Here is a 1,101,312-nt window from a genome sequence, read left to right as displayed (position 1 = left end):
GTACGAGCTCTAGAAGATCCCTCCAGGATGCTCATGTGAATTTCCCCACTCCCACTGACTTACTGTGTCAAAACTTGTGAAGATTTCTCCATGAACAAGAAATCACCTTTAAGCTCTTCCTTTCTCACTCCTCTCCCCTCGGTGCTGCAGGCAGTGCCCTCAGCCCTGCTGCGCTTTGCAGAGGAGCTGCTCCTGGGCAGAGCTGTTCCTTTACAGTGCTACCTGGTTGCCATGAGCTCCCTCCATCCCAGAACCCAGCCCAGCTCAGCAGCAGAGGAGCGGCCCAAGATGGCACTTTTTCTTGGCCCTCTGGGCTCCCTCCAGGTGTCCCTGGGGCTCCAGGAGAACCTGCTGTGAAACAGGCTGAAGTCACCACTGATGCTCCCTCCCTCAGCTGGGGAGAAACTCTTATTCCCAGCACTGTCAGTTCTTCTCTCAGAGATAGAGTTACTTCTAAAAATTCCTTTATTTGTGTTATTATCAGACCGGACACCCAGACAATGACAGGCAGGGATCTACTTTACCACTTCTGAGAGGAGTCAGCTCAGTCAGTTAAAGTATCTCATCCTGTGTTTCTACTGTTAGTGCTGGAAGTGGACTCAGCTCTCTACCACAGCTGCCACAAAGCCCTGAGAGCTGGGATTCCTCTTGCTGCTGTTCAGGTGTGCATTAAATAGGCACCTGTATGTGAGCTCCTTGTCTCAGCTTCCATGGTAAGTAATGAAGATGTAGGTCAGGAGTGAGCTGTTCAGATGAAATTCCTGGTGACTTCGGAGGTTCCAGAGGTTGTCCAAGCTTGTTCATCCCACTGGCACTGTCCTTATTTATGATTTGTTTGTCAGCCAGTGCTGCCATCTGACCAAAAGGTGTCCTGTATCATAAGGACAGCCAAGTTTCTCTCCATCTTTTCCATCAGCTGTGTTGACTAGATCGCCATTGACTATAATGATGGTTTTCATCTACACATTGCCTAATCAAATTCCAGGCAGTTACGCTATTTAATGCCCAACTAGAGGCCTGTAGTGCTAGGTGAGATGCCAAGGCTCTCACACGTATCTACATGGAGCTGACAGGCACAGCACAGTAAAGCCGTTCCCACTCAGAGTGAGTGTGTGACAGACACCCGGACAGCGTTGCACAGAGATTCGTTGCCTTTGTGTGAGCCACTGATTGCCACCACTGCAGTGTGGCACATCTGTCCCTTCTCTAGGCAGTAGATGTAGCGCAGTACAGGAACACAAGGGCCATCACACTGGGGGCTCCACTTGTTCACCTAAATTCTCAAAATGCTGTTTTTTCTCTCCACCACCTCATACTCACCCCCTTGAAAATACAGTCAAGCAACAGATAAACCATTTTCACAGTGGGCCATTCAGCAGCATCTCATCATTCCTGCAGATCAGTGACACCTCTGCCAAAGCACCTCAGAGGCAGCAGAGCCACCACTGAAGTAAACCAGGTTCTTTCCAGGGTTGCACTTGCCAGCCCTGTTTGTCTGTGGTCATGGGTACAGCAGGGGTTGCTCACTCTCTTGGCATCCACTTTCAGCTTTAGATTTCCATCTGCCGACCACTCCAGCATGTCTCGGGTCAGAAGCAAAGCCTTTGAACAAACGGGGTCTTAGACACTTGGTACGAGTTTTCTTTATAAGTGCGAGCTTTTCCTGGAGGCACACCTGATGTGCTACAGCCAAAGTGTGCACCAATTCCCCCAGCCCAGGGCACAGACAAGCTCAGCGGGCCCTTGTAGGTGAGTATCAGAGAGAGTCCAGCAAATGTGAAAGTGCGGTAGGAGACAAGGAAACCTCATCAGCGTGGGAAAACAGCCATAGACCTCTCTAAGGCATCTGGGAAATCTCTGAATGTAGAAGCCTGGGCCTTGCTGGGGACTTCAATAACCCTGGCATTTGTTGGATGGAGAACACAGCAGGACAGTGATGAAGCTGGTGAGGCACCTGGAGCACAAGTCTTATGAGGAGCAGCTGAGGAAGCTGGGGCTGTTTAGCCTGCAGAAAAAGAGGCTGAGGGGAGACCCTATTGCTCTCTACAGCTGCATGAAATGAGGTTGCAGCATGGAGGGTGTTGGTCTCTTCTCCCAAGTAGCAACTGATAGGACAAGAGGAAATGGCCTCAAGTTGAGCCAGGGATGGTCCAGATTGGATATTAGGAAACATTTATTCATGGAAAGGATTGTCAGGCATTGGAACAGGCTGCCCAGGGCAGTGCTGGAGTCACCACCTCTGGAGGGGTTTAACAGACATGGAGATGAGGTTCTTAGGGACATGTTTTGGGTTAATGGTTGGACTTGATGATCTGAAGTGTCTCTTCCATCTGAAACAATTCTATGATTCAATGATTCTGTAACACAGAGAAGTTGACAAAAACACTGCTAGGTATTGCAGAATCCCAGTATGGTTGAAGTTGGAAGGCACCTCTGGAGATGATCCAGTTCACCTCCTCTGGTCAAGTGGGGTCAGCTACAGCAGGTTGTCCAGAGCCACACTGGGCCTGGAATACGGGAACTCCACAACTTCTCTGGGCAGCTTGTCCAGTGATCAACATCCACACCTTAATTAAGTGCTTTCTGCAGTTTAGGTACAATTTTCTCTGTTTTAGATTGTGCCCTTGCTTCTTGTCCTGTCACTGGGCACCACTGTCTATGGTCTCATACCTCCCTCAGCCTTTTCCATGTCCTACGTAACCAGGACTCTGGGCCTGTTTGTCACTGGCCTCATGTTTTCCCTTGTCTTACTCTTGCTGTTGATATTCTTCTAGAATCCTCTTTTGCTGCTGATCACATCCCTTCCCAGGTTCTGGCTTCAGTGGGTTCTGGCTTTCCTCGCTTTATATCTCAATGCTTGGGAAGTTGCCATTGCTACTGTCCAGAAGCCTTCTAGATAGCTTGTGCCCAGCTGTGTTTCACGATGTCACCCCTGTTGCTCTGTCCACTAACTCATTTGTTCTCACCTCTTCCCAGGCAGAGATCCATGCATTTTTGTGGCTATCTCTCATGAAGAGCAACTCCTTCTCATCTTCACCACTTGTCCTTCTGAAGAGCCTCTATCTATCCATCACAGCACTCCAGCTATGTGAGTGGTGTACCACAGCTCTGTTACCCAAATGAGATTGTGTCACTGTAATTACACGCAGACTTCTAATGCCTCTTGTTCATTCTCCACACTGCACGCATTACTGTGCAAGCACTCAAGAGACATGACCATTCATGTTGATTTCTCAGAAAGGGCAGGAGAGCATTTTTATCCTGCTGTCCTCTGGGCACCTCATTTATGTTCATACGTTTGATGTGATTCCTCCTCAGCTCTGTTCTGTTGATTGCTATGTCCCTTCTGTTTTCATCATGCAAAACCCTTTACTTGTCAACAGCATCCTTCACATTATCACACAATTATTGGTCATTGTGTCCTTCCCCCAGTCATTCCCTGTTTAATGACAGCCTGTTGACAAAGACACTTCAGCTTCATTTTTCAGGTGAATCCCATCTCTTCCAAGCAGTTGTTGATCCTCAGAGAGGGTCTCATGGTCATAGAAACCCCGTTGCTGACACAGGTCACACAACCAATTACCTACGTGCAGGATCTGTCTGCTGCTCAGAACTTTTCCCCTAACCAGCAGGACTGAGACAACCACCTGTGTCACCAAGGCTTTGAACATTATGCCTAGAATCATGTAGTCATGCTTGATAATTTCCAGGTCTCCTGAGGCAGTGTCAGTGGTGCTCATGTGAATGAGCAGCAGGGGGGAATAATCAAAGGACTGTAAAATCTTCAGCAGCCTCTCAGCAATGCACCCTCTGTTCAGGGACAGCTAACAGAGCTCCTTGGAACATGATAGAGGTTCCTCTCTCAGGAAGTCTCCTCTGATAACACTTAAAGAAGATGGAGCCAAACTCTTCCCTGTCATGTCACGTGGGAGAACGATGTCCAATGGACAAAAGCTGAAATAAGTGAGGAAAAACTGTTTACTCATGAAGGCAGTCGAACCTTGGAGCAGGTAGGCCAGAAAGTTTCTGCAATGTCAACATTTGGAAGTTTTCAAACCCAGAATGAATAAATTCCTGAGCAAGTTTGAGTGATGTGATGTGATGTGATGTGATGTGATGTGATGTGATGTGATGTGATTGATGTGATAGATAGATGCTGTGGGTAGGAGGTTGGCCTACAGACCTCCTGAGGTCCCACCCACCATGAGTGAATGCACATTTTCTTCCATCACAGGTCATCCCTTCCCCACAGCAGGTAAAAAACTCAGCTTTTCCACAAGTGTGAAAGTAGGTCAGCTTTAAGTTACCTTGGCTCATCTGTTTCTTTCCTGTCCCACACCAGCCACTGCTGCTCCAATGAAGAGCTGCTTGGTAGGTACTGGCAAACAGCCTTGATCACCCCTGTTGCTTATGTTCCATTTTCTTTTCCTCTCTTTTCACCCATCCAAGTTCTTCGCTGTCCTGGTTTTGTTAAAAACAAGTTTCTCTTTTAGTGAATTTTCCTTTCAGCTGAAGTCTTCTTACTAACTGCACTTCTCTGAAAGCTAGACACATGTTTTAGTAGACATAGCAATGGAATGCAAGGTCACGGAATCACGCTGATAAGGATGCGCGTCCTGCGAGAGGGGCAAGGAGGAGAGAAGTGAACAGGTGACTAAAACTGGCCAACTAAGTATGCCATCCCATTCACGTGATACATCGTATAAAAGTGGGAATCCCAAGGGTCCTGGCCCTCTTGGACTCCGGCCGGCATCTGGGAAGGACCCTGCCAGTTGTCCCTGCAAACTGACGCCTAGTGACCGACTGAATCCAGTTGCAGGATCCAGCCCAGGACTTCCAGGTGTCTTCTGCTGCTGCCGGAGCAGTTCTTTGCTGGGATTTTCAAGATTGGTTTTGTATATTTTGTATTATTTTCTCTATTTTATTAGTAACATTAGAAAAACATTTCTAATTTCTTTCCAACTCTTCTCTCTGTCTTTCTTTGCCTTCCAATCACCTGTACTTTGTGGGAAGGGGGTCTAAGGGGGCTAGTGGGAGAGAGGGGGTTAAAGCATCTGCCACAGTTTATTGTCGCCCTGCAATCAAACCTTGACATTCTCTTTGATGGTTTTTGTTCCAGTCCATACAAACAGTCCACTTCTGTTTGCTTTTTCTTCACTGGCCCTGCCTTTACTTGCTCTGCAGCTGTTTCTGAGATAGTCAGCATGATTAATCCTGTGATGGAAGGAAATTCCTTTGAAGTAGAACAACCCTTCAGCATTTGTAGTGCCTTGCAACTCCTCCCGCTGTTGTCTTGTGAGAGACACCACCATCAGAGTAAGACATCTGCACATAGGCATTAACTACTGACTAAATGGATCTTCAGTTCCGGGAGACCCTGAGAAGCAGAAATCTTTTAAAGTTTACAAGGAGAAGTGGCTGGTGCTCCTGGTGGGAAGAATAAGCCAGTACATCAGGGCCAGCTGGGCCCTGATTCACTGAGCAGTGAAGATGAGGAGAAGGGCCTGGGCACTGTGAGGGATGCCATATGGCCAGTGCTGCATGTGCACCATGAACAAGGCCAGCTGCATACGGGGCTGAATGAGGAAGAACATGGTGAGACAGACATGGCAAGTTATCATCCCACTAACTGAGCACTGGTGTTAGAGCCTCTGGACTAGTGTGTCCCTCTCTGGGGCTTCTTCTTCTTGAGCATGAACAGGAGAGTGTCCAGAAGACGTCTGCAAAGATGGGGCCCATGGCCACTATGGGCAAGATGAGAGATCTGGGAATGTTTTACATAGCAAACTGGAATTATGGAATCATAACATCATAGAATCATTTACATTTGAAAAGACCTTACAGATCATAGAGTCCAACCTTTAAGCTAACACAGCCAAGTCCACCACTAAATCATGTCCACATCTCCACATCTTTTAAAAAACCTCTCCAGGGATGGTGACTCCACCACTTTTCTGAGCAGCCTGTTCCAATGCCTGGCAACACTTTTCAGAAAAATTTTTTTCCTAATATCCAGTCTAAACCTCCCCTGGCAAACTTGAAGCCATTTCCTTTCATCCTATTGCTTGTTATTTGGGAGAAGAGACCATCACCCTCCATACTACAACCTCCTTTTGATACAGGAAATTGACAATTAACTAATTAACACTTAAATAAATAACAATTAACACTCACACTTAAAGAACTGACCCTTTAACCCACATCACTATTGCCTAGCCTTGCTTCACTCTGTGTAACTTATTGTACGAGAAACAGGTCTTCACTGATGCCTTGCAAAGATAATAATCCTTGGGTGCATCCTTGGGTGAACTAGATAATACAAACTTGGGCACAGGACAGGAGACACGCCAGTTCAAACCAACTCAGCAGGCTGAGACTTGACCAACTCATCACACTGGACCAAAATGACCGTGTACACAGAAAGAGGACCCGGGTTTACGATCACTGCGCAGCTTCAACCAGGAGGAGCCGGAGGTGGAGACTAAGGAAATGGTCTTCCAGAACTCATTGTAATAAGAACCGTCTTCTTGGGGACAGGTTATGAATATGTATAGGTGTTCCTAAAACTTTCATGAATATGTAACACTTTACTGCATTTAACCAAGCTCACAGCTACTGCAATTTTACACACGTAGTAGGTGAAATGATTCCCCGTGTGTCCAGCATTGTAAATAAATACATACCTTCCTTATAACCTCATGGGTTGTAAGGTCATTTCCACACCTCACTTTCAGATAGTCACGGATAGCAGAAAGGTCTCCCCTCTCCAGTCTGAAGCCCCCAGGTCCCTCAGCCGCTCCCATCACACTTGTGCTTTAGTCCCTCTCCCAGCTCTGTTCCCTTCTCTGAACTCGCTCCAGCACCTCAAGGGCTTTCTTGGTGTGAGGGGCCCAAAACTGAACCCAGGATTCAAGGTTTGGACTCCCCAGTGCCCAGTACAGGGGGGCAGTCACTGCCCTCATCCTGATGGCTACACTGGTGCTCATACAAGCCAGGATGCTGTTGGCCTTTTTGGCCACCTGGGCACATGCTGGCTCACATTCAGCTGGCTGTCAATCAACACCCTGTCACCGTTTAATTGCAGGGCGACAATAAACCATGGCAGATGCCTTGTTATCCCCCTCCCTTCCTTAACTCCCCATCCCTCTCCACCAAGGAAAGGCAATAGGAGGGCAAAGAGAAGCAAAGAGAGCGAGGACTGGCAAGTTGAAAAAAGTTGAAAATGTTTTACTAATGCTGCGAATAAAATAGAGAAAATAATACAAATTATACAAAACCAATCCACTGTTCCAGCAGCTGCAGGGCAGTCACCTGGAAGTCCTGGGTCAGACTCTGCAGCAAATCAGAACTGGATTCAGGGATGCAAGGTCTGTCACTAGGCCTCAGATCGCAGGAACAGCAGGCGGAGTCCTCTCCCTATGCCAGCCATAGTCAAAGAGGAGCGAGACCCTTGTGATGTCCCACTCTTATATGATATATGACGTGGATGGAATGGAATACTTAGTTGGTCAATTTTAGTCACCTGTTCAGTTCACTCTTCCTTGCAAATATGCCCTTCTCACTTACGGGATGTGCATTCTTATCAGTGACCTTGCATTCCATTGCTACATCTGTTTACAAAAACATGTAGCCAACTTCAGAAAAATGTGGTTACTTAGAAGAACTTAGCTGAAAGGAAAATTCACTGAAAGAGAAACTGGTCTTGGTTTTAACAAAACCAGGCCAGGCTCCTAGAGAGCTTTTTTGAGTCTCTTCTCAGTAGCTTTGCTGAACTCTTCTCAGGTTCATGGACTTGGCCTCAAATACACCTTGGGGTCACTAAAATGCCAAAAACCCTAAGAAGGCATTTCACTTCCATCATTTTCTTCAGCTATTGAAGACTCGTATAACTAATTAGAGAGGTTTCAGGAGGGTAGGTAAAGAGGACATTCTCCGTGAGCTCTTGGAAGAAGTGTCAGAAGAATTCTCCCATGGATGCTGATGCACAGTGTCTCTTAAGGAGTTGTGACCAGATGGGAAAAGCAGCATGGACACCCTTGCTCCTCACCACTCCATTTTGCTATTTTGCTCCTTGGTCCCCTGGGAATTACATCACTTTACATCAGGCTTTTCCACTGAACTTTGCACCTCATTTTTAAAGCTCCTTTTCAGGAATTCCTACCTGCTTTCCTGAGAGAACTGGATGTCAAAAGGCACAGAGGGTTTTTTGAATTGGAGGAAAAAAGTAAACAGACACCAAAAGCAAGCAAAAAGAAAACACAATAGAACTTAATGAACATTATAATACACCTCTCAGTTGCAGAGGTATTAAAAGCAACTTGGAGTGATATCCACCAACACAGCTGAAGAGTTGCTTACAGGGACTATGAGAGATACTGCTGAAAGACAATTCAGCTTTACCTCCCTGAAGCTCAAAGCAGGGTGGGAGGTGAGAGGGATCTGAGTGATCGAAGAGTAAGAGAAGGAAGAACCTCTGGAGAGTAATGGAAAGTGCAAATGTCCAGACAGGCTTCTGAAGAGATTACTTCAGACATGGTGAGCTGAATAAGGACAGGTAGAAACACCTGGAAGGTCAGGGAGATAAATAGAAAGTGTAATAGACAGAATTCTGGCAATGCAAGCACAGGTTAACAACAATACCTCTTCTCCCACAATCAATTCACATTCTGAAATTGAGAATATTTTGGTAGTATAGAAATTCCACGAACACTTTATTGAAGGTATTGAATCCATTCATCTCTTAAAATTTTGTTTTGGTTTGGTTTGAAGTATTGAGAGCATTCCCCAGATTTTCAGGCAGAGTTCCATGGTGTGACCATAAGTACCAGTCCATACCACTAGAGGCCCCAGAGTACCTGAGATATTTGCCTGGAACTGGCAGTTATCAGAGAACACAGACAGAGCTGTGTCACTTCCATCATTTACATCCAATCTTCAAGACTTGTCTACTTCTTTATGTAAGTTTCAATAGTGCAGTTAAAGAGGAAGGCACTTGGAAGAAATCAAAAGTACAAGCCCTGACCCCCAGACCCTGGAAAGAGGGATCCTGTTCCTAACCCTTTGCTCAGGTCTCTTCTTGGGACAGTGTGATGTGGGACTGTGCAATGCCAAGGGCAGGACTGTGGTCTGAAACCTCCCAGGTTCCTGGGTGGGAACAAGGAAGCTGTAAGGACAAGGTACCTCCTTACAGACAACAGTGGTGGAGACAACAGCCATAGCTAATGGGAGAAGAAGCCCATGTCTGTTGGGGGCTTTCAGCCTCTATACATCCCTTGATTATCTCGATAATAGCCTGTCCTATGATGAGGCATCACCTGCTCCTCTTTCCCTGCAAGCTGGAGACAGCTGGAGAGCTGAGAAGTCAGCATGAGAAGGCAGAACAAGAAGGGCAATGCTGTGGTGATGGACAACTTGTATGGACTCCTGATGAGGAAGAGGAAGCAGATGAGGCCTTCTTCAGAGAATGAAAGAAGCCTCATGTTTGCAGATCCTTGTCCTCATAGCAGACCTAAACAATCCCAATATTTGCTGAAGGGCAACATAGCAAGGGGCAAGCCATCCAGGAGGGTTTTGGAGCTCATTGGCAATGTTTCCTGACACTGGTGATTGAGGAGTATGTGAGGTGAAGTGCCCTGTGGGACTTCACACTTATGAACAAGGGCTCGTCAGGGATGTAACAGTCAGGGTTGACAAAGTTGAGTTGAGGCTCCTGAAAGAAGGGAACAAGACAAAGAGCAGGATTTCAGGAGAGCAGGCTGTGGCCTGCTGAGTGACCTACTTTGAAGAGTCCTATGGGAGATGACCCTGTGGAGAAGAGGGGTGCAGGGAACTGTTGGATGGTCAGAGATCTCCTCTTCAGGCTTCAGAATGGCTCATCCTGACATGCAGGAAGTAAAGCAAAGTTGGCAGGAGGCTTGCATGGATGAGAAAGGAGCTCCTGACTAAAATCAAGCATGAAGAGGAAGCACAGAGAAGGTGGAGGCTGGCTGCCTTCCAGTCTCAATGGATCTGTGCTGCTTTGCTGGAGGGAGATATCTGCACGTGTGTATGTTTGTCTGTGTGGGGAGGAACTGGGGATATGAGGGGATCCTGGGGACAGTTCCTGGATAGACTGAGAACCTAAGACCAGCTCCTGGAGGGAACCATGATATCTATGTGTCTATATAGCATTATGGAAATTCACCTCCCTAACTATTATGCCAATCAGTCTTTACAGTAAGAAAGCATATTAAATTTCTTAACACATATGTAGGTTTTCCTGGTTTTGTTAAAAACAAAATTCTCTTTTAGTGAATTTGCCTGTCAGCTATAGCTTTCATATTAGCTGCATTTTCCTGGAAAACCAGATACATGTTTCGGTAAACATAGCAATGGAATGTGAAGTTATTGATAAGCATGTATGCACCTGTCGTGAGAGGGGCAATGAGAAACAGGTGACCAAGAAACTGACCAATGGAGTATAACCTCCCATTCACATGAATACTTCATATAAAAGTGGGATCTCACGAGGATCTCGTCCCTTTTCATTATGGCCAATATTAAGAGAGGACCTTGCTAGTCGTCCCTGTGAACTGAGGCCTAGAGAGAGACTGAATCCAGCTCCTGTTGGCTATTGAGTCCAGTCCAGGACTTCGAGGGCCAGCTTTGCAGTTGCTGGGACTTTCAAGATTGGTTTTGTATTATTTTCTTTATTCTTATTAGTAGCATTAGTAAAACATTTTTAATTTTTCCAACTCTCTTCTCTCTGTCCTTCTTTCCCTCCCGATCGCCTGTCCTTAGTGGGAAGGGGAGAGAGGAAGGAGCTGAAGGGGGAAGCCGGGGGGCAAGAGGGGTGTTAACAATATATCTGCCGCAGTTTTATTGTCACCCCGCAATAAAACCCTCGACAATGTTACATTGCATACTGGTTAGTCACGCTACAGTGAGCAATCTAAAGGATACCAGATAATCACAAGGTCCATAAGGACAGCCTAGTTCTCATCATAAGACTTTGCTTCTCAGTATCTTAGGGCTGTCCATGAAGATGAAAGGTACCCCTGGACAACCAAGGTAATGCCAGCATCCCACCCCCTCTAACACAGGGACAGGCTGCCCAGGGTTGACTCGCCAGCCCTGGGGGTATTTAAAAGATGCACAGATGAGGTTCTTAGGTGCATGGGTTAGTGATGGACTTGGCAGTGTTTGGTTAACTGTTGGACCGGATGATCTTAAAGGTCATTTTCAATCAAAATTATTCTATGGTGTTTGAAACGCTATAAACTTACCTGCATTGACAGATAAGTAACATAGCAACACAATCTTCAGGGACATCAGGATTAATAGGCAAGCTGCAAGATGGCTAATGGATGACCATGGTGCAGATATATAGTTGCTTTTTGAAGTTTTACCATGAGTAGGATTGGTAACAGAGGGACAGAGAGAAGATGAGAAGAGAGGAGAGGAGAGGAGAGGAGAGGAGAGGAGAGGAGAGGAGAGGAGAGGAGAGGAGAGCAGAGCAGAGCAGAGCAGAGCAGAGCAGAGCAGAGCAGAGCAGAGCAGAGCAGAGCAGAGAAGAGAAGAGAAGAGAAGAGAAGAGAAGAGAAGAGAAGAGAAGAGAAGAGAAGAGAAGAGAAGAGAAGAGAAGAGAAGAGAAGAGAAGAGAAGAGAAGAGAAGAGAAGAGAAGAGAAGAGAAGAGAAGAGAAGAGAAGAGAAGAGAAGAGAAAAAAGACTGGAAGAAGGACACAGGACAGAGGTAGGAAGAGAAGAAAGGGAGCAGGATGAGGATTGTCAGAGAAACACAAAGATGGGTAAAGACAGGGTGACAGAGAGAGAGAAAAGGGGCAGGGAAGCAGGACAAACAGAAAGACAGGCAAAAATAAGAGACAGCGAGCAGGACACAGATGGAGATTAAAAAAGCCTGGGCTGGGCAGCGGGACAGAGATGAAGACCAAAATCATCTTTGGGCTGCAGAACAAAGATGGAGTGAGAAATAAAAGAACCAGGGGATAGGACAGAGTGACAGAGAGAGGGGAAAAACTGAAGAGGGAGCAGGACAGGAAGACAGGCTGGGGGACAGACAGGAAGAAGGACAGAGAAACAGAAAGGAAATGAAAGGGGCAGGGAGCAGGACAGAGAGCTGGAGCAAGAAGGGAAAAAGAGATGGGCAGCAGAACAAATGGAAGGAGAGACAAAGACGGGCAGGGAGCAGGAAAAAGGAGGGAAGAACAAAAAAATAGTGACAGGGTACAAGACTGAGTGGAAGGAATTTAAAAAATAAACAGGGAGCAAGACAGAGTGACAGAAAAGATGGGATGGAGGGCATTACAGGGGGATGGAGAAAGAGAAAGAGGTGTCAGTAGCCCTGATAGAGATAGGTGGCCCATGGCTGCTGTGTGGTGGCGCAGCCCAGGGACACTGACTCTGTGAAGCGGTGGCTTCCACAGAGACGGGGGGTCCAGAACATGGGCAAGGGGGTAAGAGCTGGGGGAGGGCTAAAGAGAGGAGGCAGGGCCAGGGCCGGGGGCTGCTCAGCCCTGGGGCAGCCCAACGGGCGCCACGTCCGAGCTCAGCCCGGCCACCGGCAGAGCCGCCGCCTTCTCACTTCCACCTTTGCCAGCACAGGGCGGCAGGGCGGCCAGTCTCCTCCCTGAGGTGACGCTGCCCCGCATTGGTCCCCTGGGCTGTCACCCTGCCCTGCTTTGGGCCGCCCTTCCCTGAGGTGATCCCGGCTCTGATTGGCCCCAGCACTGCAGTGCAGTGCCCTCCCTCCATCTGAGGTGTGGACCTCTGATTGGCTGCTTGGGCTGTCACTCTGCCCGACACCTTGCCCCTCATGTCACGGCCTCAGCAGAGGAGGATGCAATGGCAGGAAGCACCAAATTCATCTTCAGTATCCAAGGGTTTTCTCCTGGTCTTCTGCTGACCATTCACATTGGGACGTGCATAAAATCAGCCTGTGTTATGTCACTTTCAGCAGCTGCTTCTTTGGCAGAAATGGCTTGCTTTTTTTTGTCTTGATTCTGCAAGTCTCACATTAAAAAGCTGCGCCCAGCACATCTGTCTGGTGTGCTGCTCTGAATCACATCAATAGTCAAAACCGCTGTATTTGCTCCCCTCCCAACTAGAGCAAAGTAAACCCCTGGATTTCACTCTCTTTTCTAAAGAGACGATCGTAGGAAGTTACATTCACATTCTAGGATGGAAAAAAAGGGAAAGAGGAATAGGAAAAGCATTCCAGACAATGGAAAAAAAATGGAAAGACATTCTATAAAGGAACAAAAATTTTCCAAGAGACATCCACCTGTATTTCATATCAGAAATACGCTCAGTGCCGATGTTTGCAACATGAGGTGTACAATGTGGCATTCTCTGTACTGTTTTAAATCTGTTAAATAGTATTACTAGACAAGTAAAACCATGATAAACTTTTATGTAACCTTGTTTCCATCAGAGTGCACTCACTTCATCTTATTTCCTCTGACAAGCTGTTCAACTGGCCATATGTGAGAGATTCTAAGATAATGTCTTGAGGACCCGTGTTGGAAAGTAAAACGTGGGAAAGCAAGATGTGCGGTTCCAGCCACCTGGATGATAAAGGAAGATCAATACTAACACGACCATCCGGACGGCCAAAGACATAATACTAACATAATAATATATAAAGGACCTTGGACAGATTACTTTGAAGTACATTTCTCCTAATTGTAAAAAGTTATAGTCCAGATTCGTCAGAATGGTATCTCGGGCTGGATAACCGACCCCTAGTGCATGGGATGTGTGAATGTCCTTGGGCCTGGTCTGTGAATGAGTGGAAAAACAAGTGAGAGAAACATCACATGAGTTTAGTGTGTTTTTAATAACAATTAGTGGAAAAACACCTTTTGCAAACATCTTAGTCCAGGCCCGTACCTGTAAATCCTATACGTTGTCAATGGTGAATAAAGAAGGCAGCCTAGGCCTAGGTCAGGTCTCTGCTTGGCCAGGCTCTGCGCTCCTTCCTGAACAAGATCTCTGCCTCTGCGCGAATTTCTGTCTGTGTCCTGGTATGCGTCATTTCTAATCGCCGCAAAAAATCCTGCGGGTGATCTGGAACTGTGAGCAGCACTGACCACACGGCGCCCTCTCAACAGCAGAAGCAACTTTCCTGCCCAATAGGGTTTGCTCCTTCCCCCCACAGCTTCTCCCCTCAGTGTTGCTGGGATCTCCCCGGGCAGGCTGAGCGCTGACCCTGGCAGGCGGCAGAGTCCCTGCCCCGGCACAGCCCTGGGGTGCAGGGACCCTGCTCTGCAGGACAGCCCTGGGCACCCCTGCCTGCGCATTTACATTTACACCCCACAGCCATCCTGGGGAGAACGCAGCATTCACGTCTTGTCACTCTGACAGCGCAGAAGGCAACCCCTGCTCTGCAGCACATCCTCTCCTCTGCATCAGGGAATCTCTAAGAGTTGTACTTACGTCTCTTGTAGGCTCTGCAGTGTGACAGCTATCAGAGATTCTGCCATGATTTGCAGATGCAATGCCCTGCAGCCACAGGCTTAATATTTGTGAAGATTTCTCTCCCAGTGATCTCTCAGCATCCTCCACCCCATGTTGTCTTTAACCTCTCTCTGCCTGTCTCCTCTGCCCTCGGTGCTGCAGGCAGAGCCCTCAGCCCTGCTGCGTGTGCAGAGGAGCTGCTCCTGGGCAGAGCTGGCTCTCTGCAGCGCTGCCGCTTCCGTGAGCTCCCTGTGTCCCAGGAGCCCAGCCCAGCCCAGCAGCACAGGAGCAGCCCGTGATGTCCCTTTCTCTGTCCCCTCTGGGCTCCTCCAGGTGTCCCTGGCGGTCCAGGGGCACATCCTTTGAAACAACCTGAAGTAATCAGTGACGTTGATTCTCTCTCCTCTGCACAGACACTTCTTGCCAGCATTATATTCTTCCTCTTAGAAAATAAACTGGTATGAAAATCATCTCTTCTTGTCCCATCATTAGACAGGACACTTGGAAGGTTGCAGCAAAGGATCTAATTTCTCCAAGCTGAAGAAGGAATATCTTCAGTTGAATGGATTTAGTAATTTTATTCTGGTTTTATACTCATAGGTCTACAGAGACATTCACCAATATTTGGCCATGTCATGTGTGTGCTCTGCAGCAAAGCCTTTGCACACATGGGCTCTTGGACACTTGGTCCCAGGTTTCCTTGTGGCAGGTCAGAGCTGGGCTGGTGCCACAGCTGGAGTGGTTCAGCCCAGATGTGAGGCAATGTCCTCAGCCAGGGACCTGACTGGGGGAGCTGGAGCTGTCAGTGCTGCAGACAGAGCTGTGACACGGATGGAATGAACTGCCAGGCAGGATGGCAGAACTTAGTTCATCTGGTCTGCAAGGACAGCAGCCGCCAAGCACAGCAACAGTCCAGATCAGAACTCAGTCCAGACCTGTGAGGCAATTCAGGGGTCCCATAATGAGCTGTTAATACTGCAGGAAAAGTTAAACGAGAAACAAAGACACTGTGTGGCCACTGATGAATTTAATAAGGGAAGGTAGCGATATTCTCTGTGTCTCTTGTCCTCCTGCAGGTAAATAATGGAAAGTGGCTCAGTGATCCCCTCGCCAGTTCCCTCAGAACCCTTGGGTGTATCCCATCTGGCCCCACAGACTTGTGGGTTTCCAAGTGGTGTAGCAGGTTGCCAACCATTTCCCCTTGGATCATTGGGGCTTCACTCTGCTCCCCATGTCTGTCTTCTGCTTCAAGGGCTGGGTACCTGGAGCACAACTGTTCTGACTGTTAAAGACTGAGGTGAAGAAGGCATTTAGTACCTCAGGCTTTCCACCTTTTTCACCCCCCACCACCTGGATTCCTCCTTTTGTGCTCTGCCTGCTCCAACAGTTTGTCACTTGGTTATACGGTCAGTTTATCCTCAAGCCACTGAGAGCTTCTGTAAGCGGTGAGACAGCACACAAAGCCCATGCCCTCTGCTGCCCACCCTTGGAGTTCCCTAGAAACTTCTACAAACCCACTACAGGAGCAGCTTCACTGCTGTTCAGATCAGCCAGCCAGGTGAACACGGGTCTCTGGAACATACCACAGGGCAACAGGGCAGTCCCAAGGGGACATGAGGGCAAAGGGGGACTTGGAGACACCTGAGAGCACCCAGGTGCCCAGGGCTGAACTGGCCTGTTCCTCCCAGCGGGACATGGTGCCCCTCGCTCCCCAGGCGCAGGGTCACAGTGGGGCCCTTTGTGACCTCGCATTGTGACACCCACTGCCCTGCATGTGCTCAGCGCAGCGGCAGCCCCAGCCCACACTGTCCGGCAGGACGGTGACGAGACAGGGTGCGAGCACGGAGCTGGCGAGAGCCCCCGAGCGTAGCCCACGTCTTTCATTGAGTTTGAGATTCAGAGAATCTTTTTGGTTGGAAGCGAACCTTTAAGATCATCGAGTCCAACCATACCCTCACTTTAGCTGCCCCTGGCAGACTCCCCTCTGCCCCCAGCAGCCTTGTGCTGAGGACTCCCCAAGTGCAGCCCACGTCTTTCCCGGCTGCCCTTGGCAGACTCGTGGTGTTTCACCAAGTCTTCCCAGTTCCTCACCTATACCTCATTCCCCAAACCCACGAGATGGCAGACAAACACCTCACCTGCCCCGTGGTGGCCCTGGAGGAGGACAGGGCTCCCCAGGAGAGCAGCTCTCCAGCAGAGCCCCAGGAGCTGTGCATGGCCCAGGACCTGGAGATGGGTGAGTGAGGGGCCCTGGTTGTCTGGGCAGGGCGGGGGCCAGCGAGCACTCCCTGCTCAACACCGGGATCACGTTTCTCTGCACGCTGGCAGGGGGGTTCCACAGGTGTTGGCCATGATGCTGCCTGAAGTCCAGGGCTGCTCCGAGCTGGGAGCCGGCCCCAGCACAGCCTCTGCGTGCAGAGGGGACCCAGCTCCTGCTCCAGGGCACGGGCAGCGAGAGGCAGCTGGGCGGGCAGGAGGCAACCGTGCTGTGGGACGGGGACCTTTCCTGCCCGTCTGAAGCGAGTTCCTCACCCGCTGCACCCGGCTTTCCCCGTCCTGCCTGGCTCCAGCATCGCAGCCCGTCTGCCGGGCACCCTCCAGCCCTGACACGCACGGGGAGACTGTGCCGGGGGCTGATCCAGGTCAAGACTCCAGAGGGAAAGGAAGGTTGCTCAGGGCACAAAAGTCAGAGTGCGGATTTGTTGCACTTTTGGCAAAGTGAGCAGGGGAACATGCTATTTTCCAAAACTGCTCCTTGACCAGGAACTTTCAAGAGCAGTGTTAGGCTTCCCCCAGTTTTTCTGTGTGGGAGGATAGAGCTTGTTTTCCTGGGTGCTCCTGTACAGATACAGAACTCAACTTTTAAATCTGCTTCTGTGCAAGAACATGGACTCATCTCTCTTCCAATGTGGTTTCTTGGCAGTCGTTGCTGAGGGAATGGCTCCGCCGCAGAGAATCCTCTTTCCCCCAGAGAAGATTTGCATGGCCTGGCAGCACAGCCAGAGAGCTGGAGCGGGACTGCACAACCTGGGCAACACGTGCTTCCTCAACTCCGTCCTGCAGTGCCTGACCTACACCCCGCCTCTGGCCAACCACCTGCTCTCTGGGGAGCACAGCCGGGCCTGTGAGTACTTTAGGGAACATTCCTTGTCCATCTGTTGAGCAGGGCCCAAGGGCTCCCAGAATCTGGAAGCTGATCTAGGAGAAAAGTGGCCCTTCTTTGTCAGCTCCCTGAGTTGGTGTTCTCTGAACACTCAAGCCTAGAAGCAGCTTGTTGTATCTGGATGTGTTCAACTTCAGAAAGGCACCTCTTTCTATCCCAGGCTCTTGGTCCCTGTTCCTGCAAGTTAAACTCCTTTGCTTATTGCACAGAAAGCTTCCATCAGTTCAGCATCCCTCTGAAGAAAGTTTTCCGTGCATTAAAATGTCCCGGGCTTGTTGGGACTTGGGCAACTTGGGTGGAATGGAGAATTCTTAAACTGCAAGACCTCCATTAGGTTTCCCATCGCTGTAGATATTTTGCAAACCTGAGGACCTTTCCTCTCCCATTCCTCCCTCCCTCTCCAGGTGGCCAGAAAGGCTTCTGCGTCATGTGCAGGATGGAAGTGCACGTTCAACAGGTCCTGCATTCCTCAGCCAGTGCCATCGAGCCTTGGGCTGTCGTCGATTTTCTCACAGGTGAGTCAGTGCAGGTGCTGTGACATGATTGATCTAGTAACTTCTTCTTTCTTAGAAATAGGAGAAAATTTCCAGCATGGCAGGCAGGAGGACGCCCACGAGTTCTTACGCTGCACCATGGATGCCATGCAGAGAGCTTGTCTGAGAGGAAACAGCGAGTAAGCGCAAGCAAATTGTGTTTCCAGCGTTCCCAAGCCCTTTGGAGTCCTTGATGTCCTCCCCTCAAGGAAAACTATGCCCAGGGCTTTCAGACAAAGCCAGACTCTGGGAGGAGATAACTCTGCCTTCCCATTGGTTTGCAGCTTGGACATGTCCTCTCAAGCAACCACCATCGTCCATCAGATCTTTGGGGGCTTTCTGAGATCCAGAGGTACTTTTCCACTGCTATTGCTCTCCTTGGAATCGTCTGTGCCCTCCTGTCTGCCTGCGATAACAGCCGATGGTGTGATTGGCGCAGTGGGTGTGAGAGGGTAACCCGGCACAGTCTGTCGACTTCCCCTGTCACTGAGCATTTCCATTTGCCTTCCAGTCACATGCTGGAGCTGCCAAGCGGTTTCCGATTCCTACGAGGCCTTCCTGGATGTTCCTCTGGATATCAAAGTAAGAGAGTTTGTAATTGTGCTTCAAGACGTCCCAAGGCCCCTGTAGCTTTCCAGATTCCACACAGTTGGCTTAAAAACGTATCTGACAAGAGAGGTTGGCGGTAGGCGGGAGGTGGAATGGACTGTGTTCTGCAGAGGCCATGGCAGTGGTCTCCCTGTCAGAGCTGGTTTCAGCTGGACAGGCACACGTGCCCCTCTCTGCACCATGGCGTACCCTCCTCCTTCTTCCCTTGCCCTCCCGCAACAGCCGTCTGGCTCCCAGGCTCATGGGGGTGTTGTTTCCATCACTGGTGACACCCATACCATCGCAGCTGAACTGTGCAGTGCCACAAAGAGGTGGCTCTGGAGAACCCTGGGAATCCCTGAGAAATGAGGGAGATGTTCAGCATCACACCCTCTTTCTGCCTCCTGGGCACTGCTTGCGGGTTCACAGTGGGTCTCCTCAGCCTCATCGAGCTGGTTTTTTTGCGTAAACTCCTCGTAAGTGTTTGGCTGTGGGAATTTCCCAGAGCTCAGGGCTCTCCCTTCTCACTCCTCCAGGCAGCCGCATCTGTCACCGCAGCTCTGGAAGACTTTGTGAAACCGGAGCACCTGGATGGTGAAAACTGCTTTAAATGTAGCAAGTAAGGCCATTATTGATGATGTATTCATACTAGATCCTGTGCGAAGGTGTCATTGAGCAGAAGTCAGCTTTTCACATTGAATTAAGGCAGAGTAATGAGACGCAGGTTTTTTAACATGGCATTATGGTACTGAATAGCCTTAAAAGAGCGCAGGGATGTGTGAGACAGGAAAGTCTGTCTGGCCTTTGGGGGAAAAAATGGTGCGTTTCAGCCCTTGGCTCTGTCCTGGCTTTCAAGGTGTGACAAGGTGACTGCCGCCTCCAAGAGGTTCACGGTCCATCGCGCGCCCAAGGTTCTCACGGTCTGTCTGAAGAGGTTTGAAGCTTTCACCGGCGACAAGATCAGCAAGGTGTGTGCACAACTGGAGTGCAACGTTCTCTTCCTGGAGAAGATTTCCCAAAGCTGGACGCTCTTTCACAAGCTGCTCATGTTGAGATTTTCACGTTCCCTTCTGGGGACACTTCCTGTGGGAAGACAAGTGTGTCCTCTGCTCCCACAGAGCTGCTTTGGTCCAGATGAGTTTCCTGCCACCCAACTCGGGACATATTGCTGTGTCCTGAAGTGTTCCAGGGTCATTGCTGAGCCCTCCTGGTCTCTCCGTAGGTCGTGGAGTATCCCCAGTACCTGGATCTTCGCCCGTACATGTCTCAGGCAGCCGGAGAACCGCTCCTCTACTCCTTATACGCCGTCCTGGTGCACGGAGGTGGCAGCTGCCGTGCAGGACACTACTTCTGCTACATAAAGGTGAAAAGCTACTTCCTTCTGAACAACGGAAAAACGTATCCTGGGGAAAACTGACTTTCCTGGCCATGTTACTGGCAGCCACGGATTTGAGGAGAGAAGGTTTCCTCAGGGGCTGGAATGCATATGTTTTGAACACTGCTGGTTGGGCAGTTTTTGGCCTGTGTTTTGTGGAGAAGCCGTGCCATTCATCTCCAGATATCGACGCTTTTCTTTGCAGGCCAGTGATGGACTGTGGTACCGCATGGACGACAAGTCTGTGGATCTTTGCGACAGTGACACAGTCCTCAGGCAGCAAGCCTATTTACTGTTTTACATCAGGTAATCACAAGTTTTAAACTGTGTTCAGAACACATTTCCTGTTCCTGGCTTTGCTATTTTTCTTCTCATCCTGTTGAGTGTTTCTGTCATAGCAGACAATTACCACCTGCATCCTTCAGCCCAACCACATTTCCCATTTGTGGTCTTAGTTGCATCTTCTCCCTGTCATATAAACTGTTCCAAGAAAATGCCGGAACCCAGGGAAGGCTGCAAGAACAGCCCCCAACAGAGATCCCTCTTTTTTAACCCAGGTGCTCTGATTTGGAAGTTGGACAAAGGGCTTCTTCCTCACCAGCACCATCAGAAGCCCGTTCCCTCCTCAGTCAGTGGGCGGCCGGCAGCAAGCAGGTGCGTTCTGTGGGACAGCAGCATCTGCCCCATAGGACTAAGGCGGCTGTGGGGAGGTGGTCAGGGCACCAGATGGACAGCGGGTTTCTTTTGGGGATCTTGGCAGCGCTCTCTTTTCCCTCCCACACGGCAGCTTTCTGCACAGTTGCAGCACGGCTCCCACTCCCAACATCCACCTGGATCCATCACATTTGTCCTCCTTGGCCCCTCTGCAGCCTCCAGGAGCCTTTGGGAGGCCATTAGATGTTCGCTCACAGCTTCTAGGGGTTCCCCACTGGTGGGTCCTGTCAGGAGGAAAGGGCAGGACCTTTTCACAGCTCTCTTTGCAGGACATGGCGGGGGGCATGGAGGACTCTGCAGAGGACAGCAGCTCATCTGCACCAGCCATCACCAGCCAGCAAAGCCGGGCAGGAGCCCAGGAGGCAGCTGTGGGCTGGCCGTGCCCCATCTGGCCAGGCAGGATCAACAGCAGCTTCTCCATGGGCTCCTGCTTGCGTCGCTTCTTCCACGGCTGTCTCAGGCTGGTGTCCAGAAGGAAAGCTGCGTGCCCGCTGCGCTGTCACCCCCGTGACCGTGTGCTCCACTCTGCACAAGAGGACAGCAGCAAAGAGGAGCGGGGATTCAGCTCTTCTGCCCCCTGCCAGGAGAACGGTGCCAGGGAGAGGCCCAGGAGCAGATCCCCGCACTGGGGCAACGATCTCCGCAGCTGGATTGTGGAGACCGCGGACTACGAACACTCAGATGGGAGGAGGGGGAGAACCAGTCCCCTGAGCTGTGACCCCACTCACAGGGACGAGGCAGCTCCAATACCCTCCAGTGGCAGCTCCCAGTCTGCACCAGCAGCTCCACTGTCCTCCAGCAGCAGCTCCCAGTCTGTTCCTGCCCCCAGAGCTGCTCAGGGGCAAACCCGGCCAAGGATGAGACATCGGAGCAGATCCCCACGGCGGGACTATGATCTCCGCAGCCAGTTTCTGGAGATCACAAACCAGCATCACTCAGAAAGGAGGACGAGGAGCTGGAGAACCAGTCCTCCACGGTCTGACCGAGCCCTAAGGGATGATGCAGCTCCAGGGCCCTCCAGCCACAGCTCCCGGTGTCGTTCTGCACCCAAAGCTGCTCGGGAGCAGACCCAGCTGAGGCAGAGGGAGCGGAGCAGATCCCCGCGGCGCCGCTATGATCTCCACACGCAGTTGTGGAGATCACGGACTGTGACCCCTCAGCACAGAGGAGGAGGAGGAGCAGGAAGGCTTCAGTGCCCTGGAGATGCAGATGAGGAAAACAGTGGGTGGTGACGGGGACAGATTGCAGCCTGGATGAGGGAGGACACAGCATCTGACGCCTGTGATGCTGGAGAGGAGGAAGAGGAGGAGGAAGAGTCCAGGAGGCAGCAAAGCTGCCCCAGCAGGGACCAAGCTGCCCCAGGGCACCAGCAGCCAGTGCTGCCTCTGGCAGGAAGAGCTCAGAGAGCCCTTCCAGAGCCACGGGCAGCTCTGCCGGCCGGCCCGCCTGCCCACAGGCCCCGGGAGGAAGAGCTGCAACCTGCGGCCACGGCTGGGATCGCTGCTCAGAAACACTCACTGGGCACCAGCGGGCAGAACAGCCAAAGCCACGATTAAAAACAAACTCTTGTTGGCCTCGTGAAATTTGAAATGGCCTCGTCCATTTGAAATAATCCCGGAATCCAGTGCTTTTATGAATATTTTATGGTCTTGCCACTTCAAAGCCCTTCATTTTCCTAGAAATTTTAAGATGATATTTCTTATTCGGAGGTTCAGACTCTGGTTGGACTTGATGTTGAATGGTCCATATAATGGGCTCCATAAAATAAGAATCTCGCTTCCTTGTTGTTTTCTTACACTGTCTGAATTTGGTAAGCGAGAGCAAGAGTGGTTGACAGTGTCTGTTTTTTGAGAGTAACGTATTCCTGACTCTCCCTCTCTGTATGGTGAAGGTTTCTGCCTGCACTATGATTTTGCTGGGCTGTGAGGCTGTGTTGGAGCAGCAGAGGTAAGAAGTGGTGGCTTTAAAGGCATTGAAGCTGTGGTAAAACTAGCAGGAAAAGCTGGTTTCTTCCTAGAGAGCTGCCTGAGAAAAATAGTTACAAGACCCTTGAAGTTGGTGCTTTTGGGATTGATTGATTGATTGATTGATTGATTTCTGGGAAGCAAGAAGTGAGAGCCTGTGCACTCCCATAGGCAGCGCTGCCTCCCAAATAGGTGCACCCTTCTCCACTTGTGTTCCTTCCATGCTGGTGTAGAACAAGGCCATGCAGTAGTGTGCAGATGTGGTGACTGCAATGTGACCATGAGGTCACAGCCCCACGGTGACGTGCTGTGCTGTGTCTTGGCAGCAGCAGCATCATGGTGCGAGCGTGGGGGCCATGGTCCTCACCCTCCTCCTCCTCCTGGTGCCCCTGCCAGCCCGGGACGCCCAGGCTGCTCCAGCCGAGCGCAGGGAGCAGGTGGGCGGGCAGGGGCAGCACCCAGCCCCGAGCAGCTCAGCAGGGCAGCAGTGGGGCCAGGGCTGGGGCTGGGGCCGGGAGAGCAGCCGGGCTGGGCCGGGCAGGGCGAGCCAGGCAGCACCAGGGTGTGGGCAGGGGGCAGACGCCCCGCAGGGAGGGGAGAGGGGCTGCGGCTGCTTCGGGGACAAGTTCTGGGCAAGCAGGGGCTGGGAGTGGTGGCCCAGGGGCAGAAACCAGCACTGAGTCCCTGTGGGCCCTCGCTGCCCCCAGCCTCGTGCCACACTGCCCCATCCCAGGGCACGCTTTGAGCCTTTGGGCCTGTTTCAAATCAAAGCTGGGATTGCTTTGGCCCTTTGGGCCAGTTTTGAGCTAAATCTGGGCACATTTGTGCCCTTTGGGGTCGTTTCTGCCTAGATCTAGGAGTTCTTTGACTTTGCAGTCCAGTTTCTACCCAAATCTGGGGGTGTTTGGGCCACTTTTGGCTGTTTTTTACCCAAATCTGGGCATACTTTGACTTTCTGGTCCAATTTCACCCCAAATCTGGGGATGTTATACCCCTTTTTGGCCAGTTTTGATCCAAATCTAGTGGTGCTTTGGTTTTTCTGGCTCTTTTTACCCGATATACTCAGGTGCTTTTGCCCATTTTTTCCCCTAATGGAGGCGCCGTGTTCCCAACTATGGGATGTTTTCACCTTTGCCAACAGTTTTGCTCCCAAACGTGCACGTTTTTGCCTCTTTTGGCCACTTTTTGCCCAAATACTCAGAATCTTTTGCCTGTATTGGCCAATTTAGCCCCATATATTTGGAATATTTAGTCATTTCTCCAGTTTTCTCCCTAAGTAGGGCTATTTCTCTGCAATAGATGGGCATTGTTTCTCTCTTCTTTATGTCCTCTTTTACCCGAAATGCAGGAGTATTGCTCTGTGAGCCTGGAAACCTCTCTGGTCTGTGCTTGACTCCAGGCCATGGCACTGGCAGAGTTGATGGAGCTTCTCAGCTGGATCCTGGTTATGAGCCTTGGGCTGTCCCAGAGGTACGTTGTCACTGTCTGTCTGCTTGAAGGAATAAACACTCATGTTTTAATAGGTTATTCACGTGTGATTGTACCCAAGATCATCTCAGAGGCTTTTCAAAAGCTTTTTGTGCCTTGGTGGTGTTACACAGACAAGTCATAAATACTATTTGCCTGCAAACCTGCTAGGTCTCAGCAAAAAGGTCACGTATGTTCCATTTCTAGCTGTGGGAACGTACACCTTTGTGTGTGTCCTGTGTCCTTACCTCACCCCCTCCCGTCACTGCAGGTGACTGAGGAAGAAGGAGATCACAACATGCCATGGAAGCTCCTCCCCTGTGTTTGACTCCCTGTTTGGTTCCTGCAGTCCATGGTGATCAAGCCTCTTGGTGTAATCCTGTTCCTGAGCCTGGGGGCAATCCCAGGGGTAGGTGTTCAGTCTTCATTGGTCACTGGCCTTTTGCATTTGTTAATATTTGGTTTATTATTTGTTAACATTTTCCTGCAATAGTTGAGCCTTGCAGTAGCCAGCAGGCTCTTTGCTAGAAGAAACATGGATGGTCACGTTTTTGCCCTGGTGCTCCATGCTGCCACCTTAGTGTGGGTTTTCTTTTGTGTGAGAGGTGTCCTGGTCAGAAGGCCCTGAGAGCCCCCACGTTTGTCCATCTGGTCCTTGAGGGGTGTTGCATGTGGCCTGGTCACAGTAGTTTTCCTGGTCAGAAACCCTGCATCTGGCCAGGAAGGCTGAACACGGCCTCCTGCCTGGGCTCCTGCTTGCACCGCTTCTTCCGTGGCAGCATAAGGCTGGTGTCCAGAAGGAAAGCCGCGTGCCCGCTGCGCTGTCACCCCCGTGACCGTGTGCTCCACTCTGCACGAGAGGACAGCAGCAAAGAGGAGCGGGGATTCAGCCCTTCTGCCCCCTGCCAGGAGAACGGTGCCAGGGAGAGGCCCAGGAGCAGATCCCCGCACTGGGGCAACGATCTCGGCAGCTGGGTAGTGGCCACCACAGACTACGAACACTCAGATGGGAGGAGGGGGAGAAGCAGTCCCCTGAGCTGTGACCCCACTCACAGGGATGACAGAGCTGCAGTGCCCTCCAACCGCAGCTCTCAGTGTGCTCCCGCCCCAGTGCTGCTCAGGAGCAAACCCAGCCAAGGCACAGGAAGCGGAGCAGGTCCCCACAGCAGGGCCATGATCTGCGCAGCCAGCTTATGGAGATCATGGACCAGCATCGCCTGGCAAGGAGCACGAGGAGGTGGAGAATAAGTTCTCCATGTTGGGACCGAGCCCCAAGGGAGGTTGCAGCTCCAGTTCCCCGCAATGCCAGCTCCCAGTGTGCTTCGGTACCCCCAGCTGCTCAGAAGAAACCTCAGCTGAGGCACAGAGAAAACAGTCATGGCACTGCAGTAGTGATGGGGGCAGATTGTGACCTGAGAGAGGAAGGAACACAGCATCTGACCCCAGCAATGTCAGAGAGGAGGAGGAGGAGGAGGAAGAATCCAGGAAGCACTAAAACTTCCTCTAGCAGGGACCAAGCTGCACCAAGGGCACCAGCAGCTCCCCCATCCCTCCTGCCAGTGCTGCCTCTGACCAGGAAGAGCTCAGAGAGCCCCTCCAGACACACGGACAGCTCTGCCTGCCTGCCCACAGGCCCCTTGAGGAAGAACTTGAATCTGGGTCCAATGTTTGGGATCGCTTCCCCAAAACAACACTCATTTCGTACCAGCAGGCAGAAAAGCCAAACCCATAATTAAAAATGTGTCCTTTACAGGGTGTTTTCTTCTCTGTGGATTTTGGGGCAATTGGTGAGTGCACCCAGTCTGAGCAGTTTACGTGATGGGATTTTGAGAGCTGTGTGATGGCATGTGCCCATGTTGCAGTCTCTTTTGTTTTAAACATGGAGGTTGAGTCCCTGGAACTGAAATGGGCTGGATGAGCCAGCGGCAAGTGAGACTGACACTGGCTGACGGCCCGGTCCAGAGCGTGTTGCTCAGTGGCACCAAGTCTGGTTGCAGGCCAGTTACAGGCAGTGTCTCCCAGGGGTCAATACTGGGTCCAATCCTGTTTAACATCTTCCTTAAGTGGTCGGGATGGTGGGGCAGAGTGCACCCTCAGCAAGCTGGCGGAGGACACCACACTGGGAGGAGTGGCACTTAGGCCAGGGGGTCGTGCTGCCATCCGCAGGGACCTGGGCACACTGGAGAGATGGGCTGACAGAGATCTCACGCAGCTCAGCAGAGGGTGCTGTGTGAGTGACGCGCACTGGCAGAGAGTGCCCAGGGAGCTTGTGGAGTCTCCTTCCTTGGAGATGTTCCACAGCCCTGTGAACACCATCGTGGACAACCGGCTGCAGGTGGCCCTGCTTGAGCAGGGGGTGGGACCAGGTGACCTCACCCTCCAAGTGACCTCACCCTTCAGGTGACCTCCTGGCCAGTCTCAAGTAGCCTGTGATCTGTGAAATGGATGCCTAGAAGAGGATCCAGCCACTAACACTGTCACCCTCAGGCAGCCATCGACAACTCCACCAGCAAGCTGCAGTCCCTGGAGGGAGAAATCCACCCCTGAGGAGCACAGGCACCTGCACCCCGAATCCCAGAGCTGCCCCAGCCCGCTCCCCCTGCAGCTGTCCCAGCCCAAAACCTCCCTGACCTGTCCCACAGCTCCGGGCCACCCCACGGCCTCTCCTGGCAGCAGCAGCTGGGCCTGGGGCTGCTCCATCCTCCGTTAACGCAGGTGCCAGCAGCACGGGTGCGGGGAAGGAGCGGGGTGTGCAGGAGCTCCTGCAGCAGGCGGTCTCCAGCCAAGCAGCTGCGGGAATCGTGGCTGCTGGTTTGTTCTCTGCCAGAGGCTGCACTGGGGCCCTGGGGCTGTTGTTGCTGCATCTGGCTCAGGTGTGCGTGGGCTGCTTTGGCCTTGTTCTCCTGGTGGGGTGTGTAAAGGGGCAGGTGGGCACTTGCTGGCTTTGGAGAGGAGCTGCTGGGGCTGGAGCTGGAGAGAGCAGGAAAGGGTAAAGCAGCTGGAGGATGAAGTAGAGGGGATCCCCACAGCTGCTGCTCCAGCTGCACAAGAGACAGCTGCCCCTCTGGGCGAGGAAGAGTCCCTGTGAGCCGCCTCAGCAGAGCAGATCACAAACGTGCACCGCAGGGTCTGTGTCAGGGAGGAAAATTACTGTACGGCCGTAGAGTGTGTGTTTGCGTGGTGTGTGTCTGGGAAGCCTCGTGGTGTAAGAGCTGTCAAACACCAGTGTCTTCTCCTAGGTGGAGGATGGGCAAGCGGCTGGGGCTACAGAAGAGAAAGGGAGGACAGAAACACAGAGACAGAGTTGCCTGAACTCCACAACTTGCCTGGCAGTGCAGAGAGCGGGAACTGTGGTGAGCCCTGGGCCCTGGGGGTCGTGTCACCCTCTTTTGTGTCCCAGTCCTTCCCCGCCCTCTCCTGTTTCCTTCTGTGTCGGGTTTTTTTGGCTTCCACGTGGCTCTCTTCCCCTCTGTTATTATGCTCTGCTCCCTGTCACCCCTTTCTCTTTTCTCCAAGTCTTTGTCATCCAACTGTTCCTCTCCTCATTGCTGCTCTTTCCTGCTCCCTGTGCATTTTTTTTTCTGTCCCTCTCTACCCTTCAGGCCATTGTCTCTTTCTTCTTCTCCATCTCTTTGTCTTGATCTGCGTCCCTGTCTTTTTCCCTCATAATCTTCCTGACCTGTTCTCTGTCTTTTGTCTCTTTCTGCCTCTATGTCCTGCTCTCTGCCCTTGTCTTCCCCTCTCCTTCATTCCTTCTGCTCTTCTTTCCTTCTTTCTCTCTTGCCGTGTTCTGTTCGCTGTCGTGGGTCCAAAGCGGGGCAGAGTGACAGCCCAGGGACCAATGCGGGGCAGCGTCACCTCGGGGAGGAGACTGGCCGCCCTGCCGCCCTGTGCTGGCAAAGGTGGAAGTGAGAAGGCGGCGGCTCTGCCGGTGGCCGGGCTGAGCTGGGACGTGGCGCCCGTGGGGCTGCCCCAGGGCTGAGCAGCCCCCGGCCCTGGCCCCGCCTCCTCTCTTCAGCCCTCCCCCCCTTGCCCGTGTTCTGGACCCCCCGTCTCTGTGGGAGCCACCGCCTCACAGAGTCAGTGTCCCTGGGCTGTGCCACCACACAGCAGCCATGGGCCACTGGGCTTCTCGCCGCCATCGCCGCCAGCACGTGACCGACAGCGATGAGGACGTGACGCTGAGGTGGAGGACGGGGTGGGTGGTGATGATGGCGGGGGCCGTGTTTGCCGTGGGGGTGCTCGCTCTCATCTCACCCACGTCCCCTCCCGCAGCACAAGCGACCCCACAGCGCCTGGAGGACGGTGAGGAGGGGAGGACGTGGCCGCCATCCCACGTCTGGCCTGAGATGGTGAGTGGAGCAGGGGGGTGGCGGGGCTGGGGTCTCCCCTCAGAGCAGGGGGTCCCAGGGCTGACGCTCTCCCCGCCTCCCCACAGCTCCTGCTCATCATCTCCTGACGCTGCCCGACCTGCTGAGCCGGGGCCAGACCTGCTGCTGCCGCCACGAGCTGTGAACAGCGAGGCCGCCTGGGGCCACTTCTGCCCCCTCTGCCCCCACCAGCACCCGGCCCTGCAAGATGCCGCAGTCTCAGCTGTGAGCCCCCGGCACCGCCAAGGGAGGGGAGGGTGGTGGCACTTTGTCCCCAGCCCATGACAACGTCTCTGCTTCCCCCTCCAGACACCAACGGGCTGAGCCTCCAGGGCCTGGGCCCCTGTCAGCAGCCAGCGCTGGTGGCCTCCATCCCATCCCCCTTTGCTCACGGCCACCACAAGCTGCCGCCTGCCCAGCAGCACCTCTTCCTCCTGGGTTATGGCAGGACCCTCTTCTTCCTCCATGACTCTGGCTGCCACACCTGCCACTGCCAGGCCCTCTCCCGTGGCATCGATGACGTACGCCGACCCCTCACCCCACCCCTTTCGCCCATGCCACCGCCACGCTGGGTGACCGTCCCCTCCTCCCCACGGGTGACAGCAGGCCCCTGTGAGGAGCCCACCCATATCTACGTGCTGATGGGGCAGGAGCAGCAACAGCTCAGCAGCAGGTCCTCGTCACAGAAGGTAACGTGCATTGGAGACTTTCAAAAGGCCTTTGAAACTGCTGTGAACTGGGGCCCCGTGAGAGTCATGGGAAGGTCATCAGCCTTGCAGCTCTGCAGCAGTTAAAACTGCCACTGGAACACTCTCGGTGGCAGATGCTGTTCTGTGGGTTTCAATTTGGGTATTTTTTAATCATTTTGTTGAGATGCAATTCTTTATTTGGAATCAGGTGACGGGATTGACGCTCATCTTCTCTTTCTGGAGCACATCCTGACATCCTTTGTCATCCAGAGCCCTGTGTTCCTGAGAGGAGCGATGGCCACAATGGAGAATGACCTCTGTGAGTAGCAGCTGCAGCAGCAGCCTCGGACTTTGTGAATCCCCAAGGTCAACGGACGTGGCTGGTGCTCAATTCCTGAATACTGATGTGCTGACAACCCAGAGTGGATTCTGGGGCACTTCCTGAGAGCAGCCAGACTTACCAAGGTGTTCTCAATTAGACAGTTGTGTTTCCTCACTCCCTGCCGCTCTGTACAGGAGTTTTAAAGATGTCGTTGCTCGCAGAAAGGTCCGACATCAGTAGGGTTACCTTCTGTGCCAGGTACTTGGTTGTTTTCATCAACTTACAATCAAGAAAAGGGAAGACTTGACCTGCTAATGCCATTCAAGACTCTAGAGGGAAAGGAAGGTTGTCTGGGGCACAGAAACGAGTGTGGGTTTGTTGGACTTGAGGCAAAGTAAGCAGGGGAACACACTTTTTCAAAACTGTTTCTTGACCAGCAAATTGCAATGGCGGTGTTAGGCTTGCCCCAACGTATCTCTGTTGGAGGTTAGGGCGGGTTGTCCTGGGTACTCCTGTAGAAAACTTGACTGTTAAAATGCGCTTTCATGCAACAACATTATTTCTTTTCAAATGTGGTTTCTTGGCAGTCGTTGCTGAGGGAATGGCTCCACCACAGAGGATCTTCTTTCCCCTAGAGAAGATTTGCATGGCCTCACAGCACAACCAGAGAGCTGGAGCGGGACTGCACAACGTGGGCAACCCATGCTTCCTCAGTTCCATCCTGCAGTGCCTGACGTACACCACGCTCTGGCCAACCACCTGCTCTCTGGGGAGCACAGCCAGGCCTGTCAGTACTTCTGTGAACATTTCCTTCTAAATCTGTTGGGCAGTTCCCAAGGGCTGCCAGTATCTGGAACTGATTTAGGAGAAAAGCAGCCCTTCTTTGTCAGTCCCCGCAGGGCTGTTCTTTGAACATGCAAGCCTAGAGGCTGCTTGTTGTATCTCTTTCTATCCCCAGGTCTCAGTCCCTCTTCTTGTAAGTTAAATTCTCTCTGCTTATTGTACAGAAACCTTTGGTCAGTTCAGCATCCCTATCCCAGCATCCAGCTGGATCCCTTCCATTTGTGCTCGTTGGCCCCCCTGCAGCCTCCAGGAGAGCGTCTGGGGGGCTCTTACAGCTTCTGGAGTTTCCCCACTGGTGGGTCCTGTCAGGAGGAGAGGGCAGGACCTTTTCACAGCCCTCTTTGCAGGACATGGCGGGGGGCATGGAGGACTCTGCAGAGGACAGCAGCTCCTCCGCACCAGCCATCACCAGCCAGCAAAGCCGGGCAGGAGCCCAGGAGGCAGCTGTGGGCTGGCCGTGCCCCATCTGGCCAGGCAGGATCAACAGCAGCTCCTCCCTGGGCTCCTGCTTGCGTCGCTTCTTCCACGGCTGTCTCAGGCTGGTGTCCAGAAGGAAAGCTGCGTGCCCGCTGCGCTGTCACCCCCGTGACCGTGTGCTCCACTCTGCACGAGAGGACAGCAGCAAAGAGGAGCGGGGATTCAGCTCTTCTGCCCCCTGCCAGGAGAACGGTGCCAGGGAGAGGCCCAGGAGCAGATCCCCGCACTGGGGCAACGATCTCCACAGCTGGGTTGTGGAGACCGCGGACTACGAACACTCAGACAGGAGGAGGGGGAGAACCAGTCCCCTGAGCTGTGACCCCACTCACAGGGACGAGGCAGCTCCAATACCCTCCAGTGGCAGCTCCCAGTCTGCACCAGCACCTCCACTGTCCTCCAGAAGCAACTCCCAGTCTGTTCCTGCCCCCAGAGCTGCTCAGGGGCAAACCCGGCCAAGGATGAGACATCGGAGCAGATCCCCACGGCGGGACTATGATCTCCGCAGCCAGTTTCTGGAGATCACAGACCAGCATCGCTCAGCAAGGAGGACGAGGAGCTGGAGAACCAGTCCTCCACGGTCTGACCGAGCCCTAAGGGATGATGCAGCTCCAGACCTCTCCGTGGGTCCCTTCCCAGTGAACACAAGGCCCAATGAGGATTCTCGGGGAATATCTGGCAACCTCTCTGTGGGTCCCTTCCCCATGAGATCAGAAGGCTTGCCCTTCTTCTGTCCCATCTTCCGGAGTGTCTTCTTTTCACACACACACACGCACCCCTCGTTCGTGGCTCACGCCCTCGCGGGCTATGAGAACCGCACTACTAGAGAGTCCCGCCCTGCCTTACAGGGTCCACACTCACTTCGCTTCCTCCCCAAGCGGGGGGGGCGTCTCGTTCATGCACACTCCAGGATACCCACCCCAACCGAACGGAATCGCTTTCTATACTTACCCTCCCTGGGGTCTTCGTCCGGTTCTTCGTGCACAAAGGTTTAAGGGGTTCAATTCTTTTGCCTAATTACCTAAATTTAGGGTTCGGAGGTTAAGGTTTCAGGGCGATCCTCCGTCCACTCCAGGGCCGTCTGAAAACGGGACGGGGCGCCTCCCTGAAGTTTAAGAGTCCCTCCCAGAGATCCTTAATCCGAGTCACGGCACCAAAATTTGTTATAAATAAGAGCCAATAAATCGATTCTGCGTCAATCAATCGATTTTATTTAGCAAGCGGTAATTAGGCAAAACAGCGCTGGGTGACCGGGGGAAGCTCAGTTCCACCAACAGGCACACCAAATCAACCTTTCGTATGTGCTTATATACGTTATGCGTTCGTTTACGTGCTGGGAATTTCCGCCTCTGGAACTTTTGTTATCTGTTGCAACATCCGAGCGCTTTGTTATCTGTAACACCATCTGGGAGTCCTGTTATCTCTGGCACCATCCGGGAGTCCTGTTATTTATGGCACCACCTGGTAGTCCTGTTATTTATGGCATTGTCTTTAACTACTACTACAAGGTTCTACAAAACATAATCAAACTCGCACAAGCACAGTTACTGCTTACAATAATATGCATAATACAATTGAATCCTACTCGATTTGTTCAACATTAAAAATTTTGACCATCACTTATTACAGTAGAATTCTCCAATGGATACCGATGCAGAGTGTCTCCTGAAGAGCTGTGGACAGACAGGAAAAGCAGATCCAGCTCCAGCAGATCCCCACCACAGATGAGCTGTGTCCATCAGTGCCAGCCCCTCTCCTCAGACCAGAACAAGAGTCCTGCTCCAGCAACAGAGCAGCCTGACCCAAAGGAGTGTCTGCAGAAGGAGGTTTCTCTTCCTCCTGGATTCCTCCCTGCAGGCACAGAAATGCTCCCTTGCTCTTCTCCAGGGACATCCCTTTCCCCAGGGGAGGGTGTCCAGCCTGGCCTGGCCGGCTGGTCCTGGTTCCCTCCCTGTGCTCCCCACAGGGCCCTGAGCTGGCGATGCTGCTCTGCAGAGCGAGGGGCTGCGGTGCCCTGGGGCCATGGGCTGACTCTGCTCTGGCCACGCTGGTTGGGCTGGGAAGCAGACCCAGCTGGATGAGGATCACTGCTGCTGAGCCCTTTCCATCCTCCCAGCTGGCTCAGGAGCCCAGGACAAGGCTGGGCAGGACCATGGGATGTCTCTCATGGCACCAAGGGCAGGGGAGGGCTGAACCAGATCCAGCCTCTGGGCTTCCAGGATGGTGTCCTGAAACATTCTCCAGTCTGACATCTTTTGGCATCCTGGCTCCTCACAGCCTGTCCTGGCATTGAAGGGCCCTTGTTACCCTGTGCCCTCCTCAGGTTCACCTCTTCCTCTGGGACACCTTGCATGATCACTCCTTTTACCAGGACTGTTTTGTTGAACCCAGCAGGCAGCTGAACATCACACACAGCCCTTCTCTTACTCCCTCCAGCCCAGTGGGATGGGAGAGGGAATCAGGAAAGAAATAAACATCTTGGGTTAGAATGAAGACAGTTTAATGAGACAGAAAGGGAAAACAATAATAATAGCTACAATAGCTACAATAAATATAACATAATAATGGTAATAAATAAAATAATTATAGCAATAGTAATTATAATAATAATGATGGCAGTAGTAATAGTAGTAATTGCAAAAATGGTAATAATAATAGCAGGAGATATAAACCAGGTCACGCACAATGCAATTGCTCACAACCCATTGAGTGACACCCAGCCAGATCCCAAACAGCGGTCCCCCAGATAACTTTTCTCTAGTTTACATGCGAAGCATGACATCATATGGTGTGGAATATCCCTTTGGCCACTTGGGCCAGCTGTCCTGCCTGTGCCCCTCCCAGCTTCTTGTGCATCTCCAGCCTCCTTGATGAAAACTCCTTGGTTTGGGATAAACATGGCTTAGCAACAACCAAAACATCCCTGTGCTATCAACATTCTTCTCAGATTAAATCCAACACACCGCACTCTACCAGCTGCTAGGAAGAAAATTAACTCTCTCCCAACTGAAACCAGGACAGTGCCCCCGCCTTATTCTGTACCATCTGTGTTGTGCCCGGGTCCCACACTCTCCAATACATTCCAGTTAATCAAGAGCACTTTCCTGTCTCTGGATATACACACAGATCTCATTCCTCAGTCTATAGGCCACGCCTCTAAAATGTCCAGTGAGTTCATGTGGTCCATGGCTTTGGGCTCCAGGGGTCATAAGAGTCTTTCAGGACAGGAGAGATGGTCTTTGCTGTTGGACTGTTGTGTCCTGTGTCCAGAGCTTGTAGCTGGTGTATCTGTCACAGCCAGGGACAGGGTGTGAGTCTGGGTGGGCAGCGAGTGGCACCTCAGGGAGATCCTCTGACAGTGCCTGGCAGCTCCACTCCTCTCCAGGATGCATCTGCCACTGCTGGTGGGACAGCGCCAGGCAGATCAGTCACAGACGTGTCCCTGTCTTTTTGGATGTGTGCGACCAAGAAGGGAGCTCTTCATCCAGGCCTTGGTACCTCACAAATCCCCCTGGGACCCTGAGCCAGACCCCAACCCTAACCACTTCCACTGACACCACTCCCTAAACCCTAACCCTAACACTTATCCATCCCTTACCCTAACCCTCGTCCTAACCCCTGGATTAAAACTTACCCTACACCTATCATTCACCTAAAACTAACCATAACATTAACCCAATCACCACCCTAACCCTATCTCTTAGCCCGAAATCTAACCTAAACCAAACCCTCCCTAACCCTAAAACTAACCCTAACCCTAGCCTTCCCCTAACTCTTACTTGAAATATCACCCTAATGTTACCTCTAACCCTAACCCATAACCCTATCCTAACCCTAAAACTAATCCTAACACATCATACTAACACCAGCCTTAAACCAAACACTACACTAAACCAAGCCCTAACCCTAACTCCTAACCTATAACTCTTACGACTGACTCTACCCCTAAACTACCCCTAATTCAAACCCTAACCCATTATCCTAACCCTAAAGCTATGCCGACCCCTAACCCCAAAACCTAACTCCATAAGCTGTAACCCTAACACTTATCCATCCCTTACACTAACCATGATCCTAACCCCTAAACCTAAAACTTACCCTACACCTATCATTCACCTAACCATAACATTCACTCAAACACCATCCTAACCCTACGTCTTGCACAAAATCTAACCTAAACCAAACCCCCCTAACCCTAAAACTAACCCTAGTATAACCCAAAACCTAAACCTAACCCTAAACCTAAGCCTATCTAACCCCAACTTTAACCGCTTACACTAAAACTAACCCTAACTCTACCCTTACCCTAACTCGAACCACTGAAATCTTACCCTATGCGACCTCTAACCCTAACCCATAACCCTAGCCTAACCCTAAAACTAACCCTAACCCATCATACTAACACCAGCCTTAAACCAAACACTACACTAAACCAAGCCCTAACCCTAACTCCTAAACTCTGACTCTTACAACTGACTCTAACACTAAACTAACCCTAATTCAAACCCTAACCCATTATCCTAACCCTAAAACTATCCCGACCCCTAAGCTCTAAACCTAACCCCTTACACTAATCCTAACGACTTACACTAACACTACCCCCTAACCACTAACCAGAATTGCAACCCTTAATGCCAACCCCAACCTCCATCTCCAATTTAAATCTAAAACCTAATTCTGACCATTCCACTGACACTACTGCCTAACCCTAATGCTAACCCCATCCCTAACTCTAACCTAAATCTAAAGCTAAAACATACTCCTAACTCTAACCCAAAACATAAAACTAACCCCTAACGCTAACTCCAACCCTACATTCTAACCCTCTTCTAATCTAACTCTAATACTTACCCATAATCCTAACTCTAACCCTAGTCCTACCCTTCACCCCTAATATTAAAACCTAACCCTAACTGCTTACACTAACACTATTCCCTAACTCTGAAACGTAATGCTTAGCCCTAACACTAACTATATCCTAATATTAATCTAATCCTAACTGTAAACCTCATCCAAAGCCCTAACCATAAGTCTAACTGTAAACACCATTCCCTAACTCTAATCTAACCCTAACCCTAAATCTAATCTGAAACTTCACCCTAACTCAAACCCTAAATCCTAAAACTAACCCCTAACCTTAACCACTTCCACTGACACAACTACCTGGCCCCTAAATTTAACCCTAACTGTAAATCTAAAACTAACCACTAACCCTAAGACTAACCTGAACACTAACCAAACCCAAAACGTAAATCCAAACCCTAACTCTAACCCAAAATCTAACCCTAGTACCTAAACCTACTCCTAACCACTTTCACTACTCCGTAACCCCAACCCATAACACTAACCCAACACTTAGCAAAAGCCTAATCCTTATCCTAAATCCTAACCCTGACTCTAAACTGAACCCCAAACCCCTGTCCCGAAACCTAATTCTACCTCCTAATCCCAAACCCTAAATGCAATCCTAACCCATCATTCTAACCTTAACCCTATCCACACCCCTAACCTTGCCCCCTTACAGTAATCCTAACCACTTTTAATAACACTACTCCCTAACCCCTAACCCTAAATAAACCCCTACCACCAAGCCTAACACTAACCTAAAACTAATCTAACTATAACCCCAAGCCCTTACCCCAATTCCAACCCTAACCCTAACTCCTAACCCTAAGCCTAACCCTACCCTGAAAACTAAACCCTAACCCTACCTCAAATGCCTAACCCCAAGCACTAACCATAGGCCCTTACCCCTAAACCTAACCTGTACTCTAATCCTGACCCTGACTCTAACTCTATTCCCTAACCCTAATCTAAACCTAACCCTAAACCTTATCCAACACTAACCCTTATCTAAATGATAACCCTAGTGCTAACCCTAACTCTAAATGCAATCCTAACTCATAAACCTAACTCAACCCTTAAACTAAGCCCTAACTTTTACCCTAACACTAACCTTAACTGTAATTCCTAACCCCAACTCCAAATCTAACCCTAAACATCTAACGCTAACTCTACCCCAACCAAAACCGTAACACCAGACCCTAACTCTAACCCTTCCCCCAACTGGTAATGCCAACTCTAACCCTAACCATCATCTAACCCTAGCTGAAACCCTAACCCTAAGTCATAACTGCTAACCCTAACTCTATCCTTAACTATAATACTAACTCATCTGCTTAATCACTAACCCTTCCCCTACGCCATAAAACTAACCCCTAACCATAACCACATATATGAACATTCATTGCTAAACTTCAAACCTGATCCTAACCTCTAAACCATAACTCTAACCCTAACCTCATCTCTAACCCCATCCCCAAACACTAACCCTATTCACAACCTAATCCTAACTGTAAGCCTACCCCCTAACACCTATCCCTAAAAAGATCTAACCATAATGCTTAACCCATACCCTCACTCTAATCCTAAATCAAAGCCTGAGTCTAAGCCTAAACTCAAACCCTAACCCTCCCTCTAACTTTAATCATAAACCTAAATCTAAACTTAACCATAACCCTATCTCTGTCCCTAACCCATAAACCTAAACTCTACACCTAACCACTTCAACTGACTGTAGCACGACACCCTAACCGCGAAACCTAACACTATTCCAAACCTTACCCTACACTTAATGCTAACCCCTACCGCTAATTCTAACCATAAATCTAAAACTGAGCTCTAACCCTAGCACTAACTCTAACAGTAACCCTAAACTCTAACCCCAATACTAAACTCTAACCCTAACCTAACACTAACTCTATCACCAGCCTAACCTTAATGGTAAGCCGTAACTAACCTAACCTAACGCTAATTCTAACCTGAAATCTCCACCTAACCCCGAAATTCACCTCTAAACCAAACCTTAAACCTAAACATAACCCTAGTCTAATCCTAGCCCCATTCATATCCCTAGCCCATGAACCCAGCCACCAACCGTAAGCACTTATACTAAAATTAACACTAACCCAACCCCATTATCTAACCCTAACCATTAACTTAACCTCTAAGCCTAACCCTAAACCCTAACCAAAACCGATCTCTAATCTAATGCTAAATCCTAACCCATCATTCTAACTATAACCCTAAACCGCTACCCCAAAAATAACATTAACACTACCTCTAACCCTAACCCAGTGTCCTAGCCCTAACCCTTCAATATAAATCTAAAACCTAAACCTGACCATCCAAATAACAAAACTCCTAACCCCAACATCTAACTCTAATCCAACCCTTACCCCAACCCTAATCCTAATCCCTATCTTTAACTCAAATCTTAACTCTAAGTCTAAAATCTAACCCTAATTCTAACCCTAAATCTAACCCGAATTATAATGGTAACCCCTAAGCTGACCTCTAACCCTTACCCCTAACCCTAACCCTAATTCTAACTCTAACCCCTAACACTCACCCCTAACCTAAACCTAACTATAACTGTAATACTTACAAATAGTGCTAACCTTAACCATATTCCTACCCTTTCCCGCAAAACATGAAGTCTAACTGCTTATACTAACACTATTCCCTAACCCCTAACCTTAATCCTTACCTCTAACACTAAGCCTAATACTAACCTTTACCACTAACCGCATCCCTACCCATAAACCCTAAACCTAATCCTAATCAAACCCTAATAATAACCCTAACACTACCCCTAACACCTATCCCTAAATCTAAAACTCTGATGTTAGTCCAATCACTTACTGTAATCCTAAAGCAAAGGCTAAATCAACCTCTAACCCTAACTCTAAAACTAATTCAATGCCCTAACCCTGATTCTAACCCTAAACCTTAATCTAACCCTACCTCTAAATCTAACCCCAAAACTTAACTCTGCCCCTAAGACAACTCCGGAACCCCTAATACTAACCCTAATCCAACCATTACCCTAAACCAAATCCTAAAACTTAAGCCTAAATGTAAACCTAAATACTAATCCTAAAATTTAAGACAAACTCTAACTCTAACCCTAAGACTAACATCACATAAATAGAAATCCAATCCCCAACCTAACAACACCCCCAACCCAAAGTGTAACGCTAACATCAAACCCTGACTCCAACCTTTCTCCCTAACTGGTAACGCTACCCAATAACTGACTCTAATCTAACCCTAAAAGGAACTATAACCCTAAACCGAAGTCCTAACCACTTATCCTAGCCATAATCTTATCCTTCAGTCTAACCCTAATTCTTCTCCCTAATACCTAAGCCTAACACCAACCCCCTAAAGCTGACTCTAAAGCTCAGCCCTAAACCTTAACCCTAACCCTAGCCAGTAACCATCATTCTAAACCTCACCCTTACTCTAGCAATAACCCCTAAACCCTGAAACTAACCCTACCTAACCCTAAACAGTTTCCCTAACCGTAACACTACTCCCTAACACAAACATGATAACCCTAATGCTGACCCCTAACACTAACTATAACCTTAATGGTAAGCCTAAACCCTAATACTAACTCTAACCCTAACTTGAAACCTAGTCCTAACACTAAACCTAAACCCTAACCTTAACCTAACCATAACCCTATCACTAACCTAACTTCAACCACAACCCTTCAACCAACTTAACCCAACACTAACCCTAACATGAAATCTAACCCTAACCTGACCTCTAAACAGAATCCTAACCCTAACTCTAGCCTCACCCCTAAACCTAATCTCCTATGCTAATCTTAACCTTTTACAATAACATTACTCCATAACCATGAACCCGAACCCCTATCTCCAACAGAATTCTAAAACCTAACCCTAACCACCTTTTCTAACACTACTGCCTAACCCCTAAACTTTAATCTAACCCTTACCCTAATCCTAATTGTATTTCCTATCCCTAACTCTAATCCCAACCCCTAAATCTCACCCCAATTCCAACTCCTACACCTAAGCTACTCCTAACTGTGTCCACTAATGCTACTCCCTCAACCCTAAGCCTAACCCTAAATTCTACCCAATTCTCTTCACCCTAATGGAACTCTAATGCAAACCCCTAACTCTAACTCCAACTCTAAACCTAATGCTTAGCCCTCTTACTGTAATCACAAATCTAAGCCTAAACCTAAAACCAAACTCTACCCCTAACCCAAACCCAAAAGCCCTAACCTTAATTCTAACCCTAATCCTAATCAAACCCTGACCCTACCCCTAACTCTAACCCTAAACCTGACTCTAAATATAACCCTAACTTTAGCCCTACCACTTCCACTGACACTACTCTCGAACTCCAACACTAATCAAATCCTACCCCTAATACTTAAACACCTAACCCAAACCCCAATGCAAACACATACCCGAACCTCAAACCCTACCTCTCAGACTAATCCCTAGCTCCTAGCTCTAGCACTAACCATAACTCCTAACCCTAAAGCCTAACTCTAACACATAACCCTAATCCTATACCTCATCTAACTCAAACACAGGAATTCTAACCCTAACTCTGACCCCTTGCCCTACGTTTAACCCTATTTCTAACCCTAAATGTAACCCTTCCCCTAACCCTAGCTCAAACCCCTAACCCCAAAATCTATCCCAACCCCCTAATTCCTAAGCCTAACCCTAACTGGAACTCCTAACACTTACCTTTACCCTAAATCTAACCCTAGACCTTAACCCTACCACGGAACCCTAACCTAAACCTCATATAACCCAACCACAAACTCCTAACCCTAAACGCTATACTCTAACCTCTTGCCCAAACTTCAACTCCAGCTCTAAGACTAACTCTAACCCAAAACCTGACCCATAACCCTCACTCAAAATCCTAATCCCAAACACTAACCCTAACCATGCTCCATAAGCCTATCCCAAACTCTAACCCTAACTCTATCCCCTAACCCAAAACCTTATCTAACACTAACCCTCAACCTTATCTAAAACCTAACCCTCATCTAAATGCTAAACCTAAACCAAATTCTAACCCTAAATCTCAATCTAACCCTAATTTAACCCTTAAATTAAGCCCTAATTTTTACCCTAACTCTAACCTTTACTGTAAACCCTAACCCTAAGTCTAAACCTGAAACCTAATGCTAATTCTAGCCCTAACCAAACCCCTAACACCAAACCCTAACAATAACCGTAATCTAACCCTAAGCCTAACTATAACCATAACCCTAAGTCCTAACTGCTTACTATAACCCTGTCCTTAACTCTACATCTAACTCTAACCACAAAAACAAACCCCTAACACTTATTCTAAACCTAACTCCTAAAACTTAACCCTATACCCTAGCCTGCAAGCCTCATTCTAAACCTCAGACTTACTTTAAAAATAACCCCTACACCTTAACACTAACGCAAATCCTATCCCTAAAACTAAAATTAATTCTTTTCCCTAAGGCTAAGTCTAGCCCTACCTCTAATTAGAACTCGAAAACTAACCACTAACCCTACCCGCAAACCCTAATCCTAACTATAACCCTAACCCCTAAACCTACCTGTAATCTAAACCTAACCTGAAACCTTACCTAATGCTAACTCTAACTCTACACCCAAACCCCTAACCCATATCTAAGCCTCACCATACACCTTATCTCAACCTAACACTACTCCTAATCCCTAACTGGTAACTCTAATCCTGACCCTGTGCTTTACCCAAAGCCCTATCCCTACATCTGACGAAACACTAGCCCCCTCTGATGCTAATACAAACCTAATCCTAACTCTAACCTGTAGCACTAATCTCAAACTAACATATCCTCTAACCCTAGCCCCTAACCCTAACACTGAAACCTAACCCTAAACACTAATCCTAACTCTAAACCTAACTAATACACACTAGCCAAGAAACCGTAACCAGCAAATGATAACCCTAAGCAAAACTCTGATCCTGGTCCTAACCGCTAACCCCAGCTCTACCCCAAATTCCAACCCTTAATCTAACTCTTAACTCTAACCACTATTCCAAGCACTACCAGACCCCTAATCCTAACCCCAAACGCAAAATCTAACCATTTCCCTTATCCACAAACCATACCACTAAGTACAATGCCAGTTCTTCATCCCTAACCCTACCCTAATCCTAACCACTAACTCTAAACCTAAACCATAAACCTACCTCTAACCAAAACCCAACCTTAACTCTGTCCCTAGCCCTAACCCTAACTACTTACCATAATACTCTTCAATAACCCCAAGTCTAACCCTAGCACCTAACAGCAAACTGTAACTCTAATCCTAACCCCTAAACCTAACTTTAACCCTATCACTAACTCAAACCCTGAACAGTAAACCTAAACCCAAGCCTTCATTCTAACCCTTACCCACAATCTGTAACCCTAATGCTAAACATAATTCTAACCCTGAGCAGCCCTCTTCTGTCTCCTCCATTCTCCTCTTTTTCTTCCTCTTGAGGGGGCAGATGGGCTCTGTGGCCAGACAGGTCCTGGGGACTGACACTTGCACCACGGGGCTGATCTTTCGGAGCTGACAGCTGGGTGCCTCCCTGACACCGCTGGGACCCTTGCCTGCCACCTCCTACCCCGCAGGGGACACTGAGCCCTCCTGTGAGATCCTTCCTCTTCTTCCTCGGGGGCTGGAGACTTGATCCTTGTCCTTCACAGCCAGAGCACAGGGCTGCTGTCTGCTCCACGGTGCTGCTTACACTGACACTTTCTGGAGGAACCAGGGGTGACCTGGCTGGGCTCCTTCTCGCTGCTGCAGGAGGAAGGTGGTGCGAAGGGTGGGCAGTGGAACAGGTGGTCACGGGGAGGCTGGGAGCCAAAGGGCTGAGCTGAGGATGAAGCTGAAGGTCGGCTTTTCATGATTTGGCCAACGGAGAGCAGATGAGGACAGCCTGCAGAACAGGAAAAGAGGCTGACGTGATCTGAAGGCCAGGTCAGGAGGAGGAGCCCCCTCTTCCTCCACACTCCACAGTGCACAAGCACAACACCCAACTGCTGCCATCTTAGCCAATCCAAGAGAACAGGAGAGGTGGCTGCTGAAACCACTCCCCCGGGCCACCTGCCATGTCAGACAGTTGCCTCGTGGACTACTGGCCTTGCTGCCATGCAGGAGCCTGGGAGCCACTGGCACCACTTACCTCGACTTGCCAACAGGCCAAGGAGTTGGGGTGGGTGGTGTCCATGGGGTAGGTGTGGTTGGCAAATTGTGGATGAGGTGGTGTGCAATGGTCACTTCTGCTCGCCTTCCACAGGATGCTGCGCTGCAGTTATTGACGTGAAAAAAAATAAACAACAAACTTGGTGATCTAAAGAAAAGAGGTTTCCATGAGCCAAGAGAAGAAAATAAGATGAGCCCAGAGAAAAAGGAAGAGTAAAGACACAGAAGGGGAGAGGAAAGTGGGGGATGGTCACCCAATTAGAAGAGTTTTCTGTTAGAAGCAGAAACAAAAAAAGGAAGGAAGGAAGTTTAAACAACAGAAACCCCACCGCGCTGTCCTGAGCCCTGGTTGCACAGCGGCGCCCAGAGGGCCGGTCCCAGCCCCTGCCTGGGGAGGAGGAGACTCTGCAGCCTCCAGCTGGGGAGTCACCTGCTCCCATTGCCCCAGGGGACAGGACACTCAGAGAAGACTGGTGAGGCCACCCCGTTCCAGGGACTGGCACAGCCGCCCCTCTGTCCTGAGCAAGAAGACAGGAGGCGTTTCTCCAGCCTTAATCAGGGATGGGAACAACAGCGGGGACCTGGGCCTGTACCCCAAACCAGAGCAACCGCTGCAGCCCTGGGGCTGAGGGGCTCTCCCTGTCTGCCTCCAGCTTAGCAAGACACCCAGCATCCGGTCTACACTCTCCCCAACACAATCTCCAGCTCAGAAGACACAAGGCACCTGTCGAAGACTGCAGGCAGAAGCTCAGGCTCACTTTTTGGCAGAAAGCACCAGCTTCATGGCTGGTGCTGGTGACGACATGGTGATGTTCAGCTCCAGAGCAGCACTGGCCAACAGGGACGATTTCAATTTTGCTAATTTGGAGTCTTTCGGTGCACCCATCTTGGTGCTGGAGGTAGTAGGGAGGTCCATGCCACAGCCTGATTCCTGAGATGTGCAGAAGCTGCTGGTTCCACCCTGGGCCTTCTGGGATGCTTTGGACAGATCCCCGCTGTGCCGTGCACTGGGCTGGCAGCACCGCTGCTGCAGGAGTCCCTCTCCAGGGTCTGAGCATTCTCCCCACAACCCCTGGGCTCCTGGCTGGGGATGGGCTCCAGCAGCAGCTTGGGTGAGGTGGGTGGCTGCTTGCTCTCCCAGGAGCTCTGCCAGGACAGCTCTGCTTTGGCCCCACTTGTGTTGCTGGTGTTGCAGGAGCTCTGAACTGTTATGGGCACAGGAGGCAGCTGCAGGAGGGCGAGCAGCTTTTTGGGCCTCCAGGCTGAATCACTGTGCCAAGGACACAGGGTGATACTGCAATCCCATCCCCTCCAAGCTTAAACAGCAACTCTTAACTGAGCAGGATCCTTCCTGCAAGCCATCCTCCCTCACACCTGTCCATTGGGTGCAGTGCCTGCCTCCCTGCCAAGCTGCAGCCCACCTGCCCTCGCAGAGCTGGCAGAGGGGCAGCAGCTCCCTGCAGCTCTGGCCCAGAACAGCCTTCAGGACTCACCTGGCCTGTCACTGGTGAAGACCTGGGTCTGTTGGTCACAGCTTTTTTCACCTGATCAGAGACGCTGGCCCCAAGAGATAAAACAGAGCATGAGCACAGGGCCACAGACTGCACCAAATTACTGAGCCTGACCCCAGCCAGGCACTGGCCAGCATGCCATGAGGGACGGCTGTACTGTCCCCAATCCCATGGAGCCTCAATGGAGGAGTCGTGGCTCACGCTCAGGCAACAGGCTCTGCTGTGCCAGACAGAGGCAGCACAACAACAGAAGCTGCTTCTCTCTTGCCTGCACCCTGCCTGACACTGGCAGTTAAGCAGCCTCGAGAGCAGTAACGGTGCAGCTGCAGGAACATCCCCTGTGAGAGCAGAGCTCCCCCACCCACACCCTGCCCCACTACCTGATCTCCAGCACCAGGCCCAGGAAAGGGTCAGAGGTCTCCCAGATGCTCTGGCACACTGAGAACTTCACTGCAAAAGCAAGAGCAGTAAGCACACCCTGGCACAACACCTGCACCCAACACCACCCCAGCACAGCACAGGCAGCTGCCGTGTTCTCCCTCTCCAGCTTTGGGCTCTGGGATGTCAGCACCAGGATTCACAGCGTGCAATTCCACTGTGTGCTGGGATAGCAAGTGCTGGTACATTACTGCCAACATGGGTTCCTCAGCTGGTGGCAAAGAGCTGGGGGCGCCCAGCCCACAGCTTTTTCCATCACTACAACACACGCCACAACCCACAGGAACCACAAGACTGACCAGCTGCACCTCTGGGTAAGTTACACACACTCAGCAGGTTTCCCAAAAGATTTTTACTGCAAGGCTCTCACGGAAACCGCTGCCCTGAGAGTCACAGGCCCAGGACCTGGCAGCCAGCGCTCAACACGGGACCACAGGGATCTGCCAAGGACTTGGCGAACCAGCATGGTGGCCTGGGTCTGGTGATCCAACCTGGAGACAGCAGCACCAGAGCTCACACTGCCCCTCCGCAATGGCCACCCCTGTCACCCACCGCTGTGTCCTCAGGATCCAAACCCATCCCAGCGGCAGCTCCTCTCTCCCTTCCCGTCAGGAGCAGCTTGCCAACATTTATCCAGCACTTGCAGTGGCCACTAACCAGGCCTGGAGCTGTCAGGAGAAAGGACTCCCTGGAGCTCACCCAGCTCTAAACTCAGCCCCAACCTGCTGCTGGCTCGGCAGCCGGCACTGCGAGCAGCGCAGAGATGGAGCAGCTGGCAAAGAGCTTTGCAAGGCAGAGCCCTCTGGGGCACAGCACTGAGGCGGACCCACTTCCCCTCTGCGTGACCAAGCGTCAGCCAAGAAAGCAGCAAGCTAAATTTCACAGGAACAGAAAATTAACATGTAAACACTCATTTGAACCAAGGTCGTACCTGTGGGATCGCCCCGAGGCTCACGGACAGACTCAAGTCAAGAAGTCAAGTAGCCGCTGCCTACAGGGACGGCTGGAATCAAGGAGAAAGGAAAAGAGTTTTCATTTCACGTTGTGATCTACCTTGTCCTCAGTGACCCGCAGTGCCTGGACGGGGGTCAGGCAACAACATGGGACCCAGACGCATGCTGAAATTGCCAAAGCTGCAGAGGGGCTGCAGACCCCTTGGCTGGGACCTGGCAGCTTCCAAACTACTGTGACCAGGCCACATGCAACACCCCTCAAGGACCAGACGGACAAACGTGGGGGCTCTCAGGGCCTTCTGACCAGGACACCTCTCACACACACAAAAGAAAACCCACACTAAGGTGGCAGCATGGAGCACCAGGGCAAAAACGTGACCATCCATGTTTCTTCTAGCAAAGAGCCTGCTGGCTACTGCAAGGCTCAACTATTGCAGGAAAATGTTAACAAATAATAAACCAAATATTAACACATGCAAAAGGCCAGTGACCAATGATGACTGAACACCTACCCCTGGGATTGCCCCCAGGCTCAGGAACAGGATTACACCAAGAGGCTTGATCACCATGGACTGCAGGAACCAAACAGGGAGTCAAACACAGGGGAGGAGCTTCCATGGCATGTTGTGATCTCCTTCTTCCTCAGTCACCTGCAGTGACGGGAGGGGGTGAGGTAAGGACACAGGACACACACAAAGGTGTACGTTCCCACAGCTAGAAATGGAACATACGTGACCTTTTTGCTGAGACCTAGCAGGTTTGCAGGCAAATAGTATTTATGACTTGTCTGTGTAACACCACCAAGGACCAAAAAGCTTTTGAAAAGCCTCTGAGATGATCCTGGAGACAATCACATGTGAATAACCTATTAAAACATGAGTGTTTATTCCTTCAAGCAGACAGGCAGTGACAACGTACCTCTGGGACAGCCCAAGGCTCATAACCAGGATCCAGCTGAGAAGCTCCATCAGCTCTGCCAGTGCCATGGCCTGGAGTCAAGCACAGACCAGAGAGGTTTCCAGGCTCACAGAGCAATACTCCTGCATTTCGGGTAAAAGAGGACATAAAGAAGAGAGAAACAATGCCCATCTATTGCAGAGAAATAGCCCTATTTAGGGAGAAAACTGGAGAAATGACTAAATATTCCAAATATTTGGGGGCTAAATTTGCCAATACAGGCAAAAGATTCTGAGTATTTGGGCAAAAAGTGGCCAAAAGAGGCAAAAACGTCCACATTTGGGAGCAAAACTGTTGGCAAAGGTGAAAACATCCCATAGTTGGGAACACGGCGCCTCCATTAGGGGAAAAAATGGGCAAAAGCACCTGAGTATATCGGGTAAAAAGAGCCAGAAAAACCAAAGCACCACTAGATTTGGATCAAAACTGGCCAAAAAGGGGTATAACATCCCCAGATTTGGGGTGAAATTGGACCACAAAGTCAAAGTACGCCCAGATTTGGGTAAAAAACGGCCAAAAGTGGCCCAAACACGCCCAGATTTGGGTAGAAACTGGACTGCAAAGCCAAAGAACTCCCAGATCTAGGCAGAAACGACCCCAAAGCGCACAAATGTGCCCAGATTTAGCTCAAAACTGGCCCAAAGGGCCAAAGCAATCCCAGCTTTGATTTGAAACAGGCCCAAAGGCTCAAAGCGTGCCCTGGGATGGGGCCGTGTGGCACGAGGCTGGGGGCAGCGAGGGCCCACAGGGACTCAGTGCTGGTTTCTGCCCCTGGGCCACCACTCCCAGCCCCTGCTTGCCCAGAACTTGCCCCTGAAGCAGCCGCAGCCCCTCTCCCCTCCCTGCGGGGTGTCTGCCCCCTGCCCACACCCTGGTGCTGCCTGGCTCGCCCTGCCCGGCCCAGCCCGGCTGCTCTCCCGGCCCCAGCCCCAGCCCTGGCCCCACTGCTGCCCTGCTGAGCTGCTCGGGGCTGGGTGCTGCCCCTGCCCGCCCACCTGCTCCCTGCGCTCGGCTGGAGCAGCCTGGGCGTCCCGGGCTGGCAGGGGCACCAGGAGGAGGAGGAGGGTGAGGACCATGGCCCCCACGCTCGCACCATGATGCTGCTGCTGCCAAGACACAGCACAGCACGTCACCGTGGGGCTGTGACCTCATGGTCACATTGCAGTCACCACATCTGCACACTACTGCATGGCCTTGTTCTACACCAGCATGGAAGGAACACAAGTGGAGAAGGGTGCACCTATTTGGGAGGCAGCGCTGCCTATGGGAGTGCACAGGCTCTCACTTCTTGCTTCCCAGAAATCAATCAATCAATCAATCAATCAATCCCAAAAGCACCAACTTCAAGGGTCTTGTAACTATTTTTGTCAGGCAGCTCTCTAGGAAGAAACCAGCTTTACCTGCGGGTTTTACCACAGCTTCAATGCCTTTAAAGCCACCACTTCTTACCTCTGCTTCTCCAACACAGCCTCACAGCCCAGCAAAATCATGGACGAGGCCATTTCAAATTTCACGAGGCCAACAAGAGCTTGTTTTTAATCGTGGCTTTGGCTGTTCTGCCCGCTGGTGCCCAGTGAGTGTTTCTGAGCAGCGATCCCAGCCGTGGCCGCAGGTTGCAGCTCTTCCTCCCGGGGCCTGTGGGCAGGCGGGCCGGCCGGCAGAGCTGCCCGTGGCTCTGGAAGGGCTCTCTGAGCTCTTCCTGCCAGAGGCAGCACTGGCTGCTGGTGCCCTGGGGCAGCTTGGTCCCTGCTGGGGCAGCTTTGCTGCTTCCTGGACTCTTCCTCCTCCTCTTCCTCCTCTCCAGCACCACAGGCGTCAGATGCTGTGTCCTCCCTCATCCAGGCTGCAATCTGTCCCCGTCACCACTGACCGTTTTCCTCATCTGCATCTCCAGGGCACTGAAGCCTTCCTGCTCCTCCTCCTCCTCTGTGCTGAGGGGTCACAGTCCGTGATCTCCACAACTGCGTGTGGAGATCATAGCGGCGCCGCGGGGATCTGCTCCGCTCCCTCTGCCTCAGCTGGGTCTGCTCCCGAGCAGCTTTGGGTGCAGAACGACACCGGGAGCTGTGGCTGGAGGGCCCTGGAGCTGCATCATCCCTTAGGGCTCGGTCAGACCGTGGAGGACTGGTTCTCCAGCTCCTCGTCCTCCCTGCTGAGTGATGCTGGTCTGTGATCTCCAGAAACCGGCTGCGGAGATCACAGTCCCGGCCGTGGGGATCTGCTCCGATGTCTCATCCTTGGCCGGGTTTGCCCCTGAGCAGCTCTGGGGGCAGGAACAGACTGGGAACTGCTGCTGGAGGACAGTGGAGGTGCTGGTGCAGACTGGGAGCTGCCACTGGAGGGTCTTGGAGCTGCCTCGTCCCTGTGAGTGGGGTCATAGCTCAGGGGACTGGTTCTCCCCCTCCTCCCATCTGAGTGTTCGTAGTCCGCGGTCTCCACAACCCAGCTGCGGAGATCGTTGCCCCAGTGCGGGGATCTGCTCCTGGGCCTCTCCCTGGCACCGTTCTCCTGGCAGGGGGCAGAAGGGCTGAATCCCCGCTCCTCTTTGCTGCTGTCCTCTCGTGCAGAGTGGAGCACACGGTCACGGGGGTGACAGCGCAGCGGGCACGCAGCTTTCCTTCTGGACACCAGCCTGAGACAGCCATGGAAGAAGCGACGCAAGCAGGAGCCCAGGGAGGAGCTGCTGTTGATCCTGCCTGGCCAGATGGGGCACGGCCAGCCCGCAGCTGCCTCCTGGGCTCCTGCCCGGCTTTGCTGGCTGGTGATGGCTGGTGCAGATGAGCTGCTGTCCTCTGGAGACTCCACCGTGCCCCCTGCCATGTCCTGCAAAGAGAGCTGTGAGAAGCTCCTGCCCTCTCCTCCTGACAGGACCATAACAGTGGGGAAACCCCTGAAGCTGTGAGGGGACAGCCAAGGGCCCCCAAAGGCTCCTGGAGGCTGCAGAGGGGCCAAGGAGGACAAATGGGATGGATCCAGGTGGATGTTGGGAGTGGGAGCCGTGCTGCAACTGTGCAGAAAGCTGCCGTGTGGGAGGGAAAAGAGAGCGCTGCCAAGATCCCCAAAAGAAACCCGCTGTCCATCTGGTGCCCTGACCACCTCCCCACAGCCGCCTTAGTCCTATGGGGCAGATGCTGCTGTCCCACAGAACGCACCTGCTTGCTGCCGGCCGCCCACTGACTGAGGAGGGAACGGGCTTCTGATGGTGCTGGTGAGGAAGAAGCCCTTTGTCCAACTTCCAAATCAGAGCACCTGGGGAAAAAAAGAGGGATCTCTGTTGGGGGCTGTTCTTGCAGCCTTCCCTGGGTTCCGGCATTTTCTTGGAACAGTTTATATGACAGGGAGAAGATGCAACTAAGACCACAAATGGGAAATGTGGTTGGGCTGAAGGATGCAGGAGGTAATTGTCTGCTATGACAGAAACACTCAACAGGATGAGAAGAAAAATAGCAAAGCCAGGAAAAGGAAATGTGTTCTGAACACAGTTTAAAACTTGTGATTACCTGATGTAAAACAGTAAATAGGCTTGCTGCCTGAGGACTGTGTCACTGTCGCAAAGATCCACAGACTTGTCGTCCATGTGGTACCACAGTCCATCACTGGCCTGCAAAGAAAAGCGTCGATATCTGGAGATGAATGGCACGGCTTCACAAAACACAGGCCAAAAACTGCCCAACCAGCAGTGTTCAAAACATATGCATTCCAGCCCCTGAGGAAACCTTCTCCCATCAAATCCGTGGCTGTCAGTAACACGGCCAGGAAAGTCAGTTTTCCCCAGGATACATTTTTCCGTTGTTCAGAAGGAAGTAGCTTTTCACCTTTATGTAGCAGAAGTAGTGTCCTGCACGGCAGCTGCCACCTCCGTGCACCAGGACGGCGTATAAGGAGTAGAGGAGCGGTTCTCCGGCTGCCTGAGACATGTACGGGCGAAGATCCAGGTACTGGGGATACTCCACGACCTACGGAGAGACCAGGAGGGCTCAGCAATGACCCTGGAACACTTCAGGACACAGCAATATGTCCCGAGTTGGGTGGCAGGAAACTCATCTGGACCAAAGCAGCTCTGTGGGAGCAGAGGACACACTTGTCTTCTCACAGGAAGTGTCCCCAGAAGGGAACGTGAAAATCTCAACATGAGAAGCTTGTGACAGAGCGTCCGGCTTTGGGAAACCCGCTCCAGGAAGAGAACGTTGCACTCCAGTTGTGCACACACCTTGCTGATCTTGTCGCCGGTGAAAGCTTCAAACCTCTTCAGACAGACCGTGAGAACCTTGGGCGCGCGATGGACCGTGAACCTCTTGGAGGCGGCAGTCACCTTGTCACACCTTGAAAGCCAGGACAGAGCCAAGGGCTAAACGCACCATTTTTTCCCCCAAAGGCCAGACAGACTTTCCTGTCTCACACATCCCTGTGCTCTTTTAAGGCTATTCAGTACCATAATGCCATGTTAAAAAACCTGCGTCTCATTACTGTGCCTTAATTCAATGTGAAAAGCTGACTTCTGCTCAATGACACCTTCGCACAGGATCCAGTATGAATACATCATCAATAATGGCCTTACTTGCTACATTTAAAGCAGTTTTCACCATCCAGGTGCTCCGGTTTCACAAAGTCTTCCAGAGCTGCGGTGACAGATGCGGCTGCCTGGAGGAGTGAGAAGGGAGAGCCCTGAGCTCTGGGAAATTCCCACAGCCAAACACTTACGAGGAGTTTACGCAAAAAAACCAGCTCGATGAGGCTGAGGAGACCCACTGTGAACCCGCAAGCAGTGCCCAGGAGGCAGAAAGAGGGTGTGATGCTGAACATCTCCCTCATTTCTCAGGGATTCCCAGGGTTCTCCAGAGCCACCTCTTTGTGGCACCGCACAGTTCAGCTGCGATGGTATGGGTGTCACCAGTGACGGAAACAACACCCCCATGAGCCTGGGAGCCAGACGGGTGTTGCGGGAGGGCAAGGGAAGAAGGAGGAGGGTACGCCATGGTGCAGAGAGGGGCACGTGTGCCTGTCCAGCTGAAACCAGCTCTGACAGGGAGACCACTGCCATGGCCTCTGCAGAACACAGTCCATTCCACCTCCCGCCCACCGCCAACCTCTCTTGTCAGAAACGTTTTTAAGCCAACTGTGTGGAATCTGGAAAGCTACAGGGGCCTTGGGACGTCTTGAAGCACAATTACAAACTCTCTTACTTTGATATCCAGAGGAACATCCAGGAAGGCCTCGTAGGAATCGGAAACCGCTTGGCAGCTCCAGCATGTGACTGGAAGGCAAATGGAAATGCTCAGTGACAGGGGAAGTCGACAGACTGTGCCGGGTTACCCTCTCACACCCACTGCGCCAATCACACCATCGGCTGTTATCGCAGGCAGACAGGAGGGCACAGACGATTCCAAGGAGAGCAATAGCAGTGGAAAAGTACCTCTGGATCTCAGAAAGCCCCCAAAGATCTGATGGACGATGGTGGTTGCTTGAGAGGACATGTCCAAGCTGCAAACCAATGGGAAGGCAGAGTTATCTCCTCCCAGAGTCTGGCTTTGTCTGAAAGCCCTGGGCATAGTTTTCCTTGAGGGGAGGACATCAAGGACTCCAAAGGGCTTGGGAACGCTGGAAACACAATTTGCTTGCACTTACTCGCTGTTTCCTCTCAGACAAGCTCTCTGCATGGCATCCATGGTGCAGCGTAAGAACTCGTGGGCGTCCTCCTGCCTGCCATGCTGGAAATTTTCTCCTATTTCTAAGAAAGAAGAAGTTACTAGTTCTCTCCGACAAGAACAGCATCAATCATGTCACAGCACCTGCACTGACTCACCTGTGAGAAAATCGACGACAGCCCAAGGCTCGATGGCACTGCCTGAGGAATGCAGGACCTGTTGAACGTGCACTTCCATCCTGCACATGACGCAGAAGCCTTTCTGGCCACCTGGAGAGGGAGGGAGGAATGGGAGAGGAAAGCTCCTCAGGTTTGCAAAATATCCACAGCGATGGGAAACCTAATGGAGGTCTTGCAGTTTAAGAATTCTCCATTCCTCCCAAGTTGCCCAAGTCCCAACAAGCCCGGGACATTTTAATGCACAGAAAACTTTCTTCAGAGGGATGCTGAACTGATGGAAGCTTTCTGTGCAATCAGCAAAGGAGTTTAACTTGCAGGAACAGGGACCAAGAGCCTGGGATAGAAAGAGGTGCCTTTCTGAAGATGAACACATCCAGATACAACAAGCTGCTTCTAGGCTTGAGTGTTCAGAGAACACCAACTCAGGGAGCTGACAAAGAAGGGCCACTTTTCTCCTAGATCAGCTTCCAGATTCTGGGAGCCCTTGGGCCCTGCTCAACAGATGGACAAGGAATGTTCCCTAAAGTACTCACAGGCCCGGCTGTGCTCCCCAGAGAGCAGGTGGTTGGCCAGAGGCGGGGTGTAGGTCAGGCACTGCAGGACGGAGTTGAGGAAGCACGTGTTGCCCAGGTTGTGCAGTCCCGCTCCAGCTCTCTGGCTGTGCTGCCAGGCCATGCAAATCTTCTCTGGGGGAAAGAGGATCCTCTGCGGCGGAGCCATTCCCTCAGCAACGACTGCCAAGAAACCACATTGGAAGAGAGATGAGTCCATGTTCTTGCACAGAAGCAGATTTAAAAGTTGAGTTCTGTATCTGTACAGGAGCACCCAGGAAAACAAGCTCTATCCTCCCACACAGAAAAACTGGGGGAAGCCTAACACTGCTCTTGAAAGTTCCTGGTCAAGGAGCACTTTTGGAAAATAGCGTGTTCCCCTGCTCACTTTGCCAAAAGTGCAACAAATCCGCACTCTGACTTCTGTGCCCTGAGCAACCTTCCTTTCCTTCTGGAGTCTTGACCTGGATCAACCCCCGGCACAGTCTCCCCGTGCGTGTCAGGGCTGGAGGGTGCCCGGCAGACGGGCTGCGATGCTGGAGCCAGGCAGGACGGGGAAAGCCGGGTGCAGCGGGTGAGGAACTCGCTTCAGACGGGCAGGAAAGGTCCCCGTCCCACAGCACGGTTGCCTCCTGCCCGCCCAGCTGCCTCTCGCTGCCCGTGCCCTGGAGCAGGAGCTGGGTCCCCTCTGCACGCAGAGGCTGTGCTGGGGCCGGCTCCCAGCTCGGAGCAGCCCTGGACTTCAGGCAGCATCATGGCCAACACCTGTGGAACCCCCCTGCCAGCGTGCAGGGAAACGTGATCCCGGTGTTGAGCAGGGAGTGCTCGCTGGCCCCCGCCCTGCCCAGACAACCAGGGCCCCTCACTCACCCATCTCCAGGTCCTGGGCCATGCACAGCTCCTGGGGCTCTGCTGGAGAGCTGCTCTCCTGGGGAGCCCTGTCCTCCTCCTGGGCCACCATGGGGCAGGTGAGGTGTTTGTCTGCCATCTCGTGGGTTTGGGGAAAGAGGTATAGGTGAGGAATTGGGAAGACTTGGTGAAACACCACGAGTCTGCCAAGGGCAGCCGGGAAAGACGTGGGCTGCACTTGGGGAGTCCTCAGCACAAGGCTGCCGGGGGCAGAGGGGAGTCTGCCAGGGGCAGCTAAAGTGAGGGTGTGGTTGGACTCGACGATCTTAAAGGTGCCGGACAGTGTGGGCCGGGGCTGCAGCTGCGCTGAGCACATGCAGCACCGCGATTGAGAGACGGGGCGCGGTTTGATGCAAACAAAATGTCCGCTTTATTAGTGTACTTCACATACATTTATACTTTTCCTCAGCAATGTGCTTCGAGCTGATTGGTGTTTCTGTTACCGTGTTACAGACTGATTGGTCTACACTGTACACATTCACAGACTGGCTGGTGCTAAGACATTTTCTTAAACAGTTACTACCCCAACCCAAGCAATCTTCCCTGTGCAAAAACAAGAGTCTCCTTTTTACAGGACAACATTATTAACTTGTGAACCTTGTCTAAACATAGAATCAGCGCTCTCCACTCCTTCTAATTAAGGTTCTCGCCTCTATCCTTCCCATGGCCTGTGACCAACAAGTTCCAGCACATCTCCTTTTACCAATTGATAAGTGCTGGGAGTTTTGCTGAGGCCAGCCAAATCCTGTCCCACAATGCAGGGTAGTGGGTGTCACAATGCGAGGTCACAAAGGGCCCCACTGTGACCCTGCGCCTGGGGAGCAAGGGGCACCATGTCCCGTTGGGAGGAACAGGCCAGTTCAGCCCTGGGCACCTGGGTGCTCTCAGGTGTCTCCAGGTCCCCCTTTGCCCTCATGTCCCCTTGGGACTGCCCTGTTGCCCTGTGGTATGTTCCAGAGACCCGTGTTCACCTGGCTGGCTGATCTGAACAGCAGTGAAGCTGCTCCTGTAGTGGGTTTGTAGAAGTTTCTAGGGAACTCCAAGGGTGGGCAGCAGAGGGCATGGGCTTTGTGTGCTGTCTCACCGCTTACAGAAGCTCTCAGTGGCTTGAGGATAAACTGACCATATAACCAGGTGACAAACGGTTGGAGCGGGCAGAGCACAAAAGGAGGAATCCAGGTGGTGGGGGGTGAAAAAGGTGAAGGGACTCTGCCGCCTGCCAGGGTCAGCGCTCAGCCTGCCCGGGGAGATCCCAGCAACACTGAGGGGAGAAGCTGTGGGGGGAAGGAGCAAACCCTATCGGGCAGGAAAGTTGCTTCTGCTGTTGAGAGGGCGCCGTGTGGTCAGTGCTGCTCACAGTTCCAGATCACCCGCAGGATTTTTTGCGGCGATTAGAAATGACGCATACCAGGACACAGACAGAAATTCACGCAGAGGCAGAGATCTTGTTCAGGAAGGAGCGCAGAGCCTGGCCAAGCAGAGACCTGACCTAGGCCTAGGCTGCCTTCTTTATTCACCATTGACAACGTATAGGATTTACAGGTACGGGCCTGGACTAAGATGTTTGCAAAAGGTGTTTTTCCAATAATTGTTATTAAAAACACACTGAACGCATGTGATGTTTCTCTCACTTGTTTTTCCACTCATTCACAGACCAGGCCCAAGGACATTCACACATCCCATGCACTAGGGGTCGGTTATCCAGCCTGAGATACCATTCTCACGAGTCTGGGCTATAACTTTTTACAATTATGAGAAATGTACTTCAAAGTAATCTGTCCAAGGCCCTTTACATATTATTGTGTTAGTATTATGTCTTTGACCGTCCGGATGGTCAGGTTAGTATTGATCTTCCTTTATCATCCAGGTGGCTGGAACCGCACATCTTGCTTTCCCACGTTTTACTCTCCAACACGGGTCCTCAAGACATTATCTTAGAATCTCTCACATATGGCCAGTTGAACAGCTTGTCAGAGGAAATAAGGTGAAGTGAGTGCACTCTGATGAAAACAAGATTTTATACAAGTTGCTCATTGTTTTACTTGTCTATTAATACTATTTAACAGATTTAAAGCAGTACAGACAATGCCACATTGTACACCTCGTGTTGCAAACATCGGCACTGAGCGTATTTCTGATATGAAATACAGGTGGATGCCTCTTGGAAAATTTTTGTTCCTTTATAGAATGTCTTTCCATTTTTTATCCATTGTCTGGAATGCTTTTCCTATTCATATTCTTTCCCTTTTTTTCCATCACAGGATGTGAATGTAACTTCCTACGATCGTCTCTTTAGGAAAGAGAGTGAAATCCAGGGGTTTACTTTGCTCTAGTTGGGAGGGGAGCAAATACAGCGGTTTTGACTATTGATGTGATTCAGAGCAGCACACCAGACAGATGTGCTGGGTGCAGCTTTTTAATGCGAGACTTGCAGAATCAACAAGAATAAACAAGCCATTTCTGCCAAAGCAGCAGCTGCTGAAAGTGACATAACACAGGCTGATTGTGCACGTCCCAATGTGAATGGTCAGCAAAGACCAGGAGAAAACCCTTGGACACTGAAGATGAATTTGGCGCTTCCCGCCATCACATCCTGCTCTGCTGAGGCCGTGACATGAGGGGCAAGGTGTCAGGCAGAGTGACAGCCCAAGCAGCCAATCAGAGGTCAGCCCCTCAGATGAAGGGCGGGCACTGCACTGCACACCCAGTCTGAGCAGTTTACGTGATGGGATTTTGAGAGCTGTGTGATGGCATGTGCCCATGTTGCAGTCTCTTTTGTTTTAAACATGGAGGTTGAGTCCCTGGAACTGAAATGGGCTGGATGAGCCAGCGGCAAGTGAGACTGACACTGGCTGACGGCCCGGTCCAGAGCGTGTTGCTCAGTGGCACCAAGTCTGGTTGCAGGCCAGTTACAGGCAGTGTCTCCCAGGGGTCAATACTGGGTCCAATCCTGTTTAACATCTTCCTTAAGTGGTCGGGATGGTGGGGCAGAGTGCACCCTCAGCAAGCTGGCGGAGGACACCACACTGGGAGGAGTGGCACTTAGGCCAGGGGGTCGTGCTGCCATCCGCAGGGACCTGGGCACACTGGAGAGATGGGCTGACAGAGATCTCACGCAGCTCAGCAGAGGGTGCTGTGTGAGTGACGCGCACTGGCAGAGAGTGCCCAGGGAGCTTGTGGAGTCTCCTTCCTTGGAGATGTTCCACAGCCCTGTGAACACCATCGTGGACAACCGGCTGCAGGTGGCCCTGCTTGAGCAGGGGGTGGGACCAGGTGACCTCACCCTCCAAGTGACCTCACCCTTCAGGTGACCTCCTGGCCAGTCTCAAGTAGCCTGTGATCTGTGAAATGGATGCCTAGAAGAGGATCCAGCCACTAACACTGTCACCCTCAGGCAGCCATCGACAACTCCACCAGCAAGCTGCAGTCCCTGGAGGGAGAAATCCACCCCTGAGGAGCACAGGCACCTGCACCCCGAATCCCAGAGCTGCCCCAGCCCGCTCCCCCTGCAGCTGTCCCAGCCCAAAACCTCCCTGACCTGTCCCACAGCTCCGGGCCACCCCACGGCCTCTCCTGGCAGCAGCAGCTGGGCCTGGGGCTGCTCCATCCTCCGTTAACGCAGGTGCCAGCAGCACGGGTGCGGGGAAGGAGCGGGGTGTGCAGGAGCTCCTGCAGCAGGCGGTCTCCAGCCAAGCAGCTGCGGGAATCGTGGCTGCTGGTTTGTTCTCTGCCAGAGGCTGCACTGGGGCCCTGGGGCTGTTGTTGCTGCATCTGGCTCAGGTGTGCGTGGGCTGCTTTGGCCTTGTTCTCCTGGTGGGGTGTGTAAAGGGGCAGGTGGGCACTTGCTGGCTTTGGAGAGGAGCTGCTGGGGCTGGAGCTGGAGAGAGCAGGAAAAGGTAAAGCAGCTGGAGGATGAAGTAGAGGGGATCCCCACAGCTGCTGCTCCAGCTGCACAAGAGACAGCTGCCCCTCTGGGCGAGGAAGAGTCCCTGTGAGCCGCCTCAGCAGAGCAGATCACAAACGTGCACCGCAGGGTCTGTGTCAGGGAGGAAAATTACTGTACGGCCGTAGAGTGTGTGTTTGCGTGGTGTGTGTCTGGGAAGCCTCGTGGTGTAAGAGCTGTCAAACACCAGTGTCTTCTCCTAGGTGGAGGATGGGCAAGCGGCTGGGGCTACAGAAGAGAAAGGGAGGACAGAAACACAGAGACAGAGTTGCCTGAACTCCACAACTTGCCTGGCAGTGCAGAGAGCGGGAACTGTGGTGAGCCCTGGGCCCTGGGGGTCGTGTCACCCTCTTTTGTGTCCCAGTCCTTCCCCGCCCTCTCCTGTTTCCTTCTGTGTCGGGTTTTTTTGGCTTCCACGTAGCTCTCTTCCCCTCTGTTATTATGCTCTGCTCCCTGTCACCCCTTTCTCTTTTCTCCAAGTCTTTGTCATCCAACTGTTCCTCTCCTCATTGCTGCTCTTTCCTGCTCCCTGTGCATTTTTTTTTCTGTCCCTCTCTACCCTTCAGGCCATTGTCTCTTTCTTCTTCTCCATCTCTTTGTCTTGATCTGCGTCCCTGTCTTTTTCCCTCATAATCTTCCTGACCTGTTCTCTGTCTTTTGTCTCTTTCTGCCTCTATGTCCTGCTCTCTGCCCTTGTCTTCCCCTCTCCTTCATTCCTTCTGCTCTTCTTTCCTTCTTTCTCTCTTGCCGTGTTCTGTTCGCTGTCGTGGGTCCAAAGCGGGGCAGAGTGACAGCCCAGGGACCAATGCGGGGCAGCGTCACCTCGGGGAGGAGACTGGCCGCCCTGCCGCCCTGTGCTGGCAAAGGTGGAAGTGAGAAGGCGGCGGCTCTGCCGGTGGCCGGGCTGAGCTGGGACGTGGCGCCCGTGGGGCTGCCCCAGGGCTGAGCAGCCCCTGGCCCTGGCCCCGCCTCCTCTCTTCAGCCCTCCCCCCCTTGCCCGTGTTCTGGACCCCCCGTCTCTGTGGGAGCCACCGCCTCACAGAGTCAGTGTCCCTGGGCTGTGCCACCACACAGCAGCCATGGGCCACTGGGCTTCTCGCCGCCATCGCCGCCAGCACGTGACCGACAGCGATGAGGACGTGACGCTGAGGTGGAGGACGGGGTGGGTGGTGATGATGGCGGGGGCCGTGTTTGCCGTGGGGGTGCTCGCTCTCATCTCACCCACGTCCCCTCCCGCAGCACAAGCGACCCCACAGCGCCTGGAGGACGGTGAGGAGGGGAGGACGTGGCCGCCATCCCACGTCTGGCCTGAGATGGTGAGTGGAGCAGGGGGGTGGCGGGGCTGGGGTCTCCCCTCAGAGCAGGGGGTCCCAGGGCTGACGCTCTCCCCGCCTCCCCACAGCTCCTGCTCATCATCTCCTGACGCTGCCCGACCTGCTGAGCCGGGGCCAGACCTGCTGCTGCCGCCACGAGCTGTGAACAGCGAGGCCGCCTGGGGCCACTTCTGCCCCCTCTGCCCCCACCAGCACCCGGCCCTGCAAGATGCCGCAGTCTCAGCTGTGAGCCCCCGGCACCGCCAAGGGAGGGGAGGGTGGTGGCACTTTGTCCCCAGCCCATGACAACGTCTCTGCTTCCCCCTCCAGACACCAACGGGCTGAGCCTCCAGGGCCTGGGCCCCTGTCAGCAGCCAGCGCTGGTGGCCTCCATCCCATCCCCCTTTGCTCACGGCCACCACAAGCTGCCGCCTGCCCAGCAGCACCTCTTCCTCCTGGGTTATGGCAGGACCCTCTTCTTCCTCCATGACTCTGGCTGCCACACCTGCCACTGCCAGGCCCTCTCCCGTGGCATCGATGACGTACGCCGACCCCTCACCCCACCCCTTTCGCCCATGCCACCGCCACGCTGGGTGACCATCCCCTCCTCCCCACGGGTGACAGCAGGCCCCTGTGAGGAGCCCACCCATATCTACGTGCTGATGGGGCAGGAGCAGCAACAGCTCAGCAGCAGGTCCTCGTCACAGAAGGTAACGTGCATTGGAGACTTTCAAAAGGCCTTTGAAACTGCTGTGAACTGGGGCCCCGTGAGAGTCATGGGAAGGTCATCAGCCTTGCAGCTCTGCAGCAGTTAAAACTGCCACTGGAACACTCTCGGTGGCAGATGCTGTTCTGTGGGTTTCAATTTGGGTATTTTTTAATCATTTTGTTGAGGTGCAATTCTTTATTTGGAATCAGGTGACAGGATTGACGCTCATCTTCTCTTTCTGGAGCACATCCTGACATCCTTTGTCATCCAGAGCCCTGTGTTCCTGAGAGGAGCGATGGCCACAATGGAGAATGACCTCTGTGAGCAGCAGCTGCAGCAGCAGCCTCGGACTTTGTGAATCCCCAAGGTCAACGGACGTGGCTGGTGCTCAATTCCTGAATACTGATGTGCTGACAACCCAGAGTGGATTCTGGGGCACTTCCTGAGAGCAGCCAGACTTACCAAGGTGTTCTCAATTAGACAGGGGAAGTTGTGTTTCCTCACTCCCTGCCGCTCTGTACAGGAGTTTTAAAGATGTCGTTGCTCGCAGAAAGGTCCGACATCAGTAGGGTTACCTTCTGTGCCAGGTACTTGGTTGTTTTCATCAACTTACAATCAAGAAAAGGGAAGACTTGACCTGCTAATGCCATTCAAGACTCTAGAGGGAAAGGAAGGTTGTCTGGGGCACAGAAACGAGTGTGGGTTTGTTGGACTTGAGGCAAAGTAAGCAGGGGAACACACTTTTTCAAAACTGTTTCTTGACCAGCAAATTGCAATGGCGGTGTTAGGCTTGCCCCAACGTATCTCTGTTGGAGGTTAGGGCTGGTTGTCCTGGGTACTCCTGTAGAAAACTTGACTGTTAAAATGCGCTTTCATGCAACAACATTATTTCTTTTCAAATGTGGTTTCTTGGCAGTCGTTGCTGAGGGAATGGCTCCACCACAGAGGATCTTCTTTCCCCTAGAGAAGATTTGCATGGCCTCGCAGCACAACCAGAGAGCTGGAGCGGAACTGCACAACGTGGGCAACCCATGCTTCCTCAATTCCATCCTGCAGTGCCTGACGTACACCACGCTCTGGCCAACCACCTGCTCTCTGGGGAGCACAGCCAGGCCTGTCAGTACTTCTGTGAACATTTCCTTCTAAATCTGCTGGACAGTTCCCAAGGGCTGCCAGTATCTGGAACTGATTTAGGAGAAAAGCAGCCCTTCTTTGTCAGTCCTCGCAGGGCTGTTCTTTGAACATGCAAGCCCAGAAGCTCCTTCTTCTATCTCTTTCTTTCCCCAGGTCTCAGTCCCTCTTCTTGTAAGTTAAATTCTCTCTGCTTATTGTACAGAAACCTTTGGTGAGTTCAGCATCCCTATCCCAGCATCCAGCTGGATCCCTTCCATTTGTGCTCCTTGCCCCCCCTGCAGCCTCCAGGAGAGCGTCTGGGGGGCTCTTACAGCTTCTGGAGTTTCCCCACTGTTATGGTCCTGTCAGGAGGGGAGGGCAGGAGCTTCTCACAGCTCTCTTTGCAGGACATGGCGGGGGGCACGGTGGAGTCTCCAGAGGACAGCAGCTCATCCGCACCAGCCATCACCAGCCAGCAAAGCCGGGCAGGAGCCCAGGAGGCAGCTGCGGGCTGGCCGTGCCCCATCTGGCCAGGCAGGATCAACAGCAGCTCCTCCCTGGGCTCCTGCTTGCGTCGCTTCTTCCATGGCTGTCTCAGGCTGGTGTCCAGAAGGAAAGCTGCGTGCCCGCTGCGCTGTCACCCCCGTGACCGTGTGCTCCACTCTGCACGAGAGGACAGCAGCAAAGAGGAGCGGGGATTCAGCCCTTCTGCCCCCTGCCAGGAGAACGGTGCCAGGGAGAGGCCCAGGAGCAGATCCCCGCACTGGGGCAACGATCTCCGCAGCTGGGTTGTGGAGACCGCGGACTATGAACACTCAGATGGGAGGAGGGGGAGAAGCAGTCCCCTGAGCTGTGACCCCACTCACAGGGACGAGGCAGCTCCAAGACCCTCCAGTGGCAGCTCCCAGTCTGCACCAGCACCTCCACTGTCCTCCAGCAGCAGCTCCCAGTCTGTTCCTGCCCCCAGAGCTGCTCAGGGGCAAACCCGGCCAAGGATGAGACATCGGAGCAGATCCCCACGGCGGGACTATGATCTCCGCAGCCGGTTTCTGGAGATCACAGACCAGCATCACTCAGCAGGGAGGACGAGGAGCTGGAGAACCAGTCCTCCACGGTCTGACCGAGCCCTAAGGGATGATGCAGCTCCAGGGCCCTCCAGCCACAGCTCCCGGTGTCGTTCTGCACCCAAAGCTGCTCGGGAGCAGACCCAGCTGAGGCAGAGGGAGCGGAGCAGATCCCCGCGGCGCCGCTATGATCTCCACAGGCAGTTTGTGGAGATCACGGACTGTGACCCCTCAGCACAGAGGAGGAGGAGGAGCAGGAAGGCTTCAGTGCCCTGGAGATGCAGATGAGGAAAACAGTGGGTGGTGATGGGGACAGATTGCAGCCTGGATGAGGGAGGACACAGCATCTGACGCCTGTGGTGCTGGAGAGGAGGAAGAGGAGGAGGAAGAGTCCAGGAGGCAGCAAAGCTGCCCCAGCAGGGACCAAGCTGCCCCAGGGCACCAGCAGCCAGTGCTGCCTCTGGCAGGAAGAGCTCAGAGAGCCCTTCCAGAGCCACGGGCAGCTCTGCCGGCCGGCCCGCCTGCCCACAGGCCCCGGGAGGAAGAGCTGCAACCTGCGGCCACGGCTGGGATCGCTGCTCAGAAACACTCACTGGGCACCAGCGGGCAGAACAGCCAAAGCCACGATTAAAAACAAACTCTTGTTGGCCTCGTGTGTCTCATTCGTGGGGTGTTTGCTTCTCGGTGGGTTTTGAGGCAATTGGAGAAATGCCCATTCTGAGAAGTCTCTGTGGTGGGTTTTGGGAGCTGTGTGCTGTGTGTGCCCATCTTGCCGTCTCTTCTGTTTCAATGTGGAGTCGTAAGGAGCCATTGAAAGGGGGAATGTTGTTTTTGGAACGGATCTGGCACCTGGCCCCAGCAGGGGAAGGACTCAGAGACATCAGCCCACGAATCCTTAACGTAAAACAAAGCCCATTTGAAATAATCCCGGAATCCAAACGGATTGCTGTATTTAAAAGTTAATCTAGGGGGAAGGGTACCCAAAGAGCCAGGAATCCATATTTTGAATAAATCAATAGGTTAGAGGTTGTTAGAATTAGATGAATGAGACAGGCAAACCGAGGCAAGCAGTGGGCAGTCTGTAAACCCTGCAGTACCAGCCGATGGGGAGCAGAGAGGGGATGTGCAGCTGGGATCGGTGGATATGTAAGCGGGGGCTTTTTGTCCTACTCCCCGTGCCTGTCTTTGGGTAGAACACCTGGTCTTGCAAAATGGTTTATAAAATACGCTTTGCTGAGAGATGCTGCCCGGGCCTGTTCTATCGGCAAGGTGATTGTTTCCTGCAGCAGGATTTGCAGCAGAAGTTGGGCAGGACAAGAGCGCCCATGCGGTCAGAAAGCACAGCAGACAGCTGGACCGTGGGGTCACGGGCACCAAACCCAGCTCGGGTGGGAACCAAGAGGGTCCCCTCGTGTTCAGGGCCCAAAGCGCCATCTGTAGCATCTGCCCGTCCTTCTGAGTGCCCAGAGCCTCCTTCCTGGGGCCAAATCCTCGTGTTCAGGGTCCCCACGTGTCTTTCATCACCCACGGCCTTTGCTCAGGGCCCACAGTTCATTCTCAGGTGGAGCTCGCTGCCTGGCAACAACCGCCCGGAAGTCCGGGGCCAGTCAGTGGATGAAACGCAGCCAATCACATTGGAGGAGGCGGGGCAACTCATGTGATTGAAATGTAAGCAGCCAATCAAGCTTTGAGATCTGCAGGACAGTTGGCGACAGTGGAATAAACTGGGCAGCGTTCAGGGCGGGCTGTGCTGGCTGCACCAATCGCTCCTGGTGGGAGTGCAGCACATGTATGATTGACAAGGGTCTGGCCAATCACTTGGTGGGGGGGGCAGTGGGAAAACCCAGCCAGCCAAGCAGAGGAAACCTTGCCTCAGGGAAGACGGACACTGTGGAGGGAAAGACCCCTCAGGCAGCCAATCAGAGAGAGCATCACCTCAGGGCAGGGTGGGCCCCAAACCAGGGCAGAGTCACAGCCCAGACAGCCAATCAGCTGCAGGATCAGCTCAGGGGAGGAGACTGACAGCCCTCCCGACCAATGGTGGCGCAGCCCAGGCTGAGCAGGCGGTTGCTCTGCAGGCGGCCAGGGTGAGTTTTGCCATGGCGCCCGTGGAGCTGCCCCGAGGCTGAGCAGCGCCCGGCCCAGCCCTGGGGCCCGTTTTCCTCCCTCTGGGGCCCTGGGGATGTTGTTGCTGCCTCTGGCTCAGGTGTGCGTGGGCTGCTCTGGCCTTGTTCTCCTGGGCGGGGGAGGGGGCAGGGGGCACTTGCTGGAGAGGAGCTGCTGGGGCTGGAGCTGGAGAGAGCAGGAGAAGGAGAAGCAGCTGGAGGGTGAAGTGCAGGAGATCCCCACAGCTGCTGCTGCAGCTGCACAGGAGACAGCTGCCCCTCTGGGTGAGGAAGAGTCCCTGTGAGCAGCCTCAGCAGAGCAGATCACGAACCTGCACCGCAGGGTCTGTGTCAGTGAGGAAAATTACAGCACGGCCGTAGAGTGTGTGTTTGCGTGGTGTGTGTCTGGGAAGCCTCGTGGTGTAAGAGCTCTAGAACACCGATGTGTTCTCTTAGGTGCAGGATGGGCGAGCGACTGGAGCTACAGACTAGGAGGGGAGGAAAAGACAGACAGACAGAAGTGCCTGAACTCCACAGCTTGCCTGGCAGTGCAGAGAGCAGGAACTGTGGTGAGTCCTGGGCCCTCGGGGTCATTTCATCCTGTTTTGTGCTCCAGTCCCTCCCTGCTCCCTCCTCTTTCCTGCTGTGTCCTTCTTCCTCTTCATCTCTTCTCTCTCTGTCCCTCTGCTGCTTCCTCACCGTTTCCCCCACCCTTCTCCATCTCTGTGCAGGGTTTCTCGTATCTCCCTCTCTGTCTCCACCCCTCTGTGGTTTTCATCATCCCTGGTTTCTCTTTGTCGTCATTCTGCTCTGTTGCTCTGTCCTGCTCCCTGCCCCATCATTTCTCTCTGTATCCCTCTGTCCTGCTCCCTGCACCTATTCCTGCCCCTCTTCTTTTTTACTCCGTCTCCGTCTTGCTGCCCACCCCAGGATTTTTTCCCCAATCTCTGCTCTGCCCCCAACCCTTATTGTTCTTTCTCTCTCCTGCTCCCTTTCTGTCTTTCTGCCTGTCTTCCCTTTCCCTGTTCTTCTTTCTCCATCTCTGTCCAGATTACTGCCCCTTTTCCTTCTTGATGTCTTTCTGTCCTGCTTTTCTTTCTGTCTTCCTTGCCTGTTCCCAGTCCCATCCTTTCTCACTATATCACCCCTGTCCAGCTGGCTCTGCCTTTTCTTTTTCTTCTCTTCCTCTTTCCTGCTCCTCAGCCCTCTTTTCCTCTTCCTCCAGCTCATTGCTGCATGTTTCCCCTTTCCAGTGTCTTCATTTGGATCCGAACTTTGCTTTATTTCTCAGACTTTCTTTTTGTCTCGCCATCTGTACATCCCCCTCCCTGTCTTTCTCTAGCCCCTTCCTGCTTCTCCTCCTCCCCCCTCCCCCTCCCTCTGTCCTGCTCATCAGCCCTGCTGTTTCTTCCTCCCTGTTTCTTCACAGCTCCTTGTCCCTTTCTGCCTTGATCTCTCCATCTCTCCATCCTTTCCCCTGTGTGTTTCTTTCTGTCTCAGCTCCTCTGTCTTCTCTCTTGTCTCATTTGTCTCTCTCTAGTCCTCTGTCCTTCTCCCCAGCAGCTTGAACTGAATGACCAGGTGTCCCTGCACTCTGGTGTTTGCTCATCCCTGCCCTGGGGAAGATCTGTGTCTGTAGGGCTGGGGATCATTCAGGAGCTGGTCTCCTGCAGACAGCAGAGCCAGGTGCAGCTACAGCAGAGGTTGTTCTCAGCTGCTGCTTGTGCAGCTTGTTGGAAGGGCAGCTGTGGGCCTTCTTTGGAAGGGAGGTTTCTTGTTCTGTGCTTACTGCTCCTCAGGACCCTGCACAGGAGCGCTGTTGGGGTCTGCAGCGACGGGTGGGAGCTGCTGTGACTCCTGGTGAATGTGAACTCAACTTGTCCTGATGTCCTCGAATGAAACCAGACTGGCTGTAGGTGGATTTCTTGCCTGTTTCAGTTCCAAACTACATGTTTGGCACTGAAGGACATGAGAGTTTGTGCTGTTTTCCAGATGTCAGTGGCTGCGAATCAGCTGAGAACATCACTGCCTTAGGTACCAGGGCAGGTGGTCTGTGATCAGGGATGTGGACTTGCATGGCAGTGCTTTTATGAACATTTGATGGTCTTGCCACTTCAAAGCCTGTCATTTTCCTGGAAATTTTAAGATGATATTTCTTATTCGGAGGTTCAGACTCGGGTTGGACTTGATATTGAATGGTCCATATAATGGGCTCCATAAAATAAGAAGCTCGCTTCCTTGTTGTTTTCTTACACTGTCTGAATTTGGTAAGCGAGAGCAAGAGTGGTTGACAGTGTCTGTTTTTTGAGAGTAACGTATTCCTGACTCTCCCTCTCTGTATGGTGAAGGTTTCTGCCTGCACTATGATTTTGCTGGGCTGTGAGGCTGTGTTGGAGCAGCAGAGGTAAGAAGTGGTGGCTTTAAAGGCATTGAAGCTGTGGTAAAGCCAGCAGGTAAAGCTGGTTTCTTCCTAGAGAGCTGCCTGACAAAAATAGTTACAAGACCCCTGAAGTTGGTGCTTTTGGTATTGATTGATTGATTGATTGATTTCTGGGAAGCAAGAAGTGAGAGCCTGTGCACTCCCATAGGCAGCGCTGCCTCCCAAATAGGTGCACCCTTCTCCACTTGTGTTCCTTCCATGCTGGTGTAGAACAAGGCCATGCAGTAGTGTGCAGATGTGGTGACTGCAATGTGACCATGAGGTCACAGCCCCACGGTGACGTGCTGTGCTGTGTCTTGGCAGCAGCAGCATCATGGTGCGAGCGTGGGGGCCATGGTCCTCACCCTCCTCCTCCTCCTGGTGCCCCTGCCAGCCCGGGACGCCCAGGCTGCTCCAGCCGAGCGCAGGGAGCAGGTGGGCGGGCAGGGGCAGCACCCAGCCCCGAGCAGCTCAGCAGGGCAGCAGTGGGGCCAGGGCTGGGGCTGGGGCCGGTTGAGCAGCCGGGCTGGGCCGGGCAGGGCGAGCCAGGCAGCACCAGGGTGTGGGCAGGGGGCAGACGCCCCGCAGGGAGGGGAGAGGGGCTGCGGCTGCTTCGGGGGCAAGTTGTGGGCAAGCAGGGGCTGGGAGTGGTGGCCCAGGGGCAGAAACCAGCACTGAGTCCCTGTGGGCCCTCGCTGCCCCCAGCCTCGTGCCACACTGCCCCATCCCAGGGCACGCTTTGAGCCTTTGGGCCTGTTTCAAATCAAAGCTGGGATTGCTTTGGCCCTTTGGGCCAGTTTTGAGCTAAATCTGGGCACATTTGTGCCCTTTGGGGTCGTTTCTGCCTAGATCTGGGAGTTCTTTGGCTTTGCAGTCCAGTTTCTACCCAAATCTGGGCGTGTTTGGGCCACTTTTGGCCGTTTTTTACCCAAATCTGGGCGTACTTTGACTTTGTGGTCCAATTTCACCCCAAATCTGGGGATGTTATACCCCTTTTTGGCCAGTTTTGATCCAAATCTAGTGGTGCTTTGGTTTTTCTGGCTCTTTTTACCCGATATACTCAGGTGCTTTTGCCCATTTTTTCCCCTAATGGAGGCGCCGTGTTCCCAATATGGGATGTTTTCACCTTTGCCGACAGTTTTGCTCCCAAATGTGGACGTTTTTGCCTCTTTTGGCCACTTTTTGCCCAAATACTCAGAATCTTTTGCCTGTATTGGCCAATTTAGCCCCCAAGTATTTGGAATATTTAGTCATTTCTCCAGTTTTCTCCCTAAGTAGGGCTATTTCTCTGCAATAGATGGGCATTGTTTCTCTCTTCTTTATGTCCTCTTTTACCCGAAATGCAGGAGTATTGCTCTGTGAGCCTGGAAACCTCTCTGGTCTGTGCTTGACTCCAGGCCATGGCACTGGCAGAGTTGATGGAGCTTCTCAGCTGGATCCTGGTTATGAGCCTTGGGCTGTCCCAGAGGTACGTTGTCACTGCCTGTCTGCTTGAAGGAATAAACACTCACGTTTTAATAGGTTATTCACATGTGATTGTCTCCAGGATCATCTCAGAGGCTTTTCAAAAGCTTTTTGGTCCTTGGTGGTGTTACACAGACAAGTCATAAATACTATTTGCCTGCAAACCTGCTAGGTCTCAGCAAAAAGGTCACGTATGTTCCATTTCTAGCTGTGGGAACGTACACCTTTGTGTGTGTCCTGTGTCCTTACCTCACCCCTTTCCCGTCACTGCAGGTGACTGAGGAAGAAGGAGATCACAACATGCCATGGAAGCTCCTCACCTGCGTTTGACTCCCTGTTTGGTTCCTGCAGTCCATGGTGATCAAGCCTCTTGGTGTAATCCTGTTCCTGAGCCTGGGGGCAATCCCAGGGGTAAGTGTTCAGTCTTCATTGGTCACTGGCCTTTTGCATTTGTTAATATTTGGTTTATTATTTGTTAACATTTTCCTGCAATAGTTGAGCCTTGCAGTAGCCAGCAGGCTCTTTGCTAGTAGAAACATGGATGGTCATGTGTTTGCCCTGGTGCTCCATGCTGCCACCTTAGTGTGGGTTTTCTTTTGTGTGTGCGAGAGGTGTCCTGGTCAGAAGGCCCTGAGAGCCCCCACGTTTGTCCATCTGGTCCTTGAGGGGTGTTGCATGTGGCCTGGTCACAGTAGTTTTCCTGGTCACAAACCCTGCATCTGGCCAGGAAGGCTGAACACGGCCTCCTGCCTGGGCTCCTGCTTGCACCGCTTCTTCCGTGGCAGCATAAGGCTGGTGTCCAGAAGGAAAGCCGCGTGCCCGCTGCGCTGTCACCCCCGTGACCGTGTGCTCCACTCTGCACGAGAGGACAGCAGCAAAGAGGAGCGGGGATTCAGCCCTTCTGCCCCCTGCCAGGAGAACGGTGCCAGGGAGAGGCCCAGGAGCAGATCCCCGCACTGGGACAACGATCTCGGCAGCTGGGTTGTGGAGACCGCGGACTACGAACACTCAGATGGGAGGAGGGGGAGAACCAGTCCCCTGAGCTGTGACCCCACTCACAGGGGTGACAGAGCTGCAGTGCCCTCCAACCGCAGCTCTCAGTGTGCTCCCGCCCCAGTGCTGCTCAGGAGCAAACCCAGCCAAGGCACAGGAAGCGGAGCAGGTCCCCACAGCAGGGCCATGATCTGCGCAGCCAGCTTATGGAGATCATGGACCAGCATCGCCTGGCAAGGAGCACGAGGAGGTGGAGAATAAGTTCTCCATGTTGGGACCGAGCCCCAAGGGAGGTTGCAGCTCCAGTTCCCCGCAATGCCAGCTCCCAGTGTGCTTCGGTACCCCCAGCTGCTCAGAAGAAACCTCAGCTGAGGCACAGAGACCGGAGCAGATCCCCACAGCGGGGTCATGATCTCCACAGCTGGTTTGTGGACACCACAGACTATGATCCCTCAGCAAGGAGGAGGAGGAGGAAGGCTTCGGTGCCCAAGAGATACACATCAGGAAAACAGTCATGGCACTGCAGTAGTGATGGGGGCAGATTGTGACCTGAGAGAGGAAGGAACACAGCATCTGACCCCAGCAATGTCAGAGAGGAGGAGGAGGAGGAGGAAGAATCCAGGAAGCACTAAAACTTCCTCTAGCAGGGACCAAGCTGCACCAAGGGCACCAGCAGCTCCCCCATCCCTCCTCCCAGTGCTGCCTCTGACCAGGAAGAGCTCAGAGAGCCCCTCCAGACACACGGACAGCTCTGCCTGCCTGCCCACAGGCCCCTTGAGGAAGAACCTGAATCTGGGTCCAATGTTTGGGATCGCTTCCCCAAAACAACACTCATTTCGTACCAGCAGGCAGAAAAGCCAAACCCATAATTAAAAATGTGTCCTTTACAGGGTGTTTTCTTCTCTGTGGATTTTGGGGCAATTGGTGAGTACACCCAGTCTGAGCAGTTTACGTGATGGGATTTTGAGAGCTGTGTGATGGCATGTGCCCATGTTGCAGTCTCTTTTGTTTTAAACATGGAGGTTGAGTCCCTGGAACTGAAATGGGCTGGATGAGCCAGCGGCAAGTGAGACTGACACTGGCTGACGGCCCGGTCCAGAGCGTGTTGCTCAGTGGCACCAAGTCTGGTTGCAGGCCAGTTACAGGCAGTGTCTCCCAGGGGTCAATACTGGGTCCAATCCTGTTTAACATCTTCCTTAAGTGGTCGGGATGGTGGGGCAGAGTGCACCCTCAGCAAGCTGGCGGAGGACACCACGCTGGGAGGAGTGGCACTTAGGCCAGGGGGTCGTGCTGCCATCCGCAGGGACCTGGGCACACTGGAGAGATGGGCTGACAGAGATCTCACGCAGCTCAGCAGAGGGTGCTGTGTGAGTGACGCGCACTGGCAGAGAGTGCCCAGGGAGCTTGTGGAGTCTCCTTCCTTGGAGATGTTCCACAGCCCTGTGAACACCATCGTGGACAACCGGCTGCAGGTGGCCCTGCTTGAGCAGGGGGTGGGACCAGGTGACCTCACCCTCCAAGTGACCTCACCCTTCAGGTGACCTCCTGGCCAGTCTCAAGTAGCCTGTGATCTGTGAAATGGATGCCTAGAAGAGGATCCAGCCACTAACACTGTCACCCTCAGGCAGCCATCGACAACTCCACCAGCAAGCTGCAGTCCCTGGAGGGAGAAATCCACCCCTGAGGAGCACAGGCACCTGCACCCCGAATCCCAGAGCTGCCCCAGCCCGCTCCCCCTGCAGCTGTCCCAGCCCAAAACCTCCCTGACCTGTCCCACAGCTCCGGGCCACCCCACGGCCTCTCCTGGCAGCAGCAGCTGGGCCTGGGGCTGCTCCATCCTCCGTTAACGCAGGTGCCAGCAGCACGGGTGCGGGGAAGGAGCGGGGTGTGCAGGAGCTCCTGCAGCAGGCGGTCTCCAGCCAAGCAGCTGCGGGAATCGTGGCTGCTGGTTTGTTCTCTGCCAGAGGCTGCACTGGGGCCCTGGGGCTGTTGTTGCTGCATCTGGCTCAGGTGTGCGTGGGCTGCTTTGGCCTTGTTCTCCTGGTGGGGTGTGTAAAGGGGCAGGTGGGCACTTGCTGGCTTTGGAGAGGAGCTGCTGGGGCTGGAGCTGGAGAGAGCAGGAAAAGGTAAAGCAGCTGGAGGATGAAGTAGAGGGGATCCCCACAGCTGCTGCTCCAGCTGCACAAGAGACAGCTGCCCCTCTGGGCGAGGAAGAGTCCCTGTGAGCCGCCTCAGCAGAGCAGATCACAAACGTGCACCGCAGGGTCTGTGTCAGGGAGGAAAATTACTGTACGGCCGTAGAGTGTGTGTTTGCGTGGTGTGTGTCTGGGAAGCCTCGTGGTGTAAGAGCTGTCAAACACCAGTGTCTTCTCCTAGGTGGAGGATGGGCAAGCGGCTGGGGCTACAGAAGAGAAAGGGAGGACAGAAACACAGAGACAGAGTTGCCTGAACTCCACAACTTGCCTGGCAGTGCAGAGAGCGGGAACTGTGGTGAGCCCTGGGCCCTGGGGGTCGTGTCACCCTCTTTTGTGTCCCAGTCCTTCCCCGCCCTCTCCTGTTTCCTTCTGTGTCGGGTTTTTTTGGCTTCCACGTAGCTCTCTTCCCCTCTGTTATTATGCTCTGCTCCCTGTCACCCCTTTCTCTTTTCTCCAAGTCTTTGTCATCCAACTGTTCCTCTCCTCATTGCTGCTCTTTCCTGCTCCCTGTGCATTTTTTTTTCTGTCCCTCTCTACCCTTCAGGCCATTGTCTCTTTCTTCTTCTCCATCTCTTTGTCTTGATCTGCGTCCCTGTCTTTTTCCCTCATAATCTTCCTGACCTGTTCTCTGTCTTTTGTCTCTTTCTGCCTCTATGTCCTGCTCTCTGCCCTTGTCTTCCCCTCTCCTTCATTCCTTCTGCTCTTCTTTCCTTCTTTCTCTCTTGCCGTGTTCTGTTCGCTGTCGTGGGTCCAAAGCGGGGCAGAGTGACAGCCCAGGGACCAATGCGGGGCAGCGTCACCTCAGGGAGGAGACTGGCCGCCCTGCCGCCCTGTGCTGGCAAAGGTGGAAGTGAGAAGGCGGCGGCTCTGCCGGTGGCCGGGCTGAGCTGGGACGTGGCGCCCGTGGGGCTGCCCCAGGGCTGAGCAGCCCCCGGCCCTGGCCCCGCCTCCTCTCTTCAGCCCTCCCCCCCTTGCCCGTGTTCTGGACCCCCCGTCTCTGTGGGAGCCACCGCCTCACAGAGTCAGTGTCCCTGGGCTGTGCCACCACACAGCAGCCATGGGCCACTGGGCTTCTCGCCGCCATCGCCGCCAGCACGTGACCGACAGCGATGAGGACGTGACGCTGAGGTGGAGGACGGGGTGGGTGGTGATGATGGCGGGGGCCGTGTTTGCCGTGGGGGTGCTCGCTCTCATCTCACCCACGTCCCCTCCCGCAGCACAAGCGACCCCACAGCGCCTGGAGGACGGTGAGGAGGGGAGGACGTGGCCGCCATCCCACGTCTGGCCTGAGATGGTGAGTGGAGCAGGGGGGTGGCGGGGCTGGGGTCTCCCCTCAGAGCAGGGGGTCCCAGGGCTGACGCTCTCCCCGCCTCCCCACAGCTCCTGCTCATCATCTCCTGACGCTGCCCGACCTGCTGAGCCGGGGCCAGACCTGCTGCTGCCGCCACGAGCTGTGAACAGCGAGGCCGCCTGGGGCCACTTCTGCCCCCTCTGCCCCCACCAGCACCCGGCCCTGCAAGATGCCGCAGTCTCAGCTGTGAGCCCCCGGCACCGCCAAGGGAGGGGAGGGTGGTGGCACTTTGTCCCCAGCCCATGACAACGTCTCTGCTTCCCCCTCCAGACACCAACGGGCTGAGCCTCCAGGGCCTGGGCCCCTGTCAGCAGCCAGCGCTGGTGGCCTCCATCCCATCCCCCTTTGCTCACGGCCACCACAAGCTGCCGCCTGCCCAGCAGCACCTCTTCCTCCTGGGTTATGGCAGGACCCTCTTCTTCCTCCATGACTCTGGCTGCCACACCTGCCACTGCCAGGCCCTCTCCCGTGGCATCGATGACGTACGCCGACCCCTCACCCCACCCCTTTCGCCCATGCCACCGCCACGCTGGGTGACCGTCCCCTCCTCCCCACGGGTGACAGCAGGCCCCTGTGAGGAGCCCACCCATATCTACGTGCTGATGGGGCAGGAGCAGCAACAGCTCAGCAGCAGGTCCTCGTCACAGAAGGTAACGTGCATTGGAGACTTTCAAAAGGCCTTTGAAACTGCTGTGAACTGGGGCCCCGTGAGAGTCATGGGAAGGTCATCAGCCTTGCAGCTCTGCAGCAGTTAAAACTGCCACTGAAACACTCTCGGTGGCAGATGCTGTTCTGTGGGTTTCAGTTTGGGTATTTTTTAATCATTTTGTTGAGGTGCAATTCTTTATTTGGAATCAGGTGACAGGATTGACGCTCATCTTCTCTTTCTGGAGCACATCCTGACATCCTTTGTCATCCAGAGCCCTGTGTTCCTGAGAGGAGCGATGGCCACAATGGAGAATGACCTCTGTGAGTAGCAGCTGCAGCAGCAGCCTCGGACTTTGTGAATCCCCAAGGTCAACGGACGTGGCTGGTGCTCAATTCCTGAATACTGATGTGCTGACAACCCAGAGTGGATTCTGGGGCACTTCCTGAGAGCAGCCAGACTTACCAAGGTGTTCTCAATTAGACACGGGAAGTTGTGTTTCCTCACTCCCTGCCGCTCTGTACAGGAGTTTTAAAGATGTCGTTGCTCGCAGAAAGGTCCGACATCAGTAGGGTTACCTTCTGTGCCAGGTACTTGGTTGTTTTCATCAACTTACAATCAAGAAAAGGGAAGACTTGACCTGCTAATGCCATTCAAGACTCTAGAGGGAAAGGAAGGTTGTCTGGGGCACAGAAACGAGTGTGGGTTTGTTGGACTTGAGGCAAAGTAAGCAGGGGAACACATTTTTCAAAACTGTTTCTTGACCAGCAAATTGCAATGGCGGTGTTAGGCTTGCCCCAACGTATCTCTGTTGGAGGTTAGGGCGGGTTGTCCTGGGTACTCCTGTAGAAAACTTGACTGTTAAAATGCGCTTTCATGCAACAACATTATTTCTTTTCAAATGTGGTTTCTTGGCAGTCGTTGCTGAGGGAATGGCTCCACCACAGAGGATCTTCTTTCCCCTAGAGAAGATTTGCATGGCCTCGCAGCACAACCAGAGAGCTGGAGCGGGACTGCACAACGTGGGCAACCCATGCTTCCTCAATTGCATCCTGCAGTGCCTGACGTACACCACGCTCTGGCCAACCACCTGCTCTCTGGGGAGCACAGCCAGGCCTGTCAGTACTTCTGTGAACATTTCCTTCTAAATCTGTTGGGCAGTTCCCAAGGGCTGCCAGTATCTGGAACTGATTTAGGAGAAAAGCAGCCCTTCTTTGTCAGTCCCCGCAGGGCTGTTCTTTGAACATGCAAGCCCAGAAGCTCCTTCTTCTATCTCTTTCTTTCCCCAGGTCTCAGTCCCTCTTCTTGTAAGTTAAATTCTCTCTGCTTATTGTACAGAAACCTTTGGTCAGTTCAGCATCCCTATCCCAGCATCCAGCTGGATCCCTTCCATTTGTGCTCCTTGCCCCCCCTGCAGCCTCCAGGAGAGCGTCTGGGGGGCTCTTACAGCTTCTGGAGTTTCCCCACTGGTGGGTCCTGTCAGGAGGAGAGGGCAGGAGCTTCTCACAGCTCTCTTTGCAGGACATGGCGGGGGGCACGGTGGAGTCTCCAGAGGACAGCAGCTCATCCGCACCAGCCATCACCAGCCAGCAAAGCCGGGCAGGAGCCCAGGAGGCAGCTGCGGGCTGGCTGTGCCCCATCTGGCCAGGCAGGATCAACAGCAGCTCCTCCCTGGGCTCCTGCTTGCGTCGCTTCTTCCATGGCTCTCTCAGGCTGGTGTCCAGAAGGAAAGCTGCGTGCCCGCTGCGCTGTCACCCCCGTGACCGTGTGCTCCACTCTGCACGAGAGGACAGCAGCAAAGAGGAGCGGGGATTCAGCCCTTCTGCCCCCTGCCAGGAGAACGGTGCCAGGGAGAGGCCCAGGAGCAGATCCCCGCACTGGGGCAACGATCTCCGCAGCTGGGTTGTGGAGACCACGTACTACGAACACTCAGACAGGAGGAGGGGGAGAACCAGTCCCCTGAGCTGTGACCCCACTCACAGGGACGAGGCAGCTCCAAGACCCTCCAGTGGCAGCTCCCAGTCTGCACCAGCACCTCCACTGTCCTCCAGCAGCAGCTCCCAGTCTGTTCCTGCCCCCAGAGCTGCTCAGGGGCAAACCCGGCCAAGGATGAGACATCGGAGCAGATCCCCACGGCTGGGACTGTGATCTCCGCAGCCGGTTTCTGGAGATCACAGACCAGCATCACTCAGCAGGGAGGACGAGGAGCTGGAGAACCAGTCCTCCACGGTCTGACCGAGCCCTAAGGGATGATGCAGCTCCAGGGCCCTCCAGCCACAGCTCCCGGTGTCGTTCTGCACCCAAAGCTGCTCGGGAGCAGACCCAGCTGAGGCAGAGGGAGCGGAGCAGATCCCCGCGGCGCCGCTATGATCTCCACAGGCAGTTTGTGGAGATCACGGACTGTGACCCCTCAGCACAGAGGAGGAGGAGGAGCAGGAAGGCTTCAGTGCCCTGGAGATGCAGATGAGGAAAACAGTGGGTGGTGATGGGGACAGATTGCAGCCTGGATGAGGGAGGACACAGCATCTGACGCCTGTGGTGCTGGAGAGGAGGAAGAGGAGGAGGAAGAGTCCAGGAGGCAGCAAAGCTGCCCCAGCAGGGACCAAGCTGCCCCAGGGCACCAGCAGCCAGTGCTGCCTCTGGCAGGAAGAGCTCAGAGAGCCCTTCCAGAGCCACGGGCAGCTCTGCCGGCCGGCCCGCCTGCCCACAGGCCCCGGGAGGAAGAGCTGCAACCTGCGGCCACGGCTGGGATCGCTGCTCAGAAACACTCACTGGGCACCAGCGGGCAGAACAGCCAAAGCCACGATTAAAAACAAACTCTTGTTGGCCTCGTGTGTCTCATTCGTGGGGTGTTTGCTTCTCGGTGGGTTTTGAGGCAATTGGAGAAATGCCCATTCTGAGAAGTCTCTGTGGTGGGTTTTGGGAGCTGTGTGCTGTGTGTGCCCATCTTGCCGTCTCTTCTGTTTCAATGTGGAGTTGTAAGGAGCCATTGAAAGGGGGAATGTTGTTTTTGGAACGGATCTGGCACCTGGCCCCAGCAGGGGAAGGACTCAGAGACATCAGCCCACGAATCCTTAACGTAAAACAAAGCCCATTTGAAATAATCCCGGAATCCAAACGGATTGCTGTATTTAAAAGTTAATCTAGGGGGAAGGGTACCCAAAGAGCCAGGAATCCATATTTTGAATAAATCAATAGGTTAGAGGTTGTTAGAATTAGATGAATGAGACAGGCAAACCGAGGCAAGCAGTGGGCAGTCTGTAAACCCTGCAGTACCAGCCGATGGGGAGCAGGGAGGGGATGTGCAGCTGGGATCGGTGGATATGTAAGCGGGGGCTTTTTGTCCTACTCCCCGTGCCTGTCTTTGGGTAGAACACCTGGTCTTGCAAACTGGTTTATAAAATACGCTTTGCTGAGAGATGCTGCCCGGGCCTGTTCTATCGGCAAGGTGATTGTTTCCTGCAGCAGGATTTGCAGCAGAAGTTGGGCAGGACAAGAGCGCCCATGCGGTCAGAAAGCACAGCAGACAGCTGGACCGTGGGGTCACGGGCACCAAACCCAGCTCGGGTGGGAACCAAGAGGGTCCCCTCGTGTTCAGGGCCCAAAGCGCCATCTGTAGCATCTGCCCGTCCTTCTGAGTGCCCAGAGCCTCCTTCCTGGGGCCAAATCCTCGTGTTCAGGGTCCCCACGTGTCTTTCATCACCCACGGCCTTTGCTCAGGGCCCACAGTTCATTCTCAGGTGGAGCTCGCTGCCTGGCAACAACCGCCCGGAAGTCCGGCGCCAGTCAGTGGATGAAACGCAGCCAATCACATTGGAGGAGGCGGGGTAACTCATGTGATTGAAATGGAAGCAGCCAATCAAGCTTTGCGAGCTGCAGGACAGTTGGCGATGGTGGAACAAACTGGGCAGCGTTCAGGGAGGGCTGTGCTGGCTGCACCAATCGCTCCTGGTGGGAGTGCAGCACATGTATGATTGACAAGGGTCTGGCCAATCACTTGGTGGGGGGGGCAGTGGGAAAACCCAGCCAGCCAAGCAGAGGAAACCTTGCCTCAGGGAAGACGGACACTGTGGAGGGAAAGACCCCTCAGGCAGCCAATCAGAGAGAGCATCACCTCAGGGCAGGGTGGGCCCCAAACCAGGGCAGAGTCACAGCCCAGACAGCCAATCAGCTGCAGGATCAGCTCAGGGGAGGAGACTGACAGCTCTCCCGACCAATGGTGGCGCAGCCCAGGCTGAGCAGGCGGTTGCTCTGCAGGCGGCCAGGGTGAGTTTTGCCATGGCGCCCGTGGAGCTGCCCCGAGGCTGAGCAGCGCCCGGCCCAGCCCTGGGGCCCGTTTTCCTCCCTCTGGGGCCCTGGGGATGTTGTTGCTGCCTCTGGCTCAGGTGTGCGTGGGCTGCTCTGGCTTTGTTCTCCTGGGCGGGGGAGGGGGCAGGGGGCACTTGCTGGAGAGGAGCTGCTGGGGCTGGAGCTGGAGAGAGCAGGAGAAGGAGAAGCAGCTGGAGGGTGAAGTGCAGGAGATCCCCACAGCTGCTGCTGCAGCTGCACAGGAGACAGCTGCCCCTCTGGGTGAGGAAGAGTCCCTGTGAGCAGCCTCAGCAGAGCAGATCACGAACCTGCACCGCAGGGTCTGTGTCAGTGAGGAAAATTACAGCACGGCCGTAGAGTGTGTGTTTGCGTGGTGTGTGTCTGGGAAGCCTCGTGGTGTAAGAGCTCTAGAACACCGATGTGTTCTCTTAGGTGCAGGATGGGCGAGCGACTGGAGCTACAGACTAGGAGGGGAGGAAAAGACAGACAGACAGAAGTGCCTGAACTCCACAGCTTGCCTGGCAGTGCAGAGAGCAGGAACTGTGGTGAGTCCTGGGCCCTCGGGGTCATTTCATCCTGTTTTGTGCTCCAGTCCCTCCCTGCTCCCTCCTCTTTCCTGCTGTGTCCTTCTTCCTCTTCATCTCTTCTCTCTCTGTCCCTCTGCTGCTTCCTCACCGTTTCCCCCACCCTTCTCCATCTCTGTGCAGGGTTTCTCGTATCTCCCTCTCTGTCTCCTCCCCTCTGTGGTTCTCACCATCCCTGGTTTCTCTTTGTCGTCATTCTGCTCTGTTGCTCTGTCCTGCTCCCTGCCCCATCATTTCTCTCTGTATCCCTCTGTCCTGCTCCCTGCACCTATTCCTGCCCCTCTTCTTTTTTACTCCCTCTCCGTCTTGCTGCCCACCCCAGGATTTTTTCCCCAATCTCTGCTCTGCTCCCAACCCTTATTGTTCTTTCTCTCTCCTGCTCCCTTTCTGTCTTTCTGCCTGTCTTCCCTTTCCCTGTTCTTCTTTCTCCATCTCTGTCCAGATTACTGCCCCTTTTCCTTCTTGATGTCTTTCTGTCCTGGTTTTCTTTCTGTCTTCCTTGCCTGTTCCCAGTCCCATCCTTTCTCACTATATCACCCCTGTCCAGCTGGCTCTGCCTTTTCTTTTTCTTCTCTTCCTCTTTCCTGCTCCTCATCCCTCTTTTCCTCTCCCTCCAGCTCACTGCTGCATGTTTCCCCTTTCCAGTGTCTTCATTTGGATCTGAACTTTGCTTTATTTCTCAGACTTTCTTTTTGTCTCTCCATCTGTACATCCCCCTCCCTGTCTTTCTCTAGCCCCTTCCTGCTTCTCCTCCTCCCCCCTCCCCATCCCTCTGTCCTGCTCATCAGCCCTGCTGTTTCTTCCTCCCTGTTTCTTCACAGCTCCTTGTCCCTTTCTGCCTTGATCTCTCCATCTCTCCATCCTTTCCCCTGTGTGTTTCTTTCTCTCTCAGCTCCTCTGTCTTCTCTCTTGTCTGATTTGTCTCTCTCTAGTCCTCTGTCCTTCTCCCCAGCAGCTTGAACTGAATGACCAGGTGTCCCTGCACTCTGGTGTTTGCTCATCCCTGCCCTGGGGAAGATCTGTGTCTGTAGGGCTGGGGATCATTCAGGAGCTGGTCTCCTGCAGACAGCAGAGCCAGGTGCAGCTACAGCAGAGGTTGTTCTCAGCTGCTGCTTGTGCAGCTTGTTGGAAGGGCAGCTGTGGGCCTTCTTTGGAAGGGAGGTTTCTTGTTCTGTGCTTACTGCTCCTCAGGACCCTGCACAGGAGCGCTGTTGGGGTCTGCAGCGACGGGTGGGAGCTGCTGTGACTCCTGGTGAATGTGAACTCAACTTGTCCTGATGTCCTCGAATGAAACCAGACTGGCTGTAGGTGGATTTCTTGCCTGTTTCAGTTCCAAACTACATGTTTGGCACTGAAGGACATGAGAGTTTGTGCTGTTTTCCAGATGTCAGTGGCTGCGAATCAGCTGAGAACATCACTGCCTTAGGTACCAGGGCAGGTGGTCTGTGATCAGGGATGTGGACTTGCATGGCAGTGCTTTTATGAACATTTGATGGTCTTGCCACTTCAAAGCCTGTCATTTTCCTGGAAATTTTAAGATGATATTTCTTATTCGGAGGTTCAGACTCGGGTTGGACTTGATATTGAATGGTCCATATAATGGGCTCCATAAAATAAGAAGCTCGCTTCCTTGTTGTTTTCTTACACTGTCTGAATTTGGTAAGCGAGAGCAAGAGTGGTTGACAGTGTCTGTTTTTTGAGAGTAACGTATTCCTGACTCTCCCTCTCTGTATGGTGAAGGTTTCTGCCTGCACTATGATTTTGCTGGGCTGTGAGGCTGTGTTGGAGCAGCAGAGGTAAGAAGTGGTGGCTTTAAAGGCATTGAAGCTGTGGTAAAGCCAGCAGGTAAAGCTGGTTTCTTCCTAGAGAGCTGCCTGACAAAAATAGTTACAAGACCCCTGAAGTTGGTGCTTTTGGTATTGATTGATTGATTGATTGATTTCTGGGAAGCAAGAAGTGAGAGCCTGTGCACTCCCATAGGCAGCGCTGCCTCCCAAATAGGTGCACCCTTCTCCACTTGTGTTCCTTCCATGCTGGTGTAGAACAAGGCCATGCAGTAGTGTGCAGATGTGGTGACTGCAATGTGACCATGAGGTCACAGCCCCACGGTGATGTGCTGTGCTGTGTCTTGGCAGCAGCAGCATCATGGTGCGAGCGTGGGGGCCATGGTCCTCACCCTCCTCCTCCTCCTGGTGCCCCTGCCAGCCCGGGACGCCCAGGCTGCTCCAGCCGAGCGCAGGGAGCAGGTGGGCGGGCAGGGGCAGCACCCAGCCCCGAGCAGCTCAGCAGGGCAGCAGTGGGGCCAGGGCTGGGGCTGGGGCCGGGAGAGCAGCCGGGCTGGGCCGGGCAGGGCGAGCCAGGCAGCACCAGGGTGTGGGCAGGGGGCAGACGCCCCGCAGGGAGGGGAGAGGGGCTGCGGCTGCTTCGGGGGCAAGTTGTGGGCAAGCAGGGGCTGGGAGTGGTGGCCCAGGGGCAGAAACCAGCACTGAGTCCCTGTGGGCCCTCGCTGCCCCCAGCCTCGTGCCACACTGCCCCATCCCAGGGCACGCTTTGAGCCTTTGGGCCTGTTTCAAATCAAAGCTGGGATTGCTTTGGCCCTTTGGGCCAGTTTTGAGCTAAATCTGGGCACATTTGTGCCCTTTGGGGTCGTTTCTGCCTAGATCTGGGAGTTCTTTGGCTTTGCAGTCCAGTTTCTACCCAAATCTGGGGGTGTTTGGGCCACTTTTGGCTGTTTTTTACCCAAATCTGGGCGTACTTTGACTTTCTGGTCCAATTTCACCCCAAATCTGGGGATGTTATACCCCTTTTTGGACAGTTTTGATCCAAATCTAGTGGTGCTTTGTTTTTTCCGGCTCTTTTTACCCGATATACTCAGGTGCTTTTGCCCATTTTTTCCCCTAATGGAGGCGCCGTGTTCCCAACTATGGGATGTTTTCACCTTTGCCAACAGTTTTGCTCCCAAACGTGCACGTTTTTGCCTCTTTTGGCCACTTTTTGCCCAAATACTCAGAATCTTTTGCCTGTATTGGCCAATTTAGCCCCCAAATATTTGGAATATTTAGTCATTTCTCCAGTTTTCTCCCTAAGTAGGGCTATTTCTCTGCAATAGATGGGCATTGTTTCTCTCTTCTTTATGTCCTCTTTTACCCGAAATGCAGGAGTATTGCTCTGTGAGCCTGGAAACCTCTCTGGTCTGTGCTTGACTCCAGGCCATGGCACTGGCAGAGTTGATGGAGCTTCTCAGCTGGATCCTGGTTATGAGCCTTGGGCTGTCCCAGAGGTACGTTGTCACTGTCTGTCTGCTTGAAGGAATAAACACTCACGTTTTAATAGGTTATTCACGTGTGATTGTACCCAAGATCATCTCAGAGGCTTTTCAAAAGCTTTTTGTGCCTTGGTGGTGTTACACAGACAAGTCATAAATACTATTTGCCTGCAAACCTGCTAGGTCTCAGCAAAAAGGTCACCCATGTTCCATTTCTGGCTGTGGGAACGTACACCTTTGTGTGTGTCCTGTGTCCTTACCTCACCCCCTCCCGTCACTGCAGGTGACTGAGGAAGAAGGAGATCCCAACATGCCATGGAAGCTCCTCCCCTGTGTTTGACTCCCTGTTTGGTTCCTGCAGTCCATGGTGATCAAGCCTCTTGGTGTAATCCTGTTCCTGAGCCTGGGGGCAATCCCAGGGGTAAGTGTTCAGTCTTCATTGGTCACTGGCCTTTTGCATTTGTTAATATTTGGTTTATTATTTGTTAACATTTTCCTGCAATAGTTGAGCCTTGCAGTAGCCAGCAGGCTCTTTGCTAGTAGAAACATGGATGGTCATGTTTTTGCCCTGGTGCTCCATGCTGCCACCTTAGTGTGGGTTTTCTTTTGTGTGTGTGAGAGGTGTCCTGGTCAGAAGGCCCTGAGAGCCCCCACGTTTGTCCATCTGGTCCTTGAGGGGTGTTGCATGTGGCCTGGTCACAGTAGTTTTCCTGGTCAGAAACCCTGCATCTGGCCAGGAAGGCTGAACACGGCCTCCTGCCTGGGCTCCTGCTTGCACCGCTTCTTCCGTGGCAGCATAAGGCTGGTGTCCAGAAGGAAAGCCGCGTGCCCGCTGCGCTGTCACCCCCGTGACCGTGTGCTCCACTCTGCACGAGAGGACAGCAGCAAAGAGGAGCGGGGATTCAGCCCTTCTGCCCCCTGCCAGGAGAACGGTGCCAGGGAGAGGCCCAGGAGCAGATCCCCGCACTGGGGCAACGATCTCCGCAGCTGGGTAGTGGCCACCACAGACTACGAACACTCAGATGGGAGGAGGGGGAGAACCAGTCCCCTGAGCTGTGACCCCACTCACAGGGATGACAGAGCTGCAGTGCCCTCCAACCGCAGCTCTCAGTGTGCTCCCGCCCCAGTGCTGCTCAGGAGCAAACCCAGCCAAGGCACAGGAAGCGGAGCAGGTCCCCACAGCAGGGCCATGATCTGCGCAGCCAGCTTATGGAGATCATGGACCAGCATCGCCTGGCAAGGAGCACGAGGAGGTGGAGAATAAGTTCTCCATGTTGGGACCGAGCCCCAAGGGAGGTTGCAGCTCCAGTTCCCCGCAATGCCAGCTCCCAGTGTGCTTCGGTACCCCCAGCTGCTCAGAAGAAACCTCAGCTGAGGCACAGAGACCGGAGCAGATCCCCACAGCGGGGTCATGATCTCCACAGCTGGTTTGTGGACACCACAGACTATGATCCCTCAGCAAGGAGGAGGAGGAGGAAGGCTTCGGTGCCCAAGAGATACACATCAGGAAAACAGTCATGGCACTGCAGTAGTGATGGGGGCAGATTGTGACCTGAGAGAGGAAGGAACACAGCATCTGACCCCAGCAATGTCAGAGAGGAGGAGGAGGAGGAGGAAGAATCCAGGAAGCACTAAAACTTCCTCTAGCAGGGACCAAGCTGCACCAAGGGCACCAGCAGCTCCCCCATCCCTCCTGCCAGTGCTGCCTCTGACCAGGAAGAGCTCAGAGAGCCCCTCCAGACACACGGACAGCTCTGCCTGCCTGCCCACAGGCCCCTTGAGGAAGAACCTGAATCTGGGTCCAATGTTTGGGATCGCTTCCCCAAAACAACACTCATTTCGTACCAGCAGGCAGAAAAGCCAAACCCATAATTAAAAATGTGTCCTTTACAGGGTGTTTTCTTCTCTGTGGATTTTGGGGCAATTGGTGAGTACACCCAGTCTGAGCAGTTTACGTGATGGGATTTTGAGAGCTGTGTGATGGCATGTGCCCATGTTGCAGTCTCTTTTGTTTTAAATATGGAGGTTGAGTCCCTGGAACTGAAATGGGCTGGATGAGCCAGCGGCAAGTGAGACTGACACTGGCTGACGGCCCGGTCCAGAGCGTGTTGCTCAGTGGCACCAAGTCTGGTTGCAGGCCAGTTACAGGCAGTGTCTCCCAGGGGTCAATACTGGGTCCAATCCTGTTTAACATCTTCCTTAAGTGGTCGGGATGGTGGGGCAGAGTGCACCCTCAGCAAGCTGGCGGAGGACACCACACTGGGAGGAGTGGCACTTAGGCCAGGGGGTCGTGCTGCCATCCGCAGGGACCTGGGCACACTGGAGAGATGGGCTGACAGAGATCTCACGCAGCTCAGCAGAGGGTGCTGTGTGAGTGACGCGCACTGGCAGAGAGTGCCCAGGGAGCTTGTGGAGTCTCCTTCCTTGGAGATGTTCCACAGCCCTGTGAACACCATCGTGGACAATCGGCTGCAGGTGGCCCTGCTTGAGCAGGGGGTGGGACCAGGTGACCTCACCCTCCAAGTGACCTCACCCTTCAGGTGACCTCCTGGCCAGTCTCAAGTAGCCTGTGATCTGTGAAATGGATGCCTAGAAGAGGATCCAGCCACTAACACTGTCACCCTCAGGCAGCCATCGACAACTCCACCAGCAAGCTGCAGTCCCTGGAGGGAGAAATCCACCCCTGAGGAGCACAGGCACCTGCACCCCGAATCCCAGAGCTGCCCCAGCCCGCTCCCCCTGCAGCTGTCCCAGCCCAAAACCTCCCTGACCTGTCCCACAGCTCCGGGCCACCCCACGGCCTCTCCTGGCAGCAGCAGCTGGGCCTGGGGCTGCTCCATCCTCCGTTAACGCAGGTGCCAGCAGCACGGGTGCGGGGAAGGAGCGGGGTGTGCAGGAGCTCCTGCAGCAGGCGGTCTCCAGCCAAGCAGCTGCGGGAATCGTGGCTGCTGGTTTGTTCTCTGCCAGAGGCTGCACTGGGGCCCTGGCGCTGTTGTTGCTGCATCTGGCTCAGGTGTGCGTGGGCTGCTTTGGCCTTGTTCTCCTGGTGGGGTGTGTAAAGGGGCAGGTGGGCACTTGCTGGCTTTGGAGAGGAGCTGCTGGGGCTGGAGCTGTAGAGAGCAGGAAAAGGTAAAGCAGCTGGAGGATGAAGTAGAGGGGATCCCCACAGCTGCTGCTCCAGCTGCACAAGAGACAGCTGCCCCTCTGGGCGAGGAAGAGTCCCTGTGAGCCGCCTCAGCAGAGCAGATCACAAACGTGCACCGCAGGGTCTGTGTCAGGGAGGAAAATTACTGTACGGCCGTAGAGTGTGTGTTTGCGTGGTGTGTGTCTGGGAAGCCTCGTGGTGTAAGAGCTGTCAAACACCAGTGTCTTCTCCTAGGTGGAGGATGGGCAAGCGGCTGGGGCTACAGAAGAGAAAGGGAGGACAGAAACACAGAGACAGAGTTGCCTGAACTCCACAACTTGCCTGGCAGTGCAGAGAGCGGGAACTGTGGTGAGCCCTGGGCCCTGGGGGTCGTGTCACCCTCTTTTGTGTCCCAGTCCTTCCCCGCCCTCTCCTGTTTCCTTCTTTGTCGGGTTCTTTTGGCTTCCACGTACCTCTCTTCCCCTCTGTTATTATGCTCTGCTCCCTGTCACCCCTTTCTCTTTTCTCCAAGTCTTTGTCATCCAACTGTTCCTCTCCTCATTGCTGCTCTTTCCTGCTCCCTGTGCATTTTTTTTTCTGTCCCTCTCTACCCTTCAGGCCATTGTCTCTTTCTTCTTCTCCATCTCTTTGTCTTGATCTGCGTCCCTGTCTTTTTCCCTCATAATCTTCCTGACCTGTTCTCTGTCTTTTGTCTCTTTCTGCCTCTATGTCCTGCTCTCTGCCCTTGTCTTCCCCTCTCCTTCATTCCTTCTGCTCTTCTTTCCTTCTTTCTCTCTTGCCGTGTTCTGTTCGCTGTCGTGGGTCCAAAGCGGGGCAGAGTGACAGCCCAGGGACCAATGCGGGGCAGCGTCACCTCAGGGAGGAGACTGGCCGCCCTGCCGCCCTGTGCTGGCAAAGGTGGAAGTGAGAAGGCGGCGGCTCTGCCGGTGGCCGGGCTGAGCTCGGACGTGGCGCCCGTGGGGCTGCCCCAGGGCTGAGCAGCCCCCGGCCCTGGCCCCGCCACCTCTCTTCAGCCCTCCCCCCCTTGCCCGTGTTCTGGACCCCCCGTCTCTGTGGGAGCCACCGCCTCACAGAGTCAGTGTCCCTGGGCTGTGCCACCACACAGCAGCCATGGGCCACTGGGCTTCTCGCCGCCATCGCCGCCAGCACGTGACCGACAGCGATGAGGACGTGACGCTGAGGTGGAGGACGGGGTGGGTGGTGATGATGGCGGGGGCCGTGTTTGCCGTGGGGGTGCTCGCTCTCATCTCACCCACGTCCCCTCCCGCAGCACAAGCGACCCCACAGCGCCTGGAGGACGGTGAGGAGGGGAGGACGTGGCCGCCATCCCACGTCTGGCCTGAGATGGTGAGTGGAGCAGGGGGGTGGCGGGGCTGGGGTCTCCCCTCAGAGCAGGGGGTCCCAGGGCTGACGCTCTCCCCGCCTCCCCACAGCTCCTGCTCATCATCTCCTGACGCTGCCCGACCTGCTGAGCCGGGGCCAGACCTGCTGCTGCCGCCACGAGCTGTGAACAGCGAGGCCGCCTGGGGCCACTTCTGCCCCCTCTGCCCCCACCAGCACCCGGCCCTGCAAGATGCCGCAGTCTCAGCTGTGAGCCCCCGGCACCGCCAAGGGAGGGGAGGGTGGTGGCACTTTGTCCCCAGCCCATGACAACGTCTCTGCTTCCCCCTCCAGACACCAACGGGCTGAGCCTCCAGGGCCTGGGCCCCTGTCAGCAGCCAGCGCTGGTGGCCTCCATCCCATCCCCCTTTGCTCACGGCCACCACAAGCTGCCGCCTGCCCAGCAGCACCTCTTCCTCCTGGGTTATGGCAGGACCCTCTTCTTCCTCCATGACTCTGGCTGCCACACCTGCCACTGCCAGGCCCTCTCCCGTGGCATCGATGACGTACGCCGACCCCTCACCCCACCCCTTTCGCCCATGCCACCGCCACGCTGGGTGACCGTCCCCTCCTCCCCACGGGTGACAGCAGGCCCCTGTGAGGAGCCCACCCATATCTACGTGCTGATGGGGCAGGAGCAGCAACAGCTCAGCAGCAGGTCCTCGTCACAGAAGGTAACGTGCATTGGAGACTTTCAAAAGGCCTTTGAAACTGCTGTGAACTGGGGCCCCGTGAGAGTCATGGGAAGGTCATCAGCCTTGCAGCTCTGCAGCAGTTAAAACTGCCACTGAAACACTCTCGGTGGCAGATGCTGTTCTGTGGGTTTCAATTTGGGTATTTTTTAATCATTTTGTTGAGGTGCAATTCTTTATTTGGAATCAGGTGACGGGATTGACGCTCATCTTCTCTTTCTGGAGCACATCCTGACATCCTTTGTCATCCAGAGCCCTGTGTTCCTGAGAGGAGCGATGGCCACAACGGAGAATGACCTCTGTGAGTAGCAGCTGCAGCAGCAGCCTCGGACTTTGTGAATCCCCAAGGTCAACGGACGTGGCTGGTGCTCAATTCCTGAATACTGATGTGCTGACAACCCAGAGTGGATTCTGGGGCACTTCCTGAGAGCAGCCAGACTTACCAAGGTGTTCTCAATTAGACACGGGAAGTTGTGTTTCCTCACTCCCTGCCGCTCTGTACAGGAGTTTTAAAGATGTCGTTGCTCACAGAAAGGTCCGACATCAGTAGGGTTACCTTCTGTGCCAGGTACTTGGTTGTTTTCATCAACTTACAATCAAGAAAAGGGAAGACTTGACCTGCTAATGCCATTCAAGACTCTAGAGGGAAAGGAAGGTTGTCTGGGGCACAGAAACGAGTGTGGGTTTGTTGGACTTGAGGCAAAGTAAGCAGGGGAACACACTTTTTCAAAACTGTTTCTTGACCAGCAAATTGCAATGGCAGTGTTAGGCTTGCCCCAGCGTATCTCTGTTGGAGGTTAGGGCTGGTTGTCCTGGGTACTCCTGTAGAAAACTTGACTGTTAAAATGCGCTTTCATGCAACAACATTATTTCTTTTCAAATGTGGTTTCTTGGCAGTCGTTGCTGAGGGAATGGCTCCACCACAGAGGATCTTCTTTCCCCTAGAGAAGATTTGCATGGCCTCGCAGCACAACCAGAGAGCTGGAGCGGGACTGCACAACGTGGGCAACCCATGCTTCCTCAATTGCATCCTGCAGTGCCTGACGTACACCACCCTCTGGCCAACCACCTGCTCTCTGGGGAGCACAGCCAGGCCTGTCAGTACTTCTGTGAACATTTCCTTCTAAATCTGCTGGGCAGTTCCCAAGGGCTGCCAGTATCTGGAACTGATTTAGGAGAAAAGCAGCCCTTGTTTGTCAGTCCCTGCAGGGCTGTTCTTTGAACATGCAAGCCTAGAAGCTGCTTCTTCTATCTCTTTCTTTCCCCAGGTCTCAGTCCCTCTTCTTGTAAGTTAAATTCTCTCTGCTTATTGTACAGAAACCTTTGGTCACTTCAGCATCCCTATCCCAGCATCCAGCTGGATCCCTTCCATTTGTGCTCCTGGACCCCCCTGCAGCCTCCAGGAGAGCGTCTGGGGGGCTCTTACAGCTTCTGGAGTTTCCCCACTGGTGGGTCCTGTCAGGAGGGGAGGGCAAGACCTTCTCACAGCTCTCTTTGCAGGACATGGCAGGGGGCACGGTGGAGTCTCCAGAGGACAGCAGCTCCTCCGCACCAGCCATCACCAGCCAGCAAAGCCGGGCAGGAGCCCAGGAGGCAGCTGCGGGCTGGCCGTGCCCCATCTGGCCAGGCAGGATCAACAGCAGCTCCTCCCTGGGCTCCTGCTTGCGTCGCTTCTTCCACGGCTGTCTCAGGCTGGTGTCCAGAAGGAAAGCTGCGTGCCCGCTGCGCTGTCACCCCCGTGACCGTGTGCTCCACGCTGCACGAGAGGACAGCAGCAAAGAGGAGCGGGGATTCAGCCCTTCTGCCCCCTGCCAGGAGAACGGTGCCAGGGAGAGGCCCAGGAGCAGATCCCCGCACTGGGGCAACGATCTCCACAGCTGGGTTGTGGAGACCGCGGACTACGAACACTCAGATGGGAGAAGGGGGAGAACCAGTCCCCTGAGCTGTGACCCTGCTCACAGGGACGAGGCACCTCCAATACCCTCCAGTGGCAGCTCCCAGTCTGCACCAGCAGCTCCACTGTCCTCCAGCAGCAGTTCCCAGTCTGTTCCTGCCCCCAGTGCTGCTCAGGGGCAAACCCGGCCAAGGATGAGACATCGGAGCAGATCCCCACGGCGGGACTATGATCTCCGCAGCCGGTTTCTGGAGATCACAGACCAGCATCACTCAGCAGGGAGGACGAGGAGCTGGAGAACCAGTCCTCCACGGTCTGACCGAGCCCTAAGGGATGATGCAGCTCCAGGGCCCTCCAGCCACAGCTCCCGGTGTCGTTCTGCACCCAAAGCTGCTCGGGAGCAGACCCAGCTGAGGCAGAGGGAGCGGAGCAGATCCCCGCGGCGCCGCTATGATCTCCACAGGCAGTTGTGGAGATCACGGACTGTGACCCCTCAGCACAGAGGAGGAGGAGGAGCAGGAAGGCTTCAGTGCCCTGGAGATGCAGGTGAGGAAAACGGTCAGTGGTGACGGGGACAGATTGCAGCCTGGACGAGGGAGGACACAGCATCTGACGCCTGTGGTGCTGGAGAGGAGGAAGAGGAGGAGGAAGAGTCCAGGAGGCAGCAAAGCTGCCCCAGCAGGGACCAAGCTGCCCCAGGGCACCAGCAGCCAGTGCTGCCTCTGGCAGGAAGAGCTCAGAGAGCCCTTCCAGAGCCACGGGCAGCTCTGCCGGCCGGCCCGCCTGCCCACAGGCCCCGGGAGGAAGAGCTGCAACCTGCGGCCACGGCTGGGATCGCTGCTCAGAAACACTCACTGGGCACCAGCGGGCAGAACAGCCAAAGCCACGATTAAAAACAAACTCTTGTTGGCCTCGTGAAATTTGAAACTGCCTTGTCCATTTGAAATAATCCCGGAATCCAGTGCTTTTATGAACATTTGATGGTCTTGCCACTTCAAAGCCCTTCATTTTCCTAGAAATTTTAAGATGATATTTCTTATTCGGAGGTTCAGACTCTGGTTGGACTTGATGTTGAATGGTCCATATAATGGGCTCCATAAAATAAGAATCTCGCTTCCTTGTTGTTTTCTTACACTGTCTGAATTTGGTAAGCGAGAGCAAGAGTGGTTGACAGTGCCTGTTTTTTGAGAGTAACGTATTCCTGACTCTCCCTCTCTGTATGGTGAAGGTTTCTGCCTGCACTATGATTTTGCTGGGCTGTGAGGCTGTGTTGGAGCAGCAGAGGTAAGAAGTGGTGGCTTTAAAGGCATTGAAGCTGTGGTAAAACTAGCAGGAAAAGCTGGTTTCTTCCTAGAGAGCTGCCTGAGAAAAATAGTTACAAGACCCTTGAAGTTGGTGCTTTTGGGATTGATTGATTGATTGATTGATTGATTTCTGGGAAGCAAGAAGTGAGAGCCTGTGCACTCCCATAGGCAGCGCTGCCTCCCAAATAGGTGCACCCTTCTCCACTTGTGTTCCTTCCATGCTGGTGTAGAACAAGGCCATGCAGTAGTGTGCAGATGTGGTGATTGCAATGTGACCATGAGGTCACAGCCCCACGGTGACGTGCTGTGCTGTGTCTTGGCAGCAGCAGCATCATGGTGCGAGCGTGGGGGCCATGGTCCTCACCCTCCTCCTCCTCCTGGTGCCCCTGCCAGCCCGGGACGCCCAGGCTGCTCCAGCCGAGCGCAGGGAGCAGGTGGGCGGGCAGGGGCAGCACCCAGCCCCGAGCAGCTCAGCAGGGCAGCAGTGGGGCCAGGTCTGGGGCTGGGGCCGGGAGAGCAGCCGGGCTGGGCCGGGCAGGGCGAGCCAGGCAGCACCAGGGTGTGGGCAGGGGGCAGACGCCCCGCAGGGAGGGGAGAGGGGCTGCGGCTGCTTCGGGGGCAAGTTCTGGGCAAGCAGGGGCTGGGAGTGGTTGGCCAGGGGCAGAAACCAGCACTGAGTCCCTGTGGGGCCCTCGCTGCCCCCAGCCTCGTGCCACACTGCCCCATCCCAGGGCACGCTTTGAGCCTTTGGGCCTGTTTCAAATCAAAGCTGGGATTGCTTTGGCCCTTTGGGCCAGTTTTGAGCTAAATCTGGGCACATTTGTGCGCTTTGGGGTCGTTTCTGCCTAGATCTGGGAGTTCTTTGGCTTTGCAGTCCAGTTTCTACCCAAATCTGGGCGTGTTTGGGCCACTTTTGGCCGTTTTTTACCCAAATCTGGGCGTACTTTGACTTTCTGGTCCAATTTCACCCCAAATCTGGGGATGTTATACCCCTTTTTGGCCAGTTTTGATCCAAATCTAGTGGTGCTTTGTTTTTTCTGGCTCTTTTTACCCGATATACTCAGGTGCTTTTGCCCATTTTTTCCCCTAATGGAGGTGCTGTGTTCCCAACTATGGGATGTTTTCACCTTTGCCAACAGTTTTGCTCCCAAATGTGGACGTTTTTGCCTCTTTTGGCCACTTTTTGCCCAAATACTCAGAATCTTTTGCCTGTATTGGCCAATTTAGCCCCCAAATATTTGGAATATTTAGTCATTTCTCCAGTTTTCTCCCTAAGTAGGGCTATTTCTCTGCAATAGATGGGCATTGTTTCTCTCTTCTTTATGTCCTCTTTTACCCGAAATGCAGGAGTATTGCTCTGTGAGCCTGGAAACCTCTCTGGTCTGTGCTTGACTCCAGGCCATGGCACTGGCAGAGTTGATGGAGCTTCTCAGCTGGATCCTGGTTATGAGCCTTGGGCTGTCCCAGAGGTACGTTGTCACTGCCTGTCTGCTTGAAGGAATAAACACTCACGTTTTAATAGGTTATTCACGTGTGATTGTACCCAAGATAATCTCAGAGGCTTTTCAAAAGCTTTTTGGTCCTTGGTGGTGTTACACAGACGAGTCATAAATACTATTTGCCTGCAAACCTGCTAGGTCTCAGCAAAAAGGTCACCCATGTTCCATTTCTAGGTGTGGGAACGTACACCTTTGTGTGTGTCCTGTGTCCTTACCTCACCCCCTCCCGTCACCGCAGGTGACTGAGGAAGAAGGAGATCACAACATGCCATGGAAGCTCCTCCCCTGTGTTTGACTCCCTGTTTGGTTCCTGCAGTCCATGGTGATCAAGCCTCTTGGTGTAATCCTGTTCCTGAGCCTGGGGGCAATCCCAGGGGTAAGTGTTCAGTCTTCATTGGTCACTGGCCTTTTGCATTTGTTAATATTTGGTTTATTATTTGTTAACATTTTCCTGCAATAGTTGAGCCTTGCAGTAGCCAGCAGGCTCTTTGCTAGTAGAAACATGGATGGTCACGTTTTTGCCCTGGTGCTCCATGCTGCCACCTTAGTGTGGGTTTTCTTTTGTGTGTGTGAGAGGTGTCCTGGTCAGAAGGCCCTGAGAGCCCCCATGTTTGTCCATCTGGTCCTTGAGGGGTGTTGCATGTGGGCTGGTCACAGTAGTTTGGAAGCTGCCAGGTCCCAGCCAAGGGGCCTGCAGCCCCTCTGCAGCTTTGGCAATTTCAGCATGCGTCTGGGTCCCGTGTTGTTGCCTGACCCCCGTCCAGGCACTGCGGGTCACTGAGGACAAGGTAGATCACAACGTGAAATGAAAACTCTTTTCCTTTCTCCTTGATTCCAGCCGTCCCTGTAGGCAGCGGCTACTTGACTTCTTGACTTGAGTCTGTCCGTGAGCCTCGGGGCGATCCCACAGGTACGACCCTGGAACAAATGAGCGTTTACATGTTAATTTTCTGTTCCTGTGAAATTTAGCTTGCTGCTTTCTTGTCTGACGCTTGGTCACGCAGAGGGGAAGTGGGTCCGCCTCAGTGCTGTGCCCCAGAGGGCTCTGCCTTGCAAAGCTCTTTGCCAACTGCTCCATCTCTGCGCTGCTCGCAGTGCCGGCTGCCGAGCCAGCAGCAGGTTGGGGCTGAGTTTAGAGCTGGGTGAGCTCCAGGGAGTCCTTTCTCCTGACAGCTCCAGGCCTGGTTAGTGGCCACTGCAAGTGCTGGATAAATGTTGGCAAGCTGCTCCTGACGGGAAGGGAGAGAGGAGCTGCCGCTGGGATGGGTTTGGATCCTGAGGACACAGCGGTGGGTGACAGGGGTGGCCATTGCGGAGGGGCAGTGTGAGCTCTGGTGCTGCTGTCTCCAGGTTGGATCACCAGACCCAGGCCACCATGCTGGTTCACCAAGTCCTTGGCAGATCCCTGTGGTCCCTGTTGAGCGCTGGCTGCCAGGTCCTGGGCCTGTGACTCTCAGGGCAGCGGTTTCCCTGAGAGCCTTGCAGTAAAAATCTTTTGGGAAAACTGCTGAGTGTGTGTAACTTATCCAGAGATGTGGCTGGTCAGTCTTGTGGTTCCTGTGGGTTGTGGCGTGTGTTGTAGTGATGAAAAAAGCTGTGGGCTGGGGGCCCCCAGCTCTTTGCCACCAGCTGAGGAACCCATGTTGGCAGTTATGTACCAGCACTTGCTGTCCCAGCACACAGTGGAATTGCACGCTGTGAATCCTGGTGCTGACATCCCAGAGCCCAAAGCTGGAGAGGGAGAACACGGCAGCTGCCTGTGCTGTCCTGGGGTGGTGTTGGGTGCAGGTGTTGTGCCAGGGTGTGCTTACTGCTCTTGCTTTTGCAGTGAAGTTCTCAGTGTGCCAGAGCATCTGGGAGACCTCTGACCCTTTCCTGGACCTGGTGCTGGAGATCAGGTAGTGGGGCAGGGTGTGGGTGGGGGGAGCTCTGCTCTCACAGGGGATGTTCCTGCAGCTGCACCGTTACTGCTCTCGAGGCTGCTTAACTGCCAGTGTCAGGCAGGGTGCAGGCAAGAGAGAAGCAGCTTCTGTTGTTGTGCTGCCTCTGTCTGGCACAGCAGAGCCTGTTGCCTGAGCGTGAGCCACGACTCCTCCATTGAGGCTCCATGGGATTGGGGACAGTACAGCCGTCCCTCATGGCATGCTGGCCAGTGCCTGGCTGGGGTCAGGATCAGTAATTTGGTGCAGTCTGTGGCCCTGTGCTCATGCTCTGTTTTATCTCTTGGGGCCAGCGTCTCTGATCAGGTGAAAAAAGCTGTGACCAACAGACCCAGGTCTTCACCAGTGACAGGCCAGGTGAGTCCTGAAGGCTGTTCTGGGCCAGAGCTGCAGGGAGCTGCTGCCCCTCTGCCTGCTCTGCGAGGGCAGGTGGGCTGCAGCTTGGCAGGGAGGCAGGCACTGCACCCAGTGGACAGGTGTGAGGGAGGATGGCTTGCAGGAAGGATCCTGCTCAGTTAAGAGTTGCTGTTTGAGCTTGGAGGGGATGGGATTGCAGTATCACCCTGTGTCCTTGGCACAGTGATTCAGCCTGGAGGCCCAAAAAGCTGCTCGCCCTCCTGCAGATGCCTCCTGTGCCCATAACAGTTCAGAGCTCCTGCAACACCAGCAATACAAGTGGGGCTAAAGCAGAGCTGTCCTGGCAGAGCTCCTGGGAGAGCAAGCAGCCACCCACCTCACCCAAGCTGCTGCTGGAGCCCATCCCCAGCCAGGAGCCCAGGGGTTGTGGGGAGAATGCTGAGACCCTGGAGAGGGACTCCTGCAGCAGTGGTGCTGCCAGCCCAGTGCACGGCACAGCGGGGATCTGTCCAAAGCGTCCCAGAAGGCCCAGGGTGGAACCAGCAGCTTCTGCACATCTCAGGAATCAGGCTGTGGCATGGACCTCCCTGCTACATCCAGCACCAAGATGGGTGCACCCAAAGACTCCAAATTAGCAAAATTGAAATCGTCCCTGTTGGCCAGTGCTGCTCTGGAGCTGAACATCACCATGTCGTCACCATCACCAGCCATGAAGCTGGTGCTTTCTGCCAAAAAGTGAGCCTGAGCTTCTGCCTGCAGTCTTCGACAGGTGCCTTGTGTCTTCTGAGCTGGAGATTGTGTTGGGGAGAGTGTAGACCGGATGCTGGGTGTCTTGCTAAGCTGGAGGCAGACAGGGAGAGCCCCTCAGCCCCAGGGCTGCAGCGGTTGCTCTGGTTTGGGGTACAGGCCCAGGTCCCCGCTGTTGTTCCCATCCCTGATTAAGGCTGGAGAAACGCCTCCTGTCTTCTTGCTCAGGACAGAGGGGCGGCTGTGCCAGTCCCTGGAACGGGGTGGCCTCACCAGTCTTCTCTGAGTGTCCTGTCCCCTGGGGCAATGGGAGCAGGTGACTCCCCAGCTGGAGGCTGCAGAGTCTCCTCCTCCCCAGGCAGGGGCTGGGACCGGCCCTCTGGGCGCCGCTGTGCAACCAGGGCTCAGGACAGCGCGGTGGGGTTTCTGTTGTTTAAACTTCCTTCCTTCCTTTTTTTGTTTCTGCTTCTAACAGAAAACTCTTCTAATTGGGTGACCATCCCCCACTTTCCTCTCCCCTTCTGTGTCTTTACTCTTCCTTTTTCTCTGGGCTCATCTTATTTTCTTCTCTTGGCTCATGGAAACCTCTTTTCTTTAGATCACCAAGTTTGTTGTTTATTTTTTTTCACGTCAATAACTGCAGCGCAGCATCCTGTGGAAGGCGAGCAGAAGTGACCATTGCACACCACCTCATCCACAATTTGCCAACCACACCTACCCCATGGACACCACCCACCCCAACTCCTTGGCCTGTTGGCAAGTCGAGGTAAGTGGTGCCAGTGGCTCCCAGGCTCCTGCATGGCAGCAAGGCCAGTAGTCCACGAGGCAACTGTCTGACATGGCAGGTGGCCCGGGGGAGTGGTTTCAGCAGCCACCTCTCCTGTTCTCTTGGATTGGCTAAGATGGCAGCAGTTGGGTGTTGTGCTTGTGCACTGTGGAGTGTGGAGGAAGAGGGGGGCTCCTCCTCCTGACCTGGCCTTCAGATCACGTCAGCCTCTTTTCCTGTTCTGCAGGCTGTCCTCATCTGCTCTCCGTTGGCCAAATCATGAAAAGCCGACCTTCAGCTTCATCCTCAGCTCAGCCCTTTGGCTCCCAGCCTCCCCGTGACCACCTGTTCCACTGCCCACCCTTCGCACCACCTTCCTCACTGCAGCAGCGAGAAGGAGCCCAGCCAGGTCACCCCTGGTTCCTCCAGAAAGTGTCAGTGTAAGCAGCACCGTGGAGCAGACAGCAGCCCCTGTGCTCTGGCTGTGAAGGACAAGGATCAAGTCTCCAGCCCCCAAGGAAGAAGAGGAAGGATCTCACAGGAGGGCTCAGTGTCCCCTGCGGGGTAGGAGGTGGCAGGCAAGGGTCCCAGCGGTGTCAGGGAGGCACCCAGCTGTCAGCTCCGAAAGATCAGCCCCGTGGTGCAAGTGTCAGTCCCCAGGACCTGTCTGGCCACAGAGCCCATCTGCCCCCTCAAGAGGAAGAAAAAGAGGAGAATGGAGGAGACAGAAGAGGGCTGCTCAGGGTTAGAATTATGTTTAGCATTAGGGTTACAGATTGTGGGTAAGGGTTAGAATGAAGGCTTGGGTTTAGGTTTAGTGTTTAGGGTTTGAATTAGCGATAGGGTTAAAGTTAGGTTTAGGGGTTAGGATTAGAGTTACAGTTTGCTGTTAGGTGCTAGGGTTAGACTTGGGGTTATTGAAGAGTATTATGGTAAGTAGTTAGGGTTAGGGCTAGGGACAGAGTTAAGGTTGGGTTTTAGTTAGAGGTAGGTTTATTGTTTAGGTTTAGAGTTAGTGGTTAGGATTAGGGTAGGGTTAGGGATGAAGAACTGGCATTGTAGTTAGTGGTATGGTTTGTGGATAAGGGAAATGGTTAGATTTTGGGTTTGGGGTTAGGATTAGGGGTCTGGTAGTGCTTGGAATAGTGGTTAGGGTTAAGAGTTAGATTAAGGGTTGGAATTTGGGGTAGAGCTGGGGTTAGCGGTTAGGACCAGGATCAGAGTTTTGCTTAGGGTTATCATTTGCTGGTTACGGTTTCTTGGCTAGTGTGTATTAGTTAGGTTTAGAGTTAGGATTAGTGTTTAGGGTTAAGTTTCAGTGTTAGGGTTAGGGGCTAGGGTTAGAGGATATGTTAGGTTGAGATTAGTGCTACAGGTTAGAGTTAGGATTAGGTTTGTATTAGCATCAGAGGGGGCTAGTGTTTCGTCAGATGTAGGGATAGGGCTTTGGGTAAAGCACAGGGTCAGGATTAGAGTTACCAGTTAGGGATTAGGAGTAGTGTTAGGTTGAGATAAGGTGTATGGTGACGCTTAGATATGGGTTAGGGGTTTGGGTGTAGAGTTAGAGTTAGCATTAGGTAAGGTTTCGGGTTAGGTTTAGATTACAGGTAGGTTTAGGGGTTAGGGTTATAGTTAGGATTAGGGTTTGCGGTTAGGGTTAGTGGTTAGTTTTCGAGTTCTAATTAGAGGCAGGGTTAGATTTAGCCTTAGGGAAAAGAATTAATTTTAGTTTTAGGGATAGGATTTGGGTTAGTGTTAAGGTGTAGGTGTTATTTTTAAAGTAAGTCTGAGGTTTAGAATGAGGCTTGCAGGCTAGGGTTGGGGTTAAGGTTTAGGAGTAAGGTTTAGAATAAGTGTTAGGGGTTTGTTTTTGTGGTTAGAGTTAGAAGTAGAGTTAAGGACAGGGTTATAGTAAGTAGTTAGGATTTAGGGTTATGGTTATAGTTAGATTAGGGTTATTGTTAGGGTTTGTTGTTAGGGCTTTGGTTAGGGCTAGAGTTAGCATTAGGTTTCAGGTTTAGACTTAGGGTTAGGATTTACAGGAAAGGTTAGAGTTAGGGTAAAAATTAGGGCTTAATTTAAGGGTTACGTTAGGGTTAGATTGAGAGTTAGGGTTAGAATTTGGTTTAGGTTTAGCATTTAGATGAGGGTTAGGTTTTAGATAAGGTTGAGGGTTAGTGTTAGATAAGGTTTTGGGTTAGGGGATAGAGTTAGGGTTAGAGTTTGGGATAGGCTTATGGAGCATGGTTAGGGTTAGTGTTTGGGATTAGGATTTTGAGTGAGGGTTATGGGTCAGGTTTTGGGTTAGAGTTAGTCTTAGAGCTGGAGTTGAAGTTTGGGCAAGAGGTTAGAGTATAGCGTTTAGGGTTAGGAGTTTGTGTTTGGGCTATATGAGGTTTAGGTTAGGGTTCCGTGGTAGGGTTAAGGTCTAGGGTTAGATTTAGGGTAAAGGTAAGTGTTAGGAGTTCCAGTTAGGGTTAGGCTTAGGAATTAGGGGGTTGGGATAGATTTTGGGGTTAGGGGTTTGAGCTAGGGTTAGGGGAAGGGTTACATTTAGGGTTAGAAATAGGGTTAAACGTAGGGCAAGGGGTCAGAGTTAGGGTTAGAATTCCTGTGTTTGAGTTAGATGAGGTATAGGATTAGGGTTATGTGTTAGAGTTAGGCTTTAGGGTTGGGAGTTATGGTTAGTGCTAGAGCTAGGAGCTAGGGATTAGTCTGAGAGGTAGGGTTTGAGGTTCGGGTATGTGTTTGCATTGGGGTTTGGGTTAGGTGTTTAAGTATTAGGGGTAGGATTTGATTAGTGTTGGAGTCCGAGAGTAGTATCAGTGGAAGTGGTTAGGGTTAGTGGTTAGTTTTAGGAGGTAGGGCTTGGGTTAGGGTTATGTTTAGAGTCAGGTTTAGGGTTAGAGTTAGGGGTAGGGTCAGGGTTTGATTAGGATTAGGGTTAGAATTAAGGTTAGGGCTTTTGGGTTTGGGTTAGGGGTAGAGTTTGGTTTTAGGTTTAGGCTTAGATTTGTGATTACAGTAAGAGGGCTAAGCATTAGGTTTAGAGTTGGAGTTAGAGTTAGGGGCTTGCATTAGAGTTCCATTAGGGTGAAGAGAATTGGGTAGAATTTAGGGTTAGGCTTAGGGTTGAGGGAGTAGCATTAGTGGACATAGTTAGGAGTAGCTTAGGTGTAGGAGTTGGGGCTTGGGGTAAGATTTAGGGGTTGGGATTAGAGTTAGGGATAGGAAATATAATTAGGATTAGGGTAAGGGTTAGATCAAAGTTGAGGGGTTAGGCAGTAGTGTTAGAAAAGGTGGTTAGGGTTAGGTTTTAGAATTCTGTTGGAGATAGGGGTTCGGGTTCATGGTTAGGGAGTAATGTTATTGTAAAAGGTTAAGATTAGCATAGGAGATTAGGTTTAGGGGTGAGGCTAGAGTTAGGGTTAGAGTTAGGGTTAGGATTCTGTTTAGATTTCATGTTAGGGTTAGATTTCATGTTAGGGTTAGATTTCATGTTAGGGTTAGTGTTGGGTTAAGTTGGTTGAAGGGTTGTGGTTGAAGTTAGGTTAGTGATAGGGTTATGGTTAGGTTAAGGTTAGGGTTTAGGTTTAGTGTTAGGACTAGGTTTCAAGTTAGGGTTAGAGTTAGTATTAGGGTTTAGGCTTACCATTAAGGTTATAGTTAGTGTTAAGGGTCAGCATTAGGGTTATCATGTTTGTGTTAGGGAGTAGTGTTACGGTTAGGGAAACTGGTTAGGTAGGGTTAGTTTCAGGGTTTAGGGGTTATTGCTAGAGTAAGGGTGAGGTTTAGAATGATGGTTACTGGCTAGGGTTAGGGTTAAGGTTTAGGGCTGAGCTTTAGAGTCAGCTTTAGGGGGTTGGTGTTAGGCTTAGGTATTAGGGAGAAGAATTAGGGTTAGACTGAAGGATAAGATTATGGCTAGGATAAGTGGTTAGGACTTCGGTTTAGGGTTATAGTTCCTTTTAGGGTTAGATTAGAGTCAGTTATTGGGTAGTGTTACCAGTTAGGGAGAAAGGTTGGAGTCAGGGTTTGATGTTAGCGTTACACTTTGGGTTGGGGGTGTTGTTAGGTTGGGGATTGGATTTCTATTTGTGTGATGTTAGTCTTAGGGTTAGAGTTAGAGTTTGTCTTAAATTTTAGGATTAGTATTTAGGTTTACATTTAGGCTTAAGTTTTAGGATTTGGTTTAGGGTAATGGTTGGATTAGGGTTAGTATTAGGGGTTCCAGAGTTGTCTTAGGGGCAGAGTTAAGTTTTGGGGTTAGATTTAGAGGTAGGGTTAGATTAAGGTTTAGGGTTAGAATCAGGGTTAGGGCACTGAATTAGTTTTAGAGTTAGGGTTAGAGGTTGATTTAGCCTTTGCTTTAGGATTACAGTAAGTGATTGGACTAACATCAGAGTTTTAGATTTAGGGATAGGTGTTAGGGGTAGTGTTAGGGTTATTATTAGGGTTTGATTAGGATTAGGTTTAGGGTTTATGGGTAGGGATGCGGTTAGTGGTAAAGGTTAGTATTAGGCTTAGTGTTAGAGGTAAGGATTAAGGTTAGGGGTTAGGGAATAGTGTTAGTATAAGCAGTTAGACTTCATGTTTTGCGGGAAAGGGTAGGAATATGGTTAAGGTTAGCACTATTTGTAAGTATTACAGTTATAGTTAGGTTTAGGTTAGGGGTGAGTGTTAGGGGTTAGAGTTAGAATTAGGGTTAGGGGTAAGGGTTAGAGGTCAGCTTAGGGGTTACCATTATAATTCGGGTTAGATTTAGGGTTAGAATTAGGGTTAGATTTTAGACTTAGAGTTAAGATTTGAGTTAAAGATAGGGATTAGGATTAGGGTTGGGGTAAGGGTTGGATTAGAGTTAGATGTTGGGGTTAGGAGTTTTGTTATTTGGATGGTCAGGTTTAGGTTTTAGATTTATATTGAAGGGTTAGGGCTAGGACACTGGGTTAGGGTTAGAGGTAGTGTTAATGTTATTTTTGGGATAGCGGTTTAGGGTTATAGTTAGAATGATGGGTTAGGATTTAGCATTAGATTAGAGATTGGTTTTGGTTAGGGTTTAGGGTTAGGCTTAGAGGTTAAGTTAATGGTTAGGGTTAGATAATGGGGTTGGGTTAGTGTTAATTTTAGTATAAGTGCTTACGGTTGGTGGCTGGGTTCATGGGCTAGGGATATGAATGGGGCTAGGATTAGACTAGGGTTATGTTTAGGTTTAAGGTTTGGTTTAGAGGTGAATTTCGGGGTTAGGTGGAGATTTCAGGTTAGAATTAGCGTTAGGTTAGGTTAGTTACGGCTTACCATTAAGGTTAGGCTGGTGATAGAGTTAGTGTTAGGTTAGGGTTAGAGTTTAGTATTGGGGTTAGAGTTTAGGGTTACTGTTAGAGTTAGTGCTAGGGTTAGAGCTCAGTTTTAGATTTATGGTTAGAATTAGCGGTAGGGGTTAGCATTAAGTGTAGGGTAAGGGTTGGAATAGTGTTAGGTTTCGCGGTTAGGGTGTCGTGTTAGGGTCAGTTGAAGTGGTTAGGTGTAGAGTTTAGGTTTATGGGTTAGGGACAGAGATAGGGTTATGGTTAAGTTTAGATTTAGATTTAGGTTTATGATTAAAGTTAGAGGTAGGGTTAGGGTTTGAGTTTAGGCTTAGACTCAGGCTTTGATTTAGGATTAGAGTGAGGGTATGGGTTAAGCATTATGGTTAGATTTTTTTAGGGGTAGGTGTTAGGGGGTAGGCTTACAGGTAGGATTAGGTTGTGAATAGGGTTAAGGTTAGGGGATGGGGGTAGAGATTAGGTTAGAGTTATGGTTTAGCAATGAATGTTCATATATGTGGTTATGGTTAGGGGTTAGTTTTATTGGTTAGGGGAAGGGTTAGTGATTAGGGAGATGAGTTAGTATTATAGTTAAGGATAGGGTTAGGGTTAGCAGTTATGACTTAGGGTTAGGGTTTCAGCTAGGGTTAGATAATGGTTAGGGTTAGAGTTGGCATTACCAGTTGGGGGAAGGGTTAGAGTTAAGGTCTGGTGTTATGGTTTTGGTTGGGGTAGAGTTAGCATTAGATGTTTAGGGTTAGACTTGGAGTTGGGGTTAGGAATTACAGTTAAGGTTAGCATTAGGGTAAAAGTTAGGGCTTAGTGTAAGGGTTAAGTTAGGTTTATGAGTTAGGATTGCATTTAGAGTTAGGGTTAGCACTAGGGTTGTCATTTAGATAAGGGTTAGTGTAGGATAAGATTTAGGGTTAGGTTTAGATTAGGGTTAGGGAATAGAGTTAGAGTCGGGGTCAGGATTAGAGTACAGGTTAGGTTTAGGGGTAAGGGCCTATGGTTAGTGCTTGGGGTTAGGCATTTGAGTTAGGGGTTAGTTTTCAGGTTAGGGTTAGGCTTACTGTTAGGGTTAGGAGTTAGGGTTAGGTTTAGAATTGGGGTAAGGGCTTGGGGTTACAGTTAGATTAGTTTTAGGTTAGGGTTGGTGGTAGGGGTTTATTTAGGGTTAGGGAGTAGCATTATTATAAGTGGTTAGGATTACTGTAAGGGGGCAAGGTTAGGGGTGTGGATAGGGTTAAGGTTAGAATGATGGGTTAGGGTTGCAGTTAGGGTTTGGGATTAGGGGGTAGAGTTAGGTTTCGGGACAGGGGTTTGGGGTTCAGATTAGATTCAGGGTTAGGGTTTAGGATAAAGATTAGGCTTTTGGTAAGTGTTGGGTTAGTGTTATGGGTTGGGGTTACGGAGTAGTGGAAGTGGTTAGGAGTAGGTTTAGGTACTAGGGTTAGATTTTGGGTTAGAGTTAGGGTTTGGATTTACATTTTGGGTTTGGTTAGTGTTCAGGTTAGAGTTAGGGTTAGTGGTTAGTTTTAGATTTACAGTTAGGATTAGATTTAGGAGCCAGGGAGTTGTGTCAGTGGAAGTGGTTAAGGTTAGGGGTTTAAGGATTTAGGGTTTGAGTTAGGGTGAAGTTTCAGATTAGATTTAGGGTTAGGGTTAGATTAGAGTTAGGGGATGGTGTTTACAGTTAGACTTATGGTTAGGGCTTTGGATGAGGTTTACAGTTAGGATTAGATTAGTGTTAGGATATAGTTAGGGCTAAGCATTAGGTTTTAGAGTTAGGGAATAGTGTTAGTGTAAGCAGTTAGGGTTAGGTTTTAATATTAGGGTTGAAGGGTAGGACTAGGGTTAGGGTTAGAGTTAGAATTAGGATTATGGGTAAGTATTAGAGTTAGATTAGGTTTAGAAGAGGGTTAGAATGTAGGGTTGGAGGTAGCGTTAGGGGTTAGTTTTATGTTTTGGGTTAGAGTTAGGATTATGTTTTAGCTTTAGATTTAGTTTAGAGTTAGGGATGGGGTTAGCATTAGGGTTAGGGTTAGGCAGTAGTGTTAGTGGCATGGTCAGAATTAGGTTTTAGATTTATATTGGAGATGGAGGTTGGGGTTGGCATTAAGGATTGCAATTCTGGTTAGTGGTTAGGGGGTAGTGTTAGTGTAAGTCGTTAGGATTAGTGTAAGGGGTTAGGTTTAGGGGTTAGGGGTTGGGATAGCTTTAGGGTTAGGATAATGGGTTAGGGTTTGAATTACGGTTAGTTTAGTGTTAGAGTCAGTCGTAAGAGTTACAGGTTAGGAGTTAGGGTTAGGGCTTGGTTTAGTGTAGTGTTTCGTTTAAGGCTGGTGTTAGTATGATGTGTTAGGATTAGTTTTAGGGTTAGGATAGGGTTATGGGTTAGGGTTAGAGGTAACATTAGGGTGATATTTCAGGTAAGAGTTAGGGGAAGGCTAGGGTTAGGGTTAGTTTTAGGGTTAGGGAGGGTTTGGTTTAGGTTAGATTTTGGGCTAAGCGATAGGGTTAGGGTGGTGATTGGGTTAATGTTATGGTTAGTTTTAGGTGAATGATAGGTGTAGGGTAAGTTTTAATCCAGGGGTTAGGACAAGGGTTAGGGTAAGGGATGGATAAGTGTTAGGGTTAGGGCTTAGGGAGTGGTGTCAGTGGAAGTGGTTAGGGTTGGGGTCTGGCTCAGGGTCCCAGGGGGATTTGTGAGGTACCAAGGCCTGGATGAAGAGCTCCCTTCTTGGTCGCACACATCCAAAAAGACAGGGACACGTCTGTGACTTATCTGCCTGGCGCTGTCCCACCAGCAGTGGCAGATGCATCCTGGAGAGGAGTGGAGCTGCCAGGCACTGTCAGAGGATCTCCCTGAGGTGCCACTCGCTGCCCACCCAGACTCACACCCTGTCCCTGGCTGTGACAGATACACCAGCTACGAGCTCTGGACACAGGACACAACAGTCCAACAGCAAAGACCATCTCTCCTGTCCTGAAAGACTCTTATGACCCCTGGAGCCCAAAGCCATGGACCACATGAACTCATTGGACATTATAGAGGCGTGGCCTATAGACTGAGGAATGAGATCTGTGTGTATATCCAGAGACAGGAAAGTGCTCTTGATTAACTGGAATGTATTGGAGAGTGTGGGACCCGGGCACAACACAGATGGTACAGAATAAGGGGGGGGCACTGTCCTGGTTTCAGCTGGGAGAGAGTGAATTTTCTTCCTAGCAGCTGGTAGAGTGCGGTGTGTTGGATTTAATCTGAGAAGAATGTTGATAGCACAGGGATGTTTTGGTTGTTGCTAAGCCATGTTTATCCCAAACCAAGGAGTTTTCATCAAGGAGGCTGGAGATGCACAAGAAGCTGGGAGGGGCACAGGCAGGACAGCTGGCCCAAGTGGCCAAAGGGATATTCCACACCATATGATGTCATGCTTGGTATGTAAACTAGAGAAAAGTTATCTGGGGGACCGCTGTTTGGGATCTGGCTGGGTGTCACTCAATGGGTTGTGAGCAATTGCATTGTGCGTGACCTGGTTTATATCTCCTGTTATTATTATTACCATTTTTGCAATTACTACTATTACTACTGCCATCATTATTATTATAATTACTATTGCTATAATTATTTTATTTATTACCATTATTATGTTATATTTATTGTAGCTATTGTAGCTATTGTAGCTATTGTAGCTATTGTTGCTATTGTTATTGTTTTCCCTTTCTGTCTCATTAAACTGTCTTCATTTTAACCCAAGATGTTTATTTCTTTCCTGATTCCCTCTCCCATCCCACTGGGCTGGAGGGAGTAAGAGAAGGGCTGTGTGTGATGTTCAGCTGCCTGCTGGGTTCAACAAAACAGTCCTGGTAAAAGGAGTGATCATGCAAGGTGTCCCAGAGGAAGAGGTGAACCTGAGGAGGGCACAGGGTAACAAGGGCCCTTCAATGCCAGGACAGGCTGTGAGGAGCCAGGATGCCAAAAGATGTCAGACTGGAGAATGTTTCAGGACACCATCCTGGAAGCCCAGAGGCTGGATCTGGTTCAGCCCTCCCCTGCCCTTGGTGCCATGAGAGACACCCCATGGTCCTGCCCAGCCTTGTCCTGGGCTCCTGAGCCAGCTGGGAGGATGGAAAGGGCTCAGCAGCAGTGATCCTCATCCAGCTGGGTCTGTTTCCCAGCCCAACCAGCGTGGCCAGAGCAGAGTCAGCCCATGGCCCCAGGGCACCGCAGCCCCTCGCTCTGCAGAGCAGCATCGCCAGCTCAGGGCCCTGTGGGGAGCACAGGGAGGGAACCAGGACCAGCCGGCCAGGCCAGGCTGGACACCCTCCCCTGGGGAAAGGGATGTCCCTGGAGAAGAGCAAGGGAGCATTTCTGTGCCTGCAGGGAGGAATCCAGGAGGAAGAGAAACCTCCTTCTGCAGACACTCATTTGGGTCAGGCTGCTCTGTTGCTGGAGCAGGACTCTTGTTCTGGTCTGAGGAGAGGGGCTGGCACTGATGGACACAGCTCATCTGTGGTGGGGATCTGCTGGAGCTGGATCTGCTTTTCCTGTCTGTCCACAGCTCTTCAGGAGACACTCTGCATCAGTATCCATTGGAGAATGGAGAATTCTTCTATCACATCTTCAAAGTGCTCATTCAAAATGTCCTCTTTATCTACTCTCCTGAAACCTCTCTAATTAACTCTACAAGCCTTGTAGAGCTTGAAGAAAATTATGCAGGAGACATGGCTTGTGAGAGCTTGGGGCATTTGAGTGAGCTCATGCTGCGTTTGAGGCCGAGTCCATGAACCTCAGGTACTGAGAACAAACAAAGCTCTCAAGGAGGCAAAGTCAGAAACAAAACTTCAAAGCTCCTTGAAGCATTAATGGGCCCCACTGAGGCCTGTTACTGACAAAGGCTCCCCGGGCATTCGTTGGAGGCTGTGATGACAGGTGGGCCAAGGCCCTGTGCAGGTGGCTCTGATGCTGAGAAACCCCTTGGTTTGCTTTCTGAAACAGAAAGGAGACCCATGAGCTCCAGGCGATGGGAAGGGGGATCCTGTCCCTCACACACGGCTCAGGGCTCTTCCTGGGACCGTGGGATGTGTGTGTGCAAGGCCAAGGGAAGGACAACACTGGTACAACAACTTCCAGCTTCCCCATGGGGCTGCAAGGAGGCACCGCGGCCCCAGTGCCATGAGGACGACATGTTTTCTCATTGGCCTCAGTGGCAGAGACAACTGCCAAGGCCAAGGGGACAAAGACCCGGGTTCTATTGATGCCTCCCAGCCTTGACATCACCCTTTCCCATCTCCATCACAGGCTGCTCCACACAGCCCCACACCTTCTCCTCTTTCCCTGCAGGCTATAGACGCCCATCTCGCTTCCCCACCTGCTCTCACCCCAACATTTCTGCACCTTCACTGATGTGTCTGCACCCTCACTGGCTGCTCTTTGGAACACAAAGCCATGGGCTGATCCAGACTACCTCTGGGCGACCTCTTGCACCACAGCAATGCCCTTCCAGTGACATTTCTTCCTCCTGATATTCAGTCTCTATCTTCCAAGTTGCTCTTCTTGCCGTTTTTCTCCCTCTCCTTCATTTTCCCACTTCCATGGAAAGCTCGACTATCTCAGAAACTGCCCTTCAAGCAGGGAACCCAACCTGTCAGGCTTCTTGTGGTCTTTCACCTCACCACACAGAAGCAACCTCACCATGACCTTGTAAAACCCATGCGTGCCTTTCAGCTTCTCTGGTAGACATGACCACATACCCGCTGCTGTCCCGTCATGTACTCAGGCAGAATGGACATGACAACCCATCTCCAAGTCCTCTTCGTGGACAGGGCCTATCCTCGTGCAGAGGTTCTTTCCCAGCCATGTCCCTGCTGCTGGTCTGTCACCTCCAGAGTCAGAACTGACCCCATGGTCCCCTTCACAGCCACAGGCTTTTTCCTGGATTATGAGTTTCTGAGACACAAATTACTGCATAACACCATCCCCATCCATCGCCCTCCTTACAGCCCAGGGCGTGACCTGACACAAGCGCACTTGTTTTATCAAACTGATCAAATATATTTCATCCTCCTGATCTGAGTGGAGAAACATTCTTCACAGGAACTGCTTTATTTATGTTGACACCTTTCCTATGTCCTTCTCTGTCTTATTTTTGTTCTCTTCCTCCATCTATTCTCTCTTCAAAAACCTCTCCAAGGGAAAAACTCTTTGAATCACAGAGTAACTCAGGTTTGCAGAGAGCCCTGAACATCATCTTGTCTCACTCTCCTGCTCAAGGCAGAGTGAACCAGGTGAGGCTGTTCAAGGCCTTCGCCCAGCACCGCGTCATCCACAAAGGAGCTGAAAGTGCACTGCGTCACATCATACAGGGGGAGGATAAAGATGTTCAGCAGTGCTGGCCCAAGTGCTGGTCCCTGGGGGATGTCACTAGTAACTGGCTGCACAGAGGACACTGATGACATCGGAGCTTGATCGTTCCACCAAATTCCCACCTAGTGTCCGCTTCTTCAGCGCAGAGAGTGCCAGTCTGGCTAGAAGGACACCAGAGGACATCATGTGTGAAGGACTTGCAAAATTCCACGTGCACAACTTGCCTGATTTCCCCTGCCCATTCTGGTTCAGCAATCCCTTTCTTGTCTTTCAAGTGCCTGCACATGGATGCAGGTGACCCATCCCCTTCGACCACCAGCTCCACACCCCCATGTACTTCTTCCTCCTCAACATCTCCCTCCTCGACCTGGGCTGCATCTCCACTACTGTCCCAAAAGTCACGGTCAATTCCCTGTGGGGCACCAGGGCCATCTCATATGAAGGATGTGCTGCACAGCTCTTTCTGTTTCTCTTCTTCATCACAGCAGAGTATTCTATCCTCACCATCATGGCCTATGACCGCTACGTTGCCATCTGCAAACCCCCGCACTACGGGACCCTCCTGGGCAGCAGAGCTTGTGTCCACATGGCAGCAGCTGCCTGGGGCACTGGGTTCCTCAATGCGCTGCTGCACACAGCCAATACATTTTCAATACCACTCTGCAAGGGCAAGGCTGTGGACCAGTTCTTCCATGAAATCCCCCACATCCTCAAGATCTCTTGCTCACGCTCCTACCTCGGAAAATTTTGATTTATTGTGCTCAGTGCATTTTTACTCTTTGTTTGTTTTGTTTTCCTTGTGCTGTCCTATGTGCAGATCTTCAGGGCCGTGCTGAGGATCCCCTCTGAGCAGGGTCGGCACAACGCCTTTTCCACCTGCCTCCCTCACATGGTCGTGCTCTCCCTGTTTGTCAGCACTGGTGCATTTGCCTACCTGAAGCCCCCCTCCATCTCCTCCCAGTCCCTCGATCTGGTGGTGTCAGTTCTTTATTCAGTGGTTCCTCCAGCAGTGAACCCCCTCATCCACAGCATGAGGAACCAGGAGCTATAGGATTCTCTGAAGAAGGTGATTCAGTCACATGTCTCTCAGTACAAATAAGCTGCCCAGATCTTCTCACAAGTGATTTCCAGTTCATGTTAGGAACCTTCTGTGCTTTGGAAATCTTGTGCATGACAATCGTGTTTGTCCGTGAGTGTCTACATACACTCTTCTTCTCCAGAGACGTGAACCCAGCCTGTCTGTCTCAGGGGTTTTTGTATGTGTATCTGGCAGGACAGTACAGTGGCATCCTGTATTGTATCTCTGTAATAAACAGGGAATTTCCTCAATGACAGTGTCTGGAGTTCAGGCTCTTCTTCCAAATCTGAGGTCAGGAAGAGGCTGAATAAATTGTCTCCATGAGGCCATGCTTGTGTTCTCCCTGGGCTGAGGGAAGGAGGACATGGGACAACGCATTAGGAATGGTCCTGGTTTGAGCCTTCGCCTGTGGCTTCACAGTGTCCCTGCAGATGGTGAATGACCTACAGGGACCTGCCTGGGACTGTCTCCCCACGGCTTTTGTGCACCACAGCCCGCTTGGTCTCCACTAGCCCGCTGGCTACACTGCCAGCCCAGGGCCCTGTGGGGACAAGGGGAGGGGGCAGTAGCAGCTGGCACCAGGGCAGCATGGACAGTGTCCCCTGTGACAAGGATCTCTGGGGTTAGGGGCATCCCTGGAGAAGAGCAAAGTAGCGACTCTGTACTTCCAGAGAAATAAATGCCAAAGAGAAACCTAATTCTGCATGAACCAGCTCAGGGCAGCCTGCTTTCTAACAGGGGCAGCAGGAGCAGCTGAGGAGCCCAAAGGTCAGGAACCTTGTGCTGGGGAGAGAGACCTGCACCGTGGGGCTCCTGGCGCTGGGCAATAAAGAGCTCTTGAAGACAAAAGCAAGGACGAAGGGAGACAGAGGCCTCTGTCTCCTCCTCCATGGCTGGCTTCCGCATGCCCTTATGGTTTCCTTGTGCCTTGGGGTGATGTGGGGCTGAACACTCTGCCCCCAGCAGCTGCTGTGCCGTTCAGAGGGGCTGGGGCTGTGGGTGAGTGCCCAGAAGAGTTGTGATTGCTGTGCTAGTGATAACGGCTGAACAAGGAAAATGGAGGAGGGTATTTAATAAGAGCAGACACAGGTGAGGCTGAGGGACTCAATGCTGCTTTGCCTGAGTCTTTAGTAAAAAGGTCTCCAGGTCTTTTCCTTCCTCAAGAAGCAGGAGAGCACGTCTTGGCATGAACCTCAGGAAACGCAGCAACGACGAACACCACTGTTTGCCCTGCGGGGGAAAGGTCTGGGTGGGCCGGGAGCTGGGCAGGAGGCCGTGTGTTCCCTGGCAGCAACGGAGGCCTGGTCATACCGAAAAGTTGGCAAAAAGGCTCTTTAACACTGTTTCGAAAGTGTTAACAAGCAGCACTTTCATTACAGCGTGCTGGATGCTCGGAGGATTGCTCCTCTAACTGAGTGTGTGCGTGATTTGCACTCCTTGGTATTTATTACATATACCTATTGCATATTCCTTTATCTCTACTGCTTTCTTAATTCATTAAACATAAATTATTTACATAACCCTGCCCTCCGCCAGAAGTCCATCTTTGGTATTCGAGAGTCTTCATCAGGGGTCTCTGGTGGTCTTCGCAGCTGGTGTCCCCCCAGTATCAGCTTCTTGACCTAATTTCTTGAGCATGCATATTGTCATTTTGTGCTGCTACTCAGCAGAAGTCATGTAGCTTTTCCAGCTTGCAAGCCAAGGACATCCAGCTTTGCCTCATGTCCAGTCTCTATAGAGCTATTGTTTCCCTGTTGGGTTTCTCTTTCATTAGGCCTAGTCTTGCTACATTAGGCCTAGTCTTGCCACATTAGGCCTAGTCTTGCCACATTAGGCGTAGGGGTTTCTCAAAGATTCTTGTTCCTGCTACCACAGGACCACGCTGGGCTGTGCGACCAGGAGAGCGAGGGAGGGGATTATGCAGGTTACTGTGTTCAGATTTCAGGTCCCAATAGAGGAAAGATGTCAGCAAGCTGGAGCGGGTTGAGCAAAGGGCCCCCAAGATGTTCAGGGCCTGGAGCACTCTGCCTGTGAGGAGGGGCTGAGGGAGCTGGGCCTGTCCAGCCTGGGGAAGGGAAGATCCTGGGGGAAACATGGAGCAGCGTGGCACTGTTCCCAGGAAGACGGAGTCAGGCTTATGTCCTTGGTACAAGACACACGGACAACAGGAACTTTGCTGAATCAAGAGAGGATCAGGCTACACAGAAGGAGAAACTTCTCCAGCATAGGGCTAGTCAAGCACTGGAAGCTGTTTCCCAGGGAGTGTGACCAGCTCTGTCCCAGAGAGTGACCGAGACAAGTTTGGATAAAGCCCTGAGTAATCTGACCTGACCCTGCTTGGAGCAGGAGGTTGGTTGAGACACCTCCTGAGGTCTCTTCCAGCCTGAATGACGCTGTCCTCCCTTCTCCTTCATGTTTTCAAATTAGGGAGAGCTCTCATGTTCTCCCTGACCCCAGAAGTGATTCGCATCGGTTTCCGGGCTGCTTTACAGGTGCCCCAAACAGCTCTGACCACATCCTGGGCTTCCCTTTTCATGTGCCCAAAGCAAATTTCTGCTCTTTTACTCTCTATACCCTCCCAAACTAACAGCCTACCATGTCAATTCCTTCAGAGCAGGTTGATCCGTAAATGTCAGCATCCACGTACAGAACCCACAAATGAGCCGGGCATTGAAGCCACAATTGAAGGAAAAGAGACAAGACATGCGATGAGCTTCTTAAACCCAGGAATCACTGTACCACGCCTCCTGAGGTTCCTGGGAACACCTAAGCTTTTTTACCAGAGAAGTGCGATTCCTGTTTAGGTGTCCAGGAGAGAGGGAGAAGAGAGGACACTTCAGTTTCCCAAATCCCATGACAGTGCCCAAAACAACCTGCTCTTGGCCTCTGGCATCCCGTTTCCTCAGATGAAAAGCTGGTGGGTGATAATGCATCAATAATCCCTCAGGTGTTTCTGTGATCTGTCTAAAAGTGGCAGGCGCTGGTCAGTTCACCCTGCTGGAAGGTCACTGGGCCTGCTGAGCTCGCCTGTATTTCACGGCTTCAGGCAGGCGCAGCCTCCCGCTCTTTCTCACAACAAAGCAGGAATCTCAGACACAGTGATGAGGTGCCCAGAGTTTCTCACAGCCCTGTGTTATCTAACACAGAGGTTCTGCTCATCAAGCACACAGGGTCAGTAGAACAGTTAGTGTGATGTATGTGCTTTTTCTACAGACAGGTGCAAGCCACTTGACCATATTTACATTTAACTAACCTCCTCGCCAATCGTGCGCTGCATTCCCAAACAGTGTAGCTGTGGTGGGATGGCCAATGGCCTTAACAGGGTTTGATGCCTCAGCAGAACTGAGACCCTTGTCCTCTTGACTGTGGCCTCTGTCCCTTGCACCGAGTTCCACGAGAGCACAGCAAGTCCTTACAACTCCAAGGGCTTGTTGCTTCCTCATCTACCCCCCACAGAGCCCAGCAGGGGTCCTACTGATGACTTGGACATGGAATCACACACTCCCACATCACATTGCCCCCAGGAAGGGCCCAGAGCATCCCAAAAGGGAAAGGATACCCGCCCCCAGGGGCTGGGGGTCTGCGCTTTGTCACCCTGCTTGGTGAAGCACGTCAAGGGCTTTCACAGTGACCTCCACATTGGAATTTCCCCTTGGAACAAGTGTCTCTGACTTCCTGCTTCACCAGTGCCCCGGGACAGGAACCTTGTCCGCTCATTCCCTGCGTGGTCTCCTCAGTGACGGACTTGAGCAGGGCCTGTAACACCCTCAGAAACCTGGAGGTTTGCTGCTGACTTTTACTTCTCTAGAGGCGTGTTCCATCTTTAAGGATCAGCAGTTCAGGAGCTGGCACCACAGGGCTCATTGAAATGCAAAACACCCTAAGGAGCCAAGTCTGGGCAGAATTTTCCTTTTGTCTTCAGATCTTCTGTGAGATTCCAGGAGGGCAGTCAACGTGAAAACATGTCAAAGTAAAGAGGCAAATTGAATAAAGAGCTTGATTTTGAAAGGCAAGTTCTGCACTGATCCTGATGTGTTTGGGCTACAGGAATGTCTTCAAGCAGGGTCTGCACCACCTTGACCCCTGTGGGTGGCCGGGCACAGCCACCCCAGCAGGGAGCATTCCCCACCTCCGAGGCTGAGACAGTCGGGACGCAAACCTCTGCAGTGCCCACTGGTTACAGGCCTCCAGGCAGAGTGTGACTCATTCTGCATGACCCTCCAGCCCCTATCAGCTCATTTTGCTCCCTCTACCCACCCCTGCAGTTACCAAGCCTATGGGAGCTTTGGCCGTTCCCTTAAATACCTCAGATGTAAGGAATTTCAAAAAGGAAATGGGGACCATGTTAGATGATCCTTTCGGAGTAGCCGAAAAGCTGGATCAATTCTTAGGTCCCAACACTTAGACCTGGGAAGAAATACAGTCTATTTTAGGAATCCTGTTCACCGCTGAGGAAAAGGGAATGATTAGGCAGTCTGGAATGAGAATTTGGGAAAGGTAAAATCAGGCCGGACCCCCGGCGGATCAAAAGTAGCCAAATACAGACCCCCACCGGGATCATCAGCAACCACAAGGAAGGCAGAACACGAGGGATCTGAGGACGTTAATTACACAAGAAACAAGGGAAGCAGTTCCCAGGGGACAAAATATTAATTAAGCATTTAACGAGCAGCAGGGGAGGGATGAATCTCCAACAGAATGGTTGGAGAGATTAAGAAAAAGCTTGCAGATGTACTCGGGAATTGATCCGAACACCCCAGCGGGGACTGCGCTTCTCAGGATGCAATTTGTAGCAAAATCATGGGGAGATATAAGGAGGAAGTTGGAGAAGTTGGAAGACTGTCAAGACAGGGGACTGGAAGAGTTGCTTAGGGAAGCACAAAAAGTGTATGTTAGGAGGGATGAGGAAAGACAGAAGGTAAAAGCTGAGATCCTAGTGGCAGCAGTAAGGGAAAGTCAAAAGAACAAGACCCTGTCCCGAGAGGGGAAGGGAAACGGACCAGGGAGGGCACCGAGGGGACCACCTCCCCAAGAAAGAATTACCGGTCCTATTTGTTACTACTGCAATAAGAGGAGACACATCCAAAGGAACTGTCGTAAGCGAAACCAGGATGAAAAAAATGTTTAAAGAAGAATAGGGGTGTCAGGGGCTGTACCTTCTGGGGACTCAACCATCAGCAGAGGCCTTGACAAAACTATTAATAGGTTCCCATAAAGAAGAAGTTCTATTTTTAGTAGACACGGGGGCTGAAAAGTCCACTGTTCAAAAACTCCCCAAAGGAGTAGAAAAAGAGAGAAACTATATATCAGTAATACGGGCAAAAGGGGAGCCTTTTAGGGTACCCGTTTTGAAAGATGTGGAGACTGAAGCGGAAGAAAGAATCTGCCTTGACGATTTCTGCTCCCCGCGGCAGAATATAATTTATTGGGAAGGGATTTGATTTTGAAATTAAATTTGGGAATTCAGAGCCAGCGGAATACCTTGCAAGTCAGATTATATACTCTGGCGCAAGAGGACGAAGAAGCTATTGATCCTATAGTATGGTATAGAGATAAGGAGAAACAAAGAGTAAAGGTAAAAATCTTAGTAGCTGCAGTGAAGGAGTAATGGTTTGAACTTCAGCAAGCAGAGAGAGAATTAGCTGATAACAAGTGAATCACAGAAAACTTGCAGAACAGCCTGCAAGATGCTTTTTAGTACTAACTTTTTTTCTTTGTAGGTATCTGTTTAAATGGTACAGTAAGATCACAGATCGACCCAAAATGTACATTTTGTGATGATGAGCAATTTAGCTCTTAACTGTGTGAATGTGGTGATAAGGTTTTGTGTGTGACAGCCGTTACTTTTCTTTCTAGCATGCCAGCTTTATTCCAGCATCCAGACTTGCGCAACTCTGTGATAGGCTGTGTCTCATCTCGGTGTACTAAATTTGGCTTTTCTTTCGTATGCACACCGAGTAAAGAATCCTGGTTTTTGGGATAACAGCTGTGTCACCCCAGATGGGACGCTAACAGAAGCCGTGCCCAGTCCAGCTTGCTGGAGCAGCGGGGGGGCGGGTGCCGATGGGGCTCCAGCCGCACTGACCTGTTTTGTCAGGAGACCCAGCGGTGCCTCCACCTGCTGAGCAGTGAGCGGCTCAAGGGCGCAATGCTAAAATCGAGATATTGTCTTGAATGCACGGAATTGTGATCTCTTTGTATATTTGAACTTGGTGTGTGGTTTGCGTGTCTGAGCTCAGTATTTTAATTTGCATATTTATAGTTGGTACCAAAAGAATTTTGTTTGGGGAGATAATTACAAAATGAGAACCGGTTCCATTATTAAAGTACCACCGCGCTCCCCCTTAAGATGCATCTGTACACAGGAGAGTAAATTAGTGGAGGAAGTGCTTTGAATGTGAAATTCTGGGTTAGCTGTATTGCGGTTAGTGTTGTTCTGCGGATAGACTGATTTGGGTCAAAAATTAATGTAAGAAATTATAAAAGGGAGGAGCTGAGGCATGTAACTATTGCTCAGCTAATTGAAATTGCATATAAAGTTTATAGTCACAGGAATTAAAGGAAGAGAGAAAGAGATTTTAAATCAGACTTTGCCTTTAGGGTTTCCAATTCATAACATAAAACCCGGGGATAAAGTACTAATTAAAACCTGGAAAGAAGAAACTCTAACCCCACGATGGGAAGGACCTTTTCTTGTCTTATTAGCTACAGAAGCAGCTGTTTGGACTGCAGAGAAAGGATGGACACACGTCTCTCGAGTTAAAGGACCACTGATGGAAGAAAGAACCTGGAAAGTAACTCAAGGAGTGGGGGAATTGAAATTGAAATGGCACAGGATTGGTGATGTAACCACTATCAGTATTATTAATATGAATGTCCAGTATAAATGGAAATGAGAATGGTTTAATAGTTAAATGTGTCGAACCAAGCTGTATATGTAATTCCTTTTTGTATTCAAGGTTTAGGTTGTAATGGACTGTGGTATAAGCATATCCACACAGGGAGCTTACCAACAGGATTGTGTAATAAATGTCTAAAATAGAAGATAAGGAAACCAGAGCTCGGTTGAGGATTCCAGTCGCCACTGGAAGAACAGAAAAAGAATAGTGAAGAATGGTGGGAGGTGTTTACTAAAGGGGTGAATGGGAATTTAGGGAGTCCACCAGTGTTAGGAGGAATAGAGTGTAGAAAGAGAAATCAAATTCCGTGTTGTCCTGTTGCTCCTGGGAAGTGAAGGCCAAGAGCTGGGAAACGATAACAAGTCGCCACGGTAACGGCAGAAATAGGAAAGGCGGGGACACCACCCTTGCTGCCGAGAAGATGATGAACTCGGCTGCCGCTGCAACCTGGTCGGCCGGAGAGGCAGAGGGTGTAGAAACCTGGACCTGATCCTCTTGCTAGGAGCGGGGACTTATTGTTCCCAACTTAGCCTGGCTAATCCCTGTACCAAGTGCGACGAGCGCGTGAGAATAGGAGGACTAACCCAATATGTTCTAAATTATCACGCTCATATTAGTTCTGGATGTTATGATAGAACAAAATTGGAGAAGTGTGAAATCCAAGGGCAGAAGTTATGGGTAGTAACTAACCCAGGGAAAGGTGGACTCGGTGTGGGCTCTGTCTCCTGCCCCAGGGGAGAACAGAATATCTGTTTTACACAAGCTGGTGTGTGGGGCTATTCAGATGGAGCGGGAGTGCAAGATCAGTATAAGGAGGAGTTAGTTAAGAGTGCCACTCAGGAATTAAAAAGAGAGCAAGAGAAACAGAAATTGGTACCGAGAAGCAGTGATTGGTATGAAGAAATAAGGCAAAAAGAGAAGGGATTACAATTACCAACAGCAGGGAAAAACCTGTTTATAGATCTTATGGAAAAGATAGCCCGGGAATTAAATGTCACCTCATGCTGGATATGTGGGGGGTCTCAAATGACTGAATACGTTGGACGAACCCCTTGTAAGTTAGTGTTGCGGGCAAATTCATCAAATACCTCTATTCCTCCCACTTGGTGGCCAGGTCCACGTAACAGATATTGGTCTCAAAATTGTAGCCTGGTGGAAGAAAATGGGGTTCATGATAGTATGTGCATTTCTGGGTTTACTGTCTGTGCCATGTATGATCCCGTTAATACATTCAGTAGTCCAAGGCATGCAAATCTGTGGGGGGTCTCAAATGGCAGAACAGTGGCCTTGGAGAGGAGAGAGTGTAAGCCCAGAAGGATTACTAGTATGGATCCAGCCACCTGGGCCCAAGATGGAAGCTGGGGATACCGTACCCCAATATATATGCTAAGCTGAATTGTTCGGTTGCAAGCAGTGATTGAAATAACAAGCAACCGGACAGCTGAGGCACTGAATCTCATAGCGAGACAATTGTCTCAAACCAGAGCCACAGAGTACCAAAACTGGGTAGCCTTAGATTATCTTTTAGCTGAAGAGGGGGGCTCTGTGGGAAATGGAATACTTCTGAGTGTTGTTTGGAAATAGATGATAATGGGGAAGCCATAATGAAAATAGCAGAAGAGATAAAACGAGTTGCACACGTACCAGTACAGAAATGGAATTCTATACTTACTAGCCACTGGTGGGATAACTTGTTTGGGGGAGCCTGGTGGAAGAAAATAGGGTTCATGATATTATGTGCATTTCTAGGTTTACTGTTCATGCCATGTATGATCCCGTGCTTTGTTTGCTTAATACATTCAGTAGTCCAAGGCATGCAAATCTCAGCCATGCCTATAGATCCTGAAATGGCAACAAAAGGAACAGGGTATAAATTAACGATTTTAAAAGTTAACACAAAATTGGACCTAGCCGCCACCAGGGAGGTGCTAGCTAACTTTGAGGCCAAAGCACGAATCAGGGGGATAAAAAAGAAGAAGGGGGAATTGTGAGAAACGCAGCTGTGATTCGTGCTGTTGTTTACAGATATAACCAAATAAGGCATGGGCTCTTAAGAAAATGAAAAGATAGTTAAGTTTTATGTAAAAAGTTGTGGGACTTGTTTTGTCCCACATGCACATGTGTATGGGAAAGGTGGGGGGGAGTGACGTGAAGGAGAAGGTGGCCTTCCCCGAGATGCTGCCACGGGGGAAGTGGGGGGAGCCCGGTAGAAAAGACCCCTCGGTAACAACCTGGAGTCTGCACGCGAGGGGGCGGGCACTGAGGAAGAAGGAACTCCTCAACCACCAATCAGAGCGAGAGAAGACCCCTAGTGGCAACCAACCACGGACTCAGAGTGCGAGAAGGGCTAGCCAAGGAAATAAAAGAGGTCGGTCAGAAACTTAAGGTGTGTGTGTTTAATTCACCTATTAAATAAACCAGACTCTTGTTTGGCAAATTATCGGAGTCTTGGTCATTTATCACACTCAGTATCTGTTCTGATCGGTTTTATCTCGTCATTACTAATGCCAGAAAGAGGTGGAAATATAAAGATGATGGGTTGTGCTGGACAGAATTACGTCATTTTTGCCAAATAAAGAACGGTAGCGTAGTATATGCTGAGAGAGAAGCTATTGGTAACAACACTGCAGAAATGGTCTGGGGATTGTGGGTGACTGTGGGCTAAACATGAGTAAATATCAACTTGTTTTGTTCTTTGTGAAATTTAAAAACCAGGCTGTGCCACAACGGTGTGTTCTACAGATTTCGGATCAGGCTTTCACAGCTGGATGTTGAATCAGACCTTTCAGTTTTTAATTCTAAAACCCACTTAGTCACAGGGATTACGTATTGAATTGTGAAGCTCTGCTTTACTTTTCATGAGACCTGTATTTAGCTTTCTGTTTATTCAAATTTCTTTAACCACAGCAAGCAATGTGATTGGCAATGTGTTCCATGAGTGCTGATACTGTGAGGCTTGTTTCACGAACCTCAGGGAGGTTTTTTCCTTCCCAGAAAATCCCTGTTCATTAGAACTGAAGAATTTAAGTGTGTCCAGACAGCACACGAGTTTAAGGGTTTGGGGCAGAGTTTTCTTTGTGATTTTACTGTGATCATCAGCAAGCTATTAAAGAATCCCAGGAGTTGCTGCACAACCCAAGCAGTGGCAGAAATATAATAAATCACAGGTCCTAAATACTAAGGAATGGCCTTGGGAATTCACCCATAGTCCATCTGGTATGAAAACACAGCTTTTTGATATATTTATCTTTGTATCCAGCAGGATGGGGGAGCGAATCAGAAGACTTAAAGTGATAAAACTCACTGGCTGACAGTTTAATCAGGAAAGGAAAAGCCATGCACACAAGCAAACTGGCACTGGCACCACTGGCACTGCCACTGGCACTGCAACCGGCACCTCTGTCCCTGTGGTGCCTCCTCCTGCCGCGCCCCTGGGGCTGCGGCCAGCCCAGGGGCTCCTCCTGCATCTCCTGCACCGCGGCAGTGACCAGGGACCTGCCAGCACATGGTGGTGGTGACCTGGGGCTGGTGCTGCAGTGGGATGGCCAGTAGCCATGGAGCCCGGGTAGCACTGTGGGTGTCACGGAGGCACCACAAAAGGCAGTTTTAGGCAGACAACAAGTTCCAAAGCAGACTTTATTCTAGATGGGAAAGCATAGCAAATAAACTAGAAACAGGGTTTATACAATTATTTAGCACTCCAACAACATAAAATTCAGGTTCAGATATCACTTGAGGAGGTTATTTGGGTATGACAACGTAAGAATAACAAGGATCAACAATGTGCCCGCATTCACTCACAAGAAACAGAACTAGAGGCCTCTCACTCATGGGTGCCCCGAAGAAACAATCACTCACCTGGGCTGGGCGAGGGCTCTCACTTGCCTGGGGTAGGCAAGGACTCATCCCAGGATATATCCAGTAGAGAAAAATAACCCCCCAGCACAGGAGGAGGTGAGGCGCTCTCGGTGCCAGGCAGTCTCCTTAGACAGCGTCCCAGTCTAAGGAGAGGGCTCCAGTTCACAGACCTGCTGCTCTGAGAAGACCACTCCAAGGGGCTCTTCGGTGGGGGCCCCGCTCCATAGTCTAGGCAGATGTGGCTGTGGGCATTTCAACATGGTCCAGAAGCTTCTCAGCTTCTCTGGGCACATTCTTTGCTGAGGACCCTGTCACCGACTGAGGGTCCCACCCCTCCTGTCCCCCCAGCTGCTGGAGGTGAAGTCACCCTGCCCGGGGTAGGGGAGGATGTGACTGGGAGCGCCTTGGTACCACCCTCGATGTGTACGTGGGGACAGGCACAGTGGGGCACAAAAGGTTCTAAGGAGCCATCAACTGCCCTGTTGAACGCTCCGGATCATGGGGGGTTGTGCAACTGCCACAGTGGGGCATTGTGACGTCACTGGTGATGTCACAAAGGGCCCTGCCCAGGCACCCCTATAAAAGCAGGGCCGGGGGTGCAGAGCTGCATCCTCTGGCAGGACAGGGCGGCGGCCACCCCACCATGGCCCGGTACCGGCAAAGCAGGAGCCGCAGCCGCAGCCGCCGCCGCGGCCGGCGCCACTACCGGAGCCGCTCTCGCCGCCGCTATGGGCGAAGCCGACGCCGGCGGTACAGGAGCAGCCGCCGCCGGCGGGGGACACGGCGCCGCCGCCGCTGAGCCGACCCCAGCACTGGCGTCTGGGGAACCGGCAGAGCCTTGGCCACCACCACCGCCACACCAGTGCACCACCACGGCTCCACCAATAAAACTGGAACGATGGCACAAGGCGTGCGTGTGTCTCTGGTGTCCCTGTGGGCCAGTTGTGTGTCCCATGGGTACGTGTCTGTGCTGGGGGCGTGTATCCTATGGCTGGCATGTCCAGGACAAGCACATGTCTCCAGGGATGGAGCTGCTCCAACCTCCCTGCTCCTGTGCTGGGTCTGACTCGTTCCCATGGCCCAGCCCACCTCCATGTCCCAGCCAGTCTCTGTGACCCAGGCCATCTATGTCCCAGCCTATCTCTGTGTCCTAGCCCACCTCTGTGTCCCAGTCCATCTCCATGTCTCAGCCCGTCTCTGCGTCCCCAGCCTATCTCCATTTCCCTGCCCACCTGCCAGAGATGCCCTGACCGCTCAGGACGAGGATCCTGGACCTTCCCGTGGTCCCAGGGGGGGCGCCCACCGCAGTGCCCCAGGAGGGAGGGGCTGCAGCTTTCGTTGACTTTTGTTCACTTTTAAGAGAGACCTTTGGAGGAGTCAGGTGGGAATCAGGAGCTCCCTGCTGCAGGTTCCCCGTACACTGCCTTTTAGGTAGTTTCATTTGCAGACAAACTATTAAACTCCACTGCTTCATCAGATGAAGTGGAAAGATCAAATGCAGAACTTCAGAATATCACTTTGTGGAGCAACAGTGTCTAAATTCATGGCATCTATTCAAGACAAACATATACTCAGAGGTGCCCCAACAATATCACTTCTGTTACACAGTTTTAGGAACAAATACCCAAGTATTTAATGACAAGAAAAGGAATAATTTAGCTGCACAGAAGTGCCCTCCAAACATATGGGATGTATTGGTTTGGGTATTTCTTTGAATCCCCAAGTCAGAAGTAAGAAACAGCACCAAGTTTAACAATGATGGTTTCTCAGTCGTTTTTGATAACTTTTTCAAAAACCATTAGGCAAAAAAAAAGCATTGAAAAACAAGAGCTGAGTGATACAATGTGAAAATGGCAAAAACTACACTCCAAACAATTTTTTTTGCAAGAAACAGAAACCACACAGCAAGCTATACAAACATACATGTTACCGGCTCTGGACAGACAGATGCAGCCCATGGCAGCACGTTCAGCTGTGCAAACCTTGAACCCGCATGATCTAGAAACAACCTGACATTATCTGTACAACACAAAGTCATACCGGAAATATTCTGGCACATTCAATACGAAATACAACGTCCTGCTGGGTACAAACACCAATATTCACATCAGAACTGTGCAAACCATGGCATTACTCACTTTGGATTTACAACACAGCCTATGTCTTAGTGGAAAATACATCACGTTAATGTTTGTAAAATCAATACAAGGCTACATTGTCTAGAATTCAGTGCAGTGTGTAGAGAGAAAGTGAGAATGTGTTTTTACGTGCTGCTTTTGATGTTCCACTCACTGGCTCCTTTCGACTTCTAGAAGGAAAAATAAAGGTGATCAGAACTTCAGGTAAAACCCAACATGAAACAATGAAAACAGATTGAAAAACCTCAGTATCAAAAGCCTATGTTCTGATAGGCTAGTGAATGTGGCAATTTATTTGTATGAACTGTTCTCTCTCGGTACATTCAGGGCAACTAAAAAAACCCCAAGCCAAAATCACATTCCTACTCTGTCACAAATTAAGAGTTGCAGATCTAGAACACAACCGTGCCAGAGGAACTCCTCAGATGTTTTGTCTCTGCTACATAAGCATCAGAAACACGAAATCTGTACTCCAGGTTTGTGTTCTTAAACAGTCAGCCACCAAAACAGGAAGGTAACTTCAGCCAATCCGTATGTCCCAAGTATTACAAACAGGTACCAGCCACAGCACTTGAGTTCCTAGGAAACCACAGTGACAGTCTAGACACTTCAACGTGCACATTAGTGCTCTGACAAGGAAATAACAAAAAAACCTTTGGAACAGTGTTTAGTTGTGGAAGCTCAAGTGCCGTGTTCAGATATCTACCACGTTTAGCCATGAAAATGCTGAGATACAAAATACCTTACAAATACTGTCGTGACTAAAAATTGGGGTAGAAATGTCACTTGAAAGGAGTTCCAAGGGTCTGCGGCCAGCAGAACTTGTGATACCTGGATGGTATTGGCCTAGAGGAGCTTTGAAGGTCATGTCTGTGATTTGATGATTCTGTGACAGGAAAGCCCGAATGTAATGATGACTGACTGCTGGAAAAGGTCTTCACCAGCTGCTGACAGCTTCACCAGCAGCTCTCCCGACTCAGAGAGGAGTAATAAACCGATTCCCCCGCTCTCACGCTGCCCCACAGTGTCCAGAGGCACTGTGGTGAGGCACCGATCTTGGTGAACGGGCTTCTTGTGCCATGGGCCCTGGGCAAACTGAGCTTATCAGAGCCGCTGTGGCAGCAAACATCCCTCCTCGTGCCAGGGGAGCTCCGTCCCGCAATTGGCTCCGAGCGGCTGCCTGGGAACAAGCGCGCGCTTCATCACGTCCCTCTGGACGGCCACGTCCTGCTCAGGGACAGCGCTGGCCTGGGCCGGGGATGGGGGCATTGAAGGGACACTGGGTGGGGACAAGGGCCTTTGGTGAGCTGTGGCCACGTCCCAGGAAGGGCCGGGGCTGGAGCCAGAGCCTTGTTGGGGACGGGGACACTGGGACCCACCATGCGGGATCAGCTCTGCAGAGTGGGACCCAGGTTGTCTGGGAGGGCACAGTGACCCCAGGCAGGGGCAGGTGAGAGCCAGGGCAGGGGACGTTCCCTCCGCTCTGTTCTCAGCTGTGGCTGGAGACTGGACCAGTTGGGGGCTGGCGGTGCAAGGGAAATGGGGTGGGCAGGAGCTCTCACTGACACCACCCCAGCACTTCCCCCAAGCCCAGCCCTGCTCTCCCAGAGCCCAGGATTCACCAGTGCTCCCCACTGTCAGTGCCACCAGTGACTGAGGATCCCAGTCACCAGCTGTCCACACTGCCCAGTGCCCCAGTTCTCCCCCCACCTCCCAGAGTTCCCTAATCCTGGGGCCCCTGGTGCCCCAAGAAGAGGAGTGACTCCCAGCCCCTCATTTATTTAAGGGTCTGGAAAGGGCTCAGAGATAATTGTGCTTAGAGACCCCAGATTTGAGGCTGGTGTCATCTCTGAGGGGGTTCCACAGGGAAAGACTGGCCTGGGCGTTGAGGGGCGCTGGGAGATGGTGGTGCTGGGAGGTGAGGGGCACTGGGAGGTGGGGGGATCTGGCTTTTGGGGCTGTTGCAGGATGGTTTCGAGTTGGAGCAGTGGGTCATCACCACAGGGTGTCTGGCTGTCAGGGACACACTCCTGACCCCCCTCGCCCCCGTGGATGCCTGGGCCCTTCCCCGTGCAGCTGCCCCATGCAGGAAGCTGCACTGATGCCGGGGAAGGCAGCTGGATCAGTGCTCAAGGCGGGGGTGACTCTGTGCCGAGGCTGGGCTGCCAGGGCGGTGTCTGTGCCAAGCCTGGCTTTGCCCTGGGGGCTGGAGGGGTGGGGAGCGGCAAGGAGTCGTCCTGGGAGGGATAAAGGTGCCCTCGCCTTCTCCAGCATCACCCAGGACTCCCTGCACCGCAGAGGAAGAGGAAGGCCGCAGTGCTCAGCGTGGCCCTGCTCTTCACCATCCTGCTGTGCACCCCGGAGGATGCGCAGGTGAGGCTCCAGTGAGGGCCCCCACCGGTTTCTTGTCTTGGTGCCCCCACACCCCTCTTCTTTGGGCCTCTCCATTCTATCCTTTTGGGCCCCTCAGGTATCTATCTCCTCCTCAGGATCTCCTCTGTGTCCTTTATAGGGACCCCAAATGCCCTCCCTTTGATGGATGCCAATGCCTTTCTTTCCATCTTTCTCCTCTGTCCTCTGCCTTTCATCCTGTCCACTGCAGTAGTGTCCCCAGATCCCCTTCCTTGAACACCCCCTCCCAAACACTTTCCCGATCCCCGCGTTCTGTTCCTCTGCTGTCCTCTTCCTCCTGCCCCCACCACCAACCTCACTTGAATTCCCCGTGTCCCCTCCCCTTGAATTCCTTTACCCCTCACTTGCATCCCATGCAGTCCTGTCCCTCCAACACCCCCAGCCCGGTCCCTTGGGTTCTGCTAGTTCACCCCAGTGCCCTGTCTCTGGGTGCCCCCCAACCCCCGTCCTCCTTGGAGGCCCCAAATTCCCATGTTATCCTTTTCTCCGACCCGAGCCCTGGTCCCTGCATGAACAGGTATCCCAGGTGAAACTTGAGGAATGAGGCTGGGGGAGCAGAAGGGATTTTCAGGCTCATATGAGGGAGAATCCCCGGGCCTGGGTGGGGCTGGTGTCACCTGTGTCCCTCCCACAGCCCCATTTCTCTCCAAGCCAGACCAACCCCTTTCTCTTCTTTCATAGGCATTTCCAGGAGCACGGCTGGAAGCAAGTGGAGGTTCTCTCCTGGATGTAAGTAGTGGGGCGGACTTGGAGGACATCCAGTCTGGGGAACTGGAGGGCACTTTGGTCCTCCCCTCCCTTGCTGGGACTGGGACATCCCAGTGACCACTGAGGTCTCATGGTCTCTCTACAGGGGGAACTCAACCTCGGGCGAGTGAAGAGGGCTGCGGTCGGTGTCACAAGTTCTGCTGGCCCACACCCTCCCTCCCACGGCCACGAAACTCCAGGGCATCCCAGCGTGCCCCAGAACATGCCAGTGTGCCTCCGTACACTCCCATGCACCCCCCGCTGCCCCCCAGAACATCCCTGCTCCCCAGTGTTCTCCCAGGGATGCCCCATTGCCCAGGGCTCCCATTGCATTCCCATCCATCCCATCACAACCCACTACACCCCACTGCACCCCAGGATACCCCAGGACACAGCCCCTTCCCCAGGACCTCCAATGCTTTCTGTGCCCCACCACACAAGCTCACGTACCCCATTTTTCCCTGGAGTCACCTTCCCCAATGACCCCATCGCTTTCTCCTGCCTCGCAGTGCACCCAAGTGTGTCCCTCACCCAACCTTCCTCCCCAGCTCCCTCTGTCTGTCAGGGTGGATGATGTTTTGCAGCAGAAACGCCAGGTTCCAGATCTTCCAGATGTTGACTTGGAACTGCAGGATACGCTGTTGCGACCTCTTGAACTCGAGGTGAGCAGCATCAGGGCATCTCCTGCCCCACCAAGGGTCCTGGACCCCGGGGCATCCCTGAGCTGTCTGGGTGGGCAGAACGTGGATCTAGGAAAAGAAAACAGAGGAGACTGTCCATGACCTGTGTCCCAGGCCACACTGGACAGAGCTGCCCCCATGACTTCTGTTGCACCCAGTGGGGCTCTACGGACCCAGAGGGTCACCGTGCAGGCCAGGCAGCGGCTCTGGGGCCATACAGACCCCGAGGATCACCCTGAGGGCTGGGCAGGGTTCTGGGAGATGTAGGGGCATCCGGGGCTAATGACACACTGGCCAAAGAGCTCTGGGTGCCACATGGATCTCAGGAGAACCAAGTCTTGTCCTGGGTTGACTGAGGGCTCCAACTCTTCTCTCCTTCCCTGGGTCTCTGCAGAGAGAGACGGTGGGGACAAGCCTCCCCTCATGTCCCAGCTGACACTGGAGGTCTCATTTTTGGCTCCGATTTCAGACCTGAAACTGATGCTGACAGCCGTGTCCTGTCCCCCCTCCAGCGGCATGAGGAGATGATCATCCCTGGATGACCCCATCTGATCCCCTGGGAGCCCTGGGCCATTTCTCTTTCATAATCAGTAAATCCCTTCAGCAAAGCTACGCTCTGCGTGTGGATGTGTGTGTCCGTGTCCATGTTCCCACTGCTGTGCCAGCACTCGGACGCCTGGGTCCTCTCTGGCCACACCATGGCCATGAGCGGCGTGGCTGAGGGAGCCCGGACACCCAGGGTGTCACTGTAAAGGACACCTCCTTCCCACCTGCCATGTGCCCCCAGATACGGGCAGATTAGGGGAAAGTGGAGTGTTCCCCCATGAGGCTGGAGGAGGCTGGTTCATGAGGACTGGGTTATGGACCAGTTAAACAATCTGGACATCCATAAATCCATGGGTCTGGATGGGATCCACCTGCGGGTGCTGAGGGAGCTGGCTGAGGTCACTGTTAGGTCACTGTCCATCATCTTTGATAAGTCGTGGGAGACAGGAGAGGTGTCTGAGGACTGGAGGAAAGCAAATGTCAATCCAGTCTTCAAAAAGGGCAAGAAGGAGGATCCAGGTAACTGTAGACTGGTCAGCCTCACCTCCAACCCTGGGAAGACGATGGAACGACTTCTCTTTGGTGCCATCTCAAGGCATATCAGGGATAAGAGGGTCATTATGGGCAGTCAACAGGGCTTCACCAAGGGGAAGTCGTGCTTGACCAAGCTCATTGACTTTTATGAGGACATAACAAGGTGGATGGATGATGGCAAAGCAGTGGATGTGGTCTATCTTGATTTCAATAAAGCATTTGACACAGTCTCCCACAGCATCCTCACAGCTGAACTGAGGGAGTGCGGTCTGGACGATCGGGTAGTGAGGTGACTGTGAACTGGCTGAAGGGAAGAAGCCAGAGAGTCGTGGTCAATGGGCAGAGTCCAGTTGAGGCCTGTACCCAGTGCAGTGCCTCAGGGGCAGTGCTGGGGCCGGGATTATTCAATATATTCATCAATGATTTGGACGAGGGAATAGAGTGACTGTCAGCAAGATTGCTGGTGACACCAAGCTGGGAGGAGTGGTGACACTGGAAGCTGTGCTGCCATCAGAGACCTGGACAGGCTGGAGAGCTGGGCAGGGAAAAATGTAATGAAATATAACAAGGACAAATGTAGAGTCTTGAATGTGGGCAGGAACAACCCCAGGTTCCAGTATAAGCTGGGGAATGACCTATTAGAGAGCAGAGTAGGGGAAAGGGACCTGGGGGTCCTGGGGACAGCAGGGTGACCATGAGCCAGCACTGGGCCCTTGTGGCCAGGAAGCCAATGGTACCTGGGGTGGGTTAGAAGGGGGTGGTCAGTAGGTCAGAGAGGTTCTCCTGCCCCTCTGCTCTGCCCTGGGGAGACCACACCTGGAATCTTGTGTCCAGCTGTGGCCCCTCAGTTCCAGCAGGACAGGGAACTGCTGGAGAGAGTCCAGCGCAGCCACCAAGATGCTGCAGGGAGTGGAGCATCTCCCGTGTGAGGAAAGGCTGAGGGAGCTGGGGCTCTGGAGCTGGACAAGAGGAGACTGAGGGGGGACTCATTCCTGGGGATCAATATGGAAAGGGGGAGTGTCAGGAGGATGGAGCCAGGCTCTTCTGGGTGACAACCAGGGACAGGACAAGGGGCAATGGGTGCAAACTGGAACACAGGAGGTTCCACTTAAATCTGAGAAGAAACTTGTTCCCGGTGAGGGTGGCAGAGCCTGGCCCAGGCTGCCCAGGGGGTTGTGGAGTCTCCTTCTGTGCAGACATTCCAACCCGCCTGGACACCTTCCTGTGTAACCTCATCTGGGTGTTCCTGCGCCATGGGGGGATTGCACTGGATGAGCTTTCCAGGTCCCTTCCAACCCCTCACATTCTGGGATTCTGTGAGGTGAAGGGCGGACAGTGCCAGCCCTTGGGGCACCCTGTGTTTTGAAGGCACCATGGGAAACAGATTCTTCGCAGGGCTCTGGTGAGAACCATCCCCCAAAGAACATATTTTGGTGTTGGGGCAGGAGAGGAGCGTGGACAGGCAGCCCGGACCCCTGGGTCCTCTGCCCTGCTCGGGGAGGGGAGGTTGTTCCCTGGACAATGGGCTCAGCACTCCTGGGCTCACAGGAGATGTCACCACCTCCAGGAGCCATCTGCTGTTCCCAAGTCCAACAGTGCTGCAAGTCAACATTTATTTGATGCAACCAGTCTGTTACAGCCAGTACTCCTGTGTAAAATCGATGTAATTAAGCGCAGTGGTAATTTTGCAATGTGCCATATAACAACCAGGCATTGACAAATTTCTCTGTTTTCCCTGCGAAATCACATTTCTGGCACTTTTACCCCTAAATCCCGGCAGCAGCGTTTGTTAACACGGGGCAGCTTTGCTCTCCCAACAGGCACTTCCAGTCATTCACGCCCAAGCCAACACGTCACTGGAACCTGGCCACGCATTTTCAAACAATGCCCTTCTGGGGTCCAACTGATGCTGGGGTCGATGTCCTCCATCAGAAAGGCAGAAAATCCAAGCAATACAAGACGTGCTCCTCTCTGCTCCAACAGCTCTCAACCTCCTGCACTTCAGCTTTCATGGCATTGTGAAATAACAGAACAAACCCCAACACAAAAGACTCAAGCAGAGCACGCTCCTTAAAAACCAAATCCCAACACGAGTGCTCATTGCAATCAAAGGAAGCTGGGACACCGCCCTGCAAACGCTCCGGCTGCGCAGCCTGGACGAGACGGTGTCTGCGGTTCAGCAACATCCACGCTCGTCACAACCGGCTGGTGCCGTCACCCCCAAATCTCGGCAGCAGCGTTTGTTAACACCGGTTAACAGCTTTGGGTACCCAGAGCTGCCTTCAGCTCACGTGAAAGCGTCTCCTCGTAACGCCCAGTGTGAGCTCAAGAACGACGCCTCCCTAACGCCCAAACTGAGGAACCTCAAACAGTGCCCCCTTCTCCACTGGCTGCGTTACAACCTGTGACAGAAAGGGGATTCCACAGCCTGGAAAAGCTCCACGAGGAACTGGAGATTCCTGGGTCTCAGAGTAATTCTAGAGCTCAAGTGGTGACAGACATCAGCTCCAGCTCAGATAATACATGCCAACACCCATCACTGACCCAAGAAGCAGCTCCTCCCGTCCTGACCAACAGCTTCAGATCCAACACACTTTGTCCCTCCAACAGGTCGCAGCTTATTTGTCTGTCTTCCTCGAGATGAACTAGAGATACCTGAAAAAGCCTCTGGCCCGGCTCTGAAAAAAACCCCAGCCCCAAGATCCCGACTCTCCTTAAAGACACAGCACGACGCTAATGGAATATTCTCATTGACCAGCCTGGGTGTCAGTCAAGCTCTGCCCCATCCATCCCCCCTTCCCAGCTCCTCACACCCGCGGGCAGAGCTCAGACCTTGGCCCACAGCAGGTTGTTAAACCCAGAGTGACACCAGCTGACGGAGCTGGAGCAGCAGCCTATGTATTACTGGAAGGTGACAAGATCTCACACCTTTGGAACTAATGCAGCAAGTGAAACCATCTACTGATAATGTCTGGCTGAATAACTCGTGTAACTCCTTGACAAGATGAATGGGACACCTGATTATTGCAGAAATATGTTTCTCCCTTTTTCTGTAAGTGTTTATTGTGTGCCCCTGTAAATTGCTCTGTGCTTCACCTCACAAGCACAAATGAACAACTCTGGATTCGTTGGACCCAGCAGAAGCAAGTCACCTGAGCGAGAGGGTGTAAGGCATGGGGATATAGTGGAAGATTTGGTGAAGTGATTAGTTAAATGTAAATACACTCCAGTGACTTGCACCTGCCTGTAGAAAGGGATCACACAGACACTTTTACAGGCAGCGTGTGACACTGGCTGATTTAAAACACCTCCATCTACAGACACACTCACCCGTCCTGCGCGGCACTCAGAACCTCCTCATCCACCACAGCTCAGGCGGGAACAAAACGAATCCTCCTGCTTTCCCCACACCGAGAGCAGCCAGTTTTCCCTGCAAGCACAACAGCAGCTCCTGCGCTGCATCTCCCAACCACGCTCGTTACCGCAGAAGCTTCGGCAGCGCTAACCAGGACAGCCTGTACTTGTGCAAGTGATGAGCTCGGTCTCAGCACAAGGCCCGGGACGGCTGCAGCACACAGGGAGAGCGTTGTAGCTGTTTCTCCTGGAAGGCGGGGCTGCAGGAAAGGAAATATATTAGTTTTTCAGGAACAGGAAGAACACATTCAAATCACCAGGGAAAATCTGGAACAAAACACTAAAACCCCAGGTTTTGCAGGGAGCTGGAAAAAACACCTAAAACCTGTCCCCTGGACCCTTCCCTTTTCCGAATCACAGACAATTTCCTCACTCATCGACAAGGGCACCTGAACACTCCAGGGGTCTGTCTGTCTGTCTACTGCGGGTAAACGCAAACACCACCATTTCAGGTGGTCCATATATCCCCAGATAGAAGCAAATGAACTCAAACGCTGTCGCCTGCCAAGAGCTTTGTCACCTCAAACATTATCTGCAGGGCCCGCTGGACAACTGCAGAGCGGGCGACTCACACAGCCTGGGCCACAACCTCGGCTGCTTGGAACCTTAACGGCTCTCCAGAAATCTGGGCAGGACTCAAAGCCATTCTGGTTCGAGAGCAAGACCGGCTCGAGCTCAAGTTTCCTTTTGCATTCTCACACCTGGAAGCTCAATCACAAAGGCTCCACGAGTCCACACCAACGGAGCTCTCCCAACAGGCACTTCCAGTCATTCACGCCCAAGCCAACACGTCACTGGAACCTGGCCACGCATTTTCAAACAATGCCCTTCTGGGGTCCAACTGATGCTGGGGTCAATGCTCTCCATCAGAAAGGCAGAAAATCCAAGCAATACAAGACGTGCTCCTCTCTGCTCCAACAGCTCTCAACCTCCTGCACTTCAGCTTTCATGGCATTGTGAAATAACAGAACAAACCCCAACACAAAAGACTCAAGCAGAGCACGCTCCTTAAAAACCAAATCCCAACACGAGTGCTCATTGCAATCAAAGGAAGCTGGGACACCGCCCTGCAAACGCTCCGGCTGCGCAGCCTGGACGAGACGGTGTCTGCGGTTCAGCAACATCCACGCTCGTCACAACCGGCTGGTGCCGTCACCCCCAAATCTCGGCAGCAGCGTTTGTTAACACCGGTTAACAGCTTTGGGTACCCAGAGCTGCCTTCAGCTCACGTGAAAGCGTCTCCTCGTAACGCCCAGTGTGAGCTCAAGAACGACGCCTCCCTAACGCCCAAACTGAGGAACCTCAAACAGTGCCCCCTTCTCCACGGGCTGCGTTACAACCTGTGACAGAAAGGGGATTCCACAGCCTGGAAAAGCTCCACAAGGAACTGGAGATTCCTGGGTCTCAGAGTAATTCTAGAGCTCAAGTGGTGACAGACATCAGCTCCAGCTCAGATAATACATGCCAACACCCATCACTGACCCAAGAAGGCAGCTCCTCCCGTCCTGACCAACGGCTTCAGATCCAACACACTTTGTCCCTCCTACAGGTCGCACCTTATTGATTTCTAACACCATTCATCTCTGTCTTCCTCGAGATGAACTAGACATGCATTAGACAAGCAACCAAGTCCCTGCCTGGAAGCAGCGGAGCCTTTTACCTTCTCTTTTCCACCCCACTTTGCAGGAGAAGGAAAACAAACGGCAGCAGAGATGCTGAGAAATTCAACCACCAAATGGAGAGAGAACCTCTGAGAGCGGGAAAACTTACCCGTCCAACGGAGAGAGCTACACTGAATGAATAACACTGAAAATGAATCCTTCTTGCAGGGTAAAAGTGCACAGCAATTAACGACCTGCTGAACAGACCCGTCATTCTCAGAAATAAACAACCCCCAAGGCTCAACAAGCCAGCCAGGGTTACTGCTCTGAATCCACGCGCAGCTGCACCGACCTGAGTCAACACGGACACAGTCGCCTCCCTTGTCCCACACGAAGCTGCACGGGCCACGCGCTGCTCCACCAGGAACGTGCTGGGACACCCGGGTCTCCATGCGGCCTCTGCGCTGCCACCTGCACAAAGCACCGCCAGGCCGTCAGCTGTGGGCTCAGCTCCGGCGGTTCCGGGACCGGGGTCTCCCAGGGCCTGTTCGCACACGGGCCTTGGTGCGCGCGCCCCGCCCGCGGGCGCTTCTCCCGCCCCGATCCGACCCGCCGCTCGGCCGGACCCGCTCAGGAGCCGCCGCTCGGCCCGGCGCTGCAGACGGAAATTGCGTCACCGGGACGGCCGAGGCGAGCCGCGCTGCCTCAGGACCCCGCCAGAGCTGTCCGATTATTCGCCTGACCCGCCAAGTTTTTATACGAAATCTGATTGCGCTGAACCACGTCTCTGCCACTGAGGCCAATGAGAAAACATGTCGTCCTCATGGCACTGGGGCCGCGGTGCCTCCTTGCAGCCCCGTGGGGAAGCTGGAAGTCGTTGTACCAGTGTTGTCCTTCCCTTGGCCTTGCACACACACATCCACGGTCCCAGGAAGAGCCCTGAGCCGTGTGTGAGGGACAGGATCCCCCTTCCCATCGCCTGGAGCTCATGGGTCTCCTTTCTGCTTCAGAAAGCAAACCAAGGGGTTTCTCAGCATCAGAGCCACCTGCACAGGGCCTTGGCCCACCTGTCATCACAGCCTCCAACGAATGCCCGGGGAGCCTTTGTCAGTAACAGGCCTCAGTGGGGCCCATTAATGCTTCAAGGAGCTTTGAAGCTTTGTTTCTGACTTTGCCTCCTTGAGAGCTTTGTTTGATCTCAGTACCTGAGGTTCATGGACTCGGCCTCAAACGCAGCATGAGCTCACTCAAATGCCCCAAGCTCTCACAAGCCATGTCTCCTGCATGATTTTCTTCAAGCTCTACAAGGCTTGTAAAGTTAATTAGAGAGGTTTCAGGAGAGCAGATAAAGAGGACATTTTGAATGAGCACTTTGAAGATGTGATAGAAGAATTCTCCAATGGATACTGATGCAGAGTGTCTCCTGAAGAGCTGTGGACAGACAGGAAAAGCAGATCCAGCTCCAGCAGATCCCCACCACAGATGAGCTGTGTCCATCAGTGCCAGCCCCTCTCCTCAGACCAGAACAAGAGTCCTGCTCCAGCAACAGAGCAGCCTGACCCAAATGAGTGTCTGCAGAAGGAGGTTTCTCTTCCTCCTGGATTCCTCCCTGCAGGCACAGAAATGCTCCCTTGCTCTGCTCCAGGGACATCCCTTTCCCCAGGGGAGGGTGTCCAGCCTGGCCTGGCCGGCTGGTCCTGGTTCCCTCCCTGTGCTCCCCACAGGGCCCTGAGCTGGCGATGCTGCTCTGCAGAGCGAGGGGCTGCGGTGCCCTGGGGCCATGGGCTGACTCTGCTCTGGCCACGCTGGTTGGGCTGGGAAACAGACCCAGCTGGATGAGGATCACTGCTGCTGAGCCCTTTCCATCCTCCCAGCTGGCTCAGGAGCCCAGGACAAGGCTGGGCAGGACCATGGGGTGTCTCTCATGGCACCAAGGGCAGGGGAGGGCTGAACCAGATCCAGCCTCTGGGCTTCCAGGATGGTGTCCTGAAACATTCTCCAGTCTGACATCTTTTGGCATCCTGGCTCCTCACAGCCTGTCCTGGCATTGAAGGGCCCTTGTTACCCTGTGCCCTCCTCAGGTTCACCTCTTCCTCTGGGACACCTTGCATGATCACTCCTTTTACCAGGACTGTTTTGTTGAACCCAGCAGGCAGCTGAACATCACACACAGCCCTTCTCTTACTCCCTCCAGCCCAGTGGGATGGGAGAGGGAATCAGGAAAGAAATAAACATCTTGGGTTAGAATGAAGACAGTTTAATGAGACAGAAAGGGAAAACAATAATAATAGCTACAATAGCTACAATAAATATAACATAATAATGGTAATAAATAAAATAATTATAGCAATAGTAATTATAATAATAATGATGGCAGTAGTAATAGTAGTAATTGCAAAAATGGTAATAATAGCAGGAGATATAAACCAGGTCACGCACAATGCAATTGCTCACAACCCATTGAGTGACACCCAGCCAGATCCCAAACAGCGGTCCCCCAGATAACTTTTCTCTAGTTTACATGCCAAGCATGACATCATATGGTGTGGAATATCCCTTTGACCACTTGGGCCAGCTGTCCTGCCTGTGCCCCTCCCAGCTTCTTGTGCATCTCCAGCCTCCTTGATGAAAACTCCTTGGTTTGGGATAAACATGGCTTAACAAGAACCAAAACATCCCTGTGCTATCAACATTCTTCTCAGATTAAATCCAACACACCGCACTCTACCAGCTGCTAGGAAGAAAATTAACTCTCTCCCAGCTGAAACCAGGACAGTGCCCCCCCCCTTATTCTGCACCATCTGTGTTGTGCCCGGGTCCCACACTCTCCAATACATTCCAGTTACTCAAGAGCACTTTCCTGTCTCTGGATATACACACAGATCTCATTCCTCAGTCTATAGGCCACGCCTCTAAAATGTCCAGTGAGTTCATGTGGTCCATGGCTTTGGGCTCCAGGGGTCATAAGAGTCTTTCAGGAGAGGAGAGATGGTCTTTGCTGTTGGACTGTTGTGTCCTGTGTCCAGAGCTCGTAGCTGGTGTATCTGTCACAGCCAGGGACAGGGTGTGAGTCTGGGTGGGCAGCGAGTGGCACCTCAGGGAGATCCTCTGACAGTGCCTGGCAGCTCCACTCCTCTCCAGGATGCATCTGCCACTGCTGGTGGGACAGCGCCAGGCAGATCAGTCACAGACGTGTCCCCGTCTTTTTGGATGTGTGTGACCAAGAAGGGAGCTCTTCATCCAGGCCTTGGTACCTCACAAATCCCCCTGGGACCCTGAGCCAGACCCCAACCCTAACCACTTCCACTGACACCACTCCCTAAGCCCTAACCCTAACACTTATCCATCCCTTACCCTAACCCTCGTCCTAACCCCTGGATTAAAACTTACCCTACACCTATCATTCACCTGAAACTAACCATAACATTAACCCAATCACCACCCTAACCCTATCTCTTAGCCCAAAATCTAACCTAAACCAAACCCTCCCTAACCCTAAAACTAACCCTAACCCTAGCCTTCCCCTAACTCTTACTTGAAATATCACCCTAATGTTACCTCTAACCCTAACCCATAACCCTATCCTAACCCTAAAACTAATCCTAACACATCATACTAACACCAGCCTTAAACGAAACACTACACTAAACCAAGCCCTAACCCTAACTCCTAACCTGTAACTCTTACGACTGACTCTAACACTAAACTAACCGTAATTCAAACCCTAACCCATTATCCTAACCCTAAAGCTATCCCAACCCCTAACCCCTAAACCTAACCCCTTACACTAATCCTAACGACTTACACTAACACTACCCCCTAACCACTAACCAGAATTGCAATCCTTAATGCCAACCCCAACCTCCATCTCCAATATAAATCTAAAACCTAATTCTGACCATTCCACTAACACTACTGCCTAACCCTAACCCTAATGCTAACCCCATCCCTAACTCTAAACTAAATCTAAAGCTAAAACATAATCCTAACTCTAACCCAAAACATAAAACTAACCCCTAACGCTACCTCCAACCCTACATTCTAACCCTCTTCTAAACCTAATCTAACTGTAATACTTACCCATAATCCTAATTCTAACTCTAACCCTAACCCTAGTCCTACCCTTCAACCCTAATATTAAAACCTAACCCTAACTGCTTACACTAACACTATTCCCTAACTCTAAAACCTAATGCTTAGCCCTAACTATATCCTAACACTAATCTAATCCTAACTGTAAACCTCATCCAAAGCCCTAACCATAAGTCTAACTGTTAAACAGCATCCCCTAACTCTAATCTAACCCTAACCCTAAATCTAATCTGAAACTTCACCCTAACTCAAACCCTAAATCCTTAAACCCCTAACATTAACCACTTCCACTGACACAACTCCCTGGCCCCTAAATCTAACCCTAACTGTAAATCTAAAACTAACCACTAACCCTAACTCTAACCTGAACACTAACCAAACCCAAAATGTAAATCCAAACCCTAACTCTAACCCAAAATCTAACCCTAGTACCTAAACCTACTCCTAACCACTTCCACTACTCCGTAACCCCAACCCATAACACTAACCCAACACTTACCAAAAGCCTAATCTTTATCCTAAACCCTAACCCTGAATCTAATCTGAACCCCAAACCCCTGTCCCGAAACCTAACTCTACCCCCTAATCCCAAACCCTAACTGCAACCCTAACCCATCATTCTAACCTTAACCCTATCCACACCCCTAACCTTGCCCCCTTACAGTAATCCTAACCACTTATAATAATGCTACTCCCTAACCCTAAATAAACCCCTACCACCAACCCTAACCTAAAACTAATCTAACTGTAACCCCAAGCCCTTACCCCAATTCTAAACCTAACCCTAACTCCTAACCCTAACAGTAAGCCTAACCCTAACCTGAAAACTAACCCCTAACTCAAATGCCTAACCCCAAGCACTAACCATAGGCCCTTACCCCTAAACCTAACCTGTACTCTAATCCTGACCCCGACTCTAACTCTATTCCCTAACCCTAATCTAAACCTAACCCTAAACCTTATCCTACACTAACCCTTATCTAAATGACAACCCTAGTGCTAACCCTAACTCTAAATGCAATCCTAACTCATAAACCTAACTTAACCCTTACACTAAGCCCTAACTTTTACCCTAATGCTAACCTTAACTGTAATTCCTAACCCCAACTCCAAGTCTAACCCTAAACATCTAATGCTAACTCTACCCCAACCAAAACCATAACACCAGACCTTAACTCTAACCCTTCCCCCAACTGGTAATGCCAACTCTAACCCTAACCATTATCTAACCCTAGCTGAAACCCTAACCCTAAGTCATAACTGCTAACCCTAACCCTATCCTTAACTATAATACTAACTCATCTCCCTAATCACTAACCCTTCCCCTAACCAATAAAACTAACCCCTAACCATAACCACATATATGAACATTCATTGCTAAACCATAACTCTAACCTAATCTCTACCCCCATCCCCTAACCTTAACCCTATTCACAACCTAATCCTACCTGCAAGCCTACCCCCTAACACCTACCCCTAAAAAAATCTAACCATAATGCTTAACCCATACCCTCACTCTAATCCTAAATCAAAGCCTGAGTCTAAGCCTAAACTCAAACCCTAACCCTACCTCTAACTTTAATCATAAACCTAAATCTAAATCTAAACTTAACCATAACCCTATCTCTGTCCCTAACCCATAAACCTAAACTCTACACCTAACCACTTCAACTGACCCTAACACGACACCCTAACCGCGAAACCTAACACTATTCCAAACCTTACCCTACACTTAATGCTAACCCCTACCGCTAATTCTAACCATAAATCTAAAACTGAGCTCTAACCCTAGCACTAACTCTAACAGTGACCCTAAACTCTAACCCCAATACTAAACTCTAACCCTAACCTAACACTATCACCAGCCTAACCTTAATGGTAAGCCGTAACTAACCTAACCTAACGCTAATTCTAACCTGAAATCTCCACCTAACCCCGAAATTCACCTCTAAACCAAACCTTAAACCTAAACATAACCCTAGTCTAATCCTAGCCCCATTCATATCCCTAGCCCATGAACCCAGCCACCAACCGTAAGCACTTATACTAAAATTAACACTAACCCAACCCCATTATCTAACCCTAACCATTAACTTAACCTCTAAGCCTTACCCTAAACCCTAACCAAAACCGATCTCTAATCTAATGCTAAATCCTAACCCATCATTCTAACTATAACCCTAAACCGCTATCCCAAAAATAACATTAACACTACCTCTAACCCTAACCCAGTGTCCTAGCCCTAACCCTTCAATATAAATCTAAAACCTAAACCTGACCATCCAAATAACAAAACTCCTAACCCCAACATCTAACTCTAATCCAACCCTTACCCCAACCCTAATCCTAATCCCTATCTTTAACTCAAATCTTAACTCTAAGTCTAAAATCTAACCCTAATTCTAACCCTAAATCTAACCCGAATTATAATGGTAACCCCTAAGCTGACCTCTAACCCTTACCCCTAACCCTAACCCTAATTCTAACTCTAACCCCTAACACTCACCCCTAACCTAAACCTAACTATAACTGTAATACTTACAAATAGTGCTAACCTTAACCATATTCCTACCCTTTCCCGCAAAACATGAAGTCTAACTGCTTATACTAACACTATTCCCTAACCCCTAACCTTAATCCTTACCTCTAACACTAAGCCTAATACTAACCTTTACCACTAACCGCATCCCTACCCATAAACCCTAAACCTAATCCTAATCAAACCCTAATAATAACCCTAACACTACCCCTAACACCTATCCCTAAATCTAAAACTCTGATGTTAGTCCAATCACTTACTGTAATCCTAAAGCAAAGGCTAAATCAACCTCTAACCCTAACTCTAAAACTAATTCAATGCCCTAACCCTGATTCTAACCCTAAACCTTAATCTAACCCTACCTCTAAATCTAACCCCAAAACTTAACTCTGCCCCTAAGACAACTCCGGAACCCCTAATACTAACCCTAATCCAACCATTACCCTAAACCAAATCCTAAAACTTAAGCCTAAATGTAAACCTAAATACTAATCCTAAAATTTAAGACAAACTCTAACTCTAACCCTAAGACTAACATCACACAAATAGAAATCCAATCCCCAACCTAACAACACCCCCAACCCAAAGTGTAACGCTAACATCAAACCCTGACTCCAACCTTTCTCCCTAACTGGTAACGCTACCCAATAACTGACTCTAATCTAACCCTAAAAGGAACTATAACCCTAAACCGAAGTCCTAACCACTTATCCTAGCCATAATCTTATCCTTCAGTCTAACCCTAATTCTTCTCCCTAATACCTAAGCCTAACACCAACCCCCTAAAGCTGACTCTAAAGCTCAGCCCTAAACCTTAACCCTAACCCTAGCCAGTAACCATCATTCTAAACCTCACCCTTACTCTAGCAATAACCCCTAAACCCTGAAACTAACCCTACCTAACCCTAACCAGTTTCCCTAACCGTAACACTACTCCCTAACACAAACATGATAACCCTAATGCTGACCCCTAACACTAACTATAACCTTAATGGTAAGCCTAAACCCTAATACTAACTCTAACCCTAACTTGAAACCTAGTCCTAACACTAAACCTAAACCCTAACCTTAACCTAACCATAACCCTATCACTAACCTAACTTCAACCACAACCCTTCAACCAACTTAACCCAACACTAACCCTAACATGAAATCTAACCCTAACATGAAATCTAACCCTTACCTGACCTCTAAACAGAATCCTAACCCTAACTCTAACCCTAACTCTAGCCTCAACCCTAAACCTAATCTCCTATGCTAATCTTAACCTTTTACAATAACATTACTCCCTAACCATGAACCCGAACCCCTATCTCCAACAGAATTCTAAAACCTAACCCTAACCACCTTTTCTAACACTACTGCCTAACCCCTCAACTTTGATCTAACCCTTACCCTAATCCTAATTATATTTCCTATCCCTAACTCTAACCCCAACCCCTAAATCTTACCCCAAGCCCCAACTCCTACACCTAAGCTACTCCTAACTATGTCTACTAATGCTACTCCCTCAACCCTAAGCCTAACCCTAAATTCTACCCAATTCTCTTCACCCTAATGGAACTCTAATGCAAGCCCCTAACTCTAACTCCAACTCTAAACCTAATGCTTAGCCCTCTTACTGTAATCACAAATCTAAGCCTAAACCTAAAACCAAACTCTACCCCTAACCCAAACCCAAAAGCCCTAACCTTAATTCTAACCGTAATCAAACCCTGACCCTACCCCTAACTCTAACCCTAAACCTGACTCTAAACATAACCCTAACCCAAGCCCTACCTCCTAAAACTAACCACTAACCCTAACCACTTCCACTGATACTACTCTCGGACTCCAACACTAATCAAATCCTACCCCTAATACTTAAACACCTAACCCAAACCCCAATGCAAACACATACCCGAACCTCAAACCCTACCTCTCAGACTAATCCCTAGCTCCTAGCTCTAGCACTAACCATAACTCCTAACCCTAAAGCCTAACTCTAACACATAACCCTAATCCTATACCTCATCTAACTCAAACACAGGAATTCTAACCCTAACTCTGACCCCTTGCCCTACGTTTAACCCTATTTCTAACCCTAAATGTAACCCTTCCCCTAACCCTAGCTCAAACCCCTAACCCCAAAATCTATCCCAACCCCCTAATTCCTAAGCCTAACCCTAACTGGAACTCCTAACACTTACCTTTACCCTAAATCTAACCCTAGACCTTAACCCTACCACGGAACCCTAACCTAAACCTCATATAGCCCAAACACAAACTCCTAACCCTAAACGCTATACTCTAACCTCTTGCCCAAACTTCAACTCCAGCTCTAAGACTAACTCTAACCCAAAACCTGACCCATAACCCTCACTCAAAATCCTAATCCCAAACACTAACCCTAACCATGCTCCATAAACCTATCCCAAACTCTAACCCTAACTCTATCCCCTAACCCAAAACCTTATCTAACACTAACCCTCAACCTTATCTAAAACCTAACCCTCATCTAAATGCTAAACCTAAACCAAATTCTAACCCTAACTCTCAATCTAACCCTAACGTAACCCTTAAATTAAGCCCTAATTTTTACCCTAACTCTAACCTTTACTGTAAATCCTAACCCTAAGTCTAAACCTGAAACCTAATGCTAACTCTAGCCCTAACCAAAGCCCTAACACCAAACCCTAACAATAAACCTAATCTAACTATAACCATAACCCTAAATCCTAACTACTTACTATAACCCTGTCCTTAACTCTACTTCTAACTCTAACCACAAAAACAAACCCCTAACACTTATTCTAAACCTTACTCCTAAACCTTAACCCCAACCCTAGCCTGCAAGCCTCATTCTAAACCTCAGACTTACTTTAAAAATAACACCTACACCTTAACACTAACCCAAATCCTATCCCTAAAACTAAAATTAATTCTTTTCCCTAAGGCTAAATCTAACCCTGCCTCTAATTAGAACTCGAAAACTAACCACTAACCCTAACCGCAAACCCTAATCCTAACTATAACCCTAACCCCTAAACCTACCTGTAATCTAAACCTAACCCGAAACCTTACCTAATGCTAACTCTAACTCTACACCCAAACCCCTAACCCATATCTAAGCGTCACCATACACCTTATCTCAACCTAACACTACTCCTAATCCCTAACTGGTAACTCTAATCCTGACCCTGTGCTTTACCCAAAGCCCTATCCCTACATCTGACGAAACACTAGCCCCCTCTGATGCTAATACAAACCTAATCCTAACTCTAACCTGTAGCACTAATGTCAACCTAACATATCCTTTAACCCTAGCCCCTAACCCTAACACTGAAACTTAACCCTAAACACTAATCCTAACTCTAAACCTAACTAATACACACTAGCCAAGAAACCATAGCCAACAAATGATAACCCTAAGCAAAACTCTGATCCTGGTCCTAACCGCTAACCCCAGCTCTACCCCAAATTCCAACCCTTAATCTAACTCTTAACCCTAACCACTATTCCAAGCACTACCAGACCCCTAATCCTAACCCCAAACCCAAAATCTAACCATTTCCCTTATCCACAAACCATACCACTAACTACAATGCCAGTTCTTCATCCCTAACCCTACCCTAATCCTAACCACTAACTCTAAACCTAAACCATAAACCTACCTCTAACCAAAACCCAACCTTAACTCTGTTCCTAGCCCTAACCCTAACTACTTACCATAATACTCTTCAATAACCCCAAGTCTAACCCTAGCACCTAACAGCAAACTGTAACTCTAATCCTAACCCCTAAACCTAACTTTAACCCTATCACTAATTCAAACCCTAAACACTAAACCTAAACCCAAGCCTTCATTCTAACCCTTACCCACAATCTGTAACCCTAATGCTAAACATAATTCTAACCCTGAGCAGCCCTCTTCTGTCTCCTCCATTCTCCTCTTTTTCTTCCTCTTGAGGGGGCAGATGGGCTCTGTGGCCAGACAGGTCCTGGGGACTGACACTTGCACCACGGGGCTGATCTTTCGGAGCTGACAGCTGGGTGCCTCCCTGACACCGCTGGGACCCTTGCCTGCCACCTCCTACCCCGCAGGGGACACTGAGCCCTCCTGTGAGATCCTTCCTCTTCTTCCTCGGGGGCTGGAGACTTGATCCTTGTCCTTCACAGCCAGAGCACAGGGCTGCTGTCTGCTCCACGGTGCTGCTTACACTGACACTTTCTGGAGGAACCAGGGGTGACCTGGCTGGGCTCCTTCTCGCTGCTGCAGGAGGAAGGTGGTGCGAAGGGTGGGCAGTGGAACAGGTGGTCACGGGGAGGCTGGGAGCCAAAGGGCTGAGCTGAGGATGAAGCTGAAGGTCGGCTTTTCATGATTTGGCCAACGGAGAGCAGATGAGGACAGCCTGCAGAACAGGAAAAGAGGCTGACGTGATCTGAAGGCCAGGTCAGGAGCAGGAGCCCCCCTCTTCCTCCACACTCCACAGTGCACAAGCACAACACCCAACTGCTACCATCTTAGCCAGTCCAAGAGAACAGGAGAGGTGGCTGCTGAAACCACTCCCCCGGGCCACCTGCCATGTCAGACAGTTGCCTCGTGGACTACTGGCCTTGCTGCCATGCAGGAGCCTGGGAGCCACTGGCACCACTTACCTCGACTTGCCAACAGGCCAAGGAGTTGGGGTGGGTGGTGTCCATGGGGTAGGTGTGGTTGGCAAATTGTGAATGAGGTGGTGTGCAATGGTCACTTCTGCTCGCCTTCCACAGGATGCTGCGCTGCAGTTATTGACGTGGAAAAAAATAAACAACAAACTTGGTGATCTAAAGAAAAGAGGTTTCCATGAGCCAAGAGAAGAAAATAAGATGAGCCCAGAGAAAAAGGAAGGGTAAAGACACAGAAGGGGAGAGGAAAGTGGGGGATGGTCAACCAATTAGAAGAGTTTTCTGTTAGAAGCAGAAACAAAAAAAGGAAGGAAGGAAGTTTAAACAACAGAAACCCCACCGCGCTGTCCTGAGCCCTGGTTGCACAGCGGCGCCCAGAGGGCCGGTCCCAGCCCCTGCCTGGGGAGGAGGAGACTCTGCAGCCTCCAGCTGGGGAGTCACCTGCTCCCATTGCCCCAGGGAACAGGACACTCAGAGAAGATTGGTGAGGCCACCCTGCTCCAGGGACTGGCACAGCCGCCCCTCTGTCCTGAGCAAGAAGACAGGAGGCGTTTCTCCAGCCTTAATCAGGGATGGGAACAACAGCGGGGACCTGGCCCTGTACCCCAAACCAGAGCAACCGCTGCAGCCCTGGGGCTGAGGGGCTCTCCCTGTCTGCCTCCATCTTAGCAAGACACCCAGCATCCGGTCTACACTCTCCCCAACACAATCTCCAGCTCAGAAGACACAAGGCACCTGTCGAAGACTGCAGGCAGAAGCTCAGGCTCACTTTTTGGCAGAAAGCACCAGCTTCATGGCTGGTGCTGGTGACGACATGGTGATGTTCAGCTCCAGAGCAGCACTGGCCAACAGGGACGATTTCAATTTTGCTAATTTGGAGTCTTTGGGTGCAGCCATCTTGGTGCTGGATGTAGCAGGGAGGTCCATGCCACAGCCTGATTCCTGAGATGTGCAGAAGCTGCTGGTTCCACCCTGGGCCTTCTGGGATGCTTTGGACAGATCCCCGCTGTGCCGTGCACTGGGCTGGCAGCACTGCTGCTGCAGGAGTCCCTCTCCAGGGTCTCAGCATTCTCCCCACAACCCCTGGGCTCCTGGCTGGGGATGGGCTCCAGCAGCGGCTTGGGTGAGGTGGGTGGCTGCTTGCTCTCCCAGGAGCTCTGCCAGGACAGCTCTGCTTTGGCCCCACTTGTATTGCTGGTGTTGCAGGAGCTCTGAACTGTTCTGGGCACAGGAGGCATCTGCAGGAGGGCGAGCAGCTTTTTGGGCCTCCAGGCTGAATCACTGTGCCAAGGACACAGGGTGATACTGCAATCCCATCCCCTCCAAGCTTAAACAGCAACTCTTAACTGAGCAGGATCCTTCCTGCAAGCCATCCTCCCTCACACCTGTCCACTGGGTGCAGTGCCTGCCTCCCTGCCAAGCTGCAGCCCACCTGCCCTCGCAGAGCAGGCAGAGGGGCAGCAGCTCCCTGCAGCTCTGGCCCAGAACAGCCTTCAGGACTCACCTGGCCTGTCACTGGTGAAGACCTGGGTCTGTTGGTCACAGCTTTTTTCACCTGATCAGAGACACTGGCCCCGAGAGATAAAACAGAACATGAGCACAGGGCCACAGACTGCACCAAATTACTGAGCCTGACCCCAGCCAGGCACTGGCCAGCATGCCATGAGGGACGGCTGTACTGTGCCCAATCCCATGGAGCCTCAATGGAGGAGTCGTGGCTCACGCTCAGGCAACAGGCTCTGCTCTGCCAGACAGAGGCAGCACAACAACAGAAGCTGCTTCTCTCTTGCCTGCACCCTGCCTGACACTGGCAGTTAAGCAGCCTCGAGAGCAGTAACGGTGCAGCTGCAGGAACATCCCCTGTGAGAGCAGAGCTCCCCCCACCCACACCCTGCCCCACTACCTGATCTCCTGCACCAGGCCCAGGAAAGGGTCAGAGGTCTCCCAGATGCTCTGGCACACTGAGAACTTCACTGCAAAAGCAAGAGCAGTAAGCACACCCTGGCACAACACCTGCACCCAGCACCACCCCAGCACAGCACAGGCAGCTGCCCTGTTCTCCCTCTCCAGCTTTGGGCTCTGGGATGTCAGCACCAGGATTCACAGCGTGCAATTCCACTGTGTGCTGGGACAGCAAGTGCTGGTACATTACTGCCAACATGGGTTCCTCAGCTGGTGGCAAAGAGCTGGGGGCGCCCAGCCCACAGCTTTTTTCATCACTACAACACACGCCACAACCCACAGGAACCACAAGACTGACCAGCTGCACCTCTGGATAAGTTACACAAACTCAGCAGTTTTCCCAAAAGATTTTTACTGCAAGGCTCTCAGGGAAACCGCTGCCCTGAGAGTCACAGGCCCAGGACCTGGCAGCCAGCGCTCAACACGGGACCACAGGGATCTGCCAAGGACTTGGTGAACCAGCATGGTGGCCTGGGTGTGGTGATCCAACCTGGAGACAGCAGCACCAGAGCTCACACTGCCCCTCCGCAATGGCCACCCCTGTCACCCACCGCTGTGTCCTCAGGATCCAAACCCATCCCAGCGGCAGCTCCTCTCTCCCTTCCCGTCAGGAGCAGCTTGCCAACATTTATCCAGCACTTGCAGTGGCCACTAACCAGGCCTGGAGCTGTCAGGAGAAAGGACTCCCTGGAGCTCACCCAGCTCTAAACTCAGCCCCAACCTGCTGCTGGGTCGGCAGCCGGCACTGCGAGCAGCGCAGAGATGGAGCAGCTGGCAAAGAGCTTTGCAGGGCAGAGCCCTCTGGGGCACAGCACTGAGGCGGACCCACTTCCCCTCTGCGTGACCAAGCGTCAGCCAAGAAAGCAGCAAGCTAAATTTCACAGGAAGAGAAAATTAACATGTAAACACTCATTTGATCCAAGGTCGTACCTGTGCGATCGCCCCGAGGCTCACGGACAGACTCAAGTCAAGAAGTCAAGTAGCCGCTGCCTACAGGGACGGCTGGAATCAAGGAGAAAGGAAAAGAGTTTTCATTTCACGTTGTGATCTACCTTGTCCTCAGTGACCCGCAGTGCCTGGACGGGGGTCAGGCAGCAACATGGGACCCAGACGCATGCTGAAATTGACAAAGCTGCAGAGGGGCTGCAGACCCCTTGGCTGGGACCTGGCAGCTTCCAAACTACTGTGACCAGGCCACATGCAACACCCCTCAAGGACCAGATGGACAAACGTGGGGTCTCTCAGGGCCTTCTGACCAGGACACCTCTCACACACACAAAAGAAAACCCACACTAAGGTGGCAGCATGGAGCACCAGGGCAAAAACATGACCATCCATGTTTCTACTAGAAAAGAGCCTGCTGGCTACTGCAAGGCTCAACTATTGCAGGAAAATGTTAACAAATAATAAACCAAATATTAACAAATGCAAAAGGCCAGTGACCAATGAAGACTGAACACCTACCCCTGGGATTGCCCCCAGGCTCAGGAACAGGATTACACCAAGAGGCTTGATCACCATGGACTGCAGGAACCAAACAGGGAGTCAAACACAGGGGAGGAGCTTACATGGCATGTTGGGATCTCCTTCTTCCTCAGTCACCTGCAGTGACGGGAGGGGGTGAGGTAAGGACACAGGACACACACAAAGGTGTACGTTCCCACAGCTAGAAATGGAACATACGTGACCTTTTTGCTGAGACCTAGCAGGTTTGCAGGCAAATAGTATTTATGACTTGTCTGTGTAACACCACCAAGGACCAAAAAGCTTTTGAAAAGCCTCTGAGATGATCCTGGAGACAATCACATGTGAATAACCTATTAAAACGTGAGTGTTTATTCCTTCAAGCAGACAGGCAGTGACAACGTACCTCTGGGACAGCCCAAGGCTCATAACCAGGATCCAGCTGAGAAGCTCCATCAACTCTGCCAGTGCCATGGCCTGGAGTCAAGCACAGACCAGAGAGGTTTCCAGGCTCACAGAGCAATACTCCTGCATTTCGGGTAAAAGAGGACATAAAGAAGAGAGAAACAATGCCCATCTATTGCAGAGAAATAGCCCTACTTAGGGAGAAAACTGGAAAAATGACTAAATATTCCAAATATTTGGGGGCTAAATTGGCCAATACAGGCAAAAGATTCTGAGTATTTGGGCAAAAAGTGGCCAAAAGAGGCAAAAACGTCCACATTTGGGAGCAAAACTGTCGGCAAAGGTGAAAACATCCCATAGTTGGGAACACAGCACCTCCATTAGGGGAAAAAATGGGCAAAAGCACCTGAATATATCGGGTAAAAAGAGCCAGAAAAACCAAAGCACCACTAGATTTGGATCAAAACTGGCCAAAAAGGGGTATAACATCCCCAGATTTGGGGTGAAATTGGACCACAAAGTCAAAGTACGCCCAGATTTGGGTAAAAAACGGCCAAAAGTGGCCCAAACACGCCCAGATTTGGGTAGAAACTGGACTGCAAAGCCAAAGAACTCCCAGATCTAGGCAGAAACGACCCCAAAGCGCACAAATGTGCCCAGATTTAGCTCAAAACTGGCCCAAAGGGCCAAAGCAATCCCAGCTTTGATTTGAAACAGGCCCAAAGGCTCAAAGCGTGCCCTGGGATGGGGCCGTGTGGCACGAGGCTGGGGGGCAGCGAGGGCCCACAGGGACTCAGTGCTGGTTTCTGCCCCTGGGCCACCACTCCCAGCCCCTGCTTGCCCAGAACTTGCCCCCGAAGCAGCCGCAGCCCCTCTCCCCTCCCTGCGGGGCGTCTGCCCCCTGCCCACACCCTGGTGCTGCCTGGCTCGCCCTGCCCGGCCCAGCCCGGCTGCTCTCCCGGCCCCAGCCCCAGCCCTGGCCCCACTGCTGCCCTGCTGAGCTGCTCGGGGCTGGGTGCTGCCCCTGCCCGCCCACCTGCTCCCTGCGCTCGGCTGGAGCAGCCTGGGCGTCCCGGGCTGGCAGGGGCACCAGGAGGAGGAGGAGGGTGAGGACCATGGCCCCCACGCTCGCACCATGATGCTGCTGCTGCTGCTGCCAAGACACAGCACAGCACGTCACCGTGGGGCTGTGACCTCATGGTCACATTGGAATCACCACATCTGCACACTACTGCATGGCCTTGTTCTACACCAGCATGGAAGGAACACGAGTGGAGAAGGGTGCACCTATTTGGGAGGCAGCGCTGCCTATGGGAGTGCACAGGCTCTCACTTCTTGCTTCCCAGAAATCAATCAATCAATCAATCAATACCAAAAGCACCAACTTCAGGGGTCTTGTAACTATTTTTCTCAGGCAGCTCTCTAGGAAGAAACCAGCTTTACCTGCTGGTTTTACCACAGCTTCAATGCCTTTAAAGCCACCACTTCTTACCTCTGCTGCTCCAACACAGCCTCACAGCCCAGCAAAATCATAGTGCAGGCAGAAACCTTCACCATACAGAGAGGGAGAATCAGGAATACGTTACTCTCAAAAAACAGGCACTGTCAACCACTCTTGCTCTCGCTTACCAAATTCAGACAGTGTAAGAAAACAACAAGGAAGCGAGATTCTTATTTTATGGAGCCCATTATATGGACCATTCAACATCAAGTCCAACCAGAGTCTGAACCTCCGAATAAGAAATATCATCTTAAAATTTCAAGGAAAATGAAGGGCTTTGAAGTGGCAAGACCATCAAATGTTCATAAAAGCACTGGATTCCGGGATTATTTCAAATGGACGAGGCAGTTTCAAATTTCACGAGGCCAACAAGAGTTTGTTTTTAATCGTGGCTTTGGCTGTTCTGCCCGCTGGTGCCCAGTGAGTGTTTCTGAGCAGCGATCCCAGCCGTGGCCGCAGGTTGCAGCTCTTCCTCCCGGGGCCTGTGGGCAGGCGGGCCGGCCGGCAGAGCTGCCCGTGGCTCTGGAAGGGCTCTCTGAGCTCTTCCTGCCAGAGGCAGCACTGGCTGCTGGTGCCCTGGGGCAGCTTGGTCCCTGCTGGGGCAGCTTTGCTGCCTCCTGGACTCTTCCTCCTCCTCTTCCTCCTCTCCAGCACCACAGGCGTGGGATGCTGTGTCCTCCCTCAGCCAGGCTGCAATCTGTCCCCGTCACCACCCACTGTTTTCCTCATCTGCATCTCCAGGGCACTGAAGCCTTCCTGCTCCTCCTCCTCCTCTGTGCTGAGGGGTCACAGTCCGTGATCTCCACAACTGCGTGTGGAGATCATAGCGGTGCTGCGGGGATCTGCTCCGCTCCCTCTGCCTCAGCTGGGTCTGCTCCCGAGCAGCTTTGGGTGCAGAACGACACCGGGAGCTGTGGCTGGAGGGCCCTGGAGCTGCATCATCCCTTAGGGCTCGGTCAGACCGTGGAGGACTGGTTCTCCAGCTCCTCGTCCTCCCTGCTGAGCGATGCTGGTCTGTGATCTCCAGAAACCGGCTGCAGAGATCATAGTCCCGCCGTGGGGATCTGCTCCGATGTCTCATCCTTGGCCGGGTTTGCCCCTGAGCAGCTCTGGGGGCAGGAACAGACTGGGAGCTGCTGCTGGAGGACAGTGGAGGTGCTGGTGCAGACTGGGAGCTGCCATTGGAGGGTCTTGGAGCTGCCTCGTCCCTGTGAGTGGGGTCACAGCTCAGGGGACTGGTTCTCCCCCTCCTCCTGTCTGAGTGTTCGTAGTCCGCAGTCTCCACAACCCAGCTGCCGAGATCGTTGCCCCAGTGCGGGGATCTGCTCCTGGGCCTCTCCCTGGCACCGTCCTCCTGGCAGGGGGCAGAAGGGCTGAATCCCCGCTCCTCTTTGCTGCTGTCCTCTCGTGCAGCGTGGAGCACACGGTCACGGGGGTGACAGCGCAGCGGGCACGCAGCTTTCCTTCTGGACACCAGCCTGAGACAGCCGTGGAAGAAGCGACGCAAGCAGGAGCCCAGGGAGGAGCTGCTGTTGATCCTGCCTGGCCAGATGGGGCACGGCCAGCCCGCAGCTGCCTCCTGGGCTCCTGCCCGGCTTTGCTGGCTGGTGATGGCTGGTGCAGATGAGCTGCTGTCCTCTGGAGACTCCACCGTGCCTCCTGCCATGTCCTGCAAAGAGGGCTGTGAAAAGGTCCTGCCCTCCCCTCCTGACAGGACCCACCAGTGGGGAAACTCCAGAAGCTGTAAGAGCCCCCCAGACGCTCTCCTGGAGGCTGCAGGGGGGCCAAGGAGCACAAATGGAAGGGATCCAGCTGGATGCTGGGATAGGGATGCTGAACTCACCAAAGGTTTCTGTACAATAAGCAGAGAGAATTTAACTTACAAGAAGAGGGACTGAGACCTGGGGAAAGAAAGAGATAGAAGAAGCAGCTTCTAGGCTTGCATGTTCAAAGAACAGCCCTGCAGGGACTGACAAACAAGGGCTGCTTTTCTCCTAAATCAGTTCCAGATACTGGCAGCCCTTGGGAACTGCCCAGCAGATTTAGAAGGAAATGTTCACAGAAGTACTGACAGGCCTGGCTGTGCTCCCCAGAGAGCAGGTGGTTGGCCAGAGCGTGGTGTACGTCAGGCACTGCAGGATGCAATTGAGGAAGCATGGGTTGCCCACGTTGTGCAGTCCCGCTCCAGCTCTCTGGTTGTGCTGTGAGGCCATGCAAATCTTCTCTAGGGGAAAGAAGATCCTCTGTGGTGGAGCCATTCCCTCAGCAACGACTGCCAAGAAACCACATTTGAAAAGAAATAATGTTGTTGCATGAAAGCGCATTTTAACAGTCAAGTTTTCTACAGGAGTACCCAGGACAACCAGCCCTAACCTCCAACAGAGATACGTTGGGGCAAGCCTAACACTGCCATTGCAATTTGCTGGTCAAGAAACAGTTTTGAAAAAGTGTGTTCCCCTGCTTACTTTGCCTCAAGTCCAACAAACCCACACTCGTTTCTGTGCCCCAGACAACCTTCCTTTCCCTCTAGAGTCTTGAATGGCATTAGCAGGTCAAGTCTTCCCTTTTCTTGATTGTAAGTTGATGAAAACAACCAAGTACCTGGCACAGAAGGTAACCCTACTGATGTCGGACCTTTCTGCGAGCAACGACATCTTTAAAACTCCTGTACAGAGCGGCAGGGAGTGAGGAAACACAACTTCCCGTGTCTAATTGAGAACACCTTGGTAAGTCTGGCTGCTCTCAGGAAGTGCCCCAGAATCCACTCTGGGTTGTCAGCACATCAGTATTCAGGAATTGAGCACCAGCCACGTCCGTTGACCTTGGGGATTCACAAAGTCCGAGGCTGCTGCTGCAGCTGCTACTCACAGAGGTCATTCTCCATTGTGGCCATCGCTCCTCTCAGGAACACAGGGCTCTGGATGACAAAGGATGTCAGGATGTGCTCCAGAAAGAGAAGATGAGCGTCAATCCCGTCACCTGATTCCAAATAAAGAATTGCACCTCAACAAAATGATTAAAAAATACCCAAATTGAAACCCACAGAACAGCATCTGCCACCGAGAGTGTTTCAGTGGCAGTTTTAACTGCTGCAGAGCTGCAAGGCTGATGACCTTCCCATGACTCTCACGGGGCCCCGGTTCACAGCAGTTTCAAAGGCCTTTTGAAAGTCTCCAATGCACGTTACCTTCTGTGACGAGGACCTGCTGCTGAGCTGTTGCTGCTCCTGCCCCATCAGCACGTAGATATGGGTGGGCTCCTCACAGGGGCCTGCTGTCACCCGTGGGGAGGAGGGGACGGTCACCCAGCGTGGCGGTGGCATGGGCGAAAGGGGTGGGGTGAGGGGTCGGCGTACGTCATCGATGCCACGGGAGAGGGCCTGGCAGTGGCAGGTGTGGCAGCCAGAGTCATGGAGGAAGAAGAGGGTCCTGCCATAACCCAGGAGGAAGAGGTGCTGCTGGGCAGGCGGCAGCTTGTGGTGGCCGTGAGCAAAGGGGGATGGGATGGAGGCCACCAGCGCTGGCTGCTGACAGGGGCCCAGGCCCTGGAGGCTCAGCCCGTTGGTGTCTGGAGGGGGAAGCAGGGACGTTGTCATGGGCTGGGGACAAAGTGCCACCACCCTCCCCTCCCTTGGCGGTGCCGGGGGCTCACAGCTGAGACTGCGGCATCTTGCAGGGCCGGGTGCTGGTGGGGGCAGAGGGGGCAGAAGTGGCCCCAGGCGGCCTCGCTGTTCACAGCTCGTGGCGGCAGCAGCAGGTCTGGCCCCGGCTCAGCAGGTCGGGCAGCGTCAGGAGATGATGAGCAGGAGCTGTGGGGAGGCGGGGAGAGCGTCAGCCCTGGGACCCCCTGCTCTGAGGGGAGACCCCAGCCCCGCCACCCCCCTGCTCCACTCACCATCTCAGGCCAGACGTGGGATGGCGGCCACGTCCTCCCCTCCTCACCGTCCTCCAGGCGCTGTGGGGTCGCTTGTGCTGCGGGAGGGGACGTGGGTGAGATGAGAGCGAGCACCCCCACGGCAAACACGGCCCCCGCCATCATCACCACCCACCCCGTCCTCCACCTCAGCGTCACGTCCTCATCGCTGTCGGTCACGTGCTGGCGGCGATGGCGGCGAGAAGCCCAGTGGCCCATGGCTGCTGTGTGGTGGCACAGCCCAGGGACACTGACTCTGTGAGGCGGTGGCTCCCACAGAGACGGGGGGTCCAGAACACGGGCAAGGGGGGGAGGGCTGAAGAGAGGAGGCGGGGCCAGGGCCGGGGGCTGCTCAGCCCTGGGGCAGCCCCACGGGCGCCACGTCCGAGCTCAGCCCGGCCACCGGCAGAGCCGCCGCCTTCTCACTTCCACCTTTGCCAGCACAGGGCGGCAGGGCGGCCAGTCTCCTCCCCGAGGTGACGCTGCCCCGCATTGGTCCCTGGGCTGTCACTCTGCCCCGCTTTGGACCCACGACAGCGAACAGAACACGGCAAGAGAGAAAGAAGGAAAGAAGAGCAGAAGGAATGAAGGAGAGGGGAAGACAAGGGCAGAGAGCAGGACATAGAGGCAGAAAGAGACAAAAGACAGAGAACAGGTCAGGAAGATTATGAGGGAAAAAGACAGGGACGCAGATCAAGACAAAGAGATGGAGAAGAAGAAAGAGACAATGGCCTGAAGGGTAGAGAGGGACAGAAAAAAAATGCACAGGGAGCAGGAAAGAGCAGCAATGAGGAGAGGAACAGTTGGATGACAAAGACTTGGAGAAAAGAGAAAGGGGTGACAGGGAGCAGAGCATAATAACAGAGGGGAAGAGAGCCACGTGGAAGCCAAAAAAACCCGACACAGAAGGAAACAGGAGAGGGCAGGGAAGGACTGGGACACAAAAGAGGGTGACACGACCCCCAGGGCCCAGGGCTCACCACAGTTCCCGCTCTCTGCACTGCCAGGCAAGTTGTGGAGTTCAGGCAACTCTGTCTCTGTGTTTCTGTCCTCCCTTTCTCTTCTGTAGCCCCAGCCGCTTGCCCATCCTCCACCTAGGAGAAGACACTGGTGTTTGACAGCTCTTACACCACGAGGCTTCCCAGACACACACCACGCAAACACACACTCTACGGCCGTACAGTAATTTTCCTCACTGACACAGACCCTGCGGTGCACGTTTGTGATCTGCTCTGCTGAGGCGGCTCACAGGGACTCTTCCTCGCCCAGAGGGGCAGCTGTCTCTTGTGCAGCTGGAGCAGCAGCTGTGGGGATCCCCTCTACTTCATCCTCCAGCTGCTTCTCCTTCTAATGCTCTCTCCAGCTCCAGCCCCAGCAGCTCCTCTCCAAAGCCAGCAAGTGCCCACCTGCCCCTTTACACACCCCACCGGGAGAACAAGGCCAAAGCAGCCCACGCACACCTGAGCCAGATGCAGCAACAACAGCCCCAGGGCCCCAGTGCAGCCTCTGGCAGAGAACAAACCAGCAGCCACGATTCCCGCAGCTGCTTGGCTGGAGACCGCCTGCTGCAGGAGCTCCTGCACACCCCGCTCCTTCCCCGCACCCGTGCTGCTGGCACCTGCGTTAACGGAGGATGGAGCAGCCCCAGGCCCAGCTGCTGCTGCCAGGAGAGGCCGTGGGGTGGCCCGGAGCTGTGGGACAGGTCAGGGAGGTTTTGGGCTGGGACAGCTGCAGGGGGAGCGGGCTGGGGCAGCTCTGGGATTCGGGGTGCAGGTGCCTGTGCTCCTCAGGGGTGGATTTCTCCCTCCAGGGCCTGCAGCTTGCTGGTGGAGTTGTCGATGGCTGCCTGAGGGTGACAGTGTTAGTGGCTGGATCCTCTTCTAGGCATCCATTTCACAGATCACAGGCTACTTGAGACTGGCCAGGAGGTCACCTGAAGGGTGAGGTCACTTGGAGGGTGAGGTCACCTGGTCCCACCCCCTGCTCAAGCAGGGCCACCTGCAGCCGGTTGTCCACGATGGTGTTCACAGGGCTGTGGAACATCTCCAAGGAAGGAGACTCCACAAGCTCCCTGGGCACTCTCTGCCAGTGCGCGTCACTCACACAGCACCCTCTGCTGAGCTGCGTGAGATCTCTGTCAGCCCATCTCTCCAGTGTGCCCAGGTCCCTGCGGATGGCAGCACGACCCCCTGGCCTAAGTGCCACTCCTCCCAGCGTGGTGTCCTCCGCCAGCTTGCTGAGGGTGCACTCTGCCCCACCATCCCGACCACTTAAGGAAGATGTTAAACAGGATTGGACCCAGTATTGACCCCTGGGAGACACTGCCTGTAACTGGCCTGCAACCAGACTTGGTGCCACTGAGCAACACGCTCTGGACCGGGCCGTCAGCCAGTGTCAGTCTCACTTGCCGCTGGCTCATCCAGCCCATTTCAGTTCCAGGGACTCAACCTCCATATTTAAAACAAAAGAGACTGCAACATGGGCACATGCCATCACACAGCTCTCAAAATCCCATCACGTAAACTGCTCAGACTGGGTGCACTCACCAATTGCCCCAAAATCCACAGAGAAGAAAACACCCTGTAAAGGACACATTTTTAATTATGGGTTTGGCTTTTCTGCCTGCTGGTACGAAATGAGTGTTGTTTTGGGGAAGCGATCCCAAACATTGGACCCAGATTCAGGTTCTTCCTCAAGGGGCCTGTGGGCAGGCAGGCAGAGCTGTCCGTGTGTCTGGAGGGGCTCTCTGAGCCTGGTCAGAGGCAGCACTGGCAGGAGGGATGGGGGAGCTGCTGGTGCCCTTGGTGCAGCTTGGTCCCTGCTAGAGGAAGTTTTAGTGCTTCCTGGATTCTTCCTCCTCCTCCTCCTCCTCTCTGACATTGCTGGGGTCAAATGCTGTGTTCCTTCCTCTCTCAGGTCACAATCTGCCCCCATCACTACTGCAGTGCCATGACTGTTTTCCTGATGTGTATCTCTTGGGCACCGAAGCCTTCCTCCTCCTCCTCCTTGCTGAGGGATCATAGTCTGTGGTGTCCACAAACCAGCTGTGGAGATCATGACCCCGCTGTGGGGATCTTCTCCGGTCTCTGTGCCTCAGATGAGGTTTCTTCTGAGCAGCTGGGGGTACCGAAGCACACTGGGAGCTGGCATTGCGGGGAACTGGAGCTGCAACCTCCCTTGGGGCTCGGTCCCAACATGGAGAACTTATTCTCCACCTCCTCGTGCTCCTTGCCAGGCGATGCTGGTCCATGATCTCCATAAGCTGGCTGCGCAGATCATGGCCCTGCTGTGGGGACCTGCTCCGCTTCCTGTGCCTTGGCTGGGTTTGCTCCTGAGCAGCACTGGGGCGGGAGCACACTGAGAGCTGCGGTTGGAGGGCACTGCAGCTCTGTCATCCCTGTGAGTGGGGTCACAGCTCAGGGGACTGGTTCTCCCGCTCCTCCCATCTGAGTGTTCGTAGTCCGCGGTCTCCACAACCCAGCTGCGGAGATCGTTGCCCCAGTGCGGGGATCTGCTCCTGGGCCTCTCCCTGGCACCGTTCTCCTGGCAGGGGGCAGAAGGGCTGAATCCCCGCTCCTCTTTGCTGCTGTCCTCTCGTGCAGAGTGGAGCACACGGTCACAGGGGTGACAGCGCAGCGGGCACGCGGCTTTCCTTCTGGACACCAGCCTTATGCTGCCACGGAAGAAGCGACGCAAGCAGGAGCCCAGGCAGGAGGCCGTGTTCAGCCTTCCTGGCCAGATGCAGGGTTTGTGACCAGGAAAACTACTGTGACCAGGCCACATGCAACACCCCTCAAGGACCAGATGGACAAACGTGGGGGCTCTCAGGGCCTTCTGACCAGGACACCTCTCACACACACAAAAGAAAACCCACACTAAGGTGGCAGCATGGAGCACCAGGGCAAAAACATGACCATCCATGTTTCTACTAGAAAAGAGCCTGCTGGCTACTGCAAGGCTCAACTATTGCAGGAAAATGTTAACAAATAATAAACCAAATATTAACAAATGCAAAAGGCCAGTGACCAATGAAGACTGAACACCTACCCCTGGGATTGCCCCCAGGCTCAGGAACAGGATTACACCAAGAGGCTTGATCACCATGGACTGCAGGAACCAAACAGGGAGTCAAACACAGGGGAGGAGCTTCCATGGCATGTTGTGATCTCCTTCTTCCTCAGTCACCTGCAGTGACGGGAGGGGGTGAGGTAAGGACACAGGACACACACAAAGGTGTACGTTCCCACAGCTAGAAATGGAACATACGTGACCTTTTTGCTGAGACCTAGCAGGTTTGCAGGGAAATAGTATTTATGACTTGTCTGTGTAACACCACCAAGGACCAAAAAGCTTTTGAAAAGCCTCTGAGATGATCTTGGGTACAATCACACGTGAATAACCTATTAAAACGTGAGTGTTTATTCCTTCAAGCAGACAGACAGTGACAACGTACCTCTGGGACAGCCCAAGGCTCATAACCAGGATCCAGCTGAGAAGCTCCATCAACTCTGCCAGTGCCATGGCCTGGAGTCAAGCACAGACCAGAGAGGTTTCCAGGCTCACAGAGCAATACTCCTGCATTTCGGGTAAAAGAGGACATAAAGAAGAGAGAAACAATGCCCATCTATTGCAGAGAAATAGCCCTACTTAGGGAGAAAACTGGAAAAATGACTAAATATTCCAAATATTTGGGGGCTAAATTGGCCAATACAGGCAAAAGATTCTGAGTATTTGGGCAAAAAGTGGCCAAAAGAGGCAAAAACGTCCACATTTGGGAGCAAAACTGTCGGCAAAGGTGAAAACATCCCATATTTGGGAACACAGCACCTCCATTAGGGGAAAAAATGGGCAAAAGCACCTGAATATATCGGGTAAAAAGAGCCAGAAAAACCAAAGCACCACTAGATTTGGATCAAAACTGGCCAAAAAGGGGTATAACATCCCCAGATTTGGGGTGAAATTGGACCACAAAGTCAAAGTACGCCCAGATTTGGGTAAAAAACGGCCAAAAGTGGCCCAAACACGCCCAGATTTGGGTAGAAACTGGACTGCAAAGCCAAAGAACTCCCAGATCTAGGCAGAAACGACCCCAAAGCGCACAAATGTGCCCAGATTTAGCTCAAAACTGGCCCAAAGGGCCAAAGCAATCCCAGCTTTGATTTGAAACAGGCCCAAAGTCTCAAAGCGTGCCCTGGGATGGGGCCGTGTGGCACGAGGCTGGGGGGCAGCGAGGGCCCACAGGGACTCAGTGCTGGTTTCTGCCCCTGGGCCACCACTCCCAGCCCCTGCTTGCCCAGAACTTGCCCCTGAAGCAGCCGCAGCCCCTCTCCCCTCCCTGCGGGGCGTCTGCCCCCTGCCCACACCCTGGTGCTGCCTGGCTCGCCCTGCCCGGCCCAGCCCGGCTGCTCTCCCGGCCCCAGCCCCAGCCCTGGCCCCACTGCTGCCCTGCTGAGCTGCTCGGGGCTGGGTGCTGCCCCTGCCCGCCCACCTGCTCCCTGCGCTCGGCTGGAGCAGCCTGGGCGTCCCGGGCTGGCAGGGGCACCAGGAGGAGGAGGAGGGTGAGGACCATGGCCCCCACGCTCGCACCATGATGCTGCTGCTGCCAAGACACAGCACAGCACGTCACCGTGGGGCTGTGACCTCATGGTCACATTGCAGTCACCACATCTGCACACTACTGCATGGCCTTGTTCTACACCAGCATGGAAGGAACACAAGTGGAGAAGGGTGCACCTATTTGGGAGGCAGCGCTGCCTATGGGAGTGCACAGGCTCTCACTTCTTGCTTCCCAGAAATCAATCAATCAATCAATCAATCCCAAAAGCACCAACTTCAAGGGTCTTGTAACTATTTTTGTCAGGCAGCTCTCTAGGAAGAAACCAGCTTTACCTGCTGGTTTTACCACAGCTTCAATGCCTTTAAAGCCACCACTTCTTACCTCTGCTGCTCCAACACAGCCTCACAGCCCAGCAAAATCACAGTGCAGGCAGAAACCTTCACCATACAGAGAGGGAGAGTCAGGAATACGTTACTCTCAAAAAACAGACACTGTCAACCACTCTTGCTCTCGCTTACCAAATTCAGACAGTGTAAGAAAACAACAAGGAAGCGAGATTCTTATTTTATGGAGCCCATTATATGGACCATTCAACATCAAGTCCAACCAGAGTGTGAACCTCCGAATAAGAAATATCATCTTAAAATTTCCAGGAAAATGAAGGGCTTTGAAGTGGCAAGACCATCAAATGTTCATAAAAGCACTGCCATGCAAGTCCACATCCCTGATCACAGACCACCTGCCCTGGTACCTAAGGCAGTGATGTTCTCAGCTGATTCGCAGCCACTGACATCTGGAAAACAGCACAAACTCTCATGTCCTTCAGTGCCAAACATGTAGTTTGGAACTGAAACAGGCAAGAAATCCACCTACAGCCAGTCTGGTTTCATTCGAGGACATGAGGACAAGTTGAGTTCACATTCACCAGGAGTCACAGCAGCTCCCACCCGTCCCTGCAGACCCCAACAGCGCTCCTGTGCAGGGTCCTGAGGAGCAGTAAGCACAGAACAAGAAACCTCCCTTCCAAAGAAGGCCCACAGCTGCCCTTCCAACAAGCTGCACAAGCAGCAGCTGAGAACAACCTCTGCTGTAGCTGCACCTGGCTCTGCTGTCTGCAGGAGACCAGCTCCTGAATGATCCCCAGCCCTACAGACACAGATCTTCCCCAGGGCAGGGATGAGCAAACACCAGAGTGCAGGGACACCTGGTCATTCAGTTCAAGCTGCTGGGGAGAAGGACAGAGGACTAGAGAGAGACAAATGAGACAAGAGAGAAGACAGAGGAGCTGAGACAGAAAGAAACACACAGGGGAAAGGATGGAGAGATGGAGAGATCAAGGCAGAAAGGGACAAGGAGCTGTGAAGAAACAGGGAGGAAGAAACAGCAGGGCTGATGAGCAGGACAGAGGGATGGGGAGGGGGGAGGAGGAGAAGCAGGAAGGGGCTAGAGAAAGACAGGGAGGGGGATGTACAGATGGAGAGACAAAAAGAAAGTCTGAGAAATAAAGCAAAGTTCGGATCCAAATGAAGACACTGGAAAGGGGAAACATGCAGCAATGAGCTGGAGGGAGAGGAAAAGAGGGCTGAGGAGCAGGAAAGAGGAAGAGAAGAAAAAGAAAAGGCAGAGCCAGCTGGACAGGGGTGATATAGTGAGAAAGGATGGGACTGGGAACAGGCAAGGAAGACAGAAAGAAAACCAGGACAGAAAGACATCAAGAAGGAAAAGGGGCAGTAATCTGGACAGAGATGGAGAAAGAAGAACAGGGAAAGGGAAGACAGGCAGAAAGACAGAAAGGGAGCAGGAGAGAGAAAGAACAATAAGGGTTGGGGGCAGGACAGAGATTGGGGAAAAAATCCTGGGGTGGGCACACAAGACGGAGAGGGAGTAAAAAAGAAGAGGGGCAGGAATAGGTGCAGGGAGCAGGACAGAGGGATACAGTGAGAAATGATGGGGCAGGGAGCAGGACAGAGCAACAGACCAGAATGACGACAAAGAGAAACCAGGGATGATGAGAACCACAGAGGGGAGGAGACAGAGAGGGAGATACGAGAAACCCTGCACAGAGATGGAGAAGGGTGGGGGAAACGGTGAGGAAGCAGCAGAGGGACAGAGAGAGAAGAGATGAAGAGGAAGAAGGACACAGCAGGAAAGAGGAGGGAGCAGGGAGGGACTGGAACACAAAACAGGATGAAATGACCCCGAGGGCCCAGGACTCACCACAGTTCCTGCTCTCTGCACTGCCAGGCAAGCTGTGGAGTTCAGGCAACTCTGTCTATCTGTCTTTTCCTCCCCTCCTAGTGTGCAGCTCCAGTCGCTCGCCCATCCTGCACCTAAGAGAACACATCGGTGTTCTACAGCTCTTACACCACGAGGCTTCCCAGACACACACCACACACACACACTCTACGGCCGTGCTGTAATTTTCCTCACTGACACAGACCCTGCGGTGCAGGTTCGTGATCTGCTCTGCTGAGGCTGCTCACAGGGACTCTTCCTCACCCAGAGGGGCAGCTGTCTCCTGTGCAGCTGCAGCAGCAGCTGTGGGGATCTCCTGCACTTCACCCTCCAGCTGCTTCTCCTTCTCCTGCTCTCTCCAGCTCCAGCCCCAGCAGCTCCTCTCCAGCAAGTGCCCCCTGCCCCCTCCCCCGCCCAGGAGAACAAGGCCAGAGCAGCCCACGCACACCTGAGCCAGAGGCAGCAACAACATCCCCAGGGCCCCAGAGGGAGGAAAAAGGGCCCCAGGGCTGGGCCGGGCGCTGCTCAGCCTCGGGGCAGCTCCACGGGCGCCATGGCAAAACTCACCCTGGCCGCCTGCAGAGCAACCGCCTGCTCAGCCTGGGCTGCGCCACCATTGGTCGGGAGGGCTGTCAGTCTCCTCCCCTGAGCTGATCCTGCAGCTGATTGGCTGTCTGGGCTGTGACTCTGCCCTGGTTTGGGGCCCACCCTGCCCTGAGGTGATGCTCTCTCTGATTGGCTGCCTGAGGGGTCTTTCCCTCCACAGTGTCCGTCTTCCCTGAGGCAAGGTTTCCTCTGCTTGGCTGGCTGGGTTTTCCCACTGCCCCCCCCACCAAGTGATTGGCCAGACCCTTGTCAATCATCCATGTGCTGCACTCCCACCAGGAGTGATTGGTGCAGCCAGCACAGCCCGCCCCGAACGCTGCCCAGTTTGTTCCACTGTCGCCAACTGTCCTGCAGCTCGCAAAGCTTGATTGGCTGCTTACATTTCAATCACATGAGTTACCCCGCCTCCTCCAATGTGATTGGCTGCGTTTCATCCACTGACTGGCCCCGGACTTCCGGGCGGTTGTTGCCAGGCAGCGAGCTCCACCTGAGAATGAACTGTGGGCCCTGAGCAAAGGCCGTGGGTGATGAAAGACACGTGGGGACCCTGAACACGAGGATTTGGCCCCAGGAAGGAGGCTCTGGGCACTCAGAAGGACGGGCAGATGCTACAGATGGCGCTTTGGGCCCTGAACACGAGGGGACCCTCTTGGTTCCCACCCGAGCTGGGTTTGGTGCCCGTGACCCCACGGTCCAGCTGTCTGCTGTGCTTTCTGACCGCATGGGCGCTCTTGTCCTGCCCAACTTCTGCTGCAAATCCTGCTGCAGGAAACAATCACCTTGCCAATAGAACAGGCCCGGGCAGCATCTCTCAGCAAAGCGTATTTTATAAACCATTTTGCAAGACCAGGTGTTCTACCCAAAGACAGGCACGGGGAGTAGGACAAAAAGCCCCCGCTTACATATCCACCGATCCCAGCTGCACATCCCCTCCCTGCTCCCCATCGGCTGGTACTGCAGGGTTTACAGACTGCCCACTGCTTGCCTCGGTTTGCCTGTCTCATTCATCTAATTCTAACAACCTCTAACCTATTGATTTATTCAAAATATGGATTCCTGGCTCTTTGGGTACCCTTCCCCCTAGATTAACTTTTAAATACAGCAATCCGTTTGGATTCCGGGATTATTTCAAATGGACTTTGTTTTACGTTAAGGATTCGTGGGCTGATGTCTCTGAGTCCTTCCCCTGCTGGGGCCAGGTGCCAGATCCGTTCCAAAAACAACATTCCCCCTTTCAATGGCTCCTTACAACTCCACATTGAAACAGAAGAGACGGCAAGATGGGCACACACAGCACACAGCTCCCAAAACCCACTACAGAGACTTCTCAGAATGGGCATTTCTCCAATTGCCTCAAAACCCACCGAGAAGCAAACACCCCACAAATGAGACACACGAGGCCAACAAGAGTTTGTTTTTAATCGTGGCTTTGGCTGTTCTGCCCGCTGGTGCCCAGTGAGTGTTTCTGAGCAGCGATCCCAGCCGTGGCCGCAGGTTGCAGCTCTTCCTCCCGGGGCCTGTGGGCAGGCGGGCCGGCCGGCAGAGCTGCCCGTGGCTCTGGAAGGGCTCTCTGAGCTCTTCCTGCCAGAGGCAGCACTGGCTGCTGGTGCCCTGGGGCAGCTTGGTCCCTGCTGGGGCAGCTTTGCTGCCTCCTGGACTCTTCCTCCTCCTCTTCCTCCTCTCCAGCACCACAGGCGTGGGATGCTGTGTCCTCCCTCAGCCAGGCTGCAATCTGTCCCCGTCACCACCCACTGTTTTCCTCATCTGCATCTCCAGGGCACTGAAGCCTTCCTGCTCCTCCTCCTCCTCTGTGCTGAGGGGTCACAGTCCGTGATCTCCACAACTGCGTGTGGAGATCATAGCGGCGCCGCGGGGATCTGCTCCGCTCCCTCTGCCTCAGCTGGGTCTGCTCCCGAGCAGCTTTGGGTGCAGAACGACACCGGGAGCTGTGGCTGGAGGGCCCTGGAGCTGCATCATCCCTTAGGGCTCGGTCAGACCGTGGAGGACTGGTTCTCCAGCTCCTCGTCCTCCCTGCTGAGCGATGCTGGTCTGTGATCTCCAGAAACTGGCTGCGGAGATCATAGTCCCGCCGTGGGGATCTGCTCCGATGTCTCATCCTTGGCCGGGTTTGCCCCTGAGCAGCTCTGGGGGCAGGAACAGACTGGGAGCTGCTGCTGGAGGACAGTGGAGGTGCTGGTGCAGACTGGGAGCTGCCACTGGAGGGTATTGGAGCTGCCTCGTCCCTGTGAGTGGGGTCACAGCTCAGGGGACTGGTTCTCCCCCTCCTCCCATCTGAGTGTTCGTAGTCTGCGGTCTCCACAACCCAGCTGTGGAGATCGTTGCCCCAGTGCGGGGATCTGCTCCTGGGCCTCTCCCTGGCACTGTTCTCCTGGCAGGGGGCAGAAGAGCTGAATCCCCGCTCCTCTTTGCTGCTGTCCTCTCGTGCAGCGTGGAGCACACGGTCACGGGGGTGACAGCGCAGCGGGCACGCAGCTTTCCTTCTGGACACCAGCCTGAGACAGCCATGGAAGAAGCGACGCAAGCAGGAGCCCAGGGAGGAGCTGCTGTTGATCCTGCCTGGCCAGATGGGGCACGGCCAGCCCGCAGCTGCCTCCTGGGCTCCTGCCCGGCTTTGCTGGCTGGTGATGGCTGGTGCAGATGAGCTGCTGTCCTCTGGAGACTCCACCGTGCCCCCCGCCATGTCCTGCAAAGAGGGCTGTGAAAAGGTCCTGCCCTCCCCTCCTGACAGGACCCACCAGTGGGGAAACTCCAGAAGCTGTAAGAGCCCCCCAGACGCTCTCCTGGAGGCTGCAGGGGGGCCAAGGAGCACAAATGGAAGGGATCCAGCTGGATGCTGGGATAGGGATGCTGAACTCACCAAAGGTTTCTGTACAATAAGCAGAGAGAATTTAACTTACAAGAAGAGGGACTGAGACCTGGGGAAAGAAAGAGATAGAAGAAGCAGCTTGTAGGCTTGCATGTTCAAAGAACAGCCCTGCAGGGACTGACAAACAAGGGCTGCTTTTCTCCTAAATCAGTTCCAGATACTGGCAGCCCTTGGGAACTGCCCAGCAGATTTAGAAGGAAATGTTCACAGAAGTACTGACAGGCCTGGCTGTGCTCCCCAGAGAGCAGGTGGTTGGCCAGAGCGTGGTGTACGTCAGGCACTGCAGGATGGAATTGAGGAAGCATGGGTTGCCCACGTTGTGCAGTCCCGCTCCAGCTCTCTGGTTGTGCTGCGAGGCCATGCAAATCTTCTCTAGGGGAAAGAAGATCCTCTGTGGTGGAGCCATTCCCTCAGCAATGACTGCCAAGAAACCACATTTGAAAAGAAATAATGTTGTTGCATGAAAGCGCATTTTAACAGTCAAGTTTTCTACAGGAGTACCCAGGACAACCAGCCCTAACCTCCAACAGAGATACGTTGGGGCAAGCCTAACACTGCCATTGCAATTTGCTGGTCAAGAAACAGTTTTGAAAAAGTGTGTTCCCCTGCTTACTTTGCCTCAAGTCCAACAAACCCACACTCGTTTCTGTGCCGCAGACAACCTTCCTTTCCCTCTAGAGTCTTGAATGGCATTAGCAGGTCAAGTCTTCCCTTTTCTTGATTGTAAGTTGATGAAAACAACCAAGTACCTGGCACAGAAGGTAACCCTACTGATGTCGGACCTTTCTGCGAGCAACGACATCTTTAAAACTCCTGTACAGAGCGGCTGGGAGTGAGGAAACACAACTTCCCCTGTCTAATTGAGAACACCTTGGTAAGTCTGGCTGCTCTCAGGAAGTGCCCCAGAATCCACTCTGGGTTGTCAGCACATCAGTATTCAGGAATTGAGCACCAGCCACGTCCGTTGACCTTGGGGATTCACAAAGTCCGAGGCTGCTGCTGCAGCTGCTACTCACAGAGGTCATTCTCCGTTGTGGCCATCGCTCCTCTCAGGAACACAGGGCTCTGGATGACAAAGGATGTCAGGATGTGCTCCAGAAAGAGAAGATGAGCGTCAATCCCGTCACCTGATTCCAAATAAAGAATTGCACCTCAACAAAATGATTAAAAAATACCCAAATTGAAACCCACAGAACAGCATCTGCCACCGAGAGTGTTTCAGTGGCAGTTTTAACTGCTGCAGAGCTGCAAGGCTGATGACCTTCCCATGACTCTCACGGGGCCCCAGTTCACAGCAGTTTCAAAGGCCTTTTGAAAGTCTCCAATGCACGTTACCTTCTGTGACGAGGACCTGCTGCTGAGCTGTTGCTGCTCCTGCCCCATCAGCACGTAGATATGGGTGGGCTCCTCACAGGGGCCTGCTGTCACCCGTGGGGAGGAGGGGACGGTCACCCAGCGTGGCGGTGGCATGGGCGAAAGGGGTGGGGTGAGGGGTCGGCGTACGTCATCGATGCCACGGGAGAGGGCCTGGCAGTGGCAGGTGTGGCAGCCAGAGTCATGGAGGAAGAAGAGGGTCCTGCCATAACCCAGGAGGAAGAGGTGCTGCTGGGCAGGCGGCAGCTTGTGGTGGCCGTGAGCAAAGGGGGATGGGATGGAGGCCACCAGCGCTGGCTGCTGACAGGGGCCCAGGCCCTGGAGGCTCAGCCCGTTGGTGTCTGGAGGGGGAAGCAGAGACGTTGTCATGGGCTGGGGACAAAGTGCCACCACCCTCCCCTCCCTTGGCGGTGCCGGGGGCTCACAGCTGAGACTGCGGCATCTTGCAGGGCCGGGTGCTGGTGGGGGCAGAGGGGGCAGAAGTGGCCCCAGGCGGCCTCGCTGTTCACAGCTCGTGGCGGCAGCAGCAGGTCTGGCCCCGGCTCAGCAGGTCGGGCAGCGTCAGGAGATGATGAGCAGGAGCTGTGGGGAGGCGGGGAGAGCGTCAGCCCTGGGACCCCCTGCTCTGAGGGGAGACCCCAGCCCCGCCACCCCCCTGCTCCACTCACCATCTCAGGCCAGACGTGGGATGGCGGCCACGTCCTCCCCTCCTCACCGTCCTCCAGGCGCTGTGGGGTCGCTTGTGCTGCGGGAGGGGACGTGGGTGAGATGAGAGCGAGCACCCCCACGGCAAACACGGCCCCCGCCATCATCACCACCCACCCCGTCCTCCACCTCAGCGTCACGTCCTCATCGCTGTCGGTCACGTGCTGGCGGCGATGGCGGCGAGAAGCCCAGTGGCCCATGGCTGCTGTGTGGTGGCACAGCCCAGGGACACTGACTCTGTGAGGCGGTGGCTCCCACAGAGACTGGGGGTCCAGAACACGGGCAAGGGGGGGAGGGCTGAAGAGAGGAGGCGGGGCCAGGGCCGGGGGCTGCTCAGCCCTGGGGCAGCCCCACGGGCGCCACGTCCCAGCTCAGCCCGGCCACCGGCAGAGCCGCCGCCTTCTCACTTCCACCTTTGCCAGCACAGGGCGGCAGGGCGGCCAGTCTCCTCCCTGAGGTGACGCTGCCCCGCATTGGTCCCTGGGCTGTCACTCTGCCCCGCTTTGGACCCACGACAGCGAACAGAACACGGCAAGAGAGAAAGAAGGAAAGAAGAGCAGAAGGAATGAAGGAGAGGGGAAGACAAGGGCAGAGAGCAGGACATAGAGGCAGAAAGAGACAAAAGACAGAGAACAGGTCAGGAAGATTATGAGGGAAAAAGACAGGGACGCAGATCAAGACAAAGAGATGGAGAAGAAGAAAGAGACAATGGCCTGAAGGGTAGAGAGGGACAGAAAAAAAAATGCACAGGGAGCAGGAAAGAGCAGCAATGAGGAGAGGAACAGTTGGATGACAAAGACTTGGAGAAAAGAGAAAGGGGTGACAGGGAGCAGAGCATAATAACAGAGGGGAAGAGAGCTACGTGGAAGCCAAAAGAACCCGACAAAGAAGGAAACAGGAGAGGGCAGGGAAGGACTGGGACACAAAAGAGGGTGACACGACCCCCAGGGCCCAGGGCTCACCACAGTTCCCGCTCTCTGCACTGCCAGGCAAGTTGTGGAGTTCAGGCAACTCTGTCTCTGTGTTTCTGTCCTCCCTTTCTCTTCTGTAGCCCCAGCCGCTTGCCCATCCTCCACCTAGGAGAAGACACTGGTGTTTGACAGCTCTTACACCACGAGGCTTCCCAGACACACACCACGCAAACACACACTCTACGGCCGTACAGTAATTTTCCTCCCTGACACAGACCCTGCGGTGCACGTTTGTGATCTGCTCTGCTGAGGCGGCTCACAGGGACTCTTCCTCGCCCAGAGGGGCAGCTGTCTCTTGTGCAGCTGGAGCAGCAGCTGTGGGGATCCCCTCTACTTCATCCTCCAGCTGCTTCTCCTTCTAATGCTCTCTCCAGCTCCAGCCCCAGCAGCTCCTCTCCAAAGCCAGCAAGTGCCCACCTGCCCCTTTACACACCCCACCAGGAGAACAAGGCCAAAGCAGCCCACGCACACCTGAGCCAGATGCAGCAACAACAGCCCCAGGGCCCCAGTGCAGCCTCTGGCAGAGAACAAACCAGCAGCCACGATTCCCGCAGCTGCTTGGCTGGAGACCGCCTGCTGCAGGAGCTCCTGCACACCCCGCTCCTTCCCCGCACCCGTGCTGCTGGCACCTGCGTTAACGGAGGATGGAGCAGCCCCAGGCCCAGCTGCTGCTGCCAGGAGAGGCCGTGGGGTGGCCCGGAGCTGTGGGACAGGTCAGGGAGGTTTTGGGCTGGGACAGCTGCAGGGGGAGCGGGCTGGGGCAGCTCTGGGATTCGGGGTGCAGGTGCCTGTGCTCCTCAGGGGTGGATTTCTCCCTCCAGGGACTGCAGCTTGCTGGTGGAGTTGTCGATGGCTGCCTGAGGGTGACAGTGTTAGTGGCTGGATCCTCTTCTAGGCATCCATTTCACAGATCACAGGCTACTTGAGACTGGCCAGGAGGTCACCTGAAGGGTGAGGTCACTTGGAGGGTGAGGTCACCTGGTCCCACCCCCTGCTCAAGCAGGGCCACCTGCAGCCGGTTGTCCACGATGGTGTTCACAGGGCTGTGGAACATCTCCAAGGAAGGAGACTCCACAAGCTCCCTGGGCACTCTCTGCCAGTGCGCGTCACTCACACAGCACCCTCTGCTGAGCTGCGTGAGATCTCTGTCAGCCCATCTCTCCAGTGTGCCCAGGTCCCTGCGGATGGCAGCACGACCCCCTGGCCTAAGTGCCACTCCTCCCAGTGTGGTGTCCTCCGCCAGCTTGCTGAGGGTGCACTCTGCCCCACCATCCCGACCACTTAAGGAAGATGTTAAACAGGATTGGACCCAGTTTGACCCCTGGGAGACACTGCCTGTAACTGGCCTGCAACCAGACTTGGTGCCACTGAGCAACACGCTCTGGACCGGGCCGTCAGCCAGTGTCAGTCTCACTTGCCGCTGGCTCATCCAGCCCATTTCAGTTCCAGGGACTCAACCTCCATGTTTAAAACAAAAGAGACTGCAACATGGGCACATGCCATCACACAGCTCTCAAAATCCCATCACGTAAACTGCTCAGACTGGGTGTGCAGTGCAGTGCCCGCCCTTCATCTGAGGGGCTGACCTCTGATTGGCTGCTTGGGCTGTCACTCTGCCTGACACCTTGCCCCTCATGCCATGGCCTCAGCAGAGCAGGATGTGATGGCGGGAAGCGTCAAATTCATCTTCAGTGTCCAAGGGTTTTCTCCTGGTCTTTGCTGACCATTCACATTGGGACGTGCACAATCAGCCTGTGTTATGTCACTTTCAGCAGCTGCTGCTTTGGCAGAAATGGCTTGTTTATTCTTGTTGATTCTGCAAGTCTCGCATTAAAAAGCTGCACCCAGCACATCTGTCTGGTGTGCTGCTCTGAATCACATCAATAGTCAAAACCGCTGTATTTGCTCCCCTCCCAACTAGAGCAAAGTAAACCCCTGGATTTCACTCTCTTTCCTAAAGAGACGATCGTAGGAAGTTACATTCACATCCTGGGATGGAAAAAAAGGGAAAGAATATGAATAGGAAAAGCATTCCAGACAATTGAAAAAAAATGGAAAGACATTCTATAAAGGAACAAAAATTTTCCAAGAGGCATCCACCTGTATTTCATATCAGAAATACACTCAGTGCCGATGTTTGCAACACGAGGTGTACAATGTGGCATTGTCTGTACTGCTTTAAATCTGTTAAATAGTATTAATAGACAAGTAAAACAATGAGCAACTTGTATGAAATCTTGTTTTCATCAGAGTGCACTCACTTCACCTTATTTCCTCTGACAAGCTGTTCAACTGGCCATATGTGAGAGATTCTAAGATAATGTCTTGAGGACCCGTGTTGGAAAGTAAAACGTGGGAAAGCAAGATGTGCGGTTCCAGCCACCTGGATGATAAAGGAAGATCAATACTAACACGACCATCCGGACGGCCAAAGACATAATACTAACACAATAATATGTAAAGGGCCTTGGACAGATTACTTTGAAGTACATTTCTCCTAATTGTAAAAAGTTATAGCCCAGACTCGTCAGAATGGTATCTCGGGCTGGACAACCGACCCCTAGTGCATGGGATGTGTGAATGTCCTTGGGCCTGGTCTGTGAATGAGTGGAAAAACAAGTGAGAGAAACATCACATGAGTTTAGTGTGTTTTTAATAACAATTAGTGGAAAAACACCTTTTGCAAACATCTTAGTCCAGGCCCGTACCTGTAAATCCTATACGTTGTCAATGGTGAATAAAGAAGGCAGCCTAGGCCTAGGTCAGGTCTCTGCTTGGCCAGGCTCTGCGCTCCTTCCTGAACAAGATCTCTGCCTCTGCGCGAATTTCTGTCTGTGTCCTGGTATGTGTCATTTCTAATAGCCGCAAAAAATCCTGCGGGTGATCTGGAACTGTGAGCAGCACTGACCACACGGCGCCCTCTCAACAGCAGAAGCAACTTTCCTGCCCAATAGGGCTTGCTCCTTCCCCACACAGCTTCTCCCCTCAGTGTTGCTGGGCTCTCCCGGGGCAGGCTGAGCGCTGACCCTGGCAGGCGGCAGAGTCCCTTCACCTTTTTCACCCCCCACCACCTGGATTCCTCCTTTTGTGCTCTGCCCGCTCCAACAGTTTGTCACTTGGTTATATGGTCAGTTTATCCTCAAGCCACTGAGAGCTTCTGTAAGCGGTGAGACAGCACACAAAGCCCATGCCCTCTGCTGCCCACCCTTGGAGTTCCCTAGAAACTTCTACAAACCCACTACAGGAGCAGCTTCACTGCTGTTCAGATCAGCCAGCCAGGTGAACACGGGTCTCTGGAACACACCACAGGGCAACAGGGCAGTCCCAAGGGGACATGAGGGCAAAGGGGGACCTGGAGACACCTGAGAGCACCCAGGTGCCCAGGGCTGAACTGGCCTGTTCCTCCCAACAGGACATGGTGCCCCTTGCTCCCCAGGCACAGGGTCACAGTGGGGCCCTTTGTGACCTCGCATTGTGACACCCACTACCCTGCATTGTGGGACAGGATTTGGCTGGCCTCAGCAAAACTCCCAGCACTTATCAATTGGTAAAAGGAGATGTGCTGGAACTTGTTGGTCACAGGCCATGGGAAGGATAGAGGCGAGAACCTTAATTAGAAGGAGTGGAGAGCGCTGATTCTATGTTTAGACAAGGTTCACAAGTTAATAATGTTGTCCTGTAAAAAGGAGACTCTTGTTTTTGCACAGGGAAGATTGCTTGGGTTGGGGTAGTAACTGTTTAAGAAAATGTCTTAGCACCAGCCAGTCTGTGAATGTGTACAGTGTAGACCAATCAGTCTGTAACACGGTAACAGAAACACCAATCAGCTCGAAGCACATTGCTGAGGAAAAGTATAAATGTATGTGAAGTACACTAATAAAGCGGACATTTTGTTTGCATCAAACCGCGCCCCGTCTCTCAATCGCGGTGCTGCATGTGCTCAGCGCAGCTGCAGCCCCGGCCCACACTGTCCGGCACCTTTAAGATCGTCGAGTCCAACCATACCCTCACTTTAGCTGCCCCTGGCAGACTCCCCTCTGCCCCCGGCAGCCTTGTGCTGAGGACTCCCCAAGTGCAGCCCACGTCTTTCCCGGCTGCCCTTGGCAGACTCGTGGTGTTTCACCAAGTCTTCCCAATTCCTCACCTATACCTCTTTCCCCAAACCCACGAGATGGCAGACAAACACCTCACCTGCCCCGTGGTGGCCCTGGAGGAGGACAGGGCTCCCCAGGAGAGCAGCTCTCCAGCAGAGCCCCAGGAGCTGTGCATGGCCCAGGACCTGGAGATGGGTGAGTGAGGGGCCCTGGTTGTCTGGGCAGGGCGGGGGCCAGCGAGCACTCCCTGCTCAACACCGGGATCACGTTTCTCTGCACGCTGGCAGGGGGGTTCCACAGGTGTTGGCCATGATGCTGCCTGAAGTCCAGGGCTGCTCCGAGCTGGGAGCCGGCCCCAGCACAGCCTCTGCGTGCAGAGGGGACCCAGCTCCTGCTCCAGGGCACGGGCAGCGAGAGGCAGCTGGGCGGGCAGGAGGCAACCGTGCTGTGGGACGGGGACCTTTCCTGCCCGTCTGAAGCGAGTTCCTCACCCGCTGCACCCGGCTTTCCCCGTCCTGCCTGGCTCCAGCATTGCAGCCCGTCTGCCGGGCACCCTCCAGCCCTGACACGCACGGGGAGACTGTGCCGGGGGCTGATCCAGGTCAAGACTCCAGAAGGAAAGGAAGGTTGCTCAGGGCACAAAAGTCAGAGTGGGGATTTGTTGCACTTTTGGCAAAGTGAGCAGGGGAACACGCTATTTTCCAAAAGTGCTCCTTGACCAGGAACTTTCAAGAGCAGTGTTAGGCTTCCCCCAGTTTTTCTGTGTGGGAGGATAGAGCTTGTTTTCCTGGGTGCTCCTGTACAGATACAGAACTCAACTTTTAAATCTGCTTCTCTGCAAGAACATGGACTCATCTCTCTTCCAATGTGGTTTCTTGGCAGTCGTTGCTGAGGGAATGGCTCCGCCGCAGAGGATCCTCTTTCCCCCAGAGAAGATTTGCATGGCCTGGCAGCACAGCCAGAGAGCTGGAGCGGGACTGCACAACCTGGGCAACACGTGCTTCCTCAACTCCGTCCTGCAGTGCCTGACCTACACCCCGCCTCTGGCCAACCACCTGCTCTCTGGGGAGCACAGCCGGGCCTGTGAGTACTTTAGGGAACATTCCTTGTCCATCTGTTGAGCAGGGCCCAAGGGCTCCCAGAATCTGGAAGCTGATCTAGGAGAAAAGTGGCCCTTCTTTGTCAGCTCCCTGAGTTGGTGTTCTCTGAACACTCAAGCCTAGAAGCAGCTTGTTGTATCTGGATGTGTTCATCTTCAGAAAGGCACCTCTTTCTATCCCAGGCTCTTGGTCCCTGTTCCTGCAAGTTAAACTCCTTTGCTTATTGCACAGAAAGCTTCTGTCAGTTCAGCATCCCTCTGAAGAAAGTTTTCCGTGCGTTAAAATGTCCCGGGCTTGTTGGGACTTGGGCAACTTGGGTGGAATGGAGAATTCTTAAACTGCAAGACCTCCATTAGGTTTCCCATCGCTGTGGATATTTTGCAAACCTGAGGAGCTTTCCTCTCCCATTCCTCCCTCCCTCTCCAGGTGGCCAGAAAGGCTTCTGCGTCATGTGCAGGATGGAAGTGCACGTTCAACAGGTCCTGCATTCCTCAGCCAGTGCCATCGAGCCTTGGGCTGTCGTCGATTTTCTCACAGGTGAGTCAGTGCAGGTGCTGTGACATGATTGATGCCGTTCTCGTAGGAGAGAACTAGTAACTTCTTCTTTCTTAGAAATAGGAGAAAATTTCCAGCATGGCAGGCAGGAGGACGCCCACGAGTTCTTACGCTGCACCATGGATGCCATGCAGAGAGCTTGTCTGAGAGGAAACAGCGAGTAAGTGCAAGCAAATTGTGTTTCCAGCGTTCCCAAGCCCTTTGGAGTCCTTGATGTCCTCCCCTCAAGGAAAACTATGCCCAGGGTTTTCAGACAAAGCCAGACTCTGGGAGGAGATAACTCTGCCTTCCCATTGGTTTGCAGCTTGGACATGTCCTCTCAAGCAACCACCATCGTCCATCAGATCTTTGGGGGCTTTCTGAGATCCAGAGGTACTTTTCCACTGCTATTGCTCTCCTTGGAATCGTCTGTGCCCTCCTGTCTGCCTGCGATAACAGCCGATGGTGTGATTGGCACAGTGGGTGTGAGAGGGTAACCCGGCACAGTCTGTCGACTTCCCCTGTCACTGAGCATTTCCATTTGCCTTCCAGTCACATGCTGGAGCTGCCAAGCGGTTTCCGATTCCTACGAGGCCTTCCTGGATGTTCCTCTGGATATCAAAGTAAGAGAGTTTGTAATTGTGCTTCAAGACGTCCCAAGGCCCCTGTAGCTTTCCAGATTCCACACAGTTGGCTTAAAAATGTATCTGACAAGAGAGGTTGGCGGTGGGCGGGAGGTGGAATGGACTGTGTTCTGCAGAGGCCATGGCAGTGGTCTCCCTGTCAGAGCTGGTTTCAGCTGGACAGGCACACGTGCCCCTCTCTGCACCATGGCGTACCCTCCTCCTTCTTCCCTTGCCCTCCCGCAACACCCGTCTGGCTCCCAGGCTCATGGGGGTGTTGTTTCCATCACTGGTGACACCCATACCATCGCAGCTGAACTGTGCAGTGCCACAAAGAGGTGGCTCTGGAGAACCCTGGGAATCCCTGAGAAATGAGGGAGATGTTCAGCATCACACCCTCTTTCTGCCTCCTGGGCACTGCTTGCGGGTTCACAGTGGGTCTCCTCAGCCTCATCGAGCTGGTTTTTTTGCGTAAACTCCTCGTAAGTGTTTGGGTGTGGGAATTTCCCAGAGCTCAGGGCTCTCCCTTCTCACTCCTCCAGGCAGCCGCATCTGTCACCGCAGCTCTGGAAGACTTTGTGAAACCGGAGCACCTGGATGGTGAAAACTGCTTTAAATGTAGCAAGTAAGGCCATTATTGATGATGTATTCATACTGGATCCTGCGCGAAGGTGTCATTGAGCAGAAGTCAGCTTTTCACATTGAATTAAGGCACAGTAATGAGACGCAGGTTTTTTAACATGGCATTATGGTACTGAATAGCCTTAAAAGAGCACAGGGATGTGTGAGACAGGAAAGTCTGTCTGGCCTTTGGGGGAAAAAATGGTGCGTTTCAGCCCTTGGCTCTGTCCTGGCTTTCAAGGTGTGACAAGGTGACTGCCGCCTCCAAGAGGTTCACGGTCCATCGCGCGCCCAAGGTTCTCACGGTCTGTCTGAAGAGGTTTGAAGCTTTCACCGGCGACAAGATCAGCAAGGTGTGTGCACAACTGGAGTGCAACGTTCTCTTCCTGGAGCGGGTTTCCCAAAGCCGGACGCTCTGTCACAAGCTTCTCATGTTGAGATTTTCACGTTCCCTTCTGGGGACACTTCCTGTGAGAAGACAAGTGTGTCCTCTGCTCCCACAGAGCTGCTTTGGTCCAGATGAGTTTCCTGACGCCCAACTCGGGACATATTGCTGTGTCCTGAAGTGTTCCAGGGTCATTGCTGAGCCCTCCTGGTCTCTCCGTAGGTCGTGGAGTATCCCCAGTACCTGGATCTTCGCCCGTACATGTCTCAGGCAGCCGGAGAACCGCTCCTCTACTCCTTATACGCCGTCCTGGTGCACGGAGGTGGCAGCTGCCGTGCAGGACACTACTTCTGCTACATAAAGGTGAAAAGCTACTTCCTTCTGAACAACGGAAAAATGTATCCTGGGGAAAACTGACTTTCCCGGCCGTGTTACTGACAGCCATGGATTTGATGGGAGAAGGTTTCCTCAGGGGCTGGAATGCATATGTTTTGGACACTGCTGGTTCAGCAGTTTTTGGCCTGTGTTTTGTGGAGAAGCCGTGCCATTCATCTCCAGATATCGACGCTTTTCTTTGCAGGCCAGTGATGGACTGTGGTACCACATGGACGACAAGTCTGTGGATCTTTGCGACAGTGACACAGTCCTCAGGCAGCAAGCCTATTTACTGTTTTACATCAGGTAATCACAAGTTTTAAACTGTGTTCAGAACACATTTCCTTTTCCTGGCTTTCCTATTTTTCTTCTCATCCTGTTGAGTGTTTCTGTCATAGCAGACAATTACCACCTGCATCCTTCAGCCCAACCACATTTCCCATTTGTGGTCTTAGTTGCATCTTCTCCCTGTCATATAAACTGTTCCAAGAAAATGCCAGAACCCAGAGGAGGCTGCAAGAACAGCCCCCAACAGAGATCCCTCTTTTTTAACCCAGGTGCTCTGATTTGGAAGTTGGACAAAGGGCTTCTTCCTCGCCAGCACCACCAGAAGCCCGTTCCCTCCTCAGTCAGTGGGCGGCCGGCAGCAAGCAGGTGCGTTCTGTGGGACAGCAGCATCTGCCCCATAGGACTAAGGCGGCTGTGGGGAGGTGGTCAGGGCACCAGATGGACAGCGGGTTTCTTTTGGGGATCTTGGCAGCGCTCTCTTTTCCCTCCCACACGGCAGCTTTCTGCACAGTTGCAGCACGGCTCCCACTCCCAACATCCACCTGGATCCATCCCATTTGTCCTCCTTGGCCCCTCTGCAGCCTCCAGGAGCCTTTGGGAGGCCCTTGGCTGTCCCCTCACAGCTTCAGGGGTTTCCCCACTGTTATGGTCCTGTCAGGAGGAGAGGGCAGGAGCTTCTCACAGCTCTCTTTGCAGGACATGGCAGGAGGCACGGTGGAGTCTCCAGAGGACAGCAGCTCATCTGCACCAGCCATCACCAGCCAGCAAAGCCGGGCAGGAGCCCAGGAGGCAGCTGCGGGCTGGCCGTGCCCCATCTGGCCAGGCAGGATCAACAGCAGCTCCTCCCTGGGCTCCTGCTTGCGTCGCTTCTTCCATGGCTGTCTCAGGCTGGTGTCCAGAAGGAAAGCTGCGTGCCCGCTGCGCTGTCACCCCCGTGACCGTGTGCTCCACTCTGCGCGAGAGGACAGCAGCAAAGAGGAGCGGGGATTCAGCCCTTCTGCCCCCTGCCAGGAGAACGGTGCCAGGGAGAGGCCCAGGAGCAGATCCCCGCACTGGGGCAACGATCTCCGCAGCTGGGTTGTGGAGACCGCGGACTATGAACACTCAGATGGGAGGAGGGGGAGAACCAGTCCCCTGAGCTGTGACCCCACTCACAGGGACGAGGCAGCTCCAAGACCCTCCAGCAGCAGCTCCCAGTCTGCACCAGCACCTCCACTGTCCTCCAGCAGCAGCTCCCAGTCTGTTCCTGCCCCCAGAGCTGCTCAGGGGCAAACCCGGCCAAGGATGAGACATCGGAGCAGATCCCCACGGCTGGGACTGTGATCTCCGCAGCCGGTTTCTGGAGATCACAGACCAGCATCACTCAGCAGGGAGGACGAGGAGCTGGAGAACCAGTCCTCCACGGTCTGACCGAGCCCTAAGGGATGATGCAGCTCCAGGGCCCTCCAGCCACAGCTCCCGGTGTCGTTCTGCACCCAAAGCTGCTCGGGAGCAGACCCAGCTGAGGCAGAGGGAGCGGAGCAGATCCCCGCGGCGCCGCTATGATCTCCACACGCAGTTGTGGAGATCACGGACTGTGACCCCTCAGCACAGAGGAGGAGGAGGAGCAGGAAGGCTTCAGTGCCCTGGAGATGCAGATGAGGAAAACAGTGGGTGGTGACGGGGACAGATTGCAGCCTGGCTGAGGGAGGACACAGCATCCCACGCCTGTGGTGCTGGAGAGGAGGAAGAGGAGGAGGAAGAGTCCAGGAGGCAGCAAAGCTGCCCCAGCAGGGACCAAGCTGCCCCAGGGCACCAGCAGCCAGTGCTGCCTCTGGCAGGAAGAGCTCAGAGAGCCCTTCCAGAGCCACGGGCAGCTCTGCCGGCCGGCCCGCCTGCCCACAGGCCCCGGGAGGAAGAGCTGCAACCTGCGGCCACGGCTGGGATCGCTGCTCAGAAACACTCACTGGGCACCAGCGGGCAGAACAGCCAAAGCCACGATTAAAAACAAACTCTTGTTGGCCTCGTGAAATTTGAAATGGCCTCGTCCATGATTTTGCTGGGCTGTGAGGCTGTGTTGGAGAAGCAGAGGTAAGAAGTGGTGGCTTTAAAGGCATTGAAGCTGTGGTAAAACCAGCAGGTAAAGCTGGTTTCTTCCTAGAGAGCTGCCTGACAAAAATAGTTACAAGACCCTTGAAGTTGGTGCTTTTGGGATTGATTGATTGATTGATTGATTGATTTCTGGGAAGCAAGAAGTGAGAGCCTGTGCACTCCCATAGGCAGCGCTGCCTCCCAAATAGGTGCACCCTTCTCCACTTGTGTTCCTTCCATGCTGGTGTAGAACAAGGCCATGCAGTAGTGTGCAGATGTGGTGATTGCAATGTGACTATGAGTTCACAGCCCCACGGTGACGTGCTGTGCTGTGTCTTGGCAGCAGCAGCAGCAGCATCATGGTGCGAGCGTGGGGGCCATGGTCCTCACCCTCCTCCTCCTCCTGGTGCCCCTGCCAGCCCGGGACGCCCAGGCTGCTCCAGCCGAGCGCAGGGAGCAGGTGGGCGGGCAGGGGCAGCACCCAGCCCCGAGCAGCTCAGCAGGGCAGCAGTGGGGCCAGGGCTGGGGCTGGGGCCGGGAGAGCAGCCGGGCTGGGCCGGGCAGGGCGAGCCAGGCAGCACCAGGGTGTGGGCAGGGGGCAGACGCCCCGCAGGGAGGGGAGAGGGGCTGCGGCTGCTTCAGGGGCAAGTTCTGGGCAAGCAGGGGCTGGGAGTGGTGGCCCAGGGGCAGAAACCAGCACTGAGTCCCTGTGGGCCCTCGCTGCCCCCCAGCCTCGTGCCACACGGCCCCATCCCAGGGCACGCTTTGAGACTTTGGGCCTGTTTCAAATCAAAGCTGGGATTGCTTTGGCCCTTTGGGCCAGTTTTGAGCTAAATCTGGGCACATTTGTGCGCTTTGGGGTCGTTTCTGCCTAGATCTGGGAGTTCTTTGGCTTTGCAGTCCAGTTTCTACCCAAATCTGGGCGTGTTTGGGCCACTTTTGGCCGTTTTTTACCCAAATCTGGGCGTACTTTGACTTTGTGGTCCAATTTCACCCCAAATCTGGGGATGTTATACCCCTTTTTGGCCAGTTTTGATCCAAATCTAGTGGTGCTTTGGTTTTTCTGGCTCTTTTTACCCGATATATTCAGGTGCTTTTGCCCATTTTTTCCCCTAATGGAGGTGCTGTGTTCCCAACTATGGGATGTTTTCACCTTTGCCAACAGTTTTGCTCCCAAATGTGGACGTTTTTGCCTCTTTTGGCCACTTTTTGACCAAATACTCAGAATCTTTTGCCTGTATTGGCCAATTTAGCCCCCAAATATTTGTAATATTTAGTCATTTCTCCAGTTTTCTCCCTAAATAGGGCTATTTCTCTGCAATAGATGGGCATTGTTTCTCTCTTCTTTATGTCCTCTTTTACCCGAAATGCAGGAGTATTGCTCTGTGAGCCTGGAAACCTCTCTGGTCTGTGCTTGACTCCAGGCCATGGCACTGGCAGAGCTGATGGAGCTTCTCAGCTGGATCCTGGTTATGAGCCTTGGGCTGTCCCAGAGGTACGTTGTCACTGCCTGTCTGCTTGAAGGAATAAACACTCACGTTTTAATAGGTTATTCACATGTGATTGTCTCCAGGATCATCTCAGAGGCTTTTCAAAAGCTTTTTGGTCCTTGGTGGTGTTACACAGACAAGTCATAAATACTATTTCCCTGCAAACCTGCTAGGTCTCAGCAAAAAGGTCACGTATGTTCCATTTCTAGCTGTGGGAACGTACACCTTTGTGTGTGTCCTGTGTCCTTACCTCACCCCCTCCCGTCACTGCAGGTGACTGAGGAAGAAGGAGATCCCAACATGCCATGGAAGCTCCTCCCCTGTGTTTGACTCCCTGTTTGGTTCCTGCAGTCCATGGTGATCAAGCCTCTTGGTGTAATCCTGTTCCTGAGCCTGGGGGCAATCCCAGGGGTAGGTGTTCAGTCTTCATTGGTCACTGGCCTTTTGCATTTGTTAATATTTGGTTTATTATTTGTTAACATTTTCCTGCAATAGTTGAGCCTTGCAGTAGCCAGCAGGCTCTTTGCTAGTAGAAACATGGATGGTCACGTTTTTGCCCTGGTGCTCCATGCTGCCACCTTAGTGTGGGTTTTCTTTTGTGTGTGTGAGAGGTGTCCTGGTCAGAAGGCCCTGAGAGCCCCCACGTTCGTCCGTCTGGTCCTTGAGGGGTGTTGCATGTGGCCTGGTCACAGTAGTTTGGAAGCTGCCAGGTCCCAGCCAAGGGGTCTGCAGCCCCTCTGCAGCTTTGGCAATTTCAGCATGCGTCTGGGTCCCATTTTGTTGCCTGACCCCCGTCCAGGCACTGCGGGTCACTGAGGACAAGGTAGATCACAACGTGAAATGAAAACTCTTTTCCTTTCTCCTTGATTCCAGCCGTCCCTGTAGGCAGTGGCTACTTGACTTCTTGACTTGAGTCTGTCCGTGAGCCTCGGGGCGATCGCACAGGTACGACCTTGGATCAAATGAGTGTTTACATGTTAATTTTCTCTTCCTGTGAAATTTAGCTTGCTGCTTTCTTGGCTGACGCTTGGTCACGCAGAGGGGAAGTGGGTCCGCCTCAGTGCTGTGCCCCAGAGGGCTCTGCCCTGCAAAGCTCTTTGCCAGCTGCTCCATCTCTGCGCTGCTCGCAGTGCCGGCTGCCGACCCAGCAGCAGGTTGGGGCTGAGTTTAGAGCTGGGTGAGCTCCAGGGAGTCCTTTCTCCTGACAGCTCCAGGCCTGGTTAGTGGCCACTGCAAGTGCTGGATAAATGTTGGCAAGCTGCTCCTGACGGGAAGGGAGAGAGGAGCTGCCACTGGGATGGGTTTGGATCCTGAGGACACAGCGGTGGGTGACAGGGGTGGCCATTGCGGAGGGGCAGTGTGAGCTCTGGTGCTGCTGTCTCCAGGTTGGATCACCACACCCAGGCCACCATGCTGGTTCACCAAGTCCTTGGCAGATCCCTGTGGTCCCGTGTTGAGCGCTGGCTGCCAGGTCCTGGGCCTGTGACTCTCAGGGCAGCGGTTTCCCTGAGAGCCTTGCAGTAAAAATCTTTTGGGAAACCTGCTGAGTGTGTGTAACTTATCCAGAGGTGCAGCTGGTCAGTCTTGTGGTTCCTGTGGGTTGTGGCGTGTGTTGTAGTGATGAAAAAAGCTGTGGGCTGGGTGCCCCCAGCTCTTTGCCACCAGCTGAGGAACCCATGTTGGCAGTAATGTACCAGCACTTGCTGTCCCAGCACACAGTGGAATTGCACACTGTGAATCCTGGTGCCGACATCCCAGAGCCCAAAGCTGGAGAGGGAGAACACGGCAGCTGCCTGTGCTGTGCTGGGGTGGTGCTGGGTGCAGGTGTTGTGCCAGGGTGTGCTTACTGCTCTTGCTTTTGCAGTGAAGTTCTCAGTGTGCCAGAGCACCTGGGAGACCTCTGACCCTTTCCTGGGCCTGGTGCTGGAGATCAGGTAGTGGGGCAGGGTGTGGGTGGGGGAGCTCTGCTCTTACAGGGGATGTTCCTGCAGCTGCACCGTTACTGCTCTCCAGGCTGCTTAACTGCCGGTGTCAGGCAGGGTGCAGGCAAGAGAGAAGCAGCTTCTGTTGTTGTGCTGCCTCTGTCTGGCACAGCAGAGCCTGTTGCCTGAGCGTGAGCCACGACTCCTCCATTGAGGCTACATAGGATTAGGGACAGTACAGCCGTCCCTCATGGCATGCTGGCCAGTGCCTGGCTGGGGTCAGGCTCAGTAATTTGGTGCAGTCTGTGGCCCTGTGCTCATGCTCTGTTTTATCTCTTGGGGCCAGCGTCTCTGATCAGGTGAAAAAAGCTGTGACCAACAGACCCAGGTCTTCACCAGTGACAGGCCAGGTGAGTCCTGAAGGCTGTTCTGGGCCAGAGCTGCAGGGAGCTGCTGCCCCTCTGCCTGCTCTGCGAGGGCAGGTGGGCTGCAGCTTGGCAGGGAGGCAGGCACTGCACCCAGTGGACAGGTGTGAGGGAGGATGGCTTGCAGGAAGGATCCTGCTCAGTTAAGAGTTGCTGTTTAAGCTTGGAGGGGATGGGATTGCAGTATCACCCTGTGTCCTTGCCACAGTGATTCAGCCTGGAGGCCCAAAAAGCTGCTCGCCCTCCTGCAGATGCCTCCTGTGCCCAGAACAGTTCAGAGCTCCTGCAACACCAGCAACACAAGTGGGGCCAAAGCAGAGCTGTCCTGGCAGAGCTCCTGGGAGAGCATCAGCCACCTACCTCACCCAAGCTGCTGCTGGAGCCCATCCCCAGCCAGGAGCCCAGGGGCAGTGGGGAGAATGCTGAGACCCTGGAGAGGGACTCCTGCAGCAGCAGTGCTGCCAGCCCAGTGCACGGCACAGCGGGGATCTGTCCAAAGCGTCCCAGAAGGCCCAGGGTGGAACCAGCAGCTTCTGCACATCTCAGGAATCAGGCTGTGGCATGGACCTCCCTGCTACATCCAGCACCAAGATGGGTGCACCGAAAGACTACAAACTGGCAAAATTGAAATCGTCCCTGTTGGCCAGTGCTGCTCTGGAGCTGAACATCACCATGTCGTCACCAGCACCAGCCATGAAGCTGGTGCTTTCTGCCAAAAAGTGAGCCTGAGCTTCTGCCTGCAGTCTTCGACAGGTGCCTTGTGTCTTCTGAGCTGGAGATTGTGTTGGGGAGAGTGTAGACCGGATGCTGGGTGTCTTGCTAAGATGGAGGCAGACAGGGAGAGCCCCTCAGCTCCAGGGCTGCAGTGGTTGCTCTGGTTTGGGGTACAGGGCCAGGTCCCCACTGTTGTTCCCATCCCTGATTAAGGCTGGAGAAACGCCTCCTGTCTTCTTGCTCAGGACAGAGGGGCGGCTGTGCCAGTCCCTGGAGCGGGGTGGCCTCACCAATCTTCTCTGAGTGTCTTGTCCCCTGGGGCAATGGGAGCAGGTGACTCCCCAGCTGGAGGCTGCAGAGTCTCCTCCTCCCCAGGCAGGGGCTGGGACCGGCCCTCTGGGCGCCGCTGTGCAACCAGGGCTCAGGACAGCGTGGTGGGGTTTCTGTTATTTAAACTTCCTTCCTTCCTTTTTTCCTTTCTGCTTCTAACAGAAAACACTTCTAATTGGTTGACCACCCCCCACTTTCCTCTCCCCTTCTGTGTCTTTACCCTTCCTTTTTCTCTGGGCTCATCTTATTTTCTTCTCTTGGCTCATGGAAACCTCTTTTCTTTAGATCACCAAGTTTGTTGTTTATTTTTTTTCATGTCAATAACTGCAGCGCAGCATCCTGTGGAAGGCGAGCAGAAGTAACCATTGCACACCACCTCATCCACAATTTGCCAACCACACCTACCCCATGGACACCACCCACCCCAACTCCTTGGCCTGTTGGCAAGTCGAGGTAAGTGGTGCCAGTGGCTCCCAGGCTCCTGCATGGCAGCAAGGCCAGTAGTCCACGAGGCAACTGTCTGACATGGCAGGTGGCCCGGGGGAGTGGTTTCAGCAGCCACCTCTCCTGTTCTCTTGGATTGGCTAAGATGGCAGCAGTTGGGTGTTGTGCTTGTGCACTGTGGAGTGTGGAGGAAGAGGGGGGCTCCTGCTCCTGACCTGGCCTTCAGATCACGTCAGCCTCTTTTCCTGTTCTGCAGGCTGTCCTCATCTGCTCTCCGTTGGCCAAATCATGAAAAGCCGACCTTCAGCTTCATCCTCAGCTCAGCCCTTTGGCTCCCAGCCTCCCCGTGACCACCTGTTCACTGCCCATCCTTCGCACCACCTTCCTCCTGCAGCAGCGAGAAGGAGCCCAGCCAGGTCACCCCTGGTTCCTCCAGAAAGTGTCAGTGTAAGCAGCACCGTGGAGCAGACGGCAGCCCCTGTGCTCTGGCTGTGAAGGACAAGGATCAAGTCTCCAGCCCCCGAGGAAGAAGAAGAAGAATCTCAGAGGAGAGCTCAGTGTCCCCTGCGGGGAGGAGGTGGCAGGCAAGGGTCCCAGCGGTATCAGAGAGGCACCCAGCTGTCAGCTCCGAAAGATCAGCCCCGTGGTGCAAGTGTCAGTCCCCAGGACCTGTCTGGCCACAGAGCCCATCTGCCCCCTCAAGAGGAAGAAAAAGAGGAGAATGGAGGAGACAGAAGAGGGCTGCTCAGGGTTAGAATTATGTTTAGCATTAGGGTTACAGATTGTGGGTAAGGTTAGAATGAAGGCTTGGGTTTAGGTTTACTGTTCAGGGTTTGAGTTAGTGATAGGGTTAAAGTTAGGTTTAGGGGTTAGGATTAGAGTTACAGTTTGCTGTTAGGTGCTAGGGTTAGACTTGGGGTTATTGAAGAGTATTATGGTAAGTAGTTAGGGTTAGGGCTAGGGACAGAGTTAAGGTTGGGTTTTAGTTAGAGGTAGGTTTATTGTTTAGGTTTAGAGTTAGTGGTTAGGATTAGGGTAGGGTTAGGGATGAAGAACTGGCATTGTAGTTAGTGGTATGGTTTGTGGATAAGGGAAATGGTTAGATTTTGGGTTTGGGGTTAGGATTAGGGGTCTGGTAGTGCTTGGAATAGTGGTTAGAGTTAAGAGTTAGATTAAGGGTTGGAATTTGGGGTAGAGCTGGGGTTAGCGGTTAGGACCAGGATCAGAGTTTTGCTTAGGGTTATCATTTGCTGGTTACGGTTTCTTGGCTAGTGTGTATTAGTTAGGTTTAGAGTTAGGATTAGTGTTTAGGGTTAGGTTTCAGTGTTAGGGTTAGGGGCTAGGGTTAGAGGATATGTTAGGTTGAGATTAGTGCTACAGGTTAGAGTTAGGATTAGGTTTGTATTAGCATCAGAGGGGGCTAGTGTTTCGTCAGATGTAGGGATAGGGCTTTGGGTAAAGCACAGGGTCAGGATTAGAGTTACCAGTTAGGGATTAGGAGTAGTGTTAGGTTGAGATAAGGTGTATGGTGAGGCTTAGATATGGGTTAGGGGTTTGGGTGTAGAGTTAGAGTTAGCATTAGGTAAGGTTTCAGGTTAGGTTTAGATTACAGGTAGGTTTAGGGGTTAGGGTTATAGTTAGGATTAGGGTTTGCGGGTAGGGTTAGTGGTTAGTTTTCGAGTTCTAATTAGAGGTAGGGCTAGACTTAGCCTTAGGGAAAAGAATTAATTTTAGTTTTAGGGATAGGATTTGCGTTAGTGTTAAGGTGTAGGGGTTATTTTTAAAGTAAGTCTGAGGTTTAGAATGAGGCTTGCAGGCTAGGGTTGGGGTTAAGTTTTAGGAGTTAGGTTTAGAATAAGTGTTAGGGGTTTGTTTTTGTGGTTAGAGTTAGATGTAGAGTTAAGGACAGGGTTATAGTAAGCAGTTAGGACTTAGGGTTATGGTTATAGTTAGGCTTAGGGTTAGATTACGGTTATTGTTAGGGTTTGGTGTTAGGGGTTTGGTTAGGGCTAGAATTAGCATTAGGTTTCAGGTTTAGACTTAGGGTTAGGATTTACAGTAAAGGTTAGAGTTAGGGTAAAAATTAGGGCTTAATTTAAGGGTTAAATTAGGGTTAGATTGAGATTTAGGGTTAGAATTTGGTTTAGGTTTAGCATTTAGATGAGGGTTAGGTTTTAGATAAGGTTGAGGGTTAGTGTTAGATAAGGTTTTGGGTTAGGGGATAGAGTTAGGGTTAGAGTTTGGGATAGGCTTATGGAGCATGGTTAGGGTTAGTGTTTGGGATTAGGATTTTGAGTGAGGGTTATGGGTCAGGTTTTGGGTTAGAGTTAGTCTTAGAGCTGGAGTTAAAGTTTGGGCAAGAGGTTAGAGTATAGCGTTTAGGGTTAGGAGTTTGTGGTTGGGTTATATGAGGTTTAGGTTAGGGTTACGTGGTAGGGTTAAGGTCTAGGGTTAGATTTAGGGTAAAGGTAAGTGTTAGGAGTTCCAGTTAGGGTTAGGTTTAGGAATTAGGGGGTTGGGTTAGATTTTGGGGTTAGGGGTTTGAGCTAGGGTTAGGGGAAGGGTTACATTTAGGGTTAGAAATAGGGTTAAACGTAGGGCAAGGGGTCAGAGTTAGGGTTAGAATTCCTGTGTTTGAGTTAGATGAGGTTTAGGATTAGGGTTATGTGTTAGAGTTAGGCTTTAGGGTTAGGAGTTATGGTTAGTGCTAGAGTTAGGAGCTAGGGATTAGTCTGAGAGGTAGGGTTTGAGGTTCGGGTATGTGTTTGCATTGGGGTTTGGGTTAGGTGTTTAAGTATTAGGGGTAGGATTTGATTAGTGTTGGAGTTCGAGAGTAGTGTCAGTGGAAGTGGTAGGGCTAAAGTTAGGGTTATATTTAGAGTCAGGTTTAGGGTTAGAGTTAGGGGTAGGGTCAGGGTTTGATTAGGATTAGGGTTAGAATTAAGGTTAGGGCTTTTGGGTTTGGGTTAGGGGTAGAGTTTGGTTTTAGGTTTAGGCTTAGATTTGTGATTACAGTAAGAGGGCTAAGCATTAGGTTTAGAGTTGGAGTTAGAGTTAGGGGTTTGCATTAGAGTTCCATTAGGGTGAAGAGAATTGGGTAGAATTTAGGGTTAGGCTTAGGGTTGAGGGAGTAGCATTAGTGGACACAGTTAGGAGTAGCTTAGGTGTAGGAGTTGGAATTGGGGTGAGATTTAGGGGTTGGGATTAGAGTTAGGGATAGGAAATACAATTAGGATTAGGGTAAGGGTTAGATTAAAGTTTAGGGGTTAGGCAGTAGTGTTAGAAAAGATGGTTAGGGTTAGGTTTTAGAATTCTGTTGGAGATAGGGGTTCGGGTTCATGGTTATGGAGTAATGTTATTGTAAATGGTTAAGATTAGCATAGGAGATTAGGTTTAGGGGTGAGGCTAGAGTTAGGGTTAGGATTCTGTTTAGAGGTCAGGTTAGGGTTAGATTTCATGTTAGGGTTAGTGTTGGGTTAAGTTGGTTGAAGGGTTGTGGTTGAAGTTAGGTTAGTGATAGGGTTATGGTTAGGTTAAGGTTAGGGTTTAGGTTTAGTGTTAGGACTAGGTTTCAAGTTAGGGTTAGAGTTAGTATTAGGGTTTAGGCTTACCATTAAGGTTATAGTTAGTGTTAGGGGTCAGCATTAGGGTTATCATGTTTGTGTTAGGGAGTAGTGTTACGGTTAGTGAAACTGGTTAGGGTTAGGTAGGGTTAGTTTCAGGGTTTAGGGGTTATTGCTAGAGTAAGGGTGAGGTTTAGAATGATGGTTACTGGCTAGGGTTAGGGTTAAGGTTTAGGGCTGAGCTTTAGAGTCAGCTTTAGGGGGTTGGTGTTAGGCTTAGGTATTAGGGAGAAGAATTAGGGTTAGATTGAAGGATAAGATTATGGCTAGGATAAGTGGTTAGGACTTAGGTTTAGGGTTATAGTTCCTTTTAGGGTTAGATTAGAGTCAGTTATTGGGTAGCGTTACCAGTTAGGGAGAAAGGTTAGAGTTAGGGTTTGATGTGAGCGTTAGATTTTGGGTTGGGGGTATTCTTAGGTTAGGGTTTGGATTTCTATTTATGTGATGTTAGTCTTAGGGTTAGAGTTAGGGGTTTGTCTTAAATTTTAGGATTAGATTTAGAATTAGTATTTAGGTTTACATTTAGGCTTAAGTTTTAGGATTTGGTTTAAGGTAATGGTTGGATTAGGGTTAGTGTTAGGGGTTCTGGAGTTGTCTTAGGGGTAGAGTTAAGTTTTGGGGTTAGTTTTAGAGGTAGGGTTAGATTAAGGTTTAGGGTTAGAATCAGGGTTAGGGCATTGAATTAGTTTTAGAGTTAGGGTTAGAGGTTGATTTAGACTTTGCTTTAGGATTACAGTAAGTGATTGGACTAACATTAGAGGTTTAGATTTAGGGATAGGTGTTAGGGGTAGTGCTAGGGTTATTATTAGGGTTTGATTAGGATTAGGTTTAGGGTTTATGGGTAGGGATGCGGTTAGTGGTAAAGGTTAGTATTAGGCTTAGTGTTAGAGGTAAGGATTAAGGTTAGGGGTTAGGGAATAGTGTTAGTATAAGCAGTTAGACTTCATGTTTTGGGGGAAAGGGTAGGAATATGGTTAAGGTTAGCACTATTTGTAAGTATTACAGTTATAGTTAGGTTTAGGTTAGGGGTGAGTGTTAGGGGTTAGAGTTAGAATTAGGGTTAGGCTTAGAGTAAAGGTTAGAGGTCAGTTTAGGGGTTACCATTATAATTTTGATTAGATTTAGGGTTAGAATTAGTCTTAGATTTTAGACTTAAAGATTTGAGTTAAAGATAGGGATTAGGATTAGGGTTGGGGTAAGGGTTGGATTAGAGTTAGAAGTTGGGGTTAGGAGTTTTGTTATTTGGATGGTCAGGTTTAGGTTTTAGATTTATATTGAAGGGTTAGGGCTAGGACACTGGGTTAGGGTTAGAGGTAGTGTTAATGTTATTTTGGGGATAGCGGTTTAGGGTTATAGTTAGAATGATGGGTTAGGATTTAGTATTAGATTAGAGATGGGTTTTGGTTAGGGTTTAGGGTTAGGCTTAGAGGTTGAGTTAATGGTTAGGGTTAGATAATGGGGCTGGGTTAGTGTTAATTTTAGTATAAGTGCTTACGGTTGGTGGCTGGGTTCATGGGCTAGGGATATGAATGGGGCTAGGATTAGACTAGGGTTATGTTTAGGTTTAAGGTTTGGTTTAGAGGTGAATTTTGGGGTTAGGTGTAGATTTCAGGTTAGAATTAGCCTTAGGTTAGGATAGTTACGGCTTAACATTAAGGTTAGTGATAGAGTTAGGGTTAGGTTAGGGTTAGAGTTTAGTATTGGGGTTAGAGTTTAGGGTTACTGTTAGCGTTAGTGGTAGGGCTAGGGCTCAGTTTTAGATTTATGGTTAGAATTAGTGGTAGGGGTTAAGATTAAGGTTAGGGTAAGGGTTGGAATAGTGTTAGGTTTCGCGGTTAGGGTGTCGTGTTAGGGTCAGTTGAAGTGATTAGGTGTAGAGTTTAGGTTTATGGGTTAGGGACAGAGATAGGGTTATGGTTAAGTTTAGATTTAGGTTTATGATTAAAGTTAGAGGGAGGGTTAGGGTTTGAGTTTAGGCTTAGACTCAGGCTTTGATTTAGGATTAGAGTGAGGGTATGGGTTAAGCATTATGGTTAGATCTTTTTAGGGATAGGTGTTAGGGGGTAGGCTTACAGTTAGGATTAGGTTGTGAATAGGGTTAGTGTTTGGGGATGGGGTTAGAGATGAGGTTAGGGTTAGAGTTATGGTTTAGAGGTTAGGATCAGGTTTGAAGTTTAGCAATGAATGTTCATATATGTGGTTATGGTTAGGGGTTAGTTTTATGGCGTAGGGGAAGGGTTAGTGATTAAGCAGATGAGTTAGTATTATAGTTAAGGATAGAGTTAGGGTTAGCAGTTATGACTTAGGGTTAGGGTTTCAGCTAGGGTTAGATGATGGTTAGGGTTAGAGTTGGCATTACCAGTTGGGGGAAGGGTTAGAGTTAGGGTCTGGTGTTACGGTTTTCGTTGGGGTAGAGTTAGCGTTAGATGTTTAGGGTTAGATTTGGAGTTGGGGTTAGGAATTACAGTTAAGGTTAGTGTTAGGGTAAAAGTTAGGGCTTAGTCTAAGGGTTGAGTTAGGTTTATGAGTTAGGATTGCATTTAGAGTTAGGGTTAGCACTAGGGTTATCATTTAGATAAGGGTTAGTGTTGGATAAGGTTTAGGGTTAGGTTTAGATTAGGGTTAGGGAATAGAGTTAGAGTCAGGGTCAGGATTAGAGTACAGGTTAGGTTTAGGGGTAAGGGCCTATGGTTAGTGCTTGGGGTTAGGCATTTGAGGTAGGGTTAGGGTTTAGTTTTCAGGGTAGGGTTAGGCTTAGGGTTAGGAGTTAGGGTTAGGGTTGGAATTGGGGTAAGGGCTTGGGGTTATAGTTAGATTAGTTTTAGGTTAGTGTTAGGCTTGGTGGTAGGGGTTTATTTAGGGTTAGGGGTTAGGGAGTAGTGTTATTAAAAGTGGTTAGGATTACTGTAAGGGGGCAAGGTTAGGGGTGTGGATAGGGTTAAGGTTAGAATGATGGGTTAGGGTTGCAGTTAGGGTTTGGGATTAGGAGGTAGAATTAGGTTTCGGGACAGGGGTTTGGGGTTCAGTTTAGAGTCAGGGTTAGGATTTAGGATAAGGATTAGGCTTTTGCTAAGTGTTGGGTTAGTGTTATGGGTTGGGGTTACGGAGTAGTGAAAGTGGTTAGGAGTAGGTTTAGGTACTAGGGTTAGATTTTGGGTTAGAGTTAGGGTTTGGATTTACGTTTTGGGTTTGGTTAGTGTTCAGGTTAGTCTTAGGGTTAGTGGTTAGTTTTAGATTTACAGTTAGGGTTAAATTTAGGGGCCAGGTAGTTGTGTCAGTGGAAGTGGTTAAGGTTAGGGGTTAGTTTTAGGATTTAGGGTTTGAGTTAGGGTGAAGTTTCAGATTAGATTTAGGGTTAGGGTTAGATTAGAGTTAGGGAATGGTGTTTACAGTTAGACTTATGGTTAGGGCTTTGGATGAGGTTTACAGTTAGGATTAGATTAATATTAGGATATAGTTAGTGTTAGGGCTAAGCATTACGTTTCAGAGTTAGGGAATAGTGTTAGTGTAAGCAGTTAGGGTTAGGTTTTAATATTAGGGGTGAAGGGTAGGACTAGGGTTAGAGTTAGGATTATGGGTAAGTATTAGAGTTAGATTAGAAGAGGGTTAGAATGTAGGGTTGGAGTTAGCGTTAGGGGTTAGTTTTATGTTTTGGGTTAGAGTTAGGAGTATGTTTTAGCTTTAGATTTAGGTTAGAGTTAGGGATGGGGTTAGCATTAGGGTTAGGCAGTAGTGTCAGTGGAATGGTCAGAATTAGGTTTTAGATTTAAATTGGAGATGGAGGTTGGGGTTGGCATTAAGGGTTGCAATTCTGGTTAGTGGTTAGGGGGTAGTGTTAGTGTATGTCGTTAGGATTAGTGTAAGGGGTTAGGTTTAGAGCTTAGGGGTCGGGATAGTTTTAGGGTTAGGATAATGGGTTAGGGTTTGAATTAGGGTTAGTTTAGTGTTAGAGTCAGTTGTAAGAGTCACAGTTTAGGAGTTAGGGTTAGGGCTTGGTTTAGTGTAGTGTTTGGTTTAAGGCTGGTGTTAGTATGATGGGTTAGGGTTAGTTTTAGGGTTAGGCTAGGGTTATGGGTTAGGGTTAGAGGTCGCATAGGGTAAGATTTCAGTGGTTCGAGTTAGGGTAAGGGTAGAGTTAGGGTTAGTTTTAGTGTAAGCGGTTAAAGTTGGGGTTAGATAGGCTTAGGTTTAGGGTTAGGTTTAGGTTTTGGGTTATACTAGGGTTAGTTTTAGGGTTAGGGTGGTTTGGTTTAGGTTAGATTTTGTGCAAGACGTAGGGTTAGGATGGTGTTTGAGTGAATGTTATGGTTAGGTGAATGATAGGTGTAGGGTAAGTTTTAGGTTTAGGGGTTAGGATCATGGTTAGTGTAAGGGATGGATAAGTGTTAGGGTTACAGCTTATGGAGTTAGGTTTTGGGGTTAGGGGTCGGCATAGCTTTAGGGTTAGGATAATGGATTAGGGTTTGAATTAGGGGTAGTTTAGGGTTGGAGTCAGTCGTAAGAGTTATAGGTTAGGAGTTAGGGTTAGGGCTTGGTTTAGTGTAGTGTTTGGTTTAAGTCTGGTGTTAGTATGGTGCGTTGGGGTTAGTTTTAGGATTAGGTTAGTGTTATGGGTTAGGGTTAGAGGTAACATTAGGGTGATATTTCAGGTAAGAGTTAGGGGAAGGCTAGGGTTAGGGTTAGGGTTAATTTTAGGGTTAGGGAGGGTTTGGTTTAGGTTAGATTTTGGGCTAAGAGGTAGGGTTAGGGTGGTGATTGGGTTAATGTTATGGTTAGTTTTAGGTGAATGATAGGTGTAGGGTAAGTTTTAATCCAGGGGTTAGGACGAGGGTTAGGGTAAGGGATGGATAAGTGTTAGGGTTAGGGCTTAGGGAGTGGTGTCAGCGGAAGTGGTTAGGGTTGGGGTCTGGCTCAGGGTCCCAGGGGGATTTGTGAGGTACCAAGGCCTGGATGAAGAGCTCCCTTCTTGGTCGCACACATCCAAAAAGACAGGGACACGTCTGTGACTGATCTGCCTGGCGCTGTCCCACCAGCAGTGGCAGATGCATCCTGGAGAGCAGTGGAGCTGCCAGGCACTGTCAGAGGATCTCCCTGAGGTGCCACTCGCTGCCCACCCAGACTCACACCCTGTCCCTGGCTGTGACAGATACACCAGCTACGAGCTCTGGACACAGGACACAACAGTCCAACAGCAAAGACCGTCTCTCCTGTCCTGAAAGACTCTTATGACCCCTGGAGCCCAAAGCCATGGACCACATGAACTCACTGGACATTTTAGAGGCGTGGCCTATAGACTGAGGAATGAGATCTGTGTGTATATCCAGAGACAGGAAAGTGCTCTTGATTAACTGGAATGTATTGGAGAGTGTGGGACCCGGGCACAACACAGATGGTACAGAATAAGGGGGGGGCACTGTCCTGGTTTCAGCTGGGAGAGAGTGAATTTTCTTCCTAGCAGCTGGTAGAGTGCGGTGTGTTGGATTTAATCTGAGAAGAATGTTGATAGCACAGGGATGTTTTGGTTCTTGTTAAGCCATGTTTATCCCAAACCAAGGAGTTTTCATCACGGAGGCTGGAGATGCACAAGAAGCTGGGAGGGGCACAGGCAGGACAGCTGGCCCAAGTGGCCAAAGGGATATTCCACACCATATGATGTCATGCTTGGCATGTAAACTAGAGAAAAGTTATATGGGGGACCGCTGTTTGGGATCTGGCTGGGTGTCACTCAATGGGTTGTGAGCAATTGCATTGTGCGTGACCTGGTTTATATCTCCTGTTATTATTATTACCATTTTTGCAATTACTACTATTACTACTGCCATCATTATTATTATAATTGCTATTACTATAATTATTTTATTTACTATCATTATTATGTTATATTTATTGTAGCTACTGTAGCTATTGTTGCTATTGTAGCTATTGTAGCTATTGTAGCTATTGTTGCTATTGCTATTGTTTTCCCTTTCTGTCTCATTAAACTGTCTTCATTTTAACCCAAGATGTTTATTTCTTTCCTGATTCCCTCTCCCATCCCACTGGGCTGGAGGGAGTAAGAGAAGGGCTGTGTGTGATGTTCAGCTGCCTGCTGGGTTCAACAAAACAGTCCTGGTAAAAGGAGTGATCATGCAAGGTGTCCCAGAGGAAGAGGTGAACCTGAGGAGGGCACAGGGTAACAAGGGCCCTTCAATGCCAGGACAGGCTGTGAGGAGCCAGGATGCCAAAAGATGTCAGACTGGAGAATGTTTCAGGACACCATCCTGGAAGCCCAGAGGCTGGATCTGGTTCAGCCCTCCCCTGCCCTTGGTGCCATGAGAGACACCCCATGGTCCTGCCCAGCCTTGTCCTGGGCTCCTGAGCCAGCTGGGAGGGTGGAAAGGGCTCAGCAGCAGTGATCCTCATCCAGCTGGGTCTGTTTCCCAGCCCAACCAGCGTGGCCAGAGCAGAGTCAGCCCATGGCCCCAGGGCACCGCAGCCCCTCGCTCTGCAGAGCAGCATCGCCAGCTCAGGGCCCTGTGGGGAGCACAGGGAGGGAACCAGGACCAGCCGGCCAGGCCAGGCTGGACACCCTCCCCTGGGGAAAGGGATGTCCCTGGAGCAGAGCAAGGGAGCATTTCTGTGCCTGCAGGGAGGAATCCAGGAGGAAGAGAAACCTCCTTCTGCAGACACTCCTTTGGGTCAGGCTGCTCTGTTGCTGGAGCAGGACTCTTGTTCTGGTCTGAGGAGAGGGGCTGGCACTGATGGACACAGCTCATCTGTGGTGGGGATCTGCTGGAGCTGGATCTGCTTTTCCTGTCTGTCCATAGCTCTTCAGGAGACACTCTGCATCGGTATCCATTGGAGAATTCTACTGTAATAAGTGATGGTCAAAATTTTTAATGTTGAACAAATCGAGTAGGATTCAATTGTATTATGCATATTATTGTAAGCAGTAACTGTGCTTGTGCGAGTTTGATTATGTTATGTAGAACCTTGTAGTAGTAGTTAAAGACAATGCCATAAATAACAGGACTACCAGGTGGTGCCATAAATAACAGGACTCCCGGATGGTGCCACAGATAATAGGACTCCCAGATGGTGTTACAGATAACAAAGCGCGCGGATGTTGCAGCAGATAACAAAAGTTCCAGAGGCGGAAATTCCCAGCACGTAAACGAACGCATAACGTATATAAGCACATACGAAAGGTTGATTTGGTGTGCCTGTTGGTGGAACTGAGCTTCCCCCGGTCACCCAGCGCTGTTTTGCCTAATTACCGCTTGCTAAATAAAATCGATTGATTGACGCAGAATCGATTTATTGGCTCTTATTTATAACAAATTTTGGTGCCGTGACTCGGATTAAGGATCTCTGGGAGGGACTCCTAAACTTCAGGGAGGCGCCCCGTCCCGTTTTCAGACGGCCCTGGAGTGGACAGAGGATCGCCCTGAAACCTTAACCTCCGAACCCTAAATTTAGGTAATTAGGCAAAAGAATTGAACCCCTTAAACCTTTGTGCACGAAGAACCGGACGAAGACCCCGGGGAGGGTAAGTATAGAAAGCGATTCCGTTCGGTTGGGGTGGGTATCCTGGAGTGTGCATGAACGAGACGCCCCCCCCGGCTTGGGGAGGAAGCGAAGTGAGTGTGGACCCTGTAAGGCAGGGCGGGACTCTCTAGTAGTGCGGTTCTCATAGCCCGCGAGGGCGTGAGCCACGAACGAGGGGTGCGTGTGTGTGTGTGAAAAGAAGACACTCCGGAAGATGGGACAGAAGAAGGGCAAGCCTTCTGATCCCATGGGGAAGGGACCCACAGAGAGGTTGCCAGATATTCCCCGAGAATCCTCATTGGGCCTTGTGTTCACTGGGAAGGGACCCACGGAGAGGTCTAGCACGCGAAACAAAAATAGGGAAAAGATGGTTTGCTATTGCATGCATGGCTGGGGAAACCAGCAGATTAGACCAGATCATTTATTTTGGCCAATTTTTGGGTCATATGAGAATTGGATTTGTCAGGCCCTAAATCTTTACCAACGGCACCAACAAGGGCCGGGTGCTGACATTAAGTGGCCCCAGCAGCGCCCTAACTGGGATAATCAAAACCCGGAACACAGGGGCCATATGGGAGATCTCCGCACTATAATCGTCCAAGGGATTAAGGAATCTGTCCCTCAAGGGCAGAACATAAATAAAGCCTTTAAAGAACAACAAAAGAAAGATGAGACTCCCACAGAATGGCTAGAAAGACTAAGAAAGAGCTTGCAGCTTTATTACGGTATAGACCCTATGACACCGGTTGGGCAAGCTCTTTTAAAAACACAGTTTGTGGCGAAGTCATGGCCGGATATTAAAAAAAAAAAAAAAGTTAGAAAAATTGGACAATTGGCAAGAGAAAGGGTTGGATGAGTTGCTAAGGGAAGCACAGAAGGTTTATGTGAGAAGGGAGGAAGAGACTCAGAAGAGGCAAGCTAAAATGTTGGTAGCGGCAGTTGGAGAGGGACAGAGGACGGCTCCACAGAAGGGAGGGCCACCACGCATAGGTGGGAACGGGCCACCTCAGGGAAGTCAAGTCGGACTGAAGGATTTGAAGGAAATCGAATGTTTTTACTGTCAGAGGAAGGGACATATGCGAAGGAGCTGTAGGAAACGTATACAGGATGAGAAAATGTATTATTTTGAGTAGGGGTGTCAGGGGCTCTATCTGCTGGGGACTCCTAAAACAACAGAGCCCTTGATAAAATTAAAGTTAGGTCCCCAGTGCCAGGAAATGGAATTCCTGGTGGATTCTGGGGCAGAAAGACCTATTGTCCAAACTGTGCCCCGGGGATGTGCTCCATCTTCGGAGAAAATAGAAGTAATAGGAGCAAAAGGAGACCCCTTTTCTGTACTAGTAATTAAAGGGGTAGAAATAGAATCCCCATCCCGAATAGGGACAGGGTCCCTTTTATTAGTGCCTGAAGCTGAATATAACCTATTAGGAAGGGATTTAATGGTCGAATTGGGAATTAGTTTAGAAATAAAAGATCGGGAATTGAAAGTAAAACTATACCAAGGTAAGAGAGGATTTAGAAGAAGAAGAGGAGTTTTTATGTGGATCATCACGGGTAGTGGATGGGAAAAGGAAGTCAGGATACGCTATAATAGATGGAAACAGCTGGACAACTAAGGAGTCAGGTCCCCTTAACTCAGGATGGTCAGCGCAGGCTTGTGAGCTGTTCGCAGTATTGAGGGTATTACAGTTGTTAAAAGATAAGAGAGGGGACTGATGAATTCTCAGGGTAAAGGATTAATACATGAGACCTTAATAACGCAAACTTTGGAGGCATTAAGAGGGCCCAAACAAATTGCGGTAGTTTATGTAAAGGGCCATCGGAAGGGAACCTCCGCGCAAATAAGAGGGAATAATTTAGCAGATGAGGAAGCTAAGAAAGCTGCGTTGCTGGTAATAAAAGAAATGGGCAGCTGGAATCAGCAGTTTCCAAAAAGTGTTAGAATGGAAGAATCCTTTTTGCACTCTTTTCTTAATATTAAGGACATTCTTAAAACTAGTTAACACGTCAGTGTATTAGTTTTTAAACTTCAAGGTATTTTCGGGAGCTTTTACTTAATAAGAATAAAACTTTGTTATTGTGCAATATTTGTTCATTAGTTTAAAAATTGTCACCTTTGAGAGTTGGTCCCATATAAATGTATCTTCTGTCAGGGAGTTTTAAATACCAGATTTCTTTTTTGTTACTTTGTATTTTGAAATCTGTTTTCCTATGTGCTTGTACTCTGTGCCTTCAGCTTGTGCACTTTGCAACTTTATAGACCATATTTTGTTACTGCAAAATGTGTTCTTGAGGCAAAACTTGACGTGAACAAACATGCTGCAAAGTTGCACTTTTCTCTTGCTTTAATGGGAGGTGAATCTGAAAAAAAGTCGAACCTATCACCGTCCCTAATCGTGACTTGGAAGTTTGCCCCCTTTTATTTTACATGTGTTTTAGTGTTCAGTGTGGGGACCAACTCTCGTAGAACCCCTTTCATTGACTTTTCAGTAGCTTCCATAATCGCAATAGATTGAGGTGTGAATTCCAGACTGAATAAGATACTAAGATGTGTTTGATGCTGTGCTATGCAGAAATATTTGGGGCAAATTCTTGGGTTTTGTAGGTCTGCAAAGTGCATCTCTGGCAGCACGAACCAGACTTGCAGCTGGTTGATCAGTGAACAGTGGCACCTGTCCAAGGTCACTTTGTGGCTCCTGTGCCGTTTCTCCTGTCCAGGGGACCGAGCAGAGTGGGGGGGGAGGTGTTGTCCCTGCCGCATATGTTCTTTGTTTTTTTTTCCTGCGTTGTGTGGTGAAGTCCCGCGGGCCCTTTTGTGCTTGTGTGGCTTCGTAAGAACTGTTAAAGCGAGGTCTGGTGGTCTAGAGACCACCTTTAGATATAGCAATACATCGTATCAAACCAGGAAATCAAGTACTCATAAAAACATGGAGGGAATCACCGCTAACCCGTCCTGGGAGGGACCTTTCCTTGTTTTACTCACCACAGATATCGCAGTCCGCACCGCGGAAAGAGGATGGACACACGCTAGTCGAGTAAAAGGTCCTATCCTGCACACAGACTGGGAAGTCACCGGGAAACTGGATGAGTTGAAGCTGACCTTCAAGAGGAAACAGACACGTGACGCACAGCCCTGGATACTAGGCTTTTATGGACAATTGTAAGGAATTACATAAGTCGCACATCGCATGTCCTGTATGTAAGCAATGCAATCCGTGGGTATGTCGTGTGTGTCACGGGTGCGGGATACAGCAGTGAAAAAGTTTCCTTATGTTGAACGATGGTGTAATGAGTGTTGGGGAAAAACCTTAGATACCATTAGGATATTAATAATCACTGATAAGTCCAGACATTTGGGAAATAACCAAGAGGAAGTGTAAGAAGCGTTTTGGTAAGAAAAGATACAGGAAGTGTTCCAAACCCTGTGAGGATTCGGGACAGTGGCAAAACCCTTGTATTTGAAGATAGCCCTATTGGGTTCAGTATTGGAAAGTGGGTTGTGACAGAACAAGGAGAGGATTCAGGAGGCAGTCCCCTGAAGACTACAACTGCTGCCGAGAAGAAAACTTACCCGGCTACTCTGAAGCAACAGAGTAGGCCCAGGGCAAGGCAGAGGGGTATCCTTGTGGGGATTGGCAAGTGCCTCCGAAGACTTCTAAAATAAAGCATCTCCTTAAGCAGAACAACCCTCAACAAAATGAACCTCCACTGGCTGATTTTCAGCCAACCAGGGGCTGGGTCGCTCTCCCTAATCCTCCTTACCTTACCGGTAATGATAGCAATAAACAAGGGGAGTTCCCACCAACCTTTTAAATGGACTCTCTATCGATGGGAGGACCAAACGATAATACAACAACAGACCACATCAGGGTCACCTTCTTTTACTACAACCTTATGCCAATTAGTTCAAATTGAGCCATGCTTTAACAAAATGGGATTTTATATGTGCCCCAGCACAGGGCCCTCGTATTGTAATACCCCAGGACACTATTACTGCGCTTACTGGGGGTGTGAAATGATTGCTTCAAACTGGCCAATTCCTCGGGCAAATACTGATAAGTTCTTAAGGGTTGGATGGGGACCTGCAGGGTGCACTCCTCCCTCGGGAGAAAGGAGTTCCCTACAATTAGCTCCCCGCGGGTACACCCCACCCGATGGCAACTGTGAATATATTCCTTAACGTAACAGATCCTGAACATAGTGGATGGTTTGTTGGAAAAACCTGGGGAATGCGATATTATCAACCGGGTGCTGATCGAGGAGGCATGTTTCTCATAAAGAAAGAAGAAGTTAAACCGACCCCTAGAGCAATAGGTCCCAATCCAGTAGTAAGATCCCCTCCCCCTCTAGGTAGGGAGACAAAGACAGTAGAGAGGGAGAATATAATAGTAATAGAGGAAACTGTCACTGAAGCCTTGAAATCTCTGAATATTGAAGCCCCGGAATCTTTGAATCCTCTATGGGGAATTATCCTGGCTGCTTATCAAACTCTAAACTATACGCAACCCAACTTAACCATGGGTTGCTGGTTGTGTTATAATGTTAATCCACCCTTTTATGAAGCTATAGGGGATAATCGTCGGTATACCATAAACAAGGAGTCTGTGCCTATTCAATGTCCTTGGGAAAAGCAGAAAAGAGGGATAACTATGCAACATGTAACTGGGATAGGGACTTGTATAGGTAAAGTACCAAATTCCAAGAGATCACTTTGTGGGAATATCGTACCAAGCCTTAATGAAACCACAGGATATATTATTCCCCCGAATGGAACAAAATGGATATGTTCTAGGACGGGACTTACTCCATGTGTGTCTTTAAAGGTGTTCAACAGTTCCCGAGAGTATTGCATGTTAGTTACCATCATCCCAAGGATATTGTATCAAGAAAATGTAATGTATGATATTTGGGATACAGGGCTCCATCGTACCAAACAGGAACCCATTACAGCCATTACTATAGCCACGTTGCTAGGGTTAGGGGCAGCCGGAGCAGGAACAGGGATAGCTTCACTTGTTCAACAAAATCAAGGATTCAGTTCCTTGAAGACTGAGATAGATGAGGACCTAGAGAGAATTGAAAACTCCATAACCTCCTTAGAGAGATCTCTAACCTCACTATCTGAAGTGGTGTTACAAAACAGGAGAGGGATGGATCTCCTTTTCTTACAGCAAGGGGGACTATGTGCAGCCTTGAAGGAAGAGTGTTGTTTTTATGCAGATCACACAGGGGTAGTCCGAGACTCGATGGCAAAATTAAGGGAGAGACTGGAACAGAGAAAAAGGGAAAGAGAAGCTGCAAAAGGGTGGTACGAGTCTTGGTTTACTCAGTCCCCGTGGCTAACTACATTGCTATCCACAATAGCTGGACCCTTGATGATATTATTACTCACCCTAACCTTTGGACCCTGTATCCTAAATCGACTTATTAGACTAGTTAAAAACCGTATAGAGCGGGTACACCTTATGTTGCTACAGAAACATGGAACTGATGAAGAAGCTGAAATAACCTTACTAGCCCGAGAAGCGGTAACTCGATTTGATCAACAAATAAATGAGTAAAAAAAAAAAAAAAAAGGGGGGGAATTGTAATAAGTGACGGTCAAAATTGTTAATGTTGAACAAATCGAGTAGGATTCAATTGTATTATGCATATTATTGTAAGCAGTAACTGTGCTTGTGCGAGTTTGATTATGTTTTGTAGAACCTTGTAGTAGTAGTTAAAGACAATGCCATAAATAACAGGACTACCAGGTGGTGACATAAATGACAGGACTCCCGGATGGTGCCACAGATAATAGGACTCCCAGATGGTGTTACAGATAACAAAGCGCTGGGATGTTGCAACAGATAACAAAAGTTCCAGAGACGGAAATTCCCAGCACGTAAACGAACGCATAACGTATATAAGCACATACGAAAGGTTGATTTGGTGTGCCTGTTGGTGGAACTGAGCTTCCCCCGGTCACCCAGCGCTGTTTTGCCTAATTACCGCTTGCTAAATAAAATCGATTGATTGACGCAGAATCGATTTATTGGCTCTTATTTATAACAGTAGAGTTAATTAGAGAGGTTTCAGGAGAGCAGATAAAGAGGACATTTTGAATGAGCACTTTGAAGATGTGATAGAAGAATTCTCCAATGGATACTGATGCAGAGTGTCTCCTGAAGAGCTGTGGACAGACAGGAAAAGCAGATCCAGCTCCAGCAGATCCCCACCACAGATGAGCTGTGTCCATCAGTGCCAGCCCCTCTCCTCAGACCAGAACAAGAGTCCTGCTCCAGCAACAGAGCAGCCTGACCCAAAGGAGTGTCTGCAGAAGGAGGTTTCTCTTCCTCCTGGATTCCTCCCTGCAGGCACAGAAATGCTCCCTTGCTCTTCTCCAGGGACATCCCTTTCCCCAGGGGAGGGTGTCCAGCCTGGCCTGGCCGGCTGGTCCTGGTTCCCTCCCTGTGCTCCCCACAGGGCCCTGAGCTGGCGATGCTGCTCTGCAGAGCGAGGGGCTGCGGTGCCCTGGGGCCATGGGCTGACTCTGCTCTGGCCACGCTGGTTGGGCTGGGAAACAGACCCAGCTGGATGAGGATCACTGCTGCTGAGCCCTTTCCATCCTCCCAGCTGGCTCAGGAGCCCAGGACAAGGCTGGGCAGGACCATGGGGTGTCTCTCATGGCACCAAGGGCAGGGGAGGGCTGAACCAGATCCAGCCTCTGGGCTTCCAGGATGGTGTCCTGAAACATTCTCCAGTCTGACATCTTTTGGCATCCTGGCTCCTCACAGCCTGTCCTGGCATTGAAGGGCCCTTGTTACCCTGTGCCCTCCTCAGGTTCACCTCTTCCTCTGGGACACCTTGCATGATCACTCCTTTTACCAGGACTGTTTTGTTGAACCCAGCAGGCAGCTGAACATCACACACAGCCCTTCTCTTACTCCCTCCAGCCCAGTGGGATGGGAGAGGGAATCAGGAAAGAAATAAACATCTTGGGTTAGAATGAAGACAGTTTAATGAGACAGAAAGGGAAAACAATAACAATAGCAACAATAGCTACAATAGCTACAATAGCTACAATAAATATACCATAATAATGATAATAAATAAAATAATTATAGTAATAGCAATTATCATAATAATGATGGCAGTAGTAATAGTAGTAATTGCAAAAATGGTAATAATAATAACAGGAGATATAAACCAGGTCACGCACAATGCAATTGCTCACAGCCCATTGAGTGACACCCAGCCAGACCCCAACAGCGGTCCCCCAGATAACTTTTCTCTAGTTTACATGCCAAGCATGACATCATATGGTGTGGAATATCCCTTTGGCCACTTGGGCCAGCTGTCCTGCCTGTGCCCCTCCCAGCTTCTTGTGCATCTCCAGCCTCCTTGATGAAAACTCCTTGGTTTGGGATAAACATGGCTTAACAAGAACCAAAACATCCCTGTGCTATCAACATTCTTCTCAGATTAAATCCAACACACTGCACTCTACCAGCTGCTAGGAAGAAAATTAACTCTCTCCCAGCTGAAACCAGGACAGTGCCCCCCCTTATTCTGTACCATCTGTGTTGTGCCCGGGTCCCACACTCTCCAATACATTCCAGTTACTCAAGAGCACTTTCCTGTCTCTGGATATACACACAGATCTCATTCCTCAGTCTATAGGCCACGCCTCTAAAATGTCCAGTGAGTTCATGTGGTCCATGGCTTTGGGCTCCAGGGGTCATAAGAGTCTTTCAGGAGAGGAGAGATGGTCTTTGCTGTTGGACTGTTGTGTCCTGTGTCCAGAGCTCGTAGCTGGTGTATCTGTCACAGCCAGGGACAGGGTGTGAGTCTGGGTGGGCAGCGAGTGGCACCTCAGGGAGATCCTCTGACAGTGCCTGGCAGCTCCACTCCTCTCCAGGATGCATCTGCCACTGCTGGTGGGACAGCGCCAGGCAGATCAGTCACAGACGTGTCCCTGTCTTTTTGGATGTGTGCGACCAAGAAGGGAGCTCTTCATCCAGGCCTTGGTACCTCACAAATCCCCCTGGGACCCTGAGCCAGACCCCAACCCTAACCACTTCCACTGACACCACTCCCTAAACCCTAACCCTAACACTTATCCATCCCTTACCCTAACCCTCGTCCTAACCCCTGGATTAAAACTTACCCTACACCTATCATTCACCTAAAACTAACCATAACATTAACCCAATCACCACCCTAACCCTATCTCTTAGCCCAAAATCTAACCTAAACCAAACCCCCCTAACCCTAAAACTAACCCTAGTATAACCCAAAACCTAAACCTAACCCTAAACCTAAGCCTATCTAACCCCAACCTTAACCACTCACACTAAAACTAACCCTAACTCTACCCTTACCCTAACTCGAACCACTGAAATCTTACCCTATGCGACCTCTAACCCTAACCCATAACCCTAGCCTAACCCTAAAACTAACCCTAACCCATCATACTAACACCAGCCTTAAACCAAACACTACACTAAACCAAGCCCTAACCCTAACTCCTAACCTGTGACTATTACAACTGACTCTAACACTAAACTAACCCTAATTCAAACCCTAACCCATTATCCTAACCCTAAAGCTATCCCGACCCCTAACCTCTAAACCTAACCCCTTACACTAATCCTAACGACTTACACTAACACTACCCCCTAACCACTAACCAGAATTGCAACCCTTAATGCCAACCCCAACCTCCATCTCCAATTTAAATCTAAAACCTAATTCTGACCATTCCACTGACCCTACTGCCTAACCCTAATGCTAACCCCGTCCCTAACTCTAACCTAAATCTAAAGCTAAAACGTAATCCTAACTCTAACCCAAAACATATAACTAACCCCTAACACTAACTCCAACCCTACATTCTAACCCTCTTCTAAACCTAATCTAACTCTAATACTTACCCATAATCCTAACTCTAACCCTAGTCCTACCCTTCAACCCTAATATTAAAACCTAACCCTAACCGCTTACACTAACACTATTCCCTAACTCTGAAACATAATGCTTGGCCCTAACACTAACTATATCCTAATATTAATCTAATCCTAACTGTAAACCTCATCCAAAGCCCTAACCATAAGTCTAACTGTAAACACCATTCCCTAACTCTAATCTAACCCTAACCCTAAATCTAATCTGAAACTTCACCCTAACTCAAACCCTAAATCCTAAAACTAACCCCTAGCCTTAACCACTTCCACTGACACAACTACCTGGCCCCTAAATTTAACCCTAACTGTAAATCTAAAACTAACCACTAACCCTAACACTAACCTGAACACTAACCAAACCCAAAACGTAAATCCAAACCCTAACTCTAACCCAAAATCTAACCCTAGTACCTAAACCTACTCCTAACCACTTTCACTACTCCGTAACCCCAACCCATAACACTAACCCAACACTTAGCAAAAGCCTAATCCTTATCCTAAATCCTAACCCTGACTCTAAACTGAACCCCAAACCCCTGTCCCGAAACCTAATTCTACCTCCTAATCCCAAACCCTAACTGCAACCCTAACCCATCATTCTAACCTTAACCCTATTCACACCCCTAACCTTGCCCCCTTACAGTAATCCTAACCACTTTTAATAACACTACTCCCTAACCCCTGACCCTAAATAAACACCTACCACCAACCCTAACACTAACCTAAAACTAATCTAACTATAACCCCAAGCCCTTACCCCAATTCCAACCCTAACCCTAACTCCTAACCCTAAGCCTAACCCTACCCTGAAAACTAACCCCTAACCCTACCTCAAATGCCTAACCCCAAGCACTAAACATAGGCCCTTACCCCTAAACCTAACCTGTACTCTAATCCTGACCCTGACTCTAACTCTATTCCCTAACCCTAATCTAAACCTAACCCTAAACCTTATCCAACACTAACCCTTATCTAAATGATAACCCTAGTGCTAACCCTAACTCTAAATGCAATCCTAACTCATAAACCTAACTCAACCCTTAAACTAAGCCCTAACTTTTACCCTAACGCTAACCTTAACTGTAATTCCTAACCCCAACTCCAAGTCTAACCCTAAACATCTAACGCTAACTCTACCCCAACCAAAACCGTAACACCAGACCCTAACTCTAACCCTTCCTCCAACTGGTAATGCCAACTCTAACCCTAACCATCATCTAACCCTAGCTGAAACCCTAACCCTAAGTCATAACTGCTAACCCTAACTCTATCCTTAACTATAATACTAACTCATCTGCTTAATCACTAACCCTTCCCCTAAGCCATAAAACTAACCCCTAACCATAACCACATATATGAACATTCATTGCTAAACTTCAAACCTGATCCTAACCTCTAAACCATAACTCTAACCCTAACCTCATCTCTACCCCCATCCCCAAACCCTAACCCTATTCACAACCTAATCCTAACTGTAAGCCTACCCCCTAACACCTATCCCTAAAAAGATCTAACCATAATGCTTAACCCATACCCTCACTCTAATCCTAAATCAAAGCCTGAGTCTAAGCCTAAACTCAAACCCTAACCCTACCTCTAACTTTAATCATAAATCTAAATCTAAACTTAACCATAACCCTATCTCTGTCCCTAACCCATAAACCTAAACTCTACACCTAACCACTTCAACTGATCCTAACACGACACCCTAACCACGAAACCTAACACTATTCCAACCCTTACCCTACACTTAATCTTAACCCCTACCACTAATTCTAACCATAAATCTAAAACTGAGCCCTAACCCTACCACTAACTCTAACAGTAACCCTAAACTCTAACCCCAATACTAAACTCTAACCCTAACCTAACCCTAACTCTATCACTAACCTTAATGTTAAGCCATAACTATACTAACCTAAGGCTAATTCTAACCTGAAATCTACACCTAACCCCAAAATTCACCTCTAAACCAAACCTTAAACCTAAACATAACCCTAGTCTAATCCTAGCCCCATTCATATCCCTAGCCCACGAACCCAGCCACCAACCGTAAGCACTTATACTAAAATTAACACTAACCCAACCCCATTATCTAACCCTAACCATTAACTCAACCTCTAAGCCTAACCCTAAACCCTAACCAAAACCCATCTCTAATCTAATACTAAATCCTAACCCATCATTCTAACTATAACCCTAAACCGCTATCCCAAAAATAACATTAACACTACCTCTAACCCTAACCCAGTGTCCTAGCCCTAACCCTTCAATATAAATCTAAAACCTAAACCTGACCATCCAAATAACAAAACTCCTAACCCCAACATCTAATTCTAATCCAACCCTTACCCCAACCCTAATCCTAATCCCTATCTTTAACTCAAATCTTAACTCTAAGTCTAAAATCTAACCCTAATTCTAACCCTAAATCTAATCAAAATTATAATGGTAACCCCTAAACTGACCTCTAACCCTTACCCCTAACCCTAACCCTAATTCTAACTCTAACCCCTAACACTCACCGCTAACCTAAACCTAACTATAACTGTAATACTTACAAATAGTGCTAACCTTAACCATATTCCTACCCTTTCCCCCTAAACCTGAAGTCTAACTGCTTATACTAACACTATTCCCTAACCCCTAACCTTAATCCTTACCTCTAACACTAAGCCTAATAATAACCTTTGCCACTAACCGCATCCCTACCCATAAACCCTAAACCTAATCCTAATCAAACCCTAATAATAACCCTAACACTACCCCTAACACCTATCCCCAAATCTAAAGCTCTAATGTTAGTCCAATCACTTACTGTAATCCTAAAACAAAGGCTAAATCAACCTCTAACCCTAACTCTAAAACTAATTCAATGCCCTAACCCTGATTCTAACCCTAAACCTTAATCTAACCCTACCTCTAAATCTAACCCCAAAACTTAACTCTACCCCTAAGACAACTCCAGAACCCCTAACACTAACCCTAATCCAACCATTACCTTAAACCAAATCCTAAAACTTAAGCCTAAATGTAAACCTAAATACTAATCCTAAATCTAATCCTAAAATTTAAGACAAACCCCTAACTCTAACCCTAAGACTAACATCACATAAATAGAAATCCAAACCCTAACCTAAGAATACCCCCAACCCAAAATCTAACGCTCACATCAAACCCTAACTATAACCTTTCTCCCTAACTGGTAACGCTACCCAATCACTGACTCTAATCTAACCCTAAAAGGAACTATAACCCTAAACCGAAGTCCTAACCACTTACCCTAGCCATAATCTTATCCTTCAATCTAACCCTAATTCTTCTCCCTAATACCTAAGCCTAACACCAACCCCCTAAAGCTGTCTCTAAAGCTCAGCCCTAAACCTTAACCCTAACCCTAGCCAGTAACCATCATTCTAAACCTCACCCTTACTCTAGCAATAACCCCTAAACCCTGAAACTAATCCTACCTAACCCTAAACAGTTTCACTAACCGTAACACTACTCCCTAACACAAACATGATAACCCTAATGCTGACCCCTAACACTAACTATAACCTTAATGGTAAGCCTAAACCCTAATACTAACTCTAACCCTAACTTGAAACCTAGTCCTAACACTAAACCTAAACCCTAACCTTAACCTAACCATAACCCTATCTCTAACCTAACTTCAACCACAACCCTTCAACCAACTTAACCCAACACTAACCCTAACATGAAATCTAACCCTAACATGAAATCTAACCCTTACCTGACCTCTAAACAGAATCCTAACCCTAACTCTAACCCTAACTCTAGCCTCACCCCTAAACCTAATCTCCTATGCTAATCTTAACCTTTTACAATAACATTACTCCCTAACCATGAACCCGAACCCCTATCTCCAACAGAATTCTAAAACCTAACCCTAACCATCTTTTCTAACACTACTGCCTAACCCCTAAACTTTAATCTAACCCTTACCCTAATCCTAATTATATTTCCTATCCCTAACTCTAATCCCAACCCCTAAATCTCACCCCAATTCCAACTCCTACACCTAAGCTACTCCTAACTGTGTCCACTAATGCTACTCCCTCAACCCCAATCCTAACCCTAAATTCTACCCAATTCTCTTCACCCTAATGGAACTCTAATGCAAACCCCTAACTCTAACTCCAACCTCCTAATTCCTAAGCCTAACCCTAACTGGAACTCCTAACACTTACCTTTACCCTAAATCTAACCCTAGACCTTAACCCTACCACGGAACCCTAACCTAAACCTCATATAGCCCAAACACAAACTCCTAACCCTAAACGCTATACTCTAACCTCTTGCCCAAACTTCGACTCCAGCTCTAAGACTAACTCTAACCCAAAACCTGACCCATAACCCTCACTCAAAATCCTAATTCCAAACACTAACCCTAACCATGCTCCATAAGCCTACCCCAAACTCTAACCCTAACTCTATCCCCTAACCCAAAACCTTATCTAACACTAACCCTCAACCTTATCTAAAACCTAACCCTCATCTAAATGCTAAACCTAAACCAAATTCTAACCCTAAATCTCAATCTAACCCTAATTTAACCCTTAAATTAAGCCCTAATTTTTACCCTAACTCTAACCTTTCCTGTAAATCCTAACCCTAAGTCTAAACCTGAAACCTAATGCTAATTCTTGCCCTAACCAAACCCCTAACACCAAACCCTAACAATAACTGTAATCTAACCCTAAGCCTAACTATAACCATAACCCTAAGTCCTAACTGCTTACTATAACCCTGTCCTTAACTCTACTTCTAACTCTAACCACAAAAACAAACCCCTAACACTTATTCTAAACCTAACTCCTAAAACTTAACCCTAACCCTAGCCTGCAAGCCTCATTCTAAACCTCAGACTTACTTTAAAAATAACCCCTACACCTTAACACTAACCCAAATCCTATCCCTAAAACTAAAATTAATTCTTTTCCCTAAGGCTAAGTCTAACCCTGCCTCTAATTAGAACTCGAAAACTAACCACTAACCCTAACCGCAAACCCTAATCCTAACTATAACCCTAACCCCTAAAACTACCTGTAATCTAAACCTAACCTGAAACCTTACCTAATGCTAACTCTAACTCTACACCCAAACCCCTAACCCATATCTAAGCCTCACCATACACCTTATCTCAACCTAACACTACTCCTAATCCCTAACTGGTAACTCTAATCCTGACCCTGTGCTTTACCCAAAGCCCTATCCCTACATCTGACGAAACACTAGCCCCCTCTGATGCTAATACAAACCTAATCCTAACTCTAACCTGTAGCACTAATCTCAACCTAACATATCCTCTAACCCTAGCCCCTAACCCTAACACTGAAACCTAACCCTAAACACTAATCCTAACTCTAAACCCAACTAATACACACTAGCCAAGAAACCATAACCAGCAAATGATAACCCTAAGCAAAACTCTGATCCTGGACCTAACCGCTAACCCCAGCTCTACCCCAAATTCCAACCCTTAATCTAACTCTTAACCCTAACCACTATTCCAAGCACTACCAGACCCCTAATCCTAACACCAAACCCAAAATCTAACCGTTTCCCTTATCCACAAACCATACCACTAACTACAATGCCAGTTCTTCATCCCTAACCCTACCATAATCCTAACCACTAACTCTAAACCTAAACCATAAACCTACCTCTAACCAAAACCCATCCTTAACTCTGTCCCTAGCCCTAACCCTAACTACTTACCATAATACTCTTCAATAACCCCAAGTCTAACCCTAGCACCTAACAGCAAACTGTAACTCTAATCCTAACCGCTAAACCTAACTTTAACCCTATCACTAACTCAAACCCTAAACACTAAACCTAAACCCAAGCCTTCATTCTAACCCTTACCCACAATCTGTAACCCTAATGCTAAACATAATTCTAACCCTGAGCAGCCCTCTTCTGTCTCCTCCATTCTCCTCTTTTTCTTCCTCTTGAGGGGGCAGATGGGCTCTGTGGCCAGACAGGTCCTGGGGACTGACACTTGCACCACGGGGCTGATCTTTCGGAGCTGACAGCTGGGTGCCTCCCTGACACCGCTGGGACCCTTGCCTGCCACCTCCTCCCTGCAGGGGACACTGAGCCCTCCTGTGAGATTCTTCTTCTTCTTCCTTGGGGGCTGGAGACTTGATCCTTGTCCTTCACAGCCAGAGCACGGGGGCTGCTGTCTGCTCCACGGTGCTGCTTACACTGACACTTTCTGGAGGAACCAGGGGTGACCTGGCTGGGCTCCTTCTCGCTGCTGCAGGAGGAAGGTGGTGCGAAGGGTGGGCAGTGGAACAGGTGGTCACGGGGAGGCTGGGAGCCAAAGGGCTGAGCTGAGGATGAAGCTGAAGGTCGGCTTTTCATGATTTGGCCAACGGAGAGCAGATGAGGACAGCCTGCAGAACAGGAAAAGAGGCTGACGTGATCTGAAGGCCAGGTCAGGAGCAGGAGCCCCCCTCTTCCTCCACACTCCACAGTGCACAAGCACAACACCCAACTGCTGCCATCTTAGCCAATCCAAGAGAACAGGAGAGGTGGCTGCTGAAACCACTCCCCCGGGCCACCTGCCATGTCAGACAGTTGCCTCGTGGACTACTGGCCTTGCTGCCATGCAGGAGCCTGGGAGCCACTGGCACCACTTACCTCGACTTGCCAACAGGCCAAGGAGTTGGGGTGGGTGGTGTCCATGGGGTAGGTGTGGTTGGCAAATTGTGGATGAGGTGGTGTGCAATGGTCACTTCTGCTCGCCTTCCACAGGATGCTGCGCTGCAGTTATTGACGTGGAAAAAAATAAACAACAAACTTGGTGATCTAAAGAAAAGAGGTTTCCATGAGCCAAGAGAAGAAAATAAGATGAGCCCAGAGAAAAAGGAAGGGTAAAGACACAGAAGGGGAGAGGAAAGTGGGGGATGGCCAACCAATGAGAAGAGTTTTCTGTTAGAAGCAGAAACAAAAAAAGGAAGGAAGGAAGTTTAAACAACAGAAACCCCACCGCGCTGTCCTGAGCCCTGATTGCACCGCGGCGCCCAGAGGGCCGGTCCCAGCCCCTGCCTGGGGAGGAGGAGACTCTGCAGCCTCCAGCTGGGGAGTCACCTGCTCCCATTGCCCCAGGGGACAGGACACTCAGAGAAGACTGGTGAGGCCACCCCGCTCCAGGGACTGGCACAGCCGCCCCTCTGTCCTGAGCAAGAAGACAGGAGGTGTTTCTCCAGCCTTAATCAGGGATGGGAACAACAGCGGGGACCTGGGCCTGTACCCCAAACCAGAGCAACTGCTGCAGCCCTGGGGCTGAGGGGCTCTCCCTGTCTGCCTCCAGCTTAGCAAGACACCCAGCATCCGGTCTACACTCTCCCCAACACAATCTCCAGCTCAGAAGACACAAGGCACCTGTCGAAGACTGCAGGCAGAAGCTCAGGCTCACTTTTTGGCAGAAAGCACCAGCTTCATGGCTGGTGCTGGTGACGACATGGTGATGTTCAGCTCCAGAGCAGCACTGGCCAACAGGGACGATTTCAATTTTGCTAATTTGGAGTCTTTGGGTGCAGCCATCTTGGTGCTGGAGGTAGTAGGGAGGTCCATGCCACAGCCTGATTCCTGAGATGTGCAGAAGCTGCTGGTTCCACCCTGGGCCTTCTGGGACGCTTTGGACAGATCCCCGCTGTGCCGTGCACTGGGCTGGCAGCACCGCTGCTGCAGGAGTCCCTCTCCAGGGTCTCAGCATTCTCCCCACAACCCCTGGGCTCCTGGCTGGGGAGGGGCTCCAGCAGCAGCTTGGGTGAGGTGGGTGGCTGCTTGCTCTCCCAGGAGCTCTGCCAGGACAGCTCTGCTTTGGCCCCACTTGTATTGCTGGTGTTGCAGGAGCTCTGAACTGTTCTGGGCACAGGAGGCAGCTGCAGGAGGGCCAGCAGCTTTTTGGGCCTCCAGGCTGAATCACTGTGCCAAGGACACAGGGTGATACTGCAATCCCATCCCCTCCAAGCTCAAACAGCAACTCTTAACTGAGCAGGATCCTTCCTGCAAGCCATCCTCCCTCACACCTGTCCATTGGGTGCAGTGCCTGCCTCCCTGCCAAGCTGCAGCCCACCTGCCCTCGCAGAGCAGGCAGAGGGGCAGCAGCTCCCTGCAGCTCTGGCCCAGAACAGCCTTCAGGACTCACCTGGCCTGTCACTGGTGAAGACCTGGGTCTGTTGGTCACAGCTTTTTTCACCTGATCAGAGACGCTGGCCCCAAGAGATAAAACAGAGCATGAGCACAGGGCCACAGACTGCACCAAATTACTGATCCTGACCCCAGCCAGGCACTGGCCAGCATGCCATGAGGGACGGCTGTACTGTCCCCAATCCCATGGAGCCTCAATGGAGGAGTCGTGGCTCACGCTCAGGCAACAGGCTCTGCTCTGCCAGACAGAGGCAGCACAACAACAGAAGCTGCTTCTCTCTTGCCTGCACCCTGCCTGACACTGGCAGTTAAGCAGCCTCGAGAGCAGTAACGGTGCAGCTGCAGGAACATCCCCTGTGAGAGCAGAGCTCCCCCCACCCACACCCTGCCCCACTACCTGATCTCCAGCACCAGGTCCAGGAAAGGGTCAGAGGTCTCCCAGATGCTCTGGCACACTGAGAACTTCACTGCAAAAGCAAGAGCAGTAAGCACACCCTGGCACAACACCTGCACCCAGCACCACCCCAGCACAGCACAGGCAGCTGCCGTGATCCCCCTCTCCAGCCTTGGGTTCTGGGATGTCAGCACCAGGATTCACAGCGTGCAATTCCACTGTGTGCTGGGACAGCAAGTGCTGGTACATAACTGCCAACATGGGTTCCTCAGCTGGTGGCAAAGAGCTGGGGGCCCCCAGCCCGCAGCTTTTTCCATCACTACAACACATGCCACAACCCACAGGAACCACAAGACTGACCAGCTGCACCTCTGGGTAAGTTACACACACTCAGCAGTTTTCCCAAAAGATTTTTACTGCAAGGCTCTCAGGGAAACCGCTGCCCTGAGAGTCACAGGCCCAGGACCTGGCAGCCAGCGCTCAACACGGGACCACAGGGATCTGCCAAGGACTTGGTGAACCAGCATGGTGGCCTGGGTCTGGTGATCCAACCTGGAGACAGCAGCACCAGAGCTCACACTGCCCCTCCGCAATGGCCACCCCTGTCACCCACCGCTGTGTCCTCAGGATCCAAACCCATCCCAGCGGCAGCTCCTCTCTCCCTTCCCGTCAGGAGCAGCTTGCCAACATTTATCCAGCACTTGCAGTGGCCACTAACCAGGCCTGGAGCTGTCAGGAGAAAGGACTCCCTGGAGCTCACCCAGCTCTAAACTCAGCCCCAACCTGCTGCTGGCTCGGCAGCCGGCACTGCGAGCAGCGCAGAGATGGAGCAGTTGGTAAAGAGCTTTGCAAGGCAGAGCCCTCTGGGGCACAGCACTGAGGCGGACCCACTTCCCCTCTGCGTGACCCAGCGTCAGCCAAGAAAGTAGCAAGCTAAATTTCACAGGAACAGAAAATTAACATGTAAACACTCATTTGTTCCAAGGTCGTACCTGTGGGATCGCCCCGAGGCTCACGGACAGACTCAAGTCAAGAAGTCAAGTAGCCGCTGCCTACAGGGACGGCTGGAATCAAGGAGAAAGGAAAAGAGTTTCCCTTTCACGTTGTGATCTACCTTGTCCTCAGTGACCCGCAGTGCCTGGACGGGGGTCAGGCAGCAACATGGGACCCAGACGCATGCTGAAATTGCCAAAGCTGCAGAGGGGCTGCAGACCCCTTGGCTGGGACCTGGCAGCTTCCAAACTACTGTGACCAGGCCACATGCAACACCCCTCAAGGACCAGATGGACAAACATGGGGGCTCTCAGGGCCTTCTGACCAGGACACCTCTCACACACACAAAAGAAAACCCACACTAAGGTGGCAGCATGGAGCACCAGGGCAAAAACATGACCATCCATGTTTCTTCTAGCAAAGAGCCTGCTGGCTACTGCAAGGCTCAACTATTGCAGGAAAATGTTAACAAATAATAAACCAAATATTAACAAATGCAAAAGGCCAGTGACCAATGAAGACTGAACACTTACCCCTGGGATTGCCCCCAGGCTCAGGAACAGGATTACACCAAGAGGCTTGATCACCATGGACTGCAGGAACCAAACAGGGAGTCAAACACAGGGGAGGAGCTTCCATGGCATGTTGTGATCTCCTTCTTCCTCAGTCACCTGCAGTGACGGGAGGGGGTGAGGTAAGGACACAGGACACACACAAAGGTGTACGTTCCCACAGCTAGAAATGGAACATACGTGACCTTTTTGCTGAGACCTAGCAGGTTTGCAGGGAAATAGTATTTATGACTTGTCTGTGTAACACCACCAAGGACCAAAAAGCTTTTGAAAAGCCTCTGAGATGATCTTGGGTACAATCACACGTGAATAACCTATTAAAATGTGAGTGTTTATTCCTTCAAGCAGACAGACAGTGACAACGTACCTCTGGGACAGCCCAAGGCTCATAACCAGGATCCAGCTGAGAAGCTCCATCAACTCTGCCAGTGCCATGGCCTGGAGTCAAGCACAGACCAGAGAGGTTTCCAGGCTCACAGAGCAATACTCCTGCATTTCGGGTAAAAGAGGACATAAAGAAGAGAGAAACAATGGCCATCTATTGCAGAGAAATAGCCCTATTTACGGAGAAAATTGGAGAAATGACTAAATATTCAAAATATTTGGGGGCTAAATTGGCCAATACAGGCAAAAGATTCTGAGTATTTGGGCAAAAAGTGGCCAAAAGAGGCAAAAACATTCACATTTGGGAGCAAAACTGTCGGCAAAGGTGAAAATATCCCATATTGGGAACACGGCACCTCCATTAGGGGAAAAAATGGGCAAAAGCACCTGAGTATATCGGGTAAAAAGAGCCAGAAAAAACAAAGCACCACTAGATTTGGATCAAAACTGGCCAAAAAGGGGTATAACATCCCCAGATTTGGGGTGAAATTGGACCACAAAGTCAAAGTATGCCCAGATTTGGGTAAAAAACGGCCAAAAGTGGCCCAAACACGCCCAGATTTGGGTAGAAACTGGACTGCAAAGCCAAAGAACTCCCAGATCTAGGCAGAAACGACCCCAAAGCGCACAAATGTGCCCAGATTTAGCTCAAAACTTGCCCAAAGGGCCAAAGCAATCCCAGCTTTGATTTGAAACAGGCCCAAAGGCTCAAAGCGTGCCCTCGGATGGGGCAGTGTGGCACGAGGCTGGGGGCAGCGAGGGCCCACAGGGACTCAGTGCTGGTTTCTGCCCCTGTGCCACCACTCCCAGCCCCTGCTTGCCCAGAACTTGCCCCTGAAGCAGCCGCAGCCCCTCTCCCCTCCCTGCGGGGCGTCTGCCCCCTGCCCACACCCTGGTGCTGCCTGGCTCGCCCTGCCCGGCCCAGCCCGGCTGCTCTCCCGGCCCCAGCCCCAGCCCTGGCCCCACTGCTGCCCTGCTGAGCTGCTCGGGGCTGGGTGCTGCCCCTGCCCGCCCACCTGCTCCCTGCGCTCGGCTGGAGCAGCCTGGGCGTCCCGGGCTGGCAGGGGCACCAGGAGGAGGAGGAGGGTGAGGACCATGGCCCCCACGCTCGCACCATGATGCTGCTGCTGCCAAGACACAGCACAGCACATCACCGTGGGGCTGTGACCTCATGGTCACATTGCAGTCACCACATCTGCACACTACTGCATGGCCTTGTTCTACACCAGCATGGAAGGAACACAAGTGGAGAAGGGTGCACCTATTTGGGAGGCAGCGCTGCCTATGGGAGTGCACAGGCTCTCACTTCTTGCTTCCCAGAAATCAATCAATCAATCAATCAATCAATCCCAAAAGCACCAACTTCAAGGGTCTTGTAACTATTTTTGTCAGGCAGCTCTCTAGGAAGAAACCAGCTTTACCTGCTGGTTTTACCACAGCTTCAATGCCTTTAAAGCCACCACTTCTTACCTCTGCTGCTCCAACACAGCCTCACAGCCCAGCAAAATCATAGTGCAGGCAGAAACCTTCACCATACAGAGAGGGAGAGTCAGGAATACGTTACTCTCAAAAAACAGACACTGTCAACCACTCTTGCTCTCGCTTACCAAATTCAGACAGTGTAAGAAAACAACAAGGAAGCGAGATTCTTATTTTATGGAGCCCATTATATGGACCATTCAACATCAAGTCCAACCAGAGTCTGAACCTCCGAATAAGAAATATCATCTTAAAATTTCTAGGAAAATGACGGGCTTTGAAGTGGCAAGACCATAAAATGTTCATAAAAGCACTGCCATGCAAGTCCACATCCCTGATCACAGACCACCTGCCCTGGTACCTAAGGCAGTGATGTTCTCAGCTGATTCGCAGCCACTGACATCTGGAAAACAGCACAAACTCTCATGTCCTTCAGTGCCAAACATGTAGTTTAGAACTGAAACAGGCAAGAAATCCACCTACAGCCAGTCTGGTTTCATTCGAGGACATGAGGACAAGTTGAGTTCACATTCACCAGGAGTCACAGCAGCTCCCACCCGTCGCTGCAGACCCCAACAGCGCTCCTGTGCAGGGTCCTGAGGAGCAGTAAGCACAGAACAAGAAACCTCCCTTCCAAAGAAGGCCCACAGCGGTCCTTCCAACAAGCTGCACAAGCAGCAGCTGAGAACAACCTCTGCTGTAGCTGCACCTGGCTCTGCTGTCTGCAGGAGACCAGCTCCTAAATGATCCCCAGCCCTACAGACACAGATCTTCCCCAGGGCAGGGATGAGCAAACACCAGAGTGCAGGGACACCTGGTCATTCAGTTCAAGCTGCTGGGGAGAAGGACAGAGGACTAGAGAGAGACAAATCAGACAAGAGAGAAGACAGAGGAGCTGAGAGAGAAAGAAACACACAAGGGAAAGGATGGAGAGATGGAGAGATCAAGGCAAAAAGGGACAAGGAGCTGTGAAGAAACAGGGAGGAAGAAACAGCAGGGCTGATGAGCAGGACAGAGGGAGGGGGAGGGGGGAGGAGGAGAAGCAGGAAGGGGCTAGAGAAAGACAGGGAGGGGGATGTACAGATGGAGAGACAAAAAGAAAGTCTGAGAAATAAAGCAAATTTCGGATCCAAATGAAGACACTGGAAAGGGGAAACATGCAGCAATGAGCTGGAGGGAGAGGAAAAGAGGGCTGAGGAGCAGGAAAGAGGAAGAGAAGAAAAAGAAAAGGCAGAGCCAGCTGGACAGGGGTGATATAGTGAGAAAGGATGGGACTGGGAACAGGCAAGGAAGACAGAAAGACAAACAGGACAGAAAGACATCAAGAAGGAAAAGGGGCAGTAATCTGGACAGAGATGGAGAAAGAAGAACAGGGAAAGGGAAGACAGGCAGAAAGACAGAAAGGGAGCAGGAGAGAGAAAGAACAATAAGGGTTGGGGGCAGAGCAGAGATTGGGGAAAAAATCCTGGGGTGGGCAGCAAGACGGAGAGGGAGTAAAAAAGAAGAGGGGCAGGAATAGGTGCAGGGAGCAGGACAGAGGGATACAGAGAGAAATGATGGGGCAGGGAGCAGGACAGAGCAACACAGCAGAATGATGACAAAGAGAAACCAGGGATGATGAGAACCACAGAGGGGAGGAGACAGAGAGGGAGATACGAGAAACCCTGCACAGAGATGGAGAAGGGTGGGGGAAACGGTGAGGAAGCAGCAGAGGGACAGAGAGAGAAGAGATGAAGAGGAAGAAGGACACAGCAGGAAAGAGGAGGGAGCAGGGAGGGACTGGAGCACAAAACAGGATGAAATGACCCCGAGGGCCCAGGACTCACCACAGTTCCTGCTCTCTGCACTGCCAGGCAAGCTGTGGAGTTCAGGCACTTCTGTCTGTCTGTCTTTTCCTCCCCTCCTAGTCTGCAGCTCCAGTCGCTCGCCCATCCTGCACCTAAGAGAACACATCGGTGTTCTACAGCTCTTACACCACGAGGCTTCCCAGACACACACCACACACACACACTCTACGGCCGTGCTGTAATTTTCCTCACTGACACAGACCCTGCGGTGCAGGTTCGTGATCTGCTCTGCTGAGGCTGCTCACAGGGACTCTTCCTCACCCAGAGGGGCAGCTGTCTCCTGTGCAGCTGCAGCAGCAGCTGTGGGGATCTCCTGCACTTCACCCTCCAGCTGCTTCTCCTTCTCCTGCTCTCTCCAGCTCCAGCCCCAGCAGCTCCTCTCCAGCAAGTGCCCCCTGCCCCCTCCCCCGCCCAGGAGAACAAGGCCAGAGCAGCCCACGCACACCTGAGCCAGAGGCAGCAACAACATCCCCAGGGCCCCAGAGGGAGGAAAAAGGGCCCCAGGGCTGGGCCGGGCGCTGCTCAGCCTCGGGGCAGCTCCACGGGCGCCATGGCAAAACTCACCCTGGCCGCCTGCAGAGCAACGGCCTGCTAGGCCTGGGCTGCGCCACCATTGGTCGGGAGGGCTGTCAGTCTCCTCCCCTGAGCTGATCCTGCAGCTGATTGGCTATCTGGGCTGTGACTCTGCCCTGGTTTGGGGCTCACCCTGCCCTGAGGTGATGCTCTCTCTGATTGGCTGCCTGAGGGGTCATTCCCTCCACAGTGTCCGCCTTCCCTGAGGCAAGGTTTCCTCTGCTTGGCTGGCTGGGTGTTCCCACTGCCCCCCCCACCAAGTGATTGGCCAGACCCTTGTCAATCATCCATGTGCTGCACTCCCGCCAGGAGTGATTGGTGCAGCCAGCACAGCCCGCCCCGAACGCTGCCCAGTTTGTTCCACTGTCGCCAACTGTCCTGCAGATCTCAAAGCTTGATTGGCTGCTTACATTTCAATCACATGAGTTGCCCCGCCTCCTCCAATGTGATTGGCTGCGTTTCATCCACTGACTGGCCCCGGACTTCCGGGCGGTTGTTGCCAGGCAGCGAGCTCCACCTGAGAATGAACTGTGGGCCCTGAGCAAAGGCCGTGGGTGATGAAAGACACGTGGGGACCCTGAACACGAGGATTTGGCCCCAGGAAGGAGGCTCTGGGCACTCAGAAGGACGGGCAGATGCTACAGGTGGCGCTTTGGGCCCTGAACACGAGGGGACCCTCTTGGTTCCCACCCGAGCTGGGTTTGGTGCCCGTGACCCCACGGTCCAGCTGTCTGCTGTGCTTTCTGACCGCATGGGCGCTCTTGTCCTGCCCAACTTCTGCTGCAAATCCTGCTGCAGGAAACAATCACCTTGCCGATAGAACAGGCCCGGGCAGCATCTCTCAGCAAAGCGTATTTTATAAACCATTTTGCAAGACCAGGTGTTCTACCCAAAGACAGGCACGGGGAGTAGGACAAAAAGCCCCCGCTTACATATCCACCGATCCCAGCTGCACATCCCCTCCCTGCTCCCCATCGGCTGGTACTGCAGGGTTTACAGACTGCCCACTGCTTGCCTCGGTTTGCCTGTCTCATTCATCTAATTCTAACAACCTCTAACCTATTGATTTATCCAAAATATGGATTCCTGGCTCTTTGGGTACCCTTCCCCCTAGATTAACTTTTAAATACAGCAATCCGTTTGGATTCCGGGATTATTTCAAATGGGCTTTGTTTTACGTTAAGGATTCGTGGGCTGATGTCTCTGAGTCCTTCCCCTGCTGGGGCCAGGTGCCAGATCCGTTCCAAAAACAACATTCCCCCTTTCAATGGCTCCTTACAACTCCACATTGAAACAGAAGAGACGGCAAGATGGGCACACACAGCACACAGCTCCCAAAACCCACCACAGAGACTTCTCAGAATGGGCATTTCTCCAATTGCCTCAAAACCCACCGAGAAGCAAACACCCCACAAATGAGACACACGAGGCCAACAAGAGTTTGTTTTTAATCGTGGCTTTGGCTGTTCTGCCCGCTGGTGCCCAGTGAGTGTTTCTGAGCAGCGATCCCAGCCGTGGCCGCAGGTTGCAGCTCTTCCTCCCGGGGCCTGTGGGCAGGCGGGCCGGCCGGCAGAGCTGCCCGTGGCTCTGGAAGGGCTCTCTGAGCTCTTCCTGCCAGAGGCAGCACTGGCTGCTGGTGCCCTGGGGCAGCTTGGTCCCTGCTGGGGCAGCTTTGCTGCCTCCTGGACTCTTCCTCCTCCTCTTCCTCCTCTCCAGCACCACAGGCGTCAGATGCTGTGTCCTCCCTCGTCCAGGCTGCAATCTGTCCCCGTCACCACCGACCGTTTTCCTCATCTGCATCTCCAGGGCACTGAAGCCTTCCTGCTCCTCCTCCTCCTCTGTGCTGAGGGGTCACAGTCCGTGATCTCCACAAACTGCGTGTGGAGATCATAGCGGCGCCGCGGGGATCTGCTCCGCTCCCTCTGCCTCAGCTGGGTCTGCTCCCGAGCAGCTTTGGGTGCAGAACGACACCGGGAGCTGTGGCTGGAGGGCCCTGGAGCTGCATCATCCCTTAGGGCTCGGTCAGACCGTGGAGGACTGGTTCTCCAGCTCCTCGTCCTCCCTGCTGAGCGATGCTGGTCTGTGATCTCCAGAAACCGGCTGCGGAGATCATAGTCCCGCCGTGGGGATCTGCTCCGATGTCTCATCCTTGGCCGGGTTTGCCCCTGAGCAGCTCTGGGGGCAGGAACAGACTGGGAGCTGCTGCTGGAGGACAGTGGAGGTGCTGGTGCAGACTGGGAGCTGCCACTGGAGGGTATTGGAGCTGCCTCGTCCCTGTGAGTGGGGTCACAGCTCAGGGGACTGGTTCTCCCCCTCCTCCCATCTGAGTGTTCGTAGTCCGCGGTCTCCACAAACCAGCTGCGGAGATCGTTGCCCCAGTGCGGGGATCTGCTCCTGGGCCTCTCCCTGGCACCGTTCTCCTGGCAGGGGGCAGAAGAGCTGAATCCCCGCTCCTCTTTGCTGCTGTCCTCTCGTGCAGAGTGGAGCACACGGTCACGGGGGTGACAGCGCAGCGGGCACGCAGCTTTCCTTCTGGACACCAGCCTGAGACAGCCGTGGAAGAAGCGACGCAAGCAGGAGCCCAGGGAGGAGCTGCTGTTGATCCTGCCTGGCCAGATGGGGCACGGCCAGCCCGCAGCTGCCTCCTGGGCTCCTGCCCGGCTTTGCTGGCTGGTGATGGCTGGTGCGGATGAGCTGCTGTCCTCTGGAGACTCCACCGTGCCCCCCGCCATGTCCTGCAAAGAGAGCTGTGAGAAGCTCCTGCCCTCTCCTCCTGACAGGACCCACCAGTGGGGAAACTCCAGAAGCTGTAAGAGCCCCCCAGACGCTCTCCTGGGGGCTGCAGGGGGGCCAAGGAGCACAAATGGAAGGGATCCAGCTGGATGCTGGGATAGGGATGCTGAACTCACCAAAGGTTTCTGTACAATAAGCAGAGAGAATTTAACTTACAAGAAGAGGGACTGAGACCTGGGGATAGAAAGAGATACAACAAGCAGCCTCTAGGCTTGCATGTTCAAAGAACAGCCCTGTGGGGACTGACAAAGAAGGGCTGCTTTTCTCCTAAATCAGTTCCAGATACTGGCAGCCCTTGGGAACTGCCCAACAGATTTAGAAGGAAATGTTCACAGAAGTACTGACAGGCCTGGCTGTGCTCCCCAGAGAGCAGGTGGTTGGCCAGAGCGTGGTGTACGTCAGGCACTGCAGGATGGAACTGAGGAAGCATGGGTTGCCCACGTTGTGCAGTCCCGCTCCAGCTCTCTGGTTGTGCTGCGAGGCCATGCAAATCTTCTCTAGGGGAAAGAAGATCCTCTGTGGTGGAGCCATTTCCTCAGCAACGACTGCCAAGAAACCACATTTGAAAAGAAATAATGTTGTTGCATGAAAGCGCATTTTAACAGTCAAGTTTTCTACAGGAGTACCCAGGACAACCAGCCCTAACCTCCAACAGAGATACGTTGGGGCAAGCCTAACACTGCCATTGCAATTTGCTGGTCAAGAAACAGTTTTGAAAAAGTGTGTTCCCCTGCTTACTTTGCCTCAAGTCCAACAAACCCACACACATTTCTGTGCCCCAGACAACCTTCCTTTCCCTCTAGAGTCTTGAATGGCATTAGCAGGTCAAGTCTTCCCTTTTCTTGATTGTAAGTTGATGAAAACAACCAAGTACCTGGCACAGAAGGTAACCCTACTGATGTCGGACCTTTCTGCGAGCAACGACATCTTTAAAACTCCTGTACAGAGCGGCAGGGAGTGAGGAAACACAACTTCCCGTGTCTAATTGAGAACACCTTGGTAAGTCTGGCTGCTCTCAGGAAGTGCCCCAGAATCCACTCTGGGTTGTCAGCACATCAGTATTCAGGAATTGAGCACCAGCCACGTCCGTTGACCTTGGGGATTCACAAAGTCCGAGGCTGCTGCTGCAGCTGCTACTCACAGAGGTCATTCTCCGTTGTGGCCATCGCTCCTCTCAGGAACACAGGGCTCTGGATGACAAAGGATGTCAGGATGTGCTCCAGAAAGAGAAGATGAGCGTCAATCCCGTCACCTGATTCCAAATAAAGAATTGCACCTCAACAAAATGATTAAAAAACACCCAAACTGAAACCCACAGAACAGCATCTGCCACCGAGAGTGTTTCAGTGGCAGTTTTAACTGCTGCAGAGCTGCAAGGCTGATGACCTTCCCATGACTCTCACGGGGCCCCAGTTCACAGCAGTTTCAAAGGCCTTTTGAAAGTCTCCAATGCACGTTACCTTCTGTGACGAGGACCTGCTGCTGAGCTGTTGCTGCTCCTGCCCCATCAGCACGTAGATATGGGTGGGCTCCTCACAGGGGCCTGCTGTCACCCGTGGGGAGGAGGGGACGGTCACCCAGCGTGGCGGTGGCATGGGCGAAAGGGGTGGGGTGAGGGGTCGGCGTACGTCATCGATGCCACGGGAGAGGGCCTGGCAGTGGCAGGTGTGGCAGCCAGAGTCATGGAGGAAGAAGAGGGTCCTGCCATAACCCAGGAGGAAGAGGTGCTGCTGGGCAGGCGGCAGCTTGTGGTGGCCGTGAGCAAAGGGGGATGGGATGGAGGCCACCAGCGCTGGCTGCTGACAGGGGCCCAGGCCCTGGAGGCTCAGCCCGTTGGTGTCTGGAGGGGGAAGCAGAGACGTTGTCATGGGCTGGGGACAAAGTGCCACCACCCTCCCCTCCCTTGGCGGTGCCGGGGGCTCACAGCTGAGACTGCGGCATCTTGCAGGGCCGGGTGCTGGTGGGGGCAGAGGGGGCAGAAGTGGCCCCAGGCGGCCTCGCTGTTCACAGCTCGTGGCGGCAGCAGCAGGTCTGGCCCCGGCTCAGCAGGTCGGGCAGCGTCAGGAGATGATGAGCAGGAGCTGTGGGGAGGCGGGGAGAGCGTCAGCCCTGGGACCCCCTGCTCTGAGGGGAGACCCCAGCCCCGCCACCCCCCTGCTCCACTCACCATCTCAGGCCAGACGTGGGATGGCGGCCACGTCCTCCCCTCCTCACCGTCCTCCAGGCGCTGTGGGGTCGCTTGTGCTGCGGGAGGGGACGTGGGTGAGATGAGAGCGAGCACCCCCACGGCAAACACGGCCCCCGCCATCATCACCACCCACCCCGTCCTCCACCTCAGCGTCACGTCCTCATCGCTGTCGGTCACGTGCTGGCGGCGATGGCGGCGAGAAGCCCAGTGGCCCATGGCTGCTGTGTGGTGGCACAGCCCAGGGACACTGACTCTGTGAGGCGGTGGCTCCCACAGAGACGGGGGTCCAGAACACGGGCAAGGGGGGGAGGGCTGAAGAGAGGAGGCGGGGCCAGGGCCGGGGGCTGCTCAGCCCTGGGGCAGCCCCACGGGCGCCACGTCCGAGCTCAGCCCGGCCACCGGCAGAGCCGCCGCCTTCTCACTTCCACCTTTGCCAGCACAGGGCGGCAGGGCGGCCAGTCTCCTCCCTGAGGTGACGCTGCCCCGCATTGGTCCCTGGGCTGTCACTCTGCCCCGCTTTGGACCCACGACAGCGAACAGAACACGGCAAGAGAGAAAGAAGGAAAGAAGAGCAGAAGGAATGAAGGAGAGGGGAAGACAAGGGCAGAGAGCAGGACATAGAGGCAGAAAGAGACAAAAGACAGAGAACAGGTCAGGAAGATTATGAGGGAAAAAGACAGGGACGCAGATCAAGACAAAGAGATGGAGAAGAAGAAAGAGACAATGGCCTGAAGGGTAGAGAGGGACAGAAAAAAAAATGCACAGGGAGCAGGAAAGAGCAGCAATGAGGAGAGGAACAGTTGGATGACAAAGACTTGGAGAAAAGAGAAAGGGGTGACAGGGAGCAGAGCATAATAACAGAGGGGAAGAGAGCTACGTGGAAGCCAAAAAAACCCGACACAGAAGGAAAATGGAGAGGGCGGGGAAGGACTGGGACACAAAAGAGGGTGACACGACCCCCAGGGCCCAGGGCTCACCACAGTTCCCGCTCTCTGCACTGCCAGGCAAGTTGTGGAGTTCAGGCAACTCTGTCTCTGTGTTTCTGTCCTCCCTTTCTCTTCTGTAGCCCCAGCCGCTTGCCCATCCTCCACCTAGGAGAAGACACTGGTGTTTGACAGCTCTTACACCACGAGGCTTCCCAGACACACACCACGCAAACACACACTCTACGGCCGTACAGTAATTTTCCTCCCTGACACAGACCCTGCGGTGCACGTTTGTGATCTGCTCTGCTGAGGCGGCTCACAGGGACTCTTCCTCGCCCAGAGGGGCAGCTGTCTCTTGTGCAGCTGGAGCAGCAGCTGTGGGGATCCCCTCTACTTCATCCTCCAGCTGCTTCTCCTTCTAATGCTCTCTCCAGCTCCAGCCCCAGCAGCTCCTCTCCAAAGCCAGCAAGTGCCCACCTGCCCCTTTACACACCCCACCAGGAGAACAAGGCCAAAGCAGCCCACGCACACCTGAGCCAGATGCAGCAACAACAGCCCCAGGGCCCCAGTGCAGCCTCTGGCAGAGAACAAACCAGCAGCCACGATTCCCGCAGCTGCTTGGCTGGAGACCGCCTGCTGCAGGAGCTCCTGCACACCCCGCTCCTTCCCCGCACCCGTGCTGCTGGCACCTGCGTTAACGGAGGATGGAGCAGCCCCAGGCCCAGCTGCTGCTGCCAGGAGAGGCCGTGGGGTGGCCCGGAGCTGTGGGACAGGCCAGGGAGGTTTTGGGCTGGGACAGCTGCAGGGGGAGCGGGCTGGGGCAGCTCTGGGATTCGGGGTGCAGGTGCCTGTGCTCCTCAGGGGTGGATTTCTCCCTCCAGGGACTGCAGCTTGCTGGTGGAGTTGTCGATGGCTGCCTGAGGGTGACAGTGTTAGTGGCTGGATCCTCTTCTAGGCATCCATTTCACAGATCACAGGCTACTTGAGACTGGCCAGGAGGTCACCTGAAGGGTGAGGTCACTTGGAGGGTGAGGTCACCTGGTCCCACCCCCTGCTCAAGCAGGGCCACCTGCAGCCGGTTGTCCACGATGGTGTTCACAGGGCTGTGGAACATCTCCAAGGAAGGAGACTCCACAAGCTCCCTGGGCACTCTCTGCCAGTGCGCGTCACTCACACAGCACCCTCTGCTGAGCTGCGTGAGATCTCTGTCAGCCCATCTCTCCAGTGTGCCCAGGTCCCTGCGGATGGCAGCACGACCCCCTGGCCTAAGTGCCACTCCTCCCAGTGTGGTGTCCTCCGCCAGCTTGCTGAGGGTGCACTCTGCCCCACCATCCCGACCACTTAAGGAAGATGTTAAACAGGATTGGACCCAGTATTGACCCCTGGGAGACACTGCCTGTAACTGGCCTGCAACCAGACTTGGTGCCACTGAGCAACACGCTCTGGACCGGGCCGTCAGCCAGTGTCAGTCTCACTTGCCGCTGGCTCATCCAGCCCATTTCAGTTCCAGGGACTCAACCTCCATATTTAAAACAAAAGAGACTGCAACATGGGCACATGCCATCACACAGCTCTCAAAATCCCATCACGTAAACTGCTCAGACTGGGTGCACTCACCAATTGCCCCAAAATCCACAGAGAAGAAAACACCCTGTAAAGGACACATTTTTAATTATGGGTTTGGCTTTTCTGCCTGCTGGTACGAAATGAGTGTTGTTTTGGGGAAGCGATCCCAAACATTGGACCCAGATTCAAGTTCTTCCTCAAGGGGCCTGTGGGCAGGCAGGCAGAGCTGTCCGTGTGTCTGGAGGGGCTCTCTGAGCTCTTCCTGGTCAGAGGCAGCACTGGCAGGAGGGATGGGGGAGCTGCTGGTGCCCTTGGTGCAGCTTGGTCCCTGCTAGAGGAAGTTTTAGTGCTTCCTGGATTCTTCCTCCTCCTCCTCCTCCTCTCTGACATTGCTGGGGTCAGATGCTGTGTTCCTTCCTCTCTCAGGTCACAATCTGCCCCCATCACTACTGCAGTGCCATGACTGTTTTCCTGATGTGTATCTCTTGGGCACCGAAGCCTTCCTCCTCCTCCTCCTTGCTGAGGGATCATAGTCTGTGGTGTCCACAAACCAGCTGTGGAGATCATGACCCCGCTGTGGGGATCTGCTCCGGTCTCTGTGCCTCAGCTGAGGTTTCTTCTGAGCAGCTGGGGGTACCGAAGCACACTGGGAGCTGGCATTGCGGGGAACTGGAGCTGCAACCTCCCTTGGGGCTCGGTCCCAACATGGAGAACTTATTCTCCACCTCCTCGTGCTCCTTGCCAGGCGATGCTGGTCCATGATCTCCATAAGCTGGCTGCGCAGATCATGGCCCTGCTGTGGGGACCTGCTCCGCTTCCTGTGCCTTGGCTGGGTTTGCTCCTGAGCAGCACTGGGGCGGGAGCACACTGAGAGCTGCGGTTGGAGGGCACTGCAGCTCTGTCATCCCTGTGAGTGGGGTCACAGCTCAGGGGACTGGTTCTCCCCCTCCTCCCATCTGAGTGTTCGTAGTCTGTGGTGGCCACTACCCAGCTGCCGAGATCGTTGTCCCAGTGCGGGGATCTGCTCCTGGGCCTCTCCCTGGCACCGTTCTCCTGGCAGGGGGCAGAAGGGCTGAATCCCCGCTCCTCTTTGCTGCTGTCCTCTCGTGCAGAGTGGAGCACACGGTCACGGGGGTGACAGCGCAGCGGGCACGCGGCTTTCCTTCTGGACACCAGCCTTATGCTGCCACGGAAGAAGCGGTGCAAGCAGGAGCCCAGGGAGGAGGCCGTGTTCAGCCTTCCTGGCCAGATGCAGGGTTTGTGACCAGGAAAACTACTGTGACCAGGCCACATGCAACACCCCTCAAGGACCAGACGGACAAACGTGGGGGCTCTCAGGGCCTTCTGACCAGGACACCTCTCACACACACAAAAGAAAACCCACACTAAGGTGGCAGCATGGAGCTCCAGGGCAAAAACATGACCATCCATGTTTCTACTAGCAAAGAGCCTGCTGGCTACTGCAAGGCTCAACTATTGCAGGAAAATGTTAACAAATAATAAACCAAATATTAACAAATGCAAAAGGCCAGTGACCAATGAAGACTGAACACTTACCCCTGGGATTGCCCCCAGGCTCAGGAACAGGATTACACCAAGAGGCTTGATCACCATGGACTGCAGGAACCAAACAGGGAGTCAAACACAGGGGAGGAGCTTCCATGGCATGTTGTGATCTCCTTCTTCCTCAGTCACCTGCAGTGACGGGAGGGGGTGAGGTAAGGACACAGGACACACACAAAGGTGTACGTTCCCACAGCTAGAAATGGAACATACGTGACCTTTTTGCTGAGACCTAGCAGGTTTGCAGGGAAATAGTATTTATGACTTGTCTGTGTAACACCACCAAGGACCAAAAAGCTTTTGAAAAGCCTCTGAGATGATCTTGGGTACAATCACACGTGAATAACCTATTAAAACGTGAGTGTTTATTCCTTCAAGCAGACAGACAGTGACAATGTACCTCTGGGACAGCCCAAGGCTCATAACCAGGATCCATCTGAGAAGCTCCATCAGCTCTGCCAGTGCCATGGCCTGGAGTCAAGCACAGACCAGAGAGGTTCCCAGGCTCACAGAGCAATACTCCTGCATTTCGGGTAAAAGAGGACATAAAGAAGAGAGAAACAATGCCCATATATTGCAGAGAAATAGCCCTATTTAGGGAGAAAATTGGAAACATGACTAAATATTCCAAATATTTGGGGGCTAAATTGGCCAATACAGGCAAAAGATTCTGAGTATTTGGGCAAAAAGTGGCCAAAAGGGGCAAAAACATTCACATTTGGGAGCAAAACTGTCGGCAAAGGTGAAAATATCCCATATTGGGAACACGGCGCCTCCATTAGGGGAAAAAATGGGCAAAAGCACCTGAGTATATCGGGTAAAAAGAGCCAGAAAAAACAAAGCACCACTAGATTTGGATCAAAACTGGCCAAAAAGGGGTATAACATCCCCAGATTTGGGGTGAAATTGGACCACAAAGTCAAAGTATGCCCAGATTTGGGTAAAAAACGGCCAAAAGTGGCCCAAACACGCCCAGATTTGGGTAGAAACTGGACTGCAAAGCCAAAGAACTCCCAGATCTAGGCAGAAACGACCCCAAAGCGCACAAATGTGCCCAGATTTAGCTCAAAACTTGCCCAAAGGGCCAAAGCAATCCCAGCTTTGATTTGAAACAGGCCCGAAGGCTCAAAGCATGCCCTGGGATGGGGCAGTGTGGCACGAGGCTGGGGGCAGCGAGGGCCCACAGGGACTCAGTGCTGGTTTCTGCCCCTGGGCCACCACTCCCAGCCCCTGCTTGCCCACAACTTGCCCCCGAAGCAGCCGCAGCCCCTCTCCCCTCCCTGCGGGGCGTCTGCCCCCTGCCCACACCCTGGTGCTGCCTGGCTCGCCCTGCCCGGCCCAGCCCGGCTGCTCTCCCGGCCCCAGCCCCAGCCCTGGCCCCACTGCTGCCCTGCTGAGCTGCTCGGGGCTGGGTGCTGCCCCTGCCCGCCCACCTGCTCCCTGCGCTCGGCTGGAGCAGCCTGGGCGTCCCGGGCTGGCAGGGGCACCAGGAGGAGGAGGAGGGTGAGGACCATGGCCCCCACGCTCGCACCATGATGCTGCCGCTGCTGCTGCCAAGACACAGCACAGCACGTCACCGTGGGGCTGTGACCTCATGGTCACATTGGAATCACCACATCTGCACACTACTGCATGGCCTTGTTCTACACCAGCATGGAAGGAACACAAGTGGAGAAGGGTGCACCTATTTGGGAGGCAGCGCTGCCTATGGGAGTGCACAGGCTCTCACTTCTTGCTTCCCAGAAATCAATCAATCAATCAATCAATCAATCCCAAAAGCACCAACTTCAAGGGTCTTGTAACTATTTTTGTCAGGCAGCTCTCTAGGAAGAAACCAGCTTTACCTGCTGGTTTTACCACAGCTTCAATGCCTTTAAAGCCACCACTTCTTACCTCTGCTTCTCCAACACAGCCTCACAGCCCAGCAAAATCATGGACGAGGCCATTTCAAATTTCACGAGGCCTACAAGAGTTTGTTTTTAATCGTGGCTTTGGCTGTTGTGCCCGCTGGTGCCCAGTGAGTGTTTCTGAGCAGCGATCCCAGCCGTGGCCGCAGGTTGCAGCTCTTCCTCCCGGGGCCTGTGGGCAGGCGGGCCGGCCGGCAGAGCTGCCCGTGGCTCTGGAAGGGCTCTCTGAGCTCTTCCTGCCAGAGGCAGCACTGGCTGCTGGTGCCCTGGGGCAGCTTGGTCCCTGCTGGGGCAGCTTTGCTGCCTCCTGGACTCTTCCTCCTCCTCTTCCTCCTCTCCAGCACCACAGGCGTGGGATGCTGTGTCCTCCCTCAGCCAGGCTGCAATCTGTCCCCGTCACCACTGACCGTTTTCCTCACCTGCATCTCCAGGGCACTGAAGCCTTCCTGCTCCTCCTCCTCCTCTGTGCTGAGGGGTCACAGTCCGTGATCTCCACAACTGCGTGTGGAGATCATAGCGGCGCCGCGGGGATCTGCTCCGCTCCCTCTGCCTCAGCTGGGTCTGCTCCCGAGCAGCTTTGGGTGCAGAACGACACCGGGAGCTGTGGCTGGAGGGCCCTGGAGCTGCATCATCCCTTAGGGCTCGGTCAGACCGTGGAGGACTGGTTCTCCAGCTCCTCGTCCTCCCTGCTGAGTGATGCTGGTCTGTGATCTCCAGAAACCGGCTGCGGAGATCATAGTCCCGCCGTGGGGATCTGCTCCGATGTCTCATCCTTGGCCGGGTTTGCCCCTGAGCAGCTCTGGGGGCAGGAACAGACTGGGAGCTGCTGCTGGAGGACAGTGGAGGTGCTGGTGCAGACTGGGAGCTGCCACTGGAGGGTATTGGAGCTGCCTCGTCCCTGTGAGTGGGGTCACAGCTCAGGGGACTGGTTCTCCCCCTCCTCCCATCTGAGTGTTCGTAGTCCGCGGTCTCCACAAACCAGCTGCGGAGATCGTTGCCCCAGTGCGGGGATCTGCTCCTGGGCCTCTCCCTGGCACCGTTCTCCTGGCAGGGGGCAGAAGGGCTGAATCCCCGCTCCTCTTTGCTGCTGTCCTCTCGCGCAGAGTGGAGCACACGGTCACGGGGGTGACAGCGCAGCGGGCACGCAGCTTTCCTTCTGGACACCAGCCTGAGACAGCCGTGGAAGAAGCGACGCAAGCAGGAGGCCATGAAGAAGCTGCTGTTGATCCTGCCTGGCCAGACGGGGCACAGCCAGCCCGCAGCGGCCTCCTGGGCTCCTGCCCGGCTTTGCTGGCTGGTGATGGCTGGTGCGGATGAGCTGCTGTCCTCTGCAGAGTCCTCCATGCCCCCCGCCATGTCCTGCAAAGAGAGCTGTGAAAAGGTCCTGCCCTCTCCTCCTGACAGGACCATAACAGTGGGGAAACCCCTGAAGCTGTGAGGGGACAGCCAAGGGCCCCCAAAGGCTCCTGGAGGCTGCAGAGGGGCCAAGGAGGACAAATGGGATGGATCCAGGTGGATGCTGGGAGTGGGAGCCGTGCTGCAACTGTGCAGAAAGCTGCCGTGTGGGAGGGAAAAGAGAGCGCTGCCAAGATCCCCAAAAGAAACCCACTGTCCATCTGGTGCCCTGACCACCTCCCCACAGCCGCCTTAGTCCTATGGGGCAGATGCTGCTGTCCCACAGAACGCACCTGCTTGCTGCCGGCCGCCCACTGACTGAGGAGGGAACGGGCTTCTGATGGTGCTGGTGAGGAAGAAGCCCTTTGTCCAACTTCCAAATCAGAGCACCTGGGGAAAAAAAGAGGGATCTCTGTTGGGGGCTGTTCTTGCAGCCTTCCCTGGGTTCTGGCATTTTCTTGGAACAGTTTATATGACAGGGAGAAGATGCAACTAAGACCACAAATGGGAAATGTGGTTGGGCTGAAGGATGCAGGTGGTAATTGTCTGCTATGACAGAAACACTCAACAGGATGAGAAGAAAAATAGCAAAGCCAGGAAAAGGAAATGTGTTCTGAACACAGTTTAAAACTTGTGATTACCTGATGTAAAACAGTAAATAGGCTTGCTGCCTGAGGACTGTGTCACTGTCGCAAAGATCCACAGACTTGTCGTCCATGTGGTACCACAGTCCATCACTGGCCTGCAAAGAAAAGCGTCGATATCTGGAGATGAATGGCACGGCTTCTCCACAAAACACAGGCCAAAAACTGCCCAACCAGCAGTGTTCAAAACATATGCATTCCAGCCCCTGAGGAAACCTTCTCCCATCAAATCCGTGGCTGTCAGTAACACGGCCAGGAAAGTCAGTTTTCCCCGGGATACATTTTTCCGTTGTTCAGAAGGAAGTAGCTTTTCACCTTTATGTAGCAGAAGTAGTGTCCTGCACGGCAGCTGCCACCTCCATGCACCAGGACGGCGTATAAGGAGTAGAGGAGCGGTTCTCCGGCTGCCTGAGACATGTACGGGCGAAGATCAAGGTACTGGGGATACTCCACGACCTACGGAGAGACCAGGAGGGCTCAGCAATGACCCTGGAACACTTCAGGACACAGCAATATGTCCCGAGTTGGGTGGCAGGAAACTCATCTGGACCAAAGCAGCTCTGTGGGAGCAGAGGACACACTTGTCTTCCCACAGGAAGTGTCCCCAGAAGGGAACGTGAAAATCTCAACATGAGCAGCTTGTGACAGAGCGTCCGGCATTGGGAAACCCGCTCCAGGAAGAGAACGTTGCACTCCAGTTGTGCACACACCTTGCTGATCTTGTCGCCGGTGAAAGCTTCAAACCTCTTCAGACAGACCGTGAGAACCTTGGGCGCGCGATGGACCGAGAACCTCTTGGAGGCGGCAGTCACCTTGTCACACCTTGAAAGCCAGGACAGAGCCAAGGGCTGAAACGCACCATTTTTTCCCCCAAAGGCCAGACAGACTTTCCTGTCTCACACATCCCTGCGCTCTTTTAAGGCTATTCAGTACCATAATGCCATGTTAAAAAACCTGCGTCTCATTACTGTGCCTTAATTCAATGTGAAAAGCTGACTTCTGCTCAATGACACCTTCGCACAGGATCCAGTATGAATACATCATCAATAATGGCCTTACTTGCTACATTTAAAGCAGTTTTCACCATCCAGGTGCTCCGGTTTCACAAAGTCTTCCAGAGCTGCGGTGACAGATGCGGCTGCCTGGAGGAGTGAGAAGGGAGAGCCCTGAGCTCTGGGAAATTCCCACACCCAAACACTTACGAGGAGTTTACGCAAAAAAACCAGCTCGATGAGGCTGAGGAGACCCACTGTGAACCCGCAAGCAGTGCCCAGGAGGCAGAAAGAGGGTGTGATGCTGAACATCTCCCTCATTTCTCAGGGATTCCCAGGGTTCTCCAGAGCCACCTCTTTGTGGCACTGCACAGTTCAGCTGCGATGGTATGGGTGTCACCAGTGATGGAAACAACACCCCCATGAGCCTGGGAGCCAGACGGGTGTTGCGGGAGGGCAAGGGAAGAAGGAGGAGGGTACGCCATGGTGCAGAGAGGGGCACGTGTGCCTGTCCAGCTGAAACCAGCTCTGACAGGGAGACCACTGCCATGGCCTCTGCAGAACACAGTCCATTCCACCTCCCGCCCACCGCCAACCTCTCTTGTCAGATACGTTTTTAAGCCAACTGTGTGGAATCTGGAAAGCTACAGGGGCCTTGGGACGTCTTGAAGCACAATTACAAACTCTCTTACTTTGATATCCAGAGGAACATCCAGGAAGGCCTCGTAGGAATCGGAAACCGCTTGGCAGCTCCAGCATGTGACTGGAAGGCAAATGGAAATGCTCAGTGACAGGGGAAGTCGACAGACTGTGCCGGGTTACCCTCTCACACCCACTGTGCCAATCACACCATCGGCTGTTATCGCAGGCAGACAGGAGGGCACAGACGATTCCAAGGAGAGCAATAGCAGTGGAAAAGTACCTCTGGATCTCAGAAAGCCCCCAAAGATCTGATGGACGATGGTGGTTGCTTGAGAGGACATGTCCAAGCTGCAAACCAATGGGAAGGCAGAGTTATCTCCTCCCAGAGTCTGGCTTTGTCTGAAAGCCCTGGGCATAGTTTTCCTTGAGGGGAGGACATCAAGGACTCCAAAGGGCTTGGGAACGCTGGAAACACAATTTGCTTGCGCTTACTCGCTGTTTCCTCTCAGACAAGCTCTCTGCATGGCATCCATGGTGCAGCGTAAGAACTCGTGGGCGTCCTCCTGCCTGCCATGCTGGAAATTTTCTCCTATTTCTAAGAAAGAAGAAGTTACTAGTTCTCTCCTACGAGAACGGCATCAATCATGTCACAGCACCTGCACTGACTCACCTGTGAGAAAATCGACGACAGCCCAAGGCTCGATGGCACTGGCTGAGGAATGCAGGACCTGTTGAACGTGCACTTCCATCCTGCACATGACGCAGAAGCCTTTCTGGCCACCTGGAGAGGGAGGGAGGAATGGGAGAGGGAAGCTCCTCAGGTTTGCAAAATATCCACAGCGATGGGAAACCTAATGGAGGTCTTGCAGTTTAAGAATTCTCCATTCCTCCCAAGTTGACCAAGTCCCAACAAGCCCGGGACATTTTAATGCACGGAAAACTTTCTTCAGAGGGATGCTGAACTGACGGAAGCTTTCTGTGCAATAAGCAAAGGAGTTTAACTTTCAGGAACAGGGACCAAGAGCCTGGGATAGAAAGAGGTGCCTTTCTGAAGATGAACACATCCAGATACAACAAGCTGCTTCTAGGCTTGAGTGTTCAGAGAACACCAACTCAGGGAGCTGACAAAGAAGGGCCACTTTTCTCCTAGATCAGCTTCCAGATTCTGGGAGCCCTTGGGCCCTGCTCAACAGATGGACAAGGAATGTTCCCTAAAGTACTCACAGGCCCGGCTGTGCTCCCCAGAGAGCAGGTGGTTGGCCAGAGGCGGGGTGTACGTCAGGCACTGCAGGACGGAGTTGAGGAAGCACGTGTTGCCCAGGTTGTGCAGTCCCGCTCCAGCTCTCTGGCTGTGCTGCCAGGCCATGCAAATCTTCTCTGGGGGAAAGAGGATCCTCTGCGGCGGAGCCATTCCCTCAGCAACGACTGCCAAGAAACCACATTGGAAGAGAGATGAGTCCATGTTCTTGCAGAGAAGCAGATTTAAAAGTTGAGTTCTGTATCTGTACAGGAGCACCCAGGAAAACAAGCTCTATCCTCCCACACAGAAAAACTGGGGGAAGCCTAACACTGCTCTTGAAAGTTCCTGGTCAAGGAGCACTTTTGGAAAATAGCGTGTTCCCCTGCTCACTTTGCCAAAAGTGCAACAAATCCCCACTCTGACTTTTGTGCCCTGAGCAACCTTCCTTTCCTTCTGGAGTCTTGACCTGGATCAGCCTCCGGCACAGTCTCCCCGTGCGTGTCAGGGCTGGAGGGTGCCCGGCAGATGGGCTGCGATGCTGGAGCCAGGCAGGACGGGGAAAGCCGGGTGCAGCGGGTGAGGAACTCGCTTCAGACGGGCAGGAAAGGTCCCCGTCCCACAGCACGGTTGCCTCCTGCCCGCCCAGCTGCCTCTCGCTGCCCGTGCCCTGGAGCAGGAGCTGGGTCCCCTCTGCACGCAGAGGCTGTGCTGGGGCCGGCTCCCAGCTCGGAGCAGCCCTGGACTTCAGGCAGCATCATGGCCAACACCTGTGGAACCCCCCTGCCAGCGTGCAGGGAAACGTGATCCCGGTGTTGAGCAGGGAGTGCTCGCTGGCCCCCGCCCTGCCCAGACAACCAGGGCCCCTCACTCACCCATCTCCAGGTCCTGGGCCATGCACAGCTCCTGGGGCTCTGCTGGAGAGCTGCTCTCCTGGGGAGCCCTGTCCTCCTCCAGGGCCACCACGGGGCAGGTGAGGTGTTTGTCTGCCATCTCGTGGGTTTGGGGAAAGAGGTATAGGTGAGGAATTGGGAAGACTTGGTGAAACACCACGAGTCTGCCAAGGGCAGCCGGGAAAGACGTGGGCTGCACTTGGGGAGTCCTCAGCACAAGGCTGCCGGGGGCAGAGGGGAGTCTGCCAGGGGCAGCTAAAGTGAGGGTATGGTTGGACTCGACGATCTTAAAGGTGCCGGACAGTGTGGGCCGGGGCTGCAGCTGCGCTGAGCACATGCAGCACCGCGATTGAGAGACGGGGCGCGGTTTGATGCAAACAAAATGTCCGCTTTATTAGTGTACTTCACATACATTTATACTTTTCCTCAGCAATGTGCTTCGAGCTGATTGGTGTTTCTGTTACCGTGTTACAGACTGATTGGTCTACACTGTACACATTCACAGACTGGCTGGTGCTAAGACATTTTCTTAAACAGTTACTACCCCAACCCAAGCAATCTTCCCTGTGCAAAAACAAGAGTCTCCTTTTTACAGGACAACATTATTAACTTGTGAACCTTGTCTAAACATAGAATCAGCGCTCTCCACTCCTTCTAATTAAGGTTCTCGCCTCTATCCTTCCCATGGCCTGTGACCAACAAGTTCCAGCACATCTCCTTTTACCAATTGATAAGTGCTGGGAGTTTTGCTGAGGCCAGCCAAATCCTGTCCCACAATGCAGGGCAGTGGGTGTCACAATGCGAGGTCACAAAGGGCCCCACTGTGACCCTGTGCCTGGGGAGCAAGGGGCACCATGTCCTGTTGGGAGGAACAGGCCAGTTCAGCCCTGGGCACCTGGGTGCTCTCAGGTGTCTCCAGGTCCCCCTTTGCCCTCATGTCCCCTTGGGACTGCCCTGTTGCCCTGTGGTGTGTTCCAGAGACCCGTGTTCACCTGGCTGGCTGATCTGAACAGCAGTGAAGCTGCTCCTGTAGTGGGTTTGTAGAAGTTTCTAGGGAACTCCAAGGGTGGGCAGCAGAGGACATGGGCTTTGTGTGCTGTCTCACCGCTTACAGAAGCTCTCAGTGGCTTGAGGATAAACTGACCGTATAACCAAGTGACAAACTGTTGGAGCGGGCAGAGCACAAAAGGAGGAATCCAGGTGGTGGGGGGTGAAAAAGGTGAAGGGACTCTGCCGCCTGCCAGGGTCAGCGCTCAGCCTGCCCGGGAGATCCCAGCAACACTGAGGGGAGAAGCTGTGTGGGGAAGGAGCAAACCCTATCGGGCAGGAAAGTTGCTTCTGCTGTTGAGAGGGCGCCGTGTGGTCAGTGCTGCTCACAGTTCCAGATCACCCGCAGGATTTTTTGCGGCGATTAGAAATGACGCATACCAGGACACAGACAGAAATTCGCGCAGAGGCAGAGATCTTGTTCAGGAAGGAGCGCAGAGCCTGGCCAAGCAGAGACCTGACCTAGGCCTAGGCTGCCTTCTTTATTCACCGTTGACAACGTATAGGATTTACAGGTACGGGCCTGGACTAAGATGTTTACAAAAGGTGTTTTTCCACTAATTGTTATTAAAAACACACTAAACTCATGTGATGTTTATCTCACTTGTTTTTCCACTCATTCACAGACCAGGCCCAAGGACATTCACACATCCCATGCACTAGGGGTCGGTTATCCAGCCCGAGATACCATTCTGACGAGTCTGGGCTATAACTTTTTACAATTATGAGTAATGTACTTCAAAGTAATCTGTCCAAGGCCCTTTACATATTATTGTGTTAGTATTATGTCTTTGGCCGTCCGGATGGTCGTGTTAGTATTGATCTTCCTTTATCATCCAGGTGGCTGGAACCGCACATCTTGCTTTCCCACGTTTTACTTTCCAACACGGGTCCTCAAGACATTATCTTAGAATCTCTCACATATGGCCAGTTGAACAGATTGTCAGAGGAAATAAGGTGAAGTGAGTGCACTCTGATGAAAACAAGATTTCATACAAGTTGCTCATTGTTTTACTTGTCTATTAATACTATTGAACAGATTTAAAGCAGTACAGACAATGCCACATTGTACACCTCGTGTTGCAAACATCGGCACTGAGCGTATTTCTGATATGAAATACAGGTGGATGCCTCTTGGAAAATTTTTGTTCCTTTATAGAATGTCTTTCCATTTTTTTTCAATTGTCTGGAATGCTTTTCCTATTCATATTCTTTCCCTTTTTTTCCATCCTAGGATGTGAATGTAACTTCCTACGATCCTCTCTTTAGGAAAGAGAGTGAAATCCAGGGGTTTACTTTGCTCTAGTTGGGAGGGGAGCAAATACAGCGGTTTTGACTATTGATGTGATTCAGAGCAGCACACCAGACAGATGTGCTGGGTGCAGCTTTTTAATGCGAGACTTGCAGAATCAACAAGAATAAACAAGCCATTTCTGCCAAAGCAGCAGCTGCTGAAAGTGACATAACACAGGCTGATTGTGCACGTCCCAATGTGAATGGTCAGCAAAGACCAGGAGAAAACCCTTGGACACTGAAGATGAATTTGGCGCTTCCCGCCATCACATCCTGCTCTGCTGAGGCCATGGCATGAGGGGCAAGGTGTCAGGCAGAGTGACAGGCCAAGCAGCCAATCAGAGGTCAGCCCCTCAGATGAAGGGCGGGCACTGCACTGCACACCCAGTCTGAGCAGTTTACGTGATGGGATTTTGAGAGCTGTGTGATGGCATGTGCCCATGTTGCAGTCTCTTTTGTTTTAAATATGGAGGTTGAGTCCCTGGAACTGAAATGGGCTGGATGAGCCAGCGGCAAGTGAGACTGACACTGGCTGACGGCCCGGTCCAGAGCGTGTTGCTCAGTGGCACCAAGTCTGGTTGCAGGCCAGTTACAGGCAGTGTCTCCCAGGGGTCAATACTGGGTCCAATCCTGTTTAACATCTTCCTTAAGTGGTCGGGATGGTGGGGCAGAGTGCACCCTCAGCAAGCTGGCGGAGGACACCACGCTGGGAGGAGTGGCACTTAGGCCAGGGGGTCGTGCTGCCATCCGCAGGGACCTGGGCACACTGGAGAGATGGGCTGACAGAGATCTCACGCAGCTCAGCAGAGGGTGCTGTGTGAGTGACGCGCACTGGCAGAGAGTGCCCAGGGAGCTTGTGGAGTCTCCTTCCTTGGAGATGTTCCACAGCCCTGTGAACACCATCGTGGACAACCGGCTGCAGGTGGCCCTGCTTGAGCAGGGGGTGGGACCAGGTGACCTCACCCTCCAAGTGACCTCACCCTTCAGGTGACCTCCTGGCCAGTCTCAAGTAGCCTGTGATCTGTGAAATGGATGCCTAGAAGAGGATCCAGCCACTAACACTGTCACCCTCAGGCAGCCATCGACAACTCCACCAGCAAGCTGCAGTCCCTGGAGGGAGAAATCCACCCCTGAGGAGCACAGGCACCTGCACCCCGAATCCCAGAGCTGCCCCAGCCCGCTCCCCCTGCAGCTGTCCCAGCCCAAAACCTCCCTGACCTGTCCCACAGCTCCGGGCCACCCCACGGCCTCTCCCGGCAGCAGCAGCTGGGCCTGGGGCTGCTCCATCCTCCGTTAACGCAGGTGCCAGCAGCACGGGTGCGGGGAAGGAGCGGGGTGTGCAGGAGCTCCTGCAGCAGGCGGTCTCCAGCCAAGCAGCTGCGGGAATCGTGGCTGCTGGTTTGTTCTCTGCCAGAGGCTGCACTGGGGCCCTGGGGCTGTTGTTGCTGCATCTGGCTCAGGTGTGCGTGGGCTGCTTTGGCCTTGTTCTCCTGGTGGGGTGTGTAAATGGGCAGGTGGGCACTTGCTGGCTTTGGAGAGGAGCTGCTGGGGCTGGAGCTGGAGAGAGCAGGAAAAGGTAAAGCAGCTGGAGGATGAAGTAGAGGGGATCCCCACAGCTGCTGCTCCAGCTGCACAAGAGACAGCTGCCCCTCTGGGCGAGGAAGAGTCCCTGTGAGCCGCCTCAGCAGAGCAGATCACAAACGTGCACCGCAGGGTCTGTGTCAGGGAGGAAAATTACTGTACGGCCGTAGAGTGTGTGTTTGCGTGGTGTGTGTCTGGGAAGCCTCGTGGTGTAAGAGCTGTCAAACACCAGTGTCTTCTCCTAGGTGGAGGATGGGCAAGCGGCTGGGGCTACAGAAGAGAAAGGGAGGACAGAAACACAGAGACAGAGTTGCCTGAACTCCACAACTTGCCTGGCAGTGCAGAGAGCGGGAACTGTGGTGAGCCCTGGGCCCTGGGGGTCATGTCACCCTCTTTTGTGTCCCAGTCCTTCCCCGCCCTCTCCTGTTTCCTTCTTTGTCGGGTTTTTTTGGCTTCCACGTAGCTCTCTTCCCCTCTGTTATTATGCTCTGCTCCCTGTCACCCCTTTCTCTTTTCTCCAAGTCTTTGTCATCCAACTGTTCCTCTCCTCATTGCTGCTCTTTCCTGCTCCCTGTGCATTTTTTTTTCTGTCCCTCTCTACCCTTCAGGCCATTGTCTCTTTCTTCTTCTCCATCTCTTTGTCTTGATCTGCGTCCCTGTCTTTTTCCCTCATAATCTTCCTGACCTGTTCTCTGTCTTTTGTCTCTTTCTGCCTCTATGTCCTGCTCTCTGCCCTTGTCTTCCCCTCTCCTTCATTCCTTCTGCTCTTCTTTCCTTCTTTCTCTCTTGCCGTGTTCTGTTCGCTGTCGTGGGTCCAAAGCGGGGCAGAGTGACAGCCCAGGGACCAATGCGGGGCAGCGTCACCTCAGGGAGGAGACTGGCCGCCCTGCCGCCCTGTGCTGGCAAAGGTGGAAGTGAGAAGGCGGCGGCTCTGCCGGTGGCCGGGCTGAGCTCGGACATGGTGCCCGTGGGGCTGCCCCAGGGCTGAGCAGCCCCCGGCCCTGGCCCCGCCTCCTCTCTTCAGCCCTCCCCCCCTTGCCCGTGTTCTGGACCCCCCGTCTCTGTGGGAGCCACCGCCTCACAGAGTCAGTGTCCCTGGGCTGTGCCACCACACAGCAGCCATGGGCCACTGGGCTTCTCGCCGCCATCGCCGCCAGCACGTGACCGACAGCGATGAGGACGTGACGCTGAGGTAGAGGACGGGGTGGGTGGTGATGATGGCGGGGGCCGTGTTTGCCGTGGGGGTGCTCGCTCTCATCTCACCCACGTCCCCTCCCGCAGCACAAGCGACCCCACAGCGCCTGGAGGACGGTGAGGAGGGGAGGACGTGGCCGCCATCCCACGTCTGGCCTGAGATGGTGAGTGGAGCAGGGGGGTGGCGGGGCTGGGGTCTCCCCTCAGAGCAGGGGGTCCCAGGGCTGACGCTCTCCCCGCCTCCCCACAGCTCCTGCTCATCATCTCCTGACGCTGCCCGACCTGCTGAGCCGGGGCCAGACCTGCTGCTGCCGCCACGAGCTGTGAACAGCGAGGCCGCCTGGGGCCACTTCTGCCCCCTCTGCCCCCACCAGCACCCGGCCCTGCAAGATGCCGCAGTCTCAGCTGTGAGCCCCCGGCACCGCCAAGGGAGGGGAGGGTGGTGGCACTTTGTCCCCAGCCCATGACAACGTCTCTGCTTCCCCCTCCAGACACCAACGGGCTGAGCCTCCAGGGCCTGGGCCCCTGTCAGCAGCCAGCGCTGGTGGCCTCCATCCCATCCCCCTTTGCTCACGGCCACCACAAGCTGCCGCCTGCCCAGCAGCACCTCTTCCTCCTGGGTTATGGCGGGACCCTCTTCTTCCTCCATGACTCTGGCTGCCACACCTGCCACTGCCAGGCCCTCTCCCGTGGCATCGATGACGTACGCCGACCCCTCACCCCACCCCTTTCGCCCATGCCACCGCCACGCTGGGTGACCGTCCCCTCCTCCCCACGGGTGACAGCAGGCCCCTGTGAGGAGCCCACCCATATCTACGTGCTGATGGGGCAGGAGCAGCAACAGCTCAGCAGCAGGTCCTCGTCACAGAAGGTAACGTGCATTGGAGACTTTCAAAAGGCCTTTGAAACTGCTGTGAACTGGGGCCCCGTGAGAGTCATGGGAAGGTCATCAGCCTTGCAGCTCTGCAGCAGTTAAAACTGCCACTGAAACACTCTCGGTGGCAGATGCTGTTCTGTGGGTTTCAATTTGGGTATTTTTTAATCATTTTGTTGAGGTGCAATTCTTTATTTGGAATCAGGTGACGGGATTGACGCTCATCTTCTCTTTCTGGAGCACATCCTGACATCCTTTGTCATCCAGAGCCCTGTGTTCCTGAGAGGAGCGATGGCCACAATGGAGAATGACCTCTGTGAGTAGCAGCTGCAGCAGCAGCCTCGGCCTTTGTGAATCCCCAAAGTCAACGGCCGTGGCTGGTGCTCAATTCCTGAATACTGATGTGCTGACAACCCAGAGTGGATTCTGGGGCACTTCCTGAGAGCAGCCAGACTTACCAAGGTGTTCTCAATTAGACAGGGGAAGTTGTGTTTCCTCACTCCCAGCTGCTCTGTACAGGAGTTTTAAAGATGTCGTTGCTCGCAGAAAGGTCCGACATCAGTAGGGTTACCTTCTGTGCCAGGTACTTGGTTGTTTTCATCAACTTACAATCAAGAAAAGGGAAGACTTGACCTGCTAATGCCATTCAAGACTCTAGAGGGAAAGGAAGGTTGTCTGGGGCACAGAAACGAGTGTGGGTTTGTTGGACTTGAGGCAAAGTAAGCAGGGGAACACACTTTTTCAAAACTGTTTCTTGACCAGCAAATTGCAATGGCAGTGTTAGGCTTGCCCCAACGTATCTCTGTTGGAGGTTAGGGCTGGTTGTCCTGGGTACTCCTGTAGAAAACTTGACTGTTAAAATGCGCTTTCATGCAACAACATTATTTCTTTTCAAATGTGGTTTCTTGGCAGTCGTTGCTGAGGGAATGGCTCCACCACAGAGGATCTTCTTTCCCCTAGAGAAGATTTGCATGGCCTCGCAGCACAACCAGAGAGCTGGAGCGGGACTGCACAACGTGGGCAACCCATGCTTCCTCAGTTCCATCCTGCAGTGCCTGATGTACACCACGCTCTGGCCAACCACCTGCTCTCTGGGGAGCACAGCCAGGCCTGTCAGTACTTCTGTGAACATTTCCTTCTAAATCTGCTGGACAGTTCCCAAGGGCTGCCAGTATCTGGAACTGATTTAGGAGAAAAGCAGCCCTTGTTTGTCAGTCCCTGCAGGGCTGTTCTTTGAACATGCAAGCCTAGAAGCTGCTTCTTCTATCTCTTTCTTTCCCCAGGTCTCAGTCCCTCTTCTTGTAAGTTAAATTCTCTCTGCTTATTGTACAGAAACCTTTGGTGAGTTCAGCATCCCTATCCCAGCATCCAGCTGGATCCCTTCCATTTGTGCTCCTTGGCCCCCCTGCAGCCTCCAGGAGAGCGTCTGGGGGGCTCTTACAGCTTCTGGAGTTTCCCCACTGGTGGGTCCTGTCAGGAGGGGAGGGCAGGACCTTTTCACAGCTCTCTTTGCAGGACATGGCAGGGGGCACGGTGGAGTCTCCAGAGGACAGCAGCTCATCCGCACCAGCCATCACCAGCCAGCAAAGCCGGGCAGGAGCCCAGGAGGCAGCTGCGGGCTGGCCGTGCCCCATCTGGCCAGGCAGGATCAACAGCAGCTCCTCCCTGGGCTCCTGCTTGCGTCGCTTCTTCCACGGCTGTCTCAGGCTGGTGTCCAGAAGGAAAGCTGCGTGCCCGCTGCGCTGTCACCCCCGTGACCGTGTGCTCCACGCTGCACGAGAGGACAGCAGCAAAGAGGAGCGGGGATTCAGCCCTTCTGCCCCCTGCCAGGAGAACGGTGCCAGGGAGAGGCCCAGGAGCAGATCCCCGCACTGGGGCAACGATCTCCGCAGCTGGTTTGTGGAGACCGCGGACTATGAACAGTCAGACAGGAGGAGGGGGAGAACCAGTCCCCTGAGCTGTGACCCCACTCACAGGGACGAGGCAGCTCCAATACCCTCCAGTGGCAGCTCCCAGTCTGCACCAGCAGCTCCACTGTCCTCCAGCAGCAGCTCCCAGTCTGTTCCTGCCCCCAGAGCTGCTCAGGGGCAAACCCGGCCAAGGATGAGACATCGGAGCAGATCCCCACGGCGGGACTATGATCTCCGCAGCCGGTTTCTGGAGATCACAGACCAGCATCGCTCAGCAAGGAGGACGAGGAGCTGGAGAACAAGTCCTCCACGGTCTGACCGAGCCCTAAGGGATGATGCAGCTCCAGGGCCCTCCAGCCACAGCTCCCGGTGTCGTTCTGCACCCAAAGCTGCTCGGGAGCAGACCCAGCTGAGGCAGAGGGAGCGGAGCAGATCCCCGCGGCGCCGCTATGATCTCCACACGCAGTTGTGGAGATCACGGACTGTGACCCCTCAGCACAGAGGAGGAGGAGGAGCAGGAAGGCTTCAGTGCCCTGGAGATGCAGATGAGGAAAACAGTGGGTGGTGACGGGGACAGATTGCAGCCTGGACAAGGGAGGACACAGCATCTGACGCCTGTGGTGCTGGAGAGGAGGAAGAGGAGGAGGAAGAGTCCAGGAGGCAGCAAAGCTGCCCCAGCAGGGACCAAGCTGCCCCAGGGCACCAGCAGCCAGTGCTGCCTCTGGCAGGAAGAGCTCAGAGAGCCCTTCCAGAGCCACGGGCAGCTCTGCCGGCCGGCCCGCCTGCCCACAGGCCCCAGGAGGAAGAGCTGCAACCTGCGGCCACGGCTGGGATCGCTGCTCAGAAACACTCACTGGGCACCAGCGGGCAGAACAGCCAAAGCCACGATTAAAAACAAACTCTTGTTGGCCTCGTGAAATTTGAAATGGCCTCGTCCATTTGAAATAATCCCGGAATCCAGTGCTTTTATGAATATTTTATGGTCTTGCCACTTCAAAGCCCTTCATTTTCCTAGAAATTTTAAGATGATATTTCTTATTCGGAGGTTCAGACTCTGGTTGGACTTGATGTTGAATGGTCCATATAATGGGCTCCATAAAATAAGAATCTCGCTTCCTTGTTGTTTTCTTACACTGTCTGAATTTGGTAAGCGAGAGCAAGAGTGGTTGACAGTGCCTGTTTTTTGAGAGTAACGTATTCCTGACTCTCCCTCTCTGTATGGTGAAGGTTTCTGCCTGCACTATGATTTTGCTGGGCTGTGAGGCTGTGTTGGAGCAGCAGAGGTAAGAAGTGGTGGCTTTAAAGGCATTGAAGCTGTGGTAAAACCAGCAGGTAAAGCTGGTTTCTTCCTAGAGAGCTGCCTGACAAAAATAGTTACAAGACCCCTGAAGTTGGTGCTTTTGGTATTGATTGATTGATTGATTGATTTCTGGGAAGCAAGAAGTGAGAGCCTGTGCACTCCCATAGGCAGCGCTGCCTCCCAAATAGGTGCACCCTTCTCCACTTGTGTTCCTTCCATGCTGGTGTAGAACAAGGCCATGCAGTAGTGTGCAGATGTGGTGATTGCAATGTGACCATGAGGTCACAGCCCCACGGTGACGTGCTGTGCTGTGTCTTGGCAGCAGCAGCATCATGGTGCGAGCGTGGGGGCCATGGTCCTCACCCTCCTCCTCCTCCTGGTGCCCCTGCCAGCCCGGGACGCCCAGGCTGCTCCAGCCGAGCGCAGGGAGCAGGTGGGCGGGCAGGGGCAGCACCCAGCCCCGAGCAGCTCAGCAGGGCAGCAGTGGGGCCAGGGCTGGGGCTGGGGCCGGGAGAGCAGCCGGGCTGGGCCGGGCAGAGCGAGCCAGGCAGCACCAGGGTGTGGGCAGGGGGCAGACGCCCCGCAGGGAGGGGAGAGGGGCTGCGGCTGCTTCAGGGGCAAGTGCTGGGCAAGCAGGGGCTGGGAGTGGTGGCCCAGGGGCAGAAACCAGCACTGAGTCCCTGTGGGCCCTCGCTGCCCCCCAGCCTCGTGCCACACTGCCCCATCCCAGGGCTCGCTTTGAGCCTTTGGGCCTGTTTCAAATCAAAGCTGGGATTGCTTTGGCCCTTTGGGCCAGCTTTGAGCTAAATCTGGGCACATTTGTGCGCTTTGGGGTCGTTTCTGCCTAGATCTGGGAGTTCTTTGGCTTTGCAGTCCAGTTTCTACCCAAATCTGGGCGTGTTTGGGCCACTTTTGGCCGTTTTTTACCCAAATCTGGGCATACTTTGACTTTCTGGTCCAATTTCACCACAAATCTGGGGATGTTATACCCCTTTTTGGCCAGTTTTGATCCAAATCTAGTGGTGCTTTGGTTTTTCTGGCTCTTTTTACCCGATATACTCAGGTGCTTTTGCCCATTTTTTCCCCTAATGGAGGCGCCGTGTTCCCAATATGGGATGTTTTCACCTTTGCCAACAGTTTTGCTCCCAAATGTGAATGTTTTTGCCTATTTTGGCCACTTTTTGCCCAAATACTCAGAATCTTTTGCCTGTATTGGCCAATTTAGCCCCCAAATATTTGGAATATTTAGTCATTTCTCCAGTTTTCTCCCTAAATAGGGCTATTTCTCTGCAATAGATGGCCATTGTTTCTCTCTTCTTTATGTCCTCTTTTACCCGAAATGCAGGAGTATTGCTCTGTGAGCCTGGAAACCTCTCTGGTCTGTGCTTGACTCCAGGCCATGGCACTGGCAGAGTTGATGGAGCTTCTCAGCTGGATCCTGGTTATGAGCCTTGGGCTGTCCCAGAGGTACGTTGTCACTGCCTGTCTGCTTGAAGGAATAAACACTCACGTTTTAATAGGTTATTCACATGTGATTGTCTCCAGGATCATCTCAGAGGCTTTTCAAAAGCTTTTTGGTCCTTGGTGGTGTTACACAGACAAGTCATAAATACTATTTGCCTGCAAACCTGCTAGGTCTCAGCAAAAAGGTCACGTATGTTCCATTTCTAGCTGTGGGAACGTACACCTTTGTGTGTGTCCTGTGTCCTTACCTCACCCCCTCCCGTCACTGCAGGTGACTGAGGAAGAAGGAGATCCCAACATGCCATGGAAGCTCCTCCCCTGTGTTTGACTCCCTGTTTGGTTCCTGCAGTCCATGGTGATCAAGCCTCTTGGTGTAATCCTGTTCCTGAGCCTGGGGGCAATCCCAGGGGTAAGTGTTCAGTCTTCATTGGTCACTGGCCTTTTGCATTTGTTAATATTTGGTTTATTATTTGTTAACATTTTCCTGCAATAGTTGAGCCTTGCAGTAGCCAGCAGGCTCTTTGCTAGAAGAAACATGGATGGTCATGTTTTTGCCCTGGTGCTCCATGCTGCCACCTTAGTGTGGGTTTTCTTTTGTGTGTGTGAGAGGTGTCCTGGTCAGAAGGCCCTGAGAGCCCCCATGTTTGTCCATCTGGTCCTTGAGGGGTGTTGCATGTGGCCTGGTCACAGTAGTTTGGAAGCTGCCAGGTCCCAGCCAAGGGGTCTGCAGCCCCTCTGCAGCTTTGGCAATTTCAGCATGCGTCTGGGTCCCATGTTGTTGCCTGACCCCCGTCCAGGCACTGCGGGTCACTGAGGACAAGGTAGATCACAACGTGAAATGAAAACTCTTTTCCTTTCTCCTTGATTCCAGCCGTCCCTGTAGGCAGCGGCTACTTGACTTCTTGACTTGAGTCTGTCCGTGAGCCTCGGGGCGATCCCACAGGTACGACCTTGGATCAAATGAGTGTTTACATGTTAATTTTCTGTTCCTGTGAAATTTGCTTGCTGCTTTCTTGGCTGACGCTGGGTCACGCAGAGGGGAAGTGGGTCCGCCTCAGTGCTGTTCCCCAGAGGGCTCTGCCTTGCAAAGCTCTTTGCCAGCTGCTCCATCTCTGCGCTGCTCGCAGTGCCGGCTGCCGAGCCAGCAGCAGGTTGGGGCTGAGTTTAGAGCTGGGTGAGCTCCAGGGAGTCCTTTCTCCTGACAGCTCCAGGCCTGGTTAGTGGCCACTGCAAGTGCTGGATAAATGTTGGCAAGCTGCTCCTGACGGGAAGGGAGAGAGGAGCTGCCGCTGGGATGGGTTTGGATCCTGAGGACACAGCGGTGGGTGACAGGGGTGGCCATTGCGGAGGGGCAGTGTGAGCTCTGGTGCTGCTGTCTCCAGGTTGGATCACCAGACCCAGGCCACCATGCTGGTTCGCCAAGTCCTTGGCAGATCCCTGTGGTCCCGTGTTGAGCGCTGGCTGCCAGGTCCTGGGCCTGTGACTCTCAGGGCAGCGGTTTCCGTGAGAGCCTTGCAGTAAAAATCTTTTGGGAAACCTGCTGAGTGTGTGTAACTTATCCAGAGGTGCAGCTGGTCAGTCTTGTGGTTCCTGTGGGTTGTGGCGTGTGTTGTAGTGATGAAAAAAGCTGTGGGCTGGGCGCCCCCAGCTCTTTGCCACCAGCTGAGGAACCCATGTTGGCAGTAATGTACCAGCACTTGCTGTCCCAGCACACAGTGGAATTGCACGCTGTGAATCCTGGTGCTGACATCCCAGAGCCCAAAGCTGGAGAGGGAGAACAGGGCAGCTGCCTGTGCTGTGCTGGGGTGGTGCTGGGTGCAGGTGTTGTGCCAGGGTGTGCTTACTGCTCTTGCTTTTGCAGTGAAGTTCTCAGTGTGCCAGAGCATCTGGGAGACCTCTGACCCTTTCCTGGACCTGGTGCTGGAGATCAGGTAGTGGGGCAGGGTGTGGGTGGGGGGAGCTCTGCTCTCACAGGGGATGTTCCTGCAGCTGCACCGTTACTGCTCTCGAGGCTGCTTAACTGCCAGTGTCAGGCAGGGTGCAGGCAAGAGAGAAGCAGCTTCTGTTGTTGTGCTGCCTCTGTCTGGCAGAGCAGAGCCTGTTGCCTGAGCGTGAGCCACGACTCCTCCATTGAGGCTCCATGGGATTGGGGACAGTACAGCCGTCCCTCATGGCATGCTGGCCAGTGCCTGGCTGGGGTCAGGCTCAGTAATTTGGTGCAGTCTGTGGCCCTGTGCTCATGTTCTGTTTTATCTCTTGGGGCCAGCGTCTCTGATCAGGTGAAAAAAGCTGTGACCAACAGACCCAGGTCTTCACCAGTGACAGGCCAGGTGAATCCTGAAGGCTGTTCTGGGCCAGAGCTGCAGGGAGCTGCTGCCCCTCTGCCTGCTCTGCGAGGGCAGGTGGGCTGCGGCTTGGCAGGGAGGCAGGCACTGCACCCAATGGACAGGTGTGAGGGAGGATGGCTTGCAGGAAGGATCCTGCTCAGTTAAGAGTTGCTGTTTAAGCTTGGAGGGGATGGGATTGCAGTATCACCCTGTGTCCTTGGCACAGTGATTCAGCCTGGAGGCCCAAAAAGCTGCTCGCCCTCCTGCAGCTGCCTCCTGTGCCCAGAACAGTTCAGAGCTCCTGCAACACCAGCAATACAAGTGGGGCTAAAGCAGAGCTGTCCTGGCAGAGCTCCTGGGAGAGCAAGCAGCCACCCACCTCACCCAAGCTGCTGCTGGAGCCCATCCCCAGCCAGGAGCCCAGGGGTTGTGGAGAGAATGCTGAGACCCTGGAGAGGGACTCCTGCAGCAGCAGTGCTGCCAGCCCAGTGCACGGCACAGCGGGGATCTGTCCAAAGCGTCCCAGAAGGCCCAGGGTGGAACCAGCAGCTTCTGCACATCTCAGGAATCAGGCTGTGGCATGGACCTCCCTGCTACATCCAGCACCAAGATGGGTGCACCCAAAGACTCCAAATTAGCAAAATTGAAATCGTCCCTGTTGGCCAGTGCTGCTCTGGAGCTGAACATCACCATGTCGTCACCAGCACCAGCCATGAAGCTGGTGCTTTCTGCCAAAAAGTGAGCCTGAGCTTCTGCCTGCAGTCTTCGACAGGTGCCTTGTGTCTTCTGAGCTGGAGATTGTGTTGGGGAGAGTGTAGACGGGATGCTGGGTGTCTTGCTAAGCTGGAGGCAGACAGGGAGAGCCCCTCAGCCCCAGGGCTGCAGCGGTTGCTCTGGTTTGGGGTACAGGGCCAGGTCCCCGCTGTTGTTCCCATCCCTGATTAAGGCTGGAGAAACGCCTCCTGTCTTCTTGCTCAGGACAGAGGGGCGGCTGTGCCAGTCCCTGGAGTGGGGTGGCCTCACCAGTCTTCTCTGAGTGTCCTGTTCCCTGGGGCAATGGGAGCAGGTGACTCCCCAGCTGGAGGCTGCAGAGTCTCCTCCTCCCCAGGCAGGGGCTGGGACCGGCCCTCTGGGCGCCGCTGTGCAACCAGGGCTCAGGACAGCGCGGTGGGGTTTCTGTTGTTTAAACTTCCTTCCTTCCTTTTTTTGTTTCTGCTTCTAACAGAAAACTCTTCTAATTGGTTGACCATCCCCCACTTTCCTCTCCCCTTCTGTGTCTTTACCCTTCCTTTTTCTCTGGGCTCATCTTATTTTCTTCTCTTGGCTCATGGAAACCTCTTTTCTTTAGATCACCAAGTTTGTTGTTTATTTTTTTCCACGTCAATAACTGCAGCGCAGCATCCTGTGGAAGGCGAGCAGAAGTGACCATTGCACACCACCTCATTCACAATTTGCCAACCACACCTACCCCATGGACACCACCCACCCCAACTCCTTGGCCTGTTGGCAAGTCGAGGTAAGTGGTGCCAGTGGCTCCCAGGCTCCTGCATGGCAGCAAGGCCAGTAGTCCACGAGGCAACTGTCTGACATGGCAGGTGGCCCGGGGGAGTGGTTTCAGCAGCCACCTCTCCTGTTCTCTTGGATTGGCTAAGATGGCAGCAGTTGGGTGCTGTGCTTGTGGAGTGTGGAGGAAGAGGGGGTCTCTTGCTCCTGACCTGGCCTTCAGATCATGTCAGCCTCTTTTCCTGTTCTGCAGGCTGTCCTCATCTGCTCTCCGTTGGCCAAATCATGAAAAGCTGACCTTCAGCTTCATCCTCAGCTCAGCCCTTTGGCTCCCAGCCTCCCCGTGACCACCTGTTCCACTGCCCACCCTTCGCACCACCTTCCTCCTGCAGCAGCGAGAAGGAGCCCAGCCAGGTCACCCCTGGTTCCTCCAGAAAGTGTCAGTGTAAGCAGCACCGTGGAGCAGACAGCAGCCCCTGTGCTCTGGCTGTGAAGGACAAGGATCAAGTCTCCAGCCCCCGAGGAAGAAGAGGAAGAGTCTCACAGGAGGGCTCAGTGTCCCCTGCGGGGTAGGAGGTGGCAGGCAAGGGTCCCAGCGGTGTCAGGGAGGCACCCAGCTGTCAGCTCCGAAAGATCAGCCCCGTGGTGCAAGTGTCATCCCCAGGACCTGTCTGGACACAGAGCCCATCTGCCCCCTCAAGAGGAAGAAAAAGAGGAGAATGGAGGAGACAGAAGAGGGCTGCTCAGGGTTAGAATTATGTTTAGCATTAGGGTTACAGATTGTGGGTAAGGGTTAGAATGAAGGCTTGGGTTTAGGTTTAGTGTTTAGGGTTTGAATTAGTGATAGGGTTAAAGTTAGGTTTAGGGGTTAGGATTAGAGTTACAGTTTGCTGTTAGGTGCTAGGGTTAGACTTGGGGTTATTGAAGAGTATTATGGTAAGTAGTTAGGGTTAGGGCTAGGGACAGAGTTAAGGTTGGGTTTTGGTTAGAGGTAGGTTTATTGTTTAGGTTTAGAGTTAGTGGTTAGGATTAGGGTAGGGTTAGGGATGAAGAACTGGCATTGTAGTTAGTGGTATGGTTTGTGGATAAGGGAAATGGTTAGATTTTGGGTTTGGGGTTAGGATTAGGGGTCTGGTAGTGCTTGGAATAGTGGTTAGGGTTAAGAGTTAGATTAAGGGTTGGAATTTGGGGTAGAGCTGGGGTTAGCGGTTAGGACCAGGATCAGAGTTTTGCTTAGGGTTATCATTTGTTGGCTATGGTTTCTTGGCTAGTGTGTATTAGTTAGGTTTAGAGTTAGGATTAGTGTTTAGGGTTAAGTTTCAGTGTTAGGGTTAGGGGCTAGGGTTAGAGGATATGTTAGGTTGACATTAGTGCTACAGGTTAGAGTTAGGATTAGGTTTGTATTAGCATCAGAGGGGGCTAGTGTTTCGTCAGATGTAGGGATAGGGCTTTGGGTAAAGCGCAGGGTCAGGATTAGAGTTACCAGTTAGGGATTAGGAGTAGTGTTAGGTTGAGATAAGGTGTATGGTGACGCTTAGATATGGGTTAGGGGTTTGGGTGTAGAGTTAGAGTTAGCATTAGGTAAGGTTTCGGGTTAGGTTTAGATTACAGGTAGGTTTAGGGGTTAGGGTTATAGTTAGGATTAGGGTTTGCAGTTAGGGTTAGTGGTTAGTTTTCGAGTTCTAATTAGAGGCAGGGTTAGATTTAGCCTTAGGGAAAAGAATTAATTTTAGTTTTAGGGATAGGATTTGGGTTAGTGTTAAGGTGTAGGTGTTATTTTTAAAGTAAGTCTGAGGTTTAGAATGAGGCTTGCAGGCTAGGGTTGGGGTTAAGGTTTAGGAGTAAGGTTTAGAATAAGTGTTAGGGGTTTGTTTTTGTGGTTAGAGTTAGAAGTAGAGTTAAGGACAGGGTTATAGTAAGTAGTTAGGATTTAGGGTTATGGTTATAGTTAGATTAGGTTTATTGTTAGGGTTTGGTGTTAGGGCTTTGGTTAGGGCCAGAGTTAGCATTAGGTTTCAGGTTTAGACTTAGGGTTAGGATTTACAGTAAAGGTTAGAGTTAGGGTAAAAATTAGGGCTTAATTTAAGGGTTACGTTAGGGTTAGATTGAGAGTTAGGGTTAGAATTTGGTTTAGGTTTAGCATTTAGATGAGGGTTAGGTTTTAGATAAGGTTGAGGGTTAGTGTTAGATAAGGTTTTGGGTTAGGGGATAGAGTTAGGGTTAGAGTTTGGGATAGGTTTATGGAGCATGGTTAGGGTTAGTGTTTGGGATTAGGATTTTGAGTGAGGGTTATGGGTCAGGTTTTGGGTTAGAGTTAGTCTTAGAGCTGGAGTTGAAGTTTGGGCAAGAGGTTAGAGTATAGCGTTTAGGGTTAGGAGTTTGTGTTTGGGCTATATGAGGTTTAGGTTAGGGTTCCGTGGTAGGGTTAAGGTCTAGGGTTAGATTTAGGGTAAAGGTAAGTGTTAGGAGTTCCAGTTAGGGTTAGGCTTAGGAATTAGGGGGTTGGGATAGATTTTGGGGTTAGGGGTTTGAGCTAGGGTTAGGGGAAGGGTTACATTTAGGGTTAGAAATAGGGTTAAACGTAGGGCAAGGGGTCAGAGTTAGGGTTAGAATTCCTGTGTTTGAGTTAGATGAGGTATAGGATTAGGGTTATGTGTTAGAGTTAGGCTTTAGGGTTAGGAGTTATGGTTAGTGCTAGAGCTAGGAGCTAGGGATTAGTCTGAGAGGTAGGGTTTGAGGTTCGGTTATGTGTTTGCATTGGGGTTTGGGTTAGGTGTTTAAGTATTAGGGGTAGGATTTGATTAGTGTTGGAGTCCGAGAGTAGTATCAGTGGAAGTGGTTAGGGTTAGTGGTTAGTTTTAGGAGGTAGGGCTTGGGTTAGGGTTATGTTTAGAGTCAGGTTTAGGGTTAGAGTTAGGGGTAGGGTCAGGGTTTGATTAGGGTTAGAATTAAGGTTAGGGCTTTTGGGTTTGGGTTAGGGGTAGAGTTTGGTTTTAGGTTTAGGCTTAGATTTGTGATTACAGTAAGAGGGCTAAGCATTAGGTTTAGAGTTGGAGTTAGAGTTAGGGGCTTGCATTAGAGTTCCATTAGGGTGAAGAGAATTGGGTAGAATTTAGGGTTAGGCTTAGGGTTGAGGGAGTAGCATTAGTAGACATAGTTGGGAGTAGCTTAGGTGTAGGAGTTGGGGCTTGGGGTAAGATTTAGGGGTTGGGGTTAGAGTTAGGGATAGGAAATATAATTAGGATTAGGGTAAGGGTTAGATCAAAGTTGAGGGGTTAGGCAGTAGTGTTAGAAAAGATGGTTAGGGTTAGGTTTTAGAATTCTGTTGGAGATAGGGGTTCGGGTTCATGGTTAGGGAGTAATGTTATTGTAAAAGGTTAAGATTAGCATAGGAGATTAGGTTTAGGGTTGAGGCTAGAGTTAGGGTTAGAGTTAGGGTTAGGATTCTGTTTAGAGGTCAGGTAAGGGTTAGATTTCATGTTAGGGTTAGTGTTGGGTTAAGTTGGTTGAAGGGTTGTGGTTGAAGTTAGGTTAGTGATAGGGTTATGGTTAGGTTAAGGTTAGGGTTTAGGTTTAGTGTTAGGACTAGGTTTCAAGTTAGGGTTAGAGTTAGTATTAGGGTTTAGGCTTACCATTAAGGTTATAGTTAGTGTTAGGGGTCAGCATTAGGGTTATCATGTTTGTGTTAGGGAGTAGTGTTACGGTTAGTGAAACTGTTTAGGGTTAGGTAGGGTTAGTTTCAGGGTTTAGGGGTTATTGCTAGAGTAAGGGTGAGGTTTAGAATGATGGTTACTGGCTAGGGTTAGGGTTAAGGTTTAGGGCTGAGCTTTAGAGTCAGCTTTAGGGGGTTGGTGTTAGGCTTAGGTATTAGGGAGAAGAATTAGGGTTAGATTGAAGGATAAGATTATGGCTAGGATAAGTGGTTAGGACTTCGGTTTAGGGTTATAGTTCCTTTTAGGGTTAGATTAGAGTCAGTTATTGGGTAGCGTTACCAGTTAGGGAGAAAGGTTGGAGTCAGGGTTTGATGTTAGCGTTACACTTTGGGTTGGGGGTGTTGTTAGGTTGGGGATTGGATTTCTATTTGTGTGATGTTAGTCTTAGGGTTAGAGTTAGAGTTTGTCTTAAATTTTAGGATTAGTATTTAGGTTTACATTTAGGCTTAAGTTTTAGGATTTGGTTTAGGGTAATGGTTGGATTAGGGTTAGTATTAGGGGTTCCGGAGTTGTCTTAGGGGCAGAGTTAAGTTTTGGGGTTAGATTTAGAGGTAGGGTTAGATTAAGGTTTAGGGTTAGAATCAGGGTTAGGGCATTGAATTAGTTTTAGAGTTAGGGTTAGAGGTTGATTTAGCCTTTGCTTTAGGATTACAGTAAGTGATTGGACTAACATCAGAGTTTTAGATTTAGGGATAGGTGTTAGGGGTAGTGTTAGGGTTATTATTAGGGTTTGATTAGGATTAGGTTTAGGGTTTATGGATAGGGATGCGGTTAGTGGTAAAGGTTAGTATTAGGCTTAGTGTTAGAGGTAAGGATTAAGGTTAGGGGTTAGGGAATAGTGTTAGTATAAGCAGTTAGACTTCATGTTTTGCGGGAAAGGGTAGGAATATGGTTAAGGTTAGCACTATTTGTAAGTATTACAGTTATAGTTAGGTTTAGGTTAGGGGTGAGTGTTAGGGGTTAGAGTTAGAATTAGGGTTAGGGTTAGGGGTAAGGGTTAGAGGTCAGCTTAGGGGTTACCATTATAATTCGGGTTAGATTTAGGGTTAGAATTAGGGTTAGATTTTAGACTTAGAGTTAAGATTTGAGTTAAAGATAGGGATTAGGATTAGGGTTGGGGTAAGGGTTGGATTAGAGTTAGATGTTGGGGTTAGGAGTTTTGTTATTTGGATGGTCAGGTTTAGGTTTTAGATTTATATTGAAGGGTTAGGGCTAGGACACTGGGTTAGGGTTAGAGGTAGTGTTAATGTTATTTTTGGGGTAGCGGTTTAGGGTTATAGTTAGAATGATGGGTTAGGATTTAGCATTAGATTAGAGATCGGTTTTGGTTAGGGTTTAGGGTTAGGCTTAGAGGTTAAGTTAATGGTTAGGGTTAGATAATGGGGTTGGGTTAGTGTTAATTTTAGTATAAGTGCTTACGGTTGGTGGCTGGGTTCATGGGCTAGGGATATGAATGGGGCTAGGATTAGACTAGGGTTATGTTTAGGTTTAAGGTTTGGTTTAGAGGTGAATTTCGGGGTTAGGTGGAGATTTCAGGTTAGAATTAGCGTTAGGTTAGGTTAGTTACGGCTTACCATTAAGGTTAGGCTGGTGATAGAGTTAGTGTTAGGTTAGGGTTAGAGTTTAGTATTGGGGTTAGAGTTTAGGGTTACTGTTAGAGTTAGTGCTAGGGTTAGAGCTCAGTTTTAGATTTATGGTTAGAATTAGCGGTAGGGGTTAGCATTAAGTGTAGGGTAAGGTTTGGAATAGTGTTAGGTTTCGCGGTTAGGGTGTCGTGCTACAGTCAGTTGAAGTGGTTAGGTGTAGAGTTTAGGTTTATGGGTTAGGGACAGAGATAGGGTTATGGTTAAGTTTAGATTTAGATTTAGGTTTATGATTAAAGTTAGAGGGAGGGTTAGGGTTTGAGTTTAGGCTTAGACTCAGGCTTTGATTTAGGATTAGAGTGAGGGTATGGGTTAAGCATTATGGTTAGATTTTTTTAGGGGTAGGTGTTAGGGGGTAGGCTTACAGGTAGGATTAGGTTGTGAATAGGGTTAAGGTTAGGGGATGGGGGTAGAGATTAGGTTAGAGTTATGGTTTAGCAATGAATGTTCATATATGTGGTTATGGTTAGGGGTTAGTTTTATTGGTTAGGGGAAGGGTTAGTGATTAGGGAGATGAGTTAGTATTATAGTTAAGGATAGGGTTAGGGTTAGCAGTTATGACTTACAGTTAGGATTAGATTAGTGTTAGGATATAGTTAGGGCTAAGCATTAGGTTTTAGAGTTAGGGAATAGTGTTAGTGTAAGCAGTTAGGGTTAGGTTTTAATATTAGGGTTGAAGGGTAGGACTAGGGTTAGGGTTAGAGTTAGAATTAGGATTATGGGTAAGTATTAGAGTTAGATTAGGTTTAGAAGAGGGTTAGAATGTAGGGTTGGAGGTAGCGTTAGGGGTTAGTTTTATGTTTTGGGTTAGAGTTAGGATTATGTTTTAGCTTTAGATTTAGTTTAGAGTTAGGGATGGGGTTAGCATTAGGGTTAGGGTTAGGCAGTAGTGTTAGTGGAATGGTCAGAATTAGGTTTTAGATTTATATTGGAGATGGAGGTTGGGGTTGGCATTAAGGATTGCAATTCTGGTTAGTGGTTAGGGGGTAGTGTTAGTGTAAGTCGTTAGGATTAGTGTAAGGGGTTAGGTTTAGGGGTTAGGGGTTGGGATAGCTTTAGGGTTAGGATAATGGGTTAGGGTTTGAATTACGGTTAGTTTAGTGTTAGAGTCAGTCGTAAGAGTCACAGGTTAGGAGTTAGGGTTAGGGCTTGGTTTAGTGTAGTGTTTCGTTTAAGGCTGGTGTTAGTATGATGTGTTAGGATTAGTTTTAGGGTTAGGATAGGGTTATGGGTTAGGGTTAGAGGTAACATTAGGGTGATATTTCAAGTAAGAGTTAGGGGAAGGCTAGGGTTAGGGTTAGTTTTAGGGTTAGGGAGGGTTTGGTTTAGGTTAGATTTTGGGCTAAGAGATAGGGTTAGGGTGGTGATTGGGTTAATGTTATGGTTAGTTTCAGGTGAATGATAGGTGTAGGGTAAGTTTTAATCCAGGGCTTAGGACGAGGGTTAGGGTAAGGGATGGATAAGTGTTAGGGTTAGGGCTTAGGGAGTGGTGTCAGTGGAAGTGGTTAGGGTTGGGGTCTGGCTCAGGGTCCCAGGGGGATTTGTGAGGTACCAAGGCCTGGATGAAGAGCTCCCTTCTTGGTCACACACATCCAAAAAGACAGGGACACGTCTGTGACTGATCTGCCTGGCGCTGTCCCACCAGCAGTGGCAGATGCATCCTGGAGAGGAGTGGAGCTGCCAGGCACTGTCAGAGGATCTCCCTGAGGTGCCACTCGCTGCCCACCCAGACTCACACCCTGTCCCTGGCTGTGACAGATACACCAGCTACGAGCTCTGGACACAGGACACAACAGTCCTACAGCAAAGACCGTCTCTCCTGTCCTGAAAGACTCTTATGACCCCTGGAGCCCAAAGCCATGGACCACATGAACTCACTGGACATTTTAGAGGCGTGGCCTATAGACTGAGGAATGAGATCTGTGTGTATATCCAGAGACAGGAAAGTGCTCTTGATTAACTGGAATGTGTTGGAGAGTGTGGGACCCGGGCACAACACAGATGGTGCAGAATAAGGGGGGGGGCACTGTCCTGGTTTCAGTTGGGAGAGAGTTAATTTTCTTCCTAGCAGCTGGTAGAGTGCGGTGTGTTGGATTTAATCTGAGAAGAATGTTGATAGCACAGGGATGTTTTGGTTCTTGTTAAGCCATGTTTATCCCAAACCAAGGAGTTTTCATCAAGGAGGCTGGAGATGCACAAGAAGCTGGGAGGGGCACAGGCAGGACAGCTGGCCCAAGTGGCCAAAGGGATATTCCACACCATATGATGTCATGCTTGGCATATAAACTAGAGAAAAGTTATCTGGGGGACCGCTGTTTGGGATCTGGCTGGGTGTCACTCAATGGGTTGTGAGCAATTGCATTGTGCGTGACCTGGTTTATATCTCCAGTTATTATTATTACCATTTTTGCAATTACTACTATTACTACTGCCATCATTATTATTATAATTACTATTGCTATAATTATTTTATTTATTACCATTATTATGTTATATTTATTGTAGCTATTGTAGCTATTATTATTGTTTTCCCTTTCTGTCTCATTAAACTGTCTTCATTCTAACCCAAGATGTTTATTTCTTTCCTGATTCCCTCTCCCATCCCACTGGGCTGGAGGGAGTAAGAGGAGGGCTGTGTGTGATGTTCAGCTGCCTGCTGGGTTCAACAAAACAGTCCTGGTAAAAGGAGTGATCATGCAAGGTGTCCCAGAGGAAGAGGTGAACCTGAGGAGGGCACAGGGTAACAAGGGCCCTTCAATGCCAGGACAGGCTGTGAGGAGCCAGGATGCCAAAAGATGTCAGACTGGAGAATGTTTCAGGACACCATCCTGGAAGCCCAGAGGCTGGATCTGGTTCAGCCCTCCCCTGCCCTTGGTGCCATGAGAGACACCCCATGGTCCTGCCCAGCCTTGTCCTGGGCTCCTGAGCCAGCTGGGAGGATGGAAAGGGCTCAGCAGCAGTGATCCTCATCCAGCTGGGTCTGTTTCCCAGCCCAACCAGCGTGGCCAGAGCAGAGTCAGCCCATGGCCCCAGGGCACCGCAGCCCCTCGCTCTGCAGAGCAGCATCGCCAGCTCAGGGCCCTGTGGGGAGCACAGGGAGGGAACCAGGACCAGCCGGCCAGGCCAGGCTGGACACCCTCCCCTGGGGAAAGGGATGTCCCTGGAGAAGAGCAAGGGAGCATTTCTGTGCCTGCAGGGAGGAATCCAGGAGGAAGAGAAACCTCCTTCTGCAGACACTCATTTGGGTCAGGCTGCTCTGTTGCTGGAGCAGGACTCTTGTTCTGGTCTGAGGAGAGGGGCTGGCACTGATGGGCACAGCTCATCTGTGGTGGGGATCTGCTGGAGCTGGATCTGCTTTTCCTGTCTGTCCACAGCTCTTCAGGAGACACTCTGCATCAGTATCCATTGGAGAATTCTACTGTAATAAGTGATGGTCAAAATTTTTAATGTTGAACAAATCGAGTAGGATTCAATTGTATTATGCATATTATTGTAAGCAGTAACTGTGCTTGTGCGAGTTTGATTATGTTTTGTAGAACCTTGTAGTAGTAGTCAAAGACAATGCCATAAATAACAGGACTACCAGGTGGTGCCATAAATAACAGGACTCCCGGATGGTGCCAGAGATAATAGGACTCCCAGATGGTGTTACAGATAACAAAGCGCTCGGATGTTGCAACAGATAACAAAAGTTCCAGAGGCGGAAATTCCCAGCACGTAAACGAACGCATAACGTATATAAGCACATACGAAAGGTTGATTTGGTGTGCCTGTTGGTGGAACTGAGCTTCCCCCGGTCACCCAGCGCTGTTTTGCCTAATTACCGCTTGCTAAATAAAATCGATTGATTGACGCAGAATCGATTTATTGGCTCTTATTTATAACAAATTTTGGTGCCGTGACTCGGATTAAGGATCTCTGGGAGGGACTCTTAAACTTCAGAGAGGCGCCCCGTCCCGTTTTCAGACGGCCCTGGAGTGGACGGAGGATTGCCCTGAAACCTTAACCTCCGAACCCTAAATTTAGGTAATTAGGCAAAAGAATTGAACCCCTTAAACCTTTGTGCACGAAGAACCGGACGAAGACCCCGGGGAGGGTAAGTATAGAAAGCGATTCCGTTCGGTTGGGGTGGGTATCCTGGAGTGTGCATGAACGAGACGCCCCCCCGGCTTGGGGAGGAAGCGAAGCGAGTGTGGACCCTGTAAGGCAGGGCGGGACTCTCTAGTAGTGCGGTTCTCATAGCCCGTGAGGGCGTGAGCCACGAACGAGGGGTGCGTGTGTGTGTGTGAAAAGAAGACACTCCGGAAGATGGGACAGAAGAAGGGCAAGCCTTCTGATCTCATGGGGAAGGGACCCACAGAGAGGTTGCCAGATATTCCCCGAGAATCCTCATTGGGCCTTGTGTTCACTGGGAAGGGACCCACGGAGAGGTCTAGCACGCGAAACAAAAATAGGGAAAAGATGGTTTACTATTGCATGCATGGCTGGGGAAACCAGCAGATTAGACCAGATCATTTATTTTGGCCAATTTTTGGGTCATATGAGAATTGGATTTGTCAGGCCCTAAATCTTTACCAACGGCACCAACAAGGGCCGGGTGCTGACATTAAGTGGCCCCAGCAGCACCCTAACTGGGATAATCAAAACCCGGAACACAGGGGCCATATGGGAGATCTTCGCACTATAATCGTCCAAGGGATTAAGGAATCTGTCCCTCAAGGGCAGAACATAAATAAAGCCTTTAAAGAACAACAAAAGAAAGATGAGACTCCCACAGAATGGCTAGAAAGACTAAGAAAGAGCTTGCAGCTTTATTACGGTATAGACCCTATGACACCGGTCGGGCAAGCTCTTTTAAAAACACAGTTTGTGGCGAAGTCATGGCCAGATATTAGAAAGAAGTTAAAATAGTTGGAAGATTGGCAAGAGAAAGGGTTGGATGAGTTGCTAAGGGAAGCACAGAAGGTTTATGTGAGAAGGGAGGAAGAGACTCAGAAGAGGCAAGCTAAAATGTTGGTAGCGGCAGTTGGAGAGGGACAGAGGACGGCTCCACAGAAGGGAGGGCCACCACGCATAGGTGGGAACGGGCCACCTCAGGGAAGTCAAGTCGGACTGAAGGATTTGAAGGAAATCGAATGTTTTTACTGTCAGAGGAAGGGACATATGCGAAGGAGCTGTAGGAAACGTATACAGGATGAGAAAATGTATTATGCTGAGTAGGGGTGTCAGGGGGTCTATCTGCTGGGGACTCCTAAAACAACAGAGCCCTTGATAAAATTAAAGTTAGGTCTCCAGTGCCAGGAAATGGAATTCCTGGTGGATTCTGGGGCAGAAAGACCTATTGTCCAAACTGTGCCCCGGGGATGTGCTCCATCTTCGGAGAAAATAGAAGTAATAGGAGCAAAAGGAGACCCCTTTTCTGTACTAGTAATTAAAGGGGTAGAAATAGAATCCCCATCCCGAATAGGGATAGGGTCCCTTTTATTAGTGCCTGAAGCTGAACATAACCTATTAGGAAGGGATTTAATGGTCGAATTGGGAATTAGTTTAGAAATAAAAGATCGGGAATTGAAAGTAAAACTATACCAAGGTAAGAGAGGATTTAGAAGAAGAAGAGGAGTTTTTATGTGGATCATCACGGGTAGTGGATGGGAAAAGGAAGTCAGGATACGCTATAATAGATGGAAACAGCTGGACAACTAAGGAGTCAGGTCCCCTTAACTCAGGATGGTCAGCGCAGGCTTGTGAGCTGTTCGCAGTATTGAGGGTATTACAGTTGTTAAAAGATAAGAGAGGGGACTGATGAATTCTCAGGGTAAAGGATTAATACATGAGACCTTAATAACGCAAACTTTGGAGGCATTAAGAGGGCCCAAACAAATTGCGGTAGTTTATGTAAAGGGCCATCGGAAGGGAACCTCCGCGCAAATAAGAGGGAATAATTTAGCAGATGAGGAAGCTAAGAAAGCTGCGTTGCTGGTAATAAAAGAAATGGGCAGCTGGAATCAGCAGTTTCCAAAAAGTGTTAGAATGGAAGAATCCTTTTTGCACTCTTTTCTTAATATTAAGGACATTCTTAAAACTAGTTAACACGTCAGTGTATTAGTTTTTAAACTTCAAGGTATTTTCGGGAGCTTTTACTTAATAAGAATAAAACTTTGTTATTGTGCAATATTTGTTCATTAGTTTAAAAATTGTCACCTTTAAGAGTTGGTCCCATATAAATGTATCTTCTGTCAGGGAGTTTTAAATTCCAGATTTCTTTTTTGTTACTTTGTATTTTGAAATCTGTTTTCCTATGTGCTTGTACTCTGTGCCTTCAGCTTGTGCACTTTGCAACTTTATAGACCATATTTTGTTACTGCAAAATGTGTTCTTGAGGCAAAACTTGACGTGAACAAACATGCTGCAAAGTTGCACTTTTCTCTTGCTTTAATGGGAGGTGAATCAAAAAAAAAAAAAAGTCGAACCTATCACCGTCCCTAATCGTGACTTGGAAGTTTGCCCCCTTTTATTTTACATGTGTTTTAGTGTTCAGTGTGGGGACCAACTCTCATAGAACCCCTTTCATTGACTTTTCAGTAGCTTCCATAATCGCAATAGATTGAGGTGTGAATTCCAGACTGAATAAGATACTAAGATGTGTTTGATGCTGTGCTATGTAGAAATATTTGGGGCAAATTCTTGGGTTTTGTAGGTCTGCAAAGTGCATCTCTGGCAGCACGAACCAGACTTGCAGTTGGTTGATCAGTGAACAGTGGCACCTGTCCAAGGTCACTTTGTGGCTCCTGTGCCGTTTCTCCTGTCCAGGGGACCGAGCAGAGTGGGGGGGGAGGTGTTGTCCCTGCCGCATATGTTCTTTGTTTTTTTTTTTTCTTCCTGGAGCTGGATCTGCTTTTCCTGTCTGTCCACAGCTCTTCAGGAGACACTCTGCATCAGTATCCATTGGAGAATTCTTCTATCACATGTTCAAAGTGCTCATTCAAAATGTCCTCTTTATCTGCTCTCCTGAAACCTCTCTAATTAACTCTACAAGCCTTGTAGAGCTTGAAGAAAATTATGCAGGAGACATGGCTTGTGAGAGCTTGGGGCATTTGAGTGAGCTCATGCTGCGTTTGAGGCCGAGTCCATGAACCTCAGGTACTGAGATCAAACAAAGCTCTCAAAGAGGCAAAGTCAGAAACAAAGCTTCAAAGCTCCTTGAAGCATTAATGGGCCCCACTGAGGCCTGTTACTGACAAAGGCTCCCCGGGCATTCGTTGGAGGCTGTGATGACAGGTGGGCCAAGGCCCTGTGCAGGTGGCTCTGATGCTGAGAAACCCCTTGGTTTGCTTTCTGAAGCAGAAAGGAGACCCATGAGCTCCAGGCGATGGGAAGGGGGATCCTGTCCCTCACACACGGCTCAGGGCTCTTCCTGGGACCGTGGATGTGTGTGTGCAAGGCCAAGGGAAGGACAACACTGGTACAACGACTTCCAGCTTCCCCACGGGGCTGCAAGGAGGCACCGCGGCCCCAGTGCCATGAGGACGACATGTTTTCTCATTGGCCTCAGTGGCAGAGACAACTGCCAAGGCCAAGGGGACAAAGACCCGGGTTCTATTGATGCCTCCCAGCCTTGACATCACCCTTTCCCATCTCCACCACAGGCTGCTCCACACAGTCCCACACCTTCCCCTCTTTCCCTGCAGGCTATAGACGCCCATCTCGCTTCCCCACCTGCTCTCACCCCAACATTTCTGCACGTTCACTGATGTGTCTGCACCCTCACTGGCTGCTCTTTGGAACACAAAGCCATGGGCTGATCCAGACTACCTCTGGGCGACCTCTTGCACCACAGCTCTGCCCTTCCAGTGACATTTCTTCCTCCTGATATTCAGTCTCTATCTTCCAAGTTGCTCTTCTTGCCGTTTTTCTCCCTCTCCTTCATTTTCCCACTTCCATGGAAAGCTCGACTATCTCAGAAACTGCCCTTCAAGCAGGGAACCCAACCTGTCAGGCTTCTTGTGGTCTTTCACCTCACCACACAGAAGTAACCTCACCATGACCTTGTAAAACCCATGCGTGCCTTTCAGCTTCTCTGGTAGACATGACCACATACCCGCTGCTGTCCCGTCATGTACTCAGGCAGAATGGACATGACAACCCATCTCCAAGTCCTCTTCGTGGGCAGGGCCTATCCTAGTGCAGAGGTTCTTTCCCAGCCATGTCCCTGCTGCTGGTCTGTCACCTCCAGAGTCAGAACTGACCCCATGGTCCCCTTCACAGCCACAGGCTTTTTCCTGGATTATGAGTTTCTGAGACACAAATTACCGCATAACACCATCCCCATCCATCGCCCTCCTTACAGCCCAGGGCGTGACCTGACACAAGCGTACTTGTTTTATCAAACTGATCAAATATATTTCATCCTCCTGATCCGAGTGGAGAAACATTCTTCACAGGAACAGCGTTATTTATGTTGACACCTTTCCTATGTCCTTCTCTGTCTTATTTTTGTTCTCTTCCTCCATCTATTCTCTCTTCAAAAACCTCTCCAAGGGAAAAACTCTTTGAATCACAGAGTAACTCAGGTTTGCAGAGAGCCCTGAACATCATCTTGTCTCACTCTCCTGCTCAAGGCAGAGTGAACCAGGTGAGGCTGTTCAAGGCCTTCGCCCAGCACCGCGTCATCCACAAAGGAGCTGAAAGTGCACTGCGTCACATCATACAGGGGGAGGATAAAGATGTTCAGCAGTGCTGGCCCAAGTGCTGGTCCCTGGGGGATGTCACTAGTAACTGGCTGCACAGAGGACACTGATGACATCTGAGCTTGATCGTTCCACCAAATTCCCACCTAGTGTCCGCTTCTTCAGCGCAGAGAGTGCCAGTCTGGCTAGAAGGACACCAGAGGACATCATGTGTGAAGGACTTGCAAAATTCCACGTGCACAACTTGCCTGACTTCCCCTGCCCATTCTGGTTCAGCAATCCCTTTCTTGTCTTTCAAGTGCCTGCACATGGATGCAGGTGACCCATCCCCTTCGACCACCAGCTCCACACCCCCATGTACTTCTTCCTCCTCAACATCTCCCTCCTCGACCTGGGCTGCATCTCCACTACTGTCCCAAAAGTCACGGTCAGTTTCCTGTGGGACACCAGGGCCATCTCATATGAAGGATGTGCTGCACAGCTCTTTCTGTTTCTCTTCTTCATCACAGCAGAGTATTCTATCCTCACCATCATGGCCTATGATCGCTACGTTGCCATCTGCAAACCCCCGCACTACGGGACCCTCCTGGGCAGCAGAGCTTGTGTCCACATGGCAGCAGCTGCCTGGGGCACTGGGTTCCTCAATGCGCTGCTGCACACGGCCAATACATTTTCAATACCACTCTGCAAGGGCAAGGCTGTGGACCAGTTCTTCCATGAAATCCCCCACATCCTCAAGATCTCTTGCTCACGCTTCTGCCTCGGAAAATTTTGATTTATTGTGCTCAGTGCATTTTTACTCTTTGTTTGTTTTGTTTTCCTTGTGCTGTCCTATGTGCAGATCTTCAGGGCCGTGCTGAGGATCCCCTCTGAGCAGGGTCGGCACAACGCCTTTTCCACCTGCCTCCCTCACATGGTCGTGCTCTCCCTGCTTGTCAGCACTGGTGCATTTGCCTACCTGAAGCCCCCCTCCATCTCCTCCCAGTCCCTCGATCTGGTGGTGTCAGTTCTTTATTCAGTGGTTCCTCCAGCAGTGAACCCCCTCATCCACAGCATGAGGAACCAGGAGCTATAGGATTCTCTGAAGAAGCTGATTCAATCACATGTCTCTCAGTACAAATAAGTTGCCCGGATCTTCTCACAAGTGATTTCCAGTTCATGTTAGGAACCTTCTGTGCTTTGGAAATCTTGTGCATGACAATCGTGTTTGTCCGTGAGCGTCTACATACACTCTTCTTCTCCAGAGACGTGAACCCAGCCTGTCTGTCTCAGGGGCTTTTGTATGTGTGTCTGGCAGGACAGTACAGTGGCATCCTGTATTGTATCTCTGTAATAAACAGGGAATTTCCTCAATGACAGTGTCTGGAGTTCAGGCTCTTCTTCCAAATCTGAGGTCAGGAAGAGGCTGAATAAATTGTCTCCATGAGGCCATGCTTGTGTTCTCCCTGGGCTGAGGGAAGGAGGACATGGGACAATGCGTTAGGAATGGTCCTGGTTTGAGCCTTCGCCTGTGGCTTCACAGTGTCCCTGCAGATGGTGAATGACCTACAGGGACCTGCCTGGGACTGTCTCCCCACGGCTTTTGGGCACCACAGCCCGCTTGGTCTCCACTAGCCCGCTGGCTACACTGCCAGCCCAGGGCCCTGTGGGGACAAGGGGAGGGGGCAGTAGCAGCTGGCACCAGGGCAGCATGGACAGTGTCCCCTGTGACAAGGATCTCTGGGATTAGGGGCATCCCTGGAGAAGAGCAAAGTAGCGACTCTGTACTTCCAGAGAAATAAATGCCAAAGAGAAACCTAATTCTGCATGAACCAGCTCAGGGCAGCCTGCTTTCTAACAGGGGCAGCAGGAGCAGCTGAGGAGCCCAAAGGTCAGGAACCTTGTGCTGGGGAGAGAGACCTGCACCGTGGGGCTCCTGGCACTGGGCAATAAAGAGCTCTTGAAGACAAAAGCAAGGACGAAGGAAGACAGAGGCCTCTGTCTCCTCCTCCATGGCTGGCTTCCGCATGCCCTTATGGTTTCCTTGTGCCTTGGGGTGATGTGGGGCTGAACACTCTGCCCCCAGCAGCTGCTGTGCCGTTCAGAGGGGCTGGGGCTGTGGGTGAGTGCCCAGAAGAGTTGTGATTGCTGTGCTAGTGATAACGGCTGAACAAGGAAAATGGAGGAGGGTATTTAATAAGAGCAGACACAGGTGAGGCTGAGGGACTCAATGCTGCTTTGCCTGAGTCTTTAGTAAAAAGGTCTCCAGGTCTTTTCCTTCCTCAAGAAGCAGGAGAGCACGTCTTGGCATGAACCTCAGGTAACGCAGCAACGACGAACACCACTGTTTGCCCTGTGGGGGAAAGGTCTGGGTGGGCCGGGAGCTGGGCAGGAGGCCGTGTGTTCCCTGGCAGCAACGGAGGCCTGGTCATACCGAAAAGCTGGCAAAAAGGCTCTTTAACACTGTTTCGAAAGTGTTAACAAGCAGCACTTTCATTACAGTGTGCTGGATGCTCGGAGGATTGCTCCTCTAACTGAGTGTGTGCGTGATTTGCACTCCTTGGTATTTATTACATATACCTATTGCATATTCCTTTGTCTCTACTGCTTTCTTAATTCATTAAACATAAATTATTTACATAACCCTGCCCTCCGCCAGAAGTCCATCTTTGGTATTCGAGAGTCTTCATCAGGGGTCTCTGGTGGTCTTCGCAGCTGGTGTCCCCCCAGTATCAGCTTCTTGACCTAATTTCTTGAGCATGCATATTGTCATTTTGTGCTGCTACTCAGCAGAAGTCATGTAGCTTTTCCAGCTTGCAAGCCAAGGACATCCAGCTTTGCCTCATGTCCAGTCTCTATAGAGCTATTGTTTCCCTGTTGGGTTTCTCTTTCATTAGGCCTAGTCTTGCTACATTAGGCCTAGTCTTGCCACATTAGGCCTAGTCTTGCCACATTAGGCGTAGGGGTTTCTCAAAGATTCTTGTTCCTGCTACCACAGGACCACGCTGGGCTGTGCCATCAGGAGAGCGAGGGAGGGGATTATGCAGGTTACTGTGTTCAGATTTCAGGTCCCAATAGAGGAAAGATGTCAGCAAGCTGGAGCGGATTGAGCAAAGGGCCCCCAAGACGTTCAGGGGCTGGAGCACTCTGCCTGTGAGGAGGGGCTGAGGGAGCTGGGCCTGTCCAGCCTGGGGAAGGGAAGATCCTGGGGGAAACATGGAGCAGCGTGGCACTGTTCCCAGGAAGACGGAGTCAGGCTTATGTCCTTGGTACAAGACACACGGACAACAGGAACTTTGCTCAATCAAGAGAGGATCGGGCTACACAGAAGGAGAAACTTCTCCAGCATAGGGCTAGTCAAGCACTGGAAGCTGTTTCCCAGGGAGTGTGCACCAGCTCTGTCCCAGAGAGTGACCGAGACAAGTTTGGATAAAGCCCTGAGTAATCTGACCTGACCCTGCTTGGAGCAGGAGGTTGGTTGAGACACCTCCTGAGGTCTCTTCCAGCCTGAATGACGCTGTCCTCCCTTCTCCTTCATGTTTTCAAATTAGGGAGAGCTCTCATGTTCTCCCTGACCCCAGAAGTGATTCGCATCGGTTTCCGGGCTGCTTTACAGGTGCCCCAAACAGCTCTGACCACATCCTGGGCTTCCCTTTTCATGTGCCCAAAGCAAATTTCTGCTCTTTTACTCTCTATACCCTCCCAAACTAACAGCCTACCATGTCAATTCCTTCAGAGCAGGTTGATCCGTAAATGTCAGCATCCACGTACAGAACCCACAAATGAGCCGGGCATTGAAGCCACAATTGAAGGAAAAGAGACAAGACATGCGATGAGCTTCTTAAACCCAGGAATCACTGTACCACGCCTCCTGAGGTTCCTGGGAACACCTAAGCTTTTTTACCAGAGAAGTGCGATTCCTGTTTAGGTGTCCAGGAGAGAGGGAGAAGAGAGGACACTTCAGTTTCCCAAATCCCATGACAGTGCCCAAAACAACCTGCTCTTGGCCTCTGGCATCCCGTTTCCTCAGATGAAAAGCTGGTGGGTGATAATGCATCAATAATCCCTCAGGTGTTTCTGTGATCTGTCTAAAAGTGGCAGGCGCTGGTCAGTTCACCCTGCTGGAAGGTCACTGGGCCTGCTGAGCTCGCCTGTATTTCACGGCTTCAGGCAGGCGCAGCCTCCCGCTCTTTCTCACAACAAAGCAGGAATCTCAGACACAGTGATGAGGTGCCCAGAGTTTCTCACAGCCCTGTGTTATCTAACACAGAGGTTCTGCTCATCAAGCACACAGGGTCAGTAGAACAGTTAGTGTGATGTATGTGCTTTTTCTACAGACAGGTGCAAGTCCCTTGAGCGTATTTACATTTAACTAACCTCCTCGCCAATCGTGCGCTGCATTCCCAAACAGTGTAGCTGTGGAGGGATGGCCAATGGCCTTAACAGGGTTTGATGCCTCAGCAGAACTGAGACCCTTGTCCTCTTGACTGTGGCCTCTGTCCCTTCCACCGAGTTCCACGAGAGCACAGCAAGTCCTTACAACTCCAAGGGCTTGTTGCTTCCTCATCTACCCCCCACAGAGCCCAGCAGGGGTCCTACTGATGACTTGGACATGGAATCACACACTCCCACATCACATTGCCCCCAGGAAGGGCCCAGAGCATCCCAAAAGGGAAAGGATACCCGCCCCCAGGGGCTGGGGGTCTGCGCTTTGTCACCCTGCTTGGTGAAGCACGTCAAGGGCTTTCACAGTGACCTCCACATTGGAATTTCCCCTTGGAACAAGTGTCTCTGACTTCCTGCTTCACCAGTGCCCCGGGACAGGAACCTTGTCCGCTCATTCCCTGCGTGGTCTCCTCAGTGACGGACTTGAGCAGGGCCTGTAACACCCTCAGAAACCTGGAGGTTTGCTGCTGACTTTTACTTCTCTAGAGGCGTGTTCCATCTTTAAGGATCAGCAGTTCAGGAGCTGGCACCACAGGGCTCGTTGAAATGCAAAACACCCTAAGGAGGCAAGTCTGGGCAGAATTTTCCTTTTGTCTTCAGATCTTCTGTGAGATTCCAGGAGGGCAGTCAACGTGAAAACATGTCAGAGTAAAGAGGCAAATTGAATAAAGAGCTTGATTTTGAAAGGCAAGTTCTGCACTGATCCTGACGTGTTTGGGCTACAGGAATGTCTTCAAGCAGGGTCTGCACCACCTTGACCCCTGTGGGTGGCCGGGCACAGCCACCCCAGCAGGGAGCATTCCCCACCTCCGAGGCTGAGACAGTCGGGACGCAAACCTCTGCAGTGCCCACTGGTTACAGGCCTCCAGGCAGAGTGTGACTCATTCTGCATGACCCTCCAGCCCCTATCAGCTCATTTTGCTCCCTCTACCCACCCCTGCAGTTACCAAGCCTATGGGAGCTTTGGCCGTTCCCTTAAATACCTCAGATGTAAGGAATTTCAAAAAGGAAATGGGGACCATGTTAGATGATCCTTTCGGAGTAGCCGAAAAGCTGGATCAATTCTTAGGTCCCAACACTTAGACCTGGGAAGAAATACAGTCTATTTTAGGAATCCTGTTCACCGCTGAGGAAAAGGGAATGATTAGGCAGTCTGGAATGAGAATTTGGGAAAGATAAATCAGGCCGGACCCCCGGCGGATCAAAAGTAGCCAAATACAGACCCCCACCGGGATCATCAGCAACCGCAAGGAAGGCAGAACGTGAGGGATCTGAGAACGTTAATTACACAAGAAACAAGGGAAGCAGTTCCCAGGGGACAAAATATTAATTAAGCATTTAACGAGCAGCAGGGGAGGGATGAATCTCCAACAGAATGGTTGGAGAGATTAAGAAAAAGCTTGCAGATGTACTCGGGAATTGATCCGAACACCCCAGCGGGGACTGCGCTTCTCAGGATGCAATTTGTAGCAAAATCATGGGGAGATATAAGGAGGAAGCTGGAGAAGTTGGAAGACTGTCAAGACAGGGGACTGGAAGAGTTGCTTAGGGAAGCACAAAACGTGTATGTTAGGAGGGATGAGGAAAGACAGAAGGCAAAAGCTGAGATCCTAGTGGCAGCAGTAAGGGAAAGTCAAAAGAACAAGACCCCGTCCCGAGAGGGGAAGGGAAACGGACCAGGGAGGGCACCGAGGGGACCACCTCCCCAAGAAAGAATTACCGGTCCTATTTGTTACTACTGCAATAAGAGGAGACACATCCAAAGGAACTGTCGTAAGCGAAAGCAGGATGAAAAAAATGTTTAAAGAAGAATAGGGGTGTCAGGGGCTGTACCTTCTGGGGACTCAACCATCAGCAGAGGCCTTGACAAAACTATTAATAGGTTCCCATAAAGAAGAAGTTCTATTTTTAGTAGACACGGGGGCTGAAAAGTCCACTGTTCAAAAACTCCCCAAAGGAGTAGAAAAAGAGAGAAACTATATATCAGTAACACGGGCAAAAGGGGAGCCTTTTAGGGTACCCGTTTTGAAAGATGTGGAGACTGAAGTGGAAGAAAGAATCTGCCTTGACGGTTTCTGCTCCCCGCGGCAGAATATAATTTATTGGGAAGGGATTTGATTTTGAAATTAAATTTGGGAATTCAGAGCCAGCGGAATACCTTGCAAGTCAGATTATATACTCTGACGCAAGAGGACGAAGAAGCTATTGATCCTATAGTATGGTATAGAGATAAGGAGAAACGAAGAGTAAAGGTAAAAATCTTAGTAGCTGCAGTGAAGGAGTAATGGTTTGAACTTCAGCAAGCAGAGAGAGAATTAGCTGATAACAAGTGAATCACAGAAAACTTGCAGAACAGCCTGCAAGATGCTTTTTAGTACTAACTTTTTTTCTTTGTAGGTATCTGTTTAAATGGTACAGTAAGATCAGAGATCGACCCAAAATGTACATTTTGTGACGATGAGCAATTTAGCTCTTAACTGTGTGAATGTGGTGATAAGGTTTTGTGTGTGATAGCCGTTACTTTTCTTTCTAGCATGCCAGCTTTATTCCAGCTCATCTCGGTGTACTAAATTTGGCTTTTCTTTCGTATGCACACCGAGTAAAGACTCCTGGTTTTTGGGATAACAGCTGTGTCACCCCAGATGGGACGCTAACAGAAGCCGTGCCCAGTCCAGCTTGCTGGAGCAGCGGGGGGGCGGGTGCCGATGGGACTCCAGCCGCACTGACCTGTTTTGTCAGGAGACCCAGCGGTGCCTCCACCTGCTGAGCAGTGAGCGGCTCAAGGGCGCAATGCTAAAATCGAGATATTGTCTTGGATGCACGGAATTGTGATCTCTTTGTATATTTGAACTTGGTGTGCGGTTTGCATGTATGAGCTCAGTATTTTAATTTGCATATTTATAGTTGGTACCAGAAGAATTTTGTTTGGGGAGATAATTACAAATTGAGAACCAGTTCCATTATTAAAGTACCACCACGCTCCCCCTTAAGATGCATCTGTACACAGGAGAGTAAATTAGTGGGGGAAGTGCTTTGAATGTGAGGAGAAAGTGTAAGCCCAGAAGGATTACTAGTATGGATCCAGCCACCTGGGCCCAAGATGGAAGCTGGGGATACTGTACCCCAATATATATGCTAAGCTGAATTGTTCGGTTGCAAGCAGTGATTGAAATAACAAGCAACCGGACAGCTGAGGCACTGAATCTCATAGCGAGACAATTGTCTCAAACAATGTACCACAGTGTACCAAAACTGGGTAGCCTTAGATTATCTTTTAGCTGAAAAGGGGGGCTCTGTGGGAAATGGAATACTTCTGAGTGTTGTTTGGAAATAGATGATAATGGGGAAGCCATAATGAAAATAGCAGAAGAGATAAAACGAGTTGCACACGTACCAGTACAGAAATGGAATTCTATGCTTACTAGCCACTGGTGGGATAACTTGTTTGGGGGAGCCTGGTGGAAGAAAATAGGGTTCATGATATTATGTGCATTTCTAGGTTTACTGTTCATGCCATGTATGATCCCGTGCTTTCTTTGCTTAATACATTCAGTAGTCCAAGGCATGCAAATCTCAGCCATGCCTATAGATCCTGAAATGGCAACAAAAGGAACAGGGTATAAATTAACGATTTTAAAAGTTAACACAAAATTGGACCTAGCCGCCACCAGGGAGGTGCTAGCTAACTTTGAGGCCAAAGCACGAATCAGGGGGATAAAAAAGAAGAAGGGGGAATTGTGAGAAACGCAGCTGTGATTCGTGCTGTTGTTTACAGATATAACCAAATAAGGCATGGGCTCTTAAGAAAATGAAAAGATAGTTAAGTTTTATGTAAAAAGTTGTGGGACTTGTTTTGTCCCACATGCACATGTGTATGGGAAAGGTGGGGGGGAGTGACGTGAAGGAGAAGGTGGCCTTCCCCGAGATGCTGCCACGGGGGAAGTGGGGGGAGCCCGGTAGAAAAGACCCCTCGGTAACAACCTGGAGTCTGCACGCGAGGGGGCGGGCACTGAGGAAGAAGGAACTCCTCAACCACCAATCAGAGCGAGAGAAGACCCCTAGTGGCAACCAACCACGGACTCAGAGTGCGAGAAGGGCTAGCCAAGGAAATAAAAGAGGTCGATCAGAAACTTAAGGTGTGTGTGTTTAATTCACCTATTAAATAAACCAGACTCTTGTTTGGCAAATTATCGGAGTCTTGGTCATTTATCACACTCAGTATCTGTTCTGATCGGTTTTATCTCGTCATTACTAATGCCAGAAAGAGGTGGAAATATAAAGATGATGGGTTGTGCTGGGCAGAATTACGTCATTTTTGCCAAATAAAGAACGGTAGCGTAGTATATGCTGAGAGAGGAGCTATTGGCAACAACACTGCAGAAATGGTCTGGGGATTGTGGGTGACTGTGGGCTAAACATGAGTAAATATCAACTTGTTTTGTTCTTTGTGAAATTTAAAAACCAGGCTGTGCCACAACTGTGTGTTCTACAGATTTCGGATCAGGCTTTCACAGCTGGATGTTGAATCAGACTTTTCAGTTTTTAATTCTAAAACCCACTTAGTCACAGGGATTACGTATTGAATTGTGAAGCTCTGCTTTACTTTTCATGAGACCTGTATTTAGCTTTCTGTTTATTCAAATTTCTTTAACCACAGCAAGCAATGTGATTGGCAATGTGTTCCATGAGTGCTGATACTGTGAGGCTTGTTTCATGAACCTCAGGGAGGTTTTTTCCTTCCCAGAAAATCCCTGTTCATTAGAACTGAAGAATTTAAGTGTGTCCAGACAGCACACGAGTTTAAGGGTTTGGGGCAGAGTTTTCTTTGTGATTTTACTGTGATCATCAGCAAGCTATTAAAGAATCCCAGGAGTTGCTGCACAACCCAAGCAGTGGCAGAAATATAATAAATCACAGGTCCTAAATACTAAGGAATGGCCTTGGGAATTCACCCATAGTCCATCTGGTATGAAAACACAGCTTTTTGATATATTTATCTTTGTATCCAGCAGGATGGGGGAGCGAATCAGAAGACTTAAAGTGATAAAACTCACTGGCTGACAGTTTAATCAGGAAAGGAAAAGCCATGCGCACAAGCAAACTGGCACTGGCACCACTGGCACTGCCACTGGCACTGCAACCGGCACCTCTGTCCCTGTGGTGCCTCCTCCTGCCGCGCCCCTGGGGCTGCGGCCAGCCCAGGGGCTCCTCCTGCATCTCCTGCACCGCGGCAGTGACCAGGGACCTGCCAGCACATGGTGGTGGTGACCTGGGGCCGGTGCTGCAGTGGGATGGCCAGTAGCCATGGAGCCCGGGTAGCACTGTGGGTGTCACGGAGGCACCACAAAAGGCAGTTTTAGGCAGACAACAAGTTCCAAAGCAGACTTTATTCTAGATGGGAAAGCATAGCAAATAAACTAGAAACAGGGTTTATACAATTATTTAGCACTCCAACAACATAAAATTCAGGTTCAGATATCACCTGAGGAGGTTATTTGGGTATGACAACATAAGAATAACAAGGATCAACAATGTGCCCGCATTCACTCACAAGAAACAGAACTAGAGGCCTCTCACTCATGGGTGCCCCGAAGAAACAATCACTCACCTGGGCTGGGCGAGGGCTCTCACTTGCCTGGGGTAGGCAAGGACTCATCCCAGGATATATCCAGTAGAGAAAAATAACCACCCAGCACAGGAGGAGGTGAGGCGCTCTCGGTGCCAGGCAGTCTCCTTAGACAGCGTCCCAGTCTAAGGAGAGGGCTCCAGTTCACAGACCTGCTGCTCTGAGAAGACCACTCCAAGGGGCTCTTCGGTGGGGGCCCCGCTCCATAGTCTAGGCAGATGTGGCTGTGGGCATTTCAACATGGTCCAGAAGCTTCTCAGCTTCTCTGGGCACATTCTTTGCTGAGGACCCTGTCACCGACTGAGGGTCCCACCCCTCCTGTCCCCCCAGCTGCTGGAGGTGAAGTCACCCTGCCCGGGGTAGGGGAGGATGTGACTGGGAGCGCCTTGGTACCACCCTCGATGTGTACGTGGGGACAGGCACAGTGGGGCACAAAAGGTTCTAAGGAGCCATCAACTGCCCTGTTGAATGCTCCGGATCATGGGGGGTTGTGCAACTGCCACAGTGGGGCATTGTGACGTCACTGGTGATGTCACAAAGGGCCCTGCCCAGGCACCCCTATAAAAGCAGGGCCGGGGGTGCAGAGCTGCATCCTCTGGCAGGACAGGGCGGCGGCCACCCCACCATGGCCCGGTACCGGCAAAGCAGGAGCCGCAGCCGCAGCCGCAGCCGCCGCCGCGGCCGGCGCCACTACCGGAGCCGCTCTCGCCGCCGCTATGGGCGAAGCCGACGCCGGCGGTACAGGAGCAGCCGCCGCCGGCGGGGGACACGGCGCCGCCGCCGCTGAGCCGACCCCAGCACTGGCGTCTGGGGAACCGGCAGAGCCTTGGCCACCACCACCGCCACACCAGTGCACCACCACGGCTCCACCAATAAAACTGGAACGATGGCACAAGGCGTGCGTGTGTCTCTGGTGTCCCTGTGGGCCAGTTGTGTGTCCCATGGGTACGTGTCTGTGCTGGGGGCGTGTATCCTATGGCTGGCATGTCCAGGACAAGCACATGTCTCCAGGGATGGAGCTGCTCCAACCTCCCTGCTCCTGTGCTGGGTCTGACTCGTTCCCATGGCCCAGCCCACCTCCATGTCCCAGCCAGTCTCTGTGACCCAGGCCATCTATGTCCCAGCCTATCTCTGTGTCCTAGCCCACCTCTGTGTCCCAGTCCATGTCCATGTCTCAGCCCGTCTCTGCGTCCCCAGCCTATCTCCATTTCCCTGCCCACCTGCCAGAGATGCCCTGACCGCTCAGGACGAGGATCCTGGACCTTCCCGTGGTCCCAGGGGGGGCGCCCACCGCAGTGCCCCAGGAGGGAGGGGCTGCAGCTTTCGTTGACTTTTGTTCACTTTTAAGAGAGACCTTTGGAGGAGTCAGGTGGGAATCAGGAGCTCCCTGCTGGAGGTTCCCCGTACACTGCCTTTTAGGTAGTTTCATTTGCAGACAAACTATTAAACTCCACTGCTTCATCAGATGAAGTGGAAAGATCAAATGCAGAACTTCAGAATATCACTTTGTGGAGCAACAGTGTCTAAATTCATGGCATCTATTCAAGACAAACATATACTCAGAGGTGCCCCAACAATATCACTTCTGTTACACAGTTTTAGGAACAAATGCCCAAGTATTTAATGACAAGAAAAGGAATAATTTAGCTGCACAGAAGTGCCCTCCAAACATATGGGATGTATTGGTTTGGGTATTTCTTTGAATCCCCAAGTCAGAAGTAAGAAACAGCACCAAGTTTAACAATGATGGTTTCTCAGTCGTTTTTGATAACTTTTTCAAAAACCATTAGGCAAAAAAAAAGCATTGAAAAACAAGAGCTGAGTGATACAATGTGAAAATGGCAAAAACTACACTCCAAACAATTTTTTTTGCAAGAAACAGAAACCACACAGCAAGCTATACAAACATACATGTTACCGGCTCTGGACAGACAGACGCAGCCCATGGCAGCACGTTCAGCTGTGCAAACCTTGAACCCGCATGATCTAGAAACAACCTGACATTATCTGTACAACACAAAGTCATACCGGAAATATTCTGGCACATTCAATACGAAACACAACGTCCTGCTGGGTACAAACACCAATATTCACATCAGAACTGTGCAAACCATGGCATTACTCACTTTGGATTGACAACACAGCCTATGTCTTAGTGGAAAATACATCACGTTAATGTTTGTAAAATCAATACAAGGCTACATTGTCTAGAATTCAGTGTAGTGTGTAGAGAGAAAGTGAGAATGTGTTTTTACGTGCTGCTTTTGATGTTCCACTCACTGGCTCCTTTCGACTCCTAGAAGGAAAAATAAAGGTGATCAGAACTTCAGGTAAAACCCAACATGAAACAATGAAAACAGATTGTAAAACCTCAGTATCAAAAGCCTATGTTCTGATAGGCTAGTGAATGTGGCAATTTATTTGTATAAACTGTTCTCTCTCGATACATTCAGGGCAAGTAAAAAAACCCCAAGCCAAAATCACATTCCTACTCTGTCACAAATTAAGAGTTGCAGATCTAGAACACAACCGTGCCAGAGGAACTCCTCAGATATTTTGTCTCTGCTACATAAGCATCAGAAACATGAAATCTGTACTCCAGGTTTGTGTTCTTAAACAGTCAGCCACCAAAACAGGAAGGTAACTTCAGCCAATCCGTATATCCCAAGTATTACAAATAGGTACCAGCCACAGTACTTGAGTTCCTAGGAAACCACAGTGACAGTCTAGACACTTCAACGTGCACATTAGTGCTCTGACAAGGAAATAACAAAAAAACCTTTGGAACAGTGTTTAGTTGTGGAAGCTCAAGTGCCGTGTTCAGATATCTACCACGTTTAGCCATGAAAGTGCTGAGATACAAAATACCTTACAGATACTGTCGTGACTAAAAATTGGGGTAGAAATGTCACTTGAAAGGAGTTCCAAGGGTCTGCGGCCAGCAGAACTTGTGATACCTGGATGGTATTGGCCTAGAGGAGCTTTGAAGGTCATGTCTGTGATTTGATGATTCTGTGACAGGAAAGCCCGAATGTAATGATGACTGACTGCTGGAAAAGGTCTTCACCAGCTGCTGACAGCTTCACCAGCAGCTCTCCCGACTCAGAGAGGAGTAATAAACCGATTCCCCCGCTCTCACGCTGCCCCACAGTGTCCAGAGGCACTGTGGTGAGGCACCGATCTTGGTGAACGGGCTTCTTGTGCCATGGGCCCTGGGCAAACTGAGCTTATCAGAGCCGCTGTGGCAGCAAACATCCCTCCTCGTGCCAGGGGAGCTCCGTCCCGCAATTGGCTCCGAGCGGCTGCCTGGGAACAAGCGCCCGCTTCATCACGTCCCTCTGGACGGCCACGTCCTGCTCAGGGACAGCGCTGGCCTGGGCCGGGGATGGGGGCATTGAAGGGACACTGGGTGGGGACAAGGGCCTTTGGTGAGCTGTGGCCACGTCCCAGGAAGGGCAGGGGCTGGAGCCAGAGCCTTGTTGGGGACAGGGACACTGGGACCCACCACGCGGGATCAGCTCTGCAGAGTGGGCCCCAGGTTGTCTGGGAGGGCACAGTGACCCCAGGCAGGGGCAGGTGAGAGCCAGGGCAGGGGACGTTCCCTCCGCTCTGTTCTCAGCTGTGGCTGGAGACTGGACCAGTTGGGGGCTGGCGGTGCAAGGGAAATGGGGTGGGCAGGAGCTCTCACTGACACCACCCCAGCACTTCCCCCAAGCCCAGCCCTGCTCTCCCAGAGCCCAGGATTCACCAGTGCTCCCCACTGTCAGTGCCACCAGTGCCTGAGGATCCCAGTCACCAGCTGTCCACACTGCCCATTGCCCCAGTTCTCCCCCCCCCTCCCAGAGTTCCCTAATCCTGGGGCCCCTGGTGCCCCAAGAAGAGGAGTGACTCCCAGCCCCTCATTTATTTAAGGGTCTGGAAAGGGCTCAGAGATAATTGTGCTTAGAGACCCCAGATTTGAGGCTGGTGTCATCTCTGAGGGGGTTCCACAGGGAAAGACTGGCCTGGGCGTTGAGGGGCGCTGGGAGATGGTGGTGCTGGGAGGTGAGGGGCACTGGGAGGTGGGCAGATCTGGCTTTTGGGGCTGTTGCAGGATGGTTTCGAGTTGGAGCAGTGGGTCATCACCACAGGGTGTCTGGCTGTCAGGGACACACTCCTGCCCCCCCTCGCCCCCGTGGATGCCTGGGCCCTTCCCCGTGCAGCTGCCCCATGCAGGAAGCTGCACTGATGCCGGGGAAGGCAGCTGGATCAGTGCTCAAGGCGGGGGTGACTCTGTGCCGAGGCTGGGCTGCCAGGGCGGTGTCTGTGCCAAGCCTGGCTTTGCCCTGGGGGCTGGAGGGGTGGGGAGGGGCAAGGAGTCGTCCTGGGAGGGATAAAGGTGCCCTCACCTTCTCCAGCATCACCCAGGACTCCCTGCACCGCAGAGGAAGAGGAAGGCCGCAGTGCTCAGCGTGGCCCTGCTCTTCACCATCCTGCTGTGCACCCCGGAGGATGCGCAGGTGAGGCTCCAGTGAGGGCCCCCACCGGTTTCTTGTCTTGGTGCCCCCACACCCCTCTTCTTTGGGCCTTTCCATTCCACCCTTTTGGGCCCCTCAGGTATCTTCTCCTCAGGATCTCCTCTGTGTCCTATATAGGGTCCCCAAATGCCCTCCCTTTGATGGATGCCAATGCCTTTCTTTCCATCTTTCCCCTCCGTCCTTTGCCTTTCATCCCAGATCCCCTTCCTTGAACACCCCCTCCCAAACACTTTCCCGATCCCCGTGTTCTGTTCCTCTGCTGTCCTCTTCTTCCTGCCCCCACCACCAACCTCACTTGATTCCCCGTGTCCCCTCCCCTTGAATTCCTTTACCCCTCACTTGCATCCCATGCAGTCCTGTCCCTCCAACACCCCCAGCCCGGTCCCTTAGGTTCTGCTAGTTCACCCCAGTGCCCTGTCTCTGGGTGCCCCCCAACCCCCGTCCTCCTTGGAGGCCCCAAATTCCCATGTTATCCTTTTCTCCGACCCGAGCCCTGGTCCCTGCATGAACAGGTATCCCAGGTGAAACTTGAGGAATGAGGCTGGGGGAGCAGAAGGGATTTTCAGGCTCATATGAGGGAGAATCCCCGGGCCTGGGTGGGGCTGGTGTCACCTGTGTCCCTCCCACAGCCCCATTTCTCTCCAAGCCAGACCAACCCCTTTCTCTTCTTTCATAGGCATTTCCAGGAGCACGGCTGGAAGCAAGTGGAGGTTCTCTCCAGGATGTAAGTAGTGGGGCGGACTTGGAGGACATCCAGTCTGGGGAACTGGAGGGCACTTTGGCCCTCCCCTCCCTTGCTGGGACTGGGACATCCCAGTGACCACTGAGGTCTCATGGTCTCTCTACAGGGGGAACTCAACCTCGGGCGAGTGAAGAGGGCTGCGGTAGGTGTCACAAGTTCCGCTGGCCCACACCCTCCCTCCCACGGCCACGAAACTCCAGGGCATCCCAGCGTGCCCCAGAACATACCAGTGTGCCTCCGTACACTCCCATGCACCCCCCGCTGCCCCCCAGAACATCCCTGCTCCCCAGTGTTCTCCCAGGGATGCCCCATTGCCCAGGGCTCCCATTGCATTCCCATCCATCCCATCACAACCCACTACACCCCACTGCACCCCAGGATACCCCAGGACACAGCCCCTTCCCCAGGACCTCCACTGCTTTCTGTGCCCCACCACACAAGCTCACGTACCCCATTTTTCCCTGGAGTCACCTTCCCCAATGACCCCATCGCTTTCTCCTGCCTCGCAGTGCACCCAAGTGTGTCCCTCACCCAACCTTCCTCCCCAGCTCCCTCTGTCTGTCAGGGTGGATGATGTTTTGCAGCAGAAACGCCAGGTTCCAGATCTTCCAGATGTTGACTTGGAACTGCAGGATACGCTGTTGCGACCTCTTGAACTCGAGGTGAGCAGCATCAGGGCATCTCCTGCCCCACCAAGGGTCCTGGACCCCGGGGCATCCCTGAGCTGTCTGGGTGGGCAGAACGTGGATCTAGGAAAAGAAAACAGAGGAGACTGTCCATGACCTGTGTCCCAGGCCACACTGGACAGAGCTGCCCCCATGACTTCTGTTGCACCCAGTGGGCCTCTACGGACCCAGAGGGTCACCGTGCAGGCCAGGCAGCGGCTCTGGGGCCATAGAGACCCCGAGGATCACCCTGAGGGCTGGGCAGGGTTCTGGGAGATGTAGGGGCATCCGGGGCTAATGACACACTGGCCAAAGAGCTCTGGGTGCCACATGGATCTCAGGAGAACCAAGTCTTGTCCTGGGTTGACTGAGGGCTCCAACTCTTCTCTCCTTCCCTGGGTCTCTGCAGAGAGAGACGGTGGGGACAAGCCTCCCCTCATGTCCCAGCTGACACTGGAGGTCTCATTTTTGGCTCCGATTTCAGACCTGAAACTGATGCTGACAGCCGTGTCCTGTCCCCCCTCCAGCGGCATGAGGAGATGATCATCCCTGGATGACCCCATCGGATCCCCTGGGAGCCCTGGGCCATTTCCCTCTCATAATCAGTCAATCCCTTCAGCAAAGCTACGCTCTGCGTGTGGATGCGTGTGTCCGTGTCCATGTTCCCACTGCTGTGCCAGCACTCGGACGCCTGGGTCCTCTCTGGCCACACCATGGCCATGAGCGGCGTGGCTGAGGGAGCCCGGACACCCAGGGTGTCACTGTAAAGGACACCTCCTTCCCACCTGCCATGTGCCCCCAGATACAGGCAGATTAGGGGAAAGTGGAGTGTTCCCCCATGAGGCTGGAGGAGGCTGGTTCATGAGGACTGGGTTATGGACCAGTTAAACAATCTGGACATCCATAAATCCATGGGTCTGGATGGGATCCACCTGCGGGTGCTGAGGGAGCTGGCTGAGGTCACTGTTAGGTCACTGTCCATCATCTTTGATAAGTCGTGGGAGACAGGAGAGGTGCCTGAGGACTGGAGGAAAGCAAATGTCACTCCAGTCTTCAAAAAGGGCAAGAAGGAGGATCCAGGTAACTATAGACCGGTCAGCCTCACCTCCAACCCTGGGAAGACGATGGAACGACTTCTCTTTGGTGCCATCTCAAGGCATATCAGGGATAAGAGGGTCATTATGGGCAGTCAACATGGCTTCACCAAGGGGAAGTTGTGCTTGACCAAGCTCATTGACTTTTATGAGGACATAACAAGGTGGATGGATGATGGCAGAGCAGTGGGTGTGGTCTATCTTGATTTCAGTAAAGCATTTGACACAGTCTCCCACAGCATCCTCACAGCTGAACTGAGGGAGTGCGGTCTGGACGATCGGGTAGTGAGGTGACTGTGAACTGGCTGAAGGGAAGAAGCCAGAGAGTCGTGGTCAATGGGCAGAGTCCAGTTGAGGCCAGTATCCAGTGCAGTGCCTCAGGGGGCAGTGCTGGGGCCGGTATTATTCAATATATTCATCAATGATTTGGACGAGGGAATAGAGTGACTGTCAGCAAGATTGCTGGTGACACCAAGCTGGGAGGAGTGGTGACACTGGAAGCTGTGCTGCAATCAGAGACCTGGACAGGCTGGAGAGCTGGGCAGGGAAAAATGTAATGAAATAGAACAAGGACAAATGTAGAGTCTTGAATGTGGGCAGGAACAACCCCAGGTTCCAGTATAAGCTGGGGAATGACCTATTAGAGAGCAGAGTAGGGGAAAGGGACCTGGGGGTCCTGGGGACAGCAGGGTGACCATGAGCCAGCACTGGGCCCTTGTGGCCAGGAAGCCAATGGTACCTGGGGTGGGTTAGAAGGGGGTGGTCAGTAGGTCGAGAGGTTCTCCTGCCCCTCTGCTCTGCCCTGGGGAGACCACACCTGGAATATTGTGTCCAGCTGTGGCCCCTCAGTTCCAGCAGGACAGGGAACTGCTGGAGAGAGTCCAGCGCAGCCACCAAGATGCTGAAGGGAGTGGAGCATCTCCCGTGTGAGGAAAGGCTGAGGGAGCTGGGGCTCTGGAGCTGGACAAGAGGAGACTGAGGGGGGACTCATTCATGGGGACCAATATGGAAAGGGGGAGTGTCAGGAGGATGGAGCCAGGCTCTTCTGGGTGACAACCAGTGATAGGACAAGGGGCAATGGGGACAAACTGGAACACAGGAGGTTCCACTTAAATCTGAGAAGAAACTTGTTCCTGGTGAGGGTGGCAGAGCCTGGCCCAGGCTGCCCAGGGGGGTTGTGGAGTCTCCTTCTGTGCAGACATTCCAACCCGCCTGGACACCTTCCTGTGTAACCTCATCTGGGTGTTCCTGCGCCATGGGGGGATTGCACTGGATGAGCTTTCCAGGGCCCTTCAACCCCTCACATTCTGGGATTCTGTGAGGTGAAGGGCGGACAGTGCCAGCCCTTGGGGCACCCTGTGTTTTGAAGGCACCATGGGAAACAGATTCTTCGCAGGGCTCTGGTGAGAACCATCCCCCAAGGAACATATTTTGGTGTTGGGGCAGGAGAGGAGCGTGGACAGGCAGCCCGGACCCCTGGGTCCTCTGCCCTGCTTGGGGAGGGGAGGTTGTTCCCTGGACGATGGGCTCAGCACTCCTGGGCTCACAGGAGATGTCACCACCTCCAGGAGCCATCTGCTGTTCCCAAGGCCAACAGTGCTGCAAGTCAACATTTATTTGATGCAAGCAGTCTGTTACAGCCAGTACTCCTGTGTAAAATCGATGTAATTAAGCGCAGTGGTAATTTTGCAATGTGCCATATAACAACCAGGCATTGACAAATTTCTCTGTTTTCCCTGGGAAATCACATTTCTGGCACTTTTACCCCTAAATCCCGGCAGCGGCGTTTGTTAACACGGGGCAGCTTTGCTCTCCCAACAGGCACTTCCAGTCATTCACGCCCAAGCCAACACGTCACTGGAACCTGGCCACGCATTTTCAAACAATGCCCTTCTGGGGTCCAACTGATGCTGGGGTCGATGTCCTCCATCAGAAAGGCAGAAAATGCAAGCAATACAAGACGTGCTCCTCTCTGCTCCAACAGCTCTCAACCTCCTGCACTTCAGCTTTCATGGCATTGTGAAATAACAGAACAAACCCCAACACAAAAGACTCAAGCAGAGCACGCTCCTTAAAAACCAAATCCCAACACGAGTGCTCATTGCAATCACAGGAAGCTGGGACACCGCCCTGCAAACGCTCCGGCTGTGCAGCCTGGACGAGACGGTGTCTGCGGTTCAGCAACATCCACGCTCGTCACAACCGGCTGGTGCCGTCACCCCCAAATCTCGGCAGCAGCGTTTGTTAACACCGGTTAACAGCTTTGGGTACCCAGAGCTGCCTTCAGCTCACGTGAAAGCGTCTCCTCGTAACGCCCAGTGTGAGCTCAAGAACGACGCCTCCCTAACGCCCAAACTGAGGAACCTCAAACAGTGCCCCCTTCTCCACGGGCTGCGTTACAACCTGCGACAGAAAGGGGATTCCACAGCCTGGAAAAGCTCCACGAGGAACTGGAGATTCCTGGGTCTCAGAGCAATTCTAGAGCTCAAGTGGTGACAGACATCAGCTCCAGCTCAGATAATACATGCCAACACCCATCACTGACCCAAGAAGGCAGCTCCTCCCGTCCTGACCAACGGCTTCAGATCCAACACACTTTGTCCCTCCAACAGGTCGCAGCTTATTTGTCTGTCTTCCTCGAGATGAACTAGAGATACCTGAAAAAGCCTCTGGCCCGGCTCTGAAAAAAACCCCAGCCCCAAGATCCCGACTCTCCTTAAAGACACAGCACAACGCTAATGGAATATTCTCATTGACCAGCCTGGGTGTCAGTCAAGCTCTGCCCCATCCATCCCCCCTTCCCAGCTCCTCACACCCGCGGGCAGAGCTCAGACCGTGGCCCACAGCAGGTTGTTAAACCCACAGTGACACCAGCTGACGGAGCTGGAGCAGCAGCCTATGTATTACTGGAAGGTGACAAGATCTCACACCTTTGGAACTAATGCAGCAAGTGAAACCATCTACTGATAATGTCTGGCTGAATAACTCGTGTAACTCCTTGACAAGATGAATGGGACACCTGATTATTGCAGAAATATGTTTCTCCCTTTTTCTGTAAGTGTTTATTGTGTGCCCCTGTAAACTGCTCTGTGCTTCACCTCACAAGCACAAATGAACAACTCTGGATTCGTTGGACCCAGCAGAAGCAAGTCACCTGAGCGAGAGGGTGTAAGGCATGGGGATATAGCGGAAGATTTGGTGAAGTGATTAGTTAAATGTAAATACACTCCAGTGACTTGCACCTGCCGGTAGAAAGGGATCACACAGACACTTTTACAGGCAGCGTGTGACACTGGCTGATTTAAAACACCTCCATCTACAGACACACTCACCCGTCCTGCGCGGCATTCAGAACCTCCTCATCCACCACAGCTCAGGCGGGAACAAAACGAATCCTCCTGCTTTCCCCACACCGAGAGCAGCCAGTTTTCCCTGCAAGCACAACAGCAGCTCCTGCGCTGCATCTCCCAACCACGCTCGTTACCGCAGAAGCTTCGGCAGCGCTAACCAGGACAGCCTGTACTTGTGCAAGTGATGAGCTCGGTCTCAGCACAAGGCCCGGGACGGCTGCAGCACACAGGGAGAGCGTTGTAGCTGTTTCTCCTGGAAGGCGGGGCTGCAGGAAAGGAAATATATTAGTTTTTCAGGAACACGAAGAACACATTCAAATCACCAGGGAAAATCTGGAACAAAACACTAAAAACCCAGGTTTTGCAGGGAGCTGGAAAAAACACCTAAAACCTGTCCCCGGACCCTTCCCTTTTCCGAATCGCAGACAATTTCCTCACTCATCGACAAGGGCACATGAACACTCCAGGGGTCTGTCTGTCTACTGCGGGTAAACGCAAACACCACCATTTCAGGTGGTCCATATATCCCCAGATAGAAGCAAATGAACTCAAACGCTGTTGCCAGCCAAGAGCTTTGTCACCTCAAACATTATCTGCAGGGCCCGCTGGACAACTGCAGAGCGGGCGACTCACACACCCTGGGCCACAACCTCGGCTGCTTGGAACCTTAACGGCTCTCCAGAAATCTGGGCAGGACTCAAAGCCATTCTGGTTCGAGAGCAAGACCGACTCGAGCTCAAGTTTCCTTTTGCATTCTCACACCTGGAAGCTCAATCACAAAGGCTCCACGAGTCCACACCAACGGAGCTCTCCCAACAGGCACTTCCAGTCATTCACGCCCAAGCCAACACGTCACTGGAACCTGGCCACGCATTTACAAACAATGCCCTTCTGGGGTCCAACTGATGCTGGGGTCGATGTCCTCCATCAGAAAGGCAGAAAATCCAAGCAATACAAGACGTGCTCCTCTCTGCTCCAACAGCTCTCAACCTCCTGCACTTCAGCACTTTCATGGCATTGTGAAATAACAGAACAAACCCCAACACAAAAGACTCAAGCAGAGCACGCTCCTTAAAAACCAAATCCCAACACGAGTGCTCATTGCAATCAAAGGAAGCTGGGACACCGCCCTGCAAACACTCCGGCTGCGCAGCCTGGACGAGACGGTGTCTGCGGTTCAGCAACATCCACGCTCGTCACAACCGGCTGGTGCCGTCACCCCCAAATCTCGGCAGCAGCGTTTGTTAACACCGGTTAACAGCTTTGGGTACCCAGAGCTGCCTTCAGCTCACGTGAAAGCGTCTCCTCGTAACGCCCAGTGTGAGCTCAAGAACGACGCCTCCCTAACGCCCAAACTGAGGAACCTCAAACAGTGCCCCCTTCTCCACGGGCTGCGTTACAACCTGCGACAGAAAGGGGATTCCACAGCCTGGAAAAGCTCCACGAGGAACTGGAGATTCCTGGGTCTCAGAGTAATTCTAGAGCTCAAGTGGTGACAGACATCAGCTCCAGCTCAGATAATACATGCCAACACCCATCACTGACCCAAGAAGGCAGCTCCTCCCGTCCTGACCAACGGCTTCAGATCCAACACACTTTGTCCCTCCTACAGGTCGCACCTTATTGATTTCTAACACCATTCATCTCTGTCTTCCTCGAGAGGAACTAGACATGCATTAGACAAGCAACCAAGTCCCTGCCTGGAAGCAGCGGAGCCTTTGCCTTCTCTTTTCCACCCCACTTTGCAGGAGAAGGAAAACAAACGGCAGCAGAGATGCTGAGAAATTCAACCACCAAATGGAGAGAGAACCTCTGAGAGCGGGAAAACTTACCCGTCCAATGGAGAGAGCTACACTGAATGAATAACACTGAAAATGAATCCTTCTTGCAGGGTAAAAGTGCACAGCAATTAAAGACCTGCTGAACAGACCCGTCATTCTCAGAAATAAACAACCCCCAAGGCTCAACAAGCCAGCCAGGGTTACTGCTCTGAATCCACGCGCAGCTGCACCGACCTGAGTCAACACGGACACAGTCGCCTCCCTTGTCCCACACGAAGCTGCACGGGCCACGCGCTGCTCCACCAGGAACGTGCTGGGACACCCGGGTCTCCATGGCGGCCTCTGCGCTGCCACCTGCACAAAGCACCGCCAGGCCGTCAGCTGTGGGCTCAGCTCCGGCGGTTCCGGGACCGGGGTCTCCCAGGGCCTGTTCGCACACGGGCCTTGGTGCGCGCGCCCCGCCCGCGGGCGCTTCTCCCGCCCCGATCCGACCCGCCGCTCGGCCGGACCCGCTCAGGAGCCGCCGCTCGGCCCGGCGCTGCAGACGGAAATTGCGTCACCGGGACGGGCGAGGCGAGCCAAGCTGCCTCAGGACCCCGCCAGAGCTGTCCGATTATTCGCCTGACCCGCCAAGTTTTTATACGAAATCTGATTGCGCTGAACCACGTCTCTGCCACTGAGGCCAATGAGAAAACATGTCGTCCTCATGGCACTGGGGCCGCGGTGCCTCCTTGCAGCCCCGTGGGGAAGCTGGAAGTCGTTGTACCAGTGTTGCCCTTCCCTTGGCCTCGCACAAACACATCCACGGTCCCAGGAAGAGCCCTGAGCCGTGTGTGAGGGACAGGATCCCCCTTCCCATCGCCTGGAGCTCATGGGTCTCCTTTCTGCTTCAGAAAGCAAACCAAGGGGTTTCTCAGCATCAGAGCCACCTGCACAGGGCCTTGGCCCACCTGTCATCACAGCCTCCAACGAATGCCCGGGGAGCCTTTGTCAGTAACAGGCCTCAGTGGGGCCCATTAATGCTTCAAGGAGCTTTGAAGCTTTGTTTCTGACTTTGCCTCCTTGAGAGCTTTGTTTGTTCTCAGTACCTGAGGTTCATGGACTCGGCCTCAAACGCAGCATGAGCTCACTCAAATGCCCCAAGCTCTCACAAGCCATGTCTCCTGCATAATTTTCTTCAAGCTCTACAAGGCTTGTAGAGTTAATTAGAGAGGTTTCAGGAGAGCAGATAAAGAGGACATTTTGAATGAGCATTTTGAAGATGTGATAGAAGAATTCTCCATTCTCCAATGGATACTGATGCAGAGTGTCTCCTGAAGAGCTGTGGACAGACAGGAAAAGCAGATCCAGCTCCAGCAGATCCCCACCACAGATGAGCTGTGCCCATCAGTGCCAGCCCCTCTCCTCAGACCAGAACAAGAGTCCTGCTCCAGCAACAGAGCAGCCTGACCCAAAGGAGTGTCTGCAGAAGGAGGTTTCTCTTCCTCCTGGATTCCTCCCTGCAGGCACAGAAATGCTCCCTTGCTCTGCTCCAGGGACATCCCTTTCCCCAGGGGAGGGTGTCCAGCCTGGCCTGGCCGGCTGGTCCTGGTTCCCTCCCTGTGCTCCCCACAGGGCCCTGAGCTGGCGATGCTGCTCTGCAGAGCGAGGGGCTGCGGTGCCCTGGGGCCATGGGCTGACTCTGCTCTGGCCACGCTGGTTGGGCTGGGAAACAGACCCAGCTGGATGAGGATCACTGCTGCTGAGCCCTTTCCATCCTCCCAGCTGGCTCAGGAGCCCAGGACAAGGCTGGGCAGGACCATGGGGTGTCTCTCATGGCACCAAGGGCAGGGGAGGGCTGAACCAGATCCAGCCTCTGGGCTTCCAGGATGGTGTCCTGAAACATTCTCCAGTCTGACACCTTTTGGCATCCTGGCTCCTCACAGCCTGTCCTGGCATTGAAGGGCCCTTGTTACCCTGTGCCCTCCTCAGGTTCACCTCTTCCTCTGGGACACCTTGCATGATCACTCCTTTTACCAGGACTGTTTTGTTGAACCCAGCAGGCAGCTGAACATCACACACAGCCCTTCTCTTACTCCCTCCAGCCCAGTGGGATGGGAGAGGGAATCAGGAAAGAAATAAACATCTTGGGTTAAAATGAAGACAGTTTAATGAGACAGAAAGGGAAAACAATAGCAATAGCAACAATAGCAACAATAGCTACAATAGCTACAATAGCAACAATAGCTACAATAGCAACAATAGCTACAGTAGCTACAATAAATATAACATAATAATGATAGTAAATAAAATAATTATAGTAATAGCAATTATCATAATAATGATGGCAGTAGTAATAGTAGTAATTGCAAAAATGGTAATAATAATAACAGGAGATATAAACCAGGTCACGCACAATGCTATTGCTCAGAACCCATTGAGTGACACCCAGCCAGATCCCAAACAGCGGTCCCCCAGATAACTTTTCTCTAGTTTACATGCCAAGCATGACATCATATGGTGTGGAATATCCCTTTGGCCACTTGGGCCAGCTGTCCTGCCTGTGCCCCTCCCAGCTTCTTGTGCATCTCCAGCCTCCTTGATGAAAACTCCTTGGTTTGGGATAAACATGGCTTAGCAAGAACCAAAACATCCCTGTGCTATCAACATTCTTCTCAGATTAAATCCAACACACCGCACTCTACCAGCTGCTAGGAAGAAAATTCACTCTCTCCCAGCTGAAACCAGGACAGTGCCCCCCCCTTATTCTGCACCATCTGTGTTGTGCCCGGGTCCCACACTCTCCAATACATTCCAGTTACTCAAGAGCACTTTCCTGTCTCTGGATATACACACAGATCTCATTCCTCAGTCTATAGGCCACGCCTCTAAAATGTCCAGTGAGTTCATGTGGTCCATGGCTTTGGGCTCCAGGGGTCATAAGAGTCTTTCAGGACAGGAGAGACGGTCTTTGCTGTTGGACTGTTGTGTCCTGTGTCCAGAGCTCGTAGCTGGTGTATCTGTCACAGCCAGGGACAGGGTGTGAGTCTGGGTGGGCAGCGAGTGGCACCTCAGGGAGATCCTCTGACAGTGCCTGGCAGCTCCACTCCTCTCCAGGATGCATCTGCCACTGCTGGTGGGACAGCGCCAGGCAGATCAGTCACAGACGTGTCCCTGTCTTTTTGGATGTGTGTGACCAAGAAGGGAGCTCTTCATACAGGCCTTGGTACCTCACAAATCCCCTGGGACCCTGAGCCAGACCCCAACCCTAACCACTTCCACTGACACCACTCCCTAAGCCCTAACCCTAACACTTATCCATCCCTTACCCTAACCCTCGTCCTAACCCCTGGATTAAAACTTACCCTACACCTATCATTCACCTAAAACTAACCATAACATTAACCCAATCACCACCCTAACCCTATCTCTTAGCCCAAAATCTAACCTAAACCAAACCCTCCCTAACCCTAAAATTAACCCTAACCCTAACCCTAGCCTTCCCCTAACTCTTACCTGAAATATCACCCTAATGTTACCTCTAACCCTAACCCATAACACTAACCTAATCCTAAAACTAACCCCAACGCACCATACTAACACCAGACTTAAACCAAACACTACACTAAACCAAGCCCTAACCCTAACTCCTAACCTATAACTCTTACGACTGACTCCAACCCTAAACTACCCCTAATTCAAACCCTAATCCATTATCCTAACCCTAAAGCTATGCCGACCCCTAACCCCAAAACCTAACTCCATAAGCTGTAACCCTAACACTTATCCATCCCTTACACTAACCATGATCCTAACCCCTAAACCTAAAACTTACCCTACACCTATCATTCACCTAACCATAACATTCACTCAAACACCATCCTAACCCTACGTCTTGCACAAAATCTAACCTAAACCAAACCCCCCTAACCCTAAAACTAACCCTAGTATAACCCAAAACCTAAACCTAACCCTAAACCTAAGCCTATCTAACCCCAACTTTAACCGCTTACACTAAAACTAACCCTAACTCTACCCTTACCCTAACTCGAACCACTGAAATCTTACCCTATGCGACCTCTAACCCTAACCCATAACCCTAGCCTAACCCTAAAACTAACCCTAACCCATCATACTAACACCAGCCTTAAACCAAACACTACACTAAACCAAGCCCTAACCCTAACTCCTAACCTGTAACTCTTACGACTGACTCTAACACTAAACTAACCCTAATTCAAACCCTAACCCATTATCCTAACACTAAAACTATCCCGACCCCTAAGCTCTAAACCTAACCCCTTACACTAATCCTAACGACTTACACTAACACTACCCCCTAACCACTAACCAGAATTGCAACCCTTAATGCCAACCCCAACCTCCATCTCCAATTTAAATCTAAAACCTAATTCTGACCATTCCACTGACACTACTGCCTAACCCTAATGCTAACCCCATCCCTAACTCTAACCTAAATCTAAAGCTAAAACATACTCCTAACTCTAACCCAAAACATAAAACTAACCCCTAACGCTAACTCCAACCCTACATTCTAACCCTCTTCTAATCTAACTCTAATACTTACCCATAATCCTAACTCTAACCCTAGTCCTACCCTTCACCCCTAATATTAAAACCTAACCCTAACTGCTTACACTAACACTATTCCCTAACTCTGAAACATAATGCTTAGCCCTAACACTAACTATATCCTAATATTAATCTAATCCTAACTGTAAACCTCATCCAAAGCCCTAACCATAAGTCTAACTGTAAACACCATCCCCTAACTCTAATCTAACCCTAACCCTAAATCTAATCTGAAACTTCACCCTAACTCAAACCCTAAATCCTAAAACTAACCCCTAACCTTAACCACTTCCACTGACACAACTACCTGGCCCCTAAATTTAACCCTAACTGTAAATCTAAAACTAACCACTAACCCTAACACTAACCTGAACACTAACCAAACCCAAAACGTAAATCCAAACCCTAACTCTAACCCAAAATCTAACCCTAGTACCTAAACCTACTCCTAACCACTTCCACTACTCCGTAACCCCAACCCATAACACTAACCCAACACTTAGCAAAAGCCTAATCCTTATCCTAAATCCTAACCCTGACTCTAAACTGAACCCCAAACCCCTGTCCCGAAACCTAATTCTACCTCCTAATCCCAAACCCTAAATGCAATCCTAACCCATCATTCTAACCTTAACCCTATCCACACCCCTAACCTTGCCCCCTTACAGTAATCCTAACCACTTTTAATAACACTACTCCCTAACCCCTAACCCTAAATAAACCCCTACCACCAAGCCTAACACTAACCTAAAACTAATCTAACTATAACCCCAAGCCCTTACCCCAATTCCAACCCTAACCCTAACTCCTAACCCTAAGCCTAACCCTACCCTGAAAACTAAACCCTAACCCTACCTCAAATGCCTAACCCCAAGCACTAACCATAGGCCCTTACCCCTAAACCTAACCTGTACTCTAATCCTGACCCTGACTCTAACTCTATTCCCTAACCCTAATCTAAACCTAACCCTAAACCTTATCCAACACTAACCCTTATCTAAATGATAACCCTAGTGCTAACCCTAACTCTAAATGCAATCCTAACTCATAAACCTAACTCAACCCTTAAACTAAGCCCTAACTTTTACCCTAACACTAACCTTAACTGTAATTCCTAACCCCAACTCCAAATCTAACCCTAAACATCTAACGCTAACTCTACCCCAACGAAAACCGTAACACCAGACCCTAACTCTAACCCTTCCCCCAACTGGTAATGCCAACTCTAACCCTAACCATCATCTAACCCTAGCTGAAACCCTAACCCTAAGTCATAACTGCTAACCCTAACTCTATCCTTAACTATAATACTAACTTATCTCCCTAATCACTAACCCTTCCCCTAACCAATAAAACTAACCCCTAACCATAACCACATATATGAACATTCATTGCTAAACCATAACTCTAACCTAATCTCTACCCCCATCCCCTAACCTTAACCCTATTCACAACCTAATCCTACCTGTAAGCCTACCCCCTAACACCTACCCCTAAAAAAATCTAACCATAATGCTTAACCCATACCCTCACTCTAATCCTAAATCAAAGCCTGAGTCTAAGCCTAAACTCAAACCCTAACCCTACCTCTAACTTTAATCATAAACCTAAATCTAAATCTAAACTTAACCATAACCCTATCTCTGTCCCTAACCCATAAACCTAAACTCTACACCTAACCACTTCAACTGACCGTAGCACGACACCCTAACCGCGAAACCTAACACTATTCCAACCCTTACCCTACACTTAATGCTAACCCCTACCGCTAATTCTAACCATAAATCTAAAACTGAGCTCTAACCCTAGCACTAACTCTAACAGTAACCCTAAACTCTAACCCCAATACTAAACTCTAACCCTAACCTAACACTAACTCTATCACTAACCTTAATGTTAAGCCGTAACTATCCTAACCTAAGGCTAATTCTAACCTGAAATCTACACCTAACCCCAAAATTCACCTCTAAACCAAACCTTAAACCTAAACATAACCCTAGTCTAATCCTAGCCCCATTCATATCCCTAGCCCATGAACCCAGCCACCAACCGTAAGCACTTATACTAAAATTAACACTAATCCAGCCCCATTATCTAACCCTAACCATTAACTCAACCTCTAAGCCTAACCCTAAACCCTAACCAAAACCCATCTCTAATTAAATACTAAATCCTAACCCATCATTCTAACTATAACCCTAAACCGCTATCCCAAAAATAACATTAACACTACCTCTAACCCTAACCCAGTGTCCTAGCCCTAACCCTTCAATATAAATCTAAAACCTAAACCTGACCATCCAAATAACAAAACTCCTAACCCCAACATCTAACTCTAATCCAACCCTTACCCCAACCCTAATCCTAATCCCTATCTTTAACTCAAATCTTTAAGTCTAAAATCTAAGACTAATTCTAACCCTAAATCTAATCAAAATTATAATGGTAACCCCTAAACTGACCTCTAACCTTTACTCTAAGCCTAACCCTAATTCTAACTCTAACCCCTAACACTCACCCCTAACCTAAACCTAACTATAACTGTAATACTTACAAATAGTGCTAACCTTAACCATATTCCTACCCTTTCCCCCTAAACATGAAGTCTAACTGCTTATACTAACACTATTCCCTAACCCCTAACCTTAATCCTTACCTCTAACACTAAGCCTAATACTAACCTTTGCCACTAACCGCATTCCTACCCATAAACCCTAAACCTAATCCTAATCAAACCTTAATAATAACCCCAACACTACCCCTAACACCTATCCCCAAATCTAAAGCTCTAATGTTCGTCCAATCACTTACTGTAATCCTAAAACAAAGGCTAAATCAACCTCTAACCCTAACTCTAAAACTAATTCAATGCCCTAACCCTGATTCTAACCCTAAACCTTAATCTAACCCTACCTCTAAAACTAACCCCAAAACTTAACTCTACCCCTAAGACAACTCTGGAACCCCTAACACTAACCCTAATCCAACCATTACCTTAAACCAAATCCTAAAACTTAAGCCTAAATGTAAACCTAAATACTAATTATAAATCTAATCCTAAAATTTAAGACAAACTCTAACTCTAACCCTAAGACTAACATCACACAAATAGAAATCCAATCCCCAACCTAACAACACCCCCAACCCAAAGTGTAACGCTAACATCAAACCCTAACTCCAACCTTTCTCCCTAACTGGTAACGCTACCCAATAACTGACTCTAATCTAACCCTAAAAGAAACTATAACCCTAAACCTAAGTCCTAACCACTTATCCTAGCCATAATCTTATCCTTCAGTCTAACCCTAATTCTTCTCCCTAATACCTAAGCCTAACACCAACCCCCTAAAGCTGACTCTAAAGCTCAGCCCTAAACCTTAACCCTAACCCTAGCCAGTAACCATCATTCTAAACCTCACCCTTACTCTAGCAATAACCCCTAAACCCTGAAACTAACCCTACCTAACCCTAACCAGTTTCACTAACCATAACACTACTCCCTAACACAAACATGATAACCCTAATGCTGACCCCTAACACTAACTATAACCTTAATGGTAAGCCTAAACCCTAATACTAACTCTAACCCTAACTTGAAACCTAGTCCTAACACTAAACCTAAACCCTAACCTTAACCTAACCATAACCCTATCACTAACCTAACTTCAACCACAACCCTTCAACCAACTTAACCCAACACTAACCCTAACATGAAATCTAACCCTTACCTGACCTCTAAACAGAATCCTAACCCTAACTCTAGCCTCACCCCTAAACCTAATCTCCTATGCTAATCTTAACCATTTACAATAACATTACTCCATAACCATGAACCCGAACCCCTATCTCCAACAGAATTCTAAAACCTAACCCTAACCATCTTTTCTAACACTACTGCCTAACCCCTAAACTTTAATCTAACCCTTACCCTAATCCTAATTGTATTTCCTATCCCTAACTCTAATCCCAACCCCTAAATCTCACCCCAATTCCAACTCCTACACCTAAGCTACTCCTAACTGTGTCCACTAATGCTACTCCCTCAACCCTAAGCCTAACCCTAAATTCTACCCAATTCTCTTCACCCTAATGGAACTCTAATGCAAACCCCTAACTCTAACTCCAACTCTAAACCTAATGCTTAGCCCTCTTACTGTAATCACAAATCTAAGCCTAAACCTAAAACCAAACTCTACCCCTAACCCAAACCCAAAAGCCCTAACCTTAATTCTAACCCTAATCCTAATCAAACCCTGACCCTACCCCTAACTCTAACCCTAAACCTGACTCTAAATATAACCCTAACTTTAGCCCTACCACTTCCACTGACACTACTCTCGAACTCCAACACTAATCAAATCCTACCCCTAATAATTAAACACCTAACCCAAACCCCAATGCAAACACATACCCGAACCTCAAACCCTACCTCTCAGACTAATCCCTAGCTCCTAGCTCTAGCACTAACCATAACTCCTAACCCTAAAGCCTAACTCTAACACATAACCCTAATCCTAAACCTCATCTAACTCAAACACAGGAATTCTAACCGTAACTCTGACCCCTTGCCCTACGTTTAACCCTATTTCTAACCCTAAATGTAACCCTTCCCCTAACCCTAGCTCAAACCCCTATACCCCAAAGTCTAACCCAACCCCCTAATTCCTAAACCTAACCCTAACTGGAACTCCTAACACTTACTTTACCCTAAATCTAACCCTAGACCTTAACCCTACCACGGAACCCTAACCTAAACCTCATATAACCCAAACACAAACTCCTAACCCTAAACGCTATACTCTAACCTCTTGCCCAAACTTCAACTCCAGCTCTAAGACTAACTCTAACCCAAAACCTGACCCATAACCCTCACTCAAAATCCTAATCCCAAACACTAACCCTAACCATGCTCCATAAGCCTATCCCAAACTCTAACCCTAACTCTATCCCCTAACCCAAAACCTTATCTAACACTAACCCTCAACCTTATCTAAAACCTAACCCTCATCTAAATGCTAAACCTAAACCAAATTCTAACCCTAAATCTCAATCTAACCCTAATTTAACCCTTAAATTAAGCCCTAATTTTTACCCTAACTCTAACCTTTACTGTAAATCCTAACCCTAAGTCTAAACCTGAAACCTAATGCTAATTCTAGCCCTAACCAAACCCCTAACACCAAACCCTAACAATAACCGTAATCTAACCCTAAGCCTAACTATAACCATAACCCTAAGTCCTAACTGCTTACTATAACCCTGTCCTTAACTCTACTTCTAACTCTAACCACAAAAACAAACCCCTAACACTTATTCTAAACCTAACTCCTAAAACTTAACCCTATACCCTAGCCTGCAAGCCTCATTCTAAACCTCAGACTTACTTTAAAAATAACCCCTACACCTTAACACTAACGCAAATCCTATCCCTAAAACTAAAATTAATTCTTTTCCCTAAGGCTAAGTCTAGCCCTACCTCTAATTAGAACTCGAAAACTAACCACTAACCCTAACCGCAAACCCTAATCCTAACTATAACCCTAACCCCTAAACCTACCTGTAATCTAAACCTAACCTGAAACCTTACCTAATGCTAACTCTAACTCTACACCCAAACCCCTAACCCATATCTAAGCCTCACCATACACCTTATCTCAACCTAACACTACTCCTAATCCCTAACTGGTAACTCTAATCCTGACCCTGTGCTTTACCCAAAGCCCTATCCCTACATCTGACGAAACACTAGCCCCCTCTGATGTTAATACAAACCTAATCCTAACTCTAACCTGTAGCACTAATCTCAAACTAACATATCCTCTAACCCTAGCCCCTAACCCTAACACTGAAACCTAACCCTAAACACTAATCCTAACTCTAAACCTAACTAATACACACTAGCCAAGAAACCGTAACCAGCAAATGATAACCCTAAGCAAAACTCTGATCCTGGTCCTAACCGCTAACCCCAGCTCTACCCCAAATTCCAACCCTTAATCTAACTCTTAACTCTAACCACTATTCCAAGCACTACCAGACCCCTAATCCTAACCCCAAACCCAAAATCTAACCATTTCCCTTATCCACAAACCATACCACTAACTACAATGCCAGTTCTTCATCCCTAACCCTACCCTAATCCTAACCACTAACTCTAAACCTAAACCATAAACCTACCTCTAACCAAAACCCAACCTTAACTCTGTCCCTAGCCCTAACCCTAACTACTTACCATAATACTCTTCAATAACCCCAAGTCTAACCCTAGCACCTAACAGCAAACTGTAACTCTAATCCTAACCCCTAAACCTAACTTTAACCCTATCACTAACTCAAACCCTAAACACTAAACCTAAACCCAAGCCTTCATTCTAACCCTTACCCACAATCTGTAACCCTAATGCTAAACATAATTCTAACCCTGAGCAGCCCTCTTCTGTCTCCTCCATTCTCCTCTTTTTCTTCCTCTTGAGGGGGCAGATGGGCTCTGTGGCCAGACAGGTCCTGGGGACTGACACTTGCACCACGGGGCTGATCTTTCGGAGCTGACAGCTGGGTGCCTCCCTGACACCGCTGGGACCCTTGCCTGCCACCTCCTCCCTGCAGGGGACACTGAGCCCTCCTGTGAGATTCTTCTTCTTCTTCCTTGAGGGCTGGAGACTTGATCCTTGTCCTTCACAGCCAGAGCACAGGGGCTGCTGTCTGCTCCACGGTGCTGCTTACACTGACACTTTCTGGAGGAACCAGGGGTGACCTGGCTGGGCTCCTTCTCGCTGCTGCAGGAGGAAGGTGGTGCGAAGGGTGGGCAGTGGAACAGGTGGTCACGGGGAGGCTGGGAGCCAAAGGGCTGAGCTGAGGATGAAGCTGAAGGTCGGCTTTTCATGATTTGGCCAACGGAGAGCAGATGAGGACAGCCTGCAGAACAGGAAAAGAGGCTGACATGATCTGAAGGCCAGGTCAGGAGGAGGAGCCCCCCTCTTCCTCCACACTCCACAGTGCACAAGCACAGCACCCAACTGCTGCCATCTTAGCCAATCCAAGAGAACAGGAGAGGTGGCTGCTGAAACCACTCCCCCGGGCCACCTGCCATGTCAGACATTTGCCTCGTGGACTAATGGCCTTGCTGCCATGCAGGAGCCTGGGAGCCACTGGCACCACTTACCTTGACTTGCCAACAGGCCAAGGAGTTGGGGTGGGTGGTGTCCATGGGGTAGGTGTGGTTGGCAAATTGTGAATGAGGTGGTGTGCAATGGTTACTTCTGCTCGCCTTCCACAGGATGCTGCGCTGCAGTTATTGACATGGAAAAAAATAAACAACAAACTTGGTGATCTAAAGAAAAGAGGTTTCCATGAGCCAAGAGAAGAAAATAAGAAGATGAGCCCAGAGAAAAAGGAAGGGTAAAGACACAGAAGGGGAGAGGAAAGTGGGGGGTGGTCAACCAATTAGAAGAGTTTTCTGTTAGAAGCAGAAACAAAAAAAGGAAGGAAGGAAGTTTAAACAACAGAAACCCCACCGCGCTGTCCTGAGCCCTGGTTGCACAGCGGCGCCCAGAGGGCCGGTCCCAGCCCCTGCCTGGGGAGGAGGAGACTCTGCAGCCTCCAGCTGGGGAGTCACCTGCTCCCATTGCCCCAGGGGACGAGACACTCAGAGAAGATTGGTGAGGCCACCCCACTCCAGGGACTGGCACAGCCGCCCCTCTGTCCTGAGCAAGAAGACAGGAGGCGTTTCTCCAGCCTTAATCAGGGATGGGAACAACAGCGGGGACCTGGCCCTGTACCCCAAACCACAGCAACTGCTGCAGCCCTGGGGCTGAGGGGCTCTCCCTGTCTGCCTCCAGCTTAGCAAGACACCCAGCATCCGGTCTGTGCTATCTCCAACACAATCTCCAGCTCAGAAGACACAAGGCACCTGTCGAAGACTGCAGGCAGAAGCTCAGGCTCACTTTTTGGCAGAAAGCACCAGCTTCATGGCTGGTGCTGGTGACGACATGGTGATGTTCAGCTCCAGAGCAGCACTGGCCAACAGGGACGATTTCAATTTTGCTAATTTGGAGTCTTTGGGTGCAGCCATCTTGGTGCTGGAGGTAGTAGGGAGGTCCATGCCACAGCCTGATTCCTGAGATGTGCAGAAGCTGCTGGTTCCACCCTGGGCCTTCTGGGACGCTTTGGACAGATCCCCGCTGTGCCGTGCACTGGGCTGGCAGCACCGCTGCTGCAGGAGTCCCTCTCCAGGGTCTCAGCATTCTCCCCACAACCCCTGGGCTCCTGGCTGGGGATGGGCTCCAGCAGCAGCTTGGGTGAGATAGGTGGCTGATGCTCTCCCAGGAGCTCTGCCAGGACAGCTCTGCTTTGGCCCCACTTGTGTTGCTGGTGTTGCAGGAGCTCTGAACTGTTCTGGGCACAGGAGGCAGCTGCAGGAGGGCGAGCAGCTTTTTGGGCCTCCAGGCTGAATCGCTGTGCCAAGGACACAGGGTGATACTGCAATCCCATCCCCTCCAAGCTCAAACAGCAACTCTTAACTGAGCAGGATCCTTCCTGCAAGCCATCCTCCCTCACACCTGTCCATGGGGTGCAGTGCCTGCCTCCCTGCCAAGCTGCAGCCCACCTGACCTCGCAGAGCAGGCAGAGGGGCAGCAGCTCCCTGCAGCTCTGGCCCAGAACAGCCTTCAGGACTCACCTGGCCTGTCACTGGTGAAGACCTGGGTCTGTTGGTCACAGCTTTTTTCACCTGATCAGAGACGCTGGCCCCAAGAGATAAAACAGAGCATGAGCACAGGGCCACAGACTGCACCAAATTACTGAGCCTGACCCCAGCCAGGCACTGGCCAGCATGCCATGAGGGACGGCTGTACTGTCCCTAAGCCCATGGAGCCTCACTGGAGGAGTCGTGGCTCACGCTCAGGCAACAGGCTCTGCTGTGCCAGACAGAGGCAGCACAACAACAGAAGCTGCTTCTCTCTTGCCTGCACCCTGCCTGACACTGGCAGTTAAGCAGCCTGGAGAGCAGTAACGGTGCAGCTGCAGGAACATCCCCTGTGAGAGCAGAGCTCCCCCCACCCACACCCTGCCCCACTACCTGATCTCCAGCACCAGGCCCAGGAAAGGGTCAGAGGTCTCCCAGATGCTCTTGCACACTGAGAACTTCACTGCAAAAGCAAGAGCAGTAAGCACACCCTGGCACAACACCTGCACCCAACACCACCCCAGCACAGCACAGGCAGCTGCCGTGTTCTCCCTCTCCAGCTTTGGGCTCTGGGATGTCAGCACCAGGATTCACAGCGTGCAATTCCACTGTGTGCTGGGACAGCAAGTGCTGGTACATTACTGCCAACATGGGTTCCTCAGCTGGTGGCAAAGAGCTGGGGGCGCCCAGCCCACAGCTTTTTCCATCACTACAACACACGCCACAACCCACAGGAACCACAAGACTGACCAGCTGCACCTCTGGATAAGTTACACACACTCAGCAGTTTTCCCAAAAGATTTTTACTGCAAGGCTCTCAGGGAAACCGCTGCCCTGAGAGTCACAGGCCCAGGACCTGGCAGCCAGCGCCCAACACGGGACCACAGGGATCTGCCAAGGACTTGGTGAACCAGCATGGTGGCCTGGGTCTGGTGATCCAACCTGGAGACAGCAGCACCAGAGCTCACACTGCCCCTCCGCAATGGCCACCCCTGTCACCCACCGCTGTGTCCTCAGGATCCAAACCCATCCCAGTGGCAGCTCCTCTCTCCCTTCCCGTCAGGAGCATCTTGCCAACATTTATCCAGCACTTGCAGTGGCCACTAACCAGGCCTGGAGCTGTCAGGAGAAAGGACTCCCTGGAGCTCACCCAGCTCTAAACTCAGCCCCAACCTGCTGCTGGCTCGGCAGCCGGCACTGCGAGCAGCGCAGAGATGGAGCAGTTGGCAAAGAGCTTTGCAGGGCAGAGCCCTCTGGGGCACAGCACTGAGGCGGACCCACTTCCCCTCTGCGTGACCAAGCGTCAGCCAAGAAAGTAGCAAGCTAAATTTCACAGGAACAGAAAATTAACATGTAAACACTCATTTGTTCCAAGGTCGTACCTGTGGGATCGCCCCGAGGCTCACGGACAGACTCAAGTCAAGAAGTCAAGCAGCCGCTGCCTACAGGGACGGCTGGAATCAAGGAGAAAGGAAAAGAGTTTCCATTTCACGTTGTGATCTACCTTGTCCTCAGTGACCCGCAGTGCCTGGACGGGGGTCAGGCAACAACATGGGACCCAGACGCATGCTGAAATTGCCAAAGCTGCAGAGGGGCTGCAGACCCCTTGGCTGGGACCTGGCAGCTTCCAAACTACTGTGACCAGGCCACATGCAACACCCCTCAAGGACCAGATGGAGAAACGTGGGGGCTCTCAGGGCCTTCTGACCAGGACACCTCTCACACACACAAAAGAAAACCCACACTAAGGTGGCAGCATGGAGCACCAGGGCAAAAAATCATCATCCATGTTTCTTCTAGCAAAGAGCCTGCTGGCTACTGCAAGGCTCAACTATTGCAGGAAAATGTTAACAAATAATAAACCAAATATTAACAAATGCAAAAGGCCAGTGACCAATGAAGACTGAACACCTACCCCTGGGATTGCCCCCAAGCTCAGGAACAGGATTACACCAAGAGGCTTGATCACCATGGACTGCAGGAACCAAACAGGGAGTCAAACACAGGGGAGGAGCTTCCATGGCATGTTGTGATCTCCTTCTTCCTCAGTCACCTGCAGTGACGGGAGGGGGTGAGGTAAGGACACAGGACACACACAAAGGTGTACGTTCCCACAGCTAGAAATGGAACATGGGTGACCTTTTTGCTGAGACCTAGCAGGTTTGCAGGCAAATAGTATTTATGACTTGTCTGTGTAACACCACCAAGGACCAAAAAGCTTTTGAAAAGCCTCTGAGATGATCCTGGAGACAATCACATGTGAATAACCTATTAAAACGTGAGTGTTTATTCCTTCAAGCAGACAGGCAGTGACAACGTACCTCTGGGACAGCCCAAGGCTCATAACCAGGATCCAGCTGAGAAGCTCCATCAACTCTGCCAGTGCCATGGCCTGGAGTCAAGCACAGACCAGAGAGGTTTCCAGGCTCACAGAGCAATACTCCTGCATTTCGGGTAAAAGAGGACATAAAGAAGAGAGAAACAATGCCCATCTATTGCAGAGAAATAGCCCTACTTAGGGAGAAAACTGGAGAAATGACTAAATATTCCAAATATTTGGGGGCTAAATTGGCCAATACAGGCAAAAGATTCTGAGTATTTGGGCAAAAAGTGGCCAAAAGAGGCAAAAACGTCCACATTTGGGAGCAAAACTGTTGGCAAAGGTGAAAACATCCCATAGTTGGGAACACAGCACCTCCATTAGGGGAAAAAATGGGCAAAAGCACCTGAGTATATCGGGTAAAAAGAGCCAGAAAAACCAAAGCACCACTAGATTTGGATCAAAACTGGCCAAAAACGGGTATAACATCCCCAGATTTGGGGTGAAATTGGACCACAAAGTCAAAGTACGCCCAGATTTGGGTAAAAAACGGCCAAAAGTGGCCCAAACACGCCCAGATTTGGGTAGAAACTGGACTGCAAAGCCAAAGAACTCCCAGATCTAGGCAGAAACGACCCCAAAGCGCACAAATGTGCCCAGATTTAGCTCAAAACTGGCCCAAAGGGCCAAAGCAATCCCAGCTTTGATTTGAAACAGGCCCAAAGGCTCAAAGCGAGCCCTGGGATGGGGCAGTGTGGCACGAGGCTGGGGGCAGCGAGGGCCCACAGGGACTCAGTGCTGGTTTCTGCCCCTGTGCCACCACTCCCAGCCCCTGCTTGCCCAGAACTTGCCCCCGAAGCAGCCGCAGCCCCTCTCCCCTCCCTGCGGGGCGTCTGCCCCCTGCCCACACCCTGGTGCTGCCTGGCTCGCCCTGCCCGGCCCAGCCCGGCTGCTCTCCCGGCCCCAGCCCCAGCCCTGGCCCCACTGCTGCCCTGCTGAGCTGCTCGGGGCTGGGTGCTGCCCCTGCCCGCCCACCTGCTCCCTGCGCTCGGCTGGAGCAGCCTGGGCGTCCCGGGCTGGCAGGGGCACCAGGAGGAGGAGGAGGGTGAGGACCATGGCCCCCACGCTCGCACCATGATGCTGCTGCTGCTGCTGCCAAGACACAGCACAGCACGTCACCGTGGGGCTGTGACCTCATGGTCACATTGGAATCACCACATCTGCACACTACTGCATGGCCTTGTTCTACACCAGCATGGAAGGAACACAAGTGGAGAAGGGTGCACCTATTTGGGAGGCAGCGCTGCCTATGGGAGTGCACAGGCTCTCACTTCTTGCTTCCCAGAAATCAATCAATCAATCAATCAATCAATCCCAAAAGCACCAACTTCAAGGGTCTTGTAACTATTTTTGTCAGGCAGCTCTCTAGGAAGAAACCAGCTTTACCTGCTGGTTTTACCACAGCTTCAATGCCTTTAAAGCCACCACTTCTTACCTCTGCTGCTCCAACACAGCCTCACAGCCCAGCAAAATCATGGACGAGGCCATTTCAAATTTCACGAGGCCAACAAGAGTTTGTTTTTAATCGTGGCTTTGGCTGTTCTGCCCGCTGGTGCCCAGTGAGTGTTTCTGAGCAGCGATCCCAGCCGTGGCCGCAGGTTGCAGCTCTTCCTCCCGGGGCCTGTGGGCAGGCGGGCCGGCCGGCAGAGCTGCCCGTGGCTCTGGAAGGGCTCTCTGAGCTCTTCCTGCCAGAGGCAGCACTGGCTGCTGGTGCCCTGGGGCAGCTTGGTCCCTGCTGGGGCAGCTTTGCTGCCTCCTGGACTCTTCCTCCTCCTCTTCCTCCTCTCCAGCATCACAGGCGTCAGATGCTGTGTCCTCCCTCGTCCAGGCTGCAATCTGTCCCCGTCACCACCGACCATTTTCCTCATCTGCATCTCCAGGGCACTGAAGCCTTCCTGCTCCTCCTCCTCCTCTGTGCTGAGGGGTCACAGTCCGTGATCTCCACAACTGCGTGTGGAGATCATAGCGGCGCTGCGGGGATCTGCTCCGCTCCCTCTGCCTCAGCTGGGTCTGCTCCCGAGCAGCTTTGGGTGCAGAACGACACCGGGAGCTGTGGCTGGAGGGCCCTGGAGCTGCATCATCCCTTAGGGCTCGGTCAGACCGTGGAGGACTGGTTCTCCAGCTCCTCGTCCTCCTTGCTGAGCGATGCTGGTCTGTGATCTCCAGAAACCGGCTGCGGAGATCACAGTCCCGGTCGTGGGGATCTGCTCCGATGTCTCATCCTTCCCCGGGTTTTCCTCTGAGCAGCTCTGGGGGCAGGAACAGACTGGGAGCTGCTGCTGGAGGACAGTGGAGGTGCTGGTGCAGACTGGGAGCTGCCACTGGAGGGTCTTGGAGCTGCCTCGTCCCTGTGAGTGGGGTCACAGCTCAGGGGACTGGTTCTCCCCCTCCTCCCATCTGAGTGTTCGTAGTCCGCGGTCTCCACAACCCAGCTGCGGAGATCGTTGCCCCAGTGCGGGGATCTGCTCCTGGGCCTCTCCCTGGCACCGTTCTCCTGGCAGGGGGCAGAAGGGCTGAATCCCCGCTCCTCTTTGCTGCTGTCCTCTCGTGCAGAGTGGAGCACACGGTCACGGGGGTGACAGCGCAGCGGGCACGCGGCTTTCCTTCTGGACACCAGCCTGAGACAGCCATGGAAGAAGCGACGCAAGCAGGAGCCCAGGGAGGAGCTGCTGTTGATCCTGCCTGGCCAGATGGGGCACGGCCAGCCCGCAGCTGCCTCCTGGGCTCCTGCCCGGCTTTGCTGGCTGGTGATGGCTGGTGCGGATGAGCTGCTGTCCTCTGGAGAGTCCTCCATGCCCCCCGCCATGTCCTGCAAAGAGAGCTGTGAGAAGCTCCTGCCCTCTCCTCCTGACAGGACTATAACAGTGGGGAACCCCTAGAAGCTGTGAGGGGACAGCCAAGGGCCCCCAGAGGCTCCTGGAGGCTGCAGAGGGGCCAAGGAGGACAAATGGGATGGATCCAGGTGGGTGCTGGGCGTGGGAGCCGTGCTGCAACTGTGCAGAAAGCTGCCGTGTAGGAGGGAAAAGAGAGCGCTGCCAAGATCCCCAAAAGAAACCCGCTGTCCATCTGGTGCCCTGACCACCTCCCCACAGCCGCCTTAGTCCTATGGGGCAGATGCTGCTGTCCCACAGAACGCACCTGCTTGCTGCCGGCCGCCCACTGACTGAGGAGGGAACGGGCTTCTGGTGGTGCTGGTGAGGAAGAAGCCCTTTGTCCAACTTCCAAATCAGAGCACCTGGGGAAAAAAAGAGGGATCTCTGTTGGGGGCTGTTCTTGCAGCCTCCTCTGGGTTCCGGCATTTTCTTGGAACAGTTTATATGACAGGGAGAAGATGCAACTAAGACCACAAATGGGAAATGTGGTTGGGCTGAAGGATGCAGGTGGTAATTGTCTGCTATGACAGAAACACTCAACAGGATGAGAAGAAAAATAGCAAAGCCAGGAAAAGGAAATGTGTTCTGAACACAGTTTAAAACTTGTGATTACCTGATGTAAAACAGTAAATAGGCTTGCTGCCTGAGGACTGTGTCACTGTCGCAAAGATCCACAGACTTGTCGTCCATGTGGTACCACAGTCCATCACTGGCCTGCAAAGAAAAGCGTCGATATCTGGAGATGAATGGCACGGCTTCTCCACAAAACACAGGCCAAAAACTGCCGAACCAGCAGTGTTCAAAACATATGCATTCCAGCCCCTGAGGAAACCTTCTCTCCTCAAATCCATGGCTGTCAGTAACACGGCCAGGAAAGTCAGTTTTCCCCAGGATACGTTTTTCCGTTGTTCAGAAGGAAGTAGCTTTTCACCTTTATGTAGCAGAAGTAGTGTCCTGCACGGCAGCTGCCACCTCCGTGCACCAGGACGGCGTATAAGGAGTAGAGGAGCGGTTCTCCGGCTGCCTGAGACATGTACGGGCGAAGATCCAGGTACTGGGGATACTCCACGACCTACGGAGAGACCAGGAGGGCTCAGCAATGACCCTGGAACACTTCAGGACACAGCAATATGTCCCGAGTTGGGTGGCAGGAAACTCATCTGGACCAAAGCAGCTCTGTGGGAGCAGAGGACACACTTGTCTTCCCACAGGAAGTGTCCCCAGAAGGGAACGTGAAAATCTCAACATGAGCAGCTTGTGACAGAGCGTCCGGCTTTGGGAAACCCGCTCCAGGAAGAGAACGTTGCACTCCAGTTGTGCACACACCTTGCTGATCTTGTCGCCGGTGAAAGCTTCAAACCTCTTCAGACAGACCGTGAGAACCTTGGGCGCGCGATGGACCGAGAACCTCTTGGAGGCGGCAGTCACCTTGTCACACCTTGAAAGCCAGGACAGAGCCAAGGGCTGAAACGCACCATTTTTTCCCCCAAAGGCCAGACAGACTTTCCTGTCTCACACATCCCTGCGCTCTTTTAAGGCTATTCAGTACCATAATGCCATGTTAAAAAACCTGCGTCTCATTACTCTGCCTTAATTCAATGTGAAAAGCTGACTTCTGCTGAATGACACCTTCGCACAGGATCCAGTATGAATACATCATCAATAATGGCCTTACTTGCTACATTTAAAGCAGTTTTCACCATCCAGGTGCTCCGGTTTCACAAAGTCTTCCAGAGCTGCGGTGACAGATGCGGCTGCCTGGAGGAGTGAGAAGGGAGAGCCCTGAGCTCTGGGAAATTCCCACAGCCAAACACTTACGAGGAGTTTACGCAAAAAAAACAGCTCGATGAGGCTGAGGAGACCCACTGTGAACCCGCAAGCAGTGCCCAGGAGGCAGAAAGAGGGTGTGATGCTGAACATCTCCCTCATTTCTCAGGGATTCCCAGGGTTCTCCAGAGCCACCTCTTTGTGGCACTGCACAGTTCAGCTGCGATGGTATGGGTGTCACCAGTGATGGAAACAACACCCCCATGAGCCTGGGAGCCAGACGGGTGTTGCGGGAGGGCAAGGGAAGAAGGAGGAGGGTACGCCATGGTGCAGAGAGGGGCACGTGTGCCTGTCCAGCTGAAACCAGCTCTGACAGGGAGACCACTGCCATGGCCTCTGCAGAACACAGTCCATTCCACCTCCCGCCCACCGCCAACCTCTCTTGTCAGATACGTTTTTAAGCCAACTGTGTGGAATCTGGAAAGCTACAGGGGCCTTGGGACGTCTTGAAGCACAATTACAAACTCTCTTACTTTGATATCCAGAGGAACATCCAGGAAGGCCTCGTAGGAATCGGAAACCGCTTGGCAGCTCCAGCATGTGACTGGAAGGCAAATGGAAATGCTCAGTGACAGGGGAAGTCGACAGACTGTGCCGGGTTACCCTCTCACACCCACTGCGCCAATCACACCATCGGCTGTTATCGCAGGCAGACAGGAGGGCACAGACGATTCCAAGGAGAGCAATAGCAGTGGAAAAGTACCTCTGGATCTCAGAAAGCCCCCAAAGATCTGATGGACGATGGTGGTTGCTTGAGAGGACATGTCCAAGCTGCAAACCAATGGGAAGGCAGAGTTATCTCCTCCCAGAGTCTGGCTTTGTCTGAAAGCCCTGGGCATAGTTTTCCTTGAGGGGAGGACATCAAGGACTCCAAAGGGCTTGGGAACGCTGGAAACACAATTTGCTTGCGCTTACTCGCTGTTTCCTCTCAGACAAGCTCTCTGCATGGCATCCATGGTGCAGCGTAAGAACTCGTGGGCGTCCTCCTGCCTGCCATGCTGGAAATTTTCTCCTATTTCTAAGAAAGAAGAAGTTACTAGTTCTCTCCTACGAGAACGGCATCAATCATGTCACAGCACCTGCACTGACTCACCTGTGAGAAAATCGACGACAGCCCAAGGCTCGATGGCACTGGCTGAGGAATGCAGGACCTGTTGAACGTGCACTTCCATCCTGCACATGACGCAGAAGCCTTTCTGGCCACCTGGAGAGGGAGGGAGGAATGGGAGAGGGAAGCTCCTCAGGTTTGCAAAATATCCACAGCGATGGGAAACCTAATGGAGGTCTTGCAGTTTAAGAATTCTCCATTCCTCCCAAGTTGCCCAAGTCCCAACAAGCCCGGGACATTTTAACGCACAGAAAACTTTCTTCAGAGGGATGCTGAACTGACGGAAGCTTTCTGTGCAATCAGCAAAGGAGTTTAACTTGCAGGAACAGGGACCAAGAGCCTGGGATAGAAAGAGGTGCCTTTCTGAAGATGAACACATCCAGATACAACAAGCTGCTTCTAGGCTTGAGTGTTCAGAGAACACCAACTCAGGGAGCTGACAAAGAAGGGCCACTTTTCTCCTAGATCAGCTTCCAGATTCTGGGAGCCCTTGGGCCCTGCTCAACAGATGGACAAGGGATGTTCCCGAAAGTACTCACAGGCCCGTCTGTGCTCCCCAGAGAGCAGGTGGTTGGCCAGAGGCGGGGTGTAGGTCAGGCACTGCAGGACGGAGTTGAGGAAGCACGTGTTGCCCAGGTTGTGCAGTCCCGCTCCAGCTCTCTGGCTGTGCTGCCAGGCCATGCAAATCTTCTCTGGGGGAAAGAGGATCCTCTGCGGCGGAGCCATTCCCTCAGCAACGACTGCCAAGAAACCACATTGGAAGAGAGATGAGTCCATGTTCTTGCACAGAAGCAGATTTAAAAGTTGAGTTCTGTATCTGTACAGGAGCACCCAGGAAAACAAGCTCTAACCTCCCACACAGAAAAACTGGGGGAAGCCTAACACTGCTCTTGAAAGTTCCTGGTCAAGGAGCACTTTTGGAAAATAGCGTGTTCCCCTGCTCACTTTGCCAAAAGTGCAACAAATCCCCACTCTGACTTCTGTGCCCTGAGCAACCTTCCTTTCCTTCTGGAGTCTTGACCTGGATCAGCCCCCGGCACAGTCTCCCCGTGCGTGTCAGGGCTGGAGGGTGCCCGGCAGACGGGCTGCGATGCTGGAGCCAGGCAGGACGGGGAAAGCCGGGTGCAGCGGGTGAGGAACTCGCTTCAGACGGGCAGGAAAGGTCCCCGTCCCACAGCACGGTTGCCTCCTGCCCGCCCAGCTGCCTCTCGCTGCCCGTGCCCTGGAGCAGGAGCTGGGTCCCCTCTGCACGCAGAGGCTGTGCTGGGGCCGGCTCCCAGCTCGGAGCAGCCCTGGACTTCAGGCAGCATCATGGCCAACACCTGTGGAACCCCCCTGCCAGCGTGCAGAGAAACGTGATCCCGGTGTTGAGCAGGGAGTGCTCGCTGGCCCCCGCCCTGCCCAGACAACCAGGGCCCCTCACTCACCCATCTCCAGGTCCTGGGCCATGCACAGCTCCTGGGGCTCTGCTGGAGAGCTGCTCTCCTGGGGAGCCCTGTCCTCCTCCAGGGCCACCACGGGGCAGGTGAGGTGTTTGTCTGCCATCTCGTGGGTTTGGGGAATGAGGTATAGGTGAGGAATTGGGAAGACTTGGTGAAACACCACGAGTCTGCCAAGGGCAGCCGGGAAAGACGTGGGCTGCACTTGGGGAGTCCTCAGCACAAGGCTGCCGGGGGCAGAGGGGAGTCTGCCAGGGGCAGCTAAAGTGAGGGTATGGTTGGACTCGATGATCTTAAAGGTGCCGGACAGTGTGGGCCGGGGCTGCAGCTGCGCTGAGCACATGCAGCACCGCGATTGAGAGACGGGGCGCGGTTTGATGCAAACAAAATGTCCGCTTTATTAGTGTACTTCACATACATTTATACTTTTCCTCAGCAATGTGCTTCGAGCTGATTGGTGTTTCTGTTACCGTGTTACAGACTGATTGGTCTACACTGTACACATTCACAGACTGGCTGGTGCTAAGACATTTTCTTAAACAGTTACTACCCCAACCCAAGCAATCTTCCCTGTGCAAAAACAAGAGTCTCCTTTTTACAGGACAACATTATTAACTTGTGAACCTTGTCTAAACATAGAATCAGCGCTCTCCACTCCTTCTAATTAAGGTTCTCGCCTCTATCCTTCCCATGGCCTGTGACCAACAAGTTCCAGCACATCTCCTTTTACCAATTGATAAGTGCTGGGAGTTTTGCTGAGGCCAGCCAAATCCTGTCCCACAATGCAGGGCAGTGGGTGTCACAATGCGAGGTCACAAAGGGCCCCACTGTGACCCTGTGCCTGGGGAGCAAGGGGCACCATGTCCTGTTGGGAGGAACAGGCCAGTTCAGCCCTGGGCACCTGGGTGCTCTCAGGTGTCTCCAGGTCCCCCTTTGCCCTCATGTCCCCTTGGGACTGCCCTGTTGCCCTGTGGTGTGTTCCAGAGACCCGTGTTCACCTGGCTGGCTGATCTGAACAGCAGTGAAGCTGCTCCTGTAGTGGGTTTGTAGAAGTTTCTAGGGAACTCCAAGGGTGGGCAGCAGAGGGCATGGGCTTTGTGTGCTGTCTCACCGCTTACAGAAGCTCTCAGTGGCTTGAGGATAAACTGACCGTATAACCAAGTGACAAACTGTTGGAGCTGGCAGAGCACAAAAGGAGGAATCCAGGTGGTGGGGGGTGAAAAAGGTGAAGGGACTCTGCCGCCTGCCAGGGTCAGCGCTCAGCCTGCCCGGGGAGATCCCAGCAACACTGAGGGGAGAAGCTGTGGGGGGAAGGAGCAAACCCTATTGGGCAGGAAAGTTGCTTCTGCTGTTGAGAGGGCGCCGTGTGGTCAGTGCTGCTCACAGTTCCAGATCACCCGCAGGATTTTTTGCGGCGATTAGAAATGACACATACCAGGACACAGACAGAAATTCGCGCAGAGGCAGAGATCTTGTTCAGGAAGGAGCGCAGAGCCTGGCCAAGCAGAGACCTGACCTAGGCCTAGGCTGCCTTCTTTATTCACCATTGACAACGTATAGGATTTACAGGTACGGGCCTGGACTAAGATGTTTGCAAAAGGTGTTTTTCCAATAATTGTTATTAAAAACACATTAAACTCATGTGATGTTTCTCTCACTTGTTTTTCCACTCATTCACAGACCAGGCCCAAGGACATTCACACATCCCATGCACTAGGGGTCGGTTATCCAGCCCGAGATACCATTCTCACGAGTCTGGGCTATAACTTTTTACAATTAGGAGAAATGTACTTCAAAGTAATCTGTCCAAGGCCCTTTACATATTATTGTGTTAGTATTATGTCTTTGGCCGTCCGGATGGTCGTGTTAGTATTGATCTTCCTTTATCATCCAGGTGGCTGGAACCGCACATCTTGCTTTCCCACGTTTTACTTTCCAACACGGGTCCTCAAGACATTATCTTAGAATCTCTCACATATGGCCAGTTGAACAGCTTGTCAGAGGAAATAAGATGAAGTGAGTGCACTCTGATGAAAACAAGGTTTCATACAAGTTGCTCATTGTTTTACTTGTCTATTAATACTATTTAACAGATTTAAAGCAGTACAGAGAATGCCACATTGTACACCTCGTGTTGCAAACATCGGCACTGAGCGTATTTCTGATATGAAATACAGGTGGATGCCTCTTGGAAAATTTTTGTTCCTTTATAGAATGTCTTTCCATTTTTTTTCAATTGTCTGGAATGCTTTTCCTATTCATATTCTTTCCCTTTTTTTCCATCCCAGGATGTGAATGTAACTTCCTACGATCGTCTCTTTAGGAAAGAGAGTGAAATCCAGGGGTTTACTTTGCTCTAGTTGGGAGGGGAGCAAATACAGCGGTTTTGACTATTGATGTGATTCAGAGCAGCACACCTGACAGATGTGCTGGGTGCAGCTTTTTAATGCGAGACTTGCAGAATCAACAAGAATAAACAAGCCATTTCTGCCAAAGCAGCAGCTGCTGAAAGTGACATAACACAGGCTGATTGTGCACGTCCCAATGTGAATGGTCAGCAAAGACCAGGAGAAAACCCTTGGACACTGAAGATGAATTTGGCGCTTCCCGCCATCACATCCTGCTCTGCTGAGGCCATGGCATGAGGGGCAAGGTGTCAGGTAGAGTGACAGCCCAAGCAGCCAATCAGAGGTCAGCCCCTCAGATGAAGGGCGGGCACTGCACTGCACACCCAGTCTGAGCAGTTTACGTGATGGGATTTTGAGAGCTGTGTGATGGCATGTGCCCATGTTGCAGTCTCTTTTGTTTTAAATATGGAGGTTGAGTCCCTGGAACTGAAATGGGCTGGATGAGCCAGCGGCAAGTGAGACTGACACTGGCTGACGGCCCGGTCCAGAGCGTGTTGCTCAGTGGCACCAAGTCTGGTTGCAGGCCAGTTACAGGCAGTGTCTCCCAGGGGTCAATACTGGGTCCAATCCTGTTTAACATCTTCCTTAAGTGGTCGGGATGGTGGGGCAGAGTGCACCCTCAGCAAGCTGGCGGAGGACACCACACTGGGAGGAGTGGCACTTAGGCCAGGGGGTCGTGCTGCCATCCGCAGGGACCTGGGCACACTGGAGAGATGGGCTGACAGAGATCTCACGCAGCTCAGCAGAGGGTGCTGTGTGAGTGACGCGCACTGGCAGAGAGTGCCCAGGGAGCTTGTGGAGTCTCCTTCCTTGGAGATGTTCCACAGCCCTGTGAACACCATCGTGGACAACCGGCTGCAGGTGGCCCTGCTTGAGCAGGGGGTGGGACCAGGTGACCTCACCCTCCAAGTGACCTCACCCTTCAGGTGACCTCCTGGCCAGTCTCAAGTAGCCTGTGATCTGTGAAATGGATGCCTAGAAGAGGATCCAGCCACTAACACTGTCACCCTCAGGCAGCCATCGACAACTCCACCAGCAAGCTGCAGTCCCTGGAGGGAGAAATCCACCCCTGAGGAGCACAGGCACCTGCACCCCGAATCCCAGAGCTGCCCCAGCCCGCTCCCCCTGCAGCTGTCCCAGCCCAAAACCTCCCTGACCTGTCCCACAGCTCCGGGCCACCCCACGGCCTCTCCTGGCAGCAGCAGCTGGGCCTGGGGCTGCTCCATCCTCCGTTAACGCAGGTGCCAGCAGCACGGGTGCGGGGAAGGAGCGGGGTGTGCAGGAGCTCCTGCAGCAGGCGGTCTCCAGCCAAGCAGCTGCGGGAATCGTGGCTGCTGGTTTGTTCTCTGCCAGAGGCTGCACTGGGGCCCTGGGGCTGTTGTTGCTGCATCTGGCTCAGGTGTGCGTGGGCTGCTTTGGCCTTGTTCTCCTGGTGGGGTGTGTAAAGGGGCAGGTGGGCACTTGCTGGCTTTGGAGAGGAGCTGCTGGGGCTGGAGCTGGAGAGAGCAGGAAAAGGTAAAGCAGCTGGAGGATGAAGTAGAGGGGATCCCCACAGCTGCTGCTCCAGCTGCACAAGAGACAGCTGCCCCTCTGGGCGAGGAAGAGTCCCTGTGAGCCGCCTCAGCAGAGCAGATCACAAACGTGCACCGCAGGGTCTGTGTCAGTGAGGAAAATTACTGTACAGCCGTAGAGTGTGTGTTTGCGTGGTGTGTGTCTGGGAAGCCTCGTGGTGTAAGAGCTGTCAAACACCAGTGTCTTCTCCTAGGTGGAGGATGGGCAAGCGGCTGGGGCTACAGAAGAGAAAGGGAGGACAGAAACACAGAGACAGAGTTGCCTGAACTCCACAACTTGCCTGGCAGTGCAGAGAGCGGGAACTGTGGTGAGCCCTGGGCCCTGGGGGTCGTGTCACCCTCTTTTGTGTCCCAGTCCTTCCCCGCCCTCTCCTGTTTCCTTCTGTGTCGGGTTTTTTTGGCTTCCACGTAGCTCTCTTCCCCTCTGTTATTATGCTCTGCTCCCTGTCACCCCTTTCTCTTTTCTCCAAGTCTTTGTCATCCAACTGTTCCTCTCCTCATTGCTGCTCTTTCCTGCTCCCTGTGCATTTATTTTTCTGTCCCTCTCTACCCTTCAGGCCATTGTCTCTTTCTTCTTCTCCATCTCTTTGTCTTGATCTGCGTCCCTGTCTTTTTCCCTCATAATCTTCCTGACCTGTTCTCTGTCTTTTGTCTCTTTCTGCCTCTATGTCCTGCTCTCTGCCCTTGTCTTCCCCTCTCCTTCATTCCTTCTGCTCTTCTTTCCTTCTTTCTCTCTTGCCGTGTTCTGTTCGCTGTCGTGGGTCCAAAGCGGGGCAGAGTGACAGCCCAGGGACCAATGCGGGGCAGCGTCACCTCGGGGAGGAGACTGGCCGCCCTGCCGCCCTGTGCTGGCAAAGGTGGAAGTGAGAAGGCGGCGGCTCTGCCGGTGGCCGGGCTGAGCTCGGACGTGGCGCCCGTGGGGCTGCCCCAGGGCTGAGCAGCCCCCGGCCCTGGCCCCGCCTCCTCTCTTCAGCCCTCCCCCCCTTGCCCGTGTTCTGGACCCCCCGTCTCTGTGGGAGCCACCGCCTCACAGAGTCAGTGTCCCTGGGCTGTGCCACCACACAGCAGCCATGGGCCACTGGGCTTCTCGCCGCCATCGCCGCCAGCACGTGACCGACAGCGATGAGGACGTGACGCTGAGGTGGAGGACGGGGTGGGTGGTGATGATGGCGGGGGCCGTGTTTGCCGTGGGGGTGCTCGCTCTCATCTCACCCACGTCCCCTCCCGCAGCACAAGCGACCCCACAGCGCCTGGAGGACGGTGAGGAGGGGAGGACGTGGCCGCCATCCCACGTCTGGCCTGAGATGGTGAGTGGAGCAGGGGGGTGGCGGGGCTGGGGTCTCCCCTCAGAGCAGGGGGTCCCAGGGCTGACGCTCTCCCTGCCTCCCCACAGCTCCTGCTCATCATCTCCTGACGCTGCCCGACCTGCTGAGCCGGGGCCAGACCTGCTGCTGCCGCCACGAGCTGTGAACAGCGAGGCCGCCTGGGGCCACTTCTGCCCCCTCTGCCCCCACCAGCACCCGGCCCTGCAAGATGCCGCAGTCTCAGCTGTGAGCCCCCGGCACCGCCAAGGGAGGGGAGGGTGGTGGCACTTTGTCCCCAGCCCATGACAGCATCTCTGCTTCCCCCTCCAGACACCAACGGGCTGAGCCTCCAGGGCCTGGGCCCCTGTCAGCAGCCAGCGCTGGTGGCCTCCATCCCATCCCCCTTTGCTCACGGCCACCACAAGCTGCCGCCTGCCCAGCAGCACCTCTTCCTCCTGGGTTATGGCAGGACCCTCTTCTTCCTCCATGACTCTGGCTGCCACACCTGCCACTGCCAGGCCCTCTCCCGTGGCATCGATGACGTACGCCGACCCCTCACCCCACCCCTTTCGCCCATGCCACCGCCACGCTGGGTGACCGTCCCCTCCTCCCCACGGGTGACAGCAGGCCCCTGTGAGGAGCCCACCCATATCTACGTGCTGATGGGGCAGGAGCAGCAACAGCTCAGCAGCAGGTCCTCGTCACAGAAGGTAACGTGCATTGGAGACTTTCAAAAGGCCTTTGAAACTGCTGTGAACCGGGGCCCCGTGAGAGTCATGGGAAGGTCATCAGCCTTGCAGCTCTGCAGCAGTTAAAACTGCCACTGAAACACTCTCGGTGGCAGATGCTGTTCTGTGGGTTTCAATTTGGGTATTTTTTAATCATTTTGTTGAGGTGCAATTCTTTATTTGGAATCAGGTGACGGGATTGACGCTCATCTTCTCTTTCTGGAGCACATCCTGACATCCTTTGTCATCCAGAGCCCTGTGTTCCTGAGAGGAGCGATGGCCACAATGGAGAATGACCTCTGTGAGTAGCAGCTGCAGCAGCAGCCTCGGACTTTGTGAATCCCCAAGGTCAACGGACGTGGCTGGTGCTCAATTCCTGAATACTGATGTGCTGACAACCCAGAGTGGATTCTGGGGCACTTCCTGAGAGCAGCCAGACTTACCAAGGTGTTCTCAATTAGACACGGGAAGTTGTGTATCCTCACTCCCTGCCGCTCTGTACAGGAGTTTTAAAGATGTCGTTGCTCGCAGAAAGGTCCGACATCAGTAGGGTTACCTTCTGTGCCAGGTACTTGGTTGTTTTCATCAACTTACAATCAAGAAAAGGGAAGACTTGACCTGCTAATGCCATTCAAGACTCTAGAGGGAAAGGAAGGTTGTCTGGGGCACAGAAACGAGTGTGGGTTTGTTGGACTTGAGGCAAAGTAAGCAGGGGAACACACTTTTTCAAAACTGTTTCTTGACCAGCAAATTGCAATGGCAGTGTTAGGCTTCCCCAATGTATCTCTGTTGGAGGTTAGGGCTGGTTGTCCTGGGTACTCCTGTAGAAAACTTGACTGTTAAAATGTGCTTTCATGCAACAACATTATTTCTTTTCAAATGTGGTTTCTTGGCAGTCGTTGCTGAGGGAATGGCTCCACCACAGAGGATCTTCTTTCCCCTAGAGAAGATTTGCATGGCCTCGCAGCACAACCAGAGAGCTGGAGCGGGACTGCACAACGTGGGCAACCCATGCTTCCTCAATTGCATCCTGCAGTGCCTGACGTACACCACGCTCTGGCCAACCACCTGCTCTCTGGGGAGCACAGCCGGGCCTGTCAGTACTTCTGTGAACATTTCCTTCTAAATCTGTTGGGCAGTTCCCAAGGGCTGCCAGTATCTGGAACTGATTTAGGAGAAAAGCAGCCCTTCTTTGTCAGTCCCCGCAGGGCTGTTCTTTGAACATGCAAGCCTAGAGGCTGCTTGTTGTATCTCTTTCTATCCCCAGGTCTCAGTCCCTCTTCTTGTAAGTTAAATTCTCTCTGCTTATTGTACAGAAACCTTTGGTCAGTTCAGCATCCCTATCCCAGCATCCAGCTGGATCCCTTCCATTTGTGCTCCTTGGCCCCCCTGCAGCCTCCAGGAGAGCGACTGGGGGGCTCTTACAGCTTCTGGAGTTTCCCCACTGGTGGGTCCTGTCAGGAGGAAAGGGCAGGAGCTTCTCACAGCTCTCTTTGCAGGACATGGCGGGGGGCACGGTGGAGTCTCCAGAGGACAGCAGCTCATCCGCACCAGCCATCACCAGCCAGGAAAGCCGGGCAGGAGCCCAGGAGGCATCTGCGGGCTGGCCGTGCCCCATCTGGCCAGGCAGGATCAACAGCAGCTCCTCCCTGGGCTCCTGCTTGCGTCGCTTCTTCCACGGCTGTCTCAGGCTGGTGTCCAGAAGGAAAGCTGCGTGCCCGCTGCGCTGTCACCCCCGTGACCGTGTGCTCCACTCTGCACGAGAGGACAGCAGCAAAGAGGAGCGGGGATTCAGCCCTTCTGCCCCCTGCCAGGAGAACGGTGCCAGGGAGAGGCCCAGGAGCAGATCCCCGCACTGGGGCAACGATCTCCGCAGCTGGGTTGTGGAGACCGCGGACTACGAACACTCAGATGGGAGGAGGGGGAGAACCAGTCCCCTGAGCTGTGACCCCACTCACAGGGACGAGGCAGCTCCAAGACCCTCCAGTGGCAGCTCCCAGTCTGCACCAGCACCTCCACTGTCCTCCAGCAGCAGCTCCCAGTCTGTTCCTGCCCCCAGAGCTGCTCAGGGGCAAACCCGGCCAAGGATGAGACATCGGAGCAGATCCCTACGGCGGGACTATGATCTCCGCAGCCGGTTTCTGGAGATCACAGACCAGCATCGCTCAGCAAGGAGGACGAGGAGCTGGAGAACCAGTCCTCCACGGTCTGACCGAGCCCTAAGGGATGATGCAGCTCCAGGGCCCTCCAGCCACAGCTCCCGGTGTCGTTCTGCACCCAAAGCTGCTCGGGAGCAGACCCAGCTGAGGCAGAGGGAGCGGAGCAGATCCCCGCGGCGCCGCTATGATCTCCACACGCAGTTGTGGAGATCACGGACTGTGACCCCTCAGCACAGAGGAGGAGGACAAGCAGGAAGGCTTCAGTGCCCTGGAGATGCAGATGAGGAAAACGGTCAGTGGTGACGGGGACAGATTGCAGCCTGGACGAGGGAGGACACAGCATCTGACGCCTGTGGTGCTGGAGAGGAGGAAGAGGAGGAGGAAGAGTCCAGGAGGCAGCAAAGCTGCCCCAGCAGGGACCAAGCTGCCCCAGGGCACCAGCAGCCAGTGCTGCCTCTGGCAGGAAGAGCTCAGAGAGCCCTTCCAGAGCCACGGGCAGCTCTGCCGGCCGGCCCGCCTGCCCACAGGCCCCGGGAGGAAGAGCTGCAACCTGCGGCCACGGCTGGGATCGCTGCTCAGAAACACTCACTGGGCACCAGCGGGCACAACAGCCAAAGCCACGATTAAAAACAAACTCTTGTTGGCCTCGTGTGTCTCATTCGTGGGGTGTTTGCTTCTCGGTGGGTTTTGAGGCAATTGGAGAAATGCCCATTCTGAGAAGTCTCTGTGGTGGGTTTTGGGAGCTGTGTGCTGTGTGTGCCCATCTTGCCGTCTCTTCTGTTTCAATGTGGAGTCGTAAGGAGCCATTGAAAGGGGGAATGTTGTTTTTGGAACGGATCTGGCACCTGGCCCCAGCAGGGGAAGGACTCAGAGACATCAGCCCACGAATCCTTAACGTAAAACAAAGCCCATTTGAAATAATCCCGGAATCCAAACGGATTGCTGTATTTAAAAGTTAATCTAGGGGGAAGGGTACCCAAAGAGCCAGGAATCCATATTTTGAATAAATCAATAGGTTAGAGGTTGTTAGAATTAGATGAATGAGACAGGCAAACCGAGGCAAGCAGTGGGCAGTCTGTAAACCCTGCAGTACCAGCCGATGGGGAGCAGGGAGGGGATGTGCAGCTGGGATCGGTGGATATGTAAGCGGGGGCTTTTTGTCCTACTCCCCGTGCCTGTCTTTGGGTAGAACACCTGGTCTTGCAAAATGGTTTATAAAATACGCTTTGCTGAGAGATGCTGCCCGGGCCTGTTCTATCGGCAAGGTGATTGTTTCCTGCAGCAGGATTTGCAGCAGAAGTTGGGCAGGACAAGAGCGCCCATGCGGTCAGAAAGCACAGCAGACAGCTGGACCGTGGGGTCACGGGCACCAAACCCAGCTCGGGTGGGAGCCAAGAGGGTCCCCTCGTGTTCAGGGCCCAAAGTGCCACCTGTAGCATCTGCCCGTCCTTCTGAGTGCCCAGAGCCTCCTTCCTGGGGCCAAATCCTCGTGTTCAGGGTCCCCACGTGTCTTTCATCACCCACGGCCTTTGCTCAGGGCCCACAGTTCATTCTCAGGTGGAGCTCGCTGCCTGGCAACAACCGCCCGGAAGTCCGGGGCCAGTCAGTGGATGAAACGCAGCCAATCACATTGGAGGAGGCGGGGTAACTCATGTGATTGAAATGTAAGCAGCCAATCAAGCTTTGCGAGCTGCAGGACAGTTGGCGACAGTGGAACAAACTGGGCAGCGTTCGGGGCGGGCTGTGCTGGCTGCACCAATCACTCCTGGTGGGAGTGCAGCACATGGATGATTGACAAGGGGTCTGGCCAATCACTTGGTGGGGGGGGCAGTGGGAACACCCAGCCAGCCAAGCAGAGGAAACCTTGCCTCAGGGAAGGCGGACACTGTGGAGGGAAAGACCCCTCAGGCAGCCAATCAGAGAGAGCATCACCTCAGGGCAGGGTGGGCCCCAAACCAGGGCAGAGTCACAGCCCAGACAGCCAATCAGCTGCAGGATCAGCTCAGGGGAGGAGACTGACAGCCCTCCCGACCAATGGTGGCGCAGCCCAGGCTGAGCAGGCGGTTGCTCTGCAGGCGGCCAGGGTGAGTTTTGCCATGGCGCCCGTGGAGCTTTCCCGAGGCTGAGCAGCGCCCGGCCCAGCCCTGGGGCCCTTTTTCCTCCCTCTGGGGCCCTGGGGATGTTGTTGCTGCCTCTGGCTCAGGTGTGCGTGGGCTGCTCTGGCCTTGTTCTCCTGGGCGGGGGAGGGGGCAGGGGGCACTTGCTGGAGAGGAGCTGCTGGGGCTGGAGCTGGAGAGAGCAGGAGAAGGAGAAGCAGCTGGAGGGTGAAGTGCAGGAGATCCCCACAGCTGCTGCTGCAGCTGCACAGGAGACAGCTGCCCCTCTGGGTGAGGAAGAGTCCCTGTGAGCAGCCTCAGCAGAGCAGATCACGAACCTGCACCGTAGGGTCTGTGTCAGTGAGGAAAATTACAGCACGGCCGTACAGTGTGTGTGCGTGGTGTGTGTCTGGGAAGCCTCGTGGTGTAAGAGCTCTAGAACACCGATGTGTTCTCTTAGGTGCAGGATGGGCGAGCGACTGGAGCTGCAGACTAGGAGGGGAGGAAAAGACAGACAGACAGAAGTGCCTGAACTCCACAGCTTGCCTGGCAGTGCAGAGAGCAGGAACTGTGGTGAGTCCTGGGCCCTCGGGGTCATTTCATCCTGTTTTGTGCTCCAGTCCCTCCCTGCTCCCTCCTCTTTCCTGCTGTGTCCTTCTTCCTCTTCATCTCTTCTCTCTCTGTCCCTCTGCTGCTTCCTCACCGTTTCCCCCACCCTTCTCCATCTCTGTGCAGGGTTTCTCGTATCTCCCTCTCTGTCTCCACCCCTCTGTGGTTCTCATCATCCCTGGTTTCTCTTTGTCGTCATTCTGCTCTGTTGCTCTGTCCTGCTCCCTGCCCCATCATTTCTCACTGTATCCCTCTGTCCTGCTCCCTGCACCTATTCCTGCCCCTCTTCTTTTTTACTCTGTCTCCGTCTTGCTGCCCACCCCAGGATTTTTTCCCCAATCTCTATCCTGCCTCCAACCCTTATTGTTCTTTCTCTCTCCTGCTCCCTTTCTGTCTTTCTGCCTGTCTTCCCTTTCCCTGTTCTTCTTTCTCCATCTCTGTCCAGATTACTGCCCCTTTTCCTTCTTGATGTCTTTCTGTCCTGGTTTTCTTTCTGTCTTCCTTGCCTGTTCCCAGTCCCATCCTTTCTCACTATATCACCCCTGTCCAGCTGGCTCTGCCTTTTCTTTTTCTTCTCTTCCTCTTTCCTGCTCCTCAGCCCTCTTTTCCTCTCCCTCCAGCTCATTGCTGCATGTTTCCCCTTTCCAGTGTCTTCATTTGGATCCGAACTTTGCTTTATTTCTCAGACTTTCTTTTTGTCTCTCCATCTGTACATCCCCCTCCCTGTCTTTCTCTAGCCCCTTCCTGCTTCTCCTCCTCCCCCCTCCCCATCCCTCTGTCCTGCTCATCAGCCCTGCTGTTTCTTCCTCCCTGTTTCTTCACAGCTCCTTGTCCCTTTCTGCCTTGATCTCTCCATCTCTCCATCCTTTCCCTTGTGTGTTTCTTTCTCTCTCAGCTCCTCTGTCTTCTCTCTTGTCTGATTTGTCTCTCTCTAGTCCTCTGTCCTTCTCCCCAGCAGCTTGAACTGAATGACCAGGTGTCCCTGCACTCTGGTGTTTGCTCATCCCTGCCCTGGGGAAGATCTGTGTCTGTAGGGCTGGGGATCATTCAGGAGCTGGTCTCCTGCAGACAGCAGAGCCAGGTGCAGCTACAGCAGAGGTTGTTCTCAGCTGCTGCTTGTGCAGCTTGTTGGAAGGGCAGCTGTGGGCCTTCTTTGGAAGGGAGGTTTCTTGTTCTGTGCTTACTGCTCCTCAGGACCCTGCACAGGAGCGCTGTTGGGGTCTGCAGCGACGGGTGGGAGCTGCTGTGACTCCTGGTGAATGTGAACTCAACTTGTCCTCATGTCCTCGAATGAAACCAGACTGGCTGTAGGTGGATTTCTTGCCTGTTTCAGTTCTAAACTACATGTTTGGCACTGAAGGACATGAGAGTTTGTGCTGTTTTCCAGATGTCAGTGGCTGCGAATCAGCTGAGAACATCACTGCCTTAGGTATCAGGGCGGGTGGTCTGTGATCAGGGATGTGGACTTGCATGGCAGTGCTTTTATGAACATTTGATGGTCTTGCCACTTCAAAGCCCGTCATTTTCCTAGAAATTTTAAGATGATATTTCTTATTCGGAGGTTCAGACTAGGGTTGGACTTGATGTTGAATGGTCCATATAATGGGCTCCATAAAATAAGAAGCTCGCTTCCTTGTTGTTTTCTTACACTGTCTGAATTTGGTAAGCGAGAGCAAGAGTGGTTGACAGTGTCTGTTTTTTGAGAGTAATGTATTCCTGACTCTCCCTCTCTGTATGGTGAAGGTTTCTGCCTGCACTATGATTTTGCTGGGCTGTGAGGCTGTGTTGGAGCAGCAGAGGTAAGAAGTGGTGGCTTTAAAGGCATTGAAGCTGTGGTAAAACCAGCAGGTAAAGCTGGTTTCTTCCTAGAGAGCTGCCTGACAAAAATAGTTACAAGACCCTTGAAGTTGGTGCTTTTGGGATTGATTGATTGATTGATTGATTGATTTCTGGGAAGCAAGAAGTGAGAGCCTGTGCACTCCCATAGGCAGCACTGCCTCCCAAATAGGTGCACCCTTCTCCACTTGTGTTCCTTCCATGCTGGTGTAGAACAAGGCCATGCAGTAGTGTGCAGATGTGGTGATTGCAATGTGACCATGAGGTCACAGCCCCACGGTGACGTGCTGTGCTGTGTCTTGGCAGCAGCAGCATCATGGTGCGAGCGTGGGGGCCATGGTCCTCACCCTCCTCCTCCTCCTGGTGCCCCTGCCAGCCCGGGACGCCCAGGCTGCTCCAGCCGAGCGCAGGGAGCAGGTGGGCGGGCAGGGGCAGCACCCAGCCCCGAGCAGCTCAGCAGGGCAGCAGTGGGGCCAGGGCTGGGGCTGGGGCCGGGAGAGCAGCCGGGCTGGGCCGGGCAGGGCGAGCCAGGCAGCACCAGGGTGTGGGCAGGGGGCAGACGCCCCGCAGGGAGGGGAGAGGGGCTGCGGCTGCTTCGGGGACAAGTTCTGGGTAAGCAGGGGCTGGGAGTGGTGGCCCAGGGGCAGAAACCAGCACTGAGTCCCTGTGGGCCCTCGCTGCCCCCCAGCCTCGTGCCACACGGCCCCATCCCAGGGCACGCTTTGAGCCTTTGGGCCTGTTTCAAATCAAAGCTGGGATTGCTTTGGCCCTTTGGGCCAGTTTTGAGCTAAATCTGGGCATATTTGTGCCCTTTGGGGTCGTTTCTGCCTAGATCTGGGAGTTCTTTGGCTTTGCAGTCCAGTTTCTACCCAAATCTGGGCGTGTTTGGGCCACTTTTGGCCATTTTTTACCCAAATCTGGGCATACTTTGACTTTGTGGTCCAATTTCACCCCAAATCTGGGGATGTTATACCCCTTTTTGGCCAGTTTTGATCCAAATCTAGTGGTGCTTTGTTTTTTCTGTCTCTTTTTACCCGATATACTCAGGTGCTTTTGCCCATTTTTTCCCGTTATGGAAGTGCTGTGTTCCCAAATATGGGATGTTTTCACCTTTGCCGACAGTTTTGCTACCAAATGTGAATGTTTTTGCCTCTTTTGGCCACTTTTTGCCCAAATACTCAGAATCTTTTGCCTGTATTGGCCAATTTAGCCCCCAAATATTTGGAATATTTAGTCATTTCTCCAGTTTTCTCCCTAAGTAGGGCTATTTCTCTGCAATAGATGGGCATTGTTTCTCTCTTCTTTATGTCCTCTTTTACCCGAAATGCAGGAGTATTGCTCTGTGAGCCTGGAAACCTCTCTGGTCTGTGCTTGACTCCAGGCCATGGCACTGGCAGAGCTGATGGAGCTTCTCAGCTGGATCCTGGTTATGAGCCTTGGGCTGTCCCAGAGGTACGTTGTCACTGCCTGTCTGCTTGAAGGAATAAACACTCACGTTTTAATAGGTTATTCACGTGTGATTGTACCCAAGATCATCTCAGAGGCTTTTCAAAAGCTTTTTGGTCCTTGGTGGTGTTACACAGACGAGTCATAAATACTATTTCCCTGCAAACCTGCTAGGTCTCAGCAAAAAGGTCACCCATGTTCCATTTCTAGCTGTGGGAACGTACACCTTTGTGTGTGTCCTGTGTCCTTACCTCACCCCCTCCCGTCACTGCAGGTGACTGAGGAAGAAGGAGATCACAACATGCCATGGAAGCTCCTCCCCTGTGTTTGACTCCCTGTTTGGTTCCTGCAGTCCATGGTGATCAAGCCTCTTGGTGTAATCCTGTTCCTGAGCCTGGGGGCAATCCCAGGGGTAAGTGTTCAGTCTTCATTGGTCACTGGCCTTTTGCATTTGTTAATATTTGGTTTATTATTTGTTAACATTTTCCTGCAATAGTTGAGCCTTGCAGTAGCCAGCAGGCTCTTTGCTAGAAGAAACATGGATGGTCACGTTTTTGCCCTGGTGCTCCATGCTGCCACCTTAGTGTGGGTTTTCTTTTGTGTGTGTGAGAGGTGTCCTGGTCAGAAGGCCCTGAGAGCCCCCACGTTTGTCCATCTGGTCCTTGAGGGGTGTTGCATGTGGCCTGGTCACAGTAGTTTGGAAGCTGCCAGGTCCCAGCCAAGGGGTCTGCAGCCCCTCTGCAGCTTTGGCCATTTCAGCATGCGTCTGGGTCCCATGTTGTTGCCTGACCCCCGTCCAGGCACTGCGGGTCACTGAGGACAAGGTAGATCACAACGTGAAATGAAAACTCTTTTCCTTTCCCCTTGATTCCAGCCGTCCCTGTAGGCAGCGGCTACTTGACTTCTTGACTTGAGTCTGTCCGTGAGCCTCGGGGCGATCCCACAGGTACGACCTTGGAACAAATGAGCGTTTACATGTTAATTTTCTGTTCCTGTTCCTGTTCCTTGCTGCTTTCTTGGCTGACGCTTGGTCACGCAGAGGGGAAGTGGGTCCGCCTCAGTGCTGTGCCCCAGAGGGCTCTGCCCTGCAAAGCTCTTTGCCAGCTGCTCCATCTCTGCGCTGCTCGCAGTGCCGGCTGCCGAGCCAGCAGCAGGTTGGGGCTGAGTTTAGAGCTGGGTGAGCTCCAGGGAGTCCTTTCTCCTGACAGCTCCAGGCCTGGTTAGTGGCCACTGCAAGTGCTGGATAAATGTTGGCAAGCTGCTCCTGACGGGAAGGGAGAGAGGAGCTGCCGCTGGGATGGGTTTGGATCCTGAGGACACAGCGGTGGGTGACAGGGGTGGCCATTGCGGAGGGGCAGTGTGAGCTCTGGTGCTGCTGTCTCCAGGTTGGATCACCAGACCCAGGCCACCATGCTGGTTCGCCAAGTCCTTGGCAGATCCCTGTGGTCCCTGTTGAGCGCTGGCTGCCAGGTCCTGGGCCTGTGACTCTCAGGGCAGCGGTTTCCGTGAGAGCCTTGCAGTAAAAATCTTTTGGGAAACCTGCTGAGTGTGTGTAACTTATCCAGAGATGTGGCTGGTCAGTCTTGTGGTTCCTGTGGGTTGTGGCGTGTGTTGTAGTGATGGAAAAAGCTGTGGGCTGGGGGCCCCCAGCTCTTTGCCACCAGCTGAGGAACCCATGTTGGCAGTAATGTACCAGCACTTGCTGTCCCAGCACACAGTGGAATTGCACGCTGTGAATCCTGGTGCTGACATCCCAGAGCCCAAAGCTGGAGAGGGGGATCACGGCAGCTGCCTGTGCTGTGCTGGGGTGGTGTTGGGTGCAGGTGTTGTGCCAGGGTGTGCTTACTGCTCTTGCTTTTGCAGTGAAGTTCTCAGTGTGCCAGAGCATCTGGGAGACCTCTGACCCTTTCCTGGACCTGGTGCTGGAGATCAGGTAGTGGGGCAGGGTGTGGGTGGGGGGAGCTCTGCTCTCACAGGGGATGTTCCTGCAGCTGCACCGTTACTGCTCTCGAGGCTGCTTAACTGCCAGTGTCAGGCAGGGTGCAGGCAAGAGAGAAGCAGCTTCTGTTGTTGTGCTGCCTCTGTCTGGCACAGCAGAGCCTGTTGCCTGAGCGTGAGCCACGACTCCTCCATTGAGGCTCCATGGGCTTAGGGACAGTACAGCCGTCCCTCATGGCATGCTGGCCAGTGCCTGGCTGGGGTCAGGCTCAGTAATTTGGTGCAGTCTGTGGCCCTGTGCTCATGCTCTGTTTTATCTCTTGGGGCCAGTGTCTCTGATCAGGTGAAAAAAGCTGTGACCAACAGACCCAGGTCTTCACCAGTGACAGGCCAGGTGACTCCTGAAGGCTGTTCTGGGCCAGAGCTGCAGGGAGCTGCTGCCCCTCTGCCTGCTCTGCGAGGGCAGGTGGGCTGCAGCTTGGCAGGGAGGCAGGCACTGCACCCAATGGACAGGTGTGAGGGAGGATGGCTTGCAGGAAGGATCCTGCTCAGTTAAGAGTTGCTGTTTGAGCTTGGAGGGGATGGGATTGCAGTATCACCCTGTGTCCTTGGCACAGTGATTCAGCCTGGAGGCCCAAAAAGCTGCTCGCCCTCCTGCAGCTGCCTCCTGTGCCCAGAACAGTTCAGAGCTCCTGCAACACCAGCAATACAAGTGGGGCCAAAGCAGAGCTGTCCTGGCAGAGCTCCTGGGAGAGCAAGCAGCCACCTATCTCACCCAAGCTGCTGCTGGAGCCCATCCCCAGCCAGGAGCCCAGGGGTTGTGGGGAGAATGCTGAGACCCTGGAGAGGGACTCCTGCAGCAGCGGTGCTGCCAGCCCAGTGCACGGCACAGCGGGGATCTGTCCAAAGCGTCCCAGAAGGCCCAGGGTGGAACCAGCAGCTTCTGCACATCTCAGGAATCAGGCTGTGGCATGGACCTCCCTGCTACATCCAGCACCAAGATGGGTGCACCCAAAGACTCCAAATTAGCAAAATTGAAATCGTCCCTGTTGGCCAGTGCTGCTCTGGAGCTGAACATCACCATGTCGTCACCATCACCAGCCATGAAGCTGGTGCTTTCTGCCAAAAAGTGAGCCTGAGCTTCTGCCTGGAGTCTTCGACAGGTGCCTTGTGTCTTCTGAGCTGGAGATTGTGTTGGGGAGAGTGTAGACCGGATGCTGGGTGTCTTGCTAAGCTGGAGGCAGACAGGGAGAGCCCCTCAGCCCCAGGGCTGCAGCGGTTGCTCTGGTTTGGGGTACAGGGCCAGGTCCCCGCTGTTGTTCCCATCCCTGATTAAGGCTGGAGAAACGCCTCCTGTCTTCTTGCTCAGGACAGGGGGGCGGCTGTGCCAGTCCCTGGAACGGGGTGGCCTCACCAATCTTCTCTGAGTGTCTCGTCCCCTGGGGCAATGGGAGCAGGTGACTCCCCAGCTGGAGGCTGCAGAGTCTCCTCCTCCCCAGGCAGGGGCGGGGACCGGCCCTCTGGGCGCCGCTGTGCAACCAGGGCTCAGGACAGCACGGTGGGGTTTCTGTTGTTTAAACTTCCTTCCTTCCTTTTTTTGTTTCTGCTTCTAACAGAAAACTCTTCTAATTGATCGACCATCCCCCACTTTCCTCTCCCCTTCTGTGTCTTTACTCTTCCTTTTTCTCTGGGCTCATCTTATTTTCTTCTCTTGGCTCATGGAAACCTCTTTTCTTTAGATCACCAAGTTTGTTGTTTATTTTTTTTCACATCAATAACTGCAGCGCAGCATCCTGTGGAAGGCGAGCAGAAGTGACCATTGCACACCACCTCATCCACAATTTGCCAACCACACCTACCCCATGGACACCACCCACCCCAACTCCTTGGCCTGTTGGCAAGTCGAGGTAAGTGGTGCCAGTGGCTCCCAGGCTCCTGCATGGCAGCAAGGCCAGTAGTCCACGAGGCAACTGTCTGACATGGCAGGTGGCCCGGGGGAGTGGTTTCAGCAGCCACCTCTCCTGTTCTCTTGGATTGGCTAAGATGGTAGCAGTTGGGTGCTGTGCTTGTGCACTGTGGAGTGTGGAGGAAGAGGGGGGCTCCTGCTCCTGACCTGGCCTTCAGATCATGTCAGCCTCTTTTCCTGTTCTGCAGGCTGTCCTCATCTGCTCTCCGTTGGCCAAATCATGAAAAGCCGACCTTCAGCTTCATCCTCAGCTCAGCCCTTTGGCTCCCAGCCTCCCCATGACCACCTGTTCACTGCCCATCCTTCGCACCACCTTCCTCCTGCAGCAGCGAGAAGGAGCCCAGCCAGGTCACCCCTGGTTCCTCCAGAAAGTGTCAGTGTAAGCAGCACCGTGGAGCAGACGGCAGCCCCTGTGCTCTGGCTGTGAAGGACAAGGATCAAGTCTCCAGCCCCCAAGGAAGAAGAGGAAGGATCTCACAGGAGGGCTCAGTGTCCCCTGCGGGGTAGGAGGTGGCAGGCAAGGGTCCCAGCGGTGTCAGGGAGGCACCCAGCTGTCAGCTCCGAAAGATCAGCCCCGTGGTGCAAGTGTCAGTCCCCAGGACCTGTCTGGCCACAGAGCCCATCTGCCCCCTCAAGAGGAAGAAAAAGAGGAGAATGGAGGAGACAGAAGAGGGCTGCTCAGGGTTAGAATTATGTTTAGCATTAGGGTTACAGATTGTGGGTAAGGGTTAGAATGAAGGCTTGGGTTTAGGTTTAGTGTTTAGGGTTTGAATTAGCGATAGGGTTAAAGTTAGGTTTAGCGGTTAGGATTAGAGTTACAGTTTGCTGTTAGGTGCTAGGGTTAGACTTGGGGTTATTGAAGAGTATTATGGTAAGTAGTTAGGGTTAGGGCTAGGGACAGAGTTAAGGTTGGGTTTTAGTTAGAGGTAGGTTTATTGTTTAGGTTTAGAGTTAGTGGTTAGGATTAGGGTAGGGTTAGGGATGAAGAACTGGCATTGTAGTTAGTGGTATGGTTTGTGGATAAGGGAAATGGTTAGATTTTGGGTTTGGGGTTAGGATTAGGGGTCTGGTAGTGCTTGGAATAGTGGTTAGGGTTAAGAGTTAGATTAAGGGTTGGAATTTGGGGTAGAGCTGGGGTTAGCGGTTAGGACCAGGATCAGAGTTTTGCTTAGGGTTATCATTTGCTGGTTACGGTTTCTTGGCTAGTGTGTATTAGTTAGGTTTAGAGTTAGGATTAGTGTTTAGGGTTAAGTTTCAGTGTTAGGGTTAGGGGCTAGGGTTAGAGGATATGTTAGTTTGAGATTAGTGCTACAGGTTAGAGTTAGGATTAGGTTTGTATAAGCATCAGAGGGGGCTAGTGTTTCGTCAGATGTAGGGATAGGGCTTTGGGTAAAGCACAGGGTCAGGATTAGAGTTACCAGTTAGGGATTAGGAGTAGTGTTAGGTTGAGATAAGGTGTATGGTGACGCTTAGATATGGGTTAGGGGTTTGGGTGTAGAGTTAGAGTTAGCATTAGGTAAGGTTTCGGGTTAGGTTTAGATTACAGGTAGGTTTAGGGGTTAGGGTTATAGTTAGGATTAGGGTTTGCGGTTAGGGTTAGTGGTTAGTTTTCGAGTTCTAATTAGAGGCAGGGTTAGATTTAGCCTTAGGGAAAAGAATTAATTTTAGTTTTAGGGATAGGATTTGCGTTAGTGTTAAGGTGTAGGGGTTATTTTTAAAGTAAGTCTGAGGTTTAGAATGAGGCTTGCAGGCTAGGGTTGGGGTTAAGGTTTAGGAGTAAGGTTTAGAATAAGTGTTAGGGGTTTGTTTTTGTGGTTAGAGTTAGAAGTAGAGTTAAGGACAGGGTTATAGTAAGTAGTTAGGATTTAGGGTTATGGTTATAGTTAGATTAGGGTTATTGTTAGGGTTTGGTGTTAGGGCTTTGGTTAGGGCTAGAGTTAGCATTAGGTTTCAGGTTTAGACTTAGGGTTAGGATTTACAGTAAAGGTTAGAGTTAGGGTAAAAATTAGGGCTTAATTTAAGGGTTACGTTAGGGTTAGATTGAGAGTTAGGGTTAGAATTTGGTTTAGGTTTAGCATTTAGATGAGGGTTAGGTTTTAGATAAGGTTGAGGGTTAGTGTTAGATAAGGTTTTGGGTTAGGGGATAGAGTTAGGGTTAGAGTTTGGGATAGGCTTATGGAGCATGGTTAGGGTTAGTGTTTGGGATTAGGATTTTGAGTGAGGGTTATGGGTCAGGTTTTGGGTTAGAGTTAGTCTTAGAGCTGGAGTTGAAGTTTGGGCAAGAGGTTAGAGTATAGCGTTTAGGGTTAGGAGTTTGTGGTTGGGCTATATGAGGTTTAGGTTAGGGTTCCGTGGTAGGGTTAAGGTCTAGGGTTAGATTTAGGGTAAAGGTAAGTGTTAGGAGTTCCAGTTAGGGTTAGGCTTAGGAATTAGGGGGTTGGGATAGATTTTGGGGTTAGGGGTTTGAGCTAGGGTTTGGGGAAGGGTTACATTTAGGGTTAGAAATAGGGTTAAACGTAGGGCAAGGGGTCAGAGTTAGGGTTAGAATTCCTGTGTTTGAGTTAGATGAGGTATAGGATTAGGGTTTTGTGTTAGAGTTAGGCTTTAGGGTTGGGAGTTATGGTTAGTGCTAGAGCTAGGAGCTAGGGATTAGTCTGAGAGGTAGGGTTTGAGGTTCGGGTATGTGTTTGCATTGGGGTTTGGGTTAGGTGTTTAAGTATTAGGGGTAGGATTTGATTAGTGTTGGAGTCTGAGAGTAGTATCAGTGGAAGTGGTTAGGGTTAGTGGTTAGTTTTAGGAGGTAGGGCTTGGGTTAGGGTTATGTTTAGAGTCAGGTTTAGGGTTAGAGTTAGGGGTAGGGTCAGGGTTTGATTAGGATTAGGGTTAGAATTAAGGTTAGGGCTTTTGGGTTTGGGTTAGGGGTAGAGTTTGGTTTTAGGTTTAGGCTTAGATTTGTGATTACAGTAAGAGGGCTAAGCATTAGGTTTAGAGTTGGAGTTAGAGTTAGGGGCTTGCATTAGAGTTCCATTAGGGTGAAGAGAATTGGGTAGAATTTAGGGTTAGGCTTAGGGTTGAGGGAGTAGCATTAGTGGACATAGTTAGGAGTAGCTTAGGTGTAGGAGTTGGGGCTTGGGGTAAGATTTAGGGGTTGGGGTTAGAGTTAGGGATAGGAAATATAATTAGGATTAGGGTAAGGGTTAGATCAAAGTTGAGGGGTTAGGCAGTAGTGTTAGAAAAGGTGGTTAGGGTTAGGTTTTAGAATTCTGTTGGAGATAGGGGTTCGGGTTCATGGTTAGGGAGTAATGTTATTGTAAAAGGTTAAGATTAGCATAGGAGATTAGGTTTAGGGGTGAGGCTAGAGTTAGGGTTAGAGTTAGGGTTAGGATTCTGTTTAGAGGTCAGGTAAGGGTTAGATTTCATGTTAGGGTTAGATTTCATGTTAGGGTTAGTGTTGGGTTAAGTTGGTTGAAGGGTTGTGGTTGAAGTTAGGTTAGTGATAGGGTTATGGTTAGGTTAAGGTTAGGGTTTAGGTTTAGTGTTAGGACTAGGTTTCAAGTTAGGGTTAGAGTTAGTATTAGGGTTTAGGCTTACCATTAAGGTTATAGTTAGTGTTAGGGGTCAGCATTAGGGTTATCATGTTTGTGTTAGGGAGTAGTGTTACGGTTAGTGAAACTGGTTAGGTAGGGTTAGTTTCAGGGTTTAGGGGTTATTGCTAGAGTAAGGGTGAGGTTTAGAATGATGGTTACTGGCTAGGGTTAGGGTTAAGGTTTAGGGCTGAGCTTTAGAGTCAGCTTTAGGGGGTTGGTGTTAGGCTTAGGTATTAGGGAGAAGAATTAGGGTTAGACTGAAGGATAAGATTATGGCTAGGATAAGTGGTTAGGACTTAGGTTTAGGGTTATAGTTCCTTTTAGGGTTAGATTAGAGTCAGTTATTGGGTAGCGTTACCAGTTAGGGAGAAAGGTTGGAGTCAGGGTTTGATGTTAGCGTTACACTTTGGGTTGGGGGTGTTGTTAGGTTGGGGATTGGATTTCTATTTGTGTGATGTTAGTCTTAGGGTTAGAGTTAGAGTTTGTCTTAAATTTTAGGATTAGTATTTAGGTTTACATTTAGGCTTAAGTTTTAGGATTTGGTTTAGGGTAATGGTTGGATTAGGGTTAGTATTAGGGGTTCCGGAGTTGTCTTAGGGGCAGAGTTAAGTTTTGGGGTTAGATTTAGAGGTAGGGTTAGATTAAGGTTTAGGGTTAGAATCAGGGTTAGGGCACTGAATTAGTTTTAGAGTTAGGGTTAGAGGTTGATTTAGCCTTTGCTTTAGGATTACAGTAAGTGATTGGACTAACATCAGAGTTTTAGATTTAGGGATAGGTGTTAGGGGTAGTGTTAGGGTTATTATTAGGGTTTGATTAGGATTAGGTTTAGGGTTTATGGATAGGGATGCGGTTAGTGGTAAAGGTTAGTATTAGGCTTAGTGTTAGAGGTAAGGATTAAGGTTAGGGGTTAGGGAATAGTGTTAGTATAAGCAGTTAGACTTGATGTTTTGCAGGAAAGGGTAGGAATATGGTTAAGGTTAGCACTATTTGTAAGTATTACAGTTATAGTTAGGTTTAGGTTAGGGGTGAGTGTTAGGGGTTAGAGTTAGAATTAGGGTTAGGGTTAGGGGTAAGGGTTAGAGGTCAGCTTAGGGGTTACCATTATAATTCTGGTTAGATTTAGGGTTAGAATTAGGGTTAGATTTTAGACTTAGAGTTAAGATTTGAGTTAAAGATAGGGATTAGGATTAGGGTTGGGGTAAGGGTTGGATTAGAGTTAGATGTTGGGGTTAGGAGTTTTGTTATTTGGATGGTCAGGTTTAGGTTTTAGATTTATATTGAAGGGTTAGGGCTAGGACACTGGGTTAGGGTTAGAGGTAGTGTTAATGTTATTTTTGGGATAGCAGTTTAGGGTTATAGTTAGAATGATGGGTTAGGATTTAGCATTAGATTAGAGATCGGTTTTGGTTAGGGTTTAGGGTTAGGCTTAGAGGTTAAGTTAATGGTTAGGGTTAGATAATGGGGTTGGGTTAGTGTTAATTTTAGTATAAGTGCTTACGGTTGGTGGCTGGGTTCATGGGCTAGGGATATGAATGGGGCTAGGATTAGACTAGGGTTATGTTTAGGTTTAAGGTTTGGTTTAGAGGTGAATTTCGGGGTTAGGTGGAGATTTCAGGTTAGAATTAGCGTTAGGTTAGGTTAGTTACGGCTTACCATTAAGGTTAGGCTGGTGATAGAGTTAGTGTTAGGTTAGGGTTAGAGTTTAGTATTGGGGTTAGAGTTTAGGGTTACTGTTAGAGTTAGTGCTAGGGTTAGAGCTCAGTTTTAGATTTATGGTTAGAATTAGCGGTAGGGGTTAGCATTAAGTGTAGGGTAAGGGTTGGAATAGTGTTAGGTTTCGCGGTTAGGGTGTCGTGCTACGGTCAGTTGAAGTGGTTAGGTGTAGAGTTTAGGTTTATGGGTTAGGGACAGAGATAGGGTTATGGTTAAGTTTAGATTTAGATTTAGGTTTATGATTAAAGTTAGAGGTAGGGTTAGGGTTTGAGTTTAGGCTTAGACTCAGGCTTTGATTTAGGATTAGAGTGAGGGTATGGGTTAAGCATTATGGTTAGATTTTTTTAGGGGTAGGTATTAGGGGGTAGGCTTACAGGTAGGATTAGGTTGTGAATAGGGTTAAGGTTAGGGGATGGGGGTAGAGATTAGGTTAGAGTTATGGTTTAGCAATGAATGTTCATATATGTGGTTATGGTTAGGGGTTAGTTTTATTGGTTAGGGGAAGGGTTAGTGATTAGGGAGATGAGTTAGTATTATAGTTAAGGATAGGGTTAGGGTTAGCAGTTATGACTTAGGGTTAGGGTTTCAGCTAGGGTTAGATAATGGTTAGGGTTAGAGTTGGCATTACCAGTTGGGGGAAGGGTTAGAGTTAAGGTCTGGTGTTATGGTTTTGGTTGGGGTAGAGTTAGCATTAGATGTTTAGGGTTAGACTTGGAGTTGGGGTTAGGAATTACAGTTAAGGTTAGCATTAGGGTAAAAGTTAGGGCTTAGTGTAAGGGTTAAGTTAGGTTTATGAGTTAGGATTGCATTTAGAGTTAGGGTTAGCACTAGGGTTGTCATTTAGATAAGGGTTAGTGTAGGATAAGATTTAGGGTTAGGTTTAGATTAGGGTTAGGGAATAGAGTTAGAGTCGGGGTCAGGATTAGAGTACAGGTTAGGTTTAGGGGTAAGGGCCTATGGTTAGTGCTTGGGGTTAGGCATTTGAGTTAGGGGTTAGTTTTCAGGTTAGGGTTAGGCTTACTGTTAGGGTTAGGAGTTAGGGTTAGGTTTAGAATTGGGGTAAGGGCTTGGGGTTACAGTTAGATTAGTTTTAGGTTAGGGTTGGTGGTAGGGGTTTATTTAGGGTTAGGGAGTAGCATTATTATAAGTGGTTAGGATTACTGTAAGGGGGCAAGGTTAGGGGTGTGGATAGGGTTAAGGTTAGAATGATGGGTTAGGGTTGCAGTTAGGGTTTGGGATTAGGGGGTAGAGTTAGGTTTCGGGACAGGGGTTTGGGGTTCAGATTAGATTCAGGGTTAGGGTTTAGGATAAAGATTAGGCTTTTGGTAAGTGTTGGGTTAGTGTTATGAGTTGGGGTTACGGAGTAGTGGAAGTGGTTAGGAGTAGGTTTAGGTACTAGGGTTAGATTTTGGGTTAGAGTTAGGGTTTGGATTTACATTTTGGGTTTGGTTAGTGTTCAGGTTAGAGTTAGGGTTAGTGGTTAGTTTTAGATTTACAGTTAGGGTTAGATTTAGGGGCCAGGGAGTTGTGTCAGTGGAAGTAGTTAAGGTTAGGGGTTTAAGGATTTAGGGTTTGAGTTAGGGTGAAGTTTCAGATTAGATTTAGGGTTAGGGTTAGATTAGAGTTAGGGGATGGTGTTTACAGTTAGACTTATGGTTAGGGCTTTGGATGAGGTTTACAGTTAGGATTAGATTAGTTTTAGGATATAGTTAGGGCTAAGCATTAGGTTTTAGAGTTAGGGAATAGTGTTAGTGTAAGCAGTTAGGGTTAGGTTTTAATATTAGGGTTGAAGGGTAGGACTAGGGTTAGGGTTAGAGTTAGAATTAGGATTATGGGTAAGTATTAGAGTTAGATTAGGTTTAGAAGAGGGTTAGAATGTAGGGTTGGAGTTAGCGTTAGGGGTTAGTTTTATGTTTTGGGTTAGAGTTAGGATTATGTTTTAGCTTTAGATTTAGTTTAGAGTTAGGGATGGGGTTAGCATTAGGGTTAGGGTTAGGCAGTAGTGTTAGTGGAATGGTCAGAATTAGGTTTTAGATTTATATTGGAGATGGAGGTTGGGGTTGGCATTAAGGATTGCAATTCTGGTTAGTGGTTAGGGGGTAGTGTTAGTGTAAGTCGTTAGGATTAGTGTAAGGGGTTAGGTTTAGGGGTTAGGGGTTGGGATAGCTTTAGGGTTAGGATAATGGGTTAGGGTTTGAATTACGGTTAGTTTAGTGTTAGAGTCAGTCGTAAGAGTTACAGGTTAGGAGTTAGGGTTAGGGTTTGGTTTAGTGTAGTGTTTCGTTTAAGGCTGGTGTTAGTATGATGTGTTAGGATTAGTTTTAGGGTTAGGATAGGGTTATGGGTTAGGGTTAGAGGTAACATTAGGGTGATATTTCAGGTAAGAGTTAGGGGAAGGCTAGGGTTAGGGTTTTAGGGTTAGGGAGGGTTTGGTTTAGGTTAGATTTTGGGCTAAGCGATAGGGTTAGGGTGGTGATTGGGTTAATGTTATGGTTAGTTTTAGGTGAATGATAGGTGTAGGGTAAGTTTTAATCCAGGGGTTAGGACAAGGGTTAGGGTAAGGGATGGATAAGTGTTAGGGTTAGGGCTTAGGGAGTGGTGTCAGTGGAAGTGGTTAGGGTTGGGGTCTGGCTCAGGGTCCCAGGGGGATTTGTGAGGTACCAAGGCCTGGATGAAGAGCTCCCTTCTTGGTCGCACACATCCAAAAAGACCGGGACACGTCTGTGACTGATCTGCCTGGCGCTGTCCCACCAGCAGTGGCAGATGCATCCTGGAGAGGAGTGGAGCTGCCAGGCACTGTCAGAGGATCTCCCTGAGGTGCCACTCGCTGCCCACCCAGACTCACACCCTGTCCCTGGCTGTGACAGATACACCAGCTACGAGCTCTGGACACAGGACACAACAGTCCAACAGCAAAGACCATCTCTCCTGTCCTGAAAGACTCTTATGACCCCTGGAGCCCAAAGCCATGGACCACATGAACTCACTGGACATTTTAGAGGCGTGGCCTATAGACTGAGGAATGAGATCTGTGTGTATATCCAGAGACAGGAAAGTGCTCTTGAGTAACTGGAATGTATTGGAGAGTGTGGGACCCGGGCACAACACAGATGGTACAGAATAAGGGGGGGGCACTGTCCTGGTTTCAGCTGGGAGAGAGTGAATTTTCTTCCTAGCAGCTGGTAGAGTGCGGTGTGTTGGATTTAATCTGAGAAGAATGTTGATAGCACAGGGATGTTTTGGTTCTTGTTAAGCCATGTTTATCCCAAACCAAGGAGTTTTCATCAAGGAGGCTGGAGATGCACAAGAAGCTGGGAGGGGCACAGGCAGGACAGCTGGCCCAAGTGGCCAAAGGGATATTCCACACCATATGATGTCATGCTTGGCATGTAAACTAGAGAAAAGTTATCTGGGGGACCGCTGTTTGGGATCTGGCTGGGTGTCACTCAATGGGTTGTGAGCAATTGCATTGTGCATGACTTGGTTTATATCTCCTGTTATTATTATTACCATTTTTGCAATTACTACTATTACTACTGCCATCATTATTATTATAATTACTATTGCTATAATTATTTTATTTATTACCATTATTATGTTATATTTATTGTAGCTATTGTAGCTATTGTAGCTATTGTAGCTATTGTAGCTATTGTAGCTATTGTTGCTATTGTTATTGTTTTCCCTTTCTGTCTCATTAAACTGTCTTCATTTTAACCCAAGATGTTTATTTCTTTCCTGATTCCCTCTCCCATCCCACTGGGCTGGAGGGAGTAAGAGAAGGGCTGTGTGTGATGTTCAGCTGCCTGCTGGGTTCAACAAAACAGTCCTGGTAAAAGGAGTGATCATGCAAGGTGTCCCAGAGGAAGAGGTGAACCTGAGGAGGGCACAGGGTAACAAGGGCCCTTCAATGCCAGGACAGGCTGTGAGGAGCCAGGATGCCAAAAGATGTCAGACTGGAGAATGTTTCAGGACACCATCTTGGAAGCCCAGAGGCTGGATCTGGTTCAGCCCTCCCCTGCCCTTGGTGCCATGAGAGACACCCCATGGTCCTGCCCAGCCTTGTCCTGGGCTCCTGAGCCAGCTGGGAGGATGGAAAGGGCTCAGCAGCAGTGATCCTCATCCAGCTGGGTCTGCTTCCCAGCCCAACCAGCGTGGCCAGAGCAGAGTCAGCCCATGGCCCCAGGGCACCGCAGCCCCTCGCTCTGCAGAGCAGCATCGCCAGCTCAGGGCCCTGTGGGGAGCACAGGGAGGGAACCAGGACCAGCCGGCCAGGCCAGGCTGGACACCCTCCCCTGGGGAAAGGGATGTCCCTGGAGCAGAGCAAGGGAGCATTTCTGTGCCTGCAGGGAGGAATCCAGGAGGAAGAGAAACCTCCTTCTGCAGACACTCCTTTGGGTCAGGCTGCTCTGTTGCTGGAGCAGGACTCTTGTTCTGGTCTGAGGAGAGGGGCTGGCACTGATGGACACAGCTCATCTGTGGTGGGGATCTGCTGGAGCTGGATCTGCTTTTCCTGTCTGTCCACAGCTCTTCAGGAGACACTCTGCATCAGTATCCATTGGAGAATGGAGAATTCTTCTATCACATCTTCAAAGTGCTCATTCAAAATGTCCTCTTTATCTGCTCTCCTGAAACCTCTCTAATTAACTCTACAAGCCTTGTAGAGCTTGAAGAAAATTATGCAGGAGACATGGCTTGTGAGAGCTTGGGGCATTTGAGTGAGCTCATGCTGCGTTTGAGGCCGAGTCCATGAACCTCAGGTACTGAGATCAAACAAAGCTCTCAAGGAGGCAAAGTCAGAAACAAAGCTTCAAAGCTCCTTGAAGCATTAATGGGCCCCACTGAGGCCTGTTACTGACAAAGGCTCCCCGGGCATTCGTTGGAGGCTGTGATGACAGGTGGGCCAAGGCCCTGTGCAGGTGGCTCTGATGCTGAGAAACCCCTTGGTTTGCTTTCTGAAGCAGAAAGGAGACCCATGAGCTCCAGGCGATGGGAAGGGGGATCCTGTCCCTCACACACGGCTCAGGGCTCTTCCTGGGACCGTGGGATGTGTGTGTGCAAGGCCAAGGGAAGGACAACACTGGTACAACGACTTCCAGCTTCCCCATGGGGCTGCAAGGAGGCACCGAGGCCCCAGTGCCATGAGGACAACATGTTTTCTCATTGGCCTCAGTGGCAGAGACAACTGCCAAGGCCAAGGGGACAAAGACCCGGGTTCTATTGATGCCTCCCAGCCTTGACATCACCCTTTCCCATCTCCATCACAGGCTGCTCCACACAGTCCCACACCTTCTCCTCTTTCCCTGCAGGCTATAGACGCCCATCTTGCTTCCCCACCTGCTCTCACCCCAACATTTCTGCACCTTCACTGATGTGTCTGCACCCTCACTGGCTGCTCTTTGGAACACAAAGCCATGGGCTGATCCAGACTACCTCTGGGCGACCTCTTGCACCACAGCACTGCCCTTCCAGTGACATTTCTTCCTCCTGATATTCAGTCTCTATCTTCCAAGTTGCTCTTCTTGCCGTTTTTCTCCCTCTCCTTCATTTTCCCACTTCCATGGAAAGCTCGACTATCTCAGAAACTGCCCTGTAAGCAGGGAACCCAACCTGTCAGGCTTCTTGTGGTCTTTCACCTCACCACACAGAAGTAACCTCACCATGACCTTGTAAAACCCATGCGTGCCTTTCAGCTTCTCTGGTAGACATGACCACATACCAGCTGCTGTCCCGTCATGTACTCAGGCAGAATGGACATGACAACCCATCTCCAAGTCCTCTTCGTGGGCAGGGCCTATCCTAGTGCAGAGGTTCTTTCCCAGCCATGTCCCTGCTGCTGGTCTGTCACCTCCAGAGTCAGAACTGACCCCATGGTCCCCTTCACAGCCACAGGCTTTTTCCTGGATTATGAGTTTCTGAGACACAAATTACCGCATAACACCATCCCCATCCATCGCCCTCCTTACAGCCCAGGGCGTGACCTGACGCAAGCGTACTTGTTTTATCAAACTGATCAAATATATTTCATCCTCCTGATCTGAGTGGAGAAACATTCTTCACAGGAACTGCTTTATTTATGTTGACACCTTTCCTATGTCCTTCTCTGTCTTATTTTTGTTCTCTTCCTCCATCTATTCTCTCTTCAAAAACCTCTCCAAGGGAAAAACTCTTTGAATCACAGAGTAACTCAGGTTTGCAGAGAGCCCTGAACATCATCTTGTCTCACTCTCCTGCTCAAGGCAGAGTGAACCAGGTGAGGCTGTTCAAGGCCTTCGCCCAGCACCGCGTCATCCACAAAGGAGCTGAAAGTGCACTGCGTCACATCATACAGGGGGAGGATAAAGATGTTCAGCAGTGCTGGCCCAAGTGCTGGTCCATGAGGGATGTCACTAGTAACTGGCTGCACAGAGGACACTGATGACATCGGAGCTTGATCGTTCCACCAAATTCCCACCTAGTGTCCACTTCTTCAGCGCAGAGAGTGCCAGTCTGGCTAGAAGGACACCAGAGGACATCATGTGTGAAGGACTTGCAAAATTCCACGTGCACAACTTGCCTGACTTCCCCTGCCCATTCTGGTCCAGCAATCCCTTTCTTGTCTTTCAAGTGCCTGCACATGGATGCAGGTGACCCATCCCCTTCGACCACCAGCTCCACACCCCCATGTACTTCTTCCTCCTCAACATCTCCCTCCTCGACCTGGGCTGCATCTCCACTACTGTCCCAAAAGTCACGGTCAATTCCCTGTGGGACACCAGGGCCATCTCATATGAAGGATGTGCTGCACAGCTCTTTCTGTTTCTCTTCTTCATCACAGCAGAGTATTCTATCCTCACCATCATGGCCTATGACCGCTACGTTGCCATCTGCAAACCCCCGCACTACGGGACCCTCCTGGGCAGCAGAGCTTGTGTCCACATGGCAGCAGCTGCCTGGGGCACTGGGTTCCTCAATGCGCTGCTGCACACGGCCAATACATTTTCAATACCACTCTGCAAGGGCAAGGCTGTGGACCAGTTCTTCCATGAAATCCCCCACATCCTCAAGATCTCTTGCTCACGCTCCTACCTCGGAAAATTTTGATTTATTGTGCTCAGTGCATTTTTACTCTTTGTTTGTTTTGTTTTCCTTGTGCTGTCCTATGTGCAGATCTTCATGGCCGTGCTGAGTATCCCCTCTGAGCAGGGTCGGCACAAAGCCTTTTCCACCTGCCTCCCTCACATGGTCGTGCTCTCCCTGCTTGTCAGCACTGGTGCATTTGCCTACCTGAAGCCCCCCTCCATCTCCTCCCAGTCCCTCGATCTGGTGGTGTCAGTTCTTTATTCAGTGGTTCCTCCAGCAGTGAACCCCCTCATCCACAGCATGAGGAACCAGGAGCTATAGGATTCTCTGAAGAAGGTGATTCAGTCACATGTCTCTCAGTACAAATAAGCTGCCCGGATCTTCTCACAAGTGATTTCCAGTTCATGTTAGGAACCTTCTGTGCTTTGGAAATCTTGTGCATGACAATCGTGTTTGTCCGTGAGCGTCTACATACACTCTTCTTCTCCAGAGACATGAACCCAGCCTGTCTGTCTCAGGGGCTTTTGTATGTGTGTCTGGCAGGACAGTACAGTGGCATCCTGTATTGTATCTCTGTAATAAACAGGGAATTTCCTCAATGACAGTGTCTGGAGTTCAGGCTCTTCTTCCAAATCTGAGGTCAGGAAGAGGCTGAATAAATTGTCTCCATGAGGCCATGCTTGTGTTCTCCCTGGGCTGAGGGAAGGAGGACATGGGACAATGCGTTAGGAATGGTCCTGGTTTGAGCCTTCGCCTGTGGCTTCACAGTGTCCCTGCAGATGGTGAATGACCTACAGGGACCTGCCTGGGACTGTCTCCCCACGGCTTTTGGGCACCACAGCCCGCTTGGTCTCCACTAGCCCGCTGGCTACACTGCCAGCCCAGGGCCCTGTGGGGACAAGGGGAGGGGGCAGTAGCAGCTGGCACCAGGGCAGCATGGACAGTGTCCCCTGTGACAAGGATCTCTGGGGTTAGGGGCATCCCTGGAGAAGAGCAAAGTAGCGACTCTGTACTTCCAGAGAAATAAATGCCAAAGAGAAACCTAATTCTGCATGAACCAGCTCAGGGCAGCCTGCTTTCTAACAGGGGCAGCAGGAGCAGCTGAGGAGCCCAAAGGTCAGGAACCTTGTGCTGGGGAGAGAGACCTGCACCGTGGGGCTCCTGGCACTGGGCAATAAAGAGCTCTTGAAGACAAAAGCAAGGACGAAGGAAGACAGAGGCCTCTGTCTCCTCCTCCATGGCTGGCTTCCGCATGCCCTTATGGTTTCCTTGTGCCTTGGGGTGATGTGGGGCTGAACACTCTGCCCCCAGCAGCTGCTGTGCCGTTCAGAGGGGCTGGGGCTGTGGGTGAGTGCCCAGAAGAGTTGTGATTGCTGTGCTAGTGATAACGGCTGAACAAGGAAAATGGAGGAGGGTATTTAATAAGAGCAGACACAGGTGAGGCTGAGGGACTCAATGCTGCTTTGCCTGAGTCTTTAGTAAAAAGGTCTCCAGGTCTTTTCCTTCCTCAAGAAGCAGGAGAGCACGTCTTGGCATGAACCTCAGGTAACGCAGCAACGACGAACACCACTGTTTGCCCTGCGGGGGAAAGGTCTGGGTGGGCCGGGAGCTGGGCAGGAGGCCGTGTGTTCCCTGGCAGCAACGGAGGCCTGGTCATACCGAAAAGTTGGCAAAAAGGCTCTTTAACACTGTTTTGAAAGTGTTAACAAGCAGCACTTTCATTACAGCGTGCTGGATGCTCGGAGGATTGTTCCTCTAACTGAGTGTGTGCGTGATTTGCACTCCTTGGTATTTATTACATATACCTATTGCATATTCCTTTGTCTCTACTGCTTTCTTAATTCATTAAACATAAATTATTTACATAACCCTGCCCTCCGCCAGAAGTCCATCTTTGGTATTCGAGAGTCTTCATCAGGGGTCTCTGGTGGTCTTCGCAGCTGGTGTCCCCCCAGTATCAGCTTCTTGACCTAATTTCTTGAGCATGCATATTGTCATTTTGTGCTGCTACTCAGCAGAAGTCATGTAGCTTTTCCAGCTTGCAAGCCAAGGACATCCAGCTTTGCCTCATGTCCAGTCTCTATAGAGCTATTGTTTCCCTGTTGGGTTTCTCTTTCATTAGGCCTAGTCTTGCCACATTAGGCCTAGTCTTGCTACATTAGGCCTAGTCTTGCTACATTAGGCGTAGGGGTTTCTCAAGGATTCTTGTTCCTGCTACCACAGGAGCATGCTGGGCTGTGCCATCAGGAGAGCGAGGGAGGGGATTATGCAGGTTACTGTGTTCAGATTTCAGGTCCCAATAGAGGAAAGATGTCAGCAAGCTGGAGCGGGTTGAGCAAAGGGCCCCCAAGACGTTCAGGGCCTGGAGCACTCTGCCTGTGAGGAGGGGCTGAGGGAGCTGGGCCTGTCCAGCCTGGGGAAGGGAAGATCCTGGGGGAAACATGGAGCAGCGTGGCACTGTTCCCAGGAAGACGGAGTCAGGCTTATGTCCTTGGTACAAGACACACGGACAACAGGAACTTTGCTGAATCAAGAGAGGATCGGGCTACACAGAAGGAGAAACTTCTCCAGCATAGGGCTAGTCAAGCACTGGAAGCTGTTTCCCAGGGAGTGTGACCAGCTCTGTCCCAGAGAGTGACCGAGACAAGTTTGGATAAAGCCCTGAGTAATCTGACCTGACCCTGCTTGGAGCAGGAGGTTGGTTGAGACACCTCCTGAGGTTTCTTCCAGCCTGAATGACACTGTCCTCCCTTCTCCTTCATGTTTTCAAATTAGGGAGAGCTCTCATGTTCTCCCTGACCCCAGAAGTGATTCGCATCGGTTTCCGGGCTGCTTTACAGGTGCCCCAAACAGCTCTGACCACATCCTGGGCTTCCCTTTTCATGTGCCCAAAGCAAATTTCTGCTCTTTTACTCTCTATACCCTCCCAAACTAACAGCCTACCATGTCAATTCCTTCAGAGCAGGTTGATCCGTAAATGTCAGCATCCGTGTACAGAACCCACAAATGAGCCGGGCATTGAAGCCACAATTGAAGGAAAAGAGACAAGACATGCGATGAGCTTCTTAAACCCAGGAATCACTGCACCACGCCTCCTGAGGTTCCTGGGAACACCTAAGCTTTTTTACCAGAGAAGTGCGATTCCTGTTTAGGTGTCCAGGAGAGAGGGAGAAGAGAGGACACTTCAGTTTCCCAAATCCCATGACAGTGCCCAAAACAACCTGCTCTTGGCCTCTGGCATCCCGTTTCCTGAGATGAAAAGCTGGTGGGTGATAATGCATCAATAATCCCTCAGGTGTTTCTGTGATCTGTCTAAAAGTGGCAGGATCTATGAAAAAGAAAAAAAAAATAGCACCCTGTTTTTGTAGTAGCAAGTCAGGGCAATGGCAACAAGGCATGATATCTCATCCTGAATCACACATCCAAAGTGGTTCAGATGAAGGATGGTCTTGCAGAAGTCACACTAACTGTCCCCATGTTGCGTGGACACGGCTCATGTGCCTCTCCAGAGAGCGGCAGAGGCTGGGTCCCCTTCTCCGGACAGACTCCTTGCCAGGAAGCCACAGGCGTGCGGGTCGCTCACCTGGATCTTACTGGGACATCACTCGGCATCGATTTAGACATATTTACTGCTTTTCTGTGACTGCTTTTTCTGCACAGAGGGTCATAAAAAGGCAATGTTTTCATAAGACATGGTTGAAAAGGCCCTGTTATGACCAGGAAAGCTTGCCATAAGCTCTGGAGGCAGTGAGGAAGAGCACCTGCAATATCCAAAAGACTCAGGGCTGCCTCTGAAGAGCGAGAGACCCTTAGCAGCAGTGCTTGGCCATGTGTAGGTCTGAAGAGATGTTTGGGGATGTCAGTGAGAAACAAGGGCATGGCTGATGGCTTCAGTGAAGCCTCAAAACCACGTCTGAAACCAGCAATGGAAAAGAGTTGAGGCCTGTGGGTGGAGGTTGAGGAAGGGGATTGTCCTGGGAAGATGGCAGGCAGGAAGGCACCTCCTGTGCAAGCCAAGGGTGATAACAGGTGTTTCCATGTTGTGCGCAGGCCTCAGCCTGGCAGATGGGGATTGTCCATTGCTGGGGTGGCTGCACTCAGTCATCCACATGAGCTGACCTTGCACTTCCCTTCCTTCACTCCCTGCACTTGGGTGGCCTCAGGAAACATCCATGAGCCTGGAGGATGCACTCACCTCCTGGGGTGAAGTCCCACCACTGCAGGGGAAGAGGAAGGGTTTGTGAGACACGTGGGCACGCAGGGAGAGAGCAGTGTAAGTGTAGCAGTGAGTGTGTTAAAGGCAGGAAGCAGAAATGAAATATCGGAGGGTCTCATGCTGAAGTGAAATAGGTTTTGGTTTTGAGGCAGCAAAGAAGGAGGATGTGCTTTTAAGTGCTAGGATGTGGAACTGAATTATAGCATCTCTATAGCATGGAAATAGCATGGGAGGAGTGGCTGACACGCCAGAAGGCTGTGCTGCCATCCAGCGGGACCTGGACAGGCTGGAGAGTTGGGCGGGGAATAACCTGATGAAATTTAACAAGGGCAAGTGTAGAGTCCTGCATCTGGGCAGGAACAACCCCAGGTTCCAGTATAGGCTGGGAAATTACATATTAGAGAGCAGTGTAGGGGAAAGGGACCTGGGGGTCCTGGTGGACAGCAGGATGACCATGAGCCAGCACTGTGCCCTTGTGGCCAGGAAGGCCAATGGCATCCTGGGGTGTATTAGAAGGGGGGTGGTTAGTAGATCGAGAGAGGTCCTCCTTCCCCTCTACTCCGCCCTGGTGAGACCACATCTGGAATATTGTGTCCAGTTCTGGGCCCCTCAGTTCCAGCAGGACAGGGAACTGCTGGAGAGGGTCCAGCATAGGGCAACGAAGATGATTAAGGGAGTGGAGCACCTCCCTTACGAAGAAAGGCTGAGGGAGCTGGGGCTCTTTAGTTTGGAGAAGAGGAGACTGAGGGGTGGCCTTATTAATGTTTATAAATATATAAAGGGTGAGTGCCATGAGGATGGAGCCAGGCTCTTCTCGGTGGCAAACAATGATAGGACAAGGGGTAGTGGGATCAAGCTGGAACACAAGAGGTTGCGCTTAAATTTGAGAAGAATCTTCTCAGTGAGGGTGACAGAGCACTGAACAGGCTGCCCAGGGAGGTTGTGGAGTCTCCTTCTCTGCAGACATTCAAAACCCGCCTGGACATGTTCCTGTGCGACCTCACCTGGGCGTTCCTGCTCCATGGGGGGATTGGACTAGGTGATCTTTTGAGGTCCCTTCCAATCCCAAACATACTGGGATACTGTGATACTGTGAAATCCTGGGAATTAAATGAGCATGAGGAAGGCTTTGGGAGAAAACAAATGGATTGTGGGGAACTCACAGGCATTGGAAAATCCTCTTAGAAGCACAGCTTGGTGTTGGAAGCAAGCAGTGTATGTGTACACATACGCAGGCACATCTCAAGAAGAGCCAGAGGCCATGAATGCATTGCAAGGAGCAAGTTTTATTGTAGTTCCCTCTCTTCTGGGGGATCTCCGAAGCCGCACCTGAGCTCCCAGCAGAGGTGACAGCAGCGGGGACGCAGGCGCTGGTCAGTTCACCCTGCTGGAAGGTCACTGGGCCTGCTGAGCTCGCCTGTATTTCACGGCTTCAGGCAGGCGCAGCCTCCCGCTCTTTCTCACAACAAAGCAGGAATCTCAGACACAGTGATGAGGTGCCCAGAGTTTCTCACAGGCCTGTGTTATCTAACACAGAGGTTCTGCTCATCAAGCACACAGGGTCAGTAGAACAGTTAGTGTGATGTATGTGCTTTTTCTACAGACAGGTGCAAGCCACTTGACCATATTTACATTTAACTAACCTCCTCGCCAATCGTGCGCTGCATTCCCAAACAGTGTAGCTGTGGAGGGATGGCCAATGGCCTTAACAGGGTTTGATGCCTCAGCAGAACTGAGACCCTTGTCCTCTTGACTGTGGCCTCTGTCCCTTGCACCGAGTTCCACGAGAGCACAGCAAGTCCTTACAACTCCAAGGGCTTGTTGCTTCCTCATCTACCCCCCCCAGAGCCCAGCAGGGGTCCTACTGATGACTTGGACATGGAATCACACACTCCCACATCACATTGCCCCCCGGAAGGGCCCAGAACATCCCAAAAGGGAAAGGATACCCGCCCCCAGGGGCTGGGGGTCTGCGCTTTGTCACCCTGCTTGGTGAAGCACGTCAAGGGCTTTCACAGTGACCTCCACATTGGAATTTCCCCTTGGAACAAGTGTCTCTGACTTCCTGCTTCACCAGTGCCCAGGACAGGAACCTTGTCCGCTCATTCCCTGCGTGGTCTCCTCAGTGACGGACTTGAGCAGGGCCTGTAACACCCTCAGAAACCTGGAGGTTTGCTGCTGACTTTTACTTCTCTAGAGGCGTGTTCCATCTTTAAGGATCTGCAGTTCAGGAGCTGGCACCACAGGGCTCGTTGAAATGCAAAACACCCTAAGGAGCCAAGTCTGGGCAGAATTTTCCTTTTGTCTTCAGATCTTCTGTGAGATTCCAGGAGGGCAGTCAACGTGAAAACATGTCAAAGTAAAGAGGCAAATTGAATAAAGAGCTTGATTTTGAAAGGCAAGTTCTGCACTGATCCTGATGTGTTTGGGCTACAGGAATGTCTTCAAGCAGGGTCTGCACCACCTTGACCCCTGTGGGTGGCCGGGCACAGCCACCCCAGCAGGGAGCATTCCCCACCTCCGAGGCTGAGACAGTCGGGACGCAAACCTCTGCAGTGCCCACTGGTTACAGGCCTCCAGGCAGAGTGTGACTCATTCTGCATGACCCTCCAGCCCCTATCAGCTCATTTTGCTCCCTCTACCCACCCCTGCAGTTACCAAGCCTATGGGAGCTTTGGCCATTCCCTTAAATACCTCAGATGTAAGGAATTTCAAAAAGGAAATGGGGACCACGTTAGATGATCCTTTCGGAGTAGCCGAAAAGCTGGATCAATTCTTAGGTCCCAACACTTAGACCTGGGAAGAAATACAGTCTATTTTAGGAATCCTGTTCACCGCTGAGGAAAAGGGAATGATTAGGCAGTCTGGAATGAGAATTTGGGAAAGGTAAAATCAGGCCGGACCCCCTCGGATCAAAAGTAGCCAAATACAGACCCCCACCGGGATCATCAGCAACCGCAAGGAAGGCAGAACACGAGGGATCTGAGGACGTTAATTACACAAGAAACAAGGGAAGCAGTTCCCAGGGGACAAAATATTAATTAAGCATTTAACGAGCAGCAGGGGAGGGATGAATCTCCAACAGAATGGTTGGAGAGATTAAGAAAAAGCTTACAGATGTACTCAAGAATTGATCCGAACACCCCAGAGGGGACTGCGCTTCTCAGGATGCAATTTGTAGCAAAATCATGGGGAGATATAAGGAGGAAGTTGGAGAAGTTGGAAGACTGTCAAGACAGGGGACTGGAAGAGTTGCTTAGGGAAGCACAAAACGTGTATGTTAGGAGGGATGAGGAAAGACAGAAGGCAAAAGCTGAGATCCTAGTGGCAGCAGTAAGGGAAAGTCAAAAGAACAAGACCCTGTCCCGAGAGGGGAAGGGAAACGGACCAGGGAGGGCACCGAGGGGACCACCTCCCCAAGAAAGAATTACCGGTCCTATTTGTTACTACTGCAATAAGAGGAGACACATCCAAAGGAACTGTCGTAAGCGAAAGCAGGATGAAAAAAATGTTTAAAGAAGAATAGGGGTGTCAGGGGCTGTACCGTCTGGGGACTCAACCATCAGCAGAGGCCTTGACAAAACTATTAATAGGTTCCCATAAAGAAGAAGTTCTATTTTTAGTAGACACGGGGGCTGAAAAGTCCACTGTTCAAAAACTCCCCAAAGGAGTAGAAAAAGAGAGAAACTATATATCAGTAATACGGGCAAAAGGGGAGCCTTTTAGGGTACCCGTTTTGAAAGATGTGGAGACTGAAGTGGAAGAAAGAATCTGCCTTGACGATTTCTGCTCCCCGCGGCAGAATATAATTTATTGGGAAGGGATTTGATTTTGAAATTAAATTTGGGAATTCAGAGCCAGCGGAATACCTTGCAAGTCAGCTTATATACTCTGACGCAAGAGGACGAAGAAGCTATTGATCCTATAGTATGGTATAGAGATAAGGAGAAACGAAGAGTAAAGGTAAAAATCTTAGTAGCTGCAGTGAAGGAGTAATGGTTTGAACTTCAGCAAGCAGAGAGAGAATTAGCTGATAACAAGTGAATCACAGAAAACTTGCAGAACAGCCTGCAAGATGCTTTTTAGTACTAACATTTTTTCTTTGTAGGTATCTGTTTAAATGGTACAGTAAGATCACAGATCGACCCAAAATGTACATTTTGTGATGATGAGCAATTTAGCTCTTAACTGTGTGAATGTGGTGATAAGGTTTTGTGTGTGATAGCCGTTACTTTTCTTTCTAGCATGCCAGCTTTATTCCAGCATCCAGACTTGCGCAACTCTGTGATAGGCTGTGTCTCATCTCGGTGTACTAAATTTGGCTTTTCTTTCGTATGCACACCGAGTAAAGAATCCTGGTGTTTGGGATAACAGCTGTGTCACCCCAGATGGGACGCTAACAGAAGCCGTGCCCAGTCCAGCTTGCTGGAGCAGCGGGGGGGCGGGTGCCGATGGGGCTCCAGCCGCACTGACCTGTTTTGTCAGGAGACCCAGCGGTGCCTCCACCTGCTGAGCAGTGAGCGGCTCAAGGGCGCAATGCTAAAATCGAGATATTGTCTTGAATGCACGGAATTGTGATCTCTTTGTATATTTGAACTTGGTGTGTGGTTTGCGTGTCTGAGCTCAGTATTTTAATTTGCATATTTATAGTTGGTACCAAAAGAATTTTGTTTGGGGAGATAATTACAAAATGAGAACCGGTTCCATTATTAAAGTACCACCGCGCTCCCCCTTAAGATGCATCTGTACACAGGAGAGTAAATTAGTGGGGGAAGTGCTTTGAATGTGAAATTCTGGGTTAGCTGTATTGCAGTTAGTGTTGTTCTGCGGATAGACTGATTTGGGTCAAAAATTAATGTAAGAAATTATAAAAGGGAGGAGCTGAGGCATGTAACTATTGCTCAGCTAATTGAAATTGCATATAAAGTTTATAGTCACAGGAATTAAAGGAAGAGAGAAAGAGATTTTAAATCAGACTTTGCCTTTAGGGTTTCCAATTCATAACATAAAACCCGGGGATAAAGTACTAATTAAAACCTGGAAAGAAGAAACTCTAACCCCACGATGGGAAGGACCTTTTGTTGTCTTATTAGCTACAGAAACAGCTGTTCGGACTGCAGAGAAAGGATGGACACACGTCTCTCGAGTTAAAGGACCACTGATGGAAGAAAGAACCTGGAAAGTAACTCAAGGAGTGGGGGAATTGAAATTGAAATGGCACAGGATTGGTGATGTAACCACTATCAGTATTATTAATATGAATGTCCAGTATAAATGGAAATGAGAATGGTTTAATAGTTAAATGTGTCGAACCAAGCTGTATATGTAATTCCTTTTTATATTCAAGGTTTAGGTTGTAATGGACTGTGGTATAAGCATATCCACACAGGGAGCTTACCAACAGGATTGTGTAATAAATGTCTAAAATAGAAGATAAGGAAACCAGAGCTCGGTTGAGGATTCCAGTCGCCACTGGAAGAACAGAAAAAGAATAGTGAAGAATGGTGGGAGGTGTTTACTAAAGGGGTGAATGGGAATTTAGGGAGTCCACCAGTGTTAGGAGGAATAGAGTGTAGAAAGAGAAATCAAATTCCGTGTTGTCCTGTTGCTCCTGGGAAGTGAAGGCCAAGAGCTGGGAAACGATAACAAGTCGCCACGGTAACGGCAGAACTAGGAAAGGCGGGGACACCACCCTTGCTGCCGAGAAGATGATGAACTCGGCTGCCGCTGCAACCTGGTCGGCCGGAGAGGCAGAGGGTGTAGAAACCTGGACCTGATCCTCTTGCTAGGAGCGGGGACTTAATTGTTCCCAACTTAGCCTGGCTAATCCCTGTACCAAGTGCGACGAGCGCGTGAGAATAGGAGGACTAACCCAATATGTTCCAAATTATCACGCTCATATTAGTTCTGGATGTTATGATAGAACAAAATTGGAGAAGTGTGAAATCCAAGGGCAGAAGTTATGGGTAGTAACTAACCCAGGGAAAGGTGGACTCGGTGTGGGCTCTGTCTCCTGCCCCAGGGGAGAACAGAATATCTGTTTTACACAAGCTGGTGTGTGGGGCTATTCAGATGGAGCGGGAGTGCAAGATCAGTATAAGGAGGAGTTAGTTAAGAGTGCCACTCAGGAATTAAAAAGAGAGCAAGAGAAACAGAAATTGGTACCGAGAAGCAGTGATTGGTATGAAGAAATAAGGCAAAAAGAGAAGGGATTACAATTACCAACAGCAGGGAAAAACCTGTTTATAGATCTTATGGAAAAGATAGCCCGGGAATTAAATGTCACCTCATGCTGGATATGTGGGGGGTCTCAAATGACTGAATACGTTGGACGAACCCCTTGTAAGTTAGTGTTGCGGGCAAATTCATCAAATACCTCTATTCCTCCCACTTGGTGGCCAGGTCCACGTAACAGATATTGGTCTCAAAATTGTAGCCTGGTGGAAGAAAATGGGGTTCATGATAGTATGTGCATTTCTGGGTTTACTGTCTGTGCCATGTATGATCCCGTGCTTTATTCGGTTAATACATTCAGTAGTCCAAGGCATGCAAATCTGTGGGGGGTCTCAAATGGCAGAACAGTGGCCTTGGAGAGGAGAGAGTGTAAGCCCAGAAGGATTACTAGTATGGATCCAGCCACCTGGGCCCAAGATGGAAGCTGGGGATACCGTACCCCAATATATATGCTAAGCCGAATTATTCGGTTGCAAGCAGTGATTGAAATAACAAGCAACCGGACAGCTGAGGCACTGAATCTCATAGCGAGACAATTGTCTCAAACCAGAGCCACAGTGTACCAAAACTGGGTAGCCTTAGATTATCTTTTAGCTGAAGGGGGGGCTCTGTGGGAAATGGAATACTTCTGAGTGTTGTTTGGAAATAGATGATAATGGGGAAGCCATAATGAAAATAGCAGAAGAGATAAAACGAGTTGCACACGTACCAGTACAGAAATGGAATTCTATACTTACTAGCCACTGGTGGGATAACTTGTTTGGGGGAGCCTGGTGGAAGAAAATAGTGTTATAAATAAGAGCCAATCAATCGATTCTGAGTCAATCAATCGATTTTATTTAGCAAGCGGTAATTAGGCAAAACAGCGCTGGGTGACCGGGGGAAGCTCAGTTCCACCAACAGGCACACCAAATCAACCTTTCGTATGTGCTTATATACGTTATGCGTTCGTTTACGTGCTGGGAATTTCCGCCTCTGGAACTTTTGTTATCTGTTGCAACATCCGAGCGCTTTGTTATCTGTAACACCATCTGGGAGTCCTATTATCTGTGGCACCATCCGGGAGTCCTGTTATTTATGGCACCACCTGGTAGTCCTGTTATTTATGGCATTGTCTTTAACTACTACTACAAGGTTCTACAAAACATAATCAAACTCGCACAAGCACAGTTACTGCTTACAATAATATGCATAATACAATTGAATCCTACTCGATTTGTTCAACATTAACAATTTTGACCATCACTTATTACAATTCCCCCCTTTTTTTTTTACTCATTTATTTGTTGATCAAATCGAGTTACCGCTTTTCGGGCTAGTAAGGTTATTTCAGCTTCTTCATCAGTTCCATGTTTCTGTAGCAACATAAGGTGTACCCGCTCTATACGGTTTTTAACTAGTCTAATAAGTCGATTTAGGATACAGGGTCCAAAGGTTAGGGTGAGTAATAATATCATCAAGGGTCCAGCTACTGTGGATAGCAATGTAGTTAGCCACGGAGACTGAATAAACCAAGACTCGTACCACCCTTTTGCAGCTTCTCTTTCCCTTTTTCTCTGTTCCAGTCTCTCCCTTAATTTTGCCATCGAGTCTCGGACTACCCCTGTGTGATCTGCATAAAAACAGCATTCTTCCTTCAAGGCTGCGCATAGTCCACCTTGCTGTAAGAAAAGGAGATCCATCCCTCTCCTGTTTTGCAACACCACTTCAGATAGTGAGGTTAGAGACCTCTCTAAGGCGGTTATGGAGTTTTCAATTCTCTCTAGGTCCTCATCTATCGCAGTCTTCAAGGAATTGAATCCTTGATTTTGTTGAACAAGTGAAGCTATCCCTGTTCCTGCTCCGGCTACCCCTAACCCTAGCAACGTAGCTAGAGTAATGGCTGTAATGGGTTCCCGTTTGGTACGATGGAGCCCTGTATCCCAAATATCATACATTACATTTTCTTGATGATACAATATCCTTGGGATGATGGTAACTAACATGCAATACTCTCGGGAACTGTTGAACACCTTTAAAGACACACATGGAGTAAGTCCCGTCCTGGAACATATCCATTTTGTTCCATTCGGAGGAATAATATATCCTGTGGTTTCATTAAGGCTCAGTACGATATTCCCACAAAGTGGTCTCTTGGAATTTGGTACTCTACCTATACAAGTCCCTAACCCAGTTACATGTTGCATAGTTATCCCTCTTTTCTGCTTTTCCCAAGGACATTGAATAGGCACAGACTCCTTGCTTATGGTATACCGACGATTATCCCCTATAGCTTCATAAAAGGGTGGATTAACATTATAACACAACCAGCAACCCATGGTTAAGTTGGGTTGCGTATAGTTTAGAGTTTGATAAGCAGCCAGGATAATTCCCCATAAAGGATTCAAAGATTCCGGGGCTTCAATATTCAGAGAGTTCAAGGCTTCAGTGACAGTTTCCTTTATTACTATTATATTCTCCCTCTCTACTGTCTTTGTCTCCCTACCCAGAGGGGGAGGCGATTTTACTACTGGATTGGGACCTATCGCTCGAGAGGTCGGTTTAACTTCTTCTTTCTTTATGAGAAACATGCCTCCTCGATCAGCACCCGGTTGATAATATCGCATTCCCCAGGTTTTTCCAACAAACCATCCACTATGTTCAGGATCTGTTACGTTAAGGAATATATATTCACAGTTGCCATCGGGTGGGGTGTACCCGCGGGGAGCTAATTGTAGGGAACTCCTTTCTCCCGAGGGAGGAGTGCACCCTGCAGGTCCCCATCCAACCCTTAAGAACTTATCAGTATTTGCCCGAGGAATTGGCCAGTTTGAAGCAATCATTTCACACCCCCAGTAAGTGCAGTAATAATGTCCTGGGGTATTACAATACGAGGGTCCTGTACTGGGGCACATATAAAACCCTATTTTGTTAAAGCATGGCTCAATTTGAACTAATTGGCATAAGGTTACAGTAAAAGAAGGTGACCCTGATGTGGTCTGTTGTTGTATTATCGTTTGGTCCTCCCATCGATAGAGAGTCCATTTAAAAGGTTGGTGGGAACTCCCCTGGTTTATTGCTATTATTACCGGTAAGGTAAGGAGGATTAGGGAGAGCAACCCGGCCCCTGGTTGGCTGAAAATCAGCCAGTGGAGGTTCATTTTGTTGAGGGTTGTTCTGCTTAAGGAGATGCTTTATTTTAGAAGTCTTCGGAGGCACTTGCCAATCCCCACAAGGATACCCCTCTGCCTTGCCCTGGGCCTACTCTGTTGCTTCAGAGTAGCCGGGTAAGTTATCTTCTCGGCAGCAGTTGTAGTCTTCAGGGGACTGCCTCCTAAATTCTCTCCTTGTTCTGTCACAACCCACTTTCCAATACTGAACCCAATAGGGCTATCTTCAAATACAAGGGTTTTGCCACTGTCCCGAATCCTCACAGGGTTTGGAACACTTTCTCTTGGTTATTTCCCAAATGTCTGGACTTTTTTACTGCTGTATCCCGCACCCGTTACACACACGACGTACTCACAGATTGCATTGCTTACATACAGGACATGCGAAGGGCGACTTATGTAATTCCCTACAATTGTCCATAAAAAGCCTAGTGTCCAGGGCTATGCGTCACGTGTCTGTTTCCTCTTGAAGGTCAGCTTCAACTCATCCAGTTTCCCGGTGACTTCCCAGTCTGTGTGCAGGATAGGACCTTTTACTCGGCTAGCGTGTGTCCATCCTCTTTCCGCGGTGCGGACTGCGGTATCTGTAGTGAGTAAAACAAGGAAAGGTCCCTCCCAGCGAGGGGTTAACGATGATTCCTTCCATGTTTTTACGAGTACTTGATCTCCCGGCTTAATACTATGTATTGCTACATCTAAAGGTGGTCTTTGAACCACCAGGCCTCGCTTTAACAGTTCTTGCCTCCTTCTCATGAGTTCTATAAGATATTCTTGTAACATCTTTTCTTCCACTTTAGGGTGTTCGATTGGTTTCTCCAAATCATAGGGCATTCCATATAACATTTCAAAGGAGGAAAGTCCTGTATCAGCCCTCGGTTGTGTCCTTATATTCAAGAGGGCTAAGGGGAGGCACTTTACCCAGTTCATTCTGGTTTCTATCATTAATTTGGTCAGGTGCTTTTTAATTTCTCCGTTCATCCTTTCAACTTTTCCTGAACTCTGGGGGTGCCAAGGAGTGTGATACTCCCACTTGGTTCCCAGAGCTTCTAACGTTTCTCTAATTATTTTGGAAGTAAAATGGGGTCCTCTGTCCGAATCAATAACTGACATGATCCCATATCTAGGTATGATATGCTCTAATAATATTTTTACTACTGTCCTCGCAGTGGCCCGAACTACCGGAAAGGCTTCGACAAAGTGAGTTAGGTGATCTACCAAAACTAGGAGATACTTATACCTGCCTACCTTTGGTAATTCCGTAAAGTCTACCTGAATCCTTTCAAATGGCTTCTTGGCCAGTTGCCTCCCCCCAGGGACTCTTTCCCTAAGACACTGTTTATTTATCCTTTGACAGGTTAAACATTCTCCAACGATTCTTTTTGCTAAATCATACACTCCCAGGGTCATATATTTATTAGCGAACTGGTCTACCAGGGCCTGTACTCCCCAATGGGTTTGCCTATGAAATTCTCTTAAAACTCGCCAAGCCACTCCTTTCGGGAGCATTTCCCTCTCATCAGGTAGCCACCACTTCCCCTCTTGTTCGACTACTCCCATTTGCCCCAATTTCTCCTTTTCCTGATTTGTAAATCTCATAGCATACCTAGTTTGTACAGAGTCCTGTTCAACTGCTTTTATCACCAGTAACGCAGCTTTCTTAGCTTCCTCATCTGCTAAATTATTCCCTCTTATACGTGTGGAGGTTCCCTTCCGATGGCCCTTTACATAAACTACCGCGATTTGTTTGGGCCCTCTTAATGCCTCCAAAGTTTGCTTTATTAAGGTCTCATGTATTAATCCTTTACCCTGAGAATTCATTAGTCCCCTCTCTTCCCAAATTTTTCCGAACGTGTGAACCACCCCAAACGCATATTTAGAATCTGTAAATATTGTTCCTCTCTTATCTTTTAACAACTGTAACGCCCTCAATACTGCGAACAGCTCACAAGCCTGCGCCGACCATCCTGAGTTAAGCGGACCTGACTCCTTAGTTGTCCAGCTATTTCCATCTATTATGGCGTATCCTGATTTCCTCTTTCCATCCACTACCCGCGATGATCCATCTACAAATAATTTTTCTCCACATAGCAACTCCTCTTCTTCTAAATCCTCTCTTATTTTGACTTGATATTCTATTACCCTGATACAATCATGGGAAAGAGATTCGCTCGGTTCCCCATACAAAAATTGGGCTGGATTCTGCAAGTTAGTGGTTTCAAGCTCTAACTTAGGAGAGTGCAATAGGATCCCTTCATATTTCAATAACCTAGCATCCGTAATCCATTTGTCAGCTTTCTGCTGCAATACCCCTCGTATATTATGAGGTGTGTATACCTTTAATTCCCCTCCCATAGTTATTTTTCCAGCTTCTTCAACTAGGAGAGCAGTAGCAACTATGGCCTGTAAACAGGTAGGCCAGCCGCGACTAACTGGATCTAATAATTTGGAATAATATCCTACGGGTTTCTTTTTACCTGCCCATTCTTGTGTTAGGACTCCAAAGGCTGTTCCACCCTCCGTGTTAACAAATAAGTAAAAAGGTCTTCGGGCATCTACCAGACTCAGTACTGGGGCATTTACTAAATCAGCTTTTAAGTTTTCTAATTGTTTATCATCTTCTGTACTCCATTTCATCAGACCTTCCCCCACTAACTTCTGATATAAGAACTTAACCTTGTTACTGTAATTTTCAATCCATTGTCTACAGTAGCCGAAAAGACCTAAAAGTTGTCGCACCTGCCTTTTATTCTTGGGAGGCTGGAGGGATAAAATAGCATTTACTCGATCTGGATCCAGCTTCTTAGTCCCTTTGCTCAACCAGTGCCCTAAATATTTTACCTCTTCCTCGGTAAATTGCAGTTTAGATCTTGATACCTTTAAACCCTTTAGACTCAGGAAATTTAATAACTTAATGCTGGTGCTTCGCACACTATCTTGACTTTTTCCAGCTATTAATAGATCATCTACATATTGTACTAAAACTACTCCAAGTTCCAGGTCAAAATTCTCCAAGACTTGTTCCAGGGCCTGCCCAAAGAGGTTTGGAGATTCAGTAAATCCTTGTGGAAGAACCGTCCATCTAAGTTGTTGCTTCCGATGGGTATCAGGGTTCTCCCACTCAAAGGCAAAATAGTCACGACATTCTTCTCTCAAAGGACAGGCCCAGAAGGCATCCTTTAGGTCTATTACACTATACCAGGTCAACTCTGGGGACACTTGGCTTAATAGGTTATAAGGGTTGGCCACTACCGGAAATCTAGTTACTGTTCTTTTATTTACTTCACGGAGGTCTTGTACTAGACGATAAGACCCATCTGATTTCTTTACAGGTAAGATGGGGGTATTGTGGGGCGACATACATGGTTCTAGTAACCCTTGTTGTAACAATCGATTAATGACTGGTTGCAGCCCGCGTCTCCCATCCTGTGATATAGGGTATTGTTTAACACGTATTGGTACTTCCGGATCCGTTATTGTCACTGTAATTGGTGGAATATCTAATTTTCCAACCGACTCAGGAGTGTACCATACTTCAGGATTGATCTTAGCTTCGTCTTCGGTTGTTAAAGCGTACAGTTTTACTTTCAATTCTCGATCTTTTACCTCCAAACTAATTCCCAATTCGACGATTAAATCCCTTCCTAACAGGTTATATTCAGCTTCAGATACTAATAAAAAGGACCCTACCCCTATCCGGGATGGGGATTCTACTTCCACTCCTTTAATTATGGGTACAGAAAAGGGTTCTCCTTTTGCTCCTATTATTTGTACTTTCTCCGAGGATGGAGTGCATCCCCAGGGTACAGTTTGGACAGTAGATCTTTCTGCCCCTGAATCTACCAGGAATTCCATCTCCTGGTGCTGGGGACCTAATTTCAATTTTATCAAGGGCTCTGTTGTTTTAGAAGTCCCCAGCAGATAGAGCCCCTGACACCCCTACTCGGCAGAATACATTTTCTCATCCTGTATACGTTTCCTACAGTTCCTTCGCATATGTCCCTTCCTCTGACAGTAAAAACATTCGATTTCCTTCCAGTCCTTCAGTCCGACTTGACTTCCCTGAGGTGGCCCATTCCCACCTATGCGTGGTGGCCCTCCCTTCTGTGGAGCCGTCCTCTGTCCCTCTCCAACTGCCGCTACTAACATTTTAGCTTGCCTCTTCTGAGTCTCTTCCTCCCTTCTCACATAAACCTTCTGTGCTTCCCTTAGCAACTCATCCAACCCTTTCTCTTGCCAATCTTCCAACTTTTCTAACTTCTTTCTAATATCCGGCCATGACTTCGCCACAAACTGTGTTTTTAAAAGAGCTTGCCCGACTGGTGTCATCGGGTCTATCCCAGAATAAAGCTGCAAGCTCTTTCTTAGTCTTTCTAACCATTCTGTGGGAGTTTCATCTTTCTTTTGTTGTTCATTAAAGGCTTTATTTATGTTCTGCCCTCGAGGGACAGATTCCTTAATCCCTTGGATGATTATAGTGCGAAGATCTCCCATATGGCCCCTGTGTTCCGGGTTTTGATTATCCCAGTTAGGACGCTGCTGGGGCCACTTAATGTCAGCACCCGGCCCTTGTTGGTGTTGCTGGTCCCAAACTCTCATCCCAGCCCTCCGAATCATTTCCCGCTCTTCTGCGGTAAATAGTATCCCTAAAATAGCTTGCAGTTCATCCCAGGTATATAAATTAGGTCCTAAAAACTGATCTACCCTTTCCGAAACTCCTAAGGGATCTTCTAACAAATTCCCCATTTCCTTCTTAAATTCTCTTACATCCCCCGAATTTAGAGGCACTGACACAAACCCCACTCCGGGTTGTGGACCTCCCATCGCTATTTCTCGTAATGGGTATAGCCCTGTTTCTGATGATGCTTGCTGTCCTGCCCCTGATGTAGTTTGCTGCCTAGCTTGACTCCTCGTGAGTCTTCGGGTTCCCCTAAGTGACCCCGAAGAATCGGAATCCTCCTCAGAAGCCGAAGGCATAAGGGGAGAGGAGGGCCTTGGATTCGCTGCTGGCGGGGGATCATAGGGAGGGGGAGGGGGTGGAGGTTCCTCGGGAGCCCTCTTTTTGCGGCCAGATTTCTTTTCGCTTATGGTAAAAATCCCAGCGCGAGTCGCAGGAGGTAGCCAACAACGCGCATATTCGCTCTCCTCAGGATCAAAGGGCTCCTTATCATTTACATAAAAATTTAGGGCCTGACAAATCCAATCTTCAAATGAACCAAAAATTGGCCAAAATAAATGATCTGGTCTAATCTGCTGGTTTCCCCAGACATGCATGCAATAATAAACCATTTTTTCCCTCTCTTTGTTTCGCGTGCAAGCTGCACCTTCCCAATTCTTGAGCATAAGGCCCAATGGGGAATCTTGGGGAATATCTGGCAACCTCTCTGTGGGTCCCTTCCCCATGAGATCAGAAGGCTTGCCCTTCTTCTGTCCCATCTTCCGGAGTGTCTTCTTTTCACACACACACACGCACCCCTCGTTCGTGGCTCACGCCCTCGCGGGCTATGAGAACCGCACTACTAGAGAGTCCCGCCCTGCCTTACAGGGTCCACACTCACTTCGCTTCCTCCCCAAGCGGGGGGGCGTCTCGTTCATGCACACTCCAGGATACCCACCCCAACCGAACGGAATTACTTTATACTTACCCTCCCCGGGGTCTTCGTCCGGTTCTTCGTGCACAAAGGTTTACGGGGTTCAATTCTTTTGCCTAATTACCTAAATTTCGGGTTCGGAGGTTAAGGTTTCAGGGCGATCCTCCGTCCACTCCAGGGCCGTCTGAAAACGGGACGGGGCGCCTCCCTGAAGTTTAGGAGTCCCTCCCGGAGATCCTTAATCCGAGTCACGGCACCAAAATTTGTTATAAATAAGAGCCAATCAATCGATTCTGAGTCAATCAATCGATTTTATTTAGCAAGCGGTAATTAGGCAAAACAGCGCTGGGTGACCGGGGGAAGCTCAGTTCCACCAACAGGCACACCAAATCAACCTTTCGTATGTGCTTATATACGTTATGCGTTCGTTTACGTGCTGGGAATTTCCGCCTCTGGAACTTTTGTTATCTGTTGCAACATCCGAGCGCTTTGTTATCTGTAACACCATCTGGGAGTCCTATTATCTGTGGCACCATCCGGGAGTCCTGTTATCTATGACACCATCCGGTAGTCCTGTTATTTATGGCACCACCTGGTAGTCCTGGTATTTATGGCATTGTCTTTAACTACTACTACAAGGTTCTACAAAACATAATCAAACTCGCACAAGCACAGTTACTGCTTACAATAATATGCATAATACAATTGAATCCTACTCGATTTGTTCAACATTAACAATTTTGACCATCACTTATTACAATAGGGTTCATGATATTATGTGCATTTCTAGGTTTACTGTTCATGCCATGTATGATCCCGTGCTTTCTTTGCTTAATACATTCAGTAGTCCAAGGCATGCAAATCTCAGCCATGCCTATAGATCCTGAAATGGCAACAAAAGGAACAGGGTATAAATTAATGATTTTAAAAGACAACACAAAATTGGACCTAGCGGCCACCAGGGAGGTGCTAGCTAACTTTGAGGCCAAAGCACGAATCAGGGGGATAAAAAAGAAGAAGGGGGAATTGTGAGAAACGCAGCTGTGATTCGTGCTGTTGTTTACAGATATAACCAAATAAGGCATGGGCTCTTAAGAAAATGAAAAGATAGTTAAGTTTTATGTAAAAAGTTGTGGGACTTGTTTTGTCCCACATGCACATGTGTATGGGAAAGGTGGGGGGGAGTGACGTGAAGGAGAAGGTGGCCTTCCCCGAGATGCTGCCACGGGGGAAGTGGGGGGAGCCCGGTAGAAAAGACCCCTCGGTAACAACCTGGAGTCTGCACGCGAGGGGGCGGGCACTGAGGAAGAAGGAACTCCTCAACCACCAATCAGAGCGAGAGAAGACCCCTAGTGGCAACCAACCACGGACTCAGAGTGCGAGAAGGGCTAGCCAAGGAAATAAAAGAGGTCGGTCAGAAACTTAAGGTGTGTGTGTTTAATTCACCTATTAAATAAACCAGACTCTTGTTTGGCAAATTATCGGAGTATTGGTCATTTATCACACTCAGTATCTGTTCTGATCGGTTTTATCTCGTCATTACTAATGCCAGAAAGAGGTGGAAATATAAAGATGATGGGTTGTGCTGGACAGAATTACGTCATTTTTGCCAAATAAAGAACGGTAGCGTAGTATATGCTGAGAGAGGAGCTATTGGCAACAACACTGCAGAAATGGTCTGGGGATTGTGGGTGACTGTGGGCTAAACATGAGTAAATATCAACTTGTTTTGTTCTTTGTGAAATTTAAAAACCAGGCTGTGCCACAACTGTGTGTTCTACAGATTTCGGATCAGGCTTTCACAGCTGGATGTTGAATCAGACTTTTCAGTTTTTAATTCTAAAACCCACTTAGTCACAGGGATTATGTACTGAATTGTGAAGCTCTGCTTTGCTTTTCATGAGACCTGTATTTAGCTTTCTGTTTATTCAAATTTCTTTAACCACAGCAAGCAATGTGATTGGCAATGCGTTCCATGAGTGCTGATACTGTGAGTCTTGTTTCACGAACCTCAGGGAGGTTTTTTCCTTCCCAGAAAATCCCTGTTCATTAGAACTGAAGAATTTAAGTGTGTCCAGACAGCACACGAGTTTAAGGGTTTGGGGCAGAGTTTTCTTTGTGATTTTACTGTGATCATCAGCAAGCTATTAAAGAATCCCAGGAGTTGCTGCACAACCCAAGCAGTGGCAGAAATATAATAAATCACAGGTCCTAAATACTAAGGAATGGCCTTGGGAATTCACCCATAGTCCATCTGGTATGAAAACACAGCTTTTTGATATATTTATCTTTGTATCCAGCAGGATGGGGGAGCGAATCAGAAGACTTAAAGTGATAAAACTCACTGGCTGACAGTTTAATCAGGAAAGGAAAAGCCATGCGCACAAGCAAACTGGCACTGGCACCACTGGCACTGCCACTGGCACTGCAACCGGCACCTCTGTCCCTGTGGTGCCTCCTCCTGCCGCGCCCCTGGGGCTGCGGCCAGCCCAGGGGCTCCTCCTGCATCTCCTGCACCGCGGCAGTGACCAGGGACCTGCCAGCACATGGTGGTGGTGACCTGGGGCCGGTGCTGCAGTGGGATGGCCAGTAGCCATGGAGCCCGGGTAGCACTGTGGGTGTCACGGAGGCACCACAAAAGGCAGTTTTAGGCAGACAACAAGTTCCAAAGCAGACTTTATTCTAGATGGGAAAGCATAGCAAATAAACTAGAAACAGGGTTTATACAATTATTTAGCACTCCAACAACATAAAATTCAGGTTCAGATATCACCTGAGGAGGTTATTTGGATACGACAACGTAAGAATAACAAGGATCAACAATGTGCCCGCATTCACTCACAAGAAACAGAACTAGAGGCCTCTCACTCATGGGTGCCCCGAAGAAACAATCACTCACCTGGGCTGGGCGAGGGCTCTCACTTGCCTGGGGTAGGCAAGGACTCATCCCAGGATATATCCAGTAGAGAAAAATAACCACCCAGCACAGGAGGAGGTGAGGCGCTCTCGGTGCCAGGCAGTCTCCTTAGACAGCGTCCCAGTCTAAGGAGAGGGCTCCAGTTCACAGACCTGCTGCTCTGAGAAGACCACTCCAAGGGGCTCTTCGGTGGGGGCCCCGCTCCATAGTCTAGGCAGATGTGGCTGTGGGCATTTCAACATGGTCCAGAAGCTTCTCAGCTTCTCTGGGCACATTCTTTGCTGAGGACCCTGTCACCGACTGAGGGTCCCACCCCTCCTGTCCCCCCAGCTGCTGGAGGTGAAGTCACCCTGCCCGGGGTAGGGGAGGATGTGACTGGGAGCGCCTTGGTACCACCCTCGATGTGTACGTGGGGACAGGCACAGTGGGGCACAAAAGGTTCTAAGGAGCCATCAACTGCCCTGTTGAATGCTCCGGATCATGGGGGGTTGTGCAACTGCCACAGTGGGGCATTGTGACGTCACTGGTGATGTCACAAAGGGCCCTGCCCAGGCACCCCTATAAAAGCAGGGCCGGGGGTGCAGAGCTGCATCCTCTGGCAGGACAGGGCGGCGGCCACCCCACCATGGCCCGGTACCGGCAAAGCAGGAGCCGCAGCCGCAGCCGCAGCCACCGCCGCGGCCGGCGCCACTACCGGAGCCGCTCTCGCCGCCGCTATGGGCGAAGCCGACGCCGGCGGTACAGGAGCAGCCGCCGCCGGCGGGGGACACGGCGCCGCCGCCGCTGAGCCGACCCCAGCACTGGCGTCTGGGGAACCGGCAGAGCCTTGGCCACCACCACCGCCACACCAGTGCACCACCACGGCTCCACCAATAAAACTGGAACGATGGCACAAGGCGTGCGTGTGTCTCCGGTGTCCCTGTGGGCCAGTTGTGTGTCCCATGGGTACGTGTCTGTGCTGGGGGCGTGTATCCTATGGCTGGCATGTCCAGGACAAGCACATGTCTCCAGGGATGGAGCTGCTCCAACCTCCCTGCTCCTGTGCTGGGTCTGACTCGTTCCCATGGCCCAGCCCACCTCCATGTCCCAGCCAGTCTCTGTGACCCAGGCCATCTACGTCCCAGCCTATCTCTGTGTCCTAGCCCACCTCTGTGTCCCAGTCCATCTCCATGTCTCAGCCCGTCTCTGCGTCCCCAGCCTATCTCCATTTCCCTGCCCACCTGCCAGAGATGCCCTGACCGCTCAGGACGAGGATCCTGGACCTTCCCGTGGTCCCAGGGGGGGCGCCCACCGCAGTGCCCCAGGAGGGAGGGGCTGCAGCTTTCGTTGACTTTTGTTCACTTTTAAGAGAGACCTTTGGAGGAGTCAGGTGGGAATCAGGAGCTCCCTGCTGCAGGTTCCCCGTACACTGCCTTTTAGGTAGTTTCATTTGCAGACAAACTATTAAACTCCACTGCTTCATCAGATGAAGTGGAAAGATCAAATGCAGAACTTCAGAATATCACTTTGTGGAGCAACAGTGTCTAAATTCATGGCATCTATTCAAGACAAACATATACTCAGAGGTGCCCCAACAATATCACTTCTGTTACACAGTTTTAGGAACAAATACCCAAGTATTTAATGACAAGAAAAGGAATAATTTAGCTGCACAGAAGTGCCCTCCAAACATATGGGATGTATTGGTTTGGGTATTTCTTTGAATCCCCAAGTCAGAAGTAAGAAACAGCACCAAGTTTAACAATGATGGTTTCTCAGTGGTTTTTGATAACTTTTTCAAAAACCATTAGGCAAAAAAAAAGCATTGAAAAACAAGAGCTGAGTGATACAATGTGAAAATGGCAAAAACTACACTCCAAACAATTTTTTTTGCAAGAAACAGAAACCACACAGCAAGCTATACAAACATACATGTTACCGGCTCTGGACAGACAGATGCAGCCCATGGCAGCACGTTCAGCTGTGCAAACCTTGAACCCGCATGATCTAGAAACAACCTGACATTATCTGTACAACACAAAGTCATACCGGAAATATTCTGGCACATTCAATACGAAATACAACGTCCTGCTGGGTACAAACACCAATATTCACATCAGAACTGTGCAAACCATGGCATTACTCACTTTGGATTTACAACACAGCCTATGTCTTAGTGGAAAATACATCACGTTAATGTTTGTAAAATCAATACAAGGCTACATTGTCTAGAATTCAGTGTAGTGTGTAGAGAGAAAGTGAGAATGTGTTTTTACGTGCTGCTTTTGATGTTCCACTCACTGGCTCCTTTCGACTTCTAGAAGGAAAAATAAAGGTGATCAGAACTTCAGGTAAAACCCAACATGAAACAATGAAAACAGATTGTAAAACCTCAGTATCAAAAGCCTATGTTCTGATAGGCTAGTGAATGTGGCAATTTATTTGTATAAACTGTTCTCTCTCGGTACATTCAGGGCAACTAAAAAAACCCCAAGCCAAAATCACATTCCTTCTTTGTCACAAATTAAGAGTTGCAGATCTAGAACACAACCGTGCCAGAGGAACTCCTCAGATATTTTGTCTCTGCTACATAAGCATCAGAAACACGAAATCTGTACTCCAGGTTTGTGTTCTTAAACAGTCAGCCACCAAAACAGGAAGGTAACTTCAGCCAATCCGTATGTCCCAAGTATTACAAATAGGTACCAGCCACAGCACTTGAGTTCCTGGGAAACCACAGTGACAGTCTAGACACTTCAACGTGCACATTAGTGCTCTGACAAGGAAATAACAAAAAAACCTTTGGAACAGTGTTTAGTTGTGGAAGCTCAAGTGCCGTGTTCAGATATCTACCATGTTTAGCCATGAAAGTGCTGAGATACAAAATACCTTACAGATACTGTCGTGACTAAAAATTGGGGTAGAAATGTCACTTGAAAGGAGTTCCAAGGGTCTGCGGCCAGCAGAACTTGTGATACCTGGATGGTATTGGCCTAGAGGAGCTTTGAAGGTCATGTCTGTGATTTGATGATTCTGTGACAGGAAAGCCCGAATGTAATGATGACTGACTGCTGGAAAAGGTCTTCACCAGCTGCTGACAGCTTCACCAGCAGCTCTCCCGACTCAGAGAGGAGTAATAAACCGATTCCCCCGCTCTCACGCTGCCCCACAGTGTCCAGAGGCACTGTGGTGAGGCACCGATCTTGGTGAACGGGCTTCTTGTGCCATGGGCCCTGGGCAAACTGAGCTTATCAGAGCCGCTGTGGCAGCAAACATCCCTCCTCGTGCCAGGGGAGCTCCGTCCCGCAATTGGCTCCGAGCGGCTGCCTGGGAACAAGCGCCCGCTTCATCACGTCCCTCTGGACGGCCCCGTCCTGCTCAGGGACAGCGCTGGCCTGGGCCGGGGATGGGGGCATTGAAGGGACACTGGGTGGGGACAAGGGCCTTTGGTGAGCTGTGGCCACGTCCCAGGAAGGGCCGGGGCTGGAGCCAGAGCCTTGTTGGGGACAGGGACACTGGGACCCACCACGCGGGATCAGCTCTGCAGAGTGGGACCCAGGTTGTCTGGGAGGGCACAGTGACCCCAGGCAGGGGCAGGTGAGAGCCAGGGCAGGGGACGTTCCCTCCGCTCTGTTCTCAGCTGTGGCTGGAGACTGGACCAGTTGGGGGCTGGCGGTGCAAGGGAAATGGGGTGGGCAGGAGCTCTCACTGACACCACCCCAGCACTTCCCCCAAGCCCAGCCCTCCTCTCCCAGAGCCCAGGATTCACCAGTGCTCCCCACTGTCAGTGCCACCAGTGCCTGAGGATCCCAGTCACCAGCTGTCCACACTGCCCATTGCCCCAGTTCTCCCCCCACCTCCCAGAGTTCCCTAATCCTGGGGCCCCTGGTGCCCCAAGAAGAGGAGTGACTCCCAGCCCCTCATTTATTTAAGGGTCTGGAAAGGGCTCAGAGATAATTGTGCTTAGAGACCCCAGACTTGAGGCTGGTGTCATCTCTGAGGGGGTTCCACAGGGAAAGACTGGCCTGGGCGTTGAGGGGCGCTGGGAGATGGTGGTGCTGGGAGCTGAGGGGCACTGGGAGGTGGGGGGATCTGGCTTTTGGGGCTGTTGCAGGATGGTTTCGAGTTGGAGCAGTGGGTCATCACCACAGGGTGTCTGGCTGTCAGGGACACACTCCTGCCCCCCCTCGCCCCCGTGGATGCCTGGGCCCTTCCCCGTGCAGCTGCCCCATGCAGGAAGCTGCACTGATGCCGGGGAAGGCAGCTGGATCAGTGCTCAAGGCGCGGGTGACTCTGTGCCGAGGCTGGGCTGCCAGGGCGGTGTCTGTGCCAAGCCTGGCTTTGCCCTGGGGGCTGGAGGGGTGGGGAGGGGCAAGGAGTCGTCCTGGGAGGGATAAAGGTGCCCTCACCTTCTCCAGCATCACCCAGGACTCCCTGCACCGCAGAGGAAGAGGAAGGCCGCAGTGCTCAGCGTGGCCCTGCTCTTCACCATCCTGCTGTGCACCCCGGAGGATGCGCAGGTGAGGCTCCAGTGAGGGCCCCCACCGGTTTCTTGTCTTGGTGCCCCCACACCCCTCTTCTTTGGGCCTCTCCATTCCATCCTTTTGGGCCCCTCAGGTATCTCCTCCTCAGGATCTCCTCTGTGTCCTATATAGGGTCCCCAAATGCCTTCCCATTGATGGATGCCAATGCCTTTCTTTCCATCTTTCTCCTCCGTCCTTTGCCTTTCATCCTGTCCACTGCAGTAGTGTCCCCAGATCCCCTTCCTTGAACACCCCCTCCCAAACACTTTCCCGATCCCCGCGTTCTGTTCCTCTGCTGTCCTCTTCCTCCTGCCCCCACCACCAACCTCACTTGATTCCCCGTGTCCCCTCCCCTTGAATTCCTTTACCCCTCACTTGCATCCCATGCAGTCCTGTCCCTCCAACACCCCCAGCCCGGTCCCTTGGGTTCTGCTAGTTCACCCCAGTGCCCTGTCTCTGGGTGCCCCCCAACCCCCGTCCTCCTTGGAGGCCCCAAATTCCCATGTTATCCTTTTCTCCGACCCGAGCCCTGGTCCCTGCATGAACAGGTATCCCAGGTGAAACTTGAGGAATGAGGCTGGGGGAGCAGAAGGGATTTTCAGGCTCATATGAGGGAGAATCCCCGGGCCTGGGTGGGCTGGTGTCACCTGTGTCCCTCCCACAGCCCCATTTCTCTCCAAGCCAGACCAACCCCTTTCTCTTCTTTCATAGGCATTTCCAGGAGCACGGCTGGAAGCAAGTGGAGGTTCTCTCCTGGATGTAAGTAGTGGGGCGGACTTGGAGGACATCCAGTCTGGGGAACTGGAGGGCACTTTGGTCCTCCCCTCCCTTGCTGGGACTGGGACATCCCTGTGACCACTGAGGTCTCATGGTCTCTCTACAGGGGGAACTCAACCTCGGGCGAGTGAAGAGGGCTGCGGTCGGTGTCACAAGTTCCGCTGGCCCACACCCTCCCTCCCACGGCCACGAAACTCCAGGGCATCCCAGCGCGCCCCAGAACATACCAGTGTGCCTCCGTACACTCCCATGCACCCCCCGCTGCCCCCCAGAACATCCCTGCTCCCCAGTGTTCTCCCAGGGATGCCCCATTGCCCAGGGCTCCCATTGCATTCCCATCCATCCCATCACAACCCACTACACCCCAGTGCACCCCAGGATACCCCAGGACACAGCCCCTTCCCCAGGACCTCCACTGCTTTCTGTGCCCCACCACACAAGCTCACGTACCCCATTTTTCCCTGGAGTCACCTTCCCCAATGACCCCATCGCTTTCTCCTGCCTCCCAGTGCACCCAAGTGTGTCCCTCACCCAACCTTCCTCCCCAGCTCCCTCTGTCTGTCAGGGTGGATGATGTTTTGCAGCAGAAACGCCAGGTTCCAGATCTTCCAGATGTTGACTTGGAACTGCAGGATACGCTGTTGCGACCTCTTGAACTCGAGGTGAGCAGCATCAGGGCATCTCCTGCCCCACCAAGGGTCCTGGACCCCGGGGCATCCCTGAGCTGTCTGGGTGGGCAGAACGTGGATCTAGGAAAAGAAAACAGAGGAGACTGTCCATGACCTGTGTCCCAGGCCACACTGGACAGAGCTGCCCCCATGACTTCTGTTGCACCCAGTGGGGCTCTACGGACCCAGAGGGTCACCGTGCAGGCCAGGCAGGGGCTCTGGGGCCATACAGACCCCGAGGATCACCCTGAGGGCTGGGCAGGGTTCTGGGAGATGTAGGGGCATCCGGGGCTAATGACACACTGGCCAAAGAGCTCTGGGTGCCACATGGATCTCAGGAGAACCAAGTCTTGTCCTGGGTTGACTGAGGGCTCCAACTCTTCTCTCCTTCCCTGGGTCTCTGCAGAGAGAGACGGTGGGGACAAGCCTCCCCTCATGTCCCAGCTGACACTGGAGGTCTCATTTTTGGCTCCGATTTCAGACCTGAAACTGATGCTGACAGCCGTGTCCTGTCCCCCCTCCAGCGGCATGAGGAGATGATCATCCCTGGATGACCCCATCGGATCCCCTGGGAGCCCTGGGCCATTTCCCTCTCATAATCAGTCAATCCCTTCAGCAAAGCTACGCTCTGCGTGTGGATGTGTGTGTCCGTGTCCATGTTCCCACTGCTGTGCCAGCACTCGGACGCCTGGGTCCTCTCTGGCCACACCATGGCCATGAGCGGCGTGGCTGAGCGAGCCCGGACACCCAGGGTGTCACTGTAAAGGACACCTCCTTCCCACCTGCCATGTGCCCCCAGATACGGGCAGATTAGGGGAAAGTGGAGTGTTCCCCCATGAGGCTGGAGGAGGCTGGTTCATGAGGACTGGGTTATGGACCAGTTAAACAATCTGGACATCCATAAATCCATGGGTCTGGATGGGATCCACCTGCGGGTGCTGAGGGAGCTGGCTGAGGTCACTGTTAGGTCACTGTCCATCATCTTTGATAAGTCGTGGGAGACAGGAGAGGTGCCTGAGGACTGGAGGAAAGCAAATGTCACTCCAGTCTTCAAAAAGGGCAAGAAGGAGGATCCAGGTAACTATAGACCGGTCAGCCTCACCTCCAACCCTGGGAAGACGATGGAACGACTTCTCTTTGGTGCCATCTCAAGGCATATCAGGGATAAGAGGGTCATTATGGGCAGTCAACAGGGCTTCACCAAGGGGAAGTCGTGCTTGACCAAGCTCATTGACTTTTATGAGGACATAACAAGGTGGATGGATGATGGCAGAGCAGTGGGTGTGGTCTATCTTGATTTCAGTAAAGCATTTGACACAGTCTCCCACAGCATCCTCACAGCTGAACTGAGGGAGTGCGGTCTGGACGATCGGGTAGTGAGGTGACTGTGAACTGGCTGAAGGGAAGAAGCCAGAGAGTCGTGGTCAATGGGCAGAGTCCAGTTGAGGCCTGTACCCAGTGCAGTGCCTCAGGGGCAGTGCTGGGGCCGGAATTATTCAATATATTCATCAATGATTTGGACGAGGGAATAGAGCGACTGTCAGCAAGATTGCTGGTGACACCAAGCTGGGAGGAGTGGTGACACTGGAAGCTGTGCTGCCATCAGAGACCTGGACAGGCTGGAGAGCTGGGCAGGGAAAAATGTAATGAAATATAACAAGGACAAATGTAGAGTCTTGGATCTGGGCAGGAACAACCCCAGGTTCCAGTATAAGCTGGGGAATGACCTATTAGAGAGCAGAGTAGGGGAAAGGGACCTGGGGGTCCTGGGGACAGCAGGGTGACCATGAGCCAGCACTGGGCCCTTGTGGCCAGGAAGCCAATGGTACCTGGGGTGGGTTAGAAGGGGGTGGTCAGTAGGTCAGAGAGGTTCTCCTGCCCCTCTGCTCTGCCCTGGGGAGACCACACCTGGAATATTGTGTCCAGCTGTGGCCCCTCAGTTCCAGCAGGACAGGGAACTGCTGGAGAGAGTCCAGCGCAGCCACCAAGATGCTGAAGGGAGTGGAGCATCTCCCGTGTGAGGAAAGGCTGAGGGAGCTGGGGCTCTGGAGCTGGACAAGAGGACACTGAGGGGGGACTCATTCATGGGGACCAATATGGAAAGGGGGAGTGTCAGGAGGATGGAGCCAGGCTCTTCTGGGTGACAACCAGTGATAGGACAAGGGGCAATGGGGACAAACTGGAACACAGGAGGTTCCACTTAAATCTGAGAAGAAACTTGTTCCTGGTGAGGGTGGCAGAGCCTGGCCCAGGCTGCCCAGGGGGTTGTGGAGTCTCCTTCTCTGCAGACATTCCAACCCGCCTGGACACCTTCCTGTGTAACCTCATCTGGGTGTTCCTGCTCCATGGGGGATTGCACTGGATGAGCTTTCCAGGTCCCTTCCAACCCCTCACATCCTGGGATTCTGTGAGGTGAAGGGCGGACAGTGCCAGCCCTTGGGGCACCCTGTGTTTTGAAGGCACCATGGGAAACAGATTCTTCGCAGGGCTCTGGTGAGAACCATCCCCCAAGGAACATATTTTGGTGTTGGGGCAGGAGAGGAGCGTGGACAGGCAGCCCGGACCCCTGGGTCCTCTGCCCTGCTCGGGGAGGGGAGGTTGTTCCCTGGACGATGGGCTCAGCACTCCTGGGCTCACAGGAGATGTCACCACCTCCAGGAGCCATCTGCTGTTCCCAAGGCCAACAGTGCTGCAAGTCAACATTTATTTGATGCAAGCAGTCTGTTACAGCCAGTACTCCTGTGTAAAATCGATGTAATTAAGCGCAGTGGTAATTTTGCAATGTGCCATATAACAACCAGGCATTGACAAATTTCTCTGTTTTCCCTGGGAAATCACATTTCTGGCACTTTTACCCCTAAATCCCGGCAGCGGCGTTTGTTAACACGGGGCAGCTTTGGTCTCCCAACAGGCACTTCCAGTCATTCACACCCAAGCCAACACGTCACTGGAACCTGGCCACGCATTTTCAAACAATGCCCTTCTGGGGTCCAACTGATGCTGGGGTCGATGTTCTCCATCAGAAATGGAGAAAATCCAAGCAATACAAGACGTGCTCCTCTCTGCTCCAACAGCTCTCAACCTCCTGCACTTCAGCACTTTCATGGCATTGTGAAATAACAGAGCAAACCCCAACACAAAAGACTCAAGCAGAGCACGCTCCTTAAAAACCAAATCCCAACACGAGTGCTTATTGCAATCAAAGGAAGCTGGGACACCGCCCTGCAAACGCTCCGGCTGCGCAGCCTGGACGAGACGGTGTCTGCGGTTCAGCAACATCCACGCTCGTCACAACCGGCTGGTGCCGTCACCCCCAAATCTCGGCAGCAGCGTTTGTTAACACCGGTTAACAGCTTTGGGTACCCAGAGCTGCCTTCAGCTCACGTGAAAGCGTCTCCTCGTAACGCCCAGTGTGAGCTCAAGAACGACGCCTCCCTAACGCCCAAACTGAGGAACCTCAAACAGTGCCCCCTTCTCCACGGGCTGCGTTACAACCTGTGACAGAAAGGGGATTCCACAGCCTGGAAAAGCTCCACGAGGAACTGGAGATTCCTGGGTCTCAGAGTAATTCTAGAGCTCAAGTGGTGACAGACATCAGCTCCAGCTCAGATAATACATGCCAACACCCATCACTGACCCAAGAAGGCAGCTCCTCCCGTCCTGACCAACGGCTTCAGATCCAACACACTTTGTCCCTCCAACAGGTCGCAGCTTATTTGTCTGTCTTCCTCGAGATGAACTAGAGATACCTGAAAAAGCCTCTGGCCCGGCTCTGTAAAAAACCCCAGCCCCAAGATCCCGACTCTCCTTAAAGACACAGCAGGACGCTAATGGAATATTCTCATTGACCAGCCTGGGTGTCAGTCAAGCTCTGCCCCATCCATCCCCCCTTCCCAGCTCCTCACACCCGCGGGCAGAGCTCAGACCTTGGCCCACAGCAGGTTGTTAAACCCAGAGTGACACCAGCTGACGGAGCTGGAGCAGCAGCCTATGTATTACTGGAAGGTGACAAGATCTCACACCTTTGGAACTAATGCAGCAAGTGAAACCATCTACTGATAATGTCTGGCTGAATAACTCGTGTAACTCCTTGACAAGATGAATGGGACACCTGATTATTGCAGAAATATGTTTCTCCCTTTTTCTGTAAGTGTTTATTGTGTGCCCCTGTAAATTGCTCCTTGCTACACGTCACAAGCACAAATGAACAACTCTGGATTCGTTGGACCCAGCAGAAGCAAGTCACCTGAGCGAGAGGGTGTAAGGCATGGGGATATAGCGGAAGATTTGGTGAAGTGATTAGTTAAATGTAAATACACTCCAGTGACTTGCACCTGCCGGTAGAAAGGGATCGCACAGACACTTTTACAGGCAGCGTGTGACACTGGCTGATTTAAAACACCTCCATCTACAGACACACTCACCCGTCCTGCGCGGCACTCAGAACCTCCTCATCCACCACAGCTCAGGCGGGAACAAAACGAATCCTCCTGCTTTCCCCACACCGAGAGCAGCCAGTTTTCCCTGCAAGCACAACAGCAGCTCCTGCGCTGCATCTCCCAACCACGCTCGTTACCGCAGAAGCTTCGGCAGCGCTAACCAGGACAGCCTGTACTTGTGCAAGTGATGAGCTCGGTCTCAGCACAAGGCCCGGGACGGCTGCAGCACACAGGGAGAGCGTTGTAGCTGTTTCTCCTGGAAGGCGGGGCTGCAGGAAAGGAAATAAATTAGTTTTTCAGGAACACGAAGAACACATTCAAATCACCAGGGAAAATCTGGAACAAAACACTGTATGGGGATATAGGAGAAGATTTGGAGAGGTGATTAGTTAAATGTAAATACGCTCAAGGGACTTGCATCTGTCTGTAGAAAAAGCACATACATCACACTAACTGTTCTACTGACCCTGTGTGCTTGATGAGCAGAACGTCTGTGTTAGATAACACAGGCCTGTGAGAAACTCTGGGCACCTCATCACTGTGTCTGAGATTCCTGCTTTGTTGTGAGAAAGAGCGGGAGGCTGCGCCTGCCTGAAGCCGTGAAATACAGGCGAGCTCAGCAGGCCCAGTGACCTTCCAGCAGGGTGAACTGACCAGCGCCTGCGTCCCCGCTGCTGTCACCTCTGCTGGGAGCTCAGGTGCGGCTTCGGAGATCCCCCAGAAGAGAGGGAACTACAATAAAACTTGCTCCTTGCAATGCATTCATGGCCTCTGGCTCTTCTTGTGATGTGCCTGCGAATCCGTACAAAATGTCCTTTTGGGGTGCAACTGATCCAAATCTTTTCTCCTTCAGAAACCCAGAAAAATCCAAGCAATACAAGACGTGCTCCTCTCTGCTCCAACAGCTCTCAACCTCCTGCACTTCAGCTTTCATGGCATTGTGAAATAACAGAACAAACCCCAACACAAAAGACTCAAGCAGAGCACGCTCCTTAAAAACCAAATCCCAACACGAGTGCTCATTGCAATCAAAGGAAGCTGGGACACCGCCCTGCAAACGCTCCGGCTGCGCAGCCTGGACGAGACGGTGTCTGCGGTTCAGCAACATCCACGCTCGTCACAACCGGCTGGTGCCGTCACCCCCAAATCTCGGCAGCAGCGTTTGTTAACACCGGTTAACAGCTTTGGGTACCCAGAGCTGCCTTCAGCTCACGTGAAAGCGTCTCCTCGTAACGCCCAGTGTGAGCTCAAGAACGACGCCTCCCTAACGCCCAAACTGAGGAACCTCAAACAGTGCCCCCTTCTCCACGGGCTGCGTTACAACCTGTGACAGAAAGGGGATTCCACAGCCTGGAAAAGCTCCACGAGGAACTGGAGATTCCTGGGTCTCAGAGTAATTCTAGAGCTCAAGTGGTGACAGACATCAGCTCCAGCTCAGATAATACATGCCAACACCCATCACTGACCCAAGAAGGCAGCTCCTCCCGTCCTGACCAACGGCTTCAGATCCAACACACTTTGTCCCTCCAACAGGTCACACCTTATTGATTCCTAACACCATTCATCTCTGTCTTCCTCGAGAGGAACTAGACATGCATTAGACAAGCAACCAAGTCCCTGCCTGGAAGCAGCGGAGCCTTTGCCTTCTCTTTTCCACCCCACTTTGCAGGAGAAGGAAAACAAACGGCAGCAGAGATGCTGAGAAATTCAACCACCAAATGGAGAGAGAACCTCTGAGAGCGGGAAAACTTACCCGTCCAACGGAGAGAGCTACACTGAATGAATAACACTGAAAATGAATCCTTCTTGCAGGGTAAAAGTGCACAGCAATTAACGACCTGCTGAACAGACCCGTCATTCTCAGAAATAAACAACCCCCAAGGCTCAACAAGCCAGCCAGGGTTACTGCTCTGAATCCACGCGCAGCTGCACCGACCTGAGTCAACACAGACACAGTCGCCTCCCTTGTCCCACACGAAGCTGCACGGGCCACGCGCTGCTCCACCAGGAACGTGCTGGGACACCCGGGTCTCCATGGCGGCCTCTGCGCTGCCACCTGCACAAAGCACCGCCAGGCCGTCAGCTGTGGGCTCAGCTCCGGCGGTTCCGGGACCGGGGTCTCCCAGGGCCTGTTCGCACACGGGCCTTGGTGCGCGCGCCCCGCCCGCGGGCGCTTCTCCCGCCCCGATCCGACCCGCCGCTCGGCCGGACCCGCTCAGGAGCCGCCGCTCGGCCCGGCGCTGCAGACGGAAATTGCGTCACCGGGACGGGCGAGGCGAGCCGCGCTACCTCAGGACCCCGCCAGAGCTGTCCGATTATTCGCCTGACCCGCCAAGTTTTTATACGAAATCTGATTGCGCTGAACCACGTCTCTGCCCCTGAGGCCAATGAGAAAACATGTCGTCCTCATGGCACTGGGGCCGCGGTGCCTCCTTGCAGCCCCGTGGGGAAGCTGGAAGTCGGTGTACCAGTGTTGTCCTTCCCTTGGCCTTGCACACACACACCCACGGTCCCAGGAAGAGCCCTGAGCCGTGTGTGAGGGACAGGATCCCCCTTCCCATCGCCTGGAGCTCATGGGTCTCCTTTCTGCTTCAGAAAGCAAACCAAGGGGTTTCTCAGCATCAGAGCCACCTGCACAGGGCCTTGGCCCACCTGTCATCACAGCCTCCAACGAATGCCCGGGGAGCCTTTGTCAGTAACAGGCCTCAGTGGGGCCCATTAATGCTTCAAGGAGCTTTGAAGCTTTGTTTCTGACTTTGCCTCCTTGAGAGCTTTGTTTGATCTCAGTACCTGAGGTTCATGGACTCGGCCTCAAACGCAGCATGAGCTCACTCAAATGCCCCAAGCTCTCACAAGCCATGTCTCCTGCATAATTTTCTTCAAGCTCTACAAGGCTTGTAGAGTTAATTAGAGAGGTTTCAGGAGAGTAGATAAAGAGGACATTTTGAATGAGCATTTTGAAGATGTGATAGAAGAATTCTCCATTCTCCAATGGATACTGATGCAGAGTGTCTCCTGAAGAGCTGTGGACAGACAGGAAAAGCAGATCCAGCTCCAGCAGATCCCCACCACAGATGAGCTGTGTCCATCAGTGCCAGCCCCTCTCCTCAGACCAGAACAAGAGTCCTGCTCCAGCAACAGAGCAGCCTGACCCAAATGAGTGTCTGCAGAAGGAGGTTTCTCTTCCTCCTGGATTCCTCCCTGCAGGCACAGAAATGCTCCCTTGCTCTTCTCCAGGGACATCCCTTTCCCCAGGGGAGGGTGTCCAGCCTGGCCTGGCCGGCTGGTCCTGGTTCCCTCCCTGTGCTCCCCACAGGGCCCTGAGCTGGCGATGCTGCTCTGCAGAGCGAGGGGCTGCGGTGCCCTGGGGCCATGGGCTGACTCTGCTCTGGCCACGCTGGTTGGGCTGGGAAACAGAGCCAGCTGGATGAGGATCACTGCTGCTGAGCCCTTTCCATCCTCCCAGCTGGCTCAGGAGCCCAGGACAAGGCTGGGCAGGACCATGGGGTGTCTCTCATGGCACCAAGGGCAGGGGAGGGCTGAACCAGATCCAGCCTCTGGGCTTCCAAGATGGTGTCCTGAAACATTCTCCAGTCTGACATCTTTTGGCATCCTGGCTCCTCACAGCCTGTCCTGGCATTGAAGGGCCCTTGTTACCCTGTGCCCTCCTCAGGTTCACCTCTTCCTCTGGGACACCTTGCATGATCACTCCTTTTACCAGGACTGTTTTGTTGAACCCAGCAGGCAGCTGAACATCACACACAGCCCTTCTCTTACTCCCTCCAGCCCAGTGGGATGGGAGAGGGAATCAGGAAAGAAATAAACATCTTGGGTTAAAATGAAGACAGTTTAATGAGACAGAAAGGGAAAACAATAACAATAGCAACAATAGCTACAATAGCTACAATAGCTACAATAGCTACAATAGCTACAATAAATATAACATAATAATGATAATAAATAAAATAATTATAGTAATAGCAATTATCATAATAATGATGGCAGTAGTAATAGTAGTAATTGCAAAAATGGTAATAATAATAACAGGAGATATAAACCAAGTCATGCACAATGCAATTGCTCACAACCCATTGAGTGACACCCAGCCAGATCCCAAACAGCGGTCCCCCAGATAACTTTTCTCTAGTTTACATGCCAAGCATGACATCATATGGTGTGGAATATCCCTTTGGCCACTTGGGCCACCTGTCCTGCCTGTGCCCCTCCCAGCTTCTTGTGCATCTCCAGCCTCCGTGATGAAAACTCCTTGGTTTGGTATAAACATGGCTTAACAAGAACCAAAACATCCCTGTGCTATCAACATTCTTCTCAGATTAAATCCAACACACCGCACTCTACCAGCTGCTAGGAAGAAAATTCACTCTCTCCCAGCTGAAACCAGGACAGTGCCCCCCCCTTATTCTGCACCATCTGTGTTGTGCCCGGGTCCCACACTCTCCAATATATTCCAGTTACTCAAGAGCACTTTCCTGTCTCTGGATATACACACAGATCTCATTCCTCAGTCTATAGGCCACGCCTCTAAAATGTCCAGTGAGTTCATGTGGTCCATTGCTTTGGGCTCCAGGGGTCATAAGAGTCTTTCAGGACAGGAGAGACGGTCTTTGCTGTTGGACTGTTGTGTCCTGTGTCCAGAGCTCGTAGCTGGTGTATCTGTCACAGCCAGGGACAGGGTGTGAGTCTGGGTGGGCAGCGAGTGGCACCTCAGGGAGATCCTCTGACAGTGCCTGGCAGCTCCACTCCTCTCCAGGATGCATCTGCCACTGCTGGTGGGACAGCGCCAGGCAGATCAGTCACAGACGTGTCCCTGTCTTTTTGGATGTGTGCGACCAAGAAGGGAGCTCTTCATCCAGGCCTTGGTACCTCACAAATCCCCTGGGACCCTGAGCCAGACCCCAACCCTAACCACTTCCACTGACACCATTCCCTAAGCCCTAACCTTAACACTTATCCATCCCTTACCCTAACCCTTGTCCTAACCCCTGGATTAAAACTTACCCTACACCTATCATTCACCTGAAACTAACCATAACATTAACCCAATCACCACCCTAACCCTATTTCTTAGCCCAAAATCTAACCTAAACCAAACCCTCCCTAACCCTAAAACTAACCCTAACCCTAACCCTAGCCTTCCCCTAACTCTTACCTGAAATATCACCCTAATGTTACCTCTAACCCTAACCCATAACACTAACCTAATCCTAAAACTAACCCCAACGCACCATACTAACACCAGACTTAAACCAAACACTACACTAAACCAAGCCCTAACCCTAACTCCTAACCTATAACTCTTACGACTGACTCCAACCCTAAACTACCCCTAATTCAAACCCTAATCCATTATCCTAACCCTAAAGCTATGTCGACCCCTAACCCCAAAACCTAACTCCATAAGCTGTAACCCTAACACTTATCCATCCCTTACACTAACCATGATCCTAACCCCTAAACCTAAAACTTACCCTACACCTATCATTCACCTAACCATAACATTCACTCAAACACCATCCTAACCCTACCTCTTGCACAAAATCTAACCTAAACCAAACCCCCCTAACCCTAAAACTAACCCTAGTATAACCCAAAACCTAAACCTAACCCTAAACCTAAGCCTATCTAACCCCAACTTTAACCGCTTACACTAAAACTAACCCTAACTCTACCCTTACCCTAACTCGAACCACTGAAATCTTACCCTATGCGACCTCTAAGCCTAACCCATAACCCTAGCCTAACCCTAAAACTAACCCTAACCCATCATACTAACACCAGCCTTAAACCAAACACTACACTAAACCAAGCCCTAACCCTAACTCCTAAACTGTGACTCTTACAACTGACTCTAACACTAAACTAACCCTAATTCAAACCCTAACCCATTATCCTAACCCTAAAACTATCCCGACCCCTAAGCTCTAAACCTAACCCCTTACACTAATCCTAACGACTTACACTAACACTACCCCCTAACCACTAACCAGAATTGCAACCCTTAATGCCAACCCCAACCTCCATCTCCAATTTAAATCTAAAACCTAATTCTGACCATTCCACTGACACTACTGCCTAACCCTAATGCTAACCCCATCCCTAACTCTAACCTAAATCTAAAACTAAAACATACTCCTAACTCTAACCCAAAACATAAAACTAACCCCTAACGCTAACTCCAACCCTACATTCTAACCCTCTTCTAATCTAACTCTAATACTTACCCATAATCCTAACTCTAACCCTAGTCCTACCCTTCACCCCTAATATTAAAACCTAACCCTAACTGCTTACACTAACACTATTCCCTAACTCTGAAACGTAATGCTTGGCCCTAACACTAACTATATCCTAATATTAATCTAATCCTAACTGTAAACCTCATCCAAAGCCCTAACCATAAGTCTAACTGTAAACACCATCCCCTAACTCTAATCAAACCCTAACCCTAAATCTAATCTGAAACTTCACCCTAACTCAAACCCTAAATCCTAAAACTAACCCCTAACCTTAACCACTTCCACTGACACAACTACCTGGCCCCTAAATTTAACCCTAACTGTAAATCTAAAACTAACCACTAACCCTAACACTAACCTGAACACTAACCAAACCCAAAACGTAAATCCAAACCCTAACTCTAACCCAAAATCTAACCCTAGTACCTAAACCTACTCCTAACCACTTTCACTACTCCGTAACCCCAACCCATAACACTAACCCAACACTTAGCAAAAGCCTAATCCTTATCCTAAATCCTAACCCTGACTCTAAACTGAACCCCAAACCCCTGTCCCGAAACCTAATTCTACCTCCTAATCCCAAACCCTAAATGCAATCCTAACCCATCATTCTAACCTTAACCCTATCCCCACCCCTAACCTTGCCCCCTTACAGTAATCCTAACCACTTTTAATAACACTACTCCCTAACCCCTAACCCTAAATAAACCCCTACCACCAAGCCTAACACTAACCTAAAACTAATCTAACTATAACCCCAAGCCCTTACCCCAATTCCAACCCTAACCCTAACTCCTAACCCTAAGCCTAACCCTACCCTGAAAACTAAACCCTAACCCTACCTCAAATGCCTAACCCCAAGCACTAACCATAGGCCCTTACCCCTAAACCTAACCTGTACTCTAATCCTGACCCTGACTCTAACTCTATTCCCTAACCCTAATCTAAACCTAACCCTAAACCTTATCCAACACTAACCCTTATCTAAATGATAACCCTAGTGCTAACCCTAACTCTAAATGCAATCCTAACTCATAAACCTAACTCAACCCTTAAACTAAGCCCTAACTTTTACCCTAACACTAACCTTAACTGTAATTCCTAACCCCAACTCCAAGTCTAACCCTAAACATCTAACGCTAACTCTACCCCAACCAAAACCGTAACACCAGACCCTAACTCTAACCCTTCCCCCAACTGGTAATGCCAACTCTAACCCTAACCATCATCTAACCCTAGCTGAAACCCTAACCCTAAGTCATAACTGCTAACCCTAACTCTATCCTTAACTATAATACTAACTCATCTGCTTAATCACTAACCCTTCCCCTAAGCCATAAAACTAATCCCTAACCATAACCACGACACCCTAACCGCGAAACCTAACACTATTCCAACCCTTACCCTAACCTTAATCTTAACCCCTACCACTAATTCTAACCATAAATCTAAAACTGAACCCTAACCCTACCACTAACGCTAACAGTAACCCTAAACTCTAACCCCAATACTAAACTCTAACCCTAACCTAACACTAACTCTATCACTAACCTTAATGGTAAGCCGTAACTATCCTAACCTAAGGCTAATTCTAACCTGAAATCTACACCTAACCCCAAAATTCACCTCTAAACCAAACCTTAAACCTAAACATAACCCTAGTCTAATCCTAGCCCCATTCATATCCCTAGCCCATGAACCCAGCCACCAACCGTAAGCACTTATACTAAAATTAACACTAACCCAACCCCATTATCTAACCCTAACCATTAACTCAACCTCTAAGCCTAACCCTAAACCCTAACCAAAACCCATCTCTAATCTAATACTAAATCCTAACCCATCATTCTAACTATAACCCTAAACCGCTATCCCAAAAATAACATTAACACTACCTCTAACCCTAACCCAGTGTCCTAGCCCTAACCCTTCAATATAAATCTAAAACCTAAACCTGACCATCCAAATAACAAAACTCCTAACCCCAACATCTAACTCTAATCCAACCCTTACCCCAACCCTAATCCTAATCCCTATCTGTAACTCAAATCTTTAAGTCTAAAATCTAAGACTAATTCTAACCCTAAATCTAATCAAAATTATAATGGTAACCCCTAAACTGACCTCTAACCTTTACTCTAAGCCTAACCCTAATTCTAACTCTAACCCCTAACACTCACCCCTAACCTAAACCTAACTATAACTGTAATACTTACAAATAGTGCTAACCTTAACCATATTCCTACCCTTTCCCCCTAAACCTGAAGTCTAACTGCTTATACTAACACTATTCCCTAACCCCTAACCTTAATCCTTACCTCTAACACTAAGCCTAATACTAACCTTTGCCACTAACCGCATTCCTACCCATAAACCCTAAACCTAATCCTAATCAAACCTTAATAATAACCCTAACACTACCCCTAACACCTATCCCCAAATCTAAAGCTCTAATGTTCGTCCAATCACTTACTGTAATCCTAAAACAAAGGCTAAATCAACCTCTAACCCTAACTCTAAAACTAATTCAATGCCCTAACCCTGATTCTAACCCTAAACCTTAATCTAACCCTACCTCTAAATCTAACCCCAAAACTTAACTCTGCCCCTAAGACAACTCCGGAACCCCTAATACTAACCCTAATCCAACCATTACCCTAAACCAAATCCTAAAACTTAAGCCTAAATGTAAACCTAAATACTAATTCTAAATCTAATCCTAAAATTTAAGACAAACCCCTAACTCTAACCCTAAGACTAACATCACATAAATAGAAATCCAAACCCTAACCTAAGAATACCCCCAACCCAAAATCTAACGCTCACATCAAACCCTAACTCTAACCTTTCTCCCTAACTGGTAACGCTACCCAATAACTGACTCTAATCTAACCCTAAAAGGAACTATAACCCTAAACCGAAGTCCTAACCACTTACCCTAGCCATAATCTTATCCTTCAATCTAACCCTAATTCTTCTCCCTAATACCTAAGCCTAACACCAACCCCCTAAAGCTGACTCTAAAGCTCAGCCCTAAACCTTAACCCTAACCCTAGCCAGTAACCATCATTCTAAACCTCACCCTTACTCTAGCAATAACCCCTAAACCCTGAAACTAACCCTACCTAACCCTAAACAGTTTCACTAACCGTAACACTACTCCCTAACACAAACATGATAACCCTAATGCTGACCCCTAACACTAACTATAACCTTAATGGTAAGCCTAAACCCTAATACTAACTCTAACCCTAACTTGAAACCTAGTCCTAACAGTAAACCTAAACCCTAACCTTAACCTAACCATAACCCTATCACTAACCTAACTTCAACCACAACCCTTCAACCAACTTAACCCAACACTAACCCTAACATGAAATCTAACCCTAACCTGACCTCTAAACAGAATCCTAACCCTAACTCTAGCCTCACCCCTAAACCTAATCTCCTATGCTAATCTTAACCATTTACAATAACATTACTCCATAACCATGAACCCGAACCCCTATCTCCAACAGAATTCTAAAACCTAACCCTAACCATCTTTTCTAACACTACTGCCTAACCCCTAAACTTTAATCTAACCCTTACCCTAATCCTAATTGTATTTCCTATCCCTAACTCTAATCCCAACCCCTAAATCTCACCCCAATTCCAACTCCTACACCTAAGCTACTCCTAACTGTGTCCACTAATGCTACTCCCTCAACCCTAAGCCTAACCCTAAATTCTACCCAATTCTCTTCACCCTAATGGAACTCTAATGCAAACCCCTAACTCTAACTCCAACTCTAAACCTAATGCTTAGCCCTCTTACTGTAATCACAAATCTAAGCCTAAACCTAAAACCAAACTCTACCCCTAACCCAAACCCAAAAGCCCTAACCTTAATTCTAACCCTAATCCTAATCAAACCCTGACCCTACCCCTAACTCTAACCCTAAACCTGACTCTAAATATAACCCTAACTTTAGCCCTACCACTTCCACTGACACTACTCTCGAACTCCAACACTAATCAAATCCTACCCCTAATAATTAAACACCTAACCCAAACCCCAATGCAAACACATACCCGAACCTCAAACCCTACCTCTCAGACTAATCCCTAGCTCCTAACTCTAGCACTAACCATAACTCCTAACCCTAAAGCCTAACTCTAACACATAACCCTAATCCTAAACCTCATCTAACTCAAACACAGGAATTCTAACCCTAACTCTGACCCCTTGCCCTACGTTTCACCCTATTTCTAACCCTAAATGTAACCCTTCCCCTAACCCTAGCTCAAACCCCTATACCCCAAAGTCTAACCCAACCCCCTAATTCCTAAACCTAACCCTAACTGGAACTCCTAACACTTACTTTACCCTAAATCTAACCCTAGACCTTAACCCTACCACGGAACCCTAACCTAAACCTCATATAACCCAAACACAAACTCCTAACCCTAAACGCTATACTCTAACCTCTTGCCCAAACTTCAACTCCAGCTCTAAGACTAACTCTAACCCAAAACCTGACCCATAACCCTCACTCAAAATCCTAATCCCAAACACTAACCCTAACCATGCTCCATAAGCCTATCCCAAACTCTAACCCTAACTCTATCCCCTAACCCAAAACCTTATCTAACACTAACCCTCAACCTTATCTAAAACCTAACCCTCATCTAAATGCTAAACCTAAACCAAATTCTAACCCTAAATCTCAATCTAACCCTAATTTAACCCTTAAATTAAGCCCTAATTTTTACCCTAACTCTAACCTTTACTGTAAATCCTAACCCTAAGTCTAAACCTGAAACCTAATGCTAATTCTAGCCCTAACCAAACCCCTAACACCAAACCCTAACAATAACCGTAATCTAACCCTAAGCCTAACTATAACCATAACCCTAAGTCCTAACTGCTTACTATAACCCTGTCCTTAACTCTACTTCTAACTCTAACCACAAAAACAAACCCCTAACACTTATTCTAAACCTAACTCCTAAAACTTAACCCTATACCCTAGCCTGCAAGCCTCATTCTAAACCTCAGACTTACTTTAAAAATAACCCCTACACCTTAACACTAACGCAAATCCTATCCCTAAAACTAAAATTAATTCTTTTCCCTAAGGCTAAGTCTAGCCCTACCTCTAATTAGAACTCGAAAACTAACCACTAACCCTAACCGCAAACCCTAATCCTAACTATAACCCTAACCCCTAAACCTACCTGTAATCTAAACCTAACCTGAAACCTTACCTAATGCTAACTCTAACTCTACACCCAAACCCCTAACCCATATCTAAGCCTCACCATACACCTTATCTCAACCTAACACTACTCCTAATCCCTAACTGGTAACTCTAATCCTGACCCTGTGCTTTACCCAAAGCCCTATCCCTACATCTGACGAAACACTAGCCCCCTCTGATGCTAATACAAACCTAATCCTAACTCTAACCTGTAGCACTAATCTCAAACTAACATATCCTCTAACCCTAGCCCCTAACCCTAACACTGAAACCTAACCCTAAACACTAATCCTAACTCTAAACCTAACTAATACACACTAGCCAAGAAACCGTAACCAGCAAATGATAACCCTAAGCAAAACTCTGATCCTGGTCCTAACCGCTAACCCCAGCTCTACCCCAAATTCCAACCCTTAATCTAACTCTTAACTCTAACCACTATTCCAAGCACTACCAGACCCCTAATCCTAACCCCAAACCCAAAATCTAACCATTTCCCTTATCCACAAACCATACCACTAACTACAATGCCAGTTCTTCATCCCTAACCCTACCCTAATCCTAACCACTAACTCTAAACCTAAACCATAAACCTACCTCTAACCAAAACCCAACCTTAACTCTGTCCCTAGCCCTAGCCCTAACTACTTACCATAATACTCTTCAATAACCCCAAGTCTAACCCTAGCACCTAACAGCAAACTGTAACTCTAATCCTAACCCCTAAACCTAACTTTAACCCTATCACTAACTCAAACCCTAAACACTAAACCTAAACCCAAGCCTTCATTCTAACCCTTACCCACAATCTGTAACCCTAATGCTAAACATAATTCTAACCCTGAGCAGCCCTCTTCTGTCTCCTCCATTCTCCTCTTTTTCTTCCTCTTGAGGGGGCAGATGGGCTCTGTGGCCAGACAGGTCCTGGGGACTGACACTTGCACCACGGGGCTGATCTTTCGGAGCTGACAGCTGGGTGCCTCCCTGACACCGCTGGGACCCTTGCCTGCCACCTCCTTCCCCGCAGGGGACACTGAGCCCTCCTGTGAGATTCTTCTTCTTCTTCCTTGAGGGCTGGAGACTTGATCCTTGTCCTTCACAGCCAGAGCACAGGGGCTGCTGTCTGCTCCACGGTGCTGCTTACACTGACACTTTCTGGAGGAACCAGAGGTGACCTGGCTGGGCTCCTTCTCGCTGCTGCAGGAGGAAGGTGGTGCGAAGGGTGGGCAGTGGAACAGGTGGTCACGGGGAGGCTGGGAGCCAAAGGGCTGAGCTGAGGATGAAGCTGAAGGTCGGCTTTTCATGATTTGGCCAACGGAGAGCAGATGAGGACAGCCTGCAGAACAGGAAAAGAGGCTGACATGATCTGAAGGCCAGGTCAGGAGCAGGAGCCCCCCTCTTCCTCCACACTCCACAGTGCACAAGCACAGCACCCAACTGCTACCATCTTAGCCAATCCAAGAGAACAGGAGAGGTGGCTGCTGAAACCACTCCCCCGGGCCACCTGCCATGTCAGACATTTGCCTCGTGGACTACTGGCCTTGCTGCCATGCAGGAGCCTGGGAGCCACTGGCACCACTTACCTTGACTTGCCAACAGGCCAAGGAGTTGGGGTGGGTGGTGTCCATGGGGTAGGTGTGGTTGGCAAATTGTGAATGAGGTGGTGTGCAATGGTTACTTCTGCTCGCCTTCCACAGGATGCTGCGCTGCAGTTATTGACGTGGAAAAAAATAAACAACAAACTTGGTGATCTAAAGAAAAGAGGTTTCCATGAGCCAAGAGAAGAAAATAAGAAGATGAGCCCAGAGAAAAAGGAAGGGTAAAGACACAGAAGGGGAGAGGAAAGTGGGGGGTGGTCAACCAATTAGAAGAGTTTTCTGTTAGAAGCAGAAACAAAAAAAGGAAGGAAGGAAGTTTAAACAACAGAAACCCCACCGTGCTGTCCTGAGCCCTGGTTGCACAGCGGCGCCCAGAGGGCCGGTCCCAGCCCCTGCCTGGGGAGGAGGAGACTCTGCAGCCTCCAGCTGGGGAGTCACCTGCTCCCATTGCCCCAGGGGACAGGACACTCAGAGAAGACTGGTGAGGCCACCCCACTCCAGGGACTGGCACAGCCGCCCCTCTGTCCTGAGCAAGAAGACAGGAGGCGTTTCTCCAGCCTTAATCAGGGATGGGAACAACAGCGGGGACCTGGCCCTGTACCCCAAACCACAGCAACTGCTGCAGCCCTGGGGCTGAGGGGCTCTCCCTGTCTGCCTCCAGCTTAGCAAGACACCCAGCATCCGGTCTGTGCTATCCCCAACACAATCTCCAGCTCAGAAGACACAAGGCACCTGTCGAAGACTCCAGGCAGAAGCTCAGGCTCACTTTTTGGCAGAAAGCACCAGCTTCATGGCTGGTGCTGGTGACGACATGGTGATGTTCAGCTCCAGAGCAGCACTGGCCAACAGGGACGATTTCAATTTTGCTAATTTGGAGTCTTTGGGTGCAGCCATCTTGGTGCTGGAGGTAGTAGGGAGGTCCATGCCACAGCCTGATTCCTGAGATGTGCAGAAGCTGCTGGTTCCACCCTGGGCCTTCTGGGACGCTTTGGACAGATCCCCGCTGTGCCGTGCACTGGGCTGGCAGCACCGCTGCTGCAGGAGTCCCTCTCCATGGTCTGAGCATTCTCCCCACAACCCCTGGGCTCCTGGCTGGGGATGGGCTCCAGCAGCAGCTTGGGTGAGGTGGGTGGCTGATGCTCTCCCAGGAGCTCTGCCAGGACAGCTCTGCTTTGGCCCCACTTGTGTTGCTGGTGTTGCAGGAGCTCTGAACTGTTCTGGGCACAGGAGGCAGCTGCAGGAGGGCGAGCAGCTTTTTGGGCCTCCAGGCTGAATCACTGTGCCAAGGACACAGGGTGATACTGCAATCCCATCCCCTCCAAGCTCAAACAGCAACTCTTAACTGAGCAGGATCCTTCCTGCAAGCCATCCTCCCTCACACCTGTCCTTTGGGTGCAGTGCCTGCCTCCCTGCCAAGCTGCAGCCCACCTGCCCTCGCAGAGCAGGCAGAGGGGCAGCAGCTCCCTGCAGCTCTGGCCCAGAACAGCCTTCAGGACTCACCTGGCCTGTCACTGGTGAAGACCTGGGTCTGTTGGTCACAGCTTTTTTCACCTGATCAGAGACGCTGGCCCCAAGAGATAAAACAGAGCATGAGCACAGGGCCACAGACTGCACCAAATTACTGAGCCTGACCCCAGCCAGGCACTGGCCAGCATGCCATGAGGGACGGCTGTACTGTCCCCAATCCCATGGAGCCTCAATGGAGGAGTCGTGGCTCACGCTCAGGCAACAGGCTCTGCTCTGCCAGACAGAGGCAGCACAACAACAGAAGCTGCTTCTCTCTTGCCTGCACCCTGCCTGACACTGGCAGTTAAGCAGCCTCGAGAGCAGTAACGGTGCAGCTGCAGGAACATCCCCTGTGAGAGCAGAGCTCCCCCCACCCACACCCTGCCCCACTACCTGATCTCCAGCACCAGGCCCAGGAAAGGGTCAGAGGTCTCCCAGATGCTCTTGCACACTGAGAACTTCACTGCAAAAGCAAGAGCAGTAAGCACACCCTGGCACAACACCTGCACCCAGCACCACCCCAGCACAGCACAGGCAGCTGCCGTGTTCCCCCTCTCCAGCTTTGGGCTCTGGGATGTTGGCACCAGGATCCACAGCGTGCAATTCCACTGTGTGCTGGGACAGCAAGTGCTGGTACATTACTGCCAACATGGGTTCCTCAGCTGGTGGCAAAGAGCTGGGGGCCCCCAGCCCACAGCTTTTTCCATCACTACAACACACGCCACAACCCACAGGAAACACAAGACTGACCAGCTGCACCTCTGGATAAGTTACACACACTCAGCAGGTTTCCCAAAAGATTTTTACTGCAAGGCTCTCAGGGAAACCGCTGCCCTGAGAGTCACAGGCCCAGGACCTGGCAGCCAGCGCTCAACACGGACCACAGGGATCTGCCAAGGACTTGGTGAACCAGCATGGTGGCCTGGGTCTGGTGATCCAACCTGGAGACAGCAGCACCAGAGCTCACACTGCCCCTCCGCAATGGCCACCCCTGTCACCTACCGCTGTATCCTCAGGATCCAAACCCATCCCAGCGGCAGCTCCTCTCTCCCTTCCCGTCAGGAGCAGCTTGCCAACATTTATCCAGCACTTGCAGTGGCCACTAACCAGGCCTGGAGCTGTCAGGAGAAAGGACTCCCTGGAGCTCACCCAGCTCTAAACTCAGCCCCAACCTGCTGCTGGCTCGGCAGCCGGCACTGCGAGCAGCGCAGAGATGGAGCAGTTGGCAAAGAGCTTTGCAAGGCAGAGCCCTCTGGGGCACAGCACTGAGGCGGACCCACTTCCCCTCTGCGTGACCCAGCGTCAGCCAAGAAAGCAGCAAGCTAAATTTCACAGGAACAGAAAATTAACATGTAAACACTCATTTGATCCAAGGTCGTACCTGTGCGATCGCCCCGAGGCTCACGGACAGACTCAAGTCAAGAAGTCAAGTAGCCGCTGCCTACAGGGACGGCTGGAATCAAGGAGAAAGGAAAAGAGTTTCCATTTCACGTTGTGATCTACCTTGTCCTCAGTGACCCGCAGTGCCTGGACGGGGGTCAGGCAACAACATGGGACCCAGACGCATGCTGAAATTGCCAAAGCTGCAGAGGGGCTGCAGACCCCTTGGCTGGGACCTGGCAGCTTCCAAACTACTGTGACCAGGCCACATGCAACACCCCTCAAGGACCAGATGGAGAAACGTGGGGGCTCTCAGGGCCTTCTGACCAGGACACCTCTCACACACACAAAAGAAAACCCACACTAAGGTGGCAGCATGGAGCACCAGGGCAAAAAATCATCATCCATGTTTCTTCTAGCAAAGAGCCTGCTGGCTACTGCAAGGCTCAACTATTGCAGGAAAATGTTAACAAATAATAAACCAAATATTAACAAATGCAAAAGGCCAGTGACCAATGAAGACTGAACACCTACCCCTGGGATTGCCCCCAGGCTCAGGAACAGGATTACACCAAGAGGCTTGATCACCATGGACTGCAGGAACCAAACAGGGAGTCAAACACAGGGGAGGAGCTTCCATGGCATGTTGTGATCTCCTTCTTCCTCAGTCACCTGCAGTGACGGGAGGGGGTGAGGTAAGGACACAGGACACACACAAAGGTGTACGTTCCCACAGCTAGAAATGGAACATGGGTGACCTTTTTGCTGAGACCTAGCAGGTTTGCAGGCAAATAGTATTTATGACTCGTCTGTGTAACACCACCAAGGACCAAAAAGCTTTTGAAAAGCCTCTGAGATGATCCTGGAGACAATCACATGTGAATAACCTATTAAAACGTGAGTGTTTATTCCTTCAAGCAGACAGGCAGTGACAACGTACCTCTGGGACAGCCCAAGGCTCATAACCAGGATCCAGCTGAGAAGCTCCATCAACTCTGCCAATGCCATGGCCTGGAGTCAAGCACAGACCAGAGAGGTTTCCAGGCTCACAGAGCAATACTCCTGCATTTCGGGTAAAAGAGGACATAAAGAAGAGAGAAACAATGCCCATCTATTGCAGAGAAATAGCCCTACTTAGGGAGAAAACTGGAAAAATGACTAAATATTCCAAATATTTGGGGGCTAAATTGGCCAATACAGGCAAAAGATTCTGAGTATTTGGGCAAAAAGTGGCCAAAAGAGGCAAAAACGTCCACATTTGGGAGCAAAACTGTTGGCAAAGGTGAAAACATCCCATAGTTGGGAACACAGCACCTCCATTAGGGGAAAAAATGGGCAAAAGCACCTGAGTATATCGGGTAAAAAGAGCCAGAAAAACCAAAGCACCACTAGATTTGGATCAAAACTGGCCAAAAACGGGTATAACATCCCCAGATTTGGGGTGAAATTGGACCACAAAGTCAAAGTATGCCCAGATTTGGGTAAAAAACGGCCAAAAGTGGCCCAAACACGCCCAGATTTGGGTAGAAACTGGACTGCAAAGCCAAAGAACTCCCAGATCTAGGCAGAAACGACCCCAAAGCGCACAAATGTGCCCAGATTTAGCTCAAAACTGCCCCAAAGGGCCAAAGCAATCCCAGCTTTGATTTGAAACAGGCCCAAAGGCTCAAAGCGAGCCCTGGGATGGGGCAGTGTGGCACGAGGCTGGGGGGCAGCGAGGGCCCACAGGGACTCAGTGCTGGTTTCTGCCCCAGGGCCACCACTCCCAGCCCCTGCTTGCCCAGAACTTGCCCCTGAAGCAGCCGCAGCCCCTCTCCCCTCCCTGCGGGGCGTCTGCCCCCTGCCCACACCCTGGTGCTGCCTGGCTCGCCCTGCCCGGCCCAGCCCGGCTGCTCTCCCGGCCCCAGCCCCAGCCCTGGCCCCACTGCTGCCCTGCTGAGCTGCTCGGGGCTGGGTGCTGCCCCTGCCCGCCCACCTGCTCCCTGCGCTCGGCTGGAGCAGCCTGGGCGTCCCGGGCTGGCAGGGGCACCAGGAGGAGGAGGAGGGTGAGGACCATGGCCCCCACGCTCGCACCATGATGCTGCTGCTGCCAAGACACAGCACAGCACGTCACCGTGGGGCTGTGACCTCATGGTCACATTGGAATCACCACATCTGCACACTACTGCATGGCCTTGTTCTACACCAGCATGGAAGGAACACAAGTGGAGAAGGGTGCACCTATTTGGGAGGCAGCGCTGCCTATGGGAGTGCACAGGCTCTCACTTCTTGCTTCCCAGAAATCAATCAATCAATCAATCAATCAATCCCAAAAGCACCAACTTCAAGGGTCTTGTAACTATTTTTGTCAGGCAGCTCTCTAGGAAGAAACCAGCTTTACCTGCTGGTTTTACCACAGCTTCAATGCCTTTAAAGCCACCACTTCTTACCTCTGCTGCTCCAACACAGCCTCACAGCCCAGCAAAATCATGGACGAGGCCATTTCAAATTTCACGAGGCCAACAAGAGTTTGTTTTTAATCGTGGCTTTGGCTGTTCTGCCCGCTGGTGCCCAGTGAGTGTTTCTGAGCAGCGATCCCAGCCGTGGCCGCAGGTTGCAGCTCTTCCTCCCGGGGCCTGTGGGCAGGCGGGCCGGCCGGCAGAGCTGCCCGTGGCTCTGGAAGGGCTCTCTGAGCTCTTCCTGCCAGAGGCAGCACTGGCTGCTGGTGCCCTGGGGCAGCTTGGTCCCTGCTGGGGCAGCTTTGCTGCCTCCTGGACTCTTCCTCCTCCTCTTCTTCCTCTCCAGCATCACAGGCGTCAGATGCTGTGTCCTCCCTCGTCCAGGCTGCAATCTGTCCCCGTCACCACCGACCATTTTCCTCATCTGCATCTCCAGGGCACTGAAGCCTTCCTGCTCCTCCTCCTCCTCTGTGCTGAGGGGTCACAGTCCGTGATCTCCACAAACTGCCTGTGGAGATCATAGCGGCGCCGCGGGGATCTGCTCCGCTCCCTCTGCCTCAGCTGGGTCTGCTCCCGAGCAGCTTTGGGTGCAGAACGACACCGGGAGCTGTGGCTGGAGGGCCCTGGAGCTGCATCATCCCTTAGGGCTCGGTCAGACCGTGGAGGACTGGTTCTCCAGCTCCTCGTCCTCCCTGCTGAGTGATGCTGGTCTGTGATCTCCAGAAACCGGCTGCGGAGATCACAGTCCCGGTCGTGGGGATCTGCTCCGATGTCTCATCCTTCCCCGGGTTTTCCTCTGAGCAGCTCTGGGGGCAGGAGCAGACTGGGAGCTGCTGCTGGAGGACAGTGGAGGTGCTGGTGCAGACTGGGAGCTGCCATTGGAGGGTCTTGGAGCTGCCTCGTCCCTGTGAGTGGGGTCACAGCTCAGGGGACTGGTTCTCCCCCTCCTCCCATCTGAGTGTTCGTAGTCCGCGGTCTCCACAACCCAGCTGCGGAGATCGTTGCCCCAGTGCGGGGATCTGCTCCTGGGCCTCTCCCTGGCACCGTTCTCCTGGCAGGGGGCAGAAGGGCTGAATCCCCGCTCCTCTTTGCTGCTGTCCTCTCGTGCAGAGTGGAGCACACGGTCACGGGGGTGACAGCGCAGCGGGCACGCAGCTTTCCTTCTGGACACCAGCCTGAGACAGCCATGGAAGAAGCGACGCAAGCAGGAGGCCATGGAGAAGCTGCTGTTGATCCTGCCTGGCCAGATGGGGCACGGCCAGCCCGCAGCTGCCTCCTGGGCTCCTGCCCGGCTTTGCTGGCTGGTGATGGCTGGTGCGGATGAGCTGCTGTCCTCTGGAGAGTCCTCCATGCCCCCCGCCATGTCCTGCAAAGAGAGCTGTGAGAAGCTCCTGCCCTCTCCTCCTGACAGGACTATAACAGTGGGGAACCCCTAGAAGCTGTGAGGGGACAGCCAAGGGCCCCCAGAGGCTCCTGGAGGCTGCAGAGGGGCCAAGGAGGACAAATGGGATGGATCCAGGTGGGTGCTGGGCGTGGGAGCCGTGCTGCAACTGTGCAGAAAGCTGCCGTGTAGGAGGGAAAAGAGAGCGCTGCCAAGATCCCCAAAAGAAACCCGCTGTCCATCTGGTGCCCTGACCACCTCCCCACAGCCGCCTTAGTCCTATGGGGCAGATGCTGCTGTCCCACAGAACGCACCTGCTTGCTGCCGGCCGCCCACTGACTGAGGAGGGAACGGGCTTCTGATGGTGCTGGTGAGGAAGAAGCCCTTTGTCCAACTTCCAAATCAGAGCACCTGGGGAAAAAAAGAGGGATCTCTGTTGGGGGCTGTTCTTGCAGCCTTCTCTGGGTTCCGGCATTTTCTTGGAACAGTTTATATGACAGGGAGAAGATGCAACTAAGACCACAAATGGGAAATGTGGTTGGGCTGAAGGATGCAGGTGGTAATTGTCTGCTATGACAGAAACACTCAACAGGATGAGAAGAAAAATAGCAAAGCCAGGAAAAGGAAATGTGTTCTGAACACAGTTTAAAACTTGTGATTACCTGATGTAAAACAGTAAATAGGCTTGCTGCCTGAGGACTGTGTCACTGTCGCAAAGATCCACAGACTTGTCGTCCATGTGGTACCACAGTCCATCACTGGCCTGCAAAGAAAAGCGTCGATATCTGGAGATGAATGGCACGGCTTCTCCACAAAACACAGGCCAAAAACTGCCGAACCAGCAGTGTTCAAAACATATGCATTCCAGCCCCTGAGGAAACCTTCTCCCATCAAATCCATGGCTGTCAGTAACACGGCCAGGAAAGTCAGTTTTCCCCAGGATACATTTTTCCGTTGTTCAGAAGGAAGTAGCTTTTCACCTTTATGTAGCAGAAGTAGTGTCCTGCACGGCAGCTGCCACCTCCGTGCACCAGGACGGCGTATAAGGAGTAGAGGAGCGGTTCTCCGGCTGCCTGAGACATGTACGGGCGAAGATCCAGGTACTGGGGATACTCCACGACCTACGGAGAGACCAGGAGGGCTCAGCAATGACCCTGGAACACTTCAGGACACAGCAATATGTCCTGAGTTGGGTGGCAGGAAACTCATCTGGACCAAAGCAGCTCTGTGGGAGCAGAGGACACACTTGTCTTCCCACAGGAAGTGTCCCCAGAAGGGAACGTGAAAATCTCAACATGAGAAGCTTGTGACAGAGCGTCCGGCTTTGGGAAACCTTCTCCAGGAAGAGAACGTTGCACTCCAGTTGTGCACACACCTTGCTGATCTTGTCGCCGGTGAAAGCTTCAAACCTCTTCAGACAGACCGTGAGAACCTTGGGCGCGCGATGGACCGAGAACCTCTTGGAGGCGGCAGTCACCTTGTCACACCTTGAAAGCCAGGACAGAGCCAAGGGCTGAAACGCACCATTTTTTCCCCCAAAGGCCAGACAGACTTTCCTGTCTCACACATCCCTCTGCTCTTTTAAGGCTATTCAGTACCATAATGCCATGTTAAAAAACCTGCGTCTCATTACTCTGCCTTAATTCAATGTGAAAAGCTGACTTCTGCTCAATGACACCTTCGCACAGGATCCAGTATGAATACATCATCAATAATGGCCTTACTTGCTACATTTAAAGCAGTTTTCACCATCCAGGTGCTCCGGTTTCACAAAGTCTTCCAGAGCTGCGGTGACAGATGCGGCTGCCTGGAGGAGTGAGAAGGGAGAGCCCTGAGCTCTGGGAAATTCCCACACCCAAACACTTACGAGGAGTTTACGCAAAAAAACCAGCTCGATGAGGCTGAGGAGACCCACTGTGAACCCGCAAGCAGTGCCCAGGAGGCAGAAAGAGGGTGTGATGCTGAACATCTCCCTCATTTCTCAGGGATTCCCAGGGTTCTCCAGAGCCACCTCTTTGTGGCACTGCACAGTTCAGCTGCGATGGTATGGGTGTCACCAGTGATGGAAACAACACCCCCATGAGCCTGGGAGCCAGACGGGTGTTGCAGGAATGCAAGGGAAGAAGGAGGAGGGTACGCCATGGTGCAGAGAGGGGCACGTGTGCCTGTCCAGCTGAAACCAGCTCTGACAGGGAGACCACTGCCATGGCCTCTGCAGAACACAGTCCATTCCACCTCCCGCCCACCGCCAACCTCTCTTGTCAGATACGTTTTTAAGCCAACTGTGTGGAATCTGGAAAGCTACAGGGGCCTTGGGACGTCTTGAAGCACAATTACAAACTCTCTTACTTTGATATCCAGAGGAACATCCAGGAAGGCCTCGTAGGAATCGGAAACCGCTTGGCAGCTCCAGCATGTGACTGGAAGGCAAATGGAAATGCTCAGTGACAGGGGAAGTCGACAGACTGTGCCGGGTTACCCTCTCACACCCACTGCGCCAATCACACCATCGGCTGTTGTCGCAGGCAGACAGGAGGGCACAGACGATTCCAAGGAGAGCAATAGCAGTGGAAAAGTACCTCTGGATCTCAGAAAGCCCCCAAAGATCTGATGGACGATGGTGGTTGCTTGAGAGGACATGTCCAAGCTGCAAACCAATGGGAAGGCAGAGTTATCTCCTCCCAGAGTCTGGCTTTGTCTGAAAGCCCTGGGCATAGTTTTCCTTGAGGGGAGGACATCAAGGACTCCAAAGGGCTTGGGAACGCTGGAAACACAATTTGCTTGCGCTTACTCGCTGTTTCCTCTCAGACAAGCTCTCTGCATGGCATCCATGGTGCAGCGTAAGAACTCGTGGGCGTCCTCCTGCCTGCCATGCTGGAAATTTTCTCCTATTTCTAAGAAAGAAGAAGTTACTAGTTCTCTCCTACGAGAACGGCATCAATCATGTCACAGCACCTGCACTGACTCACCTGTGAGAAAATCGACGACAGCCCAAGGCTCGATGGCACTGGCTGAGGAATGCAGGACCTGTTGAACGTGCACTTCCATCCTGCACATGACGCAGAAGCCTTTCTGGCCACCTGGAGAGGGAGGGAGGAATGGGAGAGGGAAGCTCCTCAGGTTTGCAAAATATCCACAGCGATGGGAAACCTAATGGAGGTCTTGCAGTTTAAGAATTCTCCATTCCTCCCAAGTTGCCCAAGTCCCAACAAGCCCGGGACATTTTAACGCACAGAAAACTTTCTTCAGAGGGATGCTGAACTGACGGAAGCTTTCTGTGCAATAAGCAAAGGAGTTTAACTTGCAGGAACAGGGACCAAGAGCCTGGGATAGAAAGAGGTGCCTTTCTGAAGATGAACACATCCAGATACAACAAGCTGCTTCTAGGCTTGAGTGTTCAGAGAACACCAACTCAGGGAGCTGACAAAGAAGGGCCACTTTTCTCCTAGATCAGCTTCCAGATTCTGGGAGCCCTTGGGCCCTGCTCAACAGATGGACAAGGAATGTTCCCAAAAGTACTCACAGGCCCGGCTGTGCTCCCCAGAGAGCAGGTGGTTGGCCAGAGGCGGGGTGTAGGTCAGGCACTGCAGGACGGAGTTGAGGAAGCACGTGTTGCCCAGGTTGTGCAGTCCCGCTCCAGCTCTCTGGCTGTGCTGCCAGGCCATGCAAATCTTCTCTGGGGGAAAGAGGATTCTCTGCGGCGGAGCCATTCCCTCAGCAACGACTGCCAAGAAACCACATTGGAAGAGAGATGAGTCCATGTTCTTGCACAGAAGCAGATTTAAAAGTTGAGTTCTGTATCTGTACAGGAGCACCCAGGAAAACAAGCTCTATCCTCCCACACAGAAAAACTGGGGGAAGCCTAACACTGCTCTTGAAAGTTCCTGGTCAAGGAGCAGTTTTGGAAAATAGCATGTTCCCCTGCTCACTTTGCCAAAAGTGCAACAAATCCGCACTCTGACTTTTGTGCCCTGAGCAACCTTCCTTTCCCTCTGGAGTCTTGACCTGGATCAGCCTCCGGCACAGTCTCCCCGTGCGTGTCAGGGCTGGAGGGTGCCCGGCAGACGGGCTGCGATGCTGGAGCCAGGCAGGACGGGGAAAGCCGGGTGCAGCGGGTGAGGAACTCGCTTCAGACGGGCAGGAAAGGTCCCCGTCCCACAGCACGGTTGCCTCCTGCCCGCCCAGCTGCCTCTCGCTGCCCGTGCCCTGGAGCAGGAGCTGGGTCCCCTCTGCACGCAGAGGCTGTGCTGGGGCCGGCTCCCAGCTCGGAGCAGCCCTGGACTTCAGGCAGCATCATGGCCAACACCTGTGGAACCCCCCTGCCGGCGTGCAGGGAAACGTGATCCCGGTGTTGAGCAGGGAGTGCTCGCTGGCCCCCGCCCTGCCCAGACAACCAGGGCCCCTCACTCACCCATCTCCAGGTCCTGGGCCATGCACAGCTCCTGGGGCTCTGCTGGAGAGCTGCTCTCCTGGGGAGCCCTGTCCTCCTCCTGGGCCACCACGGGGCAGGTGAGGTGTTTGTCTGCCATCTCGTGGGTTTGGGGAATGAGGTATAGGTGAGGAATTGGGAAGACTTGGTGAAACACCACGAGTCTGCCAAGGGCAGCCGGGAAAGACGTGGGCTGCACTTGGGGAGTCCTCAGCACAAGGCTGCCGGGGGCAGAGGGGAGTCTGCCAGGGGCAGCTAAAGTGAGGGTGTGGTTGGACTCGACGATCTTAAAGGTGCCGGACAGTGTGGGCCGGGGCTGCAGCTGCGCTGAGCACATGCAGCACCGCGATTGAGAGACGGGGCGCGGTTTGATGCAAACAAAATGTCCGCTTTATTAATGTACTTCACATACATTTATACTTTTCCTCAGCAATGTGCTTCGAGCTGATTGGTGTTTCTGTTACCGTGTTACAGACTGATTGGTCTACACTGTACACATTCACAGACTGGCTGGTGCTAAGACATTTTCTTAAACAGTTACTACCCCAACCCAAGCAATCTTCCCTGTGCAAAAACAAGAGTCTCCTTTTTACAGGACAACATTATTAACTTGTGAACCTTGTCTAAACATAGAATCAGCGCTCTCCACTCCTTCTAATTAAGGTTCTCGCCTCTATCCTTCCCATGGCCTGTGACCAACAAGTTCCAGCACATGTCCTTTTACCAATTGATAAGTGCTGGGAGTTTTGCTGAGGCCAGCCAAATCCTGTCCCACAATGCAGGGTAGTGGGTGTCACAATGCGAGGTCACAAAGGGCCCCACTGTGACCCTGCGCCTGGGGAGCAAGGGGCACCATGTCCTGTTGGGAGGAACAGGCCAGTTCAGCCCTGGGCACCTGGGTGCTCTCAGGTGTCTCCAGGTCCCCCTTTGCCCTCATGTCCCCTTGGGACTGCCATGTTGCCCTGTGGTGTGTTCCAGAGACCCGTGTTCACCTGGCTGGCTGATCTGAACAGCAGTGAAGCTGCTCCTGTAGTGGGTTTGTAGAAGTTTCTAGGGAACTCCAAGGGTGGGTAGCAGAGGGCATGGGCTTTGTGTGCTGTCTCACCGCTTACAGAAGCTCTCAGTGGCTTGAGGATAAACTGACCGTATAACCAAGTGACAAACTGTTGAAGCTGGCAGAGCACAAAAGGAGGAATCCAGGTGGTGGGGGGTGAAAAAGGTGAAGGGACTCTGCCGCCTGCCAGGGTCAGTGCTCAGCCTGCCCCGGGAGATCCCAGCAACACTGAGGGGAGAAGCTGTGGGGGGAAGGAGCAAACCCTATTGGGCAGGAAAGTTGCTTCTGCTGTTGAGAGGGCGCCGTGTGGTCAGTGCTGCTCACAGTTCCAGATCACCCGCAGGATTTTTTGCGGCGATTAGAAATGACACATACCAGGACACAGACAGAAATTCGCGCAGATGCAGAGTTCTTGTTCAGGAAGGAGCGCAGAGCCTGGCCAAGCAGAGACCTGACCTAGGCCTAGGCTGCCTTCTTTATTCACCATTGACAACGTATAGGATTTACAGGTACGGGCCTGGACTAAGATGTTTGCAAAAGGTGTTTTTCCACTAATTGTTATTAAAAACACACTGAACTCATGTGATGTTTCTCTCACTTGTTTTTCCACTCATTCACAGACCAGGCCCAAGGACATTCACACATCCCATGCACTAGGGGTCGGTTATCCAGCCCGAGATACCATTCTCACGAGTCTGGGCTATAACTTTTTACAATTATGAGAAATGTACTTCAAAGTAATCTGTCCAAGGCCCTTTACATATTATTGTGTTAGTATTATGTCTTTGACCGTCCGGATGGTCGTGTTAGTATTGATCTTCCTTTATCATCCAGGTGGCTGGAACCGCACATCTTGCTTTCCCACGTTTTACTTTCCAACACGGGTCCTCAAGACATTATCTTAGAATCTCTCACATATGGCCAGTTGAACAGATTGTCAGAGGAAATAAGGTGAAGTGAGTGCACTCTGATGAAAACAAGGTTTCATACAAGTTGCTCATTGTTTTACTTGTCTATTAATACTATTTAACAGATTTAAAGCAGTACAGACAATGCCACATTGTACACCTCGTGTTGCAAACATCGGCACTGAGCGTATTTCTGATATGAAATACAGGTGGATGCCTCTTGGAAAATTTTTGTTCCTTTATAGAATGTCTTTCCATTTTTTTTCAATTGTCTGGAATGCTTTTCCTATTCATATTCTTTCCCTTTTTTTCCATCCCAGGATGTGAATGTAACTTCCTACGACCGTCTCTTTAGGAAAGAGAGTGAAATCCAGGGGTTTACTTTGCTCTAGTTGGGAGGGGAGCAAATACAGCGGTTTTGACTATTGATGTGATTCAGAGCAGCACACCAGACAGATGTGCTGGGTGCAGCTTTTTAATGCGAGACTTGCAGAATCAACAAGAATAAACAAGCCATTTCTGCCAAAGCAGCAGCTGCTGAAAGTGACATAACACAGGCTGATTGTGCACGTCCCAATGTGAATGGTCAGCAAAGACCAGGAGAAAACCCTTGGACACTGAAGATGAATTTGACGCTTCCCGCCATCACATCCTGCTCTGCTGAGGCCATGGCATGAGGGGCAAGGTGTCAGGCAGAGTGACAGCCCAAGCAGCCAATCAGAGGTCAGCCCCTCAGATGAAGGGCGGGCACTGCACTGCACACCCAGTCTGAGCAGTTTACGTGATGGGATTTTGAGAGCTGTGTGATGGCATGTGCCCATGTTGCAGTCTCTTTTGTTTTAAACATGGAGGTTGAGTCCCTGGAACTGAAATGGGCTGGATGAGCCAGCGGCAAGTGAGACTGACACTGGCTGACGGCCCGGTCCAGAGCGTGTTGCTCAGTGGCACCAAGTCTGGTTGCAGGCCAGTTACAGGCAGTGTCTCCCAGGGGTCAATACTGGGTCCAATCCTGTTTAACATCTTCCTTAAGTGGTCGGGATGGTGGGGCAGAGTGCACCCTCAGCAAGCTGGCGGAGGACACCACACTGGGAGGAGTGGCACTTAGGCCAGGGGGTCGTGCTGCCATCCGCAGGGACCTGGGCACACTGGAGAGATGGGCTGACAGAGATCTCACGCAGCTCAGCAGAGGGTGCTGTGTGAGTGACGCGCACTGGCAGAGAGTGCCCAGGGAGCTTGTGGAGTCTCCTTCCTTGGAGATGTTCCACAGCCCTGTGAACACCATCGTGGACAACCGGCTGCAGGTGGCCCTGCTTGAGCAGGGGGTAGGACCAGGTGACCTCACCCTCCAAGTGACCTCACCCTTCAGGTGACCTCCTGGCCAGTCTCAAGTAGCCTGTGATCTGTGAAATGGATGCCTAGAAGAGGATCCAGCCACTAACACTGTCACCCTCAGGCAGCCATCGACAACTCCACCAGCAAGCTGCAGTCCCTGGAGGGAGAAATCCACCCCTGAGGAGCACAGGCACCTGCACCCCGAATCCCAGAGCTGCCCCAGCCCGCTCCCCCTGCAGCTGTCCCAGCCCAAAACCTCCCTGACCTGTCCCACAGCTCCGGGCCACCCCACGGCCTCTCCTGGCAGCAGCAGCTGGGCCTGGGGCTGCTCCATCCTCCGTTAACGCAGGTGCCAGCAGCACGGGTGCGGGGAAGGAGCGGGGTGTGCAGGAGCTCCTGCAGCAGGCGGTCTCCAGCCAAGCAGCTGCGGGAATCGTGGCTGCTGGTTTGTTCTCTGCCAGAGGCTGCACTGGGGCCCTGGGGCTGTTGTTGCTGCATCTGGCTCAGGTGTGCGTGGGCTGCTTTGGCCTTGTTCTCCCGGTGGGGTGTGTAAAGGGGCAGGTGGGCACTTGCTGGCTTTGGAGAGGAGCTGCTGGGGCTGGAGCTGGAGAGAGCAGGAAAAGGTAAAGCAGCTGGAGGATGAAGTAGAGGGGATCCCCACAGCTGCTGCTCCAGCTGCACAAGAGACAGCTGCCCCTCTGGGCGAGGAAGAGTCCCTGTGAGCCGCCTCAGCAGAGCAGATCACAAACGTGCACCGCAGGGTCTGTGTCAGTGAGGAAAATTACAGCACGGCCGTAGAGTGTGTGTTTGCGTGGTGTGTGTCTGGGAAGCCTCGTGGTGTAAGAGCTGTCAAACACCAGTGTCTTCTCCTAGGTGGAGGATGGGCAAGCGGCTGGGGCTACAGAAGAGAAAGGGAGGACAGAAACACAGAGACAGAGTTGCCTGAACTCCACAACTTGCCTGGCAGTGCAGAGAGCGGGAACTGTGGTGAGCCCTGGGCCCTGGGGGTCGTGTCACCCTCTTTTGTGTCCCAGTCCTTCCCCGCCCTCTCCTGTTTCCTTCTGTGTCGGGTTTTTTTGGCTTCCACGTAGCTCTCTTCCCCTCTGTTATTATGCTCTGCTCCCTGTCACCCCTTTCTCTTTTCTCCAAGTCTTTGTCATCCAACTGTTCCTCTCCTCATTGCTGCTCTTTCCTGCTCCCTGTGCATTTTTTTTTCCGTCCCTCTCTACCCTTCAGGCCATTGTCTCTTTCTTCTTCTCCATCTCTTTGTCTTGATCTGCGTCCCTGTCTTTTTCCCTCATAATCTTCCTGACCTGTTCTCTGTCTTTTGTCTCTTTCTGCCTCTATGTCCTGCTCTCTGCCCTTGTCTTCCCCTCTCCTTCATTCCTTCTGCTCTTCTTTCCTTCTTTCTCTCTTGCCGTGTTCTGTTCGCTGTCGTGGGTCCAAAGCGGGGCAGAGTGACAGCCCAGGGACCAATGCGGGGCAGCGTCACCTCAGGGAGGAGACTGGCCGCCCTGCCGCCCTGTGCTGGCAAAGGTGGAAGTGAGAAGGCGGCGGCTCTGCCGGTGGCCGGGCTGAGCTCGGACGTGGCGCCCGTGGGGCTGCCCCAGGGCTGAGCAGCCCCCGGCCCTGGCCCCGCCTCCTCTCTTCAGCCCTCCCCCCCTTGCCCGTGTTCTGGACCCCCCGTCTCTGTGGGAGCCACCGCCTCACAGAGTCAGTGTCCCTGGGCTGTGCCACCACACAGCAGCCATGGGCCACTGGGCTTCTCGCCGCCATCGCCGCCAGCACGTGACCGACAGCGATGAGGACGTGACGCTGAGGTGGAGGACGGGGTGGGTGGTGATGATGGCGGGGGCCGTGTTTGCCGTGGGGGTGCTCGCTCTCATCTCACCCACGTCCCCTCCCGCAGCACAAGCGACCCCACAGCGCCTGGAGGACGGTGAGGAGGGGAGGACGTGGCCGCCATCCCACGTCTGGCCTGAGATGGTGAGTGGAGCAGGGGGGTGGCGGGGCTGGGGTCTCCCCTCAGAGCAGGGGGTCCCAGGGCTGACGCTCTCCCCGCCTCCCCACAGCTCCTGCTCATCATCTCCTGACGCTGCCCGACCTGCTGAGCCGGGGCCAGACCTGCTGCTGCCGCCACGAGCTGTGAACAGCGAGGCCGCCTGGGGCCACTTCTGCCCCCTCTGCCCCCACCAGCACCCGGCCCTGCAAGATGCCGCAGTCTCAGCTGTGAGCCCCCGGCACCGCCAAGGGAGGGGAGGGTGGTGGCACTTTGTCCCCAGCCCATGACAACGTCTCTGCTTCCCCCTCCAGACACCAACGGGCTGAGCCTCCAGGGCCTGGGCCCCTGTCAGCAGCCAGCGCTGGTGGCCTCCATCCCATCCCCCTTTGCTCACGGCCACCACAAGCTGCCGCCTGCCCAGCAGCACCTCTTCCTCCTGGGTTATGGCAGGACCCTCTTCTTCCTCCATGACTCTGGCTGCCACACCTGCCACTGCCAGGCCCTCTCCCGTGGCATCGATGACGTACGCCGACCCCTCACCCCACCCCTTTCGCCCATGCCACCGCCACGCTGGGTGACCGTCCCCTCCTCCCCACGGGTGACAGCAGGCCCCTGTGAGGAGCCCACCCATATCTACGTGCTGATGGGGCAGGAGCAGCAACAGCTCAGCAGCAGGTCCTCGTCACAGAAGGTAACGTGCATTGGAGACTTTCAAAAGGCCTTTGAAACTGCTGTGAACCGGGGCCCCGTGAGAGTCATGGGAAGGTCATCAGCCTTGCAGCTCTGCAGCAGTTAAAACTGCCACTGAAACACTCTCGGTGGCAGATGCTGTTCTGTGGGTTTCAATTTGGGTATTTTTTAATCATTTTGTTGAGGTGCAATTCTTTATTTGGAATCAGGTGACGGGATTGACGCTCATCTTCTCTTTCTGGAGCACATCCTGACATCCTTTGTCATCCAGAGCCCTGTGTTCCTGAGAGGAGCGATGGCCACAACGGAGAATGACCTCTGTGAGTAGCAGCTGCAGCAGCAGCCTCGGACTTTGTGAATCCCCAAAGTCAACGGCCGTGGCTGGTGCTCAATTCCTGAATACTGATGTGCTGACAACCCAGAGTGGATTCTGGGGCACTTCCTGAGAGCAGCCAGACTTACCAAGGTGTTCTCAATTAGACACGGGAAGTTGTGTTTCCTCACTCCCTGCCGCTCTGTACAGGAGTTTTAAAGATGTCGTTGCTCGCAGAAAGGTCCGACATCAGTAGGGTTACCTTCTGTGCCAGGTACTTGGTTGTTTTCATCAACTTACAATCAAGAAAAGGGAAGACTTGACCTGCTAATGCCATTCAAGACTCTAGAGGGAAAGGAAGGTTGTCTGGGGCACAGAAACGAGTGTGGGTTTGTTGGACTTGAGGCAAAGTAAGCAGGGGAACACACTTTTTCAAAACTGTTTCTTGACCAGCAAATTGCAATGGCAGTGTTAGGCTTGCCCCAACGTATCTCTGTTGGAGGTTAGGGCTGGTTGTCCTGGGTACTCCTGTAGAAAACTTGACTGTTAAAATGTGCTTTCATGCAACAACATTATTTCTTTTCAAATGTGGTTTCTTGGCAGTCGTTGCTGAGGGAATGGCTCCACCACAGAGGATCTTCTTTCCCCTAGAGAAGATTTGCATGGCCTCGCAGCACAACCAGAGAGCTGGAGCGGGACTGCACAACGTGGGCAACCCATGCTTCCTCAGTTCCATCCTGCAGTGCCTGACGTACACCACGCTCTGGCCAACCACCTGCTCTCTGGGGAGCACAGCCAGGCCTGTCAGTACTTCTGTGAACATTTCCTTCTAAATCTGTTGGGCAGTTCCCAAGGGCTGCCAGTATCTGGAATTGATTTAGGAGAAAAGCAGCCCTTCTTTGTCAGTCCCCGCAGGGCTGTTCTTTGAACATGCAAGCCTAGAAGCTGCTTCTTCTATCTCTTTCTTTCCCCAGGTCTCAGTCCCTCTTCTTGTAAGTTAAATTCTCTCTGCTTATTGTACAGAAACCTTTGGTCAGTTCAGCATCCCTATCCCAGCATCCAGCTGGATCCCTTCCATTTGTGCTCCTTGGCCCCCCTGCAGCCTCCAGGAGAGCGTCTGGGGGGCTCTTACAGCTTCTGGAGTTTCCCCACTGGTGGGTCCTGTCAGGAGGGGAGGGCAGAGGCTTCTCACAGCTCTCTTTGCAGGACATGGCAGGGGGCACGGTGGAGTCTCCAGAGGACAGCAGCTCCTCCGCACCAGCCGTCACCAGCCAGCAAAGCCGGGCAGGAGCCCAGGAGGCAGCTGCGGGCTGGCCGTGCCCCATCTGGCCAGGCAGGATCAACAGCAGCTCCTCCCTGGGCTCCTGCTTGCGTCACTTCTTCCATGGCTGTCTCAGGCTGGTGTCCAGAAGGAAAGCTGCGTGCCCGCTGCGCTGTCACCCCCGTGACCGTGTGCTCCACTCTGCACGAGAGGACAGCAGCAAAGAGGAGCGGGGATTCAGCCCTTCTGCCCCCTGCCAGGAGAACGGTGCCAGGGAGAGGCCCAGGAGCAGATCCCCGCACTGGGGCAACGATCTCCGCAGCTGGGTTGTGGAGACCGCGGACTACGAACACTCAGATGGGAGGAGGGGGAGAACCAGTCCCCTGAGCTGTGACCCCACTCACAGGGACGAGGCAGCTCCAATACCCTCCAGCAGCAGCTCCCAGTCTGCACCAGCACCTCCACTGTCCTCCAGCAGCAGCTCCCAGTCTGTTCCTGCCCCCAGAGCTGCTCAGGGGCAAACCCGGCCAAGGATGAGACATCGGAGCAGATCCCCACGGCCGGGACTGTGATCTCCGCAGCCGGTTTCTGGAGATCACAGACCAGCATCACTCAGCAAGGAGGACGAGGAGCTGGAGAACCAGTCCTCCACGGTCTGACCGAGCCCTAAGGGATGATGCAGCTCCAGGGCCCTCCAGCCACAGCTCCCGGTGTCGTTCTGCACCCAAAGCTGCTCGGGAGCAGACCCAGCTGAGGCAGAGGGAGCGGAGCAGATCCCCGCGGCGCCGCTATGATCTCCACAGGCAGTTGTGGAGATCACGGACTGTGACCCCTCAGCACAGAGGAGGAGGAGGAGCAGGAAGGCTTCAGTGCCCTGGAGATGCAGATGAGGAAAACGGTCAGTGGTGACGGGGACAGATTGCAGCCTGGCTGAGGGAGGACACAGCATCTGACGCCTGTGGTGCTGGAGAGGAGGAAGAGGAGGAGGAAGAGTCCAGGAGGCAGCAAAGCTGCCCCAGCAGGGACCAAGCTGCCCCAGGGCACCAGCAGCCAGTGCTGCCTCTGGCAGGAAGAGCTCAGAGAGCCCTTCCAGAGCCACGGGCAGCTCTGCCGGCCGGCCCGCCTGCCCACAGGCCCCGGGAGGAAGAGCTGCAACCTGCGGCCACGGCTGGGATCGCTGCTCAGAAACACTCACTGGGCACCAGCGGGCACAACAGCCAAAGCCACGATTAAAAACAAACTCTTGTTGGCCTCGTGTGTCTCATTTGTGGGGTGTTTGCTTCTCGGTGGGTTTTGAGGCAATTGGAGAAATGCCCATTCCGAGAAGTCTCTGTGGTGGGTTTTGGGAGCTGTGTGCTGTGTGTGCCCATCTTGCCGTCTCTTCTGTTTCAATGTGGAGTCGTAAGGAGCCATTGAAAGGGGGAATGTTGTTTTTGGAACGGATCTGGCACCTGGCCCCAGCAGGGGAAGGACTCAGAGACATCAGCCGACGAATCCTTAACGTAAAACAAAGCCCATTTGAAATAATCCCGGAATCCAAACGGATTGCTGTATTTAAAAGTTAATCTAGGGGGAAGGGTACCCAAAGAGCCAGGAATCCATATTTTGAATAAATCAGTAGGTTAGAGGTTGTTAGAATTAGATGAATGAGACAGGCAAACCGAGGCAAGCAGTGGGCAGTCTGTAAACCCTGCAGTACCAGCCGATGGGGAGCAGGGAGGGGATGTGCAGCTGGGATCGGTGGATATGTAAGCGGGGGCTTTTTGTCCTACTCCCCGTGCCTGTCTTTGGGTAGAACACCTGGTCTTGCAAAATGGTTTATAAAATACGCTTTGCTGAGAGATGCTGCCCGGGCCTGTTCTATCGGCAAGGTGATTGTTTCCTGCAGCAGGATTTGCAGCAGAAGTTGGGCAGGACAAGAGCGCCCATGCGGTCAGAAAGCACAGCAGACAGCTGGACCGTGGGGTCACGGGCACCAAACCCAGCTCGGGTGGGAACCAAGAGGGTCCCCTCGTGTTCAGGGCCCAAAGCGCCACCTGTAGCATCTGCCCGTCCTTCTGAGTGCCCAGAGCCTCCTTCCTGGGGACAAATCCTCGTGTTCAGGGTCCCCACGTGTCTTTCATCACCCACGGCCTTTGCTCAGGGCCCACAGTTCATTCTCAGGTGGAGCTCGCTGCCTGGCAACAACCGCCCGGAAGTCCGGGGCCAGTCAGTGGATGAAACGCAGCCAATCACATTGGAGGAGGCGGGGTAACTCATGTGATTGAAATGGAAGCAGCCAATCAAGCTTTGCGAGCTGCAGGACAGTTGGCGACAGTGGAACAAACTGGGCAGCGTTCGGGGCGGGCTGTGCTGGCTGCACCAATCACTCCTGGTGGGAGTGCAGCACATGGATGATTGACAAGGGCCTGGCCAATCACTTGGTGGGGGGGGCAGTGGGAACACCCAGCCAGCCAAGCAGAGGAAACCTTGCCTCAGGGAAGGCGGACACTGTGGAGGGAATGACCCCTCAGGCAGCCAATCAGAGAGAGCATCACCTCAGGGCAGGGTGGGCCCAAACCAGGGCAGAGTCACAGCCCAGACAGCCAATCAGCTGCAGGATCAGCTCAGGGGAGGAGACTGACAGCCCTCCCGACCAATGGTGGCGCAGCCCAGGCTGAGCAGGCGGTTGCTCTGCAGGCGGCCAGGGTGAGTTTTGCCATGGCGCCCGTGGAGCTGCCCCGAGGCTGAGCAGCGCCCGGCCCAGCCCTGGGGCCCTTTTTCCTCCCTCTGGGGCCCTGGGGATGTTGTTGCTGCCTCTGGCACAGGTGTGCGTGGGCTGCTCTGGCCTTGTTCTCCTGGGCGGGGGAGGGGGCAGGGGGCACTTGCTGGAGAGGAGCTGCTGGGGCTGGAGCTGGAGAGAGCAGGAGAAGGAGAAGCAGCTGGAGGGTGAAGTGCAGGAGATCCCCACAGCTGCTGCTGCAGCTGCACAGGAGACAGCTGCCCCTCTGGGTGAGGAAGAGTCCCTGTGAGCAGCCTCAGCAGAGCAGATCACAAACCTGCACCGCAGGGTCTGTGTCAGTGAGGAAAATTACAGCACGGCCGTAGAGTGTGTGTGTGTGGTGTGTGTCTGGGAAGCCTCGTGGTGTAAGAGCTGTAGAACACCGACGTGTTCTCTTAGGTGCAGGATGGGCGAGCGACTGGAGCTGCAGACTAGGAGGGGAGGAAAAGACAGACAGACAGAGTTGCCTGAACTCCACAGCTTGCCTGGCAGTGCAGAGAGCAGGAACTGTGGTGAGTCCTGGGCCCTCGGGGTCATTTCATCCTGTTTTGTGCTCCAGTCCCTCCCTGCTCCCTCCGCTTTCCTGCTGTGTCCTTCTTCCTCTTCATCTCTTCTCTCTCTGTCCCTCTGCTGCTTCCTCACCGTTTCCCCCACCCTTCTCCATCTCTGTGCAGGGTTTCTCGTATCTCCCTCTCTGTCTCCACCCCTCTGTGGTTCTCACCATCCCTGGTTTCTCTTTGTCGTCATTCTGGTCTGTTGCTCTGTCCTGCTCCCTGCCCCATCATTTCTCTCTGTATCCCTCTGTCCTGCTCCCTGCACCTATTCCTGCCCCTCTTCTTTTTTACTCCCTCTCCGTCTTGCTGCCCACCCCAGGATTTTTTCCCCAATCTCTGTCCTGCCCCCAACCCTTATTGTTCTTTCTCTCTCCTGCTCCCTTTCTGTCTTTCTGCCTGTCTTCCCTTTCCCTGTTCTTCTTTCTCCATCTCTGTCCAGATTACTGCCCCTTTTCCTTCTTGATGTCTTTCTGTCCTGTTTGTCTTTCTGTCTTCCTTGCCTGTTCCCAGTCCCATCCTTTCTCACTATATCACCCCTGTCCAGCTGGCTCTGCCTTTTCTTTTTCTTCTCTTCCTCTTTCCTGCTCCTCAGCCCTCTTTTCCTCTTCCTCCAGCTCATTGCTGCATGTTTCCCCTTTCCAGTGTCTTCATTTGGATCCGAACTTTGCTTTATTTCTCAGACTTTCTTTTTGTCTCTCCATCTGTACATCCCCCTCCCTGTCTTTCTCTAGCCCCTTCCTGCTTCTCCTCCTCCCCCCTCCCCATCCCTCTGTCCTGCTCATCAGCCCTGCTGTTTCTTCCTCCCTGTTTCTTCACAGCTCCTTGTCCCTTTTTGCCTTGATCTCTCCATCTCTCCATCCTTTCCCCTGTGTGTTTCTTTCTCTCTCAGATCCTCTGTCTTCTCTCTTGTCTGATTTGTCTCTCTCTAGTCCTCTGTCCTTCTCCCCAGCAGCTTGAACTGAATGACCAGGTGTCCCTGCACTCTGGTGTTTGCTCATCCCTGCCCTGGGGAAGATCTGTGTCTGTAGGGCTGGGGATCATTCAGGAGCTGGTCTCCTGCAGACAGCAGAGCCAGGTGCAGCTACAGCAGAGGTTGTTCTCAGCTGCTGCTTGTGCAGCTTGTTGGAAGGGCAGCTGTGGGCCTTCTTTGGAAGGGAGGTTTCTTGTTCTGTGCTTACTGCTCCTCAGGACCCTGCACAGGAGCGCTGTTGGGGTCTGCAGGGACGGGTGGGAGCTGCTGTGACTCCTGGTGAATGTGAACTCAACTTGTCCTCATGTCCTCGAATGAAACCAGACTGGCTGTAGGTGGATTTCTTGCCTGTTTCAGTTCCAAACTACATGTTTGGCACTGAAGGACATGAGAGTTTGTGCTGTTTTCCAGATGTCAGTGGCTGTGAATCAGCTGAGAACATCACTGCCTTAGGTATCAGGGCGGGTGGTCTGTGATCAGGGATGTGGACTTGCATGGCAGTGCTTTTATGAACATTTGATGGTCTTGCCACTTCAAAGCCCGTCATTTTCCTGGAAATTTTAAGATGATATTTCTTATTAGGAGGTTCAGACTCTGGTTGGACTTGATGTTGAATGGTCCATATAATGGGCTCCATAAAATAAGAAGCTCGCTTCCTTGTTGTTTTCTTACACTGTCTGAATTTGGTAAGCGAGAGCAAGAGTGGTTGACAGTGTCTGTTTTTTGAGAGTAACGTATTCCTGACTCTCCCTCTCTGTATGGTGAAGGTTTCTGCCTGCACTGTGATTTTGCTGGGCTGTGAGGCTGTGTTGGAGCAGCAGAGGTAAGAAGTGGTGGCTTTAAAGGCATTGAAGCTGTGGTAAAACCCGCAGGTAAAGCTGGTTTCTTCCTAGAGAGCTGCCTGACAAAAATAGTTACAAGACCCTTGAAGTTGGTGCTTTTGGGATTGATTGATTGATTGATTGATTGATTTCTGGGAAGCAAGAAGTGAGAGCCTGTGCACTCCCATAGGCAGCGCTGCCTCCCAAATAGGTGCACCCTTCTCCACTTGTGTTCCTTCCATGCTGGTGTAGAACAAGGCCATGCAGTAGTGTGCAGATGTGGTGATTGCAATGTGACCATGAGGTCACAGCCCCACGGTGACGTGCTGTGCTGTGTCTTGGCAGCAGCAGCATCATGGTGCGAGCGTGGGGGCCATGGTCCTCACCCTCCTCCTCCTCCTGGTGCCCCTGCCAGCCCGGGACGCCCAGGCTGCTCCAGCCGAGCGCAGGGAGCAGGTGGGCGGGCAGGGGCAGCACCCAGCCCCGAGCAGCTCAGCAGGGCAGCAGTGGGGCCAGGGCTGGGGCTGGGGCCGGGAGAGCAGCCGGGCTGGGCCGGGCAGGGCGAGCCAGGCAGCACCAGGGTGTGGGCAGGGGGCAGACGCCCCGCAGGGAGGGGAGAGGGGCTGCGGCTGCTTCAGGGGCAAGTTCTGGGCAAGCAGGGGCTGGGAGTGGTGGCCCAGGGGCAGAAACCAGCACTGAGTCCCTGTGGGGCCCTCGCTGCCCCCAGCCTCGTGCCACACTGCCCCATCCCAGGGCACGCTTTGAGCCTTTGGGCCTGTTTCAAATCAAAGCTGGGATTGCTTTGGCACTTTGGGCCAGTTTTGAGCTAAATCTGGGCACATTTGTGCGCTTTGGGGTCGTTTCTGCCTAGATCTGGGAGTTCTTTGGCTTTGCAGTCCAGTTTCTACCCAAATCTGGGCGTGTTTGGGCCACGTTTGGCCGTTTTTTACCCAAATCTGGGCATACTTTGACTTTGTGGTCCAATTTCACCCCAAATCTGGGGATGTTATACCCCTTTTTGGCCAGTTTTCATCCAAATCTAGTGGTGCTTTGGTTTTTCTGGCTCATTTTACCCGATATACTCAGGTGCTTTTGCCCATTTTTTCCCCTAATGGAGGCGCCGTGTTCCCAACTATGGGATGTTTTCACCTTTGCCAACAGTTTTGCTACCAAATGTGAATGTTTTTGCCTCTTTTGGCCACTTTTTGCCCAAATACTCAGAATCTTTTGCCTGTATTGGCCAATTTAGCCCCCAAATATTTGGAATATTTAGTCATTTTTCCAGTTTTCTCCCTAAGTAGGGCTATTTCTCTGCAATAGATGGGCATTGTTTCTCTCTTCTTTATGTCCTCTTTTACCCGAAATGCAGGAGTATTGCTCTGTGAGCCTGGAAACCTCTCTGGTCTGTGCTTGACTCCAGGCCATGGCACTGGCAGAGTTGATGGAGCTTCTCAGCTGGATCCTGGTTATGAGCCTTGGGCTGTCCCAGAGGTACGTTGTCACTGCCTGTCTGCTTGAAGGAATAAACACTCACGTTTTAATAGGTTATTCACGTGTGATTGTACCCAAGATCATCTCAGAGGCTTTTCAAAAGCTTTTTGGTCCTTGGTGGTGTTACACAGACGAGTCATAAATACTATTTGCCTGCAAACCTGCTAGGTCTCAGCAAAAAGGTCACGTATGTTCCATTTCTAGCTGTGGGAACGTACACCTTTGTGTGTGTCCTGTGTCCTTACCTCACCCCCTCCCGTCACTGCAGGTGACTGAGGAAGAAGGAGATCACAACATGCCATGGAAGCTCCTCCCCTGTGTTTGACTCCCTGTTTGGTTCCTGCAGTCCATGCTGATCAAGCCTCTTGGTGTAATCCTGTTCCTGAGCCTGGGGGCAATCCCAGGGGTAGGTGTTCAGTCTTCATTGGTCACTGGCCTTTTGCATTTGTTAATATTTGGTTTATTATTTGTTAACATTTTCCTGCAATAGTTGCGCCTTGCAGTAGCCAGCAGGCTCTTTGCTAGAAGAAACATGGATGGTCACGTTTTTGCCCTGGTGCTCCATGCTGCCACCTTAGTGTGGGTTTTCTTTTGTGTGTGTGAGAGGTGTCCTGGTCAGAAGGCCCTGAGAGCCCCCACGTTTGTCCGTCTGGTCCTTGAGGGGTGTTGCATGTGGCCTGGTCACAGTAGTTTTCCTGGTCACAAACCCTGCATCTGGCCAGGAAGGCTGAACACGGCCTCCTGCCTGGGCTCCTGCTTGCACCGCTTCTTCCGTGGCAGCATAAGGCTGGTGTCCAGAAGGAAAGCCGCGTGCCCGCTGCGCTGTCACCCCCGTGACCGTGTGCTCCACTCTGCACGAGAGGACAGCAGCAAAGAGGAGCGGGGATTCAGCCCTTCTGCCCCCTGCCAGGAGAACGGTGCCAGGGAGAGGCCCAGGAGCAGATCCCCGCACTGGGGCAACGATCTCGGCAGCTGGGTAGTGGCCACCACAGACTACGAACACTCAGATGGGAGGAGGGGGAGAACCAGTCCCCTGAGCTGTGACCCCACTCACAGGGGTGACAGAGCTGCAGTGCCCTCCAACCGCAGCTCTCAGTGTGCTCCCGCCCCAGTGCTGCTCAGGAGCAAACCCAGCCAAGGCACAGGAAGCGGAGCAGGTCCCCACAGCAGGGCCATGATCTGCGCAGCCAGCTTATGGAGATCATGGACCAGCATCGCCTGGCAAGGAGCACGAGGAGGTGGAGAATAAGTTCTCCGTGTTGGGACCGAGCCCCAAGGGAGGTTGCAGCTCCAGTTCCCCGCAATGCCAGCTCCCAGTGTGCTTCGGTACCCCCAGCTGCTCAGAAGAAACCTCAGCTGAGGCACAGAGACCGGAGCAGATCCCCACAGCGGGGTCATGATCTCCACAGCTGGTTTGTGGACACCACAGACTATGATCCCTCAGCAAGGAGGAGGAGGAGGAAGGCTTCGGTGCCCAAGAGATACACATCAGGAAAACAGTCATGGCACTGCAGTAGTGATGGGGGCAGATTGTGACCTGAGAGAGGAAGGAACACAGCAGCTGACCCCAGCAATGTCAGAGAGGAGGAGGAGGAGGAGGAAGAATCCAGGAAGCACTAAAACTTCCTCTAGCAGGGACCAAGCTGCACCAAGGGCACCAGCAGCTCCCCCATCCCTCCTGCCAGTGCTGCCTCTGACCAGGAAGAGCTCAGAGAGCCCCTCCAGACACACGGACAGCTCTGCCTGCCTGCCCACAGGCCCCTTGAGGAAGAACCTGAATCTGGGTCCAATGTTTGGGATCGCTTCCCCAAAACAACACTCATTTCGTACCAGCAGGCAGAAAAGCCAAACCCATAATTAAAAATGTGTCCTTTACAGGGTGTTTTCTTCTCTGTGGATTTTGGGGCAATTGGTGAGTGCACCCAGTCTGAGCAGTTTACGTGATGGGATTTTGAGAGCTGTGTGATGGCATGTGCCCATGTTGCAGTCTCTTTTGTTTTAAACATGGAGGTTGAGTCCCTGGAACTGAAATGGGCTGGATGAGCCAGCGGCAAGTGAGACTGACACTGGCTGACGGCCCGGTCCAGAGCGTGTTGCTCAGTGGCACCAAGTCTGGTTGCAGGCCAGTTACAGGCAGTGTCTCCCAGGGGTCAATACTGGGTCCAATCCTGTTTAACATCTTCCTTAAGTGGTCGGGATGGTGGGGCAGAGTGCACCCTCAGCAAGCTGGCGGAGGACACCACGCTGGGAGGAGTGGCACTTAGGCCAGGGGGTCGTGCTGCCATCCGCAGGGACCTGGGCACACTGGAGAGATGGGCTGACAGAGATCTCACGCAGCTCAGCAGAGGGTGCTGTGTGAGTGACGCGCACTGGCAGAGAGTGCCCAGGGAGCTTGTGGAGTCTCCTTCCTTGGAGATGTTCCACAGCCCTGTGAACACCATCGTGGACAACCGGCTGCAGGTGGCCCTGCTTGAGCAGGGGGTGGGACCAGGTGACCTCACCCTCCAAGTGACCTCACCCTTCAGGTGACCTCCTGGCCAGTCTCAAGTAGCCTGTGATCTGTGAAACGGATGCCTAGAAGAGGATCCAGCCACTAACACTGTCACCCTCAGGCAGCCATCGACAACTCCACCAGCAAGCTGCAGTCCCTGGAGGGAGAAATCCACCCCTGAGGAGCACAGGCACCTGCACCCCGAATCCCAGAGCTGCCCCAGCCCGCTCCCCCTGCAGCTGTCCCAGCCCAAAACCTCCCTGACCTGTCCCACAGCTCCGGGCCACCCCACGGCCTCTCCTGGCAGCAGCAGCTGGGCCTGGGGCTGCTCCATCCTCCGTTAACGCAGGTGCCAGCAGCACGGGTGCGGGGAAGGAGCGGGGTGTGCAGGAGCTCCTGCAGCAGGCGGTCTCCAGCCAAGCAGCTGCGGGAATCGTGGCTGCTGGTTTGTTCTCTGCCAGAGGCTGCACTGGGGCCCTGGGGCTGTTGTTGCTGCATCTGGCTCAGGTGTGCGTGGGCTGCTTTGGCCTTGTTCTCCTGGTGGGGTGTGTAAAGGGGCAGGTGGGCACTTGCTGGCTTTGGAGAGGAGCTGCTGGGGCTGGAGCTGGAGAGAGCAGGAAAAGGTAAAGCAGCTGGAGGATGAAGTAGAGGGGATCCCCACAGCTGCTGCTCCAGCTGCACAAGAGACAGCTGCCCCTCTGGGCGAGGAAGAGTCCCTGTGAGCCGCCTCAGCAGAGCAGATCACAAACGTGCACCGCAGGGTCTGTGTCAGGGAGGAAAATTACTGTACGGCCGTAGAGTGTGTGTTTGCGTGGTGTGTGTCTGGGAAGCCTCGTGGTGTAAGAGCTGTCAAACACCAGTGTCTTCTCCTAGGTGGAGGATGGGCAAGCGGCTGGGGCTACAGAAGAGAAAGGGAGGACAGAAACACAGAGACAGAGTTGCCTGAACTCCACAACTTGCCTGGCAGTGCAGAGAGCGGGAACTGTGGTGAGCCCTGGGCCCTGGGGGTCGTGTCACCCTCTTTTGTGTCCCAGTCCTTCCCCGCCCTCTCCTGTTTCCTTCTTTGTCGGGTTTTTTTGGCTTCCACGTAGCTCTCTTCCCCTCTGTTATTATGCTCTGCTCCCTGTCACCCCTTTCTCTTTTCTCCAAGTCTTTGTCATCCAACTGTTCCTCTCCTCATTGCTGCTCTTTCCTGCTCCCTGTGCATTTTTTTTCTGTCCCTCTCTACCCTTCAGGCCATTGTCTCTTTCTTCTTCTCCATCTCTTTGTCTTGATCTGCGTCCCTGTCTTTTTCCCTCATAATCTTCCTGACCTGTTCTCTGTCTTTTGTCTCTTTCTGCCTCTATGTCCTGCTCTCTGCCCTTGTCTTCCCCTCTCCTTCATTCCTTCTGCTCTTCTTTCCTTCTTTCTCTCTTGCCGTGTTCTGTTCGCTGTCGTGGGTCCAAAGCGGGGCAGAGTGACAGCCCAGGGACCAATGCGGGGCAGCGTCACCTCAGGGAGGAGACTGGCCGCCCTGCCGCCCTGTGCTGGCAAAGGTGGAAGTGAGAAGGCGGCGGCTCTGCCGGTGGCCGGGCTGAGCTGGGACGTGGCGCCCGTGGGGCTGCCCCAGGGCTGAGCAGCCCCCGGCCCTGGCCCCGCCTCCTCTCTTCAGCCCTCCCCCCCTTGCCCGTGTTCTGGACCCCCCGTCTCTGTGGGAGCCACCGCCTCACAGAGTCAGTGTCCCTGGGCTGTGCCACCACACAGCAGCCATGGGCCACTGGGCTTCTCGCCGCCATCGCCGCCAGCACGTGACCGACAGCGATGAGGACGTGACGCTGAGGTGGAGGACGGGGTGGGTGGTGATGATGGCGGGGGCCGTGTTTGCCGTGGGGGTGCTCGCTCTCATCTCACCCACGTCCCCTCCCGCAGCACAAGCGACCCCACAGCGCCTGGAGGACGGTGAGGAGGGGAGGACGTGGCCGCCATCCCACGTCTGGCCTGAGATGGTGAGTGGAGCAGGGGGGTGGCGGGGCTGGGGTCTCCCCTCAGAGCAGGGGGTCCCAGGGCTGACGCTCTCCCCGCCTCCCCACAGCTCCTGCTCATCATCTCCTGACGCTGCCCGACCTGCTGAGCCGGGGCCAGACCTGCTGCTGCCGCCACGAGCTGTGAACAGCGAGGCCGCCTGGGGCCACTTCTGCCCCCTCTGCCCCCACCAGCACCCGGCCCTGCAAGATGCCGCAGTCTCAGCTGTGAGCCCCCGGCACCGCCAAGGGAGGGGAGGGTGGTGGCACTTTGTCCCCAGCCCATGACAACGTCTCTGCTTCCCCCTCCAGACACCAACGGGCTGAGCCTCCAGGGCCTGGGCCCCTGTCAGCAGCCAGCGCTGGTGGCCTCCATCCCATCCCCCTTTGCTCACGGCCACCACAAGCTGCCGCCTGCCCAGCAGCACCTCTTCCTCCTGGGTTATGGCAGGACCCTCTTCTTCCTCCATGACTCTGGCTGCCACACCTGCCACTGCCAGGCCCTCTCCCGTGGCATCGATGACGTACGCCGACCCCTCACCCCACCCCTTTCGCCCATGCCACCGCCACGCTGGGTGACCGTCCCCTCCTCCCCACGGGTGACAGCAGGCCCCTGTGAGGAGCCCACCCATATCTACGTGCTGATGGGGCAGGAGCAGCAACAGCTCAGCAGCAGGTCCTCGTCACAGAAGGTAACGTGCATTGGAGACTTTCAAAAGGCCTTTGAAACTGCTGTGAACCGGGGCCCCGTGAGAGTCATGGGAAGGTCATCAGCCTTGCAGCTCTGCAGCAGTTAAAACTGCCACTGAAACACTCTCGGTGGCAGATGCTGTTCTGTGGGTTTCAATTTGGGTATTTTTTAATCATTTTGTTGAGGTGCAATTCTTTATTTGGAATCAGGTGACGGGATTGACGCTCATCTTCTCTTTCTGGAGCACATCCTGACATCCTTTGTCATCCAGAGCCCTGTGTTCCTGAGAGGAGCGATGGCCACAACGGAGAATGACCTCTGTGAGTAGCAGCTGCAGCAGCAGCCTCGGACTTTGTGAATCCCCAAAGTCAACGGCCGTGGCTGGTGCTCAATTCCTGAATACTGATGTGCTGACAACCCAGAGTGGATTCTGGGGCACTTCCTGAGAGCAGCCAGACTTACCAAGGTGTTCTCAATTAGACACGGGAAGTTGTGTTTCCTCACTCCCTGCCGCTCTGTACAGGAGTTTTAAAGATGTCGTTGCTCGCAGAAAGGTCCGACATCAGTAGGGTTACCTTCTGTGCCAGGTACTTGGTTGTTTTCATCAACTTACAATCAAGAAAAGGGAAGACTTGACCTGCTAATGCCATTCAAGACTCTAGAGGGAAAGGAAGGTTGTCTGGGGCACAGAAACGAGTGTGGGTTTGTTGGACTTGAGGCAAAGTAAGCAGGGGAACACACTTTTTCAAAACTGTTTCTTGACCAGCAAATTGCAATGGCAGTGTTAGGCTTGCCCCAACGTATCTCTGTTGGAGGTTAGGGCTGGTTGTCCTGGGTACTCCTGTAGAAAACTTGACTGTTAAAATGTGCTTTCATGCAACAACATTATTTCTTTTCAAATGTGGTTTCTTGGCAGTCGTTGCTGAGGGAATGGCTCCACCACAGAGGATCTTCTTTCCCCTAGAGAAGATTTGCATGGCCTCGCAGCACAACCAGAGAGCTGGAGCGGGACTGCACAACGTGGGCAACCCATGCTTCCTCAGTTCCATCCTGCAGTGCCTGACGTACACCACCCTCTGGCCAACCACCTGCTCTCTGGGGAGCACAGCCAGGCCTGTCAGTACTTCTGTGAACATTTCCTTCTAAATCTGTTGGGCAGTTCCCAAGGGCTGCCAGTATCTGGAATTGATTTAGGAGAAAAGCAGCCCTTCTTTGTCAGTCCCCGCAGGGCTGTTCTTTGAACATGCAAGCCTAGAAGCTGCTTCTTCTATCTCTTTCTTTCCCCAGGTCTCAGTCCCTCTTCTTGTAAGTTAAATTCTCTCTGCTTATTGTACAGAAACCTTTGGTCAGTTCAGCATCCCTATCCCAGCATCCAGCTGGATCCCTTCCATTTGTGCTCCTTGGCCCCCCTGCAGCCTCCAGGAGAGCGTCTGGGGGGCTCTTACAGCTTCTGGAGTTTCCCCACTGGTGGGTCCTGTCAGGAGGGGAGGGCAGAGGCTTCTCACAGCTCTCTTTGCAGGACATGGCAGGGGGCACGGTGGAGTCTCCAGAGGACAGCAGCTCCTCCGCACCAGCCGTCACCAGCCAGCAAAGCCGGGCAGGAGCCCAGGAGGCAGCTGCGGGCTGGCCGTGCCCCATCTGGCCAGGCAGGATCAACAGCAGCTCCTCCCTGGGCTCCTGCTTGCGTCACTTCTTCCATGGCTGTCTCAGGCTGGTGTCCAGAAGGAAAGCTGCGTGCCCGCTGCGCTGTCACCCCCGTGACCGTGTGCTCCACTCTGCGCGAGAGGACAGCAGCAAAGAGGAGCGGGGATTCAGCCCTTCTGCCCCCTGCCAGGAGAACGGTGCCAGGGAGAGGCCCAGGAGCAGATCCCCGCACTGGGGCAACGATCTCCGCAGCTGGGTTGTGGAGACCGCGGACTACGAACACTCAGATGGGAGGAGGGGGAGAACCAGTCCCCTGAGCTGTGACCCCACTCACAGGGACGAGGCAGCTCCAATACCCTCCAGCAGCAGCTCCCAGTCTGCACCAGCACCTCCACTGTCCTCCAGCAGCAGCTCCCAGTCTGTTCCTGCCCCCAGAGCTGCTCAGGGGCAAACCCGGCCAAGGATGAGACATCGGAGCAGATCCCCACGGCCGGGACTGTGATCTCCGCAGCCGGTTTCTGGAGATCACAGACCAGCATCACTCAGCAAGGAGGACGAGGAGCTGGAGAACCAGTCCTCCACGGTCTGACCGAGCCCTAAGGGATGATGCAGCTCCAGGGCCCTCCAGCCACAGCTCCCGGTGTCGTTCTGCACCCAAAGCTGCTCGGGAGCAGACCCAGCTGAGGCAGAGGGAGCGGAGCAGATCCCCGCGGCGCCGCTATGATCTCCACAGGCAGTTGTGGAGATCACGGACTGTGACCCCTCAGCACAGAGGAGGAGGAGGAGCAGGAAGGCTTCAGTGCCCTGGAGATGCAGATGAGGAAAACGGTCAGTGGTGACGGGGACAGATTGCAGCCTGGATGAGGGAGGACACAGCATCTGACGCCTGTGGTGCTGGAGAGGAGGAAGAGGAGGAGGAAGAGTCCAGGAGGCAGCAAAGCTGCCCCAGCAGGGACCAAGCTGCCCCAGGGCACCAGCAGCCAGTGCTGCCTCTGGCAGGAAGAGCTCAGAGAGCCCTTCCAGAGCCACGGGCAGCTCTGCCGGCCGGCCCGCCTGCCCACAGGCCCCGGGAGGAAGAGCTGCAACCTGCGGCCACGGCTGGGATCGCTGCTCAGAAACACTCACTGGGCACCAGCGGGCACAACAGCCAAAGCCACGATTAAAAACAAACTCTTGTTGGCCTCGTGTGTCTCATTTGTGGGGTGTTTGCTTCTCGGTGGGTTTTGAGGCAATTGGAGAAATGCCCATTCCGAGAAGTCTCTGTGGTGGGTTTTGGGAGCTGTGTGCTGTGTGTGCCCATCTTGCCGTCTCTTCTGTTTCAATGTGGAGTCGTAAGGAGCCATTGAAAGGGGGAATGTTGTTTTTGGAACGGATCTGGCACCTGGCCCCAGCAGGGGAAGGACTCAGAGACATCAGCCGACGAATCCTTAACGTAAAACAAAGCCCATTTGAAATAATCCCGGAATCCAAACGGATTGCTGTATTTAAAAGTTAATCTAGGGGGAAGGGTACCCAAAGAGCCAGGAATCCATATTTTGAATAAATCAGTAGGTTAGAGGTTGTTAGAATTAGATGAATGAGACAGGCAAACCGAGGCAAGCAGTGGGCAGTCTGTAAACCCTGCAGTACCAGCCGATGGGGAGCAGGGAGGGGATGTGCAGCTGGGATCGGTGGATATGTAAGCGGGGGCTTTTTGTCCTACTCCCCGTGCCTGTCTTTGGGTAGAACACCTGGTCTTGCAAAATGGTTTATAAAATACGCTTTGCTGAGAGATGCTGCCCGGGCCTGTTCTATCGGCAAGGTGATTGTTTCCTGCAGCAGGATTTGCAGCAGAAGTTGGGCAGGACAAGAGCGCCCATGCGGTCAGAAAGCACAGCAGACAGCTGGACCGTGGGGTCACGGGCACCAAACCCAGCTCGGGTGGGAGCCAAGAGGGTCCCCTCGTGTTCAGGGCCCAAAGCGCCACCTGTAGCATCTGCCCGTCCTTCTGAGTGCCCAGAGCCTCCTTCCTGGGGCCAAATCCTCGTGTTCAGGGTCCCCACGTGTCTTTCATCACCCACGGCCTTTGCTCAGGGCCCACAGTTCATTCTCAGGTGGAGCTCGCTGCCTGGCAACAACCGCCCGGAAGTCCGGGGCCGGTCAGTGGATGAAACGCAGCCAATCACATTGGAGGAGGCGGGGTAACTCATGTGATTGAAATGGAAGCAGCCAATCAAGCTTTGCGAGCTGCAGGACAGTTGGCGACAGTGGAACAAACTGGGCAGCGTTCGGGGCGGGCTGTGCTGGCTGCACCAATCACTCCTGGTGGGAGTGCAGCACATGGATGATTGACAAGGGCCTGGCCAATCACTTGGTGGGGGGGGCAGTGGGAACACCCAGCCAGCCAAGCAGAGGAAACCTTGCCTCAGGGAAGGCGGACACTGTGGAGGGAATGACCCCTCAGGCAGCCAATCAGAGAGAGCATCACCTCAGGGCAGGGTGGGCCCAAACCAGGGCAGAGTCACAGCCCAGACAGCCAATCAGCTGCAGGATCAGCTCAGGGGAGGAGACTGACAGCCCTCCCGACCAATGGTGGCGCAGCCCAGGCTGAGCAGGCGGTTGCTCTGCAGGCGGCCAGGGTGAGTTTTGCCATGGCGCCCGTGGAGCTGCCCCGAGGCTGAGCAGCGCCCGGCCCAGCCCTGGGGCCCTTTTTCCTCCCTCTGGGGCCCTGGGGATGTTGTTGCTGCCTCTGGCACAGGTGTGCGTGGGCTGCTCTGGCCTTGTTCTCCTGGGCGGGGGAGGGGGCAGGGGGCACTTGCTGGAGAGGAGCTGCTGGGGCTGGAGCTGGAGAGAGCAGGAGAAGGAGAAGCAGCTGGAGGGTGAAGTGCAGGAGATCCCCACAGCTGCTGCTGCAGCTGCACAGGAGACAGCTGCCCCTCTGGGTGAGGAAGAGTCCCTGTGAGCAGCCTCAGCAGAGCAGATCACAAACCTGCACCGCAGGGTCTGTGTCAGTGAGGAAAATTACAGCACGGCCGTAGAGTGTGTGTGCGTGGTGTGTGTCTGGGAAGCCTCGTGGTGTAAGAGCTGTAGAACACCGACGTGTTCTCTTAGGTGCAGGATGGGCGAGCGACTGGAGCTGCAGACTAGGAGGGGAGGAAAAGACAGACAGACAGAGTTGCCTGAACTCCACAGCTTGCCTGGCAGTGCAGAGAGCAGGAACTGTGGTGAGTCCTGGGCCCTCGGGGTCATTTCATCCTGTTTTGTGCTCCAGTCCCTCCCTGCTCCCTCCTCTTTCCTGCTGTGTCCTTCTTCCTCTTCATCTCTTCTCTCTCTGTCCCTCTGCTGCTTCCTCACGGTTTCCCCCACCCTTCTCCATCTCTGTGCAGGGTTTCTCGTATCTCCCTCTCTGTCTCCACCCCTCTGTGGTTCTCACCATCCCTGGTTTCTCTTTGTCGTCATTCTGGTCTGTTGCTCTGTCCTGCTCCCTGCCCCATCATTTCTCTCTGTATCCCTCTGTCCTGCTCCCTGCACCTATTCCTGCCCCTCTTCTTTTTTACTCCCTCTCCGTCTTGCTGCCCACCCCAGGATTTTTTCCCCAATCTCTGTCCTGCCCCCAACCCTTATTGTTCTTTCTCTCTCCTGCTCCCTTTCTGTCTTTCTGCCTGTCTTCCCTTTCCCTGTTCTTCTTTCTCCATCTCTGTCCAGATTACTGCCCCTTTTCCTTCTTGATGTCTTTCTGTCCTGTTTGTCTTTCTGTCTTCCTTGCCTGTTCCCAGTCCCATCCTTTCTCACTATATCACCCCTGTCCAGCTGGCTCTGCCTTTTCTTTTTCTTCTCTTCCTCTTTCCTGCTCCTCAGCCCTCTTTTCCTCTTCCTCCAGCTCATTGCTGCATGTTTCCCCTTTCCAGTGTCTTCATTTGGATCCGAACTTTGCTTTATTTCTCAGACTTTCTTTTTGTCTCTCCATCTGTACATCCCCCTCCCTGTCTTTCTCTAGCCCCTTCCTGCTTCTCCTCCTCCCCCCTCCCCATCCCTCTGTCCTGCTCATCAGCCCTGCTGTTTCTTCCTCCCTGTTTCTTCACAGCTCCTTGTCCCTTTTTGCCTTGATCTCTCCATCTCTCCATCCTTTCCCCTGTGTGTTTCTTTCTCTCTCAGATCCTCTGTCTTCTCTCTTGTCTGATTTGTCTCTCTCTAGTCCTCTGTCCTTCTCCCCAGCAGCTTGAACTGAATGACCAGGTGTCCCTGCACTCTGGTGTTTGCTCATCCCTGCCCTGGGGAAGATCTGTGTCTGTAGGGCTGGGGATCATTCAGGAGCTGGTCTCCTGCAGACAGCAGAGCCAGGTGCAGCTACAGCAGAGGTTGTTCTCAGCTGCTGCTTGTGCAGCTTGTTGGAAGGGCAGCTGTGGGCCTTCTTTGGAAGGGAGGTTTCTTGTTCTGTGCTTACTGCTCCTCAGGACCCTGCACAGGAGCGCTGTTGGGGTCTGCAGGGACGGGTGGGAGCTGCTGTGACTCCTGGTGAATGTGAACTCAACTTGTCCTCATGTCCTCGAATGAAACCAGACTGGCTGTAGGTGGATTTCTTGCCTGTTTCAGTTCCAAACTACATGTTTGGCACTGAAGGACATGAGAGTTTGTGCTGTTTTCCAGATGTCAGTGGCTGTGAATCAGCTGAGAACATCACTGCCTTAGGTATCAGGGCGGGTGGTCTGTGATCAGGGATGTGGACTTGCATGGCAGTGCTTTTATGAACATTTGATGGTCTTGCCACTTCAAAGCCCGTCATTTTCCTGGAAATTTTAAGATGATATTTCTTATTAGGAGGTTCAGACTCTGGTTGGACTTGATGTTGAATGGTCGATATTATGGGCTCCATAAAATAAGAATCTCGCTTCCTTGTTGTTTTCTTACACTGTCTGAATTTGGTAAGCGAGAGCAAGAGTGGTTGACAGTGTCTGTTTTTTGAGAGTAACGTATTCCTGACTCTCCCTCTCTCTATGGTGAAGGTTTCTGCCTGCACTGTGATTTTGCTGGGCTGTGAGGCTGTGTTGGAGCAGCAGAGGTAAGAAGTGGTGGCTTTAAAGGCATTGAAGCTGTGGTAAAACCCGCAGGTAAAGCTGGTTTCTTCCTAGAGAGCTGCCTGACAAAAATAGTTACAAGACCCTTGAAGTTGGTGCTTTTGGGATTGATTGATTGATTGATTGATTGATTTCTGGGAAGCAAGAAGTGAGAGCCTGTGCACTCCCATAGGCAGCGCTGCCTCCCAAATAGGTGCACCCTTCTCCACTTGTGTTCCTTCCATGCTGGTGTAGAACAAGGCCATGCAGTAGTGTGCAGATGTGGTGATTGCAATGTGACCATGAGGTCACAGCCCCACGGTGACGTGCTGTGCTGTGTCTTGGCAGCAGCAGCATCATGGTGCGAGCGTGGGGGCCATGGTCCTCACCCTCCTCCTCCTCCTGGTGCCCCTGCCAGCCCGGGACGCCCAGGCTGCTCCAGCCGAGCGCAGGGAGCAGGTGGGCGGGCAGGGGCAGCACCCAGCCCCGAGCAGCTCAGCAGGGCAGCAGTGGGGCCAGGGCTGGGGCTGGGGCCGGGAGAGCAGCCGGGCTGGGCCGGGCAGGGCGAGCCAGGCAGCACCAGGGTGTGGGCAGGGGGCAGACGCCCCGCAGGGAGGGGAGAGGGGCTGCGGCTGCTTCAGGGGCAAGTTCTGGGCAAGCAGGGGCTGGGAGTGGTGGCCCAGGGGCAGAAACCAGCACTGAGTCCCTGTGGGGCCCTCGCTGCCCCCAGCCTCGTGCCACACTGCCCCATCCCAGGGCACGCTTTGAGCCTTTGGGCCTGTTTCAAATCAAAGCTGGGATTGCTTTGGCACTTTGGGCCAGTTTTGAGCTAAATCTGGGCACATTTGTGCGCTTTGGGGTCGTTTCTGCCTAGATCTGGGAGTTCTTTGGCTTTGCAGTCCAGTTTCTACCCAAATCTGGGCGTGTTTGGGCCACGTTTGGCCGTTTTTTACCCAAATCTGGGCATACTTTGACTTTGTGGTCCAATTTCACCCCAAATCTGGGGATGTTATACCCCTTTTTGGCCAGTTTTCATCCAAATCTAGTGGTGCTTTGGTTTTTCTGGCTCATTTTACCCGATATACTCAGGTGCTTTTGCCCATTTTTTCCCCTAATGGAGGCGCCGTGTTCCCAACTATGGGATGTTTTCACCTTTGCCAACAGTTTTGCTACCAAATGTGAATGTTTTTGCCTCTTTTGGCCACTTTTTGCCCAAATACTCAGAATCTTTTGCCTGTATTGGCCAATTTAGCCCCCAAATATTTGGAATATTTAGTCATTTTTCCAGTTTTCTCCCTAAGTAGGGCTATTTCTCTGCAATAGATGGGCATTGTTTCTCTCTTCTTTATGTCCTCTTTTACCCGAAATGCAGGAGTATTGCTCTGTGAGCCTGGAAACCTCTCTGGTCTGTGCTTGACTCCAGGCCATGGCACTGGCAGAGTTGATGGAGCTTCTCAGCTGGATCCTGGTTATGAGCCTTGGGCTGTCCCAGAGGTACGTTGTCACTGCCTGTCTGCTTGAAGGAATAAACACTCACGTTTTAATAGGTTATTCACGTGTGATTGTACCCAAGATCATCTCAGAGGCTTTTCAAAAGCTTTTTGGTCCTTGGTGGTGTTACACAGACGAGTCATAAATACTATTTGCCTGCAAACCTGCTAGGTCTCAGCAAAAAGGTCACGTATGTTCCATTTCTAGCTGTGGGAACGTACACCTTTGTGTGTGTCCTGTGTCCTTACCTCACCCCCTCCCGTCACTGCAGGTGACTGAGGAAGAAGGAGATCACAACATGCCATGGAAGCTCCTCCCCTGTGTTTGACTCCCTGTTTGGTTCCTGCAGTCCATGCTGATCAAGCCTCTTGGTGTAATCCTGTTCCTGAGCCTGGGGGCAATCCCAGGGGTAGGTGTTCAGTCTTCATTGGTCACTGGCCTTTTGCATTTGTTAATATTTGGTTTATTATTTGTTAACATTTTCCTGCAATAGTTGCGCCTTGCAGTAGCCAGCAGGCTCTTTGCTAGAAGAAACATGGATGGTCACGTTTTTGCCCTGGTGCTCCATGCTGCCACCTTAGTGTGGGTTTTCTTTTGTGTGTGTGAGAGGTGTCCTGGTCAGAAGGCCCTGAGAGCCCCCACGTTTGTCCGTCTGGTCCTTGAGGGGTGTTGCATGTGGCCTGGTCACAGTAGTTTTCCTGGTCACAAACCCTGCATCTGGCCAGGAAGGCTGAACACGGCCTCCTGCCTGGGCTCCTGCTTGCACCGCTTCTTCCGTGGCAGCATAAGGCTGGTGTCCAGAAGGAAAGCCGCGTGCCCGCTGCGCTGTCACCCCCGTGACCGTGTGCTCCACTCTGCACGAGAGGACAGCAGCAAAGAGGAGCGGGGATTCAGCCCTTCTGCCCCCTGCCAGGAGAACGGTGCCAGGGAGAGGCCCAGGAGCAGATCCCCGCACTGGGGCAACGATCTCGGCAGCTGGGTAGTGGCCACCACAGACTACGAACACTCAGATGGGAGGAGGGGGAGAACCAGTCCCCTGAGCTGTGACCCCACTCACAGGGGTGACAGAGCTGCAGTGCCCTCCAACCGCAGCTCTCAGTGTGCTCCCGCCCCAGTGCTGCTCAGGAGCAAACCCAGCCAAGGCACAGGAAGCGGAGCAGGTCCCCACAGCAGGGCCATGATCTGCGCAGCCAGCTTATGGAGATCATGGACCAGCATCGCCTGGCAAGGAGCACGAGGAGGTGGAGAATAAGTTCTCCGTGTTGGGACCGAGCCCCAAGGGAGGTTGCAGCTCCAGTTCCCCGCAATGCCAGCTCCCAGTGTGCTTCGGTACCCCCAGCTGCTCAGAAGAAACCTCAGCTGAGGCACAGAGACCGGAGCAGATCCCCACAGCGGGGTCATGATCTCCACAGCTGGTTTGTGGACACCACAGACTATGATCCCTCAGCAAGGAGGAGGAGGAGGAAGGCTTCGGTGCCCAAGAGATACACATCAGGAAAACAGTCATGGCACTGCAGTAGTGATGGGGGCAGATTGTGACCTGAGAGAGGAAGGAACACAGCAGCTGACCCCAGCAATGTCAGAGAGGAGGAGGAGGAGGAGGAAGAATCCAGGAAGCACTAAAACTTCCTCTAGCAGGGACCAAGCTGCACCAAGGGCACCAGCAGCTCCCCCATCCCTCCTGCCAGTGCTGCCTCTGACCAGGAAGAGCTCAGAGAGCCCCTCCAGACACACGGACAGCTCTGCCTGCCTGCCCACAGGCCCCTTGAGGAAGAACCTGAATCTGGGTCCAATGTTTGGGATCGCTTCCCCAAAACAACACTCATTTCGTACCAGCAGGCAGAAAAGCCAAACCCATAATTAAAAATGTGTCCTTTACAGGGTGTTTTCTTCTCTGTGGATTTTGGGGCAATTGGTGAGTGCACCCAGTCTGAGCAGTTTACGTGATGGGATTTTGAGAGCTGTGTGATGGCATGTGCCCATGTTGCAGTCTCTTTTGTTTTAAACATGGAGGTTGAGTCCCTGGAACTGAAATGGGCTGGATGAGCCAGCGGCAAGTGAGACTGACACTGGCTGACGGCCCGGTCCAGAGCGTGTTGCTCAGTGGCACCAAGTCTGGTTGCAGGCCAGTTACAGGCAGTGTCTCCCAGGGGTCAATACTGGGTCCAATCCTGTTTAACATCTTCCTTAAGTGGTCGGGATGGTGGGGCAGAGTGCACCCTCAGCAAGCTGGCGGAGGACACCACGCTGGGAGGAGTGGCACTTAGGCCAGGGGGTCGTGCTGCCATCCGCAGGGACCTGGGCACACTGGAGAGATGGGCTGACAGAGATCTCACGCAGCTCAGCAGAGGGTGCTGTGTGAGTGACGCGCACTGGCAGAGAGTGCCCAGGGAGCTTGTGGAGTCTCCTTCCTTGGAGATGTTCCACAGCCCTGTGAACACCATCGTGGACAACCGGCTGCAGGTGGCCCTGCTTGAGCAGGGGGTGGGACCAGGTGACCTCACCCTCCAAGTGACCTCACCCTTCAGGTGACCTCCTGGCCAGTCTCAAGTAGCCTGTGATCTGTGAAATGGATGCCTAGAAGAGGATCCAGCCACTAACACTGTCACCCTCAGGCAGCCATCGACAACTCCACCAGCAAGCTGCAGTCCCTGGAGGGAGAAATCCACCCCTGAGGAGCACAGGCACCTGCACCCCGAATCCCAGAGCTGCCCCAGCCCGCTCCCCCTGCAGCTGTCCCAGCCCAAAACCTCCCTGACCTGTCCCACAGCTCCGGGCCACCCCACGGCCTCTCCTGGCAGCAGCAGCTGGGCCTGGGGCTGCTCCATCCTCCGTTAACGCAGGTGCCAGCAGCACGGGTGCGGGGAAGGAGCGGGGTGTGCAGGAGCTCCTGCAGCAGGCGGTCTCCAGCCAAGCAGCTGCGGGAATCGTGGCTGCTGGTTTGTTCTCTGCCAGAGGCTGCACTGGGGCCCTGGGGCTGTTGTTGCTGCATCTGGCTCAGGTGTGCGTGGGCTGCTTTGGCCTTGTTCTCCTGGTGGGGTGTGTAAAGGGGCAGGTGGGCACTTGCTGGCTTTGGAGAGGAGCTGCTGGGGCTGGAGCTGGAGAGAGCAGGAAAAGGTAAAGCAGCTGGAGGATGAAGTAGAGGGGATCCCCACAGCTGCTGCTCCAGCTGCACAAGAGACAGCTGCCCCTCTGGGCGAGGAAGAGTCCCTGTGAGCCGCCTCAGCAGAGCAGATCACAAACGTGCACCGCAGGGTCTGTGTCAGGGAGGAAAATTACTGTACGGCCGTAGAGTGTGTGTTTGCGTGGTGTGTGTCTGGGAAGCCTCGTGGTGTAAGAGCTGTCAAACACCAGTGTCTTCTCCTAGGTGGAGGATGGGCAAGCGGCTGGGGCTACAGAAGAGAAAGGGAGGACAGAAACACAGAGACAGAGTTGCCTGAACTCCACAACTTGCCTGGCAGTGCAGAGAGCGGGAACTGTGGTGAGCCCTGGGCCCTGGGGGTCGTGTCACCCTCTTTTGTGTCCCAGTCCTTCCCCGCCCTCTCCTGTTTCCTTCTTTGTCGGGTTTTTTTGGCTTCCACGTAGCTCTCTTCCCCTCTGTTATTATGCTCTGCTCCCTGTCACCCCTTTCTCTTTTCTCCAAGTCTTTGTCATCCAACTGTTCCTCTCCTCATTGCTGCTCTTTCCTGCTCCCTGTGCATTTTTTTTCTGTCCCTCTCTACCCTTCAGGCCATTGTCTCTTTCTTCTTCTCCATCTCTTTGTCTTGATCTGCGTCCCTGTCTTTTTCCCTCATAATCTTCCTGACCTGTTCTCTGTCTTTTGTCTCTTTCTGCCTCTATGTCCTGCTCTCTGCCCTTGTCTTCCCCTCTCCTTCATTCCTTCTGCTCTTCTTTCCTTCTTTCTCTCTTGCCGTGTTCTGTTCGCTGTCGTGGGTCCAAAGCGGGGCAGAGTGACAGCCCAGGGACCAATGCGGGGCAGCGTCACCTCAGGGAGGAGACTGGCCGCCCTGCCGCCCTGTGCTGGCAAAGGTGGAAGTGAGAAGGCGGCGGCTCTGCCGGTGGCCGGGCTGAGCTGGGACGTGGCGCCCGTGGGGCTGCCCCAGGGCTGAGCAGCCCCCGGCCCTGGCCCCGCCTCCTCTCTTCAGCCCTCCCCCCCTTGCCCGTGTTCTGGACCCCCCGTCTCTGTGGGAGCCACCGCCTCACAGAGTCAGTGTCCCTGGGCTGTGCCACCACACAGCAGCCATGGGCCACTGGGCTTCTCGCCGCCATCGCCGCCAGCACGTGACCGACAGCGATGAGGACGTGACGCTGAGGTGGAGGACGGGGTGGGTGGTGATGATGGCGGGGGCCGTGTTTGCCGTGGGGGTGCTCGCTCTCATCTCACCCACGTCCCCTCCCGCAGCACAAGCGACCCCACAGCGCCTGGAGGACGGTGAGGAGGGGAGGACGTGGCCGCCATCCCACGTCTGGCCTGAGATGGTGAGTGGAGCAGGGGGGTGGCGGGGCTGGGGTCTCCCCTCAGAGCAGGGGGTCCCAGGGCTGACGCTCTCCCCGCCTCCCCACAGCTCCTGCTCATCATCTCCTGACGCTGCCCGACCTGCTGAGCCGGGGCCAGACCTGCTGCTGCCGCCACGAGCTGTGAACAGCGAGGCCGCCTGGGGCCACTTCTGCCCCCTCTGCCCCCACCAGCACCCGGCCCTGCAAGATGCCGCAGTCTCAGCTGTGAGCCCCCGGCACCGCCAAGGGAGGGGAGGGTGGTGGCACTTTGTCCCCAGCCCATGACAACGTCTCTGCTTCCCCCTCCAGACACCAACGGGCTGAGCCTCCAGGGCCTGGGCCCCTGTCAGCAGCCAGCGCTGGTGGCCTCCATCCCATCCCCCTTTGCTCACGGCCACCACAAGCTGCCGCCTGCCCAGCAGCACCTCTTCCTCCTGGGTTATGGCAGGACCCTCTTCTTCCTCCATGACTCTGGCTGCCACACCTGCCACTGCCAGGCCCTCTCCCGTGGCATCGATGACGTACGCCGACCCCTCACCCCACCCCTTTCGCCCATGCCACCGCCACGCTGGGTGACCGTCCCCTCCTCCCCACGGGTGACAGCAGGCCCCTGTGAGGAGCCCACCCATATCTACGTGCTGATGGGGCAGGAGCAGCAACAGCTCAGCAGCAGGTCCTCGTCACAGAAGGTAACGTGCATTGGAGACTTTCAAAAGGCCTTTGAAACTGCTGTGAACTGGGGCCCCGTGAGAGTCATGGGAAGGTCATCAGCCTTGCAGCTCTGCAGCAGTTAAAACTGCCACTGAAACACTCTCGGTGGCAGATGCTGTTCTGTGGGTTTCAATTTGGGTATTTTTTAATCATTTTGTTGAGGTGCAATTCTTTATTTGGAATCAGGTGACGGGATTGACGCTCATCTTCTCTTTCTGGAGCACATCCTGACATCCTTTGTCATCCAGAGCCCTGTGTTCCTGAGAGGAGCGATGGCCACAACGGAGAATGACCTCTGTGAGTAGCAGCTGCAGCAGCAGCCTCAGACTTTGTGAATCCCCAAAGTCAACGGACGTGGCTGGTGCTCAATTCCTGAATACTGATGTGCTGACAACCCAGAGTGGATTCTGGGGCACTTCCTGAGAGCAGCCAGACTTACCAAGGTGTTCTCAATTAGACACGGGAAGTTGAGTATCCTCACTCCCAGCTGCTCTGTACAGGAGTTTTAAAGATGTCGTTGCTCGCAGAAAGGTCCGACATCAGTAGGGTTACCTTCTGTGCCAGGTACTTGGTTGTTTTCATCAACTTACAATCAAGAAAAGGGAAGACTTGACCTGCTAATGCCATTCAAGACTCTAGAGGGAAAGGAAGGTTGTCTGGGGCACAGGAACGAGTGTGGGTTTGTTGGACTTGAGGCAAAGTAAGCAGGGGAACACACTTTTTCAAAACTGTTTCTTGACCAGCAAATTGCAATGGCAGTGTTAGGCTTGCCCCAACGTATCTCTGTTGGAGGTTAGGGCTGGTTGTCCTGGGTACTCCTGTAGAAAACTTGACTGTTAAAATGTGCTTTCATGCAACAACATTATTTCTTTTCAAATGTGGTTTCTTGGCAGTCGTTGCTGAGGGAATGGCTCCACCACAGAGGATCTTCTTTCCCCTAGAGAAGATTTGCATGGCCTCGCAGCACAACCAGAGAGCTGGAGCGGGACTGCACAACGTGGGCAACCCATGCTTCCTCAGTTCCATCCTGCAGTGCCTGACGTACACCACGCTCTGGCCAACCACCTGCTCTCTGGGGAGCACAGCCAGGCCTGTCAGTACTTCTGTGAACATTTCCTTCTAAATCTGTTGGGCAGTTCCCAAGGGCTGCCAGTATCTGGAATTGATTTAGGAGAAAAGCAGCCCTTCTTTGTCAGTCCCCGCAGGGCTGTTCTTTGAACATGCAAGCCTAGAAGCTGCTTCTTCTATCTCTTTCTTTCCCCAGGTCTCAGTCCCTCTTCTTGTAAGTTAAATTCTCTCTGCTTATTGTACAGAAACCTTTGGTCAGTTCAGCATCCCTATCCCAGCATCCAGCTGGATCCCTTCCATTTGTGCTCCTTGGCCCCCCTGCAGCCTCCAGGAGAGCGTCTGGGGGGCTCTTACAGCTTCTGGAGTTTCCCCACTGGTGGGTCCTGTCAGGAGGGGAGGGCAGAGGCTTCTCACAGCTCTCTTTGCAGGACATGGCAGGGGGCACGGTGGAGTCTCCAGAGGACAGCAGCTCCTCCGCACCAGCCGTCACCAGCCAGCAAAGCCGGGCAGGAGCCCAGGAGGCAGCTGCGGGCTGGCCGTGCCCCATCTGGCCAGGCAGGATCAACAGCAGCTCCTCCCTGGGCTCCTGCTTGCGTCACTTCTTCCATGGCTGTCTCAGGCTGGTGTCCAGAAGGAAAGCTGCGTGCCCGCTGCGCTGTCACCCCCGTGACCGTGTGCTCCACTCTGCGCGAGAGGACAGCAGCAAAGAGGAGCGGGGATTCAGCCCTTCTGCCCCCTGCCAGGAGAACGGTGCCAGGGAGAGGCCCAGGAGCAGATCCCCGCACTGGGGCAACGATCTCCGCAGCTGGGTTGTGGAGACCGCGGACTACGAACACTCAGATGGGAGGAGGGGGAGAACCAGTCCCCTGAGCTGTGACCCCACTCACAGGGACGAGGCAGCTCCAATACCCTCCAGCAGCAGCTCCCAGTCTGCACCAGCACCTCCAGTGCCCTCCAGCAGCAGCTCCCAGTCTGTTCCTGCCCCCAGAGCTGCTCAGGGGCAAACCCGGCCAAGGCAGAGAGTTCGGAGCAGATCCCCACGGCGGGACTATGATCTCCGCAGCCGGTTTCTGGAGATCACAGACCAGCATCACTCAGCAAGGAGGACGAGGAGCTGGAGAACCAGTCCTCCACGGTCTGACCGAGCCCTAAGGGATGATGCAGCTCCAGGGCCCTCCAGCCACAGCTCCCGGTGTCGTTCTGCACCCAAAGCTGCTCGGGAGCAGACCCAGCTGAGGCAGAGGGAGCGGAGCAGATCCCCGCGGCGCCGCTATGATCTCCACACGCAGTTGTGGAGATCACGGACTGTGACCCCTCAGCACAGAGGAGGAGGAGGAGCAGGAAGGCTTCAGTGCCCTGGAGATGCAGATGAGGAAAACGGTCAGTGGTGACGGGGACAGATTGCAGCCTGGATGAGGGAGGACACAGCATCTGACGCCTGTGGTGCTGGAGAGGAGGAAGAGGAGGAGGAAGAGTCCAGGAGGCAGCAAAGCTGCCCCAGCAGGGACCAAGCTGCCCCAGGGCACCAGCAGCCAGTGCTGCCTCTGGCAGGAAGAGCTCAGAGAGCCCTTCCAGAGCCACGGGCAGCTCTGCCGGCCGGCCCGCCTGCCCACAGGCCCCGGGAGGAAGAGCTGCAACCTGCGGCCACGGCTGGGATCGCTGCTCAGAAACACTCACTGGGCACCAGCGGGCAGAACAGCCAAAGCCACGATTAAAAACAAACTCTTGTTGGCCTCGTGTGTCTCATTTGTGGGGTGTTTGCTTCTCGGTGGGTTTTGAGGCAATTGGAGAAATGCCCATTCCGAGAAGTCTCTGTGGTGGGTTTTGGGAGCTGTGTGCTGTGTGTGCCCATCTTGCCGTCTCTTCTGTTTCAATGTGGAGTCGTAAGGAGCCATTGAAAGGGGGAATGTTGTTTTTGGAACGGATCTGGCACCTGGCCCCAGCAGGGGAAGGACTCAGAGACATCAGCCGACGAATCCTTAACGTAAAACAAAGCCCATTTGAAATAATCCCGGAATCCAAACGGATTGCTGTATTTAAAAGTTAATCTAGGGGGAAGGGTACCCAAAGAGCCAGGAATCCATATTTTGAATAAATCAGTAGGTTAGAGGTTGTTAGAATTAGATGAATGAGACAGGCAAACCGAGGCAAGCAGTGGGCAGTCTGTAAACCCTGCAGTACCAGCCGATGGGGAGCAGGGAGGGGATGTGCAGCTGGGATCGGTGGATATGTAAGCGGGGGCTTTTTGTCCTACTCCCCGTGCCTGTCTTTGGGTAGAACACCTGGTCTTGCAAAATGGTTTATAAAATACGCTTTGCTGAGAGATGCTGCCCGGGCCTGTTCTATCGGCAAGGTGATTGTTTCCTGCAGCAGGATTTGCAGCAGAAGTTGGGCAGGACAAGAGCGCCCATGCGGTCAGAAAGCACAGCAGACAGCTGGACCGTGGGGTCACGGGCACCAAACCCAGCTCGGGTGGGAGCCAAGAGGGTCCCCTCGTGTTCAGGGCCCAAAGCGCCACCTGTAGCATCTGCCCGTCCTTCTGAGTGCCCAGAGCCTCCTTCCTGGGGCCAAATCCTCGTGTTCAGGGTCCCCACGTGTCTTTCATCACCCACGGCCTTTGCTCAGGGCCCACAGTTCATTCTCAGGTGGAGCTCGCTGCCTGGCAACAACCGCCCGGAAGTCCGGGGCCGGTCAGTGGATGAAACGCAGCCAATCACATTGGAGGAGGCGGGGTAACTCATGTGATTGAAATGTAAGCAGCCAATCAAGCTTTGCGAGCTGCAGGACAGTTGGAGACAGTGGAACAAACTGGGCAGCGTTCGGGGCGGGCTGTGCTGGCTGGACCAATCACTCCTGGTGGGAGTGCAGCACATGGATGATTGACAAGGGGTCTGGCCAATCACTTGGTGGGGGGGGCAGTGGGAACACCCAGCCAGCCAAGCAGAGGAAACCTTGCCTCAGGGAAGGCGGACACTGTGGAGGGAATGAGAGAGCATCACCTCAGGGCAGGGTGGGCCCCAAACCAGGGCAGAGTCACAGCCCAGACAGCCAATCAGCTGCAGGATCAGCTCAGGGGAGGAGACTGACAGCCCTCCCGACCAATGGTGGCGCAGCCCAGGCTGAGCAGGCGGTTGCTCTGCAGGCGGCCAGGGTGAGTTTTGCCATGGCGCCCGTGGAGCTGCCCCGAGGCTGAGCAGCGCCCGGCCCAGCCCTGGGGCCCTTTTTCCTCCCTCTGGGGCCCTGGGGATGTTGTTGCTGCCTCTGGCTCAGGTGTGCGTGGGCTGCTCTGGCCTTGTTCTCCTGGGCGGGGGAGGGGGCAGGGGGCACTTGCTGGAGAGAGCAGGAGAAGGAGAAGCAGCTGGAGGGTGAAGTGCAGGAGATCCCCACAGCTGCTGCTGCAGCTGCACAGGAGACAGCTGCCCCTCTGGGTGAGGAAGAGTCCCTGTGAGCAGCCTCAGCAGAGCAGATCACGAACCTGCACCGCAGGGTCTGTGTCAGTGAGGAAAATTACAGCACGGCCGTAGAGTGTGTGTGCGTGGTGTGTGTTTGGGAAGCCTCGTGGTGTAAGAGCTGTAGAACACCGATGTGTTCTCTTAGGTGCAGGATGGGCGAGCGACTGGAGCTACAGACTAGGAGGGGAGGAAAAGACAGACAGACAGAAGTGCCTGAACTCCACAGCTTGCCTGGCAGTGCAGAGAGCAGGAACTGTGGTGAGTCCTGGGCCCTCGGGGTCATTTCATCCTGTTTTGTGCTCCAGTCCCTCCCTGCTCCCTCCTCTTTCCTGCTGTGTCCTTCTTCCTCTTCATCTCTTCTCTCTCTGTCCCTCTGCTGCTTCCTCACCGTTTCCCCCACCCTTCTCCATCTCTGTGCAGGGTTTCTCGTATCTCCCTCTCTGTCTCCACCCCTCTGTGGTTCTCATCATCCCTGGTTTCTCTTTGTCGTCATTCTGCTCTGTTCCTCTGTCCTGCTCCCTGCCCCATCATTTCTCTCTGTATCCCTCTGTCCTGCTCCCTGCACCTATTCCTGCCCCTCTTCTTTTTTACTCCCTCTCCGTCTTGCTGCCCACCCCAGGATTTTTTCCCCAATCTCTGTCCTGCCCCCAACCCTTATTGTTCTTTCTCTCTCCTGCTCCCTTTCTGTCTTTCTGCCTGTCTTCCCTTTCCCTGTTCTTCTTTCTCCATCTCTGTCCAGATTACTGCCCCTTTTCCTTCTTGATGTCTTTCTGTCCTGTTTGTCTTTCTGTCTTCCTTGCCTGTTCCCAGTCCCATCCTTTCTCACTATATCACCCCTGTCCAGCTGGCTCTGCCTTTTCTTTTTCTTCTCTTCCTCTTTCCTGCTCCTCAGCCCTCTTTTCCTCTTCCTCCAGCTCATTGCTGCATGTTTCCCCTTTCCAGTGTCTTCATTTGGATCCGAACTTTGCTTTATTTCTCAGACTTTCTTTTTGTCTCGCCATCTGTGCATCCTCCTCCCTGTCTTTCTCTAGCCCCTTCCTGCTTCTCCTCCTCCCCCCTCCCCATCCCTCTGTCCTGCTCATCAGCCCTGCTGTTTCTTCCTCCCTGTTTCTTCACAGCTCCTTGTCCCTTTTTGCCTTGATCTCTCCATCTCTCCATCCTTTCCCCTGTGTGTTTCTTTCTGTCTCAGATCCTCTGTCTTCTCTCTTGTCTGATTTGTCTCTCTCTAGTCCTCTGTCCTTCTCCCCAGCAGCTTGAACTGAATGACCAGGTGTCCCTGCACTCTGGTGTTTGCTCATCCCTGCCCTGGGGAAGATCTGTGTCTGTAGGGCTGGGGATCATTCAGGAGCTGGTCTCCTGCAGACAGCAGAGCCAGGTGCAGCTACAGCAGAGGTTGTTCTCAGCTGCTGCTTGTGCAGCTTGTTGGAAGGGCAGCTGTGGGCCTTCTTTGGAAGGGAGGTTTCTTGTTCTGTGCTTACTGCTCCTCAGGACCCTGCACAGGAGCGCTGTTGGGGTCTGCAGGGACGGGTGGGAGCTGCTGTGACTCCTGGTGAATGTGAACTCAACTTGTCCTCATGTCCTCGAATGAAACCAGACTGGCTGTAGGTGGATTTCTTGCCTGTTTCAGTTCTAAACTACATGTTTGGCACTGAAGGACATGAGAGTTTGTGCTGTTTTCCAGATGTCAGTGGCTGCGAATCAGCTGAGAACATCACTGCCTTAGGTACCAGGGCAGGTGGTCTGTGATCAGGGATGTGGACTTGCATGGCAGTGCTTTTATGAACATTTTATGGTCTTGCCACTTCAAAGCCCTTCATTTTCCGAGAAATTTTAAGATGATATTTCTTATTCGGAGGTTCAGACTCTGGTTGGATTTGATGTTGAATGGTCGATATTATGGGCTCCATAAAATAAGAATCTCGCTTCCTTGTTGTTTTCTTACACTGTCTGAATTTAGTAAGCGAGAGCAAGAGTGGTTGACAGTGTCTGTTTTTTGAGAGTAACGTATTCCTGACTCTCCCTCTCTGTATGGTGAAGGTTTCTGCCTGCACTATGATTTTGCTGGGCTGTGAGGCTGTGTTGGAGCAGCAGAGGTAAGAAGTGGTGGCTTTAAAGGCATTGAAGCTGTGGTAAAACCAGCAGGTAAAGCTGGTTTCTTCCTAGAGAGCTGCCTGACAAAAATAGTTACAAGACCCCTGAAGTTGGTGCTTTTGGTATTGATTGATTGATTGATTGATTTCTGGGAAGCAAGAAGTGAGAGCCTGTGCACTCCCATAGGCAGCGCTGCCTCCCAAATAGGTGCACCCTTCTCCACTTGTGTTCCTTCCATGCTGGTGTAGAACAAGGCCATGCAGTAGTGTGCAGATGTGGTGACTGCAATGTGACCATGAGGTCACAGCCCCACGGTGACGTGCTGTGCTGTGTCTTGGCAGCAGCAGCAGCAGCATCATGGTGCGAGCGTGGGGGCCATGGTCCTCACCCTCCTCCTCCTCCTGGTGCCCCTGCCAGCCCGGGACGCCCAGGCTGCTCCAGCCGAGCGCAGGGAGCAGGTGGGCGGGCAGGGGCAGCACCCAGCCCCGAGCAGCTCAGCAGGGCAGCAGTGGGGCCAGGGCTGGGGCTGGGGCCGGGAGAGCAGCCGGGCTGGGCCGGGCAGGGCGAGCCAGGCAGCACCAGGGTGTGGGCAGGGGGCAGACGCCCCGCAGGGAGGGGAGAGGGGCTGCGGCTGCTTCAGGGGCAAGTGCTGGGCAAGCAGGGGCTGGGAGTGGTGGCCCAGGGGCAGAAACCAGCACTGAGTCCCTGTGGGCCCTCGCTGCCCCCAGCCTCGTGCCACACGGCCCCATCCCAGGGCACGCTTTGAGCCTTTGGGCCTGTTTCAAATCAAAGCTGGGATTGCTTTGGCACTTTGGGCCAGCTTTGAGCTAAATCTGGGCACATTTGTGCGCTTTGGGGTCATTTCTGCCTAGATCTGGGAGTTCTTTGGCTTTGCAGTCCAGTTTCTACCCAAATCTGGGGGTGTTTGGGCCACTTTTGGCCGTTTTTTACCCAAATCTGGGCATACTTTGACTTTGTGGTCCAGTTTCACCCCAAATCTGGGGATGTTATACCCCTTTTTGGCCAGTTTTGATCCAAATCTAGTGGTGCTTTGGTTTTTCTGGCTCTTTTTACCCGATATACTCAGGTGCTTTTGCCCATTTTTTCCCCTAATGGAGGTGCTGTGTTCCCAACTATGGGATGTTTTCACCTTTGCCAACAGTTTTGCTCCCAAATGTGAATGTTTTTGCCTATTTTGGCCACTTTTTGCCCAAATACTCAGAATCTTTTGCCTGTATTGGCCAATTTAGCCCCCAAATATTTGGAATATTTAGTCATTTTTCCAGTTTTCTCCCTAAGTAGGGCTATTTCTCTGCAATAGATGGGCATTGTTTCTCTCTTCTTTATGTCCTCTTTTACCCGAAATGCAGGAGTATTGCTCTGTGAGCCTGGAAACCTCTCTGGTCTGTGCTTGACTCCAGGCCATGGCACTGGCAGAGTTGATGGAGCTTCTCAGCTGGATCCTGGTTATGAGCCTTGGGCTGTCCCGGAGGTACGTTGTCACTGCCTGTCTGCTTGAAGGAATAAACACTCACGTTTTAATAGGTTATTCACATGTGATTGTCTCCAAGATCATCTCAGAGGCTTTTCAAAAGCTTTTTGGTCCTTGGTGGTGTTACACAGACGAGTCATAAATACTATTTGCCTGCAAACCTGCTAGGTCTCAGCAAAAAGGTCACCCATGTTCCATTTCTAGCTGTGGGAACGTACACCTTTGTGTGTGTCCTGTGTCCTTACCTCACCCCCTCCCGTCACTGCAGGTGACTGAGGAAGAAGGAGATCACAACATGCCATGGAAGCTCCTCACCTGCGTTTGACTCCCTGTTTGGTTCCTGCAGTCCATGGTGATCAAGCCTCTTGGTGTAATCCTGTTCCTGAGCCTGGGGGCAATCCCAGGGGTAGGTGTTCAGTCTTCATTGGTCACTGGCCTTTTGCATTTGTTAATATTTGGTTTATTATTTGTTAACATTTTCCTGCAATAGTTGAGCCTTGCAGTAGCCAGCAGGCTCTTTGCTAGAAGAAACATGGATGGTCATGTTTTTGCCCTGGTGCTCCATGCTCCCACCTTAGTGTGGGTTTTCTTTTGTGTGGTGAGAGGTGTCCTGGTCAGAAGGCCCTGAGAGCCCCCATGTTTGTCCATCTGGTCCTTGGGGGGTGTTGCATGTGGCCTGGTCACAGTAGTTTGGAAGCTGCCAGGTCCCAGCCAAGGGGTCTGCAGCCCCTCTGCAGCTTTGGCAATTTCAGCATGCGTCTGGGTCCCATGTTGTTGCCTGACCCCCGTCCAGGCACTGCGGGTCACTGAGGACAAGGTAGATCACAACGTGAAATGGAAACTCTTTTCCTTTCTCCTTGATTCCAGCCGTCCCTGTAGGCAGCGGCTACTTGACTTCTTGACTTGAGTCTGTCCGTGAGCCTCGGGGCGATCCCACAGGTACGACCTTGGAACAAATGAGCGTTTACATGTTAATTTTCTGTTCCTGTGAAATTTAGCTTGCTGCTTTCTTGGCTGACGCTTGGTCACGCAGAGGGGAAGTGGGTCCGCCTCAGTGCTGTTCCCCAGAGGGCTCTGCCTTGCAAAGCTCTTTGCCAACTGCTCCATCTCTGCGCTGCTCGCAGTGCCGGCTGCCGAGCCAGCAGCAGGTTGGGGCTGAGTTTAGAGCTGGGTGAGCTCCAGGGAGTCCTTTCTCCCGACAGCTCCAGGCCTGGTTAGTGGCCACTGCAAGTGCTGGATAAATGTTGCCAAGCTGCTCCTGACGGGAAGGGAGAGAGGAGCTGGCACTGGGATGGGTTTGGATCCTGAGGACACAGCGGTGGGTGACAGGGGTGGCCATTGCGGAGGGGCAGTGTGAGCTCTGGTGCTGCTGTCTCCAGGTTGGATCACCAGACCCAGGCCACCATGCTGGTTCACCAAGTCCTTGGCAGATCCCTGTGGTCCCTGTTGAGCGCTGGCTGCCAGGTCCTGGGCCTGTGACTCTCAGGGCAGCGGTTTCCCTGAGAGCCTTGCAGTAAAAATCTTTTGGGAAACCTGCTGAGTGTGCGTAACTTATCCAGAGGTGCAGCTGGTCAGTCTTGTGGTTCCTGTGGGTTGTGGCGTGTGTTGTAGTGATGAAAAAAGCTGTGGGCTGGGGGCCCCCAGCTCTTTGCCACCAGCTGAGGAACCCATGTTGGCAGTAATGTACCAGCACTTGCTGTCCCAGCACACAGTGGAATTGCACGCTCTGAATCCTGGTGCCGACATCCCAGAGCCCAAAGCTGGAGAGGGGGATCACGGCAGCTGCCTGTGCTGTGCTGGGGTGGTGCTGGGTGCAGGTGTTGTGCCAGGGTGTGCTTACTGCTCTTGCTTTTGCAGTGAAGTTCTCAGTGTGCAAGAGCATCTGGGAGACCTCTGACCCTTTCCTGGACCTGGTGCTGGAGATCAGGTAGTGGGGCAGGGTGTGGGTGGGGGGAGCTCTGCTCTCACAGGGGATGTTCCTGCAGCTGCACCGTTACTGCTCTCGAGGCTGCTTAACTGCCAGTGTCAGGCAGGGTGCAGGCAAGAGAGAAGCAGCTTCTGTTGTTGTGCTGCCTCTGTCTGGCAGAGCAGAGCCTGTTGCCTGAGCGTGAGCCACGACTCCTCCATTGAGGCTCCATGGGATTGGGGACAGTACAGCCGTCCCTCATGGCATGCTGGCCAGTGCCTGGCTGGGGTCAGGCTCAGTAATTTGGTGCAGTCTGTGGCCCTGTGCTCATGCTCTGTTTTATCTCTTGGGGCCAGTGTCTCTGATCAGGTGAAAAAAGCTGTGACCAACAGACCCAGGTCTTCACCAGTGACAGGCCAGGTGAGTCCTGAAGGCTGTTCTGGGCCAGAGCTGCAGGGAGCTGCTGCCCCTCTGCCTGCTCTGCGAGGGCAGGTGGGCTGCAGCTTGGCAGGGAGGCAGGCACTGCACCCAACGGACAGGTGTGAGGGAGGATGGCTTGCAGGAAGGATCCTGCTCAGTTAAGAGTTGCTGTTTAAGCTTGGAGGGGATGGGATTGCAGTATCACCCTGTGTCCTTGGCACAGTGATTCAGCCTGGAGGCCCATAAAGCTGCTCGCCCTCCTGCAGCTGCCTCCTGTGCCCAGAACAGTTCAGAGCTCCTGCAACACCAGCAATACAAGTGGGGCCAAAGCAGAGCTGTCCTGGCAGAGCTCCTGGGAGAGCAAGCAGCCACCCACCTCACCCAAGCTGCTGCTGGAGCCCATCCCCAGCCAGGAGCCCAGGGGTTGTGGGGAGAATGCTGAGACCCTGGAGAGGGACTCCTGCAGCAGCAGTGCTGCCAGCCCAGTGCACGGCACAGCGGGGATCTGTCCAAAGCGTCCCAGAAGGCCCAGGGTGGAACCAGCAGCTTCTGCACATCTCAGGAATCAGGCTGTGGCATGGACCTCCCTGCTACATCCAGCACCAAGATGGGTGCACCCAAAGACTCCAAATTAGCAAAATTGAAATCGTCCCTGTTGGCCAGTGCTGCTCTGGAGCTGAACATCACCATGTCGTCACCATCACCAGCCATGAAGCTGGTGCTTTCTGCCAAAAAGTGAGCCTGAGCTTCTGCCTGGAGTCTTCGACAGGTGCCTTGTGTCTTCTGAGCTGGAGATTGTGTTGGGGAGAGTGTAGACCGGATGCTGGGTGTCTTGCTAAGCTGGAGGCAGACAGGGAGAGCCCCTCAGCCCCAGGGCTGCAGCGGTTGCTCTGGTTTGGGGTACAGGGCCAGGTCCCCGCTGTTGTTCCCATCCCTGATTAAGGCTGGAGAAACGCCTCCTGTCTTCTTGCTCAGGACAGAGGGGCGGCTGTGCCAGTCCCTGGAGCGGGGTGGCCTCACCAATCTTCTCTGAGTGTCTCGTCCCCTGGGGCAATGGGAGCAGGTGACTCCCCAGCTGGAGGCTGCAGAGTCTCCTCCTCCGCAGGCAGGGGCTGGGACCGGCCCTCTGGGCGCCGCTGTGCAACCAGGGCTCAGGACAGCGCGGTGGGGTTTCTGTTGTTTAAACTTCCTTCCTTCCTTTTTTCGTTTCTGCTTCTAACAGAAAACTCTTCTAATTGGTTGACCACCCCCCACTTTCCTCTCCCCTTCTGTGTCTTTACCCTTCCTTTTTCTCTGGGCTCATCTTCTTATTTTCTTCTCTTGGCTCATGGAAACCTCTTTTCTTTAGATCACCAAGTTTGTTGTTTTTCTTTCATATCAATAACTGCAGCGCAGCATCCTGTGGAAGGCGAGCAGAAGTGACCATTGCACACCACCTCATTCACAATTTGCCAACCACACCTACCCCATGGACACCACCCACCCCAACTCCTTGGCCTGTTGGCAAGTCGAGGTAAGTGGTGCCAGTGGCTCCCAGGCTCCTGCATGGCAGCAAGGCCAGTAGTCCACGAGGCAACTGTCTGACATGGCAGGTGGCCCGGGGGAGTGGTTTCAGCAGCCACCTCTCCTGTTCTCTTGGACTGGCTAAGATGGTAGAAGTTGGGTGTTGTGCTTGTGCACTGTGGAGTGTGGAGGAAGAGGGAGCTCCTGCTCCTGACCTGGCCTTCAGATCACGTCAGCCTCTTTTCCTGTTCTGCAGGCTGTCCTCATCTGCTCTCCGTTGGCCAAATCATGAAAAGCCGACCTTCAGCTTCATCCTCAGCTCAGCCCTTTGGCTCCCAGCCTCCCCGTGACCACCTGTTCACTGCCCACCCTTCGCACCACCTTCCTCCTGCAGCAGCGAGAAGGAGCCCAGCCAGGTCACCCCTGGTTCCTCCAGAAAGTGTCAGTGTAAGCAGCACCGTGGAGCAGACAGCAGCCCTTGTGCTCTGGCTGTGAAGGACAAGGATCAAGTCTCCAGCCCTCAAGGAAGAAGAAGAAGAATCTCACAGGAGGGCTCAGTGTCCCCTGCGGGGAAGGAGGTGGCAGGCAAGGGTCCGAGCGGTGTCAGGGAGGCACCCAGCTGTCAGCTCCGAAAGATCAGCCCCGTGGTGCAAGTGTCAGTCCCCAGGACCTGTCTGGACACAGAGCCCATCTGCCCCCTCAAGAGGAAGAAAAAGAGGAGAATGGAGGAGACAGAAGAGGGCTGCTCAGGGTTAGAATTATGTTTAGCATTAGGGTTACAGATTGTGGGTAAGGTTAGAATGAAGGCTTGGGTTTAGGTTTAGTGTTTAGGGTTTGAGTTAGTGATAGGGTTAAAGTTAGGTTTAGGGGTTAGGATTAGAGTTACAGTTTGCTGTTAGGTGCTAGGGTTAGACTTGGGGTTATTGAAGAGTATTATGGTAAGTAGTTAGGGTTAGGGCTAGGGACAGAGTTAAGGTTGGGTTTTGGTTAGAGGTAGGTTTATGGTTTAGGTTTAGAGTTAGTGGTTAGGATTAGGGTAGGGTTAGGGATGAAGAACTGGCATTGTACTTAGTGGTATGGTTTGTGGATAAGGGAAATGGTTAGATTTTGGGTTTGGGGTTAGGATTAGGGGTCTGGTAGTGCTTGGAATAGTGGTTAGAGTTAAGAGTTAGATTAAGGGTTGGAATTTGGGGTAGAGCTGGGGTTAGCGGTTAGGACCAGGATCAGAGTTTTGCTTAGGGTTATCATTTGCTGGTTACGGTTTCTTGGCTAGTGTGTATTAGTTAGGTTTAGAGTTAGGATTAGTGTTTAGGGTTAGGTTTCAGTGTTAGGGTTAGGGGCTAGGGTTAGAGGATATGTTAGTTTGAGATTAGTGCTACAGGTTAGAGTTAGGATTAGGTTTGTATTAGCATCAAAGGGGGCTAGTGTTTCGTCAGATGTAGGGATAGGGCTTTGGGTAAAGCACAGGGTCAGGATTAGAGTTACCAGTTAGGGATTAGGAGTAGTGTTAGGTTGAGATAAGGTGTATGGTGAGGCTTAGATATGGGTTAGGGGTTTGGGTGTAGAGTTAGAGTTAGCATTAGGTAAGGTTTCAGGTTAGGTTTAGATTACAGGTAGGTTTAGGGGTTAGGGTTATAGTTAGGATTAGGGTTTGCGGTTAGGGTTAGTGGTTAGTTTTCGAGTTCTAATTAGAGGTAGGGCTAGACTTAGCCTTAGGGAAAAGAATTAATTTTAGTTTTAGGGATAGGATTTGCGTTAGTGTTAAGGTGTAGGGGTTATTTTTAAAGTAAGTCTGAGGTTTAGAATGAGGCTTGCAGGCTAGGGTATAGGGTTAAGTTTTAGGAGTTAGGTTTAGAATAAGTGTTAGGGGTTTGTTTTTGTGGTTAGAGTTAGAAGTAGAGTTAAGGACAGGGTTATAGTAAGCAGTTAGGACTTAGGGTTATGGTTATAGTTAGGCTTAGGGTTAGATTACGGTTATTGTTAGGGTTTGGTGTTAGGGGTTTGGTTAGGGCTAGAATTAGCATTAGGATTCAGGTTTAGACTTAGGGTTAGGATTTACAGTAAAGGTTAGAGTTAGGGTAAAAATTAGGGCTTAATTTAAGGGTTAAATTAGGGTTAGATTGAGATTTAGGGTTAGAATTTGGTTTAGGTTTAGCATTTAGATGAGGGTTAGGTTTTAGATAAGGTTGAGGGTTAGTGTTAGATAAGGTTTTGGGTTAGGGGATAGAGTTAGGGTTAGAGTTTGGGATAGGCTTATGGAGCATGGTTAGGGTTAGTGTTTGGGATTAGGATTTTGAGTGAGGGTTATGGGTCAGGTTTTGGGTTAGAGTTAGTCTTAGAGCTGGAGTTAAAGTTTGGGCAAGAGGTTAGAGTATAGCGTTTAGGGTTAGGAGTTTGTGGTTGGGTTATATGAGGTTTAGGTTAGGGTTACGTGGTAGGGTTAAGGTCTAGGGTTAGATTTAGGGTAAAGGTAAGTGTTAGGAGTTCCAGTTAGGGTTAGGTTTAGGAATTAGGGGGTTGGGTTAGATTTTGGGGTTAGGGGTTTGAGCTAGGGTTAGGGGAAGGGTTACATTTAGGGTTAGAAATAGGGTGAAACGTAGGGCAAGGGGTCAGAGTTAGGGTTAGAATTCCTGTGTTTGAGTTAGATGAGGTTTAGGATTAGGGTTATGTGTTAGAGTTAGGCTTTAGGGTTAGGAGTTATGGTTAGTGCTAGAGTTAGGAGCTAGGGATTAGTCTGAGAGGTAGGGTTTGGGGTTCGGGTATGTGTTTGCATTGGGGTTTGGGTTAGGTGTTTAATTATTAGGGGTAGGATTTGATTAGTGTTGGAGTTCGAGAGTAGTGTCAGTGGAAGTGGTAGGGCTAAAGTTAGGGTTATATTTAGAGTCAGGTTTAGGGTTAGAGTTAGGGGTAGGGTCAGGGTTTGATTAGGATTAGGGTTAGAATTAAGGTTAGGGCTTTTGGGTTTGGGTTAGGGGTAGAGTTTGGTTTTAGGTTTAGGCTTAGATTTGTGATTACAGTAAGAGGGCTAAGCATTAGGTTTAGAGTTGGAGTTAGAGTTAGGGGTTTGCATTACAGTTCCATTAGGGTGAAGAGAATTGGGTAGAATTTAGGGTTAGGATTGGGGTTGAGGGAGTAGCATTAGTGGACACAGTTAGGAGTAGCTTAGGTGTAGGAGTTGGAATTGGGGTGAGATTTAGGGGTTGGGATTAGAGTTAGGGATAGGAAATACAATTAGGATTAGGGTAAGGGTTAGATTAAAGTTTAGGGGTTAGGCAGTAGTGTTAGAAAAGATGGTTAGGGTTAGGTTTTAGAATTCTGTTGGAGATAGGGGTTCGGGTTCATGGTTAGGGAGTAATGTTATTGTAAAAGGTTAAGATTAGCATAGGAGATTAGGTTTAGGGGTGAGGCTAGAGTTAGGGTTAGGATTCTGTTTAGAGGTCAGGTTAGGGTTAGATTTCATGTTAGGGTTAGTGTTGGGTTAGGTTGGTTGAAGGGTTGTGGTTGAAGTTAGGTTAGTGATAGGGTTATGGTTAGGTTAAGGTTAGGGTTTAGGTTTAGTGTTAGGACTAGGTTTCAAGTTAGGGTTAGAGTTAGTATTAGGGTTTAGGCTTACCATTAAGGTTATAGTTAGTGTTAGGGGTCAGCATTAGGGTTATCATGTTTGTGTTAGGGAGTAGTGTTACGGTTAGTGAAACTGTTTAGGGTTAGGTAGGGTTAGTTTCAGGGTTTAGGGGTTATTGCTAGAGTAAGGGTGAGGTTTAGAATGATGGTTACTGGCTAGGGTTAGGGTTAAGGTTTAGGGCTGAGCTTTAGAGTCAGCTTTAGGGGGTTGGTGTTAGGCTTAGGTATTAGGGAGAAGAATTAGGGTTAGACTGAAGGATAAGATTATGGCTAGGATAAGTGGTTAGGACTTAGGTTTAGGGTTATAGTTCCTTTTAGGGTTAGATTAGAGTCAGTTATTGGGTAGCGTTACCAGTTAGGGAGAAAGGTTAGAGTTAGGGTTTGATGTGAGCGTTAGATTTTGGGTTGGGGGTATTCTTAGGTTAGGGTTTGGATTTCTATTTATGTGATGTTAGTCTTAGGTTTAGAGTTAGGGGTTTGTCTTAAATTTTAGGATTAGATTTAGAATTAGTATTTAGGTTTACATTTAGGCTTAAGTTTTAGGATTTGGTTTAAGGTAATGGTTGGATTAGGGTTAGTGTTACGGGTTCTGGAGTTGTCTTAGGGGTAGAGTTAAGTTTTGGGGTTAGTTTTAGAGGTAGGGTTAGATTAAGGTTTAGGGTTAGAATCAGGGTTAGGGCATTGAATTAGTTTTAGAGTTAGAGGTTGATTTAGCCTTTGTTTTAGGATTACAGTAAGTGATTGGACTAACATTAGAGGTTTAGATTTGGGGATAGGTGTTAGGGGTAGTGTTAGGGTTATTATTAGGGTTTGATTAGGATTAGGTTTAGGGTTTATGGGTAGGGATGTGGTTAGTGGCAAAGGTTAGTATTAGGCTTAGTGTTAGAGGTAAGGATTAAGGTTAGGGGTTAGGGAATAGTGTTAGTATAAGCAGTTAGACTTCAGGTTTAGGGGGAAAGGGTAGGAATATGGTTAAGGTTAGCACTATTTGTAAGTATTACAGTTATAGTTAGGTTTAGGTTAGGGGTGACTGTTAGGGGTTGGAGTTAGAATTAGGGTTAGACTTAGAGTAAGGGTTAGAGGTCAGTTTAGGGGTTACCATTATAATTTTGATTAGATTTAGGGTTAGAATTAGTCTTAGATTTTAGACTTAGAGTTAAGATTTGAGTTACAGATAGGGATTAGGATTAGGGTTGGGGTAAGGGTTGGATTAGAGTTAGATGTTGGGGTTAGGAGTTTTGTTATTTGGATGGTCAGGTTTAGGTTTTAGATTTATATTGAAGGGTTAGGGCTAGGACACTGGGTTAGGGTTAGAGGTAGTGTTAATGTTATTTTTGGGATAGCGGTTTAGGGTTATAGTTAGAATGATGGGTTAGGATTTAGCATTAGATTAGAGATCGGTTTTGGTTAGGGTTTAGGGTTAGGCTTAGAGGTTAAGTTAATGGTTAGGGTTAGATAATGGGGTTGGGTTAGTGTTAATTTTAGTATAAGTGCTTACGGTTGGTGGCTGGGTTCATGGGCTAGGGATATGAATGGGGCTAGGATTAGACTAGGGTTATGTTTAGGTTTAAGGTTTGGTTTAGAGGTGAATTTTGGGGTTAGGTGTAGATTTCAGGTTAGAATTAGCCTTAGGTTAGGATAGTTACGGCTTAACATTAAGGTTAGTGATAGAGTTAGGGTTAGGTTAGGGTTAGAGTTTAGTATTGGGGTTAGAGTTTAGGGTTACTGTTAGAGTTAGTGGTAGGGTTAGGGCTCAGTTTTAGATTTATGGTTAGAATTAGTGGTAGGGGTTAAGATTAAGTGTAGGGTAAGGGTTGGAATAGTGTTAGGTTTCGCGGTTAGGGTGTCGTGTTAGGGTCAGTTGAAGTGGTTAGGTGTAGAGTTTAGGTTTATGGGTTAGGGACAGAGATAGTGTTATGGTTAAGTTTAGATTTAGATTTATGATTAAAGTTAGAGGTAGGGTTAGGGTTTGAGTTTAGGCTTAGACTCAGGCTTTGATTTAGGATTAGAGTGAGGGTATGGGTTAAGCATTATGGTTAGATCTTTTTAGGGATAGGTGTTAGGGGGTAGGCTTACAGTTAGGATTAGGTTGTGAAAAGGGTTAGGGTTTGGGGATGGGGGTAGAGATGAGGTTAGGGTTAGAGTTATGGTTTAGAGGTTAGGATCAGGTTTGAAGTTTAGCAATGAATGTTCATATATGTGGTTATGGTTAGGGGTTAGTTTTATGGCTTAGGGGAAGGGTTACTGATTAAGCAGATGAGTTAGTATTATAGTTAAGGATAGAGTTAGGGTTAGCAGTTATGACATAGGGTTAGGGTTTCAGCTAGGGTTAGATGATGGTTAGGGTTAGAGTTGGCATTACCAGTTGGGGGAAGGGTTAGAGTTAGGGTCTGGTGTTACGGTTTTGGTTGGGGTAGAGTTAGCGTTAGATGTTTAGGGTTAGACTTGGAGTTGGGGTTAGGAATTACAGTTAAGTTTAGCGTTAGGGTAAAAGTTAGGGCTTAGTTTAAGGGTTGAGTTAGGTTTATGAGTTAGGATTGCATTTAGAGTTAGGGTTAGCACTAGGGTTATCATTTAGATAAGGGTTAGTGTTGGATAAGGTTTAGGGTTAGGTTTAGATTAGGGTTAGGGAATAGAGTTAGAGTCAGGGTCAGGATTAGAGTACAGGTTAGGTTTAGGGGTAAGGGCCTATGGTTAGTGCTTGGGGTTAGGCATTTGAGGTAGGGTTAGGGGTTACTTTTCAGGGTAGGGTTAGGCTTAGGGTTAGGAGTTAGGGTTAGGGTTGGAATTGGGGCAAGGGCTTGGGGTTATAGTTAGATTAGTTTTAGGTTAGTGTTAGGCTTGGTGGTAGGGGTTTATTTAGGGTTAGGGGTTAGGGAGTAGTGTTATTAAAAGTGGTTAGGATTACTGTAAGGGGGCAAGGTTAGGGGTGTGGATAGGGTTAAGGTTAGAATGATGGGTTAGGATTGCATTTAGGGTTTGGGATTAGGAGGTAGAATTAGGTTTCGGGACAGGGGTTTGGGGTTCAGTTTAGAGTCAGGGTTAGGATTTAGGATAAGGATTAGGCTTTTGCTAAGTGTTGGGTTAGTGTTATGGGTTGGGGTTACGGAGTAGTGAAAGTGGTTAGGAGTAGGTTTAGGTACTAGGGTTAGATTTTGGGTTAGAGTTAGGGTTTGGATTTACATTTTGGGTTTGGTTAGTGTTCAGGTTAGTGTTAGGGTTAGTGGTTAGTTTTAAATTTACAGTTAGGGTTAAATTTAGGGGCCAGGTAGTTGTGTCAGTGGAAGTGGTTAAGGTTAGGGGTTAGTTTTAGAATTTAGGGTTTGAGTTAGGGTGAAGTTTCAGATTAGATTTAGGGTTAGGGTTAGATTAGAGTTAGGGAATGGTGTTTACAGTTAGACTTATGGTTAGGGCTTTGGATGAGGTTTACAGTTAGGATTAGATTAATATTAGGATATAGTTAGTGTTAGGGCTAAGCATTATGTTTCAGAGTTAGGGAATAGTGTTAGTGTAAGCAGTTAGGGTTAGGTTTTAATATTAGGGGTGAAGGGTAGGACTAGGGTTAGAGTTAGGATTATGGGTAAGTATTAGAGTTAGATTAGAAGAGGGTTAGAATGTAGGGTTGGAGTTAGCGTTAGGGGTTAGTTTTATGTTTTGGGTTAGAGTTAGGATTACGTTTTAGCTTTAGATTTAGGTTAGAGTTAGGGATGGGGTTAGCATTAGGGTTAGGCAGTAGTGTTAGTGGAATGGTCAGAATTAGGTTTTAGATTTAAATTGGAGATGGAGGTTGGGGTTGGCATTAAGGGTTGCAATTCTTGTTAGTGGTTAGGGGGTAGTGTTAGTGTAAGTCGTTAGGATTAGTGTAAGGGGTTAGGTTTAGAGCTTAGGGGTCGGGATAGCTTTAGGGTTAGGATAATGGGTTAGGGTTTGAATTAGGGTTAGTTTAGTGTTAGAGTCAGTCGTAAGAGTTACAGGTTAGGAGTTAGGGTTAGGGCTTGGTTTAGTGTAGTGTTTGGTTTAAGGCTGGTGTTAGTATGATGGGTTTGGGTTAGTTTTAGGGTTAGGCTAGGGTTATGGGTTAGGGTTAGAGGTCGCATAGGGTAAGATTTCAGTGGTTCGAGTTAGGGTAAGGGTAGAGTTAGGGTTAGTTTTAGTGTAAGCGGTTAAAGTTGGGGTTAGATAGGCTTAGGTTTAGGGTTAGGTTTAGGTTTTGGGTTATACTAGGGTTAGTTTTAGGGTTAGGGGGGTTTGGTTTAGGTTAGATTTTGTGCAAGACGTAGGGTTAGGATGGTGTTTGAGTGAATGTTATGGTTAGGTGAATGATAGGTGTAGGGTAAGTTTTAGGTTTAGGGGTTAGGATCATGGTTAGTGTAAGGGATGGATAAGTGTTAGGGTTACAGCTTATGGAGTTAGGTTTTGGGATTAGGGGTCGGCATAGCTTTAGGGTTAGGATAATGGATTAGGGTTTGAATTAGGGGTAGTTTAGGGTTGGAGTCAGTCGTAAGAGTTATAGGTTAGGAGTTAGGCTTAGGGCTTGGTTTAGTGTAGTGTTTGGTTTAAGTCTGGTGTTAGTATGGTGCGTTGGGGTTAGTTTTAGGATTAGGTTAGTGTTATGGGTTAGGGTTAGAGGTAACATTAGGGTGATATTTCAGGTAAGAGTTAGGGGAAGGCTAGGGTTAGGGTTAGTTTTAGGGTTAGGGAGGGTTTGGTTTAGGTTAGATTTTGGGCTAAGAGATAGGGTTAGGGTGGTGATTGGGTTAATGTTATGGTTAGTTTTAGGTGAATGATAGGTGTAGGGTAAGTTTTAATCCAGGGGTTAGGACGAGGGTTAGGGTAAGGGATGGATAAGTGTTAGGGTTAGGGCTTAGGGAGTGGTGTCAGTGGAAGTGGTTAGGGTTGGGGTCTGGCTCAGGGTCCCAGGGGGATTTGTGAGGTACCAAGGCCTGGATGAAGAGCTCCCTTCTTGGTCACACACATCCAAAAAGACAGGGACACGTCTGTGACTGATCTGCCTGGCGCTGTCCCACCAGCAGTGGCAGATGCGTCCTGGAGAGGAGTGGAGCTGCCAGGCACTGTCACAGGATCTCCCTGAGGTGCCACTCGCTGCCCACCCAGACTCACACCCTGTCCCTGGCTGTGACAGATACACCAGCTACGAGCTCTGGACACAGGACACAACAGTCCAACAGCAAAGACCATCTCTCCTGTCCTGAAAGACTCTTATGACCCCTGGAGCCCAAAGCCATGGACCACATGAACTCACTGGACATTTCAGAGGCGTGGCCTATAGACTGAGGAATGAGATCTGTGTGTATATCCAGAGACAGGAAAGTGCTCTTGAGTAACTGGAATGTATTGGAGAGTGTGGGACCCGGGCACAACACAGATGGTACAGAATAAGGGGGGGCACTGTCCTGGTTTCAGCTGGGAGAGAGTTAATTTTCTTCCTAGCAGCTGGTAGAGTGCGGTGTGTTGGATTTAATCTGAGAAGAATGTTGATAGCACAGGGATGTTTTGGTTCTTGTTAAGCCATGTTTATCCCAAACCAAGGAGTTTTCATCAAGGAGGCTGGAGATGCACAAGAAGGTGGGAGGGGCACAGGCAGGACAGCTGGCCCAAGTGGCCAAAGGGATATTCCACACCATATGATGTCATGCTTGGTATGTAAACTAGAGAAAAGTTATCTGGGGGACCGCTGTTTGGGATCTGGCTGGGTGTCACTCAATGGGTTGTGAGCAATTGCATTGTGCGTGACTTGGTTTATATCTCCTGCTATTATTATTACCATTTTTGCAATTACTACTATTACTACTGCCATCATTATTATTATAATTACTATTGCTATAATTATTTTATTTATTACCATTATTATGTTATATTTATTGTAGCTATTGTAGCTATTGTAGCTATTGTTGCTATTGTTATTGTTTTCCCTTTCTGTCTCATTAAACTGTCTTCATTTTAACCCAAGATGTTTATTTCTTTCCTGATTCCCTCTCCCATCCCACTGGGCTGGAGGGAGTAAGAGAAGGGCTGTGTGTGATGTTCAGCTGCCTGCTGGGTTCAACAAAACAGTCCTGGTAAAAGGAGTGATCATGCAAGGTGTCCCAGAGGAAGAGGTGAACCTGAGGAGGGCACAGGGTAACAAGGGCCCTTCAATGCCAGGACAGGCTGTGAGGAGCCAGGATGCCAAAAGGTGTCAGACTGGAGGATGTTTCAGGACACCATCCTGGAAGCCCAGAGGCTGGATCTGGTTCAGCCCTCCCCTGCCCTTGGTGCCATGAGAGACACCCCATGGTCCTGCCCAGCCTTGTCCTGGGCTCCTGAGCCAGCTGGGAGGATGGAAAGGGCTCAGCAGCAGTGATCCTCATCCAGCTGGGTCTGCTTCCCAGCCCAACCAGCGTGGCCAGAGCAGAGTCAGCCCATGGCCCCAGGGCACCGCAGCCCCTCGCTCTGCAGAGCAGCATCGCCAGCTCAGGGCCCTGTGGGGAGCACAGGGAGGGAACCAGGACCAGCCGGCCAGGCCAGGCTGGACACCCTCCCCTGGGGAAAGGGATGTCCCTGGAGCAGAGCAAGGGAGCATTTCTGTGCCTGCAGGGAGGAATCCAGGAGGAAGAGAAACCTCCTTCTGCAGACACTCATTTGGGTCAGGCTGCTCTGTTGCTGGAGCAGGACTCTTGTTCTGGTCTGAGGAGAGGGGCTGGCACTGATGGACACAGCTCATCTGTGGTGGGGATCTGCTGGAGCTGGATCTGCTTTTCCTGTCTGTCCACAGCTCTTCAGGAGACACTCTGCATCAGTATCCATTGGAGAATTCTACTATCACATCTTCAAAATGCTCATTCAAAATGTCCTCTTTATCTGCTCTCCTGAAACCTCTCTAATTAACTCTACTGTTATAAATAAGAGCCAATAAATCGATTCTGAGTCAATCAATCGATTTTATTTAGCAAGCGGTAATTAGGCAAAACAGCGCTGGGTGACCGGGGGAAGCTCAGTTCCACCAACAGGCACACCAAATCAACCTTTCGTATGTGCTTATATACGTTATGCGTTCGTTTACGTGCTGGGAATTTCCGCCTCTGGAACTTTTGTTATCTGTTGCAACATCCGAGCGCTTTGTTATCTGTAACACCATCTGGGAGTCCTATTATCTGTGGCACCATCCGGGAGTCCTGTTATTTATGGCACCACCTGGTAGTCCTGTTATTTATGGCATTGTCTTTAACTACTACTACAAGGTTCTACAAAACATAATCAAACTCGCACAAGCACAGTTACTGCTTACAATAATATGCATAATACAATTGAATCCTACTCGATTTGTTCAACATTAACAATTTTGACCGTCACTTATTACAATTCCCCCCCCCTTTTTTTTTTTTTTTTACTCATTTATTTGTTGATCAAATCGAGTTACCGCTTTTCGGGCTAGTAAGGTTATTTCAGCTTCTTCATCAGTTCCATGTTTCTGTAGCAACATAAGGTGTACCCGCTCTATACGGTTTTTAACTAGTCTAATAAGTCGATTTAGGATACAGGGTCCAAAGGTTAGGGTGAGTAATAATATCATCAAGGGTCCAGCTACTGTGGATAGCAATGTAGTTAGCCACGGGGATTGAGTAAACCAAGACTCGTACCACCCTTTTGCAGCTTCTCTTTCCCTTTTTCTCTGTTCCAGTCTCTCCCTTAATTTTGCCATCGAGTCTCGGACTGCCCCTGTGTGATCTGCATAAAAACAACACTCTTCCTTCAAGGCTGCGCATAGTCCACCTTGCTGTAAGAAAAGGAGATCCATCCCTCTCCTGTTTTGTAACACCACTTCAGATAGTGAGGTTAGAGATCTCTCTAAGGCGGTTATGGAGTTTTCAATTCTCTCTAGGTCCTCATCTATCGCAGTCTTCAAGGAACTGAATCCTTGATTTTGTTGAACAAGTGAAGCTATCCCTGTTCCTGCTCCGGCTGCCCCTAACCCTAGCAACGTGGCTATAGTAATGGCTGTAATGGGTTCCCGTTTGGTACGATGGAGCCCTGTATCCCAAATATCATACATTACATTTTCTTGATACAATATCCTTGGGATGATGGTAACTAACATGCAATACTCTCGGGAACTGTTGAACACCTTTAAAAACATACATGGAGTAAGTCCCGTCCTAGAACATATCCATTTTGTTCCATTCGGGGGAATAATATATCCTGTGGTTTCGTTAAGGCTCGGTACGATATTCCCACAAAGTGGTCTCTTGGAGTTTGGTACTTTACCTATACAAGTCCCTATCCCAGTTACATGTTGCATAGTTATCCCTCTTTTCTGCTTTTCCCAAGGACATTGAATAGGCACAGACTCCTTGTTTATGGTATACCGACGATTATCCCCTATAGCTTCATAAAAGGGTGGATTAACATTATAACACAACCAGCAACCCATGGTTAAGTTGGGTTGCGTATAGTTAGAGTTTGATAAGCAGCCAGGATAATTCCCCATAGAGGATTCAAAGATTCCGGGGCTTCAATATTCAGAGATTTCAAGGCTTCAGTGACAGTTTCCTCTATTATTATTATATTCTCCTTCTCTACTGTCTTTGTCTCCCTACCCAGAGGGGGAGGGGATCTTACTACTGGATTGGGACCTATTGCTCTAGGGGTCGGTTTAACTTCTTCTTTCTTTATGAGAAACATGCCTCCTCGATCAGCACCCGGTTGATAATATCGCATTCCCCAGGTTTTTCCAACAAACCATCCACTATGTTCAGGATCTGTTACGTTAAGGAATATATTCACAGTTGCCATCGGGTGGGGTGTACCCGCGGGGAGCTAATTGTAGGGAACTCCTTTCTCCCGAGGGAGGAGTGCACCCTGCAGGTCCCCATCCAACCCTTAAGAACTTATCAGTATTTGCCCGAGGAATTGGCCAGTTTGAAGCAATTGTTTCACACCCCCAGTAAGCGCAGTAATAGTGTCCTGGGGTATTACAATATGAGGGCCCTGTGCTGGGGCACATATAAAATTCTATTTTGTTAAAGCATGGCTCAATTTGAACTAATTGGCATAAGGTTGTAGTAAAAGAAGGTGACCCTGATGTGGTCTGTTGTTGTATTATCGTTTGGTCCTCCCATCGATAGAGAGTCCATTTAAAAGGTTGGTGGGAACTCCCCTTGTTTATTGCTATCATTACCGGTAAGGTAAGGAGGATTAGGGAGAGCGACCCAGCCCCTGGTTGGCTGAAAATCAGCCAGTGGAGGTTCATTTTGTTGAGGGTTGTTCTGCTTAAGGAGCTGCTTTATTTTAGGAGTTTTCGGAGGCACTTGCCAATCCCCACAAGGATACCCCTCTGCCTTGCCCTGGGCCTACTCTGTTGCTTCAGAGTAGCCGGGTAAGTTTTCTTCTCGGCAGCAGTTGTAGTCTTCAGGGGACTGCCTCCTGAATCCTCTCCTTGTTCTGTCACAACCCACTTTCCAATATTGAACCCAATAGGGCTATCTTCAAATACAAGGGTTTGGCCACTGTCCCGAATCCTCACAGGGTTTGGAACACTTCCTGTATCTTTTCTTACCAAAACGCTTCTTACACTTCCTCTTGGTTATTTCCCAAATGTCTGGACTTATCAGTGATTATTAATATCCTAATGGTATCTAAGGTTTGTTTTTTTTTTCAACACTCATTACACCATCGTTCAACATAAGGAAACTTTTTCACTGCTGTATCCCACACCCGTGACACACGCGACATACCCACGGATTGCATTGCTTACATACAGGACATGCGATGTGCGACTTCTGTAATTCCTTACAATTGTCCATAAAAGCCTAGTATCCAGGGCTGTGCGTCACGTGTCTGTTTCCTCTTGAAGGTCAGCTTCAACTCATCCAGTTTCCCGGCGACTTCCCAGTCTGTGTGCAGGATAGGACCTTTTACTCGATTAGCGTGTGTCCATCCTCTTTCCGCGGTGCGGACTGCGATATCTGTGGTGAGTAAAACAAGGAAAGGTCCCTCCCAGGACGGGTTAGCGATGATTCCCTCCATGTTTTTATGAGTACTTGATTTCCTGGTTTGATACGATGTATTGCTATATCTAAAGGTGGTCTCTAGACCACCAGACCTCGCTTTAACAGTTCTTACGAAGCCACACAAGCACAAAAGGGCCCGCGGGACTTCACCACACAACGCAGGAAAAAAAAACAAAGAACATATGCGGCAGGGACAACACCTCCCCCCCCACTCTGCTCGGTCCCCTGGACAGGAGAAACGGCACAGGAGCCACAAAGTGACCTTGGACAGGTGCCACTGTTCACTGATCAACCAGCTGCAAGTCTGGTTCGTGCTGCCAGAGATGCACTTTGCAGACCTACAAAACCCAAGAATTTGCCCCAAATATTTCTACATAGCACAGCATCAAACACATCTTAGTATCTTATTCAGTCTGGAATTCACACCTCAATCTATTGCGATTATGGAAGCTACTGAAAAGTCAATGAAAGGGGTTCTATGAGAGTTGGTCCCCACACTGAACACTAAAACACATGTAAAATAAAAGGGGACAAACTTCCAAGTCACGATTAGGGACGGTGATAGGTTCGACTTTTTTTCAGATTCACCTCCCATTAAAGCAAGAGAAAAGTGCAACTTTGCAGCATGTTTGTTCACGTCAAGTTTTGCCTCAAGAACACATTTTGCAGTAACAAAATATGGTCTATAAAGTTGCAAAGTGCACAAGCTGAAGGCACAGAGTACAAGCACATAGGAAAACAGATTTCAAAATACAAAGTAACAAAAAAGAAATCTGGTATTTAAAACTCCCTGACAGAAGATACATTTATATGGGACCAACTCTCAAAGGTGACAATTTTTAAACTAATGAACAAATATTGCACAATAACAAAGTTTTATTCTTATTAAGTAAAAGCTCCCGAAAATACCTTGAAGTTTAAAAACTAATACACTGACGTGTTAACTAGTTTTAAGAATGTCCTTAATATTAAGAAAAGAGTGCAAAAAGGATTCTTCCATTCTAACACTTTTTGGAAACTGCTGATTCCAGCTGCCCATTTCTTTTATTACCAGCAACGCAGCTTTCTTAGCTTCCTCATCTGCTAAATTATTCCCTCTTATTTGCGCGGAGGTTCCCTTCCGATGGCCCTTTACATAAACTACCGCAATTTGTTTGGGCCCTCTTAATGCCTCCAAAGTTTGCGTTATTAAGGTCTCATGTATTAATCCTTTACCCTGAGAATTCATCAGTCCCCTCTCTTATCTTTTAACAACTGTAATACCCTCAATACTGCGAACAGCTCACAAGCCTGCGCTGACCATCCTGAGTTAAGGGGACCTGACTCCTTAGTTGTCCAGCCTTTTCCATCTATTATAGCGTATCCTGACTTCCTTTTCCCGTCCACTACCCGTGATGATCCACATAAAAACTCCTCTTCTTCTTCTAAATCCTCTCTTACCTTGGTATAGTTTTACTTTCAATTCCCGATCTTTTATTTCTAAACTAATTCCCAATTCGACCATTAAATCCCTTCCTAATAGGTTATGTTCAGCTTCAGGCACTAATAAAAGGGACCCCATCCCTATTCGGGATGGGGATTCTATTTCTACCCCTTTAATTACTAGTACAGAAAAGGGGTCTCCTTTTGCTCCTATTACTTCTATTTTCTCCGAAGATGGAGCACATCTCCGGGGCACAGTTTGGACAATAGGTCTTTCTGCCCCAGAATCCACCAGGAATTCCATTTCCTGGCACTGGGGACCTAACTTTAATTTTATCAAGGGCTCTGTTGTTTTAGGAGTCCCCAGCAGATAGAGCCCCTGACACCCCTACTCAAAATAATACATTTTCTCATCCTGTATACGTTTCCTACAGCTCCTTCGCATATGTCCCTTCCTCTGACAGTAAAAACATTCGATTTCCTTCAAATCCTTCAGTCCAACTTGACTTCCCTGAGGTGGCCCGTTCCCACCTATGCGTGGTGGCCCTCCCTTCTGTGGAGCCGTCCTCTGTCCCTCTCCAACTGCCGCTACTAAAATTTTAGCTTGCCTCTTCTGAGTCTCTTCCTCCCTTCTCACATAAACCTTCTGTGCTTCCCTTAGCAACTCATCCAACCCTTTCTCTTGCCAATTGTCCAATTTTTCTAACTTTTTTTTTTTTTTTAATATCCGGCCATGACTTCGCCACAAACTGTGTTTTTAAAAGAGCTTGCCCAACCGGTGTCATAGGGTCTATACCGTAATAAAGCTGCAAGCTCTTTCTTAGTCTTTCTAGCCATTCTGTGGGAGTCTCATCTTTCTTTTGTTGTTCTTTAAAGGCTTTATTTATGTTCTGCCCTTGAGGGACAGATTCCCTAATCCCTTGGACGATTATAGTGCGAAGATCTCCCATATGGCCCCTGTGTTCCGGGTTTTGATTATCCCAGTTAGGGCGCTGCTGGGGCCACTTAATGTCAGCACCCGGCCCTTGTTGGTGCCGTTGGTAAAGATTTAGGGCCTGACAAATCCAATTCTCATATGACCCAAAAATTGGCCAAAATAAATGATCTGGTCTAATCTGCTGGTTTCCCCAGCCATGCATGCAATAGTAAACCATCTTTTCCCTATTTTTGTTTCGCGTGCTAGACCTCTCTGTGGGTCCCTTCCCAGTGAACATAAGGCCCAATGAGGATTCTCGGGGAATATCTGGCAACCTCTCTGTGGGTCCCTTCCCCATGAGATCAGAAGGCTTGCCCTTCTTCTGTCCCATCTTCCGGAGTGTCTTCTTTTCACACACACACACGCACCCCTCGTTCGTGGCTCACGCCCTCACGGGCTATGAGAACCGCACTACTAGAGAGTCCCGCCCTGCCTTACAGGGTCCACACTCACTTCGCTTCCTCCCCAAGCGGGGGGGGCGTCTCGTTCATGCACACTCCAGGATACCCACCCCAACCGAACGGAATCGCTTTCTATACTTACCCTCCCCGGGGTCTTCGTCCGGTTCTTCGTGCACAAAGGTTTAAGGGGTTCAATTCTTTTGCCTAATTACCTAAATTTAGGGTTCGGAGGTTAAGGTTTCAGGGCGATCCTCCGTCCACTCCAGGGCCGTCTGAAAACGGGACGGGGCGCCTCCCTGAAGTTTAGGAGTCCCTCCCAGAGATCCTTAATCCGAGTCACGGCACCAAAATTTGTTATAAATAAGAGCCAATCAATCGATTCTGCGTCAATCAATCGATTTTATTTAGCAAGCGGTAATTAGGCAAAACAGCGCTGGGTGACCGGGGGAAGCTCAGTTCCACCAACAGGCACACCAAATCAACCTTTCGTATGTGCTTATATACGTTATGCGTTCGTTTACGTGCTGGGAATTTCCGCCTCTGGAACTTTTGTTATCTGTTGCAACATCCGAGCGCTTTGTTATCTGTAACACCATCTGGGAGTCCTATTATCTGTGGCACCATCCGGGAGTCCTGTTATTTATGGCACCACCTGGTAGTCCTGTTATTTATGGCATTGTCTTTAACTACTACTACAAGGTTCTACAAAACATAATCAAACTCGCACAAGCACAGTTACTGCTTACAATAATATGCATAATACAATTGAATCCTACTCGATTTGTTCAACATTAAAAATTTTGACCATCACTTATTACAGTAGAATTCTCCAATGGATACCGATGCAGAGTGTCTCCTGAAGAGCTGTGGACAGACAGGAAAAGCAGATCCAGCTCCAGCAGATCCCCACCACAGGTGAGCTGTGTCCATCAGTGCCAGCCCCTCTCCTCAGACCAGAACAAGAGTCCTGCTCCAGCAACAGAGCAGCCTGACCCAAAGGAGTGTCTGCAGAAGGAGGTTTCTCTTCCTCCTGGATTCCTCCCTGCAGGCACAGAAATGCTCCCTTGCTCTTCTCCAGGGACATCCCTTTCCCCAGGGGAGGGTGTCCAGCCTGGCCTGGCCGGCTGGTCCTGGTTCCCTCCCTGTGCTCCCCACAGGGCCCTGAGCTGGCGATGCTGCTCTGCAGAGCGAGGGGCTGCGGTGCCCTGGGGCCATGGGCTGACTCTGCTCTGGCCACGCTGGTTGGGCTGGGAAACAGAGCCAGCTGGATGAGGATCACTGCTGCTGAGCCCTTTCCATCCTCCCAGCTGGCTCAGGAGCCCAGGACAAGGCTGGGCAGGACCATGGGGTGTCTCTCATGGCACCAAGGGCAGGGGAGGGCTGAACCAGATCCAGCCTCTGGGCTTCCAGGATGGTGTCCTGAAACATCCTCCAGTCTGACACCTTTTGGCATCCTGGCTCCTCACAGCCTGTCCTGGCATTGAAGGGCCCTTGTTACCCTGTGCCCTCCTCAGGTTCACCTCTTCCTCTGGGACACCTTGCATGATCACTCCTTTTACCAGGACTGTTTTGTTGAACCCAGCAGGCAGCTGAACATCACACACAGCCCTTCTCTTACTCCCTCCAGCCCAGTGGGATGGGAGAGGGAATCAGGAAAGAAATAAATATCTTGGGTTAAAATGAAGACAGTTTAATGAGACAGAAAGGGAAAACAATAATAATAGCTACAATAGCTACAATAAATATAACATAATAATGGTAATAAATAAAATAATTATAGCAATAGTAATTATAATAATAATGATGGCAGTAGTAATAGTAGTAATTGCAAAAATGGTAATAATAATAGCAGGAGATATAAACCAGGTCACGCACAATGCAATTGCTCACAACCCATTGAGTGACACCCAGCCAGATCCCAAACAGCGGTCCCCCAGATAACTTTTCTCTAGTTTACATGCCAAGCATGACATCATATGGTGTGGAATATCCCTTTGGCCACTTGGGCCACCTGTCCTGCCTGTGCCCCTCCCAGCTTCTTGTGCATCTCCAGCCTCCTTGATGAAAACTCCTTGGTTTGGGATAAACATGGCTTAACAAGAACCAAAACATCCCTGTGCTATCAACATTCTTCTCAGATTAAATCCAACACACCGCACTCTACCAGCTGCTAGGAAGAAAATTCACTCTCTCCCAGCTGGAACCAGGACAGTGCCCCCCCCCTTATTCTGCACCATCTGTGTTGTGCCCGGGTCCCACACTCTCCAATACATTCCAGTTACTCAAGAGCACTTTCCTGTCTCTGGATATACACACAGATCTCATTCCTCAGTCTATAGGCCACGCCTCTATAATGTCCAGTGAGTTCATGTGGTCCATGGCTTTGGGCTCCAGGGGTCATAAGAGTCTTTCAGGACAGGAGAGACGGTCTTTGCTGTTGGACTGTTGTGTCCTGTGTCCAGAGCTCGTAGCTGGTGTATCTGTCACAGCCAGGGACAGGGTGTGAGTCTGGGTGGGCAGCGAGTGGCACCTCAGGGAGATCCTCTGACAGTGCCTGGCAGCTCCACTCCTCTCCAGGATGCATCTGCCACTGCTGGTGGGACAGCGCCAGGCAGATCAGTCACAGACGTGTCCCCGTCTTTTTGGATGTGTGTGACCAGAAGGGAGCTCTTCATCCAGGCCTTGGTACCTCACAAATCCCCCTGGGACCCTGAGCCAGACCCCAACCCTAACCACTTCCACTGACACCACTCCCTAAGCCCTAACCCTAACACTTATCCATCCCTTACCCTAACCCTCGTCCTAACCCCTGGATTAAAACTTACCCTACACCTATCATTCACCTGAAACTAACCATAACATTAACCCAATCACCACCCTAACCCTATCTCTTAGCCCAAAATCTAACCTAAACCAAACCCTCCCTAACCCTAAAACTAACCCTAACCCTAGCCTTCCCCTAACTCTTACTTGAAATATCACCCTAATGTTACCTCTAACCCTAACCCATAACCCTATCCTAACCCTAAAACTAATCCTAACACATCATACTAACACCAGCCTTAAACGAAACACTACACTAAACCAAGCCCTAACCCTAACTCCTAACCTGTAACTCTTACGACTGACTCTAACACTAAACTAACCGTAATTCAAACCCTAACCCATTATCCTAACCCTAAAGCTATCCCAACCCCTAACCCCTAAACCTAACCCCTTACACTAATCCTAACGACTTACACTAACACTACCCCCTAACCACTAACCAGAATTGCAATCCTTAATGCCAACCCCAACCTCCATCTCCAATATAAATCTAAAACCTAATTCTGACCATTCCACTAACACTACTGCCTAACCCTAACCCTAATGCTAACCCCATCCCTAACTCTAAACTAAATCTAAAGCTAAAACATAATCCTAACTCTAACCCAAAACATAAAACTAACCCCTAACGCTACCTCCAACCCTACATTCTAACCCTCTTCTAAACCTAATCTAACTGTAATACTTACCCATAATCCTAATTCTAACTCTAACCCTAACCCTAGTCCTACCCTTCAACCCTAATATTAAAACCTAACCCTAACTGCTTACACTAACACTATTCCCTAACTCTAAAACCTAATGCTTAGCCCTAACTATATCCTAACACTAATCTAATCCTAACTGTAAACCTCATCCAAAGCCCTAACCATAAGTCTAACTGTTAAACAGCATCCCCTAACTCTAATCTAACCCTAACCCTAAATCTAATCTGAAACTTCACCCTAACTCAAACCCTAAATCCTTAAACCCCTAACATTAACCACTTCCACTGACACAACTCCCTGGCCCCTAAATCTAACCCTAACTGTAAATCTAAAACTAACCACTAACCCTAACTCTAACCTGAACACTAACCAAACCCAAAATGTAAATCCAAACCCTAACTCTAACCCAAAATCTAACCCTAGTACCTAAACCTACTCCTAACCACTTCCACTACTCCGTAACCCCAACCCATAACACTAACCCAACACTTACCAAAAGCCTAATCTTTATCCTAAACCCTAACCCTGAATCTAATCTGAACCCCAAACCCCTGTCCCAAAACCTAACTCTACCCCCTAATCCCAAACCCTAACTGCAACCCTAACCCATCATTCTAACCTTAACCCTATCCCCACCCCTAACCTTGCTGCCTTACAGTAATCCTAACCACTTATAATAATGCTACTCCCTAACCCTAAATAAACCCCTACCACCAACCCTAACCTAAAACTAATCTAACTGTAACCCCAAGCCCTTACCCCAATTCTAAACCTAACCCTAACTCCTAACCCTAAGCCTAACCCTAACAGTAAGCCTAACCCTAACCTGAAAACTAACCCCTAACTCAAATGCCTAACCCCAAGCACTAACCATAGGCCCTTACCCCTAAACCTAACCTGTACTCTAATCCTGACCCCGACTCTAACTCTATTCCCTAACCCTAATCTAAACCTAACCCTAAACCTTATCCTACACTAACCCTTATCTAAATGACAACCCTAGTGCTAACCCTAACTCTAAATGCAATCCTAACTCATAAACCTAACTTAACCCTTACACTAAGCCCTAACTTTTACCCTAATGCTAACCTTAACTGTAATTCCTAACCCCAACTCCAAGTCTAACCCTAAACATCTAATGCTAACTCTACCCCAACCAAAACCATAACACCAGACCTTAACTCTAACCCTTCCCCCAACTGGTAATGCCAACTCTAACCCTAACCATTATCTAACCCTAGCTGAAACCCTAACCCTAAGTCATAACTGCTAACCCTAACCCTATCCTTAACTATAATACTAACTCATCTCCCTAATCACTAACCCTTCCCCTAACCAATAAAACTAACCCCTAACCATAACCACATATATGAACATTCATTGCTAAACCATAACTCTAACCTAATCTCTACCCCCATCCCCTAACCTTAACCCTATTCACAACCTAATCCTACCTGTAAGCCTACCCCCTAACACCTACCCCTAAAAAAATCTAACCATAATGCTTAACCCATACCCTCACTCTAATCCTAAATCAAAGCCTGAGTCTAAGCCTAAACTCAAACCCTAACCCTACCTCTAACTTTAATCATAAACCTAAATCTAAATCTAAACTTAACCATAACCCTATCTCTGTCCCTAACCCATAAACCTAAACTCTACACCTAACCACTTCAACTGACCCTAACACGACACCCTAACCGCGAAACCTAACACTATTCCAAACCTTACCCTACACTTAATGCTAACCCCTACCGCTAATTCTAACCATAAATCTAAAACTGAGCTCTAACCCTAGCACTAACTCTAACAGTGACCCTAAACTCTAACCCCAATACTAAACTCTAACCCTAACCTAACACTATCACCAGCCTAACCTTAATGGTAAGCCGTAACTAACCTAACCTAACGCTAATTCTAACCTGAAATCTCCACCTAACCCCGAAATTCACCTCTAAACCAAACCTTAAACCTAAACATAACCCTAGTCTAATCCTAGCCCCATTCATATCCCTAGCCCATGAACCCAGCCACCAACCGTAAGCACTTATACTAAAATTAACACTAACCCAACCCCATTATCTAACCCTAACCATTAACTTAACCTCTAAGCCTAACCCTAAACCCTAACCAAAACCGATCTCTAATCTAATGCTAAATCCTAACCCATCATTCTAACTATAACCCTAAACCGCTATCCCAAAAATAACATTAACACTACCTCTAACCCTAACCCAGTGTCCTAGCCCTAACCCTTCAATATAAATCTAAAACCTAAACCTGACCATCCAAATAACAAAACTCCTAACCCCAACATCTAACTCTAATCCAACCCTTACCCCAACCCTAATCCTAATCCCTATCTTTAACTCAAATCTTAACTCTAAGTCTAAAATCTAACCCTAATTCTAACCCTAAATCTAACCCGAATTATAATGGTAACCCCTAAGCTGACCTCTAACCCTTACCCCTAACCCTAACCCTAATTCTAACTCTAACCCCTAACACTCACCCCTAACCTAAACCTAACTATAACTGTAATACTTACAAATAGTGCTAACCTTAACCATATTCCTACCCTTTCCCGCAAAACATGAAGTCTAACTGCTTATACTAACACTATTCCCTAACCCCTAACCTTAATCCTTACCTCTAACACTAAGCCTAATACTAACCTTTACCACTAACCGCATCCCTACCCATAAACCCTAAACCTAATCCTAATCAAACCCTAATAATAACCCTAACACTACCCCTAACACCTATCCCTAAATCTAAAACTCTGATGTTAGTCCAATCACTTACTGTAATCCTAAAACAAAGGCTAAATCAACCTCTAACCCTAACTCTAAAACTAATTCAATGCCCTAACCCTGATTCTAACCCTAAACCTTAATCTAACCCTACCTCTAAATCTAACCCCAAAACTTAACTCTGCCCCTAAGACAACTCCGGAACCCCTAATACTAACCCTAATCCAACCATTACCCTAAACCAAATCCTAAAACTTAAGCCTAAATGTAAACCTAAATACTAATCCTAAAATTTAAGACAAACTCTAACTCTAACCCTAAGACTAACATCACACAAATAGAAATCCAATCCCCAACCTAACAACACCCCCAACCCAAAGTGTAACGCTAACATCAAACCCTGACTCCAACCTTTCTCCCTAACTGGTAACGCTACCCAATAACTGACTCTAATCTAACCCTAAAAGGAACTATAACCCTAAACCGAAGTCCTAACCACTTATCCTAGCCATAATCTTATCCTTCAGTCTAACCCTAATTCTTCTCCCTAATACCTAAGCCTAACACCAACCCCCTAAAGCTGACTCTAAAGCTCAGCCCTAAACCTTAACCCTAACCCTAGCCAGTAACCATCATTCTAAACCTCACCCTTACTCTAGCAATAACCCCTAAACCCTGAAACTAACCCTACCTAACCCTAAACAGTTTCCCTAACCGTAACACTACTCCCTAACACAAACATGATAACCCTAATGCTGACCCCTAACACTAACTATAACCTTAATGGTAAGCCTAAACCCTAATACTAACTCTAACCCTAACTTGAAACCTAGTCCTAACACTAAACCTAAACCCTAACCTTAACCTAACCATAACCCTATCACTAACCTAACTTCAACCACAACCCTTCAACCAACTTAACCCAACACTAACCCTAACATGAAATCTAACCCTAACATGAAATCTAACCCTTACCTGACCTCTAAACAGAATCCTAACCCTAACTCTAACCCTAACTCTAGCCTCAACCCTAAACCTAATCTCCTATGCTAATCTTAACCTTTTACAATAACATTACTCCCTAACCATGAACCCGAACCCCTATCTCCAACAGAATTCTAAAACCTAACCCTAACCACCTTTTCTAACACTACTGCCTAACCCCTCAACTTTGATCTAACCCTTACCCTAATCCTAATTATATTTCCTATCCCTAACTCTAATCCCAACCCCTAAATCTTACCCCAAGCCCCAACTCCTACACCTAAGCTACTCCTAACTATGTCTACTAATGCTACTCCCTCAACCCTAAGCCTAACCCTAAATTCTACCCAATTCTCTTCACCCTAATGGAACTCTAATGCAAGCCCCTAACTCTAACTCCAACTCTAAACCTAATGCTTAGCCCTCTTACTGTAATCACAAATCTAAGCCTAAACCTAAAACCAAACTCTACCCCTAACCCAAACCCAAAAGCCCTAACCTTAATTCTAACCCTAATCAAACCCTGACCCTACCCCTAACTCTAACCCTAAACCTGACTCTAAACATAACCCTAACCCAAGCCCTACCTCCTAAAACTAACCACTAACCCTAACCACTTCCACTGATACTACTCTCGGACTCCAACACTAATCAAATCCTACCCCTAATACTTAAACACCTAACCCAAACCCCAATGCAAACACATACCCGAACCTCAAACCCTACCTCTCAGACTAATCCCTAGCTCCTAGCTCTAGCACTAACCATAACTCCTAACCCTAAAGCCTAACTCTAACACATAACCCTAATCCTATACCTCATCTAACTCAAACACAGGAATTCTAACCCTAACTCTGACCCCTTGCCCTACGTTTAACCCTATTTCTAACCCTAAATGTAACCCTTCCCCTAACCCTAGCTCAAACCCCTAACCCCAAAATCTATCCCAACCCCCTAATTCCTAAGCCTAACCCTAACTGGAACTCCTAACACTTACCTTTACCCTAAATCTAACCCTAGACCTTAACCCTACCACGGAACCCTAACCTAAACCTCATATAGCCCAAACACAAACTCCTAACCCTAAACGCTATACTCTAACCTCTTGCCCAAACTTCAACTCCAGCTCTAAGACTAACTCTAACCCAAAACCTGACCCATAACCCTCACTCAAAATCCTAATCCCAAACACTAACCCTAACCATGCTCCATAAACCTATCCCAAACTCTAACCCTAACTCTATCCCCTAACCCAAAACCTTATCTAACACTAACCCTCAACCTTATCTAAAACCTAACCCTCATCTAAATGCTAAACCTAAACCAAATTCTAACCCTAACTCTCAATCTAACCCTAACGTAACCCTTAAATTAAGCCCTAATTTTTACCCTAACTCTAACCTTTACTGTAAATCCTAACCCTAAGTCTAAACCTGAAACCTAATGCTAACTCTAGCCCTAACCAAAGCCCTAACACCAAACCCTAACAATAAACCTAATCTAACTATAACCATAACCCTAAATCCTAACTACTTACTATAACCCTGTCCTTAACTCTACTTCTAACTCTAACCACAAAAACAAACCCCTAACACTTATTCTAAACCTTACTCCTAAACCTTAACCCCAACCCTAGCCTGCAAGCCTCATTCTAAACCTCAGACTTACTTTAAAAATAACACCTACACCTTAACACTAACGCAAATCCTATCCCTAAAACTAAAATTAATTCTTTTCCCTAAGCCTAAATCTAACCCTGCCTCTAATTAGAACTCGAAAACTAACCACTAACCCTAACCGCAAACCCTAATCCTAACTATAACCCTAACCCCTAAACCTACCTGTAATCTAAACCTAACCCGAAACCTTACCTAATGCTAACTCTAACTCTACACCCAAACCCCTAACCTATATCTAAGCCTCACCATACACCTTATCTCAACCTAACACTACTCCTAATCCCTAACTGGTAACTCTAATCCTGACCCTGTGCTTTACCCAAAGCCCTATCCCTACATCTGACGAAACACTAGCCCCCTCTGATGCTAATACAAACCTAATCCTAACTCTAACCAGTAGCACTAATCTCAAACTAACATATCCTCTAACCCTAGCCCCTAACCCTAACACTGAAACTTAACCCTAAACACTAATCCTAACTCTAAACCTAACTAATACACACTAGCCAAGAAACTATAGCCAACAAATGATAACCCTAAGCAAAACTCTGATCCTGGTCCTAACCGCTAACCCCAGCTCTACCCCAAATTCCAACCCTTAATCTAACTCTTAACCCTAACCACTATTCCAAGCACTACCAGACCCCTAATCCTAACCCCAAACCCAAAATCTAACCATTTCCCTTATCCACAAACCATACCACTAACTACAATGCCAGTTCTTCATCCCTAACCCTACCCTAATCCTAACCACTAACTCTAAACCTAAACAATAAACCTACCTCTAACCAAAACCCAACCTTAACTCTGTCCCTAGCCCTAACCCTAACTACTTACCATAATACTCTTCAATAACCCCAAGTCTAACCCTAGCACCTAACAGCAAACTGTAACTCTAATCCTAACCCCTAAACCTAACTTTAACCCTATCACTAATTCAAACCCTAAACACTAAACCTAAACCCAAGCCTTCATTCTAACCCTTACCCACAATCTGTAACCCTAATGCTAAACATAATTCTAACCCTGAGCAGCCCTCTTCTGTCTCCTCCATTCTCCTCTTTTTCTTCCTCTTGAGGGGGCAGATGGGCTCTGTGTCCAGACAGGTCCTGGGGACTGACACTTGCACCACGGGGCTGATCTTTCGGAGCTGACAGCTGGGTGCCTCCCTGACACCGCTCGGACCCTTGCCTGCCACCTCCTTCCCCGCAGGGGACACTGAGCCCTCCTGTGAGATTCTTCTTCTTCTTCCTTGAGGGCTGGAGACTTGATCCTTGTCCTTCACAGCCAGAGCACAAGGGCTGCTGTCTGCTCCACGGTGCTGCTTACACTGACACTTTCTGGAGGAACCAGGGGTGACCTGGCTGGGCTCCTTCTCGCTGCTGCAGGAGGAAGGTGGTGCGAAGGGTGGGCAGTGGAACAGGTGGTCACGGGGAGGCTGGGAGCCAAAGGGCTGAGCTGAGGATGAAGCTGAAGGTCGGCTTTTCATGATTTGGCCAACGGAGAGCAGATGAGGACAGCCTGCAGAACAGGAAAAGAGGCTGACGTGATCTGAAGGCCAGGTCAGGAGCAGGAGCCCCCTCTTCCTCCACACTCCACAGTGCACAAGCACAACACCCAACTGCTACCATCTTAGCCAATCCAAGAGAACAGGAGAGGTGGCTGCTGAAACCACTCCCCCGGGCCACCTGCCATGTCAGACAGTTGCCTCGTGGACTACTGGCCTTGCTGCCATGCAGGAGCCTGGGAGCCACTGGCACCACTTACCTCGACTTGCCAACAGGCCAAGGAGTTGGGGTGGGTGGTGTCCATGGGGTAGGTGTGGTTGGCAAATTGTGAATGAGGTGGTGTGCAATGGTCACTTCTGCTCGCCTTCCACAGGATGCTGCGCTGCAGTTATTGACGTGGAAAAAAATAAACAACAAACTTGGTGATCTAAAGAAAAGAGGTTTCCATGAGCCAAGAGAAGAAAATAAGATGAGCCCAGAGAAAAAGGAAGGGTAAAGACACAGAAGGGGAGAGGAAAGTGGGGGATGGTCAACCAATTAGAAGAGTTTTCTGTTAGAAGCAGAAACAAAAAAAGGAAGGAAGGAAGTTTAAACAACAGAAACCCCACCACGCTGTCCTGAGCCCTGGTTGCACAGCGGCGCCCAGAGGGCCGGTCCCAGCCCCTGCCTGGGGAGGAGGAGACTCTGCAGCCTCCAGCTGGGGAGTCACCTGCTCCCATTGCCCCAGGGGACGAGACACTCAGAGAAGATTGGTGAGGCCACCCTGCTCCCGGGACTGGCACAGCCGCCCCCCTGTCCTGAGCAAGAAGACAGGAGGCGTTTCTCCAGCCTTAATCAGGGATGGGAACAACAGCGGGGACCTGGCCCTGTACCCCAAACCAGAGCAACCGCTGCAGCCCTGGGGCTGAGGGGCTCTCCCTGTCTGCCTCCAGCTTAGCAAGACACCCAGCATCCGGTCTACACTCTCCCCAACACAATCTCCAGCTCAGAAGACACAAGGCACCTGTCGAAGACTCCAGGCAGAAGCTCAGGCTCACTTTTTGGCAGAAAGCACCAGCTTCATGGCTGGTGCTGGTGACGACATGGTGATGTTCAGCTCCAGAGCAGCACTGGCCAACAGGGACGATTTCAATTTTGCTAATTTGGAGTCTTTGGGTGCACCCATCTTAGTGCTGGATGTAGCAGGGAGGTCCATGCCACAGCCTGATTCCTGAGATGTGCAGAAGCTGCTGGATCCACCCTGGGCCTTCTGGGACGCTTTGGACAGATCCCCGCTGTGCCGTGCACTGGGCTGGCAGCACCGCTGCTGCAGGAGTCCCTCTCCAGGGTCTCAGCATTCTCCCCACAACCCCTGGGCTCCTGGCTGGGGATGGGCTCCAGCAGCAGCTTGGGTGAGGTGGATGGCTGCTTGCTCTCCCAGGAGCTCTGCCAGGACAGCTCTGCTTTAGCCCCACTTGTATTGCTGGTGTTGCAGGAGCTCTGAACTGTTCTGGGCACAGGAGGCATCTGCAGGAGGGCGAGCAGCTTTTTGGGCCTCCAGGCTGAATCACTGTGCCAAGGACACAGGGTGATACTGCAATCCCATCCCCTCCAAGCTTAAACAGCAACTCTTAACTGAGCAGGATCCTTCCTGCAAGCCATCCTCCCTCACACCTGTCCACTGGGTGCAGTGCCTGCCTCCCTGCCAAGCTGCAGCCCACCTGCCCTCGCAGAGCAGGCAGAGGGGCAGCAGCTCCCTGCAGCTCTGGCCCAGAACAGCCTTCAGGACTCACCTGGCCTGTCACTGGTGAAGACCTGGGTCTGTTGGTCACAGCTTTTTTGACGTGATCAGAGACACTGGCCCCGAGAGATAAAACAGAGCATGAGCACAGGGCCACAGACTGCACCAAATTACTGAGCCTGACCCCAGCCAGGCACTGGCCAGCATGCCATGAGGGACGGCTGTACTGTCCCCAATCCCATGGAGCCTCACTGGAGGAGTCGTGGCTCACGCTCAGGCAACAGGCTCTGCTCTGCCAGACAGAGGCAGCACAACAACAGAAGCTGCTTCTCTCTTGCCTGCACCCTGCCTGACACTGGCAGTTAAGCAGCCTGGAGAGCAGTAACGGTGCAGCTGCAGGAACATCCCCTGTGAGAGCAGAGCTCCCCCCACCCACACCCTGCCCCACTACCTGATCTCCAGCACCAGGCCCAGGAAAGGGTCAGAGGTCTCCCAGATGCTCTGGCACACTGAGAACTTCACTGCAAAAGCAAGAGCAGTAAGCACACCCTGGCACAACACCTGCACAGAGCACCACCCCAGCACAGCACAGGCAGCTGCCCTGTTCTCCCTCTCCAGCTTTGGGCTCTGGGATGTCAGCACCAGGATTCACAGCGTGCAATTCCACTGTGTGCTGGGACAGCAAGTGCTGGTACGTAACTGCCAACATGGGTTCCTCAGCTGGTGGCAAAGAGCTGGGGGCCCCCAGTCTACAGCTTTTTTCATCACTACAACACACGCCACAACCCACAGGAACCACAAGACTGACCAGCTGCACCTCTGGATAAGTTACACACACTCAGCAGTTTTCCCAAAAGATTTTTACTGCAAGGCTCTCAGGGAAACCGCTGCCCTGAGAGTCACAGGCCCAGGACCTGGCAGCCAGCGCTCAACACGGGACCACAGGGATCTGCCAAGGACTTGGTGAACCAGCATGGTGGCCTGGGTCTGGTGATCCAACCTGGAGACAGCAGCACCAGAGCTCACACTGCCCCACCGCAATGGCCACCCCTGTCACCCACCGCTGTGTCCTCAGGATCCAAACCCATCCCAGCGGCAGCTCCTCTCTCCCTTCCCGTCAGGAGCAGCTTGCCAACATTTATCCAGCTCTTGCAGTGGCCACTAACCAGGCCTGGAGCTGTCAGGAGAAAGGACTCCCTGGAGCTCACCCAGCTCTAAACTCAGCCCCAACCTGCTGCTGGCTCGGCAGCCGGCACTGCGAGCAGCGCAGAGATGGAGCAGTTGGCAAAGAGCTTTGCAAGGCAGAGCCCTCTGGGGAACAGCACTGAGGCGGACCCACTTCCCCTCTGCGTGACCAAGCGTCAGCCAAGAAAGCAGCAAGCTAAATTTCACAGGAACAGAAAATTAACATGTAAACACTCATTTGATCCAAGGTCGTACCTGTGCGATCGCCCCGAGGCTGGGACCTGGCAGCTTCCAAACTACTGTGACCAGGCCACATGCAACACCCCTCAAGGACCAGATGGACAAACATGGGGGCTCTCAGGGCCTTCTGACCAGGACACCTCTCACCACACAAAAGAAAACCCACACTAAGGTGGCAGCATGGAGCACCAGGGCAAAAATATGACCATCCATGTTTCTTCTAGCAAAGAGCCTGCTGGCTACTGCAAGGCTCAACTATTGCAGGAAAATGTTAACAAATAATAAACCAAATATTAACAAATGCAAAAGGCCAGTGACCAATGAAGACTGAACACCTACCCCTGGGATTGCCCCCAGGCTCAGGAACAGGATTACACCAAGAGGCTTGATCAGCATGGACTGCAGGAACCAAACAGGGAGTCAAACACAGGGGAGGAGCTTCCATGGCATGTTGTGATCTCCTTCTTCCTCAGTCACCTGCAGTGACGGGAGGGGGTGAGGTAAGGACACAGGACACACACAAAGGTGTACGTTCCCACAGCTAGAAATGGAACATACGTGACCTTTTTGCTGAGACCTAGCAGGTTTGCAGGGAAATAGTATTTATGACTTGTCTGTGTAACACCACCAAGGACCAAAAAGCTTTTGAAAAGCCTCTGAGATGATCCTGGAGACAATCACATGTGAATAACCTATTAAAACGTGAGTGTTTATTCCTTCAAGCAGACAGGCAGTGACAACGTACCTCTGGGACAGCCCAAGGCTCATAACCAGGATCCAGCTGAGAAGCTCCATCAACTCTGCCAGTGCCATGGCCTGGAGTCAAGCACAGACCAGAGAGGTTTCCAGGCTCACAGAGCAATACTCCTGCATTTCGGGTAAAAGAGGACATAAAGAAGAGAGAAACAATGCCCACCTATTGCAGAGAAATAGCCCTACTTAGGGAGAAAACTGGAGAAATGACTAAATATTCCAAATATTTGGGGGCTAAATTGGCCAATACAGGCAAAAGATTCTGAGTATTTGGGCAAAAAGTGGCCAAAAGAGGCAAAAACGTCCACATTTGGGAGCAAAACTGTTGGCAAAGGTGAAAACATCCCATAGTTGGGAACACAGCACCTCCATTAGGGGAAAAAATGGGCAAAAGCACCTGAATATATCGGGTAAAAAGAGCCAGAAAAACCAAAGCACCACTAGATTTGGATCAAAACTGGCCAAAAAGGGGTATAACATCCCCAGATTTGTGGTGAAATTGGACCACAAAGTCAAAGTACACCCAGATTTGGGTAAAAAACGGCCAAAAGTGGCCCAAACACGCCCAGATTTGGGTAGAAACTGGACTGCAAAGCCAAAGAACTCCCAGATCTAGGCAGAAACGACCCCAAAGGGCACAAATGTGCCCAGATTTAGCTCAAAACTGGCCCAAAGGGCCAAAGCAATCCCAGCTTTGATTTGAAACAGGCCCAAAGGCTCAAAGCGTGCCCTGGGATGGGGCCGTGTGGCACGAGGCTGGGGGGCAGGGAGGGCCCCACAGGGACTCAGTGCTGGTTTCTGCCCCTGGGCCACCACTCCCAGCCCCTGCTTGCCCAGAACTTGCCCCTGAAGCAGCCGCAGCCCCTCTCCCCTCCCTGCGGGGCGTCTGCCCCCTGCCCACACCCTGGTGCTGCCTGGCTCGCCCTGCCCGGCCCAGCCCGGCTGCTCTCCCGGCCCCAGCCCCAGCCCTGGCCCCACTGCTGCCCTGCTGAGCTGCTCGGGGCTGGGTGCTGCCCCTGCCCGCCCACCTGCTCCCTGCGCTCGGCTGGAGCAGCCTGGGCGTCCCGGGCTGGCAGGGGCACCAGGAGGAGGAGGAGGGTGAGGACCATGGCCCCCACGCTCGCACCATGATGCTGCTGCTGCCAAGACACAGCACAGCACGTCACCGTGGGGCTGTGACCTCATGGTCACATTGCAGTCACCACATCTGCACACTACTGCATGGCCTTGTTCTACACCAGCATGGAAGGAACACAAGTGGAGAAGGGTGCACCTATTTGGGAGGCAGCGCTGCCTATGGGAGTGCACAGGCTCTCACTTCTTGCTTCCCAGAAATCAATCAATCAATCAATCAATACCAAAAGCACCAACTTCAGGGGTCTTGTAACTATTTTTGTCAGGCAGCTCTCTAGGAAGAAACCAGCTTTACCTGCTGGTTTTACCACAGCTTCAATGCCTTTAAAGCCACCACTTCTTACCTCTGCTGCTCCAACACAGCCTCACAGCCCAGCAAAATCATAGTGCAGGCAGAAACCTTCACCATACAGAGAGGGAGAATCAGGAATACGTTACTCTCAAAAAACAGGCACTGTCAACCACTCTTGCTCTCGCTTACCAAATTCAGACAGTGTAAGAAAACAACAAGGAAGCGAGATTCTTATTTTATGGAGCCCATTATATGGACCATTCAACATCAAGTCCAACCAGAGTCTGAACCTCCGAATAAGAAATATCATCTTAAAATTTCAAGGAAAATGAAGGGCTTTGAAGTGGCAAGACCATCAAATGTTCGTAAAAGCACTGGATTCCGGGATTATTTCAAATGGACGAGGCAGTTTCAAATTTCACGAGGCCAACAAGAGTTTGTTTTTAATCGTGGCTTTGGCTGTTCTGCCCGCTGGTGCCCAGTGAGTGTTTCTGAGCAGCGATCCCAGCCGTGGCCGCAGGTTGCAGCTCTTCCTCCCGGGGCCTGTGGGCAGGCGGGCCGGCCGGCAGAGCTGCCCGTGGCTCTGGAAGGGCTCTCTGAGCTCTTCCTGCCAGAGGCAGCACTGGCTGCTGGTGCCCTGGGGCAGCTTGGTCCCTGCTGGGGCAGCTTTGCTGCCTCCTGGACTCTTCCTCCTCCTCTTCCTCCTCTCCAGCACCACAGGCGTCAGATGCTGTGTCCTCCCTCATCCAGGCTGCAATCTGTCCCCGTCACCACTGACCGTTTTCCTCACCTGCATCTCCAGGGCACTGAAGCCTTCCTGCTCCTCCTCCTCCTCTGTGCTGAGGGGTCACAGTCCGTGATCTCCACAACTGCCTGTGGAGATCATAGCGGCGCCGCGGGGATCTGCTCCGCTCCCTCTGCCTCAGCTGGGTCTGCTCCCGAGCAGCTTTGGGTGCAGAACGACACCGGGAGCTGTGGCTGGAGGGCCCTGGAGCTGCATCATCCCTTAGGGCTCGGTCAGACCGTGGAGGACTGGTTCTCCAGCTCCTCGTCCTCCTTGCTGAGCGATGCTGGTCTGTGATCTCCAGAAACCGGCTGCAGAGATCATAGTCCCGCCGTGGGGATCTGCTCCGATGTCTCATCCTTGGCCGGGTTTGCCCCTGAGCAGCTCTGGGGGCAGGAACAGACTGGGAGCTGCTGCTGGAGGGCACTGGAGGTGCTGGTGCAGACTGGGAGCTGCTGCTGGAGGGTATTGGAGCTGCCTCGTCCCTGTGAGTGGGGTCACAGCTCAGGGGACTGGTTCTCCCCCTCCTCCTGTCTGAGTGTTCGTAGTCCGCGGTCTCCACAACCCAACTGCGGAGATCGTTGCCCCAGTGCGGGGATCTGCTCCTGGGCCTCTCCCTGGCACCGTTCTCCTGGCAGGGGGCAGAAGGGCTGAATCCCCGCTCCTCTTTGCTGCTGTCCTCTCGTGCAGAGTGGAGCACACGGTCACGGGGATGACAGCGCAGCGGGCACGCAGCTTTCCTTCTGGACACCAGCCTGAGACAGCCGTGGAAGAAGCGACGCAAGCAGGAGCCCAGGGAGGAGCTGCTGTTGATCCTGCCTGGCCAGATGGGGCACGGCCAGCCCGCAGCTGCCTCCTGGGCTCCTGCCCGGCTTTGCTGGCTGGTGATGGCTGGTGCAGATGAGCTGCTGTCCTCTGGAGACTCCACCGTGCCTCCTGCCATGTCCTGCAAAGAGGGCTGTGAAAAGGTCCTGCCCTCCCCTCCTGACAGGACCCACCAGTGGGGAAACTCCAGAAGCTGTAAGAGCCCCCCAGACGCTCTCCTGGAGGCTGCAGGGGGGCCAAGGAGCACAAATGGAAGGGATCCAGCTGGATGCTGGGATAGGGATGCTGAACTCACCAAAGGTTTCTGTACAATAAGCAGAGAGAATTTAACTTACAAGAAGAGGGACTGAGACCTGGGGAAAGAAAGAGATAGAAGAAGCAGCTTCTAGGCTTGCATGTTCAAAGAACAGCCCTGCAGGGACTGACAAAGAAGGGCTGCTTTTCTCCTAAATCAGTTCCAGATACTGGCAGCCCTTGGGAACTGCCCAACAGATTTACAAGGAAATGTTCACAGAAGTACTGACAGGCCTGGCTGTGCTCCCCAGAGAGCAGGTGGTTGGCCAGAGGGTGGTGTACGTCAGGCACTGCAGGATGCAATTGAGGAAGCATGGGTTGCCCACGTTGTGCAGTCCCGCTCCAGCTCTCTGGTTGTGCTGCGAGGCCATGCAAATCTTCTCTAGGGGAAAGAAGATCCTCTGTGGTGGAGCCATTCCCTCAGCAACGACTGCCAAGAAACCACATTTGAAAAGAAATAATGTTGTTGCATGAAAGCGCATTTTAACAGTCAAGTTTTCTACAGGAGTACCCAGGACAACCAGCCCTAACCTCCAACAGAGATACGTTGGGGCAAGCCTAACACTGCCATTGCAATTTGCTGGTCAAGAAACAGTTTTGAAAAAGTGTGTTCCCCTGCTTACTTTGCCTCAAGTCCAACAAACCCACACTCGTTTCTGTGCCCCAGACAACCTTCCTTTCCCTCTAGAGTCTTGAATGGCATTAGCAGGTCAAGTCTTCCCTTTTCTTGATTGTAAGTTGATGAAAACAACCAAGTACCTGGCACAGAAGGTAACCCTACTGATGTCGGACCTTTCTGCGAGCAACGACATCTTTAAAACTCCTGTACAGAGCAGCTGGGAGTGAGGAAACACAACTTCCCCTGTCTAATTGAGAACACCTTGGTAAGTCTGGCTGCTCTCAGGAAGTGCCCCAGAATCCACTCTGGGTTGTCAGCACATCAGTATTCAGGAATTGAGCACCAGCCACGGCCGTTGACTTTGGGGATTCACAAAGTCCGAGGCTGCTGCTGCAGCTGCTGCTCACAGAGGTCATTCTCCATTGTGGCCATCGCTCCTCTCAGGAACACAGGGCTCTGGATGACAAAGGATGTCAGGATGTGCTCCAGAAAGAGAAGATGAGCGTCAATCCCGTCACCTGATTCCAAATAAAGAATTGCACCTCAACAAAATGATTAAAAAATACCCAAACTGAAACCCACAGAACAGCATCTGCCACCGAGAGTGTTTCAGTGGCAGTTTTAACTGCTGCAGAGCTGCAAGGCTGATGACCTTCCCATGACTCTCACGGGGCCCCAGTTCACAGCAGTTTCAAAGGCCTTTTGAAAGTCTCCAATGCACGTTACCTTCTGTGACGAGGACCTGCTGCTGAGCTGTTGCTGCTCCTGCCCCATCAGCACGTAGATATGGGTGGGCTCCTCACAGGGGCCTGCTGTCACCCGTGGGGAGGAGGGGACGGTCACCCAGCGTGGCGGTGGCATGGGCGAAAGGGGTGGGGTGAGGGGTCGGCGTACGTCATCGATGCCACGGGAGAGGGCCTGGCAGTGGCAGGTGTGGCAGCCAGAGTCATGGAGGAAGAAGAGGGTCCTGCCATAACCCAGGAGGAAGAGGTGCTGCTGGGCAGGCGGCAGCTTGTGGTGGCCGTGAGCAAAGGGGGATGGGATGGAGGCCACCAGCGCTGGCTGCTGACAGGGGCCCAGGCCCTGGAGGCTCAGCCCGTTGGTGTCTGGAGGGGGAAGCAGAGACGTTGTCATGGGCTGGGGACAAAGTGCCACCACCCTCCCCTCCCTTGGCGGTGCCGGGGGCTCACAGCTGAGACTGCGGCATCTTGCAGGGCCGGGTGCTGGTGGGGGCAGAGGGGGCAGAAGTGGCCCCAGGCGGCCTCGCTGTTCACAGCTCGTGGCGGCAGCAGCAGGTCTGGCCCCGGCTCAGCAGGTCGGGCAGCGTCAGGAGATGATGAGCAGGAGCTGTGGGGAGGCGGGGAGAGCGTCAGCCCTGGGACCCCCTGCTCTGAGGGGAGACCCCAGCCCCGCCACCCCCCTGCTCCACTCACCATCTCAGGCCAGACGTGGGATGGCGGCCACGTCCTCCCCTCCTCACCGTCCTCCAGGCGCTGTGGGGTCGCTTGTGCTGCGGGAGGGGACGTGGGTGAGATGAGAGCGAGCACCCCCACGGCAAACACGGCCCCCGCCATCATCACCACCCACCCCGTCCTCCACCTCAGCGTCACGTCCTCATCGCTGTCGGTCACGTGCTGGCGGCGATGGCGGCGAGAAGCCCAGTGGCCCATGGCTGCTGTGTGGTGGCACAGCCCAGGGACACTGACTCTGTGAGGCGGTGGCTCCCACAGAGACGGGGGGTCCAGAACACGGGCAAGGGGGGGAGGGCTGAAGAGAGGAGGCGGGGCCAGGGCCGGGGGCTGCTCAGCCCTGGGGCAGCCCCACGGGCGCCATGTCCCAGCTCAGCCCGGCCACCGGCAGAGCCGCCGCCTTCTCACTTCCACCTTTGCCAGCACAGGGCGGCAGGGCGGCCAGTCTCCTCCCCGAGGTGACGCTGCCCCGCATTGGTCCCTGGGCTGTCACTCTGCCCCGCTTTGGACCCACGACAGCGAACAGAACACGGCAAGAGAGAAAGAAGGAAAGAAGAGCAGAAGGAATGAAGGAGAGGGGAAGACAAGGGCAGAGAGCAGGACATAGAGGCAGAAAGAGACAAAAGACAGAGAACAGGTCAGGAAGATTATGAGGGAAAAAGACAGGGACGCAGATCAAGACAAAGAGATGGAGAAGAAGAAAGAGACAATGGCCTGAAGGGTAGAGAGGGACAGAAAAAAAAATGCACAGGGAGCAGGAAAGAGCAGCAATGAGGAGAGGAACAGTTGGATGACAAAGACTTGGAGAAAAGAGAAAGGGGTGACAGGGAGCAGAGCATAATAACAGAGGGGAAGAGAGCTACGTGGAAGCCAAAAAAACCCGACACAGAAGGAAAATGGAGAGGGCGGGGAAGGACTGGGACACAAAAGAGGGTGACACGACCCCCAGGGCCCAGGGCTCACCACAGTTCCCGCTCTCTGCACTGCCAGGCAAGTTGTGGAGTTCAGGCAACTCTGTCTCTGTGTTTCTGTCCTCCCTTTCTCTTCTGTAGCCCCAGCCGCTTGCCCATCCTCCACCTAGGAGAAGACACTGGTGTTTGACAGCTCTTACACCACGAGGCTTCCCAGACACACACCACGCAAACACACACTCTACGGCCGTACAGTAATTTTCCTCCCTGACACAGACCCTGCGGTGCACGTTTGTGATCTGCTCTGCTGAGGCGGCTCACAGGGACTCTTCCTCGCCCAGAGGGGCAGCTGTCTCTTGTGCAGCTGGAGCAGCAGCTGTGGGGATCCCCTCTACTTCATCCTCCAGCTGCCTTACCTTTTCCTGCTCTCTCCAGCTCCAGCCCCAGCAGCTCCTCTCCAAAGCCAGCAAGTGCCCACCTGCCCCTTTACACACCCCACCGGGAGAACAAGGCCAAAGCAGCCCACGCACACCTGAGCCAGATGCAGCAACAACAGCCCCAGGGCCCCAGTGCAGCCTCTGGCAGAGAACAAACCAGCAGCCACGATTCCCGCAGCTGCTTGGCTGGAGACCGCCTGCTGCAGGAGCTCCTGCACACCCCGCTCCTTCCCCGCACCCGTGCTGCTGGCACCTGCGTTAACGGAGGATGGAGCAGCCCCAGGCCCAGCTGCTGCTGCCAGGAGAGGCCGTGGGGTGGCCCGGAGCTGTGGGACAGGTCAGGGAGGTTTTGGGCTGGGACAGCTGCAGGGGGAGCGGGCTGGGGCAGCTCTGGGATTCGGGGTGCAGGTGCCTGTGCTCCTCAGGGGTGGATTTCTCCCTCCAGGGCCTGCAGCTTGCTGGTGGAGTTGTCGATGGCTGCCTGAGGGTGACAGTGTTAGTGGCTGGATCCTCTTCTAGGCATCCATTTCACAGATCACAGGCTACTTGAGACTGGCCAGGAGGTCACCTGAAGGGTGAGGTCACTTGGAGGGTGAGGTCACCTGGTCCCACCCCCTGCTCAAGCAGGGCCACCTGCAGCCGGTTGTCCACGATGGTGTTCACAGGGCTGTGGAACATCTCCAAGGAAGGAGACTCCACAAGCTCCCTGGGCACTCTCTGCCAGTGCGCGTCACTCACACAGCACCCTCTGCTGAGCTGCGTGAGATCTCTGTCAGCCCATCTCTCCAGTGTGCCCAGGTCCCTGCGGATGGCAGCACGACCCCCTGGCCTAAGTGCCACTCCTCCCAGTGTGGTGTCCTCCGCCAGCTTGCTGAGGGTGCACTCTGCCCCACCATCCCGACCACTTAAGGAAGATGTTAAACAGGATTGGACCCAGTATTGACCCCTGGGAGACACTGCCTGTAACTGGCCTGCAACCAGACTTGGTGCCACTGAGCAACACGCTCTGGACCGGGCCGTCAGCCAGTGTCAGTCTCACTTGCCGCTGGCTCATCCAGCCCATTTCAGTTCCAGGGACTCAACCTCCATATTTAAAACAAAAGAGACTGCAACATGGGCACATGCCATCACACAGCTCTCAAAATCCCATCACGTAAACTGCTCAGACTGGGTGCACTCACCAATTGCCCCAAAATCCACAGAGAAGAAAACACCCTGTAAAGGACACATTTTTAATTATGGGTTTGGCTTTTCTGCCTGCTGGTACGAAATGAGTGTTGTTTTGGGGAAGCGATCCCAAACATTGGACCCAGATTCAGGTTCTTCCTCAAGGGGCCTGTGGGCAGGCAGGCAGAGCTGTCCGTGTGTCTGGAGGGGCTCTCTGAGCTCTTCCTGGTCAGAGGCAGCACTGGCAGGAGGGATGGGGGAGCTGCTGGTGCCCTTGGTGCAGCTTGGTCCCTGCTAGAGGAAGTTTTAGTGCTTCCTGGATTCTTCCTCCTCCTCCTCCTCCTCTCTGACATTGCTGGGGTCAGATGCTGTGTTCCTTCCTCTCTCAGGTCACAATCTGCCCCCATCACTACTGCAGTGCCATGACTGTTTTCCTGATGTGTATCTCTTGGGCACCGAAGCCTTCCTCCTCCTCCTCCTTGCTGAGGGATCATAGTCTGTGGTGTCCACAAACCAGCTGTGGAGATCATGACCCCGCTGTGGGGATCTGCTCCGGTCTCTGTGCCTCAGCTGAGGTTTCTTCTGAGCAGCTGGGGGTACCGAAGCACACTGGGAGCTGGCATTGCGGGGAACTGGAGCTGCAACCTCCCTTGGGGCTCGGTCCCAACATGGAGAACTTATTCTCCACCTCCTCGTGCTCCTTGCCAGGCGATGCTGGTCCATGATCTCCATAAGCTGGCTGCGCAGATCATGGCCCTGCTGTGGGGACCTGCTCCGCTTCCTGTGCCTTGGCTGGGTTTGCTCCTGAGCAGCACTGGGGCGGGAGCACACTGAGAGCTGCGGTTGGAGGGCACTGCAGCTCTGTCACCCCTGTGAGTGGGGTCACAGCTCAGGGGACTGGTTCTCCCCCTCCTCCCATCTGAGTGTTCGTAGTCCGCGGTCTCCACAACACAGCTGCGGAGATTGTTGCCCCAGTGCGGGGATCTGCTCCTGGGCCTCTCCCTGGCACCGTCCTCCTGGCAGGGGGCAGAAGGGCTGAATCCCCGCTCCTCTTTGCTGCTGTCCTCTCGTGCAGAGTGGAGCACACGGTCACGGGGGTGACAGCGCAGCGGGCACGCGGCTTTCCTTCTGGACACCAGCCTTATGCTGCCACGGAAGAAGCGACGCAAGCAGGAGCCCAGGCAGGAGGCCGTGTTCAGCCTTCCTGGCCAGATGCAGGGTTTGTGACCAGGAAAACTACTGTGACCAGGCCACATGCAACACCCCTCAAGGACCAGATGGACAAACATGGGGGCTCTCAGGGCCTTCTGACCAGGACACCTCTCACACACACAAAAGAAAACCCACACTAAGGTGGCAGCATGGAGCACCAGGGCAAAAACGTGACCATCCATGTTTCTTCTAGCAAAGAGCCTGCTGGCTACTGCAAGGCTCAACTATTGCAGGAAAATGTTAACAAATAATAAACCAAATATTAACAAATGCAAAAGGCCAGTGACCAATGAAGACTGAACACCTACCCCTGGGATTGCCCCCAGGCTCAGGAACAGGATTACACCAAGAGGCTTGATCACCATGGACTGCAGGAACCAAACAGGGAGTCAAACACAGGGGAGGAGCTTCCATGGCATGTTGTGATCTCCTTCTTCCTCAGTCACCTGCAGTGACGGGAGGGGGTGAGGTAAGGACACAGGACACACACAAAGGTGTACGTTCCCACAGCTAGAAATGGAACATACGTGACCTTTTTGCTGAGACCTAGCAGGTTTGCAGGCAAATAGTATTTATGACTTGTCTGTGTAACACCACCAAGGACCAAAAAGCTTTTGAAAAGCCTCTGAGATGATCCTGGAGACAATCACATGTGAATAACCTATTAAAACGTGAGTGTTTATTCCTTCAAGCAGACAGGCAGTGACAACGTACCTCTGGGACAGCCCAAGGCTCATAACCAGGATCCAGCTGAGAAGCTCCATCAACTCTGCCAGTGCCATGGCCTGGAGTCAAGCACAGACCAGAGAGGTTTCCAGGCTCACAGAGCAATACTCCTGCATTTCGGGTAAAAGAGGACATAAAGAAGAGAGAAACAATGCCCATCTATTGCAGAGAAATAGCCCTACTTAGGGAGAAAACTGGAGAAATGACTAAATATTCCAAATATTTGGGGGCTAAATTGGCCAATACAGGCAAAAGATTCTGAGTATTTGGGCAAAAAGTGGCCAAAAGAGGCAAAAACGTCCACATTTGGGAGCAAAACTGTCGGCAAAGGTGAAAACATCCCATATTTGGGAACACAGCACTTCCATAACGGGAAAAAATGGGCAAAAGCACCTGAGTATATCGGGTAAAAAGAGACAGAAAAAACAAAGCACCACTAGATTTGGATCAAAACTGGCCAAAAAGGGGTATAACATCCCCAGATTTGGGGTGAAATTGGACCACAAAGTCAAAGTATGCCCAGATTTGGGTAAAAAATGGCCAAAAGTGGCCCAAACACGCCCAGATTTGGGTAGAAACTGGACTGCAAAGCCAAAGAACCACCAGATCTAGGCAGAAACGACCCCAAAGGGCACAAATGTGCCCAGATTTAGCTCAAAACTGGCCCAAAGGGCCAAAGCAATCCCAGCTTTGATTTGAAACAGGCCCAAAGGCTCAAAGCGTGCCCTGGGATGGGGCAGTGTGGCACGAGGCTGGGGGCAGCGAGGGCCCACAGGGACTCAGTGCTGGTTTCTGCCCCTGGGCCACCACTCCCAGCCCCTGCTTGCCCAGAACTTGCCCCTGAAGCAGCCGCAGCCCCTCTCCCCTCCCTGCGGGGCGTCTGCCCCCTGCCCACACCCTGGTGCTGCCTGGCTCGCCCTGCCCGGCCCAGCCCGGCTGCTCTCCCGGCCCCAGCCCCAGCCCTGGCCCCACTGCTGCCCTGCTGAGCTGCTCGGGGCTGGGTGCTGCCCCTGCCCGCCCACCTGCTCCCTGCGCTCGGCTGGAGCAGCCTGGGCGTCCCGGGCTGGCAGGGGCACCAGGAGGAGGAGGAGGGTGAGGACCATGGCCCCCACGCTCGCACCATGATGCTGCTGCTGCTTCTGCCAAGACACAGCACAGCACGTCACCGTTGGTCTGTGACCTCATGGTCACATTGCAGTCACCACATCTGCACACTACTGCATGGCCTTGTTCTACACCAGCATGGAAGGAACACAAGTGGAGAAGGGTGCACCTATTTGGGAGGCAGTGCTGCCTATGGGAGTGCACAGGCTCTCACTTCTTGCTTCCCAGAAATCAATCAATCAATCAATCAATCAATCCCAAAAGCACCAACTTCAAGGATCTTGTAACTATTTTTGTCAGGCAGCTCTCTAGGAAGAAACCAGCTTTACCTGCTGGATTTACCACAGCTTCAATGCCTTTAAAGCCACCACTTCTTACCTCTGCTGCTCCAACACAGACTCACAGCCCAGCAAAATCATAGTGCAGGCAGAAACCTTCACCATACAGAGAGGGAGAGTCAGGAATACATTACTCTCAAAAAACAGACACTGTCAACCACTCTTGCTCTCGCTTACCAAATTCAGACAGTGTAAGAAAACAACAAGGAAGCGAGCTTCTTATTTTATGGAGCCCATTATATGGACCATTCAACATCAAGTCCAACCCGAGTCTGAACCTCCGAATAAGAAATATCATCTTAAAATTTCTAGGAAAATGACGGGCTTTGAAGTGGCAAGACCATCAAATGTTCATAAAAGCACTGCCATGCAAGTCCACATCCCTGATCACAGACCACCTGCCCTGGTACCTAAGGCAGTGATGTTCTCAGCTGATTCGCAGCCACTGACATCTGGAAAACAGCACAAACTCTCATGTCCTTCAGTGCCAAACATGTAGTTTAGAACTGAAACAGGCAAGAAATCCACCTACAGCCAGTCTGGTTTCATTCGAGGACATGAGGACAAGTTGAGTTCACATTCACCAGGAGTCACAGCAGCTCCCACCCGTCCCTGCAGACCCCAACAGCGCTCCTGTGCAGGGTCCTGAGGAGCAGTAAGCACAGAACAAGAAACCTCCCTTCCAAAGAAGGCCCACAGCTGCCCTTCCAACAAGCTGCACAAGCAGCAGCTGAGAACAACCTCTGCTGTAGCTGCACCTGGCTCTGCTGTCTGCAGGAGACCAGCTCCTGAATGATCCCCAGCCCTACAGACACAGATCTTCCCCAGGGCAGGGATGAGCAAACACCAGAGTGCAGGGACACCTGGTCATTCAGTTCAAGCTGCTGGGGAGAAGGACAGAGGACTAGAGAGAGACAAATCAGACAAGAGAGAAGACAGAGGATCTGAGAGAGAAAGAAACACACAGGGGAAAGGATGGAGAGACGGAGAGATCAAGGCAGAAAGGGACAAGGAGCTGTGAAGAAACAGGGAGGAAGAAACAGCAGGGCTGATGAGCAGGAAAGAGGGATTGGGAGGGGGGAGGAGGAGAAGCAGGAAGGGGCTAGAGAAAGACAGGGAGGGGGATGTACAGATGGAGAGACAAAAAGAAAGTCTGAGAAATAAAGCAAAGTTCGGATCCAAATGAAGACACTGGAAAGGGGAAACATGCAGCAATGAGCTGGAGGGAGAGGAAAAGAGGGCTGAGGAGCAGGAAAGAGGAAGAGAAGAAAAAGAAAAGGCAGAGCCAGCTGGACAGGGGTGATATAGTGAGAAAGGATGGGACTGGGAACAGGCAAGGAAGACAGAAAGAAAAGCAGGACAGAAAGACATCAAGAAGGAAAAGGGGCAGTAATCTGGACAGAGATGGAGAAAGAAGAACAGGGAAAGGGAAGACAGGCAGAAAGACAGAAAGGGAGCAGGAGAGAGAAAGAACAATAAGGGTTGGGGGCAGGACAGAGATTGGGGAAAAAATCCTGGGGTGGGCACACAAGACGGAGAGGGAGTAAAAAAGAAGAGGGGCAGGAATAGGTGCAGGGAGCAGGACAGAGGGATACAGTGAGAAATGATGGGGCAGGGAGCAGGACAGAGCAACACAGCAGAATGACGACAAAGAGAAACCAGGGATGGTGAGAACCACAGAGGGGAGGAGACAGAGAGGGAGATACGAGAAACCCTGCACAGAGATGGAGAAGGGTGGGGGAAACGGTGAGGAAGCAGCAGAGGGACAGAGAGAGAAGAGATGAAGAGGAAGAAGGACACAGCAGGAAAGAGGAGGGAGCAGGGAGGGACTGGAGCACAAAACAGGATGAAATGACCCCGAGGGCCCAGGACTCACCACAGTTCCTGCTCTCTGCACTGCCAGGCAAGCTGTGGAGTTCAGGCACTTCTGTCTGTCTGTCTTTTCCTCCCCTCCTAGTCTGCAGCTCCAGTCGCTCGCCCATCCTGCACCTAAGAGAACACATCGGTGTTCTACAGCTCTTACACCACGAGGCTTCCCAGACACACACCACGCACACACACTATACGGCCGTGCTGTAATTTTCCTCACTGACACAGACCCTACGGTGCAGGTTCGTGATCTGCTCTGCTGAGGCTGCTCACAGGGACTCTTCCTCACCCAGAGGGGCAGCTGTCTCCTGTGCAGCTGCAGCAGCAGCTGTGGGGATCTCCTGCACTTCACCCTCCAGCTGCTTCTCCTTCTCCTGCTCTCTCCAGCTCCAGCCCCAGCAGCTCCTCTCCAGCAAGTGCCCCCTGCCCCCTCCCCCGCCCAGGAGAACAAGGCCAGAGCAGCCCACGCACACCTGAGCCAGAGGCAGCAACAACATCCCCAGGGCCCCAGACGGAGGAAAAAGGGCCCCAGGGCTGGGCCGGGCGCTGCTCAGCCTCGGGGCAGCTCCACGGGCGCCATGGCAAAACTCACCCTGGCCGCCTGCAGAGCAACCGCCTGCTCAGCCTGGGCTGCGCCACCATTGGTCGGGAGGGCTGTCAGTCTCCTCCCCTGAGCTGATCCTGCAGCTGATTGGCTATCTGGGCTGTGACTCTAACCTGGTTTGGGGCTCACCCTGCCCTGAGGTGATGCTCTCTCATTCCCTCCACAGTGTCCGCCTTCCCTGAGGCAAGGTTTCCTCTGCTTGGCTGGCTGGGTTTTCCCACTGCCCCCCCCACCAAGTGATTGGCCAGACCCTTGTCAATCATCCACGTGCTGCACTCCCACCAGGAGTGATTGGTGCAGCCAGCACAGCCCGCCCCGAACGCTGCCCAGTTTGTTCCACTGTCGCCAACTGTCCTGCAGCTCGCAAAGCTTGATTGGCTGCTTACATTTCAATCACATGAGTTACCCCGCCTCCTCCAATGTGATTGGCTGCGTTTCATCCACTGACTGGCCCCGGACTTCCGGGCGGTTGTTGCCAGGCAGCGAGCTCCACCTGAGAATGAACTGTGGGCCCTGAGCAAAGGCCGTGGGTGATGAAAGACACGTGGGGACCCTGAACACGAGGATTTGGCCCCAGGAAGGAGGCTCTGGGCACTCAGAAGGACGGGCAGATGCTACAGGTGGCGCTTTGGGCCCTGAACACGAGGGGACCCTCTTGGTTCCCACCCGAGCTGGGTTTGGTGCCCGTGACCCCACGGTCCAGCTGTCTGCTGTGCTTTCTGACCGCATGGGCGCTCTTGTCCTGCCCAACTTCTGCTGCAAATCCTGCTGCAGGAAACAATCACCTTGCCAATAGAACAGGCCCGGGCAGGATCTCTCAGCAAAGCGTATTTTATAAACCATTTTGCAAGACCAGGTGTTCTACCCAAAGACAGGCACGGGGAGTAGGACAAAAAGCCCCCGCTTACATATCCACCGATCCCAGCTGCACATCCCCTCCCTGCTCCCCATCGGCTGGTACTGCAGGGTTTACAGACTGCCCACTGCTTGCCTCGGTTTGCCTGTCTCATTCATCTAATTCTAACAACCTCTAACCTACTGATTTATTCAAAATATGGATTCCTGGCTCTTTGGGTACCCTTCCCCCTAGATTAACTTTTAAATACAGCAATCCGTTTGGATTCCGGGATTATTTCAAATGGGCTTTGTTTTACGTTAAGGATTCGTGGGCTGATGTCTCTGAGTCCTTCCCCTGCTGGGGCCAGGTGCCAGATCCGTTCCAAAAACAACATTCCCCCTTTCAATGGCTCCTTACGACTCCACATTGAAACAGAAGAGACGGCAAGATGGGCACACACAACACACAGCTCCCAAAACCCACCACAGAGACTTCTCAGAATGGGCATTTCTCCAATTGCCTCAAAACCCACCGAGAAGCAAACACCCCACAAATGAGACACACGAGGCCAACAAGAGTTTGTTTTTAATCGTGGCTTTGGCTGTTGTGCCCGCTGGTGCCCAGTGAGTGTTTCTGAGCAGCGATCCCAGCCGTGGCCGCAGGTTGCAGCTCTTCCTCCCGGGGCCTGTGGGCAGGCGGGCCGGCCGGCAGAGCTGCCCGTGGCTCTGGAAGGGCTCTCTGAGCTCTTCCTGCCAGAGGCAGCACTGGCTGCTGGTGCCCTGGGGCAGCTTGGTCCCTGCTGGGGCAGCTTTGCTGCCTCCTGGACTCTTCCTCCTCCTCTTCCTCCTCTCCAGCACCACAGGCGTCAGATGCTGTGTCCTCCCTCGTCCAGGCTGCAATCTGTCCCCGTCACCACCGACCATTTTCCTCATCTGCATCTCCAGGGCACTGAAGCCTTCCTGCTCCTCCTCCTCCTCTGTGCTGAGGGGTCACAGTCCGTGATCTCCACAACTGCCTGTGGAGATCATAGCGGCGCCACGGGGATCTGCTCCGCTCCCTCTGCCTCAGCTGGGTCTGCTCCCGAGCAGCTTTGGGTGCAGAACGACACCGGGAGCTGTGGCTGGAGGGCCCTGGAGCTGCATCATCCCTTAGGGCTCGGTCAGACCGTGGAGGACTGGTTCTCCAGCTCCTCGTCCTCCCTGCTGAGTGATGCTGGTCTGTGATCTCCAGAAACCGGCTGCGGAGATCATAGTCCCGCCGTGGGGATCTGCTCCGATGTCTCATCCTTGGCTGGGTTTGCCCCTGAGCAGCTCTGGGGGCAGGAACAGACTGGGAGCTGCTGCTGGAGGACAGTGGAGGTGCTGGTGCAGACTGGGAGCTGCCACTGGAGGGTATTGGAGCTGCCTCACCCCTGTGAGTGGGGTCACAGCTCAGGGGACTGGTTCTCCCCCTCCTCCCATCTGAGTGTTCGTAGTCCGCGGTCTCCACAACCCAGCTGCGGAGATCGTTGCCCCAGTGCGGGGATCTGCTCCTGGGCCTCTCCCTGGCACCGTTCTCCTGGCAGGGGGCAGAAGGGCTGAATCCCCGCTCCTCTTTGCTGCTGTCCTCTCGTGCAGAGTGGAGCACACGGTCACGGGGGTGACAGCGCAGCGGGCACGCAGCTTTCCTTCTGGACACCAGCCTGAGAGAGCCATGGAAGAAGCGACGCAAGCAGGAGCCCAGGGAGGAGCTGCTGTTGATCCTGCCTGGCCAGATGGGGCACGGCCAGCCCGCAGCTGCCTCCTGGGCTCCTGCCCGGCTTTGCTGACTGGTGATGGCTGGTGCGGGGCAGCTGCTGTCCTCTGGAGACTCCTCCGTGCCCCCTGCCATGTCCTGCAAAGAGAGCTGTGAGAAGCTCCTGCCCTCCCCTCCTGACAGGACCCACCAGTGGGGAAACTCCAGAAGCTGTAAGAGCCCCCCAGACGCTCTCCTGGAGGCTGCAGGGGGGCCAAGGAGCACAAATGGAAGGGATCCAGCTGGATGCTGGGATAGGGATGCTGAACTCACCAAAGGTTTCTGTACAATAAGCAGAGAGAATTTAACTTACAAGAAGAGGGACTGAGACCTGGGGATAGAAAGAGATACAACAAGCAGCCTCTAGGCTTGCATGTTCAAAGAACAGCCCTGCGGGGACTGACAAAGAAGGGCTGCTTTTCTCCTAAATCAATTCCAGATACTGGCAGCCCTTGGGAACTGCCCAACAGATTTACAAGGAAATGTTCACAGAAGTACTGACAGGCCTGGCTGTGCTCCCCAGAGAGCAGGTGGTTGGCCAGAGGGTGGTGTACGTCAGGCACTGCAGGATGCAATTGAGGAAGCATGGGTTGCCCACGTTGTGCAGTCCCGCTCCAGCTCTCTGGTTGTGCTGCGAGGCCATGCAAATCTTCTCTAGGGGAAAGAAGATCCTCTGTGGTGGAGCCATTCCCTCAGCAACGACTGCCAAGAAACCACATTTGAAAAGAAATAATGTTGTTGCATGAAAGCGCATTTTAACAGTCAAGTTTTCTACAGGAGTACCCAGGACAACCAGCCCTAACCTCCAACAGAGATACGTTGGGGCAAGCCTAACACTGCCATTGCAATTTGCTGGTCAAGAAACAGTTTTGAAAAAGTGTGTTCCCCTGCTTACTTTGCCTCAAGTCCAACAAACCCACACTCGTTTCTGTGCCCCAGACAACCTTCCTTTCCCTCTAGAGTCTTGAATGGCATTAGCAGGTCAAGTCTTCCCTTTTCTTGATTGTAAGTTGATGAAAACAACCAAGTACCTGGCACAGAAGGTAACCCTACTGATGTCGGACCTTTCTGCGAGCAACGACATCTTTAAAACTCCTGTACAGAGCAGCTGGGAGTGAGGAAACACAACTTCCCCTGTCTAATTGAGAACACCTTGGTAAGTCTGGCTGCTCTCAGGAAGTGCCCCAGAATCCACTCTGGGTTGTCAGCACATCAGTATTCAGGAATTGAGCACCAGCCACGGCCGTTGACTTTGGGGATTCACAAAGTCCGAGGCTGCTGCTGCAGCTGCTGCTCACAGAGGTCATTCTCCATTGTGGCCATCGCTCCTCTCAGGAACACAGGGCTCTGGATGACAAAGGATGTCAGGATGTGCTCCAGAAAGAGAAGATGAGCGTCAATCCCGTCACCTGATTCCAAATAAAGAATTGCACCTCAACAAAATGATTAAAAAATACCCAAACTGAAACCCACAGAACAGCATCTGCCACCGAGAGTGTTTCAGTGGCAGTTTTAACTGCTGCAGAGCTGCAAGGCTGATGACCTTCCCATGACTCTCACGGGGCCCCGGTTCACAGCAGTTTCAAAGGCCTTTTGAAAGTCTCCAATGCACGTTACCTTCTGTGACGAGGACCTGCTGCTGAGCTGTTGCTGCTCCTGCCCCATCAGCACGTAGATATGGGTGGGCTCCTCACAGGGGCCTGCTGTCACCCGTGGGGAGGAGGGGACGGTCACCCAGCGTGGCGGTGGCATGGGCGAAAGGGGTGGGGTGAGGGGTCGGCGTACGTCATCGATGCCACGGGAGAGGGCCTGGCAGTGGCAGGTGTGGCAGCCAGAGTCATGGAGGAAGAAGAGGGTCCTGCCATAACCCAGGAGGAAGAGGTGCTGCTGGGCAGGCGGCAGCTTGTGGTGGCCGTGAGCAAAGGGGGATGGGATGGAGGCCACCAGCGCTGGCTGCTGACAGGGGCCCAGGCCCTGGAGGCTCAGCCCGTTGGTGTCTGGAGGGGGAAGCAGAGACGTTGTCATGGGCTGGGGACAAAGTGCCACCACCCTCCCCTCCCTTGGCGGTGCCGGGGGCTCACAGCTGAGACTGCGGCATCTTGCAGGGCCGGGTGCTGGTGGGGGCAGAGGGGGCAGAAGTGGCCCCAGGCGGCCTCGCTGTTCACAGCTCGTGGCGGCAGCAGCAGGTCTGGCCCCGGCTCAGCAGGTCGGGCAGCGTCAGGAGATGATGAGCAGGAGCTGTGGGGAGGCGGGGAGAGCGTCAGCCCTGGGACCCCCTGCTCTGAGGGGAGACCCCAGCCCCGCCACCCCCCTGCTCCACTCACCATCTCAGGCCAGACGTGGGATGGCGGCCACGCCCTCCCCTCCTCACCGTCCTCCAGGCGCTGTGGGGTCGCTTGTGCTGCGGGAGGGGACGTGGGTGAGATGAGAGCGAGCACCCCCACGGCAAACACGGCCCCCGCCATCATCACCACCCACCCCGTCCTCCACCTCAGCGTCACGTCCTCATCGCTGTCGGTCACGTGCTGGCGGCGATGGCGGCGAGAAGCCCAGTGGCCCATGGCTGCTGTGTGGTGGCACAGCCCAGGGACACTGACTCTGTGAGGCGGTGGCTCCCACAGAGACGGGGGGTCCAGAACACGGGCAAGGGGGGGAGGGCTGAAGAGAGGAGGCGGGGCCAGGGCCGGGGGCTGCTCAGCCCTGGGGCAGCCCCACGGGCGCCATGTCCCAGCTCAGCCCGGCCACCGGCAGAGCCGCCGCCTTCTCACTTCCACCTTTGCCAGCACAGGGCGGCAGGGCGGCCAGTCTCCTCCCCGAGGTGACGCTGCCCCGCATTGGTCCCTGGGCTGTCACTCTGCCCCGCTTTGGACCCACGACAGCGAACAGAACACGGCAAGAGAGAAAGAAGGAAAGAAGAGCAGAAGGAATGAAGGAGAGGGGAAGACAAGGGCAGAGAGCAGGACATAGAGGCAGAAAGAGACAAAAGACAGAGAACAGGTCAGGAAGATTATGAGGGAAAAAGACAGGGACGCAGATCAAGACAAAGAGATGGAGAAGAAGAAAGAGACAATGGCCTGAAGGGTAGAGAGGGACAGAAAAAAAAATGCACAGGGAGCAGGAAAGAGCAGCAATGAGGAGAGGAACAGTTGGATGACAAAGACTTGGAGAAAAGAGAAAGGGGTGACAGGGAGCAGAGCATAATAACAGAGGGGAAGAGAGCTACGTGGAAGCCAAAAAAACCCGACACAGAAGGAAAATGGAGAGGGCGGGGAAGGACTGGGACACAAAAGAGGGTGACACGACCCCCAGGGCCCAGGGCTCACCACAGTTCCCGCTCTCTGCACTGCCAGGCAAGTTGTGGAGTTCAGGCAACTCTGTCTCTGTGTTTCTGTCCTCCCTTTCTCTTCTGTAGCCCCAGCCGCTTGCCCATCCTCCACCTAGGAGAAGACACTGGTGTTTGACAGCTCTTACACCACGAGGCTTCCCAGACACACACCACGCAAACACACACTCTACGGCCGTACAGTAATTTTCCTCCCTGACACAGACCCTGCGGTGCACGTTTGTGATCTGCTCTGCTGAGGCGGCTCACAGGGACTCTTCCTCGCCCAGAGGGGCAGCTGTCTCTTGTGCAGCTGGAGCAGCAGCTGTGGGGATCCCCTCTACTTCATCCTCCAGCTGCCTTACCTTTTCCTGCTCTCTCCAGCTCCAGCCCCAGCAGCTCCTCTCCAAAGCCAGCAAGTGCCCACCTGCCCCTTTACACACCCCACCGGGAGAACAAGGCCAAAGCAGCCCACGCACACCTGAGCCAGATGCAGCAACAACAGCCCCAGGGCCCCAGTGCAGCCTCTGGCAGAGAACAAACCAGCAGCCACGATTCCCGCAGCTGCTTGGCTGGAGACCGCCTGCTGCAGGAGCTCCTGCACACCCCGCTCCTTCCCCGCACCCGTGCTGCTGGCACCTGCGTTAACGGAGGATGGAGCAGCCCCAGGCCCAGCTGCTGCTGCCAGGAGAGGCCGTGGGGTGGCCCGGAGCTGTGGGACAGGTCAGGGAGGTTTTGGGCTGGGACAGCTGCAGGGGGAGCGGGCTGGGGCAGCTCTGGGATTCGGGGTGCAGGTGCCTGTGCTCCTCAGGGGTGGATTTCTCCCTCCAGGGCCTGCAGCTTGCTGGTGGAGTTGTCGATGGCTGCCTGAGGGTGACAGTGTTAGTGGCTGGATCCTCTTCTAGGCATCCATTTCACAGATCACAGGCTACTTGAGACTGGCCAGGAGGTCACCTGAAGGGTGAGGTCACTTGGAGGGTGAGGTCACCTGGTCCCACCCCCTGCTCAAGCAGGGCCACCTGCAGCCGGTTGTCCACGATGGTGTTCACAGGGCTGTGGAACATCTCCAAGGAAGGAGACTCCACAAGCTCCCTGGGCACTCTCTGCCAGTGCGCGTCACTCACACAGCACCCTCTGCTGAGCTGCGTGAGATCTCTGTCAGCCCATCTCTCCAGTGTGCCCAGGTCCCTGCGGATGGCAGCACGACCCCCTGGCCTAAGTGCCACTCCTCCCAGCGTGGTGTCCTCCGCCAGCTTGCTGAGGGTGCACTCTGCCCCACCATCCCGACCACTTAAGGAAGATGTTAAACAGGATTGGACCCAGTATTGACCCCTGGGAGACACTGCCTGTAACTGGCCTGCAACCAGACTTGGTGCCACTGAGCAACACGCTCTGGACCGGGCCGTCAGCCAGTGTCAGTCTCACTTGCCGCTGGCTCATCCAGCCCATTTCAGTTCCAGGGACTCAACCTCCATATTTAAAACAAAAGAGACTGCAACATGGGCACATGCCATCACACAGCTCTCAAAATCCCATCACGTAAACTGCTCAGACTGGGTGCACTCACCAATTGCCCCAAAATCCACAGAGAAGAAAACACCCTGTAAAGGACACATTTTTAATTATGGGTTTGGCTTTTCTGCCTGCTGGTACGAAATGAGTGTTGTTTTGGGGAAGCGATCCCAAACATTGGACCCAGATTCAGGTTCTTCCTCAAGGGGCCTGTGGGCAGGCAGGCAGAGCTGTCCGTGTGTCTGGAGGGGCTCTCTGAGCTCTTCCTGGTCAGAGGCAGCACTGGGAGGAGGGATGGGGGAGCTGCTGGTGCCCTTGGTGCAGCTTGGTCCCTGCTAGAGGAAGTTTTAGTGCTTCCTGGATTCTTCCTCCTCCTCCTCCTCCTCTCTGACATTGCTGGGGTCAGCTGCTGTGTTCCTTCCTCTCTCAGGTCACAATCTGCCCCCATCACTACTGCAGTGCCATGACTATTTTCCTGATGTGTATCTCTTGGGCACCGAAGCCTTCCTCCTCCTCCTCCTCCTCCTCCTTGCTGAGGGATCATAGTCTGTGGTGTCCACAAACCAGCTGTGGAGATCATGACCCCGCTGTGGGGATCTGCTCCGGTCTCTGTGCCTCAGCTGAGGTTTCTTCTGAGCAGCTGGGGGTACCGAAGCACACTGGGAGCTGGCATTGCGGGGAACTGGAGCTGCAACCTCCCTTGGGGCTCGGTCCCAACATGGAGAACTTATTCTCCACCTCCTCGTGCTCCTTGCCAGGCGATGCTGGTCCATGATCTCCATAAGCTGGCTGCGCAGATCATGGCCCTGCTGTGGGGACCTGCTCCGCTTCCTGTGCCTTGGCTGGGTTTGCTCCTGAGCAGCACTGGGGCGGGAGCACACTGAGAGCTGCGGTTGGAGGGCACTGCAGCTCTGTCATCCCTGTGAGTGGGGTCACAGCTCAGGGGACTGGTTCTCCCCCTCCTCCCATCTGAGTGTTCGTAGTCTGTGGTGGCCACTACCCAGCTGCCGAGATCGTTGCCCCAGTGCGGGGATCTGCTCCTGGGCCTCTCCCTGGCACCGTTCTCCTGGCAGGGGGCAGAAGGGCTGAATCCCCGCTCCTCTTTGCTGCTGTCCTCTCGTGCAGAGTGGAGCACACGGTCACGGGGGTGACAGCGCAGCGGGCACGTGGCTTTCCTTCTGGACACCAGCCTTATGCTGCCACGGAAGAAGCGGTGCAAGCAGGAGCCCAGGCAGGAGGCCGTGTTCAGCCTGCCTGGCCAGATGCAGGGTTTGTGACCAGGAAAACTACTGTGACCAGGCCACATGCAACACCCCTCAAGGACCAGATGGACAAACGTGGGGGCTCTTAGGGCCTTCTGACCAGGACACCTCTCACACACACAAAAGAAAACCCACACTAAGGTGGCAGCATGGAGCACCAGGGCAAAAATATGACCATCCATGTTTCTACTAGCAAAGAGCCTGCTGGCTACTGCAAGGCTCAACTATTGCAGGAAAATGTTAACAAATAATAAACCAAATATTAACAAATGCAAAAGGCCAGTGACCAATGAAGACTGAACACCTACCCCTGGGATTGCCCCCAGGCTCAGGAACAGGATTACACCAAGAGGCTTGATCACCATGGACTGCAGGAACCAAACAGGGAGTCAAACACGGGGGAGGAGCTTCCATGGCATGTTGTGATCTCCTTCTTCCTCAGTCACCTGCAGTGACGGGAGGGGGTGAGGTAAGGACACAGGACACACACAAAGGTGTACGTTCCCACAGCTAGAAATGGAACATACGTGACCTTTTTGCTGAGACCTAGCAGGTTTGCAGGGAAATAGTATTTATGACTCGTCTGTGTAACACCACCAAGGACCAAAAAGCTTTTGAAAAGCCTCTGAGATGATCTTGGGTACAATCACACGTGAATAACCTATTAAAACGTGAGTGTTTATTCCTTCAAGCAGACAGGCAGTGACAACGTACCTCTGGGACAGCCCAAGGCTCATAACCAGGATCCAGCTGAGAAGCTCCATCAACTCTGCCAGTGCCATGGCCTGGAGTCAAGCACAGACCAGAGAGGTTTCCAGACTCACAGAGCAATACTCCTGCATTTCGGGTAAAAGAGGACATAAAGAAGAAAGAAACAATGCCCATCTATTGCAGAGAAATAGCCCTACTTAGGGAGAAAATTGGAAACATGACTAAATATTCCAAATATTTGGGGCTAAATTGGCCAATACAGGCAAAAGATTCTGAGTATTTGGGCAAAAAGTGGCCAAAAGAGGCAAAAAACATTCACATTTGGGAGCTAAACTGCTGGCAAAGGTGAAAATATCCCATATTGGGAACACGGCGCCTCCATTAGGGGATAAAATGGGCAAAAGCACCTGAGTGTATCGGGTAAAAAGAGCCAGAAAAAACAAAGCACCACTAGATTTGGATCAAAACTGGCCAAAAAGGGGTATAACATCCCCAGATTTGGGGTGAAATTGGACCAGAAAGTCAAAGTATGCCCAGATTTGGGTAAGAAACGGCCAAAAGTGGCCCAAACACGCCCAGATTTGGGTAGAAACTGGACTGCAAAGCCAAAGAACTCCCAGATCTAGGCAGAAACGACCCCAAAGCGCACAAATGTGCCCACATTTAGCTCAAAGCTGGCCCAAAGGGCCAAAGCAATCCCAGCTTTGATTTGAAACAGGCCCAAAGGCTCAAAGCGTGCCCTGGGATGGGGCAGTGTGGCACGAGGCTGGGGGCAGCGAGGGCCCACAGGGACTCAGTGCTGGTTTCAGTCTCACTTGCCGCTGGCTCATCCAGCCCATTTCAGTTCCAGGGACTCAACCTCCATATTTAAAACAAAAGAGACTGCAACATGGGCACATGCCATCACACAGCTCTCAAAATCCCATCACGTAAACTGCTCAGACTGGGTGTGCAGTGCAGTGCCCACCCTTCATCTGAGGTGCTGACCTCTGATTGGCTGCTTGGGCTGTCACTCTGCCTGACACCTTGCCCCTCATGTCATGGCCTCAGCAGAGCAGGATGTGATGGCGGGAAGCGCCAAATTCATCTTCAGTGTCCAAGGGTTTTCTCCTGGTCTTTGCTGACCATTCACATTGGGACGTGCACAATCAGCCTGTGTTATGTCACTTTCAGCAGCTGCTGCTTTGGCAGAAATGGCTTGTTTATTCTTGTTGATTCTGCAAGTCTCGCATTAAAAAGCTGCGCCCAGCACATCTGTCTGGTGTGCTGCTCTGAATCACATCAATAGTCAAAACCGCTGTATTTGCTCCCCTCCCAACTAGAGCAAAGTAAACCCCTGGATTTCACTCTCTTTCCTAAAGAGACGGTCGTAGGAAGTTACATTCACATCCTGGGATGGAAAAAAAGGGAAAGAATATGAATAGGAAAAGCATTCCAGACAATTGAAAAAAAATGGAAAGACATTCTATAAAGGAACAAAAATTTTCCAAGAGGCATCCACCTGTATTTCATATCAGAAATACGCTCAGTGCCGATGTTTGCAACACGAGGTGTACAATGTGGCATTGTCTGTACTGCTTTAAATCTGTTAAATAGTATTAATAGACAAGTAAAACAATGAGCAACTTGTATGAAACCTTGTTTTCATCAGAGTGCACTCACTTCATCTTATTTCCTCTGACAAGCTGTTCAACTGGCCATATGTGAGAGATTCTAAGATAATGTCTTGAGGACCCGTGTTGGAAAGTAAAACGTGGGAAAGCAAGATGTGCGGTTCCAGCCACCTGGATGATAAAGGAAGATCAATACTAACACGACCATCCGGACGGTCAAAGACATAATACTAACATAATAATATATAAAGGACCTTGGACAGATTACTTTGAAGTACATTTCTCATAATTGTAAAAAGTTATAGCCCAGACTCGTGAGAATGGTATCTCGGGCTGGATAACCGACCCCTAGTGCATGGGATGTGTGAATGTCCTTGGGCCTGGTCTGTGAATGAGTGGAAAAACAAGTGAGAGAAACATCACATGAGTTTAGTGTGTTTTTAATAACAATTAGTGGAAAAACACCTTTTGCAAACATCTTAGTCCAGGCCCGTACCTGTAAATCCTATACATTGTCAATGGTGAATAAAGAAGGCAGCCTAGGCCTAGGTCAGGTCTCTGCTTGGCCAGGCTCTGCGCTCCTTCCTGAACAAGAACTCTGCATCTGCGCGAATTTCTGTCTGTGTCCTGGTATGCGTCATTTCTAATCGCCGCAAAAAATCCTGCGGGTGATCTGGAACTGTGAGCAGCACTGACCACACGGCGCCCTCTCAACAGCAGAAGCAACTTTCCTGCCCGATAGGGTTTGCTCCTTCCCCCCACAGCTTCTCCCCTCAGTGTTGCTGGGATCTCCCCGGGCAGGCTGAGCGCTGACCCTGGCAGGCGGCAGAGTCCCTGCCCCGGCACAGCCCTGGGGTGCAGGGACCCTGCTCTGCAGGACAGCCCTGGGCACCCCTGCCTGCACATTTACATTTACACCCCACAGCCATCCTGGGGAGAACGCAGCATTCACGTCTTGTCACTCTGACAGTGCAGAAGGCAACCCCTGCTCTGCAGCACATCCTCTCCTCTGCATCAGGGAATCTCTAAGAGTTGTACTTACGTCTCTTGTAGGCTCTGCAATGTGACAGCTATCAGAGATTCTGCCATGATTTGCAGATGCAATGCCCTGCAGCCACAGGCTTAATATTTGTGAAGATTTCTCTCCCAGTGATCTCTCAGCATCCTCCACCCCATGTTGTCTTTAACCTCTCTCTGCCTGTCTCCTCTGCCCTCGGTGCTGCAGGCAGAGCCCTCAGCCCTGCTGCGTGTGCAGAGGAGCTGCTCCTGGGCAGAGCTGGCTCTCTGCAGCGCTGCCGCTTCCGTGAGCTCCCTGTGTCCCAGGAGCCCAGCCCAGCCCAGCAGCACAGGAGCAGCCCGTGATGTCCCTTTCTCTGTCCCCTCTGGGCTCCTCCAGGTGTCCCTGGCGGTCCAGGGGCACATCCTTTGAAACAACCTGAAGTAATCAGTGATGTTGATTCTCTCTCCTCTGCACAGACACTTCTTACCAGCATTATATTCTTCCTCTTAGAAAATAAACTGGTATGAAAATCATCTCTTCTTGTCCCATCATTAGACAGGACACTTGGAAGGTTGCAGCAAAGGATCTAATTTCTCCAAGCTGAAGAAGGAATATCTTCAGTTGAATGGATTTAGAAATTTTATTCTGGTTTTATACTCATAGGTCTACAGAGACATTCGGCAATATTTGGCCATGTCATGTGTGTGCTCTGCAGCAAAGCCTTTGCACACATGGGCTCTTGGACACTTGGTACCAGGTTTCCTTGTGGCAGGTCAGAGCTGGGCTGGTGCCACAGCTGGAGTGGTTCAGCCCAGATGTGAGGCAATGTCCTCAGCCAGGGACCTGACTGGGGGAGCTGGAGCTGTCAGTGCTGCAGACAGAGCTGTGACACGGATAGAATAAACTGCCAGGCAGGGTGGCAGAACTTAGTTCATCTGGTCTGCAAGGACAGCAGCCGCCAAGCACAGCAACAGTCCAGATCAAAACTCAGTCCAGACCTGTGAGGCAATTCAGGGGTCCCACAATGAGCTGTTAATACTGCAGGAAAAGTTAAACGAGAAACAAAGACACTGTGTGGCCACTGATGAATTTAATAAGGGAAGGCAGCGATATTCTCTGTGTCTCTTGTCCTCCTGCAGGTAAATAATGGAAAGTGGCTCAGTGATCCCCTCGCCAGTTCCCTCAGAACCCTTGGGTGTATCCCATCTGGCCCCACAGACTTGTGGGTTTTCAAGTGGTGTAGCAGGTTGCCAACCATTTCCCCTTGGATCATTGGGACTTCACTCTGCTCCCCATGTCTGTCTTCTGCTTCAAGGGGCTGGGTACCTGGAGCACAACTGTTCTGACTGTTAAAGACTGAGGCGAAGAAGGCATTTAGTACCTCAGACTTTCCACCTTTTTCACCCCCCACCACCTGGATTCCTCCTTTTGTGCTCTGCCCGCTCCAACAGTTTGTCACTTGGTTATACGGTCAGTTTATCCTCAAGCCACTGAGAGCTTCTGTAAGCAGTGAGACAGCACACAAAGCCCATGCCCTCTGCTGCCCACCCTTGGAGTTCCCTAGAAACTTCTACAAACCCACTACAGGAGCAGCTTCACTGCTGTTCAGATCAGCCAGCCAGGTGAACATGGGTCTCTGGAACATACCACAGGGCAACAGGGCAGTCCCAAGGGGACATGAGGGCAAAGGGGGACCTGGAGACACCTGAGAGCACTCAGGTGCTCAGGGCTGAACTGGCCTGTTCCTCCCAACAGGACGTGGTGCCCCTTGCTCCCCAGGCACAGGGTCACAGTGGGGCCCTTTGTGACCTCGCATTGTGACACCCACTGCCCTGCATGTGCTCAGCGCAGCGGCAGCCCCAGCCCACACTGTCCGGCAGGACGGTGACGAGACAGGGTGCGAGCACGGAGCTGGCGAGAGCCCCCGAGCGTAGCCCACGTCTTTCATTGAGTTCGAGATTCAGAGAATCTTTTTGGTTGGAAGCGAACCTTTAAGCTCATTGAGTCCAACCACACCCTCACTTTAGCTGCCCCTGGCAGACTCCCCTCTGCCCCCGGCAGCCTTGTGCTGAGGACTCCCCAAGTGCAGCCCACGTCTTTCCCGGCTGCCCTTGGCAGACTCGTGGTGTTTCACCAAGTCTTCCCAATTCCTCACCTATACCTCATTCCCCAAACCCACGAGATGGCAGACAAACACCTCACCTGCCCCATGGTGGCCCAGGAGGAGGACAGGGCTCCCCAGGAGAGCAGCTCTCCAGCAGAGCCCCAGGAGCTGTGCATGGCCCAGGACCTGGAGATGGGTGAGTGAGGGGCCCTGGTTGTCTGGGCAGGGCGGGGGCCAGCGAGCACTCCCTGCTCAACACCGGGATCACGTTTCCCTGCACGCTGGCAGGGGGGTTCCACAGGTGTTGGCCATGATGCTGCCTGAAGTCCAGGGCTGCTCCGAGCTGGGAGCCGGCCCCAGCACAGCCTCTGCGTGCAGAGGGGACCCAGCTCCTGCTCCAGGGCACGGGCAGCGAGAGGCAGCTGGGCGGGCAGGAGGCAACCGTGCTGTGGGACGGGGACCTTTCCTGCCCGTCTGAAGCGAGTTCCTCACCCGCTGCACCCAGCTTTCCCCGTCCTGCCTGGCTCCAGCATCGCAGCCCGTCTGCCGGGCACCCTCCAGCCCTGACACGCACGGGGAGACTGTGCCGGAGGCTGATCCAGGTCAAGACTCCAGAGGGAAAGGAAGGTTGCTCAGGGCACAAAAGTCAGAGTGCGGATTTGTTGTACTTTTGGCAAAGTGAGCAGGGGAACACGCTATTTTCCAAATCTGCTCCTTGACCAGGAACTTTCAAGAGCAGTGTTAGGCTTCCCCCAGTTTTTCTGTGTGGGAGGTTAGAGCTTGTTTTCCTGGGTGCTCCTGTACAGATACAGAACTCAACTTTTAAATCTGCTTCTGTGCAAGAACATGGACTCATCTCTCTTCCAATGTGGTTTCTTGGCAGTCGTTGCTGAGGGAATGGCTCCGCCGCAGAGGATCCTCTTTCCCCCAGAGAAGATTTGCATGGCCTGGCAGCACAGCCAGAGAGCTGGAGCGGGACTGCACAACCTGGGCAACACGTGCTTCCTCAACTCCGTCCTGCAGTGCCTGACCTACACCCCGCCTCTGGCCAACCACCTGCTCTCTGGGGAGCACAGCTGGGCCTGTGAGTACTTTTGGGAACATTCCTTGTCCATCTGTTGAGCAGGGCCCAAGGGCTCCCAGAATCTGGAAGCTGATCTAGGAGAAAAGTGGCCCTTCTTTGTCAGCTCCCTGAGTTGGTGTTCTCTGAACACTCAAGCCTAGAAGCAGCTTGTTGTATCTGGATGTGTTCATCTTCAGAAAGGCACCTCTTTCTATCCCAGGCTCTTGGTCCCTGTTCCTGCAAGTTAAACTCCTTTGCTGATTGCACAGAAAGCTTCCGTCAGTTCAGCATCCCTCTGAAGAAAGTTTTCTGTGCGTTAAAATGTCCCGGGCTTGTTGGGACTTGGGCAACTTGGGAGGAATGGAGAATTCTTAAACTGCAAGACCTCCATTAGGTTTCCCATCGCTGTGGATATTTTGCAAACCTGAGGAGCTTTCCTCTCCCATTCCTCCCTCCCTCTCCAGGTGGCCAGAAAGGCTTCTGCGTCATGTGCAGGATGGAAGTGCACGTTCAACAGGTCCTGCATTCCTCAGCCAGTGCCATCGAGCCTTGGGCTGTCGTCGATTTTCTCACAGGTGAGTCAGTGCAGGTGCTGTGACATGATTGATGCCGTTCTCGTAGGAGAGAACTAGTAACTTCTTCTTTCTTAGAAATAGGAGAAAATTTCCAGCATGGCAGGCAGGAGGACGCCCACGAGTTCTTACGCTGCACCATGGATGCCATGCAGAGAGCTTGTCTGAGAGGAAACAGCGAGTAAGCGCAAGCAAATTGTGTTTCCAGCGTTCCCAAGCCCTTTGGAGTCCTTGATGTCCTCCCCTCAAGGAAAACTATGCCCAGGGCTTTCAGACAAAGCCAGACTCTGGGAGGAGATAACTCTGCCTTCCCATTGGTTTGCAGCTTGGACATGTCCTCTCAAGCAACCACCATCGTCCATCAGATCTTTGGGGGCTTTCTGAGATCCAGAGGTACTTTTCCACTGCTATATTGCCTGGATGGTGAAAACTGCTTTAAATGTAGCAAGTAAGGCCATTATTGATGATGTATTCATACTGGATCCTGTGCGAAGGTGTCATTCAGCAGAAGTCAGCTTTTCACATTGAATTAAGGCACAGTAATGAGACGCAGGTTTTTTAACATGGCATTATGGTACTGAATAACCTTAAAAGAGCACAGGGATGTGTGAGACAGGAAAGTCTGTCTGGCCTTTGGGGGAAAAAATGGTGCGTTTTAGCCCTTGGCTCTGTCCTGGCTTTCAAGGTGTGACAAGATGACTGCCGCCTCCAAGAGGTTCACGGTCCATCGCGCGCCCAAGGTTCTCACGGTCTGTCTGAAGAGGTTTGAAGCTTTCACCGGCGACAAGATCAGCAAGGTGTGTGCACAACTGGAGTGCAACGTTCTCTTCCTGGAGCGGGTTTCCCAAAGCCGGACGCTCTGTCACAAGCTGCTCATGTTGAGATTTTCACGTTCCCTTCTGGGGACACTTCCTGTGGGAAGACAAGTGTGTCCTCTGCTCCCACAGAGCTGCTTTGGTCCAGATGAGTTTCCTGCCACCCAACTCGGGACATATTGCTGTGTCCTGAAGTGTTCCAGGGTCATTGCTGAGCCCTCCTGGTCTCTCCGTAGGTCGTGGAGTATCCCCAGTACCTGGATCTTCGCCCGTACATGTCTCAGGCAGCCGGAGAACCGCTCCTCTACTCCTTATACGCCGTCCTGGTGCACGGAGGTGGCAGCTGCCGTGCAGGACACTACTTCTGCTACATAAAGGTGAAAAGCTACTTCCTTCTGAACAACGGAAAAATGTATCCCGGGGAAAACTGACTTTCCTGGCCGTGTTACTGACAGCCATGGATTTGATGGGAGAAGGTTTCCTCAGGGGCTGGAATGCATATGTTTTGGACACTGCTGGTTCAGCAGTTTTTGGCCTGTGTTTTGTGGAGAAGCCGTGCCATTCATCTCCAGATATCGACGCTTTTCTTTGCAGGCCAGTGATGGACTGTGGTACCACATGGACGACAAGTCTGTGGATCTTTGTGACAGTGACACAGTCCTCAGGCAGCAAGCCTATTTACTGTTTTACATCAGGTAATCACAAGTTTTAAACTGTGTTCAGAACACATTTCCTTTTCCTGGCTTTCCTATTTTTCTTCTCATCCTGTTGAGTGTTTCTGTCACAGCAGACAATTACCACCTGCATCCTTCAGCCCAACCACATTTCCCATTTGTGGTCTTAGTTGCATCTTCTCCCTGTCATATAAACTGTTCCAAGAAAATGCCGGAACCCAGAGGAGGCTGCAAGAACAGCCCCCAACAGAGATCCCTCTTTTTTTCCCCAGGTGCTCTGATTTGGAAGTTGGACAAAGGGCTTCTTCCTCACCAGCACCATCAGAAGCCCGTTCCCTCCTCAGTCAGTGGGCGGCCGGCAGCAAGCAGGTGCGTTCTGTGGGACAGCAGCATCTGCCCCATAGGACTAAGGCGGCTGTGGGGAGGTGGTCAGGGCACCAGATGGACAGCGGGTTTCTTTTGGGGATCTTGGCAGCGCTCTCTTTTCCCTCCCACACGGCAGCTTTCTGCACAGTTGCAGCACGGCTCCCACTCCCAACATCCACCTGGATCCATCACATTTGTCCTCCTTGGCCCCTCTGCAGCCTCCAGGAGCCTTTGGGAGGCCCTTGGCTGTCCCCTCACAGCATCTAGGGGTTCCCCACTGGTGGGTCCTGTCAGGAGGAGAGGGCAGGACCTTCTCACAGCTCTCTTTGCAGGACATGGCAGGGGGCACGGTGGAGTCTCCAGAGGACAGCAGCTCCTCCGCACCAGCCATCACCAGCCAGCAAAGCCGGGCAGGAGCCCAGGAGGCAGCTGCGGGCTGGCCGTGCCCCATCTGGCCAGGCAGGATCAACAGCAGCTTCTTCATGGCCTCCTGCTTGCGTCGCTTCTTCCACGGCTGTCTCAGGCTGGTGTCCAGAAGGAAAGCCGCGTGCCCGCTGCGCTGTCACCCCCGTGACCGTGTGCTCCACGCTGCACGAGAGGACAGCAGCAAAGAGGAGCGGGGATTCAGCTCTTCTGCCCCCTGCCAGGAGAACGGTGCCAGGGAGAGGCCCAGGAGCAGATCCCCGCACTGGGGCAACGATCTCCGCAGCTGGGTTGTGGAGACCGCGGACTACGAACACTCAGACAGGAGGAGGGGGAGAACCAGTCCCCTGAGCTGTGACCCCACTCACAGGGACGAGGCAGCTCCAATACCCTCCAGTGGCAGCTCCCAGTCTGCACCAGCACCTCCACTGTCCTCCAGCAGCAGCTCCCAGTCTGCTCCTGCCCCCAGAGCTGCTCAGGGGCAAACCCGGCCAAGGATGAGACATCGGAGCAGATCCCCACGGCGGGACTATGATCTCCGCAGCCGGTTTCTGGAGATCACAGACCAGCATCGCTCAGCAAGGAGGACGAGGAGCTGGAGAACCAGTCCTCCACGGTCTGACCAAGCCCTAAGGGATGATGCAGCTCCAGGGCCCTCCAGCCACAGCTCCCGGTGTCGTTCTGCACCCAAAGCTGCTCGGGAGCAGACCCAGCTGAGGCAGAGGGAGCGGAGCAGATCTCCGCAGCGCCGGGCAGTTTGTGGAGATCACGGACTGTGACCCCTCAGCACAGAGGAGGAGGAGGAGCAGGAAGGCTTCAGTGCCCTGGAGATGCAGATGAGGAAAACAGTGGGTGGTGACGGGGACAGATTGCAGCCTGGACGAGGGAGGACACAGCATCTGACGCCTGTGATGCTGGAGAGGAGGAAGAGGAGGAGGAAGAGTCCAGGAGGCAGCAAAGCTGCCCCAGCAGGGACCAAGCTGCCCCAGGGCACCAGCAGCCAGTGCTGCCTCTGGCAGGAAGAGCTCAGAGAGCCCTTCCAGAGCCACGGGCAGCTCTGCCGGCCGGCCCGCCTGCCCACAGGCCCCGGGAGGAAGAGCTGCAACCTGCGGCCACGGCTGGGATCGCTGCTCAGAAACACTCACTGGGCACCAGCGGGCAGAACAGCCAAAGCCACGATTAAAAACAAACTCTTGTTGGCCTCGTGAAATTTGAAATGGCCTCGTCCATTTAAAATAATCCCGGAATCCAGTGCTTTTATGAATATTTTATGGTCTTGCCACTTCAAAGCCCTTCACTTTCCTAGAAATTTTAAGATGATATTTCTTATTCGGAGGTTCAGACTCTGGTTGGACTTGATGTTGAATGGTCCATATAATGGGCTCCATAAAATAAGAATCTCGCTTCCTTGTTGTTTTCTTACACTGTCTGAATTTGGTAAGCGAGAGCAAGAGTGGTTGACAGTGTCTGTTTTTTGAGAGTAACGTATTCCTGACTCTCCCTCTCTGTATGGTGAAGGTTTCTGCCTGCACTATGATTTTGCTGGGCTGTGAGGCTGTGTTGGAGCAGCAGAGGTAAGAAGTGGTGGCTTTAAAGGCATTGAAGCTGTGGTAAAACCAGCAGGTAAAGCTGGTTTCTTCCTAGAGAGCTGCCTGACAAAAATAGTTACAAGACCCTTGAAGTTGGTGCTTTTGGGATTGATTGATTGATTGATTGATTGATTTCTGGGAAGCAAGAAGTGAGAGCCTGTGCACTCCCATAGGCAGCGCTGCCTCCCAAATAGGTGCACCCTTCTCCACTTGTGTTCCTTCCATGCTGGTGTAGAACAAGGCCATGCAGTAGTGTGCAGATGTGGTGACTGCAATGTGACCATGAGGTCACATCCCCACGGTGACGTGCTGTGCTGTGTCTTGGCAGCAGCAGCAGCAGCATCATGGTGCGAGCGTGGGGGCCATGGTCCTCACCCTCCTCCTCCTCCTGGTGCCCCTGCCAGCCCGGGACGCCCAGGCTGCTCCAGCCGAGCGCAGGGAGCAGGTGGGCGGGCAGGGGCAGCACCCAGCCCCGAGCAGCTCAGCAGGGCAGCAGTGGGGCCAGGGCTGGGGCTGGGGCCGGGAGAGCAGCCGGGCTGGGCCGGGCAGGGCGAGCCAGGCAGCACCAGGGTGTGGGCAGGGGGCAGACGCCCCGCAGGGAGGGGAGAGGGGCTGCGGCTGCTTCGGGGGCAAGTTCTGGGCAAGCAGGGGCTGGGAGTGGTGGCCCAGGGGCAGAAACCAGCACTGAGTCCCTGTGGGCCCTCGCTGCCCCCAGCCTCGTGCCACACTGCCCCATCCCAGGGCACGCTTTGAGCCTTTGGGCCTGTTTCAAATCAAAGCTGGGATTGCTTTGGCCCTTTGGGCCAGTTTTGAGCTAAATCTGGGCACATTTGTGCGCTTTGGGGTCATTTCTGCCTAGATCTGGGAGTTCTTTGGCTTTGCAGTCCAGTTTCTACCCAAATCTGGGGGTGTTTGGGCCACTTTTGGCCGTTTTCTACCCAAATCTGGGCATACTTTGACTTTCTGGTCCAATTTCACCCCAAATCTGGGGATGTTATACCCCGTTTTGGCCAGTTTTGATCCAAATCTAGTGGTGCTTTGTTTTTTCTGGCTCTTTTTACCCGATATACTCAGGTGCTTTTGCCCATTTTTTCCCCTAATGGAGGTGCTGTGTTCCCAACTATGGGATGTTTTCACCTTTGCCAACAGTTTTGCTCCCAAATGTGAATGTTTTTGCCTGTTTTGGCCACTTTTTGCCCAAATACTCAGAATCTTTTGCCTGTATTGGCCAATTTAGCCCCCAAATATTTGGAATATTTAGTCATTTCTCCAATTTTCTCCCTAAGTAGGGCTATTTCTCTGCAATAGATGGGCATTGTTTCTCTCTTCTTTATGTCCTCTTTTACCCGAAATGCAGGAGTATTGTTCTGTGAGCCTGGAAACCTCTCTGGTCTGTGCTTGACTCCAGGCCATGGCACTGGCAGAGTTGATGGAGCTTCTCAGCTGGATCCTGGTTATGAGCCTTGGGCTGTCCCAGGGGTACGTTGTCACTGTCTGTCTGCTTGAAGGAATAAACACTCACGTTTTAATAGGTTATTCACGTGTGATTGTACCCAAGATCATCTCAGAGGCTTTTCAAAAGCTTTTTGGTCCTTGGTGGTGTTACACAGACGAGTCATAAATACTATTTCCCTGCAAACCTGCTAGGTCTCAGCAAAAAGGTCACCCATGTTCCATTTCTAGCTGTGGGAACGTACACCTTTGTGTGTGTCCTGTGTCCTTACCTCACCCCCTCCCGTCACTGCAGGTGACTGAGGAAGAAGGAGATCACAACATGCCATGGAAGCTCCTCCCCTGTGTTTGACTCCCTGTTTGGTTCCTGCAGTCCATGGTGATCAAGCCTCTTGGTGTAATCCTGTTCCTGAGCCTGGGGGCAATCCCAGGGGTGAGTGTTCAGTCTTCATTGGTCACTGGCCTTTTGCATTTGTTAATATTTGGTTTATTATTTGTTAACATTTTCCTGCAATAGTTGAGCCTTGCAGTAGCCAGCAGGCTCTTTGCTAGAAGAAACATGGATGATGATTTTTTGCCCTGGTGCTCCATGCTGCCACCTTAGTGTGGGTTTTCTTTTGTGTGGTGAGAGGTGTCCTGGTCAGAAGGCCCTGAGAGCCCCCATGTTTGTCCATCTGGTCCTTGAGGGGTGTTGCATGTGGCCTGGTCACAGTAGTTTGGAAGCTGCCAGGTCCCAGCCAAGGGGTCTGCAGCCCCTCTGCAGCTTTCGCAATATCAGCATGCGTCTGGGTCCCATGTTGTTGCCTGACCCCCGTCCAGGCACTGCGGGTCACTGAGGACAAGGTAGATCACAACGTGAAATGGAAACTCTTTTCCTTTCTCCTTGATTCCAGCCGTCCCTGTAGGCAGCGGCTACTTGACTTCTTGACTTGAGTCTGTCCGTGAGCCTCGGGGCGATCCCACAGGTACGACCTTGGATCAAATGAGTGTTTACATGTTAATTTTCTGTTCCTGTTCCATTTCCTTGCTGCTTTCTTGTCTGACGCTTGGTCACGCAGAGGGGAAGTGGGTCCGCCTCAGTGCTGTGCCCCAGAGGGCTCTGCCTTGCAAAGCTCTTTGCCAACTGCTCCATCTCTGCGCTGCTCGCAGTGCCGGCTGCCGAGCCAGCAGCAGGTTGGGGCTGAGTTTAGAGCTGGGTGAGCTCCAGGGAGTCCTTTCTCCTGACAGCTCCAGGCCTGGTTAGTGGCCACTGCAAGTGCTGGATAAATGTTGGCAAGCTGCTCCTGACGGGAAGGGAGAGAGGAGCTGCCGCTGGGATGGGTTTGGATCCTGAGGACACAGCGGTGGGTGACAGGGGTGGCCATTGCGGAGGGGCAGTGTGAGCTCTGGTGCTGCTGTCTCCAGGTTGGATCACCACACCCAGGCCACCATGCTGGTTCGCCAAGTCCTTGGCAGATCCCTGTGGTCCCGTGTTGAGCGCTGGCTGCCAGGTCCTGGGCCTGTGACTCTCAGGGCAGCGGTTTCCATGAGAGTCTTGCAGTAAAAATCTTTTGGGAAACCTGCTGAGTGTGTGTAACTTATCCAGAGGTGCAGCTGGTCAGTCTTGTGGTTCCTGTGGGTTGTGGCGTGTGTTGTAGTGATGAAAAAAGCTGTAGACTGGGGGCCCCCAGCTCTTTGCCACCAGCTGAGGAACCCATGTTGGCAGTAATGTACCAGCACTTGCTGTCCCAGCACACAGTGGAATTGCACGCTGTGAATCCTGGTGCCGACATCCCAGAGCCCAAAGCTGGAGAGGGGGAACACGGCAGCTGCCTGTGCTGTGCTGGGGTGGTGTTGGGTGCAGGTGTTGTGCCAGGGTATGCTTACTGCTCTTGCTTTTGCAGTGAAGTTCTCAGTGTGCAAGAGCATCTGGGAGACCTCTGACCCTTTCCTGGACCTGGTGCTGGAGATCAGGTAGTGGGGCAGGGTGTGGGTGGGGGGAGCTCTGCTCTCACAGGGGATGTTCCTGCAGCTGCACCGTTACTGCTCTCGAGACTGCTTAACTGCCAGTGTCAGGCAGGGTGCAGGCAAGAGAGAAGCAGCTTCTGTTGTTGTGCTGCCTCTGTCTGGCACAGCAGAGCCTGTTGCCTGAGTGTGAGCCACGACTCCTCCATTGAGGCTCCATGGGATTGGGGACAGTACAGCCGTCCCTCATGGCATGCTGGCCAGTGCCTGGCTGGGGTCAGGCTCAGTAATTTGGTGCAGTCTGTGGCCCTGTGCTCATGCTCTGTTTTATCTCTTGGGGCCAGCGTCTCTGATCAGGTGAAAAAAGCTGTGACCAACAGACCCAGGTCTTCACCAGTGACAGGCCAGGTGAGTCCTGAAGGCTGTTCTGGGCCAGAGCTGCAGGGAGCTGCTGCCCCTCTGCCTGCTCTGCGAGGGCAGGTGGGCTGCAGCTTGGCAGGGAGGCAGGCACTGCACCCAACGGACAGGTGTGAGGGAGGATGGCTTGCAGGAAGGATCCTGCTCAGTTAAGAGTTGCTGTTTAAGCTTGGAGGGGATGGGATTGCAGTATCACCCTGTGTCCTTGCCACAGTGATTCAGCCTGGAGGCCCAAAAAGCTGCTCGCCCTCCTGCAGATGCCTCCTGTGCCCAGAACAGTTCAGAGCTACTGCAACACCAGCAATACAAGTGGGGCCAAAGCAGAGCTGTCCTGGCAGAGCTCCTGGGAGAGCAAGCAGCCACCCACCTCACCCAAGCTGCTGCTGGAGCCCATCCCCAGCCAGGAGCCCAGGGGTTGTGGGGAGAATGCTGAGACCCTGGAGAGGGACTCCTGCAGCAGCGGTGCTGCCAGCCCAGTGCACAGCACAGCGGGGATCTGTCCAAAGCATCCCAGAAGGCCCAGGGTGGAACCAGCAGCTTCTGCACATCTCAGGAATCAGGCTGTGGCATGGACCACCCTACTACCTCCAGCACCAAGATGGCTGCACCCAAAGACTCCAAATTAGCAAAATTGAAATCGTCCCTGTTGGCCAGTGCTGCTCTGGAGCTGAACATCACCATGTCGTCACCATCACCAGCCATGAAGCTGGTGCTTTCTGCCAAAAAGTGAGCCTGAGCTTCTGCCTGCAGTCTTCGACAGGTGCCTTGTGTCTTCTGAGCTGGAGATTGTGTTGGGGAGAGTGTAGACTGGATGCTGGGTGTCTTGCTAAGCTGGAGGCAGACAGGGAGAGCCCCTCAGCCCCAGGGCTGCAGCAGTTGCTCTGGTTTGGGGTACAGGGCCAGGTCCCCGCTGTTGTTCCCATCCCTGATTAAAGCTGGAGAAACGCCTCCTGTCTTCTTGCTCAGGACAGAGGGGCGGCTGTGCCAGTCCCTGGAGCGGGGTGGCCTCACCAATCTTCTCTGAGTGTCTCGTCCCCTGGGGCAATGGGAGCAGGTGACTCCCCAGCTGGAGGCTGCAGAGTCTCCTCCTCCCCAGGCAGGGGCTGGGACCGGCCCTCTGGGCGCCGCTGTGCAACCAGGGCTCAGGACAGCACGGTGGGGTTTCTGTTGTTTAAACTTCCTTCCTTCCTTTTTTCCTTTCTGCTTCTAACAGAAAACACTTCTAATTGGTTGACCATCCCCCACTTTCCTCTCCCCTTCTGTGTCTTTACCATTCCTTTTTCTGTGGGCTCATCTTATTTTCTTCTCTTGGCTCATGGAAACCTCTTTTCTTTAGATCACCAAGTTTGTTGTTTATTTTTTTTCATGTCAATAACTGCAGCGCAGCATGCTGTGGAAGACGAGCAGAAGTGACCATTGCACACCACCTCATTCACAATTTGCCAACCACACCTACCCCATGGACACCACCCACCCCAACTCCTTGGCCTGTTGGCAAGTCGAGGTAAGTGGTGCCAGTGGCTCCCAGGCTCCTGCATGGCAGCAAGGCCAGTAGTCCACGAGGCAACTGTCTGACATGGCAGGTGGCCCGGGGGAGTGGTTTCAGCAGCCACCTCTCCTGTTCTCTTGGATTGGCTAAGATGGTAGCAGTTGGGTGTTGTGCTTGTGCACTGTGGAGTGTGGAGGAAGAGGGGGCTCCTCCTCCTGACCTGGTCTTCAGATCATGTCAGCCTCTTTTCCTGTTCTGCAGGCTGTCCTCATCTGCTCTCCGTTGGCCAAATCATGAAAAGCCGACCTTCAGCTTCATCCTCAGCTCAGCCCTTTGGCTCCCAGCCTCCCCGTGACCACCTGTTCCACTGCCCACCCTTCGCACCACCTTCTTCCCTGCAGCAGCGAGAAGGAGCCCAGCCAGGTCACCCCTGGTTCCTCCAGAAAGTGTCAGTGTAAGCAGCACCGTGGAGCAGACAGCAGCCCTGTGCTCTGGCTGTGAAGGACAAGGATCAAGTCTCCAGCCCCCGAGGAAGAAGAGGAAGGATCTCACAGGAGGGCTCAGTGTCCCCTGCGGGGAGGAGGTGGCAGGCAAGGGTCCCAGCGGTGTCAGGGAGGCACCCAGCTGTCAGCTCCGAAAGATCAGCCCCGTGGTGCAAGTGTCAGTCCCCAGGACCTGTCTGGCCACAGAGCCCATCTGCCCCCTCAAGAGGAAGAAAAAGAGGAGAATGGAGGAGACAGAAGAGGGCTGCTCAGGGTTAGAATTATGTTTAGCATTAGGGTTACAGATTGTGGGTAAGAGTTGGAATGAAGGCTTGGGTTTAGGTTTAGTGTTTAGGGTTTGAATTAGCGATAGGGTTAAAGTTAGGTTTAGGGGTTAGGATTAGAGTTACAGTTTGCTGTTAGGTGCTAGGGTTAGACTTGGGGTTATTGAAGAGTATTATGGTAAGTAGTTAGGGCTAGGGCTAGGGACAGAGTTAAGGTTGGGTTTTGGTTAGAGGTAGGTTTATGGTTTAGGTTTAGAGTTAGTGGTTAGGATTAGGGTAGGGTTAGGGATGAAGAACTGGCATTGTAGTTAGTGGTATGGTTTGTGGATAAGGGAAACGGTTAGATTTTGGGTTTGGGGTTAGGATTAGGGGTCTGGTAGTGCTTGGAATAGTGGTTAGAGTTAAGAGTTAGATTAAGGGTTGGAATTTGGGGTAGAGCTGGGGTTAGCGGTTAGGACCAGGATCAGAGTTTTGCTTAGGGTTATCATTTGCTGGTTATGGTTTCTTGGCTAGTGTGTATTAGTTAGGTTTAGAGTTAGGATTAGTGTTTAGGGTTAGGTTTCAGTGTTAGGGTTAGGGGCTAGGGTTAGAGGATATGTTAGGTTGAGATTAGTGCTACAGGTTAGAGTTAGGATTAGGTTTGTATTAGCATCAGAGGGGGCTAGTGTTTCGTCAGATGTAGGGATAGGGCTTTGGGTAAAGCACAGGGTCAGGATTAGAGTTACCAGTTAGGGATTAGGAGTAGTGTTAGGTTGAGATAAGGTGTATGGTGAGGCTTAGATATGGGTTAGGGGTTTGGGTGTAGAGTTAGAGTTAGCATTAGGTAAGGTTTCGGGTTAGGTTTAGATTACAGGTAGGTTTAGGGGTTAGGGTTATAGTTAGGATTAGGGTTTGCGGTTAGGGTTAGTGGTTAGTTTTCGAGTTCTAATTAGAGGCAGGGTTAGACTTAGCCTTAGGGAAAAGAATTAATTTTAGTTTTAGGGATAGGATTTGGGTTAGTGTTAAGGTGTAGGTGTTATTTTTAAAGTAAGTCTGAGGTTTAAAATGAGGCTTGCAGGCTAGGGTTGGGGTTAAGGTTTAGGAGTTAGGTTTAGAATAAGTGTTAGGGGTTTGTTTTTGTGGTTAGAGTTAGAAGTAGAGTTAAGGACAGGGTTATAGTAAGTAGTTAGGATTTAGGGTTATGGTTATAGTTAGATTAGGGTTATTGTTAGGGTTTGGTGTTAGGGCTTTGGTTAGGGCTAGAGTTAGCATTAGGTTTCAGGTTTATACTTAGGTTTAGGATTTACAGGAAAGGTTAGAGTTAGGGTAAAAATTAGGGCTTAATTTAAGGGTTAAATTAGGGTTAGATTGAGATTTAGGGTTAGAATTTGGTTTAGGTTTAGCATTTAGATGAGGGTTAGGTTTTAGATAAGGTTGAGGGTTAGTGTTAGATAAGGTTTTGGGTTAGGGGATAGAGTTAGGGTTAGAGTTTGGGATAGGCTTATGGAGCATGGTTAGGGTTAGTGTTTGGGGTTAGGGTTTTGACTGAGGGTTATGGGTCAGGTTTTGGGTTAGAGTTAGTCTTAGAGCTGGAGTTGAAGTTTGGGCAAGAGGTTAGAGTATAGCGTTTAGGGTTAGGAGTTTGTGTTTGGGTTATATGAGGTTTAGGTTAGGGTTCCGTGGTAGGGTTAAGGTCTAGGGTTAGATTTAGGGTAAAGGTAAGTGTTAGGAGTTCCAGTTAGGGTTAGGCTTAGGAATTAGGGGGTTGGGTTAGATTTTGGGGTTAGGGGTTTGAGCTAGGGTTAGGGGAAGGGTTACATTTAGGGTTAGAAATAGGGTTAAACGTAGGGCATGGCGTCAGAGTTAGGGTTAGAATTTCCGTGTTTGAGTTAGATGAGGTTTAGGATTAGGGTTATGTGTTAGAGTTAGGCTTTAGGGTTAGGAGTTATGGTTAGTGCTAGAGCTAGAGTTAGGAGCTAGGGATTAGTCTGAGAGGTAGGGTTTGAGGTTCGGGTATGTGTTTGCATTGGGGTTTGGGTTAGGTGTTTAAGTATTAGGGGTAGGATTTGATTAGTGTTGGAGTCCGAGAGTAGTGTCAGTGGAAGTGGTTAGGGTTAGGGGTTAGTTTTAGGAGGTAGGGCTAGGGTTAGAGTTATGTTTAGAGTCAGGTTTAGGGTTAGAGTTAGGGGTAGGGTCAGGGTTTGATTAGGATTAGGGTTAGAATTAAGGTTAGGGCTTTTGGGTTTGGGTTAGGGGTAGAGTTTGGTTTTAGGTTTAGGCTTAGATTTGTGATTACAGTAAGAGGGCTAAGCATTAGGTTTAGAGTTGGAGTTAGAGTTAGGGGCTTGCATTAGAGTTCCATTAGGGTGAAGAGAATTGGGTAGAATTTAGGGTTAGGCTTAGGGTTGAGGGAGTAGCATTAGTGGACATAGTTAGAAGTAGCTTAGGTGTAGGAGTTGGGGCTTGGGGTAAGATTTAGGGGTTGGGGTTAGAGTTAGGGATAGGAAATATAATTAGGATTAGGGTAAGGGTTAGGTCAAAGTTGAGGGGTTAGGCTGTAGTGTTAGAAAAGGTGGTTAGGGTTAGGTTTTAGAATTCTGTTGGAGATAGGGGTTCGGGTTCATGGTTAGGGAGTAATGTTATTGTAAAAGGTTAAGATTAGCATAGGAGATTAGGTTTAGGGGTGAGGCTAGAGTTAGGGTTAGAGTTAGGGTTAGGATTCTGTTTAGAGGTCAGGTAAGGGTTAGATTTCATGTTAGGGTTAGATTTCATGTTAGGGTTAGTGTTGGGTTAAGTTGGTTGAAGGGTTGTGGTTGAAGTTAGGTTAGAGATAGGGTTATGGTTAGGTTAAGGTTAGGGTTTAGGTTTAGTGTTAGGACTAGGTTTCAAGTTAGGGTTAGAGTTAGTATTAGGGTTTAGGCTTACCATTAAGGTTATAGTTAGTGTTAGGGGTCAGCATTAGGGTTATCATGTTTGTGTTAGGGAGTAGTGTTACGGTTAGTGAAACTGGTTAGGTAGGGTTAGTTTCAGGGTTTAGGGGTTATTGCTAGAGTAAGGGTGAGGTTTAGAATGATGGTTACTGGCTAAGGTTAGGGTTAAGGTTTAGGGCTGAGCTTTAGAGTCAGCTTTAGGGGGTTGGTGTTAGGCTTAGGTATTAGGGAGAAGAATTAGGGTTAGACTGAAGGATAAGATTATGGCTAGGATAAGTGGTTAGGACTTCGGTTTAGGGTTATAGTTCCTTTTAGGGTTAGATTAGAGTCAGTTATTGGGTAGCGTTACCAGTTAAGGAGAAAGGTTGGAGTTAGGGTTTGATGTTAGCGTTACACTTTGGGTTGGGGGTGTTGTTAGGTTGGGGATTGGATTTCTATTTGTGTGATGTTAGTCTTAGGGTTAGAGTTAGAGTTTGTCTTAAATTTTAGGATTAGTATTTAGGTTTACATTTAGGCTTAAGTTTTAGGATTTGGTTTAGGGTAATGGTTGGATTAGGGTTAGTGTTAGGGGTTCCGGAGTTGTCTTAGGGGTAGAGTTAAGTTTTGGGGTTAGATTTAGAGGTAGGGTTAGATTAAGGTTTAGGGTTAGAATCAGGGTTAGGGCATTGAATTAGTTTTAGAGTTAGGGTTAGAGGTTGATTTAGCCTTTGCTTTAGGATTACAGTAAGTGATTGGACTAACATTAGAGGTTTAGATTTAGGGATAGGTGTTAGGGGTAGTGCTAGGGTTATTATTAGGGTTTGATTAGGATTAGGTTTAGGGTTTATGGGTAGGGATGCGGTTAGTGGTAAAGGTTAGTATTAGGCTTAGTGTTAGAGGTAAGGATTAAGGTTAGGGGTTAGGGAATAGTGTTAGTATAAGCAGTTAGACTTCATGTTTTGGGGGAAAGGGTAGGAATATGGTTAAGGTTAGCACTATTTGTAAGTATTACAGTTATAGTTAGGTTTAGGTTAGGGGTGAGTGTTAGGGGTTAGAGTTAGAATTAGGGTTAGGGGTAAGGGTTAGAGGTCAGCTTAGGGGTTACCATTATAATTCTGGTTAGATTTAGGGTTAGAATTAGGGTTAGATTTTAGACTTAGAGTTAAGATTTGAGTAAAAGATAGGGATTAGGATTAGGGTTGGGGTGAGGGTTGGATTAGAGTTAGATGTTGGGGTTAGGAGTTTTGTTATTTGGATGGTCAGGTTTAGGTTTTAGATTTATATTGAAGGGTTAGGGCTAGGACACTGGGTTAGGGTTAGAGGTAGTGTTAATGTTATTTTTGGGATAGCGGTTTAGGGTTATAGTTAGAATGATGGGTTAGGATTTAGCATTAGATTAGAGATAGGTTTTGGTTAGGGTTTAGGGTTAGGCTTAGAGGTTGAGTTAATGGTTAGGGTTAGATAATGGGGTTGGGTTAGTGTTAATTTTAGTATAAGTGCTTACGGTTGGTGGCTGGGTTCATGGGCTAGGGATATGAATGGGGCTAGGATTAGATTAGGGTTATATTTAGGTTTAAGGTTTGGTTTAGAGGTGAATTTCGGGGTTAGGTGGAGATTTCAGGTTAGAATTAGCGTTAGGTTAGGTTAGTTACGGCTTACCATTAAGGTTAGGCTGGTGATAGAGTTAGTGTTAGGTTAGGGTTAGAGTTTAGTATTGGGGTTAGAGTTTAGGGTTACTGTTAGAGCTAGTGCTAGGGTTAGAGCTCAGTTTTAGATTTATGGTTAGAATTAGCGGTAGGGGTTAGGATTAAGTGTAGGGTAAGGGTTGGAATAGTGTTAGGTTTCGCGGTTAGGGTGTCGTGCTACGGTCAGTTGAAGTGGTTAGGTGTAGAGTTTAGGTTTATGGGTTAGGGACAGAGATAGGGTTATGGTTAAGTTTAGATTTAGATTTAGGTTTATGATTAAAGTTAGAGGTAGGGTTAGGGTTTGAGTTTAGGCTTAGACTCAGGCTTTGATTTAGGATTAGAGTGAGGGTATGGGTTAAGCATTATGGTTAGATTTTTTTAGGGGTAGGTGTTAGGGGGTAGGCTTACAGGTAGGATTAGGTTGTGAATAGGGTTAAGGTTAGGGGATGGGGGTAGAGATTAGGTTGGAGTTATGGTTTAGCAATGAATGTTCATATACGTGGTTATGGTTAGGGGTTAGTTTTATTGGTTAGGGGAAGGGTTAGTGATTAGGGAGATAAGTTAGTATTATAGTTAAGGATAGGGTTAGGGTTAGCAGTTATGACTTAGGGTTAGGGTTTCAGCTAGGGTTAGATAATGGTTAGGGTTAGAGTTGGCATTACCAGTTGGGGGAAGGGTTAGAGTTAAGGTCTGGTGTTATGGTTTTGGTTGGGGTAGAGTTAGCATTAGATGTTTAGGGTTAGACTTGGAGTTGGGGTTAGGAATTACAGTTAAGGTTAGCGTTAGGGTAAAAGTTAGGGCTTAGTGTAAGGGTTAAGTTAGGTTTATGAGTTAGGATTGCATTTAGAGTTAGGGTTAGCACTAGGGTTGTCATTTAGATAAGGGTTAGTGTAGGATAAGGTTTAGGGTTAGGTTTAGATTAGGGTTAGGGAATAGAGTTAGAGTCGGGGTCAGGATTAGAGTACAGGTTAGGTTTAGGGGTAAGGGCCTATGGTTAGTGCTTGGGGTTAGGCATTTGAGTTAGGGGTTAGTTTTCAGGTTAGGGTTAGGCTTACTGTTAGGGTTAGGCTTAGGGTTAGGAGTTAGGGTTAGGTTTAGAATTGGGGTAAGGGCTTGGGGTTACAGTTAGATTAGTTTTAGGTTAGGGTTGGTGGTAGGGGTTTATTTAGGGTTAGGGAGTAGCATTATTATAAGTGGTTAGGATTACTGTAAGGCAGCAAGGTTAGGGGTGGGGATAGGGTTAAGGTTAGAATGATGGGTTAGGGTTGCAGTTAGGGTTTGGGATTAGGGGGTAGAGTTAGGTTTTGGGACAGGGGTTTGGGGTTCAGATTAGATTCAGGGTTAGGGTTTAGGATAAAGATTAGGCTTTTGGTAAGTGTTGGGTTAGTGTTATGGGTTGGGGTTACGGAGTAGTGGAAGTGGTTAGGAGTAGGTTTAGGTACTAGGGTTAGATTTTGGGTTAGAGTTAGGGTTTGGATTTACATTTTGGGTTTGGTTAGTGTTCAGGTTAGAGTTAGGGTTAGTGGTTAGTTTTAGATTTACAGTTAGGATTAGATTTAGGAGCCAGGGAGTTGTGTCAGTGGAAGTGGTTAAGGTTAGGGGTTTAAGGATTTAGGGTTTGAGTTAGGGTGAAGTTTCAGATTAGATTTAGGGTTAGGGTTAGATTAGAGTTAGGGGATGGTGTTTACAGTTAGACTTATGGTTAGGGCTTTGGATGAGGTTTACAGTTAGGATTAGATTAGTGTTAGGATATAGTTAGGGCTAAGCATTAGGTTTTAGAGTTAGGGAATAGTGTTAGTGTAAGCAGTTAGGGTTAGGTTTTAATATTAGGGTTGAAGGGTAGGACTAGGGTTAGGGTTAGAGTTAGAATTAGGATTATGGGTAAGTATTAGAGTTAGATTAGGTTTAGAAGAGGGTTAGAATGTAGGGTTGGAGGTAGCATTAGGGGTTAGTTTTATGTTTTGGGTTAGAGTTAGGATTATGTTTTAGCTTTAGATTTAGTTTAGAGTTAGGGATGGGGTTAGCATTAGGGTTAGGGTTAGGCAGTAGTGTTAGTGGAATGGTCAGAATTAGGTTTTAGATTTATATTGGAGATGGAGGTTGGGGTTGGCATTAAGGATTGCAATTCTGGTTAGTGGTTAGGGGGTAGTGTTAGTGTAAGTCGTTAGGATTAGTGTAAGGGTTAGGTTTAGGGGTTAGGGGTTGGGATAGCTTTAGGGTTAGGATAATGGGTTAGGGTTTGAATTAGGGTTAGTTTAGGGGTAGAGTCAGTCGTAAGAGTTATAGGTTAGGAGTTAGGCTTAGGGCTTGGTTTAGTGTAGTGTTTCGTTTAAGGCTGGTGTTAGTATGATGTGTTAGGATTAGTTTTAGGGTTAGGATAGGGTTATGGGTTAGGGTTAGAGGTAACATTAGGGTGATATTTCAGGTAAGAGTTAGGGGAAGGCTAGGGTTAGGGTTAGTTTTAGGGTTAGGGAGGGTTTGGTTTAGGTTAGATTTCGGGCTAAGAGATAGGGTTAGGGTGGTGATTGGGTTAATGTTATGGTTAGTTTTAGGTGAATGATAGGTGTAGGGTAAGTTTTAATCCAGGGGTTAGGACGAGGGTTAGGGTAAGGGATGGATAAGTGTTAGGGTTAGGGCTTAGGGAGTGGTGTCAGTGGAAGTGGTTAGGGTTGGGGTCTGGCTCAGGGTCCCAGGGGGATTTGTGAGGTACCAAGGCCTGGATGAAGAGCTCCCTTCTTGGTCGCACACATCCAAAAAGACAGGGACACGTCTGTGACTTATCTGCCTGGCGCTGTCCCACCAGCAGTGGCAGATGCATCCTGGAGAGGAGTGGAGCTGCCAGGCACTGTCAGAGGATCTCCCTGAGGTGCCACTCGCTGCCCACCCAGACTCACACCCTGTCCCTGGCTGTGACAGATACACCAGCTACGAGCTCTGGACACAGGACACAACAGTCCAACAGCAAAGACCGTCTCTCCTGTCCTGAAAGACTCTTATGACCCCTGGAGCCCAAAGCCATGGACCACATGAACTCACTGGACATTTTAGAGGCGTGGCCTATAGACTGAGGAATGAGATCTGTGTGTATATCCAGAGACAGGAAAGTGCTCTTGATTAACTGGAATGTATTGGAGAGTGTGGGACCAGGGCACAACACAGATGGTGCAGAATAAGGTGGGGGCACTGTCCTGGTTTCAGCTGGGAGAGAGTTAATTTTCTTCCTAGCAGCTGGTAGAGTGCGGTGTGTTGGATTTAATCTGAGAAGAATGTTGATAGCACAGGGATGTTTTGGTTCTTGTTAAGCCATGTTTATCCCAAACCAAGGAGTTTTCATCACGGAGGCTGGAGATGCACAAGAAGCTGGGAGGGGCACAGGCAGGACAGCTGGCCCAAGTGGCCAAAGGGATATTCCACACCATATGATGTCATGCTTGGCATGTAAACTAGAGAAAAGTTATCTGGGGGACCGCTGTTTGGGATCTGGCTGGGTGTCACTCAATGGGTTGTGAGCAATTGCATTGTGCATGACTTGGTTTATATCTCCTGTTATTATTATTACCATTTTTGCAATTACTACTATTACTACTGCCATCATTATTATTATAATTACTATTGCTATAATTATTTTATTTATTACCATTATTATGTTATATTTATTGTAGCTATTGTAGCTATTGTAGCTATTGTTGCTATTGTAGCTATTGTAGCTATTGTAGCTATTGTTGCTATTGCTATTGTTTTCCCTTTCTGTCTCATTAAACTGTCTTCATTTTAACCCAAGATGTTTATTTCTTTCCTGATTCCCTCTCCCATCCCACTGGGCTGGAGGGAGTAAGAGAAGGGCTGTGTGTGATGTTCAGCTGCCTGCTGGGTTCAACAAAACAGTCCTGGTAAAAGGAGTGATCATGCAAGGTGTCCCAGAGGAAGAGGTGAACCTGAGGAGGGCACAGGGTAACAAGGGCCCTTCAATGCCAGGACAGGCTGTGAGGAGCCAGGATGCCAAAAGGTGTCAGACTGGAGAATGTTTCAGGACACCATCCTGGAAGCCCAGAGGCTGGATCTGGTTCAGCCCTCCCCTGCCCTTGGTGCCATGAGAGACACCCCATGGTCCTGCCCAGCCTTGTCCTGGGCTCCTGAGCCAGCTGGGAGGATGGAAAGGGCTCAGCAGCAGTGATCCTCATCCAGCTGGGTCTGTTTTCCAGCCCAACCAGCGTGGCCAGAGCAGAGTCAGCCCATGGCCCCAGGGCACCGCAGCCCCTCGCTCTGCAGAGCAGCATCGCCAGCTCAGGGCCCTGTGGGGAGCACAGGGAGGGAACCAGGACCAGCCGGCCAGGCCAGGCTGGACACCCTCCCCTGGGGAAAGGGATGTCCCTGGAGAAGAGCAAGGGAGCATTTCTGTGCCTGCAGGGAGGAATCCAGGAGGAAGAGAAACCTCCTTCTGCAGACACTCCTTTGGGTCAGGCTGCTCTGTTGCTGGAGCAGGACTCTTGTTCTGGTCTGAGGAGAGGGGCTGGCACTGATGGACACAGCTCATCTGTGGTGGGGATCTGCTGGAGCTGGATCTGCTTTTCCTGTCTGTCCACAGCTCTTCAGGAGACACTCTGCATCAGTATCCATTGGAGAATGGAGAATTCTTCTATCACATCTTCAAAGTGCTCATTCAAAATGTCCTCTTTATCTACTCTCCTGAAACCTCTCTAATTAACTCTACAAGCCTTGTAGAGCTTGAAGAAAATTATGCAGGCGACATGGCTTGTGAGAGCTTGGGGCATTTGAGTGAGCTCATGCTGCGTTTGAGGCCGAGTCCATGAACCTCAGGTAGTGAGATCAAACAAAGCTCTCAAGGAGGCAAAGTCAGAAACAAAGCTTCAAAGCTCCTTGAAGCATTAATGGGCCCCACTGAGGCTTGTTACTGACAAAGGCTCCCCGGGCATTCGTTGGAGGCTGTGATGACAGGTGGGCCAAGGCCCTGTGCAGGTGGCTCTGATGCTGAGAAACCCCTTGGTTTGCTTTCTGAAGCAGAAAGGAGACCCATGAGCTCCAGGCGATGGGAAGGGGGATCCTGTCCCTCACACACGGCTCAGGGCTCTTCCTGGGACCGTGGATGTGTGTGTGCAAGGCCAAGGGAAGGACAACACTGGTACAACGACTTCCAGCTTCCCCACGGGGCTGCAAGGAGGCACCGAGGCCCCAGTGCCATGAGGACAACATGTTTTCTCATTGGCCTCAGTGGCAGAGACAACTGCCAAGGCCAAGGGGACAAAGACCCGGGTTCTATTGATGCCTCCCAGCCTTGACATCACCCTTTGCCATCTCCATCACAGGCTGCTCCACACAGTCCCACACCTTCCCCTCTTTCCCTGCAGGCTATAGACGCCCATCTCGCTTCCCCACCTGCTCTCACCCCAACATTTCTGCACGTTCACTGATGTGTCTGCACCCTCACTGGCTGCTCTTTGGAACACAAAGCCATGGGCTGATCCAGACTACCTCTGGGCGACCTCTTGCACCACAGCAATGCCCTTCCAGTGACATTTCTTCCTCCTGATATTCAGTCTCTATCTTCCAAGTTGCTCTTCTTGCTGTTTTTCTCCCTCTCCTTCATTTTCCCACTTCCATGGAAAGCTCGACTATCTCAGAAACTGCCCTGTAAGCAGGGAACCCAACCTGTCAGGCTTCTTGTGGTCTTCCACCTCACCACACAGAAGTAACCTCACCATGACCTTGTAAAACCCATGCGTGCCTTTCAGCTTCTCTGGTAGACATGACCACATACCAGCTGCTGTCCCGTCATGTACTCAGGCAGAATTGGACATGACAACCCATCTCCAAGTCCTCTTGGTGGACAGGGCCTATCCTAGTGCAGAGGTTCTTTCCCAGCCATGTCCCTGCTGCTGGTCTGTCACCTCCAGAGTCAGAACTGACCCCATGGTCCCCTTGACAGCCACAGGCTTTTTCCTGGATTATGAGTTTCTGAGACACAAATTACCGCATAACACCATCCCCATCCATCGCCCTCCTTACAGCCCAGGGCGTGACCTGACACAAGCGCACTTGTTTTATCAAACTGATCAAATATATTTCATCCTCCTGATCTGAGTGGAGAAACATTCTTCACAGGAACAGCGTTATTTATGTTGGCACCTTTTCTATGTCCTTCTCTGTCTTATTTTTTTCTCTTCCTCCATCTATTCTCTCTTCAAAAACCTCTCCAAGGGAAAAACTCTTTGAATCACAGAGTAACTCAGGTTTGCAGAGAGCCCTGAACATCATCTTGTCTCACTCTCCTGCTCAAGGCAGAGTGAACCAGGTGAGGCTGTTCAAGGCCTTCGCCCAGCACCGCGTCATCCACAAAGGAGCTGAAAGTGCACTGCGTCACATCATACAGGGGGAGGATAAAGATGTTCAGCAGTGCTGGCCCAAGTGCTGGTCCATGAGGGATGTCACTAGTAACTGGCTGCACAGAGGACACTGATGACATCTGAGCTTGATCGTTCCACCAAATTCCCACCTAGTGTCCACTTCTTCAGCGCAGAGAGTGCCAGTCTGGCTAGAAGGACACCAGAGGACATCATGTGTGAAGGACTTGCAAAATTCCACGTGCACAACTTGTCTGACTTCCCCTGCCCATTCTGGTTCAGCAATCCCTTTCTTGTCTTTCAAGTGCCTGCACATGGATGCAGGTGACCCATCCCCTTTGACCACCAGCTCCACACCCCCATGTACTTCTTCCTCCTCAACATCTCCCTCCTCGACCCGGGCTGCATCTCCACTACTGTCCCAAAAGTCACGGTCAATTCCCTGTGGGACACCAGGGCCATCTCATATGAAGGATGTGCTGCACAGCTCTTCCTGTTTCTCTTCTTCATCACAGCAGAGTATTCTATCCTCACCATCATGGCCTATGACCGCTACGTTGCCATCTGCAAACCCCTGCACTACGGGCCCCTCCTGGGCAGCAGAGCTTGTGTCCACATGGCAGCAGCTGCCTGGGGCACTGGGTTCCTCAATGCGCTGCTGCACACGGCCAATACATTTTCAATACCACTCTGCAAGGGCAAGGCTGTGGACCAGTTCTTCCATGAAATCCCCCACATCCTCAAGATCTCTTGCTCACGCTCCTGCCTCGGAAAATTTTGATATATTGTGCTCAGTGCATTTTTACTCTTTGTTTGTTTTGTTTTCCTTGTGCTGTCCTATGTGCAGATCTTCAGGGCCGTGCTGAGGATCCCCTCTGAGCAGGGTCGGCACAACGCCTTTTCCACCTGCCTCCCTCACATGGTCGTGCTCTCCCTGCTTGTCAGCACTGGTGCATTTGCCTACCTGAAGCCCCCCTCCATCTCCTCCCAGTCCCTCGATCTGGTGGTGTCAGTTCTTTATTCAGTGGTTCCTCCAGCAGTGAACCCCCTCATCCACAGCATGAGGAACCAGGAGCTATAGGATTCTCTGAAGAAGGTGATTCAGTCACATGTCTCTCAGTACAAATAAGCTGCCCGGATCTTCTCACAAGTGATTTCCAGTTCATGTTAGGAACCTTCTGTGCTTTGGAAATCTTGTGCATGACAATCGTGTTTGTCCGTGAGTGTCTACATACACTCTTCTTCTCCAGAGACGTGAACCCAGCCTGTCTGTCTCAGGGGCTTTTGTATGTGTGTCTGGCAGGACAGTACAGTGGCATCCTGTATTGTATCTCTGTAATAAACAGGGAATTTCCTCAATGACAGTGTCTGGAGTTCAGGCTCTTCTTCCAAATCTGAGGTCAGGAAGAGGCTGAATAAATTGTCTCCATGAGGCCATGCTTGTGTTCTCCCTGGGCTGAGGGAAGGAGGACATGGGACAATGCGTTAGGAATGGTCCTGGTTTGAGCCTTCGCCTGTGGCTTCACAGTGTCCCTGCAGATGGTGAATGACCTACAGGGACCTGCCTGGGACTGTCTCCCCACGGCTTTTGGGCACCACAGCCCGCTTGGTCTCCACTAGCCCGCTGGCTACACTGCCAGCCCAGGGCCCTGTGGGGACAAGGGGAGGGGGCAGTAGCAGCTGGCACCAGGGCAGCATGGACAGTGTCCCCTGTGACAAGGATCTCTGGGGTTAGGGGCATCCCTGGAGAAGAGCAAAGTAGCGACTCTGTACTTCCAGAGAAATAAATGCCAAAGAGAAACCTAACTCTGCATGAACCAGCTCAGGGCAGCCTGCTTTCTAACAGGGGCAGCAGGAGCAGCTGAGGAGCCCAAAGGTCAGGAACATTGTGCTGGGGAGAGAGACCTGCACCGTGGGGCTCCTGGCACTGGGCAATAAAGAGCTCTTGAAGACAAAAGCAAGGACGAAGGGAGACAGAGGCCTCTGTCTCCTCCTCCATGGCTGGCTTCCGCATGCCCTTATGGTTTCCTTGTGCCTTGGGGTGATGTGGGGCTGAACACTCTGCCCCCAGCAGCTGCTGTGCCGTTCAGAGGGGCTGGGGCTGTGGGTGAGTGCCCAGAAGAGTTGTGATTGCTGTGCTAGTGATAACGGCTGAACAAGGAAAATGGAGGAGGGTATTTAATAAGAGCAGACACAGGTGAGGCTGAGGGACTCAATGCTGCTTTGCCTGAGTCTTTAGTAAAAAGGTCTCCAGGTCTTTTCCTTCCTCAAGAAGCAGGAGAGCACGTCTTGGCATGAACCTCAGGAAACGCAGCAACGACGAACACCACTGTTTGCCCTGCGGGGGAAAGGTCTGGGTGGGCCGGGAGCTGGGCAGGAGGCCGTGTGTTCCTTGGCAGCAACGGAGGCCTGGTCATACCGAAAAGTTGGCAAAAAGGCTCTTTAACACTGTTTTGAAAGTGTTAACAAGCAGCACTTTCATTACAGCGTGCTGGATGCTCAGAGGATTGCTCCTCTAACTGAGTGTGTGCGTGATTTGCACTCCTTGGTATTTATTACATATACCTATTGCATAGTCCTTTGTCTCTACTGCTTTCTTAATTCATTAAACATAAATTATTTACATAACCCTGCCCTCCGCCAGAAGTCCGTCTTTGGTATTCGAGAGTCTTCATCAGGGGTCTCTGGTGGTCTTCGCAGCTGGTGTCCCCCCAGTATCAGCTTCTTGACCTAATTTCTTGAGCATGCATATTGTCATTTTGTGCTGCTACTCAGCAGAAGTCATGTAGCTTTTCCAGCTTGCAAGCCAAGGACATCCAGCTTTGCCTCATGTCCAGTCTCTATAGAGCTATTGTTTCCCTGTTGGGTTTCTCTTTCATTAGGCCTAGTCTTGCTACATTAGGCCTAGTCTTGCTACATTAGGCGTAGGGGTTTCTCAAGGATTCTTGTTCCTGCTACCACAGGACCACGCTGGGCTGTGCCATCAGGAGAGCGAGGGAGGGGATTATGCAGGTTACTGTGTTCAGATTCCAGGTCCCAATAGAGGAAAGATGTCAGCAAGCTGGAGCGGGTTGAGCAAAGGGCCCCCAAGACGTTCAGGGCCTGGAGCACTCTGCCTGTGAGGAGGGGCTGAGGGAGCTGGGCCTGTCCAGCCTGGGGAAGGGAAGATCCTGGGGGAAACATGGAGCAGCGTGGCACTGTTCCCAGGAAGACGGAGTCAGGCTTATGTCCTTGGTACAAGACACACGGACAACAGGAACTTTGCTGAATCAAGAGAGGATCGGGCTACACGGAAGGAGAAACTTCTCCAGCATAGGGCTAGTCAAGCACTGGAAGCTGTTTCCCAGGGAGTGTGCACCAGCTCTGTCCCAGAGAGTGACCGAGACAAGTTTGGATAAAGCCCTGAGTAATCTGACCTGACCCTGCTTGGAGCAGGAGGTTGGTTGAGACACCTCCTGAGGTCTCTTCCAGCCTGAACGACGCTGTCCTCCCTTCTCCTTCATGTTTTCAAATTAGGGAGAGCTCTCATGTTCTCCCTGACCCCAGAAGTGATTTGCATCGGTTTCCGGGCTGCTTTACAGGTGCCCCAAACAGCTCTGACCACATCCTGGGCTTCCCTTTTCATGTGCCCAAAGCAAATTTCTTCTCTTTTACTCTCTATACCCTCCCAAACTAACAGCCTACCATGTCAGTTCCTTCAGAGCAGGTTGATCCGTAAATGTCAGCATCCACGTACAGAACCCACAAATGAGCCGGGCATTGAAGCCACAATTGAAGGAAAAGAGACAAGACATGCGATGAGCTTCTTAAACCCAGGAATCACTGTACCACGCCTCCTGAGGTTCCTGGGAACACCTAAGCTTTTTTTCCGGAGAAGTGCGATTCCTGTTTAGGTGTCCAGGAGAGAGGGAGAAGAGAGGACACTTCAGTTTCCCAAATCCCATGACAGTGCCCAAAACAACCTGCTCTTGGCCTCTGGCATCCCGTTTCCTGAGATGAAAAGCTGGTGGGTGATAATGCATCAATAATCCCTCAGGTGTTTCTGTGATCTGTCTAAAAGTGGCAGGATCTATGAAAAAGAAAAAAAAATAGCACCCTGTTTTTGTAGTAGCAAGTCAGGGCAATGGCAACAAGGCATGATATCTCATCCTGAATCACACATCCAAAGTGGTTCAGATGAAGGATGGTCTTGCAGAAGTCACACTAACTGTCCCCATGTTGCGTGGACACGGCTCATGTGCCTCTCCAGAGAGCGGCAGAGGCTGGGTCCCCTTCTCCGGACAGACTCCTTGCCAGGAAGCCACAGGCGTGCGGGTCGCTCACCTGGATCTTACTGGGACATCACTCGGCATCGATTTAGACATATTTAGTGCTTTTCTGTGACTGCTTTTTCTGCACAGAGGGTCATAAAAAGGCAATGTTTTCATAAGACATGGTTGAAAAGGCCCTGTTATGACCAGGAAAGCTTGCCACAAGCTCTGGAGGCAGTGAGGAAGAGCACCTGCAATATCCAAAACACTCAAGGCTGCTTCTGAAGAGCGAGAGACCCTTAGCAGCAGTGCTTGGCCATGTGTAGGTCTGAAGAGATGTTTGGGGATGTCAGTGAGAAACAAGGGCATGGCTGATGGCTTCAGTGAAGCCTCAAAACCACGTCTGAAACCAGCAATGGAAAAGAGTTGAGGCCTGTGGGTGGAGGTTGAGGAAGGGGATTGTCCTGGGAAGATGGCAGGAAGGAAGGCACCTCCTGTGCAAGCCGAGGGTGATAACAGGTGTTTCCATGTTGTGTGCAGGCCTCAGCCTGGCAGATGGGGATTGTCCACTGCTGGGGTGGCTGCACTCAGTCATCCACGTGAGCTGACCTTGCACTTTCCTTCCTTCACTCCCTACACTTGGGTGGCCTCAGGAAACATCCATGAGCCTGGAGGATGCACTCACCTCCTGGGGTGAAGTCCCACCACTGCAGGGGAAGAGGAAGGGTTTGTGAGACACGTGGGCACGCAGGGAGAGAGCAGTGTAAGTGTAGCAGTGAGTGTGTTAAAGGCAGGAAGCAGAAATGAAATATCGGAGGGTCCCATGCTGAAGTGAAATAGGTTTTGGTTTTGAGGCAGCAAAGAAGGAGGATGTGCTTTTAAGTGCTAGGATGTGGAACTGAATTATAGCATGTCTATAGCATGGAAATAGCATGGGAGGAGTGGCTGACACGCCAGAAGGCTGTGCTGCCATCCAGCAGAACCTGGACAGGCTGGAGAGTTGGGCGGGGAATAACCTGATGAAATTTAACAAGGGCAAGTGTAGAGTCCTGCATCTGGGCAGGAACAACCCCAGGTTCCAGTATAGGTTGGGAAATTACATATTAGAGAGCAGTGTAGGGGAAAGGGACCTGGGGGTCCTGGTGGACAGCCGGATGACCATGAGCCAGCACTGTGCCCTTGTGGCCAGGAAGGCCAATGGCATCCTGGGGTGTATTAGAAGGGGGGTGGTTAGTAGATCGAGAGAGGTCCTCCTTCCCCTCTACTCCGCCCTGGTGAGACCACATCTGGAATATTGTGTCCAGTTCTGGGCCCCTCAGTTCCAGAAGGACAGGGAACTGCTGGAGAGGGTCCAGCGTAGGGCAACGAAGATGATTAAGGGAGTGGAGCACCTCCCTTATGAAGAAAGGCTGAGGGAGCTGGGTCTCTTTAGTTTGGAGAAGAGGAGACTGAGGGGTGGCCTTATTAATGTTTATAAATATATAAAGGGTGAGTGCCATGAGGATGGAGCCAGGCTCTTCTCGGTGGCAAACAATGATAGGACAAGGGGTAGTGGGATCAAGCTGGAACACAAGAGGTTCCACTTAAATTTGAGAAGAAACTTCTCAGTGAGGGTGACAGAGCATTGGAACAGGCTGCCCAGGGGGGTTGTGGAGTCTCCTTCTCTGGAGACATTCAAAACCCGCCTGGACATGTTCCTGTGCGACCTCACCTGGGCGTTCCTGCTCCAGCAGGGGGATTGGACTGGATGATCTTTTGAGGTCCCTTCCAATCCCAAACATACTGGGATACTGTGATACTGTGAAATCCTGGGAATTAAATGAGCATGAGGAAGGCTTTGGGAGAAAACAAACGGATTGTGGGGAACTCAGAGGCATTGGAAAATCCTCAGAGAAGCACAGCTTGGTGTTGGAAGCAAGCAGTGTATGTGTACACATACGCAGGCACATCTCAAGAAGAGCCAGAGGCCATGAATGCATTGCTAGGAGCAAGTTTTATTGTAGTTCCCTCTCTTCTGGGGGATCTCCGAAGCCGCACCTGAGCTCCCAGCAGAGGTGACAGCAGCGGGGACGCAGGCGCTGGTCAGTTCACCCTGCTGGAAGGTCACTGGGCCTGCTGAGCTCGCCTGTATTTCACGGCTTCAGGCAGGCGCAGCCTCCCGCTCTTTCTCACAACAAAGCAGGAATCTCAGACACAGTGATGAGGTGCCCAGAGTTTCTCACAGGCCTGTGTTATCTAACACAGACGTTCTGCTCATCAAGCACACAGGGTCAGTAGAACAGTTAGTGTGATGTATGTGCTTTTTCTACAGACAGGTGCAAGTCCCTTGAGCGTATTTACATTTAAACTAACCTCCTCGCCAATCGTGCGCTGCATTCCCAAACAGTGTAGCTGTGGAGGGATGGCCAATGGCCTTAACAGGGTTTGATGCCTCAGCAGAACTGAGACCCTTGTCCTCTTGACTGTGGCCTCTGTCCCTTCCACCGAGTTCCACGAGAGCACAGCAAGTTCTTACAACTCCAAGGGCTTGTTGCTTCCTCATCTACCCCCCACAGAGCCCAGCAGGGGTCCTACTGATGACTAGGACATGGAATCACACACTCCCACATCACATTGCCCCCAGGAAGGGCCCAGAGCATCCCAAAAGGGAAGGGATACCCGCCCCCAGGGGCTGGGGGTCTGCGCTTTGTCACCCTGCTTGGTGAAGCACGTCAAGGGCTTTCACAGTGACCTCCACATTGGAATTTCCTCTTGGAACAAGTGTCTCTGACTTCCTGCTTCACCAGTGCCCCGGGACAGGAACCTTGTCCGCTCATTCCCTGCGTGGTCTCCTCAGTGATGGGCTTGAGCAGGGCCTGTAACACCCTCAGAAACCTGGAGGTTTGCTGCTTTTACTTCTCTAGAGGCGTGTTCCATCTTTAAGGATCTGCAGTTCAGGAGCTGGCACCACAGGGCTCATTGAAATGCAAAACACCCTAAGGAGCCAAGTCTGGGCAGAATTTTCCTTTTGTCTTCAGATCTTCTGTGAGATTTCAGGAGGGCAGTCAACGTGAAAACATGTCAAAGTAAAGAGGCAAATTGAATAAAGAGCTTGATTTTGAAAGGCAAGTTCTGCACTGATCCTGATGTGTTTGGGCTACAGGAATGTCTTCAAGCAGGGTCTGCACCACCTTGACCCCTGTGGGTGGCCGGGCACAGCCACCCCAGCAGGGAGCATTCCCCACCTCCGAGGCTGAGACAGTCGGGACGCAAACCTCTGCAGTGCCCACTGGTTACAGGCCTCCAGGCAGAGTGTGACTCATTCTGCATGACCCTCCAGCCCCTATCAGCTCATTTTGCTCCCTCTACCCACCCCTGCAGTTACCAAGCCTATGGGAGCTTTGGCCATTGCCTTAAATACCTCAGATGTAAGGAATTTCAAAAAGGAAATGGGGACCATGTTAGATGATCCTTTCGGAGTAGCTGAAAAGCTGGATCAATTCTTAGGTCCCAACACTTAGACCTGGGAAGAAATACAGTCTATTTTAGGAATCCTGTTCACCGCTGAGGAAAAGGGAATGATTAGGCAGTCTGGAATGAGAATTTGGGAAAGGTAAAATCAGGCCGGACCCCCGGCGGATCAAAAGTAGCCAAATACAGACCCCCACCGGGATCATCAGCAACCGCAAGGAAGGCAGAACACGAGGGATCTGAGGACGTTAATTACACAAGGAACAAGGGAAGCAGTTCCCAGGGGACAAAATATTAATTAAGCATTTAACGAGCAGCAGGGGAGGGATGAATCTCCAACAGAATGGTTGGAGAGATTAAGAAAAAGCTTGCAGACGTACTCGGGAATTGATCCGAACACCCCAGCGGGGACTGCGCTTCTCAGGATGCAATTTGTAGCGAAATCATGGGGAGATATAAGGAGGAAGCTGGAGAAGTTGGAAGACTGTCAAGACAGGGGACTGGAAGAGTTGCTTAGGGAAGCACAAAACGTGTATGTTAGGAGGGATGAGGAAAGACAGAAGGCAAAAGCTGAGATCCTAGTGGCAGCAGTAAGGGAAAGTCAAAAGAACAAGACCCTGTCCCGAGAGGGGAAGGGAAACGGACCAGGGAGGGCACCGAGGGGACCACCTCCCCAAGAAAGAATTACCGGTCCTATTTGTTACTACTGCAATAAGAGGAGACACATCCAAAGGAACTGTCGTAAGCGAAAGCAGGATGAAAAAAATGTTTAAAGAAGAATAGGGGTGTCAGGGGCTGTACCTTCTGGGGACTCAACCATCAGCAGAGGCCTTGACAAAACTATTAATAGGTTCCCATAAAGAAGAAGTTCTATTTTTAGTAGACACGGGGGCTGAAAAGTCCACTGTTCAAAAACTCCCCAAAGGAGTAGAAAAAGAGAGAAACTATATATCAGTAATACGGGCAAAAGGGGAGCCTTTTAGGGTACCCGTTTTGAAAGATGTGGAGACTGAAGTGGAAGAAAGAATCTGCCTTGACGATTTCTGCTCCCCGCGGCAGAATATAATTTATTGGGAAGGGATTTGATTTTGAAGTTAAATTTGGGAATTCAGAGCCAGCGGAATACCTTGCAAGTCAGCTTATATACTCTGACGCAAGAGGACGAAGAAGCTATTGATCCTATAGTATGGTATAGAGATAAGGAGAAACAAAGAGTAAAGGTAAAAATCTTCGTAGCTGCAGTGAAGGAGTAATGGTTTGAACTTCAGCAAGCAGAGAGAGAATTAGCTGATAACAAGTGAATCACAGAAAACTTGCAGAACAGCCTGCAAGATGCTTTTTAGTACTAACTTTTTTTCTTTGTAGGTATCTGTTTAAACGGTACAGTAAGATCACAGATCGACCCAAAATGTACATTTTGTGACGATGAGCAATTTAGCTCTTAACTGTGTGAATGTGGTGATAAGGTTTTGTGTGTGACAGCCGTTACTTTTCTTTCTAGCATGCCAGCTTTATTCCAGCATCCAGACTTGCGCAACTCTGTGATAGGCTGTGTCTCATCTCGGTGTACTAAATTTGGCTTTTCTTTCGTATGCACACCGAGTAAAGACTCCTGGTGTTTGGGATAACAGCTGTGTCACCCCAGATGGGACGCTAACAGAAGCCGTGCCCAGTCCAGCTTGCTGGAGCAGCGGGGGGGCGGGTGCCGATGGGGCTCCAGCCGCACTGACCTGTTTTGTCAGGAGACCCAGCGGTGCCTCCACCTGCTGAGCAGTGAGCGGCTCAAGGGCGCAATGCTAAAATCGAGATATTGTCTTGAATGCACGGAATTGTGATCTCTTTGTATATTTGAACTTGGTGTGCGGTTTGCATGTATGAGCTCAGTATTTTAATTTGCATATTTATAGTTGGTACCAGAAGAATTTTGTTTGGGGAGATAATTACAAATTGAGAACCAGTTCCATTATTAAAGTACCACCACGCTCCCCCTTAAGATGCATCTGTACACAGGAGAGTAAATTAGTGGGGGAAGTGCTTTGAATGTGAGGAGAAAGTGTAAGCCCAGAAGGATTACTAGTATGGATCCAGCCACCTGGGCCCAAGATGGAAGCTGGGGATACTGTACCCCAATATATATGCTAAGCTGAATTGTTCGGTTGCAAGCAGTGATTGAAATAACAAGCAACCGGACAGCTGAGGCACTGAATCTCATAGCGAGACAATTGTCTCAAACAATGTACCACAGTGTACCAAAACTGGGTAGCCTTAGATTATCTTTTAGCTGAAGAGGGGGCTCTGTGGGAAATGGAATACTTCTGAGTGTTGTTTGGAAATAGATGATAATGGGGAAGCCATAATGAAAATAGCAGAAGAGATAAAACAAGTTGCACACGTACCAGTACAGAAATGGAATTCTATGCTTACTAGCCACTGGTGGGATAACTTGTTTGGGGGAGCCTGGTGGAAGAAAATAGGGTTCATGATATTATGTGCATTTCTAGGTTTACTGTTCATGCCATGTATGATCCCGTGCTTTCTTTGCTTAATACATTCAGTAGTCCAAGGCATGCAAATCTCAGCCATGCCTATAGATCCTGAAATGGCAACAAAAGGAACAGGGTATAAATTAATGATTTTAAAAGATAACACAAAATTGGACCTAGCCGCCACCAGGGAGGTGCTAGCTAACTTTGAGGCCAAAGCACGAATCAGGGGGATAAAAAAGAAGAAGGGGGAATTGTGAGAAACGCAGCTGTGATTCGTGCTGTTGTTTACAGATATAACCAAATAAGGCATGGGCTCTTAAGAAAATGAAAAGATAGTTAAGTTTTATGTAAAAAGTTGTGGGACTTGTTTTGTCCCACATGCACATGTGTATGGGAAAGGTGGGGGGGAGTGACGTGAAGGAGAAGGTGGCCTTCCCCGAGATGCTGCCACGGGGGAAGTGGGGGGAGCCCGGTAGAAAAGACCCCTCGGTAACAACCTGGAGTCTGCACGCGAGGGGGCGGGCACTGAGGAAGAAGGAACTCCTCAACCACCAATCAGAGCGAGAGAAGACCCCTAGTGGCAACCAACCACGGACTCAGAGTGCGAGAAGGGCTAGCCAAGGAAATAAAAGAGGTCGGTCAGAAACTTAAGGTGTGTGTGTTTAATTCACCTGTTAAATAAACCAGACTCTTGTTTGGCAAATTATCGGAGTCTTGGTCATTTATCACACTCAGTATCTGTTCTGATCGGTTTTATCTCGTCATTACTAATGCCAGAAAGAGGTGGAAATATAAAGATGATGGGTTGTGCTGGACAGAATTACGTCATTTTTGCCAAATAAAGAACGGTAGCGTAGTATATGCTGAGAGAGGAGCTATTGGCAACAACACTGCAGAAATGGTCTGGGGATTGTGGGTGACTGTGGGCTAAACATGAGTAAATATCAACTTGTTTTGTTCTTTGTGAAATTTAAAAACCAGGCTGTGCCACAACTGTGTGTTCTACAGATTTCGGATCAGGCTTTCACAGCTGGATGTTGAATCAGACCTTTCAGTTTTTAATTCTAAAACCCACTTAGTCACAGGGATTACGTATTGAATTGTGAAGCTCTGCTTTACTTTTCATGAGACCTGTATTTAGCTTTCTGTTTATTCAAATTTCTTTAACCACAGCAAGCAATGTGATTGGCAATGCGTTCCATGAGTGCTGATACTGTGAGGCTTGTTTCACGAACCTCAGGGAGGTTTTTTCCTTCCCAGAAAATCCCTGTTCATTAGAACTGAAGAATTTGAGTGTGTCCAGACAGCACACGAGTTTAAGGGTTTGGGGCAGAGTTTTCTTTGTGATTTTACTGTGATCATCAGCAAGCTATTAAAGAATCCCAGGAGTTGCTGCACAACCCAAGCAGTGGCAGAAATATAATAAATCACAGGTCCTAAATACTAAGGAATGGCCTTGGGAATTCACCCATAGTCCATCTGTTATGAAAACACAGCTTTTTGATATATTTATCTTTGTATCCAGCAGGATGGGGGAGAGAATCAGAAGACTTAAAGTGATAAAACTCACTGGCTGACAGTTTAATCAGGAAAGGAAAAGCCATGCACACAAGCAAACTGGCACTGGCACCACTGGCACTGCCACTGGCACTGCAACCGGCACCTCTGTCCCTGTGGTGCCTCCTCCTGCCGCGCCCCTGGGGCTGCGGCCAGCCCAGGGGCTCCTCCTGCATCTCCTGCACCGCGGCAGTGACCAGGGACCTGCCAGCACATGGTGGTGGTGACCTGGGGCTGGTGCTGCAGTGGGATGGCCAGTAGCCATGGAGCCCGGGTAGCACTGTGGGTGTCACGGAGGCACCACAAAAGGCAGTTTTAGGCAGACAACAAGTTCCAAAGCAGACTTTATTCTAGATGGGAAAGCATAGCAAATAAACTAGAAACAGGGTTTATACAATTATTTAGCACTCCAACAACATAAAATTCAGGTTCAGATATCACCTGAGGAGGTTATTTGGATACGACAACGTAAGAATAACAAGGATCAACAATGTGCCCGCATTCACTCACAAGAAACAGAACTAGAGGCCTCTCACTCATGGGTGCCCCGAAGAAACAATCACTCACCTGGGCTGGGCGAGGGCTCTCACTTGCCTGGGGTAGGCAAGGACTCATCCCAGGATATATCCAGTAGAGAAAAATAACCCCCCAGCACAGGAGGAGGTGAGGCGCTCTCGGTGCCAGGCAGTCTCCTTAGACAGCGTCCCAGTCTAAGGAGAGGGCTCCAGTTCACAGACCTGCTGCTCTGAGAAGACCACTCCAAGGGGCTCTTCGGTGGGGGCCCCGCTCCATAGTCTAGGCAGATGTGGCTGTGGGCATTTCAACATGGTCCAGAAGCTTCTCAGCTTCTCTGGGCACATTCTTTGCTGAGGACCCTGTCACCGACTGAGGGTCCCACCCCTCCTGTCCCCCCAGCTGCTGGAGGTGAAGTCACCCTGCCCGGGGTAGGGGAGGATGTGACTGGGAGCGCCTTGGTACCACCCTCGATGTGTACGTGGGGACAGGCACAGTGGGGCACAAAAGGTTCTAAGGAGCCATCAACTGCCCTGTTGAATGCTCCGGATCATGGGGGGTTGTGCAACTGCCACAGTGGGGCATTGTGACGTCACTGGTGATGTCACAAAGGGCCCTGCCCAGGCACCCCTATAAAAGCAGGGCCGGGGGTGCAGAGCTGCATCCTCTGGCAGGACAGGGCGGCGGCCACCCCACCATGGCCCGGTACCGGCAAAGCAGGAGCCGCAGCCGCAGCCGCAGCCACCGCCGCGGCCGGCGCCACTACCGGAGCCGCTCTCGCCGCCGCTATGGGCGAAGCCGACGCCGGCGGTACAGGAGCAGCCGCCGCCGGCGGGGGACACGGCGCCGCCGCCGCTGAGCCGACCCCAGCACTGGCGTCTGGGGAACCGGCAGAGCCTTGGCCACCACCACCGCCACACCAGTGCACCACCACGGCTCCACCAATAAAACTGGAACGATGGCACAAGGCGTGCGTGTGTCTCTGGTGTCCCTGTGGGCCAGTTGTGTGTCCCATGGGTACGTGTCTGTGCTGGGGGCGTGTATCCTATGGCTGGCATGTCCAGGACAAGCACATGTCTCCAGGGATGGAGCTGCTCCAACCTCCCTGCTCCTGTGCTGGGTCTGACTCGTTCCCATGGCCCAGCCCACCTCCATGTCCCAGCCAGTCTCTGTGACCCAGGCCATCTACGTCCCAGCCTATCTCTGTGTCCTAGCCCACCTCTGTGTCCCAGTCCATCTCCATGTCTCAGCCCGTCTCTGCGTCCCCAGCCTATCTCCATTTCCCTGCCCACCTGCCAGAGATGCCCTGACCGCTCAGGACGAGGATCCTGGACCTTCCCGTGGTCCCAGGGGGGGCGCCCACCGCAGTGCCCCAGGAGGGAGGGGCTGCAGCTTTCGTTGACTTTTGTTCACTTTTAAGAGAGACCTTTGGAGGAGTCAGGTGGGAATCAGGAGCTCCCTGCTGCAGGTTCCCCGTACACTGCCTTTTAGGTAGTTTCATTTGCAGACAAACTATTAAACTCCACTGCTTCATCAGATGAAGTGGAAAGATCAAATGCAGAACTTCAGAATATCACTTTGTGGAGCAACAGTGTCTAAATTCATGGCATCTATTCAAGACAAACATATACTCAGAGGTGCCCCAACAATATCACTTCTGTTACACAGTTTTAGGAACAAATACCCAAGTATTTAATGACAAGAAAAGGAATAATTTAGCTGCACAGAAGTGCCCTCCAAACATATGGGATGTATTGGTTTGGGTGTTTCTTTGAATCCCCAAGTCAGAAGTAAGAAACAGCACCAAGTTTAACAATGATGGTTTCTCAGTCGTTTTTGATAACTTTTTCAAAAACCATTAGGCAAAAAAAAAGCATTGAAAAACAAGAGCTGAGTGATACAATGTGAAAATGGCAAAAACTACACTCCAAACAATTTTTTTTGCAAGAAACAGAAATCACACAGCAAGCTATACAAACATACATGTTACCGGCTCTGGACAGACAGATGCAGCCCATGGCAGCACGTTCAGCTGTGCAAACCTTGAACCCGCATGATCTAGAAACAACCTGACATTATCTGTACAACACAAAGTCATACCGGAAATATTCTGGCACATTCAATACGAAATACAACGTCCTGCTGGGTACAAACACCAATATTCACATCAGAACTGTGCAAACCATGGCATTACTCACTTTGGATTTACAACACAGCCTATGTCTTAGTGGAAAATACATCACGTTAACGTTTGTAAAATCAATACAAGGCTACATTGTCTAGAATTCAGTGTAGTGTGTAGAGAGAAAGTGAGAATGTGTTTTTACGTGCTGCTTTTAATGTTCCACTCACTGGTTCCTTTTGACTTCTAGAAGGAAAAATAAAGGTGATCAGAACTTCAGGTAAAACCCAACATGAAACAATGAAAACAGATTGTAAAGCCTCAATATCAAAAGCCTATGTTCTGATAGGCTAGTGAATGTGGCAATTTATTTGTATGAACTGTTCTCTCTCGGTACATTCAGGGCAACTAAAAAAACCCCAAGCCAAAATCACATTCCTACTCTGTCACAAATTAAGAGTTGCAGATCTAGAACACAACCGTGCCAGAGGAACTCCTCAGATATTTTGTCTCTGCTACATAAGCATCAGAAACATGAAATCTGTACTCCAGGTTTGTGTTCTTAAACAGTCAGCCACCAAAACAGGAAGGTAACTTCAGCCAATCCGTATGTCCCAAGTATTACAAACAGGTACCAGCCACAGCACTTGAGTTCCTAGGAAACCACAGTGACAGTCTAGACACTTCAACGTGCACATTAGTGCTCTGACAAGGAAATAACAAAAAAACCTTTGGAACAGTGTTTAGTTGTGGAAGCTCAAGTGCCGTGTTCAGATATCTACCACGTTTAGCCATGAAAGTGCTGAGATACAAAATACCTTACAGATACTGTCGTGACTAAAAATTGGGGTAGAAATGTCACTTGAAAGGAGTTCCAAGGGTCTGCGGCCAGCAGAACTTGTGATACCTGGATGGTATTGGCCTAGAGGAGCTTTGAAGGTCATGTCTGTGATTTGATGATTCTGTGACAGGAAAGCCCGAATGTAATGATGACTGACTGCTGGAAAAGGTCTTCACCAGCTGCTGACAGCTTCACCAGCAGCTCTCCCGACTCAGAGAGGAGTAATAAACCGATTCCCCCGCTCTCACGCTGCCCCACAGTGTCCAGAGGCACTGTGGTGAGGCACCGATCTTGGTGAACGGGCTTCTTGTGCCATGGGCCCTGGGCAAACTGAGCTTATCAGAGCCGCTGTGGCAGCAAACATCCCTCCTCGTGCCAGGGGAGCTCCGTCCCGCAATTGGCTCCGAGCGGCTGCCTGGGAACAAGCGCCCGCTTCATCACGTCCCTCTGGACGGCCACGTCCTGCTCAGGGACAGCGCTGGCCTGGGCCGGGGATGGGGGCATTGAAGGGACACTGGGTGGGGACAAGGGCCTTTGGTGAGCTGTGGCCACGTCCCAGGAAGGGACGGGGCTGGAGCCAGAGCCTTGTTGGGGACAGGGACACTGGGACCCACCATGCGGGATCAGCTCTGCAGAGTGGGCCCCAGGTTGTCTGGGAGGGCACAGTGACCCCAGGCAGGGGCAGGTGAGAGCCAGGGCAGGGGACGTTCCCTCCGCTCTGTTCTCAGCTGTGGCTGGAGACTGGACCAGTTGGGGGCTGGCGGTGCAAGGGAAATGGGGTGGGCAGGAGCTCTCACTGACACCACCCCAGCACTTCCCCCAAGCCCAGCCCTGCTCTCCCAGAGCCCAGGATTCACCAGTGCTCCCCACTGTCAGTGCCACCAGTGACTGAGGATCCCAGTCACCAGCTGTCCACACTGCCCATTGCCCCAGTTCTCCCCCCCCCTCCCAGAGTTCCCTAACCCTGGGGCCCCTGGTGCCCCAAGAAGAGGAGTGACTCCCAGCCCCTCATTTATTTAAGGGTCTGGAAAGGGCTCAGAGATAATTGTGCTTAGAGACCCCAGATTTGAGGCTGGTGTCATCTCTGAGGGGGTTCCACAGGGAAAGACTGGCCTGGGCGTTGAGGGGCGCTGGGAGATGGTGGTGCTGGGAGGTGCGGGGCACTGGGAGGTGGGGGGATCTGGCTTTTGGGGCTGTTGCAGGATGGTTTCGAGTTGGAGCAGTGGGTCATCACCACAGGGTGTCTGGCTGTCAGGGACACACTCCTGCCCCCCCTCGCCCCCGTGGATGCCTGGGCCCTTCCCTGTGCAGCTGCCCCATGCAGGAAGCTGCACTGATGCCGGGGAAGGCAGCTGGATCAGTGCTCAAGGCGGGGGTGACTCTGTGCCGAGGCTGGGCTGCCAGGGCGGTGTCTGTGCCAAGCCTGGCTTTGCCCTGGGGGCTGGAGGGGTGGGGAGGGGCAAGGAGTCGTCCTGGGAGGGATAAAGGTGCCCTCACCTTCTCCAGCATCACCCAGGACTCCCTGCACCGCAGAGGAAGAGGAAGGCCGCAGTGCTCAGCGTGGCCCTGCTCTTCACCATCCTGCTGTGCACCCCGGAGGATGCGCAGGTGAGGCTCCAGTGAGGGCCCCCACCGGTTTCTTGTCTTGGTGCCCCCACACCCCTCTTCTTTGGGCCTCTCCATTCCATCCTTTTGGGCCCCTCAGGTATCTCCTCCTCAGGATCTCCTCTGTGTCCTATATAGGGTCCCCAAATGCCTTCCCTTTGATGGATGCCAATGCCTTTCTTTCCATCTTTCCCCTCCGTCCTTTGCCTTTCATCCTGTCCACTGCAGCAGTGTCCCCAGATCCCCTTCCTTGAACACCCCCTCCCAAACACTTTCCCGATCCCCGCGTTCTGTTCCTCTGCTGTCCTCTTCCTCCTGCCCCCACCAACAACCTCACTTGAATTCCCCGTGTCCCCTCCCCTTGAATTCCTTTACCCCTCACTTGCATCCCATGCAGTCCTGTCCCTCCAACACCCCCAGCCCGGTCCCTTGGGTTCTGCTAGTTCACAACAGTGCCCTGTCTCTGGGTGCCCCCCAACCCCCGTCCTCCTTGGAGGCCCCAAATTCCCATGTTATCATTTTCTCCAACCCGAGCCCTGGTCCCTGCATGAACAGGTATCCCAGGTGAAACTTGAGGAATGAGGCTGGGGGAGCAGAAGGAATTTTCAGGCTCATATGAGGGAGAATCCCCGGGCCTGGGTGGGGCTGGTGTCACCTGTGTCCCTCCCACAGCCCCATTTCTCTCCAAGCCAGACCAACCCCTTTCTCTTCTTTCATAGGCATTTCCAGGAGCACGGCTGGAAGCAAGTGGAGGTTCTCTCCAGGATGTAAGTAGTGGGGCGGACTTGGAGGACATCCAGTCTGGGGAACTGGAGGGCACTTTGGCCCTCCCCTCCCTTGCTGGGACTGGGACATCCCAGTGACCACTGAGGTCTCATGGTCTCTCTACAGGGGGAACTCAACCTCGGGCGAGTGAAGAGGGCTGCGGTAGGTGTCACAAGTTCCGCTGGCCCACACCCTCCCTCCCACGGCCACGAAACTCCAGGGCATCCCAGCGCGCCCCAGAACATGCCAGTGTGCCTCCGTACACTCCCATGCACCCCCCGCTGCCCCCCAGAACATCCCTGCTCCCCAGTGTTCTCCCAGGGATGCCCCATTGCCCAGGGCTCCCATTGCATTCCCATCCATCCCATCACAACCCACTACACCCCACTGCACCCCAGGATACCCCAGGACACAGCCCCTTCCCCAGGACCTCCACTGCTTTCTGTGCCCCACCACACAAACTCACGTACCCCATTTTTCCCTGGAGTCACCTTCCCCAATGACCCCATCGCTTTCTCCTGCCTCCCAGTGCACCCAAGTGTGTCCCTCACCCAACCTTCCTCCCCAGCTCCCTCTGTCTGCCAGGGTGGATGATGTTTTGCAGCAGAAACACCAGGTTCCAGATCTTCCAGATGTTGACTTGGAACTGCAGGATACGCTGTTGCGACCTCTTGAACTCGAGGTGAGCAGCATCAGGGCATCTCCTGCCCCACCAAGGGTCCTGGACCCCGGGGCATCCCTGAGCTGTCTGGGTGGGGAGAACGTGGATCTAGGAAAAGAAAACAGAGGAGACTGTCCATGACCTGTGTCCCAGGCCGCACTGGACAGAGCTGCCCCCATGACTTCTGTTGCACCCAGTGGGGCTCTACGGACCCAAAGGGTCACCGTGCAGGCCAGGCAGGGGCTCTGGGGCCATAGAGACCCCGAGGATCACCCTGAGGGCTGGGCAGGGTTCTGGGAGATGTAGGGGCATCCGGGGCTAATGACACACTGGCCAAAGAGCTCTGGGTGCCACATGGATCTCAGGAGAACCAAGTCTTGTCCTGGGTTGACTGAGGGCTCCAACTCTTCTCTCCTTCCCTGGGTCTCTGCAGAGAGAGACGGTGGGGACAAGCCTCCCCTCATGTCCCAGCTGACACTGGAGGTCTCATTTTTGGCTCCGATTTCAGACCTGAAACTGATGCTGACAGCCGTGTCCTGTCCCCCCTCCAGCGGCATGAGGAGATGATCATCCCTGGATGACCCCATCGGATCCCCTGGGAGCCCTGTGCCATTTCCCTCTCATAATCAGTAAATCCCTTCAGCAAAGCTACGCTCTGCGTGTGGATGTGTGTGTCCGTGTCCATGTTCCCACTGCTGTGCCAGCACTCGGACGCCTGGGTCCTCTCTGGCCACACCATGGCCATGAGCGGCGTGGCTGAGCGAGCCCGGACACCCAGGGTGTCACTGTAAAGGACACCTCCTTCCCACCTGCCATGTGCCCCCAGATACGGCAGATTAGGGGAAAGTGGAGTGTTCCCCCATGAGGCTGGAGGAGGCTGGTTCATGAGGACTGGGTTATGGACCAGTTAAACAATCTGGACATCCATAAATCCATGGGTCTGGATGGGATCCACCTGCGGGTGCTGAGGGAGCTGTCTGAGGTCACTGTTAGGTCACTGTCCATCATCTTTGATAAGTCGTGGGAGACAGGAGAGGTGCCTGAGGACTGGAGGAAAGCAAATGTCACTCCAGTCTTCAAAAAGGGCAAGAAGGAGGATCCAGGTAACTATAGACCGGTCAGCCTCACCTCCAACCCTGGGAAGACAATGGAACGACTTCTCTTTGGTGCCATCTCAAGGCATATCAGGGATAAGAGGGTCATTATGGGCAGTCAACATGGCTTCACCAAGGGGAAGTTGTGCTTGACCAAGCTCATTGACTTTTATGAGGACATAACAAGGTGGATGGATGATGGCAGAGCAGTGGATGTGGTCTATCTTGATTTCAGTAAAGCATTTGACACAGTCTCCCACAGCATCCTCACAGCTGAACTGAGGGAGTGCGGTCTGGACGATCGGGTAGTGAGGTGACTGTGAACTGGCTGAAGGGAAGAAGCCAGAGAGTCGTGGTCAATGGGCAGAGTCCAGTTGAGGCCAGTATCCAGTGCAGTGCCTCAGGGGCAGTGCTGGGGCCGGTATTATTCAATATATTCATCAATGATTTGGACGAGGGAATAGAGTGACTGTCAGCAAGTTTGCTGATGACACCAAGCTGGGAGGAGTGGTGACACTGGAAGCTGTGCTGCCATCAGAGACCTGGACAGGCTGGAGAGCTGGGCAGGGAAAAATGTAATGAAATATAACAAGGATAAATGTAGAGTCTTGAATGTGGGCAGGAACAACCCCAGGTTCCAGTATAAGCTGGGGAATGACCTATTAGAGAGCAGAGTAGGGGAAAGGGACCTGGGGGTCCTGGGGACAGCAGGGTGACCATGAGCCAGCACTGGCCCTTGTGGCCAGGAAGCCAATGGTACCTGGGGTGGGTTAGAAGGGGGTGGTCAGTAGGTCAGAGAGGTTCTCCTGCCCCTCTGCTCTGCCCTGGGGAGACCACACCTGGAATATTGTGTCCAGCTGTGGCCCCTCAGTTCCAGCAGGACAGGAAACTGCTGGAGAGAGTCCAGCGCAGCCACCAAGATGCTGAAGGGAGTGGAGCATCTCCCGTGTGAGGAAAGGCTGAGGGAGCTGGGGCTCTGGAGCTGGACAAGAGGAGACTGAGGGGGGACTCATTCCTGGGGATCAATATGGAAAGGGGGAGTGTCAGGAGGATGGAGCCAGGCTCTTCTGGGTGACAACCAGTGACAGGACAAGGGGCAATGGGGACAAACTGGAACACAGGAGGTTCCACTTAAATCTGAGAAGAAACTTGTTCCCGGTGAGGGTGGCAGAGCCTGGCCCAGGCTGCCCAGGGGGGTTGTGGAGTCTCCTTCTGTGCAGACATTCCAACCCGCCTGGACACCTTCCTGTGTAACCTCATCTGGGTGTTCCTGCTCCATGGGGGGATTGCACTGGATGAGCTTTCCAGGTCCCTTCCAACCCCTCACATCCTGGGATTCTGTGAGGTGAAGGGCGGACAGTGCCAGCCCTTGGGGCACCCTGTGTTTTGAAGGCACCATGGGAAACAGATTCTTCGCGGGGCTCTGGTGAGAACCATCCCCCAAGGAACATATTTTGGTGTTGGGGCAGGAGAGGAGCGTGGACAGGCAGCCCGGACCCCTGAGTCCTCTGCCCTGCTCGGGGAGGGGAGGTTGTTCCCTGGATGATGGGCTCAGCACTCCTGGGCTCACAGGAGATGTCACCACCTCCAGGAGCCATCTGCTGTTCCCAAGGCCAACAGTGCTGCAAGTCAACATTTATTTGATGCAAGCAGTCTGTTACAGTCAGTACTCCTGTGTAAAATCGATGTAATTAAGCGCAGTGGTAATTTTGCAATGTGCCATATAACAACCAGGCATTGACAAATTTCTCTGTTTTCCCTGCGAAATCACATTTCTGGCACTTTTACCCCTAAATCCCGGCAGCAGCGTTTGTTAACATGGGGCAGCTTTGCTCTCCCAACAGGCACTTCCAGTCATTCACGCCCAAGCCAACACGTCACTGGAACCTGGCCACGCATTTTCAAACAATGCCCTTCTGGGGTCCAACTGATGCCGGGGTCGATGTCCTCCATCAGAAAGGCAGAAAATCCAAGCAATACAAGACGTGCTCCTCTCTGCTCCAACAGCTCTCAACCTCCTGCACTTCAGCACTTTCATGGCATTGTGAAATAACAGAACAAACCCCAACACAAAAGACTCAAGCAGAGCACGCTCCTTAAAAACCAAATCCCAACACGAGTGCTCATTGCAATCACAGGAAGCTGGGACACCGCCCTGCAAACGCTCCGGCTGCGCAGCCTGGACGAGACGGTGTCTGCGGTTCAGCAACATCCACGCTCGTCACAACCGGCTGGTGCCGTCACCCCCAAATCTCGGCAGCAGCGTTTGTTAACACCGGTTAACAGCTTTGGGTACCCAGAGCTGCCTTCAGCTCACGTGAAAGCGTCTCCTCGTAACGCCCAGTGTGAGCTCAAGAACGACGCCTCCCTAACGCCCAAACTGAGGAACCTCAAACAGTGCCCCCTTCTCCACGGGCTGCGTTACAACCTGTGACAGAAAGGGGATTCCACAGCCTGGAAAAGCTCCACAAGGAACTGGAGATTCCTGGGTCTCAGAGTAATTCTAGAGCTCAAGTGGTGACAGACATCAGCTCCAGCTCAGATAATACATGCCAACACCCATCACTGACCCAAGAAGCAGCTCCTCCCGTCCTGACCAACGGCTTCAGATCCAACACACTTTGTCCCTCCAACAGGTCGCAGCTTATTTGTCTGTCTTCCTCGAGATGAACTAGAGATACCTGAAAAAGCCTCTGGCCCGGCTCTGAAAAAAACCCCAGCCCCAAGATCCCGACTCTCCTTAAAGACACAGCACGACGCTAATGGAATATTCTCATTGACCAGCCTGGGTGTCAGTCAAGCTCTGCCCCATCCATCCCCCCTTCCCAGCTCCTCACACCCGCGGGCAGAGCTCAGACCTTGGCCCACAGCAGGTTGTTAAACCCAGACTGACACCAGCTGACGGAGCTGGAGCAGCAGCCTATGTATTACTGGAAGGTGACAACATCTCACACCTTTGGAACTAATGCAGCAAGTGAAACCATCTACTGATAATGTCTGGCTGAATAACTCGTGTAACTCCTTGACAAGATGAATGGGACACCTGATTATTGCAGAAATATGTTTCTCCCTTTTTCTGTAAGTGTTTATTGTGTGCCCCTGTAAACTGCACTGTGCTTCACCTCACAAGCACAAATGAACAACTCTGGATTCGTTGGACCCAGCAGAAGCAAGTCACCTGAGCGAGAGGGTGTAAGGCATGGGGATATAGCGGAAGATTTGGTGAAGTGATTAGTTAAATGTAAATACACTCCAGTGACTTGCACCTGCCTGTAGAAAGGGATCACACAGACACTTTTACAGGCAGCGTGTGACACTGGCTGATTTAAAACACCTCCATCTACAGACACACTCACCCGTCCTGCGCGGCATTCAGAACCTCCTCATCCACCACAGCTCAGGCGGGAACAAAACGAATCCTCCTGCTTTCCCCACACCGAGAGCAGCCAGTTTTCCCTGCAAGCACAACAGCAGCTCCTGCGCTGCATCTCCCAACCACGCTCGTTACCGCAGAAGCTTCGGCAGCGCTAACCAGGACAGCCTGTACTTGTGCAAGTGATGAGCTCGGTCTCAGCACAAGGCCCGGGACGGCTGCAGCACACAGGGAGAGCGTTGTAGCTGTTTCTCCTGGAAGGCAGGGCTGCAGGAAAGGAAATATATTAGTTTTTCAGGAACAGGAAGAACACATTCAAATCACCAGGGAAAATCTGGAACAAAGCACTGTATGGGGATATAGGAGAAGATTTGGAGAGGTGATTAGTTAAATGTAAATACGCTCAAGGGACTTGCATCTGTCTGTAGAAAAAGCACATACATCACACTAACTGTTCTACTGACCCTGTGTGCTTGATGAGCAGAACCTCTGTGTTAGATAACACAGGCCTGTGAGAAACTCTGGGCACCTCATCACTGTGTCTGAGATTGCTGCTTTGTTGTGAGAAAGAGCGGGAGGCTGCGCCTGCCTGAAGCCGTGAAATACAGGCGAGCTCAGCAGGCCCAGTGACCTTCCAGCAGGGTGAACTGACCAGCGCCTGCGTCCCCGCTGCTGTCACCTCTGCTGGGAGCTCAGGTGCGGCTTCGGAGATCCCCCAGAAGAGAGGGAACTACAATAAAACTTGCTCCTTGCAATGCATTCATGGCCTCTGGCTCTTCTTGCCATGTGCCTGCGTATCTGTACAAAATGTCCTTTTGGGGTGCAACTGATCCAAATCTTTTCTCCTTCAGAAACCCAGAAAAATGCAAGCAATACAAGACGTGCTCCTCTCTGCTCCAACAGCTCTCAACCTCCTGCACTTCAGCACTTTCATGGCATTGTGAAATAACAGAGCAAACCCCAACACAAAAGACTCAAGCAGAGCACGCTCCTTAAAAACCAAATCCCAACACGAGTGCTCATTGCAATCAAAGGAAGCTGGGACACCGCCCTGCAAACGCTCGGGCTGTGCAGCCTGGACGAGACGGTGTCTGCGGTTCAGCAACATCCACGCTCGTCACAACCGGCTGGTGCCGTCACCCCCAAATCTCGGCAGCAGCGTTTGTTAACACCGGTTAACAGCTTTGGGTACCCAGAGCTGCCTTCAGCTCACGTGAAAGCGTCTCCTCGTAACGCCCAGTGTGAGCTCAAGAACGACGCCTCCCTAACGCCCAAACTGAGGAACCTCAAACAGTGCCCCCTTCTCCACGGGCTGCGTTACAACCTGTGACAGAAAGGGGATTCCACAGCCTGGAAAAGCTCCACAAGGAACTGGAGATTCCTGGGTCTCAGAGTAATTCTAGAGCTCAAGTGGTGACAGACATCAGCTCCAGCTCAGATAATACATGCCAACACCCATCACTGACCCAAGAAGGCAGCTCCTCCCGTCCTGACCAACGGCTTCAGATCCAACACACTTTGTCCCTCCTACAGGTCACACCTTATTGATTTCTAACACCATTCATCTCTGTCTTCCTCGAGAGGAACTAGACATGCATTAGACAAGCAACCAAGTCCCTGCCTGGAAGCAGCGGAGCCTTTGCCTTCTCTTTTCCACCCCACTTTGCAGGAGAAGGAAAACAAACGGCAGCAGAGATGCTGAGAAATTCAACCACCAAATGGAGAGAGAACCTCTGAGAGCGGGAAAACTTACCCGTCCAATGGAGAGAGCTACACTGAATGAATAACACTGAAAATGAATCCTTCTTGCAGGGTAAAAGCGCACAGCAATTAAAGACCTGCTGAACAGACCCGTCATTCTCAGAAATAAACAACCCCCAAGGCTCAACAAGCCAGCCAGGGTTACTGCTCTGAATCCACGCGCAGCTGCACCGACCTGAGTCAACACAGACACAGTCGCCTCCCTTGTCCCACACGAAGCTGCACGGGCCACGCGCTGCTCCACCAGGAACGTGCTGGGACACCCGGGTCTCCATGGCGGCCTCTGCGCTGCCACCTGCACAAAGCACCGCCAGGCCGTCAGCTGTGGGCTCAGCTCCGGCGGTTCCGGGACCGGGGTCTCCCAGGGCCTGTTCGCACACGGGCCTTGGTGCGCGCGCCCCGCCCGCGGGCGCTTCTCCCGCCCCGATCCGACCCGCCGCTCGGCCGGACCCGCTCAGGAGCCTCCGCTCGGCCCGGCGCTGCAGACGGAAATTGCGTCACCGGGACGGGCGAGGCGAGCCGCGCTGCCTCAGGACCCCGCCAGAGCTGTCCGATTATTCGCCTGACCCGCCAAGTTTTTATACGAAATCTGATTGCGCTGAACCACGTCTCTGCCACTGAGGCCAATGAGAAAACATGTCGTCCTCATGGACTGGGGCCGCGGTGCCTCCTTGCAGCCCCGTGGGGAAGCTGGAAGTCGGTGTACCAGTGTTGTCCTTCCCTTGGCCTTGCACACACACACCCACGGTCCCAGGAAGAGCCCTGAGCCGTGTGTGAGGGACAGGATCCCCCTTCCCATCGCCTGGAGCTCATGGGTCTCCTTTCTGCTTCAGAAAGCAAACCAAGGGGTTTCTCAGCATCAGAGCCACCTGCACAGGGCCTTGGCCCACCTGTCATCACAGCCTCCAACGAATGCCCGGGGAGCCTTTGTCAGTAACAGGCCTCAGTGGGGCCCATTAATGCTTCAAGGAGCTTTGAAGCTTTGTTTCTGACTTTGCCTCCTTGAGAGCTTTGTTTGATCTCAGTACCTGAGGTTCATGGACTCGGCCTCAAACGCAGCATGAGCTCACTCAAATGCCCCAAGCTCTCACAGGCCATGTCTCCTGCATGATTTTCTTCAAGCTCTACAAGGCTTGTAGAGTTAATTAGAGAGGTTTCAGGAGAGCAGATAAAGAGGACATTTTGAATGAGCACTTTGAAGATGTGATAGTAGAATTCTCCAATGGATACTGATGCAGAGTGTCTCCTGAAGAGCTGTGGACAGACAGAAAAAGCAGATCCAGCTCCAGCAGATCCCCACCACAGATGAGCTGTGTCCATCAGTGCCAGCCCCTCTCCTCAGACCAGAACAAGAGTCCTGCTCCAGCAACAGAGCAGCCTGACCCAAATGAGTGTCTGCAGAAGGAGGTTTCTCTTCCTCCTGGATTCCTCCCTGCAGGCACAGAAATGCTCCCTTGCTCTGCTCCAGGGACATCCCTTTCCCCAGGGGAGGGTGTCCAGCCTGGCCTGGCCGGCTGGTCCTGGTTCCCTCCCTGTGCTCCCCACAGGGCCCTGAGCTGGCGATGCTGCTCTGCAGAGCGAGGGGCTGCGGTGCCCTGGGGCCATGGGCTGACTCTGCTCTGGCCACGCTGGTTGGGCTGGGAAACAGACCCAGCTGGATGAGGATCACTGCTGCTGAGCCCTTTCCATCCTCCCAGCTGGCTCAGGAGCCCAGGACAAGGCTGGGCAGGACCATGGGGTGTCTCTCATGGCACCAAGGGCAGGGGAGGGCTGAACCAGATCCAGCCTCTGGGCTTCCAGGATGGTGTCCTGAAACATTCTCCAGTCTGACATCTTTTGGCATCCTGGCTCCTCACAGCCTGTCCTGGCATTGAAGGGCCCTTGTTACCCTGTGCCCTCCTCAGGTTCACCTCTTCCTCTGGGACACCTTGCATGATCACTCCTTTTACCAGGACTGTTTTGTTGAACCCAGCAGGCAGCTGAACATCACACACAGCCCTTCTCTTACTCCCTCCAGCCCAGTGGGATGGGAGAGGGAATCAGGAAAGAAATAAACATCTTGGGTTAAAATGAAGACAGTTTAATGAGACAGAAAGGGAAAACAATAGCAATAGCAACAATAGCAACAATAGCTACAATAGCTACAATAGCAACAATAGCTACAATAGCAACAATAGCTACAGTAGCTACAATAAATATAACATAATAATGATAGTAAATAAAATAATTATAGTAATAGCAATTATCATAATAATGATGGCAGTAGTAATAGTAGTAATTGCAAAAATGGTAATAATAATAACAGGAGATATAAACCAGGTCACGCACAATGCTATTGCTCACAACCCATTGAGTGACACCCAGCCAGATCCCAAACAGCGGTCCCCCAGATAACTTTTCTCTAGTTTACATGCCAAGCATGACATCATATGGTGTGGAATATCCCTTTGGCCACTTGGGCCAGCTGTCCTGCCTGTGCCCCTCCCAGCTTCTTGTGCATCTCCAGCCTCCTTGATGAAAACTCCTTGGTTTGGGATAAACATGGCTTAACAAGAACCAAAACATCCCTGTGCTATCAACATTCTTCTCAGATTAAATCCAACACACTGCACTCTACCAGCTGCTAGGAAGAAAATTAACTCTCTCCCAGCTGAAACCAGGACAGTGCCCCCCCCTTATTCTGCACCATCTGTGTTGTGCCCGGGTCCCACACTCTCCAATACATTCCAGTTACTCAAGAGCACTTTCCTGTCTCTGGATATACACACAGATCTCATTCCTCAGTCTATAGGCCACGCCTCTAAAATGTCCAGTGAGTTCATGTGGTCCATGGCTTTGGGCTCCAGGGGTCATAAGAGTCTTCCAGGACAGGAGAGACGGTCTTTGCTGTTGGACTGTTGTGTCCTGTGTCCAGAGCTCGTAGCTGGTGTATCTGTCACAGCCAGGGACAGGGTGTGAGTCTGGGTGGGCAGCGAGTGGCACCTCAGGGAGATCCTCTGACAGTGCCTGGCAGCTCCACTCCTCTCCAGGATGCATCTGCCACTGCTGGTGGGACAGCGCCAGGCAGATCAGTCACAGACGTGTCCCTGTCTTTTTGGATGTGTGCGACCAAGAAGGGAGCTCTTCATCCAGGCCTTGGTACCTCACAAATCCCCTGGGACCCTGAGCCAGACCCCAACCCTAACCACTTCCACTGACACCACTCCCTAAACCCTAACCCTAACACTTATCCATCCCTTACCCTAACCCTCGTCCTAACCCCTGGATTAAAACTTACCCTACACCTATCATTCACCTAAAACTAACCATAACATTAACCCAATCACCACCCTAACCCTATCTCTTAGCCCAAAATCTAACCTAAACCAAACCCTCCCTAACCCTAAAATTAACCCTAACCCTAACCCTAGCCTTCCCCTAACTCTTACCTGAAATATCACCCTAATGTTACCTCTAACCCTAACCCATAACACTAACCTAATCCTAAAACTAACCCCAACGCACCAGACTTAAACCAAACACTACACTAAACCAAGCCCTAACCCTAACTCCTAACCTATAACTCTTACGACTGACTCCAACCCTAAACTACCCCTAATTCAAACCCTAATCCATTATCCTAACCCTAAAGCTATGCCGACCCCTAACCCCAAAACCTAACTCCATAAGCTGTAACCCTAACACTTATCCATCCCTTACACTAACCATGATCCTAACCCCTAAACCTAAAACTTACCCTACACCTATCATTCACCTAACCATAACATTCACTCAAACACCATCCTAACCCTACGTCTTGCACAAAATCTAACCTAAACCAAACCCCCCTAACCCTAAAACTAACCCTAGTATAACCCAAAACCTAAACCTAACCCTAAACCTAAGCCTATCTAACCCCAACTTTAACCGCTTACACTAAAACTAACCCTAACTCTACCCTTACCCTAACTCGAACCACTGAAATCTTACCCTATGCGACCTCTAACCCTAACCCATAACCCTAGCCTAACCCTAAAACTAACCCTAACCCATCATACTAACACCAGCCTTAAACCAAACACTACACTAAACCAAGCCCTAACCCTAACTCCTAACCTGTAACTCTTACGACTGACTCTAACACTAAACTAACCCTAATTCAAACCCTAACCCATTATCCTAACACTAAAACTATCCCGACCCCTAAGCTCTAAACCTAACCCTTTACACTAATCCTAACGACTTACACTAACACTACCCCCTAACCACTAACCAGAATTGCAACCCTTAATGCCAACCCCAACCTCCATCTCCAATTTAAATCTAAAACCTAATTCTGACCATTCCACTGACACTACTGCCTAACCCTAATGCTAACCCCATCCCTAACTCTAACCTAAATCTAAAGCTAAAACATACTCCTAACTCTAACCCAAAACATAAAACTAACCCCTAACGCTAACTCCAACCCTACATTCTAACCCTCTTCTAATCTAACTCTAATACTTACCCATAATCCTAACTCTAACCCTAGTCCTACCCTTCACCCCTAATATTAAAACCTAACCCTAACTGCTTACACTAACACTATTCCCTAACTCTGAAACATAATGCTTAGCCCTAACACTAACTATATCCTAATATTAATCTAATCCTAACTGTAAACCTCATCCAAAGCCCTAACCATAAGTCTAACTGTAAACACCATCCCCTAACTCTAATCTAACCCTAACCCTAAATCTAATCTGAAACTTCACCCTAACTCAAACCCTAAATCCTAAAACTAACCCCTAACCTTAACCACTTCCACTGACACAACTACCTGGCCCCTAAATTTAACCCTAACTGTAAATCTAAAACTAACCACTAACCCTAACACTAACCTGAACACTAACCAAACCCAAAACGTAAATCCAAACCCTAACTCTAACCCAAAATCTAACCCTAGTACCTAAACCTACTCCTAAACACTTCCACTACTCCGTAACCCCAACCCATAACACTAACCCAACACTTAGCAAAAGCCTAATCCTTATCCTAAATCCTAACCCTGACTCTAAACTGAACCCCAAACCCCTGTCCCGAAACCTAATTCTACCTCCTAATCCCAAACCCTAAATGCAATCCTAACCCATCATTCTAACCTTAACCCTATCCACACCCCTAACCTTGCCCCCTTACAGTAATCCTAACCACTTTTAATAACACTACTCCCTAACCCCTAACCCTAAATAAACCCCTACCACCAACCCTAACACTAACCTAAAACTAATCTAACTATAACCCCAAGCCCTTACCCCAATTCCAACCCTAACCCTAACTCCTAACCCTAAGCCTAACCCTACCCTGAAAACTAAACCCTAACCCTACCTCAAATGCCTAACCCCAAGCACTAACCATAGGCCCTTACCCCTAAACCTAACCTGTACTCTAATCCTGACCCTGACTCTAACTCTATTCCCTAACCCTAATCTAAACCTAACCCTAAACCTTATCCAACACTAACCCTTATCTAAATGATAACCCTAGTGCTAACCCTAACTCTAAATGCAATCCTAACTCATAAACCTAACTCAACCCTTAAACTAAGCCCTAACTTTTACCCTAACACTAACCTTAACTGTAATTCCTAACCCCAACTCCAAATCTAACACTAAACATCTAACGCTAACTCTACCCCAACGAAAACCGTAACACCAGACCCTAACTCTAACCCTTCCCCCAACTGGTAATGCCAACTCTAACCCTAACCATCATCTAACCCTAGCTGAAACCCTAACCCTAAGTCATAACTGCTAACCCTAACTCTATCCTTAACTATAATACTAACTTATCTCCCTAATCACTAACCCTTCCCCTAACCAATAAAACTAACCCCTAACCATAACCACATATATGAACATTCATTGCTAAACCATAACTCTAACCTAATCTCTACCCCCATCCCCTAACCTTAACCCTATTCACAACCTAATCCTACCTGTAAGCCTACCCCCTAACACCTACCCCTAAAAAAATCTAACCATAATGCTTAACCCATACCCTCACTCTAATCCTAAATCAAAGCCTGAGTCTAAGCCTAAACTCAAACCCTAACCCTACCTCTAACTTTAATCATAAACCTAAATCTAAATCTAAACTTAACCATAACCCTATCTCTGTCCCTAACCCATAAACCTAAACTCTACACCTAACCACTTCAACTGACCGTAGCACGACACCCTAACCGCGAAACCTAACACTATTCCAACCCTTACCCTACACTTAATGCTAACCCCTACCGCTAATTCTAACAATAAATCTAAAACTGAGCTCTAACCCTAGCACTAACTCTAACAGTAACCCTAAACTCTAACCCCAATACTAAACTCTAACCCTAACCTAACACTAACTCGATCACTAACCTTAATGTTAAGCCGTAACTATCCTAACCTAAGGCTAATTCTAACCTGAAATCTACACCTAACCCCAAAATTCACCTCTAAACCAAACCTTAAACCTAAACATAACCCTAGTCTAATCCTAGCCCCATTCATATCCCTAGCCCATGAACCCAGCCACCAACCGTAAGCACTTATACTAAAATTAACACTAATCCAGCCCCATTATCTAACCCTAACCATTAACTCAACCTCTAAGCCTAACCCTAAACCCTAACCAAAACCCATCTCTAATTAAATACTAAATCCTAACCCATCATTCTAACTATAACCCTAAACCGCTATCCCAAAAATAACATTAACACTACCTCTAACCCTAACCCAGTGTCCTAGCCCTAACCCTTCAATATAAATCTAAAACCTAAACCTGACCATCCAAATAACAAAACTCCTAACCCCAACATCTAACTCTAATCCAACCCTTACCCCAACCCTAATCCTAATCCCTATCTTTAACTCAAATCTTTAAGTCTAAAATCTAAGACTAATTCTAACCCTAAATCTAATCAAAATTATAATGGTAACCCCTAAACTGACCTCTAACCTTTACTCTAAGCCTAACCCTAATTCTAACTCTAACCCCTAACACTCACCCCTAACCTAAACCTAACTATAACTGTAATACTTACAAATAGTGCTAACCTTAACCATATTCCTACCCTTTCCCCCTAAACATGAAGTCTAACTGCTTATACTAACACTATTCCCTAACCCCTAACCTTAATCCTTACCTCTAACACTAAGCCTAATACTAACCTTTGCCACTAACCGCATCCCTACCCATAAACCCTAAACCTAATCCTAATCAAACCTTAATAATAACCCCAACACTACCCCTAACACCTATCCCCAAATCTAAAGCTCTAATGTTCGTCCAATCACTTACTGTAATCCTAAAACAAAGGCTAAATCAACCTCTAACCCTAACTCTAAAACTAATTCAATGCCCTAACCCTGATTCTAACCCTAAACCTTAATCTAACCCTACCTCTAAAACTAACCCCAAAACTTAACTCTACCCCTAAGACAACTCTGGAACCCCTAACACTAACCCTAATCCAACCATTACCTTAAACCAAATCCTAAACCTTAAGCCTAAATGTAAACCTAAATACTAATTATAAATCTAATCCTAAAATTTAAGACAAACTCTAACTCTAACCCTAAGACTAACATCACACAAATAGAAATCCAATCCCCAACCTAACAACACCCCCAACCCAAAGTGTAACGCTAACATCAAACCCTAACTCCAACCTTTCTCCCTAACTGGTAACGCTACCCAATAACTGACTCTAATCTAACCCTAAAAGAAACTATAACCCTAAACCTAAGTCCTAACCACTTATCCTAGCCATAATCTTATCCTTCAGTCTAACCCTAATTCTTCTCCCTAATACCTAAGCCTAACACCAACCCCCTAAAGCTGACTCTAAAGCTCAGCCCTAAACCTTAACCCTAACCCTAGCCAGTAACCATCATTCTAAACCTCACCCTTACTCTAGCAATAACCCCTAAACCCTGAAACTAACCCTACCTAACCCTAACCAGTTTCACTAACCGTAACACTACTCCCTAACACAAACATGATAACCCTAATGCTGACCCCTAACACTAACTATAACCTTAATGGTAAGCCTAAACCCTAATACTAACTCGAACCCTAACTTGAAACCTAGTCCTAACACTAAACCTAAACCCTAACCTTAACCTAACCATAACCCTATCACTAACCTAACTTCAACCACAACCCTTCAACCAACTTAACCCAACACTAACCCTAACATGAAATCTAACCCTAACCTGACCTCTAAACAGAATCCTAACCCTAACTCTAGCCTCACCCCTAAACCTAATCTCCTATGCTAATCTTAACCATTTACAATAACATTACTCCATAACCATGAACCCGAACCCCTATCTCCAACAGAATTCTAAAACCTAACCCTAACCATCTTTTCTAACACTACTGCCTAACCCCTAAACTTTAATCTAACCCTTACCCTAATCCTAATTGTATTTCCTATCCCTAACTCTAATCCCAACCCCTAAATCTCACCCCAATTCCAACTCCTACACCTAAGCTACTCCTAACTGTGTCCACTAATGCTACTCCCTCAACCCTAAGCCTAACCCTAAATTCTACCCAATTCTCTTCACCCTAATGGAACTCTAATGCAAACCCCTAACTCTAACTCCAACTCTAAACCTAATGCTTAGCCCTCTTACTGTAATCACAAATCTAAGCCTAAACCTAAAACCAAACTCTACCCCTAACCCAAACCCAAAAGCCCTAACCTTAATTCTAACCCTAATCCTAATCAAACCCTGACCCTACCCCTAACTCTAACCCTAAACCTGACTCTAAATATAACCCTAACTTTAGCCCTACCACTTCCACTGACACTACTCTCGAACTCCAACACTAATCAAATCCTACCCCTAATAATTAAACACCTAACCCAAACCCCAATGCAAACACATACCCGAACCTCAAACCCTACCTCTCAGACTAATCCCTAGCTCCTAGCTCTAGCACTAACCATAACTCCTAACCCTAAAGCCTAACTCTAACACATAACCCTAATCCTAAACCTCATCTAACTCAAACACAGGAATTCTAACCGTAACTCTGACCCCTTGCCCTACGTTTAACCCTATTTCTAACCCTAAATGTAACCCTTCCCCTAACCCTAGCTCAAACCCCTATACCCCAAAGTCTAACCCAACCCCCTAATTCCTAAACCTAACCCTAACTGGAACTCCTAACACTTACTTTACCCTAAATCTAACCCTAGACCTTAACCCTACCACGGAACCCTAACCTAAACCTCATATAACCCAAACACAAACTCCTAACCCTAAACGCTATACTCTAACCTCTTGCCCAAACTTCAACTCCAGCTCTAAGACTAACTCTAACCCAAAACCTGACCCATAACCCTCACTCAAAATCCTAATCCCAAACACTAACCCTAACCATGCTCCATAAGCCTATCCCAAACTCTAACCCTAACTCTATCCCCTAACCCAAAACCTTATCTAACACTAACCCTCAACCTTATCTAAAACCTAACCCTCATCTAAATGCTAAACCTAAACCAAATTCTAACCCTAAATCTCAATCTAACCCTAATTTAACCCTTAAATTAAGCCCTAATTTTTACCCTAACTCTAACCTTTACTGTAAATCCTAACCCTAAGTCTAAACCTGAAACCTAATGCTAATTCTAGCCCTAACCAAACCCCTAACACCAAACCCTAACAATAACCGTAATCTAACCCTAAGCCTAACTATAACCATAACCCTAAGTCCTAACTGCTTACTATAACCCTGTCCTTAACTCTACTTCTAACTCTAACCACAAAAACAAACCCCTAACACTTATTCTAAACCTAACTCCTAAAACTTAACCCTATACCCTAGCCTGCAAGCCTCATTCTAAACCTCAGACTTACTTTAAAAATAACCCCTACACCTTAACACTAACGCAAATCCTATCCCTAAAACTAAAATTAATTCTTTTCCCTAAGGCTAAGTCTAGCCCTACCTCTAATTAGAACTCGAAAACTAACCACTAACCCTAACCGCAAACCCTAATCCTAACTATAACCCTAACCCCTAAACCTACCTGTAATCTAAACCTAACCTGAAACCTTACCTAATGCTAACTCTAACTCTACACCCAAACCCCTAACCCATATCTAAGCCTCACCATACACCTTATCTCAACCTAACACTACTCCTAATCCCTAACTGGTAACTCTAATCCTGACCCTGTGCTTTACCCAAAGCCCTATCCCTACATCTGACGAAACACTAGCCCCCTCTGATGCTAATACAAACCTAATCCTAACTCTAACCTGTAGCACTAATCTCAAACTAACATATCCTCTAACCCTAGCCCCTAACCCTAACACTGAAACCTAACCCTAAACACTAATCCTAACTCTAAACCTAACTAATACACACTAGCCAAGAAACCGTAACCAGCAAATGATAACCCTAAGCAAAACTCTGATCCTGGTCCTAACCGCTAACCCCAGCTCTACCCCAAATTCCAACCCTTAATCTAACTCTTAACTCTAACCACTATTCCAAGCACTACCAGACCCCTAATCCTAACCCCAAACCCAAAATCTAACCATTTCCCTTATCCACAAACCATACCACTAACTACAATGCCAGTTCTTCATCCCTAACCCTACCCTAATCCTAACCACTAACTCTAAACCTAAACCATAAACCTACCTCTAACCAAAACCCAACCTTAACTCTGTCCCTAGCCCTAACCCTAACTACTTACCATAATACTCTTCAATAACCCCAAGTCTAACCCTAGCACCTAACAGCAAACTGTAACTCTAATCCTAACCCCTAAACCTAACTTTAACCCTATCACTAACTCAAACCCTAAACACTAAACCTAAACCCAAGCCTTCATTCTAACCCTTACCCACAATCTGTAACCCTAATGCTAAACATAATTCTAACCCTGAGCAGCCCTCTTCTGTCTCCTCCATTCTCCTCTTTTTCTTCCTCTTGAGGGGGCAGATGGGCTCTGTGGCCAGACAGGTCCTGGGGACTGACACTTGCACCACGGGGCTGATCTTTCGGAGCTGACAGCTGGGTGCCTCCCTGACACCGCTGGGACCCTTGCCTGCCACCTCCTCCCCGCAGGGGACACTGAGCCCTCCTGTGAGATCCTTCCTCTTCTTCCTCGGGGGCTGGAGACTTGATCCTTGTCCTTCACAGCCAGAGCACAGGGCTGCTGTCTGCTCCACGGTGCTGCTTACACTGACACTTTCTGGAGGAACCAGGGGTGACCTGGCTGGGCTCCTTCTCGCTGCTGCAGGAGGAAGGTGGTGCGAAGGGTGGGCAGTGGAACAGGTGGTCACGGGGAGGCTGGGAGCCAAAGGGCTGAGCTGAGGATGAAGCTGAAGGTCGGCTTTTCATGATTTGGCCAACGGAGAGCAGATGAGGACAGCCTGCAGAACAGGAAAAGAGGCTGACATGATCTGAAGGCCAGGTCAGGAGGAGGAGCCCCCCTCTTCCTCCACACTCCACAGTGCACAAGCACAGCACCCAACTGCTGCCATCTTAGCCAATCCAAGAGAACAGGAGAGGTGGCTGCTGAAACCACTCCCCCGGGCCACCTGCCATGTCAGACATTTGCCTCGTGGACTACTGGCCTTGCTGCCATGCAGGAGCCTGGGAGCCACTGGCACCACTTACCTTGACTTGCCAACAGGCCAAGGAGTTGGGGTGGGTGGTGTCCATGGGGTAGGTGTGGTTGGCAAATTGTGAATGAGGTGGTGTGCAATGGTTACTTCTGCTCGCCTTCCACAGGATGCTGCGCTGCAGTTATTGACATGGAAAAAAATAAACAACAAACTTGGTGATCTAAAGAAAAGACGTTTCCATGACCCAAGAGAAGAAAATAAGAAGATGAGCCCAGAGAAAAAGGAAGGGTAAAGACACAGAAGGGGAGAGGAAAGTGGGGGGTGGTCAACCAATTAGAAGAGTTTTCTGTTAGAAGCAGAAACAAAAAAAGGAAGGAAGGAAGTTTAAACAACAGAAACCCCACCGTGCTGTCCTGAGCCCTGGTTGCACAGCGGCGCCCAGAGGGCCGGTCCCAGCCCCTGCCTGGGGAGGAGGAGACTCTGCAGCCTCCAGCTGGGGAGTCACCTGCTCCCATTGCCCCAGGGAACAGGACACTCAGAGAAGACTGGTGAGGCCACCCCGTTCCAGGGACTGGCACAGCCGCCCCTCTGTCCTGAGCAAGAAGACAGGAGGCGTTTCTCCAGCCTTAATCAGGGATGGGAACAACAGCGGGGACCTGGCCCTGTACCCCAAACCAGAGCAACTGCTGCAGCCCTGGGGCTGAGGGGCTCTCCCTGTCTGCCTCCAGCTTAGCAAGACACCCAGCATCCGGTCTGTGCTATCTCCAACACAATCTCCAGCTCAGAAGACACAAGGCACCTGTCGAAGACTGCAGGCAGAAGCTCAGGCTCACTTTTTGGCAGAAAGCACCAGCTTCATGGCTGGTGCTGGTGACGACATGGTGATGTTCAGCTCCAGAGCAGCACTGGCCAACAGGGACGATTTCAATTTTGCCAGTTTGGAGTCTTTGGGTGCAGCCATCTTGGTGCTGGAGGTAGTAGGGAGGTCCATGCCACAGCCTGATTCCTGAGATGTGCAGAAGCTGCTGGTTCCACCCTGGGCCTTCTGGGACGCTTTGGACAGATCCCCGCTGTGCCGTGCACTGGGCTGGCAGCACTGCTGCTGCAGGAGTCCCTCTCCAGGGTCTCAGCATTCTCCCCACAACCCCTGGGCTCCTGGCTGGGGATGGGCTCCAGCAGCAGCTTGGGTGAGATAGGTGGCTGATGCTCTCCCAGGAGCTCTGCCAGGACAGCTCTGCTTTGGCCCCACTTGTGTTGCTGGTGTTGCAGGAGCTCTGAACTGTTCTGGGCACAGGAGGCAGCTGCAGGAGGGCGAGCAGCTTTTTGGGCCTCCAGGCTGAATCACTGTGCCAAGGACACAGGGTGATACTGCAATCCCATCCCCTCCAAGCTCAAACAGCAACTCTTAACTGAGCAGGATCCTTCCTGCAAGCCATCCTCCCTCACACCTGTCCATTGGGTGCAGTGCCTGCCTCCCTGCCAAGCTGCAGCCCACCTGCCCTCGCAGAGCAGGCAGAGGGGCAGCAGCTCCCTGCAGCTCTGGCCCAGAACAGCCTTCAGGACTCACCTGGCCTGTCACTGGTGAAGACCTGGGTCTGTTGGTCACAGCTTTTTTCACCTGATCAGAGACGCTGGCCCCAAGAGATAAAACAGAGCATGAGCACAGGGCCACAGACTGCACCAAATTACTGAGCCTGACCCCAGCCAGGCACTGGCCAGCATGCCATGAGGGACGGCTGTACTGTCCCTAAGCCCATGGAGCCTCACTGGAGGAGTCGTGGCTCACGCTCAGGCAACAGGCTCTGCTCTGCCAGACAGAGGCAGCACAACAACAGAAGCTGCTTCTCTCTTGCCTGCACCCTGCCTGACACTGGCAGTTAAGCAGCCTCGAGAGCAGTAACGGTGCAGCTGCAGGAACATCCCCTGTGAGAGCAGAGCTCCCCCCACCCACACCCTGCCCCACTACCTGATCTCCAGCACCAGGTCCAGGAAAGGGTCAGAGGTCTCCCAGATGCTCTTGCACACTGAGAACTTCACTGCAAAAGCAAGAGCAGTAAGCACACCCTGGCACAACACCTGCACCCAGCACCACCCCAGCACAGCACAGGCAGCTGCCGTGATCCCCCTCTCCAGCTTTGGGCTCTGGGATGTTGGCACCAGGATCCACAGCGTGCAATTCCACTGTGTGCTGGGACAGCAAGTGCTGGTACATTACTGCCAACATGGGTTCCTCAGCTGGTGGCAAAGAGCTGGGGGCGCCCAGCCCACAGCTTTTTCCATCACTACAACACACGCCACAACCCACAGGAAACACAAGACTGACCAGCTGCACCTCTGGATAAGTTACACACACTCAGGAGTTTTCCCAAAAGATTTTTACTGCAAGGCTCTCAGGGAAACCGCTGCCCTGAGAGTCACAGGCCCAGGACCTGGCAGCCAGCGCTCAACACGGGACCACAGGGATCTGCCAAGGACTTGGTGAACCAGCATGGTGGCCTGGGTCTGGTGATCCAACCTGGAGACAGCAGCACCAGAGCTCACACTGCCCCTCCGCAATGGCCACCCCTGTCACCCACCGCTGTGTCCTCAGGATCCAAACCCATCCCAGTGGCAGCTCCTCTCTCCCTTCCCGTCAGGAGCATCTTGCCAACATTTATCCAGCACTTGCAGTGGCCACTAACCAGGCCTGGAGCTGTCAGGAGAAAGGACTCCCTGGAGCTCACCCAGCTCTAAACTCAGCCCCAACCTGCTGCTGGCTCGGCAGCCGGCACTGCGAGCAGCGCAGAGATGGAGCAGTTGGCAAAGAGCTTTGCAAGGCAGAGCCCTCTGGGGCACAGCACTGAGGCGGACCCACTTCCCCTCTGCGTGACCAAGCGTCAGCCAAGAAAGCAGCAAGCTAAATTTCACAGGAACAGAAAATTAACATGTAAACACTCATTTGTTCCAAGGTCGTACCTGTGGGATCGCCCCGAGGCTCACGGACAGACTCAAGTCAAGAAGTCAAGTAGCCGCTGCCTACAGGGACGGCTGGAATCAAGGAGAAAGGAAAAGAGTTTCCATTTCACGTTGTGATCTACCTTGTCCTCAGTGACCCGCAGTGCCTGGACGGGGGTCAGGCAACAACATGGGACCCAGACGCATGCTGAAATTGCCAAAGCTGCAGAGGGGCTGCAGACCCCTTGGCTGGGACCTGGCAGCTTCCAAACTACTGTGACCAGGCCACATGCAACACCCCTCAAGGACCAGATGGAGAAACGTGGGGGCTCTCAGGGCCTTCTGACCAGGACACCTCTCACACACACAAAAGAAAACCCACAGTAAGGTGGCAGCATGGAGCACCAGGGCAAAAAATCATCATCCATGTTTCTTCTAGCAAAGAGCCTGCTGGCTACTGCAAGGCTCAACTATTGCAGGAAAATGTTAACAAATAATAAACCAAATATTAACAAATGCAAAAGGCCAGTGACCAATGAAGACTGAACACCTACCCCTGGGATTGCCCCCAGGCTCAGGAACAGGATTACACCAAGAGGCTTGATCACCATGGACTGCAGGAACCAAACAGGGAGTCAAACACAGGGGAGGAGCTTCCATGGCATGTTGGGATCTCCTTCTTCCTCAGTCACCTGCAGTGACGGGAGGGGGTGAGGTAAGGACACAGGACACACACAAAGGTGTACGTTCCCACAGCTAGAAATGGAACATACGTGACCTTTTTGCTGAGACCTAGCAGGTTTGCAGGCAAATAGTATTTATGACTTGTCTGTGTAACACCACCAAGGACCAAAAAGCTTTTGAAAAGCCTCTGAGATGATCCTGGAGACAATCACATGTGAATAACCTATTAAAACGTGAGTGTTTATTCCTTCAAGCAGACAGGCAGTGACAACGTACCTCTGGGACAGCCCAAGGCTCATAACCAGGATCCAGCTGAGAAGCTCCATCAACTCTGCCAATGCCATGGCCTGGAGTCAAGCACAGACCAGAGAGGTTTCCAGGCTCACAGAGCAATACTCCTGCATTTCGGGTAAAAGAGGACATAAAGAAGAGAGAAACAATGCCCATCTATTGCAGAGAAATAGCCCTATTTAGGGAGAAAACTGGAGAAATGACTAAATATTCCAAATATTTGGGGGCTAAATTGGCCAATACAGGCAAAAGATTCTGAGTATTTGGGCAAAAAGTGGCCAAAAGAGGCAAAAACGTCCACATTTGGGAGCAAAACTGTTGGCAAAGGTGAAAACATCCCATAGTTGGGAACACAGCACCTCCATTAGGGGAAAAAATGGGCAAAAGCACCTGAGTATATCGGGTAAAAAGAGCCAGAAAAACCAAAGCACCACTAGATTTGGATCAAAACTGGCCAAAAACGGGTATAACATCCCCAGATTTGGGGTGAAATTGGACCACAAAGTCAAAGTATGCCCAGATTTGGGTAAAAAACGGCCAAAAGTGGCCCAAACACGCCCAGATTTGGGTAGAAACTGGACTGCAAAGCCAAAGAACTCCCAGATCTAGGCAGAAACGACCCCAAAGCGCACAAATGTGCCCAGATTTAGCTCAAAACTGGCCCAAAGGGCCAAAGCAATCCCAGCTTTGATTTGAAACAGGCCCAAAGGCTCAAAGCGAGCCCTGGGATGGGGCCGTGTGGCACGAGGCTGGGGGCAGCGAGGGCCCACAGGGACTCAGTGCTGGTTTCTGCCCCTGGGCCACCACTCCCAGCCCCTGCTTGCCCACAACTTGCCCCCGAAGCAGCCGCAGCCCCTCTCCCCTCCCTGCGGGGCGTCTGCCCCCTGCCCACACCCTGGTGCTGCCTGGCTCGCCCTGCCCGGCCCAGCCCGGCTGCTCTCCCGGCCCCAGCCCCAGCCCTGGCCCCACTGCTGCCCTGCTGAGCTGCTCGGGGCTGGGTGCTGCCCCTGCCCGCCCACCTGCTCCCTGCGCTCGGCTGGAGCAGCCTGGGCGTCCCGGGCTGGCAGGGGCACCAGGAGGAGGAGGAGGGTGAGGACCATGGCCCCCACGCTCGCACCATGATGCTGCCGCTGCTGCTGCCAAGACACAGCACAGCACGTCACCGTGGGGCTGTGACCTCATGGTCACATTGGAATCACCACATCTGCACACTACTGCATGGCCTTGTTCTACACCAGCATGGAAGGAACACAAGTGGAGAAGGGTGCACCTATTTGGGAGGCAGCGCTGCCTATGGGAGTGCACAGGCTCTCACTTCTTGCTTCCCAGAAATCAATCAATCAATCAATCAATCAATCCCAAAAGCACCAACTTCAAGGGTCTTGTAACTATTTTTGTCAGGCAGCTCTCTAGGAAGAAACCAGCTTTACCTGCTGGTTTTACCACAGCTTCAATGCCTTTAAAGCCACCACTTCTTACCTCTGCTGCTCCAACACAGCCTCACAGCCCAGCAAAATCATGGACGAGGCCATTTCAAATTTCACGAGGCCAACAAGAGTTTGTTTTTAATCGTGGCTTTGGCTGTTCTGCCCGCTGGTGCCCAGTGAGTGTTTCTGAGCAGCGATCCCAGCCGTGGCCGCAGGTTGCAGCTCTTCCTCCCGGGGCCTGTGGGCAGGCGGGCCGGCCGGCAGAGCTGCCCGTGGCTCTGGAAGGGCTCTCTGAGCTCTTCCTGCCAGAGGCAGCACTGGCTGCTGGTGCCCTGGGGCAGCTTGGTCCCTGCTGGGGCAGCTTTGCTGCCTCCTGGACTCTTCCTCCTCCTCTTCCTCCTCTCCAGCACCACAGGCGTCAGATGCTGTGTCCTCCCTCAGCCAGGCTGCAATCTGTCCCCGTCACCACCCACTGTTTTCCTCATCTGCATCTCCAGGGCACTGAAGCCTTCCTGCTCCTCCTCCTCCTCTGTGCTGAGGGGTCACAGTCCGTGATCTCCACAACTGCGTGTGGAGATCATAGCGGCGCCGCGGGGATCTGCTCCGCTCCCTCTGCCTCAGCTGGGTCTGCTCCCGAGCAGCTTTGGGTGCAGAACGACACCGGGAGCTGTGGCTGGAGGGCCCTGGAGCTGCATCATCCCTTAGGGCTCGGTCAGACCGTGGAGGACTGGTTCTCCAGCTCCTCGTCCTCCCTGCTGAGTGATGCTGGTCTGTGATCTCCAGAAACCGGCTGCGGAGATCACAGTCCCGGTCGTGGGGATCTGCTCCGATGTCTCATCCTTCCCCGGGTTTTCCTCTGAGCAGCTCTGGGGGCAGGAACAGACTGGGAGCTGCTGCTGGAGGACAGTGGAGGTGCTGGTGCAGACTGGGAGCTGCCATTGGAGGGTCTTGGAGCTGCCTCGTCCCTGTGAGTGGGGTCACAGCTCAGGGGACTGGTTCTCCCCCTCCTCCCATCTGAGTGTTCGTAGTCCGCGGTCTCCACAACCCAGCTGCGGAGATCGTTGCCCCAGTGCGGGGATCTGCTCCTGGGCCTCTCCCTGGCACCGTTCTCCTGGCAGGGGGCAGAAGAGCTGAATCCCCGCTCCTCTTTGCTGCTGTCCTCTCGTGCAGAGTGGAGCACACGGTCACGGGGGTGACAGCGCAGCGGGCACGCAGCTTTCCTTCTGGACACCAGCCTGAGACAGCCGTGGAAGAAGCGACGCAAGCAGGAGGCCATGGAGAAGCTGCTGTTGATCCTGCCTGGCCAGATGGGGCACGGCCAGCCCGCAGCTGCCTCCTGGGCTCCTGCCCGGCTTTGCTGGCTGGTGATGGCTGGTGCGGATGAGCTGCTGTCCTCTGGAGAGTCCTCCATGCCCCCCGCCATGTCCTGCAAAGAGAGCTGTGAAAAGGTCCTGCCCTCTCCTCCTGACAGGACTATAACAGTGGGGAACCCCTAGAAGCTGTGAGGGGACAGCCAAGGGCCCCCAGAGGCTCCTGGAGGCTGCAGAGGGGCCAAGGAGGACAAATGGGATGGATCCAGGTGGGTGCTGGGCGTGGGAGCCGTGCTGCAACTGTGCAGAAAGCTGCCGTGTAGGAGGGAAAAGAGAGCGCTGCCAAGATCCCCAAAAGAAACCCGCTGTCCATCTGGTGCCCTGACCACCTCCCCACAGCCGCCTTAGTCCTATGGGGCAGATGCTGCTGTCCCACAGAACGCACCTGCTTGCTGCCGGCCGCCCACTGACTGAGGAGGGAACGGGCTTCTGATGGTGCTGGTGAGGAAGAAGCCCTTTGTCCAACTTCCAAATCAGAGCACCTGGGGAAAAAAAGAGGGATCTCTGTTGGGGGCTGTTCTTGCAGCCTCCTCTGGGTTCCGGCATTTTCTTGGAACAGTTTATATGACAGGGAGAAGATGCAACTAAGACCACAAATGGGAAATGTGGTTGGGCTGAAGGATGCAGGTGGTAATTGTCTGCTATGACAGAAACACTCAACAGGATGAGAAGAAAAATAGCAAAGCCAGGAAAAGGAAATGTGTTCTGAACACAGTTTAAAACTTGTGATTACCTGATGTAAAACAGTAAATAGGCTTGCTGCCTGAGGACTGTGTCACTGTCGCAAAGATCCACAGACTTGTCGTCCATGTGGTACCACAGTCCATCACTGGCCTGCAAAGAAAAGCGTCGATATCTGGAGATGAATGGCACGGCTTCTCCACAAAACACAGGCCAAAAACTGCCGAACCAGCAGTGTTCAAAACATATGCATTCCAGCCCCTGAGGAAACCTTCTCTCCTCAAATCCATGGCTGTCAGTAACACGGCCAGGAAAGTCAGTTTTCCCCAGGATACATTTTTCCGTTGTTCAGAAGGAAGTAGCTTTTCACCTTTATGTAGCAGAAGTAGTGTCCTGCACGGCAGCTGCCACCTCCATGCACCAGGACGGCGTATAAGGAGTAGAGGAGCGGTTCTCCGGCTGCCTGAGACATGTACGGGCGAAGATCCAGGTACTGGGGATACTCCACGACCTACGGAGAGACCAGGAGGGCTCAGCAATGACCCTGGAACACTTCAGGACACAGCAATATGTCCCGAGTTGGGTGGCAGGAAACTCATCTGGACCAAAGCAGCTCTGTGGGAGCAGAGGACACACTTGTCTTCCCACAGGAAGTGTCCCCAGAAGGGAACGTGAAAATCTCAACATGAGCAGCTTGTGACAGAGCGTCCGGCTTTGGGAAACCCGCTCCAGGAAGAGAACGTTGCACTCCAGTTGTGCACACACCTTGCTGATCTTGTCGCCGGTGAAAGCTTCAAACCTCTTCAGACAGACCGTGAGAACCTTGGGCGCGCGATGGACCGAGAACCTCTTGGAGGCGGCAGTCACCTTGTCACACCTTGAAAGCCAGGACAGAGCCAAGGGCTGAAACGCACCATTTTTTCCCACAAAGGCCAGACAGACTTTCCTGTCTCACACATCCCTCTGCTCTTTTAAGGCTATTCAGTACCATAATGCCATGTTAAAAAACCTGCGTCTCATTACTGTGCCTTAATTCAATGTGAAAAGCTGACTTCTGCTCAATGACACCTTCGCACAGGATCCAGTATGAATACATCATCAATAATGGCCTTACTTGCTACATTTAAAGCAGTTTTCACCATCCAGGTGCTCCGGTTTCACAAAGTCTTCCAGAGCTGCGGTGACAGATGCGGCTGCCTGGAGGAGTGAGAAGGGAGAGCCCTGAGCTCTGGGAAATTCCCACACCCAAACACTTACGAGGAGTTTACGCAAAAAAACCAGCTCGATGAGGCTGAGGAGACCCACTGTGAACCCGCAAGCAGTGCCCAGGAGGCAGAAAGAGGGTGTGATGCTGAACATCTCCCTCATTTCTCAGGGATTCCCAGGGTTCTCCAGAGCCACCTCTTTGTGGCACTGCACAGTTCAGCTGCGATGGTATGGGTGTCACCAGTGATGGAAACAACACCCCCATGAGCCTGGGAGCCAGACGGGTGTTGCGGGAGGGCAAGGGAAGAAGGAGGAGGGTACGCCATGGTGCAGAGAGGGGCACGTGTGCCTGTCCAGCTGAAACCAGCTCTGACAGGGAGACCACTGCCATGGCCTCTGCAGAACACAGTCCATTCCACCTCCCGCCCACCGCCAACCTCTCTTGTCAGATACGTTTTTAAGCCAACTGTGTGGAATCTGGAAAGCTACAGGGGCCTTGGGACGTCTTGAAGCACAATTACAAACTCTCTTACTTTGATATCCAGAGGAACATCCAGGAAGGCCTCGTAGGAATCGGAAACCGCTTGGCAGCTCCAGCATGTGACTGGAAGGCAAATGGAAATGCTCAGTGACAGGGGAAGTCGACAGACTGTGCCGGGTTACCCTCTCACACCCACTGCGCCAATCACACCATCGGCTGTTATCGCAGGCAGACAGGAGGGCACAGACGATTCCAAGGAGAGCAATAGCAGTGGAAAAGTACCTCTGGATCTCAGAAAGCCCCCAAAGATCTGATGGACGATGGTGGTTGCTTGAGAGGACATGTCCAAGCTGCAAACCAATGGGAAGGCAGAGTTATCTCCTCCCAGAGTCTGGCTTTGTCTGAAAGCCCTGGGCATAGTTTTCCTTGAGGGGAGGACATCAAGGACTCCAAAGGGCTTGGGAACGCTGGAAACACAATTTGCTTGCACTTACTCGCTGTTTCCTCTCAGACAAGCTCTCTGCATGGCATCCATGGTGCAGCGTAAGAACTCGTGGGCGTCCTCCTGCCTGCCATGCTGGAAATTTTCTCCTATTTCTAAGAAAGAAGAAGTTACTAGTTCTCTCCTACGAGAACAGCATCAATCATGTCACAGCACCTGCACTGACTCACCTGTGAGAAAATCGACGACAGCCCAAGGCTCGATGGCACTGGCTGAGGAATGCAGGACCTGTTGAACGTGCACTTCCATCCTGCACATGACGCAGAAGCCTTTCTGGCCACCTGGAGAGAGAGGGAGGAATGGGAGAGGAAAGCTCCTCAGGTTTGCAAAATATCCACAGTGATGGGAAACCTAATGGAGGTCTTGCAGTTTAAGAATTCTCCATTCCTCCCAAGTTGCCCAAGTCCCAACAAGCCCGGGACATTTTAACGCACGGAAAACTTTCTTCAGAGGGATGCTGAACTGACGGAAGCTTTCTGTGCAATAAGCAAAGGAGTTTAACTTGCAGGAACAGGGACCAAGAGCCTGGGATAGAAAGAGGTGCCTTTCTGAAGATGAACACATCCAGATACAACAAGCTGCTTCTAGGCTTGAGTGTTCAGAGAACACCAACTCAGGGAGCTGACAAAGAAGGGCCACTTTTCTCCTAGATCAGCTTCCAGATTCTGGGAGCCCTTGGGCCCTGCTCAACAGATGGACAAGGAATGTTCCCGAAAGTACTCACAGGCCCGGCTGTGCTCCCCAGAGAGCAGGTGGTTGGCCAGAGGCGGGGTGTAGGTCAGGCACTGCAGGACGGAGTTGAGGAAGCACGTGTTGCCCAGGTTGTGCAGTCCCGCTCCAGCTCTCTGGCTGTGCTGCCAGGTCATGCAAATCTTCTCTGGGGGAAAGAGGATCCTCTGCGGCGGAGCCATTCCCTCAGCAACGACTGCCAAGAAACCACATTGGAAGAGAGATGAGTCCATGTTCTTGCACAGAAGCAGATTTAAAAGTTGAGTTCTGTATCTGTACAGGAGCACCCAGGAAAACAAGCTCTAACCTCCCACACAGAAAAACTGGGGGAAGCCTAACACTGCTCTTGAAAGTTCCTGGTCAAGGAGCACTTTTGGAAAATAGCGTGTTCCCCTGCTCACTTTGCCAAAAGTGCAACAAATCCGCACTCTGACTTCTGTGCCCTGAGCAACCTTCCTTTCCTTCTGGAGTCTTGACCTGGATCAGCCCCCGGCACAGTCTCCCCGTGCGTGTCAGGGCTGGAGGGTGCCCGGCAGACGGGCTGTGATGCTGGAGCCAGGCAGGACGGGGAAAGCCGGGTGCAGCGGGTGAGGAACTCGCTTCAGACGGGCAGGAAAGGTCCCCGTCCCACAGCACGGTTGCCTCCTGCCCGCCCAGCTGCCTCTCGCTGCCCGTGCCCTGGAGCAGGAGCTGGGTCCCCTCTGCACGCAGAGGCTGTGCTGGGGCCGGCTCCCAGCTCGGAGCAGCCCTGGACTTCAGGCAGCATCATGGCCAACACCTGTGGAACCCCCCTGCCAGCGTGCAGAGAAACGTGATCCCGGTGTTGAGCAGGGAGTGCTCGCTGGCCCCCGCCCTGCCCAGACAACCAGGGCCCCTCACTCACCCATCTCCAGGTCCTGGGCCATGCACAGCTCCTGGGGCTCTGCTGGAGAGCTGCTCTCCTGGGGAGCCCTGTCCTCCTCCTGGGCCACCACGGGGCGGGTGAGGTGTTTGTCTGCCATCTCGTGGGTTTGGGGAATGAGGTATAGGTGAGGAATTGGGAAGACTTGGTGAAACACCACGAGTCTGCCAAGGGCAGCCGGGAAAGACGTGGGCTGCACTTGGGGAGTCCTCAGCACAAGGCTGCCGGGGGCAGAGGGGAGTCTGCCAGGGGCAGCTAAAGTGAGGGTGTGGTTGGACTCGATGATCTTAAAGGTGCCGGACAGTGTGGGCCGGGGCTGCAGCTGCGCTGAGCACATGCAGCACCGCGATTGAGAGACGGGGCGCGGTTTGATGCAAACAAAATGTCCGCTTTATTAGTGTACTTCACATACATTTATACTTCTCCTCAGCAATGTGCTTCGAGCTGATTGGTGTTTCTGTTACCGTGTTACAGACTGATTGGTCTACACTGTACACATTCACAGACTGGCTGGTGCTAAGACATTTTCTTAAACAGTTACTACCCCAACCCAAGCAATCTTCCCTGTGCAAAAACAAGAGTCTCCTTTTTACAGGACAACATTATTAACTTGTGAACCTTGTCTAAACATAGAATCAGCGCTCTCCACTCCTTCTAATTAAGGTTCTCGCCTCTATCCTTCCCATGGCCTGTGACCAACAAGTTCCAGCACATCTCCTTTTACCAATTGATAAGTGCTGGGAGTTTTGCTGAGGCCAGCCAAATCCTGTCCCACAATGCAGGGCAGTGGGTGTCACAATGCGAGGTCACAAAGGGCCCCACTGTGACCCTGTGCCTGGGGAGCAAGGGGCACCATGTCCTGTTGGGAGGAACAGGCCAGTTCAGCCCTGGGCACCTGGGTGCTCTCAGGTGTCTCCAGGTCCCCCTTTGCCCTCATGTCCCCTTGGGACTGCCCTGTTGCCCTGTGGTATGTTCCAGAGACCCGTGTTCACCTGGCTGGCTGATCTGAACAGCAGTGAAGCTGCTCCTGTAGTGGGTTTGTAGAAGTTTCTAGGGAACTCCAAGGGTGGGCAGCAGAGGACATGGGCTTTGTGTGCTGTCTCACCGCTTACAGAAGCTCTCAGTGGCTTGAGGATAAACTGACCGTATAACCAAGTGACAAACTGTTGGAGCGGGCAGAGCACAAAAGGAGGAATCCAGGTGGTGGGGGGTGAAAAAGGTGAAGGGACTCTGCCGCCTGCCAGGGTCAGCGCTCAGCCTGCCCGGGGAGATCCCAGCAACACTGAGGGGAGAAGCTGTGGGGGGAAGGAGCAAACCCTATTGGGCAGGAAAGTTGCTTCTGCTGTTGAGAGGGCGCCGTGTGGTCAGTGCTGCTCACAGTTCCAGATCACCCGCAGGATTTTTTGCGGCGATTAGAAATGACGCATACCAGGACACAGACAGAAATTCGCGCAGAGGCAGAGATCTTGTTCAGGAAGGAGCGCAGAGCCTGGCCAAGCAGAGACCTGACCTAGGCCTAGGCTGCCTTCTTTATTCACCATTGACAACGTATAGGATTTACAGGTACGGGCCTGGACTAAGATGTTTGCAAAAGGTGTTTTTCCACTAATTGTTATTAAAAACACACTAAACTCATGTGATGTTTCTCTCACTTGTTTTTCCACTCATTCACAGACCAGGCCCAAGGACATTCACACATCCCATGCACTAGGGGTCGGTTGTCCAGCCCGAGATACCATTCTGACGAGTCTGGGCTATAACTTTTTACAATTAGGAGAAATGTACTTCAAAGTAATCTGTCCAAGGCCCTTTACATATTATTGTGTTAGTATTATGTCTTTGGCCGTCCGGATGGTCGTGTTAGTATTGATCTTCCTTTATCATCCAGGTGGCTGGAACCGCACATCTTGCTTTCCCACGTTTTACTTTCCAACACGGGTCCTCAAGACATTATCTTAGAATCTCTCACATATGGCCAGTTGAACAGCTTGTCAGAGGAAATAAGATGAAGTGAGTGCACTCTGATGAAAACAAGGTTTCATACAAGTTGCTCATTGTTTTACTTGTCTATTAATACTATTTAACAGATTTAAAGCAGTACAGACAATGCCACATTGTACACCTCGTGTTGCAAACATCGGCACTGAGTGTATTTCTGATATGAAATACAGGTGGATGCCTCTTGGAAAATTTTTGTTCCTTTATAGAATGTCTTTCCATTTTTTTTCAATTGTCTGGAATGCTTTTCCTATTCATATTCTTTCCCTTTTTTTCCATCCCAGGATGTGAATGTAACTTCCTACGATCGTCTCTTTAGGAAAGAGAGTGAAATCCAGGGGTTTACTTTGCTCTAGTTGGGAGGGGAGCAAATACAGCGGTTTTGACTATTGATGTGATTCAGAGCAGCACACCAGACAGATGTGCTGGGCGCAGCTTTTTAATGTGAGACTTGCAGAATCAACAAGAATAAACAAGCCATTTCTGCCAAAGCAGCAGCTGCTGAAAGTGACATAACACAGGCTGATTGTGCACGTCCCAATGTGAATGGTCAGCAAAGACCAGGAGAAAACCCTTGGACACTGAAGATGAATTTGGCGCTTCCCGCCATCACATCCTGCTCTGCTGAGGCCGTGACATGAGGGGCAAGGTGTCAGGCAGAGTGACAGCCCAAGCAGCCAATCAGAGGTCAGCCCCTCAGATGAAGGGCGGGCACTGCACTGCACACCCAGTCTGAGCAGTTTACGTGATGGGATTTTGAGAGCTGTGTGATGGCATGTGCCCATGTTGCAGTCTCTTTTGTTTTAAACATGGAGGTTGAGTCCCTGGAACTGAAATGGGCTGGATGAGCCAGCGGCAAGTGAGACTGACACTGGCTGACGGCCCGGTCCAGAGCGTGTTGCTCAGTGGCACCAAGTCTGGTTGCAGGCCAGTTACAGGCAGTGTCTCCCAGGGGTCAATACTGGGTCCAATCCTGTTTAACATCTTCCTTAAGTGGTCGGGATGGTGGGGCAGAGTGCACCCTCAGCAAGCTGGCGGAGGACACCACACTGGGAGGAGTGGCACTTAGGCCAGGGGGTCGTGCTGCCATCCGCAGGGACCTGGGCACACTGGAGAGATGGGCTGACAGAGATCTCACGCAGCTCAGCAGAGGGTGCTGTGTGAGTGACGCGCACTGGCAGAGAGTGCCCAGGGAGCTTGTGGAGTCTCCTTCCTTGGAGATGTTCCACAGCCCTGTGAACACCATCGTGGACAACCGGCTGCAGGTGGCCCTGCTTGAGCAGGGGGTGGGACCAGGTGACCTCACCCTCCAAGTGACCTCACCCTTCAGGTGACCTCCTGGCCAGTCTCAAGTAGCCTGTGATCTGTGAAATGGATGCCTAGAAGAGGATCCAGCCACTAACACTGTCACCCTCAGGCAGCCATCGACAACTCCACCAGCAAGCTGCAGTCCCTGGAGGGAGAAATCCACCCCTGAGGAGCACAGGCACCTGCACCCCGAATCCCAGAGCTGCCCCAGCCCGCTCCCCCTGCAGCTGTCCCAGCCCAAAACCTCCCTGACCTGTCCCACAGCTCCGGGCCACCCCACGGCCTCTCCTGGCAGCAGCAGCTGGGCCTGGGGCTGCTCCATCCTCCGTTAACGCAGGTGCCAGCAGCACGGGTGCGGGGAAGGAGCGGGGTGTGCAGGAGCTCCTGCAGCAGGCGGTCTCCAGCCAAGCAGCTGCGGGAATCGTGGCTGCTGGTTTGTTCTCTGCCAGAGGCTGCACTGGGGCCCTGGGGCTGTTGTTGCTGCATCTGGCTCAGGTGTGCGTGGGCTGCTTTGGCCTTGTTCTCCTGGTGGGGTGTGTAAAGGGGCAGGTGGGCACTTGCTGGCTTTGGAGAGGAGCTGCTGGGGCTGGAGCTGGAGAGAGCAGGAAAAGGTAAGGCAGCTGGAGGATGAAGTAGAGGGGATCCCCACAGCTGCTGCTCCAGCTGCACAAGAGACAGCTGCCCCTCTGGGCGAGGAAGAGTCCCTGTGAGCCGCCTCAGCAGAGCAGATCACAAACGTGCACCGCAGGGTCTGTGTCAGGGAGGAAAATTACTGTACGGCCGTAGAGTGTGTGTTTGCGTGGTGTGTGTCTGGGAAGCCTCGTGGTGTAAGAGCTGTCAAACACCAGTGTCTTCTCCTAGGTGGAGGATGGGCAAGCGGCTGGGGCTACAGAAGAGAAAGGGAGGACAGAAACACAGAGACAGAGTTGCCTGAACTCCACAACTTGCCTGGCAGTGCAGAGAGCGGGAACTGTGGTGAGCCCTGGGCCCTGGGGGTCGTGTCACCCTCTTTTGTGTCCCAGTCCTTCCCCGCCCTCTCCTGTTTCCTTCTTTGTCGGGTTTTTTTGGCTTCCACGTAGCTCTCTTCCCCTCTGTTATTATGCTCTGCTCCCTGTCACCCCTTTCTCTTTTCTCCAAGTCTTTGTCATCCAACTGTTCCTCTCCTCATTGCTGCTCTTTCCTGCTCCCTGTGCATTTTTTTTTCTGTCCCTCTCTACCCTTCAGGCCATTGTCTCTTTCTTCTTCTCCATCTCTTTGTCTTGATCTGCGTCCCTGTCTTTTTCCCTCATAATCTTCCTGACCTGTTCTCTGTCTTTTGTCTCTTTCTGCCTCTATGTCCTGCTCTCTGCCCTTGTCTTCCCCTCTCCTTCATTCCTTCTGCTCTTCTTTCCTTCTTTCTCTCTTGCCGTGTTCTGTTCGCTGTCGTGGGTCCAAAGCGGGGCAGAGTGACAGCCCAGGGACCAATGCGGGGCAGCGTCACCTCAGGGAGGAGACTGGCCGCCCTGCCGCCCTGTGCTGGCAAAGGTGGAAGTGAGAAGGCGGCGGCTCTGCCGGTGGCCGGGCTGAGCTGGGACGTGGCGCCCGTGGGGCTGCCCCAGGGCTGAGCAGCCCCCGGCCCTGGCCCCGCCTCCTCTCTTCAGCCCTCCCCCCCTTGCCCGTGTTCTGGACCCCCGTCTCTGTGGGAGCCACCGCCTCACAGAGTCAGTGTCCCTGGGCTGTGCCACCACACAGCAGCCATGGGCCACTGGGCTTCTCGCCGCCATCGCCGCCAGCACGTGACCGACAGCGATGAGGACGTGACGCTGAGGTGGAGGACGGGGTGGGTGGTGATGATGGCGGGGGCCGTGTTTGCCGTGGGGGTGCTCGCTCTCATCTCACCCACGTCCCCTCCCGCAGCACAAGCGACCCCACAGCGCCTGGAGGACGGTGAGGAGGGGAGGACGTGGCCGCCATCCCACGTCTGGCCTGAGATGGTGAGTGGAGCAGGGGGGTGGCGGGGCTGGGGTCTCCCCTCAGAGCAGGGGGTCCCAGGGCTGACGCTCTCCCCGCCTCCCCACAGCTCCTGCTCATCATCTCCTGACGCTGCCCGACCTGCTGAGCCGGGGCCAGACCTGCTGCTGCCGCCACGAGCTGTGAACAGCGAGGCCGCCTGGGGCCACTTCTGCCCCCTCTGCCGCCACCAGCACCCGGCCCTGCAAGATGCCGCAGTCTCAGCTGTGAGCCCCCGGCACCGCCAAGGGAGGGGAGGGTGGTGGCACTTTGTCCCCAGCCCATGACAACGTCTCTGCTTCCCCCTCCAGACACCAACGGGCTGAGCCTCCAGGGCCTGGGCCCCTGTCAGCAGCCAGCGCTGGTGGCCTCCATCCCATCCCCCTTTGCTCACGGCCACCACAAGCTGCCGCCTGCCCAGCAGCACCTCTTCCTCCTGGGTTATGGCAGGACCCTCTTCTTCCTCCATGACTCTGGCTGCCACACCTGCCACTGCCAGGCCCTCTCCCGTGGCATCGATGACGTACGCCGACCCCTCACCCCACCCCTTTCGCCCATGCCACCGCCACGCTGGGTGACCGTCCCCTCCTCCCCACGGGTGACAGCAGGCCCCTGTGAGGAGCCCACCCATATCTACGTGCTGATGGGGCAGGAGCAGCAACAGCTCAGCAGCAGGTCCTCGTCACAGAAGGTAACGTGCATTGGAGACTTTCAAAAGGCCTTTGAAACTGCTGTGAACTGGGGCCCCGTGAGAGTCATGGGAAGGTCATCAGCCTTGCAGCTCTGCAGCAGTTAAAACTGCCACTGAAACACTCTCGGTGGCAGATGCTGTTCTGTGGGTTTCAATTTGGGTATTTTTTAATCATTTTGTTGAGGTGCAATTCTTTATTTGGAATCAGGTGACGGGATTGACGCTCATCTTCTCTTTCTGGAGCACATCCTGACATCCTTTGTCATCCAGAGCCCTGTGTTCCTGAGAGGAGCGATGGCCACAATGGAGAATGACCTCTGTGAGCAGCAGCTGCAGCAGCAGCCTCGGACTTTGTGAATCCCCAAAGTCAACGGACGTGGCTGGTGCTCAATTCCTGAATACTGATGTGCTGACAACCCAGAGTGGATTCTGGGGCACTTCCTGAGAGCAGCCAGACTTACCAAGGTGTTCTCAATTAGACAGGGGAAGTTGTGTTTCCTCACTCCCTGCCGCTCTGTACAGGAGTTTTAAAGATGTCGTTGCTCGCAGAAAGGTCCGACATCAGTAGGGTTACCTTCTGTGCCAGGTACTTGGTTGTTTTCATCAACTTACAATCAAGAAAAGGGAAGACTTGACCTGCTAATGCCATTCAAGACTCTAGAGGGAAAGGAAGGTTGTCTGGGGCACAGAAACGAGTGTGGGTTTGTTGGACTTGAGGCAAAGTAAGCAGGGGAACACACTTTTTCAAAACTGTTTCTTGACCAGCAAATTGCAATGGCAGTGTTAGGCTTCCCCAACGTATCTCTGTTGGAGGTTAGGGCTGGTTGTCCTGGGTACTCCTGTAGAAAACTTGACTGTTAAAATGCGCTTTCATGCAACAACATTATTTCTTTTCAAATGTGGTTTCTTGGCAGTCGTTGCTGAGGGAATGGCTCCACCACAGAGGATCTTCTTTCCCCTAGAGAAGATTTGCATGGCCTCGCAGCACAACCAGAGAGCTGGAGCGGGACTGCACAACGTGGGCAACCCATGCTTCCTCAATTGCATCCTGCAGTGCCTGACGTACACCACGCTCTGGCCAACCACCTGCTCTCTGGGGAGCACAGCCAGGCCTGTCAGTACTTCTGTGAACATTTCCTTCTAAATCTGTTGGGCAGTTCCCAAGGGCTGCCAGTGTCTGGAACTGATTTAGGAGAAAAGCAGCCCTTCTTTGTCAGTCCCCGCAGGGCTGTTCTTTGAACATGCAAGCCTAGAGGCTGCTTGTTGTATCTCTTTCTTTCCCCAGGTCTCAGTCCCTCTTCTTGTAAGTTAAATTCTCTCTGCTTATTGTACAGAAACCTTTGGTGAGTTCAGCATCCCTATCCCAGCATCCAGCTGGATCCCTTCCATTTGTGCTCCTTGGCCCCCCTGCAGCCTCCAGGAGAGCGTCTGGGGGGCTCTTACAGCTTCTGGAGTTTCCCCACTGGTGGGTCCTGTCAGGAGGAGAGGGCAGGAGCTTCTCACAGCCCTCTTTGCAGGACATGGCAGGGGGCACGGTGGAGTCTCCAGAGGACAGCAGCTCATCCGCACCAGCCGTCACCAGCCAGCAAAGCCGGGCAGGAGCCCAGGAGGCAGCTGCGGGCTGGCCGTGCCCCATCTGGCCAGGCAGGATCAACAGCAGCTCCTCCCTGGGCTCCTGCTTGCGTCGCTTCTTCCACGGCTGTCTCAGGCTGGTGTCCAGAAGGAAAGCTGCGTGCCCGCTGCGCTGTCACCCCCGTGACCGTGTGCTCCACGCTGCACGAGAGGACAGCAGCAAAGAGGAGCGGGGATTCAGCCCTTCTGCCCCCTGCCAGGAGAACGGTGCCAGGGAGAGGCCCAGGAGCAGATCCCCGCACTGGGGCAACGATCTCCACAGCTGGGTTGTGGAGACCGCGGACTACGAACACTCAGACAGGAGGAGGGAGAGAACCAGTCCCCTGAGCTGTGACCCCACTCACAGGGACGAGGCAGCTCCAATACCCTCCAGTGGCAGCTCCCAGTCTGCACCAGCACCTCCACTGTCCTCCAGCAGCAGCTCCCAGTCTGCTCCTGCCCCCAGAGCTGCTCAGGGGCAAACCCGGCCAAGGATGAGACATCGGAGCAGATCCCCACGGCTGGGACTGTGATCTCCGCAGCCGGTTTCTGGAGATCACAGACCAGCATCGCTCAGCAAGGAGGACGAGGAGCTGGAGAACCAGTCCTCCACGGTCTGACCGAGCCCTAAGGGATGATGCAGCTCCAGGGCCCTCCAGCCACAGCTCCCGGTGTCGTTCTGCACCCAAAGCTGCTCGGGAGCAGACCCAGCTGAGGCAGAGGGAGCGGAGCAGATCCCCGCGGCGCCGCTATGATCTCCACACGCAGTTGTGGAGATCACGGACTGTGACCCCTCAGCACAGAGGAGGAGGAGGAGCAGGAAGGCTTCAGTGCCCTGGAGATGCAGATGAGGAAAACAGTGGGTGGTGACGGGGACAGATTGCAGCCTGGATGAGGGAGGACACAGCATCTGACGCCTGTGGTGCTGGAGAGGAGGAAGAGGAGGAGGAAGAGTCCAGGAGGCAGCAAAGCTGCCCCAGCAGGGACCAAGCTGCCCCAGGGCACCAGCAGCCAGTGCTGCCTCTGGCAGGAAGAGCTCAGAGAGCCCTTCCAGAGCCACGGGCAGCTCTGCCGGCCGGCCCGCCTGCCCACAGGCCCCGGGAGGAAGAGCTGCAACCTGCGGCCACGGCTGGGATCGCTGCTCAGAAACACTCACTGGGCACCAGCGGGCAGAACAGCCAAAGCCACGATTAAAAACAAACTCTTGTTGGCCTCGTGTGTCTCATTTGTGGGGTGTTTGCTTCTCGGTGGGTTTTGAGGCAATTGGAGAAATGCCCATTCCGAGAAGTCTCTGTGGTGGGTTTTGGGAGCTGTGTGCTGTGTGTGCCCATCTTGCCGTCTCTTCTGTTTCAATGTGGAGTTGTAAGGAGCCATTGAAAGGGGGAATGTTGTTTTTGGAACGGATCTGGCACCTGGCCCCAGCAGGGGAAGGACTCAGAGACATCAGCCCACGAATCCTTAACGTAAAACAAAGCCCATTTGAAATAATCCCGGAATCCAAACGGATTGCTGTATTTAAAAGTTAATCTAGGGGGAAGGGTACCCAAAGAGCCAGGAATCCATATTTTGAATAAATCAATAGGTTAGAGGTTGTTAGAATTAGATGAATGAGACAGGCAAACCGAGGCAAGCAGTGGGCAGTCTGTAAACCCTGCAGTACCAGCCGATGGGGAGCAGGGAGGGGATGTGCAGCTGGGATCGGTGGATATGTAAGCGGGGGCTTTTTGTCCTACTCCCCGTGCCTGTCTTTGGGTAGAACACCTGGTCTTGCAAAATGGTTTATAAAATACGCTTTGCTGAGAGATCCTGCCCGGGCCTGTTCTATTGGCAAGGTGATTGTTTCCTGCAGCAGGATTTGCAGCAGAAGTTGGGCAGGACAAGAGCGCCCATGCGGTCAGAAAGCACAGCAGACAGCTGGACCGTGGGGTCACGGGCACCAAACCCAGCTCGGGTGGGAGCCAAGAGGGTCCCCTCGTGTTCAGGGCCCAAAGCGCCACCTGTAGCATCTGCCCGTCATTCTGAGTGCCCAGAGCCTCCTTCCTGGGGCCAAATCCTCGTGTTCAGGGTCCCCACGTGTCTTTCATCACCCACGGCCTTTGCTCAGGGCCCACAGTTCATTCTCAGGTGGAGCTCGCTGCCTGGCAACAACCGCCCGGAAGTCCGGGGCCAGTCAGTGGATGAAACGCAGCCAATCACATTGGAGGAGGCGGGGTAACTCATGTGATTGAAATGTAAGCAGCCAATCAAGCTTTGCGAGCTGCAGGACAGTTGGCGACAGTGGAACAAACTGGGCAGCGTTCGGGGCGGGCTGTGCTGGCTGCACCAATCACTCCTGGTGGGAGTGCAGCACATGGATGATTGACAAGGGTCTGGCCAATCACTTGGTGGGGGGGGCAGTGGGAACACCCAGCCAGCCAAGCAGAGGAAACCTTGCCTCAGGGAAGGCGGACACTGTGGAGGGAAAGACCCCTCAGGCAGCCAATCAGAGAGAGCATCACCTCAGGGCAGGGTGGGCCCCAAACCAGGGCAGAGTCACAGCCCAGACAGCCAATCAGCTGCAGGATCAGCTCAGGGGAGGAGACTGACAGCCCTCCCGACCAATGGTGGCGCAGCCCAGGCTGAGCAGGCGGTTGCTCTGCAGGCGGCCAGGGTGAGTTTTGCCATGGCGCCCGTGGAGCTGCCCCGAGGCTGAGCAGCGCCCGGCCCAGCCCTGGGGCCCTTTTTCCTCCCTCTGGGGCCCTGGGGATGTTGTTGCTGCCTCTGGCTCAGGTGTGCTTGGGCTGCTCTGGCCTTGTTCTCCTGGGCGGGGGAGGGGGCAGGGGGCACTTGCTGGAGAGGAGCTGCTGGGGCTGGAGCTGGAGAGAGCAGGAGAAGGAGAAGCAGCTGGAGGGTGAAGTGCAGGAGATCCCCACAGCTGCTGCTGCAGCTGCACAGGAGACAGCTGCCCCTCTGGGTGAGGAAGAGTCCCTGTGAGCAGCCTCAGCAGAGCAGATCACGAACCTGCACCGCAGGGTCTGTGTCAGTGAGGAAAATTACAGCACGGCCGTACAGTGTGTGTGCGTGGTGTGTGTCTGGGAAGCCTCGTGGTGTAAGAGCTGTAGAACACCGACGTGTTCTCTTAGGTGCAGGATGGGCGAGCGACTGGAGCTGCAGACTAGGAGGGGAGGAAAAGACAGACAGACAGAAGTGCCTGAACTCCACAGCTTGCCTGGCAGTGCAGAGAGCAGGAACTGTGGTGAGTCCTGGGCCCTCGGGGTCATTTCATCCTGTTTTGTGCTCCAGTCCCTCCCTGCTCCCTCCTCTTTCCTGCTGTGTCCTTCTTCCTCTTCATCTCTTCTCTCTCTGTCCCTCTGCTGCTTCCTCACCGTTTCCCCCACCCTTCTCCATCTCTGTGCAGGGTTTCTCATATCTCCCTCTCTGTCTCCTCCCCTCTGTGGTTCTCATCATCCCTGGTTTCTCTTTGTCGTCATTCTGCTCTGTTCCTCTGTCCTGCTCCCTGCCCCATCATTTCTCACTGTATCCCTCTGTCCTGCTCCCTGCACCTATTCCTGCCCCTCTTCTTTTTTACTCCCTCTCCGTCTTGCTGCCCACCCCAGGATTTTTTCCCCAATCTCTGTCCTGCCCCCAACCCTTATTGTTCTTTCTCTCTCCTGCTCCCTTTCTGTCTTTCTGCCTGTCTTCCCTTTCCCTGTTCTTCTTTCTCCATCTCTGTCCAGATTACTGCCCCTTTTCCTTCTTGATGTCTTTCTGTCCTGTTTGTCTTTCTGTCTTCCTTGCCTGTTCCCAGTCCCATCCTTTCTCCCTATATCACCCCTGTCCAGATGGCTCTGCCTTTTCTTTTTCTTCTCTTCCTCTTTCCTGCTCCTCAGCCCTCTTTTCCTCTCCCTCCAGCTCATTGCTGCATGTTTCCCCTTTCCAGTGTCTTCATTTGGATCCGAACTTTGCTTTATTTCTCAGACTTTCTTTTTGTCTCTCCATCTGTACATCCCCCTCCCTGTCTTTCTCTAGCCCCTTCCTGCTTCTCCTCCTCCCCCCTCCCAATCCCTCTTTCCTGCTCATCAGCCCTGCTGTTTCTTCCTCCCTGTTTCTTCACAGCTCCTTGTCCCTTTCTGCCTTGATCTCTCCGTCTCTCCATCCTTTCCCCTGTGTGTTTCTTTCTCTCTCAGATCCTCTGTCTTCTCTCTTGTCTGATTTGTCTCTCTCTAGTCCTCTGTCCTTCTCCCCAGCAGCTTGAACTGAATGACCAGGTGTCCCTGCACTCTGGTGTTTGCTCATCCCTGCCCTGGGGAAGATCTGTGTCTGTAGGGCTGGGGATCATTCAGGAGCTGGTCTCCTGCAGACAGCAGAGCCAGGTGCAGCTACAGCAGAGGTTGTTCTCAGCTGCTGCTTGTGCAGCTTGTTGGAAGGGCAGCTGTGGGCCTTCTTTGGAAGGGAGGTTTCTTGTTCTGTGCTTACTGCTCCTCAGGACCCTGCACAGGAGCGCTGTTGGGGTCTGCAGGGACGGGTGGGAGCTGCTGTGACTCCTGGTGAATGTGAACTCAACTTGTCCTCATGTCCTCGAATGAAACCAGACTGGCTGTAGGTGGATTTCTTGCCTGTTTCAGTTCTAAACTACATGTTTGGCACTGAAGGACATGAGAGTTTGTGCTGTTTTCCAGATGTCAGTGGCTGCGAATCAGCTGAGAACATCACTGCCTTAGGTACCAGGGCAGGTGGTCTGTGATCAGGGATGTGGACTTGCATGGCAGTGCTTTTATGAACATTTGATGGTCTTGCCACTTCAAAGCCCGTCATTTTCCTAGAAATTTTAAGATGATATTTCTTATTCGGAGGTTCAGACTCGGGTTGGACTTGATGTTGAATGGTCCATATAATGGGCTCCATAAAATAAGAAGCTCGCTTCCTTGTTGTTTTCTTACACTGTCTGAATTTGGTAAGCGAGAGCAAGAGTGGTTGACAGTGTCTGTTTTTTGAGAGTAATGTATTCCTGACTCTCCCTCTCTGTATGGTGAAGGTTTCTGCCTGCACTATGATTTTGCTGGGCTGTGAGTCTGTGTTGGAGCAGCAGAGGTAAGAAGTGGTGGCTTTAAAGGCATTGAAGCTGTGGTAAATCCAGCAGGTAAAGCTGGTTTCTTCCTAGAGAGCTGCCTGACAAAAATAGTTACAAGATCCTTGAAGTTGGTGCTTTTGGGATTGATTGATTGATTGATTGATTGATTTCTGGGAAGCAAGAAGTGAGAGCCTGTGCACTCCCATAGGCAGCACTGCCTCCCAAATAGGTGCACCCTTCTCCACTTGTGTTCCTTCCATGCTGGTGTAGAACAAGGCCATGCAGTAGTGTGCAGATGTGGTGACTGCAATGTGACCATGAGGTCACAGACCAACGGTGACGTGCTGTGCTGTGTCTTGGCAGAAGCAGCAGCAGCATCATGGTGCGAGCGTGGGGGCCATGGTCCTCACCCTCCTCCTCCTCCTGGTGCCCCTGCCAGCCCGGGACGCCCAGGCTGCTCCAGCCGAGCGCAGGGAGCAGGTGGGCGGGCAGGGGCAGCACCCAGCCCCGAGCAGCTCAGCAGGGCAGCAGTGGGGCCAGGGCTGGGGCTGGGGCCGGGAGAGCAGCCGGGCTGGGCCGGGCAGGGCGAGCCAGGCAGCACCAGGGTGTGGGCAGGGGGCAGACGCCCCGCAGGGAGGGGAGAGGGGCTGCGGCTGCTTCAGGGGCAAGTTCTGGGCAAGCAGGGGCTGGGAGTGGTGGCCCAGGGGCAGAAACCAGCACTGAGTCCCTGTGGGCCCTCGCTGCCCCCAGCCTCGTGCCACACTGCCCCATCCCAGGGCACGCTTTGAGCCTTTGGGCCTGTTTCAAATCAAAGCTGGGATTGCTTTGGCCCTTTGGGCCAGTTTTGAGCTAAATCTGGGCACATTTGTGCCCTTTGGGGTCGTTTCTGCCTAGATCTGGTGGTTCTTTGGCTTTGCAGTCCAGTTTCTACCCAAATCTGGGCGTGTTTGGGCCACTTTTGGCCATTTTTTACCCAAATCTGGGCATACTTTGACTTTGTGGTCCAATTTCACCCCAAATCTGGGGATGTTATACCCCTTTTTGGCCAGTTTTGATCCAAATCTAGTGGTGCTTTGTTTTTTCTGTCTCTTTTTACCCGATATACTCAGGTGCTTTTGCCCATTTTTTCCCGTTATGGAAGTGCTGTGTTCCCAAATATGGGATGTTTTCACCTTTGCCGACAGTTTTGCTACCAAATGTGAATGTTTTTGCCTCTTTTGGCCACTTTTTGCCCAAATACTCAGAATCTTTTGCCTGTATTGGCCAATTTAGCCCCCAAATATTTGGAATATTTAGTCATGTTTCCAGTTTTCTCCCTAAGTAGGGCTATTTCTCTGCAACAGATGGGCATTGTTTCTCTCTTCTTTATGTCCTCTTTTACCCGAAATGCAGGAGTATTGCTCTGTGAGCCTGGAAACCTCTCTGGTCTGTGCTTGACTCCAGGCCATGGCACTGGCAGAGTTGATGGAGCTTCTCAGCTGGATCCTGGTTATGAGCCTTGGGCTGTCCCAGAGGTACGTTGTCACTGCCTGTCTGCTTGAAGGAATAAACACTCACGTTTTAATAGGTTATTCACGTGTGATTGTACCCAAGATCATCTCAGAGGCTTTTCAAAAGCTTTTTGGTCCTTGGTGGTGTTACACAGACGAGTCATAAATACTATTTGCCTGCAAACCTGCTAGGTCTCAGCAAAAAGGTCACCCATGTTCCATTTCTAGCTGTGGGAACGTACACCTTTGTGTGTGTCCTGTGTCCTTACCTCACCCCCTCCCGTCACTGCAGGTGACTGAGGAAGAAGGAGATCACAACATGCCATGGAAGCTCCTCCCCTGTGTTTGACTCCCTGTTTGGTTCCTGCAGTCCATGGTGATCAAGCCTCTTGGTGTAATCCTGTTCCTGAGCCTGGAGGCAATCCCAGGGGTAAGTGTTCAGTCTTCATTGGTCACTGGCCTTTTGCATTTGTTAATATTTGGTTTATTATTTGTTAACATTTTCCTGCAATAGTTGAGCCTTGCAGTAGCCAGCAGGCTCTTTGCTAGTAGAAACATGGATGGTCACGTTTTTGCCCTGGTGCTCCATGCTGCCACCTTAGTGTGGGTTTTCTTTTGTGTGTGTGAGAGGTGTCCTGGTCAGAAGGCCCTGAGAGCCCCCACGTTTGTCCATCTGGTCCTTGAGGGGTGTTGCATGTGGCCTGGTCACAGTAGTTTTCCTGGTCACAAACCCTGCATCTGGCCAGGAAGGCTGAACACGGCCTCCTCCCTGGGCTCCTGCTTGCACCGCTTCTTCCGTGGCGGCATAAGGCTGGTGTCCAGAAGGAAAGCCGCGTGCCCGCTGCGCTGTCACCCCCGTGACCGTGTGCTCCACTCTGCACGAGAGGACAGCAGCAAAGAGGAGCGGGGATTCAGCCCTTCTGCCCCCTGCCAGGAGAACGGTGCCAGGGAGAGGCCCAGGAGCAGATCCCCGCACTGGGGCAACGATCTCCGCAGCTGGGTAGTGGCCACCACAGACTACGAACACTCAGATGGGAGGAGGGGGAGAACCAGTCCCCTGAGCTGTGACCCCACTCACAGGGGTGACAGAGCTGCAGTGCCCTCCAACCGCAGCTCTCAGTGTGCTCCCGCCCCAGTGCTGCTCAGGAGCAAACCCAGCCAAGGCACAGGAAGCGGAGCAGGTCCCCACAGCAGGGCCATGATCTGCGCAGCCAGCTTATGGAGATCATGGACCAGCATCGCCTGGCAAGGAGCACGAGGAGGTGGAGAATAAGTTCTCCATGTTGGGACCGAGCCCCAAGGGAGGTTGCAGCTCCAGTTCCCCGCAATGCCAGCTCCCAGTGTGCTTCGGTACCCCCAGCTGCTCAGAAGAAACCTCAGCTGAGGCACAGAGACCGGAGCAGATCCCCACAGCGGGGTCATGATCTCCACAGCTGGTTTGTGGACACCACAGACTATGATCCCTCAGCAAGGAGGAGGAGGAGGAAGGCTTCGGTGCCCAAGAGATACACATCAGGAAAACAGTCATGGCACTGCAGTAGTGATGGGGGCAGATTGTGACCTGAGAGAGGAAGGAACACAGCATCTGACCCCAGCAATGTCAGAGAGGAGGAGGAGGAGGAGGAAGAATCCAGGAAGCACTAAAACTTCCTCTAGCAGGGACCAAGCTGCACCAAGGGCACCAGCAGCTCCCCCATCCCTCCTGCCAGTGCTGCCTCTGACCAGGAAGAGCTCAGAGAGCCCCTCCAGACACACGGACAGCTCTGCCTGCCTGCCCACAGGCCCCTTGAGGAAGAACCTGAATCTGGGTCCAATGTTTGGGATCGCTTCCCCAAAACAACACTCATTTCGTACCAGCAGGCAGAAAAGCCAAACCCATAATTAAAAATGTGTCCTTTACAGGGTGTTTTCTTCTCTGTGGATTTTGGGGCAATTGGTGAGTGCACCCAGTCTGAGCAGTTTACGTGATGGGATTTTGAGAGCTGTGTGATGGCATGTGCCCATGTTGCAGTCTCTTTTGTTTTAAATATGGAGGTTGAGTCCCTGGAACTGAAATGGGCTGGATGAGCCAGCGGCAAGTGAGACTGACACTGGCTGACGGCCCGGTCCAGAGCGTGTTGCTCAGTGGCACCAAGTCTGGTTGCAGGCCAGTTACAGGCAGTGTCTCCCAGGGGTCAATACTGGGTCCAATCCTGTTTAACATCTTCCTTAAGTGGTCGGGATGGTGGGGCAGAGTGCACCCTCAGCAAGCTGGCGGAGGACACCACGCTGGGAGGAGTGGCACTTAGGCCAGGGGGTCGTGCTGCCATCCGCAGGGACCTGGGCACACTGGAGAGATGGGCTGACAGAGATCTCACGCAGCTCAGCAGAGGGTGCTGTGTGAGTGACGCGCACTGGCAGAGAGTGCCCAGGGAGCTTGTGGAGTCTCCTTCCTTGGAGATGTTCCACAGCCCTGTGAACACCATCGTGGACAACCGGCTGCAGGTGGCCCTGCTTGAGCAGGGGGTGGGACCAGGTGACCTCACCCTCCAAGTGACCTCACCCTTCAGGTGACCTCCTGGCCAGTCTCAAGTAGCCTGTGATCTGTGAAATGGATGCCTAGAAGAGGATCCAGCTACTAACACTGTCACCCTCAGGCAGCCATCGACAACTCCACCAGCAAGCTGCAGTCCCTGGAGGGAGAAATCCACCCCTGAGGAGCACAGGCACCTGCACCCCGAATCCCAGAGCTGCCCCAGCCCGCTCCCCCTGCAGCTGTCCCAGCCCAAAACCTCCCTGACCTGTCCCACAGCTCCGGGCCACCCCACGGCCTCTCCTGGCAGCAGCAGCTGGGCCTGGGGCTGCTCCATCCTCCGTTAACGCAGGTGCCAGCAGCACGGGTGCGGGGAAGGAGCGGGGTGTGCAGGAGCTCCTGCAGCAGGCGGTCTCCAGCCAAGCAGCTGCGGGAATCGTGGCTGCTGGTTTGTTCTCTGCCAGAGGCTGCACTGGGGCCCTGGGGCTGTTGTTGCTGCATCTGGCTCAGGTGTGCGTGGGCTGCTTTGGCCTTGTTCTCCCGGTGGGGTGTGTAAAGGGGCAGGTGGGCACTTGCTGGCTTTGGAGAGGAGCTGCTGGGGCTGGAGCTGGAGAGAGCAGGAGAAGGAGAAGCAGCTGGAGGATGAAGTAGAGGGGATCCCCACAGCTGCTGCTCCAGCTGCACAAGAGACAGCTGCCCCTCTGGGCGAGGAAGAGTCCCTGTGAGCCGCCTCAGCAGAGCAGATCACAAACGTGCACCGCAGGGTCTGTGTCAGGGAGGAAAATTACTGTACGGCCGTAGAGTGTGTGTTTGCGTGGTGTGTGTCTGGGAAGCCTCGTGGTGTAAGAGCTGTCAAACACCAGTGTCTTCTCCTAGGTGGAGGATGGGCAAGCGGCTGGGGCTACAGAAGAGAAAGGGAGGACAGAAACACAGAGACAGAGTTGCCTGAACTCCACAACTTGCCTGGCAGTGCAGAGAGCGGGAACTGTGGTGAGCCCTGGGCCCTGGGGGTCGTGTCACCCTCTTTTGTGTCCCAGTCCTTCCCTGCCCTCTCCTGTTTCCTTCTTTGTCGGGTTTTTTTGGCTTCCACGTAGCTCTCTTCCCCTCTGTTATTATGCTCTGGTCCCTGTCACCCCTTTCTCTTTTCTCCAAGTCTTTGTCATCCAACTGTTCCTCTCCTCATTGCTGCTCTTTCCTGCTCCCTGTGCATTTTTTTTCTGTCCCTCTCTACCCTTCAGGCCATTGTCTCTTTCTTCTTCTCCATCTCTTTGTCTTGATCTGCGTCCCTGTCTTTTTCCCTCATAATCTTCCTGACCTGTTCTCTGTCTTTTGTCTCTTTCTGCCTCTATGTCCTGCTCTCTGCCCTTGTCTTCCCCTCTCCTTCATTCCTTCTGCTCTTCTTTCCTTCTTTCTCTCTTGCCGTGTTCTGTTCGCTGTCGTGGGTCCAAAGCGGGGCAGAGTGACAGCCCAGGGACCAATGCGGGGCAGCGTCACCTCAGGGAGGAGACTGGCCGCCCTGCCGCCCTGTGCTGGCAAAGGTGGAAGTGAGAAGGCGGCGGCTCTGCCGGTGGCCGGGCTGAGCTGGGACGTGGCGCCCGTGGGGCTGCCCCAGGGCTGAGCAGCCCCCGGCCCTGGCCCCGCCTCCTCTCTTCAGCCCTCCCCCCCTTGCCCGTGTTCTGGACCCCCCGTCTCTGTGGGAGCCACCGCCTCACAGAGTCAGTGTCCCTGGGCTGTGCCACCACACAGCAGCCATGGGCCACTGGGCTTCTCGCCGCCATCGCCGCCAGCACGTGACCGACAGCGATGAGGACGTGACGCTGAGGTGGAGGACGGGGTGGGTGGTGATGATGGCGGGGGCCGTGTTTGCCGTGGGGGTGCTCGCTCTCATCTCACCCACGTCCCCTCCCGCAGCACAAGCGACCCCACAGCGCCTGGAGGACGGTGAGGAGGGGAGGACGTGGCCGCCATCCCACGTCTGGCCTGAGATGGTGAGTGGAGCAGGGGGGTGGCGGGGCTGGGGTCTCCCCTCAGAGCAGGGGGTCCCAGGGCTGACGCTCTCCCCGCCTCCCCACAGCTCCTGCTCATCATCTCCTGACGCTGCCCGACCTGCTGAGCCGGGGCCAGACCTGCTGCTGCCGCCACGAGCTGTGAACAGCGAGGCCGCCTGGGGCCACTTCTGCCCCCTCTGCCCCCACCAGCACCCGGCCCTGCAAGATGCCGCAGTCTCAGCTGTGAGCCCCCGGCACCGCCAAGGGAGGGGAGGGTGGTGGCACTTTGTCCCCAGCCCATGACAACGTCTCTGCTTCCCCCTCCAGACACCAACGGGCTGAGCCTCCAGGGCCTGGGCCCCTGTCAGCAGCCAGCGCTGGTGGCCTCCATCCCATCCCCCTTTGCTCACGGCCACCACAAGCTGCCGCCTGCCCAGCAGCACCTCTTCCTCCTGGGTTATGGCAGGACCCTCTTCTTCCTCCATGACTCTGGCTGCCACACCTGCCACTGCCAGGCCCTCTCCCGTGGCATCGATGACGTACGCCGACCCCTCACCCCACCCCTTTTGCCCGTGCCACCGCCACGCTGGGTGACCGTCCCCTCCTCCCCACGGGTGACAGCAGGCCCCTGTGAGGAGCCCACCCATATCTACGTGCTGATGGGGCAGGAGCAGCAACAGCTCAGCAGCAGGTCCTCGTCACAGAAGGTAACGTGCATTGGAGACTTTCAAAAGGCCTTTGAAACTGCTGTGAACCGGGGCCCCGTGAGAGTCATGGGAAGGTCATCAGCCTTGCAGCTCTGCAGCAGTTAAAACTGCCACTGAAACACTCTCGGTGGCAGATGCTGTTCTGTGGGTTTCAATTTGGGTATTTTTTAATCATTTTGTTGAGGTGCAATTCTTTATTTGGAATCAGGTGACGGGATTGACGCTCATCTTCTCTTTCTGGAGCACATCCTGACATCCTTTGTCATCCAGAGCCCTGTGTTCCTGAGAGGAGCGATGGCCACAACGGAGAATGACCTCTGTGAGTAGCAGCTGCAGCAGCAGCCTCGGACTTTGTGAATCCCCAAGGTCAACGGACGTGGCTGGTGCTCAATTCCTGAATACTGATGTGCTGACAACCCAGAGTGGATTCTGGGGCACTTCCTGAGAGCAGCCAGACTTACCAAGGTGTTCTCAATTAGACAGGGGAAGTTGTGTTTCCTCACTCCCTGCCGCTCTGTACAGGAGTTTTAAAGATGTCGTTGCTCGCAGAAAGGTCCGACATCAGTAGGGTTACCTTCTGTGCCAGGTACTTGGTTGTTTTCATCAACTTACAATCAAGAAAAGGGAAGACTTGACCTGCTAATGCCATTCAAGACTCTAGAGGGAAAGGAAGGTTGTCTGGGGCACAGAAACGAGTGTGGGTTTGTTGGACTTGAGGCAAAGTAAGCAGGGGAACACACTTTTTCAAAACTGTTTCTTGACCAGCAAATTGCAATGGCAGTGTTAGGCTTGCCCCAACGTATCTCTGTTGGAGGTTAGGGCGGGTTGTCCTGGGTACTCCTGTAGAAAACTTGACTGTTAAAATGCGCTTTCATGCAACAACATTATTTCTTTTCAAATGTGGTTTCTTGGCAGTCGTTGCTGAGGGAATGGCTCCACCACAGAGGATCTTCTTTCCCCTAGAGAAGATTTGCATGGCCTCGCAGCACAACCAGAGAGCTGGAGCGGGACTGCACAACGTGGGCAACCCATGCTTCCTCAATTGCATCCTGCAGTGCCTGACGTACACCACGCTCTGGCCAACCACCTGCTCTCTGGGGAGCACAGCCAGGCCTGTCAGTACTTCTGTGAACATTTCCTTCTAAATCTGCTGGGCAGTTCCCAAGGGCTGCCAGTATCTGGAACTGATTTAGGAGAAAAGCAGCCCTTCTTTGTCAGTCCCTGCAGGGCTGTTCTTTGAACATGCAAGCCTAGAAGCTGCTTCTTCTATCTCTTTCTTTCCCCAGGTCTCAGTCCCTCTTCTTGTAAGTTAAATTCTCTCTGCTTATTGTACAGAAACCTTTGGTGAGTTCAGCATCCCTATCCCAGCATCCAGCTGGATCCCTTCCATTTGTGCTCCTTGGCCCCCCTGCAGCCTCCAGGAGAGCGTCTGGGGGGCTCTTACAGCTTCTGGAGTTTCCCCACTGGTGGGTCCTGTCAGGAGGGGAGGGCAGGACCTTTTCACAGCCCTCTTTGCAGGATATGGCAGGAGGCACGGTGGAGTCTCCAGAGGACAGCAGCTCATCCGCACCAGCCATCACCAGCCAGCAAAGCCGGGCAGGAGCCCAGGAGGCAGCTACAGGCTGGCCGTGCCCCATCTGGCCAGGCAGGATCAACAGCAGCTCCTCCCTGGGCTCCTGCTTGCGTCGCTTCTTCCACGGCTGTCTCAGGCTGGTGTCCAGAAGGAAAGCTGCGTGCCCGCTGCGCTGTCACCCCCGTGACTGTGTGCTCCACTCTGCACGAGAGGACAGCAGCAAAGAGGAGCGGGGATTCAGCCCTTCTGCCCCCTGCCAGGAGGACGGTGCCAGGGAGAGGCCCAGGAGCAGATCCCCGCACTGGGGCAACGATCTCCGCAGCTGGGTTGTGGAGACCGCGGACTACGAACACTCAGATGGGAGGAGGGGGAGAACCAGTCCCCTGAGCTGTGACCCCACTCACAGGGACGAGGCAGCTCCAAGACCCTCCAATGGCAGCTCCCAGTCTGCACCAGCACCTCCACTGTCCTCCAGCAGCAACTCCCAGTCTGCTCCTGCCCCCAGAGCTGCTCAGGGGCAAACCCGGCCAAGGATGAGACATCGGAGCAGATCGCCACGGCGGGACTATGATCTCTGCAGCCAGTTTCTGGAGATCACAGACCAGCATCGCTCAGCAAGGAGGACGAGGAGCTGGAGAACAAGTCCTCCACGGTCTGACCGAGCCCTAAGGGATGATGCAGCTCCAGGGCCCTCCAGCCACAGCTCCCGGTGTCGTTCTGCACCCAAAGCTGCTCGGGAGCAGACCCAGCTGAGGCAGAGGGAGCGGAGCAGATCCCCGCGGCGCCGCTATGATCTCCACACGCAGTTGTGGAGATCACGGACTGTGACCCCTCAGCACAGAGGAGGAGGAGGAGCAGGAAGGCTTCAGTGCCCTGGAGATGCAGGTGAGGAAAACGGTCAGTGGTGACGGGGACAGATTGCAGCCTGGATGAGGGAGGACACAGCATCTGACGCCTGTGGTGCTGGAGAGGAGGAAGAGGAGGAGGAAGAGTCCAGGAAGCAGCAAAGCTGCCCCAGCAGGGACCAAGCTGCCCCAGGGCACCAGCAGCCAGTGCTGCCTCTGGCAGGAAGAGCTCAGAGAGCCCTTCCAGAGCCACGGGCAGCTCTGCCGGCCGGCCCGCCTGCCCACAGGCCCCGGGAGGAAGAGCTGCAACCTGCGGCCACGGCTGGGATCGCTGCTCAGAAACACTCACTGGGCACCAGCGGGCAGAACAGCCAAAGCCACGATTAAAAACAAACTCTTGTTGGCCTCGTGAAATTTGAAACTGCCTCGTCCATTTGAAATAATCCCGGAATCCAGTGCTTTTATGAACATTTGATGGTCTTGCCACTTCAAAGCCCTTCATTTTCCTTGAAATTTTAAGATGATATTTCTTATTCGGAGGTTCAGACTCTGGTTGGACTTGATGTTGAATGGTCCATATAATGGGCTCCATAAAATAAGAATCTCGCTTCCTTGTTGTTTTCTTACACTGTCTGAATTTGGTAAGCGAGAGCAAGAGTGGTTGACAGTGCCTGTTTTTTGAGAGTAACGTATTCCTGATTCTCCCTCTCTGTATGGTGAAGGTTTCTGCCTGCACTATGATTTTGCTGGGCTGTGAGGCTGTGTTGGAGCAGCAGAGGTAAGAAGTGGTGGCTTTAAAGGCATTGAAGCTGTGGTAAAACCAGCAGGTAAAGCTGGTTTCTTCCTAGAGAGCTGCCTGACAAAAATAGTTACAAGACCCCTGAAGTTGGTGCTTTTGGTATTGATTGATTGATTGATTGATTGATTTCTGGGAAGCAAGAAGTGAGAGCCTGTGCACTCCCATAGGCAGCGCTGCCTCCCAAATAGGTGCACCCTTCTCCACTTGTGTTCCTTCCATGCTGGTGTAGAACAAGGCCATGCAGTAGTGTGCAGATGTGGTGATTGCAATGTGACCATGAGGTCACAGCCCCACGGTGACGTGCTGTGCTGTGTCTTGGCAGCAGCAGCGGCAGCATCATGGTGCGAGCGTGGGGGCCATGGTCCTCACCCTCCTCCTCCTCCTGGTGCCCCTGCCAGCCCGGGACGCCCAGGCTGCTCCAGCCGAGCGCAGGGAGCAGGTGGGCGGGCAGGGGCAGCACCCAGCCCCGAGCAGCTCAGCAGGGCAGCAGTGGGGCCAGGGCTGGGGCTGGGGCCGGGAGAGCAGCCGGGCTGGGCCGGGCAGGGCGAGCCAGGCAGCACCAGGGTGTGGGCAGGGGGCAGACGCCCCGCAGGGAGGGGAGAGGGGCTGCGGCTGCTTCAGGGGCAAGTTGTGGGCAAGCAGGGGCTGGGAGTGGTGGCCCAGGGGCAGAAACCAGCACTGAGTCCCTGTGGGCCCTCGCTGCCCCCCAGCCTCGTGCCACACGGCCCCATCCCAGGGCTCGCTTTGAGCCTTTGGGCCTGTTTCAAATCAAAGCTGGGATTGCTTTGGCCCTTTGGGCCAGTTTTGAGCTAAATCTGGGCACATTTGTGCGCTTTGGGGTCGTTTCTGCCTAGATCTGGGAGTTCTTTGGCTTTGCAGTCCAGTTTCTACCCAAATCTGGGCGTGTTTGGGCCACTTTTGGCCGTTTTTTACCCAAATCTGGGCGTACTTTGACTTTGTGGTCCAATTTCACCACAAATCTGGGGATGTTATACCCCTTTTTGGCCAGTTTTGATCCAAATCTAGTGGTGCTTTGTTTTTTCTGTCTCTTTTTACCCGATATATTCAGGTGCTTTTGCCCATTTTTTCCCCTAATGGAGGTGCTGTGTTCCCAACTATGGGATGTTTTCACCTTTGCCAACAGTTTTGCTCCCAAATGTGGACGTTTTTGCCTCTTTTGGCCACTTTTTGCCCAAATACTCAGAATCTTTTGCCTGTATTGGCCAATTTAGCCCCCAAATATTTGGAATATTTAGTCATTTTTCCAGTTTTCTCTCTAAGTAGGGCTATTTCTCTGCAATAGATGGGCATTGTTTCTCTCTTCTTTATGTCCTCTTTTACCCGAAATGCAGGAGTATTGCTCTGTGAGCCTGGAAACCTCTCTGGTCTGTGCTTGACTCCAGGCCATGGCACTGGCAGAGTTGATGGAGCTTCTCAGCTGGATCCTGGTTATGAGCCTTGGGCTGTCCCAGAGGTACGTTGTCACTGTCTGTCTGCTTGAAGGAATAAACACTCACGTTTTAATAGGTTATTCACATGTGATTGTCTCCAGGATCATCTCAGAGGCTTTTCAAAAGCTTTTTGGTCCTTGGTGGTGTTACACAGACAAGTCATAAATACTATTTGCCTGCAAACCTGCTAGGTCTCAGCAAAAAGGTCACGTATGTTCCATTTCTAGCTGTGGGAACGTACACCTTTGTGTGTGTCCTGTGTCCTTACCTCACCCCCTCCCGTCACTGCAGGTGACTGAGGAAGAAGGAGATCACAACATGCCATGGAAGCTCCTCCCCTGTGTTTGACTCCCTGTTTGGTTCCTGCAGTCCATGGTGATCAAGCCTCTTGGTGTAATCCTGTTCCTGAGCCTGGGGGCAATCCCAGGGGTAGGTGTTCAGTCTTCATTGGTCACTGGCCTTTTGCATTTGTTAATATTTGGTTTATTATTTGTTAACATTTTCCTGCAATAGTTGAGCCTTGCAGTAGCCAGCAGGCTCTTTGCTAGAAGAAACATGGATGGTCATATTTTTGCCCTGGTGCTCCATGCTGCCACCTTAGTGTGGGTTTTCTTTTGTGTGTGTGAGAGGTGTCCTGGTCAGAAGGCCCTGAGAGCCCCCACGTTTGTCCGTCTGGTCCTTGAGGGGTGTTGCATGTGGCCTGGTCACAGTAGTTTGGAAGCTGCCAGGTCCCAGCCAAGGGCTCTGCAGCCCCTCTGCAGCTTTGGCAATTTCAGCATGCGTCTGGGTCCCATGTTGTTGCCTGACCCCCGTCCAGGCACTGCGGGTCACTGAGGACAAGGTAGATCACAACGTGAAATGAAAACTCTTTTCCTTTCTCCTTGATTCCAGCCGTCCCTGTAGGCAGCGGCTACTTGACTTCTTGACTTGAGTCTGTCCGTGAGCCTCGGGGCGATCGCACAGGTACGACCTTGGATCAAATGAGTGTTTACATGTTAATTTTCTGTTCCTGTGAAATTTAGCTTGCTGCTTTCTTGGCTGACGCTGGGTCACGCAGAGGGGAAGTGGGTCCGCCTCAGTGCTGTGCCCCAGAGGGCTCTGCCCTGCAAAGCTCTTTGCCAACTGCTCCATCTCTGCGCTGCTCGCAGTGCCGGCTGCCGAGCCAGCAGCAGGTTGGGGCTGAGTTTAGAGCTGGGTGAGCTCCAGGGAGTCCTTTCTCCTGACAGCTCCAGGCCTGGTTAGTGGCCACTGCAAGTGCTGGATAAATGTTGGCAAGCTGCTCCTGACGGGAAGGGAGAGAGGAGCTGCCGCTGGGATGGGTTTGGATCCTGAGGACACAGCGGTGGGTGACAGGGGTGGCCATTGCGGAGGGGCAGTGTGAGCTCTGGTGCTGCTGTCTCCAGGTTGGATCACCAGACCCAGGCCACCATGCTGGTTCGCCAAGTCCTTGGCAGATCCCTGTGGTCCCGTGTTGAGCGCTGGCTGCCAGGTCCTGGGCCTGTGACTCTCAGGGCAGCGGTTTCCGTGAGAGCCTTGCAGTAAAAATCTTTTGGGAAAACTGCTGAGTTTGTGTAACTTATCCAGAGGTGCAGCTGGTCAGTCTTGTGGTTCCTGTGGGTTGTGGCGTGTGTTGTAGTGATGAAAAAAGCTGTGGGCTGGGCGCCCCCAGCTCTTTGCCACCAGCTGAGGAACCCATGTTGGCAGTAATGTACCAGCACTTGCTGTCCCAGCACACAGTGGAATTGCACGCTGTGAATCCTGGTGCTGACATCCCAGAGCCCAAAGCTGGAGAGGGAGAACAGGGCAGCTGCCTGTGCTGTGCTGGGGTGGTGCTGGGTGCAGGTGTTGTGCCAGGGTGTGCTTACTGCTCTTGCTTTTGCAGTGAAGTTCTCAGTGTGCCAGAGCATCTGGGAGACCTCTGACCCTTTCCTGGGCCTGGTGCTGGAGATCAGGTAGTGGGGCAGGGTGTGGGTGGGGGGAGCTCTGCTCTCACAGGGGATGTTCCTGCAGCTGCACCGTTACTGCTCTCGAGGCTGCTTAACTGCCAGTGTCAGGCAGGGTGCAGGCAAGAGAGAAGCAGCTTCTGTTGTTGTGCTGCCTCTGTCTGGCAGAGCAGAGCCTGTTGCCTGAGCGTGAGCCACGACTCCTCCATTGAGGCTCCATGGGATTGGGGACAGTACAGCCGTCCCTCATGGCATGCTGGCCAGTGCCTGGCTGGGGTCAGGCTCAGTAATTTGGTGCAGTCTGTGGCCCTGTGCTCATGTTCTGTTTTATCTCTCGGGGCCAGTGTCTCTGATCACGTCAAAAAAGCTGTGACCAACAGACCCAGGTCTTCACCAGTGACAGGCCAGGTGAGTCCTGAAGGCTGTTCTGGGCCAGAGCTGCAGGGAGCTGCTGCCCCTCTGCCTGCTCTGCGAGGGCAGGTGGGCTGCAGCTTGGCAGGGAGGCAGGCACTGCACCCAGTGGACAGGTGTGAGGGAGGATGGCTTGCAGGAAGGATCCTGCTCAGTTAAGAGTTGCTGTTTAAGCTTGGAGGGGATGGGATTGCAGTATCACCCTGTGTCCTTGGCACAGTGATTCAGCCTGGAGGCCCAAAAAGCTGCTCGCCCTCCTGCAGATGCCTCCTGTGCCCAGAACAGTTCAGAGCTCCTGCAACACCAGCAATACAAGTGGGGCTAAAGCAGAGCTGTCCTGGCAGAGCTCCTGGGAGAGCAAGCAGCCACCCACCTCACCCAAGCCGCTGCTGGAGCCCATCCCCAGCCAGGAGCCCAGGGGTTGTGGGGAGAATGCTGAGACCCTGGAGAGGGACTCCTGCAGCAGCAGTGCTGCCAGCCCAGTGCACGGCACAGCGGGGATCTGTCCAAAGCGTCCCAGAAGGCCCAGGGTGGAACCAGCAGCTTCTGCACATCTCAGGAATCAGGCTGTGGCATGGACCTCCCTGCTACATCCAGCACCAAGATGGGTGCACCCAAAGACTCCAAATTAGCAAAATTGAAATCGTCCCTGTTGGCCAGTGCTGCTCTGGAGCTGAACATCACCATGTCGTCACCAGCACCAGCCATGAAGCTGGTGCTTTCTGCCAAAAAGTGAGCCTGAGCTTCTGCCTGCAGTCTTCGACAGGTGCCTTGTGTCTTCTGAGCTGGAGATTGTGTTGGGGAGAGTGTAGACCGGATGCTGGGTGTCTTGCTAAGCTGGAGGCAGACAGGGAGAGCCCCTCAGCCCCAGGGCTGCAGCGGTTGCTCTGGTTTGGGGTACAGGGCCAGGTCCCCGCTGTTGTTCCCATCCCTGATTAAGGCTGGAGAAACGCCTCCTGTCTTCTTGCTCAGGACAGGGGGGCGGCTGTGCCAGTCCCTGGAGCGGGGTGGCCTCACCAATCTTCTCTGAGTGTCCTGTCCCCTGGGGCAATGGGAGCAGGTGACTCCCCAGCTGGAGGCTGCAGAGTCTCCTCCTCCCCAGGCAGGGGCTGGGACCGGCCCTCTGGGCGCCGCTGTGCAACCAGGGCTCAGGACAGCACGGTGGGGTTTCTGTTGTTTAAACTTCCTTCCTTCCTTTTTTTGTTTCTGCTTCTAACAGAAAACTCTTCTAATTGGTTGACCATCCCCCACTTTCCTCTCCCCTTCTGTGTCTTTACCCTTCCTTTTTCTCTGGGCTCATCTTATTTTCTTCTCTTGGCTCATGGAAACCTCTTTTCTTTAGATCACCAAGTTTGTTGTTTATTTTTTTCCACGTCAATAACTGCAGCGCAGCATCCTGTGGAAGGCGAGCAGAAGTGACCATTGCACACCACCTCATTCACAATTTGCCAACCACACCTACCCCATGGACACCACCCACCCCAACTCCTTGGCCTGTTGGCAAGTCGAGGTAAGTGGTGCCAGTGGCTCCCAGGCTCCTGCATGGCAGCAAGGCCAGTAGTCCACGAGGCAACTGTCTGACATGGCAGGTGGCCCGGGGGAGTGGTTTCAGCAGCCACCTCTCCTGTTCTCTTGGATTGGCTAAGATGGTAGCAGTTGGGTGTTGTGCTTGTGCACTGTGGAGTGTGGAGGAAGAGGGGGGCTCCTGCTCCTGACCTGGCCTTCAGATCACGTCAGCCTCTTTTCCTGTTCTGCAGGCTGTCCTCATCTGCTCTCCGTTGGCCAAATCATGAAAAGCCGACCTTCAGCTTCATCCTCAGCTCAGCCCTTTGGCTCCCAGCCTCCCCGTGACCACCTGTTCCACTGCCCACCCTTCGCACCACCTTCCTCCTGCAGCAGCGAGAAGGAGCCCAGCCAGGTCACCCCTGGTTCCTCTAGAAAGTGTCAGTGTAAGCAGCACCGTGGAGCAGACAGCAGCCCTGTGCTCTGGCTGTGAAGGACAAGGATCAAGTCTCCAGCCCCCGAGGAAGAAGAGGAAGGATCTCACAGGAGGGCTCAGTGTCCCCTGCGGGGTAGGAGGTGGCAGGCAAGGGTCCCAGCGGTGTCAGGGAGGCACCCAGCTGTCAGCTCCGAAAGATCAGCCCCGTGGTGCAAGTGTCAGTCCCCAGGACCTGTCTGGACACAGAGCCCATCTGCCCCCTCAAGAGGAAGAAAAAGAGGAGAATGGAGGAGACAGAAGAGGGCTGCTCAGGGTTAGAATTATGTTTAGCATTAGGGTTACAGATTGTGGGTAAGGGTTAGAATGAAGGCTTGGGTTTAGGTTTAGTGTTTAGGGTTTGAATTAGTGATAGGGTTAAAGTTAGGTTTAGGGGTTAGGATTAGAGTTACAGTTTGCTGTTAGGTGCTAGGGTTAGACTTGGGGTTATTGAAGAGTATTATGGTAAGTAGTTAGGGTTAGGGCTAGGGACAGAGTTAAGGTTGGGTTTTGGTTAGAGGTAGGTTTATTGTTTAGGTTTAGAGTTAGTGGTTAGGATTAGGGTAGGGTTAGGGATGAAGAACTGGCATTGTAGTTAGTGGTATGGTTTGTGGATAAGGGAAATGGTTAGATTTTGGGTTTGGGGTTAGGATTAGGGGTCTGGTAGTGCTTGGAATAGTGGTTAGGGTTAAGAGTTAGATTAAGGGTTGGAATTTGGGGTAGAGCTGGGGTTAGCGGTTAGGACCAGGATCAGAGTTTTGCTTAGGGTTATCATTTGTTGGCTATGGTTTCTTGGCTAGTGTGTATTAGTTAGGTTTAGAGTTAGGATTAGTGTTTAGGGTTAAGTTTCAGTGTTAGGGTTAGGGGCTAGGGTTAGAGGATATGTTAGGTTGACATTAGTGCTACAGGTTAGAGTTAGGATTAGGTTTGTATTAGCATCAGAGGGGGCTAGTGTTTCGTCAGATGTAGGGATAGGGCTTTGGGTAAAGCACAGGGTCAGGATTAGAGTTACCAGTTAGGGATTAGGAGTAGTGTTAGGTTGAGATAAGGTGTATGGTGAGGCTTAGATATGGGTTAGGGGTTTGGGTGTAGAGTTAGAGTTAGCATTAGGTAAGGTTTCGGGTTAGGTTTAGATTACAGGTAGGTTTAGGGGTTAGGGTTATAGTTAGGATTAGGGTTTGCGGTTAGGGTTAGTGGTTAGTTTTCGAGTTCTAATTAGAGGCAGGGTTAGATTTAGCCTTAGGGAAAAGAATTAATTTTAGTTTTAGGGATAGGATTTGCGTTAGTGTTAAGGTGTAGGTGTTATTTTTAAAGTAAGTCTGAGGTTTAGAATGAGGCTTGCAGGCTAGGGTTGGGGTTAAGGTTTAGGAGTAAGGTTTAGAATAAGTGTTAGGGGTTTGTTTTTGTGGTTAGAGTTAGATGTAGAGTTAAGGACAGGGTTATAGTAAGTAGTTAGGATTTAGGGTTATGGTTATAGTTAGATTAGGTTTATTGTTAGGGTTTGGTGTTAGGGCTTTGGTTAGGGCTAGAGTTAGCATTAGGTTTCAGGTTTAGACTTAGGGTTAGGATTTACAGTAAAGGTTAGAGTTAGGGTAAAAATTAGGGCTTAATTTAAGGGTTACGTTAGGGTTAGATTGAGAGTTAGGGTTAGAATTTGGTTTAGGTTTAGCATTTAGATGAGGGTTAGGTTTTAGATAAGGTTGAGGGTTAGTGTTAGATAAGGTTTTGGGTTAGGGGATAGAGTTAGGGTTAGAGTTTGGGATAGGTTTATGGAGCATGGTTAGGGTTAGTGTTTGGGATTAGGATTTTGAGTGAGGGTTATGGGTCAGGTTTTGGGTTAGAGTTAGTCTTAGAGCTGGAGTTGAAGTTTGGGCAAGAGGTTAGAGTATAGCGTTTAGGGTTAGGAGTTTGTGTTTGGGCTATATGAGGTTTAGGTTAGGGTTCCGTGGTAGGGTTAAGGTCTAGGGTTAGATTTAGGGTAAAGGTAAGTGTTAGGAGTTCCAGTTAGGGTTAGGCTTAGGAATTAGGGGGTTGGGATAGATTTTGGGGTTAGGGGTTTGAGCTAGGGTTAGGGGAAGGGTTACATTTAGGGTTAGAAATAGGGTTAAATGTAGGGCAAGGGGTCAGAGTTAGGGTTAGAATTCCTGTGTTTGAGTTAGATGAGGTATAGGATTAGGGTTATGTGTTAGAGTTAGGCTTTAGGGTTAGGAGTTATGGTTAGTGCTAGAGCTAGGAGCTAGGGATTAGTCTGAGAGGTAGGGTTTGAGGTTCGGGTATGTGTTTGCATTGGGGTTTGGGTTAGGTGTTTAAGTATTAGGGGTAGGATTTGATTAGTGTTGGAGTCCGAGAGTAGTATCAGTGGAAGTGGTTAGGGTTAGTGGTTAGTTTTAGGAGGTAGGGCTTGGGTTAGGGTTATGTTTAGAGTCAGGTTTAGGGTTAGAGTTAGGGGTAGGGTCAGGGTTTGATTAGGGTTAGAATTAAGGTTAGGGCTTTTGGGTTTGGGTTAGGGGTAGAGTTTGGTTTTAGGTTTAGGCTTAGATTTGTGATTACAGTAAGAGGGCTAAGCATTAGGTTTAGAGTTGGAGTTAGAGTTAGGGGTTTGCATTAGAGTTCCATTAGGGTGAAGAGAATTGGGTAGAATTTAGGGTTAGGCTTAGGGTTGCGGGAGTAGCATTAGTGGACACAGTTAGGAGTAGTTTAGGTGTAGGAGTTGGAATTGGGGTGAGATTTAGGGGTTGGGATTAGAGTTAGGGATAGGAAATATAATTAGGATTAGGGTAAGGGTTAGATTAAAGTTTAGGGCTGTCGAGGGTTAAGATTGCGGGGTGACAATAAAACCCAGTTATACCCAGTTGGTCAGTTTCTTGCTCACTTGTTTCTCATCGCCCCTCTCGCGAGATGTCCATCCATGCTTATCAATAAGTTTGCATTCCATTGCTAGGTTTACCAAAACATGTGTCTGGTGCTCCAGGAAAATGCAGTTAATATGAAGGCTTTAGCTGACAGGCAAATTCACTAAAAGAGAAACTTGTTTTTAGCAAAACCAGGACAAGGGGTTAGGCAGTAGTGTTAGAAAAGATGGTTAGGGTTAGGTTTTAGAATTCTGTTGGAGATAGGGGTTCGGGTTCATGGTTAGGGAGTAATGTTATTGTAAATGGTTAAGATTAGCATAGGAGATTAGGTTTAGGGGTGAGGCTAGAGTTAGGGTTAGCATTCTGTTTAGAGGTCAGGTTAGGGTTAGATTTCATGTTAGGGTTAGTGTTGGGTTAGGTTGGTTGAAGGGTTGTGGTTAAAGTTAGGTTAGTGATAGGGTTATGGTTAGGTTAAGGTTAGGGTTTAGGTTTAGTGTTAGGACTAGGTTTCAAGTTAGGGTTAGAGTTAGTATTAGGGTTTAGGCTTACCATTAAGGTTATAGTTAGTGTTAGGGGTCAGCATTAGGGTTATCATGTTTGTGTTAGGGAGTAGTGTTACGGTTAGTGAAACTGTTTAGGGTTAGGTAGGGTTAGTTTCAGGGTTTAGGGGTTATTACTAGAGTAAGGGTGAGGTTTAGAATGATGGTTACTGGCTAGGGTTAGGGTTAAGGTTTAGGGCTGAGCTTTAGAGTCAGCTTTGGGGGGTTGGTGTTAGGCTTAGGTATTAGGGAGAAGAATTAGGGTTAGACTGAAGGATAAGATTATGGCTAGGATAAGTGGTTAGGACTTCGGTTTAGGGTTATAGTTCCTTTTAGGGTTAGATTAGAGTCAGTTATTGGGTAGCGTTACCAGTTAGGGAGAAAGGTTGGAGTCAGGGTTTGATGTTAGCGTTACACTTTGGGTTGGGGGTGTTGTTAGGTTGGGGATTGGATTTCTATTTGTGTGATGTTAGTCTTAGGGTTAGAGTTAGAGTTTGTCTTAAATTTTAGGATTAGTATTTAGGTTTACATTTAGGCTTAAGTTTTAGGATTTGGTTTAGGGTAATGGTTGGATTAGGGTTAGTATTAGGGGTTCCGGAGTTGTCTTAGGGGCAGAGTTAAGTTTTGGGGTTAGATTTAGAGGTAGGGTTAGATTAAGGTTTAGGGTTAGAATCAGGGTTAGGGCATTGAATTAGTTTTAGAGTTAGGGTTAGAGGTTGATTTAGCCTTTGCTTTAGGATTACAGTAAGTGATTGGACTAACATCAGAGTTTTAAATTTAGGGATAGGTGTTAGGGGTAGTGTTAGGGTTATTATTAGGGTTTGATTAGGATTAGGTTTAGGGTTTATGGGTAGGGATGCGGTTAGTGGTAAAGGTTAGTATTAGGCTTAGTGTTAGAGGTAAGGATTAAGGTTAGGGGTTAGGGAATAGTGTTAGTATAAGCAGTTAGACTTCATGTTTTGCGGGAAAGGGTAGGAATATGGTTAAGGTTAGCACTATTTGTAAGTATTACAGTTATAGTTAAGTTTAGGTTAGGGGTGAGTGTTAGGGGTTAGAGTTAGAATTAGGGTTAGGGTTAGGGGTAAGGGTTAGAGGTCAGCTTAGGGGTTACCATTATAATTCGGGTTAGATTTAGGGTTAGAATTAGGGTTAGATTTTAGACTTAGAGTTAAGATTTGAGTTAAAGATAGGGATTAGGATTAGGGTTGGGGTAAGGGTTGGATTAGAGTTAGATGTTGGGGTTAGGAGTTTTGTTATTTGGATGGTCAGGTTTAGGTTTTAGATTTATATTGAAGGGTTAGGGCTAGGACACTGGGTTAGGGTTAGAGGTAGTGTTAATGTTATTTTTGGGATAGCGGTTTAGGGTTATAGTTAGAATGATGGGTTAGGATTTAGCATTAGATTAGAGATCGGTTTTGGTTAGGGTTTAGGGTTAGGCTTAGAGGTTAAGTTAATGGTTAGGGTTAGGTAATGGGGTTGGGTTAGTGTTAATTTTAGTATAAGTGCTTACGGTTGGTGGCTGGGTTCATGGGCTAGGGATATGAATGGGGCTAGGATTAGACTAGGGTTATGTTTAGGTTTAAGGTTTGGTTTAGAGGTGAATTTTGGGGTTAGGTGTAGATTTCAGGTTAGAATTAGCGTTAGGTTAGGTTAGGTTAGTTACGGCTTACCATTAAGGTTAGGCTGGTGATAGTGTTAGGTTAGGGTTAGAGTTTAGTATTGGGGTTAGAGTTTAGGGTCACTGTTAGAGTTAGTGCTAGGGTTAGAGCTCAGTTTTAGATTTATGGTTAGAATTAGCGGTAGGGGTTAGCATTAAGTGTAGGGTAAGGTTTGGAATAGTGTTAGGTTTCGCGGTTAGGGTGTCGTGTTAGGGTCAGTTGAAGTGGTTAGGTGTAGAGTTTAGGTTTATGGGTTAGGGACAGAGATAGGGTTATGGTTAAGTTTAGATTTAGATTTAGGTTTATGATTAAAGTTAGAGGTAGGGTTAGGGTTTGAGTTTAGGCTTAGACTCAGGCTTTGATTTAGGATTAGAGTGAGGGTATGGGTTAAGCATTATGGTTAGATTTTTTTAGGGGTTGGTGTTAGGGGGTAGTCTTACAGGTAGGATTAGGTTGTGAATAGGGTTAAGGTTAGGGGATGGGGGTAGAGATTAGGTTAGAGTTATGGTTTAGCAATGAATGTTCATATATGTGGTTATGGTTAGGGGTTAGTTTTATTGGTTAGGGGAAGGGTTAGTGATTAGGGAGATGAGTTAGTATTATAGTTAAGGATAGGGTTAGGGTTAGCAGTTATGACTTAGGGTTAGGGTTTCAGCTAGGGTTAGATAATGGTTAGGGTTAGAGTTGGCATTACCAGTTGGGGGAAGGGTTAGAGTTAAGGTCTGGTGTTATGGTTTTGGTTGGGGTAGAGTTAGCATTAGATGTTTAGGGTTAGACTTGGAGTTGGGGTTAGGAATTACAGTTAAGGTTAGCATTAGGGTAAAAGTTAGGGCTTAGTGTAAGGGTTAAGTTAGGTTTATGAGTTAGGATTGCATTTAGAGTTAGGGTTAGCACTAGGGTTGTCATTTAGATAAGGGTTAGTGTAGGATAAGGTTTAGGATTAGGTTTAGATTAGGGTTAGGGAATAGAGTTAGAGTCGGGGTCAGGATTAGAGTACAGGTTAGGTTTAGGGGTAAGGGCCTATGGTTAGTGCTTGGGGTTAGGCATTTGAGTTAGGGGTTAGTTTTCAGGTTAGGGTTAGGCTTACTGTTAGGGTTAGGAGTTAGGGTTAGGTTTAGAATTGGGGTAAGGGCTTGGGGTTACAGTTAGATTAGTTTTAGGTTAGGGTTGGTGGTAGGGGTTTATTTAGGGTTAGGGAGTAGCATTATTATAAGTGGTTAGGATTACTGTAAGGGGGCAAGGTTAGGGGTGTGGATAGGGTTAAGGTTAGAATGATGGGTTAGGGTTGCAGTTAGGGTTTGGGATTAGGGGGTAGAGTTAGGTTTCGGGACAGGGGTTTGGGGTTCAGATTAGATTCAGGGTTAGGGTTTAGGATAAAGATTAGGCTTTTGCTAAGTGTTGGGTTAGTGTTATGGGTTGGGGTTACGGAGTAGTGGAAGTGGTTAGGAGTAGGTTTAGGTACTAGGGTTAGATTTTGGGTTAGAGTTAGGGTTTGGATTTACATTTTGGGTTTGGTTAGTGTTCAGGTTAGAGTTAGGGTTAGTGGTTAGTTTTAGATTTACAGTTAGGGTTAGATTTAGGGGCCAGGGAGTTGTGTCAGTGGAAGTGGTTAATGTTAGGGGTTTAAGGATTTAGGGTTTGAGTTAGGGTGAAGTTTCAGATTAGATTTAGGGTTAGGGTTAGATTAGAGTTAGGGGATGGTGTTTAACAGTTAGACTTATGGTTAGGGCTTTGGATGAGGTTTACAGTTAGGATTAGATTAGTGTTAGGATATAGTTAGGGCTAAGCATTAGGTTTTAGAGTTAGGGAATAGTGTTAGTGTAAGCAGTTAGGGTTAGGTTTTAATATTAGGGTTGAAGGGTAGGACTAGGGTTAGGGTTAGAGTTAGAATTAGGATTATGGGTAAGTATTAGAGTTAGATTAGGTTTAGAAGAGGGTTAGAATGTAGGGTTGGAGGTAGCGTTAGGGGTTAGTTTTATGTTTTGGGTTAGAGTTAGGATTATGTTTTAGCTTTAGATTTAGTTTAGAGTTAGGGATGGGGTTAGCATTAGGGTTAGGGTTAGGCAGTAGTGTTAGTGGCATGGTCAGAATTAGGTTTTAGATTTATATTGGAGATGGAGGTTGGGGTTGGCATTAAGGATTGCAATTCTGGTTAGTGGTTAGGGGGTAGTGTTAGTGTAAGTCGTTAGGATTAGTGTAAGGGGTTAGGTTTAGGGGTTAGGGGTTGGGATAGCTTTAGGGTTAGGATAATGGGTTAGGGTTTGAATTACGGTTAGTTTAGTGTTAGAGTCAGTTGTAAGAGTTACAGGTTAGGAGTTAGGGTTAGGGCTTGGTTTAGTGTAGTGTTTCGTTTAAGGCTGGTGTTAGTATGATGTGTTAGGATTAGTTTTAGGGTTAGGATAGGGTTATGGGTTAGGGTTAGAGGTAACATTAGGGTGATATTTCAAGTAAGAGTTAGGGGAAGGCTAGGGTTAGGGTTAGTTTTAGGGTTAGGGAGGGTTTGGTTTAGGTTAGATTTTGGGCTAAGAGATAGGGTTAGGGTGGTGATTGGGTTAATGTTATGGTTAGTTTTAGGTGAATGATAGGTGTAGGGTAAGTTTTAATCCAGGGGTTAGGACGAGGGTTAGGGTAAGGGATGGATAAGTGTTAGGGTTAGGGCTTAGGGAATGGTGTCAGTGGAAGTGGTTAGGGTTGGGGTCTGGCTCAGGGTCCCAGGGGGATTTGTGAGGTACCAAGGCCTGGATGAAGAGCTCCCTTCTTGGTCACACACATCCAAAAAGACGGGGACACGTCTGTGACCGATCTGCCTGGCGCTGTCCCACCAGCAGTGGCAGATGCATCCTGGAGAGGAGTGGAGCTGCCAGGCACTGTCAGAGGATCTCCCTGAGGTGCCACTCGCTGCCCACCCAGACTCACACCCTGTCCCTGGCTGTGACAGATACACCAGCTACGAGCTCTGGACACAGGACACAACAGTCCAACAGCAAAGACCATCTCTCCTGTCCTGAAAGACTCTTATGACCCCTGGAGCCCAAAGCCATGGACCACATGAACTCACTGGACATTTTAGAGGCGTGGCCTATAGACTGAGGAATGAGATCTGTGTGTATATCCAGAGACAGGAAAGTGCTCTTGATTAACTGGAATGTATTGGAGAGTGTGGGACCCGGGCACAACACAGATGGTGCAGAATAAGGGGGGGGCACTGTCCTGGTTTCAGCTGGGAGAGAGTTAATTTTCTTCCTAGCAGCTGGTAGAGTGCGGTGTGTTGGATTTAATCTGAGAAGAATGTTGATAGCACAGGGATGTTTTGGTTCTTGTTAAGCCATGTTTATCCCAAACCAAGGAGTTTTCATCAAGGAGGCTGGAGATGCACAAGAAGCTGGGAGGGGCACAGGCAGGACAGGTGGCCCAAGTGGCCAAAGGGATATTCCACACCATATGATGTCATGCTTGGCATGTAAACTAGAGAAAAGTTATCTGGGGGACCGCTGTTTGGGATCTGGCTGGGTGTCACTCAATGGGTTCTGAGCAATTGCATTGTGCGTGACCTGGTTTATATCTCCAGTTATTATTATTACCATTTTTGCAATTACTACTATTACTACTGCCATCATTATTATTATAATTACTATTGCTATAATTATTTTATTTATTACCATTATTATGTTATATTTATTGTAGCTATTGTAGCTATTATTATTGTTTTCCCATTCTGTCTCATTAAACTGTCTTCATTCTAACCCAAGATGTTTATTTCTTTCCTGATTCCCTCTCCCATCCCACTGGGCTGGAGGGAGTAAGAGAAGGGCTGTGTGTGATGTTCAGCTGCCTGCTGGGTTAAACAAAACAGTCCTGGTAAAAGGAGTGATCGTGCAAGGTGTCCCAGAGGAAGAGGTGAACCTGAGGAGGGCACAGGGTAACAAGGGCCCTTCAATGCCAGGACAGGCTGTGAGGAGCCAGGATGCCAAAAGATGTCAGACTGGAGAATGTTTCAGGACACCATCCTGGAAGCCCAGAGGCTGGATCTGGTTCAGCCCTCCCCTGCCCTTGGTGCCATGAGAGACACCCCATGGTCCTGCCCAGCCTTGTCCTGGGCTCCTGAGCCAGCTGGGAGGATGGAAAGGGCTCAGCAGCAGTGATCCTCATCCAGCTGGGTCTGTTTCCCAGCCCAACCAGCGTGGCCAGAGCAGAGTCAGCCCATGGCCCCAGGGCACCGCAGCCCCTCGCTCTGCAGAGCAGCATCGCCAGCTCAGGGCCCTGTGGGGAGCACAGGGAGGGAACCAGGACCAGCCGGCCAGGCCAGGCTGGACACCCTCCCCTGGGGAAAGGGATGTCCCTGGAGAAGAGCAAGGGAGCATTTCTGTGCCTGCAGGGAGGAATCCAGGAGGAAGAGAAACCTCCTTCTGCAGACACTCCTTTGGGTCAGGCTGCTCTGTTGCTGGAGCAGGACTCTTGTTCTGGTCTGAGGAGAGGGGCTGGCACTGATGGACACAGCTCATCTGTGGTGGGGATCTGCTGGAGCTGGATCTGCTTTTCCTGTCTGTCCACAGCTCTTCAGGAGACACTCTGCATCGGTATCCATTGGAGAATTCTACTGTAATAAGTGATGGTCAAAATTTTTAATGTTGAACAAATCGAGTAGGATTCAATTGTATTATGCATATTATTGTAAGCAGTAACTGTGCTTGTGCGAGTTTGATTATGTTTTGTAGAACCTTGTAGTAGTAGTCAAAGACAATGCCATAAATAACAGGACTACCAGGTGGTGCCATAAATAACAGGACTCCCGGATGGTGCCACAGATAATAGGACTCCCAGATGGTGTTACAGATAACAAAGCGCTCGGATGTTGCAACAGATAACAAAAGTTCCAGAGGCGGAAATTCCCAGCACGTAAACGAACGCATAACGTATATAAGCACATACGAAAGGTTGATTTGGTGTGCCTGTTGGTGGAACTGAGCTTCCCCCGGTCACCCAGCGCTGTTTTGCCTAATTACCGCTTGCTAAATAAAATCGATTGATTGACGCAGAATCGATTGATTGGCTCTTATTTATAACAAATTTTGGTGCCGTGACTCGGATTAAGGATCTCTGGGAGGGACTCTTAAACTTCAGGGAGGCGCCCCGTCCCGTTTTCAGACGGCCCTGGAGTGGACAGAGGATTGCCCTGAAACCTTAACCTCCGAACCCTAAATTTAGGTAATTAGGCAAAAGAATTGAACCCCTTAAACCTTTGTGCACGAAGAACCGGACAAAGACCCCGGGGAGGGTAAGTATAGAAAGCGATTCCGTTCGGTTGGGGTGGGTATCCTGGAGTGTGCATGAACGAGACGCCCCCCCCGCTTGGGGAGGAAGCGAAGCGAGTGTGGACCCTGTAAGGCAGGGCGGGACTCTCTAGTAGTGCGGTTCTCATAGCCCGCGAGGGCGTGAGCCACGAACGAGGGGTGCGTGTGTGTGTGTGAAAAGAAGACACTCCGGAAGATGGGACAGAAGAAGGGCAAGCCTTCTGATCTCATGGGGAAGGGACCCACAGAGAGGTTGCCAGATATTCCCCGAGAATCCTCATTGGGCCTTGTGTTCACTGGGAAGGGACCCACGGAGAGGTCTAGCACGCGAAACAAAAATAGGGAAAAGATGGTTTGCTATTGCATGCATGGCTGGGGAAACCAGCAGATTAGACCAGATCATTTATTTTGGCCAATTTTTGGGTCATATGAGAATTGGATTTGTCAGGCCCTAAATCTTTACCAACGGCACCAACAAGGGCCGGGTGCTGACATTAAGTGGCCCCAGCAGCGCCCTAACTGGGATAATCAAAACCCGGAACACAGGGGCCATATGGGAGATCTTCGCACTATAATCGTCCAAGGGATTAAGGAATCTGTCCCTCAAGGGCAGAACATAAATAAAGCCTTTAAAGAACAACAAAAGAAAGATGAGACTCCCACAGAATGGCTAGAAAGACTAAGAAAGAGCTTGCAGCTTTATTACGGTATAGACCCTATGACACCGGTTGGGCAAGCTCTTTTAAAAACACAGTTTGTGGCGAAGTCATGGCCGGATATTAAAAAAAAAAAAAAAGTTAGAAAAATTGGAAAATTGGCAAGAGAAAGGGTTGGATGAGTTGCTAAGGGAAGCACAGAAGGTTTATGTGAGAAGGGAGGAAGAGACTCAGAAGAGGCAAGCTAAAATGTTGGTAGCGGCAGTTGGAGAGGGACAGAGGACGGCTCCACAGAAGGGAGGGCCACCACGCATAGGTGGGAACGGGCCACCTCAGGGAAGTCAAGTCGGACTGAAGGATTTGAAGGAAATCGAATGTTTTTACTGTCAGAGGAAGGGACATATGCGAAGGAGCTGTAGGAAACGTATACAGGATGAGAAAATGTATTATTTTGAGTAGGGGTGTCAGGGGCTCTATCTGCTGGGGACTCCTAAAACAACAGAGCCCTTGATAAAATTAAAGTTAGGTCCCCAGTGCCAGGAAATGGAATTCCTGGTGGATTCTGGGGCAGAAAGATCTATTGTCCAAACTGTGCCCCGGGGATGTGCTCCATCTTCGGAGAAAATAGAAGTAATAGGAGCAAAAGGAGACCCCTTTTCTGTACTAGTAATTAAAGGGGTAGAAATAGAATCCCCATCCCGAATAGGGATAGGGTCCCTTTTATTAGTGCCTGAAGCTGAACATAACCTATTAGGAAGGGATTTAATGGTCGAATTGGGAATTAGTTTAGAAATAAAAGATCGGGAATTGAAAGTAAAACTATACCAAGGTAAGAGAGGATTTAGAAGAAGAAGAGGAGTTTTTATGTGGATCATCATGGGTAGTGGACGGGAAAAGGAAGTCAGGATACGCTATAATAGATGGAAACAGCTGGACAACTAAGGAGTCAGGTCCCCTTAACTCAGGATGGTCAGCGCAGGCTTGTGAGCTGTTCGCAGTATTGAGGGTGTTACAGTTGTTAAAAGATAAGAGAGGGGACTGATGAATTCTCAGGGTAAAGGATTAATACATGAGACCTTAATAACACAAACTTTGGAGGCATTAAGAGGGCCCAAACAAATTGCGGTAGTTTATGTAAAGGGCCATCGGAAGGGAACCTCCGCGCAAATAAGAGGGAATAATTTAGCAGATGAGGAAGCTAAGAAAGCTGCGTTGCTGGTAATAAAAGAAATGGGCAGCTGGAATCAGCAGTTTCCAAAAAGTGTTAGAATGGAAGAATCCTTTTTGCACTCTTTTCTTAATATTAAGGACATTCTTAAAACTAGTTAACACGTCAGTATATTGGTTTTTAAACTTCAAGGTATTTTCGGGAGCTTTTACTTAATAAGAATAAAACTTTGTTATTGTGCAATATTTGTTCATTAGTTTAAAAATTGTCACCTTTAAGAGTTGGTCCCATATAAATGTATCTTCTGTCAGGGAGTTTTAAATACCAGATTTCTTTTTTGTTACTTTGTATTTTGAAATCTGTTTTCCTATGTGCTTGTACTCTGTGCCTTCAGCTTGTGCACTTTGCAACTTTATAGACCATATTTTGTTACTGCAAAATGTGTTCTTGAGGCAAAACTTGACGTGAACAAACATGCTGCAAAGTTGCACTTTTCTCTTGCTTTAATGGGAGGTGAATCTGAAAAAAAAGTCGAACCTATCACCGTCCCTAATCGTGACTTGGAAGTTTGTCCCCTTGTCCCCTTTTATTTTACATGTGTTTTAGTGTTCAGTGTGGGGACCAACTCTCGTAGAACCCCTTTCATTGACTTTTCAGTAGCTTCCATAATCGCAATAGATTGAGGTGTGAATTCCAGACTGAATAAGATACTAAGATGTGTTTGATGCTGTGCTATGTAGAAATATTTGGGGCAAATTCTTGGGTTTTGTAGGTCTGCAAAGTGCATCTCTGGCAGCACGAACCAGACTTGCAGCTGGTTGATCAGTGAACAGTGGCACCTGTCCAAGGTCACTTTGTGGCTCCTGTGCCGTTTCTCCTGTCCAGGGGACCGAGCAGAGTGGGGGGGGAGGTGTTGTCCCTGCCACATATGTTCTTTGTTTTTTTTTTCCTGCGTTGTGTGGTGAAGTCCCACGGGCCCTTTTGTGCTTGTGTGGCTTCGTAAGAACTGTTAAAGCGAGGTCTGGTGGTCTAGAGACCACCTTTAGATATAGCAATACATCGTATCAAACCAGGAAATCAAGTACTCATAAAAACATGGAGGGAATCATCGCTAACCCGTCCTGGGAGGGACCTTTCCTTGTTTTACTCACCACAGATACCGCAGTCCGCACCGCGGAAAGAGGATGGACACACGCTAGTCGAGTAAAAGGTCCTATCCTGCACACAGACTGGGAAGTCACCGGGAAACTGGATGAGTTGAAGCTGACCTTCAAGAGGAAACAGACACGTGATGCACAGCCCTGGATACTAGGCTTTTATGGACAATTGTAAGGAATTACAGAAGTCGCACATCGCATGTCCTGTATGTAAGCAATGCAATCCGTGGGTATGTCGCGTGTGTCACGGGTGCGGGATACAGCAGTGAAAAAAAAGTTTCCTTATGTTGAACGATGGTGTGATGAGTGTTGGGGAAAAACCTTAGATACCATTAGGATATTAATAATCACTGATAAGTCCAGACATTTGGGAAATAACCAAGAGGAAGTGTAAGAAGCGTTTTGGTAAGAAAAGATACAGGAAGTGTTCCAAACCCTGTGAGGATTCGGGACAGTGGCAAAACCCTTGTATTTGAAGATAGCCCTATTGGGTTGAGTATTGAAAAGTGGGTTGTGACAGAACAAGGAGAGGATTCAGGAGGCAGTCCCCTGAAGACTACAACTGCTGCCGAGAAGATAACTTACCCGGCTACTCTGAAGCAACAGAGTAGGCCCAGGGCAAGGCAGAGGGGTATCCTTGTGGGGATTGGCAAGTGCCTCCGAAAACTTCTAAAATAAAGCAGCTCCTTAAGCAGAACAACCCTCAACAAAATGGACCTCCACTGGCTGATTTTCAGCCAACCAGGGGCCGGGTTGCTCTCCCTAATCCTCCTTACCTTACCGGTAATGATAGCAATAAAGCAGGGGAGTTCTCACCGACCTTTTAAATGGACCCTCTATCGATGAGAGGACCAAACGATAATACAACAACAGACCACATCAGGGTCACCCTCTTTTACTCCAACCTTATGCCAATTAGTTCAGGTTGAGCCATGCCTTAACAAAATAGGGTTTTATATGTGCCCCAGCACAGGGACCTCGTATTGTAATACCCCAGGACACTATTACTGCACTTACTGGGGGTGTGAAACGATTGCTTCAAACTGGCCAATTCCTCGGGCAAATACTGATAAGTTCTTAAGGGTTGGATGGGGACCTGCAGGGTGCACTCCTCCCTCGGGAGAAAGGAGTTCCCTACAATTAGCTCCCCGCGGGTACACCCCACCCGATGGCAACTGTGAATATATTCCTTAACGTAACAGATCCTGAACATAGTGGATGGTTTGTTGGAAAAACCTGGGGAATGCGATATTATCAACCGGGTGCTGATCGAGGAGGCATGTTTCTCATAAAGAAAGAAGAAGTTAAACCGACCCCTAGAGCAATAGGTCCCAATCCAGTAGTAAGATCCCCTCCCCCTCTGGGTAGGGAGACAAAGACAGTAGAGAAGGAGAATATAATAATAATAGAGGAAACTGTCACTGAAGCCTTGAAATCTCTGAATATTGAAGCCCCGGAATCTTTGAATCCTCTATGGGGAATTATCCTGGCTGCTTATCAAACTCTAACTATACGCAACCCAACTTAACCACTGGTTGCTGGTTGTGTTATAATGTTAATCCACCCTTTTATGAAGCTATAGGGGATAATCGTCGGTATACCATAAACAAGGAGTCTGTGCCTATTCAATGTCCTTGGGAAAAGCAGAAAAGAGGGATAACTATGCAACATGTAACTGGGATAGGGACTTGTATAGGTAAAGTACCAAACTCCAAGAGACCACTTTGTGGGAATATCGTACCGAGCCTTAACGAAACCACAGGATATATTATTCCCCCGAATGGAACAAAATGGATATGTTCTAGGACGGGACTTACTCCATGTGTGTTTTTAAAGGTGTTCAACAGTTCCCGAGAGTATTGCATGTTAGTTACCATCATCCCAAGGATATTGTATCAAGAAAATGTAATGTATGATATTTGGGATACAGGGCTCCATCGTACCAAACGGGAACCCATTACAGCCATTACTATAGCCACGTTGCTAGGGTTAGGGGTAGCCGGAGCAGGAACAGGGATAGCTTCACTTGTTCAACAAAATCAAGGATTCAGTTCCTTGAAGACTGAGATAGATGAGGACCTAGAGAGAATTGAAAACTCCATAACCGCCTTAGAGAGATCTCTAACCTCGCTATCTGAAGTGGTGTTACAAAACAGGAGAGGGATGGATCTCCTTTTCTTACAGCAAGGGGGACTGTGCGCAGCCTTGAAGGAAGAGTGTTGTTTTTATGCAGATCACACAGGGGCAGTCCGAGACTCGATGGCAAAATTAAGGGAGAGACTGGAACAGAGAAAAAGGGAAAGAGAAGCTGCAAAAGGGTGGTACGAGTCTTGGTTTACTCAGTCCCCGTGGCTAACTACATTGCTATCCACAGTAGCTGGACCCTTGATGATATTATTACTCACCCTAACCTTTGGACCCTGTATCCTAAATCGACTTATTAGACTAGTTAAAAACCGTATAGAGCGGGTACACCTTATGTTGCTACAGAAACATGGAACTGATGAAGAAGCTGAAATAACCTTACTAGCCCGAAAAGCGGTAACTCGATTTGATCAACAAATAAATGAGTAAAAAAAAAAAAAAAAAGGGGGGGAATTGTAATAAGTGACGGTCAAAATTGTTAATGTTGAACAAATCGAGTAGGATTCAATTGTATTATGCATATTATTGTAAGCAGTAACTGTGCTTGTGCGAGTTTGATTATGTTTTGTAGAACCTTGTAGTAGTAGTCAAAGACAATGCCATAAATAACAGGACTACCAGGTGGTGCCATAAATAACAGGACTCCCGGATGGTGCCACAGATAATAGGACTCCCAGATGGTGTTACAGATAACAAAGCGCTCGGATGTTGCAACAGATAACAAAAGTTCCAGAGACGGAAATTCCCAGCACGTAAACGAACGCATAACGTATATAAGCACATACGAAAGGTTGATTTGGTGTGCCTGTTGGTGGAACTGAGCTTCCCCCGGTCACCCAGCGCTGTTTTGCCTAATTACCGCTTGCTAAATAAAATCGATTGATTGACTCAGAATCGATTTATTGGCTCTTATTTATAACAGTAGAGTTAATTAGAGAGGTTTCAGGAGAGCAGATAAAGAGGACATTTTGAATGAGCATTTTGAAGATGTGATAGTAGAATTCTCCAATGGATACTGATGCAGAGTGTCTCCTGAAGAGCTGTGGACAGACAGGAAAAGCAGATCCAGCTCCAGCAGATCCCCACCACAGATGAGCTGTGTCCATCAGTGCCAGCCCCTCTCCTCAGACCAGAACAAGAGTCCTGCTCCAGCAACAGAGCAGCCTGACCCAAATGAGTGTCTGCAGAAGGAGGTTTCTCTTCCTCCTGGATTCCTCCCTGCAGGCACAGAAATGCTCCCTTGCTCTGCTCCAGGGACATCCCTTTCCCCAGGGGAGGGTGTCCAGCCTGGCCTGGCCGGCTGGTCCTGGTTCCCTCCCTGTGCTCCCCACAGGGCCCTGAGCTGGCGATGCTGCTCTGCAGAGCGAGGGGCTGCGGTGCCCTGGGGCCATGGGCTGACTCTGCTCTGGCCACGCTGGTTGGGCTGGGAAACAGACCCAGCTGGATGAGGATCACTGCTGCTGAGCCCTTTCCATCCTCCCAGCTGGCTCAGGAGCCCAGGACAAGGCTGGGCAGGACCATGGGGTGTCTCTCATGGCACCAAGGGCAGGGGAGGGCTGAACCAGATCCAGCCTCTGGGCTTCCAGGATGGTGTCCTGAAACATTCTCCAGTCTGACATCTTTTGGCATCCTGGCTCCTCACAGCCTGTCCTGGCATTGAAGGGCCCTTGTTACCCTGTGCCCTCCTCAGGTTCACCTCTTCCTCTGGGACACCTTGCATGATCACTCCTTTTACCAGGACTGTTTTGTTGAACCCAGCAGGCAGCTGAACATCACACACAGCCCTTCTCTTACTCCCTCCAGCCCAGTGGGATGGGAGAGGGAATCAGGAAAGAAATAAACATCTTGGGTTAAAATGAAGACAGTTTAATGAGACAGAAAGGGAAAACAATAACAATAGCAACAATAGCTACAATAGCTACAATAAATATAACATAATAATGATAATAAATAAAATAATTATAGTAATAGCAATTATCATAATAATGATGGCAGTAGTAATAGTAGTAATTGCAAAAATGGTAATAACAATAACAGGAGATATAAACCACGTCACGCACAATGCAATTGCTCACAACCCATTGAGTGACACCCAGCCAGATCCCAAACAGCGGTCCCCCAGATAACTTTTCTCTAGTTTACATGCCAAGCATGACATCATATGGTGTGGAATATCCCTTTGGCCACTTGGGCCAGCTGTCCTGCCTGTGCCCCTCCCAGCTTCTTGTGCATCTCCAGCCTCCGTGATGAAAACTCCTTGGTTTGGGATAAACATGGCTTAACAAGAACCAAAACATCCCTGTGCTATCAACATTCTTCTCAGATTAAATCCAACACACCGCACTCTACCAGCTGCTAGGAAGAAAATTAACTCTCTCCCAGCTGAAACCAGGACAGTGCCCCCCCCTTATTCTGTACCATCTGTGTTGTGCCCGGGTCCCACACTCTCCAATACATTCCAGTTACTCAAGAGCACTTTCCTGTCTCTGGATATACACACAGATCTCATTCCTCAGTCTATAGGCCACGCCTCTATAATGTCCAATGAGTTCATGTGGTCCATGGCTTTGGGCTCCAGGGGTCATAAGAGTCTTTCAGGACAGGAGAGACGGTCTTTGCTGTTGGACTGTTGTGTCCTGTGTCCAGAGCTCGTAGCTGGTGTATATTGTCACAGCCAGGGACAGGGTGTGAGTCTGGGTGGGCAGCGAGTGGCACCTCAGGGAGATCCTCTGACAGTGCCTGGCAGCTCCACTCCTCTCCAGGATGCATCTGCCACTGCTGGTGGGACAGCGCCAGGCAGATCAGTCACAGACGTGTCCCTGTCTTTTTGGATGTGTGTGACCAAGAAGGGAGCTCTTCATCCAGGCCTTGGTACCTCACAAATCCCCCTGGGACCCTGAGCCAGACCCCAACCCTAACCACTTCCACTGACACCACTCCCTAAGCCCTAACCCTAACACTTATCCATCCCTTACCCTAACCCTCGTCCTAACCCCTGGATTAAAACTTACCCTACACCTATCATTCACCTAAAACTAACCATAACATTAACCCAATCACCACCCTAACCCTATTTCTTAGCCCAAAATCTAACCTAAACCAAACCCTCCCTAACCCTAAAACTAACCCTAACCCTAGCCTTCCCCTAACTCTTACCTGAAATATCACCCTAATGTTACCTCTAACCCTAACCCATAACACTAACCTAATCCTAAAACTAACCCCAACGCATCATACTAACACCAGCCTTAAACCAAACACTACACTAAACCAAGCCCTAACCCTAACTCCTAACCTATAACTCTTACGACTGACTCTACCCCTAAACTACCCCTAATTCAAACCCTAACCCATTATCCTAACCCTAAAGCTATGCCGACCCCTAACCCCAAAACCTAACTCCATAAGCTGTAACCCTAACACTTATCCATCCCTTACACTAACCATGATCCTAACCCCTAAACCTAAAACTTACCCTACACCTATCATTCACCTAACCATAACATTCACTCAAACACCATCCTAACCCTACGTCTTGCACAAAATCTAACCTAAACCAAACCCCCCTAACCCTAAAACTAACCCTAGTATAACCCAAAACCTAAACCTAACCCTAAACCTAAGCCTATCTAACCCCAACTTTAACCGCTTACACTAAAACTAACCCTAACTCTACCCTTACCCTAACTCGAACCACTGAAATCTTACCCTATGCGACCTCTAACCCTAACCCATAACCCTAGCCTAACCCTAAAACTAACCCTAACCCATCATACTAACACCAGCCTTAAACCAAACACTACACTAAACCAAGCCCTAACCCTAACTCCTAAACTCTGACTCTTACAACTGACTCTAACACTAAACTAACCCTAATTCAAACCCTAACCCATTATCCTAACCCTAAAACTATCCCGACCCCTAAGCTCTAAACCTAACCCCTTACACTAATCCTAACGACTTACACTAACACTACCCCCTAACCACTAACCAGAATTGCAACCCTTAATGCCAACCCCAACCTCCATCTCCAATTTAAATCTAAAACCGAATTCTGACCATTCCACTGACACTACTGCCTAACCCTAATGCTAACCCCATCCCTAACTCTAACCTAAATCTAAAGCTAAAACATACTCCTAACTCTAACCCAAAACATAAAACTAACCCCTAACGCTAACTCCAACCCTACATTCTAACCCTCTTCTAATCTAACTCTAATACTTACCCATAATCCTAACTCTAACCCTAGTCCTACCCTTCACCCCTAATATTAAAACCTAACCCTAACTGCTTACACTAACACTATTCCCTAACTCTGAAACGTAATGCTTAGCCCTAACACTAACTATATCCTAATATTAATCTAATCCTAACTGTAAACCTCATCCAAAGCCCTAACCATAAGTCTAACTGTAAACACCATTCCCTAACTCTAATCTAACCCTAACCCTAAATCTAATCTGAAACTTCACCCTAACTCAAACCCTAAATCCTAAAACTAACCCCTAACCTTAACCACTTCCACTGACACAACTACCTGGCCCCTAAATTTAACCCTAACTGTAAATCTAAAACTAACCACTAACCCTAACACTAACCTGAACACTAACCAAACCCAAAACGTAAATCCAAACCCTAACTCTAACCCAAAATCTAACCCTAGTACCTAAACCTACTCCTAACCACTTTCACTACTCCGTAACCCCAACCCATAACACTAACCCAACACTTAGCAAAAGCCTAATCCTTATCCTAAATCCTAACCCTGACTCTAAACTGAACCCCAAACCCCTGTCCCGAAACCTAATTCTACCTCCTAATCCCAAACCCTAAATGCAATCCTAACCCATCATTCTAACCTTAACCCTATCCACACCCCTAACCTTGCCCCCTTACAGTAATCCTAACCACTTTTAATAACACTACTCCCTAACCCCTAACCCTAAATAAACCCCTACCACCAAGCCTAACACTAACCTAAAACTAATCTAACTATAACCCCAAGCCCTTACCCCAATTCCAACCCTAACCCTAACTCCTAACCCTAAGCCTAACCCTACCCTGAAAACTAAACCCTAACCCTACCTCAAATGCCTAACCCCAAGCACTAACCATAGGCCCTTACCCCTAAACCTAACCTGTACTCTAATCCTGACCCTGACTCTAACTCTATTCCCTAACCCTAATCTAAACCTAACCCTAAACCTTATCCTACACTAACCCTTATCTAAATGATAACCCTAGTGCTAACCCTAACTCTAAATGCAATCCTAACTCATAAACCTAACTCAACCCTTAAACTAAGCCCTAACTTTTACCCTAATGCTAACCTTAACTGTAATTCCTAACCCCAACTCCAAATCTAACCCTAAACATCTAACGCTAACTCTACCCCAACCAAAACCGTAACACCAGACCCTAACTCTAACCCTTCCCCCAACTGGTAATGCCAACTCTAACCCTAACCATCATCTAACCCTAGCTGAAACCCTAACCCTAAGTCATAACTGCTAACCCTAACTCTATCCTTAACTATAATACTAACTCATCTGCTTAATCACTAACCCTTCCCCTACGCCATAAAACTAACCCCTAACCATAACCACATATATGAACATTCATTGCTAAACTTCAAACCTGATCCTAACCTCTAAACCATAACTCTAACCCTAACCTCATCTCTAACCCCATCCCCAAACACTAACCCTATTCACAACCTAATCCTAACTGTAAGCCTACCCCCTAACACCTATCCCTAAAAAGATCTAACCATAATGCTTAACCCATACCCTCACTCTAATCCTAAATCAAAGCCTGAGTCTAAGCCTAAACTCAAACCCTAACCCTCCCTCTAACTTTAATCATAAACCTAAATCTAAACTTAACCATAACCCTATCTCTGTCCCTAACCCATAAACCTAAACTCTACACCTAATCACTTCAACTGACCCTAACACGACACCCTAACCGCGAAACCTAACACTATTCCAACCCTTACCCTAACCTTAATCTTAACCCCTACCACTAATTCTAACCATAAATCTAAAACTGAGCCCTAGCCCTACCACTAACGCTAACAGTAACCCTAAACTCTAACCCCAATACTAAACTCTAACCCTAACCTAACCCTAACTCTATCACTAACCTTAATGTTAAGCCGTAACTATCCTAACCTAAGGCTAATTCTAACCTGAAATCTACACCTAACCCCAAAATTCACCTCTAAACCAAACCTTAAACCTAAACATAACCCTAGTCTAATCCTAGCCCCATTCATATCCCTAGCCCATGAACCCAGCCACCAACCGTAAGCACTTATACTAAAATTAACACTAACCCAGCCCCATTATCTAACCCTAACCATTAACTCAACCTCTAAGCCTAACCCTAAACCCTAACCAAAACCCATCTCTAATCTAATACTAAATCCTAACCCATCATTCTAACTATAACCCTAAACCGCTATCCCAAAAATAACATTAACACTACCTCTAACCCTAACCCAGTGTCCTAGCCCTAACCCTTCAATATAAATCTAAAACCTAAACCTGACCATCCAAATAACAAAACTCCTAACCCCAACATCTAACTCTAATCCAACCCTTACCCCAACCCTAATTCTAATCCCTATCTTTAACTCAAATCTTTAAGTCTAAAATCTAAGACTAATTCTAACCCTAAATCTAATCAAAATTATAATGGTAACCCCTAAACTGACCTCTAACCTTTACTCTAAGCCTAACCCTAATTCTAACTCTAACCCCTAACACTCACCCCTAACCTAAACCTAACTATAACTGTAATACTTACAAATAGTGCTAACCTTAACCATATTCCTACCCTTTCCCCCAAAACATGAAGTCTAACTGCTTATACTAACACTATTCCCTAACCCCTAACCTTAATCCTTACCTCTAACACTAAGCCTAATACTAACCTTTACCACTAACCGCATCCCTACCCATAAACCCTAAACCTAATCCTAATCAAACCCTAATAATAACCCTAACACTACCCCTAACACCTATCCCTAAATTTAAAACTCTGATGTTAGTCCAATCACTTACTGTAATCCTAAAGCAAAGGCTAAATCAACCTCTAACCCTAACTCTAAAACTAATTCAATGCCCTAACCCTGATTCTAACCCTAAACCTTAATCTAACCCTACCTCTAAAACTAACCCCAAAACTTAACTCTACCCCTAAGACAACTCCAGAACCCCTAACACTAACCCTAATCCAACCATTACCTTAAACCAAATCCTAAAACTTAAGCCTAAATGTAAACCTAAATACTAATTCTAAATCTAATCCTAAAATTTAAGACAAACCCCTAACTCTAACCCTAAGACTAACATCACATAAATAGAAATCCAAACCCTAACCTAAGAATACCCCCAACCCAAAATCTAACGCTCACATCAAACCCTAACTCTAACCTTTCTCCCTAACTGGTAACGCTACCCAATAACTGACTCTAATCTAACCCTAAAAGGAACTATAACCCTAAACCGAAGTCCTAACCACTTATCCTAGCCATAATCTTATCCTTCAATCTAACCCTAATTCTTCTCCCTAATACCTAAGCCTAACACCAACCCCCTAAAGCTGACTCTAAAGCTCAGCCCTAAACCTTAACCCTAACCCTAGCCAGTAACCATCATTCTAAACCTCACCCTTACTCTAGCAATAACCCCTAAACCCTGAAACTAACCCTACCTAACCCTAAACAGTTTCACTAACCGTAACACTACTCCCTAACACAAACATGATAACCCTAATGCTGACCCCTAACACTAACTATAACCTTAATGGTAAGCCTAAACCCTAATACTAACTCTAACCCTAACTTGAAACCTAGTCCTAACACTAAACCTAAACCCTAACCTTAACCTAACCATAACCCTATCACTAACCTAACTTCAACCACAACCCTTCAACCAACTTAACCCAACACTAACCCTAACATGAAATCTAACCCTAACCTGACCTCTAAACAGAATCCTAACCCTAACTCTAGCCTCACCCCTAAACCTAATCTCCTATGCTAATCTTAACCATTTACAATAACATTACTCCATAACCATGAACCCGAACCCCTATCTCCAACAGAATTCTAAAACCTAACCCTAACCATCTTTTCTAACACTACTGCCTAACCCCTAAACTTTAATCTAACCCTTACCCTAATCCTAATTGTATTTCCTATCCCTAACTCTAATCCCAACCACTAAATCTCACCCCAATTCCAACTCCTACACCTAAGCTACTCCTAACTGTGTCCACTAATGCTACTCCCTCAACCCTAAGCCTAACCCTAAATTCTACCCAATTCTCTTCACCCTAATGGAACTCTAATGCAAACCCCTAACTCTAACTCCAACTCTAAACCTAATGCTTAGCCCTCTTACTGTAATCACAAATCTAAGCCTAAACCTAAAACCAAACTCTACCCCTAACCCAAACCCAAAAGCCCTAACCTTAATTCTAACCCTAATCCTAATCAAACCCTGACCCTACCCCTAACTCTAACCCTAAACCTGACTCTAAATATAACCCTAACTTTAGCCCTACCACTTCCACTGACACTACTCTCGAACTCCAACACTAATCAAATCCTACCCCTAATAATTAAACACCTAACCCAAACCCCAATGCAAACACATACCCGAACCTCAAACCCTACCTCTCAGACTAATCCCTAGCTCCTAACTCTAGCACTAACCATAACTCCTAACCCTAAAGCCTAACTCTAACACATAACCCTAATCCTAAACCTCATCTAACTCAAACACAGGAATTCTAACCCTAACTCTGACCCCTTGCCCTACGTTTAACCCTATTTCTAACCCTAAATGTAACCCTTCCCCTAACCCTAGCTCAAACCCCTAACCCCAAAATCTAACCCAACCCCCTAATTCCTAAACCTAACCCTAACTGGAACTCCTAACACTTACCTTTACCCTAAATCTAACCCTAGACCTTAACCCTACCACGTAACCCTAACCTAAACCTCATATAACCCAACCACAAACTCCTAACCCTAAACGCTATACTCTAACCTCTTGCCCAAACTTCAACTCCAGCTCTAAGACTAACTCTAACCCAAAACCTGACCCATAACCCTCACTCAAAATCCTAATCCCAAACACTAACCCTAACCATGCTCCATAAGCCTATCCCAAACTCTAACCCTAACTCTATCCCCTAACCCAAAACCTTATCTAACACTAACTCTCAACCTTATCTAAAACCTAACCCTCATCTAAATGCTAAACCTAAACCAAATTCTAACCCTAAATCTCAATCTAACCCTAATTTAACCCTTAAATTAAGCCCTAATTTTTACCCTAACTCTAACCTTTACTGTAAATCCTAACCCTAAGTCTAAACCTGAAACCTAATGCTAATTCTAGCCCTAACCAAACCCCTAACACCAAACCCTAACAATAACCGTAATCTAACCCTAAGCCTAACTATAACCATAACCCTAAGTCCTAACTGCTTACTATAACCCTGTCCTTAACTCTACATCTAACTCTAACCACAAAAACAAACCCCTAACACTTATTCTAAACCTAACTCCTAAAACTTAACCCTATACCCTAGCCTGCAAGCCTCATTCTAAACCTCAGACTTACTTTAAAAATAACCCCTACACCTTAACACTAACACAAATCCTATCCCTAAAACTAAAATTAATTCTTTTCCCTAAGGCTAAGTCTAGCCCTACCTCTAATTAGAACTCGAAAACTAACCACTAACCCTACCCGCAAACCCTAATCCTAACTATAACCCTAACCCCTAAACCTACCTGTAATCTAAACCTAACCTGAAACCTTACCTAATGCTAACTCTAACTCTACACCCAAACCCCTAACCCATATCTAAGCGTCACCATACACCTTATCTCAACCTAACACTACTCCTAATCCCTAACTGGTAACTCTAATCCTGACCCTGTGCTTTACCCAAAGCCCTATCCCTACATCTGACGAAACACTAGCCCCCTCTGATGCTAATACAAACCTAATCCTAACTCTAACCTGTAGCACTAATCTCAAACTAACATATCCTCTAACCCTAGCCCCTAACCCTAACACTGAAACCTAACCCTAAACACTAATCCTAACTCTAAACCTAACTAATACACACTAGCCAAGAAACCGTAACCAGCAAATGATAACCCTAAGCAAAACTCTGATCCTGGTCCTAACCGCTAACCCCAGCTCTACCCCAAATTCCAACCCTTAATCTAACTCTTAACTCTAACCACTATTCCAAGCACTACCAGACCCCTAATCCTAACCCCAAACCCAAAATCTAACCATTTCCCTTATCCACAAACCATACCACTAAGTACAATGCCAGTTCTTCATCCCTAACCCTACCCTAATCCTAACCACTAACTCTAAACCTAAACCATAAACCTACCTCTAACCAAAACCCAACCTTAACTCTGTCCCTAGCCCTAACCCTAACTACTTACCATAATACTCTTCAATAACCCCAAGTCTAACCCTAGCACCTAACAGCAAACTGTAACTCTAATCCTAACCCCTAAACCTAACTTTAACCCTATCACTAACTCAAACCCTGAACAGTAAACCTAAACCCAAGCCTTCATTCTAACCCTTACCCACAATCTGTAACCCTAATGCTAAACATAATTCTAACCCTGAGCAGCCCTCTTCTGTCTCCTCCATTCTCCTCTTTTTCTTCCTCTTGAGGGGGCAGATGGGCTCTGTGGCCAGACAGGTCCTGGGGACTGACACTTGCACCACGGGGCTGATCTTTCGGAGCTGACAGCTGGGTGCCTCCCTGACACCGCTGGGACCCTTGCCTGCCACCTCCTACCCCGCAGGGGACACTGAGCCCTCCTGTGAGATCCTTCCTCTTCTTCCTCGGGGGCTGGAGACTTGATCCTTGTCCTTCACAGCCAGAGCACAGGGCTGCTGTCTGCTCCACGGTGCTGCTTACACTGACACTTTCTGGAGGAACCAGGGGTGACCTGGCTGGGCTCCTTCTCGCTGCTGCAGGAGGAAGGTGGTGCGAAGGGTGGGCAGTGGAACAGGTGGTCACGGGGAGGCTGGGAGCCAAAGGGCTGAGCTGAGGATGAAGCTGAAGGTCGGCTTTTCATGATTTGGCCAACGGAGAGCAGATGAGGACAGCCTGCAGAACAGGAAAAGAGGCTGACATGATCTGAAGGCCAGGTCAGGAGGAGGAGCCCCCTCTTCCTCCACACTCCACAGTGCACAAGCACAACACCCAACTGCTGCCATCTTAGCCAATCCAAGAGAACAGGAGAGGTGGCTGCTGAAACCACTCCCCCGGGCCACCTGCCATGTCAGACAGTTGCCTCGTGGACTACTGGCCTTGCTGCCATGCAGGAGCCTGGGAGCCACTGGCACCACTTACCTCGACTTGCCAACAGGCCAAGGAGTTGGGGTGGGTGGTGTCCATGGGGTAGGTGTGGTTGGCAAATTGTGAATGAGGTGGTGTGCAATGGTCACTTCTGCTCGCCTTCCACAGGATGCTGCGCTGCAGTTATTGACATGGAAAAAAATAAACAACAAACTTGGTGATCTAAAGAAAAGAGGTTTCCATGAGCCAAGAGAAGAAAATAAGAAGATGAGCCCAGAGAAAAAGGAAGGGTAAAGACACAGAAGGGGAGAGGAAAGTGGGGGGTGGTCAACCAATTAGAAGTGTTTTCTGTTAGAAGCAGAAAGGAAAAAAGGAAGGAAGGAAGTTTAAACAACAGAAACCCCACCGCGCTGTCCTGAGCCCTGGTTGCACAGCGGCGCCCAGAGGGCCGGTCCCAGCCCCTGCCTGGGGAGGAGGAGACTCTGCAGCCTCCAGCTGGGGAGTCACCTGCTCCCATTGCCCCAGGGAACAGGACACTCAGAGAAGATTGGTGAGGCCACCCCGCTCCAGGGACTGGCACAGCCGCCCCCCTGTCCTGAGCAAGAAGACAGGAGGCGTTTCTCCAGCCTTAATCAGGGATGGGAACAACAGTGGGGACCTGGCCCTGTACCCCAAACCAGAGCAACCACTGCAGCCCTGGAGCTGAGGGGCTCTCCCTGTCTGCCTCCAGCTTAGCAAGACACCCAGCATCCGGTCTACACTCTCCCCAACACAATCTCCAGCTCAGAAGACACAAGGCACCTGTCGAAGACTCCAGGCAGAAGCTCAGGCTCACTTTTTGGCAGAAAGCACCAGCTTCATGGCTGGTGCTGGTGACGACATGGTGATGTTCAGCTCCAGAGCAGCACTGGCCAACAGGGACGATTTCAATTTTGCCAGTTTGTAGTCTTTCGGTGCACCCATCTTGGTGCTGGAGGTAGTAGGGAGGTCCATGCCACAGCCTGATTCCTGAGATATGCAGAAGCTGCTGGTTCCACCCTGGGCCTTCTGGGACGCTTTGGACAGATCCCCGCTGTGCCGTGCACTGGGCTGGCAGCACTGCTGCTGCAGGAGTCCCTCTCCAGGGTCTCAGCATTCTCCCCACTGCCCCTGGGCTCCTGGCTGGGGATGGGCTCCAGCAGCAGCTTGGGTGAGGTGGGTGGCTGCTTGCTCTCCCAGGAGCTCTGCCAGGACAGCTCTGCTTTGGCCCCACTTGTGTTGCTGGTGTTGCAGGAGCTCTGAACTGTTATGGGCACAGGAGGCAGCTGCAGGAGGGCGAGCAGCTTTTTGGGCCTCCAGGCTGAATCACTGTGCCAAGGACACAGGGTGATACTGCAATCCCATCCCCTCCAAGCTCAAACAGCAACTCTTAACTGAGCAGGATCCTTCCTGCAAGCCATCCTCCCTCACACCTGTCCATTGGGTGCAGTGCCTGCCTCCCTGCCAAGCTGCAGCCCACCTGCCCTCGCAGAGCAGGCAGAGGGGCAGCAGCTCCCTGCAGCTCTGGCCCAGAACAGCCTTCAGGAGTCACCTGGCCTGTCACTGGTGAAGACCTGGGTCTGTTGGTCACAGCTTTTTTGACCTGATCAGAGACGCTGGCCCCAAGAGATAAAACACAGCATGAGCACAGGGCCACAGACTGCACCAAATTACTGAGCCTGACCCCAGCCAGGCACTGGCCAGCATGCCATGAGGGACGGCTGTACTGTCCCTAATCCTATGGAGCCTCACTGGAGGAGTCGTGGCTCACGCTCAGGCAACAGGCTCTGCTCTGCCAGACAGAGGCAGCACAACAACAGAAGCTGCTTCTCTCTTGCCTGCACCCTGCCTGACACTGGCAGTTAAGCAGCCTCGAGAGCAGTAACGGTGCAGCTGCAGGAACATCCCCTGTGAGAGCAGAGCTCCCCCCACCCACACCCTGCCCCACTACCTGATCTCCAGCACCAGGTCCAGGAAAGGGTCAGAGGTCTCCCAGATGCTCTTGCACACTGAGAACTTCACTGCAAAAGCAAGAGCAGTAAGCACACCCTGGCACAACACCTGCACCCAGCACCACCCCAGCACAGCACAGGCAGCTGCCGTGATCCCCCTCTCCAGCTTTGGGCTCTGGGATGTTGGCACCAGGATCCACAGCGTGCAATTCCACTGTGTGCTGGGACAGCAAGTGCTGGTACATTACTGCCAACATGGGTTCCTCAGCTGGTGGCAAAGAGCTGGGGGCGCCCAGCCCACAGCTTTTTCCATCACTACAACACACGCCACAACCCACAGGAAACACAAGACTGACCAGCTGCACCTCTGGATAAGTTACACACACTCAGGAGTTTTCCCAAAAGATTTTTACTGCAAGGCTCTCAGGGAAACCGCTGCCCTGAGAGTCACAGGCCCAGGACCTGGCAGCCAGCGCTCAACACGGGACCACAGGGATCTGCCAAGGACTTGGTGAACCAGCATGGTGGCCTGGGTCTGGTGATCCAACCTGGAGACAGCAGCACCAGAGCTCACACTGCCCCTCCGCAATGGCCACCCCTGTCACCCACCGCTGTGTCCTCAGGATCCAAACCCATCCCAGTGGCAGCTCCTCTCTCCCTTCCCGTCAGGAGCATCTTGCCAACATTTATCCAGCACTTGCAGTGGCCACTAACCAGGCCTGGAGCTGTCAGGAGAAAGGACTCCCTGGAGCTCACCCAGCTCTAAACTCAGCCCCAACCTGCTGCTGGCTCGGCAGCCGGCACTGCGAGCAGCGCAGAGATGGAGCAGTTGGCAAAGAGCTTTGCAAGGCAGAGCCCTCTGGGGCACAGCACTGAGGCGGACCCACTTCCCCTCTGCGTGACCAAGCGTCAGCCAAGAAAGCAGCAAGCTAAATTTCACAGGAACAGAAAATTAACATGTAAACACTCATTTGTTCCAAGGTCGTACCTGTGGGATCGCCCCGAGGCTCACGGACAGACTCAAGTCAAGAAGTCAAGTAGCCGCTGCCTACAGGGACGGCTGGAATCAAGGAGAAAGGAAAAGAGTTTCCATTTCACGTTGTGATCTACCTTGTCCTCAGTGACCCGCAGTGCCTGGACGGGGGTCAGGCAACAACATGGGACCCAGACGCATGCTGAAATTGCCAAAGCTGCAGAGGGGCTGCAGACCCCTTGGCTGGGACCTGGCAGCTTCCAAACTACTGTGACCAGGCCACATGCAACACCCCTCAAGGACCAGACGGACAAACGTGGGGGCTCTCAGGGCCTTCTGACCAGGACACCTCTCACACACACAAAAGAAAACCCACACTAAGGTGGCAGCATGGAGCACCAGGGCAAAAACATGACCATCCATGTTTCTTCTAGCAAAGAGCCTGCTGGCTACTGCAAGGCTCAACTATTGCAGGAAAATGTTAACAAATAATAAACCAAATATTAACAAATGCAAAAGGCCAGTGACCAATGAAGACTGAACACCTACCCCTGGGATTGCCCCCAGGCTCAGGAACAGGATTACACCAAGAGGCTTGATCACCATGGACTGCAGGAACCAAACAGGGAGTCAAACACAGGGGAGGAGCTTCCATGGCATGTTGGGATCTCCTTCTTCCTCAGTCACCTGCAGTGACGGGAGGGGGTGAGGTAAGGACACAGGACACACACAAAGGTGTACGTTCCCACAGCTAGAAATGGAACATACGTGACCTTTTTGCTGAGACCTAGCAGGTTTGCAGGCAAATAGTATTTATGACTTGTCTGTGTAACACCACCAAGGACCAAAAAGCTTTTGAAAAGCCTCTGAGATGATCCTGGAGACAATCACATGTGAATAACCTATTAAAACGTGAGTGTTTATTCCTTCAAGCAGACAGGCAGTGACAACGTACCTCTGGGACAGCCCAAGGCTCATAACCAGGATCCAGCTGAGAAGCTCCATCAACTCTGCCAATGCCATGGCCTGGAGTCAAGCACAGACCAGAGAGGTTTCCAGGCTCACAGAGCAATACTCCTGCATTTCGGGTAAAAGAGGACATAAAGAAGAGAGAAAAAATGCCCATCTATTGCAGAGAAATAGCCCTATTTAGGGAGAAAACTGGAGAAATGACTAAATATTCCAAATATTTGGGGGCTAAATTGGCCAATACAGGCAAAAGATTCTGAGTATTTGGGCAAAAAGTGGCCAAAAGAGGCAAAAACGTCCACATTTGGGAGCAAAACTGTTGGCAAAGGTGAAAACATCCCATAATTGGGAACACGGCGCCTCCATTAGGGGAAAAAATGGGCAAAAGCACCTGAGTATATCGGGTAAAAAGAGCCAGAAAAACCAAAGCACCACTAGATTTGGATCAAAACTGGCCAAAAAGGGGTATAACATCCCCAGATTTGGGGTGAAATTGGACCACAAAGTCAAAGTACGCCCAGATTTGGGTAAAAAACGGCCAAAAGTGGCCCAAACACGCCCAGATTTGGGTAGAAACTGGACTGCAAAGCCAAAGAACTCCCAGATCTAGGCAGAAACGACCCCAAAGCGCACAAATGTGCCCAGATTTAGCTCAAAACTGGCCCAAAGTGCCAAAGCAATCCCAGCTTTGATTTGAAACAGGCCCAAAGGCTCAAAGCGAGCCCTGGGATGGGGCAGTGTGGCACAAGGCTGGGGGGCAGCGAGGGCCCCACAGGGACTCAGTGCTGGTTTCTGCACCTGTGCCACCACTCCCAGCCCCTGCTTGCCCAGAACTTGCCCCTGAAGCAGCCGCAGCCCCTCTCCCCTCCCTGCGGGGCGTCTGCCCCCTGCCCACACCCTGGTGCTGCCTGGCTCGCCCTGCCCGGCCCAGCCCGGCTGCTCTCCCAGCCCCAGCCCCAGCCCTGGCCCCACTGCTGCCCTGCTGAGCTGCTCGGGGCTGGGTGCTGCCCCTGCCCGCCCACCTGCTCCCTGCGCTCGGCTGGAGCAGCCTGGGCGTCCCGGGCTGGCAGGGGCACCAGGAGGAGGAGGAGGGTGAGGACCATGGCCCCCACGCTCGCACCATGATGCTGCTGCTGCCAAGACACAGCACAGCACGTCACCGTGCGGCTGTGACCTCATGGTCACATTGCAGTCACCACATCTGCACACTACTGCATGGCCTTGTTCTACACCAGCATGGAAGGAACACAAGTGGAGAAGGGTGCACCTATTTGGGAGGCAGCGCTGCCTATGGGAGTGCACAGGCTCTCACTTCTTGCTTCCCAGAAATCAATCAATCAATCAATCAATCAATCCCAAAAGCACCAACTTCAAGGGTCTTGTAACTATTTTTGTCAGGCAGCTCTCTAGGAAGAAACCAGCTTTACCTGCGGGTTTTACCACAGCTTCAATGCCTTTAAAGCCACCACTTCTTACCTCTGCTTCTCCAACACAGCCTCACAGCCCAGCAAAATCATGGACGAGGCCATTTCAAATTTCACGAGGCCAACAAGAGCTTGTTTTTAATCGTGGCTTTGGCTGTTCTGCCCGCTGGTGCCCAGTGAGTGTTTCTGAGCAGCGATCCCAGCCGTGGCCGCAGGTTGCAGCTCTTCCTCCCGGGGCCTGTGGGCAGGCGGGCCGGCCGGCAGAGCTGCCCGTGGCTCTGGAAGGGCTCTCTGAGCTCTTCCTGCCAGAGGCAGCACTGGCTGCTGGTGCCCTGGGGCAGCTTGGTCCCTGCTGGGGCAGCTTTGCTGCCTCCTGGACTCTTCCTCCTCCTCTTCCTCCTCTCCAGCACCACAGGCGTCAGATGCTGTGTCCTCCCTCGTCCAGGCTGCAATCTGTCCCCGTCACCACTGACCGTTTTCCTCATCTGCATCTCCAGGGCACTGAAGCCTTCCTGCTCCTCCTCCTCCTCTGTGCTGAGGGGTCACAGTCCGTGATCTCCACAACTGCGTGTGGAGATCATAGCGGCGCCGCGGGGATCTGCTCCGCTCCCTCTGCCTCAGCTGGGTCTGCTCCCGAGCAGCTTTGGGTGCAGAACGACACCGGGAGCTGTGGCTGGAGGGCCCTGGAGCTGCATCATCCCTTAGGGCTCGGTCAGACCGTGGAGGACTGGTTCTCCAGCTCCTCGTCCTCCCTGCTGAGTGATGCTGGTCTGTGATCTCCAGAAACCGGCTGCGGAGATCACAGTCCCGGCCGTGGGGATCTGCTCCGATGTCTCATCCTTGGCCGGGTTTTCCTCTGAGCAGCTCTGGGGGCAGGAACAGACTGGGAGCTGCTGCTGGAGGACAGTGGAGGTGCTGGTGCAGACTGGGAGCTGCCACTGGAGGGTATTGGAGCTGCCTCGTCCCTGTGAGTGGGGTCACAGCTCAGGGGACTGGTTCTCCCCCTCCTCCCATCTGAGTGTTCGTAGTCCGCGGTCTCCACAACCCAGCTGCGGAGATCGTTGCCCCAGTGCGGGGATCTGCTCCTGGGCCTCTCCCTGGCACCGTTCTCCTGGCAGGGGGCAGAAGGGCTGAATCCCCGCTCCTCTTTGCTGCTGTCCTCTCGCGCAGAGTGGAGCACACGGTCACGGGGGTGACAGCGCAGCGGGCACGCAGCTTTCCTTCTGGACACCAGCCTGAGACAGCCATGGAAGAAGCGACGCAAGCAGGAGCCCAGGGAGGAGCTGCTGTTGATCCTGCCTGGCCAGATGGGGCACGGCCAGCCCGCAGCTGCCTCCTGGGCTCCTGCCCGGCTTTGCTGGCTGGTGATGGCTGGTGCGGATGAGCTGCTGTCCTCTGGAGACTCCACCGTGCCTCCTGCCATGTCCTGCAAAGAGAGCTGTGAGAAGCTCCTGCCCTCTCCTCCTGACAGGACCATAACAGTGGGGAAACCCCTGAAGCTGTGAGGGGACAGCCAAGGGCCCCCAAAGGCTCCTGGAGGCTGCAGAGGGGCCAAGGAGGACAAATGGGATGGATCCAGGTGGATGTCGGGAGTGGGAGCCGTGCTGCAACTGTGCAGAAAGCTGCCGTGTGGGAGGGAAAAGAGAGCGCTGCCAAGATCCCCAAAAGAAACCCGCTGTCCATCTGGTGCCCTGACCACCTCCCCACAGCCGCCTTAGTCCTATGGGGCAGATGCTGCTGTCCCACAGAACGCACCTGCTTGCTGCCGGCCGCCCACTGACTGAGGAGGGAACGGGCTTCTGATGGTGCTGGTGAGGAAGAAGCCCTTTGTCCAACTTCCAAATCAGAGCACCTGGGGAAAAAAAGAGGGATCTCTGTTGGGGGCTGTTCTTGCAGCCTCCTCTGGGTTCTGGCATTTTCTTGGAACAGTTTATATGACAGGGAGAAGATGCAACTAAGACCACAAATGGGAAATGTGGTTGGGCTGAAGGATGCAGGTGGTAATTGTCTGCTATGACAGAAACACTCAACAGGATGAGAAGAAAAATAGCAAAGCCAGGAAAAGGAAATGTGTTCTGAACACAGTTTAAAACTTGTGATTACCTGATGTAAAACAGTAAATAGGCTTGCTGCCTGAGGACTGTGTCACTGTCGCAAAGATCCACAGACTTGTCGTCCATGTGGTACCACAGTCCATCACTGGCCTGCAAAGAAAAGCGTCGATATCTGGAGATGAATGGCACGGCTTCTCCACAAAACACAGGCCAAAAACTGCCCAACCAGCAGTGTTCAAAACATATGCATTCCAGCCCCTGAGGAAACCTTCTCCCATCAAATCCGTGGCTGTCAGTAACACGGCCAGGAAAGTCAGTTTTCCCCAGGATACATTTTTCCGTTGTTCAGAAGGAAGTAGCTTTTCACCTTTATGTAGCAGAAGTAGTGTCCTGCACGGCAGCTGCCACCTCCGTGCACCAGGACGGCGTATAAGGAATAGAGGAGCGGTTCTCCGGCTGCCTGAGACATGTACGGGCGAAGATCCAGGTACTGGGGATACTCCACGACCTACGGAGAGACCAGGAGGGCTCAGCAATGACCCTGGAACACTTCAGGACACAGCAATATGTCCCGAGTTGGGTGGCAGGAAACTCATCTGGACCAAAGCAGCTCTGTGGGAGCAGAGGACACACTTGTCTTCCCACAGGAAGTGTCCCCAGAAGGGAACGTGAAAATCTCAACATGAGCAGCTTGTGACAGAGCGTCCGGCTTTGGGAAACCCGCTCCAGGAAGAGAACGTTGCACTCCAGTTGTGCACACACCTTGCTGATCTTGTCGCCGGTGAAAGCTTCAAACCTCTTCAGACAGACCGTGAGAACCTTGGGCGCGCGATGGACCGAGAACCTCTTGGAGGCGGCAGTCACCTTGTCACACCTTGAAAGCCAGGACAGAGCCAAGGGCTGAAACGCACCATTTTTTCCCCCAAAGGCCAGACAGACTTTCCTGTCTCACACATCCCTCTGCTCTTTTAAGGCTATTCAGTACCATAATGCCATGTTAAAAAACCTGCGTCTCATTACTGTGCCTTAATTCAATGTGAAAAGCTGACTTCTGCTCAATGACACCTTCGCACAGGATCCAGTATGAATACATCATCAATAATGGCCTTACTTGCTACATTTAAAGCAGTTTTCACCATCCAGGTGCTCCGGTTTCACAAAGTCTTCCAGAGCTGCGGTGACAGATGCGGCTGCCTGGAGGAGTGAGAAGGGAGAGCCCTGAGCTCTGGGAAATTCCCACAGCCAAACACTTACGAGGAGTTTACGCAAAAAAAACAGCTCGATGAGGCTGAGGAGACCCACTGTGAACCCGCAAGCAGTGCCCAGGAGGCAGAAAGAGGGTGTGATGCTGAACATCTCCCTCATTTCTCAGGGATTCCCAGGGTTCTCCAGAGCCACCTCTTTGTGGCACTGCACAGTTCAGCTGCGATGGTATGGGTGTCACCAGTGATGGAAACAACACCCCCATGAGCCTGGGAGCCAGACGGGTGTTGCGGGAGGGCAAGGGAAGAAGGAGGAGGGTACGCCATGGTGCAGAGAGGGGCACGTGTGCCTGTCCAGCTGAAACCAGCTCTGACAGGGAGACCACTGCCATGGCCTCTGCAGAACACAGTCCATTCCACCTCCCGCCCACCGCCAACCTCTCTTGTCAGATACGTTTTTAAGCCAACTGTGTGGAATCTGAAAAGCTACAGGGGCCTTGGGACGTCTTGAAGCACAATTACAAACTCTCTTACTTTGATATCCAGAGGAACATCCAGGAAGGCCTCGTAGGAATCGGAAACCGCTTGGCAGCTCCAGCATGTGACTGGAAGGCAAATGGAAATGCTCAGTGACAGGGGAAGTCGACAGACTGTGCCGGGTTACCCTCTCACACCCACTGCGCCAATCACACCATCGGCTGTTATCGCAGGCAGACAGGAGGGCACAGACGATTCCAAGGAGAGCAATAGCAGTGGAAAAGTACCTCTGGATCTCAGAAAGCCCCCAAAGATCTGATGGACGATGGTGGTTGCTTGAGAGGACATGTCCAAGCTGCAAACCAATGGGAAGGCAGAGTTATCTCCTCCCAGAGTCTGGCTTTGTCTGAAAGCCCTGGGCATAGTTTTCCTTGAGGGGAGGACATCAAGGACTCCAAAGGGCTTGGGAACGCTGGAAACACAATTTGCTTGCACTTACTCGCTGTTTCCTCTCAGACAAGCTCTCTGCATGGCATCCATGGTGCAGCGTAAGAACTCGTGGGCGTCCTCCTGCCTGCCATGCTGGAAATTTTCTCCTATTTCTAAGAAAGAAGAAGTTACTAGTTCTCTCCGACAAGAACAGCATCAATCATGTCACAGCACCTGCACTGACTCACCTGTGAGAAAATCGACGACAGCCCAAGGCTCGATGGCACTGGCTGAGGAATGCAGGACCTGTTGAACGTGCACTTCCATCCTGCACATGACGCAGAAGCCTTTCTGGCCACCTGGAGAGGGAGGGAGGAATGGGAGAGGAAAGCTCCTCAGGTTTGCAAAATATCCACAGTGATGGAAAACCTAATGGAGGTCTTGCAGTTTAAGAATTCTCCATTCCTCCCAAGTTGCCCAAGTCCCAACAAGCCCGGGACATTTTAATGCACAGAAAACTTTCTTCAGAGGGATGCTGAACTGACGGAAGCTTTCTGTGCAATCAGCAAAGGAGTTTAACTTGCAGGAACAGGGACCAAGAGCCTGGGATAGAAAGAGGTGCCTTTCTGAAGATGAACACATCCAGATACAACAAGCTGCTTCTAGGCTTGAGTGTTCAGAGAACACCAACTCAGGGAGCTGACAAAGAAGGGCCACTTTTCTCCTAGATCAGCTTCCAGATTCTGGGAGCCCTTGGGCCCTGCTCAACAGATGGACAAGGAATGTTCCCTAAAGTACTCACAGGCCCGGCTGTGCTCCCCAGAGAGCAGGTGGTTGGCCAGAGGCGGGGTGTAGGTCAGGCACTGCAGGACGGAGTTGAGGAAGCACGTGTTGCCCAGGTTGTGCAGTCCCGCTCCAGCCCTCTGGCTGTGCTGCCAGGCCATGCAAATCTTCTCTGGGGGAAAGAGGATCCTCTGCGGCGGAGCCATTCCCTCAGCAACGACTGCCAAGAAACCACATCGGAAGAGAGATGAGTCCATGTTCTTGCAGAGAAGCAGATTTAAAAGTTGAGTTCTGTATCTGTACAGGAGCACCCAGGAAAACAAGCTCTATCCTCCCACACAGAAAAACTGGGGGAAGCCTAACACTGCTCTTGAAAGTTCCTGGTCAAGGAGCACTTTTGGAAAATAGCGTGTTCCCCTGCTCACTTTGCCAAAAGTGCAACAAATCCGCACTCTGACTTTTGTGCCCTGAGCAACCTTCCTTTCCTTCTGGAGTCTTGACCTGGATCAGCCCCCGGCACAGTCTCCCCGTGCGTGTTAGGGCTGGAGGGTGCCCGGCAGACGGGCTGCGATGCTGGAGCCAGGCAGGACGGGGAAAGCCGGGTGCAGCGGGTGAGGAACTCGCTTCAGACGGGCAGGAAAGGTCCCCGTCCCACAGCACGGTTGCCTCCTGCCCGCCCAGCTGCCTCTCGCTGCCCGTGCCCTGGAGCAGGAGCTGGGTCCCCTCTGCACGCAGAGGCTGTGCTGGGGCCGGCTCCCAGCTCGGAGCAGCCCTGGACTTCAGGCAGCATCATGGCCAACACCTGTGGAACCCCCCTGCCAGCGTGCAGGGAAACGTGATCCCGGTGTTGAGCAGGGAGTGCTCGCTGGCCCCCGCCCTGCCCAGACAACCAGGGCCCCTCACTCACCCATCTCCAGGTCCTGGGCCATGCACAGCTCCTGGGGCTCTGCTGGAGAGCTGCTCTCCTGGGGAGCCCTGTCCTCCTCCAGGGCCACCACGGGGCAGGTGAGGTGTTTGTCTGCCATCTCGTGGGTTTGGGGAAAGAGGTATAGGTGAGGGATTGGGAAGACTTGGTGAAACACCACGAGTCTGCCAAGGGCAGCCGGGAAAGACGTGGGCTGCACTTGGGGAGTCCTCAGCACAAGGCTGCCGGGGGCAGAGGGGAGTCTGCCAGGGGCAGCTAAAGTGAGGGTGTGGTTGGACTCGATGATCTTAAAGGTGCCGGACAGTGTGGGCCGGGGCTGCAGCTGCGCTGAGCACATGCAGCACCGCGATTGAGAGACGGGGCGCGGTTTGATGCAAACAAAATGTCCGCTTTATTAGTGTACTTCACATACATTTATACTTCTCCTCAGCAATGTGCTTCGAGCTGATTGGTGTTTCTGTTACCGTGTTACAGACTGATTGGTCTACACTGTACACATTCACAGACTGGCTGGTGCTAAGACATTTTCTTAAACAGTTACTACCCCAACCCAAGCAATCTTCCCTGTGCAAAAACAAGAGTCTCCTTTTTACAGGACAACATTATTAACTTGTGAACCTTGTCTAAACATAGAATCAGCGCTCTCCACTCCTTCTAATTAAGGTTCTCGCCTCTATCCTTCCCATGGCCTGTGACCAACAAGTTCCAGCACATCTCCTTTTACCAATTGATAAGTGCTGGGAGTTTTGCTGAGGCCAGCCAAATCCTGTCCCACAATGCAGGGTAGTGGGTGTCACAATGCGAGGTCACAAAGGGCCCCACTGTGACCCTGCGCCTGGGGAGCAAGGGGCACCATGTCCCGTTGGGAGGAACAGGCCAGTTCAGCCCTGGGCACCTGGGTGCTCTCAGGTGTCTCCAGGTCCCCCTTTGCCCTCATGTCCCCTTGGGACTGCCCTGTTGCCCTGTGGTGTGTTCCAGAGACCCGTGTTCACCTGGCTGGCTGATCTGAACAGCAGTGAAGCTGCTCCTGTAGTGGGTTTGTAGAAGTTTCTAGGGAACTCCAAGGGTGGGCAGCAGAGGGCATGGGCGTTGTGTGCTGTCTCACCGCTTACAGAAGCTCTCAGTGGCTTGAGGATAAACTGACCATATAACCAGGTGACAAACGGTTGGAGCGGGCAGAGCACAAAAGGAGGAATCCAGGTGGTGGGGGGTGAAAAAGGTGAAGGGACTCTGCCGCCTGCCAGGGTCAGCGCTCAGCCTGCCCGGGGAGATCCCAGCAACACTGAGGGGAGAAGCTGTGTGGGGAAGGAGCAAACCCTATCGGGCAGGAAAGTTGCTTCTGCTGTTGAGAGGGCGCCGTGTGGTCAGTGCTGCTCACAGTTCCAGATCACCCGCAGGATTTTTTGCGGCGATTAGAAATGACGCATACCAGGACACAGACAGAAATTCGCGCAGAGGCAGAGATCTTGTTCAGGAAGGAGCGCAGAGCCTGGCCAAGCAGAGACCTGACCTAGGCCTAGGCTGCCTTCTTTATTCACCATAGACAACGTATAGGATTTACAGGTACGGGCCTGGACTAAGATGTTTGCAAAAGGTGTTTTTCCACTAATTGTTATTAAAAACACACTGAACTCATGTGATGTTTCTCTCACTTGTTTTTCCACTCATTCACAGACCAGGCCCAAGGACATTCACACATCCCATGCACTAGGGGTCGGTTATCCAGCCCGAGATACCATTCTCACGAGTCTGGGCTATAACTTTTTACAATTATGAGAAATGTACTTCAAAGTAATCTGTCCAAGGCCCTTTACATATTATTGTGTTAGTATTATGTCTTTGACCGTCCGGATGGTCGTGTTAGTATTGATCTTCCTTTATCATCCAGGTGGCTGGAACCGCACATCTTGCTTTCCCACGTTTTACTTTCCAACACGGGTCCTCAAGACATTATCTTAGAATCTCTCACATATGGCCAGTTGAACACCTTGTCAGAGGAAATAAGGTGAAGTGAGTGCACTCTGATGAAAACAAGATTTTATACAAGTTGCTCATTGTTTTACTTGTCTATTAATACTATTTAACAGATTTAAAGCAGTACAGACAATGCCACATTGTACACCTCGTGTTGCAAACATCGGCACTGAGCGTATTTCTGATATGAAATACAGGTGGATGCCTCTTGGAAAATTTTTGTTCCTTTATAGAATGTCTTTCCATTTTTTATCCATTGTCTGGAATGCTTTTCCTATTCATATTCTTTCCCTTTTTTTCCATCCCAGGATGTGAATGTAACTTCCTACGATCGTCTCTTTAGGAAAGAGAGTGAAATCCAGGGGTTTACTTTGCTCTAGTTGGGAGGGGAGCAAATACAGCGGTTTTGACTATTGATGTGATTCAGAGCAGCACACCAGACAGATGTGCTGGGTGCAGCTTTTTAATGCGAGACTTGCAGAATCAACAAGAATAAACAAGCCATTTCTGCCAAAGCAGCAGCTGCTGAAAGTGACATAACACAGGCTGATTGTGCACGTCCCAATGTGAATGGTCAGCAAAGACCAGGAGAAAACCCTTGGACACTGAAGATGAATTTGGCGCTTCCCGCCATCACATCCTGCTCTGCTGAGGCCGTGACATGAGGGGCAAGGTGTCAGGCAGAGTGACAGGCCAAGCAGCCAATCAGAGGTCAGCCCCTCAGGTGAAGGGCGGGCACTGCACTGCACACCCAGTCTGAGCAGTTTACGTGATGGGATTTTGAGAGCTGTGTGATGGCATGTGCCCATGTTGCAGTCTCTTTTGTTTTAAACATGGAGGTTGAGTCCCTGGAACTGAAATGGGCTGGATGAGCCAGCGGCAAGTGAGACTGACACTGGCTGACGGCCCGGTCCAGAGCGTGTTGCTCAGTGGCACCAAGTCTGGTTGCAGGCCAGTTACAGGCAGTGTCTCCCAGGGGTCAATACTGGGTCCAATCCTGTTTAACATCTTCCTTAAGTGGTCGGGATGGTGGGGCAGAGTGCACCCTCAGCAAGCTGGCGGAGGACACCACACTGGGAGGAGTGGCACTTAGGCCAGGGGGTCGTGCTGCCATCCGCAGGGACCTGGGCACACTGGAGAGATGGGCTGACAGAGATCTCACGCAGCTCAGCAGAGGGTGCTGTGTGAGTGACGCGCACTGGCAGAGAGTGCCCAGGGAGCTTGTGGAGTCTCCTTCCTTGGAGATGTTCCACAGCCCTGTGAACACCATCGTGGACAACCGGCTGCAGGTGGCCCTGCTTGAGCAGGGGGTGGGACCAGGTGACCTCACCCTCCAAGTGACCTCACCCTTCAGGTGACCTCCTGGCCAGTCTCAAGTAGCCTGTGATCTGTGAAATGGATGCCTAGAAGAGGATCCAGCCACTAACACTGTCACCCTCAGGCAGCCATCGACAACTCCACCAGCAAGCTGCAGTCCCTGGAGGGAGAAATCCACCCCTGAGGAGCACAGGCACCTGCACCCCGAATCCCAGAGCTGCCCCAGCCCGCTCCCCCTGCAGCTGTCCCAGCCCAAAACCTCCCTGACCTGTCCCACAGCTCCGGGCCACCCCACGGCCTCTCCTGGCAGCAGCAGCTGGGCCTGGGGCTGCTCCATCCTCCGTTAACGCAGGTGCCAGCAGCACGGGTGCGGGGAAGGAGCGGGGTGTGCAGGAGCTCCTGCAGCAGGCGGTCTCCAGCCAAGCAGCTGTGGGAATCGTGGCTGCTGGTTTGTTCTCTGCCAGAGGCTGCACTGGGGCCCTGGGGCTGTTGTTGCTGCATCTGGCTCAGGTGTGCGTGGGCTGCTTTGGCCTTGTTCTCCTGGTGGGGTGTGTAAAGGGGCAGGTGGGCACTTGCTGGCTTTGGAGAGGAGCTGCTGGGGCTGGAGCTGGAGAGAGCAGGAAAAGGTAAGGCAGCTGGAGGATGAAGTAGAGGGGATCCCCACAGCTGCTGCTCCAGCTGCACAAGAGACAGCTGCCCCTCTGGGCGAGGAAGAGTCCCTGTGAGCCGCCTCAGCAGAGCAGATCACAAACGTGCACCGCAGGGTCTGTGTCAGTGAGGAAAATTACTGTACGGCCGTAGAGTGTGTGTTTGCGTGGTGTGTGTCTGGGAAGCCTCGTGGTGTAAGAGCTGTCAAACACCAGTGTCTTCTCCTAGGTGGAGGATGGGCAAGCGGCTGGGGCTACAGAAGAGAAAGGGAGGACAGAAACACAGAGACAGAGTTGCCTGAACTCCACAACTTGCCTGGCAGTGCAGAGAGCGGGAACTGTGGTGAGCCCTGGGCCCTGGGGGTCGTGTCACCCTCTTTTGTGTCCCAGTCCTTCCCCGCCCTCTCCTGTTTCCTTCTGTGTCGGGTTTTTTTGGCTTCCACGTAGCTCTCTTCCCCTCTGTTATTATGCTCTGCTCCCTGTCACCCCTTTCTCTTTTCTCCAAGTCTTTGTCATCCAACTGTTCCTCTCCTCATTGCTGCTCTTTCCTGCTCCCTGTGCATTTTTTTTTCTGTCCCTCTCTACCCTTCAGGCCATTGTCTCTTTCTTCTTCTCCATCTCTTTGTCTTGATCTGCGTCCCTGTCTTTTTCCCTCATAATCTTCCTGACCTGTTCTCTGTCTTTTGTCTCTTTCTGCCTCTATGTCCTGCTCTCTGCCCTTGTCTTCCCCTCTCCTTCATTCCTTCTGCTCTTCTTTCCTTCTTTCTCTCTTGCCGTGTTCTGTTCGCTGTCGTGGGTCCAAAGCGGGGCAGAGTGACAGCCCAGGGACCAATGCGGGGCAGCGTCACCTCGGGGAGGAGACTGGCCGCCCTGCCGCCCTGTGCTGGCAAAGGTGGAAGTGAGAAGGCGGCGGCTCTGCCGGTGGCCGGGCTGAGCTGGGACGTGGCGCCCGTGGGGCTGCCCCAGGGCTGAGCAGCCCCCGGCCCTGGCCCCGCCTCCTCTCTTCAGCCCTCCCCCCCTTGCCCGTGTTCTGGACCCCCCGTCTCTGTGGGAGCCACCGCCTCACAGAGTCAGTGTCCCTGGGCTGTGCCACCACACAGCAGCCATGGGCCACTGGGCTTCTCGCCGCCATCGCCGCCAGCACGTGACCGACAGCGATGAGGACGTGACGCTGAGGTGGAGGACGGGGTGGGTGGTGATGATGGCGGGGGCCGTGTTTGCCGTGGGGGTGCTCGCTCTCATCTCACCCACGTCCCCTCCCGCAGCACAAGCGACCCCACAGCGCCTGGAGGACGGTGAGGAGGGGAGGACGTGGCCGCCATCCCACGTCTGGCCTGAGATGGTGAGTGGAGCAGGGGGGTGGCGGGGCTGGGGTCTCCCCTCAGAGCAGGGGGTCCCAGGGCTGACGCTCTCCCCGCCTCCCCACAGCTCCTGCTCATCATCTCCTGACGCTGCCCGACCTGCTGAGCCGGGGCCAGACCTGCTGCTGCCGCCACGAGCTGTGAACAGCGAGGCCGCCTGGGGCCACTTCTGCCCCCTCTGCCCCCACCAGCACCCGGCCCTGCAAGATGCCGCAGTCTCAGCTGTGAGCCCCCGGCACCGCCAAGGGAGGGGAGGGTGGTGGCACTTTGTCCCCAGCCCATGACAACGTCTCTGCTTCCCCCTCCAGACACCAACGGGCTGAGCCTCCAGGGCCTGGGCCCCTGTCAGCAGCCAGCGCTGGTGGCCTCCATCCCATCCCCCTTTGCTCACGGCCACCACAAGCTGCCGCCTGCCCAGCAGCACCTCTTCCTCCTGGGTTATGGCAGGACCCTCTTCTTCCTCCATGACTCTGGCTGCCACACCTGCCACTGCCAGGCCCTCTCCCGTGGCATCGATGACGTACGCCGACCCCTCACCCCACCCCTTTCGCCCATGCCACCGCCACGCTGGGTGACCGTCCCCTCCTCCCCACGGGTGACAGCAGGCCCCTGTGAGGAGCCCACCCATATCTACGTGCTGATGGGGCAGGAGCAGCAACAGCTCAGCAGCAGGTCCTCGTCACAGAAGGTAACGTGCATTGGAGACTTTCAAAAGGCCTTTGAAACTGCTGTGAACTGGGGCCCCGTGAGAGTCATGGGAAGGTCATCAGCCTTGCAGCTCTGCAGCAGTTAAAACTGCCACTGAAACACTCTCGGTGGCAGATGCTGTTCTGTGGGTTTCAGTTTGGGTATTTTTTAATCATTTTGTTGAGGTGCAATTCTTTATTTGGAATCAGGTGACGGGATTGACGCTCATCTTCTCTTTCTGGAGCACATCCTGACATCCTTTGTCATCCAGAGCCCTGTGTTCCTGAGAGGAGCGATGGCCACAACGGAGAATGACCTCTGTGAGTAGCAGCTGCAGCAGCAGCCTCGGACTTTGTGAATCCCCAAGGTCAACGGACGTGGCTGGTGCTCAATTCCTGAATACTGATGTGCTGACAACCCAGAGTGGATTCTGGGGCACTTCCTGAGAGCAGCCAGACTTACCAAGGTGTTCTCAATTAGACAGGGCAAGTTGTGTTTCCTCACTCCCTGCCGCTCTGTACAGGAGTTTTAAAGATGTCGTTGCTCGCAGAAAGGTCCGACATCAGTAGGGTTACCTTCTGTGCCAGGTACTTGGTTGTTTTCATCAACTTACAATCAAGAAAAGGGAAGACTTGACCTGCTAATGCCATTCAAGACTCTAGAGGGAAAGGAAGGTTGTCTGGGGCACAGAAACGAGTGTGGGTTTGTTGGACTTGAGGCAAAGTAAGCAGGGGAACACACTTTTTCAAAACTGTTTCTTGACCAGCAAATTGCAATGGCAGTGTTAGGCTTGCCCCAACGTATCTCTGTTGGAGGTTAGGGCTGGTTGTCCTGGGTACTCCTGTAGAAAACTTGACTGTTAAAATGCGCTTTCATGCAACAACATTATTTCTTTTCAAATGTGGTTTCTTGGCAGTCGTTGCTGAGGGAATGGCTCCACCACAGAGGATCTTCTTTCCCCTAGAGAAGATTTGCATGGCCTCGCAGCACAACCAGAGAGCTGGAGCGGGACTGCACAACGTGGGCAACCCATGCTTCCTCAGTTCCATCCTGCAGTGCCTGACGTACACCACCCTCTGGCCAACCACCTGCTCTCTGGGGAGCACAGCCAGGCCTGTCAGTACTTCTGTGAACATTTCCTTCTAAATCTGTTGGGCAGTTCCCAAGGGCTGCCAGTATCTGGAACTGATTTAGGAGAAAAGCAGCCCTTCTTTGTCAGTCCCCGCAGGGCTGTTCTTTGAACATGCAAGCCCAGAAGCTCCTTCTTCTATCTCTTTCTTTCCCCAGGTCTCAGTCCCTCTTCTTGTAAGTTAAATTCTCTCTGCTTATTGTATAGAAACCTTTGGTGAGTTCAGCATCCCTATCCCAGCATCCAGCTGGATCCCTTCCATTTGTGCTCCTTGGCCCCCCTGCAGCCTCCAGGAGAGCGTCTGGGGGGCTCTTACAGCTTCTGGAGTTTCCCCACTGGTGGGTCCTGTCAGGAGGGGAGGGCAGGAGCTTCTCACAGCTCTCTTTGCAGGACATGGCAGGGGGCACGGCGGAGTCTCCAGAGGACAGCAGCTCATCCGCACCAGCCATCACCAGCCAGCAAAGCCGGGCAGGAGCCCAGGAGGCAGCTGCGGGCTGGCCGTGCCCCATCTGGCCAGGCAGGATCAACAGCAGCTCCTCCCTGGGCTCCTGCTTGCGTCGCTTCTTCCACGGCTGTCTCAGGCTGGTGTCCAGAAGGAAAGCTGCGTGCCCGCTGCGCTGTCACCCCCGTGACCGTGTGCTCCACTCTGCACGAGAGGACAGCAGCAAAGAGGAGCGGGGATTCAGCCCTTCTGCCCCCTGCCAGGAGAACGGTGCCAGGGAGAGGCCCAGGAGCAGATCCCCGCACTGGGACAACGATCTCCGTAGCTGGTTTGTGGAGACCGCGGACTATGAACACTCAGACAGGAGGAGGGGGAGAACCAGTCCCCTGAGCTGTGACCCCACTCACAGGGACGAGGCAGCTCCAAGACCCTCCAGTGGCAGCTCCCAGTCTGCACCAGCAGCTCCACTGTCCTCCAGCAGCAGCTCCCAGTCTGTTCCTGCCCCCAGAGCTGCTCAGGGGCAAACCCGGCCAAGGATGAGACATCGGAGCAGATCCCCACGGCGGGACTATGATCTCCGCAGCCGGTTTCTGCAGATCACAGACCAGCATCGCTCAGCAAGGAGGACGAGGAGCTGGAGAACCAGTCCTCCACGGTCTGACCGAGCCCTAAGGGATGATGCAGCTCCAGGGCCCTCCAGCCACAGCTCCCGGTGTCGTTCTGCACCCAAAGCTGCTCGGGAGCAGACCCAGCTGAGGCAGAGGGAGCGGAGCAGATCCCCGCAGCACCGCTATGATCTCCACACGCAGTTGTGGAGATCACGGACTGTGACCCCTCAGCACAGAGCAGGAGGAGGAGCAGGAAGGCTTCAGTGCCCTGGAGATGCAGATGAGGAAAACAGTGGGTGGTGACGGGGACAGATTGCAGCCTGGACGAGGGAGGACACAGCATCTGACGCCTGTGGTGCTGGAGAGGAGGAAGAGGAGGAGGAAGAGTCCAGGAGGCAGCAAAGCTGCCCCAGCAGGGACCAAGCTGCCCCAGGGCACCAGCAGCCAGTGCTGCCTCTGGCAGGAAGAGCTCAGAGAGCCCTTCCAGAGCCACGGGCAGCTCTGCCGGCCGGCCCGCCTGCCCACAGGCCCCGGGAGGAAGAGCTGCAACCTGCGGCCACGGCTGGGATCGCTGCTCAGAAACACTCACTGGGCCCCAGCGGGCAGAACAGCCAAAGCCACGATTAAAAACAAACTCTTGTTGGCCTCGTGTGTCTCATTTGTGGGGTGTTTGCTTCTCGGTGGGTTTTGAGGCAATTGGAGAAATGCCCATTCTGAGAAGTCTCTGTGGTGGGTTTTGGGAGCTGTGTGCTGTGTGTGCCCATCTTGCCGTCTCTTCTGTTTCAATGTGGAGTTGTAAGGAGCCATTGAAAGGGGGAATGTTGTTTTTGGAACGGATCTGGCACCTGGCCCCAGCAGGGGAAGGACTCAGAGACATCAGCCCACGAATCCTTAACGTAAAACAAAGCCCATTTGAAATAATCCCGGAATCCAAACGGATTGCTGTATTTAAAAGTTAATCTAGGGGGAAGGGTACCCAAAGAGCCAGGAATCCATATTTTGAATAAATCAATAGGTTAGAGGTTGTTAGAATTAGATGAATGAGACAGGCAAACCGAGGCAAGCAGTGGGCAGTCTGTAAACCCTGCAGTACCAGCCGATGGGGAGCAGGGAGGGGATGTGCAGCTGGGATCGGTGGATATGTAAGCGGGGGCTTTTTGTCCTACTCCTCGTGCCTGTCTTTGGGTAGAACACCTGGTCTTGCAAAATGGTTTATAAAATACGCTTTGCTGAGAGATGCTGCCCGGGCCTGTTCTATCGGCAAGGTGATTGTTTCCTGCAGCAGGATTTGCAGCAGAAGTTGGGCAGGACAAGAGCGCCCATGCGGTCAGAAAGCACAGCAGACAGCTGGACCGTGGGGTCACGGGCACCAAACCCAGCTCGGGTGGCAACCAAGAGGGTCCCCTCGTGTTCAGGGCCCAAAGCGCCACCTGTAGCATCTGCCCGTCCTTCTGAGTGCCCAGAGCCTCCTTCCTGGGGCCAAATCCTCGTGTTCAGGGTCCCCACGTGTCTTTCATCACCCACGGCCTTTGCTCAGGGCCCACAGTTCATTCTCAGGTGGAGCTCGCTGCCTGGCAACAACCGCCCGGAAGTCTGGGGCCAGTCAGTGGATGAAACGCAGCCAATCACATTGGAGGAGGCGGGGCAACTCATGTGATTGAAATGTAAGCAGCCAATCAAGCTTTGAGATCTGCAGGACAGTTGGCGACAGTGGAATAAACTGGGCAGCGTTCAGGGCGGGCTGTGCTGGCTGCACCAATCGCTCCTGGTGGGAGTGCAGCACATGGATGATTGACAAGGGGTCTGGCCAATCAGTTGGTGGGGGGGGCAGTGGGAAAACCCAGCCAGCCAAGCAGAGGAAACCTTGCCTCAGGGAAGACGGACACTGTGGAGGGAAAGACCCCTCAGGCAGCCAATCAGAGAGAGCATCACCTCAGGGCAGGGTGGGCCCCAAACCAGGGCAGAGTCACAGCCCAGACAGCCAATCAGCTGCAGGATCAGCTCAGGGGAGGAGACTGACAGCCCTCCCGACCAATGGTGGCACAGCCCAGGCTGAGCAGGCGGTTGCTCTGCAGGCGGCCAGGGTGAGTTTTGCCATGGCGCTTGTGGAGCTGCCCCGAGGCTGAGCAGCGCCCGGCCCAGCCCTGGGGCCCTTTTTCCTCCCTCTGGGGCCCTGGGGATGTTGTTGCTGCCTCTGGCTCAGGTGTGCGTGGGCTGCTCTGGCCTTGTTCTCCTGGGCGGGGGAGGGGGCAGGGGGCACTTGCTGGAGAGGAGCTGCTGGGGCTGGAGCTGGAGAGAGCAGGAGAAGGAGAAGCAGCTGGAGGGTGAAGTGCAGGAGATCCCCACAGCTGCTGCTGCAGCTGCACAGGAGACAGCTGCCCCTCTGGGTGAGGAAGAGTCCCTGTGAGCAGCCTCAGCAGAGCAGATCACGAACCTGCACCGCAGGGTCTGTGTCAGTGAGGAAAATTACAGCACGGCCGTAGAGTGTGTGTGTGGTGTGTGTCTGGGAAGCCTCGTGGTGTAAGAGCTGTAGAACACCGACGTGTTCTCTTAGGTGCAGGATGGGCGAGCGACTGGAGCTACAGACTAGGAGGGGAGGAAAAGACAGACAGACAGAAGTGCCTGAACTCCACAGCTTGCCTGGCAGTGCAGAGAGCAGGAACTGTGGTGAGTCCTGGGCCCTTGGGGTCATTTCATCCTGTTTTGTGCTCCAGTCCCTCCCTGCTCCCTCCTCTTTCCTGCTGTGTCCTTCTTCCTCTTCATCTCTTCTCTCTCTGTCCCTCTGCTGCTTCCTCACCGTTTCCCCCACCCTTCTCCATCTCTGTGCAGGGTTTCTCGTATCTCCCTCTCTGTCTCCTCCCCTCTGTGGTTCTCATCATCCCTGGTTTCTCTTTGTCGTCATTCTGCTCTGTTGCTCTGTCCTGCTCCCTGCCCCATCATTTCTCTCTGTATCCCTCTGTCCTGCTCCCTGCACCTATTCCTGCCCCTCTTCTTTTTTACTCCGTCTCCGTCTTGCTGCCCACCCCAGGATTTTTTCCCCAATCTCTGCTCTGCCCCCAACCCTTATTGTTCTTTCTCTCTCCTGCTCCCTTTCTGTCTTTCTGCCTGTCTTCCCTTTCCCTGTTCTTCTTTCTCCATCTCTGTCCAGATTACTGCCCCTTTTCCTTCTTGATGTCTTTCTATCCTGGTTTTCTTTCTGTCTTCCTTGCCTGTTCCCAGTCCCATCCTTTCTCACTATATCACCCCTGTCCAGCTGGCTCTGCCTTTTCTTTTTCTTCTCTTCCTCTTTCCTGCTCCTCAGCCCTCTTTTCCTCTCCCTCCAGCTCATTGCTGCATGTTTCCCCTTTCCAGTGTCTTCATTTGGATCCGAACTTTGCTTTATTTCTCAGACTTTCTTTTTGTCTCGCCATCTGTACATCCCCCTCCCTGTCTTTCTCTAGCCCCTTCCTGCTTCTCCTCCTCCCCCCTCCCCATCCCTCTGTCCTGCTCATCAGCCCTGCTGTTTCTTCCTCCCTGTTTCTTCGCAGCTCCTTGTCCCTTTCTGCCTTGATCTCTCCATCTCTCCATCCTTTCCCCTGTGTGTTTCTTTCTGTCTCAGCTCCTCTGTCTTCTCTCTTGTCTCATTTGTCTCTCTCTAGTCCTCTGTCCTTCTCCCCAGCAGCTTGAACTGAATGACCAGGTGTCCCTGCACTCTGGTGTTTGCTCATCCCTGCTCTGGGGAAGATCTGTGTCTGTAGGGCTGGGGATCATTCAGGAGCTGGTCTCCTGCAGACAGCAGAGCCAGGTGCAGCTACAGCAGAGGTTGTTCTCAGCTGCTGCTTGTGCAGCTTGTTGGAAGGGCAGCTGTGGGCCTTCTTTGGAAGGGAGGTTTCTTGTTCTGTGCTTACTGCTCCTCAGGACCCTGCACAGGAGCGCTGTTGGGGTCTGCAGGGACGGGTGGGAGCTGCTGTGACTCCTGGTGAATGTGAACTCAACTTGTCCTCATGTCCTCGAATGAAACCAGACTGGCTGTAGGTGGATTTCTTGCCTGTTTCAGTTCTAAACTACATGTTTGGCACTGAAAGACATGAGAGTTTGTGCTGTTTTCCAGATGTCAGTGGCTGCGAATCAGCTGAGAACATCACTGCCTTAGGTACCAGGGCAGGTGGTCTGTGATCAGGGATGTGGACTTGCATGGCAGTGCTTTTATGAACATTTGATGGTCTTGCCACTTCAAAGCCCGTCATTTTCCTAGAAATTTTAAGATGATATTTCTTATTTGGAGGTTCAGACTCTGGTTGGACTTGATGTTGAATGGTCCATATAATGGGCTCCATAAAATAAGAAGCTTGCTTCCTTGTTGTTTTCTTACACTGTCTGAATTTGGTAAGCGAGAGCAAGAGTGGTTGACAGTGTCTGTTTTTTGAGAGTAACGTATTCCTGACTCTCCCTCTCTGTATGGTGAAGGTTTCTGCCTGCACTGTGATTTTGCTGGGCTGTGAGGCTGTGTTGGAGCAGCAGAGGTAAGAAGTGGTGGCTTTAAAGGCATTGAAGCTGTGGTAAAACCAGCAGGTAAAGCTGGTTTCTTCCTAGAGAGCTGCCTGACAAAAATAGTTACAAGACCCTTGAAGTTGGTGCTTTTGGGATTGATTGATTGATTGATTGATTTCTGGGAAGCAAGAAGTGAGAGCCTGTGCACTCCCATAGGCAGCGCTGCCTCCCAAATAGGTGCACCCTTCTCCACTTGTGTTCCTTCCATGCTGGTGTAGAACAAGGCCATGCAGTAGTGTGCAGATGTGGTGACTGCAATGTGACCATGAGGTCACAGCCCCACGGTGACGTGCTGTGCTGTGTCTTGGCAGCAGCAGCAGCAGCATCATGGTGCGAGCGTGGGGGCCATGGTCCTCACCCTCCTCCTCCTCCTGGTGCCCCTGCCAGCCCGGGACGCCCAGGCTGCTCCAGCCGAGCGCAGGGAGCAGGTGGGCGGGCAGGGGCAGCACCCAGCCCCGAGCAGCTCAGCAGGGCAGCAGTGGGGCCAGGGCTGGGGCTGGGGCCGGGAGAGCAGCCGGGCTGGGCCGGGCAGGGCGAGCCAGGCAGCACCAGGGTGTGGGCAGGGGGCAGACACCCCGCAGGGAGGGGAGAGGGGCTGCGGCTGCTTCAGGGGCAAGTTCTGGGCAAGCAGGGGCTGGGAGTGGTGGCACAGGTGCAGAAACCAGCACTGAGTCCCTGTGGGGCCCTCGCTGCCCCCCAGCCTTGTGCCACACTGCCCCATCCCAGGGCACGCTTTGAGCCTTTGGGCCTGTTTCAAATCAAAGCTGGGATTGCTTTGGCCCTTTGGGCCAGTTTTGAGCTAAATCTGGGCACATTTGTGCCCTTTGGGGTCGTTTCTGCCTAGATCTGGTGGTTCTTTGGCTTTGCAGTCCAGTTTCTACCCAAATCTGGGCGTGTTTGGGCCACTTTTGGCCATTTTTTACCCAAATCTGGGCATACTTTGACTTTGTGGTCCAATTTCACCCCAAATCTGGGGATGTTATACCCCTTTTTGGCCAGTTTTGATCCAAATCTAGTGGTGCTTTGTTTTTTCTGTCTCTTTTTACCCGATATACTCAGGTGCTTTTGCCCATTTTTTCCCGTTATGGAAGTGCTGTGTTCCCAAATATGGGATGTTTTCACCTTTGCCGACAGTTTTGCTCCCAAATGTGGACGTTTTTGCCTCTTTTGGCCACTTTTTGCCCAAATACTCAGAATCTTTTGCCTGTATTGGCCAATTTAGCCCCCAAATATTTGGAATATTTAGTCATTTCTCCAATTTTCTCCCTAAGTAGGGCTATTTCTCTGCAATAGATGGGCATTGTTTCTCTCTTCTTTATGTCCTCTTTTACCCGAAATGCAGGAGTATTGCTCTGTGAGCCTGGAAACCTCTCTGGTCTGTGCTTGACTCCAGGCCATGGCACTGGCAGAGCTGATGGAGCTTCTCAGCTGGATCCTGGTTATGAGCCTTGGGCTGTCCCAGAGGTACGTTGTCACTGCCTGTCTGCTTGAAGGAATAAACACTCACGTTTTAATAGGTTATTCACATGTGATTGTCTCCAGGATCATCTCAGAGGCTTTTCAAAAGCTTTTTGGTCCTTGGTGGTGTTACACAGACAAGTCATAAATACTATTTCCCTGCAAACCTGCTAGGTCTCAGCAAAAAGGTCACGTATGTTCCATTTCTAGCTGTGGGAACGTACACCTTTGTGTGTGTCCTGTGTCCTTACCTCACCCCCTCCCGTCACTGCAGGTGACTGAGGAAGAAGGAGATCACAACATGCCATGGAAGCTCCTCCCCTGTGTTTGACTCCCTGTTTGGTTCCTGCAGTCCATGGTGATCAAGCCTCTTGGTGTAATCCTGTTCCTGAGCCTGGGGGCAATCCCAGGGGTAGGTGTTCAGTCTTCATTGGTCACTGGCCTTTTGCATTTGTTAATATTTGGTTTATTATTTGTTAACATTTTCCTGCAATAGTTGAGCCTTGCAGTAGCCAGCAGGCTCTTTGCTAGTAGAAACATGGATGGTCATGTTTTTGCCCTGGTGCTCCATGCTGCCACCTTAGTGTGGCAATGTCAGAGAGGAGGAGGAGGAGGAGGAAGAATCCAGGAAGCACTAAAACTTCCTCTAGCAGGGACCAAGCTGCACCAAGGGCACCAGCAGCTCCCCCATCCCTCCTCCCAGTGCTGCCTCTGACCAGGAAGAGCTCAGAGAGCCCCTCCAGACACACGGACAGCTCTGCCTGCCTGCCCACAGGCCCCTTGAGGAAGAACCTGAATCTGGGTCCAATGTTTGGGATCGCTTCCCCAAAACAACACTCATTTCGTACCAGCAGGCAGAAAAGCCAAACCCATAATTAAAAATGTGTCCTTTACAGGGTGTTTTCTTCTCTGTGGATTTTGGGGCAATTTGTGAGTTCACCCAGTCTGAGCAGTTTACGTGATGGGATTTTGAGAGCTGTGTGATGGCATGTGCCCATGTTGCAGTCTCTTTTGTTTTAAACATGGAGGTTGAGTCCCTGGAACTGAAATGGGCTGGATGAGCCAGCGGCAAGTGAGACTGACACTGGCTGACGGCCCGGTCCAGAGCGTGTTGCTCAGTGGCACCAAGTCTGGTTGCAGGCCAGTTACAGGCAGTGTCTCCCAGGGGTCAATACTGGGTCCAATCCTGTTTAACATCTTCCTTAAGTGGTCGGGATGGTGGGGCAGAGTGCACCCTCAGCAAGCTGGCGGAGGACACCACACTGGGAGGAGTGGCACTTAGGCCAGGGGGTCGTGCTGCCATCCGCAGGGACCTGGGCACACTGGAGAGATGGGCTGACAGAGATCTCACGCAGCTCAGCAGAGGGTGCTGTGTGAGTGACGCGCACTGGCAGAGAGTGCCCAGGGAGCTTGTGGAGTCTCCTTCCTTGGAGATGTTCCACAGCCCTGTGAACACCATCGTGGACAACCGGCTGCAGGTGGCCCTGCTTGAGCAGGGGGTGGGACCAGGTGACCTCACCCTCCAAGTGACCTCACCCTTCAGGTGACCTCCTGGCCAGTCTCAAGTAGCCTGTGATCTGTGAAATGGATGCCTAGAAGAGGATCCAGCCACTAACACTGTCACCCTCAGGCAGCCATCGACAACTCCACCAGCAAGCTGCAGTCCCTGGAGGGAGAAATCCACCCCTGAGGAGCACAGGCACCTGCACCCCGAATCCCAGAGCTGCCCCAGCCCGCTCCCCCTGCAGCTGTCCCAGCCCAAAACCTCCCTGACCTGTCCCACAGCTCCGGGCCACCCCACGGCCTCTCCTGGCAGCAGCAGCTGGGCCTGGGGCTGCTCCATCCTCCGTTAACGCAGGTGCCAGCAGCACGGGTGCGGGGAAGGAGCGGGGTGTGCAGGAGCTCCTGCAGCAGGCGGTCTCCAGCCAAGCAGCTGCGGGAATCGTGGCTGCTGGTTTGTTCTCTGCCAGAGGCTGCACTGGGGCCCTGGGGCTGTTGTTGCTGCATCTGGCTCAGGTGTGCGTGGGCTGCTTTGGCCTTGTTCTCCTGGTGGGGTGTGTAAAGGGGCAGGTGGGCACTTGCTGGCTTTGGAGAGGAGCTGCTGGGGCTGGAGCTGGAGAGAGCAGGAAAAGGTAAGGCAGCTGGAGGATGAAGTAGAGGGGATCCCCACAGCTGCTGCTCCAGCTGCACAAGAGACAGCTGCCCCTCTGGGCGAGGAAGAGTCCCTGTGAGCCGCCTCAGCAGAGCAGATCACAAACGTGCACCGCAGGGTCTGTGTCAGTGAGGAAAATTACTGTACGGCCGTAGAGTGTGTGTTTGCGTGGTGTGTGTCTGGGAAGCCTCGTGGTGTAAGAGCTGTCAAACACCAGTGTCTTCTCCTAGGTGGAGGATGGGCAAGCGGCTGGGGCTACAGAAGAGAAAGGGAGGACAGAAACACAGAGACAGAGTTGCCTGAACTCCACAACTTGCCTGGCAGTGCAGAGAGCGGGAACTGTGGTGAGCCCTGGGCCCTGGGGGTCGTGTCACCCTCTTTTGTGTCCCAGTCCTTCCCCGCCCTCTCCTGTTTCCTTCTTTGTCGGGTTTTTTTGGCTTCCACGTAGCTCTCTTCCCCTCTGTTATTATGCTCTGCTCCCTGTCACCCCTTTCTCTTTTCTCCAAGTCTTTGTCATCCAACTGTTCCTCTCCTCATTGCTGCTCTTTCCTGCTCCCTGTGCATTTTTTTTTCTGTCCCTCTCTACCCTTCAGGCCATTGTCTCTTTCTTCTTCTCCATCTCTTTGTCTTGATCTGCGTCCCTGTCTTTTTCCCTCATAATCTTCCTGACCTGTTCTCTGTCTTTTGTCTCTTTCTGCCTCTATGTCCTGCTCTCTGCCCTTGTCTTCCCCTCTCCTTCATTCCTTCTGCTCTTCTTTCCTTCTTTCTCTCTTGCCGTGTTCTGTTCGCTGTCGTGGGTCCAAAGCGGGGCAGAGTGACAGCCCAGGGACCAATGCGGGGCAGCGTCACCTCAGGGAGGAGACTGGCCGCCCTGCCGCCCTGTGCTGGCAAAGGTGGAAGTGAGAAGGCGGCGGCTCTGCCGGTGGCCGGGCTGAGCTGGGACGTGGCGCCCGTGGGGCTGCCCCAGGGCTGAGCAGCCCCCGGCCCTGGCCCCGCCTCCTCTCTTCAGCCCTCCCCCCCTTGCCCGTGTTCTGGACCCCCCGTCTCTGTGGGAGCCACCGCCTCACAGAGTCAGTGTCCCTGGGCTGTGCCACCACACAGCAGCCATGGGCCACTGGGCTTCTCGCCGCCATCGCCGCCAGCACGTGACCGACAGCGATGAGGACGTGACGCTGAGGTGGAGGACGGGGTGGGTGGTGATGATGGCGGGGGCCGTGTTTGCCGTGGGGGTGCTCGCTCTCATCTCACCCACGTCCCCTCCCGCAGCACAAGCGACCCCACAGCGCCTGGAGGACGGTGAGGAGGGGAGGACGTGGCCGCCATCCCACGTCTGGCCTGAGATGGTGAGTGGAGCAGGGGGGTGGCGGGGCTGGGGTCTCCCCTCAGAGCAGGGGGTCCCAGGGCTGACGCTCTCCCCGCCTCCCCACAGCTCCTGCTCATCATCTCCTGACGCTGCCCGACCTGCTGAGCCGGGGCCAGACCTGCTGCTGCCGCCACGAGCTGTGAACAGCGAGGCCGCCTGGGGCCACTTCTGCCCCCTCTGCCCCCACCAGCACCCGGCCCTGCAAGATGCCGCAGTCTCAGCTGTGAGCCCCCGGCACCGCCAAGGGAGGGGAGGGTGGTGGCACTTTGTCCCCAGCCCATGACAACGTCTCTGCTTCCCGCTCCAGACACCAACGGGCTGAGCCTCCAGGGCCTGGGCCCCTGTCAGCAGCCAGCGCTGGTGGCCTCCATCCCATCCCCCTTTGCTCACGGCCACCACAAGCTGCCGCCTGCCCAGCAGCACCTCTTCCTCCTGGGTTATGGCAGGACCCTCTTCTTCCTCCATGACTCTGGCTGCCACACCTGCCACTGCCAGGCCCTCTCCCGTGGCATCGATGACGTACGCCGACCCCTCACCCCACCCCTTTCGCCCATGCCACCGCCACGCTGGGTGACCGTCCCCTCCTCCCCACGGGTGACAGCAGGCCCCTGTGAGGAGCCCACCCATATCTACGTGCTGATGGGGCAGGAGCAGCAACAGCTCAGCAGCAGGTCCTCGTCACAGAAGGTAACGTGCATTGGAGACTTTCAAAAGGCCTTTGAAACTGCTGTGAACTGGGGCCCCGTGAGAGTCATGGGAAGGTCATCAGCCTTGCAGCTCTGCAGCAGTTAAAACTGCCACTGAAACACTCTCGGTGGCAGATGCTGTTCTGTGGGTTTCAGTTTGGGTATTTTTTAATCATTTTGTTGAGGTGCAATTCTTTATTTGGAATCAGGTGACGGGATTGACGCTCATCTTCTCTTTCTGGAGCACATCCTGACATCCTTTGTCATCCAGAGCCCTGTGTTCCTGAGAGGAGCGATGGCCACAATGGAGAATGACCTCTGTGAGTAGCAGCTGCAGCAGCAGCCTCGGACTTTGTGAATCCCCAAAGTCAACGGACGTGGCTGGTGCTCAATTCCTGAATACTGATGTGCTGACAACCCAGAGTGGATTCTGGGGCACTTCCTGAGAGCAGCCAGACTTACCAAGGTGTTCTCAATTAGACACGGGAAGTTGTGTTTCCTCACTCCCAGCTGCTCTGTACAGGAGTTTTAAAGATGTCGTTGCTCGCAGAAAGGTCCGACATCAGTAGGGTTACCTTCTGTGCCAGGTACTTGGTTGTTTTCATCAACTTACAATCAAGAAAAGGGAAGACTTGACCTGCTAATGCCATTCAAGACTCTAGAGGGAAAGGAAGGTTGTCTGGGGCACAGGAACGAGTGTGGGTTTGTTGGACTTGAGGCAAAGTAAGCAGGGGAACACACTTTTTCAAAACTGTTTCTTGACCAGCAAATTGCAATGGCAGTGTTAGGCTTGCCCCAACGTATCTCTGTTGGAGGTTAGGGCTGGTTGTCCTGGGTACTCCTGTAGAAAACTTGACTGTTAAAATGCGCTTTCATGCAACAACATTATTTCTTTTCAAATGTGGTTTCTTGGCAGTCGTTGCTGAGGGAATGGCTCCACCACAGAGGATCTTCTTTCCCCTAGAGAAGATTTGCATGGCCTCACAGCACAACCAGAGAGCTGGAGCGGGACTGCACAACGTGGGCAACCCATGCTTCCTCAATTGCATCCTGCAGTGCCTGACGTACACCACGCTCTGGCCAACCACCTGCTCTCTGGGGAGCACAGCCAGGCCTGTCAGTACTTCTGTGAACATTTCCTTCTAAATCTGTTGGGCAGTTCCCAAGGGCTGCCAGTATCTGGAACTGATTTAGGAGAAAAGCAGCCCTTCTTTGTCAGTCCCCGCAGGGCTGTTCTTTGAACATGCAAGCCTAGAAGCTGCTTCTTCTATCTCTTTCTTTCCCCAGGTCTCAGTCCCTCTTCTTGTAAGTTAAATTCTCTCTGCTTATTGTACAGAAACCTTTGGTGAGTTCAGCATCCCTATCCCAGCATCCAGCTGGATCCCTTCCATTTGTGCTCGTTGGCCCCCCTGCAGCCTCCAGGAGAGCGTCTGGGGGGCTCTTACAGCTTCTGGAGTTTCCCCACTGGTGGGTCCTGTCAGGAGGGGAGGGCAGGAGCTTCTCACAGCTCTCTTTGCAGGACATGGCAGGGGCACGGCGGAGTCTCCAGAGGACAGCAGCTCATCCGCACCAGCCATCACCAGCCAGCAAAGCCGGGCAGGAGCCCAGGAGGCAGCTGCGGGCTGGCCGTGCCCCATCTGGCCAGGCAGGATCAACAGCAGCTCCTCCCTGGGCTCCTGCTTGCGTCGCTTCTTCCACGGCTGTCTCAGGCTGGTGTCCAGAAGGAAAGCTGCGTGCCCGCTGCGCTGTCACCCCCGTGACCGTGTGCTCCACGCTGCACGAGAGGACAGCAGCAAAGAGGAGCGGGGATTCAGCCCTTCTGCCCCCTGCCAGGAGAACGGTGCCAGGGAGAGGCCCAGGAGCAGATCCCCGCACTGGGACAACGATCTCCGTAGCTGGTTTGTGGAGACCGCGGACTATGAACACTCAGATGGGAGGAGGGGGAGAACCAGTCCCCTGAGCTGTGACCCCACTCACAGGGACGAGGCAGCTCCAAGACCCTCCAGTGGCAGCTCCCAGTCTGCACCAGCAGCTCCACTGTCCTCCAGCAGCAGCTCCCAGTCTGCTCCTGCCCCCAGAGCTGCTCAGGGGCAAACCCGGCCAAGGATGAGACATCGGAGCAGATCCCCACGGCGGGACTATGATCTCCGCAGCCGGTTTCTGGAGATCACAGACCAGCATCGCTCAGCAAGGAGGACGAGGAGCTGGAGAACCAGTCCTCCACGGTCTGACCGAGCCCTAAGGGATGATGCAGCTCCAGGGCCCTCCAGCCACAGCTCCCGGTGTCGTTCTGCACCCAAAGCTGCTCGGGAGCAGACCCAGCTGAGGCAGAGGGAGCGGAGCAGATCCCCGCGGCGCCGCTATGATCTCCACACGCAGTTGTGGAGATCACGGACTGTGACCCCTCAGCACAGAGGAGGAGGAGGAGCAGGAAGGCTTCAGTGCCCTGGAGATGCAGATGAGGAAAACAGTGGGTGGTGACGGGGACAGATTGCAGCCTGGACGAGGGAGGACACAGCATCTGACGCCTGTGGTGCTGGAGAGGAGGAAGAGGAGGAGGAAGAGTCCAGGAGGCAGCAAAGCTGCCCCAGCAGGGACCAAGCTGCCCCAGGGCACCAGCAGCCAGTGCTGCCTCTGGCAGGAAGAGCTCAGAGAGCCCTTCCAGAGCCACGGGCAGCTCTGCCGGCCGGCCCGCCTGCCCACAGGCCCCGGGAGGAAGAGCTGCAACCTGCGGCCACGGCTGGGATCGCTGCTCAGAAACACTCACTGGGCCCCAGCGGGCAGAACAGCCAAAGCCACGATTAAAAACAAACTCTTGTTGGCCTCGTGTGTCTCATTTGTGGGGTGTTTGCTTCTCGGTGGGTTTTGAGGCAATTGGAGAAATGCCCATTCTGAGAAGTCTCTGTGGTGGGTTTTGGGAGCTGTGTGCTGTGTGTGCCCATCTTGCCGTCTCTTCTGTTTCAATGTGGAGTTGTAAGGAGCCATTGAAAGGGGGAATGTTGTTTTTGGAACGGATCTGGCACCTGGCCCCAGCAGGGGAAGGACTCAGAGACATCAGCCCACGAATCCTTAACGTAAAACAAAGCCCATTTGAAATAATCCCGGAATCCAAACGGATTGCTGTATTTAAAAGTTAATCTAGGGGGAAGGGTACCCAAAGAGCCAGGAATCCATATTTTGAATAAATCAATAGGTTAGAGGTTGTTAGAATTAGATGAATGAGACAGGCAAACCGAGGCAAGCAGTGGGCAGTCTGTAAACCCTGCAGTACCAGCCGATGGGGAGCAGGGAGGGGATGTGCAGCTGGGATCGGTGGATATGTAAGCGGGGGCTTTTTGTCCTACTCCCCGTGCCTGTCTTTGGGTAGAACACCTGGTCTTGCAAAATGGTTTATAAAATACGCTTTGCTGAGAGATGCTGCCCGGGCCTGTTCTATCGGCAAGGTGATTGTTTCCTGCAGCAGGATTTGCAGCAGAAGTTGGGCAGGACAAGAGCGCCCATGCGGTCAGAAAGCACAGCAGACAGCTGGACCGTGGGGTCACGGGCACCAAACCCAGCTCGGGTGGGAACCAAGAGGGTCCCCTCGTGTTCAGGGCCCAAAGCGCCACCTGTAGCATCTGCCCGTCCTTCTGAGTGCCCAGAGCCTCCTTCCTGGGGCCAAATCCTCGTGTTCAGGGTCCCCACGTGTCTTTCATCACCCACGGCCTTTGCTCAGGGCCCACAGTTCATTCTCAGGTGGAGCTCGCTGCCTGGCAACAACCGCCCGGAAGTCTGGGGCCAGTCAGTGGATGAAACGCAGCCAATCACATTGGAGGAGGCGGGGCAACTCATGTGATTGAAATGTAAGCAGCCAATCAAGCTTTGAGATCTGCAGGACAGTTGGCGACAGTGGAATAAACTGGGCAGCGTTCAGGGCGGGCTGTGCTGGCTGCACCAATCGCTCCTGGTGGGAGTGCAGCACATGGATGATTGACAAGGGGTCTGGCCAATCAGTTGGTGGGGGGGGCAGTGGGAAAACCCAGCCAGCCAAGCAGAGGAAACCTTGCCTCAGGGAAGACGGACACTGTGGAGGGAAAGACCCCTCAGGCAGCCAATCAGAGAGAGCATCACCTCAGGGCAGGGTGGGCCCCAAACCAGGGCAGAGTCACAGCCCAGACAGCCAATCAGCTGCAGGATCAGCTCAGGGGAGGAGACTGACAGCCCTCCCGACCAATGGTGGCACAGCCCAGGCTGAGCAGGCGGTTGCTCTGCAGGCGGCCAGGGTGAGTTTTGCCATGGCGCTTGTGGAGCTGCCCCGAGGCTGAGCAGCGCCCGGCCCAGCCCTGGGGCCCTTTTTCCTCCCTCTGGGGCCCTGGGGATGTTGTTGCTGCCTCTGGCTCAGGTGTGCGTGGGCTGCTCTGGCCTTGTTCTCCTGGGCGGGGGAGGGGGCAGGGGGCACTTGCTGGAGAGGAGCTGCTGGGGCTGGAGCTGGAGAGAGCAGGAGAAGGAGAAGCAGCTGGAGGGTGAAGTGCAGGAGATCCCCACAGCTGCTGCTGCAGCTGCACAGGAGACAGCTGCCCCTCTGGGTGAGGAAGAGTCCCTGTGAGCAGCCTCAGCAGAGCAGATCACGAACCTGCACCGCAGGGTCTGTGTCAGTGAGGAAAATTACAGCACGGCCGTAGAGTGTGTGTGTGGTGTGTGTCTGGGAAGCCTCGTGGTGTAAGAGCTGTAGAACACCGACGTGTTCTCTTAGGTGCAGGATGGGCGAGCGACTGGAGCTACAGACTAGGAGGGGAGGAAAAGACAGACAGACAGAAGTGCCTGAACTCCACAGCTTGCCTGGCAGTGCAGAGAGCAGGAACTGTGGTGAGTCCTGGGCCCTTGGGGTCATTTCATCCTGTTTTGTGCTCCAGTCCCTCCCTGCTCCCTCCTCTTTCCTGCTGTGTCCTTCTTCCTCTTCATCTCTTCTCTCTCTGTCCCTCTGCTGCTTCCTCACCGTTTCCCCCACCCTTCTCCATCTCTGTGCAGGGTTTCTCGTATCTCCCTCTCTGTCTCCTCCCCTCTGTGGTTCTCATCATCCCTGGTTTCTCTTTGTCGTCATTCTGCTCTGTTGCTCTGTCCTGCTCCCTGCCCCATCATTTCTCTCTGTATCCCTCTGTCCTGCTCCCTGCACCTATTCCTGCCCCTCTTCTTTTTTACTCCGTCTCCGTCTTGCTGCCCACCCCAGGATTTTTTCCCCAATCTCTGCTCTGCCCCCAACCCTTATTGTTCTTTCTCTCTCCTGCTCCCTTTCTGTCTTTCTGCCTGTCTTCCCTTTCCCTGTTCTTCTTTCTCCATCTCTGTCCAGATTACTGCCCCTTTTCCTTCTTGATGTCTTTCTATCCTGGTTTTCTTTCTGTCTTCCTTGCCTGTTCCCAGTCCCATCCTTTCTCACTATATCACCCCTGTCCAGCTGGCTCTGCCTTTTCTTTTTCTTCTCTTCCTCTTTCCTGCTCCTCAGCCCTCTTTTCCTCTCCCTCCAGCTCATTGCTGCATGTTTCCCCTTTCCAGTGTCTTCATTTGGATCCGAACTTTGCTTTATTTCTCAGACTTTCTTTTTGTCTCGCCATCTGTACATCCCCCTCCCTGTCTTTCTCTAGCCCCTTCCTGCTTCTCCTCCTCCCCCCTCCCCATCCCTCTGTCCTGCTCATCAGCCCTGCTGTTTCTTCCTCCCTGTTTCTTCGCAGCTCCTTGTCCCTTTCTGCCTTGATCTCTCCATCTCTCCATCCTTTCCCCTGTGTGTTTCTTTCTGTCTCAGCTCCTCTGTCTTCTCTCTTGTCTCATTTGTCTCTCTCTAGTCCTCTGTCCTTCTCCCCAGCAGCTTGAACTGAATGACCAGGTGTCCCTGCACTCTGGTGTTTGCTCATCCCTGCTCTGGGGAAGATCTGTGTCTGTAGGGCTGGGGATCATTCAGGAGCTGGTCTCCTGCAGACAGCAGAGCCAGGTGCAGCTACAGCAGAGGTTGTTCTCAGCTGCTGCTTGTGCAGCTTGTTGGAAGGGCAGCTGTGGGCCTTCTTTGGAAGGGAGGTTTCTTGTTCTGTGCTTACTGCTCCTCAGGACCCTGCACAGGAGCGCTGTTGGGGTCTGCAGGGACGGGTGGGAGCTGCTGTGACTCCTGGTGAATGTGAACTCAACTTGTCCTCATGTCCTCGAATGAAACCAGACTGGCTGTAGGTGGATTTCTTGCCTGTTTCAGTTCTAAACTACATGTTTGGCACTGAAAGACATGAGAGTTTGTGCTGTTTTCCAGATGTCAGTGGCTGCGAATCAGCTGAGAACATCACTGCCTTAGGTACCAGGGCAGGTGGTCTGTGATCAGGGATGTGGACTTGCATGGCAGTGCTTTTATGAACATTTGATGGTCTTGCCACTTCAAAGCCCGTCATTTTCCTAGAAATTTTAAGATGATATTTCTTATTTGGAGGTTCAGACTCTGGTTGGACTTGATGTTGAATGGTCCATATAATGGGCTCCATAAAATAAGAAGCTTGCTTCCTTGTTGTTTTCTTACACTGTCTGAATTTGGTAAGCGAGAGCAAGAGTGGTTGACAGTGTCTGTTTTTTGAGAGTAACGTATTCCTGACTCTCCCTCTCTGTATGGTGAAGGTTTCTGCCTGCACTGTGATTTTGCTGGGCTGTGAGGCTGTGTTGGAGCAGCAGAGGTAAGAAGTGGTGGCTTTAAAGGCATTGAAGCTGTGGTAAAACCAGCAGGTAAAGCTGGTTTCTTCCTAGAGAGCTGCCTGACAAAAATAGTTACAAGACCCTTGAAGTTGGTGCTTTTGGGATTGATTGATTGATTGATTGATTTCTGGGAAGCAAGAAGTGAGAGCCTGTGCACTCCCATAGGCAGCGCTGCCTCCCAAATAGGTGCACCCTTCTCCACTTGTGTTCCTTCCATGCTGGTGTAGAACAAGGCCATGCAGTAGTGTGCAGATGTGGTGACTGCAATGTGACCATGAGGTCACAGCCCCACGGTGACGTGCTGTGCTGTGTCTTGGCAGCAGCAGCAGCAGCATCATGGTGCGAGCGTGGGGGCCATGGTCCTCACCCTCCTCCTCCTCCTGGTGCCCCTGCCAGCCCGGGACGCCCAGGCTGCTCCAGCCGAGCGCAGGGAGCAGGTGGGCGGGCAGGGGCAGCACCCAGCCCCGAGCAGCTCAGCAGGGCAGCAGTGGGGCCAGGGCTGGGGCTGGGGCCGGGAGAGCAGCCGGGCTGGGCCGGGCAGGGCGAGCCAGGCAGCACCAGGGTGTGGGCAGGGGGCAGACGCCCCGCAGGGAGGGGAGAGGGGCTGCGGCTGCTTCAGGGGCAAGTTCTGGGCAAGCAGGGGCTGGGAGTGGTGGCACAGGTGCAGAAACCAGCACTGAGTCCCTGTGGGGCCCTCGCTGCCCCCCAGCCTTGTGCCACACTGCCCCATCCCAGGGCACGCTTTGAGCCTTTGGGCCTGTTTCAAATCAAAGCTGGGATTGCTTTGGCCCTTTGGGCCAGTTTTGAGCTAAATCTGGGCACATTTGTGCCCTTTGGGGTCGTTTCTGCCTAGATCTGGTGGTTCTTTGGCTTTGCAGTCCAGTTTCTACCCAAATCTGGGCGTGTTTGGGCCACTTTTGGCCATTTTTTACCCAAATCTGGGCATACTTTGACTTTGTGGTCCAATTTCACCCCAAATCTGGGGATGTTATACCCCTTTTTGGCCAGTTTTGATCCAAATCTAGTGGTGCTTTGTTTTTTCTGTCTCTTTTTACCCGATATACTCAGGTGCTTTTGCCCATTTTTTCCCGTTATGGAAGTGCTGTGTTCCCAAATATGGGATGTTTTCACCTTTGCCGACAGTTTTGCTCCCAAATGTGGACGTTTTTGCCTCTTTTGGCCACTTTTTGCCCAAATACTCAGAATCTTTTGCCTGTATTGGCCAATTTAGCCCCCAAATATTTGGAATATTTAGTCATTTCTCCAATTTTCTCCCTAAGTAGGGCTATTTCTCTGCAATAGATGGGCATTGTTTCTCTCTTCTTTATGTCCTCTTTTACCCGAAATGCAGGAGTATTGCTCTGTGAGCCTGGAAACCTCTCTGGTCTGTGCTTGACTCCAGGCCATGGCACTGGCAGAGCTGATGGAGCTTCTCAGCTGGATCCTGGTTATGAGCCTTGGGCTGTCCCAGAGGTACGTTGTCACTGCCTGTCTGCTTGAAGGAATAAACACTCACGTTTTAATAGGTTATTCACGTGTGATTGTACCCAAGATCATCTCAGAGGCTTTTCAAAAGCTTTTTGGTCCTTGGTGGTGTTACACAGACAAGTCATAAATACTATTTCCCTGCAAACCTGCTAGGTCTCAGCAAAAAGGTCACGTATGTTCCATTTCTAGCTGTGGGAACGTACACCTTTGTGTGTGTCCTGTGTCCTTACCTCACCCCCTCCCGTCACTGCAGGTGACTGAGGAAGAAGGAGATCACAACATGCCATGGAAGCTCCTCCCCTGTGTTTGACTCCCTGTTTGGTTCCTGCAGTCCATGGTGATCAAGCCTCTTGGTGTAATCCTGTTCCTGAGCCTGGGGGCAATCCCAGGGGTAGGTGTTCAGTCTTCATTGGTCACTGGCCTTTTGCATTTGTTAATATTTGGTTTATTATTTGTTAACATTTTCCTGCAATAGTTGAGCCTTGCAGTAGCCAGCAGGCTCTTTGCTAGTAGAAACATGGATGGTCATGTTTTTGCCCTGGTGCTCCATGCTGCCACCTTAGTGTGGCAATGTCAGAGAGGAGGAGGAGGAGGAGGAAGAATCCAGGAAGCACTAAAACTTCCTCTAGCAGGGACCAAGCTGCACCAAGGGCACCAGCAGCTCCCCCATCCCTCCTCCCAGTGCTGCCTCTGACCAGGAAGAGCTCAGAGAGCCCCTCCAGACACACGGACAGCTCTGCCTGCCTGCCCACAGGCCCCTTGAGGAAGAACCTGAATCTGGGTCCAATGTTTGGGATCGCTTCCCCAAAACAACACTCATTTCGTACCAGCAGGCAGAAAAGCCAAACCCATAATTAAAAATGTGTCCTTTACAGGGTGTTTTCTTCTCTGTGGATTTTGGGGCAATTTGTGAGTTCACCCAGTCTGAGCAGTTTACGTGATGGGATTTTGAGAGCTGTGTGATGGCATGTGCCCATGTTGCAGTCTCTTTTGTTTTAAACATGGAGGTTGAGTCCCTGGAACTGAAATGGGCTGGATGAGCCAGCGGCAAGTGAGACTGACACTGGCTGACGGCCCGGTCCAGAGCGTGTTGCTCAGTGGCACCAAGTCTGGTTGCAGGCCAGTTACAGGCAGTGTCTCCCAGGGGTCAATACTGGGTCCAATCCTGTTTAACATCTTCCTTAAGTGGTCGGGATGGTGGGGCAGAGTGCACCCTCAGCAAGCTGGCGGAGGACACCACACTGGGAGGAGTGGCACTTAGGCCAGGGGGTCGTGCTGCCATCCGCAGGGACCTGGGCACACTGGAGAGATGGGCTGACAGAGATCTCACGCAGCTCAGCAGAGGGTGCTGTGTGAGTGACGCGCACTGGCAGAGAGTGCCCAGGGAGCTTGTGGAGTCTCCTTCCTTGGAGATGTTCCACAGCCCTGTGAACACCATCGTGGACAACCGGCTGCAGGTGGCCCTGCTTGAGCAGGGGGTGGGACCAGGTGACCTCACCCTCCAAGTGACCTCACCCTTCAGGTGACCTCCTGGCCAGTCTCAAGTAGCCTGTGATCTGTGAAATGGATGCCTAGAAGAGGATCCAGCCACTAACACTGTCACCCTCAGGCAGCCATCGACAACTCCACCAGCAAGCTGCAGTCCCTGGAGGGAGAAATCCACCCCTGAGGAGCACAGGCACCTGCACCCCGAATCCCAGAGCTGCCCCAGCCCGCTCCCCCTGCAGCTGTCCCAGCCCAAAACCTCCCTGACCTGTCCCACAGCTCCGGGCCACCCCACGGCCTCTCCTGGCAGCAGCAGCTGGGCCTGGGGCTGCTCCATCCTCCGTTAACGCAGGTGCCAGCAGCACGGGTGCGGGGAAGGAGCGGGGTGTGCAGGAGCTCCTGCAGCAGGCGGTCTCCAGCCAAGCAGCTGCGGGAATCGTGGCTGCTGGTTTGTTCTCTGCCAGAGGCTGCACTGGGGCCCTGGGGCTGTTGTTGCTGCATCTGGCTCAGGTGTGCGTGGGCTGCTTTGGCCTTGTTCTCCTGGTGGGGTGTGTAAAGGGGCAGGTGGGCACTTGCTGGCTTTGGAGAGGAGCTGCTGGGGCTGGAGCTGGAGAGAGCAGGAAAAGGTAAGGCAGCTGGAGGATGAAGTAGAGGGGATCCCCACAGCTGCTGCTCCAGCTGCACAAGAGACAGCTCCCCCTCTGGGCGAGGAAGAGTCCCTGTGAGCCGCCTCAGCAGAGCAGATCACAAACGTGCACCGCAGGGTCTGTGTCAGTGAGGAAAATTACTGTACGGCCGTAGAGTGTGTGTTTGCGTGGTGTGTGTCTGGGAAGCCTCGTGGTGTAAGAGCTGTCAAACACCAGTGTCTTCTCCTAGGTGGAGGATGGGCAAGCGGCTGGGGCTACAGAAGAGAAAGGGAGGACAGAAACACAGAGACAGAGTTGCCTGAACTCCACAACTTGCCTGGCAGTGCAGAGAGCGGGAACTGTGGTGAGCCCTGGGCCCTGGGGGTCGTGTCACCCTCTTTTGTGTCCCAGTCCTTCCCCGCCCTCTCCTGTTTCCTTCTTTGTCGGGTTTTTTTGGCTTCCACGTAGCTCTCTTCCCCTCTGTTATTATGCTCTGCTCCCTGTCACCCCTTTCTCTTTTCTCCAAGTCTTTGTCATCCAACTGTTCCTCTCCTCATTGCTGCTCTTTCCTGCTCCCTGTGCATTTTTTTTTCTGTCCCTCTCTACCCTTCAGGCCATTGTCTCTTTCTTCTTCTCCATCTCTTTGTCTTGATCTGCGTCCCTGTCTTTTTCCCTCATAATCTTCCTGACCTGTTCTCTGTCTTTTGTCTCTTTCTGCCTCTATGTCCTGCTCTCTGCCCTTGTCTTCCCCTCTCCTTCATTCCTTCTGCTCTTCTTTCCTTCTTTCTCTCTTGCCGTGTTCTGTTCGCTGTCGTGGGTCCAAAGCGGGGCAGAGTGACAGCCCAGGGACCAATGCGGGGCAGCGTCACCTCGGGGAGGAGACTGGCCGCCCTGCCGCCCTGTGCTGGCAAAGGTGGAAGTGAGAAGGCGGCGGCTCTGCCGGTGGCCGGGCTGAGCTGGGACGTGGCGCCCGTGGGGCTGCCCCAGGGCTGAGCAGCCCCCGGCCCTGGCCCCGCCTCCTCTCTTCAGCCCTCCCCCCCTTGCCCGTGTTCTGGACCCCCCGTCTCTGTGGGAGCCACCGCCTCACAGAGTCAGTGTCCCTGGGCTGTGCCACCACACAGCAGCCATGGGCCACTGGGCTTCTCACCGCCATCGCCGCCAGCACGTGACCGACAGCGATGAGGACGTGACGCTGAGGTGGAGGACGGGGTGGGTGGTGATGATGGCGGGGGCCGTGTTTGCCGTGGGGGTGCTCGCTCTCATCTCACCCACGTCCCCTCCCGCAGCACAAGCGACCCCACAGCGCCTGGAGGACGGTGAGGAGGGGAGGACGTGGCCGCCATCCCACGTCTGGCCTGAGATGGTGAGTGGAGCAGGGGGGTGGCGGGGCTGGGGTCTCCCCTCAGAGCAGGGGGTCCCAGGGCTGACGCTCTCCCCGCCTCCCCACAGCTCCTGCTCATCATCTCCTGACGCTGCCCGACCTGCTGAGCCGGGGCCAGACCTGCTGCTGCCGCCACGAGCTGTGAACAGCGAGGCCGCCTGGGGCCACTTCTGCCCCCTCTGCCCCCACCAGCACCCGGCCCTGCAAGATGCCGCAGTCTCAGCTGTGAGCCCCCGGCACCGCCAAGGGAGGGGAGGGTGGTGGCACTTTGTCCCCAGCCCATGACAACGTCTCTGCTTCCCCCTCCAGACACCAACGGGCTGAGCCTCCAGGGCCTGGGCCCCTGTCAGCAGCCAGCGCTGGTGGCCTCCATCCCATCCCCCTTTGCTCACGGCCACCACAAGCTGCCGCCTGCCCAGCAGCACCTCTTCCTCCTGGGTTATGGCAGGACCCTCTTCTTCCTCCATGACTCTGGCTGCCACACCTGCCACTGCCAGGCCCTCTCCCGTGGCATCGATGACGTACGCCGACCCCTCACCCCACCCCTTTCGCCCATGCCACCGCCACGCTGGGTGACCGTCCCCTCCTCCCCACGGGTGACAGCAGGCCCCTGTGAGGAGCCCACCCATATCTACGTGCTGATGGGGCAGGAGCAGCAACAGCTCAGCAGCAGGTCCTCGTCACAGAAGGTAACGTGCATTGGAGACTTTCAAAAGGCCTTTGAAACTGCTGTGAACTGGGGCCCCGTGAGAGTCATGGGAAGGTCATCAGCCTTGCAGCTCTGCAGCAGTTAAAACTGCCACTGAAACACTCTCGGTGGCAGATGCTGTTCTGTGGGTTTCAGTTTGGGTATTTTTTAATCATTTTGTTGAGGTGCAATTCTTTATTTGGAATCAGGTGACGGGATTGACGCTCATCTTCTCTTTCTGGAGCACATCCTGACATCCTTTGTCATCCAGAGCCCTGTGTTCCTGAGAGGAGCGATGGCCACAATGGAGAATGACCTCTGTGAGTAGCAGCTGCAGCAGCAGCCTCGGACTTTGTGAATCCCCAAAGTCAACGGCCGTGGCTGGTGCTCAATTCCTGAATACTGATGTGCTGACAACCCAGAGTGGATTCTGGGGCACTTCCTGAGAGCAGCCAGACTTACCAAGGTGTTCTCAATTAGACACGGGAAGTTGTGTTTCCTCACTCCCAGCTGCTCTGTACAGGAGTTTTAAAGATGTCGTTGCTCGCAGAAAGGTCCGACATCAGTAGGGTTACCTTCTGTGCCAGGTACTTGGTTGTTTTCATCAACTTACAATCAAGAAAAGGGAAGACTTGACCTGCTAATGCCATTCAAGACTCTAGAGGGAAAGGAAGGTTGTCTGGGGCACAGGAACGAGTGTGGGTTTGTTGGACTTGAGGCAAAGTAAGCAGGGGAACACACTTTTTCAAAACTGTTTCTTGACCAGCAAATTGCAATGGCAGTGTTAGGCTTGCCCCAACGTATCTCTGTTGGAGGTTAGGGCTGGTTGTCCTGGGTACTCCTGTAGAAAACTTGACTGTTAAAATGCGCTTTCATGCAACAACATTATTTCTTTTCAAATGTGGTTTCTTGGCAGTCGTTGCTGAGGGAATGGCTCCACCACAGAGGATCTTCTTTCCCCTAGAGAAGATTTGCATGGCCTCGCAGCACAACCAGAGAGCTGGAGCGGGACTGCACAACGTGGGCAACCCATGCTTCCTCAATTGCATCCTGCAGTGCCTGACGTACACCACGCTCTGGCCAACCACCTGCTCTCTGGGGAGCACAGCCAGGCCTGTCAGTACTTCTGTGAACATTTCCTTCTAAATCTGTTGGGCAGTTCCCAAGGGCTGCCAGTATCTGGAACTGATTTAGGAGAAAAGCAGCCCTTCTTTGTCAGTCCCCGCAGGGCTGTTCTTTGAACATGCAAGCCTAGAAGCTGCTTCTTCTATCTCTTTCTTTCCCCAGGTCTCAGTCCCTCTTCTTGTAAGTTAAATTCTCTCTGCTTATTGTACAGAAACCTTTGGTGAGTTCAGCATCCCTATCCCAGCATCCAGCTGGATCCCTTCCATTTGTGCTCCTTGGCCCCCCTGCAGCCTCCAGGAGAGCGTCTGGGGGGCTCTTACAGCTTCTGGAGTTTCCCCACTGGTGGGTCCTGTCAGGAGGGGAGGGCAGGACCTTTTCACAGCCCTCTTTGCAGGACATGGCAGGAGGCACGGTGGAGTCTCCAGAGGACAGCAGCTCATCCGCACCAGCCATCACCAGCCAGCAAAGCCGGGCAGGAGCCCAGGAGGCAGCTGCGGGCTGGCCGTGCCCCATCTGGCCAGGCAGGATCAACAGCAGCTCCTCCCTGGGCTCCTGCTTGCGTCGCTTCTTCCATGGCTGTCTCAGGCTGGTGTCCAGAAGGAAAGCTGCGTGCCCGCTGCGCTGTCACCCCCGTGACCGTGTGCTCCACTCTGCACGAGAGGACAGCAGCAAAGAGGAGCGGGGATTCAGCCCTTCTGCCCCCTGCCAGGAGAACGGTGACAGGGAGAGGCCCAGGAGCAGATCCCCGCACTGGGGCAACGATCTCGGCAGCTGGGTTGTGGAGACCGCGGACTACGAACACTCAGACAGGAGGAGGGGGAGAACCAGTCCCCTGAGCTGTGACCCCACTCACAGGGACGAGGCAGCTCCAAGACCCTCCAATGGCAGCTCCCAGTCTGCACCAGCAGCTCCACTGTCCTCCAGCAGCAGCTCCCAGTCTGTTCCTGCCCCCAGAGCTGCTCAGGGGCAAACCCGGCCAAGGATGAGACATCGGAGCAGATCCCCACGGCGGGACTATGATCTCTGCAGCCGGTTTCTGGAGATCACAGACCAGCATCACTCAGCAAGGAGGACGAGGAGCTGGAGAACCAGTCCTCCACGGTCTGACCGAGCCCTAAGGGATGATGCAGCTCCAGGGCCCTCCAGCCACAGCTCCCGGTGTCGTTCTGCACCCAAAGCTGCTCGGGAGCAGACCCAGCTGAGGCAGAGGGAGCGGAGCAGATCCCCGCGGCGCCGCTATGATCTCCACACGCAGTTGTGGAGATCACGGACTGTGACCCCTCAGCACAGAGGAGGAGGAGGAGCAGGAAGGCTTCAGTGCCCTGGAGATGCAGGTGAGGAAAACGGTCAGTGGTGACGGGGACAGATTGCAGCCTGGATGAGGGAGGACACAGCATCTGACGCCTGTGGTGCTGGAGAGGAGGAAGAGGAGGAGGAAGAGTCCAGGAGGCAGCAAAGCTGCCCCAGCAGGGACCAAGCTGCCCCAGGGCACCAGCAGCCAGTGCTGCCTCTGGCAGGAAGAGCTCAGAGAGCCCTTCCAGAGCCACGGGCAGCTCTGCCGGCCGGCCCGCCTGCCCACAGGCCCCGGGAGGAAGAGCTGCAACCTGCGGCCACGGCTGGGATCGCTGCTCAGAAACACTCACTGGGCACCAGCGGGCAGAACAGCCAAAGCCACGATTAAAAACAAACTCTTGTTGGCCTCGTGAAATTTGAAACTGCCTCGTCCATTTGAAATAATCCCGGAATCCAGTGCTTTTATGAACATTTGATGGTCTTGCCACTTCAAAGCCCTTCATTTTCCTTGAAATTTTAAGATGATATTTCTTATTCGGAGGTTCAGACTCTGGTTGGACTTGATGTTGAATGGTCCATATAATGGGCTCCATAAAATAAGAATCTCGCTTCTTTGTTGTTTTCTTACACTGTCTGAATTTGGTAAGCGAGAGCAAGAGTGGTTGACAGTGTCTGTTTTTTGAGAGTAACGTATTCCTGACTCTCCCTCTCTGTATGGTGAAGGTTTCTGCCTGCACTATGATTTTGCTGGGCTGTGAGGCTGTGTTGGAGCAGCAGAGGTAAGAAGTGGTGGCTTTAAAGGCATTGAAGCTGTGGTAAATCCAGCAGGTAAAGCTGGTTTCTTCCTAGAGAGCTGCCTGACAAAAATAGTTACAAGACCCCTGAAGTTGGTGCTTTTGGTATTGATTGATTGATTGATTGATTTCTGGGAAGCAAGAAGTGAGAGCCTGTGCACTCCCATAGGCAGCGCTGCCTCCCAAATAGGTGCACCCTTCTCCACTTGTGTTCCTTCCATGCTGGTGTAGAACAAGGCCATGCAGTAGTGTGCAGATGTGGTGATTGCAATGTGACCATGAGGTCACAGCCCCACGGTGACGTGCTGTGCTGTGTCTTGGCAGCAGCAGCATCATGATGCGAGCGTGGGGGCCATGGTCCTCACCCTCCTCTTCCTCCTGGTGCCCCTGCCAGCCCGGGACGCCCAGGCTGCTCCAGCCGAGCGCAGGGAGCAGGTGGGCGGGCAGGGGCAGCACCCAGCCCCGAGCAGCTCAGCAGGGCAGCAGTGGGGCCAGGGCTGGGGCTGGGGCCGGGAGAGCAGCCGGGCTGGGCCGGGCAGGGCGAGCCAGGCAGCACCAGGGTGTGGGCAGGGGGCAGACGCCCCGCAGGGAGGGGAGAGGGGCTGCGGCTGCTTCAGGGGCAAGTTCTGGGCAAGCAGGGGCTGGGAGTGGTGGCCCAGGGGCAGAAACCAGCACTGAGTCCCTGTGGGCCCTCGCTGCCCCCCAGCCTCGTGCCACACTGCCCCATCCCAGGGCACGCTTTGAGACTTTGGGCCTGTTTCAAATCAAAGCTGGGATTGCTTTGGCCCTTTGGGCCAGTTTTGAGCTAAATCTGGGCACATTTGTGCCCTTTGGGGTCGTTTCTGCCTAGATCTGGGAGTTCTTTGGCTTTGCAGTCCAGTTTCTACCCAAATCTGGGGGTGTTTGGGCCACTTTTGGCCGTTTTATACCCAAATATGGGCGTACTTTGACTTTGTGGTCCAATTTCACCCCAAATCTGGGGATGTTATACCCCTTTTTGGCCAGTTTTGATCCAAATCTAGTGGTGCTTTGGTTTTTCTGGCTCTTTTTACCCGATATATTCAGGTGCTTTTGCCCATTTTTTCCCCTAATGGAGGTGCTGTGTTCCCAACTATGGGATGTTTTCACCTTTGCCAACAGTTTTGCTCCCAAATGTGGACGTTTTTGCCTCTTTTGGCCACTTTTTGCCCAAATACTCAGAATCTTTTGCCTGTATTGGCCAATTTAGCCCCCAAATATCTGGAATATTTAGTCATTTCTCCAGTTTTCTCCCTAAGTAGGGCTATTTCTCTGCAATAGATGGGCATTGTTTCTCTCTTCTTTATGTCCTCTTTTACCCGAAATGCAGGAGTATTGCTCTGTGAGCCTGGAAACCTCTCTGGTCTGTGCTTGACTCCAGGCCATGGCACTGGCAGAGTTGATGGAGCTTCTCAGCTGGATCCTGGTTATGAGCCTTGGGCTGTCCCAGAGGTACGTTGTCACTGCCTGTCTGCTTGAAGGAATAAACACTCACGTTTTAATAGGTTATTCACGTGTGATTGTACCCAAGATCATCTCAGAGGCTTTTCAAAAGCTTTTTGGTCCTTGGTGGTGTTACACAGACAAGTCATAAATACTATTTGCCTGCAAACCTGCTAGGTCTCAGCAAAAAGGTCACGTATGTTCCATTTCTAGCTGTGGGAACGTACACCTTTGTGTGTGTCCTGTGTCATTACCTCACCCCCTCCCGTCACTGCAGGTGACTGAGGAAGAAGGAGATCACAACATGCCATGGAAGCTCCTCCCCTGTGTTTGACTCCCTGTTTGGTTCCTGCAGTCCATGGTGATCAAGCCTCTTGGTGTAATCCTGTTCCTGAGCCTGGGGGCAATCCCAGGGGTAGGTGTTCAGTCTTCATTGGTCACTGGCCTTTTGCATTTGTTAATATTTGGTTTATTATTTGTTAACATTTTCCTGCAATAGTTGAGCCTTGCAGTAGCCAGCAGGCTCTTTGCTAGAAGAAACATGGATGGTCATATTTTTGCCCTGGTGCTCCATGCTGCCACCTTAGTGTGGGTTTTCTTTTGTGTGTGTGAGAGGTGTCCTGGTCAGAAGGCCGTGAGAGACCCCATGTTTGTCCATCTGGTCCTTGAGGGGTGTTGCATGTGGCCTGGTCACAGTAGTTTGGAAGCTGCCAGGTCCCAGCCAAGGGGTCTGCAGCCCCTCTGCAGCTTTGGCCATTTCAGCATGCGTCTGGGTCCCACATTGTTGCCTGACCCCCGTCCAGGCACTGCGGGTCACTGAGGACAAGGTAGATCACAACGTGAAATGAAAACTCTTTTCCTTTCTCCTTGTTTCCAGCCGTCCCTGTAGGCAGCGGCTACTTGACTTCTTGACTTGAGTCTGTCCGTGAGCCTCGGGGCGATCGCACAGGTACGACCTTGGATCAAATGAGTGTTTACATGTTAATTTTCTGTTCCTGTGAAATTTAGCTTGCTGCTTTCTTGTCTGACGCTTGGTCACGCAGAGGGGAAGTGGGTCCGCCTCAGTGCTGTGCCCCAGAGGGCTCTGCCTTGCAAAGCTCTTTGCCAACTGCTCCATCTCTGCGCTGCTCGCAGTGCCGGCTGCCGAGCCAGCAGCAGGTTGGGGCTGAGTTTAGAGCTGGGTGAGCTCCAGGGAGTCCTTTCTCCCGACAGCTCCAGGCCTGGTTAGTGGCCACTGCAAGTGCTGGATAAATGTTGCCAAGCTGCTCCTGACGGGAAGGGAGAGAGGAGCTGCCGCTGGGATGGGTTTGGATCCTGAGGACACAGCGGTGGGTGACAGGGGTGGCCATTGTGGAGGGGCAGTGTGAGCTCTGGTGCTGCTGTCTCCAGGTTGGATCACCACACCCAGGCCACCATGCTGGTTCACCAAGTCCTTGGCAGATCCCTGTGGTCCCTGTTGAGCGCTGGCTGCCAGGTCCTGGGCCTGTGACTCTCAGGGCAGCGGTTTCCCTGAGAGCCTTGCAGTAAAAATCTTTTGGGAAAACTGCTGAGTGTGTGTAACTTATCCAGAGGTGCAGCTGGTCAGTCTTGTGGTTCCTGTGGGTTGTGGCGTGTGTTGTATTGATGAAAAAAGCTGTGGGCTGGGCGCCCCCAGCTCTTTGCCACCAGCTGAGGAACCCATGTTGGCAGTAATGTACCAGCACTTGCTGTCCCAGCACACAGTGGAATTGCACGCTGTGAATCCTGGTGCTGACATCCCAGAGCCCAAAGCTGGAGAGGGGGATCACGGCAGCTGCCTGTGCTGTGCTGGGGTGGTGCTGGGTGCAGGTGTTGTGCCAGGGTGTGCTTACTCCTCTTGCTTTTGCAGTGAAGTTCTCAGTGTGCCAGAGCATCTGGGAGACCTCTGACCCTTTCCTGGACCTGGTGCTGGAGATCAGGTAGTGGGGCAGGGTGTGGGTGGGGGGGCTCTGCTCTCACAGGGGATGTTCCTGCAGCTGCACCGTTACTGCTCTCCAGGCTGCTTAACTGCCAGTGTCAGGCAGGGTGCAGGCAAGAGAGAAGCAGCTTCTGTTGTTGTGCTGCCTCTGTCTGGCAGAGCAGAGCCTGTTGCCTGAGCGTGAGCCACGACTCCTCCAGTGAGGCTCCATGGGATTGGGGACAGTACAGCCGTCCCTCATGGCATGCTGGCCAGTGCCTGGCTGGGGTCAGGCTCAGTAATTTGGTGCAGTCTGTGGCCCTGTGCTCATGCTCTGTTTTATCTCTCGGGGCCAGTGTCTCTGATCACGTCAAAAAAGCTGTGACCAACAGACCCAGGTCTTCACCAGTGACAGGCCAGGTGAGTCCTGAAGGCTGTTCTGGGCCAGAGCTGCAGGGAGCTGCTGCCCCTCTGCCTGCTCTGCGAGGGCAGGTGGGCTGCAGCTTGGCAGGGAGGCAGGCACTGCACCCAGTGGACAGGTGTGAGGGAGGATGGCTTGCAGGAAGGATCCTGCTCAGTTAAGAGTTGCTGTTTAAGCTTGGAGGGGATGGGATTGCAGTATCACCCTGTGTCCTTGGCACAGTGATTCAGCCTGGAGGCCCAAAAAGCTGCTCGCCCTCCTGCAGATGCCTCCTGTGCCCATAACAGTTCAGAGCTCCTGCAACACCAGCAATACAAGTGGGGCTAAAGCAGAGCTGTCCTGGCAGAGCTCCTGGGAGAGCAAGCAGCCACCCACCTCACCCAAGCTGCTGCTGGAGCCCATCCCCAGCCAGGAGCCCAGGGGTTGTGGGGAGAATGCTGAGACCCTGGAGAGGGACTCCTGCAGCAGCAGTGCTGCCAGCCCAGTGCACGGCACAGCGGGGATCTGTCCAAAGCGTCCCAGAAGGCCCAGGGTGGAACCAGCAGCTTCTGCACATCTCAGGAATCAGGCTGTGGCATGGACCTCCCTGCTACATCCAGCACCAAGATGGGTGCACCCAAAGACTCCAAATTAGCAAAATTGAAATCGTCCCTGTTGGCCAGTGCTGCTCTGGAGCTGAACATCACCATGTCGTCACCATCACCAGCCATGAAGCTGGTGCTTTCTGCCAAAAAGTGAGCCTGAGCTTCTGCCTGCAGTCTTCGACAGGTGCCTTGTGTCTTCTGAGCTGGAGATTGTGTTGGGGAGAGTGTAGACCGGATGCTGGGTGTCTTGCTAAGCTGGAGGCAGACAGGGAGAGCCCCTCAGCCCCAGGGCTGCAGCGGTTGCTCTGGTTTGGGGTACAGGCCCAGGTCCCCGCTGTTGTTCCCATCCCTGATTAAGGCTGGAGAAACGCCTCCTGTCTTCTTGCTCAGGACAGGGGGGCGGCTGTGCCAGTCCCTGGAACGGGGTGGCCTCACCAGTCTTCTCTGAGTGTCCTGTTCCCTGGGGCAATGGGAGCAGGTGACTCCCCAGCTGGAGGCTGCAGATTCTCCTCCTCCCCAGGCAGGGGCTGGGACCGGCCCTCTGGGCGCCGCTGTGCAACCAGGGCTCAGGACAGCACGGTGGGGTTTCTGTTGTTTAAACTTCCTTCCTTCCTTTTTTTGTTTCTGCTTCTAACAGAAAACTCTTCTAATTGGTTGACCATCCCCCACTTTCCTCTCCCCTTCTGTGTCTTTACCCTTCCTTTTTCTCTGGGCTCATCTTATTTTCTTCTCTTGGCTCATGGAAACCTCTTTTCTTTAGATCACCAAGTTTGTTGTTTATTTTTTTCCACGTCAATAACTGCAGCGCAGCATCCTGTGGAAGGCGAGCAGAAGTGACCATTGCACACCACCTCATTCACAATTTGCCAACCACACCTACCCCATGGACACCACCCACCCCAACTCCTTGGCCTGTTGGCAAGTCGAGGTAAGTGGTGCCAGTGGCTCCCAGGCTCCTGCATGGCAGCAAGGCCAGTAGTCCACGAGGCAACTGTCTGACATGGCAGGTGGCCCGGGGGAGTGGTTTCAGCAGCCACCTCTCCTGTTCTCTTGGATTGGCTAAGATGGTAGCAGTTGGGTGCTGTGCTTGTGGAGTGTGGAGGAAGAGGGGGGCTCCTGCTCCTGACCTGGCCTTCAGATCATGTCAGCCTCTTTTCCTGTTCTGCAGGCTGTCCTCATCTGCTCTCCGTTGGCCAAATCATGAAAAGCCGACCTTCAGCTTCATCCTCAGCTCAGCCCTTTGGCTCCCAGCCTCCCCGTGACCACCTGTTCCACTGCCCACCCTTCGCACCACCTTCCTCCTGCAGCAGCGAGAAGGAGCCCAGCCAGGTCACTCCTGGTTCCTCCAGAAGGTGTCAGTGTAAGCAGCACCGTGGAGCAGACAGCAGCCCTGTGCTCTGGCTGTGAAGGACAAGGATCAAGTCTCCAGCCCCCGAGGAAGAAGAGGAAGGATCTCACAGGAGGGCTCAGTGTCCCCTGCGGGGTAGGAGGTGGCAGGCAAGGGTCCCAGCGGTGTCAGGGAGGCACCCAGCTGTCAGCTCCGAAAGATCAGCCCCGTGGTGCAAGTGTCAGTCCCCAGGACCTGTCTGGCCACAGAGCCCATCTGCCCCCTCAAGAGGAAGAAAAAGAGGAGAATGGAGGAGACAGAAGAGGGCTGCTCAGGGTTAGAATTATGTTTAGCATTAGGGTTACAGATTGTGGGTAAGGGTTAGAATGAAGGCTTGGGTTTAGGTTTAGTGTTTAGGGTTTGAGTTAGTGATAGGGTTAAAGTTAGGTTTAGGGGTTAGGATTAGAGTTACAGTTTGCTGTTAGGTGCTAGGGTTAGACTTGGGGTTATTGAAGAGTATTATGGTAAGTAGTTAGGGTTAGGGCTAGGGACAGAGTTAAGGTTGGGTTTTGGTTAGAGGTAGGTTTATTGTTTAGGTTTAGAGTTAGTGGTTAGGATTAGGGTAGGGTTAGGGATGAAGAACTGGCATTGTAGTTAGTGGTATGGTTTGTGGATAAGGGAAATGGTTAGATTTTGGGTTTGGGGTTAGGATTAGGGGTCTGGTAGTGCTTGGAATAGTGGTTAGGGTTAAGAGTTAGATTAAGGGTTGGAATTTGGGGTAGAGCTGGGGTTAGCGGTTAGGACCAGGATCAGAGTTTTGCTTAGGGTTATCATTTGTTGGCTATGGTTTCTTGGCTAGTGTGTATTAGTTAGGTTTAGAGTTAGGATTAGTGTTTAGGGTTAAGTTTCAGTGTTAGGGTTAGGGGCTAGGGTTAGAGGATATGTTAGGTTGACATTAGTGCTACAGGTTAGAGTTAGGATTAGGTTTGTATTAGCATCAGAGGGGGCTAGTGTTTCGTCAGATGTAGGGATAGGGCTTTGGGTAAAGCACAGGGTCAGGATTAGAGTTACCAGTTAGGGATTAGGAGTAGTGTTAGGTTGAGATAAGGTGTATGGTGACGCTTAGATATGGGTTAGGGGTTTGGGTGTAGAGTTAGAGTTAGCATTAGGTAAGGTTTCGGGTTAGGTTTAGATTACAGGTAGGTTTAGGGGTTAGGGTTATAGTTAGGATTAGGGTTTGCGGTTAGGGTTAGTGGTTAGTTTTCGAGTTCTAATTAGAGGCAGGGTTAGATTTAGCCTTAGGGAAAAGAATTAATTTTAGTTTTAGGGATAGGATTTGGGTTAGTGTTAAGGTGTAGGTGTTATTTTTAAAGTAAGTCTGAGGTTTAGAATGAGGCTTGCAGGCTAGGGTTGGGGTTAAGGTTTAGGAGTAAGGTTTAGAATAAGTGTTAGGGGTTTGTTTTTGTGGTTAGAGTTAGAAGTAGAGTTAAGGACAGGGTTATAGTAAGTAGTTAGGATTTAGGGTTATGGTTATAGTTAGATTAGGGTTATTGTTAGGGTTTGGTGTTAGGGCTTTGGTTAGGGCTAGAGTTAGCATTAGGTTTCAGGTTTAGACTTAGGGTTAGGATTTACAGTAAAGGTTAGAGTTAGGGTAAAAATTAGGGCTTAATTTAAGGGTTACGTTAGGGTTAGATTGAGAGTTAGGGTTAGAATTTGGTTTAGGTTTAGCATTTAGATGAGGGTTAGGTTTTAGATAAGGTTGAGGGTTAGTGTTAGATAAGGTTTTGGGTTAGGGGATAGAGTTAGGGTTAGAGTTTGGGATAGGTTTATGGAGCATGGTTAGGGTTAGTGTTTGGGATTAGGATTTTGAGTGAGGGTTATGGGTCAGGTTTTGGGTTAGAGTTAGTCTTAGAGCTGGAGTTGAAGTTTGGGCAAGAGGTTAGAGTATAGCGTTTAGGGTTAGGAGTTTGTGTTTGGGCTATATGAGGTTTAGGTTAGGGTTCCGTGGTAGGGTTAAGGTCTAGGGTTAGATTTAGGGTAAAGGTAAGTGTTAGGAGTTCCAGTTAGGGTTAGGCTTAGGAATTAGGGGGTTGGGATAGATTTTGGGGTTAGGGGTTTGAGCTAGGGTTAGTGGAAGGGTTACATTTAGGGTTAGAAATAGGGTTAAACGTAGGGCAAGGGGTCAGAGTTAGGGTTAGAATTCCTGTGTTTGAGTTAGATGAGGTATAGGATTAGGGTTATGTGTTAGAGTTAGGCTTTAGGGTTAGGAGTTATGGTTAGTGCTAGAGCTAGGAGCTAGGGATTAGTCTGAGAGGTAGGGTTTGAGGTTCGGGTATGTGTTTGCATTGGGGTTTGGGTTAGGTGTTTAAGTATTAGGGGTAGGATTTGATTAGTGTTGGAGTCCGAGAGTAGTATCAGTGGAAGTGGTTAGGGTTAGTGGTTAGTTTTAGGAGGTAGGGCTTGGGTTAGGGTTATGTTTAGAGTCAGGTTTAGGGTTAGAGTTAGGGGTAGGGTCAGGGTTTGATTAGGGTTAGAATTAAGGTTAGGGCTTTTGGGTTTGGGTTAGGGGTAGAGTTTGGTTTTAGGTTTAGGCTTAGATTTGTGATTACAGTAAGAGGGCTAAGCATTAGGTTTAGAGTTGGAGTTAGAGTTAGGGGCTTGCATTAGAGTTCCATTAGGGTGAAGAGAATTGGGTAGAATTTAGGGTTAGGCTTAGGGTTGAGGGAGTAGCATTAGTAGACATAGTTAGGAGTAGCTTAGGTGTAGGAGTTGGGGCTTGGGGTAAGATTTAGGGGTTGGGGTTAGAGTTAGGGATAGGAAATATAATTAGGATTAGGGTAAGGGTTAGATCAAAGTTGAGGGGTTAGGCAGTAGTGTTAGAAAAGGTGGTTAGGGTTAGGTTTTAGAATTCTGTTGGAGATAGGGGTTCGGGTTCATGGTTAGGGAGTAATGTTATTGTAAAAGGTTAAGATTAGCATAGGAGATTAGGTTTAGGGTTGAGGCTAGAGTTAGGGTTAGAGTTAGGGTTAGGATTCTGTTTAGAGGTCAGGTAAGGGTTAGATTTCATGTTAGGGTTAGATTTCATGTTAGGGTTAGTGTTGGGTTAAGTTGGTTGAAGGGTTGTGGTTGAAGTTAGGTTAGTGATAGGGTTATGGTTAGGTTAAGGTTAGGGTTTAGGTTTAGTGTTAGGACTAGGTTTCAAGTTAGGGTTAGAGTTAGTATTAGGGTTTAGGCTTACCATTAAGGTTATAGTTAGTGTTAGGGGTCAGCATTAGGGTTATCATGTTTGTGTTAGGGAGTAGTGTTACGGTTAGGGAAACTGGTTAGGGTTAGGTAGGGTTAGTTTCAGGGTTTAGGGGTTATTGCTAGAGTAAGGGTGAGGTTTAGAATGATGGTTACTGGCTAGGGTTAGGGTTAAGGTTTAGGGCTGAGCTTTAGAGTCAGCTTTAGGGGGTTGGTGTTAGGCTTAGGTATTAGGGAGAAGAATTAGGGTTAGACTGAAGGATAAGATTATGGCTAGGATAAGTGGTTAGGACTTCGGTTTAGGGTTATAGTTCCTTTTAGGGTTAGATTAGAGTCAGTTATTGGGTAGCGTTACCAGTTAGGGAGAAAGGTTGGAGTCAGGGTTTGATGTTAGCGTTACACTTTGGGTTGGGGGTGTTGTTAGGTTGGGGATTGGATTTCTATTTGTGTGATGTTAGTCTTAGGGTTAGAGTTAGAGTTTGTCTTAAATTTTAGGATTAGTATTTAGGTTTACATTTAGGCTTAAGTTTTAGGATTTGGTTTAGGGTAATGGTTGGATTAGGGTTAGTATTAGGGGTTCCGGAGTTGTCTTAGGGGCAGAGTTAAGTTTTGGGGTTAGATTTAGAGGTAGGGTTAGATTAAGGTTTAGGGTTAGAATCAGGGTTAGGGCATTGAATTAGTTTTAGAGTTAGGGTTAGAGGTTGATTTAGCCTTTGCTTTAGGATTACAGTAAGTGATTGGACTAACATCAGAGTTTTAGATTTAGGGATAGGTGTTAGGGGTAGTGTTAGGGTTATTATTAGGGTTTGATTAGGATTAGGTTTAGGGTTTATGGGTAGGGATGCGGTTAGTGGTAAAGGTTAGTATTAGGCTTAGTGTTAGAGGTAAGGATTAAGGTTAGGGGTTAGGGAATAGTGTTAGTATAAGCAGTTAGACTTCATGTTTTGCGGGAAAGGGTAGGAATATGGTTAAGGTTAGCACTATTTGTAAGTATTACAGTTATAGTTAGGTTTAGGTTAGGGGTGAGTGTTAGGGGTTAGAGTTAGAATTAGGGTTAGGGGTAAGGGTTAGAGGTCAGCTTAGGGGTTACCATTATAATTCGGGTTAGATTTAGGGTTAGAATTAGGGTTAGATTTTAGACTTAGAGTTAAGATTTGAGTTAAAGATAGGGATTAGGATTAGGGTTGGGGTAAGGGTTGGATTAGAGTTAGATGTTGGGGTTAGGAGTTTTGTTATTTGGATGGTCAGGTTTAGGTTTTAGATTTATATTGAAGGGTTAGGGCTAGGACACTGGGTTAGGGTTAGAGGTAGTGTTAATGTTATTTTTGGGATAGCGGTTTAGGGTTATAGTTAGAATGATGGGTTAGGATTTAGCATTAGATTAGAGATCGGTTTTGGTTAGGGTTTAGGGTTAGGCTTAGAGGTTAAGTTAATGGTTAGGGTTAGATAATGGGGTTGGGTTAGTGTTAATTTTAGTATAAGTGCTTACGGTTGGTGGCTGGGTTCATGGGCTAGGGATATGAATGGGGCTAGGATTAGACTAGGGTTATGTTTAGGTTTAAGGTTTGGTTTAGAGGTGAATTTCGGGGTTAGGTGGAGATTTCAGGTTAGAATTAGCGTTAGGTTAGGTTAGTTACGGCTTACCATTAAGGTTAGGCTGGTGATAGTGTTAGGTTAGGGTTAGAGTTTAGTATTGGGGTTAGAGTTTAGGGTTACTGTTAGAGTTAGTGCTAGGGTTAGAGCTCAGTTTTAGATTTATGGTTAGAATTAGCGGTAGGGGTTAGCATTAAGTGTAGGGTAAGGTTTGGAATAGTGTTAGGTTTCGCGGTTAGGGTGTCGTGTTAGGGTCAGTTGAAGTGGTTAGGTGTAGAGTTTAGGTTTATGGGTTAGGGACAGAGATAGGGTTATGGTTAAGTTTAGATTTAGATTTAGGTTTATGATTAAAGTTAGAGGTAGGGTTAGGGTTTGAGTTTAGGCTTAGACTCAGGCTTTGATTTAGGATTAGAGTGAGGGTATGGGTTAAGCATTATGGTTAGATTTTTTTAGGGGTAGGTGTTAGGGGGTAGGCTTACAGGTAGGATTAGGTTGTGAATAGGGTTAAGGTTAGGGGATGGGGGTAGAGATTAGGTTAGAGTTATGGTTTAGCAATGAATGTTCATATATGTGGTTATGGTTAGGGGTTAGTTTTATTGGTTAGGGGAAGGGTTAGTGATTAGGGAGATGAGTTAGTATTATAGTTAAGGATAGGGTTAGGGTTAGCAGTTATGACTTAGGGTTAGGGTTTCAGCTAGGGTTAGATAATGGTTAGGGTTAGAGTTGGCATTACCAGTTGGGGGAAGGGTTAGAGTTAAGGTCTGGTGTTATGGTTTTGGTTGGGGTAGAGTTAGCATTAGATGTTTAGGGTTAGACTTGGAGTTGGGGTTAGGAATTACAGTTAAGGTTAGCATTAGGGTAAAAGTTAGGGCTTAGTGTAAGGGTTAAGTTAGGTTTATGAGTTAGGATTGCATTTAGAGTTAGGGTTAGCACTAGGGTTGTCATTTAGATAAGGGTTAGTGTAGGATAAGGTTTAGGGTTAGGTTTAGATTAGGGTTAGGGAATAGAGTTAGAGTCGGGGTCAGGATTAGAGTACAGGTTAGGTTTAGGGGTAAGGGCCTATGGTTAGTGCTTGGGGTTAGGCATTTGAGTTAGGGGTTAGTTTTCAGGTTAGGGTTAGGCTTACTGTTAGGGTTAGGAGTTAGGGTTAGGTTTAGAATTGGGGTAAGGGCTTGGGGTTACAGTTAGATTAGTTTTAGGTTAGGGTTGGTGGTAGGCGTTTATTTAGGGTTAGGGAGTAGCATTATTATAAGTGGTTAGGATTACTGTAAGGGGGCAAGGTTAGGGGTGTGGATAGGGTTAAGGTTAGAATGATGGGTTAGGGTTGCAGTTAGGGTTTGGGATTAGGGGGTAGAGTTAGGTTTCGGGACAGGGGTTTGGGGTTCAGATTAGATTCAGGGTTAGGGTTTAGGATAAAGATTAGGCTTTTGCTAAGTGTTGGGTTAGTGTTATGGGTTGGGGTTACGGAGTAGTGGAAGTGGTTAGGAGTAGGTTTAGGTACTAGGGTTAGATTTTGGGTTAGAGTTAGGGTTTGGATTTACATTTTGGGTTTGGTTAGTGTTCAGGTTAGAGTTAGGGTTAGTGGTTAGTTTTAGATTTACAGTTAGGGTTAGATTTAGGGGCCAGGGAGTTGTGTCAGTGGAAGTGGTTAATGTTAGGGGTTTCAGGATTTAGGGTTTGAGTTAGGGTGAAGTTTCAGATTAGATTTAGGGTTAGGGTTAGATTAGAGTTAGGGGATGGTGTTTACAATTAGACTTATGGTTAGGGCTTTGGATGAGGTTTACAGTTAGGATTAGATTAGTGTTAGGATATAGTTAGGGCTAAGCATTAGGTTTTAGAGTTAGGGAATAGTGTTAGTGTAAGCAGTTAGGGTTAGGTTTTAATATTAGGGTTGAAGGGTAGGACTAGGGTTAGGGTTAGAGTTAGAATTAGGATTATGGGTAAGTATTACAGTTAGATTAGGTTTAGAAGAGGGTTAGAATGTAGGGTTGGAGGTAGCGTTAGGGGTTAGTTTTATGTTTTGGGTTAGAGTTAGGAGTATGTTTTAGCTTTAGATTTAGTTTAGAGTTAGGGATGGGGTTAGCATTAGGGTTAGGGTTAGGCAGTAGTGTTAGTGGAATGGTCAGAATTAGGTTTTAGATTTATATTGGAGATGGAGGTTGGGGTTGGCATTAAGGATTGCAATTCTGGTTAGTGGTTAGGGGGTAGTGTTAGTGTAAGTCGTTAGGATTAGTGTAAGGGGTTAGGTTTAGGGGTTAGGGGTTGGGATAGCTTTAGGGTTAGGATAATGGGTTAGGGTTTGAATTACGGTTAGTTTAGTGTTAGAGTCAGTCGTAAGAGTTACAGGTTAGGAGTTAGGGTTAGGGCTTGGTTTAGTGTAGTGTTTCGTTTAAGGCTGGTGTTAGTATGATGTGTTAGGATTAGTTTTAGGGTTAGGATAGGGTTATGGGTTAGGGTTAGAGGTAACATTAGGGTGATATTTCAAGTAAGAGTTAGGGGAAGGCTAGGGTTAGGGTTAGTTTTAGGGTTAGGGAGGGTTTGGTTTAGGTTAGATTTCGGGCTAAGAGATAGGGTTAGGGTGGTGATTGGGTTAATGTTATGGTTAGTTTCAGGTGAATGATAGGTGTAGGGTAAGTTTTAATCCAGGGGTTAGGACGAGGGTTAGGGTAAGGGATGGATAAGTGTTAGGGTTAGGGCTTAGGGAGTGGTGTCAGTGGAAGTGGTTAGGGTTGGGGTCTGGCTCAGGGTCCCAGGGGGATTTGTGAGGTACCAAGGCCTGGATGAAGAGCTCCCTTCTTGGTCACACACATCCAAAAAGACAGGGACACGTCTGTGACCGATCTGCCTGGCGCTGTCCCACCAGCAGTGGCAGATGCATCCTGGAGAGGAGTGGAGCTGCCAGGCACTGTCAGAGGATCTCCCTGAGGTGCCACTCGCTGCCCACCCAGACTCACACCCTGTCCCTGGCTGTGACAGATACACCAGCTACGAGCTCTGGACACAGGACACAACAGTCCAACAGCAAAGACCGTCTCTCCTCTCCTGAAAGACTCTTATGACCCCTGGAGCCCAAAGCCATGGACCACATGAACTCACTGGACATTTTAGAGGCGTGGCCTATAGACTGAGGAATGAGATCTGTGTGTATATCCAGAGACAGGAAAGTGCTCTTGAGTAACTGGAATGTATTGGAGAGTGTGGGACCCGGGCACAACACAGATGGTGCAGAATAAGGGGGGGGGCACTGTCCTGGTTTCAGCTGGGAGAGAGTGAATTTTCTTCCTAGCAGCTGGTAGAGTGCGGTGTGTTGGATTTAATCTGAGAAGAATGTTGATAGCACAGGGATGTTTTGGTTGTTGCTAAGCCATGTTTAAACCAAACCAAGGAGTTTTCATCAAGGAGGCTGGAGATGCACAAGAAGCTGGGAGGGGCACAGGCAGGACAGCTGGCCCAAGTGGCCGAAGGGATATTCCACACCATATGATGTCATGCGTGGCATGTAAACTAGAGAAAAGTTATCTGGGGGACCGCTGTTTGGGATCTGGCTGGGTGTCACTCAATGGGTTGTGAGCAATTGCATTGTGCGTGACCTGGTTTATATCTCCTGTTATTATTATTACCATTTTTGCAATTACTACTATTACTACTGCCATCATTATTATGATAATTGCTATTACTATAATTATTTTATTTATTATCATTATTATGTTATATTTATTGTAGCTATTGTAGCTATTGTAGCTATTGTAGCTATTGTAGCTATTGTTATTGTTTTCCCTTTCTGTCTCATTAAACTGTCTTCATTTTAACCCAAGATGTTTATTTCTTTCCTGATTCCCTCTCCCATCCCACTGGGCTGGAGGGAGTAAGAGAAGGGCTGTGTGTGATGTTCAGCTGCCTGCTGGGTTCAACAAAACAGTCCTGGTAAAAGGAGTGATCATGCAAGGTGTCCCAGAAGAAGAGGTGAACCTGAGGAGGGCACAGGGTAACAAGGGCCCTTCAATGCCAGGACAAGCTGTGAGGAGCCAGGATGCCAAAAGATGTCAGACTGGAGAATGTTTCAGGACACCATCCTGGAAGCCCAGAGGCTGGATCTGGTTCAGCCCTCCCCTGCCCTTGGTGCCATGAGAGACACCCCATGGTCCTGCCCAGCCTTGTCCTGGGCTCCTGAGCCAGCTGGGAGGATGGAAAGGGCTCAGCAGCAGTGATCCTCATCCAGCTGGCTCTGTTTCCCAGCCCAACCAGCGTGGCCAGAGCAGAGTCAGCCCATGGCCCCAGGGCACCGCAGCCCCTCGCTCTGCAGAGCAGCATCGCCAGCTCAGGGCCCTGTGGGGAGCACAGGGAGGGAACCAGGACCAGCCGGCCAGGCCAGGCTGGACACCCTCCCCTGGGGAAAGGGATGTCCCTGGAGAAGAGCAAGGGAGCATTTCTGTGCCTGCAGGGAGGAATCCAGGAGGAAGAGAAACCTCCTTCTGCAGACACTCCTTTGGGTCAGGCTGCTCTGTTGCTGGAGCAGGACTCTTGTTCTGGTCTGAGGAGAGGGGCTGGCACTGATGGGCACAGCTCATCTGTGGTGGGGATCTGCTGGAGCTGGATCTGCTTTTCCTGTCTGTCCACAGCTCTTCAGGAGACACTCTGCATCGGTATCCATTGGAGAATTCTTCTATCACATCTTCAAAATGCTCATTCAAAATGCCCTCTTTATCTGCTCTCCTGAAACCTCTCTAATTAACTCTACAAGCCTTGTAGAGCTTGAAGAAAATCATGCAGGAGACATGGCCTGTGAGAGCTTGGGGCATTTGAGTGAGCTCATGCTGCGTTTGAGGCCGAGTCCATGAACCTCAGGTACTGAGATCAAACAAAGCTCTCAAGGAGGCAAAGTCAGAAACAAAGCTTCAAAGCTCCTTGAAGCATTAATGGGCCCCACTGAGGCTTGTTACTGACAAAGGCTCCCCGGGCATTCGTTGGAGGCTGTGATGACAGGTGGGCCAAGGCCCTGTGCAGGTGGCTCTGATGCTGAGAAACCCCTTGGTTTGCTTTCTGAAGCAGAAAGGAGACCCATGAGCTCCAGGCGATGGGAAGGGGGATCCTGTCCCTCACACACGGCTCAGGGCTCTTCCTGGGACCGTGGATGTGTGTGTGCAAGGCCAAGGGAAGGACAACACTGGTACACCGACTTCCAGCTTCCCCACGGGGCTGCAAGGAGGCACCGCGGCCCCAGTGCCATGAGGACGACGTGTTTTCTCATTGGCCTCAGTGGCAGAGACAACTGCCAAGGCCAAGGGGACAAAGACCCGGGTTCTATTGATGCCTCCCAGCCTTGACATCACCCTTTGCCATCTCCATCACAGGCTGCTCCACACAGTCCCACACCTTCCCCTCTTTCCCTGCAGGCTATAGACGCCCATCTCGCTTCCCCACCTGCTCTCACCCCAACATTTCTGCACGTTCACTGATGTGTCTGCACCCTCACTGGCTGCTCTTTGGAACACAAAGCCATGGGCTGATCCAGACTACCTCTGGGCGACCTCTTGCACCACAGCACTGCCCTTCCAGTGACATTTCTTCCTCCTGATATTCAGTCTCTATCTTCCAAGTTGCTCTTCTTGCCGTTTTTCTCCCTCTCCTTCATTTTCCCACTTCCATGGAAAGCTCGACTATCTCAGAAACTGCCCTTCAAGCAGGGAACCCAACCTGTCAGGCTTCTTGTGGTCTTTCACCTCACCACACAGAAGTAACCTCACCATGACCTTGTAAAACCCATGCGTGCCTTTCAGCTTCTCTGGTAGACATGACCACATACCAGCTGCTGTCCCGCCATGTACTCAGGCAGAATTGGACATGACAACCCATCTCCAAGTCCTCTTCGTGGGCAGGGCCTATCCTCGTGCAGAGGTTCTTTCCCAGCCATGTCCCTGCTGCTGGTCTGTCACCTCCAGATTCAGAACTGACCCCATGGTCCCCTTCACAGCCACAGGCTTTTTCCTGGATTATGAGTTTCTGAGACACAAATTACCGCATAACACCATCCCCATCCATCGCCCTCCTTACAGCCCAGGGCGTGACCTGACACAAGCGCACTTGTTTTATCAAACTGATCAAATATATTTCATCCTCCTGATCTGAGTGGAGAAACATTCTTCACAGGAACAGCGTTATTTATATTGACACCTTTTCTATGTCCTTCTCTTTTATTTTTTTCTCTTCCTCCATCTATTCTCTCTTCAAAAACCTCTCCAAGGGAAAAACTCTTTGAATCACAGAGTAACTCAGGTTTGCAGAGAGCCCTGAACATCATCTTGTCTCACTCTCCTGCTCAAGGCAGAGTGAACCAGGTGAGGCTGTTCAAGGCCTTCGCCCAGCACCGCGTCATCCACAAAGGAGCTGAAAGTGCACTGCGTCACATCATACAGGGGGAGGATAAAGATGTTCAGCAGTGCTGGCCCAAGTGCTGGTCCCTGAGGGATGTCACTAGTAACTGGCTGCACAGAGGACACTGATGACATCGGAGCTTGATCGTTCCACCAAATTCCCACCTAGTGTCCACTTCTTCGGCCCAGAGAGTGCCAGTCTGGCTAGAAGGACACCAGAGGACATCATGTGTGAAGGACTTGCAAAATTCCACGTGCACAACTTGCCTGACTTCCCCTGCCCATTCTGGTCCAGCAATCCCTTTCTTGTCTTTCAAGTGCCTGCACATGGATGCAGGTGACCCATCCCCTTCGACCACCAGCTCCACACCCCCATGTACTTCTTCCTCCTCAACATCTCCCTCCTCGACCTGGGCTGCATCTCCACTACTGTCCCAAAAGTCACGGTCAATTCCCTGTGGGACACCAGGGCCATCTCATATGAAGGATGTGCTGCACAGCTCTTTCTGTTTCTCTTCTTCATCACAGCAGAGTATTCTATCCTCACCATCATGGCCTATGACCGCTACGTTGCCATCTGCAAACCCCTGCACTACGGGACCCTCCTGGGCAGCAGAGCTTGTGTCCACATGGCAGCAGCTGCCTGGGGCACTGGGTTCCTCAATGTGCTGCTGCACACGGCCAATACATTTTCAATACCACTCTGCAAGGGCAAGGCTGTGGACCAGTTCTTCCATGAAATCCCCCACATCCTCAAGATCTCTTGCTCACGCTCCTACCTCGGAAAATTTTGATTTATTGTGCTCAGTGCATTTTTACTCTTTGTTTGTTTTGTTTTCCTTGTGCTGTCCTATGTGCAGATCTTCAGGGCCGTGCTGAGGAACCCCTCTGAGCAGGGTCGGCACAACGCCTTTTCCACCTGCCTCCCTCACATGGTCGTGCTCTCCCTGCTTGTCAGCACTGGTGCATTTGCCTACCTGAAGCCCCCCTCCATCTCCTCCCAGTCCCTCGATCTGGTGGTGTCAGTTCTTTATTCAGTGGTTCCTCCAGCAGTGAACCCCCTCATCCACAGCATGAGGAACCAGGAGCTATAGGATTCTCTGAAGAAGGTGATTCAGTCACATGTCTCTCAGTACAAATAAGCTGCCCGGATCTTCTCACAAGTGATTTCCAGTTCATGTTAGGAACCTTCTGTGCTTTGGAAATCTTGTGCATGACAATCGTGTTTGTCCGTGAGTGTCTACATACACTCTTCTTCTCCAGAGACGTGAACCCAGCCTGTCTGTCTCAGGGGCTTTTGTATGTGTGTCTGGCAGGACAGTACAGTGGCATCCTGTATTGTATCTCTGTAATAAACAGGGAATTTCCTCAATGACAGTGTCTGGAGTTCAGGCTCTTCTTCCAAATCTGAGGTCAGGAAGAGGCTGAATAAATTGTCTCCATGAGGCCATGCTTGTGTTCTCCCTGGGCTGAGGGAAGGAGGACATGGGACAATGCGTTAGGAATGGTCCTGGTTTGAGCCTTCGCCTGTGGCTTCACAGTGTCCCTGCAGATGGTGAATGACCTACAGGGACCTGCCTGGGACTGTCTCCCCACGGCTTTTGGGCACCACAGCCCGCTTGGTCTCCACTAGCCCGCTGGCTACACTGCCAGCCCAGGGCCCTGTGGGGACAAGGGGAGGGGGCAGTAGCAGCTGGCACCAGGGCAGCATGGACAGTGTCCCCTGTGACAAGGATCTCTGGGGTTAGGGGCATCCCTGGAGAAGAGCAAAGTAGCGACTCTGTACTTCCAGAGAAATAAATGCCAAAGAGAAACCTAACTCTGCATGAACCAGCTCAGGGCAGCCTGCTTTCTAACAGGGGCAGCAGGAGCAGCTGAGGAGCCCAAAGGTCAGGAACCTTGTGCTGGGGAGAGAGACCTGCACCGTGGGGCTCCTGGCACTGGGCAATAAAGAGCTCTTGAAGACAAAAGCAAGGACGAAGGGAGACAGAGGCCTCTGTCTCCTCCTCCATGGCTGGCTTCCGCATGCCCTTATGGTTTCCTTGTGCCTTGGGGTGATGTGGGGCTGAACACTCTGCCCCCAGCAGCTGCTGTGCCGTTCAGAGGGGCTGGGGCTGTGGGTGAGTGCCCAGAAGAGTTGTGATTGCTGTGCTAGTGATAACGGCTGAACAAGGAAAATGGAGGAGGGTATTTAATAAGAGCAGACACAGGTGAGGCTGAGGGACTCAATGCTGCTTTGCCTGAGTCTTTAGTAAAAAGGTCTCCAGGTCTTTTCCTTCCTCAAGAAGCAGGAGAGCACGTCTTGGCATGAACCTCAGGAAACGCAGCAACGACGAACACCACTGTTTGCCCTGCGGGGGAAAGGTCTGGGTGGGCCGGGAGCTGGGCAGGAGGCCGTGTGTTCCCTGGCAGCAACGGAGGCCTGGTCATACCGAAAAGTTGGCAAAAAGGCTCTTTAACACTGTTTTGAAAGTGTTAACAAGCAGCACTTTCATTACAGCGTGCTGGATGCTCGGAGGATTGTTCCTCTAACTGAGTGTGTGCGTGATTTGCACTCCTTGGTATTTATTACATATACCTATTGCATATTCCTTTGTCTCTACTGCTTTCTTAATTCATTAAACATAAATTATTTACATAACCCTGCCCTCTGCCAGAAGTCCGTCTTTGGTATTCGAGAGTCTTCATCAGGGGTCTCTGGTGGTCTTCGCAGCTGGTGTCCCCCCAGTATCAGCTTCTTGACCTAATTTCTTGAGCATGCATATTGTCATTTTGTGCTGCTACTCAGCAGAAGTCATGTAGCTTTTCCAGCTTGCAAGCCAAGGACATCCAGCTTTGCCTCATGTCCAGTCTCTATAGAGCTATTGTTTCCCTGTTGGGTTTCTCTTTCATTAGGCCTAGTCTTGCTACATTAGGCCTAGTCTTGCTACATTAGGCGTAGGGGTTTCTCAAGGATTCTTGTTCCTGCTACCACAGGACCACGCTGGGCTGTGCCATCAGGAGAGCGAGGGAGGGGATTATGCAGGTTACTGTGTTCAGATTTCAGGTCCCAATAGAGGAAAGATGTCAGCAAGCTGGAGCGGGTTGAGCAAAGGGCCCCCAAGACGTTCAGGGGCTGGAGCACTCTGCCTGTGAGGAGGGGCTGAGGGAGCTGGGCCTGTCCAGCCTGGGGAAGGGAAGATCCTGGGGGAAACATGGAGCAGCGTGGCACTGTTCCCAGGAAGACGGAGTCAGGCTTATGTCCTTGGTACAAGACACACGGACAACAGGAACTTTGCTGAATCAAGAGAGGATCGGGCTACACAGGAGAAACTTCTCCAGCATAGGGCTAGTCAAGCACTGGAAGCTGTTTCCCGGGGAGTGTGACCAGCTCTGTCCCAGAGAGTGACCGAGACAAGTTTGGATAAAGCCCTGAGTAATCTGACCTGACCCTGCTTGGAGCAGGAGGTTGGTTGAGACACCTCCTGAGGTCTCTTCCAGCCTGAATGACGCTGTCCTCCCTTCTCCTTCATGTTTTCAAACTAGGGAGAGCTCTCATGTTCTCCCTGACCCCAGAAGTGATTCGCATCGGTTTCCGGGCTGCTTTACAGGTGCCCCAAACAGCTCTGACCACATCCTGGGCTTCCCTTTTCATGTGCCCAAAGCAAATTTCTTCTCTTTTACTCTCTATACCCTCCCAAACTAACAGCCTACCATGTCAATTCCTTCAGAGCAGGTTGATCCGTAAATGTCAGCATCCATGTACAGAACCCACAAATGAGCCGGGCATTGAAGCCACAATTGAAGGAAAAGAGACAAGACATGCGATGAGCTTCTTAAACCCAGGAATCACTGCACCACGCCTCCTGAGGTTCCTGGGAACACCTAAGCTTTTTTTCCAGAGAAGTGCAATTCCTGTTTAGGTGTCCAGGAGAGAGGGAGAAGAGAGGACACTTCAGTTTCCCAAATCCCATGACAGTGCCCAAAACAACCTGCTCTTGGCCTCTGGCATCCCGTTTCCTGAGATGAAAAGCTGGTGGGTGATAATGCATCAATAATCCCTCAGGTGTTTCTGTGATCTGTCTAAAAGTGGCAGGATCTATGAAAAAGAAAAAAAAATAGCACCCTGTTTTTGTAGTAGCAAGTCAGGGCAATGGCAACAAGGCATGATATCTCATCCTGAATCACACATCCAAAGTGGTTCAGATGAAGGATGGTCTTGCAGAAGTCACACTAACTGTCCCCATGTTGCGTGGACACGGCTCATGTGCCTCTCCAGAGAGCGGCAGAGGCTGGGTCCCCTTCTCCGGACAGACTCCTTGCCAGGAAGCCACAGGCGTGCGGGTCGCTCACCTGGATCTTACTGGGACATCACTCGGCATCGATTTAGACATATTTACTGCTTTTCTGTGACTGCTTTTTCTGCACAGAGGGTCATAAAAAGGCAATGTTTTCATAAGAGATGGTTGAAAAGGCCCTGTTATGACCAGGAAAGCTTGCCATAAGCTCTGGAGGCAGTGAGGAAGAGCACCTGCAATATCCAAAAGACTCAAGGCTGCTTCTGAAGAGCGAGAGACCCTTAGCAGCAGTGCTTGGCCATGTGTACGTCTGAAGAGATGTTTGGGGATGTCAGTGAGAAACAAGGGCATGGCTGATGGCTTCAGTGAAGCCTCAAAACCACGTCTGAAACCAGCAATGCAAAAGAGTTGAGGCCTGTGGGTGGAGGTTGAGGAAGGGGATTGTCCTGGGAAGATGGCAGGCAGGAAGGCACCTCCTGTGCAAGCCGAGGGTGATAACAGGTGTTTCCATGTTGTGTGCAGGCCTCAGCCTGGCAGATGGGGATTGTCCACTGCTGGGGTGGCTGCACTCAGTCATCCACGTGAGCTGACCTTGCACTTCCCTTCCTTCACTCCCTACACTTGGGTGGCCTCAGGAAACATCCATGAGCCTGGAGGATGCACTCACCTCCTGGGGTGAAGTCCCACCACTGCAGGGGAAGAGGAAGGGTTTGTGAGACACGTGGGCACGCAGGGAGAGAGCAGTGTAAGTGTAGCAGTGAGTGTGTTAAAGGCAGGAAGCAGAAATGAAATATCGGAGGGTCTCATGCTGAAGTGAAATAGGTTTTGGTTTTGAGGCAGCAAAGAAGGAGGATGTGCTTTTAAGTGCTAGGATGTGGAACTGAATTGTAGCATGTCTATAGCATGGAAATAGCATGGGAGGAGTGGCTGACACGCCAGAAGGCTGTGCTGCCATCCAGCGGAACCTGGACAGGCTGGAGAGTTGGGCAGGGAATAACCTGATGAGATTTAACAAGGGCAAGTGTAGAGTCCTGCATCTGGGCAGGAACAACCCCAGGTTCCAGTATAGGTTGGGAAATTACATATTAGAGAGCAGTGTAGGGGAAAGGGACCTGGGGGTCCTGGGGACAGCAGGATGACCATGAGCCAGCACTGGGCCCTTGTGGCCAGGAAGGCCAATGGCATCCTGGGGTGTATTAGAAGGGGGGTGGCTAGTAGATCGAGAGAGGTCCTCCTTCCCCTCTACTCTGCCCTGGTGAGACCACATCTGGAATATTGTGTCCAGTTGTGAGCCCCTCAGTTCTAGAAGGACAGGGAACTGCTGGAGAGAGTCCAGCGTAGGGCAACGAAGATGATTAAGGGAGTGGAGCATCTCCCTTATGAAGAAAGGCTGAGGGAGCTGGGGCTCTTTAGTTTGGAGAAGAGGAGACTGAGGGGTGGCCTTATTAATGTTTATAAATATATAAAGGGTGAGTGCCATGAGGATGGAGCCAGGCTCTTCTCGGTGGCGAACAATGATAGGACAAGGGGTAGTGGGATCAAGCTGGAACACAAGAGGTTCCACTTAAATTTGAGAAGAAACTTCTCAGTGAGGGTGACAGAGCATTGGAACAGGCTGCCCAGGGAGATTGTGGAGTCTCCTTCTCTGGAGACATTCAAAACCCGCCTGGACATGTTCCTGTGCGACCTCACCTGGGCGTTCCTGCTCCAGCAGGGGGATTGGACTAGGTGATCTTTTGAGGTCCCTTCCAATCCCAAACATACTGGGATACTGTGATACTGTGAAATCCTGGGAATTAAATGAGCATGAGGAAGGCTTTGGGAGAAAACAAATGTATTGTGGGGAACTCTAGGCATTGGAAAATCCTCTTAGAAGCACAGCTTGGTGTTGGAAGCAAGCAGTGTATGTGTACACATACGCAGGCACATCACAAGAAGAGCCAGAGGCCATGAATGCATTGCAAGGAGCAAGTTTTATTGTAGTTCCCTCTCTTCTGGGGGATCTCCGAAGCCGCACCTGAGCTCCCAGCAGAGGTGACAGCAGCGGGGACGCAGGCGCTGGTCAGTTCACCCTGCTGGAAGGTCACTGGGCCTGCTGAGCTCGCCTGTATTTCACGGCTTCAGGCAGGCGCAGCCTCCCGCTCTTTCTCACAACAAAGCAGCAATCTCAGACACAGTGATGAGGTGCCCAGAGTTTCTCACAGGCCTGTGTTATCTAACACAGACGTTCTGCTCATCAAGCACACAGGGTCAGTAGAACAGTTAGTGTGATGTATGTGCTTTTTCTACAGACAGGTGCAAGTCCCTTGAGCGTATTTACATTTAACTAATCTCCTCGCCAATCGTGCGCTGCATTCCCAAACAGTGTAGCTGTGGTGGGATGGCCAATGGCCTTAACAGGGTTTGATGCCTCAGCAGAACTGAGACCCTTGTCCTCTTGACTGTGGCCTCTGTCCCTCCCACCGAGTTCCACGAGAGCACAGCAAGTCCTTACAACTCCAAGGGCTTGTTGCTTCCTCATCTACCCCCCCCAGAGCCCAGCAGGGGTCCTACTGATGACTAGGACATGGAATCACACACTCCCACGTCACATTGCCCCCAGGAAGGGCCCAGAGCATCCCAAAAGGGAAAGGATACCCGCCCCCAGGGGCTGGGGGTCTGCGCTTTGTCACCCTGCTTGGTGAAGCACGTCAAGGGCTTTCACAGTGACCTCCACATTGGAATTTCCCCTTGGAACAAGTGTCTCTGACTTCCTGCTTCACCAGTGCCCAGGACAGGAACCTTGTCCGCTCATTCCCTGCGTGGTCTCCTCAGTGACGGACTTGAGCAGGGCCTGTAACACCCTCAGAAACCTGGAGGTTTGCTGCTGACTTTTACTTCTCTAGAGGCGTGTTCCATCTTTAAGGATCTGCAGTTCAGGAGCTGGCACCACAGGGCTCGTTGAAATGCAAAACACCCTAAGGAGCCAAATCTGGGCAGAATTTTCCTTTTGTCTTCAGATCTTCTGTGAGATTCCAGGAGGGCAGTCAACGTGAAAACATGTCAAAGTAAAGAGGCAAATTGAATAAAGAGCTTGATTTTGAAAGGCAAGTTCTGCACTGATCCTGACGTGTTTGGGCTACAGGAATGTCTTCAAGCAGGGTCTGCACCACCTTGACCCCTGTGGGTGGCCGGGCACAGCCACCCCAGCAGGGAGCATTCCCCACCTCCGAGGCTGAGACAGTCGGGACGCAAACCTCTGCAGTGCCCACTGGTTACAGGCCTCCAGGCAGAGTGTGACTCATTCTGCATGACCCTCCAGCCCCTATCAGCTCATTTTGCTCCCTCTACCCACCCCTGCAGTTACCAAGCCTATGGGAGCTTTGGCCATTCCCTTAAATACCTCAGATGTAAGGAATTTCAAAAAGGAAATGGGGACCATGTTAGATGATCCTTTCGGAGTAGCTGAAAAGCTGGATCAATTCTTAGGTCCCAACACTTAGACCTGGGAAGAAATACAGTCTATTTTAGGAATCCTGTTCACCGCTGAGGAAAAGGGAATGATTAGGCAGTCTGGAATGAGAATTTGGGAAAGATAAATCAGGCTGGACCCCCGGCGGATCAAAAGTAGCCAAATACAGACCCCCACCGGGATCATCAGCAACCGCAAGGAAGGCAGAACATGAGGGATCTGAGGACGTTAATTACACAAGAAACAAGGGAAGCAGTTCCCAGGGGACAAAATATTAATAAAGCATTTAACGAGCAGCAGGGGAGGGATGAATCTCCAACAGAATGGTTGGAGAGATTAAGAAAAAGCTTACAGAGGTACTCGGGAATTGATCCGAACACCCCAGCGGGGACTGCGCTTCTCAGGATGCAATTTGTAGCAAAATCATGGGGAGATATAAGGAGGAAGTTGGAGAAGTTGGAAGACTGTCAAGACAGGGGACTGGAAGAGTTGCTTAGGGAAGCACAAAACGTGTATGTTAGGAGGGATGAGGAAAGACAGAAGGCAAAAGCTGAGATCCTAGTGGCAGCAGTAAGGGAAAGTCAAAAGAACAAGACCGTGTCCCGAGAGGGGAAGGGAAACGGACCAGGGAGGGCACCGAGGGGACCACCTCCCCAAGAAAGAATTACCGGTCCTATTTGTTACTACTGCAATAAGAGGAGACACATCCAAAGGAACTGTCGTAAGCGAAAGCAGGATGAAAAAAATGTTTAAAGAAGAATAGGGGTGTCAGGGGCTGTACCTTCTGGGGACTCAACCATCAGCAGAGGCCTTGACAAAACTATTAATAGGTTCCCATAAAGAAGAAGTTCTATTTTTAGTAGACACGGGGGCTGAAAAGTCCACTGTTCAAAAACTCCCCAAAGGAGTAGAAAAAGAGAGAAACTATATATCAGTAATACGGGCAAAAGGGGAGCCTTTTAGGGTACCCGTTTTGAAAGATGTGGAGACTGAAGTGGAAGAAAGAATCTGCCTTGACGATTTCTGCTCCCCGCGGCAGAATATAATTTATTGGGAAGGGATTTGATTTTGAAATTAAATTTGGGAATTCAGAGCCAGCGGAATACCTTGCAAGTCAGATTATATACTCTGACGCAAGAGGACGAAGAAGCTATTGATCCTATAGTATGGTATAGAGATAAGGAGAAACAAAGAGTAAAGGTAAAAATCTTAGTAGCTACAGTGAAGGAGTAATGGTTTGAACTTCAGCAAGCAGAGAGAGAATTAGCTGATAACAAGTGAATCACAGAAAACTTGCAGAACAGCCTGCAAGATGCTTTTTAGTACTAACTTTTTTTCTTTGTAGGTATCTGTTTAAATGGTACAGTAAGATCAGAGATCGACCCAAAATGTACATTTTGTGACGATGAGCAATTTAGCTCTTAACTGTGTGAATGTGGTGATAAGGTTTTGTGTGTGATAGCCATTACTTTTCTTTCTAGCATGCCAGCTTTATTCCAGCATCCAGACTTGCGCAACTCTGTGATAGGCTGTGTCTCATCTCGGTGTACTAAATTTGGCTTTTCTTTCGTATGCACACCGAGTAAAGAATCCTGGTGTTTGGGATAACCGCTGTGTCACCCCAGATGGGACGCTAACAGAAGCCGTGCCCAGTCCAGCTTGCTGGAGCAGCGGGGGGGCGGGTGCCGATGGGGCTCCAGCCGCACTGACCTGTTTTGTCAGGAGACCCAGCGGTGCCTCCACCTGCTGAGCAGTGAGCGGCTCAAGGGCGCAATGCTAAAATCGAGATATTGTCTTGAATGCACGGAATTGTGATCTGTTTGTATATTTGAACTTGGTGTGTGGTTTGCGTGTATGAGCTCAGTATTTTAATTTGCATATTTATAGTTGGTACCAGAAGAATTTTGTTTGGGGAGATAATTACAAATTGAGAACCAGTTCCATTATTAAAGTACCACCGCGCTCCCCCTTAAGATGCATCTGTACACAGGAGAGTAAATTAGTGGAGGAAGTGGTTTGAATGTGAGGAGAAAGTGTAAGCCCAGAAGGATTACTAGTATGGATCCAGCCACCTGGGCCCAAGATGGAAGCTGGGGATACCGTACCCCAATATATATGCTAAGCTGAATTGTTCGGTTGCAAGCAGTGATTGAAATAACAAGCAACCGGACAGCTGAGGCACTGAATCTCATAGCGAGACAATTGTCTCAAACAATGTACCACAGTGTACCAAAACTGGGTAGCCTTAGATTATCTTTTAGCTGAAGAGGGGGCTCTGTGGGAAATGGAATACTTCTGAGTGTTGTTTGGAAATAGATGATAATGGGGAAGCCATAATGAAAATAGCAGAAGAGATAAAACGAGTTGCACACGTACCAGTACAGAAATGGAATTCTATACTTACTAGCCACTGGTGGGATAACTTGTTTGGGGGAGCCTGGTGGAAGAAAATAGGGTTCATGATATTATGTGCATTTCTAGGTTTACTGTTCATGCCATGTATGATCCCGTGCTTTCTTTGCTTAATACATTCAGTAGTCCAAGGCATGCAAATCTCAGCCATGCCTATAGATCCTGAAATGGCAACAAAAGGAACAGGGTATAAATTAACGATTTTAAAAGATAACACAAAATTGGACCTAGCCGCCACCAGGGAGGTGCTAGCTAACTTTGAGGCCAAAGCACGAATCAGGGGGATAAAAAAGAAGAAGGGGGAATTGTGAGAAACGCAGCTGTGATTCGTGCTGTTGTTTACAGATATAACCAAATAAGGCATGGGCTCTTAAGAAAATGAAAAGATAGTTAAGTTTTATGTGAAAAGTTGTGGAACTTGTTTTGTCCCACATGCACATGTGTATGGGAAAGGTGGGGGGGAGTGACGTGAAGGAGAAGGTGGCCTTCCCCGAGATGCTGCCACGGGGGAAGTGGGGGGAGCCCGGTAGAAAAGACCCCTCGGTAACAACCTGGAGTCTGCACGCGAGGGGGCGGGCACTGAGGAAGAAGGAACTCCTCAACCACCAATCAGAGCGAGAGAAGACCCCTAGTGGCAACCAACCACGGACTCAGAGTGCGAGAAGGGCTAGCCAAGGAAATAAAAGAGGTCGGTCAGAAACTTAAGGTGTGTGTGTTTAATTCACCTATTAAATAAACCAGACTCTTGTTTGGCAAATTATCGGAGTCTTGGTCATTTATCACACTCAGTATCTGTTCTGATCGGTTTTATCTCGTCATTACTAATGCCAGAAAGAGGTGGAAATATAAAGATGATGGGTTGTGCTGGACAGAATTACGTCATTTTTGCCAAATAAAGAACGGTAGCGTAGTATATGCTGAGAGAGAAGCTATTGGCAACAACACTGCAGAAATGGTCTGGGGATTGTGGGTGACTGTGGGCTAAACATGAGTAAATATCAACTTGTTTTGTTCTTTGTGAAATTTAAAAACCAGGCTGTGCCACAACTGTGTGTTCTACAGATTTCGGATCAGGCTTTCACAGCTGGATGTTGAATCAGACTTTTCAGTTTTTAATTCTAAAACCCACTTAGTCACAGGGATTACGTATTGAATTGTGAAGCTCTGCTTTACTTTTCATGAGACCTGCATTTAGCTTTCTGTTTATTCAAATTTCTTTAACCACGGCAAGCAATGTGATTGGCAATGCGTTCCATGAGTGCTGATACTGTGAGGCTTGTTTCACGAACCTCAGGGAGGTTTTTTCCTTCCCAGAAAATCCCTGTTCATTAGAACTGAAGAATTTAAGTGTGTCCAGACAGCACACGAGTTTAAGGGTTTGGGGCAGAGTTTTCTTTGTGATTTTACTGTGATCATCAGCAAGCTATTAAAGAATCCCAGGAGTTGCTGCACAACCCAAGCAGTGGCAGAAATATAATAAATCACAGGTCCTAAATACTAAGGAATGGCCTTGGGAATTCACCCATAGTCCATCTGGTATGAAAACACAGCTTTTTGATATATTTATCTTTGTATCCAGCAGGATGGGGGAGAGAATCAGAAGACTTAAAGTGATAAAACTCACTGGCTGACAGTTTAATCAGGAAAGGAAAAGCCATGCACACAAGCAAACTGGCACTGGCACCACTGGCACTGCCACTGGCACTGCAACCGGCACCTCTGTCCCTGTGGTGCCTCCTCCTGCCGCGCCCCTGGGGCTGCGGCCAGCCCAGGGGCTCCTCCTGCATCTCCTGCACCGCGGCAGTGACCAGGGACCTGCCAGCACATGGTGGTGGTGACCTGGGGCCGGTGCTGCAGTGGGATGGCCAGTAGCCATGGAGCCCGGGTAGCACTGTGGGTGTCACGGAGGCACCACAAAAGGCAGTTTTAGGCAGACAACAAGTTCCAAAGCAGACTTTATTCTAGATGGGAAAGCATAGCAAATAAACTAGAAACAGGGTTTATACAATTATTTAGCACTCCAACAACATAAAATTCAGGTTCAGATATCACCTGAGGAGGTTATTTGGGTATGACAACGTAAGAATAACAAGGATCAACAATGTGCCCGCATTCACTCACAAGAAACAGAACTAGAGGCCTCTCACTCATGGGTGCCCCGAAGAAACAATCACTCACCTGGGCTGGGCGAGGGCTCTCACTTGCCTGGGGTAGGCAAGGACTCATCCCAGGATATATCCAGTAGAGAAAAATAACCACCCAGCACAGGAGGAGGTGAGGCGCTCTCGGTGCCAGGCAGTCTCCTTAGGCAGCGTCCCAGTCTAAGGAGAGGGCTCCAGTTCACAGACCTGCTGCTCTGAGAAGACCACTCCAAGGGGCTCTTCGGTGGGGGCCCCGCTCCATAGTCTAGGCAGATGTGGCTGTGGGCATTTCAACATGGTCCAGAAGCTTCTCAGCTTCTCTGGGCACATTCTTTGCTGAGGACCCTGTCACCGACTGAGGGTCCCACCCCTCCTGTCCCCCCAGCTGCTGGAGGTGAAGTCACCCTGCCCGGGGTAGGGGAGGATGTGACTGGGAGCGCCTTGGTACCACCCTCGATGTGTACGTGGGGACAGGCACAGTGGGGCACAAAAGGTTCTAAGGAGCCATCAACTGCCCTGTTGAATGCTCCGGATCATGGGGGGTTGTGCAACTGCCACAGTGGGGCATTGTGACGTCACTGGTGATGTCACAAAGGGCCCTGCCCAGGCACCCCTATAAAAGCAGGGCCGGGGGTGCAGAGCTGCATCCTCTGGCAGGACAGGGCGGCGGCCACCCCACCATGGCCCGGTACCGGCAAAGCAGGAGCCGCAGCCGCAGCCGCAGCCGCCGCCGCGGCCGGCGCCACTACCGGAGCCGCTCTCGCCGCCGCTATGGGCGAAGCCGACGCCGGCGGTACAGGAGCAGCCGCCGCCGGCGGGGGACACGGCGCCGCCGCCGCTGAGCCGACCCCAGCACTGGCGTCTGGGGAACCGGCAGAGCCTTGGCCACCACCACCGCCACACCAGTGCACCACCACGGCTCCACCAATAAAACTGGAACGATGGCACAAGGCGTGCGTGTGTCTCTGGTGTCCCTGTGGGCCAGTTGTGTGTCCCATGGGTACGTGTCTGTGCTGGGGGCGTGTATCCTATGGCTGGCATGTCCAGGACAAGCACATGTCTCCAGGGATGGAGCTGCTCCAACCTCCCTGCTCCTGTGCTGGGTCTGACTCGTTCCCATGGCCCAGCCCACCTCCATGTCCCAGCCAGTCTCTGTGACCCAGGCCATCTATGTCCCAGCCTATCTCTGTGTCCTAGCCCACCTCTGTGTCCCAGTCCATCTCCATGTCTCAGCCCGTCTCTGCGTCCCCAGCCTATCTCCATTTCCCTGCCCACCTGCCAGAGATGCCCTGACCGCTCAGGACGAGGATCCTGGACCTTCCCGTGGTCCCAGGGGGGGCGCCCACCGCAGTGCCCCAGGAGGGAGGGGCTGCAGCTTTCGTTGACTTTTGTTCACTTTTAAGAGAGACCTTTGGAGGAGTCAGGTGGGAATCAGGAGCTCCCTGCTGCAGGTTCCCCGTACACTGCCTTTTAGGTAGTTTCATTTGCAGACAAACTATTAAACTCCACTGCTTCATCAGATGAAGTGGAAAGATCAAATGCAGAACTTCAGAATATCACTTTGTGGAGCAACAGTGTCTAAATTCATGGCATCTATTCAAGACAAACATATACTCAGAGGTGCCCCAACAATATCACTTCTGTTACACAGTTTTAGGAACAAATACCCAAGTATTTAATGACAAGAAAAGGAATAATTTAGCTGCACAGAAGTGCCCTCCAAACATATGGGATGTATTGGTTTGGGTGTTTCTTTGAATCCCCAAGTCAGAAGTAAGAAACAGCACCAAGTTTAACAATGATGGTTTCTCAGTCGTTTTTGATAACTTTTTCAAAAACCATTAGGCAAAAAAAAAGCATTGAAAAACAAGAGCTGAGTGATACAATGTGAAAATGGCAAAAACTACACTCCAAACAATTTTTTTTGCAAGAAACAGAAATCACACAGCAAGCTATACAAACATACATGTTACCGGCTCTGGACAGACAGATGCAGCCCATGGCAGCACGTTCAGCTGTGCAAACCTTGAACCCGCATGATCTAGAAACAACCTGACATTATCTGTACAACACAAAGTCATACCGGAAATATTCTGGCACATTCAATACGAAATACAACGTCCTGCTGGGTACAAACACCAATATTCACATCAGAACTGTGCAAACCATGGCATTACTCACTTTGGATTTACAACACAGCCTATGTCTTAGTGGAAAATACATCACGTTAACGTTTGTAAAATCAATACAAGGCTACATTGTCTAGAATTCAGTGTAGTGTGTAGAGAGAAAGTGAGAATGTGTTTTTACGTGCTGCTTTTGATGTTCCACTCACTGGCTCCTTTCGACTTCTAGAAGGAAAAATAAAGGTGATCAGAACTTCAGGTAAAACCCAACATGAAACAATGAAAACAGATTGTAAAACCTCAGTATCAAAAGCCTATGTTCTGATAGGCTAGTGAATGTGGCAATTTATTTGTATGAACTGTTCTCTCTCGGTACATTCAGGGCAACTAAAAAAACCCCAAGCCAAAATCACATTCCTTCTTTGTCACAAATTAAGAGTTGCAGATCTAGAACACAACTGTGCCAGAGGAACTCCTCAGATATTTTGTCTCTGCTACATAAGCATCAGAAACACGAAATCTGTACTCCAGGTTTGTGTTCTTAAACAGTCAGCCACCAAAACAGGAAGGTAACTTCAGCCAATCCGTATGTCCCAAGTATTACAAATAGGTACCAGCCACAGCGCTTGAGTTCCTAGGAAACCACAGTGACAGTCTAGACACTTCAACGTGCACATTAGTGCTCTGACAAGGAAATAACAAAAAAACCTTTGGAACAGTGTTTAGTTGTGGAAGCTCAAGTGCCGTGTTCAGATATCTACCACGTTTAGCCATGAAAATGCTGAGATACAAAATACCTTACAGATACTGTCGTGACTAAAAATTGGGGTAGAAATGTCACTTGAAAGGAGTTCCAAGGGTCTGCGGCCAGCAGAACTTGTGATACCTGGATGGTATTGGCCTAGAGGAGCTTTGAAGGTCATGTCTGTGATTTGATGATTCTGTGACAGGAAAGCCCGAATGTAATGATGACTGACTGCTGGAAAAGGTCTTCACCAGCTGCTGACAGCTTCACCAGCAGCTCTCCCGACTCAGAGAGGAGTAATAAACCGATTCCCCCGCTCTCACGCTGCCCCACAGTGTCCAGAGGCACTGTGGTGAGGCACCGATCTTGGTGAACGGGCTTCTTGTGCCATGGGCCCTGGGCAAACTGAGCTTATCAGAGCCGCTGTGGCAGCAAACATCCCTCCTCGTGCCAGGGGAGCTCCGTCCCGCAATTGGCTCCGAGCGGCTGCCTGGGAACAAGCGCCCGCTTCATCACGTCCCTCTGGACGGCCACGTCCTGCTCAGGGACAGCGCTGGCCTGGGCCGGGGATGGGGGCATTGAAGGGACACTGGGTGGGGACAAGGGCCTTTGGTGAGCTGTGGCCACGTCCCAGGAAGGGCCGGGGCTGGAGCCAGAGCCTTGTTGGGGACAGGGACACTGGGACCCACCACGCGGGATCAGCTCTGCAGAGTGGGACCCAGGTTGTCTGGGAGGGCACAGTGACCCCAGGCAGGGGCAGGTGAGAGCCAGGGCAGGGGACGTTCCCTCCGCTCTGTTCTCAGCTGTGGCTGGAGACTGGACCAGTTGGGGGCTGGCGGTGCAAGGGAAATGGGGTGGGCAGGAGCTCTCACTGACACCACCCCAGCACTTCCCCCAAGCCCAGCCCTGCTCTCCCAGAGCCCAGGATTCACCAGTGCTCCCCACTGTCAGTGCCACCAGTGACTGAGGATCCCAGTCACCAGCTGTCCACACTGCCCATTGCCCCAGTTCTCCCCCCACCTCCCAGAGTTCCCTAATCCTGGGGCCCCTGGTGCCCCAAGAAGAGGAGTGACTCCCAGCCCCTCATTTATTTAAGGGACTGGAAAGGGCTCAGAGATAATTGTGCTTAGAGACCCCAGATTTGAGGCTGGTGTCATCTCTGAAGGGGTTCCACAGGGAAAGACTGGCCTGGGCGTTGAGGGGCGCTGGGAGATGGTGGTGCTGGGAGGTGAGGGGCACTGGGAGGTGGGGGGATCTGGCTTTTGGGGCTGTTGCAGGATGGTTTCGAGTTGGAGCAGTGGGTCATCACCACAGGGTGTCTGGCTGTCAGGGACACACTCCTGCCCCCCGTCGCCCCCGTGGATGCCTGGGCCCTTCCCCGTGCAGCTGCCCCATGCAGGAAGCTGCACTGATGCCGGGGAAGGCAGCTGGATCAGTGCTCAAGGCGGGGGTGACTCTGTGCCGAGGCTGGGCTGCCAGGGCGGTGTCTGTGCCAAGCCTGGCTTTGCCCTGGGGGCTGGAGGGGTGGGGAGGGGCAAGGAGTCGTCCTGGGAGGGATAAAGGTGCCCTCACCTTCTCCAGCATCACCCAGGACTCCCTGCACCGCAGAGGAAGAGGAAGGCCGCAGTGCTCAGCGTGGCCCTGCTCTTCACCATCCTGCTGTGCACCCCGGAGGATGCGCAGGTGAGGCTCCAGTGAGGGCCCCCACCGGTTTCTTGTCTTGGTGCCCCCACACCCCTCTTCTTTGGGCATCCCCATTCCATCCTTTTGGGCCCCTCAGGTATCTCCTCCTCAGGATCTCCTCTGTGTCCTATATAGGGACCCCAAATGCCCTCCCTTTCATGGATGCCAATGCCTTTCTTTCCATCTTTCTCCTCTGTCCTCTGCCTTTCATCCTGTCCACTGCAGCAGTGTCCCCAGATCCCCTTCCTTGAACACCCCCTCCCAAACACTTTCCCGATCCCCGCGTTCTGTTCCTCTGCTGTCCTCTTCCTCCTGCCCCCACCACCAACCTCACTTGATTCCCCGTGTCCCCTCCCCTTGAATTCCTTTACCCCTCACTTGCATCCCATGCAGTCCTGTCCCTCCAACACCCCCAGCCCGGTCCCTTGGGTTCTGCTAGTTCACAACAGTGCCCTGTCTCTGGGTGCCCCCCAACCCCCGTCCTCCTTGGAGGCCCCAAATTCCCATGTTATCCTTTTCTCCGACCCGAGCCCTGGTCCCTGCATGAACAGGTATCCCAGGTGAAACTTGAGGAATGAGGCTGGGGGAGCAGAAGGGATTTTCAGGCTCATATGAGGGAGAATCCCCGGGCCTGGGTGGGGCTGGTGTCACCTGTGTCCCTCCCACAGCCCCATTTCTCTCCAAGCCAGACCAACCCCTTTCTCTTCTTTCATAGGCATTTCCAGGAGCACGGCTGGAAGCAAGTGGAGGTTCTCTCCTGGATGTAAGTAGTGGGGCGGACTTGGAGGACATCCAGTCTGGGGAACTGGAGGGCACTTTGGTCCTCCCCTCCCTTGCTGGGACTGGGACATCCCAGTGACCACTGAGGTCTCATGGTCTCTCTACAGGGGGAACTCAACCTCGGGCGAGTGAAGAGGGCTGCGGTAGGTGTCACAAGTTCCGCTGGCCCACACCCTCCCTCCCACGGCCACGAAAGTCCAGGGCATCCCAGCGCGCCCCAGAACATGCCAGTGTGCCTCCGTACACTCCCATGCACCCCCCGCTGCCCCCCAGAACATCCCTGCTCCCCAGTGTTCTCCCAGGGATGCCCCATTGCCCAGGGCTCCCATTGCATTCCCATCCATCCCATCACAACCCACTACACCCCACTGCACCCCAGGATACCCCAGGACACAGCCCCTTCCCCAGGACCTCCAATGCTTTCTGTGCCCCACCACACAAGCTCACGTACCCCATTTTTCCCTGGAGTCACCTTCCCCAATGACCCCATCGCTTTCTCCTGCCTCGCAGTGCACCCAAGTGTGTCCCTCACCCAACCTTCCTCCCCACCTCCCTCTGTCTGTCAGGGTGGATGATGTTTTGCAGCAGAAACGCCAGGTTCCAGATCTTCCAGATGTTGACTTGGAACTGCAGGATACGCTGTTGCGACCTCTTGAACTCGAGGTGAGCAGCATCAGGGCATCTCCTGCCCCACCAAGGGTCCTGGACCCCGGGGCATCCCTGAGCTGTCTGGGTGGGCAGAACGTGGATCTAGGAAAAGAAAACAGAGGAGACTGTCCATGACCTGTGTCCCAGGCCACACTGGACAGAGCTGCCCCCATGACTTCTGTTGCACCCAGTGGGGCTCTACGGACCCAGAGGGTCACCGTGCAGGCCAGGCAGCGGCTCTGGGGCCATAGAGACCCCGAGGATCACCCTGACGGCTGGGCAGGGTTCTGGGAGATGTAGGGGCATCCGGGGCTAATGACACACTGGCCAAAGAGCTCTGGGTGCCACATGGATCTCAGGAGAACCAAGTCTTGTCCTGGGTTGACTGAGGGCTCCAACTCTTCTCTCCTTCCCTGGGTCTCTGCAGAGAGAGACGGTGGGGACAAGCCTCCCCTCATGTCCCAGCTGACACTGGAGGTCTCATTTTTGGCTCCGATTTCAGACCTGAAACTGATGCTGACAGCTGTGTCCTGTCCCCCCTCCAGCGGCATGAGGAGATGATCATCCCTGGATGACCCCATCTGATCCCCTGGGAGCCCTGGGCCATTTCCCTCTCATAATCAGTAAATCCCTTCAGCAAAGCTACGCTCTGCGTGTGGATGTGTGTGTCCGTGTCCATGTTCCCACTGCTGTGCCAGCACTCGGACGCCTGGGTCCTCTCTGGCCACACCATGGCCATGAGCGGCATGGCTGAGGGAGCCCGGACACCCAGGGTGTCACTGTAAAGGACACCTCCTTCCCACCTGCCATGTGCCCCCAGATACGGGCAGATTAGGGGAAAGTGGAGTGTTCCCCCATGAGGCTGGAGGAGGCTGGTTCATGAGGACTGGGTTATAGACCAGTTAAACAATCTGGACATCCATAAATCCATGGGTCTGGATGGGATCCACCTGCGGGTGCTGAGGGAGCTGGCTGAGGTCACTGTTAGGTCACTGTCCATCATCTTTGATAAGTCGTGGGAGACAGGAGAGGTGCCTGAGGACTGGAGGAAAGCAAATGTCACTCCAGTCTTCAAAAAGGGCAAGAAGGAGGATCCAGGTAACTACAGACCGGTCAGCCTCACCTCCAACCCTGGGAAGACGATGGAACGACTTCTCTTTGGTGCCATCTCAAGGCATATCAGGGATAAGAGGGTCATTATGGGCAGTCAGCATGGCTTCACCAAGGGGAAGTCGTGCTTGACCAAGCTCATTGACTTTTATGAGGACATAACAAGGTGGATGGATGATGGCAGAGCAGTGGATGTGGTCTATCTTGATTTCAGTAAAGCATTTGACACAGTCTCCCACAGCATCCTCACAGCTGAACTGAGGGAGCGCGGTCTGGACGATCGGGTAGTGAGGTGACTGTGAACTGGCTGAAGGGAAGAAGCCAGAGAGTCGTGGTCAATGGGCAGAGTCCAGTTGAGGCCTGTATCCAGTGCAGTGCCTCAGGGGGCAGTGCTGGGGCCGGAATTATTCAATATATTCATCAATGATTTGGACGAGGGAATAGAGTGACTGTCAGCAAGTTTGCTGATGACACCAAGCTGGGAGGAGTGGTGACACTGGAAGCTGTGCTGCCATCAGAGACCTGGACAGGCTGGAGAGCTGGGCAGGGAAAAATGTAATGAAATATAACAAGGACAAATGTAGAGTCTTGAATGTGGGCAGGAACAACCCCAGGTTCCAGTATAAGTTGGGGAATGACCTATTAGAGAGCAGCGTAGGGGAAAGGGACCTGGGGGTCCTGGGGACAGCAGGGTGACCATGAGCCAGCACTGGGCCCTTGTGGCCAGGAAGCCAATGGGACCTGGGGTGGGTTAGAAGGGGGTGGTCAGTAGGTCAGAGAGGTTCTCCTGCCCCTCTGCTCTGCCCTGGGGAGACCACACCTAGAATATTGTGTCCAGTTGTGGCCCCTCAGTTCCAGCAGGACAGGGAACTGCTGGAGAGAGTCCAGCGCAGCCACCAAGATGCTGCAGGGAGTGGAGCATCTCCCGTGTGAGGAAAGGCTGAGGGAGCTGGGGCTCTGGAGCTGGACAAGAGGAGACTGAGGGGGGACTCATTCATGGGGATCAATATGGAAAGGGGCAGTGTCAGGAGGATGGAGCCAGGCTCTTCTGGTGACAACCAGTGATAGGACAAGGGGCAATGGGGACAAACTGGAACACAGGAGGTTCCACTTAAATCTGAGAAGAAACTTGTTCCCGGTGAGGGTGGCAGAGCCTGGCCCAGGCTGCCCAGGGGGTTGTGGAGTCTCCTTCTGTGCAGACATTCCAACCCGCCTGGACACCTTCCTGTGTAACCTCATCTGGGTGTTCCTGCTCCATGGGGGATTGCACTGCATGAGCTTTCCAGGTCCCTTCCAACCCCTCACATTCTGGGATTCTGTGAGGTGAAGGGCAGACAGTGCCAGCCCTTGGGGCACCCTGTGTTTTGAAGGCACCATGGGAAACAGATTCTTCGCGGGGCTCTGGTGAGAACCATCCCCCAAGGAACATATTTTGGTGTTGGGGCAGGAGAGGAGCGTGGACAGGCAGCCCGGACCCCTGGGTCCTCTGCCCTGCTCGGGGAGGGGAGGTTGTTCCCTGGACGATGGGCTCAGCACTCCTGGGCTCACAGGAGATGTCACCACCTCCAGGAGCCATCTGCTGTTCCCAAGGCCAACAGTGCTGCAAGTCAACATTTATTTGATGCAACCAGTCTGTTACAGCCAGTACTCCTGTGTAAAATCGATGTAATTAAGCGCAGTGGTAATTTTGCAATGTGCCATATAAAAACCAGGCATTGACAAATTTCTCTGTTTTCCCTGGGAAATCACATTTCTGGCACTTTTACCCCTAAATCCCGGCAGCGGCGTTTGTTAACACGGGGCAGCTTTGCTCTCCCAACAGGCACTTCCAGTCATTCACGCCCAAGCCAACACGTCACTGGAACCTGGCCACGCATTTTCAAACAATGCCCTTCTGGGGTCCAACTGATGCTGGGGTCAATGTTCTCCATCAGAAAGGCAGAAAATCCAAGCAATACAAGACGTGCTCCTCTCTGCTCCAACAGCTCTCAACCTCCTGCACTTCAGCTTTCATGGCATTGTGAAATAACAGAACAAACCCCAACACAAAAGACTCAAGCAGAGCACGCTCCTTAAAAACCAAATCCCAACACGAGTGCTCATTGCAATCACAGGAAGCTGGGACACCGCCCTGCAAATGCTCCGGCTGTGCAGCCTGGACGAGACGGTGTCTGCGGTTCAGCAACATCCACGCTCGTCACAACCGGCTGGTGCCGTCACCCCCAAATCTCGGCAGCAGCGTTTGTTAACACCGGTTAACAGCTTTGGGTACCCAGAGCTGCCTTCAGCTCACGTGAAAGCGTCTCCTCGTAACGCCCAGTGTGAGCTCAAGAACGACGCCTCCCTAACGCCCAAACTGAGGAACCTCAAACAGTGCCCCCTTCTCCACGGGCTGCGTTACAACCTGCGACAGAAAGGGGATTCCACAGCCTGGAAAAGCTCCACGAGGAACTGGAGATTCCTGGGTCTCAGAGTAATTCTAGAGCTCAAGTGGTGACAGACATCAGCTCCAGCTCAGATAATACATGCCAACACCCATCACTGACCCAAGAAGGCAGCTCCTCCCGTCCTGACCAACGGCTTCAGATCCAACACACTTTGTCCCTCCAACAGGTCGCAGCTTATTTGTCTGTCTTCCTCGAGATGAACTAGAGATACCTGAAAAAGCCTCTGGCCCAGCTCTGAAAAAAACCCCAGCCCCAAGATCCCGACTCTCCTTAAAGACACAGCACGACGCTAATGGAATATTCTCATTGACCAGCCTGGGTGTCAGTCAAGCTCTGCCCCATCCATCCCCCCTTCCCAGCTCCTCACACCCGCGGGCAGAGCTCAGACCTTGGCCCACAGCAGGTTGTTAAACCCAGAGTGACACCAGCTGACGGAGCTGGAGCAGCAGCCTATGTATTACTGGAAGGTGACAAGATCTCACACCTTTGGAACTAATGCAGCAAGTGAAACCATCTACTGATAATGTCTGGCTGAATAACTCGTGCAACTCCTTGACAAGATGAATGGGACACCTGATTATTGCAGAAATATGTTTCTTCCTTTTTCTGTAAGTGTTTATTGTGTGCCCCTGTAAATTGCTCTGTGCTTCACCCCACAAGCACAAATGAACAACTCTGGATTCGTTGGACCCAGCAGAAGCAAGTCACCTGAGCGAGAGGGTGTAAGGCATGGGGATATAGCGGAAGATTTGGTGAAGTGATTAGTTAAATGTAAATACACTCCAGTGACTTGCACCTGCCTGTAGAAAGGGATCACACAGACACTTTTACAGGCAGCGTGTGACACTGGCTGATTTAAAACACCTCCATCTACAGACACACTCACCCGTCCTGCGCGGCACTCAGAACCTCCTCATCCACCACAGCTCAGGCGGGAACAAAACGAATCCTCCTGCTTTCCCCACACCGAGAGCAGCCAGTTTTCCCTGCAAGCACAACAGCAGCTCCTGCGCTGCATCTCCCAACCACGCTCGTTACCGCAGAAGCTTCGGCAGCGCTAACCAGGACAGCCTGTACTTGTGCAAGTGATGAGCTCGGTCTCAGCACAAGGCCCGGGACGGCTGCAGCACACAGGGAGAGCGTTGTAGCTGTTTCTCCTGGAAGGCGGGGCTGCAGGAAAGGAAATATATTAGTTTTTCAGGAACAGGAAGAACACATTCAAATCACCAGGGAAAATCTGGAACAAAACACTAAAACCCCAGGTTTTGCAGGGAGCTGGAAAAAACACCTAAAACCTGTCCCCGGACCCTTCCCTTTTCCGAATCGCAGACAATTTCCTCACTCATCGACAAGGGCACATGAACACTCCAGGGGTCTGTCTGTCTGTCTACTGCAGGTAAACGCAAACACCACCATTTCAGGTGGTCCATATATCCCCAGATAGAAGCAAATGAACTCAAACGCTGTCGCCTGCCAAGAGCTTTGTCACCTCAAACATTATCTGCAGGGCCCGCTGGACAACTGCAGAGCGGGCGACTCACACACCCTGGGCCACAACCTCGGCTGCTTGGAACGTTCACGGCTCTCCAGAAATCTGGGCAGGACTCAAAGCCATTCTGGTTCGAGAGCAAGACCGGCTTGAGCTCAAGTTTCCTTTTGCATTCTCGCACCTAGAAGCTCAATCACAAAGGCTCCACGAGTCCACACCAACGGAGCTCTCCCAACAGGCACTTCCAGTCATTCACGCCCAAGCCAACACGTCACTGGAACCTGGCCACGCATTTTCAAACAATGCCCTTCTGGGGTCCAACTGATGCTGGGGTCGATGTCCTCCATCAGAAATGCAGAAAATCCAAGCAATACAAGACGTGCTCCTCTCTGCTCCAACAGCTCTCAACCTCCTGCACTTCAGCACTTTCATGGCATTGTGAAATAACAGAACAAACCCCAACACAAAAGACTCAAGCAGAGCACGCTCCTTAAAAACCAAATCCCAACACGAGTGCTCATTGCAATCAAAGGAAGCTGGGACACCGCCCTGCAAACGCTCGGGCTGTGCAGCCTGGACGAGACGGTGTCTGCGGTTCAGCAACATCCACGCTCGTCACAACCGGCTGGTGCCGTCACCCCCAAATCTCGGCAGCAGCGTTTGTTAACACCGGTTAACAGCTTTGGGTACCCAGAGCTGCCTTCAGCTCACGTGAAAGCGTCTCCTCGTAACGCCCAGTGTGAGCTCAAGAACGACGCCTCCCTAACGCCCAAACTGAGGAACCTCAAACAGTGCCCCCTTCTCCACGGGCTGCGTTACAACCTGCGACAGAAAGGGGATTCCACAGCCTGGAAAAGCTCCACGAGGAACTGGAGATTCCTGGGTCTCAGAGCAATTCTAGAGCTCAAGTGGTGACAGACATCAGCTCCAGCTCAGATAATACATGCCAACACCCATCACTGACCCAAGAAGGCAGCTCCTCCCGTCCTGACCAACGGCTTCAGATCCAACACACTTTGTCCCTCCAACAGGTCGCAGCTTATTTGTCTGTCTTCCTCGAGATGAACTAGAGATACCTGAAAAAGCCTCTGGCCCGGCTCTGAAAAAAACCCCAGCCCCAAGATCCCGACTCTCCTTAAAGACACAGCAGGACGCTAATGGAATATTCTCATTGACCAGCCTGGGTGTCAGTCAAGCTCTGCCCCATCCATCCCCCCTTCCCAGCTCCTCACACCCGCGGGCAGAGCTCAGACCGTGGCCCACAGCAGGTTGTTAAACCCAGACTGACACCAGCTGACGGAGCTGGAGCAGCAGCCTATGTATTACTGGAAGGTGACAAGATCTCACACCTTTGGAACTAATGCAGCAAGTGAAACCATCTACTGATAATGTCTGGCTGAATAACTCGTGTAACTCCTTGACAAGATGAATGGGACACCTGATTATTGCAGAAATGTTTCTCCCTTTTTCTGTAAGTGTTTATTGTGTGCCCCTGTAAACTGCTCTGTGCTACACCTCACAAGCACAAATGAACAACTCTGGATTCGTTGGACCCAGCAGAAGCAAGTCACCTGAGCGAGAGGGTGTAAGGCATGGGGATATAGCGGAAGATTTGGTGAAGTGATTAGTTAAATGTAAATACACTCCAGTGACTTGCACCTGCCTGTAGAAAGGGATCACACAGACACTTTTACAGGCAGCGTGTGACACTGGCTGATTTAAAACACCTCCATCTACAGACACACTCACCCGTCCTGCGCGGCACTCAGAACCTCCTCATCCACCACAGCTCAGGCGGGAACAAAACGAATCCTCCTGCTTTCCCCACACCGAGAGCAGCCAGTTTTCCCTGCAAGCACAACAGCAGCTCCTGCGCTGCATCTCCCAACCGCGCTCGTTACCGCAGAAGCTTCGGCAGCGCTAACCAGGACAGCCTGTACTTGTGCAAGTGATGAGCTCGGTCTCAGCACAAGGCCCGGGACGGCTGCAGCACACAGGGAGAGCGTTGTAGCTGTTTCTCCTGGAAGGCGGGGCTGCAGGAAAGGAAATAAATTAGTTTTTCAGGAACAGGAAGAACACATTCAAATCACCAGGGAGAATCTGGAACAAAGCACTGTATGGGGATATAGGAGAAGATTTGGAGAGGTGATTAGTTAAATGTAAATACGCTCAAGGGACTTGCACCTGTCTGTAGAAAAAGCACATACATCACACTAACTGTTCTACTGACCCTGTGTGCTTGATGAGCAGAACGTCTGTGTTAGATAACACAGGGCTGTGAGAAACTCTGGGCACCTCATCACTGTGTCTGAGATTCCTGCTTTGTTGTGAGAAAGAGCGGGAGGCTGCGCCTGCCTGAAGCCGTGAAATACAGGCGAGCTCAGCAGGCCCAGTGACCTTCCAGCAGGGTGAACTGACCAGCGCCTGCGTCCCCGCTGCTGTCACCTCTGCTGGGAGCTCAGGTGCGGCTTCGGAGACCCCCAGAAGAGAGGGAACTACAATAAAACTTGCTCCTTGCAATGCATTCATGGCCTCTGGCTCTTCTTGCGATGTGCCTGCGTACCCGTACAAAATGTCCTTTTGGGGTGCAACTGATCCAAATCTTTTCTCCTTCAGAAACCCAGAAAAATGCAAGCAATACAAGACGTGCTCCTCTCTGCTCCAACAGCTCTCAACCGCCTGCACTTCAGCTTTCATGGCATTGTGAAATAACAGAACAAACCCCAACACAAAAGATTCAAGCAGAGCACGCTCCTTAAAAACCAAATCCCAACACGAGTGCTCATTGCAATCAAAGGAAGCTGGGACACCGCCCTGCAAACGCTCCGGCTGCGCAGCCTGGACGAGACGGTGTCTGCGGTTCAGCAACATCCACGCTCGTCACAACCGGCTGGTGCCGTCACCCCCAAATCTCGGCAGCAGCGTTTGTTAACACCGGTTAACAGCTTTGGGTACCCAGAGCTGCCTTCAGCTCACGTGAAAGCGTCTCCTCGTAACGCCCAGTGTGAGCTCAAGAACGACGCCTCCCTAACGCCCAAACTGAGGAACCTCAAACAGTGCCCCCTTCTCCACGGGCTGCGTTACAACCTGTGACAGAAAGGGGATTCCACAGCCTGGAAAAGCTCCACGAGGAACTGGAGATTCCTGGGTCTCAGAGTAATTCTAGAGCTCAAGTGGTGACAGACATCAGCTCCAGCTCAGATAATACATGCCAACACCCATCACTGACCCAAGAAGGCTGCTCCTCCCGTCCTGACCAACGGCTTCAGATCCAACACACTTTGTCCCTCCTACAGGTCACACCTTATTGATTTCTAACACCATTCATCTCTGTCTTCCTCGAGAGGAACTAGACATGCATTAGACAAGCAACCAAGTCCCTGCCTGGAAGCAGCGGAGCCTTTGCCTTCTCTTTTCCACCCCACTTTGCAGGAGAAGGAAAACAAACGGCAGCAGAGATGCTGAGAAATTCAACCACCAAATGGAGAGAGAACCTCTGAGAGCGGGAAAACTTACCCGTCCAACGGAGAGAGCTACACTGAATGAATAACACTGAAAATGAATCCTTCTTGCAGGGTAAAAGTGCACAGCAATTAAAGACCTGCTGAACAGACCCGTCATTCTCAGAAATAAACAACCCCCAAGGCTCAACAAGCCAGCCAGGGCTACTGCTCTGAATCCACGCGCAGCTGCACCGACCTGAGTCAACACGGACACAGTCGCCTCCCTCGTCCCACACGAAGCTGCACGGGCCACGCGCTGCTCCAGCAGGAACGTGCTGGGACACCCGGGTCTCCATGGCGGCCTCTGCGCTGCCACCTGCACAAAGCACCGCCAGGCCGTCAGCTGTGGGCTCAGCTCCGGCGGTTCCGGGACCGGGGTCTCCCAGGGCCTGTTCGCACACGGGCCTTGGTGCGCGCGCCCCGCCCGCGGGCGCTTCTCCCGCCCCGATCCGACCCGCCGCTCGGCCGGACCCGCTCAGGAGCCGCCGCTCGGCCCGGCGCTGCAGACGGAAATTGCGTCACCGGGACGGGCGAGGCGAGCCGCGCTACCTCAGGACCCCGCCAGAGCTGTCCGATTATTCGCCTGACCCGCCAAGTTTTTATACGAAATCTGATTGCGCTGAACCACGTCTCTGCCACTGAGGCCAATGAGAAAACATGTCGTCCTCATGGCACTGGGGCCGCGGTGCCTCCTTGCAGCCCCGTGGGGAAGCTGGAAGTCGGTGTACCAGTGTTGTCCTTCCCTTGGCCTTGCACACACACATCCACGGTCCCAGGAAGAGCCCTGAGCCGTGTGTGAGGGACAGGATCCCCCTTCCCATCGCCTGGAGCTCATGGGTCTCCTTTCTGCTTCAGAAAGCAAACCAAGGGGTTTCTCAGCATCAGAGCCACCTGCACAGGGCCTTGGCCCACCTGTCATCACAGCCTCCAACGAATGCCCGGGGAGCCTTTGTCAGTAACAGGCCTCAGTGGGGCCCATTAATGCTTCAAGGAGCTTTGAAGCTTTGTTTCTGACTTTGCCTCCTTGAGAGCTTTGTTTGTTCTCAGTACCTGAGGTTCATGGACTCGGCCTCAAACGCAGCATGAGCTCACTCAAATGCCCCAAGCTCTCACAAGCCATGTCTCCTGCATGATTTTCTTCAAGCTCTACAAGGCTTGTAGTGTAATAAGTGATGGTCAAAATTGTTAATGTTGAACAAATCGAGTAGGATTCAATTGTATTATGCATATTATTGTAAGCAGTAACTGTGCTTGTGCGAGTTTGATTATGTTTTGTAGAACCTTGTAGTAGTAGTTAAAGACAATGCCATAAATAACAGGACTACCAGGTGGTGCCATAAATAACAGGACTCCCGGATGGTGCCACAGATAATAGGACTCCCAGATGGTGTTACAGATAACAAAGCGCTCGGATGTTGCAACAGATAACAAAAGTTCCAGAGGCGGAAATTCCCAGCACGTAAACGAACGCATAACGTATATAAGCACATACGAAAGGTTGATTTGGTGTGCCTGTTGGTGGAACTGAGCTTCCCCCGGTCACCCAGCGCTGTTTTGCCTAATTACCGCTTGCTAAATAAAATCGATTGATTGACGCAGAATCGATTTATTGGCTCTTATTTATCACAAATTTTGGTGCCGTGACTCGGATTAAGGATCTCTGGGAGGGACTCCTAAACTTCAGGGAGGCGCCCCGTCCCGTTTTCAGACGGCCCTGGAGTGGACGGAGGATCGCCCTGAAACCTTAACCTCCGAACCCTAAATTTAGGTAATTAGGCAAAAGAATTGAACCCCGTAAACCGGACGAAGACCCCGGGGAGGGTAAGTATAGAAAGCGATTCCGTTCGGTTGGGGTGGGTATCCTGGAGTGTGCATGAACGAGACGCCCCCCCCGCTTGGGGAGGAAGCGAAGCGAGTGTGGACCCTGTAAGGCAGGGCGGGACTCTCTAGTAGTGCGGTTCCCATAGCCCGCGAGGGCGTGAGCCACGAACGAGGGGTGCGTGTGTGTGTGTGAAAAGAAGACACTCCGGAAGATGGGACAGAAGAAGGGCAAGCCTTCTGATCTCATGGGGAAGGGACCCAAGGAGAGGTTGCCAGATATTCCCCGAGAATCCTCATTGGGCCTTGTGTTCACTGGGAAGGGACCCACGGAGAGGTCTAGCACGCGAAACAAAAATAGGGAAAAGATGGTTTACTATTGCATGCATGGCTGGGGAAACCAGCAGATTAGACCAGATCATTTATTTTGGCCAATTTTTGGGTCATATGAGAATTGGATTTGTCAGGCCCTAAATCTTTACCAACGGCACCAACAAGGGCCGGGTGCTGACATTAAGTGGCCCCAGCAGCGCCCTAACTGGGATAATCAAAACCCGGAACACAGGGGCCATATGGGAGATCTCCGCACTATAATCGTCCAAGGGATTAGGGAATCTGTCCCTCGAGGGCAGAACATAAATAAAGCCTTTAATGAACAACAAAAGAAAGATGAAACTCCCACAGAATGGCTAGAAAGACTAAGAAAGAGCTTGCAGCTTTATTCCGGGATAGACCCTATGACACCAGTCGGGCAAGCCCTTTTAAAAACACAGTTTGTGGCGAAGTCATGGCCAGATATTAGAAAGAAGTTAAAATAGCTGGAAGATTGGCAAGAGAAAGGGTTGGATGAGTTGCTAAGGGAAGCACAGAAGGTTTATGTGAGAAGGGAGGAAGAGACTCAGAAGAGGCAAGCTAAAATGTTGGTAGCGGCAGTTGGAGAGGGACAGAGGACGGCTCCACAGAAGGGAGGGCCACCACGCATAGGTGGGAACGGGCCACCTCAGGGAAGTCAAGTCGGACTGAAGGATTTGAAGGAAATCGAATGTTTTTACTGTCAGAGGAAGGGACATATGCGAAGGAGCTGTAGGAAACGTATACAGGATGAGAAAATGTATTATTTTGAGTAGGGGTGTCAGGGGGTCTATCTGCTGGGGACTCCTAAAACAACAGAGCCCTTGATAAAATTAAAGTTAGGTCCCCAGTGCCAGGAAATGGAATTCCTGGTGGATTCTGGGGCAGAAAGATCTATTGTCCAAACTGTGCCCCGGGGATGTGCTCCATCTTCGGAGAAAATAGAAGTAATAGGAGCAAAAGGAGACCCCTTTTCTGTACTAGTAATTAAAGGGGTAGAAATAGAATCCCCATCCCGAATAGGGACAGGGTCCCTTTTATTAGTGCCTGAAGCTGAACATAACCTATTAGGAAGGGATTTAGTGGTCGAATTGGGAATTAGTTTAGAAATAAAAGATCGGGAATTGAAAGTAAAACTATACCAAGGTAAGAGAGGATTTAGAAGAAGAAGAGGAGTTTTTATGTGGATCATCATGGGTAGTGGACGGGAAAAGGAAGTCAGGATACGCTATAATAGATGGAAACAGCTGGACAACTAAGGAGTCAGGTCCCCTTAACTCAGGATGGTCAGCGCAGGCTTGTGAGCTGTTCGCAGTATTGAGGGTGTTACAGTTGTTAAAAGATAAGAGAGGGGACTGATGAATTCTCAGGGTAAAGGATTAATACATGAGACCTTAATAAAGCAAACTTTGGAGGCATTAAGAGGGCCCAAACAAATTGCGGTAGTTTATGTAAAGGGCCATCGGAAGGGAACCTCCACGCAAATAAGAGGGAATAATTTAGCAGATGAGGAAGCTAAGAAAGCTGCGTTGCTGGTAATAAAAGAAATGGGCAGCTGGAATCAGCAGTTTCCAAAAAGTGTTAGAATGGAAGAATCCTTTTTGCACTCTTTTCTTAATATTAAGGACATTCTTAAAACTAGTTAACACGTCAGTGTATTAGTTTTTAAACTTCAAGGTATTTTCGGGAGCTTTTACTTAATAAGAATAAAACTTTGTTATTGTGCAATATTTGTTCATTAGTTTAAAAATTGTCACCTTTGAGAGTTGGTCCCATATAAATGTATCTTCTGTCAGGGAGTTTTAAATACCAGATTTCTTTTTTTTGTTACTTTGTATTTTGAAATCTGTTTTCCTATGTGCTTGTACTCTGTGCCTTCAGCTTGTGCACTTTGCAACTTTATAGACCATATTTTGTTACTGCAAAATGTGTTCTTGAGGCAAAACTTGACGTGAACAAACATGCTGCAAAGTTGCACTTTTCTCTTGCTTTAATGGGAGGTGAATCTGAAAAAAAAGTCGAACCTATCACCGTCCCTAATCGTGACTTGGAAGTTTGCCCCCTTTTATTTTACATGTGTTTTAGTGTTCAGTGTGGGGACCAACTCTCGTAGAACCCCTTTCATTGACTTTTCAGTGGCTTCCATAATCGCAATAGATTGAGGTGTGAATTCCAGACTGAATAAGATACTAAGATGTGTTTGATGCTGTGCTATGTAGAAATATTTGGGGCAAATTCTTGGGTTTTGTAGGTCTGCAAAGTGCGTCTCTGGCAGCACGAACCAGACTTGCAGTTGGTTGATCAGTGAACAGTGGCACCTGTCCAAGGTCACTTTGTGGCTCCTGTGCCGTTTCTCCTGTCCAGGGCACCGAGCAGAGTGGGGGGGGAGGTGTTGTCCCTGCCGCATATGTTCTTTGTTTTTTTTTCCTGCGTTGTGTGGTGAAGTCCCGCGGGCCCTTTTGTGCTTGTGTGGCTTCGTAAGAACTGTTAAAGCGAGGTCTGGTGGTCTAGAGACCACCTTTAGATATAGCAATACATCGTATCAAACCAGGAAATCAAGTACTCATAAAAACATGGAGGGAATCATCGCTAACCCGTCCTGGGAGGGACCTTTCCTTGTTTTACTCACCACAGATACCGCAGTCCGCACCGCGGAAAGAGGATGGACACACGCTAGTCGAGTAAAAGGTCCTATCCTGCACACAGACTGGGAAGTCGCTGGGAAACCAGATGAGTTGAAGCTGACCTTCAAGAGGAAACAGACACGTGACGCACAGCCCTGGATACTAGGCTTTTATGGACAATTGTAAGGAATTACAGAAGTCGCACATCGCATGTCCTGTATGTAAGCAATGCAATCCGTGGGTATGTCGCGTGTGTCACGGGTGTGGGATACAGCAGTGAAAAAGTTTCCTTATGTTGAACGATGGTGTAATGAGTGTTGGGGAAAAACCTTAGATACCATTAGGATATTAATAATCACTGATAAGTCCAGACATTTGGGAAATAACCAAGAGGAAGTGTAAGAAGCGTTTTGGTAAGAAAAGATACAGGAAGTGTTCCAAACCCTGTGAGGATTCGGGACAGTGGCCAAACCCTTGTATTTGAAAATAGCCCTATTGGGTTCAATATTGGAAAGTGGGTTGTGACAGAACAAGGAGAGGATTCAGGAGGCAGTCCCCTGAAGACTACAACTGCTGCCGAGAAGATAACTTACCCGGCTACTCTGAAGCAACAGAGTAGGCCCAGGGCAAGGCAGAGGGGTATCCTTGTGGGGATTGGCAAGTGCCTCCGAAAACTCCTAAAATAAAGCAGCTCCTTAAGCAGAACAACCCTCAACAAAATGAACCTCCACTGGCTGATTTTCAGCCAACCACGGGCCGGGTTGCTCTCCCTAATCCTCCTTACCTTACCGGTAATAATAGCAATAAACAAGGGGAGTTCTCACCGACCTTTTAAATGGACTCTCTATCGATGGGAGGACCAAACGATAATACAACAACAGACCACATCAGGGTCACCTTCTTTTACTACAACCTTATGCCAATTAGTTCAAATTGAGCCATGCTTTAACAAAATAGGGTTTTATATGTGCCCCAGCACAGGGCCCTCATATTGTAATACCCCAGGACACTATTACTGCGCTTACTGGGGGTGTGAAACAATTGCTTCAAACTGGCCAATTCCTCGGGCAAATACTGATAAGTTCTTAAGGGTTGGATGGGGACCTGCAGGGTGCACTCCTCCCTCGGGAGAAAGGAGTTCCCTACAATTAGCTCCCCGCGGGTACACCCCACCCGATGGCAACTGTGAATATATTCCTTAACGTAACAGATCCTGAACATAGTGGATGGTTTGTTGGAAAAACCTGGGGAATGCGATATTATCAACCGGGTGCTGATCGAGGAGGCATGTTTCTCATAAAGAAAGAAGAAGTTAAACCGACCTCTCGAGCGATAGGTCCCAATCCAGTAGTAAGATCCCCTCCCGCTCTGGGTAGGGAGACAAAGACAGTAGAGAAGGAGAATATAATAGTAATAGAGGAAACTGTCACTGAAGCCTTGAAATCTCTGAATATTGAAGCCCCGGAATCTTTGAATCCTCTATGGGGAATTATCCTGGCTGCTTATCAAACTCTAACTATACGCAACCCAACTTAACCATGGGTTGCTGGTTGTGTTATAATGTTAATCCACCCTTTTATGAAGCTATAGGGGATAATCGTCGGTATACCATAAACAAGGAGTCTGTGCCTATTCAATGTCCTTGGGAAAAGCAGAAAAGAGGGATAACTATGCAACATGTAACTGGGATAGGGACTTGTATAGGTAAAGTACCAAACTCCAAGAGACCACTTTGTGGGAATATCGTACCGAGCCTTAACGAAACCACAGGATATATTATTCCCCCGAATGGAACAAAATGGATATGTTCTAGGACGGGACTTACTCCATGTGTGTCTTTAAAGGTGTTCAACAGTTCCCGAGAGTATTGCATGTTAGTTAGCATCATCCCAAGGATATTGTATCAAGAAAATGTAATGTATGATATTTGGGATACAGGACTCCATCGTACCAAACGGGAACCCATTACAGCCATTACTATAGCCACGTTGCTAGGGTTAGGGGCAGCCGGAGCAGGAACAGGGATAGCTTCACTTGTTCAACAAAATCAAGGATTCAGTTCCTTGAAGACTGCGATAGATGAGGACCTAGAGAGAATTGAAAACTCCATAACCGCCTTAGAGAGATCTCTAACCTCGCTATCTGAAGTGGTGTTACAAAACAGGAGAGGGATGGATCTCCTTTTCTTACAGCAAGGGGGACTATGTGCAGCCTTGAAGGAAGAGTGTTGTTTTTATGCAGATCACACAGGGGCAGTCCGAGACTCGATGGCAAAATTAAGGGAGAGACTGGAACAGAGAAAAAGGGAAAGAGAAGCTGCAAAAGGGTGGTACGAGTCTTGGTTTACTCAGTCCCCGTGGCTAACTACATTGCTATCCACAGTAGCTGGACCCTTGATGATATTATTACTCACCCTAACCTTTGGACCCTGTATCCTAAATCGACTTATTAGACTAGTTAAAAACCGTATAGAGCGGGTACACCTTATGTTGCTACAGAAACATGGAACTGATGAAGAAGCTGAAATAACCTTACTAGCCCGAAAAGCGGTAATTCGATTTGATCAACAAATAAATGAGTAAAAAAAAAAAAAAAAAGGGGGGGAATTGTAATAAGTGACGGTCAAAATTGTTAATGTTGAACAAATCGAGTAGGATTCAATTGTATTATGCATATTATTGTAAGCAGTAACTGTGCTTGTGCGAGTTTGATTATGTTTTGTAGAACCTTGTAGTAGTAGTCAAAGACAATGCCATAAATAACAGGACTACCAGGTGGTGCCATAAATAACAGGACTCCCGGATGGTGCCACAGATAATAGGACTCCCAGATGGTGTTACAGATAACAAAGCGCTCGGATGTTGCAACAGATAACAAAAGTTCCAGAGACGGAAATTCCCAGCACGTAAACGAACGCATAACGTATATAAGCACATACGAAAGGTTGATTTGGTGTGCCTGTTGGTGGAACTGAGCTTCCCCCGGTCACCCAGCGCTGTTTTGCCTAATTACCGCTTGCTAAATAAAATCGATTGATTGACTCAGAATCGATTTATTGGCTCTTATTTATAACAGTAGAGTTAATTAGAGAGGTTTCAGGAGAGCAGATAAAGAGGACATTTTGAATGAGCATTTTGAAGATGTGATAGTAGAATTCTCCAATGGATACTGATGCAGAGTGTCTCCTGAAGAGCTGTGGACAGACAGGAAAAGCAGATCCAGCTCCAGCAGATCCCCACCACAGATGAGCTGTGTCCATCAGTGCCAGCCCCTCTCCTCAGACCAGAACAAGAGTCCTGCTCCAGCAACAGAGCAGCCTGACCCAAAGGAGTGTCTGCAGAAGGAGGTTTCTCTTCCTCCTGGATTCCTCCCTGCAGGCACAGAAATGCTCCCTTGCTCTGCTCCAGGGACATCCCTTTCCCCAGGGGAGGGTGTCCAGCCTGGCCTGGCCGGCTGGTCCTGGTTCCCTCCCTGTGCTCCCCACAGGGCCCTGAGCTGGCGATGCTGCTCTGCAGAGCGAGGGGCTGCGGTGCCCTGGGGCCACCCTGGGACTCTGCTCTGGCCACGCTGGTTGGGCTGGGAAACAGACCCAGCTGGATGAGGATCACTGCTGCTGAGCCCTTTCCATCCTCCCAGCTGGCTCAGGAGCCCAGGACAAGGCTGGGCAGGACCATGGGGTGTCTCTCATGGCACCAAGGGCAGGGGAGGGCTGAACCAGATCCAGCCTCTGGGCTTCCAGGATGGTGTCCTGAAACATTCTCCAGTCTGACATCTTTTGGCATCCTGGCTCCTCACAGCCTGTCCTGGCATTGAAGGGCCCTTGTTACCCTGTGCCCTCCTCAGGTTCACCTCTTCCTCTGGGACACCTTGCATGATCACTCCTTTTACCAGGACTGTTTTGTTGAACCCAGCAGGCAGCTGAACATCACACACAGCCCTTCTCTTACTCCCTCCAGCCCAGTGGGATGGGAGAGGGAATCAGGAAAGAAATAAACATCTTGGGTTAAAATGAAGACAGTTTAATGAGACAGAAAGGGAAAACAATAACAATAGCAACAATAGCTACAATAGCTACAATAGCTACAATAAATATAACATAATAATGATAATAAATAAAATAATTATAGTAATAGCAATTATCATAATAATGATGGCAGTAGTAATAGTAGTAATTGCAAAAATGGTAATAACAATAACAGGAGATATAAACCACGTCACGCACAATGCAATTGCTCACAGCCCATTGAGTGACACCCAGCCAGATCCCAAACAGCGGTCCCCCAGATAACTTTTCTCTAGTTTACATGCCAAGCATGACATCATATGGTGTGGAATATCCCTTTGGCCACTTGGGCCAGCTGTCCTGTCTGTGCCCCTCCCAGCTTCTTGTGCATCTCCAGCCTCCTTGATGAAAACTCCTTGGTTTGGGATAAACATGGCTTAACAAGAACCAAAACATCCCTGTGCTATCAACATTCTTCTCAGATTAAATCCAACACACCGCACTCTACCAGCTGCTAGGAAGAAAATTAACTCTCTCCCAGCTGAAACCAGGACAGTGCCCCCCCCTTATTCTGCACCATCTGTGTTGTGCCCGGGTCCCACACTCTCCAATACATTCCAGTTAATCAAGAGCACTTTCCTGTCTCTGGATATACACACAGATCTCATTCCTCAGTCTATAGGCCACGCCTCTAAAATGTCCAGTGAGTTCATGTGGTCCATGGCTTTGGGCTCCAGGGGTCATAAGAGTCTTTCAGGACAGGAGAGATGGTCTTTGCTGTTGGACTGTTGTGTCCTGTGTCCAGAGCTCGTAGCTGGTGTATCTGTCACAGCCAGGGACAGGGTGTGAGTCTGGGTGGGCAGCGAGTGGCACCTCAGGGAGATCCTCTGACAGTGCCTGGCAGCTCCACTCCTCTCCAGGATGCATCTGCCACTGCTGGTGGGACAGCGCCAGGCAGATCAGTCACAGACGTGTCCCTGTCTTTTTGGATGTGTGTGACCAAGAAGGGAGCTCTTCATCCAGGCCTTGGTACCTCACAAATCCCCCTGGGACCCTGAGCCAGACCCCAACCCTAACCACTTCCACTGACACCACTCCCTAAGCCCTAACCCTAACACTTATCCATCCCTTACCCTAACCCTCGTCCTAACCCCTGGATTAAAACTTACCCTACACCTATCATTCACCTGAAACTAACCATAACATTAACCCAATCACCACCCTAACCCTATTTCTTAGCCCAAAATCTAACCTAAACCAAACCCTCCCTAACCCTAAAACTAACCCTAACCCTAACCCTAGCCTTCCCCTAACTCTTACCTGAAATATCACCCTAATGTTACCTCTAACCCTAACCCATAACACTAACCTAATCCTAAAACTAACCCCAACGCACCATACTAACACCAGACTTAAACCAAACACTACACTAAACCAAGCCCTAACCCTAACTCCTAACCTATAACTCTTACGACTGACTCCAACCCTAAACTACCCCTAATTCAAACCCTAATCCATTATCCTAACCCTAAAGCTATGTCGACCCCTAACCCCAAAACCTAACTCCATAAGCTGTAACCCTAGCACTTATCCATCCCTTACACTAACCATGATCCTAACCCCTAAACCTAAAACTTACCCTACACCTATCATTCACCTAACCATAACATTCACTCAAACACCATCCTAACCCTACCTCTTGCACAAAATCTAACCTAAACCAAACCCCCCTAACCCTAAAACTAACCCTAGTATAACCCAAAACCTAAACCTAACCCTAAACCTAAGCCTATCTAACCCCAACTTTAACCGCTTACACTAAAACTAACCCTAACTCTACCCTTACCCTAACTCGAACCACTGAAATCTTACCCTATGCGACCTCTAAGCCTAACCCATAACCCTAGCCTAACCCTAAAACTAACCCTAACCCATCATACTAACACCAGCCTTAAACCAAACACTACACTAAACCAAGCCCTAACCCTAACTCCTAAACTGTGACTCTTACAACTGACTCTAACACTAAACTAACCCTAATTCAAACCCTAACCCATTATCCTAACCCTAAAACTATCCCGACCCCTAAGCTCTAAACCTAACCCCTTACACTAATCCTAACGACTTACACTAACACTACCCCCTAACCACTAACCAGAATTGCAACCCTTAATGCCAACCCCAACCTCCATCTCCAATTTAAATCTAAAACCTAATTCTGACCATTCCACTGACACTACTGCCTAACCCTAATGCTAACCCCATCCCTAACTCTAACCTAAATCTAAAACTAAAACATACTCCTAACTCTAACCCAAAACATAAAACTAACCCCTAACGCTAACTCCAACCCTACATTCTAACCCTCTTCTAATCTAACTCTAATACTTACCCATAATCCTAACTCTAACCCTAGTCCTACCCTTCACCCCTAATATTAAAACCTAACCCTAACTGCTTACACTAACACTATTCCCTAACTCTGAAACGTAATGCTTGGCCCTAACACTAACTATATCCTAATATTAATCTAATCCTAACTGTAAACCTCATCCAAAGCCCTAACCATAAGTCTAACTGTAAACACCATCCCCTAACTCTAATCAAACCCTAACCCTAAATCTAATCTGAAACTTCACCCTAACTCAAACCCTAAATCCTAAAACTAACCCCTAACCTTAACCACTTCCACTGACACAACTACCTGGCCCCTAAATTTAACCCTAACTGTAAATCTAAAACTAACCACTAACCCTAACACTAACCTGAACACTAACCAAACCCAAAACGTAAATCCAAACCCTAACTCTAACCCAAAATCTAACCCTAGTACCTAAACCTACTCCTAACCACTTTCACTACTCCGTAACCCCAACCCATAACACTAACCCAACACTTAGCAAAAGCCTAATCCTTATCCTAAATCCTAACCCTGACTCTAAACTGAACCCCAAACCCCTGTCCCGAAACCTAATTCTACCTCCTAATCCCAAACCCTAAATGCAATCCTAACCCATCATTCTAACCTTAACCCTATCCACACCCCTAACCTTGCCCCCTTACAGTAATCCTAACCACTTTTAATAACACTACTCCCTAACCCCTAACCCTAAATAAACCCCTACCACCAAGCCTAACACTAACCTAAAACTAATCTAACTATAACCCCAAGCCCTTACCCCAATTCCAACCCTAACCCTAACTCCTAACCCTAAGCCTAACCCTACCCTGAAAACTAAACCCTAACCCTACCTCAAATGCCTAACCCCAAGCACTAACCATAGGCCCTTACCCCTAAACCTAACCTGTACTCTAATCCTGACCCTGACTCTAACTCTATTCCCTAACCCTAATCTAAACCTAACCCTAAACCTTATCCAACACTAACCCTTATCTAAATGATAACCCTAGTGCTAACCCTAACTCTAAATGCAATCCTAACTCATAAACCTAACTCAACCCTTAAACTAAGCCCTAACTTTTACCCTAATGCTAACCTTAACTGTAATTCCTAACCCCAACTCCAAGTCTAACCCTAAACATCTAACGCTAACTCTACCCCAACCAAAACCGTAACACCAGACCCTAACTCTAACCCTTCCTCCAACTGGTAATGCCAACTCTAACCCTAACCATCATCTAACCCTAGCTGAAACCCTAACCCTAAGTCATAACTGCTAACCCTAACTCTATCCTTAACTATAATACTAACTCATCTGCTTAATCACTAACCCTTCCCCTACGCCATAAAACTAACCCCTAACCATAACCACATATATGAACATTCATTGCTAAACTTCAAACCTGATCCTAACCTCTAAACCATAACTCTAACCCTAACCTCATCTCTAACCCCATCCCCAAACCCTAACCCTATTCACAACCTAATCCTACCTGTAAGCCTACCCCCTAACACCTACCCCTAAAAAGATCTAACCATAATGCTTAACCCATACCCTCACTCTAATCCTAAATCAAAGCCTGAGTCTAAGCCTAAACTCAAACCCTAACCCTCCCTCTAACTTTAATCATAAACCTAAATCTAAACTTAACCATAACCCTATCTCTGTCCCTAACCCATAAACCTAAACTCTACACCTAATCACTTCAACTGACCCTAACACGACACCCTAACCGCGAAACCTAACACTATTCCAACCCTTACCCTAACCTTAATCTTAACCCCTACCACTAATTCTAACCATAAATCTAAAACTGAGCCCTAACCCTACCACTAACGCTAACAGTAACCCTAAACTCTAACCCCAATACTAAACTCTAACCCTAACCTAACACTAACTCTATCACTAACCTTAATGGTAAGCCGTAACTATCCTAACCTAAGGCTAATTCTAACCTGAAATCTACACCTAACCCCAAAATTCACCTCTAAACCAAACCTTAAACCTAAACATAACCCTAGTCTAATCCTAGCCCCATTCATATCCCTAGCCCATGAACCCAGCCACCAACCGTAAGCACTTATACTAAAATTAACACTAACCCAGCCCCATTATCTAACCCTAACCATTAACTTAACCTCTAAGCCTAACCCTAAACCCTAACCAAAACCCATCTCTAATCTAATACTAAATCCTAACCCATCATTCTAACTATAACCCTAAACCGCTATCCCAAAAATAACATTAACACTACCTCTAACCCTAACCCAGTGTCCTAGCCCTAACCCTTCAATATAAATCTAAAACCTAAACCTGACCATCCAAATAACAAAACTCCTAACCCCAACATCTAACTCTAATCCAACCCTTACCCCAACCCTAATCCTAATCCCTATCTGTAACTCAAATCTTTAAGTCTAAAATCTAAGACTAATTCTAACCCTAAATCTAATCAAAATTATAATGGTAACCCCTAAACTGACCTCTAACCTTTACTCTAAGCCTAACCCTAATTCTAACTCTAACCCCTAACACTCACCCCTAACCTAAACCTAACTATAACTGTAATACTTACAAATAGTGCTAACCTTAACCATATTCCTACCCTTTCCCCCTAAACCTGAAGTCTAACTGCTTATACTAACACTATTCCCTAACCCCTAACCTTAATCCTTACCTCTAACACTAAGCCTAATACTAACCTTTGCCACTAACCGCATTCCTACCCATAAACCCTAAACCTAATCCTAATCAAACCTTAATAATAACCCTAACACTACCCCTAACACCTATCCCCAAATCTAAAGCTCTAATGTTCGTCCAATCACTTACTGTAATCCTAAAACAAAGGCTAAATCAACCTCTAACCCTAACTCTAAAACTAATTCAATGCCCTAACCCTGATTCTAACCCTAAACCTTAATCTAACCCTACCTCTAAATCTAACCCCAAAACTTAACTCTGCCCCTAAGACAACTCCGGAACCCCTAATACTAACCCTAATCCAACCATTACCCTAAACCAAATCCTAAAACTTAAGCCTAAATGTATACCTAAATACTAATTCTAAATCTAATCCTAAAATTTAAGACAAACCCCTAACTCTAACCCTAAGACTAACATCACATATATAGAAATCCAAACCCTAACCTAAGAATACCCCCAACCCAAAATCTAACGCTCACATCAAACCCTAACTCTAACCTTTCTCCCTAACTGGTAACGCTACCCAATAACTGACTCTAATCTAACCCTAAAAGGAACTATAACCCTAAACCGAAGTCCTAACCACTTACCCTAGCCATAATCTTATCCTTCAATCTAACCCTAATTCTTCTCCCTAATACCTAAGCCTAACACCAACCCCCTAAAGCTGACTCTAAAGTTCAGCCCTAAACCTTAACCCTAACCCTAGCCAGTAACCATCATTCTAAACCTCACCCTTACTCTAGCAATAACCCCTAAACCCTGAAACTAACCCTACCTAACCCTAACCAGTTTCACTAACCGTAACACTACTCCCTAACACAAACATGATAACCCTAATGCTGACCCCTAACACTAACTATAACCTTAATGGTAAGCCTAAACCCTAATACTAACTCTAACCCTAACTTGAAACCTAGTCCTAACACTAAACCTAAACCCTAACCTTAACCTAACCATAACCCTATCACTAACCTAACTTCAACCACAACCCTTCAACCAACTTAACCCAACACTAACCCTAACATGAAATCTAACCCTAACCTGACCTCTAAACAGAATCCTAACCCTAACGCTAGCCTCACCCCTAAACCTAATCTCCTATGCTAATCTTAACCATTTACAATAACATTACTCCATAACCATGAACCCGAACCCCTATCTCCAACAGAATTCTAAAACCTAACCCTAACCACCTTTTCTAACACTACTGCCTAACCCCTAAACTTTAATCTAACCCTTACCCTAATCCTAATTGTATTTCCTATCCCTAACTCTAATCCCAACCACTAAATCTCACCCCAATTCCAACTCCTACACCTAAGCTACTCCTAACTGTGTCCACTAATGCTACTCCCTCAACCCTAAGCCTAACCCTAAATTCTACCCAATTCTCTTCACCCTAATGGAACTCTAATGCAAACCCCTAACTCTAACTCCAACTCTAAACCTAATGCTTAGCCCTCTTACTGTAATCACAAATCTAAGCCTAAACCTAAAACCAAACTCTACCCCTAACCCAAACCCAAAAGCCCTAACCTTAATTCTAACCCTAATCCTAATCAAACCCTGACCCTACCCCTAACTCTAACCCTAAACCTGACTCTAAATATAACCCTAACTTTAGCCCTACCACTTCCACTGACACTACTCTCGAACTCCAACACTAATCAAATCCTACCCCTAATAATTAAACACCTAACCCAAACCCCAATGCAAACACATACCCGAACCTCAAACCCTACCTCTCAGACTAATCCCTAGCTCCTAACTCTAGCACTAACCATAACTCCTAACCCTAAAGCCTAACTCTAACACATAACCCTAATCCTAAACCTCATCTAACTCAAACACAGGAATTCTAACCCTAACTCTGACCCCTTGCCCTACGTTTAACCCTATTTCTAACCCTAAATGTAACCCTTCCCCTAACCCTAGCTCAAACCCCTATACCCCAAAGTCTAACCCAACCCCCTAATTCCTAAACCTAACCCTAACTGGAACTCCTAACACTTACTTTACCCTAAATCTAACCCTAGACCTTAACCCTACCACGGAACCCTAACCTAAACCTCATATAACCCAAACACAAACTCCTAACCCTAAACGCTATACTCTAACCTCTTGCCCAAACTTCAACTCCAGCTCTAAGACTAACTCTAACCCAAAACCTGACCCATAACCCTCACTCAAAATCCTAATCCCAAACACTAACCCTAACCATGCTCCATAAACCTATCCCAAACTCTAACCCTAACTCTATCCCCTAACCCAAAACCTTATCTAACACTAACCCTCAACCTTATCTAAAACCTAACCCTCATCTAAATGCTAAACCTAAACCAAATTCTAACCCTAAATCTCAATCTAACCCTAATTTAACCCTTAAATTAAGCCCTAATTTTTACCCTAACTCTAACCTTTACTGTAAATCCTAACCCTAAGTCTAAACCTGAAACCTAATGCTAATTCTAGCCCTAACCAAACCCCTAACACCAAACCCTAACAATAACCGTAATCTAACCCTAAGCCTAACTATAACCATAACCCTAAGTCCTAACTGCTTACTATAACCCTGTCCTTAACTCTACTTCTAACTCTAACCACAAAAACAAACCCCTAACACTTATTCTAAACCTAACTCCTAAAACTTAACCCTATACCCTAGCCTGCAAGCCTCATTCTAAACCTCAGACTTACTTTAAAAATAACCCCTACACCTTAACACTAACGCAAATCCTATCCCTAAAACTAAAATTAATTCTTTTCCCTAAGGCTAAGTCTAGCCCTACCTCTAATTAGAACTCGAAAACTAACCACTAACCCTAACCGCAAACCCTAATCCTAACTATAACCCTAACCCCTAAATCTACCTGTAATCTAAACCTAACCTGAAACCTTACCTAATGCTAACTCTAACTCTACACCCAAACCCCTAACCCATATCTAAGCCTCACCATACACCTTATCTCAACCTAACACTACTCCTAATCCCTAACTGGTAACTCTAATCCTGACCCTGTGCTTTACCCAAAGCCCTATCCCTACATCTGACGAAACACTAGCCCCCTCTGATGCTAATACAAACCTAATCCTAACTCTAACCTGTAGCACTAATCTCAAACTAACATATCCTCTAACCCTAGCCCCTAACCCTAACACTGAAACCTAACCATAAACACTAATCCTAACTCTAAACCTAACTAATACACACTAGCCAAGAAACCGTAACCAGCAAATGATAACCCTAAGCAAAACTCTGATCCTGGTCCTAACCGCTAACCCCAGCTCTACCCCAAATTCCAACCCTTAATCTAACTCTTAACTCTAACCACTATTCCAAGCACTACCAGACCCCTAATCCTAACCCCAAACCCAAAATCTAACCATTTCCCTTATCCACAAACCATACCACTAACTACAATGCCAGTTCTTCATCCCTAACCCTACCCTAATCCTAACCACTAACTCTAAACCTAAACCATAAACCTACCTCTAACCAAAACCCAACCTTAACTCTGTCCCTAGCCCTAACCCTAACTACTTACCATAATACTCTTCAATAACCCCAAGTCTAACCCTAGCACCTAACAGCAAACTGTAACTCTAATCCTAACCCCTAAACCTAACTTTAACCCTATCACTAACTCAAACCCTAAACACTAAACCTAAACCCAAGCCTTCATTCTAACCCTTACCCACAATCTGTAACCCTAATGCTAAACATAATTCTAACCCTGAGCAGCCCTCTTCTGTCTCCTCCATTCTCCTCTTTTTCTTCCTCTTGAGGGGGCAGATGGGCTCTGTGGCCAGACAGGTCCTGGGGACTGACACTTGCACCACGGGGCTGATCTTTCGGAGCTGACAGCTGGGTGCCTCCCTGACACCGCTGGGACCCTTGCCTGCCACCTCCTCCCCGCAGGGGACACTGAGCCCTCCTGTGAGATTCTTCTTCTTCTTCCTTGAGGGCTGGAGACTTGATCCTTGTCCTTCACAGCCAGAGCACAGGGGCTGCTGTCTGCTCCACGGTGCTGCTTACACTGACACTTTCTGGAGGAACCAGAGGTGACCTGGCTGGGCTCCTTCTTGCTGCTGCAGGAGGAAGGTGGTGCGAAGGGTGGGCAGTGGAACAGGTGGTCACGGGGAGGCTGGGAGCCAAAGGGCTGAGCTGAGGATGAAGCTGAAGGTCGGCTTTTCATGATTTGGCCAACGGAGAGCAGATGAGGACAGCCTGCAGAACAGGAAAAGAGGCTGACATGATCTGAAGGCCAGGTCAGGAGCAGGAGCCCCCTCTTCCTCCACACTCCACAGTGCACAAGCACAGCACCCAACTGCTGCCATCTTAGCCAATCCAAGAGAACAGGAGAGGTGGCTGCTGAAACCACTCCCCCGGGCCACCTGCCATGTCAGACATTTGCCTCGTGGACTACTGGCCTTGCTGCCATGCAGGAGCCTGGGAGCCACTGGCACCACTTACCTTGACTTGCCAACAGGCCAAGGAGTTGGGGTGGGTGGTGTCCATGGGGTAGGTGTGGTTGGCAAATTGTGAATGAGGTGGTGTGCAATGGTCACTTCTGCTCGCCTTCCACAGGATGCTGCGCTGCAGTTATTGACATGGAAAAAAATAAACAACAAACTTGGTGATCTAAAGAAAAGACGTTTCCATGACCCAAGAGAAGAAAATAAGAAGATGAGCCCAGAGAAAAAGGACGGTAAAGACACAGAAGGGGAGAGGAAAGTGGGGGGTGGTCAACCAATTAGAAGAGTTTTCTGTTAGAAGCAGAAACAAAAAAAGGAAGGAAGGAAGTTTAAACAACAGAAACCCCACCGTGCTGTCCTGAGCCCTGGTTGCACAGCGGCGCCCAGAGGGCCGGTCCCAGCCCCTGCCTGGGGAGGAGGAGACTCTGCAGCCTCCAGCTGGGGAGTCACCTGCTCCCATTGCCCCAGGGGACAGGACACTCAGAGAAGATTGGTGAGGCCACCCCGCTCCAGGGACTGGCACAGCCGCCCCTCTGTCCTGAGCAAGAAGACAGGAGGCGTTTCTCCAGCCTTAATCAGGGATGGGAACAACAGCGGGGACCTGGCCCTGTACCCCAAACCACAGCAACTGCTGCAGCCCTGGGGCTGAGGGGCTCTCCCTGTCTGCCTCCAGCTTAGCAAGACACCCAGCATCCGGTCTGTGCTATCCCCAACACAATCTCCAGCTCAGAAGACACAAGGCACCTGTCGAAGACTGCAGGCAGAAGCTCAGGCTCACTTTTTGGCAGAAAGCACCAGCTTCATGGCTGGTGCTGGTGACGACATGGTGATGTTCAGCTCCAGAGCAGCACTGGCCAACAGGGACGATTTCAATTTTGCCAGTTTGGAGTCTTTGGGTGCAGCCATCTTGGTGCTGGAGGTAGCAGGGAGGTCCATGCCACAGCCTGATTCCTGAGATGTGCAGAAGCTGCTGGTTCCACCCTGGGCCTTCTGGGACGCTTTGGACAGATCCCCGCTGTGCCGTGCACTGGGCTGGCAGCACTGCTGCTGCAGGAGTCCCTCTCCAGGGTCTCAGCATTCTCCCCACAACCCCTGGGCTCCTGGCTGGGGATGGGCTCCAGCAGCAGCTTGGGTGAGATAGGTGGCTGATGCTCTCCCAGGAGCTCTGCCAGGACAGCTCTGCTTTGGCCCCACTTGTATTGCTGGTGTTGCAGGAGCTCTGAACTGTTCTGGGCACAGGAGGCAGCTGCAGGAGGGCGAGCAGCTTTTTGGGCCTCCAGGCTGAATCACTGTGCCAAGGACACAGGGTGATACTGCAATCCCATCCCCTCCAAGCTTAAACAGCAACTCTTAACTGAGCAGGATCCTTCCTGCAAGCCATCCTCCCTCACACCTGTCCATTGGGTGCAGTGCCTGCCTCCCTGCCAAGCTGCAGCCCACCTGCCCTCGCAGAGCAGGCAGAGGGGCAGCAGCTCCCTGCAGCTCTGGCCCAGAACAGCCTTCAGGACTCACCTGGCCTGTCACTGGTGAAGACCTGGGTCTGTTGGTCACAGCTTTTTTCACCTGATCAGAGACGCTGGCCCCAAGAGATAAAACAGAGCATGAGCACAGGGCCACAGACTGCACCAAATTACTGAGCCTGACCCCAGCCAGGCACTGGCCAGCATGCCATGAGGGACGGCTGTACTGTCCCTAAGCCCATGGAGCCTCACTGGAGGAGTCGTGGCTCACGCTCAGGCAACAGGCTCTGCTCTGCCAGACAGAGGCAGCACAACAACAGAAGCTGCTTCTCTCTTGCCTGCACCCTGCCTGACACTGGCAGTTAAGCAGCCTGGAGAGCAGTAACGGTGCAGCTGCAGGAACATCCCCTGTGAGAGCAGAGCTCCCCCCACCCACACCCTGCCCCACTACCTGATCTCCAGCACCAGGCCCAGGAAAGGGTCAGAGGTCTCCCAGATGCTCTGGCACACTGAGAACTTCACTGCAAAAGCAAGAGCAGTAAGCACACCCTGGCACAACACCTGCACCCAGCACCACCCCAGCACAGCACAGGCAGCTGCCGTGTTCCCCCTCTCCAGCTTTGGGCTCTGGGATGTTGGCACCAGGATCCACAGCGTGCAATTCCACTGTGTGCTGGGACAGCAAGTGCTGGTACATAACTGCCAACATGTGTTCCTCAGCTGGTGGCAAAGAGCTGGGGGCGCCCAGCCCACAGCTTTTTCCATCACTACAACACACGCCACAACCCACAGGAACCACAAGACTGACCAGCTGCACCTCTGGATAAGTTACACACACTCAGGAGTTTTCCCAAAAGATTTTTACTGCAAGGCTCTCAGGGAAACCGCTGCCCTGAGAGTCACAGGCCCAGGACCTGGCAGCCAGCGCTCAACACGGGACCACAGGGATCTGCCAAGGACTTGGTGAACCAGCATGGTGGCCTGGGTCTGGTGATCCAACCTGGAGACAGCAGCACCAGAGCTCACACTGCCCCTCCGCAATGGCCACCCCTGTCACCCACCGCTGTGTCCTCAGGATCCAAACCCATCCCAGCGGCAGCTCCTCTCTCCCTTCCCGTCAGGAGCAGCTTGCCAACATTTATCCAGCACTTGCAGTGGCCACTAACCAGGCCTGGAGCTGTCAGGAGAAAGGACTCCCTGGAGCTCACCCAGCTCTAAACTCAGCCCCAACCTGCTGCTGGCTCGGCAGCCGGCACTGCGAGCAGCGCAGAGATGGAGCAGTTGGCAAAGAGCTTTGCAAGGCAGAGCCCTCTGGGGCACAGCACTGAGGCGGACCCACTTCCCCTCTGCGTGACCCAGCGTCAGCCAAGAAAGCAGCAAGCTAAATTTCACAGGAACAGAAAATTAACATGTAAACACTCATTTGTTCCAAGGTCGTACCTGTGGGATCGCCCCGAGGCTCACGGACAGACTCAAGTCAAGAAGTCAAGTAGCCGCTGCCTACAGGGACGGCTGGAATCAAGGAGAAAGGAAAAGAGTTTCCATTTCACGTTGTGATCTACCTTGTCCTCAGTGACCCGCAGTGCCTGGACGGGGGTCAGGCAACAACATGGGACCCAGACGCATGCTGAAATTGCCAAAGCTGCAGAGGGGCTGCAGACCCCTTGGCTGGGACCTGGCAGCTTCCAAACTACTGTGACCAGGCCACATGCAACACCCCTCAAGGACCAGACGGACAAACGTGGGGGCTCTCAGGGCCTTCTGACCAGGACACCTCTCACACACACAAAAGAAAACCCACACTAAGGTGGCAGCATGGAGCACCAGGGCAAAAAATCATCATCCATGTTTCTTCTAGCAAAGAGCCTGCTGGCTACTGCAAGGCTCAACTATTGCAGGAAAATGTTAACAAATAATAAACCAAATATTAACAAATGCAAAAGGCCAGTGACCAATGAAGACTGAACACCTACCCCTGGGATTGCCCCCAGGCTCAGGAACAGGATTACACCAAGAGGCTTGATCACCATGGACTGCAGGAACCAAACAGGGAGTCAAACACAGGGGAGGAGCTTCCATGGCATGTTGTGATCTCCTTCTTCCTCAGTCACCTGCAGTGACGGGAGGGGGTGAGGTAAGGACACAGGACACACACAAAGGTGTACGTTCCCACAGCTAGAAATGGAACATGGGTGACCTTTTTGCTGAGACCTAGCAGGTTTGCAGGCAAATAGTATTTATGACTTGTCTGTGTAACACCACCAAGGACCAAAAAGCTTTTGAAAAGCCTCTGAGATGATCCTGGAGACAATCACATGTGAATAACCTATTAAAACGTGAGTGTTTATTCCTTCAAGCAGACAGGCAGTGACAACGTACCTCTGGGACAGCCCAAGGCTCATAACCAGGATCCAGCTGAGAAGCTCCATCAACTCTGCCAATGCCATGGCCTGGAGTCAAGCACAGACCAGAGAGGTTTCCAGGCTCACAGAGCAATACTCCTGCATTTCGGGTAAAAGAGGACATAAAGAAGAGAGAAACAATGCCCATCTATTGCAGAGAAATAGCCCTATTTAGGGAGAAAACTGGAGAAATGACTAAATATTCCAAATATTTGGGGGCTAAATTGGCCAATACAGGCAAAAGATTCTGAGTATTTGGGCAAAAAGTGGCCAAAAGAGGCAAAAACATCCACATTTGGGAGCAAAACTGTTGGCAAAGGTGAAAACATCCCATAGTTGGGAACACAGCACCTCCATTAGGGGAAAAAATGGGCAAAAGCACCTGAGTATATCGGGTAAAAAGAGCCAGAAAAACCAAAGCACCACTAGATTTGGATCAAAACTGGCCAAAAACGGGTATAACATCCCCAGATTTGGGGTGAAATTGGACCACAAAGTCAAAGTATGCCCAGATTTGGGTAAAAAATGGCCAAAAGTGGCCCAAACACGCCCAGATTTGGGTAGAAACTGGACTGCAAAGCCAAAGAACTCCCAGATCTAGGCAGAAACAACCCCAAAGCGCACAAATGTGCCCAGATTTAGCTCAAAACTGGCCCAAAGGGCCAAAGCAATCCCAGCTTTGATTTGAAACAGGCCCAAAGGCTCAAAGCGAGCCCTGGGATGGGGCCGTGTGGCACGAGGCTGGGGGCAGCGAGGGCCCACAGGGACTCAGTGCTGGTTTCTGCCCCTGGGCCACCACTCCCAGCCCCTGCTTGCCCAGAACTTGCCCCCGAAGCAGCCGCAGCCCCTCTCCCCTCCCTGCGGGGCGTCTGCCCCCTGCCCACACCCTGGTGCTGCCTGGCTCGCCCTGCCCGGCCCAGCCCGGCTGCTCTCCCGGCCCCAGCCCCAGCCCTGGCCCCACTGCTGCCCTGCTGAGCTGCTCGGGGCTGGGTGCTGCCCCTGCCCGCCCACCTGCTCCCTGCGCTCGGCTGGAGCAGCCTGGGCGTCCCGGGCTGGCAGGGGCACCAGGAGGAGGAGGAGGGTGAGGACCATGGCCCCCACGCTCGCACCATGATGCTGCTGCTGCTGCTGCCAAGACACAGCACAGCACGTCACCGTGGGGCTGTGACCTCATGGTCACATTGGAATCACCACATCTGCACACTACTGCATGGCCTTGTTCTACACCAGCATGGAAGGAACACAAGTGGAGAAGGGTGCACCTATTTGGGAGGCAGCGCTGCCTATGGGAGTGCACAGGCTCTCACTTCTTGCTTCCCAGAAATCAATCAATCAATCAATCAATCAATCCCAAAAGCACCAACTTCAAGGGTCTTGTAACTATTTTTGTCAGGCAGCTCTCTAGGAAGAAACCAGCTTTACCTGCTGGTTTTACCACAGCTTCAATGCCTTTAAAGCCACCACTTCTTACCTCTGCTGCTCCAACACAGCCTCACAGCCCAGCAAAATCATGGACGAGGCCATTTCAAATTTCACGAGGCCAGCAAGAGTTTGTTTTTAATCGTGGCTTTGGCTGTTCTGCCCGCTGGTGCCCAGTGAGTGTTTCTGAGCAGCGATCCCAGCCGTGGCCGCAGGTTGCAGCTCTTCCTCCCGGGGCCTGTGGGCAGGCGGGCCGGCCGGCAGAGCTGCCCGTGGCTCTGGAAGGGCTCTCTGAGCTCTTCCTGCCAGAGGCAGCACTGGCTGCTGGTGCCCTGGGGCAGCTTGGTCCCTGCTGGGGCAGCTTTGCTGCCTCCTGGACTCTTCCTCCTCCTCTTCCTCCTCTCCAGCATCACAGGCGTCAGATGCTGTGTCCTCCCTCGTCCAGGCTGCAATCTGTCCCCGTCACCACCGACCATTTTCCTCATCTGCATCTCCAGGGCACTGAAGCCTTCCTGCTCCTCCTCCTCCTCTGTGCTGAGGGGTCACAGTCCGTGATCTCCACAACTGCGTGTGGAGATCATAGCGGCGCTGCGGGGATCTGCTCCGCTCCCTCTGCCTCAGCTGGGTCTGCTCCCGAGCAGCTTTGGGTGCAGAACGACACCGGGAGCTGTGGCTGGAGGGCCCTGGAGCTGCATCATCCCTTAGGGCTCGGTCAGACTGTGGAGGACTGGTTCTCCAGCTCCTCGTCCTCCCTGCTGAGTGATGCTGGTCTGTGATCTCCAGAAACCGGCTGCGGAGATCATAGTCCCGCCGTGGGGATCTGCTCCGATGTCTCATCCTTCCCCGGGTTTTCCTCTGAGCAGCTCTGGGGGCAGGAACAGACTGGGAGCTGCTGCTGGAGGACAGTGGAGGTGCTGGTGCAGACTGGGAGCTGCCATTGGAGGGTCTTGGAGCTGCCTCGTCCCTGTGAGTGGGGTCACAGCTCAGGGGACTGGTTCTCCCCCTCCTCCCATCTGAGTGTTCGTAGTCCGCGGTCTCCACAACCCAGCTGCGGAGATCGTTGCCCCAGTGCGGGGATCTGCTCCTGGGCCTCTCCCTGGCACCGTTCTCCTGGCAGGGGGCAGAAGGGCTGAATCCCCGCTCCTCTTTGCTGCTGTCCTCTCGTGCAGCGTGGAGCACACGGTCACGGGGGTGACAGCGCAGCGGGCACGCAGCTTTCCTTCTGGACACCAGCCTGAGACAGCCGTGGAAGAAGCGACGCAAGCAGGAGGCCAGGGAGGAGCTGCTGTTGATCCTGCCTGGCCAGATGGGGCACGGCCAGCCCGCAGCTGCCTCCTGGGCTCCTGCCCGGCTTTGCTGGCTGGTGATGGCTGGTGCGGATGAGCTGCTGTCCTCTGGAGAGTCCTCCATGCCCCCCGCCATGTCCTGCAAAGAGAGCTGTGAGAAGCTCCTGCCCTCTCCTCCTGACAGGACTATAACAGTGGGGAACCCCTAGAAGCTGTGAGGGAACATCTAATGGCCTCCCAAAGGCTCCTGGAGGCTGCAGAGGAGCCAAGGAGGACAAATGTGATGGATCCAGGTGGATGTTGGGAGTGGGAGCCGTGCTGCATCTGTGCAGAAAGCTGCCGTGTAGGAGGGAAAAGAGAGCGCTGCCAAGATCCCCAAAAGAAACCCGCTGTCCATCTGGTGCCCTGACCACCTCCCCACAGCCGCCTTAGTCCTATGGGGCAGATGCTGCTGTCCCACAGAACGCACCTGCTTGCTGCCGGCCGCCCACTGACTGAGGAGGGAACGGGCTTCTGATGGTGCTGGTGAGGAAGAAGCCCTTTGTCCAACTTCCAAATCAGAGCACCTGGGGAAAAAAAGAGGGATCTCTGTTGGGGGCTGTTCTTGCAGCCTCCTCTGGGTTCCGGCATTTTCTTGGAACAGTTTATATGACAGGGAGAAGATGCAACTAAGACCACAAATGGGAAATGTGGTTGGGCTGAAGGATGCAGGTGGTAATTGTCTGCTATGACAGAAACACTCAACAGGATGAGAAGAAAAATAGCAAAGCCAGGAAAAGGAAATGTGTTCTGAACACAGTTTAAAACTTGTGATTACCTGATGTAAAACAGTAAATAGGCTTGCTGCCTGAGGACTGTGTCACTGTCGCAAAGATCCACAGACTTGTCGTCCATGTGGTACCACAGTCCATCACTGGCCTGCAAAGAAAAGCGTCGATATCTGGAGATGAATGGCACGGCTTCTCCACAAAACACAGGCCAAAAACTGCCGAACCAGCAGTGTTCAAAACATATGCATTCCAGCCCCTGAGGAAACCTTCTCCCATCAAATCCATGGCTGTCAGTAACACGGCCAGGAAAGTCAGTTTTCCCCAGGATACATTTTTCCGTTGTTCAGAAGGAAGTAGCTTTTCACCTTTATGTAGCAGAAGTAGTGTCCTGCACGGCAGCTGCCACCTCCATGCACCAGGACGGCGTATAAGGAGTAGAGGAGCGGTTCTCCGGCTGCCTGAGACATGTACGGGCGAAGATCCAGGTACTGGGGATACTCCACGACCTACGGAGAGACCAGGAGGGCTCAGCAATGACCCTGGAACACTTCAGGACACAGCAATATGTCCCGAGTTGGGTGGCAGGAAACTCATCTGGACCAAAGCAGCTCTGTGGGAGCAGAGGACACACTTGTCTTCCCACAGGAAGTGTCCCCAGAAGGGAACGTGAAAATCTCAACATGAGCAGCTTGTGACAGAGCGTCCGGCTTTGGGAAACCCGCTCCAGGAAGAGAACGTTGCACTCCAGTTGTGCACACACCTTGCTGATCTTGTCGCCGGTGAAAGCTTCAAACCTCTTCAGACAGACCGTGAGAACCTTGGGCGCGCGATGGACCGAGAACCTCTTGGAGGCGGCAGTCACCTTGTCACACCTTGAAAGCCAGGACAGAGCCAAGGGCTGAAACGCACCATTTTTTCCCCCAAAGGCCAGACAGACTTTCCTGTCTCACACATCCCTCTGCTCTTTTAAGGCTATTCAGTACCATAATGCCATGTTAAAAAACCTGCGTCTCATTACTCTGCCTTAATTCAATGTGAAAAGCTGACTTCTGCTCAATGACACCTTCGCACAGGATCCAGTATGAATACATCATCAATAATGGCCTTACTTGCTACATTTAAAGCAGTTTTCACCATCCAGGTGCTCCGGTTTCACAAAGTCTTCCAGAGCTGCGGTGACAGATGCGGCTGCCTGGAGGAGTGAGAAGGGAGAGCCCTGAGCTCTGGGAAATTCCCACACCCAAACACTTACGAGGAGTTTACGCAAAAAAACCAGCTCGATGAGGCTGAGGAGACCCACTGTGAACCCGCAAGCAGTGCCCAGGAGGCAGAAAGAGGGTGTGATGCTGAACATCTCCCTCATTTCTCAGGGATTCCCAGGGTTCTCCAGAGCCACCTCTTTGTGGCACTGCACAGTTCAGCTGCGATGGTATGGGTGTCACCAGTGATGGAAACAACACCCCCATGAGCCTGGGAGCCAGACGGGTGTTGCGGGAGGGCAAGGGAAGAAGGAGGAGGGTACGCCATGGTGCAGAGAGGGGCACGTGTGCCTGTCCAGCTGAAACCAGCTCTGACAGGGAGACCACTGCCATGGCCTCTGCAGAACACAGTCCATTCCACCTCCCGCCCACCGCCAACCTCTCTTGTCAGATACGTTTTTAAGCCAACTGTGTGGAATCTGGAAAGCTACAGGGGCCTTGGGACGTCTTGAAGCACAATTACAAACTCTCTTACTTTGATATCCAGAGGAACATCCAGGAAGGCCTCGTAGGAATCGGAAACCGCTTGGCAGCTCCAGCATGTGACTGGAAGGCAAATGGAAATGCTCAGTGACAGGGGAAGTCGACAGACTGTGCCGGGTTACCCTCTCACACCCACTGCGCCAATCACACCATCGGCTGTTATCGCAGGCAGACAGGAGGGCACAGACGATTCCAAGGAGAGCAATAGCAGTGGAAAAGTACCTCTGGATCTCAGAAAGCCCCCAAAGATCTGATGGACGATGGTGGTTGCTTGAGAGGACATGTCCAAGCTGCAAACCAATGGGAAGGCAGAGTTATCTCCTCCCAGAGTCTGGCTTTGTCTGAAAGCCCTGGGCATAGTTTTCCTTGAGGGGAGGACATCAAGGACTCCAAAGGGCTTGGGAACGCTGGAAACACAATTTGCTTGCACTTACTCGCTGTTTCCTCTCAGACAAGCTCTCTGCATGGCATCCATGGTGCAGCGTAAGAACTCGTGGGCGTCCTCCTGCCTGCCATGCTGGAAATTTTCTCCTATTTCTAAGAAAGAAGAAGTTACTAGTTCTCTCCTACGAGAACGGCATCAATCATGTCACAGCACCTGCACTGACTCACCTGTGAGAAAATCGACGACAGCCCAAGGCTCGATGGCACTGGCTGAGGAATGCAGGACCTGTTGGACGTGCACTTCCATCCTGCACATGACGCAGAAGCCTTTCTGGCCACCTGGAGAGAGAGGGAGGAATGGGAGAGGAAAGCTCCTCAGGTTTGCAAAATATCCACAGTGATGGGAAACCTAATGGAGGTCTTGCAGTTTAAGAATTCTCCATTCCTCCCAAGTTGCCCAAGTCCCAACAAGCCCGGGACATTTTAATGCACAGAAAACTTTCTTCAGAGGGATGCTGAACTGACGGAAGCTTTCTGTGCAATAAGCAAAGGAGTTTAACTTGCAGGAACAGGGACCAAGAGCCTGGGATAGAAAGAGGTGCCTTTCTGAAGATGAACACATCCAGATACAACAAGCTGCTTCTAGGCTTGAGTGTTCAGAGAACACCAACTCAGGGAGCTGACAAAGAAGGGCCACTTTTCTCCTAGATCAGCTTCCAGATTCTGGGAGCCCTTGGGCCCTGCTCAACAGATGGACAAGGAATGTTCCCTAAAGTACTCACAGGCCCGGCTGTGCTCCCCAGAGAGCAGGTGGTTGGCCAGAGGCGGGGTGTAGGTCAGGCACTGCAGGACGGAGTTGAGGAAGCACGTGTTGCCCAGGTTGTGCAGTCCCGCTCCAGCTCTCTGGCTGTGCTGCCAGGCCATGCAAATCTTCTCTGGGGGAAAGAGGATTCTCTGCGGCGGAGCCATTCCCTCAGCAACGACTGCCAAGAAACCACATTGGAAGAGAGATGAGTCCATGTTCTTGCAGAGAAGCAGATTTAAAAGTTGAGTTCTGTATCTGTACAGGAGCACCCAGGAAAACAAGCTCTAACCTCCCACACAGAAAAACTGGGGGAAGCCTAACACTGCTCTTGAAAGTTCCTGGTCAAGGAGCAGATTTGGAAAATAGCATGTTCCCCTGCTCACTTTGCCAAAAGTGCAACAAATCCCCACTCTGACTTTTGTGCCCTGAGCAACCTTCCTTTCCCTCTGGAGTCTTGACCTGGATCAGCCCCCGGCACAGTCTCCCCGTGCGTGTCAGGGCTGGAGGGTGCCCGGCAGACGGGCTGCGATGCTGGAGCCAGGCAGGACGGGGAAAGCCGGGTGCAGCGGGTGAGGAACTCGCTTCAGACGGGCAGGAAAGGTCCCCGTCCCACAGCACGGTTGCCTCCTGCCCGCCCAGCTGCCTCTCGCTGCCCGTGCCCTGGAGCAGGAGCTGGGTCCCCTCTGCCCGCAGAGGCTGTGCTGGGGCCGGCTCCCAGCTCGGAGCAGCCCTGGACTTCAGGCAGCATCATGGCCAACACCTGTGGAACCCCCCTGCCAGCGTGCAGGGAAACGTGATCCCGGTGTTGAGCAGGGAGTGCTCGCTGGCCCCCGCCCTGCCCAGACAATCAGGGCCCCTCACTCACCCATCTCCAGGTCCTGGGCCATGCACAGCTCCTGGGGCTCTGCTGGAGAGCTGCTCTCCTGGGGAGCCCTGTCCTCCTCCAGGGCCACCATGGGGCAGGTGAGGTGTTTGTCTGCCATCTCGTGGGTTTGGGGAATGAGGTATAGGTGAGGAATTGGGAAGACTTGGTGAAACACCACGAGTCTGCCAAGGGCAGCCGGGAAAGACGTGGGCTGCACTTGGGGAGTCCTCAGCACAAGGCTGCCGGGGGCAGAGGGGAGTCTGCCAGGGGCAGCTAAAGTGAGGGTATGGTTGGACTCGACGATCTTAAAGGTGCCGGACAGTGTGGGCCGGGGCTGCAGCTGCGCTGAGCACATGCAGCACCGCGATTGAGAGACGGGGCGCGGTTTGATGCAAACAAAATGTCCGCTTTATTAGTGTACTTCACATACATTTATACTTTTCCTCAGCAATGTGCTTCGAGCTGATTGGTGTTTCTGTTACCGTGTTACAGACTGATTGGTCTACACTGTACACATTCACAGACTGGCTGGTGCTAAGACATTTTCTTAAACAGTTACTACCCCAACCCAAGCAATCTTCCCTGTGCAAAAACAAGAGTCTCCTTTTTACAGGACAACATTATTAACTTGTGAACCTTGTCTAAACATAGAATCAGCGCTCTCCACTCCTTCTAATTAAGGTTCTCGCCTCTATCCTTCCCATGGCCTGTGACCAACAAGTTCCAGCACATCTCCTTTTACCAATTGATAAGTGCTGGGAGTTTTGCTGAGGCCAGCCAAATCCTGTCCCACAATGCAGGGCAGTGGGTGTCACAATGCGAGGTCACAAAGGGCCCCACTGTGACCCTGCGCCTGGGGAGCAAGGGGCACCATGTCCTGTTGGGAGGAACAGGCCAGTTCAGCCCTGGGCACCTGGGTGCTCTCAGGTGTCTCCAGGTCCCCCTTTGCCCTCATGTCCCCTTGGGACTGCCCTGTTGCCCTGTGGTGTGTTCCAGAGACCCGTGTTCACCTGGCTGGCTGATCTGAACAGCAGTGAAGCTGCTCCTGTAGTGGGTTTGTAGAAGTTTCTAGGGAACTCCAAGGGTGGGCAGCAGAGGACATGGGCTTTGTGTGCTGTCTCACCGCTTACAGAAGCTCTCAGTGGCTTGAGGATAAACTGACCGTATAACCAAGTGACAAACTGTTGGAGCTGGCAGAGCACAAAATGAGGAATCCAGGTGGTGGGGGGTGAAAAAGGTGAAGGGACTCTGCCGCCTGCCAGGGTCAGCGCTCAGCCTGCCCGGGAGAGCCCAGCAACACTGAGGGGAGAAGCTGTGGGGGGAAGGAGCAAGCCCTATTGGGCAGGAAAGTTGCTTCTGCTGTTGAGAGGGCGCCGTGTGGTCAGTGCTGCTCACAGTTCCAGATCACCTGCAGGATTTTTTGCGGCGATTAGAAATGACGCATACCAGGACACAGACAGAAATTCGCGCAGAGGCAGAGATCTTGTTCAGGAAGGAGCGCAGAGCCTGGCCAAGCAGAGACCTGACCTAGGCCTAGGCTGCCTTCTTTATTCACCATTGACAACGTATAGGATTTACAGGTACGGGCCTGGACTAAGATGTTTGCAAAAGGTGTTTTTCCACTAATTGTTATTAAAAACACACTAAACTCATGTGATGTTTCTCTCACTTGTTTTTCCACTCATTCACAGACCAGGCCCAAGGACATTCACACATCCCATGCACTAGGGGTCGGTTATCCAGCCCGAGATACCATTCTGACGAGTCTGGGCTATAACTTTTTACAATTAGGAGAAATGTACTTCAAAGTAATCTGTCCAAGGCCCTTTACATATTATTGTGTTAGTATTATGTCTTTGGCCGTCCGGATGGTCGTGTTAGTATTGATCTTCCTTTATCATCCAGGTGGCTGGAACCGCACATCTTGCTTTCCCACGTTTTACTCTCCAACACGGGTCCTCAAGACATTATCTTAGAATCTCTCACATATGGCCAGTTGAACAGCTTGTCAGAGGAAATAAGATGAAGTGAGTGCACTCTGATGAAAACAAGGTTTCATACAAGTTGCTCATTGTTTTACTTGTCTATTAATACTATTTAACAGATTTAAAGCAGTACAGACAATGCCACATTGTACACCTCGTGTTGCAAACATCGGCACTGAGTGTATTTCTGATATGAAATACAGGTGGATGCCTCTTGGAAAATTTTTGTTCCTTTATAGAATGTCTTTCCATTTTTTTTCAATTGTCTGGAATGCTTTTCCTATTCATATTCTTTCCCTTTTTTTCCATCCCAGGATGTGAATGTAACTTCCTACGATCGTCTCTTTAGGAAAGAGAGTGAAATCCAGGGGTTTACTTTGCTCTAGTTGGGAGGGGAGCAAATACAGCGGTTTTGACTATTGATGTGATTCAGAGCAGCACACCAGACAGATGTGCTGGGCGCAGCTTTTTAATGTGAGACTTGCAGAATCAACAAGAATAAACAAGCCATTTCTGCCAAAGCAGCAGCTGCTGAAAGTGACATAACACAGGCTGATTGTGCACGTCCCAATGTGAATGGTCAGCAAAGACCAGGAGAAAACCCTTGGACACTGAAGATGAATTTGGCGCTTCCCGCCATCACATCCTGCTCTGCTGAGGCCATGGCATGAGGGGCAAGGTGTCAGGCAGAGTGACAGGCCAAGCAGCCAATCAGAGGTCAGCCCCTCAGATGAAGGGCGGGCACTGCACTGCACACCCAGTCTGAGCAGTTTACGTGATGGGATTTTGAGAGCTGTGTGATGGCATGTGCCCATGTTGCAGTCTCTTTTGTTTTAAACATGGAGGTTGAGTCCCTGGAACTGAAATGGGCTGGATGAGCCAGCGGCAAGTGAGACTGACACTGGCTGACGGCCCGGTCCAGAGCGTGTTGCTCAGTGGCACCAAGTCTGGTTGCAGGCCAGTTACAGGCAGTGTCTCCCAGGGGTCAATACTGGGTCCAATCCTGTTTAACATCTTCCTTAAGTGGTCGGGATGGTGGGGCAGAGTGCACCCTCAGCAAGCTGGCGGAGGACACCACGCTGGGAGGAGTGGCACTTAGGCCAGGGGGTCGTGCTGCCATCCGCAGGGACCTGGGCACACTGGAGAGATGGGCTGACAGAGATCTCACGCAGCTCAGCAGAGGGTGCTGTGTGAGTGACGCGCACTGGCAGAGAGTGCCCAGGGAGCTTGTGGAGTCTCCTTCCTTGGAGATGTTCCACAGCCCTGTGAACACCATCGTGGACAACCGGCTGCAGGTGGCCCTGCTTGAGCAGGGGGTGGGACCAGGTGACCTCACCCTCCAAGTGACCTCACCCTTCAGGTGACCTCCTGGCCAGTCTCAAGTAGCCTGTGATCTGTGAAATGGATGCCTAGAAGAGGATCCAGCCACTAACACTGTCACCCTCAGGCAGCCATCGACAACTCCACCAGCAAGCTGCAGTCCCTGGAGGGAGAAATCCACCCCTGAGGAGCACAGGCACCTGCACCCCGAATCCCAGAGCTGCCCCAGCCCGCTCCCCCTGCAGCTGTCCCAGCCCAAAACCTCCCTGACCTGTCCCACAGCTCCGGGCCACCCCACGGCCTCTCCTGGCAGCAGCAGCTGGGCCTGGGGCTGCTCCATCCTCCGTTAACGCAGGTGCCAGCAGCACGGGTGCGGGGAAGGAGCGGGGTGTGCAGGAGCTCCTGCAGCAGGCGGTCTCCAGCCAAGCAGCTGCGGGAATCGTGGCTGCTGGTTTGTTCTCTGCCAGAGGCTGCACTGGGGCCCTGGGGCTGTTGTTGCTGCATCTGGCTCAGGTGTGCGTGGGCTGCTTTGGCCTTGTTCTCCCGGTGGGGTGTGTAAAGGGGCAGGTGGGCACTTGCTGGCTTTGGAGAGGAGCTGCTGGGGCTGGAGCTGGAGAGAGCAGGAAAAGGTAAAGCAGCTGGAGGATGAAGTAGAGGGGATCCCCACAGCTGCTGCTCCAGCTGCACAAGAGACAGCTGCCCCTCTGGGCGAGGAAGAGTCCCTGTGAGCCGCCTCAGCAGAGCAGATCACAAACGTGCACCGCAGGGTCTGTGTCAGTGAGGAAAATTACTGTACGGCCGTAGAGTGTGTGTTTGCGTGGTGTGTGTCTGGGAAGCCTCGTGGTGTAAGAGCTGTCAAACACCAGTGTCTTCTCCTAGGTGGAGGATGGGCAAGCGGCTGGGGCTACAGAAGAGAAAGGGAGGACAGAAACACAGAGACAGAGTTGCCTGAACTCCACAACTTGCCTGGCAGTGCAGAGAGCGGGAACTGTGGTGAGCCCTGGGCCCTGGGGGTCGTGTCACCCTCTTTTGTGTCCCAGTCCTTCCCCGCCCTCTCCTGTTTCCTTCTGTGTCGGGTTTTTTTGGCTTCCACGTAGCTCTCTTCCCCTCTGTTATTATGCTCTGCTCCCTGTCACCCCTTTCTCTTTTCTCCAAGTCTTTGTCATCCAACTGTTCCTCTCCTCATTGCTGCTCTTTCCTGCTCCCTGTGCATTTATTTTTCTGTCCCTCTCTACCCTTCAGGCCATTGTCTCTTTCTTCTTCTCCATCTCTTTGTCTTGATCTGCGTCCCTGTCTTTTTCCCTCATAATCTTCCTGGCCTGTTCTCTGTCTTTTGTCTCTTTCTGCCTCTATGTCCTGCTCTCTGCCCTTGTCTTCCCCTCTCCTTCATTCCTTCTGCTCTTCTTTCCTTCTGTTCGCTGTCGTGGGTCCAAAGCGGGGCAGAGTGGCAGCCCAGGGACCAATGCGGGGCAGCGTCACCTCAGGGAGGAGACTGGCCGCCCTGCCGCCCTGTGCTGGCAAAGGTGGAAGTGAGAAGGCGGCGGCTCTGCCGGTGGCCGGGCTGAGCTCGGACGTGGCGCCCGTGGGGCTGCCCCAGGGCTGAGCAGCCCCCGGCCCTGGCCCCGCCTCCTCTCTTCAGCCCTCCCCCCCTTGCCCGTGTTCTGGACCCCCCGTCTCTGTGGGAGCCACCGCCTCACAGAGTCAGTGTCCCTGGGCTGTGCCACCACACAGCAGCCATGGGCCACTGGGCTTCTCGCCGCCATCGCCGCCAGCACGTGACCGACAGCGATGAGGACGTGACGCTGAGGTGGAGGACGGGGTGGGTGGTGATGATGGCGGGGGCCGTGTTTGCCGTGGGGGTGCTCGCTCTCATCTCACCCACGTCCCCTCCCGCAGCACAAGCGACCCCACAGCGCCTGGAGGACGGTGAGGAGGGGAGGACGTGGCCGCCATCCCACGTCTGGCCTGAGATGGTGAGTGGAGCAGGGGGGTGGCGGGGCTGGGGTCTCCCCTCAGAGCAGGGGGTCCCAGGGCTGACGCTCTCCCCGCCTCCCCACAGCTCCTGCTCATCATCTCCTGACGCTGCCCGACCTGCTGAGCCGGGGCCAGACCTGCTGCTGCCGCCACGAGCTCTGAACAGCGAGGCCGCCTGGGGCCACTTCTGCCCCCTCTGCCCCCACCAGCACCCGGCCCTGCAAGATGCCGCAGTCTCAGCTGTGAGCCCCCGGCACCGCCAAGGGAGGGGAGGGTGGTGGCACTTTGTCCCCAGCCCATGACAACGTCTCTGCTTCCCCCTCCAGACACCAACGGGCTGAGCCTCCAGGGCCTGGGCCCCTGTCAGCAGCCAGCGCTGGTGGCCTCCATCCCATCCCCCTTTGCTCACGGCCACCACAAGCTGCCGCCTGCCCAGCAGCACCTCTTCCTCCTGGGTTATGGCAGGACCCTCTTCTTCCTCCATGACTCTGGCTGCCACACCTGCCACTGCCAGGCCCTCTCCCGTGGCATCGATGACGTACGCCGACCCCTCACCCCACCCCTTTCGCCCATGCCACCGCCACGCTGGGTGACCGTCCCCTCCTCCCCACGGGTGACAGCAGGCCCCTGTGAGGAGCCCACCCATATCTACGTGCTGATGGGGCAGGAGCAGCAACAGCTCAGCAGCAGGTCCTCGTCACAGAAGGTAACGTGCATTGGAGACTTTCAAAAGGCCTTTGAAACTGCTGTGAACTGGGGCCCCGTGAGAGTCATGGGAAGGTCATCAGCCTTGCAGCTCTGCAGCAGTTAAAACTGCCACTGAAACACTCTCGGTGGCAGATGCTGTTCTGTGGGTTTCAATTTGGGTATTTTTTAATCATTTTGTTGAGGTGCAATTCTTTATTTGGAATCAGGTGACGGGATTGACGCTCATCTTCTCTTTCTGGAGCACATCCTGACATCCTTTGTCATCCAGAGCCCTGTGTTCCTGAGAGGAGCGATGGCCACAACGGAGAATGACCTCTGTGAGTAGCAGCTGCAGCAGCAGCCTCGGACTTTGTGAATCCCCAAGGTCAACGGACGTGGCTGGTGCTCAATTCCTGAATACTGATGTGCTGACAACCCAGAGTGGATTCTGGGGCACTTCCTGAGAGCAGCCAGACTTACCAAGGTGTTCTCAATTAGACAGGGGAAGTTGTGTTTCCTCACTCCCTGCCGCTCTGTACAGGAGTTTTAAAGATGTCGTTGCTCGCAGAAAGGTCCGACATCAGTAGGGTTACCTTCTGTGCCAGGTACTTGGTTGTTTTCATCAACTTACAATCAAGAAAAGGGAAGACTTGACCTGCTAATGCCATTCAAGACTCTAGAGGGAAAGGAAGGTTGTCTGGGGCACAGAAACGTGTGTGGGTTTGTTGGACTTGAGGCAAAGTAAGCAGGGGAACACACTTTTTCAAAACTGTTTCTTGACCAGCAAATTGCAATGGCACTGTTAGGCTTCCCCAACGTATCTCTGTTGGAGGTTAGGGCTGGTTGTCCTGGGTACTCCTGTAGAAAACTTGACTGTTAAAATGCGCTTTCATGCAACAACATTATTTCTTTTCAAATGTGGTTTCTTGGCAGTCGTTGCTGAGGGAATGGCTCCACCACAGAGGATCTTCTTTCCCCTAGAGAAGATTTGCATGGCCTCGCAGCACAACCAGAGAGCTGGAGCGGGACTGCACAACGTGGGCAACCCATGCTTCCTCAGTTCCATCCTGCAGTGCCTGACGTACACCACGCTCTGGCCAACCACCTGCTCTCTGGGGAGCACAGCCAGGCCTGTCAGTACTTCTGTGAACATTTCCTTCTAAATCTGTTGGGCAGTTCCCAAGGGCTGCCAGTGTCTGGAACTGATTTAGGAGAAAAGCAGCCCTTCTTTGTCAGTCCCCGCAGGGCTGTTCTTTGAACATGCAAGCCTAGAGGCTGCTTGTTGTATCTCTTTCTTTCCCCAGGTCTCAGTCCCTCTTCTTGTAAGTTAAATTCTCTCTGCTTATTGTACAGAAACCTTTGGTGAGTTCAGCATCCCTATCCCAGCATCCAGCTGGATCCCTTCCATTTGTGCTCCTTGGCCCCCCTGCAGCCTCCAGGAGAGCGTCTGGGGGGCTCTTACAGCTTCTGGAGTTTCCCCACTGGTGGGTCCTGTCAGGAGGAGAGGGCAGGACCTTTTCACAGCCCTCTTTGCAGGACATGGCAGGGGGCACGGTGGAGTCTCCAGAGGACAGCAGCTCATCCGCACCAGCCGTCACCAGCCAGCAAAGCCGGGCAGGAGCCCAGGAGGCAGCTGCGGGCTGGCCGTGCCCCATCTGGCCAGGCAGGATCAACAGCAGCTCCTCCCTGGGCTCCTGCTTGCGTCGCTTCTTCCATGGCTGTCTCAGGCTGGTGTCCAGAAGGAAAGCTGCGTGCCCGCTGCGCTGTCACCCCCGTGACCGTGTGCTCCACGCTGCACGAGAGGACAGCAGCAAAGAGGAGCGGGGATTCAGCCCTTCTGCCCCCTGCCAGGAGAACGGTGACAGGGAGAGGCCCAGGAGCAGATCCCCGCACTGGGGCAACGATCTCGGCAGCTGGGTTGTGGAGACCGCGGACTACGAACACTCAGACAGGAGGAGGGGGAGAACCAGTCCCCTGAGCTGTGACCCCACTCACAGGGACGAGGCAGCTCCAAGACCCTCCAATGGCAGCTCCCAGTCTGCACCAGCAGCTCCACTGTCCTCCAGCAGCAGCTCCCAGTCTGTTCCTGCCCCCAGAGCTGCTCAGGGGCAAACCCGGCCAAGGATGAGACATCGGAGCAGATCCCCACGGCGGGACTATGATCTCTGCAGCCGGTTTCTGGAGATCACAGACCAGCATCACTCAGCAAGGAGGACGAGGAGCTGGAGAACCAGTCCTCCACGGTCTGACCGAGCCCTAAGGGATGATGCAGCTCCAGGGCCCTCCAGCCACAGCTCCCGGTGTCGTTCTGCACCCAAAGCTGCTCGGGAGCAGACCCAGCTGAGGCAGAGGGAGCGGAGCAGATCCCCGCGGCGCCGCTATGATCTCCACACGCAGTTGTGGAGATCACGGACTGTGACCCCTCAGCACAGAGGAGGAGGAGGAGCAGGAAGGCTTCAGTGCCCTGGAGATGCAGGTGAGGAAAACGGTCAGTGGTGACGGGGACAGATTGCAGCCTGGATGAGGGAGGACACAGCATCTGACGCCTGTGGTGCTGGAGAGGAGGAAGAGGAGGAGGAAGAGTCCAGGAGGCAGCAAAGCTGCCCCAGCAGGGACCAAGCTGCCCCAGGGCACCAGCAGCCAGTGCTGCCTCTGGCAGGAAGAGCTCAGAGAGCCCTTCCAGAGCCACGGGCAGCTCTGCCGGCCGGCCCGCCTGCCCACAGGCCCCGGGAGGAAGAGCTGCAACCTGCGGCCACGGCTGGGATCGCTGCTCAGAAACACTCACTGGGCACCAGCGGGCAGAACAGCCAAAGCCACGATTAAAAACAAACTCTTGTTGGCCTCGTGTGTCTCATTTGTGGGGTGTTTGCTTCTCGGTGGATTTTGAGGCAATTGGAGAAATGCCCATTCTGAGAAGTCTCTGTGGTGGGTTTTGGGAGCTGTGTGTTGTGTGTGCCCATCTTGCCGTCTCTTCTGTTTCAATGTGGAGTTGTAAGGAGCCATTGAAAGGGGGAATGTTGTTTTTGGAACGGATCTGGCACCTGGCCCCAGCAGGGGAAGGACTCAGAGACATCAGCCCACGAATCCTTAACGTAAAACAAAGCCCATTTGAAATAATCCCGGAATCCAAACGGATTGCTGTATTTAAAAGTTAATCTAGGGGGAAGGGTACCCAAAGAGCCAGGAATCCATATTTTGAATAAATCAATAGGTTAGAGGTTGTTAGAATTAGATGAATGAGACAGGCAAACCGAGGCAAGCAGCGGGCAGTCTGTAAACCCTGCAGTACCAGCCGATGGGGAGCAGGGAGGGGATGTGCAGCTGGGATCGGTGGATATGTAAGCGGGGGCTTTTTGTCCTACTCCCCGTGCCTGTCTTTGGGTAGAACACCTGGTCTTGCAAAATGGTTTATAAAATACGCTTTGCTGAGAGATGCTGCCCGGGCCTGTTCTATTGGCAAGGTGATTGTTTCCTGCAGCAGGATTTGCAGCAGAAGTTGGGCAGGACAAGAGCGCCCATGCGGTCAGAAAGCACAGCAGACAGCTGGACCGTGGGGTCACGGGCACCAAACCCAGCTCGGGTGGGAACCAAGAGGGTCCCCTCGTGTTCAGGGCCCAAAGCGCCACCTGTAGCATCTGCCCGTCCTTCTGAGTGCCCAGAGCCTCCTTCCTGGGGCCAAATCCTCGTGTTCAGGGTCCCCACGTGTCTTTCATCACCCACGGCCTTTGCTCAGGGCCCACAGTTCATTCTCAGGTGGAGCTCGCTGCCTGGCAACAACCGCCCGGAAGTCCGGGGCCGGTCAGTGGATGAAACGCAGCCAATCACATTGGAGGAGGCGGGGTAACTCATGTGATTGAAATGGAAGCAGCCAATCAAGCTTTGCGAGCTGCAGGACAGTTGGCGACAGTGGAACAAACTGGGCAGCGTTCGGGGCGGGCTGTGCTGGCTGCACCAATCACTCCTGGTGGGAGTGCAGCACATGGATGATTGACAAGGGTCTGGCCAATCACTTGGTGGGGGGGGCAGTGGGAACACCCAGCCAGCCAAGCAGAGGAAACCTTGCCTCAGGGAAGGCGGACACTGTGGAGGGAAAGACCCCTCAGGCAGCCAATCAGAGAGAGCATCACCTCAGGGCAGGGTGGGCCCCAAACCAGGGCAGAGTCACAGCCCAGACAGCCAATCAGCTGCAGGATCAGCTCAGGGGAGGAGACTGACAGCCCTCCCGACCAATGGTGGCGCAGCCCAGGCTGAGCAGGCGGTTGCTCTGCAGGCGGCCAGGGTGAGTTTTGCCATGGCGCCCGTGGAGCTGCCCCGAGGCTGAGCAGCGCCCGGCCCAGCCCTGGGGCCCTTTTTCCTCCCTCTGGGGCCCTGGGGATGTTGTTGCTGCCTCTGGCTCAGGTGTGCTTGGGCTGCTCTGGCCTTGTTCTCCTGGGCGGGGGAGGGGGCAGGGGGCACTTGCTGGAGAGGAGCTGCTGGGGCTGGAGCTGGAGAGAGCAGGAGAAGGAGAAGCAGCTGGAGGGTGAAGTGCAGGAGATCCCCACAGCTGCTGCTGCAGCTGCACAGGAGACAGCTGCCCCTCTGGGTGAGGAAGAGTCCCTGTGAGCAGCCTCAGCAGAGCAGATCACGAACCTGCACCGCAGGGTCTGTGTCAGTGAGGAAAATTACAGCACGGCCGTACAGTGTGTGTGCGTGGTGTGTGTCTGGGAAGCCTCGTGGTGTAAGAGCTGTAGAACACCGATGTGTTCTCTTAGGTGCAGGATGGGCGAGCGACTGCAGCTGCAGACTAGGAGGGGAGGAAAAGACAGACAGACAGAAGTGCCTGAACTCCACAGCTTGCCTGGCAGTGCAGAGAGCAGGAACTGTGGTGAGTCCTGGGCCCTTGGGGTCATTTCATCCTGTTTTGTGCTCCAGTCCCTCCCTGCTCCCTCCGCTTTCCTGCTGTGTCCTTCTTCCTCTTCATCTCTTCTCTCTCTGTCCCTCTGCTGCTTCCTCACCGTTTCCCCCACCCTTCTCCATCTCTGTGCAGGGTTTCTCGTATCTCCCTCTCTGTCTCCACCCCTCTGTGGTTCTCATCATCCCTGGTTTCTCTTTGTCGTCATTCTGCTCTGTTCCTCTGTCCTGCTCCCTGCCCCATCATTTCTCACTGTATCCCTCTGTCCTGCTCCCTGCACCTATTCCTGCCCCTCTTCTTTTTTACTCCCTCTCCGTCTTGCTGCCCACCCCAGGATTTTTTCCCCAATCTCTGTCCTGCCCCCAACCCTTATTGTTCTTTCTCTCTCCTGCTCCCTTTCTGTCTTTCTGCCTGTCTTCCCTTTCCCTGTTCTTCTTTCTCCATCTCTGTCCAGATTACTGCCCCTTTTCCTTCTTGATGTCTTTCTGTCCTGTTTGTCTTTCTGTCTTCCTTGCCTGTTCCCAGTCCCATCCTTTCTCCCTATATCACCCCTGTCCAGCTGGCTCTGCCTTTTCTTTTTCTTCTCTTCCTCTTTCCTGCTCCTCAGCCCTCTTTTCCTCTTCCTCCAGCTCACTGCTGCATGTTTCCCCTTTCCAGTGTCTTCATTTGGATCTGAACTTTGTTTTATTTCTCAGACTTTCTTTTTGTCTCTCCATCTGTACATCCCCCTCCCTGTCTTTCTCTAGCCCCTTCCTGCTTCTCCTCCTCCCCCCTCCCCATCCCTCTGTCCTGCTCATCAGCCCTGCTGTTTCTTCCTCCCTGTTTCTTCACAGCTCCTTGTCCCTTTCTGCCTTGATCTCTCCATCTCTCCATCCTTTCCCCTGTGTGTTTCTTTCTCTCTCAGCTCCTCTGTCTTCTCTCTTGTCTCTTTTGTCTCTCTCTAGTCCTCTGTCCTTCTCCCCAGCAGCTTGAACTGAATGACCAGGTGTCCCTGCACTCTGGTGTTTGCTCATCCCTGCCCTGGGGAAGATCTGTGTCTGTAGGGCTGGGGATCATTCAGGAGCTGGTCTCCTGCAGACAGCAGAGCCAGGTGCAGCTACAGCAGAGGTTGTTCTCAGCTGCTGCTTGTGCAGCTTGTTGGAAGGGCAGCTGTGGGCCTTCTTTGGAAGGGAGGTTTCTTGTTCTGTGCTTACTGCTCCTCAGGACCCTGCACAGGAGCGCTGTTGGGGTCTGCAGGGACGGGTGGGAGCTGCTGTGACTCCTGGTGAATGTGAACTCAACTTGTCATCATGTCCTCGAATGAAACCAGACTGGCTGTAGGTGGATTTCTTGCCTGTTTCAGTTCTAAACTACATGTTTGGCACTGAAGGACATGAGAGTTTGTGCTGTTTTCCAGATGTCAGTGGCTGCGAATCAGCTGAGAACATCACTGCCTTAGGTATCAGGGCGGGTGGTCTGTGATCAGGGATGTGGACTTGCATGGCAGTGCTTTTATGAACATTTGATGGTCTTGCCACTTCAAAGCCCGTCATTTTCCTAGAAATTTTAAGATGATATTTCTTATTCGGAGGTTCAGACTCGGGTTGGACTTGATGATGAATAGTCCATATAATGGGCTCCATAAAATAAGAAGCTCGCTTCCTTGTTGTTTTCTTACACTGTCTGAATTTGGTAAGCGAGAGCAAGAGTGGTTGACAGTGTCTGTTTTTTGAGAGTAATGTATTCCTGACTCTCCCTCTCTGTATGGTGAAGGTTTCTGCCTGCACTATGATTTTGCTGGGCTGTGAGGCTGTGTTGGAGCAGCAGAGGTAAGAAGTGGTGGCTTTAAAGGCATTGAAGCTGTGGTAAAACCAGCAGGTAAAGCTGGTTTCTTCCTAGAGAGCTGCCTGACAAAAATAGTTACAAGACCCTTGAAGTTGGTGCTTTTGGGATTGATTGATTGATTGATTGATTGATTTCTGGGAAGCAAGAAGTGAGAGCCTGTGCACTCCCATAGGCAGCACTGCCTCCCAAATAGGTGCACCCTTCTCCACTTGTGTTCCTTCCATGCTGGTGTAGAACAAGGCCATGCAGTAGTGTGCAGATGTGGTGACTGCAATGTGACCATGAGGTCACAGACCCACGGTGACGTGCTGTGCTGTGTCTTGGCAGAAGCAGCAGCAGCATCATGGTGCGAGCGTGGGGGCCATGGTCCTCACCCTCCTCCTCCTCCTGGTGCCCCTGCCAGCCCGGGACGCCCAGGCTGCTCCAGCCGAGCGCAGGGAGCAGGTGGGCGGGCAGGGGCAGCACCCAGCCCCGAGCAGCTCAGCAGGGCAGCAGTGGGGCCAGGGCTGGGGCTGGGGCCGGGAGAGCAGCCGGGCTGGGCCGGGCAGGGCGAGCCAGGCAGCACCAGGGTGTGGGCAGGGGGCAGACGCCCCGCAGGGAGGGGAGAGGGGCTGCGGCTGCTTCAGGGGCAAGTTCTGGGCAAGCAGGGGCTGGGAGTGGTGTCCCAGGGGCAGAAACCAGCACTGAGTCCCTGTGGGCCCTCGCTGCCCCCAGCCTCGTGCCACACTGCCCCATCCCAGGGCACGCTTTGAGCCTTTGGGCCTGTTTCAAATCAAAGCTGGGATTGCTTTGGCCCTTTGGGCCAGTTTTGAGCTAAATCTGGGCACATTTGTGCCCTTTGGGGTCGTTTCTGCCTAGATCTGGTGGTTCTTTGGCTTTGCAGTCCAGTTTCTACCCAAATCTGGGCGTGTTTGGGCCACTTTTGGCCATTTTTTACCCAAATCTGGGCATACTTTGACTTTGTGGTCCAATTTCACCCCAAATCTGGGGATGTTATACCCCTTTTTGGCCAGTTTTGATCCAAATCTAGTGGTGCTTTGTTTTTTCTGTCTCTTTTTACCCGATATACTCAGGTGCTTTTGCCCATTTTTTCCCCTAATGGAGGTGCTGTGTTCCCAAATATGGGATGTTTTCACCTTTGCCGACAGTTTTGCTACCAAATGTGAATGTTTTTGCCTCTTTTGGCCACTTTTTGCCCAAATACTCAGAATCTTTTGCCTGTATTGGCCAATTTAGCCCCCAAATATTTGGAATATTTAGTCATGTTTCCAGTTTTCTCCCTAAGTAGGGCTATTTCTCTGCAATAGATGGGCATTGTTTCTCTCTTCTTTATGTCCTCTTTTACCCGAAATGCAGGAGTATTGCTCTGTGAGCCTGGAAACCTCTCTGGTCTGTGCTTGACTCCAGGCCATGGCACTGGCAGAGCTGATGGAGCTTCTCAGCTGGATCCTGGTTATGAGCCTTGGGCTGTCCCAGAGGTACGTTGTCACTGCCTGTCTGCTTGAAGGAATAAACACTCACGTTTTAATAGGTTATTCACGTGTGATTGTACCCAAGATCATCTCAGAGGCTTTTCAAAAGCTTTTTGGTCCTTGGTGGTGTTACACAGACAAGTCATAAATACTATTTGCCTGAAAACCTGCTAGATCTCAGCAAAAAGGTCACCCATGTTCCATTTCTAGCTGTGGGAACGTACACCTTTGTGTGTGTCCTGTGTCCTTACCTCACCCCCTCCCGTCACTGCAGGTGACTGAGGAAGAAGGAGATCACAACATGCCATGGAAGCTCCTCCCCTGTGTTTGACTCCCTGTTTGGTTCCTGCAGTCCATGGTGATCAAGCCTCTTGGTGTAATCCTGTTCCTGAGCCTGGGGGCAATCCCAGGGGTAAGTGTTCAGTCTTCATTGGTCACTGGCCTTTTGCATTTGTTAATATTTGGTTTATTATTTGTTAACATTTTCCTGCAATAGTTGAGCCTTGCAGTAGCCAGCAGGCTCTTTGCTAGTAGAAACATGGATGGTCACGTTTTTGCCCTGGTGGTCCATGCTGCCACCTTAGTGTGGGTTTTCTTTTGTGTGTGTGAGAGGTGTCCTGGTCAGAAGGCCCTGAGAGCCCCCACGTTTGTCCATCTGGTCCTTGAGGGGTGTTGCATGTGGCCTGGTCACAGTAGTTTTCCTGGTCACAAACCCTGCATCTGGCCAGGAAGGCTGAACACGGCCTCCTCTCTGGGCTCCTGCTTGCACCGCTTCTTCCGTGGCGGCATAAGGCTGGTGTCCAGAAGGAAAGCCGCGTGCCCGCTGCGCTGTCACCCCCGTGACCGTGTGCTCCACTCTGCACGAGAGGACAGCAGCAAAGAGGAGCGGGGATTCAGCCCTTCTGCCCCCTGCCAGGAGAACGGTGCCAGGGAGAGGCCCAGGAGCAGATCCCCGCACTGGGGCAACGATCTCGGCAGCTGGGTAGTGGCCACCACAGACTACGAACACTCAGATGGGAGGAGGGGGAGAACCAGTCCCCTGAGCTGTGACCCCACTCACAGGGATGACAGAGCTGCAGTGCCCTCCAACCGCAGCTCTCAGTGTGCTCCCGCCCCAGTGCTGCTCAGGAGCAAACCCAGCCAAGGCACAGGAAGCGGAGCAGGTCCCCACAGCAGGGCCATGATCTGCGCAGCCAGCTTATGGAGATCATGGACCAGCATCGCCTGGCAAGGAGCACGAGGAGGTGGAGGATAAGTTCTCCATGTTGGGACCGAGCCCCAAGGGAGGTTGCAGCTCCAGTTCCCCGCAATGCCAGCTCCCAGTGTGCTTCGGTACCCCCAGCTGCTCAGAAGAAACCTCAGCTGAGGCACAGAGACCGGAGCAGATCCCCACAGCGGGGTCATGATCTCCACAGCTGGTTTGTGGACACCACAGACTATGATCCCTCAGCAAGGAGGAGGAGGAGGAAGGCTTCGGTGCCCAAGAGATACACATCAGGAAAACAGTCATGGCACTGCAGTAGTGATGGGGGCAGATTGTGACCTGAGAGAGGAATGAACACAGCATCTGACCCCAGCAATGTCAGAGAGGAGGAGGAGGAGGAGGAAGAATCCAGGAAGCACTAAAACTTCCTCTAGCAGGGACCAAGCTGCACCAAGGGCACCAGCAGCTCCCCCATCCCTCCTGCCAGTGCTGCCTCTGACCAGGAAGAGCTCAGAGAGCCCCTCCAGACACACGGACAGCTCTGCCTGCCTGCCCACAGGCCCCTTGAGGAAGAACCTGAATCTGGGTCCAATGTTTGGGATCGCTTCCCCAAAACAACACTCATTTCGTACCAGCAGGCAGAAAAGCCAAACCCATAATTAAAAATGTGTCCTTTACAGGGTGTTTTCTTCTCTGTGGATTTTGGGGCAATTGGTGAGTGCACCCAGTCTGAGCAGTTTACGTGATGGGATTTTGAGAGCTGTGTGATGGCATGTGCCCATGTTGCAGTCTCTTTTGTTTTAAATATGGAGGTTGAGTCCCTGGAACTGAAATGGGCTGGATGAGCCAGCGGCAAGTGAGACTGACACTGGCTGACGGCCCGGTCCAGAGCGTGTTGCTCAGTGGCACCAAGTCTGGTTGCAGGCCAGTTACAGGCAGTGTCTCCCAGGGGTCAATACTGGGTCCAATCCTGTTTAACATCTTCCTTAAGTGGTCGGGATGGTGGGGCAGAGTGCACCCTCAGCAAGCTGGCGGAGGACACCACGCTGGGAGGAGTGGCACTTAGGCCAGGGGGTCGTGCTGCCATCCGCAGGGACCTGGGCACACTGGAGAGATGGGCTGACAGAGATCTCACGCAGCTCAGCAGAGGGTGCTGTGTGAGTGACGCGCACTGGCAGAGAGTGCCCAGGGAGCTTGTGGAGTCTCCTTCCTTGGAGATGTTCCACAGCCCTGTGAACACCATCGTGGACAACCGGCTGCAGGTGGCCCTGCTTGAGCAGGGGGTGGGACCAGGTGACCTCACCCTCCAAGTGACCTCACCCTTCAGGTGACCTCCTGGCCAGTCTCAAGTAGCCTGTGATCTGTGAAATGGATGCCTAGAAGAGGATCCAGCCACTAACACTGTCACCCTCAGGCAGCCATCGACAACTCCACCAGCAAGCTGCAGTCCCTGGAGGGAGAAATCCACCCCTGAGGAGCACAGGCACCTGCACCCCGAATCCCAGAGCTGCCCCAGCCCGCTCCCCCTGCAGCTGTCCCAGCCCAAAACCTCCCTGACCTGTCCCACAGCTCCGGGCCACCCCACGGCCTCTCCTGGCAGCAGCAGCTGGGCCTGGGGCTGCTCCATCCTCCGTTAACGCAGGTGCCAGCAGCACGGGTGCGGGGAAGGAGCGGGGTGTGCAGGAGCTCCTGCAGCAGGCGGTCTCCAGCCAAGCAGCTGCGGGAATCGTGGCTGCTGGTTTGTTCTCTGCCAGAGGCTGCACTGGGGCCCTGGGGCTGTTGTTGCTGCATCTGGCTCAGGTGTGCGTGGGCTGCTTTGGCCTTGTTCTCCCGGTGGGGTGTGTAAAGGGGCAGGTGGGCACTTGCTGGCTTTGGAGAGGAGCTGCTGGGGCTGGAGCTGGAGAGAGCAGGAAAAGGTAAAGCAGCTGGAGGATGAAGTAGAGGGGATCCCCACAGCTGCTGCTCCAGCTGCACAAGAGACAGCTGCCCCTCTGGGCGAGGAAGAGTCCCTGTGAGCCGCCTCAGCAGAGCAGATCACAAACGTGCACCGCAGGGTCTGTGTCAGTGAGGAAAATTACTGTACGGCCGTAGAGTGTGTGTTTGCGTGGTGTGTGTCTGGGAAGCCTCGTGGTGTAAGAGCTGTCAAACACCAGTGTCTTCTCCTAGGTGGAGGATGGGCAAGCGGCTGGGGCTACAGAAGAGAAAGGGAGGACAGAAACACAGAGACAGAGTTGCCTGAACTCCACAACTTGCCTGGCAGTGCAGAGAGCGGGAACTGTGGTGAGCCCTGGGCCCTGGGGGTCGTGTCACCCTCTTTTGTGTCCCAGTCCTTCCCTGCCCTCTCCTGTTTCCTTCTGTGTCGGGTTTTTTTGGCTTCCACGTGGCTCTCTTCCCCTCTGTTATTATGCTCTGGTCCCTGTCACCCCTTTCTCTTTTCTCCAAGTCTTTGTCATCCAACTGTTCCTCTCCTCATTGCTGCTCTTTCCTGCTCCCTGTGCATTTTTTTTCTGTCCCTCTCTACCCTTCAGGCCATTGTCTCTTTCTTCTTCTCCATCTCTTTGTCTTGATCTGCGTCCCTGTCTTTTTCCCTCATAATCTTCCTGACCTGTTCTCTGTCTTTTGTCTCTTTCTGCCTCTATGTCCTGCTCTCTGCCCTTGTCTTCCCCTCTCCTTCATTCCTTCTGCTCTTCTTTCCTTCTTTCTCTCTTGCCGTGTTCTGTTCGCTGTCGTGGGTCCAAAGCGGGGCAGAGTGACAGCCCAGGGACCAATGCGGGGCAGCGTCACCTCAGGGAGGAGACTGGCCGCCCTGCCGCCCTGTGCTGGCAAAGGTGGAAGTGAGAAGGCGGCGGCTCTGCCGGTGGCCAGGCTGAGCTCGGACGTGGCGCCCGTGGGGCTGCCCCAGGGCTGAGCAGCCCCCGGCCCTGGCCCCGCCTCCTCTCTTCAGCCCTCCCCCCCTTGCCCGTGTTCTGGACCCCCCGTCTCTGTGGGAGCCACCGCCTCACAGAGTCAGTGTCCCTGGGCTGTGCCACCACACAGCAGCCATGGGCCACTGGGCTTCTCGCCGCCATCGCCGCCAGCACGTGACCGACAGCGATGAGGACGTGACGCTGAGGTGGAGGACGGGGTGGGTGGTGATGATGGCGGGGGCCGTGTTTGCCGTGGGGGTGCTCGCTCTCATCTCACCCACGTCCCCTCCCGCAGCACAAGCGACCCCACAGCGCCTGGAGGACGGTGAGGAGGGGAGGACGTGGCCGCCATCCCACGTCTGGCCTGAGATGGTGAGTGGAGCAGGGGGGTGGCGGGGCTGGGGTCTCCCCTCAGAGCAGGGGGTCCCAGGGCTGACGCTCTCCCCGCCTCCCCACAGCTCCTGCTCATCATCTCCTGACGCTGCCCGACCTGCTGAGCCGGGGCCAGACCTGCTGCTGCCGCCACGAGCTCTGAACAGCGAGGCCGCCTGGGGCCACTTCTGCCCCCTCTGCCCCCACCAGCACCCGGCCCTGCAAGATGCCGCAGTCTCAGCTGTGAGCCCCCGGCACCGCCAAGGGAGGGGAGGGTGGTGGCACTTTGTCCCCAGCCCATGACAACGTCTCTGCTTCCCCCTCCAGACACCAACGGGCTGAGCCTCCAGGGCCTGGGCCCCTGTCAGCAGCCAGCGCTGGTGGCCTCCATCCCATCCCCCTTTGCTCACGGCCACCACAAGCTGCCGCCTGCCCAGCAGCACCTCTTCCTCCTGGGTTATGGCAGGACCCTCTTCTTCCTCCATGACTCTGGCTGCCACACCTGCCACTGCCAGGCCCTCTCCCGTGGCATCGATGACGTACGCCGACCCCTCACCCCACCCCTTTCGCCCATGCCACCGCCACGCTGGGTGACCGTCCCCTCCTCCCCACGGGTGACAGCAGGCCCCTGTGAGGAGCCCACCCATATCTACGTGCTGATGGGGCAGGAGCAGCAACAGCTCAGCAGCAGGTCCTCGTCACAGAAGGTAACGTGCATTGGAGACTTTCAAAAGGCCTTTGAAACTGCTGTGAACCGGGGCCCCGTGAGAGTCATGGGAAGGTCATCAGCCTTGCAGCTCTGCAGCAGTTAAAACTGCCACTGAAACACTCTCGGTGGCAGATGCTGTTCTGTGGGTTTCAATTTGGGTATTTTTTAATCATTTTGTTGAGGTGCAATTCTTTATTTGGAATCAGGTGACGGGATTGACGCTCATCTTCTCTTTCTGGAGCACATCCTGACATCCTTTGTCATCCAGAGCCCTGTGTTCCTGAGAGGAGCGATGGCCACAATGGAGAATGACCTCTGTGAGTAGCAGCTGCAGCAGCAGCCTCGGACTTTGTGAATCCCCAAGGTCAACGGACGTGGCTGGTGCTCAATTCCTGAATACTGATGTGCTGACAACCCAGAGTGGATTCTGGGGCACTTCCTGAGAGCAGCCAGACTTACCAAGGTGTTCTCAATTAGACAGGGGAAGTTGTGTTTCCTCACTCCCTGCCGCTCTGTACAGGAGTTTTAAAGATGTCGTTGCTCGCAGAAAGGTCCGACATCAGTAGGGTTACCTTCTGTGCCAGGTACTTGGTTGTTTTCATCAACTTACAATCAAGAAAAGGGAAGACTTGACCTGCTAATGCCATTCAAGACTCTAGAGGGAAAGGAAGGTTGTCTGGGGCACAGAAACGAGTGTGGGTTTGTTGGACTTGAGGCAAAGTAAGCAGGGGAACACACTTTTTCAAAACTGTTTCTTGACCAGCAAATTGCAATGGCACTGTTAGGCTTGCCCCAACGTATCTCTGTTGGAGGTTAGGGCTGGTTGTCCTGGGTACTCCTGTAGAAAACTTGACTGTTAAAATGCGCTTTCATGCAACAACATTATTTCTTTTCAAATGTGGTTTCTTGGCAGTCGTTGCTGAGGGAATGGCTCCACCACAGAGGATCTTCTTTCCCCTAGAGAAGATTTGCATGGCCTCGCAGCACAACCAGAGAGCTGGAGCGGGACTGCACAACGTGGGCAACCCATGCTTCCTCAATTGCATCCTGCAGTGCCTGACGTACACCACGCTCTGGCCAACCACCTGCTCTCTGGGGAGCACAGCCAGGCCTGTCAGTACTTCTGTGAACATTTCCTTCTAAATCTGCTGGGCAGTTCCCAAGGGCTGCCAGTATCTGGAACTGATTTAGGAGAAAAGCAGCCCTTCTTTGTCAGTCCCTGCAGGGCTGTTCTTTGAACATGCAAGCCTAGAAGCTGCTTCTTCTATCTCTTTCTTTCCCCAGGTCTCAGTCCCTCTTCTTGTAAGTTAAATTCTCTCTGCTTATTGTACAGAAACCTTTGGTGAGTTCAGCATCCCTATCCCAGCATCCAGCTGGATCCCTTCCATTTGTGCTCCTTGGCCCCCCTGCAGCCCCCAGGAGAGCGTCTGGGGGGCTCTTACAGCTTCTGGAGTTTCCCCACTGGTGGGTCCTGTCAGGAGGGGAGGGCAGGACCTTTTCACAGCCCTCTTTGCAGGACATGGCAGGAGGCACGGTGGAGTCTCCAGAGGACAGCAGCTCATCCGCACCAGCCATCACCAGCCAGCAAAGCCGGGCAGGAGCCCAGGAGGCAGCTGCGGGCTGGCCGTGCCCCATCTGGCCAGGCAGGATCAACAGCAGCTCCTCCCTGGGCTCCTGCTTGCGTCGCTTCTTCCACGGCTGTCTCAGTCTGGTGTCCAGAAGGAAAGCTGCGTGCCCGCTGCGCTGTCACCCCCGTGACTGTGTGCTCCACGCTGCACGAGAGGACAGCAGCAAAGAGGAGCGGGGATTCAGCCCTTCTGCCCCCTGCCAGGAGGACGGTGCCAGGGAGAGGCCCAGGAGCAGATCCCCGCACTGGGGCAACGATCTCCGCAGCTGGGTTGTGGAGACCGCGGACTACGAACACTCAGATGGGAGGAGGGGGAGAACCAGTCCCCTGAGCTGTGACCCCACTCACAGGGACGAGGCAGCTCCAAGACCCTCCAATGGCAGCTCCCAGTCTGCACCAGCACCTCCACTGTCCTCCAGCAGCAACTCCCAGTCTGCTCCTGCCCCCAGAGCTGCTCAGGGGCAAACCCGGCCAAGGATGAGACATCGGAGCAGATCGCCACGGCGGGACTATGATCTCTGCAGCCAGTTTCTGGAGATCACAGACCAGCATCGCTCAGCAAGGAGGACGAGGAGCTGGAGAACCAGTCCTCCACGGTCTGACCGAGCCCTAAGGGATGATGCAGCTCCAGGGCCCTCCAGCCACAGCTCCCGGTGTCGTTCTGCACCCAAAGCTGCTCGGGAGCAGACCCAGCTGAGGCAGAGGGAGCGGAGCAGATCCCCGCGGCGCCGCTATGATCTCCACACGCAGTTGTGGAGATCACGGACTGTGACCCCTCAGCACAGAGGAGGAGGAGGAGCAGGAAGGCTTCAGTGCCCTGGAGATGCAGATGAGGAAAACAGTGGGTGGTGACGGGGACAGATTGCAGCCTGGATGAGGGAGGACACAGCATCTGACGCCTGTGGTGCTGGAGAGGAGGAAGAGGAGGAGGAAGAGTCCAGGAGGCAGCAAAGCTGCCCCAGCAGGGACCAAGCTGCCCCAGGGCACCAGCAGCCAGTGCTGCCTCTGGCAGGAAGAGCTCAGAGAGCCCTTCCAGAGCCACGGGCAGCTCTGCCGGCCGGCCCGCCTGCCCACAGGCCCCGGGAGGAAGAGCTGCAACCTGCGGCCACGGCTGGGATCGCTGCTCAGAAACACTCACTGGGCACCAGCGGGCACAACAGCCAAAGCCACGATTAAAAACAAACTCTTGTTGGCCTCGTGAAATTTGAAACTGCCTCGTCCATTTGAAATAATCCCGGAATCCAGTGCTTTTATGAACATTTGATGGTCTTGCCACTTCAAAGCCCTTCATTTTCCTTGAAATTTTAAGATGATATTTCTTATTCGGAGGTTCAGACTCTGGTTGGACTTGATGTTGAATGGTCCATATAATGGGCTCCATAAAATAAGAATCTCGCTTCCTTGTTGTTTTCTTACACTGTCTGAATTTGGTAAGCGAGAGCAAGAGTGGTTGACACTGCCTGTTTTTTGAGAGTAACGTATTCCTGATTCTCCCTCTCTGTATGGTGAAGGTTTCTGCCTGCACTATGATTTTGCTGGGCTGTGAGGCTGTGTTGGAGCAGCAGAGGTAAGAAGTGGTGGCTTTAAAGGCATTGAAGCTGTGGTAAAACCGGCAGGTAAAGCTGGTTTCTTCCTAGAGAGCTGCCTGACAAAAATAGTTACAAGACCCCTGAAGTTGGTGCTTTTGGTATTGATTGATTGATTGATTGATTTCTGGGAAGCAAGAAGTGAGAGCCTGTGCACTCCCATAGGCAGCGCTGCCTCCCAAATAGGTGCACCCTTCTCCACTTGTGTTCCTTCCATGCTGGTGTAGAACAAGGCCATGCAGTAGTGTGCAGATGTGGTGATTGCAATGTGACCATGAGGTCACAGCCCCACGGTGACGTGCTGTGCTGTGTCTTGGCAGCAGCAGCATCATGGTGCGAGCGTGGGGGCCATGGTCCTCACCCTCCTCCTCCTCCTGGTGCCCCTGCCAGCCCGGGACGCCCAGGCTGCTCCAGCCGAGCGCAGGGAGCAGGTGGGCGGGCAGGGGCAGCACCCAGCCCCGAGCAGCTCAGCAGGGCAGCAGTGGGGCCAGGGCTGGGGCTGGGGCCGGGAGAGCAGCCGGGCTGGGCCGGGCAGGGCGAGCCAGGCAGCACCAGGGTGTGGGCAGGGGGCAGACGCCCCGCAGGGAGGGGAGAGGGGCTGCGGCTGCTTCAGGGGCAAGTTGTGGGCAAGCAGGGGCTGGGAGTGGTGGCCCAGGGGCAGAAACCAGCACTGAGTCCCTGTGGGCCCTCGCTGCCCCCCAGCCTCGTGCCACACGGCCCCATCCCAGGGCTCGCTTTGAGCCTTTGGGCCTGTTTCAAATCAAAGCTGGGATTGCTTTGGCCCTTTGGGCCAGTTTTGAGCTAAATCTGGGCACATTTGTGCGCTTTGGGGTCGTTTCTGCCTAGATCTGGGAGTTCTTTGGCTTTGCAGTCCAGTTTCTACCCAAATCTGGGCGTGTTTGGGCCACTTTTGGCCGTTTTTTACCCAAATCTGGGCGTACTTTGACTTTGTGGTCCAATTTCACCCCAAATCTGGGGATGTTATACCCCTTTTTGGCCAGTTTTGATCCAAATCTAGTGGTGCTTTGTTTTTTCTGTCTCTTTTTACCCGATATACTCAGGTGCTTTTGCCCATTTTTTCCCCTAATGGAGGTGCTGTGTTCCCAACTATGGGATGTTTTCACCTTTGCCAACAGTTTTGCTCCCAAATGTGGACGTTTTTGCCTCTTTTGGCCACTTTTTGCCCAAATACTCAGAATCTTTTGCCTGTATTGGCCAATTTAGCCCCCAAATATTTGGAATATTTAGTCATTTCTCCAGTTTTCTCCCTAAGTAGGGCTATTTCTCTGCAATAGATGGGCATTGTTTCTCTCTTCTTTATGTCCTCTTTTACCCGAAATGCAGGAGTATTGCTCTGTGAGCCTGGAAACCTCTCTGGTCTGTGCTTGACTCCAGGCCATGGCACTGGCAGAGTTGATGGAGCTTCTCAGCTGGATCCTGGTTATGAGCCTTGGGCTGTCCCAGAGGTACGTTGTCACTGCCTGTCTGCTTGAAGGAATAAACACTCACGTTTTAATAGGTTATTCACATGTGATTGTCTCCAGGATCATCTCAGAGGCTTTTCAAAAGCTTTTTGGTCCTTGGTGGTGTTACACAGACAAGTCATAAATACTATTTGCCTGCAAACCTGCTAGGTCTCAGCAAAAAGGTCACGTATGTTCCATTTCTAGCTGTGGGAACGTACACCTTTGTGTGTGTCCTGTGTCCTTACCTCACCCCCTCCCGTCACTGCAGGTGACTGAGGAAGAAGGAGATCACAACATGCCATGGAAGCTCCTCCCCTGTGTTTGACTCCCTGTTTGGTTCCTGCAGTCCATGCTGATCAAGCCTCTTGGTGTAATCCTGTTCCTGAGCCTGGGGGCAATCCCAGGGGTAGGTGTTCAGTCTTCATTGGTCACTGGCCTTTTACATTTGTTAATATTTGGTTTATTATTTGTTAACATTTTCCTGCAATAGTTGAGCCTTGCAGTAGCCAGCAGGCTCTTTGCTAGAAGAAACATGGATGGTCATATTTTTGCCCTGGTGCTCCATGCTGCCACCTTAGTGTGGGTTTTCTTTTGTGTGTGTGAGAGGTGTCCTGGTCAGAAGGCCCTGAGAGCCCCCACGTTTGTCCGTCTGGTCCTTGAGGGGTGTTGCATGTGGCCTGGTCACAGTAGTTTGGAAGCTGCCAGGTCCCAGCCAAGGGGTCTGCAGCCCCTCTGCAGCTTTGGCAATTTCAGCATGCGTCTGGGTCCCATGTTGTTGCCTGACCCCCGTCCAGGCACTGCGGGTCACTGAGGACAAGGTAGATCACAACGTGAAATGAAAACTCTTTTCCTTTCTCCTTGATTCCAGCCGTCCCTGTAGGCAGCGGCTACTTGACTTCTTGACTTGAGTCTGTCCGTGAGCCTCGGGGCGATCGCACAGGTACGACCTTGGATCAAATGAGTGTTTACATGTTAATTTTCTGTTCCTGTGAAATTTAGCTTGCTGCTTTCTTGGCTGACGCTTGGTCACGCAGAGGGGAAGTGGGTCCGCCTCAGTGCTGTGCCCCAGAGGGCTCTGCCCTGCAAAGCTCTTTGCCAACTGCTCCATCTCTGCGCTGCTCGCAGTGCCGGCTGCCGAGCCAGCAGCAGGTTGGGGCTGAGTTTAGAGCTGGGTGAGCTCCAGGGAGTCCTTTCTCCTGACAGCTCCAGGCCTGGTTAGTGGCCACTGCAAGTGCTGGATAAATGTTGGCAAGCTGCTCCTGACGGGAAGGGAGAGAGGAGCTGCCACTGGGATGGGTTTGGATCCTGAGGACACAGCGGTGGGTGACAGGGGTGGCCATTGCGGAGGGGCAGTGTGAGCTCTGGTGCTGCTGTCTCCAGGTTGGATCACCAGACCCAGGCCACCATGCTGGTTCGCCAAGTCCTTGGCAGATCCCTGTGGTCCCGTGTTGAGCGCTGGCTGCCAGGTCCTGGGCCTGTGACTCTCAGGGCAGCGGTTTCCCTGAGAGCCTTGCAGTAAAAATCTTTTGGGAAAACTGCTGAGTTTGTGTAACTTATCCAGAGGTGCAGCTGGTCAGTCTTGTGGTTCCTGTGGGTTGTGGCGTGTGTTGTAGTGATGAAAAAAGCTGTGGGCTGGGCGCCCCCAGCTCTTTGCCACCAGCTGAGGAACCCATGTTGGCAGTAATGTACCAGCACTTGCTGTCCCAGCACACAGTGGAATTGCACGCTGTGAATCCTGGTGCTGACATCCCAGAGCCCAAAGCTGGAGAGGGAGAACAGGGCAGCTGCCTGTGCTGTGCTGGGGTGGTGCTGGGTGCAGGTGTTTTGCCAGGGTGTGCTTACTGCTCTTGCTTTTGCAGTGAAGTTCTCAGTGTGCCAGAGCATCTGGGAGACCTCTGACCCTTTCCTGGACCTGGTGCTGGAGATCAGGTAGTGGGGCAGGGTGTGGGTGGGGGGAGCTCTGCTCTCACAGGGGATGTTCCTGCAGCTGCACCGTTACTGCTCTCGAGGCTGCTTAACTGCCAGTGTCAGGCAGGGTGCAGGCAAGAGAGAAGCAGCTTCTGTTGTTGTGCTGCCTCTGTCTGGCAGAGCAGAGCCTGTTGCCTGAGCGTGAGCCACGACTCCTCCATTGAGGCTCCATGGGATTGGGGACAGTACAGCCGTCCCTCATGGCATGCTGGCCAGTGCCTGGCTGGGGTCAGGCTCAGTAATTTGGTGCAGTCTGTGGCCCTGTGCTCATGTTCTATTTTATCTCTCGGGGCCAGTGTCTCTGATCACGTCAAAAAAGCTGTGACCAACAGACCCAGGTCTTCACCAGTGACAGGCCAGGTGAGTCCTGAAGGCTGTTCTGGGCCAGAGCTGCAGGGAGCTGCTGCCCCTCTGCCTGCTCTGCGAGGGCAGGTGGGCTGCAGCTTGGCAGGGAGGCAGGCACTGCACCCAGTGGACAGGTGTGAGGGAGGATGGCTTGCAGGAAGGATCCTGCTCAGTTAAGAGTTGCTGTTTAAGCTTGGAGGGGATGGGATTGCAGTATCACCCTGTGTCCTTGGCACAGTGATTCAGCCTGGAGGCCCAAAAAGCTGCTCGCCCTCCTGCAGATGCCTCCTGTGCCCAGAACAGTTCAGAGCTCCTGCAACACCAGCAATACAAGTGGGGCCAAAGCAGAGCTGTCCTGGCAGAGCTCCTGGGAGAGCAAGCAGCCACCCACCTCACCCAAGCCGCTGCTGGAGCCCATCCCCAGCCAGGAGCCCAGGGGTTGTGGGGAGAATGCTGAGACCCTGGAGAGGGACTCCTGCAGCAGCGGTGCTGCCAGCCCAGTGCACGGCACAGCGGGGATCTGTCCAAAGCGTCCCAGAAGGCCCAGGGTGGAACCAGCAGCTTCTGCACATCTCAGGAATCAGGCTGTGGCATGGACCTCCCTGCTACATCCAGCACCAAGATGGCTGCACCCAAAGACTCCAAATTAGCAAAATTGAAATCGTCCCTGTTGGCCAGTGCTGCTCTGGAGCTGAACATCACCATGTCGTCACCATCACCAGCCATGAAGCTGGTGCTTTCTGCCAAAAAGTGAGCCTGAGCTTCTGCCTGGAGTCTTCGACAGGTGCCTTGTGTCTTCTGAGCTGGAGATTGTGTTGGGGAGAGTGTAGACCGGATGCTGGGTGTCTTGCTAAGCTGGAGGCAGACAGGGAGAGCCCCTCAGCCCCAGGGCTGCAGCGGTTGCTCTGGTTTGGGGTACAGGCCCAGGTCCCCGCTGTTGTTCCCATCCCTGATTAAGGCTGGAGAAACGCCTCCTGTCTTCTTGCTCAGGACAGGGGGGCGGCTGTGCCAGTCCCTGGAACGGGGTGGCCTCACCAGTCTTCTCTGAGTGTCCTGTTCCCTGGGGCAATGGGAGCAGGTGACTCCCCAGCTGGAGGCTGCAGATTCTCCTCCTCCCCAGGCAGGGGCTGGGACCGGCCCTCTGGGCGCCGCTGTGCAACCAGGGCTCAGGACAGCACGGTGGGGTTTCTGTTGTTTAAACTTCCTTCCTTCCTTTTTTTGTTTCTGCTTCTAACAGAAAACTCTTCTAATTGGTTGACCATCCCCCACTTTCCTCTCCCCTTCTGTGTCTTTACCCTTCCTTTTTCTCTGGGCTCATCTTATTTTCTTCTCTTGGCTCATGGAAACCTCTTTTCTTTAGATCACCAAGTTTGTTGTTTATTTTTTTCCACGTCAATAACTGCAGCGCAGCATCCTGTGGAAGGCGAGCAGAAGTGACCATTGCACACCACCTCATTCACAATTTGCCAACCACACCTACCCCATGGACACCACCCACCCCAACTCCTTGGCCTGTTGGCAAGTCGAGGTAAGTGGTGCCAGTGGCTCCCAGGCTCCTGCATGGCAGCAAGGCCAGTAGTCCACGAGGCAACTGTCTGACATGGCAGGTGGCCCGGGGGAGTGGTTTCAGCAGCCACCTCTCCTGTTCTCTTGGATTGGCTAAGATGGCAGCAGTTGGGTGTTGTGCTTGTGCACTGTGGAGTGTGGAGGAAGAGGGGGGCTCCTGCTCCTGACCTGGCCTTCAGATCACGTCAGCCTCTTTTCCTGTTCTGCAGGCTGTCCTCATCTGCTCTCCGTTGGCCAAATCATGAAAAGCCGACCTTCAGCTTCATCCTCAGCTCAGCCCTTTGGCTCCCAGCCTCCCCGTGACCACCTGTTCCACTGCCCACCCTTCGCACCACCTTCCTCCTGCAGCAGCGAGAAGGAGCCCAGCCAGGTCACCCCTGGTTCCTCCAGAAAGTGTCAGTGTAAGCAGCACCGTGGAGCAGACAGCAGCCCTGTGCTCTGGCTGTGAAGGACAAGGATCAAGTCTCCAGCCCCCGAGGAAGAAGAGGAAGGATCTCACAGGAGGGCTCAGTGTCCCCTGCGGGGTAGGAGGTGGCAGGCAAGGGTCCCAGCGGTGTCAGGGAGGCACCCAGCTGTCAGCTCCGAAAGATCAGCCCCGTGGTGCAAGTGTCAGTCCCCAGGACCTGTCTGGACACAGAGCCCATCTGCCCCCTCAAGAGGAAGAAAAAGAGGAGAATGGAGGAGACAGAAGAGGGCTGCTCAGGGTTAGAATTATGTTTAGCATTAGGGTTACAGATTGTGGGTAAGGGTTAGAATGAAGGCTTGGGTTTAGGTTTAGTGTTTAGGGTTTGAATTAGTGATAGGGTTAAAGTTAGGTTTAGGGGTTAGGATTAGAGTTACAGTTTGCTGTTAGGTGCTAGGGTTAGACTTGGGGTTATTGAAGAGTATTATGGTAAGTAGTTAGGGTTAGGGCTAGGGACAGAGTTAAGGTTGGGTTTTGGTTAGAGGTAGGTTTATTGTTTAGGTTTAGAGTTAGTGGTTAGGATTAGGGTAGGGTTAGGGATGAAGAACTGGCATTGTAGTTAGTGGTATGGTTTGTGGATAAGGGAAATGGTTAGATTTTGGGTTTGGGGTTAGGATTAGGGGTCTGGTAGTGCTTGGAATAGTGGTTAGGGTTAAGAGTTAGATTAAGGGTTGGAATTTGGGGTAGAGCTGGGGTTAGCGGTTAGGACCAGGATCAGAGTTTTGCTTAGGGTTATCATTTGTTGGCTATGGTTTCTTGGCTAGTGTGTATTAGTTAGGTTTAGAGTTAGGATTAGTGTTTAGGGTTAAGTTTCAGTGTTAGGGTTAGGGGCTAGGGTTAGAGGATATGTTAGGTTGACATTAGTGCTACAGGTTAGAGTTAGGATTAGGTTTGTATTAGCATCAGAGGGGGCTAGTGTTTCGTCAGATGTAGGGATAGGGCTTTGGGTAAAGCACAGGGTCAGGATTAGAGTTACCAGTTAGGGATTAGGAGTAGTGTTAGGTTGAGATAAGGTGTATGGTGACGCTTAGATATGGGTTAGGGGTTTGGGTGTAGAGTTAGAGTTAGCATTAGGTAAGGTTTCGGGTTAGGTTTAGATTACAGGTAGGTTTAGGGGTTAGGGTTATAGTTAGGATTAGGGTTTGCGGTTAGGGTTAGTGGTTAGTTTTCGAGTTCTAATTAGAGGCAGGGTTAGATTTAGCCTTAGGGAAAAGAATTAATTTTAGTTTTAGGGATAGGATTTGCGTTAGTGTTAAGGTGTAGGTGTTATTTTTAAAGTAAGTCTGAGGTTTAGAATGAGGCTTGCAGGCTAGGGTTGGGGTTAAGGTTTAGGAGTAAGGTTTAGAATAAGTGTTAGGGGTTTGTTTTTGTGGTTAGAGTTAGAAGTAGAGTTAAGGACAGGGTTATAGTAAGTAGTTAGGATTTAGGGTTATGGTTATAGTTAGATTAGGTTTATTGTTAGGGTTTGGTGTTAGGGCTTTGGTTAGGGCTAGAGTTAGCATTAGGTTTCAGGTTTAGACTTAGGGTTAGGATTTACAGTAAAGGTTAGAGTTAGGGTAAAAATTAGGGCTTAATTTAAGGGTTACGTTAGGGTTAGATTGAGAGTTAGGGTTAGAATTTGGTTTAGGTTTAGCATTTAGATGAGGGTTAGGTTTTAGATAAGGTTGAGGGTTAGTGTTAGATAAGGTTTTGGGTTAGGGGATAGAGTTAGGGTTAGAGTTTGGGATAGGTTTATGGAGCATGGTTAGGGTTAGTGTTTGGGATTAGGATTTTGAGTGAGGGTTATGGGTCAGGTTTTGGGTTAGAGTTAGTCTTAGAGCTGGAGTTGAAGTTTGGGCAAGAGGTTAGAGTATAGCGTTTAGGGTTAGGAGTTTGTGTTTGGGCTATATGAGGTTTAGGTTAGGGTTCCGTGGTAGGGTTAAGGTCTAGGGTTAGATTTAGGGTAAAGGTAAGTGTTAGGAGTTCCAGTTAGGGTTAGGCTTAGGAATTAGGGGGTTGGGATAGATTTTGGGGTTAGGGGTTTGAGCTAGGGTTAGGGGAAGGGTTACATTTAGGGTTAGAAATAGGGTTAAACGTAGGGCAAGGGGTCAGAGTTAGGGTTAGAATTCCTGTGTTTGAGTTAGATGAGGTATAGGATTAGGGTTATGTGTTAGAGTTAGGCTTTAGGGTTAGGAGTTATGGTTAGTGCTAGAGCTAGGAGCTAGGGATTAGTCTGAGAGGTAGGGTTTGAGGTTCGGGTATGTGTTTGCATTGGGGTTTGGGTTAGGTGTTTAAGTATTAGGGGTAGGATTTGATTAGTGTTGGAGTCCGAGAGTAGTGTCAGTGGAAGTGGTTAGGGTTAGTGGTTAGTTTTAGGAGGTAGGGCTTGGGTTAGGGTTATGTTTAGAGTCAGGTTTAGGGTTAGAGTTAGGGGTAGGGTCAGGGTTTGATTAGGATTAGGGTTAGAATTAAGGTTAGGGCTTTTGGGTTTGGGTTAGGGGTAGAGTTTGGTTTTAGGTTTAGGCTTAGATTTGTGATTACAGTAAGAGGGCTAAGCATTAGGTTTAGAGTTGGAGTTAGAGTTAGGGGCTTGCATTAGAGTTCCATTAGGGTGAAGAGAATTGGGTAGAATTTAGGGTTAGGCTTAGGGTTGAGGGAGTAGCATTAGTGGACATAGTTAGGAGTAGCTTAGGTGTAGGAGTTGGGGCTTGGGGTAAGATTTAGGGGTTGGGGTTAGAGTTAGGGATAGGAAATATAATTAGGATTAGGGTAAGGGTTAGATCAAAGTTGAGGGGTTAGGCAGTAGTGTTAGAAAAGGTGGTTAGGGTTAGGTTTTAGAATTCTGTTGGAGATAGGGGTTCGGGTTCATGATTAGGGAGTAATGTTATTGTAAAAGGTTAAGATTAGCATAGGAGATTAGGTTTAGGGGTGAGGCTAGAGTTAGGGTTAGAGTTAGGGTTAGGATTCTGTTTAGAGGTCAGGTAAGGGTTAGATTTCATGTTAGGGTTAGATTTCATGTTAGGGTTAGTGTTGGGTTAAGTTGGTTGAAGGGTTGTGGTTGAAGTTAGGTTAGTGATAGGGTTATGGTTTGGTTAAGGTTAGGGTTTAGGTTTAGTGTTAGGACTAGGTTTCAAGTTAGGGTTAGAGTTAGTATTAGGGTTTAGGCTTACCATTAAGGTTATAGTTAGTGTTAGGGGTCAGCATTAGGGTTATCATGTTTGTGTTAGGGAGTAGTGTTACGGTTAGGGAAACTGGTTAGGGTTAGGTAGGGTTAGTTTCAGGGTTTAGGGGTTATTGCTAGAGTAAGGGTGAGGTTTAGAATGATGGTTACTGGCTAGGGTTAGGGTTAAGGTTTAGGGCTGAGCTTTAGAGTCAGCTTTAGGGGGTTGGTGTTAGGCTTAGGTATTAGGGAGAAGAATTAGGGTTAGACTGAAGGATAAGATTATGGCTAGGATAAGTGGTTAGGACTTCGGTTTAGGGTTATAGTTCCTTTTAGGGTTAGATTAGAGTCAGTTATTGGGTAGCGTTACCAGTTAGGGAGAAAGGTTGGAGTCAGGGTTTGATGTTAGCGTTACACTTTGGGTTGGGGGTGTTGTTAGGTTGGGGATTGGATTTCTATTTGTGTGATGTTAGTCTTAGGGTTAGAGTTAGAGTTTGTCTTAAATTTTAGGATTAGTATTTAGGTTTACATTTAGGCTTAAGTTTTAGGATTTGGTTTAGGGTAATGGTTGGATTAGGGTTAGTATTAGGGGTTCCGGAGTTGTCTTAGGGGCAGAGTTAAGTTTTGGGGTTAGATTTAGAGGTAGGGTTAGATTAAGGTTTAGGGTTAGAATCAGGGTTAGGGCATTGAATTAGTTTTAGAGTTAGGGTTAGAGGTTGATTTAGCCTTTGCTTTAGGATTACAGTAAGTGATTGGACTAACATCAGAGTTTTAGATTTAGGGATAGGTGTTAGGGGTAGTGTTAGGGTTATTATTAGGGTTTGATTAGGATTAGGTTTAGGGTTTATGGGTAGGGATGCGGTTAGTGGTAAAGGTTAGTATTAGGCTTAGTGTTAGAGGTAAGGATTAAGGTTAGGGGTTAGGGAATAGTGTTAGTATAAGCAGTTAGACTTCATGTTTTGCGGGAAAGGGTAGGAATATGGTTAAGGTTAGCACTATTTGTAAGTATTACAGTTATAGTTAGGTTTAGGTTAGGGGTGAGTGTTAGGGGTTAGAGTTAGAATTAGGGTTAGGGTTAGGGGTAAGGGTTAGAGGTCAGCTTAGGGGTTACCATTATAATTCGGGTTAGATTTAGGGTTAGAATTAGGGTTAGATTTTAGACTTAGAGTTAAGATTTGAGTTAAAGATAGGGATTAGGATTAGGGTTGGGGTAAGGGTTGGATTAGAGTTAGATGTTGGGGTTAGGAGTTTTGTTATTTGGATGGTCAGGTTTAGGTTTTAGATTTATATTGAAGGGTTAGGGCTAGGACACTGGGTTAGGGTTAGAGGTAGTGTTAATGTTATTTTTGGGATAGCGGTTTAGGGTTATAGTTAGAATGATGGGTTAGGATTTAGCATTAGATTAGAGATCGGTTTTGGTTAGGGTTTAGGGTTAGGCTTAGAGGTTAAGTTAATGGTTAGGGTTAGATAATGGGGCTGGGTTAGTGTTAATTTTAGTATAAGTGCTTACGGTTGGTGGCTGGGTTCATGGGCTAGGGATATGAATGGGGCTAGGATTAGACTAGGGTTATGTTTAGGTTTAAGGTTTGGTTTAGAGGTGAATTTTGGGGTTAGGTGTAGATTTCAGGTTAGAATTAGCGTTAGGTTAGGTTAGGTTAGTTACGGCTTACCATTAAGGTTAGGCTGGTGATAGTGTTAGGTTAGGGTTAGAGTTTAGTATTGGGGTTAGAGTTTAGGGTCACTGTTAGAGTTAGTGCTAGGGTTAGAGCTCAGTTTTAGATTTATGGTTAGAATTAGCGGTAGGGGTTAGCATTAAGTGTAGGGTAAGGTTTGGAATAGTGTTAGGTTTCGCGGTTAGGGTGTCGTGTTAGGGTCAGTTGAAGTGGTTAGGTGTAGAGTTTAGGTTTATGGGTTAGGGACAGAGATAGGGTTATGGTTAAGTTTAGATTTAGATTTAGGTTTATGATTAAAGTTAGAGGTAGGGTTAGGGTTTGAGTTTAGGCTTAGACTCAGGCTTTGATTTAGGATTAGAGTGAGGGTATGGGTTAAGCATTATGGTTAGATTTTTTTAGGGGTAGGTGTTAGGGGGTAGGCTTACAGGTAGGATTAGGTTGTGAATAGGGTTAAGGTTAGGGGATGGGGGTAGAGATTAGGTTAGAGTTATGGTTTAGCAATGAATGTTCATATATGTGGTTATGGTTAGGGGTTAGTTTTATTGGTTAGGGGAAGGGTTAGTGATTAGGGAGATGAGTTAGTATTATAGTTAAGGATAGGGTTAGGGTTAGCAGTTATGACTTAGGGTTAGGGTTTCAGCTAGGGTTAGATAATGGTTAGGGTTAGAGTTGGCATTACCAGTTGGGGGAAGGGTTAGAGTTAAGGTCTGGTGTTATGGTTTTGGTTGGGGTAGAGTTAGCATTAGATGTTTAGGGTTAGACTTGGAGTTGGGGTTAGGAATTACAGTTAAGGTTAGCATTAGGGTAAAAGTTAGGGCTTAGTGTAAGGGTTAAGTTAGGTTTATGAGTTAGGATTGCATTTAGAGTTAGGGTTAGCACTAGGGTTGTCATTTAGATAAGGGTTAGTGTAGGATAAGGTTTAGGGTTAGGTTTAGATTAGGGTTAGGGAATAGAGTTAGAGTCGGGGTCAGGATTAGAGTACAGGTTAGGTTTAGGGGTAAGGGCCTATGGTTAGTGCTTGGGGTTAGGCATTTGAGTTAGGGGTTAGTTTTCAGGTTAGGGTTAGGCTTACTGTTAGGGTTAGGAGTTAGGGTTAGGTTTAGAATTGGGGTAAGGGCTTGGGGTTACAGTTAGATTAGTTTTAGGTTAGGGTTGGTGGTAGGGGTTTATTTAGGGTTAGGGAGTAGCATTATTATAAGTGGTTAGGATTACTGTAAGGGGGCAAGGTTAGGGGTGGGGATAGGGTTAAGGTTAGAATGATGGGTTAGGGTTGCAGTTAGGGTTTGGGATTAGGGGGTAGAGTTAGGTTTCGGGACAGGGGTTTGGGGTTCAGATTAGATTCAGGGTTAGGGTTTAGGATAAAGATTAGGCTTTTGGTAAGTGTTGGGTTAGTGTTATGGGTTGGGGTTACGGAGTAGTGGAAGTGGTTAGGAGTAGGTTTAGGTACTAGGGTTAGATTTTGGGTTAGAGTTAGGGTTTGGATTTACATTTTGGGTTTGGTTAGTGTTCAGGTTAGAGTTAGGGTTAGTGGTTAGTTTTAGATTTACAGTTAGGGTTAGATTTAGGGGCCAGGGAGTTGTGTCAGTGGAAGTGGTTAATGTTAGGGGTTTCAGGATTTAGGGTTTGAGTTAGGGTGAAGTTTCAGATTAGATTTAGGGTTAGGGTTAGATTAGAGTTAGGGGATGGTGTTTACAATTAGACTTATGGTTAGGGCTTTGGATGAGGTTTACAGTTAGGATTAGATTAGTGTTAGGATATAGTTAGGGCTAAGCATTAGGTTTTAGAGTTAGGGAATAGTGTTAGTGTAAGCAGTTAGGGTTAGGTTTTAATATTAGGGTTGAAGGGTAGGACTAGGGTTAGGGTTAGAGTTAGAATTAGGATTATGGGTAAGTATTACAGTTAGATTAGGTTTAGAAGAGGGTTAGAATGTAGGGTTGGAGGTAGCGTTAGGGGTTAGTTTTATGTTTTGGGTTAGAGTTAGGAGTATGTTTTAGCTTTAGATTTAGTTTAGAGTTAGGGATGGGGTTAGCATTAGGGTTAGGGTTAGGCAGTAGTGTTAGTGGAATGGTCAGAATTAGGTTTTAGATTTATATTGGAGATGGAGGTTGGGGTTGGCATTAAGGATTGCAATTCTGGTTAGTGGTTAGGGGGTAGTGTTAGTGTAAGTCGTTAGGATTAGTGTAAGGGGTTAGGTTTAGGGGTTAGGGGTTGGGATAGCTTTAGGGTTAGGATAATGGGTTAGGGTTTGAATTACGGTTAGTTTAGTGTTAGAGTCAGTCGTAAGAGTTACAGGTTAGGAGTTAGGGTTAGGGCTTGGTTTAGTGTAGTGTTTCGTTTAAGGCTGGTGTTAGTATGATGTGTTAGGATTAGTTTTAGGGTTAGGATAGGGTTATGGGTTAGGGTTAGAGGTAACATTAGGGTGATATTTCAAGTAAGAGTTAGGGGAAGGCTAGGGTTAGGGTTAGTTTTAGGGTTAGGGAGGGTTTGGTTTAGGTTAGATTTCGGGCTAAGAGATAGGGTTAGGGTGGTGATTGGGTTAATGTTATGGTTAGTTTCAGGTGAATGATAGGTGTAGGGTAAGTTTTAATCCAGGGGTTAGGACGAGGGTTAGGGTAAGGGATGGATAAGTGTTAGGGTTAGGGCTTAGGGAGTGGTGTCAGTGGAAGTGGTTAGGGTTGGGGTCTGGCTCAGGGTCCCAGGGGGATTTGTGAGGTACCAAGGCCTGGATGAAGAGCTCCCTTCTTGGTCACACACATCCAAAAAGACGGGGACACGTCTGTGACTGATCTGCCTGGCGCTGTCCCACCAGCAGTGGCAGATGCATCCTGGAGAGGAGTGGAGCTGCCAGGCACTGTCAGAGGATCTCCCTGAGGTGCCACTCGCTGCCCACCCAGACTCACACCCTGTCCCTGGCTGTGACAGATACACCAGCTACGAGCTCTGGACACAGGACACAACAGTCCAACAGCAAAGACCGTCTCTCCTGTCCTGAAAGACTCTTATGACCCCTGGAGCCCAAAGCCATGGACCACATGAACTCACTGGACATTTTAGAGGCGTGGCCTATAGACTGAGGAATGAGATCTGTGTGTATATCCAGAGACAGGAAAGTGCTCTTGATTAACTGGAATGTATTGGAGAGTGTGGGACCAGGGCACAACACAGATGGTGCAGAATAAGGGGGGGGCACTGTCCTGGTTTCAGCTGGGAGAGAGTTAATTTTCTTCCTAGCAGCTGGTAGAGTGCGGTGTGTTGGATTTAATCTGAGAAGAATGTTGATAGCACAGGGATGTTTTGGTTCTTGTTAAGCCATGTTTATCCCAAACCAAGGAGTTTTCATCAAGGAGGCTGGAGATGCACAAGAAGCTGGGAGGGTCACAGGCAGGACAGCTGGCCCAAGTGGCCAAAGGGATATTCCACACCATATGATGTCATGCTTGGCATGTAAACTAGAGAAAAGTTATCTGGGGGACCGCTGTTTGGGATCTGGCTGGGTGTCACTCAATGGGTTGTGAGCAATTGCATTGTGCGTGACCTGGTTTATATCTCCAGTTATTATTATTACCATTTTTGCAATTACTACTATTACTACTGCCATCATTATTATTATAATTACTATTGCTATAATTATTTTATTTATTACCATTATTATGTTATATTTATTGTAGCTATTGTAGCTATTATTATTGTTTTCCCTTTCTGTCTCATTAAACTGTCTTCATTCTAACCCAAGATGTTTATTTCTTTCCTGATTCCCTCTCCCACCCCACTGGGCTGGAGGGAGTAAGAGAAGGGCTGTGTGTGATGTTCAGCTGCCTGCTGGGTTCAACAAAACAGTCCTGGTAAAAGGAGTGATCATGCAAGGTGTCCCAGAGGAAGAGGTGAACCTGAGGAGGGCACAGGGTAACAAGGGCCCTTCAATGCCAGGACAGGCTGTGAGGAGCCAGGATGCCAAAAGATGTCAGACTGGAGAATGTTTCAGGACACCATCCTGGAAGCCCAGAGGCTGGATCTGGTTCAGCCCTCCCCTGCCCTTGGTGCCATGAGAGACACCCCATGGTCCTGCCCAGCCTTGTCCTGGGCTCCTGAGCCAGCTGGGAGGATGGAAAGGGCTCAGCAGCAGTGATCCTCATCCAGCTGGGTCTGTTTCCCAGCCCAACCAGCGTGGCCAGAGCAGAGTCAGCCCATGGCCCCAGGGCACCGCAGCCCCTCGCTCTGCAGAGCAGCATCGCCAGCTCAGGGCCCTGTGGGGAGCACAGGGAGGGAACCAGGACCAGCCGGCCAGGCCAGGCTGGACACCCTCCCCTGGGGAAAGGGATGTCCCTGGAGAAGAGCAAGGGAGCATTTCTGTGCCTGCAGGGAGGAATCCAGGAGGAAGAGAAACCTCCTTCTGCAGACACTCATTTGGGTCAGGCTGCTCTGTTGCTGGAGCAGGACTCTTGTTCTGGTCTGAGGAGAGGGGCTGGCACTGATGGACACAGCTCATCTGTGGTGGGGATCTGCTGGAGCTGGATCTGCTTTTCCTGTCTGTCCACAGCTCTTCAGGAGACACTCTGCATCGGTATCCATTGGAGAATTCTACTGTAATAAGTGGTGGTCAAAATTTTTAATGTTGAACAAATCGAGTAGGATTCAATTGTATTATGCATATTATTGTAAGCAGTAACTGTGCTTGTGCGAGTTTGATTATGTTTTGTAGAACCTTGTAGTAGTAGTCAAAGACAATGCCATAAATAACAGGACTACCAGGTGGTGCCATAAATAACAGGACTCCCGGATGGTGCCACAGATAATAGGACTCCCAGATGGTGTTACAGATAACAAAGCGCTCGGATGTTGCAACAGATAACAAAAGTTCCAGAGGCGGAAATTCCCAGCACGTAAACGAACGCATAACGTATATAAGCACATACGAAAGGTTGATTTGGTGTGCCTGTTGGTGGAACTGAGCTTCCCCCGGTCACCCAGCGCTGTTTTGCCTAATTACCGCTTGCTAAATAAAATCTCTGGGAGGGACTCCTAAACTTCAGGGAGGCGCCCCGTCCCGTTTTCAGACGGCCCTGGAGTGGACGGAGGATCGCCCTGAAACCTTAACCTCCGAACCCTAAATTTAGGTAATTAGGCAAAAGAATTGAACCCCGTAAACCTTTGTGCACGAAGAACCGGACGAAGACCCCAGGGAGGGTAAGTATAGAAAGCGATTCCGTTCGGTTGGGGTGGGTATCCTGGAGTGTGCATGAACGAGACGCCCCCCCCCGGCTTGGGGAGGAAGCGAAGTGAGTGTGGACCCTGTAAGGCAGGGCGGGACTCTCTAGTAGTGCGGTTCTCATAGCCCGTGAGGGCGTGAGCCACGAACGAGGGGTGCGTGTGTGTGTGAAAAGAAGACACTCCGGAAGATGGGACAGAAGAAGGGCAAGCCTTCTGATCTCATGGGGAAGGGACCCACAGAGAGGTTGCCAGATATTCCCCGAGAATCCTCATTGGGCCTTGTGTTCACTGGGAAGGGACCCACGGAGAGGTCTAGCACGCGAAACAAAAATAGGGAAAAGATGGTTTACTATTGCATGCATGGCTGGGGAAACCAGCAGATTAGACCAGATCATTTATTTTGGCCAATTTTTGGGTCATATGAGAATTGGATTTGTCAGGCCCTAAATCTTTACCAACGGCACCAACAAGGGCCGGGTGCTGACATTAAGTGGCCCCAGCAGCGCCCTAACTGGGATAATCAAAACCCGGAACACAGGGGCCATATGGGAGATCTCCGCACTATAATCGTCCAAGGGATTAGGGAATCTGTCCCTCGAGGGCAGAACATAAATAAAGCCTTTAAAGAACAACAAAAGAAAGATGAAACTCCCACAGAATGGCTAGAAAGACTAAGAAAGAGCTTGCAGCTTTATTACGGTATAGACCCTATGACACCGGTTGGGCAAGCTCTTTTAAAAACACAGTTTGTGGTGAAGTCATGGCCGGATATTAAAAAAAAAAAAAAAGTTAGAAAAATTGGAAAATTGGCAAGAGAAAGGGTTGGATGAGTTGCTAAGGGAAGCACAGAAGGTTTATGTGAGAAGGGAGGAAGAGACTCAGAAGAGGCAAGCTAAAATGTTGGTAGCGGCAGTTGGAGAGGGACAGAGGACGGCTCCACAGAAGGGAGGGCCACCACGCATAGGTGGGAACGGGCCACCTCAGGGAAGTCAAGTCGGACTGAAGGATTTGAAGGAAATCGAATGTTTTTACTGTCAGAGGAAGGGTCATATGCGAAGGAGCTGTAGGAAACGTATACAGGATGAGAAAATGTATTATTTTGAGTAGGGGTGTCAGGGGCTCTATCTGCTGGGGACTCCTAAAACAACAGAGCCCTTGATAAAATTAAAGTTAGGTCCCCAGTGCCAGGAAATGGAATTCCTGGTGGATTCTGGGGCAGAAAGACCTATTGTCCAAACTGTGCCCCGGGGATGTGCTCCATCTTCGGAGAAAATAGAAGTAATAGGAGCAAAAGGAGACCCCTTTTCTGTACTAGTAATTAAAGGGGTAGAAATAGAATCCCCATCCCGAATAGGGACAGGGTCCCTTTTATTAGTGCCTGAAGCTGAATATAACCTATTAGGAAGGGATTTAATGGTCGAATTGGGAATTAGTTTAGAAATAAAAGATCGGGAATTGAAAGTAAAACTATACCAAGGTAAGAGAGGATTTAGAAGAAGAAGAGGAGTTTTTATGTGGATCATCATGGGTAGTGGACGGGAAAAGGAAGTCAGGATACGCTATAATAGATGGAAACAGCTGGACAACTAAGGAGTCAGGTCCCCTTAACTCAGGATGGTCAGCGCAGGCTTGTGAGCTGTTCGCAGTATTGAGGGTGTTACAGTTGTTAAAAGATAAGAGAGGGGACTGATGAATTCTCAGGGTAAAGGATTAATACATGAGACCTTAATAAAGCAAACTTTGGAGGCATTAAGAGGGCCCAAACAAATTGCGGTAGTTTATGTAAAGGGCCATCGGAAGGGAACCTCCGCGCAAATAAGAGGGAATAATTTAGCAGATGAGGAAGCTAAGAAAGCTGCGTTGCTGGTAATAAAAGAAATGGGCAGCTGGAATCAGCAGTTTCCAAAAAGTGTTAGAATGGAAGAATCCTTTTTGCACTCTTTTCTTAATATTAAGGACATTCTTAAAACTAGTTAACACGTCAGTGTATTAGTTTTTAAACTTCAAGGTATTTTCGGGAGCTTTTACTTAATAAGAATAAAACTTTGTTATTGTGCAATATTTGTTCATTAGTTTAAAAATTGTCACCTTTGAGAGTTGGTCCCATATAAATGTATCTTCTGTCAGGGAGTTTTAAATTCCAGATTTCTTTTTTGTTACTTTGTATTTTGAAATCTGTTTTCCTATGTGCTTGTACTCTGTGCCTTCAGCTTGTGCACTTTGCAACTTTATAGACCATATTTTGTTACTGCAAAATGTGTTCTTGAGGCAAAACTTGACGTGAACAAACATGCTGCAAAGTTGCACTTTTCTCTTGCTTTAATGGGAGGTGAATCTGAAAAAAAAGTCGAACCTATCACCGTCCCTAATCGTGACTTGGAAGTTTGTCCCCTTTTATTTTACATGTGTTTTAGTGTTCAGTGTGGGGACCAACTCTCGTAGAACCCCTTTCATTGACTTTTCAGTGGCTTCCATAATCGCAATAGATTGAGGTGTGAATTCCAGACTGAATAAGATACTAAGATGTGTTTGATGCTGTGCTATGTAGAAATATTTGGGGCAAATTCTTGGGTTTTGTAGGTCTGCAAAGTGCATCTCTGGCAGCACGAACCAGACTTGCAGTTGGTTGATCAGTGAACAGTGGCACCTGTCCAAGGTCACTTTGTGGCTCCTGTGCCGTTTCTCCTGTCCAGGGGACCGAGCAGAGTGGGGGGGGAGGTGTTGTCCCTGCCACATATGTTCTTTGTTTTTTTTTCCTGCGTTGTGTGGTGAAGTCCCGCGGGCCCTTTTGTGCTTGTGTGGCTTCGTAAGAACTGTTAAAGCGAGGTCTGGTGGTCTAGAGACCACCTTTAGATATAGCAATACATCGTATCAAACCAGGAAATCAAGTACTCATAAAAACATGGAGGGAATCATCGCTAACCCGTCCTGGGAGGGACCTTTCCTTGTTTTACTCACCACAGATACCGCAGTCCGCACCGCGGAAAGAGGATGGACACACGCTAGTCGAGTAAAAGGTCCTATCCTGCACACAGACTGGGAAGTCACCGGGAAACTGGATGAGTTGAAGCTGACCTTCAAGAGGAAACAGACACGTGACGCACAGCCCTGGATACTAGGCTTTTATGGACAATTGTAAGGAATTACAGAAGTCGCACATCGCATGTCCTGTATGTAAGCAATGCAATCCGTGGGTATGTCGCGTGTGTCACGGGTGTGGGATACAGCAGTGAAAAAAAGTTTCCTTATGTTGAACGATGGTGTAATGAGTGTTGGGAAAAAAAACCTTAGATACCATTAGGATATTAATAATCACTGATAAGTCCAGACATTTGGGAAATAACCAAGAGGAAGTGTAAGAAGCGTTTTGGTAAGAAAAGATACAGGAAGTGTTCCAAACCCTGTGAGGATTCGGGACAGTGGCCAAACCCTTGTATTTGAAAATAGCCCTATTGGGTTCAATATTGGAAAGTGGGTTGTGACAGAACAAGGAGAGGATTCAGGAGGCAGTCCCCTGAAGACTACAACTGCTGCCGAGAAGAAAACTTACCCGGCTACTCTGAAGCAACAGAGTAGGCCCAGGGCAAGGCAGAGGGGTATCCTTGTGGGGATTGGCAAGTGCCTCCGAAGACTTCTAAAATAAAGCAGCTCCTTAAGCAGAACAACCCTCAACAAAATGAACCTCCACTGGCTGATTTTCAGCCAGCCAGGGGCCGGGTTGCTCTCCCTAATCCTCCTTACCTTACCGGTAATGATAGCAATAAAGCAGGGGAGTTCTCACCAACCTTTTAAATGGACCCTCTATCGATGGGAGGACCAAACGATAATACAACAACAGACCACATCAGGGTCACCTTCTTTTACTGTAACCTTATGCCAATTAGTTCAGATTGAGCCATGCCTTAACAAAATGGGGTTTTATATGTGCCCCAGCACAGGGCCCTCGTATTGTAATACCCCAGGACACTATTACTGCTCTTACTGGGGGTGTGAAATGATTGCCTCAAGCTGGCCAATTCCTCCGGCAAATACTGATAAGTTCTTAAAGGTTGGATGGGGACCTGTAGGATGCATTCCTCCTTCGAACCAAGGCCGCCAACTAAAACTCGGTTATCCTCGCAACCGAAACGAGCGGGACAGTGATGGCGAGTATGAATATATATTCCTTAACATAACAAACCCTGAACATAGTGGATGGTTTGTTAGAAAAAACCTGGGGAATGCGATATTATCGACCGGGTGCTGATAGAGGAAGCATGTTTCTCATAAAGAAAGAAGAAGTTAAACCGACCCCTCTAGGTAGGGAGACAAAGACAGTAGAGAAGGAGAATATAATAGTAATAGAGGAAACTGTCACTGAAGCCTTGAAATCTCTGAATATTGAAGCCCCGGAATCTTTGAATCCTCTATGGGGAATTATTCTGGCTGCTTATCAAACTCTAAACTATACTCAACCCAACTTAACCATGGGTTGCTGGTTGTGTTATAATGTTAATCCACCCTTTTATGAAGCTATAGGGGATAATCGTCGGTATACCATAAACAAGGAGTCTATGCCTATTCAATGTCCCTGGGAAAAGCAGAAAAGAGGGATAACTATGCAACATGTAACTGGGATAGGGACTTGTACAGGTAAAGTACCAAATTCCAAGAGACCACTTTGTGGGAATATCATACCAAGCCTTAATAAAACCACAGGATATATTATTCCCCTGAATAGAATAAAATGGATATGTTCCAGGACGGGACTTACTCCATGTGTGTCTTTAAAAGTGTTTAACAGTTCCCGAGAGTATTGCATGTCAGTTACTATCATTCCAAGGATATTATATCATCAAGAAGATGTGATGTATCCTAAATCGATTTATTGGACTAGTTAAAAACTGTGTAGAGCGGGTACACCTTATGCTGCTACAGAAACATGGAACTGATGAAGAAGCTGAAATGACCTTACTAGCCCGAAAAGCGGTAACTCGATTTGATCAACAAATAAATGAGTAAAAAAAAAAAAAGGGGGGGAATTGTAATAAGTGATGGTCAAAATTTTTAATGTTGAACAAATCGAGTAGGATTCAATTGTATTATGCATATTATTGTAAGCAGTAACTGTGCTTGTGCGAGTTTGATTATGTTTTGTAGAACCTTGTAGTAGTAGTTAAAGACAATGCCATAAATAACAGGACTACCAGGTGGTGCCATAAATAACAGGACTCCCGGATGGTGCCACAGATAATAGGACTCCCAGATGGTGTTACAGATAACAAAGCGCTCGGATGTTGCAACAGATAACAAAAGTTCCAGAGGCGGAAATTCCCAGCACGTAAACGAACGCATAACGTATATAAGCACATACGAAAGGTTGATTTGGTGTGCCTGTTGGTGGAACTGAGCTTCCCCCGGTCACCCAGCGCTGTTTTGCCTAATTACCGCTTGCTAAATAAAATCGATTGATTGACGCAGAATCGATTTATTGGCTCTTATTTATAACAAATTTTGGTGCCGTGACTCGGATTAAGGATCTCTGGGAGGGACTCCTAAACTTCAGGGAGGCGCCCCGTCCCGTTTTCAGACGGCCCTGGAGTGGACGGAGGATCGCCCTGAAACCTTAACCTCCGAACCCTAAATTTAGGTAATTAGGCAAAAGAATTGAACCCCTTAAACCTTTGTGCACGAAGAACCGGACGAAGACCCCGGGGAGGGTAAGTATAGAAAGCAATTCCGTTCGGTTGGGGTGGGTATCCTGGAGTGTGCATGAACGAGACGCCCCCCCCGCTTGGGGAGGAAGCGAAGTGAGTGTGGACCCTGTAAGGCAGGGCGGGACTCTCTAGTAGTGCGGTTCTCATAGCCCGTGAGGGCGTGAGCCACGAACGAGGGGTGCGTGTGTGTGTGTGAAAAGAAGACACTCCGGAAGATGGGACAGAAGAAGGGCAAGCCTTCTGATCTCATGGGGAAGGGACCCACAGAGAGGTTGCCAGATATTCCCCGAGAATCCTCATTGGGCCTTGTGTTCACTGGGAAGGGACCCACGGAGAGGTCTAGCACGCGAAACAAAAATAGGGAAAAGATGGTTTACTATTGCATGCATGGCTGGGAAACCAGCAGATTAGACCAGATCATTTATTTTGGCCAATTTTTGGGTCATATGAGAATTGGATTTGTCAGGCCCTAAATCTTTACCAATGGCACCAACAAGGGCCGGGTGCTGACATTAAGTGGCCCCAGCAGCGCCCTAACTGGGATAATCAAAACCCGGAACACAGGGGCCATATGGGAGATCTCCGCACTATAATCGTCCAAGGGATTAGGGAATCTGTCCCTCGAGGGCAGAACATAAATAAAGCCTTTAAAGAACAACAAAAGAAAGATGAAACTCCCACAGAATGGCTAGAAAGACTAAGAAAGAGCTTGCAGCTTTATTACGGTATAGACCCTATGACACCGGTTGGGCAAGCTCTTTTAAAAACACAGTTTGTGGTGAAGTCATGGCCGGATATTAAAAAAAAAAAAAAAGTTAGAAAAATTGGAAAATTGGCAAGAGAAAGGGTTGGATGAGTTGCTAAGGGAAGCACAGAAGGTTTATGTGAGAAGGGAGGAAGAGACTCAGAAGAGGCAAGCTAAAATGTTGGTAGCGGCAGTTGGAGAGGGACAGAGGACGGCTCCACAGAAGGGAGGGCCACCACGCATAGGTGGGAACGGGCCACCTCAGGGAAGTCAAGTCGGACTGAAGGATTTGAAGGAAATCGAATGTTTTTACTGTCAGAGGAAGGGACATATGCGAAGGAGCTGTAGGAAACGTATACAGGATGAGAAAATGTATTATTTTGAGTAGGGGTGTCAGGGGCTCTATCTGCTGGGGACTCCTAAAACAACAGAGCCCTTGATAAAATTAAAGTTAGGTCCCCAGTGCCAGGAAATGGAATTCCTGGTGGATTCTGGGGCAGAAAGACCTATTGTCCAAACTGTGCCCCGGGGATGTGCTCCATCTTCGGAGAAAATAGAAGTAATAGGAGCAAAAGGAGACCCCTTTTCTGTACTAGTAATTAAAGGGGTAGAAATAGAATCCCCATCCCGAATAGGGACAGGGTCCCTTTTATTAGTGCCTGAAGCTGAATATAACCTATTAGGAAGGGATTTAATGGTCGAATTGGGAATTAGTTTAGAAATAAAAGATCGGGAATTGAAAGTAAAACTATACCAAGGTAAGAGAGGATTTAGAAGAAGAAGAGGAGTTTTTATGTGGATCATCATGGGTAGTGGACGGGAAAAGGAAGTCAGGATACGCTATAATAGATGGAAACAGCTGGACAACTAAGGAGTCAGGTCCCCTTAACTCAGGATGGTCAGCGCAGGCTTGTGAGCTGTTCGCAGTATTGAGGGTGTTACAGTTGTTAAAAGATAAGAGAGGGGACTGATGAATTCTCAGGGTAAAGGATTAATACATGAGACCTTAATAAAGCAAACTTTGGAGGCATTAAGAGGGCCCAAACAAATTGCGGTAGTTTATGTAAAGGGCCATCGGAAGGGAACCTCCGCGCAAATAAGAGGGAATAATTTAGCAGATGAGGAAGCTAAGAAAGCTGCGTTGCTGGTAATAAAAGAAATGGGCAGCTGGAATCAGCAGTTTCCAAAAAGTGTTAGAATGGAAGAATCCTTTTTGCACTCTTTTCTTAATATTAAGGACATTCTTAAAACTAGTTAACACGTCAGTGTATTAGTTTTTAAACTTCAAGGTATTTTCGGGAGCTTTTACTTAATAAGAATAAAACTTTGTTATTGTGCAATATTTGTTCATTAGTTTAAAAATTGTCACCTTTGAGAGTTGGTCCCATATAAATGTATCTTCTGTCAGGGAGTTTTAAATACCAGATTTCTTTTTTGTTACTTTGTATTTTGAAATCTGTTTTCCTATGTGCTTGTACTCTGTGCCTTCAGCTTGTGCACTTTGCAACTTTATAGACCATATTTTGTTACTGCAAAATGTGTTCTTGAGGCAAAACTTGACGTGAACAAACATGCTGCAAAGTTGCACTTTTCTCTTGCTTTAATGGGAGGTGAATCTGAAAAAAAAGTCGAACCTATCACCGTCCCTAATCGTGACTTGGAAGTTTGCCCCCTTTTATTTTACATGTGTTTTAGTGTTCAGTGTGGGGACCAACTCTCGTAGAACCCCTTTCATTGACTTTTCAGTGGCTTCCATAATCGCAATAGATTGAGGTGTGAATTCCAGACTGAATAAGATACTAAGATGTGTTTGATGCTGTGCTATGTAGAAATATTTGGGGCAAATTCTTGGGTTTTGTAGGTCTGCAAAGTGCATCTCTGGCAGCACGAACCAGACTTGCAGTTGGTTGATCAGTGAACAGTGGCACCTGTCCAAGGTCACTTTGTGGCTCCTGTGCCGTTTCTCCTGTCCAGGGGACCGAGCAGAGTGGGGGGGGAGGTGTTGTCCCTGCCGCATATGTTCTTTGTTTTTTTTTCCTGCGTTGTGTGGTGAAGTCCCGCGGGCCCTTTTGTGCTTGTGTGGCTTCGTAAGAACTGTTAAAGCGAGGTCTGGTGGTCTAGAGACCACCTTTAGATATAGCAATACATCGTATCAAACCAGGAAATCAAGTACTCATAAAAACATGGAGGGAATCATCGCTAACCCGTCCTGGGAGGGACCTTTCCTTGTTTTACTCACCACAGATATCGCAGTCCGCACCGCGGAAAGAGGATGGACACACGCTAGTCGAGTAAAAGGTCCTATCCTGCACACAGACTGGGAAGTCGCTGGGAAACCAGATGAGTTGAAGCTGACCTTCAAGAGGAAACAGACACGTGACGCACAGCCCTGGATACTAGGCTTTTATGGACAATTGTAAGGAATTACAGAAGTCGCACATCGCATGTCCTGTATGTAAGCAATGCAATCCGTGGGTATGTCGCGTGTGTCACGGGTGTGGGATACAGCAGTGAAAAAGTTTCCTTATGTTGAACGATGGTGTAATGAGTGTTGGGGAAAAACCTTAGATACCATTGGGATATTAATAATCACTGATAAGTCCAGACATTTGGGAAATAACCAAGAGGAAGTGTAAGAAGCGTTTTGGTAAGAAAAGATACAGGAAGTGTTCCAAACCCTGTGAGGATTCGGGACAGTGGCCAAACCCTTGTATTTGAAAATAGCCCTATTGGGTTCAATATTGGAAAGTGGGTTGTGACAGAACAAGGAGAGGATTCAGGAGGCAGTCCCCTGAAGACTACAACTGCTGTCGAGAAGATAACTTATCCGGCTACTCTGAAGCAACAGAGTAGGCCCAGGGCAAGGCAGAGGGGTATCCTTGTGGGGATTGGCAAGTGCCTCCGAAAACTCCTAAAATAAAGCAGCTCCTTAAGCAGAACAACCCTCAACAAAATGAACCTCCACTGGCTGATTTTCAGCCAACCAGGGGCTGGGTTGCTCTCCCTAATCCTCCTTACCTTACCGGTAATGATAGCAATAAACCAGGGGAGTTCTCACCAACCTTTTAAATGGACTCTCTATCGATGGGAGGACCAAACGATAATACAACAACAGACCACATCAGGGTCACCTTCTTTTACTACAACCTTATGCCAATTAGTTCAAATTGAGCCATGCTTTAACAAAATAGAGTTTTATATGTGCCCCAGCACAGGGCCCTCATATTGTAATACCCCAGGACACTATTACTGCTCTTACTGGGGGTGTGAAACAATTGCTTCAAACTGGCCAATTCCTCGGGCAAATACTGATAAGTTCTTAAGGGTTGGATGGGGACCTGTAGGATGCATTCCTCCTTCGAACCAAGGCCGACGACTAAAACTCGGTTATCCTCGCAACCGAAACGAGCGGGACAGTGATGGCGAGTATGAATATATATTCCTTAACATAACAAACCCTGAACATAGTGGATGGTTTGTTAGAAAAACCTGGGGAATGCGATATTATCGACCGGGTGCTGATAGAGGAAGCATGTTTCTCATAAAGAAAGAAGAAGTTAAACCGACCCCTCTAGGTAGGGAGACAAAGACAGTAGAGAAGGAGAATATAATAGTAATAGAGGAAACTGTCACTGAAGCCTTGAAATCTCTGAATATTGAAGCCCCGGAATCTTTGAATCCTCTATGGGGAATTATTCTGGCTGCTTATCAAACTCTAAACTATACTCAACCCAACTTAACCATGGGTTGCTGGTTGTGTTATAATGTTAATCCACCCTTTTATGAAGCTATATGGGATAATCGTCGGTATACCATAAACAAGGAGTCTATGCCTATTCAATGTCCCTGGGAAAAGCAGAAAAGAGGGATAACTATGCAACATGTAACTGGGATAGGGACTTGTACAGGTAAAGTACCAAATTCCAAGAGACCACTTTGTGGAAATATCATACCAAGCCTTAATAAAACCACAGGATATATTATTCCCCCGAATAGAACAAAATGGATATGTTCCAGGACGGGACTTACTCCATGTGTGTCTTTAAAAGTGTTTAACAGTTCCCGAGAGTATTGCATGTCAGTTACTATCATTCCAAGGATATCATATCATCAAGAAGATGTGATGTATCCTAAATCGATTTATTGGACTAGTTAAAAACCGTGTAGAGCGGGTACACCTTATGCTGCTACAGAAACATGGAACTGATGAAGAAGCTGAAATGACCTTACTAGCCCGAAAAGCGGTAACTCGATTTGATCAACAAATAAATGAGTAAAAAAAAAAAAAGGGGGGAATTGTAATAAGTGATGGTCAAAATTTTTAATGTTGAACAAATCGAGTAGGATTCAATTGTATTATGCATATTATTGTAAGCAGTAACTGTGCTTGTGCGAGTTTGATTATGTTTTGTAGAACCTTGTAGTAGTAGTTAAAGACAATGCCATAAATAACAGGACTACCAGGTGGTGCCATAAATAACAGGACTCCCGGATGGTGCCATAAATAACAGGACTCCCGGATGGTGCCACAGATAATAGGACTCCCAGATGGTGTTACAGATAACAAAGCGCTCGGATGTTGCAACAGATAACAAAAGTTCCAGAGGCGGAAATTCCCAGCACGTAAACGAACGCATAACGTATATAAGCACATACGAAAGGTTGATTTGGTGTGCCTGTTGGTGGAACTGAGCTTCCCCCGGTCACCCAGCGCTGTTTTGCCTAATTACCGCTTGCTAAATAAAATCGATTGATTGACGCAGAATCGATTTATTGGGTATTATTTATAACATCAGTGGGGCCCATTAATGCTTCAAGGAGCTTTGAAGCTTTGTTTCTGACTTTGCCTCCTTGAGAGCTTTGTTTGATCTCAGTACCTGAGGTTCATGGACTCGGCCTCAAACGCAGCATGAGCTCACTCAAATGCCCCAAGCTCTCACAAGCCATGTCTCCTGCATAATTTTCTTCAAGCTCTACAAGGCTTGTAGAGTTAATTAGAGAGGTTTCAGGAGGGCAGATAAAGAGGACATTTTGAATGAGCACTTTGAACATGTGATAGAAGAATTCTCCAATGGATACCGATGCAGAGTGTCTCCTGAAGAGCTGTGGACAGACAGGAAAAGCAGATCCAGCTCCAGCAGATCCCCACCACAGATGAGCTGTGTCCATCAGTGCCAGCCCCTCTCCTCAGACCAGAACAAGAGTCCTGCTCCAGCAACAGAGCAGCCTGACCCAAAGGAGTGTCTGCAGAAGGAGGTTTCTCTTCCTCCTGGATTCCTCCCTGCAGGCACAGAAATGCTCCCTTGCTCTGCTCCAGGGACATCCCTTTCCCCAGGGGAGGGTGTCCAGCCTGGCCTGGCCGGCTGGTCCTGGTTCCCTCCCTGTGCTCCCCACAGGGCCCTGAGCTGGCGATGCTGCTCTGCAGAGCGAGGGGCTGCGGTGCCCTGGGGCCATGGGCTGACTCTGCTCTGGCCACGCTGGTTGGGCTGGGAAACAGACCCAGCTGGATGAGGATCACTGCTGCTGAGCCCTTTCCATCCTCCCAGCTGGCTCAGGAGCCCAGGACAAGGCTGGGCAGGACCATGGGGTGTCTCTCATGGCACCAAGGGCAGGGGAGGGCTGAACCAGATCCAGCCTCTGGGCTTCCAGGATGGTGTCCTGAAACATTCTCCAGTCTGACATCTTTTGGCATCCTGGCTCCTCACAGCCTGTCCTGGCATTGAAGGGCCCTTGTTACCCTGTGCCCTCCTCAGGTTCACCTCTTCCTCTGGGACACCTTGCATGATCACTCCTTTTACCAGGACTGTTTTGTTGAACCCAGCAGGCAGCTGAACATCACACACAGCCCTTCTCTTACTCCCTCCAGCCCAGTGGGATGGGAGAGGGAATCAGGAAAGAAATAAACATCTTGGGTTAGAATGAAGACAGTTTAATGAGACAGAAAGGGAAAACAATAATAATAGCAACAATAGCAACAATAGCTACAATAGCTACAATAGCAACAATAGCTACAATAGCTACAATAGCTACAATAGCTACAATAAATATAACATAATAATGATAATAAAATAATTATAGTAATAGCAATTATCATAATAATGATGGCAGTAGTAATAGTAGTAATTGCAAAAATGGTAATAATAATAACTGGAGATATAAACCAGGTCACGCACAATGCAATTGCTCACAACCCATTGAGTGACACCCAGCCAGATCCCAAACAGCGGTCCCCCAGATAACTTTTCTCTAGTTTACATGCCAAGCATGACATCATATGGTGTGGAATATCCCTTTGGCCACTTGGGCCAGCTGTCCTGCCTGTGCCCCTCCCAGCTTCTTGTGCATCTCCAGCCTCCTTGATGAAAACTCCTTGGTTTGGGATAAACATGGCTTAACAAGAACCAAAACATCCCTGTGCTATCAACATTCTTCTCAGATTAAATCCAACACACCGCACTCTACCAGCTGCTAGGAAGAAAATTAACTCTCTCCCAGCTGAAACCAGGACAGTGCCCCCCCCTTATTCTGCACCATCTGTGTTGTGCCCGGGTCCCACACTCTCCAATACATTCCAGTTAATCAAGAGCACTTTCCTGTCTCTGGATATACACACAGATCTCATTCCTCAGTCTATAGGCCACGCCTCTAAAATGTCCAGTGAGTTCATGTGGTCCATGGCTTTGGGCTCCAGGGGTCATAAGAGTCTTTCAGGACAGGAGAGACGGTCTTTGCTGTTGGACCGTTGTGTCCTGTGTCCAGAGCTCGTAGCTGGTGTATCTGTCACAGCCAGGGACAGGGTGTGAGTCTGGGTGGGCAGCGAGTGGCACCTCAGGGAGATCCTCTGACAGTGCCTGGCAGCTCCACTCCTCTCCAGGACGCATCTGCCACTGCTGGTGGGACAGCGCCAGGCAGATCAGTCACAGACGTGTCCCTGTCTTTTTGGATGTGTGCGACCAAGAAGGGAGCTCTTCATCCAGGCCTTGGTACCTCACAAATCCCCCTGGGACCCTGAGCCAGACCCCAACCCTAACCACTTCCACTGACACCACTCCCTAAGCCCTAACCCTAACACTTATCCATCCCTTACCCTAACCCTCGTCCTAACCCCTGGATTAAAACTTACCCTACACCTATCATTCACCTAAAACTAACCATAACATTAACCCAATCACCACCCTAACCCTACCTCTTAGCCCAAAATCTAACCTAAACCAAACCCTCCCTAACCCTAAAACTAACCCTAACCCTAGCCTTCCCCTAACTCTTACCTGAAATATCACCCTAATGTTACCTCTAACCCTAACCCATAACACTAACCTAATCCTAAAACTAACCCCAACGCATCATACTAACACCAGCCTTAAACCAAACACTACACTAAACCAAGCCCTAACCCTAACTCCTAACCTATAAATCTTACGACTGACTCTACCCCTAAACTACCCCTAATTCAAACCCTAACCCATTATCCTAACCCTAAAGCTATGCCGACCCCTAACCCCAAAACCTAACTCCATAAGCTGTAACCCTAACACTTATCCATCCCTTACACTAACCATGATCCTAACCCCTAAACCTAAAACTTACCCTACACCTATCATTCACCTAACCATAACATTCACTCAAACACCATCCTAACCCTACCTCTTGCACAAAATCTAACCTAAACCAAACCCCCCTAACCCTAAAACTAACCCTAGTATAACCCAAAACCTAAACCTAACCCTAAACCTAAGCCTATCTAACCCCAACCTTAACCACTTACACTAAAACTAACCCTAACTCTACCCTTACCCTAACTCGAACCACTGAAATCTTACCCTATGCGACCTCTAACCCTAACCCATAACCCTAGCCTAACCCTATAACTAACCCAAACCCATCATACTAACACCAGCCTTAAACCAAACACTACACTAAACCAAGCCCTAACCCTAACTCCTAACCTGTGACTCTTACAACTGACTCTAACACTAAACTAACCCTAATTCAAACCCTAACCCATTATCCTAACCCTAAAGCTATCCCGACCCCTAACCTCTAAACCTAACCCCTTACACTAATCCTAACGACTTACACTAACACTACCCCCTAACCACTAACCAGAATTGCAACCCTTAATGCCAACCCCAACCTCCATCTCCAATTTAAATCTAAAACCTAGTCTGACCATTCCACTAACACTACTGCCTAACCCTAATGCTAACCCCATCCCTAACTCTAACCTAAATCTAAAGCTAAAACGTAATCCTAACTCTAACCCAAAACATAAAACTAACCCCTAACGCTACCTCCAACCCTACATTCTAACCCTCTTCTAATCTAACTCTAATACTTACCCATAATCCTAACTCTAACCCTAGTCCTACCCTTCACCCCTAATATTAAAACCTAACCCTAACTGCTTACACTAACACTATTCCCTAACTCTGAAACGTAATGCTTGGCCCTAACACTAACTATATCCTAATATTAATCTAATCCTAACTGTAAACCTCATCCAAAGCCCTAACCATAAGTCTAACTGTAAACACCATCCCCTAACTCTAATCTAACCCTAACCCTAAATCTAATCTGAAACTTCACCCTAACTCAAACCCTAAATCCTAAAACTAACCCCTAACCTTAACCACTTCCACTGACACAACTACCTGGCCCCTAAATTTAACCCTAACTGTAAATCTAAAACTAACCACTAACCCTAACACTAACCTGAACACTAACCAAACCCAAAATGTAAATCCAAACCCTAACTCTAACCCAAAATCTAACCCTAGTACCTAAACCTACTCCTAACCACTTCCACTACTCCGTAACCCCAACCCATAACACTAACCCAACACTTAGCAAAAGCCTAATCCTTATCCTAAATCCTAACCCTGACTCTAAGCTGAACCCCAAACCCCTGTCCCGAAACCTAATTCTACCTCCTAATCCCAAACCCTAAATGCAATCCTAACCCATCATTCTAACCTTAACCCTATCCACACCCCTAACCTTGCCCCCTTACAGTAATCCTAACCACTTATAATAATGCTACTCCCTAACCCTAAATAAACCCCTACCACCAACCCTAACACTAACCTAAAACTAATCTAACTATAACCCCAAGCCCTTACCCCAATTCCAACCCTAACCCTAACTCCTAACCCTAAGCCTAACCCTACCCTGAAAAGTAACCCCTAACCCTACCTCAAATGCCTAACCCCAAGCACTAACCATAGGCCCTTACCCCTAAACCTAACCTGTACTCTAATCCTGACCCTGACTCTAACTCTATTCCCTAACCCTAATCTAAACCTAACCCTAAACCTTATCCAACACTAACCCTTATCTAAATGATAACCCTAGTGCTAACCCTAACTCTAAATGCAATCCTAACTCATAAACCTAACTCAACCCTTAAACTAAGCCCTAACTTTTACCCTAACGCTAACCTTAACTGTAATTCCTAACCCCAACTCCAAATCTAACCCTAAACATCTAACGCTAAGTCTACCCCAACCAAAACCGTAACACCAGACCCTAACTCTAACCCTTCCCCCAACTGGTAATGCCAACTCTAACCCTAACCATCATCTAACCCTAGCTGAAACCCTAACCCTAAGTCATAACTGCTAACCCTAACTCTATCCTTAACTATAATACTAACTCATCTGCTTAATCACTAACCCTTCCCCTAAGCCATAAAACTAATCCCTAACCATAACCACATATATGAACATTCATTGCTAAACTTCAAACCTGATCCTAACCTCTAAACCATAACTCTAACCCTAACCTCATCTCTACCCCCATCCCCAAACCCTAACCCTATTCACAACCTAATCCTAACTGTAAGCCTACCCCCTAACACCTAGCCCTAAAAAGATCTAACCATAATGCTTAACCCATACCCTCACTCTAATCCTAAATCAAAGCCTGAGTCTAAGCCTAAACTCAAACCCTAACCCTACCTCTAACTTTAATCATAAATCTAAATCTAAACTTAACCATAACCCTATCTCTGTCCCTAACCCATAAACCTAAACTCTACACCTAACCACTTCAACTGACCCTAACATGACACCCTAACCGCGAAACCTAACACTATTCCAACCCTTACCCTAACCTTAATCTTAACCCCTACCACTAATTCTAACCATAAATCTAAAACTGAGCCCTAACCCTACCACTAACTCTAACAGTAACTCTAAACTCTAACCCTAACCTAACACTAACTCTATCACTAACCTTAATGTTAAGCCGTAACTATCCTAACCTAAGGCTAATTCTAACCTGAAATCTACACCTAACCCCAAAATTCACCTCTAAACCAAACCTTAAACCTAAACATAACCCTAGTCTAATCCTAGCCCCATTCATATCCCTAGCCCATGAACCCAGCCACCAACCGTAAGCACTTATACTAAAATTAACACTAACCCAACCCCATTATCTAACCCTAACCATTAACTTAACCTCTAAGCCTAACCCTAAACCCTAACCAAAACCCATCTCTAATCTAATACTAAATCCTAACCCATCATTCTAACTATAACCCTAAACCGCTATCCCAAAAATAACATTAACACTACCTCTAACCCTAACCCAGTGTCCTAGCCCTAACCCTTCAATATAAATCTAAAACCTAAACCTGACCATCCAAATAACAAAACTCCTAACCCCAACATCTAATTCTAATCCAACCCTTACCCCAACCCTAATCCTAATCCCTATCTTTAACTCAAATCTTAACTCTAAGTCTAAAATCTAAGACTAATTCTAACCCTAAATCTAATCAAAATTATAATGGTAACCCCTAAACTGACCTCCAACCCTTACTCTAAGCCTAACCCTAATTCTAACTCTAACCCCTAACACTCACCCCTAACCTAAACCTAACTATAACTGTAATACTTACAAATAGTGCTAACCTTAACCATATTCCTACCCTTTACCCCTAAACCTGAAGTCTAACTGCTTATACTAACACTATTCCCTAACCCCTAACCTTAATCCTTACCTCTAACACTAAGCCTAATACTAACCTTTACCACTAACCGCATCCCTACCCATAAACCCTAAACCTAATCCTAATCAAACCCTAATAATAACCCTAACACTACCCCTAACACCTATCCCTAAATCTAAAACTCTAATGTTAGTCCAATCACTTACTGTAATCCTAAAACAAAGGCTAAACCAACCTCTAACCCTAACTCTAAAACTAATTCAATGCCCTAACCCTGATTCTAACCCTAAACCTTAATCTAACCCTACCTCTAAAACTAACCCCAAAACTTAACTCTACCCCTAAGACAACTCCAGAACCCATAACACTAACCCTAATCCAACCATTACCCTAAACCAAATCCTAAAACTTAAGCCTAAATGTAAACCTAAATACTAATCCTAAATCTAATCCTAAAATTTAAGACAAACCCCTAACTCTAACCCTAAGACTAACATCACACAAATAGAAATCCAATCCCCAACCTAACAACACCCCCAACCCAAAATCTAACGCTCACATCAAACCCTAACTCTAACCTTTCTCCCTAACTGGTAACGCTACCCAATAACTGACTCTAATCTAACCCTAAAAGGAACTATAACCCTAAACCGAAGTCCTAACCACTTATCCTAGCCATAATCTTATCCTTCAGTCTAACCCTAATTCTTCTCCCTAATACCTAAGCCTAACACCAACCCCCCAAAGCTGACTCTAAAGCTCAGCCCTAAACCTTAACCCTAACCCTAGCCAGTAACCATCATTCTAAACCTCACCCTTACTCTAGTAATAACCCCTAAACCCTGAAACTAACCCTACCTAACCCTAAACAGTTTCACTAACCGTAACACTACTCCCTAACACAAACATGATAACCCTAATGCTGACCCCTAACACTAACTATAACCTTAATGGTAAGCCTAAACCCTAATACTAACTCTAACCCTAACTTGAAACCTAGTCCTAACACTAAACCTAAACCCTAACCTTAACCTAACCATAACCCTATCACTAACCTAACTTTAACCACAACCCTTCAACCAACCTAACCCAACACTAACCCTAACATGAAATCTAACCCTAACCTGACCTCTAAACAGAATGCTAACCCTAACTCTAGCCTCACCCCTAAACCTAATCTCCTATGCTAATCTTAACCATTTACAATAACATTACTCCCTAACCATGAACCCGAACCCCTATCTCCAACAGAATTCTAAAACCTAACCCTAACCATCTTTTCTAACACTACTGCCTAACCCCTTGTCCTGGTTTTGCTAAAAACAAGTTTCTCTTTTAGTGAATTTGCCTGTCAGCTAAAGCCTTCATATTAACTGCATTTTCCTGGAGCACCAGACACATGTTTTGGTAAACCTAGCAATGGAATGCAAACTTATTGATAAGCATGGATGGACATCTCGCGAGAGGGGCGACGAGAAACAAGTGACCAAGAAACTGACCAACTGGGTATAACATTCCATTCACGTGAATACTTCATATAAAAGTGGGAGATCACGAGGATCTCGTGTTGCTTTTCCCTTTTCCCTTCTGCTTATGGCCGACATTAGGAGAGGACCTTGCTAGTCGTCCCTGCGAACTGAGGCCTAGTGAGAGACTGAATCCAGCTCCGATTGGCTGCAGAGTCTAATCCAGGACTTCAGGTGCCAGCTCTGCAGTTGCTGAGACTTTCAAGATTGGTTTTGTATATTTTGTATTATTTTCTCTATTCTTATTAGTAGCATTAGTAAAACATCTTTAATTTTTTCCAACTCTCTTCACTCTGTGCTTCTTTTCCTTCCAATCGCCTCTCCTTAGTGAAACAGGGGGGGAGAGGGAGGGAGAAGTGTGGGGGGAGAGGGGGTTAACAATACATCTGCCAGGGTTTTATTGTCACCCCGCAATCTTAACCCTCGACAGCCCTAAACTTTAATCTAACCCTTACCCTAATCCTAATTATATTTCCTATCCCTAACTCTAATCCCAACCCCTAAATCTCACCCCAATTCCAACTCCTACACCTAAACTACTCCTAACTGTGTCCACTAATGCTACTCCCGCAACCCTAAGGCTAACCCTAAATTCTACCCAATTCTCTTCACCCTAATGGAACTCTAATGCAAACCCCTAACTCTAACTCCAACTCTAAACCTAATGCTTAGCCCTCTTACTGTAATCACAAATCTAAGCCTAAACCTAAAACCAAACTCTACCCCTAACCCAAACCCAAAAGCCCTAACCTTAATTCTAACCCTAATCCTAATCAAACCCTGACCCTACCCCTAACTCTAACCCTAAACCTGACTCTAAATATAACCCTAACTTTAGCCCTACCACTTCCACTGACACTACTCTCGAACTCCAACACTAATCAAATCCTACCCCTAATAATTAAACACCTAACCCAAACCCCAATGCAAACACATACCCGAACCCCAAACCCTACCTCTCAGACTAATCCCTAGCTCCTAACTCTAGCACTAACCATAACTCCTAACCCTAAAGCCTAACTCTAACACATAACCCTAATCCTAAACCTCATCTAACTCAAACACAGGAATTCAAACCCTAACTCTGACCCCTTGCCCTACGTTTAACCCTATTTCTAACCCTAAATGTAACCCTTCCCCTAACCCTAGCTCAAACCCCTAACCCTAAAATCTAACCCAACCCCCTAATTCCTAAACCTAACCCTAACTGGAACTCCTAACACTTACCTTTACCCTAAATCTAACCCTAGACCTTAACCCTACCACGTAACCCTAACCTAAACCTCATATAACACAAACACAAACTCCTAACCCTAAACGCTATACTCTAACCTCCTGCCCAAACTTTAACTCCAGCTCTAAGACTAACTCTAACCCAAAACCTGACCCATAACCCTCACTCAAAATCCAAATCCCAAACACTAAGCCTAACCATGCTCCATAAGCCTATCCCAAACTCTAACCCTAACTCTATCCCCTAACCCAAAACCTTATCTAACACTAACCCTCAACCTTATCTAAAACCTAACCCTCATCTAAATGCTAAACCTAAACCAAATTCTAACCCTAAATCTCAATCTAACCCTAATTTAACCCTTAAATTAAGCCCTAATTTTTACCCTAACTCTAACCTTTCCTGTAAATCCTAAACCTAAGTATAAACCTGATACCTAATGCTAACTCTAGCCCTAACCAAAGCCCTAACACCAAACCCTAACAATAACCCTAATCTAACCCTAAGCCTAACTATAACCACAACCCTAAATCCTAACTGCTTACTATAACCCTGTCCTTAGCTCTACTTCTAACTCTAACCACAAAAACAAAGCCCTAACACTTATTCTAAACCTAACTCCTAAACCTTAACCCCAACCCTAGCCTGCAAGCCTCATTCTAAACCTCAGACTTACTTCAACAATAACCACTACACCTTAACACTAACACAAATCCAATCCCTAAAACTAAAATTAATTCTTTTCCCTAAGGCTAAGTCTAACCCTGCCTCTAATTAGAACTCGAAAACTAACCACTAACCCTAACCGCAAACCCTAATCCTAACTATAACCCTAACCCCTAAACCTACCTGTAATCTAAACCTAACCTGAAACCTTACCTAATGCTAACTCTAACTCTACACCCAAACCCCTAACCCATATCTAAGCCTCACCATACACCTTATTTCAACCTAACAATACTACTAATCCCTAACTGGTAACTCTAATCCTGACCCTGTGCTTTACCCAAAGCCCTATCCCTACATCTGACGAAACACTAGCCCCCTCTGATGCTAATACAAACCTAATCCTAACTCTAACCTGTAGCACTAATCTCAACCTAACATATCCTCTAACCCTAGCCCCTAACCCTAACACTGAAACCTAACCCTAAACACTAATCCTAACTCTAAACCCAACTAATACACACTAGCCAAGAAACCATAACCAGCAAATGATAACCCTAAGCAAAACTCTGATCCTGGTCCTAACCACTAACCCCAGCTCTACCCCAAATTCCAAACCTTAATCTAACTCTTAACCCTAACCACTATTCCAAGCACTACCAGACCCCTAATCCTAACACCAAACCCAAAATCTAACCGTTTCCCTTATCCACAAACCATACCACTAACTACAATGCCAGTTCTTCATCCCTAACCCTACCATAATCCTAACCACTAACTCTAAACCTAAACCATAAACCTACCTCTAACCAAAACCCATCCTTAACTCTGTCCCTAGCCCTAACCCTAACTACTTACCATAATACTCTTCAATAACCCCAAGTCTAACCCTAGCACCTAACAGCAAACTGTAACTCTAATCCTAACCGCTAAACCTAACTTTAACCCTATCACTAACTCAAACCCTAAACACTAAACCTAAACCCAAGCCTTCATTCTAACCCTTACCCACAATCTGTAACCCTAATGCTAAACATAATTCTAACCCTGAGCAGCCCTCTTCTGTCTCCTCCATTCTCCTCTTTTTCTTCCTCTTGAGGGGGCAGATGGGCTCTGTGGCCAGACAGGTCCTGGGGACTGACACTTGCACCACGGGGCTGATCTTTCGGAGCTGACAGCTGGGTGCCTCCCTGACACCGCTGGGACCCTTGCCTGCCACCTCCTACCCCGCAGGGGACACTGAGCCCTCCTGTGAGATCCTTCCTCTTCTTCCTCGGGGGCTGGAGACTTGATCCTTGTCCTTCACAGCCAGAGCACAGGGGCTGCTGTCTGCTCCACGGTGCTGCTTACACTGACACTTTCTGGAGGAACCAGGGGTGACCTGGCTGGGCTCCTTCTCGCTGCTGCAGGAGGAAGGTGGTGCGAAGGGTGGGCAGTGGAACAGGTGGTCACGGGGAGGCTGGGAGCCAAAGGGCTGAGCTGAGGATGAAGCTGAAGGTCGGCTTTTCATGATTTGGCCAACGGAGAGCAGATGAGGACAGCCTGCAGAACAGGAAAAGAGGCTGACGTGATCTGAAGGCCAGGTCAGGAGGAGGAGCCCCCCTCTTCCTCCACACTCCACAGTGCACAAGCACAACACCCAACTGCTGCCATCTTAGCCAATCCAAGAGAACAGGAGAGGTGGCTGCTGAAACCACTCCCCCGGGCCACCTGCCATGTCAGACAGTTGCCTCGTGGACTACTGGCCTTGCTGCCATGCAGGAGCCTGGGAGCCACTGGCACCACTTACCTCGACTTGCCAACAGGCCAAGGAGTTGGGGTGGGTGGTGTCCATGGGGTAGGTGTGGTTGGCAAATTGTGGATGAGGTGGTGTGCAATGGTCACTTCTGCTCGCCTTCCACAGGATGCTGCGCTGCAGTTATTGACATGAAAAAAAATAAACAACAAACTTGGTGATCTAAAGAAAAGAGGTTTCCATGAGCCAAGAGAAGAAAATAAGATTAGCCCAGAGAAAAAGGAAGGGTAAAGACACAGAAGGGGAGAGGAAAGTGGGGGATGGTCAACCAATTAGAAGAGTTTTCTGTTAGAAGCAGAAACAAAAAAAGGAAGGAAGGAAGTTTAAACAACAGAAACCCCACCGTGCTGTCCTGAGCCCTGGTTGCACAGCGGCGCCCAGAGGGCCGGTCCCAGCCCCTGCCTGGGGAGGAGGAGACTCTGCAGCCTCCAGCTGGGGAGTCACCTGCTCCCATTGCCCCAGGGAACAGGACACTCAGAGAAGATTGGTGAGGCCACCCCGCTCCAGGGACTGGCACAGCCGCCCCTCTGTCCTGAGCAAGAAGACAGGAGGCGTTTCTCCAGCCTTAATCAGGGATGGGAACAACAGCGGGGACCTGGGCCTGTACCCCAAACCAGAGCAACTGCTGCAGCCCTGGGGCTGAGGGGCTCTCCCTGTCTGCCTCCAGCTTAGCAAGACACCCAGCATCCGGTCTACACTCTCCCCAACACAATCTCCAGCTCAGAAGACACAAGGCACCTGTCGAAGACTGCAGGCAGAAGCTCAGGCTCACTTTTTGGCAGAAAGCACCAGCTTCATGGCTGGTGCTGGTGACGACATGGTGATGTTCAGCTCCAGAGCAGCACTGGCCAACAGGGACGATTTCAATTTTGCTAATTTGGAGTCTTTGGGTGCAGCCATCTTGGTGCTGGAGGTAGTAGGGAGGTCCATGCCACAGCCTGATTCCTGAGATGTGCAGAAGCTGCTGGTTCCACCCTGGGCCTTCTGGGACGCTTTGGACAGATCCCCGCTGTGCCGTGCACTGGGCTGGCAGCACCGCTGCTGCAGGAGTCCCTCTCCAGGGTCTGAGCATTCTCCCCACAACCCCTGGGCTCCTGGCTGGGGATGGGCTCCAGCAGCAGCTTGGGTGAGGTGGGTGGCTGCTTGCTCTCCCAGGAGCTCTGCCAGGACAGCTCTGCTTTGGCCCCACTTGTATTGCTGGTGTTGCAGGAGCTCTGAACTGTTCTGGGCACAGGAGGCATCTGCAATAGGGCGAGCAGCTTTTTGGGCCTCCAGGCTGAATCACTGTGTCAAGGACACAGGGTGATACTGCAATCCCATCCCCTCCAAGCTTAAACAGCAACTCTTAACTGAGCAGGATCCTTCCTGCAAGCCATCCTCCCTCACACCTGTCCGTTGGGTGCAGTGCCTGCCTCCCTGCCAAGCTGCAGCCCACCTGCCCTCGCAGAGCAGGCAGAGGGGCAGCAGCTCCCTGCAGCTCTGGCCCAGAACAGCCTTCAGGACTCACCTGGCCTGTCACTGGTGAAGACCTGGGTCTGTTGGTCTCAGCTTTTTTCACCTGATCAGAGACACTGGCCCCAAGAGATAAAACAGAGCATGAGCACAGGGCCACAGACTGCACCAAATTACTGAGCCTGACCCCAGCCAGGCACTGGCCAGCATGCCATGAGGGACGGCTGTACTGTCCCTAAGCCCATGGAGCCTCACTGGAGGAGTCGTGGCTCACGCTCAGGCAACAGGCTCTGCTCTGCCAGACAGAGGCAGCACAACAACAGAAGCTGCTTCCCTCTTGCCTGCACCCTGCCTGACACTGGCAGTTAAGCAGCCTGGAAAGCAGTAACGGTGCAGCTGCAGGAACATCCCCTGTGAGAGCAGAGCTCCCCCCACCCACACCCTGCCCCACTACCTGATCTCCAGCACCAGGTCCAGGAAAGGGTCAGAGGTCTCCCAGATGCTCTGGCACACTGAGAACTTCACTGCAAAAGCAAGAGCAGTAAGCACACCCTGGCACAACACCTGCACCCAGCACCACCCCAGCACAGCACAGGCAGCTGCCGTGATCCCCCTCTCCAGCTTTGGGCTCTGGGATGTCGGCACCAGGATTCACAGCGTGCAATTCCACTGTGTGCTGGGACAGCAAGTGCTGGTACATTACTGCCAACATGGGTTCCTCAGCTGGTGGCAAAGAGCTGGGGGCCCCCAGCCCACAGCTTTTTTCATCACTACAACACACGCCACAACCCACAGGAACCACAAGACTGACCAGCTGCACCTCTGGATAAGTTACACACACTCAGCAGTTTTCCCAAAAGATTTTTACTGCAAGGCTCTCAGGGAAACCGCTGCCCTGAGAGTCACAGGCCCAGGTCCTGGCAGCCAGCGCTCAACAGGGACCACAGGGATCTGCCAAGGCCTTGGTGAACCAGCATGGTGGCCTGGGTGTGGTGATCCAACCTGGAGACAGCAGCACCAGAGCTCACACTGCCCCTCCGCAATGGCCACCCCTGTCACCCACCGCTGTGTCCTCAGGATCCAAACCCATCCCAGCGGCAGCTCCTCTCCCTTCCCGTCAGGAGCAGCTTGCCAACATTTATCCAGCACTTGCAGTGGCCACTAACCAGGCCTGGAGCTGTCAGGAGAAAGGACTCCCTGGAGCTCACCCAGCTCTAAACTCAGCCCCAACCTGCTGCTGGCTCGGCAGCCGGCACTGCGAGCAGCGCAGAGATGGAGCAGTTGGCAAAGAGCTTTGCAAGGCAGAGCCCTCTGGGGCACAGCACTGAGGCGGACCCACTTCCCCTCTGCGTGACCAAGCGTCAGCCAAGAAAGCAGCAAGCTAAATTTCACAGGAACAGAAAATTAACATGTAAACACTCATTTGATCCAAGGTCGTACCTGTGGGATCGCCCCGAGGCTCACGGACAGACTCAAGTCAAGAAGTCAAGTAGCCGCTGCCTACAGGGACGGCTGGAATCAAGGGGAAAGGAAAAGAGTTTTCATTTCACGTTGTGATCTACCTTGTCCTCAGTGACCCGCAGTGCCTGGACGGGGGTCAGGCAACAACATGGGACCCAGACGCATGCTGAAATGGCCAAAGCTGCAGAGGGGCTGCAGACCCCTTGGCTGGGACCTGGCAGCTTCCAAACTACTGTGACCAGGCCACATGCAACACCCCTCAAGGACCAGATGGACAAACGTGGGGGCTCTCAGGGCCTTCTGACCAGGACACCTCTCACACACACAAAAGAAAACCCACACTAAGGTGGCAGCAAGGAGCACCAGGGCAAAAACATGACCATCCATGTTTCTTCTAGCAAAGAGCCTGCTGGCTACTGCAAGGCTCAACTATTGCAAGAAAATGTTAACAAATAATAAACCAAATATTAACAAATGCAAACGGTCAGTGACCAATGAAGACTGAACACCTACCCCTGGGATTGCCCCCAGGCTCAGGAACAGGATTACACCAAGAGGCTTGATCACCATGGACTGCAGGAACCAAACAGGGAGTCAAACACAGGGGAGGAGCTTCCATGGCATGTTGTGATCTCCTTCTTCCTCAGTCACCTGCAGTGACGGGAGGGGGTGAGGTAAGGACACAGGACACACACAAAGGTGTACGTTCCCACAGCTAGAAATGGAACATACGTGACCTTTTTGCTGAGACCTAGCAGGTTTGCAGGCAAACAGTATTTATGACTTGTCTGTGTAACACCACCAAGGACCAAAAAGCTTTTGAAAAGCCTCTGAGATGATCTTGGGTACAATCACACGTGAATAACCTATTAAAACGTGAGTGTTTATTCCTTCAAGCAGACAGACAGTGACAACGTACCTCTGGGACAGCCCAAGGCTCATAACCAGGATCCAGCTGAGAAGCTCCATCAACTCTGCCAGTGCCATGGCCTGGAGTCAAGCACAGACCAGAGAGGTTTCCAGGCTCACAGAGCAATACTCCTGCATTTCGGGTAAAAGAGGACATAAAGAAGAGAGAAACAATGCCCATCTATTGCAGAGAAATAGACCTACTTAGGGAGAAAACTGGAGAAATGACTAAATATTCCAAATATATGGGGCTAAATTGGCCAATACAGGCAAAAGATTCTGAGTATTTGGGCAAAAAGTGGCCAAAAGAGGCAAAAACATCCACATTTGGGAGCAAAACTGTTGGCAAAGGTGAAAACATCCCATAGTTGGGAACACGGCGCCTCCATTAGGGGAAAAAATGGGCAAAAGCACCTGAGTATATCGGGTAAAAAGAGCCAGAAAAAACAAAGCACCACTAGATTTGGATCAAAACTGGCCAAAAACGGGTATAACATCCCCAGATTTGGGGTGAAATTGGACCACAAAGTCAAAGTATGCCCAGATTTGGGTAAAAAACAGCCAAAAGTGGCCCAAACACCCCCAGATTTGGGTAGAAACTGGACTGCAAAGCCAAAGAACTCCCAGATCTAGGCAGAAACGACCCCAAAGGGCACAAATGTGCCCAGATTTAGCTCAAAGCTGGCCCAAAGGGCCAAAGCAATCCCAGCTTTGATTTGAAACAGGCCCAAAGGCTCAAAGCGTGCCCTGGGATGGGGCAGTGTGGCACGAGGCTGGGGGCAGCGAGGGCCCACAGGGACTCAGTGCTGGTTTCTGCCCCTGGGCCACCACTCCCAGCCCCTGCTTGCCCAGAACTTGCCCCTGAAGCAGCCGCAGCCCCTCTCCCCTCCCTGCGGGGCGTCTGCCCCCTGCCCACACCCTGGTGCTGCCTGGCTCGCCCTGCCCGGCCCAGCCCGGCTGCTCTCCCGGCCCCAGCCCCAGCCCTGGCCCCACTGCTGCCCTGCTGAGCTGCTCGGGGCTGGGTGCTGCCCCTGCCCGCCCACCTGCTCCCTGCGCTCGGCTGGAGCAGCCTGGGCGTCCCGGGCTGGCAGGGGCACCAGGAGGAGGAGGAGGGTGAGGACCATGGCCCCCACGCTCGCACCATGATGCTGCTGCTGCTGCTGCCAAGACACAGCACAGCACGTCACCGTGGGGCTGTGACCTCATGGTCACATTGCAGTCACCACATCTGCACACTACTGCATGGCCTTGTTCTACACCAGCATGGAAGGAACACAAGTGGAGAAGGGTGCACCTATTTGGGAGGCAGCGCTGCCTATGGGAGTGCACAGGCTCTCACTTCTTGCTTCCCAGAAATCAATCAATCAATCAATCAATCCCAAAAGCACCAACTTCAAGGGTGTTGTAACTATTTTTGTCAGGCAGCTCTCTAGGAAGAAACCAGCTTTACCTGCGGGTTTTACCACAGCTTCAATGCCTTTAAAGCCACCACTTCTTACCTCTGCTGCTCCAACACAGCCTCACAGCCCAGCAAAATCATAGTGCAGGCAGAAACCTTCACCATACAGAGAGGGAGAGTCAGGAATACGTTACTCTCAAAAAACAGACACTGTCAACCACTCTTGCTCTCGCTTACCAAATTCAGACAGTGTAAGAAAACAACAAGGAAGCGAGATTCTTATTTTATGGAGCCCATAATATCGACCATTCAACATCAAGTCCAACCAGAGTCTGAACCTCCGAATAAGAAATATCATTTTAAAATTTCCAGGAAAATGACGGGCTTTGAAGTGGCAAGACCATCAAATGTTCATAAAAGCACTGCCATGCAAGTCCACATCCCTGATCACAGACCACCCGCCCTGGTACCTAAGGCAGTGATGTTCTCAGCTGATTCGCAGCCACTGACATCTGGAAAACAGCACAAACTCTCATGTCCTTCAGTGCCAAACATGTAGTTTGGAACTGAAACAGGCAAGAAATCCACCTACAGCCAGTCTGGTTTCATTCGAGGACACCAGGACAAGTTGAGTTCACATTCACCAGGAGTCACAGCAGCTCCCACCCGTCGCTGCAGACCCCAACAGCGCTCCTGTGCAGGGTCCTGAGGAGCAGTAAGCACAGAACAAGAAACCTCCCTTCCAAAGAAGGCCCACAGCTGCCCTTCCAACAAGCTGCACAAGCAGCAGCTGAGAACAACCTCTGCTGTAGCTGCACCTGGCTCTGCTGTCTGCAGGAGACCAGCTCCTAAATGATCCCCAGCCCTACAGACACAGATCTTCCCCAGGGCAGGGATGAGCAAACACCAGAGTGCAGGGACACCTGGTCATTCAGTTCAAGCTGCTGGGGAGAAGGACAGAGGACTAGAGAGAGACAAATCAGACAAGAGAGAAGACAGAGGATCTGAGAGAGAAAGAAACACACAAGGGAAAGGATGGAGAGATGGAGAGATCAAGGCAAAAAGGGACAAGGAGCTGTGAAGAAACAGGGAGGAAGAAACAGCAGGGCTGATGAGCAGGACAGAGGGATGGGGAGGGGGGAGGAGGAGAAGCAGGAAGGGGCTAGAGAAAGACAGGGAGGGGGATGTACAGATGGAGAGACAAAAAGAAAGTCTGAGAAATAAAACAAAGTTCAGATCCAAATGAAGACACTGGAAAGGGGAAACATGCAGCAATGAGCTGGAGGAAGAGGAAAAGAGGGCTGAGGAGCAGGAAAGAGGAAGAGAAGAAAAAGAAAAGGCAGAGCCAGCTGGACAGGGGTGATATAGTGAGAAAGGATGGGACTGGGAACAGGCAAGGAAGACAGAAAGACAAACAGGACAGAAAGACATCAAGAAGGAAAAGGGGCAGTAATCTGGACAGAGATGGAGAAAGAAGAACAGGGAAAGGGAAGACAGGCAGAAAGACAGAAAGGGAGCAGGAGAGAGAAAGAACAATAAGGGTTGGGGGCAGAGCAGAGATTGGGGAAAAAATCCTGGGGTGGGCAGCAAGACGGAGAGGGAGTAAAAAAGAAGAGGGGCAGGAATAGGTGCAGGGAGCAGGACAGAGGGATACAGAGAGAAATGATGGGGCAGGGAGCAGGACAGAGCAACAGAGCAGAATGACGACAAAGAGAAACCAGGGATGATGAAAACCACAGAGGGGAGGAGACAGAGAGGGAGATACGAGAAACCCTGCACAGAGATGGAGAAGGGTGGGGGAAACGGTGAGGAAGCAGCAGAGGGACAGAGAGAGAAGAGATGAAGAGGAAGAAGGACACAGCAGGAAAGAGGAGGGAGCAGGGAGGGACTGGAGCACAAAACAGGATGAAATGACCCCAAGGGCCCAGGACTCACCACAGTTCCTGCTCTCTGCACTGCCAGGCAAGCTGTGGAGTTCAGGCACTTCTGTCTGTCTGTCTTTTCCTCCCCTCCTAGTCTGCAGCTCCAGTCGCTCGCCCATCCTGCACCTAAGAGAACACATCGGTGTTCTACAGCTCTTACACCACGAGGCTTCCCAGACACACACCACACACACACACTCTACGGCCGTGCTGTAATTTTCCTCACTGACACAGACCCTGCGGTGCAGGTTCGTGATCTGCTCTGCTGAGGCTGCTCACAGGGACTCTTCCTCACCCAGAGGGGCAGCTGTCTCCTGTGCAGCTGCAGCAGCAGCTGTGGGGATCTCCTGCACTTCACCCTCCAGCTGCTTCTCCTTCTCCTGCTCTCTCCAGCTCCAGCCCCAGCAGCTCCTCTCCAGCAAGTGCCCCCTGCCCCCTCCCCCGCCCAGGAGAACAAGGCCAGAGCAGCCCACGCACACCTGAGCCAGAGGCAGCAACAACATCCCCAGTGCCCCAGACGGAGGAAAAAGGGCCCCAGGGCTGGGCCGGGCGCTGCTCAGCCTCGGGGCAGCTCCACGGGCGCCATGGCAAAACTCACCCTGGCCGCCTGCAGAGCAACCGCCTGCTCAGCCTGGGCTGCGCCACCATTGGTCGGGAGAGCTGTCAGTCTCCTCCCCTGAGCTGATCCTGCAGCTGATTGGCTGTCTGGGCTGTGACTCTAACCTGGTTTGGGGCTCACCCTGCCCTGAGGTGATGCTCTCTCTGATTGGCTGCCTGAGGGGTCATTCCCTCCACAGTGTCCGCCTTCCCTGAGGCAAGGTTTCCTCTGCTTGGCTGGCTGGGTGTTCCCACTGCCCCCCCCACCAAGTGATTGGCCAGACCCTTGTCAATCATCCATGTGCTGCACTCCCACCAGGAGTGATTGGTGCAGCCAGCACAGCCCGCCCCGAACGCTGCCCAGTTTGTTCCACTGTCGCCAACTGTCCTGCAGCTCGCAAAGCTTGATTGGCTGCTTACATTTCAATCACATGAGTTACCCCGCCTCCTCCAATGTGATTGGCTGCGTTTCATCCACTGACTGGCCCCGGACTTCCGGGCGGTTGTTGCCAGGCAGCGAGCTCCACCTGAGAATGAACTGTGGGCCCTGAGCAAAGGCCGTGGGTGATGAAAGACACGTGGGGACCCTGAACACGAGGATTTGGCCCCAGGAAGGAGGCTCTGGGCACTCAGAAGGACGGGCAGATGCTACAGGTGGCGCTTTGGGCCCTGAACACGAGGGGACCCTCTTGGCTCCCACCCGAGCTGGGTTTGGTGCCCGTGACCCCACGGTCCAGCTGTCTGCTGTGCTTTCTGACCGCATGGGCGCTCTTGTCCTGCCCAACTTCTGCTGCAAATCCTGCTGCAGGAAACAATCACCTTGCCAATAGAACAGGCCCGGGCAGCATCTCTCAGCAAAGCGTATTTTATAAACCATTTTGCAAGACCAGGTGTTCTACCCAAAGACAGGCACGGGGAGTAGGACAAAAAGCCCCCGCTAACATGGCTGTCTCAGGCTGGTGTCCAGAAGGAAAGCTGCGTGCCCGCTGCGCTGTCACCCCCGTGTCCGTGTGCTCCACTCTGCACGAGAGGACAGCAGCAAAGAGGAGCGGGGATTCAGCCCTTCTGCCCCCTGCCAGGAGAACGGTGCCAGGGAGAGGCCCAGGAGCAGATCCCCGCACTGGGGCAACGATCTCCGCAGCTGGGTTGTGGAGACCGCGGACTACGAACACTCAGATGGGAGGAGGGGGAGAACCAGTCCCCTGAGCTGTGACCCCACTCACAGGGACGAGGCAGCTCCAAGACCCTCCAATGGCAGCTCCCAGTCTGCACCAGCACCTCCACTGTCCTCCAGCAGCAGCTCCCAGTCTGCACCAGCACCTCCACTGTCCTCCAGCAGCAGCTCCCAGTCTGCTCCTGCCCCCAGAGCTGCTCAGGGGCAAACCCGGCCAAGGATGAGACATCGGAGCAGATCGCCACGGCGGGACTATGATCTCTGCAGCCAGTTTCTGGAGATCACAGACCAGCATCGCTCAGCAAGGAGGACGAGGAGCTGGAGAACCAGTCCTCCACGGTCTGACCGAGCCCTAAGGGATGATGCAGCTCCAGGGCCCTCCAGCCACAGCTCCCGGTGTCGTTCTGCACCCAAAGCTGCTCGGGAGCAGACCCAGCTGAGGCAGAGGGAGCGGAGCAGATCCCCGCGGCGCCGCTATGATCTCCACACGCAGTTGTGGAGATCACGGACTGTGACCCCTCAGCACAGAGGAGGAGGAGGAGCAGGAAGGCTTCAGTGCCCTGGAGATGCAGATGAGGAAAACAGTGGGTGGTGACGGGGACAGATTGCAGCCTGGACGAGGGAGGACACAGCATCTGACGCCTGTGGTGCTGGAGAGGAGGAAGAGGAGGAGGAAGAGTCCAGGAGGCAGCAAAGCTGCCCCAGCAGGGACCAAGCTGCCCCAGGGCACCAGCAGCCAGTGCTGCCTCTGGCAGGAAGAGCTCAGAGAGCCCTTCCAGAGCCACGGGCAGCTCTGCCGGCCGGCCCGCCTGCCCACAGGCCCCGGGAGGAAGAGCTGCAACCTGCGGCCACGGCTGGGATCGCTGCTCAGAAACACTCACTGGGCACCAGCGGGCAGAACAGCCAAAGCCACGATTAAAAACAAACTCTTGTTGGCCTCGTGTGTCTCATTTGTGGGGTGTTTGCTTCTCGGTGGGTTTTGAGGCAATTGGAGAAATGCCCATTCTGAGAAGTCTCTGTGGTGGGTTTTGGGAGCTGTGTGTTGTGTGTGCCCATCTTGCCGTCTCTTCTGTTTCAATGTGGAGTTGTAAGGAGCCATTGAAAGGGGGAATGTTGTTTTTGGAACGGATCTATACTAACACGACCATCCAGACGGTCAAAGACATAATACTAACATAATAATATATAAAGGACCTTGGACAGATTACTTTGAAGTACATTTCTCATAATTGTAAAAAGTTATAGCCCAGACTCGTCAGAATGGTATCTCGGGCTGGATAACCGACCCCTAGTGCATGGGATGTGTGAATATCCTTGGGCCTGGTCTGTGAATGAGTGGAAAAACAAGTGAGAGAAACATCACACGAGTTCAGTGTGTTTTTAATAACAATTAGTGGAAAAACACCTTTTGTAAACATCTTAGTCCAGGCCCGTACCTGTAAATCCTATACGTTGTCAATGGTGAATAAAGAAGGCAGCCTAGGCCTAGGTCAGGTCTCTGCTTGGCCAGGCTCTGCGCTCCTTCCTGAACAAGATCTCTGCATCTGCGTGAATTTCTGTCTGTGTATCACAGTATCACAGTATCCCAGTATGTTTGGGATTGGAAGGGACCTCAAAAGATCACCTAGTCCAATCCCCCTGCTGGAGCAGGAACGCCCAGGTGAGGTTACACAGGAAGGTGTCCGGGCGGGTTTTGAATGTCTCCAGAGAAGGAGACTCCACAACCTCCTGGGCAGCCTGGGCCAGGCTCTGCCACCCTCACTGAGAAGAAGTTTCTTCTCAAATTTAAGCGGAACCTCTTGTGTTCCAGCTTGATCCCACTACCCCTTGTCCTATCATTGCTGGCCACCGAGAAGAGCCTGGCTCCATCCTCATGGCACTCACCCTTTATATATTTATAAACATTGATAAGGTCCCCCCTTAGGCTCCTCTTCTCCAACCTAAAGAGCCCCAGCTCCCTCAGCCTTTCTTCATAAGGGAGGTGCTCCACTCCCTTAATCATCTTCATTGCCCTACGCTGGACCCTCTCCAGCAGTTCCCTGTCCTTCTGGAACTGAGGGGCTCACAACTGGACACAATATTCCAGATGTGCTCTCACCAGGGTGGAGTAAAGGGGAAGGAGGACCTCTCTCGATCTACTAACCACCCCCCTTCTAATACACCCCAGGATGCCATTGGCCTTCCTGGCCACAAGGGCTCAGTACTGGCTCATGGTCATCCTGTTGTCCACCAGGACCCCCAGGTCCCTTTCCCCTACACTGCTCTCTAATATGTAATTTCCCAACCTACACTGGAACCTGGGGTTGTTCCTGCCCAGATGCAGGACTCTACACTTGCCCTTGTTAAATTTCATCAGGTTATTCCCTGCCCAACTCTCCAGCCTGTCCAGGTCCCGCTGGATGGCAGCATAGCCTTCTGGCGTGTCAGCCACCCCTCCCAGCTTAGTGTCATCAGCAACCTTGCTGATAGTACACTCTATTCCCTCGTCTAAATCGTTAATGAATATATTGAATAATATTGGCCCCAGTACTGACCCCTGAGGCACTCCACTAGATACTGGCCTCCAACTAGACTCTGCACCATTGACTACCACTCTCTGGCTTCTCTCCTTAAGCCAGTTTGCAACCCACCTCACTAGTCTATTGTCTAGACCACACCTCCTCAACTTAGCTGTGAGGATGCTGTGGGAGACTGTGTCAAAGACTTTGCTGAAGTCAAAGTAGACCACATCCACCACTCTGCCATCATCCATCCACCTTGTTACATTCTCATAAAAGGCTATGAGTTTGGTCAAGCACGACTTACCCTTGGTGAAGTCATGCTGACTGCCCCTAATAACCCTCTTATCCTTGATATGCCTTGAGATGGCACCAAGGATAAGCTGTTCCACTACTTTCCCAGGGACAGAGGTGAGGCTGACTGGTCTATAATTACCCGGGTCCTCCTTCTTGCCCTTTTGGAAGACTGGAGTGACATTTGCATTCCTCCAATCATCGGGCACCTCCCCCGTTTCCCATGACTTGGCAAAGATGATGGAGAGCGGTCCAGCAATGACTTCAGCCAGCTCCCTCAGCACCCGCGGATGCATCCCATCTGGACCCATGGATTTATGGATGTCCAGACTATTTAATTGCTCCCTAACCCAGTCCTCATCGACTAAAGCAAACTCCTCCGTTGACCTGGCTTCATCCGGGGTCTCAGGGGTACAGGGCTCCCCAGGACAGCCTCTGGCAGAGTAGACAGAGACAAAGAAGGCATTCAGTAATTCTGCCTCCTCTGTATCTTCTGCCACCAGAGCACCCACCCCATCCATCAGTGGGCCTACATTGCCTCTGGTATTAGTTTTATCTGCTACGTATTTGAAAAAGTTCTTTTTGCTGTCCTTGACCCCTCTCGCCAGCTGTAATTCTAAGGAGGCCTTGGCTATCCTAGCTGCCTTTCTACATCCTCTAACAGCAGCCTTATATTCTTCCCCTCAGCCAGGGACCTGACTGGGGGAGCTGGAGCTGTCAGTGCTGCAGACAGAGCTGTGACACGGATGGAATGAACTGCCAGGCAGGGTGGCAGCAGTTAGTTCATCTGGTCTGCAAGGACAGCAGCCGCCAAGCACAGCAACAGTCCAGATCAAAACTCAGTCCAGACCTGTGAGGCAATTCAGGGGTCCCACAATGAGCTGTTAATACTGCAGGAAAAGTTAAACGAGAAACAAAGACACTGTGTGGCCACTGATGAATTTAATAAGGGAAGGCAGCGATATTCTCTGTGTCTCTTGTCCTCCAGCAGGTAAATAATGGAAAGTGGCTCAGTGATCTCCTCGCCAGTTCCCTCAGAACCCTTGGGTGTATCCCATCTGGCCCCACAGACTTGTGGGTTTCCAAGTGGTGTAGCAGGTTGCCAACCATTTCCCCTTGGATCATTGGGGCTTCACTCTGCTCCCCATGTCTGTCTTCTGCTTCAAGGGCTGGGTACCTGGAGCACAACTGTTCTGACTGTTAAAGACTGAGGTGAAGAAGGCATTTAGTACCTCAGGCTTTCCACCTTTTTCACCCCACACCACCTGGATTCCTCCTTTTGTGCTCTGCCCGCTCCAACAGTTTGTCACTTGGTTATACGGTCAGTTTATCCTCAAGCCACTGAGAGCTTCTGTAAGCGGTGAGACAGCACACAAAGCCCATGTCCTCTGCTGCCCACCCTTGGAGTTCCCTAGAAATCTCTACAAACCCACTACAGGAGCAGCTTCACTGCTGTTCAGATCAGCCAGCCAGGTGAACACGGGTCTCTGGAACACACCACAGGGCAACAGGGCAGTGCCAAGGGGACATGAGGGCAAAGGGGGACCTGGAGACACCTGAGAACACCCAGGTGCCCAGGGCTGAACTGGCCTGTTCCTCCCAACAGGACATGGTGCCCCTTGCTCCCCAGGCGCAGGGTCACAGTGGGGCCCTTTGTGACCTCGCATTGTGACACCCACTGCCCTGCATGTGCTCAGCGCAGCTGCAGCCCCAGCCCACACTGTCCAGCAGGACGGTGACGAGACAGGGTGCGAGCACGGAGCTGGCGAGAGCCCCCGAGCGTAGCCCACGTCTTTCATTGAGTTTGAGATTCAGAGAATCTTTTTGGTTGGAAGCGAACCTTTAAGATCATCGAGTCCAACCATACCCTCACTTTAGCTGCCCCTGGCAGACTCCCCTCTGCCCCCGGCAGCCTTGTGCTGAGGACTCCCCAAGTGCAGCCCACGTCTTTCCCGGCTGCCCTTGGCAGACTCGTGGTGTTTTACCAAGTCTTCCCAGTTCCTCACCTATACCTCATTCCCCAAACCCACGAGATGGCAGACAAACACCTCACCTGCCCCGTGGTGGCCCAGGAGGAGGACAGGGCTCCCCAGGAGAGCAGCTCTCCAGCAGAGCCCCAGGAGCTGTGCATGGCCCAGGACCTGGAGATGGGTGAGTGAGGGGCCCTGGTTGTCTGGGCAGGGCGGGGGCCAGCGAGCACTCCCTGCTCAACACCGGGATCACGTTTCCCTGCACGCTGGCAGGGGGGTTCCACAGGTGTTGGCCATGATGCTGCCTGAAGTCCAGGGCTGCTCCGAGCTGGGAGCCGGCCCCAGCACAGCCTCTGCGTGCAGAGGGGACCCAGCTCCTGCTCCAGGGCACGGGCAGCGAGAGGCAGCTGGGCGGGCAGGAGGCAACCGTGCTGTGGGACGGGGACCTTTCCTGCCCGTCTGAAGCGAGTTCCTCACCCGCTGCACCCGGCTTTCCCCGTCCTGCCTGGCTCCAGCATCGCAGCCCGTCTGCCGGGCACCCTCCAGCCCTGACACGCACGGGGAGACTGTGCCGGGGGCTGATCCAGGTCAAGACTCCAGAGGGAAAGGAAGGTTGCTCAGGGCACAGAAGTCAGAGTGGGGATTTGTTGCACTTTTGGCAAAGTGAGCAGGGGAACACGCTATTTTCCAAATCTGCTCCTTGACCAGGAACTTTCAAGAGCAGTGTTAGGCTTCCCCCAGTTTTTCTGTGTGGGAGGTTAGAGCTTGTTTTCCTGGGTGCTCCTGTACAGATACAGAACTCAACTTTTAAATCTGCTTTTGTGCGAGAACATGGACTCATCTCTCTTCCAATGTGGTTTCTTGGCAGTCGTTGCTGAGGGAATGGCTCCGCCGCAGAGGATCCTCTTTCCCCCAGAGAAGATTTGCATGGCCTGGCAGCACAGCCAGAGAGCTGGAGCGGGACTGCACAACCTGGGCAACACGTGCTTCCTCAACTCCGTCCTGCAGTGCCTGACCTACACCCCGCCTCTGGCCAACCACCTGCTCTCTGGGGAGCACAGCCGGGCCTGTGAGTACTTTTGGGAACATTCCTTGTCCATCTGTTGAGCAGGGCCCAAGGGCTCCCAGAATCTGGAAGCTGATCTAGGAGAAAAGTGGCCCTTCTTTGTCAGCTCCCTGAGTTGGTGTTCTCAGAACACTCAAGCCTAGAAGCAGCTTGTTGTATCTGGATGTGTTCAACTTCAGAAAGGCACCTCTTTCTATCCCAGGCTCTTGGTCCCTGTTCCTGCAAGTTAAACTCCTTTGCTTATTGCACAGAAAGCTTCCGTCAGTTCAGCATCCCTCTGAAGAAAGTTTTCCGTGCGTTAAAATGTCCCGGGCTTGTTGGGACTTGGGCAACTTGGGTGGAATGGAGAATTCTTAAACTGCAAGACCTCCATTAGGTTTTCCATCGCTGTAGATATTTTGCAAACCTGAGGAGCTTCCCTCTCCCATTCCTCCCTCCCTCTCCAGGTGGCCAGAAAGGCTTCTGCGTCATGTGCAGGATGGAAGTGCACGTTCAACAGGTCCTGCATTCCTCAGCCAGTGCCATCGAGCCTTGGGCTGTCGTCGATTTTCTCACAGGTGAGTCAGTGCAGGTGCTGTGACATGATTGATGCCGTTCTCGTAGGAGAGAACTAGTAACTTCTTCTTTCTTAGAAATAGGAGAAAATTTCCAGCATGGCAGGCAGGAGGACGCCCACGAGTTCTTACGCTGCACCATGGATGCCATGCAGAGAGCTTGTCTGAGAGGAAACAGCGAGTAAGCGCAAGCAAATTGTGTTTCCAGCGTTCCCAAGCCCTTTGGAGTCCTTGATGTCCTCCCCTCAAGGAAAACTATGCCCAGGGCTTTCAGACAAAGCCAGACTCTGGGAGGAGATAACTCTGCCTTCCCATTGGTTTGCAGCTTGGACATGTCCTCTCAAGCAACCACCATCGTCCATCAGATCTTTGGGGGCTTTCTGAGATCCAGAGGTACTTTTCCACTGCTATTGCTCTCCTTGGAATCGTCTGTGCCCTCCTGTCTGCCTGCGATAACAGCCGATGGTGTGATTGGCGCAGTGGGTGTGAGAGGGTAACCCGGCACAGTCTGTCGACTTCCCCTGTCACTGAGCATTTCCATTTGCCTTCCAGTCACATGCTGGAGCTGCCAAGCGGTTTCCGATTCCTACGAGGCCTTCCTGGATGTTCCTCTGGATATCAAAGTAAGAGAGTTTGTAATTGTGCTTCAAGACGTCCCAAGGCCCCTGTAGCTTTCCAGATTCCACACAGTTGGCTTAAAAACGTATCTGACAAGAGAGGTTGGCGGTAGGCGGGAGGTGGAATGGACTGTGTTCTGCAGAGGCCATGGCAGTGGTCTCCCTGTCAGAGCTGGTTTCAGCTGGACAGGCACACGTGCCCCTCTCTGCACCATGGCGTACCCTCCTCCTTCTTCCCTTGCCCTCCCGCAACACCCGTCTGGCTCCCAGGCTCATGGGGGTGTTGTTTCCATCACTGGTGACACCCATACCATCGCAGCTGAACTGTGCAGTGCCACAAAGAGGTGGCTCTGGAGAACCCTGGGAATCCCTGAGAAATGAGGGAGATGTTCAGCATCACACCCTCTTTCTGCCTCCTGGGCACTGCTTGCGGGTTCACAGTGGGTCTCCTCAGCCTCATCGAGCTGTTTTTTTTGCGTAAACTCCTCGTAAGTGTTTGGCTGTGGGAATTTCCCAGAGCTCAGGGCTCTCCCTTCTCACTCCTCCAGGCAGCCGCATCTGTCACCGCAGCTCTGGAAGACTTTGTGAAACCGGAGCACCTGGATGGTGAAAACTGCTTTAAATGTAGCAAGTAAGGCCATTATTGATGATGTATTCATACTGGATCCTGTGCAAAGGTGTCATTGAGCAGAAGTCAGCTTTTCACATTGAATTAAGGCACAGTAATGAGACGCAGGTTTTTTAACATGGCATTATGGTACTGAATAGCCTTAAAAGAGCAGAGGGATGTGTGAGACAGGAAAGTCTGTCTGGCCTTTGGGGGAAAAAATGGTGCGTTTAGCCCTTGGCTCTGTCCCGGCTTTCAAGGTGTGACAAGGTGACTGCCGCCTCCAAGAGGTTCACGGTCCATCGCGCGCCCAAGGTTCTCACGGTCTGTCTGAAGAGGTTTGAAGCTTTCACCGGCGACAAGATCAGCAAGGTGTGTGCACAACTGGAGTGCAACGTTCTCTTCCTGGAGCGGGTTTCCCAAAGCCGGACGCTCTGTCACAAGCTGCTCATGTTGAGATTTTCACGTTCCCTTCTGGGGACACTTCCTGTGGGAAGACAAGTGTGTCCTCTGCTCCCACAGAGCTGCTTTGGTCCAGATGAGTTTCCTGCCACCCAACTCGGGACATATTGCTGTGTCCTGAAGTGTTCCAGGGTCATTGCTGAGCCCTCCTGGTCTCTCCGTAGGTCGTGGAGTATCCCCAGTACCTGGATCTTCGCCCGTACATGTCTCAGGCAGCCGGAGAACCGCTCCTCTACTCCTTATACGCCGTCCTGGTGCATGGAGGTGGCAGCTGCCGTGCAGGACACTACTTCTGCTACATAAAGGTGAAAAGCTACTTCCTTCTGAACAACGGAAAAACGTATCCTGGGGAAAACTGACTTTCCTGGCCATGTTACTGGCAGCCACGGATTTGAGGGGAGAAGGTTTCCTCAGGGGCTGGAATGCATATGTTTTGAACACTGCTGGTTGGGCAGTTTTTGGCCTGTGTTTTGTGGAGAAGCCGTGCCATTCATCTCCAGATATCGACGCTTTTCTTTGCAGGCCAGTGATGGACTGTGGTACCACATGGACGACAAGTCTGTGGATCTTTGCGACAGTGACACAGTCCTCAGGCAGCAAGCCTATTTACTGTTTTACATCAGGTAATCACAAGTTTTAAACTGTGTTCAGAACACATTTCCTTTTCCTGGCTTTGCTATTTTTCTTCTCATCCTGTTGAGTGTTTCTGTCATAGCAGACAATTACCTCCTGCATCCTTCAGCCCAACCACATTTCCCATTTGTGGTCTTAGTTGCATCTTCTCCCTGTCATATAAACTGTTCCAAGAAAATGCCGGAACCCAGGGAAGGCTGCAAGAACAGCCCCCAACAGAGATCCCTCTTTTTTAACCCAGGTGCTCTGATTTGGAAGTTGGACAAAGGGCTTCTTCCTCACCAGCACCATCAGAAGCCCGTTCCCTCCTCAGTCAGTGGGCGGCCGGCAGCAAGCAGGTGCGTTCTGTGGGACAGCAGCACCTGCCCCATAGGACTAAGGCGGCTGTGGGGAGGTGGTCAGGGCACCAGATGGACAGCGGGTTTCTTTTGGGGATCTTGGCAGCGCTCTCTTTTCCCTCCCACACGGCAGCTTTCTGCACAGTTGCAGCACGGCTCCCACTCCCAGCATCCACCTGGATCCATCCCATTTGTCCTCCTTGGCCCCTCTGCAGCCTCCAGGAGCCTTTGGGAGGCCATTAGATGTTCCCTCACAGCTTCTAGGGGTTCCCCACTGGTGGGTCCTGTCAGGAGGAAAGGGCAGGACCTTTTCACAGCTCTCTTTGCAGGACATGGCGGGGGGCATGGAGGACTCTGCAGAGGACAGCAGCTCATCCGCACCAGCCATCACCAGCCAGCAAAGCCGGGCAGGAGCCCAGGAGGCAGCTGCGGGCTGGCCGTGCCCCATCTGGCCAGGCAGGATCAACAGCAGCTCCTCCCTGGGCTCCTGCTTGCGTCGCTTCTTCCACGGCTGTCTCAGGCTGGTGTCCAGAAGGAAAGCTGCGTGCCCGCTGCGCTGTCACCCCCGTGACCGTGTGCTCCACTCTGCACGAGAGGACAGCAGCAAAGAGGAGCGGGGATTCAGCCCTTCTGCCCCCTGCCAGGAGAACGGTGCCAGGGAGAGGCCCAGGAGCAGATCCCCGCACTGGGGCAACGATCTCCGCAGCTGGGTTGTGGAGACCGTGGACTATGAACACTCAGACAGGAGGAGGGGGAGAACCAGTCCCCTGTGCTGTGACCCCACTCACAGGGGTGAGGCAGCTCCAATACCCTCCAGTGGCAGCTCCCAGTCTGCACCAGCACCTCCACTGTCCTCCAGCAGCAGCTCCCAGTCTGTTCCTGCCCCCAGAGCTGCACAGGGGCAAACCCGGCCAAGGATGAGACATCGGAGCAGATCCCCACGGCGGGACTATGATCTCCGCAGCCGGTTTCTGGAGATCACAGACCAGCATCGCTCAGCAAGGAGGACGAGGAGCTGGAGAACAAGTCCTCCACGGTCTGACCGAGCCCTAAGGGATGATGCAGCTCCAGGGCCCTCCAGCCACAGCTCCCGGTGTCGTTCTGCACCCAAAGCTGCTCGGGAGCAGACCCAGCTGAGGCAGAGGGAGCGGAGCAGATCCCCGTGGCGCCGCTATGATCTCCACACGCAGTTGTGGAGATCACGGACTGTGACCCCTCAGCACAGAGGAGGAGGAGGAGCAGGAAGGCTTCAGTGCCCTGGAGATGCAGATGAGGAAAACAGTGGGTGGTGACGGGGACAGATTGCAGCCTGGATGAGGGAGGACACAGCATCTGACGCCTGTGGTGCTGGAGAGGAGGAAGAGGAGGAGGAAGAGTCCAGGAGGCAGCAAAGCTGCCCCAGCAGGGACCAAGCTGCCCCAGGGCACCAGCAGCCAGTGCTGCCTCTGGCAGGAAGAGCTCAGAGAGCCCTTCCAGAGCCACGGGCAGCTCTGCCGGCCGGCCCGCCTGCCCACAGGCCCCGGGAGGAAGAGCTGCAACCTGCGGCCACGGCTGGGATCGCTGCTCAGAAACACTCACTGGGCACCAGCAGGCAGAACAGCCAAAGCCACGATTAAAAACAAACTCTTGTTGGCCTCGTGTGTCTCATTCGTGGGGTGTTTGCTTCTCGGTGGGTTTTGAGGCAATTGGAGAAATGCCCATTCTGAGAAGTCTCTGTGGTGGGTTTTGGGAGCTGTGTGCTGTGTGTGCCCATCTTGCCGTCTCTTCTGTTTCAATGTGGAGTCGTAAGGAGCCATTGAAAGGGGGAATGTTGTTTTTGGAACGGATCTGGCACCTGGCCCCAGCAGGGGAAGGACTCAGAGACATCAGCCCACGAATCCTTAACGTAAAACAAAGCCCATTTGAAATAATCCCGGAATCCAAACGGATTGCTGTATTTAAAAGTTAATCTAGGGGGAAGGGTACCCAAAGAGCCAGGAATCCATATTTTGAATAAATCAATAGGTTAGAGGTTGTTAGAATTAGATGAATGAGACAGGCAAACCGAGGCAAGCAGTGGGCAGTCTGTAAACCCTGCAGTACCAGCCAGTGGGGAGCAGGGAGGGGATGTGCAGCTGGGATCGGTGGATATGTAAGCGGGGGCTTTTTGTCCTACTCCCCGTGCCTGTCTTTGGGTAGAACACCTGGTCTTGCAAAATGGTTTATAAAATACGCTTTGCTGAGAGATGCTGCCCGGGCCTGTTCTATCGGCAAGGTGATTGTTTCCTGCAGCAGGATTTGCAGCAGAAGTTGGGCAGGACAAGAGCGCCCATGCGGTCAGAAAGCACAGCAGACAGCTGGACCGTGGGGTCACGGGCACCAAACCCAGCTCGGGTGGGAGCCAAGAGGGTCCCCTCGTGTTCAGGGCCCAAAGCGCCACCTGTAGCATCTGCCCGTCCTTCTGAGTGCCCAGAGCCTCCTTCCTGGGGCCAAATCCTCGTGTTCAGGGTCCCCACGTGTCTTTCATCACCCACGGCCTTTGCTCAGGGCCCACAGTTCATTCTCAGGTGGAGCTCGCTGCCTGGCAACAACCGCCCGGAAGTCCGGGGCCAGTCAGTGGATGAAACGCAGCCAATCACATTGGAGGAGGCGGGGTAACTCATGTGATTGAAATGTAAGCAGCCAATCAAGCTTTGCGAGCTGCAGGACAGTTGGCGACAGTGGAACAAACTGGGCAGCGTTCGGGGCGGGCTGTGCTGGCTGCACCAATCACTCCTGGTGGGAGTGCAGCACATGGATGATTGACAAGGGTCTGGCCAATCACTTGGTGGGGGGGGCAGTGGGAAAACCCAGCCAGCCAAGCAGAGGAAACCTTGCCTCAGGGAAGGCGGACACTGTGGAGGGAATGACCCCTCAGGCAGCCAATCAGAGAGAGCATCACCTCAGGGCAGGGTGAGCCCCAAACCAGGTTAGAGTCACAGCCCAGATAGCCAATCAGCTGCAGGATCAGCTCAGGGGAGGAGACTGACAGCCCTCCCGACCAATGGTGGCGCAGCCCAGGCTGAGCAGGCGGTTGCTCTGCAGGCGGCCAGGGTGAGTTTTGCCATGGCGCCCGTGGAGCTGCCCCGAGGCTGAGGAGCGCCCGGCCCAGCCCTGGGGCCCTTTTTCCTCCCTCTGGGGCCCTGGGGATGTTGTTGCTGCCTCTGGCTCAGGTGTGCGTGGGCTGCTCTGGCCTTGTTCTCCTGGGCGGGGGAGGGGGCAGGGGGCACTTGCTGGAGAGGAGCTGCTGGGGCTGGAGCTGGAGAGAGCAGGAGAAGGAGAAGCAGCTGGAGGGTGAAGTGCAGGAGATCCCCACAGCTGCTGCTGCAGCTGCACAGGAGACAGCTGCCCCTCTGGGTGAGGAAGAGTCCCTGTGAGCAGCCTCAGCAGAGCAGATCACGAACCTGCACCGCAGGGTCTGTGTCAGTGAGGAAAATTACAGCACGGCCGTACAGTGTGTGTGTGTGGTGTGTGTCTGGGAAGCCTCGTGGTGTAAGAGCTGTAGAACACCGATGTGTTCTCTTAGGTGCAGGATGGGCGAGCGACTGGAGCTGCAGACTAGGAGGGGAGGAAAAGACAGACAGACAGAAGTGCCTGAACTCCACAGCTTGCCTGGCAGTGCAGAGAGCAGGAACTGTGGTGAGTCCTGGGCCCTCGGGGTCATTTCATCCTGTTTTGTGCTCCAGTCCCTCCCTGCTCCCTCCTCTTTCCTGCTGTGTCCTTCTTCCTCTTCATCTCTTCTCTCTCTGTCCCTCTGCTGCTTCCTCACCGTTTCCCCCACCCTTCTCCATCTCTGTGCAGGGTTTCTCGTATCTCCCTCTCTGTCTCCACCCCTCTGTGGTTCTCATCATCCCTGGTTTCTCTTTGTCGTCATTCTGCTCTGTTGCTCTGTCCTGCTCCCTGCCCCATCATTTCTCACTGTATCCCTCTGTCCTGCTCCCTGCACCTATTCCTGCCCCTCTTCTTTTTTACTCCCTCTCCGTCTTGCTGCCCACCCCAGGATTTTTTCCCCAATCTCTGCTCTGCTCCCAACCCTTATTGTTCTTTCTCTCTCCTGCTCCCTTTCTGTCTTTCTGCCTGTCTTCCCTTTCCCTGTTCTTCTTTCTCCATCTCTGTCCAGATTACTACCCCTTTTCCTTCTTGATGTCTTTCTGTCCTGGTTTTCTTTCTGTCTTCCTTGCCTGTTCCCAGTCCCATCCTTTCTCACTATATCACCCCTGTCCAGCTGGCTCTGCCTTTTCTTTTTCTTCTCTTCCTCTTTCCTGCTCCTCAGCCCTCTTTTCCTCTTCCTCCAGCTCATTGCTGCATGCTTCCACTTTCCAGTGTCTTCATTTGGATCCAAACTTTGCTTTATTTCTCAGACTTTCTTTTTGTCTCTCCATCTGTGCATCCCCCTCCCTGTCTTTCTCTAGCCCCTTCCTGCTTCTCCTCCTCCCCCCTCCCCATCCCTCTGTCCTGCTCATCAGCCCTGCTGTTTCTTCCTCCCTGTTTCTTCACAGCTCCTTGTCCCTTTTTGCCTTGATCTCTCCATCTCTCCATCCTTTCCCTTGTGTGTTTCTTTCTCTCTCAGATCCTCTGTCTTCTCTCTTGTCTGATTTGTCTCTCTCTAGTCCTCTGTCCTTCTCCCCAGCAGCTTGAACTGAATGACCAGGTGTCCCTGCATTCTGGTGTTTGCTCATCCCTGCCCTGGGGAAGATCTGTGTCTGTAGGGCTGGGGATCATTCAGGAGCTGGTCTCCTGCAGACAGCAGAGCCAGGTGCAGCTACAGCAGAGGTTGTTCTCAGCTGCTGCTTGTGCAGCTTGTTGGAAGGGCAGCTGTGGGCCTTCTTTGGAAGGGAGGTTTCTTGTTCTGTGCTTACTGCTCCTCAGGACCCTGCACAGGAGCGCTGTTGGGGTCTGCAGGGACGGGTGGGACCTGCTGTGACTCCTGGTGAGTGCGAACTCAACTTGTCCTCATGTCCTCGAATGAAACCAGACTGACCGTAGATGGTTTTCTTGCCTGTTTCAGTTCCAAACTACATGTTTGGCACTGAAGGACATGAGACTTTGTGCTGTTTTCCAGATGTCAGTGGCTGCGAATCAGCTGAGAACATCACTGCCTTAGGTACCAGGGCAGGTGGTCTGTGATCAGGGATGTGGACTTGCATGGCAGTGCTTTTATGAACATTTGATGGTCTTGCCACTTCAAAGCCCTTCATTTTCCTAGAAATTTTAAGATGATGTTTCTTATTCGGAGGTTCAGACTCTGGTTGGATTTGATGTTGAATGGTCGATATTATGGGCTCCATAAAATAAGAATCTCGCTTCCTTGTTGTTTTCTTACACTGTCTGAATTTGGTAAGCGAGAGCAAGAGTGGTTGACAGTGTCTGTTTTTTGAGAGTAACGTATTCCTGACTCTCCCTCTCTGTATGGTGAAGGTTTCTGCCTGCACTATGATTTTGCTGGGCTGTGAGGCTGTGTTGGAGCAGCAGAGGTAAGAAGTGGTGGCTTTAAAGGCATTGAAGCTGTGGTAAAACCCGCAGGTAAAGCTGGTTTCTTCCTAGAGAGCTGCCTGACAAAAATAGTTACAACACCCTTGAAGTTGGTGCTTTTGGGATTGATTGATTGATTGATTGATTGATTTCTGGGAAGCAAGAAGTGAGAGCCTGTGCACTCCCATAGGCAGCGCTGCCTCCCAAATAGGTGCACCCTTCTCCACTTGTGTTCCTTCCATGCTGGTGTAGAACAAGGCCATGCAGTAGTGTGCAGATGTGGTGATTGCAATGTGACCATGAGGTCACAGCCCCACGGTGACGTGCTGTGCTGTGTCTTGGCAGCAGCAGCAGCAGCATCATGGTGCGAGCGTGGGGGCCATGGTCCTCACCCTCCTCCTCCTCCTGGTGCCCCTGCCAGCCCGGGACGCCCAGGCTGCTCCAGCCGAGCGCAGGGAGCAGGTGGGCGGGCAGGGGCAGCACCCAGCCCCGAGCAGCTCAGCAGGGCAGCAGTGGGGCCAGGGCTGGGGCTGGGGCCGGGAGAGCAGCCGGGCTGGGCCGGGCAGGGCGAGCCAGGCAGCACCAGGGTGTGGGCAGGGGGCAGACGCCCCGCAGGGAGGGGAGAGGGGCTGCGGCTGCTTCAGGGGCAAGTTCTGGGCAAGCAGGGGCTGGGAGTGGTGGCCCAGGGGCAGAAACCAGCACTGAGTCCCTGTGGGCCCTCGCTGCCCCCAGCCTCGTGCCACACGGCCCCATCCCAGGGCTCGCTTTGAGCCTTTGGGCCTGTTTCAAATCAAAGCTGGGATTGCTTTGGCCCTTTGGGCCAGCTTTGAGCTAAATCTGGGCACATTTGTGCGCTTTGGGGTCGTTTCTGCCTAGATCTGGGAGTTCTTTGGCTTTGCAGTCCAGTTTCTACCCAAATCTGGGCGTGTTTGGGCCACTTTTGGCCGTTTTTTACCCAAATCTGGGCATACTTTAACTTTGTGGTCCAATTTCACCCCAAATCTGGGGATGTTATACCCCTTTTTGGCCAGTTTTGATCCAAATCTAGTGGTGCTTTGGTTTTTCTGGCTCTTTTTACCCGATATACTCAGGTGCTTTTGCCCATTTTATCCCCTAATGGAGGCGCCGTGTTCCCAACTATGGGATGTTTTCACCTTTGCCAACAGTTTTGCTCCCAAATGTGAATGTTTTTGCCTCTTTTGGCCACTTTTTGCCCAAATACTCAGAATCTTTTGCCTGTATTGGCCAATTTAGCCCCATATATTTGGAATATTTAGTCATTTCTCCAGTTTTCTCCCTAAATAGGGCTATTTCTCTGCAATAGATGGGCATTGTTTCTCTCTTCTTTATGTCCTCTTTTACCCGAAATGCAGGAGTATTGCTCTGTGAGCCTGGAAACCTCTCTGGTCTGTGCTTGACTCCAGGCCATGGCACTGGCAGAGTTGATGGAGCTTCTCAGCTGGATCCTGGTTATGAGCCTTGGGCTGTCCCAGAGGTACGTTGTCACTGCCTGTCTGCTTGAAGGAATAAACACTCACGTTTTAATAGGTTATTCACGTGTGATTGTACCCAAGATCATCTCAGAGGCTTTTCAAAAGCTTTTTGGTCCTTGGTGGTGTTACACAGACAAGTCATAAATACTATTTGCCTGCAAACCTGCTAGGTCTCAGCAAAAAGGTCACGTATGTTCCATTTCTAGCTGTGGGAACGTACACCTTTGTGTGTGTCCTGTGTCCTTACCTCAGCCCCTCCCGTCACTGCAGGTGACTGAGGAAGAAGGAGATCACAACATGCCATGGAAGCTCCTCCCCTGTGTTTGACTCCCTGTTTGGTTCCTGCAGTCCATGGTGATCAAGCCTCTTGGTGTAATCCTGTTCCTGAGCCTGGGGGCAATCCCAGGGGTAGGTGTTCAGTCTTCATTGGTCACTGGCCTTTTGCATTTGTTAATATTTGGTTTATTATTTGTTAACATTTTCCTGCAATAGTTGAGCCTTGCAGTAGCCAGCAGGCTCTTTGCTAGTAGAAACATGGATGGTCACGTTTTTGCCCTGGTGCTCCATGCTGCCACCTTAGTGTGGGTTTTCTTTTGTGTGTGTGAGAGGTGTCCTGGTCAGAAGGCCCTGAGAGCCCCCACGTTTGTCCGTCTGGTCCTTGAGGGGTGTTGCATGTGGCCTGGTCACAGTAGTTTTCCTGGTCACAAACCCTGCATCTGGCCAGGAAGGCTGAACACGGCCTCCTGCCTGGGCTCCTGCTTGCACCGCTTCTTCCGTGGCAGCATAAGGCTGGTGTCCAGAAGGAAAGCCGCGTGCCCGCTGCGCTGTCACCCCCGTGACCGTGTGCTCCACTCTGCACGAGAGGACAGCAGCAAAGAGGAGCGGGGATTCAGCCCTTCTGCCCCCTGCCAGGAGAACGGTGCCAGGGAGAGGCCCAGGAGCAGATCCCCGCACTGGGACAACGATCTCGGCAGCTGGGTAGTGGCCAGCACAGACTACGAACACTCAGATGGGAGGAGGGGGAGAACCAGTCCCCTGAGCTGTGACCCCACTCACAGGGGTGACAGAGCTGCAGTGCCCTCCAACCGCAGCTCTCAGTGTGCTCCCGCCCCAGTGCTGCTCAGGAGCAAACCCAGCCAAGGCACAGGAAGCGGAGCAGGTCCCCACAGCAGGGCCATGATCTGCGCAGCCAGCTTATGGAGATCATGGACCAGCATCGCCTGGCAAGGAGCACGAGGAGGTGGAGAATAAGTTCTCCATGTTGGGACCGAGCCCCAAGGGAGGTTGCAGCTCCAGTTCCCCGCAATGCCAGCTCCCAGTGTGCTTCGGTACCCCCAGCTGCTCAGAAGAAACCTCAGCTGAGGCACAGAGACCGGAGCAGATCCCCACAGCGGGGTCATGATCTCCACAGCTGGTTTGTGGACACCACAGACTATGATCCCTCAGCAAGGAGGAGGAGGAGGAAGGCTTCGGTGCCCAAGAGATACACATCAGGAAAACAGTCATGGCACTGCAGTAGTGATGGGGGCAGATTGTGACCTGAGAGAGGAAGGAACACAGCATCTGACCCCAGCAATGTCAGAGAGGAGGAGGAGGAGGAGGAAGAATCCAGGAAGCACTAAAACTTCCTCTAGCAGGGACCAAGCTGCACCAAGGGCACCAGCAGCTCCCCCATCCCTCCTGCCAGTGCTGCCTCTGACCAGGAAGAGCTCAGAGAGCCCCTCCAGACACACGGACAGCTCTGCCTGCCTGCCCACAGGCCCCTTGAGGAAGAACCTGAATCTGGGTCCAATGTTTGGGATCGCTTCCCCAAAACAACACTCATTTCGTACCAGCAGGCAGAAAAGCCAAACCCATAATTAAAAATGTGTCCTTTACAGGGTGTTTTCTTCTCTGTGGATTTTGGGGCAATTGGCGAGTGCACCCAGTCTGAGCAGTTTACGTGATGGGATTTTGAGAGCTGTGTGATGGCATGTGCCCATGTTGCAGTCTCTTTTGTTTTAAATATGGAGGTTGAGTCCCTGGAACTGAAATGGGCTGGATGAGCCAGCGGCAAGTGAGACTGACACTGGCTGACGGCCCGGTCCAGAGCGTGTTGCTCAGTGGCACCAAGTCTGGTTGCAGGCCAGTTACAGGCAGTGTCTCCCAGGGGTCAATACTGGGTCCAATCCTGTTTAACATCTTCCTTAAGTGGTCGGGATGGTGGGGCAGAGTGCACCCTCAGCAAGCTGGCGGAGGACACCACACTGGGAGGAGTGGCACTTAGGCCAGGGGGTCGTGCTGACATCCGCAGGGACCTGGGCACACTGGAGAGATGGGCTGACAGAGATCTCACGCAGCTCAGCAGAGGGTGCTGTGTGAGTGACGCGCACTGGCAGAGAGTGCCCAGGGAGCTCGTGGAGTCTCCTTCCTTGGAGATGTTCCACAGCCCTGTGAACACCATCGTGGACAACCGGCTGCAGGTGGCCCTGCTTGAGCAGGGGGTGGGACCAGGTGACCTCACCCTCCAAGTGACCTCACCCTTCAGGTGACCTCCTGGCCAGTCTCAAGTAGCCTGTGATCTGTGAAATGGATGCCTAGAAGAGGATCCAGCCACTAACACTGTCACCCTCAGGCAGCCATCGACAACTCCACCAGCAAGCTGCAGTCCCTGGAGGGAGAAATCCACCCCTGAGGAGCACAGGCACCTGCACCCCGAATCCCAGAGCTGCCCCAGCCCGCTCCCCCTGCAGCTGTCCCAGCCCAAAACCTCCCTGACCTGTCCCACAGCTCCGGGCCACCCCACGGCCTCTCCTGGCAGCAGCAGCTGGGCCTGGGGCTGCTCCATCCTCCGTTAACGCAGGTGCCAGCAGCACGGGTGCGGGGAAGGAGCGGGGTGTGCAGGAGCTCCTGCAGCAGGCGGTCTCCAGCCAAGCAGCTGCGGGAATCGTGGCTGCTGGTTTGTTCTCTGCCAGAGGCTGCACTGGGGCCCTGGGGCTGTTGTTGCTGCATCTGGCTCAGGTGTGCGTGGGCTGCTTTGGCCTTGTTCTCCTGGTGGGGTGTGTAAAGGGGCAGGTGGGCACTTGCTGGCTTTGGAGAGGAGCTGCTGGGGCTGGAGCTGGAGAGAGCAGGAAAAGGTAAAGCAGCTGGAGGATGAAGTAGAGGGGATCCCCACAGCTGCTGCTCCAGCTGCACAAGAGACAGCTGCCCCTCTGGGCGAGGAAGAGTCCCTGTGAGCCGCCTCAGCAGAGCAGATCACAAACGTGCACCGCAGGGTCTGTGTCAGGGAGGAAAATTACTGTACGGCCGTAGAGTGTGTGTTTGCGTGGTGTGTGTCTGGGAAGCCTCGTGGTGTAAGAGCTGTCAAACACCAGTGTCTTCTCCTAGGTGGAGGATGGGCAAGCGGCTGGGGCTACAGAAGAGAAAGGGAGGACAGAAACACAGAGACAGAGTTGCCTGAACTCCACAACTTGCCTGGCAGTGCAGAGAGCGGGAACTGTGGTGAGCCCTGGACCCTGGGGGTCGTGTCACCCTCTTTTGTGTCCCAGTCCTTCCCTGCCCTCTCCTGTTTCCTTCTGTGTCGGGTTTTTTTGGCTTCCACGTAGCTCTCTTCCCCTCTGTTATTATGCTCTGCTCCCTGTCACCCCTTTCTCTTTTCTCCAAGTCTTTGTCATCCAACTGTTCCTCTCCTCATTGCTGCTCTTTCCTGCTCCCTGTTGTCGAGGGTTAAGATTGCGGGGTGACAATAAAACCCTGGCAGATGTATTGTTAGCCCCCTCTACCCCCACACTTCCCCCTCCCTCTCCCCCTTTTTCACTAAGGAGAGGCGATTGGAAGGAAAAGAAGCACAGAGTGAAGAGAGTTGGAAAAAATTAAAGATGTTTTACTAATGCTACTAATAAGAATAGAGAAAATAATACAAAATATACAAAACCAATCTTGAAAGTCTCAGCAACTGCAGAGCTGGCACCCAAAGTCCTGGATTAGACTCTGCAGCCAACCGGAGCTGGATTCAGTCTCTCACTAGGCCTCAGTTCGCAGGGATGACTAGCAAGATCCTCTCCTAATGTCGGCCATAAGCAGCAGGGAAAAGGGAAAAGCAACACGAGATCCTCGTGATCTCCCACTTATATATGAAGTATTCACGTGAATGGAATGTTATACCCAGTTGGTCAGTTTCTTGGTCTCTTTCTTCTCGTCGCCCCTCTCGCGAGATGTCCATCTGTGCTTATCATTAAGTTTGCATTCCATTGATAGGTTTACCAAAACATGTGTCTGGTGCTCCAGGAAAATGCAGTTAATATGAAGGCTTTAGCTGACAGGCAAATTCACTGAAAGAAAAACTTGTTTTTAGCAAAACCAGGACATTCCACCCCTTATAATATGCCATTCACTGAATGCTTAAACCTTATCAATACAATCTATCAATATAATCTAATTAATCACTACTACTATATATATACACATATGCACATATATACACAGGAGTAATTAATCAGTGGACCATCCTTTGAAAAGTTCATTAAGTTCATTTTGTCACGACAGTCTCCCAGGGCAGGAAAAATGGTACAAGTGCATCTCATGACCACTGTTTGTGGGTTAAAGACATCAACTTCGAAGAAGTTGTCAGGCGCCACTCGAAGAAGCTAGCTCTGGTTTCATCATCACTGTTTTGATCTGAAAAACACTTATTAAACACTGTTAGCATGGCAATTCACATTATGCAGTTCAGTATTGCATATTTTCACCTAAACTCAAATCCCCTTGAGGTACACACCGAACTTCTCCATCCTTAAGCATCACCCACCAGGTGCTGCCAGGTCCCTGGGCAAAAACAATCCCACGAATGGGTTTGCCTTTGCCTGAGGCAGGAGTAACCCAGACTGCCTTTCCTAACATGTTTTTCATGTGTACTACAGGGACTTTATCTCCTTCTACAGTCCGTAGAATTTCTGATTGGGCAGGCCCGGCTCGATTGGTTGATCCCCTGGTGTTGACCAACCAAGTGGCTTTTGCTAAATGTGAATCCCAATTTTTAAAGGTTCCACCACCAAGTGCCTTTAGTGTAGTTTTTAGCAAACCATTGTACCTTTCAATTTTCCCAGAGGCTGGTGCATGATATGGAATATGATATACCCACTCAATACCGTGTTCTTTGGCCCAATTGTCTATACTACTGTTTTTGAAATGAGTACCATTGTCTGATTCAATTCTTTCTGGCGTACCGTGTCGCCAAAGGACTTGCTTTTCAAGGCCCAAGATAGTATTTCGGGCTGTAGCATGAGGTACGGCATATGTTTCCAACCATCCAGTGGTTGCTTCCACCATTGTAAGTACATAACGCTTACCTTGACGTGTTTGTGGAAGTGTAATATAATCAATCTGCCAAGCTTCTCCATACTTATACTTTAACCATCGCCCCCCATACCATATAGGCTTTAACCGTTTCGCTTGTTTGATTTCGGCGCAAGTCTCACATTCATGAATAACCTGTGAAATAGTGTCCATAGTTAAATCCACCCCTCGATCGCGAGCCCATTTATATGTTGCATCTCTACCTTGATGCCCTGAAGCATCATGGGCCCACCGAGCTAGGAAAAGTTCACCTTTATGTTGCCAGTCCAAGTCCACCTCAGCTACTTTAATCTTAGCAGCTTGGTCCGCTTGTTGGTTGTTTAGATGTTCCTCGGTGGCTCGACTTTTAGGCACGTGAGCATCTACGTGCCGAACTTTCACAGGCAGGCTCTCTAGCCGAGCAGCAATGTCTTGCCACAGTGTGGCAGCCCAAATGGGTTTACCTCTGCGCTGCCAGTTGCTTTTCTTCCATTGCTGTAGCCACCCCCACAAGGCATTTGCTACCATCCATGAGTCAGTATAGAGATAAAGTATTGGCCACTTCTCTCGTTCAGCAATGTCCAAAGCCAGCTGGATGGCTTTCACTTCTGCAAATTGACTAGATTCACCTTGTCCTTCAGTGGCTTCTGTAACTTGTCGTGTGGGACTCCACACAGCAGCTTTCCACCTTCGATGTTTTCCTACAAGACGACAGGATCCATCTGTGAACAGTGCATACTGCTTATCAGTCTCTGAAAGAGTATTATACGGTGGTGCTTCTTCAGCACGTTTTACTTCCTCATCTGGAGACATCCCAAAGTCTTTGCTTTCTGGCCAGTCTGTAATCACTTCTAAGATCCCTGGGCGATTGGGATTTCCAATTCGAGCTCGTTGCGTGATCAATGCAATCCATTTACTCCACGTAACTTCGGTTGCATGATGTGGAGAGGGAACCGTCCCTTTGAACATCCAACTCAGCACTGGCAGTCGAGGTGCCAGGAGGAGCTGTGCTTCAGTACCGATCACTTCTGAAGCAGCTCGAACTCCTTCGTATGCTGCTAGTATCTCTTTTTCAGTTGGAGTATAGTTGGCCTCAGATCCTTTGTATCCTCGACTCCAAAAACCTAAGGGTCGACCTCGGGTTTCTCCTGGTGCTTTCTGCCAGAGGCTCCAGGTAAGTCCATTATCTCCGGCTGCAGTGTAGAGCACATTTTTAACATCTAGTCCAGTCCGAACTGGTCCAAGGGCCACCGCATGAGTTATCTCACGCTTAATTTGTTCAAAGGCTTGTCGTTGTTCAGGGCCCCACTCAAATTGGTTCTTTTTACGAGTCACTCGATAGAGAGGGCTCACAATCTGGCTGTAGTCAGGAATATGCATTCTCCAAAAACCTACAATGCCCAAGAAAGTCTGTGTCTCCTTTTTATTAGTAGGTGGAGACATTGCTGCAATTTTGTTGATCACATCCATTGGGATCTGACGACGGCCATCTTGCCATTTTATTCCTAAAAACTGTATCTCTCGTGCAGGTCCCTTGACCTTGCTTCGTTTTATGGCAAAACCAGCATCCAAAAGAATCTGAATTATTCTCTCACCTTTCTCGAAGACTTCTTTTGCTGTGTCGCCCCATACGATGATGTCATCAATATATTGCAAGTGTTCTGGAGCTTTACCTTGCTCCAGCGTGGTCTGGATCAGTCCATGGCAGATGGTAGGACTGTGTTTCCACCCCTGGGGCAAGCGATTCCACGTGTACTGAATGCCTCTCCAGGTGAAAGCAAACTGCGGCCTGCACTCTGCTGCTACAGGAATAGAGAAAAATGCATTAGCAATGTCAATTGTAGCATACCACTTAGCTGCCTTTGACTCCAGTTCAAATTGCAGTTCTAGCATGTCAGGCACAGCAGCACTCAGTGGTGGTGTAACTTCATTCAGGCCACGATAGTCTACAGTTAGTCTCCACTCGTCACTAGACTTACGCACTGGCCAGATTGGGCTGTTAAAAGGTGAACGAGTCTTACTGATCACACCCTGGCTTTCCAATTGACGGATCAACTTCTGGATAGGAATCAAAGAGTCTCGGTTGGTGCGATATTGCCGGCGATGCACTGTCGTGGTAGCAATTGGCACCTGCTGGTCGTCAACCATCAGCAGTCCTACAACAGAAGGGTCATCTGAAAGACCAGGCAAATCAGACAGCTGTTCAATTTTCTCAGTGTCCACAGCTGCTATACCAAATGCCCACGTATACCCTTTTGGGTCCTTAAAATACCCTCTCTTGAGGTAGTCTATGCCAAGGATGCACGGAGCATCTGGACCAGTCACAATGGGATGCTTTTGCCAGTTTTTTCCAGTTAGGCTCATTTCAGCCTCTACAACAGTCAGTTCCTGGGATCCCCCAGTCACTCCAACAATATTGATGGATTGCGTTCCTTTATAATTAGAAGGAATTATCGTGCACTGTGCACCAGTGTCCACTAAAGCTTTGTACTCCTGGGGGTGTGTTGTACCAGGCCATCGTATTTGTACAGTCCAATAAACTCTGTTATCCCTTTCCTCCACCTGGTTGGAGGCAGGGCACCTCTAATTTCTGTTTTGCACAGTCTCTGGATGTGAATTAGAGGTTCCTTCAAGAGCATCAGAATCTCTTCTGCTCCTTTTATAAACTGGAGCAGCCACCTTCCTAGGAGTTTTTCTTTTTAGCTCACGTACTCGTTCCTGAAGTTCTGAGGTAGGTCTTCCATGCCACTTATTCATGTTTTCTCCCTGCTCATGTAGGAAGAACCACAGTGAACCTCTTTTTGTGGGCTGCCTCTGTCCTCTCTCTCGAGATTGGAAACGCCTTTTCCTAATAGCTGAAACATAGGTTTGTGCAGGTCGTGAATGGTATGTGTCTTCTCTGAGTTCTTTGATTTCTTGCAATATCTTTTCAAACCGGTCACCAGATTTTTCACACAGTTTCTCTACAGCAGAGACACAAGCCCGTAGAGAACCAGCAAGGCTGTCCTCAAAGTTCCGAAGCTGCTCAATCATTTCATTAATCTCTTGTTGACCTCCAGCTGACCAGACCATTCCTGCCAATGACCTAGCATATGCAGGGGGTGCACTTTGTACAAATCTGCGCCACAGAGATCGTGTACAATTGATTTTATCTGGGTCTGTCCCCTCTTGGTTGTCTGATCCAAAATAGATGATCTCTCGCACAGCTAATTCTCTCAGGAACTGAATACCTCTCTCCATAGTATTCCATTTCCCTAACTTGGATATACAATCTTCCTTGTAGGGAAATCTTACTTTCATAGCTGCCAGGAGTCGGGTCCAGAGACTAGTGGCATTAGACTCTCTTGAAATTGCCCTATCAATGGTGGAATCTCTTGACAGAGATCCCAGCTGCCTGGCTTCACCACCTTCCAATTCAATTGTTTCTGCCCCATTGTCCCAGCATCGGAGCAGCCAGGTTAAAATATTCTCGCCTTCACGGCGACTAAAGTCTTTTCTCATATCTCTCAGCTCACCTGGAGAAAAGGACCGAGTGGTGGTCACTTCATCTCCTCCCTGTCCTGATGGTGCACCTTGGGTTGATGTTGGCCCTGTGCCATCATCTGCTGCACGGGTAGTCTTTCTAGTGACTTTCTTACAACCAGCAACTGATGCTGATATGGGTTTACCATCATTTGATTTATTTCCAGAGTCTGAGTGACTGTCACAGTGGTTACAGCAGCAACAGTGCCCAGTGTGTGAAGAAGGGGGGGCTGCCTTGTTAGCCTTTGAGGCTGGAGAAGTAATGTTATCTGCAGCGACCTTGGCAGAGGAACTCTGCGGAGGAGCTGTAGCTTCAGCCTGCGAAGCCGCCGTTGGGGGGGCAGTGGCTGCAGCGGCAGCTTTGGCTGTTTTGCTCTTTCTCGAGCGGCTCGGAGTGCTTTTTGCTAAAGCTTCCGAAGACGCACCGCAAATCTCAGGACAACAAAGAGACGCAAACCTCCTGTTGAACGCCATTTCTCTTAACAGAAGCACAAACTGACACACATTCAGCAAACCAGATAACACCATCACAGTTCTATCAAAACTCCAAGGATATTCAAAATTCTCTAAAACATTTGCAAACTGTCCTAGCGAAAAAACGAAAGTATTGTTAGTCAGCCTTTCTAAAGATTCGCTCGACCAATTAGCAAACACAGAGCCGTACTGCTCTTTAATCTCTCCTGGAGGCTTTTCAAGGTAAAGCAGAAGCGAGTAGAAATTCATCAGCGGCTGCAGTATAATAAAATAAACCAGTTACAAACCACACAGTATCATCATGACCATTGTCCAGTTCCTTGTTGTTATATAATGAATACTTCGATTTAAAAAGAAAGCCCAACACAGACATGGAATCAGTGAGCACAGTGTAGAAAATAACTGATACAACTTATGCCATAACATCTTTAAATCAGTGTAATTCACTTTGCCTTAATACAACTAAATAATATCCAAAGCAAACGGACGCGCGAGTATCACAACTCTATGAGTTGGCACCGTGCCAAGAAAACTGAAAGGTACGTCAGAGCACTGGAAAAGCCAAAAAATCTTCAAATTTACCCCTTTCTCTTGCCCCACGTTGGGCGCCAATTATCTGTCGAGGGTTAAGATTGCGGGGTGACAATAAAACCCTGGCAGATGTATTGTTAACCCCCTCTCCCCCCACACTTCCCCCTCCCTCTCCCCCTTTTTCACTAAGGAGAGGCGATTGGAAGGAAAAGAAGCACAGAGTGAAGAGAGTTGGAAAAAATTAAAGATGTTTTACTAATGCTACTAATAAGAATAGAGAAAATAATACAAAATATACAAAACCAATCTTGAAAGTCTCAGCAACTGCAGAGCTGGCACCCAAAGTCCTGGATTAGACTCTGCAGCCAACCGGAGCTGGATTCAGTCTCTCACTAGGCCTCAGTTCGCAGGGACGACTAGCAAGATCCTCTCCTAATGTCGGCCATAAGCAGCAGGGAAAAGGGAAAAGCAACACGAGATCCTCGTGATCTCCCACTTATATATGAAGTATTCACGTGAATGGAATGTTATACCCAGTTGGTCAGTTTCTTGGTCTCTTTCTTCTCGTCGCCCCTCTCGCGAGATGTCCATCTGTGCTTATCATTAAGTTTGCATTCCATTGCCAGGTTTACCAAAACATGTGTCTGGTGCTCCAGGAAAATGCAGTTAATATGAAGGCTTTAGCTGACAGGCAAATTCACTGAAAGAAAAACTTGTTTTTAACAAAACCAGGACACCTGTGCATTTTTTTTTCTGTCCCTCTCTACCCTTCAGGCCATTGTCTCTTTCTTCTTCTCCATCTCTTTGTCTTGATCTGCGTCCCTGTCTTTTTCCCTCATAATCTTCCTGACCTGTTCTCTGTCTTTTGTCTCTTTCTGCCTCTATGTCCTGCTCTCTGCCCTTGTCTTCCCCTCTCCTTCATTCCTTCTGCTCTTCTTTCCTTCTTTCTCTCTTGCCGTGTTCTGTTCGCTGTCGTGGGTCCAAAGCGGGGCAGAGTGACAGCCCAGGGACCAATGCGGGGCAGCGTCACCTCAGGGAGGAGACTGGCCGCCCTGCCGCCCTGTGCTGGCAAAGGTGGAAGTGAGAAGGCGGCGGCTCTGCCGGTGGCCGGGCTGAGCTCGGACGTGGCGCCCGTGGGGCTGCCCCAGGGCTGAGCAGCCCCCGGCCCTGGCCCCGCCTCCTCTCTTCAGCCCTCCCCCCCTTGCCCGTGTTCTGGACCCCCCGTCTCTGTGGGAGCCACCGCCTCACAGAGTCAGTGTCCCTGGGCTGTGCCACCACACAGCAGCCATGGGCCACTGGGCTTCTCGCCGCCATCGCCGCCAGCACGTGACCGACAGCGATGAGGACGTGACGCTGAGGTGGAGGACGGGGTGGGTGGTGATGATGGCGGGGGCCGTGTTTGCCGTGGGGGTGCTCGCTCTCATCTCACCCACGTCCCCTCCCGCAGCACAAGCGACCCCACAGCGCCTGGAGGACGGTGAGGAGGGGAGGACGTGGCCGCCATCCCACGTCTGGCCTGAGATGGTGAGTGGAGCAGGGGGGTGGCGGGGCTGGGGTCTCCCCTCAGAGCAGGGGGTCCCAGGGCTGACGCTCTCCCCGCCTCCCCACAGCTCCTGCTCATCATCTCCTGACGCTGCCCGACCTGCTGAGCCGGGGCCAGACCTGCTGCTGCCGCCACGAGCTGTGAACAGCGAGGCCGCCTGGGGCCACTTCTGCCCCCTCTGCCCCCACCAGCACCCGGCCCTGCAAGATGCCGCAGTCTCAGCTGTGAGCCCCCGGCACCGCCAAGGGAGGGGAGGGTGGTGGCACTTTGTCCCCAGCCCATGACAACGTCTCTGCTTCCCCCTCCAGACACCAACGGGCTGAGCCTCCAGGGCCTGGGCCCCTGTCAGCAGCCAGCGCTGGTGGCCTCCATCCCATCCCCCTTTGCTCACGGCCACCACAAGCTGCCGCCTGCCCAGCAGCACCTCTTCCTCCTGGGTTATGGCAGGACCCTCTTCTTCCTCCATGACTCTGGCTGCCACACCTGCCACTGCCAGGCCCTCTCCCGTGGCATCGATGACGTACGCCGACCCCTCACCCCACCCCTTTCGCCCGTGCCACCGCCACGCTGGGTGACCGTCCCCTCCTCCCCACGGGTGACAGCAGGCCCCTGTGAGGAGCCCACCCATATCTACGTGCTGATGGGGCAGGAGCAGCAACAGCTCAGCAGCAGGTCCTCGTCACAGAAGGTAACGTGCATTGGAGACTTTCAAAAGGCCTTTGAAACTGCTGTGAACCGGGGCCCCGTGAGAGTCATGGGAAGGTCATCAGCCTTGCAGCTCTGCAGCAGTTAAAACTGCCACTGAAACACTCTCGGTGGCAGATGCTGTTCTGTGGGTTTCAATTTGGGTATTTTTTAATCATTTTGTTGAGGTGCAATTCTTTATTTGGAATCAGGTGACGGGATTGACGCTCATCTTCTCTTTCTGGAGCACATCCTGACATCCTTTGTCATCCAGAGCCCTGTGTCCCTGAGAGGAGCGATGGCCACAACGGAGAATGACCTCTGTGAGTAGCAGCTGCAGCAGCAGCCTCGGACTTTGTGAATCCCCAAAGTCAACGGCCGTGGCTGGTGCTCAATTCCTGAATACTGATGTGCTGACAACCCAGAGTGGGTTCTGGGGCACTTCCTGAGAGCAGCCAGACTTACCAAGGTGTTCTCAATTAGACAGGGGAAGTTGTGTTTCCTCACTCCCTGCCGCTCTGTACAGGAGTTTTAAAGATGTCGTTGCTCGCAGAAAGGTCCGACATCAGTAGGGTTACCTTCTGTGCCAGGTACTTGGTTGTTTTCATCAACTTACAATCAAGAAAAGGGAAGACTTGACCTGCTAATGCCATTCAAGACTCTAGAGGGAAAGGAAGGTTGTCTGGGGCACAGAAACGAGTGTGGGTTTGTTGGACTTGAGGCAAAGTAAGCAGGGGAACACACTTTTTCAAAACTGTTTCTTGACCAGCAAATTGCAATGGCAGTGTTAGGCTTGCCCCAACGTATCTCTGTTGGAGGTTAGGGCTGGTTGTCCTGGGTACTCCTGTAGAAAACTTGACTGTTAAAATGCGCTTTCATGCAACAACATTATTTCTTTTCAAATGTGGTTTCTTGGCAGTCGTTGCTGAGGGAATGGCTCCACCACAGAGGATCTTCTTTCCCCTAGAGAAGATTTGCATGGCCTCGCAGCACAACCAGAGAGCTGGAGCGGGACTGCACAACGTGGGCAACCCATGCTTCCTCAGTTCCATCCTGCAGTGCCTGACGTACACCACGCTCTGGCCAACCACCTGCTCTCTGGGGAGCACAGCCAGGCCTGTCAGTACTTCTGTGAACATTTCCTTCTAAATCTGCTGGGCAGTTCCCAAGGGCTGCCAGTATCTGGAACTGATTTAGGAGAAAAGCAGCCCTTCTTTGTCAGTCCCCGCAGGGCTGTTCTTTGAACATGCAAGCCTAGAGGCTGCTTGTTGTATCTCTTTCTTTCCCCAGGTCTCAGTCCCTCTTCTTGTAAGTTAAATTCTCTCTGCTTATTGTACAGAAACCTTTGGTGAGTTCAGCATCCCTATCCCAGCATCCAGCTGGATCCCTTCCATTTGTGCTCCTTGGCCCCCCTGCAGCCTCCAGGAGAGCGTCTGGGGGGCTCTTACAGCTTCTGGAGTTTCCCCACTGGTGGGTCCTGTCAGGAGGGGAGGGCAGGACCTTCTCACAGCTCTCTTTGCAGGACATGGCGGGGGGCACGGTGGAGTCTCCAGAGGACAGCAGCTCCTCCGCACCAGCCGTCACCAGCCAGCAAAGCCGGGCAGGAGCCCAGGAGGCAGCTGCGGGCTGGCCGTGCCCCATCTGGCCAGGCAGGATCAACAGCAGCTCCTCCCTGGGCTCCTGCTTGCGTCGCTTCTTCCACGTCTGTCTCAGGCTGGTGTCCAGAAGGAAAGCTGCGTGCCCGCTGCGCTGTCACCCCCGTGACCGTGTGCTCCACGCTGCACGAGAGGACAGCAGCAAAGAGGAGCGGGGATTCAGCCCTTCTGCCCCCTGCCAGGAGAACGGTGCCAGGGAGAGGCCCAGGAGCAGATCCCCGCACTGGGGCAACGATCTCCGCAGCTGGGTTGTGGAGACCGTGGACTATGAACACTCAGATGGGAGGAGGGGGAGAACCAGTCCCCTGAGCTGTGACCCCGCTCACAGGGACGAGGCAGCTCCAATACCCTCCAGCAGCAGCTCCCAGTCTGCACCAGCACCTCCACTGTCCTCCAGCAGCAGCTCCCAGTCTGTTCCTGCCCCCAGAGCTGCTCAGGGGCAAACCCGGCCAAGGATGAGACATCGGAGCAGATCCCCACGGCTGGGACTGTGATCTCCGCAGCCGGTTTCTGGAGATCACAGACCAGCATCACTCAGCAGGGAGGACGAGGAGCTGGAGAACCAGTCCTCCACGGTCTGACCGAGCCCTAAGGGATGATGCAGCTCCAGGGCCCTCCAGCCACAGCTCCCGGTGTCGTTCTGCACCCAAAGCTGCTCGGGAGCAGACCCAGCTGAGGCAGAGGGAGCGGAGCAGATCCCCGCGGCGCCGCTATGATCTCCACAGGCAGTTTGTGGAGATCACGGACTGTGACCCCTCAGCACAGAGGAGGAGGAGGAGCAGGAAGGCTTCAGTGCCCTGGAGATGCAGATGAGGAAAACAGTGGGTGGTGACGGGGACAGATTGCAGCCTGGACGAGGGAGGACACAGCATCTGACGCCTGTGGTGCTGGAGAGGAGGAAGAGGAGGAGGAAGAGTCCAGGAGGCAGCAAAGCTGCCCCAGCAGGGACCAAGCTGCCCCAGGGCACCAGCAGCCAGTGCTGCCTCTGGCAGGAAGAGCTCAGAGAGCCCTTCCAGAGCCACGGGCAGCTCTGCCGGCCGGCCCGCCTGCCCACAGGCCCCGGGAAGAAGAGCTGCAACCTGCGGCCACGGCTGGGATCGCTGCTCAGAAACACTCACTGGGCACCAGCGGGCAGAACAGCCAAAGCCACGATTAAAAACAAACTCTTGTTGGCCTCGTGTGTCTCATTTGTGGGGTGTTTCCTTCTCGGTGGGTTTTGAGGCAATTGGAGAAATGCCCATTCTGAGAAGTCTCTGTGGTGGGTTTTGGGAGCTGTGTGTTGTGTGTGCCCATCTTGCCGTCTCTTCTGTTTCAATGTGGAGTCGTAAGGAGCCATTGAAAGGGGGAATGTTGTTTTTGGAACGGATCTGGCACCTGGCCCCAGCAGGGGAAGGACTCAGAGACATCAGCCCACGAATCCTTAACGTAAAACAAAGCCCATTTGAAATAATCCCGGAATCCAAACGGATTGCTGTATTTAAAAGTTAATCTAGGGGGAAGGGTACCCAAAGAGCCAGGAATCCATATTTTGAATAAATCAATAGGTTAGAGGTTGTTAGAATTAGATGAATGAGACAGGCAAACCGAGGCAAGCAGTGGGCAGTCTGTAAACCCTGCAGTACCAGCCAGTGGGGAGCAGGGAGGGGATGTGCAGCTGGGATCGGTGGATATGTAAGCGGGGGCTTTTTGTCCTACTCCCCGTGCCTGTCTTTGGGTAGAACACCTGGTCTTGCAAAATGGTTTATAAAATACGCTTTGCTGAGAGATGCTGCCCGGGCCTGTTCTATCGGCAAGGTGATTGTTTCCTGCAGCAGGATTTGCAGCAGAAGTTGGGCAGGACAAGAGCGCCCATGCGGTCAGAAAGCACAGCAGACAGCTGGACCGTGGGGTCACGGGCACCAAACCCAGCTCGGGTGGGAACCAAGAGGGTCCCCTCGTGTTCAGGGCCCAAAGCGCCACCTGTAGCATCTGCCCGTCCTTCTGAGTGCCCAGAGCCTCCTTCCTGGGGCCAAATCCTCGTGTTCAGGGTCCCCACGTGTCTTTCATCACCCACGGCCTTTGCTCAGGGCCCACAGTTCATTCTCAGGTGGAGCTCGCTGCCTGGCAACAACCGCCCGGAAGTCCGGGGCCAGTCAGTGGATGAAACGCAGCCAATCACATTGGAGGAGGCGGGGTAACTCATGTGATTGAAATGTAAGCAGCCAATCAAGCTTTGCGAGCTGCAGGACAGTTGGCGACAGTGGAACAAACTGGGCAGCGTTCGGGGCGGGCTGTGCTGGCTGCACCAATCACTCCTGGTGGGAGTGCAGCACATGGATGATTGACAAGGGTCTGGCCAATCACTTGGTGGGGGGGGCAGTGGGAAAACCCAGCCAGCCAAGCAGAGGAAACCTTGCCTCAGGGAAGGCGGACACTGTGGAGGGAATGACCCCTCAGGCAGCCAATCAGAGAGAGCATCACCTCAGGGCAGGGTGAGCCCCAAACCAGGTTAGAGTCACAGCCCAGATAGCCAATCAGCTGCAGGATCAGCTCAGGGGAGGAGACTGACAGCCCTCCCGACCAATGGTGGCGCAGCCCAGGCTGAGCAGGCGGTTGCTCTGCAGGCGGCCAGGGTGAGTTTTGCCATGGCGCCCGTGGAGCTGCCCCGAGGCTGAGGAGCGCCCGGCCCAGCCCTGGGGCCCTTTTTCCTCCGTCTGGGGCCCTGGGGATGTTGTTGCTGCCTCTGGCTCAGGTGTGCGTGGGCTGCTCTGGCCTTGTTCTCCTGGGCGGGGGAGGGGGCAGGGGGCACTTGCTGGAGAGGAGCTGCTGGGGCTGGAGCTGGAGAGAGCAGGAGAAGGAGAAGCAGCTGGAGGGTGAAGTGCAGGAGATCCCCACAGCTGCTGCTGCAGCTGCACAGGAGACAGCTGCCCCTCTGGGTGAGGAAGAGTCCCTGTGAGCAGCCTCAGCAGAGCAGATCACGAACCTGCACCGCAGGGTCTGTGTCAGTGAGGAAAATTACAGCACGGCCGTACAGTGTGTGTGCGTGGTGTGTGTCTGGGAAGCCTCGTGGTGTAAGAGCTGTAGAACACCGATGTGTTCTCTTAGGTGCAGGATGGGCGAGCGACTGGAGCTGCAGACTAGGAGGGGAGGAAAAGACAGACAGACAGAAGTGCCTGAACTCCACAGCTTGCCTGGCAGTGCAGAGAGCAGGAACTGTGGTGAGTCCTGGGCCCTCGGGGTCATTTCATCCTGTTTTGTGCTCCAGTCCCTCCCTGCTCCCTCCTCTTTCCTGCTGTGTCCTTCTTCCTCTTCATCTCTTCTCTCTCTGTCCCTCTGCTGCTTCCTCACCGTTTCCCCCACCCTTCTCCATCTCTGTGCAGGGTTTCTCGTATCTCCCTCTCTGTCTCCTCCCCTCTGTGGTTCTCATCATCCCTGGTTTCTCTTTGTCGTCATTCTGCTCTGTTGCTCTGTCCTGCTCCCTGCCCCATCATTTCTCTCTGTATCCCTCTGTCCTGCTCCCTGCGCCTGTTCCTGCCCCTCTTCTTTTTTAATCCCTCTCCGTCTTGCTGCCCACCCCAGGATTTTTTCCCCAATCTCTGCTCTGCCCCCAACCCTTATTGTTCTTTCTCTCTCCTGCTCCCTTTCTGTCTTTCTGCCTGTCTTCCCTTTCCCTGTTCTTCTTTCTCCATCTCTGTCCAGATTACTGCCCCTTTTCCTTCTTGATGTCTTTCTGTCCTGTTTGTCTTTCTGTCTTCCTTGCCTGTTCCCAGTCCCATCCTTTCTCACTATATCACCCCTGTCCAGCTGGCTCTGCCTTTTCTTTTTCTTCTCTTCCTCTTTCCTGCTCCTCAGCCCTCTTTTCCTCTTCCTCCAGCTCATTGCTGCATGTTTCCCCTTTCCAGTGTCTTCATTTGGATCTGAACTTTGCTTTATTTCTCAGACTTTCTTTTTGTCTCGCCATCTGTACATCCCCCTCCCTGTCTTTCTCTAGCCCCTTCCTGCTTCTCCTCCTCCCCCCTCCCCATCCCTCTGTCCTGCTCATCAGCCCTGCTGTTTCTTCCTCCCTGTTTCTTCACAGCTCCTTGTCCCTTTTTGCCTTGATCTCTCCATCTCTCCATCCTTTCCCTTGTGTGTTTCTTTCTCTCTCAGCTCCTCTGTCTTCTCTCTTGTCTGATTTGTCTCTCTCTAGTCCTCTGTCCTTCTCCCCAGCAGCTTGAACTGAATGACCAGGTGTCCCTGCATTCTGGTGTTTGCTCATCCCTGCCCTGGGGAAGATCTGTGTCTGTAGGGCTGGGGATCATTCAGGAGCTGGTCTCCTGCAGACAGCAGAGCCAGGTGCAGCTACAGCAGAGGTTGTTCTCAGCTGCTGCTTGTGCAGCTTGTTGGAAGGGCAGCTGTGGGCCTTCTTTGGAAGGGAGGTTTCTTGTTCTGTGCTTACTGCTCCTCAGGACCCTGCACAGGAGCGCTGTTGGGGTCTGCAGGGACGGGTGGGACCTGCTGTGACTCCTGGTGAGTGCGAACTCAACTTGTCCTCATGTCCTCGAATGAAACCAGACTGACCGTAGATGGTTTTCTTGCCTGTTTCAGTTCCAAACTACATGTTTGGCACTGAAGGACATGAGACTTTGTGCTGTTTTCCAGATGTCAGTGGCTGCGAATCAGCTGAGAACATCACTGCCTTAGGTACCAGGGCAGGTGGTCTGTGATCAGGGATGTGGACTTGCATGGCAGTGCTTTTATGAACATTTGATGGTCTTGCCACTTCAAAGCCCTTCATTTTCCTAGAAATTTTAAGATGATGTTTCTTATTCGGAGGTTCAGACTCTGGTTGGATTTGATGTTGAATGGTCGATATTATGGGCTCCATAAAATAAGAATCTCGCTTCCTTGTTGTTTTCTTACACTGTCTGAATTTGGTAAGCGAGAGCAAGAGTGGTTGACAGTGTCTGTTTTTTGAGAGTAACGTATTCCTGACTCTCCCTCTCTGTATGGTGAAGGTTTCTGCCTGCACTATGATTTTGCTGGGCTGTGAGGCTGTGTTGGAGCAGCAGAGGTAAGAAGTGGTGGCTTTAAAGGCATTGAAGCTGTGGTAAAACCAGCAGGTAAAGCTGGTTTCTTCCTAGAGAGCTGCCTGACAAAAATAGTTACAAGACCCTTGAAGTTGGTGCTTTTGGGATTGATTGATTGATTGATTGATTGATTTCTGGGAAGCAAGAAGTGAGAGCCTGTGCACTCCCATAGGCAGCGCTGCCTCCCAAATAGGTGCACCCTTCTCCACTTGTGTTCCTTCCATGCTGGTGCAGAACAAGGCCATGCAGTAGTGTGCAGATGTGGTGACTGCAATGTGACCATGAGGTCACAGCCCCACGGTGACGTGCTGTGCTGTGTCTTGGCAGCAGCAGCATCATGGTGCGAGCGTGGGGGCCATGGTCCTCACCCTCCTCCTCCTCCTGGTGCCCCTGCCAGCCCGGGACGCCCAGGCTGCTCCAGCCGAGCGCAGGGAGCAGGTGGGCGGGCAGGGGCAGCACCCAGCCCCGAGCAGCTCAGCAGGGCAGCAGTGGGGCCAGGGCTGGGGCTGGGGCCGGGAGAGCAGCCGGGCTGGGCCGGGCAGGGCGAGCCAGGCAGCACCAGGGTGTGGGCAGGGGGCAGACGCCCCGCAGGGAGGGGAGAGGGGCTGCGGCTGCTTCAGGGGCAAGTTCTGGGCAAGCAGGGGCTGGGAGTGGTGGCCCAGGGGCAGAAACCAGCACTGAGTCCCTGTGGGCCCTCGCTGCCCCCAGCCTCGTGCCACACGGCCCCATCCCAGGGCTCGCTTTGAGCCTTTGGGCCTGTTTCAAATCAAAGCTGGGATTGCTTTGGCCCTTTGGGCCAGCTTTGAGCTAAATCTGGGCACATTTGTGCGCTTTGGGGTCGTTTCTGCCTAGATCTGGGAGTTCTTTGGCTTTGCAGTCCAGTTTCTACCCAAATCTGGGCGTGTTTGGGCCACTTTTGGCCGTTTTTTACCCAAATCTGGGCATACTTTAACTTTGTGGTCCAATTTCACCCCAAATCTGGGGATGTTATACCCCTTTTTGGCCAGTTTTGATCCAAATCTAGTGGTGCTTTGGTTTTTCTGGCTCTTTTTACCCGATATACTCAGGTGCTTTTGCCCATTTTATCCCCTAATGGAGGCGCCGTGTTCCCAACTATGGGATGTTTTCACCTTTGCCAACAGTTTTGCTCCCAAATGTGAATGTTTTTGCCTCTTTTGGCCACTTTTTGCCCAAATACTCAGAATCTTTTGCCTGTATTGGCCAATTTAGCCCCATATATTTGGAATATTTAGTCATTTCTCCAGTTTTCTCCCTAAATAGGGCTATTTCTCTGCAATAGATGGGCATTGTTTCTCTCTTCTTTATGTCCTCTTTTACCCGAAATGCAGGAGTATTGCTCTGTGAGCCTGGAAACCTCTCTGGTCTGTGCTTGACTCCAGGCCATGGCACTGGCAGAGTTGATGGAGCTTCTCAGCTGGATCCTGGTTATGAGCCTTGGGCTGTCCCAGAGGTACGTTGTCACTGCCTGTCTGCTTGAAGGAATAAACACTCACGTTTTAATAGGTTATTCACGTGTGATTGTACCCAAGATCATCTCAGAGGCTTTTCAAAAGCTTTTTGGTCCTTGGTGGTGTTACACAGACAAGTCATAAATACTATTTGCCTGCAAACCTGCTAGGTCTCAGCAAAAAGGTCACGTATGTTCCATTTCTAGCTGTGGGAACGTACACCTTTGTGTGTGTCCTGTGTCCTTACCTCAGCCCCTCCCGTCACTGCAGGTGACTGAGGAAGAAGGAGATCACAACATGCCATGGAAGCTCCTCCCCTGTGTTTGACTCCCTGTTTGGTTCCTGCAGTCCATGGTGATCAAGCCTCTTGGTGTAATCCTGTTCCTGAGCCTGGGGGCAATCCCAGGGGTAAGTGTTCAGTCTTCATTGGTCACTGGCCTTTTGCATTTGTTAATATTTGGTTTATTATTTGTTAACATTTTCCTGCAATAGTTGAGCCTTGCAGTAGCCAGCAGGCTCTTTGCTAGTAGAAACATGGATGGTCACGTTTTTGCCCTGGTGCTCCATGCTGCCACCTTAGTGTGGGTTTTCTTTTGTGTGTGTGAGAGGTGTCCTGGTCAGAAGGCCCTGAGAGCCCCCACGTTTGTCCGTCTGGTCCTTGAGGGGTGTTGCATGTGGCCTGGTCACAGTAGTTTTCCTGGTCACAAACCCTGCATCTGGCCAGGAAGGCTGAACACGGCCTCCTGCCTGGGCTCCTGCTTGCACCGCTTCTTCCGTGGCAGCATAAGGCTGGTGTCCAGAAGGAAAGCCGCGTGCCCGCTGCGCTGTCACCCCCGTGACCGTGTGCTCCACTCTGCACGAGAGGACAGCAGCAAAGAGGAGCGGGGATTCAGCCCTTCTGCCCCCTGCCAGGAGAACGGTGCCAGGGAGAGGCCCAGGAGCAGATCCCCGCACTGGGACAACGATCTCGGCAGCTGGGTAGTGGCCACCACAGACTACGAACACTCAGATGGGAGGAGGGGGAGAACCAGTCCCCTGAGCTGTGACCCCACTCACAGGGGTGACAGAGCTGCAGTGCCCTCCAACCGCAGCTCTCAGTGTGCTCCCGCCCCAGTGCTGCTCAGGAGCAAACCCAGCCAAGGCACAGGAAGCGGAGCAGGTCCCCACAGCAGGGCCATGATCTGCGCAGCCAGCTTATGGAGATCATGGACCAGCATCGCCTGGCAAGGAGCACGAGGAGGTGGAGAATAAGTTCTCCATGTTGGGACCGAGCCCCAAGGGAGGTTGCAGCTCCAGTTCCCCGCAATGCCAGCTCCCAGTGTGCTTCGGTACCCCCAGCTGCTCAGAAGAAACCTCAGCTGAGGCACAGAGACCGGAGCAGATCCCCACAGCGGGGTCATGATCTCCACAGCTGGTTTGTGGACACCACAGACTATGATCCCTCAGCAAGGAGGAGGAGGAGGAAGGCTTCGGTGCCCAAGAGATACACATCAGGAAAACAGTCATGGCACTGCAGTAGTGATGGGGGCAGATTGTGACCTGAGAGAGGAAGGAACACAGCATCTGACCCCAGCAATGTCAGAGAGGAGGAGGAGGAGGAGGAAGAATCCAGGAAGCACTAAAACTTCCTCTAGCAGGGACCAAGCTGCACCAAGGGCACCAGCAGCTCCCCCATCCCTCCTGCCAGTGCTGCCTCTGACCAGGAAGAGCTCAGAGAGCCCCTCCAGACACACGGACAGCTCTGCCTGCCTGCCCACAGGCCCCTTGAGGAAGAACCTGAATCTGGGTCCAATGTTTGGGATCGCTTCCCCAAAACAACACTCATTTCGTACCAGCAGGCAGAAAAGCCAAACCCATAATTAAAAATGTGTCCTTTACAGGGTGTTTTCTTCTCTGTGGATTTTGGGGCAATTGGCGAGTGCACCCAGTCTGAGCAGTTTACGTGATGGGATTTTGAGAGCTGTGTGATGGCATGTGCCCATGTTGCAGTCTCTTTTGTTTTAAATATGGAGGTTGAGTCCCTGGAACTGAAATGGGCTGGATGAGCCAGCGGCAAGTGAGACTGACACTGGCTGACGGCCCGGTCCAGAGCGTGTTGCTCAGTGGCACCAAGTCTGGTTGCAGGCCAGTTACAGGCAGTGTCTCCCAGGGGTCAATACTGGGTCCAATCCTGTTTAACATCTTCCTTAAGTGGTCGGGATGGTGGGGCAGAGTGCACCCTCAGCAAGCTGGCGGAGGACACCACACTGGGAGGAGTGGCACTTAGGCCAGGGGGTCGTGCTGACATCCGCAGGGACCTGGGCACACTGGAGAGATGGGCTGACAGAGATCTCACGCAGCTCAGCAGAGGGTGCTGTGTGAGTGACGTGCACTGGCAGAGAGTGCCCAGGGAGCTTGTGGAGTCTCCTTCCTTGGAGATGTTCCACAGCCCTGTGAACACCATCGTGGACAACCGGCTGCAGGTGGCCCTGCTTGAGCAGGGGGTGGGACCAGGTGACCTCACCCTCCAAGTGACCTCACCCTTCAGGTGACCTCCTGGCCAGTCTCAAGTAGCCTGTGATCTGTGAAATGGATGCCTAGAAGAGGATCCAGCCACTAACACTGTCACCCTCAGGCAGCCATCGACAACTCCACCAGCAAGCTGCAGTCCCTGGAGGGAGAAATCCACCCCTGAGGAGCACAGGCACCTGCACCCCGAATCCCAGAGCTGCCCCAGCCCGCTCCCCCTGCAGCTGTCCCAGCCCAAAACCTCCCTGACCTGTCCCACAGCTCCGGGCCACCCCACGGCCTCTCCTGGCAGCAGCAGCTGGGCCTGGGGCTGCTCCATCCTCCGTTAACGCAGGTGCCAGCAGCACGGGTGCGGGGAAGGAGCGGGGTGTGCAGGAGCTCCTGCAGCAGGCGGTCTCCAGCCAAGCAGCTGCGGGAATCGTGGCTGCTGGTTTGTTCTCTGCCAGAGGCTGCACTGGGGCCCTGGGGCTGTTGTTGCTGCATCTGGCTCAGGTGTGCGTGGGCTGCTTTGGCCTTGTTCTCCTGGTGGGGTGTGTAAAGGGGCAGGTGGGCACTTGCTGGCTTTGGAGAGGAGCTGCTGGGGCTGGAGCTGGAGAGAGCAGGAAAAGGTAAAGCAGCTGGAGGATGAAGTAGAGGGGATCCCCACAGCTGCTGCTCCAGCTGCACAAGAGACAGCTGCCCCTCTGGGCGAGGAAGAGTCCCTGTGAGCCGCCTCAGCAGAGCAGATCACAAACGTGCACCGCAGGGTCTGTGTCAGGGAGGAAAATTACTGTACGGCCGTAGAGTGTGTGTTTGCGTGGTGTGTGTCTGGGAAGCCTCGTGGTGTAAGAGCTGTCAAACACCAGTGTCTTCTCCTAGGTGGAGGATGGGCAAGCGGCTGGGGCTACAGAAGAGAAAGGGAGGACAGAAACACAGAGACAGAGTTGCCTGAACTCCACAACTTGCCTGGCAGTGCAGAGAGCGGGAACTGTGGTGAGCCCTGGACCCTGGGGGTCGTGTCACCCTCTTTTGTGTCCCAGTCCTTCCCTGCCCTCTCCTGTTTCCTTCTGTGTCGGGTTTTTTTGGCTTCCACGTAGCTCTCTTCCCCTCTGTTATTATGCTCTGCTCCCTGTCACCCCTTTCTCTTTTCTCCAAGTCTTTGTCATCCAACTGTTCCTCTCCTCATTGCTGCTCTTTCCTGCTCCCTGTTGTCGAGGGTTAAGATTGCGGGGTGACAATAAAACCCTGGCAGATGTATTGTTAGCCCCCTCTACCCCCCACACTTCCCCCTCCCTCTCCCCCTTTTTCACTAAGGAGAGGCGATTGGAAGGAAAAGAAGCACAGAGTGAAGAGAGTTGGAAAAAATTAAAGATGTTTTACTAATGCTACTAATAAGAATAGAGAAAATAATACAAAATATACAAAACCAATCTTGAAAGTCTCAGCAACTGCAGAGCTGGCACCCAAAGTCCTGGATTAGACTCTGCAGCCAACCGGAGCTGGATTCAGTCTCTCACTAGGCCTCAGTTCGCAGGGATGACTAGCAAGATCCTCTCCTAATGTCGGCCATAAGCAGCAGGGAAAAGGGAAAAGCAACACGAGATCCTCGTGATCTCCCACTTATATATGAAGTATTCACGTGAATGGAATGTTATACCCAGTTGGTCAGTTTCTTGGTCTCTTTCTTCTCGTCGCCCCTCTCGCGAGATGTCCATCTGTGCTTATCATTAAGTTTGCATTCCATTGATAGGTTTACCAAAACATGTGTCTGGTGCTCCAGGAAAATGCAGTTAATATGAAGGCTTTAGCTGACAGGCAAATTCACTGAAAGAAAAACTTGTTTTTAACAAAACCAGGACATTCCACCCCTTATAATATGCCATTCACTGAATGCTTAAACCTTATCAATACAATCTATCAATATAATCTAATTAATCACTACTACTATATATATACACATATGCACATATATACACAGGAGTAATTAATCAGTGGACCATCCTTTGAAAAGTTCATTAAGTTCATTTTGTCACGACAGTCTCCCAGGGCAGGAAAAATGGTACAAGTGCATCTCATGACCACTGTTTGTGGGTTAAAGACATCAACTTCGAAGAAGTTGTCAGGCGCCACTCGAAGAAGCTAGCTCTGGTTTCATCATCACTGTTTTGATCTGAAAAACACTTATTAAACACTGTTAGCATGGCAATTCACATTATGCAGTTCAGTATTGCATATTTTCACCTAAACTCAAATCCCCTTGAGGTACACACCGAACTTCTCCATCCTTAAGCATCACCCACCAGGTGCTGCCAGGTCCCTGGGCAAAAACAATCCCACGAATGGGTTTGCCTTTGCCTGAGGCAGGAGTAACCCAGACTGCCTTTCCTAACATGTTTTTCATGTGTACTACAGGGACTTTATCTCCTTCTACAGTCCGTAGAATTTCTGATTGGGCAGGCCCGGCTCGATTGGTTGATCCCCTGGTGTTGACCAACCAAGTGGCTTTTGCTAAATGTGAATCCCAATTTTTAAAGGTTCCACCACCAAGTGCCTTTAGTGTAGTTTTTAGCAAACCATTGTACCTTTCAATTTTCCCAGAGGCTGGTGCATGATATGGAATATGATATACCCACTCAATACCGTGTTCTTTGGCCCAATTGTCTATACTACTGTTTTTGAAATGAGTACCATTGTCTGATTCAATTCTTTCTGGCGTACCGTGTCGCCAAAGGACTTGCTTTTCAAGGCCCAAGATAGTATTTCGGGCTGTAGCATGAGGTACGGCATATGTTTCCAACCATCCAGTGGTTGCTTCCACCATTGTAAGTACATAACGCTTACCTTGACGTGTTTGTGGAAGTGTAATATAATCAATCTGCCAAGCTTCTCCATACTTATACTTTAACCATCGCCCCCCATACCATATAGGCTTTAACCGTTTCGCTTGTTTGATTTCGGCGCAAGTCTCACATTCATGAATAACCTGTGAAATAGTGTCCATAGTTAAATCCACCCCTCGATCGCGAGCCCATTTATATGTTGCATCTCTACCTTGATGCCCTGAAGCATCATGGGCCCACCGAGCTAGGAAAAGTTCACCTTTATGTTGCCAGTCCAAGTCCACCTCAGCTACTTTAATCTTAGCAGCTTGGTCCGCTTGTTGGTTGTTTAGATGTTCCTCGGTGGCTCGACTTTTAGGCACGTGAGCATCTACGTGCCGAACTTTCACAGGCAGGCTCTCTAGCCGAGCAGCAATGTCTTGCCACAGTGTGGCAGCCCAAATGGGTTTACCTCTGCGCTGCCAGTTGCTTTTCTTCCATTGCTGTAGCCACCCCCACAAGGCATTTGCTACCATCCATGAGTCAGTATAGAGATAAAGTATTGGCCACTTCTCTCGTTCAGCAATGTCCAAAGCCAGCTGGATGGCTTTCACTTCTGCAAATTGACTAGATTCACCTTGTCCTTCAGTGGCTTCTGTAACTTGTCGTGTGGGACTCCACACAGCAGCTTTCCACCTTCGATGTTTTCCTACAAGACGACAGGATCCATCTGTGAACAGTGCATACTGCTTATCAGTCTCTGAAAGAGTATTATACGGTGGTGCTTCTTCAGCACGTTTTACTTCCTCATCTGGAGACATCCCAAAGTCTTTGCTTTCTGGCCAGTCTGTAATCACTTCTAAGATCCCTGGGCGATTGGGATTTCCAGTTCGAGCTCGTTGCGTGATCAATGCAATCCATTTACTCCACGTAACTTCGGTTGCATGATGTGGAGAGGGAACCGTCCCTTTGAACATCCAACTCAGCACTGGCAGTCGAGGTGCCAGGAGGAGCTGTGCTTCAGTACCGATCACTTCTGAAGCAGCTCGAACTCCTTCGTATGCTGCTAGTATCTCTTTTTCAGTTGGAGTATAGTTGGCCTCAGATCCTTTGTATCCTCGACTCCAAAAACCTAAGGGTCGACCTCGGGTTTCTCCTGGTGCTTTCTGCCAGAGGCTCCAGGTAAGTCCATTATCTCCGGCTGCAGTGTAGAGCACATTTTTAACATCTAGTCCAGTCCGAACTGGTCCAAGGGCCACCGCATGAGTTATCTCACGCTTAATTTGTTCAAAGGCTTGTCGTTGTTCAGGGCCCCACTCAAATTGGTTCTTTTTACGAGTCACTCGATAGAGAGGGCTCACAATCTGGCTGTAGTCAGGAATATGCATTCTCCAAAAACCTACAATGCCCAAGAAAGTCTGTGTCTCCTTTTTATTAGTAGGTGGAGACATTGCTGCAATTTTGTTGATCACATCCATTGGGATCTGACGACGGCCATCTTGCCATTTTATTCCTAAAAACTGTATCTCTCGTGCAGGTCCCTTGACCTTGCTTCGTTTTATGGCAAAACCAGCATCCAAAAGAATCTGAATTATTCTCTCACCTTTCTCGAAGACTTCTTTTGCTGTGTCGCCCCATACGATGATGTCATCAATATATTGCAAGTGTTCTGGAGCTTTACCTTGCTCCAGCGTGGTCTGGATCAGTCCATGGCAGATGGTAGGACTGTGTTTCCACCCCTGGGGCAAGCGATTCCACGTGTACTGAATGCCTCTCCAGGTGAAAGCAAACTGCGGCCTGCACTCTGCTGCTACAGGAATAGAGAAAAATGCATTAGCAATGTCAATTGTAGCATACCACTTAGCTGCCTTTGACTCCAGTTCAAATTGCAGTTCTAGCATGTCAGGCACAGCAGCACTCAGTGGTGGTGTAACTTCATTCAGGCCACGATAGTCTACAGTTAGTCTCCACTCGTCACTAGACTTACGCACTGGCCAGATTGGGCTGTTAAAAGGTGAACGAGTCTTACTGATCACACCCTGGCTTTCCAATTGACGGATCAACTTCTGGATAGGAATCAAAGAGTCTCGGTTGGTGCGATATTGCCGGCGATGCACTGTCGTGGTAGCAATTGGCACCTGCTGGTCGTCAACCATCAGCAGTCCTACAACAGAAGGGTCATCTGAAAGACCAGGCAAATCAGACAGCTGTTCAATTTTCTCAGTGTCCACAGCTGCTATACCAAATGCCCACGTATACCCTTTTGGGTCCTTAAAATACCCTCTCTTGAGGTAGTCTATGCCAAGGATGCACGGAGCATCTGGACCAGTCACAATGGGATGCTTTTGCCAGTTTTTTCCAGTTAGGCTCATTTCAGCCTCTACAACAGTCAGTTCCTGGGATCCCCCAGTCACTCCAACAATATTGATGGATTGCGTTCCTTTATAATTAGAAGGAATTATCGTGCACTGTGCACCAGTGTCCACTAAAGCTTTGTACTCCTGGGGGTGTGTTGTACCAGGCCATCGTATTTGTACAGTCCAATAAACTCTGTTATCCCTTTCCTCCACCTGGTTGGAGGCAGGGCACCTCTAATTTCTGTTTTGCACAGTCTCTGGATGTGAATTAGAGGTTCCTTCAAGAGCATCAGAATCTCTTCTGCTCCTTTTATAAACTGGAGCAGCCACCTTCCTAGGAGTTTTTCTTTTTAGCTCACGTACTCGTTCCTGAAGTTCTGAGGTAGGTCTTCCATGCCACTTATTCATGTTTTCTCCCTGCTCATGTAGGAAGAACCACAGTGAACCTCTTTTTGTGGGCTGCCTCTGTCCTCTCTCTCGAGATTGGAAACGCCTTTTCCTAATAGCTGAAACATAGGTTTGTGCAGGTCGTGAATGGTATGTGTCTTCTCTGAGTTCTTTGATTTCTTGCAATATCTTTTCAAACCGGTCACCAGATTTTTCACACAGTTTCTCTACAGCAGAGACACAAGCCCGTAGAGAACCAGCAAGGCTGTCCTCAAAGTTCCGAAGCTGCTCAATCATTTCATTAATCTCTTGTTGACCTCCAGCTGACCAGACCATTCCTGCCAATGACCTAGCATATGCAGGGGGTGCACTTTGTACAAATCTGCGCCACAGAGATCGTGTACAATTGATTTTATCTGGGTCTGTCCCCTCTTGGTTGTCTGATCCAAAATAGATGATCTCTCGCACAGCTAATTCTCTCAGGAACTGAATACCTCTCTCCATAGTATTCCATTTCCCTAACTTGGATATACAATCTTCCTTGTAGGGAAATCTTACTTTCATAGCTGCCAGGAGTCGGGTCCAGAGACTAGTGGCATTAGACTCTCTTGAAATTGCCCTATCAATGGTGGAATCTCTTGACAGAGATCCCAGCTGCCTGGCTTCACCACCTTCCAATTCAATTGTTTCTGCCCCATTGTCCCAGCATCGGAGCAGCCAGGTTAAAATATTCTCGCCTTCACGGCGACTAAAGTCTTTTCTCATATCTCTCAGCTCACCTGGAGAAAAGGACCGAGTGGTGGTCACTTCATCTCCTCCCTGTCCTGATGGTGCACCTTGGGTTGATGTTGGCCCTGTGCCATCATCTGCTGCACGGGTAGTCTTTCTAGTGACTTTCTTACAACCAGCAACTGATGCTGATATGGGTTTACCATCATTTGATTTATTTCCAGAGTCTGAGTGACTGTCACAGTGGTTACAGCAGCAACAGTGCCCAGTGTGTGAAGAAGGGGGGGCTGCCTTGTTAGCCTTTGAGGCTGGAGAAGTAATGTTATCTGCAGCGACCTTGGCAGAGGAACTCTGCGGAGGAGCTGTAGCTTCAGCCTGCGAAGCCGCCGTTGGGGGGGCAGTGGCTGCAGCGGCAGCTTTGGCTGTTTTGCTCTTTCTCGAGCGGCTCGGAGTGCTTTTTGCTAAAGCTTCCGAAGACGCACCGCAAATCTCAGGACAACAAAGAGACGCAAACCTCCTGTTGAACGCCATTTCTCTTAACAGAAGCACAAACTGACACACATTCAGCAAACCAGATAACACCATCACAGTTCTATCAAAACTCCAAGGATATTCAAAATTCTCTAAAACATTTGCAAACTGTCCTAGCGAAAAAACGAAAGTATTGTTAGTCAGCCTTTCTAAAGATTCGCTCGACCAATTAGCAAACACAGAGCCGTACTGCTCTTTAATCTCTCCTGGAGGCTTTTCAAGGTAAAGCAGAAGCGAGTAGAAATTCATCAGCGGCTGCAGTATAATAAAATAAACCAGTTACAAACCACACAGTATCATCATGACCATTGTCCAGTTCCTTGTTGTTATATAATGAATACTTCGATTTAAAAAGAAAGCCCAACACAGACATGGAATCAGTGAGCACAGTGTAGAAAATAACTGATACAACTTATGCCATAACATCTTTAAATCAGTGTAATTCACTTTGCCTTAATACAACTAAATAATATCCAAAGCAAACGGACGCGCGAGTATCACAACTCTATGAGTTGGCACCGTGCCAAGAAAACTGAAAGGTACGTCAGAGCACTGGAAAAGCCAAAAAATCTTCAAATTTACCCCTTTCTCTTGCCCCACGTTGGGCGCCAATTATCTGTCGAGGGTTAAGATTGCGGGGTGACAATAAAACCCTGGCAGATGTATTGTTAACCCCCTCTCCCCCCACACTTCCCCCTCCCTCTCCCCCTTTTTCACTAAGGAGAGGCGATTGGAAGGAAAAGAAGCACAGAGTGAAGAGAGTTGGAAAAAATTAAAGATGTTTTACTAATGCTACTAATAAGAATAGAGAAAATAATACAAAATATACAAAACCAATCTTGAAAGTCTCAGCAACTGCAGAGCTGGCACCCAAAGTCCTGGATTAGACTCTGCAGCCAACCGGAGCTGGATTCAGTCTCTCACTAGGCCTCAGTTCGCAGGGACGACTAGCAAGATCCTCTCCTAATGTCGGCCATAAGCAGCAGGGAAAAGGGAAAAGCAACACGAGATCCTCGTGATCTCCCACTTATATATGAAGTATTCACGTGAATGGAATGTTATACCCAGTTGGTCAGTTTCTTGGTCTCTTTCTTCTCGTCGCCCCTCTCGCGAGATGTCCATCTGTGCTTATCATTAAGTTTGCATTCCATTGCCAGGTTTACCAAAACATGTGTCTGGTGCTCCAGGAAAATGCAGTTAATATGAAGGCTTTAGCTGACAGGCAAATTCACTGAAAGAAAAACTTGTTTTTAACAAAACCAGGACACCTGTGCATTTTTTTTTCTGTCCCTCTCTACCCTTCAGGCCATTGTCTCTTTCTTCTTCTCCATCTCTTTGTCTTGATCTGCGTCCCTGTCTTTTTCCCTCATAATCTTCCTGACCTGTTCTCTGTCTTTTGTCTCTTTCTGCCTCTATGTCCTGCTCTCTGCCCTTGTCTTCCCCTCTCCTTCATTCCTTCTGCTCTTCTTTCCTTCTTTCTCTCTTGCCGTGTTCTGTTCGCTGTCGTGGGTCCAAAGCGGGGCAGAGTGACAGCCCAGGGACCAATGCGGGGCAGCGTCACCTCAGGGAGGAGACTGGCCGCCCTGCCGCCCTGTGCTGGCAAAGGTGGAAGTGAGAAGGCGGCGGCTCTGCCGGTGGCCGGGCTGAGCTCGGACGTGGCGCCCGTGGGGCTGCCCCAGGGCTGAGCAGCCCCCGGCCCTGGCCCCGCCTCCTCTCTTCAGCCCTCCCCCCCTTGCCCGTGTTCTGGACCCCCCGTCTCTGTGGGAGCCACCGCCTCACAGAGTCAGTGTCCCTGGGCTGTGCCACCACACAGCAGCCATGGGCCACTGGGCTTCTCGCCGCCATCGCCGCCAGCACGTGACCGACAGCGATGAGGACGTGACGCTGAGGTGGAGGACGGGGTGGGTGGTGATGATGGCGGGGGCCGTGTTTGCCGTGGGGGTGCTCGCTCTCATCTCACCCACGTCCCCTCCCGCAGCACAAGCGACCCCACAGCGCCTGGAGGACGGTGAGGAGGGGAGGACGTGGCCGCCATCCCACGTCTGGCCTGAGATGGTGAGTGGAGCAGGGGGGTGGCGGGGCTGGGGTCTCCCCTCAGAGCAGGGGGTCCCAGGGCTGACGCTCTCCCCGCCTCCCCACAGCTCCTGCTCATCATCTCCTGACGCTGCCCGACCTGCTGAGCCGGGGCCAGACCTGCTGCTGCCGCCACGAGCTGTGAACAGCGAGGCCGCCTGGGGCCACTTCTGCCCCCTCTGCCCCCACCAGCACCCGGCCCTGCAAGATGCCGCAGTCTCAGCTGTGAGCCCCCGGCACCGCCAAGGGAGGGGAGGGTGGTGGCACTTTGTCCCCAGCCCATGACAACGTCCCTGCTTCCCCCTCCAGACACCAACGGGCTGAGCCTCCAGGGCCTGGGCCCCTGTCAGCAGCCAGCGCTGGTGGCCTCCATCCCATCCCCCTTTGCTCACGGCCACCACAAGCTGCCGCCTGCCCAGCAGCACCTCTTCCTCCTGGGTTATGGCAGGACCCTCTTCTTCCTCCATGACTCTGGCTGCCACACCTGCCACTGCCAGGCCCTCTCCCGTGGCATCGATGACGTACGCCGACCCCTCACCCCACCCCTTTCGCCCATGCCACCGCCACGCTGGGTGACCGTCCCCTCCTCCCCACGGGTGACAGCAGGCCCCTGTGAGGAGCCCACCCATATCTACGTGCTGATGGGGCAGGAGCAGCAACAGCTCAGCAGCAGGTCCTCGTCACAGAAGGTAACGTGCATTGGAGACTTTCAAAAGGCCTTTGAAACTGCTGTGAACTGGGGCCCCGTGAGAGTCATGGGAAGGTCATCAGCCTTGCAGCTCTGCAGCAGTTAAAACTGCCACTGAAACACTCTCGGTGGCAGATGCTGTTCTGTGGGTTTCAGTTTGGGTATTTTTTAATCATTTTGTTGAGGTGCAATTCTTTATTTGGAATCAGGTGACGGGATTGACGCTCATCTTCTCTTTCTGGAGCACATCCTGACATCCTTTGTCATCCAGAGCCCTGTGTTCCTGAGAGGAGCGATGGCCACAACGGAGAATGACCTCTGTGAGTAGCAGCTGCAGCAGCAGCCTCGGACTTTGTGAATCCCCAAAGTCAACGGCCGTGGCTGGTGCTCAATTCCTGAATACTGATGTGCTGACAACCCAGAGTGGATTCTGGGGCACTTCCTGAGAGCAGCCAGACTTACCAAGGTGTTCTCAATTAGACACGGGAAGTTGTGTTTCCTCACTCCCTGCCGCTCTGTACAGGAGTTTTAAAGATGTCGTTGCTCGCAGAAAGGTCCGACATCAGTAGGGTTACCTTCTGTGCCAGGTACTTGGTTGTTTTCATCAACTTACAATCAAGAAAAGGGAAGACTTGACCTGCTAATGCCATTCAAGACTCTAGAGGGAAAGGAAGGTTGTCTGGGGCACAGAAACGTGTGTGGGTTTGTTGGACTTGAGGCAAAGTAAGCAGGGGAACACACTTTTTCAAAACTGTTTCTTGACCAGCAAATTGCAATGGCAGTGTTAGGCTTGCCCCAACGTATCTCTGTTGGAGGTTAGGGCTGGTTGTCCTGGGTACTCCTGTAGAAAACTTGACTGTTAAAATGCGCTTTCATGCAACAACATTATTTCTTTTCAAATGTGGTTTCTTGGCAGTCGTTGCTGAGGGAATGGCTCCACCACAGAGGATCTTCTTTCCCCTAGAGAAGATTTGCATGGCCTCGCAGCACAACCAGAGAGCTGGAGCGGGACTGCACAACGTGGGCAACCCATGCTTCCTCAATTGCATCCTGCAGTGCCTGACGTACACCACGCTCTGGCCAACCACCTGCTCTCTGGGGAGCACAGCCAGGCCTGTCAGTACTTCTGTGAACATTTCCTTCTAAATCTGCTGGGCAGTTCCCAAGGGCTGCCAGTATCTGGAACTGATTTAGGAGAAAAGCAGCCCTTCTTTGTCAGTCCCTGCAGGGCTGTTCTTTGAACATGCAAGCCTAGAGGCTGCTTGTTGTATCTCTTTCTTTCCCCAGGTCTCAGTCCCTCTTCTTGTAAGTTAAATTCTCTCTGCTTATTGTACAGAAACCTTTGGTGAGTTCAGCATCCCTATCCCAGCATCCAGCTGGATCCCTTCCATTTGTGCTCCTTGGCCCCCCTGCAGCCTCCAGGAGAGCGTCTGGGGGGCTCTTACAGCTTCTGGAGTTTCCCCACTGGTGGGTCCTGTCAGGAGGGGAGGGCAGGAGCTTCTCACAGCTCTCTTTGCAGGACATGGCGGGGGGCACGGTGGAGTCTCCAGAGGACAGCAGCTCCTCCGCACCAGCCATCACCAGCCAGCAAAGCCGGGCAGGAGCCCAGGAGGCAGCTGCGGGCTGGCCGTGCCCCATCTGGCCAGGCAGGATCAACAGCAGCTCCTCCCTGGGCTCCTGCTTGCGTCGCTTCTTCCACGTCTGTCTCAGGCTGGTGTCCAGAAGGAAAGCTGCGTGCCCGCTGCGCTGTCACCCCCGTGACCGTGTGCTCCACGCTGCACGAGAGGACAGCAGCAAAGAGGAGCGGGGATTCAGCCCTTCTGCCCCCTGCCAGGAGAACGGTGCCAGGGAGAGGCCCAGGAGCAGATCCCCGCACTGGGGCAACGATCTCCGCAGCTGGGTTGTGGAGACCGTGGACTATGAACACTCAGATGGGAGGAGGGGGAGAACCAGTCCCCTGAGCTGTGACCCCGCTCACAGGGACGAGGCAGCTCCAATACCCTCCAGCAGCAGCTCCCAGTCTGCACCAGCAGCTCCACTGTCCTCCAGCAGCAGCTCCCAGTCTGCACCAGCACCTCCACTGTCCTCCAGCAGCAGCTCCCAGTCTGTTCCTGCCCCCAGAGCTGCTCAGGGGCAAACCCGGCCAAGGATGAGACATCGGAGCAGATCCCCACAGCTGAGACTGTGATCTCCGCAGCCGGTTTCTGGAGATCACAGACCAGCATCACTCAGCAGGGAGGACGAGGAGCTGGAGAACAAGTCCTCCACGGTCTGACCGAGCCCTAAGGGATGATGCAGCTCCAGGGCCCTCCAGCCACAGCTCCCGGTGTCGTTCTGCACCCAAAGCTGCTCGGGAGCAGACCCAGCTGAGGCAGAGGGAGCGGAGCAGATCCCCGCGGCGCCGCTATGATCTCCACAGGCAGTTTGTGGAGATCACGGACTGTGACCCCTCAGCACAGAGGAGGAGGAGGAGCAGGAAGGCTTCAGTGCCCTGGAGATGCAGATGAGGAAAACAGTGGGTGGTGACGGGGACAGATTGCAGCCTGGACGAGGGAGGACACAGCATCTGACGCCTGTGGTGCTGGAGAGGAGGAAGAGGAGGAGGAAGAGTCCAGGAGGCAGCAAAGCTGCCCCAGCAGGGACCAAGCTGCCCCAGGGCACCAGCAGCCAGTGCTGCCTCTGGCAGGAAGAGCTCAGAGAGCCCTTCCAGAGCCACGGGCAGCTCTGCCGGCCGGCCCGCCTGCCCACAGGCCCCGGGAGGAAGAGCTGCAACCTGCGGCCACGGCTGGGATCGCTGCTCAGAAACACTCACTGGGCACCAGCGGGCACAACAGCCAAAGCCACGATTAAAAACAAACTCTTGTTGGCCTCGTGTGTCTCATTCGTGGGGTGTTTGCTTCTCGGTGGGTTTTGAGGCAATTGGAGAAATGCCCATTCTGAGAAGTCTCTGTGGTGGGTTTTGGGAGCTGTGTGCTGTGTGTGCCCATCTTGCCGTCTCTTCTGTTTCAATGTGGAGTTGTAAGGAGCCATTGAAAGGGGGAATGTTGTTTTTGGAACGGATCTGGCACCTGGCCCCAGCAGGGGAAGGACTCAGAGACATCAGCCCACGAATCCTTAACGTAAAACAAAGCCCATTTGAAATAATCCCGGAATCCAAACGGATTGCTGTATTTAAAAGTTAATCTAGGGGGAAGGGTACCCAAAGAGCCAGGAATCCATATTTTGAATAAATCAATAGGTTAGAGGTTGTTAGAATTAGATGAATGAGACAGGCAAACCGAGGCAAGCAGTGGGCAGTCTGTAAACCCTGCAGTACCAGCCGATGGGGAGCAGGGAGGGGATGTGCAGCTGGGATCGGTGGATATGTAAGCGGGGGCTTTTTGTCCTACTCCCCGTGCCTGTCTTTGGGTAGAACACCTGGTCTTGCAAAATGGTTTATAAAATACGCTTTGCTGAGAGATGCTGCCCGGGCCTGTTCTATCGGCAAGGTGATTGTTTCCTGCAGCAGGATTTGCAGCAGAAGTTGGGCAGGACAAGAGCGCCCATGCGGTCAGAAAGCACAGCAGACAGCTGGACCGTGGGGTCACGGGCACCAAACCCAGCTCGGGTGGGAACCAAGAGGGTCCCCTCGTGTTCAGGGCCCAAAGCGCCACCTGTAGCATCTGCCCGTCCTTCTGAGTGCCCAGAGCCTCCTTCCTGGGGCCAAATCCTCGTGTTCAGGGTCCCCACGTGTCTGTCATCACCCACGGCCTTTGCTCAGGGCCCACAGTTCATTCTCAGGTGGAGCTCGCTGCCTGGCAACAACCGCCCGGAAGTCCGGGGCCAGTCAGTGGATGAAACGCAGCCAATCACATTGGAGGAGGCGGGGTAACTCATGTGATTGAAATGTAAGCAGCCAATCAAGCTTTGCGAGCTGCAGGACAGTTGGCGACAGTGGAACAAACTGGGCAGCGTTCGGGGCGGGCTGTGCTGGCTGCACCAATCACTCCTGGTGGGAGTGCAGCACATGGATGATTGACAAGGGTCTGGCCAATCACTTGGTGGGGGGGGCAGTGGGAAAACCCAGCCAGCCAAGCAGAGGAAACCTTGCCTCAGGGAAGGCGGACACTGTGGAGGGAATGAGAGAGCATCACCTCAGGGCAGGGTGAGCCCCAAACCAGGTTAGAGTCACAGCCCAGATAGCCAATCAGCTGCAGGATCAGCTCAGGGGAGGAGACTGACAGCCCTCCCGACCAATGGTGGCGCAGCCCAGGCTGAGCAGGCGGTTGCTCTGCAGGCGGCCAGGGTGAGTTTTGCCATGGCGCCCGTGGAGCTGCCCCGAGGCTGAGCAGCGCCCGGCCCAGCCCTGGGGCCCTTTTTCCTCCGTCTGGGGCCCTGGGGATGTTGTTGCTGCCTCTGGCTCAGGTGTGCGTGGGCTGCTCTGGCCTTGTTCTCCTGGGCGGGGGAGGGGGCAGGGGGCACTTGCTGGAGAGGAGCTGCTGGGGCTGGAGCTGGAGAGAGCAGGAGAAGGAGAAGCAGCTGGAGGGTGAAGTGCAGGAGATCCCCACAGCTGCTGCTGCAGCTGCACAGGAGACAGCTGCCCCTCTGGGTGAGGAAGAGTCCCTGTGAGCAGCCTCAGCAGAGCAGATCACGAACCTGCACCGCAGGGTCTGTGTCAGTGAGGAAAATTACAGCACGGCCGTAGAGTGTGTGTGTGTGGTGTGTGTCTGGGAAGCCTCGTGGTGTAAGAGCTGTAGAACACCGACGTGTTCTCTTAGGTGCAGGATGGGCGAGCGACTGGAGCTACAGACTAGGAGGGGAGGAAAAGACAGACAGACAGAAGTGCCTGAACTCCACAGCTTGCCTGGCAGTGCAGAGAGCAGGAACTGTGGTGAGTCCTGGGCCCTCGGGGTCATTTCATCCTGTTTTGTGCTCCAGTCCCTCCCTGCTCCCTCCTCTTTCCTGCTGTGTCCTTCTTCCTCTTCATCTCTTCTCTCTCTGTCCCTCTGCTGCTTCCTCACCGTTTCCCCCACCCTTCTCCATCTCTGTGCAGGGTTTCTCGTATCTCCCTCTCTGTCTCCTCCCCTCTGTGGTTCTCATCATCCCTGGTTTCTCTTTGTCGTCATTCTGCTCTGTTGCTCTGTCCTGCTCCCTGCCCCATCATTTCTCTCTGTATCCCTCTGTCCTGCTCCCTGCACCTATTCCTGCCCCTCTTCTTTTTTACTCCCTCTCCGTCTTGCTGCCCACCCCAGGATTTTTTCCCCAATCTCTGTCCTGCCCCCAACCCTTATTGTTCTTTCTCTCTCCTGCTCCCTTTCTGTCTTTCTGCCTGTCTTCCCTTTCCTTGTTCTTTCTCCATCTCTGTCCAGATTACTGCCCCTTTTCCTTCTTGATGTCTTTCTGTCCTGTTTGTCTTTCTGTCTTCCTTGCCTGTTTCCAGTCCCATCCTTTCTCACTATATCACCCCTGTCCAGCTGACTCTGCCTTTTCTTTTTCTTCTCTTCCTCTTTCCTGCTCCTCAGCCCTCTTTTCCTCTCCCTCCAGCTCATTGCTGCATGTTTCCCCTTTCCCGTGTCTTCATTTGGATCCGAACTTTGCTTTATTTCTCAGACTTTCTTTTTGTCTCTCCATCTGTACATCCCCCTCCCTGTCTTTCTCTAGCCCCTTCCTGCTTCTCCTCCTCCCCCCTCCCCATCCCTCTGTCCTGCTCATCAGCCCTGCTGTTTCTTCCTCCCTGTTTCTTCACAGCTCCTTGTCCCTTTCTGCCTTGATCTCTCCATCTCTCCATCCTTTCCCCTGTGTGTTTCTTTCTGTCTCAGATCCTCTGTCTTCTCTCTTGTCTGATTTGTCTCTCTCTAGTCCTCTGTCCTTCTCCCCAGCAGCTTGAACTGAATGACCAGGTGTCCCTGCACTCTGGTGTTTGCTCATCCCTGCCCTGGGGAAGATCTGTGTCTGTAGGGCTGGGGATCATTCAGGAGCTGGTCTCCTGCAGACAGCAGAGCCAGGTGCAGCTACAGCAGAGGTTGTTCTCAGCTGCTGCTTGTGCAGCTTGTTGGAAGGGCAGCTGTGGGCCTTCTTTGGAAGGGAGGTTTCTTGTTCTGTGCTTACTGCTCCTCAGGACCCTGCACAGGAGCGCTGTTGGGGTCTGCAGGGACGGGTGGGAGCTGCTGTGACTCCTGGTGAATGTGAACTCAACTTGTCCTCATGTCCTCGAATGAAACCAGACTGGCTGTAGGTGGATTTCTTGCCTGTTTCAGTTCTAAACTACATGTTTGGCACTGAAGGACATGAGAGTTTGTGCTGTTTTCCAGATGTCAGTGGCTGCGAATCAGCTGAGAACATCACTGCCTTAGGTACCAGGGCAGGTGGTCTGTGATCAGGGATGTGGACTTGCATGGCAGTGCTTTTATGAACATTTGATGATCTTGCCACTTCAAAGCCCTTCATTTTCCTAGAAATTTTAAGATGATGTTTCTTATTCGGAGGTTCAGACTCTGGTTGGATTTGATGTTGAATGGTCGATATTATGGGCTCCATAAAATAAGAATCTCGCTTCCTTGTTGTTTTCTTACACTGTCTGAATTTGGTAAGCGAGAGCAAGAGTGGTTGACAGTGTCTGTTTTTTGAGAGTAACGTATTCCTGACTCTCCCTCTCTGTATGGTGAAGGTTTCTGCCTGCACTGTGATTTTGCTGGGCTGTGAGGCTGTGTTGGAGCAGCAGAGGTAAGAAGTGGTGGCTTTAAAGGCATTGAAGCTGTGGTAAAACCAGCAGGTAAAGCTGGTTTCTTCCTAGAGAGCTGCCTGACAAAAATAGTTACAAGACCCTTGAAGTTGGTGCTTTTGGGATTGATTGATTGATTGATTGATTGATTTCTGGGAAGCAAGAAGTGGGAGTCTGTGCACTCCCATAGGCAGCGCTGCCTCCCAAATAGGTGCACCCTTCTCCACTTGTGTTCCTTCCATGCTGGTGTAGAACAAGGCCATGCAGTAGTGTGCAGATGTGGTGATTGCAATGTGACCATGAGGTCACAGCCCCACGGTGACGTGCTGTGCTGTGTCTTGGCAACAGCAGCATCATGGTGCGAGCGTGGGGGCCATGGTCCTCACCCTCCTCCTCCTCCTGGTGCCCCTGCCAGCCCGGGACGCCCAGGCTGCTCCAGCCGAGCGCAGGGAGCAGGTGGGCGGGCAGGGGCAGCACCCAGCCCCGAGCAGCTCAGCAGGGCAGCAGTGGGGCCAGGGCTGGGGCTGGGGCCGGGAGAGCAGCCGGGCTGGGCCGGGCAGGGCGAGCCAGGCAGCACCAGGGTGTGGGCAGGGGGCAGACGCCCCGCAGGGAGGGGAGAGGGGCTGCGGCTGCTTCAGGGGCAAGTTCTGGGCAAGCAGGGGCTGGGAGTGGTGGCCCAGGGGCAGAAACCAGCACTGAGTCCCTGTGGGCCCTCGCTGCCCCCAGCCTCGTGCCACACGGCCCCATCCCAGGGCTCGCTTTGAGCCTTTGGGCCTGTTTCAAATCAAAGCTGGGATTGCTTTGGCCCTTTGGGCCAGCTTTGAGCTAAATCTGGGCACATTTGTGCGCTTTGGGGTCGTTTCTGCCTAGATCTGGGAGTTCTTTGGCTTTGCAGTCCAGTTTCTACCCAAATCTGGGGGTGTTTGGGCCACTTTTGGCCGTTTTTTACCCAAATCTGGGCATACTTTGACTTTGTGGTCCAATTTCACCCCAAATCTGGGGATGTTATACCCCTTTTTGGCCAGTTTTGATCCAAATCTAGTGGTGCTTTGGTTTTTCTGGCTCTTTTTACCCGATATACTCAGGTGCTTTTGCCCATTTTTTCCCCTAATGGAGGTGCTGTGTTCCCAACTATGGGATGTTTTCACCTTTGCCAACAGTTTTGCTCCCAAATGTGGACGTTTTTGCCTCTTTTGGCCACTTTTTGCCCAAATACTCAGAATCTTTTGCCTGTATTGGCCAATTTAGCCCCATATATTTGGAATATTTAGTCATTTTTCCAGTTTTCTCCCTAAGTAGGGCTATTTCTCTGCAATAGATGGGCATTGTTTCTTTCTTCTTTATGTCCTCTTTTACCCGAAATGCAGGAGTATTGCTCTGTGAGCCTGGAAACCTCTCTGGTCTGTGCTTGACTCCAGGCCATGGCACTGGCAGAGTTGATGGAGCTTCTCAGCTGGATCCTGGTTATGAGCCTTGGGCTGTCCCAGAGGTACGTTGTCACTGCCTGTCTGCTTGAAGGAATAAACACTCACGTTTTAATAGGTTATTCACATGTGATTGTCTCCAGGATCATCTCAGAGGCTTTTCAAAAGCTTTTTGGTCCTTGGTGGTGTTACACAGACGAGTCATAAATACTATTTGCCTGCAAACCTGCTAGGTCTCAGCAAAAAGGTCACCTATGTCCCATTTCTAGCTGTGGGAACGTACACCTTTGTGTGTGTCCTGTGTCCTTACCTCAGCCCCTCCCGTCACTGCAGGTGACTGAGGAAGAAGGAGATCACAACATGCCATGGAAGCTCCTCCCCTGTGTTTGACTCCCTGTTTGGTTCCTGCAGTCCATGGTGATCAAGCCTCTTGGTGTAATCCTGTTCCTGAGCCTGGGGGCAATCCCAGGGGTAGGTGTTCAGTCTTCATTGGTCACTGGCCTTTTGCATTTGTTAATATTTGGTTTATTATTTGTTAACATTTTCCTGCAATAGTTGAGCCTTGCAGTAGCCAGCAGGCTCTTTGCTAGAAGAAACATGGATGGTCATGTTTTTGCCCTGGTGCTCCATGCTCCCGCCTTACTGTGGGTTTTCTTTTGTGTGTGTGAGAGGTCTCCTGGTCAGAAGGCCCTGAGAGACCCCATGTTTGTGCATCTGGTCCCTGAGGGGTGTTGCATGTGGCCTGGACACAGTAGTTTGGAAGCTGCCAGGTCCCAGCCAAGGGGTCTGCAGCCCCTCTGCAGCTTTGGAAATTTCAGCATGCGTCTGGGTCCCATGTTGTTGCCTGACCCCCGTCCAGGCACTGCGGGTCACTGAGGACAAGGTAGATCACAACGTGAAATGGAAATGCTTTTCCTTTCTCCTTGATTCCAGCCGTCCCTGTAGGCAGCGGCTACTTGACTTCTTGACTTGAGTCTGTCCGTGAGCCTCGGGGCGATCCCACAGGTACGACCTTGGATCAAATGAGTGTTTACATGTTAATTTTCTGTTCCTGTGAAATTTAGCTTGCTGCTTTCTTGGCTGACGCTTGGTCACGCAGAGGGGAAGTGGGTCCGCCTCAGTGCTGTGCCCCAGAGGGCTCTGCCTTGCAAAGCTCTTTGCCAACTGCTCCATCTCTGCGCTGCTCGCAGTGCCGGCTGCCGAGCCAGCAGCAGGTTGGGGCTGAGTTTAGAGCTGGGTGAGCTCCAGGGAGTCCTTTCTCCTGACAGCTCCAGGCCTGGTTAGTGGCCACTGCAAGTGCTGGATAAATGTTGGCAAGATGCTCCTGACGGGAAGGGAGAGAGGAGCTGCCGCTGGGATGGGTTTGGATCCTGAGGACACAGCGGTGGGTGACAGGGGTGGCCATTGCGGAGGGGCAGTGTGAGCTCTAGTGCTGCTGTCTCCAGGTTGGATCACCAGACCCAGGCCACCATGCTGGTTCACCAAGTCCTTGGCAGATCCCTGTGGTCCCTGTTGAGCGCTGGCTGCCAGGTCCTGGGCCTGTGACTCTCAGGGCAGCGGTTTCCCTGAGAGCCTTGCAGTAAAAATCTTTTGGGAAAACTGCTGAGTTTGTGTAACTTATCCAGAGGTGCAGCTGGTCAGTCTTGTGTTTCCTGTGGGTTGTGGCGTGTGTTGTATTGATGAAAAAAGCTGTGGGCTGGGGGCCCCCAGCTCTTTGCCACCAGCTGAGGAACCCATGTTGGCAGTAATGTACCAGCACTTGCTGTCCCAGCACACAGTGGAATTGCACGCTGTGAATCCTGGTGCTGACATCCCAGAGCCCAAAGCTGGAGAGGGAGAACACGGCAGCTGCCTGTGCTGTGCTGGGGTGGTGCTGGGTGCAGGTGTTGTGCCAGGGTGTGCTTACTGCTCTTGCTTTTGCAGTGAAGTTCTCAGTGTGCCAGAGCATCTGGGAGACCTCTGACCCTTTCCTGGACCTGGTGCTGGAGATCAGGTAGTGGGGCAGGGTGTGGGTGGGGGGAGCTCTGCTCTCACAGGGGATGTTCCTGCAGCTGCACCGTTACTGCTCTCGAGGCTGCTTAACTGCCAGTGTCAGGCAGGGTGCAGGCAAGAGAGAAGCAGCTTCTGTTGTTGTGCTGCCTCTGTCTGGCACAGCAGAGCCTGTTGCCTGAGCGTGAGCCACGACTCCTCCATTGAGGCTCCATGGGCTTAGGGACAGTACAGCCGTCCCTCATGGCATGCTGGCCAGTGCCTGGCTGGGGTCAGGCTCAGTAATTTGGTGCAGTCTGTGGCCCTGTGCTCATGCTCTGTTTTATCTCTTGGGGCCAGCGTCTCTGATCAGGTGAAAAAAGCTGTGACCAACAGACCCAGGTCTTCACCAGTGACAGGCCAGGTGAGTCCTGAAGGCTGTTCTGGGCCAGAGCTGCAGGGAGCTGCTGCCCCTCTGCCTGCTCTGCGAGGGCAGGTGGGCTGCAGCTTGGCAGGGAGGCAGGCACTGCACCCAACGGACAGGTGTGAGGGAGGATGGCTTGCAGGAAGGATCCTGCTCAGTTAAGAGTTGCTGTTTAAGCTTGGAGGGGATGGGATTGCAGTATCACCCTGTGTCCTTGGCACAGCGATTCAGCCTGGAGGCCCAAAAAGCTGCTCGCCCTCCTGCAGATGCCTCCTGTGCCCAGAACAGTTCAGAGCTCCTGCAACACCAGCAATACAAGTGGGGCCAAAGCAGAGCTGTCCTGGCAGAGCTCCTGGGAGAGCAAGCAGCCACCCACCTCACCCAAGCTGCTGCTGGAGCCCATCCCCAGCCAGGAGCCCAGGGGCAGTGGGGAGAATGCTGAGACCCTGGAGAGGGACTCCTGCAGCAGCGGTGCTGCCAGCCCAGTGCACGGCACAGCGGGGATCTGTCCAAAGCGTCCCAGAAGGCCCAGGGTGGAACCAGCAGCTTCTGCACATCTCAGGAATCAGGCTGTGGCATGGACCTCCCTGCTACATCCAGCACCAAGATGGGTGCACCCAAAGACTCCAAATTAGCAAAATTGAAATCGTCCCTGTTGGCCAGTGCTGCTCTGGAGCTGAACATCACCATGTCGTCACCATCACCAGCCATGAAGCTGGTGCTTTCTGCCAAAAAGTGAGCCTGAGCTTCTGCCTGCAGTCTTCGACAGGTGCCTTGTGTCTTCTGAGCTGGAGATTGTGTTGGGGAGAGTGTAGACCGGATGCTGGGTGTCTTGCTAAGCTGGAGGCAGACAGGGAGAGCCCCTCAGCCCCAGGGCTGCAGCGGTTGCTCTGGTTTGGGGTACAGGGCCAGGTCCCCGCTGTTGTTCCCATCCCTGATTAAGGCTGGAGAAACGCCTCCTGTCTTCTTGCTCAGGACAGAGGGGCGGCTGTGCCAGTCCCTGGAACGGGGTGGCCTCACCAATCTTCTCTGAGTGTCTTGTCCCCTGGGGCAATGGGAGCAGGTGACTCCCCAGCTGGAGGCTGCAGAGTCTCCTCCTCCCCAGGCAGGGGCTGGGACCGGCCCTCTGGGCGCCGCGGTGCAACCAGGGCTCAGGACAGCACGGTGGGGTTTCTGTTGTTTAAACTTCCTTCCTTCCTTTTTTTGTTTCTGCTTCTAACAGAAAACTCTTCTAATTGGTTGACCATCCCCCACTTTCCTCTCCCCTTCTGTGTCTTTACTCTTCCTTTTTCTCTGGGCTCATCTTATTTTCTTCTCTTGGCTCATGGAAACCTCTTTTCTTTAGATCACCAAGTTTGTTGTTTATTTTTTTCCATGTCAATAACTGCAGCGCAGCATCCTGTGGAAGGCGAGCAGAAGTGACCATTGCACACCACCTCATTCACAATTTGCCAACCACACCTACCCCATGGACACCACCCACCCCAACTCCTTGGCCTGTTGGCAAGTCGAGGTAAGTGGTGCCAGTGGCTCCCAGGCTCCTGCATGGCAGCAAGGCCAGTAGTCCACGAGGCAACTGTCTGACATGGCAGGTGGCCCGGGGGAGTGGTTTCAGCAGCCACCTCTCCTGTTCTCTTGGATTGGCTAAGATGGCAGCAGTTGGGTGTTGTGCTTGTGCACTGTGGAGTGTGGAGGAAGAGGGGGCTCCTGCTCCTGACCTGGCCTTCAGATCACGTCAGCCTCTTTTCCTGTTCTGCAGGCTGTCCTCATCTGCTCTCCGTTGGCCAAATCATGAAAAGCCGACCTTCAGCTTCATCCTCAGCTCAGCCCTTTGGCTCCCAGCCTCCCCGTGACCACCTGTTCCACTGCCCACCCTTCGCACCACCTTCCTCCTGCAGCAGCGAGAAGGAGCCCAGCCAGGTCACCCCTGGTTCCTCCAGAAAGTGTCAGTGTAAGCAGCACCGTGGAGCAGACAGCAGCCCCTGTGCTCTGGCTGTGAAGGACAAGGATCAAGTCTCCAGCCCCCGAGGAAGAAGAGGAAGGATCTCACAGGAGGGCTCAGTGTCCCCTGCAGGGTAGGAGGTGGCAGGCAAGGGTCCCAGCGGTGTCAGGGAGGCACCCAGCTGTCAGCTCCGAAAGATCAGCCCCGTGGTGCAAGTGTCAGTCCCCAGGACCTGTCTGGCCACAGAGCCCATCTGCCCCCTCAAGAGGAAGAAAAAGAGGAGAATGGAGGAGACAGAAGAGGGCTGCTCAGGGTTAGAATTATGTTTAGCATTAGGGTTACAGATTGTGGGTAAGGGTTAGAATGAAGGCTTGGGTTTAGGTTTAGTGTTTAGGGTTTGAATTAGCGATAGGGTTAAAGTTAGGTTTAGGGGTTAGGATTAGAGTTACAGTTTGCTGTTAGGTGCTAGGGTTAGACTTGGGGTTATTGAAGAGTATTATGGTAAGTAGTTAGGGTTAGGGCTAGGGACAGAGTTAAGGTTGGGTTTTGGTTAGATGTAGGTTTATTGTTTAGGTTTAGAGTTAGTGGTTAGGATTAGGGTAGGGTTAGGGATGAAGAACTGGCATTGTACTTAGTGGTATGGTTTGTGGACAAGGGAAATGGTTAGATTTTGGGTTTGGGGTTAGGATTAGGGGTCTGGTAGTGCTTGGAATAGTGGTTAGGGTTAAGAGTTAGATTAAGGGTTGGAATTTGGGGTAGAGCTGGGGTTAGCGGTTAGGACCAGGATCAGAGTTTTGCTTAGGGTTATCATTTGTTGGCTATGGTTTCTTGGCTAGTGTGTATTAGTTAGGTTTAGAGTTAGGATTAGTGTTTAGGGTTAAGTTTCAGTGTTAGGGTTAGGGGCTAGGGTTAGAGGATATGTTAGGCTGACATTAGTGCTACAGGTTAGAGTTAGGATTAGGTTTGTATTAGCATCAGAGGGGGCTAGTGTTTCGTCAGATGTAGGGATAGGGCTTTGGGTAAAGCACAGGGTCAGGATTAGAGTTACCAGTTAGGGATTAGGAGTAGTGTTAGGTTGAGATAAGGTGTATGGTGAGGCTTAGATATGGGTTAGGGGTTTGGGTGTAGAGTTAGAGTTAGCATTAGGTAAGGTTTCGGGTTAGGTTTAGATTACAGGTAGGTTTAGGGGTTAGGGTTATAGTTAGGATTAGGGTTTGCGGTTAGGGTTAGTGGTTAGTTTTCGAGTTCTAATTAGAGGCAGGGTTAGATTTAGCCTTAGGGAAAAGAATTAATTTTAGTTTTAGGGATAGGATTTGGGTTAGTGTTAAGGTGTAGGTGTTATTTTTAAAGTAAGTCTGAGGTTTAGAATGAGGCTTGCAGGCTAGGGTTGGGGTTAAGGTTTAGGAGTAAGGTTTAGAATAAGTGTTAGGGGTTTGTTTTTGTGGTTAGAGTTAGAAGTAGAGTTAAGGACAGGGTTATAGTAAGTAGTTAGGATTTAGGGTTATGGTTATAGTTAGATTAGGGTTATTGTTAGGGTTTGGTGTTAGGGCTTTGGTTAGGGCTAGAGTTAGCATTAGGTTTCAGGTTTAGACTTAGGGTTAGGATTTACAGTAAAGGTTAGAGTTAGGGTAAAAATTAGGGCTTAATTTAAGGGTTACGTTAGGGTTAGATTGAGAGTTAGGGTTAGAATTTGGTTTAGGTTTAGCATTTAGATGAGGGTTAGGTTTTAGATAAGGTTGAGGGTTAGTGTTAGATAAGGTTTTGGGTTAGGGGATAGAGTTAGGGTTAGAGTTTGGGATAGGCTTATGGAGCATGGTTAGGGTTAGTGTTTGGGATTAGGATTTTGAGTGAGGGTTATGGGTCAGGTTTTGGGTTAGAGTTAGTCTTAGAGCTGGAGTCGAAGTTTGGGCAAGAGGTTAGAGTATAGCGTTTAGGGTTAGGAGTTTGTGTTTGGGCTATATGAGGTTTAGGTTAGGGTTCCGTGGTAGGGTTAAGGTCTAGGGTTAGATTTAGGGTAAAGGTAAGTGTTAGGAGTTCCAGTTAGGGTTAGGCTTAGGAATTAGGGGGTTGGGATGGATTTTGGGGTTAGGGGTTTGAGCTAGGGTTAGGGGAAGGGTTACATTTAGGGTTAGAAATAGGGTTAAACGTAGGGCAAGGGGTCAGAGTTAGGGTTAGAATTCCTGTGTTTGAGTTAGATGAGGTATAGGATTAGGGTTATGTGTTAGAGTTAGGCTTTAGGGTTAGGAGTTATGGTTAGTGCTAGAGCTAGGAGCTAGGGATTAGTCTGAGAGGTAGGGTTTGAGGTTCGGGTATGTGTTTGCATTGGGGTTTGGGTTAGGTGTTTAAGTATTAGGGGTAGGATTTGATTAGTGTTGGAGTCCGAGAGTAGTATCAGTGGAAGTGGTTAGGGTTAGTGGTTAGTTTTAGGAGGTAGGGCTTGGGTTAGGGTTATGTTTAGAGTCAGGTTTAGGGTTAGAGTTAGGGGTAGGGTCAGGGTTTGATTAGGATTAGGGTTAGAATTAAGGTTAGGGCTTTTGGGTTTGGGTTAGGGGTAGAGTTTGGTTTTAGGTTTAGGCTTAGATTTGTGATTACAGTAAGAGGGCTAAGCATTAGGTTTAGAGTTGGAGTTAGAGTTAGGGGCTTGCATTAGAGTTCCATTAGGGTGAAGAGAATTGGGTAGAATTTAGGGTTAGGCTTAGGGTTGAGGGAGTAGCATTAGTGGACATAGTTAGGAGTAGCTTAGGTGTAGGAGTTGGGGCTTGGGGTAAGATTTAGGGGTTGGGGTTAGAGTTAGGGATAGGAAATATAATTAGGATTAGGGTAAGGGTTAGATCAAAGTTGAGGGGTTAGGCAGTAGTGTTAGAAAAGGTGGTTAGGGTTAGGTTTTAGAATTCTGTTGGAGATAGGGGTTCGGGTTCATGGTTAGGGAGTAATGTTATTGTAAAAGGTTAAGATTAGCATAGGAGATTAGGTTTAGGGGTGAGGCTAGAGTTAGGGTTAGAGTTAGGGTTAGGATTCTGTTTAGAGGTCAGGTAAGGGTTAGATTTCATGTTAGGGTTAGATTTCATGTTAGGGTTAGTGTTGGGTTAAGTTGGTTGAAGGGTTGTGGTTGAAGTTAGGTTAGTGATAGGGTTATGGTTAGTTTAAGGTTAGGGTTTAGGTTTAGTGTTAGGACTAGGTTTCAAGTTAGGGTTAGAGTTAGTATTAGGGTTTAGGCTTACCATTAAGGTTATAGTTAGTGTTAGGGGTCAGCATTAGGGTTATCATGTTTGTGTTAGGGAGTAGTGTTACGGTTAGTGAAACTGTTTAGGGTTAGGTAGGGTTAGTTTCAGGGTTTAGGGGTTATTGCTAGAGTAAGGGTGAGGTTTAGAATGATGGTTACTGGCTAGGGTTAGGGTTAAGGTTTAGGGCTGAGCTTTAGAGTCAGCTTTAGGGGGTTGGTGTTAGGCTTAGGTATTAGGGAGAAGAATTAGGGTTAGACTGAAGGATAAGATTATGGCTAGGATAAGTGGTTAGGACTTAGGTTTAGGGTTATAGTTCCTTTTAGGGTTAGATTAGAGTCAGTTATTGGGTAGCGTTACCAGTTAGGGAGAAAGGTTGGAGTCAGGGTTTGATGTTAGCGTTACACTTTGGGTTGGGGGTGTTGTTAGGTTGGGGATTGGATTTCTATTTGTGTGATGTTAGTCTTAGGGTTAGAGTTAGAGTTTGTCTTAAATTTTAGGATTAGTATTTAGGTTTACATTTAGGCTTAAGTTTTAGGATTTGGTTTAGGGTAATGGTTGGATTAGGGTTAGTATTAGGGGTTCCGGAGTTGTCTTAGGGGCAGAGTTAAGTTTTGGGGTTAGATTTAGAGGTAGGGTTAGATTAAGGTTTAGGGTTAGAATCAGGGTTAGGGCATTGAATTAGTTTTAGAGTTAGGGTTAGAGGTTGATTTAGCCTTTGCTTTAGGATTACAGTAAGTGATTGGACTAACATTAGAGGTTTAGATTTAGGGATAGGTGTTAGGGGTAGTGTTAGGGTTATTATTAGGGTTTGATTAGGATTAGGTTTAGGGTTTATGGGTAGGGATGCGGTTAGTGGTAAAGGTTAGTATTAGGCTTAGTGTTAGAGGTAAGGATTAAGGTTAGGGGTTAGGGAATAGTGTTAGTATAAGCAGTTAGACTTCATGTTTTGCGGGAAAGGGTAGGAATATGGTTAAGGTTAGCACTATTTGTAAGTATTACAGTTATAGTTAGGTTTAGGTTAGGGGTGAGTGTTAGGGGTTAGAGTTAGAATTAGGGTTAGGGTTAGGGGTAAGGGTTAGAGGTCAGCTTAGGGGTTACCATTATAATTCGGGTTAGATTTAGGGTTAGAATTAGGGTTAGATTTTAGACTTAGAGTTAAGATTTGAGTTAAAGATAGGGATTAGGATTAGGGTTGGGGTAAGGGTTGGATTAGAGTTAGATGTTGGGGTTAGGAGTTTTGTTATTTGGATGGTCAGGTTTAGGTTTTAGATTTATATTGAAGGGTTAGGGCTAGGACACTGGGTTAGGGTTAGAGGTAGTGTTAATGTTATTTTTGGGATAGCGGTTTAGGGTTATAGTTAGAATGATGGGTTAGGATTTAGCATTAGATTAGAGATTGGTTTTGGTTAGGGTTTAGGGTTAGGCTTAGAGGTTAAGTTAATGGTTAGGGTTAGATAATGGGGTTGGGTTAGTGTTAATTTTAGTATAAGTGCTTACGGTTGGTGGCTGGGTTCATGGGCTAGGGATATGAATGGGGCTAGGATTAGACTAGGGTTATGTTTAGGTTTAAGGTTTGGTTTAGAGGTGAATTTCGGGGTTAGGTGGAGATTTCAGGTTAGAATTAGCGTTAGGTTAGGTTAGTTACGGCTTACCATTAAGGTTAGGCTGGTGATAGAGTTAGTGTTAGGTTAGGGTTAGAGTTTAGTATTGGGGTTAGAGTTTAGGGTTACTGTTAGAGTTAGTGCTAGGGTTAGAGCTCAGTTTTAGATTTATGGTTAGAATTAGCGGTAGGGGTTAGCATTAAGTGTAGGGTAAGGGTTGGAATAGCGTTAGGTTTCGCGGTTAGGGTGTCGTGCTACGGTCAGTTGAAGTGGTTAGGTGTAGAGTTTAGGTTTATGGGTTAGGGACAGAGATAGGGTTATGGTTAAGTTTAGATTTAGATTTAGGTTTATGATTAAAGTTAGAGGTAGGGTTAGGGTTTGAGTTTAGGCTTAGACTCAGGCTTTGATTTAGGATTAGAGTGAGGGTATGGGTTAAGCATTATGGTTAGATTTTTTTAGGGGTAGGTATTAGGGGGTAGGCTTACAGGTAGGATTAGGTTGTGAATAGGGTTAAGGTTAGGGGATGGGGGTAGAGATTAGGTTAGAGTTATGGTTTAGCAATGAATGTTCATATATGTGGTTATGGTTAGGGGTTAGTTTTATTGGTTAGGGGAAGGGTTAGTGATTAGGGAGATGAGTTAGTATTATAGTTAAGGATAGGGTTAGGGTTAGCAGTTATGACTTAGGGTTAGGGTTTCAGCTAGGGTTAGATAATGGTTAGGGTTAGAGTTGGCATTACCAGTTGGGGGAAGGGTTAGAGTTAAGGTCTGGTGTTATGGTTTTGGTTGGGGTAGAGTTAGCATTAGATGTTTAGGGTTAGACTTGGAGTTGGGGTTAGGAATTACAGTTAAGGTTAGCATTAGGGTAAAAGTTAGGGCTTAGTGTAAGGGTTAAGTTAGGTTTATGAGTTAGGATTGCATTTAGAGTTAGGGTTAGCACTAGGGTTGTCATTTAGATAAGGGTTAGTGTAGGATAAGGTTTAGGGTTAGGTTTAGATTAGGGTTAGGGAATAGAGTTAGAGTCGGGGTCAGGATTAGAGTACAGGTTAGGTTTAGGGGTAAGGGCCTATGGTTAGTGCTTGGGGTTAGGCATTTGAGTTAGGGGTTAGTTTTCAGGTTAGGGTTAGGCTTACTGTTAGGGTTAGGAGTTAGGGTTAGGTTTAGAATTGGGGTAAGGGCTTGGGGTTACAGTTAGATTAGTTTTAGGTTAGGGTTGGTGGTAGGGGTTTATTTAGGGTTAGGGAGTAGCATTATTATAAGTGGTTAGGATTACTGTAAGGGGGCAAGGTTAGGGGTGGGGATAGGGTTAAGGTTAGAATGATGGGTTAGGGTTGCAGTTAGGGTTTGGGATTAGGGGGTAGAGTTAGGTTTCGGGACAGGGGTTTGGGGTTCAGATTAGATTCAGGGTTAGGGTTTAGGATAAAGATTAGGCTTTTGGTAAGTGTTGGGTTAGTGTTATGGGTTGGGGTTACGGAGTAGTGGAAGTGGTTAGGAGTAGGTTTAGGTACTAGGGTTAGATTTTGGGTTAGAGTTAGGGTTTGGATTTACATTTTGGGTTTGGTTAGTGTTCAGGTTAGAGTTAGGGTTAGTGGTTAGTTTTAGATTTACAGTTAGGGTTAGATTTAGGGGCCAGGGAGTTGTGTCAGTGGAAGTAGTTAAGGTTAGGGGTTTAAGGATTTAGGGTTTGAGTTAGGGTGAAGTTTCAGATTAGATTTAGGGTTAGGGTTAGATTAGAGTTAGGGGATGGTGTTTACAGTTAGACTTATGGTTAGGGCTTTGGATGAGGTTTACAGTTAGGATTAGATTAGTGTTAGGATATAGTTAGGGCTAAGCATTAGGTTTTAGAGTTAGGGAATAGTGTTAGTGTAAGCAGTTAGGGTTAGGTTTTAATATTAGGGTTGAAGGGTAGGACTAGGGTTAGGGTTAGAGTTAGAATTAGGATTATGGGTAAGTATTAGAGTTAGATTAGGTTTAGAAGAGGGTTAGAATGTAGGGTTGGAGGTAGCGTTAGGGGTTAGTTTTATGTTTTGGGTTAGAGTTAGGATTATGTTTTAGCTTTAGATTTAGTTTAGAGTTAGGGATGGGGTTAGCATTAGGGTTAGGGTTAGGCAGTAGTGTTAGTGGAATGGTCAGAATTAGGTTTTAGATTTATATTGGAGATGGAGGTTGGGGTTGGCATTAAGGATTGCAATTCTGGTTAGTGGTTAGGGGGTAGTGTTAGTGTAAGTCGTTAGGATTAGTGTAAGGGGTTAGGTTTAGGGGTTAGGGGTTGGGATAGCTTTAGGGTTAGGATAATGGGTTAGGGTTTGAATTACGGTTAGTTTAGTGTTAGAGTCAGTCGTAAGAGTTACAGGTTAGGAGTTAGGGTTAGGGCTTGGTTTAGTGTAGTGTTTCGTTTAAGGCTGGTATTAGTATGATGTGTTAGGATTAGTTTTAGGGTTAGGATAGGGTTATGGGTTAGGGTTAGAGGTAACATTAGGGTGATATTTCAGGTAAGAGTTAGGGGAAGGCTAGGGTTAGGGTTAGTTTTAGGGTTAGGGAGGGTTTGGTTTAGGTTAGATTTCGGGCTAGGAGATAGGGTTAGGGTGGTGATTGGGTTAATGTTATGGTTAGTTTTAGGTGAATGATAGGTGTAGGGTAAGTTTTAATCCAGGGGTTAGGACGAGGGTTAGGGTAAGGGATGGATAAGTGTTAGGGTTAGGGCTTAGGGAGTGGTGTCAGTGGAAGTGGTTAGGGTTGGGGTCTGGCTCAGGGTCCCAGGGGATTTGTGAGGTACCAAGGCCTGGATGAAGAGCTCCCTTCTTGGTCGCACACATCCAAAAAGACAGGGACACGTCTGTGACTGATCTGCCTGGCGCTGTCCCACCAGCAGTGGCAGATGCATCCTGGAGAGGAGTGGAGCTGCCAGGCACTGTCAGAGGATCTCCCTGAGGTGCCACTCGCTGCCCACCCAGACTCACACCCTGTCCCTGGCTGTGACAGATACACCAGCTACGAGCTCTGGACACAGGACACAACAGTCCAACAGCAAAGACCATCTCTCCTGTCCTGAAAGACTCTTATGACCCCTGGAGCCCAAAGCCATGGACCACATGAACTCACTGGACATTTTAGAGGCGTGGCCTATAGACTGAGGAATGAGATCTGTGTGTATATCCAGAGACAGGAAAGTGCTCTTGATTAACTGGAATGTATTGGAGAGTGTGGGACCCGGGCACAACACAGATGGTACAGAATAAGGAGGGGGCACTTTCCTGGTTTCAGCTGGGAGAGAGTGAATTTTCTTCCTAGCAGCTGGTAGAGTGCGGTGTGTTGGATTTAATCTGAGAAGAATGTTGATAGCACAGGGATGTTTTGGTTGTTGCTAAGCCATGTTTATACCAAACCAAGAGGTTTCATCAAGGAGGCTGGAGATGCACAAGAAGCTGGGAGGGGCACAGGCAGGACAGCTGGCCCAAGTGGCCAAAGGGATATTCCACACCATATGATGTCATGCTTGGCATGTAAACTAGAGAAAAGTTATCTGGGGGACCGCTGTTTGGGATCTGGCTGGGTGTCACTCAATGGGTTGTGAGCAACTGCATTGTGCGTGACCTGGTTTATATCTCCTGTCATTATTATTACCATTTTTGCAATTACTACTATTACTACTGCCATCATTATTATTATAATTACTATTGCTATAATTATTTTATTTATTACCATTATTATGTTATATTTATTGTAGCTATTGTAGCTATTGTAGCTATTGTAGCTATTGTAGCTATTGTAGCTATTGTAGCTATTGTAGCTATTGTAGCTATTGTAGCTATTGTAGCTATTGTAGCTATTGTAGCTATTATTATTGTTTTCCCTTTCTGTCTCATTAAACTGTCTTCATTTTAACCCAAGATGTTTCTTTCTTGCCTGATTCCCTCTCCCATCCCACTGGGCTGGAGGGAGTAAGAGAAGGGCTGTGTGTGATGTTCAGCTGCCTGCTGGGTTCAACAAAACAGTCCTGGTAAAAGGAGTGATCGTGCAAGGTGTCCCAGAGGAAGAGGTGAACCTGAGGAGGGCACAGGGTAACAAGGGCCCTTCAATGCCAGGACAGGCTGTGAGGAGCCAGGATGCCAAAAGATGTCAGACTGGAGGATGTTTCAGGACACCATCCTGGAAGCCCAGAGGCTGGATCTGGTTCAGCCCTCCCCTGCCCTTGGTGCCATGAGAGACACCCCATGGTCCTGCCCAGCCTTGTCCTGGGCTCCTGAGCCAGCTGGGAGGATGGAAAGGGCTCAGCAGCAGTGATCCTCATCCAGCTGGGTCTGTTTCCCAGCCCAACCAGCGTGGCCAGAGCAGAGTCAGCCCATGGCCCCAGGGCACCGCAGCCCCTCGCTCTGCAGAGCAGCATCGCCAGCTCAGGGCCCTGTGGGGAGCACAGGGAGGGAACCAGGACCAGCCGGCCAGGCCAGGCTGGACACCCTCCCCTGGGGAAAGGGATGTCCCTGGAGCAGAGCAAGGGAGCATTTCTGTGCCTGCAGGGAGGAATCCAGGAGGAAGAGAAACCTCCTTCTGCAGACACTCCTTTGGGTCAGGCTGCTCTGTTGCTGGAGCAGGACTCTTGTTCTGGTCTGAGGAGAGGGGCTGGCACTGATGGGCACAGCTCATCTGTGGTGGGGATCTGCTGGAGCTGGATCTGCTTTTCCTGTCTGTCCACAGCTCTTCAGGAGACACTCTGCATCAGTATCCATTGGAGAATTCTACTATCACATCTTCAAAGTGCTCATTCAAAATGTCCTCTTTATCTGCTCTCCTGAAACCTCTCTAATTAACTCTACAAGCCTTGTAGAGCTTGAAGAAAATTATGCAGGAGACATGGCTTGTGAGAGCTTGGGGCATTTGAGTGAGCTCATGCTGCGTTTGAGGCCGAGTCCATGAACCTCAGGTACTGAGATCAAACAAAGCTCTCAAGGAGGCAAAGTCAGAAACAAAGCTTCAAAGCTCCTTGAAGCATTAATGGGCCCCACTGAGGCCTGTTACTGACAAAGGCTCCCCGGGCATTCGTTGGAGGCTGTGATGACAGGTGGGCCAAGGCCCTGTGCAGGTGGCTCTGATGCTGAGAAACCCCTTGGTTTGCTTTCTGAAGCAGAAAGGAGACCCATGAGCTCCAGGCGATGGGAAGGGGGATCCTGTCCCTCACACACGGCTCAGGGCTCTTCCTGGGACCGTGGGTGTGTGTGTGCAAGGCCAAGGGAAGGACAACACTGGTACAACGACTTCCAGCTTCCCCACGGGGCTGCAAGGAGGCACCGCGGCCCCAGTGCCATGAGGACGACATGTTTTCTCATTGGCCTCAGTGGCAGAGACAACTGCCAAGGCCAAGGGGACAAAGACCCGGGTTCTATTGATGCCTCCCAGCCTTGACATCACCCTTTGCCATCTCCATCACAGGCTGCTCCACACAGTCCCACACCTTCCCCTCTTTCCCTGCAGGCTATAGACGCCCATCTCGCTTCCCCACCTGCTCTCACCCCAACATTTCTGCACCTTCACTGATGTGTCTGCACCCTCACTGGCTGCTCTTTGGAACACAAAGCCATGGGCTGATCCAGACTACCTCTGGGCAACCTCTTGCACCACAGCAATGCCCTTCCAGTGACATTTCTTCCTCCTGATATTCAGTCTCTATCTTCCAAGTTGCTCTTCTTGCCGTTTTTCTCCCTCTCCTTCATTTTCCCACTTCCATGGAAAGCTCGACTATCTCAGAAACTGCCCTTCAAGCAGGGAACCCAACCTGTCAGGCTTCTTGTGGTCTTTCACCTCACCACACAGAAGCAACCTCACCATGACCTTGTAAAACCCATGCGTGCCTTTCAGCTTCTCTGGTAGACATGACCACATACCAGCTGCTGTCCCGTCATGTACTCAGGCAGAATGGACATGACAACCCATCTCCAAGTCCTCTTGGTGGACAGGGCCTATCCTAGTGCAGAGGTTCTTTCCCAGCCATGTCCCTGCTGCTGGTCTGTCACCTCCAGAGTCAGAACTGACCCCATGGTCCCCTTGACAGCCACAGGCTTTTTCCTGGATTATGAGTTTCTGAGACACAAATTACTGCATAACACCATCCCCATCCATCGCCCTCCTTACAGCCCAGGGCGTGACCTGACGCAAGCGTACTTGTTTTATCAAACTGATCAAATATATTTCATCCTCCTGATCTGAGTGGAGAAACATTCTTCACAGGAACTGCTTTATTTATGTTGACACCTTTTCTATGTCCTTCTCTGTCTTTTATTTTTTTCTCTTCCTCCATCTATTCTCTCTTCAAAAACCTCTCCAAGGGAAAAACTCTTTGAATCACAGAGTAACTCAGGTTTGCAGAGAGCCCTGAACATCATCTTGTCTCACTCTCCTGCTCAAGGCAGAGTGAACCAGGTGAGGCTGTTCAAGGCCTTCGCCCAGCACCGCGTCATCCACAAAGGAGCTGAAAGTGCACTGCGTCACATCATACAGGGGGAGGATAAAGATGTTCAGCAGTGCTGGCCCAAGTGCTGGTCCCTGAGGGATGTCACTAGTAACTGGCTGCACAGAGGACACTGATGACATCTGAGCTTGATCGTTCCACCAAATTCCCATTCTCTGCTTCTTCAGCGCAGAGAGTGCCAGTCTGGCTAGAAGGACACCAGAGGACATCATGTGTGAAGGACTTGCAAAATTCCACGTGCACAACTTGCCTGACTTCCCCTGCCCATTCTGGTCCAGCAATCCCTTTCTTGTCTTTCAAGTGCCTGCACATGGATGCAGGTGACCCATCCCCTTCGACCACCAGCTCCACACCCCCATGTACTTCTTCCTCCTCAACCTCTCCCTCCTCGACCTGGGCTGCATCTCCACTACTGTCCCAAAAGTCACGGTCAATTCCCTGTAGGACACCAGGGCCATCTCATATGAAGGATGTGCTGCACAGCTCTTTCTGTTTCTCTTCTTCATCACAGCAGAGTATTCTATCCTCACCATCATGGCCTATGACCGCTACGTTGCCATCTGCAAACCCCCGCACTACGGGACCCTCCTGGGCAGCAGAGCTTGTGTCCACATGGCAGCAGCTGCCTGGGGCACTGGGTTCCTCAATGCGCTGCTGCACACGGCCAATACATTTTCAATACCACTGTGCAAGAGCAAGGCTGTGGACCAGTTCTTCCATGAAATCCCCCACATCCTCAAGATCTCTTGCTCACGCTCCTACCTCGGAAAATTTTGATTTATTGTGCTCAGTGCATTTTTACTCTTTGTTTGTTTTGTTTTCCTTGTGCTGTCCTATGTGCAGATCTTCATGGCCGTGCTGAGGATCCCCTCTGAGCAGGGTCGGCACAACGCCTTTTCCACCTGCCTCCCTCACATGGTCGTGCTCTCCCTGCTTGTCAGCACTGGTGCATTTGCCTACCTGAAGCCCCCCTCCATCTCCTCCCAGTCCCTCGATCTGGTGGTGTCAGTTCTTTATTCAGTGGTTCCTCCAGCAGTGAACCCCCTCATCCACAGCATGAGGAACCAGGAGCTATAGGATTCTCTGAAGAAGCTGATTCAATCGCATGTCTCTCAGTACAAATAAGCTGCCCGGATCTTCTCACAAGTGATTTCCAGTTCATGTTAGGAACCTTCTGTGCTTTGGAAATCTTGTGCATGACAATCGTGTTTGTCCGTGAGTGTCTACATACACTCTTCTTCTCCAGAGACGTGAACCCAGCCTGTCTGTCTCAGGGGCTTTTGTATGTGTGTCTGGCAGGACAGTACAGTGGCATCCTGTATTGTATCTCTGTAATAAACAGGGAATTTCCTCAATGACAGTGTCTGGAGTTCAGGCTCTTCTTCCAAATCTGAGGTCAGGAAGAGGCTGAATAATTTGTCTCCATGAGGCCATGCTTGTGTTCTCCCTGGGCTGAGGGAAGGAGGACATGGGACAATGCGTTAGGAATGGTCCTGGTTTGAGCCTTCGCCTGTGGCTTCACAGTGTCCCTGCAGATGGTGAATGACCTACAGGGACCTGCCTGGGACTGTCTCCCCACGGCTTTTGGGCACCACAGCCCGCTTGGTCTCCACTAGCCCGCTGGCTACACTGCCAGCCCAGGGCCCTGTGGGGACAAGGGGAGGGGGCAGCAGCAGCTGGCACCAGGGCAGCATGGACAGTGTCCCCTGTGACAAGGATCTCTGGGGTTAGGGGCATCCCTGGAGAAGAGCAAAGTAGCGACTCTGTACTTCCAGAGAAATAAATGCCAAAGAGAAACCTAATTCTGCATGAACCAGCTCAGGGCAGCCTGCTTTCTAACAGGGGCAGCAGGAGCAGCTGAGGAGCCCAAAGGTCAGGAACCTTGTGCTGGGGAGAGAGACCTGCACCGTGGGGCTCCTGGCACTGGGCAATAAAGAGCTCTTGAAGACAAAAGCAAGGACGAAGGGAGACAGAGGCCTCTGTCTCCTCCTCCATGGCTGGCTTCCGCATGCCCTTATGGTTTCCTTGTGCCTTGGGGTGATGTGGGGCTGAACACTCTGCCCCCAGCAGCTGCTGTGCCGTTCAGAGGGGCTGGGGCTGTGGGTGAGTGCCCAGAAGAGTTGTGATTGCTGTGCTAGTGATAACGGCTGAACAAGGAAAATGGAGGAGGGTATTTAATAAGAGCAGACACAGGTGAGGCTGAGGGACTCAATGCTGCTTTGCCTGAGTCTTTAGTAAAAAGGTCTCCAGGTCTTTTCCTTCCTCAAGAAGCAGGAGAGCACGTCTTGGCATGAACCTCAGGAAACGCAGCAACGACGAACACCACTGTTTGCCCTGTGGGGGAAAGGTCTGGGTGGGCCGGGAGCTGGGCAGGAGGCCGTGTGTTCCCTGGCAGCAACGGAGGCCTGGTCATACCGAAAAGTTGGCAAAAAGGCTCTTTAACACTGTTTTGAAAGTGTTAACAAGCAGCACTTTCATTACAGCGTGCTGGATGCTCGGAGGATTGTTCCTCTAACTGAGTGTGTGCGTGATTTGCACTCCTTGGTATTTATTACATATACCTATTGCATATTCCTTTGTCTCTACTGCTTTCTTAATTCATTAAACATAAATTATTTACATAACCCTGCCCTCCGCCAGAAGTCCGTCTTTGGTATTCGAGAGTCTTCATCAGGGGTCTCTGGTGGTCTTCGCAGCTGGTGTCCCCCCAGTATCAGCTTCTTGACCTAATTTCTTGAGCATGCATATTGTCATTTTGTGCTGCTACTCAGCAGAAGTCATGTAGCTTTTCCAGCTTGCAAGCCAAGGACATCCAGCTTTGCCTCATGTCCAGTCTCTATAGAGCTATTGTTTCCCTATTGGGTTTCTGTTTCATTAGGCCTAGTCTTGCCACATTAGGCCTAGTCTTGCTACATTAGGCGTAGGGGTTTCTCAAAGATTCTTGTTCCTGCTACCACAGGACCACGCTGGGCTGTGCCATCAGGAGAGCGAGGGAGGGGATTATGCAGGTTACTGTGTTCAGATTTCAGGTCCCAATAGAGGAAAGATGTCAGCAAGCTGGAGCGGGTTGAGCAAAGGGCCCCCAAGACGTTCAGGGCCTGGAGCACTCTGCCTGTGAGGAGGGGCTGAGGGAGCTGGGCCTGTCCAGCCTGGGGAAGGGAAGATCCTGGGGGAAACATGGAGCAGCGTGGCACTGTTCCCAGGAAGACGGAGTCAGGCTTATGTCCTTGGTACAAGACACACGGACAACAGGAACTTTGCTGAATCAAGAGAGGATCGGACTACACAGAAGGAGAAACTTCTCCAGCATAGGGCTAGTCAAGCACTGGAAGCTGTTTCCCAGGGAGTGTGCACCAGCTCTGTCCCAGAGAGTGACCGAGACAAGTTTGGATAAAGCCCTGAGTAATCTGACCTGACCCTGCTTGGAGCAGGAGGTTGGTTGAGACACCTCCTGAGGTCTCTTCCAGCCTGAATGACGCTGTCCTCCCTTCTCCTTCATGTTTTCAAATTAGGGAGAGCTCTCATGTTCTCCCTGACCCCAGAAGTGATTCGCATCGGTTTCCGGGCTGCTTTACAGGTGCCCCAAACAGCTCTGACCACATCCTGGGCTTCCCTTTTCATGTGCCCAAAGCAAATTTCTTCTCTTTTACTCCCTGTACCCTCCCAAACTAACAGCCTACCATGTCAATTCCTTCAGAGCAGGTTGATCCGTAAATGTCAGCATCCACGTACAGAACCCACAAATGAGCCGGGCATTGAAGCCACAATTGAAGGAAAAGAGACAAGACATGCGATGAGCTTCTTAAACCCAGGAATCACTGTACCACGCCTCCTGAGGTTCCTGGGAACACCTAAGCTTTTTTACCAGAGAAGTGTGATTCCTGTTTAGGTGTCCAGGAGAGAGGGAGAAGAGAGGACACTTCAGTTTCCCAAATCCCATGACAGTGCCCAAAACAACCTGCTCTTGGCCTCTGGCATCCCGTTTCCTCAGATGAAAAGCTGGTGGGTGATAATGCATCAATAATCCCTCAGGTGTTTCTGTGATCTGTCTAAAAGTGGCAGGATCTATGAAAAAGAAAAAAAAAATAGCACCCTGTTTTTGTAGTAGCAAGTCAGGGCAATGGCAACAAGGCATGATATCTCATCCTGAATCACACATCCAAAGTGGTTCAGATGAAGGATGGTCTTGCAGAAGTCACACTAACTGTCCCCATGTTGCGTGGACACGGCTCATGTGCCTCTCCAGAGAGCGGCAGAGGCTGGGTCCCCTTCTCCGGACAGACTCCTTGCCAGGAAGCCACAGGCGTGCGGGTCACTCACCTGGATCTTACTGGGACATCACTCGGCATCGATTTAGACATATTTACTGCTTTTCTGTGACTGCTTTTTCTGCACAGAGGGTCATAAAAAGGCAATGTTTTCATAAGACATGGTTGAAAAGGCCCTGTTATGACCAGGAAAGCTTGCCATAAGCTCTGGAGGCAGTGAGGAAGAGCACCTGCAATATCCAAAACACTCAAGGCTGCTTCTGAAGAGCGAGAGACCCTTAGCAGCAGTGCTTGGCCATGTGTACGTCTGAAGAGATGTTTGGGGATGTCAGTGAGAAACAAGGGCATGGCTGATGGCTTCAGTGAAGCCTCAAAACCACGTCTGAAACCAGCAATGGAAAAGAGTTGAGGCCTGTGGGTGGAGGTTGAGGAAGGGGATTGTCCTGGGAAGATGGCAGGCAGGAAGGCACCTCCTGTGCAAGCCAAGGGTGATAACAGGTGTTTCCATGTTGTGTGCAGGCCTCAGCCTGGCAGATGGGGATTGTCCACTGCTGGGGTGGCTGCACTCAGTCATCCACGTGAGCTGACCTTGCACTTCCCTTCCTTCACTCCCTACACTTGGGTGGCCTCAGGAAACATCCATGAGCCTGGAGGATGCACTCACCTCCTGGGGTGAAGTCCCACCACTGCAGGGGAAGAGGAAAGGTTTGTGAGACACGTGGGCACGCAGGGAGAGAGCAGTGTAAGTGTAGCAGTGAGTGTGTTAAAGGCAGGAAGCAGAAATGAAATATCGGAGGGTCTCATGCTGAAGTGAAATAGGTTTTGGTTTTGAGGCAGCAAAGAAGGAGGATGTGCTTTTAAGTGCTAGGATGTGGAACTGAATTGTAGCATGTCTATAGCATGGAAATAGCATGGGAGGAGTGGCTGACACGCCAGAAGGCTGTGCTGCCATCCAGCGGAACCTGGACAGGCTGGAGAGTTGGGCAGGGAATAACCTGATGAGATTTAACAAGGGCAAGTGTAGAGTCCTGCATCTGGGCAGGAACAACCCCAGGTTCCAGTATAGGTTGGGAAATTACATATTAGAGAGCAGTGTATGGGAAAGGGACCTGGGGGTCCTGGGTACAGCAGGATGACCATGAGCCAGCACTGTGCCCTTGTGGCCAGGAAGGCCAATGGCATCCTGGGGTGTATTAGAAGGGGGGTGGTTAGTAGATCGAGAGAGGTCCTCCTTCCCCTCTACTCCGCCCTGGTGAGACCACATCTGGAATATTGTGTCCAGTTCTGGGCCCCTCAGTTCCAGCAGGACAGGGAACTGCTGGAGAGGGTCCAGCGTAGGGCAACGAAGATGATTAAGGGAGTGGAGCACCTCCCTTATGAAGAAAGGCTGAGGGAGCTGGGGCTCTTTAGTTTGGAGAAGAGGAGACTGAGGGGTGGCCTTATTAATGTTTATAAATATATAAAGGGTGAGTGCCATGAGGATGGAGCCAGGCTCTTCTCGGTGGCAAACAATGATAGGACAAGGGGTAGTGGGATCAAGCTGGAACACAAGAGGTTCCACTTAAATTTGAGAAGAAACTTCTCAGTGAGGGTGACAGAGCACTGGAACAGGCTGCCCAGGGAGGTTGTGGAGTCTCCTTCTCTGCAGACATTCAAAACCCGCCTGGACATGTTCCTGTGCGACCTCACCTGGGCGTTCCTGCTCCAGCAGGGGGATTGGACTGGATGATCTTTTGAGGTCCCTTCCAATCCCAAACATACTGTGATACTGTGATACTGTGAAATCCTGGGAATTAAATGAGCATGAGGAAGGCTTTGGGAGAAAACAAATGTATTGTGGGGAACTCTAGGCATTGGAAAATCCTCTTAGAAGCACAGCTTGGTGTTGGAAGCAAGCAGTGTATGTGTACACATACGCAGGCACATCTCAAGAAGAGCCAGAGGCCATGAATGCATGGCAAGGAGCAAGTTTTATTGTAGTTCCCTCTCTTCTGGGGGATCTCCGAAGCCGCACCTGAGCTCCCAGCAGAGGTGACAGCAGCGGGGACGCAGGCGCTGGTCAGTTCACCCTGCTGGAAGGTCACTGGGCCTGCTGAGCTCGCCTGTATTTCACGGCTTCAGGCAGGCGCAGCCTCCCGCTCTTTCTCACAACAAAGCAGGAATCTCAGACACAGTGATGAGGTGCCCAGAGTTTCTCACAGGCCTGTGTTATCTAACACAGACGTTCTGCTCATCAAGCACACAGGGTCAGTAGAACAGTTAGTGTGATGTATGTGCTTTTTCTACAGACAGGTGCAAGTCCCTTGAGCGTATTTACATTTAACTAACCTCCTCGCCAATCGTGCGCTGCATTCCCAAACAGTGTAGCTGTGGAGGGATGGCCAATGGCCTTAACAGGGTTTGATGCCTCAGCAGAACTGAGACCCTTGTCCTCTTGACTGTGGCCTCTGTCCCTTCCACCGAGTTCCACGAGAGCACAGCAAGTCCTTACAACTCCAAGGGCTTGTTGCTTCCTCATCTACCCCCCACAGAGCCCAGCAGGGGTCCTACTGATGACTTGGACATGGAATCACACACTCCCACGTCACATTGCCCCCAGGAAGGGCCCAGAGCATCCCAAAAGGGAAAGGATACCCGCCCCCAGGGGCTGGGGGTCTGCGCTTTGTCACCCTGCTTGGTGAAGCACGTCAAGGGCTTTCACAGTGACCTCCACATTGGAATTTCCCCTTGGAACAAGTGTCTCTGACTTCCTGCTTCACCAGTGCCCGGGACAGGAACCTTGTCCGCTCATTCCCTGCGTGGTCTCCTCAGTGACGGACTTGAGCAGGGCCTGTAACACCCTCAGAAACCTGGAGGTTTGCTGCTGACTTTTACTTCTCTAGAGGCGTGTTCCATCTTTAAGGATCTGCAGTTCAGGAGCTGGCACCACAGGGCTCGTTGAAATGCAAAACACCCTAAGGAGCCAAGTCTGGGCAGAATTTTCCTTTTGTCTTCAGATCTTCTGTGAGATTCCAGGAGGGCAGTCAACGTGAAAACATGTCAGAGTAAAGAGGCAAATTGAATAAAGAGCTTGATTTTGAAAGGCAAGTTCTGCACTGATCCTGATGTGTTTGGGCTACAGGAATGTCTTCAAGCAGGGTCTGCACCACCTTGACCCCTGTGGGTGGCCGGGCACAGCCACCCCAGCAGGGAGCATTCCCCACCTCCGAGGCTGAGACAGTCGGGACGCAAACCTCTGCAGTGCCCACTGGTTACAGGCCTCCAGGCAGAGTGTGACTCATTCTGCATGACCCTCCAGCCCCTATCAGCTCATTTTGCTCCCTCTACCCACCCCTGCAGTTACCAAGCCTATGGGAGCTTTGGCCATTCCCTTAAATACCTCAGATGTAAGGAATTTCAAAAAGGAAATGGGGACCACGTTAGATGATCCTTTCGGAGTAGCTGAAAAGCTGGATCAATTCTTAGGTCCCAACACTTAGACCTGGGAAGAAATACAGTCTATTTTAGGAATCCTGTTCACCGCTGAGGAAAAGGGAATGATTAGGCAGTCTGGAATGAGAATTTGGGAAAGGTAAAATCGGGCCGGACCCCCGGCGGATCAAAAGTAGCCAAATACAGACCCCCACCGGGATCATCAGCAACCGCAAGGAAGGCAGAACGTGAGGGATCTGAGGACGTTAATTACACAAGGAACAAGGGAAGCAGTTCCCAGGGGACAAAATATTAATTAAGCATTTAACGAGCAGCAGGGGAGGGATGAATCTCCAACAGAATGGTTGGAGAGATTAAGAAAAAGCTTACAGAGGTACTCGGGAATTGATCCGAACACCCCAGCGGGGACTGCGCTTCTCAGGATGCAATTTGTAGCAAAATCATGGGGAGATATAAGGAGGAAGTTGGAGAAGTTGGAAGACTGTCAAGACAGGGGACTGGAAGAGTTGCTTAGGGAAGCACAAAACGTGTATGTTAGGAGGGATGAGGAAAGACAGAAGGCAAAAGCTGAGATCCTAGTGGCAGCAGTAAGGGAAAGTCAAAAGAACAAGACCCTGTCCCGAGAGGGGAAGGGAAACGGACCAGGGAGGGCACCGAGGGGACCACCTCCCCAAGAAAGAATTACCGGTCCTATTTGTTACTACTGCAATAAGAGGAGACACATCCAAAGGAACTGTCGTAAGCGAAAGCAGGATGAAAAAAATGTTTAAAGAAGAATAGGGGTGTCAGGGGCTGTACCTTCTGGGGACTCAACCATCAGCAGAGGCCTTGACAAAACTATTAATAGGTTCCCATAAAGAAGAAGTTCTATTTTTAGTAGACACGGGGGCTGAAAAGTCCACTGTTCAAAAACTCCCCAAAGGAGTAGAAAAAGAGAGAAACTATATATCAGTAATACGGGCAAAAGGGGAGCCTTTTCGGGTACCCGTTTTGAAAGATGTGGAGACTGAAGTGGAAGAAAGAATCTGCCTTGACGGTTTCTGCTCCCCGCGGCAGAATATAATTTATTGGGAAGGGATTTGATTTTGAAATTAAATTTGGGAATTCAGAGCCAGCGGAATACCTTGCAAGTCAGCTTATATACTCTGACGCAAGAGGACGAAGAAGCTATTGATCCTATAGTATGGTATAGAGATAAGGAGAAACGAAGAGTAAAGGTAAAAATCTTAGTAGCTGCAGTGAAGGAGTAATGGTTTGAACTTCAGCAAGCAGAGAGAGAATTAGCTGATAACAAGTGAATCACAGAAAACTTGCAGAACAGCCTGCAAGATGCTTTTTAGTACTAACTTTTTTTCTTTGTAGGTATCTGTTTAAATGGTACAGTAAGATCACAGATCGACCCAAAATGTACATTTTGTGACGATGAGCAATTTAGCTCTTAACTGTGTGAATGTGGTGATAAGGTTTTGTGTGTGACAGCCGTTACTTTTCTTTCTAGCATGCCAGCTTTATTCCAGCATCCAGACTTGCGCAACTCTGTGATAGGCTGTGTCTCATCTCGGTGTACTAAATTTGGCTTTTCTTTCGTATGCACACCGAGTAAAGACTCCTGGTTTTTGGGATAACAGCTGTGTCACCCCAGATGGGACGCTAACAGAAGCCGTGCCCAGTCCAGCTTGCTGGAGCAGCGGGGGGGCGGGTGCCGATGGGGCTCCAGCCGCACTGACCTGTTTTGTCAGGAGACCCAGCGGTGCCTCCACCTGCTGAGCAGTGAGCGGCTCAAGGGCGCAATGCTAAAATCGAGATATTGTCTTGAATGCACGGAATTGTGATCTCTTTGTATATTTGAACTTGGTGTGTGGTTTGCGTGTCTGAGCTCAGTATTTTAATTTGCATATTTATAGTTGGTACCAAAAGAATTTTGTTTGGGGAGATAATTACAAATTGAGAACCAGTTCCATTATTAAAGTACCACCGCGCTCCCCCTTAAGATGCATCTGTACACAGGAGAGTAAATTAGTGGGGGAAGTGCTTTGAATGTGAAATTCTGGGTTAGCTGTATTGCAGTTAGTGTTGTTCTGCGGATAGACTGATTTGGGTCAAAAATTAATGTAAGAAATTATAAAAGGGAGGAGCTGAGGCATGTAACTATTGCTCAGCTAATTGAAATTGCATATAAAGTTTATAGTCACAGGAATTAAAGGAAGAGAGAAAGAGATTTTAAATCAGACTTTGCCTTTAGGGTTTCCAATTCATAACATAAAACCCGGGGATAAAGTACTAATTAAAACCTGGAAAGAAGAAACTCTAACCCCACGATGGGAAGGACCTTTTCTTGTCTTATTAGCTACAGAAACAGCTGTTTGGACTGCAGAGAAAGGATGGACACACGTCTCTCGAGTTAAAGGACCACTGATGGAAGAAAGAACCTGGAAAGTAACTCAAGGAGTGGGGGAATTGAAATTGAAATGGCACAGGATTGGTGATGTAACCACTATCAGTATTATTAATATGAATGTCCAGTATAAATGGAAATGAGAATGGTTTAATAGTTAAATGTGTCGAACCAAGCTGTATATGTAATTCCTTTTTATATTCAAGGTTTAGGTTGTAATGGACTGTGGTATAAGCATATCCACACAGGGAGCTTACCAACAGGATTGTGTAATAAATGTCTAAAATAGAAGATAAGGAAACCAGAGCTCGATTGAGGATTCCAGTCGCCACTGGAAGAACAGAAAAAGAATAGTGAAGAATGGTGGGAGGTGTTTACTAAAGGGGTGAATGGGAATTTAGGGAGTCCACCAGTGTTAGGAGGAATAGAGTGTAGAAAGAGAAATCAAATTCCGTGTTGTCCTGTTGCTCCTGGGAAGTGAAGGCCAAGAGCTGGGAAACGATAACAAGTCGCCACGGTAACGGCAGAAATAGGAAAGGCGGGGACACCACCCTTGCTGCCGAGAAGATGATGAACTCGGCTGCCGCTGCAACCTGGTCGGCCGGAGAGGCAGAGGGTGTAGAAACCTGGACCTGATCCTCTTGCTAGGAGCGGGGACTTATTGTTCCCAACTTAGCCTGGCTAATCCCTGTACCAAGTGCAACGAGCGCGTGAGAATAGGAGGACTAACCCAATATGTTCCAAATTATCACGCTCATATTAGTTCTGGATGTTATGATAGAACAAAATTGGAGAAGTGTGAAATCCAAGGGCAGAAGTTATGGGTAGTAACTAACCCAGGGAAAGGTGGACTCGGTGTGGGCTCTGTCTCCTGCCCCAGGGGAGAACAGAATATCTGTTTTACACAAGCTGGTGTGTGGGGCTATTCAGATGGAGCGGGAGTGCAAGATCAGTATAAGGAGGAGTTAGTTAAGAGTGCCACTCAGGAATTAAAAAGAGAGCAAGAGAAACAGAAATTGGTACCGAGAAGCAGTGATTGGTATGAAGAAATAAGGCAAAAAGAGAAGGGATTACAATTACCAACAGCAGGGAAAAACCTGTTTATAGATCTTATGGAAAAGATAGCCCGGGAATTAAATGTCACCTCATGCTGGATATGTGGGGGGTCTCAAATGACTGAATACGTTGGACGAACCCCTTGTAAGTTAGTGTTGCGGGCAAATTCATCAAATACCTCTATTCCTCCCACTTGGTGGCCAGGTCCACGTAACAGATATTGGTCTCAAAATTGTAGCCTGGTGGAAGAAAATGGGGTTCATGATAGTATGTGCATTTCTGGGTTTACTGTCTGTGCCATGTATGATCCCGTGCTTTATTCGGTTAATACATTCAGTAGTCCAAGGCATGCAAATCTGTGGGGGGTCTCAAATGGCAGAACAGTGGCCTTGGAGAGGAGAGAGTGTAAGCCCAGAAGGATTACTAGTATGGATCCAGCCACCTGGGCCCAAGATGGAAGCTGGGGATACTGTACCCCAATATATATGCTAAGCTGAATTGTTCGGTTGCAAGCAGTGATTGAAATAACAAGCAACCGGACAGCTGAGGCACTGAATCTCATAGCGAGACAATTGTCTCAAACCAGAGCCACAGTGTACCAAAACTGGGTAGCCTTAGATTATCTTTTAGCTGAAGAGGGGGGCTCTGTGGGAAATGGAATACTTCTGAGTGTTGTTTGGAAATAGATGATAATGGGGAAGCCATAATGAAAATAGCAGAAGAGATAAAACGAGTTGCACACGTACCAGTACAGAAATGGAATTCTATACTTACTAGCCACTGGTGGGATAACTTATTTGGGGGAGCCTGGTGGAAGAAAATAGGGTTCATGATATTATGTGCATTTCTAGGTTTACTGTTCATGCCATGTATGATCCCGTGCTTTGTTTGCTTAATACATTCAGTAGTCCAAGGCATGCAAATCTCAGCCATGCCTATAGATCCTGAAATGGCAACAAAAGGAACAGGGTATAAATTAACGATTTTAAAAGATAACACAAAATTGGACCTAGCCGCCACCAGGGAGGTGCTAGCTAACTTTGAGGCCAAAGCACGAATCAGGGGGATAAAAAAGAAGAAGGGGGAATTGTGAGAAACGCAGCTGTGATTCGTGCTGTTGTTTACAGATATAACCAAATAAGGCATGGGCTCTTAAGAAAATGAAAAGATAGTTAAGTTTTATGTAAAAAGTTGTGGGACTTGTTTTGTCCCACATGCACATGTGTATGGGAAAGGTGGGGGGGAGTGACGTGAAGGAGAAGGTGGCCTTCCCCGAGATGCTCCCACGGGGGAAGTGGGGGGAGCCCGGTAGAAAAGACCCCTCGGTAACAACCTGGAGTCTGCACGCGAGGGGGCGGGCACTGAGGAAGAAGGAACTCCTCAACCACCAATCAGAGCGAGAGAAGACCCCTAGTGGCAACCAACCACGGACTCAGAGTGCGAGAAGGGCTAGCCAAGGAAATAAAAGAGGTCGGTCAGAAACTTAAGGTGTGTGTGTTTAATTCACCTATTAAATAAACCAGACTCTTGTTTGGCAAATTATCGGAGTCTTGGTCATTTATCACACTCAGTATCTGTTCTGATCGGTTTTATCTCGTCATTACTAATGCCAGAAAGAGGTGGAAATATAAAGATGATGGGTTGTGCTGGGCAGAATTACGTCATTTTTGCCAAATAAAGAACGGTAGTGTAGTATATGCTGAGAGAGGAGCTATTGGTAACAACACTGCAGAAATGGTCTGGGGATTGTGGGTGACTGTGGGCTAAACATGAGTAAATATCAACTTGTTTTGTTCTTTGTGAAATTTAAAAACCAGGCTGTGCCACAACTGTGTGTTCTACAGATTTCGGATCAGGCTTTCACAGCTGGATGTTGAATCAGACTTTTCAGTTTTTAATTCTAAAACCCACTTAGTCACAGGGATTACGTATTGAATTGTGAAGCTCTGCTTTACTTTTCATGAGACGTGTATTTAGCTTTCTGTTTATTCAAATTTCTTTAACCACGGCAAGCAATGTGATTGGCAATGCGTTCCATGAGTGCTGATACTGTGAGGCTTGTTTCACGAACCTCAGGGAGGTTTTTTCCTTCCCAGAAAATCCCTGTTCACTAGAACTGAAGAATTTAAGTGTGTCCAGACAGCACACGAGTTTAAGGGTTTGGGGCAGAGTTTTCTTTGTGATTTTACTGTGATCATCAGCAAGCTATTAAAGAATCCCAGGAGTTGCTGCACAACCCAAGCAGTGGCAGAAATATAATAAATCACAGGTCCTAAATACTAAGGAATGGCCTTGGGAATTCACCCATAGTCCATCTGGTATGAAAACACAGCTTTTTGATATATTTATCTTTATATCCAGCAGGATGGAGGAGAGAATCAGAAGACTTAAAGTGATAAAACTCACTGGCTGACAGTTTAATCAGGAAAGGAAAAGCCATGCACACAAGCAAACTGGCACTGGCACCACTGGCACTGCCACTGGCACTGCAACCGGCACCTCTGTCCCTGTGGTGCCTCCTCCTGCCGCGCCCCTGGGGCTGCGGCCAGCCCAGGGGCTCCTCCTGCATCTCCTGCACCGCGGCAGTGACCAGGGACCTGCCAGCACATGGTGGTGGTGACCTGGGGCTGGTGCTGCAGTGGGATGGCCAGTAGCCATGGAGACCGGGTAGCACTGTGGGTGTCACGGAGGCACCACAAAAGGCGGTTTTAGGCAGACAACAAGTTCCAAAGCAGACTTTATTCTAGATGGGAAAGCATAGCAAATAAACTAGAAACAGGGTTTATACAATTATTTAGCACTCCAACAACATAAAATTCAGGTTCAGATATCACCTGAGGAGGTTATTTGGGTATGACAACGTAAGAATAACAAGGATCAACAATGTGCCCGCATTCACTCACAAGAAACAGAACTAGAGGCCTCTCACTCATGGGTGCCCCGAAGAAACAATCACTCACCTGGGCTGGGCGAGGGCTCTCACTTGCCTGGGGTAGGCAAGGACTCATCCCAGGATATATCCAGTAGAGAAAAATAACCACCCAGCACAGGAGGAGGTGAGGCGCTCTCGGTGCCAGGCAGTCTCCTTAGGCAGCGTCCCAGTCTAAGGAGAGGGCTCCAGTTCACAGACCTGCTGCTCTGAGAAGACCACTCCAAGGGGCTCTTCGGTGGGGGCCCCGCTCCATAGTCTAGGCAGATGTGGCTGTGGGCATTTCAACATGGTCCAGAAGCTTCTCAGCTTCTCTGGGCACATTCTTTGCTGAGGACCCTGTCACCGACTGAGGGTCCCACCCCTCCTGTCCCCCCAGCTGCTGGAGGTGAAGTCACCCTGCCCGGGGTAGGGGAGGATGTGACTGGGAGCGCCTTGGTACCACCCTCGATGTGTACGTGGGGACAGGCACAGTGGGACACAAAAGGTTCTAAGGAGCCATCAACTGCCCTGTTGAATGCTCCGGATCATGGGGGGTTGTGCAACTGCCACAGTGGGGCATTGTGACGTCACTGGTGATGTCACAAAGGGCCCTGCCCAGGCACCCCTATAAAAGCAGGGCCGGGGGTGCAGAGCTGCATCCTCTGGCAGGACAGGGCGGCGGCCACCCCACCATGGCCCGGTACCGGCAAAGCAGGAGCCGCAGCCGCAGCCGCAGCCGCCGCCGCGGCCGGCGCCACTACCGGAGCCGCTCTCGCCGCCGCTATGGGCGAAGCCGACGCCGGCGGTACAGGAGCAGCCGCCGCCGGCGGGGGACACGGCGCCGCCGCCGCTGAGCCGACCCCAGCACTGGCGTCTGGGGAACCGGCAGAGCCTTGGCCACCACCACCGCCACACCAGTGCACCACCACGGCTCCACCAATAAAACTGGAACGATGGCACAAGGCGTGCGTGTGTCTCTGGTGTCCCTGTGGGCCAGTTGTGTGTCCCATGGGTACGTGTCTGTGCTGGGGGCGTGTATCCTATGGCTGGCATGTCCAGGACAAGCACATGTCTCCAGGGATGGAGCTGTTCCAACCTCCCTGCTCCTGTGCTGGGTCTGACTCGTTCCCACGGCCCAGCCCACCTCCATGTCCCAGCCAGTCTCTGTGACCCAGGCCATCTATGTCCCAGCCTATCTCTGTGTCCTAGCCCACCTCTGTGTCCCAGTCCATCTCCATGTCTCAGCCCGTCTCTGCGTCCCCAGCCTATCTCCATTTCCCTGCCCACCTGCCAGAGATGCCCTGACCGCTCAGGACGAGGATCCTGGACCTTCCCGTGGTCCCAGGGGGGGCGCCCACCGCAGTGCCCCAGGAGGGAGGGGCTGCAGCTTTCGTTGACTTTTGTTCACTTTTAAGAGAGACCTTTGGAGGAGTCAGGTGGGAATCAGGAGCTCCCTGCTGCAGGTTCCCCGTACACTGCCTTTTAGGTAGTTTCATTTGCAGACAAACTATTAAACTCCACTGCTTCATCAGATGAAGTGGAAAGATCAAATGCAGAACTTCAGAATATCACTTTGTGGAGCAACAGTGTCTAAATTCATGGCATCTATTCAAGACAAACATATACTCAGAGGTGCCCCAACAATATCACTTCTGTTACACAGTTTTAGGAACAAATACCCAAGTATTTAATGACAAGAAAAGGAATAATTTAGCTGCACAGAAGTGCCCTCCAAACATATGGGATGTATTGGTTTGGGTATTTCTTTGAATCCCCAAGTCAGAAGTAAGAAACAGCACCAAGTTTAACAATGATGGTTTCTCAGTCGTTTTTGATAACTTTTTCAAAAACCATTAGGCAAAAAAAAAGCATTGAAAAACAAGAGCTGAGTGATACAATGTGAAAATGGCAAAAACTACACTCCAAACAATTTTTTTTGCAAGAAACAGAAACCACACAGCAAGCTATACAAACATACATGTTACCGGCTCTGGACAGACAGACGCAGCCCATGGCAGCACGTTCAGCTGTGCAAACCTTGAACCCGCATGATCTAGAAACAACCTGACATTATCTGTACAACACAAAGTCATACCGGAAATATTCTGGCACATTCAATACGAAATACAACGTCCTGCTGGGTACAAACACCAATATTCACATCAGAACTGTGCAAACCATGGCATTACTCACTTTGGATTGACAACACAGCCTATGTCTTAGTGGAAAATACATCACGTTAACGTTTGTAAAATCAATACAAGGCTACACTGTCTAGAATTCAGTGTAGTGTGTAGAGAGAAAGTGAGAATGTGTTTTTACGTGCTGCTTTTGATGTTCCACTCACTGGCTCCTTTTGACTTCTAGAAGGAAAAATAAAGGTGATCAGAACTTCAGGTAAAACCCAACATGAAACAATGAAAACAGATTGTAAAACCTCAGTATCAAAAGCCTATGTTCTGATAGGCTAGTGAATGTGGCAATTTATTTGTATAAACTGTTCTCTCCTGGTACATTCAGGGCAACTAAAAAAACCCCAAGCCAAAATCACATTCCTACTCTGTCACAAATTAAGAGTTGCAGATCTAGAACACAACCGTGCCAGAGGAACTCCTCAGATATTTTGTCTCTGCTACATAAGCATCAGAAACATGAAATCTGTACTCCAGGTTTGTGTTCTTAAACAGTCAGCCACCAAAACAGGAAGGTAACTTCAGCCAATCCGTATGCCCCAAGTATTACAAATAGGTACCAGCCACAGCACTTGAGTTCCTAGGAAACCACAGTGACAGTCTAGACACTTCAACGTGCACATTAGTGCTCTGACAAGGAAATAACAAAAAAACCTTTGGAACAGTGTTTAGTTGTGGAAGCTCAAGTGCCGTGTTCAGATATCTACCACGTTTAGCCATGAAAGTGCTGAGATACAAAATACCTTACAGATACTGTCGTGACTAAAAATTGGGGTAGAAATGTCACTTGAAAGGAGTTCCAAGGGTCTGCGGCCAGCAGAACTTGTGATACCTGGATGGTATTGGCCTAGAGGAGCTTTGAAGGTCATGTCTGTGATTTGATGATTCTGTGACAGGAAAGCCCGAATGTAATGATGACTGACTGCTGGAAAAGGTCTTCACCAGCTGCTGACAGCTTCACCAGCAGCTCTCCCGACTCAGAGAGGAGTAATAAACCGATTCCCCCGCTCTCACGCTGCCCCACAGTGTCCAGAGGCACTGTGGTGAGGCACCGATCTTGGTGAACGGGCTTCTTGTGCCATGGGCCCTGGGCAAACTGAGCTTATCAGAGCCGCTGTGGCAGCAAACATCCCTCCTCGTGCCAGGGGAGCTCCGTCCCGCAATTGGCTCCGAGCGGCTGCCTGGGAACAAGCGCCCGCTTCATCACGTCCCTCTGGACGGCCCCGTCCTGCTCAGGGACAGCGCTGGCCTGGGCCGGGGATGGGGGCATTGAAGGGACACTCGGTGGGGACAAGGGCCTTTGGTGAGCTGTGGCCACGTCCCAGGAAGGGCGGGGGCTGGAGCCAGAGCCTTGTTGGGGACAGGGACACTGGGACCCACCATGCGGGATCAGCTCTGCAGAGTGGGACCCAGGTTGTCTGGGAGGGCACAGTGACCCCAGGCAGGGGCAGGTGAGAGCCAGGGCAGGGGACGTTCCCTCCGCTCTGTTCTCAGCTGTGGCTGGAGACTGGACCAGTTGGGGGCTGGCGGTGCAAGGGAAATGGGGTGGGCAGGAGCTCTCACTGACACCACCCCAGCACTTCCCCCAAGCCCAGCCCTGCTCTCCCAGAGCCCAGGATTCACCAGTGCTCCCCACTGTCAGTGCCACCAGTGACTGAGGATCCCAGTCACCAGCTGTCCACACTGCCCATTGCCCCAGTTCTCCCCCCCCCTCCCAGAGTTCCCTAATCCTGGGGCCCCTGGTGCCCCAAGAAGAGGAGTGACTCCCAGCCCCTCATTTATTTAAGGGTCTGGAAAGGGCTCAGAGATAATTGTGCTTAGAGACCCCAGATTTGAGGCTGGTGTCATCTCTGAGGGGGTTCCACAGGGAAAGACTGGCCTGGGCGTTGAGGGGTGCTGGGAGATGGTGGTGCTGGGAGGTGAGGGGCACTGGGAGGTGGGGGGATCTGGCTTTTGGGGCTGTTGCAGGATGGTTTCGAGTTGGAGCAGTGGGTCATCACCACAGGGTGTCTGGCTGTCAGGGACACACTCCTGCCCCCCCTCGCCCCCGTGGATGCCTGGGCCCTTCCCCGTGCAGCTGCCCCATGCAGGAAGCTGCACTGATGCCGGGGAAGGCAGCTGGATCAGTGCTCAAGGCGGGGGTGACTCTGTGCCGAGGCTGGGCTGCCAGGGCGGTGTCTGTGCCAAGCCTGGCTTTGCCCTGGGGGCTGGAGGGGTGGGGAGGGGCAAGGAGTCGTCCTGGGAGGGATAAAGGTGCCCTCACCTTCTCCAGCATCACCCAGGACTCCCTGCACCGCAGAGGAAGAGGAAGGCCGCAGTGCTCAGCGTGGCCCTGCTCTTCACCATCCTGCTGTGCACCCCGGAGGATGCGCAGGTGAGGCTCCAGTGAGGGCCCCCACCGGTTTCTTGTCTTGGTGCCCCCACACCCCTCTTCTTTGGGCCTCTCCATTCCATCCTTTTGGGCCCCTCAGGTATCTCCTCCTCAGGATCTCCTCTGTGTCCTATATAGGGTCCCCAAATGCCCTCCCTTTGATGGATGCCAATGCCTTTCTTTCCATCTTTCCCCTCCGTCCTTTGCCTTTCATCCTGTCCACTGCAGCAGTGTCCCCAGATCCCCTTCCTTGAACACCCCCTCCCAAACACTTTCCCGATCCCCGTGTTCTGTTCCTCTGCTGTCCTCTTCCTCCTGCCCCCACCACCGACCTCACTTGATTCCCCGTGTCCCCTCCCCTTGAATTCCTTTACCCCTCACTTGCATCCCATGCAGTCCTGTCCCTCCAACACCCCCAGCCCGGTCCCTTGGGTTCTGCTAGTTCACCCCAGTGCCCTGTCTCTGGGTGCCCCCCAACCCCCGTCCTCCTTGGAGGCCCCAAATTCCCATGTTATCCTTTTCTCCGACCCGAGCCCTGGTCCCTGCATGAACAGGTATCCCAGGTGAAACTTGAGGAATGAGGCTGGGGGAGCAGAAGGGATTTTCAGGCTCATATGAGGGAGAATCCCTGGGCCTGGGTGGGGCTGGTGTCACCTGTGTCCCTCCCACAGCCCCATTTCTCTCCAAGCCAGACCAACCCCTTTCTCTTCTTTCATAGGCATTTCCAGGAGCACGGCTGGAAGCAAGTGGAGGTTCTCTCCTGGATGTAAGTAGTGGGGCGGACTTGGAGGACATCCAGTCTGGGGAACTGGAGGGCACTTTGGCCCTCCCCTCCCTTGCTGGGACTGGGACATCCCAGTGACCACTGAGGTCTCATGGTCTCTCTACAGGGGGAACTCAACCTCGGGCGAGTGAAGAGGGCTGCGGTAGGTGTCACAAGTTCCGCTGGCCCACACCCTCCCTCCCACGGCCACGAAACTCCAGGGCATCCCAGCGCGCCCCAGAACATGCCAGTGTGCCTCCGTACACTCCCATGCACCCCCCGCTGCCCCCCAGAACATCCCTGCTCCCCAGTGTTCTCCCAGGGATGCCCCATTGCCCAGGGCTCCCATTGCATTCCCATCCATCCCATCACAACCCACTACACCCCACTGCACCCCAGGATACCCCAGGACACAGCCCCTTCCCCAGGACCTCCACTGCTTTCTGTGCCCCACCACACAAGCTCACGTACCCCATTTTTCCCTGGAGTCACCTTCCCCAATGACCCCATCGCTTTCTCCTGCCTCGCAGTGCACCCAAGTGTGTCCCTCACCCAACCTTCCTCCCCAGCTCCCTCTGTCTGTCAGGGTGGATGATGTTTTGCAGCAGAAACACCAGGTTCCAGATCTTCCAGATGTTGACTTGGAACTGCAGGATACGCTGTTGCGACCTCTTGAACTCGAGGTGAGCAGCATCAGGGCATCTCCTGCCCCACCAAGGGTCCTGGACCCCGGGGCATCCCTGAGCTGTCTGGGTGGGGAGAACGTGGATCTAGGAAAAGAAAACAGAGGAGACTGTCCATGACCTGTGTCCCAGGCCGCACTGGACAGAGCTGCCCCCATGACTTCTGTTGCACCCAGTGGGGCTCTACGGACCCAGAGGGTCACCGTGCAGGCCAGGCAGCGGCTCTGGGGCCATAGAGACCCCGAGGATCACCCTGAGGGCTGGGCAGGGTTCTGGGAGATGTAGGGGCATCCGGGGCTAATGACACACTGGCCAAAGAGCTCTGGGTGCCACATGGATCTCAGGAGAACCAAGTCTTGTCCTGGGTTGACTGAGGGCTCCAACTCTTCTCTCCTTCCCTGGGTCTCTGCAGAGAGAGACGGTGGGGACAAGCCTCCCCTCATGTCCCAGCTGACACTGGAGGTCTCATTTTTGGCTCCGATTTCAGACCTGAAACTGATGCTGACAGCCGTGTCCTGTCCCCCCTACAGCGGCATGAGGAGATGATCATCCCTGGATGACCCCATCGGATCCCCTGGGAGCCCTGGGCCATTTCCCTCTCATAATCAGTAAATCCCTTCAGCAAAGCTACGCTCTGCGTGTGGATGCGTGTGTCCGTGTCCATGTTCCCACTGCTGTGCCAGCACTCGGACGCCTGGGTCCTCTCTGGCCACACCATGGCCATGAGCGGCGTGGCTGAGCGAGCCCGGACACCCAGGGTGTCACTGTAAAGGACACCTCCTTCCCACCTGCCATGTGCCCCCAGATACGGGCAGATTAGGGGAAAGTGGAGTGTTCCCCCATGAGGCTGGAGGAGGCTGGTTCATGAGGACTGGGTTATGGACCAGTTAAACAATCTGGACATCCATAAATCCATGGGTCTGGATGGGATCCACCTGCGGGTGCTGAGGGAGCTGGCTGAGGTCACTGTTAGGTCACTGTCCATCATCTTTGATAAGTCGTGGGAGACAGGAGAGGTGCCTGAGGACTGGAGGAAAGCAAATGTCACTCCAGTCTTCAAAAAGGGCAAGAAGGAGGATCCAGGTAACTATAGACCGGTCAGCCTCACCTCCAACCCTGGGAAGACGATGGAACGACTTCTCTTTGGTGCCATCTCAAGGCATATCAGGGATAAGAGGGTCATTATGGGCAGTCAACATGGCTTCACCAAGGGGAAGTTGTGCTTGACCAAGCTCATTGACTTTTATGAGGACATAACAAGGTGGATGGATGATGGCAGAGCAGTGGGTGTGGTCTATCTTGATTTCAGTAAAGCATTTGACACAGTCTCCCACAGCATCCTCACAGCTGAACTGAGGGAGTGCGGTCTGGACGATCGGGTAGTGAGGTGACTGTGAACTGGCTGAAGGGAAGAAGCCAGAGAGTCGTGGTCAATGGGCAGAGTCCAGTTGAGGCCTGTATCCAGCGCAGTGCCTCAGGGGCAGTGCTGGGGCCGGTATTATTCAATATATTCATCAATGATTTGGACGAGGGAATAGAGTGACTGTCAGCAAGATTGCTGGTGACACCAAGCTGGGAGGAGTGGTGACACTGGAAGCTGTGCTGCCATCAGAGACCTGGACAGGCTGGAGAGCTGGGCAGGGAAAATGTAATGAAATATAACAAGGACAAATGTAGAGTCTTGAATGTGGGCAGGAACAACCCCAGGTTCCAGTATAAGCTGGGGAATGACCTATTAGAGAGCAGAGTAGGGGAAAGGGACCTGGGGGTCCTGGGGACAGCAGGGTGACCATGAGCCAGCACTGGGCCCTTGTGGCCAGGAAGCCAATGGTACCTGGGGTGGGTTAGAAGGGGGTGGTCAGTAGGTCAGAGAGGTTCTCCTGCCCCTCTGCTCTGCCCTGGGGAGACCACACCTGGAATATTGTGTCCAGCTGTGGCCCCTCAGTTCCAGCAGGACAGGGAACTGCTGGAGAGAGTCCAGCGCAGCCACCAAGATGCTGAAGGGAGTGGAGCATCTCCCGTGTGAGGAAAGGCTGAGGGAGCTGGGGCTCTGGAGCTGGACAAGAGGACACTGAGGGGGGACTCATTCATGGGGACCAATATGGAAAGGGGGAGTGTCAGGAGGATGGAGCCAGGCTCTTCTGGGTGACAACCAGTGACAGGACAAGGGGCAATGGGGACAAACTGGAACACAGGAGGTTCCACTTAAATCTGAGAAGAAACTTGTTCCTGGTGAGGGTGGCAGAGCCTGGCCCAGGCTGCCCAGGGGGGTTGTGGAGTCTCCTTCTGTGCAGACATTCCAACCCGCCTGGACACCTTCCTGTGTAACCTCATCTGGGTGTTCCTGCGCCATGGGGGATTGCACTGGATGAGCTTTCCAGGGCCCTTCAACCCCTGACATTCTGGGATTCTGTGAGGTGAAGGGCGGACAGTGCCAGCCCTTGGGGCACCCTGTGTTTTGAAGGCACCATGGGAAACAGATTCTTCGCAGGGCTCTGGTGAGAACCATCCCCCAAGGAACATATTTTGGTGTTGGGGCAGGAGAGGAGCGTGGACAGGCAGCCCGGACCCCTGGGTCCTCTGCCCTGCTCGGGGAGGGGAGGTTGTTCCCTGGACGATGGGCTCAGCACTCCTGGGCTCACAGGAGATGTCACCACCTCCAGGGGCCATCTGCTGTTCCCAAGGCCAACAGTGCTGCAAGTCAACATTTATTTGATGCAAGCAGTCTGTTACAGCCAGTACTCCTGTGTAAAATCGATGTAATTAAGCGCAGTGGTAATTTTGCAATGTGCCATATAACAACCAGGCATTGACAAATTTCTCTGTTTTCCCTGGGAAATCACATTTCTGGCACTTTTACCCCTAAATCCCGGCAGCGGCGTTTGTTAACACGGGGCAGCTTTGCTCTCCCAACAGGCACTTCCAGTCATTCACGCCCAAGCCAACACGTCACTGGAACCTGGCCACGCATTTTCAAACAATGCCCTTCTGGGGTCCAACTGATGCTGGGGTCGATGTCCTCCATCAGAAATGCAGAAAATCCAAGCAATACAAGACGTGCTCCTCTCTGCTCCAACAGCTCTCAACCTCCTGCACTTCAGCACTTTCATGGCATTGTGAAATAACAGAACAAACCCCAACACAAAAGACTCAAGCAGAGCACGCTCCTTAAAAACCAAATCCCAACACGAGTGCTCATTGCAATCAAAGGAAGCTGGGACACCGCCCTGCAAACGCTCCGGCTGTGCAGCCTGGACGAGACGGTGTCTGCGGTTCAGCAACATCCACGCTCGTCACAACCGGCTGGTGCCGTCACCCCCAAATCTCGGCAGCAGCGTTTGTTAACACCGGTTAACAGCTTTGGGTACCCAGAGCTGCCTTCAGCTCACGTGAAAGCGTCTCCTCGTAACGCCCAGTGTGAGCTCAAGAACGACGCCTCCCTAACGCCCAAACTGAGGAACCTCAAACAGTGCCCCCTTCTCCATGGGCTGCGTTACAACCTGTGACAGAAAGGGGATTCCACAGCCTGGAAAAGCTCCACAAGGAACTGGAGATTCCTGGGTCTCAGAGTAATTCTAGAGCTCAAGTGGTGACAGACATCAGCTCCAGCTCAGATAATACATGCCAACACCCATCACTGACCCAAGAAGGCAGCTCCTCCCGTCCTGACCAACGGCTTCAGATCCAACACACTTTGTCCCTCCTACAGGTCGCAGCTTATTTGTCTGTCTTCCTCGAGATGAACTAGAGATACCTGAAAAAGCCTCTGGCCCGGCTCTGAAAAAAACCCCAGCCCCAAGATCCCGACTCTCCTTAAAGACACAGCACGACGCTAATGGAATATTCTCATTGACCAGCCTGGGTGTCAGTCAAGCTCTGCCCCATCCATCCCCCCTTCCCAGCTCCTCACACCCGCGGGCAGAGCTCAGACCTTGGCCCACAGCAGGTTGTTAAACCCACAGTGACACCAGCTGACGGAGCTGGAGCAGCAGCCTATGTATTACTGGAAGGTGACAACATCTCACACCTTTGGAACTAATGCAGCAAGTGAAACCATCTACTGATAATGTCTGGCTGAATAACTCGTGTAACTCCTTGACAAGATGAATGGGACACCTGATTATTGCAGAAATATGTTTCTCCCTTTTTCTGTAAGTGTTTATTGTGTGCCCCTGTAATCTGCTCTGTGCTTCACCTCACAAGCACAAATGAACAACTCTGGATTCGTTGGACCCAGCAGAAGCAAGTCACCGGAGCGAGAGGGTGTAAGGCATGGGGATATAGCGGAAGATTTGGTGAAGTGATTAGTTAAATGTAAATACACTCCAGTGACTTGCACCTGCCTGTAGAAAGGGATCACACAGACACTTTTACAGGCAGCGTGTGACACTGGCTGATTTAAAACACCTCCATCTACAGACACACTCACCCGTCCTGCGCGGCACTCAGAACCTCCTCATCCACCACAGCTCAGGCAGGAACAAAACGAATCCTCCTGCTTTCCCCACACCGAGAGCAGCCAGTTTTCCCTGCAAGCACAACAGCAGCTCCTGCGCTGCATCTCCCAACCACGCTCGTTACCGCAGAAGCTTCGGCAGCGCTAACCAGGACAGCCTGTACTTGTGCAAGTGATGAGCTCGGTCTCAGCACAAGGCCCGGGACGGCTGCAGCACACAGGGAGAGCGTTGTAGCTGTTTCTCCTGGAAGGCAGGGCTGCAGGAAAGGAAATATATTAGTTATTCAGGAACACGAAGAACACATTCAAATCACCAGGGAAAATCTGGAACAAAACACTAAAACCCCAGGTTTTGCAGGGAGCTGGAAAAAACACCTCAAACCTGTCCCCGGACCCTTCCCTTTGCCGAATCGCAGACAATTTCCTCACTCATCGACAAGGGCACATGAACACTCCAGGGGTCTGTCTGTCTACTGCGGGTAAACGCAAACACCACCATTTCAGGTGGTCCATATATCCCCAGATAGAAGCAAATGAACTCAAACGCTGTCGCCTGCCAAGAGCTTTGTCACCTCAAACATTATCTGCAGGGCCCGCTGGACAACTGCAGAGCGGGCAACTCACACACCCTGGGCCACAACCTCGGCTGCTTGGAACGTTCACGGCTCTCCAGAAATCTGGGCAGGACTCAAAGCCATTCTGGTTCGAGAGCAAGACCGGCTCGAGCTCAAGTTTCCTTTTGCATTCTCACACCTGGAAGCTCAATCACAAAGGCTCCACGAGTCCACACCAACGGAGCTCTCCCAACAGGCACTTCCAGTCATTCATGCCCAAGCCAACACGTCACTGGAACCTGGCCACGCATTTTCAAACAATGCCCTTCTGGGGTCCAACTGATGCTGGGGTCGATGTCCTCCATCAGAAAGGCAGAAAATCCAAGCAATACAAGACGTGCTCCTCTCTGCTCCAACAGCTCTCAACCTCCTGCACTTCAGCTTTCATGGCATTGTGAAATAACAGAACAAACCCCAACACAAAAGACTCAAGCAGAGCACGCTCCTTAAAAACCAAATCCCAACACGAGTGCTCATTGCAATCAAAGGAAGCTGGGACACCGCCCTGCAAACGCTCCGGCTGCGCAGCCTGGACGAGACGGTGTCTGCGGTTCAGCAACATCCACGCTCGTCACAACCGGCTGGTGCCGTCACCCCCAAATCTCGGCAGCAGCGTTTGTTAACACCGGTTAACAGCTTTGGGTACCCAGAGCTGCCTTCAGCTCACGTGAAAGCGTCTCCTCGTAACGCCCAGTGTGAGCTCAAGAACGACGCCTCCCTAACGCCCAAACTGAGGAACCTCAAACAGTGCCCCCTTCTCCACGGGCTGCGTTACAACCTGTGACAGAAAGGGGATTCCACAGCCTGGAAAACCTCCACGAGGAACTGGAGATTCCTGGGTCTCAGAGTAATTCTAGAGCTCAAGTGGTGACAGACATCAGCTCCAGCTCAGATAATACATGCCAACACCCATCACTGACCCAAGAAGGCAGCTCCTCCCGTCCTGACCAACGGCTTCAGATCCAACACACTTTGTCCCTCCTACAGGTCGCAGCTTATTTGTCTGTCTTCCTCGAGATGAACTAGAGATACCTGAAAAAGCCTCTGGCCCGGCTCTGAAAAAAACCCCAGCCCCAAGATCCCGACTCTCCTTAAAGACACAGCATGACGCTAATGGAATATTCTCATTGACCAGCCTGGGTGTCAGTCAAGCTCTGCCCCATCCATCCCCCCTTCCCAGCTCCTCACACCCGCGGGCAGAGCTCAGACCTTGGCTCTCAGACACCAACGACTAAAAACTTTAACTCTGTCCCTCGTGTTCCTCTTGTTCTCAAACTGAATCCGATCAATGACTGTGCCAGCTATGAAAAAGAAAGGCTTCCAATTGCGTGGAGAAAACTGACTCACTTTCCAGGGCTCTCACCTGCACAAACCAGATTCTAAAGGCTGATGCGCTTTGCCGGGCACAAACCAGCCACGTAGCCAAAGCATGAAAACGCTGCCCCGTTGCTGCCACGGCTGTTACCTGAAAACAATTCACCTGTGCTGCTGGTGCTCAAGGGGGACAGAACACAGAACAGCATCACCACCTCTGACTATTTCTTGGAGCTTAATCCAGCAACAACCACAATTCTCAGCTGTCCAGGGCTTTACATGGAAATGCAAATGCAACAGGCAGTGCTAGAATCTGGATCACAGACATTTTGGGGTTCTTTGAGCTTGCTTTCACAAGCAGAGCAGAATTGGCTCCAACTAAAGTGCTATCTCCCCTCTTTGGCTAAACATCTAGTTTGAGTTAACCAGAGGCACAGGAATTCCTTTGACTCGCTTTCTGCAGAGCAGAGAGACTCAAATGAAATGACATATGAAAACAGCCTTGAAAAGCTTCCAAGACCAGTGTGTGCCTGCAGCCCCCGTGCTCTGCCTTGGCCTACAGCACGTCAGTCTCTGGATGAGGAGGAAAAGCCTTCTGAGCTTTTGCATACAGCCCAAACAAAGTAACAACTACCTGAGACACTTGGACCAAGACTCAACATCAAAAGTGAATGCTTCTTGCAGGGTAAAAGTGTACAGGAATGAAAGACTTGCTAAACAGACCTGTCATTCTCAGAAATAAAAAACCCCCAAGGCTCAACAAGCCAGCCAGGGTTACTGCTCTGAATCCACGCGCAGCTGCACCGACCTGAGTCAACACGGACACAGTCGCCTCCCTTGTCCCACACGAAGCTGCACGGGCCACGCGCTGCTCCACCAGGAACGTGCTGGGACACCCGGGTCTCCATGGCGGCCTCTGCGCTGCCACCTGCACAAAGCACCGCCAGGCCGTCAGCTGTGGGCTCAGCTCCGGCGGTTCCGGGACCGGGGTCTCCCAGGGCCTGTTCGCACACGGACCTTGGTGCGCGCGCCCCGCCCGCGGGCGCTTCTCCCGCCCCGATCCGACCCGCCGCTCGGCCGGACCCGCTCAGGAGCCGCCGCTCGGCCCGGCGCTGCAGCCGGAAATTGCGTCACCGGGACGGGCGAGGCGAGCCGCGCTGCCTCAGGACCCCGCCAGAGCTGTCCGATTATTCGCCTGACCCGCCAAGTTTTTATACGAAATCTGATTGCGCTGAACCACGTCTCTGCCACTGAGGCCAATGAGAAAACATGTCGTCCTCATGGCACTGGGGCCGCGGTGCCTCCTTGCAGCCCCGTGGGGAAGCTGGAAGTCGTTGTACCAGTGTTGTCCTTCCCTTGGCCTTGCACACACACATCCACGGTCCCAGGGAGAGCCCTGAGCCGTGTGTGAGGGACAGGATCCCCCTTCCCATCGCCTGGAGCTCATGGGTCTCCTTTCTGCTTCAGAAAGCAAACCAAGGGGTTTCTCAGCATCAGAGCCACCTGCACAGGGCCTTGGCCCACCTGTCATCACAGCCTCCAACGAATGCCCGGGGAGCCTTTGTCAGTAACAGGCCTCAGTGGGGCCCATTAATGCTTCAAGGAGCTTTGAAGCTTTGTTTCTGACTTTGCCTCCTTGAGAGCTTTGTTTGATCTCAGTACCTGAGGTTCATGGACTCGGCCTCAAACGCAGCATGAGCTCACTCAAATGCCCCAAGCTCTCACAAGCCATGTCTCCTGCATGATTTTCTTCAAGCTCTAAAAGGCTTGTAGAGTTAATTAGAGAGGTTTCAGGAGAGCAGATAAAGAGGACATTTTGAATGAGCACTTTGAAGATGTGATAGAAGAATTCTCCATTCTCCAATGGATACTGATGCAGAGTGTCTCCTGAAGAGCTGTGGACAGACAGGAAAAGCAGATCCAGCTCCAGCAGATCCCCACCACAGATGAGCTGTGTCCATCAGTGCCAGCCCCTCTCCTCAGACCAGAACAAGAGTCCTGCTCCAGCAACAGAGCAGCCTGACCCAAATGAGTGTCTGCAGAAGGAGGTTTCTCTTCCTCCTGGATTCCTCCCTGCAGGCACAGAAATGCTCCCTTGCTCTTCTCCAGGGACATCCCTTTCCCCAGGGGAGGGTGTCCAGCCTGGCCTGGCCGGCTGGTCCTGGTTCCCTCCCTGTGCTCCCCACAGGGCCCTGAGCTGGCGATGCTGCTCTGCAGAGCGAGGGGCTGCGGTGCCCTGGGGCCATGGGCTGACTCTGCTCTGGCCACGCTGGTTGGGCTGGGAAACAGACCCAGCTGGATGAGGATCACTGCTGCTGAGCCCTTTCCATCCTCCCAGCTGGCTCAGGAGCCCAGGACAAGGCTGGGCAGGACCATGGGGTGTCTCTCATGGCACCAAGGGCAGGGGAGGGCTGAACCAGATCCAGCCTCTGGGCTTCCAGGATGGTGTCCTGAAACATTCTCCAGTCTGACATCTTTTGGCATCCTGGCTCCTCACAGCCTGTCCTGGCATTGAAGGGCCCTTGTTACCCTGTGCCCTCCTCAGGTTCACCTCTTCCTCTGGGACACCTTGCATGATCACTCCTTTTACCAGGACTGTTTTGTTGAACCCAGCAGGCAGCTGAACATCACACACAGCCCTTCTCTTACTCCCTCCAGCCCAGTGGGATGGGAGAGGGAATCAGGAAAGAAATAAACATCTTGGGTTAAAATGAAAACAGTCTAATGAGAGAGAAAGGGAAAACAATAACAATAGCAACAATAGCAACAACAAATATAATAATGCTAATAAATATGATACTTATAGTAATAGTAATAATAATAATAATGATGGCAGCAATAGTAGTAATTGCAAAAATGGTAGTAATACTAACAGGAGATACATAGCAGATAAAACTAATACCAGAGGCAATGTAGGCCCACTGATGGATGGGGTGGGTGCCCTGGTGGCAGAAGATACAGAGAAGGCAGAATTACTGAATGCCTTCTTTGTCTCTGTCTACTCTGCCAGAGGCTGTCCTGGGGAGCCTTGTACCCCTGAGACCCCGGATGAAGCCAGGTCAATGGAGGAGTTTGCTTTAGTCGATGAGGACTGGGTTAGGGAGCAATTAAATAGTCTGGACATCCATAAATCCATGGGTCCAGATGGGATGCATCCGCGGGTGCTGAGGGAGCTGGCTGAGGTCATTGCTGGACCGCTCTCCATCATCTTTGCCAAGTCTTGGGAAACGGGGGAGGTGCCCGATGATTGGAGGAATGCAAATGTCACTCCAGTCTTCAAAAAGGGCAAGAAGGAGGACCTGTGTAATTATAGACCGGTCAGCCTCACCTCTGTCCCTGGGAAAGTAATGGAACAGCTTATCCTTGGTGCCATCTCAAGGCATATCAAGGATAAGAGGGTTATTAGGGGCAGTCAGCACGGCTTCACCAAGGGTAAGTCATGCTTGACCAACCTCATAGCCTTTTATGAGAATGTAACAAGGTGGATGGATGATGGCAGAGCGGTGGATGTGGTCTACCTTGACTTCAGTAAAGCCTTTGACACAGTCTCCCACAGCATCCTCACAGCTCAGTTGAGGAGCTGTGGTCTGGACAATAGAGTAGTGAGGTGGGCTGCAAACTGGCTTAAGGAGAGAAGCCAGAGAGTGGTAGTCAATGGTGCGGAGTCTAGTTGGAGGCCAGTATCTAGTGGAGTGTCTCAGGTGGGGCCAGTATTATTCAATATATTCATTAACGATTCAGACGAGGGAATAGAGTGTACTATCAGCAAGGTTGCTGATGACACCAAGCTGGGAGGTGTGGCTGACACGCCAGAAGGCTGTGCTGCCATCCAGCGGGACCTGGACAGGCTGGAGAGTTGGGCGGGGAATAACCTGATGAAATTTAACAAGGGAAAGTGTAGAGTCCTGCATCTGGGCAGGAGCAACCCCAGGTTCCAGTATAGGTTGGGAAATTACATATTAGAGAGCAGTGTAGGGGAAAGGGACCTGGGGGTCCTGGTGGACAGCAGGATGACCATGAGCCAGCACTGTGCCCTTGTGGCCAGGAAGGCCAATGGCATCCTGGGGTGTATTACAAGGGGGGTGGTTAGTAGATCGAGAGAGGTCCTCCTTCCCCTCTACTCCGCCCTGGTGAGACCACATCTGGAATATTGTGTCCAGTTCTGGGCCCCTCAGTTCCAGAAGGACAGGGAACTGCTGGAGAGGGTCCAGCGTAGGGCAACGAAGATGATTAAGGGAGTGGAGCACCTCCCTTATGAAGAAAGGCTGAGGGAGCTGGGTCTCTGTAGTTTGGAGAAGAGGAGACTAAGGGGGAACCTCATTAATGTTTATAAATATATAAAGGGTGAGTGCCATGAGGATGGAGCCAGGCTCTTCTCGGTGGCAAACAATGATAGGACAAGGGGTAATGGGATCAAGCTGGAACACAAGAGGTTCCGCTTAAATTTGAGAAGAAACTTCTTCTCAGTGAGGGTGACAGAGCACTGGAACAGGCTGCCCAGGGAGGTTGTGGAGTCTCCTTCTCTGGAGACATTCAAAACCCGCCTGGACATGTTCCTGTGCGACCTCACCTGGGCGTTCCTGCTCCAGCAGGGGGATTGGACTAGGTGATCTTTTGAGGTCCCTTCCAATCCCAAACATACTGGGATACTGTGATACTGTAATACACAGACAGAAATTCACGCAGAGGCAGAGATCTTGTTCAGGAAGGAGCGCAGAGCCTGGCCAAGCAGAGACCTGACCTAGGCCTAGGCTGCCTTCTTTATTCACCATTGACAACGTATAGGATTTACAGGTACGGGCCTGGACTAAGATGTTTGCAAAAGGTGTTTTTCCACTAATTGTTATTAAAAACACACTGAACTCATGTGATGTTTCTCTCACTTGTTTTTCCACTCATTCACAGACCAGGCCCAAGGACATTCACACATCCCATGCACTAGGGGTCAGTTGTCCAGCCCAAGATACCATTCTGACGAATCTGGGCTATAACTTTTTACAATTATGAGAAATGTACTTCAAAGTAATCTGTCCAAGGTCCTTTATATATTATTATGTTGGTATTATGTATTTGACCGTCCAGATGGTCGTGTTAGTATAGATCAGTTCCAAAAACAACATTCCCCCTTTCAATGGCTCCTTACAACTCTACATTGAAACAGAAGAGACGGCAAGATGGGCACACACAACACACAGCTCCCAAAACCCACCACAGAGACTTCTCAGAATGGGCATTTCTCCAAATGCCTCAAAACCCACCGAGAAGCAAACACCCCATAAATGAGACACACGAGGCCAACAAGAGTTTGTTTTTAATCGTGGCTTTGGCTGTTCTGCCCGCTGGTGCCCAGTGAGTGTTTCTGAGCAGCGATCCCAGCCGTGGCCGCAGGTTGCAGCTCTTCCTCCCGGGGCCTGTGGGCAGGCGGGCCGGCCGGCAGAGCTGCCCGTGGCTCTGGAAGGGCTCTCTGAGCTCTTCCTGCCAGAGGCAGCACTGGCTGCTGGTGCCCTGGGGCAGCTTGGTCCCTGCTGGGGCAGCTTTGCTGCTTCCTGGACTCTTCCTCCTCCTCTTCCTCCTCTCCAGCATCACAGGCGTCAGATGCTGTGTCCTCCCTCATCCAGGCTGCAATCTGTCCCCGTCACCACTGACCGTTTTTCTCATGTGCATCTCCAGGGCACTGAAGCCATCCTGCTTGTCCTCCTTCACTGTGCTGAGGGGTCACAGTCCGTGATCTCCACAACCTGCCTGTGGAGATAATAGCGGCGCCGCGGGGATCTGCTCCGCTCCCTCTGCCTCAGCTGGGTCTGCTCCCGAGCAGCTTTGGGTGCAGAACGACACCGGGAGCTGTGGCTGGAGGGCCCTGGAGCTGCATCATCCCTTAGGGCTCGGTCAGACCGTGGAGGACTGGTTCTCCAGCTCCTCGTCCTCCTTGCTGAGCGATGCTGGTCTGTGATCTCCAGAAACCGGCTGCGGAGATCATAGTCCCGCCATGGGGATCTGCTCCGATGTCTCATCCTTGGCCGGGTTTGCCCCTGAGCAGCTCTGGGGGCAGGAACAGACTGGGAGTTGCTGCTGGAGGACAGTGGAGGTGCTGGTGCAGACTGGGAGCTGCCACTGGAGGGTCTTGGAGCTGCCTCGTCCCTGTGAGTGGGGTCACAGCTCAGGGGACTGGTTCTCCCCCTCCTCCCATCTGAGTGTTCGTAGTCCGCGGTCTCCACAACCCAGCTGCGGAGATCGTTGCCCCAGTGCGGGGATCTGCTCCTGGGCCTCTCCCTGGCACCGTTCTCCTGGTAGGGGGCAGAAGAGCTGAATCCCCGCTCCTCTTTGCTGCTGTCCTCTCGTGCAGAGTGGAGCACACGGTCACGGGGGTGACAGCGCAGCGGGCACGCAGCTTTCCTTCTGGACACCAGCCTGAGACAGCCATGGAAGAAGTGACGCAAGCAGGAGCCCAGGGAGGAGCTGCTGTTGATCCTGCCTGGCCAGATGGGGCACGGCCAGCCCGCAGCTGCCTCCTGGGCTCCTGCCCGGCTTTGCTGGCTGGTGATGGCTGGTGCGGATGAGCTGCTGTCCTCTGCAGAGTCCTCCATGCCCCCCGCCATGTCCTGCAAAGAGAGCTGTGAGAAGCTCCTGCCCTTTCCTCCTGACAGGACCCACCAGTGGGGAACCCCCAGAAAGTGGTGAGGGGACAGCCAAGGGCCCCCAAAGGCTCCTGGAGGCTGCAGAGGGGCCAAGGAGGACAAATGGGATGGATCCAGGTGGATGCTGGGAGTGGGAGCCGTGCTGCAACTGTGCAGAAAGCTGCCGTGTGGGAGGGAAAAGAGAGCGCTGCCAAGATCCCCAAAAGAAACCCGCTGTCCATCTGGTGCCCTGACCACCTCCCCACAGCCGCCTTAGTCCTATGGGGCAGATGCTGCTGTCCCACAGAACACACCTGCTTGCTGCCGGCCGCCCACTGACTGAGGAGGGAACGGGCTTCTGGTGGTGCTAGTGAGGAAGAAGCCCTTTGTCCAACTTCCAAATCAGAGCACCTGGGGAAAAAAAGAGGGATCTCTGTTGGGGGCTGTTCTTGCAGCCTCCTCTGGGTTCCGGCATTTTCTTGGAACAGTTTATATGACAGGGAGAAGATGCAACTAAGACCACAAATGGGAAATGTGGTTGGGCTGAAGGATGCAGGTGGTAATTGTCTGCTATGACAGAAACACTCAACAGGATGAGAAGAAAAATAGCAAAGCCGGGAAAAGGAAATGTGTTCTGAACACAGTTTAAAACTTGTGATTACCTGATGTAAAACAGTAAATAGGCTTGCTGCCTGAGGACTGTGTCACTGTCGCAAAGATCCACAGACTTGTCGTCCATGCGGTACCACAGTCCATCACTGGCCTGCAAAGAAAAGCGTCGATATCTGGAGATGAATGGCACGGCTTCTCCACAAAACACAGGCCAAAAACTGCCGAACCAGCAGTGTTCAAAACATATGCATTCCAGCCCCTGAGGAAACCTTCTCCCATCAAATCCGTGGCTGCCAGGAAAGTCAGTTTTCCCCAGGATACGTTTTTCCGTTGTTCAGAAGGAAGTAGCTTTTCACCTTTATGTAGCAGAAGTAGTGTCCTGCACGGCAGCTGCCACCTCCATGCACCAGGACGGCGTATAAGGAGTAGAGGAGCGGTTCTCCGGCTGCCTGAGACATGTACGGGCGAAGATCCAGGTACTGGGGATACTCCACGACCTACGGAGAGACCAGGAGGGCTCAGCAATGACCCTGGAACACTTCAGGACACAGCAATATGTCCCGAGTTGGGTGGCAGGAAACTCATCTGGACCAAAGCAGCTCTGTGGGAGCAGAGGACACACTTGTCTTCCCACAGGAAGTGTCCCCAGGAGGGAACGTGAAAATCTCAACATGAGCAGCTTGTGACAGAGCGTCCAGCTTTGGGAAACCCGCTCCAGGAAGAGAACGTTGCACTCCAGTTGTGCACACACCTTGCTGATCTTGTCTCCGGTGAAAGCTTCAAACCTCTTCAGACAGACCGTGAGAACCTTGGGCGCGCGATGGACCGTGAACCTCTTGGAGGCGGCAGTCACCTTGTCACACCTTGAAAGCCAGGACAGAGCCAAGGGCTAAAACGCACCGTTTTTTCCCCCAAAGGCCAGACAGACTTTCCTGTCTCACACATCCCTCTGCTCTTTTAAGGCTATTCAGTACCATAATGCCATGTTAAAAAACCTGCGTCTCATTACTGTGCCTTAATTCAATGTGAAAAGCTGACTTCTGCTCAATGACACCTTCGCACAGGATCCAGTATGAATACATCATCAATAATGGCCTTACTTGCTACATTTAAAGCAGTTTTCACCATCCAGGTGCTCCGGTTTCACAAAGTCTTCCAGAGCTGCGGTGACAGATGCGGCTGCCTGGAGGAGTGAGAAGGGAGAGCCCTGAGCTCTGGGAAATTCCCACAGCCAAACACTTACGAGGAGTTTACGCAAAAAAAACAGCTCGATGACGCTGAGGAGACCCACTGTGAACCCGCAAGCAGTGCCCAGGAGGCAGAAAGAGGGTGTGATGCTGAACATCTCCCTCATTTCTCAGGGATTCCCAGGGTTCTCCAGAGCCACCTCTTTGTGGCACTGCACAGTTCAGCTGCGATGGTATGGGTGTCACCAGTGATGGAAACAACACCCCCATGAGCCTGGGAGCCAGACGGGTGTTGCGGGAGGGCAAGGGAAGAAGGAGGAGGGTACGCCATGGTGCAGAGAGGGGCACGTGTGCCTGTCCAGCTGAAACCAGCTCTGACAGGGAGACCACTGCCATGGCCTCTGCAGAACACAGTCCATTCCACCTCCTGCCCACCTCCAACCTCTCTTGTCAGATACGTTTTTAAGCCAACTGTGTGGAATCTGGAAAGCTACAGGGGCCTTGGGACGTCTTGAAGCACAATTACAAACTCTCTTACTTTGATATCCAGAGGAACATCCAGGAAGGCCTCGTAGGAATCGGAAACCGCTTGGCAGCTCCAGCATGTGACTGGAAGGCAAATGGAAATGCTCAGTGACAGGGGAAGTCGACAGACTGTGCCGGGTTACCCTCTCACACCCACTGCGCCAATCACACCATCGGCTGTTGTCGCAGGCAGACAGGAGGGCACAGACGATTCCAAGGAGAGCAATAGCAGTGGAAAAGTACCTCTGGATCTCAGAAAGCCCCCAAAGATCTGATGGACGATGGTGGTTGCTTGAGAGGACATGTCCAAGCTGCAAACCAATGGGAAGGCAGAGTTATCTCCTCCCAGAGCCTGGCTTTGTCTGAAAGCCCTGGGCATAGTTTTCCTTGAGGGGAGGACATCAAGGACTCCAAAGGGCTTGGGAATGCTGGAAACACAATTTGCTTGCGCTTACTCGCTGTTTCCTCTCAGACAAGCTCTCTGCATGGCATCCATGGTGCATCGTAAGAACTCGTGGGCGTCCTCCTGCCTGCCATGCTGGAAATTTTCTCCTATTTCTAAGAAAGAAGAAGTTACTAGTTCTCTCCTACAAGAACGGCATCAATCATGTCACAGCACCTGCACTGACTCACCTGTGAGAAAATCGACGACAGCCCAAGGCTCGATGGCACTGGCTGAGGAATGCAGGACCTGTTGAACGTGCACTTCCATCCTGCACATGACGCAGAAGCCTTTCTGGCCACCTGGAGAGGGAGGGAGGAATGGGAGAGGGAAGCTCCTCAGGTTTGCAAAATATCCACAGCGATGGGAAACCTAATGGAGGTCTTGCAGTTTAAGAATTCTCCATTCCTCCCAAGTTGCCCAAGTCCCAACAAGCCCGGGACATTTTAACGCACAGAAAACTTTCTTCAGAGGGATGCTGAACTGACGGAAGCTTTCTGTGCAATCAGCAAAGGAATTTAACTTTCAGGAACAGGGACCAAGAGCCTGGGATAGAAAGAGGTGCCTTTCTGAAGATGAACACATCCAGATACAATAAGCTGCTTCTAGGCTTGAGTGTTCAGAGAACACCAACTCAGGGAGCTGACAAAGAAGGGCCACTTTTCTCCTAGATCAGCTTCCAGATTCTGGGAGCCCTTGGGCCCTGCTCAACAGATGGACAAGGAATGTTCCCAAAAGTACTCACAGGCCCGGCTGTGCTCCCCAGAGAGCAGGTGGTTGGCCAGAGGCGGGGTGTAGGTCAGGCACTGCAGGACGGAGTTGAGGAAGCACGTGTTGCCCAGGTTGTGCAGTCCCGCTCCAGCTCTCTGGCTGTGCTGCCAGGTCATGCAAATCTTCTCTGGGGGAAAGAGGATCCTCTGTGGCGGAGCCATTCCCTCAGCAACGACTGCCAAGAAACCACATTGGAAGAGAGATGAGTCCATGTTCTCGCACAAAAGCAGATTTAAAAGTTGAGTTCTGTATCTGTACAGGAGCACCCAGGAAAACAAGCTCTATCCTCCCACACAGAAAAACTGGGGGAAGCCTAACACTGCTCTTGAAAGTTCCTGGTCAAGGAGCAGATTTGGAAAATAGCGTGTTCCCCTGCTCACTTTGCCAAAAGTGCAACAAATCCGCACTCTGACTTTTGTGCCCTGAGCAACCTTCCTTTCCTTCTGGAGTCTTGACTTGGATCAACCCCCGGCACAGTCTCCCCGTGCGTGTCAGGGCTGGAGGGTGCCCGGCAGACGGGCTGCGATGCTGGAGCCAGGCAGGACGGGGAAAGCTGGGTGCAGCGGGTGAGGAACTCGCTTCAGACGGGCAGGAAAGGTCCCCGTCCCACAGCACGGTTGCCTCCTGCCCGCCCAGCTGCCTCTCGCTGCCCGTGCCCTGGAGCAGGAGCTGGGTCCCCTCTGCACGCAGAGGCTGTGCTGGGGCCGGCTCCCAGCTCGGAGCAGCCCTGGACTTAGGCAGCATCATGGCCAACACCTGTGGAACCCCCCTGCCGGCGTGCAGGGAAACGTGATCCCGGTGTTGAGCAGGGAGTGCTCGCTGGCCCCCGCCCTGCCCAGACAACCAGGGCCCCTCACTCACCCATCTCCAGGTCCTGGGCCATGCACAGCTCCTGGGGCTCTGCTGGAGAGCTGCTCTCCTGGGGAGCCCTGTCCTCCTCCTGGGCCACCATGGGGCAGGTGAGGTGTTTGTCTGCCATCTCGTGGGTTTGGGGAATGAGGTATAGGTGAGGAATTGGGAAGACTTGGTGAAACACCACGAGTCTGCCAAGGGCAGCCGGGAAAGACGTGGGCTGCACTTGGGGAGTCCTCAGCACAAGGCTGCCGGGGGCAGAGGGGAGTCTGCCAGGGGCAGCTAAAGTGAGGGTATGGTTGGACTCAATGATCTTAAAGGTTCGCTTCCAACCAAAAAGATTCTCTAAATCTCAAACTCAATGAAAGACGTGGGCTATGCTCGGGGGCTCTCGCCAGCTCCGTGCTCGCACCCTGTCTCGTCACCGTCCTGCTGGACAGTGTGGGCTGGGGCTGCCGCTGCGCTGAGCACATGCAGGGCAGTGGGTGTCACAATGCGAGGTCACAAAGGGCCCCACTGTGACCCTGCGCCAGGGGATCAAGGGGCACCATGTCCCGTTGGGAGGAACAAGCCAGTTCGGCCCTGGGCACCTGAGTGCTCTCAGGTGTCTCCAAGATCCCCCTTTGCCCTCATGTCCCCTTGGGACTGCCCTGTTGCTCTGTGGTATGTTCCAGAGACCCGTGTTCACCTGGCTGGCTGATCTGAACAGCAGTGAAGCTGCTCCTTTAGTGGGTTTGTAGAAGTTTCTAGGGAACTCCAAGGGTGGGCAGCAGAGGGCATGGGCTTTGTGTGCTGTCTCACCGCTTACAGAAGCTCTCAGTGGCTTGAGGATAAACTGACCGTATAACCAAGTGACAAACTGTTGGAGCTGGCAGAGCACAAAAGGAGGAATCCAGGTGGTGGGGGGTGAAAAAGGTGGAAAGCCTGAGGTACTAAATGCCTTCTTCACCTCAGTCTTTAACAGTCAGAACAGTTGTGCTCCAGGTACCCAGCCCCTTGAAGCAGAAGACAGACATGGGGAGCAGAGTGAAGCCCCAATGATCCAAGGGGAAATGGTTGGCAACCTGCTACACCACTTGGAAACCCACAAGTCTGTGGGGCCAGATGGGATACACCCAAGGGTTCTGAGGGAACTGGCGAGGGGATCACTGAGCCACTTTCCATTATTTACCTTCTGGAGGACAAGAGACACAGAGAATATCGCTGCCTTCCCTTATTAAATTCATCAGTGGCCACACAGTGTCTTTGTTTCTCGTTTAACTTTTCCTGCAGTATTAACAGCTCATTGTGGGACCCCTGAATTGCCTCACAGGTCTGGACTGAGTTTTGATCTGGACTGTTGCTGTGCTTGGCGGCTGCTGTCCTTGCAGACCAGATGAACTAAGTTCTGCCACCCTGCCTGGCAGTTTATTCCATCCGTGTCACAGCTCTGTCTGCAGCACTGACAGCTCCAGCTCCCCCAGTCAGGTCCCTGGCTGAGGGGAAGAATATAAGGCTGCTGTTAGAGGATGTAGGAAGGCAGCTAAGATAGGCAAGGCCTCCTTAGAATTACAGCTGGCGAGAGGGGTCAAGGACAGCAAAAAGAACTTTTTCAAATACATAGCAGATAAAATTAATACCAGAGGCAATGTAGGCCCACTGATGGATGGGGTTGGTGCTCTGGTGGCAGAAGATACAGAGAAGGCAGAATTACTGAATGCCTTCTTTGTTTCTGTCTACTCTGCCAGAGGCTGTCCTGGGGAGCCCTGTACCCCTGAGACCCCGGATGAAGCCAGGTCAACGGAGGAGTTTGCTTTAGTCGATGAGGACTGGGTTAGGGAGCAATTAAATAGTCTGGACATCCATAAATCCATGGGTCCAGATGGGGTGCATCCGCGGGTGCTGAGGGAGCTGGCTGAAGTCATTGCTGGACCGCTCTCCATCATCTTTGCCAAGTCTTGGGAAACGGGGGAGGTGCCCGATGATTGGAGGAATGCAAATGTCACTCCAGTCTTCAAAAAGGGCAAGAAGGAGGACCTGTGTAATTATAGACCGGTCAGCCTCACCTCTGTCCCTGGGAAAGTAATGGAACAGCTTATCCTTGGTGCCATCTCAAGGCATATCAAGGATAAGAGGGTTATTAGGGGCAGTCAGCATGGCTTCACCAAGAGTAAGTCATGCTTGACCAACCTCATAGCCTTTTATGAGAATGTAACAAGATGGATGGGTGATGGCAGAGCGGTGGATGTGGTCTACCTTGACTTCAGTAAAGCCTTTGACACAGTCTCCCACAGCATCCTCACAGCTAAGTTGAGGAGTTGTGGTCTGGACAATAGAGTAGTGAGGTGGGTTGCAAACTGGCTTAAGGAGAGAAGACAGAGAGTGGTAGTCAATGGTGCGGAGTCTAGTTGGAGGCCAGTATCTAGTGGAGTGCCTCAGGGGTCAGTACTGGGGCCAATATTATTCAATATATTCATTAACGATTTAGACGAGGGAATAGAGTGTACTATCAGCAAGTTTGCTGATGACACCAAGCTGGGAGGGGTGGCTGACACGCCAGAAGGCTGTGCTGCAATCCAGCGGGACCTGGACAGGCTGGAGAGTTGGGCGGGGAATAACCTGATGAAATTTAACAAGGGAAAGTGTAGAGTCCTGCATCTGGGCAGGAGCAACCCCAGGTTCCAGTATAGGTTGGGAAATTACATATTAGAGAGCAGTGTAGGGGAAAGGGACCTGAGGGTCCTGGTGGACAGCAGGATGACCATGAGCCAGCACTGTGCCCTTGTGGCCAGGAAGGCCAATGGCATCCTGGGGTGTATTAGAAGGGGGGTGGTTAGTAGATCGAGAGAGGTCCTCCTTCCCCTCTACTCCGCCCTGGTGAGAGCACATCTGGAATATTGTGTCCAGTTCTGGGCCCCTCAGTTCCAGAAGGACAGGGAACTGCTGGAGAGGGTCCAGCATAGGGCAACCAAGATGATTAAGGGAGTGGAGCACCTCCGTTATGAAGAAAGGCTGAGGGAGCTGGGTCTCTTTAGTTTGGAGAAGAGGAGACTAAGGGGGGACCTCATTAATGTTTATAAATATATAAAGGGTGAGTGCCATGAGGATGGAGCCAGGCTCTTCTCGGTGGCAAACAATGATAGGAAAAGGGGTAATGGGATCAAGCTGGAACACAAGAGGTTCCGCTTAAATTTGAGAAGAAACTTCTTCTCAGTGAGGGTGACAGAGCACTGGAACAGGCTGCCCAGGGAGGTTGTGGAGTCTCCTTCTCTGGAGACATTCAAAACCCGCCTGGACATGTTCCTGTGCGACCTCACCTGGGCGTTCCTGCTCCAGCAGGGGGATTGGACTAGATGATCTTTTGAGGTCCCTTCCAATCCCAAACATACTGTGATACTGTGATACTGTGACGATCTGAGCACTCCTGACCCTTGGTTACAGTCCCGCTTCGTGTCAGTCCTGTGACCACAGGCAGGGACAGGCAATGGGCACTTCTGTGACAGATGTGACCTCCAGAACAGCATCTCCATCAGCAAGGGGATCTCCTTAGCACAGTGCCCGAAGGCTTAGGTCTTCTTCCAGAGTTGCTCTCAAGAATATGTGTAAGGAATAGACTCTCAAAACGCTTAGTTTTCTGTGTTTTCCGTGGGCTCAGTGGGATGAGATCAGGGTCCCAGTGTGGCTTCCAAGGGACTTAGAGCTGGTGGTTCAGGCTTTGGTTGTTGGTGTCCATCACCCAGGCAGATGGTGGATAAGGCAGGGCAGCTCTGAGCACCCTCCATGGCCACCTCAAAGCTCGTGTGGGAGACGGTCACAGTGACAGTGACCAACATCAGCTGGGTCTGTCTCTCAACCTGACCAGTATGTCCCTGCAGAGTCACCACAGCCTGGGCATCACAGCTCACTCACTGCACAGAGCAAAAGCCCCATCTCGGCGGCTGTGGGGAGTGTGGAAACAGGGTGCAGGAACATCTGGCCAGGCCTGTGCAGATGTGCTCTCCCTGGGGAAAGGCTCTGTGTGGAGATGGGATGTCTCAGGAGAAGAGCAGGGCACCGTGTGTGTGCAGGCACGGAAAGAGAAACCCTTTTCTGCCATGGGTGCCAGTTTGGGGCAGGCTGCCCTGTCCATGGGGCAGCAGGAGCTGCCTGGAGAGCCCCGGGGCCAGGACTCGATGCTGTCCTGGGGAGCGGGGCTGGCACAGGGTGCTGAAGGCTGCCGGGCATCGGGACATCCTGAGCGTGGAGGCCAGAGAAACACTGTCACTGACCTGTTTCTTCCATCTCACTCTACAGGGCCTGCCCAGACTGGGCTTTCCTGCTGGGCTGGAGTGAGAGCAGGATGTGGGGAGAGCTGGTGAGGAGCTGGGCTGGAAAGTGCCCCAGAGAGGAAAACACCCGTGAAAAGATGAAGTGTGTGAGTGTGCATGGTGGGGGCACACAGCAATGTTCTCACACAGCCAGGCCTCCTGGGTGAGACATGAAAGACCAGCAGAGCAGGGTCTGGTCTGTCCCCACGCTCCTGGACAACTTGAGGCACCTACCTCAGGACAATTGTCACAGACCAGCCCCTTGCAACCCCGTTGTAGGTCATTGTCCTCTCATCACAGCTGAGAGAGGTTGTTCTTCCCTCCATGGAAGGACAACGAGTGACGAGGTCAGAAGTCCAGGCTTGCATTGAGGCAAGATATGAGCATGCACATCATGTGTTGGGAGAGATGAACCTGAATGAGAATAAATGCCATCAGCGATTGCTGAGGAGGCCATGGAGGCTTGTGGGACAGTGTATCGAGGTCACTTCATGTTGAGAGTAACTTCCCCAATAAACCACTTGAATGCAAGAGTCATGCACTGGATGGTCTGTCTCCAGAAGGCAGATGCGCCTTGGCTATGGGGATTTCTATTCCCTACATTTCATTCTTGCCCCAGAGTTCTGCCACCCCAATGGAGCCAACAATTTCTGTGATTCTGCTTCATTGCTGGAGATCTCCTGCAGTAATACTGTGACACTCATGTTTTCTTAATCACCATTTTAGAGCCAGTTTTCCCCTCCCATTCACATAGGCATCCTGTGAATGCATCGCTGCTCTTCACCCCAGTGTAGACAGGCAGAAGACCTTCTCTGCCTGGCCCTCTCACCTCACCAGTGTCACTGTTTTCTACAGCACCCTCATGCTTGACTGCATGATGTCAGAACAGCACTCCTGAGACAGTTTGACAAAGCCTTTTTCCTACACCATCCTCACATCCCTGCTCGATCTGCAGCCCAAGAACCAGGAAGGTTGAGCAGAAGTGGAGCACTGAGAAAGAATTTTAAGAAAGCTTTGAGGTTCACACAGAGATCATCAGAGTTGTTGACCTCCCGTTGCCTTCTGAAAAGGCCCAGAGGACCTGGACAGCATTTGCTGTGTCCCAGAAACTCACCTGGAAGGCCAGGATATAGAGAGAGCCTTTGGTGTGGGAAGGGGCAGAGAGTTGCTGGTGGACCTGGCTGGTGTCTCTGTCTCTCAAACACCTCAGAAAAGTTGTGGCTATCAGGGAGGTTCCATGGTCCTCTGAGAAATGAAATATCAAAATTGTCTTCAAGTAGGTTAAAAAGGAAGATGATTGGTAGAATTACAGGCTGGGCAGCTTCACCTCAGTCCCTGGGCAAGTGATGGGGAAAATGCTCTTCCAGACATCTCCAGGCACTTGAAGGAAACAAAAAAGAGTGCAGAACCTGCATGGGAGGGGAAAGCAGGGAATGTTGTGTACCTGGACTTTACCAACGCCTTTGACATGCTCTACCATAGCCATATTGGTGATATCTGGATGGAAAATAAAGATGACAACATGTGTGGTAGTTTGGCTGGATGGTCAGGCCCAGATGCCATCAGTAGAATGGACTCCTTCTGGCAGCCAGTCACTGTTGGCATCCCTCAGTGACCAGCACTTGAGCCAACACCTGTGAACATCTTCATTATCTGCCTGTATGACGGAACAGAGCTCACCGTATGGTCCCTTGTGGATAAAAGCAAACTGGGGGCAGCCCTTGAGCTACCCCATCGAGTTCACCTGCCTCAAGCAGCACAGTCAAACGATGACATTCAGGTCTCTTCCAATCTGAGTTAATCTATGATGCAAGGAATCTTTCCCTTGGAGAGCTCTTTGAAGACAGAAAAGGGAGAAAAGCCAGTGAAAGAGAAGTACATAGAATATTACACTCTAAATACAGAATAAAATTTGTTTTCATAACTGGCTGCCTAAAATTATTCACATAAATCAAGAGAACATGATCAACTGCTGGTACATGGCCTTAGTGCTGTTAATAAAAAATAATAAAAATCTTAAAATTCATAAAAAAACTAAGCATGCTGGAAATGAAGACTTTTTCAGTGATTGGCTTGAGTTTTTTTCTGCAGAGGTTTCAGCTTTTTCCTAAATGCTCCCCCTCACCTTGAAAGGAATCCATTACTCTAACCCTTAACCTCAAACCTTACCTCTAAAACAAAGCCCAAACCCCTAACCCCTCACACTTACCCTGCCTTTGTCCTTACTTACCCCTCACATGAAAATGCTGGCCTTCATCCTAGCCCTGACCCCAGACCTGACAAAACCCTAACACGCAAAGCCTGCCTATACCCTAAACACTAACCAGACACCTTTAGCAGAGCTCCAAACCCTCCTGCTAAACCTTTGTCTAATCCTGGACCCTGGAAGGTGAGCTCTGCTCCTGAATCCCTAATCATGAATCCCTAACCTGAAAGCCTAACACCCAAAGCCCTCCTTCCCATGCTCTCAATCCCTCACCTTCAGTCCCTTTCCTAATCTGGAGTTATGCTGCTTGGCACTTTGCGGGCAGGACATGAGGCCCCAGAGAAGTCTCATGGTGTGGGAAAAGGAATGTGGGGTGACCTGTATCTGATCAGCTTGTAAACAAAAAGGAGGAGATGGTTGAGAATGCTGTGCTGAGCTCAGCTGTGCCTTAAAAACTGCTACTCCAGCAGGCAGCATGGGACTGTGAAGGTGGTTGTGAGGTCAGTTCTGTCTCTGGAGTTGAACGGCACGTGGCTTGGAAGATCCTGGTGAGGTTACTTTTGCCTGGTCAGCTGGTGCAGCTCATCTTGCAGAACTCATCTCCAGAAGGGTTATTCCATTTCGCTTCACTGATCACTTTGTTTTCTTACAAGGAAAGAAATCAAAGAATCATTTCTACTGGCCCTAAAAGAGGCTCTTCACATGTGAATTTGTTGCTGCAGGTTTACATAAAGATAAGGACATGCAGTTGGCCTAATCACTGGCAGCAGGTGGGAGCTTCCTGCAGACTTCTCTGTTGCAACCCAGTCTATCCTGCAACTCGCAGAACTGTGTGCTCAGCACAACACAGACCGAAGGCCAAGCTGTACATGGGCACAGCCCTGGGTCTACTCTAGTTTACTGTTATGTTGACCTCTAACTCTCCATGTACAATGGTGTTCTGGTCAGGATCACTGAACCTCTTGATGAAGGTTAGGAAGAGGATGAGTTGTCCCTTAGACAGCTGGAGGAAGTGTCACAATTTTAGGCCCTGGTAGTCACTTTGAATACCATGGACCTCTGCTAGAAGTCTTTGGTTTAAGGGAAAGTAGAAGGTATTCCCTGATCCAACACGGTGGGAATGGCCTCCTGGATATGTTTTTCAAAAGAAGACAAAGCAGGACTGCTGGAAGATGTGGAGGGGCTAGAAAACCCTGTGAGAAGTGAGCAAGACAAATTGTAGCAGCGCTGAGTAGAGAAGAAGGATGACCTCCCTCAACCATCTGGCAGTGCTGAGTCAAGGGGGATGACAACTCTCTTGTCTGGTTGGCCACACTCCCACTAATGCTGCCCAATGTGTACCTGTACTTCAAAAGTGAAAAGCCAGGAGAGGACGAGTCTTTGGGAAGACAAAAAAACAGCCTCCCATAGCTTCTTGGATACCAGCAAGATATCCTCCCTGGCCTGAGTTTGGCTTCCTTTGTATTCTCATTCGGTCTTTCTCAGCTTTTGACCATGGGGATTTCTCCCTTGGTCAGTTATTCAATTAAACTAGTACCTCCTTCAATCATCTGGAGTGCCTTGTGATGCCTGATACTCTGATCTTGTCAGGGGCACCACAAATCTGATAGGCCATCTATAAGGACTCATTAACAGCTGGCAAAGCAGAGCTTCACTCCAGGAGAACCTTGAGAAACTCTGGGATTGGGCAATAAAAACCTCATGAAATTTTACAAGGAGAAGTTGCCGGTTCTTTCCTGGGGGCAGAATAACCCCACACATGAGGGCAGGCTGGGACCTGAACTGCTCAGGAGTGATTCTGAGCAGAAGGGGCTGGGCATGACGAGGGATGCCATACGAGCCAGTGGTGCATGCTCACCATGAGTAAGGCCAAGGGCATGTGGGGCTGCGTTAGGAGGAGTGTGGCCAAACAAACAACGGAATTATTGTCCCCCTTGAATCAGTGCTGTGGTGGCCATATCTGGGCTAGTGTGTCTGGGTGTGGGACTCACTGTTCTGGAGGAATGGAGAGGAAGTAGAGAAACTTCAGAGATCTGCCAGGATGGGGTATGGGGCCTTTGAGAGAGGCTGAGAAACCTGGGCTTCTTGAGCCTGGTGAATGGAGGCTCAGGGCACTGTAGCAGTAGCCTGCAACTGCTTGAAGGGTGGTTTCAGAGATAATGGAGCTTTTCTTTGTAGTAGGAAGATAAGGAAGCACCCACAAAGTGCAACTTGGAAGGTTCAGATTGGAGGTTCAGAAAAACACATCTCAGTCCAAGGGCAGTGCTGTGGTACAAGAGGTCACGCAGAGGGAGTCTGGAGCAGCCCATGGCTTTGGGCTTCAAGGAAAGAGCAGTGAGGGTGGAGAGACATCAGTGAAAGTAGGAAATGCTGGGATGAGAGCTAGGTAGGAAAGCAAGATGGATGTCAACAGCCTGAAGGGACAAAGGTGCCTGAAGGGGACAGTATCAGCAAACATGAAGTAGACATGGCCAAGGAGTCTGGTGAGGCTGAAAGGCCACACAGGACCAAGGTCTTTGTCCCCCTGGCTATGGCAGTTGTATCTGTCTCTGAGACCTACCAGGATAAACTGTGTTTGCAGGCTCTGGGCTTTGATTCTCGTTGCCCCTTTTGGGGGAAGCCAGGAGGGGTTGTACAGTTTCCTACACTTGGACTTGCTCAAACTCACACCCCACTGCTCCAGGAAGAGCCCTGAGCCACGCATGAGGGATCTGCCTTCCCAGGGCCTGTGATCAGGGTTTGGCCTTTAGCTGGTAAAACAAACCAAGGATTTTCTCCATAGCAGAATGATCTGTACAGTGCCTTTTCCTGCCTGCAATCACAACCTTCAATTATCTTCTCTAATGAGTCCATGGAGAGTCTTTGTCAATAATGACCCTCAGTGGGGTCAATCAGTGTTTCAAGGTACTTTGGGTTGTGCTTCTGACTTCCACCTCCTGAGCGATTTGTTCAGTCTCCTCTTGGTATCTGCAGTTCATGGACTAAGGGCCAAATACACTATGGGGCTAATTAAAATACAGAAAGTATTAATGAACTATTTCCCTTCCTGTAATTTTCTTCAAGTCTTCAAGACACTACAACTAATTTGAGCTGTTTCATAATGTAGCTGAGAAGGAAGATTTCAAAATGCACCTAGCAGAAATTATTCCGTATTTTGAAGGGCATATTATGTTCCTTTTCAGTTCAGTGAAGAGGTGATAGTAGCGTTCTCTGGTTGATAATGATCCAGAATGTCTCCTCAGTAGGTCTGGACAGGTAGGAAAAGCAGTCCCTTGACGTCCAACATGGTATGGACAACGCTCCTCCTCACCTGCCCAACCTTACCCTTTCTCCCATTGCCCCCTGGGACTTTTTCCCACTTTTCCTTACATCAGATTTGTCCACATTTCTCTGCAGCTGGATGTTACAGCTCCTTTGCACCATCTCCCAAACGCTCTTCCTAGAAAGCTGGCTATACAGAGACACTGAATGATCTTTCCTAATTACAAACAAAGAATAGTGAAGGACAATTAAGCTTCAAAAATAATAAAACACACTCCTCCACCATAAGTTATGTACAAGCTGCCTCTAATGAGGTTGTCTTTCAACAAGGGATAATCTTATGAGAAATGTTTTAGGTAAGCAGATAAAAGAATAAAGATACAAACACAATTAAAGAGTTGACAAAGGAGACAATTAGACTACTGCAAAACAGGCAAACATGTAACTACCTGAAGTTCAAAACAGCAGCTGGCAAGCTGAGCGGAAGCTGAATGAATAAAGAGAAGGAGAAAACTAGAGAATAATGGAAAGAGCCTTTGTCTAGAGAGTCTGCAACTGAAAATGGGACTTTAGAAAGAGTCATTATATCAGGACAGGTGAAAATAGGTGAAAGACCACAGAAATTAAATACACCATATAACAGGCGCAATAGTGACAAGGATGTTGCAGGAGATCAACACATCTTTGGAACATCCCTTTTGAAATGTCACAGGATTGGTAGAGGTCTCTTGTGAGTGAGAAAAACCCAATGTTGCAGCCAAAAGTGCCAGACAGGGAACCACAAGCTGCACATGAACACTTTGGTGAGGAGTGACCTGTCCAATGGGTTCTCTTGGGTGACATTTCTGGACACCTAAAAGAGAAAAAGCCATCAGCATGGACTTAGCAAGGGTAATTAATGTCTCACAAACTTGATTGCCTTCATGATGAAGTAACTGCATTCCTGCGTGAGGGCAGAACAGTGGATGTCATTCACCTCAGCTTCAGCAAGGCTCTTGGCATGGTGTCCCTCAATCTTCTTGTACCCAAGGTAGGCCATTACAGTCGGATGGGTTGACAAACAGATGGGTGAAAACAGTTGGATATCAGGCTGACAGAGCAGTGGTGAAGGGGTCTCATGCCCAACCAACCTCGAGACCACTGGGACTTACTGGGGGCTTGTGGAGCAGCACAGGGGACTCTGCTGAGACCTGGGCAGTTTAATACTTTGATAATCTGTGAACTTGAGGAGACAACTCTCACCACATTTGTTGACGATGCTAAGTTGAGAAACTTCATAGGCAGGAGGGCTGTCCTGTCAGGAACATCACGACAGAGAAGGACAAAGGGCAGGTCCTGCACCTGGCATAGACTAACCCCTGAAGATGTTGATAACTGGGAGAGAGGTCAGTGAAGGGCTGCTAAGATACTCAGGGACTGGGACACTTGCAGGGAGGAGAAACTGAGGGAAAGGGCCTTGTTCAGCCTGGGGAAGAGAAGGCTTTGGGCACCTTGTAACAGCCTCTCTGTCCCTGCGGGGAGGTTTTTCCAGAAGGTGAAGCCAGTCTTGTCATGGCCATGCTTGGCAGGAGGATAATAGACAATAGTCACATGTTGAAATAAGGAAGGTTCAGGATGCAGATACGGAAAATATTCTTCTCCGTGAAGGCATCAAAGCATTGGGGCAGCTTCCCCAGCTTTGTTGTGCTGTCTCCGTCCTTGGATGTTTTCCAGCCCCCACATGGTAAAGCCTTGAGCAATGTGGTCTCACTCCACAGCTGAACATGCTGTGAGGAGGAGGTCAGACCTGAGACCTCCTGAACTCCCATTCAGGAGAGTGGAAACCCGAATGGTGTTGTGGTGTCTTCCCCTCTGAGTCTTCCCCTGATGACAGCAGGGAATGTTCTCAGGTTCCCCATGACCATGGAAGTCAGTCAGTATAGTCTGACCAGCTGGAGCTTGCTTGTCCTCTTGCCATGCTCAGCAATAAAAGCCATGAGAAGGGCGGAGGTGTGCAGGAAGGATTCATGATTAAGGCATTTGCCTTCTGAAGCAACTGCTACATGAACTGATGCCCAGTTTCCCAGGAAAGAGTTGGACATCACCTGCTGATGGCAAGCAGAGAATAAATGCTTTTGCTTCCACAGGCAGTCTGTGCTTTTCTTTATTAAACTGCCTTTATCTCAAACAATGAGTTTTTCTTCCCCGTGTCCTCTCGAGCAGGGGAGTGATTGTGTGGTTTGGTGGAAACTAAAATGTGGCAGCCAGGTTAACCCACTACATTCCTTTTTGTGCCCAACGTTGGGCATGAGACAATGGCAGTTTTGTATTAATGGTGCTACAGTTACAGTAGCTATTTGGTGGAGAGTGTCTGCGCAGGTCACTGAGTTTTCTGTCTGTGCTACTTATCTCCTGATTTTGCTGAGCTTGGGAACATGTTAATACAAACAAAGTCTACACTCTTTGCCCTGGTATTGATGTCTTTACTGTGTTGGGGTAGGTATTCTATCTTGTGGAGAGGATAATGAAACACATCTCCCTCTTCCCTTAGAATCACAGAATGGTTTGGGTTGGAAGAAACCTTAAAGATCATCTAGTTCCAGCCCCCCTGACCCACGTCTTCATCTAGAAAAGGTTGCTCAGATCTCATTGTGTTGATTTGACTGAAACTGAGATAATTTTCTTCATGCAGTTAGAAACTTTTTTGCAAACAGCACGGTCATTGTTTGGATTTAGTTTGGGAAAAATCAGGTAACACCCCGGGACAGAGATAATGTTTTTCCCCAAGTAACTTTCCAGTGGTTTTGAAGTGGAACAAAGAGAATACAAGAGCCTATTATCTTAGTTGCTGTCTGGGAGCCAAGGTCTTTCTGAGCTCTGTGCCTACAGGTGCGAAGCAGCTGGGAAGGGAAGCACGGATGGGACAGAGCTTGACTGACAGCCAGACTGACCAATGAGAATATTCCATGCCATTAGCATCAGGCTTCATGCTGAAGGAGGGCAGGGTTTTATGGATGCAGAGATTGAGACCTGTTTCAGTTCTACTGTGTTTCAGTGGAGTTCCATTTGGGAGTTTGTTTTGATTTGACCTTTTGCCATTTTACCATTTTGCAACGACCTCTGGGCCTTTCTGCACTTTTCCCTCTTCCCCTGGGATCAGGTGTTCACGACCAGGCTGCTCTCTCTTTTTCTTGGACCGGCTGCTTGGTGCGGGCGGAGCTTGTGAGGAATTGCATTGAGTATCTTATTTTATATTCCATTTTCCATTTTATATGTGTTATTAGCCGTGGTGGTATATTAGTATTATTTTGTTATTTTATTAAACTGTGTTTATCTCAATCCAGGAGTTTCTCCCTTCGCTTTTGATTCTCTCCCCCATTTGGGGGTGGGGGGTGCGAGTGACCGAGCAGCTATCGTGGTTGTGATTGCTAGCTCAGGCTAAACCATGACAAGGGGCTAAACAGAAATGTTTTCACAGTCTGTGTTTTCACAAGAACGTCACCAAAACCCATTTTACCTTTATTTCATCGCTTTTGGCAAAGTCTCTCTCCCTTCCCCCACATCTCCCATCTCTCTTGCACGGGTTCCTCCTGACCTCCCTACATGTGTCATCTTGTCGGGGGAAGCTTTCTGATGACCCTCATGACCTCAGAGTGTCTCTGTCCCCTGTGCTGACCAGTCAGAAGTGACCTCTCAGCCAGTACCCAAAGGGACTCATTGTACTTCTGTGCTGGAGAGGCCTCTTCACAGCCCACCCAGCAGCACTGGAGGAAGGCCAAGCCCTGCACCACCCCAGAGGTACCGTGCCTGCAAACCAGCGCGTGAACCAGAAGGGATCCTGGCTTATCCTTCCCACCTGGGTGCCTCAGTTACCCCAGAGTATCTTGGAGGCAGTGGAGACCTCTGTGAGGACAACTGAATCAAGCCTAAAATGTAAATTTTATACAAACCTATGCAGAAGAAACAAACAAACAAAAGAACAAATAAATAAACAAACAACAATCTCTATGAAATAGCTGAAAAAGTCTTCATTTCCAGCATTGCTAGGCTCTTAAGCCATTTTTGTGCAATTTTTGTGGTCACTGAGGGATGCTGATAGTATCTGGCTCCATCAGTACTGCTGATGGCATTTGTTCCTGATCAGCCAGCCAACTTCCCACCCATTGCATCATCCAGATCTTCAGTTCAGACATCAGAAACCTGCTCTAAGACTTCGGGATACCACATTCAAGGACTGGCAAAAGTCCAGGTACACAACATGCCCTTCTTTCTCATCTCACACAGTTTCAGTCATCCCATTCTTGTCCTTCAATGACCTCAGCCACCCCTTTCTTGTCCTTCAATGGCCTGGAGATGGTTGCAAGAGCATTTGCCTCATCACCTCCCCAGGGACTGAGCTGAAGCTGATCTACATGTAATAGTCCCAGTCTTCTTTCTTGTCCTTCTGGAAGCTGCATTTGTTATTTGCCTTCTCTGAGGATCTTGGAATCTCCCTGATCTCTCTGGATTTTTCCAAGATGTTTGAGAGAGATCTCACAATGACTGCAGCCAGCTCTAATAGCACCTCACTGGCCCTTCCTACACCAAAAGTTTTTTCCACATCTCACAGTTCCAGGGGAGTGCCAGGGGCACAGTAAACACCTGTCTAGCTCATCAGGCACTGTTTGGAAGAGAATCAGAAGTGAATTCTTCCTGTGTGCCTGTGACTCTGTGGGGCCTCTGTGCCACTCACAGCTTTCCTGAGCATTTTTTAAGTGTCTACCTCTCTGCAAATTTTCTGGTCCTCAGGCTGTAGATGGGAGGATTGAAAAGGAGCATGAGGATGGGCTTTGTTAAACTATTCAAAAGGGTTGTTCTGGGCATCACAGAGACAAGGATGAGGGTGTTGTGGAAAACAGCAACATTGGTGAGGAGAAAGGAGCAGCTGGAGAATGTCTTCTACCTACCCACAGAGATCTAATACTCACAGAAGATACCCATGTGAACAGCAAGAGGAGAATGGGAATGGAGAGAGCCTGAGTGTCACGGTGTCACTGCATGAGAGCTCCAGCAATGTGTTGAATCACAGAAGTGGTCAACTCTGCTGGGGCCACAGAACTGTACCCAGGACATGACTGAAACGATTCCTGTAGATGACAGAGGAGCCCCTAGTGTGTCTGCCACTGGAGACAGATGTCCCAGGTCATGAGTCTTGTAGAGGGCAGGGGATGACACACAGCCCAGTACTGATCGCAGGATGTGGTCACCAGTAGTGAGTGCTCTGTACAAGGACAAGGTGCAGGAAACAGCACTAACACAGTGATGAGCAGGGATGGTGCTGTCCCCAGCCACAAAGCTGCCCATCAGCTGGGATAGGGGAGTGGGTATGCAGGAGGTCTCCAGGGAGATCAAATGTCCCAAGAAGAAGTCCATGGGGATGTGCAAATGCTGGTTTGCCACCACCTGCACAATAATGAGGGTTTTCCCAAACAAAACCACCATACAGGTCATGAGGGAGAGAAGGATTTCCTAAGGGATGGGAACATTCCCCATTCCTGGTAGGAATGGCACATCCACAACTGCCCCATTGCATTTTCGCCATGGAAGGTTTTAGGTCCCTCTTTTCCCCCTGCACTTGGTAAGGAACTTGCGAGGAAGGAGTTTTAGTTCTTTTGTAGATGCTTGGGTATCAGTCAGAAAGACAAGTCATTGCAGGTACATTTTTTTTTTTAACTAAAAATAGAGTAGAGCCCCATGTTTGCATAGTCACTGGGTCACACTAGTGAAGTCGGTAATGAAGTTGACATGGGCTGTCCACATTTCTTTGTGGATAACATTATTAAAGTTAAAAAAAAAAAAAGGCAGAACAAAAGACAACACAAACACAAAAATAATGACAACAACAACAAACTAATGATAAAGGATGGACCTGTAATAAGTTACAGTATGAGTCATATATTGAAACAGATGGACAGTCTAGAGCTTCTGGAAGTTATACAGTCATCAGTTTCCACACTGCATTCTGGAGCTCCTGGTTTCTCATGCTGTAGATGAGGGGGTTCAATGTTGGAGGCACCAAGGAGTACAGAACTGCCACCACTAGATCAGGGGATGGCAAAGAGATGGAAGGGGATTTCAGGAAAGCCAGCAAGCCAGTGCTGATAAACAGGGAGACCACGTCCAGGTGAGGGAGGCACGTGGAAAAGGCTTTGTGCCGTCCCTGCTCAGAGGGGATCCTCAGCACGGCCCTGAAGATCTGCACATAGGACAGCACAATGAACACAAAACACCCCAAATAGACAAAAGTACTAAACACGAGAAGTCTAAATTCCCTGAGGTAGGTGTCTGGGCAGGAGAGCTTAAGGATCTGGGCAAGTTCACAGAAGAACTGGTCCACAGAATTGCCCTTGCAGAGTGGTAGTGAAAATGTATTGGCTGTGTGCAGCAGAGCATGGAGAAACCCACTGGCCCAGGCAGCTGCTGCCATGTGGACACAAGCTCTGCTGCCCAGGAGGGTCCCGTAGTGCAGAGGTTTGCAGATGGCAATGTAGCGGTCATAGGCCATGATGGCGAGAAGAGAAAACTCTGCTGAAATGAAGAAAACAAACAGAAAGAGCTGTGCAACACATCCTGCATTGGAAATGGCCCTGGTCTGCCAGAGGGAGTTGCCCATGGCTTTAGGGACAGTGGTGGAGATACACCCCAGGTCAAGGAGGGAGAGGCTGAGGAGGAAGAAGTACATGGGGGTGTGCAGGTGCTGGTCACAGGCTATGGTGGTGATGATGAGGCCATTGCCCAGGAAGGCAGCCAGGTAGATGCCCAGGAAGAGCCAGAAGTGCAAGAGCTGCAGCTCCCGTGTGTCTGTGAATGCCAGGAGGAGGAACTGGGTGATGGAGCTGCTGTTGGACATTAGCTGTTTCTGGTCATGGGGACCTGTCCACTGAGTAAAAGGCAGTGAGAAATTAGGGCAGAGTTCTCTGAGCAAAATGTGTTCCAGTTCTCATGGAAATCCCCTAGACTGACTTACCCTGTTCAGGTCCCTTTCAAGAGCTGTGGTTGGTGCTGGCTGATGGTGTCATTGGGAAGAGGCATCTTTGTTGTGGACTATACTGAATTCAGTCCTGCCCTACAGCAACAGGGAAACAGAAGAACAGGGTGATCTGAGATTATATCAACTCATGATATCAAAGAACTTTGAAGCACAGTCACTCCCATTTCACCTAATGGCAGAGCAGAGCTGTAGAGATCTTGTTTTGTTTCTTTTATTCTAACTGCCCCACCACGGCTGAGGAGGTTTTGTTTGTTTGTTAAGGCAAAAATGCCTTAACAATGCCTTTTACTGCAAGTGAAACCTTGTGGGTGCTGACAGACAAAGGGACTGTCCCGTAGTGCAGAGTGGGGACAGCTGGTCTGTCCATCAGACCTGGTCTCAGCTGCCCTGTGCCAGCACCTCTTTGAGCCGGAGGACAATCAGCCCCAGATGTTCCCCTGAGCAGAAACTGGACACCGCTGAGAGCAGAGCAATACGGTTTCCAAGGGCTGATCTGCAAACCACTGACCACTCTCATTGTACATGAACAGGATCTCAGCTCTGCCCTCCCGGCCAGGGACACACAGGGCTCATTGCATCATACAGACGATGAGCCACATTACCGTGGCCTAGTGCCGAAGTGTCTTCTCCACGGGGCTCCTCTCTAGGCAGAGAGTATCCATGGGAGATCTGTGCCCTGGTGGGGGCAGCCTGCAGCCCAGCAGAAGGGAAAAAGTCAAAATTTCCCCAGGGAAAAAGTCAAAATTCCTAAAGATGGGGTGTCCTGGGGCTCAGCTCAGCTCATTGCCAGCCCCACACATCAACATGCCCAGAGCCCCAGGTAATGTGGGACCAAAGGCAACATGAACAAGACATGAAACACAGATAAATGCCCCAATGGTCTGGCCAAGGGAGGAAGGACATGGACAGACGGACAGGCACTTGGGGGTTTCTCCTCACTGGGAGGTGATGTCACGGAGGCACCCCGTAGGTTAATTTAAGGGACAACAAGGTCCAAAACCAACTTTATTAAACCAGTGAGAAACAGGGTTTTAGCACTCCAAAAGTGACTTAAATACAGGTTCAGATATCAGTTGAGGAAAATTATTGAGGGGCAGCAACTAACACAACAGGTGGTCCACAGTGTGCATGCACGTGGCTTCACCAAAACAATGCCGGAGCCGTCCCCCAGTCCTGGAGAAGTACACGCTTGCCTAAACACGGTGCAGAATTATTTTTAAAGAGATACACGTACTCGTAGTGAGTACGGAAAGTGTACACTCGCGATTCCGCAAGGGTAAATTTATAATACACTTGCAATCCTGCGAGGGTTAATTTACTTACACGTGCAAATGTGCACGGAATATTACACGTGCTTACATGGAAGCATGGGAGGAAAATACATTCGCGATTGTGCGAGGAAATAATTTAAAGTACGCGTGCAAATGTGCACGGAAGGAAAATACACCCGCTATTCTGCGAGGATTAATTTTACACGCGCTCATATGGAGCGCGGAAAGTTATACGTGCATATGTGCACGAAAAGTATAAATATACTTGCAATCCTGCAAGAAGTTTTACTCAAATCCGTGGTGGCGAGGCAAACGGAGTCCCCATCCCGGGGAGGGGGGCTCTCGGTGGCAGCATCTTGCTCGTGCTCCGAGAGACCCACACAATGGGCGGAGTCTCGAAGAGAATCCCGTTTTTATCTGATCAGATCTGACTGTAGGCACGCTAGAAGCTTCTCTGTACCCCCCATACTGGCTGTGGGTGCCCCTGAAGCTTTACACTGGCTGCAGGCACCCAGCGGCTCGGCACTCCCTTCTCCTAATGGCCCAGGAGCCAGGGTGCTCTGGGACAAACAAAAGAAGCTGTTAGCCTCAAGTAGCAGAGGAAGAGGGAGATGTGTCCACTCCTTCCATACTGAAGGAGGGAGGGGGGTTTGCATTCTGCCACAGCTGGGCTGTGGAGAAGTCTCAGCCTGAAGCCCCACAGCCCTGGGATCAAAGGCTGTGCTGGGCGGGAGGAACCAGGGGGTTGCTCTGGGAAAGCATCTGCACTGCAGGACATGTTGGGGAGGTGCCCAAATCCCCACTCCCTTGGCATTTCTGGGAGCAGCTCCCTCTGCCTCTCTGCCTATGTCTCTGCTGCCTGCAGCTGTCCCTGGAGCTGCTTTCCTGTGCCCTTGTCACCTCCCTCTCTGTGCTCTTGTCACCTCCCTGTCTGTGCTCACAGACCTCATCCCACCCGCTCTGTGCTCAGTTACGTTCTGCAGATCCCTCCTGTCCACAGGGAACTGCCCAGGGGCAGCTCTGTGAGTGCAGGGTCAGGACTGCTTTAGCAGGGGCTTGGACTAGATGGTCTCCAGAGCTCTGTTCCAACCCCAACGATTCTGTGATTCCGTGAGAAGCTGCCACTGCCCACCCAGCCAATCAAGAGTGAAAAACTCAAAGGAAAGTCTCTGCAGCTTTCAGGAAAACATTTCCTTCATATTTTTATTGAAAGTTCCCATGGAAATGCTCAAGGATAACCTGGAGCTGGGAGCAAACCTGTCCCACTCAGCACCCTTTGGATCCTACCCTGCCCTGCCTGGGGTCACATCTTCCACCCACAGCTTCTCCCCACAACACTGTGGGGATCTCCCAGGCAGGCTGAGTGCTGTCCCTGGCAGGCAGCAGAGTCCCTGCCCCGGCACACAGCCCTGGGGTGCAGGGACCCCGCTCTGAATACATCCTGGGCACCCCTGGCTACATTCCTGGCTTTACACACCTTCAACTGTGCCCAGGCAGAAGGCAGCTGTCATGCCCTGTCCCTCTGATGGTGCAGCAGGCAAGTCCTGCTCTGGAGCATGTCCTCCTCGACATTAGAGAAATGAAGAGAGTCCTCCTGACAGATCTCATAAGCTGTCAGATGAATCACTTCTAGGAGATCCCTCCAGGAACTGCAGCTGCATTGCCCTGAGCCTAGAGACTTACCATGTAGACGGCTGTGAAACTTTCTCCCTCAGTAATCTCTCAGCATCCTCCCACACCGTCTTGTCTTTAACCTCTCTCAGCCTGTCTGTCTCCTCTGCCCTCGGTGCTGCAGGCAGAGCCCTCAGCCCTGCTGCGTGTGCAGAGGAGCTGCTCCTGGGCAGAGCTGGCTCTCTGCAGCGCTGCCGCTTCCGTGAGCTCCCTGTGTCCCAGGAGCCCAGCCCAGCCCAGCAGCACAGGAGCAGCCCATGATGTCCCATTCTCTGTCCCCTCTGGGCTCCCTCCAGGTGTCCCTGGGGCACCTGCTGTGAAACAGGCTCAAGTCGTCACTGATGCTCCATCTGTCAGCTCGGGAGAAACACTCATTTCCAGGAGAGACATTTCAGAAAATCACAGAATCGCCTGGGTTGGAAAAGACCTCAGAGAACATCAAGTGCAACCCTTGGTCCAGCTCCAGTCCGTTTACTAGATCATGGCACTAAGTGCCATGTCCAATCTCAGTTTAAAAACCTCCAGGGCCGGTGAGTCTACCACCTCCCTGGGCAGCCATTCCAATGCCTGACCACTCTCTCTGCAAAGAATTGCTTTCTAATACCCAGTCTAAATTTCCCCTGGCAGAGTTGAAGCCCATGCCCCCTTGTCCTATTGCTGACTGCCTGGGAGAAGAGACCAATCCCCACCTGGCTAGAACTGCCCTTCAGGTAGTTCTAGAGAGTGCTGAGCTCACCTCTAAGCCTCCTCTTCTCCAGACTAAACAAGCCCAGCTCCCTCACCTTCTCTGCACAGGTCTTGTGCTCAAGTCCCTTCCCCAATCTTGTTGCTCTTCTCTGGACCCTCTTCAGCACTTTGATCTCTTTCCTGAACTGAGACGCCCAGAACTGAACACAATACTCCAGGTGTGGCCTCCCCAGTGCAGAGTACAGGGGAAGGATCACTGCCCTTGTCCTGCTGACCACGCTAGTTTGGATGCAGGCCAGGATACCATTGGCCTTCTTGGCCACCTTGGGCATACTGTTGGCTCATGTTGAGCTTCCTGTCCATTAGTCCCCCCAGGTCCCTTTCTGCCTGACTGCTGTCCAGCCACTCTGTGCCCAGCCTGGAGCACTGCAGGGGGGTGTTGTGGCCAAAGTGCAGGACCTGGCACTTGGCCTTGTTTCTCCTAATAAGAAAAGAGTTGGACATATGAATCACCTTTCCTTTTCTCAGCATTAGACAAGGCACCCAGATGGGGACGGGGAGGGATCTGCTTTACCCTTGCTGAGGGAATTAATTCATCTGAGTCAACTGGGGCAACTCGTCCTGGGTTTGTAGTCCTGGGGTTGGCAGTGGACTCAGCTCTCACCTATGGCTGCCACAAACGCACAGGAGGTGGATTCCTCTTGCCTCAGTTCAGGTGGGTACAAAATAGGCACCTTCTGCCTGGGAGCTGCTTGTCTCAGCTGTTGTTCAGACAGCTGAGTTGCTCAGACCCAAACAACCAGTGACATCTGGGGTGTCAGTGGTGGTCCAAGATACATGCAGGCAGATTCAAGGTCCAATGGAGCAATGCTGAAACAGGGCGGTTTCTGGGAGCAGCACTTTTGAGACCAGTGGGGAATTCCTTTGGCCAAATGAAAGGACAGCAGTTGATCATGTTTGGGACAAAAAAACCTGTCCCTCCTTAATATGTTCTTGTCTAAAACCCATATACAGCTGACCTAATGTAGCCATTGCCACAGGAAGAGCTCAGCCTTTCTCCTCCTCTTCTCCACCACCTGTATTTTCTAGGCTTCCACTGAGAAGAATGGCATTTGTCTCAGGGACTTCTCTCCATTACCCAACCTAATTCAGGGCAGCTGCTCAATGTCATGGCCAAGTCCAGGCCTGTGCTGCTACCTGAGGTGTGTACGGGTCTCTCCAGCACAACTGCATTTGTCTGGCAGGGACAGCACAGCACCTATAGGAAAGCCATCCCCACTCAGAGCAGGTGTGGGACAGACCACCCAGGGCATCTCGGACAGACCCACTTTCTCTGGGTCAGTGACTGGTCACCAGCACTGTGTTGAGAAGAGGCCTCTCCCACCTCCACCTGGTAGATACAGGCAAAACAGGACTATGAAGCATGTCCCACCAGGGTCTGTACTCATGTGTCTCTGCTCTTGAACTCTGCTGGTTCTTCTTTCTCTTGTCTTTTACTCATCCCATTGTTGGTGTTATCATCAAGGAGTTTCTGGATCACAGGATGTCCCCAGTGAATGGAAAAAGAAAAATCATGCCCATCTAAAAGAAAACAAAACTAAACAAAAAAACACCGCAGCACCTCCAACAAAAAAACAACCAACAAACCAAACCCCAAGATGTAAAAAGGAGGACCCTGAGAACTACCACCCACTCAGCCTCTCTTCTGTGCCTGGAAAGGTCAAGGAGCAGATCCTCCTGGAAGCTCTGTTGAAACGTATGGAACACACAGAAGTGATTAGAGACAGTTCACAAGGCTGAACCAAGGGTAAATTGTGCCTGACTAAGCTAGCAGACTCCTCTGAAGGAGTGATTGCATCAGCAGACAAGGAAGAACTATGAATGTCATCTCTCCGGGCTACTATAAAACTTTCCATACAGCCCCCACCGAAAAACTGCTGAGATATTGATATGATAGTGTCGAGGGTTTAGACTGTGGGGTGACTATAAAACCCTGGCAGATGTATTGTTAACCTCCTCTTCCCCCCAACTTCCCCCGTTTGCCCCTCCCTCTCCCCCCTTCCCACTCAGGACAGACGATCGGGTGGAAAAGAAGGACAAAGAGAAGAGAGATGGAAAAATTAAAAATGTTTTACTAATGCTACTAACAAGGATAGAGAAAATAATACAAAATATACAAAACCAATCTTGAAAGTCTCAGCAACTGCAGAGCCGGAAACCAAAGTCCTGGATTAGACTCTGCAGCCAATTGGAGCTGGATTCAGTCTCTCACTAGGCCTCAGTTTGCAGGGACGACTAGCAAGGTCCTCTCCTAATGTTGGCCATAAGGAAAAAGGAACAAGATCCTTGTGATCTCCCACTTTTATATGAAGTATTCATATGAATGGGAGGTTATACTCAGTTGGTCAGTTTCTTGGCCAACTGTTTCTCATTGCCCCTCTCGCAAGATGTCCATCCGTGCTTATCAGTAAGTTAGCATTCCATTGCTATTTTTACCAAAACATGTGTCTGGTTCTCCAGGAAAATGCAGCTAATATGAAGGCTTTAGCTGACAGGCAAAATTCACTGAAAGAGAAACTTGTTTTTTAACAAAACCAGGACAGATGGATACATGGATAAGGAATTGACTGGATGGCTGTGTGAAAAGTGTAACAGTCAATAGCTCGTGTCCAAATGAAAACCAGGAATGAGCAGTTTCTGTCAATTGTCCATTCTGGGACGAATACTGTTTAATATCTTAATAAATTATATACACAGTGAGACTCAGTACACCCTCAACAAGTTTTCAGGTCACAGTCACAGAACATCACCAGCTGAAAGGGATCCATATGGATCATTAAGTCCAACTCCCTGCTCTTTGCAGGATGACCTAAACCACATGACTAAGAGCTTCCTCCAGCTGGTCCCTGAACTCTGACAGATTTGGTGACATGGAGACAGTGAGATGAGTTATATTATGTGTCATATGTTGAAGAACACAGATACTTTGTAGCTTCTGGAAGGCATCCAGTCACCAGTCTCCACATTGCATCCTGGAGCTCCTTGTTCCTCATGCTGTAGATGAGGGGGTTCGCTGCTGGAGGCACCACTGAGTATAGAACAGACACCACCAGATCCAGGAATGGGGAGGAGATGGAGGAGGGCTTCAGGTGGGAAAATATGAGAGAGATCAAGAACAGGGAGACCACAGTCAGGTGAGGGAGGCACATGGAAAAGGCTTTGTGCTGTCCCTGCTCAGAGGGGATCCTCAGCACGGCCCTGAAGATCTGCACATAGGACAGCACAATGAACACAAAACACCCCAAATAGACAAAAGTACTAAACACGAGAAGTCTAAATTCCCTGAGGTAGGTGTCTGGGCAGGAGAGCTTAAGGATCTGGGCAAGTTCACAGAAGAACTGGTCCACAGAATTGCCCTTGCAGAGTGGTAGTGAAAATGTATTGGCCGTGTGCAGCAGAGCATGGAGAAACCCACTGGCCCAGGCAGCTGCTGCCATGTGGACACAAGCTCTGCTGCCCAGGAGGGTCCCGTAGTGCAGGGGTTTGCAGATGGCAACGTAGCGGTCGTAGGCCATGATGGTGAGTAGAAAATACTCTGCTGAAATGAAAAACACAAACAGAAAGAGCTGTGCAGTGCATCCTATGTAGGAAATGGCCCTAGTGTTCCAGAGGGAGCTGGCCATGGATTTGGGGAGAGTGGTGGAGATGCAGCCCAGGTCAAGGAGGGAGAGGTTGAGGAGGAAGAAGTACATGGGAGTGTGGAGGTGCTGGTCACAGGCTATGGTGATGATGATGAGGCCATTGGCCAGGAGAGCAGCCAAGTAGGTTCCCAGGAAGAGCCAGAAGTGCAAGAGCTGCAGCTCCCGTGTGTCTCCAGACTCCATGAGGAGGAACAGGGTGATGAAGCTGCTGTTGGACATCATCTGCCCCTGGTCATGACAACCTGTTCAAGTAGGAAAAGGCAGTGAGCAGTTAGGGCAGAGTTCTTTGATGGAAATCTATTCAATTTCTCATGGAAATCCCCTAGACTGCCTTGCCCCTTTCATGTCCCATTTATGAGCTCTGCTCTGTGCTGACTGACTGTGTCTCTGGGAGCAGGGGGCTCTGCTGTGGACACGCAAGTATCGCAATGCTCCTGTCAAGGAAGGAGCAACAAGGACAGACAGACAGGTACTCAGGAGTTTCTCCTCTTTGGGATCACGTTTCCAAGATGACTCAGCCTGAAACCCCACGACCCTGGGGGCAGATGCTGTGCTGGGTGTGAGACCTGGAAATTGCATTGTAGGGGACGTGCCTGAATTTCATCCTCCAACAGCATTTCTGTCAGCAGCTCCTTCTCCGTCTGTACTCATGTTTGGAGTCTGTCTGGAGCTGTCCCTGCCAGGAGCTGCTTCTCTCTCCCCATGTTTCATCCCTGTTTGTGCTCATAGTCTCCATCTCACTTACTGTCTGCTCAGCTCTGCCCCGCAGACCCCCCCGGCAGTGGGGCCCTGACCAGAAGCATCACTTTATGGGCAGCGATTCAGGGGGAACTTAGGATATCCTAAAGAGAACTGGGATCTGAGTGCCTCCTCCAGAGAAGAAGAGTAAACTATTAACTCCAACTGCACTCTGAGCCAACCAAGAGCAGAAAACTCAAAGCACAGACTACTTCCCTTTTAGATAATCTCCATTTTGACCTTCTTCTTGAAAAGTCCCCTTGGAAATACCCTGGGGGTGATTTGGAGCTGTCATCAGTGCTGTGCCATGCAGCACCCTCTCAACAGCAGGACCCTGCATGCCCTGCCAGGGGTTGCCCCTTACACCCACTGCTCCTCCTCACAGCACCATGGGGATCTCCCCGGGCAGGCTGAGTGCTGACTCTGGCAGGCGGCAGAGTCCCTGCCTGGCACACAGTCCTGGGGTGCAGGGACCCTGCTCTGCAGGACAGCCCTGGGCACCCATCCTGCACACCCAGCTTCACACTGCTGCAGCCATCTCTCGGAGAAGGCAGTTGTTATGCCTTTCTCCTCTCATGGTGCAGCAGGGAAGTCCTGCTCCAGAGCCTGTCCTCCTTCTCCACACCAGACCAGTCAAGACAGTCATCTTGACGGGTCCTATCAGCCATGGGATGTACCAGCTCTAGAAGATCCCTCCAGGATGCTCACCTCAATTTCCCCACTCCCACTGACTTACTTTGTCCAAAGAGTTGAAGGTTTCTCCACGAACAAGAGATCACCTTTAAGCTCTTCCTTTCTCACTCCTCTCTCCTCGGTGCTGCAGGCAGTGCCCTCAGCCCTGCTGCGCTTTGCAGAGGAGCTGCTCCCGGGCAGAGCTGTCTCTTTACAGTGCTACCTGGTTGCCATGAGCTCCCTCCATCCCAGAGCCCAGCCCAGATCAGCAGCAGAGGAGCGGCCCAAGGTGGAACGCTTTCTTGGCCCTCTGGGCTCCCTCCAGGTGTCCCTGGGGATCCAGGAGAACCTGCTGTGAAACAGGCTGAAGTCACCACTGATGCTCCCTCCCTCAGCTGGGGAGAAACTCTTATTCCCAGCACTGTCAGTTCTTCTCTCAGAGATAGAGTTACTTCTAAAAATTCCTTTATTTGTGTTATTATCAGACCGGACACCCAGACAATGACAGACAGGGATCTGCTTTACCACTTCTGAGAGGAGTCAGCTCAGTCAGTTAAAGTATCTCATCCTGTGTTTCTACTGTTAGTGCTGAAAGTGGACTCAGCTCTCTACCACAGCTGCCACAAAGCCCTGAGAGCTGGGATTCCTCTTGCTGCTGTTCAGGTGTGCATTAAATAGGCACCTGTATGTGAGCTCCTTGTCTCAGCTTCCATGCTAAGTAATGAAGATGTAGGTCAGGAGTGAGCTGTTCAGATGAAATACCTGGTGACTTTGGAGGTTCCAGAGGTTGTCCAAGCTTGTTCATCCCACTGGCACTGTCCTTATTTACGATTTGTCAGCTGATGCTGCCATCTGGCCAAAAGGTGTCCTGTATCTTAAGGACAGCTAAGTTTCTCTCTGTCTTTTCCATCAGCTGTGTTGAATAGATCGCCATTGACTATAATGATGGTTTTCATCTACACATTGCCTCACCAAATTCCAGGCAGTTACGCTATTTAATGCCCAACTAGAGGCCTGTAGTGCTAGGTGAGATGCCAAGGCTCTCACATGTATCTACATGGAGCTGGCAGGTACAGCACAGTAAAGCCATTCCCACTCAGAGCGAGTGTGTGACAGACACCCGGACAGCGTTGCACAGAGATTTGTTGCCTTTGTGTGAGCCACTGACTGCCACCACTGCAGTGTGGCACATTTGTCCCTTCTCTAGGCAGTAGATGTGGGGCTGTCCAGGAACATGAAGGCCATCATGCTGGAGTCTCCACTTGTTTACCTAAATTCTCAAACTGCTGGTTTTTCTCTCCACCACCTCATACTCACCCCCTTGAAAATACAGTCAAGCGACAGATAAACCCTTTTCATAGTGGGCCATTCAGCAGCATCTCGTCATTCCTGCAGATCAGTGACACCTCTGCCAAAGTACCTCAGAGGCATCAGAGCCACCACTGAAGTAAACCAGGTTCTTTGAGGCTTGCACTTGCCAGCCCTGTTTGTCTGTGGCCATGGGTACAGCAGGGGTTTCTCACTCTCTTGGCATCCACTTTCAGCTTTAGATTTCCATCTGCCGACCACTCCAGCATGTCTCAGGTCTGAAGCAAAGCCTTTGAACCAATGGGGTCTTAGACACTTGGTATGAGTTTTCTTTATAAGTCCGAGCTTTGCCTGGAGACACACCTGATGTGCTACAGCCAAAGTGTGCACCAATTCCCTCAGCCCAGGGCACAGACAAGCTCAGTGAGCCCTTGTAGGTAAGGATCAGAGGGGAATCCAGCAAATGTGAAAGTGTGGTAGGAGACAAGGAAACTGCATCAGCGTGGGAAAACAGCCATAGACCTCTCTAAGGCATCTGGGAAATCTCTGAATGTAGAAGCCTGGGCCTTGCTGGGGACTTCAATAACCCTGGCATTTGTTGGATGGAGAACACAGCAGGACGGTGATGAAGCTGGTGAGGCGCCTGGAGCACAAGTCTTATGAGGAGTGGCTGAGGGAGCTGGGGGTGTTTAGCCTGCAGAAAAAGAGGCTGAGAGGAGACCCTATTGCTCTCTGAAACTGCCTGAAAGGAGGTTGTAGCATGGAGGGTGTTGGTTTCTTCTCCCAAGTAGCAACTTATAGGACAAGAGGAAATGGCTGCAAATTGAGCCAGAGATGGTCCAGATTGGATGTTAGGAAACATTTCTTCATGGAAACGATTGTCAGGCATTGGAACAGGCTGCCTGGGGCAGTGCTGGAGTCACCACCCCTGGAGGAGTTTAACAGACATGGAGATGAGGTCTTAGGGACATGGTTCAGTGCAGTTTTGGGTTAATGATTGGACTTGATGATCTGAAGTGTCTCTTCCAACTGAAACAATTCTATGATTCAATGATTCTGTAACACAGAGAAGTTGTCAGAAACACTGCTAGGTATTGCAGAATCACAGCATGGTTGAAGTTGGAAGGCACCTCTGGAGATGATCTAGTTCACCTCCTCTGGTCAAGTGGGGTCAGCTACAGCAGGGTGTCCAGAGCCACACTGGGCCTGGAATATGGGAACTCCACAACTTCTCTGGGCAGCTTGTCCAGTGATCAACATCCACACCTTAATTGCTTTCTGCAGTTTAGGTACAATTTCCTCTGTTTTAGATTGTGCCCTTGCTTCTTGTCCTGTCACTGGGCACCATTGAGTATGGTCTCATACCTCCCTCAGCCTTTCCCATGTCCTACGTAACCAGGACTCCGGGCCTATTTGTCACTGGCCTCATGTTTTCCCTTGTCTTACTCTTGCTGTTGATGTTCTTCTAGAATCCTCTTTTGTTGCTGTTCACATCGCTTCCCAGGTTCTGGCTTCAGTGGGTTCTGGCTTTCCTCGCTTTATATCTCAATGCTTGGGAAGTTGTCATTGCTACCGTCCAGAAGCCTTCTAGATAGCTTGTGCCCAGCTGTGTTTCACGATGTCACCCCTGTTGCTCTGTCCACTAACTCATTTGTTCTCACCTCTTCCCAAGCAGAGATCCATGCATTTTTGTGGCTATCTCTCATGAAGAGCAACTCCTTCTCATCTTCACCACTTGTCCTTCTGAAGAGCCTCTATCTATCCATCACAGCACTCCAGCTATGTGGGTGGTGTACCACAGCTCTGTTACCCAGATGAGATTCTGTCACTGTAATTACATGCAGACTTCTAATGCCTCTTGTTCATTCTCCACACTGCACGCATTACTGTGCAAGCACTCAAGACACATGACCAATCATGTTGATTTCTCAGAAAGGGCAGGAGAGCATTTCTATCCTGCTGTCCTATAGGCACCTCCTTATTTATGTTCATACGTTTGATGTGATTCCTCCTCAGCTCTGTTCTGTTGATTGCTATGTCCCTTCTGTTTTCATCATGCAAAACCCTTTCCTTGTCAACAGCATCCTTCACATTATCACACAATTATTGGTCATTGTGTCCTTTCCCCAGTCATTCCCTGTTTAATGACAGCCTGTTGACAAAGACACTTCAGCTTTATTCTTCAGGTGAATCCCATCTCTTCCAAGCAGTTGTTGATCCTCAGAGAGGGTCTCATGGTCATAGAAACCCCGTTGATGACACAGGTCACACAACCAATTACCTACGTGCAATATCTGTCTGCTGCTCAGAACTTTTCCCCTAACCAGCAGGACTGAGACAACCACCTGTGCCACCAAGGCTTTGAACATTCTGTCTAGAATCATGTAGTCATGCTTGATAATTTCCAGGTCTCCTGAGGCAGTGTCAGTGGTGCTCATGTGAATGAGCAGCAGGGGGGAATAATCAAAGGACTGTAAAATCTTCAGCAGCCTCTCAGCAATGCACCCTCTGTTCAGGGACAGCCAACAGAGCTCCTTGGAACATGATAGAGGTTCCTCTCTCAGGAAGTCTCCTCTGACAACACTTAAAGAAGATGGAGCCAAACTCTTTCCTGCCATGTCACATGGGAGAATGATGTCCAATGGACAAAAGATGAAATAAGTGAGGAAAAACTGTTTACTCATGAAGGCAGTTGAACCTTGGAGCAAGTAGGCCAGAAAGTTTCTGCAATGTCAACGTTTGGAAGGTTTCAAACCCAGAATGAATAAATTCCTGAGCAAGTTTCAGTGATGTGATGTGATGCGATGCGATGCGATGCAATGTGATGTGATAGATACCCTTGCTGTGGGTAGGAGGCTGGCCTAGAGACCTCCTGAGGTCCCACCCAGCATGAGTGAATGCACATTTTCTTCCATCACAGGTCGTCCCTTCCCCACAGTAGGTCAAAAACTCAGCTTTTCCACAAATGTGAAAGTAGGTCAGCTTTAAGTTACCTTGGCTCATCTGTTTCTTTCCTGTCCCACACCAGCCACTGCTGCTCCAATGAAGAGCTGCTTGGTAGGTACTGGCAAACAGCCTCGATCACCCCTGTTGCTTATGTTCCGTTTTCTTTTTCTCTCTTTTCAACCATCCAAGTTCTTCGCTGTCCTGGTTTTGTTAAAAACAAGTTTCTCTTTTAGTGAATTTTCCTTTCAGCTGAAGTCTTCTTACTAACTGCACTTCTCTGAAAGCTAGACACATGTTTTAGTAGACATAGCAATGGAATGCAAGGTCACAGAATCACGCTGATAAGGATGCATGTCCTGCGAGAGGGGCAAGGAGGAGAGAAGTGAACAGGTGACTAAAACTGACCAACTAAGTATTCCATCCCATTCATGTCATACATCATATAAAAGTGGGAATCCCAAGGGTCCTGGCCCTCTTTGACTCTGGTTGGCATCTGGGAAGGACCCTGCCAGTTGTCCCTGCAAACTGACGCCTAGTGATCAACGGAATCCCGTTGCAGGATCCAGCCCAGGACTTCCAGGTGTCTCCTGCTGCTGCTGGAGCAGTTCTTTGCTGGGATTTTCAAGATTGGTTTTGTATATTTTGTATAATTTTCTCTATTTTGTTAGTAGCATTAGTAAAACATTTCTAATTTTTTTCCAACTCTTCTCTCTGTCCTTCTTTGCCTTCCAATCACGTGTACTTTGTGGGGAGTTGGGGCTAGGGGGGCTAGTGGGAGTGAGGGGGTTAAAGCATCTGCCACGGTTTATTGTCGCCCTGCAATCAAACCTTGACATTCTCTTTGATGGCTTTTGTTCCAGTCCATACAAAGAGTGCACATCTGTTTGCTCTTTCCTCACTGGCCCTGCCTTTACTTGCTCTGCAGCTGTTTCTGAGATAGTCAGCATGATTAATCCTGTGATGGAAGGAAATTCCTTTGAAGTAGAACAACCTTTCAGCATTTGTAGTGCTTCGCAACTCCTCCTGCTGTTGTCTTGTGAGAGACACCACCATCAGGGTAAGACATCTGCACATAGGCATTAACTGCTGACTGAATGGATCTTCAGTTCCAGGAGACCCTGAGAAGCAGAAACCTTCTAAAGTTTACAAGGAGAAGTGGCTGGTGCTCCTGGTGGGAAGAATAAGCCTGTGCATCAGGACCAGCTGGGCCCTGATTCACTGAGCAGTGAAGATGAGGAGAAGGGCCTGGGCACTGTGAGGGATGCCATATGGCCAGTGCTGCATGTGCACCATGAACAAGGCCAGGTGCACACAGGGCTGAATGAGGAAGAACATGGTGAGACAGACATGGCAAGTTATCATCCCACTAACTGAGCACTGGTGTTAGAGCCTCTGGACTAGTGTGTCCCTCTCTGGGGCTTCTTCTTCAAGACAACTGAGCATGAACAGGAGAGTGTCCAGAAGACGTCTGCAAAGATGGGGCACATGGCCGCTATGGGCAAGATGAGAGATCTGAGAATGTTTTACATAGCAAACTAGAATTATGGAATCATAACATCATAGATTCATTTACATTTGAAAAGACCTTACAGATCATAGAGCCCAACCATTAAGCTAGCACAGCCAAGTCCACCACTAAATCATGTCCACACCTCCACATCTTTTAAAACCGCTCCAGGGATGGTGACTCCAGCACTTCCCTGAGCAGCCTGTTCCAATGCTTGGCAACAGTTTTCAGAAAATTATTTTCCTAATATCCAGTCTAAACCTGCCCTGGCAAACTTGAGGCCATTTCTTTTCATCCTATTGCTTGTTACTTGGGAGAAGAGACCATCACCCTCTATACTACAACCTCCTTTTGATACAGGAAATTGACAATTGACTAATTAACACTTAAAGAAATAACAATTAACACTCACACTTAAAGAACTGACCCTTTAACTCACATCACTATTGCCTAGCCTTGCTTCACTCTGTGTAACTTATTGTACGAGAAACAGGACTTCACTGATGCCTTGCAAAGATAATAATCCTTGGGTGCATCCTTGGGTGAACTAGATAATACAAACTTGGGCACAGGACAGGAGACACGCCAGTTCAAACCAACTCGGCAGGCTGAGACTTGACCAACTCATCACACTGGACCAAAATGACCGTGTACACAGAAAGAGGACCCGGGTTTACGATCACTGCGCAGCTGCAACCAGGAGGAGCCGGAGGTGGAGACTAAGGAAATGGTCTCCCAGAACTCATTGTAATAAGAACCGTCTTCTTGGGGACAGGTTATGAATATGTATAGGTGTTCCTAAAACTTTCATGAATATGTAACACTTTACTGCATTTAACCAAGCTCACAGCTACTGCAATTTTACACACGTATTAGGTGAAATGATTCCCCGTGTGTCCAGCGTCGTAAATAAATACATACCTTCCTTATAACCTCATGGGTTGTAAGGTCATTTCCACACCTCACTTTCAGATAGTCACAGATAGCAGAAAGGTCTCCCCTCTCCAGGCTGAAGCCCCCAGGTCCCTCAGCCGCTCCCATCACACTTGTGCTTTAGTCCCTCTCCCAGCTCTGTTCCCTTCTCTGAACTCGCTCCAGCACCTCAAGGGCTTTCTTGGTGTGAGGGGCCCAAAACTGAACCCAGGATTCAAGGTTTGGACTCCCCAGTGCCCAGTACAGGGGGGCAGTCACTGCCCTCGTCCTGATGGCTACACTGGTGCTCATACAAGCCAGGATGCAGTTGGCATTTTTGGCCACCTGGGCACATTCTGGCTCACATTCAGCTGGCTGTCAATCAACACCCTGTCACCATTTAATTGCAGGGTGACAATAAACCATGGCAGACGCCTTGTTACCCCCCTCCTTTCCTTAACTCCACATCCCTCTCCACCAAGGAAAGGCAATAGGAGGGCAAAGAGAGGCAAAGAGAGGCAAAGAGAGAGAGGACTGGCAAGTTGAAAAAAGTTGAAAATGTTTTACTAATGCTGCGCATAAAATAGAGAAAATAATACAAATTATACAAAACCAATCTGTTGCTCCAGCAGCTGCAGGGCAGTCACCTGGAAGTCCTGGGTCAGACTCATATGATATATGACGTGGATGGGATGGAATACTTAGTTGGTCAATTTTAGTCACCTGTTCAGTTCACTCCTCCTTGCAAATATGCACTTCTCACTTACGGGATGTGCATTCTTATCAGCGACCTTGCATTCCATTGCTACGTCTGTTTACAAAAACATGTAGCCAACTTCAGAAAAATGGAGTTACTTAGAAGAACTTAGCTGAAAGGAAAATTCACAAAAAGAGAAAATGGTCTTGGTTTGAATAAAACCAGGCCAGGCTCCTAGAGAGCTTTTCTGAATCTCTTCTCAGTAGCTTTGCTGAACTCTTCTCAGTTTAATGGACTTGGCTTCAAATACACTTTAGGGTCACTAAAATGCCAAAACCCCTAAGAAGGCATTTCTCTTCCATCATTTTCTTCAGCTATTGAAGACTCATATAACTAATTAGAGAGGTTTCAGAAGGGTAGGTAAAGAGGACATTCTCCATGAGCTCTTGGAAGAAGTGTCAGAAGAATTCTCCCATGGATGCTGATGCACAGTGTCTCTTAAGGAGTTGTGACCAGATGGGAAAAGCAGCATGGACACCCTTGCTCCTCACCTCTCCATTTTGCTATTTTGCTCCTTGGTCCCCTGGGAATTACATCACTTCACATCAGGCTTTTCCACTGAACTTTGCACCTCATTTTTAAAGCTCCTTTTCAGGAATTCCTACCTACGTCCTGAGAGAACTGGATGTAAAAAGGCACAGAGGGTTTTTTGAATTGGAGGAAAAAAATAAACAGACACCAAAAGCAAGCAAAAAGAAAACACAATAGAACTTAATGAACATTATAATACACCTCTCAGTTGCAGAGGTATTAAAAGCAATTTGGAGTGATATCCACCAACACAGATGAAGAGTTGCTTGCAGGGAGTATGAGAGATACTGCTGAAAGACAATTCAGCTTTACCTCCCTGAAGCTCAAAGCAGGGTGGGAGGTGAGAGGGATCTGAGTGATCAAAGAGTAAGAGAAGGAAGAACCTCTGGAGAGCAATGGAAAGTGCAAATGTCCAGACAGGCTTCTGAAGAGATTACTTCAGACATGGTGAGCTGAATAAGGACAGGTAGAAACACCTGGAAGGTCAGGGAGATAAATAGAAAGTATAATAGACAGAATTCTGGCAATGCAAGCACAGGTTAACAACAATACCTCTTCTCCCACAATCAATTCACATTCTGAAATTGAGAATATTTTGGTAGTATAGAAATGCCACAAACACTTTATTGAAGGTATTGAATCCCTTCATCTCTTAAAATTTTGTTTTGGTTTAGTTTGAAGTATTGAGAGCATTCCCCAGATTTTCAGGCAGAGTTCCATGGTGTGACCATAAGTACCAGTCCATAACACTAGAGGCCCCAGAGTACCTGAGATATTTGCCTGGAACTGGCAGCTATAAAAGAACACAGACAGAGCGTGTCACTTCCATCATTTACATCCAATCTTCAAGACTTGTCCACTTCTTTATGTAAGTTTCAATAGTGCAGTTAAAGAGGAAGGCACTTGGAAGAAATCAAACATACAAGACCTGACCCCCAGACCCTGGAAAGAGGGATCCTGTTCCTAACCCTTTGCTCAGGTCTCTTCTTGGGACAGTGTGATGTGGAGCTGTTCAAGGTCAAGGGCAGGACTCTGGTCTGAAACCTCCCAGGTTCCTGGGTGGGAACAAGGAAGCTGTAAGGACAAGGTATCTCCTTACAGACAACAGTGGTGGAGACAACAGCCATAGCTAATGGGAGAAGCCCATGTCTGTAGGGAGCTTTCAGCCTCTATGCATCCCTTTATTATCTCCACAATAGCCTGTCCTATGATGAGGCATCACCTGCATCTCTTTCCCTGCAAGCTGGAGACAGCTGGAGAGCTGAGAAGTCAGCATGAGAAGGCAGAACAAGAAGGGCAATGCTGTGGTGATGGACAACTTGTATGGACTCCTGATGAGGAAGAGGAAGCAGATGAGGCCTTCTTCAGAGAATGAAAGAAGCCTCGTGTTTGCAGATCCTTGTCCTCATGGCAGACCTAAACAATCCCAATATTTGCTGAATGGCAACATAGCAAGGGGCAAGCCATCCAGGAGGGTTTTGGAGCTCATTGGCAATGTCTTCCTGACACTGGTGACTGAGGAGTCTGTGAGGTGAAGTGCCCTGTGGGACTTCACACTTATGAACAAGAGCTCGTCAGGGATGTAACAGTCAGGGTTGACAAAGTTGAGTTGAGGCTCCTGAAAGAAGGGAACAAGACAAAGAGCAGGATTTCAGGAGAGCAGGCTATGGCCTGCTGAGTGACCTACTTTGAAGAGTCCTATGGGAGATGACCCTGTAGAGAAGAGGGGTGCAGGGAACTGTTGGATGGTCAAAGATCTCCTCTTCAGGCTCCAGAATGGCTCATCCTGACACGCAGAAAGTAAAGCAAAGTTGGCAGGAGGCTTGCATGGATGAGAAAGGAGCTCCTGACTAAAATCAAGCATGAAGAGGAAGCACAGAGAAGGTGGAAGCTGGCTGCCTTCCAGTCTCAATGGATCTGTGCTGCTTTGCTGGAGAGAGGTATCTGCACGTGTGTATGTTTGTCTGTGTGGGGAGGAACTGGGGATATGAGGGGATCCTGGGGACAGTTCCTGGATAGACTGAGAACCTAAGACCAGCTCCTGGAGGGAACCATGATATCTATGTGTCTATATAGCATTATGGAAATTCACCTCCCAAACTGTTATACCAATCAGTCTTTACAGTAAGAAAGCATAGTAAATTTCTTAACACATGTTTTCCTGGTTTTGTTAAAAACAAAATTCTCTTTTAGTGAATTTGCCTGTCAGCTAAAGCTTTCATATTAGCTGCATTATCCTGGAAAACCAGATACATGTTTTGGTAAACATAGCAATGGAATGTGAAGTTATTGATAAGCATGAATGCACCTGTCGTGAGAGGGACAATGAGAAACAGGTGACCAAGAAACTGAGCAACGGAGTATAACCTCCCATTCACGTGAATACTTCATATAAAAGTGGGATATCACGAGGATCTTGTCCCTTTTCATTATGGCCAACATTAAGAGAGGACCTTGCTAGTTGTCCCTGTGAACTGAGGCCTAGAGAGAGACTGAATCCAGCTCCGGTTGGCTGCAGAGTCCAGTCCAGGACTTCGAGTGCCAGCTCTGCAGTTGCTGAGACTTTCAAGATTGGTTTTGTATATTTTGTATTATTTTCTTCATTCTTATTAGTAGCATTAGTAAAACATTTTTAATTTTTCCAACTCTCTTCTCTTTGTCCTTCTTTCTCTCCCGATCGCCTGTCCTTAGTGGGAAGAGGGAGAGAGGAAGGAGCTGAAGGGGGAAGTGGGGGAGCAAGAGGGGTGTTAACAATACATCTGCCACAGTTTTATTGTCACCCCACAATAAAACCCTCGACAACGTTACATTGCATACTGGTTAGTCACACTACAGTGATCAGTCTAAAGGACACCAGATAATCACAAGGTCCATAAGGACAGCCTAGTTCTCATCATAAGACTTTGCTTCTCAGTATCTTAGGGCTGCCCATGAAGATGAAAGGTACCCCTGGACAACCAAGGTAATGCCAGCATCCCACCCCCTCTAACACAGGGACAGGCTGCCCAGGGTTGACTCGCCAGCCCTGGGGGTATTTAAAAGATGCACAGGTGAGGTTCTAAGGTGCATGGGTTAGTGATGGACTTGGCAGTGTTTGGTTAACTGTTGGACTGGATGATCTTAAAGGTCATTTTCAACCAAAATTATTCGGTGGTCTTTGAAACTCTATAAACTTACCTGCTGTGATAGATAAGTAACATAGCAACACGACCTTCAGGGACATCAGGATTAATAGGCAAGCTGCGAGATGGCTAATGGATGACCATGGTGCAGATATATAGTTGCTTTTTGAAGTTTTACCATGAGTAGGATCTGTAACAGAGGGACAGAGAGAAGAGAAAAAAGATTGGAAGAAGGACACAGGACTGAGGGAGAAAGAGAAGGACAGGGAGCATGATGAATATTATGAGAGAAACACAAAGATGGAAAAAGACAGGGTGACAGAGAGAGAGAAAAGGGGCAGGGAAGCAGGACAAGTGGAAAGAGAGGCAAAAATAAGACACAGCGAGCAGGACACAGATGGAGATTAAAAAAGCCTGGGCTGGGCAGCGGGAGAAAGATGAAGACCAAAATCATTTTTGGGCTGCAGAACAAAGATGGAGTGAGAAATAAAAGAACCAGGGAGTAGGACAGAGTGACAGAGAGAGGGGAAAAACTGAAGAGGGAGCAGGACAGGAAGACAGGCTGGGGGACAGACAGGAAGAAGGACAGAGAAACAGAAAGGGAATGAAAGGGGCAGGGAGCAGGACAGAGAGCTGGAGCAAGAAGGCAGCAGAACAAATGGAAGGAGAGACAAAGATGGGCAGGGAGCAGGAAAAGGGAGGGAAGAACAAAAAAATAGTGACAGGGTACAAGACTGAGTGGAAGGAATTTCAAAAAATACACAGGGAGCAGGACAGAGTGACAGACAAGATGGGATGGAGGGCAGCACAGAGGGATAGAGAAAGAGAGAGGTGTCAGTAGCCCTGACAGAGAGAGGTGGCCCATGGCTGCTGTGTGGTGGCACAGCCCAGGGACACTGACTCTGTGAGGCGGTGGCTCCCACAGAGATCGGGGGTCCAGAACATGGGCAAGGGGGTAAGAGCTGGGGGAGGGCTGAAGAGAGGAGGCGGGGCCAGGGCCGGGGGCTGCTCAGCCCTGGGGCAGCCCCACGGGCACCATGTCCGAGCTCAGCCCGGCCACCGGCAGAGCCGCCGCCTTCTCACTTCCACCTTTGCCAGCACAGGGCGGCAGGGCGGCCAGTCTCCTCCCTGAGGTGACGCTGCCCCGCATTGGTCCCCTGGGCTGTCACTCTGCCCTGCTTTGGACCCATGACAGTGAACAGAACACAGCAAGAGAGAAAGAAAGAAAAGCAGAAGGAATGAAGGAGAGGGGAAGACAAGGGCAGAGAGCAGGACATAGAGGCAGAAAGAGACAAAAGACAGAGAACAGGTCAGGAAGATTATGAGGGAAAAAGACAGGGACGCAGATCAAGACAAAGAGATGGAGAAGAAGAAAGAGACAATGGCCTGAAGTGTAGAGAGGGACAGAAAAAAAAATGCACAGGGAGCAGGAAAGAGCAGCAATGAGGAGAGGAACAGTTGGATGACAAAGACTTGGAGAAAAGAGAAAGGGGTGACAGGGAGCAGAGCATAATAACAGAGGGGAAGAGAGCTACGTGGAAGCCAAAAAAACCCGACAAAGAAGGAAACAGGAGAGGGCGGGGAAGGACTGGGACACAAAAGAGGGTGACATGACCCCAAGGGCCCAGGACTCACCACAGTTCCTGCTCTCTGCACTGTCAGGTAAGCTGTGGAGTTCAGGCAACTCTGTCTCTGTGTTTCTGTCCTCCCTTTCTCTTCTGTAGCCCCAGCTGCTTGCCCATCCTCCACCTAGGAGAAGACACTGGTGTTTGACAGCTCTTACACCACGAGGCTTCCCAGACACACACCATGCAAACACACACTCTACGGCCGTACAGTAATTTTCCTCCCTTACACAGACCCTGCGGTGCACGTTTGTGATCTGCTCTGCTGAGGCGGCTCACAGGGACTCTTCCTCGCCCAGAGGGGCAGCTGTCTCTTGTGCAGCTGGAGCAGCAGCTGTGGGGATCCTCTTTACTTCATCCTCCAGCTGCTTTACCTTTTCCTGCTCTCTCCAGCTCCAGCCCCAGCAGCTCCTCTCCAAAGCCAGCAAGTGCCCACCTGCCCATTTACACACCCCACCAGGAGAACAAGGCCAAAGCAGCCCACGCACACCTGAGCCAGATGCAGCAACAACAGCCCCAGGGCCCCAGTGCAGCCTCTGGCAGAGAACAAACCAGCAGCCACGATTCCCGCAGCTGCTTGGCTGGAGACCGCCTGCTGCAGGAGCTCCTGCACACCCCGCTCCTTCCCCGCACCCGTGCTGCTGGCACCTGCGTTAACGGAGGATGGAGCAGCCCCAGGCCCAGCTGCTGCTGCCAGGAGAGGCCGTGGGGTGGCCCGGAGCTGTGGGACAGGTCAGGGAGGTTTTAGGCTGGGACAGCTGCAGGGGAAGTGGGCTGGGGCAGCTCTGGGATTCGGGGTGCAGGTGCCTGTGCTCCTCATGGGTGGATTTCTCCCTCCAGGGACTGCAGCTTGCTGGTGGAGTTGTCGATGGCTGCCTGAGGGTGACAGTGTTAGTGGCTGGATCCTCTTCTAGGCATCCGTTTCACAGATCACAGGCTACTTGAGACTGGCCAGGAGGTCACCTGAAGGGTGAGGTCACTTGGAGGGTGAGGTCACCTGGTCCCACCCCCTGCTCAAGCAGGGCCACCTGCAGCCGGTTGTCCACGATGGTGTTCACAGGGCTGTGGAACATCTCCAAGGAAGGAGACTCCACAAGCTCCCTGGGCACTCTCTGCCAGTGCACGTCACTCACACAGCACCCTCTGCTGAGCTGCATGAGATCTCTGTCAGCCCATCCCTCCAGTGTGCCCAGGTCCCTGCGGATGGCAGCACGACCCCCTGGCCTAAGTGCCACTCCTCTCAGTGTGGTGTCCTCCGCCAGCTTGCTGAGGGTGCACTCTGCCCCACCATCCAGACCACTTAAGGAAGATGTTAAACAGGATTGGACCCAGTATTGACCCCTGGGAGACACTGCCTGTAACTGGCCTCCAACCAGACTTGGTGCCACTGAGCAACACGCTCTGGACCGGGCCGTCAGCCAGTGTCAGTCTCACTTGCCGCTGGTTCATCCAGCCCATTTCAGTTCCAGGGACTCAACCTCCATATTTAAAAAAAAGAGACTGCAACATGGGCACATGCGATCACACAGCTCTCAAAATCCCATCACGTAAACTGCTCAGACTGGGTGTACTCACCAATTGCCCCAAAATCCACAGAGAAGAAAACACCCTGTAAATGACACATTTTTAATTATGGGTTTGGCTTTTCTGCCTGCTGATACGAAATGAGTGTTGTTTTGGGGAAGTGATCCCAAACGTTGGACCCAGATTCAAGTTCTTCCTCAAGGGGCCTGTGGGCAGGCAGGCAGAGCTGTCCGTGTGTCTGGAGGGGCTCTCTGAGCTCTTCCTGGTCAGAGGCAGCACTGGGAGGAGGGTTGGTGCAGCTGTTGGTGCCCTTGGTGCAGCTTGGTCCCTGCTAGAGGAAGTTTTAGTGCTTCCTGGATTCTTCCTCCTCCTCCTCCTCCTCTCTGACATTGCTGGGGTCAGATGCTGTGTTCCTTCCTCTCTCAGGTCACAATCTGCCCCCATCACTACTGCAGTGCCATGACTGTTTTCCTGATGTGTATCTCTTGGGCACCGAAGCCTTCCTCCTCCTCCTCCTCCTCCTCCTCCTTGCTGAGGGATCATAGTTCGTGGTGTCCACAAACCAGCTGTGGAGATCATGACCCTGCTGTGGAGATCTGCTCCAGTCTCTGTGCCTCAGCTGAGGTTTCTTCTGAGCAGCTGGGGGTACCGAAGCACACTGGGAGCTGGCATTGCGGGGAACTGGAGCTGCAACCTCCCTTGGGGCTCGGTCCCAACATGGAGAACTTATTCTCCACCTCCTCGTGCTTCTTGCCAGGCGATGCTGGTCCATGATCTCCATAAGCTGGCTGCGCAGATCATGGCCCTGCTGTGGGGACCTGCTCCGCTTCCTGTGCCTTGGCTGGGTTTGCTCCTGAGCAGCACTGGGGCGGGAGCACACTGAGAGCTGCGGTTGGAGGGCACTGCAGCTCTGTCATCCCTGTGAGTGGGGTCACAGCTCAGGGGACTGGTTCTCCCCCTTCTCCCATCTGAGTGTTCGTAGTCTGTGGTGGCCACTACCCAGCTGCCGAGATCATTGCCCCAGTGCGGGGATCTGCTCCTGGCCTCTCCCTGGCACCGTTCTCCTGGCAGTGGGCAGAAGGGCTGAATCCCCGCTCCTCTTTGCTGCTGTCCTCTCGTGCAGAGTGGAGCACACGGTCATGGGGGTGACAGCGCAGCGGGCACGCGGCTTTCCTTCTGGACACCAGCCTTATGCCGCCACGGAAGAAGCGACGCAAGCAGGAGCCCAGGAAGGAGCTGCTGTTGATCCTGCCTGGCCAGATGGGGCACGGCCAGCCCGCAGCTGCCTCCTGGGCTCCTGCCCGGCTTTGCAGGCTGGTGTTGGTTGGTGCGGAGGAGCTGCTGTCCTCTGAAGAGTTCTCCATGCCCCCCGCCATGTCCTGCAAAGAGAGCTGTGAAAAGGTCCTGCCCTCTCCTCCTGACAGGACCATAACAGTGGGAAAACTCCAGAAGCTGTAAGAGCCCCCAAAGGCTCTCCTGGAGGCTGCAGGGGGGCCAAGGAGGACAAATGGAAGGGATTCAGCTGGATGCTGGGAGAGGGAGCCGTGCTGCAACTGTGCAGAAAGCTGCAGAGAGATGAAAAAGAGAGCACTGCCAAGATTCCTGAAAAAAACCTGCTGTCCATCTGTGTCCTGACCTGCCTACCCAGAGTTACCTTAGTTCTATGAGGCAAACCCTGTGGCGCCACAGAACTCACCTGCTTGCTGCCGGCCACCCAGTGACTGAGGAAGGAACTGATAGATGGTGGCAGCAGTGAGTGTCGAGGGTTAAGATTGCGGGGTGACAATAAAACCCTGGCAGATGTATTGTTAACCCCCTCTCCCCCTCCCACACTTCCCTCTCCCTCCCCCCCTTTTTCACTAAGGGGAGGCGATTGGGAGGAAAAGAAGCACAGAGTGAAGAGAGTTGGAAAAAATTAAAGTGCTGCCCAGGCAGTCCCCTGACTTGGGAAAATGCTGCCTGTGCCTAAAAGCTGCCACTGTTTCTGCAGATTTGGATCAACTTCACAGCAAGTCCACTCATCAACTGACAAAAGTCAAGGTTGGTTGTTCATCCTCCTTTCTCATATCCTCTTCATGGTCACACAAGCAAAACCACAGGGTGCCTCATGGTGTGTACCCTCTATATTTGCTCTCTTGCATAGAAAAATGCTCCCTCCTAATAACTGAGATACTGGTCCATACAGGTATAGCGTACAACATACCCTCTTTGAATCACCAAAACTACTGGGACACTTTTTCAGCTATCATGTCCAGTAGTTTCTCCACAGCTGAGAATGGGAATAAGAGACATCAGGATGTTACTATCTCATTTTCTTCTTCCTCTTTCTTCCCTCTCTTGATGGTCCTGCTTTTTCATCATCCCTTACTTAGTGGGCTGACTTTCTTTGAAGCTTTTTTCTTTTTTTCTAGGGGCAACTGATATTGGCAGGGATCCGTCCTCTTGCCCATCTGCAGTGCCTGTCAGCCTGGGGTTTGAGTAGCAGCAGCGCTGATCAGTGGGTTGGAGCAGCCACAGTGATTATTGTGTTGTTGTCAGACCTAGAGACCTTCTCTTCCTCTTGGGGGTACTGAACGATGTTGAACAGGGCTCAGCAGATATAGGCCAGGCTCCAGCACATTGCAGTGATCTGTGTCTCCATGGAACTGTCAGGGTGACAGCTCATCTCTTCTGAATATTCTATCAATTTTTCAGGATTCTTTACTTTTTCAGGGGTGCAGTTCCAAAACTTGGGAGATGCCCACCATCCTAGGCATTTGCTGACGCTGTTCCACATACTCTGTCACTCGTAACTATCCAGCATCTGGGCAGATCTCTGGACGGTATTCTTAAATTGCTTGCTAACCTGGGCCAAAACAATATTCCCAAGAGATACCAATAGAAGTATTTTAACTACCCAAGGATGTTGAAGGTACCAATAATTTATTGTAATGAAGAAGGTGACATCACAGAAGAAAGTAGTAAATATGCCTTTCTGTATTTTGTCCATAAAAAAACTTCTCAGATGAGGCGTAGTTTCTAATTGTCTCCACGAGATGGTGTCGGAAGTACCGTAATGGCTTCAGTACAAAACTCAAGGTCACTATTCTAATAGCCAATTTCCCAGGTAAAACATCACTAAACATTCCAGAGCACCTCAAAGTGCAGAAGTCGGCACCAGCCTTTAACATGTACAGTAAAAACAAGAGTAGAGTTCAGATCAAATAAACTGATATAAACAACAGATTTATCAATATCGTGACCCATGACTATCAACAGACACAAATCCATTATTACCCCTCAGTTAGTATGCTGTTATCTCAAATTCTTCTTGCACCATGTTGGATGCCGAAAAGGACTGTTATGGCTTAATCCCAAGTGGCAAGTAGGATCACACAATCTGTCACTCACTCCTCCTCCCCATGTGGGATAGGAGAGAGGATCAGAAAGGAAAAAAACCTCATGGATTGAGATAAGAATAGTTTACTAGAACAACAAAATAAGATAAAACAATAATAATGACAATAACAGCAACAGTAATAATAACAAAATAATAATAATAATTTGAAGAGGAGAGGAGACCTCACATCGCCCTAGGGTGGAATCAGCGTGCTCAGCTCGCTCCCTGAAATGCCTGTACACCAATGCATGCTGCACAGGAAATAAGCAAGAGGATATAGAAAGCTGTGTTCAGTAAAGAGATTATGATCTGTTTGGAATTACAGAGACATGGTGGGACAGGTCACATGACTGGAATGTGGTCATGGATGGCTATGTCCTTCTCAGGAAAGACAGGCCAGCCAGGCGAGGTGGTGGAGTTGCTCTTTATGTGAGAGAGCAACTACAATGTATTGAGTATTGTCCAGGCATGGATGAGGAGCAAGTTGAGAGTCTGTGAGTGAGAATTAAGGGGCAGGCTGGCAGGAGTGGTACTATTGTGGGTGTCTCCCACAGCATCCTTACAGCTAAACTGAGGCAGTGCTGTCTGAATGATCGGGTAGTGAGGTGGACTGTGAACTGGCTGAAGGAAAGAAGCCAGAGAGTCATGGTCAGTAGGGCAGAGTCCAGTTGAGGCCTGTATCTAGTGGAGTCCCTCAAGGGTCAGTACTGGGGCCTGTATTATTCAATATATTCATCAATGATTTGGATGAGGGAATAGAGTGTACTATCAGCAAGTTTGCTGATGACACCAAGCTGGGAGGAGTGGCTGACACTGGAAGCTGTGCTGCCATCCAGAGACCTGGACAGGCTGGAGAGTTGGGCAGGGAAAAATTTAATGAAATATAACAAAGGTAAGTGTAGAGTCTTGCATCTGGGCAAGAAAAACCCCAGGTACCGGTATATGTTGGGGAATGACCTGTTTGAAAGCAGTGTAAGAGAAAGAGACCTGGGGGTCCTGGTGGACAGCAGGATGACCATGAGCCAGCACTGTGTCCTTGTGGCCAGGAAGGCCAATGGTACCTGGGGTGGATTACAAGAGGGGTGGTCAGTAGGTCAGAGCAGTTCTCCTGCCCCTCTACTCTGCCTTGGTGAGACCACATCTGGAATATTATGTCCAGTTCTGGGCCCCTCACTTCCAAAAGGACAAGGAACTGCTGGAGGGAGTCCAGTGCAGAGCCATGAGGATCATTAAGGGAGTGGAGCACCACCCTTATGAGGAAAGGCTGAGGGAGCTGGGTCTCTTTAGCTTGGAGAAGAGGGACTGAGGAGTGACACCATTAATGTTTATAAATATGTAAAGGGTGAGTGTCACAAGGATGAAGCCAGGCACTTCTCAGTGACAACGAATGATAGGAGAAGGGCAATGGTTGCAAACTGGAACACAGGAGGTTCCACTTGAATATGAGAAGAAACTTCTTCTCAGTGAGGATGATGGAGCACTGGACCAGGCTGCCCAGGGATGTTGTGGAGTCTCCTTCTCTTCAGACATTCCAACCTGCCTGGACACATTCCTGTGTAACCTCATCTGGGTGTTCCTGCTCTGGCAGGGGGATTGGACTGGATGAGCTTTCCAGGTCCCTTCCAATTCCTGACATTCTGGGATTCTGTGATTCTGTGATAATAACAGTAATAATAGAATATACAAAACAAGTGATGCACACTGAAACCACTTGGTGCCTGTGACACCAATAGCCCATTAGTTCCTAAGCAGCTGTACCTCTACTTTCAATAGTGAGCATGACATCACATGTTAAGGAATAACTCTTTGGCCACCTTGGGTCAGCTGTCCCAGCTTTGCTCCCCCAGCTTCTTGTGCACCTGGTAGATCATGGGAAGGTGAAAAGTCTTTGAGTAACCAGTAACAACCAAAACATCAGTGTATTATTTGCTTTCTTCTCATACAAAATCCAAAACACAGCTACTAGAAAGAAAATTTACTCTATCTCAGCTGAAGCCAGGAAGGTATCCACAAGTAAACAAGGTCTCTGCTCTCCAGGGGAGGCCATGGGGACCCAGTAAGATCATGAAAAGGAGTCTGGAGGATGATTAACATCTCCTTCAGTAAAAGCCCATGGATGGTTCAATGTGCACTGGAAAACACTCCAAGTTATAAGAAATGCTCTGAGCCCTTTCCACAGCTTTAGGCCCCTGGAAAAGAGCTCAGTGACAGTGCCACCCAATCAGTTTTATCTGCATCCCTCACTGAGCAGCACAGCCAGTGTGGAGTCACCCCATGGTCCTGCAGCCGACTGGCTCTGCAGAGCATTACTGCCAGGTTGCGGCACTGCGGGGAGCACAGGGAAGGTACCAAGGACACCAGGCCAGAACAGAGGAGGGATAGGGGGAGATAAGACAGGAGCTGACCTGGACAGGCAGTTGCCTTGGAGAGAAAAACGCTGGTGTTGAGCTACTCCAATATAATACCCAGAGTTTAGGGTGCAGGGCCAGAAGTCCTTGCTGTCCTGGTGCTTCACCAGACCTGGGAAGAGGCTGGAGAAAGACTGGTTTCCACCAATTTCCATCTCCTAGTGCCATCGTCCCTCCTGAAGAGCAGCATAGAAAGGAAATCTGGAACCCTACGTCTTCACTGAAAAAAATATTCACCAAGAAGCACACCATTTTGCTCTGGTACGTCAGTCCTGGTGCTCAGCACATGTCCTTAAGACAAGCTTCCCCACCCTTACACCAAAAGTCACTCCTAGACAAGGCTCCTCAGCTAGGGCTGAGCTGGAGAACTGGGTTCCAGCTGTAACCAGAAGAAGGACAAGGCCTCTCCTGGGTTCTCTACAGGGTTGGCAGCCTCCTGTGATTCCCTTTAGAAAAGGCAGCATGCAGAGGAGAACTTAGGAAACTGTTGACCATCCCTTTGTTCATTGGAGGCTTCTAGGAACAGTCCCTCAGTCTCAATATCCAGCCCTCTTGTTGCTTCATGAACAGCCAGGAGAAAGTGCCTCAGGAACCTCACTAGACACTCCATCTCCTATAGCCCCGACAGACAGTGCTTTCCCCATTGTAACTCTAATGGTTCTAAGGACCCAAGAGACACCTGTCTGGGAGATGTTGGGCGGGTAGTGCTGTGCTCCCAGCAGCTCCTTTGCAGCCAGACCAGCTTCTCATGGTCAGAAGAGGACTCACTGCTGCTCATGGGGTCAGGGGGTCTCTTGGGGGGCTGCAGCCACTGGCAGTGCCTGCTGGGAACTCCCAGACTGAGGACTGACTTTTGGTGTCCTCCACCACTCCTCATGGTACCTGCTGCTGGGCCTTGTGCTGCTGGTCACAACCCTCTGAGCCTGGCTGTTCCGTCAGTTCTCAGTAGTACTAAATAGGAATATGGCCATGAGCACATTGGGCTGCACTGGGAGGAGCATGGCCACCCAGACAAGGGCACTTATTGTCCATCTTGACTCAGCACTGGTGTGGTCACATCTGGAGTGGTGTGTTCCATTTTGAGGATCCTTATTCTGGAGGAATGCAGATGACCTGGCACGTGGCCAGAGGAAGTGTGCCAGGATAGGGTTGGGGTCATGTATGGAGAGCCTGAGAGATGCTGGTTTCTCTAGCCTGGTGGAAGCTGAGTGAACATGCTGGTTTAACTGAAGTGGTGTTAATCTTCATGCAGTTAGAAGCTTTTCTCCTTTGTAGCTAGCACCGACTTTTGATTAGACTTACTATGAGAATAATGAGATAACGCTGCTTCTTCCCTGGGATTGAGTCAATCTTTTCTTCCACTAGCTTTCCAGTGTTTGGGATTTGGTATCAAGGTGATGTAAGATGTCACTGATATCTTGACTGTTGTCAGGGAAAACAAGGACTTCTTTGTCTTTCCAGCTGCAGGTCTGCTCAGGACAAGGGTGCTCCCGTCTCTGGGACGGGGTGTTTGGTATGACTGGAGTTACAAGAGAGGTTGCACTGTGTGCCATTTATTTGAATTTATATATATATTAGTAGTAGTAATAGTAGAATATTATTATTGTTGTTATTGTCTTATTAAACTGTTTTTTTCTCAACCCATGAGTTTCTCCCTTCCCTTTCAGTTCTCTCTCTTATCCCACTTAGGGGGATGGAGAGAGTATGTAAGTGGCTATCATGGTCTTAGTTGTGGGCTGGGGTTAAATCATGACAGGAAAGAATAGTAGTAGCTCTAGAGAACTTCAAAGTTGCTTTCCAAGATGACGGCAGTTTTTTGGTAGTGGCAAAAAGCATGACAAAGGAAAACCATCATAAACTGCAGCTTTGGAGGTCCAGAGTGGACCTCAGGATAAAGAAATGTCATTCTGAGCATAGTACTGTGGTCGTTCAGAGGGAGTCTGGATCAGCCCTTGGCTTTGTGTTTCAAGAAACAGTTGATGAGGATGAAGAGACAGCAGCACAGGTGGGGACATACTGTGGGGAGAACAAGGTGGGGAAGCGCATTGTGTGTCTGCAGCCTGCAGGGAAACAGCCACAGGCCTGGGACAGTGCAGGATGGACTGTGGTGGAGATGGCCAAGGGTGCTGGCAAGCCTGAATGTCCCTGAAAGACCCAAGGTCTTTGTCCCCTTGGTTATGGCTGATGTCCCTGCCACTGAGGCCTAAGAGGAGACGCATCATTGTCATGGTCACGGGGCCTCATCGCCTCCTTTCACCCTCCCAGGAAGATCAGGAAGTGTCACACCATTATCCTTCACTTGGCATTGCACTCCCCACATCCCCAGGAATAGTCCTGAGACACATGTGAGGGACAGGATCTCCCTTTCTAGGAGTGGAGGGTCAAGGATTGGCCATTCTCCTTCATCAAACAAACCAAGGGTTTCCTCAGCATCAGAACTGCCTGTGCTTTGCCTTTGTCTGATGTAATCACAGCCTCCAAGTATCTGCTCTAATGAGACCCTGGGGTGGCTTTGTCAGTAATGGCCTCAGTGGGGCCCATTAATGCTTCAAGTTACTTTGAACTTTGCTTCTGACTTAGACTTCTTGAGAAGATTCTTCAGTCTCTTCTTCGTATCTGAGGTTCATGGACTCAGCACCAAATATGCCATGGGGCTCATTAAAACACAGAAAGCCCTAACAAGCCATGTCTCTTCCCATTATTTTCTTCAAGTCTTCATGACTTGTACAACAAATTGGAGAGGTTTCAGTGGGATACTTAATGATGAAGATTTCATAAAGGAGGGTTTTTTCCTTTCAAGAGTATTTTCTAACATTTTTCATTTATATAAGAATGATAGCAGCATTCTACAATGGACATTGATCCAAAGGGTCTGCTGAAGGTATAGGGACTAGCAGGAGAACAGTCTCTTGAGGTCAGACACTGTATGGACAACCTCAGTCCTCACCCGCCGCAATCCCACGAGTTCCCTCATCAGCCACCTGGGACTCGCATCACTTTTCCTCACATCAGACTTCTTCACTGAGATCTGCAGCTGGATGCTGCAGCTCCTGTACACCAGCTCCCACCTGCTCTCCCTAGAGACCTGGCTGCGCACAAGCACTGAAAGATTTCTGTTCGATGCCAATGAAGAAAACATAAACACTACACAATTTACTACGCAGTAAAACACTTTCCTCAACTGTATGTCAAAGCTGGATCTAATGAGGTCCATTGTCCACAAGGGATTTCCATACAAGAACTGTTTTAAACAAAGACAGGAAAGGATAGATATAAACACAATTAAAATGTTGAGTAATGTGTTCACTAGAACTCTGAAAAAAATGAGTTTCTGGCTCCCTGAAGCTCAAAGCAGAAACCAGACAGTAGAGAGGAATCTGAATTATCAAATAACAAGCTGAGAAGGGAAACTGAGAGCACTGGGATGGGCTTATGTCCAAATAGTCTGCAGAAAAGATGTCCTTAGACACAGCTATTTCATCAGGAGAGGTGGAAACTCCTCAATGACAATGGAGATGAACAATAAAGTATTGGTAATTAAAGTACAGGGGAAGATCAATCTTTATTTTCCTGCCATTAGTTCAGACTGGAATTTCCAATTCTGTTATGGTGGGAATACACTGCCAGCTCTTAAAAGTATTCAAATGATTCAGCTGATTAAAATGTGATTGATTGGTTTTTATACATGTAAAACAAAAATAAAAAATCGTGCACCTTTCCAGGCAGACATCAGTGTTCTGACCATGAGCAGCCCGTTCCACTTTTAGGGGCCCTAGTGTACCTGACATGTTGATCTGGATTAGCACCTATCACAGAGGACCAGTGGAAGACCTGAGCACCTTGCAAGTCTCAGGTGGAGACTGAGCAGGGACTGGGCATCTGCATTGGCACCAGCTGTCTGTGTCCCTGTAGCTAAAGGCATTTGTGTCCCACAGCCATTCCCAGTTCTGGAAAACTCTTTCCTTAAGAAAAAAAAAAAAAAAAGAAAAAAAAAAATAGTTTTCCTCCAAAGACTCAAAGACTTATTGACACCTTTCTTTGATTCTTTGATTTGGTTCTTTGTTTTCACTTCTTATTTTCATTAACATTAACTGACATTTGAGAGGACTATGATAATTGAAAAAATATCATTTTGTGTCTTGCACAAAGCCAGTGCACCCAAAACCTTCCCTGTCCAAGGCTTCTCAGTCTTTACCCAGAGAGCGTCACACTGATCTGTTGACCTCTCTTCACTTGTTTAGATGTTGGTTTAGATGGTCACCTACAGCACAGGAGGATTCATGCCCCATAAACGTCTGCTCTGCTCCAGTCAGAAACAGGACCAAACATCATCATAGCACAGTAAGGGAAATGAGGGTGGAAGGGATCTCGAGAAGTGTGCAGTCAACCCTGTGAGAAACAAAGCTAGACCAAGTTTTTCAAAGCTTGGTTCAGCCCAAGCATGAAAATCCCCAAGAACCCAGACTGCAAACTCTCTCTAAGTTCCTGATTGAGCTCATGGGAAAAAAATACTTTCCTTATATCATGGCTGAACCTCTCCTCTTTCACCATCTACTCTTTGTCTTTTGTCTTCCAACCATGCACCATGGATAAGAGCCCGACTCTGCATTCTCCATGACCTCCTCATTGGTACTGAGAGGCTGTGATGAGGTCCCCATCAACCTTTCCTTCTCTGGGCTGGACAAGCCCGGCTCCCTCAGCCTCTCCTCACAGGGAAACTGCTCCAGTCCCTCGCTGTCCTGAGAGCCCTTTGCTAAACCCGCTCCAGCTTGCCAATATCTTTCCTGAATTGGGATCTGAAATCTGGATGGAGTATTCCAGAGAATCCCTTCCCTCCATCTCCTGGCCATGCTCCTGGTGGCACAGCCCAGGGTGCTCCTGGCCTCCCTTGCACCAGGGCACACGCTGCCTCCTGCCCAGCTCCCTGCCCACCCAGACCTTTCCCACAGGGCTGCTCCCAGCCAGGCAGCCCTGGCCTGTGCCACTGCCAGGGTGAGTCCCCTGCAGGGGCAGACACTGGTGTTAGTCCTGCTGGGGTTTCCTGAGGTTCCTGCCAAAGATGTGTTTTCCTCGAAGCCCTTCACTGAGCACAGAGGCCTGGGAGGGTGTTTCAGTAAAGACCCAGGCACAGAAGGCATTGAGTCCCTCAGCACCAGCATCATTCTCTGCTGTTACTAAATTCTCCTCCCCACTCAGCAGCAGCTCTGCATTAACTTTGTTCAGCCTTGTTTTCTGATGCAGAAATTTGAGCTCTTGGTTTTGCTCTTGACTTTTCTTGCAGCCACCAACTCCAGGTGAGCTTTTCCTTTCCCAAAGTCATCCATGCACAGCAAAAGTGATGCACATACACTCCTTGTCTGTACCTATCCTTGCTGACATCCTTGGCAGCCACTTTGTGGCCCCTGTCTGCACCTTGTGCTGTGACAGCCCAGAACTGCTGCCCCACAGGTGGTCTTACAGCCCCACAGGGCAGGCTCAGCACAGGACAGAGTGAATTCGGGGTGGGGAATGATCTCCTGATGTGATGCCCACAGCAGTCCTTGGTGCGTTGTCACCCATTGCCTCCCTGTTGGGAAGCCTCTCCAAGCTCCTGTCACCTGTGGGGGTCACAGACAGCCCTGCTCCAGGGTCTGCCAGGGTCTGGACCAGGAGAGAGGCTGGGCAGAGCTGGCCATTCCCTGAGACAAGCCCTGAGCCCAGCAGGAGGATGGAGATGGCCTCACAGGGAACCTCACCTGTAAACCTGGGATGAGCGGCCAGTGCTGGAAATGGCCCATGAGAGATGGCCAGTGGTTGGGTGGTGATGAAGGCCCTGGGCCACCTTCCTGGTCTGTTCATGCCACCAAGGCCACAGACGAGCCTCCTCCTCTCCTGCACCTGCATGTCTTTGATCTCTTCCACAAGACCTGGCTCTGCACCACAATCCCCAGGTGTGAGTCTTCACCCTGCATGGCCATGCTGCATGAGATATATACTGATGTTTTTCTTTCCCAGGTGCTGTCCAGCCCACTCCAGCTCCATTGATGCTCTGTCACCTTCCCTGCCCTCCCTCCACCCCTAATGCCCTCCTCCCAGCAAAGCCCAGTCAGGGCTGGTCCCACAGCACTTCCCATTGCAGGTGCTCTGGGCATTCACCCCACAGCCTCTGCCCCTCTGAAGGGCACAGCAGCTCCTGAGGTTCAGAGGGGGGCTCACCTCAGAGGTGGGTGAACATGCATGGCAGAAGGAAAAGTAGGCATCCTGTTTCCTTTGCTCTCCTCTCCACATAATCTTGAGATGTCTGCAGGCCTTCCATACCATCCTGTTTCCCCCAGGCCAGCACAAAGCCCTGGCCCTTGAGGTTGTCAAAAGCTCTTACTGCCCCAGGCACAGACCAGCCTTCTTAAAGCTGGTGCATCCAGGAAAGTCTTTTCATTTCCCATTCATTCTTTCTACACTAAGGGTAGATCTCAGACAAAAACCAAAGTTGTTGTAGGTTCATTTATTTACATACATTGGAAGCCCTTTGCAGGGGGAAGTAGGCAGCCTGTGGGTGCTGAAAAAAATCAGCTTCCTTAGAGCATCCTTGAACTCCTGCTCCCTCATGCTGTAGATGAGTGGGTTCAGTGTTGGTGGTGCCACCATGTACACAACAGCCAACACCAGATCCAGGGATGGGGAGCAGAAGGAGGGGGCTTCAGGTAGGCAAAGGTGGCAGTGCTGACAAGCAGGGAGACCACAGCCAGGTGAGGGAGGCACATGGAAAAGGCTATGTGTTTTTTTCCCTGCTCAGCCTGCAGCACAGCCCTGAAGATCTGCACATAGAACAGAATGATGAAAGCAAAACATCCCAAAAATAGAAAAGCACTAAAAGTAAGAAGCTCAGTTTCCCTCTGATAAGAATCAGAGCAGGAGAGCTTGAGGATCTGGGGGATTTCACAGAAGAACAGGTTCACAGCATTGCCCTTGCAGAATGGCAGCGAAAATGTATTGGCTGTGTCCCGCAGACCATGGAGACACCCACTGGCCCAGGCAGCTGCTGCCATGTGGACACGAACTCTGCTGCCCAGGAGGGTCCCGTAGTGCAGGGGTTTGCAGATGGCAACATAGTGGTCATAGGACATGATGGTGAGAAGAGAATGCTATGATCAAGAACAGGTAGAAAAAGAGCTGTGCAGGGAGCACACTTTTCATATGAGATAGCCCTGATGTCCCAGAGACAATTTACCATGGATTTGGGGAGAGTGGTGTATATACAGCCCAGATCAAAGAGGAAGAGGCTGAGGAGAAAGAAGTACATGGGGGTGTGCAGGTGCTGGTCACAGGCTATGGTGATGATGATGAGGCTGTTGCCCAGGAGGGCAGACAGGTAGATGCCCAGGAAGAGCCAGAAGTGCAAGAGCTGCAGCTCCTGTGTGTCTGTGAATTCCAGGAGGAGGAACTGGGTGATGGAGCTGCTGTTGGACATTTGCTGTCTCTATGCATTGTGACTGTCCAAAGAGGAAAAAGTATAAATAAGTTAGGTAAGATTTCTCTGGGCAAAATACCTTCAATACTCATAAAAATCCCCTAGTCACCTTGGCCCTTTCAGGAAGACTTTGGCAGGTGTCTTTCATGAGCTGTGGCTGGTGCTGGCTGATGGTGTCACTGGGAGCAGGGCCTCTGCTGTAGGCTCTGCAGGAGTCAGTCCTGCCCTTCCACAATAGGTAAATAGGAACACGGGGTAATCTCAGTTTAAATCCACTCATGATATTGAAGAGCTTTTCAGCATTGTCACTCCCATTTCACCACACTGCAGCGCAGAACTGTGGGGACTTTGTTTTGTTTCTTCTGTTACAGTTTTCCCACCACATCTGAGGGGGGTTTTTGAGGCAGAAGTGCTTGCTGCATACCAACTGACATCTTGAGGGTGCTAAGAGGCAAAGTGACTGTCAATGCAGAGTGAGGGCAGCTGATCTGTTCTTCACTCCTGGTCTCAGCTGCCCTGGGCTGGTTTCTCCTTGATCTGGAGGATGATCACGTTCAGATGTTCCCCTGAGCAGAAACTGGCCACTGCTGAGAGCAGAGGAATCCAGTTTCCAAGGGCAGATCACCAAACTTCTCACCCCACCTCACTGTACCTAAGGAGGATCTCAGCTCTGCCCTTCCAGCCAGAGATACACAGTGCTCATCGCAGCTGCCCACATACAGGTGATAAGCCACACTGCCATGGCCTTAAAGCCAAAGCGTCTTCTCCATGGGACTGTGAGATAGCACAGGGATGTCATGGCAGAGCTGTTTGCTTCTAGAGGGCAGCCCACAGCTCAGCAGGAACCTCCAGGTAGAGTCAAATGTCCTAAATTTGGGCTGTCCTGAAAGGAGAATCCACTCACTTGCATTGCCCTGGACTTGCAAATTAGGAGAGGACTTGACACTTTACTCCAATGGATACCTCTGCATGGCAGGACCCACAGGACTGGTCTCTGAACTGCAGCTTAACCTGAACCCCACCCCAGAAATTCCAGTGATGAGAACAAGGTGAGCAAAGATAGGAGAGGAAAAGGACAGAAATGCCACAGAGCTGCTGCAGATGGAGCCAGGAGACAGACAGACAGTTGGGTGCTTGGTAATTTCTCCGCTGGTGAAAACTTGAGTCCTTGTGAGTGAGGATCAGGGGAAAGGCCAGTAAAGATGACATTGTGGTGGGAGATGAGAAACCTGCAGTCAGGGTGAGGAAGAGGACAGAGAGTCTTCTCTAAGGATCTGAATTAAGTCCCTGGGTATAGAAGCCTGAGTCTCCCTGGGGACTGCAATGCCCCAGGCATTTTCTGGAATGGGAATATGGCAGCACACAAACAGTCCTGGTGGTTTCTGGAGTGTCTTAGGACATTTTAGCACAGCTGAAAGACTGGCCAACTAGGGTAATGCAAATCTGGATCCGACACTTCTGATCAAGGCAGAGCTGCTCAGTGATATGAAAATTGTCTGTCATGGCCCTTAAACAGCAGAGTGCCACCTCTCAGGGTAGTGAGAAAGCAGAACAGAAGACTGCAGATTCTGGACATTTGAGGAACAGATTTTGACCTATTCTGGGGAGTTGTAGTAGGGATTCAGTTGTCAGTAGCACCGAAGGGTAGCAGAGCTCAGCACAGCTAGTCTTCAAGGACAGCATAATCCAAACAGAACATTTCTTTGTATAAATACAGAGGCAAAACCTAAAAGTGAATTCAAAATAATCATAACAAGCTGTTCCTACTTCAGGAATGCTTAAAGAAGTAAACAAAGATACTGATTGGACAGTGTTGAATATAGAAAGAGTGGGTGTAGATAAAACTGTGATATTCAGTGTCCTTTTTGCCTCAGATTTCACCAGCAAGGTCTCCCAAACCTTTGTGCCTCAAGGTAAGACTCTGGAGAACAGCCAGTTGTGGACCAGAATCAAACCAAAGTCTACTTGAGCAAAGTCAAACATTGCCATTTCATAGGAAAACAGGTTACATCCAAGGGGTAGGTAAGACAATGTCACAGTGAGGCCACTCTCCATCATCTTGGAAAGGTCATGGAGATTGGGGGGACTCTCTGACACTGGCACAAAGCGAATGTTGCGTGTGGCTTTCCAAAAGGTCCACAGGATGAGCTGGGGACTAAAAGAATGCTCATCTTCACTTTCGGATGAGGAACATGTCCCAGAGCATGTTGTCTGGGATGGCATTTCTGGGTGTATGAAACAGCAGGTAACTGGATGAACTCAGGGAATATGTACATCAGTTGTGGTCTAGCACTTGAAAAGCCTGATACCTAAAATCATCAATTAGTAATAAAATAAGACTATATGAATAAGTGTCCTAGATTTAAGGCATGAATCCTGTCTGCAATTGGTAACCTAAAGTTACATAAATCCTTTCAGTTTTAGTGCTCACACAACAAAGAACAGCTTGCAAAACAGTCACGAACTATAGACACTATTGACCTTGTAGTTTAGACATTTTGAGGCCCACACAATTAGTTGAGTCTTGCTTTAACACATATCTCAAGACTGTTGGATAAAGAGTCCTTCAGCTGAATGTTGCTGATTATAAACTTGGATTTTAATGAGGATTGAAGCCTAATGGCTACAAACCCTCAAGAAAAGAGGAGGCATTAATTATACTTAAAATCAGCAATTAGTAATAAGTTGATAAGAGTAAGGGTCATAGATTTTAGGCACTTCTTAAATGAATAAGAATAAGGTTCACAGATTTCAGGTTTTAAGTACTTATTAGGCATGAAGTCACAAGAATGGTATATTTCAAGTTAAGCAGGAGGTGGGTAGGAGACCATGCCCTTGGTCTCAAAAAATAAGGTGACAACAGCGGCTGAAGCAGGTCACAAACCAAAAAACAAAGGAATGTAATGTATATGCAAAGGATTTCTTGGAAATGTAATGAAAATGTAGAATAAAACCTTTGTCTGGGAATTGTTCGGGGTCCTCATTAGGCAGAGCGATCCTGTGCCTGAGTGATGTGCATCAGTCATTAAAGGGATGCTTGTTTCTAAAACCTTAAATTCTGCTTTCAGAAGTTTCTTCAATTAGCCAATTTTACAGAATCAGGACCTCCCTGTTTAACCAGGACTGCTGGTAAACAACTGAAAGTGGCTTGGTGGTTCACATCCCCCAGCTCCCTCAGTATCCTTGGATATATCCCATCGGGCCCAATAGACTTGTGGGTGTCTAAGTAGTGTAGCAGGTTGCCAATCATTTCCTCTTGGATTATTTGGGCTTCATTCTGCTTTCCATCCCTGTCTTCAGGCTCAGGGAGGGTGTGTACCTGAAGCACAACTGGTTTTACTACTAAAGACTGAAACAAAGAAGGCATTCCACCTCTTTCCAGCTGTGTCATTTCTCCTGTCAAAATTAGATTTAGGTCCATAAATCACCATTTCATTGTCCCATCATTAGTCAGGATGCCAAGAAAAGGTTGGCAGGGATCTCCTTTACCCCTGCTAAGGGAAGGCTTCCAGCTGAATAAATCAGAGCGCCTCATCCTGGGTTTATACTCCTGGGGACAGAAAGGGATTCAGCTACCTCTCATGCTTATGTTAAGGAAAGTTTCATCTCACAAGGTTTCCCAAATCAGATAGTCGAACGAGGATGCCAGAAATGCTTCTTAAATAAATAATTTATTTGTAAGCTATAGTGTAGATAACAGCTGAAGCTGAGGCCTCCAGAAGAGGGAACCCAAGCAAGGAAAACCCTGAGCAGTTTTACCCTTACAAGCTAAGCTTCTCACCCCTTCTGTGTGAATTCAGGTAAATTGTGAAATAAGAGTCTGGGATCTCCCTGTTCTTCATTGGATTCCTTCATTTTCCTGTCTCTGTGAACTCTATTAAAGCTCACAGTTTCCTCTATATATCTTGTATGACCTCTGGCAACCCAAATGTCAGCTGGTATTTGTATCTGAACATCTCATCCTGCCTTCTGTCTCAATTAGCATGGGAGTTGAGAAAAGAGGCTGACATGCAGGTGTTTGCATTGTGTGTCTCTTTTGTGCACCCCTGAACAGAGGCAAGAGGAATCCCACGTGCTGTGGGTTTGTGGGAAGGATGGATGGGACCTGTGTCTCCTTCAAATGCTGGGAACAGCAATGCAGGATGAGATGCCTCCACTGACTCTGCTGAATTCGTTTCCTCTGCATGGGTAAAGAAGATCCCTCCCTGTTTCTCTCTGGGTGTCCTGTGTAATAATAACACAAGAAAGGTGATTTTTAGATATAACTTTGTCTCCGAGAGGGGAAATCATACTTTTAGAAATGTGTCTCTGGCCAGCTGAGAGAGGGAACATCAGTGATGACTTTGGCCTGTTTCACAGCAGGTTCCCCTGGAGCCCCAGGGACACCTGGAGGGAGCCCAGAGGGGACAGAGAAAGTGCTGCCTTGGGCTGCTCCTCTGCTGCTGATCTGGGCTGGGCTCTGGGATGGAGGGAGCTCATGGCAACCAGGTAGCACTGTAAAGAGGCAGCTCTGCCCAGGAGCAGCTCCTCTGCAAAGTGCAGCAGGGCTGAGGGCACTGCCTGCAACACCGAGGGGAGAGGAGTGAGGAAACAAGAGGTATAAGACAGTCTGGGGTGGGAGGACAGAGGAGAGTTCACTTGGAGAAAAATCTTCACAGCCCTTAGCATGGTAAGTCTCTGGCTCCAGGGCAATGCAGCTGTAGTTCCTGGATCGATTTCCTAAAGCGAGCACATCCCACAGCCTATGGGATGTCTCATTAGGATGCTTGCAGTTTCTCCAGAGTAGAGAAAATGGACCTGCTTGGGGGCACAGCTTTTCTGCTGCACCTTCAGGGGGACAGGGCATGTTGGTGTCCTTCACCCAGGGACAGCTACAGAATGCAAAGGCAAGTATGCACCCAGGGGTGCCCAAGGCTGTCCTTCAGAGCAGGGTCCCTGCACTCAGGGCTGTGCCAGGGCAGGGACTCTGCCGCCTGCCAGGGTCAGCGCTCAGCCTGCCCAGGGAGATCCCAACAACACTGAGGGGAGAGGCGCCAGGTGGAAGGAGTGACCCCCACCAGGGCACGGGTCCTTCTGCTGTTGAGAGGGTGCTGCATGGGTCAGGGCTGCACACAGCTCCAGATCACTCCAGGACATTTCCAACAGGACTTTTCAAGGGGAAGGTAAAGACAAGGATTACTGTAAAGCTAAGGAGCTTTTCTGAGTCAGTGTTTTCAATTTGCTTCTCCTGGGGAATTTGAGAAGAGAAATGGAAAAGGAGCTCTCATGCTTGAACAAGTCACTGGGACCACTGAGCTGTAACTTTGAGTGGTCATCAGCTTTGACAGAATCCTCCTAATGTACCTTCTGCTACTCCTCTTCTATGGACAGCAGCAGCGTCACCTTTGCTGGACCCAGCAGGGCTGTTCTAGCCTGCACTTCACCTGCAAACAAGAAGATGTGCCCAGGGAGTTCCCTGCAAACAGGCAGGTGTCTGTAGGGCCAGGGTGAGTGCACAGTGGGTAGGATGGGGTCTGTGAGTGCTGACAGGGAAAAGACACAGAACAGGGAAACACCTCCCAGGAGGAAAATGTCCAGGAAACAGGGATATGATCAGCGAATGAAAGGAAACCCACACTAGAAATTTTGTGGAAGGGAGAACACAGAAAACTCTGTATGATCCCTTCCAGTGCAGAGCCCTCATCTGATCAGCCCCCTGGCCTCCTCTCCCACCCAGCAAAGCCTCTGCCTTCAGGGCCGGGGGCTCCAAGGCATGAACCAGCTCCTGTGCAGCCAGAGCTCCAGTTCCTCTGCAGAGCACAGGGGCTGAGAGCAGCTGCCCGGCAGTGTTGGTGTCTGGGAGGTGGCTGCACAGCTGGGGAAGGGTGACGCTGTCTGAGTGCCCGGCTGCCCGTACCCTGGCCTCTCTCACACCCACCCTCACCAGATTTTTCCTTCTTGCTCCACTGCTCTGGGTCACTGCTGTTGGGATCTTGTTCTTGCTGTCAGGCTCTCTGGGGATGGCAGTTTCAGCTGCAGAGTCACAGCCTGATCTTGTGGGTCCTTTCCTGCAGGTGTGTCCATGGGAACATGTATCCCAGCTTTCTTCTGACCTGTGGGGCTGTGGGCAATGAAGTCTATGGGGCTGGGGAATGAGCTCAGTCTCTCTGAATCAAATGCCATCATTAGGACACATCGCTATCTGCTTGGGTTTACCTTCTAGGCTGTGAGCTGCCCTCAAGGTTCCAAATCTCTCCCACAGCATATTCCTCTTATCTGAAACTCCCTTGGAGAGGTAGAAAGATTCTGTGACTTAGGAAATGCTGTTGGGTGGATGAAGAGTGAAGTGGGTGAAGAGAGCCATGTATGCCCTGGGTTATAAGGTGGCTGCTCAAACCTCGAGAAAAGGTTGGGACATTTAGTAGTCTGCCTCCAAGTTTAGTGGATCAGTCTTCTCTCAGCAGTGCCTGATGGGTTTTCAAGATAACATGGTAGCATAATTGTATTCCATCTGAGAAAGGTGTAATCCCAGGGTAGCTGGGAACAAGTAAGTGTTCACTGTACACTGAGCCATAGGCAATCCTCTTGCTTTGCAGGACCCTGTGTTTTCTCTCTGAGAATATCAGAAATGATGAGGGTTTCTGACAAGCAAGAACACTTCCCAGGGAAGAACAGAATGGAGCTCTGAAAAAACCCAAACCTCTCAAACTGCTTTCTGGGTTCCTGTTACCTTAGCACTGGGAGTACAGATGCTGATAAGCTCTTCTGTATTAGGAAAGGTTTCATGTGACAAAGCTGAACCTCAGGACTGGCCCCTGCCCACCGTTCCCATGACCCCACTGATGCAGAGCAGGGCTGACCCCTCAGCAGCCAGCGGGCACAGGCCCTGCTCCTCACGGCACCTCCAGCCAGCACCACCCAGGGCTCCAGCCGTGGAGCTGAAAGAAGGTCTCCTGGAAAAGGACAAGGGTGTGCACAGCTGAGGAGGGTCTATGAGATAGGGTTTGGTTTTTTTGTTTGTTTGTTTTTTTCTCAGGGAAATCTTCCCCTGTTATGACAGTATCTCATGGACAGGGGGACCGAATATCCAACGGCAGTTCCATCACCCAGTTCCTCCTCCTGGCATTCACAGACACACGGGAGCTGCAGCTCTTGCACTTCTGGCTCTTCCTGGGCATCTACCTGGCTGCCCTCCTGGGCAACAGCCTCATCATCATCACCGTAGCCTGTGACCAGCACCTCCACACCCCCATGTACTTCTTCCTCCTCAACCTCTCCCTCCTTGACATGGGCTCCATCTGCACCACTGTCCCCAAATCCATGGCCAATTCCTTCTGGGACACCAGGGTCATCTCCTATCAAGAATGCATTGCCCAAGTCTTCCTGTTTGCCTTCCTGGTTGGAGCAGAGTTTTATCTTCTCACCATCATGTCCTATGACCGCTATGTTGCCATCTGCAAACCCCTGCACTACGGGACCCTCCTGGGCAGCAGAGCTTGTGTCCACATGGCAGCAGCTGCCTGGGGCACTGGGTTCCTCTGTGCTGTGCTGCACATTGCCAACACATTTTCACTACCACTCTGTTACGGCAATGCTGTAGACCAGTTTTTCTGTGAAATCCCCCAGATCCTCAAGCTGTCCTGCTCAGACACCTACCTCAGGGAAGCTGGGTTTCTGGTGGTTAATGTCTTAATTATTTTTTCATGCTTTGTTTTCATTGTGCTGTCCTATGTGCAGATCTTCAGGGCCGTGCTAAGGATCCCCTCTGAGCAGGGACAGCACAAAGCATTTTCCATGTGCCTCCCTCACCTGGCTGTGGTCACCCTGTTTGTCAGCACTGGCATGTTTGTCTATTTAAAGCCCCCCTCCATTTCCTTCCCATCCCTGGACCTGGCAGTGTCATTTCTGTACTCTGTGGTGCCTCCAGTAGTGAACCCCCTCATCTACAGCATGAGGAACCAGGAGCTGAAAGTTGCACTGAAAAAATTGATTCAGTCATTTTTCTTTTGGCAGCAATAAGTTACCCATATCACTACAGAAGTGATTTCCAGTTCATCTCAGGAACCTCTTGTGCATTGAGCATTTTATCTCAATAACCCTGCTTGTCCAGGAATGTCTGCATTCACTACACTTCTCCAGAGACATGAACCCAGCCTGTCTGACCCAGAGGCCTGTTTATGTGTGTCTGGGACCATGGTACAGCTTATCTTCAGTGTTCATGTGTCTGTAATAAAAGGGGATTTCCTCAGTTCCTGTATTTGGAGGTTGGACTTTTCAGTAGTCAAGCTGAAGACATTCTACCCACTAGGCCGTGCTGCTGTGCTTGGGTTCTTCATGGTCTAAGGGGAGGAGGGCATGGGGCAACATGTTAAGGAGTGTTCCTGGTTTGAGCCTTAATCTATGGGTGCCCAGTGACCCTGGAGATAGTGAAGGACCTACAGGAATTTGTCTTAGACTGTGTCACCATGGTTTTCATTCACATCAGTCTGCTCCCAATGCAGAGTAGCACCACCAGATTGGGACCCTGTGGTCACTCAGGGAGGGGGAGGGCCAGTCATTCAGGCCAGCACAGACACACTCCCCTGTGGAAAGGCTCTCTGGAGACAGGGGAGACAAGAGCAGAGGAACAACTCTGCATAATGGTTTTAAACTAAAATAGGGGAGATTCAGGCTAGATATGAGGAAGAAATGTTTTACTCAGAGGGTGGTGAAACACTGGCCCAAGTTGCCCAGGGAGGTGGTAGACGGAAACATTCCTGGAAACATTCAAGGCCAGGTTAGGTGGGCCTCTGAGCAACCTGATCTAGTTGAAGATGTCCCTGGTCATGGCAGGGGGGGTGGAGTAGAAGAACTTTAAAGGTCCCATCCAACACAAACTATTCTGTGATTCTGTGATTCTAAGATTCAGGACACAGTGATACTGGTCTTGGTCTCCTCATGCCATGGTGGGCCAAGGCCCAGGGCTCATAGGAAGGCCCTTCTCTGCTTCTATCCATTCATCCAACCATCCATAGAACAATTTTGGTTGGAAAAGACCTTTAAGATCATCACGTCCAACCATTAACCCTACACTGCCAGGTCCACCTCTAAACCACATGCCTAAGAACCTCATCTCTATGCCATTTAAACAGCTCTATGGATGGTGACTCAATCACTTCACTGGGCAGCCTCTTCCAATGCCCGACAACCCTTTCTGGGAAGACATTGCTCCCAATACCAAATCTAAACCTTCCCTGGTGCAACTTGAGGACGTTTGCTCTTGTCCTATTTCTTGGTACCTGGGAGAAGACACCAAAATCCTCCATGCTACAACCTCCTTTCAGGTAGTTGTAGAATGCAATAAATTCTCCCCTCGGACTCCTTTTCTCCAGGCTAAACAGCCCCAGTTCCCTCAGCCACTCCTCATAGGACTTGTGCTCCAGACTCCTCACCAGTTTTTTTGCTCTTCTATGAACTCACTCCAGCATCTCAAGGTTTTTCCTGCAGTGAGGTGCTGAAAACTGACCCCAGGATTTGATTTGCAGCCTCCACAGTTCTGAGCAGAGGGTGACAATAACTTCCCAAGTCCTGCTGGCCACACTATTGCTGACACAAGCCAGGATGCTGGAGGCCTTTTTGGTTTGTTGAACCTCAGACAATTGGCCTCAGCCCAATGATCCAACCAGTCCAGATCCCTCTGGCCTTCTCACCCTCCAGGAGATAAACACTCCCACCCAAATTGGTGTCGTCTGCAAACTTACTAAGAGTGCACTCGATTCCCTCATTCAGATCATTGATAAAGAGATTAAACATAACTGGCCCCAGTACTGAGCCCTGGGGAACACCGCTCATGTCCAGCCGCCAAGTGGATTTGACTCCATTCACCACAAGTATTTGGGGCCCGCCATCCAGTCAGTTCTTTACCCGTCAAGGAGTATGCCCATCCAAGTCAGGAGCAGCCAGTATTTATTTTATTTTTGATTTCATTTAATTTCATTTTAAAAATTTTGTTTTATTTAAAACAAAATTTATTTATTTATTTTCTTTATTATTTTATTATTTTATTATTTATTTATTTTATTTTTTTGTTTTATTTATTTATTTTAAAATGTTGTTTTATTTATTAATAGATGTTTTTAAAAAATATATAGCTTTATACATGTATGTATGTGTATACATTTTATACAGATATAAGCATGTCTACAGCAGATAAATATATAAAGCCATTTTAACATACATATAAAATGGATAAAGCCTTCTTTAATAAGAGCCAATGGAATGAAGATTTTCAGTTTACATGTGAATAGAAATAAAAGTACAAAGATGAGTTGATGATCCTCACTTTACCAGGTGCAGAAGCAGCCCACAGATGTCTGGGGTGAGAGGAACTTCGAGAAGGCTGGGAGGACACAGATAAGCTGGATCTTGCCCAAGGGCTATGATCCCCTAGGAGACCACCAAGGGGCCCTCAGTGCAAATCCCTTAACCTACAAAGAAAAGCCCAGGAAGGCCTTCACATCCCAGCCCAACCCAGCAGGATGGGCCATGTGGGATTACTACGTCAGGCTCTGAATTCTTCTCTGTGCTGCAAGACACAGGCAAACTGTCTGTGAACATGGAAAACCAGGACAAATGTCAGCTTCAGAAGAATATATGCATAAGGACAATATGGAAAAGACCCGAAGGGGATCTCAGAAGAGACTATCAGAAGCGGAGGAACTCGCCAATGAACCCCTGAACCACAAACTGGATTTAGAGATGCCAAAGAGAGAAAGGGTGAAGGGAACTCCCTTTCCCCATGGTTGTGAGGGATCTCCCAGCTACCTGTGAGACCACTGTGGGGTGCAGGTGGGTGACAAATAGGTTTTCCTGTCCACAAGATACCAGTTACGCATTCTCTTCATGTAACTGTATAGTCAAGTCTTATTTCTCAGACTGGAGAGGTCGAGCTAAAATGAAAGACCCCATGGTGATCTACCTTCAAGAAAACGTCCTGTTGCTAATGCATCTGCTTTTGCCTCCTTTCGTCTTTAACAGGCCTATGCAGTCCTATGCATTCGAAGTCAGAATATTCATCTGGAGTTGGAGTCATATGCATAACCTGATGGAATGTTTCAAAAAGCTCTGGCTGGCTGAGTGAAAGGAGAAGTCAGGAGTGTGCTTGGACTTGTCCAAGTCCACCTGAGCCATACCAGTCAAACCCAGTATGCAGCATGTGTCATGTCAAAGGATGGGGAAAGGAGTGGTGGTGGATGTAAATGTCTTTAACATTGTAGGACCTGAGCAGGGTGCACACAGTATGGAATAAGGGGTGGAGGGTGTGCTGGGTCTGGCTGGGATGGAGATTTTCTGTTCCACTTCTGTGCTTTGCCTTGGTGGCCAAAACAGCTTCAACAACACTCTGACATTGTAGCAGTTGCTGACCAGCACTGGTACAGCCTCAAGGCCTTCTCTGTTTCTCACTCTGCCCTACCAGTGTGGAGACTGGAGGTGGCAAGAGGCTGGAGGGGACAAAGCCAGGACAGTTGAACCCAACTGACCAAAGAGATATTCCACACCATATGATGTCATGATCAGCAATAAAACTGGGGGGACATGTGTCTTCTTCAAAGTGTGCTTTGCTCAGAGACAGGCCAGGCGTACGTCTCCTGTTGTGAGTGTTTACTTCTCCATCTGTTAAATTGTCTTTATCTTGACCCATGAGAATGTCTTTCTTGCTTTTGCTCTTCCAGTTCCTGAAAGTGATTGGGTGGGAGCTGCCAGATGGGGTCACCTCCCACATGAGCACATAGCAAATGGGTTGTGCTGGTGAGGTCCCTGGTGCCTGAGTAGATCATAGGCCAGGAGCTGACTCATGGCTTATATGAGTGGTTGCAAGATGACTGATACTCAAGTAGCTGGTAGGCCAAGAGTAGGCACATGGCTTGTGTCACAGCTTGTGAGGTCACTTGTGCCTTTGTGTATTGCAGGTGAGCAGATGGCAGGTGGGTGGATGTGTGGTGGTCAGGTCAATGGTGCCTGAGGAGCTGATAGGCCATAGGGAGAAACATGGCTTGGGCATGTACTTGTGATGCTGGATAGCTGATAGGCCAGGACCAGGTACATGTCCTTACAGGTGCTTGTGAGGTCACCAGATGATTGAGTTAGTCATGACTGAGTAGCTCACAGACCTGGAGCAGGCCCATAGCATGTGTAGGTGCCTGTAATGTCACTGCTGCCTGAGCAGCTGATAGAGTAGGAACAGGCCCATAGTTTGTGTAGGGGGTTTTGAGGCCATTGGTGTCTAATAGGCGATAGGCCAATAGCAGATGTAAATAGCAGGCCAATAGCAGATGTAAATGCTATGACATCACCTGTGGCTGAGTAGCAAAAGGAACATGCCCATGGCTTGCGTAGGTGCTCCTGATTTCACCAAAACAATATTTACACAATGCCCATATACAGCTTTTGGGAAGAACCATTGTCAGCAGAAGTCCATACACAGCACACATACGTGTGGCAGTGTAATTCATGAGCACACAACTGTTGTAGTAGAGGGTGTGAGGTCACCATCATTATAACCCATGAGCACACAGGAGTGGCAGTAGGATGGTGCAGTGCTCACATCACTGGTGGCACCCCATGGCAATGGAGCTCAATGCAGACTGTCCATGTGCTTGTCACAGGGTCACCATGGGGGACAGGAGCTTCTTGGCCCATGTCTGTGAGGCCAAAGCAGCAGCCCCTGCAGCCCTGGCTGCAGCCACGGGCGTGGGGGTGTCTCGGGGACACTGCAGACATGTGCTCGGGCACAGTGCCAGGAGGAAGCCATAGACTTCCTGCCTGGGTGCCGCGGAGGGAGCGCGGGAGCTGTGGTTTGTGCACCTGCATGCTGCAGCGCTGATCCACCCATGGGGAATAACGGTTCCTTGGTGACACACTGAAAGTCAGCAACACATTGCAGCCTCGGGGCTGCATGTCTGCTGCCAGGACAGCGGTGTGTCCCAGCTCCAGCTCCTGTGAGGGACTTTCCATGTGGGCCTCCAGGGAGGGGTGGGTGAGCTCCTGGGATGGGGCGCTGGCCTGGGCTAAGGTCCTTTCCCAGCAGCTGCTCCTAGCACAGCAGGGTCTGTCACAGGGGCAGAGGCTGTTTCCTTCCCTTCCTGACACAGCCCCAGTGCAGTCGCAGCCCTATGGGTCTTATGGCACGGAGTAGCTGAACACTCTCACCTTGTGCTCTTGAATGTGCCTGTCATGGGACATGCTCAGTGCTCCTGGTCCACACTCAGAGCTCAAGGGCTGAAAAAAGTTTTTCCCCCATTACAACCATTCCTGTCCTGTGACACTGCACCACCACAGTGATGTGACACCTGCAGCGGAGCCGTCCCTCATATATGGTCATGCATGGCACTGGAGAAGATCATTGGAGGACTGGGCTGTGTCGGTGGGGAGATAGCTCCCGATAATGTCTAAAAAGGTGCTGCTGCTCTGATTGGCTCCTCCTGTAGCTGAGGGGGCATCTTCAGAGATATATTGCCCTCCCATCATCATTGTTCCCATGAGTCCCTTGGAGCTGTGGCAGGGAGTGCGGCACAGAGGGATGTGCCATCAGGGCAGGAGGTTCAGGATGGGCACAGAGGGACTCCTGTACCCTCAGATGCTGTGGCTGCTCCTCTGGGTACAGCTGTGCAGGGGTAAGTGCCAATGCCCTTGTTCCTCCACCCAGGGACAGCGGGTACCGGCGTGGTCATGGGGATCTGTCTGGGAATGGCGTTTCTTTGCAGGTGCTACTGAGACAAGGGGCAGAGTGTGCTCGGTTCCATGGAGCCTGTGCCTTTCCCTGTGCCCATCTGTGTGGGAGAGAGTATCTCCTTTTCCAGGGGTCTAGTGTTCAGGGCAGCCTGTGCCTGACTGGATTCACACTCTGTCCTGATGTACCTTTTGGGACTCCTTTGTTCCTAGCACTCTGCCTCTGTAGCCAGTGGTGGCCTTACTGGTGATGGCAGCACCCAGAGATCCCCAGGGCACTGCCAACCTCTGGGGTGCCCCAAAGGGTTTGTGTGTTGCTCACCTCTTCCTTGTTCCAGGGGAATCCTGACCCAACAAGGGCAGTTTGTGCCCCATGAGAGAAGAGGACAGGGGACATCTGCAGAACAGAGATGTCCTTCCTGGGGAGCCTGGCCTAGTGCAGGGGCTGGGCTGGAACCAGGGGAGAGAAGGGGATGCGTGGTGGGGGGATACTCGGGTTTATCTCAGTGGGAATAGGGAAAGCCCTGGGGGTGGGTTGGATTTGGATGGTACACAGGGCTGTTCAGGGTGTGCTGGGCTGTGGAGAAGTGGGTGCCCAGGGCAGGGCAGGGCAGTGTGTGGGTGGGCATGGGTGGGGGGCAGGTGGCCATTGGAGTGGGAAGAGGTACCTTGTGTGGTGGGATGGAGGATGACCCAGCAGTGCTGGAACTGGGCACCGCCAGCCTTGAACAGCTTTTGAGGTTAGAAGGGACCTCACACTGCAGTGTGGACAGCAGGGAGGGAAGTGGGCTCCCACCCTGGCACCTCTGACTCCATGAAGGCAGGAGGTTCCCCCAGATCTGCAGCACTGGGGCTCAGCACTCTCCTGACTCCTCCAATGTTGGTGTTTGAAGGTGCTGCGGAGGTGAGGCTGGTGGATGGCAGCGGGCGCTGTGCTGGGAGAGTGGAGGTGAAACACCAAGGCCAGTGGGGGACCGTGTGTGATGACTACTGGGGCATGAACGATGCAGCAGTGGTTTGTAAACAGCTGGGCTGTGGGTCTGCTGTTGGAGCACCTCAGTACGGACACTTTGGGCCAGGATCTGGCTGCATTTGGTTGGATGATGTCAACTGCAACGGCACCGAACCTGTCCTTTCTGACTGCACACATGCAGGGTGGGGTGAACATAACTGTGAGCACTTTCGTGATGCTGGAGTGATATGTTCAGGTGAGTGGTCGACCTGTTCCCAGTCTTTGGAGCTGAAATGGGTGAGGGGACCTGGCTGTGCCCTCAGGGAGCGACAAACGTGCTGGATCAGGGCCAAGTGCCACCAATCAGAGACCATGAGTGCTGAGTCCTGGACAGAGGAGCAGGTGGCACACAGCCCCTCGCTGACCATAACCAGGACTCAGCTGTGTGGTCCTACACTGCCAGACTTAAAGAGCTTGGCAGATGCTTGACTCTGGCTGCTTCCCCTGCATCACCACATGCAAAGGCTGGTGCTGGGATATCCCGGGTGTTGTGACAGCCCTATGAGGACAGGACCCAATGCAGGCAGTGCTGACCAGCTGCCGACCCCTTCCTGCATGCCCACAGCTCCCCACACTGACCCATGAAACAGGGTCTTAGTGAGCACCTATTGACTCTCATCTGTGCCTGCTGTGACCATCTGAGGCAGCATAAGATCAGGGGGACATGAGGGTCTCCTGTCCCCTGCCTGGCCATTGGCCTGGGCCTGTGCACCTCTGAGCAGAGTACAGTGTCCCTGGCTGAGAACATTTCCCCTCCAGCAGGCATTGGAAGGCTCTGGACAGGCACCAGCTGTGACAACAGCTTAAGCATATCTGTGCTCTGGGACACCTGCCACCAAAAAGGAATCTCCCAACAGCCCTGGAACAACCCTGGAATCACAGTGTGGTTCTGGTTGCACCAATGTGATGATGGTCCTGCCTGGCCTGAAGCTCTGCAGGGGCTGAGCAGGCTGCAGCAGTCATCATTATCTGGGTCAGTTCTTCCGAACCCTAACTGCTTACATTCCTGCAGTGCTGGGAGGACCATGCCAGGCAGCACAGTGAACCTTGTGTGGGAGCACTTTGTTTGAGCAGTACCTGTGGCTGTGAGTGTGTGGCAGACACATAGCTCAAATGCTCTGATGGTGTGGAGAAGGGGTGAAGGGGTATTGGACGTGTTTGTGTCACCAGGACTCTCCCAACAGCTTTCTCAGCGATGTGCAATGGGAAGTTTGGTCACATGTTCTATGATTCTATGAGATGATGTGGGATGTGGGTATGTAACTGCCAGAGTGCTCTGGGGACTCCCAGTTGTTTTATTGTCTTGGTTTAGTTTGTTTTTTTTTCCAGGATTTGTCCGGCTGGTGGAAGGGAAGAGCCGCTGCTCAGGACGTGTGGAGATACATGATGGAGACCAGTGGAAAACTGTTTGTGATTCCCACTTTGGTCCCAAAGCTGCTGATGTGGTCTGTAGGGAGCTGCAGTGCGGCATGGCCCTGCCTGTGGCTGGAGGAGGTCACTTTGCAGAAGGGGTTGGTCCCATGTGGGATGGAGAGCTGCAGTGTGTGGGGAATGAGTCCCTCCTGTCCTCCTGCCCCAAGGGGTTCTCCAGGGACCAGGCCTGCACCCAGAATAACAGCGCTGTTGTCAACTGCACATGTAAGGACTCAGGGTGGGGTGTTGTACACTGAAATGAATCCCAGCCTGAGGAGGGGACAGTTTGTGCTTGTGGAGACACGAGAACTGGGGCATCTGTTCCCACAGCTGGCAGAGAGGTGACCATCCTGGGGATCCTAGGCAAGGTTGGGCTGGTTGCCCAAGGACAGAGAGAGGGCATGGGCTAGGAGGGCTCCCTGGGATCATCATGTTTGTCAGCACGGGATACCCATAGGTCTGAGACGATGAGCTGGGAGGTGCCCAGGGCAGACTGTGGTCCAGAGGAGCTGGGGGCCCTGGGGACAAGCAGCAGTGTGTGCTTGGGGATCCCTGGGAGCAGGTCTCTTCCCAGGGTGCTGGCTGGGGAGGAGCGGGTGCTCTAGATGGGTCTGGGGCAAGGACAGGTTGAAGGGGCCGTTATCATAGAAGGAAGTGCCAAATTCTGTGAGCTCACAAATGACCCAGCTGTGCTGGAGCTGGTCACCCTCAGCCTTGCAGAGCCTGTGGGGATAGAAGGGAACACTGCACCACACTGGGGACAACAGGGAGGGGATTGGGCTCCCACTCTGACAACAATAGTGCTGGGGCTTGATGCTGTTCTGACTGGTCCTGTGTCAGTGTTTGAAGGTGCTGCGGAGGTGAGGCTGGCGGATGGCAGTGGGCGCTGTGCTGGGAGAGTGGAGGTGAAACACCAAGGCCAGTGGGGGACCGTGTGTGATGACTACTGGGGCATGAACGATGCAGCAGTGGTTTGTAAGCAGCTGGGCTGTGGGTCTGCTGTTGGTGTTCTTCAGTACAGACACTTTGGGCCAGGATCTGGCCCCATTTGGTTGGATGATGTCAGCTGTAACGGCACCGAATCGGCCCTGTCTGACTGCACACATGCAGGATGGGGTGAACATGACTGTGACCATATTGAGGCGGCTGGAGTGAGGTGTTCAGGTAAGAGGTCAGTCTGTTGCACATATTTGGGGTTTGGATGTTGAAAGTCACCTGACTGTGCCCTCATGGAGCAACAAACAGAAGCTGGAGCAGGGCACAGTGATGCTGGTCAAACTGCTGAGCTAGCACTCCTGTTGCTCATGGCCCCAGTCCCTGAGGAAGGGCCAGAGGGAGCCAACTCCACATTGAACTAACCCTGCCACAGTGCATTGGACCCACCTTCATTGGTGTCTTGGGCTGCAGGGGAAACCTCCATCCTTGCCCTGGGGTGTCCACTGGTCTCCACTGGTCCCTATCCATTCTTCCAGTTCCCAGACAACAAGGCTGAGGATCCCTGTGAGGAGATATCACCAGGGGTCTAGCTTGGCACCCCACACCTTGGAGCAAGAGCATGAGATGGTTGGTTATGCTGGGTTGTTGCCACCTCGGAGACGTGTACTTTGACAGACTTGGAGAGACTTTTCAGAGAGTATCTGTGCTGGTCCCTGGGCAGAGGAGCAGGTGGCACACAGCCCCCTCTGCCTGTCCCCAGGGCTCAAATCTGTGGTCCTGCACTGCCAATCTTAAAGAGCTTGGCAGCTGCTTGACTCAGGCTGCTTCCCCTGCATCACCACATGCAAAGGCTGGTGCTGGGATATTCCTGGGGCTGTGACAGCCCTGTGGGGACAGGACCCCATGCAGGTGGCACTGACCAGCTGTCCACTACCTTCTGCCTGCCCACATCTCCCCACACTGACCCATGAAACAGGGTTTTTGCCAGTACTTATTCATCTCATCTGTCCCTGTTGTGATTCTCTGGGGCAGCATAAGAAACAGGGGGACATGAAGGTCTCCTGTCCCCTGCCTGGCCATTGGCCTGGGCCTGTGCACCTCTGGGCAGAGTACAGTGTCCCTGACTGAGAAACTCCCCTATCCAACAGGCGTTGGAAGGCTCTGGACAGGCACCACTTGTGGTACCAGCTGCTTCATTTCTGTGCTCTGGGATATCTGCCACCAAAAAGAAAACGTCCAAAACCCCAGGAAAACCCCTGGAATCACAGTGTAGTTCTGGTTGCACCAATGTGATGCTGGTCCTGCCTGGCCTGAAGCTCTGCAGGGGCTGAGCAGGCTGCAGCAGTCATCATTATCTGGGTCAGTTCTTCCGAACCCTAACTGCTTACATTCCTGCAGTGCTGGGAGGACCATGCCAGGCAGCACAGTGAACCTTGTGTGGGAGCACTTTGTTTGAGCAGTACCTGTGGCTGTGAGTGTGTGGCAGACACATAGCTCAAATGCTCTGATGGTGTGGAGAAGGGGTGAAGGGGTATTGGATGTGTTTATGTCACTAGGACTCTCCCAACAGCTTTCTCAGCGATGTGCAATGGGCAGTTTGGTCACATGTTCTATGAGATGATGTGGGATATGGGTATGTAACTGCCAGAGTGCTCTGGGGACTCCCAGTTGTTTTATTGACTTGGTTTGATTTGGTTTTTTTTCCAGTATTTGTCCGGCTGGTGGAAGGGAAGAGCCGCTGCTCAGGACGTGTGGAGATACATGATGGAGACCAGTGGAAAACTGTTTGTGATTCCCACTTTGGTCCCAAAGCTGCTGATGTGGTCTGTAGGGAGCTACAGTGCAGCAGGGCCCTGCCTATGGCTGGAGGAGGTCACTTTGCAGAAGGGGTTGGTCCCATGTGGGATGGAGAGCTGCAGTGTGTGGGGAATGAGTCCCTCCTGTCCTCCTGCCCCAAGGGGTTCTCCAGGGACCAGGCCTGCACCCAGAATAACAGCGCTGTTGTCAACTGCACATGTAAGGACTCAGGGTGGGGTGTTGTACACTGAAATGAATCCCAGCCTGAGGAGGGGACAGTTTGTGCTTGTGGAGACACGAGAACTGGGGCATCTGTTCCCACAGCTGGCAGAGAGGTGACCATCCTGGGGATCCTAGGCAAGGTTGGGCTGGTTGCCCAAGGACAGAGAGAGGGCATGGGCTAGGAGGGCTCCCTGGGATCATCATGTTTGTCAGCACGGGATACCCATAGGTCTGAGGCGATGAGCTGGGAGGTGCCCAGGGCAGACTGTGGTCCAGAGGAGCTGGGGGCCCTGGGGACAAGCAGCAGTGTGTGCTTGGGGATCCCTGGGAGCAGGTCTCTTCCCAGGGTGCTGGCTGGGGAGGAGCGGGTGCTCTAGATGGGTCTGGGGTAAGGACAGGTTGAAGGGGCCGTTATCATAGAAGGAAGTGCCAAATTCTGTGAGCTCACAAATGACCCAGCTCTGCTGGAGCTGGTCACCCTCAGCCTTGCAGAGCCTGTGGGGATAGAAGGGAACACTGCACCACACTGGGGACAACAGGGAGGGGATTGGGCTCCCACTCTGACAACAATAGTGCTGGGGCTTGATGCTGTTCTGACTGGTCCTGTGTCAGTGTTTGAAGGTGCTGCGGAGGTGAGGCTGGCGGATGGCAGAGGGCGCTGTGCTGGGAGAGTGGAGGTGAAACACCAAGGCCAGTGGGGAACCGTGTGTGATGACTACTGGGGCATGAACGATGCAGCAGTGGTTTGTAAGCAGCTGGGCTGTGGGACTGCTGTTCAAGTCCACCAGGCTGGCTATTTTGAATCTGGATCTGGCGCCATCTGGATTGATGACATTGCCTGTAATGGCACCGAATCTGCCCTGTCTGACTGCACACATGCAGGATGGGGTGAACACGATTGTAATGATAATGAAGTTGCTGGAGTGACGTGTTCAGGTAAGGGGTCAGTCTGTTGCACACATTTGGGGTTTGGATGTTGGAAGTCACCTGACTTTGCCCTCATGGAGCAACAAACAGAAGCTGGAGCAGGGCACAGCGATGCTGGTCAAACTGCTGAGCTGGCACTCCTGTTGCTCATGGCCCCAGTCCCTGAGGAAGGGCCAGAGGGAGCCAACCCCACATTGAACTAACCCTGCCACAGTGCATTGGACCCACCTCCATTGGTGTCTTGGGCTGCAGGGGAAACCTCCATCCTTGCCCTGGGGTGTCCACTGGTCTCCATTGGTCCCTATCCATTTTTCCAGTTCCCAGCCAACGAGGCTGAGGAACCCTGTGTGGAGACATCACCATGGGTCTTGCTTGGCACCCCACACCTTGGAGCAAGAGCATGAGATGGTTGGTTATGCTGGGTTGTTGCCACCTCGGAGACGTGTACTTTGACAGACTTGGAGAGACTTTTCAGAGAGTATCTGTGCTGGCCCCTGGGCAGAGGAGCAGGTGGCACACAGCCCCCTCTGCCTGTCCCCAGGGCTCAGCTGTGTGGTCCTGCACTGCCAGGCTTAAAGAGCTTGGCAGCTGCTTGACTCAGGCTGCTTCCCCTGCATCACCACATGCAAAGGCTGGTGCTGGGATATTCCTGGGGCTGTGACAGCCCTGTGGGGACAGGACCGCATGCAGGTGGCGCTGACCAGCTGTCCACTACCTCCTGCCTGCCCACAGCTCCCCACACTGACCCATGAAACAGGGTCTTTGCCAGCACTTACTGACTTTCATCTGTGCCTGCTGTGACCCTCTGGGGCAGCGCAAGACCAGGGAGACCTGAAGGTCTCCTGCCCCCTCGCTGGCCATTGGCCTAGGCCTGTGCACCTCTGTGCAGAACATGGTGTCCCTTGATGAGATCACCCTCTGCAGCAGGCATTGAAAGGCTCTGGACAGGTACCAACTGTGATAACAGCTGCTCCATTTCTGTTCTCTGAGACATCTCCCATCAAAAAGGAGCCTCCCAAAACCCTGTAACAGCCCTGGAATCACAGTGCGGTTCTGGTTGCACCAATGTGATGATGGTCCTGCCTGGCCTCAAGCTCTGCAGTGGCTGAGAAGGCTGCAGTAGACATGGAATCATAGAACCATTTTGATTTGAAGAGACCCTCAGGGTCATCAAGTCCAACCATAACCTATCTGTGGCACTATAATAATGTCCCTTGGAACCTCATCTCTATGTCTTTTAAACCCCTCCAGGGATGGTGACTCCACCACTGCCCTTAGCAGCCTTTTCCACTGTTTCACAAACAGTGAAAATTTTCAACAAATTTTCCTAATATCCAATCTAATTCTCTCCTGGTGCAAACTGAGGCCATTTCCTATCGTCCTATCACTTGCTACTTGGGTGAAGAGACCGACACCCTCCAGGCTACTCCTTTTGGGTAGTTGTAGGGACCGAGAAGGTCTCCCTTCAGTCGCCTTTTCTCCAGACTGAACTCCCCAGGTCCCTCAGCTGCTCTCTGTCACACTTGTGCTCCAGACCCTTCACCAGCTGTTCCCTTCTCTGAACTTGCTTCATCACCTCAAGGTCTTTCCTGTCATGAGTGGCCTAAAACTGAGGTCAGGATTCGAGGTTTGTCCTCACTAGTTCCCAGGACAGCAGGATGGTCACTGCCCTGGTCCTGCTGACTACACTAGTGCTGGTACAAACCAGGATGCTGGTGGCCTTTTTGGCCACCTGGGCACACACTAGCTCATGTTCAGCTGGTGTTGACACCTCCAGATCCTTTTTCACCAGGCATCTTTACAGCCCTTCTTCCCTGAGCCTGTAGTGTTCATGGGGTTGTTATGACCCAAATTTAGGACCCGTCAATTGGCCCTGTTGAACCTCAGACAACTGGCCTCAGCCTATTGATCCATCCTTTCCATATCCCTCTGTAGAGCCCTCCCACCCTCCAGCAGGTCAACACTCCCATCCAACTTGGTGTCGTTTGCAGACTTACTGAGAGTGCACTCAATCCCCTCATCCAGATGATTGATAAAGAAATTAAACAGAACTGGCCCCAATACTGAGCCCTGGGGAACACCACTTGCGACTGGCCGCCAAATGAATTTGGCTCTGTTCGCCACAACTCTTTGGATCTGACCACCCAGACAGTTTTTTACCCAACGAAGTGTACACCCATCCAAGACAAGAGCTGCCAGTTTCTCCAGGAGAATGCTGTGGGAATGGTGTAAAAGGCTTTACTGAAGTCTAAGTACACACCATCCACAGCCTTTCCCTCATCCACTAAGTGAGTCACCTTGTCACAGAAAGAGATCAGGTTGGTCAAGCAGGACCTGCCTTTCATAAACCCATGCTGGCTGCACCTGACCTCTTGGTTGTCCTGTATGTGCCATGTGATGTCACTCCGGATGATCTGCTCTATGACCTTCCTTGGCACCAAGGTCAGACTGACAGGTCTGTAATTCCCCAGATCCTCCTCCAGCCCTTCTTGTAAATGGACATCACTTGTTCCAGCTTCCAGTAAACTGGGACCTCCCCAGTTAGCCAGGATTGCTGGTAAATAATGGAAAGTGGCCTGCTGATGACCTGCACCAGCTCGCTCAGTACCCTTGCATGGATCCCATCTTACCCATAGACTTCTGTGTGTCTAAGGTACCCCAGCCTTTCCCTCATCCTCTGTCACTATGTTTCCCCCTGCATCCACCAGAAGGTAGAGAATCTCCTTAGCCCTTCTTTTGTTGCAATGTATTTATAGAAGCATTTGTTGTTCCCTTGTACAACAGCAGCTGCCAGCGTCCAACTCTAGTTGGGCTTTGACCCTTTTAATTTTCTCCCTGCATAAATTCACTGCATCCTTGTAGCCCTTCTGAGTAGCTTGCCCCTTCTTTCAAAGTTTATAAATTCACCTTTTATTCCCAAGTTTCAGCCGAAGCTCTCTGTTCAGACAGCCTGGTCTTTTTCCCTGTCACCTCATCTTTCAGCACACAGCCTACTCCTACACCTCTAAGATTTCCTTCTTGAAGAGCAACCAGCCTTCGTGGACTCCTTTGCCTGTTGTCCTTCAGTCATTATCATCTGGGTCAGTTCTCCTGGATCCTGATTGCTCACACTCCTGTGGTGTTGAGGGGACCGTGCCAGGCAGCACAGAGAACCTTGTGTGGGAGCACTTTATTTGAGCAGTACTTACAGCTGTGAATGTGCGGCAGATACATACCCTCAAGCGCTCTGATGGTATAGAGAAGCAGTGGCAGGGGTGTGGATATGTTTGTACCACAATCCTAACAGCTTCCTCTGGGATGTGCAATGGGCAGTTTGGTCACATGTTCTATGATTCTATGCAGTGATGTGGGACATGGGCATGTAAGCACAGAGGGCTCTGGGAACTCCCAGGCTTTTGGGTATGGCTTGGTGGTGGTGTTGTCTTTGTTGGTTTGTTTCTTTGGTTTTTCCAGGATTTGTCCAGCTGGTGGAAGGAAAGAACCGCTGCTCAGGACATGTGGAGATCCGTGATGGGGACCAGTGGAAAACTGTTTGTGACTCCCACTTTGGTCCCAAAGCTGCTGAGGTGGTCTGCAGGGAGCTGCAGTGTGGCATGGCCCTGCCTGTGGCTGGAGGAGGTCACTTTGCAGAAGGAGTTGGTCCCATGTGGGATGGAGAGCTACAGTGTGTGGGGAATGAGTCCCTCCTGTCCGCCTGCCCCAAGGGGTTCTCCAGGGACCAGGCCTGCACCCAGAATAACAGCGCTGTTGTCAGCTGCACACGTAAGAACTCAGGGTGGGGTGTCGAACACTGGGGCTGTGCCAGGGGTTGGGGTAGAGAGCAAGGACCATGTTGGGCAGGGTGGGTAATGGGACTGTCTGCAGCATGAAATCAGTGCAAAAAGAGAAGAAAGGCATGGTCTCCCTCTGTCTTCTCATCATACAGAGGGTACAAAAGCACCAACCCACCCTCTCTCCTTCTCCTCTGTCCCCAGAGTACACAGGGTTCAGGCTAGTGAATGGAAGCACAGCATGTGCGGGGAGGGTGGAGGTCCAGGTGCTAGGGACCTGGGGGACCCTCTGTGGCTCCCGCTGGGATCTCTTGGATGCCCACGTTCTCTGTCGTCAACTCAACTGCGGTTTTGCGGAGTCCATTCCTGGAGGACAGCATTTTGGGAGAGACATTGGCCCTGTCTGGAGAGACTCATTCCACTGTGACGGGACTGAAGCCCACCTGGGACAGTGCCCAGTGATCACCCTGGGGGCCTCTCCATGCTCCCATGGGAACAACGCTGCTGTCATTTGTTCAGGTGAGTTCCAGGAAAATGGTGCGTTAACTCTATTGCCCTTTTTGTGAGACATGGGCACCCAAAGCAGGGGTCCCATGGGAACACAAGGCTAAATTTCTCATTGGAGGATCCCTGACTTCCCCAGGAGCTGCCTGGTGGGCTTTCCCTGCTCAGACTGACTGCTCTGCTCTGTGAGAGCTGAGGTCTGAACAGAGGCAGGTGTCTGCCCCCGGGGCAGTGGCTTAGGCTCCAGCACCACTGCCAGGCCTGGGGTCTGTGGGATGAGCCCACCCAGTACAGGGCTGCATGGTTCTGCTCCATCCCTTCAGCTGCAGACAAACACATCCCATTCCCACAGAGAGCCATGCAGAGACTCATCCCACCATCCAAGCAGCAGCTGCCTTCATGCCACAGCAGAAACAAAGCTGGGGGTGAGCTCCAGAAGGGACCCACAGCTTTGCCATTGCTTCTTGTTAGCACAGGGCTCAATCTTGTCCTGTTTAGTCAGAAAATCCCCCCTTGACCTCCCCCCTGAAGGCTGCCATGTTGCCCAGTGCCACTGATGGCTGTGGCACCTCTGCTTTCCCCAGGCCAAGCCAACTCTGCATCCCTGCGGCTGGTGGGTGGCGGGAGCCGGTGCGACGGACGAGTGGAGATCTTCCAGCGCGGGACGTGGGGCAGAGTCCTGGACGACCAGTGGGACATGCAGGAGGCCAGCGTGGTGTGCCGGCAGCTGCAATGTGGAGAGGCAGAAAAAGCCTACAACCCCCCCAAGCCTGAGCGAGGGATGGGCCCTGTGGGGCTGCGAGGGGTCCGGTGTGCAGGGCACGAGGCCAACCTGACCCTCTGCAACACCTCCTTGCCCAGGAGTGCCCTGTTGGGAGGGGTTGTGGAGGACGTGGGAGTGATTTGCTGGGGTGAGTGGCGCTGCACGAGCCCACAAATGATGGGAAGGATGGGCAGCCACCCCCTGACAGCACCTGGGCTTTCTCCCCACTGCAGGGAGCCGGCGGGTCCGGCTGGTGAACGGGCCCGGGCGCTGCGCAGGGAGAGTGGAGATCTACTACCAGGGCAGCTGGGGGACCATCTGTGACGATGGCTGGGACCTGGCCGATGCCGCCGTAGTTTGCCACCAGCTGGGCTGCGGAGGGGCAGTAGAGGCAGCTGGCTTCGCTTTGTTCGGGGAAGGCTTTGGGCAGATCTGGCTGGACAGCGTGAACTGTTCTGGGGCCGAAGCTGCTCTCTGGGACTGCGCTGCCAGGCCCTGGGGGCAGCACGACTGTGGGCACAAAGAAGATGTGGGTGTCATCTGCTCAGGTCTGTGCCAGGAGCTGTGCTGGGAGCCTGGTTCCTGGGGAGGGCAGGACGCAGGAAAGCTGGGCATGGTCCATGCTGCCCCTGGATGAGCCTCTGCCTGAGCCCGTCCTACAGACAACCATGCATGGGTGCCCTCAGTCCTACTGGGGTTCCCTAGGGAGCTCAGCTGTCCCCCAGGGTTAGTGGGGAGACCAGTGGTGTCTGTCATCAGGGACTTCTCTCTGCCCTGGGTGCAAGGGGGACTTACTGGCCCTGCCCTGCCTGGCTGGGGGCCTGGGGAGCACAGAGGTGTCCTGGCTACCACAGCCCCAGACCAGCCTGTTCCTCTTGCTGCCTTTCCTCCCAGAGTTCGTGGCCCTGAGGCTGGAGAACAGTGACGGCTGCTCCGGGCGCCTCCAAGTTTTCTACAATGGGACGTGGGGGAGTGTTTGTTTCAACTCAACGACTCCTGACACGGCGTCGCTGGTGTGCAAGGAGCTGGGCTGCGGGGACAGAGGATTCCTGGAAACAGCCCTGCCCTATGGCAGAGTGTCTGGTCCTGCCTGGCTGGATTACGTGCAGTGTGGGGAGACAAGCTTCTCCTTCTGGCAGTGTCCCTCCACTCCCTGGGAGCCACAGTCCTGCAATGACCTGCAAGAAGAGATGCACATCACCTGCAATGGTAACTCTGAGCCACTTGGGCACTGCTGTCACCTCAGTTTCTGCTCTCCTCTGGGCATGGCCAAATGCAGAGAAAGAGATGGACAGGCTTTTCCTTTCCCTGTCAGACCCTTCTGCTGCTGATGGCACAAATGTGACCTTAGCTCTCAGAGCCTCACATGTGCAGCAGCACTTCCCACCCACCAGTGCCTGGGGGAGACAGAAACATAGCCAGGTGAGGCCTAAGCAGACAACAGAGAGGGTTCAGAGGAGCTTCCCCTCCACTGAAACCCCCCGCTGCTCTATAACCAAGATGCCGCACACAGGCACAAGCAGAGCTCAGCCCCACTCTCTTCTGCACAATCCCCCAAGCCAGCCCCTTCACCACAGTGTTTCCTTCTTCAGGGAGACGCCCAGAAATGCTCCCAGAGCCTTTGGCCCCGTGCCCCAACTCCACCAGCTGCACAGGTAGGGAGCTGCTCTGTGTGCTCCTCTTGCCTGACAGGGCTCTGCTGTCTGAGTGCCATGGGAGCTCTTTGCCTTCTCCAGACAGGGAGAAGATCCGTGCTGTGGGAGGCGAGGACGGGTGCTCGGGCAGAGTGGAGCTCTGGCATCGCGGCTCCTGGGGAACAGTGTGCGATGACTCCTGGGACATGCAGGATGCCCAAGTGGTGTGCAGGCAGCTGGGCTGTGGCCCTGCAGTGTCTGCCCTGCATGAGGCTGCTTTTGGGGTAGGGCAAGGCCCCATCTGGCTGGAGCGGGTAGAGTGCCGAGGGACGGAGTCATCTCTGCAGGACTGCTGGGCCCAGCCTGGGGACGGACGTGCTTGCCGGCATAAGGAAGATGCTGCTGTGCGCTGCTCGGGTGAGCGACAGGGCTGGGACCCCTTGCTCAGGTATTGGCAGGGAGCTGGGGAAGGCCTTTCACCCACTTGTCCCCTGACCTCCCAAGAACAAGGATGTTCCTGCGTAGCGCAGCAGCCTGGTGCCAAGCAGGGAGCAGCCTTGGTGGAACTGGATGTCCTCTGGCCACTGCTCGTGGGGCCCTGCAGCTCCAGGACTATCCCCTGGGGTGCTTGTGCCACCCTGCCTGCCACCCAGAGCAGAGACCCTGGACCCTGGCCTGGCCTGGCCTTTCCAGCACTACTGGAGGGGCAATTTGGGTGGGATGTGTCAGGGACATCTACAGACACACACATTGTGTGTAGGAGAGGAGGATCCCTGGTATATGCACTCCCACCCTCTCAACCCAGCTCTCCTTTTCCTCCTCTGCAGCTATACCCAGGACAGCAGCATCCCCACCCCAAACAGGTAACTTGTCCTCCCCCTAGGGCTGGGTATCCTCAGGGCAAGGCTCTGACCCACAGTTGGGTGGAAGGAGCTCCTTGCTGGAGTGTGAAACTCCTAGGAGAAGGCACTGGGGTAGTTCTGCGGGGATTGAGGAGGGTTGTAATTTACTCATCAGAACGGAAACTTCTCCATCACTCCCCCTGGGAACCTCCACCCCCTGCTGCCTTCTGTGATGGGGGTCAGGACTGGTGCTGCCTCTGCCTCTCCCAGGGCTGGTGCTGCCCTTTCCATGTTCTTGCCCATGCAGATCCCACCCAAGGCCATCCGACTGGGAGCGAAAGAGTGTCAGTGCCTATCATCATCTGCATCATCCTGGGGGCCCTTCTCTGCCTGGTCCTGGCCCTCCTGGCCGGGCAAGTGCTCAGTGCCAGGGATGGGTGCAGAGGTGGGTCCTTCCACAGAGGTCCCAGTGATGCCTCCTGGAAGGTCTGTGCGTGCTGTGGGGTGTCAGTAAGGGGCACAAGCAGAGCTGAGGGCATGAGACTATGTGCTGCCACCTGTCCCACACACCTCCCCATTGACTGACTACAGGGCACCAGGAGCAAGGGGTGGAGAGAACCCAGAGGTGGTGGGACATTGTGATGGGGCAAGGAGAGAAACAGCAGAGCAGGACTGGGGGAAATTTTAGTCTGGGGGAAATGGCCAAGGTTGGAAGTGCTGGGGGTAGTGCTGGAGAGGGCTCTGGAGCAAGGGAGAAGGCAGGAGGAGCACAGAACAGCAGCGTCCCTCTCCATGGTGTCAGGCCCCTGGGCTAACCCTCTGCCCAGTGCTGCCCACCCCTTGGCAGGGCAGGGGCCATGCTATGGAGTCACGGGACAAAAAGTGTTCAGGTCCAGATGAAAAGGAAACATGGGACTTGCTCTGGGGTCAGACAAGGGGAACATGACCCAAGGACCGGAAGAACATGGGTGGAGGGCATGACCCAAGGACCAGAAGAACGTGAGTGCTGTCAATGAAGTGATGATGTGAGGATGACAGTGCCCCAGATAATCTCCATGGCAATATGGCCCTCACTGGGGCTGTGGCAGCTGTTCCTGGACAGTGTAGTGGGTCTGTGCTGTTGGAGTGGTCCAGGGCTGGCCCATGGAACAGATCTGATTGAACACAATGGGGTCCTGTTGCTGTTCTGCCTTTCCCTATGCCAGCCCTGCCTCTGTCTCCAGGCTCTAGGAGAGCTCAGGAACTCTTCCCCGAGGCTGTGTATGAGGAAATTGGTTACAGCCCAGCGTGGGAGAAGCAGGCAAGGTTTGGTCGCTCAGGTGGGTGTGGGTTCTCCCTGAAGGAACACCTGCAGGATCCTTTTCCCCGGCCCCAAACCAGCGCTGGCTGATCCTCTGAAGTCCCAGAGCCCGTGGTCTATGCAGTGCTGTGTGGTCTGTGGGAAGAGCACCCAGGTCCTAGGCCCAGGAGAGAAGGTGCCTCTCAACCAGCTTGGCCCATCAGAGCTGGACAGCCCCTCTCTTCCTGCCCCTGCACTTCATGTTACACCAGAGGAGTGAGGGAAGACCTGTCCTGGGGCAGCTCTGGGAGCACCTTTGAGACAGGGTTTGTCCCAGGGGAGCAGGGAGAATTTCTAGCCCTCCTCCCCATGTAGCCCCAGTTCTGTGGATCACTCTTCCCCAGCAGCACTGACCATGGGCCAGGTCAGTGGGTTTGCTCCATAACACCTGCTGCACATCTCTCCAGGCTCCTCTGCAGAGGAATCCCTGACCCAGTTGCAGCTCTACCATGAGGTCAGAGAAGAAGAAGATAGTTTGGGATCAGCACTAGGGAATGGAGCAGGCAGGGGTTGATCTCCCTACAGACAGATGATGGACAGAGGTGTCACTGAGTGTCACTGTCAGAGATGGGGAGGACTTGAGGGTCTCCTGTGGTGCTACCAACATCAGTGTCTCAGCCCTGTGTCCCTGCTCATCCTCCCATTCTCTGCTCTGCAGGATGTATCTTTTCACTGTCGCCAGCCCCCTGTCTTTTCAGATGTTCTTGTTCTGCCCGGAGATGACCCAGTGGATGGCTATGATGACGCCAGGGAGGTTTCTGACCCTGGAGAGGACATTGCTCCTGGGCAGGGAGCCTGGGAAATGCCCAGGGTGCCAGAGAAGGGAGCAGGACCCAGGGGTGTACCCAGAGGTGAGAGGGAAATTTAGAGCTGCTGGTTCCTGGGGTGCCATCCCTGCTGCCATCCTAGTTGCTGCTGTACTGAGACCTAAACCTCCTGGGAAGAGGGAACTGCCCCAGGACTTTTCTGTGGAGGGATTGAAGGGTGGGAGAAGGAGCTGAATGTGGTGAGGAGCAGGGAGGAAGGTGATGCACAGACCCCATGGGGTGAACTGCAACATCCTGCCTTGCTGCTTGCAGGGGGCGACGTGCCCTCCCAGAGAAGGGCCAGGTTCTGTGGAGCTGAAGGAGACACCTCATCCCTGTCCCTGGAGAGCATGGGCTATGATGATGCTGAAGAGGTCTCTCTGGCACATCCTCATAAGGACACAGAGGCTGTGACACTGGACCTGGGTGCACAGCAGTCCCTGAGCCCCACAACAGCAGAGCCCATCCCCGCTATGCAGCTGGGTGCGGCCAGGAGGAAGGAGATGTCTGTGCAGCTGGGAGAGCCATGAGCACTGGGGAACCACCTCCCTTTACCCATGGGCGGCAGAAATAGCCCAGAGTTTCCTCTGTTATTTTTTCCCATTTTTACACTGTACATCATATTTGTTCTTATTAAAAGTCTCAGGGGGCTTTGACCCAGAGCTGGTCTGTGCCTGCCCAGGTGTCAGAAAATCTTCCTGAATTTGATTAGAGGGAGCACAGAACAAAGACATGGTGGTGGGTAGGGGGCATGTCTCAGGGGCAGCAAGCTTGGGCTCAGGCTCTCGGGCTGTGAGAGCCTCTGGCCCCTGGGGAATAATCCATCTGACAGAGATGTTTCCGTTCTTCTTGACACAGGTAATTTCTAGTCAAAAAGGCCCTCTGGTTCAACCCAGTGGGAACACCCATTTCTTCACTGGCCAGCCTGTTTCAATGCCTGACATCACTCTCTGGGAAGAAATTTTTCCCAATATCAAGTCTAAACCTCTCCTCGTGCAACTTGAGGCCACTAACAGTCAGTCAGCGGGGCACACAGTGGTAGCAGCAGCTAATTCCTGTGGCTGAGCACCAGATCAGCTAGTTCCTGTGACTGAGTGCTAGACCAGAGCAGCCAGCAGGCTTCCTGGAGGCAAGGAAACCCGAGGAAGAGGCATTTCTGGCATTCGTAGAATCATAGAGTCATTTCACTTGGAAGAAACCCTCAGGATCATTGAGTCCAGCCATAACCTGACCTAACCTAACTCTAACACTAAACCATGTCCCTGAGAAACTCGCCTAAATGCCTTTTAAACACCTCCAGGGATGGTGACTCCACCACTGCCCTGGGCAGCCTGTTCCAATGCCTGACAATCATTTCCATGAAGAATTTTTTTTCTTAATATCCAATCTAAACCTCCCCTGGCACCACCTGAGGCCATTTCCTCTTGTCCTATCACTTGCTACTTGGGAGAGGAGACCAACACCCTCCATGCTACAACCTCCTTTCAGGTAGTTGTAGACAGCAATAAGGTCTCCTGTCAGCCTTCTTTTCTCCAGGCTAAGCAACCCAGTTCCCTCAACCACTCCTCATGAGACTTGTGTTCCAGGCCCCTCACCAGCTTCATCACCTCCTCTGTGCTCTCTCTAGTGCCTCAATGTCCTTCTTATGATGAGGGGCCCAAAACTGAACACAGTATTCAGGGTGGGGCCTCGCCAGTGCCAAGAATCGGCATATCTCATGAGAGGCTGATGCAGAGGGGGCATTGCCAGGAGATATAAACTGTCCCTGGGGAGCACAGGAGACCACGCAGCACAGTGAACAGGGCCAGCAAACAGAGGTGAGGCAGTTAGCATGGCAGTTTGTGCAGAAGGGCAAGCAGGAAGGGTGAGGAAGCTCTGCCAGCTCAGGAGATTAGTTCAGTTAGTGGTTATCTCCCCCACAGAAGGAGCCTAACTATGGCAGCCACCTGGAGGAACGGTAAGTCCCCTGTATTTGCCAGGAAGAAGGCAGCAACTCAAGACAGCACTGACATGGAAGCATACAACTGTCCAGACCTCAGGCTGCAGGGAATGACAGAGTCTCTCGCTGTCATGGAAGGGTAGGAGAGAGAACAGCTGTGTGAGGTGTGATCAAGTGGATGACCTGCTCAGCCTGGTGGTAGAGTTAAAAGAGGAGGTAGAAAGGCTGAGAAGAATCAGGGAGGAGAAGAAGGAAATAGACTGGTGGGATCAAGCTCTGGCCTCCCTGAGACATGAAAGGCCACCACCAAATAACCAAGACCAAGAGAGTCCATTACCCTCCCCCTGCCTGACTGAAGGCAGTAGGTCAAGGGAAAGGGGTGAATGGAAACAATTCCATACCCAAGGTGGGAGGTGAAACAGCCCCTTGCCCACCCCACCCTCCCATGTGCCACTACACAAGAGATACGATGCTCTAGAAGTGGAAGGGCAGTCAATGGCCAATGAAAATGAAGAACCATCTACACCACAGGTGCTCACATGATCTGAAAGGCCTACCTTCATAAGAAGGGTTAGTTTTAGGTGACTCCTTTATGGGGGGTACAGAGGGTCCAACATGCCGGAAGGACCCTCCTCTTAGGGAGGTCTGCTGCCTTCCTGGGGCCCAGGTTAAGAACATCACCAGGAAACTCCCTAGCCTGACATGGCCCTCAGACTACTCATTGCTCGTCTTTTATGTGGGTAGTGATGAGGCTGTGACCCATAGTCTAAGGGAAATTAAAAGGTACTTCAGGGCCTTGGAGTGGTTGGTGAGGGAATCAGGTGCACAGGTTATTTTCTCCTCTCTTCTTCCAGTTATGGGCAGTGACAGCACAAGAAACAGATGGGTGTTACTCTATTAACACATGGCTTCGTGGCTGGTGTCAAAGCCACATTTTTGGCCTTTTTGATAATGGGTTTGCTGGCATCAGATGGAGTTCACCTTTCACATAAGGTGAAGAGGGTCTTTGCACACAAGCTATCATGGCTTATTGACAGGGCTTTAAACTGGACATGATGGAGGAGGGGGATGTAATCAGGCTCACCTGCAATATGCTGTGTGATGTGACAGCAAGCATAAAGAGACAAGGTGAAGCAGGCTCTAAACTGATGAGCTTGGGGAGCAGGGTCCAAAGTGGTGATGCTCACACAATCAAATCCAACTGGAGAACAAGCCAGACCAACCAAAGCAGCAACAAATATTCCTTAGCTGTCTCCCAAGGTAAGAACCAGAAGGTCAGCCTCCTCAAGGGTACACATGGCTGCAGCAGATCTTTCTGCACCCCTCATGAGAAACCGACATATTTGAGTGCTTCTCTGAAGTGACTGTACACCAGCCTCATGATCACGTGCCCTGGTTCTCACAGAAGATTTCAATCACCCTGACATCTGCTGGGTGGGCAGCACAGCTAAGCACGCATAATCAAGGAGGCTCCTACAGATAACTGATGACAACTTTTTGACACTGATGGTGGAGGAGCCAACGAGGAGAGGCATGCTGCTGGATCTGATCCTAAAAAAACAAGAAGAACTATTTGGATATGTCATGGTTGGGGGCAGCCTCATCTGCAGCAACCATGACATGGTGAAGTTCAGGATCTTACATGGAGGAAGCAAGACAATAAGTAGGACTAAAACCATGGACTTCAGAGGGTGAACTTTGGCCTCTTCAAGGTCCTGCTTGGAAGAATTCCATGGGATAGGGCTCTAGAAGCTAGGGGAGTCCAAGAGAGCCGGCTAATATTCAAACATCACTTCCTCCAAGCTCAAGCCTGATGCATCCCTATGAGGATGAAATCAAGTAAAGGGAGTAAGAGCTCAGCATGGATGAATAAGGAACTCCAGTCAAAACTCAGATGGAAGAAGGATGTTTATGTGATGTGGAAAAACAGACAGGCCACCTGGGAAGAATATAAGGAGGCTGTTAGAGTATGCAGGGGTACAGTGAGGAAGGCCAGGCTCCACTTGGAAGCAGATCTGGCCAGGGATGCCAAGGACAAGAAGGGCTTCTTCAAGCACATCAGCAGCAAAAGAAAGCTTAGGAAAAAATGTAGGTCTCCAGCTGAATGAGGTGGGTGCCCTGAAGGTGGAAGATAGAAAGAAGGTAGAGTTACTGAATGCTTTCTTAACTTCTATCTTTACTGCTAAGACCAGCCTCCAGGTATCCCAGATGCTAGAGATAGGAGAGAAAGTCTGGCAAATGGAAGACTCTCCCTTGGCTGAAGAAGATCAGGTTAGAGATGGTTTAGACAAGCTGAACAGCCACAAATCCATGGGCCCCAGTCAGATGTGCTCATGAGTTCTGAAAGAGTTGGCAGATGTTATTGCTAAGCCACTCTCCATCATCTTTGGAAGGTCTTGGAGAACAGGAGAGGTGCCTGAGCACTGGAAGAAAACCAGAGTCACTCCAGTCTTCAAAAAGATCAAGAAGGATGACCCAGAAAACTGCAAGCCAGTCAACCTCACCTCCATCCCTGGAAAGGTGATAGGACAGCTCATTCTGGACATCTTCTCCAAACATGTGGCGAAAAGAAAGTCATCAGGAGTAGTCAGCATGGGTTCACCAAAGGAAAATTATGTTTGAACAACCTGATAGCCTTCTATGACTGGCTGGGTAGATGAGGGAAGAGCAGTGGACATTGTCTACCTTGACTTCAGCAAGGCTTTGACATTGTTTCTCAGAACCTCCTCATAGGCAAGTTCAGGAAGTGCAGGCTGGATGAATGCAGTGAGATGGATCATGAACTGACTGCATGGCAGAGCTCAGAGGGTTGTGATCAATGGTGCAGAGTCTGGTTGGAAGCCTGTAGTTGGTGGGATTCCCCAGGAGTCAGTCCAGACCTGTATATGTGATGTGGAAAAACAGACAGGCCACCTGGGAAGAATATAAGGAGGCTGTTAGAGTATGCAGGGGTACAGTGAGGAAGGCCAGGCTCCACTTGGAAGCAAATCTGGCCAGGGATGCCAAGGACAAGAAGGGCTTCTTCAAGCACATCAGCAGCAAAAGAAAGCTTAGGAAAAAATGTAGGTCTCCGCCTGAATGAGGTGGGTGCCCTGAAGGTGGAAGATAGAAAGAAGGTAGAGTTACTGAATGCTTTCTTAACATCTATCTTTACTGCTAAGACCAGGTTCATCAATGACCTGGATGAAGAGACTAAGTGCACTCTCAGCAAGTTTGCTGATGATACCAAACTGGAAGGAAGGGCTGACACAGCAGAAGGCTGTGCTGCCATTCAGTGAGACCTGGACAGTGGGCCTGTCAGCAGCACCTCATCATTCCTAGAGATCAGTATCACCTCTGCTAAAGGCCCCAAGTGGCAGCAAACGTTGACAAAAAAAAAAAAAAAAAAAAAAAAAGAAAAGACAAATACAGAAAATAAAACGAAACAAAACAAAACCAAAACCAACCAACCAACCAACCAAAAAAACAAAAACAAAAAGAAAAGAAGAAAACCAAATCAAACATTTCCTGCCAGGGCTGCCCTTCCCAGACCTGTTTCTCTCTGTCTTTGGGGACAGCAGGGTTTTCTCACTCTTTTGTCACCTAGTTTCAGCTCTATGTTTCCGTCTGCCAGTCATTCTGACATGTCTCTGTGCTGAAGCCAAACCTTTACAGAAATGGGGTCTTGGACACTTGGCACAAAGTTTCCCTGTGGCTAATCAGAGCTTGACCTGGTGTTACAGCTGAGGTGCCACAGCCCAAATGTGCACTGATGCCCACAGCCAAGGGCAGAGCCAGGGTGAGCTGGAGCCTGTTGCTTTGGACATCTATGGCATAGCTACCAAGGCATGATGGGACAAGTCACACATCTTGGAGTGGATGGATACAGTGTTTTCATTGGAGACAGGATGGAAAAATCAGGAGTTGGATTCCCTCAAAGTAAAGAAATTACTTGGATGTATGGAGCTCCTTAATAGGGTGAGTGACAAGCTGGGTTTGGCTTTGTGCGTGAGAGTCAGAGCAGGGGCCAGTAAAGGTAATATCATGGTGGGAAATGAGGAATCTGCAGTCAGGGTAGGGAAGAATCTGGATAAGTTTCTGGATATAGAAGCTTGGACCTCACTGAGGACTTAATGATCCTGTCATTTTCTGGAAAAAGGTATCAGTAAAAATTGTTTTAGTATGATGTTGTAAAAGTGCAACTTCATAAAGTTTGGTGTCAAGGTTCACTCTATTATTGTACAGCACAATCATGTGAACAGTTATTCAAAACTATCAAGGCAAATCAAAGTTATCAGGCCATAAATCAAAGTTATCAATATAAAAACAAAGTTATCAGATCACAAATCAAAGTTACCAAGCTACAAGTCAGAGTTACCATACTACAAGGTTATCTGTGATATCATTCACTTACCAAAGATCTGCTCTTGGTAAAAGATCTCTCTGCCTTGAGGAGCAACCTTGAGAGGTGTCCAAACTCAAGGGCAGTTCACCATCAGGCAGCCACTGTGCCTAGCAGGGAGAGCTCAGAGAAGGCTCACTTAGGCTGTCATATTTATAGAACAAAGCAGTTGGCTCATAGTCAAATTACATGTGATGGGAAAGGGGTGCATGAGACTCATTGTACCCACTATTATCTTTACTCCTTTATAAATGAATCTTGGGAAAGCCACCTGTTCTTCATGTGTTAATGGCATGATTGGTGTTCCAAGGTAACATGCATCGATGCTCCCTGTGTCAAATTGCTCCTGTGTGGGTCTTCAGAGAACAGTTTGAAAGCAGAGGCAATCTTGGCTCATTTATGGCTCAGGTCTTTCCCTCCTTTGGAGCCTGTACCAAACTAGAACTAGTTTGGTTAAGGGGTCGAGTACATCCATCACAATGGGGCAACAAGCGTAACACAAGCCTGCATGTAGTAAGCAAGGAAGAGCTGGTCAGGGATGTGAGGGTCAGTGTGAGACTTGGCTGTCATGACTGAAACAGTGGGGTCCAGCTCCCAGGGAGAGTGAGGAATGAAAACAGTAGGCTGCAAATGCCAGACATTAGAGGAGCAGACTTTGTCCTGTTCTGGGGAATTTTAATTCATGGTTGGCAGCATTGAAAGACAGCAGATCTCAGCACAGTTTGTATGCAGGGACAGCATCCTTCAAGAAATGGTCTATATCAAAACTCAGTTGAAACTTCTAAGTAAATTCAAGGGCACCACAATGAGCTATTACTACTTCAGGGACAGTTACAAGAAGAAGCAAAGATAATATGAGATCACTCCTCGATTTAGTAATAATAAATATACATGGATTTGAGACATGTTGACTCCATTGTCACCAGCAAGGTCTCCCAGGCCTTTGTTCCTCGATGCAGGACTCTAGAGGAAAAAACCTAAGAGTGGATATGAATTAGACCAGGGACTACTTGAGCAAACACAAGTGTTACAGGTCAAAAGGGACTGGATGCTTAAATCTCTGTTTACACAGAGGGAGAGAAAATGTCATCAGTTTGCTGGTCAATGCCCATGGTCTATGAAAAAAGACAAAAATTTATAAAGTTCTGAAATTAAGACTTCTTACATACTAAATATACCCATGTCTTTTCTACATGTTTTAACTTCTGCCAAACGTCTTCCTTCAGAGGTTCATGCAACTGCCCACAGAGAGGTGGCTACTGCCTTGAAGATTCCCAGGTGCGGCTGAAGCCCCAACATGGGAGTGAGAAATGGGACCCAGGGCTGACAGGAGCCTTTTTGGAGCAGGAGCTGGTGGACAGGTAGATTTGGCCAAAGCATCTCAGCTGAGACAACTGATTTCTCTCCCTTGACTAGAAAGGGAAGCCTGGACAGTTGCATCCAAGCTGTCCAGCATTGTAGGAGAATGAGAAATGAGTGGGTCTAGGTGCTGCAGGGTGTACTTGAAGATGCTTCTGTAACCCAGGTGTGTTGGTGTTAGTGAAGATTTGGCTACTCAAAAGAGTCTATTGAATTCACATTGTCTCTTTGCTTTCCTCTGTGGATTGAGGGAGTTTGCGACTTCAGCGTGTGCTTTTGGGATATTTAGAATCTGTGTTTGACTTGAAAATGTGTTTCCAATTGGTCTAAGGCCATCCAATATCAAAAGTGGACTCCAGAGGACCTAATGTGGACTTAGTATATAGAAGTGTACTTTTTTTATTGAACCATGTCTTCCTTTGGGTTTTCTGTTTTATTTTGGTTTTGATTTTTTTTTTTTTTTCGTGCGTGTGTATTTTGTTTGTTTGTTTTTTAAATTAAGAAATATCCTTTTCTGTCTGTGTGCAACATGTTCTCCAAGTAAAACGAGTGGAAACTGGTGCCCAGTCCCTGAAACATGCAGCTACAGACTTCAGTGGCAAAAGCTCAGTTTTGAGTAAGGCTGCTCTAAGTCCCAGGTGGTTCATGAGAGAAATGTGGGTCGATGGCTGGGAAAAAACTGGCCATAGAGTGTCTGACATGAAGGGTCTTGACTTCCTTACATATTCATTCTCCATTTGGAGACATTCAATTTCAATATCATTTAGAGATTACTGATATCATTGAACGTGCAAGCAGACAAAGGAAGAAAAGAGAAAGAAAAATAAATCCTTCCTTATTGTCTTATATTATTTAAATATTTTCTGTTCTGAAATCTCTCTAATTAACCAGGTAAGAACTGAGGAATTAAGAAAATTATGCCCGGAGACTTGTTTTGTGCAGCATTTTGCATGTTCTTGAGCCCTCTGGTGCCAAGTTGCTGAACTGCAGATCCTGGAAGTGGATTTAGCTGGCCTCTAAAAGTCAGCAGCAAAGCTCCAAGGTTCTGAGGGTGTTAGTGGGCCCCACTAAGGGCCATCATGGAAGAGAACATGGAGGGAATGAGCAGACAGTTGCTGTCCCTTTGGGCTGGTAAAGTCAGAGACACTGGTTGCAGGTTGAAAATCAAAAGTGGAGGTTGCTGTGAAAACCTTTGATGTGTTTCATCAAGCAGGATGTCAAGCCCTGACCCCCATACTCTAGAAATGGGGATCTCTTCCCTCATGGGATGCTCAGGGCTCCTCCTGGAAGCACTGAGATGTGGAGTGTGCAATGCTGAGGGCAGGACAGTGACAGGATTCCTCCCAGGCTCTCTGGAGGGTGCGGGGGGTTGTAACAAAGCACTGGAGCTGCAAGGAACTGGTGTCTTCTCAGGGGCCTCAGTGGGAGTCACAGCAGCCATAGTCAAAAGGACAAGGAATTCTGTTCTGTTGTGGAATCCCAGCCCCCACAAAGTGACCATCCCCACCCCAGGCTGTCCTACACTGTCCTATGCCTGTGCCTCCGTCTTGGCAGATTTTAACCAACACCCCCGCTCCCTCACCTCGCTCTGACCCCATCATGTCCCCAGTTTATCGATGACTGTGTCCTCACTGACATTCAGTGCAAACACAAAGCGGTCATTTTCTGATGTTTTGCCAATGGCTGTGAGTTCCCAATAAGCTTTGCAACTTCTTCCAAAGCCCTGCAAATGCTCCTTAAACACCTAAGATGTCCCAGCCCCCTGACTCATTTGAATCCTCTATTTCTGTCCATATCCCAGCACATTTTCCTTCTTCTGCAGCCTCAAAATCGAAACTCAACCTAATTCACTTAAGCATGACACACTCCCATCCCCCTCTATTTTACAGCTTCTTCCTGTCTGTAATACACACTCATGACTCCCTCCCTGCATGCCATGTGTCTCATAAACCCTTCCCCTTCCCCTGAAGTGATGAGATATCACTCCAGGAAGTTAGTGCTTCCTCCATGCTCATGCATGTTTCCTGAGGCCCACCCAAGTCTGGAGACAGAAAAAAAGAGCAAAGTTACCTCATCTGGATGACTGAGCACAGCCACCCCGGCAATGGACATTCCCCATCTGCCAGGCTGAGGCCTGCACACAAGATGAAAATGTCTCTATCTGATTTGCACAGGAAGGATCTTCCTTTCTGCCATCTTCCCAGGACAATCCCCTTCTTCAACCTCTATCTGCAGAGATCAATGATTTTTCTTTTCTGGCCTCAGAAGATTGCCAAAGATTGGCAAAAGTCATCATCCATCCCCTTGTTTCTCCCTGAGATCCCCTGACCCTCTGTCCATCCTAAAGATGGGAAATCACTGCTGCTCAGGGTCACACACTCTTCGGAAGTGGGTTTGAAATTCCTGGTTTTTCCCAGTAATTACTATAAACTTTATTATCTTCCTCCAGCACTCATGGTGAGCTTTCCTGGCCACAACAGGGCCTTTTTGACCACCTCTTAGGAAACAATTGTCTTTTTATGATTGTCTATGCTGAAATAGCCACATAAATGAACTAAATTGTACACAGCTGCAGCAGGGTTTCTTGTAGGAGGAGACACGAATGACATGGCCCTGGGGCTCCGGGGACACGTGGCCATACCCCCCAACAGATTGGTGCCACTGACAGTGGGGAATTGTGGGCATGGAGAGGCAGCAGGAGAAGGGCAAGAAAGCAGCACTGAGAGACGGTTTCAGGAAAACAAGAATTTCTTTTTTCTTGAACAAATTATTGATGGAACCTTGCTACTGCTTCCATTGAAGCAGCCTCTTGCAGGGCTGAGGAGAGTCCTGTGGGCTTGGTACCCTTTCTTTAGGGGGCACCGGGGGCACCTTGCGTGAGTGGTCTGTGGCACAGCTGGAAGTGGAGGGGTTGTGGCTGCAGCAGTCCAGGGAGAGTCCAGGTCTTAAGAAACCCTGGAATACTGTTATCAGAAAACTCTAAAGTTTTACAAGAAGAAGGGGCCAGTTCTGTATCGGGGCAGAAGAATATCCAGTCCATCAGGACAGACCAAGACCTGATGTGCTGAGGAGAGACCCTGAGGAGAAGGCCCTGGGCCCTACAGGGACAACACACAAGCCCGTGGTGCTTGCTCACCATGAACAAGGCAGCTACACATGGGGCTGCATTTCAAGGAGTGTGGGGACCCAGACACCTGGAGTTCTTATCCCATTCGATTCAGCAGTGGTGTGGCCCCACACACGTGGGTGTGTACCAGTGTACAGCTTCCCAATTTGGAGAAGTAGTGAGGAACTAGAGAGTGTAGGGTTCCTCCAAGGCAGGGTTCAGGACATGGTGCACATAGTGTAGGATGCTGAGGGACCCAGGCTGCTTTGGCCAAGCAGCACTGGGGAGGCTGCAGCGGTATAGGAGTAGCCTGAGAGTGCCTGGAAGGTGGTTTCAGAGATGGTGGAGGTTTTCTGCATAGTGGGAAACAGCATGAAAAAGAAATAATGGCACAAAGTGCAGCTGGGGAGGTGTCCTGGTTTTGTTAAAAAATAAGTTTCTCTTTTAGTGAATTTGCCTGTCAGCTAAAGCTTCATATTAGCTGCATTTTCCTGGAGAACCAGGCACATGTTTTGGTACACATAGCAATGGAATGTGAAGTTATTGATAATGAATGGATGCACCTCTCATGAGAGGGGCAACAAGAAACAGGTGACCAAGAAACTGACCAACAGAGTATAACATCCCATTCACATGAATACTTCATATAAAAGCGGGAGATCGCGAGGATCTCGTCCCTTTTCCTTATGGCGACATTAGGAGAGGACCTTGCTAGTCGTCCCTGCGAACTGAGGCCAGTGACAGACTGAATCCAGCTCCGGTTGGCTGCAGAGTCCAATCCAGGACTTTGGGTACCAGCTCTGCAGTTGCTGGGACTTTCAAGATTGGTTTTGTATATTTTGTATTATTTTCTCTATTTTTATTAGTAGCATTAGTAAAACATTTTTAATTTTTCCAACTCACTTCTCTCTGTCCTTCTTTCCCTCCCAATTGCCTATCCTGAGTGGGAAGGGGGAAAGGGAGGGGCTGAAGGGGGAAGTTGGGGGGGAAAGGGGGTTAACAATACATCTGCCACGGTTTTATTGTCACCCCGCAATCAAAACCCTCGACAAGAGGTCAAGGCTGGACATGAGGAGAAAGGAATGTGACTTAAAGGGAAGTCCTGCAGTGGAGAGGTCATCCAGAGGGAATCTGCATCAGCCCAAGGCTTTGTGCTTCAAGGAACATCTGGGGAGAACAGAGATATATCAGCAAAGAAAGGAATATGCTCAGGCAAGAGCAAGGTGGGGGAGCAGGGCAGATACCTCCAATCAGCAGAGAAAGAGATGCAGGTGATGCCACATCATAGGACAGGCTATTGTGGAGATAATCAAGGGATGCATAGAGACTGAAAGTCCTCAAAAGACATGGGCTCCTGCTCCCCTTAGCTATGGCTGTTGTCTCCACCATAGATGCCTGTAAGGAGACACTTTGTCCTTACAGCACAGGTGCCCAAATGCTTCATTGTCCACACGTGGGAACCTGGAAGGTGTCGTTCCATATTTGTGCCATTGGCCTTGCACAGCCCCACATCACACTGTCCCAGGAAGGGCCCTGGGCAACATGTGAGGGACAGGATCCCCTTTCCCAGGGGCTGGGGGTCAGGACTTGGCCCTTTTGTTAATGCAGTCAGGGCTTTGCTCTTTGATTAATGAAACATATCCAGGTTACTCAGCATCAGAGCCACCTTTCCCTTGCTTTTCCTGACCTGTCATGACTGCCTCCAGTTTTCTACCTCACATCACACTGTCCCAGAAAAGGCCCTGGGCAATGTGTGAGGGACAGGATCTCCCTTCCCATGGGGTGGGGATCAGGGGTTGTACCTTTGGTTAATGAGCTCAGGGCTTTGACCTCATCAGTGGTGAGCGATGAACACAGCAGCGACTACAGAGCAACAGTGGGAGATTTAAATGCAGAGAACCAATGAGCACAGCAGAGGCTACAGTAAGAGCTGAGGCTGGGCACAGATTGGGGAGGTGAGGGGGAGATCCTGGACCTGCGGTCCTGCTGAGAGAATTGCCGTGAAAGCAGCTGATCTTGAGAGAGGGGTGACCCACTTGGAAGTGGCATTGCGAGGAGCAACCAGGGTAAGTTCAAACACCCTCCTAGGAAGAACAGGAAACCAGGTGCAGCAAACAGGGTTGAAGCAGTTAATGCAGCAGTTTGTGCAGGAAGTTTAAGCAAGCAGGGAAGCTCAAGTGATTCATCTCACTTGGTTGTTGTCATCCTGGCAGAAGGAGCCAGCTATGGCATCCACTTGGGGCAAAGGTAAATTCTCTGCACTCAACAGGAGGGAGGTGACAACTCAGACAGAGCTGCCACGGGAACATGCAGCCACCCAGACCTCACGCTGCAGAGAATGCCAGAGCCTTTCACTGGTATGGGGTGACAGTAAAGAAAACAGCTCTGTGAGGTGTGAGCAGGTGGATGACCTGGGGAGGAAGCTGCTTCCCGTAGTCTGAGGGGAATGAAGAACGATTTCAAGGTCTTGGGAAGGACGGTGAAAGACTCAGGGGCTCAAGTGATCTTCTCTTCACTCCTTCCATCTTCAAGGGACGATGTGGGATGGAATAGGAAAATTCAGTCTCTAAATGGTTGGCTCCAAGACTGGTGCTACAGGCAGGGCTTTGGATTTTTTGATAATGGTTGGTTTTATAAGACACCAGTCCGGACGGTGTCATGCGGGAAAGGTTTATCTCGCAGGGGCAAAAGGATGCTGGGGCAGGAATTAGCTGGGCTCATTTGGAGAGCTTTAAACTAGGCTTGAAGGGGAATGGGGTTGTAGCTGGGCTTGTCCCAGTGGGGCAGCATTCTAAAACTGATGAGGACCGGGTGGCCTCCTGTGCCCCTAGTGAGAAATTGGTGTGCTCTGCTCGCTCCCTGAAATGCCTGTACACCAATGCGCGCAGCATGGGGAATAAGCAGGAGGAGTTAGAATCCCGTGTTCGGTCAGGAGATTATGATCTGGTGGCAATTACAGAAACATGGAGCGACAGTTCACATGACTGGAATGTGGTCATGGATGGCTATGCCCTTTTCAGGAAAGACAGGCCAACCAGGCGAGGTGGTGGAGTTGCTCTCTATGTGAGAGAGCAACTACAATGTACTAAATTCTGCCCAGGAATGGATGACGAGCAAGTTGAGAGTGTATGGGTCAGGATCAAGGGGCAGGCTGGCAGGGGTGACACTGTTGTGGGCGTCTCTTACAGGCCACCAGATCAGGCTGAGGAAGTTGATGAGGCCTTATATGGGCAGCTGAGAGTGGCCTCACAATCACAGGCCCTGGTTGTTGTGGGTGATTTTAACTTCCCTGATGTTTGCTGGAAGGACCATTCAGCCAGCCAGCCACAGTCCAGGAGGTTCCTCCAGTGCATTGGTGAGAACTTCCTCATGCAGATGGTGGAGGAGCCGACTAGAAGAGGTGCACTGCTGGATCTCAACCTCACTAACAAGGAGGGTCTGGTCGAAGCAGTAGAGGTTGAGGGCTGCCTGGGTTGCAGTGACCACGAGATGGTGGAGTTCAGCATCCTGTGTGGCAGGAACAGAATAGCAAGAAGAATTGCAACCCTGGACTTTAGCAGGGCTAACTTTGGCCTTTTCAAGCAATTGCTGGGGGAAATCCCATGGGCAAGATTGCTTGAAGTAAAAGGGGCCCAAGATAGCTGGATTGCATTCAGAGATTGCTTCTTCCACGCCCAGGATCAGAGCATCCCCACATGTAGAAAGTCAAGGAAGGGAGCCAGGAGGCCTGCGTGGTTGAATAGGGATCTGTTGGGTATGCTCAAGCAGAAAAGGAGAGTTTACAGGTCATGGAAGCAGGGGCTGGCCACTTGGGAAGAATATAAGGCTGCTGTTAGAGGATGTAGGAAGGCAGCTAGGATAGCCAAGGCCTCCTTAGAATGACACCTGGCAAGAGGGGTCAAGGACAGCAAAAAGAACTTTTTCAAATACATAGTAGATAAAACTAATGCCAGAGACAATGTAGGCCCATTGATGAACGGGGTGGGTGCCCTGGTGGCAGAAGATACAGAGAAGGCAGAATTACTGAATGCCTTCTTTGTCTCTGTCTACTCTGCCGGAGGCTGTCATGGGGAGCCCTGTACCCCTGAGACCCCGGATGAAGCCAGGTCAATGGAGGAGTTTGCTTTAGTCGATGAGGACTGGGTTAGGGAGCAATTAAATAGTCTGGACATCCATAAATCTGTGGGTCCAGATGGGATGCATCCACAGGTGCTGAAGGAGCTGGCTGAAGTCATTGCTGGACTGCTCTCCAACATCTTTGCCAAGTCTTGGGAAACGGGAGAGGTGCCCGAGAACTGGATGAAAGCAAATGTCACTCCAGTCTTCAAAAAGGGCAAGAAGGAGGACCCGGGTAATTATAGACCGGTCAGCCTCACCTCTGTCCCTGGGAAAGTAATGGAACAGCTTCTCCTTGGTGCCATCTCAAGGCATATCAAGGATAAGAGGGTTATTAGGGGCAGTCAGCATGGCTTTACCAAGGGTAAGTCATGCTTGACCAACCTCATAGCCTTTTATGAGAATGTAACAAAGTGGATGGACGATGGCAGAGCGGTGGATGTGGTCTACCTTGACTTCAGTAAAGCCTTTGACACAGTCTCCCACAGCATCCTCACAGCTAAGTTGAGGAGGTGTGGTGTAGACAATAGAGTAGTGAGGTGGGTTGCAAACTGGCTTAAGGAGAGAAGCCAGAGAGTGGTAGTCAATGGTGCAGAGTCTAGTTGGAGGCCAGTATCTAGTGGAGTGCCTCAGGGGTCAGTACTGGGGACAATATTATTCAATATATTCATTAACGATTTGGACGAGGGAATTGAGTGCACTAGCAGCAAGTTTGCTGATGACACCAAGCTGGGAGGAGTGGCTGACACGCCAGAAGGCTGTGCTGCCATCCAGGGGGATACGGACAGGCTGGAGAGTTGGGCGGGGAATAACCTGATGAAATTTAACAAGGGCAAGTGTAGAGTCCTGCATCTGGGCAGGAACAACCCCAGGTTCCAGTATAGGTTGGGAAATTACATATTAGAGAGCAGTGTAGGGGAAAGGGACCTGAGGGTCCTGGTGGAGCCAGCACTGTGCCCTTGTGGCCAGGAAGGCCAATGGTATCCTGGGGTGTATTACAAGGGGGGTGGTTAGTAGATCGAGAGAGGTCCTCCTTCCCCTCTACTCCGCCCTGGTGAGACCACATCTGGAATATTGTGTCCAGTCCTGGGCCCCTCAGTTCAAGAAGGACAGGGAACTGCTGGAGAGGGTCCAGCGTAGGGCAATGAAGATGATGAAGGGAGTGGAGCACCTCCCTTAAGAGGAAAGGCTGAGGGGGCTGGGTCTCTTTAGTTTGGAGAAGGGGAGACTAAGGGGGGACCTTATTAATGTTTATAAATATATAAAGGGTGAGTGCCATGAGGATGGAGCCAGGCTCTTCTCGGTGGCAAACAATGATAGGACAAGGGGTAATGGGATCAAGCTGGAGCACAAGAGGTTCCACTTAAATTTGAGAAAAAACTTCTTCTCAGTGAGGGTGACAGAGCACTGGAACAGCCTGCCCAGGGAGGTTGTGGAGTCTCCTTCTCTGCAGACATTCAAAACCTGCCTGGACATGTTCCTGTGTGACCTCACTTAGGCGTTCCTGCTCCAGCAGGGGGATTGGACTAGATGATCTTTTGAGGTCCCTTCCAATCCCAAACATACTGTGATACTGTGACCTGCTCAGCCTGGTAGGAAATAGACTGGTGGGATCAAGCTCTGGCCTCCTGAGGGGAGGTAAGACCGCTAACAAGAAAGGATGATTAAGGGACTCCTGTCTCCTCCCCTTGCCTGACTGAAGAAGGCGAGTCAAGGGAAAGGGATGAGTGGAAGCAAGTCCACACTCATGGTGGAAAAAGAAACATCCCTCTACTCACCCCACCTTCCCAGGTGCCTCTGTCCAACATGTACAATGCTAAGGATGTGCTACGCAGCAGCCTCAGGAACGAGGGGAAATGGCGGAAGTTCCTGCCCAGCGCAGAAGGAGGAGGGTTCGTACTGTGAACTAACCCACCCTCCCAGGTTCCCTTTCACAAAAAGTATGAGGCCGTGCAAGTGGAACTAAAAAACAATATCAAGGGAGGCGGTTCTGCTGAGCTGGAGGTGCTGCAGAAGATAAGACACCCTGCACCCTCCATCAAAACAGCTCCCACCAGAAAAAAAAGGTGGGCTGTGGTTGTAGGAGTCTCCCTTCTAAAGGCAACAGAAGGCCCTAGATGCAGCCCTGACCCATTTCTTAGGAAAGTCTGCTGCCTCCCTGGGGCCAGGGTTAACAAGGTAAAAAGGAAACTTCATGCCCTGGTTCGGCCCTCAGACTACTACCCACTAATTTTTCAGGTATGCAGTGATGAAACTGAAAAGGGACAACCAAAGGCAATCAAGAGAGACTTCAGGGCCTTGGGATGGTTGGTCAAGGGAGCAGGAGCACAAGTAGTATTTCTCCTCTCTTCCCACAGTTGCAGGATATGATGAGGGAAGATGCAGGAAGACCCAGAAGATCAATACCTGACTGAGGGACTGTTGTCACCAGCAGAATTTTGGTTTTTTTGATCATGGGTTGGCTTATATGGCACCTGACCTGCTAACAACAAATACGACACACCTGTCTCAAAAGGAGAAAAGGATCCTGGGGCGGGAGTTAGTAGGACTCATTGAGAGGGCTTTAAACTGAATTTGAAGGGGAAGGAAACCAGATGTGGCAGAGGCATACTCAAGAATGACATGCCAGCATTTGAGGGTAATGCTAACAAGGCTTTTCATTCTGCCATCCCAGTGGAATCAGTTGCTCAGCTGAAGAGCATCTGTATAAATGCACACAGCATGGACAACAAACAGGAGTAGCTGGAAGCCCTTGTGAGGCAGAAAAACTATGATATAATTGCCATCACAGAAACATGGTGGGATGACTCTCACAACTGGAGTGCTGCATTAGCTGGCTATAAGCTCTTCAGAAGGGATAGGTGAGGAAGGAGGGGAGCTGGGGTAGCCCTGTATGTTAGAGAGTGTTTTGATTGTCTGGAACTTGAGGAGGGTGATGATAGGGTTGAGTGTCTAGGGGTGAGAATCAATGGGAAGGGCAACAGGGTGGACATCCTGGTGGGGGTCTGTTACAGACCACCCAACCAGGATGAAGAGGCAGATTAAATATTTTGCAGGCAGCTGGGAGAATTTTCACAATTGCCAACACATGTTCTTGTGGGGGATTTCAACCTGTCAGGTGTCTGCTGGAAATACAACACAGCAAAGAGGAAGCAGTCTAGGAGGCACCTGGAATGTATGGAAGACAACTTCCTGACATAGCTGGTTAGTGAGCCTACGAGGGAAGAAGCCCCACTGCATCTGTTGTTTTTAAAATGAGGAGGACTCGTAGGCAACATGTCAGTTGGAGATCGCCTTGGGTGTAGCGATCATGAAATGATTGAGTTTACTGTCCTTGGAGAAGTTAGAAGGGTGGTCAGCAGAATTACTACTTTGGCCTTCCGAAGGGCTAACTTAGACCTGTTCAGAAGGCTGGTTGGCAGAGTCCCTTGGGAGGCAGTCCCGAAGGGCAAAGGAGTCCAGGAAAGCTGATCTCTCTTCAAGCAAGTAATCTTAGAGATGCAGGAGAGGGCTGTCCCTGTGTGCTGGAAGGTGAGCCTGTGGGGTAGAAGGCTGGCCTGGCTGAATAGAGAGCTGTGGCTGTGTCTACACATACGCAGGCACGTCACAAGAAGAGCCAGAGGCCACAAATGCATTGCAAAGAGCATGTTTTATTGTAGTTCCCTCTCTTCTGGGGGATCTCCGAAGCCGCACCTGAGCTCCCAGCAGAGGTGACAGCAGCGGGGACGCAGGCGCTGGTCAGTTCACCCTGCTGGAAGGTCACTGGGCCTGCTGAGCTCGCCTGTATTTCACGGCTTCAGGCAGGCGCAGCCTCCCGCTCTTTCTCACAACAAAGCAGGAATCTCAGACACAGTGATAAGGTGCCCAGAGTTTCTCACAGGCCTGTGTTATCTAACACAGAGGTTCTGCTCATCAAGCACACAGGGTCAGTAGAACAGTTAGTGTGATGTATGCGCTTTTTCTACAGACAGGTTCAAGTCACTTGAGCGCATTTACATTTAACTAATCACCTCGCCAAATGTTCTGCTATATCCCCATACAGGCTAGAACTTACGAATAAAAAGAGAATTTATAAACTTAGGAAAGAAGGGCAGGACACTCCAGAGGAGTACAAGAATGCTGTGAGGTTATGCACAGAGAAAATCAGAAAGGCCAAAGACCAACTAGAGCTCAGCCTGGCCACTACTGTGAAAGGAAACAAGAAATGTTTCTGTAAATATATTAGCAACAAGAGGAAGGCTAAGGAGAATCTTCATTCCCTGATGGATGCAGGGAGAAACATAGTGACAGGAGATGAGGGGAAGGCTGAGATACTAAATGCCCTCTTCACCTCAGTCTTTAATAGTTGGACCTGTTTTGCTCCAGCTACCCTACTCCCTGAGCCAGAAGGCAGGAATGGGGAGTAGTATGAGGCCTCAATAATCCAAGGGGAAATGGTTAGTGACCTGCTACACCACTTGGACACCCACAAGTCTATGGGGCCAGATGGGATACACCCAAGGGTGCTGAAGGAGCTGGCAGAGGTGATCACTAAGTCACTATTATCAATAAACAATCTTGGCTAACTGGAGAGGTCCCAGTCGACTGGAATTTGGCTAACATGATGCCCATCTACAAGAAGGGCTGGAAGGATGATCCTGGGAACTACAGACCTGTCAGTCTAACCTTGGTGCTGAAGCAGATGGTCTTCTTACTAAACACAGAATCATAGAATCATTTCAGTTGGAAGAGACCCTCAGGATCATCAAGTCCAACCATGACCTAACCTAACTCTAGCACTAAACCGTGTCCCTAAGAAACTCATCTAAATGCCTTTTAAACTCCTTCAGGGATGGTGACTTCACCACTTCCCTGGGCAGCCTGTTCCACACCCAGATTTACTCAGCCTTAGAGACATTCTTAGGTTGCTTTTCCTGATCTGTCATCTCTTTCTCTACTTTTCTGCTCTAACTAGATCCTGGGGACACTTTCTCAGTTGTGTACCTCAGTGGGACCCATTAACACTACAAGAAACTTGGGAGTTTGAATCTGACTTGGACTTCTTGAAGGTTTCTTCAACTTCCATACAGGGTCTGAGGTTCATGGACTCAGAACCAAACCCACCAGAGGGGTCATTAAAATGCCTCGGGCTGCTCCTCTGCTACTGAGTTGGACTGGGCTCCTGGGCCACGGGGAGCTTATAGCAAGTGGCAGTGCTGCAGAGAGACAGCTCTGCCCAGGAGCAGCTCCTCTGCAAAGCACAGCAGGGCTGAGGATCTGCCTGGGGCTCTCAGTGAGACAAGCAAGGCAGTGAGAGAGCTTAAATGTGGTCAGGACTGGCAGGATGACTGAGAGCTCACTGGAGAAGATATCTTCACAGTCCTTGACATGGTAAGTTTCTGGTTGCAAGTCAATGCATCTATGGTTCCTGGAGGCATCTCCTAATGCTGCCACAGTCACAGCTTATGGGATCTGTAAGGAGGGGGCTCTTGTTTGGCAATTTTGAACAACTGTGAAGCCACAGAGTGTAGGAACGAGATAAGGACTCAGCAAAACAAGTCGATTCAATGTGAATCACGCTAAAGCCATTTATTACAGAAACAAGTCTCCTTATATACGTAACTATATTCTAATCACGCGTCCACGCTCCAAGCATGGATTCGTTAAATGAGTATCGTGGGCTGTCCGTGCTCTGGAGTCTCACTGATGATACGTCCGATGATTCACGCCACTCCAGGACCCCGGTGATTGAGGAACGCCCCTCTCTCTCACAGCAGATTCTGTTCTCAGCTTCTCTAAGAGGCCTTGAGATTCCTTTGAGCCTGACTAATTCAGCAATAAATCTTTATCTATCAAAACCCCTCCACACTTCCCCGTTTCTTTTTCTTGAATTAGTCAGGCCCCATCAACTGCACGGCGAATCATTTTTGAAATATACTGCAACACAGAACACGTGATTAACAACATAATTACAATTACATATAATGCAGTTAAACCTTACTTACTAAGATCAAACAACTACCTGCCTATTCTTAAAATCTTAATTCCATTATAACAACCTTATCAACACACTATTTTAGTAGATTCAAAATAACCAGACAAGTTAATACAATATTTTCTCTTAACCTCCTAAATAACTGCGCAGTTTATAGAGTAATATACTTAATACCATCAGCATACCAACCAGATACATGTTTTGGTAAACATAGCAATGGAATGCAAAACTATTGATAAGCATGGATGGACATCTCGTGAGAGGGACAACGAGAAACAGGTGACCAAGAAACTGACCAACTGTGTATAACATTCCATTCATGTGAATACTTCATATAAAAGTGGGAGATCATGAGGATCTCGGCCCTTTTTGCCTTCTTTTCCCTTTTCCTTATGGCCAGCGTTAGGAGAGGATCTTGCTACTCGTCCCTGCGAACTGAGGCCAGTGACAGACTGAATCCAGCTCCGGTTGGCTGCAGAGTCCAATCCAGGACTTTGGGTGCCAGCTCTGCAGTTGCTGGGACTTTCAAGATTGGTTTTGTATATTTTGTATTATTTTCTCTATTCTTATTAGTAGCATTAGTAAAACATTTTTAATTTTTCCAACTCTCTTCTCTCTGTCCTTCTTTTCGTCCCGATCGGCTGTTCTTAGTGGGAAGGAGGGAGAGGGAGGGTCAAAAGGGGGAAGTGGGTGAGAGACGGGGTTAACAATACATCTGCCAGGGTTTTATTGTCACCCTGCAATCTAAACCCTTGACAACACGGCTGTCACTTCCCCCAGCAGAAGAACGGAAAACTCACCCATAAACCTGTGGTGAGCAGCCAGTGCTGGAAGTGGCTGATCAGAGAGACCACCAGTGAAAGCTCACTTCAGGCCCATTCCCTAAAACATCACCCCATGACCTTCTCCTCTCAGCCCATGGAGAAACCCAGCACTGCAGCACAGCCTCACAGGGACAATCTCTTCAGCCTGTTCCTGACCTCAGCTTTGGAATAAGAGCCCAGCTCCAGACATTGCACTGAGGAAATCCCTTTTATTACAGAGATGTGACATGGGAGACCAGCTGTTTCATCACGCCAAACACATGTGCAAAGACCTCTATGTCAGACAGACTGGGTTTATACCTCTGGAGAAGTGGAGTGTATGCAGATATTACCAGAGCAATGGAATTACCACAGATAAAATGCTCAAAGCACAGGAGGTTTCCATGATATACTGGAAATCATGTGTGAAGAGACACAAACAGTTTATTGCTGCTGAAAGACTGATTGAATCAGGTTCTTCAGTGCATCTTTGAGCTCCTGGTTCCTCATGCTGTAGATGAGGGGGTTCACTGCTGGAGGAACCACTGAGTAAAGCATTTCCATCATCAGGTCCAGGGATGGGGAGGACATGGAGGGGGGCTTCAAGTAGGCAAACATGGTAGTGCTGACAAACAGGGAGACAACAGCCAGGTGAGGGAGGCACGTGGAAAAGGCTTTGTGCCGTCCCTGCTCAGAGGGGATCCTCAGCACGGCCCTGAAGATCTGCACATAGGACAGCACAATGAACACAAAACACCCAAAAGCTAAACTAACCACAAGAAGCCAAACTTCCCTGAGGTAGGTGTCTGAGCAGGAGAGCTTGAGGATCAGGGGGATTTCACAGAAGAACTGATCCACAGCATTGCCCTTGCAAAGCGGTACTGAAAATGTATTGGCCGTGTGCAGCACAGCATAGAAAAAACAGCTGCTCCAGGCAGCTGCTGCCATGTGGACACAAGCTCCACTGCCCAGGAGGGTCCCGTAGTGCGGGGGTTTGCAGATGCCAACATAGCAGTCGTAGGACATGATGGTGAGGAGACAATATTCTGCTGCTACCAAGAAGGCAAACAGAAGGAGTTGTGCAGCACATCCTGTGTAGGAGATGGCCCCGTTGTCCCACAGGGAGGTAGCCATGGACTTGGGGACGATGGTGGAGATACAGCCCAGGTCAAGGAGGGAGAGGTTGAGGAGGAAGAAGTACATGGGGGTGTGCATGTGCTGGTCACAGGCTATGGTGATGATGATGAGGCCGTTGCCCAGGAGGGCAGCCAGGTAGATGCCCAGGAAGAGCCAGAAGTGCAAGAGCTGCAGCTCCCGTGTATCTGCGAATGCCAGGAGGAAGAACTGGGTGATGGAGCTGCTGTTGGACATTTGCTGCCACTGAGCATGGGTTACTCTGGAAGAAGGAGAGCACATTGACAAATGGGGACAGAATTCTCCTGGAAGAATCTCTTCCCATCCTCAAGCACCACCATTCTGCAACTTCTGCCTGTCCCACTGCACACACAAACACTAATTGCTCTCTCCTTTTTGGCAGGAACTGTGGCCATCTCCCTCTCTGGAGCTGTTGTCTGTGCTTTTTGAATGTGCTGTGAGGAGCAGGGCCCTACAGCACTGATACCTGGGAAAGGCGGGGGGAGGAAACTTTCATGTTTATTTTGTATGTAATCATAATTAACTTTTGATGTGGAAGATGTCTTCAAGGTCCTCCAGCAAGATCATGCCAGGGAACCACTTGGATGTCCTGAAGTTTTTCTGACTGGAACAGAATGGGTTCATTCCCCAGCCCCGCACATCACACATCCCAGACCCCCACAGGGTGTGATGGGCTTAGGGAATTTACTCCCACAGAGACACCTTCATGGCAGGACTTGCAGTGTCGGTGTCTGATCTTCAGCTAAAATCCCAGCTGCAGAGAATCTGAGGGAAAAACACAGGCAGTGAAGGCAGCAGAGGGACAAGAAGACATGGCCCAGTGCTCCTGCTGAGAGAGAACAGGGAGAGACAGACAGGCCCTCAGGAGCTTCTCCTTCTTGGAAGCTGGGCTGCCAAGGAAATGCCTCAGCTCAAGACACCACAGACCTGAGGAGAGAAGCTGTGCTGGGTGGGAGACTGGCAGCGTTGCTAAGGGGTAGACATCAACACTGCAGGGGATGGCAGGGAGGTGTCTGAGTTCCTCCTGTGATGGCACTTCTGGTAAAAGGTCCCTCTCACCTCCTGCCCATGTCTCCACTGCCTGGAGCTGCCCCTGCTGGGAGTGGTTTTTCTGTCCCCATGTCTCCTCCCTGTCACTGCTCACAGCATCTGTCCCACCCACTGTATGCTCAGCTCTTCCCTGCACAAACCTCCTGGCAGCTCTGCACTACCCAGGAACATCTCTAAGTGTGTGCCAGTTCTGCTGAGAACATCACACCAGCCCTGGTGTGGGTGGAAAGGAGATGTTGCTGTTCTCTGTAAGCCAGAGACTGTTGAATTACTCTCTAAGAAAATAAAAGGAAAAAATATATATATTTTTTGAGTTTTAGCACATCCTCCATAACGTAAAGAAAAGCTTCCATCTTACCTTTCTTACCCAGCCAGCCAAGAGTATAGGACAAAGAGCAAAAATTGCTTCCCTTTTAGGTAATCCCTGCCTTGATGTCCCTCTTGAGAAGTCCTCTTGGAATGTCCCTCGGGGTGAGTTGTCAGCAGCCCTGACCCACACAGCACCCTCTCAACAGCAGAAGGACCCTGCCCTAATGGTGGTCACTCCTCACACCTTCGACTTCTCCACACAGCACCGTGGGGAGCTTCCCAGGCAGGCTGAGTGCTAAACCTGGCAGGTGGCAGAGTCCCCGCACCGGCACACAGCCCTGAGGTGCAAGACTTTGCTCTGAAGGACAGGCCTGGACACTCTTGCCTGCACACCCAGCTTCACACACCTGCAACTGATCCAGGAGAAAGGAGCTGTCTTGCCCTGGCTCTAAGACGGCGCAGAAGGAAACCCTCCTGAGGAGGAGCCCATGCTTCTCCACAACAAAGAAACTGACAGTGCCATCCTGCCAGATTCTATCTGCAACAAGATATGCCAGCTTCAGAAGATCCCTCCAGGAACTGCAACGGCATTTTCCTATAGCCAGAGACTTGCTGTGTCAAGGACTGTGACGATTTCTCTCTCAGTGAGCTCTCAGCATTCTCCCATCCCACATTGCCTCTAACCTCTCTCTGCCTGTCTCCTCTGCCCTCGGTGCTGCAGGCAGAGCCCTCAGCCCTGCTGCGTGTGCAGAGGAGCTGCTCCTGGGCAGAGCTGTCTCTCTGCAGCGCTGCCGCTTCCATGAGCTCCCTGTGTCCCAGGAGTCCAGCCCCGCCCAGCAGCACAGGAGCAGCCCAAGGCAGCACTTTCGCTGTCCCCTCTGTGCTCCTTGAGGGAACCTGCTTTGAAATCAGCTGAAGTCATCATCCTCCCTCAGCTGCGGAGAAACATTTATTTCCAGCAAAGCCATTTCTCCTAATGAGAGTTGAACATAATAATCACCTATCCTTGTCTCAGCATTAGACAGGACACCCAGGCAGTAACAGGGAGGGATCTCTTCTATCCCCACTGAGAGAAGGGATTCAGCTGAGTCAGTCAAAGCATCTCATCCTGGGTTTGTAGTCCTGGTGCTGCAAGGGGACCCAAATCCCTCCCAAATCAGCCATAAACCCACAAGAGGTGGGATTCCTCTTGCCTAAGTTCAAGCGGGTGAAAATAGACAGCCTGCTCCATGGAGCTGCTTGGTTGTTACTAGAAATGGAGACCAGGAGTGAGCTGTTGAGATTCAAACACCTGGTGACATCTGAGGAGTCAGAGGTGGTCCAAGATATCACAGAATCACAGAATGTTAGGGATTGGAAAGAACCTCGAAAGCTCATCCAGTCCAATCCCCCTGCCAGAGCAGGAACACCCAGATGAGGTTACACAGGAACGTGTGCAGGCACGTCTTGAATGTCTGCAGAGAAGCAGACTCCACAACCTCCCTGGGCAGCCTGTTCCAGGCTCTGGCACCCTCACCGGCAAAAAGTTTCTGCTCATATTTAAGTGGAACTTCCTGTGTTCCAGTTTGCACCCATTGCCACTTGTCCTATCAGTGGTTGTCACCGAGAAGAGCCTGGCTCCATCCTCATGACACTCACCCTTTATATATTTATAGACATTAATGAGGTCACCACTCAGTCTCCTCCAAGCTAAAGAGACCCAGCTCCTTCAGCCTTTCCTCATAACGGAGATGCTCCACTCCCTTAATCATCTTTGTGTCTCTACATTGGACTCTCTTCAGGAGTTCCCTGTCCTTTTGAAAATGAGGGGCCTAGAACTGGACACAACATTCCATATGGTCTCAGCAGGGCAGAATAGAGGAGGAGGAGAACCTCCCTCAACCTACTAACCACCTCCCTTCTAATCCACCCCAGGATGCCATTGGCCTTCTTTATCACAAGGGCCCAGTGCTGGCTCATGGTCACCCTGCTGTCCACCAGGACCCCCAGATATAAGACTCTACACTTGCCCTTGTTATATTTCATTAAATTTTTCCCCACCCAACTCTCCAGCCTGTCCAAGTCTTGCTGGATGGCAGCACAGCCTCTGGCATGTCAGCCACTCCTCCCAGTTTTGTGTAACCAGCAAACTTGCCGACAGTGCACTCTATTCCCTCATCCAAGTCGCGGATATATTGAATAGTACTGGTCCCAGTACTGACCCCTGAGGCACTCCACTAGATATAGGCCTCCAACTGGACTCTGCTCCCTTGACCACGACTCTCTGGCTTCTTTCCTTAAGCCAGTTCGCAGTCCATCTCACACTCCACCCATCATCCAGTCCACACTTCCTCAGTTTAGCTGCGAGGATGCTGCGGGAAACTGTGTCAAATGCTTTACTGAAATCAAGATAGACCACATCCACTGCTCTGCCATCATCTATCCACCTGGTTATGTCTTCATAAAAGTCTGTGTGGTTGATCAAGCATGACTTCCCCTCTGTGAAGCCATGTTGACTGCCCTTAATGACCCTCTTCTCCTTTATATGCCTTGAGATGGCACCAAGGATAAATTGTTGCATCGCCTTCCCAGGGATGGAGGTGAGGCTGACCAGTCTCTAGTTACCCGGATCCTCCTTCTTGCCCTTTTTGAAGACTGGAGTGACATTTGCTTTCCTCCAGTTCTCAGGCACCTCTCCCATTTCCCAAGACTTAGCAAAGATGATGGAGAGTGGCCAGGTAGATTCAAGATCCAATGGACCAATGCTGAAACAGTGCAATTTCTGGGAGCAGCATTTTTGAGCTTGATGGGGAATTACTTTGGTCAAATGAAATGACAGCAGATAGTCATATTTGGGACAATAAAACCTGTTCCTCCTCAGTATTTTTTTGTCCAAAACCCATAGTCAGCTGACCCAATGTAGCCATTGCCACAGGGAGAGTTCAGCCTCTCTCCTCCTCTTCTCCACCACCTGTATTTACTAGGCTTCCAGTGCAAATAATGGCATTTGTCTCAGGAACATCCCTCCATTACCCAACCTAATTCAGGGCAGCTGCTCAATGTCGTGGCCAAATCCAGGCCTGGGGTGTTACCTGAGATGTGACAGGGCTCTCCAGCACAACTGCATTTGTCTGGCAGGGACAGCACAGCACCTATAGGAAAGCCATCCCCACTCAGAGCAGATGTGGGACAGAACACCCAGGGCATCTCAGACAGACTCTTTCTGTGGGACAGTTACTGACTGCCACCATTGTGTGGAGGGGTTTTGATAGATAAAGATTTGTTGCTGAATTAGTCAGGCTCAAAGGAATCTCAAGGCCTCTTTGAGAAGCTGAGATCAGAATCTGCTGTGAGAGAGAGGGGCGTTCCTCAATCACCGGCATCCTGGTGTGGCGTGAATCATCGGACGTATCATCAGTGAGACTCCAGCGCATGGACAGCCCACGATAGTAATTTAGCGAATCCATGCTTGGAGCGTGGACGCGTGATTAGAATATAGTTACGTATATAAGGAGACTTGTTTCTGTAATAAATGGCTTTAGCGTGATTCACATTGAATCAACTTGTTTTGCTGAGTTCTTATCTCATTCCTACAAATGGTGACCCCGACGTGATACTCTGAACTGTGTACCACTGAGGTAGGGGAAAAGCCTGGAGTGGCCCAGCCGGAGGCGGATCAGCTGGACTGAGAACCGGGCGGAGGCGTACGAACGTTCCGCATTTTTTTGAAGAAGTCACCGTAAAGGGTGAGCGGTGGGAGCGGGAGGAGGGAAGAGTGAAGTTATGGGGCAAAATATATCCTCTGAGGAAGAAGCCATAGTTAAACTCCTCCTGCATATTCTCTCTATGAGAGGACTTAAATAGGAAGAAAGTAACATATCTAGATTATTAATTTGGTGTAGAATTAATGGCTACCCAAGAGAAAACGAGAAGGCTTTTAAACGTTAACTTTGGGACGATAAAGGGCAGAAATTATGGAATAAGGTCAGCAATGGAGATGATAAAGAAACTAAATCATTAGCGACTACTTGGAAGCTTATAATTTCCACCTTAAAAGACTTTAAGGCTGAGCGGGCCACCGTTGCCGGAATTTTTCTAGCGTTGCAGCCTGATAACAAACCTAAAAATGACTGTGAAGTTTCGTGTCTTTTGACCCCTCCCTACTCCATACCCTGTTGTGCCGTCAGCACCCCCGATAATACAGCAGTCTGGGGCGGGGGGAGGAAAATCACTCAGCAGATGATTCCTATACCATCATACGACCCTAAAGAGACTAAGCAGTTCAAGGAACTGGAGTCAGATAATTTGTCAAAAGAACTGGTGAAAGCTGAGAATGCTAAAGTTGTAAATAAGTCTAATATCAGTCCTTTTACTGATTCCTGTCTGCCTTTACCGCCTTCTACCCCTCTAACTCCTGCGCCAGAGGAGAAGCAGTCGCCAGATAAGAACTGGGCAAAAGAACTGTGTGAAAAATCAGATCAGCTATTAGCGAGTGAATCCAACAGTCAGCAACGTGGTCATGCTGATCGTGACGGGAAAGGGGATTCACTGAAAGGGGCAGGTATCCCACAACTCCTGGAAGAGACACTAATTGACACACCACAACTACAGACATGATAAGTTTCTGAAATCCTGAGGCAGTCAACAGATCTTCATATCAAGCTATGAGAGAGGTGTCTGAAACCAATAAAGCAGCCAAATCATTTGCAACTATTAATCAGGGTCCCTGTGAGAATTACATGCAATTTATTGACCACCTTCAAGAGGCCATCAATAAGCAGGTCGAAAACTTAGAAGCTAATGAAGCACTAGTGTTGAGATCAGCAGTAGAGAATGCTAGTGTTTGCCATCAACATGTTATTTGCGAGTTTTACAGTACATATTATGTGCTCCTGCGTATTGCCTCTCTGAAAATCAAGCAGCTTGTCCGGAATGTGAGTTAATTGTTTTACTAGTTGCAAGCAGCCCTGTGCCTCCTTCCTCTCCCTCCCTCCCTCCCTCCCTCCCTCCATCTTCTCAAGGTCTTTACTTGCAAGATGGGGTCAGGAATAATTGTTTTCAGTTGTGTTCCTAAAAAATCAGTATTGGGGGGTGTTTTAAAATTTAGGAAAGCACTTGGAATTATAAGGAAGGAAGATCTTGTTAAATATTGAAATCAGTGTTGGCTGCTGTATAAGTTAAATGATTGGGAAAAGTGTCCGGAGAATAGAATCTTGTTGAGATTAATGTTGTTTTTGAGGCCAGAAGAGCAGGACAAAACAAATCTCTACAAGAAATCATTAAATCGTTTCAGACAGTTTTACAGGTGAGGCGATTTGAACTTCAACAAGCTGAGAGAGTTAACTGATAACACACAGGTCAGAAAACTTGTTAAAGTCTGCAAGATGCTTTCCTTATTAACCTTTTTTCTTTGTGGGTATCTGTTTAAGCATGTTGCAATTTTGGTAGGTCTGTGCTATATGGTACGATAAGTTCACAGTCTGTTAAATCATGAGAATCTGTTGACTCAAAATGTGCATTTTGTGATAATACAGAAGATCATGAGTAATTTAGTTCTTTACTGCGTGAATGTGATGGTAAAATTTTGCGTGTAGTAGCTGTTATTTTTCTCTCCAGCATGCTACCTTTATTCCAGCATCTAGACTTGCGCAACTCTGTGACAGGCTGTGTCTCATCTCGGTGTGGTGGATTTGGCTTTTCCATATGCAAACCATCCTGGTTTTGGTATAACAGCTGTAGCGCACCAGATAAGACACTAAAAAAAAAAAAAAAAGAAAGAAAAAAAAAAAGAGACAAAAAACAAACAAACAAACAAGGCCTTGCCCAGTCCATCTTGCTGCGGCGGCAGGGAGGCGGGTGCAGATGGGGCTCCAGCACGCGCTGACATATTTTGTCAGGGAGACCCAGAGGTACCTCCACCTGGCTGAGCAGTAAGCGACCCAGAGGTGCGATGCAAAAATTGTTGAAATATTGTCTTAAATTAGTGTGACTGTGATCCATCTGCATATTTGAACTGGGTATTTGGTTTTCACATCTGAGCTCAGTATTTTAGTTTGCATATTCATATTTGGTACCAAAAGAATCTTGTTTGGGGGGATAATTACAAAATGGGAACCGGTTCCACTGCTAAAATTCCACCTTGCCCCCCACTTAGGATGCATCCTTACACATTAGAGTAATTGCTTATATTGTTAGAAAAGCATTTAAATTGTTAAAATGCTATGATAGATGTGAATTTGGAAGAGGTTGTATTTAAAAGTTGTTAGAATATTAACTGATTTGGAACTAGGAAAACAGAATAATGGATTTATGTTTATTATACTGGTTTATACTGGTTTTTGACATCTCTAAATTGTAAAAGGTAAATGGAGCTAAGGAATGTAACTATTTCTGAGCTACTTGAAATTGCATATAAAGTGTAGTTGGAATGTAATGGGAAAACAAAACAGCAAAATATCCCAGGCCTGTGTGCAGCTCATTGTAACTGAGGAGTTTGCCAGAGCCTCCCACTTCGTACCAGTGATTATACCAGCTGCATGGCCTTGGCTATATCTGAACTGCGGTGAGAAAAGAAAAAAAAAAAAAAAACAGAGAAAGGGGGGCTTTACTCCCCCCGCTCTGTCCTTTTTTTTTTTTTTCCCTGAAGTATTGTCATCCATTTTTGTTGTGGCACTGTGTTGTTTTTCGGCTTTGAATCAGGGGTTGTTGGTGTTGTTTATTTTTGCTTCTGTCTTGTTTCCTAGGTTTTGGCACATCTGGGGAAAAGAGCTCATAATTTTACCTCCTTGCTGAAGTCAGTCTTTTCACACTGGTCAGCTTTGGGGGGTCACAGTGTTCAGTGCTTCTCTGGGTCAGACTGGTGCTGATTTGAGTGTGGAGTGGAGCCAGATTGGTTTGATGTGGAGTTCAAACTGGTGTGTTTTCATGCTGGGCTGTACATCTTGCCATCTCAGATGGGGGCGAGAGGGAAGTTTTATTCCCCCCCGCGCCCCTCCCCCAAGCAATATTACTGCTAGAGAGCTGTAATACTGCATGAAGCAGTCCGAGGGTGAAGTTTAAAGGCATCCTTAGCAGACCCATAGTTCTAATGAAACTGGAAAATCAAACCAAAAATTTATTGATAGACTTATTCTGTGGTAATTAGTTGTAAGAGACTTCTTAGTAAATTCACCATGCTAGTTTTTGAGGTCATGGGAGAGAATGAAAGAAAGGCCATTTTTTTAGACCAATAGAATGCCAAATTTGGAACAAAGTTTTAATGCATGAATTCTTATAGTTTCCAGAAAGTCCTATACCTCTCTTACGTTAAGATTTGTTAAGCAAATTGTAAGCTCAAATAACGTTTTCTGAGTATTCTGTTTAGTTGCAAGAAGCTGCTGGGATGGTGCAGATCTGCTTGCTGCAAGTGAGGAATCGCCAAGGAAATTTCAAATGCTGTATTTCCACTAGTATTAACAGCCAATGTTTCGATAAAGCAAATACTACACTGAGAAATCTGAAACAGGACTTTGATCCGGTAAGGGAAAAGAATATCCAATAAATATGACAGCGCAAATGGAGTTAGAAACTTTGAGGAATGAATTTATGACAACTTTACAGGCTGATTGCATTCGATTGGACTTGCAGATTTGTCTATGAAACAACCTGTGGCTATTGTGGGACAGTATGATAAGAATGCTAACAGACTGATATACCAATTGTCACTCTAATCAAGAAAATGCAGGGAACGAATTTAAGTTTCAATAGGCCATGATCCTTTTGTCATATATGTACCATTTGTGAAATTGAATTCTGATTTTTTTTTATTTGTAATCTATGTCTTTATAAATTGCACTAGCTGGTTTTCTTAACAGCACAGCTTTTGGCATGCATAAATATAAACTGCTGCAGAACCTGCAAGTGTCTAACATCAGGTCATAGGCCGTACTTGTATTTGGTCTGATCCTACATACTTGCGAAGTTTTTGTTGCTGGTTCTGGGAAGTCTTATAAAGCTGTAGTGGTTTGGTGTGCAGATAACAATTGGCATCATTCTGTAAAAATTATTGAAGGTTCAACCCAATTAGCAGAACTTGGCACAGCTTTAAATTACTTAGAGATTTTTAAGGAGGAACCTCTAAATTTGATTTGTGATTTTGAGTGCGTAGTCAAGATCCAACGTCTGTATCTGGTTCTGAACTTTTTGTTTGTTTGTTTGTTTGTTTTTATAAAAAAAAAAGGGGGGATGTAGGGGAAACACCACAAAACCAATTGTCAAAGCATTGTATGTGATGAAATACTTTGCAAGTATGACACAAAACCATGCTAAATCAGAAATAACCTACATTAGTTATGGTCAAATCACTAGTCAATGAAAAAGGCCACATCAATTGATAACATGGAGAAAAGGTTATGTTTGTGTCATTACAGGCTGAGGATTGAAATGGATTCAACAAAGATTCAACGGACGCAGATGGACAGGAGGGATATAAGTTCTGAGGACTGTTTCAGATGTAAACCATGGATCCTAATTCAGTGTTATAGATGCTCACAGACCTGGTGGTCTAGAAACCTATTAGCAAGCAGGTGGTGTACCTTCTGTGGAGAATGGCAATTTGAACAATCAGCAGGAGATCCAAAAGGGTGATATTATGATTAGATAGTCTATGCATAGATAAGGTAAAATTATGAGATATCCCTACCATAGTAATCTAAGTTTAGCAACTGATAAAGTTTTAGAAGGGATATTAAGGTTAAGCTATTGATCTTTTAAATAGTTTAAGATAACTTTTAAGATATTAAATCATTTATTAGCATATGCTGATGGTATTAAGTATGTTACTCTATAAACTGCTCAGTTATAAATGATTTAGGAATTTAAGAGAAAATATTGTATTAACTTGTCTGGTTATTTTGAATCTATTAAAATAGTGTGTTAATAAGGTTGTCATAATAGAATTAAGGTTTTAAGAATAGGCAGGTAGTTGTTTGATCTTATTAAGTAAGATTTAACTGCATTATATGTAATTGTAGTTATGTTGTTAATCACATGTTCTGTGTTGCAGTGTATTTCAAAAATGATGTACCATGCGGTTAAAGGGGCCTGACTAATTCAAGAAAAGAAAGGGGGAAGTGTGGAGGGGTTTTGATAGATAAAGATGTGTTGTTGAATTAGTCAGGCTCAAAGGAATCTCAAGGCCTCTTTGAGAAGCTGAGATCAGAGTCTGCTGTGAGAGAGAGGGGCGTTCCTCAATCACCGGCATCCTGGTGTGGCGTGAATCATCGGACGTATCAGCAGTGAGACTCCAGCGCATGGACAGCCCACGATAGTAATTTAGCGAATCCATGCTTGGAGCGTGGACGCGTGATTAGAATATAGTTACGTATATAAGGAGGCTGGTTTCTGTAATAAATGGCTTTAGCGTGATTCACATTGAATTGACTTGTTTTGCTGAGTCCTTATTTCGTTCCAACAATAAATGTCTCTCACTGCACCTTCCCGAGAGTCTGTGCCTCATTCACTGCACCCTCACTGGCTGTTTGTTGAAACACAAAGCCATGGGCTGATTCCGACTGCCTCTGGGTGACCTTCTGCACCACAGCACTGCCCTTCCACTGACATTTCTCCCTCCTGATATCCAGTATGCACCTCCTAAGTTGTCCTTTTCAGTTATTTTTTTTTTTTCCTCTCTCCAGCCTCTTCCCACTACCATGGAAAGCTCGACTATCTTAGAAACTGCTCTTCAGGCAGGGACCCCAGCCCGTCAGACTTCTTGTGGTCTTTAGCCTGACCAAAGAGAAGTAATCTCACCATGGACTCCTTATGCACCCATGGATGTTGAGAGACAGAGTGTTTCCCTTGTACACACAGATGCAGGAGTCACTGTGTCTCTCTGACCTCCTGCTACCACTCCAGGAGGCTGGGAGGCACCTCAGCCCTGCCATTTGTCACCCTTCTCTGCACTTACATGAGATGCCCCATGACATGAAGAATGGACATGGGAACTTCTTTTCCAGGAAGCACATCCTAGTGCTACATTCAGGTGTTTCCCCAAGGTATGTTACTCTCAACATGAAGTCACATCAAGACACTGTCTGTCCCACTGACCTTCATGGAACCCCAAGGAATAGCTGATGGTGTTTCTGCTCATTCAGGTTCATCTCCTCAGAAGCACTTTATGGATTTGTTTACATCTCATCTGTACAATGCAAACATAGATATCTGACCTACCCAGTAGTTGTGCTTCCAGGGAGGGACAAAGAAACTCTTCAAGCTGAAGTGAGAAGCCAGTGCTGGAAATGGTGGTTGTGAGAGGCCGGTCCATGATGACTGACCTGCAGCAGGTTCTCTAGGGTGTCCAGTGGACACGGGCACAACCACTCAGTGAGAAAATGATTTAAGTTATATATGTTATGCAGAAGATATGAGCAGGTTATTGCTTTGGAAAGCAGCCAGTCATCAGTTGCCACACTGAATCCTTGAGCTCCTGGTTCCTCATACTGTAGATGAGGGGGTTCACTGCTGGAGGCAACACTGAGTACAGAACTGACACCACCAAATCTAGGGATGGGTAGGAGATGGATGGGGGTTTCAGGTGGGAAAATATGACAGTGCTGACAAACAGGGAGACCACGGCCATGTGAGGGAGGCAGGTGGAAAAGGCTTTGTGCCGACCCTGGTTAGAGGGGATCCTCAGCACGGCCCTGAAGATCTGCACATAGGAGAAAAAAAATGAAAACAAAACAGGCAAATACTACTGAGAAAGAAATCACAAGAAACCAGACTTCCGTGAGGTAGGTGTCTGAGTAGGAGAGCTTGAGGATATGGGGGATTTCACAGAAGATCTGGTCCACAGCATTGCCGTTGCAGAGTGGTAGTGAAAATGTATTGGCTGTGTTCAAAAGAGCATAGAAAAAACAGCTGCCCCAGGCAGCTGCTGCCATATGGACACAAGCTCTGCTGCCCAGGAGGGTCCTGTAGTGCAGGGGTTTGCAGATGGCAACGTAGCGGTCATAGGCCATGATGGTGAGGATAGAATACTCTGCTGTGATGAAGAAGAGAAACAGAAAGAGCTGTGCAGCACATCCTTCATATGAGATGGCCCTGGTGTCCCACAGGGAATTGACCATGACTTTTGGGACAGTAGTGGAGATGCAGCCTAGGTCGAGGAGGGGGAACTTGAGGAGGAAGAAGTACATGGGGGTGTGTAGCTGGTGGTCGAAGGGGATGGGTCACCTGCATCCATGTGCAGGCACTTGAGAGACAAGAAAGGGATTGCTGAACCAGAACGGGCAGGGGAAATCAGGCAAGTTGTGTACATGGAATTTTGCAAGTCCTTCACACATGATGTCCTCTGGTGTCCTTGTATCCAGACTGGCACTCTCTGGGCTGAAGAAGTGGACACTAGGTGGGAATTTGGCTGAACAATCAAGCACAGATGTCATTAGTGTCCTCTGTGCAGCCAGTTACTAGTGACATCCCTCAGGGACCAGCACTTGGGCCAGCACTGCTGAACATCTTTATCCTCCCCCTGTATGATGTGACGCAGTGCACTTTCAGCTCCTTTGTGGATGACGCGGTGCTGGGCGAAGGCCTTGAACAGCCTCACCTGGTTCACTCTGCCTTGAGCAGGAGAGTGAGACAAGATGATGTTCAGGGCTCTCTGCAAACCTGAGTTACTCTGTGATTCAAAGAGTTTTTCCCTTGGAGAGGTTTTTGAAGAGAGAATAGATGGAAGAAGAGAAAAAAAAAAAAAAAAAGACAGAGAAGGACATAGAAAAGGTGTCAACATAAATAAAGCTGTTCCTGTGAAGAATGTTTCTCCACTCAGATCAGGAGGATGAAATATATTTGATCAGTTTGATAAAACAAGTACGCTTGTGTCAGGTCACGCCCTGGGCTGTAAGGAGGGCGATGGATGGGGATGGTGTTATGAGGTAATTTGTGTCTCAGAAACTCATAATGCAGGAAAAAGCCTGTGGCTGTGAAGGGGACCATGGGGTCAGTTCTGACTCTGGAGGTGACAGACCAGCAGCAGGGACATGGCTGGGAAAGAACCTCTGCACGAGGATAGGCCCTGCCCACGAAGAGGACTTGGAGATGGGTTGTCATGTCCATTCTGCCTGAGTACATGACGGGACAGCAGCTGGTATGTGGTCATGTCTACCAGAGAAGCTGAAAGGCATGCATGGGTTTTACAAGGTCATGGTGAGGTTGCTTCTGTGTGGTGAGGTGAAAGACCACAAGAAGCCTGACAGGTTGGGTTCCCTGCTTGAAGGGCAGATTCTGAGCTAGTAAATCTTTCCATGGTAGTGGGAAAATGAAGAAGGAGAAAAAAAGGCAAAAAAAGCAACTTGAAAGATAGAGACTGAATATCATGAGGAAGAAATGTCACTGGAAGGGCAGTGCTGTGGTGCAAGAGGTCGCCCAGAGGTAGTCTGGATCAGCCTATGGCTTTGTATTCCAAAGAGCAGCCAGTGAGGGTGCAGACACATCAGTGAAGGTGCAGAAATGCTGGGGTGAGAGCAGGTGGGGAAGCGAGACGGGCGTCTATAGCCTGCAGGGAAAGAGGGGAAGGTGTGGGACTGTGTGGAACAGTCAGTGGTGGAGATGGGAAAGGGTGCTGGCAAGGCTGGGAGGCATCAGTAGAACCCAGGTCTTTGTCCCCTTGGCAGTTGTCTCTGCCACTGAGGCCAATGAGAAAACATGTCGTCCTCAGGACACTGGGGCCTCGTTGCCTCCTTGCAACCCCATGGGGAAGCTGGAAGTTGTTGTACCAGTGTTGTCCTTCCCTCAGCCTTGCACACACACATCCCACGGTCCCAGGGAGAGCCCTGAGCTGTGTGTGAGGGACAGGATCCCCCCTCCCATCGCCTGGAGTTCATGGGTCTCCTTTCTGCTTCAGAAAGCAAACCAAGGAGTTTCTCAGCATCAGAGCCACCTGCACAGGGCCTTGGCCCACCTGTCATCACAGCCTCCAACGAATGCCCGGGGAGCCTTTGTCAGTAACAGGCCTCAGTGGGGCCCATTAATGCTTCAAGGAGCTTTGAAGTTTTGTTTCTGACTTTGCCTCCTTGAGAGCTTTGTTTGTTTTCAGTACCTGACGTTCATGGACTCAGCCTCAAACGCAGCATGAGCTCACTCAAATGCCCCAAATTCCCACAATTCCCAAATTCCCTGCATAATTTTCTTCAAGCTCTACAAAGCCTGTAGAGTTAATTAGAGAGGTTTCAGAAGGGCAGATAAAGATGACATTTTGAAAGAGCACTTTGATGAAGCGATAAAAGAATTCCCCCATGGATACCAATGCAGAGTGTCTCCTAAGTAGGTGTGGACAGACAGGAAAAGCAGATCCAGCTCCAGCAGATCCCCACCACAGATGAGCTGTGTCCATCAGTGCCAGCCCCTCTCCTCAGACCAGAACAAGAGTCCTGCTCCAGCAACAGAGCAGCCTGACCCAAATGAGTGTCTGCAGAAGGAGGTTTCTCTTCCTCCTGGATTCCTCCCTGCAGGCACAGAAATGCTCCCTTGCTCTTCTCCAGGGACATCCCTTTCCCCAGGGGAGGGTGTCCAGCCTGGCCTGGCCGGCTGGTCCTGGTTCCCTCCCTGTGCTCCCCACAGGGCCCTGAGCTGGCGATGCTGCTCTGCAGAGCGAGGGGCTGCGGTGCCCTGGGGCCATGGGCTGACTCTGCTCTGGCCACGCTGGTTGGGCTGGGAAGCAGACCCAGCTGGATGAGGATCACTGCTGCTGAGCCCTTTCCATCCTCCCAGCTGGCTCAGGAGCCCAGGACAAGGCTGGGCAGGACCATGGGGTGTCTCTCATGGCACAAAGGGCAGGGGAGGGCTGAACCAGATCCAGCCTCTGGGCTTCCAAGATGGTGTCCTGAAACATTCTCCAGTCTGACATCTTTTGGCATCCTGGCTCCTCACAGCCTGTCCTGGCATTGAAGGGCCCTTGTTACCCTGTGCCCTCCTCAGGTTCACCTCTTCCTCTGGGACACCTTGCATGATCACTCCTTTTACCAGGACTGTTTTGTTTAACCCAGCAGGCAGCTGAACATCACACACAGCCCTTCTCTTACTCCCTCCAGCCCAGTGGGATGGGAGAGGGAATCAGGAAAGAAATAAACATCTTGGGTTAAAATGAAGACAGTTTAATGAGACAGAAAGGGAAAATAATAATAGTAATAATAATAATAATAACAATCATACTAACAATTAAAATATAACAAATATAATAAATACAATATAATAATGATAATGAATATAATTATGATAGTAATAGAAATTATAATAATGATAATAGTAGTAATAGTAGTAATTGCAAAAATGGTAATAACAGGAGATATAAACCAAGTCATGCACAATGCAATTGCTCACAACCCATTGAGTGACACCCAGCCAGATCCCAAACAGCGGTCCCCCAGATAACTTTTCTCTAGTTTACATACCAAGCATGACATCATATGGTGTGGAACATCCCTATGGCCACTTGGGCCAGCTGTCCTGCCTGTGCCCCCTCCCAGCTTCTTGTGCATCTCCAGCCTCCGTGATGAAAAGTCCTTGGTTTGGGATAAACATGGCTTAGCAACAACCGAAACATCCCTGTGCTAGCAACATTCTTCTCAGATTAAATCCAACACACTGCACTCTACCAGCTACTAGGAAGAAAATTCACTCTCTCCCAGCTGAAACCAGGACAGTGCCCCCCCCCCTTATTCTGTACCATCTGTGTTGTGTCTGGGTCCCACACTCTCCAATACATTCCACTTAATCAACGGCACTTTTCCTGTCTCTGGATATACACACAGATCTCATTCCTCAGTCTATAGGCCACGCCTCTGAAATGCCCAATGAGTTCATTTGGTCCATGGCTTTGGGCTCCAGGGGTCATAAGAGTCTTTCAGAACAGGAGAGATGGTCTTTGCTGTTGGACCGTTGTGTCCTGTGTCCAGAGCTCGTAGCTGGTGTATCTGTCACAGCCAGGGACAGGGTGTGAGTCTGGGTGGGTAGCGAGTGGCACCTCAGGGAGATCCTCTGACAGTGCCTGGCAGCTCCACTCCTCTCCAGGATGCATCTGCCACTGCTGGTGGGACAGCGCCAGGCAGATAAGTCACAGACGTGTCCCTGTCTTTTGGAATGTGTACGACCAAGAAGGGAGCTCTTCATCCAGGCCTTGGTACCTGACAAATCCACCTGGGACCCTGAGCTAAACCCCAACCCTAACCACTTCCGCTGACACCACTCCCTAAACCCTAACCCTAACACTTATCCATCCCTTATCCTAACCCTAATCCTAACCGCTACACCTAAAACTTACCCTACACCTATCATCCACTGAACCCTAACCATAACATTAACCCTAACACCACCCTAACCCCACCTCTTGCAGAAAATCTAACCTAAACCAAAACCCCTAACCCTAAAACTAACCCTAGTATAACCCAAAACCTAATCCTAACCCTAAACCTATACTTTCCCCTTACCTTAACCACTTACACTAAAACTAACCCTAACCCTAGCCTTACCCTAACTCTTACCTGAAATCTCACCCTAATGTGACCTCTAACCATAACCCTAGCCTAACCCTAAAACTAACCCTAACCCATCATACTAACACCAGCCCTAAACCAAACACTAAACTAAACCAAGCCCTAACCCTAAATCCTAACCTGTAACTCTTACGACTGACCCTAAACTAACCCTAATTCAAACCCTGATTAACCTAACCCTAATGCTATCCTAACCCTAACCCTTTACACTAATCCTAACTACTTACACTAACACTACCCCTAACCACTAACCAGAATTCTAACCCTTAACTCCAACCTTAACCTCGATCTCCCATATAAATCTAAAACCTAACTCTGCCCATTCCACTGACACTACTGCCTAACTCTAACATTAACCCTAATCCTAACCCCAGCCCTAAATCTAACCTAAATCTAAAGCTAAAACGTAATCCTAACTCTAACCCAAAACATAAAACTAACCCCTAATGCTAACTCCAACCCTAAACTGTAACCCTTTTCTAAACCTAATCTAACTCTAATACTTACCCATAATCCTAAACCTAACCCTAACCCTAGTCCTACCCTTTACCCTTAATATTAAAACCTAACCCTAACTGCTTACACTAACACTATTCCCTAACTCTGAAGCATAACATTAACAGTAAGCCTAACCCTAACCTAAAACTAACCCCTAACCCTAACTCAAAAGCCTAACCCCAAACACTAACCATATGCCCTTACCCCTAAAGCTAGCCTGAACACTAATCTTGACCCTGACTCAAACTCTATTGCCTAACCCTAATCTAAACCTAACCCTAAACCTTATCAACACTAACCCTTGTGTAAATCATAACCCTAATGCTAACACTAACTCTACATGCAATCCTAACTCTTAAACCTAATTTAACCCTTAAACTAAGCCCTAACTTTTACCCTAACACTAACCTTAACTGCAATTCCTAACCCTAACTCCAAGTCTAATCCGAAAATCTAACGCTAACTCTAGCCGTATCCTAAACCGTAACACCAAACCCTAACTCTAACCCTTCCCCCAACTCGTAATGCCAATTCTAACCCTAACCATAATCTAAACCTAGCTGAAACCATAACCCTAAGTCACAACTGCTAACCCTAACCCTATCCTTAACTATAATCCTAACTCTTCTCCCTGATCACTAACCCTACCCCTAACCACTAAAACTAAACCCTAACCACTTACATTAACACTACTTGCTAAACCTCAACCCTGATCCTAACCTCTAAACCATAACTCTAACCCTAACCTGATCTCTACCCCCATCCCCAAACCCTAACCCTATTCACAACCTAATCCTACACAGCCTACCCCCTAACACTTATCCCTAAAAAAATCTAACCATTCAAATCCTAAATCAAAGCATGAGTCTAAACCCAAACTCAAACCCTAACCCTAGCTCTAACTTTAATCATAAAACTAAATCTAAAATTAACCCTAACCCTAGCTCTAACTTTAATCATAAAACTAAATCTAAACTTAACCCTAACCCTATCCCTAGCCCATAAAACTAACCTCTAAACCTAACCACTTCCACTGACCCTAACACTACACCCTAACCCCAAAACCTAACACTATTCCAACCCTTACCTCCAGCTTAATCCTAACCCCTACTACTAACTCTAACCATAAATCTAAAACTGAGCCCTAACCCTGACTCTAACCCTAACAGTAACACTAAACTCTAACCCCAAGCCTAAACTCTAACCCTAACCTATCACTAACCCTATCACTAACCTAACCTTAATGGTAAGCCTAAACTAACCTAACCCTAACCCCCTAACCCAGACCAAACACTCACCCTAACTCTAACCTGAAATCTAAGCCTAACCCCTAAATTCACATCTAAAACAAACCTCAAACCTAAAGCTAACCCTAATTTAATCCTAGCCCTATTTCTATCCATAGCCCATGAACCTAGCCACCAATCCTAAGCACTTACACTAAAATTAACACTAACCCAACCCTAACCCTACTCCAAACTTAAATCTAACCCTAACCATTAACTCAACCTCTAAGCCTAACCCTAAACCCTAACCTAAACCTATCTCTAATCTAATGCTAAATCCTGACCCACAATTCTAAAACTAACTTTAACCCTAAACCCCTACCCCAAAAATAATGTTAACACTAACTCTAACCCTAATGCAGTGTCCTATCTCTAACCCTTCAACATAAATCTAAAACCTAAACTTGACCATTCAAATAACAAAACTCCCTAACCCCAAAATCTAACTCTAATCCAACCCTTACCCTAATCCTAATCCCTATCCTTAACTCTAAATCTAAAATCTAAGCCTAATTCTAACCCCAAATCTAATAAAAAATATGATGCTAACCCCTAACCTGACCTCTAACCCTAACCCTAAACCCTAACCCTAACTCTAACCCCTAACCTGAACCTAACCCTAACTGTAATACGTACAAATAGTGCTAACCTTAACCACATTCCTACCCTTTCCCCCTAAACCTGAAGTCTAACTGCTTATACTAACACTATTCCCTAACCTTAATCCTTACTCCTAACACTAACCCTAACACTAACCCTTGCCACTAACCACATCCCTACCCATAAGCCCTAATCCTAATCAAACCCCAATAATAACCCTAACACTACCCCTAACACCTATCCCTAAATCTAAACCTAATGTTAGTCCAATCACTTACTGTAATCCTAAAGCAAAGGCTAAATCTAAGACCAACCTCTAACCCTAGCTCTAAAACTAATTCAACGCCCTAACCCTGATTCTAACCCTACCCCTTAATCTAACCCTACCCCTAAATCTAACCCCAAAACTTAACTCTACCCCTAACACAACTACAGAACCCCTAACACTAACCCTAATCCAACCATTACCCTAAACCAAATCCCAAAATTAATGAAAATCTAAATACTAATCCTAAATCTAATCCTAAAATTTAAGCCAAACCCCTAACTCTAACCCTAAGACTAACATAGCATAAATATAAATCCAAACGCTAACCTAACAATACCTCCAACCCAAAATCTAACGCTAACATCAAACCCTAACTCTAACCTTTCTCCCTAACTGGTAACGCTACTCGATTACTGTCTCTGATCTAACCCTAAAAGGAACTATAACCCTAACCCTAAGTCCTAACTACTTATCCTAGCCATAATCTTATTCTTAAATCTAACCCTAATTCTTCTCCCTAACACCTAAACCTAACACCAACCCCCTAAAGCTGACTCTAAAGCTCAACCCTTAACCTTAACCCTAACCCTAGCCAGTAACCATCATTCTAAACCTCACCCTAACTCTAGCAATAACCCCTAAACCCTGAAACTAACCCCAACCCTAACCAGTTCCACTAACCTTAACACTACTCCCTAACACAAACCCAACACTTATGCTAACCCTAATGTTGACCTCTAAGACTAACTATAATGTTAATGGTAAGCCTAAACCCTAATACTAACTCTAACCCTAACCTGAAACCTAATCCTAACACCAAACCTAAACCCTAACCTTAACCTAATCATAACCCTATCACTAACCTAACTCTAACCATAAGCCTTAAAAAAACCTAACCCAACCCCAACCCTAACCCCAACTCTGACAAGAAATCAAACCCTAACCCGACCTCTAAACAGAATCCTAACCCTAACTCTAACCCTAACTTTAGCCTCACCCCTAAACCTAATCTCTTATGCTAATCTTAACCATTTACAATAACGTCACTCCCTAACCACCAACTTGAATCCCTATCTCCCACAGAATTCTAAAACCTAACCCTAAACAGCTCTTCTAACACTACTGCCTAACCCCTAAACTTTAATCTAACCCTTACCCTAATCCTAATTATAATTCCTATCCCTAACTCTAACCCAAAATATAACCCCAACCCCTAACTCTAACCCCAAACCCCAACTCTTACACCTAAGCCTACTCCTAACTATATCCACCAATGCTACTCCCTCACCCCTAAGCCTAACCCTAAATTCTACCCAATTCTCTTCACCCTAATGGAACGCTAATGCAAACCCCTAACTCTAACTCCAACTCTAAACCTAATGCTTAGCCCTCTTACTGTAATCACAAATCTAAGCCTAAACCTAAAACCAAACTCTAATGGAACTCTAATGGAACGCTAATGCAAACCCCTAACTCTAACTCCAATTCTAAACCTAATGCTTAGCCCTCTTACTGTAATCACAAATCTAAGCCTAAACCTAAAACCAAACTCTATCCCTCACCCTAACCCAAAAGCCCTAACCTTAATTCTAACCCTAATCCTAATCAAACCCTGGCCCTACCCTTAACTCTAACCCTAAACCAAACTCTAAACGTAACCCTAACCCTAGCCCTACCTCCTAAAACCAACCCCCAACCCCAACCACTTCCACTGACACTACTCTCTAACCCTAAAACTAATCAAATCCTAACCCTAATACTTGAATACCTAACCCAAACCCCAATGCAAACACATACCCGAACCTCAAACCCTACCTCTCAGACCAATCCCTAGCTCCTAACTCTAGCACTAACCGTAACTCCTAACCCTAAAGCCTAACTTGAACGCATACCCCTAATAGTAAACCTCATCTAACTCAAACACATACTCCTAACCCTGCCAGTAATTCTAACCCTAATTCTGACCCCTTGCCCTACATTTAACCCAATTTCTAACCCTAAATCTAACTCTTCCCCCTAAACCCACCTCAAACCCCTAACCCCAAAATCTAAAATCTAAGCCCACTCCCTAATTCCTAAGCCTAACCCTGACTGTAACTCCTAACACTTAGCTTTACCCTAAATCTAACCCTATACCTTAACCCTACCACTTAACCCTAACCTAAACCTCATATAACCCAAACACAAACTCCTAACCCTCAACCCTATACTCTAACCTCTTGCCCAAAGTTTAATCCTAACTCTAAGACTAACTCTAACCCAAAACCTGACCCATAAACCTCACTCAAAACCCTAACCCTAAACACTAACCCTAACCATGCTCCCTAAGCCTATCCCAAACTCTAACCCTGACTCTATCCCCTAACCCAAAACCTTATCTAACACTAACCCTCAACCTTATTTAAAACCTAACCCTTATCTAAATGCTAAACCTAAACCTAATCCTAATCCTAACCCTAACTCTAAATCTAACCCTAACTTAACCCTTAAATTAAGCCATAATTCTTACCCTAACCTTTACTGTAAATCCTAACCCTAAGTCTAAACCTGAAACTTAATGCTAACTCTAGCCCTAACACCAAACCTAATAACCCTAATCTAACCCTAAGCCTAACTATAACCATAACCCTAAGTCCTAACTGCTTACTATAACCCTATCCTTAATTCTAATTCTAACTCTAACCACAAAAACAAACCCCTAACATTTATTCTAAACCTAACTCCTAAACCTTAACCCCAACCCTAGCCTGCAAGCCTCATTCTAAACCTCATACTTACTTTAACAATAACCCTTACACCTTAACACTAACCCAAATCCTGTCCCTAAACCTAAAATTAACTCTTTTTCCTAAGGCTAAGTCTAGCCCTACCTCTAATTAGAACTCAAAAACTAACCACTAACCCTAACCACAAACCCTAATCCTAACTGTAACCCTAACTCTTCTCCCTAACCCCTAAATCTACCTGTAATCTAAACCTAAACCCAACCTGAAACCTTACCTAATGCTAACTCTAACTCTACACCCAAGTCCCTAACCCTAATCCAAACCTCACCACACACCTTATCTCAACCTAACAGTAATCCTAATCTCTACTGGTAACTCTAATCCGTACCCTATGCTTTACCAAAGCCCTATCCCTAAATCTGACAAAACACTAGCCCCCTCTGATGCTAATACAAACCTAACCCTAACTCTAACCTGTAGCACTAATTCTCAACCTAACATATCCTCTAACCCTAGCCCCTAACCCTAACATTGAAAACTAACCCTAAACACTAATCCTAACTCTAAACCTAACCAATACACGCTAGCCAATATACAATAACCAACAAATTATAACCTCAAGCAAAACTCTGATCCTGGTCCTAACCCCAGCTCTACCCCTAATTCAAACCCTGACTCTGACCATCGCTCTAACCCTAACTCTTAACCCTAACCACTATTCCAAGCACTACCAGACCCCTGTTCCTAACCCCAAACCCTAACTCGAACCATTCTGCTTATCCCCAAACCCTATCACTAACTACAATGCCAATTCCTCATCCCTAACCCTACCCTAATCTTAACCACTAACACTAAACCTAAACCATAAACCTTTCCCTAATTAAAACTCAACCTTAACTCTGTCCCTACCCCTAAGCCTAACTACTTACATAATACTCTTCACTAACCCCTAACACTAATCTAACCCTAACTCTAACCCTAGCACCTAACAGCAAACTGTAGCTCTAATCCTAATCCTAAGACATAAACCTAACTTTAACCCTATCACTAACTCAAACCCTAAACACTGAAGCTAAACCCAAACCCTCATTCTAACCCTTACCCACAAGCTGTAACCCTAATGCTAAACCTAATTCTAATCCTGAGCAGCACTCTTCTGTATCCTCCATTCTCCTCTTTTTCTTCCTCTTGAGGGGGCAGATGGGCTCTGTGGCCAGACAGGTCCTGGGGCCTGACACTTGCACCATGGACCTGATCTTTTGGTGCTGACAGCTGGGTGCCTCCCTGCCACCACTGGGACCCTTGCCTGCCACCTTCTTCCCGCAGGGGACACTGAGCCCTCCTGTGAGATTCTTCTTCTTCTTCCTCGGGGGCTGGAGACTTGATCCTTGTCCTTCACAGCCAGAGCACAGGGGCTGCCGTCTGCTCCACGGTGCTGCTTACACTGACACTTTCTGGAGGAACCAGGGGTGACCTGGCTGGGCTCCTTCTTGCTGCTGCAGGGAGGAAGGTGGTGCGAAGGGTGGGCAGTGAACAGGTGGTCACGGGGAGGCTGGGAGCCAAAGGCCTGAGCTAAGGATGAAGCTGAAAGTCGGCTTTTCATGATTTGGCCAACGGAGAGCAGATGAGGACAGCCTGCAGAACAGGAAAAGAAGCTGACATGATCTGAAGGCCAGGTCAGGAGCAGGAGCCCCCTCTTCCTCCACACTCCACAAGCACAGCACCCAACTGCTGCCATCTTAGCCAATCCAAGAGAACAGGAGAGGTGGCTGCTGAAATCACTCCCCCTGGGACCACCTGCCATGTCAGACAGTTGCCTCGTGGACTACTGGCCTTGCTGCCGTGCAGGAGCCTGGGAGCGACTGGCACCACTTACCTCAACTTGCCAAAAGGCCAAGGAGTTGGGGTGGATGGTGTCCATGGGGTAGGTGTGGTTGGCAAATTGTGGATGAGGTGGTGTGCAATGGTCACCTCTGCTCGCCTTCCACAGGATGCTGCGCTGCAGTTATTGACATGAAAAAAAATAAACAACAAACTTGGTGATCTAAAGAAAAGAGGTTTCCATGAGCCAAGAGGAGAAAATAAGAAGGAGAGCCCAGAGAAAGGGGAAGGGAAAAGACACAGAAGGGGAGAGGAAAGTGGGGGTGGTCGACAAATCAGAAGTGTTTTCTGTTAGAAGCAGAAACGAAAAAAGGAAGGAAGGAAATTTAAACAACAGAAACCCCACTGCGCTGTCCTGAGCCCTGGTTGCACAGCAGCGCCCAGAGGGCCGGTCCCAGCCCCTGCCTGGGGAGGAGGAGACTCTGCAGCCTCCAGCTGGGGAGTCACCTGCTCCCATCGCCCCAGGGGACAAGACACTCAGAGAAGATTGGTGAGGCCACCCTGCTCCAGGGACTGGCACAGCCGCCCCTCTGTCCTGAGCAAGAAGACAGGAGGCGTTTCTCCAGCCTTAATCAGGGATGGGAACAACAGCGGGGACCTGGCCCTGTACCCCAAACCAGAGCAACCGCTGCAGCCCTGGGGCTGAGGGGCTCTCCCTGTCTGCCTCCAGCTTAACAAGACACCCAGCATCCGGTCTGTGCTATCTCCAACACAATCTCCAGCTCAGAAGACACAAGGCACCTGTCGAAGACTGCAGGCAGAAGATCAGGCTCACTTTTTGGCAGAAAGCACCAGCTTCATGCCTAGTGGTGGTGACATGGTGATGTTCAGCTCCAGAGCAGCACTGGCCAACAGGGAGGATTTCAATTTTTACGATTTGGAGTCTCTGGGGGCAGGTAGCTTGGTGCTGGAGCAAGTAAGGAGGTCCATGCCACAGCCTGATTCCTGAGAGGTGCAGAAGCTGCTGGTTCCACCCTGGGCCTTCTGGGACGCTTTGGACAGATCCCTGCTGTGCCGTGCACTGGGCTGGCAGCACCGCTGCTGCAGGAGTCCCTCTCCAGGGTCTGAGCATTCTCCCCACAACCCCTGGGCTCCTGGCTGGGGATGGGCTCCAGCAGCAGCTTGGGTGAGGTGGGTGGCTGCTTGCTCTCCCAGGAGCTCTGCCAGAACAGCTCTGCTGTGGCCCCACTTGTGTTGCTGGTGTTGCAGTAGCTCTGAACTGTTCTGGGTACAGGAGGCAGCTGCAGGAGGGTGAGCAGCTTTTTGGGCCTCCAGGCTGAATCACTGTGCCAAGGACAAAGGGTGATACTGCAATCCCATCCCCTCCAAGCTCAAACAGGAACTCTTAACTGAGCAGGATCCTTAGTGCAAGCCATCCTCCCTCACACCTGTCCATTGGGTGCAGTGCCTGCCTCCCTGCCAAGCTGCAGCCCACCTGCCCTCGCAGAGCAGGCAGAGGGGCAGCAGCTCCCTGCAGCTCTGGCCCAGAACAGCCTTCAGGACTCACCTGGCCTGTCACTGGTGAAGACCTGGGTCTGTTGGTCTCAGCTTTTTTGATGTGATCAGAGACACTGGCCCCAAGAGATAAAACAGAGCATGAGCACAGGGCCACAGACTGCACCAAATTACTGAGCCTGACCCCAGCCAGGCACTGGCCAGCATGCCATGAGGGACGGCTGTACTGTCCCCAATCCCATGGAGCCTCAATGGAGGAGTCGTGGATCATGCTCAGGCAACAGGCTCTGCTCTGCCAGACAGAGGCAGCACAACAACAGAAGCTGCTTCTCTCTTGCCTGCACCCTGCCTGACACTGGCAGTTAAGCAGCCTCGAGAGCAGTAACGGTGCAGCTGCAGGAACATCCCCTGTGAGAGCAGAGCTCCCCCCACCCACACCCTGCCCCACTACCTGATCTCCAGCACCAGGTCCAGGAAAGGGTCAGAGGTCTCCCAGATGCTCTTGCACACTGAGAACTTCACTGCAAAAGCAAGAGCAGTAAGCACACCCTGGCACAACACCTGCACCCAGCACCACCCCAGCACAGCACAGGCAGCTGCCGTGATCCCCCTCTCCAGCTTTGGGCTCTGGGATGTCGGCACCAGGATTCACAGCGTGCAATTCCACTGTGTGCTGGGACAGCAAGTGCTGGTACATTACTGCCAACATGGGTTCCTCAGCTGGTGGCAAAGAGCTGGGGGCCCCCAGTCTACAGCTTTTTTCATCACTACAATACATGCCACAACCCACAGGAACCACAAGACTGACCAGCTACATCTCTGGATAAGTTACACACACTCAGCAGTTTTCCCAAAAGATCTTTTCTGCAAGGCTCTCAGGGAAACCGCTGCCCTGAGAGTCACAGGCCCAGGACCTGGCAGCCAGCGCTCAACACAGGACCACAGGGATCTGCCAAAGATCTGGTGAACCAGCATGGTGGCCTGGGTCTGGTGATCCAACCTGGAGACAGCAGCACCAGAGCTCACACTGCCCCACCGCAATGGCCACCCCTGTCACCCACCGCTGTGTCCTCAGGATCCAAACCCATCCCAGCGGCAGCTCCTCTCTCCCTTCCCGTCAGGAGCAGCTTGCCAACATTCATCCAGCACTTGCAGTGGCCACTAACCAGGCCTGGAGCTGTCAGGAGAAAGGACTCCCTGGAGCTCACCCAGCTCTAAACTCAGCCCCAACCTGCTGCTGGCTCGGCAGCCGGCACTGCGAGCAGCGCAGAGATGGAGCAGTTGGTAAAGAGCTTTGCAAGGCAGAGCTCTCTGGGGCACAGCACTGAGGCGGACCCACTTCCCCTCTGCGTGACCAAGCGTCAGCCAAGAAAGTAGCAAGCTAAATTTCACAGGAACAGAAAATTAACATGTAAACGCTTATTTGTTCCAAGGTCATACCTGTGGGATCGCCCCGAAGCTCACGGACAGACTCAAGTCAAGAAGTCAAGTAGCTGCTGCCTACAGGGACGGCTGGAAACAAGCAGAAAGGAAAAGCATTTCCATTTCATGTTGTGATCTACCTTGTCCTCAGTGACCTGCAGTGCCTGGACAGGGGTCAGGCAACAACATGGGACCCAGACGCATGCTGAAATTTCCAAAGCTGCAGAGGGGCTGCAGACCCCTTGGCTGGGACCTGGCAGCTTCCAACCTACTGTGTCCAGGCCACATGCAACACCCCTCAGGGACCAGATGCACAAACATGGGGTCTCTCAGGGCCTTCTGACCAGGAGACCTCTCACACACACAAAAGAAAACCCACAGTAAGGCGGGAGCATGGAGCACCAGGGCAAAAACATGACCATCCATGTTTCTTCTAGCAAAGGGCCTGCTGGCTACTGCAAGGCTCAACTATTGCAGGAAAATGTTAACAAATAATAAACCAAATATTAACAAATGCAAAAGGCCAGTGACCAATGAAGACTGAACACTTACCCCTGGGATTGCCCCCAGGCTCAGGAACAGGATTACACCAAGAGGCTTGATCACCATGGACTGCAGGAACCAAACAGGGAGTCAAACACAGGGGAGGAGCTTCCATGGCATGTTGTGATCTCCTTCTTCCTCAGTCACCTGCAGTGACGGGAGGGGGTGAGGTAAGGACACAGGACACATACAAAGGTGTACGTTCCCACAGCTAGAAATGGGACATAGGTGACCTTTTTGCTGAGACCTAGCAGGTTTGCAGGCAAATAGTATTTATGACTTGTCTGTGTAACACCACCAAGTAACAAAAAGCTTTTGAAAAGCCTCTGAGATTATCTTGAGTACAATCACACATGAATAACCTATTAAAACGTGAGTGTTTATTCCTTCAAGCAGACAGACAGTGACAACGTACCTCTGGGACAGCCCAAGGCTCATAACCAGGATCCAGCTGAGAAGCTCCATCAACTCTGCCAATGCCATGGCCTGGAGTCCAGCACAGATCAGAGAGGTTTCCAGGCTCACAGAACAATACTCCTGCATTTCGGGTAAAAGAGGACATAAAGAAGAGAAAAAAAAAAAAAAAACAAAACACAGCACAACATATTTAGGACAACAATGTCCACATATTGCAGAGAAATAGCTGTATTTGGGGAAAAAACTGGCAAAATGACAAAATATTCCAAATATCTGGGGGCGAAATTGGCCAATACAGGCCAAAGTATCTGAGTATTTGGGCAAAACGTGGCCAAAAGAGGCAAAATCATCCACATTTGGGTGCAAAACTGTCAGCAAAGGTGAAAACATCCCATAGTTGGGAACACAGCGCCTCTATTAGGGGAAAAAATGGGTAAAAGCACGTGAATATATCTGGTAAAAAGAGACAGAAACAATAAAGCACCACTAGATTTGGATCAAAACTGGCCAAAAAGGGGTATAACATCCCCAGATTTGGGGTGAAATTGGACCAAAAAGTCAAAGTATGCCCAGATTTGGGTAAAAAATGGCCCAAAATGGCCAAAACACACCCAGATTTGGGTATAAACTGGACTGGAAAGCCAAAGAATTCCCAGATCTAGGCAGAAACAACCCCAAAGGGCACAAATGTGCCCAGATTTAGCTCAAAACTGGCCCAAAGGGCCAAAGCAATCCCAGCTTTGATTTGAAACAGGCCCAAAGGCTCAAAGCGAGCCCTGGGATGGGGCAGTGTGGCACAAGGCTGGGGGGCAGCGAGGGCCCCACAGGTACTCAGTGCTGGTTTCTGCCCCTGTGCCACCATTCCCAGTCCCCTGCTTGCCCAGAACTTGCCCCTGAAGCAGCCGCAGCCCCTCTCCCCTCCCTGCGGGGCGTCTGCCCCCTGCCCACACCCTGGTGCTGCCTGGCTCGCCCTGCCCGGCCCAGCCTGGCTGCTCTCCCGGCCCCAGCCCCAGCCCTGGCCCCACTGCTGCCCTGCTGAGCTGCTCGGGGCTGGGTGCTGCCCCTGCCCGCCCACCTGCTCCCTGCGCTCGGCTGGAGCAGCCTGGGCGTCCCGGGCTGGCAGGGGCACCAGGAGGAGGAGGAGGGTGAGGACCATGGCCCCCACGCTCGCACCATGATGCTGCTGCTGCCAAGACACAGCACAGCATGTCACCGTGGGGATGTGACCTCATAGTCACATTGGAATCACCAAATCTGCACACTACTGCATGTCCTTGTTCTACACCAGCATGGAAGGAACAGAAGTGGAGAAGGGTGCACCTATTTTGGGAGGCAGCGCTGCCTATGGGAGTGCACAGGCTCTCACTTCTTGCTTCCCAGAAATCAATCAATCAAACAATCAATACCAAAAGCTCCATATTAAGACTAAATTAGGAAAAAAAAGCCAACTTCAAGGGTCTTTCCTTGTAACTATTTTTGTCAGGCAGCTCTCTAGGAAGAAACCAGCTTTACCTGCTGGTTTTACCACAGCTTCAATGCCTTTAAAGCCACCACTTCTTACCTCTGCTGCTCCAACACAGCCTCACAGCCCAGCAAAATCATAGTGCAGGCAGAAACCTTCACCATACAAAGAGGGAGAGTCAGGAATATGTTACTCTCAAAAGCAGACACTGTCAACCACTCTTGCTCTTGCTTACCAAATTCAGACAGTGTAAGAAAACAACAAGGAAGCGAGATTCTTATTTTATGGACCCCATTATATGGACCATTCAACATCAAGTCCAACCAGAGTCTGAACCTCCGAATAAGAAACATCATCTTAAAATTTCTAGGAAAATGAAGGGCTTTGAAGTGGCAAGACCACAAAATGTTCATGAAAGCACTGCCATGCAAGTCCACATCCCTGATCACAGACCACCTGCCCTGGTACCTAAGGCAGTGATGTTCTCAGCTGATTCGCAGCCACTGACATCTGAAAAACAGCACAAACTCTCATGTTTTTTAGTGCCAAACATGTAGTTTGGAACTGAAACAGGCAAGAAAACCACCTACAGCCAGTCTGGTTTCATTCGAGGACATCAGGACAAGTTGAGTTCACATTCACCAGGAGTCACAGCAGCTCCCACCCATCCCTGCAGACCCCAACAGCGCTCCTGTGCAGGGTCCTGAGGAGCAGTAAGCACAGAACAAGAAACCTCCCTTCCAAAGAAGGCCCACAGCTGCCCTTCCAACAAGCTGCACAAGCAGCAGCTGAGAACAACCTCTGCTGTAGCTGCACGTGGCTCTGCTGTCTGCAGGAGACCAGCTCCTAAATGATCCCCAGCCCTACAGACACAGATCTTCCCCAGGGCAGGGATGAGCAAACACCAGAGTGCAGGGACACCTGGTCATTCAGTTCAAGCTGCTGGGGAGAAGGACAGAGGACTAGAAAGAGACAAATCAGACAAGAGAGAAGACAGAGGAGCTGAGAAAGAAACACACAGGGAAAAGGATGGAGAGATCAAGGCAAAAAGGGACAAGGAGCCGTGAAGAAACAGGGAGGAAGAAACAGCAGGGCTGATGAGCAGGACAGAGGGATGGGGAGGGGGGAGGAGGAGAAGCAGGAAGGGGCTAGAGAAAGACAGGGAGGGGGATGTACAGATGGAGAGACAAAAAGAAAGTCTGAGAAATAAAACAAAGTTTGGATCCAAATGAAGACACTGGAAAGGGGAAACATGCAGCAATGAGCTGGAGGAAGAGGAAAAGAGGGCTGAGGAGCAGGAAAGAGGAAGAGAAGAAAAAGAAAAGGCAGAGCCAGCTGGACAGGGGTGATATAGTGAGAAAGGATGGGACTGGGAACAGGCAAGGAAGACAGAAAGTAAACCAGGACAGAAAGACATCAAGAAGGAAAAGGGGCAGTAATCTGGACAGAGATGGAGAAAGAAGCAGCAGGGAAAGGGAAGACAGGCAGAAAGATGGAAAGGGAGCAGGAGAGAGAAAGAACAATAAGGGTTGGGGGTACAATAGAGATTGGGAAAGAATCCTGGGGTGGGCAGCAAGATGGAGAGGGAGTAAAAAAGAAGAGGGGCAGGAATAGGTGCAGGGAGCAGGACAGAGGGATACAGTGAGAAATGATGGGGCAGGGAGCAGGACAGAGCAACAGACCAGAATGACGACAAAGAGAAACCAGGGATGATGAGAACCACAGAGGGGTGGAGGCAGAGAGGGAGATACGAGAAACCCTGCACAGAGATTCAGAAGGGTGGAGGAATAGGTGAGGAAGCAGCAGAGAGGGACAGAGAGAGAAGAGATGAAGAGGAAGAAGGACACAGTACGAAAGAGGAGGGAGCAGGGAGGGACTGGAGCACAAAACAGGATGAAATGACCCCAAGGGCCCAGGACTCACCACAGTTCCTGCTCTCTGCACTGCCAGGCAAGTTGTGGAGTTCAGGCACTTCTGTCTGTCTGTCTTTTCCTCCACTCCTAGTCTGTAGCTCCAGTCGCTCCCCCATCCTGCACCTAAGAGAACACATCGGTATTTGACAGCTCGTACACCACGGGGCTTCCCGGATACACACCACACACACACACTATACGGCCGTGCTGTAATTTTCCTCACTGACACAGACCCTGCGGTGCACGTTTGTGATCTGCTCTGCTGAGGCGGCTCACAGGGACTCTTCCTCGCCCAGAGGGGCAGCTGTCTCTTGTGCAGCTGGAGCAGCAGCTGTGGGGATCCCCTCTACTTCATCCTCCAGCTGCTTTACCTTTTCCTGCTCTCTCCAGCTCCAGCCCCAGCAGCTCCTCTCCAAAGCCAGCAAGTGCCCACCTGCCCCTTTACACACCCCACCAGGAGAACAAGGCCAAAGCAGCCCACGCACACCTGAGCCAGATGCAGCAACAACAGCCCCAGGGCCCCAGTGCAGCCTCTGGCAGAGAACAAACCAGCAGCCACGATTCCCGCAGCTGCTTGGCTGGAGACCGCCTGCTGCAGGAGCTCCTGCACACCCCGCTCCTTCCCCGCACCCGTGCTGCTGGCACCTGCGTTAACGGAGGATGGAGCAGCCCCAGGCCCAGCTGCTGCTGCCAGGAGAGGCCGTGGGGTGGCCCGGAGCTGTGGGACAGGTCAGGGAGGTTTTGGGCTGGGACAGCTGCAGGGGGAGTGGGCTGGGGTGGCCCTGGGGGCTCTGGGAGTCGGGGTGCAGGTGCCTGTGCTCCTCACGGGTGACCCCATCCCCCACCTCACCTGGGCTGCAGCCGCAGCAGAAACTGTGTGTCTGAGATCAAATGTCCACCCAGCACCCTGTGCCCAGAACTGCAGCCCCGTGCCCAGGACTGCAGCTCCCAGCATGCCCCGGGAACCAACATGGCTGCCTGGAGCCCTACATCCCAGGTCTGCAGAGGAACAGAGGGACCAGGAGAACAGGGGGAGCTGGACAGGGGCTGGAGGAAGGAAAATCCAGGTGAGGAGCCAGCAGAGGGACTGAGCGGGGAAGAGCTGGAAGGGACGGGGACAGGGGGCTCTGGTGGCGTGACCCTGGCTGGACACCAGACCCACACAGATGCTCCAGCCCCATCCTGGCCCTGAACCACAGGGTTTGTACACCATGTGCAGTACAGCCTCCTCTTCTCCAGGATAAACACCCCAGGTCCCCCAGTCGCTCCCATCACACTTGTGCTCCAGACCCTGGCCAGCTCCGTTCCCTTCTCTGAACTCACTCCCGCACCTCAAGAGCTTTCTCTTCATGAGGGGCCCAAAACTGCCCCCAGGATTTGAGGTTTGGACTCCCCAGTGCCCAGCACAGGGACAGACACTGCCCTGGGCCTGCTGGCCACAACATTGCTGGAACCAGCCAGGATGCTGGTGGCCTTTCTGACCACCTGGGCACACACTGGCTCAGGTTCAGCTGCTGTCAAGCAAACAAATCAGTTCCTTGAAACAGTGAGTTGTGTTTGTTCCATCTAGAATTTCTCACCTATCATGTTTTTGGTATTTAGCATTATAGTGTTCCTAACTCAAATACTGAGTGTTATAAATAAGAGCCAATAAATCGATTTAAGCCAATGAATCAAATTGATTGAGCGAGCAGTAATTAGGCAAAACAGCGCTGCGTGACCGGGGGGAAGCTCAGTTCCGCCAACCGGCACACCGCTCAACCTTTCGTGTGTGCTTATATACACGCGTTCACGCACTGGGGCACTCTGACGAGTTAGCTCCTGGTTGGCTCAGTCAACAGTGTTCACGTGCTGTCCACGCGTGTCCAGCAGCCCCGGATTGGTGGAAGATGTTGCTGGGTGTTGCTGGGTGTTTCTGCCTCTGGAGTTCTGTTATCTGCTGCACCATCCAGGCTCTCTGTCATCCGCTGCACCATCTGGGCGCCGGCCTGGCTGGGGCCCCGCTGCCCCATCCAGGCATTGGCTTAACTACTACTACAAGGTTCTACAAAACATAATCAAACTTGCACAAGCACAGTTACTGCTTACAACAATATGCATAATATAATTGAATCCTACTCGATTTGTTCAACAATAACAATTTTGACCGTCACTTATTACAATTCCCCCCTTTCCTTTTTACTCATTTATTTGTTGATCAAATTGAGTTACCGCTTCTCGGGCTAGTAAGGTCATTTCAGCTTCTTCATCAGTACCATGTTTCCGTAGCAGTATAAGGTGTACCTGCTCTACACGGTTTTTAACTAGTCCAATAAGTCGATTTAGGATACAGGGTCCAAAGGTTAGGGTAAGTAATAATATTATCAAGGGTCCAGCTATTGTGGATAGCAATGTAGTTAGCCACGGGGACTGAGTAAACCAAGACTCGTACCACCCTTTTGCAGCTTCTCTTTCCCTTTTTCTCTGTTCCAGTCTCTCCCTTAATTTTGCCATCGAGTCTCGGACTGTCCCTGTGTGATCTGCATAAAAACAACACTCTTCCTTCAAGGCTGCACATAGTCCCCCTTGCTGTAAGAAAAGGAGATCCATCCCTCTCCTGTTTTGTAACACCACTTCAGATAGTGAGGTTAGAGATCTCTCTAAGGAGGTTATGGAGTTTTCAATTCTCTCTAGGTCCTCACCTATCGCAGTCTTCAAGGAACTGAATCCTTGATTTTGTTGAACAAGTGAAGCTATCCCTGTTCCTGCTCCGGCTACCCCTAACCCTAGCAACGTGGCTATAGTAATAGCCGTAACGGGTTCTCGCTTGGTACAATGGAGCCCTGTATCCCAAATATCATACATCACATCTTCTTGATGATATAATATCCTTGGAATGATGATAACTGACATGCAATACTCTCGGGAACTGTTGAACACCTTTAAAGACAGTAAGTCCCATCCTGGAACATATCCATTTTGTTCCATTCGGGGGAATAATATATCCTGTGGTTTCATTAAGGCTCGGTACGATATTCCCACAAAGTGATCTCTTGGAATTTGGTACTTTACCTATACAAGTCCCTATCCCAGTTACATGTTGCATAGTTATCCCTCTTTTCTGCTTTTCCCAAAGACACTGAATAGGCGCAGACTCCTTGCTTATGGTATGCAGACGATTATCCCCTATAGCTTCATAAAAGGGTGGATTAACATTATAACACAACCAGCAACCAGTGGTTAAGTTGGGTTGAGTGTAGTTTAGGGTTTGATAAGTAGCCCGGATAATTTCCCATAGAGGATTCAAAGATTCCGAGGCTTCAGTATTCAGAGATTTCAAGGCTTCAGTGACAGTTTCCTCTTTTACTATTATATTCTCTTTCTCTACTGTCTGTCGGGGATTGGCTCAAGGAGCACAGACATGAGTCCACCAAGCAACTGTACGAGCAGAGCCCATTTTAGTTGACATAAGTAGGCCTTAGTTAGCTTGTCTATTAGGCCGTGGGAAAGGGGGGAACGGAAAAGTACTAACTAAGGCAGGGTCAGGATATTTTTGAAGAGATAAGAGTCAGAAGAATGTGGGATGCGCATAGCTAGCTAAACCCAAGTAGGTGGAGTAAGTAAATGTAACCTTTTAGTGCTTAGCCTATTAGATAGAGACAAGTATGCATAATTATGGTATTTGGTATAAATGCACGCTATCTCGGGCAATAAAGTTGAAGTATGCTTTATCACTCATATTGGGTCGGCCGCATTTCTTCCTCCGTCCGCTCGGGTCTGGAACTCTGATGGGACTTTTCTCTGGAACTGTCCTTGTCTCCTTACCCGGAGCGGAGGGGATTTTACTACTGGATTGGGACCTATTGCTCTAGGGGTCGGTTTAACTTCTTCCTTCTTTATGAAGAACATGCCTCCCCTATCATCACCTGGTTCATAATACCGCATTCCCCATGTTTTCCCAACAAGCCATCCACTATGTTCAGGATCTGTTACGTTAAGGAATATATATTCACAGTCGCCGTCCTTCTCTTGCTCGTTTTGCTTGCAAGCATGACGGTGGCACTGGCTCCTGATTCCCGTAGGGGGAATGCATCCTGCAGGTCCCCATCCAACCTTTAAAAACTTATCAGTATTTGCCAGAGGAATTGGCCAGTTTGAGACAATTGTTTCACACCCCCAGTAAGCGCAGTAATAGTGTCCTGGGGTATTACAATACAAGGTCCCTGTGCTGGGGCACATATAAAACCCTATTTTGTTAAGGCATGGCTCAACCTGAACTAATTGGCATAAGGTTGGAGTAAAAGAGGGTGACCCTGATGTGGTCTGTTGTTGTATTATCGTTTGGTCCTCTCATCGATAGAGGGTCCATTTAAAAGGTTGGTGAGAACTCCCCTTGTTTATTGCTATTATTACCGGTAAGGTAAGGAGGATTAGGGAGAGCGACCCAGCCCCTGGTTGGCTGAAAATCAGCCAGTGGAGGTTCATTTTGTTGAGGGTTGTTCTGCTTAATGGAGCTGCTTTATTTTAGAAGTTTTCGGAGGCACTTGCCAATCCCCACAAGGATACCCCTCTGCCTTGCCCTGGGCCTACTCTGTTGCTTCAGAGTAGCCGGGTAAGTTATCTTCTCGACAGCAGTTGTAGTCTTCAGGGGACTGCCTCCTGAATCCTCTCCTTGTTCTGTCACAACCCACTTTTCAATACTCAACCCAACAGGGCTATTTTCAAATACAAGGTTTTGGCCACTGTCCCAAATCCTCACAGGGTTTGGAACACTTCCTGTATCTTTTCTTACCAAAACGCTTCTTACACTTCCTCTTGGTTATTTCCCAAATGTCTGGACTTACAGTCCAAACAGAGGGTACCTGAATAGTTTTACTACACTCTATATTCCTAACTATAAGTTCTTCCTCTAATTGTGCAACACTTTTGTACCAATCTCTTCTACAGTATTCATACCTAGGATCCGTGCTACGCTCTCGTCCAGTGATTATTAATATCCTAATGGTATCTAAGGTTTTTCCCCAACACTCATTACACCGTCGTTCAACATAAGGAAACTTTTTCCACTGCTGTCTCCCGCACCCGTTACACACGCGATGTATCCACGGATTGCATTGCTTACATACAGGACATGCGATGTGCGACTTCTGTAATTCCTTACAATTGTCCATAAAAGCCTAGTATCCAGGGCTATGCGTCACGTGTCTGTTTCCTCTTGAAGGTCAGCTTCAACTCATCCGGTTTCCCAGCGACTTCCCAGTCTGTGTGCAGGATAGGACCTTTTACTCGACTAGCGTGTGTCCATCCTCTTTCCGCGGTGCGGACTGCGGTATCTGTGGTGAGTAAAACAAGGAAAGGTCCCTCCCAGAGAGGGGCTAACGATGATTCCTTCCATGTTTTTATGAGTACTTGGTCTCCTGGTTTAATACTATGTATTCCTATATCTAAAGGTGGTCTTTGAACCACCAGTCCTCGCTTTAACAGTTCTTGCCTCCTTTTCATGAGCTCTATAAGGTATTCTTGTAACATCTTTTCTTCCACTTTAGGGTGTTCTATTGGTTTCTCCAGATCATAGGGCACTCCATTTAACATTTCAAAGGAGGAAAGTCCTGTATCAGCCCTCGGTTGTGTCCTTATGTTCAAGAGGGCTAAGGGGAGGCACTTCACCCAGCTCATTTTGGTCTCTATCATTAATTTGGTTAGGTGCTTTTTAATTTCTCTGTTCATTCTTTCAACTTTCCCTGAACTCTGGGGGTGCCAAGGAGTGTGATACTCCCATTTGGTTCCCAGAGCTTCTAACGTTTCTCTAATTATTTTGGAAGTAAAATGGGGCCCTCTGTCCGAATCGATAACTGACATGATCCCATATCCAGGTATGATATACTCTAATATTTTTACTACCGTCCTTGCAGTGGCCCGAGCTACCGGAAAGGCTTCGACAAAGTGAGTTAGGTGATCTACCAAAACTAGGAGATACTTATATCTGCCTACCTTCGGTAACTCCGTAAAGTCTACCTGAATCCTTTCGAATGGCTTCTTGGCTAGTTGCCTCCCCCCCAGGAATTCTTTCCCTAAGGCGCTGTTTATTTACCCTTTGACATGTTAAACATTCTCTAATGATTCTTTTTGCTAGATCATACACCCCCATGACCATATATTTATTAGTGAATTGATCTACCAGAGCCTGTACTCCCCAATGGGTTTGTCTATGAAACTCTCTCAAGACTCACCAAGCTACTCCTTTCGGGAGCATTTCTCTCTCATCAGGTAGCCAACACTTTCCTTCTCATTCGACTATTCCCATTTGCTTCAATTTTTCTTTTTCCTGATTTGTAAATCTCATAGCATACTTAGTTTGTACAGGATCCTGTTCGACTGCTTTCATTACCAGTAACGCAGCTTTCTTAGCTTCCTCGTCTGCTAAATTGTTCCCTCTTATTTGCGTGGAGGTTCCCTTTTGATAGGTTCTCTTTATTAAGGTCTCATGTATTAATCCTTTACACTGAGAGTTCATTAGGCCCCTCTCTTCCCAAATTTTTCCGAACGTGTGAACTACCCCAAATGCATATTTAGAATCCGTGAATATTGTTCCTCTCTTATCTTTTAACAACTGTAATGCCCTCAATACTGCAAATAGTTCGCAGGCTTGTGCCGACCAACTTACGTTAAGGGGACCCAATTCTTTAATTGTCCAACTGTTTCCGTCTATTATAGCATATCCTGACTTCCTTTTCATGTCCACGACCCGCGATGATCCATCTACGAACGATTTTTCTCCACATAACAACTCCTCTTCCTCTAAATCCTCCCTTATCTTGGTTTGATATTCTATTACCCTGATACAATCATGGGAAGGAGATTCGCTCGGTTCCCCATACAAAAATGGGGCTGGATTCTGCAAATTAGTGGTTTCAAGCTCTAACTTAGGAGAGTGCAATAGGATTCCTTCATATTTTAATAACCTAGCATCCGTAATCCATTCGTCAGCTTTCTGCTGTAACACCCCTCGTATATTATGAGGTGTGTATACCTTTAATTCTCCTCCCATAGTTATTTTTCCAGCTTCTTCGACTAGGAGGGCAGTAGCAACTATGGCCTGTAAACAGGTAGGCCAACCGCGACTGACTGGATCTAATAACTTGGAATAATACCCCACGGGTTTCTTTTTACCTGCCCATTCTTGTGTTAGGACCCTGAAGGCCGTTCCACCCTCCATGTTAACAAATAGATAGAAAGGCCTCCGGGTATCCACCAGACTCAGTACTGGGGCATTTACTAAATCAGTTTTTAAGTTTTCTAATTGCTCGTCATCCTCTGTACTCCATTTCATCAGACTTTCCCCCGCTAGCTTCTGATATAAGAACTTAACCTTGTTACTGTAATTTTCAATCCACTGTCTACAGTAGCCGAAAAGACCTAAAAGTTGTCGCACCTGCCTTTTATTCTTGGGAGGCTGGAGGGACAAAATAGCGTTTACTCACTCTGGATCTAGTCTCTTAGTCCCTTTACTCAGCCGGTGCCCTAGATATTTTACTTCTTCTTCAGTAAATTGCAGTTTAGATTTTGATACTTTTAAACCCTTTAGGCTTAAGAAATTTAATAACTTAATGCTGGCACTTTGCACACTATCTTGGCTTTTTCCAGCTATTAATAGGTCATCTACATATTGTACTAAAACTACTCCAGGTTCCAGTTCAAAATCTTCCAGGACTTGTTCCAGGGCCTGTCCAAAGAGGTTAGGTGATTCGGTAAACCCCGATGGGTATCAGGGTTCTCCCAGTCAAAAGCAAAATAGTCATGGCATTCTTCCCTCAAAGGACAGGCCCAGAAGGCATCCTTTAGGTCAATTACACTATACCAGGACTATTCTGGGGTCAGCTGGCTCATTAGGTTATAAGGGTTGGCCACTACTGGAAACCTAGTTACTGTCCTTTTATTTACTTCACGGAGGTCTTGCACTAAACGATAAGACCCATCCGATTTTTTTACGGGTAATATGGGGGTGTTATGGGGTGACATGCATGGCTCTAGTAGTCCCTGTTGTAATAATCGATCAATTACAGGCTGCAGCCCGCGTCTCCCATCCTGCAATATAGGGTATTGTTTGACACGTATCGGCACTCCCGGATCCGTTATTGTCACAGCAATGGGTGGAATATCTAATTTCCCAACCGATTCGGGAGTGTACCATACTTTGGGATTGATCTTAGCTTCATCTTCAGTTGTTAAAGCGTACAGTTTCACTTTCAATTCTCGATCTTTTACTTCCAAACTAATTCCCAATTCAACTATTAAATCCCTCCCCAATAGGTTATATTTGGCTTCTGGTACCAATAAAAAGGACCCTACTCCTATCCGGGATGGGGATTCTATTTCTACTCCTTTAATTATTGGTACAGGAAAGGGTTCTCCTTTTGCTTCTGTTACTTATATTTTCTCTGAGGAGGGGGTGCATCCTCGGGGCACAGTTTGGACAGTAGATCTTTCTGCCCCCGAATCCACCAGGAATTCTATTTCCTGACGCTGGGGACCTAACTTCAATTTTATCAAGGGCTCTGTTGTTTTAGAAGTCCCCAGCAGATAGAGCCCCTGACACCCCTACTCTGCGTGATACATCTTTTCATCCTGTATACGTTTCCTACAATTCCTACGCATATGTCCAGAGCTGCAAGCTTCTTCTTAATCTTTCTAACCATTCTGTGGGAGTCTCATCTTTCTTTTGTTGTTCATTAAAGGCTTTATTTATGTTCTGCCCTCGAGGGACCGATTACTTAATCCCTTGTACGATTATAGTGCGGAGATCTCCCATATGGCCCCTGTGTTCCGGGTTTTCATTATCCCAATTAGGGCGCTGCTAGGGCCACTTAATGTCAGCGCCTGGCCCTTGTTGGTGTTGTTGGTCCCAGACTCTCATCCCAGCCCTCCGAATCATTTCCCGCTCCTCTGTGGTAAACAGTATACCCAAAATAGCTTGCAGCTCATCCCAGGTATATAGGTTAGGTCCTAGGAATTGATCTATTCTTTCCGAAACTCCTAAGGGGTCTTCTAACAAACTCCCCATTTCCTTCTTAAACTCTCTTACATCCCCCGAGTTTAGAGGTATCGACACAAATCCCACCCCGGATTGTGGACCTCCCATCGCTATTTCTCGTAATGGGTATAGCCCTGTTTCTGATGACGCTGGTTGGCCTGTTTCTGGTGTTGTCTGCTGTCTAGCTTGACTCCTCATGAGTCTTCGGGTTCCTCTAACAGACCCCGAAGAATCGGAATCCTCCTCAGGAGCCGAAGGCATAGGGGAAGAGGGGGGGCCTTGGATTTGCCACTGGTGGGGGATCGTAAGGAGGGGGAGGGGCTGGAGGTTCCTCAGGAACTCTCTTTTTGCGGCCAGATTTCTTTTGGCCTAAGGCGAAAATCCCGGCGTGAGCACTGGAAGGTAGCCAACAACACGCATATTCGCTTTCCTCAGAATTGAGGGGTTCCTTATTGTTCACATAAAGATTTAAGGCCTGACAAATCCAATTCTCAGATGAACCAAAAACTGGCCAAAATAAACGATCTGGTCTAATCTGCTGGTTTCCCCAGACTTGCATGCAATAATAAACCATCTTTTCCTTACTTTTGTTTTGTGTGCATGACGCACCTTCCCAATTCTTGAGCATAAGGCCCAATGGGGAATCTCGGGGAATATCTGGTAACCTCTCCTTGGGTCCCTTCCCCATGGGATCAGAAGGCTTGCTCTTCTTCTGTCCCATCTTCTGGAGTGCCTTCTTACACACACACACACACGCACCCCTCGTTCGTGGCTCACGCCTTCGCGGGCAATGACAACTGCACTACAAGAGAGTCCCGCCCTGACTTACGGCAGGGTCCACACTCACTTCGCTTCCTCCCCAAGTGGGGGGGGGGGGCGTCTCGTTCATGCACACTCCAGGAAACCGACCCCGACCAAACGGAATCACTTTACTTACCCTCCCTGGGGTCTTCGTCCGGTTCTTCATGCACAAAGATTATGGGGCTCAATTTTATTTTGCCTGATTACCTAAATTTAGGGTTCGGAGGTTAAGGTTTCAGGTGATCCTCCGTTCACTCCAGGGCCGTCTGAAAACAGGACGGGGCGCCTCCCTGAAGTTTAGGAGTCCCTCCCAGAGATCCTTAATCTGAATCACGGCACCAAATTTGTTATAAATAAGAGCCAATAAATCAATTTAAGCCAATCAATCGATTTTATTGAGCAAGTGGTAATTAGGCAAAACAGCGCTGCGTGACTGGGGGGAAGCTCAGTTCCGCCAACCGGCACACCGCTCAACCTTTCGTGTGTGCTTATATACACGCGTTCACGCACTGGGGCACTCTGACGCGTTAGCTCCTGGTTGGCTCAGTCTACAGTGTTCACGTGCTGTCCACGTGCGTCCAGCAGCCCCGGATTGGTGGAAGATGTTGCTGGGTGTTGCTGGGTGTTTCTGCCTCTGGAGTTCTGTTATCTGTTGCACCATCCGGGCGCTCTGTTGTCTGCTGCACCATCCGGGCACTCCGCCATCCTCTGCACCATCCGGGCGCCAGCCTGGCTGGGGCCCCGCTGCCCCATCCAGGCGTTGGCTTAACTACTACTACAAGGTTCTACAAAACATAATCAAACTTGCACAAGCACAGTTACTGCTTACAACAATATGCATAATATAATTGAATCCTACTCGATTTGTTCAACAATAACAATTTTGACCATCACTTATTACACTGAGAAAGCACAAAGCACAAACTTCATCACAACACTTTGTGCTGTTTTCCCCTTAGAATTTGCAGAGCTGAGCTGACATGTGAGAACACGTCAACTTGAGAGAAGTTCAGCTGAGATAACACTTCCTAAGTTTCATAAAGCATATTTAGGGGGTGAGGGGGGTGATAGCACATGTAACTCAAAGTACTGTTGTTTGACATCTAATGTAGAAATTTTGCAAAGAGTAGTTTTCTACTAAAAATATTATTGTTTATTTCTGTTAACATCTATGTTTTAATTGTAGATGCCACCAGCTTTCTCGCTGGGTCCTCAAGAAATTATCTTAGAATCCCTCACATATGTCCAGTTGAAGAACTTGTCAGAGGAAATAAGGTGAAGTGGGTGCACTCTGATGAAAACAAGGTTTCATACAAGTTTATCATTGTTTTACTTGTCTAGTAATACTACATAACAGATTTGAAGCAGTACAGAGAATGCCACATTGTACATCTCGTGTTGCAAACATCGGCACTGAGCGTATTTCTGATATGAAATACAGGTGGATGCCTCTTGGAAAATTTTTGTTTCTTTATAGAATGTTTTTCCATTTTTTTTCCCATCATCTGGAATGCTTTTCCTATTCCTCTTTCCCTTTTTTTTCCATCCTAGGATGTGAATGTAACTTCCTACCATCAGCTCTTTGGGAAAGAGAGTGAAATCCAGGTGTTGACTTTGCTCTAGTTGGGAGGGGAACAAATACAGCGGTTTTGACTATTGATGTGATTCAGAGCAGCACACCAGACAGATGTGCTGGGTGCAACTTTTTAATGCGAGACTTGCAGAACCAAGAGGATAAAAACCTCCTCTGCCGAGGCCATGACATGAGGGGCAACGTGTCGGGCAGAGTGACAGAGAGGACCCAGATGTCCGGGCAGTGGCACAGCAGTGGGAACATGGACACGGACACACACATCCACACGCAGAACGTAGCTTTGCTGAAGGGATTTACTGATTATGAGAGAGAAATGGCTCAGGGCTCCCAGGGGATCAGATGGGGTCATCCAGGAATGATCATCTCCTCATGCCACTGGAGGGGGGGACAGGACACAGCTGTCACCATCAGTTTCAGTTCTGAAATCAGAGCCCAAAATGAGACCTCCAGTGTCAGCTGGGACATGAGGGGAGGCTTGTCCCCACCATCTCTCTCTGCAGAGACCCAGGGAAGGAGAGAAGAGTTGGAGCCCTCAGTCAACCCAGGACAAGACTTGGTTCTCCTGAGATCCATGTGGCACCCAGAGCTCTTTGGCCAGTGTATCATTTAGCCTTGGATGCCCCTACATCTCCCAGAACCCTGCCCAGCCCTCAGGGTGATCCTCGGGGTCTGTATGGCCCCAGAGCCCCTGCCTGGCCTGCACGGTGAACCTCTGGGTCTGTAGAGCCCCACTGGGTGCAACAGAAGTCATGGGGGCAGCTCTGTCCAGTGTGGCCTGGGACACAGGTCATGGAAAGTCTCCTCTGTTTTCTTTTCCTAGATCCATGTTCTGCCCACCCAGACAGCTCAGGGATGCCCCGGGGTCCAGGACCCTTGGTGGGGCTGGAGATGCCCTGATGCTGCTTACCTCGAGTTCAAGTGGTCGGAACAGTGTATCCTGCAATTCCAAGTCAACATCTGGAAGATCTGGAACCTGGCGTTTCTGCTGCAAAACATCATCCACCCTGACAGACAGAGGGAGCTGGGGAGAAAGGTTGGGAGGCAGGAGAAAGCTATGGGGTCCTTGGGGAAGGTGACTCCAAAGAAAAATGGGGTACGTGAGCCTGTGTGGTGGGGCACAGAAAGCAGTGGAGTTCCTGGGGAAGGGGCTGTATCCTTGGGTATCCTGGGGTGCACTGGGATGTAGTGGGTTGTGATGGGATGGACAGGAATGCAATGGGAGCCCTGGGCAATGGGGCATCCCTGGGAAAACACTGGGGAGCAGGGATGTTCTGAGGGTCAGCAGGGGGTGCATGGCTGTGTACTGGGGCACACTGGCATGTTCTGGGTCACACTGGGATGCCCTGGAGTTTTGTGGCCGTGGGAGGGAGGGTGTGGGCCCAGCGGAACTTGTGACACCTACCGCAGCCCTCTTCACTCGCCCGAGGTTGAGTTCCCCCTGTAGAGAGACCATGAGACCTCAGTGGTCACTGGGATGTCCCAGTCCCAGCAAGGGAGGGGAGGACCAAAGTGCCCTCCAGTTCCCCAGACTGGATGTCCTCCAAGTCCGCCCCACTACTTATATGCAGGAGAGAAGCTCCACTTGCTTCCAGCCGTGCTCCTGGAAATGCCTATGAAAGAAGAGAAAGTGGTTGGTCTGGCTTGGAGAGAAATGTGGCTGTGGGTGGGACACAGGTGACACCAGCCCACCCAGGCCCATGGATTCTCCCTCATCTGAGCCTGAAAATCCCTTCTGCTCCCCCCAGCCTCATTCCTCAAGTTTCACCTGGGATACCTGTTCATGCAGGGACCAGGGCTTGGGTCAGAGAAAAGGATAACATGGGAATTTGGGGCCTCCAAGGAGGACAGGGGCACCCAGAGACAGGGCACTGGGGTGAACTAGCAGAACCCAAGGGACCGGGCTGGGAATTGTTGGAGGGACACGACTGCATGGGATGCAAGTGAGGGGTAAAGGAATTCAAGGGGAGGGGACACTGGGAATTCAAGTGAGGTTGGTGGTGGGGGCAGGAAGAAGAGGACAGCAGAGGAACAAAATGCGGGGATCGGGAAAGTGTTTGGGAGGGGGTGTTCAAGGAAGGGGATCTGGGGACACTACTGCAGTGGACAGGATGAAAGGCAAAGGACGGAGGGGAAAGATGGAAAGAAAGGCATTGGCATCTATCAAAGGGAGGGCATTTGGGGACCCTATATAGGACACAGAGGAGATCCTGAGGAGGAGATACCGGAGGGGCCGAAAAGGATGGAATGGGGATGCCCAAAGAAGAGGGGTGTGGGGGCACCAAGACAAGAAACCGGTGGGGGCCCTCACTGGAGCCTCACCTGCGCATCCTCCGGGGTGCACAGCAGGATGGTGAAGAGCAGGGCCACGCTGAGCACTGTGACCTTCATCTTCATCTGTGGTGCAGGGAGTCCTGGGTGATGCTGGAGAAGGAGAGGGCACCTTTATCCCCCACAGGGAAACTCCTTGCCCCTCCCCACCCCTCCAGCCCCCAGGGCAAAGCCAGGCTTGGCACAGACACCTGCCCTGACAACCCAGCCTTGGCACAGAGTCACCCCTGCCTTGAGCACTGATCCATCTGCCTTCCCTGGCATCAGTGCAGCTTCCTGCATGGGGCAGCTGCACGGGGCGTGCACGGGGCCTGCATGGCCCAGGCATCCACGGGGGCGAGGGGGGACAGGAGTGTGTCCCTGACAGCCAGATACCCTATGGTGATGACCCACTGCTCCAACTCGAAACCATCCTGCAACAGCCCCAAAAGCCAGATCTGCCCACCTCCCAGTGCCCCTCACCTCCCAGCACCACCATCTCCCAGTGCCCCTCAACTCCCAGGCCAGTCTTTCCCCATGGAACCCCCCTCAGAGATGACACCAGCCTCAAGTCTGGGGTCTCTAAGCACAATTATCTCTGAGCCCTTTCCAGTCCCTTAAATAAATGAGGGGCTGGGAGTCACTCCTCTTCTTGGGACACCAGGGGCCCCAGGATTAGGGAACTCTGGGAGGTGGGGGGAGAACTGGGGCAATGGGCAGTGTGGACAGCTGGTGACTGGGATCCTCAGTCACTGGTGGCACTGACAGTGGGGAGCACTGGTGAATCCTGGGCTCTGGGAGAGGAGGGCTGGGCTTGGGGGAAGTGCTGGGGTGGTGTCAGTGAGAGCTCCTGCCCACCCCATTTCCCTTGCACCGCCAGCCCCCAACTGGTCCAGTCTCCAGCCACAGCTGAGAACAGAGCGGAGGGAACATCCCCTGCCCTGGCTCTCACCTGCCCCTGCCTGGGGTCACTGTGCCCTCCCAGACAACCTGGGGCCCACTCTGCAGAGCTGATCCCGCGTGGTGGGTCCCAGTGTCCCCGTCCCCAACAAGGCTCTGGCTCCAGCCCCCGTCCCTTCCTGGGACGTGGCCACAGCTCACCAAAGGCCCTTGTCCCCACCGAGTGTCCCTTCAATGCCCCCATCCCCGGCCCAGGCCAGCGCTGTCCCTGAGCAGGACGTGGCCGTCCAGAGGGACGTGATGAAGCAGGCGCTTGTTCCCAGGCAGCCGCTCGGAGCCAATTGCGGGACGGAGCTCCCCTGGCACGAGGAGGGATGTTTGCTGCCACAGCGGCTCTGATAAGCTCTGTTTGCCCAGGGCCCATGGCACAAGAAGCCCGTTCACCAAGATCAGTGCCTCACAGAGTGACCGATCGGGGAATCCAGGGCAGTTAAAGCAGCCTGGAAGCCTGGGCTCCCCCAGCCCTGGCAGCGGGCAGAGCCCACAGAGAAGGGCAGTGCTGGGGCAGCGGGGAGGAGCAGGTCCTGGGGCACCCGCACGCCTGGGGCTCCCTGGCTGCCCTGGGCACAGGCTGGAGCCCAGAGGCTGGGGGCTCTCAGGGGAGCAGCTGGACAGCTGGGGTGCCGCTCTGCTTTGGGACAGCCTGTGGGCAGGGGAGTCGTGCTGGAGTGGGGCTCAGAGCAGCTGGGGGATGGAGCTGTGTCCCCAGGGGCACGGACCCCCTGCCCTCTCCCCCGCCTGCCTTGCAGCTCTCCCTGGCTTTCTAGGGAGTGAGTGGTTCCCTTCACAGCACCCCTGGTCCAAGCATCCCCATCCTGGGGGCCCTGGTCAGCATCCCCTGGGCACTGTAGGGCAGTGTGAGAGTGGGTAAATCGGTTTATTACTCTTCTCTGAGTTGGGAGAGCTGCTGGTGAAGCTGCCAGCTTGGCTTGCACAAGCCAGGCAAGACCTTTTCCGGCAATCAATCATCGTTACATCCAGGCTTTCCTGTCACAGAATCATCAAATCACAGAATAGTTTGAGTCAGGAGCGACCTTCAAAGCTCCTCTAGTCCAATACCATCCAAGTATCACAACTTCTGCTGGCCACAGACCCTTGGAACTCCTTTCAAGTGACATTTCTACCCCAATTTTTAGTCACGACAGTATTTGTAACATATTTTGTATCTCAGCACTTTCACAGCTAAACATGGTAGATATCTGAACACGGCACTTGAGCTTCCACAACTAAACACTGTTCCAAAGGTTTTTTTGTTATTTCCTTGTCAGAGCACTAATGTGCACGTTGAAGTGTCTAGACTGTCACTGTGGTTTCCTAGGAACTCAAGTGCTGTGGCTGGTACCTATTTGTAATACTTGGGACATACGGATTGGCTGAAGTTACCTTCCTGTTTTGGTGGCTGACTGTTTAAGAACACAAACCTGGAGTACAGATTTCATGTTTCTGATGCTTATGTAGCAGAGACAAAATATCTGAGGAGTTCCTCTGGCACAGTTGTGTTCTAGATCTGCAACTCTTAATTTGTGACAGAGTAGGAATGTGATTTTGGCTTGGGGTTTTTTTAGTCGCCCTGAATGTACCAAGAGTGAACAGTTTATACAAATAAATTGCCACATTCACTAGCCTATCAGAACATAGGCTTTTGATACTGAGGTTTTACAATCTGTTTTCACTGCTTCATGTTGGGTTTTACCTGAAGTTCTGATCACCTTTATTTTTTATTCTAGAAGTCGAAAGGAACCAGTGAGTGGAACATCAAAAGCAGCACGTAAAAACACATTCTCACTTTTTTACCTACACACTACATGGAATTCTAAACAATGTAGCCTTGTATTAATTTTCCAAACATTAACATAATGTATTTTCCAGTAAAACATAGGCTGTGTTGTAAATCCAAAGTGAGTAATGCCATGGTTTGCACAGTTCTGATGTGAATATTGGTGTTTGTGCCCAGCAACACATTGTATTTCATATTCAATGTGCCATAGTATTTCCGGTATGACTTTGTGTCGTACAGATAATGTCAGATCGTTTTTAGGTCATGTGAGTTCAAGGTTTGCACAGCTGAACATGCTTCCATGGGCTGCATTTGTCTGTCTATAGCCAGTAACATATATGCCCTCTCCCCCACCTGCCTTGCAGCTCTCCCTGGCTTTCTAGGGAGTGGGTGGTTCCCTTCACTGCACCCCTGGCCCAAACATCCCCATCCTGGGGGCCCTGGTCAGCATCCTCTGGGCACTGTGGGGCAGTGTGAGAGTGGAGGAAGCGGTTTATTACTCCAGTCTGAGTGGGCTGCTCCCTGGGTGACCTGGATGTTGAGCGGTTTCCATCACCAGTCCGTGCTCACTGACTGGAGCAGAAGAGGGATCTCAGATTCCCAAGACCCGATTTCTGTCCCCTGCAGAGCTGACAGCCCTTCAGGGACATACCTGCTGCTTGTTTTGATATTCTTCAGTGGCTGACTGTTGGGTGTGTGAGCATCTCCGTGATGTACTTTTACAACCATGTTCTCCATACAAACAGCAATATCTTTCCACAGTTCAGCAGACCAGATGGGTTTACCTGTGTACTGCCGGTTGCTCCTCCTCCATTCCTGTAGCCACCCTCCCAGGGCATTTGCATGGGTCATGTAGCCTCTCTCACATGCATCCATGGGTCAGTGCAGAGTTAAAGCAACAGCCATTTCACTTGTGCAGCAATGTCCAAAGCCAGCTGGATGGCTTTCACCACTGCAAACTGACTTGATTAACTTTGTCTTTCAGCAGTTTCTGTGACTTGTCGTGTGGGACTCCACACAGCAGCTTTCCATGTCCAGTGTTTTCTCACAATATGACAGGACGCATCTCTAAACAGAGCAAGTTGCTTCTCTTTTTCTGGTAATTTATTACATAGTGGGGCCTTTTCATCATGCATCTCCTTCTCTGGTGACACTCCAATGTTTCAGGCCTCTGGCCAGTCCAGGATCACTTCCAAGAACCTGGGGCCATTAGGGTTTCCCATTCAAGCCCATTGCATTAGCAGGACAACCCGTTTGCTCCATGTAGCATCAGCTGTAGGATGCGTAGAGGGGACCCTCCCTTTGAACATCCAGCCTAGCAGTGGCAATTGGCGTGCCAAGGTGAGTTGTGCTTCAGTACCAACCACTTCTGAAGTGTCTTGAAGCCCTTCAGATGCCGTGAACATCTCTTTTTCAGTTGGAGTGTAGTGGGCCTCCGATCCTCTGTACCCCCCCACTCCAAAACCCCAGACACTGACCTCGAGTCTCTCCTAGTGTTTTCTGCCAGATGCTCCTGGTGGCTCCTTGGTCCCTGGCTGTGGTGTAAAGCACGTTTTTCACATCTTGTCCTGTCTAGACTGGCCCAAGGGCACGAACTATCTCCCATTTAATTTGTTCAACAGCTTCTTGATTCTCAGGGCCCCAATCAAAACCATTCTTCTCCTGAATCACTCGACAGAGAGGGCTTATGACCAGACTGTAACCTGGAAGATGCATTCACCAAAAACACACAACACATAAGAAAGCTTGTGATTCTTTTTCATTAGTTGGTGGCAACAAATTTGTAAGTAACAAATTGATCATAACCAGTGGGCTATGACAATGCCCATCTTGCTATTTTATTTCTAAAATCTGGATCTCCTGTGCAGGTCCTTTGACCTTTATTTTATGGCAAAACCAGCTTCCAGAAGAATCTGGGTTATTCTTCTTCCTTTCTCAAACACTTCCTCTGCTGTATTGCCCCACACAATGACCATAGAATCATAGAATCACTCTGGTTGGAAGGGACCCTCAAGATGGAGTTCAAACATTAACCAAACACTGGCACCAAACCGTGTCCCTGAGAGTCTCATCTCTGTGTCTGTCCAACCCTCCAGGGATGGTGACTCCAGCACTGCCTTGGGCAGCCTGTTCCAATGCCCCACAGCCCTTCGGGGAAGAAATTGTTCCCCAGATCCAACCTCAACCTCCCCTGGCGCAACTTGAGGCCGTTTCCTCTGCTCCTGGTGCTTGTTTCTGGGGAGCAGAGCCCGAATCCCCTGGCTCCAAGCTCCTTTCAGGCAGTTCAAAGATCAGAAGGTCTCCCCTCAGCTCCTGTTCTCCAGCTGAACCCCCCAGGTCCCTCAGCCGCTCCCATCACACTTGTGCTCCAGCCCCTCACCAGCTCCGTTCCCTTCTCTCAACTTGCTCCAGCACCTCAAGGGCTTTCCTGTAGTGAGGGGCCCAAAACTGACCCCAGGATTCAAGGTGCGGCCTCACCAGTATTGAGTTCAGCTCCACCCTTCTCCCTCCAACACCTTTTCCTCCCCTTTTGTGCCTCCTCTGCTGGTCTCAGTCTCTGCCTCCATCTCTGGATTTCCTATAAGGGGACAAAGGAAGATGCATCTCCTCATGTCACAGAAGAGATGTGGGGTGGTTGCTCAGGCTCCAAGCCTATAAACTTATGCAAGATGAACAGATGAATCAAGTGTTCCCACCACAGGAGCAGTAGTACGTGCACTGTTCTTTTTCTCCCCTTTCCCTTTGTAAAACAATGGGATACCTCACTGTGGGTCAAAGCCTGAGGAGAAAAACCATGCTAAACAAAATTCCACAGCCTCGCAGAAGTGACCACAAGAAAAAAAACAAACACACCACACAAAAAAACATGGAAACTTCTAGAAGTGCTTTCAGTCCTGCTCAGCGAATGTGGAGGCAGATGGCACACAGGCAGGATTAGCTGCACTTTAGGCCAACCTGGTAAAGTCTCTTCCATCTATTTGTCAAACCGGCAAACTTGTGACATTTTACTTTTCCAATACACTACTGTCACAAAAACATGTGCACAGCTTTTTATATACCACTAAACCAGCAGATGGGATCTTCCTGAATCACAACCTGTAATGGTTGTCAAATGTCATCTACCTGATCCATGTTTATCTCAGAGTCAGCCTTGACCTCTCCTAAGTCAATATTCGTCAATTAGAACAGTGCATACAATTCATCAGGTCTTTTCAAAATAACTTCAGAATACAAATAATGTCACAGCATATTTAAATATGATAAATCATTCAACACCACATAACTTAGCTCTCTAATAGATAACGCACAAAGCAGAAGCGGTCAAAATTAACATCTTCCAGGTAACTGCTTGCTCTTTGGCCAATTTCAAAGTGAATATTCAAGTCAATTGCCTTAAACCTTTTCACAACTGATCCACAATAGATCTCTTATTTGTAGTCAATGTCCCATAAAGATATAACCTTTGCCATAATCCATAAAAATAACATGTAATGTCAGTGAATATTCTGAGCCATTTACAGTTCCCATGAACCAGTTACTGGTGTATTTTTGTCTTTTTTCATGCAGATAAAACCAGACAGGCTTTCTTTGAAGCAAAAGTAGGAGTCTGTTTTACCATGGGAACAAAACTAGTGACACCTTGGTTTCACTGGAAGTCAGGCAAACCTCCCATTGACTTCAAAACCTAAGCCAGATTTTTACCACCAGCCCTTGATTCCCAGCTTGTGCCTCATAACAATCAGTTTTCCTTGCACCCTCATGGACAGAGGACTGAAACAGAGCACTATGTTATTTTCAGACAAGTGACATGGACTGCTGGATGGTTTTGGAAGTGAATTGTGATTGGGAAGCACAGCGTAGTAGCTTGAATTACTGTGGCACGTAACAGAGGATGACTTCTCAGATGAAGGTGCCAGCCTTATGAACTGATTCGTGTCTTACTGTCGTAATTCTGATGTCCCATGGACTCAGTACAGGCGATGAGCCCAAAGTGTTCAATGCTGCTGTTGGGCATTTGGTGGTCATTACATGTGGTTATTTCTGACTATCAGCTATTGAATGAGACCAGTAAATACGTGCTGCATCTCCTGATGGAGTCCCAGTGCTAACTCATACCACCAGTAAAAATACTGGTCATCTCGTTCTGCAGAAATAAGTAAGTCTGTGTCCGGTTATCTATCTTTTTTTTCTGATAATCGTGGGCATTTGCAGGGAGGCAATACAGGGTGCCTGAGCTAGTTCATCCAAAATCTGTCCATATTGTTAACGAGTATGTCATTTCTATGCTGAGGTATCAGCTATTTCCTGTGCTGTTTGGGGCAATTGCATCCTTGAAGAGAGTAGTTATGGTCCACAGTGTGTCATGACATGGGCCGGCAATGTGCCCTTGCAACCCAGAAGGCAAACTGTATCTGGGGCTGCATCCAAAGGAGTGTGTCCAGCAGTGGGAGGGAGCTGATTCTGCCTCTTCTGCCCTGCTCTGGTGAGACCTCCCTGCAGTGCTGCATCCAGCTCTGGGTCCTCAGCACACGACAGACACAGACCATCTGGAGAGGGGCCAGAGGAGCCACAGAAATGACCCGCGGCTGGAACAGCTCTGCTCTAGAAGAACAGCTGAGAGAGTTGGGGATGTTCATCCTGGAGAAGAGAAACTCTGGGGATACCTTATTGTGGCCTTTCTGGACTTAAAAGGGGCCAATAAGAAAGTTGGGGACAGACTTTTCAGCAAGGCCTGTTGCAATAGGACAAAGGGTGATGGTTTTAAACTAAAAGAGGAGAGATTCAGGTGAGACATGAGGAAGAAATTTACAATAAGGGAGGTAAAATCCAGGGAAAGTTTTCCAGGAGAGGTGTTGGATGCACCACCACTGGAGACATCCCAGGCCAGGCTGGATGGGGCTCTGAGAAACCTGAGCTGGATGAAGATGTCCCTGCTCACGGCAGGGGGTTGGACTAGATGAACTTTGAAGGTCATGTCCGACTCAAACTATTCTGTGATTTGATGATTCTATGACAGGAAAGCCTGGATGTAACGATGACTGATGGCTGGAAAAGGTCTTGCCTGGCTTGTGCAAGCCAAGCTGGCAGCTTCACCAGCAGCTCTCCCCACTCAGACTGGAGTGATAAAACGCTTCCCCCACTCTCACACTGCCCCACAGTGTCCAGAGGATGCTGACCAGGACCCCAGGATGGGGATGTTTGGGCCAGGGGTGCAGTGAAGGGAACCACCCACTCCCTAGAAAGCCAGGGAGAGCTGCAAGGCAGGCGGGAGAGAGGGCAGGGTGTTCGTGCCCCTGGGGACACAGCTCCATCCCCCAGCTGCTATGAGCCCCACTCCGGCACGACTCCCCTGCCCACAGGCTGTCCCGAAGCAGAGCGGCACCCCGGCTGTCCAGCTGCTCCCCTGGGACCCCCCAGCCTCTGGGCTCCAGCCTGTAGGACATGGATGACTACTGAGAAGACTTTTTGAAGTCCACAGTACAATATTCCTCCTGACACCACATGATGACCGTGCTCATGTTTTAATTTCCAGGGGCTATGGTCATTCATTCCAGGAATCCAAAAGCAATGGTCTTCCTAGGACTTCCTGCCAGTAATGAATTACATGAGGTCCCCTGAGCTTATTCTTGAGGTAGGAACACCAAGAGACAGAAAAACAAAGTCTGTGCAAAACAAACCACTAGACATTGCTCAGGGTTGCTTTTATCTTTGTCTTTGCTCCCCAAAGATTCTTTTCCTGCCTCCTTTGTGCGTGGACCTGCTCTCCTCCTGTGTCTCCCTGCTGAGTATTTCCTCTCCCACAGTGCCCTAGGTTTTCTGTGGGAGCTTCTACCAGGCCAGGCTGCTCCTGCAGTCTGCGTCTGCCCAGTCACTGTGCAAACTGTCAGCACGGCACAGGAGAATGGCAGAGGTGCTTGCAGAGCTTTGGGATGTTCTTTTAGTGAGCACCAGCGGGTGCTGAGAGCCTGCACTGCTGGAGGGCCCCACGTTGGGCTCTCTAGCCATCCTGGCCCTGCTGCTGAGCTGCCTGCACAGTCTGAAGAGCTGGCTGGTGCCAGTAGAAGGAGGGGGGAGTGGATGAGAGGGAGCGAGTGCTTCCCCTGGCAGGAAAGGTTCATCCAGGGGGGCCCGGAGCTGCCACCTACTCGGGGGGGGAGCCTTTCAGCCACACCATCCCTTGGTGAGGGCTCTGGACTGGGAGAGGCCGCTGAGCTTCTACAAGTAACACACTCAGCTCCCAGCCATCAAAGGGCTTCTCTGCTGAAGGGTCTTGTGATACGTGAATTCTCATAACTGCTTCTCTGTTTGGTACCCACAGGGTCTGACTGAAGGCATTGGCTGCTGTTCAGAGCAGAATTGATTGGCCAAATGAGTTCCTAATCCTCTGACGCTCATGGCAGGAATGAGAGCAGGGCAACCTTCTCCACGTGAATGTAGTTTCTTGTCCTTTCAGACGGACAATCATCCTGGAAACTGCTGGCCCTTCCCAGGAAGTCAGGGACACATCTTCATCAAGCTGTGTATGCCAGTCATTCCCAGAGCAGTCACCATGGACCATGTCTCAGGGACAGTATTCCATGAAGAAAGTATCTCCGGAGCTCCAAAGAACTTTGCTGTCTATGTAAGTGATTTCTCTGGAGTAAGGGGTAGGGGGATGCACAGCATTTCTAAGCAGGGGGTGAAGATGGGTCAAAGAGTCTGGTGGCCTGGAGCTTCCTCCTGGCTCTCAGAAGAAACAGGCCTCCTTGGAGTCACTCCCTTCCCATTGTATTCCTCTTCTATTCAATATACCACTCGGAAGGAAGCTTCTGCAGTAAGATGCTACTCCAGGAGCCACAGGGGAAAGGAGCTGAACAGTGCATGGTCCTAAAGCTTCTTGGCTTCCAACCCCAGTGAGCATTTGTGATCCTCAGTTTATTTCTCACTGGGAGAGTCTGCTCCTTTTCTGACTGGCAGCTTAGACTCACCGAGTAGGCAACTGTGACATGCTGCCCACCTGCAGCTTCTTGTCTTTTCCTTGTGCTCATTGTCCTTGGACTACGTAGCTGAAATAACCCCGTACTTCACCGACTGAAGTTCAGTCTTCCCGTGGTGCACCAGATGCTCTTGTTTTCTCCACCCATCTTTCTGTAGGGCTCCAAGGAAGAACACAAGGAGCAAGGAACGTTCCTGGGACAGTTCACTTTCCTGGCGGCACTGAATCCCAGTCAGACCTTCCAGCTGAAGGGATGGGGACAGAGAGGGAGGAGAACTGTAGGAGAGGAGGAGAAATGCAGTTGGATGGGGAGAGGCTTCCCTGCCAAAGGGCTACAGGCAGCCCTGTCCCCGAGTGTGTGCCAAACTGGCCTTTCTTCTGCTTTAACTTCCTAATGGCATGTGTCTGGACTGCCGGTCATCTTCTCTTTTGTTTTGGGTTTAAACGTCAGTGTTTAGAAGCACCACAGATGAATCTGGAATCAGATTGAATGTCTGGACCCCAAGTGTACACAAGTGGCCACATCCCGTAGGATGCACAACTGCTGGTCTGCCAGTTAAAGACCAGAAACACTGGGCTTCCTGAGGATTCTCTTGTTGCTGGTGGCGAGTAGTGACAGGGAAGCCATTTTGTTTCTGTGGCTTTCTAGAGAAGGTGATGAGATATTATACTAATACCACCACTGGGTCTTCTGTCTGTGGAAGCCTGTGCCCCAAAGCAGGCAAGAAGAACTTCCCAGTGTATTTGCTGAGGCATCTGGTCGCTGCTTCATCCTTTACTGTTCTCATGGCCCAATGAGGGAGAGCAGGATAAGAATGTCTTGACCACAACACGTCAAAAGCCCCCGTGGGGCAGCAGCAAGGAAGCTGTTGAGCAAGGCCGTCGCTGCGGCACTTCTGTCAGTGCTCACGTGCCAGAGAGGAAAAGGCGACTCATTTCTTCTTCTCATTTCAGAACGAGCTCCCTGGGTTTGTGAATTACATCAGGCTGCAAGTGCAGAGCAACTGGGGCCACCTGAACTACACCTGCCTGTATCAGTTCGGGGTGCATGGTGATCCACACAAAGATGGGGTGGACATACCAGTTTCATTCAGCAATAAATTCCATTAATTTTCACAAAGTCATGTTTGAGTCCATTTTACCTGTGATGTTGACTGGTTCTCCTGAGTGAACTGAAGCTCCCTGTCCTTCTCTCGACCTACGAGCTTATGGGACATTTCAGGAGAACACAGCAAGATTTCCCTTATTAAATGAAACAAGAAAACTCAGTCACAAATCTGCAGAAAGCCTAACATCCACATACTTGCTGCCTACATGGGAACATCAGCAAGGCCCTGCCTATACACTGAAGATTAAAGTACCATTTTCCTACTCAGAAAGACAACAAACTTCAAATGAATGGAACCATCTGTTGTTACCTGTTTTCACAAGAGGCTCATGCTGTTCCAGCTTCCATCTTTCAATCTGTTGATAATGAGAAAACTGAAGCATGTGTTTTTATAAGGAAGAAACCCTTAACTGGCAAGTCAGTTCGTGGCCTCATTTGCATCTCTGTGCATATATCGGGTTAATAGCTCAGGAAACGTTACAGAAGTGATTAGCAAAGCAGTCCCAGGACACTTAGATCCCATAACCACATGAGCCTGTCTTTCCTTTTCACCTCGAACTCCCCAAGCCCCAAGGCCAGAGCAGGCAGGGCAGTCGTGCACTCGGGTCGCACCAGGGAGGACAGAGCAGGAACAGCACTGTGAGAGTCGGTCGGAAGATGAAGCAGTATTTGCCTGAACATCGTTATCAAGAACTTAGAGAATTGAGGCTCTGACAGAAAGAACACATGGACAGTGATTTGGAGAGAGGCCCAAGGAGAAGCATCGTGTTGCACTTTTTTCTCCGATACAGGGGGGGCTGCTACTTACAATCGCTGCTGTGTGGATTTTGCCGTCTGCTTCAGCCAAACCAGGCCCCGCCTCCTAAAAGTGATTGTTATGAAGGTCTCTTCAACCCAGGGACAATAGCTGCCGTCCAGAAGATGTGTTCTCACCTGCAGTCTCAGCTACACATGTCCCTCACCTGCTCCCCCAAAAAATGGCCAACGAAAAGGAGCATGCCCAGAAGCTCACCAAGGGTCCTGAGGTCATCCCATGGACCAGAGAAATAACCCTGAATGGCAAAAGAAAGTGTGAATCTTTTGAGCCTGTGCAGTACGAGCCTGGGTTGTGAAATCAAGGCGGAGACTGGCCTAAAAAAATGGGAGCAAGGTGGGGGTGAAGAAGCATAAAAGGTGAGACCAGAATGGACACCATTGAAGATCTTCCCGCCAGAGGATCTTGAACCACAATGGAGGACCGGCAGGACTCCACGGGACCCAGAGACCAGAGGGATGCTTTTGGAACTGGACTGGTGATAAACGCAACCTCATTTCTCATCTTTACCTTTACTTTTCACCATTTCTTTCCCCTTTCTTACTCTCTCTCGTTATCGCATGCTGCTTTACGGGCAAATTAATAAAGTAACACTGCTTGATTGAATTATACCCCCTTGGCATTTTGGTTGCCTTAGTTTTGCGCTGAGAAGAAGGTAAAAGAACCATCACGAGTCCATCGCTGAATGGACTGTGATATTTAATTGACGATGAGGGTGGAATTCTGAGAGAACAGAGGGGTGTATGTAGTGTATGGTCTGCACCAGGGGAAGGACGTTTCACTTCAGTCGCATCTGGCCTTACATTGATTTATCAGTTAGAAGTGCCTAGAACACAAGGAAGGCGATTCAGATTTCCCGCACACCATACACGCCTTGGCATAGAGCACCCCAAACTCGAGTTGAGGGTTCTGTTTCCTGGAATCTAACACAAAATATCCTTAAAGTGCAAAAGGGGTGTTGTTCTCATGGTGATGAGTATTGTCTGCTAGGGAGAGTGAAGGGACAATCTTGTGTGTCTGTGTAGCTAAGTTTGGTCCTCCCATGGCAGATTTCTAGGCCTCTTCAACCACTCGAGAAAGAGAAGGGTGACACAGTTGTTACTGTGGTATTCATAACTAAGTTGTGCCTTCCTAGAGTGTGTACTGCCCCTTCGTAGTAAGAATGACTGGAAAAGCTGACAATCAGGATTTATGATTAGCAAAAAACCGGGACTCGTTCTACACGCTTTTAGCAAAGTATGGAGCCTGACCCTCCGTACCTGGAGAAGACTGGGCTCATGACAATTGGGCTAATTTACAGAGTGTAGTGGACCGAGTGGTTTCTTTGCAGACTAAGTCTAAGTTTAGATCAAATAGAGATAAGACAGTTGTCTGCCCTGTTCTTGGAACAAGCCTAGTATGTGACGCAGTAAAGAAAGTAAAATAATAGAATCCCTTGAATATCTGGTGCAAGTTTTGGAAAAAAACAACCTCCAACTTAGAACAACAATCAGAAAACTGTTTTCAACAATTAGAAATGGAGAGGGAAGAAAACCGCTCATAGAAAGCCACTCTGAAGGAAAACACAGGGGTGCTGAGGGAGCAGGAGTTAGAGGAGAAAAATACCCAACACATAATTCAAATCTACCCTCAGAAAGAATTGGAGGACTCGGGAAAACGTTATGATGAATTCCCACATGTGAGACCCTTAGTTAAAACAGAATACTTTTATGCAAATGGGGAGGATACTGACCCTCACATTACAACTAAGCAAACACCTTACACTGCCACGGAGCTGGCCAAACTTAAAAAGGAATACGGTTGCCTTCCTAAAGAATCTGAAACAGTGTACGTGTGGCATATATCCCTGACTGGGGAAGACCAAATTCACTTAAGTGAACAAGAAGCAAATGGATACTGGGGGCATGGAGTCTTCTTAACAACCTGCAGAGAAAAGTCCCATCAGAGTTCCAGACCCGAGCGGACGGAGGAAGAAATGCAGCCGACTCAATATGAGTGATAAAGCATACTTCAACTTTATTGCCCGAGATAGCGTGCATTTATACCAAATACCATAATTATGCATACTTGTCTCTATCTAATAGGCTAAGCACATTTACTTACTCCACCTACTTGGGTTTAGCTAGCTATGCGCATCCCACATTCTTCTGACTCTTATCTCTTCAAAAATATCCTGACCCTGCCTTAGTTAGTACTTTCCCGTTCCCCCCTTTCCCACGGCCTAATAGACAAGCTAACTAAGGCCTACTTATGTCAACTAAAATGGGCTCTGCTCGTACAGTTGCTTGGTGGACTCATGTCTGTGCTCCTTGAGCCAATCCCCGACATCTCCCCCTTTTTCTTTTTTTAATGAGCAGAGCCTGCCCAAGTGTCTGCTCTAAAATCTTCTTAATACATGATATAGCACAACTCAAGCATATTAATGCAAATACTACTATGATTAAGAGAGCCAGAGCACTCTGCAAAAGCCCTTTTACCCATCCTCCTAGTCCAAACCAGTTCATGAGGCCCTCTAAGCCAAAGAGGCCCACATCCTCTCTGATCTTCTGTGAATGGTCCGTAAATTGCTTAATCTCCTCGTGGATGGATCCCGACTTATTCTGTAAATCCATACAGCACATTCCGTCAAATTCCTCACATCCATGGCCATGGGCTAATAACAAAAGTCTCCTGTGACTGTATTCTGCAGTGTAGCGTGTCTTACAGAATCTACATCTAACAAAAGTCCACTTAAAGCCTTAGAAGTTCTGTTTATTTGCTTAACTAGCCAGCATCCTAACTTTTCTAAAGTTTTTAAAGCTTTAGTTGTGCCAACACTAGATACAAGAGATCCTAAAACCCTTAACCCTGATCCTCAATAATCTACATTATCATCACATTTTGACTCATATACACGCAAAAAGTGTTTTTCTCGTCTTGTTCTTTTGTGATCTATTATCATAGATACATTGGGCGTTAAGAGTTAATAGTCCCAAAATACACAGTCCTCCAACAGCGTTAGAAGGAATTCCTGGTCAGGCTCTATCTTCACAGATCAAGAATACACCATACAGGAGGTTTTAGGGTCGCTGTCAATGACATCCCTTGCATTCTTCTGTGAAGCATTACACCGTCGAGTTTCATTTCTGTAGTCACCAAGAGTAGCATTAACATTTTGTAGTTTTGTCCATTCATGTGCTTGTATACTGTTCTGACACTTTTCACAAACCGGCTGGATACAAGTGTCCATGGGCATAGATGCCATCAATTCCAGTTCCTGTGGTTTGATGTCTGCTTCCAGGTGGCAATTAATCCAAAGTGCCGTGTTAGTATTATTACAGTTCGTTGCAATGCCTCTGCATCAACCACTATTTGAAACAGTCGTGTGATGCTGCTGTAGTCATCAAGGAAGACACCAACCAAGCATGTGTGGAACGTTTTTTCCAGAGACATCGTAGTTAGGCATATAGATGGTCAGTCATGTTGGCTAAAGTAATCCACATGTTAGTCTTTGTCTGTGCAGGCATCCAAAACACAGCAGCTGCAACAACCATTGTCAGGAAGATAACACAGGTTTCACGTTTCGTGCTGGCAACCATTGCAGCTCTTGATCTGTAAAAACATAAGCATAACCTCTCCCCCAGGTTATCAATTGGTATGGACTTTTCCATTGAACGTTAACTAGTGATTTGACCATAACTAATGCAGGTTCTTTCTGATTTAGCATGGTTTTGGGTCATAGTTACAAAGTGTTTCATCACAGGGCAAATTTAGGCTGTACCACTTAGATACAAGTGATTCATCACATACAATCCTTTTGACAATTCCCCTTTTTGTTTAAAAAACAAAACAAAACAAACAAAACAAAACAAAAACACGGTTCAGAATCAGATACGTGCGTTGGATCTTGACTACATACTCAAAATCGCAAATCAAATTCAGAGGTTCCTTAAATTTCGCAAATGGTACATATATGACAAAAGGATCATGGCCTTAAATTCATTCCCTGCATTTTCTTGATCAGAGTGACAATTGGTATATTAGTCTGTTAGCATTCTCATCATACTGTCCCACAATAGCCACAGGTTGTTTCATAGACGAATCTGTAAGTCCAATCAAATGCAGTCATCCTGTAAAGTTGTCATAAATTCATCCCTCAAAGTTTCTAACTCCATTTTGGCTGTCATATTTATTGGATATTGTTTTCCCTTACCGGATCGAAGTCCTGTTTCAGATATATCAGTGTAGTATTTGCTTTATCAAAAACATTGGCTGTTAATACTAGTGGAAATACAGCATTCAAAAGTTCCTTGAAGATTTCTCACTTGCACAAGCAGATCTGCACCATCCAAGCACCTTCTTGTAGGATATGCAACTAAACAGAATTCTCAGAAAACGTTATTTGAGCTTACAATTTACTTAACAAATCCTGACCCAAGAGAGGTATAGGACTTTTAGGCAAATACAAGAATTCATGTATTAAAACTTTGTTCCAAATCTGGCATTCCATTTGTCTCAAAAAACGGCCTTTCTTTCGTTGTCTCCCATGCCCTCAAAAACTAGCATGGTGAATTTACTAAGAAGTCTCGTACAATTAATTACCATAGGATAAGTCCATCAACAAATTTTTGGTTTAATTGTCCAGTTTCATTAGAACTACGGGTCTGCTCAGGATGCCTTTAAACTTCACCCTCGGACGGCTCCATTCTATTACATCGCTGCAGTGGGGGGAGAGAGAACCCCCCCTTTCACTGCTTTAAAAGCGGGCAGCCAGGTTTTTCCAGTTGTTTTTTCTTTCTGTGCAGTGTAGATATAACCAAGGTCACACAGCTGGCACACGGGCTGGTACGAAGTAGGAGGCTCTGGGAAACTTCTCAGTTACAATGAGCTGCACACAGGCCTGGGATAATTTGCTCTTTTGTTTTCCCATTTAATTCCAGCCATAATACACTTTATATGCAATTTCAAGTAGCTCAGCAATAGTCACATTCCTTAGCTCCATTTACCTTTTACAATTTAGAGATGTCAAAAAACAGTATAAACCAGTATAATAAACATAAATCCATTATTCTATTTTCCTAGATCCAAATCAGTTCACATTCCAGCAACCTTTAAATACAACTTCATAACTTCATACAATACCCCAAGTTCACATCTATCATAGTATTTTAACAATTTAAATGCTTTTCTAACAATATAAGCGATTACTTTAATGTGTAAGGATGCATCCTAAGGGGGAGCAAGGTGGAATTTTAGCAGTGGAACCGGTTCCCATTGTAATTATCTCCCCAAACAAGATTCTTTTGGTACCGAATATGAATATGCAAACTAAAATACTGAGCTCAGATACGAAAACCATATGCCAAGTTCAAATAAGCAGATGGATCACACTTACACCAATTTAAGACAATATCTCAATTTTTTGCATTGCACCTTGAACCGCTTACTGCTCAGCCAGGTGGAGATACCTCTGGGTCTCCCTGACAAAATGGGTCAGTGCGCGCTGGAGGCCCATTTGGCATCCGCCCCCCCCCGCAGCAACCTGGACTGGGCAAGGCTTTTTTTTTTTTTTTTTGAGTGTCTCATCTGGTGTGCTACATCTGTTATTCTAAAACCATGATTCTTCACTTGATGTGCATACAAAAAGGCCAAATTTAGTGCACCGAGATGAGAGACAGCCTGTCACAGAGTTGCGCAAGTCTGGATATTGGAATAAAGCTAGTACGCTAGAAAAAAAAACATAACAGCTACTACACATAAAATCTTAACATCACGTTCACGCAGTAAGGAACTAAATTACTCATGATCTTTTATACTATCACAAAACGCACCTTTTGAGTCAACCGATTCTCATGATTTAACAGTCTGTGAACTTACTGTACCATATAACAAAGACCTACCAAAATTGCAACATGCTTAAACAGAATACCCACAAAAAAAAAAACAGGCTAATAAGGAAAACATTGTGCAGACTTCGGCAAGTTTACTGTGACCTGCGTGTTATCAGTTAACTCTCTCTCAGCTGTCTGAAATGATTTAATGATCTCTTGTAGGGATTTATTTTGTCTTACTCTTCTCGCCCTAAAAACAACATTAATTGCAACAAGGTGTTATACTCCAAGATTCTATTCCCCGGACACTTTTCCCAATCATTTAACTTATACAGCAGCCACCATTAATTACAATATTTTACAAGATCTTCTTTCCTCATATTTCCAAGTGCTTCCCTATGTTTTGAAACACCTCCCAATACCGATTTTTTATGAACACGACTGAAAACAGTAATTTCTGACCCCACGGAAAAGCACAGGGCTGCTTGCAGCGTGAGTGGGAAAAGTGGAGAGAAAGTTTTACGGTGCACTTATACCACAAAGAAACAATTCTAACAACAACCAGTAAAACAATTAACTCACATTCCTGACAAGCTGCTTGACTTTCAGAGAGGCAATAAACAGCAGCACATAATATGCACTGTAAAACTCGCAAATAACATGTTGATAGCAAACTTTAGCATTCTCTACTGCCAATTCCAAAACCAGTGCTTCCTTAACTTCTAAGTTTTATACCCTGAGTCCCCAGGAGCACCCCTTTTCCCGTCACGATTATCATGACCACATTGCCGACTGTCAGATTCACTTGCTATTAGCTGATCTAATCTGTCACACAGTTCTGTTGTCCAGTTCTATTTTCAGTGACTTCTTCTGTTCTCTTGTGGAAGTTAGAGGGTTAAAATGCATCAGGCTGCAACGCTGCAAAAATTCCGGCAGCAGCAGACCGTTCAAGCTTCCATGTAGTTACTAATGATTTAGCTTCTGTATCTCCATTGCTGACTTTATCCCATAATTTCTGCTCTATACTGTCCCAAAGTTCAAGTTTTGAGTCACTAATGCTCGTAACAGTCTTTTCAGGTTTTAATTGCTTCACTGTAGTATTTATCAGTTTCCAGATGGTTACAAGGCCGAGAATATATCTTTCGCGGTGACTAATTGCCTTCCACAACACAGTTCCCATCTTTTTCCAAGTCTCTATTTGAAAAACTCCTGACAGGTCAGCAGGATACCTATTGCCTCTGCACCAAGTTAATAGTCTTTTAAGGTTCTTCGCTGATAACGCAGATATGCCCGCTTCAATCGGCGGAGAGGAAGGCTCCATTTTGCCGAGTTTCTGTGAAGCTACCGCGGCTAAATTCTTTTTCACTTTATGACGCTTAATATTATTGATTACTTCCCTCCACGGTTTCATCAGTTTCTTAGCTGTTTTATCCTCGTCTATGACCATATCCCACAACACGTCCCCTAATTTCCTCCACTCTCCTTCATCAAACAATAAATCAGGATCCTGAAAACACCCCTTAGTTTTCCCCGTTGCTACTAGACCAGCTAGCTGTTTAACGCAACTATAATTAACCCCTCGCTTTTCTAAAAAGCTTTGTAATAAATCTAGGGCTACGTCTAAATCCATTTCTCTGTTATTCATCATTTTAACCCGTTTCTCCGTTATTCATCACTTTTAATCCGTTTCTCTATTATTTATCACTTTTAATCCGTTTCTCTATTATTTATCACTTTTAATCCCTTTCTCTGTTATCTATCACTTTTAATCCGTTTCTCTGTTATCTATTTCTCCGTTATTCATCATTTTTAATCTATTTCTCCGTTATTCATCATTATAGTACAGTACCTCTTGCTAAATTAAGAGACCTCTTGCAGCCCTTGTTTCCTGTAGCCCAGCACTGGCGAACTTCAGTCGGTTCAGGCTTCGGAGACGACACACCGCAGCACAGTGTTCGGTCGCTCTTGCCCGCCGGTCGCTGCTCTCCCGGCACCTTTTGCTTCTATCCGCCGCTTCGGTTCGCCGGTTCGGGCGCCAATTGCAGAGAAAAGTCCCATCAGAGTTCCAGACCCGAGCGGACGGAGGAAGAAATGCAGCCGACTCAATATGAGTGATAAAGCATACTTCAACTTTATTGCCCGAGATAGCGTGCATTTATACCAAATACCATAATTATGCATACTTGTCTCTATCTAATAGGCTAAGCACATTTACTTACTCCACCTACTTGGGTTTAGCTAGCTATGCGCATCCCACATTCTTCTGACTCTTATCTCTTCAAAAATATCCTGACCCTGCCTTAGTTAGTACTTTTCCGTTCCCCCCTTTCCCACGGCCTAATAGACAAGCTAACTAAGGCCTACTTATGTCAACTAAAATGGGCTCTGCTCGTACAGTTGCTTGGTGGACTCATGTCTGTGCTCCTTGAGCCAATCCCCGACAACAACCGGTGACAGACATGCCCCATGGTCTCTAACCCAGCTAGCTACTTACTGGGCTGGAGGGCTAAACCCCTTAGATAGGGGAGAACCCTTAGCAATTACTGGCACACTTGATCAGTTGTTAGAAAGTGTACACGAAGCAGCCTGTTTGCAAATGATACATGAAAGGAAATTAATTCCTGAATGAGAATCCCCAATGATGTTGCCAGTAAATCCAGACATGATGACCCCCTCAATAAGTGGACTTCCAGAGTCACTAAAATCTACTGGAATTAACCTTCAAAGGACAATCACACTAATGAGCCCAGTAGAGAGATTGGAAAATGTGATTAGGAACCAGGGTAACAAGCAGGATCCAGAGGGGTGGAACTAATACTAGCATGGATGCCTCTTTCACGCCTTCCCCGGCTTCCCCCCAACAACCAAATACTCCGAAGGTGTGGACATGGGGAGAAATAGCACAAGAATTGATAGATTACAATAGGAAATATGGCCTAGTAAAAATCCTAAAAGAGAGGTCGAGAGGAATCTGTAATATTGAAATCAAAAAGCTACCCCTCTCCACCAATGCTGCTGCTGTTACCAGTATTACAAGAAAAGAACATCCATGCAATAAAATGGCAAAGGGAGAACCGCCTAAAGCCTGACAACAATGGTGGGTTTTGGGAATTAAAAAGGGAGTTCCTAGAGACATCATCGAAGGCTTACCCCTTCACAGCCTTCACAGAATGTAAAAGAAATCCTACCTGTTGTGCCTTCAGCTCCCTCCCCCACCGAGGATGAAAGTCTTTCCAAGAATCAGGAAAACTAGAACCTCCATTCCTTAGTAGTGGGTGGGGTAAGGGGGGATGGATTTATATCTAACAGCTCACACATACTAAGGGGGGAGATTTGTTAATCACAGCTTTAGTGGGCCCTAAGCGTGCACCTGTAACTTTTTTAATCGACACCGGTGCATAAATTTCTGCTCTAAGTGAAGTTGATACTGATAGGTGTGGAGCTTTTCCCTCAAAGTGATGTTTTTGTGTCCTTAATGCTTTAGGGTCAGCAGAAGTTATGAAAGTTGCTTGGGTAAAATTGTTGCCAGGAAATGAGAACATAGTCACTATTAAGATGGTGATTGGTGACATTCCCAATAGTTTGCTAGGTATGGATATCCTCAAAGGCAGACAGTGGGAAGATTCAGAAGGATTGTTTTGGACTTTTGGAATGCCACCATTGTTACATCTAAGCTTATTGCAAGTTGTACTGGCACTCTCACATAGTCAGGTTACAAATGTAAAACAATACCCATTGCCCCTTGGTGCCAAAGAAGGCATAAAACCAGTCATACAAGAAATGAGAGAACAAGGAGTCATAATTAACCCACATTCTCCTTTTAACTCTCCAGTGTGGCCAGTTAGAAAGTTCAATGGGGCATGGCGACTTACAATAGATTTTCGGCCGTTAAATGCCAACACTGATCCTCTAACTGCTGCAGTTCCCAATCTGGCTGAACTAATAACCATCATACAAGAAAAGGCTCATCCAATCATGGCAACAATAGATGTCAAGGACATGTTTTTCATGATACCAATGCAGCCAGAAGACAGAGATCGGTTTGCTTTCACCTGGGAGGGACAACAATACACTTTCACCCGATTTCCCCAAGGGTACAAACACTCTCCCTCACTAGCTCATCACGCTTTAGCTCAAGAGCTAGAAAAAATACTCAAACCCAAAGGCGCAGCTGTTTATCAGTACATTGATGATATTCTTGTGGGTGGAAATGAAGTAACAGAAGTAGGGGCAACCCAACAAGAAATAATTACACATTTAGAAAAACTGGGTTTGCAAATTCCCCCCAAAAAGGTCCAAAAGCCCTCACAAGAAGTAAAATTCTTAGGAATCTGGTGGAAGGGGGGGATGACCTGCATCCTGCCGGATACTCTTGCTTCCTTAGATCAGATCAAAATGCCTGAATCAAAAAAGGTCTTGCAGCATGTTTTATGGTTGTTGGTTTTTCGGAGGAAACACAACCCAGACTTTTCTATCATTGCTAGACCTCTTTATGATCTGTTAAGAAACGGGGTAAAATGGGAATGGACAGCTTCTCAGGAAGAAGCTATGCGATTACTAATTTTTGAAGCAACAGCTCACCAAGCCCTTGGTCCTATTCACCCTACAGACATTTTTCAGGTTGAATGGGGATTTGATTTATCAGGCTTGTCAGTTCACATAAGGCAGAGAGGCCCTGAGGGTCCAACCCGACCTGAGGGATTTTTCTCCCGGGGTTTTAGTGATGCCAAAAAGAGATACACAGCTTGGGAGAAAGGTTTGATTGTTGTTAGTCTGGCTCTAGTCGAAGTAGAGAAGATTGCACGACAGCAGCCAATCACGTTAAGAGGCTCATTTAAAGTCATTAAAACAGTCACTTCTGGGACTTCTCCTCCTGATGGGGTAGCCCAAAAGGCCTCAGTATGAAAGTGGTATGCTCAAATTGAACATTATTGTAACATTTTCTCAGTAGGAGCTTTAAAAAATCTAGCTATACAAGAAATGGAGAGCTTGGACGAGGACCAGGACAAACCTGCCTCAGTGATTCAAGTCACACCTCCCTTTTCACATGATCAGTCAGTTAGTGCTTGGTTTACTGACCCTTCTGCTAAAAGAGAAAGAAAAGTGTGGAAATACAGGGCGGTCGCACTCCATACCTCTTCCGAAGAACAGATTATAACAGAGGAAGAAGGTAGTGCACAAGTAGGTGAATTAATTGCAGTATGGAGTGTTTTCCAACATGAAGCACAAACTACTACCCCTATATACATTTATACTGACTCTTATGCTGTGTTTAACGCTGTACCGAGTGGCTTCCTTTCTGGGAACAGAACGGATGGGAAGTTAATAGGATTCCAGTGTGGCAAAAAGAAGGTGGCAAGAAAACTTAAGTATTGCTAGGAAAGGAAACTTTGCTGTGGGCTGGGTGGTAGATGGGGAATCTGCAGGTGAATGGAATAACCAAGCTGATGAATTAGCAAGACCGGCCCCTGTACAAAAGGATCAAATTTCAGAAGACTGGGAATGTTTGTTAGAATGGTTACACGTAAAGGGCAAACACACCGGAGCTGAAGACTTGTACCATGAAGCTCTGGCCCAAGGCTGGCCTGTCACCAGGGAAATGTGCAAAACCTGCATATCAGCCTGCGAACAATGTTGGAGACGGCTAGAAAGGCACCCTTTAGAAGATAACCCCTTGCATTTAAGGGAATGTAAAGGTCTGTGGGATGCCTGACAGATAGATTACATTATGAAATCAGGAGGCAAGCATTTCGTACTGGTGGGAGTCGAAATTACATCAGGATTAGTTCAAGCAGAAGTTTTTAAAAAGGCTACAGATGAAAATACTGTGAAAGCATTGCGTGAATGGTTTGGAACTTTACCAAAGCCACAAGAAATACAGTTTGACAACAGTTCCCATTTCACTGCTAAAATAGTACAAGCTTGGGCACAAAGTGAAGGGATTAAATGGACTTTTCACATCCCATATTACCCACAGGCTAATGGAATTGTAGAAAGAAGAAACAGCCTCCTAAAATGGCTTTTGAGACCTCATGAGGGTAATTGGGACACTCCTCTGTGGCAAGCTGTCACAGGAGTAAATGACCAGTGGGTGGTAAATGAATGCCCCAAAATCACCGCTTTCTGTCCAAAAGCCCTTTCCTAGATTCCCTCTCTAAAGGGACCAAATGATTCCAAGGATCCAGCCCATTACTCAGGACAGCCACTCCTGGTGGAACTCCCCACTGTGAGAAGTGTACCACTGGTATTAAAAACTCCTTTAAACACCAAATCATGGGTAACTTCTGATGCCCTAGGCAAGGAACGTCGGATAAATACCCACCGAATAATTCCATCATTTTAATTATTTTTGCCTCAAAGAGGCGAGCTCTGTTTTGTTTTCCTTTTTGCAGAAGAACTCCAAGGGACACAGAGAATAACGTGAATCATCCAAGAATCGAATCTGAAGGCCTAGTTTGTGAAGATGACCAAAAATATAATTGGGTTACTAATAATTTTCTGCATCCTCTCACCTACTCATAATCAAAAATATGCTAAATGGCCTTGGTCTGAAGCTATTGTTAGATACACTACTTCTCTAGGACCATATCCCAAAGACCGCTTTCCAAGTTTAGCTACTGTGGTAATGCATGATGATAAAGTCTATCACCTAAATGAATGGAGGTGAGATAGGAAGGACTGGATTAGAGTCTTGAATGGTACAATTGGAGAAAAAATTCGAGTAGGATGCAGAAAAGTAGAAGGATCTAACCATGAGAAAGTCTCCTCAATTACAGTTACTGGAAACCTTTTAGATCTGAACTCGACAACCCAAATTCACCCTTACATCTCAGCGAAACTCTGTCCTACTGCAGAGTGAAAATGTGATAAACAAAATTCTCTCGGTTTGTGTTGTTGCCAAAAGAATCTCAGCAATTACAACAATACTACCTTAGACCCAAGTACATACAACGTGGAAATTACTAAATCCTGTAATGATGAAGAAGCTGATTGTTGGCACAACTTCACTTAATAAGGACCATCCAGGTGGTGTGTAATTGGCGATACAATAATGCAAACTGCTCAGAACTACTAGGCCTCAACTACAAATTTAAAATTAATGCTGTCCCTGAGCCCCTAGTGACACTTGTCGCAATAGTAACCTATCACAACAAAGACAGCGTTTTCACACTAGATGCCAAAAATTAAACTTTACCCTCTTTTATGGTGGTCCAAGGTGACAACCTCTCCGTGCAATGCAAACTGATTATGGAGTCCCTCACTGAACCTGTAAACAGCTATGGAATTGAACTACATGGCTCTACTATATCATGCAAAAAACAAAGCCAGAATTGTTGGCTAAATTTGACTGCAATACAATATACTCATAAAGTAATGTGTGGTAAAAATAATACCAAACATTGGGGGGAACTCAGGATAGAGGTCGTGACACCTACCACCCAACCTGTAGTGGTACTTAGTCCAGAAATTTTTAAAATTGGACCATATGTGATCAAAAATATAGGCCAGCAACAAAAGTTGTTCAATCCAGAATGGTCTCTCAAGTGTGTTGAGTTGTTAATGCAATAACATTTCTGAGAACCAGCCAGCCTGCTCTCCTTTCTTAAGGACCTCCTTCGAAGGGTGGACAACCTGGCTGAGGAGACGAATTCCTAATAAAACATTGAGAGACCTAATTGGTGTTTTGGGGACAGGATTGGGAGTTCTAAATAGTATTGATTCAGAGATATTAATGAATAAATTAGCTGCTACAACTAGTGATTTAGCAAAACTGCAAATGCGTTTGCAGTCTTCCCTATTGGCTTTGGGAACTAACCAGTGGCTGTTATCCAAAGTATTACCAAAATGGGAAAAGGTAAATGTAAAAGATCACGAATTGATAATTGATGCACTTGGTGTAGTCCAAAATAACCTCTCTTTGGCTCTCAGTTGTATTCAGGCACAACTGTGAATGCAATCAGTGGCCATGTTGATCATAAGGGAAGGTGAAGAAGGTACTTTTCCTACTGAAATTCGGAGAATTGTTTGGGACGGTGCCACTGAATTCGAGAGAGAACTCCAATCCTGGTGGACTTTGTTAAACTTTACCTACAACCCCATCATAAACACGGCCACAACCTTCGTGTTAACCATACATAATGCTACAATATACATAATTTACCCGATCATTGCCTTAGGGTTGAACCACAACAGAACTATATCCTTTCAAGCATAGAGTATGGGCCCGAAAAATACATGAAAAATGGCAAACTGTCAATTTAGAATCTTGCATTGCGAGAGAACAGCAAGGATTCATCTGTGAAAGTAATACAATCAGTGCTTAAGACATTTGTCTGGACACTGAGCACAATGTTTGCCACTCTGAGGTTCGTCCTGACAATCGAAAGACGGTATTAGTGTACATTGGCAAAGGTTTTGTGTGCTTGAGGACCACTTGCAACTCTATATTAGTAGATACAGTGATGGTAAATGTTAGAAATCATTCCAATTTTTGTGTTTGTAATTTTGTTAAGATTAACGGATGTGATTTTTCTTATCTTGCTCCAGTTATATCTCATCAACTTAGACGATCTAATTACACACTGATTCAAGAATTACTGCCTACACCTATGGGGATGAATCTTACATTGGTAAAGCAATTGTTGCAACACCAAGACCTGATCGAGATTTTGGAAAAAGTTCGAGTAAATGGACAGGAAACCTTGATAACCGTTCACCGCGACGCTGAAGAAATTCACCATGTGTTAAGAAGAATAGAAAAAGGTGCAGAACATAAGTGGTGGAACACCCTTTTCGGGTGGTCACCGACTGCTACAGGCATCATGAACAACATGTGTCACCCTATAGTTGTTCTATTTGTATTAGTTTTGATAGGTTTTGTTCTGTCTGCGGTATTGTATGTTTTAAACTGGCAAATGATAAAGCGTTCGACACACTTAACATCTGTGATTAATGCCCACAATTCGTTTAGCGTACCTTCCAATTAGACATCCCTAAATTCATTGATACAAAGTGGATCACGTGATAAATCACTTACCTTTCATTTCTTTTTTCTCCTCTAACTTATTCTTTACTATCCCATTCCCATTCAATTACTATAGTAGGTAAGTGAAAAGATGTAGGAAAGTATTAGCAACTTAATTACACTATTGGTCATTTTAAAATTTAGGCCTTCAGATTTGTTTCTTGAATGATTCGCATTATTCTCTGTGTCCCTCTAAGTTCTCCAGCAAAATGAAAATAAACATGGCTCACCTCCTTGAGGCAAGAATAATTAGAATGATGGAATTATCCAGCGAGTGCAGCTTGTGAGTTTGGAAAGTTCCAAATCATCACAGTATCACAGTATGTTTGGGATTGGAGGGGACCTCAAAAGATCATCTAGTCCAATCCCCCTGCTGGAGCAGGAACGCCCAGGTGAGGTTGCACAGGAACATGTCCAGGCGGGTTTTCAATGTCTCCAGTGAAGGAGACACCAAAACACCCCTGGGCAGGCTGTTCCAGTGCTCTGTCACCCTCACTGAGAAGCAGTTTTTTCTCAAATTTAAGTGGAACCTCTTGTGTTCCAGCTTGATCCCATTACCCCTTGTCCTATCATTGTTGGCCACCGAGAAGAGCCTGGCTCCATCCTCGTGACACTCACCCTTTATATATTTATAAACATTAATAAGGTCACCCCTCAGTTTCCTCTTCTCCAAACTAAAGAGACCCAGCTCCCTCAGCCTTTCTTCATAAGGGAGGTGCTTCACTCCCTTCAGCATCTTTGTTGCCCTACGCTGGACCCTCTGCAGCAGTTCCCTGTCCTTCTGGAACTGAGGGGCTCAGAACTGGACACAATATTCCAGATGTGGTCTCACCAGGGCGGAGTAGAGGGGAAGGAGGACCTCTCTCGATCTACTAACCACCCCCCTTCTAATACACCCCAGGATGCCATTGGCCTTCCTGGCCACAAGGGCCCAGTGCTGGCTCATGGTCATCCTGCTGTCCACCAGGACCCCCAGTTCCCTTTCCCCTACACTGCTCTCTAATATGTAATTCCCCAACCTATACTGGAACCTGGGGTTGTTCCTGCCCAGATGCAGGACTCTACACTTTGCCTTGTTAAATTTCATTAGGTTATTCCCTGCCCAACTCTCCAGCCTGTCCGTATCCCCCTGGATGGCAGCACAGCCTTCTGGCGTGTCAGCCACTCCTCCCAGCTTGGTGTTATCAGCAAACTTGCTGATAGTGCACTCAATTCCCTCGTCCAAATCATTAATGAATATATTGAATAATATTGTCCCCAGTACTGACCCCTGAGGCACTCCACTAGATACTGGCCTCCAACTAGACTCCACACCATTGACTACCACTTTCTGGCTTCTCTCCTTAAGCCAGTTTGCAACCCACCTCACTACTCTATTGTCCAGACCACACCTCCTCAACTTAGCTGTGAGGATGCTGTGGGAGACTGTGTCAAAGGCTTTACTGAAGTCAAGGTAGACCACATCCACCGCTCTGCCATCATCCATCCACCTTGTTACATTCTCATAAAAGGCTATGAGGTTGGTCAAGCATGACTTACCCTTGGTGAAGCCATGTTGACTGCCCCTAACAACCCTCTTATCCTTGATATGCCTTGAGATGGCACCAAGGATAAGCTGTTCCATTACTTTCCCAGGAACAGAGGTGAGGCTGACCGGTCTATAATTACCCGGGTCCTCCTTCTTGCCCTTTTTGAAGACTGGAGTGACATTTGCTTTCCTCCAATCCTCCGGCACCTCTCCCATTTCCCAAGACTTGGCAAAGATGATGGAGAGTGGTCTAGCAATGACTTCAGCCAGCTCCCTCAGCACCTGCGGATGCATCCCATCTGGACCCACGGATTTATGGATGTCCAGACTATTTAATTGCTCCCTAACCCAGTCCTCATCAACTAAAGCAAACTCCTCCATTGACCTGGCTTCATCCGGGGTCTCAGGGGTACAGGGCTCCCCAGGACAGCCTCTGACAGAATAGACAGAGACAAAGAAGGCATTCAATAATTCTGCCTTCTCTGTATCTTCTGTCACCAGGGCACCCACCCCATTCATCAGTGGGCCTACATTCCCTCTGGTTTCAGTTTTATCTGCTATGTATTTGAAAAAGTTCTTTTTGCTGTCCTTGACCCCTCTCGCCAGCTGTAATTCTAAGGAGGCCTTGGCTATCCTAGCTGCCTTCCTGCATCCTCTAACAGCAGCCTTATATTCTTCCCAAGTGGCCAGCCCCTGCTTCCATGACCTGTAAACTCTCCTCTTCTGCTTGAGCATACCCAACAGGTCCCTATTCAACCACACAGGCCTCCTGGCTCCCTTCCTTGACTTTCTACATGTGGGGATGCTCTGATCCTGAGCGTGGAAGAAGCAATCTCTGAATGCAATCCAGCTATCTTGGACCTCTTTGCCTTCAAGCAATCTTGCCCATGGGATTTCCCCCAGCAATTGCTTGAAAAGGCCAAAGTTAGCCCTGCTAAAGTCCAGGGTTGCAATCCTACTTGCTATTCTGTTCCTGCCACACAAGATGCTGAACTCCACCATCTCGTGGTCACTGCAACCCAGGCAGCCTTCTACCTTTACTGTTTTGAGCAGACCCTCCTTGTTAGTGAGGATGAGATCCAGCAGTGCAACTCTTCTAGTCGGCTCCTCCACCATCTGCATGAGGAAGTTATCATCAATGCACTGGAGGAACCTCCTGGACTGTGGCTGGCTGGCTGAATGGTCCTCCCGTAAGGATGGTTTTTCTACTGTACTTCCACAATCTGCTGGCAGTACCAACAAAATAAGGTTCAGATCTCCTTAGGCTGAGTCATGGTGGTTTGGTGCAGGGATCATGCATATTATGGAAATATTTCACCATTTCTGCTCTGGTTTTCAGTGTATTACACCAAAACACCTACCTGATGACATCATTTCAATGACAAGGGCAGCAAGTCGCAGAATTCAGCTTCTTTGGGGAACTGAGAAATTGCTGAGCTGACACCAAGTCCTACAGTGTCCCTGTCACCTGCAGAGTCACCACATCCTCGGCACGGTAGCGGGCATTATGACAAAGGTTCTATGTCAGCTGGGTGTGGCAGCCGAGCGCCCCCTAGGGCGCACACTGCTGTTCATTCGTGAAATGCCATCTTCGGAAACATTTCTCCAGTTGATCTACCGCTCAGCTTTCTTCTCGTGTAACTGAGAAATGTCAGCGCAGGGAATCCGTCTCTGTCGAGCACACGTCAGTCCCTCTTTGGTTTTCCTTCGTTGCCTCTGCCTAGATGATTTCCCTTTTCTCTCTTCACTGGAGCAGTCATTGCTGTGCTGTTTTACACACAGGCACAGCCAATGCACACCAAGTGTCAACAGACACAGTCCGCTGAGCTCAACACTAGCGCACATGCACATGTACGATGAAATCAACACATATGCTTGTGGAGAGGAAGACATGGACTCACACGCGTGTGGAGCGACGGATAGATACAGCAGGCGCTAGCGAACACAGACTGACTTAAAGGCACACTGCCTCCACACCAACAGGGACCTCTCTGCAGGTATCCTAGACGTTGGTTATTGAACCAACCACACTGACCTGCACAAAACTTCCAGACACTTACAGGAAAGACACATTCTCTCCGACAAGCACACAAGTGTTTGCCCTCAGCTATAGATCAGGGACAAGCTTGTGCAGAGATGCCCTGTTGATCTTCCACCTTAAGGAATGGTCTGTTTCGTTTCTCTTGGAGATGGACTGCTAAGCACCTTTCCTCGGGCCACTGTGAAGCATTTGCCATAGGTGAGAAGTAGCTCGGAGCAGCATTCAGTACTGCCTACGACTGTCTTTGCTCCTTCACTAGCAGAGCTCCCTTGCATCTGCCCGCGTGAGAAATGCAGGATTGGGCAACGTCATGCAACACGCGGAACCTTGCCAACAAACAGCGCAGCTGTGCACTCACTCCAGCTTAAGCACGAAAGGAGCCGGCATCAAGGCACACGCATGTGGACAGACAATCATTTGGAGACACAAATGCTTTCATGCACACGGTCGTCCAAGAACAGGGACATATCTGCAGGTACCCTCCAAAAGAATATTCTCATGCAGCCACGCATGTGTGATGCAGGACGCCAACCATCAACGGACGTGTTTACCCTCTAGCATTTCAGTACGTTTCACGTACGTCTTTCTGTCAATGGATGGGAGTGGGCGCACTTGCGGATGTGTGCATGTGTGTGGCCAGGCGTTTGCTTAAGCATCAGTGCGTGAAAAGGTAGGTGCTTTTCTCTAGCTGCATGTGCGTGCACGAGGTGGTGGGTGCACATACCTGGGAGCTTGTGGAAACGTTTCTGCTTGGTTTTCACTGAGGAATCCTGTGTGTTCACGTGGACAAACAGAAGGCGTAGCAACTAGGTTCCAAAGCTGAAAATGCAAGTTTTCCGATGCTATCTCTTTCTCTCCCTATAGCGAGTCATGTATAGAAACCGCCAAGCCTGCAATAGTCAAGTAAGCTACCACGAAGCATGCCGGACAGAGAAAATACCAACAGATCCTCGGTTCACGCATTGTGTCTGCTATATGCTTGAACGCAAATACGTTCGTGCTGTGGTGGCATTAGGGACATCCATCAGAAGATGTGGTTGCGCACACCGGTGCCATCGCTTGTTTATACATTCAGTCCTGGTGTGCAGGGCTTTCAGAACTGGGTCTGTGGAGTCGTCTGCAGAGATGCCACTGTTGGAAACACGCACACTCAATTGTTTACCAAAATCTCGGCAGACGCGTTTTACCACGTAGTTTAGCATGCAGAGAGGTACGTCTGTTCGGAAGAGACAAAGGAATCACGCGTGCACGCACAGAAGAAAAACCCGACCATGTGCCTTTGTGTGAACATGAAACAGCCGTCTATACACTCGCAGACACAGGAACACGGGAACATGCATCAATGCAGTCACATAGCCACCAGCTTTTGAACGCAGG

General features: G+C 51.2%; 16 protein-coding genes, 11 long non-coding RNA genes, 13 other non-coding genes and 3 pseudogenes across 49 annotated transcripts; 9 read left to right on the top strand and 34 right to left on the bottom strand.

Moving 5' to 3' along the window:
• Positions 1-107,362: 107,362 nt before the first annotated feature.
• Positions 107,363-108,130, top strand: LOC135576005 (olfactory receptor 14J1-like; annotated as a pseudogene).
• A 20,253-nt stretch (positions 108,131-128,383) lies between these two features.
• On the bottom strand, positions 128,384-128,468 carry LOC135576071 (small nucleolar RNA SNORD45). Its single transcript, XR_010467669.1, has one exon. It is a non-coding gene; the product is annotated as a small nucleolar RNA SNORD45 (small nucleolar RNA).
• A 2,267-nt stretch (positions 128,469-130,735) lies between these two features.
• On the bottom strand, positions 130,736-130,820 carry LOC135576070 (small nucleolar RNA SNORD45). The gene has a single exon (XR_010467668.1). It is a non-coding gene; the product is annotated as a small nucleolar RNA SNORD45 (small nucleolar RNA).
• Positions 130,821-152,440: 21,620 nt separating this feature from the next.
• LOC135576019 (uncharacterized) lies at positions 152,441-156,136 on the bottom strand. Its single transcript, XR_010467549.1, has 3 exons — positions 155,914-156,136; positions 155,508-155,645; positions 152,441-152,554 (listed from the first exon to the last, which is right to left on the bottom strand). It is a non-coding gene; the product is annotated as an uncharacterized LOC135576019 (long non-coding RNA).
• Positions 156,137-170,745: 14,609 nt separating this feature from the next.
• On the top strand, positions 170,746-180,445 carry LOC102088274 (ubiquitin carboxyl-terminal hydrolase 42-like). The gene is made up of 13 exons (XM_065038239.1): positions 170,746-170,972; positions 171,416-171,526; positions 171,602-171,704; positions 171,849-171,916; positions 172,076-172,146; positions 172,689-172,771; positions 173,009-173,300; positions 173,375-173,515; positions 173,733-173,833; positions 174,102-174,181; positions 179,240-179,309; positions 179,644-179,707; positions 180,269-180,445. The coding sequence occupies exons 1-13, from the start codon at positions 170,786-170,788 to the stop codon at positions 180,443-180,445; spliced, it is 1,548 nt and encodes a 515-aa protein (XP_064894311.1). The 5' UTR covers positions 170,746-170,785.
• Positions 180,446-209,889: 29,444 nt separating this feature from the next.
• LOC135576018 (uncharacterized) lies at positions 209,890-215,726 on the bottom strand. Its single transcript, XR_010467548.1, has 6 exons — positions 215,607-215,726; positions 215,141-215,253; positions 211,819-211,940; positions 211,413-211,550; positions 210,879-210,950; positions 209,890-209,959 (listed from the first exon to the last, which is right to left on the bottom strand). It is a non-coding gene; the product is annotated as an uncharacterized LOC135576018 (long non-coding RNA).
• A 12,587-nt stretch (positions 215,727-228,313) lies between these two features.
• On the bottom strand, positions 228,314-229,112 carry LOC135576017 (uncharacterized). Its single transcript, XR_010467547.1, has 3 exons — positions 229,032-229,112; positions 228,714-228,814; positions 228,314-228,462 (listed from the first exon to the last, which is right to left on the bottom strand). It is a non-coding gene; the product is annotated as an uncharacterized LOC135576017 (long non-coding RNA).
• A 335-nt stretch (positions 229,113-229,447) lies between these two features.
• On the bottom strand, positions 229,448-231,225 carry LOC135576031 (ubiquitin carboxyl-terminal hydrolase 42-like). The gene is made up of 5 exons (XM_065038576.1): positions 231,021-231,225; positions 230,843-230,945; positions 230,631-230,698; positions 230,401-230,471; positions 229,448-229,858 (listed from the first exon to the last, which is right to left on the bottom strand). The coding sequence occupies exons 1-5, from the start codon at positions 231,106-231,108 to the stop codon at positions 229,772-229,774; spliced, it is 417 nt and encodes a 138-aa protein (XP_064894648.1). The 5' UTR covers positions 231,109-231,225; the 3' UTR covers positions 229,448-229,771.
• A 39,583-nt stretch (positions 231,226-270,808) lies between these two features.
• LOC135576004 (uncharacterized) lies at positions 270,809-285,217 on the bottom strand. Its single transcript, XM_065038238.1, has 6 exons — positions 285,172-285,217; positions 283,660-283,892; positions 283,451-283,570; positions 281,594-281,701; positions 276,863-277,075; positions 270,809-273,363 (listed from the first exon to the last, which is right to left on the bottom strand). The coding sequence occupies exons 1-6, from the start codon at positions 285,215-285,217 to the stop codon at positions 273,319-273,321; spliced, it is 765 nt and encodes a 254-aa protein (XP_064894310.1). The 3' UTR covers positions 270,809-273,318.
• Positions 280,547-280,631, bottom strand: LOC135576073 (small nucleolar RNA SNORD45). The gene has a single exon (XR_010467671.1). It is a non-coding gene; the product is annotated as a small nucleolar RNA SNORD45 (small nucleolar RNA).
• LOC135576069 (small nucleolar RNA SNORD45) lies at positions 282,897-282,981 on the bottom strand. Its single transcript, XR_010467667.1, has one exon. It is a non-coding gene; the product is annotated as a small nucleolar RNA SNORD45 (small nucleolar RNA).
• An 18,155-nt stretch (positions 285,218-303,372) lies between the features above and the next one.
• LOC135576029 (ubiquitin carboxyl-terminal hydrolase 42-like) lies at positions 303,373-304,849 on the bottom strand. The gene is made up of 5 exons (XM_065038575.1): positions 304,645-304,849; positions 304,467-304,569; positions 304,255-304,322; positions 304,025-304,095; positions 303,373-303,482 (listed from the first exon to the last, which is right to left on the bottom strand). The coding sequence occupies exons 1-5, from the start codon at positions 304,730-304,732 to the stop codon at positions 303,396-303,398; spliced, it is 417 nt and encodes a 138-aa protein (XP_064894647.1). The 5' UTR covers positions 304,733-304,849; the 3' UTR covers positions 303,373-303,395.
• Positions 304,850-336,122: 31,273 nt separating this feature from the next.
• LOC135576003 (olfactory receptor 14J1-like) lies at positions 336,123-336,859 on the top strand (annotated as a pseudogene).
• A 23,332-nt stretch (positions 336,860-360,191) lies between these two features.
• Positions 360,192-909,540, bottom strand: LOC135576030 (uncharacterized). Of its 9 annotated transcripts, none has more exons than XR_010467558.1 (10): positions 909,199-909,539; positions 906,436-906,719; positions 710,624-710,743; positions 706,322-708,957; positions 543,754-543,873; positions 541,801-542,084; positions 370,948-371,067; positions 368,997-369,280; positions 364,355-364,653; positions 360,192-360,921 (listed from the first exon to the last, which is right to left on the bottom strand). It is a non-coding gene; the product is annotated as an uncharacterized LOC135576030 (long non-coding RNA). The 9 variants fall into 9 exon arrangements; XR_010467559.1 differs by having other exon boundaries at positions 364,436-364,653; XR_010467560.1 differs by having other exon boundaries at positions 364,441-364,653.
• On the bottom strand, positions 368,126-368,210 carry LOC135576068 (small nucleolar RNA SNORD45). Its single transcript, XR_010467666.1, has one exon. It is a non-coding gene; the product is annotated as a small nucleolar RNA SNORD45 (small nucleolar RNA).
• LOC135576067 (small nucleolar RNA SNORD45) lies at positions 370,394-370,478 on the bottom strand. Its single transcript, XR_010467665.1, has one exon. It is a non-coding gene; the product is annotated as a small nucleolar RNA SNORD45 (small nucleolar RNA).
• Positions 390,524-392,507, bottom strand: LOC135576016 (ubiquitin carboxyl-terminal hydrolase 42-like). Its single transcript, XM_065038567.1, has 6 exons — positions 392,341-392,507; positions 391,787-391,897; positions 391,609-391,711; positions 391,397-391,464; positions 391,167-391,237; positions 390,524-390,624 (listed from the first exon to the last, which is right to left on the bottom strand). The coding sequence occupies exons 1-6, from the start codon at positions 392,480-392,482 to the stop codon at positions 390,538-390,540; spliced, it is 582 nt and encodes a 193-aa protein (XP_064894639.1). The 5' UTR covers positions 392,483-392,507; the 3' UTR covers positions 390,524-390,537.
• LOC135576015 (uncharacterized) lies at positions 475,059-481,984 on the bottom strand. Its single transcript, XR_010467545.1, has 4 exons — positions 481,867-481,984; positions 478,537-478,658; positions 478,131-478,268; positions 475,059-475,172 (listed from the first exon to the last, which is right to left on the bottom strand). It is a non-coding gene; the product is annotated as an uncharacterized LOC135576015 (long non-coding RNA).
• Positions 488,398-491,991, bottom strand: LOC135576020 (uncharacterized). The gene is made up of 3 exons (XR_010467550.1): positions 491,885-491,991; positions 491,479-491,616; positions 488,398-488,511 (listed from the first exon to the last, which is right to left on the bottom strand). It is a non-coding gene; the product is annotated as an uncharacterized LOC135576020 (long non-coding RNA).
• On the bottom strand, positions 540,931-541,015 carry LOC135576066 (small nucleolar RNA SNORD45). The gene has a single exon (XR_010467664.1). It is a non-coding gene; the product is annotated as a small nucleolar RNA SNORD45 (small nucleolar RNA).
• Positions 543,200-543,284, bottom strand: LOC135576078 (small nucleolar RNA SNORD45). Its single transcript, XR_010467676.1, has one exon. It is a non-coding gene; the product is annotated as a small nucleolar RNA SNORD45 (small nucleolar RNA).
• LOC135576000 (ubiquitin carboxyl-terminal hydrolase 42-like) lies at positions 563,298-566,487 on the bottom strand. Its single transcript, XM_065038230.1, has 7 exons — positions 566,370-566,487; positions 565,482-565,682; positions 564,928-565,038; positions 564,750-564,852; positions 564,538-564,605; positions 564,308-564,378; positions 563,298-563,765 (listed from the first exon to the last, which is right to left on the bottom strand). The coding sequence occupies exons 1-7, from the start codon at positions 566,485-566,487 to the stop codon at positions 563,679-563,681; spliced, it is 759 nt and encodes a 252-aa protein (XP_064894302.1). The 3' UTR covers positions 563,298-563,678.
• LOC135576014 (ubiquitin carboxyl-terminal hydrolase 42-like) lies at positions 628,652-631,412 on the bottom strand. Of its 2 annotated transcripts, XR_010467544.1 has the most exons (6): positions 631,308-631,412; positions 631,130-631,232; positions 630,918-630,985; positions 630,688-630,758; positions 629,001-630,145; positions 628,652-628,749 (listed from the first exon to the last, which is right to left on the bottom strand). XR_010467544.1 is itself a non-coding variant. In XM_065038566.1 (5 exons), the coding sequence occupies exons 1-5, from the start codon at positions 631,393-631,395 to the stop codon at positions 630,059-630,061; spliced, it is 417 nt and encodes a 138-aa protein (XP_064894638.1). In that variant the 5' UTR covers positions 631,396-631,412; the 3' UTR covers positions 628,884-630,058. The 2 variants fall into 2 exon arrangements, 1 of the variants encoding a protein (XP_064894638.1); XM_065038566.1 differs by lacking the exon at positions 628,652-628,749 and having other exon boundaries at positions 628,884-630,145.
• LOC135575999 (olfactory receptor 14J1-like) lies at positions 683,990-684,726 on the top strand (annotated as a pseudogene).
• LOC135576077 (small nucleolar RNA SNORD45) lies at positions 705,451-705,535 on the bottom strand. The gene has a single exon (XR_010467675.1). It is a non-coding gene; the product is annotated as a small nucleolar RNA SNORD45 (small nucleolar RNA).
• Positions 707,805-707,889, bottom strand: LOC135576072 (small nucleolar RNA SNORD45). Its single transcript, XR_010467670.1, has one exon. It is a non-coding gene; the product is annotated as a small nucleolar RNA SNORD45 (small nucleolar RNA).
• Positions 710,070-710,154, bottom strand: LOC135576076 (small nucleolar RNA SNORD45). Its single transcript, XR_010467674.1, has one exon. It is a non-coding gene; the product is annotated as a small nucleolar RNA SNORD45 (small nucleolar RNA).
• LOC135576013 (uncharacterized) lies at positions 730,734-732,916 on the bottom strand. The gene is made up of 4 exons (XR_010467543.1): positions 732,650-732,916; positions 732,244-732,381; positions 731,711-731,782; positions 730,734-730,791 (listed from the first exon to the last, which is right to left on the bottom strand). It is a non-coding gene; the product is annotated as an uncharacterized LOC135576013 (long non-coding RNA).
• On the bottom strand, positions 735,604-737,091 carry LOC135575998 (ubiquitin carboxyl-terminal hydrolase 42-like). The gene is made up of 4 exons (XM_065038229.1): positions 736,908-737,091; positions 736,513-736,653; positions 736,195-736,295; positions 735,604-735,943 (listed from the first exon to the last, which is right to left on the bottom strand). The coding sequence occupies exons 2-4, from the start codon at positions 736,612-736,614 to the stop codon at positions 735,604-735,606; spliced, it is 543 nt and encodes a 180-aa protein (XP_064894301.1). The 5' UTR covers positions 736,615-736,653; positions 736,908-737,091.
• On the bottom strand, positions 737,230-738,493 carry LOC135576027 (ubiquitin carboxyl-terminal hydrolase 42-like). The gene is made up of 4 exons (XM_065038574.1): positions 738,324-738,493; positions 738,112-738,179; positions 737,882-737,952; positions 737,230-737,339 (listed from the first exon to the last, which is right to left on the bottom strand). The coding sequence occupies exons 1-4, from the start codon at positions 738,362-738,364 to the stop codon at positions 737,253-737,255; spliced, it is 267 nt and encodes an 88-aa protein (XP_064894646.1). The 5' UTR covers positions 738,365-738,493; the 3' UTR covers positions 737,230-737,252.
• On the top strand, positions 778,129-783,790 carry LOC135576026 (uncharacterized). Its single transcript, XR_010467557.1, has 2 exons — positions 778,129-778,304; positions 781,292-783,790. It is a non-coding gene; the product is annotated as an uncharacterized LOC135576026 (long non-coding RNA).
• On the bottom strand, positions 802,851-808,218 carry LOC135576012 (uncharacterized). The gene is made up of 5 exons (XR_010467542.1): positions 808,101-808,218; positions 804,777-804,898; positions 804,371-804,508; positions 803,837-803,908; positions 802,851-802,920 (listed from the first exon to the last, which is right to left on the bottom strand). It is a non-coding gene; the product is annotated as an uncharacterized LOC135576012 (long non-coding RNA).
• Positions 815,204-828,411, top strand: LOC135576021 (ubiquitin carboxyl-terminal hydrolase 42-like). Its single transcript, XM_065038569.1, has 11 exons — positions 815,204-815,689; positions 816,133-816,243; positions 816,319-816,421; positions 816,566-816,633; positions 816,793-816,863; positions 817,406-817,488; positions 817,725-817,836; positions 818,091-818,231; positions 818,449-818,549; positions 818,801-818,980; positions 828,072-828,411. The coding sequence occupies exons 1-11, from the start codon at positions 815,452-815,454 to the stop codon at positions 828,409-828,411; spliced, it is 1,548 nt and encodes a 515-aa protein (XP_064894641.1). The 5' UTR covers positions 815,204-815,451.
• On the bottom strand, positions 905,565-905,649 carry LOC135576075 (small nucleolar RNA SNORD45). Its single transcript, XR_010467673.1, has one exon. It is a non-coding gene; the product is annotated as a small nucleolar RNA SNORD45 (small nucleolar RNA).
• On the bottom strand, positions 907,913-907,997 carry LOC135576065 (small nucleolar RNA SNORD45). Its single transcript, XR_010467663.1, has one exon. It is a non-coding gene; the product is annotated as a small nucleolar RNA SNORD45 (small nucleolar RNA).
• A 6,849-nt stretch (positions 909,541-916,389) lies between the features above and the next one.
• Positions 916,390-918,960, bottom strand: LOC135576025 (uncharacterized). Its single transcript, XR_010467556.1, has 3 exons — positions 918,516-918,960; positions 917,342-918,072; positions 916,390-916,799 (listed from the first exon to the last, which is right to left on the bottom strand). It is a non-coding gene; the product is annotated as an uncharacterized LOC135576025 (long non-coding RNA).
• A 16,136-nt stretch (positions 918,961-935,096) lies between these two features.
• On the bottom strand, positions 935,097-936,014 carry LOC135576011 (olfactory receptor 14C36-like). The gene has a single exon (XM_065038565.1). It carries the CDS (start codon positions 936,012-936,014, stop codon positions 935,097-935,099), a length of 918 nt encoding a protein of 305 aa, XP_064894637.1.
• Positions 936,015-979,366: 43,352 nt separating this feature from the next.
• Positions 979,367-980,359, top strand: LOC102096234 (olfactory receptor 14A16-like). The gene has a single exon (XM_065038236.1). It carries the CDS (start codon positions 979,394-979,396, stop codon positions 980,357-980,359), a length of 966 nt encoding a protein of 321 aa, XP_064894308.1. The 5' UTR covers positions 979,367-979,393.
• Positions 980,360-985,925: 5,566 nt separating this feature from the next.
• LOC135576010 (scavenger receptor cysteine-rich type 1 protein M130-like) lies at positions 985,926-989,894 on the top strand. The gene is made up of 4 exons (XM_065038564.1): positions 985,926-985,992; positions 986,941-987,255; positions 988,389-988,697; positions 989,313-989,894. Exons 1-4 carry the CDS (start codon positions 985,926-985,928, stop codon positions 989,678-989,680), a joined length of 1,059 nt encoding a protein of 352 aa, XP_064894636.1. The 3' UTR covers positions 989,681-989,894.
• A 1,095-nt stretch (positions 989,895-990,989) lies between these two features.
• LOC102095872 (scavenger receptor cysteine-rich type 1 protein M130-like) lies at positions 990,990-1,002,603 on the top strand. Its single transcript, XM_065038235.1, has 14 exons — positions 990,990-991,041; positions 992,040-992,363; positions 995,808-996,116; positions 996,329-996,643; positions 997,213-997,539; positions 997,625-997,939; positions 998,286-998,600; positions 999,008-999,046; positions 999,128-999,442; positions 999,853-999,888; positions 1,000,175-1,000,312; positions 1,001,091-1,001,186; positions 1,001,905-1,002,057; positions 1,002,286-1,002,603. The coding sequence occupies exons 1-14, from the start codon at positions 990,990-990,992 to the stop codon at positions 1,002,540-1,002,542; spliced, it is 2,991 nt and encodes a 996-aa protein (XP_064894307.1). The 3' UTR covers positions 1,002,543-1,002,603.
• A 21,531-nt stretch (positions 1,002,604-1,024,134) lies between these two features.
• Positions 1,024,135-1,024,893, bottom strand: LOC102095616 (olfactory receptor 14C36-like). The gene has a single exon (XM_065038234.1). It carries the CDS (start codon positions 1,024,891-1,024,893, stop codon positions 1,024,135-1,024,137), a length of 759 nt encoding a protein of 252 aa, XP_064894306.1.
• Positions 1,024,894-1,036,594: 11,701 nt separating this feature from the next.
• Positions 1,036,595-1,037,360, bottom strand: LOC135576002 (olfactory receptor 14C36-like). The gene is made up of 2 exons (XM_065038233.1): positions 1,036,947-1,037,360; positions 1,036,595-1,036,873 (listed from the first exon to the last, which is right to left on the bottom strand). Exons 1-2 carry the CDS (start codon positions 1,037,358-1,037,360, stop codon positions 1,036,595-1,036,597), a joined length of 693 nt encoding a protein of 230 aa, XP_064894305.1.
• Positions 1,037,361-1,052,407: 15,047 nt separating this feature from the next.
• Positions 1,052,408-1,056,302, bottom strand: LOC135576009 (uncharacterized). Its single transcript, XR_010467540.1, has 3 exons — positions 1,056,195-1,056,302; positions 1,052,808-1,052,929; positions 1,052,408-1,052,539 (listed from the first exon to the last, which is right to left on the bottom strand). It is a non-coding gene; the product is annotated as an uncharacterized LOC135576009 (long non-coding RNA).
• Between the last annotated feature and the right edge of the window lie 45,010 nt (positions 1,056,303-1,101,312).

This window comes from Columba livia, chromosome 22 (genome assembly GCF_036013475.1).
Source record: "Columba livia isolate bColLiv1 breed racing homer chromosome 22, bColLiv1.pat.W.v2, whole genome shotgun sequence".
Taxonomy (NCBI): domain Eukaryota; kingdom Metazoa; phylum Chordata; class Aves; order Columbiformes; family Columbidae; genus Columba; species Columba livia.
This window is presented reverse-complemented; position numbering and strand designations above follow the sequence as displayed.

Excerpts from the sequence above, each read along its gene's own strand:
- LOC102088274 (XM_065038239.1), top strand. The coding sequence starts at position 170,786 with ATGGCTCCGCCGCAGAGGATCCTCTTTCCCCCAGAGAAGATTTGCATG. Across the intron at positions 179,310-179,643 it reads GGCCTGGTGCTGGAGATCAG|CGTCTCTGATCAGGTGAAAA; the intron begins GTAGTGGGGCAG and ends TCTTGGGGCCAG. Across the intron at positions 179,708-180,268 it reads CTTCACCAGTGACAGGCCAG|GAATCAGGCTGTGGCATGGA; the intron begins GTGAGTCCTGAA and ends TGCACATCTCAG.
- LOC135576031 (XM_065038576.1), bottom strand. The coding sequence starts at position 231,108 with ATGTGCAGGATGGAAGTGCACGTTCAACAGGTCCTGCATTCCTCAGCC. Across the intron at positions 230,472-230,630 it reads GGGCTTTCTGAGATCCAGAG|TCACATGCTGGAGCTGCCAA; the intron begins GTACTTTTCCAC and ends TTTGCCTTCCAG. Across the intron at positions 229,859-230,400 it reads ATGTTCCTCTGGATATCAAA|GCAGCCGCATCTGTCACCGC; the intron begins GTAAGAGAGTTT and ends TCACTCCTCCAG.
- LOC135576004 (XM_065038238.1), bottom strand. The coding sequence starts at position 285,217 with ATGCAAGGTGTCCCAGAGGAAGAGGTGAACCTGAGGAGGGCACAGG. Across the intron at positions 283,893-285,171 it reads GAACCTGAGGAGGGCACAGG|TGGCAGAGACGTGGTTCAGC; the intron begins GTAACAAGGGCC and ends CATTGGCCTCAG. Across the intron at positions 283,571-283,659 it reads GGCGGGGCGCGCGCACCAAG|GTGGCAGCGCAGAGGCCGCC; the intron begins GCCCGTGTGCGA and ends TGCTTTGTGCAG.
- LOC135576029 (XM_065038575.1), bottom strand. The coding sequence starts at position 304,732 with ATGTGCAGGATGGAAGTGCACGTTCAACAGGTCCTGCATTCCTCAGCC. Across the intron at positions 304,570-304,644 it reads TGTCGTCGATTTTCTCACAG|AAATAGGAGAAAATTTCCAG; the intron begins GTGAGTCAGTGC and ends CTTCTTTCTTAG. Across the intron at positions 303,483-304,024 it reads ATGTTCCTCTGGATATCAAA|GCAGCCGCATCTGTCACCGC; the intron begins GTAAGAGAGTTT and ends TCACTCCTCCAG.
- LOC135576016 (XM_065038567.1), bottom strand. The coding sequence starts at position 392,482 with ATGGCCTGGCAGCACAGCCAGAGAGCTGGAGCGGGACTGCACAACCTG. Across the intron at positions 391,238-391,396 it reads GGGCTTTCTGAGATCCAGAG|TCACATGCTGGAGCTGCCAA; the intron begins GTACTTTTCCAC and ends TTTGCCTTCCAG. Across the intron at positions 390,625-391,166 it reads ATGTTCCTCTGGATATCAAA|GCAGCCGCATCTGTCACCGC; the intron begins GTAAGAGAGTTT and ends TCACTCCTCCAG.
- LOC135576000 (XM_065038230.1), bottom strand. The coding sequence starts at position 566,487 with ATGGCAGACAAACACCTCACCCGCCCCGTGGTGGCCCAGGAGGAGGAC. Across the intron at positions 565,683-566,369 it reads GGCCCAGGACCTGGAGATGG|TCGTTGCTGAGGGAATGGCT; the intron begins GTGAGTGAGGGG and ends GTTTCTTGGCAG. Across the intron at positions 564,853-564,927 it reads TGTCGTCGATTTTCTCACAG|AAATAGGAGAAAATTTCCAG; the intron begins GTGAGTCAGTGC and ends CTTCTTTCTTAG.
- LOC135576014 (XM_065038566.1), bottom strand. The coding sequence starts at position 631,395 with ATGTGCAGGATGGAAGTGCACGTTCAACAGGTCCTGCATTCCTCAGCC. Across the intron at positions 630,759-630,917 it reads GGGCTTTCTGAGATCCAGAG|TCACATGCTGGAGCTGCCAA; the intron begins GTACTTTTCCAC and ends TTTGCCTTCCAG. Across the intron at positions 630,146-630,687 it reads ATGTTCCTCTGGATATCAAA|GCAGCCGCATCTGTCACCGC; the intron begins GTAAGAGAGTTT and ends TCACTCCTCCAG.
- LOC135575998 (XM_065038229.1), bottom strand. The coding sequence starts at position 736,614 with ATGTCTCAGGCAGCCGGAGAACCGCTCCTCTACTCCTTATACGCCGTC. Across the intron at positions 736,296-736,512 it reads ACTACTTCTGCTACATAAAG|GCCAGTGATGGACTGTGGTA; the intron begins GTGAAAAGCTAC and ends TTTTCTTTGCAG. Across the intron at positions 735,944-736,194 it reads TATTTACTGTTTTACATCAG|GTGCTCTGATTTGGAAGTTG; the intron begins GTAATCACAAGT and ends TTTTTTCCCCAG.
- LOC135576027 (XM_065038574.1), bottom strand. The coding sequence starts at position 738,364 with ATGGATGCCATGCAGAGAGCTTGTCTGAGAGGAAACAGCGA. Across the intron at positions 738,180-738,323 it reads TGTCTGAGAGGAAACAGCGA|CTTGGACATGTCCTCTCAAG; the intron begins GTAAGTGCAAGC and ends ATTGGTTTGCAG. Across the intron at positions 737,340-737,881 it reads ATGTTCCTCTGGATATCAAA|GCAGCCGCATCTGTCACCGC; the intron begins GTAAGAGAGTTT and ends TCACTCCTCCAG.
- LOC135576021 (XM_065038569.1), top strand. The coding sequence starts at position 815,452 with ATGGACTCATCTCTCTTCCAATGTGGTTTCTTGGCAGTCGTTGCTGAG. Across the intron at positions 816,422-816,565 it reads TGTCTGAGAGGAAACAGCGA|CTTGGACATGTCCTCTCAAG; the intron begins GTAAGCGCAAGC and ends ATTGGTTTGCAG. Across the intron at positions 818,232-818,448 it reads ACTACTTCTGCTACATAAAG|GCCAGTGATGGACTGTGGTA; the intron begins GTGAAAAGCTAC and ends TTTTCTTTGCAG.
- LOC135576011 (XM_065038565.1), bottom strand. The coding sequence starts at position 936,014 with ATGTCCAACAGCAGCTCCATCACCCAGTTCCTCCTCCTGGCATTCACA.
- LOC102096234 (XM_065038236.1), top strand. The coding sequence starts at position 979,394 with ATGACAGTATCTCATGGACAGGGGGACCGAATATCCAACGGCAGTTCC.
- LOC135576010 (XM_065038564.1), top strand. The coding sequence starts at position 985,926 with ATGGGCACAGAGGGACTCCTGTACCCTCAGATGCTGTGGCTGCTCCTC. Across the intron at positions 985,993-986,940 it reads CTGGGTACAGCTGTGCAGGG|GTGCTGCGGAGGTGAGGCTG; the intron begins GTAAGTGCCAAT and ends TGGTGTTTGAAG. Across the intron at positions 987,256-988,388 it reads TGCTGGAGTGATATGTTCAG|GATTTGTCCGGCTGGTGGAA; the intron begins GTGAGTGGTCGA and ends TTTTTTTTCCAG.
- LOC102095872 (XM_065038235.1), top strand. The coding sequence starts at position 990,990 with ATGTGCAATGGGCAGTTTGGTCACATGTTCTATGAGATGATGTGGGAT. Across the intron at positions 996,644-997,212 it reads CGCTGCTGTCATTTGTTCAG|GCCAAGCCAACTCTGCATCC; the intron begins GTGAGTTCCAGG and ends TGCTTTCCCCAG. Across the intron at positions 999,443-999,852 it reads TGCTGCTGTGCGCTGCTCGG|CTATACCCAGGACAGCAGCA; the intron begins GTGAGCGACAGG and ends CCTCCTCTGCAG.
- LOC102095616 (XM_065038234.1), bottom strand. The coding sequence starts at position 1,024,893 with ATGTACTTCTTCCTCCTCAACCTCTCCCTCCTTGACCTGGGCTGTATC.
- LOC135576002 (XM_065038233.1), bottom strand. The coding sequence starts at position 1,037,360 with ATGTACTTCTTCCTCCTCAAGTTCCCCCTCCTCGACCTAGGCTGCATC. Across the intron at positions 1,036,874-1,036,946 it reads CAGACACCTACCTCACGGAA|ATCTTCAGGGCCGTGCTGAG; the intron begins GTCTGGTTTCTT and ends TCCTATGTGCAG.